At 40.7% G+C, this 1,153,433-nt stretch overlaps 7 protein-coding genes, 1 long non-coding RNA gene and 1 other non-coding gene across 29 annotated transcripts; 5 read left to right on the forward strand and 4 right to left on the reverse strand.

The window, feature by feature from the left end:
- Positions 1 to 776: 776 nt before the first annotated feature.
- On the forward strand, positions 777 to 147,393 carry DCLK2 (doublecortin like kinase 2). Of its 3 annotated transcripts, XM_073341326.1 has the most exons (17): positions 783 to 2,170; positions 20,065 to 20,399; positions 73,179 to 73,281; positions 76,273 to 76,377; positions 77,926 to 77,976; positions 81,462 to 81,556; positions 97,245 to 97,317; positions 100,276 to 100,384; positions 109,893 to 109,950; positions 119,392 to 119,511; positions 122,697 to 122,843; positions 132,491 to 132,624; positions 133,704 to 133,781; positions 136,596 to 136,692; positions 139,897 to 139,977; positions 141,545 to 141,661; positions 146,172 to 147,393. In XM_073341326.1, the coding sequence occupies exons 1-17, from the start codon at positions 1,750 to 1,752 to the stop codon at positions 146,391 to 146,393; spliced, it is 2,346 nt and encodes a 781-aa protein (XP_073197427.1). In that variant the 5' UTR covers positions 783 to 1,749; the 3' UTR covers positions 146,394 to 147,393. The 3 variants fall into 3 exon arrangements, with proteins under 3 accessions (XP_073197429.1, XP_073197427.1, XP_073197428.1); XM_073341327.1 differs by lacking the exon at positions 77,926 to 77,976 and having other exon boundaries at positions 784 to 2,170; XM_073341328.1 differs by lacking the exons at positions 97,245 to 97,317; positions 100,276 to 100,384; positions 109,893 to 109,950; ... (6 more) ...; positions 141,545 to 141,661; positions 146,172 to 147,393 and adding an exon at positions 95,040 to 95,132 and having other exon boundaries at positions 777 to 2,170.
- A 14,534-nt stretch (positions 147,394 to 161,927) lies between these two features.
- LRBA (LPS responsive beige-like anchor protein) lies at positions 161,928 to 721,182 on the reverse strand. 4 transcript variants are annotated; one of them, XM_073341330.1, is made up of 57 exons: positions 720,851 to 721,182; positions 720,049 to 720,506; positions 651,728 to 651,959; positions 651,479 to 651,579; positions 649,056 to 649,151; positions 646,073 to 646,194; positions 645,792 to 645,918; positions 643,046 to 643,165; positions 641,790 to 641,936; positions 640,008 to 640,205; positions 638,861 to 638,994; positions 635,717 to 635,825; positions 635,434 to 635,586; positions 631,805 to 631,973; positions 629,382 to 629,461; positions 627,700 to 627,762; positions 625,430 to 625,527; positions 618,418 to 618,510; positions 616,630 to 616,738; positions 615,990 to 616,071; positions 614,400 to 614,523; positions 613,899 to 614,091; positions 601,747 to 602,787; positions 600,556 to 600,731; positions 599,024 to 599,177; positions 598,452 to 598,632; positions 595,400 to 595,527; positions 593,769 to 593,876; positions 592,167 to 592,338; positions 590,940 to 591,387; positions 575,681 to 575,814; positions 565,453 to 565,531; positions 564,753 to 564,880; positions 561,812 to 561,873; positions 537,616 to 537,680; positions 520,732 to 520,840; positions 487,566 to 487,732; positions 429,687 to 429,811; positions 420,668 to 420,814; positions 417,909 to 418,045; positions 364,702 to 364,819; positions 360,709 to 360,811; positions 356,820 to 356,935; positions 354,026 to 354,138; positions 319,876 to 320,016; positions 318,512 to 318,631; positions 294,464 to 294,616; positions 239,304 to 239,471; positions 210,032 to 210,121; positions 206,507 to 206,699; positions 203,557 to 203,619; positions 200,415 to 200,570; positions 195,510 to 195,677; positions 178,714 to 178,815; positions 177,056 to 177,252; positions 169,868 to 170,019; positions 161,928 to 165,221 (listed from the first exon to the last, which is right to left on the reverse strand). In XM_073341330.1, the coding sequence occupies exons 2-57, from the start codon at positions 720,268 to 720,270 to the stop codon at positions 165,131 to 165,133; spliced, it is 8,577 nt and encodes a 2,858-aa protein (XP_073197431.1). In that variant the 5' UTR covers positions 720,271 to 720,506; positions 720,851 to 721,182; the 3' UTR covers positions 161,928 to 165,130. The 4 variants fall into 4 exon arrangements, with proteins under 4 accessions (XP_073197431.1, XP_073197432.1, XP_073197430.1 ...); XM_073341331.1 differs by having other exon boundaries at positions 206,507 to 206,684; positions 564,747 to 564,880; positions 720,851 to 721,181; XM_073341329.1 differs by having other exon boundaries at positions 564,747 to 564,880; positions 720,851 to 721,181.
- On the forward strand, positions 412,320 to 449,448 carry MAB21L2 (mab-21 like 2). 3 transcript variants are annotated; one of them, XM_073341335.1, is made up of 3 exons: positions 412,320 to 414,572; positions 434,884 to 434,975; positions 449,349 to 449,448. In XM_073341335.1, the coding sequence occupies exon 1, from the start codon at positions 413,235 to 413,237 to the stop codon at positions 414,312 to 414,314; it is 1,080 nt and encodes a 359-aa protein (XP_073197436.1). In that variant the 5' UTR covers positions 412,320 to 413,234; the 3' UTR covers positions 414,315 to 414,572; positions 434,884 to 434,975; positions 449,349 to 449,448. The 3 variants fall into 3 exon arrangements, with proteins under 3 accessions (XP_073197436.1, XP_073197437.1, XP_073197435.1); XM_073341336.1 differs by lacking the exon at positions 434,884 to 434,975; XM_073341334.1 differs by lacking the exon at positions 449,349 to 449,448 and having other exon boundaries at positions 434,884 to 438,725.
- A 9,787-nt stretch (positions 721,183 to 730,969) lies between the features above and the next one.
- Positions 730,970 to 755,385, reverse strand: LOC140910451 (uncharacterized). The gene is made up of 3 exons (XR_012158593.1): positions 755,105 to 755,385; positions 733,473 to 733,572; positions 730,970 to 731,735 (listed from the first exon to the last, which is right to left on the reverse strand). It is a non-coding gene; the product is annotated as an uncharacterized lncRNA (long non-coding RNA).
- Positions 755,117 to 761,066, forward strand: RPS3A (ribosomal protein S3A). The gene is made up of 6 exons (XM_073341337.1): positions 755,117 to 755,227; positions 756,021 to 756,124; positions 757,740 to 757,927; positions 759,142 to 759,350; positions 760,127 to 760,236; positions 760,904 to 761,066. The coding sequence occupies exons 1-6, from the start codon at positions 755,166 to 755,168 to the stop codon at positions 761,023 to 761,025; spliced, it is 795 nt and encodes a 264-aa protein (XP_073197438.1). The 5' UTR covers positions 755,117 to 755,165; the 3' UTR covers positions 761,026 to 761,066.
- LOC140911012 (small nucleolar RNA SNORD73) lies at positions 760,532 to 760,603 on the forward strand. The gene has a single exon (XR_012158806.1). It is a non-coding gene; the product is annotated as a small nucleolar RNA SNORD73 (small nucleolar RNA).
- A 9,253-nt stretch (positions 761,067 to 770,319) lies between the features above and the next one.
- Positions 770,320 to 888,933, reverse strand: SH3D19 (SH3 domain containing 19). 7 transcript variants are annotated; one of them, XM_073341343.1, is made up of 23 exons: positions 869,296 to 869,453; positions 867,448 to 867,487; positions 842,841 to 842,881; positions 832,004 to 832,044; positions 830,842 to 830,884; positions 828,166 to 828,307; positions 827,727 to 827,931; positions 826,002 to 826,997; positions 801,646 to 801,753; positions 798,197 to 798,309; positions 795,172 to 795,230; positions 792,049 to 792,313; positions 791,372 to 791,440; positions 791,073 to 791,213; positions 788,426 to 788,498; positions 787,880 to 788,010; positions 787,084 to 787,200; positions 784,284 to 784,342; positions 780,995 to 781,182; positions 780,268 to 780,320; positions 778,342 to 778,528; positions 776,766 to 776,863; positions 770,320 to 773,976 (listed from the first exon to the last, which is right to left on the reverse strand). In XM_073341343.1, exons 4-23 carry the CDS (start codon positions 832,017 to 832,019, stop codon positions 773,869 to 773,871), a joined length of 3,171 nt encoding a protein of 1,056 aa, XP_073197444.1. In that variant the 5' UTR covers positions 832,020 to 832,044; positions 842,841 to 842,881; positions 867,448 to 867,487; positions 869,296 to 869,453; the 3' UTR covers positions 770,320 to 773,868. The 7 variants fall into 7 exon arrangements, with proteins under 7 accessions (XP_073197444.1, XP_073197440.1, XP_073197439.1 ...); XM_073341339.1 differs by lacking the exons at positions 832,004 to 832,044; positions 869,296 to 869,453 and adding an exon at positions 888,393 to 888,933 and having other exon boundaries at positions 826,002 to 826,994; XM_073341338.1 differs by lacking the exons at positions 832,004 to 832,044; positions 869,296 to 869,453 and adding an exon at positions 888,393 to 888,933.
- Positions 888,934 to 942,198: 53,265 nt separating this feature from the next.
- Positions 942,199 to 1,082,861, forward strand: FHIP1A (FHF complex subunit HOOK interacting protein 1A). Of its 3 annotated transcripts, none has more exons than XM_073341346.1 (13): positions 942,199 to 942,359; positions 975,685 to 975,844; positions 1,024,721 to 1,024,954; positions 1,026,696 to 1,027,322; positions 1,037,063 to 1,037,218; positions 1,040,419 to 1,040,505; positions 1,057,680 to 1,057,847; positions 1,061,048 to 1,061,127; positions 1,062,602 to 1,062,789; positions 1,063,315 to 1,064,361; positions 1,069,248 to 1,069,426; positions 1,069,709 to 1,069,847; positions 1,074,095 to 1,082,861. In XM_073341346.1, the coding sequence occupies exons 3-13, from the start codon at positions 1,024,850 to 1,024,852 to the stop codon at positions 1,074,343 to 1,074,345; spliced, it is 3,027 nt and encodes a 1,008-aa protein (XP_073197447.1). In that variant the 5' UTR covers positions 942,199 to 942,359; positions 975,685 to 975,844; positions 1,024,721 to 1,024,849; the 3' UTR covers positions 1,074,346 to 1,082,861. The 3 variants fall into 3 exon arrangements, with proteins under 3 accessions (XP_073197447.1, XP_073197448.1, XP_073197449.1); XM_073341347.1 differs by lacking the exon at positions 1,074,095 to 1,082,861 and adding an exon at positions 1,072,501 to 1,073,167; XM_073341348.1 differs by lacking the exon at positions 1,026,696 to 1,027,322.
- Positions 1,064,495 to 1,150,693, reverse strand: GATB (glutamyl-tRNA amidotransferase subunit B). 6 transcript variants are annotated; one of them, XR_012158595.1, is made up of 15 exons: positions 1,150,500 to 1,150,693; positions 1,147,582 to 1,147,732; positions 1,111,754 to 1,111,867; positions 1,107,597 to 1,107,795; positions 1,106,415 to 1,106,537; positions 1,103,570 to 1,103,683; positions 1,102,779 to 1,102,863; positions 1,100,953 to 1,100,997; positions 1,099,149 to 1,099,338; positions 1,094,536 to 1,094,669; positions 1,093,916 to 1,093,994; positions 1,086,770 to 1,086,904; positions 1,083,883 to 1,084,305; positions 1,081,790 to 1,081,920; positions 1,069,800 to 1,069,910 (listed from the first exon to the last, which is right to left on the reverse strand). XR_012158595.1 is itself a non-coding variant. In XM_073341349.1 (13 exons), the coding sequence occupies exons 1-13, from the start codon at positions 1,150,664 to 1,150,666 to the stop codon at positions 1,084,177 to 1,084,179; spliced, it is 1,665 nt and encodes a 554-aa protein (XP_073197450.1). In that variant the 5' UTR covers positions 1,150,667 to 1,150,693; the 3' UTR covers positions 1,082,145 to 1,084,176. The 6 variants fall into 6 exon arrangements, 1 of the variants encoding a protein (XP_073197450.1); XR_012158598.1 differs by lacking the exons at positions 1,069,800 to 1,069,910; positions 1,081,790 to 1,081,920 and adding an exon at positions 1,064,495 to 1,064,512; XR_012158594.1 differs by lacking the exon at positions 1,081,790 to 1,081,920.
- Positions 1,150,694 to 1,153,433: the final 2,740 nt, after the last annotated feature.

Genomic DNA, 1,153,433 nt, shown 5'->3' on the forward strand with positions numbered 1-1,153,433 from the left:
GAAACACTGTATTTGTGCTGGAAATGGCCCATCTTGATTTTCATACACATTGTGAGGAGAGTGGTCACTTTGGATAAGCTATTACCAGCAGGAGAGTGAGTTTGTGTGTGTGGTTTTTGGAGGGGGGTGAGAAAACCTGGATTTGTGCTGGAAATGGCCCACCTTGATTATCATACACATTGTGAAGAGAGTGGTCACTTTGGATGAGCTATTACCAGCAGGAGAGTGAGTTTATGTGTGTGTGTGGGGGGGGGGGGGCGGAGGGTGAGAAAACCTGGATTTGTGCTGGAAATGGCCCACCTTGATGATCACTTTAGATAAGCTATTACCAGCAGGACAGTGGGGTGGGAGGAGGTATTGTTTCATGGTCTCTGTGTATATAATGTCTTCTGCAGTTTCCACGGTATGCATCCGATGAAGTGAGCTGTAGCTCAGGAAAGCTCATGCTCAGATGAATTGGTTAGTCTCTAAGGTGCCACAAGTACTCCTTTTCTTTTTTGCGAATACAGACTAACACGGCTCTTACTCTGAAAACTGTGAAACCTGTATAGTGTAAAGTAAAAACACACAAAAGATCAGAATTCACTGAGGTCCCTGAGGTGTTGTCCACCGCGATGAATTTGGTAGGGCCCTAGGTATAAGCTGCAGCCTAAGTGCTGCTTACAATGGGGCTGATAACAGGCAGCTCTTGCTCAAACCCAGCTGGGCTCATTAGGGCAGGAGATGGTGTCTGTCTAGGACCGGGGAGAAGCCCTCGCCTGCCTCACACGCTGCATTGCCATGAGTGCGGAGTGGCTGGGTTGCCGCCGCAGCTCGCTCCTCCTGTTGGATCCTGTGCGCCGGGCTATAGAAGTGGCCGGTATAGAAAGGCGTAGGGGGGAGGGAAGCTAGGGGGCCGGGCGTTTGCTTTTTCACAGGGTAGTTCCACTAACAGCCTTCCCCAGCTGCTGCTCCTACCCGCTGGAGCCGTGCAGGGCGGGGCCGCTGACTCGGGGGCTGATTGTTGCAGGGCTGTCCGCCCCCGGAGGAGCCTGGATTCGTGCCTCTCCTCTGCGCCTTGTGGGCGAGCGGCGAATGCGCGGTAGCCGCGCGAGGCATCCCCCTGCCTGCGGGCCGCCCATGTGATCCGAGCCCCGCGGGCTCCCGGCGCGCTGTGGCGGGCGATTGGAGCTGGGCATTCCGGATTGGGAGACGCTGGGAGCGGGCGGGAGAGACATGCCTTCCCCACCCCCACCTCCTCCGCAGAGAATGGCCTGATTGGGGACATCATGGCTAGCCGCATCCTCTTTATTGTGTGAGGCGGCGTGGCCACAGCTGGGAGGCGGCTGCCCCCGCCAGCAACTCCTCAGCCTCCCGAAGTTTGTGCCCTGTGTCCTAGCTGCTGCTGCTGCGTGTGGCCGCGAGATGCTGAGTTAGGCTTTCCTTGGGCAGCCAGCAGGGATGCGTCTGTGAGGGGGTGCATGTGTGCCGTGAGAGGGGGCAAAGATCAGCACACCGCAGGACAGTTAGTCCCCAGGGCAACGCTGGCGCTCAGGGGTGTAAATACTGAGCAGGGTCGGCGCCGCTCTCTCGCCAGATCCTTCCAGGCGGGGTGGCTCGGAGTGATGCGAAATTAGGTGTGCGCTGTATTTGCATGCCCTGAGCCCGGTTTAGCGGCAGGTTTCTGGAGACTCGGCTCCGTGGAGTCTGGGGGGAAAGCAGGGGGATTAGCTGTTGGAAGGGGCGAGGGTGCAATAAATAAAGCAATAAATGGCCAGCAACAGGAGCATTGAGCTGGAGCACTTTGAGGAGCGGGACAAAAGGCAGCAGCGCTCGGGGGCCCGCAGAGCGGGGACCGGCTCGAGTTGCAGCAGCAGCTCCGGGCCCAAGGGGAACGGGCTCATCCCAAGCCCCGCGCATAGCGCCCACTGCAGCTTCTACCGCACGCGGACGCTGCAGGCCCTCAGCTCGGAGAAGAAAGCAAAGAAAGCCCGGTTCTACCGCAATGGGGACAGGTACTTCAAGGGCTTGGTGTTTGCCATTTCCAGCGACCGCTTTCGCTCCTTCGATGCTCTCCTGATCGAACTCACCAGGTCGCTGTCGGACAATGTGAACCTGCCCCAGGGGGTCCGCATCATCTATACCATTGATGGCAGCAGGAAACTCACCAGCCTGGAGGAGCTAGTGGAAGGTAAGAGAGACACCTGCAGGAGCTGAGGAGTAAAGTCCAGGATGGCTGGCTCCTAAGAGGGGCATTGCTGAGGCTGGTATGACCTCTTACCTTGTATTCCTGTAAGGCACCTTCTCTTGTTATTCCCCCAGCATGTTGTGCCTTCCCAGTCCCACCCCATCTCCACAAGGCATTTGCATTCTCCCATTGCGTTTTCTTCTGTCTAAACCCACAAGGCACCTTAACAAGAGTAAAAAGAAAAGGAGGACTTGTGGCACCTTAGAGACTAACCAATTTATTAGAGCATAAGCTTTCGTGAGCTACAGCTCACTTCTTCAGATGCATATCGTGGAAACTGCAGCAGGCTTTATATATACACAGAGAATATGAAACAATACCTATTCCCACCCCACTGTCCTGCTGGTAATAGCTTATCTAAAGTGATTTCCAGCACAAATCCAGGTTTTCTCACCCTCCACCCCCCCCCACAAATTCACTCTCCTGCTGGTGATAGCCCATCCAAAGTGATAACTCTTTACACAATGTGCATGACAATTAAGCTGGGCTATTTCCTGCATAAATCCAGATTCTCACATCACCCCCACCCCCATACACACACAAACTCACTCTCCTGCTGGTAATAGCTCATCCAAACTGACCACTCAAGAGTAGTTACTTAGGGTTGAATTCTAACGCCATTGGCTTCAATCCAGCATTAGTCTGGATTTACACTGGTGTAACTGGGTGGAATTTGGCTCCTTTGCATCTGCAAAGGGCAGTTTAAAAAACAAAAACTAATGCATCTTCCAGGTAAGGAAGTATTAACCTTGTTTTAGAGGCACAAAGAGGACACAGGCACAGAAAAGCTGAGTGGTTTGCCCAAAACCACAGGCCTAGACAGTGGAACAGCTAGGTTTATAACTCCATTTTTTATTCCCCTACTTACACCATTCTCCTTCCTTCCTATCCCCAGTCTTTTCTCACTGGTGTTTCCCTGAGGCTTACCCAGAGGCACTCTGTGGTGGTGGTTTATTTGATCAGATGTGACTAGCTAATTGTCTGATAGTTTGTTTCAGCAGTAGGATTAGTAATAAATTTTCTGGATGTATTCCAGATATCTTTTTATTTGTTTGGGAAGGGAAATGTTTTAATTTAACTCCCATAACACTGTTATGTTAATATTGCTGTTTCACCTATAGTGATGCAGGCTTGTTCAGAACAAGAGAAAGCTCTTGCATTGTAAAATACTCTGAAAACAGTCATCCTGTAGGAGGCTTGATATTTATATTTTGGCATTTAATGGATCAAACTGGAGGCGTAAATCCCTTTTTCAGAAGTGATTTAGGGCTAAGGCCCTAATGACTTTCAGTGACACTTACGATGAGCCAAACTTTTAAAGGTGTTTTAAAGGTTGGCATCCAGTGGAATATTAAAAAAGTGCCTAATTCCCATTAAAATTTATGGGAGCTAGGAGCTGAGGCACTTTTGAAAATCTCATTGGGCAGCCATCTGCATTCTAAGTGCCTAAATACATTTTAAAAATATGGGCCATTGCTCTTATTGAAGAAGACTCCTTCTCTGATTTGTAAGGCAATGGCTCTTGCCTTAAGCAGGGATAGGAGAATCTTGTGGAGTTCTTGCAGGCCAGTCCTTGTTTTTGCAAGCCTTCTCTATAACTTAACACCCATAATCATCCTCCAATCTCCTTTTTAAACAAAAGGGACTATTCAGTTAAAAAAAATTCTACTTAAAAGGTGCCTATGCTACATATTTGGGTGTGCAATAGCCAGACTGGTACAAGTGGGTGCTCTGCATATGATACATAAATATACTGAAACTATGTTTTCATTAGTTGCGTGCTCTCTACTCATTTTTTCCATTTTTTAAAGAATTGGACTTTATTCTCCATGTAGTCTCTCTTTCATGGTCTTGTCTAAGCAGAATTTTCAGTATCATTTGAGTCACTCTTTTTCAAATGCCAGGAGCGAAATCCTGGCCCTGTTGAAATCAATGTGGCCCGAATGTCACCTCAGATGTTTAAGTCAATATGAAATTAGACAAAAGAAGTTTTCCCATCCCTAGTCTAGGTCACCTTGAAGACCATCAAAATGGGGACCTAGTAAAAGTAATCTTTTAAATAATAGTTAAATACATTTAATGCCAAAAACTTTGGGTGCTTATTAAAGTGGTTTCATGAAGGAGGTATTGCCTGTTGTAGGTGGCTTTTAGTACGGTTATTATTAAAACTGATTGATTCCTATCAGGATCATTATAAACTTTCATCCATAGTATCTTTTTTTTTTTTTTTTTTCCATGTACTGGTTAGACTCATCAGGACAAATTCTGTTTCTATACCTCTGCAGTCTTATTAACTTAAGTGGGGTTTTAAGGGTGCAAATGATGTCAGCATTTGGCTCACTGTGTCTCTCTTGTTATATGCTCATTGAGTGTGCCCGTTTGCTCTATTCATCAGATGCACAGCAACAACAATAATACCGCTATTGAAGCATCACTTTCATGGTTCTCTCGGTAGAATAAAAGGAAAAAAGATTCCCAATAATTTGCTCATTTATCCATGATCAACAGAGTTTACAGGAATATTCAAAAAGTCCTTCAGCATCATGATTGGATTAGCATATGCTCCAATTAGCATATACACCAAATTTCACCAACATTAGCTTCTGTTATAGATCTGTTTACCATGCATATAGAGGAGAGCAAACCCTGGGGCAGAAAGCATGCAGGGACAGGGAAGAGTACAAAAAATGACTCTACCATCCATAAGAGCCCATAGAAACCCTCCTTTGCGGTCAGGACTCCATCAGTTTGTGGAGAAACACTTATTCTTTACTTGCTCTTCCCTTCTGACTAAGCAGACTCGAATGGAAATCAACAGAGGACGTTGGCAGTAGGCTTGAATTGTCTCTACACCATTAGTGGAGGTGCGTATGTTGTAAATACAGTGGAAGGCTCTTGTGTATGGTGCCTGACCATCAGGTACCATACCACAGCCAGCGTAGCCACCTACCTCAGTCCTTCATGTCTCTGTTGGCAGGACAAGCTGTTTGTACTTCCTGCCCGTTACTTCAGCTGATACTTGGAACCACAAGAGTTCTGATTTGGTGGCTGCAGCAGCCACTGTATCAGGTGAGCTGAAAGAGAGCCCTCAGCCTCTGTGACCAAGCCAGTAGGTGCTGTGTTAAGCTTGTCTCAGCTCTGAGTCACTCTTTACAGCTCTTGGAAATAGACCAATCCAGTGCAGATGAGCACTTTAAGGCAAATTTGCTGTTTGTCAGTTAAATGTCTGTTTGGCATATAAGAACTGGCTGATCAAACCCTGTGTCATGATATGCTGAATCCGCTAAATTCAGACACTACATACTTTGTTATGGGTTTGGCCACATACAGTAAGAAATTCTATTGACATTTTAAAAAATATCAGTCAATCTATTGTTTTTTAATGTATATAGAGTGCTTATAACTTATCTATAGCCACAAACAAATTCAACAGCACACATCACAGCAATAAATATAACCTAACAACTGCCACTTAAAAATTTCACATCCTTCGACAAGTCTGGTTAAACATGCTTTGCATCATGTCCTGAAGGGCATGCAAACTCATGCTCTGCTGGATCAGAGATGCTGAGGACATTCCACAGAGAGTGGTCTGTCCCCAGCTCCAATATATGTAACTATCTCTGGATTGTCAATTTGACAACTCAGCTACCTGCAAAGAACGTGAAGAGAGAGGAATCTCTTAAGTTCTGCTTCTGCTTCTTGGAGTTAATGGAAGCAGGACTGTGTCCTTTTAATATATAGGACCCAAATGTGCGTGGCAAATTCATCCATAGTGTGATGAGCTGTTGGGAATAGGGAGAATAAGATTTTATTTGGGATACACCCTCTTGCTAAACCCATGTTTCTAACCTCTAGTATTTATCCTTGTTTAAGCACAGCAGGATATTGTGTGTATGTGTAAATTTCCCCCCTCCTTCTGCTGTAAATGTGATGCACGCATTTGCTATGTGTTACACCAACAAAATATTCTTGGATTGGGATAACAGGATTCCCATGTGCATTTTTATGTTTCACCTTTACATAGCCATAGTGAAGCAACCTTTTTTTTTTTTTTTTTTAAACTTTCGCTCCCTTCCCACTCCCAATGCTTAATTGGTTGAGTGCGGGACATAAGATTCGTTTACAGAAACTGAGGTATATCTGAGATGTCTAGATAAGTATCTAGTTTTTTAATTCTTGAAATTACTTTGTATTACCACTGTTGTCCAGGCACTAGGAATGGGGTGGAAACACAAGATAGTTCTTCACAATGGCAGAAACTGGTGCTCATGACTGTTTCTTTAGCATCTTCTGTTTTACTTTTTATTAGTCATGCAACCTCTCATGATCTCATACTTAGATTTTTCTGGAACTAGGAAAATATTGAGGCTCCTTGGCCTTAACCAGGAGATTATTTTGGACTTCTGGAAGAACCAGGAAAAAGTGGTCTTCATCACTGATGAAACAGGAATTCTGATGTGGCAAGTGATAGGGCATCTTTAGCGCTCTGCTCTTAGTAGTGTTTTCTTTCAACAGCTATAGTTAAACCTCTTGTGATATGTCAGCACTATTGGCAACACACTGTAAGTTGTCAAAGATGCTAGGAACATGTACGGAAGCCCTTTGGAAGGATGTAGAAAGATTCTCAGTAGGGCTGTCTTTCTGCATGGCAGGGAGCAATGTCCCAGTACATTGTTTTATCTGTCCTGAGGAGATAGCAGTTTCATGTTAAGCAGGGTGAAAAAGAAAGTGTTGGTGGGAACCAATTAGTGTGTGATCCAAGTACTTACTGCTTTTGAATATTATTACTGCAATATCAGGTTAATCCTATTAAAGTACTCAAGATTATAACTGAAGTATGCTTTTACCAAGTAGGTCAAGAATATCTTTCCTTGTGCCAGAACAACCAGATGCTAGCACCAGCTGGCAATTTGTATCTTCACTGCTTACCAAAGGCACAATTATCTTCTTGCATTGAAGCCAAAAGCCAGGGCACCTCAGAAATCATAAAGAACGTGAAGGGCAGGGATGATCTCACTGGTGGAAGGCAGGGGTTTTTTTGGTTTTGTTTGTTTTTTAAACAATGCTTCTAAAATATTTTGCATCTCTCAAATATATGTTAACTGTCTTAGAGAGATGCAGTGTTTTCAGTTTACATAGGAAATGTTAGGTTTCAGAGTGGCAGCCGTGTAAGTCTGTATTTGCAAGATCGCCTTAGTAGGAAAAAATTGTAGTTTATGGGAGTGTCTCTCAGGGTAGGTGTTTACTTCTTGTGGATAAGCCAAATGATAGAATCAGCAAGTTTGATAACCTGTGGCCTTAATCCTGCCTTTCAGAAAACTCTCATCTGTACCCCCTTACAAAATGGAAGGTGAGAGCAGGGACAAGCAGAGAAAGGAGTTGGTGACACTGAGTAAGCGTGGCATCCTAGCTTCTCAAAGGGTATGTATCTGAGGAGTTTAAGTAGCTTGAGGACAAGAGCATGATCATTGTAGGTGGTCCAAGGACCTAAGAAATCAGGAAGGAAGGAAAATGAAGTTTACCAGAGCTTTGGAAATCTCTTCTCCTTGTGGTATGAAGCACAGAAAGGATACTCTCTAATGATTCTTTAAATTGAAAGATCAGAGGGAATAGTCATCAGTAGTATCTCGCACTACGAAAGAGTCAGGCAGAAAGAGTTTGAACAGGGAACTGTCTGCATGCTTATAAGAAGTAATGGATGCTGTGAGAATGAGCTGAGGCTTATGAGACTGAAACATGAAGGGCAACCAGATGCCTGCTTTGACCTATGTGCCTCGAAGTGGCACGCTTGTAAAAAATGGGGACTGATGGTCTAGTGGCTCTTTGTCTAGGGACACTCATAACTGTGTCAGCTATTCTACTCTGTTGTGTAGTTTCTCACTGAGAAGCAGGACACTTTATCTCAGCCTCAGGATATAATAGAAGCCCATTAACCTCACAAAGGCAGACCAAGGGCCATATCTCAACCCAAGACTCTTGTTCCAAATCTACTGTTCAGAGATTGAGTAGAATACACTTGTCTCCTACACCTCTCATATTGTCATCTCCCAGGAGTGCACATAGGTTTTTTTAACCTAATGCTATCGTTAGACTGAAAATGCTGCTTATCTATAAGCTGACATCTCAGGAGTCTGTACGTTTGCAGAAAAAATAGCCTTTTGGGATGCTTTTTCATATTGTACTCTGCTCAAAGGCAGATTATTTGAAAATTTCAATAACTTTAGTTTAGCCACTTTTGTTGCCTGAACTTAGGCCTGAATCCACAAAGGGACTTGGCACTGCATTACCTAACTTCTAGGTGCTAGGAAAATCACTGAAACAACAACTGGGATTCACAAAGCTTGTGTTAGAAACCTAGACTCCCTGGCCTATACAATACGTAGAGAGAGAGAGAGGTGTTTAAGGGCTTGTCTACCCACTGGATCGGTGGGCAGTGTTCGATCCAGCGGGGTCAATTTATCACATCTGTAGACGCGATAAATCAACCGCTGAGCACTCTCCCTTCTACTCTGGTACTCCACCAGAACGAGAAGTGCAAGCAGAGTTGACGGGAGAGCGTCAGCTATTCACTTACCGCAGTGAAGACACCGCGATAAGAAGACCTAAGTACCTCGACTTCAGCTACTCTATTCATGTAGACAAAGGATTTGCACAGGGGGTCTCCAACACTGTAGAAGAGTGCTCTGACTACCGAGCTATGTAACATCCTGACTCTCCCTCAGTTTCTCCTGTTGAAGCTGTTTCACTTTGTAACAATAAAGAGTGATTGAAGTAAGGGGAGTGGGCTCTGGGTCTTGGACCGCTGAAGTGGATGCCCTGACCGCTGAAGTGGAAGCCCTAACCACTGAACTCTACAGTCTATTCACTCTCTGGCCCAATGACTTTTGAAGCTATTCCACTGTGTATAAATACTTAAATAAGAGAGATTGAGATGTTCTCCCACCAACATAGCTGCCACCGCTTGTGGGGGTTGGTTTAATTATGCCAATGGGAGAGCTCTCTCCTGTCAGCATAGAGTGGCAACGTGGGAGAATTTATGGTGGTGCAGCTGCAGCGGTACAGTTCTGCCGCTGTAAGGTCTCTAGTGTAGACATAGCCTAAATTAGGTGTCCAGGGAACTTTTTTACCCTGAAAATTTAGGCACTGAGTCAATTTAGGTGCCTGCAGGGTTAAGCGGCAGCTGAGCAGGAGTTTTGTGAATCACAGTGAAGTGTAACACTGGAACTGAAGTGATTAAATCAGAGGTTTAAACACCTAAGGCCCTTGGTGAATCTGGGCCTCCATATTCTCTCCATGTGTTGGCATTCTGAGAACTCAAGCTTTTTTGTTTTAAAAATTTAGCATGTACTTAATCCTCAGTCAGGAATGTAAACTTTATGGACTTTGAGAGAAAAAAGATTACTTATTGAGAAATGTTGTAAGCATTTGAAAATAGTGGACTGCACATACACAATGTAGCTTATCAATTTAAGTATGGGTATTCACATATTCATATCTAATTTTTTTCATATATAGACACGCATTCAAATAAACACAGATAACTTTTGTTTGTCTAATATTTGAGTAAATGGACTAGCCTTTGCTCTATATCTGGAGCAGTTCAGTCTTGAATCTCATGTGATGATTTAAAATAAGGGATATTTATAACCAAGGAAGAGAAGCATGAAAAGCTCCATTATTGCAATATTATGGTTGAAGTTTTAACGGCATTTAAAAAGGAAACTGAACTATGAGGTTCTCGAAATTATGAAAAAAGATTCTGATCTCAGTTACCTTAATGTAAATCTGGTGTAAATGAGTGTAAATCTGGTGTAAACTGAATCTGGCCCATGCATTTCTTGAATTCCCTGAACTTTGTGTGGTTAAAATTTCCATCATAACTTTATTTATTACTTGATCATTGTTGTTTTTACTGTAATTCGGGGTCAGGAAAGAGGAATGCTATTAAATATTAGTATGTGTAAAATTGGAGACAACTTATGGTGTCTAGGAGAACTAGATGGAAGCATCTTGTGATAGTGGATGCTGGTTCATACTTCGTTTCCCACTAGATTGTTATGCAGCTTCCAACATATAGGAAGTATGGCAAAGCACTTACTGTAAGCATTTTATCCTGAGGCCTCTAAGACGCTTCAACAATCCCAAGATAAACTCATTGACGCTCCAGGAAGTACAGTGAACTGCATTACGTCTATTCTGAACTGAGAGAGCTGAATGGGATCATCATATCTTGTGAATACAGAGGGTCAGATTTTGCTGTTATTACTAGAGTAAAACTTGTATTGAAGTCTGGGGGAATCTAGAACTGTAAGGCTGAACTGTAAGGTTCAGAATGGCGAGGTTTAAATGGAATATCTGTAACTCTTCCTTTGGCAACCTGTGTTTTTGATCATGAGACATCAGAACACTTTTGGCTTGCTTCTTAAATGTGTAGCCAGTTGGCTGTGATGTATAATGTTCATGCCATGAAAGGCACTGAGATATTTGGCAGCTACTTTACTCATGAACATGTATAATCATAAGTCACATACATTTTTATTTTGTGGTGCTGTTCAAGATTGTTTTTTTCTTCATTTCATGAAGTCAGAATATTTACATAGCCAGATATAAATATATTATAAAGTATTTATTAATTATAAGGATATATTTAATAAGTATATCTGCTTAAAATAAAAAAAAATAGTATATCCCAATTTTACATGAAGGCAGAAAATAGTTGGTCTCAAGAACTCTCTTGATAATCATAAGGACAGGACCCATCTCTCTCATTTTTTCTCTAATCTGTGCAGTATCAGTTTTTACAGCTGCACAGCCAAATGCCCTGAGATTTTGTAGGTTGCTCTGAAAACTGTTCCTCAAAAGTTTGAGTCTTGATCCCAAAGCCTTGGGTTAGGTTGTGACCGGTTTTTCTGTGAAGAATACAATGTTGGGAAAATTTTTAGTTTCCCAACCCAAGGGCAAACTACTTAGGAATTTGGGTTTTACAGGCAGGTAACATTTCTTCTTCATGTGTAACACTCCAAACTCTGAGGCAGAGAGTAAGAAACCAGTTAAATTATTTGTTGATTGTATAATGATCCAAAATGTCAACAGATGTTCACCAGGAGGATTTCTGCACAGAAAAGATGTCACTTCTTGATTGCTGTAAACACTATTCTAAATCTCTGTATTTTACATATGCCCCATTGATATTAGAATGCCAACTTGTGAGGCGCTTTCATACTTCTGACAAAATAGTTCTGCAGCCTGGCTGAGCTTCCTGCAGAATAGTTTGGCTGGTTACAGAAGCCAGACCGTAACCTACTTCAGTAGCGCTCATATTATTTCTGCCTAATACGCCTCTTATTGCTTAATGAAATTTCCTTTTCATCAGAGTATAGTTCACTTTTTTTATATTTGTAAACAACCATGTAATATCTACATAACCAATTTCATATTACAATCTAATATCTGGAGAGTTGATGGATTTATGCTGAATACCAATGTTGTACATCAGAGGTTCCCAGTTTTTGTTTGTTTCGCTGTGCCCCCCCTTTGGAGAGTGATGTGCCATACGCATCACATTTTTCTAAGAAAGAGTATTTCCGTGGATGCCTAGGGTCAGGGAGTCCATCCTGGCTAGGTGCCCAACTGCTCCCTGGCCTGTGAGCATCCCCTGCTTGGGACATGCTCCAGGAAGGTGGCCCCAACTGGATGCAGACATCCATGCTGTGCACCTCTCCTCATGCTCCTGTCCCTGGGATCCCCCAGAATCATTCACAGGCCACAGGTTCCTCTGGTCCTGGCGCAATCACCAGCACGCAGGCGCAAGAGCCTGTGTGGGTAGGCAGGAACTACCTCCCAAGGGGTTGCATATGTATTTGCCCCTGAAGAGTGAGTGACCTGGTATGGCATCCTTCCCCTCCACCTCTGGCACTGGGAGAGGCCACCAAGTTCCCTTGTTCCTCATCCCTTCCCCATTCCACCAGCCTGACAGCGGCAGGAGCTGGAGCAGGACACTCAGCTAGTGAGAGAAATTATGTTATCAACAATATTTTGAAGAAACAAGAAAAAATTCTTAACCAGTCTCCTGTCCCACAGCTTGAAAAGACTCCTGCTTTGTATTTTTAGCAAGGCAATTGCTATATGTATATGCCATTTGAGGTTGTTATGCATTAGCTTAAAAGTATTTCAAAATGTAGAGCAATGTAAAGTTCATGACATATTAAAGTCAACAGCATGTTTACATACTTGGAAATACAGCTACTATATGTATGTGGAATCACGCTAATCCTCTAGGGATGATACGTTTATGAGTGACTTTGAAACTTAGGGTCTGATCCAAAGGATTCCCATGATTTCTGTGGGCTTCATATCTGGCCCTTCATCTCCAGTTTAGATGATATGTATACACAGCTGAAATGGGAAAACCTTCTATAGGAAGGTTGAAAAAGCAGCTAAACTTATGTTCTATCAGGCTGGAATTGCACTTTTATGCATTTGTTACATTGTGTTGAATGATATATAGAAACTATTTCATTAATATGGGTTTAAATATAGAATGTAACCCTGGAGGGAAATATTTCTACACATCAATGTTTGTATTTAGTGGGAGCTAATCAGAGGATTTTTTGTTGTTCAGGAAATCAAAACTCTTTTGAGTTCAAATGGATTTAAAATCCGTTGGTGTAATGGTAAATATAGCAACATATCAAATTCACTGGTTTTATACATACAGAGTGATCAGTGATCACATAATGTAAAATGCTTTCAGGCAAGTCCTACTCTTTCCGCAAAAGAAAGCTACAGAGACAAAAAGGTTCTTAACACAGGAGAGTGACCTTGCTAGAATACATGGTGTTCGTAGAATGTTGCTCAAAAATTAATGCTTCCCTATCTGGATGGTAGTGTTCTTTCTTATTTTACAGATGTGGGAAATGGGTGAAGAGAACTAGAGTTTGTGCTGTCTTTTAGAAATTCCATCTGTCCTCCTGCTGAAGTGAATCCTATTTGCAGGGCAGCACTCATTGCTGGAGTGAGGGGTTGCAATTTGCACTTAAACTTCTGCTAGCACACGTAACCTGCTGGTTTGTCCAAGCAAATCAGTGGCAGATCCAAGATTATTGTTTGAGAGTTCCTGGCTCCCAGTTCCATGCATAACCCATCAGAACATGCAAAATGGTGTCTTAATGATCTTTAATTATACCAACTATCAGAACATTTAGCAAGGTCTCTGATGGTATTTAGGAACCTTGGATGAAATCCTGGCCCCATGGAAGTCAATGGAAGTTTTGTCATTGAACTCTCAATGGAGCCAAGATTTCAATCCTTGTCTCTTAAATTACTTAACCAAGCACACACTCACTCATTTATTTTAAAGAGAGAATGAGAGGGGTTTTTTCCATTTTTAAATAGTCATTTCTCTCTTCTGCTCTTATCTTTGATTTTTCCAGATGTGCAGGCATGCAAGTGTGGTAGCCCAATCTGTACCCACGTGAAGAGACGCTACCATAAATAGTATAAGAAAGCAGGCATAGAACTGAAACAATTGACAAATATCTGTAATACACTAAGGTGACCAAATAATAAGTCTGTCGTGTATCAAACTGCTTGTCAGATCAGTGTTCGTGATTGTCAAGGTTCCTTCCCCACTTTGAACTCTAGGATACAGATGTGGGGACCTGCATGAAAACCCCCTAAGCTTATTTTTACCAGCTTAGGTTAAAACTTCCCCAAGGTACAAACTATTTTACCTTTTGCCCTTGGACTTTATCACTGCCACCACCAAGCGTCAAACAGATATATAACTGGGAAAGAGCCCGCTTGGAAACGTCTTTCCCCCCAAAATCCTCCCCAAACCCTACACCCCTTTTCCTGGGGAAGGCTTGATAAAAATCCTCACCAATTTGCATAGGTGAACACAGACCCAAACCCTTGGATCTTAAGAACAATGAAAAATCAATCAGGTTCTTAAAAGAAGAATTTTAATTGAAGAAAAAAGTAAAAGAATCACCTCTGTAAAATCAGGATGGTAAGTACCTTACAGGGTAATCGGATTCAAAACATAGAGAATCCCTCTAGGCAAAACCTTAAGTTACAAAAAGACACAAAACCAGGAATATACATTCCATTCAGCACAGCTTATTTTATCACCCATTTAAACAAAACAGAATCTAACGCATATCTAACTAGATTACTTATTAAGTTCTAAGACGCCATTCCTGTTCTGTTCCTGGCAAAAAACAACACACAGACAGAGAGGGCCTTTGTTTCTTCCCCGCTCCAGCTTTGAAAGTATCTTGTCTCCTCATTGGTCATTTTGGTCAGGTGCCAGCGAGGTTATCCTAGCTTCTTAACCCTTTACAGGTGAAAGGGTTTTTTCTTCTGGCCAGGAGGGATTTTAAAGGTGTTTACCCTTCCCTTTATATTTATGATAGTGATCTATGCCAGTTTTTGCCTGTGTATGTCGGCTATTCTTTCAAATTCATGAACCTGTATGCAGCCTGTGTTTTGAAATGGAGTAGAGCTAAAATATTGAATTTCACACAATCTGAAATGGATTCTGTAACTCCTTAAAATTTTCGTTAAAAATACCTCCCTGCCCCTTTCTATCAAAGGAAGAAAATCATAACTTGACCCACCTTCTCAGAAAAAATCCTAGTAAATAGACCCCATGACTTCCCCAGATTTTCAAGAGACTTGGCCTTATTCAGACCTTGGAAAAAGGATCTGATTAAAAAAAAAATTTCATTGTTCTGGTAGATTAATATATATTTAAAATATTATAGGAGGACTCTCACTGTTGTGACGGGTATTCCATTATAAATCTGATAAACTGTGTGTCACATTAACTAGCGTATCCTGTAAATAAAATATCCTGTAATGATGAGCATCTGTAATGGCAATGTTGAGGTAGCACTGGGAAGATCTATAATGGTAAACATTCTAAGAACAGGAAGTCCCTTTCTGTTCTGTTGTCCTTTAATTACATTATAAAAACTAATACATGGATTTCAACCAGGGAACCTGTTTCTGTCCCATTTTCTTTCCTCCAGCCTCTTTAATTTAAGCCTTGGCCATCAGGCTTTTGTTTATTTTTTAGCATTGGATACATGAATGTTATTGAAAGGAAGCAAATATCACGTGAATTAGCATTTTGTAGCCAAAGGCCCTTCCTCTTTTCCTATTGGATTAACTCACATTAATATTGAAACCTCTATCTTTCTTCAAAGCATCTGTCACTCAAATTCCAAGTGATTTAGAAAATAAAAGCTTTTTGGGTGAAACTGTAATCACTAAAGTTCTATCTGCTTTTGGTACATTTGTGAAGATCTCATGGCACTACTTCTAAGAATTTTCCCTTCTTGTGGCACTGTAGTGCAAGAGTTATATAGCTGCTTGATGTACTTTACCCCAGAGGTTGCTGATTTCAATGGTTTTATGTAATATCACTTTTGGGATATTGGAAATATTAGTATTTCTGTAATGGTTACAAGATATCTACTCTGATGTTGTTCAGTTAAGGATAAGTTCCTTCATATAAAAAGTTGGTAGAAAATTAAAAAATGATAAGTGAACTGAACCCAAATGTGGCTAATAAAATATTTTCCAACTTGCGTGCCTAAAGTTAGGCACGTAAATGAATGGCAGATTATTTTTCCTTCTTCCACAGAAGGTGGATGGGAGACGGTTCACTTCTGAAAAACAAGCCACAGATTAAGTGCCTAAATATTGATTTTAAGTTACTAAAATTTGAAAATGCTGCCCCAAGTGACTTACCCAAGATCACATAGTAAAAAGTTTGCTGAACTGAGAGTAGAAAACTGGTAATTGGGATTCCTGGGTTCTGCTTTAATCATTCAAAACATTCCCTTTCATGCAAAATATTAATATTTCCTTTTGTCCCACTATACTCTGCCCCTTCCTCAGCAATTTCACAAAGAAATCTGCTCCTTTTAAAACAGCTTCAAGAAAAAAAAATTGGTCTGTAAAAAATGTAGTTCTGTAACTTAACCATGGGGGAGAGTGTTTTTTATCTGCTAACATCTGTTTTTACAGCTCATTTAGAAGTGTGTTTTCCTTTAGCTGCTTGGCATCTATAATTTTAATAAGCTTATTGGCAAGGGTTAAGATAGATCTCCCAAATCACTGGGCGTTTCTATTTGGCAATCCAATATTTAGAGACAGAGTAGCCTTATAGCACAATAGGAGTCTAGCAGAAAATAAGTATGTACCCCTGAATCTAGTAGAGTAAAGACTTAGTAGTTTCTGCAACCTTAATGTGAAAATATTGCTGGAAGAGAATGATAATTCTTAAACTAGTTCACAAATTTCTTTATGATGGGTAAAACAGTGATGTGATCTTGCCAGAAAATTGATATGACCGCTTAGTTTAAAACTCTTGTTATATCAGAGTCCAGATCTGCCCTCTGATATGCACGCTTTGTTCTCATTAAAATCAGTGGAAGCTCCATGCAGGTATTCAAATGATGAACTAATCATACAGAAAAATGAAGAGAATGGGCCAGATTCTTTCCTGCAACTAAGCTGTGCTTGTTGGACGTAGAGGCATGGGGTTTCAGGGAGCTGGTTTCAGTCCCTGATTCTTATAGACTCATAGGCTTTAAGTCCAGAAGGGACCATTGTGATCATCTAGCCTGATCTCCCGCACATATCAGGCCACAGAACCTCACTCCAATGGTAGATCTATAACCTCTGGCTGAGTTACTGAAACCTTCAAATCATAATTTAAAGACTTCAACTTACAGAGAATCCATCTTTTACTCTAATTCAAACCAGCAAGTGACCTGTGTCCCATGCTGCAGAAGAAAATGAAGAACCCCCATGGTCTCTGTCAATCTGACCTGGGGGAAAATTCCTGACCCCCCAAATATGGTGATCAGTTAGGGCCTGAGCATGTCTGCAGGACCCACCGGGCTGACAATGGGGAAAGAATTCACTGTAGTAACTCAGAGCCCTCACCATCTATGGCCACCGGAGATGTTTGCAAGATATTCTGATAATTGATGTGCATAAGCCCTAGTACCAATGGCGAGGGCCCTATCAAATTCATGGTCCATTTTGATCAATTCCATGGCCAGAGGGCTTTAAAATTGGTCAATTTCACGTGTTCAGACTTTTACATCTGAAATTTGAGTGTTGTGACTGTGGGGCTCCCTTTTCTGGCAGCGGGGACTCACAGCTAGGAGCCCCCCGGCTGGGGCACTCCCAGCAGCAGGGGAAGATTGGACCCACATCCAAAACCTCCTCTAGCTGCAGGAACCTTTGAGGCCCATCACTGGCGCTTCCTGCAGCAGGGGGATGCACTCAGATGTGGGTCTGATCTACCCCTGAGAGTGGCCATGTAGGAGAAGGACAAGTCCTGTCTCTCCCCAGCCTGGCAGGGACTTGCAGCTAGGAGTCCCCTATCTGGGGTGCTCCCCACAGCAAGGGGAAGATCAGATTTCATGGAGAAGGGCTTATTTTACAGTCTGTGACGTGTGTGTGTATGTGTGGGATATTGGGGCTCCTATGAATGATGCGACAAGGAACCAACCTCCCCTTTCTTATAGCCTACTGTAACCCTCCTAGGGGGTAGGGATGGGGAGTGGATGGTAAGGTCCCAGCAATGGGTTGACTGGAGGACCTGGATGGAAAATGAAGTGGGGGCTCGTGGAAGCCCCGGGTAGTTATTTGGATGATCATGGAGTTGCCTGCACTGTAGACTTTTATCTGCCGAGTACTCCCAGACATCTAATAATAAAGTTGTGGCCTGATTAAATCCATATCAAGAGTCTCCTATCCTTCTTTCGGTATAGACGGTTAATGGGGCTGGGTTAGATAATTATTTAATGATAATGTTGAGATTCAAGAAGTTAAAGCTTTATAACCCTTAAAGCACAAATTGTCAACATCATATATCAAAGTATACAAAGTAAATATTTTTTAAACTCTACGTTCTCAAGAAACAATTTTCCTTGACTATCTGTAAATTTTGATGATTATCAATGAAAATATTTTTTGTGTGTGTGTATAGTGAAATCCAAGCCTATGTATTAAATATCTCCAACTGATACATTTCATAGACACACTGCAGACATTGACTCTGTCTTATCCTTTTAGTATGAAATATCGTATATAACACCTTTTGGTATTAACAGAGATTTTCAAACTGTCAGCTATAAAAGGACTCTAAACTGCAATCTGCCAGTGCATAGTGTCTGATATGTTCCTGTTGACCTCAATGGGATCAATTCCCAATGACATCAATAAGCAGAACTGGGTTCCAAATTATCCAGAACAAAAATAACTAATAATGTATTTTCTTCAAATATAGCAAGTTAAATAAGCTTCCTGGGAGATTTAGATATATAGTAAACTAGAAAGGGAAAAGTCACTTCGACTAGATTAAGAAAACAAATAAATTTCATATCATAGTAACTCAAAGGCAATCTGCAGGTTTCTGCAACCTGTGAAGGAAATTTACAGTTTCTTTTGCTATTAGGGTAAACAATGCAACTTTCAGGCCAGGTCAGGGTTTTTTGTTTTTGTTTTTGTTTTGTTTTTTGAATCAAAGTTATAGAGGAGCAAAGAAGAGGGTTTTGTAATGGAAATTAGTTAACTATGGATATGCTAACACGCTTATGCAAAGTGTAACATCATGTATCTAATTTTCTTCACTTTTGAATTCTCTACATGTATCATGATTATCAGTCATCATTTATTAATAAAACTAGATTAAACATTTACAAACATTTTATTATAGGTTGCATGTTCATTCCAAATTAGAAAAAGGCCCATTGGGAGCAAATTTAAAACCTAGGTTTTAGCACAGAATATTCTGAAACCTTTTGAATAGATCTACTGAAAACTGGCTGTTCTGTATCCAGTGTTAATTTAGCATACTAATACAACCCCAGAGAATTATCATTATTCAGTCTAGAGTTCTGTTGCTGTTACTTTATAACTCCCTCCAGCAGTTTTTCCATTTCTCTGGTGTGTGAAATGATCCAACAAAATTCTGTCAACCATGTGACACTGCTTTTCTGTTAGTTTGCATAAGAGTCGTATATACAGCATATATGGGTTTTTTTCCCCCATGAATGATTAAAGATGATTGAAATTCTGGAAACTGCTGGGCTTTCTTTGCATTTATTGCCTTAAAGAGTAGGGTATACATATTTTACAGGCCATATGCTGTCAATGTTTTAACTAGAGGCTTTTATAAAATTCCCCCCTAACCACAAAGCCTAGAGTGTTTGGGCTTCAAGAGAGGGAGGAAGGACTAGATAATCTATTAATTTGTTTTCCTATTTAAATATTTAAAATGTTTCCAATAACCTGAGGTGGTAGGGAGGCAACATCACAAAGCAAGGTAACTAATATTGATGTACACTTTTTCTGCAAATTCTTAAACTTTTTCTCCTGAAAATTATCTAGTATATTACTAAAATATCAGTGTACAACTTGTCTCTGTAGGAAAGCCCAGTTCATCCTATTGGGTATATTCTACAGGGTGGGATGAGGGGAGGGTGGTGTTTTTTGTGAGCCCCACAAATGTAATATTTTGCAGAGATAATATAGAAAAGGAGCTCCGAGAGAATGAGAAACCTCTCCAACTCTCCCTTCAGTTTGGGTTAGCAGACTTTTTAACAAAAAAAAAAAAACCTCTACTCTAGCATATCACTGTGGTTTAGATTGGAGTCAATTGGACAGGTGGATTGTATTGGAAACCAAACACATAGCGCTGCTTCAGACAAGAAATTGTCAGTTTGTTCAACTATTCCATATATTCTCCAATCTGCTTAACATAAAACCCTTAATCACAATGTCTTTCTTATTTTTTTTTTCTTCAGGTGAAAGTTATGTATGCGCATCCAATGAACCATATCGCAAGGTTGATTATACCAAGAATGTCAATCCAAACTGGTCTGTGAATATTAAGGCTGGGTCTGCTCGATCCTTGACATCTCTGACATCTATGAAAAGCGAAGTAAAGGAGAGTAAAGATTTCATTAAACCCAAACTGGTGACTGTTATTCGGAGTGGAGTGAAGCCACGGAAAGCTGTGAGAATTCTGCTGAATAAAAAGACTGCTCATTCCTTTGAACAGGTTTTGACTGACATCACAGAAGCCATTAAGTTAGATTCAGGCATTGTCAAGAGACTTGTAACACTAGATGGGAAGCAGGTAAGAGAACAAACCAACTTGGATATTGAATATTGGGTACAAATTAAGCTGCCTCTACTTTTCTATTCTGTCATCATTTTCAGTTTTTCTTAACATCTAAGTTCTACCCTGCTTATGAATATTTAGTGTATTTTAACAGTCATTAATTTTTCCAAAGCCTTCCTTTATCATCCTAGAAAAGTAGGTTTGATATTTCTCAACCAGCAGATGTAATCACAATTTGAGAGGCTGGAATGGGGAAAAGTTTAAAAAAAAGTATACCCTCCCTCTCCCTTCCCAAATCCAGGTTTCCTGTCTCCAGTAGATGACTGCTTCCACCTACAGGATATTATAGTACAAATTCACTAGTTGATACCAGCGTGTGCATGTGGGAGGGGGCCCTCAGGGAAAATGAAAATATCATCTTGTAGTCTTGCTACCTCCTCCCCCTGCTTATTTATTTCACCCACCTGTTACCTCTTGTCTTTGACTTTTGCAGGGTCTTTGGGATGGACTAGTTTGTGTAGTGTCTAGCACAACAGGACTTCAATCTATTTCAGGCTGTTAGCCATTTCTATAATATAGATTATTAAAACTCCAGGGTACATTTATGACCTCAGCACATTAGGGATGGGGACATTTTGGGTGATGTTATGCTGTGGACTGAGGAGAGTCTTCAGTTCTTGGCCTTCTATGGCACTTGGGAATGCTCTGAAACAGGGCAAAACACATTTGGCTGCTGCATTGACTTTTCCTCATGGTCTTGGGAAGTGGGTATGGCCAGGCTATGATTAGAGTGGTAGTGAGGAGGAAGCAGTAAGTGTTCTCAGGCAGGGTAAGCAAACTTCTAGAAAAGCTTTCACTTCTCAGGTCTACAGCTAAGGAACAAAGCAGCAGATTAGGAGAGCTGTTACTGTTACCTCTCCATTACTGTGCAGTTTGTTTCAACTGTGGAGGAGAGTAAAGATGGCAACTGCTCTGTTAAGGAAGGGAGATTCAGAACGTTACCCCAGCACAGACTGAGAATTGCCCTACAGGACAGTAATGTACCCAGATGGCTGGGGACAGTAATATCAGTCATTTCATGCTGAAATTCTGTTTCTGTATATGCATTTCCCTTTTCAAAATGAAGCTGTGGAAGCAGATATTTCCAGCACAACCTGCTCGTAAAAGCTATCTCTTCTCCTTCCCTGTTCTCCACCCCCAATAAACATAAAGCATGGAGCTAACTAAGGTCCTTAGCTGATACAATTGAATCTGAGTAGGCTTTGCTCTATTGACAGAACTATCCTTCACAGTGCAGCGTTTGTCCATACGTACAAGTGGAAAAAACAAAACAAAGGTAACACTGAGCCCAAATGCCACTTAACCAATTCCTGACTTCTTTGCAGGTGCAGCATTAGATTGGCCCATCATGCATTTGAGGAAGAAGTGGGGGCTGGGAAGCAGTAAGTTTAGAGTAACTAGCTGTTTCCCAACAGATAATGGTTCCTTCATCTCATGCTGTAGCAGTGTTTCTGCAAGCCTCAGTTATTTCTAGTGGGGGAAATAGCCTGTTGCCTAGCTCTGCTTCCACCCGAGTCATATTCTTGGTGATTAGCTAATGTGGATGGTTGCACAGGTAACCCTACGGGGGCGCTGTCTTCATGCACACTGATTAGCAGAAAGGCTCCTTTGCTTTGGCAGGTAACTGCTCCACCCCCTTAGAGGGGGAGAGATGCTTCTGCCTTTCCTGCAGTAATGGCCTGACTCTCTCACTCATATAACTGTGTGCATACGGGTTTTTGGTTTTTTGTCTGTCCTTTGTTGGTATACATAGAAGTTGGCACCAAGGGCATTTGTATGGTTTGGCGGATGGAGAGGCGCTTTGGTTCCAATTAGCAGTTGATGGAGATTTCTGAGCCCATTTTCCCGAATGTGGTAATTACTTATTCTTCCAAATTTGCTAGGAAGGCAATTCTTTTGTGTTGATGTCATATTGCTGGCAAAACTTGAAAGGCAACTTTAAAAAAAAAAAAAAGGTATTTTGTAATTGTAAAATGCAACTGCTGTTGTGTTTTTTATCTTACTTATCTCCTATAAAATACTCTACTAACCCTTCTGGCTTCTCAAAAATTAAGAAAAGTATAAATTGTGCTCTGCTAATTTGGAATTGATATAGGATGTTTGTTTTAAGTTAAGACATACAGCTATTAGTGGCAAAATAATAGTTTTCGTCACAACGTTCCTCTTCATTTCAAAGGGAATCCTTAGTTTACTTGTTAATTTATTTAATTTTTTTATTTTCAGTTGAGAGATTTACACTCTGAGGGGGAGATGATCATTAAATTAATGATCTTTTGAATAAAACTTCCTTTTAATTTTAAGCAGTACATTGGAAACAAAAGTCTCAAAATAATTTTGTCTAATATTTTTCATCTATACATCAGACTATTATTCTTTTACTATAGCAACAACATGACTGTAGTTATGCATAGAGAGAAGCATTTCTTGAGCTTTGTATATTATGAGACAGTTGTGTATTTTAAGCCATAATTTATAACATCCAATTAAACGTTCTTCATTCCTTTAAACACCAATGACCTGTAGTTACAACAATAAGATCTGGTCTTTAGATTGTTAGATTCTGTTGAGAGTTGAACAACTAGTTCCTGTTTCCCAGATTCTGACAGGGCAACTGAGCAAGACACAAAGCTCTGGTAAAAGTACCCTGGTCTAGACTTTCTTTTCCTCTATTCTGGGGGATTTGCCGGATGTCTTCCTACAACCAGAGTGAGAGCTGTGTGTTTCCTCTTCATTCTTTGCCGGAATCCCTCATTCCTACTCTGAAGTGAGGCTAGACAGACTAAACTTTGTTTAGAAAGTTAATCCTCTGTGCCCCAAATAAAGGATGGAGTGTTTAGATCTTGTTAAAGGAGCTCAAAGTCGTTACCAGCACAGACTGGATATTGCCCTACAGGTCAGCAATGTATTCAGATGACTGGGGACAGTAACCTCATGCTGAAATTCTGTTTCCTTATATGTTCAAGAAAGCTCATTCTCTTGTCAGCTGCATGGTATAGAAATAGAAAGCACATATCGTTCACACAATGGACATAAAATATTGTTTGTCCATCCTCATCTTGACTCACCTCTCTTTCTCCTTCATACCAACTGCTTGGTGGTTTTTATTAACAGTATTATTGGGAATTTCCGTAACAATTCAACAAGACTAAAAAGTTGGGATCCTCCCCCAAAAGTACAAGATAACGAATTATACTGACTGAAAGAACATGCCTCAAACAATAGTTAATGCTTTTAGCTTACCTTTAGTCCCTGAAAACCAATGTTATCAAGGTAGCTATCTCCATGCTGCTGAGTTGAAACAAATTCTCTACACTGTTCTTTTAGAACAGCTCAACATAAGAGTCCCATAACTTTATCTGGTGTTAAGTGACCTTCGATGTATAAATAAATGTTTCTAGTGGGAGGCTTGTCTTGGAGAATTTATGAAGAAGGCCAAATGTACCTGTTAAAACTGCCTTATTGATGTGAGATTAGGCAGCATTTCTTGATGGCAGAAGAAATGAATGGGCAAGAGCAAGAGGAGTAGGATTAGCAGTACAGCTGGTATCCAAGATTTGTTCCTTCATTTCTCATCATCTGGTTTCCCCAGGGAATCTGAGAACCCCAGTATAATTCCCATCTGATTTGGGATTGATGCTTTGGCACAAAGCCTAATAAATAACCTTTCAATTTACAGAACATAGTGTAAAATAATTATTTTCTAGCTTTATTAAAATAATGGTGCTTGATGAGAGGAAAAAATGAGAATTTTATAACTTTGAGAATGTAATTTCAACAAATAACTGGTTACCTATGGGTGGGGAAGGAACTGAACCAATGATAGTGCAGGGCTGTTTCTTTAAGACTACATCAATTTTTCAGTTTAAAAATAAACATTTTTAATCATCAGTAACGCTTTACAATGAAGAAACTAGGCATAAGTTAATGTATAGTGTTGTAGTGACTCTCACCCCCTCTGTATTTTAAGCATATTTTAATTGCATCATTACATTGCTGTCAGACATCTTACTGCAGGTGTTAGAAATGACTATAATAGAGATTTGCCTCCACATTAGCTGGCATTGTAAGTACTCAAAAGCTATTGAAATTTGGAACATCCCCCATAAAAAGAGTGCTTTATCTTTCCTCTTACGTTTCAGGCTCTAAGCCAGTGGTGCCGACACTCACAGATTTATTGTGAATAGTACAATTTTGACCCCCTGCTGCAGGCGGTCTCATGAAGATGCAATTTTGGATGAACTGAGAAAGAGAGATGGAGAAACTCCCCATCACATTGCCCTGTAAGCTGGGCAAGTTTCAGTAAACTGAAGCCCAAAGACAAGTTTTAGTCCCAGCTCTTCAACTGATTGCTAAGAGTTGTGAAGGGCACAGAAATAGTGTAGTGATGATGTACCCTCATGTGGCTACTGTGGTGGGGTTAACTCTCACTCATCCATTTTGCAGATAGATGATTGCAAACTTCACTTTCATGTAAGAGGTGCTGCTGCTTGCCTGAGTGGCAAGGGAGACTCCCAGTCTGAATATGATCCAAGCAATCTCAATGCAGTTTCATCACCATGAACCTGCCACAAGGGAAGTCACACAGTCACACTTGTGGCTTCTCTGGCTGGTTGGTTGCTCCATGAGGAGACGGAGGTGTCTGCCTGAAGACAAGGCAATAGTAGATGTATGTAAAGTAGTGTGGGAGTCAGCCTGCAGAAGAAACACTGTTGGGTCAGGAGAAGAATCTTGGGAGCTGGTGATGGTCACTCTGCCTGATTGGCTCAAAGAGCAGAAAACATGGAGAGAGAGTGTTTTTCATTTAAAAAGTTAATCATTTTTGTCAGTGTTTTATTAATAAAACCTCTAAGGATAATGGGCCAAAGTTTGCCCCAAAGTTTGCTATTGAAATTGTGCTGCAGTAACTTGTGACAGTGTCTGCTATACTGCATTTTTTCTTTTTTTGTTGTTCACATTTGATAAAATAATCCATCCTTTCACAGAAACTGACCAAAGTACCACCACATATGTAGCACAGAGTTGCTATTTAAACAGTTCAGTTTGCTTGCACTTCAAACAGTGACATTTTATGGCTAATTTTTTGATGAGAGATGTTTAGTTTAGTTTTATTAATATTCCAGAGCCTATCTTAATGACAATTGCTTTAATGACAGCAATTTAAGTAGTGATTTGCAGAAATGGACTTAGTAGCTAGCATGGTAAATGAAAGGCATGCGATTATGGTCTGCCACCTGCCATTCTGAGATGAAATCACAGAGCTGAGAATCTAAACCTTGGGAATTTGTTGTGTCCCACTGACTCTGATCATTAACAGATAATTAGTCTGGTAAAAGCTTTAGAATTTATCCTGCAGCTGTCCTATATCAGATTAGGATTGGTGTCAACTGCTGACTGTCAGATTCTTAAAGGGCCATAATTAGAACCTTTCCACCAGTAGGGAAGCCTGTCCCTGATTGCGACTTGAACCTTGTGCTGTCAGCTCTTACTAGGCCTCCCTTTGAGCCATTAGCTACCTTGAACACGTATCACTTGTCCATGAAAGTTGCATTCTTTGTGGCCATTACCTCAGTCAGGACAGTAGATGAATTGGGAGCCCTAATGGTGGATCCCCCATGCACTATATCCTAGAAGGACACAGTCTCATTACAGCTACATCCCCAAGGTGGCTTCAGAGTTCTGCATATATCAACCTATGCACTTACCTGTTCTTCACCCCTTCCTTCCCAAACCGCATGAGTCAGAGAGGCGAGAAGGCTTCATCCCCTTGACGTACAACATGTTCTCACCTTCTATCTGCAAAGGACAAGATTGATCTGAAAATTTCCCAGACTTTGCCATAGCTGGACCTCAGACTCTTTCTGCTGTCTCCTCTGAGAGGATCTCAAAGTGGATCATGGGTGTATCTTACTCTATCAATTGTCTCACATTTCTCCCCAACAAGGAGCAAGTACTCACGCTACAGGAGCACAAGCGACATCGATAGCATTGCTTCAGGAAATACCTTTGCTTGACATTTCTAAGGCAGCTATGTAGACTTCCATCCATATGTTCATGAGACATTATACTCTAGGACTGGACTCCACTGCTGACACATCCTTTGGGACAGCAGTCCTTTTGTGTGGCTCTGCAAACTGCATCCTTGCACCCTCTGCCTGCTTGAGTACTGCTTATCAGTCACCCACAGTGCAATACACCTAGGGACCAACACTCGAAGAAGAGGAAGTTACTTACCCTGTAGTAAGCGGAGGCTCTTTGAGAAGTGTGGTCCCTCTCTGTATTCCGCTACCCACCCTCCTTCCCTTCTGCTTCGGACTTTGCTTGGATTCGCAGTAAAGAAGGAACTGGAGAGGCGGTCAGCCCACACTGCTCTTTATTATCTTGTTTGGAGGCACAAGGAGAGCCAGGGCACACTTAGGCAAACAGATACTGCTTTCAAAATTCTTTGATTCTGGGCACATGAAGCATATGCATATCATAGAATCATAAAATATCAGGGTTGGAAGGGACCTCAGGAGGTCATCTAGTCCAACCTCCTGCTCAAAGCAGGACCAATCCCTAATTTTTGCCCTGATCCCTAAATGGCCCCCTCACGGATTGAACTCACAACCCTGGGTATAGCAGGCCAATGCTCAAACCACTGAGCTATCCCTCCCACCACAGAGGCATTCAGATAGGGATCACACATCTCAAAAAGATCCAGTTACTACAAGGTAAATAACTTTTTCCCTCCCCATCCCCCCGCTTTCTGTCACCACTGCTACACACACAAAAGAAGTTAATGAGATATGGTGAGTGGGTGGTTGTGAGATTTTTGTTTGTGATTGGTTTTTAAGTTATAAGTGTTCAAAATTCAGTTAGGATTCCCAAAGTAACTGTAATGTAGCCTGTTGGAGTTTTACAGTATCTGTGTTTGGTAACTTTATGAATTAATATTTATAATATGAGAAGTGGGGTTGTGTTGTACCAATAAAATAAAAACCAGCAGGATCTTATTAAAGGGAAAAAGGCAAAATACCACATTTATTGTGAATACAGAAAGAATCATAGTAAGCAGTTAGTTATAGCTATAACATTCCATTCAATCTCATATTTATTCACACATTCATTCATACAAACACACACACACACACACACACACACACACACACACACACACACACACACACACACAGGTTCTGCAAGGTTGTTATCATAATTACCAGCCTTAGAGTTGCTCATGCCAAGCCACTGGCCAGGTGGCCTGGACATGAGGAGGGAGCAGGGCCTTGTCAGATGCTCATCTGATGCTCCTGGAAGTTGGTTTGCAGAATCAGACCCCAAAGTTCTCACTTTTTAGAGTCTATTTTTATAGGAATTTCTTCCTATGCCAGTCTATGGGAATTGCTTCATCATGCTGTTGCTGAATCAATCAGCAGATAGCACATTCCTGATGGCTCTAAGATGTTATCTTGTTCTTTGGTTCTCCCATTCTTGAGGCTGTTGGGTGGATTCCAGTCTGCCCTCCGGGGGGTCCTCTGGTTATTTCCACTTGACGCCTTCTTCAGCCGATGGACACTGGATTCTTAGGCTGGCACCTCCCTGATCATTCAGTTATTATCCACACCAAGCATCCATCTACATACATCCTCTATCTCTATTTTAATCACAATTGTTAATACAACAAAAGGGCGGGGAGTCTCTGGGTGCTGTTTCTGTTGTTAGAGTATTGCTTTGAGTCTCTCCCTCTTGTGAATTGCTTTGAGAACAGACTCTGTCTTAGAATGTACTAACACAATTAGCAGCTTGCAAGTTTCACACACAGAGGGAGAGAAATAGTACCAAAAACCAAGAGACCTCTTAATTAGTAATACCCTGGAATTTGAACTATGGGGAATCAAACTCATTTGTGATTTTAATACAGAACTTCTTTAATATGATCCAACAGTTGTGTAATGGTTGCTTTGGAAACCGTATCTTTGAATAGCCTGACTTTCTTGTGTGTGATCTTCTGGGAGAGGAGGGGGGAACAAATCTGCAAGATTAATTTATTTGAATTTGCAATTACTGTACTATACATTGAAAGAAACACATGTTGAGACTCGGAATCAGATGCATTGAGGTTTTTTGCATTGATGCAGTGGATTTTTTTGTTTTTTAAATCTTGAATCATCCATCAGTTTTACAATTTATAACAGAACATCAGCAGTCTACACTGGATTCTGCACAGAGGGTACAAGGTGTATAGATTATGCCAATCAGTGTGTTTTAAATTGCTAGAAAGCTTGTCACCCTGTTTTAATGCATATATAAGAGAATACATAATTTGTACAGTCAACCATTCTATTTATGTTCAATAAAAATAAGTAATGAAAATTAGTTGGAAAATGAATTTCTAACTCCTAACTATTCTTTATCTTGGTGTCTATCCAAAGCATGAGGTGGAGATTCTCCAAGGCAAAATTGAGAGTTTGGCATCAAACTCCTACTAAAGGCAATGGGAGTTCAGTGAACAACTCTTACGTGTGCCTTTGAAAATGTTCTCCTACCTTGTGCTCATAAGGAATAAGCCCAGGGCAAGTTTCTGAAGTTTGAGAATCAATTTCTGTCATATTACGTGAATTTTTTTTTAAAAGTGTCTGAAAATCTTTCTAACTGGTGTGTTTTAAAAAACAAAACAAAACAAAAATGCACCAGCTTATGATTGAGTAGCTAAAAATATTAGTCGCTGCCAGTGCTGCAACATCCATGCGGATATTTCTAGCACGCAAGCTTCAGCTGAGCTAATGTGAGTGTGTCTACCCACATGGGGAATTACATCTCCCACCTGCAATGTAGGCCTACCCACAGGCTAAAACTGGAGATAGCCAGGCAAGGAAAGGATTTTTCTTAAGGTGCCTCTTACAACTTTAAAAACACACTTGTGCAAGGAAGGAACAGATTAGAAGAACGACTCTTAGACCTACAATGACAACATAAGAATGGCCAAACTCTGTCAGACCAATGGTCTAGGTAGCCCAGTATCTTGTCTTCCAACAGTGAGTGATGCTAGATGCTTCAGAGGGAATGAACAGAACAGGGCAATTTATCAAGTGATCCATCCCTTCTCATTCAGTCAGATGTTTAGGGATACCCAGAACATGGGGTTGTGTCCCTGACCATGTTGGCTAACAGCCATTGATGGGCCTATTCTCCATGAATTTATTTAAATTTTTTTAAACCAGTTTATACTTTTGATCCTCACAGCATCCCTGACCATGAGTGACTGGTGATGAACATTGAGCCATGATGACTCCAAAATCTTTGTTCAATGGTATATTTCCTGTCTTATCTATCAACTATGAAAGGAGAAATGTTCAGAGATCTTAGGGTGCCCTTAAAATATTTTAAGGGTACTCTGTTTCTCTAAAGGGAAGAATTGGGCTTCTGAAAACTAAGAATTTAAAAAAAAAAAAATTGCGGGAGGTGACCCCAAACACCTAGTGAAGTGAAGAATCTGTTCAATGAAGAAAAGACCCAAAAGAATAGGGGAAAATACATTGGGTGCAAACTAGATTGTAAGCTTTTAGGAGCAGGGACTGCAGCTTTCAGTCTTTTTGTTCATCACTTTTTACAAGGATGCCCTGTTTCTGATTGGGACCTGTGTGTTACTACAAACAGTAAATGGGAAGAATAATCTTTTTTCCTTCTACTCACTTATTCCCCGCCTGTAAGCATCAGCGTTTATTAATCTGGTTAGATTTAACAGAAATGAGCTCTAAGCAGGGCTGTATTTTTGTCATGGTATGTTTAGGGAAAGGTCAGCATAACAATGTCAAGTCATACAAACCATGGTAAAAATTAAACATAGTTGCTATAAAATAATGGACTTACGCAGAATTTACTTGTATCCTGGAAGGTGAGGCATAGCAATTTTGTATACCTCTTACACGCTGAAACCTCCTGTTTGATTGATTTATTCTCAATGCATCCATGTTGCTCAGCTGTTGCTCTTGGTTTTATCATGTATCAGTAAAAGCGTATGATGTCAGAGCCTATTTCTGTTACTCGCAACAGCGAACAATACTTTTCAAAATACTGTGTGCTTGTGTTTGGATGTAATGTGGAATAAAATTAAACTGGGCTGTTTGTACAGTGTGTATTACACAGTATTCATAAATTAATGTGCACATACTTCAATATTTGTTTCATTGGGGTGGTTTATTATGAGAATATTGCAGTTGTGATTTTAATGTGGAAAGATTTCTTGTTTTTAAATTGTAATAGATTATGAAACTATTGTATTCCAATTAGCGCAAATACACAGAATTCCATTGTACTACATGGGAAAACTTCTTTTACGCATATTTCCCACTGGAGTCAATGAGAGTTGTACTTCTCTGCTCCAGGGCTGAATTTGGCACATCATGTTTAATGTTAGTAAAGCATGAAGTAATTGCATTTCCAGTAATTGCAAACTGTATTTTTTGATACAATGGAGACAGGAGAAGGGCAACATGAAATAGACTAAATGCACTGTCGGGATGTTTCTTTTATAGGACATCTGTTGAACAGTTTTATCCAAAGCTGAAACAGTTTCACCAAGTACAGCATACTCTACGTCACCTCCAAATATTGGGAAACAAATCTCAAAAATCACTTTTGGCAGCATGTAGATAGGGGGATTGATTTTTACAGTACAATCATCCTATCTTCCTGTGTAAGGACTGTAGGGTGGCAAATGCTACTGACAAAGGGAACAAGGGTTTTTTTTCCTTTCTACAGTGATTCTACTTGAATGTGTCTTCTGGGGGCTCTCTCCTATTTCGATTTTTCACCTAGTTGCTCTGTTATTATGATCGCCAAATAATCTCATTTTAATCACACACCATGTTTTCATAGATATTTAGGTCAGAAGGGACCATTATGATCATCTAGTCTGACCTCCAGCACAATATTTCATACCGACACTCTTATATTTCAAGTGCTAAAAATCATCCAATATTTAAAAACAGAATTGTATTGAATACTTGGTCATGCAATATGTCTATTCGTGTATGGATTACGGCAAAGACTGTGCGTGTAATCACAGGGTCTTGTTTTGCACTAATTTTTTGGGCAAAAGTGTTTTTACTGTGTTTATACCATGTTTCCAAACGCCACACAAAATGAATCTGTTTCTGTAAATCATTGGCCTCTCCCCAGGGGTTCCACAAGATTTGTAAGGTACTTAGGTGACATTTGGTGACGTTATTTGCATTCTCCATTATGCAAGTAATGGTGAGCAAAGCCCTGAATGAATTAACTTCATGTTCTACTTCCTAGTTTCTTTGGGTATGTCTACACTACGGAATAAGGTCGAATTTATAGAAGTCGGTTTTTTAGAAATCTGTTTTATATATTCGAGTGTGTGTGTCCCCACAGAAAATGCTCTCAGTGCATTAAGTGCATTAACTCGGCGGAGTGCTTCCACAGTACCGAGGCTAGAGTAGACTTCCGGAGCGTTGCACTGTGGGTAGCTATCCCACAGTTCCCGCAGTCTTCGCTGCCCATTGGAATTCTGGGTTGAGATCCCAATGCCTGATGGGGCTAAAACATTGTCACGGGTGGTTCTGGGTACATATCGTCAGGCCCCCCTTCCTTCCCTCCCTCCCTCCGTGAAAGCAAGGGCAGACAATCGTTTCATGCCTTTTTTCCTGAGTTACCTGTGCAGATGCCATACCACGGCAAGCATGGAGCCCGCTCAGGTAACCGTCACCGTATGTCTCCTGGATGCTGGCAGATGCGGTACGGCATTGCTACACAGTAGCAGCAACCCATTGCCTTGTGGCAGCAGACGGTGCAATACGACTGGTAGCCATCATCGTCGTGTCCGAGGTGCTCCTGGCCACGTCGGCTAGGAGCGTCTGGGCAGACATGGGCGCAGGGACTAAATTTGGAGTGACATGACCAGGTCATTCTCTTTAGTCCTGCAGTCAGTCCTATTGAACCGTCTTATGGTGAGCAGGCAGGCGATACGGATTGCTAGCAATCCTATTGCATCATCTTCTGCCGGGCAGGCAAGAGATGAGGATGGCTAGCAGTCGTATTGTACCATCTTCTGCCGAGCAGCCATGAGATGTGGATGGCATGCAGTCCTTCTGCACTGTCTGCTGCCAGCCAAAGATGTAAAAGATAGATGGAGTGGATCAAAACAAGAAATAGACCAGATTTGTTTTGTACTCATTTGCCTCCTCCCCCGTCTAGAGGACTCATTCCTCTAGGTCACACTGCAGTCACTCACAGAGAAGGTGCAGCGAGGTAAATCTAGCCATGTATCAGAGGCCAGACTAACCTCCTTGTTCCAATAAGAACAATAACTTAGGTGCACCATTTCTTATTGGAACCTTCCGTGAAGTCCTGCCTGAAATACTCCTTGATGTAAAGCCACCCCCTTTGTTGATTTTAGCTCCCTGAAGCCAACCCTGTAAGCCGTGTCGTCAGTCGCCCCTCCCTCTGTCAGAGCAACGGCAGACAATCGTTCCGCACCTTTTTTCTGTGCGGACGCCATACCAAGGCAAGCATGGAGACCGCTCAGCTCACTTTGGCAATTAGGAGCACATTAAACACCACGCGCATTATCCAGCAGTATATGCAGCACCAGAACCTGGCAAAGCGATACTGGGTGAGGAGGCGACGTCGGCGTGGTCACGTGAGTGATGAGTACATGGAGACAGATTTCTCTGAAAGCATGGGCCCTGCCAATGCATGCATCATGGTGCTAATGGGGCAGGTTCATGCTGTGGAACGCCGATTCTGGGCTTGGGAAACAAGCACAGACTGGTGGGACCGCATAGTGTTGCAGGTCTGGGACGATTCCCAATGGCTGCGAAACTTTCGCATGCGTAAGGGCACTTTCATGGAACTTTGTGACTTGCTTTCCCCTGCCCTGAAGCGCATGCATACCAAGATGAGAGCAGCCCTCACAGTTGAGAAGCGAGTGGCGATAGCTTGCAACGCCAGACAGCTACCGGTCAGTTGGGAATCAATTTGGAGTGGGCAAATCTACTGTTGGGGCTGCTGTGATGCAAGTAGCCCACGCAATCAAAGATCTGCTGATATCAAGGGTAGTGACCCTGGGAAATGTGCAGGTCATAGTGGATGGCTTTGCTGCAATGGGATTCCCTAACTGTGGTGGGGCCATAGACGGAACCCATATCCCTATCTTGGCACCGGAGCACCAAGCCGCCGAGTACATAAACTGCAAGGGGTACTTTTCAATAGTGCTGCAAGCTCTGGTGGATCACAAGGGACATTTCACCAACATCAACGTGGGATGGCCGGGAAAGGTACATGACGCTCGCATCTTCAGGAACTCTGGTCTGTTTCAAAAGCTGCAGGAAGGGACTTTATTCCCAGACCAGAAAATAACTGTTGGGGACGTTGAAATGCCTATATGTATCCTTGGGGACCCAGCCTACCCCTTAATGCCATGGCTCATGAAGCCGTACACAGGCAGCCTGGACAGTAGTCAGGAGCTGTTCAACTACAGGCTGAGCAAGTGCAGAATGGTGGTAGAATGTGCATTTGGACGTTTAAAAGCGCGCTGGCGCAGTTTACTGACTCTGTTAGACCTCAGCAAAACCAATATTCCCACTGTTATTACTGCTTGCTGTGTGCTCCACAATCTCTGTGAGAGTAAGGGGGAGCCGTTTATGGTGGGGTGGGAGGTTGAGGCAAATTGCCTGGCTGCTGGTTACGCGCAGCCAGACACGAGGGCGGTTAGAAGAGCACAGGAGGGCGCGGTACGCATCAGAGAAGCTTTGAAAACCAGTTTCATGACTGGCCAGGCTACGGTGTGAAAGTTCTGTTTGTTTCTCCTGGATGAAACCCCCTGCCCCTTGGTTCACTCTACTTCCCTATAAGCTAACCACCGTCCCCTCCTCCCTTCGATCACCGCTTGCAGAGGCAATAAAAGTCATTGTTGCTTCACATTCATGCATCACACAAATAGGGGGATGACTACCAAGGTAGCCCAGGAAGGGTGGTGGAGGAGGGAAGGAAAATGCCACACAGCACTTTAAAGTTTACAACTTTAAAATTTATTGAATGCCAGCCGCCTTTTTTTGGGCAATCCTCTGTGGCGGAGTGGCTGGTTGGCCGGTGGCCCCCCCCCCCCCCGCGTTCTTGGGCGTCTGGGTGTGGAGGCTATGGAACTTGGGGAGGAGGGCGGTTGGTTATACAGGGGCTGTGGTGGCAGTCTGTGCTCCAGCTGCCTTTGCTGCAGCTCAACCATACACTGGAGCAAACTGGTTTGGTCCTCCAGTAGCCTCAGCATTGAATCCTGCCTCCTCTCATCACGCTGCCACCACATTTGAGCTTCAGCCCTCTCTTCAGCCCGCCACCTCTCCTCCCGGTCATTTTATGCTTTCCTGCACCCTGACATTATTTGCCTCCACGCATTCGTCTGTGCTCTGTCAGTGTGGGAGGACAGCATGAGCTCGGAGAACATTTCATCTCGAGTGCGTTTTTTTTTCTTTCTAATCTTCACTAGTCTCTGGGAAGGAGAAGATCCTGTGATCATTGAAACACATGCAGCTGGTAGAGGAAAGAAAAGGACAGCGGTATTTAAAAAGACACATTTTATAAAACAGTGGCTACAGTCTTTCAGGGTAAACCTTGCTGTTAACATTACATACATAGCACATGTGCTTTCGTTACAAGGTCGCATTTTGCTTCCCCCCACCGTGTGGCTACCCCCTCAACCCTCCCCACTCCCCGTGGCTAACAGCGGGGAACATTTCTGTTCAGTCACAGGCAAACAGCCCAGCAGGAACGGGCTCCTCTGAGTATCCCCTGAAGAAAAGCACTCTATTTCAACCAGGTGACCATGAATTATATCTCTCTCTCTCCTAAGGATAACACAGAGAGATAAAGAATGGATGTTGTTTGAACGCCAGCAAACATACACTGCAATGCTTTGTTGTAGAATGATTCCCGAGTACGTGTTACTGGCCTGGAGTGGTAAAGTGTCCTACCATGAAGGACGCAGTAAGGCTGCCCTCCCCAGAAACCTTTTGCAAAGGCTTTGGGAGTACATCCAGGAGAGCCGCGAATGCCAGGGCAAAGTAATCCTTTCACATGCTTGCTTTTAAACTATGTATAGTATTTTAAAAGGTACATTCACCGGAGGTCTCTTCTCTGCCTGCCGGGTCCAGGAAGCAGCCTTGGGTGGGTTCAGGGGGTACTGGCTCCAGGTCCAGGGTGAGAAACAGTTCCTGGCTGTCGGGAAAACCGGTTTCTCCGCTTGCTTGCTATGAGCTATCTACAACCTCCTCATCATCTTCGTCCCCAAAACCTGCTTCCGTGTTGCCTCCATCTCCATTGAAGGAGTCAAACAACACGGCTGGGGTAGTGGTGGCTGAACCCCCTAAAATGGCATGCAGCTCATCATAGAAGCGGCACGTTTGGGGCTCTGACCCGGAGCAGCTGTTCGCCTCTCTGGTTTTCTGGTAGGCTTGCCTCAGCTCCTTAAGTTTCACGCGGCACTGCTTCGGGTCCCTGTTATGGCCTCTGTCCTTCATGCCCTGGGAGATTTTGACAAAGGTTTTGGCATTTCGAAAACTGGAACATCGTTCTGATAGCATGGATTCCTCTCCCCATACGGCAATCGGATCCCGTACCTCCCGTTCGGTCCATGCTGGAGCTCTTTTGCGATTCTGGGACTCCATCACCGTCCCCTCTGCTGATGAGCTCTGCATGGTCACCTGCAGCTTGCCACGCTGGCCAAACAGGAAATGAGATTCAAAAGTTCGTGGTTCTTTTCCTGTCTACCTGGCCAGTGCATCTGAGTTGAGAGTGCTGTCCAGAGCGGTCACAATGGAGCACTCTGAGAGAGCTCCTGGAGGCCAATACCGTCGAATTGTGTCCACAGTACCCCCAAATTCGAGCCAGCAAGACCGATTTAAGTGCTAATCCACTTGTCAGGGGTGGAGTAAGGAAATCGATTTTAAGAGCCCTTTAAGTCAAAATCCAAGGGCTTCATCGTGTGGACGGGTGCAGGTTTACATCGATTTAACGCTGCTAAATTCGACCTAAAGTCCTAGTGTAGACCAGGGCTTTGAATTCAGTGTAGTTTCCTGTGCCACTTCTAAGACCACTTCCCCCTCCAGCTCTTGACCCTTCATTAGTAAACTTTTGCAGTGTTCTGTGATGCGTAACGTGGTGCTTGGCTTCCCAATGAATCCCGCCTTTGTAATGTATTTCAGCTCTGCAAGACCCTTGGTTGGTCTTCTTGGTACAGGCACATTTGCCTTCCAAAAGACGTGATCTTCCTGTCTAGCTGAGGTTGCCAACTTTGTGGTGTTGTAGAATTTGTACAGCAGTCCCTATTACCTGAAGCAACAATTTCAGTAGCCCCAGTTTCCCTCTTTTTGATATTGTTTTTGTGATGATAAAGGACAAAAAGTGTCCTGAAAAAAGAATAATCTCATGGAAAGTTAACACCATTTTATTCATTAGCTACCAACAGTGATATTGGAAGGGAAAAATTCATGTTCTCATTCAGAAACTGTTAGTGTGTGTGCATGTGGTTGGAACTGGTATATTCATTTGGATGACTAGATGCTAGAATTGGCTGGGCACAAAATGGTGGGTGTCTTTCTCCCCCTTTCAGAACACTAGAATGGCCATACTGGTTCAGACCAATGGTCCACCTAGCCCAGGATCTTGTTTTCTGACAGTGTCCAGTGTCAGATGCCTCAGAGGGAATGAACAGAACAGGGCAACCATCAAGTGATCCATCCTCTGTCGTCCAGTCCTAGCGTCTGGTAGTCAGAGGCTTAGGGACACCCAGAGCATGGGGTTGCATCCATGACCATCTTGGCTAATAGCCATTGATAGACCTATCCTTCATGAATTTATCTAATTCTTTTTATGAACCCTATTACAGTTTTGATCTTTACAATATCCCCTGGGAACAAATTCCACAGGTTGATTGTGCATTGTGTGCCTTTTGTTTGTTTTAAACCTGCTGTCTATTAATGTCAATGGGTGACCCCTGGTTCTTGTGAAGGGGGGAATAACATTTCCTTACTCACTTTTTCCACACTTGCCATGATTTTATAGACCTCTATCATAACCCCCCTTAGTCATCTCTTTTCCACGCTGACTAGTTGCAGTCTCTTTAATCTCTCCTTATATGGAAGCTGTTCCAGACCCTAATTCATTTTGTTGCCCTTCTCTGTATCTTTTCCGTTTCTCACATATCGTTTTCAAGATGGGGTGAGCAGAACTGCATGCTGGATTCAAGGTGTGGGCGTACCATAGATTTATATAGTGTCATTAAGATATTTATTGTCTTATCCATCCCTTTCCTAATGGATCCTACTGGTCCATTAGCTTTTTTGACTGCTGCTGCACATTGAGCAGATGTTTGCAGAGAACTATACACAATGACTCCAAGATCTTTCTTGAGTGGTAGTAGCCAATTTAGACCCCATCATTTTATAAATACAGTTGGAATTATATTTTTCCAATAAGTATTAATTCACATTTATCAACATTGAATTTTATCTGCCATTTTGTTGTCTAGTAACTCAGTTTTTTGAGATCCCTTTTTAACTCTTTGCAGTCTTCTTCAGATTTAACTATCTTGAGTAATTTTGTATCATTTGCAAACTTTGCCACCTCACTGTTTATTCCTTTTTCCTTTCTTCTTTCTGTTGCAATTCATAAACAGATTTTTTTTTTTGTATGTGGTCAAGATCAAGAACAGCAACAGATCAGTTCGCAAGTTGGGGTGCCCAACTTATGGCCTGCGGGCTGTACATAGCCCACAGATCATAAGGCCTATGACCTGCTTCAACACAACATATTAATGACCGATTCATTAGCATTTTGTCATCATGTTTACATCATTTTAGTTTAGTTATGTGTTCTTTACTGTTTCTTCCTGTTGTTGTTTGTTTGTTTGTTTGTTTATAATTCTGATACATGTTTTAAGCAAAAAGAAAAGGAGTACTTGTGGCACCTTAGAGACTAACCAATTTATTTGAGCATGAGCTTTCGTGAGCTACAGCTCACTTCATCGGATGCATACCGTGATCTGCTGCAGTTTCCACGGTATGCATCCGATGAAGTGAGCTGTAGCTCACGAAAGCTCATGCTCAAATAAATTGGTTAGTCTCTAAGGTGCCACAAGTACTCCTTTTCTTTTTGCGAATACAGACTAACATGGCTGTTACTCTGAAACACATTTTAAGCAATGATTTCTTTGTTTTTAAATAGAAACAACCTACGTACAGTTTTGTCTATCTAAATACATATGACACAGAATCTGTTTGGCCCACACAAGGTTGTGCTTAGGTTTATGTGGCCTTCCTGTGTAATAAGGTTGAGCACCTGTGCAAAAATGTTTTTTTCCCATGAGCAGTGAAACCAAAATATGCTCTTCTCTTCAGCTCTGCATAACTTCCTGTTAAGGATTTGTAAAATAAAATGTGCAAACTGATACTGTATGCAGTGTAGTTGTAGCTGTGTTGGTTCTAAACAGCGTGGTTTACCTTGCATTTTGCTGTGGTGCTGAGTACCTTTCCCAGACCTGCCAACCAGCTGTGTGTGGCTTGAAAGCTTCTCTCTCTCTTCCCCCTCCCCCCAACAGAAGTTGGTCCAATAAAAGATATTACTTCATGCAAACTGATACTGGATTTTCAGGAAATCAGTGTCTTTTTGGGAAACATTTACCATAGTTGTTTTATGTGTTTCATATAAAACAATGTATACAAATCTATATTACAAGAAAGTTAAGGTTGCAAAAACTCGGAAATGCCAGGATTAAGGTTGCCCATGCAATCTTAATTTGGCCTTCTGGATTGAATAGATGCTTAGTAAGTGAGCACTATCCATCCTGTACTGAACTGAATGAGTGTGTTTTCTGCAAAAGGTAGTATGTGATTATGTAATTAAAAACTCTCATAATGCGTACACACAAGGGAGCCAACTTAAGGTTGCAACTGAGCTGAGAGAGGCTTGAGGATGTTCAGTGAAGACAGAATCTTTAGAGAGTTTGATACAACTATAGCAACTCTGCTGAGCATGTGCAAACTGTGATTTCACTCCCCTTCCCCCCCTCACTAGTTTATAACTTGGCCAGATTTGGGCAGATTTTCACAAGGATGATAAAAGGCACATCCCTGACAAGAAGGTCACCCCTCTGCCAGATTTTAAGTCTCTGCTACAAAACATGGGCACGCTGGAGCTCTTCAAATAATAGGTCTCAATTTTTTTTAACATTGGAAAACTAATGTTTTTCATTCTTGTTCTCTGAAGCTGTCATAAATATAAAGGGAAGGGTAAACCCCTTTGAAATCCCTCCTGGCCAGGGGAAAGCTCCTCTCACCTGTAAAGGGTTAAGAAGCTAAAGGTAACCTCGCTGGCACCTGGCCAAAATGACCAATGAGGAGACAAGATACTTTCAAAAGCTGGGAGGAGGGAGAGAAACAAAGGGTCTGTGTGTCTGTCTATATGCTGGTCTTTGTCGGGGATAGACCAGGAATGGAGTCTTAGAACTTTTAGTAAGTAATCTAGCTAGGTATGTGTTAGATTATGATTTCTTTAAATGGCTGAGAAAAGAATTGTGCTGAATAGAATAACTATTTCTGTCTGTGTATCTTTTTTGTAACTTAAGGTTTTGCCTAGAGGGTTTCTCTATGTTTTTGAATCTAATTACCCTGTAAGATATCTACCATCCTGATTTTACAGGGGGGATTTCTTCATTTCTATTTACTTCTATTTTTATTAAAAGTCTTCTTGTAAGAAACTGAATGCTTTTTCATTGTTCTCAGATCCAAGGGTTTGGGTCTGTGGTCACCTATGCAAATTGGTGAGGCTTTTTATCCAACATTTCCCAGGAAAGGGGAGGTGCAAGTGTTGGGAGGATTGTTCATTGTTCTTAAGATCCAAGGGTCTGGGTCTGTAGTCACCTAGGCAGATTGGTGAGGCTTTTTACCAAACCTTGTCCAGGAAGTGGGGTGCAAGGTTTTGGGAAGTATTTTGGGGGGAAAGACGCGTCCAAACAGCTCTTCCCCAGTAACCAGTATTAGTTTGGTGGTGGTAGCAGCCAGTCCAAGGACAACGGGTGGAATATTTTGTACCTTGGGGAAGTTTTGACCTAAGCTGGTAAAGATAAGCTTAGGAGGTTTTTCATGCAGGTCCCCACATCTGTACCCTAGAGTTCAGAGTGGGGGAGGAACCTTGACAGAAGCAAATGAAGTGTTTTGGCTGGAAATTAAATTAAATAAAAAAAAATCAGCTGGAGGCAAACATCCAGCATGGAAAATCTCAGACCAAACGGTTGAAGTTTGGCAAACTTATTAGAAACTGAAAATAGGATTTTGTAAAGGGAAGTGGCAGCCAACCTTAATTATAGGTGGTGCGGTCAACCCAGCCTGTGTATAGTATGTGTGTTGCTGGATAATAACTGCTTCTTTTCTTGCTCCATTCAAGATGTGTCCTAAATTCTTGCCATGTCCGTTATGTTCAGCTGTTGACCAGGCAGCATCAGTTTCTCACAGCATAAACTTTTCTTGTTTTCCTCTATAACCTAGTTTTGAAACATGCTCTTTAAAGTAAAGCACTTTCACGCCACAGGCATCACTTCGGGTTCCTGGAAGTTGTAATTAAGTGCATGACAATTCCATAGTGGGCAGACAACCATCTGCAAAGCTCTTGGGGGACACCTCACCAACCCATCCGCCAGAGGATTGTGATGGAGCTTTTAAGAGGCCTGATCCAAAGCCCATTGAAACCAATATGACTTTGGCCAGTGACCTCAGTGGAATTTGGATCAGACCCATGAAGACTCTGGGGCTATAAGGTCCCACAGAAATCACTGTTTTGTTTTGCGGGTGGGTTGCACTTCACTTAATTTAATTTCTGTGCTCAGTTAGGTTGGGAAAGGGAGGATGCACTAATAAACTTCATGAAACAATATATTAGTATAGCTTTTACTTTGACAGAAGTATTTTCACTTTTGCTTTTAAAGCAAACAGTCTGAACCTTCCAAAACTTAATGCTGGATATAAGCCAGGATTCCTGGTAAAATCTCTGACTTGGGCAAATGATTGAGAGAACTCTTTTGTGAAGAGCTGAATGACAAAATATATTGATAAGGGGACTGTGTGATGCATGCCTGAGGATAGATGCATTTGACTTGAGCGCTGTTATGGTATGCTAAAATTAGTCCGATTTGCATTTATAATGTTGATGGTTTGCTAACAGAAATTACTAACAGTCATGGATAGTTTTCCTCTTCTCCTAAAAAAAAAAAAAAAAAAAAAAAAAAAATTGAATAAAACAAGTTGGAGATCACGTAGAGAGAAGATGAAATTGTGTGATTTTTAAAAAATAAATCTATTTGATAACAGCACGGGACTCCAAAATTTGTTACACTTCTGCACCCACTGCATCTGTAAGTAGGTTAGAAATCTGGGTATATAATATACAATAATTGTTAATCTTACTCCCCTTTAACCTGACTCTTTGCTGATGCACAAGCCAAGACTTTGATTTTTCAGAAAGCAATGTGCAAAGTCAAACTCAGGGCTGCTGTATTTATTTAAATCCTGAACTTTAAGGCACACAACCAATTTAAAAAATGCACCTGGTGTTACTAGTAAATGAAATAAGATCAGGGAAAACATGAACTTTCCTTCTGTTTTCAGTGTGTTTACTTTTCTGCATTTGCCAGCATTTTGTGTGATCATTTTCACCATTTCTCTTTTAATATCAGTTGGATCTGATCCTGCAAGGAGAACCTATATAGGTCAGCCCTATTGAATTCACTGTGGCTCAGCACTGGCATAGGGATTTGCCCATGAGTGTTACTTGCAGGAGCTAGACCTTGATTTTTGTTTTGTTTGGGCCTTTCACACAGCAACAGGATTAACATAAAATTACAAACATTGCTACGTGGACTTCATGTATGTACATGAAACTCCTTTTAACTGACTTGGTATAACTCATAACCAGATTTCAAGGTGACAATGGTCCCTTTAAGTTTTATTAATAGCTCCCAGTCACCTTGAGAAAGAGATTACTACAGAACTGCTTGTTGTTATACAAATATTTGCATTTAATACATACAAACTAGCAAGAATTTTCAACACTGCTGAAAATATTTAAATAATTTTAGAACAAAAACTAATGAGCAATTTCAGATATTGCCTTTGATAAAATTAATATGGTATTCCCTACAGTTAGTGTAGAGAACATCTAGGAAATACTGAGTAAGTGCAGAAGGGAGCATGGGGACCCTAAACAGCCACACTTCACTTCTACTGTAATACCATATAGCTTACAAATATTTTTCTAATACAATACATTTTTATAAAAACATGCTAATATCATTCCCTTAGTTGGGAATAAACAGGCCATCAAATGGCAGTGCCTCTGGGGTTTTCCAGATATAACTGCATTCAGAAAGACTATTATTATTTGCTTTATAAAATGGAAATCAGTATCAATGTGGATCCATATCTTTCTGCTTTGTTGCTCATGGGATAGCCTCTTTTGGGGGTAAGGGGCCCTCAGGACTCATACAATTGTGTTCTTAACCATGTTAATACACTGCAGACAATAAGTGCAGGGTACTCCAAAAGAAGAACTAGCAGATAATTACTCTTCTGTACTCTGGATCTGGATAAGACCGAAGACTCTTGCAGTGAATCAGCTAAAAGAGTTAGGCTGGGGATTCTAAATGTGGGAAAAATAAATACTCAATCAGTGGGTCACTGATGGGGCCCCAAGGAGATCCACTTCACTCAGAGTGAAACTGTACCTAGAGCTAGTAAAAACAGCATATGTTCTCAAAAGCTGCTTAGAAAGCTTCTTTTAAGAGCTGGGGCATAAATAAAGAATAATTTTAGACTTTGAGAGTAAAAGTAAGTACAGTAGTAACCTCCTAAGGTGCCACAAGTACTTCTTTTCTTTTTTCTCCTAAGGAAGGAATGGTTGTTGGAACTACACCCTCAATTAGGGTAGCTGCCAAATGGATTCAAGTTAATACTGTATTAAACAATTACAAAACTTGCTGGAACTTAAAGAAATGGCAAGGGCTTTCTCTGTGGGAAGAATCTGAGAAAAGGGGAGAGTATAAAAAGAATCTGTAGGTATAGTTGGCACTTAGATTTTGAGACAATTTGCTGACACTTTTCCATATATACTATTTATTTTGTTACCCATCTGACCATTTTCACTGTAACATAACTTGAGCAGTATTTCTGTGTCGGTGAAGAAAACAGTAAGTTGTTCAAAGGCACTCTTTTTCTGCTACCAGAAAACACTGCATACTTGTAGTGAGGAGGATGAGGAGGACAACAGTCCTGGAATTTCTATGTCTGATCCAAAGTCCCTGCCAAATGTCATGTTTATGAATAATCAAAGTGCAAATGAATTAATTTCACCATGTACAGTATTTATTTACACTCTGTAGTGGAGGGCTAAGTGTGTGTTTGCCCAACTTTCTGCAACATCATCTAGAGTTTGGACTTAGTTGTGGAAGACTGACTCTCTGCTGCATGCATGCACGCTGTATTGAGGTACCCTTGTGGGCATGCTAGGCTAACAGTTTAGAAACTTCAAAATGTTGTCTAGCAGCCCTTTCTAGTTGAAGCAAAGTGGTATTAACAAGCTCCAAAGAACCTTATTTAGCCTTGTGCTGGAGAGGGTGTGCTGCAGCATAGTGCATGGAGAGGGGTGTAGAGCCTGATTTTAGCATCTATGGAAGTCATTAGAAAGACATCCACTGACTGCCTTGGTAATTGGATGGGGGCTTAAATATGAAGGCACTTTAAGATTCATTTGGGGAAGAAGTTATCAAATAGAATGTGTTGGTTTTGTTTTTTAACTTTATTTTGGATTCCTTATGTTATGTTTCTATAGATTTTCATTTGGGGGGTGTGTGTGTATTGGTCTAACTATACTCCCATTGTAATATCTTAAAGAAATGATAGACCATAAATATTTAGCAATAAATATTTTTATTTGTTTAAATAGCTTGCATGCTTCAAAATAGTTGGCTGGTTTATTTTTTATTTTCCCCAAAATACAAAAACCCTAGCTTACCTTTGTAGACTACATTTTTTTAAAAAGGAAAAAAACTAAAATTGACAAACTCTTAAGGGAAGCTGCCTACAATATTTTATTTCTCTAAAGCATTTGAAAACTACATCCACATATTTTTCTTTAGATTTCAGAGTAGTGTTAGTCTGTATTCGCAAAAAGAAAAGGAGTACTTGTGGCACCTTAGAGACTAACCAATTTATTTGAGCATAAGCTTTCGTGAGCTACAGCTCACTTCATCGGATGCATATTTTTTATTTGCCACTCTAATTGGAAAAAAACCCTTAAAACTCTTTTCTAAAGAGAATAAAATATTTAGGTATGCAGTTTTATCAAAATGCATCGATTTGGAACAGTCAAGCTATAAAACCTTGAAAAACTAATGTTTATTCTGGCTGCTCAGATTTAAACTACACTAGCACTATAGTTGCCCAAATCTTGGGTTTCTGAAAAAAGCAAACTTAAGCCCAGTGTTCTAAAAGGACCCAAAAACTTTCTGTGGGCATGTTGTAGTGGAAAGCAACATGTAGGGAAATGACAAAAAAATCAAGCACTTTAAAAAGCCATAGCATGGTTTTCAGATTGATATTCTAGTATGATCTCTTTTGGTTCACAAATATTATATATGAAGTCAATGTTCTGAAACTGAATTATTGGAAGTGTCCAAAATAAACCCCAAACAAAGCAAGAAAAATGACAAGTCAGTTGGCTCTCAGTTCAGAAATGTGGCTTTGATTGGTTGTCAAGGCCATTGATATATTTGGTTGGTTTGGGCCCTGAATTTGGAATAGGTTTTGGTTTTTTTTTTTTTTTAAACCTCTACAAATGTGTTCTACCATTTATACTTTGTTTTTCTTTTATCATGTCTCTCCCCTTCAGGTGGATAATGAAGATAAACTGTCCGGTTCCAGTTTTGTTGCTATTCAGTTTCCTTTTGTGCTGCTTCTTCACTAGCACAATAGCATTGTTGATTGTATTTATAATTCTACAGATGAAAGCTGACTTTAATAATAATAATAAAAAAAACAACTTTTCATTCAAATCAACAATTTGCTATTCCATTCATATTTTAATATCCAGATATAGGGCCGAACACACACTCGAGTGCTACTGTTCAGATGTGAGCAGTGACAAAAATGATGACTTTACCAGCATTTTTATGTATTCCAGTGCTATGTTCTGTTCTTTATTTTAGCCTTTGATAGCAAATGTTCATGTCTCCAATTCTTGCCAGAGATGAGAATTCTCTAATTTCTATCTGTAAGGTTTTTGCTCATTGTGTATTCATAGATTCATAGATTCATAGATATTTAGGTCAGAAGGGACCATTATGATCATCTAGTCCGACCTCCTGCACAATGCAGGCCACAGAATTTCACCCACCACTCCTAAAAAAGACCTCACACCTATATCTGTGCTATTGAAGTCCTCAAATTGTAGTTTGAAGACCTCAAGGAGCAGAGAATCCTCCAGCAAGTGACCCGTGCCCCATGCTACAGAGGAAGGCGAAAAACCTCCAGGGCCTTCCAATCTGCCCTGGAGGAAAATTCCTTCCCGACCCCAAATATGGCGATCAGCTAAACCCTGAGCATATGGGCAAGATTCATCAGCCAGATACTACAGAAAATTCTTTCCCGGGTAACTTGGATCTTACCCCATCTAAAAACCCATCACAGGCCATTGGGCCTATTTACCACGAATATTTAATTACCAAAACCATGTTATCCCATCATACCATCTCCTCCATAAACTTATCGAGTTTAATCTTAAAGCAAGATAGATCTTTTGCCCCCACTACTTCCCTCGGAAGGCTATTCCAAAACTTCACTCCTCTGATGGTTAGAAACCTTCGTCTAATTTCTAATCTAAATTTCCTAGTGGCCAGTTTATATCCATTTGTTCTTGTGTCCACATTGGTATTGAGTTTAAATAATTCCTCTCCCTCTCTGGTATTTATCCCTCTGATATATTTATAGAGAGCAATCATATCTCCCCTCAACCTTCTTTTAGTTAGGCTAAACAAGCCAAGCTCCCTGAGTCTCCTTTCATAAGACAAGTTTTCCATTCCTCGGATCATCCTAGTAGCCCTTCTCTGTACCTGTTCCAGTTTGAATTCATCCTTCTTAAACATGGGAGACCAGAACTGCACACAGTATTCCAGGTGAGGTCTCACCAGTGCCTTATATAACGGTACTAAAACCTCCTTATCCCTACTGGAAATACCTCTCCTGATGCATCCCAAGACGACATTAGCTTTTTTCACAGCCATATCACATTGGCAGCTCATAGTCAACCTATGATCAACCAATACTCCAAGGTCCTTTTCCTCCTCCGTTACTTCTAGTTGATGCGTCCCTAGCTTATAACTAAAATTCTTGTTATTAATCCCTAAATGCATGACCTTACACTTCTCACTATTAAATTTCATCCTATTCCTATTACTCCAGTTTACAAGGTCATCCAGATCCTCCTGTAGGGTATCCCTGTCCTTCTCTAAATTAGCAATACCTCCCAGCTTTGTATCATCTGCAAACTTTATTAGCACACTCCCACTTTTTGTGCCCAGGTCAGTAATAAAAAGATTAAATAAGATTGGTCCCAAAACTGATCCTTGAGGAACTCCACTGGTAACCTCCCTCCAACTTGACAGTTCACCTTTCAGTAGGACCCGTTGTAGTCTCCCCTTTAACCAATTCCCTATCCACCTTTCAATTTTCCTATTGATGCCCATCTTATCCAATTTAACTAATAATTCCCCATGTGGCACAGTATCAAACGCCTTACTAAAATCTAAGTAAATTAGATCCACTGCGTTTCCTTTATCTAAAAGATCTGTTACTCTCTCAAAGAAGGAAATCAGGTTGGTTTGGCACGATCTACCTTTTGTAAAACCATGTTGTATTTTGTCCCATTTACCATTGACTTCAATGTCCTTAACTACCTTCTCCTTCAAAATTTTTTCCAAGACCTTGCATACTACAGATGTCAAACTAACAGGCCTATAATTACTTGGATCACTTTTTTTCCCTTTCTTAAAAATAGGAACTATGTTAGCAATTCTCCAATCATATGGTACAACCCCTGAATTTACAGATTCATTAAAAATTCTTGCTAATGGGCTTGCAATTTCTTGTGCCAATTCTTTTAATATTCTTGGATGAAGATTATCTGGGCCCCCCGATTTAGCCCCATTAAGCTGTTTGAGTTTCGCTTCTACCTCAGATATGGTGATGTCTACCTCCATATCCTCATTCCCATTTATCATGCTACCATTATCCCTAAGATCCTCTTTAGTCTTATTAAAGACTGAGGCAAAGTATTTGTTTAGATATTGGGCCATGCCTAGATTATCCTTGACCTCCACTCCATCCTCAGTTTTTAGCGGTCCCACTTCTTCTTTCTTTGTTTTCTTCCTATTTATATGACTATAGAACCTTTTACTATTGGTTTTATTGAATACAGAAGGTTTTTTTTTTTTTTTTTCTTATTTCCGGATATACTGATTCTCAGTCTGTAAATGTTTTCTCAGTGCACTGAAGATGGTGTAGATGTCTGATCAGATCTGGCATATATAGTTCAGGCATGATAGAGATTAAGCATGATGAAGTGCCTGGTGAACTGGTGAATTTTAACCTAAAAATTAACTGGTGTGCAAAAAGTGGTCGTTCCCCTTTTTTTCCCCCACTCATACATTTTTTTTTGTTAAGTTTAAATTGTTTTCAGTAATATTTTGAGGCTTCTAAACAATGTTAGGTGTAGAAAAATGTGTATCTGAAACAATTGCCATTGGGTGAAAAATATGCTTAGTGAACTGTGACTTCACTGCAGCATACACACAAACTCAGGAGATTGTCAGTAACTGTTATTGCCTCAAGTAGAATTTGGGGGAAGTAGAATAAATACAATCATTGAGAAGACCGGATCAGCCAAAGAATGGCCAAATGTAGGTGTCACATTGTTCCTCATGAAATGTAAATTGTTTTAAGATTACATAGAATTTTAATGTTTTTAAGTCTGAAGGATCTTGTATGACAGGAGTAACTCTGTTTTCCATTTGCTCTTCAGTGGGTGTGTAATTTTAAAACAAACCACAATATTGCTGAATAGAAGATAGTGGAAGAAAATAAAAAACCTTACTGATATCACTATCCGAGTGTGTGCTGTTTTTGTGTGTTCAGAGTATAGAACAATAAATAAACTACTTATTTTCTAGCATTTTTTTTCACTTCAGTTCACGTAATGATGTGAAACTGAGCAAACCCAGCATGACGCATCCTGATTCACTGCCTCACAGAAACAGATCTGAAAAGAACTTTCTTTTCATATTGGGGTGGAGAGAACTTGTTTCTAAAATTGTTTCTCTTTGTATACATCAACTGTTACCTAGCTTTCTAGGTTTATTATCTTCAGATATTGATGGTTCATGAATTCTCCAGAGCAGGGATCATCATTCTTAAGTGTATGGAAAGCATCTAGTACATAGTAGGTACTAGTGCTTTAAAAAAAAACGTAATTGGAGCCTGGTACCAGATCTAAACACCTCTGAACTTCAGACCGATGTTTAGATCCAGATATTTAATGTGCTCACAGGTGCTGTATGTGGTGGATTCTTTATCCAGCTAGCTGTAAGGAGACATTGTGGCTCTATAGAGGGCTTCTTCTGCAATTGGTGGGAGAGAGGGAGGACAGAGAATTTACCTGGACAGAGCAGGAAGTAGCTGAACCAGGTGTGAGTGGGTGGAGGGGAGGGCACTGCCCTTCTAGGTGGCTGAAGATGAGGGGGGACATACTGCAGACAGTTATGAAGAAGCCCTCTCTTGCTGCAGTCGGGCGAGCAATTCCCACCTTTGGAATCAGAGTAGGGCTGGTTTTCTTCATGACGTGCTTTGGGCATTACACTAGTTGCCTTTATACTTGGGGGGTGGGAAGGAATTTTTCCCTTGGTGTCAGACTGGCTGAGGCAGGATGTGGATTTTTGCCTTTCCACAGCACATCAAGGAGCCTTGGGGGAGTCAGGGAGGTTAGGTTAAAACATTGTAACTTAATAATTTAAAAAATGGTGCAGATTTTCAGTGCAGGCACTTGTTACAGATAGGATACAGTTATCAGATATCATGGATTGGAGGGAGATTTAGAGGAAACTATCCCTGAAGGAACCTGGGGAAGGGGGGTTCTGGGCTCCTAACATCTAGTATAGCAGGAAGCCAACCCCTTTCCTTTTATAGCCCTCTTAACCCGCTAGCTGTGACCAGTTTGGGAAGGGGATGATCTGATGGCGTCCCTCCCAGATAGGTGAAAAGGATTTAGGAAAGAGTGATGACAGGTGCTGTATGATTTATTGCAGGGTATTCCCAGATGTTTTAAGTGAATAAACTTGTGGCTTAATTAAACCCCACCCATTGTCTCCTGTCTGTCTTCTGGTGTAGCCGGACAGTGACCCTTGCCCTTTAGGCTGACCAGCAGCCATGGTCCAAACAATCCTGAACTTCGGGTTGAGTGAGTTTTGCCACTGGTTCCAGACTTTGACCTTTGAGCTCATTTCTAATTCACTACGCTTTCTGTAGGTAATAAGCAGGTAATCAGTTGTGTTTTCCTACTATGTGTATATAGAAGGAGATGGCAAGCATTTGTGATGATCATATCTGAAGCTTTAAGATTGTGTTTTATTTCCACTAAGCTTTTTTTCTTCTCTATATAACATGCATTCATACATTTTTGTTAAAATACTTTTTTTTTTTTTAACCATGTATCAAGAGTGAATGTGTTGGTGTCTACTATGCTGGTTAATGAAAGCTATCTTTTTAATCTTGTTCAAAAAGACCATTTACATTTTTTGCAATAAACGGATCAGAAGAACTTTTTTTGTTACGCTGTAGTCAAGGAAGTGTGTTTTACGAGAAAAGTTATAACTCCAAGCTGCACTGAACTAATATTCTGTACAAATTAAACTGATTGCATTACAGTGCCCTGGAAACAGTAATGTTTGAACCAATACTTTATATCAGTTTATTGGAACAGTCATCTTTTTGTGCTTATCCTTGCTTCCCTCTGTGTTTTTTGTATTAACAGTTACATGGAGTAACTATTAACTCTGGGCTGTTAGCATCTAAAACTTGATGTTTTTTTCCCCCATAGTTTACTTTTTAATTTGAGAGGGCCAGAATCCCAAAGCATATTTTGCAGTATGCATTGAACAGTTTAAGAATACTTCTTTGGATTGGAAGTTAGAATTTGAGCTGCTTGCATTGTTGTCATTTCCACGCGGGGACTAAATCTGTAAGGGAAGACTCACCCACAGGAAGAGGAGGAGGAGGATCAGTTGGATGGGCCCTAAAATTGACATTTATAAATGTTATGTCATCTTTAAAATGAGTTATTTTAAAGACCATATTTGATCATCTACTCATGCCTAGCCCTCACTTTGTGAAAGACAAAAATCAGTGGATCCACATCTCTGGAAGAATTCATTACTGGGACACTAATTTCTTTGTAAGGCTATGCAGGAAAGAAAACTTTTCTATAATTGAAAATATGACTGGATATCCAGCTATGACATGGTCGTACATAACAGCATACCACATACTTGTATTAGGCATACCACAAAAACTTAGGTTATATTATTGAGTTACCTGAATCAGAAGCACAAACACTATATTTGTGTTTGAGCAAATTGAGGTGAAAGCATCATGATGAGCAAAACAAGGAAGGTGATAGAAAACACCTGCTGAATACTCTTAGATTAGCCACCCATGATTGATCAGGACATGCAGAAGAATGAAATGCATGCATGGATGGATTTTTAGAGCAGAAAGCTGCAACTTTATCATCTTTAATGAAGGGGACTAACTCTGATCCCCAAAATATCAGGTATGTACTTGGTCTGATGCTATATTATTTGGCTTCCATGCCAAATAATTAATATTCAGGGTTGGTCCCTTTCAGCCTAAGCCCTAGGATTCAACCCACATCTGAGTCCTTTTGCCCTCCTTCTGAAAGGGGAAAGGAGGATACATATGACGGGTACTTCAGTCTGCAAAGATGTAAGGTCTCCACTTTTCCCTGAGGCCTAATAGATCAACTAGCCATTTCCTTGGTTTCTTACTCTGACAGCTGGTCCCTTTGAACATCTCCCCTGCATTAGCTACAAGTTGTGACAAAATTGTATTTACATGTTTTAAAAAAAAAACAACCCTGAATATTGTTCCAGGGTGCACAGCAAGCAAATGCAAGTCCCTGACAGCGAATACCCAAACTACTATTAATATTATGGTAGGAAAAATGTAATGCACAGTGTAATTTAAAAATGACATTTGAAAAACCCAATCCAGTTCTTAAAACAGAGAGATTGTTTGAGCAATGAGGTTTATAGTGTGCTCCTTTTTCCTAACTTGGCTCTTTTTCTGTAATTTGTAATACTTTGTTCGAAAGGAGGACTAGGGTTTCTAGGCATCATGGAAGAAGTGTATTTTAAAGAGCGGCTGGTGGAAGCATAGCAAACAAGTTCCAGGCATAGATCTGACACTTTTGTTCCTGTATTGGCTTATGAAAAGATGTTACTTCTCCCCACCTCTGTAAGTACATGCTGATTCATTTGTCTGCATGTGCAATTTGAAAGATTCCTGAATCTTAAAATGATTTTATATGGGTTTTCTGCCTTCTCAGTAAAGCAGTTCAGAGAGCCCTAAGAGGCAGTAATTAGGATTGCTTATTAGTTCTGTTGCATGTCAAGGTGACTGAATGAGAAACTAATCCAAACTGAATTGCTGAAATCCTGTTATCAGGTACAATGTTTGTTTTCTGTATTCCCAATTTGTCTTTCCTGTTTTTAAAATGTGTTAATCTAATGAGCTGTCTGCAGTATCCCCATTCATTATACTATATACAAATAGTCCAGTTTCAGTTAGTTGGCTGCCATAGCACATGTGACTGGCAGACCTGTATGGGAATATGGTGCGCAAGTATACCTTGGGTATGTTAATGAGTATGGATGTTTACTCTTTGAGTAGTACAGCATTCATAATGCATGACAGTATTCCAGTGCTGATTTTCTTTTATGTTTATCACACTGCCATTAGGTAAGGTGAAGAGAGCATCCCCAGGCTCCATTTCCCTCTTTGCATTCTTTACAATTCACAATTAAGAGAGTATCTTTAAATTTTTAAGTACTTTGGAGGGGAGTGCATACCATTTAAAGGATGTTTGGTAATTTCCATTTATTTGCATTGCAAAACCTTTCAGTGAATGTTATAAAAATAGAACACCTTTGTGGGTTAAAAATGTAGCCATTGTGATGATGGCATTTAGAGACAAAATACTGATAAAAGTAAATGTTAGGATATTTCCATCAGAAAATATTAAAACACTGAGATCCATAAAGGGCCCAGTTCTGCCACACTTACTCACATAGAGTAATATTACTCCATAGATAGTTCCATTGATTATTCCACAATAAATCTCAGTGAAAAGTACTACTCCCCAGGGTTAAAGATGGCAGAATCAATTACATGTAGGGTTGCCATTTTGGTTGGACGTATTCCTGGAGGTTTCATCACATGACAGCTTTAATTAAAGATAAATCTTTAATTCCTGGAGACTTCAGGACAATCCTGGAGGGTTGGCAACTCTAAGGGACAACATGGAGGAAAAAAATACATCCTGGATCCTTTGCACACCCAGCTCTCCCAATCAAGGGGAATTTGAGGGGCAGTCTTGGGTGCACAAGGACAACAGCTGTGATGTGTCATTCCATATTTTTTATGAAAATTATGATATGAATGACAGAACTGCAATACTTTATGCAAGATGGCTAATGTGAGATATAATTGGAAAGGTTATGATTTACTGAATGTGATTATACAATGTGTATGCCTGTATAATTTCTAAAAAAAAAAAAAAAAGAGGAGTCCTTGTGGCACCTTAGAGACTAACAAATTTATTTGGGCATAAGCTTTCGTGGGCTAGAACCCACTTCATCAGATGTATGAAGTAAAAGATACAGGAGCAGGTATAAATACATGAAAGGATATGGGTTGCTTTACCAAGTATTAGGTCAGTCTAACAAGATAAATCAATTAACAGCAGGATACCAAGGGAGGAGAAATAACTTTTGAAGTGGTAAGAGAGTGGCCCATTACAGACCGTTGACAGGAAGGTGTGAATAACAGTAGGGAGAAATTAGTATTGGGGAAATTTAAGTTTAGGTTTTCTAATGACCCAACCATTCCCAGTCTTTATTCAGGCCTAATCTGATGGTATCTAGTTTGCAAATTAATTCCAGTTCTGCAGCTTCACATTGGAGTCTGTTTTTGAAGTCTTTTTTTGTTGAAGAATTGCCACTTCCAGGTTTGTTATTGAGTGACCAGAGAGATTGAAGTGTTCTCCTGCTTGTTTTTGAATGTTATGATTCCTGATGTCAGATTAGTGTCCATTTATTCTTTTGCATAGAAACTGTCCGGTTTGGCCAATGTACATGGCAGAGGGCTTTGCTGGTACATGATGCCATATATCACATTGGTAGATATGCAGGTGAATGAGCCCTGTATGGTGTGGCTGATGTGGTTAGGTCCTATGATGGAGTCCTTTGAATAGATATGTGGACAGAGTTGGCACCAGGATTTGTAGCAGGGTTTGATCCTTGGGTTGGTGTTTTTGTTGTGTGGTGTGTAGTTGCTGGTGAGTATTTGCTTCAGGTTGGGGGGCTGTCTATAAGCAAGTCCTGGCCTGTCTCACTGGTGGGAGTGAGGGGTTGTCCTTCAGGATAGGTTGTAGATCTTTGATGATGCACTGGAGAGGTTTTAGTTGGGGGCTGTAGGTGACAGCTAGTGGTGTTCTGTTACTTTCTTTGTTGGGCTTGTCTTGTAATAGGTGACTTCTCAGTACCCTTCTGGCACTGTCAATCTGTTTCTTCACTTCACCAGGTGGGTATTGCAGTTTTAAGAATGCTTGATAGAGATTCTGTAGGTGTTGGTCTCTGTCTGAGGGATCAGAGCAAATGCGGTTGTATCTTAGAGCTTGGCTGTAGACAATGGATCGTGTGCTGTGGTCTGAATGAAAGCTGGAGGCATGTAGGTAAGTATAGTGGTCAGTGGGTTTCCGGTATAGGGTGGTGTTTATGTGACCGTTGCTTATTAGCACTTATTAGCTTATTAGCACTGCCTATTAGTGTCTAGGAAGTGGACCTCTTGTGTAGACTGGTCCAGGCTGAGGTTGATGGTAGGGTGGAAATCGTTGAAATCTTGGTGGAATTCCTCAAGGGCCTCCTTCCCATGGGTCCAGATGATGAAGATGTCATCAATGTAGCGTAAGTAGAGTAGGGGCGTTAGGGATGAGAGTTGAGGAAGTATTGATCTAAGTCAGCCATAAACATGTTAGCATATTAAGGGGCCAAGCGGGTACCCATAGCAGTCCCACTGACTTGAAGGTATAAATTGTCCCCCATATGAAATAGTTGTGGGTGAGGACAAAGTTCAGCCATCAGGTTTGCCGTGATGGTATCGGGGATGCTATTCCTGATGGCGTGTAGTCCATCTTTGTGTGGAATGTTGGTGTAGAGGGCTTCTACATCCAGAGTGGCCAGGATGGTGTTTTCTGTATCTGAAGTTAGGAATGTTGGCTATGTATCTGTATTTCAACTATGCTACTTGGCCTTCCTGTGGACCCTCCATACTGCCACTGACTCATGGATGCTGTGATCTTACAGGGTCAGGTGGTCTTGTCACCTGATACTAAACACATTACTTAGGACTTCTTGTAACTTTCCACTGTAAGAGAAGGGGAGTCAAACTAGGAAACAAAGGACTCCTGCCTTATGCAACTCCTATTTAAGGGTGGGGAGTGAGGTAATCCAGGTAGTCAGTTCTCCCCTGCTACCCCACCCAAGGTGACTGCTGGCAACAACTAAGACTGAACAGGGGGAAATGACTGAACTCAGGCTGGAAGGGCATCTGGCCTGTGAAGAAGATTATTAAAACCACATTTAGGGTGAGAACTTGCATGTAACCGGTTTCTTTAGTGCATTAAGCTTAGTTTGCATGCTCTGTTTTATTTTCTTAGTAATCTGCCTTGTTCTGTCTGCTACCTTCTTAACTACTTAAAATACACCTGTTTATAGTTAATAAATGTATTTCTGGTTTACAATATAACCTAGTTTATGTGGTTTCTAACTGGAGGAGGAGGGGCAAGAAGTTGTGTACGCCCTCCTCCACATTGACGGAAGAGGTGAATTTCATAATATATCTTTGGGTCTGTACTCCGAGGGAGGTGGACATCTGACTGCTGGAGCAAGTCCCTTAAACCGAGTCTTCCCAGAGCTGATCTGCAGCTGGATTTGGCCCTGCCTGTGTATGTGTGTTAGAGGAGGTTTTAAGAGCTTGGCTCAGCAAGACAAGCTAAAGAGGGCCCATGCTGGCAGAACAGGTAGACTCAGTGGTATCTCAAAGCATCAGGTGGCTTCCCAGAGCTTTGGCACAGCAACACAGATATCTGTATTTAAAGTATTACTTAACACCACAAAATCACTTTGGCTTCTGAACCTCCTGATAGATTTTAAAAAAATTAATTATAACTTAATTTTTATTTCTTTATAGTAATCTGAATGTACATTTTCTTGTACTCATTTGAATTTAGCAGATCAAATAGAAAGCCATAAAAATTAAACTTCAAAAAACCTCCCAATTAATTGTAAAAATGTTACATTAACTACCTTTAAATGACAAAGGGTCTCCCTGGGTTTCCACCTCTTTTTTTCTTTTGTTGTTGGTCTCAGTTTATTCTTGTTTCTGTGCTGACCTGAACCAACCATTCCAAGGTTTGTATAACTGTGTGGAAGCACAGCCTTTGCCTGGAAGACCACTGTTTGTGTAATGTCTCCAGGGGGCAGTGTACATTTGCAAGCTCCAGGTACTTAGTATGGCAGAAGACTGTAGTGATGTTACATGTGCCACCTAAAGGAACTTGAAAGGAAATCAAGTCAGCCAAGTTCATGCTCACGTGCTTTCATTCTTTAGAACACGGGGTGAAAGCTTCTGGTGTTTTAAAAGTACCTTGTTCTTGCTAAAGGCAAAGGGACCATTGTATGCCTCCCCTCCCCCATCCTACTGTGTATTCTTATGTCACAATGGTGTAGTTCAAGTTTTCCTTTTAAGGGAGGGAGATCTTAAACTTATGACTCCACTGAACTGTATGATTCATCTTTCTGTATTTACACGTTTTATCTTTTAATTTTCTTTCTTAGTGTAAATAACTCTTATTTTTAGACTAGCCACTCCAGTAGTAAGATGAAATGTTGTTGTGCAAAGTCCAACAGTATTTCTTGATCTGCATTGGGCTCTGCATTTAAAGCACTTTTGGAAAGAATCTGCTATGCTGTGAATTTTTTCCCCCATGTACTGCTGTGACTAAAAGTACCTAAAGAGAAGGACAAAACACAATGTCTTGGGAACATAGTTTTCAGGGACTTTTTTTATGGCCAATGAGCATGAGCTACATTTTGTTTAATTCTCCACATTTTCTAGTCTGCACTTGTTTCTAGGTTTTGCTGTAATCGTCTGTTTCCTTTGTGTAACACAAGCTGCTGGAAAACATGGTGTTAACTTTTATTGGAGCTTTTAAAACTAATGACTAAAGAGAGGTGATTAATATTACCCACTACTCAAAAATAACATGAGTTTAATTTTTTCCAGAGTATGATGATAAATTAGAGGGTTTATCCCAGATGATCAAAACTGCTTTAAAATGTGAAAAATTTCAGTCTTTCCTTATAGAGCTCCAGTTGGTGCAATTTCTAAACAGCTGCACGTGTTAATATACAATAAGCATTGTATTGCTTGGCATATGCAGACAGATCAGGATTGCTCACAGGAGGATTGGTGGATTGACCTGTCCAGAGCTTCCTATAATGTTTGGAGAGTTTGAGAGCTAGATATGCATAGGGTCACACTTAGAAATCTGTGTATTTTATTAGGGTTTGTTTTTCTTAATGCTGCTCACAGCTATAGTGAGAAATAGTGTGTCTGGTATACATCCTCCCATTTCCACACATAAGTGTTTGTGGTCTGGAGCAAGCTCAAAGATGCTTGCAAAATATATGTATAAAATCATCTGTTTTAAATTTGAAACAAATACTACAATGTGAAATGCACTGTGTTTTGGCATGTATTCCTAATTACAGTGCATCTCTCTGAGCAATGATGACCAACCATTCTGCTCATGAAATCCTTCTGCATTGTCATAATGTGTTAGGAACTTCCTGGGCTCATTGCCAGGCTTTTCCTGATGATCAGACAGCAGGCAACAAAGATTCAGCATTTGTTTAATTTCTTACTCATTTTAGATTCCCCGCAGAATAGCAGGAGTTGTCTCCTCCCTTCCCCTGCTGTTCCTCATCATGGGTATTAATGGAAGGAGATTCATTTTCTAATGATGACTGTAATAATGTGACACAACCATTGATTAAATAGTCACTTTGGAGGCTTGCCTGGATGTATTATTCTCAATATACTCTTTGTTCCAGTATTCGTCTTTTCTTTGCTTTTTTAAATTTTTTTTACTTGAGAATGAGACAATGGGCTGAATTCATCTAGAGAAGTCAGTGATTACTGATTTACTTTTAGAACATCTATTTAAGAAATATTTTTTTTCAAAATTAAATAACTGCTGAAAATTCTATAGCAATAAGTCCATGAAAGTCCATTTTGACTATGAAAATTTACAAGACTCCTTAAGACCGTTCCCTCATTAAGTCTCACTTACCTCTGCCACGATGATTATAAGATGTAAGTCAGTTATGTATTTTGTGTGTGCACGATGTGATGAAGTGGGACTGTTCTTAATGTTTCTTCTGAATACTGTAGGAGTGCCTCAGTTTCTCCTATGCATTTCTTAAGTCTCTAGGTGGTGGGATAAGGGGGTGTAATTGTTGCAGAGCAAAGGGCCAGTGTACAGAAATGGCCAACACTCTGTCTCCTGGCAACTGATGGTCTGGGCCCTTCCTCCCTGCAAGTTATTCTCTGAATATTGTGGGGGTGCCTCAGTTTCCCCTATGCAGTTCTTAAGTATCTAGGTGGTGGAATAAGGGTGTATGATCGTTGCAGAGCCCTAGAGGGCAGGTATGTGCAGGGGTCTGGACACAGAGAATGGCCAACACCCTGTTTCCTGGCAACTGATGGCCTGGCCCTCCCCCCCCCCCTTACAAGGTGATAGCTAAAGGGTTGGAGAACAAAGGAATCAGGTGAGCTTCTGGCCTGGGAAAGGGACAAAGCCCAGAGGAGGAGGGGCTGGCGGGTGAGTCAGTTGGGGCTGGCTGGGGATGTGGAGTGAAGTGCAGACGTGGTTGTCTGGCTCACTACCCCCCAAAATGGACCCGGCTGAGGGGTCCTGTTCTCTGTACCTACAAGCTGTGTTTTAGACAGTGTTCCTGTCATCTAATAAACCTCTGTTTACTGGCTGGCTAAGAGTCACATCTGGCTGCAAAGTTGGGGTGCAGGACCCTCTGGCTTCCCCAGGACCCCGCCTGGGTGGACTCGCTGTGGGAAGCGCACGGAGGGGCAGAGGATACTGAATGCTGCAAGGTCAGACCCAGGAAGGTGGAAGCTGTGTGAGCTTTTTACCCTGAAGACAGTCTGCTCACAGAGAGGAGACTTCACCAGAGTCCTGACTGGCTTCATAGGGAGCAGTTCCAGAGCATTACCCGGGGACTCTGTGACACACGCATGCGTGTTTTCATTTAAAACACAAATTCTTGTTCTATCAAGAAGATCATGGGGTTTAACTGAGTAACTGTGGTGTTGCTGAATCTCCTGTCACTTTCCACTTCAGACCACTGGCCTGATCCGGTAGGTTGATTTTTTTTTTTTAATAGATAGAAGATTTTTGTACCATAATGTTGTCATGACCAAATTAGTTACATAGAATATAAAAATCTTCACTTCTGTGCTCCACCCTTTCCTTGCCAGTGAGACAGGAAGAGGCATGTTCGTAAAGTTAGGTTTTTTAACATAGTGTGAAATATTAAGCTAAGATGACTTATCAAAATTGCAACAGTGGTGCACATTTATCCAACATCTTCCTGAGTCAGCTCTGAGAGAAGACCATCATTTTTTAGGACAGTATCCTGATTTGATATTATGTAACTATAACAGGATGCTCCATGGAAAAGCATCCTCATGTCCACAATGTGGTAGGAGACCGCTTTAGTCTAGGCCAGGAGGTTTCTCTGCCTGTTGAGTGACTTTCTCCAAAACTTGAGAGGAGATACAAAGGAAATCTTAGATGTTAAGGGGGCAGTTAGGAATGACCTTAATGAGAACTTGGCCAGATCAGATATTTGATCATCATTAGTTTACCCCTTTAAGGGCCCACAAGAAAGAATAAACAACCTTTGCATAATAAATTAAAATTACATACATCTCTGAAGTTTTGGCATCTGTAGCTGAGTCAGAAAGGTACCCCTGAGATTATCAAAGCCTATCTCATATGGTCCTGACCGATTAAATTGTCAGAAAATATAATAATTTTTCTGGAAACATGTACAGCCACCAGTTATTGTATCCTTTTGCTCATCATCGTCATGATGTTGTTACCCATTTTTGAAGGAAGTTCTTTGTGACAGTTTCTTATTAGCAGTTTGATATTATGATTAATCTGGGCCAGTGGAGAAGGATGTTGGGGGAAGAGACTATTATTGGTTAATTTGATTTCCCCATGTTCTGAAATACCAATCTCGACAATATCCTCTCTCTCTCTGAGGTGGAAATTCTAACCTAATTGTGAGAGCTAGTCTGTTAATTTTGTTGCTTTAGAAGTATCCAGAGGAGCTGAAAGAAGCTAGCAAGTCCTTCCTATTGTCCTTGAGTGTTCTTTACTTAATGTGCATGTGTTTCTACTGACTTCACTGGAACTACTCACATACTTAAAGTTTACATGCTTAAATGCTTTGCTGGATTGGGACCATAAAACAGTGATGTTGCAAAATTTTTTTGATTGTTCCTTTCTCCTACTGCTGCTGGATGAAATAACCCCATTAATCCTAGGCTGTTATGAAGGATTTTGAAAACGAAGCAAATTGATACAATATTGCCTTTTTTTAACACTGTGTGTCCAAAAATCTAAGTGTTCGAAGAAACAGACATAAAGGACACTTGGGGTCAAATTCTTCTCTCAGGCTAGAGTAACTCCACAGATTTTAGTGGAGTTACTCTGGATTTACAATGGTGAGCACAGAATTTGGCCCCTGACCTCTATAGATCGGGCTACAGATTTTGTCCACCCCTGGAACAGAACATTGATACTTTCATGTGTTCTTCCCATTTTCTTCCTGAAAACTGATCTCGTTTCTGTGACTACAGTCTATCACCATATTATACATATATATGCAAAATTTGTAATTTGCACTCCAACATCACTGATTGAAAAGACATCGAACCTAATTTTAACATTTAAAAAAAACAACAGAAAAATGAAGTATTTTTGCTTAATAACCTTAAAAAGATAACCCTGACTGCAAGGGCAGAAAGTTCATCACTGACTTTCCCAGATAGCATGTATTATTTATTTCACCATCTACAATCAACAGGGATGGCCTTTAATGCAGGGGTGGGCAAACTAAGGCCCGGGTGTCGCATCCGGCCCTTCAGACCTTTTAATTTGGCCCTTGAGCTCCCGCTAGCGAGCAGGGTCAGGGGCTTCCCCTGCTCCTTGTGTACCATGGCTCTGCGCGGCTCCCGGAAGTGGTGGCATGACCCCCTATGGCTCCTACACGTAGGGGCAGCCAAGGGGCTCGGCATGCTGCCCCCGCTCCAAGTGCTGCCCCCACAGCTCCTATTGGCCGAGAACCACAGCCGATGGGAGCTGCAGGGGCGGCGTCTGCGGATGGGGCAGCATGCAGAGCTGCCTGGCTGCGCCTCCGCGTAGGAGCCGGAGGGGGGACATGCCGCTGCTTCTAGGAGCTTCTTGAGGTAAGCGCTGCCTGGAGCCTGCACCCATGACCCCCTCCCACGCCCCAACCCCCTGCCCCTGCCCACATCCCCCCCCAACCTACAAAGTCCTTAATCCCAGCCTGGAGCACCCTCCTGCACCTCCAACCCCTCATCCCCAGCCCCACTCCAGAGCCTGCACCCCCAGCCAGAGCCCTTACCCCCCCCCCATGCACCCAACTGCCTGCCCCAGCCTGGAGCCCCCTCCCGCACACTAAACTCCTCATTTCTGGACCCACCACAGAGCCCGCACTCCCCAGCTGGAGCCCTTGCCCCTCCTGCACCCCAATTTTGTGAGCATTCATGGCCCACCATACAATTTCCATACCCCGATGTGGCCCTAGGGCTAAAAAGTTTGCACACCCCTGCTTTAATGCCTGTGAAATACTTAGCTACAGGTTCCCCAATTTTTAGGGTGTCCCAAACTAGATGGTGGCAATTGTGGGCATTGCTGCCACCAGTGTCTTTTGGGGGGGGGGAGGCTTTTACAGGCTCCCTCCCTCCCTCCCAACCAGTCACTTGAAGCTGGTGACCAGAAAATCTCACTCTGGTTTTTGTACTGCATACATCTGTTTTGCTCACATTTCCCCAAATCCTCAGTCTGACCCTCTTTAATGTAGTGATCATGGTAGTTGAAGTTGGTTACTTTTGGGAGAGACAGAGTGTTGCAGTCCTACCCAAAAATTCTATGGCTGATTGTGTGTGTAGTCAAATGTCTGTTCTCTGTAGCATCAAGAAACTAGTTACTCAAGATGAGTTTGCAGGTAACTGCATAGATATTCCTCCTCTTTCCCTTTTTTTGCAGGCTTCCAGACTTGTCTGCCTGTTACACGCTTTCTTTTTTACCTTCTAGTAAATCTTGGTGCAGTGGTTTTATTTAAACATTATAGAACACTTTAACCCTGTATGGTCTACAGAATCTACTAAATGAATGAATTGTTAATGAAAAAGAAATGTTAGGAACTTCACAGCAGTCTTCAGATAGGGATAGGGCAAATGTTCAGCCAATTCCTGGTATACCCTGGCTATCAATTTGGCTGGTCTCTCATTACTTATTGAATCAAATTTCTGGATAATATTTATTTAGTAAAAAGAAAAGGAGTACTTGTGGCACCTTCGAGACTAACCAGTTTATTTGAGCATAAGCTTTTGTTTGCATTGCATTTCGTTTTCGGATTCATTGCATCCGATGAAGTGAGCTGTAGCTCACGAAAGCTTATGCTCAAATAAATTGGTTAGTCTCTAAGGTGCCACAAGTACTCCTTTTCTTTTTGTGAATACAAACTAACACGGCTGCTACTCTGAAACCATTTATTTAGTAATTGTAGACCCGTTGGTTGCTTTTAAGCTGATGTTGAATCTCCTTTGGTCTCAGTTTCAGCTGTTAGTCTGGTGGCTTAGTGTTTAAGAACAATAATTAAATACACAAACATCCCCTTTTCTAGGTCAGGTCGATTTATGAAAGTAGAGGCAACTGAATAAAGCTTTGAGGTGAGCGAAGCTGTTGTGTGTGAGGGAGTCCATTGCTTAGCAGGAAACGGTTGAAATGTTCTTTTCACCTCCTTTTTAATGCTAGAGGCTGCCCAGAGGAAATTTTCCTTTTTGAAGGACAGGTCTGTCCCATTGGTGGTAGTTCTGTAATAGAGAACAGGAGGCTGACCTATTTCTGTAGGAGTGCTTATCTTGCATTTTGCTTTTTGAGGCATCAGGAAAACCCTTGAACTGTAAACCTGACAGCTACAGTCATGAATTTTAATGTAACTGTCGGCATTGTGGTGGGCAGGAGATGGCAATCGATAGTTTAAATGAAGAAAAAACCCCAAAAAACTAAGGATGATGATTACAGAGATAACGTATTCAGATAAATAGACAAAATTATTGTTTCTCTCAAAAATGAAGGGCGATGTAAGGGAAAAGGTAATGAACAATGCAGTGGTGTAACTGCAATGCATCTTGTTCAGAATGGAGTGGAATTGCCCAGCAGGATTGTAGACACCCATCATATTGGTGGGAGGGGGAGGATGGTCTAAATCAACACGCTGACCCCAACAGGTTATTGACATTTCTTTGCAGCAGTGCACGGAGAACGAACACTGCTTCACTGTGAGTGTTTCTGCTTCAACTGGTTGTCATTACTAGTCAGTTTAAAAGACACACACAATTCCAGTTATTACTGGGTGTGCTGTACACCCAGGCTTCCTTTCTTTTGTCCCCTATGTCATATGCTTCCTCTTTCCAGTATTTATACCATATCCTGTTTTTTTGAAGCTGGCAGTGTTGAAACTTGTTAGTATTGTTAAAACCTGTGCAAACAGAATTTTGCTATATCCTTTCTAGCTTTGATGTTTCAATTCAATTTGCAACTGTAGTAGAGGTTTTGTTTTCTTTTCCATAGACGCTTTCTTCACAGTGAAGAGGAACTGCTATCCAGTGCTTGTCTCTAAACAGTGCAGTCCTGTTGCCCTTTATTTGAAGTGGGCCAGCCATGCTAAATTGAACCAAACTGTGTTTACAGATCTGCGAGACTGCACTTTGGAAGAAGTGTGGCTCCAGAGCTGAAACAGACATAGTTTATCCGCTGATTCCCCAGCTGCAGGATGTTTATATGGTCCTTAAAGTTGCTTTAGAATGCATTCACTGGACTAAAACAATTGATCTGGGTCAATTTTTTTTTAAGTTTGCGTCATAAATGAGATCAACTGTGGTGTCTTGTCCAAATATAACATAGATGTATTTGAAAATTGAATTCTAAATCTTTAGTGTAGTTTAAAACCACTAAATAAAACCTTTCAAGTTGTCACAATTTCCAAGATTTACTTTTGCATGCTGCACTTTAGTGTACCATACAGCCACTTCTAGGGTCAATTCACTATTCCAGTGCTTCACATGCTATTTTCTCTTGTTTGAGCTGTTTGGGAAAAAATAAATAAGACGAAGATAAAAATTACCTTGACATTTACAATGCTGTGGAGTGGGAGATAAAATAGTGTTACAGATTTAGATGTACAGATTTGCCAAAGGGAGGGGGGAGTGCTCATTTGGCTTCCCGCTTTGTTTGTTCAGTCATCACTTTCTGCCTGTGATTTTTCCTTTCTTAAATCACTGAGTGTCATATACAGAGCTACACTGGATATATAAGTATGAGTCCATTGACAGATTCTGGTAAAAACATAGGAGCAGCCATACTGGGTCAGACTAAAGGTCCATCTAGCTGAGTATCCTGTCCTCCAACAGTGGCCAACGCCAGATGCCCCGGAGGGAATGAACAGAACAGGTAATCATCAAGTGATCCATCCCCTGTCGCCCATTCCCAGCTTCTGGCAAACAGAGGCTAAGGACACTTCAGAGCATGGTTTTGCATCGCTGCCCATCCTGGTTAATAGCTATTGATGGACTTATGCTCCAGGAACTTATCTGGTTCTTTTTTGAACCCTGTTATAGTCTTCACATACAGTGTGTGTCATAAGTGGGTATAGGTGCATTCCCTAATGAAAAAAATCCTATAGAAATTTTTTGAAGCATTCTACAGAATAATAGAAAACTAAACCATGCTACAGAATTCTAATAGCACGCTTTAAAAAAATGTAGAGAGAGGTTAAATTCTTCAGAAATTTCTAAAGAGATTTCTACAAAACTTCATTACATTTCTATAGAGCCTTAATGGTCTAATTCCTATTAAATGCTATAGGATTTTCCCAGAAGAGAGAGAGAGAGAAGGACACTGAAGTAATATCCTGTGAGTAATGATGTCACTGGATGTTTCTCTGCTGCTCTAAGTTAATCACAAAGGATAGTTATTCAGCCCCTATTTTACAGACTAAACATCATTTTCTTGATCTTCTGGAAGAAAAGATAGTCTCAGGTTCAGCTCTAACACTGTGATGTAGTTACAAATTATATTTTTCCCTTCTGATGACTCTGGGGGAAGCAATGTACTTAAAGGCAGCAGGTTATATGTGCTGGCACTGTAGCTTGATGGTTGTCATACTGACTGAAGAAGCTTCCCTATGGGAGGAGCAAACTTCCCTCGTTTGAATGTAAACACTTCTCAGAAATATATTTCTTATGGTTAGATATTTAGGCAAATCCATTATGTTTGCTTTCCTTTTTAAAAGCTACACACTGCAGCATTTCAGAGTAACAGCTGTGTTAGTCTGTTATCGCAAAAAGAAAAGGAGTACTTGTGGCACCTTAGAGACTAACCAATTTATTTGAGCATGAGCTTTCGTGAGCGACAGCTCACTTCATCGGATGCATACTGTGGAAACTGCAGAAGACATTATATACACAGAGACCATGAAACAATACCTCCCCACACCCCACTCTCCTGCTGGTAATAGCTTGTCTAAAGTGATCACTCTCGGGAGTGATCACTTTAGATAAGCTATTACCAGCAGGAGAGTGGGGTGGGGGGAGGTATTTTTTCATGCTTTGTGTGTATAAAAAGATCTTCTACACTTTCCACAGTGTGCATCCGATGAGGTGAGCTGTAGCTCACGAAAGCTTATGCTCAAATAAATTGGTTAGTCTCTAAGGTGCCACAAGTACTCCTTTTCTTTTCACACTGCAGCATGTGTTATGTATATGTATTAAATGACTTGAGAGGCAGTAGGGTCAGTCTGAAAGCTGGAGCAGGCAGCGGATATGCAGGAGACCTGCATTCTTTTTCTGACTCTGCCACTGCCTAACTGATGTTTTTGGCCCAGTTCCTTGACTTTGTGCTTTTGTTTCTCCATCTCTAAAATGATTAGAAGAACTTTAGAATGGTGGATAAGTTACATAAATTATGAGAATGCAAATTATTACTACCATTAATAGTGTTTCCAATTTCTATTTATCCTGCATAGCATATATTACTGCTGCTAAAAGGGAGTTTTCTGTATAGTGTTATCTATTTCATGTCCTGAGAATTTTCAGAATTTCTAGCTCATACTGTAATTAGTTCTCTCAGGGATCTGTTCAGCAAACAGGTCAGTTTTTGGTTAGTTGGCTTTTGGAGCATCTTACAGGCTTGTTTGGTTTAGCTGTAGTTGAAGCCAGTTATATTTTAAGAAAGTTAAGTCTCTGGGTGCTGCTATTGGATCATGCTTTCCTCTAGACTGAAGATGACCATAATCATACCTTTCTTGTGGTCATCTGAAAGGTGTCCTCCACTTTGAAGTGATGAAATACTGATTTATTTTGAGCCTGCTCAGGGTAGGGATGTAAATCTTGGTTTAAAAAGTTAACCAGTTAAACAATTAAAATTATATTGCTTAACCGTTTAACCACTAACCAAGGTAGCTCCAACAGGGGTGGAAGTTGCTCCGACTGGCCGCTGGGGTCTGCTCCAGGCTGCCAGCCTGCCTGATGCGGCCGAGGTTGGGGTCCCTCCGGCCCTCACGGGGCTGCTGGGTTAATAATTAAGGTTAACCAGTTACATCCCTAGCTCAGGGACACCTGTGATAACACAAGTGAAAAGGCTCTCTGAAAGAAATGATAGTCTGCATATTTTTATTTAAAAAAAAAAAAGTGTTGACTTTTACTCTAACAGGATTTCCAGCACTGGATATTTTTGCTTCTTCACACCACCATATTGACCTATTATGAGCCACAGGCTAAAAAGTCCAGTCTATAGCACACAGCCTCTAATCCACTCTGCTTTGTGGGAATGCACATTTTGAATAGAGGCAGTACAGTAGCACAGGTCTGGTGCCATTGTCAGAGAGGCACCACTAGACAGTTGTTTCCTCCTGGCATATTCTCCTCAGGGAAGATGGCAGACATGCACGGGCAGTGTCTAGGCTAGGCAAATTGATTATATTTAAGCACGTAGACAGGGTTTTAAAATGTACTAGTTAAAATGTGACCATGACCCAACAGCTAATGTTTTAAAAGAAGTTAAATGCTGTCTAAACTAGCATTTAAAACATGTTATCTAACACATTTTAAACATTTATTTTCCTAAGCCTAAGCACGACCTGTGAGGTAGACCATCCTTGAAACCTTTAAAGTGTTTTTTTAAGTCCTTGTGGTGCACACCTCAATATTATCGGTTATGATAATTAGCTCCTGTGCAGTTTTACGCATGACCAAGAAAATACTTTATAAAAACTTGCTTCTGTAGACACAAAAAGAGAGCCATCTGCTATTGTCACAACCATGCAGCAGCTGGAGAAACTTTCTAAGATGACTTTCTACAAGGTTTTTATACAAGACTTTATATAATGGAAATGTATATTCGGAATACTCATATAGAGCCCTTGCGTGTTGAGCTAGAAAACAGCCAGCCAAGACTTTCAAAAGTGACTAGTGATTTGAAAACTCCAATTTTTGGCTGCCAATCTGAGACATCTTAAAAGGGGGCCTGATTTTCAGACAGTGTTGATTATTCTTTTAGGTGTCTCAAGTTAGGCACCCAAAATGACTAATTACTTTTGAAAGAGCTATTCCTTGGACAATATAACAGGGTTAATGAAAGAATTATTACTTAACCCATGGGAGTTTTCACAGTTTGCCAGCACATCATGCATTGCTACGAGTTGCTTATGTGCAGCTCTGTTGATGCCATCTTCATTGAATTGAATGACTGCACACTGTCTGACCTTCTGTTGTTAATAAATTTTTTTTAATTGAACACTGGTTTTCACTGACACCCAGGTTTGCATAACAGGCATTTGTTCCCACAGCCAGACTGTTATCCAAGTAACAGGTGTGCATTTAACAAATGAAATGAGCTAATCTAATCATAGTATTTTTCCAGAGCCAAAACCACTTTCACAGACCACATTTTGATGCTTAAATAATGTGAATAGCTGACATGCTTTTCATATTGGACTACCCACCAACACATTTCATTCAAAGGATTTTCTGCATAGTAAATGCATGAGTTTTACATGCTGAGGAAACTGGGGAAAGTAACTTTTAAGAAAATCTCTAGGTTGATGAATCTCTTTCAAAACTGCAAATGGTTGAGATATAATTAAAAAAATTAAACTGTATATTTGACTTTTGGACCTGGCAGCATTCAAACTAAACACAAACCATTTATTTGACTTACCTTTCCCTCAATAGCTCTTCTTAGTCAAGATCACCTACTTAAACTCCTTTGTATTAGAAAAGTCAAAAATTTCTTCTACAGGTCATGGGTTTATTTTAGTATTGTTTTTTTGGGAGCAGTTTGGATATTATGGTGACAAGGGCCATAAAAATAACTAAGTAGACAGAAAAGAAATTAACTCAACTTTCCAGGAAAACAGGATCATTCCAGAATTTTTATTTTTAAATATTTAGCCTTTAACTCACTATTTGATTGTTTGGACTGGACAAGTGATAAGACTTTCAATTCTTGCTAAATAAATAGTTGGTCTTCTCACTCTTTTTAAATTTTGTAAACAAGGTAGGGTTAGACCAGCCCCTTTGATTGGGGGTGGGGTTGAGGGGAGGAGTCATTATTCCAGATGTGTCTCAGCCATATGCTAATACAGTGGTTCTCAAACTGTGGGTTGGGACCCCCAAAGTGGGTCATGGCCCTATTTTAATGGCGTCGCCCGGGCTGGCTTAGAGTTGCAGGGGCCCGAAGACCAAGAGTTTCAACCCTGGGCAGCAGGGCTAGGTTATAGGCCCCCTGCCTGGGGCTGAAGCCCTGGATGCTGGGGCTCAGGCTTCAGTCCCTGCTTCTGGGGTCATGCAGTAATTTTTGTTGTCAGAAGTGGGTCACGGTGCAATGAAGTTTGAGAACCGCTGTGCTAATAGATAATTGAAGGTTGTTACTTTGAATCTCTCACTGTTGGATTATAATATTCACCTGTGTAGCGGAATGAATATCTACTATACTTGTGTTTATGTATCCATATTCGTAATTGTGACTTGATTGTGCACCTACCAGTGAATAAAAATAAACAGTGTACATTGAAACAAAATTGCTGTAGTGCTTCAGTCCCTTCTGTGACCTACGGTTGGAGGCACCATAGAAGAGGCAGGCATGCTGTGCCTGTGTAGGCCAGGCATCTGCTTCAGACTTTGGCTCAAGATGCATAGCTCCCTGACCAAATACACGGAGCTGAAGTCTCTCTACCTGATTCCTGCATGACCCTGCCACCAGCATGGTAGCTGATTTATGGTGCCATGCATCCTGCCACAGTTGCTGTTAATTCCTAATCCGTTCAGAGATGAGGGAATTAATACTGTTTAACCAGCATTAACCATGACAGCATTTTAATCCTTCCTTCCCAGATAAGAAAATGGATCCCCCAACCTCTGATTTGTGCACAGGAAGGATCTTTTCATGTAGATCTTCCACTGTAAACAAGGAAGGAGAGTGTCTTGTCTGTGCGGCACTAACCCCCTCCCCCCCACATTTCCCATAATCCCACAGAAGTCCATCCACAGGGTGCAGGATCCAGATTTGGGGAGTCTGGCCCCTGGGGTGGGGGCAGGAAGATATGTGGTGTTCCTCTAGCCACCAATGATAATTTTTAATGAAAAGTTAATGCAGCCTGAACTGCAATACCAGGAAGGAACTCAAAATAGGGGAGGAGGAATAGGGCCTCTGTGTGGGTGGCGTGGTATCTGTAGCAAATTCCTATAAGATGTGAGGTTTAGGGTGTAAACTTCTGTTCAGTTGTGGGGAAGGGGCAACTTTTCCCCCCAGGCCAGAACTGAAAACTCTGAAGGGTTTTCTTGCAACTGCTGTTTCACCCAGAGACCCTTCCATATTTTTCCATGGAGGAATGATTCCCCCCAATGGGAAGGATTTATGTTAAAGATGGTGGTCTCTTAAAAACTTATTTTGTATCAAAAGTCTGGGCAAAGAAGCAACTTCTACCTTTTGGCATAGGTATTTATTTAAAAAGATAAGAAAGAAGAGGAAAATCAGTACCATCTTAAAAAAACTACTTTCTGAAATTTTCAGTCATTGTGATTCCAGGTGTCATTGCCTTTTCATTTAAACTAAAAGCATCAGTATTAAGTACCGGTCAAATAGTCTCCAGTCAACGACACTAGATTAGATTGTTATCATGGTGATAAAGGAAAGATAAATAGGTTGTGTCATTTGGTGGAGGGAGTGTTGTACAACTGAGCTTTGTAATAGAATCAAACAAATGTTCTCGACAGCATGTTTTAGTGTACTGAGAATCTCTTACTGTAAGAGCAACATGCTGTTATCCCTGTTTTAGCTGCCATGACAACTGCACAGTTTGTGAATGCCTTGTTTGAATGATCTTGCAGGCAGCTGACTCATTGATATTCTGAGTGTCTTTCTACTGCAGGCACTAGAAACCCTCCCTGTACATCAGCCAATATTTACTATTATCACAGTGGCCAATATATGCAAACTTTATTGTTGGGCAGCTGGACCAGAAGGAAAAAATCCATTCCTTAGTAACGGTAGTTTTTGAGTTCTTTATTACCAGTACAAAATTATTTTGGTCTTGCTAAATGGTTACAGCTTTCCTACCTGATGCAGGGTTTGTAATGTTAAAGAGAGACTTATTCTTCAGAGCTCTTCTCACTTTTCCTTTCTGTGTTTGCAAATGAACATTGCTTGGAATTTCCCTCTGTGTTGTTTGTTTTTTAAAAGAGAGCTTGTTTTTTGTCAAGCCATCCTCTCCTGATCTTTGAATGTGTAATGAAGTCCTAATATTTTTATTCATAATACCATAGCCCTTTCCCTGCTAATAGATTGTGTTGCAATTAATGCAAGGACTTTGTCTTGACTTTGGGATCAGAGTGAAGCAAAGCTGTGAGGGGCATGGGGAGAAACTTCTTAAACAGTGTTGCTTTAATAACAGCATAAGGAATACAGAAAAATACTAGCCATGTAAACTTCATTTCGTATGAATGTTTGTTCTTAAATATGTTTCAAAGGCTTTCCTCCCTGCCTCCCCCTGTAATACTTAAGGTTGCTCAGGATAGGCCTAACTCAACTCCCATTTAAGTCAGTGATTCCATTGATTTCTGTGGGAGCAAAGACAGACCAATGCTGAACACATCTGAAAATCTCTCCCTATATTTTTACTTGGTTACTAGATCTGATTATTTACCTCTGACATTAGGATTCTGGATGTGAGTAAAAGGACAGGATTTAAAATGCACCGTAGCAACTTCTAAAGTCCCAGTGACACACATCTATATAATGATTATAAGTTTATCTAAAGAGAATACTCTCACATGGAGTTGCTCCCCACTACAGATAATAGTTTAGATCCTTCCCCCGTTGAAATCAACAGGAACTTTATTTTGATTCTGATAGAAACAGAATTAGACCTAAGGCACCTGAATCTGCAGAAGAGCCTGTTGTCCTGTACCTACTTTGTCCACATGTATTTCTTGCACTCAAAGTCCTTTTTCTTTCCCTCTGCTTCTCAGGATCTGAAAGGAGCACTGCCTCGATACATATTGCCATTTTCAATGCAATGGGCCATAGCTGAAGATTTGGCAATATTTACTTTACAGGCACATATACTATTAGTTTTTATTTGTACGCTGTACCTCTATTATTGTACTCTACCGAATGTTTTGGAATACAGTTTATTTCGTACAATACCTTCCACACACAGAACGGTTTTTGTTTTTGTATGGTATTTTTCATACTAAATTGCATTGTTTAACAAATAGCTATTTATCTGAAATCTGAGCAAGGAATAAAGTGTTTAGTATGAATACTGCTAAGAAATGTTAACTCCCTCAATATCTGTCTATAACACTTAGTTCTTCTAGTGCTTTGCATCCATAGAGATCACACTGCTGATATTTGAATTTTTTTAAAGTTTTTTTTTTTTTAGTACAAAGCATCACTCAGTCTAACTTGTATTTATGATTTGCATATTATTGTACTAGTGAATAGATTTTAGTAAAAAGGAAACAATTTTTAATTTGTTATAACTATTTGGTAAAAACATACTTTAATAATCTTTTATATTATTAAAATGCTCCTTTGAAAACAAGCAGAAATGTAGGGGTACTTTGCTTATAATGGGAGTAATATGAGTAATTTTGGAAGAAGGATTTTCCCATAAAGAATTAATTTGGAAATTTTAATATAAATGTCAACTTTGACACTTCAGTAATGTCTTAGTCATTTCTGTCAAAGCCATAAATATTTACACCCAATTATAAATGATGATATGTATGCTAGTGTCAGTGAAGACTACTTATTTAAAAATTGTGTAGTATTTTACATTTTTGACATTGAAGTTTTATGGCGTGTTTACTTTAAGGATGACTTTACAGCAGCAGTTCTCAACCTTTCCAGACTACTGAACCCCTTTCAGGAGTTGGATTTGTCTTGTGTACACCCAAATTTCAACTCACTTAAAAACTACTTGCTTACAAAATCAGACATAAAAATACAAAAGTGTCAAAGCACACTATTACTGAAAAATTGCTTACTTTCTCATTTTGTCTGTATGAAATTTTAGTTTGTACTGACTTTTTATGTAGCCTATTGTAAAACTAGGCAAATATCTGGATGAGTTGATGTACCTCCTGAAAGACCTCTGTGTACCCCCAAGGGGACACATACCCCTGGTTGAAAACCATTGCTCTACAGTACTTGAAAACTGGTAAGCGTCTGTCATTGTGAAAAAAACATATGATACCCAGTGTTGTAGGGAGTCACAGAACTGTGAAAAGAAAGCACAAATCTGTTGGGTTTCTAGCTACTGTCTAGCTATTGATTTCATCTTGGAAATATTTTGCACACATTCTTACTTATTTTGGCTTTTAGGTTACCTGCTTGCAGGACTTTTTTGAAGATGATGATGTTTTCATTGCATGCGGACCTGAGAAATATCGTTATGCTCAAGATGACTTTGTACTGGATCATAGTGGTAAGACACTAATTTAAACTATTGAAATGTTCAATTCTCCCTGAACTCCACCCTTTTTTCCCCTTCCTGATCCCCTTCCTGTGTTTTTTGGAGAAACTTATTGAAATAATTTTTCCAACCAAACATGTTTCTTTAATAAAATAATTTTCCAAACAATAGTTTAGCTCCAGTCCATTTCTCAGTGTGTTTTGTAAATCTGGTTTATTTTTCATGGGCAATGGACCTTGTACTTAAAAGAATATAGTGAACGGCAGTGAACTTTGAAAAAGGTGCTTTTAATCTGCTCCAAGGGCCTGATCACTGAAGTCAATAACAATATTTCCACTGACTTTGATGGGTTCTAACTTGGTCCCCATTATCTTGTTTTGAGTTTTTTCAAAAATCACATATGTAGCTGCTGTTTGCAGACCTACAAGAATCATCCCATTCATTCCAAACGTCTATTAAAGACATGCTGCTTAGTCAGTTTATATGAACAGAACTGATTTATTATTTTGTTGTAAAACTCATAAAGAAGAATGAGCTTGTGCACGCATGCTTTCTTTACCTCAGTAGATATTTATATCATGGCTCTGTATTAGCTGCTAAAAGTTGTTTTCCAATAAAGAGAGAAACTCTATAATGTAAATTCAAAGGGAGTTTTAGAATTTCTGTAAAGATTATTCAATTTGGAATCTCAAGTAATGTGAAATTATTTATGATGAAATTTGAGACAGATTTACAATATTTATTGCACAGTTTCTCTCACCAGCACATCTCATTATGCATCTTTAATATTAGAAATATTCCAAGGAAATGCGGTGATCAGAATCTAGGAGAGTACTGTAGCCAGATCCAGTGTTAGGTTGACAAAGTTTAGTTTCTAATTATTTATTCTCCTTATTGTGAGTGATCTGCCTCCTTGGTTCGTCCAGTGTATTGACACTGGTTCAGCTACTGAACCAAATTATCCTCCCTTGAATGAAAATACTTGTGAAGAGAGGATGCTTGGCATTGGTCTCCTTATGAAATGCCCACAGATCATTCAGGCTGTGGGGATAAGGGGGAGGAGGGAACTTTTTTCCTCTCTCTCAATTTTTTTTCTATAAACACCTGAATTATTTTTGACAAAAATGAAAATTTTATTGTTGTAAGGAAAAATTGCAACCAACTCTAGTCCTGGTGGCCTTTCCCATCAGGTCTGCTCTCAGGCCTATGTAAGACTGACAGGCCTGCACTGGTAATGCAAAAAGCCTGAATACAGTGTTGAGATCTAAAAGTGGTTTCCTCACCCCCAACTATTAGTCTTATTTTAGTTATCTCATTTTCATCGAACGCATTAATTCTATCTCTCCTTGATTTCCGTTGGTCCCTCTCCCCTGAATCCATTAGGACTTGTCTGGGCTTGGATTTGGAAAGTATTTAGCCTAGGGTAGACAAGGCAGCATGCCTTTAATGTGGATTGAACAGGTTGAGCTTGAAGCTTTAACCTCACACAGGCCTGAGAGGAGAGCTGACGTGTTAGCTAATATCTTCCAAATCATAGTCTAGACAAGGCCATAGTTTACCTTCCAGCCCCAGTCCATCAGTTCTCCTTCTTCCCAGTACCTCACACCCAGGCTATCTGGGTTGGGCTCTTCGCTTAGAAGCTGCAGTAGCTCTGGGGGTTTCAGTGGAAGAGAAGGGTAGCTCAAGGTCAGCAATAGAACTTAATTGTCTGGCTGGGTGGAGGGGCAGTCACTAATCCTATCCACCCTTGGTAGCTGGTCAAATGCTGAAGACTCAGCAGGGGAGGCAGGAGTCTGAGAATAGACCCAAAAGCTGGACGTTAGGTGGTCTGGTGTGAGAACTAAATGGCTGTGTCTCCCTCGAAGCAAGTGGTGGAAAGAGTATAGGGATCCTAGTCTAAGCCCTGCCACCCTTGCCTGGAGCATGTAAAGGGAAGCAGCTGAAGCCATGGAGAGGCCATGTGAATTAGGTGGGAGGGGACAATCTTAATTGGTTTGGAGAGAAGTAGTAATGTATCAGGGGACAGAATAGCCTGAGGATGGTAAAATGGGGGCACAGAGAAATGAAAAGAGAAGGAAGGTTTGAATTGATTTGGTAATATGGGAGGAGGGTTGTTTGGCATAAGCAGGGTTGAATTTGTTTTGTGGGGATTTGAATCATTTTGTATTTGATTTTTATAAATTGATCCAGTGGCATGTGTGAATTCATTTGTTGGTGGGTTGGATTGAATTGATGGCATTGGTGGGAAATGGGGAGGAAAACTGGTCTAATTGGGAGAGATGATGAAAGTTTAGTAATGGGTGTTAACTGCAAGAATGAAAAACTTCCCAAGATGGCAATGTGTGTGACTATTGGTTGCTTTCGTCTTTGGCTTCCCTTTTATTAATAGATGTATGTGAGGTGGGTGGGAGAAGATAACTTTATTGGCTCTGCCCTTTGATGCCCGCAGGCATTTCTCACTTCCTCTGAAAATTGGTAGGAATGGCACTGCACTTCTGGCAAAAATAACCCAACTGCCTTAGAGTTAGGCTAAAATGAAATTGGCTTGAAGAGGCAGAAGGTGCAGGTTTCCATCCAGTTAACAAGATTTCCAGTGTGTCAGCATGTGCTCCAGCATGTCTGATGCTGCATTATATATAACTGTCATTACAACTACAGAGGTTGGTGAGGCGTCAGAAGAACCCCCGTACCACTTCATCCATTTCACTGTCTCATATATGTCTAGATACAAATTTGAATTGTACTATGAATCCAACTTCAAGGCACGGAGAAGTACTGCATTCAGAATATTTCAGTATTTGGCCAGCTCAAAACAGAATTTATATAGTATGTGGGTTAAAGTTTTTTGGATTCTTCTATAAATTAGTTTTATTTAATTTGGCAGAAATGTTGGAAAATGTCAGAGTTTGTTTCCTGAGCAATAAACAGCTGCCGTAGGTGGTCTGATTTAGAATTGAATCTGTATACTTTAATATTTTCCAAACTCAATCTGTTTCCTTCCAGAATGTCGTGTTATGAAGTCATCTTATTCCCGTTCACCTGGTACACCAAGGCAATCTGGATCCAAAAGCCCAGGACCCTCACGTCGAAGCAAGTCACCTGCTTCAGGTACAATTATAAGGAAATAGCTGAATAGTCAGAGCATAATTTGTTGAATGGACTGAAAAGATTGCCATCTTTTTATGAAGTGCAAATGTCATGTATTTCATGAATTAGAACCTAAAATGCCAAGTTATGCCACACAGATTTTATATGCCAATTGATGGCATGAAATGCATTTATTCTGAACCCTGCAAAGAAAAGAGATTCTTTTTCATTACAAGCCAAAAAGGTTTGAATTTGTGAATGTTTACAGTGGTTTGTGCTAATTGTACATTTTAAGGATAAACTTCAGCATGGGGTTGGATTTGCTGAAGACTCCTGTTTACTGAAATGGGATCATCTGGTTAAATCCTCATTCATTACACTAAAAATAAACCTTTCTGTGGTTCGAATTTAGGGTTTTCCCCTTTCATATGTTGAACACTGTCAAAATATAGCAGTTTGCTTCTTTGAGCTGTTGTATATTGCCCTGTGAAATTACATAAACATGTTTTCTTCTCATACTTCCTGTCATTTTATAGTAATGTCCAAATTGTCTCTTCACCTGCTGCTAGTCTGACTGAATTGCACATTTCCAAGCATTGGGTCATTTTACTTGAAAATGAGAAAAATGGGAAAATTTTTGCTTTTGCTTTTTACCTCACAAGTTATTGTGGTTTTCCCTCACCTCCACCCCAAAATACAGCAAAACTCAAATGTTTTTTCTCTCCACTGGGGAAAAGCGACACTGACATTGAGCCATTGAATATAAAAATATATGATGCCATGTTCTGATTGTGGCTATATGTGCAGCTCCTCTATGCGTATCAAAACCAGAATATGATCATGTTTTATTATTTTCAAATCAATATTTACTGCCTTGATAGAGTGATTTTCATTGTCATTTTGTGTCTTTTGTGTCACAAGTAAAAGTAGGATATTTTTTAGTTTCAGAGAACAACTGTAATCATAAGAAAGGGCCGTACACAAAAGGCTGATTTCATAACTGATATACACATAGGTCATGTAAGCCTGTTAACTTCATTGAAATTGTATGGGGTGTAACTCTTCAATTAATTTAGTTCAAAATGTAGTGATTAGTACTAATATTTTCATTTTATGTTTTATTTATATTCTAGTAAAGCTCAGAATGTGCTAAGCAATGTCCACACACCCAAGAAGACAGGCCTTGAACCAAAGTTTTCAGTCTAAAACTTTATTCTGCTCAAACCTTTACATGAAAACAAAGGGTATACATTTCAAAAGCGCTTAAGTGATTGAGGTGCCAAATGTTTCATTTTCAAAAGTGACATAGGAGCCTCAGTCCTACTGAATGTCTTTTCATGGGACTCTGGGCTCTGAAATCATGACTGGGACTTGGGCACTTCGATCGCTTAGGTCATTTGAGGATTTTACGCCAAATTGTCTGGTATTTATGCTTATACTTATCATATTTTCCCTTTCAGTTTTTGGTGGTGATTGTTGCTTGTGCATTTACCCTTCTTCCTTTGTGTGTATGCTGAATAACTTCTCTCCTTAATGTCTTTCTCCTTTGTGTCAAATGAATGAGTGCAGTAAAGAGGGGTGGCCACTACTTCAGTGCTTTTTCTACAGCAAAATCCCCAGGTGAGCCATTATTATTATGGCTTTATCTCACCATTGTGCCTCTTACCTTTCCATTTACCCTTCTCTCCATATCCATGAATGTATTACAGTTTGCCACACACATTTTATGCTCTGGAAAACAAAAGCATGTTGGATCTATCCTACTTGTTACTGTAGGTCTTTGGGTGGGCGAGAGAGCGAGAGTGTGAGTGATGTTTGTAACTGCCAGACATCTACAGACAGTGCAGTAAAATTAGATTTATTAAGGTATAATTTAACTACATATAGAGAAGCATCTTTATAAGCTATGAATGTATATAGGCATTCTAGAGAGTGTGATAATGAGAAATTTTAACCAACACCACCAGAAAAGATTAGCTGGAGCTGAGTCACTGAGAATTACTGAAAATGTAGCTAAATTCACAATAATGTAGGACTGATTTGCTTCTAACTTACACCAGAACAAGTCAGGCCCTATATGTTTTCCAACTCTTTGTGAAGCAAATGAAATAAATGTAGTTTTTTTCTTGGATCTCTGCTATTTAAGGCTAAGTCCTAGATCTACAATCTGGCAATGTATTTATGTGGAAAAATGGGACACCATGTCCTTAAAAAAACCAGAAAAACCAACTACCTCCATTTCCCACGTAAATATATGTATTCTTAATTGGCAAGTGGCTTACAATATTGGACTACGCTGAAAATACAAATTTTAAAAATCTTTTAGTGTTGTTTAACAACCTCATATGCTAATGAATTGTGGCATTGTATATTCCATTTAAGGAACTGGGGAAAAGGAAATGTATTTATTTGTATTATAACTCTCACTCAAAATGTGCTTACTGCTCCCCCATATATATAGAAAGACACCAAACCCTTCTCCTAAAGTGCCTGCAACTGGAGAACTGATTTAGAAAGGAAAAGCTTTGTGTGTATGTGCAACAATCAGCGGCAAGTTACAAATACATCAAAGTATGACTGAGTCTTTTTATTGAGAATGTCAAAGGAAGGTTTTGCAGTTTTAACTGGCAGCTGCTTTCCTCCTTTTCCTTAAAGTCTGTCCGTGTGAGATCTCTACTTCTTGGGAGCTGAGGGGGCTCAGCCCCTCCCAGGATTGGGTCCTACGGGTCTGTCCTCACTACAGTTACAGCTATGTTCTAGCACTCATCCAGACTGGTTGCAGAAAACATGGTTGAGATCTATCCTCAGATCAGTCTCTTCTTGTGTTGTCTCCAGCACAATACCATGTAGCTACGAAACATCTCTGGGCAGCTGTCCTATACTGCCTCCGCAAGGGATTAGAGTCAGGGGAGAGCAGCATACAGAGCAACACCAGCAGCCCAGGGGGCAAGGTACTCTGGGATGTCTTTCTTCACAGATTGCTGGAAGGAAGGAAAACCAGTTGGCCAAACCATTGCACAGACCTGGTTAGGGGTCCTTTCCACACCTGAGTTTTATGAACGAGTTAGAGGGAGACAGCCATGTCCAGGCCTAGGCCTCTGACAATTATGGCCAGCTGTCACAGTGACTAACAGTGTTTACCATGTTGTGCATTTAGTGGTTTAGAGATAAATATGGTACTAACTGGTTACAAACCTATGTAAAAGTTATCACATAGGCAGGGCCTACCCAAACATACCATGGCAGGCACAAGATAGGGAGCTTCTGATGAACTATGTAAAATGAGTTTATGAATAAAAGTGACAATTTCTGCTCCTATAGCACTACTTAGTTGATTTCAGGCAGAATTCTCTAGACAACCTTCTTTTATGTTCTCAAGCTGTTTTTTTGTTTTTGTTTTTTGTTTTACCAGTAGAATTTTAAAATCAAAGTTCTTATATGGCTTTCCAGGAAGTACAATATAAAATAATAACTAACACTTAAGCCTTTTCATACAATTTACAAAGTTAACGAAGCATTATTCTCCCCATTTTACAGAAGGGATGTCTGAGACACACAGAGAGAGGAGATCTTCCAAAGAGCCTAAGGGACATTCAGTGGGACTTGTGTTCCATTTAGATGCTTTTGAAAATCTCCCTCAGAGTGACTTGTCCTTTATCATAAGGTGCTCAGTCCTGCTCTCATTAAAGCCAATTGTAAAACTTTCATTGATGTTAGCAGTGCAGGATCAACCCCTTAGTGAATCAATAGCAGAGCCAGGAATAGAACTGGGATGGTCATCAGATTCCAAGAAGACTGATTCCCTAGATAAATGGTGCTTCATTTTTAACCTAGCATCATGCACATTCAGGAGGATCATTTGTTAAGGCTGTGGAGCTGCTGTGTAATCACAGTAACCACTGAGATCACAACTATTCAAGCATTACAAAATAAAATAGAGCCTGTGTAGGAAGACTCCTCAATTCCCAGAGAAGTTCAGTATTGTATGTTGGCTGGCATTTGCACAGCAAAAAACAATGGTGGTGCTTAAAAGAGTAGTGCATAGCGAGATTAGAGAGATTCTTCACACATCTGAAAAAGTGTAGGTGGTTACTTGTGTTTCCATGGAAACAAAATGTCTTGTTGGCAGGTTTTTGCTTTTCTTAAAGGAGAAACTTCCTCCCACTGTGAAGCTTTCTTTCTTTTTTTTTTTTTTTTTTGCTGTTTAGTTCCCTGATCAGTTTTTCCTCTCCTCAGGCAAACAAGGATTGGATGCAGAAGCAATACATTGCATCATTTAATAGACTCCCTTGGTCAATCTTATGAATGACACCGATTTAGCCCTTTTTTTGGAAGAATGTAGGACCTGATCTAACTGCCCCTCAAGCCAATAGGAGTACAGTGGAGGTTTTATTAGGCCCTGAATAGTTAGAGGGGTTAAAATGGATAGATTCTTGACATCAGGGGTTGGGGGAGGGAGAATTTTTCTGTCCCCTGAGAATTTTCTAATTGATACTTATAGTAACTCCTTGAAAGTTCAAAAATGAAATGTTAACTTTTTTGAAAATATTTTTCCGACGCACAATACTCTATTATTAAGGATTCATTTGAGAACCTGTAGTCTAGTACTGTTTAGTCCCCCAAACACACACATTTTAATTTAAATGAAAACACAAATCATCAATAAAGTATTAAGTTGACTTTGTAAATGGGAAAGAGGGAAAGGGAGGTCAAATTTTGGAAACCTGAATTGTATCTCTCTAATATTTTGTTATGATATCACAATAAATTATGCAACTTAAAGATCCAATCCTGCAATCTTTGTGTACCCAAACCTCCCACTGGCAACGGGCAGACTGGCTCTCATGAAACTGGAATAGAAATGCAGTGTTTTGTATGTGCAAAGGGTGCAGCGAATTGCCAGCCAATGGGAGTTTGAGTGAGCAAAGGATACAGTACTGGACCTTATGATTCTTTCTGAGATTCTGGTGTTGGGCCTGTTTGGTCTTTATGTGAGTAAACTCAGGTAATACCTCAGAGAGGCACGTTATATTGCAACAGGCATTAGTGTTTTTATCTGTTAATAATCTTTTCTTCCTCTTGGTTGCCTTTGTTGCTCTGGACAGTCAATGGAACACCCAGCAGCCAGATATCCACTCCAAAATCTACCAAGTCCTCCAGCTCTTCACCAACCAGTCCGGGGAGCTTTCGTGGACTCAAGGTAGGTGTTGCACACCTGGATCTTTTGCAACAGAAACTGAAACTTTCATGCTTATAACCAAACCCTTATTAATTGGACAAAGTTCTAGGTGGTGCTCAAGAATAAAAATCAAAAGTATGTAGATACCCACAAGAAATCAAAAAACATTTCTAGTCCATAAGCCATTTTTGCTGGTTTAATTATTGAATTAAGTTGGGTGGGAGATTTGGGGTGAGATTCTGTGATGTCTGTTTCAGAGGTGCTGCACAGAACTCTGAGTCTATGGGAAGGGGGGCGCTGGTGGCTTTGAGCCATCTTTGTGCCTACTTGATCCCTCCCTTCCCATGCAACTTAGAAAGCCTAAAGCTACAGTAACCTCCCAGGGCTGCTCTATGGGCTGCAACACTGCATGCTGCTGCCCCACCCCTGACATGCCCCTCTCGCCCCCGGCATATTCTTCCTGCCCCTGGTATTAGGGCTTTCTCTGAGGGCAGCTGGCGGGCTTCTGCAGTGCCTGCACCAAGAGAATCATCCCCCAGTGAAACCATGGCTTTCCCTTTACCAGGGCTCTGACCCTGTTATCTTCTGTCTGGGGCTAGAATGGGTGGTGAGACTTTTTTGCTGCTGTCTTTTGTAGGAGAATTTTCTAGTGAATACATAAATTACAGCATTTCTCCAAGTTCACTAGAGGATTCACTCCCTGATCATTTCAAGTTGCAGCTCCTATTGTTGAAAATAATGGTTGTAAACAGGATGCATAATTTCATCAAAAATTGTCTCAATGTAGAGAGCATAGAAAGGACAGACCACAATTAGAGTGGTACTCAGGTTTGGGTTTTTTGACCTACTAATTATTATTGAATCTTTGTATATTTCAACTGCATATTGCACTGCTTTCTAGCAGGCTTCCCCAGTGAGCCTGCTAGAAAAGAATTTTGATTGACGTGATAAGTTCCAATATATTCTTAAACAGGGTGGATTTGATTTAAATCAAATTGATTTAAATCACTAGTCAGAAGACTCGCTTTAATCATGGTTTTCTACATAAAAGTGCATTCTTGTTGGTTGTTATAACCTTAATACATATTCTTCACAACTCAGAGATAGATGTAGGTTTCATTTCAGAAGGTACACACTAAACATTTTTAAAAGGTGATTTATTTTGAAAACTTTTCAGATGAGTTTTACAGCTATATCAGAAAATGAATGATTGTTTGGTTATTTCATTTACCAAAGGTAATAGAAGCAGATATTTATGAAGTCATTGGGAGGTGAACTATCTCCAATTCAACAGGTTAATCATTATTCTTTTTTCAAGGATTTTCTTGCCATGCTGTATTAGGCTGTGAATATCACCAGACAGACATTTAAGTTGTTTTATTTAACTAAAACAACAACCTTAAGTGTTCTGGATTTTTTTCTTCAACAGCAAGCATATAATATTTTAACAAAACAAGCATATGTCCCTCGCTTCTTACATTTATCTCCAGACTTCTTCTCCTTGTCCAGATCTATTCCGCCCCCAACAATCTTCTATTCATTGAACTTTTTGAAACTTTGCACTTTAGAGAGAGGTAAGGGATTGACTCTGTGTACACAAATTTTCAGAGGGACAATAGAGTTGAGGTCTGTTATTTCTCACCGCTATATATTATTATGTAAAAACATTTTTGCTGTTAACAAGCATGTTACCTCTGGAAACAGAAATCCACAGTTTGAGAACTGCGAAACTAAGCATCTCTGATGGTATCTTCTAGACTGAGCACCGAGTCCCATTGGGTAGATAGAAAGATTAACCTAAATAATCTATACAGAAGCCTGTGGAACCCCATAAAATTGGGTCCCTAATCCATGAACTATTGGAACTCCATTTACAAAACTTTTCTTAAACATTACATGACTATATTATCTCATACTAGAGAATTAGAATTTATAATCCCTATTCCATGAGGAGATATCTTTGAGCTGTAACGTATCTTAATTAAAACTATCTTTAGATAGGTTTTTTTTTTTTCCCCTCATAAAGCTTTTTATCCACCCTGGACTTAAACTACTTGGTTCTTGGTAGTAATTTTGATGTGCTTCTCTTGCACTGAGGCCACAGTGCTGAGCTATACTAGTTCCTCTTCACACACAGGCTTAGATTGATCTCTTGCTATGCAGTCTGTCTTGAAAAAACGGGGTGTGTGTGTGTGTGTGTGGGAGCAATAGCAGTTTTTACTTGTGAAAACATGAACTGTGTAACTTAAATCAGAATTTGGCTCAAAAAATCTCCAGTATTGTATGCCGAAGTTGCTTATGGTATAAACACCAATATTGGTGGAATTGAGGGTATCTTATTTATAAGATTTTTCGGCTCCTACATTTTAACAATTTCTTCTGCTTTATCTCATTTACCTCAACAAAATGACTAATGCAGAATTATAAATGACTATCCTGATTGCTTTTAAGAGAGACAATTTCTGATAGTAGCAAGCTATTTTTAATCAAGTGGAAAGTCCTTTCTCCCTTTCACTGTTAGTTTCACTCAAGTAGCTTCTGCAGTAATTTTCTATTTTTGACTTCAATTGATACTTGGTACTAATGGATTTTTCATGTCAAATAAGCCATGCATGCTCCATCAGAGAGTTGGAAAATGGCAAAAACAAACTAATCATCCAAAAAAGTATAAAATACCTACCAAAGTAGTAGCTACCTCTCATTTTTCCCACTGGTATGCAGCTATTCAGAAGTAGACTCCAGCTGTGTTTTGGTCACTAGAGAGATGGGTATGGTTAGCCGGTTCATCTTGAGGTCAATGCCAAAAGGAGTTAATGCATTCTGTCACAACACTTGTTTCTGTTTCTGGGATGCATTTCCAACACTTATCTATTCCTGGGAAGTACTCCAACAAGCATGCATGAGGGTCAAAGAATTGACATAAAAATCGTAAGAGGAATATTCGCAAAAAGAACAGGAGGACTTGTGGAACCTTAGAGACGAACCAATTTATTTGAGCATGAGCCTTCGTGAGCCACAGCTCACTTCACTGGACGCAGTTATACCTGTGCTTTTTAGGAAGCCGTTATATTTGTGGTGTTTGGTTTGACCTGTCCATCTATGAAAAAGAAAAAATCAATTTTATTATTTTGTAGGGCCTTTGTAGTCCTTACCTTATCCCACTGGTGATGTCCCCTTTTGCACACTGTGCTCTTACATGCACAGGCTGGCTTCCTGCACTTGTATAAAGCTGCAAGGAATTGCTGTCCAGGAAGTGACGGTAATTGCAGCTGAGAGAAAATGCAAATGTTGAAACCATGGAAGAACACTTATCACATTGAAGGCACAAGACGATATGCTGAGGGTTGGTTTGTTTGAAAAGTTAATGTTTTGGCTGCAGATTTAATTGTAGGCATGTGTATGATTATGTAGAATATTAACAGACAGAACTAAGAAGGTATTAAAAAAATTGCTGGTGGTTTTGTGTGAGTGCACGTGCAACAATTCATGCAATAGCTCTCATGAAATTCAAAGGGCAGTGTTCTCCTATTACACTTTCCTTTTTGTTTGTTTGTTTAAGGTTTTTAAAAACCAGACCCAAATGCTCATTCTAATCCACAGTTTTTTTAAAAAAAAAGAGAAGTTATGGTTACATCTGAATTCTGTACTGCTGATTGAGCTCCCCTTTTCAATGGCAATTGATATTCTGTATAGCAAATAAACTGTCATTTCTTTGATTAAAGTGGATAACAATTCTGGTAACCGTGTCTAGTGTTGCATAATTATTGGAGACAATTATGATGAGGTTGTTTTGTCTGGAAGAAGAGAACAAATCAGGGTTGATTTTCAACTTATTTAAATGATCATGCAGGAACAGCAGCTGCAAACACATTACCCTTGCAACACCAATATCTTCTCAACCTCCAGAGCAAAGTATATGGCGAATTAAGTACATGGCATATTTCAGCACAGGATTGAAGCTGGATAATAAATGCTAACGACCAGGGCAGCGCTTGAGTGATAATTCCAGACATCAGGGCAGAAAAATAGCAAATCATAGTGACTTTAGTGGCAATTTTTCTTTCTTGGTCACAGACCTTGACCCTTACATCATATTCTCTTCATGCCACTTTTCCTTCAAAGCAAAATGAAGAGTTGTTTCACTCCCCAAGGATTTCCCTCTCCTTCTCAGTGTACTGGATCCATGGAAATGGTACTCTCAGGGACAGAAAACCAATCACAGGAAACAAACTCTTGAAGGAAGAACAGCTTATCTTTTATAGAGGGGCTTTTTTCTGCCCTGATAAACTTTCATCCAGAATGTCATTGTGCTACTAATTCAGTGAGCAAACCGTCCAAATCAGGATGCTGTTGTAAGTCCCCATCCTGCAGTGTTTGTTCAGGCAAAACTTACACTGGAATCTGTGGGATGATATTGCAGTCAATAGGAATTGAACCTAAGTAAAGATTGCAGGATCGGGCCCTTTCACAAATAGGTGAATTTGTTCCTTGATTGAAGGAAGGTTACTGTGACGCGGTGGTTTTGTGAGGATGGGTTAGTGAATGGCTGGGGTACCCATGAAAACAACACATGCTATCACACACTACTGGATATTAATATGAGTTTTAACTAGGGCTGTCAAGCGATTAAAGAATAATAAATACCATTTATTTAAATATTTTTGGATGTCATTTTCCAGTATATTGGTTTCAATTACAGTAGAGTGCTCTCTTTATTTTTGATTACAAATATTTTCTGTAAAAAACAAAAAAAATAGTATTTTTCAATTTACCTCATAGAAGTACTGTAATGCAGTCTGTTTATCATGAAAGTTGAACTTACAAATGTAGAATTCTGTACAAAAAACCGCCAGCATTCAAAAACAAAACTTTAGAGCCTACATGTCCATTCAGTCCTACTTCTTGTTCAGCCAGTCACTCAGACAAGCAAGTTTGTTTACATTTTCAGGAGATAATGCTGCCAGCTTCTTGTTTACAATATCACCTGAAAGTGAGAACAGGCGTTCATGTGGCACTGTTGTAGCTGGTGTTGCAAGATATTTACGTTCCAGATGCACTAATGATTCATATGTCTCTTCATGCTTCAACCACCGTACCAGGGGACATGAGTCCACGCTGATGACAGGGTCTGTTTGATAACTATCCAAAGCTGAGCAGGCTGATGCATGTTCACTTTCATCATCCGAGTCAGATGCCAACAGGAGAAGGTTGATTTTCTTTTTTGGTGGTTTGGGTTCTGTAGTTTTCACATTGGAGTGTTGCTCTTCTAAGACTTCTGAAAGCATGCTCCACACCTCATCCCTCTCAGATTTTGGAATGCACTTCAGATTCTTAAATCTTGGGTCGAGTGCTGTAGCTATCTTTAGAAATCTCACATTGGTACCTTCTTTGCGTTTTGTCAATTAAAGTGTTCTTAAAACAAACAAACATGTGCTGGGTCATTATCTGAGACTGCTATAACATTAAATATATGGCAGAATGCGGGTAAAACAGAGCAGAAGACCTACTATTCTCCCCCAAGGAGCTCAGTCAAAATATAATTAATGCATATTTTTAACAAACGTCATCAGCATGGAAGCATGTCCTCTCAAATGGTGGCCGAAGCATGAAGGAGCATATGAATGTTTAGCATATCTGGCACATAAATTCTGGCTAGAAAAGTGCCATGTGAATGCCTCTTCTCACTTTCAGGTGACTTAAATAAGACGAGGGCAGCATTATCTCCTGTAAATGTAAACAAATTTGTTTGTCTTAGCGACTGGCTGAATAAGAAGTAGAACTGAGTGGACTTATCGGCTCTAAAGTTTTACATTGTTTTTTGTTTTTGAGTGTATTATGTAGCTATCTACATTTGTAAGTTGCACTTTCACGATAAAGAGATTGCACTACAGTATTTGTATGATGTGAATTGAAAAATATTTCTTCATATTATTTTTATTACAAATATTTGCATTGTAAAATTGATAAAAGTGAGCATTGTACACTTCGTATTCTGTGTTGTAATTTAAATCAATATATTTGAAAATGTAGAAACATCCAAAAATATTTAATAAATTTCAATTGGTATTCTGTTTATCAGTGTGATTAAAACAGCAATTAATAGTGATTAATTTTTAAAAGCATGATTACTTTTTTTGTTAGTTGTGTCAGTTAACTGTGATTAATCGACAGCCCTAGTTTTAATCAAACCTCTGAACTTTTTGCACATCACTAGAAGTTCAGTTTACCAGGGACGGGAGAGTGTTGTTGCAGGCCCTGCATTTTGAAATGAAAGGTAGTAATTGCGGGCACCAAATGGAAGATCATTGTGCATAATGTGAGAGTTGGGGAGAGGCTTACTTTATCTTTTCAGCATAGATGCTGATTTGCTGAGTCATTCAGAAATTTGACAGTCAAACAAACCATGATAGTGTCTTGGATAATGCAGGATGACTTAACAAGGAGGACAGTGTTCTTTTTTAGTCTTCTGTAAGTTGATGACTGACAGTTGAAAAGTGCAACTCTTCTCGTTGGCATCTCCAGTGACCCAGATCTATAATGCTCTTAAAATACATGTTTTCTCCTTGGCTCCAGCAGATCCACTATATCTGCTGCTACTAAAGAGCACTGCACCATTTTTTTTTTAAAAAAAAAAGCAAACTCCCAATTTGAAAGGGTTAATCAAATCTGTCAGAAACATTCGTTTAGGGAAAAAGTGGAATAAAGTACTTAACATTATGAGATTTTTAAGCTTGGTCTCAGACTTTCCAATGCTCCCTTATGTGTGTTTGTTTGGTTATTAATAGACATCAGGATTTGTGAAGTGTTTTTGAAACTCATCTCAGACTGGTTAATTCAGCTAAAATGTTTCATTTTCTGTCTGACACTTAAAACTGTTCTTACAATCCATATGGTGAAAACCATGGTAGCAAACTGGTTTAGGTGATTGGTGTGTCCAGCAGATGTTTTGTGTCTCTCTTCTGAAATTAAGGTCCGTAAAACCCAGCCTTGCTTCGTAAATTTCTGTAAATAAACAGGCTTTAACTTTGAGGGATAGTTTTGGAAACTGGATTAAGCAACTAAATAGCACTGTGCTCTAGTGTGTGTGTGTGTGTGTGTGTGTGTGTGTGTGTGTGTTTCAATGTGTTGAGACCAAATGACTACGGTCAAAGGGCATTATGGCCCTCATTCAGCAAATCACTTATGTGCATGCTTAACTCATTGACACCAGTGGGACTAGTCTCATGCTTAAAGTTAAGAATGCACTTACGTGATTTGCTGGATCAGAGCCTATATTCTTCTGGGGTTAATTTTTTTTAAATTTTCCTTTAATCATGCTAGCATGTTCAATTTTAAAAATATATACTTCCACAAAGTTTATCATTTTATCCTAGTGAAATAAAAATAATAGAGCTTGTGAGAGGAATCCTTAGACACTGCCTTCAGATATTTACATTTAGATAGAAAGATTTAGCCTGTCTGTGCTAGAAAGGGAAACATGAGCTTGATACTTAGTGTAAAGCCCATTTACAGCTATCATAGATGGGATCGGAATGCTGAACGCTCTTGCTGAAGAGATTTTTGAGCTGCATGACAGTAATGTGAGTAAAAAGAAAAAGAGTACTTGTGGCACCTTAAAGACTAACATTTATTTGAGCATAAGCTTTCGTCTGATGCATTCAGTGGAAAATACAGTGGGGAGATTTATATACACAGAGAACATGAAACAATGGGTGTTACCAATGCTTTAAATTGCCCACCTTGATTATCACTACAAAAGATCTCCCCCCGCCCCGCCCCCCCCCCCCCCCCCCGCTCTCCTGCTGGTAATAGCTCACCTTACCTGATCACTCTCGTTACAGTGTGTATGGTAACACCCATTGTTTCATGTTCTCTGTGTATATAAATCTCTCCACTGTATTTTCCACTGAATGCATCCTTTGAAGTGAGCTGTAGTTCATGAAAGCTTATGCTCAAATAAATTTGTTCGTCTCTAAGGTGCAACAAGTACTCCTTTTCTTTTGGCGGATACAGACTAACACGGCTGCTACTCTGAAACCTGAGTAATGTCAGTGTAGTTCTTCAACATTTCTAATGCAGCCCAGCCAAGTACTCGACATTACAGTAGAAAGTGAAGAACTTAATATTTAGTGCACCAGCCAAATGTGGGACTGCTGGGTCCCATTTATATCAGGCTATCTCCCACTGAGTTAATGATGAGAACCTGAAATAAGCAGAAGACCAAACAAAAATAATGGAGTCTTTCACTGTAGCATGGGCTTCTGGGACAAGAACTGCAATGAGTGAGCAAATATAAAGCAATATGTCAGTGACAGTGAGGATTTTGTCCTGGGACTGTCCTGGCTCAGAGCCTCAGGTTTTTTTTTTAGTCTTGTCCAATGAATCAAAATGGATTAGAGCTTAAGTGTGCAATAGGCTTTATTATTATTATTTTTTAAAGTGGGAAAACCTAAAATAACACTATGGTGGCTATTTCACTGCCCCTTTTTAGCACCATGCTTCCATATGCATATGTTCAGTCATGGTGGTTATCTTGTCACCTTCTGTCATGATGAAGACGTTCTTGTAATCCTCAGACACTCCCTCATAGCCTTTAACAAATGAGCCTCCTACAGTGCCATACTACATATTGTCTATTTCAATATTCTATTTCATATCTATCACACTATATATGCCAAAAGTTAAAATAGTCAAATTCAAATAGTTGGCCACCAACTAGACCATGCTTTCCACTGACTATTAGGTGGGTAGCCCTCACAGACATTAAACATCTAGTTGGAATAGATACATCTTCGCCTAAAAGCTGCTGAATTAAGGCTGACTCATCCCTGGAGGGAACAAATTCTAGAGATGAGGACTCTTCATAGAGAATGCTTTATTGAGCAACCTGTAGGTGCATTATAGCCATTTTCTAGTCACTTCATGTAGCCATGTAGGGGAATTAAATATAGGAATAATATTCCAGATCCTCAGCTGCATAGTGAAGACCTTATCACTCATTTCTGTTCAAGACAGCATCCAATTTACATGTCGTGTTCAAGTTTAAAGTAAACACCTTCGTTTCTAACACCGTAAAGAAAAGTTGATGCGTCAGTGAGACGTATATAAAATTGCAGTACTTTTCTCATAGCCTCTTTCGAGAAAATCTAAACTTGGTTTTGTTTTCTGGGTGAGGGCAAGGGGAGAGAAAAGAAGGGTTTGGGGTTTTTTTTCATCTCATCAGCAGGTATCTGCTCATCTTATCCCACATATTCTCTTGTTGGAGTGACTGACTGCATAAGAGACCTATATCCAGAATTAGATATTTACCCATAACTGGGTATGGAAAAAGTTGTGAGGGAGGGGCTATGGAAGTAGTGATAGGTAATTTCATTGCAGCTGTCTGGCCCTCTTGTAATTCTGTAAGTCTTATTTTGGGTTATCTCAATGGTACCTGGCCAGGTTTAAAACAGCTTTATGAAGTACCACTGACTTTTTTTGTCACTCCCATCGTGTTCTGTCCTTGTATTGCTGTGGTAGTCATGCAGTTGACTGTTTGAAAGAGTGTGGGGAACACTTATGTCTTTGGAAAAGCCCAGTGCTTGTCTTCACAAAGATGCTTCCTTTCCTTTATAGAAATAATATATTTAAACTCATTAAGAAGCAGATTGAAGAATATCAAGAACTGTGTAGTCTTACAGACAACCTCAAAACAATATCAGCTTATGGGAATCAGAGGGTTCCTCTTAGGTCTTTTGGAAACATTCACCATTTCACCATAATAATTTTTATGGCATGGCTGCTGCCAGGGAAGGGAAAAGGATTTCTTACAATGTAAATTAAATGTTGTTCTTTGTACAGTATTTCTTATGAAATACTGTTAGCAGATTTATGATGACATTGTAATACAAATTATAAACTGTAAAGATGCAAACCACATCCAATTCCACGTGACTCACTTGTCTCCTGGCTACTGCAAATTATTATTTTAAATTTCTAGAGCCACTTCTTATGGACTTACACAGTGGAACTATTCACTGTAATATAGTACATAGAATGTAATCAAATGATTTCACTAGCATTAATTTGCCGCAGACTATAACTGTCAGTATTATTAACTCAGCTGCAAATGTAGTCATAATGCAATTGTATAGTGTAGTGGCTTACTAAACACTTTCTGTACAAGATTTCCTTAGGGATGAACTTAGTGGTGCAGAAATAGTACTGTATGCTGTGGGTCCTATCTCTCTCTAATAAATATTTTACTGTTATAAGCTTAATTTTTCTGAGTCTTCAGTTAATTTAAAATTTCAGGTGATAAGCTACAAGATGTGACCAAAAGTGACAGGTTTTTGGGAAGCTGCTGTATTAGAAAAGAAATTAGTTCCTTTAAGTTAGTTTTAAAATGAGGTTTCCCATGCTTTGTACACAGTACTGGTTTCTTTTGGATGGAGGTCTCTCTCTTGACATTAATGAATGACTGGGAATTTGATTGATGGCGAGATAGGTTAGTCATGCCATACTCTTTAGGCTAAATTTAATGTGTTCATTGCATCTTGTCACACTGAGCAACAAAATACATGCTTTAAATTCACAGGCAGATCTGCCATGAGTGTCCTTGTTGCAAAGCCATATATCAGAATGTCACCCAACTTCTCCAGCTTTGTCAAACAGCCACTATAAAATAATTCCATATACAGAACAGCATGTTGGATGTTTGTGAAGCTGTGGAAAATTAATACTCTTCCACAGAGGTTTTGGTTTTGCACATTTCTGCCTGACGAACCTAAAATGTTAGTTGGACAGGGTTATGATTTTTAGAACAGATTTTGTGGTGTGGTTTGTTTTTTGACAGTATAAGTAATACTATATTTGACTAGTTTTGTAAATTGTGTATTTGTTGTAAAGTGTCTTCTGTGTGTCACTGAATGCTCTGTTGCTTTGGTTTAGTGTTGATTTTGCTCTGGATGTTATGTGAAAACATGAATTGAGGATGCGACTTCAGGAAGGCAGAGGTGAAGATTGCTAAACTGCACAAAAAAAGAAAAGTGCTAACTGTCACTGTGCCTCAGTGGGTCACAGCTGAGAATACCAGACTCAGGACAAACTGCTGAGAAATAGGACAGACTCACCCCTCATCTGGTGGTTATTCTAAACCTCTGTCTTACTACACTGGTTAACAGCAAGTCATAAATGCAGTCTCCTTAGGCATTCCAGCCCTTGCTTCACCACCCAGCCACTGAACTTTATGATGAGTAGTTACTGAAAACTAATTTCATCAAACAAAGGGTTCTTCTGGTCTCAAAAGATCAGCTACATACTCCCAGCACTAGGGTAGCCATGTGTCTGGTTTTTGACCAGAACACCCGGTCGAAAAGGGACCCTGGCAGCTCTGGTAAGCACTGCTGGCTGGGCCATTGACTGTCCTGTTGGTGGCATGGCGCAGCAGGGCAGGCAGGCTCCCGGGAAGCAGCCAGCATGTTCCCCCCTCCGGCTCTTATGTGTAGGGGCAGCAAGAGGGCTCCGCATGCTGCTCCCACCCCAAGCACTGTCCCCGCAGCTCCCATTGGCCAGGAGCTGCGGGGGTGGCACCTGCTGACAGGGCAGCGCACACAGCCACCTGGCCATGCCTCTGCATAGGAGCTGCAGGGGGGATATGCCGCTGCTTCCAAGAGCTGCTTGAACTAAGCGCCACTCGGAGCCTGCACTCCTGACCCCCTCCCGGGCCTCAACCCCCTGCCCCAGCCCTGAACCCCCTCCTACCTTCCAAACCCCTCAGTCCCAGCCTAGAGCACCCTCCTGCACCTCAAACCCCTCATCTCCAGCCACCCCAGAACCTGAACCTCCAGCCAGAGCCCTCACAACCCCCCGAACCCCTAGCCTGGAGCCCCCTCCTGCACTCTGAACTCCTCAGCCCGGAGCCCCCTTCTATACTCCAAATCCCTCATCCCCAGCCCCACATCAGAGCCTGCACCCCCATCTGCAGCCCTCACCTCCCCACACAACTCCTTGACCCAGCTTGGAGCCCCCTCCTCACCCTGAACCCGTTATTTCTGGCCCCACACCGGAACTCACACACCCAGCCCAGAGCCCCCTTCCATAGTCCTAACCCTCGGCTCCACCCCAAGCTGGAGCTCCTCCTGCACCCCAACCCCTTCATCCCTGGCCCTACCCCAGAGCTCGCACCCCAACCCACTGCGTCAGCCTGGAGCCCTCTCCCACACTCTGAACTCCTCATTTCTGGCCCCACCCTGGAGCCCGCACCCCTAACCAGAGGCCTCACCCCCTCCCACACCTCAGTCCCCTGAGCCAGCCTGCTGAAAATGAGCGAGTGAAGGAGGGGACAGCGAGCGACAGAGAGGGGAATGGAGTGAGCAGGGGCAGAGCCTCGGAGAAGGGGCAGGACATGGGCTGGGCCTTGGAGGAGAGGCGGGGCAGAGGGTGAGGCAAGGGTGTTCGGTTTTGTGCGAGTAGAAAGTTGGCAACCCTAGCCAGTGCATAGCCAATATTTATAACTTCAGATACAAAAATGAGCCATGCATATCAACAGGATAATTATATTTAGTATATCATAACTTTGCCATTGACACCTTACAGGATATACTTTGTACAAGATGTGTTGCAATTGTTTAAATGGCAATATTAATGGCCATATCTCAATCATACAGCATCACACTAACGTACGGTACTTTTAACTAAAAGCAGAAGTCATCATTAGATACAGGAATGGAGCCTAGAGTCTAAAGTGTTGGATGTATTCACAATTTTTAAGAGAGCCAAGATATTTCTACTCTTTTAGTTAGCAGCATAAGATTAAGCTACTGCATGGTCACCGTAGAAACTAGAGCCAAATTCTGCCTTTCAGTATGAATTCTTTGACAGGTGTTGCAGAAATTGGAGATCAGAATAGAGTCCTCTGGGCCAAATCCTTCTCCTCAGAGCATGGTCCATGTGATTGCACTGTGTAAGGGGAACAAGAAGTGGGGAGTTTGTGTGGGCTGGGAGTAGATGAGGATTTCTTCCCATTTCCAGGCTGCAAAACGATAATATATCCACTATATTAACTAATATAGTCTCAGAGTTACAGGACCCTGCAGTAGTTTCTGTGCCTGTTTTTTCCCTTATTACATAGGGAATGGCTGGTAGACTGGTGAGTCTTCTTGCAAGTCCAGTGTCCTGACTCTTCACCCATTTCACCTCCAAAATCTCCATGTGCATTGTGGTGCAGGGAGTGCTTATGGAGCTATGCCTGCCAGCTTAATTTGGGTAGCTGGCTGCTGGAATTGTCCCTAAACTCTTCACAGAATAGAAAAATAGCTTCCTAATCTGTGACAGTTTTAAAAAAAATAATCTCTTTAACAAGACTGCCCGCAGTATAGCTATTCTATCATTTTGCTGGATAAAAAGAAATTCAAGGGATATTGCAAATGCTGGTCATCCTAAAACATAAATGTAGTTGCTCTGCTTTGTAAGTATATGCACATAGACTATCTGCTTATGTCCCTTCTCTTCTTCATCAACTTAGTGTCTGGGAAGCATTGAGGAATTGTTTCCCTACCTCACCAGAACGCTGCAAGGATTATTACCCCAATTTTACTGCTGAGGAATTGAGGCACAGAGGATCTGATCCACAACACACAAACTCCCATTGATTTCAGTGGGTATTGGATTAGGTCTAAAGAAGTTATGACTTGCCCAAAGTCATGCAGTAAGTGTGGCAGAGCTGGAGCTAAAACCCTGAGTCCTAGTCTAGTGCCTTAATCACAGACACCACCATCCTTCCTCTTGCCTTTCCACTATTCTTGCCTGCATCTTTCTAGCCCAGTTCACTAGAGAGTAAGATTCTAGTACACTTCACTATCCTGCCTCTCACAAGGATGAAGCAGTCTAGAATTGTGGATTGGAGGATGTGCTATTTTCGCCTATTATCACTTATTCAATGACATCTTTGAATCATAACCAAAAGAGAGATTAGATATTTTTGCTGATGACTCACTTCGCAGTTGTACAAAGGTGGCTCAACGTTGTTATCCCCATTTTACGTTTGGAGAAGCTGTGGTTAAGTGACTGACTGAATTACGATCTTCTGTCAGTGACATAAACAGGACACCTGGATTCAGTTCCTAACTCCTTTATAGCAACTAGATAATGCTGCTTTCATTATGAATTAACTTATGCTGTTTAAAAGTTGTTATTAGGAAGTGGTAACTATCCAGTTGCTGCTGACACTGTCTGACAAGCAGCATTGTTTCTGCGGCTTCATAAAATTAAGTTGCACTGTATCTAGTTACTTTAGCTGTTTTGTACCTTTAGCACTTTAGCACTTTTTTGGCACTTTAGATGCCACTGGAAACTTGAGCACTTATTAGCATTATGTGAGACTTTAACAAAATCTTTCTGACAATAGTGTTAATGACTTAAAATATTCAGTAATGTAACAAGATAATGTTAGCTGAACTTGAAAATGCTGCACTTGCATTCCCAGGTGTTGTGCAAAGCCTTGTTTCAGCAGATACTGAGCTTCAGGCAGAGAAGCATTTTAATCCTTTGTGGTGAATGGTGAGAACTGTATTAACTCATGAAATAAGCAAGGAAAAGAGCCCCAGGGAACAGGTAGAAGTGTCTTGTAAAGAAGGAAGGAAGGTGCTTTTAAATACCTATTAATAGAGCACCATATGTTTTGAACTGAAATGGGAAGAGGTACATAGAACATTTTCACTGTTCAATTGCTTTCAGTTTATTCATTGCACAAGTCCCTGCCCCCTTTTACAATAACACTGCACTGCTTTATATATCACTGTGTGATGTGAGGAAAGAACTTTTCTTAATTAGTTGTGAAGATCCTGTTAACATATAGTACCTGTAAAAGGGAGTTACTTTGGGAAATGTCATCTTGTCTGAATTTCTCCTTAAAAATTTGTTTACTCTTTATTTTTATATATAATAGTTATTAAAATCTGCATTGTACAGCTGGGATGCAGAACAGTTATCTGACTTCAGTTTCTCTGAATTCTAAGCATTCACTTCAGTGACAGTATAAAAAAACCACCACTAAATTTAAAGCTAATTTTAGTGTTCGTAGAGGTGCCAGACTGCCAGCCCTAGATATCGAAGTTCTCCTTTTAGACATAGAAATTAGTGGTGGCAATGGAAGCCTCCATACACCACCCTCCCAGCATGCCTCAGTGCTAATCTAAAGAGACTATGCATCAGGGTGAGAGGGAAATTCTATTAATGAAACTACAAACAGTACCAGTTGTGATGGTGGATTTTAGGTTATGGCCTGAGACCACCAATTCGTTGTGTATTGGCCTCTGAACTATGTGTAGTAATGACTCTTGGCTACTACTGGTTTTGAATCTGGCTTAGATGTGAAAATTTTTGTAGTCCTTACTGGTCCCTTGGTTTGGGGGAGGATGGAATTTCCCTTCCCACACTAACTCCATAAAGCCCAAGTATCACTTCACAAAAGTAGAAAGAATGTCCCTCACAGTGATTATTCCCAGTGAAATAACTGGTGTGACTCCTCGCACAAACAGGGCCTCAGGACTGGGATCCCAGTTGTTAAGGGCAGCCCTAGTGCAAGATAACAATGTTGAATAAGTATAAAAAATTAATATATATAAAAATTAAATTGAGGGAAGATAAGACTCGTTTTCTTGTTATTCATTTTACTAACTTTAGTAACTTTCGTAACTCAGAAATAATGGACTTATGCATATTTCCATAGATTCCTCCACACTGTGGCTCTTCTTCCAATGTCAATGGTGTGCCTGAACTATTCCATTGCATAAGTCTTGAAGGTAAGCACTTAAACCGCTGTTTGTTTGCTACTAACCTTCACAAACTTTGTTCACATTTCAGTGACTTGTTAGCTCAGTGATACTAGACAACTGCTAGCACTCTGTCAGATTTTAATCTTAGATCAGGGGTGGGCAAACTTTTTGGCCTGAGGGCCACATCAGGGTGCGAAACTGTATAGAGGGCCGGGTAGGGAAGGCTGTGCCTCCCCAAACAGCCTGCCCCCTCCCACTCTTCACCCCCTTACCATGCAGCTCAGAGCAGCAGGAGGTCGCAGCCCCACTGCCCGGCCAGAGCCAGCCACACTGCCAGCGTGGCTGCAGAGGAGGGGGGACAGCAGGGGAGGGGCTGGGGGCTAGCATCCCCATCCAGGAGCTCAAGGGCCGGGCAGGATTGTCCTGCAGGCTGGATGTGGCCTGTGGGACGTAGTTTGCCCACCTCTGTCTTAAATCCTTGACATTCCTTACTTGGTACTGAATGTTGGATTCAGTACTAGGTACTGAATGTTCGTTACTGCACTTGCTATATCAAATCTGTACAGTGAGAGAGATGAATTTGATTTTCAATTTTATTGATGCTTTACCAAATGGTAGCAGACTTTTAGACCTTATAGGTCAGTTTCCCATTGGAAGACAAATCAATGTCCAGCTATTGTCACAGTGTTTATTTACAAAATGTACCTACACTCTGTTTCCTTTAACAAAATGTACGTAGGCAAATCCCTCTTTCAGAACTGTGAGCTGAAGCACCACTGTCTTCTTACAAAGAGGTAGCTGTCTTGAGCCTCTTTCTCTTCTGAGTTCCCCTGGAATCTCACTGCCCAAAACATTATTGGCTCAGCTCCCTGGAATTTAGATTAGAGGATTTGGATTAGAGGGAACCTGGGAAACCCTCTAATCCAAAGCTAGATCACAACCCCAAAGCTACGTCTTGCAATATGGCCTGGCCATTTATCCTTCTTTTATGCTGTTATGCAACCCACACACAGGAATTTCGGAAAAGGTTTCACTGTCCAGAACATGCTTTAATCCACACAGTCCCATTAACGACTGCCTGGATACAGAGAGAGTTTCATCCTGAGTTTAACCTCAACAACTCAAAACGTGCATGCCATAGCAATATCTTCATTAATACACTCCTCTTATAACTTGATTTAATATGTTACAAGTGGCAGCTCTGGTCTAAAATTTTTTTTATATATTGACTTCAGGATTGAGGCCCCCTTTACAAGAAGATTTCTTTGTTTCTAAAGATCTGACCTTCGGTATTCAACCTGCCAGCATTCAAGGTTTTTCACCCAGTCCATCTTTATAGCATTATACTAGTCCATATTTATAATCATCTCCTTGCTCCCAAGCAACATTATCCCCAGCAGCAGCTTCACCAGTCATTCTGGAGAAAGCTGTAGGGTGCAAAACAAATATAAAACCCTGCTCTTCAGTCAAATCCCAGTGGGCACTTTAGAGTGATACAGTCAGCCCATTAATGGAAATTATGAACATTGTGTCTATGGTGACCCCTCCAAAGTAAGGTGTTTGCAGTTGAACTGGAACTGTAGGTTTCCTCATGATAGCCCATTTTGCTGCAAGTGGAGCCTATCAGACCAGCCAGCCCACCTATTCTAAACTTACCTTTTTAGTTCTGTAGGAGATCATCTTATGGATAAATCTCTGTGACCATTGTGGGGACTTTATTAATCTTTTTGTTTTTTATTACAAAATAATCTGTTGAGAATAGGGAGGCTAGTAAAGCATTGATGATCTTGTTCCTACAAAAATACTTGCAAATTGATGTCTCTTTATGTGTGTGAAAGAGTGGCTGTAGCCAGGGTGGGAGAGCAAGGTAAGAAACTTAATAAAGAACAGTGTTTTAAGGCCATGATCTTGTTTGTTCATACTTTACTTGAAGTCTATTTCCAGTGTAGACAGAAGTGTTGGCTATGATCTAAAACTAGTTCTTGTCTCCCTTTAATAAAGCGATTAAGTCTTTAAAGTGGGATGACACTATTATACTGTAGAATTAACTGGTTTTAAGGAAAGATACAATGTTATTAAAAAAACCCTAACATTAGCAGTTATAAAACTTATCTGAAGTTTGGCACTATGACAAGAAATTTCGTACATAGAATTTCAGTGCCAAATTTTCTAGACGTCTGGGACCAGAGTTGCTCTTTAATGAAACAAATCAAAGACGATGAGATCCATAGGCAATATTGTCAGTAAAATGTAATGTCTCTTAAATGTTTTTGGTTTAATTGTAATACACAAGAAAAGTGTAATAGCAGTCTTCAGTATTTGGTTGGATATGTTGTTGCACCTTAGAAAAAGTCTTGCATAGGTGGTTTAGCCAAGAGACTTGTATGATAGCTGCTGTCTGTGCTAAGCAAGAAGGAGTCAAGAGTTGAGTTCAATTTTTTTATGGTATAAGAAGGGCCTCAAACAACACAAAATATGTTTCATAAGTCATCTGAAATTTTCCTCATTAGTTAAATACATAAATAGTTGTCTTTTTTCATTACCAAATTTCTACAGTTTTTCATGAATTATAATTCCGTTCCTTTTGAGCATGAAAAAAGGAAAATGCCAATGAAAGATAAGATATTTTAAAACGAAAGCCCTCTTAATAAAAAGCTAAACGTGTCAGGACATAGCTGGAGTTAAACATTTAACTAGAATTTCTGTCACCTTTGGGATTTGTCAACATAGAAATGATAATATATTAATGTTTTTCCTATATGTTAACGAGGACAAGAAGGTCACACAGCTCTGATTAAGCTTTACCAGTTCTTTTTGCTGTTTTGAAATAAAAACAAAGGGACAAACTGTAATGAACACAGTTTATTTTTACATTCCTATTTTGTATCCAGGAATATATACACTGTACTCTTGAAGTCTGTGGGGATATGCCACATTGCTGATGTCTCTCTCCACCTTACATTATTGTCCTTGCTGTTTGTGCAGGTGTGAATGGAAACAAGTGCTCAGGGTCATCCACTATTCTTGAGAAATACAGAGTGGGAAAGGTGATTGGTGATGGCAATTTTGCTGTAGTAAAGGAGTGCGTAGAACGGTAAGCAAGGAAGTTTTTTAGCTATTTTTCAGTTCTATTTCTTGTAAGCTGTTGATTTAATTAAACAAAATCCAGTGTGTACGTCTGAGACAGTGTGTGTGTATATGTAGAAAATGTACACAGGTGTACATAGTATAAATGTATGGCATAACAAAAAAAATTCACAAAAAGTCATGATAGTGCAAAAATGAGAAATAAATATGTCATCTTCTTCTTTGAGCGATTGCTCATGTCCATTCAACTTAGGTGTGTGTGCTCGCCATGTGCACTGGTGCTGGAAGTTTTTCTCTCAGCAATATCTGTAGGGGACCGGCTCTGGCACCCCCTGGAGTGGTGCGTATATGCCGCGGCATATAGGGCACTGCCGACCCCCTTCACCCTTAGTTCCCTCTTGCTGCCATTGATGGTGCATGGAACTGGTGCTGCTTCAGCTAGAGCTGTTGCTTTTCGTTCATTTGAATGCATTTGCCTCTTGCAAATATTACTGTATTTGGTTTCCCTCTAGTTTAGTTCAACCTATTTGTTAAGTTAGAGACTTAGTAGGTCCCTAAAGGGACTTCACCTCGGGATGGGGCATGCCCTGGTCCCCAGGCTTTAAATCCTGCGATTGCTGTAAAAGGCCCATGCCCATTAGCGATCCACATAATAGTTGTTTACGGTGCTTGAGCGAAGGTCACATTAGTGATAAGTGCAAAATCTTCAAGCTCGGGATGAAGAAAGAGCATGCCATTCATTTGAAGGCACTCCTGATACAGTCTGCCCTTACCCTGATGCTGGAGCAGTGCTCCGATTCGGCACTGAGCACTGTGGCCTCGGTGCGCAGTGCCCCGCTGGTATTGTCTACGAGCTGGCTCCAGTCTCGTTCCGTGGCCCCAGCCAATAAGCCCAGGAAGATGGGGCAAAGAAGGTCTCCAGCTTCCTGCGAGGGAAAGGACAAGTCTGGGGTGGACCAAGGCCCTGTCTCTGGTCCCTCTTCACCCCCTTGGGGATCCGGGCTTCAGCTCAGGTTGAGCGGTGTAGCCCAGCCCGCTCCCCGCCAGCTATCCCAGATAGCGGCAGAGGTCCTCGTTATCTCTGAGTGCCGTCCAAAGCGAAAGCCCTCAAAGCGGCACAAGACATTATGTCCCTCCCAGTGCTGCCCACTCCAGCCCCTGTGGGGTCCTGGCTCCAAGGTAAACTGGCGTTGGGACTACCACAGTCTCCACCTTTCTGGCGGCATTCCCTGTCGCAGGAGACATCCCACCAACAGTCGCCCTCTCGCAGCTGACACGCTTCTGACCATGATAGGCAGAAGCTTCATAGCTCCATCCAGTCTCCGGACCTAGGACAAAGGCAGAGAGGCTCAAGGCGTGTCTTGCTGGTAACCGGGCACGGACTCTGGAGGCATGCGCCCCCCGGTGCCTGGAATCTCCGCGGCACCAGTACTGCTCCAGGGACAGGTCGAGGGACCGATGATGCCAATCCCCCAGGGTGGTGTCACTGCATGCGGTTACATTTTCATGACGCCAAGCCCACTCTAGTTCCCAATCCTGCTCCACATCCCGGTACCATTCATTAAGCTTGAGGCATAGATCGCTGGCCCGGGGCCATCGTGGCTCCACCGAGCGCCACTGGTCACTGAGGCCCCGATTCAGACGCTTGTCAAGGTCAGCCAGATCCACCTCTGGGAGGGGCAACTGGTACCGATCGGGACAGAGTCTCCAATCAGCCCTGTCTTGGTCACAGGGAAGCGACCGCTCGGAGTCGAGCTCAGGTTCGGAGCAAGTTCCCTAGTAGCGGGGCAGACTCCGGCAATTATGGTGCAGACTACGTTGGCTGCACTGCAGCAGGGCTTGTGGCCTCAGACTCTGTGGACAGCACAGTGGTACCCATAGAACCCTTGGGGGTTCATTCAGCCCCCTCAGCCCACCTGCTTGGTATCCAGAGCTTTGGAGAGACCAGCTACCACCCCCCTCCAGCCCAAGAGGCCTCAGCTGCAGGCATCCCACAGGCACAGGAGGAAGTGGGCGAGCAAGCCACTGGGCCACCTATGGTTGCAGAGGACCCCATGGTACTGGCTTCCTCCTCCTCGTCTCCAGAGGAGGCCATGGTGGGGCTCCCTCCACCAGTGCCCCAGGATGATGCTAAGGTGCATCAGGAGCTGTTAAAGAGGATTGCTACCAACTTGGGCCTCCAGGCAGAGGAGTTAGAGGAACCGGCAGATTCCCCCTTTTAATGTTCTCTGCCCCGTGGCCCCAGCTAGGGTAGCTTTGCCCCTACATGAGGTGGTCACTAAAATTACAAATGCCCTCTGGCAAAACCCCTTCTTCTTGCCTCTGATCTCCAAGAAGGCAGAGTGCAAGTACTTTGTGCCATCTAAGGGCCCCAAGTACCTTTATACCCACCCTGCTGCCTAGTGGTAGAGGTGGTCAACCAGAGGGAGAGACTGGGTCAACCAGGGGGCCACCCCTAAGAATAAAGACTAAAGGAGACTGGACTTGTTTGGACGTAAAGTTTATTCATCCTCCAGTCTACAGTTGCAGGTGGCCAACCGTCAGGCCTTAGTAGGCCGCTATGATTTTAATATGTGGCAGGCCATGACCAAGTTCAAGAGCGCCCTTCCTGAGGCTTCTAGGAAGGTGTTCCGGGCAATCCTGGATGAGGGCTTGACTGCAGCCAGAGCAGCTCTCCAGGTGGCGTCAGATGCTGCGGACACCGCCGCCCATACCATGGCATCGGCTGTCTGATTGCACAGGGGTTCGTGTCTGCTCCTCGGAGGCTCAGCAGTCAATGCAAGATCTCCCTTTTGATTGGCACGTCCTGTTCGCAGAACAGAGGGACATTAAGCTCCATGGTCTGAAAGATTCCCGTACAACCCTAAAAACACTGGGCCTGTATGTCCTTGGACCTGCCTGCAAGCGGTTAAGCCACAGCAGCCTCAGAGCTAGGGGAACCACCCTCACCAGGAGTCTCCCCACAAAAGATCCAGGTGCTACAAGAAGCACCCTGGCGACTAACCCCTGTCTACATCCCAGGTGGGCTTGACCCACAGTAAGCAGACTGGCAAGCACCCGTTTTGAGGGTATGCCTGTGGGCGACCTACCAGACTGACCCCAGATCCTTCCTCCCCTTTGTTTGCCAACTGCCTTTCTTCCTTCCTCCCTGTGTGGGCGTCTATGACCTCAGACCGGTGGGTCCTCAATATGGTGGCACAGGGTTACAGTGTTCAGTTACTTTCTGAGTGCCATCCAAAGCGGAAGCCCTCAAAGCGACACAGATTTTGCTCCAGATGGGGTCTGTGCAAAGGCTCCCTTATGATGCCTTCCTCCTGCCACGGGCCGGAAGCCTGATGTATTTCGTGTTCCCTCCAATTCCGCGCATCAGCAAAGTCCTAGTGAAAATCAAGAGAGACAAGGCTCAGGTTCTCATGCTTGCCCCAGCATAGCCTCGCCAGCACTGGTTTGGGATGCTATCAAGCTTGTCTGCGATCCCTCTCTGGCCCCTGCCGAACCGACCAGACCTGTTGTCACGGGATCATGACCAACTCTTGCACCCCAACCTCGCCCCCATCCACCTGACAGCGTGGATGTTGTGTGGTTGAACCTGGATGAATGGGCCTATTTGGGAGTTGTGCAGAAGGTCCTCCTCGAAAGTAGAAAGCCCTCAACTAGGCAGATCTACCTGGAAAAGGTTTCAGAGTAACAGCCGTGTTAGTCTGTATTCGCAAAAAGAAAAGGAGTACTTGTGGCACCTTAGAGACTAACCAACTTATTTGAGCATAAGCTTTCGTGAGCTACAGCTCACTTCATCCGGATGCTTACTGTGGAAAGTGTAGAAGATCTTTTATACACACAAAGCATGAAAAAATACCTCCCCCCACCCCACTCTCCTGCTGGCAATAGCTTATCTAAAGTGATCACTCTCCTTATAATGTGTATGATAATCAAGTTGGGCCATTTCCAGCACAAATCCAGGTTATCATACACATTATAAGGAGAGTGATCACTTTAGATAAGCTATTGCCAGCAGGAGAGGGGGGTGGGGGGAGGTATTTTTTCATGCTTTGTGTGTATAAAAGATCTTCTACACTTTCCACAGTATGCATCCGGATGAAGTGAGCTGTAGCTCACGAAAGCTTATGCTCAAATAAATTGGTTAATCTCTAAGGTGCCACAAGTACTCCTTTTCTACCTGGAAAAGTGGACGAGGTACTTCTGCTGGGTGGAATGGGGCATCTCCCCTTCGTATTCTTTGGTGCAGTCGATCTTAGACTACCTGCTTCATTTAAGGAACCAGGGCCTAATGCACTACTCCATTTCGGCCCTTAATCCACCAATCCAGGGGCAGACAGTGTTCTCCCATGATATGACGGTCAGGTTCCTTAGAGGCTTCGAGAGGCTCTTTCCTCAAGTTGGTTCCTGGCCCCTCAGTGGGATCTCAGTTTGGTTCTGCCCAGGCTCACGGGCCCGCCCTTTGAGCCTTTGGCCTCGTGCTCCCTGTCTCACCTATCATGGAAGGTAGTTTTCCTGGTGGCAGTGACGTTCGTGAGGCGAGTCTCCAAGCTGCGAGCCCTGACCTCAGAACTGCTGTACATGGCCTTCTATAAGGACAAGGTCCAGCTCCGGCCCCACCCGGCTTTCCTTCCCAAGATTGTGTCCGCTTTCCACGTGAGCCAGGACATCTTCCTTCTGGTCTTCTGCCCTAAGCCCCATGAGACTAGTGAAGAGAGGCATCTTCACACTTTGGACGTAAGAAGGGCCCTGGCTTTCTACCTAGATTGGACAAAACCTTTCTGTAGGTTGACTCAGCTTTTCATCTCTACAGCTGGTAGGATGAAGGGCCTCCCAGTGTCCATGAAAAGGATTTCTAACTGGATCACATCTTGCATTCGGATCTGCTAGGAGTTAACGGGAGTCCCTCCGCCGCCAATCGTCAGAGCCCACTCAACTAGAGTGCAGACATCCTCAGTGGCCTTCCTGGCACAAGTTCTGATCCAGGATATCTGTAAAGCCATGATGTGGTCCTCGGTATACATGTTCATGGTTCTCTATGCCTTCACACAACAGGCCAGGGATGATGCTGTGTTTGGCAGAGCTGTATTGCAATCTACATGTCAGTGAACTCCTTACCCACCTCCAGGGGTACATCTGGGGGTCACCTAAGTTGAATTACATGAGCAATCACTTGAAGAAGAACAGGCTGTTATCTTTTTCTGTAACTGGTCTTCTTCAAGATGTGTTGCTCATGTCCATTCCACAATCCACCCTCTTTTCCTACTGTCAGAGTTTCCAGCAAGAAGGAACTGAGGGTGGAGGGGGCTGGTGGTGCTCTATATGCCGGGGCATACACGTGCCACTCCAGGGGGTGCCAGAGCTGGTCCCCTACAGATACTGTTGAGGGAAAAACTTCTGGCACCAGTGCATGTGGCAAGCACACACGCCTAAGATGAATGGACATGAGCAACAGATCTCAAAAAACACAGTTATGGAAAAAGGTAACTGTCTTTTATAATGTCTATAGCAAAGCGAGTTTGTGGAGAGAGAAAATGGAGAGTGAAAACAATTAAAAAAAAATTAACTGTTACAGTCCTGAGATTGCTAGTTATCCATATACTGTAATAGTCCATATCTACTACCCACATAGATATGTTTATGCTGTCTATAATGTATAGAAGAAAATTTTTAAGCTTTACTTTATGAATATGAGACAGCGAGAGAGGGAAAATATCATCCAAAACATTAGAAGAAATTAGGTAAGCAAGAACTATTTAGTAAGTTTGTCACATGTAAAAAGTGTGTGTATGTGTATATTTGGCCACGATTGCTAGTGGAGGGGGGACTAACTGCTAACAATATTTCTTAGAATCATCTGACATGGGCCACTGATACAATTACATGGGTTTCTTTGATTAATATTATTTTGAAGAGTCTCCAACTTTGCCCATAGCAATGTTTTCTGTTCCAACAAATGCCTGTGAGACCCTTGGGGCTCACAGAAACAATTTTCAGTGTTTAATCACTATTTGCAGGTTTCTTTTTAAGAATTCATGGGAGGCTTTATATTCAGAAGCTCCTGGAGCAAAGGAGTCTTAATTATGAAGTGAAATGTCTCTTCATAGTCTTAGCCAGCAGAAGCATCTTCAAAAACTCTCTCTTTAGCAGTTATGTCTGAGTCTGACTCATCTAAGGAAATATCAGAACATGCTGGCTACCACTGCTGAACTAGTACCTGCATTCTCCTCCTCTTGGATTCAAGTATGTTGATCTTAAAAAATGACCCATAACTCTGCTGCCACTATTACGGTTTCCCAGGAGTTTTGTTTCTTGTTGCTATATCCAGTTAATTCCTCTCCATTAACCAAACAAGTACTGGCAGCCAGTACACCAAAATCCTTAAGACCTTTTCAACCTGATCTAGCCCCCAAAATAGGCATTGACTACTTGCAAATCCTCCACACTCTTCCCAGTTAGCTTTCTCTGCTTTCCAAAAAAGCTTTTAAATGTAAATGCATTTGGAGTCTCGGGGCTTTTCTCTGCTCAAAACTTTCTCTACGAATGCAGGTTTCAGAGTAACAGCCGTGTTAGTCTGTATTCGCAAAAAGAAAAGGAGTACTTGTGGCACCTTAGAGACTAACCAATTTATTGGAGCATGAGCTTTCGTGAGCTACAGCTCACCCCTCAGGCAATGAAAATGAAACAAAAAACTGGCAGAGACTAATAACAAATGAAGCAAAAAAGCAGAGCAAAAGCACACTCTTGCCATTGTGCCTTTCTTATCTGTCACGTGATGGGGTGATTCACCTTAATGGCAATTTCATGCTTAGTTTTAATGCTTAGTATTAAGTAACTTTTTGTTGTCTTCTTTTTACTCATCAGGGAAATCTATCGTTCAAGTATCCAGGCTTATGCATTAAAGAATAAGAGTTAGAGGACTTCTGATGGAATTATTTCCTAAACCAAGCCAGATAGCTAAATTTGACCCCAGTGTGTATCGTTACTACTTTAAAGGAGCTTTTTGTCATTCATTGAAGTACATTAGGGTTTAGGCTTAATGCTATCTCTGAACATTAACATCACAATTCTTGAACACTTGAATAACAATTCTTCCAAAATCCTAGGTTTTTAATAAGCTTCACCAGCTCAATGGGGAAATCAGTGTGGTGCTGCTTAGAAAGCTTGAGGCAAATATACAATCCAAAGAACTTTTAAAATTTATAAAATGAGATAGCCAGTCTTCCATTAGATTTCCATCCAGCTCACTTGGCAGGAAACTAACCGTGAAAGACTTGGGTCATAATAACTGGACAGTGTTTTATGGTGTGAAGGCACAAAATTGCTGTACTGGATGTACCCTGAATCGGAAAGCATTTCAGTGGCTGCACATAGATTCAACAGTACTTGAAAAATGTTTTGAGATCTCAGGATAAAGATGCCTGATAATATTTTTGCAAGTTTCTAGATTTCATTTTCAGAATCACCTACATCCTGGTGAAAGTCACTTAGACTTGGGCTCCTAAGTGACTTACGTGCTTTTGAAAATGGGACATAGGCTCCTAAGCGACTTAGACACTTCGATAGTTTTACCTGAATGCTTTAGAAAGCAAGGCTCAGATAAAAGAAAGAGCCCTCTAGTTATAAAGGAAATAGTAGCTAGAAATAAACTGTAAAATAAATAAATAAATAAATAATCCCACTTTTTCTGCAGAAAACTTCATCTTCACATCTAATGATCAGAAATATTATTCAAATCATCTGCTGATCAAAAATATCCAATCTATAATACTATTGGGAAAGGAAATGCTAATTATAAACACTCCTCGGTTTGCTGTTTTCTTATTTTGTATGACATAGCACCTAGAAGCCTTAGTCATGGACCAGGACCCCACTGTACTAGGTGCTGTACAGACAAAACAAAACAGTCCTTGCCCCCCAAAGAATTTACAATCTAAGACAACAGATGGATACAGAGATGCAAGGAAACAATGAAACAGTATGGTCAGCATGATAAGCAGTGGTAGGAGTACACCAGTGGGCTAGTCATTGTCAAGGTTATTACAGGGATCATGACACAGGAGAATTTTAAGGAGGGATTTGAAGAAGGATAATGAGCTAGCTTTGTGGATGTTTACAAGGATCTACTCCCTGTTATGTGACAAGCTCTGAAAATTTTGCACATATCTTAAATGGATTTTGCAGTGTGTTTATCATCAGGCTTTTGGATAATTTACTTAATGTATCATCATACATAGATTGCAATTCTGAATTACATGCAGTGCCCATAATACAGTTTTACATGGCTCTGTATAAGAAGATAGTATTTAAATCTCAAATGCTGTTTAGATGGAATTTCTTATGTGCTACACTGAATCAGGTTGTAACTATGACAACCTAGCAGACACAGCTGTACTTTTAGAGCAGAGGTGCTCTTAATATACTGCTATGTTTAGTCGGGAATAGGTTTAATGTATGAAATTTAATTCCTTTTGTGACACATTAGTCTTTATTAGCTGTATCTGAAACAAAAAATGTTTGTTGGCTATAGTTAGCTATGAACTTAATAAAATATACCTGATATTTCTTATTGAGATACAAAAGCTTGTTACAAAGCAGAATTTGTATAGCACCCCTTACATTAGGTCTGATCTTGCCTGGGGCTTCCAGGTGCAATTGCAATACAAATAATAAATAGGAATAGGAATGGGCTTATTGCATTTCCCTTGCTATTTGTAGCATGTTAACTGAAGGTCATTCACAACAATGAACGGCAGTGTTTTCTTTATAGACACCAAACCAGCTTGTTCTTGTTGCTTTTCTCCATTTCATGTGGAGAACATGTTTAGATCTGGATGTGGGTGACCAAGTATAAAAGCTTGAGTAAGCTCCTACCTTACGGGAGGAAAAGTCCTCTCGCATATACCAGAAAATGATCATCTCAGTCACTCTAGGTTTTGCAGAACCATCCTGTAAAATTCTGTCAGATAGTTCTAAAATCCTATAGAATTTAATAGCCACTGATGTCTCTTATATAGTAATTGTTATAGAACCCTATAGTTTTCTTCCCTACTAACTTCTATGGGACTTTTTCCATAAAGGCCATCGATATTCATGGCTGCCTTCTTGCTGCTCATCCTATACATGAGCTGACAAGCAAACCTGCAGTCTGATCTGTCTTCAAAGTGTGGTTACAGGCTGCCAGTTGAACAGAGCTACATGAAGGATTTGGGGGCAAATTTTGCATATGGAATTAGAGTAATGGCAGAGTGTATATTAGGTCATATTAGAGTCACTGCCATGGTCCTAGGATTAATGCACACAATAAGCTAGGTACTGTAATGGTAGTCAGGGAAACAGCAGTCAGGACTGTTACTTGGAGAGAGGAGAAACAAAATGAAATAATTTCTGCCATCTTTCTGTCAGATGTTCCCCTGGGTGAAAAGATTATATTATGATTACATGTATTCTCACAGATAACCAGAAAATGGGCTGGAATTTCTGGCATTAATGAATGTTTCTCCAATTTTTCTTCTTAGATACACTGGAAAGGAGTTTGCACTGAAGATTATAGACAAGGCAAAGTGCTGTGGAAAGGTAGTGTACACCCATTTACATGTGAAAAGAGTAAAAATAACATTCACAGCTGCTCATTAGTCAAAGTGGTATGTGTTGGGGGGGGCGGTGTTTGGGTTTGATAGAACTGTGACTGCTTTCAGAATTATCTGTTTAGCATTAGCAGGATTATTTTCCATCCAAAATGCAAACAATAGAAGTAGTAACTGTGTTAATCTAGTAGATAATGGAACAAAAACAAAGATTGTAATTTATTCTATTGAACGAACAAAGAAAATGTGCAGTATTTCCACAATTGTTCTCCCTTCATTGGGCCAAAATGGAACAAAAAGAGAAATGTGAAAGTACAGCACAGTGACTATGACTGTAAAATCTTTGAAGGATGAAACGCGTGTGTGTGTGTGTGTGTGTGCGTGCAGCACCTAGCATAATGGGACCCAGTACTGATTATGAAGGGAATTAAAACTATAAAGGCCCCAAAGTATGTCATGACCCATATCAACATTAGTAACCATTGTAAGCAAAGTTAATATGGGATAAATTCCTGCAGTCCTTATTCAGTCAAAATACCCTGTTCTTTTTTGAGTGCTTGCTCATGTCGATTCCATTTTAGGTGTACGTGCGTCCACATGCACAGTCGTCTAAGATTTTTGCCTTTGCGGTATCTGTAGGGTTGGCTGTGGCACCCCCTTGTGCTGGTATATAGGCGCCACCGACCCTACGCCCTCTCAGTTCCTTCTCGCTGCCCGTGACGGTTGGTCGGTGTGCCTTCTCTTGCAATCGCAAGAGCGATAGTGGTTCTTCAACAGCCCGTTGTCTGTCAACTTTATATATAGTTTAGGTATTTAGTTAGCTTTTAAGTTAAGAGTTAGGTTAGTCTGGTAGTTGGAGTCCAGGCTGGGACTTCGCCACAGAGTGGGGCACGCCCCATTCTCCCAGCTTCAAACCATGCTTGTCCTACAACAGGCCGATGCCTATTAGTGACCCCCCCATGGTAGTTGTCTGAAGCGCTAAAGAACAAGCAGGTGCACTGGCACTGCAGACACTGCGTAAGGCGCCGGACCTGGTGACTGCCCCAATGCCTAAGGGTAAGCTGGTCATGGATGGCCCCATAGGGCAGTGGATCACTCTTGGTCCCCGGACTGCAGGTGTAGATCCCCATCTCTGCGGCCTAGGACCCTGGCACCACATTCCTGGTCTCCGGTCAAAAGGCCCAGGTCCCCGACACCGTGTTCTCTCACTACGAGCCGTGGGACACTGGAGTTGAGGCACTGGTGCCTGTACCACCGGTACCAGCAAGCTTCTCATCAAAGATCACCACGGTGCAAATCACCCTTGCCCAGACGGTCTTCCAGACATCCGTTCCCACTGGGGCGGGATTGCTCCCGGTCGTGGCACTGGTCTCCATTCCCCGGTTCTGCTCATTGGGCAGGCACCGATCCTCGCCTCGCTGGTCGCCAACCAGGGTGAATCGGCAGACTCATACCTCAATGGCTCCGCACTGGTCACTGGAAGGGCAGTGGTCAGACTCCGACTGGAAGTTCAGCCCCTCGCCAAGGAGGGGTGATTCGCCACTGACCCAGGAAGCTGGTGCAGCACCCATGGCAGCAGGGACAGTGGCCTGCTCAGTGGCCATACTGGAACCCATGGGGTGTGCCTGTAATGTCGGTCCCGTATTCCCACCAGTCCTCCCTGGCAGCCTTGGACAAACTGCCCCCCGGCACTGGAGTTGGAACTTGGTACTAAATCCAACACGGGGAGCAGCACATCGGACTTCAGCACCTAAGGAGCCATCCCTCCCCTGGCAGTGCACTTGTCCCTGTTGTCTCCAGACGAAGTGGTGGTGGGTCCCTCCCAAGCGGGCAGTCCCCCATCCCCAACAACTTCAAGGAGCACAGGTCCTCCTTAAGAGGGTGGCTACCAACTTGAACTTATAAATTGAAGAGGTCGCAGAGGAGTCAGACTTCTTTAACATATTCTCCTCCAACAGGGCCCGGATTGCGCTGTCTGTCCACCCAGGGGTCCTTAAGATTGCCAAATTGCTGTGGCAGACCCCCTCTTCCATTCCACCTACTTCTTAGAAGGTGGAAAATAACTATTACGTCCCTGCAAAAGGGTTCAAATACCTGAATGCACACCTTCCAGCAGTGTCACTGGTCGTGTCCGCTGTTAATGAAAGGGACAGGCAGGGCCAAGTCAGTGGCAAACTGAAAAGCAAAGATGCCTGGAGGCTGGACTTATTTGGCAGAAAGATTTATTCGATGGCAAGACTGCAATTTTGGGTATCTCACCATCAGGCCCTGTTAGGCAGGTACAATTTTATGCTGTGGGACTCCTTAACGAATTCGAGGCTCTCCTGCAGGATTGAGCCCAGGAGTTTGCTGCTTTGGTGGATGAAGGCACAGCAGTGGCAAGGGGGTCCTTCAGATGGCCTGGGACGCTACTGACTCAGCGGCCAGGGTGGTCACCTCCTCAGTAGCCAGGAGGCGCAGCTCCTGCTTGCAGTCCTCCAGGTTACCCCAGGAGATACAGGCCATTCTACAAGACCTCCCTTTTGAGGGGATGGGCCTCATCTCCGAGCTCATGGACTAGAGACTCCATGGCCTTAAAGACAGGTTTCAGAGTAGCAGCCGTGTTAGTCTGTATCCACAAAAAGAAAAGGAGAACTTGTGGCACCTTAGAGACTAACAAATTTATTTGAACATAGGCTTTTGTGAGCTACAGCTCACTTCATCGTATGCATTCAGTGGGAAATACATGGCCTTAAAGACTCCCTTGCCACCCTCTGCTACTTTGGCAACCATACTCCTCAGCAGGCCAGGAAGCTGTTACGCCCTCACTTTCAAGACCAGGTCTTGGGGGACTCCCCAGGTGGGCACCTACAGGAGAAAGGATAGAGGCAAGGGGTTTAAGTGGAGACACCCATTGTCTTCCCATTCGTCTGCTCATCCTGGGCGTTCCACATTTCGAGAGTGTGCTCAAGGGCGACACCCTAGTTGCTTCTCAGGATCCACCCTCCCACTCTTTCCTCAACCACCTCCATCCCTTCCAGTCAGTCTGGTATCAGTTGACCTCGGACCGTTTGGTTTTCAAAGTAAAATCATCATGTTACACCCTGCAGTTCATCGCCGACCCTCCCTCCCACCCCCTTCCCCTCCTCCTTCAGGTGCTCTTCTCAAGAGCAGCTAGTGGAGGAGGAGGTTCCTTGAGAAAGGGGTTCTACTCCCATTACTTCTTGATCCTGAAAGCAAAAGGGGGCCTTAGACCTATCTTGGACCTGCGTCGCCTCAACAAGTCTCTCAAAAAGTTGAAGTTTCGCATGGTCTCCCTGACCTCCATCATCCTCTCCATGGACTGGGAAGACTGGTACGCTGCCCTCGACTTGTACGTATTTCCACATTTCCATTTTCCCGGGGCACAGGCGCTTCCTGCATTTTACTCTGGGCCAGCGCCATTTCCAGTTCATGGCATTGCCATTCAGTCTCTGGTCAGCCCTGAGAGTGTTCACAAAGTGCATAGCACCAGTGGCCGCTTACCTGAGGCCCTGGGGTGTTCAAATTTACCCGTACCTCAATGACTGGCTAATAAAGGGTCAGTCCTGGAATCAGGTGCGGCAGCATCTTGATCTGGTTTGTTCCACCTGTCGCGACCCGGGGCTCTTAATAAACAAGAAAAAGTTGACCTTAAGTCAAATGTAACGCATAGAGTTTGTTGGAGCGGCCCTCTACTCCACTCAGGCCAAAGCCTTCCTCCCCGAGGCACAGTTCCAAGCCATGGCGGACCTGATCTCATGCATTCAAGCCCACCTGCTCACCACTGCTCACACGTGCCTACGATTGTTGGGCCACATGGCTGTCTGCATTTATGCGGTCTGACACGCACGGCTCAGTCTGAGGCCCCTGCTTGCGTCAGTCTACATCCCCAACAGACACAGCATGGACCGAGTTGTCAGGGTCCCAGACCATGTACTGTCATCACTCACTGGGTGGCAGAATCAAACATTGATGTTGGAGGGGGTTCCCTTTGCGGCTTCATCACCATCTGTGACCCTCATCTCGTAGCCACACATCTCCCTGGAGCCAGGGACACTTTGGCAGATCGCCTCAGCAGGGCCTTCTCGTCTCGCCACGAGTGGTCCTGCCGTCCGGAAGTGATCAGCATCATCTTCCAGAAGTGGAGCGCTCCCCAGGTGGACCTGTTCATGTCCAGGCAGAACAAGAAATGCCCCGTTTTCTGCACAATTTGGGGGATTGACAGAGGCTCCCTGTCAGATACTTTTCTACTCCCATGGTTGGGGGCTCTGTTGTACACCTTCCCCCTCAGTGTCGTTAATTCACAAGGTCCTCATGAAGATCAAGCAGGACAAGGCAAAGGTGATTCTCATAGCACTGGCCTGGCCACACCAGCCCTGGTTTGGCACGCTTCTGGACCTCTTGTTGGATGCTCCATTACAGCTGCCACTCAGGCTGGACCTGCTGTCCCAAAACCACAGCAGTCTTCTGCATCTGAACCTGGTGGCACTGCACTTGATGACTTGGCTGCTGCATAGTTAAATGCAGAGGAGCAGGAGTGCTCAGCCGGTGTCCAACTGGTCCTGTTGGGCAGCAGAAAATGGTCTACCAGAGTGACCTACCTGGCCAAATGGAAGTGGTTGGCTTGTTAGACCTCAAATAAAGGCATTTGGCCTTGCTGCAGTTAATCCTGGGCTACTTTCTGCATCTCAAGCTCCAAGACCCGCCCCTTTCATCTATCAAGGTCCACTTGGCTGCTATCTCGGCCTGCCATCTGTCGCTTGAGGGTAGGTTGGTTTTCGCCCGGGACATGACTGCCAGGTTCCTCATGGGCCCCGAGCGTGCCTACCCGCACATCAGGAGACCCGTACTTCCGTGGGACCTGAACCTTGTGCTGTCATGGCTCATGAGGCCCACTTCGAGCCTCTGGCTTCCTGTTCTCTTCTCCTCCTTTCCTGGAAGGTCATGTTCTTAGTTGCATTAACATCTGCCCACCAGATCTCTGAGATTAGGGCACTTACCTCGGAGCTGCCCTATACAGTCTTTTTTACAAAGACAAGATCCAGCTTCGGCCTCACCCAGATTTCCTGCCCAAGGTGGTCTCAGTTTCATATGGGCCAGGACATTTACTTACTTGCCTTTTTTCTAAAGCCACATAACTTGGAGGAGGAGCATAGATTGCATTCCCTAGATGTCAGGAGGGTGCTAGCTTCCTACATTGAAAGGATCAAGCCATTCCACAAGTCAACGCAATTGTTCATCGCAGTGTCTGACAGGATGAAAGATCATCCAGTGTCCACTCAAAGAATTTCTTCTTGGATTACTGCCTGCATTCGCTGCTGCTACGATTGGACACAGGTGTCCCCTCCAGCAATTGTTACCACCCACTCAACCAGGGCCCAAGCCTCTTCGGCAGCTTTCCTAGTCAAGTGCCTAACCAGGACATCTGTAGGGCGGCCACCTGGTTGTCCATCCACATGTTCACATCTCATTACTCACTTACCCAGCAGGCCTAGGACTATGCAGGCTTCGGTAGAGCCATACTGCCAGCCGCTACAGCTAGACTGTGAAATCTGAGCCCACCTCCATTGATACTGCTTGTGAATCAACTAGAATGGAATCAACATGAGCAAGCACTCGAAGAAAAAATGGTTACCTACCTTTTCATAACTGTTCTTCAAGATTTGTTGCTCATATCCATTGCATTCCCCACCCTCCTATCCCTCCGTCGGAATTGCTGGCAAGAAGGAGCTGAGAGGGCATAGGATCAGCGGCACTTGATATACCGCCATATGTGCACAGCACCCAAAGGGATGCCAGGGCCAACCCTACGGACACCACTAAGGCAAAAATCTCTGACTCTGCACGTGATTGCGCACACACATAGAATGGAATGAACATGAGCATCACATCTCGAAGAACAACAGCTACGAAGGCAGGTAACTGTTTGGGGTTTTTTTTTTCCTTTGGGGCTAAAAGACTGTTGGAGTTACCCCCCAGTGATTTGGCAAGCATGGAAGTTTTAAAATAAATAAGACATCTTACTTATATTTCCTATTTTACCTAAAACTTCTGCCTTGTCCCTTATTTTTCCCTCTTGGTTGGAGCACCCCTTCCTTGACCTGTATACAGCTGGACTTTCAAAAACAGCATTTTATTGACTAGTGACAACATCCCTATCCCTTACAAATGACATTTATTACAAAATTGTTGTTTAAGCTTTAAGTGGTGAATTTAAAAAGTTCGGAGTCAGTCAGCTGGAAAACGCATCAAACCCCTTTCCTGTCTTATTCCCACATGTCACAAGCAAATGTTACAGAATTGAGGCCAGTGTCTTTATGAGCATTGCAGGCAGAAATAGGGAGGATTCTCTTGGCTGTTTTCTCTTTCCCACTAGGGTGGGAGACTTTCCTGGGAGTTTGTACTGCTATACGGATCCTACCCAAGATCTGTTGATCTTGCCGTGTCTGGTTGTCTAGTGGGTGAAAAAGAATAGTATACAGGTGTTTCAGACTGAAGCATTATAAACACCAGCCTATTGGACTGACTGTGGGACAATTCCTAAGCAGAGAGCCTGAAAGAAACAGAATCTGGATCTACAAAAAGTTATTGGACTAAATTTTTGAAAGTATAGATAATAATTAACTATAAATAAAACATTTCTGGGGGAGCAAGGCTGGTCCAGTGGTTGGGGCACTGGCCTGGGATATGGGAGATCCAGATTCAATTCTCTGTTCTACCACAGACTTCCTGTGTGACTCTGGGCAAGTCACTTAGAAAAGTAAGAAGCAACAGATATAAAACAGTAGAAGTTCTTTTTCTAATGCAATTTAATTAACCCCTGGAACTCGCTGTTGCAATCTATCAAGTTTTGAGAAAGGTTTAGACACTTTTATCGTAACTATGTACTTGTAGATGCTATTCTTATCCACATAAAGATGTCAGCCCTTATGCTACAGGCACTGATCATCACTTGGGGTCAGGCAGGAATTTACTCAAGACATAGTATTATGGATAAATGACCAGATGCGTGATGGAAGCCACTTACCTTTCTCTGAAGGTAAGAAGTATAGGACACTCTCACAGGCAGGATCTGGGGAAGATAAAATGGTCTGGTCTGGTATGGCAGTGTTTGTGTAGGTAGCCCAGTATTTATGGGATATTGCACAAAACTCTTTTTTGATGCAACCCTGCCTGAGACTACAATATCCAGGGATATTTGAAGGGATGAGCTATAGTACAATAAAATTATAAATCGCAAATGCTGCATACCATATTACAGTGTTCTGCGAGAGATTTAGATAACATTCCTTCTGTTAGGCAGGAAGGTAGCAGCTGTAACAGTGTACATGTCAATGTGCATTACCTGCTAAATGCATTAATCCTAAACTGTCTATCAGGAACTAGGAATTTAATCTTGCCCCTACCCCATTAAATAGACACAGAATATGAGATAAGTTAGGATCTAGTAAGGAGACTTAATAATGAATGACCATGGGGAAAACAGTGCTCAAATTGCTTCTGTGAGCTGAATGTATCTGCACCCATTCCCACATGGCACAAGCCTTAAAACAACCATCTGGTCCAAATATGCACAACTTCTGCATTGAGGATGGTCACTCTTGTCCAACACAAGTTTACTGTCCAGCAATTTGTATCTTGAGTGTCCTACAAATTTTTAATTAAACTAGCTGATCTGTTCTTATTCATCAGTATACATGTTAATAGTACAATCATTTCTACATAAATAAATCCATTTAAACTTAGACTAAAATCTATTACAGCAATCTCCCTGAGGAAGAGGTTGAGGTAGTTGTGGAAACTGATATATATAAAAAGTTTAATGGAATACAGCAAGGACAAGATGATTACAAATGAATAACCATAAATAGGTCAGCATTTCACAGGACATGTATCAGGACAGTGATGCAAGAGCATTTTGTAATCTTTTATAGAAAGGTTAATTACAGTAGATTGTCACCTAAACCTGTCTAAAAAGAACAATTTAACGGCTCAGATGAGGCCAAGATAACAAAGATGGTTCTGTGCTGCAGAGATCAGAATTAAATTGTGTAATTAATTGATTATGTTAGCTATTTGCTCCTAAAGCTGAGATCTTGTTTATAGTAGGATTCCAGATTTCACTTGGTTCCTTGGCCCTGCTTTATTTAGGTTTTTTCATGAATCCCAATAACCAGCATCTTACAATGGCTCCTTTCTGTGGGTAAAGGACAACCTTTTTAAACAAAATTGGTTCGTTTGTTTTTCTTTTCTCCAGAGCAGGTTTGCTTGGAGCAGACTTAAGTTAGGTTTCAGAGTAGCAGCCGTGTTAGTCTGTATCCACAAAAAGAAAAAGAGTATTTGTGGCACCTTAGAGACTAACAAATTTATTTGAGCATAAACTTTCGTGAGCTACAGCTCACTTCGTCAGACTTAAGTTAGCTGCTGAATGACAATTGATGTTCTTGCAAATTGCGTTTCAAAGGTGCGACCCGTTTAACCAATATATGCTGCACCACTCTCGGAGATGCATGCCTTGTATGTGGGTTCTGGGAAATAGACCCATTAATTAAAATTTACGAATTACACAGCCATGTAACTGAGCTTTGACCAGAAAACAGGACATCTTTATATAGCCCTGCAGACAAATGATGAAATAGTGTGAGGTTTTCAGTCACTGTTCATGTACAGTCTTTCATAATATGTACACATCTACTTCCAGTAATTCTGCTCACAAATACATGAGGTGCTTGTTACTAGTTGGTGTTTTTAATGTGAGTAAGTTCAGACTCCCAGTGAGGTGATTTATCTCCCAAAGTACAAATAACCTCTTGTTTTACACAGAGATGATTATTAGATTTACAATGAACTGAAAGGTCCCTGTGGAATGTTTTCAGATATTTTAAAAAGGAAAAACATTCATGAATGAAAGGGAATGTATGACTTTCTTTAATCTCCAGCATGCATTTTAGTGGATGGGTGTCTTGAATTTAAAACAAAAAGGAAAAAAAACAACCCTAGAATGAACTTATTTTAAAGCCTTTGTACCTTCATAGAAGGGGGGGAGGAGCAGGAGAAGGGGATTAGATTAAAATCTAACCCTAGCACAATATCAAGTTGTTGGAGCCAAACAATTTTTGTACTTAAATGGGTAAGTTAAGTAGTTTTCAGGTTCTAAATATAAATATTAAACCAAACAAAAATAAAACCCATGAAGTTGGCAGCTATTTTGTAAGAGATAAGGTCTGGAAGGAAATACAGTGGTATTAAGTGAAGGTTCAAATGTGTCATTTCACCACAGCTCTGCAATATAAATAATATAGTGAAAAACGTGTGTGTGTGTGTGTAGATAGATAGATAGTTTTCTTGTTTATCTATCACCTGGAAGCTTTACTGGGAGTTCATTGTCATTTAAAATAAACTTTCTTTCCTCCTTTTCCTGACTAAACAGGAGCACCTGATAGAGAATGAGGTATCCATACTGCGCCAAGTGAAACACCCCAATATTATCATGCTGATCGAGGAGATGGACACTCCGACAGAACTCTATCTGGTGATGGAGTTAGTCAAGGCAAGACTCTTTCAAGGAATTTTCTTTTTCATTTTATCTACACATAATGTGGAGTCTAGGAAGATTCCAATACCACATGTCTCTCCGGAGACATAATCAGATAAGCATTTTGATGAGAACTTCCAATTAATCATGCAAATACTGTTGTTAAATTCCATTAAAATGAAAAATTGTTACCATATTTCACCTGGCATTATACTATTCACATAGCAGGGATTTAAGGTGCTTTTTGTAAGGTAAGTGCCCGGTCTAAAGGGAAATACAGATAACTTCTTGTTCCATATTTGGAACTTTTAAAATTACATTGTTATATCATCACAACATGCACAGTAAACATGTCACCAGCTTCCAACATTTTTCTCCATCAGCTTTTCTTATTTAATCATTCACATGCAGCTATGTGAATTACTCGGTTTGCAATTAATCTATATCCTGTAGACAATAGACACAATTACTAAATATGTTACACTCCTCTTCACACACACAGTCCTGTTTCTTCAGTCCAAAAGCACAAATCTCTACACTTCAGCTAGAGGAGATATCCAACTGCTGGCAGATCTACAGCTGGTGGTAGTAATGTTGCTTATCTTCTGTGGACTGAATGCTAGATGTGCTGTCACAGAGAGAAAAATCTTGTGAGCTCCACTTTGCTGGCATTGGAGAGTGATACTGCACTCTTGTCAATTACCAAGCCAAAGGCATTATGAAGCACCTCTGTAGAAACATTTTAATGCATAGCATAGACATGTTACACAAACCAGGGGTTTTTGGCATATTACTCAGGCAATTCTGCGCCACTGCGCAAGCGCAGACTTAATGTCCCTGCAGATTTTACTCTTTCCCCCACAGAAAAATTGATTCATGCTTCCCTCCCAGGTCAGGGGGCAGGAGGGAGTCTGGTTTGGCCATCAGGAGCAGCAGGGGGAGATGCAAGTCACCGCCTTGGGGTCTGGGGCTGGGCTCTCTCTGTCCCTCTCGTCGCTATCATGGTGCACCCAGAGCTGGGAGGGGCAGGGCTAGGGGAGACTGGGCAAGTGGCACCTACCCTGCGCTGGACTCCAGCTGCTAATCCCAGCTGGGCTGAGGGAATGGGACTTCCTCTGACCCTGCATAGGCCAGGGCCAGGTCAGACCCATCCCCAGGAACTTTCCTGGGCTGCTGGAAGTTCCGCCCCTACTTTCTGCCATCATTGCACTCCAGCTGTGGGGGAGGGGGTCATTGTACAGAGAGCTGCACCTCCCAATGCCCAACCACCAGGCATCTGAACTCCCCCTCACCCCCTGTACCCAGACCACCCCCTGGTGAGTCACCTGCACCTCAAATCCCCACCATGCTGAGACCCACCCACCCTGCACCAAAATAATTGAAAATGGTGTGATTTATATTGTTGTTTTGACAAAATGTGCACAATTTTGCAAGAATTTTATTTTTTGGATGCAGAACTCCCTCAGGAATAGCAAATGGCGCAGCAAAGGAGGCAGAATGACGTGCACAATTATTGTTTAAAAGGAAACACCTGAAAAATATTATATAGAAGAAAAATAGATTCCGTGTTACAATACTTAGCATATTTTCCCCATCATAAATAAGAAAATATACAAATATACTGAAACAATCCAGAAATTTCTATGTGGCATAGGTCTGATATTTCTTAGTCGTTTGTTTTGTGACAAGATAACTAATAATTTGAGTGTCTATGCCATTTGAGTTAGATTTGTAAACCCATATCAAATATGAGACTTCTCACATGTGTTTGCACACGAATGTACATTCTTATCTCCCGTACAGGAACAATAGCAAACATGCAAACTAGTCTGTATGTTAAAACAACAGCAGTATACCCAGACTTTATCAGCATATTGGATAAAAGTATAAATCAACATTTCAGATTGTATTGCTATCTACAAATTTCACTGTACTCAAGAACCTTTTCCACAACAACTGTTTGCTTGAAACCCCCTGGTTAGGGTCTGTAGCTGCTGGTTCAGTACCACTGCTTCATTTCTGGCTATCTCTAGAAACAGTTTTTATGTGGCAGATGGCTTTTTTGTTTTTAAGATGCAACTTTTCCTCTTTTTATAAGTGTTTTTTAAAAAAAAAAAAAAGGGGGGGGGGGGAAGGGATAATCTTTGCATATATATCCTGAATTGCTGCTGCTTTCACATGTGCTGCAATGCTTGGAATTCCACCTCCAGCCCAGCCAAGTCACTCCCCCACTTGTATCCAAGGTAACCATCATAGTGGCACACAACTTAAATTAACTGCGGCACGTGGAAATGCCATATAAATAAAAATATTTCTTTACTACTGTTTTTAAAAATGCTGTTACATACCCCTGAGCTATAATGGATGCTGGTAGGATATTGCACAACAGGTATGCTCAAAAAACACCAGGCAGACTCTATGCCATATATTACATGAGGCAAATATGCTGTAGAATGCAGCACTGTTGTCCTGCCTCATCCTTATTTATTTTTACTTTTCATAATGTTTGCACTAAGTATTTCTAACATGTAATTTATTATGTAATTATTATTGAGTATTTGCATTACAGCATCACCTAGAGGCTCCAGCTGCTAGGCACTGTATGAACAAATAGGTCTGTAGTACTCTGATGAGTTTATAATGTAAATAGACACAACAGTAAAAAGCAGGGAGAAAGGAAGTGGTGGTATCCTCCTCTTACTGCTGGGGAACTGAAGAGCAGAGTGGTGAAGTGACTTGCCTAACGACCCACACAAGCCTGTCGAGAATAGAACCCAGTTACCCTGAGTCCCAGTGCCTGAGCCTACAAGTTCATCCTTCCCTACCATGATAGCTGTTTCCAAGGGCTTGTCTACATGAGGAAAAAGCCTGTAATAGCTGGTGCACTTTGGAAATGTACAAAGCTAAACCATGTGAGGCCACTCTCAGTAAGTGGGTCCACACAGGGAGTTAGTGAGGAGTTGCTAGTGTGCTTTAAACTTACACCCTAGCTTACTGTTCATCAACTTCTCCATGTAGACAAGCCTCAAGTTGTGCAGCCTATCTTTCCCATATAATACATGACATAGGTTTTTGAGTATGCCTCGAGTGCAAGGATGTTGAAGTATGGCTTTCTCTGACATCTTTTCAGCAGTCTGACTAGGGTACTGACACCTGATGATTTTTCTTGTCATTGCCTTTGATGTTTTCCCTTACTTTAGGGAGGCGACCTGTTTGATGCTATCACTTCTTCAACAAAGTATACAGAGAGAGATGGTAGCGCAATGGTCTACAACCTAGCCAGTGCACTGAAATACCTCCATGGTCTCAACATTGTGCACAGAGACATTAAGCCAGAGAATCTCCTGGTATGTCACTTGTTTTATCATGCTTTCCATTGCCTCATCCCCCACCAGATGTAAATGTTCGTATGTAAATGTTAAGAATCCAAGGAGCTGAACAATCACACATAGAACATGAATTTAGAATGACTGCATGCTTAAAATAAATCTCTTTCCATTAAATATTAATAGACATAGGGACAGTGATCTGTGCTTAATGTGCACTAGACTCTAGACCCTCCTATCATTTACATTTTGATTGCTGGCTCTGACTTGGATAAGCACAAAAGAGGGTTTAAAATGTGTTAATGAATTGTTTACAATCCTAGTTTCAATTCAAAACAACGGTTTTAATTCCTTTCTGAAGATCCCAGGGTTATTTCAGGTAAAATATTTCCCCTCCCATTGCCACATCAGGTAAAGTCTTTTTGATGACTTCTCAGTATCCTAGCTATAAACTCTGAGAGTATGTTTATTTCCTCAGAAGGAACTATATTTCATTTCCATTAATTCCCATCAGGGACATAAATATCTACTACCTGGTAGCAACAAATATTGTGGATTCTGTTTTACAAACTCCAAGTGGAAATTGGCAGTGGAGTGAATGCGTTATTCTCTGCTGCTTTGTACCTTATATAGGCAGAGTATGCAAAAGGTTACTAAGTCACTGACAGCAGAGGTAGTGTTTAACAACCACATTGCACAGGTGTAAATAACTACCTACAATGCAAGGCATTGGACAACCAAGTCCAGAATCCACATCACAGGCACAGTGTCATCAGTAACTGGAAGCCTTATGTGATGGGTTATTTAAGCTCTCTTTAAAAATAAAAGGAGTACTTGTGGCACCTTAGAGACTAACCAATTTATTTGAGCATGAGCTTTCGTGAGCTACAGCTCACTTCATCGGATGCATACTGTGGAAACTGCAGAAGACATTATATATACACAGAGACCATGAAACAATACCTCCTCCCACCCCACTCTCCTGCTGGTAATAGCTTATCTAAAGTGATCATCAAGGTGGGCCATTTCCAGCACAAATCCCGGTTTTCTCACCCTCCGCCCCCCAGTGAGTTTGTGTGTGTGGGGTGGGGTATTGTTTCATGATTTCTGTGTGTATATAAAGTCTGCTGCAGTTTCCACGGTAAACATCTGATGAAGTGAGCTGTAGCTCACGAAAGCTCATGCTCAAATAAATTGGTTAGTCTCTAAGGTGCCACAAGTACTCCTTTTCTTTTAGTCTCTAAGGTGCCACAAGTACTCCTTTTCTTTTTGCGAATACAGACTAAGAGGGCTGATACTCTGAAACCTGTCATTAAGCTCTCTTTGTTTGTCAGTCCTGTTAATGGTTTAATGAGAGTGCACCACAGGGGAAGCTGATAGAAGGGATTTATGTCTCTTACTCCATCAGCGGCATTTGAACAAACACAGACAACAGGGCTGGAATTTGCAAACTCTTAAGCTATGGCTACACTACGCAGCTTTTAGTGACGTGGCTATGCTGCTACAACCCTGCCACTAAAAGCCACACATTGTAGCTGCTGTTTGTTGGCAGGAGAGAACTCTCCTGTGGACAAAAAAACTTCCACCCGCCCCACAAGCGGCCGTGGCTTTGTCAGCAGGAGAGAGCTCCTGCCAACAAAGCGCGGTTCACACTGGTGCTTTTTGTCAGTAAAACTTTTGTCGTTCAGGGGGTGTATTTTTTTTTTAACACCCCTGAATGACAAAACTTTTGCCGACAAAGTTCTGGTGTGGACAAACCCTTACTAAATTAAAGAGTCCTTTCTTACCCCAGCAGTCCCATTGACGACAGCGAGTAAGGATTTCCAGGACTGGGTCCTTCCTTTAGCAGTGAAATTTGAGGGGGGAAAAATGTATTCAGACCTTAGTTTGATACATTTTTAGTTGCAAGGTATGTGGACACTGGGTTGTTAAGCTGTGGATACAGGGATTCTAACATGGGTTTTGTATTATTATTACTACTATTATTATTGATTATTTATTTGGTACCCTTTATTTTGTGCAAGTATTGCTATTCTTCATGGATGATACTGATTTAAAATTTTATACTAAATATGTTACTTTATGTGAAGTGGCTAGAATGTTGTATAGACACTGCAATCTAAATGAATAGTGACCCTTTAACAATAGGACCTGAAAGTTTTCTGGCAGAAAAAAACACCCTTGGCAGCTATGAGGTAAGGGAGAGAAAAATAGAGACGACCATGGTCTTATCTTCAAGTGTATCTCAAAGCTTAGCCACTCTGAAGATTGCATGTTCGTGCTGAATTAATTTCAATATAGTGTGCTGGTCCAAAAGCAAACAAGAGTGTGTACAGTTTTAGTGGCAGCCCCTGGCATGCCATAGTTGATCTTGTTCATTTAAAAATAATAATGTGGTGACATCAGGATCTTGGGTGGATTGGAGTTCTGAGGCTAATCTGACATTTTAAGCCTCCATTAGTAATGGAATCAGGTATAAATAGGCACAAACACCCTTTTTGCCTAGAAAGCTTAACGAAATTACTCAACAGTTGCAAGTCTTATTCATTGTGATTGACATTGGCATGCATGTTAAAATAACATAATAGAAGGGCATGTAAATGTAAATGTGTCAATTGCTTCTTATACTATCCAGCAATTCAGTTCTTTAACCTGAGATCATCCAGATGTTTGATTTTCATTCTTTTTACCAGTCATACACTAATAAATACGAACTGTGTCGTCATTGACATGTGAAATTATATCAGGGAGCGCAAAGGTTTCCATTAGAGCTGTGAATTATAACAGGGCGATGACTAAGGCTATGTTTTAGTAAAAGTCATGGACAGGTCGTGGGCAGTAAACAAAAATTCATGGACCGTGACCTAAATTCCCTGTGAGCTGCATGGCCATGCAGCAGCCTGTTTAGCACCATGCAGACGCTCAGGAAACCAGCCCAGCCGGGACCTGCTGGGGCACACCTCCCCCAGCCCCAACTCAGCCCCAGACCTGTTGTGGCAGGGGAGGGGCAGCCTGAACGCAGCATGGAGCGGCCAGGGCAGGAGCTAATTGATCCAAATCCTCGCACCAACTTGGGCACTGTTTGGTCCATAGTCTCGCGCCTCGTGGTGGAGAGGGCTCTGGTTGGTTTAGAGCCGTGAAGGAGCACGGACTATCAAGCATTAGTGGGCGGGCTGGCCCCCCCTCCACCAGCCCGGACCTGTTGTGGCCGGGGGAGGGGAGCCTATCCTGCTGTCCCAGCCCAGAGCTGCTGTGGCAGGAAGGGACACCTCTGCCTCCCAGGTGCTGCTGTGGGGAGAGAGAGCTGGGGGGAGTCCTTTCTCCCTGCTGTAGCCCCGGGGCACCCTCCTGCACCCGAAACCCTTCATCCCCGGCCCCACCCTCCACCCCCAGCCGGAGCCCTCACCCCCTGCACCCCAGCCCTGAGCCCCTCATCCCTGAGCCCACCCCAGAGCCTGCATCCCCAGCTGGAACTCCTAACCCTCTGCTCCAGCCCTGAGCCCCTCATCCCTGGCCCCAGCCGCAGCCCTCACACCCCTGCACCAGCCCTGAGCCCCTTCCCACACTCCAAACCCCTTGGCCCCATCCCCACCACATGAATTTTGTTATGTGCACCAGTATGAAGGTGATGTGTGACACTCCAATTTTAAAATCTAGCTGTGCTCATGTCTCTTGTATTCATTTTGCTGTGGACATTCAGGTTTTACTTGCAGAAAGCAAATCTGAAGCTAACATTGAGTTGTTATAAGAGAGACGCTTACAATCACAACAAGTAACACCATGTGACTTGTGACCGATAACAATTCAGATATAGAATACTTGTAGCAAGCTGTTCACAGGCATAGAAGATGAAAAAATCACGCTAGAAATCAGTCAGTATACAATTGAGGAAATGCCAGCTGCGTGTGAACATTCCACAGGCCATAAAAAGCTGTATTTGTCATGAATTAGTCACTCTGCTCTAGTAGTTGATTGGGGTTGAGTAGATTAGCTGTGCGTCATTGTGTTTCTTGGTAGGTTGGAGTAGTTGTTCATTCCAATTTTGGTATTCCTGGTGTTTCCTTTCTAACTCCGTTGGTTTGACTCACAGACTTCAGTACAGGTAGCCTGGTGTGGTATAGTTGGAGTTAGTTGAGGACAGTCGTCTTTGTTGCTATGTACCATGGGATAGAATAACTACAGGTCACAGATTTTTAGAAGTAATCTAGAGGAGCTCCTGTTTCCCAGATTGGGAATCTGAGTTTCAGAAAGATTGTGACTTTCCACTTGATTCTAAATAGATTTAAAACAAACAAAAACCAATGTATCACCATGAGAATTTTGTTTTTCAAACTACCACTTTTGTGAGAATTCTATAACTCATGTTTCTGGGCCTTTTGCTGGCTCTGCAAAAACAATTAACTAACAAATATTACTTGTGCTGACAATCAGCAATCCAGCTGTACAAAACTGGAAAGAAGCAAAACTTCTTTGTTCGGTTCTGAACACGGGTGGGGAAAAAAACCCTCCTCCATGCTTGTTAAATTGAAAAGGACAAATTGGAAAATAAAGATTTATCTTCAAACCTATAACCAGTAATTCCAAATCATGGGTAGTGTGTGTTTTTTTTGTTTTTTTGTTTTTAGAAAAATCACTTGACAATATACTTTAAATAGGATCCTACTGATCTGCTGCTTGTAACACTTCACTGAAAATTTGAAAATAAAATGTTCTCCCCACTGAATGTCTCTCTCTATTTTGCAGAATTGTCCTCTTGCTACTTTTTTCCTTTTTTTTTTTTATTGTCACAAATTGACTTCATTTTGTTTGATTCCTTCCTGCATGCACCAGTATAACATATATCATAGGTGATGCTCGCAGGAATATGTACCAGTTAGTTGCCATTATTGGAATCCTGAGATGATTATTTAGTCAACACTAGTTTATTTAAGAAATTTAATAATCTGTAATATATGTTAGTAGGTGGAAAAATGAGTGGGTTTTAAAACACACTGACTTGGCAAATAAAAACATGTAGTTATATAAGTAAAGGTTGAGTATGGCATACTAATTTGTTTAACTTGCTCTCTTCCTCAGTTGATAGGGTTTTTTTTGTTTTGTTTTGTTTTGTTTTTTACCGTAATCTTATTCACTAGTGTAAGCAAACAGAAATGAGTAGAGTGGGCATAGTTATCACTTACAACAATGGGCCCAATTCTGGCCACTCTTGCATAGGTGTGATTTCTCTCTGAAGCTCCAACGCCGCTAACACACTCATGTAACTCTGCCCACTTGAGTTGTTCCATTGGCTTCAGTAGGACTAGCTGCAGGAGTAAAGATATGCACATATATAAGAATTTGCAAGATTGGTCAGTCCTTACTCATTTTAGTCATTATTACTGCTTACATCAGTGAAGAGAGGGAAAAATTAGGCCCAGTTTTTAGGAAAAACCAATAGACATTTTGTTAAACTACGTAAAGCAATAGTTCACCCTTTAGCTACATAAGGATGGGCAGGGATGGTGTCCCTAGCCTCCGTTTGCCAGAAGCTGGGAATGGGCAACATCATCAATCACTTGATGATTACCTGTTCTGTTCATTCCCTCTGGGGCACCTGGTATTGGCCACCATCGGAATACAGGATACTGGTAGTGTGACCAGATAGCAACTGTGAAAAAACGGGATGGGGTGGGGGGTAATAGGCGCCTATATAAGAAAAAAGTCCCCTAAAACTGGACTGTCCCTTTAAAAATGGGACATCTGGTCACCCTAGATACTGGGCTAGATGGACCTTTGGTCTGACACAGTATGGCCATTCTTATGTTCTTAACATCCTGTCATCTGTAACAATATTATTTGTGCTATACATGGCAGCACAAGTAACTAGGTAGAGACTTTTATGTCCAATCCGGATCAAGAATAGGGCTAAATTCTTTAACCTTTAGAAGATTTTCATGACTTTTGATAACTCGGGGATAAAGAAATGTGAGTTCAGCTCTTGTTGTAGGGGCCATAGAAGCTGGTAGTGTGTTTCATTAGTCCCAACTAGAGTAGCTTTTATATATACGATGAACATTAATAGTTAGAAATGCTTTATTATTGCTATAATTTTAGCCAGATTCCAAAAAGAACCCTCACAACATTATAAGGCTTATTATACATTTCAGAAATTTCTGTGTACAGAAATGATTAGAGGAACGACATGCAGGAATTTGCTCAGAGGCTGAATGTAATGAGTAAGTGAGCTGTAGCTCACGAAAGCTTATGCTCAAATAAATTGGTTAGTCTCTAAGGTGCCACAAGTTCTCCTTTTCTTTTTGCGAATACAGACTAACACGGCTGCTACTCTGAAACCTGAGTAATTTTAAACACCAATACTTCTAAATCAGATTTAAGGGCAATTTGTAAACACAATGGGCCAATCTCTGTTTCAGTTTACTCTGGTAAATTTGGTATTTACAGTAACTGAAGACTAACTCCATTTAAGTTAAAGTAGTTACTCGAGGCTTACACTGCTGTAAGTGAAAACAGAGTCTGGCACAGATTATTCTCATCTGCAAGAATAATAAAGTGTTACTGTTGTGCCTGTATATTTATTCCAGTCACTTTGAGAAGTTATTGTGTATTACTGCCTCGGTGACTTGGAAGATTTACAACAAATGTGGCAATTCCTGTTTTATAAATCAACTGTCAGCAATCCAGGGAGCAGTTCTAATAATGCTCCAGAGTGTCTGTATACAGTGTAATGTGTTAGGGGCTCCTCTTTTCAAGTAGTCTGGTAATAGGCTTTTATTGCAATTTTGAATGGTGATTTGAATGTGGTGGATTACAGGAAACAGTTGCTAAATGATGACTTTGATACTATCTTTAGGTGACCCATTGGGATTGAATGCATATTAAGCATGCAAAAATTTTGCTATATTTTTAGAACTGTCCCTGAAGCACCTAGTGCAAATGAAAACTATTGTGTGTACACATTTCCACATAACATACATTTCTTGATAATCTATCCAATAATTCCATAAACATGGAAGTTTAGACATGCATTTTGCACCTAAACTATGGATATAATGCATTGCATGCTTAAGTAGTCAGCAAAAAATACGTGGGCAAACCTGTGGACATCCTCTTTATGTCCTCCGTAGGGTCTGCATTCCTAAGTGCCACCTTTAGAAAATGCAATTAAATCGCTTGTGTAATTACCTTTGGCGTCCTTTGAGCAAGAGAGAGTGGGGAGAGTCCAGTGCACTGCTCTCTAAATCAGAGGTTCTCAAAGTGGGGGATGGGCCCCGCTGGAGGGCACAGAATGTATTCTAGCGGGGTGTGAGAAACTTTAGGGAAAAGAAACTTACTGCACACATTTTACCCACAGCAATCACACCATTTTTGTGGGTTTGGCATGGCATAAAAGCAAATTTCACAAATGTGTTACACATCTGTGAAATTTGCTGTTTATGCCATGACAAACCCATGAATAATGTGTGATATCGCCACAGAGTTTCTCAAACTAGGGGCCTGGACTTGAAAGGGGGTCAAAAGCCTGTTGGGGGATTGCGATATTGCTACCCTTCCTTTTGTGTTGCTGCTGGCAGGCAGTGCTGCCTTCAGAGCTGGGTGCCCAGCCAGCAGCCATGGCTTTCTGGCTGCCCAGCTGTGAAGGCAGAGCAGCAATACCATGCCACCCTTACTTCTGTATTGCTGTTGGTGGGAGGCTCTGTCTCCAGAGCTGGGCACCTGGGTAGCTGGGCACTGCTCTCCGCTCTGCCTTCAGAGATGGGCCAGAGAGACCAGAATTCACAGGGGAGACCATATTTCACAGTCTGATGTAATTTTTCGTGGCCACAAATTTGGTACATATAGAGTGTTCAGCTGGCACTTTGCATTTGACTCGAGATGGTGCTGTGCATTTTGACAGATTTCTGTTAAGCTTGCATAGCGTTATACAAAGTTGTTGCCATCTGTACGTTAATCCACTTGCTATGACATGGTGTGCACACTTAACTGAAGGTAGAAAGGGATCTCTGGACAGCTGTCTCAAGCATCCAACCCAGGGTGGAATTGCTGTGCTCCAAAAAACAGGCACACCCATCACGTTAGTAACAACAGTTTGAGGCAAGTTAGCAATATCTCACTTAAAATTTACAGTACTATATATTTAAATGGCTCTTTTTGAATCTGTGCATTACTGTTTTTAATGTTTAGTGAAAGTTGTATCGTGGTTTTTTTATCGGTATAGGTACTTGTGTGGTGGGGGAAGGGGATAAACTACTACAGACACAAAGAAAGGGCTGTGATCAAATAAGTTTGAGAACCACTGCTCTTAAATGGATCTGTGTTTATGGCTGTTTTTCGGGTAGGTTTCTTTTAGGGAGAGGTTCAGTACTTTGGCAAATATGTGGAGTTGTGTTGCTTGACATAGGGAATACAGACTTCTGAGAAAGATAAGCACAGAGTTTCCATATTGGATATGGACTCTTTGAAGAAAAAGTACAGTTCAAATACCTAAATTTAAATATATTATACACAGAAGGCAAACTCAGAGGCCCAATTCAGGATTGGGAGTTCCATTGTGGTAGGCACTGTACGTACACATAGTAAGAGAGAGTACTTGCTCAGAGTTTACAATCTAAAGACAACAAAGATGGCATACAAGTAAAGCGATCAGGTTGGTGATGGGTCTTGAGCGTTTGAAGGCAAGGGAGGCAGGCTTACAGGTCAGACTGGTGGGGGGAGGCTCTGTGCGTAAGTGGCAGCATGGAAGGAAGCACAGACACATTTGTGGGACAAGTGGACACTTAAAGCTGGCAGTGTTGGCTGAGTGAGGGCAGGGGCGGCTGATGTGTTGAGATACTAGATCAGTTGAGTAGCCAGGAAGGAGCAAAGATGTCAAAAGCCTTGAACGTGAAGACAAGAAGCTTGAACTTGGTGTGTTGGGGGGAGGAGGGGGCAGTGTGTGTTGGGGGGGAGGGGAGATTGATTAATGTGATCAGAACAGCAGGAAAAGATTTTAGCAGCTGCATTTTGAATGCAGTGGGTGATGTGGATGGCAGGGAGGCCACAGAGAAGATATTAGAAAGGCATTTTATAAAATGCAGAGCATAGTGGTCTAGTATTCTGAGGAAGAATTCCAGAACTCTAGTCCTGTCCATTATACTAACCATTGCTCTGGCCTTGGGCAATAAACACCTTGTAAGGGTGTTATGAAAATTTAATATTTAAACCTTAATTTAGAGTGTAATCTTCTCCAGGCAGGAACTTATCAACTACATCTGTCCTTCAGCATGAGTAATGCATCATTCTAAAGCATGCTCAGGATGGAAAGCACTATGTAAGTGAATAGTATTACTAAAAGCAATAGGAAATTGGTTCTAGATTTTTTAAGAGAAGGTGGGGACTAGATCTATCAAAAACAGAGCAAAATCTATTTTAAACATCATTTAGATTTATTTCCTTTCTCAAATTGAGTCTCATCCCATCAAAACTTTCCAAGAGAGAATTAAAGTTCCTTAAGCACAAAGATGAATCACTGGAAGTCAAAGCCTTCAAGAATCATGGAACAAAACCAATGAAGTGGATAGCTTAAGAATCTCTCTTCTCATCACATTATATCAAGTTCAGCCTTTGCTGTTTTACTCCCTCATGTACTGGAAAATAACCTTCAATCCCTGTTGTGTTTTTGCTAACCCCAGGTATGCGAGTATTCAGATGGAACAAAGTCCTTGAAGCTAGGGGACTTTGGACTGGCCACAGTGGTTGAAGGACCCTTATTTACAGTTTGTGGCACCCCTACATACGTGGCTCCAGAAATCATTGCAGAGACAGGGTGAGGATACAGCAATTTTGTCTCCTATGTTGGCCTGTGAAAGACTGTTTATTAGTGTGTGTGTGTGTGTGTGTGTGTGTGTGTGTGTGTGTGTGTGTAAGGGTCAAATTTTGACCCCTAGTAAATATTTGATTTCACTGCTCTGTGGGTATGAGTCATTTAAATAGGTCTTCAGCTGCTGGTCTGATGAGTGCAATATATCAGCCTCTTCCATATATATTTCCTCTGATACCACTCTGCAAAATATTTGTGTGCGCACATGTAACTTAGATAAGAGATGCCGCTGCAGCTAACTGCTTAATTGGGAAGGTGGCTCTGACTCTGTCACAAAGATCCTGGAAGTAAATCACAGACCTCTTGAGTGGGGAGGAGGTGATAGATGGCATGAATAATTTGGATTTTCTAATATCAGATTGTTTGATGCACTGCTGCTCTTGCATATCACAATTGTTGAAAAGTATTTTTGAGAGCTGTGAGAGACCATGATGTGAAAGGGTATTTGATCCACCTGCAGATCTAGAAAAATCAGACCAAATGTGACATGTTTTGACCTGCAATATTTTTATTCATATGTTTAAAAAGAAAAGTCCTGGTTCTTCTTCCTAGTGTTACTCATTCATACAGGAGACTCAAGACCTGGAAGCTTGCTCCCCAGTTTGGCAGTGTCTGGGAATGATGCAGAGGCAGTTTGTCCACTGTGGCAGGAGAGGGAAAGGATTTCCCCTTCCCTCCCAACAATATCCTCCTTTGATTATTATGGGCTGGTGCTGAAAAGAATCTGAATCAGACTAGAAAGCTATTGACTGTTCCATGGAGACTGGGGCATTGAGAACTAAAAACAAAGGAAAATGTGGGATCCTCAGGGCTCTCAGTACTCTGGAGGACACCAAGAAAAATATTGACTAGATGCCCCTCTTGTTATATTCCATGGTATTAATTGAAGGACAAACTCCACTCCTATGAAATGCCAATACATCTGCCTTTGGCAGACTCTCAGTATGTATTAATTTAAAAAACAGCTAACTAGAAGTGACACATTTTGGAAGCTTGCACAAGTAACACGTTCTCTTATTTTACAGATATGGCTTAAAGGTGGATATTTGGGCTGCAGGTGTGATCACATACATACTGCTTTGTGGATTCCCACCTTTTCGCAGGTGAGTTTAGTTCCAGGTCAAAGGGAAGATAGTAAAGAATTAATTACCTGAAGAATTGTTCAAATAAGGGGCGGGGGGAATCTGATTTTCTCACCCCCCCCACCCCCCCATCTAGCAATAGTTGGCTCCAGCTGTTTCCAAACTATTATTTCCCCCAAGATTTTTTCTCCTTTTCTAACTGGCTTAAGCTTCCCATAGTTTAGCTATCACCCTGCCCTTTTGATAGCTGTCATTTTTTCAATATTTTTCTGTGCACGAGAGAGAGAAGTGCAGTCCTGCCTATTTAAAAAAACAAAACCAAAAACCAGGTCCGGGTGACCAGCTGTCAGGTGTTTAGGGGGGTCTTCCTGTGAGAAGCCAGCTTTCTCGGTCCCTTTGTCCTCCAATCCCATATGCCACAGCAAGAGCTCAGTGCAGTGAGCATGTATTGTACACCCTCTAGTGTTTGCAGCTGGCAAGTTCAACTTACTGTTTTTATCTTGGAGAAATGGTCACAGGTAAGTGATTCCAGTTACAGAGTAGCAGCCGTGTTAGTGTGTATCCGTAAAAAGAAAAGGAGTACTTGTGGCACCTTAGAGACTAACAAATTTATTAGAGCATAAGCTTTCGTGAACTACAGCTCACTTCATTGGATGCCAGTCCTTGCTTACAGACAGCTCCCCAACCTGAAGCAAATACTCACCAGCAACCACACAACAAAAACACTAACCCAGTAACCTATCCTTGCAACAAAGCCCGTTGCCAACTGTGTCCACATATCTATTCAGGGGACACCATCATAGGGCCTAATCACATCAGCCACACTATCAGAGCTCGTTCACCTGCGCATCTACCAATGTGATATATGCCATTGTGCCAGCAATGCCCCTCTGCCATGTACATTGGCCAAACTGGACAGTCTCTACGTAAAAGAATAAATGGACACAAATCAGACATCAAGAATTATAACATTCAAAAACCAGTCGGAGAACACTTCAATCTCTCTGGTCACTCGATTACAGACCTAAAAGTGGCAATTCTTCAACAAAAAAACTTCAAAAACAGACTCCGAGAGACTGCTGAATTGGAATTAATTTGCAAACTGGATACAATTAACTTAGGCTTGAATAAAGAATGGGAGTGGATGTGTCATTACACAAAGTAAAACTATTTCCCCTTGTTTATTTCCCCTCCTACTGTTCTTGTAAAGTGCTGGAAATAGCCCACCTTGATTATCGCTATAAAAGGACCCCACCCCACCCCACCCTGCTCTTCTGCTGGTAATAGCTCACCTTTCTTGATCACTCTCTTGTTACAGTGTGTATGGTAACACCCATTGTTTCATGTTCTCTGTGTATATTAAATCTCCCCACTATATTTTCCACTGTATGCATCCGATGAAGTGAGCTGTAGCTCACGAAAGCTTATGCTCTAATAAATTTGTTAGTCTCTAAGGTGCCAAAAGTACTCCTTTTCTGATTCCAGTTAGCAATGTTCATTTAAATATCTTATTTCTGATACTTGAGCTCTGTAGATATCAACTGTTTTCAGTCTCATTACAAACTCAGTGCCCATCATATGACAGGTTTTGTAATCAGTGAATCAAAAATTTATGGTTACTCTGCATGTCCCGCATGTAATATCCATACTTAGATTTAATATCAAATCACTTTTCTTTTCTGAGATTGTTTGGGATGGGAGTAAAATAAAGTAACTGGAACTTTGGGAGGGAAGGAATCAGAAACCACATTTTAATCAGGAAGTATCTAATTTTTATGATCAGGTGACCAGAGTTATCCATTATGTATCGTTGCCTGTGTTTTTTCAAGGGCATGGGATACAATTACACAACAAAGGGCACATTTAGATTAGCTTTACTAAAAGTTAAAATTCGCCACTCTCTGTGGCTAAGTTGTTCCTCCCGGGTTGTTTTTAAATAATTGTGGAAAGGCAGAGAAGTTGCCATATAGTGCTACAATTTGTTTTTCAGACACAATTGACTGGCTAGCAATGTTTAGCTCACCCTTCAAAGATGTACCATATCCATTATAATTTTTCTGCCATGCTTCTGACTGCAACAATCAGGCATGAACAAATGTAAGAGAATCTGAGCAGTATTGTTAGAGATTTAAACCACTAATCAGAAGTGAGTACAATTGTAAAATTGGTCCCATATTGTTCAACAGATCTGCTCTGTGCGTATATTCTGTTTCTGCCCCCCCCCACACACACCTCTTTTTTTTTTTGGCACTATAGGAGCTATCTGTTCCTTTCACTGTTATGGATTATGCCAGTGGCACAGGTTGTTAAATTCAGCATGTGAGTGAATGTATCCCAGGTTTTCCTGATCTTCTCTGTGTACTTAAAAAAATGTCAGATTGGCTCACAGGAGAGGATCACATCACTGCTGCTAGTGTGCCCACACACATCACTTGCCTATTGTGGCTGGTCCTCTGGAGCAATGGGGATGCTCGGACAAAAGAAAAGACTAACTTGATTTACTTTTCCTCCCCAGCACCAGCAGCAGATTGTGCCTTGTCTGTTACTGCACAGATTATTGTCCTCATGTTACCAATGCAATCCCTGCTTGAATGGAAGACAGATTGAGGCCTTTCTCCTGTGTATTGTCTCCCCATCCTCACCACTACTGCCACCATAACTATGGTGTAATACTGCAAACTTACACTCCTAGAGTACAGGGTGGCAAACTGGTGGCAAAATTCTGTAATAGTTGATGTGAATTTTGCTTCTCCACCACCTCAAAAATGTAACTTTAATGCCTGTGACAAAAATTACACCTTTCTCTTGTTCTCTTCCATTGTTACTCATCCACAGCGAGAACAATCTTCAGGAAGATCTCTTTGATCAGATCCTCATTGGAAAGCTAGAGTTTCCCTCTCCGTACTGGGATAACATCACTGACTCAGCTAAGGTACTGAAATAAGTTAGGAGCCCAGGGCTTCAAGATGTGAAATTGTTTGACAAGCCAGTGGGAGTATTGTGCCCTCCTGACTCCACAGAATCTATGCTATCGTACTATTGCTGACTATATTCCAAACCATAATACTCTTCAGAGCATGGCAGTGATGAAAATGCAGGTCTCACAACCCTACTTTCATGTTATTTTCTGGGTGAATGATTATAACAGAATGTTGATTACATGCAGTGAGCATTGCATGTAGATTGGCTTATTTAATGATGACTGTTATACTAGGTTCAGTGCTTCAGCTGCATTGTAAGTAAGTATCTCTCTCTCCAAATTTTCCCCCTCATCACCCTTTTGAGAGAGGGTGCCTTGCTACGTGGACTGGACACTGTTCATTTCACCTGTTCCTGTTTCACCTTTGGACTAGAGGCATTAAGCTGGCTAGAGCTCATTCAGGTGCAAATAGCTGATTTGCCAGTTAAGTAAAAAAGTATTAGTAAGATACCACTTCCTTTTGATTTCATAGATTCAATTATTTAAAGGCAATGTTTGAAATTCTAACCCTAACTCCTACAGAGGCCCAACTGCTATAGTTAGGGCTCTACCAAATTCATGGTCATGAGATTTTAAAAATCATAAATTTCATTATTTCAGCTATTTAAATCTAAAATGTCACAGTGTTGTAATTGTAGGGGTCCTGACCCAAAAAGGAGTTATGGGGGGGTCGCCAGGTTATTGTAGGGGGGGTTGCGGTACTGCTACCCTTGCCTTCTGCACAGCTGCTGCTGCTGCCTTCAGAGCTGGGCAGCTGGGGAGTGAGCCTCTGAAGGCAGAGCTGGTGCCTGCAGAAGTAAGGATGGCATGGTATTGCCAGCCTTACTTCTGCGCTGCTGCTGGTGAGGTGCTTCCTTCAGAGCTGGGCATCTGGCCACCAGCCACCACTCTCTGGCTGCCCAGCTCTGAAGGCAGTGCAGAAGTAAGGGTGGCAAAACAGTGACTCCCCTAAAATAACCTTCTGACCCTCCTGCAACTCCCTTTTGGGTCAGGACCCCCAATTTGAGAACTGCTGGTCTGCCCCATGAAATCTGTATAGCATAGGGTAAAAACACACAAAAGACCAGATTTCATGGTCCATGATGCATTTGTTATTCGTGGCCATGAATTTGGTAGCGCCCTAGCTATAGTAGTGTGCCCGAGAGTGATATGTGAATGATTGTTCACAGGATTCATTCCAGAGTCCAGGGGCAGGTAGGTGCATTGTAGATGAAAATCACAGTTATCGAAGAAAGAAATCGGCTCCAGTTCTCTCAATCTCCTAATGGCCCTTTGCTAGAGTGGCATTGGTAGTAGCCTCATAAAAGACCACAGTCCCAATTCTTCCTTAAGGTAAACTTGTCTTGCACTGCTCTGAGAGCCAAAGCAACCCTAAAGCCAGCAAGTCTAGTTCCAGCCTAGGAGCACATTCACACAGCTTACAGTTTTCATAGCAGTGCCTTCCCCTTTTCTGGATGTTAGTATAGAAGTGTGGCCAGGGGTTCCCAGTTTTCAGCTACGAAAATGGTTCCTTCCTCAGGTCAATTGGCAATTTGCATAAAAGAGAGCAGCTTTCAGATCAGCACCAAGCAGCCTTAGAGGTGGCCCTCCTGCTCCAAACTTGCACTGAGTACAGTTTGACTAGCATGAAGCATCTAACCCCCTATCCCTCATATTCTTGCTGGGTAATTTGCTGAGAGAGTCATTTTCCAGAACTGGAGGATGAACAAAAGCCTCCTAATTGCACATGTATTGTTTCTCCAGAGAAGTTGCTGTCTACTAGAATAAGTTTCATTGGCATGTTCTTCATTCAGACATAAAGCAAGAGACATCCCTGAGGCTACAGAAACTTTCCCCCCAAAAAATGGGGCAGTTGGGTTTTAATTATGGGAATTATTTGACATTAATTAGTTTCTTCATGAGTGTTGTTTTGTGTCTGGAACCTGCATCTACACCAGCCAGTTGCAAAGGAGGAACTTGAATTAATAAATTCAATAAAAGTTTGAGATGAAAAGTTACACCTAGTGTTCATAACTTCACTGGCTGCCTTTTGTGTGACTAACCTCTTAAGATTTACTATGGCTACAGACCCACTTGTGATAGTACTAAACAGAAGTGTCATAGAAATATGCAGTGAACCTAAGGTCATCTATTGTATAGCCTCTGAACATTTGAAAGGCCTCGATTCAACAAAGCAGTTAAGCATATACTTACAGTTAAATGTATGGTGAAATCCCAGTGACTTCCATGAAACCTCAGTAAGCACATCAGCCATCTAGACAATGCCCCCAGACAGAGCTAGGCCAGGAAAAAAGGGGATTCCCCTTTCATGGCAGGAGTGGGAGGGACGGAGGGATCTGTAGAAGATTGGTCAGCTGGCTAAAGACCCCTTTGTGCTTCTGGAGCAACACAAAGTAGCCATACCAAGGCGCATAATCTAGCCATAGTATAGATGATTAAAACAAACTAACACTGGGTGCTGTCAGTCATTCCTTTTGAATAGAATTCTTAAGTGCTCTGTGCTGATGGGTAGCTTTAATTTTCTAGCTATAACGGAATGATATCATCATAAATTTTTACAGATAGTTCTAGTGATAGCACTTAACATAAAAAAGTATCTCTATGGATTAGTTTACTCTATACAGTTAAAACATCCCTGCTAGTAATAGCTTTAAAATTTCAGGCTCATAAATGCCCTTGGCTTTTGGTACAAGCTGGTGCTCTTGGCAGGTCCCTTCTGCTCTGCTATCGTCCTCATCCCCACTGAGTCCCTTCAGCAGCTTTATCCTCTGTAAATTACTCAAACACTATGTGCCCTGTCACTTGATGGTTATAAAACATTATGGGACTTTATTTTTGCATGAGAGTATCTGCACGTGTGCTGTACTCAGAGGGTTTAGCAAGGATGCAATTCCATTCTGACTGTTCTGTCCATGCTGCCTGCACGTCTGTACAGAAGAATAAACATTTTATATTACAGCTGCAATTTAGAGTGTGCAGGTGAAATCCTGTCCCTGTGGGAGTCAAAAAGGAGTTTTGCCATTGACTTCAACAGGGCCAGAATTTCACCCAGGTTGTGGAGAAACACCACTTTGAATGCTGGGAAGAATTCAATGCAAAAGCTGCTTCACATTTTAATATTAATGTTCCCTCTCTTCTCACTCTTTTATTTTTTAGGAGTTAATTAGTCTGATGCTACAGGTAAACGTAGAAGCTCGATATACAGCAGCACAGATCCTAGGCCATCCCTGGGTGTCCGTGAGTAAACTCTTGATTGTACTTGTCGCTAATTAGATATTTAATATTAAGATCTAACTGTAATAGTGCTGTCAGAAGTAGTGACAGAACTCCGCTTGCCCAGTTCTGTTTATCAGGCAACTTCCGTGTCTCCTCATCAACATAGAATGAATTGCCTATAAATGACACAGCAGAGGGCAGTTATACTCTGAAGTCTACCTTTCTGCTGCACAGAGGTTATTGTGGGCTGTCTTTGAAGCAAATGAAACTGTATTTCCAAAAAAGCTCACAAGAATAAGGGATGGAGAGGATTCAACTGGGCAAGTTCTTTTGCTAACATGATTTTGCAGTGAACATGAGGATGCTTTAGAGACACAGCTAATGTAGGTAGCCAATATGTTGGCTGTTGACTCATAGCATAGGATTTTATCATTCTGTACCGCTACACAAGGAGATGGGCCGCAACTTTATATTCCAGTCGAGCAGGGTGAAGGGTTTTTTTTTTTTCCCCCTAACAGAAAATAGGTTGGAAGGCATTGATTGGGTAGCTGCTCTGACCCCCTCTGTAGCACCAAAAAGGCCCTCCATCCCAGACAGGCTTGCTTATGGCAGAGGGGCCTTATGGATAACTCAAGTGCCTGTTTTTGAAATTTGGCCCATAACCTGGTGCTCACAAAATACGTACATGGCAGCACCAGCACCTGCTTTGGTGTATATGTAGTCAGTGACATACTTTACATGCACAGTTAACCTGTGTGTAAAATGGAGAGGCACAATGTAGGGTCCCATTTTCAAAAATGTAACTTAACACGGCTTTTGTGTCTATAGGGAGAGACTCCCCTGAGGTCCATCTTTTGTGATACTAAACTGATCTCACCTACCAACAGTAATAATCAAACATTTATTTTCAAATTAATTTCACAGTGTGTCATTCTGTGAACTTTCAAGCTGGAGCACTAAGCAAAATTAGTGCAATTTGCCTTGAAAGAGAAGAACTCAAATTAAAAATCCTGGTTTTCTGAGGATATAAAAGAAGTGTGTTGCTGGTGAATAACTATCCCCATTTGTTTAGCCACTTGACTATTTATGTCCATACAATATTCGTTAATGATATGATGCACAATGAATGGAAATAAAGATCATCATTAGGCGTTATGTAAATACTCTTAGGTCATCATTTTAATGGCTATTACTTTTCCTTTGCAATGTTGCTGTTTGTGTAAAATCATACATGTTACATTTAATGCCAGTTGTTGTTAGCAGGTGTCTTGTCATGGCACACTCCTAATATAGTGTCCTCCCTTAACCTGAAAAACAAAATGCCACATTTTAAGCCAAAGTTTCTCCTTCCATATGCAGCTCACTTGTTCCTCAGCAGCAGAGGACTTTAAAAAGAAAAAACAAGGTTGACTCTCTCTCTATGCAGCCCAACAGTTAAATTTTCTATATCCTCCTTAGCATGAGCAGGGATCCCAGGATGAGGGAAAATCCCTTCTGTTGATTTATTTGTAATTTTTCCATTTCCAAACACTTTTTTTTTTTTAACCCCAAACCTGAGGAGTAGCAGGTGTGTGTCTTGTTTACACAGGATGATGCCTCGCAGGAGACTAATATGCAAGTTGAAGTAACAGGTAAACTGAAGCAGCACTTTAACAACATGCTATCCAAGCAGAACAGTACGACTGCTGGGGTCTCTGTCATCATGGTAAGCAGATGTAGCACTTTTATATGTCGATATGACTTTGTGTCTATTTGTCTAACATGTTTTAACCCAGGAGTGATTATGTAAAGAACAGAGTGGTACAAATGCATTAGCAAAAACAAACATGCTATTGTGTGTGTGTGTGTGTGTGTGTAATTCTAGTCTATACATTATGTACTATGTCCCCCAGGTCAATCTGAGTTGGTCACTGCTCAGGAGCAGCCAGATCTGTATTGAGGTGCATTAACTGAGCTGTAGATATTTCTTTTAAACACACACACACTCTCAATGCAAAAATAATTCATAAAGCTCACCTGCTAGTTTGAAAATCACTGAAATCCTTTCCATTATCATTTTAATGGTGGTTTTCTTGTAGCACCTTTTGTCCCCAAGACTAAATTTGCTGGAGCAAATAGTCTATCTAAAACCCACTTCCTCCTCATAAACTGGGTTAACTCTGGGAAACATCCAAAAAAATTAATGATTGGCCCCATCTAATCTCTGCTAATGAACGTGATCAGAAGCCAGACTTGATGGGAAACATGGGTGCATTAAGATTCTTCTATATAAAATTCATCTAAGTTGAATTTACAAAAGTTGTGCAAAAAAATACTATACAACAACAGTGAGCTGTGTTGGTGGGCTCAGCCCAGCTCCATTTCCTAGCAAATACAAGCACACACCACAATTCACCAGTAAACTTGTTACTGACTAGTCATCACTGCAGTGCTCCACCAGCTATGCAGACTGTTCTCACTCCTGCAAGTGGTTTGTCTTTTTTCCATCCCAGGGATGTGTCTTCAGATACCCTAAAGAAGTTATATTGTACAGCTATATATTTGCTGTACTGAATATACCACTCTGGCAACTTAAAGTTGACACAGTTAGTAGCCAGAGGTTTTTCCCCCACTGTATCAATTATATACGATGGCCTAGTAAATGTAGTGTCACTGTCCCACTTTTAAATAAATTTTCCACATGTAGACAACTACAAATATTTATTAATCTGCCCACTTACATTGTTCATGTACATATATATGAATTGAACAGGTGACAAGTTCAAAAGTAGGGATTGTAGTAACATCAGAATACTCACAAGAGTGAAGACCATATTGATTTCAGGTTGATGCTGTTATCTACATTTCATTTGACAGTTTGACTGGACAGTTTGAGAGGGACTTCAGAGCTTCATTTTTATAGAGTTGAGACCGGATAAGCCTGAAGCTGAAAGCTGGTACAAAATTTAATAAGAGCAATTTTAATTCTAACTCTCAGCCCCTCTCCAATTTGCATGCCACTTAAGCTTGTCTCAGATCTCTGAAACAGTACAGCATCTGGCTGCTTCTTGGTGTGGGTTTTTTCTGTTACCTATGTAGCCAGTGAAAACTTATTTTTGTTTATCTCCCTTTAACAAGTAGTAAGGAAAACTCATATCTGCCTAGTTCTGTAACTGAATATGCAGAGAAGACTAGGGATAATGTCTGAGTCTTCGATTAAGATACTTAGTGGAAAAAGGAACCTTATAAGAATTTAGTCCCAAACCTTTTTTCTTCCTCATCTTTGTGCTGGTTTATCCACAGTTCAGAGTTTGTTTTTTCAAGTCCCTTAAATGAAATGTAGCATCACAAAGCCACATCACTTTCTCTTTCACATGTGAGGAAACTGTTCAGTAAAAACCGTCTCTAGCATGCTGTAGCCCATGGGTTGGCAACCTGCGGCACGTGAGCCGATTTTTACTGGCACGCTGCTGCTGGCCTGGGTGAACGGACTGAGTGGGGCCAGCGGCTGGGACCCCGGCTGGCAGGAGCAGGCGGATGGAACCCCAGACTGGCAGTGGGCTGAGTCACTCAGCCCACCGCTGGTCTGGGGTTCTGTCCTCCAGTGTGGTGTATTAAATTTCTCCCTGTAGGAATGTGCTACTTGCGGAGCACTAGGACTGGCAGCAGTAAGTAGTACTTTCCTCCAGGGAGAAGTTTAATACGCTACACTGGCGTAGGGAAGGTTGTGCCTCCCCAAACAGCTGGCCCACTTCCCACCCCCTGACCGCCCTGCTCAGAACCCTCCACCCATCCAACCCCCCCCTGCTCCTTGTCTCCTGCCTGCCCCCTTTTGGGACCCCCCAACCCCCTGGACCCCACCCCACCACCCCTGTTCCCTGTCCCTTTACCATGCTGCTCAGAGCATCAGGACTGGCAGCCCTAAGTAGCACACCGTAAGTAGCACGTTCCTATGGGGAGCAATTTAATACACTACACCTGTCCCTGCTCAGCCTGCTGCTGGTCTTGAGTTCTCAAAATATGTTCTCTCACCCCTTATCAAAAATTACACTACAATTAGCTTAAAAACGTTATTTGTATATTACAGTAATCATTACAAAAATGTTAATAAATACATCGGTTTGATGAAACAAAGTAGTTGTACTTATGTGCCTGTGCTTAATTTGTTTTTTCCATGATTTACCTTCTAAAAAAAATCTCGCCCCCCAGGTTAAGAACTACTGCACTAAGCTGATAAGATCTGCATTTTAATTTAATTTTAAATGAAGCTTCTTAAACATTTTAAAAACCTTGTTTACTTTACATATGACAATAGTTTAGTCAGAGAGAGACCATCTAAAAATGTTAAAATGCATTACTGGCACGCGAAACCTTACATTAGAGTGAATAAATGAAGACTCGGCACACCGCTTCTGAAAGGTTGCTGACCCCTGATGTAGCCACTTAGTTCTAATACAGGTTCTTTGAAAACCTTAGAGAAGAATTTCAGCCACAGTTAATGCAAATGACACCATCATGTGGTAGATAAGTGGAACTGCACAAGAAATCTGGTTCCTGCTGCCTTCTACAGGGCGAGCACGACTTCTGCTGCTAAGAATGTCTTGCTGTACAATCCTTTTATTTATAGACTTTTTTTTAAGAATTTCAGTATGATTTTTAAATCTAAATTTGCTTCAATGATGATAGTTCTGCTTAAAAGTAAGTGTAGTTTCTATCCCTTGCTTCCTTCCTTTCCCCATGCCTGCATTGCTTTCCTCTGAGTAGGTCCAAGGAAATGGTATGTACTAACTGCAATGTTTCGTTCTGCTGCACAAAATACATGTTCTGAGTTTGACAAAAAGAGAAAAGGAGAAATAACAGCTATCCTGAAATAGGCAGAATTTTAGAACTGCATAAAAGTGAAAGAACATCTTTCAGTGATGTTCCAGATAAACATTTATATCATTTTACTTAGTGACTTTTGTATCTCTGAAAATTTTCTGCAAATCTAGGCAGAGTGGTTATTTTTCACCTTACAAAACATCAGATTTTGTGAAAGGGAAGGTTGGAGGCAAGATGGCCCATACTGTTTCCAAGTAAATGGCTATCTTTGTGCCTTCGAGCTTGTCTACACATTAAAGCTAGTCCAGAGTGACTGACTATTCCTGATTTATTCTGGACTAACTTTCACATGTTCACAAGAGGGCTTGTGAAATGAGCAGTGTTACCCAAACAACTCCCCAAGCCACCCAATTATAGCTTTGGGACTATATAGCAGAATGTAGGGGAGGAAAGAAAAAGATCAGCAGCACTGAAGTGGGCAAGCCATCTCATGAGAGTCAGCACCCAGTAAGCTGGATCCTGTCATGCACCATTGATGCTTATGGCCTCTATGCTGCTCAGAACCAGTCACTGGAGTGATCAGCAGTATAGAATGATCTCCCTCAGGAAAAACAGCATTAAACCTCCTGAGCTGGGCCCCAGCCAGTTGCAAATAGGTAACCGAATACTAAGTCAGCCCTGTTCACACAGTATTGAAGCCTAACTGAAGATGTTCCCTTCTCTAAGGACCTGCTTAGGGACAGGTACTTCTGTAAATTAAACATTTCGTTACAGTTTGATTTATCTTGCAGAGGCTTTTAGCAGAAGCATCAGGTACTTTAAAAAAAAAAAATTTCAGGGCGGATACTTCACAATTCCCCTAGTACATCTTAATCCCCCATGCTTCTGCTGCTACATTGTTAATTATCCCACAACTATTTCCAGTAAAATGCAGCTTCATGCAAATTTAACACCCATAACAAAGTATGAGAGGAAAAGTGTTCTAGTTTAAATGAGGAAACAGATTCCCGAGACCTCAATTGCAGCTACCTGGGATTTGTCACAGGCTAGAAATGGTTGTATTCCTTGTTAAAATATTGGTAGCACAGCCACACAAGGAATTTTGGTGAAAATGAATCCTTAGAAATTCTTCCCCAGATGGTGGTGTAACACAAAGTTTTAACCTTTTTTTTTTTAAAAGTACTTCATCAAACTTGGTTCTATTAATGACCTGCTGGATGCCGTGGCATGCATAGGAGCTAAGCTATCCCTCTGATCACCAAAACCCCCTACAATTCATTAAGATTTCTGATGTTATTTCTCCTTTTTCTGAGTCTAATGCATGCCCCAAAGGTGTGTGTTGTGCAATGGTTTAAGGGGGCAGGTAATGTGTGTCATTTGATGTAACGGTTTTTGTCTTTTACCTTCCTTTTTAGAACACAGCTCTAGATAAGGAAATTCAGATTTTCTGCAACAAGCGCTCTCAGGACTCTAGTAGAGCTGGTATGCAGAAAACTTCTGTGATTATTGCTGCAGCTGAAGAGCCTCATGTGGCTGGGTCCAAGAACCTCTCCCCTGCTTCTTCTGAGCCAATCAAATCCCCCACACAGCCTGTCTCGGCATGTCATGACAATGCTGGGGAACAGCTCGCTCTATAGAAGTGATTTAAACCAAAGCCCACTTCTAGGCCAGTAGACCCCTTCAACTTAAGGAACATCCATCACAGCTGTGGTTTTTCAGTTTGCTTCCACTCTCTTGTGGCAAGCCCCAGGCAGACTGTCAATAGGTGGATGGGTGAAGTGTGTGCTGTAGCTTTGAGTGCTCTTCCAGCCTTTGCCTTCTGAATCTTTAGATTTGTTTTTATCATTGGAGTTGGTTTAATGAAATGCATTTCTCACACCCTAGGAATCTGAATAGCTTAAACTAACACACAGATGAACAGTTATGAGGCCTCACTTGTGCACAAACAGACTCTCTAAGTCAACAGAACTTGTTCGCAGAAAAGGGGTATGCCCCCACAAAAAGCTGTATTTGTCTCCTGTCCCAGTGAGTTGAGTTTAGCTGAGCTGAAGAGGCAAGTTTCCATGAAAAACTGCAATGGATTAACTGTACAATATTGAAAGACAAGCTTCTCAAAGGAAAAGGACCCCTTCTCTAATACCAGACTTCAAGATAGTGTTTAGATAATATGAACTTCAAGTGACTTTGGATGTAATAACAGGAACTCTGGGCATTTATTGGGCCGAAGACTGCAGTCAAGGAAGCCTTTTCATTCTAGCTATTGTGTATCCTCCCCCCACCACTACAGTATGTATTAGAAACAATAAAACTTCTTTGAATGGAAAGCTTGCTGCATGTTACATAAGCTAGGATGGAGCAGTTCTAGGGCAAGCTGACTAATAGAAGAACTACCACTAGCTACCATAAATAGCTGCCAATATTTTATTACCATCCCCCTCTTCATCTAGTGTAGGAACTGAAAACCATAATGGGGGAGGCACGGATCTGTAATCAAGGATGGAAGGTGTTTTATCTTTATCATACTGCTGCATTCAATAGTGTATTTCCTCTGCTTTGTCCTAGTTCATTTTCTTTGTTAGCTTTTACTTTCTACTAGAATTGTAACAGACCTGCAATAATAAACTTTCTTTATGAAAAGACTATTGAGTCATTTATTCCTGTGAGAACTCAATTTCCGGACAAGGCTGAGCGGATCAGTAAGGAACAACTGTCCCTCTTGAGACACTTATTCTGAGCTAACGAGAGAACAACTCAAACCATTCATAAAAGAACAATTGACTCAAGATGTGCTGGTTTCTTTTGGAGCCCATCACCTATCCAGTCCTCCGTTTTCAAAGATAACTTGAGTTTAGGACACAGCCTATTGCTGGAAAGGACTGGTGTAATTTGGTCTCAGAAAAAGTGTTGGCTGGTTAAGATGTAGAGCAAACGCTAAGACCGTGTCTATAGTTCATTAAAACGTAGTTCTGTTAAACTTGGTTTTGGAGTCAGTTTTGTTACTGGGATAAGTTGGCTTCGCCTGGACTCTGTGTTATACCCTCATTTTAAAAAAAGACCTAGATTAAAGTACTGCTACGAACACAGTTTGACCCCATCCACACCATTGTATTACACAAAAAGTATACTAAGATAACATCTCAGCCTCAGAAACTAGTCAAACACCATGAAGACAGTGATGTTTAGTATACATCTTGTAAATTTTACATTTAACATGTCTTAGGTAAGGCCTAGAGGAAGAAGTGTGATTTTTAGATGAGCTGGCTATAATGCAATGTAGGGTGTCTCTAGCATAGGGGGCAGTATGCTGAAAGTGACAGATGAGTAGGACAAAGTGAATGAATTGGGTGATTGTGCAGAGTGAAGGAGGGAAAGAGGAAGAACCAATAAAGGGCTAGACAGTTGGAGTAGCAATCAAGGAGTGCAGGGAGACCCAAAGAAGTTGAAAAGTGGTAAGGACCTAGCTGATTATTTTAGGTCACAGGTGGGTTCTGAAGGTAGCAACAGTATTGAAGTAGCAGAAGTTGTCTTCATAAAAAATGACATTATGGTTTTTACCCCTTATCAGCAATAGTGATGGTTGAGCTTGAGTGGTTAGTGAAACATCCAGAAACCAATGTCAGGGAGGCATATGGAAAGGTAAATTGGTCTGTCATCATTGTAGTGGCAGCCATGCAACTAAATGGTATTGCCAAGGACAGAGTCCTGAGAGAGACTGATGGAAAGAGGAAGCATGAAAGTAGTTGGAAAGAGAGACAACGACAAGAGAAGAAAATAATCTGTTTTGAAGATGGTGGTTGTAGTGAGGATTGAGACTAACAGCTGGTGCCAGGTTAAAACTGGTAGCTTTTGAAGTGTTGGCAAGGGCAATAAAGAGATGATGTTCCTAAAGGATGCAAATGGAAACACCAAAAATCAGAAGGGAATGAGGAAAATTGAAAGACAAACATACCATGAGAAAGCATAGCTCTGAGGCAAACTCTCCCCCTAAACACTTATTTCTACAATGAAATCATAGAGGAAAACAATATCAGTGGCAGGAAAAAGTATAAAATTTCATAGAACAAACGTGCATGCTGTATTGGTCGCAGGATATGAGAGAGACAAGGTGGCTGAGGTAATATCTTTTTTGGACCAGCTGCTGTTGGTGAGAGAGAGAAGTTTTCAAGCTTACACAGAACTATTCTTCAGGCCTGTACCATCTCTCTCCTATAGAACAAACCTGGCCTACATACTGATTTGTCCTCTAAAAAAGGTATTGCATTTATCAGCAGATGCCTGTTGATAAATTAGGAATTACATTTCCTAATTTATCAACTGTGGGTGGTTGTTAGAACGGATAGTTATTTGCCTGCTTTTAAATGGTACTTGAATAGGAATGCTAATTCTTCTGTAGCCTGATCTATAGATTAGAGTACTTAAGAATTCCCAGTTGTCACTCAGGTGTAACAGGTTCTTGTCCCAAGATCAGGCCCAATATTTTAAAATTATTGTGGAGTTGGGAACCCTGATGTGCATAGTTGCAACGCTCACACTACGGGAACTATATTTACAATAGTTTATCTTACTGGGCTAGAGTGTTTGTGACTGATAGACAGAAATAATACAAAATGTACATTTGAAAATCAATATACTCATCACTTGCGGAACAACCTGAAATATTAGCTATTATCTTCCTCATCACTAGTGACCAGCATTCTGGCACCGCCCAAGGGCTACCTCCCTCTCTCCTCCTTCACACAGGCTGGGATACAACTTTTATATTTTGCTTATATATATATATATGCCTAGTGCATATTCAGTAGGGGTTTCTTATTTGAATTTCCTCCTCCTACTAAGATGGGGGTGTCCTCCTTCTATAGGTTAATATATTAATGATTTCAACCTATTATCATATAGGTCAATTAGTTGCCATGGTACTCTTGTGCTTAGACATCTGAGAGTGTTCTAACCAAAAGCTGGTGTTAGCTCGTGTTCCTGCAGTTGGCTGGTGTCATTATGCACAGAAATCTCCCTTATACACACTATTTTCAGTTCTCCAAAACTTAGGGCTGACGGTTGGCCATTTATCTGTGCCAAAGTCGATAAGCCTCAAGCCTTATGCTAACTGCTGAAATGAATACCTCACAGGATACAGGTCTGTAGGTTCCTTACATTATTGCTGAATAAAATAAATGCTAAAACTAGCTAGCTCTATGGACTACAATGCTTCATCCTTCGAACTTGAACAGGTGCATATATATCCTATAAGTACCTATCTGGGGACAAAAGCACTCATTTCTAGATGTAATATCTCTCCCCCTCCAAAGCTAAACAGTCATAGCCAAATTCTCAGCTCTTGTAAGTCATTATTACTCTACCTCCAGTTGAAACCACAATGATTTACACTTGCTGAGGATCTGGCTCCCATTCTTTAATATGAATTAAATTAGTTACTGTTAATATAGCATTAAGATACAAGATGATTTATCTACCAGTCACCATTGACTCATGCCTATCAGTATCTAGTAAGTATTTCAATAGCCTAGTAAAAACACTTTGACTATCTTAAATGTAGATATACACTTTTCCATTTCACTGAACTACTGATGAACAGAAAATGGGAAAGACCAATTGCTGAAGTTAGGTATTCAAAATTAACAGATGTTTAGAACAGCTTATCCCTTTGCACCTTCCCTAGTGTTATAAATTATGCATTAGAAAATTAACTTACCAATTTTTTTATTCCTGTTCCTCATTTAGATTCAGATGATACAAGGCAGCGACTGCTGTCAGCCCCTGTTGGTTTCATGCTATTCACTGGATGTACACTTGAGATTGGAGGAAACTCAGCAGCTAGCATGATTATGCTGTTTCTAGAGATAAAAGCCAAGCTGACATATTTGCAGAACATTCTACAGCAAGTGTTCTACATTGTTTGGTGACTAAAGTGTATCCTCATGGTGAGGCCATTGTGAAGCTCCCAGACATTTCTGAATTAATTATAAAATAATACATTCATTAAAATCATTAGAGAGGTAGCACTGGGGGAAACTTCTTCTCTGTACTAAGTTGCTATCAAAGACTAATTGTGATTTTACTGTGGTGCTTTGGAGAATAAACTGAGCTTACATATAGCCTTGGAATTTACTTCTCTTGACCTCTGGGAACTCAAAACAGTTGCAGAGTTCTGAAGTTAATACAAACTCATTGTAGAAGAAGTGAGATGAGCAAATTGCATCAGACATTTTTTTCTACTTGTGCTCCTTTCAATGTGAATACAGGTCATGTTTGGGGCCTGACTGAGTGCTGTCCACAGTGCAAATACTTAAAGGGGGGAGAAAAAAAACTGTCTCAGAATTTAGACAAACCAACCACTTGTTTATATCAGAGTGAGAAAACTCTGTTCCCTTCTGTTAATCAGCAGACATTAGCTACTCCTATGCGCTGACATAAAACAAATAGGAAAGCCAATAGAACAAGAGCCTTGCTGGCTTGTGTTACATAAGAATGATGGGGGAAGTCATTGTTTGTGACATGGAGAAGCTGAAAGAGGAAGACCTCTCTCCAAAGGTCCCAGCTGCACAGGGTCTGTGCTCTTGACTATAAGATGGGGGGAGGAGGGGTTCTGCCTGCCTAACTCTAAAGGAGTTTGGAGTATTAAGGGCAGCAGTAGGCCCCCTGCTTTGTGGTCACATGCTGCACCAGAACTTAATCACCACCCTTGAAACCTTCCCATCAGGTCCTTCTTGGCTATTGTGAGTGAAAACCTTCTCTACAGAATCTGTGCTCTATCATCTGGTTCCACTTTGCATCTTTTTTGCTGGCCCCTGCCTGTTAGAGCCAGTCTTTTATTATTTTGGTAACCATGTGGCTCTTTGGCACATGACTGCTGAGGAGCACCAAAGGGGCAGCACTGTCCAGGCTTTGGTTACCTTGGACTCTGCGCCCCAGACCTTCTGTTTAGCACCTCTTGGTGCTTTGGTGCCCTGAGCGCTTCATAAGATGCATGTCTCAGGGATGCTTCCATTATAGACCTAAGGAAGGCAGCCACACAGTTCTTGCTCCATGCATTTACAAAGCACTGTGGCTTTGATTTTGCCTCTAGAAAGGAATCTTACTTCCAGTTCTGCAGAAGTGGTTTTCAACAGGGATGCACAAGCTTCTTCAACCACCTGGCAATTTTTTTTTATATGTCCAGAAATGTGGAAATTTTAGGTGCTACTCACCTGTTCAGACCTGGGAGGTTTTACCACACACTTATATTCAAATAAAACCACACAAAAAACATTTTTGTTGGCTTTGCTCTGAGGCAGTTATGGTTTCAGTTAGTTGCTCATTTTATTTTGCAACATCCTTCAAGCAGGGTACTCTTCAGAAGTAAAATTCCTGCACAGATTGTACCTTCAGAGAAGAGGATTTGCTTTCCTGAAATTCTCTATCTCTGAGCTCTTCTAGGATTCTCACTCATTCACACACACACCCTCCTTCTTTCAGAGTTCAGAAAAAACCTCTTGTGATTGTGGTTATATTTACATGTTCATTGCTCTACCTATTGAGGTACTAATGAGAGGTGACTTGCCAGTAACTGTTGGGTAGTCACAATTGTGGAATATGGCGCCCTGGCATCAAGCTGTGGATCTGCCTTGAAAAGTTGTGTCCGAGGGAAAGAGCAGGAGCAGTCCATCTCTGCAGCCGCAGAGCTTGATATATGGAAGAGGGAAAGGTGGGCAGCAGTGTAAATGCATAGAGGCAACTCTCAAAGAACAACGGTTGCTAGTAAGTAACCTCTCTTCTTCGAGGACCTCTGTGCATCATACTTGTGGGAGATTAGCAAGCAGTGCCCCACTAGGAGGATGGTGGATGAGGAGTTCTTAGCCAAATATGAATAGCAGCACCACTCTCCCAAACTAGGCTAAATGGAGCACAATAATAAATTCAATGAGTAATGTTTGGTGAAAGCATGCACCAAACTTCAAGATGCTACTTTCATATCTCCACCAGGGGAACCTGCCTTATGGTATGTCTACACTACGGAATTAGGTCAAATTTATAGAAGTCGTTTTTTTAGAAATCGGTTTTATATATTCAAGTGTGTGTGTCCCCACAGAAAATGCTCTTAAGTGCATTAAGTGCATTAACTCGGTGGAGTGCTTCCACAGTACCGAGGCTAGAGTAGACTTCCAGAGCGTTGCACTCCCTCCCTCCCTCCCTCCGTGAAAGCAAGGGCAGACAATCATTTTGCGCCTTTTTTGCTGAGTTACCTGTGCAGATGCCATACCACGGCAAGCATGGAGCCCTCTCAGGTAACCATCACCCTATGTCTCCAGGGTGCTGGCAGATGCGGTACTGCATTGCTACACAGTAGCAGGAACCCATTGCCTTGTGGCAGCAGATGGTGCAATACGACTGGTAGCCGTCATCGTCATGTCCGAGGTGCTCCTGGCCACGTCGGCCAGGAGCGCCTGGGCAGACATGGGCACAGGGACTAAATTTGGAGTGACTTGACCAGGTCATTCTCTTCAGTCCTGCAGTCAGTCCTATTGAACTGTCTTATGGTGAGCAGGCAGGCGATACGGATTGCTAGCAGTCCTATTGCATCATCTTCTGCCGGGCAGCCATGTGATGTGGATGGCATGCAGTCCTGCACTGTCTGCTGCCAGCCAAAGATGTAAAAGATAGATGGAGTGGATCAAAACAAGAAATAGACCAGATTTGTTTTGTACTCATTTGCTTCCCCCCCCCCACATCTGGGGGACTCATTCCTCTAGGTCACACTGCAGTCACTCACAGAGAAGGTGCAGCGAGATAAATCTAGCCACGTATCAATCAGAGGCCAGACTAACCTCCTTGTTCCAATAAGAACAATAACTTAGGTGCACCATTTCTTATTGGAACCCTCCGTGAAGTCCTACCTGAAATACTCCTTGATGTAAAGCCACCCCCTTTGTTGATTTTAGCTCCCTGAAGCCAACCCTGTAAGCCGTGTCGTCAGTCGCCCCTCCCTCCGTCAGAGCAACGGCAAACAATCGTTCCGCGCCTTTTTTCTGTGCGGACGCCACACCAAGGCAAGCATGGAGGCCGCTCAGCTCACTTTGGCAATTAGGAGCACATTAAACACCACACGCATTATCCAGCAGTATATGCAGCACCAGAACATGGCAAAGCGATACCGGGCGAGGAGGCAACATCAGCACGGTCACGTGAGTGATCAGGACATGGACACAGATTTCTCTGAAAGCATGGGCCCTGCCAATGCATGCATCATGATGCTAATGGGGCAGGTTCATGCTGTGGAATGCCGATTCTGGGCTCGGGAAACAAGCACAGACTGGTGGGACCGCATAGTGTTGCAGCTCTGGGACGATTCCCAGTGGCTGCGAAACTTTCGCATGCGTAAGGGCACTTTCATGGAACTTTGTGACTTGCTTTCCCCTGCCCTGAAGCGCATGAATACCAAGATGAGAGCAGCCCTCACAGTTGAGAAGCGAGTGGTGATAGCCCTGTGGAAGCTTGCAACACCAGACAGCTACCGGTCAGTTGGGAATCAATTTGGAGTGGGCAAATCTACTGTTGGGACTGCTGTGATGCAAGTAGCCCACGCAATCAAAGATCTGCTGATATCAAGGGTAGTGACCCTGGGAAATGTGCAGGTCATAGTGGATGGCTTTGCTGCAATGGGATTCCCTAACTGTGGTGGGGCCATAGACGGAACCCATATCCCTATCTTGGCACCGGAGCACCAAGCCGCCGAGTACATAAACCGCAAGGGGTACTTTTCAATAGTGCTGCAAGCTCTGGTGGATCACAAGGGACATTTCATCAACATCAACGTGGGATGGCCGGGAAAGGTACATGACGCTTGCATCTTCAGGAACTCTGGTCTGTTTCAAAAGCTGCAGGAAGGGACTTTATTCCCAGACCAGAAAATTGAAATGCCTATAGTTATCCTTGGGGACCCAGCCTACCCCTTAATGCCATGGCTCATGAAGCCTGGCAGCCTGGACAGTAGTCAGGAGCTGTTCAACTACAGGCTGAGCAAGTGCAGAATGGTGGTAGAATGTGCATTTGGATGTTTAAAGGCGCGCTGGCGCAGTTTACTGTCTCGCTTAGACCTCAGCGAAACCAATATTCCCACTGTTGTTACTGCTTGCTGTGTGCTCCACAATATCTGTGAGAGTAAGGGGGAGACGTTTATGGTGGGGTGGGAGGTTGAGGCAAATCGCCTGGCTGCTGGTTACGCGCAGCCAGACACCAGGGCGGTTAGAAGAGCACAGGGGGGCGCGGTACTCATCAGAAAAACTTTGAAAACCAGTTTCATGACTGGGCAGGCTATGGTGTGAAAGTTCTCTTTGTTTCTCCTTGATGAAACCCCCCGCCCCTTGGTTCACTCTACTTCTCTGTAAGCTAACCACCCTCCTCTCCTCCCTTCGATCACCGCTTGCAGAGGCAATAAAGTCATTGTTGCTTCACATTCATGCATTCTTTATTCATTCATCACACAAATAGGGGGATGACTACCAAGGTAGCCCAGGAGGGGTGGTGGAGGAAGGAAGGAAAATGCCACACAGCACTTTAAAAGTTTACAACTTTAAAATTTATTCAATGTCAGCCACCTTTTTTTTGGGCAATCCTCTGTGGCGGAGTGGCTGGTTGGCCGGTGGGCCCCCCCCCCACCGCGTTCTTGGGCGTCTGGGTGTGGAGGCTATGGAACTTGGGGAGGAGGGCGGTTGGTTACACAGGGGCTGTAGTGGCAGTCTGTGCTCCAGCTGCCTTTGCTGCAGCTCAACCATACACTGGAGCATACTGGTTTGGTCCTCCAGCAGCCTCAGCATTGAATCCTGCCTCCTGTCATCACGCTGCCGCCACGTTTGAGCTTCAGCCCTCTCTTCAGCCCGCCACCTCTCCTCCCGGTCATTTTATGCTTTCCTGCACCCTGACATTATTTGCCTCCACGCATTCGTCTGTGCTCTGTCAGTGTGGGAGGACAGCATGAGCTTGGAGAACATTTCATCTCGAGTGCGTTTTTTTTTCTTTCTAATCTTCACTAGTCTCTGGGAAGGAGAAGATCCTGTGATCATTGAAACACATGCAGCTGGTGGAGAAAAAAAAAGGGACAGTGGTATTTAAAAAGACACATTTTATAAAACAGTGGCTACAGTCTTTCAGGGTAAACCTTGCTGTTAACATTACATACATAGCACATGTGCTTTCGTTACAAGGTCGCATTTTGCCTCCCCCCACCGTGTGACTAACCTCTCAACCCTCCCCACTCCCCGTGGCTAACAGCGGGGAACATTTCTGTTCAGCCACAGGCAAACAGCCCAGCAGGAATGGGCTCCTCTGAGTGTCCCCTGAAGAAAAGCACCCTATTTCAACCAGGTGACCATGAATGATACCTCACTCTCCTGAGGATAACACACAGAGATAAAGAACGGATGTTGTTTGAACGCCAGCAAACATACACTGCACTGCTTTGTTGTACAATGATTCCCAAGTACGTGTTACTGGCCTGGAGTGGTAAAGTGTCCTACCATGAAGGATGCAATAAGGCTGCCCTCCCCAGAAACCTTTTGCAAAGGCTTTGGGAGTACATCCAGGAGAGCCGCGAATGCCAGGGCAAAGTAATCCTTTCACATGCTTGCTTTTAAACCATGTATAGTATTTTAAAAGGTACACTCATCAGAGGTTCCTTCTCCGCCTGCCAGGTCCAGGAGGCAGCTTTGGGTAGGTTCGGGGGGTACTGGCTCCAGGTCCAGGGTGAGAAACAGTTCCTGGCTGTCGGGAAAAGCGGTTTCTCCGCTTGCTTGCTGTGAGCTATCTACAACTTCATCATAATCATCATCTTCTTCATCCCCAAAACCTGCTTCCATGTTGCCTCCATCTCCATTGAAGGAGTCAAACAACACGGCTGGGGTAGTGGTGGCTGAACCTCCTAAAATGGCATGCAGCTCATCATAGAAGCAGCATGTTTGGGGCTCTGACCCGGAGCGGCCATTTGCCTCTCTGGTTTTCTGGTAGGCTCATTAAGTTTCATGCGGCACTGCTTCAGGTCCCTGTTATGGCCTCTGTCCTTCATGCCCTGGGAGATTTTCACAAAGGTTTTGGCATTTCGAAAACTGGAACAGAGTTCTGATGGCACGGATTCCTCTCCCCATACAGCGATCAGATCCCGTACCTCCCGTTCAGTCCATGCTGGAGCTCTTTTGCGATTCTGGGACTCCATCACGGTCACCTCTGCTGATGAGCTCTGCATGGTCACCTGCAGATTGCCAGGCTGGCCAAACAGGAAATGAGATTCAAAAGTTTGCGGTTCTTTTCCTGTCTACCTGGCCAGTGCATCTGAGTTGAGAGTGCTGTCCAGAGCGGTCACAATGGAGCACACTTGGATAGCTCCCGGAGGCCAATACTGTCGAATTGTGTCCACAGTACCCCAAATTTGAGCCGGCAAGGCCGATTTAAGCGCTAATCCACTTGTCGGGGTGGAGTAAGGAAATCGATTTTAAGAGCCCTTTAAGTCGAAATAAAGGGCTTCATTGTGTGGACGGGTGCAGGTTTACATCGATTTAACGCTGCTAAATTCGACCTAAAGTCCTAGGGTAGACCAGGGCTTAGGCATACTGCTGAAACTTCAGAGGTTCTCATAGGATGAGTCTTTAAACCAGGAGGTAGTGATTTCCTAGCTAAAATGTAACATTGTTCTACGCATTTCCTAATCCTGTAAGAGAGTTTGCTTTGTAGTAGGTTCTTCCTGGCATATCTCCCCATGTGCTACAAACAACATACTGGATTTTCTAAAGGGCTTGTTTTCATGCAGGTAAAAAACAGAGCACCTTCTTTACCTCTAAGGTACAGAGATGAGTTTCCCTGGGCATGAATGCAGTTAAGGGAAGGTTAGAGAGGGAAATACAGATGGGTCCTAGTGCCAGTCGTGCTCCCCTTCTGTGTGCTGGGAGCCGTCCTGTTTTCTGTGCCACAGTGAGTGCCACCAGTGGGACTGGGTAAGGGGGGGGAATGAGGGAAGGGGAGTGAGGGAAGAGGCAGTGGGGAAGGAAGGGGGTGGAATGCGGGAGTGAGGGGAGAGGGATGGAAAAGAAAAGGGGATAGGGGAATTGCAGGTGGAAGGAGGGAGAGCGGGAGCCCAGCATGTGGCATCACCTTGGCAGCAGCTGGGGCTCCCACATTAAGCAGGCCCATCAAACCTCCACACCCAGAGCCCACTTATCCCCAAGCAGCTGCACCCAGACCCCCCCACCAAGCCCCATCTCCCCAAACCCAACCCCCCCAACCACCTTCACCTGGATCCCCTGCAAAGTCTCATTGCCCCTGCACCGGGAACCTCCCAACAAGTCCCTGTGCATCCAGATCTTCCCACAGAGCCACCCGCACCCAGATTGCCCCACACAGAAACCTCTGGATCCCCCCACTCTAAACCCCTCTACACTTGGATCCTGCTGGGCTGAGCCTGCCCACCCACCCCTGGTGCACCTGGCACAGAGGAGCAGGGCCCCGAGGTATTTCTGGGGCAGGCCTGGCCCAGCCCTTGCACTGTGTCAGGGTCAGGTGCAGCCTCACTGCGAACATCCTGTACTGGGGGAGGTGGGTGCTTCAGGGTGATCTTCCACCTCATTGCAGCCAGTGGCCTGTGCTCCCCACTGCCATGCTGGAGCCACATTTATTTATTGACAGATACAATTTGCACAATTTTAAAATAGCGTGCACATAATTTCAAAATTTTTGGTGTGGAATTCCCTCAGGAGTAACACAGGCTCACAGCATGGGTCTTGCCCAGAAACAGAAGGCTTTGACAGGGGCATCTATCTTTGATATGATTGACAGGCAGGAGGTGCATCTCTTGAAACCCTTACAAGGTTTGGGCCCTAATATGATCCAAGTGAGGGTTCAAAGGCCTTTGGGACACAGCCAGGTTATGTATGCTAAGATCTCTTCTAACTCTCTACACTATTTACAAGAAAATAATAAGCTAAACTATGGAAGGTGTAGCCTGAAGACATGAAAGTGAGTTCCATTTGTTCTTTGTGGTGGTACAGAAGGAATGGAAGCAATTGTGGGGATGCAGTCCTTTATACAGAGTAGGGTGATAATGTCACTCTCATTCACCCCCAAAAGATATAGCTTTTAAAGACATTTACGCAGCCCAATGCCAAGGGGGCTTTAAGAACCAAGGTGGCATGCAATGACCAGTGCGGTAGGGTGGTGCTTCTACCCACAATTGTTTCTATTCTTAATTAAAAAATCTGTTGGAACATGGGGAGTTTTACTTGAGACAAAGGAGTGAGAATCCTGTAAGATATTATCTTCAGAAAAAGCAGACCAATGCAAATAATTCCCCCTTTCTTTTCAAGAGTTTTAGTTGGTATTATGAACGAGAAAAGAGTAAGCACACTGGTTTACACACCATTTAGAAAGGTCACAGACTGTTTTTCACATAGCCCTATCCCTTTAGCAATCAGAACTACTACTTCGCCTTCAGACTTCTGCTCTCATAGGCTGCATGTGATCTGCAGGATGTGATCAGAACTTTGCTGAATAAAGCCTTAATTTTCTTCCTCTCGCACCTTTTGCATAACAAATGGTCTCTGTGTATATAATGTCTTCTGCAGTTTCCACAGTATGCATCCGATGAAGTGAGCTGTAGCTCACGAAAGCTTATGCTCAAATAAATTGGTTAGTCTCTAAGGTGCCACAAGTACTCCTTTTCTTTTTGCGAATACAGACTAACACGGCTGTTACTCTGAAACCCCAGAAGGTATGTTTCACAATAGGTGGGGTGTGCAAGTCTAATTCAACTTGGAAAAGTTGGTCTTGAAGTGAACTATGCCCTCACGGCACTCAACCCTGCAAGGCACTGAGCCTACTGCCCTGACCTAGCCAAGCACTTAAGCACATGCTCAACTTTAAACACTTGAGTAGTCTGTTAACTGTTTTGCTGGATGAGACCAGAAAGCTCAGCACCTTGCAGAACTGTGCCCAGGATAAACAGCACACACATTCCTAATGGGGAGAAGAGGGAAAACAGAAAATCCAGAAGAAAATGGTAAATAACCTAACCTAAAACTTGTTCCCTTAGGCAGACAGAAAATAACAGAAAACAACCAGATCCCAAAAGCATCTGTTCTTTTTATATTCCTGTGCAATGCTGTATTACTGCCAGAGAAAACCATGTTGGAAAGTTTTTAATCTGCTGTGCTACCTGGAATGCTATCATCAATTAAACCTGTATTTTCATATGCTGCACATTTTATAAGATGTAAAAACTTCTTTGTAGTCCATGGGCATCAATTCTTGTGGAGAACGCTAAGTACATGCTGGTATCTGGATAAACTCCTTTTACAAAAAAAATTTATTACTAAATTTCCCCCATAAATGTATATTTATTATAAGGCTTATTAGTGTCATTAAAATCTCTCTCTAAAATTTACACACATTTATACTAATAAGTCTCATCTAAAAATAAACTGCTTACAAGAGAGCATTTGTTCTTTTTGGACCAGCTTTTCAATTTCGTATATTCTACCCCTTGCTTTTCCCACAGGAGTAGCTGTACTTCTTAAATTACAGAGCCTTAGGCCACGTGCAGTTAAATTTCAATCAACATAAACAAAAATCAAGAACAATCTCCTATAGTTTTTGATCCAGGGCTTTTACAGATCAGTCGTAGATTTTGACATATAAACAAACAATGATTTGGACCTTCAACTATATCAGTTTCCCAAGTACATACTAAATTAGGTCCACCCAAAAATAAACTATTTGGCATTCCATACTAACACCATTACTACACAGGAATTGATGAGGGTATTCAGTTCAGGACTTACAAGATTTCCAACATGCCAAACCTGTGGAAAAAAAACACAGAAATTGGGCTTGTTTTTTGGCTTACTTGGCTTGTGAGTTGCTTGTTTGCTCCATCTGGATATTCACCATTTCTATCTCATTCTAAAACAATATGTCTAAATACAGAAATTGATAGGAGGTATGTCCCAGCCAAAATCACAATGAACTATGTTCCTTTCTGTACACCTGGTTTTGGAATAACTCAATTTACTTTTTCTGCTAAAAGAAAGAAAAATTGATTACCAGTCTGCTGACACGAGCTGGTGCTTGGAAAAATAGCCCGCTTTGTGCACGGATGTAGAAGAAATGGAGCAGCCTCTCTTTGTTTGTTTGCTGGAAACCCTCAGCTTGAGCTGCGCTGAGAACACTACACCCCACAGCAGGAAGGAATCTCCAGAATGTTTCCAAATAAAATACCAACCTGAACACTTTTAGAATTAGAATGTGGAACTCAACAATCATACCAATTTCCTATTGAGAAGAGCTCTAAGGATTTCCATGCTACTAAGACAACTTCAAGTTCCCTTTTCAAAGTAAGCCATAGCTGCTTTTAGTGGAACATAAAAATCACTGGTTCTTAACATTTTTATTTATTTATTACAATAGCACTGATGGGCCCCAAGCAGGTTAGGGATCTATTGTGCTGGGTGCTATGCAGATTTAATAAAAGTCCCTTCCCCAAAGAGACTGCAATCTTAGGTTAAGACAGAGCACTACGGGTCGGTGAGGCAGACAAACTGGAGGAATGCCAGGGATGCGGGACAGGATAACTGTAATACAAACATATTTTCCATAGACTAGCTGAATGCACAATTTGTAGACAGAGGGGTTCTTTTAATTATATAATGTAATAGTTGCTGACTGCTCAGGAAAGGCTCTCAGATTGACATTACGTTCATTTACCTTTGAATAGAGTACACTGCTGCAGTTCTCAGATTTCAGCATTCCTTATAAAAACATAATGGCTACTCACATACTGTAACATTCAGGCCATGGGCTTATAAGAAACATAACTGATATGAAGCCGCTGAAGATGAGTAATCTACAATAAACTGAAATCTCTAACTTATTTCTAATCATTCTCAGTGTTACTGGCCTTACTTTCATCAAAAGTTCATATAAGACATTGATTGGGGTAAGTCAGAGATCACATCCATTTCTATGAGAAAATATGTTAATATGAAATTACCAGAGTTTGAGAGAGTCTGTGAACCATGCTTGACCTTTCTGAATTTAAAAGTTGACCTCTTGGCAAAAATGGAAACTCACTTTCCACCTTGTAGCAGCTCCCTTCTCCCTCAGCAGCGTTCTGGAAAAAAAAATAATACAGCTCAAAATTGTTTAATTGTAATTTAATCTCTGGCACCAGTTTACTAAATTGTGTCTAATCAAGAGGGCTAGCACAGACTTTGCATTGGTTACACTAATGGATAAATAGTATTTGGGAATTTAACTCTCTGTTTGCACACAATATCATACTGGAGGTTAAAGAAGTGTGTGTTAACAACAACCTGTGTTAAGCAGGATTAATTCAACCAAGCATAAAACTTTCTCCCCTAGCCCCCACCCCCAAGTGAAAGCATTTGATTTGGCCACACAATACAGTGCCTGAGAATTAAATATGTAGTCTGGTACCCCCACAACTTTGACACAGCCTCCTCTGCCAGCTGGCAGAAAGGATGTTCAAGCCCACCAGAGGCAACAGGGAAGGTGTCTAGAACTGATGTAACACAGCTACAACACTGCAGATCTAGAATTAAAGTGTGTCTGTGGAAGCAGTTAGGAGAACAGTGGGTGGAGATTTCTTCTTACATAGGTGGGGTGTGACAAACCTCAAAGCTTGTGCTCAAAGCAGGGCTGTAATAAAGGGAGACATCCTGATTCCCCAGGAGGCTCCATGTTACCACCACAGACCACCCAGTGTACATGCAGCAGCTTGGACTCCACCCCAAAGAGCACTGGAACATGAGCAATAAATATCATATGAATGTTCCAGTTGGGGAAGGACTCTCCTGACCAACAAGGCCCTAGCAGCTACAGGTCTGACAGTGTTGTCTGAGATAGCTTAGGTGTTGGGACAGAATCCCAGCATGGTATCCCAATGTAAGGGCTCCTACTGCACCAATGCCTATTGCCTATGCTGAAACCCACCAACCATTTTAAAATAAAGGCTGAAATCTCTACCATTTCAAGTGCCCATGAAATAGTTTAAGAGCCATACCTTCTTGTCAACTGTTGGTAATGGGCCATCCTGATCATCACTACAAAAGGTTTTTTTCTCCTGCTGATAATAGCTCACCTTAATTGATCACTCTCGTTAGAGTATGTATGGCAACACCCATTTTTTCATGTTCTCTGTGTATATCTATATCTTCCTACTGTATTTTCCACTGTATGCATCCGATGAAGTGGGTTTTTGCCCATGAAAGCTTATGCTCAAATAAATTTGTTAGTCTCTAAGGTGCCACAAGTACTCCTTGTTCTTTTTATTATTTCAGTGAGTAATTTTTAGTGTTACTGAATTCAGTTCTAAATTAACTAAGAAAACTAAAGTAGAAAGTTTTAAATTCTGTATTTTGCACCTGGATAATATGATAGATGATGGAGATTCATCAGACCCTCACTGCAGACATTAGTAACCAACTTATTACACAGCACTTATATATTCATTACGAACATATACAGAGAATATTCCTCCTTAGAAAAACTTCAAGTTCATATCTATGTCTGCTTAAAATCTATTTATAAAGAGATATGAATTTTGCAAATAGCAAAAGTTTGTAAAGTACATTATTTTTATACAACCTCATTCTCAATTCAAGGCATTTTATTAGTGGGTGACTGTTCCGCACTTCATCAGGTGGAGATAATGACTACCACATTTCATTAACCAGATTTTCCATTCTGTTACACCTTAGTGTGTAACTCCACTGACATCAATATAGATATACTGTACCAGCATAAAAATGGTATAACACAATGGAAAATCAGGCCATTATTGTCTCAAAACCCTGTGTTTGCTTTGTATTTGCAAATGCATTGGGTGATGGTGGCTGTTTTCTCTTTTGTATGTACATATGGAAAACACAGCAGCCCAATGCACTGCATTGAAGGTCTCAATTACAAATGCCATTTTATTTAATTTCTTCACTCAAACTGAGTTTTCTCATTCAAATCTTTGCTTAAAGAGAAAAATGGGAACTGCTCCAGTAGGCAGCTAGATAAATTGATACAGATATGGAATGTAAGTTTTAACTCATGTAGATCACAACATACAAACAATTATTTATGCAATACAGACTTACAAAACAATACAGTTCTTTTCACAAATATTTTCACAGAATTCTGCACAGCAATTTTGTAGAAAAGTAGAATTATGCAACACCAAAATAACTTATTGTTCCTTAGTATAAATTATTTTTCATTTCCTAAGGGAGGAGATAATTTATTAACATGATTGGACAAGATTGGATTGGATTTGGTGATAGCAGAAACTGAACAGTTTTGTTGCCATACACAGCACAAGATATGGTATCTGCTATATAACTATGGTGGTTAGTCCTCTGAAGAAAAAAACTAAAAAATGGGAAAGAAGTTTGCAAGTCTAGAGCTTCTGCAAAGATGTAGAGGCTGTGAACATTTGAATGCCTGCCTCTTAGTGCTTTCATAATCAAGCAGCAGAAGTGTGCTTCGGTTAAAAATTAAAAAGAAATATTGTGTAGGTTGCTAGTTTGAGGACGTGTCCAAACTCCCCAAGTTGAAGTTTTGATTTTGAGGAACAATGCACATTTTGGTGTGCTCTGAAGAAGATATCAGGTAAAAACTAGTAGGATTCACATTTGATGTAACACAGACTCTGTTGATGATTTCTCCCTCTTAACTGCACAACAAAAACATATAACTAAAAAAAGAATTAATTGTCTAGGTCTAGAAACATGCTTGAATAGTAATATTGATGGAAACAATTCCTTGTCATGTTTAAAATTACATTTATCATAATTTAAATATCATTATTGATTCCCAGAAACTTCAGTGCTGAAGAAGTACAATCATTTGGAAAAGTACATCAAGACAAAGTGTAGCACAAATTAAAATCCCCAGTATTATAACCCACTTTCAATTTGTTAAAATCATATATTCCTCAAGGTTATAGATAAAGCTTTAGATGGGAAATGTATTTCTTCATAATATAGCTAGAATAAGAGATTTAACCATCTTTATCTTAAGTTTCTTTCCATACATGAATCAAAATAGACTTCTCAAAATGACTAAAAATATAGATTTTTAACTACAGAACGCAGCAGCCATTTTTCTGCTTCTTTGCCCTTTGCCCCCAAAAAATCATGCAAGGTCTACAAAAATAGCAATTAAGTTTAAAAAATAGTTTGCTTCTTCGAGCAAATTTAAGTTACATTCAGATGTAATACAGCTATTTATACAGAACAATGCTGCGGCATGATACTGAATAGAGGCTTCCTATGTTCAGTTTCATTCTGACAGCAGCTGCCCATGTCAGTGCTAGTTCTCGTCTGCTGCAACATCAGTATCTGGTTTGATATTCATGATGCCATCGGTTGAAATCATTGTAGAAAAGCACTATGCTCCCAGAAGCCATGCCAGTCATTATACACCTATGAAAAGCACAAAATTCAGTTAAAAGGTTAGCCACTTTACATTCAAACACAGCTGACTTACCTTTCTTGGACAGACTTCTTCCACCAGATCTAGCACCACCTCTGTAAATCAAATGTCTAAGGATACGTCTACATTTGTGCTTCCCAGCTCATGTAGACATACTCGCACTAGCTCTCATCAAACGAGCATGTGACGTAGCTGTGCTAGCATGGGCAGCAGAGAACAGTGACATGGGTTAGCTGCCCTGAGCATCAATCCATGGGTTTGCACTTGGGCTGGCTAGCCCCTGCCACCAGTGGCTGATTAATGATTCTGCCGCCCCTAGGCCCTGAAATAATTGCCGCCCCCATATGAACTTGTTTTTAGTTATTTTATAAATTCGTGCCGTCATTGGTGGTTTCAATACACGCTATGATTGGTAGAATCGCGGCATCCATAGATGCTGACTCTGTGGGTGCTCTGGGGCTGGAGCACCCATGGAGAAAAATTGGTGGGTACAGAGCACCCACTGGCAGCTCCCTGCCCCGCCCCAGCTCACCTCCGCTCTGACTCCGCCTCCTCCCCTGAGCGTGCCGCTGGGTCCTGCTTTTCCCCGCTCCCTGCCAGCGCTTGTGTGCAAAACAGCTTCGCACGGCTGGGAGGGAGGAGGGAATGCCACATGCTCAGGGGAGGAGGCAGGGATTTGGGGAAGGGGACCAACAGGGGCAGGGAGGGGGTGAGTTGGGGCGGGGACTTTAGGGAAGGGGTGGGAATGGGGGCGGGAAAGGGGTGGAGTTGGGGTCGGGCTGGGGGCCCACAAGCACTCCCCAGCGCTAAGGGAAGTTGGCGCCTCTGGCTGCTCTTATAAATTTGCTGCCCCTGCAAATTTGTCGCCCTAGGTGATAATACACCGCTGACTGCCACCACTCCCCACTGCCTGTGCTACTTCTGCTACGCTACTGTTTTTAGTGCAGTAGCTCCATGAGAGTTAGCATACGTCTGCACGAGCTAGAGCTCATATCCCTAGCTCGTAGCATAGATATTGCCAAAGAATGCCACCCACTCAAACATTAAGAACCTGATGCGATTCCTATTGAAGTTAATGGAAAGACTCCCATTGACTTCAACGGGCTTTGGATTAGGTCTTAAAATTTCCACAGCAATCATGCAGTGTATTTAAAGCATTTTATTTCCTATATGATTTTACTCTACTGTATCTGATCTGAACTGAATCAGACTTCAGGGAAAGAGTGACTAATACCATTTTGAAGAATGTATTACTTACCTTCCTTTCCAGATTGAAGTAATATGGGGGAAAAGAATAATTAAGGTCTAAATTTTTAATGTAGGGGTGTACAATTCTAACACTTATGGTCTCATTTCCAAAGGTGCTTAACACTCAACTCCAGCAGGAGACAACTGGAGCTGCAGGTGCTTAGCACCAGTGAAAATCAAGTCCCATAGGCTCTAATTTTGGGACCCTAATAACTGAGGGACTCAGATTAGTGGGCACATTTGAAATTGTAGGGCAAGTTGTTTTGCTACTGGTCTAACACATAGAATTATGGATCAGAGGGGGATCAAGCTCAAAGAAATTGTCCTGGCACATCTGGGCACCAAAAGGGGCTCAAGACTTAGATAACAAGAACAATTAACCTTGTATAAAACCAGGGTCACCACACACAGACCACTTCTGATTTTGTTTTCATAATGGCTTTAACTCTGCTGGTGAGAGTGCTAATGAAATAGCAAAATGGAGGGGATCCCGGATGTGCAGATTTCAATTCTTCCTTCCCGAGTTCAAGAGGGATTTAGCACAGGATCTTCATCAAAGAACCAGATGTGCATACAGAATTGCAACATCTCTATTGTTTATACATATGTGCAGCTTCATTTCATGGGCATGTAAACAACCAGAGTGCTGGTATTTGGTATTTAGCACTAAGTAGGAGTATTATTCATGCCATCCACCACAGAGATATTCTGTATTTCCACATCTTTACTGTGAGGGAGCTGACTGTTGGAGACATTTTAGCTCTATTTGAACAGCTATGATCCCACTTGAGATTTGAGAGCAATCATGGCTGCTGAAGTGACATCTTGGCTTGTAATGTATCAGGAGTTGTTATGACAGTCATGTTTATTGTCTCATTTTGTGACATTACTCTTAGAGCTGGTTGGAAACCAGACTCTCTGTTCAATGAGAAATTCTTGCATTTTGTAGGAAAAAAATTGTTCTGATTTGTTATGAAAAGCCAAAATTTCTAATTTGAGACAGTCAAAACATTTTGTCTGTGTCAAAACATTTTGATAGTGGTGTTTCAATTAATTTCATTTAGATGTTTACATTATATTAAATATACTATAAATGTATACATAATATTAAATCAAATATATAATACTAAAACTAAATTTGATTATAATATAAAAGTCAAAACAAAATGAATCACAATGACACTAAAGAAATGAGATATTTCAACCTTTTCCTGTTTAAAATCTTCATCAAAATCAACACGTCCATCCTACGTTTCAATTGTGATTAAACTGCATTTTTGATGAAAGACTGTTGTTAAAAATTGTGATCAGCTCTAATTATAGTTATTAACACACTATTTCATCATATACCGAAGTGATCCAACAGGTACATCAGAAAGCCATGCGAGTAGGGCCTCAAAGGTAGAATTTGGCTCCAGCGAAAAATGACGGTACCAGTCATTTTAATATCTAGAAAGCTGTCATTTTCCAGAGTGATTGCTTATGAGAAAATGTACAAGGATGAAGAGGACATGATTCAAGGAGACTGAAGGTTTGCAGAAGTTGAGATGGGCAGGGTTTCAAATTGGTAAGAAGTAGTGGGTTAAAATCTTGATTAAAATCCATAGTCGTCACTGTTTTTGTTTTAAAGAGTATTCGATGTAACATTTTGAAATGTGGATTGTGTTAAGATCGACATAATGAACATATGACAGGAATCTATCTATCTATCTAAAAACACAAAGAGGATGCCTAAATTTTCGCTCTTGCATCCATATTTAGGCAATTCTATAAGCTGTCTGATTCTTAAAGGCATTGAAGGATTTCATATTTCATTTTTAATGATTACCATTACTATAAAAGACTCTACTTCCTGTTTAATCAAGATTTAAAATTGAGCTTTACCTTTGGTTTGTGAGGTTCCTAGTGAATGGTTGACTAGCTACAGGATATGGCCGGCCTCTGCCTGTCTTTGGCACGCTTGAGATTTCAGTCCAATTTTGTGTAACAGCTAAAAACACTTAGTCTAATTTCTTTATTCCCCACTTGGATGCTCATTTGTTTAGAAAAATTTTGTTTGTCCCAGTGGGAGACTAAGAGGACCTGCCTCATTTCATGAACGCTCAGTTTAACAGTCGTCTCTTTCTTTAATCTCCAACATCCCAGACAAGCCGAAGATATTTTGCCCTAATTTGGCTGAGTGTTGGATGAGCACAAATTTTCTAATTCTCTGCTGGTGAAAATGTGTAAAACTCTATTGACAATAATGGAGTAGAGGCATTTACATCAGCAGAGAATTTGGCCCCTTATTGTTAATAATTTATTTATTATTATTATTAGGGTAGCACCTAGAGGGCTGAGCCAGGATCTGGCCCTACTGTGTTAGGCACATAGTAGGAGAGAGTTCCTGCTCCAAAGATTATTAATGACAAATACAATTATATATAGGAGTCAAAATAGTCAAAGGTGACCAAGTGACTTAGGGCCTGAGGGTATGTCTACACTACACGTGTTATAGCTACACTGCTGTACTATTGACACAGAGACAGAAGGGGTTTTTCCTGTTACTGTAGTAAATCCAGCCCCTTGAGAAATGGTAGCTAGATCAATGAAAGAATGCTTCCATCAACCTACCTTCATCTACAGTGGAGGCTGGGTCAACCTAACTATGTTACACAGGGTGTGAAATTTTTCATAGCCTGTTGCAATGTACCTAGGTCAACCTGTGTTTTAGGTGTAGTCAGGGCAGAGTCCCATTTTAAAAGTGCCTAGGATCCGAAATGACTTTTGATAAGATTTAGTGACTTAGATGCTTTTGTAATGTTATCAGGGATAAACAAAAGTCTAGGTAGTAGTCTGTGAGCTAAAGACAAGCTGGATACAACTATAAACACCCAAGTTATAAACCGGAGAGAGCTATGTGCCAAAAATGAATAAAGACCTTTAACCATAGTGGAGTTGGTAGGTGTAATATAGGCAGTAGTAAATATGTTTACTGTTTTATCCTTTGTAAGAGAAAACAAAATGTAAAAGATTGATGGGAATCTGAGTGAGTGTCTACTTTCTTTTTGTTAATGGCTTTGAAGACCTATAGTTAGGAATATTTTTTTCCTCTGAGGAAAGAAAAAACAGTACATATTAAAAGTTCGTCAGAGTCAGATTTCCCGGAATGAGTGTTAATTTACCCACCAAGAGCTGCAACTCTGAAAAAGATTATCAGACCTAAACCATAACCTTTCAATACTAAAACAGTGCACAGAATTCTCCATATTATCACTGGCACCTGTGATCAAAGTAAATACAATATTGAAAGGAAAACAAATGGTTTTCCCATAATGACGTTCCTTTTGTAGTTTCTTTATAATAGTACATTCTATGAAATACTTCTGACCTCCAACTGTAATCTCACCTTTGGTCATATGACAGGGCCATGGAACGGATTCCAGCGTCACAGCCGGGGTAAGCAAAAAGTTGCTTGAGGTCACACACTTGCCATACTATGATGACCCCATTGTCTCCGCCCGTAAGGAGATACTGTCCATCACGGCTCAGCTGGATTGCCTAAAGGGATATTACATTAATATTTCTGTTAAAACAACTTGCATTGCTTTTATTCCCCCTCTCACCTCCAGAACACCCCATCTGCACCATCGCAGCTTTATCTCTGAAGACACTTCGTATCAGTAGATATAGCTTTTGAGAAGCAAAGAAGTCAATTACAACTTAAATGTAGGGTAAACATTGAAATCTACAGAATATACCAGTTTCTTTACAAGAATTACAATAGAAATGATGGTCAAGTGGCCTAAGTTTATTTCATCTATCAACTATTCCACACACCAAAAATCAAGTATGAGGGCAACTCAGGAGATTTGATTTTCTAATCAAACACAGGAGGCTGCAGTACTTGCACCTCATATTCACCCAAACAGCTTTAACCTCAGATAGTTGCCCTCATTTTTTTTATATAGGCCATATTTGGAGGTCTGTTTATCGGCTTTTGTTTTTCTTTCCCCCTGAGCCCTGCACTGTTGGACACATAGAACTAAGTTGCCTGGCCTTATAGGTGGAGTGATACAAAAAACAGTATGAATGAAAAGAAAATTTTTAATACTCTTTTAATACTTCTAAAAAGGTATGTTTAGCTAATGTGTCAGACACAGAATAAATGATAGTGTGCTCTAAAGGTTGACCCCCATTTGGGATGAACTGGGGAATTTACTCATACTTTCACTACTTGTGAGAAATAGGCCATCCCAAACTCATATTTACATAACAGAGTATTGATATTACATATAAAAACTACATTAAAAGAACATTTAAGTTGCAAAATGAAGCATTTAAACACTAGGAATTTACAGAATGAAGGCTGTTTGTGCACGGGCAACTTTAATTGTGGCATTTCCTAAACTTGAGTGTTGACTTGGCAGCCTTAATGTTCTTTAATATGGGGGAAAGATGGGTTATTATAATTTCCTACCTTTTTTAAGAAGCAAAATGAAAAAAACAGTGATTGTATCACGTGGCTCCATAGTGACCCCCACACTGGTAGACCATCAGCAAGTTTGGGACCTTTGGACCTAAAGCACAGATCTTTACCACTAACTGCTGCACCTTCCCCTCTGCTTTCCCCCTCCCTGCTCTCACCCCTCTGCATTCTAGTTAAGCTGCTGCTTCTCCTCCTCCTCCAATAGCAGGCTGTTATCTTCTATTGGGCCCAGCCAGAAGGATATGAGAAACACTTTTCTAATGAGTTCCACAGTTATTTTCCTCACAGCTTCCTGGCTGAAACCCTGGCTTCTATTCCAGTTTCTGAAAGGTAGTATATTCCAGTACTTATAAACCCTTCTGTCCAATTCTCCATTGGGGCTCCCATCCCCCTCTGCTCCTATTCACTCCTCCCCATCACTCTGACTCATGCCTCAACCTTCACCCCCATCTACTATCCATCCCCCCCACCCTGGCTCCTACTTCCCTCCCTTCATCCCCACACCTCCTGGCTTCTTCCCCTCTTCCTCTCTGTTTCCTGGCTCCTACTGTTCTCCAACAAGCTCCTGCAAAATTGAGCTGCCAAGCTCTGACAAGCCTAAGAAGTCTCCATCATACATGTATGACCTGAGATTTTTCAGAGTCTTCCAAAATTCACCAAATTTGGGGAGATTTTCACAAAGACAACAAAAAGCACATCCCTGATACTAGAATGACATCTTTGCCAAATTTAGAGTTTCTGATCCAAAGCATAGAGATACTAAAGTTTTTCAACAAAACAGCTGTAAGAATTTAACGTGGTCAAAACAATACATTTCCCCCAAAACCTGTTTTTTCAGACAGCTGAATCATTTTAAATGCAACTTTAAAAAAAAAAAAATCAGCCTGAAGCTGACACCCAGCATTGGAAATGCCAGCCAAAGGGTTAAAGTGAGGCAAAAGTTATAAGTAAATGAAAACACAGTCTTATAATGAAAAATATTAGGCAACCTTTCTTACAGGGAAGCTTTGCTTATAATAATGAAGTCCTAACTATTTTAAAATGTGTATGCATAATATTAGAAACTCAAGGTGGGTGAGGCAATATCTTTTATTTGAAAAACTTCTGTTGGTGAACGAGACAAGCTTTCCAGTTTACACAGAGCTCTCCTTCAAGTCTGTGTAATCTCGAGAGCTTATCTCTTTCACCAACAGAAGTTGGTCCAATAAAAGATATTACCTCACCCATCTTGTGTCTCTAATATCCTGGGACCAAAAAGCTACAGCAACCATCCATAATACAACTTTATTGTTTAGTTCTACAATCCCATCACAATATCTTAGAACATTTTCTTCATAAACAGTTTTGAAAACCAAAATAGTTTCTTTTGCACTTAAAGATTTCATCCACAGTTTTCAACACAGAAAACTATGGGTGAGGTCTTCACACACATGGAAGTTTTCAAAAACTATTACACAGAAAGCTTTATGCTATGGTCCCTTTAAGATCTTGTGGCAATCACAAGTATTGTACACTATAATCTATGTTTCTGCGGTGCTCATAATTTGCAGAATTTTTAACATATGCAGCACCTGCTCACAAAAACAGGAGGAATTAAAATTAAAATACTAAATACACCATTAATGCAATATTAAAGTAGTTATGTTGAACACTGACAGTGTAGGAACTAAAATATTATGGTCTTCATAGTAATAATTAGTTAACCGTATATTTTCCATTTTTGTGCCTTATTACTGTTATGATGATGCTAAAAATACTCTACAAATTACAGGAAGTGCAGCAGCACTGAGTTAGGGTTCTTATCAAATAACTAACTTTTCATAACCTTAGTTTTGAGTGTTTATTATGATGACATCTTGTTATTATGGGACAAACCCTTTTGTTTAACATTTTATTTAACAAAATAGTTTCAGGACTAATGCTTTTTTTTTTTAAATTAAAGATAATCAATAACATTTTGTATTTACAAGCTATGAAGGAAATGGTGATCAACCCATTCCAGGCAACTGTATTTTGAACTAGGATTGTGACAAATGTACCCAATGCTTAAAAAAGGTAGTGGGCACGGTAAATCATTTCCAAGCCATATATAAATATGGCATAATTAAATGCTCAAACATTCTGAATTGAAACTTGTTCTGAATGGTATAAATGTTCCAACCATCAATTATTATTTTTGTCATTTCTTATTTCCCTCTGAACACAAAGATGTGTGACGCACCTCCCAAACCAGGAAGAAGGCATGTTTGCTGCCCCAAGGAGCTTAGAATCTAAATTACACACAATATAACCAGGGTGCAACAAGGCAATAAGCTAGGGACAGAGAGAAGAATGAGGTAAGATAATAAAATCTGTAGAAGAGAAAATTGCATATACCAAGATAGCTCATCATGAGCTCTAGCAAACCAAATAAAATTATTAAAAAGATTATTCATTAGAAGTAAAATCAATATCAATTTTTTTCATTCCACAAATGGCAATCTCCTGAGGGTATTCTGAAATTGCAATGAAGGCATGACAAATAATTATTTGTTACACTTATAAAATTCAGCTGATGAAAATCCATTAACCTTATGGTCATGGTTCACTTGTGTTTTATACTTGAGGCTTTTTACTGGAGAAATGCTATATTACAAGGCAAATTAAAGCCATTAATCTTTAACTCTTCCACTACCTGCAAATTTCAATGATTTCTGTGATCTCTTGATTAAATAAAGAACAGTCTTTGAGGTTTTGCCAATATCTATGCCATTTTCCTAAGTCACCTGCTTTTCAAGAAGACAAATAGTTGATATATATATATGACAAAGGTCACCCTGTCAAAATTTCAGTTTAATGACATGGCCCATAGGAGTTAACAAACTAAAGGATGCATTTACTCTCAAGTACTCCAACTATTATGGGGAAGGCATGAATCAATTTTACTGTTCAGTTTTTCTCCCAGTGAAAGTTATCCAGGATTCTAATAAGTATAAGCTCAAACAGTTCTGTCATCTAATCTTTCCCACAACATAAGATTCAGACATGCAAACGAAGCCCCATAGCACTCAATTCAAGCAATGTTCTAAAAGCTTCATTTCTGACTTGTATTTCCTTGAAAAGTCTCAGAAGTTTGTCCAAACCCTTTAACCTCTCAGATTCTTGAAAGGCAGTGCTTCTTAAAAAGTAGAGCTGTCACCATGACAGCACTGGCTTACGGCAGCAAGAGGCTGTTGGGCACTTCCCCATCTCAGGACTCAGGAAAGGAAAATAAATTGGTTCCTTTGGGTGAATTAGTGCACTGTCTTTGTTTAGGATAAAATAACTTTACTTCTCTGAACCGGCTGCCCACTTAGATTTAAATTATTCATTAAGACAACTAAACATTACATGGTAGATGTGCTGGGATATGCTGTTAGCCTAAGCTGCATGAAGCAGTATTTAAAACAAACACAGGTGGAAAGTGTTGATTATACCCTGAGTTTCCCCTGACAGTCAAATTTTTCTGGTAGTTGTAGAACGTTGTTCGGAATGTAACTGTAAACTGTTATTTTCATCAACTATATCTTGCAGTCTAAGCCCAAAATGACATGTGAAAACACATCAGAATTTTACTTTACATAAGCAACTGCATTTCTGAGCCACTATTCCTCCATCTTCTCTTGGCAAGAAATAGTGATATCGTCAGTCTGCACAGCCTGTAGGCAGGTCCTACTCATTTTAAATGCCCCTACTTTAATCACACAGTTGCCACTTGCCTTCTAGTATGATAAAGTGCAGAAGCCCTGGGAAGAAGGTTGTGGATTATTTAAACCTAAAATCCTCGTGGGACTGCTGAGGGAAAAACAACAGTGTGTACTACTGGCCTACAGAGAGCGGAACATTCGCTGCCTCAAGCAATATTCTCCAAGCCGTGGGTACTGACTGAACCACCACAGAAATTGTTTTACCCAGCAAGGGATTTCTAGATATTTTACAGATTTACTATCATAGCTGACAATATAATCACAACCTGAAAGTGACATATTATCAACTTTATTATTGTAAAAAGAAAAGCAAAAGAAAACACTCTGATGTGTACTTGCTTTAAATGAAGTATTGGGGCAGAGGCTAGGGTGGGAAACTCACGAGCACGCATGCAAGGATAGCAAAAGGTGAAACTTGAGCTAAGAGAAGAAAGACTAAAAATGAAGCAAGAATCTATATCAATTTGGAAAAAAGGCCTGGGACAGGGCCATGCAAATTCTCATGACATATCTCCGACCTCAAACAAATCTGCATTTACAGTGTATTAAGTAATAAATGTGTGTAATTCAGCATTTTGTGACTACTAATCCACTGCAGAACTGGCTATGGAAAACACACCAAATAATACAGCTATTTTAAATTGCATACTCAACAACCTATATATCCAAAATTTCAAGAAAATTAGGATAGTGGATTAACAGAATTTAATTTACACAAGAGTTTGATGTCAACTTCTAAAAGAAGGAGAAAGGCATAACTGAAGCTCCAGTGTTAACATTAAAACATTTTGTCCCAGCTGCATATGAAATCATAAAATGCTAGTTCCTGTCATGGAAAGAGTTAAGGCTAGTAACATTCTTTTATAATATATTTCAATATTTTCTACCTGTTTGGAAGCTAGTTTCCTTCATTTTGCTCTCTTTTGCAACACAAGTTTTAACAAAATTATGTATCTGTGGGAGCCAGGTGAGGACAAAGGATGCAAATTTAACACTGCTCACAGTTGGATGAAAAACACAGGTAAAGAATTCTTGAAAGACTGAAGGACAGGTGTGTGAGGGTAAGAACAACTCAGGAAGGATATCTTAAATATTGCACAAGGAGGAAAAGAGACAGTGCCAAAATATCCTTGCCTGCATTAACAACACTTCAGAATTGTTATTATTTTATTATGTACAGATTGTGGTAATCAACTCTTCACCATTTAGGTTGTTACTTTTTTCCATTGCATTCAGTTTGGAAAATGAAACTACAATGGTCAGTTATATTGTGGTCAATTTCATTTCTTATAGTGCTGCCAACTGCTCTACAAACAAGAAAGAAGACAGGGCTCTTCCTTCTTTAACGAGTTTGTAATCTAATTAGACAACAGAGTAGGATGGGTTGCGTGACTGAGCAGTGCAAATTAACACCTGTATTGTTAGCTCTTCAAGTTTTGTTTAGTGGTGGGGTTATCTTTAATTTTTATTTTATTTCAGCTCTTTTGTTTACAGTTCTTCAGTGGCTGTTGCAAGGTTTTAGGCTTTTTGGAAGAAGAGTATTTTAGGGAGGGAGATGAGAACCACTTTCTGGTTCTCATGTATTAGCATAATGCTGTTGTGTTGGGATTTTAGAATGGCAGGAGAATATTTATATTGACATTAAAATAAGTCCATACAGTTATTTTATTAAGCATTTCCTCCACTCCCATTTTTCTTTTAAATACAAAAAACCTACTCTATTTTGGATTTAACTAAAGCAGCAGTGTTCTTCTGCTTCATCTTTTAAATTTCTACTTAATTTTTTCTCTCTTTTTAAGTAGTTAAATTAAAAATATTCTTCCCTTTTCTTGTTTCGGCTTAGTTCTACCACAGCTGCCAAGTTTTGTTCTGTTCCATATCACATTTTATGAAAATTTTTGAATGTGTGATTTTGCATATTAGCAAAAAGTCTTCCTGAAACTCAGCCTTTGCATAATATCTCAAATGAGATGCAGGAATATGGACAGTGCTAATGACACACCGTAGTCCTCCCACTGCTGGAGTGACTGGTCATCTTGACTCTTTAGAGGCTGACAAAAATGTAACATCCTGAATTCTCCTGTGCGTGCACACCAGGTATTATTTGTATGTCCTTTTATTCCGAGGGGAAAAAACCCACAATATATTGCTGGCTACCTAAGCAGCGCCACTGTTAAACATGATTCCATGAGCAATATCTGATCCCTCAACTACATATTTCTTGGAGCTCTTCTAAATGTAGCAGTCATTAGTGAAATTGCACAGGTTTCATTCACCGTTTGCATGGAAAGAAACCCTGAGCAATTCCAAAATCTCAGAATTCTCCTAAGTTTATTTTAAATACTGACATACACAACCTTAGAATATATTTCTGCACACTCACCCTTATTTTGTCATCTGTTTCCATAGTGGCTTGAAGTTTCCCATTCACACTGAATACACAGAAAAGGCCATTTTCATAGTATATGATACAGTGGCCCTCTCTTGAAGCCTGGATAAGTTTTGGTCTCAAGCAGTTTTCAGGACCTTCTAATGTCCTCAATAGGTCTCCATTCATAGAATGTATGAGACATGGTCCTTCTGATGAAACAGAATTAAAAGCACTTGTTATTTTCATATCAAATCCATCCAAAGACATTAAAGAACAATGAGTAATGGCTTTTATTGAATTAACTCAAAATGTGTTATAAATGGAAAATTTAAGGTACATTCTTGTAATACTAAAGTTCTTCACATTGGTAGTCTCATCTCCTAAAAGTCTAGAGTTGCACTAGGGTAACTAAAGCAATCACCTACTTTAAGGCAACGTCCACACTACCACTTATGTCATTATAACCTAAGCGCTGGACAGTGTTATGTAGGTTGGAGAGCTTCTCCCACTAACATTGGGGGTGGATTAATTAAGTAGATGGGAGAGCTCTCCCCTGTCATCTTAGAGCAGCTCCACTAGAGAGTTTACAGGGGCGCGGCTGCACCAATGCAGCCGCGCCCCTGTAAGCTCTCTAGTGTAGCCATAACCTTAGTCTCTTTAGGAGCTTCCCTGAAAGCTTGATAGTTACCAAATTTTTCTGCTGAATGCAACAAAATAAGTCTGTACTGAATCTGAAGGCTAGATTTTCACGGTAAGATGCACTTATTTGCATCCTCACAATTGCAGCACCTAACTTAGGTGTGCAAATTCCTGATATGCATTCACAAATCAGATGTGTACCCATATATGACTAGCTACATTCTTCATTGGTAATGAACATGGACAAAAACTTAATTAGTATGCAGGTATACATCAGGTATTCCCTTATGTAAGTTACGAGCATACAAAGCGTGTGCAGTTTTGAGTGCCAAACTTGGAAAATGCAGCCTATGATAGCAACTTTTGAAACACTGAAGAAGGAAGGTCTCTGTTCCAAGGAGGACAGATCAATAGACAAAGGTAGGGAAGGGGGACAACTACAGGCAATTTATGTACAAGTGAACACAATTCATTGTAAGCAACCCAGCAGAAACGGGTCTTTAAGAAAGATTTAAAGTAGGGACCTTATAGATGAGCTCAGAGAAGCTGAACCTAACCACTGCAAATTTTAGTTGGGAATGCAAATATATCTTTAAATAACTACAACACAAATCGCTGCTTTTCCCCCTGAGGAGTTATCCATAACAAAAACAAAGCACATAATTACATTACATTCTTGATAGTCTCAGCAAAGAGCCAGGAACACATAAAGGATAGTTTGCTCTGTATTGTCTAATAACTTCTGAATAAACAAAAACAAGGTAACTGGAAGACCCGCATGGGGAAGATGTCTGTGCTGTACTTCTATAGATACACGTGAATCGGCTTCAATTTTAATGTGTTATGGTCAAAAGATGTTTTTAAAATTGACTTAAAAGGAAAACCTGTGCCAATTAAAACAAGGGTTTTTTTATATGAATCATACATAATTAATATGATCTCCATCATCGTAGACTGTATTCACCTTTAAACTAGGAGAATAACTTTATGACCAAAATACAGTTTTAAAAAGATAACAGAAAACCTTCTACCTTTAGCACCACTTATTACCAGACCAAGTTCAGCACAAACTGTAGCACAAACGATCTCATAGTCATGTCCTGTCAAGATGGCTCGGGGAGTGGCAAAATCACCTTCAAGGAAACAAGAAAAAAGGAATCTTCAGTTACAATTCATCTCTAAAAGCAGTGTTTACAGTAATTCACATATTTATTTTCTTTGCCATTGGAGTTTACACTTTCGAAAACAGATACTCATGATATGGACTATACTTTTTATGTTACACTTGAGATTGACTTCTTCCATACTGCTGAGCAACAGTACACTAGTAGCACTGCCTTTCAGAAATTCAGCCTGGCCATTTACTAATGAAGAGACACATAACTCAACTGTATATAGACAAGAGCTAGTTTGAACATAAAGGATTCTACTCCCTCTCAGTGGACAAAGTTCATGTCAATAAATATTCTGTAAATAAGTGTAGATGTCACTACGATAAGTAACAAGGGAAAACATTTATAATGTCCAAGTTGAAGGAAGGAGTCCACCTACTGATTTCACTGTAACCTGTTTCCAGTATTGAAACCACAACTATGAGGCTTAACTGAGTTCCTCATAGCCAGTTGGTGCTTTGTCCAAAGCAATTATTTTTTCCAGAATCTGTCTTTAGAGACCAAATCAAACACTTAGGAATGTTGTCAATAGAGGAAAATTGTAAGCAGACATATTGTTATGAACTGTTGAACTGGTCAGACTTAAACCTTTTGTCACGACAAATATGGGTAATTAACTTTATTCTCAAAGATCAGACACAGAAAGTGTATGCATGTGTTATCATAAACTTCTTTAAAAATACTTCAGACCTCATCTCATGGATTTTCACTAGCTCACTTTCCCAGAATGCTAGTAGTCCATGGAAAGCACAATGTTATTTTTGCAATTACTGTCTAATTATTTCAGTTGGAAGCCTTTTATGAAGAGTTAAAATCATTAAAGTTTTAAGTAATATGTTTTTGATGAGGTTATCACACTTAGCTTAATAAAAGAGAACTACAAATAAGCTTTTTGTAGCAGGAAATATTTTTAATTTAAATTAAATGATGACTTTTTTTTCTCCTGTGGAATGCCAGGGCTATAGAGAAAGATGGTGGTGAAAATCAAATGTTATTTTAATTTTAAAAAATAGTACATGGATTTGCAAAGACACAGTAAGAAGTAATAGTGTCAAGTGATTCCAGCAAGGATAAAGCAGCACGTTTAGATAGCATGATTCAAAAAGTTTTGAAGTCGAAATTTTTAAAAAACCAAATATTAATAAGCACAATCTAATTAATGTGTCTATTCATTTATACTGCACTCTCCAAAGTAGTGTCTGCATAATTTCTAATAAAACACTCAGATTGTTAGAACAGACCCTGCAAACAGAGAATGTTTTCACAGGCACAATGAGTTTTCTCTATGCAGGACTGGACATGTGAAAGTAAAGTTAAAAAGACTTTTCTTACTCTTACCAGTGTGCGCTTTAACTCTGATCATTTGCAACAATTCTGAGAATGTCCACATAGCTGTCATGTTCAAATGGTCTTTTTAAAAAGGTCATAATCTATGATCCCGTATCAAACCAGGGATTATGACCTTTCAAAATACGATTTATTCTGCAATTACTGCTACAATACATAATTTATATTATTGTAACATACAAATGTTGCGAAGTAAACAGTATTTTTTCTTAATAAATCAGGAAAATATCATTCATATATATAAATACTTTGGAGCAGCTCAGTAAGTGATCCCTAATCCCCAAATATATAACCACGAAATGCTACAGCTTTTGTTTCATATGGAGTTTGGCAAAACACACTCAAAATCAGGAAGCATGGCAGACAGTTCAGAAAAAAAATTAAAAGCATAAGGAATAGACTTATGATCAGTAGGTACTTCTCAGCTGACTGATTTTACAGAAATATGGCTATATTGAACTTTCCTCACCTAAACACGGAACAAGCACTTTTAAAAGTGAATGAAACAATGAAGACAATCCATGACTTTGCACAAATGGATAGAAAAAAGTTCTATAAACTTTAATGGTAACACTGGAATCTACTTTAACAGCCTCATTACCCAGTATCAAATTCTATTTTGTAGACCCATACTCTGTCCTATTGTCCCCAAATGAAATGTAAGGCAGTTTTGCAGTTTCTGGTTTGGAGTATTTTTTAATTGAGATGCACACATTAGCAACATTAAATAGTCAGTAATAGTTATTATTTAACACTGTCTTTGGAACTTGCATTTAACACAAAACTCCACAGATCATCAAAAAATTAAACGAATTAATATATGAAATATTTTCATAAAACAATAGTTTTAAAATTGAAATCATGAGAGTTTGAAATGAGCAGCACCGATTCGGGGTTAATGGGATTATGTTGTTTGAGTTTAAAAGGACATTTAAGGAACTGTTTTAAATGCAGTTATTAGAGGATAGAAGCAAAAACCCAAGTGGCACAAGATGTTTACTTTAAATGCTTGTGGTAGTAGTGTTATTGTTGTCTCTGTGGATTAAATGTTATGCATTTCCACAATACCTACCCCAATAGTATCTAGGAGTTAGGCTTCTCCTACAACACAACATGGACTGATGATACAGGTTTATCATAATACATAGTAAAAATTCTATCTATCTATAATACTTATGTTGTTTTTCATTTAGTAATATTATATTCATATATTATATAAATTAGAATATAAACCTGTGTTACTTAGCTTATAAGCAGTGTCTCACAAATCCATTCATCCAACTGTTTACCAAATAGCTTTAGCATTAAATAATTTCGCATCAATAAAAAAAAGAGAACAACAATCAGAAAAGTAAATTTACAAAGAAACCTCCAGTTAGGCTATTTCTCTCACTATTGAAAAACAAGAATCTTGTGAAAAGTCAGGCTGGCTCTTTTGATAAAAATGTTAAATATTTAGAGGTTTTTAAGACACTGATTTACCAAATAATGGGGTCACTTAAAAGCTGATTGTAGAGCAGAACAGATTTCTTTAAAAGCTTTTAAACTGTTACTGCTTCAGAAGATTATCATGGTTTTCAATAATGCAGAGAAAATTTTATTTTGTCACTGGTTTAAGGGGCACCTCTTCAAACTTTTCTAAATTGTTTTAGGGGAACCAGCTTCTAGACCCCTTTGAAAAGCTGTGGAAATGACTTCAAAGGAAAAAAGAGTCTTTGTCCTTTAAGCAGGTTTACGACCACTGAGGCAAACCCTAACTAACGGGTGAAAAGAATACTCAGGCATCTTTATGGAGATCCTTAAGGAAGATGAACAAGTCAAATGAGATTAAAGATAGCCCAAATCCTGGCACTAATAACCAAGACACAGCAGTCTTACAGATGTGCTTTTCTCAGCACAGTATATAATAATAATCTTAACCAATACCACTGTTGGAGTACTACTTAAATTTGAATGGTGTAGAAATATTAGTGGCACATTCACATTGTAATAAATGTAGCCACAACTTATTAAAATCATAATATATATAAAACTCTTTTTCCAGAAATAGGTAGGATATTTTACCTTTACAGTAACTATTCAAATGATGTCAGAGAACTCTCTTGCGTTACAATAAATAATTGCTGCAAAGTTGTTTTCCCATAGAAAATATCACTCTTGCTTAAGTGACCAAAGTACACTTTAAATCATAAAACTCAAACTTCAGAAGATAAAATAACACCACATGATATCACATGTGCAATATTTTACTGAAAAAGTGCTGGATGCTTGGAAACTACATTTTAAAAGGAATAGTGGAATTATAACAAAGTCAAAACTTTCTTCCAGTTTTACAACATCCAGAAGAAGTCACTCCTTACAGCTAAAGAATAACTGTTTAGTGTTTCTGGGATTTCCTCCTCCTAGTTTTCCAGCCTTGGTGGTGTTAAACAAAACAGAATCATGACATCTTAAATCCAGAAGCGAATTCCTTGTTTAATTGCTTGCTATGTTACAACGACTGACTGAAAGAACTGACAAATACAGCAAACTCTGAACATTTCCATCTAACCTGTACTCAACCTAGAAACAAAAACATATCCCACATTAAAATGTGACATGCCCTTTCCTAAAACTAGCACTTGATGAGATAACATTATGCAACATATTAAAATGTAAATATTTTGACTATGGCTCCTTTCATACTCTATGCTGAGAAGGCAGTTAATTATGATAAGTCACTGATATATGAACAGTAATTCTCAAGTTATGATTCCATGATTGTAAAGGCTGTAGGACACCTTTTTAAGTGCAAATTAATTATGTAATTTTATGTCTTAATATAAAATTCTAATTAAATAAAACATCAATTAACTGAACTATCTTTTTACTTACTGCTTGCTAAAATAACTGAGTGCTTTCCCACAAGGATAGCCAAAACTAAACACTTTCCACAAATTTCACAATTTTTAAAATTACTGTTTCTAATAAAAACTGACAAAAATAATAAAATCTTTAAAATAAGGTTACATAACTGTAAAACCCTAATTATGAAATCTGGGAACTATGAGCACAAGCCATATTCCATCCGAACGTAAATATGCAAAACAACAAAACAATCTCAAGGGCTCCGCTATGCCATTAGACTTCCACGTTAGTTTTACAACGCATTTCAGAGTTTATTTGCCTCAAACTGATTCCTGTTAAATATCTCTATAAATACTACATTTATGGAATTCTGCAGAGTGGCTGCCAATAACAAAATTTCGCTGCTACACAAATGAGACTAGCTCTTTCACGTACAACAAATCTTACTGAATGATGAGATATACATATGTTATGAAAGTATCACTGCAATTTTAGTCTGAAAGCTGATTTCTTTTTAAACACACAATTTTTATACTATATTTTAGTTACAAGGTACATAAGAACTCTGCCTTTATGTTATTCTCCACTTTAGAGAGACAGGAGTTTTTCCTCCCAACTCCAATCTTTTTTCCTTCTACTGTTGCATGTCATCTGTTCAAACTTTTTATAATCTCACAAAATGCACAACCTTAAATCTGGAAGCTAGTTTTGTCTTTGCACATGTTACTTAAAGACTATAGTTTGCCCAAAGGAAAGAATTTATTTGAGTAAACTCACATTTGAAACCTGAAACAAAATCCAGAAATTGAAATGCAACTGATGCGAGTAACATTTCCAACCCTGACTAGTAAAGTGCTAAACGTATATTTACTTTATCATGTGGCTCAAGATTACTAATAAGCTTATTACCGCTGAGGAGACCAAGAGAGCTTATTTCAATCCATCCCTTAGTTACCCCGTGCAAACATTTGACTGACACGGAGTACTGAGTAAGCAGATGCTATTAGAATGTAACATTTTTTTGTTCATCTCCCTTCAGAGTAGTTAATTAGAAACATGAATTTGAATGCTTTTCTTGTGTTTATAGACACACTCTCGCTTCAGGATATGGTTTCTTGTATCTCTAAAATGGGACAATATAAAGAGCAAAACAAATATTACAACCTGTATTAATGGAATATTACAATTCAGACTTTACATGCACAAAGTCTGGACTCCCATGCCTCACAATTCCCATCCTATGTGCAATGTGAACTCTTCTGGAACCTCTTCCCCCTCATTCATAGTTTGTCAGTTGAAAGTCCTGGGAAGTCTCTTACTCCTCCCACTGAATATGAACTCCTCTCAAGTCCCTTGCAGACATCAGTGGTATGACTATCCAGTGTCTCCACTGTACATAACATTTTAACATATGCTCTGTACCCAGTTAATTAAAGTATCCATCCAAAAAGGAAAATTATTAAGATTATAAAGCAACTATTTCAATAAAAATTATAGCAATTGTAAGACAAGGTGCTAACATATGTCTATTTTTAGCAGTATTCTTTGTGTTATATCTAAAGATCAACTCCATCACAAAACAAATATGTTTGAGTTTCTCTCTTAATCAAAAAAAAAAATCTCAGATGAACGATTTCATACCATGGTTTAGCTCACTTTAAATCTATCAGTTTCTGCTGTTTTTACTATTTTCTGCTTATTAGAATATATTCTACAAAAAAATCTTGTAAAATTTTGTTCCAATTAAGAAAACTTCTTAATCATTTAAAACCTTTTAAAATATACAGCCCAACAACAGTATTAAATAATTAGAGCATATACTGTAGCAATATGATCTTATTTTTAAATAGGTAATTAATTTTAAAACAACTTGTTTTAAATATAGTATTAGATACACGTTTTGAGACCTTTCATATTGCAATGACTTGGAACGTTGTAGCATTTTAAAAAAAAACAACCAGCCAATGAATGATCAGCCTTAAAAAGAAAGAGTTTTGTTTCTTCTTTTAAAAAGCAAACAGTATTTTTCAACAAATTTAGTCTTCCAGCTAAGTGGGGCTCTTAATATATATAATTCCGACTATATAAAGTGTTCTAGTGTGTACCATAGTGAATTTACATCCTGCAATTCCTATGTTACGGAAATTAATTCCAGAAACTCTTTGAAATGTTTCCTAGCTGAGCCTAAAGTATGGTACTTACCAAACATTTTTTTTACAGCAGTAAAGTCTGGTTTTGAAGATACTCAAAGTATCAATTCTAGACCATAAATCATTACTTCTTCTGTTTTACTCTACTCTATCTGTGTGGTACAGTCTTAGAATTGAATAGTATAGTCATTTTACTCAGTAATCAAACAATTTAAATAAATGTGATATATTAATACATCATCCCAACACCATGCATATGGTGCACATTAAGGTTAAATTCATTTACCATATGAATACAATTCCTTTTACCACCATCTATTATTAGTTACAAGTTGTAAATATAGCATTGTTTTGCCTGGAACCTGAAGGCCTGCATTACATCATGGAGCACTAAACATCCTGATCCTTCTGGAGAATTTCATGTATATAGTTTATTGATGCCTGAAGCTGGATGCTGCCAACATAGCATCCAGCTTAGCCAATTTTCTCTAAATTTTTCCATTCAAGAAAAAGATAATGCCTTTGTTTGTGTTTGTATAGTGTCTAGAACATTGTAGGTACCAAAATATACCACCACCAATTTGATTCAAGAAGAAAACATGAAATTCCTTCTCTACTAGCCAGTTGGAAATAATTACATTACAAATGCAGTACTTAATATTGGAGAACATATTTTTAGTTTAAACTAAAATATTTTTAGTCTGCACAATTAAAATGAACCTGCTGCATTTGAGAATGATTTCTGAAGCAGCTACTATTAGGATTGCAAGTTCTGTAGAGACGCTGTAGAGACACTAATGCTTTATTGGCATTATATAAATACAAAATTATAATATTTATTATTTATACAATATTATAGGTTTGAATGGAGTTACTAGACATACAACATCGCAAGGTTCATCCATCTATTATGTCTTGTTTTTATGACTTAAAGTTATTTGGGGCAGAGGCTGTCATTTACTGTGTGTTTACATAGTGCCTAGAACAACAGGGCCCCAACGGAAGTAAGGCCTCCATGCACGACATTTTAAAACTACCACCAATACCCCTGTGCCCTTACAGCAGTATAATCTAGGGTCTCATTCTGGAGGTCAGATACATGCAGGCTGTGCCTCTGCAAAACCCCACTGACTTCAATGGTGTTTTGGAGACGTCTGTGTGTGTTGGGGTGTATACCCCTGCATCTCCAATAGGCCTATGATCAAAGTCTATGTTTCTTAAACTTCCATGGGAGTTTGGGGTGACCTAGGAATGCAGGAACAGACTCTAAATGCCAGATAGAAATTTAAGTGGTTACTGTAGCTTAAATATATTATTTTGTAGTTACTTTTATGTACCTGTTGCTCTTTCTTTTCTGAGAAACATACATTCCTGAGCTTAAATTCCAAGTACAGAACATTTTATTATTGAACTTGCTAACATTCTAGTAAAAAAGAAGAAAATATTCCATTTTTCTTACCATTACACTTAAAACACTACTGACATACTCCAGTTTCAGGTTGCACAACAACATTACATTCAGTTTGTGCCTTCTTATTAGAAGGAGACAAATTATAGTACAAATAAAATCCACATGAGTTTCACACCAAATCTGCCAAAGAGTGTGTGTGTATATTTAATATTTTAAGCAGTAGTATTTTATGGAGGATCAGTCCCCACATCATTTTCACATCATTGCCAGCAGATGGCAGTGTAGAATGCTTGGTTATATACAGTAAAACGCTACTCTGCCCAGCCATTTTCGAGAAACAAAGAGTATTTATTAATGGCTGCAGTGAAACAGTACTCAAATAAAACCGGGTGGTTTTTTTTTTTAAGAAATAATACATATCATTCAGTGTGTGTGTGTCAAAGTAAATTTATGTATAATATACAGGGGATTGCATATAACAAATATATAAAGGTACTCAGACACAGTCACTGCTTTTAATTCTCAACATGATACTCTACCTACCTCACAGCAGCACTAGGTTTTCTTAACAGAAGGAATACAGCATAAGTCCTCCTCGGAGAGATCAACTACAATCATTCTAAACTCATTTCAAATATTTGGAGATATTATAATTTTCTACATGGGTACATATTAATAAAATCAATAGCAGGTTTTGCATTACTGACATGATTGATGATTTATGAGTGGCCTAGATACCATGGTGACTAACACTATACAAAAATCATAGTACACAATGACGTTTTTAGTAAAGAAAAACAATGTAGCTACGTTATATACTACTTTTTAAAAAGCCCTGTTCTTACAATTATAGCTACAATTCCTAAATAAATATTTATGTTACAAACAGTTTTTAAAAATCTGAAATAGTTTTTATAATGGCCATAGTTCTCAAAACTGCAGAGACTTACGTGCATGCTTAATTTTATACACAATGAGCAGTCCCACTGACTTCAAATTATAGAAATATGATTTGCCTTAAAGCAAGAAGACTGCTCACAGGGTATAAAATTATGCATGAGTGTAAGCTTTTGCAGGATTTTTGCAGGATTGGGGCCTAGGAGATTAGGGTGTCTGACTGCAAAGAAATGATCTACAATGCTATATTTTAATCAGTCAAAAGCAGGGTATTAATGTGGTGATATTTCTGGATTTTAATCATCAACAAAAACAGCAATACCTAAATTTTTTAAAATATTTGAATGAAACATTTACAAAATTTTAATTTTCACACTGAGGAGTATTTATAATAGTAGTGGCAGAAAAAATTTGTATCTTGCTAAACACAGTAATTAATATAATAAAAAGTACATAGCAAGATACAAAACTCTAGACATGATGGCTTTTGTGAGTTTAAAATAATATAAAAATGCAAATCTGAATAGACTATATGATGCTTGTGCATGTTAACTACAGTTGTACTGTTCCCATAAACTCTTGGTTAAATCCATTTGTCTGGTTTAAATATTAAACATCCAATGTTATATGCTGCAATATAGCTACAACAACCAGTCACAATAAAAAGAGCTGGAGTTTGTTTCTCTAATATGCCTCAGAAAACTATAGTTTTAGAAGGGCACTACATTACGATACAACACTATTCACTGAATGCACTGCTGTGTATTGATGATCTTCACAACATATTTGTGATACATACAGAGTAACCTTTTCAAACTTTAGGTTATAACATTAAAAGAGGTAACATAATTTGCTTTATCCACATACGTGTAGACGACTGATGCAATAATTCATAGGATACAAAATGTTAGTTTAGTGGCAGCAATATAACTACCAACTTTATATATTTCATTACTATTGGATGTTCCTGTGAGTTAACCTTTAATTTTATTAAAGCAAATCATATTTCCAAAGTAGACATGCTTTCTTGTCTTTTACAATAAGAAAGTGTCAACATAATTGTAAATATATCCACAGGAAATTTAAAAGCAACAGTAGAAGGTTCTCTCCATCTACTAGAGCACTGCACTGGATGACAGAAAAGCCCTCTGTTGAGAGCTCAACAATACAAACATTATTTTTTTAGAAGTATGTTAAATACATAAGGCAATAAAATTCACACTCTATACCTAACTGAAACATATGGAACCTCAGACAGAATAATTATAATGCAGAAATTACAACTGTTCAAGGCACAGAGCATACAATTCAATTCACTAACTTAACTGGCCTCTGCATGAGTAAAGAATGTGGGGTAGGGTGGCTGGAAGAATTGTAAAGGTAATCCCCCCATCAAAGAATTGGTGTGGACTGTAACCAACCTCTCCCAACTCCATGGCTGCCACTCCAGTTTACAAATTGGACCAGAATTTGGTGTAACCTTTGCACATCATTTGTACCTGAATCCTGCCATCCCTTCTTTTCTGCGGAAAAGGACCTAGGGGTGACAGTGGACGAGAAGCTGGATATGAGTCAGCAGTGTGCCCTTGTTGCCAAGAAGGCCAATGGCATTTTGGGATGTATAAGTAGGGGCATAGTGAGCAGATCGAGGGACGTGATCGTCCCCCTCTATTCGACATTGGTGAGGCCTCATCTGGAGTACTGTGTCCAGTTTTGGGCCCCACACTACAAGAAGGATATGGATAAATTGGAAAGAGTCCAGCGAAGGGCAACAAAAATGATTAAGGGTCTGGAACACATGACTTATGAGGAGAGGCTGAGGGAACTGGGATTGTTTAGTCTGCAGAAGAGAAGAATGAGGGGGGATTTGATAGCTGCTTTCAACTACCTGAGAGGTAGTTCCAGAGAGGATGGTTCTACACTATTCTCAGTGGTGGAAGAGGACAGGACAAGGAGTAATGGTCTCAAGTTGCAGTGGGGGAGGTTTAGGTTGGATATTAGGAAAAACTTTTTCACTAGGAGGGTGGTGAAACACTGGAATGCGTTGCCTAGGGAGGTGGTGGAATCTCCTTCCTTAGAGGTTTTTAAGGTCAGGCTTGACAAAGCCTTGGCTGGGATGATTTAATTGGGGATGGATCCTGCTTTTGAGCAGGGGGTTAGACTAGATGACCTCCTGAGGTCCCTTCCAACCCTGATATTCTATGATTCTATGATGCACCTCAGCTGTCACCCACTGCACTAACTAACAGGCACAGAAAGCCCACTCCCATCTTCCCCCTTCTGCAGGACACAGTGAGTTCACTGGCATCTTTGCAACATCACTACATCCAGTGCCCTCCACACAGCCCCAAGACTAGGCGTAAGTGGTGTAGAAGGCCTTAGGCTGGCCCTGTATGTCAGAGTGAATTTCACCCATATGAGGTGTAATTTTCAAAAACACCTGCATGGCTATCTACTATTAGCAGCTTGTGTACAAAATAAATAAATAAAATGGGAGCCCTGACTGCAATGGCTATATGGTATCAACATCGTCCAGGACATTTTTCAAAAAGCTTTAAACGACGTTCACAAATATTTTCTTGTTTTTAGATAAACATCTCTAAATACATTGAAAGCTAACCTCACATAAGTAAATAACTTGTCTTTTCCTCCCCTTAACTTTGCCGTAAGTGGCGGTTGTTTCTGTCACACATCTACTAGTTACTCAAGAGACTGTGATAAGTCTCAGGACTTTCCTAAAAGATGCAACAGTTACTTCAGATCTGTTGTTCCACTCTTAGTCATTTTTAAAGCTGGCTGGAAATTTTTCCATTAGAAGATGCCAATTCATCAAAAGCAAGACAGCTAGCAGAAACATGTCAATCTTGACAAAATTTCATTTAAAAAATAGCCTGACACAAAGCACTTGTACAGGTGACTTAATTTTCAAATGTCTTTTATTTTAGATTATAAAAATATTTCTATTTAAAAAATGTCAAAATCAGAATGAAACATTTTTTATTTTATTGTAATGTTCTGATTGACTTGGAAATTTTTAAATTTCTTTAAATTTGCCAGACTAGCCAGAAATATTTTTAAAATGTTTTCATTCCATTTAGTGCAGAGAAAAAAAGTGAACTTGCAGAATTTCCCACGAAACAGAAAATTCGGTTCCCATCCAGATCATTTTTATTTTTTTCTTGCTGTTTATTAACTAGTCAGCAAGAGAGGCTAATTTATTAAATTGTATTGATCTATCTAAAAACAAAGAGCCTGAATGAACTGCAGGGCTCTGTATATTGTTACTTGTAGTGTTTTCCTAACTACTTAAGTTGTTGACAATTGTCTATGCTCTTTTCCTATATTACTGCATTCATAATGTAGGAGTATAATACACTTCATCAGTGATTAGTTCAAGTTAAGTTTTAAAAAGTTACCTTTTTCAGCACTAACGTAGGGAATATGACAGCTAGGCAGCATTTTGTATTAAAAAAGCAAAGTAAATACAGTTTCAGACTAACATCCATCCATCTTCACCTATGTGTTTCAAATTGCTGAATATCCCCACATATAACAACTTTAGTACATGTCCATGATAGACAGACAGATAGAAAGACCTGTTGTTGATGATTCAGCCAAAATAAGCAGTCACATCCCCCAGGAAGAGGACTTAACATAAAATTTAAAAAAAGAAAATATATAAATGTAAGTTTAAATAATATTTATTTTGCTAACACATTTCTTCTGTAAAACAAAAAGATGAAGAATTTTCCCATACAGTAGATTTATGGCAGAGCAGTTACTGATGGAAAATTATTCTTTATAAATATTTTGATATAAATAATCAAATGGAACATTTATTTATTAACTATGCCACAACCATAATTGCTTGTCAGCTTGGGTTAAGTACTATTTTAAAACATTTATAAAGGCAGCCGAGCTCAATGCTTCCTGAAGTAATGAAACAAAAAAAAAAGCAACTTAGGTGAAATGTAGTTGCTATCTGGTGGGAATATGTGAAGGGGGAGTTAAGTCATATTGGTCCACTGAGAGGCGGATAGAGGAGGAGTAGCGTAGTGGGGAGGAAGGGAAGCAGTGCTGCTGTTTTAGATGATTGCTGTTGCAACTCTTAATACTATGGTGTATAAAGGGGGCCCCTTGAGTGCCCTTTGGCGTATAGCTGTTATTAAGATTGAATTCACAATAAACAAACCTATTTACATTTTAAAAACTAGAAAAATGCCAACTATAAAAAATGTAAAATTAAATGATGGACATAATGTCAAAATCATACATCAATTTATATTATTAAAAACTACTTCGTGGCAACAGATCAGAAGCTTAAATACAAAAGACCAAGGAATAACGGATGAAACGATTAAATATCTATAGAGCCAATCCTGCATGTGGTTATGTGGGTGGAACCCACCAACTTCAGTGGTGTGCCACACCCATGCTGGCGTTTGTCTGTGCGGAGTCACTTACAGGATCAGTGTCTATAAATCTCTAACACAAAAAAAATAGACAATCATACACTTGTTGCTCTTTTCTTTCAGTGGCCGGGCTGGAATTCTCACATTTCTGACAGAATCAGAACTGGGCAGAAACATGTCTTTTGGGTTTCCCTTATTGACTGTTTTGACTAAACACAGAAGTCAATAAAGTTACACCTACAATTAATTTAGACCACTATATTGTAAGCTTGTTGGGGCACAAACTGTCTTTTCATTGTATACGTGTATAGGCCTAGCAACAAGGGTCACAATTGCTGATAGGGTTTCCAGGCACAACTACAAAATAAATATTAAAAAATAACAATTAACAAGTCTAAACAGAAATTGTTGTTGTTGTTGCAAACCACCACTTGGCTAACCTCCAAAGAGATGGGACGATTTTATCGTGAAAAGACATGGCTGCACATGGAAAAGGAAGGCCAGGATACGAGAAGAACGGAAGACGTGTTGTGATTAGTGCAATCTATACGAGGGCTGAAGGACCAATCGATCGAGGTGTCAAATAGAAATATCTAGCAGTTATGATGCCCACCCATCAGGTGGAGCTTTGACAGGATTGGCAGGGGCAGAAAGAGACACCATCAGGTGGTCCTTGACAAAGTTCATAGCAATGTGGGGGGAACCCTCCTCTTCCTTATGCAGCTGGTTGGGAGAGGTGAAATTGAGGAAACCTTCCCCACCACCAGAATTAACTCATGCTGATCCTCTGACTTTCCAGTTGGTCCACACTCATTTGGTTGCAAAAGGGTGATTTTTAGATATGCACTAGGGCCGAGTGCTCTGGTCACCCACCGAATGGGCATGTGAGCCACAAGGTCCTGTAAAGAACGAAGCACCTTTCATCTATATCCATCTCACTGGAAGCAAGGATGGATTGGAATTTCTGATAATTGCTTCCTTTTTTGCCTTCAAGCAATTAAAATTTGAAATGGATACACTTTTTGTTGTTTTCATGTCTCAGTATACGTCCGTAATTACATCTTTAAGAGATATTTAGTCTTAATTCTGTCTTAACAGATGTGGAGGGTGTTGTTTCAGCTGCACAAATCTTTTTTCCTGGAATTTGATTTAGGTTTTTTTATTTTTAAGAGGCCACATGAAAGTTTAAATCAATTCTGGCTATGTCAATGGAAGAGATACCACAGTGATGAGCACAGTATAAATGCCTATATACACAGCTTTTAACTTCACTCTTTGCAACATTTGATAGCACTATAGTTAATATATATTTCAAATGTTACATGCATAGGATCAAATTCTGCTATCAGTTACATCCAAGTAACCCCTATTGAATAAAACAGGTGAGTCTCAGGTGTAACACTGGGTAGAACCGTAGCAAGTTATAGATGAGTTTTATTCCATACCTATCTGCCATGTAGTACATTTTATATTTAATTTGATCTAGAGGGGGGTGCCAAGTGTCTCCCTATTCCCTCACTCATCTGGCTCTTTTGGACACAGCTGGGATGGAGGAGAGACCAGCACTAATCTCACAGAGCAATCTGGGAGTGTCCCAGAATTTTGGGGAACAGTGGAGTCCTGCTCAGAGAATCATTTTTATCCCCTTACTGGAAATCGGCTCTGAGAATTGATTTGTGACTAAGGTCAATGGTGAGCAGAGGCCTATGCCCTAAATAGGAGTTGGATCCTCAGGAGCTTATTGTAATTTACAAGAAATACCTCAGGTGAGTAAAAACGCTTCCAGTTTACCTGCAGACTTTGTAAATGCTCAGTCCTAAAATGATCTATTTTCAGAGATTATGAGGTTTGTGAACACTAAAAAGAATAGCTCATGAAGGTTGCCATCTACATCAGCTTCCCTTCTGAGTTTCTAAATGCTGAGCCTTTAAATGTATGTAGTCTATCAGTTTATTGGAGTAGCATGTAAACTTTATAAATCCTGGAATAAGGAACTCTAAGAAGGTACTTTACATTAAAAGAGTTATCTAATGGGTTTACAAAATCCATGGACATAACTGGTTGTTAGAGGTGCTAAATCCCACTGTAGTAACTGGTTTGTAATTATCTGAATGGAGCCTACAGCCTGAAGGTCTTGAAAACACTGTACACAAGATCTGCATGCATGGAAGCAGAGTAATTAGCATACAGTTCATACATTCCACAGGATGGGGTTGCAGATCAGTAAAAAATGGGCTTCACTTGTGGACCCTGTAAATATAGTAGGCAACACCCACAAATCTCGAATGCCTCATAGCAGTAAACTACTAAAGTATTTTCTGAAGAGGACTGTTTTGCTTCCTAGAATGTAAAGCTCTACCTGATGGGCCTGTCAAACTTTTAAGTTCCTTGAACAAGACTACTTGGGGCTTCCTACATTTATAAGCGCTTCAAGAATAGTGCAGTGTTTGCCATTTTCCTGACCATCAGATTGCAACCTATGCATATTGTGCCCACAAAGATTTTTTTCTCCTTCAACCAAAGCTATTTATTTTAAGGAGCTTATAAAACTATGCTGGGTGCATCCATGAAGCTCTTCCGTTCCTTGAATCGACTATTTAAAATACCTTGGTAACCTATTCATGCTATGCCTGAAGATTTTGTAATCTACTTGGGCCACAACCTAAGCAGTTTGTGGACTTCATGAATTTATTTCACAAACATTCAGATATAGCATTGAGCTCCCGAAGTCAAATACTTAAAGTAATTCCAAAACCAGCCAGTCTTTTTTTTTTCCCCTGAGAGTTATAGATTTGTTAGATGAACCACAAATCTTCCAAATAACCGAAAAAAGACATGTGATTCTTATTTAATTATACTTTAGACTGATGGTTTAGAATCAATTCCGTATTGTTTCTATGTGAACAAGTATAAATTATACTAGATAGAAAGAAGTCTTTTTTTGGCGCTTAATACTTTAAAAAAACAAAACAAAACCAAACCACCTGCGTGTCTTATGCCTATTATCTTTTGAGGACGCCAAGTAATTATCATTATTATTATTATTTCGCCCAAGTCATTGTGTGTCAGATTCTGACACCCTTACTCCCACTGAGTAGTTGCTAACTCCATGAGTATTTTGACTGGGTGGTAAGATACTACTCAATGGGAGTAAGGGTGTCTGAATGCATGAATGCATATTTTTAAATATATTATACAAGAACTTATAAAAAACAATCTTCACTGAATGGGTAATGTTAAAGTGTTTATTTAAGAAAACCGACACCTTCCAAAACTGCATGTCCAGTTGATCTGTTTAAAAAAAAAAAATTTCTCCATAGACCTAACAGTAAAGCCAACAAAATATCAAGTCAAAAGGGTGAGAGGCAAAATTGTACTTGCAATGTTAAGCATCTCACAAGCTTATTGTAAGGAGTCAGTACTGTGGCTCTATAATATATTTATGTGGTCAAAGCAAGCACTGTTTAAACTTCATCATAAATACTAAAAACCTTATACTTTGATTTTAGTTTTACGTAAAAGCACTGAGTACTTCTGTAATGACTTATCTCATGTCACATGCAGTTTACTCATAATATAGGTTTTACTTACCACTTGAGTTATCACCAATGCTATTGGTTTTGCCATTCCAGTACCAGAGCAGCAGTGTTGCATCACGTGATCCTGAGAGAATGTAACAATTTCCTCCAATGTAGGATTCGGAGCGGGCAAGACAGGTGACAACATCCCAGTGCCCAAACACTACTTGTATTAGTTTACCTGAAACATATAAAATCTAAGTTTAAAACATACTGTTAATGATTTTTTTGTAGACTTTACTAAACACATTACAAAACGTTTTAGTTGTACTTTCACAAGCAATGTTTATAAAAGAAAGTCTAGATAAAACCTTCAGTTGCTGCTGGTTGTGAAAGACAAATTCAGTGTCGATTTTTTATATCCTGATGGGATGAAACCTATTTAAGAACACAGCAGTCTGTATAGGGGCATAGAGTGAATAAGAATCGATTACAGAATTGTATCTTATACTGGCTTGGCAGGATTTAGTGTGTTTCATTATTCTATATATTTAAACTCATGTTGCAATCATGAGTTTAAATATATAGAATAAAGAAACAATGACACAAATTCGCAACGACAGAATTTATTTTAATGCAGTTTACTGGTGAAAGTAGCAGGAAAAATGTAAATCTGATGACAGTGCATAGAGGCTCCTGAACAGTTAGGACATAGGGAATTGTGAGTGTGACATGGAAAATGAAACAACCAGCTCTTTGAGCATTTATTTAATTACAAAAAATGCATACAATTCAGAAAGTCTGTATAAAATTAACTTCCCCTTTAGTTCCTCCATCACATTTAGTATAATAGCCAACCATTTCTACCAGCTTTCTTCCCGTTGAGAACACTTGCAATGCCCATAAAAGCTCAAAATACACAGCTGACAAGCAAAGTTTCTGTTTGTTGTATAAGTATTCAAGCCATCAATAGATACATAAAAACGAATTTGAAAGGAAAACCTAGCTAAACTCAGCTTTACTCAGACAGTGAAAAATGTGCAATTCATGGATCTTTAAAAATATGAATATGTTTATAACTTTTTAACCTTAACTCAACAGGGTCACATTTTCACAAGTGTGTGTATGTGTATGTTCATGTGGATTGGGTTTGCATGTGTGAGCAAACACATATAAGGCCAACTACAACTGCCCTCTGAAGACCCCCACACAGAGGGAGGGACATTGGGTGAGAGAAAAAGCTCCTTAAAGTGAGGGCATAAGCACCAGCATTCATCTTGCTGGGGCTATTGGAACCTGTTAATAGCAGACCATATAGAGATGGGATATATTTAACAACCTCATCAATGATAAAGTAGAAAGATTAATGATCAAGCAGAAACTGGATATTAATGAAACTTACAAATGATGATAAATTGGGAGGAGATAAAAAACAAAATGATCTTGAAACATATTATATCAATATAAGGAGAAATGTGGGAAGCTGTAACACTGAATTGACCTAGGGATGACAGTGGGGGGAGACGTGACTTTGTACTATGATGAAGTGTGGGGGGAGAGGGAGAGGAGAAGAAAGAGAGAGACAGTACAGGTTTGGGCTGCATAAATAAAAGATTAAGTCATGCAGCTGAAAGATAACAGTTCATAGTTCTTACCTATACTGTTTCTGCTGTGACTGCCCCTGGATTATTGCATTCAGTTTTGCACAAAAAAATTAAAACAAAAATAATGACACACTAGAGAGAGAGTTTAGATAAAGGGCTGGAAGGACAGATTTATAATAAAAGATTAAAGGTATTAAGCAATAACTACGGTGGAGAAAACCTAACAAAAAAACCAGAAGGGTGCAAACACCTGGGAGAGAGGGATATATATAAACACCTGGGGATATATATAGTGTGGTATATAGGGGTGGGGGTGGGGTAATGGGATGAAATTAAGAAAAGGAAAATGTAATCTATCAAAAAATTGCCAGCAATATGCATTTGGCTGGAAAATCCTCCCATGGACTGTGGTGGGAGGAAGCCCTGTCAAGTTGAGACTTTTAAAACTACTGTAGAATGGACAAAGCACTAGAAAGTGTACTTACTATAGGAAACAATCTTGTTTTAAGAGGGAAAATCTCTGTGATCTAGTAAATCTTTCTATCTCTAACCTGTATGATTCCATCAAGGAGGAAATGTTATACAATGGATACATGAATGGGGAATTGATGTTTATAATGAAAAATTATTTCTTCATGAGGTTGAAAAGTGACTGAACGTGATAATGGGACATAATACTGTTGGAGGCTCACTCACAGGAGGTTATACTTTTTAACCCAGGAGCAAAAATTTTCCTATAACTTGGTGACTCCAGTCCATATTATGTTTTATTATGCCATTTAAAACTGTCTTTTGGCTCAAAATGTGCTGCAACATCATAAGTTACCCTGTGCTGAGGGTTCTTCACTTAGGTTCCCAGGTCATGTAACTGTCTCAGCCAAATTGCTGGATGGTCATCCATTTTAGTCAGCAAAAGCTATTGATCTGCAGAGTTTGGAAGGCAGCAGTGAAAAACTTTCAGCACATATAACTTTATCTCAGGCAATATATTTAACCTCATAGAATAGACAGCTTTTCCTGAAACTTCTGTTGATTTCTCAATTATTTGTTTTAAATTTTGTTGTGATTAAATTATACCATCTATTTTTCAGTTGTATCCCCTTAGTTATTCAACTACTTGGGGTGATTTATATTTTTCAAATAGTAAGTTTATTCTTAAAGAGCTCTGAGTTTAAGAGATTTTTCCCCCCCAGATATTCTCTGTTTTTAGTTTCTGTTCTAGAAAACAAACATTCTTCAAGACTTATTTGTTTGACAGCTGCTCATACGTTTGTGCTGCCCTGCTAGTTTTACTTTGTTATTGTCACGGGGTTAAGCTTCACTCAATACAACCCAACCATCAAAACAGAAATTCGCTGCTTCTCTTTATCTTTGTTAAATTACTTACTGAATCTCATAAGAGTTTTTCAACTTTTTTTTTATTTCCTTTAATACCAATCCTCCTCTCCACACAGCAATATCAAATATTACCATATGCACTAGGATATCCCTTTTTTGACAGCACAAATTTTCTAGTTAATGTTTTATTTGACAGCTGTGCTACAAATAAAGAAAATTCAGACTCAAGCCTCTGCACTACTGCATCTAAAAGGCTGTCTGAAAATAATTCCCACCACTAGAGGAAGGTTTTATTGTGCCTCTGCTGTACTAGCTGTAACCAGAAAGCATGATTTACGTTAAAAGTATTTCCTGTTACAAAACCCCCCTGAAATCTAATAAGAAAAAGATTCTTTTTTTGTTTAAGTGCTAAAATATAATTGAATTCAACACTTGTGATAGCTTGCCATTATACATTACTGATCACATCTTTTTCCCTTGCTGCTCCGCCAAGCTCAGAAAAGGTATTTGACTGCTATACTTTTGTTTTAATATTAAAAAAAACTTTGAACTGAATTTATTTAAATGAAACTACAACCAGATTTTGTGTGTGTGCTGGATATTAACAAATTGAAGAAATTTAGATAAAACTTTCTGGTAATTTGCTTTTAATCATATCAGAATCAGTTATGTCAGAAATAAGTTAACTAGTAATCTCTGATTATGATTTAAATACAGTTGCAATGACTTAATTAACAAGCCATTTGCAGATGAGTTACCAAAATATTATTAGTTTCTCATCATGACACTGAAGTCAGTTAGCCTTAAAAATAAACACGTGCTCACTTTTCAACAATGAAAAAATTAAGAACACATTAGTCAATATATTTTTAATGTAAGGCAAGAAATTGTGTGGAATATTTACCATACCTGGTTATTTTCTCGAAAGATCTCTTTAAAACCATATTTCTGACTTTCACTAAAGAGAAGGTTAACAAAGTAGGACTGAACTGTTAAACTGAAGGTTCTGTGTAAAGGACTGCAGTCAGCCAACATACAGTAAACTTCTCATTTACAGTAGTGTATTAAATAGCACAAATGACAAATGCCCCACCTCCAAAGTATGTCGGGGGTCCAGTCCAACTGTTCTGTTGTTTTATAAAATATTTTGGTTTGGTAAGTGTGAAACACATTATTAACAAATCCATTTAAGTAATGATGAAGAACATATAGGATAATAACCCTGCTGGAAGGGTTGATGTCCCAGACATATTAACCCCAACTGGTCATTAATCCAAAGGAAGTACCCTTCAATGAGATTGCTATTCCTATTATAAGGCAATGAATGGGAAGAAAAACATACATATTCCTTCTGTACCGCCATGATTCTTACCCTCCATGATTGTCTTCAGCATAACATGATATGGATGTAACTCTGTCTGTCTGCAGGGATCACACATTTAGACAGAACTAAGGTCCTGCATATTGGCCAATTTACACTGTGTGAGAGGATTCATTCTTTTTAATGGCTCCATTGCTATCCTTGGGACCTTTTGGGACCCTCAGAATTTCAGAGGTTTTCTTTTCTCAAACACCTTCATTATGTTACTGGACTTATACACTTTGGTATTATTTCAGATGGGCTATGCTGTGTTTCTTAAAATATTTTTCTCAATTATATATAAAGCAGAACAGAATTTAATTCAGGTAAGCACTCAAGAAACAATTAATTCCCCAAGTATGCAAAGCTTTAAACAAACTCAGTAGATTGGTTTTCTTGTGAACCTGAAGAATTAAGCTCAGTGTGTCCCTTAAGTTTCAGAGACAAATGAATATGCACAAAACAATAGTCAGTGACTTCCGCTCCTGATAGCATTCTATGCAGAGTGGAGTGGGAAGAATTTAAAAATAATTCCTGCCATTCTTTGAAGAAGAAATATATTCTCATCCGCTCAAAAATGTTTCAGGGTAGTAGTGAATAGAAAACAGTACCATGCTCCCCACCTCAAACACATGCGTACTTTCCACGTTTTTCTATTGGTTAATATTCCACAAACCTGTATCAGTAGAATAGACCCGGAAACTCTTGTCCCAAAAGCCACATACCAGGATATAACGATTGTCAGAGGTGATGACAAAACACTGGGAGTGGACCTGAATGCTCTGGTCTAACAGGTCAGTGATTTGTCTCCTGTGCATACTTGTATTGCTGGCTAAAGAGAAGAATGTGAAAGAAGAAACATGGAGCATCAAAGTTAGCATCTATGTTCATTGAATTCTAACACCTTTGCAAATTGATATGCATGTAACTAAGCTAATTTTATTGCTGCCCCTCCCTGTCCTCACTCCACACTCTTTGCATCTTGTTTGATATCTAATTGTACAAGGTCAGAAGGCACCAAGGTAATCATCTAGTCCAACCTCCTGTATAACACTGGCCACAGAACTGCCCCCAAAATAATTCCTAGAGCACCTCTTTAGAAAAACCACCCAATCTTGATTTAAAAATTGTCAGTGTTGGAGAATCCACCATGACCTCTGACAAATTGTTCCAATGGTTAATTATTCTCACTATTACAAATGCATGCCTTATTTCCATTCTGCATTTGTTTAGCTTCAGCTTACAGACATTGGATCAAACTTTTCTTTGCTAGACTGACAAGCCCATTATAAAATATTTGTTGCCTATGTAGATACTTATAGACTGTAATTAAGTCACCCCATAACATTCTCCTTGTTAGGCTAAACAGACTGAGCTCTAGACTATCACAACAAGGCAGGTTTTCTAATTCTTTAATTACTCTTGTAGCTCTTCTCTGAACCCTCTCCAATTTATCAACATCCTTCTTGAATTCTACTCCCTCTCCTGCTCCCGCCTGCAAGTCTGACTCTTGCTCCCTCTGCATTTGAATTGGCAGCTTCCTCTTCCATGTTGACTGGACCCAGCAAGCTACTGAAAGCACAGGAAAAACAGGCTCCCTGCTCTCAGTTCAGGTGCCTGGACCTAGCTTCGACTTGGCCTGCAGCAGCCCTAAACTGTGAATGCAGGGAAAATCCTGTGTACTATGTCTAGGGCTGGATCATGCTCACTGCAGACAGATTTTGAGGCAGGGGGATTTAGCTCCTAAAATCTAAGAAGTCTCTACTGAGCATGTACAATCTGTGATTTTTTCAAAGGCTTATAACTTGGCCAAATTTGGGCAGATATTCATGTGGATAGCGAACAGCACATTGATGGCAAAAAGGCCACACCCCTGCCAAATTTCAAGCTCCTGCTCCAAAACATTGGGGTAATAGAGCTTTTCAAAGAACAGGTCATCAGAATTTTTTAATGTGGGCAAAACAACGTATTTTTCACTAGCCTCCTCATTGGAAACTGCTGAACTGTTTTGGCTGAAGTCATCTAAAATAATTCAACCTTAGACAGACACCTGGGATGGAAAATTTCAGCCCAAGTGATTAAAGTTATAAATTATAAGCCACTACTGCAAAACCTTCCAAAGTGAGATACAAGAGATTATACATTTGAGTATAGGACACTGCGGGTATTATAAATTCAGACATCTGAGGAGTTGTAGAAGATCCGTTTGAGAAGAGATAAAGCATGGTCTTGTAGTTTAGGCACTAAACAGACTTCTTTCGCAGACTAAAGCAAGTCATTTAAAGGCTCCCATTGCCTTTACAAGGATTTGGATCAGGCCTTTAATCTGTTTGTGCCTTGGCTCCCCATCTGTAAAATAATGATAACACTTCCTACCCTTTGAGGGCTTGTATGCTCTTATTGTTAAGCAATTCAGAGCAGGGACTGTTGCTTATTGTTTGTTTGTACAGTACCTAACACAATGGGGCCTTGATCTCCTCTGGGTTCACTGAGTAACAACAACAAACCTCTAGAAATGCTCTATGGAGAGCACTATGTTACTTCGATAAACAATGGCACAAATAAATAAATAAATAAATAAGAAAAAACTTATACATTTATAAATAAAAACTAGGGAATGGTCAACGTGCACCTCCTGTGAACCATTTACTGTGCATATTAATTTTTAAAAGTAGTTAACAACTATTTGATAGACAAATCCTATCACTCCACCATGCACATGATAGTGGAGAGTCAGGCAAAAAATTAATTTAAAAATAAGTAAACAGACTTGGTTTTTAAATGCAATTATAATTGGTCAGTTCATGTTTTCATTCAATAAACTATCAGCCTGAAATTGTCAGTTTAAAAAAAACAGAGAAATTATAAGGCTTAAAAATAATAATAATATTTATTTATTGGCCTCTCAAATTAAAAATGAGGGAATATTTCTTTTCAAATTTGTTTTGTTTTTAAGGAGCCTTCAAGGCAGAATCATGTGCCAAGTTACAAACCGTGCTGAATTAGAGCCAAATTGCAATCCCCCCACCCAAAAATAAGGGTTTATACTATAAACGACTGAACCAACTATGCTAATATGAAAAGCACCACTATAATAAACCACGCATTTATTATAAAGATTCATTTAAATGAAAGTGAGACTCTTTTCTCCCCCCTTAACAACACAGACACACACACTTAACCACTGATGGTGATCCAAAAGACTGCAGTGCCCTAGAAAGATGAATACTAATATCTTAACACTAGAATTGCCCGGGCAATAGATTTCAACTTTGGAACTGCTTTGCAATTACGCATTAATCCCCTCAGCGTGAGCAGCAGGTCTAAGAAGAAAGGATTGATCTCCTTTAATGATGAAACCCTGGTGCCACAGTTTTATTTTTCACAACACAGTGCTGCTGTTAAGAACCCCACTGGTATTATGAAAATTTCCTCGGCAAAGGAGCTCCATCACATTACCAGTGCACCAATTCATCATAACATGCCTCGCTCCTGCTCATCAACAAGTCTGAGTGATGAAAAGATCCAATATTATCCTGACAGTACTTCATGCACATTCTCAATCACACATTATTACAGCATCCATATTAATTTTCACTGACGCGCGTCCTAGGCCTGTTCAAATTAGGCAAACCAACGAGGGGGAGTTGATGAAATACCAGCATAGCCACAGCTCATTGCATTCCAATTTGCATGCAAATGGTTTATCAGGAAAATTCCATTCCCAGCAACCAGCAAGTGAAAAACAACCGTAATCTACACTTCAGGGCCACCATACAGAGCTTAATGAATCGCAAAGAGAGAGGAAAGTGACAGACCTATGAGAGGATCGATTTCCACTGGCAGCTGGTATGGCTGGTCCTGTACAGCACCTTGATGAGCTGAAATTCAGGAAAGAAGATTTTAAAAGTCAGCATTATTTTCATATGTTGGGCCACATAAAAATGATAAATCAAACCCTATATGCAACTGTTTAACCATTCAAGTTTCTTTCTTGATTAAATAAAAAAATTTCCAGGCGCTTTCACGGGCTGCTTATTAAACATTTATTTTAGATGAGTGCTATTCTGAATGTGCACCCTCATCAACGTCTCAGGTCCTGAGCCATAAGCGATAGCAGATGCTTTACTGGCAACCTCTCATGTCGCAACAAAACAAAATTAAATGGTAAAGAGCACTGAAAACAAAATGTGACAACCATCTGCTGACTGTAGCAAATACTATTTTCCTCCCTTTTCAAAGGGCTGCTTTGAACAGCAAAGCACAACGGACCTTTCAAAAAATTTCAGTTTGTGATGGAGACAGAATCTGCAAGTGACATAATATTTAATGTTTCATCTATCATTGAAAAATACTTATTTGCAAGTTTTAATAAAACTAAATAAATAATTCTGCAGGCCAACATTTTGAATAAATGTCCAAGCACCTGGCATGTCTCTGGAACATTTACCTACTGGATTTTACTTCAACATTAGTTTTCCACAGTTTCAGTCAAAAGCCCCCAAACCCTCTTGGAATTGGAAGCTACTATAATAGATAAATCATAGGTGTAACATCTCTCATTTCTCCGATTACCTCATAAAGAATAAGCTTTATAAAACTTAATAACATCAGATTGATTTCATAGTTCAAATGCAACTCAACAGCAGTGCTGCAATGAAACATTAATATTTTATGAAACAGTACCAGTTCTAGCCCTGTATAGATGTGCTTTGTTGGACACTGATGTCATAAACTGGTTGATAAAGCCACCAGATTAGTTGAGTGAGGCAGGTGTGGGATTTTAAATAGTAGTCAGTGACAAGCGATTACTTGTCAACTAAACATGCTTTGTCATGATGACTCATAGTGCAAGTATTCCCTGTGGATGGTGCTATGATCACAGTAGGAGATATGGAATAGCTATAGTACTGGCCTCCTACACCTACGCAAAGCACAATTTTACTACTAGATCTAAGGCTAACTTCAGGTCCTTCCCATTCCAGGAAGCCATATCCAGCTCCCTCAAAAGTGGCACTCCACAATAGACCACAATAGTAGTGGTCAGTGTACTATCTTTCACAGGATTTTTTGAAGTGTAGATTTTTCTCCGGCTCCCTACACAGAAAGAACACTTCTGAAGTGCCTCACGGTGTATACAATGACAGTGGCTCAGAAACCTGTCCTACTGTGCTGCCGTTTCTGGAGAACAGAATATGGAGGTAGCTGTCTGCAGGCATTTGTTGCTGGCAAATAGATCACCAACTAGCACACGTATGGAGAAGCCAAAGCAACTCCTATAATTTTAGAACATCCACCAGATATTTTTTCCTGAATATTACTGTTGAATTTTATGCATTCTTGTAGAGATTTTTAATCCATTGACTATTGAAAGTATGTTTAAGGTCATATAGTAGCATGGGAGGCTGTTGTCATATTCTTTCCATCCAAATGCGGAGAGTATTATCCACAGTTTTTAGTTATGTCTTTATCAGCTATTTAGACAACATATTTTGTTTTTGGTTTCTTTAGAGCTTTTTAGGTGGGTGAAATGGTGCTGGAATAAAGCCAAGAGTTTTCCAGTTGGACATTGTTGATCAGTGATTTACAACAGCTGGAAAAGAGCATTGGGGTCATCTGGCTTTTTTCAAAATGTAATCAGAGGGATGTGGGTCCAAATTTCTTTACAGGAAACCAGTGATGTAGACATTAGCCTGGTCCAAACATTAAAAGATTGTCCTCTATTTAAACTATTTGGGAAGAAGCTATATTTTTCTTCATAGAAATCCTCTGACCAGCTAACAGTTTACTGCAGTGCCATCAGAAATGAATTGCCTTTTGTGGGTCTGGCTTGAGGCTGCTGTAATTATGGAATGAGGATGAGTCCCCTCAAGGATTAGAAAATACAGGAATTCAAAACAGAACTGTCTATATGTTAATGTCCAACAAACTACAAAAAGGATCATTAAGATGAGTGATCTTGTTTACGGATATGTTGTTTCTTTTTTATATTGGCAAAGACTTTCAAGTGTCTAGTGTTTTGGATTTTTTGGGTGTCCATGTTACAGGGGATGTGGGCATTCTAAATATTTTCAGTTTTGATTTCTGGTTGTGGTTTTCATAACCAACAAGTAGGAGCTAGCAGAGACCAACTCAGGAAAGTTGTGAATTCTTCTGTGGCAGCAGTACCTCCCAGACATTAGAGAGGTTCCCTCTTCCATAATCCGGGCACAGGGCTGAAAAGGAGGTCCAAGATGGACAAAAATTTCATCAGGAACAATTGAGGGCTGGCCCAGAGCCATGTTCCTCAGGTACTGGACAGCACTGCCTTGTGCTTTACAAGTTCTTTGTGCTGAGTAACTGTTGGAAATATATTTAGCCTATTGGATGCTTGCAAATATTTATGATGATAATAAAGTGGTGACCTGTTGCTTATATTTTCTTGGATATTGCCTGTTAGCTTTGGTAAATAATTCTTTCTCCTGAATAACTTGTGGCTTAGCAGAACTTGAATTGAGCTGTAGCTCACGAAAGCTTATGTTCAAATAAATTGGTTAGTCTCTAAGGTGCCACAAGTACTCCTTTTCCTTTTTTGAATTGTAGTGTTCAGTTGCACTTTAGAAAGGTCATCTTTGTCTAACTGCAATGAATACAATGTACCAATGAACTGGATTAGCATTTGCAAACAGAAATTTACAATATTTCTACTGCCAATTTTGAAACAAAGCCAACTGAAAAATACCACTTGGTGGTGGTGGCAGTTTCTAATGCTAAAATTTCTTTACTTACCAGGAAGGTTATGCCACTTGTTCACAGCAAATAGCCTGTTGGCAGTGACTGTGATCACAGCAGGAGTTGCCAGACCAGACTGGGTGTTGGCTGCTACATGAGTGACAGGGGAGTTGGATGGGAACTTTAGAACCATGATAACATCCTGTTGAGCTTGGTCTGTGAACATCAATGGACTCTGCAGGAGGAGATACTGTTGAGTGGGCAATCAAGAACCCAAACACATGGGAAAAGAAAAGATAGGGAGGGGGAAAGAAAGACAGGACAGAACAAGAGAAGTAAGACTGAATTAAAATAAGCAAGAACCAATAGCAGCTGCAAGTAAATGAAGTAGCAGTAAACAGGCTAGTGTAAACAACTATTTTGCGTGGACATCCTTCATGTATGCCATTAAGGTAGCAGCACTGCAGAAAAGGAAATGATCTAAAGTCAATGTTTGCTGCAGGTTCCATTAAAAAGTTTCCAATTGCCAGTCTCTGGCAAATGCATTATCTTCCATATCTACAGAGGTAGCACATCAAGGAAAGTAATTTCAGAGAAGGCCGTAACCAAGAAAGTGAGAAATTCCTGCTCCCAGAGACCATCCCAGGCTCCATTTAGTTGGCAGACTAAGATTTTGACAAGCCAAATGAAAAAAAAAAGCAAATAAATAAAACATATGTGCATACAGTAAATGCACGCACTGTGTGTATTTATGTTGTATAGAAATAAGATTTAAGCAATACACAGACAATTATAACTCTGTTTTAAGCCAAACATAATTAAATGTAATTATAAAGGAAACATTTATAAAGTGGACAGAATCACGCAGACATCACCCTATTATGTTGCAAATACCTTTGCTTCCTACAAAAGCCAGAGAGAGGAAATAAATCTAGATTCTCCCTAGTCCAATCAATATAATAGTTTTGTTTTCAATTTAATTAATTAGAAAGTTTATAACTAAGACCCCCAAGATCACTGCGAATGTTAAAATCAAATATTGATTTTCACAGATTTGGTAAATCCATGTAATTTGAATGTTAAACAGTTACAGATCTGAGAAAGTAACTGAACTTAACAAGTTTGTTTTCATTAATACATGGTGCACCAAAAAAAAGTAAAAGCTATGATGACAGAGTTATTACTGTACTGTCCACTGTCATCCATATTCCTTTAGTATTTCTTCTTCCCAATAACTAAATTAATATCTTTATAAAAATATACTGATCAGTACACTTGGCTGTTTTCTACCTGCAATGTTCCAGTACATATATGCATATATATATGTGTATGTAAGTGCATACATTTAATATATATTTATACAGAACTAATAAAAGAAATTAAATACATTTGCATTTTTATTATCACGCCTTTTAAAAAAGTTATTAAGAGTACTTAGAAAAACATATTGCACTCTGAATTCCTATTTAGTCTTTGCATAAAGGTGTAAATAAAAGCAACTAATAAGCTACCCAGACACGCTTCTGAACAAGTGGCTAAAAGCCAATCAATATTATGAGTTAATCCTCCCTGGATGCTCATTCAATTAAAGGTGTCAGTAATGCCTCATCTGATGTGGCCTCAATTAAATCCAGCTATCTGATGGTGTGAAAACACAGGGGGATACAGCAACAGCAGCAAAACCAGACATATAGGCAGCCTTCGTGTGACTGCTAATTACTACACCTGGTGTATATTATGGCTTGTGCACTTAACTGCACATGGTGGCTTTAATTTCTGCTGTATTCACAGACAGAGAAAAAAACCATTGAAACTTCAGTGAATAGTACAATGATTACGATGATAAAGCATTTTTATGTGTCATGGAAAAAAGGCCCTCCTCCCTATATACTACACTATAATCCCAATTTTTCCCCTCATGGAAGCCTTACACTATTTTTTTAATTATTAGAATAACAGTTTGTAAAATTATATGTTAATGACCAAAGGAGATGGTAAAGTAAGAATGTGAACCACAACTTAGTGTCTGTATGTACAGCTAGAGAAGTTAGATATAATTAACTTCATGAAATGTAACTCCTTTCATTAGTTGCCCAATATTTACTAGGGTCATCATCATGTACTATACTCTGATGAAACTGTACAGTCCTTATTACACAAACTGCCTGGTACCGCACCAAATTTATTCAGCTAAACCTGTGATCAGTGACAAGGAAGTCAATAGACACAGGCTGGTAGTTCATGGATAAGAAGTTTTAGGTCTATTAGGCTCCTATTGTACATAGTGTAAGTCATGATATATAAATTTTATGGTTTTGTGTGTATTTTATCTAAAGGCTCTTCCCGTTCAGGGACTTTTTTAACCCTAACAACATAAGTTTCACAGACCCTAAAAGATGGAATTCCCTTGTTTATACTTATTTTTAAAAACCACAGACCATCTTTGACCATTAAGGGAATGTAACATATAGAAACTCATGAGTTAATAGAATGTTTGGTCCATTCTGTCACAATATAATTTAACACACTTAGGTTCTGAGTTCTATGATGACACATATGAAGTTATTTTAGACCCTGAGGCTGCATATGGCATAAAATTTAATTGTGTTAATAAAATTATATTTACAAACAAGTAGAGGTAAAATAGAAAGCATGTTAATACTCAGTGCCTGGATGTTATCATCCTAGTGTTATTGCAAAACACATTAAAACAAATTCTTCACTATGCAAGTTTCAGCTCAAGAATTCCTAGTTTTTAGGGGAAAGGTTATGGCTGGGAGAAAAGAGTAGAGGCTCCACCTCCTAAATCCAGAGCTCTTGGGGGATCTTCCAAAGGCTGGGATAGTCCCTTGTTTCCAGCTTAGCTGGCTCTCACCAGCACAAATACGCATGGAGATGTATATTTTCAGGTACTCCCTTCCCCAGGTACCAGCTCCTGGCATCCACCTCAGGAGCTGGTTTACATGACAGAGCATAGTGGCTCCCAGTCCTTCCCGCTCCCCACCCATAAATCTTCTACACAGGGTTCAGCTTCTGGGGGCTCTTGTCTTCCCCATAACATTTAGCCTGACTCCACTAGTTCAAGCTCCCTTCCATTCAGAGAAAACAAGAGAAGCATATGGGCCATAGATACTAAAACCCAGATCCTATAAGGTGCTGAATGCAATCTGAGAGGTTCTGAGATCCGTCATCTCCATTAATATTCAAAGTGAATTGTGGATGCTTGCACCTCAATATAGTCTCACAGGATTGGGCTTGAAATGCTGAAACATTTGGATCCACCAGTTCTAACACATTAGCAAATTACACTGACGAAGTGTTTTTAGGTAACACTGATAAGTTTCTGTACTGTGAATTGGCACAACCTTTTTAGCAGTCAGTGAATTAATAATATTCAAGCATTGCATACACTAGCAATGACTGATAACTCAGAAAGTTGTGTTTATAATTCAATGCACAGAATCTTAAATCCCCCCCCACCGCCCACACACCCCCCAAAAAGAAAAAAATCTGAACATTTAAAGCAACAGTGCAGAAATAAACAAAAGTGAATGGGTCACAAAGAGTTAATATGATACATACCACCTGCATGGCAGAACTTCTTGGAGGATGTGGCTCTATGAGTAGTTGGGTAGGGGTCTGTCCAAAACTTCGTATTTGAGCTTCAACAGCCTGGAAAAGGCACAGGCAGGTTTGCATGTTAAGAGGTGCTAATTACAGGCAATAGAACCATAACTGTCACCTGAAAATGTCATTCCACACTTCTGGCTTGTTTCATGTTGAAAATCAACCCCGTGTGTTCACTGTGGGGCTAAGTGCTTGGCACTGGTACTGAGAATGAGGTAATCATTTTAGAACTGTGGATGCTATTTCCATGAGAAACTCTGCAAAACCTCATCCTGCTCAGTGATATTAAACAGAAACTGGCTATTATAATCAGTAACCCTCCTTATTGGCTCCATTTCTCCTTTCTAACACTGGCTTATCCTTCTTACGTCATACTTCAGGAACAAAAGCTAATCTTTTACAGGTACTAAGAAAGCCTCCAACTTTTTGTTTAACTTCAAGCGTCCAGTTTCATGTCAATAATTAAGACAACAAAAAAGGGTAACAGCACGTATTTTTTCAATATATTTTCATAAAAAAGGAAGACAAATTAATTGCAGGGTGCATTATACTACTAACAACCAATAAGAATGTAGAGGAGATAGAACTGGAAGACAAAAAACAGCACAAACTTTAAATAAGTTCTACCATATATATTCATCAAGAAATATTTTATTTAAATTGCCAGAATCTTTCTCTCTAGACACCTAATCACTTTAAACAATCAAAGGAAATGCAACCTCATACTTTGCTATTCTTTTAAGTAAACATTTTGAGATGTAAGAACCCTGCCTGCCTACGTTGTTGATCTAGATTTTCTGTGTTTACACTATTGGTCTAAAAGAAACTATGGATTTTGAAAACCTTAAAGCCTGATTTTCAGAAGCACCTATTCTCTGAAACACCAGGCCCCTTAAAGTGATCCAAACAGAGTGCCCAAAAATCAAGCACCCAAAAAAAGTAGTCACCTTTGAATGTTTAGGCCGTTATGTTTATCCTCTTCAAGGCCTCTATTTTCTAGTTGCTTCACACAAAGACACCCCCCCCCCCCGACTTCCACAGAAAAGGCTCTTAATGCTTCTACTGCTTACCTGGCACTTTGTACTTTTTAACCACTGGTTAATATTTCTGTGATGGCTGAATAACACCTAGTGAATTTTCTCTAGTTCATTCATTTCAGATAAGGATAAATTACTACTCCGAGAGATGACATAGCTCAATGTAGAAGCAAAAAAAGCAAAAAAATAAACGCTACCTGAAGCTCTTTCTGAAGATTTGAGGTTTAATTAGATAGACAGCCTTATAGAACAGAAATGTGCCATTCCAAAAGTATTTGACCTTACTGCTAAGGTAATTTTTTATATATATTTGAATAAGCTAAAACAAATGTTGCAAATATTCTGGGGACAGATTCTGATACCCTTACTCATTGAACGCTCCCAGTGCAATGATTTCATTGGGATTGCCCAAGGAGTAAGTGTCTCAGAATCTGATCCTAACCATATTAAAGCTCAATATCTTAAAAACCTGACTTTTAAAAATACACACACACACTTGTGCTGAGAACCAATGGGCACTTTCAAGCCACAACACAATCACAGTCCAAAGCCAAATTGACATATCTGCCAACTGGTGACCAAACACTGCAACATGCTAAGCCAGTTAGAGTCCCTACTCTCTAGTGGTTGACATGCTACGTTTGAATGTACTCACAACTGAAATGAAAAGTTGGACCTTTATGGATAGCAGCTCTCTTAGGTGAACCCGAAGGGAAGTGGTAGGAGCAGTGCTAAGCAATCCTTGGCTGCAGCTTATTATTTGCATATGAAACTATTTAGGACAAAGCTGTAGATCCTATATGAATAATGAACTCCTTATAAAAGATAAGGGTCTCAGATATAATGCAAAACAAGTAATTTGTTCTTCAACCAAAACAGTGTACTCTGACTTTTAGCCGGAAGCAAGCACTAGCTACAGTACAAGCCCACAAAAATGGGCTTCAAAATGGATAAAATGATAGAAAAATGCTTCTGGCCTGTCATTTTCCTGTTACATTGTTCCACAACAGACCTACACAAGTTCCACCCTTTCCCACATCACAATCCTCATGCAATGCCCAGAGGAAGGATGAAAGAGTTTTGTCACGCCCAACATTCTTGGTGCATCCTTTAACGGCTATCCCCATAATAGGATGGCGCCACTACATACCACCCTCCCTGTACAGCATCAGGACTCACAACCCCCTCTCCCCTCACAAAGTACTGGAAACAGAAACCAAGAAAGAAAGAAAAGAAAATATCTACTGCTAATGCAGCACACTGCACCTACAGCCACCACACTGAACAAAACTGCACTAATTCACACCTTTAAAATATGTTGATCAATGAAAGATCAGTGGTCAAGAGCTATTCTCCAGTCAAGACCTCATAGCAGTTAAGACTCCCACCTTCACTCAGCAACACAGAAATTCTGTTCGACAACACTATACATCTACTGTTGACCCACACAATCCTCTCAGGATACTTAAGATATCACACTCCCATAATACAGGCAGGGCAGCTGTCCTCTTCCCATCCAGCCTTAAAATGCAGAAAAGGATCTTCAGGGGTTGCAAACATTATTTGAATATATCCACTTAACCTGCATGTCAACAAAAAAAAGTCAGACTTACATCCCTCTAATCTACAGAGCTCCAAACAAAAGGTCTCCTGTTGGAATGGACAGAGATGCTGATCATTATGATGGGGACTTTGCCAAGGATCATTGCCCTGGAAGACCTCAAACTGCATGCGACCACACACACACACTTCCCTGAGGCTATGGCCCAAAATCTTCTATCAAACTCCAGGCAATATCTGGACCGTGCATATAACCTGGCACACACTAGACTTGATCTATGGATTACGAGCTCACAAAGAGATAGCCCCCCTATCCTGAACCAGGCACATTTCCTCCTCCAACCAGAGACAAAATTCCAAATACCCAAAAAGTGCAACATCCCTGGGCCTATGTCTGTTAGATTATGGAGTCACTTAAATTAATATTAAAGTCATGCCCTACCAAATAGCCAAGGAGAAAAAGATCTGTTGAAACCCTATAACCATACGCATAGTACAACCGCCATAGACACACTGACACCACAAATATCCTCTTTTCTCCAATTTCTATGTTTTCTGAAGATCTGTGACAAGTGAAAAAGTAGGAAAGAAAATTTGGGTACTGATGTGTAAATTGAAGACAGTAGCAGACAGATTTCAGCACAAGAAATGCTTGCACACCTTCTCCACAACTGTGAGGGAAGGCAAAGAATTTTTTTCTTTTCAAACAACTGCAGCCTTTTAACTACAACTAGGAGAGTTCTTCAGCACAGTGAGCCACTTAGTAATCCCTGTTTGCCTCCAAAAATCATTCCAGAAGCCAGCATCACATGGTCTGAAGAACTGCAAGCTATTGCATAGCATAGATCAACTGAACCCAGGATGACCTCCCCAAACAACAGAAAGTGTATGATGTCAGGACTGGAATCAGTCTTTACTTTTCCCATTCACATACCAAAAGAGACACTTGAAGTAGGACAGGGCATTTTAGCCATTAGTTGGAAGTCAGACTTCTGCTCCTCTTGGTAAGGGAAGATCAGCTAGAATCACATGTAGCCTCTACTGAGAGATAATTAATGCCTCTGTTGAAATGGAAAACTTACTACTCATCTTAGAGCATGCAACAGTTTGATCAGTAGTCAAGAAATCATCACCTGACCTTCTGGATCTAGCAAATTACAGCTCAGCATCTAACCTCACTTTCCCCGGCAATTTTGATAATGACTTTAGTCATGCTGATCGATGACTTCCTCTTCTCAGTTAACAGCAGGAGGATATGTGTTCTTGCTAAATCTCTCCATAGCATACAGTAATGTGGATAATTATGGATATTAACTATTGTAAATAGAATTTAAGGAAATGATGATAGATAATTTAAAATATCTTCACAGTTATAATTTTAGGATGCTTTAAGGTGTTATTAAGTGATAAAGCTTTCGTTGTGAGATATTAGTATCAAGCTCCCATCATTTATTCATTAAGTAAGATGAAATTTGTGTAGCTAGCATGGTGAAACTTTCTCCAAGGCGTCATGTAACTGGAAAGAAACAATCTTTGTTTGAAAAATTCTGTTAGTACCACATATTTTTATCTCTGAAGACATGTTGCATACAACAAAGTAAAAGATTGCATTGTCCAATATTCTGTTCCACTGCTTCTCAAATATCTTAGCAAAATAGCCTTCTTCCTGTTAATCTTCTATAACAAATAACTTAGGTATGGTCATAATTGTTCCAGATGCTGTAACGTGTAGTAATAAAGTGAAACAAGTGATACAAATCCTTTACAACAATTCACATGATACGTCTCTCAGCCCACTTTGACTTTATATCACAAAGGATTTTTCACATTAATTAGAAAACCTATAAATTAATTTATAAACACAAGTATTATGAGCACAATTTCATCAGTCAGCGGATTCCATTTGTTTATAATGGTAACCATTTGCTATATATTCACAATCTTTTCTTTTCTCCCGCACCTTTCTTTGGCAAAATTAAGAGAGAGGAAGAGAGAAGAGAAAAACAAATGATGACTTAGCTTGGTTAAAATGTAGTTTTTGGCTACTGTTTAACACTGACATTTCCAGTCTTTGGACACATTTCCTGATCTAACTGGGAAAAAAGTTAATTTAATAGTATGCAATACCAACCAAGCAGGGCTGTAAATTATTTTGGGAAGTGGGTGGGGGTTGAACACATGGATATAGTTAAGGTAAAAACAGATGTTTGTTACTTTTCTTTGCAGAAACACTCAGAAACTAAGTCAAAATTGCTTTTTTCATGTTTATGTCTGAAAACTATAAAACCAAATATGAGAGAAGGAGGGTGGAGGGGGAAATGGAGGGATACAGAGAAAGAGAGAGGAAGAATGCAAGCAGCTCTGAAGTTTTAAACTCAAATCATGAAAATGATGAAGGCCCTTCAAATGAAAAGGCAAGTTATAACATTAGATTATCTTCAAATTTAAAGTCCCTTACGGAATCAAGTTAAGAGTTGGGTTTTATCAGTCATACAGTGCACACTCAGACACATAGCAACAAATTGTCTATGAGTCCAACAGCACAGCATGTCCATGTGAAAATGTGCACCGAATTTTGCATGCACAATTACAATAGTTATACTCCTATTAGTCTTATTATATGATAATGCACTGACAGGCAGAATTGGAGACCACTTTCTGAAAGTGTGCTTTTATATATCTAACTGCAAGCACTTTCAGTTACTTCTATGCCAGTAGGATTTAAATGCCGAACATTTGAAAAACTAGGTGAAATAACATCAAGCATGTGTTAAGTCCAGAAAAGGCTTTGGGTTCATCCTTCCTCTTTCCACCCAGCATTTATGCCCAGGATATAATGGTGCTTGCAAAAGTAATTACTTTGGCTTTTTGCCTCCCTTACCTCGTCATTGAATATTCAAAAAGGTTTATGTGCATATTCCTCAGTGATTTCTATTGGCTTGTGCAATATGCAACTATGATTGCTTGCTTTTCCTTTCCTTCCACCCAGATATTGCTTAACAGTACTAGAGAACACTGAATATTGGAGAGGTTTCCATTCAGACAGTGAAACTATGTGGCCTAATGGCTGGCTGACTAGCTTTGCTCCCCTTTGGGACCATGATTAAAATCAAGCTTTGATAATAGTGATTGAAAAACCATTCTGATCAGATAGTTACTTAAAGGTTCTAAGTTAAGGGTCTTAGTTAAATTCCTCATGAACTACAATCTAGATAACATTAACCATGGAGAACAAGCATGGTTCACAACAATTTGATAAAAGTGCTGGAAACAGGCTGAAGATTAAAGAAGAGAATGTCCTCTCCCTTATTAGATCTCAAATCTACCAGATCACAATTGTCAATAATTGGCAGAAATAAGCCATATATTTGCTGTGTACTGGCCCTGGTGATACACTATACTTGGTCTTTAGTAACTTTAGTAGCTCAGTCCTTTTATTTTAATAATCACAATTCCTTTACCTGGAACAGCTTAACTATTCATCTAATTTTGCTGTTTTAAAAAGAATGCAGAATTTACATATTTTGGCGTAGAACTCTAACAAGCAGAAAAAAAGGAAGGGGTGGGGAAGGAAATGATGACAGATCAAGAGTTACACTGTATTCTCCATAGCTTTGTGACATTCTTATAAAGCATGTGTTATGTCCTCCCTCCAGTACCTAGTCAACATAGAAGATAACAGCTTGCTACTGATGCCAGGTAACCAAGTTACCATTTTAGTTCAAATAATAGAGGTCTGTACTTGGATGTGGAAACCATGTTCAAACCCTCCTGATAACCTCTAAGAGTTCATTGGTAACAACACTCTCATAAAACAACTATACATTTATTTAAAATATTACAAATGCCCCAAGTCTATGGCTAAAATTCTGCATTGGGGATAAAATGCTTTTAAAAAACTGTGCAAGCCACATTACATATGAAACCACTGTCAAAAGGCAGAAATGAGAACTAACTAATGTCAAATGGACCACAATGATTATAGCATAAATTCCTTACATTCTAAAAACAAAAACTAAACTAAACTAAACCCCAACCAAATCACACCACATACTTGGTGTTGCCTTAGATAAAGCTTTTATAGAAACTCCAATTATTTCTCTTAGCTCAGAAAAGTTTCTATACTTGCCTCTTGGGAAACTACTAACTTTACTGGTTGTGTATTATTTTTCAACCCTTAAATATTAAGGCCTAATTTTTTTTCAAAACAGTTTTGCATTGTTAGGTGCTTTTTCTTATACCTGGTATTGTTAGTATCAAAGAGCTGTACATAAGCATATATGTTGTAACTGAAGGGGAAAGAAAAGTATTATGATGTACTCAGCAGTTTGTAAAAAACACTCTAAGCATACTTTAAAATACTTTAAAAAGTCTGCTGTGACAAAGCAACCATATATGAGAAAGTTATATATTTTTAGCTAGACAAATTATTAGTAGACTATCTAATTACATGGCAGTCATTGAGGTAAAACAGGAAATAATCACAGTTTGTGAAAATATGAATAGATTTCCCCATCAGGGTCACGTAAATTGCTCCAAGCTGAGCTTATACATTCCAGGCATATTAAACTGAGGCCTAGCACAGCCTCACTGCAATCTCCAGTTCATGCAGCTGTCCATCTACTACAGTGTAATCCCAGCTGCCAATCTGAAAGAAACCAGTTAGTCAGAGCAGACACAACCAAGAGAAACAAATGTCACTCAATAATGTTCAGAGGCACTGGGTTCATGGATAATTTCAAACAGTATCTCTGTCTGGAACACTGATGTGCTCATTCAAAACACCTAAATCTCTGGCTACTGGAAATAAGCAGATAAAAAAGTAGAACTAGAAAAATGAGTCTGGTAGTACTTCAAAGAGACTGACAAAAAATGGCACAAGAAACCAAAAGAAATTAAGTAAAAAACCAATAGCTGGGCAAAAGTGACTAGATTTAGTGCACACAAAAACGTAAATATTTGTGGGAGTGGGGCAGACTACATCAGGAGATTAGTGATCACCATATCTCTCTATATAAAACAGTCACACCTTTTGCTCTTCTTAAAAAATGGACACCACCATCTATAACATAGTTGGTGCAGGTAAGAAACCCCAAGACCGTACTAATTTCTAGTATTAATCACTCAGTTTAACGAAAACCACTCTTTTAAATGGTTCAATAAAATAAAATAAAAAATGCTTCTTAAATACGATACATCTATGTGACCCTAAGAATCCCACAATGCCAACGGGCAAGGGGATCACAAGAATATCCTCATAAGTAAGTTCTGGGTCACAAAAGAATATTATGTGAGGTCTTAAATAAAAGCCAGGATCTCACTGGTTCAATAATATTGTCGTGAAATGCATGTACAAACACTATATAAGGAGTTATGTATGTATACTAAAAATATGTTCCTAAAGCTCATATCATTGCAGCGTTGACCAACAGGTTTCTGCCATACAAAAGATGTTTATCATCTGTCTCCATTGGTCCACATGTAAATTAAGCTTTGTAAATTAACGCAAAGGGGAATCATTTACATACAAAATCAGTGGGGGGATGTGAAGTCACTAGGAAGGCAGCACAACAGAGAATAATCTGAGAGAGGGGTTAGGGGGGTAGGGGGAGCATGCCATCCTGACACTCAGGAACAATGAACTTTGGAGAACATAAGGTGAAGGCAAAGAAGACACCCTTTTATCCTACACCTAAGTAGTAAATGGACAGCACATTTCCATTCATGAAAACAGAATCTCAACAAGGCTTGTTTGAAATACTGCAAAGGATATTTGGGTTGTGATAAAGTTCTTCAGACAGGTTAGCCTCTCTGTTTAGTCTCTAGTTTTCTTATCATGATTTTGTTTTATAGGTAACCCTGTTGTTCCTTTATCTTTTTTCACTATTTCTTGAATCTTGAACCTTTGACAATAAACTTATTGTTGTTTCCACTCTAAATATATCTCAGTCCTGTGGTATTGTACACGGAGATGATCCTGAGTTGAATCATTAAAGCTGGTATATGCACTGTTCCCTTGAAGCCAGCAAACCTAGTATTACTGTGAGTGTTCAGTGGATAAAGGCCTGGATGCTACAGCGGAATGTTTCAAAGGGGTTTAGGAACTCCATTACACCTAATGTTAACTTGCAATGGCAATATAAGGGCTGGCATAGCCCAGAGAAGGTTATTTGGGTGGCTAACAGGCTGGTGGTATCAGGGAGCTGACACCCACTTAAGCACCAGCAAGTCTCCCTATGGCTGTGGGGGGGGGGGGGGTGGAGGGAGAGAGTGATGGGGCCAGTGGGTGACTCTCAGTCCCGGGTATCCCAAGAACTGTCAGAGTCTAGTTACAACTAGAGTTGTCTGAAACTTTTCCAAGAGAAAATGTTTTCATCAGAAGATGCTGATTTGTTAAAATTTAAACATTCTGTTTTTCTTTCAAAAAAACTGAAATGAAGTATTTCAATAAGGTCAAAACAGAAGGTCAAAAACATTTGACCTTATCAGAATGGAACATTTTGATTTTTTGTTTTGAAATGACTTTGTTCTGAAATTTTATTTTATAAAGTATAAAATAAAAAGTCAAAATGCGATCATTAATCTCACAATATAGTTTGCACTATTCCCACAAATATTTACATATTCTGTGCACTAAATCTCGTTGCCATTGCCCCATCTATGGATTATTTTACTTTATTTTTGAGCTTCTTTTGGTTTCTTGTTCCATTTTTTATTCTGATTTGGACAAAAAAAATGTTGCAATAGCAGAATTTTCTACAAACTGGAAATTCCACTTCCTACACAGCTGTAGGTACAAATACTAGCCATTAGCTTGCAGTTTCAGAATTTTCAGAATCTGTGAAAGCTAAAGACAACAAACTATGAAAAGTCAAACATTTTGGTAAACAGAGAAATACAGTTATTTAATCTCACATCTACATTACTTGATAGTTTAACATCTTGATTGCAAACATTTGGATAGCTGTCATTTTTTTTTTTTATAATGTTGGACAGAGTTTTCCACTGCCCTGAATTAACTGTTTTTATCATCTGATAAAATACATCTAAACTGTAATTCCACCCAGTATGATTTCCAGTATGGAAACTGCATGGGGATAAACATCTTCAGTGTGAGTGACCTCCTCACTCAAGAAATAGGTTCTTCCCTGATGCACTAAAACAGGGGTCGGCAACCTTTCAGAAGTGGTGTGCCAAGTCTTCATTTATTCACTTTAATCTAACGTTTCGCATACCAGTAATACATTTTAACGTTTTTTAGAAGGTCTCTCTCTATAAGTCTATATATTATATAACTAAACTATTGTTGTATGTAAAGTAAACAAGGTTTTCAAAATGTTTAAGAAGCTTCATTTAAAATTAAATTAAAATGCTGATCTTATGCCACCGGCCCGCTCAGCCCGCTGCCAGCCTGGGGTTCCATTCACCTAGGCTAGCAGCAGGCTGAGTGGGGCCTGCGGCCGGGACCCCGGCTGGCAAGGGGCTGGCAGCCAGAACCCCAGACCGGCAGCGGGCTGAGTGGGGCCGGCGGCCAGGTCCCCAGATCGGCACTGGGCTGAGCAGCTCAGACCGCTGCCAGTCCGGGGTTCCGTCCACTGGCTCCTGCCAGCCAGGGTCCCGGCTGCCGGCCCCATTCAGCCCACTGCAGGTCTGGGATCCCAGCCCTGCCCACACAGAGTGGGTACCTACCTTCTCCCTGGTTCTAACACATTCTCTTCCTCTCTCTCTGCACTGAGCTGAGGGTGGGAGTGCACTGAGCACAGGGCTGGGGGTGAAGGAGCAGGCTGGAGGTTGGGGTGTAGGGTCTGGCCAGGAGCTAGAATGAGGGAAGGGGATCAGGGTTGGGGCAGGAGGTTTGGGTGTGGAGTGCTTACCAGGGCAGCTCCTATTTGGTGTGAGTGGTGCAGGTGGGAATGTGTGTGGAGGGATGTGCAAGCGTTCCTGTTTGCTGCTCAGAGTGGGGATGGGAATGTGGGGGATGCAAGAGTCAGGACATGGGGTATGGGGGGCTGGGTATGTGTGGGGGATGCAGGAGTCAGGGCAGGGGGCTGCGGGTGTGTGAGGAGGGTGCAGGAATCAAGGCAGAGGGCTGGGGGCATGTGAAGGGGGTGCAGGAGTCAGGGCATGGGGTGTGGGGGTGCTGGAGTCAGGGGGGTGCAGGGGTCAGGGCAGGAGGCTGGGGTGTGTGAGGGGGGTGCAGGAGTCAGGGCATGGGGGGACTGGGTATGTGTGGGGGGTACTGGAGTCCGGGCTGGGGTCATGGCGGGGTGCAGGGGTCAGGGCAGGAGGTTGGAGCATGTGGGAGGTGAGGGGTCAGGCCAGAGCGGCTCATGGCAGGGGGCTGGAGGGGATATGCCCTGATTCCACCCCCCTTCCCCAAGGCCCCGTCCCCACCTCTTCTCCGTCTCCTCCCAGGAGCAGAGAGCACACTGCGGCTCTACTTCTCCCCCTCCCTCGCAAGGGCCATCAGCTGATCGGTGGCAGAGAGGGAGAGGAGGAGGGGCAGGAATGCAGCATGCTTGGGGAAGAAGCTGGGGAGGGGAAAGCTTGCCCGCCCTGCAGCAGCAGCCGGCAGGACCAAGCTTCTTCACCCTGGCCCCGTGGGGGAGGGGGGGCAGAAGAGAAGAGCTGGCTAGGACGGGCAGGATTTTGAATGTCACGCTGCTGCCTGCCGGGGTCCGAGCCTGGGTTCAGCAGTGGGCTGAGTGGGGCCAGCGGCTGGGACCCGGCAGGCAGCAGCATGCCATTAAAAATCGGCTTGCGTGCCATAGGTTGCCGCACTAAAATATTATTGCTTTTGTAAACAAAATAATGAATACTGGGTATGCACATACAACCAGAGTCTTCATAAGTTAGGTTTTTTCATTCATAATGAACAATTAAAAAGGAAAATATACAAAACAAAGGTAATGTAATGTCATGACTATTTCTTAAAGTTTTATTATTTGTATTATTTTAATATTATTTTATTTTTTATATTATTTATTATTTTTTAAAGTTTACACTAATTTTGATTAGGTCACATTTTAAACTAAATGAAAATAACCCCAGAATGCTGACATAACAAGAAGTCAGTCTAATATTACATAGAACTCTCCCAGAGTGTTTGATTTTAGGGATAGAGGCAGTATGTGGCTAAGATATCCCATATTCATCACTCCTGCCAGTTGAAAAAATTGGGGGAAATTAGAATATATTCATAGTTTTTGGACAGGTGGGCAACATTCTGGGTTATTGCCTTATTTAAAACTGGCAAAAAGTATATTGTGAATATCTAAAACTCACCAGCCAGACAGGAATGAAAATATGAAGAGCCTATGGGATCTGAAGCCCTCTCCTGTACTGACAGTTCCACAAAACAGATCAAACAGGAAAAGGTGAGAGAATTGGTTGGGCTGAAGATTTCTACCCCCATTGAATTTTACACAGGGCTGAGAAAATAAGCACTCAGAGCTGAAGAGCTAATTTACATGAGCTCCATACTTTCCAAAAACTGTGCTAATCCCAAGTGTAGAGCAGTAGGGTTGGGATATTATTTTAAATCCTTGTACACCAGACCTCCTAGGCTGGCTCTACAAGGACACCATTCTTTTCTGCTGGATGGTGACAATAATAGAAAAATAGAACCAAGGTAAATGCACTACAGAACGAAGTACAAAGCAAATACTCAGAGTCCAAAGGGTTGTTTTTATTACTGATGTTAAGTCAAAGGCAACTACAACTCATTCTTTATGATATAACAATGTTGCTTGCAGAAAGCAAGTCAATGTTAAGTACCAATGTTGGTACAAGAAAAAAATGGATATAAACTGCCCATCAACAAGTTTAGGCTTGAAATTAGATGGCGGTTCTAACCATCGGAGGAATGAAGTTCTGGAACAGGCTTCCAAGGGGAGCAGTGGGGGCAAAAAACCTAACTGGCTTCAAGACTGAGCTTGATAAGTTTATGGAGGGCGTGGTATGATGATGTTGCTTCCAGTGGTGTACGGCCCATCTGCAACTACTGTTAGCAAACATCTCCAATGGCCAGAGATGAGACACTAGATGGGGAAGGCTCTGGGTTACTACAGGGAATTCTTTCCCAGGTGTCTGGCTGGCAGGTCTTGCCGATATGTTCAGGGCCAGAAAGGAATTTTCCCCCAGGTCAGATGGCAGAGACCCTGGAAGTTTTTCGCTTTCTTCTGCAGCATGGGGTACAAGCCACTTGCTGGTTTGAATTACAGTAAATAGCGAATTCTCTGTAACTTGAAATTTTTAAATCAACATTTGTGGACTTCAGTAACTCAGCCAGAGGTTATGGGCCTACTGCAGGATTGAGTGTGTGAGGTTCTGTGGCCTGTGACGTGCAGGAGGTCAGACGATGATCATGATGGTCCCTGCTGGCCTTAAAGTCTATGAGTCACAACTCCCAGGCACAAGTATACACTCTTGCCTAAGTTCACTAGGTCTGTTTACTCAGAAGCACCACATATTGGCCACAGACTGAGCCAGGATATTAGAGTTGATGGAAAAGTGTCCAAATCATGGGGCATATCTTATGTTCTTACATAAGTAATGCTCCCATTACCAGAGTAAAAATGTTTATCTTTCAATTAAATATAAGAGTTTTACATTTAAAACTAAATTTCACAAGCTCTAAAGAAAATGTTTTTCAATTGCCACAACTGAAAGTTGACCTGGAAGATTCCCCACCCCTAGTACTTCTCAGTCCTGACTTGATATCACAATAGCATTTACCCACCAACCATGACTAATAATCTTTTCCTTTGTGGCCTGGCCAGCAAGAGGGACTTGTACAGCAAATCATTCATCTCCCTCCTACCCATGAAATCATTATTTCTGCAACAGGACTGCTCTCCACAAGGCTTCAGAAGAAGAGATCAGAGTCCGGCACACAGCACTGTTGACAAGTCAGTCTCTGGCTGGTCATGAAAACAATGTGTTTGGTTTTGATTATATTCTTTTTAAATCTGGCACCATTTTATGGAATTTTTTTAATGCTGGTTTTCAATTAAAACTAGACTAATCCTTAACATTTATTTGGCTTTTCACACACAGTTCCTGTGCTGCACTATGTCAAATATACCATCTGTGCAGCACACTTCTGGCCAGTGATGCTTCAAAGATTGTTTCTATAATACTTTGAACTGTGTCTGCATGAATTCTTCACTTACTGTATTCACCACTTCTAAATTTACTATTCCATGACAATGTTGTGTAATGACTTTATTCCATTTTTTAAAACCCACTGCAGCCACAACAAAGATTGTGCCCCACCTGCTGAAAAGAGACATGCAGATCATTTTCCCAACTATTTAGCTAACATTAACTATGCTATAAATACAAATTTTGTTTATACTTTGTGAAAGATTCACTGCTGTGTTCTCCAGCTGAGTTAGAGCTGAAATATGCTATTAACTCCCACCATGAATGTAACCGAAAGGGAGGCCAAAAATGCTTTTCCTGGGATAAGATATCAAGATCTGCTACTGCTGTCATGAAACTGGGGTCATGTAAACTAAACACTGCTGCTGCTCCTTTTGGAAAGCACAGAAGGCTCTCAAACTGTAAATATTTAAAAATAAAAATTACACTTATAAGGGGAAGATCTAAGATGCATAAAATTTACCCACAGAGGATACTGAACCCTAAGCTAGGACTAAATTTCAATGCCACCACTCATCATGGATGCGGCACAAGTTTCTTCCTTTTTAAGATGTAAAAAACCCAGAATTATTTTCTCTATATGTACAATTACAATAGGCACATTCAAAAAACATGTCAAATACTCTGTGCACATTGATTCCCTCTGATGATTATAATTCATGATTTTTGAAACTTCTGAGTCTGTAAGAAAATCAATACCAATAGTCAATGGAATGTAGAAAGTTGGACCTCTTATTATTATCCAGATTACCTTTCATGTATAAAATATTGTTGTCTCATTCAAGGGAGGAAATACAATCAATAGAACCATCTTAGTCTAAAGAGGAAAACTTTTTTTACTGAAAAGAATTTGAGTTATTGATTTTATATTTTTACTCACTTAGATTCAGTTTTTCAGTCCACTTTGCTTGTGTTTACTATGATTTATGTGACATTTTGATAAGTATAAAGATTTATATAGTCTTAGGATATGTCTACACTATGAAATTAGGTCGATATTATAGAAGTAAATTTTTAGAAATCAATTTTATCCCGTCGATTGCGTATGTCCACCCTAAGCGCATTAAGTCGGCGGAGTGCGTCATCACTACCTTGGCTAGCACTGACTTACGGAGCGGTGCACTGCGGGTATCTATCCCACAGTTCCCGCAGTCTCCACCGCCCATTGGAATTCTGGGTTAAGCTCCCAATCCCTGATGGGGCAAAAACATTGTTGTGGGTGGTTTTGGGTACATGTCGTCAGTCGCCCCTCCCTCTGTGAAAGCAACAGCAGACAATCATTTCGCGTCTTTTTTCCGTGCAGACGCCATACCACGGCAAGCGTGCAGCCCGCTCAGCTCAGCGACACCGCCGCTGTTGTGTCCTGGGTGCTTCTGGCAGCAGACGGTGCAGTAGGACTGCTAACTGTCATCAGACACCGATTCCACTGCAACTCTGCTCTGATGCTATTGTCTCAATAGTGAATTTCTCCATGTTGTCTGTCATGGGCTCCCAGGTATGTGTGCTCTTCCTCGGGAAATTCTCGCGGTGCTAACTGTCGTCCTCCACCGCTTCCGCTGCAACTCTGCTCTCCTGAATCCACCTCGCAGGTCCTCTCGTCGTTCTCTATAAATATGTAGTCTCGTGGCATCAGTCTTTAGCCACCGCTTCCGCTGCAACTCTGCTCTCCTGATCTTCTGCAGATGCCGCACCACAGCAAGCATGGAGCCCGCTCAGATCACCGCAGCAGTTATGAGCATTGTAAACATCTCGCGCGTTATCCTGCAGTATGTGCAGAACCTGCAAAAGCAGGCGAGGAGGCGACGGCAGCGCGGTGACGAGAGTGATGAGGACATGGACACAGACTTCGCTCAAAGCACGGGCCCTGGCAATTTGGACATCCTGGTGGCAATGGGGCATGCTCATGCCATGGAACGCCACTTCTGGGCCCGGGAAACAAGCACAGACTGGTGGGACCGCATAGTGTTGCTAGTCTGGGATGATTCCCAGTGGCTGCTAAACTTTCGCCTGCGTAAGGGCACTTTCATAGAAGTTTGTGACTTGTTTCCCTTGCCCTGAAGAGCAAGAATACCAAGATGAGAGCAGCCCCCACAGTTCAGAAGCGAGTGGCGATAGCCCTCTGGAAGCTTGCAATGCCAGACAGCTACTGGTCAGTTGGGAATCAATTTGGAGTGGACAGATCTACTGTGGGGGCTGCTGTGATCCAAGTAGCCAATGCGATCACTGAGCTGCTACTATCAAGGGTAGTAACTCCGGGAAATGTGCAGGTTATAGTGGATGGCTTTGCTGCAATGAGATTCCCTAACTGTGGTGGGGCGACAGGTATATGCGTTCCTCTATCTTGGGACTGGAGCACCAACGCAGCCGGTACATAAACCAAAAGGGGTACTTTTCAATAGTGCTGCAAGCACTGGTGGATCACAAGGGATGTTTCACCAACATCAATGTGGGATGGCTGGGAAAGGTACACGACATTCGCATCTTCAGGAACTCTGGTCTGTCTGAATGGCTGCAGCAAGAGGTTTACTTTCCAGACCAGAAAATAACTGTTGAGGATGTTGAAATGCCTATAGTTATCCTTGGGGACCCAGACTACCCCTTAATGCCATGGCTCATGAAGCCACACACAGGCACCCTGGACAGTAGTAAGGAACAGTTCAACTGTAGGCCAAGCAAGTGCAGAATGGTGGTAGAATCTGCCTTTGGACATTTAAAAGTGCGCTGGTGCAGTTTACTGACTCATTTAGACCTCAGCGAAACCAATATTCCCATTGTTATTGCTGCTTGCTGTGTGCTCCACAATATCTGTGAGAATAAGGGGGAGATGTTTATGGTGGGGTGGGAGGTTGACACAAATCTCCTGGCCACTGATTACATGCAGTCAGACACCAGGACAATTAGAAGAGCACAGCAGGGTGCGCTGCACATCAGAGAAGTTTTGAAAACCAGTTTCATGACTAGCCAGGCTATGATGTGACAGTTCTGTTTGTTTCTCCTTGATGAAAACCTGCCCCCTTGGTTGATTCTACTTCCCGGTAAGCCAACCACCCTCCCGCCTTTGATCACTGCTTGCAGAGGCAATAAAGTCATTGTTGTTTCAAAATCATGCATTCTTTATTAATTCAAACACACAAATAGGGGGATAACTGCCAAGGTAGCCTGGGAGCGGGAGGAGGGAAGCATGGGGTGGGATGGTGAATGAGGGGAGGAGGGAAGGACAAGGCCACACTGCACTTCAAAACGTACTGAATACCAGCCTTCTGTTGCTTGGGTAGTCCTCTGGGGTGAAATGGTTGGGTGCCCAGAGCCCCCACCCCCATGTTCTTGGGCATCTGGGTGAAGAGGCTATGGAACTTGGGGAGGAGGGCAGGTGGTTACACAGGAGCTGCAGTGGCAGTCTGCTCCTGCTGCCTTTCCTGCACCTCAACCATACGCCAGAGCATATCAGTTTGATCCCCCAGTAGCCTCAGCATTGCATCCTGCCTCCTCTCATCACGCTGCCGTCACCTCTCCTCTTGTTCATCCCTCCTGTCCTCGCGCTCATTTTCTGCTTTCCTGGATTCTGACATTATTTGCCTCCACGCATTCTGCTGAGCTCTTTCAGTGTGGGAGGACTGCATGAACTCAGAGAACATTTAATAGCGAGTGAATTTTTTTTGCCTTATCATCTGCGCTAGCCTCTCGGACAGAGATGATAGGGGGAGTGTTGAAACATTTACAGCTGCAGGAGGGAAAAAAGGGAGAGTAGTATTTAAAAAGAGACATTTTAGAGAACAATGGGTAGACTCTTTCACGGTGAACCAAGTTGTTATTACATTGCACATGTGCTTTCGGTACAAGGTCGCATTTTGCCTGTTATATTGAGGGCCTGCCGGTTCGGTGTGCGAGATCACACATGCAGGGCCGAGCAACAGAATTTGGCTTGCAGGCAGCCATGGTAAGCCACAGTCTTTCGGCTTCTTTAACCTTCATAACATGTGGGAATGGTTTCAAACAGCAGTGCCCTCCTTTCCCATACCACGCACCCGTTGGGTTGGCCATTTAAAAGGAGGGGTTGTTCTGGCTGCGAATGCATCCCAAGTCTTCAGGGCAAATTAATCATTAAACAAGATTGCTTTTAAAGCATGTATTATATTTACAAAGGTACACTCACCAGAGGTGCCTTCTCCGGCTTCATGGTCCGGGAGCCTGCCTTGGGAGGGTTGGGTGGGTATTGGCTCCAGGATGATAAACAGTTCCTCGCTGTCGGGGAGAATGGTTTCTCTGCTTGCCTGCTGTGCGCTATTCTCCTCCTCCTCATCTTCCTTGTCCCCAAAATTCTCATGCCTATTGCATGAGACTCCCCCCTTGCATGTGTCCATGGACGGGGTGGGGGAGTAGGAGGAACCCCCACTAGAATTGCATTCAGCTCATCATAGAAGCGGCATGTCTGGGGCTCTGACCCAGAGTGGCCATTTGCCTCCTTAGTTTTTTGGTAGGCTTGCCTGAGCTCCTTAACTTTCACACAGCACTGCTGCGGGTCCCTGTTGTAGCCTCTATCCATCATGCCCTTGGAGATTTTTGCAAATATTTTGGCATTTCGTCTTTTGGAATGGAGTTCTGATAGCATGGCTTCATCTCCCGATACAGCTATCAGATCCAATACCTCCCATTCGGTCCATGCTGGAGCTCTTTTGCGATTCTGGGACTGCATGGTCACCTGTGCTGATGAGCTCGCCACGTTGGCCAAACAGGAAATGAAATTCAAAAGTTCTTGGGGCTTTTCCTGTGTACCTGGCTAGTGCATCTGAGTTGAAAGTGCTGCCCAGACTGGTCACAATGGAGCACTCTGGGATAGCTCCCGGAGGCTCCCGGAGGCCATCGAATTGCGTCCACACTACCCCAAATTCGACCCAGCTATGTCTATTTCAGAGTTAATCCCCTGGTCAGGGAGGTGCATAGAAATCGATTTTATTAGCCCTTTATGTCGACAAAAATGGCTTTGTCATGTGGATGGGCACAGGATTAAATCAATCTAACACTGCTAATTTCAACCTAAACTTGTAGTGTAGACCAGGGCTTAGTTATGCATAGAATAGGACTTTTAACCAAAAACCCTGAGTGTGGCTTATATGTAGATTCACCCTCTGTTAGATCTCCTCAGAGATGAAGGATAATTTTACTTCTCTCCCTGGGATGAACTGTAGTGGAATATCCCTGATACAGTCTAAGATCCAAAATAGCTTAAATAAAACAATGTGTATTCAAAAACCAAGAGGAGATTAAATTAAATCAAAAAGAAACAATACCAATACACGAGAACTAAAACTCCCTAGCCCGTATGTGCAGGAACTAGGGGTGCAAGAGTGTTGCAGCACCACCTGTCTCCCAGCTGCTGGCCCTGCACCCGGGACTTTGCTCCTGACCTCAGCTCAGGAGGGGGCGGAGTGGATAGGGGTAAGGAGGCTGGCTTTTAGCACCCCCACTATTAAAAATGTTCCAACTCTGCTGCCTAGCCTTGTCCAAATGGGCCCAAACCCCTGAAGCTTCAGAAGATGCATCAAAAACAATTATGCCCATATTTCTCTAGTTCAGTGTCTGCAAGCTGCTAGCTCTCTCATCCTTCTCTCCATAATACACTATCACATCATTATCCCTTCTTGTTAAGCCCTTGGGGGTTTTGAAGTAAAAGTGTGACCTAGCATTATCATATTAGTCAGAGTCCTACATTGTATTTGTACAGTTATTATTAATGTTTATATTAGTGCTCTAACTTGGGAAGGGAAAGGAAGCAATCTTTGTTATTTCCCCTCTCTAATAACTGCTGTATCATATTTAATAAAAGCCCCTTTGATCTTGCATCATTCTCCAATAATATATTACCTATGTTGGATAGATGGGGTTTGTTTGAATGTTAATAGTCCAACTCCACAACTTTTGGGGTGTTTTTAGCTGATTTCCCACCCCCAGAAATATCAGATGTAATAACACTATTTCAGCCACACTCTTAAAGGTGACTTAGAGTATGTCGACACTGCAATTAGATACCTGTGACTAGCCCATGCCACCTATCCTGGGGTTGGGGGAAGGGACTGTTTAACTGCCATGTAGACATTTGGACTCAGGCCACAGCCTCAGCTCTGGAACCATTCCATCTTGCAGGGTCCTAGAGCCCAAGTCTGAATGTCTACACTGCAATTAAACAGATTCTTAGCTTGGGTCAGCTGGCACGGGCCAACCGCAGGTTTTTAAGTACAGTGTAAACATACCCTCTGAGGTAATATTTCATGATCATCTCATACTCCTTGGTACAAATCAGCAAATATCGAAACTCCACTGATCAGTTGCCTGCTTGCAAGGACTCAATCACTTATAATTTTTCATTCTTGTACAAACATTATAGGCACAGAATAGCACTTGTGATAGGAAGCAAGGAAACAGTGCAGAAAACTCACCAAATCGGTGGAAGGAGCCTAGCTGCACCACTGCAGCAAACTGCTTCTTGCATCCAGTGACTAAGGAAGCCCTTTCTCAACAGATATATGGATCTGGGGCTCCACAGATCTATACGAGGTTCTCAAGACAGGGCCAACAACTGGCACTAAATGCAACATACCCCCACTAGCAGATTATAGATTTCCCAGTGCAGATCTATCTGCTAGTTGGTGGTTACTGCTAGTTGACTCAGCAGTAATTTCCCTGTGCACTTGTGTCCTCTCTGAGAGAGATGTGCAAACACAAGGATTAGTCCATGGCACTGTTGGTACAAAGAGTTAGGTGAGTGGAGCATTGTCCCTTAGAAGGACAGGGTAAGGTGTGCAATGATATGCCAGTAGATTCATTTGGTTTTCCTGGCTGTGGCCCCTTTTCCCCCTGCACTGGCTCAAATTCTCCCTTTTCCAACCCCAACCAGAGATTTGCCTTGAAATTATGCATGTTTTTCATTCCCTTGGATTTATCTGCCAGAAGGTAACATGTGGCCCATGGTTTGCATTTTAGTTTAAAAAATTTCTTTTACAGCAGTCAGAGCCTTTCAAAATACTTCACTTCCCTTATTCCCATAGGAAGAAAGAATGGCAGGAAAAATTGTTCACAGCAGTATGAAGAGATGTAAAGTTCTACATTTTTAATTGTAAACAAGAATGTTAAAATATGGTTTTAATCAGGTAGGTTTTCCTCCTAGACCAATGCTTCGTTCTCGTAATATATGTAACCTGACTGGCTGTAAAAATAATGGTGTCAGTTGGAGCAGCTTAGGAGTTCTAAGGAAATTTTGTATTAACCTAAACTCCTCTCCTCCTCAGTTCCTCCCACTATTATTGTGTGTGTGGCCTCCTGATGAGCCAGGTCACCAATACACAGACTGCATAGAAGTGAGGATACACCATAAGGCTTACATTTTAGTTACTGATGAGGCATAGATGTTGGTATGTATATTCTGACACAATATATCTAGAGATATTTCCATGGTTTAAATAAACATCTACTATTTCCATGAGATCATTAACTCTTAGTAAGTTGTACGTTTCTGAGTACGCATAAGCTTCTAGTTCTTTTAAGTCTGTAACCTAAAATACCTTTCCTACCTACATTTGTCATGATTTAAAGTTCAATATCTTGAACCCCTTCAAAACTACAAGGGAGTACTATGCCCACCAGGAAGCTGGGAATCTCCCTGCTGTAACGGTTTCAAACTCTTGATTCTAGATCTGTAATGAAAAATTGGATTACATTTATGGCATTTTTTATATTTACAAAATCCACTAATGGTCCAGATTGGATGTCTGTCCATCTTGGTCATCTGGCTGTGGCAACTTTGGGGAAAAAAGTTTCTTAGGCAAGATGATTAAAGGGAAAAAAACCAACAGCTGACTGAAGAAGCTCAGAGGTTGGGCATGTTATGTAAGTGCTCGGGGAGATATATTACTTGGCAGGCAGAAGGTGTGGTTGTCAAAGATACATGATAAATTCATTTAACACATGATATAGAATGATTATGCACATAGATACACACACTATCTGATTTCTCATTACTTTAATATTCATTCATGAGTAGACAGAATAACTTACCATCAGCAATGACACTAGACTTCACTTTGCACGTCTACTGATAACACATACCACAAACAATCAACCTTGACCTATTTTTTATTATAAAATACACACCTATATATAATATAGTGTAATACAGAGATTATATATTACACTAAATAAATATATATCAGAAGGAATATCTTGTCCTCAGCTGAAAAATATGAAAGGAAAATGCTGCAGTGGAGGAAACCTCAAATAGCAATGAAGCTTGGAACAAATGCTGCTAGATAATACTTGCTTTGCACTGTCCCCTAGATAAAAAGTCTCAGAAGTCTCTTCATCAATGTGGTTCTGATCAAATTTTCCTCTTTTCCTCCCTTTTGTTTTTTTACCACTCAGTTCTATATTGCAGACAGTATGGAGTAACTCAAAAACAAGAGGAGTGGGCTCAGGAAAATGAGAACAGATAAGAATAGTACAAATTCAACAGAGTTAATCAAAGAGCAAAATCTTTAGAAAGGTATTAAGTAAAGTGGATGTCACTGTTTAAACTCAGATACGGCCACATTTTTCACTTCTTTACTCCTAAATGATTTTTCCAGGCCACAACGTAAGTGAACATAGATCACAGTTATATTGATAATGCAGCTGTTCTTGAAAAATTAAAAACTCCATAAAAGTTTAATGTGCTGTAGGCTCTTATGCGGATTACTCCTACTTTGGTTATTATTTCCATAATTTAATGTCCTTTTACAGAGAGATTATTTTTATGCTTTCTCTGCCACATGTATTAACCATTCAGGATGTTAGCTTTGTGGGGGGGAAATATCTTGGTAGACAAAAAAACATGGTAAAAAGTTAGATTTATAGCATGTTACATGTACCAAAAATACAAAAACTTACCACAATCTGTATTTTCTTTTTTAATTAAAAAAAAATCCAAAGACCCATTTATATTGAAAGCTATATTGCACAGATTCAGTATAACACAAAACTAGCCACAATAAACACTCAGTAAAAATTCAATACAAATAGTTCCAAGCATTTGTGGTTGTTTTCCACCTCACATTTTAATCTTTCTAGTACTTCAGGTATGATAAACGGTCTTCCGAGGGGGTGTTTCCTAGATAATGTACAGTGAAGATAATACTGTCCATTACCTCACCTAAAAAAATGGTTACTTACCTGAAACTGTTGTTCTTTGAGATGTGATGCAGACATATATTCCATATAGGTGGAAGGTGGGTGCATGCTCAGCTCACCAGAGTCAGAGAATTTTGTTTAGCAGTACCCATAGGTGTGGCACTCATGCCCTGGAGCCACAGCTCCTCCCCTGGCCATATAAATTCAGCACTGCCCTGACCTCCTCAGTTCCTTCACGCAGAACGTCACAAGTACAGACTCTGATGCAGATGAGATGGAGGGAGGATCGTGGAATACACGTCTGCATGCCATCTGGAAGAACAAATTCCTTACCAGAGTTTGCATCTGAACTGGACACAGCCGTAATGGCATGGTGGTTTGTAAAAGTATGCACAGAACAAGTGGCATCACTGCAAATGTCCAATACAGGCATATAACTTAAAAATGCCATTGATGTGGCATAAGCTCTTGTGGAATGAGCTCATACCCATTGTGGAGGCATAGCCCGGACCACTTTGTATGCTGTCATGATACAGGAAGTTGCTCACCTGGAGACTGTCTGTGAAGAGACTGCTTGACCCTTCATTCGGTTTTCATATGAAAGAAACAGACAAGGTGAGGAACGGAAAAGTTTACTTCTATCCAGACAAAAAGCCAATCATTGCCTGACATTAAATGTGTGAAGATGCTGCTTCTCTGGGGTTGAATGCAGCTTAGGGAAGAACACTGGTAGACCTATAACTGTGAAATCACTTCAGACAAGCAGTTAGGGTGTGGCTGCAGGGTTACGTAGTCTTTGGAAAATTGTGCATAAGGAGGCTCTACCTTCCAAGTCTGTGACTCACACATTCTCCTCACAGACATGATCGCCACAACGAAGGCAGTTTTCTAACACAGAAGGGAGAAAGAAGAAGTTGCCAGAGGCTTGAATGGAGGTCCCATAATAGTGGCTAATACACTATTAAAGCCCCTTAAAGGAAACAACTCTTTTACAGGTGGGTGCAGATGAGTGACTCCTTTCAAGAAACTCACTGCCATGGAGTTTGAAAACACTGATTTCCTTTGAATGGGTCAATGAAATGCCAAAATCACCAGCAGGTGGACTCTTACTGAACTAAGTGCAAGATCAGCAGACTGAAGGTGTAACACGTACTCCAAGATGTCCTGGATACAAGCCAGACTCAGTTGAACTCATCATGCTAATAACCATACCAAGAACCGCTTTCATTTGGGTGAACAGACTGCCCTGGTGGAGAAAAAGCATACAGGAATGCCAACTCCCACCTCAGGTGGAAAGCATCGGTCAAGGAATGTGCACACTCCAAAATCAGGATCTGATCAGGCTCTGGCAGTTTTGCATCAGGGAAAACATTACCCCTGTGGCTGGTTCCTTACTTGGGATCCAGAATCACCTGGCAGATCACCTCAGCAGAAATTTCTCTGTGAATCATGAGTGGTCTCTGAAGTGCAGAGTCTTGTGGTCCATTTTTAGAGTTTGGGCCATTCCAACAATCAACCTGTCCGCCGTGAGAGGGAACAAGAAATGGTGGTTGTTTTGCTCCCAGTGGGGTCTCAGTCCAGACTCAAAGGCGCAGCCTGGCATTTTGGAATACCTGTGTCCATGCAGCCATATGGCCTAGCAACCTCAGTCATACTTGGGCTGTGGCTGAGGGTTCAGACTGTCGCTCCAGACATAAGTGATTAATCACCTGGAATCGCTTGGTCAACAGAAACACTCTCAAACTCACAGAATCTATCGAGGTCCCAATTAACTTGCTTCTTTGAGTTGGAACCAATGTTAATTTTGTGCTATTTTTGATGAGACCTAGATGATCAAGTATGCATAGTGTGAAGTGAACATGACGTAGGATTCAGAGTAACAGCCGTGTTAGTCTGTATTCGCAAAAAGAAAAGGAGGACTTGTGGCACCTTAGAGACTAACCAATTTATTAGAGCATAAGCTTTCGTGAGCTACAGCTCACTTCCTCAGATGCATATCGTGGAAACTGCAGCAGGCTTTATATATACACAGAGAATATGAAACAATACCTATTCCCACCCCACTGTCCTGCTGGTAATAGCTTATCACTAATAGCTTATAAGCTATTACCAGCAGGACAGTGGGGTGGGAATAGGTATTGTTTCATATTCTCTGTGTATATATAAAGCCTGCTGCAGTTTCCACGATATGCATCTGAGGAAGTGAGCTGTAGCTCACGAAAGCTTATGCTCTAATAAATTGGTTAGTCTCTAAGGTGCCACAAGTCCTCCTTTTCTCATGACGTAGGACTTTCCCTCTGGACTTGCCCCTCAGTAACCCAGAGTCCAGATATAGAACGATGTGAATTCCCTTCTTTCTGAGGTACGCTGTTACTGAAGAGCAGAAGCTGAGAAGGAGAAGACATGCTGAAAGGCAGTACAACATACTGGTAGTGCTGGCCAGCTATGACAAATGTGAGGAACCTCCTGTGGCTTGGGAGGATTGCTATATGGAAATAAGCATCCTGCAGGTCCAGGGCAGTAAACCAGTCATTGTGATTCAAGGTAGGGAGTTGGCAGGGTAACCTTATGGAATTTCACATAACAGATGTATTTGTTGAAATTGCAGAAGTGGAGGACAGGTCATATAACTCGGGTTTGGGGACCAGGAAATACTGATGCTGCAGAGGAACCTCCTCTTTGGCCTCCAAGCCAGTAGAGACTGAACCTGCTCAAGGAGCAGTGTCTTCTGAGAGAAGTCCCTGAAAAGGGATGTGTTGGGGGGTGGGGTGGGTTTGGGAGGGGAAATGCAGAGGAACTGTATGGCAAGACCTGACCATCAAACAGTAAGTCCTCGGTGATCTGCTGCACATGGGACACAATGCCTGAGTCCTGAAGCCGTAAGGCCTTTCTCATGGTCACAGCCTATGCCATAAATCTGGCTGAGGCATCCACCTCATCCAGAGCTGCCTGCAAGGAAGTCTTGGCCATCACACAGACTTCCCCAATGAATGCCATAAACTCTTAACGCGAGGGTTTTGGCAACTTCTCTGTGAACTTAGACAAGACTGTCCAATTGACAAAGTCATACTTATAGAGCAACACCTGCTGGTTCATGATGTGAATTTGCAGGGAAGAGGAGGTATAAATCTTTCTCCACACCAAGTCCATCCTCTTGGACTCTCTGTTCTTGGGTGTGAATTTACACCTACCCTGCCCAGCCCTGTCATTTGCTGCAGTTACCACCAGCAAGTTGGGGGCCAGGTAGGAGCTGAAACCCTCATACCCTTGCATGGGAATGAAGTACCATTTCTCTGAACACTTCACCATAGGGTACAATGAAGCTGAGGTGTTCCAGATGGCCTTTGCAGGCTCCAACAGAGCTTCATTTATCGGCAGGGCTATTCTTCCTAGAGTTGATGATTGGAGAATATCCAGCAGCTATGTGTATTTTCCTGCAGGAGTTATGCCTGCATACCTAAGGAAGCAGCCATATGCCTCAGAAGGTCCTAATATGCCTTAAAAAGGGGAAAAAAGGATTCCCACATGGTAGAGTTGTCTGAAGAGTATGAGGAGATGGTTTGCTGTGCTAATGATTGGTCCTGGTCTTGCATCACAGGATCCAGTTGGAATAACCCTCAAGGTCCAGAGGGAATGAACTCAGTGGTTGCATGCGGCAAAGATGGTTTGCGAATGGGAGTCACCACCAGGACTGGTGATCTCGTTCTAGAACAGGTCGAGAAGCATCCCAAGGAGGCCACTGGGCATACAGATAAGGCTTTGGTGGCCAAAAGGTACTAGGCCCAGATCCCTTATCCTGACCACAGGACAGATGCCATTCTCGGTACTGATGGTGATCCGAGGGCACTCTCTAGTGTCTAACAAGAAGGGAAAGGACAATCCTGACATGGATCTTGAGAAGTCCAGGAGGTCCTTTTGTGACAATGGGGGAACCAGTCCCGATGAGGCAAACAACTTGGGGCCTCGATGCTGAAGAGAAATGGGAATCAGCACAAGTGGTACCAAATGAGACCTACTTCCACCTGGCACCAGAAGAGGCATTGGCTTGGAGACCGTCAATGCCAGTGCCAACGTCATTAGTACCAGACTCAACACATGCATTGTGGTCGGAATCAGAATTGATGGTACGAGCTGTCACTGTATTTGGTGTGGTACAGGGAGCAGGTGGACAGACATGCTCCATTGTGGGTGCTGCAGGGAGTACTATGCCGGTCAACACTCCTCTTAAAAGATGAGGAAGAGTTTCTCCAAGCCCTGGAATGGTCCCAACTCGTTTTATGGGTCCTTTTCCTCACTGCACCAGAAGATGATGAATAACCAGTCTTCCTCTTAGGGGAAACACCAGAATGCAAGCATAAAACAGCATCACTTGCTGGATCTGTAGGCGACCACCAATCAGACAAGGGCCTCAATGCCGAAGCAGGCCTCACAGCCTGCTCCAGAAGGTGCTGCTTCAACCACAAGTTTCTTGCCATCTGAGTCCTCTTTGTGGATGACTTGTAGATGGAGTACCACTCTTTAAGGTGTCCCTCGCTGAGGCACAACAAGAACCTTTATATGGTGGTCACTGTGGAGAATGTCCCTCCACAACATACAGTGCTTGAACCCAGGTGAGGGCACCACACAGGGCAGCCAACTACTCTAACACTAAAACTAAACCTAAAGTACTACTACTACCATATACAGGATAAGTTCTCAGAAAACTGAGACTGAAAGTGTGAGGTGAAGGCACCACACAGAGCTCCGACTCTAGCCGCCGGCAATGAGAAGAAACTGAGGGGGTCAGGGAGACAATGCTCTTATATGGCTCGGGGAGGGGGACTAAGGCCACAGGGCACGAGTGCCACCCCTATAGGTACTAGGGAAAGTTCCCTGGCTCTGGTGCGCTGGATGCACACACATCTACATGAAATATATGGCTGTATCTACTCAGAGAATAGCTGTTTCAAATGCAGGTGCTAATAAATTTTTTCCACAGGCCAAATGCTCCAGTCTCTACTTTACTAGACCCTAATTTTATACTATATCTTTCCCTAAGATGTCTGGATTTTAGCTCAAAGACACAGCACAGAAAAATCTTTTTATGTTTCCATCAGCTTTCAGACCCATATAAGTCAGCTTCATGATCATCTTAGACAAATTCATGCTGGAGCTCAGACTGTCTGTATGTGCAGCTTGAGGGGCAACAGGGCTACATGGAAGAATATTTACTGATTGAAATGACTACCAGTCTCCACCCTAGTATCTTTTTCAATAAATAGAAAGCAACAAAATAAGTCTACAATTATACAATGAACATCAAACCTCACATTTGTGAAGTGAAAATTTCATAGTTTAAATGTTTCTTCATTTGCTTCTTTATGGCATATATTGAGCCATGCTTTTAAATAAAACTATGTTAACTGAATATTGGTAATAATCTGTTCTCAGTGATAAATATTTTATTTTAAAACATATGATAAACGGTCACATTTATTCTATAATTACAATAATTATAACTATATTTGGTTCTAGTTTACAGCTCTGAATAGAGAAAGCAAAACCTATCATGAACCACTTTATACTTTTTAACAAAAGCCATACTCTTTGTTTCCTGAGAGCCCACAAAGTAATATATGGCAGGAGTTCTAAGGAATATTTTAGAAAATAGCTTTTTCCTAATGGAGCTGTTGTCCCTGGATACAAGACTTCTACTACACTGATATATGTTAGTATCACCAAAGATTTTAAGGATTTAGTATTTTGTCTTTTTCTATCAACAAATTCACTACACTTTAATTTTAATTTGACATCCTGGCAAGGCCAAATACAAATAATGGTGAATATAACTGTACAGTATTCTGTATATATGCAATAGTACATTAAAATATGATAAAAGAAAGTTTTTAAAGTTGCAAAGTTGAACACTCAAAAATTAGGAACAGACAGAATTAAGATTATTCATATTACTTTTTTTTTACGAGTCTCTTGCCTCATTCAGTACCCAGCCAATGAATGGACAGTAGGATGGACAGTACCTGGCAAATTAAACAGTTGTTCAACATTTATTTTTACCTCATCATTCAATGTGTGTGAAACTTAGACAGAGAGAGATTAAGGCCAACATTTGCAGAAATGTCCACTAATTTTGTATGCCTCAGTGACAGAGTCATCAGACTGGGTTCCCCACTGGCCTGTGCCAACCAAAGTCACAAAGCTAGAGCGATGAAGATTTATTGCTGCACTTAGGCAGAACAGAATCCATTACATTCTGAGTATGACAGTGTTTAACAAAGGTTTTCCCTTTCCATATTTGAAAGCAAGCTTACCTCTCTCAATACAGGATCAGTTATTGAACTCAGATTGACTGCTCCTTCATAGGTTAAGTAGTAGAATACATTCAGGGATCGGACAGCCTCTGGCCCTTGCTGTTTGTAGCCAAAAATTAGATCGATCCATTGATGAAGCTGGCATGAAACAAACTCACTCTCCAAGGCCTGCAACAAAATGCAAAATATGTTATCCTGACTTCTGCTATTATTCTTTCTTAAGAAACTTGAATATTCATAAATAGGACATGAAATTATCTTTAGTAGTTCCCCTGCACCAATGCTACTAATATTTTAGAAAGCTGTACAAAAATTTCTAACACTTACAAAAGCATACTAAGGTGGAAAGGACCAGCCATGTAGACCACCTGCCCCACCCCTCAAAGTCCAGATGGGAGAATTGCTCCTCATCCTGTCAATGAAGAGGGCAGGGATAAGACAAACAGTCAGAATGCTCCTGCCCCTCTTTCTGTGGGATGGGGAGGGTGAAAGGATGGTATCTTAGACCAGTTATGACATGTGGACAGAGGGCTGAAAGATTTGGGGAAATTAAAGTAACTGGGGGTGATCAGGTGAAATGCAACTAAGAAGTTCTGTATACCATACATGTTGCATATATGTTAGTTTGCTATTACTTTTGTCTATATATTTATGCTTGTCCAATTTCTGATTGTAATTTTAGGGTATGTTTATGCTGCAATAAAACCTGTGGTTGGCTTGTGTCAGCTGGCTTGGGCTGGGAGGCTATAAAATTGCACTGTAGACATTTGGGATTGGGTTGGAGCTCAAGCTCTGAGAACATCACATCTTGCAGGGTTGCAGAGCCTGGAGCTTCAGCCCAAGCCCAAACGTCTCCACCACAGTTTTACAGCCCTGTAGCCAGAGCCCTGTGAGCTCAAGTCAGCTGGCACAAGCCAGCAACAGGTGTTTAACTGCAGTGTAGCAATACCCTTACTGAAACAGGGGCTGTCTTTTACTATGTGTTTGTATGGTACCAGGTACAACCGGTACCAAATTTTGACTGAGGCCTCCAGGAGCTATAGTAAGACAAATAATAAACAAATTAATAACAACATATTCTTCCATATAACCCAGTTCATATTTAACATACTACTCTAGAACCATATGTTCCCTAAGGCATCAGTTATCAAGTTAAGTTAGAAAACCAAGGACAGCAATTCAGATAACTCTACAAACTAGAAATTTAAAAAAATGTTCAAATGAATTTCCTCTTCTCAAGTTGTTACATGCAGAAGATACTTTGCCAAAATAGTAAGAAAAATGTTAAAAGATTAAGAAAAAATGCATATTACCTATTACATACACAAATGAAATAAACATATCTGATTAAAACACAGCTTAAAGAAACCTGCCATTGGGACAGCATCGAGACACTTGATTGCCTGTGATTGTTCAGATACGCAGGTAACTGCATGTGATTGGCTTGCAGGTCCCAGTTTTGAAGTAAGGGGAGGTAAATCTGCTGGTGATTTCACCTCAGGACATGTGCCAAGAGATTTTCCCATGAGTGCATGGAGAGTAGGTAAGCAGCAACTTCTAAGAAGCTAAGGAAGGTCCATTCACATAGTGGTACTAGCAGAATATCATCAGACTTCTTTGTTTACTGAATGGATTTTGGGACCATTTCACAATTTCTTATGCTGATCAGAAGATTTATTTGTAACAGACTTAACCAGTGTGTTGCATATTTATGGCTGGGAACCTGTACTCCATGGTCTCCATGCCTCAAGTTTATCACAAAAAGCTCCAACAGAAGTGCAAGACTGGTCATATTAGCATCTCCCTCCCATTTCTGCCTCTGGGTAATCTCCACCTGTTCTCCCTTAGTCTCATACCCAATAAATTCCCTGGTGAATATATAATTATTCACCCCACGACTAGCATTTCTCAGTTAGAATTCAATTAATTTGTAAGATTTCTTCATGCACTACTCATCTTTCAAACACACAGGCAAGCCAGATCTCCTTAACATGGAGGCAGGACAAAAGCTGAAAAACCTACTGCAGTTGCTGCCAGTGAACCAACATGCCTTCAAGATATTTGGCTTCTCATTCAAAGGCCAATATTACTCAAAGTAATATCAAAATATTACTTTTTGTCATGTGGAATTTTTGGAGCATTCAGTTTTTTCCTCAAATGGGCAAAGGGCTCACAACAATTCTCTCTCTGTTTCAGATGGAGTGGTTTCAGAAGCTAGCCAGTGGCTGAGAGAGAGAGCCAATCTGATGCCAGAATATTCCCATGGCAATTTGGCAAGAAAGATTTGGTGACTAAGCTGGTTTGTTGCGCCAAGTATTCTGCATAGTTATAGGGAAAGTTTCAATACATTTCTGCATTTCACCTAGACAGAGAGAGAGTTTATCCATTGCCTGTCCCATACCACTGGTATACATTGAGCTGTTCATTTTGGTCTCTAGGTCAGTGCTATTCAAAGTGGTGGTCCGCGGACTGGTGCCGGTCTGTGCGCACACTGGAAAAAAAAACTTGCCAGTCCCCCACATCAGACAGCTTGAGAAGCACTGCTCTAGGTGACAAAATTTGTTCACGCCATCACTGACTTTCACTTGGTGGACACATAATTCTGTGCCCAAAGGACTCCACCATCCAAACCATCTGATGGTTACCTGGTGCAGGCCACACAAAGGCCCTAAATATGTTCAAAAGAGCAAGCTGCTTAATTATCACTGTAGCATCATGTGGATACAAAGGGATATGTAGCAGCTCTCAACTCGCAGCAAGTGGGATGTAGGCAGATAGGTCTGTGTCTCCTGCAGAGAGAAACTTTCTCTTGAGGGATGGAGGCTAGCCTATAAGGGTTGGGTGCAGGCATTTCTCTAAGGGAGATCAAATATGGTACCAATAGCAAGCACCAGCTAGATGGCTGCTGTTTCTGCTCTAGGACTATATAAGATCATAAACTGGGTGGGTGGGTCTCCCTGGAAGGTTTAGCAGATTTGGGTATAAGAAAACTATGAACCCCACCTTCCACCCTCTCTTCACAGCTACCAGGACTTCCAGCTTCTAATCCAGTTAAGTTTAGTAGTAGTACAGTTCAATACTTAAAAATAATGATTTTTTTTTGGTTTCTATAAAAAGACAGTGTGCCATTAAAATGTGGACCTTTACTGCTCCTAGTAGTTAAGTTTATCATCATATTCCCTATTCTAAATTTAGGGAATACTGAAATATCATGATACAGTAAAACATTGCAGTGCAGCAAACACCAAGATTTTATCATTGCCCACTGAACACATTCACTTTGGATATACACATACAGAACCATTTTCTGCAGTATGCTGGAAGATTAAAACACTGTTCTGAAAATACGTGGCTAATTCACAAGCCAATATACAGAAAATACACAATTAAATTAACAAAAATGAATCCCTGACCAAGCGAATTAGGTTCAATACATATTCAAAGGTATTACCTAGCATGAATCTACTGTATTTCTAAATATTTAATACAACTACTTTAAATTACTGGCAGGATTTGCTTTATCAATCTCGTGTAGAATTCAATTCAGTTTTATTTTTAATAAGTACAGATAAAACAATACAGAGAAGTACAATATTATTCTATGTGACCTACAGAAACTAAGAGCATTTTTCTTTTAAAGGAAATTCCTAATTTTGAACAGCAGAAGTTAAAATTAATCTGAAAACCTACGAAACTGCTCTGGCTTTTGTACACAAAATGATGGGTTTGTTTCATTAACCGATGTCTGAAAACAACATTTAAATTGACACATAAAAACAGCCATTGTCTTAATTTGTGTGTTGTACTCCACACAAAAGCCCTAAATATGTTCAAATTAGAGCAAGCTGCTTGATTGTCACTGCAGTCTCATGTCACATTAATGCATGACAAACATTAAACCATACACTTAAATGGCAATTTATATCATTTAAATGTTTACTGCCAGACCAGCTCATCACTCATTTAAATGCGACTTTCTGGCAGCTAATTTCAGTTAATTTTCCTCGATTCACTTAATTAGAACTTTCAATCAAGAAAAGACTGTACATATCTTCCAGTTCTCTTTTTTCTAATTTGAATTCTCAGCTATTGATGTGCTGAAAATACCCTCTAAAATGGATAATCAGATAGTATGTCATGTCCTACCCCCCTCGCCCCCCAAAATGACCACATGGAAAAAACCTTACAATATATATGCTTTGACAAAAGTTATTTATGTAAAAGTAGTTTTAGTTCTCACACACACTCTCCACAATTAAAACTATAAAAAACAGCAACCAAGCAAATTAAAAATTAATGACTTCAAAATTGTTTAATAAGATAAAAATAGTCAGGAGTCTCATGAGTGACCATAGAGCAACAACATGAGGCTATAAAATTCTACAAGGCTCAGCAAATGACAATGATGTGAATTAATTTTCTTGTTATCTTGCCAAAACCTTTTAACATTAGAACATATTTAGTTTCTCTTTTTATCTATTTCATCTTACATAATTTTTGTTTTAAGGGCAAATGATTTTATATGTTCACTATGAAAACTGTGTTTCACTATTTCTGATGAGCAAAAATTCCTAACAGGAATGCAAAGTGAAACATACTATAATGGCCATATTACACCCATAAAACACATGGACATGGATAACTACTGTAATATTGTTCTGCAATCTCTTCAAGTAACCAAACATATAAATCTAAAAAGAAAAGGAGTACTTGTGGCACCTTAGAGACTAACCAATTTATTTGAGCATAAGCTTTTGTGAGCTACAGCTCACTTCACTTCATAGCTCACAAAAGCTTATGCTCAAATGAAGTGAGCTGTAGCTCACGAAAGCTTATGCTCAAATAAATTGGTTAGTCTCTAAGGTGCCACAAGTACTCCTTTTCTTTTTGCGAATACAGACTAACACGGCTGTTATTCTGAAACCTGTCATATAAATCTAACAATCTCTTAAAAATTACAGTCTCACCACTTATTCATGGAACTGCTGGTGGACATCCTGAATTTGCTTCCCTTTGCAATGTTAAGATAAAAATGTTCTTTTAAGTTACATAGGTTTAGAATGGTAAGAACAGGAAATTAACAATGGAAAGACGATGGAGATTATTTCTTGTATCATTTACACTACTTTAGGGCATTTTTAGCATCTTTGTCCACTTGTCAGGACACAAATATGAGGGCTAAAAGAAAAGAAAGTAAGATGAACGTCAGTACTCAGGACACTGCAGGAAAGGCCAAATGTAACATACAATTTCAAAAAGATAAATAAGGTTTTCTGTCATTCTAGGTTAACAGTTATGGTCTTTGGGTGGTTATGAATTAAATTTAGACGAGTAGGATATGATTGAGTTTCAAAATGATTAAAAAAAAATAAATTTTCAAGGAAGACAGCACAGTATAATACTAAAAATCCAATTTGACTACAACTAAAATTGAAACCACTTAAAAAAATTGAAAAATGTAAAGTACAAAATTCATAATGCTAAAATAAATCTACTATATTCATAACAAATTCTCTCCTTTTAAAAGGTGTGGGTGTGTGTTTATTAAATTATTCTCTCAATATTTACCCATTCAAAAAATAAAATTGAGGCCATGGAATGCTAAACATTTAGGATTATTCAGACCACTAGGACAGACAGTCCTCATTAAGGCCAGAGTTAAATACGGTATGCCGCTATGGGATACTAACATTCTTCCCATGCTGCTCTTAAAACTAGCCAATCAATTGTTAGTACTCCCATAGCAGTATGGATACATCATTTACACCCAATGCATGCTCTGAGTAAAATTTGTACAAAAGAAAAGAAAAGAAAAGAAAAGAAAAGAAAAGAAAAGAAAAGAAAAGAAAAGAAAAGAAAAGAAAAGAAAAGCCGCTACAATGTCCAACACAATACAGTAATGTTCAACAGTACTGAGTTATTATAAAATAAATCAGTGATTAATGTCTAATTGTTAAGGATCAAATAAGACCATGAAAAGACTGTCATGTGAGACTACACACAAATTGTCAGTTCAGTCCAGTGGGACTCATATTAGCTTTGACAAACTGTCTTGGGGCTGATAGCTGTTTTTTTAATGAGATCTATTAGGCAGAGACTAAAACACTTGAGATATGCTAAAAAGTACAGTATACAGATGTCAAACACAAACACCTATTAGAAAAGGAGGACTTGTGGCACCTTAGAGATTAGTCTCTAAGGTGCCACAAGTCCTCCTTTTCTTTTTGCGAATACAGACTAACACGGCTGTTACTCTGAAACACCTATTAGTAACTTTCATTCCCAAGGCAGAAATGCATCAGAAACATAAACCAAGTGACGCTTTGATATTACAAGGCAAATTTCAAATTCAAAAATATATTTCAAATGCAAAATGCAATGTTATTAAATAAAATGCAATTTAACCTCTCTCTTCAAATATAATTCTGAAATTTGTGATTTACTATGTGGCTTTTTATTGCCTATTTAATAAAAGGAATTAACAGAAAAAAGTATTGAGGACTGTATTTTATATATATTAAAGGTGCTATATAAAAAGCATAAGGCAAAATGTGGTCAAAACACAACAAAAATGCTAAATTAACGTGGTTAGAAACAATTTTCTTTATATAGTTAAGTTACTCACTATACCACATTTACTAAATACCATTATATTTTAAGACTCTGGCGTACTTTTGAAGTAACTGCTCAAGGGTTTTTCCCCTATAAAATATATTTTTTTCTATTTTAGACTAGGTAACAGTGTGAAATAGTATATGTTTTAAAAACAAATATTGGCGATTAGGATTATTCTGATTTTTCATTTAGACAAATACATTAAGTACACGTCATTTCACCAGTATATGCACTGTTTAGACAAACTTATTTACAGAGAAACTATTCAGAAATATAAGGCCACATTCCTGCTCACCTTACTCTCCCAATGAGTATTAAATAGCTTTTAATATAATCAAAATAAAAGATGACATCTGATGGACAGTAAAACTATTTTTTGAACATGCACTTGAACTTGGGTGTATATGTTTTAGTTCTGTACATTTTTCTAGGAATACATTAATTTGGCATGTAAAAAAATTAAATCATTTCAAACTTCTTAGAACATTGGTGTTTGCCAGATGTACAAAAGCAAATAAATCTCCATAGTCTCCAAAGGGTTAATGCATTTTGCTACCACTTTGAAACAAGGGATGCCATTACAATGAGTCAAAATAAAACTGAGTCATTATGAAATTCAGTATCAATCTCCAACTCCCAATCAAAGAAAAAGTCTACACATGAATAGGAAAGCTCTAATTAGGTGTTCTAGAGACTGGAAACACAAATAAGAAGAAGTTTGATTTATAATTTATAAAAATGTACCCATACAGAGTATTGCAAAGGTAACAGCCACACTACTCAAGTGCCAGACAACTAATTTAAATACGTTAAGCATATTTTAGATTACACACACACACACACACACAAATAAAAAACCAACTGGTTTATTATGTTTGTATTTGCTGGATTTCAAACACTAGTGGTAATGTTTCCTTAACATTGATATATGACCTTTGTAATTTACAACGAAGAAGGCTGGTTTTTTCAGCCTAATTAGAACTGTTTCAAATTTTCCTGCTAAATATATGATAGAAAATCCTTTCAACTTTTTCTTTTTATTATTCTAGAATTTCTTTCCATGTCAACTTTGTTCCAATCAAAATATGCTTTGAATTAAGTGATTTTGATTGAATATGTGGATCACATTTCACTTCTAAGATTTAAAGTCCAAAAAGGAAAAGTTTAGCCTGGTCAAACAAAGTGAGAGCAGCCACTTTGCGGAAAGCTACTCACATTTACGAAGACTGACAAATTGTTTGTGTGCACCATTAGGTCTAGTTTTTGCAATAGTTGCCAGATTTCCTGTCCTCCTAATAAGATATTAACTCTTTAAATGCTGACCTATAAGTAAGCAACTGTATTTCAATTTTAAATGCAACTTTTCCCACATATACTCTTCTGAGCACAAGAGAAAATAGAAATCTAAAAAAATCTAATCTGTTATTAGGCATGTATCAAACTAAAGCTTGCCCTGCAGGTAGGAAGAAGACAGCAGACCTGCTATTAATGACAAAACTCCACATTCTGTAAGGAGTGATACAAATTTCACAAATATGAAACTGACATTAAAATTTTGCATACAATCGGTGGTCTCTAACTTGCTCTTAAGTAATTTAATTTCCATACCAGTAAATTCTTGGACTTTTATTAATTTATTGTACTTTGTAATTTACTATAGACATGAAACACTGCAGGAACGATGAGTGATTATTGTACTTTTCAGACTACACAGATTAGATCACTTAGTTTTCATTCTCATTTTTTATAATCATGTTTAGAAATGCATTGACAATTTATTCATATTTCTGTCTATCTAGCTAAAGTTTGTATTTTACTTCACATCTCTAAACACTACCAATTTGCCTCTCTCTGTCTCAATTTCCCCCTGTGCAAAAAAGAGATACAGATACAAACCTCTTTTGTAAAGCACTTGGAAATCTGTTGATGAAAAGCACTGTAAAAGAGGTAGTTATTACCAAAAGACAAGGAAACAAGACAAAGAACTATATAAGAAATGGGCAGCTGAGGGAATACATACATGGGTATGTATGGCTTTCTAAAAAAATGCAAGTCTTAACTCAGGAGATTAAGAGAAAGGTAGCTTTTCTAGAAAGAATAATATAATGCTGTGGACTGTGGAACATAATCACACTAAAAGATCTTTATAACAGATTTTTTTTTTAATCACCCATAAAGCATTAAGCTAGGTTCACAGAGTTCTTTGGAATAGCATAACGTAATAAAATGTGATTTCACGGCAAAGAGAATTTGGTGCAAACAACATTGCAATTGAGAAGACACTTTGGAATTTAGTACCTCAAAGATCCTTTCTAAATTTATATAATCTATTACCCAAATGTTAATTCGTACCACGTTTTGATAAAATTCTCAAGCACTTGTGCATTTTTTGGCAAGGCAAGCACTCTCTCTGCAATTGTTATTTTATAGTTTTAGATGGACTAGTCAACCAGCTGTCACATATTTTGTACGTTTAAGGCTGCATTTCCTTTGAAATTCATAGTTTTAATATTAACTGAAGCTTGTATCGTTACATGCCAAGATCAAAAGAATTAAGCAAACTTGCAAAACTGTCTTCAATCTGTATTCATAGTGACTGCACTACTAAGTACAGTGGTCACCTTCAAAAATTTGCCAATTGCCTTATTTAATTATTTCCTACTACACTAGCTTCTATTTTGGCAGCACACTAAGTAATATAGGGAGGAGTAGGTAATCCTGAAAATATTGAAGTAATTTTCTAAGGCACAAGTAGCATGTTTTTAAGCATCAGCACTGTACACAATCATATATGCACCCATATGTTACTATTTTACACTTTTTAACATGGAAAATGATCAAACTTACACACTGATCCTGCAAACATTTACACATATACTTAACTTTACTCATGTGGACAGTTTCATTGGCTTCAATGGGACTTCTCACATGAGTGAAGTAAAACATCTGTATGTTTCCAGGATCCAGGCCATACACTTAAGATAGCTGCTGTAAGAAAACATACAGACAAGGATATTCAATTTCTTTTTGGTTTAGTTGGAGACAGGTAGTTGGACTCATAGGGTATGTCTACACTGCAATAAAAGACCTGCAGCACCAAGTCCCTATTCTAAAGGAAGTGAAATAACTGGGATGTTTCTTACTAACTATTTCTATGTCTTTGTAGTTATTTCCTTCAGTGACCAGGGAAGAGGTTCAGCACTGCCCCGAGCCCCGTCTTCAGCTGAGGACAGTTGAGAGAAACTGAGGGGGTGCGGGACGTGCGCACTCAGGCAGATGCTAACGAGGCCGCGAGACAGCAGATGAGCGCATGCATCCCAACCAGGCACTGCTACAGAAGTTCTCCGATCAACAGCACCAGGACACACCGTCACCTGGATTGGAGCGCCCACAGAGACAGCACTTGAAGAAGAATCTGAACTTGACTGCCCCTAGAAACTGCGAACGTAGCTGTGGAAGCTGACGCTGGAAGAGTTATGACAGTAATGAATTCCTCACTGGAACAGAATAATGGGGTGACCAGGTGTCTGTTTTTCAACCGGATCGCCTGGTCAAAAAGGGACTCTGCCGTTAAAAGTCTGGCCGGCAGTGCTGCGATGCTAAGGCAGACTAGTCCCTACCTGTCCTGGCTCCGCACTGTGCCCTGGAAGCGGCCACTATGTCCTGCAGGCAGCCGGGGGGGTGGGGGGGGAGGAAGGGCCACACACAGGGCTCCGTGCGATGCCCCCACCCTGAGCACCGGCTCTGCACTCCCATTGGCCGGTTCCTGGCCAATGGAAGGTGTGGGGGGGAGGCGATGCCTGTGGGCAAGAGCAGCATGGGGAGCCTCCTGGCCCCCACACCTAGGACCCGGACCTGCTGGCTGTTTCCAGGGCACACACAGCATGGTGCCAGGACAGGCAGGCAGCCTGCCTTAGGTGGGCTTGTACTCAGGCTGCCATCTAATGCCGCCATCTGTGCTGTCACGTCCATGCTGCTATTTTTTGTACATTAGCTCGAGCAGTGCTAGTAGACGTCTGGCTAGCTGGGTTAGGAGGCACGTTGCCAGCTGCAGCATAGACATACCCACAAAGAAATGTCATTGAGCACAGGACCTTGCTTGGCTTGACTAAAACTAAAACTGGTTTAAAATATGGAACAAAAAATTGAAGGGTTTCTGTGCAACACTTAGATATCTCTAATTTAAAACAGTTTCCATTTTGTTGTCAGAGGACTTCTGTTCTGACCTCAAGAGGAGGTGACTACATGCCATCCCTGGCCAACGAAGGCTGGATGGAAATCCCTTTAAGCATATCATTTGCTATTTCTATTTCTGATGCACGAAGTATTGGAGAGCGGCAAGGAGCTCCCTCCCCTCTGAGATTCAGCAGACTGTTTTCTCAGTGCACTTGGTACAGGCTTGCTTGAAGAGCGCCAGAATTAGAGCATGTCTACACTTAACCACGGCTGTATTGCTTCAGTGTAGACCTACCTACGCTGATGGGAGTGGCTCTCCTCTTAGATCTGGTCTACACTGGGGGAGGGACGGAAAATCAATCTAAGTTACTCAACTTTGGCTACGTCAACGTACTTAGAGCTACTTACCGTGGTGTCTTCATTGTGATAGGTCGACTGCTGACACTCCCCCGTTGACTCCGCCTGTGCCTCTCGCTCCGGTGGAGTTCTGGAGTCAACGGAAGAGTGCTCGGTGGTCGATTTATTGCGTCTTCACGAGACACGATAAATTGACCCCCGCTGGATCAATCACTCCAGAGGTAAGTGTAGACATGCCCTCAGTGTAGGTAACCCACCTCCCTGAGAGACAGTAGCTAACATCGGGGCTGGAGCACCCAGGGTGAAAAATTGGTGGGTGCTCTGCACCCACCGGCAGCTCCCCTCCCTGCTCACCTCTGCTTCCACCTCCTTGCTCCTGCTTCTCCCACTGGCTGGCTCCCAGCACAGCTATTTCGCGGTGGCAAGTGCTGGAGGGAGGGGGAGCAGGGGGAACGCTGCATGCTCAGGGGAGGAGGCACGGCTGGGGCGGAGATTTGGGGAGGGATCCAATAGGAGCATGGAGGGAGCAGAGTTGGGGGAAGGGGTTGGAATGGGAGCAGGGCAGAGGTGGAGTCGGGGGGGGGGCGCGAGTTCAAATGTAATTATTTAACTAGAATCCTCAAATGAGTAGGGAAATTAAGACAATTTTTTTTTCAAAATGAAAAACTATTTATTCTAACCTGATATAAATTGATACATTAGTATGGTTAGCCACCCTTCATCTTGGAGCAGCACTACATTGTTAAACCAGGTTTAAAAGCTGAATTAAATCTTTTTGCATATTTGAGTAAAAGAGCCTCTTCAAATATGGAAAGTGAACGACTGTGTGGGTGTATACAAATATTATATTGACCTTTAGATTCAAAATTTAAGCTATACAGGTTTAAGTAAGGGCAGGACCTGCCAGCCCCAGGAGACTAAATCACAACTCCCCTGTCATGTTTTGGAGGAACAGTCTGACTTGGTACTGAGGCCTAGCCATGTATGCTTCTCAGTAGCTTAGCTAAACAAGGAAACTGTTACACTACCCACAACAGGCTGATGTTATGAAGAAGACTGCAGAAAATTTCTGCTCTAGTCACTGACTCTCTCCTGTACAGACTATAACATTAACTTTTCACATGTAGGAACCAGTTTGTAAAACATAAAAACAACAATGTAGATAACTGGCACAAAAATACAAGGTTACCATTTCTTTGTAATTAAAAGTAGACTCCTAAAGGCATATCTTCATGCCTTTTTTCCTATGTGGCAAGCGGGGCAGCAAGACAAGAGTTAATTAAAACTAAAGTGTGTGTTGGGGGAGGAGGGAGAACTCAGAGTTAATCAGGGACCATATCCAGAGCCAGGCATGGATAGGCCTCACTAATGAGCCTCAAGTACCCTGCAGTGGCTTTCAAACCTAACTGGCTTCAAACGATGCCACCCCATGACAGAATGCGGCTAGCCATAAGAGGAAGGTGATTAGAATAAATGACTAGAGTAATTAACTCTGATTTGAAACCACCTGACTGGAAAGAGACGCTAGGAGCTGTTTAGCTGATGGTCTTCTGGTTAAAAAAGGAAGCTTTCCTTTGCTCTTGCATTTGTGTGTGTTAGAAGAGCTCTTCCTTTCAAATAGGTATTTGGTGGCACTAATGAAAAGCAGCTTTCATTCAAGGGCCTCCCCATTCATTTAGAAAGGAGAAGAAAATAAAAGCTTCAAAGTAGAACTAATTTACTTCACCCTAAATCCCCTTTGGTGAGTTTGCAGTTTGTATTATCAACCAGAAAAATACAATATTATTCTCTTTTAAGAAAACAGCAATTTAAAATTATTTAATTAAAGTATCTATCATTCTCTTTACATAAAAATATTAAGGCTTTAAAGAAATTCAGCCCTCTTGTTTTCTTGGACTATTTTCAGGGCAGTCCTGCCAATATTTCTCCCCTGTTTCCCCCCACCCCAGCATGTGAATAAGGTTTATTCACTCTAGTGGTAGAAACTTTTTTTTTTTGGCACGGTGGAAAAAAAAAGCAAAAATTCTACATATTTCTGAAATGGGATAAGCAATCTTCAACAGCTCTTAGGCAGCATACACAGTTACTTAATCTACTACAGCATCTTGCCACTTTATTTTACAAAGAAGAATTACAAAGAGTGGGGGCATTACTACCTGCTGTTTTACAAGCAATCAGCAATTCATTGTACCAGTGTTGTCCTGTACCTGCTGAGTAAATGCTTTAAAAAAAAAAGTTTCACTAACTGCCCAGTAACAACTACAGTATGGTAGCAAAAGCAATTCACCAAATGTTTATGCTGAGATTCTGATTTATTTGACAGCTTTAAGCCTTCAAGCCATGATATAATTAAATGTTTTGACAACTAAACAAAAACTGTATAAATTTGAAAGCTGTTAAAAAAGCTACAGTATCAAATATGAAAATGCAATATAATGTCTACACCACTTTTTTAAAATGCCCCTATAAAAATCGATAAAAATTTGATGCAATTTTTACATCTCAAATATTTTTCCTCTCACCTTTTCTAGTACAGTATTTAAAATAGTCCATATAAATAATTGTCTTTTAATCATGGTATAAACCTTCAAAGATCATTTTAGATAAGATGTTAAAACAAAAGTAATCTGAACACTCCTATTACTTAAATAGAAATGAAACATAAAATAGTAATAGAACATTTTCAAAGTAAAACCCAAACAGTTCTAAGCAATATTTTATTAGTTAATTTTTGATACTTTAGTTGTTTAAAAATACAGATCTACAGCTATCAGGACTGCTTAGCGGACCAATAATGCACTATGATATTAATCCTGTTTCTCCAAAGGATCCTAGTTCAAGACTCAGACAACCCTTTGTGCTGATGTGGACCAGAGAGATTCAAACTGGCATTTCTTATGGATGAGAAGGGGAGCACACAATGCACAAAGAATGTTGAAGACTGAGTTTGGAATCAGAAAAACTTGAAGTTGATCATTTATATCCTCACAGATCATCTAAGTGGGATTCACCACACATAATTAAAATTAAAATGAGAATAGTTCATAAAAAGAAAAACAAAACAAAAGGTCCTTAAACTATGATTTTTCACTGTGAGGTCAGTTTACGTCTTCAAAATGCAGTTTCGTTATCATTTTTGGTAGTATGTGTATAACATGTGGGCTTATTTCTGAACTGAAAAGCTAATTGTTTAAACAATGTATAATTATATAACCATTATTTAAACATTAAAGCCTTTAAGCAAATATGTTAAAACATTTAGAATCAACTTTGTAAAGCAGCTGAAGAGCACTGTTACTCTGAAGGAAACTGTAATCCAGCTAAAGGTAACAATGACCAGTTGTTTATAAAACTACTGAAATGTTTGGGAACCAGTTCACATTCTCATGCTATGTTTATGTTTCCATTTATCATCCTTCTCCTTGAGAAGATAGCTCAAAAGAAAGAAAGACTAGAGAACAAAATCTTGTTTAAATTACACATGGAGACATCAGGTAATTTAACAAATTGAGACAAAAACGGGATGCCTGTATACATCTAAAAACATTATTGCATTAAATCATTCCCCCCAACACACACACTGTCTCTGAGGAACTCATACTTGCAGTGTAGTTTATATTTATTTTGTATATTTGTCCTTGCCAAGGACTTCTAGCTTATAAGATAGAGAGGAGGACCCAAAAACCAAATCAAAATGCTAAAATATACAGTAAGTGCAATTTTGATGCAATTGTTATTAATCAAAGATCAGAACTGACCTGCGCTTATAACAGGCTGTTAATTAAATGCATTTCTTAAGTACGACATATGGAGAGCTTTTTCAGTGTACTGATTTCTGTTAGAAATGTATGAGTGTATGGGACAAATTCAGGCTGGGTACAGGCAGGCAGAACTCCACTGAAGTAAATGGAAAAACAGCTACACATTGAATTGCAGATGTCATCCTGATTTCCGTGATGATACATGTGATCACGGATTTCAGTGGAATAGCTTTTGCTTGTACCCAGGCTGAATATGGTTCTATAAATTAACGCTTTGTTTAATCAAAGGATTTGGTTGTACATTCTGGATACAGTTAGGTACCTCTTTTCCACCCTTTGCCCCCGGTGTTTTAAGAAGGAAATGAATAGGGAAGCTTTAAAGATCAAAGTTAAAGGAGCACTTACAATTCAGAAGTCATTCTTGTTTGAATTTTTTTTAAACTTAATTTTTGTTACAATTTAAGATTATTAGAACAGAGACTGGATAAAAAAATTATATTTTTTCAAAAAGAAAAGGAGTACTTGTGGCACCTTAGAGACTAACCAATTTATTTTAGCATAAGCTTTCGTGAGCTACAGCTCACTTCATCGGATGGTTAGTCTCTAAGGTGCCACAAGTACTCCTTTTCTTTTTGCAAATACAGACTAACACGGCTGTTACTCTGAAACCTATATTTTTTCAGTATGTTCACTATACGTGGGCACAACATCATTCTGCATATAGTCAGTTTCTTTTTCTGTTTGTGTAGATCTCACACAGACAATGGGTAGAGTAAATAGTTTCAAAAATTAGGAGAATTGTAAAACTACAGATTTTTCCAGGAGGCATGACGCAGTTTTAAGTACCTAAAGCAACTTTCAGCGCATTTGCTGAAACTGACTAGATTTTAAGTTGACAGTTTCCCTTTAATATTGTGATAAACTGACAGGAGAACCCTCATCAGGCAAATATGGGATATGGGTGTTTGTGAATTAGAAAATGATGTAGTAAAAAATCAATTACGTTATTTATTTTGACCTAAAGGAAACCAAAGTTGATGTTAAGACTATACTTCACTCATGAGGTTGTGAAAAAAAAATGGTGTTAGTATGTCAACCTTAATTTTGAATACCCTTACTTGTTACTTTATGTCACAACCTTTCAATACTAAAGATTTCTTTTTTTACCTACTCAGTTATAAAAGATGTATTTTCATTAGGGTTTTCTCTAGTAAGAATATTAAGTCCATGTAGATACATAGAAACTTGTAATTTTTTAAAATTAATCAACAGACAACAGATTAAAGGAAACATGTATTTAGCCACTTTTGTACAAGTGGATTTTTGATAAAATAGACTAATTGATCCTTGAGAAGCGGTACGATCTATTATGTTAATTCTCATAGCATGCAAATCTACAAGATAAAGATTCTTTTAATATTTGGCACGGAGATTAAGTAAAATCATTCTGGAATTTTGCCTCTAGAATCTATCAAGGTTCTGTAAATCACACTTAGGAGTTACGATTTGCAGATTTTTAGCTAAAAGAAAATTTATCTGTGGTCTAAAAGAAGAAGAAAAAAGTGTCTAAATCACTTTTTTTTTTTACACTCCCTACCTAAGCATTAACCCAGCAAATTTTAATCAAAGTAAAAGGAGAAAAAAAAAGATTTACAAGTCAATTGCTTACAGACAGCCCCCCAACCTGAAGCAAATACTCACCAGCAACCACACAACAAAACCACTAACCCAGGAACCTATCCTTGCAACAAAGCCCATTGCCAACTGTGTCCACATATCTATTCGGTGGACACCACCATAGGGCCTAATCACATCAGCCACACTATCAGAGGTTCGTTCACCTGCACATCTACCAATGTGATATATGCCATCATGTGCCAGCAATGCCCCCCTGCCATGTACATTGGCCAAACTGGACAGTCTCTACGTAAAAGAATAAATGGACACAAATCAGACGTCAAGAATTATAACATTCAAAAAACAGTTGGAGAACACTTCAATCTCTTTGGTCACTCGATTACAGACCTAAAAGTGGCAATTCTTCAACAATAAAACCTTCAAAAACAGACTCCAGCGAGAGACTGCTGAATTGGAATTAATTTGAAAACTGGACACAATTAACTTAGGCTTGAATAAAGACTGGGAGTGGATGTGTCATTACACAAAGTAAAACTATTTCCCCATGTTTATCTTCCCCCCTCCCCCGCTGTTCCTCAGACATTCTTACTGCTGGAAATGGCCCATCTTGATTATCACTACAAAAGGTACCCCTCCCCCCGCTCTCCTGCTGGTAATAGCTGACCTTACCTGATCACTCTCTGTAAGAGTACACCTGATACACACTGTAAGGTAACACCCACTGTTTCAAGTTCTCTGTGTATATAAATCTCCCCACTGTATTTGTCACTGAATGTATCCGATGAAGTGAGCTGTAGCTCACAAAAGCTTATGCTCAAATAAATTTGTTAGTCTCTAAAGTGCCTCAAGTCCTCCTTTTCTTTTTGCGGATACAGACTAACACGGCTGCTACTCTGAAAGCTAGATTACTGTTTAGCTGTTAGGAACCATTTAAGAACATTGAAGCTTGCTAGAGAAATCTTGTCACCTTATGAGATACAAGTAGCATCTTACAATGAAATCATTGAATATTTACAAATATTGTAGCATCTCCAATTATCCTATAGACACAGAGAGAATCTCAGTGGGATAAGATACTTGGTAGAACCATTTTCAATTTCAGTGAATGACATTTAAAATTTACCACTATCTGTCCCAATACACACAGCCTAAGTATTCTAGGATCACCAAGAGACTATCTGGAAAATATGCTGGATTCCCAGATCCATCTGTACATGCAACTACTGTGTGTATATATATATATATATATATATATATATATATATATATATATATATACATATATATATATATATATATATATATATACACACACACAAATATATACCGGTTTTAAATTCTATTATGGACTGGTCCAAACAAAACACACACACAGTTAATTTCTATTACAACAGTACTCAGAGGTCCTATTCAGGACAGGGACCCCAATCTCCTAAGCCATAAACAGACATACATAGAGAAATTACAGCACATTCAGCTATTTCCTAGACAAAAGCAGAGTGCTCTGCATGACTTAATATGTGCACTCAGTGAGAAAGGAACCCATAATTCATTCCATATACAGTCTTCTTTAAATATATAAATGGAAGGAGACAAGACCAGATTCACAGACTATTTTCCAGAATCGCTTTCCTAACATACAAAACCTGAAAATCTGCTCTATTTTGTTATGCATATCCCATGAAGTCTTGAAACATTGTATAGTCAATGGAAGCTTCCACCGAGTACTTGTGATGCCATTGAGATACTGGAAGTTTGCTAGTCCTATTATGAAACATAGGCCAGTGCATATACTTAAAGTACATTTTTTATATCCTAGTCACTTCGTCAAATCAAACTTGATTTCCATTGGACCAACAAAAGGCACATCTGCAAGATAGGCCAATTTTCAAGTTTCCATTGCCTTTCCATAAGGTGCAAGCATTGTTCACAAAAGAGGTTGAAAAATGTTTTTCCTTTTGTAGAGGAAGTTTTCTCTGTTACTCCTTCCATGGTTGAAAATGGCTTAACTATTTTTGATTAAATGTTCAGAAAATAATTGTTCCCTTACTGAGAGCAGGCATACCACATTTCAGCCAAACAGAGAACCTGAGAAACAACTATGGAAATGAAAACAGTGTTGTAATACAAGAACTAGGTATCCTTAAATAAGATTGTTATAGGTGACACATGTAGTGATTCCTCTACAGATCCACTATTCTTGAATATGAATAATAGGAAAAATGCACTTTTTCCTTATTTAAAAAAGGGGGGGCAGGGAGAATACAGAATTAGCACTAAAATGACAGAGTCCACAATGTTTAAATTTGGCAAGGAAACAGTCCTCATTGCAGAGGACTTGAGTGCTCTGATGAAAACTGGTGTAAATTTGACCAGTTATAATGGTTTAAAATAGGCACATTTTATATACACAGTACTTTGTCCATAAGTTTTTAGCACTTTTAACAAAAAACTTTTAACTCTAAAGTCGTATGAAATAACCTTAACTCTGCCCTTTGTGTGGATAAGCATTACACAACAGTCCTTAATTACATCATCAAAAATATTTCTTTTAAAAAATGTAATTCAATATCACACAATGTTTTTTATACTTTTGGATACATGCGTGGCCTCTGTGCTATTCTCTACTTGCTACACAGAGTCAATTTCATATTCAACTACACAAAGAACAATTCTTGCACAACATAATAAAGATAACTACACAGAAAATTCGGAAAGTTTGCTTGCATTAATTAGCTTCAAATTTATTTGGCCAATTGACTTATCTCTCAAATTGTACATAAGGAAGTTGTGTTGGTGGTTGAAATAGTATTTTTTTTTTGGTAGTACATGGTTGCTGGTTAAGTTAAAATACATATCTTAGAGAGATGATGACTTATCAAAATAAAATGTCCAAGACACTGCAGATACACTGGCAGACAATGAAAATGGTGTAAGTATACAAGAATAAAAGTAAATTACAAGATGCTACAAACTGCAGCTAAGGTTATGAAAACGTGTATTTTTGGAGACATGATAGTAACTCCATATTTAAAACTGCACATTGTCATGTTTTCTACACCCCTCTAAAGTCTGCTTTTTGCCAGAAAATTGGTGTCATTAAAGTAGGTTAGTAAAATAATTTTCCTGATAATTTGGTAACCAAAAAATACAAAAATCAAATAGTTCTTAGTCACAACTTAGTTATGTCTTAAATTTTACAAGTGTCATGATTGTCTGGCCACCTTTTCCTCAGAGCAGAGGAAATATTTAACCACGACAAATTTCACATTGTATAGATCTCTATGCAGAGAAGCATAGAGTAATTTTGTGCAAAAAGGCCAATGTAAAAAAGTTTTTAACGAAGCTTAGTTATGAACTGGGGCTTCACCAGGTTCTTAGTGTATCAGTGTTTAATTTATAAAGATTCAATTTTTAAATTACTAACCAGTCAGCATTTAACAATTTTACTCCTAAGCACTTAACCCTGTTCCACAATGGAGCTGATCATGAATAAGCACAGAGGAGGGTATGGTGGGATCTGGAGAGGGACTTGGAGTGGGTAGGCTCTGAATTCTGATAGGCAGAAATCAGCGGCAGCTAGTAGACATGCTAGGGTCCAAAAGAACAGGGTATCAGATTCCAGATATAGGCAAAGAAGGAAAGAGGACTGTGCTCCCATACTGCCAACCCCAACAGTAAAAAAAAAAAAAAAATCATGAGTCAGGTCCAAAAATATTAGATAGCTTTAAAAGCATCATATTTTTAAAAGCACATTGGGTTTTTTTTTATTGGACTTTTGAATTTTGAGCCTCTAGGGGAGGATTAACATTGTCATGCTTTTATCTGCAATCATGAGGATTATTAACTATTTTTTGTAAAAGGAGTCTCTTCCAGAATCACATGACTTCAGAAGCTGGGGCTTTAAGAAAAACAGTAAAATACTGCAAGAGAGCAGTAAAATGGCAAGGTAGGCAACACTGATTTTAGAATGTGGAAAAAGCCAATGAGAGAGTCTGTTGGAAGCTGGAATCACAAAGCAGCTGTGGACTCAAACTTTCACTAACCAACATGAAGAGCTTTTCACAGAAAGCTGCAGGAGTTTGGCATCACATTAAATCAGAGATTTACTAAAAACAAAAGAAATTTACAATTGTTACATGCTATATAAGGGAAGATGAGTCATTAAGCACCTCTATTAATAGTATGGAAACAGTCTGCTTAGGTTACATAAACAAGTCTAAAAGCCATTTTAGCATCCATTTCACACACAGAGACATTAAATAACATTCTTAATCATCGGCTTCAGAGTAGCAGCCGTGTTAGTCTGTATCCGCAAAAAGAAAAGGAGTACTTGTGGCACCTCAGAGACCAACAAATTTATTTGAGCATACGCTTTCATGAGCTACAGCTCACTTCATCGGCACTGAAACAACCTTAACTCTGCCTAGGTGGCAAAAGCGCTAACCACAAAACATAAATTAATCATATCCATTTGTTATATAGGATAGCTTCCTGTCAGTGCTGTACCTAAATCTTCAATATCTTCCTCTTAGTCAAACATAGCTTGTAACATTTTGTAAAATTTAATAAAACCAATAAAAAAATTTCAGACAGCAGTTTATTCCAACTGAGCAAAATAATCCCATGTACCCCTAATTAAATGAGTAATAGTGGCACAGCTATTATAAGAATATGGGCTAAGTATAATGTATGCCAGATCATAAAAATACATATATTGGATGAAACTAGGAGCTAATCACGTTGTAACAAATCTCAAACTTGAAATTACACAGAAAATGAAATAAACACATACTCAAACATCCAAATGTATAATAATAAGAAAACATGTGAGTTGAAGGTCTACCTCCTATTAAGTAAAAAAAAAAATAAAAAAGACTGCCACTGACAACAATGGAAGTTTGGATCAAGCTTTAAATAATAACATAAACCCAAGGTTAAAGTTAAAGATGATTGTTGTGTTAGTAATCTAGAATAATTTTGTTTCATGGTCTGTGAGAGAGATTTACTAGTTTAAACGTTAATACTACAGGCCTATCAATTTAGGCAGGGATTACCACGGTTTTAAATAAATGTCCACATTTGTTTGATTTTTTTTCCAGACTTGTTTGAAGATATACCTTCTATATATGGAGTAACACACAGAATTTCTTAAGTTACAGTTAAGACAAGAAGGTTTTATTTAATTATAGTTTTTGAGAAACCATATGAGAAAAAAATTATTGCATCATAATGCATACAAAAAAGGGGCAGAGTTAAGGTTGCATGTGAAACCTTAACTTTATTATTTCCTTACTTTTGAGTGCTTAATCTTGTAAAAACAATGTCTTCATTGTCATTTTTGATCCAACATATACACAGGCTCATTATATTTATTATATATGGAAAACAATATAAATGTAGCTCAACACCAGGTATATGTAAATAGCAGTACTAGAGTTAATAAAAATATACTGATATTCTATGCTATTTACCATTTATCGTATTTTAAGTGCTTGTTAAAATGAGTGAACTCTAAGTTACAGAAAAAACTGCAAATAGAAATCAGTGAATAAATAGAGATACAATGCTTTGAGTGCTTTTGCTCAGCAGTAACTAGACTGTGAGGGAAAAAAATTACAAGGTTGTTTTAAATATGCAGAAAAAATAACCAAAATGCTTTAGCTGCCCCTTCTCCCCAAACCCCCATGTGTCACTTCAAATTCTAAATTCAGTTTTTGTATAAAACATGAATGAGAGGCAGCTACAGTATGCTATGCTTGCTACTGTTCAGACATACTTAATATGAGCCATTCCATGAAACACTAACTTAACATAAATTAGCACTTTTGTCATGATTTTTATATCATTCTTGAACCACCACTATTGAGAACACTGGTGGTGCAAAGTAAAAATTTACTATCTTTTCTGTAACGTTTTATATTAATTTATGAAATTTGGTGTTTAGTGTCATATAAAACACTTTAAAAGCAGCATTTCCAATTTTAGTACAAATATTTAAAACAGTTCAGCATAAAGTTTATGTCCAAATACAATCTACTAACATCCAGCAAGCAGTGGTGCAGCTGCATTAGCTCATGTAATGTTTCACACATGGAAAACAAGATGCAAGATTACCTCATTTATGGTAACACTCATAAACTACACAATACACAGTAAACATGTCTACCCAGCAAATTAAAATATCACTGCACTATGGAGCAGCTGAAACTATCCAGAACCTATTTATAATCCAATAGAAACAGAGATTTGTCTTCAGTTCTAGAAGGGGAAAAACAAAAAATTAAATTCCTCAAGTAAAATAAACTGTGCTGCAAGTGTCACTTGCCCCAAGACTTCCTGCTTCCCACAAAAGACATGCAACCCATTCTGGAGATCAAAGGTCATAGCTTTACAATAGAATACGTTGTAACTAGCTTTAAAATAATGGAATACAACTGCAAACCGAATGACCCGTTTATATTGGCTAGAAAAAAGTTGTAACTGTTTTAAGTCATTCCACTATTCCAATTTAAACCTGCATTATAAAACTTTATCTGCCCCAAAACAACCAGATTCCCACACGTGGATTTGTTTGTACCAGGTGGATTTGTTTACTACCCAGCCATCTAAGTAACGAAATACCTCCAAATAAATTACATACCCTCCACAAGGTCGCCACTGTTTTGACTATCTTCCTCATCCCCTCCATAAAGGGGAAAGGAGTTGTTCCAGAAGCATTAAAAATGGCAGTACTTTTCACTATCAGACTGATCAACAGTTTGCTGACTCTCAGAAACTAATTCCTGGGTCACCAATAAACATTCCAATCCTCCTATACCAACAAACATTGACATGATCACTGTGTATAATCAGCCATGTGGCAGATTCCCTTTCTTTTGCCATATCATGCAAGATCTATTGACGGTATACCCAAATGCTTAGTGTGTCAGTGCCTTTTAGGTTGACAATCTGACTGTGCATGAAGATACGATACTATAAGGTTTCTTTCAGCTCAAGTACTCTTTCCATTCCATAATTCTGTAATATATCCATCTAAATGTCTGTCTTTGTTTTTGAGCTTGCCATAATATATCCACTTAATTGATATCCACTCAATTTTTTTGCCCCCAATGTGATCAAAGAAACAGTTGCTCTAAACATTTGTCTTGTCAGGAGCTGTGCAAATGTGCCACAAGCCCAACAGGAGATTCCATAATAAGGATGTAGTTATTAATTTACATGAATCTGCTCTTCTGCTTCCTTTCCTTGTTCCCCCTCTTTTTTATGGCAACCTGACAACTTGGTAAAGAAGGAAAAGGACAGCAAAACAGATTCCAGTCATATATTGCACAAACTTTTCTCGGTTTGATTAATGATAAACTAATTTATTTAGTCCTAAAGAACAGAAAAACCTATCTACACACACAAAACTCTTGCAATTGTCTGCAAGATGCATATTTTTGTAATATTTTCACACACAGTATATTCTTACTGTCCTGTGGTCAACAGATTTATCCATAGTTTACACCTTGCAGTACTCTGCAATGAAATGGGAGTAGGTATGTAATCCAAGTCTAATTTCAGCGTCAACAAGTAAATCCTATAGAATTACTATGGCAAATACTTAGTGCTTTACATGTTCCAAACACTGTACGAACTTTAATGTCATAATCTTCTGACAAATTCTCACCCACAAGATAGGGTTCATTTTACCTGGGGAATATCTGGCATGGAATTGGTCCCATATTAATTAACAAAGCTCAAATATCTTCCTTAAGGACATCATTGATTTTGAGCTTTGTTGGGTTTTCTTAATATATCAATTCTGTCATCAGGATAAAAAAATTAACTGACTCTAAAGTAATGGCAACACAGTGAAGATTGAAAATAATTCCAGAAAATTTACTTATATTGTTAACCTCAGTAAACCTCCACTAGCCTGGCAATTAATGCCCTAATCCAGATCCCGAAAAAAAACACATCACCAGGCCCATCAGAAAACAGTTATTCTAAGGACTGAAGTGATACTGATTTTTACAATGACACGTATCCATTCAATGAACAACTCATGTGCCATTTCCCTAGATAATTTTTGTCTTCTCCCAACAAAACTTGGTAAAGAAGGAAAAGGACAGCAAAACAGATTCCAGTCATATATTGCACAAACTTTTCTCGGTTTGATTAATGATAAACTAATTTATTTAGTCCTAAAGAACAGAAAAACCTATCTACACACACAAAACTCTTGCAATTGTCTGCAAGATGCATATTTTTGTAATATTTTCACACACAGTATATTCTTACTGTCCTGTGGTCAACAGATTTATCCATAGTTTACACCTTGCAGTACTCTGCAATGAAATGGGAGTAGGTATGTAATCCAAGTCTAATTTCAGCGTCAACAAGTAAATCCTATAGAATTTACTATGGCAAATACTTAGTGCTTTACATGTTCCAAACACTGTACGAACTTTAATGTCATAATCTTCTGACAAATTCTCACCCACAAGATAGGGTTCATTTTACCTGGGGAATATCTGGCATGGAATTGGTCCCATATTAATTAACAAAGCTCAAATATCTTCCTTAAGGACATCATTGATTTTGAGCTTTGTTGGGTTTTCTTAATATATCAATTCTGTCATCAGGATAAAAAAATTAACTGACTCTAAAGTAATGGCAACACAGTGAAGATTGAAAATAATTCCAGAAAATTTACTTATATTGTTAACCTCAGTAAACCTCCACTAGCCTGGCAATTAATGCCCTAATCCAGATCCCGAAAAAAAACACATCACCAGGCCCATCAGAAAACAGTTATTCTAAGGACTGAAGTGATACTGATTTTTACAATGACACGTATCCATTCAATGAACAACTCATGTGCCATTTCCCTAGATAATTTTTGTCTTCTCCCAACAAAACCATAGCTCAGAATTCTACATAATTTTTCAACTCACAGCTGCTCAAACTCTTGGTGATATACAATTCCCCCAATTCAGCTAAATACAAGTTTGAAAACTTCATGCAACCATATACTGAAGATATTTCAATACAGGTTGCTTTCTGATGGAACCCTCTGTAGAGAAGGTCTGACATACTCATTATCTTCTTTTAATTCATTTGTTCTGACAAGTGTTTGTGGCTGCTAAAACGGGTCTATATAATTATCATCTAGTAAGACAGATAAGTTGACAGCATAAGCCTCAGAGTAACCTCCATAGCACACTTCCTACTCTGGCTGACAGATTTTCCAGTTTTTTGTTGCACTGACAAAATTCCTTCACACAAAGAATTTAGAGATGTAGGAAGATATGCTAAAAGATATGCTGCCATTCTCAGCTGAAAGGAATCCTTGCTCCCTGTTCAACCTTCTGAAAATGTACAACTTCCTCCCCAAAACTCTTCAACCAAGACATACAAAGAAGAATTCATCTAAATAATAAGTCTATAAACGTTTTACAACTGGTACTACCTATTGTAGAAAAATCCTATGGTATAAACTGTATGTAAGTTCTATACAAGGCAAAACCTGATGTTCACATTTAAACCTTCCCCCCACCAAAAAAAAAAAAAAAAAGAATAGGTTATGAATAGCTCACAGGATGCTAAATAGTAATAGCAAGCAAAGGGTATATATATTTACATACCATCTACATTAGCAATAAAGTAGTTGTTTTACAGTGTGTAACCCACTTACAATATGGCAAGATTATTCAAAATGCTGTAGTGAAAACTCATTTGTCACAATTTTCAAAAATGTCTAGTGATTTTAGGTGCTGGGTTGCAGGGCTAACAATAGCAGTGTAGACGTTTGGACCCGGGCTGGCACCAGGTTCTGAGACCCATGTTTCAGAACCCGGGCTCCAGCCTCAGCCTGAACATCGACACTGTTATTTTTAGCCCTGGAGCCTGAGTCCCACAAGTCCAAGTCAACTGACCTGGGCACTGAGACTCTGCACCAGGGGTCTTTCTTTGCAGTATATACATAGCCTCAATCTCTGGGTGCCCATCTTGAAGAACCCTAGTTTTGGAAGCATCCAAATCACAAGCCACTTTTGAAAATCTTAGTCGCTGTATCAGGACATCATCTAGTTTACTGTGAATGTGAATAGAGTCCAAATTATTCTTCCCGGGACACACGTGATGGTCCTCACCAATGTTCAAGGGCCTCCTGAACTTGTCCAGTTAAGTACAGCAACATATTTCTTTTTGGAAGCATTCACAGAAAATGCTTGCATAAATGGAAATTGCAAGCATCCAGTTAGTTATCTTTACTCAAACCATACTTCTGTTTTTTTCTTCATATTCTCTTTTTTGATTCTCCTGTGTTATAAAGCAAATAGATGACTTAATTACTCTTACACACACGCTACAGTGAAATAACATTATTATGGTTGCAAATTAAAGCACTCTAGAGTTAAGAAATGCCAGAATTAAGGACGCCTGTGCAACCATCATTTGGTCCCTTTGTGCTTATTCACTCGGATACAGTTTTCGATGATCACATACTAATTTTTTCCACAGGGCCCTACCTCTAGCAGTGGTACTCACTTAATGAGCAGCTATTCAGTATTTTTTCTCCCTATTGGTCAATGTGTGGCTTACACCATATTTATTGCACATTATTCAAACCCAGCTCAGAAGACAGAATTAATAGTTTTCTCATGTCTTTTTCTGTGAATGACTATTAATTGCCCCTGTGAATGGAAATGAAAAGCCAGTGAGTGAGAATGACTCTACTGCCTGGTAGGTCCTGCTCCAATGGCTATTTATTTATAGTGGTTTAGTCCTGTTGGTCCTAGGATATTAGAGAGACAAAGTGGGTGAGGCAGTATCTTTTACAAGACCAACTTCTGTTGGTGAAAGAGACAAGCTTTTGATTTTACACTGAGCTGTTCTTCAGGTCTGGGAAAGATACTCAGTGTCACAGCTAAATACAAGGTGGAACAGATTACTGGTCAAATAAAAGATATTACCTCACTCACCTTGTCTCTCTATTTAATTATACACAGTGGAACAGTTTCAACACGAGAGATCATCCCATAGCCCAGTGACTAGAACACTCTCCTACAAAGTGGGAGGTTGAAGTTCAAATTCCTTCTCCACATCAGGCAGAGGGGAATTGAACAGAGGTCTCCCACATCCTGAGTGAGTGTTCTAATGACTGGGCTAAAGGCTATATGGGAGTTGGCTGCCTCCTCAATATTTTGTTTTGGATGAAACAATTTCACAAATTTGTAAATAGTTTTGGAGTGACTGAAACTCCATTTTTCAATGAATGAACAGTTTGACAAAAATATTTTACCCAGTTGTAGCCACCACACACCTTCCAACTTCTGCAACAAATGAAGCAAGGGTTCTAAAGACAACTATGTTCTTCACTACACAACCCTGGTTCATCCTCTGCACTCAATGAGAAAAACTTGTATGTGATCATGTAATTAAAGATTGTCATAATGAATACACACAAGGGGCCGAATTAAGGTTGCACGTACAATCTTAAGTCTTGCATTTCCTAACTTCTGAATGCTTCACTTTGCAACCTTAATCATGCTCTTCTAATGTTATTTTTGTACGTAATTTCCTAGGTTTTTCAAAAAGCACACTGAAAAAACAAATTCCATCATGTGGCATCATATTGACATGCCTGGGCCATCAGCAACTGTCCACCACACAGACCTCTGACTCTTGAGTAACTGATAGCATATGTGCACCAGTTTTGGAGAGGGAGGAGACACCCACATTGCCACTGTTTTTTGCCAGATATTTGCTGACAGCAGGGGAATGGAGAGACTCAAGTATCTTGGGTTCCATTCCAGGCTCTTGAGGGGAGTGGTGCATGCACAGTCCAGTCACATGTCAGAACTGTGAGAGGCTGGTGCACAAAGAGTCTGGTCAGAACTAACCTGCGAGAGGTTCGATCATGCTCTAGTGGGCACAGACTCTTCTGTCCATTCCCCCCCAAGCTTGATCCCCTTTTATCCCATCTTCCTTAACCTGTCTCTGTCCCACCCTGTCTCCTACCCACTCCTTGCTCCTTATTTTACAAAGTTTGGGGATGTATTTTTCTTTTTTAATTAGACTGTGGATAGACCAACTGTCCGCTCTTTGGCAATACTGTGTATGTTATTGACATGACTTTTAAATTATTTATTTAATTTTAAAACTTTTAAAACAATCCAGTGCTTTGGAAAATCATTGTGACATGTTACCTTGCAACCTTACCACTTATTGAGTGAGGCTACAGTACACAAATACATTCATACACAGGTATACATGCATATGTATTTTATGGACACATACTCTACAACAGAGACTGCAGGAGAGTCAGCAGTTCAGGAAGCAATAGTTTTTGTTCTTTAGTGAATTTCAAATATTCAGATTTCTATTATGTATGCATCTTTCTCATTACCTTCTAAACAAAATGTTGAAGAAATGAGGCCAGTTTTCCCAAATCAATGAATTGTTTTAAAGGTTTTTTTTTTTAAATTAAATGAATAATTTAAAAGTCACATAATTAAAATACACAGTATTGCCAAAGAGCAGAACAATTGGTCTATCCATAGTCTAATTAAAAAAAGATAAATACATCCCAAAACTTTATAATATAAGGAGCAAAAAAAAAAGACTACAAGCACAGCACACCAACAAAGTTGGGTGTGTCCCTACTCAGTCCATAACCAGAAGAGTAAATAGGAAACGTAACTGATTTCTAAACTCAATCAAGAAGAATATAAAGCAGAAAATGAACTATAATTATGGTTTTAAAATGACTTATAGCTACTACAACCAGGACTCCTCCTCCTCAGAACAGTATTCCATGTTAGAGAAGTGTTTCATGTTTTTCTATTGCAGACTTTTAAAACGGTCTTTCAAGACACCAAGGCAAGCAACTGAATGTCATGAATTAGAGATTTAATGACTGTAAGGTCAGTACATGACTGTTAAGCATTCATGACCCCAAATTAAGAGGTATTACCCTTTATCTACTAATCCTTGGGTCACAAATGTGCAGCCCACTCCAAAAACATTCAGAATTCCTGAAATTTGTTTACACATCACTGCTTCAAAAATAGAAAGCTAACATGCATGAAATGATCAGATAAGTGAAAAAGCAGTTATCAGTTCTCAAACTGCTTATTGAAAATGTCTCCTCTTTCAGAACACCTTTTCATTTAATAACATTTCATTTTATAAACAGTTGAATGTAATTTTTTTTTACATCTCAGAGCAAATATTAAAGGTAATCTAAAATCACTTATAACTCTAAATACACATTTGCATATCAAAGATCCTAACATTTCAAATCTGAAACAGAATTCTGAAGGACAGTGAAATTAAAGGTTTACACACAATCCTCTTGCTAATAAATGTGACATGATTGCATTATTAGTACAAACTACTCAAGAACTACCCGTACTAACTTACAACATTTTTTGGCAGTCGCTCTAGCTTTTAGCCACATAATAATATTTTTTAAAACTACTTTTAATACCTATTTGTCATATTAAGTAGCTGCTCACAGTAACTCCATTGTGAAGACTACACTTAGAGTAGTAAAATCTCTTTATATTACACTTTAATGACTAGATTCAGTTAACAAATATAATAAAATAATTCTTCAAAGGACAAATACATTTTCCATAATATTTGTTTGTTACAATATTTACTCTTTTAAAAAGGAAACTTCTAAAAATTAGCCCTTTTTGAAAAGTTTTCTAGGGTGTGTGCATGCAGGGGTTGGGATGGGGGGAGGCTTGTCCTCCGGCAATTAAGAACAACTGTCACCACAAACTCCCACTTATCACATATATACAGATCCTCAAAAAAATTCAGATACAGGCCACTTCTCAATTTTTGCACTTAAATATAAAAATAAATTATTTTCCTTATTTACTGTATTTAGTGACACAAAAAGCATCAATAGAACTGCCCAGACCCTGCAGCTATTTATATTCTTCTGTGTGCTTCTCTGCCTTATTAGCCACTATCTCCCTCTTTTGATCATGCCTGCAATTTATACCAGTCCTTTATCCTACCTACCACTATATCTTCCACCACCAGCATTCATGTACCACCCTCCCTAAGCTCCCCTCAACAAAATGGTCTTTGACAGTAGGAGTCCCAGTATGAAAGACCTGCAAAGCTTCAGTAGAGCACTGTGCTCTGCCTAACTGGCTTTAGAAGCTAGTTTTATAGCACAGCTGTAAGCTCAGTTTTTCAGTTTGTCTGCAGTTCTCCCCCTCACTCTGTCTCCCCATGCCCCCTCACATCACCATGTCCGAGACATACACTATTGGGGCAGGAGAATGAGGGGACTTTCGGCCAAAATTGCCTAAGGGGCAAAGTTGTTCTCTGGCAAACCCTTCTTGTTCACCTGAGGGAATCTTAACCAGACAGTCTCTATGCAAAAGAATTAATGGACACAAATCTGACATGAGGAATCATAACATTCAAAAACTGGTAGGAGAACACTTCAACCTCTCTGGCCACTCAGCAAAAGACTTAAGGATGGCAATTTTGCAACAGAAAAGCTTCAAAAACTGCTGAGCTTGAATTAATATGCAAACTAGATACCATTAACTTGGGTTTGAATAGAGAATGGAAGTGGCTTGATCATTACACATATTGAATCTATTTCCTTAAGTTAAGTATCCTCACACCTTCTTGTCAACTGTCTAAATGGGCCATCTTGATTATCACTACAAAAGTTTTTTTTCTCCTGCTGATAATAGCTCATCTTAATTAACTAGCCTCTTACTCCACTTTTTCATGTTCTCTGTATATAAATATCTTCTTACTATATGTTCCATTCTGTGCATCCGATGAAGTGGGCTGTAACTCATGAAAGCTTATGCTCATATAAATTTGTTAGTCTCTAAGGTGCCACAAGTACTCCTGTTCTTTTTGAGGATACAGACTAACATGGCTGCTACTCTGAAATCTGTTTAGAAGGACTCTAGCAGGTATGTTGTACTGGGACTACTGCTGTTAAAGAAAATGGAGGGCATAGATGGGAAGAAACAGAGGTTGCTCTTTGGACTGATGACCGTGGCAGGTCAGCGGAACTCCCTACTGAACCACTTGCCTTCTCTGCATATTTGTCTTCAGCCCTCCTACCTAGACCAAATCTTGTCACAAGGCCAGCCAGCTACCTAGCTTCATATCCCTAACCCGTTCTTCCTCTTTCCAATCCTCTCCAATTCCCCTAGCCACATTCTAGCAAAAATAAATTAACATTTTACAATTTTTCTTGTTTATATTAACAGAGAAGTTTACAAGATGAAAGTATCTCTGAAAAAGTAAGCAAAACATTTGGTGTAGAATAAGGTGACAGACCTGGTGAGTCTCCTCTTCTGGCCATGAGACTCTTGGTTTTAGCTACTTTCAGCAACAATCTTCTGATTGGAGGAGATGAGGAAACATTTAGGCCACCTCTTTATGGTGTGGCCACTCTATATGGGATTTCTATTGTCCCACAGACACAGAATAGAGCATAGTCCCCATACTCATGTATGATCATAGACTCAGAGGTATGAGGCACCAGGGAGTGCTGTACCCATCTCTCCTGGACATGGGAGAGCAATATTCAGGGAGTAATAGAGAGAGAGAGAGAGAGAGAGAGAGAGAGAGAGAGAGAGAAACAAGGAGGAGCCAGAGCCAGTAGCACAACCACAACAGCGTACCCCAGCCAATCTCCTTCAAACTTGTTTCATTCACAAAGAGAGATGCTGAATGCAAGTTAAGTTGAATAAATAGAACTTTATTAAACCCTGTGCACTGCTGTGTCCATGTGGCTGAATTTTTTCCAGCCCAACTCTCCATGTTCCCTGGTGTCACATCCATAAAAGTCTCTCCAAGGAACATGAACCCTCTGACTCCAGTTCCACCGATCATGATACAAGTTCTGTATTTTACAAATATTGGAAAACAAACATTAAAAACAAATAATTGACACCCAATCCCCCACTCCTTAGCCTGTCAGTCAGAGGTTGTTAGCGCAAAGCCAAGCTGCAATCTTATCCTTACAACAGACTCAGCAAGCTACATAGTTCTTGAGATAGTTTGTTCTCCTCAACAGATGAGCACACCAGAAAAGATCTCTGTCTTCAAAATGAGTCACCAAACACGTCTTACAGAATATTTTTCCATAGAGAATGACATGGAAGGTATCTACAGAAAGCTCACAACTTGTCAAGTTTCATAATCATTATGTACAGATAATATTTAAGGAACAACGTATTTATATTAAAGTATGCTTTATGGACCTGGAGTAGAAAATAGTCACCAGGGAATAAAGTGTCTTGGTGATGGCTCATTTTGGCAGGGAGGCGGGGAGTTGCCATACCAACATTTTCAATCGGTGATGCAATGCAAGGCTCAATTGTTTAGCTTTGTACAATACTAAGACTTTCAACTGCAAATAACTGAAACCACTTGAATGTAAAAAAGGAATTTTACAACAAGACAGACATTCACCCTATTTGCGAATAGAGACAAATGGCTGTTTTCAGTATAACAGAGGGTGGAGAAGCACTTTTTAACCATTGACCAAGGAAAACCCTTGTGGAATGGTGGCATTTTCAAGAATGTTTGCATCCTGGTTCTGGAGAAACCAGCCAGCTCTGCAACAGACCATACTTTGGGGGGAAAACCTACTTTATTAGATCAGAAAGGTAACTATTGATAAGTTTAGACCCAAGTTTGTGTTTTGTGATTTTGTTTTGTATTGTAACCATTTATTTCCATCACTTTCTCTCATTTTATATCATTACCTTTTTAAAATAAACCTCCGTTTGTTTTATTGTAAGTGCTCACAAGTGCTGTGTGATTTACAGGAGTGGTGGTTTAAGGTAAAACTGGTAAACTGGAGTACACAGCAGTTTTGGGGGCAGAGGATCTGGGATTTCTGTGAATAGCCAGTGTCAGGGGCTGGATATCACAGGGGAACAATTCAAAGAGACTGGGGCATGTCTACTGCTAACCTGCAAGGTGAAGACAGGGTGGGCATACCCACAGGAGAGTGCTTGAGTAGCTGAAAGACTGGTGGTGTTAGGGAGCTGACACCCTGCTACCGTAAGAAAGACTGCCTCTCACTGGGGGGTAACAAGGTGACTCTCAGTCCTGGATGCCCTGAGAACCATCACAGTAGATCCTTGGCTGGTCTGTCAGACTCTAGTGCCTGCTTTCTCTGCTTCTTGGACATCTCCTCTTGATAGTGTACCCATCCTTCTGGCTGCAACAGGTTTCCCCTAATTGTTAGTGGTGTTTTGGTCCTTGGTCCCATCAGTGCCTACGCTGGACTATTTTGGCGCCCCTGTGATGGGGTATTCCTGTGTGCAAGAAATGCTAACAAGGTCCCTGAACAAAAGAAACAGCCTTGTGTAACAGTCTCTCAGCTACTTTCACAGCTGATTCCACTTCCCCATTACTCTGTGGGTATGCTGATGCAGAAGTGTTGTGGTCAAACACCAATTTGTGTGCAAATTTCTTGAATTCTTTCTAGACAAACTGTGGTCCATTGTCAGTGAATACAAAGTCCAGAATGCCATATCTCACAAAGTGGGCCTTCTGTTTGCTAGTCACTGATTTGCTTCTTCTATCAGGCAAGGTATCAACCTCCCGTAAATTTGAATAATAGTCCACTGTAATCAAGCACTGCTTGTTCCTTAAGGCAAATAAGTCCACTCCCACCTTTTCCCAGGGTTGGGTGAGCAGCTCATGTGGTAACAGTCTCTTTCTTCTGATGGTTATCACATGACCAGCAGGCATCACACACTTCTACTAAGGAATGCCCAGGTGCAAGGCATGTATTTTTTGAATGATATTCTTACATAATGAGATGGTGACAACAGCTCTCTATCCTTGAAATATTATTCCATTGTGGACACGCAGCTAAGTTTTGCTCCTAGCAGTATTTGTTTTTTGTCTTCTGGCCATCCTGCTAATATCGTTCTCTTGACTGCCTGTAGTTGGATGTCCTTTACCATAGCCTCTGATTTCCATTAGCTTTGCAGTTGAAACTGGGAGACCACATAGCATGTTTATGTCCTGATCCCCTTCCTCCAACTAGCTGATTCTGGGTATATATATCCTGCTCAGGGTGCCAGTTAATACAGGTAATTGTCCTGGACAACCTCTGGTAGTATGCAGGCGTATCAATGTGCACTGCAATCTCCTTGAAGCACTAGGAAGGAGCTTTTCCATGACTGTCTCTCAACCTTTCCAGACTACTGTACCACTTTCAGGAGTCTGATTTGTCTTTCGTACCCCCAAGTTTCACTTCACTTAAAAACTACTTGCTTACAAAATCAGACCTAAAAATACAGAAGTGTCACAGCACACTATTACTGAAAAATTGTTTACTTTCTCATTTTTACCATATAATTATAAAATAAATCAATTGGGATATAAATATTGTACTTAAATTTTGGTGTATAATATATAGAGCAGTATAAACCAGTCATTGTCTGTATGAAAGTTTAATTTGTACTGACTTTATTAGGGTTTTTTATGTAGCCTGTTGTAAAATGAGGCAAATATCTAGATGAGTTGATGTATCCCCTGGAAGACCTCTGCCTAGCCCCAGGGGTACACATCTCCCTGGTTGAGAAACACTGCTCTATGGGTTTGTGGTCTCATTGCACTATTACTGAGTGGCAACCACTACATTCCAAATACCACCGTCAGAAGCACTTGATCTGTCTGGGCATACCCCTGTTCGGTCTCTGACATTGTGTGGAATAAGCAGCCAACTGTCCTCCAGAAGACCTATATCCAGTCCTTTCTCCCAAGGCTTCTGCTGCACACCCCATGTCTAAGTTGCTGTCTAATGTGAGCTTGCCTTCCCAGATCAGCCTCTCCCGCAAGTGGTGATCCCAAGCGCCACACTATCCTGTCCCAAATTAGGGAGTCTGTCAAGTTCCCAGAATTGCATACAGAAGCCAGTATGTAAGATAGCAACACAGAGGTCTATGATCTCCAGTGACAAACCTATGTTGCTCCAATTTCATTCTGCTTTGGGGAGCAAAAGGTCACTAAGACTACTGTGATGCAGGTCTCTCTGGCTTGTTCCCCAATAATGTAAAACAGTTTTATTTTCCTGCTGTTGTCATCCTCCTGCATGGCCAGGTCTGTGTAGAGCTAGAACCTCCACTGGTTCCATCACTGGGCTAGGTTGGTGCCTGCAAAATCCAGCACTCCCAGGAGACCAACTGCCATGGCTCACATTGACAGCTGCTGCACTTCAAAGAACTCACAGCTGAGATGCTGCCACCATGTTTCATTCACAAAGACTGAAGCTGAATACAGGTTAAGCTGGACAAGTGGTACATTACTAAACCCTGTGGGAACTGAGTTATTCCCAGTCTAACTCCCCATGTATCCTGTTCCCTGGGTGTCCTCTAGAGAACATGGTCCCCCTGACTCCAGTTCCACTGATCATGATACAAACCCCAGGGCAAATAACAGTCAGCAAACATTTTATTGGCTAAACTATGTAGTTCCCATGATGCCAAGTCCCATGCTAGCAACCTGAGTTCAAAAATAAACTACAGACTACTGGTCCTGAAGGATTTCTGTCTGTAGAGCTGGGCTCCATAAGAACTAGAAGCAGAAAGAAGAATCTCACCTTTCTTTTTTAAAAAAAGTTTCTAAATCTTTTCCTTGTGAAGATTGTCTTGGAAACATAAACCTTTCACTCGGGCTGAAAGAATAAAGCAGCTGGGAGAAAAAAACTAAAAATGTTCCCTACCCCCACACTACACCAGACACACTTGTTGGATAAAATGAGTCAGTGAGATGTATTCCGTGATCCTGGTAGACAGGAATTGGTTATATTTTGGTGGCAAAAATTTTGTTTTGTAGGCCTGTCCAAAAAACTGATGTCTCAACTGTATGTGGATTTCTAATGTGCCCAACACCATAGTGCTTAGGCACAAATGGGGGCCAGAGACCTATCTACACTTGTCAGAGATTAATTTTAAAACAATTTTTAACAAATAAATTCAAACCCAACTCTCCTCTAAGATGACTCCATGTATAGTTTAGCTGCCAGTCTACACAGGCCAAACTCTACTCAGAAAAGATTTTAGAAAACATGGTCAAAGCCAGGTCTGAACACAATTTGTGCTAAGGCTTGAGCCTGGCCACACTAGCAGCCAAAGCATGCTGAAAAATATTTAAATAGGAGGTCTGTTTTAACATGGTTTTGGAATGGATTTTAAACACAGTTCTCTCCTTTCTTGTATAGACAGGGCCTCAGGATGTTCCTCAAGTGATGTGATTGGCATCTGTCTGGAAAGAGGACTTAGAGAGTGCAGACATCAGGTCCATTGTTGTATGATTAATCCAAGCAACCAAGTACTTTTAAAAGTCATTAAAACATGGGTTAATAAAACAACTCTAATTATTTTCCATATCAGCGTATCAGAGAGTTAATCAACTCCTAGTCTTTTTATTTTAACACTTTCAGTACCATATATCTACATCCTATTATTTTAAAGTTTTGCTTGTTCCTACAAAGTATAATGAAAACAGAACACTCCAGGAACTCTTGGAGCATCATTATACTCCATCTTCCATTCCCAATCCTCATTACAAAATGTTTAGCCTCCTCAGAAAGCAGATGGTAAGAGATAATGTCAGTTGTGATTAGAAGGATGTACTGCCTGCTGCCTTAAGGACTCTTCTAATTTATACCTCAAATATTTTCTATGAAGAATTAGAAGCAGAATGGTTTGCCCAGTTTTGTAAGATATATAGATACACACTTACAATATATATTATTGCACATAACATATTGAACATTTTAAAATGTGTTCTAAAAATATCTATTAAAATAAGAATGTTGTTTAATTGCACAGAACATTGTTTCTAAAATCACACAGAAAAATACTAAAAGCATAAATTTCAACATTGAAAATAACGTACAATTTGGGAAGCCAAAAAATTTGTCATTATCTTTAAGTTGGGACTGCCTAATATTTTAAATGACTTACTTCCTCTTAAATTACCTTCATATACAATGACTTGCAAGCTACCGAACCCTTTAAGTTTTTATCAGCCTAATCAAATTCCTATCAAAGACAATAGCAGTTGGATTGCACTACATATTCTTCTGAAACACTGGTTCAGACAAACAGAACACATCATATCCATGGGACCTGAAGAATCTCACAAGTATACATTTTATGTCTGCTTATCTACAGAACACAAATTCTGCTCAGCCTGTTATCTGTTAATGACCAATTTAGATACGGGTTACACTGCCTCCATTGTTCATATCTCTAGCCATGCCTTAAATTTTTTTTTAAAGCAACAAGAGTACTCCAGCCAAGAAAGACCCAAATGTGGGACCAAGATTTGAAGACAAGAAAAATGCAGTAGGATTAACATATTTAATATAATTAATATTAATGCAGCCCCAATTTCAAGAGTCAGTATATCTGAAGTAAACAGTTTCCCAAAAAACAAAATGAACAAAAACAAAAAAAAACCCTCCTCTAACTTCTCCCTTCTAGATGGGAGAAAGGAAAATTTGAGTCCAAAATAAAATAAGGAACTGTTCTGTGAATACACCTGGGAGTTGACCTTGACACTAAATTTCTTAGATTTGGTCTTTTATAAGAACACAATAATAATTGTTGCACTGGATTAGACCCATGGTCTGTCTAGTTAAGAATCCTGCCTCTCACAAGGGTGAGCACAATATATTTCAGTGGAAGGTGCAAGAAACCTTGCACTAAGGAAATGTGAAATAGTCTGTCATTTATAAAAGTCTCACCATAGTCAATAATAGTTAGAACTTGTCTTAAATCCGGAACATGAAAGTTTTATATCCCTGCTAAAACTTTTGTTAGCATTCGCTATAACAACCCTGGATAGTCTTGAAATTCATATAAACGTCCAATCTGTTTTTGAATGACATTCTGTGGCAATGTGTTCTAATTACACATTGTGTGAAACTTTTTTTTTTTAATCCATTCCCTTGTTCTTATGAGAAAAGGAGAACAGAAGTTCCTGATCTACCTTTTCTACCATTCATTACTGTACATGCTTTTATTACATCCCCTCTTCTTCTTTCTAGAATAAACAATCCAAATCTCTCTTCAGATGAGAGTTATCCCAAGCCCTTAGTCATTCTCATCATTCTTCTCTGAACCTCAAATGGTTTTAGCAACACTGCTGTTCTTCATCTTGGATTTTCACAAAGCAGAAAGTTGCTAGGGAAAAGCACTCAAAAGCAAAGTCTCAGCTGACTTTTTTTTCTGTCTTTCCATATAGGGCACCGATGGCCATGTTTTTGCTTTCCCTCCCCTAGTTCAGTTAAAGGCCATAAATTCTCAGTTTATTTCTCCATAGCTCCATATATATAAACCCTACAAAAGGGTTTCATTTTCTTAACCCATAGTTAGGATACAGATTTATTTATGCAATTATTAGATTATGAACATAACACCTCTTAAATACAAAATTGGCAGAGTACTTTCCCATGTGACCAATAAATAACTTCAGATGACCTTGCAAGAAATACAACAGTAAACTTACCTAATTAAGTCTTTCTCACTGATATATTTCTACTACTTGGAAGTGCTTCCCCATCACTTCATACTATGGGATAAACCAAGTTTCAGTATTCTTTCTGCAAAGCAACTTTTTCTTCACTGTCCTCACCTTTCACTACATTAAGTAAGAAGCTGCGACAGCATTTTCAAATGGTCTCCTCCATCACCTGAACCCAGTTCTTACTGCAATTTTTCATATATTTTCAATCTCACTCAACACAGTTTAACAGGAAGTGTCCAGTCACAGACATTAGGGGATCAGGCAAATGTGAGACAGGCAGATTTAGTGAACACCTATTCAATGTGGCAATAGCTCAAATAACATTGTTTCCCATTTCATTTCACACAGCAATATTTTTTGTCCTCCCTGTTTTTGCTCTCAGACACCAATTTTAAAACATCTAATAACATAATAGCTGAAACCAAATTTAGTTGTCTAGATTGGTCCTAATCAACCATGTGGATTAAAGGACATTTATCTGCCTTTTATTTTCCTTTCAACATTCATCCTTTAAAAAAAATTAATATGCTCACACTTTGTTGTCATTCAGCTTTTTACATTCTTTCCCAACTGCATATCATCATTCTCCGTGTTCTAATATTCTTCTCAGCTGCATTAAATAATCACCCTTCATTTCAGAATCTGGCTCTCTCCCTCATCCCTTTGAACCACTAGCAGATTTTCTTCTCTTTTTTCAAAACTCCTCCATTCGCAACCTGGTTCTTTTCACCATTTAACCAGACTCTGGCCTTTTTTTTTTTTTTTTTTTTTTGTTGTTGTTTCATCTTCCCCACACTTCCACATCTGGTGTTCTACTCTTTCCTTTTTCCTCCAGTTCACCTTGTTTTGTATTAGCTAAAGGCAGGCTAATTTTATAACACTGACCTTCTATCTTCTATTTTAACTGTGTATTTTGATTGTAAAATACATGTATTTTTCAATAATGTTGCTTATCCGCAAGCTTACCAGGCATTTTCCAAACCAGGGGCCAGATTCATCATCATTCTGCAACCTCCTTACAGGAGTTAGGCTGATGCAAAAGGGCCACAGTGGAAAATACCTTGCACATAACTTCTATGCCCTGGTGCAGAGACAATTCCAATAGCTTCCTGCTGCCTTCGTGGCAGCCCCAGGTGCAGGGGATGTTCTGGGGAGAAGCAGAAGAAGTAGGCCAAGCTTTCTTACCTCCCAGTAGTTCTGTGTCCCCACAAAGCTCCACAGTAGCCAGCGCAACAGTGGCACTACTTTAGCAGGGCTGCCCCGGTCTATGTTGCAGGCACAATGACTAAAGAGGGCACATATTGCCTACCCTCTGTACTTGGGCTGGCGCACGTGCCAGGATGAATCAGCCTCCAGTTAATCATAACGTATGTGAGTAGTCAACTGACATCAATAGGACTTTCATGAGTACAGGATCAAGACCTAGGCTTGAGTGTTTTTAAGTTTTCCAATAAAAAATATTAAATAAGTTAAAATACTTCAGATCAAACTTAATCAATTCAGCGTGGCACATACTATTTTGGGCAAGAACATAAGCAATTTTACACAATGTAATTTTTAATTTGTACTTGCTTTTACTCCTACATTTTAAAATGCATTCTAAACTATTGCTACCAGGTTTTATACTTACAGGTAAAGTGATTTTAATTTCAAAACACCAATTAATCCTCACAACACCCTTTTGGGTAAGTATTTTCTTTTTACAGGAGGAAACTGAAGCAGAGGGGTTAAACGATTTACCCATGCTCACAAAGGTATCTGTTTCAGAAGTGTCATAGTTAGAATTCTGTAGACTCACGGTCCTGGGATCACGCCAATAGACTATGCTTTCCGCAAGTGAAAGTTACACAACATTCTATATTCTTGAAACCTTTTCTAATATTTTATGGTTAAAAGAAAAAGTATAATTCTATAATATATGGTTAAGGATCATAGCACTGATGCACTAGATTTGGGGAGGGAGGCACTAATGAAACAGAAGGTGTAAGAAACAATGCAACACAGGGGAAAAAATTCTCCATTTCTCCTTCTCATCTAATGGATCTTAAATAAGTGGGAACAAACAAAATGAAGTATTAGAGTATTTCCTGGAGACGCTGTCCTCCAGGAAATTAAGCTCCTGCAGCATCCCCTCGCTTGAGTAGAAAGGTGTAAGAAAATGAAAAGAACAACTGCAAGTAAACTTAAGAACAACAAGTATATTGAATGAAAGGTTTTGTTTAAAAGGAAAGAAAAGCACAAATATTTTATATAGAAAATAGTCCTGGACTAAGGGAAATGCATTAGAATACTCTCATGGAAAATGCTACTAAACTTGGAACAAAATAAGCCAATCACAGAGATACATTTGATGAGTTCATAAAAGACAAAAAATTGACTGATCCAGCAGAAACAGCAGCCTTCACAGTGACTATTGATCGATACAGTAAATCACTAGGCAGCACTGGTTTATTTAATTTACATTAGCATTATTTTTACTGAAGGCATTACTGGTTTGTTTTTAAAAATTTACTGAGACTTACTTAATTTTGTTGTATCTTGTTCATAGTATTTTGTTTTTGAGAATGATTATTACGATTTCACATTTTGAGGCAAACTACTTTTGACTTTAACTTCTTCTACCAAGAGAAGAAAGACAGAGACACTTCCCAGGAAATCACTTTCCAAAATTGCATTAATCTTACATAGCACAGGCAGTTTTGTGACTTAGCATAGCTTCATAACCGTATTAATCTAAACTCATTCATATTTTTTGTTGTATTTTGCTTAAAACACTTACATTCCTAGTTTTGCTGAACACTTTTCAGAGGGTAATCCTTTTACTTGAGTTTAAGAAGAAGGTAATATTTGGGAGTAAGATATAATAGAGAGATATCAAGAGAGTACCTTTAAAAATCCCTTAAAAAACTCTTATTGCTTTTACACTTAGAATTTCAATAAAAAGATTGAGAGCACTATCATCCTCCCTAGTTAATGATCTAACCTGTACAGTGACCCCTTAACTCATCATGCTCTTTAAAAGGGAAAAAAGATTCAGAGAAATTTACTTACCTTATATAGTAACCAGAGTTCTTTGACATGTGTGGTCCCTACCTATATTCCACTGTGGATGTACATGTATGCCATGCATATGAAACTAGAAGATTTTTGGTAGCAGTGTCCATTGATCCACATCTTTCTCCTCCTCATGCTCAGAGCTGAATGTATAAGAGGTGGCACAGACCAATCAGTTCTTTTGATGGATATGTCTACACTGCAATTAAACACTCATGTCTGGCCCATGTCAGCTGACTCGGGCTCATGGAGCTTGGGCTGTGGGGCTACAAAAACTGCAGTGTAGACATCTGGGGTTAGGCTTAAATAAAACCCTTTCTCCCCACCCAATCTTGAGGGAGTACCAGCTCTATGACTCCTGTTAATGGAGGGAGTTTACCTCTTGAATGAGTATCGTCTCATGAAAGCAGTCCCTGAAGAGGGAAAGGAAAGAGGTTTTGGAGGGGTAGGGGAGAGGAATTCTATTACAAAACCAGAATTAATGATGTCGAGAACCCATTTGTCTGCTGTCATCTGAAAAGTATTGGGGAAACAGGTTAGGTGTCCACCAATTTTTTTTTTTAATCAATTTTTTTCTTGGTTGAAGGACATTGCATCTGGGATGATTTACAGTTCTCAGAGTTCATACTGGGAGGCTGTGGTTGGAAGGAGAGCATTATATTTGCCCTGCTGCATCATTTGTTTTTGTGGTGGTTAATATTCCCTCTGATGGTAAACAGGTTGTGGTGCTGGTCTGGGTTTGTAGTCTATCCCCAGGGACCAGAGAGTTTTCCTTGAGTCTTTCAAAGAGTGTAATGACTCATCCATTTTTTCACTAAATAGGTTGTTCCTGTCAAAGGGCAAATTGTCTACTGCAGACTGCACTTCCCTAGGCAATCTGGAAGAATGAGGCCAAGACTCTGAACACATAACAGCCATCACCATAAACTGCGAGGCCGTCAGCTGCATCCACTGCAACTTAGAAGGAGGATATGACAACCACCTACACTGCTTAATAAGAGCTTGAAACTGTGCTCTATTATCCTGTGGGGGACTGTCTGTAAATTCAGCAAATTTTGAGTAACTGACAAAATTACCACCTGGTAATCAGCTGCCTGGAATTGCAGGCTGGTTGAGGTAAAGAATGGTCTTCTACATGTCAGGCCAGTTTATACACCACTATGGCTACATCGTAGCCACATAAATATGCTGCTACTCATGCTGAAGTAAAGGCCTTCCTCCTGAGGATGTTCAAATCTTTAGTCTCTTTACTGGAGGGCCCATGACTGATGTTGCCTTATCCTTTCAATGGCAACTTGTAAAACTAAACAGTTTGGGGCAGGATGTGAAAACAAAATTTCTTCTTCCTTAGCTGGTATGAAGTATTTGTTTTCTGTCCTCTTAGGAATGGGGACACGTGTTGCTGGCATGTGCCAGATGGTTTTTGGGGTTCCAAAATAGCTTCATTAATAGGAAGTGCTACCTTATTAGGCCCAGTGCTCCGTAAAGTGTCAAGGAGCTTGTGACGTGTCTCTTGGACTTCCTCCAGGGGGATCTGGAGTATCCTGTAGTTGTCAAGCAGAAAAAGTGACATCAGACCACTGCCTCATCAGGATATGAAAATATTTCTATTGGGACTGCTGGTTCTGGTTCTTCCTCCTCCTCTTCCATGGTCTCCTGAGGAGTTCAGTTTCCTCTCTGGGAGGGGAGGGCTGTTGTGACTTTTGATGGGAATGTATGGATTTAATGTAGCATCTGTATGGATCTCACTGCCCACAATAAAACCTGTGAGAGGTCTCAAACATTGTTTGAGGCAGTTACCATGGCATAGGGTACTATTGATCCTGAGGGTACCCTGCCTGGTAAGGTCACCAGGGGGCCCAGGAGATTCTGGAATCTCAGTCTGGACTAACGTCCTGTCTCTGTGATGAGGTTCCTCACCAAAGTCCGACTCCCCTCAGGAGTAAAACATAGGCTCTAATTCTTCAGGGAGTCCCACTGGTATTGTGGATGTTGATGTATCACAGATGGTGGTAGGGATAGAAGAATGGCTTCTTCTGCTGTACCAACCCTGTACGGATGGTGTTGGGTCTCCTAGTAAGGCCAGGGTCCTATAAAATGAGGCACTCTGGATCCAGAGGGATGATAAGGTCCTCTGGAGTCATATATCTATCTCCACTCATGCAGAGAAGAAGAGAGATACATGGTTAGGATGGGGGAAGCCCAAATTGTAAATAACTAACGAGATACTGAAACTTTAAGAACTAACACTATAAAAGCTATCTAATAATAACTATATTTACAGAAAACACTGAAGAGCAACTCCGTGGACCTGAGAGGTTCCATTTCAGAGTCTGCAGCAGTAGAAAGGAACTAGAGAAGCTGTCTGTCCACACCACCCCTTATACCCTGAGTTTGGAGCACAAGGAGAAAGGCTCATGTGCAGACAAACAGACATTGCTAGTAAAAATCTTCCGGTCTTTGGCACATGGAGCACATGCATATCCACAGCAAAATACACAAAGAAACCAGCACTCAAAGAAGAATAACTTTTTCCTTTTATGTTGTGATTAATTTTGCCCCATTAAAAGAATATCTGCAGTGTTTTTCATTTTAAAATTTCATTTTAAAATACCAAAAGAACACTGCTTCTTGCTGTGTTTGCAAATGAAAACCAAAGGGGAGTGGGGGGGTTTGAACACACTATTTTTTTTAAAAGTTATATTCTTATGGGACTTTGATGGGTTAAAACAGTAAAATGAAACAGTAAATTTTATCCAGATTTCTGACTGGAATCAACACAGTATTACTATCTTCATTAATCTGATGGGAGAGGAGAGAAACAATTAAATTTAGTCAATAATAATAATATTAAAAAATAATAATTTCATCTGAAAATTTAAAAAGGAATATTTAACTGGATGAGATCTGAACAGAGGTAAACTTCTGGCCTGATATCTTAGCTATGATGCAAAGAGAAAAATCAGAAAAATAAAAGTAAGCAATTCATATGCACACAGAATATAGTATAAAAATACAAACATTAAATAGACAGAGAAATTAAACTACTTTTATTTATTCCAATACTTCCAAAAGATCTTCTCACTAATGGGTTGCATATCAAATTACTCAGGGAAACATTTCTACTCTGCTTTTCTTTTGCGTATGTTGATGCACTGTCCTACCTCAATGCCTAATACATTAAAAATAAATTTTAAAAATAAATAAATAATAAATTTAAAATACATACAAACTATACAGCAGGATTCTACTCTCACTTGCAAAAGTTTCACACAAGTGTAATTCTACTGCTTCAATAACATTACTCTACATTTATATCCGATATGAAACACGTGCTCAAGGTATTTAAATGAGGCTACATTTTCCTTCCTTTTTTCAGGCTAATGGCCAAATCTGTTATTTCATACTAACTTCTCCATGAATTCCTTGTATAGACAAGCCTATTGGCGAAGATTTAAGGATGGGACTGGTCTATACTGAAAACACAAACCAGCATGAAAAATCCACACCCCTGAGAGATGTAGCTCTGCTGACCTCGCTGGGTGTAGACAGCGCTAGGTCAATGGAAGAATTCTTCTGTCCCCTTCTTGGGGAGGTGGATTAACTACAGCAACAGGAGAACCCTTCCGAGACGGGGTCTACACTGAAGTGCTATAATGAGGTAGCTGCAGCGGTGCCACTGTATCATTTTAAGTGTAGACATAGCCTCAGGGTTTCCTGTAATTGGTCATCAGACTTGGACTAAAGAGCAGTTTAAAGCTTTAACTGCTGGGAAGGAGAAAGAAAACACAGTTCTGTGAAGTTTAAAATGTTTTATACATTCTCTAAATCTCCCTTTCAGAATGTACAATCTCTTCACAATACTGCCAAGATTTCCCAGGTGTACACAATATTGTATGAGGAAGATTATGAAATGTACTCAAAATTTGAATGTGACCTTTTTATTGATACATTTAAAAACATGCAAAAACACAAGATTCATGGAGATTAGGGGCTCAATACTGAAAGATGCGCAGACCTTCTATTCCTATTGATTTCCATACAGCACAAGATGCTCAGCATCTTGCATGTTTGGGCTGTACAACTTTCCTTCAGCTGTAATGAGCACAGAAGACCTTTTTCGCCTTGGATTAATGAACATAGCTCTTGTATAACTTATTTTTGTTAAAATTACAGCCTCACTGCAAAGTCAAATAAATGTAGTTTACTATTTTAAGATACCTCATCAGTGTGCTAAAACTTTAAAAACGTGTTTTGTGACAGTGTACACTATATATGTAAACAGACTCTTTTGTTTACAGACTCTCTATATGTTGTCTAGAAACACAAAGTGATTTTTGATACCATTAAAACACTTACAGAGTTTACAGATATTGTCCCCCCTCAGCCCTCATGTTGCATGTAGATGACAGCTTCAAAACAAAAAAGCCATATGAAATCACCTATCTGCAGAAATACAAACAGACATAACACCTAAACAATGCATCCCTACTTTCCATTTCATCAAATTTAAGAACTGGTAATGAAACTCCTCCCCATTTTCACCATGGTCTGTCTTGAATTGGCTTTTGCTATGTCCCTCAGTAATCTGTACTCCAAGGAATCACTATGTCCCCCTTTGTTGTGTTTCCTCCTGCGGGCTGCAAAGACTGGAAAATCTTGCATCCTGTATTTGCAGCCTTCATGTGTCTAGTGCAGAGCTCTGCAGGCTCCATGCTTCTGTCCGAGATGGAGGACAGCAAAAAGTGCTGCGTGGGTTTGTTGTTTTGTTTTTTTTTAAAAAAGGCTTGAAAATAGTGGGATAGTGATGCCATTAAAAGTGATGGAGAAAGTTGCATGCTGGGAACTTGACATCTAGCTCCAGGAGATCACTGAGAAACTCATTTCTACCCCATAACTCATTGCGAACATTTCCCAAAAGGCACTGCACTGGACAGCGGTGCAGAGTACACTGGGATACCTACCTGTGGATGCACTGCACTTTGCATTGACGTAACCACTCCAGGGAATATGTTCAGCACTGACGCAAGTAGCTGAGCAATATACTAACTTCGGCGGATGTGCAGCGATGTAATTTGTATCAACCAAAGTTGTAGTGTAGTCCTGGTCTAAGTCAGGAATAGAATACAGCGATTGAGTCAGTTACAGAACCCAGACCTCCAGAGTTCCAGTCTAGTGCCTTAACCTTAAGATTATTCTGTATCTCTGTTCTCTAACTCAACAAGTACCAAGAATTTTTATAGGCTGCAAGTAGCATAATGGCCTCGAAAATGTCTGTCAGTTCTCTAACAAATTGACTGCCTGTGGATAGGGAGAGTGAAGACACAAAAAACCAAACAGGTTTTGTGGTTGGCAGCACTGAGTATTGTTGCCATGGCAGTTGGCAAGGACTGTTGGCTGTTTAATGTTTTCTGGAATGAAGCACAGTAACCTGCACTGAGGAACAATGCACCACATTGACCAATAATTATTCTCTAATTTTTGTTGTGGACTTCTTTTTACTAAACAGTGCTTTATAATACCAATTCCCCCCCCCCCCCCCACTAGGATGTGTGTTTGGGCAAGTCAAAGCTCTATTTTGTTCTTCTCACCAGCTTTCTAACTCAAAATGATTGTAGAACTGCACCAGCATTTTTATAATTTGCTTGACATTTTAACAAAATTGAACAAGATGGTTAAACTACTAATTTACAAAAGGAATAATTCTGTAATAAACTAAAAATACTTAAATTGAGACATATTATGGAAAGCTGTCAATTGATTCTGACAATACTTTTATTTCTAAAATATTCTAATCATCAAGAAGCTGAGGGTGCTATAGAAATTTTTGGATTTATGGATATTACCAGTTGATCAACAGTTTTATTTATCAGCAAGATCTAAAATTCAGCTAACGCACAAAGGTATACAAGTCAAACCTGGACTTATCAGGGCCAGTCAGTTTAAAAAAAACCAAACTCCTCAGAAGTTATAAAATACACCAAAATTAAATCTTGCCTTTTTGGACATCAGTTCCTAGTTGAAAGATTATATACATCCTCTCCATTTTGGAGCAAGGTGATCTACCTTTATAATAATGGTAGGTATAACTGCTCCCAAAGTACCACTGGGAAGTACGTTATTTTAATGAAGAAGGCATTTGCAAAGCATTACTCTTAATGTACAATAATAATAAAATCACTGATTCCCTGCTACTGTGGTTTCTGGTTTCCTTATGAAAATCATGACCAATCAAGTATGGTTTCAGAGTAGCAGCCGTGTTAGTCTGTATTCGCAAAAAGAAAAGGAGTACTTGTGGCACCTTAGAAACTAACAAATTTATTTGAGCATAAGCTTTCGTGAGCTACAGCTCAAGTATGGTATCTGATCAGTAGGCAGGGCCTTGAAAATTTCTACCAAAGTTAACATTAGTAGGGTAGTGTAATCAGTTATTTTAACAAGAGAAAAACTGTGAATTTAAAGGAAAAATAACAATTGTAAAACAATTATAACACATGACTGTTTACATATTTATAAGACATTCAAACAAACAAACAACAGGAAATCGGTAGTTAAAAGGATACCTTCAATTTAAATATCTCAGTTTTGTCTGAGAATATTTACACACTATTATTACTAAGAGATTACTATAACTGAAAGATATTAAAAGATTTGTCTCTTTTTTCCTGATTATTTTGTACTTCCCTTGTTTGCAAAAGTCTTTCACTCAACAAACCGAGTAGGAAAAATAGAAGACCTAAAAAAAAACCGTAGGGGGATTCAGGAGTATGTTTAATACATGAAAATACCCTTAAATTATTTTTTGACATTCATTAGATTTTAAATTGATGCCTATTTAAAGGCAACATTCTTTCCTTTCCTTGCATGGTTGTGCCCACATAGTTCAATGTTGTGAAGGAGTTAAGTTAGTGATGAAATGACAGCCTTCATTTTGTATTTCTTGGTTTTCGTTGATTTGAATGATAACCCTGAGTATTGTTTAAAAATCTGTTGGTATTTTTATTACTGATGCACTGTTTGCAGCTGGCAATTACATGTGTGTATCTTGAAGAAATTAATTATCTTCCATTGTTGTTTGGAGTGTTGTTGTAACTTTGTTAGTCCCAGGATATGAGAAAGACACGGGTGGGTGAAGTAATATCTTTTATTGGACCAACTTCTGTTGTTGAATGAGACAAGCTTTTAAACCTCACAGGGCTCTTCTTCAGGCCTAAAAGAGGTAACCAGAATATCAGCTAAATACAAGGTGAGACAGATTGTTAAGCATAAGGGTTTAACACATGTTGCAAGGAACCAATTAAAATGAAGTGGGCAATACACAGCTCTGCAGTCATAGGACAAAGGAGGGTTATAAATGGTTATAATGAGCTATAAAACCAGTGTCTCTGTTGAGATCATGATTTTTAGGACAGCTCTACAATAAAAGTTAGGTCGACCCAGCTACGCTGCTCAGGGAAGAGGAAAAAAAACATACCCTTGAGTGGCATAGTTAAGCTGACCTAACCTCCAGCATAGACAGTGTTCGGTCAACAGAAAAATTCTTCCATCAACCTAGCTACTTTCTCTTGAGGACATGGAATACCTATGCTGACGAGAGAATCCCTCTTTGCCACAAGTGACAGGGTATTTTTGTCTTTTATCATTCTTCTGTGTGAGTTCATTCTAGAGCATAGTGATTATCTGGTTTCACTCGCATAGTTGTTCTTGGGACATTAATGCACTGGCTGATTTACACCACGTATTGTGATAGGAATGTGTAGAACCCATAGATTTTGAAAGTGTGTTGTGGGGAGTGTTGATCATTGTAGCAGTAAAAATATGTCTGCAGGTTTTTCCAGGACAACAAATGCAAAACCTGTGGTACGACATGTGTTAACCCCTTATGCTTAATAATCTGTCCCATCTTGTATTTTGCTGTGACACTGGTTACCTTTGTCAGATCTGAAGAAGAGCTGTGTGAAGCTCGAACGCTTCTCTCTCTCTCACCAACAGAAGTCGCTTTAATAAAAGATATTACCTCACTCACTTTGAAGAAAACATTTTCAAATATTTTAGGCGCTAATATATGGCTTTAAGTACTGCTAAAGTTTGATGAACTATAAGTATTTTATTCCTAAGGATATGCAACAAGCTTTAAATCAGTTCGAATATTTAAATAATATTTTGCACAGTACACATTAGGTTCATAACTTTACTAATGATTACTCTTTCAGCTTTACAGAGAGACTTAAATACTGGGGACAACTTTGAATGATATCTGATTAAAACTGAAGTCCATTTAACTTTCAGATGTGTCTCCTAATTTTTTTGGTCCTGATCCTTCACAGGTCATCTATCACATCTATGGTGCATCAGTGAAGTCATAATTCTGAATTTCTGATGTGATATAATATTACAATAGCAGTCCACTGTTAGACACAAAATTGTGACTACTCCACAGGATCAAGGAAAACTAGACCACATTTTAAACACTGTTAAATTAAATAAATGATCTAAAACTCCAGAAAAATACTAGTCAAGTACATTTGTATTCCCTCTATGGGGGGAGAAGACTGAACAAAAACAATTTATTTTTCAGCTTGATGAAAGACTATTACACTTTGATCAAATAAAGTCTTCTTTACCAAAAAATTGTGATTCATGCTTTCTGTTGTCAAACTATACAAGATATGAAGAGGAAATAAACTTACAAGTAAAAACTGTATTTTACAATTCTAAAATGTAGTTTATACTACATTATTAGACTCATTTAGCTGACTGCATGACACTGCATCAATCAAAATGTAGTATTATCCATCCACCATACTCCTCTTTCTCCCAATATCACACAGAAAAAACAGCCACATATGCAATCTATTCTATTTAAAATACATCCTATATACAGTTTTAAAAGAGGTTGGGAATCAGTTTTAAATAAGTTTGTCAGTCAATTAATGTTCTGAACCCATGCTATTGACCCAGTAGTGTACAATCTGTTATTATGCACTGACCTACATATCATCTGTTCCTCGTACTGGTCTGTTCCAGGAAGACAGACAGCTGCAACACTATATCCCTGTTCAACCTGAGGACCATCTGACTTTAATTGTAGCACACAGCTTGATGTGGGTCTGCTTATGAGAAGCCAAAGTATCACACTGTAATAATCTGGAAAAGCAGAAACCTGCCAACACAGGGCTGAAAACAGGGGCCTGGGCTGTCTGGCTGGCTGACGGGCTGCAGGAAATATGATTAATGAGCAAGGTATAATGATATCAGAAACCTGATTAGCACCACAAAAAGGTCACAGATCAAAGCAGTATGCATTTCATGAGCTCCAATCATTGCATAAAATCTGTGGTCTTGAAAAGGTAAACTGAAATGCAAGAGGAAAAAATCTGTGTGTGATAGCTTACAAAAAAGAGCACTTACAATACTATAATCATAATTTAGTCTGATACAGGAAGTTGTAAGGAATAGTAAATGAATCAGTGCTGTATTGTAACAACCATTTTTAATAATATTTCTGAGGCACTGAGTTTCAGGTGACTGCTAGTAAATATACTTATTCTAATTAAAAATAGCCATTTTGTTCATCATGCTAAACCCACAAATATTAAAAAGAAAATTAATCTTAGTATTTTCGCATACAAATTGATGGTTTTTATTCAACTGTAAAACAGAAGATCACTAATGGCACTGCCCATAAAAATATTCACGACGGAACCAAGCCTTACAGGCAGACTAAATTTACTTGTTGTACACATCCAGCTTAAACTAGTTCGTTGACTAGTTAGTAAAGGGCTTTAATTTAACACTGAAGGGCTGTTCAAAACTTTCTTTGTTTATGAATTACACTAATATTAGCAGGGATTTGTGGTGTGGCCAGAAGGGCTATTATCAGAAGCAAAGCTCTGAACAAAGAAATTTTATATGGTGCTGCTTTTCAAGTCCCTATTTTCTCCCTCCCCAAAATGAGATTATGCCACCAAAAATACTCTACTGCATCAAATTATAAAATACTTTCAAAATTATATCTTCAGGTAAAAAAAGTTTTATTGAGCAAAACATTCTTATTTTTAATAATTACTTTGCATTTTCTCTCTTAATGAAAGAACTAGTTTAGGACAAAAACGTGGAATGAAAATCTTCATTATTAATAAATGCATTACTAATACTGCAACTTTTACCTACGTGCCAGATATTAAGATGGACAGCATAATAACTAACATAAAACCTTTCTAAACTGAATAACTTTAATAAGTCACTTTCATTAATGAACATTTACTTGAAAACTAAACCAAGTGAAAAACAAAAATTAGATATTTACATCTGAACAATAATCTAGAGTTGTAAGAACATAGTTAAGTAATTTTTAAGATCTGAAAAATATTTAAACTATGAGTTAAAGTAATTTAAAATTTGAAAGTGCAAATGATTCAAGGTTAGGAAAGTGCTGCCCCTTTCAAACCTGAAATAATGTTACTGCTTAGTAGACAGTTCGTTATATAATAAGAAACATGGTTTTCACTCTAGTTCTTTTTTTCTGAAATGATCTTTCAAGGAGTACCAAAATAAAGCAACACTTACTATGTAGATCCTAAGTAGATAAAGAAAAATACTACTACTTAGAATACAGACTGAGTGTATTACTATATAAGATATAGCTCTAAGGGGATACTACTTTAGTGTCCAAGAGTTTAACACAAATAATTAAAAAGCATCTTCTTCCTACTGATCAGGCACTTCCTCTGAGAATATAGCACAAGTGAGAGATATCAAGTAGAACTGCAAAGAGGCAGAGGTTATTAGCAACAGCCTTGGGAAATGAAAGAGCGGGGGAAAGGGCAGTCCTGAAGGCAGAGAGAAAAAATGGATGCTGGGGTCAGAAAGGAAGAGAAAAAAGAAAGAGTGGGTATGGGAATATTGGAAAAGAGAAAGGAGTTGGGGAGTACTGTTTATGTCCCCAGCAGGAAAATTAGGATTTATAATGATCCCTGGTGCAACCCTATTAGCAGTGGACAAGGCAGAATTGTTGCCACAAGTGGAGCTAGAGTGTTGGATTGTGGTTCTTAATTTTGCCATTGGAGAGACAGCTTCCATTGTGCAAGATTAGATTACGGGGTGGTAAAAACGCCTGTCTGTACTACAGCCTCCACTGATGGTCTTAACTTTCTTAGTGTGGACAATGACAGAAAGATGGACATAGTATATGTAAGGATTAAAAATACTGCTGTGAGCAGATCAAGATGCTAAATTACATTGAACAAGTCTGCAGTGGTGTTTTCTGTTCTTAGAAGGGTGTTGAATCATCAACACATGCTGAACTCAAAGAGTCTGAATATCATATTCATAATTCACCAAAAACTTCATCAAGCTCTGTAATACCCAAAGTTGCACTTGAACCTGCATTGTTTAAGAGGTAGTAGCCTTACTATCTGAAGTCTGTGCATGTTTTAATCTTAATTTGGATCAATTTCACATGTACTTTCCCTTAAAAGAATACACCTGAATTGTTCTAGAATACTTTAAAATTCAAAAATCTTTATAACTTGTCCTATAAATATTGCAAGCATTAATATTCTTGATTTCCATTATCCCAACCATACACAGAGCCAAGCCTACACCCAATAGTATTTCCAAAGGCGATGATAGCATTACCTCACAAATAAAATGACAGTTAATGACCAATTGCTAAAGAGAGGAACCTCTGTTGAATAAATTCTTTTGCAACAGAGTAAAAAGCTTTAAGACAACCTGTAAAAAAGGTTTTTAATTATGTATGCCTTTTTAGCTTCGTCATGAAGAAAAGGTTTTAAGTTTATCCTTCAACAACAGAATAAATGTATTCTTTCTGGTTTGTTTGTTTGTTTTTTAAACCTAAGAAATATTAGGAAGGTCAAGTCTGGTGTTTCCTGATCTTCTTCGAAGACATTTTAGCGTCTCTGAAGTGTACAGTAGGATTTCATATCTTAATTAAATATTTTCTATGAGGGTTGCAAAGGAATAGCTGAGTGGGCCATGGACAGACTGTCAGTTGTTACCTCAATGCTCAGCTTTATTTATTTTTTAAAAGTTTCTATATGTTATGGTTGGCAAAAAAAAGTATGTCGCTGTTGGAGAGACCTTTGAGTCTGCAGAGAGCCTGAAACAATAGCTCTGAGGTGTGAACTGCCCCGTTCATTTCAGTGGGTGCTAAACTCAGAAAACAATGATATTACTTTCAAAATAGCTCTGTTCAATTATTTCACTGTTCCAAGCATATAAGAAAGAGAGGAAATACTATTTTATGAAGACCAACACACCAGGGCTTCCCAACATTTAGGAGGGAAGGACTCCCTGGGAGGGATTAGGGGGAAGAGGTGGGACATAGACAATGTATAAATTAAGATGTGTAGGCCTTTAAAACCACATGTCACAATTACAAGAGGGTGAGGGGGGTGATTGGTGTTATTTTCCTGAAGGGCAGCTCAGCTTTCAAATGTCTGAAAAACACTCCCTTAATGGAAGGGGTGGGGGCACTGACTCTTTAAGAAAGGCACCACTTCTCCCAAAGGTTCATTAGACACTAGAGTTAAATAAGTGTTAAAAAAAATCCAATAAAAATATACATTTTAAACAGCCTCCTTGAATGAAAATCAATCAATTTTCAGTCTCTTGTGATAGGACAATTTCATTAGTCCTTCAATCATCGAGTCTTTTGAAGGTATACAAGACTTGAATGTAAAAAAGAATTATGTAGCCACCCCCTACTCTACTTTTTCTTTACAATATCCCCCCCCACACGCAAATATTTATCTTCACAGTGTACAAAAAGTTTAAAGTGAAGAGTGAGAGGACAAGTCTTCCCCCTCACCCCTTTGTAAGAAACCATTACTCCCTTATATTGCATCAGATTATCATTTTCAATAATAGTTTAATGCAAATTCTATCTATGCACAGAGGACAAGGACAAATGGTCATAAGGTATTTTAGTAGAGAAGTTGCGAGACCTGGTCCTCAACTGACAACAGATGATAGCCATCTTACCAGCCTGTTTATGCGAACAAATTCTTCTGGGGTTTTGGCCCATGGTGGAAGTTCAACATCAGATACCACCGTTCCGTCATCCATCACACCTAGATTGTAATTGTTGAGGTTGACAAACATCTCTGGGAGATAATAAAACTCAGGAATCAGCTCCTGTATACAAAGGAAAAACAATATCATGATGTAAAGTCTAACATACAACACAGTTACATAAAGAATTAATGATGGGGGGCAGAGTGCAATACGGAGAACATTAAAAACTCACAGGTAGAAATCCTCTCTCATTACTTTCCAAATCTGAAGAGGCTTTAAATGTTTGTGAAGCCCTGATCATGCTCTTAACACAATGGAAGGGAGCATTTTTCAAGAAATATTTCACAATATATTTTGTTGACTAAAAAACACATGTAAAATGTTTTTGGTTACAGGTTTATCTGAGAAATATTCATAGACAATCTTTTAAAACCATTTAGGTGAGGAATAAATTAAGACCTCATGGTGCAAACAAATTTTGGCTGAAACCTGAGACAAAATAGCTTCTTTCAAGTTGCATATTAATCCCCATGTTTAAAAGAATAACTACTAAGTGTACAAAGGGTAATCATAACACTGCAGGCAAGCAGTGCCTGTTATAATTGTTATAATGTTGCAAAACAGTAATAATTAAGGCTACGATTCTGTCATGGATATTTTTTAGTAAAAGTCACGACAGATTGTGGGCAAAAAACAAAAATTAATGGAAGCCTGAGACCTGTACCTGATTTTTACTAAAAAATTCCCTGGAGAGGAGGCAGCCGGGGGACAAAGAGTACTGCTGGGGCTTGCAGCTGCTCCAGCCCCACCAGCTGCTCCTGCAACAGGGGCCGACTACTACTACTACAGCCCCAGAGGGGCTGAACCAACCCTGGCTGCTGCTCCGGTGGCAGCCCCGGGGCTGGCCGCTGGCCAGTTGTTCTGGCAGCCGCTGCTCCGAGGATGACAGCTGCTCCAGCCCTGCCCCAGAAGAAGTCCCAGAAAGTCATGGAATCTGTGACCTCTGTGACAGAATCATAGCCTTGGTAATAATCCCATTCACTCACACATACTGTCTGAAGCATTCACCATTTGGGCTGAAATTATCCATGTTTGGTCCCTGCTCAAAAGTAAATTTTCTGTAAAGTTTGAAATCTATGGAGTTATACCAGATTAAAACTAGAGTAATGCAGTAGTGGATCAGGCCCTCTATTTCTTTTTCCATTTCAAAATCCTGCTAACTCCAACCAAACAAAGGTGACAAGTCAAAAAGTCTGTTGTTGTTGTTGTTAAGTATTCGACACTCCAGTACAACTCAACTGGTGGTGGCAACATCTGGAACATTCAAGACAGATTCTGCAATGAACTCCATGCAGGCAGACCACTACACCCAGGGGGAGCACCTCTGAAGTCAAAGGTGCTCCCGTGGGAGTGAAGGGGTCTACCTGCATGGAGCTTGTTACAAGATTGAACCTAGAAGTTTTATCATTGTGTACATCTGCTCTGAGTGAGATTAGGACACAGTGATTAACACAGCAGTGGCCTGCCTACACTACTGCTCTCACTAGCAGAGCTGCAACAGTGAGGAATTTTTTACAACAGCAGGAATTTTTCAGAAAAACAATCATGCACACACAGCTAATGAAGTTTGAATTTCTAAGCTTAATTGGAACAATTTTAGTATTAAGAGGCACTTTTTTTAAAAAAAGGAAATTTAAAGCAGACAATAGAACATTAAGGGCCCAGTTAAACACATAATGTCAGGAAAAGTTAAATTTCAATAGTACGGTTACCTTATTGCAAATTTTAGGTTTCAAAGTAACAGCCGTGTTAGTCTGTATTCGCAAAAAGAAAAGGAGTACTTTTGGCACCTTAGAGACTAACCAATTTATTTGAGCATGAGCTTTCGTGAGCTACAGCTCACTTCATCGGATGCAAATTATTATTATTATTATTATTATTATTATTGCAAATGTTAGAGTTTACTCCAGTAAAAAATATTACCTCACCCACTTTGTCTCTCCAATATCCTGGGAGTAACATGACTACAACAACACTGCAAACCTACTGCATATATGTAATATATATTTTTCCTTTTTAATTAAATGTGTAACTTAATATATTGCGGTCTATTCTATAATATAAATTTACCGCATAATATGTAGGATGTATACAATGTGGTCTAGTTAATGTTGCTATTAGAACCATAACTAATTTTTTTATTTCCAGATTTTTGTAATTTGAACTGGGTGATGCAAACATTACATTTATTTAGACAATGCCTATGTAGAAATTATGGGGTTTTTTGCCTTTGATGTATTTTTTAATAGGGGACATTAACATTCAGTCTTAGGAAACACAGCAAGTAAAGATGATAATTGGATAGATTTAGAAAAAATTATGCTGCTAAATTGGAGAATTCCCTCCTCTGAATGGAACAGATCAATATTAGTAATTGCTTCAGGAAATTAATTTCACAGCAAGTGACTAGTGTAAAACTGGTATTCCGTGTAACAAGTGGAAACTGCATGCCACTTAACCAGCAGAAAAATACAGGCTGTTTTGTTGGCTTTTATGCGCAGTGGACCCCTGTGTGTAGCTATGTCAGAGGCCCAAGTAGATCAGATTTGAAATCCAGTCTTGACATGGGTCAATGGATCAGTGGTCTCCCAGATACCCCCTCAGGGCTAGCTATGGCAGAGCAGCTTTCCAAACAGCTGAGTGCAATAGGGAGGTCATCAGATTGTGGACAAGGTCAGTCTGAAGTAGCAGAGCAAAGACAGGAAAGATCTAGCAGGAATTGAGCTATTATCACCTCCATCCTTGTGTGAAACACTGCATGACTTTGAATTGTACATATTTTTGTTTACAGTCACCTTAATTAACTAAGCAGGGTAAAAATGAGCTTGTATACCAAATGCCTCACAAGTACCTGATAAGAAGAAGTTTGAAACCAGTTAATTGGACAAATAAGGAAGGGAGTTGTAGCAAAGTTAAATGAAAGAGGTCTAATACCAAAGTTTCATCAATTTCATCATTTTACATCTCACATAAAGAAAGAAAGGCTACTATTAATTCAATAGCAGAGAAATACATCAACTTACTCCGCAAATATTAGCACATAGTATGATGCTAAATATTTTAAACATAAGCTCATCACATATGTGACTGATGACTTTTTAAATATATAAAAACACAACTACTCATTTGGTTCTGCAAGATCAGAAAACATTTGGCTTTGTAGAATACACATGGCTTTCATTAAATTATGCAGAAATATGCTATGCTGAAAGGTAGCAACTTAAAAACAATCAGTTACTTCTGTTAATTTCCCCCAATTAAAAAACCTTTTATATAAATGATTTCATAACTTCAATTACTAGTTTTCAGGAAGATCTCTACAGTACCAAAGTAAAGCTGTTTTTCTTTATAACAAGCAAAGGCCTCTCTTAAATATCAGGGGCCTGATTTTGTTGCCCTAACCAACTGGTGTCATTTACACAGAGGCAAAGTGAGTGCAAAGTAGCTGTAAATTACCATTCAGATTTGGTAGTACTTTATACCCACTTTACTGTCACTTTGCACTGGTGTAAAGGAGTACACACAATGCAGGGCAACAGAGAATCTGGCATCTTTGCACCTAAAAATAATTTCAACTGAGGCATGTTAAAGGACAATACTTACATCCTTATCACGCTTACAAATTTTTACACTTCTGATGATGGCCTCCTTAGCAAGGTCAGTACTTTAAAATAGGTTTCAGAGTAGCAGCCCTGTTAGTCTGTATTCACAAAAAGAAAAGGAGTACTTGTGGCACCTTAGAGACTAACCAATTTATTTGAGCATAAGCTTTTGTGAGCTACAGCTCACTTCATCGGATGCATTCAGTGGAAAATACAGTGAGGAGATTTATATACACATAGAACATGAAAAAATGGGTGTTTATCATGTACACTGTAAGGAGAGTGATCACTTAAGATGAGCTATTACCTGAAGGACGACCCATTGCTCTCACAAATCTTGGGAGACAGGCCAGTCCTTGCCCACAGACAGCCCCCCAACCTGAAGCAAATACTCACCAGCAACCACACACCACACAACAGAACCACTAACCCAGGAACCTATCCTTGCAACAAAGCCCATTGCCAACTGTGTCCACATATCTATTCAGGGGACACCATCATAGGGCCTAATCACATCAGCCACACTATCAGAGGCTCGTTCACCTGCACATCCACCAAGGTGATATATGCCATCATGTGCCAGCAATGCCCCTCTGCCATGTACATTGGACAGTCTCTACGTAAAAGAATAAATGGACACAAATCAGATGTCAAGAATTATAACATTCAGAAACCAGTCGGAGAACACTTCAATCTCTTTGGTCACTCGATTTCTGACCTAAAAGTGGCAATTCTTCAACAAAAAGACTTCAAAACCAGACTCCAATGAGAGCCTGCTGAATTGGAATTAATTTGCAAATTGGATACAATTAACTTAGGCTTGAATAGAGACTGGGAGTGGTTGAGTCATTACACAAAGTAAAACTATTTCCCCTTGTTTATTCTCTCCCTCCCCCCCCCCCCCCCACTGCTCCTCAGACATTCTTGTTAACTGCTGGAAATGGCCCACCTTGATTATCACTACAAAGGGTTTTCTCCCCGCCCCCCACTCTCCTGCTGGTAATAGCTCATCTTAAGTGATCACTCTCCTTACAGTGTGCATGATAAACACCCATTTTTTCATGTTCTGTGTGTATATAAATCTCCTCACTGTATTTTCCACTGAATGTATCCGACGAAGTGAGCTGTAGCCCATGAAAGCTTATGCTCAAATAAATTGGTTAGTCTCTAAGGTGCCACAAGTACTCCTTTTCTTTTTACTTTTTAATGGCATTGTTTGTGCTGCTACTAGAAGCCTATTCTGGAGCACTTCTTACTTGGCCATAAATATTTACTTCTGACTGAAAGTAAGTTCAAAAACATTGTTTATGCTACATTTATTTTTTCTTAAAAGGATCATAGCATGTGCACAGTATTGCCCTGATCCTGCAATCACTTACTCATGTGAGTAGTTCTACTGACAACAGTGGGACTACTCATGGGATCGAAGTTAGCATACACCTACATGTGACAGGGACCTAAATTTGGTTCACCTTCCCCCCCACCCCCAGAGTTTCACACCAAATGGGCAACTTCCACACTAAACTGTAACAGCATTTTATTTATCTATTGAATGAAAATTACTATAGAGTTGTTTGATGCTTTTTTTGTTTGTAAGATTTCACAGGGGACTGCAAAATTGTCTGATTATTTTCATGTGGTAGTCCTAAATATTCATCTTGAAAATCACTTCAAGCATTTTCTTTATTAAAATACTTTCAGGGATTAGAAACAGGAATAAAACAGTGAAATCATTTTTAATGAAAATCAATTCTACAGGGTAAATTTTGCCATTCTTACATTCAGTCTCTACGTAAAAGAATAAATGGACACAAATCAGATGTCAAGAATTATAACATTCAAAAACCAGTTGGAGAACACTTCAATCTCTTTGGTCACTCGATTACAGACCTAAAAGTTGCATTTCTTCAACAAAAAAACTTCAAAAACAGACTCCAAGGAGAGACTGCTGAATTGAAATTAATTTGCAAACTGGATACAATGTCAGTAGTGTCTCATTCCTTTTTTAGTGCTTTTGACATCAATGAACTACTGAGAGAGTCAGGTGTTACTCAATATGAGTAAAGTGATAGAATCTAGCACATAGTATTTAAATAGGCCTTTCCACGATAGACTTCAGATGTTAGAGCTTACTGTGTCAGGAATTTTCATTTCAATGATTTCCTAATTCCATATATGTTGGAATGCAACCTATTTTAACAACTGTCTTTTCCCAAATGGACAACACTGATTTCTAAGGAAACTTGCTTTTTTAATTTTGTTATTATGAAGCAGCATCGATGAGGATTATCAGCTGAGCACTGAGAATTGTTTTTTAACATATGCTACAGAGCACAGAAAGACACACAGAATGCAATCTGTTACATCTTATAGAAGCACTGTTTTATTTTGTCCTTGATTTCTAGATGATAAGAGTAGTGTATTTTGAAAGAGAAACAGATGAACTGTAGAGGTATTTAGAATCAGTGAGTCAAATCCCCAGCTAAAAAACATTTTAGAAGAGACCAAATTTGGGACCTAAACTATTTCACAGTTCCTTTAAGCAATATTAAAGGTCTTACTATCGCCAGCCAAAAATGCACTAATAAAAGCTACAAAATGCACACTATAAGTCCAGCCCAGCACTCTCATTGCCATGATTTGTTTCCTTTGCTAAAGGACCTAAATGGTGCAGTTGGTACAATTGGTTAAAATACCACTTTAGAAGCTTTACATATAATGTCTGTTTCTTCCATATCAATTGGCCATATCAATTAGTCTCTAAGTACCCACAGTATCATATCTTTTCTGTTACATATCTACAGAAATGTAGAGCTGGAAGGGATCTCAAGAGGTCATCTAGTCCATCCCTTCACACAGAAGCAGGAACAAGTAGGCCTAAACGAATGGTTCTCAGCCTTTCCAGGCTGAATTGTCTGATTTCTCAGGCTGATTTGTTCCCAAGTTTCACCTCACTTAAAAACTACTTGCTTACAAAATCAGACCCAAAAATACAAAAGTGTCCCAGCACACTATTACTGAAAATTGCTTACTTTCTCATTTTTACCATATAATTGCCAAATAAATCAATTGGAATAGAAATATTGTTACTTACATTTCAGTGTGATACTTGAGCCTATTTTTCACTTGTGAGCTTTGTCTGAAGCCTGAGCCCCAAGTGGCAGGATTGAAGCATGTAGCGTAGCTTTGGGGGGCCCCCTCTGGCATGGGGCCCCAGGCAATTGCCTTGCTTGCCACCCCTTAATGCCAGCCTGCACTTGTGATCCTCCTAAACCCATCCCGTGACCCCCATAGGGGCTGCAACCCCCGGTTGAGAAACACTGATCTAGATAAGTTGAGTACTCCCTGGAGACCTCTGCGTACCCCCAGGAGTACGTGTACCCATGGCTGAGAACCACTGACCTAGATCATCCCTGACAGGTGTTTGTCTAACCTGTTCTTAAAATCCTCAGTGATGGGGACTCCACAGCCTCCATTGGAAGTCTATTCCAGAGCTTAACAACCCTTATAGTTAGAAAGTTTTTTGTAGTATCTAACCTGCAGATTAAGGCCATTACTTTTTGTCCTATCTTCAATGGACATGGAGAACAATTATTGATCACTGTTTTCTTTACAGCAGCTCTTAAAATACTTGAACACTGTTATCAGGTCACCCCTTAGTCTTCTTTTCTCAGGACTTACCAGGTTTTTTTAAACCTTTTCTTCATAGCTCAGGTGTTCTAAACTTTTTTCATTATTGTGACTCTCCTCTATACTCTCTCCAATTTCTTAATGTGTGGCACACAGAGCTGGACACAGCACTCCAGGAGAGGCCTCACCAGTGCTGAGTGCAGAGGAACAATTACCTCCTGTTTTTTACATATGACACTTCAGTTAATATACCCCAGAATGATATAAGCCTTTTTCATAACTGCGTCACGCTGCTGACTCATATTCAGTTTGTGATCCAGTATAACCCCCAGATCCTTTTCAGCAGTACTACTGCCTAGCCAGTGATTCCCCATTTTATGTTTTTCTTCCAAAGCGTAATACTTTGCACTTGTCTTTATTGAATTTCATTTTGTTGATTTCAGACAATTCTCTCCAAGTTGCAAAGTTGTTTTGAATTCTAATCCTTTCCTTCAAAATGTTTGGGACTCCTCCCAAGTTTGGTATCATTTTCAAATTTTATAAAGATATTCTCCAGTCCATTATCCAAGTCATTAATGAAAATATTGATTAGTATAAGACCCAGAACAGACCCCCGCAGAATCCAACTAGGTATGTACTCCCAGTTTGACAGAAAACCATTAACTACTACTTTTTGAATATGGATTTCCAACCAGTTGTGCTTCGAAGTTATGGTAATTTAATCTAAACCATATTTCCCTAGTTTGCTTATAAGAATATCATGTTTTACTGTGTCAAAAGTTTTACTAAAATCAAGATATATTGTATCTTGCCCCATCTCCAAGGCAGTAAACCAGTCCATAAAGGAAATTAGGTTGGTCTGGCATCATTTGTTCTTGTCAAATCCATGTTGGCTGTTACTTATTATCCTATTTTCTCTTAGGTGCTTATAAACTTATTGAATAATTTGTTCCTGTACCTTTCCAGGTATCAAAGTTAGGCTGATTGTTCTATAATTCTCCTTGTTTCCCTTTTTAAAAACAAGTATTATGTTTTCCCTTCTTCAATACTCTGGAACCTTACCCATCCTCCATGATTTCTCAAAGATAATCACTAATGGTTTTGAGATTGCTTCAGCTAGTTCCTTAAGCATCCTATTGTGCATTTTATCAGTTCCTGCTGACCTGAATATATCTAACTTACCTAAATATTATTTAACCTCTTCTTTCCCTTTTCTGGCTTGTGTTCCTTCCCCTTTTTCATTAATATTGTGTTAAATATCTGGTCATAATTTATCTTTTTAGAGAAGACTGGAGCAAAACAGGCATAAAATAACTCAGCCTTCTTGATGCTATCTGTTATTAATTCTCCTTCCCTGCTAAGTAGTGGACCACACTTTCATTCATCTTTCTCTTGCTCCTAATATATTTATAGAACCTCTTTGTATTGCCTTTTATTTCCCTTGCTAGGTGTAACTCATTTTGTGTCTTAGCCTTTTTCGTTTTGTACACATATGCTTGTGCTAGTCTTTTGTCTTCAGCTATTTGCCCATGTTTCCACTTTCTATAGGATTCTTTTTTGATTTTCAGACTATTAAAGAGCTCCTGAAGGAGCCATATTGGCCTCTCATTATTCTTCCTATATTTCCTTTGCATTGGGATAGTTTGCTGTTGTGCTCTTAACATATGTTATTTCTCTCAACAAATTGCACTAAATTCTCTCCTTCCCCCCTCCCCCCCCCAAATTCTCATCAGGTTTCCATTCAAGGTCTTAATTTAATTAACAAAGTAATTAACTTTATCACTGGATTGTCATCCTGTTGAAATTCTCTTTTATGTAATGGGATTCTTTTTCTGGATATTTGTTAGTTTAAACAAATTATATATTAACATATTAATTATGTTAATGAAAATTATACAAAACCAAAATGTATACAAAGGTACTATATGTATTTTGATAAATGGTTTGTTATGCTTTTAATAAGAACTGGATGAAAATTTCCATTCAACACTGATGTACTTAAGAGGTGATTACTTAGCAGTTAAACACTGCTAGCCAACACCAGTTATATGAGTATGCAAATATTTTACTCTATTCTGTAGGATTTACTGAGGATGCATGAGAAAATTATGCAGTGCTAATCACTTACTAGGCAAAAATACAAAAACAGGTTGAATATATAATTTCAGCCCTTTTCCCCATGTCATTTTAAAAGTGGACTAAATTAGATTTTGAAAATAATTAGTGATGAGAAAATAAATTTGGTAGTCTTGTCACTTCTAGACTACGAAGCTTCTTATTCACAGAGAGTCCAAAGAATACCAGAAGGGCAATTTACATGAACATGAAAATTTTAGGGATTAAAATCCATGGACAAACTGCAGATAAAATGATTAAACTACAAGTGAAATCAGATTTTTATGTGCTTAACAGGGGAGAAGGAAGATTAAATGGTGAATCTTGCTAAAGGAGTTGCCTCTCCCAGTGGCTTGAAGTGCGGCCTACATCACAGATGAATGTATAACTAGCAGTCAGTTGTACCCTAATAGCTTTATCTGACCCAAATAAAAAAATGAAAGAACTGTTACAAATAATATGTGAGTAACAAGATCTCTTTTGGAAAGTATCATTTAGCAACAAATATTCATATAGAAGTGACTTAAAAGCAACATTTCCTGGTACTCCCATCTCCTCATACATCCTCTAAGATCTCAGCAACCATCTGAGGTCTCAGCAATCAGACCATCCTTGGAACAGTTGAAAGGACTTGGAACGGGCATGAGGAAATCCAGATGAACATAGGCTATCATATCCAGAAATCTAGGATAAGGGCAATGAGGCATTATAAGGATGTCTTAAGTTCTGAATAGCCTAATTTTTCATGCATATATGGGATCAAGCAAAAGGAGGCAGCAGGTCTCGGAGCACCATCCAGTCCCAACACAACACATTAATGTAGAAATCAAAGGCCAAAATGCAAAACCAAGGACACTTCACTGATAGTGTCTGTGTGCATTCAGTACAAACTAATTAATTTACTGTTCATGTCTAACACCTCCTGACTGAAATTCCAGAAAATGCTAATTTTTAGGGAGTGACTGAGACTGTAGGTTGTTTTTACCTCTTAGGCCTATCACCAACGGCACTACCAAGACTTTGGCAGAGCTTCTTGGGGCTGAGCAAAAGCTAAGATGAAACAATGGAAGAACTTAAAGAACTTAACTTTTGACCCAGACAAAAGTTGCTACCTCAGTATGCTACCTCAGTACTGTTAATACAGTGGGCTAGACAGGTTTCTTCAAGTTTTCAAAGCAAGTGATCTCCTTCCAAGCTACAAAATGAACTCCAAGATTAACCTTAACCATGAATGAGAAAAAATTTGTAATCATAACAGAATAGCATCTAATTATGAAGTTTTGAAAAGTAAATTTTGATGAGAAAGGAAGCCCCAAATCATTAAAATACAAAAAATTCATTGTAATGGATAAGATTGTTTTGCTACTGGAAGATGTTCCCCATGATTCTGAAAGCAAAAAATAACCTACAATAATTTTTAAATCAGCAGCAGGTTGTGATACAAAGATATGATGACAAAAGTAGAATAAGAACTTTAAAGACTTCTGCAACTAAAGATGAGTGGCACTCCTTTAGAGACAGAAACTAAGCGGACATTGGCTATCTAGAGAAATTAAGTTGCAGGATCTTGTTCCAGGACAGGTTTGTCTTGCAGTAGCCCAGTCAGTGTTGCCAAGTGAACAGCATGTTGGATGAAGGGGTTATTAATCCATCTCTTTCCCCTTTGTGGATTATCTAAAGATCATCCCACACCAGATAAATTCTAATGGTTCCCAAATGGTTCTTCAGCTCCCTCATAGCACAAAACAAGAACAAAAAAAGCCGAGTTTCCTTCCTGCACGTGGAAAGACCAACTTCTACATTTTCTTATAGATGTGCCTCCCTGTTGTGCATAAACAGAATATATTTTATTCTGCCTCTAGAGAAGAGTTCAGCTCATTTAGGTGCCCAAGGATGTCAGTAAATTAGATTAAGCCTGCCACCGAAGATGAATTATTAAAGGTCTCAGCAAGTAGATATTGGATTGTGATGTGGAAGGCTTCATATCTTCAGCAGAGAGCATTTCAGACACTCTAGATAATATGGTTTTGAACCTGTGTAAAACCATTTTGTATTTTTTTTTCTGAGCCATCACTGGAGCAATGTTCCATTGTCCTTTTCATGAAAAAAAAATAATACAGTCATTTTATATAGAACTTTTCACCCCTAGATCGCTAAGCACTCTAAAGGAAGTATCACTATCCTCTTTGTACAATTGGGGAAACTGAGGCACTGTGCGGTTAAAAGCAGTTTGCTCAATGCTAACACAGATGTCAATAGTAATAGCAGAGCTGTGAATAATAAACCCTGGTCTTCTGGCTTCCGGTATAGTGCCCAGCAGAACCGAGCATAACGGCTATTATCTTGGTCATTATCAGGGAATGAACTCATTACCTCCAAAGCTAAGCCATGAGCCTCTATAGCTTAAGACAAAGGGTTATGCCCCCTAGTTGGCAGCTGTAACGAACTGAGGGTTTGTCTACACTTACAGTGCTGCAGCGGCCCAGCTGCACGGCTGTAGCACTTAGTGAAGACGCTAACTACACCGACGGGAGAGCTTCTCCCATTGACATAGTGATGTCTACACTGGGGGTTAGGTGGATATAACTATTGTCACTCAGGATTTTCTAAGCCCTGAGCGACATAGTTATACTGGCATAAATTGGTACTGTAAACCAAGCCTTATTCTCTGCAGAACAAGCACAGAGAAAGAGAGAGACATAACACACACTGAACATAGGGTTATATAAATTCTAGCAATTACTGACTACCATCATGGAAGTCTCGGTAGTGTCCATGGAGCTTTGTTATTATAACCAACACATCCAGTGTTTTAGTTTGGTGACATATTTTCTATGTGTTTGGCTACTTGCACTTTGTCTACCACAATGATGATTTTTGACCTATACTGTTTTGCATACATGTAGGCACATATACAGCTGCCAATTTCATACTATTATTTGCAGAGGCTCTAGCAGCTTGCAGAGCATGCACACATCTTCTACCAGCTGTGGCCCTCAAGTTACAGCAACATGGTTGTCTTAAATGGATGTGCCATTACAGGACTCCTGTACAGACTTTTTTTTTCAAAATGTACTTTTTTCACAGTCTCCAAAGACCTACAGCTTGAGAAACCCTACCCCGGAGGTCTTTAATTGAAGGATCCTTGAAAGTTCTCACTCCATTATTTCAAGTATGACTATAATTATAAAACTTCAGCTGCTCATGGTCAGAGTTAGAAGTTTTGAGAGAAAGAGTCACAACGTATTTTTTTGGTCTGGACAGGGGTCCCTAACTTTGAAAATTTGACAAACTCTGCCATAAGGTACCACAACAGACTCAGTGTGACAATGAACTGCAGATTTGCTGATGTCATTTGAACAGACATGACACTTTCACTTGCGGAGAGGCTGATGAATTGGAGGTCAGAAGCAAAAAGATGTCTTTGCAAACTAGGCACTTTTTCTATTTAGCTAACAAAACTTGCAGGATCTTAGGATTCTTCAGCAACTTAGCTTGTTTCTTTACTATTCTGAAAACTCACATCAAAGTTGGGGATTCAAGTATGCACTCTTTCTCACCCTCCCTCCCCAAATCTTGTATTAGAAAGAAATTTTAACAGATAAAAACTAAGTGGAGGGCTAAGGCCTGGGGCCATACTGTAAATTTCCAATGGTTATACATTAAATAAATTTATTTTTAACTCCAAAATCTTATTTATAGTAAAATCATATTAATTTTCAGCCTCCTCCTATGCTTCCTGACCTATTGAAATAGTCTGTTGCCCACCAGGGACACTTCTGACTGACTGAAAAATCGTAAGTTTTAAATGTCAGTTAGGCCTTGTGCCCCCTCCAAAAGTGTATCCATTTTCCAGTAGCAATTTATCTTGTGCAGCTCATCCTTAAGAGCCTGAGGCAGTCCACACCAGTTACAGCAGACAATGAGTAGTATTTTGCTAAAGCACAGAGGCACTTTACCCATGAAATCCGGGTTCAGAGTAACACTGACTCAAACTATGCAATGCTCATGAGTTTAGCCTTGCAGCTAACTCACCAAGAAAACATTTCCGTGCATGAGCATTAAGCTACTAAAAGTTTGCTGCCACCAGCCTGATTCAGGATAATGATGAAGGATGAGTGAATCTCCTTCATATGATTCACAAAATACTCCAACACCAGTTATGAATTCAGACACCCATTGCCAGCATAATCTTGCTTTCCCTTACAATGCTAATATGATAGAACACAAAAGATACAAGACTGGCTTCCACTTCAAACAACACCCCCCTACCAGGGGCATTGGAGTAGGAGAGGCAGTTCAATCTGCCCACAAAGACGTTGGATTTCCCAAATTTTATACATGAATATAAAATACATGGTGTTTTTATATATTTTCCCCGTAGTACTCCACAACATGCATGCCGGTCACCAAAGCTTAGGGGTCAGCTAACAGAATGTCTCATAACTCCATGATTCCATGCAATAAATCAAATGCTCATCCAGAAAACCAATTTAAAGAAAGTGCATTTGGGGATGTAGCTGTTAGAGCTATATATTTTTAAATACATTTCTTCTGATTTATCAGGGAGGTAGGGGGAGAGAGGTATAAAGGGAAAAAAGATGGAAGCTCCCTGATACTAGCTATTTCCAAGTGACACTGGAGTTGGATTATCTTATTCCAGCTTGCTCACTTGTGTGTTCTCTCTCTCTCACTCACTCACACTCACTCACACACACACACACACACACACACACACAGTCTTAAAATTCAGGAGAAATACTATTTTTAAAATATCAGGAAAATCAAAGGAGAATGTATCTTTCAAAATACCACAAAGCACTATGCAGTATTTATGGTGCATAATAATTAATGACGATTATTATTTGTATTGTGGTGGCTCTAGGAGCCCCAGTCATGGATCAGGATTCCATTTTGCCAGGTGCTGTACAAAAACAGAACAAAAAGACTGCCCCTGCTTCAAAGAGCTTGCAGTCTAATCACTGTTGTGGAGTACCAGTAAAACCAAATTCGTGAGTGTTTTATAAACACGTATAAAGCAATGTGGTTTAAAAAGTAATTAATAAAGATTCATATTATCTTTCAGTCTTCAACTATTAGAATTCAGTGTTGTACAATGTATAAAACTGACGATGATTGGTCAGTCTAATTATCCCTTTCACTCTTCAGAGGTAACTGCAGACCAACCACTGATTATCAAACAGACTGAAGTCATGATATATAATGAATTTTCAAGATATATCGATTTATAGCTATAGTGTAGTTACAGAAACAAAAGATGACAAATCTTTTCATACACATAGGTGTGTATTCATTCATTTGTAGAAAAAACATAGTTACAGGCATGCCTCAGAAAAGGTAACCTGAACATTCACAAACCTACTGTATTTGACATTGCATTGTGCAACTTAATGCAATCCCAGATCAAGAACATTTTCCATCCTAAAGATTGCAGAACTCTCCTCATTTGCTATTTTATACAGCAGCTCAAAATTATCTGCACTGATAGTCTAAGTGTAGTTAACAGAGTCAAAGTTCATGTCTGTCCAATACTTTAAATGTAGTTTTACAAAATTAAGTATGCTTTTTATTCATCAGAACAGAATACTAGGCTCTGGATAAAAAACATACGTTTCTCATTTTTAAAAGCATCAGTGCTGAACTGATAAGTAAATAACGACAGAGCAGCTTGGCATTTGCAATTTGCACTTTCTTCCAATTTACCAACTAAGTATGAATTTGCATTGCTTAAAGATATAGGTAGGAAAGAGCTAGGTAACAAGGTTTAATGCAATGCATCACCTCTTGAAATCAAAATTTGAAAGGTTCAGCCAAAGGTTATACTGCAATTCATGATTAGTCTGATGCTTTGATCACAAATCCCAAGGCTTTCATGGCACAATGACAAGGATTGGTTGTGACCACACATATGCTTTAGCTTTCTTTATTGAAGTGTGATACCAACTGACACAAATTACACCAAAGCTAGCCCATATGATTCTTTTGGGTAACTTCCAATGCCTCCAAACAAGATACTATGCCTACCAAATTACATAAGGGCGACAGAAAAAAATAGTTCATTGCCAATTAATTATTTGTATTTATTTTCATAAGGAAGCCAACATAATTCCCTCTTTCAACTTTCTATTCAATGGCTCTAAATGTTCAGTAACTTCTCAACCAGGAAGAAGAGTAAACTCCTTTTACTTTTTTGTTCTCTGTCTCAATATCTCCTGTTGAAGCTGTTCCACTTTGTATAAATGCTCACATATTCAATGGAACAAGGTCTTGCAGTTGGGGGGTCTCACATCCCAGGTGAGAGTCCCAACCAGAGAGCTATAGAATCAGTCAGTCACTCACTCACTCTTTCTCAATGAGTGATTATTCATTCAAAGTGGAACAGCTTCAACACCAAAGATGGAGACACTCTACCTTCCTGCCTGATAATTCCTCATAGCCCAATGGTTAAGGCACTGTCCTGGAAGGCAGAAGAACTGTGTTTGAGTCCATGCTCTATATCAGGCAGAGTGGGGACTTGAACCTGTCTCCCCCACATCCTGGGTGAGTGCTCGAACCACTGGGCTATTGTGTAAAAGACCTCCTCCTCTTCCACAGTTTTTTGTGAGAAATGATTGACCTGGTTTAGATACCTATCTTCAGGAGAGGAGTCCCCAGGGCAGAGAAGTGCCTCTGCAACTAACTTCCTCCCATTAGGCCCCACCCCTACCTATTAGCTGGGTTAGGTGGCAGGTTCCTTCCCCACTCTGAACTCTAGGATACAGATGTGGGAACCTGCATGAAAGACCCCCTAAACTTATTCTTACCAGCTTAGGTTAAAAACTTCCTCAAGGTACAAATTTTGCCTTGTCCTTCAACCGTATGCTGCCACCACCAAGCATTTTAAACAAAGAACAGGGAAAGAGCCCATTTGGAGAAGTCTTCCCCCAAAATATCCCCCCCAAGCCCTACACGCCCTTTCCGGGGGAAGGCCTGATAAGAATCCTCACCAATTTGTACAGGTGAACACAGATCCAAACCCTTGGATCTTAAGAACAATGAAAAAAGCAATCAGGCTCTTAAATGAAGAATTTTAATTAAAGAAAAGGTAAAAGAATCACCTCTGTAAAATCAGGATGATAAATACCTTACAGGGTAATCAGATTCAAAACATAGAGAATCCCTCTAGGCAAAATCTTAAGTTACAAAAAGACACAAAAACAGGAATATACATTCCATCCAGCACCGCTTATTTTACCAGCCATTAAACAACAGGAAATCTAACGCATTTCTAACTAGATTACTTACTAATTTATCATGTTGGCTTTTGTGAATCCCATTCTTGAGCACCTAACTATTCCCATGCATTGTATAAGGAGCTTGGGTGCCTACCTCCAGATTGTGGATTCCACTAGGCAGCAGGTCACCTAAAAGTTTAGCATTGCAATGCTGATTCTAGGTCTCTTTTATGGATCCAGTCTTTAGCAGCTGTTCCCACACCAGGGCCTACTACCGAGACTACCGCTTTTCTGAAATTCACCTGTTCAAATGAGCTCTAGCTGGTCTTTAGAAGGACTTTTCAGGTTACCACCTGACTCTTGCCCCACAGCCTCAGAAGAAAGGCAATTTACCCATCACAGGTGGGGCTGTGCCCATCTCACAATAAAGGGGCCAGATACCCTCTGACAAGTGCACAAGAAACTTTTAAATCTAAAGGGGAAATATGATGAATATTCCAGATGAAGTCTGGGCTTAGTCTTTGACTTTGGTTAGAATCTCACACACAAAGTAGTGAAAGTAATGACTGTCTGAAAAAAAAGTTATATATTTTTAATAATGAAGTGATATAAGATATTCCCCTTAATTGCAGAGATTTTTTGCTCCACCCCAATTCTATACCTTTTTCTGTGATCACAGTCACAATAATAATATTTAATACACATATACAAATATTTCCATTTCAATGTGTTTCAGATAATTTAATCAGCCTTGTGAAAGAGATATTCCCATTTTATATATGTAGAAGCTGAGGCAGAAAGAGTGAAGAATTTGTCTGTTAGACTGAATACAGTAAAAAACAAGCTTCACAAAACAATCTTACCCACAGTGAAACGTAGCCTACATAAAAGACGAGCACTTAAATTACTGTAATATATTTAAATGTGCACAAGCCAGTCATATTAAGTGCCCTGGGGCATCATTTATAATTTGGGAAAAAGTTTTTTGTATGCGCTCTTCAGAAAGCATACAGCACACTGGAGAAATAAACATTTTGGAGCTATTCAGAAGTTTATTAAACATTGCAAAACATTTTCCAGAGGAACTGAGGCTAGAACACAATGTAGGCTGTTATATGAAGAAATATGGGGAAATTCTGCAAGGGCAATAACACCATTTACTTTGTTGCTCTCGGTTTAAATTATTTAAATTTAAATTATTCATCACTTCAGTTTTGTATAATTTGCACACACAGGTATAATAATGGAAATAGTTCCTAAGAGAATATGGCATTTTCAATATGCCATTTGCACTCTGATACGATGTTACCATGGGATTGTTATAAGAACACAGATGTAAAATTAGTTGGAGCCTACATTATAGCACATGACAATGTCTCCTTACTAAGAACACTTTAGTTTTAGATTCTTTTCAAAAATACTGAAAAAGGGTGGAACCGCTCCTTCAAGTAAATTGTTTTGTTAACCATACCAGCTTAAGAAAAAAAAAATCTCAACACTTCCAGCAGCTAAGCATGTCACAGGGGGTTCAGAGAACAATAACTAATCAGACTCACTTACGAGGAAAAATTAAGAAAGCTAAAAATGCATAGCTTGGCTAAAAGACAACAAAGGAGGAACCTGATCACCTATAAACATATGAAGATTATTATTATTTTAATTATATTAGCACCACGGGCCCCAACCACAATTAGATCCCTACTGTGCTGGGCACTGTAGTCTGTAAGTATACAGAGTTGCTTCCTTCAAGTATAAAGATAAGCTATAGGTAGAAGGCAGTAATGCAAGGGACCTACAGGCATTTAGCATAAGAATATGAGGCCTATAAGCCTTAGCATAAGTTAGTTAACCAGAAGCTGCCAACCCTCCAGGATTTGCCTTGAGTCTCCCAGAATCAGCATTCATCTCCTGGTGACTACTGAAAGCAATCCAGGAGATTTTAATGGGATATTTTAAGAAAATGACATTACATCATGTTGGAGGAAAAAAATCTCCTGGAATAGCTTCAGTCAGAGTTAGAAACCTTAACTAGAAGTGAGATTAGGTCAAAAGCTATAAAATGGAATGTGTGATAAACAAGTATGCTTAAAATGTTGACAGATAGCTGCAAGAAATTAGTTGGATTACATTTTGTGTATTTTACAGTAGGAACATCAGCAGACGTTCAACCGCAGGATTGCTAAAGTAACCAACTGACTTATATACTAATAAATCTGAGGTCTTTAATATACTAACCTATAGGATAACGATGCCCCAACATTATCAAAGTGACAAAGTTTAGATATGGACAGATGAGGCCAGACATCTTTAAGAATATTTGTGGTGGCCAGCAAACCGTAGAACAGGATTAAGCACGGCCTAGACTGTAGAGATCTTTTGGAATGCCAGAGATAGGACAGAATCTTCATGGACCACCACTTGTCTCACCATCTCTGGCTCTCCACAAGGATGGTGTGCATATACTCTTGTTATGACGCTGAATGTTAAAACTGTATTATATTATTGCTGCCAACTTGTTTGAGTTGGAGTGTTTGGGTGTTTAATAATTGCGTTAACAGAACTATTGCAAAGTCAGAAGCTTTTTCCTAAGTGTGAGCGTTGCCACTGTGCACACTGGGGTTCCCAACTTAATAGTAATTCTACTAACACTGGGGCTGATTTTAGGACTAGACCCTACCAAATCTTAGAGTGTTAATTGGGAATTTTTAAGTAATCAAGTTAACTAAAACATAATCAATAGAGAAGGCTACAAGAGACAGTCCTTGCCTCAAAGAGTTTACAATCCGAACAGATAAGACAAAGAGTAGATGGGGAAGCAGAGAAGCCAAGTGACTTCTCAAGGTCATGCAGTAGGTCAGTGACAGAGCATGGGGAGAGAACTCAGGTTTTCTGCATTCCACTTCAGTGCTCTGTCCACTGGACAACACTGCCTCAAATATAAATAAGATATATTTGCTGTGGTACAAAGAGATATAAATAGGTAATATTAAAAATGGAACATGCAGCCTAGAAGAAAAAGCTTCCAGACTGAGCTACAGAAGACATGAAATAGTGTCCCATAGAATGTGGTGAAAGACCACCACTTGAGATATTTGAAATTAAACTGGACACTATACCACAACATGTACTTCAGGAAATTTGCCTGCATTGGTAACCAAATTGCCTGGATAAAGATGAATATATCTTGAGCACCATCACACTGAATGCTGAATACAGGATTTAAGAGACTCAGAGAGGCAGTCACAGTATGGAACATCTTCACTGTTCCTCCTTGGATGGAACGGTCATGTTTTTAAGGGTCATTCTAGATGTGTTTATGTGTTGGGGAAGTCTAGGGAGAGATTAAGGAAGAAACAGACACACTTTACATTCTTCCCTATTAAGAATACATCTCTTTGTAAAGGATTTCCATCGCTGGAACTTAAATCCTCATCTTCAGCTGAGAAAATGTCCTGTCCTGACAAATGAAAGCTTATCCCTGGGCTCTGTCGGATAGAATGTCCGCAAATGACTTAAGCATTCTCAGTGGATTGCGAAAGGAAAGATAGTGTTTAATGGGAGGAAGTCAGAGGTTACTGAAAGCAAGGCCCAGGACCCTGATATGCATTTGATGTTGGTTACCAATAAACAGTTATTGAGTAACCAATATTATAGTTATTGAGTACAGTGTACCAATGTGACGAGCTCTTCTTGACTTGTCCAACTCAGGAAGGAGCTACAGCAAGCTGGACTAGTCTGAGCTTTTGTGTGGCCTCTTCATTCAGCATCATGAACAAAGAATTGAAGTAGTCCAGTACACAGATGACAAAGACTAGGAAAACTGACCATGTCTACATCCAAGAGGAAGAACAGCAGTCTCCTAGCTAATGAACGATGTAAAAAAAGCATTTCTCATCACTGGTATGGGCACACTAGTGAGTTTAGCAGAATTCAGACTGCACAAAGATCTTGAAAATGAGAAGCCAGATACCCTTGCTAGAGAAGCCATCATTGTTTCTGCCACTTCTTCAAAGTACTTCCCTCTTGCTATCAGCATAATCTCTGCCTTTCTTGGATAAAAGATTGGGTCAGCTACTTTTCATACACAGATTCATTGAGTGTTGTGGTGAAAGTGTTATCTGCTTCAGAGAATAAAATAAGAACTGGGTCTCATGACATATGGATGGTATTTAAATTCATGATTTTCCCAAGAGGTCTAATACAGATACTAAAAACTAGAGGAATAAGTTCTGCTCTCATGGGACTGCAAGTGTGAACATTTCTGTGGAAGAACAGATGCCATCACAACTCTATGGAAATCTAGCCAAAATCGAAACAGAGCAAGCTCAATCCCACACACCAATGGGCCAGTAGTATACTGTGACGTAGATCTAAGGCTTTTTATAGATTTAACAGTATTAGAATGGATATTTGTCCATTGTCTGGATGAGACAGTTTACTTTAATGAGCAGCATGATTTCCACATCATATGAAGTCTGATTTGGGTAGGCCAAGAATACTGGTGGTGTTCAGCTGCTAAAACTGGCTTGCCACGACTTTCTCAAAAACTGGACCTGGGACAGATTGTGTAGGAGTCTTTTTCTTTTCTAACTTCTGCATTTCTATGAACTGTAAAGCCAAGGACTGAATATACACCTTTAGGTACTTTATCCTTTGATGCTGTAAGGGCTGATCCCTCCAAAAGAAGGTGGGGATGGAACTTGATTGGACAATGTGAGGAAATCCCTACCGTTTCTGGGGAGAGATGACTTCAGTTCCCTTTGTTCTTAAATCAGATACCTCTCAACCTTTTTTCTACACAAAGTTAATGATAATAAACACATTTTCAGAGATAGTCAAAGCTGATGAATAGGGCCCTACCAAATTCATGGCCACGAAAAACACCTCATGGACTATGAAACCTGGTCTCTCACTGTGAAAACTGGTCTTTTCTGTGCTTTTACCCTAAAACTATACAGATTTCAATGGGGGAGACCAGCGTTTCTCAAATTGGGGGTTCTGACCCAAAAGGAGTTGCAGGGGGGTTGCAAGGTTATTTTAGGGGGATCACAGTATTGCCACCCTTACTTCTGCACTACATTCAAGCTGGGTGGCCAGAGAGTGGAGACTGTTGGCCAAGCGCACAGCTCTGAAGTCAGTGCCCTGCCAGAAGTAGTGCAGAAGTAAGAGTGGCAATACCATACAATGCCATCCTTACTTCTGCACTGCTGCTTTCAGAACTGGCGACTGAAGAGTGGCGGTTGCTGACGGAGGACCCAGCTCTGCAGGCAGCAGCACAGAAGTAAGGGTGACAATACCATACCATGCCATCCTTACTTCTGTGCTGCTGCTGGTGGCAGTTCTGCCTTCAGAGCTGGGGTCCTGGCCAACAGCTGCTGCTCTCCAGTTGACCAGCTCTGGAGGCAGTGCCGCCAGTGTCAGGAGCAGCACATAAGTAACCGTAGCAGTACCGCAAACCCCCTACAATAACCTTGCGACCCCTCCCTCCCCCACATACACACACACACAACTCCTTTTGGGTCAAGATGCCTACAATTACAACACATTGAAATTTCAGATTTAAATAGCTGAGATCATGAAATTTATTATTTTTAAAATCCTGTGACCGTGAAATTGACCAAAATGGGCCATGAATTTGGTACGGCCCCACTGATGAGGTATATCAAATTCAAAATATCCTACTTCTCATTAGTTGGACACCCTCCTCTCAGAAAACTTTGAGAATTATGGAAGTGCCTGGGAACAACTTAATAGTAAGAACTGTATTCTAAACTCAGCTTAAAACTGGGCATGAATTCCTGCTTTTCTCTAAAAGCAGATGGGCAATTGATGTGAAATTTCACATGTGATAGTTTTATGCCCTTTGAATTTTCTGTGTAGTTTTTGTTTGCTTTCTCTTCATACATTTTTAATAGGAAGTCTTTGAATTTGGGATCTGGCTGAAATATTTCCAGGTCGGTCCTACTTTTCAATGCTGAAAGATTTATTTTAAAAACATTATCTACACAAAAATTAGTAGAGGTGTGAATCAGTAGTAGTACTGGTGTAGCGGGTAGTTTAAAAAATTGGATGTGGGATCAGTTCTAACTGTTATTCATATTATTATTGAAAACATATGGATTGTGCACCTAAACCTGAATGACTGGGCAAAAAAACTTTTCCACAACACGAAGTGTCAGGAGCTACACTTTTCTGACAGATTTGTATCTTACAATGGCAACGGATTCATACACAGCAGCTCACACAAAATCTCCAACTGGTTGCATTTCTAATCCCACACAGATCCATGCTCAGTCACCCTGCCCCATCTCCACTTAACCATTTAGTAAAACAAACCAAGAAATTAATACATAAAAAGAGTTTCACCGTGAATCAGTTAGGTTTGTTACATATATAAACATATCTCGCACAAAGTTACCTATGCAAGAAAGTGAACAGTGAAACCACCTAACAGTACACTCTACTCCTCCACCCAGAAAGTAGAGACTTCACTATTACTACAACTAATACCACCAAGCACCGTGTCCCAATCTGTGCCCCCATCCCACCTCACCCCTGCCCTTCCCCTCCCCTCCCCAGGTCCAGATCTTGTATCCTCTGCATTTGAATCAGGCAGCACTCTCCTCCTTGTTGTCCGGTCCGAGGGAGGGTGGAAAGTGTGTCACTGACTGCAAAAGGGAGAGTCATTCTACTCTCAGTTCAGGCATCTGGACCTAGCTGAGCCCACAGAAGCCCAGAGTTGCAGTTACAGGGAATGTGGTTCTGAGCCCCAGGCTGGAGCATGCTCAGTGCAGACACAATCTTTGGGGAATTTAAATGATAAAATCTAAGATGTGAAAGGTGATTTTTCAGAGGCTTATAATTAGGCCAAATTTGGTGGATTTTCCTGGGGATGGCAAAAGGTCCCTGACAAAGTCCCTGTTCCAAAGGAAAGGGGCATTAAAACATTTCAAAGAAAAGGTCACCAAATTTTTTTTAACATGGGCAAAACAACATTTTTGTCCTTGCCCTGTTCTTTGAAATGGCTCAATTATTTTGACCGCAATTTTTCAAAAAAATTCAACCAGAGGGAGACACCCAGCATGGAAAATTTCAGCCCAAAGGATAAAAGTTTGGCAAAGTTATAAGGAACAGAAAACAAAGACTAATAATGGGAAGCGTCAGGCAACTTTAGTAAGCGGTACTACCAGCCTTGCCTACAAAAAAAAAAAAAAAAGTTTGCAGGGTTGTAGCTGTGGTGGTACTAGGAGATCAGAAAGACAAGGTGGGTGAGGTAATTTAGGCTAAACAGAGCTCTTCATCAAGTCAGCACTTATATAATACGGTGCAATATGTGTTAACAGCTTTCACAAAAGCCAAAAACAGTATTTTACCTTGATATCAGAAGTGTCACGCTGGCTGTTGCGCCATGCTCTTGAAATTGATGAAAAAGTTCTATCTGCATGGTCAAACTTCCCGCCTTGTACATGTAGGAAAAATGTTGTAAAGGGCTCCTATGAAAGAAAAAAAAATGAAGTGATACTTTTTGAAAGAAATGTGATAAAAATGGCAATTGCAATGTCTGAAGTTTAGGGTTACTCTTACTTCATTTCCTGGTGCATAAGGTTAATTGGGACAGGTTATTTCTGCTACCCACCTGATGAATAATTCAGCCATGGCTGTTTGTGTGTGTGAGTAACCCTTATTTCTACTCTGCTGTGCTCAATGTAAATTAAGACAAATAAAAGCTTGTAAAAAATGGAAGGGAAATATTTATAGATCAGTCGTGACATGAATTGCTTTTAAACACATTAAGAAGAAAAAGCTGAATATTTTTATTATCCAAGGGTTTGTGTGGGTTGGTTTGTTTATTTTTAAATAAAGTGTTTCCAAAAATAATTGCATGGCTTAATCAGCTAAGATTTTTTTCTTTTGTTTGTTCAAGTTTATCTATTAATGCAATCAAATATTTAATACTTAATGTAACTTTACCATTGTTATGGCTAAATCTGTAATTTATGATTTAGAAAAGAAAAATGTTTGAAAGATTTAAAAGCCTCCTCTTAGTTAAAGAACACTTAAGCACATATTAGTGGGTAATTGCTTGAAATTAGCTAAGCACTATAAATTACTTCAAGGATTTATGTATGCTTGTACCATTCTAACAAGCTTTAATTAATGATGTGCTGCTAATGCTTTCCCAAAGAAATTACTTTCTAGAAGATAAATCACCTTTCAATTTTACAGAAACATGCACTGTTTAAACAATATATTGTCAATACGTTGCATCCACAATGTTACCTGCATATATACTGCAGCATCATTTAAAACAAATATGACAATGTAAAATCTTATGAGCATCTTAAGATATCTGATTTTAACTTTTAGGGATGAAAATTAAATATGTTCGTAAGAATTTTAAATTTTTCAGAGTACGCCCCAATGAAAAAAATCATGTGAGGAAGAGAAGTTCACCCTATTTAATGTAATACAATGAGGTCTACTTGAAAAGCATATTTTAAAGGGAAAAGAGCTTTTATACTGATTTGAGAAGGCTACCCTATAAAAATTAAAACATGATGTTCAGAGTTTGCAACAGATTTTATCCTTGGAAATTGAAACAAGTTGCTGACAATCAATTACTTCAAAATCTTAATTGCCTTATATTCTGTTGGGTTTTAATTTACTCATGGTTTCTGATTATTTGTCGCTTTCATTATTATTTAAAAGAAAATATATTTTTAAGGACTGTACTTACAATTCTCAACAACCAAGTGAGCGCAAAACTTGCAGTTGAGTAATGAGTGCCATAGTGAAACTTTGGAACCTGATCATCTTCCCATGATTCATATCGCTCTGCGAAGAATGCTGCTCTCTTTGGATTTAGAGCACCAATTGGCTAAAACAAAGGAGACAATCACCACATCATAATCATAACCAGTTTTCAGTGTCTTTCCAAACAGAATTATTAGCATGCATGTAAATATGTTGTCTAGGATTTTTTTTTCTTTTTTGTTTTTTGCAAAAGCAGACAGAGTTGATATGTGAGTGAAGAGAAATGTGGATCTCAAACTTGGATAACATACACACAGGTGATGGAAGAAGCTGTTACGTTCCATCAGTATAGTCTAATTTCGGTTGAACACTGATCATCACTATCAAGCATTTCACAGCAGACAGTATTACACAAAGTGGATCCTAGGTGTGTGATGTTTTGTAGACTATTGAATGAGTTGTGAGCAACAGTTAGAAACATGGCTTTGGACCTTGATGTTTTAGGAAAGGTGTCAGGCTGACCAAGAGTGAGAGGGAATGTCAAATGTAGGTGGAATGTTGATATTAGAACTAGTGTTTGATTTTTTGTTTGTTTTCTTGTTGTTGGTGCTGTTTGTTTTGTTTTTTTAAATGGTAACTCATCCCACAAGAAATTATACCTAAAGAATAAGATTTGTCTGCACATAATGCAGGAAAATGAGAAAGACAAATTATATCAGAAAGTATTGATATCAAAAATCAAACTAAGTTAATTAAATATGCAAAATTACCAAAAAGACTTACCACATTTTTATAAACATTGCTAAAATGGGATTTAATTAATGCAAAATACAAAGTTTTGGTATACATGCCATGTGTTTCTTCAATGGGATTATTCCTATATCAGGATTCGGTGGTCTTTTAATTGTTTTATATGTATAATACTTTAAGAGGTCTGAAATATTTTGGTACATATGGGCAATATTTGATACATTTCTACTATATGTACAGAGACTGATATAGAATACTGTTTTCTTATACCATTAAATTAAATGATGCACATGTAAACAGATTATGGAAGTGCCTGGTTATAACTGAAGAATACCCTTGCAGAAAAGATATTTTCACATTTATCATCTTACTAAAATAAAATTAACAGATATAGTTAACAATACATACAAGATGAGACAAACATTCAAGGTAAAGCTTCTAAGCAAAAGTAAGAAACAATAATACAGCACTGAGTCAGTGAAAACAGAGGTTTCCTTTGGTTAGATGTAAAAAATAATTTAAAATCTAAGTAAAAAAATGATCTCCATTGCCGTATTTATAATTTTGGAAATATTTGGATTATCTGATTACTACTATAAAAGTATATTTTTACTTGCAGATGGCATCTGATGTACTATATCAACTGCAAGTAGTTTTTCTTCTAGATAACAGATCAAACAAGGATTTAAGATCTAATCTTACTTAAAGCAGTTTTCACTTTGCAATTGGATAAAGAAAACATCTTAGGTTGATTACTATTTTTGCAGTTCACTAATTTGAAATGTAACCCTTTTAAAGGAGTGATTGCTTGCAGAAAAGGATGTTATCTGATTTAGCAAACATATTCCAGGGAAGAATGCAACTGACTCCAAGAACTATCTTTTTTGTTACAGAACCATTTTGGAATCTCCATCTGCACAGATTTTCCCTAAAGACTCAGCTATGCTGGAGGGGAAAAAAAGAGAAATAAGATCATTCGTAAAAAAACTGTATGAATGAAAAATAGAATCAGTGCTGTATCTATATAGTACTGTAGCATTTTAAGTATTCACTTAATTTGCTCCTATTTTTATTACCCTGCAAATGAGCATGCCCCAAATCAATAGTTATAGAATTACATTCCTTGAATATAAAGCTAAAACCAATTAGGATTGATTTCATTCTCTTTTGAAAAAATGGTATCATGCAGAGATCCATACAGCTAAAATCCACGGTATTGATTCTCACTATTATTGTTACAGTTGGTTTCTTAAGCCTGCAACAGGACAACCATCAAGACATGCCACATTTATTTTCAAGCAAATAAAAAAAAAAAGTCCCCAAATGACAGAAAGCTTAGGGAGGGGGAAAAAAAACAAAAACAACGAACCACAGAGCTGTGCACTGACAATGATACACTATCAGCTTACTCAGAGAAGTTACAGTGGGAATACACACATTGAATTATACATTACACGAATGCACTGATTTATTGTGGTAATAACATCCACCTCATTAAAAGATTCTGCTTTGCTGCAGTCGGAGAGCTACATATTGTTTACTGCTATAAATTAATGGCAGTGCACAAAACACTGTGGAACCCCTCTAACAATAGATCTGTAATGACAGTGCTGTATATCACAGCTTCCTCAGCAGCTTCATAATAAAATGGAGACAATGTATTGGTCTAATACATTCTACCATGCTGGCCCATATTTTTCTGACAACTGCTTTAGCAGACAAGGTGATTCAACAATGCTATAAAGTGCTGTAAACCGTTAACTAAGCTTGAGCCATAGAGGAAATCATTGTATAGTGGCTGTTCAAAAATCCTCCCAAGGCTGAACTTAATTAAAAATGTTAATCCAAATTTCTCAGTAACGCATATATTTGGAAACAAATAGGTAACCGTTGTTAACTACTGAGGTTGGGGATGATGGCTGATTCTTCTTCCTATGGCAAAAAGAGGAAATTCACACGAAGCTATGTAAATGTACTTATAGAAATGATGGGAGCAGAGTTGCTCTCTAGCCAACATGGTTTCCCTCCAGCTACAAATCAGAGAAAAATGACAAACTGAAAGCTATAGCCTTCATCCTCAGTAATTCCATTCTTTGTTGCTGCAATGGATGGAATGGAAGAAGTAGATCTTAGTCTGTAGATTAAATGACCAGATACTCCTAGTAGTGTATGAGGAGATGCAAAAATATGGTAAGTAAGTTTTTGTTTTGCTTATTTTAAAAGAGTTAATGATCTTGTGCTCAACCAGAGGTACATACAAAAGCTATATATGATGGGAACATGGAGACTCCAATCTTCCCAGGAATATTAAACTTTTAAAGTGTTCTTGGTGTAGCAGTATTTTTTAAACATAATTTTTGGTCTAGAATTGAATATAGCAAATCCCAGTCTTCGGATCACTTTAAATTTCCTTCCTTTAAAATAGACTAAAGCAGATTTGGACTGTTGAAAAACAATCAATTACAATGTGCTGATATTTGGTGGTTTTGCTAATTTAAAATATGCCTTGGCACTATGGTGTGTTGCTGTATTCATTAGTTATGAATCTTCTGTTGATTTTACTGGTTTACATGCTGTACTTATTAGAGCAGTTACACATCTTGCCGCATTTTCAGGTACAGAAGCCTTGTCTCAGAGTCAAAGACCATTATCAGAATGCTATTTGTACACTTCTCTCATCTAGACAAATATAAGACTTTTCACGGTTTCTATCACATAAGCACACATTCTAGAGTACAACAAAGAAAAATAATGGAAGACATTCACTTTGGAGAATGAACTGTTGAAGTCCTATTTAAACAGATTTAAGGTTTACAAGGTAGTATGCCTAGTTAAGGTATGTAGTGGCTTTCTTCCCTATATACTTTGTTTTGATTTTAGCTAGCCTTATTTTAAGGATGTCATCTTTTGATGTCATCTGTGTCATCTTTACATTACTTTTATAACTGGATTCCTTTTCATACTGAAATGTAAGCTTTTTCCTTATTAAAGAAATTACACACTTTTTGTTTCACTAACTGTACACCTTTTACAGAGGCAAAATTTGGAGGATTTGTGATCATGAAATCTGGTCATTTGTCTTGGTTACCTAAAATCCACAAAGGATTTGAAAGGACAATGAGATGACATTTAGAGGCCAGAGTATTAATTGTTGTAGACAATAGGTGATTATAGTGTTTTAACAGTCTCTTCGCCTCTCTGTTTCTTGGAGAAATATTCCCAGAAACTGATTTTTGGAAACCAATGGGGTCCATGAATTCCCAGGAAGAGAGGGGACAACAGTAATTAGCTAACTGAAGATTTTTGGCCAGCAATAACATTAATTGAAGATTTTTGGCCAGCAATTCAATGGTCCGTAATGTAGTACAGGATTTTTAGACCAGTGAAAAGGTGTTCTTATTCATAGGACTACATATTTCTGCTTTCCTTCATCATGAACAAGAATCATATTAGGTGGACCCGCCCTACGGGCCATCTGAACTGGAGCTTTTTTCTGATCTATTCCATTAATAGTTTCTCTAGCTCTTCTTTCAGAGTGGTAGCCGTGTTAGTCTGTATTAGAAAAAAAAAAGAGGAGTACTTGTGGCACCTTAGAGACTAACAAATTTATCTGTAATGTTAATCAGGATGGCCCATTTCAAGCAGTTGACAAGAAGGTGTGAGTAACAGTAGGGGAAAAATTTGCATGGGGAAATAGTTTTTACTTTGTGTAATGACCCATCCACTCCAGGTCTTTATTCAAGCCTAATTTAATGGTGTCCAGTTTGCAAGTGGTGTTTAATGGTGTCAACTGTTTGAAATGGGCCATCCTGATTATCACTACAAAAGTTTTTTTTCCTCCTGCTAATAATAGCCCACCTTAATTGATTAGTCTTGTTACAGTTGGTATGGCAACACCCATTTTTTCATGGTGTGTGTGTGTGTGTGTGTGTGTGTGTGTGTGTGTGTCTTCCTACTGTATTTTCCACTGCATGCATCCGATTAAGTGGGTTTTAGCCCACTTAAGTTTTTGCCCAAATAAAATTTGTTAGTCTCTAAGGTGTCACAAGTACTCCTCGGGGTTTTTTTTTTCCCTAGTTCTTCTGTTATTCGGTTGACTACCTGTTATTCATGTTGAAACTATCTTTTTCACTTATTTCTACTCTGGATGACTCCATCTGTTATGTCAGAATCCTCTAACAAGAACTGTCTCCCTCATTTTATATATTTTGGATGGTTGTGAAGATTTTATTTCTTGTAATATATTTCTGTAGTACCAGATGGAAAACTCTTTGGTCTCCTCATAATGCTTTCTCTGTTTGTAAGTACTATCACTGTCCTTGAAGCAAAACATTTGTCACCCCATTATAATTGTGTCCTCTGAGTCTTGGAACTCCTATTTTCCTTAAGAGTATTCTGAAGTATGCTGACATTATCTGATTTCTTCCAGGTATTTTTTCCAAGGTCTTTTATTGTATTCACAACATTTTCTTGTCTTCCTGTTTTTCTTAATCTCAGTTTCTGATTTTCATTAATAATTTTCAGTCACTGCTTACTTGTTTGTTACTTCCTAGATTGGTTCCATGGGCGTATTTGATGTCACAACCTATTAGGTTTTCCTTTTCTCTATTGAAGATTTTAGAATCACTCCTATAGATTAGACAACTTCTAATCAATAGGCTTTTTCTAAGAATATTTGGGCTATATTCTTACTGGTTAGTTTGAGTCTCTCCCATTTCACACTTATTCTGAGTTTGCAAAATGGCATGAGACATCATGAATGGCAGGGGGGCAAGGACAACGGAGACAGAAAGGGCCAGAACTTTATCAACATACTCAAAAATGTAACTGAAAGGATAACTCTTGAAAGGAAAAGATTCATTTCTGCTTTGCAGACCTCTTTGGCCCCAGGAGACCCGCCACAGAACCTGTCATAGGTGATGGGCATTAAATAATGATGGTCCTCCCTTATGGGGGCATCACACGCTACTAAAGGATCATTGTCTCCACCCATTCAAACCCTTGACCCACAATGTGCTCCAGCTATAATGGCTAGGATGTTTTAGTCTCTAAGTGTAGTGATTCTCAGGATATAAACTGCCAAAGTTGCATCTGAATTGAAATGGCAGGAAAAAATATATGAAGACAATAAGCACAACAACATACACTTCTTTTCAAGATCTGATATCTTATTGCATACTTAGGCTAGAAATACTTTAGCAGACTAGAAAGCCACTAAGCACTGGTCCAATGACCAGTGATCATAAATTTAAAAAAATAAAATCTGATCCTGAACTTGCTTCTCCTCTTGATTTTTTCATCTATTTCTGCCTGATCTTACCCACTATCTGAAGTTTTGTAAATCTACTTCTTTGCACTGTTGAGTTATGCTTCTCAGCATATTTGCCAAGTATGATCTTTGTTCTTCCTAGGATTTATTTTCAAGACCACTTATCTGGTTTTCATTATTGAGAATTTTCAATAACTTATGTTTGGTCAAACACATCTTCAGAAAAAGTATACAGTCTTGATTTGAAGACAACATAGAATCATAGAAGATTAGGGTTGGAAGAGACCTCAGGAGGTCATCTAGTCCAACCCCCTGCTTAAAGCAGGAACAATCCTCAACTAAATCATCCCAGCCAGGGCTTTGCCAAGCCGGGCCTCAAAAACCTCTAAGGATGGAGATTCCACCACCTCCCTAGGTAACCTATTCCAGTGTTTTACCACCCTCCTAGAAAAATATTGTTTCCTAATATCCAACCTAGACCTCCCCCACTGTAACTTGAGACCATTGCTTCTTGTTCAGTCATTTGCCACCACTGAGAACTGCCGAGCTCCATCCTCTTTGGAACCCCCCTTCAGGTAGTTGAAGGCTGCTATCAAATCTCCCCTCGCTCTTCTCTTCTGCAGACTAAATAACCCCAGTTCCCTCAGCCTTTCCTCGTAAGTCTGTCATCTGCCACCACTGAGAACAGCCGAGCTCCATCCTCTTTGGAACCCCCCTTCAAGTAGTTGAAGGCTACTATCAAATCCCCCCTCACTCTTCTCTTCTGCAGACTAAACAAGACCAGTTCTCTCGCCTCTCCTCATACGTCATGTGCCCCAGCATCCTGATCATTTTTGTTGCCCTCCGCTGGACCATCTCGACAATTTGTCCACATCCTTTCTGTAGTGGGGGGGCCCAAAACTGGATGCAATATTGCAGATGTGGCCTCACCAGTGCCAAATAGAGGAGAACAATCACTTCCCTTGATCTGCATCAAGAGATGGAGAATTCACACTTCCCTTGGTAGTTTGTTCCGGTGGTTAATCATTCTCTCTGTTAAAAACGTGTGCCTCATTTCCCATTTGAACTTGAGAGGCTTCAGCTTCCAGCCATTGATTCTTGTTATGCCTTTCTCTGTTAAATTAAAGAGCCCTTTAGTATCCAGTATTTTCTCCAATTACAGTATTTATTCACTGTAATCAAGTCACCTCTCAATCTTCTTTTTCATAAACTAAACAGATTGAGCTCTCTAAGTCTCTCACTATAAGGCACTAGGCCTTGAGTCACTTTTGTGGCTCTTTTCTGCATCCATCCTAATTTTTCAATATCTTTTTTAAAATGTAGATGCCAGAACTGTGCACAGTATTCTAGTATCTGCCTCAACAATGTGGTATACACCTCTATTCCTATTCACTACTCCCCTATTTACACACTGAAGGATTGCATTAGCCCTTTTTGGTCACAGCATCACACTGGAAGCTCATCTTGAGATTCTTGTACCCTATAACTCCTAAATCCTTTTCAGAGTCACTGCATTCCAAGACACATTCCCCCACATTCTGTAGGATGGCCTACATTCCTTACCCCTGCTTGTAAAAATTTGTGTTTTAATACAGCCAAATGCATTTTGCTTTAATGGGCCCAGCTTACCAGTCATACCAGACTACTCTCTGACTGCCCTGTTTTCATCCCTATTCACCATTCCGCCAATCTTTGTCATCCACAAATTTTATCAGCAGTGATTTCATATTTAGTTCTTGTTGTTATTCTATACTGTCTGATTCACAGTGGCTGTGAATACTCCTAATTTACATTAAACTCTGGAGCAGGCTGGCAGTGCTTAATCGCAGTGTCTTCTAATGCACTGACTTTATTTTGGGTGCATTGAAATGTCCGGCATAAGTACAGAGCAAATCCTTAAAATATAATAACTCCGCAGTTAAAACACAGTCTATACTAAGATCCTGTATAGACATTCAGGGTTTTATTTGTTAAGTCACCTTTGGATCAGGTGCAAAAACCTAACATTTAGTTCCCAGATATTAAGTGTTCAAGTCATGCTGATAAGGCAAACAGAGAGGGAACATTTCTTGGGATCAAAGGAAATTAGGGAGCTATTACACAGGAGCTCATACCTTTGGAACATTCAAGCTCAGGGGAAGCTTTGGCTGAGGTTTATGTTGCAGTATCGGAGGACACTTTGGGTTTTTTTTCCTGTTACTAATATAAGCTAAGCACCAAAAAAGGGTTTGGACATTTAAAATGTTGTCAATAGGACTATAATTGGAATGAAAAACTCATTGTCCTGGACCTGCAGGAAGAAAGACAAGATGAGTGTGGTTTCATTAGGCCACAACATTATGAATGTCCAATTCCTGTTTGCCAGGGAACTGCCCCCCCCGCCCCGCCCCAGTACCTGCCCTGGACATCAGCAACTTACTATATTGTGACAACTTGAACCTTACCTGATGACCTACCTCACTGGGTAGGTCAAAAACTAATCAAAAACTTGATTAGCACAATGCCCACAGCAAAATAAAAAAACCCAGTCCAGTGTAATCCTAGGGATGGCAGCTCTAATCCAGGCATGAGAGCGGGTTCAGGCCAGAGGGATATAGTATATACACCTTCCCTAGAATGTTCAGAAGCCAATGGCACACCTGAGTCTCACCAGCTCGCCCATCAGTTCAGTAATGTTTCTCCCTTCCCTGACCACTTCTTCCCCCAAACCCAAGGGTGGAGGGACCCTTAAAGGAGCCATAACCCCTTTTTCCTGTCAGTCCAGACAAAGACTCCATGTCCTGAGGCAGCGGGAGGTGGGTGGGACAATTTGCATTTCAAAGTAACAGCAAGTTTGCTACAGACAACTGCACGTGGTTGGCTTTTGTGTCTGGGTGTACCCACATTTGCTTACACAGAAAGAAGGCAGGTTATTTCAGTGACCATGTATGTGACATAGTACCTTTTCTTCCCCTCACCTCTTTACCTGAATAGCATTATTATGGAGTGTTTTGTTAAAGGTCATACTCAGATAATAATTTAGTTACATAGTACTACTGTCAGTTTAGAGGACTCCAATCTTAGGCCATTAGTTCCATCATCTGTTAGAGAGCTAGTAGGGTTGTTGGGTTTGAATAACTCTAGGATTCTCTGTTGGAATTGTCCCATGATTAGCATAACAAGTGAGTGTACTCAAATTATTTTACCTCAGAGTATGGCTCTTTTGCAATTGTGCTGCCTCCTTTGCCAATCACTAGAGATATGTACCTTTAACATCTGACACCAATCAAGTGAGTATCCATTTGTTCACATTCCACCTACTTAAACTTCTTCCCTTGTGACACAGGCATATCATTATGCACACGATTACGGGTATAACATATGGTTTTGAATAAAGGTATCTCAAAGAATTATTTGGTATCTAGCATTGTAGTCCAACAAACAGGGTGTGAGAGTGTGTGTGTGAGAGACAAACAGACAATAGTGAAAGTAATTCTTGAAGGGAACAGTTAAACATTAAGTACAGCTGATATTACAATCACTTCCAAAATATAAACAGGTTTCACATGCAAATGAGAATAATTAAGTATCATCTACAAAATATATATACCAAAGCTCACCACACTAAAACAATTCACAAAGAGAATGGAGAAAAAAAATACCATATTACATAAATGGTCACTGAAACCACACAGGATCTTCCTGTGTATGCAAGTATGTGTGTATGCCCAGACATAAAAGCCAGTCAAGGGTATTCCTCTACATCAAACTTGCTGTTACTTTGAGATGCAAATGAATTTTTCACTCAGACATTTATTTTATTTTATCCTGGTAAAGAGAGACACAGATAAATGGCCTCCAGTGGGCTCATTTAAGACTCATATGCACTGTTTAGGGTGCAGACAACTATTTCTCATCAGCTCCTTTATCTAACTGACAAGAATAACCAACAGACCGTGATCAGCATTTTTACAAATCTAGGCTCTTTGGATATTTTTTCATGTACTGCATATGGATAAAATGGCATAGCACTATCTCAACGTACTCTAAAATTAAATGTAATATAATCTAAACAGTACCAAAGCCACTGAGTTTTAGATCTATCAATATGATTTTTTCAGTGAGCTTTGTATCTCTCACAGATACATGTTTGAAGTGACACTAAATCAGGAGTGGGCAAACTTTGTGGCCCTAGGGCCACATCGGGTACAGAAATTGTATGGAGGACTGGGTAGGGAAGGCTGGGCGAGGCTATGCCTGGCCCCCACCCCCATTCCAGTCCCCTGGAACTCCCACCCCCATCCAACACCCCTACTCCCCACCCCTGACTGCCCCCTAGGACTCCTGCATCCCTATCCAAAACACCCCTGGCTCTCCGCCCCCGACCATCCCCCCGGGATACCCATCCCCTATCCAATCCCCCCTGCTCCCCATCCCCTGACTGCCCCCTTGGAGCCCTCCCGCCCCCTATCCAACCCTCCCTGCTCTCCCTGCCCCACATTACCCGTGGGATGGGGGAAAGGGGGGCTCAGTCCTTTCCCTGTGCGTTTCCCCTGCTCATTTGGCTGCTCTCCCTGGCAGTTGGGCAGGGCTCGCTCCCTGTCTGGGCTTGGCTGCTGGGTACAGGGGCCAAGCATGCTGGAGGTGGAGGGGGGCCCTGGGGTGCTCTGCCCCTGTCCCCGGCAGCAGGGCCCAGGCCCCTTGACCACCTCCCTGCATCCCGCTCCGGAACTTCCCCAGACTGTGCCGCCCTGGAGCACCAGGTCTGGCCGTGCTATAGCCGTGCCGCCGCCCAGCTGAAGCTGCAGCCACACTGTCCAGGTGCTGGGGTGAACTGTGACTGCGAGGGAGGCAGGGAGAGGAGCAGAAGAGGGGGGACCAGGGGCTAGTCTCCGCCCCGCTCACCACGCTGTGGGGGGTTGGGCTGGCTCCTCTGCAAGCCTGTCCGGACCCTGCTCCCTGACAGGAGCTCGGGGGCCAGAGGGAAAGGTCCTGCGAAGGAGATGTGGCCCACAGGCCGTAGTTTGCCCCCCTCTGCACTAGATAGTCCTGAAAATACGTTGGACCTAATTATGCCATCAATATTTAAGCAAAACTTGCTTTTCAAATCAACGGGAAATTTTGTTTCACCTATTATGGCACAATGTGACCCACTGACAGGGTGACCAAATGTCCCAATTTTATAGAGACAGTCCCAATTTTTGGGTCTTTTTCTTATGTAGGCTCCCTTGCTAGCTGCAACTAGAATCCCTTGCTAGCTGCAACTCCCTTGCTAGCTGCAAATCCAATTGTGCTTTGGCCTTCCTGATTACACCCCTGCATGCTCTAGCAATATCTTTATACTCCTCCCTAGTCATCTGTCATTACCCCCCACCCCGTCCTGATTTTTCACATTTGCTCTCTGGTCACCCTACCCACTGAGAACATAAAAAGCAACTCAAATGGCAAAGGCAAAATAAGTAAATTATCTTGGAACTAACTGAATAAAAAGGTAACTTTAACTGTTTACATATCAGTGATGTTACTATCATTCACCCACATTGTGTATGTAAACTAATATTAATTGAGATTTTTTACTTAAAAGCTAACATATGTTGTTTTGCCATGTAAAACTATCCACTAATAAAAATGCTCTAAGGGTTGTCCCAAGGTTAAAAAGCTTGAATGTGTCCAAATAAAAAAGTGTTTTTAATTATGCAAAAAATACAGAAGCTTACTAAGTCTGAAGTTGATAACTGATCAATAACCTTGAGCTCAAAACAGCAAGATAACCTTACATTTAGTGATAGCTAAATTTGCAGTGGGACATCCCTCATCAACCCAGAATATTAAAAGAATGGAAAGAAGAAATCAAGGGGAAAGACTTGTACATTTCTTTCCCCCTTCATATTGCCTACAACACTATCGATAATGCACTCCAACATTCTTTAAGGCTTTCATTTCCATCTCCAACAGATACCCAAACGTAATGCATAACCCAGCTTCAAACTTAGACTTTAAATAAAACGTTAGCAGTGATCTTGTATGCTTTTATGTAACTTATATCAACCAATCAGCATGCATTATCAGCACTGACTATCACATATGGCATGCATTTGGGAAGTCACTCAGTCTTAATACTGCAGAAGTCACTGCTAAGGTTTGGTTTACCTCAGTGGATCTCTCTCAGAGTAAAGGGAGCTTCATGTGCCTGGGAATCAGAGGGAGAAATGGTGCTGTTGAAGCCGATCCTGCCTATGTCAAGTGCTGGAAAAGTGTGTAGAGGCTGTGCTGTCCCTCAATAAATTATCTGATTACATTTTTTCCCTATTTAAAAGTTACTGAAAGTAAATACACCAAGAGTAATCCTCCATGATTAGCAATGACAACATAACCTGACAGCCAGAAGGAACCTCCCTGAAACAACCTTTGTTACCATTCACTTTCCAAAACAGTCCATAGGTCCTCATGGCCTTCCAGAAATTGGATAAAGCCAGGAGCAGTGGCAGGGAATGTGTACTTTCATTATACCAGCAGATCTGCTTATTGCTCTCCCCCTTTCTTGCCAGGATGAAGCCTTCAAACATGTCAAGGCCATAAAAATGTGATGGCCACCATCTTGGCCCACTCGAGGAATTGAACCAATGACCTCCAGAGCTCCAAGCATGAGTTTTTACAGCTTGTGCTAAAAAAGCCCATTTTCTCAAGCTGAGAGCTGTAACAGACTTACATCCTCTATGCATGATTAGGCATAGAGTGGGGCACAAAGCACACACTGACCAGTGGGTTACACAAGCAAATTGTGTGACAATTGACTGAAATGTGAAACGTATTTTGGTTATTCATACCATAATTTAGATCATCACAGCTTTTCAGTACAAAACCTATTTTAAAGTGATGTTCTCACTGTGCAAATCATATCCAAAGCTACCATCTCTTCACATTGTTCAGCAGCAGCGTTTGAACCCCTTAACCTTCACATCCCTAGCTTAAACAATTACTACTTGAGCTACAAGAGTAACTGGTAGTAATTGACTAGCTAGGATGACTTGATACACACTTTCTCAGAGCATTACACAACTATTTACTCACTAGTCAGCAGTAAAATATTGTCAGCCAAGAATCCTGGATTCTATCCCTAGCTCTGGGAGAGGAGTGTGGTTTAGAGTGGTTAGAGATTGGATTATCCTAACTGGTTTAGTCATTCCAAAAGACAGTGCGGTACACTGGCTAAGAATGGCATCTATTGTATTAGAGACCTGGATTCTGTACCTACAGAGGGTGCAATGAGCACTCTCCATTATTTTTTCTTAGTGGGATGTGGAGTGTTCAGCAGGTCTGTTCTTAACTATTTTCTAAGTTGGTGTTCCTGGCCACAGTTAAAAATAAATAAAGTGAATTGCATGGGAATTAAAACAGCACTTTGAAGATATGAGATTTGAAACCCTGATTCATTATTCTCCATTATGGCTAAAAAGCTATAAAATATTCCATAGACAAACACTACTAATGTATAATTGATATTCTAGCCATCAGCACGAGGAGCAACAGTATGGCCAGAGCACAGGTGTTTTAGATTTAACAGAATATCAGGGTTGGAAGAGACCTCAGAAGATCATCTAGTCCAACCCCCTGCTCAAAGCAGGACCAATCCCCAACTAAATCATCCCAGCCAGGGCTTTGTCAAGCCAGGCCTTAAAAACCTCTAAGGATGGAGATTCCACCACCTCCCTAGGTAACCTATTCCAGTGCTTCACCACTCTCCTAGTGAAATAGTGTTTCCTAATATCCAACCTAGACCTACCCCACTGCAACTTGAGACAATTGCTTCTTGTTCAGTCATTTGCCACCACTGAGAACAGCCGAGCTCCATCCTCTTTGGAACCCCCCTTCAGGTAGTTGAAGGCTGCTATCAAATCTCCCCTCGCTCTTCTCTTCTGCAGACTAAATAACCCCAGTTCCCTCAGCCTTTCCTCTTAAGTCATGTACCCCAGCTCCCTAATAATTTTCGTTGCCCTCCGCTGCACTCCCTCCAATTTGTCCGCATCCCTTCTGCAGTGGGGGGATCAAAACTGGACACAATACTCCAGGTGTGGCCTCACCAGTGCCGAATAGAGGGGAATAATCACGTCCCTCGATCTGCTGGCAATGTTCCTACTAATACAGACCAATATGCCATTGGCCTTCTTGGCAACAAGGGCACACTGCTGACTCATATCCAGCTTCTCATCCACTGTAATCCCCAGGTACTTTTCTGCAGAACTGCTGCTTAGCCAGTCGATCCCCAGCCTGTAGCGGTGCATGGGATTCTTCCTTCCTAAGTGCAGGACTCTGCACTTGTCCTTGTTGAACCTCATCAGATTTCTTTTGGCCCAATCCTCCAATTTGTCTAGGTCACTCTGGACCCTATCCCTACCCTCCAGCATATCTGCCTCTCTGCCCAGCTTAGTGTCATCTGCAAACTTGCTGACGGGGCAATTCATCATCCAGATCATTAATAAAGGTGTTGAACAAAACCAGCCCCACAACCAACCCCTGGGGCACTCCGCTTGATACTGGCTGCCAACTAGACATCGAGCCGTTGATCACTACCTATTGAGCCTGACAATCTAGCCAGCTTTGTATCCACCTTATAGTCCATTCATGCAATCCATACTACTTTAACTTGCTGGCAAGAATACTGTGGGAGACCATGCCAAAAGCTTTGCTAAAGTCAAGATATATCACATCCACCGCTTTCCCCATATCCATAGAACCAGTTATCTCATCATAGAAGGCAATCAGGTTGGTCAGGCATAACTTGCCCTTGGTGAATCCATGTTGACTGTTCCTGATCACCTTCCTCTCCTCCAAGTGCTTCAAAATGGATTCCTTGAGGACCTGCTCCATGATTTTGCCGGGAACTGAGGTGAGGATGACCCGTAGTTCCCCGGGTTCTCTTTCTTCCCTTTTTAAAATATGGGCACTATATTAGTCTTTTTCCAATCATCCAGGACCTCCCCCAATCGCCACAAATTTTCAAAGATAATGGCCAATGGCTCTGCAATCACATCAGCCAACTCCCTCAGCACCCTGGGATGCATTAGATCTGGACCCATGGACTTGTGCATGTCCAGCTTTTCTAAATAGTCCTTAACCTGTTCTTTCACCACTGAGGGCTGCTCACCTTCTCCCCATATTGTGTTGTCCAGTGCAGCAGTCTAGGAGCTGACCTTGTCTGTGAAGACCGAGGCAAAAAAAGCATTGAGTACTTCAGCTTTTTCCACATCATCTGTCACTATGTTGCCTCCTCCATTCAGTCAGGGTCCCACACTTTCCCTGACCACCTTCTTGTTACCCTAACATACCTGTAGAAACCCTTCTTGTTACCCTTCTCATCCCTTGCTAGCTGCAACTCCAGTTGTGCCTTGGCCTTCCTGATTACACCCCTGCATGCTCTAGCAATATTTTTATACTCCTCCCTAGTCATCTGTCATTTCTTGCAAAAGGAGTACCAAAAAAGAAACAATCCAGTGAAAATTTGACGCACTGGATGATTTTTAAACTCTTATTCTTCCCTCTGTATCAATTCATTTTTTTAATCAAACCATCATGAAAAATTCAAGCTGTACTCAAAGTTTATATTTTGTGTTACGGTTTTGCCATTTTAATGATATTTTTCCAAAATAAAGGTTTAAAGCTCCTGTTAAAACTGAACTCATACACAGACCTAACTATAGTACAGCAACCATTGCACTACAACATAGAAAAGCAGAGGTTTAAATAGAGTATAAATTAATGTGAAGAAAAAAAGGACTAACAAACTAATGAAGATCTTTATTTCTAGAGTAATTCATTGAATATGGAAACAAAATTATTGAAAGTAAGACCCTGGCTACCCTGTATAGACAAAGTTCATAAGTGACCTGATAATATTTTAAAAATCCACACTCGCACAGCATAGTGTGAGAGGGCTTGCCTCGAAATCACCATACCTCATCAAAAACTGACCAGACTAGCTTTAGTTTCTCAAAGGCCTCTCTAGATTGGTCTTGGGAGGTGCAAGAGAAGGCAAACAATTCTGACTGGTGACTTTATATCCTTCCAGTCCTTTGAATGACCACCAGCTCTCCTTCCTGGTGGATATGTGTCACTAATGGCACTGGGAAAGGGTTGTGTCACCGGAAGGGGAGTGGGGTGCTTTCTATAACAGCTTCATGCTATCCAAGATACATAAGAAAGAGGCCAGGTCAAAGGTTGGGTATGAGCCACCATGGCCTCTGGGGCTCCTGTTCAGAGCAGGAAACAAATCATCTTATTCTGCCTCCTGAGCCCCGAAAGCCACAATATGCAATATGATTCTTATAGGTGAAATCAAATTTTTTTTAGCGCCTCAGGGTAACTTTGTGAGATGTATGTACTCAGACAACCACCTGAGGGCAGGTCATGGCCTTGTACATGCCATCCTACATGCTTCCCCCACTTTGGTGCTTGACACAAAGGCAGAGCCTCACCACAAGTGGATTTGACACCATAATTTGGAATTAAGTTCCATAAAGCAGTTACCTTAATTGCCCTTTTCTAGAAAGGAGAATGTGATCCTAATATAGTGTGCCCTAGATCTCTGCTCAACAGTATAGCACTGTCATATCCAATCTCTGCCACTGCATCAGTGACCCACTCAATGCCCTGTACTGTGCCTGGGTTTGTAGTAAAATAAGAGGCTAACCAACACATCAAATTGCAAAGATTGCAATGGAATATAAGCAATTAGCATGAACGTACCCCTCACCCTTCTGAGTAATACTGTACTGCTCTATCAAAGACAAACTGACAAGAATGTCAGTACCAGAGTCATACACATATGAAATCCATTGTCCCTAAAGAATCTTGGGTGATCCTTTCATAACTGTTCACAAATACTGTGATCTCAAACCTATGTTTGGATACCTACTGATTGACAACTTTTCTTGCATTTATCTACTTGTGCTGGCTTAATGGCAGCACACCAAGCCTTCCTTGGAAGCACCTCAGACCAAACCATGGGGTCAGAAAACTGCTGATTAATGAGACTGAAATCCTCTCTGACCTAAGATTACAAAGTCTACCCTCATCCCTGTTGCTTTTACTTGAGAACAATGAGAATCTGCAGCAGATCTAGAGGTTCTTCCCTTGGAACAGACAGATGCAAGCAGCTGATCCCAAAACTTTCTGCAAAGGCGATGGCAATGATGAAGTACAGTCTGAACCACAATGCCTAAATGCAATATGATTCTTATATGTGAAATCAAAGGGAATCATGGATTTTTAGTGCCTCTTAAAATCAGGCCACTTTTTAAGGTGCCTAAATATGGAGTGAAGTTCTTTAAAAGGAGGTTGAGGCTAAACTATTATTCCTGCCTGGAATCTATTCCTAATTACTTGGTGCCAGCAGCAATGTAGTCTTCCACTCAGCGAATAGCATGATTTGATTTGGAATTTGAAATATTGATTTTAGTTATTCTAATGGCAGATAATCTGGTGGAGCCCAACTGTACATCATGTGGTAAATAAGCAAAGCAAAAGATTTACATACGCTTCACGCTAAGTAGTTTAGGAAACACAAAAAAGAATATTCTACCCCAATCACCTTACATGATAATGGAATTATTATCTTAACAGCAAAGCATGTGACCAGTTCACCAGAGATGTGCTATCTACAAAATTAAATGATTTGCACAAACCAGTCCATACCCCAAGTATAAATTATCTATTTACATGTTCATCTTTAAAAGCAGCAACATCCACGAACAAGAGCAAAAACAATTTTGCAGTAATAACTCTAGTAACTGTGTTTCTTTGAGATGATGGTGTCAGAGAACTCTATTGTCCATGATGGGAAAAGGAATGATTTTTTTGTAGTTCACTAAAACACCCAGCTGAGAGAACAGGAAGAGAACACAGCTGTCAGGGATGGTCTAGATAACACTTAGTCCTGCCATGAGCCTCTCAAAGTCCCTTCCAATCCTATGATTCTTGCCACTGTCTCCTGTTCGGGTCTGCCCTAAATCAGCCAGTCATCAAGATAAGGGTAGACAGGAATGCCCTTCCTTCTGAGGATGCCAGTACTATTTCCAGGCACTTTGTGAAGTCTCTCAATGCTGTGCAGAGTCTGAATGACAGTACTTTGTATGGGTACTGATTAGATGCTGTGAATCTTAGATACTTCCTGTGGGCCAGATGGATGGCTAAGTGGATGTATGCATCCTGCAAGTCAAGGGACACGAACCAGTCTTGAGCCTGAAGAGATGGGATGACTGAGGTAACCATTAGCAGCCTGAATATGAGGCAGCATATATATTTTTCAGCCTCCTCAGGTCTAGGATAGGACAAACATCCCCTTTCTTATTTGGGATGGTAAGTATCAGAAATAGAAGCCTCTTCCCCAAGACTCCTGTGGAACCTCTTCTACAGCCCCTAGATGAAGCAATCAGGCCACTTCTGTTTATAATAGTGAGTCCCTGAAGAGAACAGGGAAGGACAGAGGGTGGAGATAATATTTGGAAATGGATAGGGTAGTTGTAGTTGATTATATCTATCGCTCATTTGTCATCTGTAAAGGCCACCCATGCCTGATGGAAAAGGACAGGGTAATTCTCAAAGTTGGACACTGGCTCCAAATTGATGGGAGCATTGAGTCAAACTGGAGTCAAATCTGCTGCTTCTTAGAGGGAACCAGGTTAGCTGAGGCAGTGGAAGACAGGCACCCTTTGAATACCTGGGTTTCTTTCTTTGTGGGCATTCTGATTGTTAATCCCAGGAGCAGGATGTTGTCTCTGCTCTACTGGAGGTGATACTTGTCAGGTTTCCTATAAGGGGACAGAGTGTAAATCTCTAAGGACTTCAGCACTTCCCTTGAGTCCTGAGGAAATAGAGTGCTTTCATTTTTTTTCTGGAGGGAGAGCTTCATTCCCTCTAAGGGCAGGTCCTATATGGTGTTATGTACCTTGTGTGGTATGCCAGATGCCTGGAACCACAAGGCCTGTCTTGGTGACTGCTACATCTATAAATTGAGGAAATAGTATTTGGGAACCAGGACCTGGGAGTTCGCCCCCTGGATAGAGTGAAGTTGATAAATATGCTTTGTGCCCAAAGAGTCCAAATTTATTTTTATTTTTGTCTTTACATGCATCTTTCACAAACTTCAATTTTTCATGTACTACCAAAACAACCAGAGATCCTGAGTCTGGATGGGCATAAGAGTGTTCAAGGCCCTTTGGGGCACCTGATATCTCTTCTCCACTCTTTTCACAGTGGGAGGAAGAGTGGCCAGTGTTTGCCACAATCCTTTGGCCAGTTCCAGGATCCCCTCTTTAATAGGGAAGTCAATATTAGCCAGCATTGTGGTGCTCAAGATAACAAAGAGTTGATGGAACTTCTCTTTCCGATGTCTCCACAATGTGTGACGGGAAATCCTGAAATGCTTTAAAGCTATTTATCACCAGTGCTGGGACTGGTGTCATTGTGTCATCCGGCAATGAGGACAATTTTTTGAGTGAAGACAGACAGATCTCTCTTGCTCCTGGAGGGTCTCTTTGGTTCAACTGTGGGTGGTTTGGTTAACGATGCCACTGTGGAATCGGATCGCCTCCTCTTTACAGAAGTGTGGGAGGGGGATCTGCTCCTGGATGTGCCTGATGATGGTCCCCAGTAAGGCCCTTATGTCCAAGGTGGCATGATGTATGGGGGTTGGCCTGTTTGAGACTAGTGGCACTCATGCCCCATCTGGGACAGGGTTCTGAATGACAGCTACCTGGTGCCCTCTGTGGTGTAACTGTCTGAAGGGATCGCTACTCAATGCTGGCAACTAAGCCTACTTTTCCTCTTTGAATGGTGGTGCTGTCAGATGGTATGACACTGGGGCCGGTTCCAGTGCTGGCCATCTCTTCAGCACAGGAAACAACTCTGGAGGTCCCTGGTAACTTTTCTTCTAGATTCCTCTAGCATGTATCTTGGGACCTTGGTAGGGTCCATCATGGTCAGCACCAGGTCAGCACCAAGTCTTTCATTCACTGTGCCATTCCCAGGCTGGGCGAGGACTCAGATGATCTGTCCTTTGAGGAGTGATGTTGTGTCTCCTCCTTCTGGGATTCCCTTCACATCTGAGCAGTATTTGGGCTCCATCTGTCTCCATGAGTGAGCATCACTTTTATTTATAGGGATAGGTATTGATTTTACTGTCTGGGGTGCTAGCACAACAGCAGTCAGTGCAGGTTCCAGTGTCAATACTAAGGTTTCTGATGCTGCAGATTTTGCAGATGTTGAAGTGGTCAGTGTTGAAGTCTCTGGCTCTGAGGGTGAGCTCTCCATATTCTTTTCACTGCCCAATCCCGGGGTGTGATGTATGTGCAAAGGAGCACTGGCTGAAGTTGGTTTATTAGGCTTGCCTGAATAGCAACAGTCACCTCTGGGTCTGAAATGACCTGTATGGAATGTTCTGGCAAATGTTGCTTGAGCCAAGCATCCCTGAATTTGCAGAACCTGACAGAGAAGGACTTGCACACTGAGCACCTTCTGGGATATAGCTCTCCCCTAGGCAGAAGAGAACTTTAAGGGTTTGGCATTTGCCATTAGATGTGGCAGTTGTCACGAGCCCCTTGCTCTACTGTACACAGAAGTGTTCAGTGGAGTAGGAGTCTCTGGTAACTTTTCTTCCCTTTTTCGGGAATGGGGGTGAGGAGATGGGAATTGTCCAAATAAATGGAGTGTGAAGATGAAGATTTCTTCACAAGTCTCCAAGAGAAGAAGTGGGTTAGGCATTTGCTAGATGTCATATTTCACAGCCACGAGTGGTAAGAGGGAATGAAGGGAGGGTCACAGCTGCTCCAACCTTTATGCCCTCACACAGGAACATGAGGAAGCACAGGGCACATGTGCAGCTCTGACTGATACTGGTGTTCAGAAGAATTCGACCTCATGCACATGAGACACACTACACCTATAGTGGGATTGACACTGACATAGCATCGAAGAGAAATGTCCATTATTGAAGTTTATGCTAGGACAATGGGACAGGTACAACTTGTCACCAAAAAATCTATTACTTCTCGTCCAAGTATACTTTTCTATCCGCGGCTCCCACATACCAATTAAACACCTCAGTTCACTGAATGTGAAAGCTATTTGTTGCTTTTGTACACTTGGATGGAACAGAAGTTATTGCACCCACTATAAAATACAAAAATTGCAGATATCTAAATAAGATGATTTATCCCATACTGCATGAAAATGATTAAAAAAAGAGTAAAACATTATGATGTACACATGCACCTGAAGTGAAGACATATGGGGATTTAAGAAAGCTTTAATAATCCTCCTCTAATGAGGTAAATTTATAGTCTTACAAAAGTAGTGTGTACTACATAAAGAAGTTATCAACAGCACAGCTTACTTGTGCATTAAGGATCTTAAAAACACTTAGGGTGGATTTTCATCCATAAAGAGTTCTCCTTTGGTATCTCAGAATTTTCCAAGTAGCAGTTATTTCTATATTCTCTCTCTATCCCAAGCCCATGGGCACATCACAATTTATTGCCTGAATTGAAGGAGGAAAAGGAAAAAATGTACTTTGGGATGATGGAAGTAATATAGAAGATGGGAATCATTCTGCTGTAAAACACTATATGCTACATAAATAAAATATGTACTGCTTATAAGTAAAATATGTAATGTCCATTCCTAACCATAATCGCCTCTTAAGAAATAAACACTCAAGTTGGAGCGGAATAACTGAAGGGTGGTATGTTGCTGGTATTTGTCAGGAGTATTCGCAACACTGACAGTAATATTAACCACAATCCATTTCAGTTGCTTTGGTTTATCATTGTGTGACTGATGTTCGAAACAATGTCATCAGAAGCTGCTTATATAAAGTGTGGGTTTAACCTATACATTGCAGTTATTTAAATCTGTACTAACTGTGCAGAACTAGTTAATATATAAACAAGGCCATCACCTAGGTTTGTCAATCAAAGTGACAAACATTTTAGTTATAATATTTAGGCATGGATACAATAGGTAATAAATATAAACAGTGTACTATACATACTTTAGTGCCAAAAAATAGAAGTGTTTTGAACATAAATCCACTGACTGATATATTATTTCGTATTTTAAACTACAATTATTTCAGTGCATTACTCAAACTAACACTATAAATTCAATAGTGTAGATGTACAAAACAAAACAAAAAAGGTAACTAATAACTTCTTATGGACCAATAAATTTTTTACAATATAGAAGAGGTCAAAAATATCTCTTCTTCAGGTAATCTTTGCCCAAAGCTTGCATTTTTATTTGTTCTGCTGTTTTAACAAAAATTTACCTTGTTTATTCTTTTATTTTTTGGTATCAAAATACAACTTCAGAATGTTTGTAGTTATTTGTTAAAACCATGTGAATGTTAAATGAAAAGTGTTACTAGAACCCCATAACTTGAAATATTTTCAAAAGTCTTTAACAGTTTAAAAGTTCATAGTAGTAAAAAATAATTTATGCTTTGATTTTTAATCTTCCTTCCCAAAATTGAAAGAATGACATGTTGTGTAAGATCCATAATGTACTGTCTTCCCACATTATCTTCCATTAAAATAGCGGTTATTAACAATATGCTGCTGGTTAATGTTGTTTGATCAATTACTGTGAACCTACCACCAGAGAGAAAGAAAACATTCAAAATATAACCTATATGTGGGCCATAAAGCTAGAAACATCTATACAGCAACCAAAATCTGAATTACTGCATCTGTGACATATAGATGGCATATTCATTCTTGCTGTATCTGTTGCAGAGCACACCAAAAGCACTGGCATTCATCAGAAACAGCACTTAAAATTTAACAGATAAAGAAGTGTTGTCTGATCAACAGCAGTTAAGGTAAAGGAAGATGCATGTTAGGTATATACATACACACACTATCCAAATCGTGAATGGGAGACAATGGCAATAAATCACCACTCAAGGGTAAAATGTTACTAAGAATTTAATATGTTGCCTGAAAGTGGGCTTACAACATGAACAAGACTACTTTTACTTTTTCTGTTTTAATTAACACATTACTATCTTCCTAGATAGCATGTCTATCTGTTTTATTATCCTTTGGGATTATTTCTTATAATATTCTCAAATGCTTATGCCCAGGACAGTTAAGAGGTATGCCTAGTACTCAAGGCATCCATTCCCTTTGGACTTGTATCATTTGGCCATCCAACCAGGAAGAGAAAATGGCTAAAAAAATATTTAACAATCTTCATCATCACTTTCACCAAAAGTAAACAGACCATACCATCACTCAATGCATAATCAAGAGTGATCCCTAAGAGCAGTGTTTCCCAAACTTGGGACGCCGCTTGCGCAGGGAAAGTCCCTGGCGGGCCGGGACAGTTTGTTTACCTGACGTGTCCGCAGGTTCAGCCGATCGCGGATCCCACTGGCCGCGGTTCACCACTCCAGGCCAATGGGGGCTGCGGGAAGCGGTGGCCGGTACGTCCCTCGGCCTGCACCGCATCCCACAGCCCCCATTGGCTGGGCATAGTGAACCGTGGCCAGTGAGAGCCGCGATCAGCCGAACCTGCGGACGCGGCAGGTAAACAAACTGGCTTGGCCCGCCAGGGGCTTTCCCTGAACAAGCGGAGTCCCAAGTTTGGGAAACACTGCCTAAGAGTGATGGGGGCTAGTACAGTGCCCAGCATAAGTTAGAGTAGCTTTAGGGTTGCTTTAAGCTGCAATGGCAGGTAATAGCCTCCAAAGGGACGCTAGCTGCCTATTCTCAGAATACGCTTCCTTCGGATACAACCCCTCTATACTGGAGGAATAGTGACTGACTGTGCTGACTTTATGCTCCTTAGGGATTTTTCCATACTTGAGAAGTCCTCAGCTACCCAGTTTGGGGAGTTTTACAATACTTTTATGCTGGAAAAGTAAAAAAAAGACCCTCAGGAGGCACAACCTTACTCATTAGGTCAATGCTGAAATGGAAAACAAGTAAGCATGATGGACACATGACAATAAAATGAGATCTTTCAGTTCTCTGACCACGGTTATAGAAGCACTGGCCATGATGCCATTGTTAAGGATATGTTCCATTTTGCACTTAAATGCAGGGATTCAACTTATATTTTATTAAGAAAAATACACTCTATCCTTCCCAAACTTACAGTACTTTAAGTACAAAATGAATTTTCTGAGAATGTACAAGTAAATCTGTCAGTTTATGAATTAAAGACTAATTAAAAACCAGGCCCTTTAAAAAATTTAGTATTTTTGCCAGTTTTTTCTTTGTGCCAAATTATCTTAATGGAAAAACAGACATTTTCCATATAGTTAAAATTAATAGAAATATTGAGCATATGGTATAGTTGAAGAAATTAGGTTATAATTAAGAAGTTAATAATGACTGATATCAATTTCTATGATTATATAGGCTACAGAGAAGTTCATGTAATTCTTGCATTTGCCTTTCTAGCATCAGAGGTAACTCAACCAATCACCACCTTTTCCTCTGTAATTAATTTGCATGAGAATAATCTATTGGTTGTAACAACTCAGTGGTATGAGAGAGACTGATCATGTGCTCTGATGAAGTGAGCTGTAGCTCACGAAAGCTTATGCTCAAATCAATTGGTTAGTCTCTAAGGTGCCACAAGTACTCCTTTTCTTTTTGCAGATACAGACTAACACAGCTGCTACTCTGAAACCAGAGTTCTGAGTGACAGAGTAGTGTCCAGCTGTCACTTCTCAGCGCTTGAAAAGTTTCTCATGGCACTTCTACCTTGGCTTCACCGCAGACTGAGGTGACACTTGTAACACTTGCCACAGGGAACCCAGAACAATAAGCCACTGTGTCACTGCTCCACCTTAGCAAGAGAAGGCATTGCTGGAGCTTAAACTATATGACAGCTCCTTACTATACTCTGTCAACCTTACCATCAAACTCCCCAAGACTCTGCCTATCTAAACTTTACCTTGTACGTAACAGTCAGTGAACTCTAGTTCTCAAGTTCCCCTAGACATCATTCTGTAATATCCAGTCCCTCCCACTGAACACTCATGGAAATTAAGTCCATTGCATCCAAAAATACAGTATATACAGACACACACACAGGCCTGTTAGCCCAGCTAAGGACATGCACTTTGCCTTAATACACAGTACTGAGATGCTTTATAGTAAAACTAAGAATAAGTATATTAATAAAGAACATAGATTTAAGTGATCCTAAGCAAGAGAAAAATAGAGACAGGTATAGTTAACAAAAAAACAACAACAACAAAAAACCCCACACTTTCTCGTGTCTAACTTTAGCAAGTTACAATCTTTCCCTAAGCATCTTTCTCACTTACATCAAGCTACAAGCATGTCCAGCCCTTCAGGCAGTAGGATCCACCATTCACAGAATCAGTAGGTGCTGATTTCTTTGTCCTTTGTGATGGATAATAGGAGAGTCCCTTTTCTTCAAAGTCCAGAAACCCTTTGAAATGTATTCTTTGAAAAGTAACTCTAGAAAAAAATCCACTCCCCTGCTGCTTGTTCAGGCACCAAGTCCCTTCCTCATCCTCAGGTAGTCTGGTTTTGCAATTGGCTTAACCACTTTGTTTACTCTAGATATAAATGTTTTTTCATTGTCCTTCACTTGTAATCAAGCCAGGCAGACAGAAATCTACATTCCTTTGTCAAGGGCAGGTTTGTTTATCAACTGCTTCCAAAACAGATCTCCAGAAAATATACGTAACTTTATTCACAACATGTACATACATCACACAACAGGGTGACCAGATGTAAGGGACAAAATATTGGGACACATGAGTGAAGCAAAAAAAAAAAAAGCAGCCAGAGTTACCGAAGCAAATAAACCCAAACAAACAAAACACCGTCGGAGCGGACAAAGCCGCAATATCAGGACAAATGGCATCCCGACTGTGCATCGGTCAGGACGCGGGACAAAGAACTAAAAATTGGGACAGTCCCGATTTTATCGGGACATCTGGTCACCCTATTACACAATGATATTTCTTTCAGAGTAGCAGCTGTGCTAGTCTGTATTCGCAAAAAGAAAAGGAGGACTTGTGGCACCTTAGGGACTAACAAATTTATTTGAGCATAAGCTTTCGTGAGCTATACTCACTTCATCGGATACATTCAGTGGAAAATACAGTGGGGAGATTTATATACATAGAGAACATGAAACAATGGGTGTTACCATACACGCTGTAACCAGAGTGATCACTTAAGGTGAGCTATTACCAGCAGGAGAATGGGGGGGAGGGGAAGAGAACCTTTTGTAGCGATAATCAAAGTGGGACATTTCCAGCAGTTGACGAGAATGTCTGAGAAACAGTGGGGGCTGGAGGGGAGAAATAAACATGGGGAAATAGTTTACTTTGTGTAATGACACATTCACTCCCAATCTCTATTCAAGCCTAAATTAACTGTATCCCGTTTGCAAATTAATTCCAATTCAGCAGTCTCTTGTTGGAGTCTGTTTTTGAAGCTTTTTGTTGAAGAATTGCAACTTTTAGGTCTGTAATCGAGTGACCAAAGAGACTGAAGTGTTCTCCAACTGGTTTTTGAATGTTATAATTCTTGATATTTCTGATGCCACCAGTTTTTACATGACATCTTACAAGTCACTGTTTGGCTGAATATTTTGACAACAGTGTGTGGAGTATGCCCTTTGCCAGTTGACATAAGTGGCTCTTAGGTTCACAACACTGGCAGGGAAAACTGGGACAGGAGCACTACAGTGATATAATTAAGGGAAAATATGATAAAAATCAAATGCATCTTTAAAAGTCAATTCAATTTAATCAGGAATCTAAAATATTTAAAATGGCTTAATCATAATCACATGATTATTGCATGGCATCACTACAGTGCAGAATTAAGCTTGTTTCAGTGCTTTAACTATACGTTTCTTACCTCAGTATGTTTGGATTTCTTTTAACTATACCCTTAAATCTCAATTTTTGGGGTTTATGCAGGTTGGTTTTGAAATAATCATAGAATCATAGAATATCAGGGTTGGAAGGGACCCCAGAAGGTCATCTAGTCCAACCCCCTGCTCAAAGCAGGACCAATTCCCAGTTAAATCATCCCAGCCAGGGCTTTGTCAAGCCTGACCTTAAAAAGCTCTAAGGAAGGAGATTCTACCACCTCCCTAGGTAACGCATTCCAGTGTTTCACCACCCTCTTAGTGAAAAAGTTTTTCCTAATATCCAATCTAAACCTCCCCCACTGCAACTTGAGACCATTACTCCTTGTCCTGTCCTCTTCTACCACTGAGAATAGTCTAGAACCATCCTCTCTGGAACCACCTCTCAGGTAGTTGAAAGCAGCTATCAAATCCCCCCTCATTCTTCTGTTCTGCAGGCTAAACAATCCCAGCTCCCTCAGCCTCTCCTCATAAGTCATGTATTCTAGACCCCTAATCATTTTTGTTGCCCTTCGCTGGACTCTCTCCAATTTATCCACATCCTTCTTGTAGTGTGGGGCCCAAAACTGGACACAGTACTCCAGATGAGGCCTCACCAATGTTGAATAGAGGGGAACGATCACGTCCCTCGATCTGCTCGCTATGCCCCTACTTATACATCCCAAAATGCCATTGGCCTTCTTGGCAACAAGGGCACACTGCTGACCCATATCCAGCTTCTCGTCCACTGTCACCCCTAGGTCCTTTTCCGCAGAACTGCTGCCTAGCCATTCGGTCCCTAGTCTGTAGCGGTGCATTGGATTCTTCCATCCTAAGTGCAGGACCCTGCACTTATCCTTATTGAACCTCATCAGATTTCTTTTGGCCCAATCCTCCAATTTGTCTAGGTCCTTCTGTATCCTATCCCTCCCCTCCAGCGTATCTACCACTCCTCCCAGTTTAGTATCATCCGCAAATTTGCTGAGAGTGCAATCCACACCATCCTCCAGATCATTTATGAAGATATTGAACAAAACCGGCCCCAGGACCGACCCTTGGGGCACTCCACTTGATACCGGCTGCCAACTAGACATGGAGCCATTGATCACTACCCGTTGAACCCGACAATCTAGCCAGTTTTCTACCCACCTTATAGTGCATTCATCCAGCCCATACTTCCTTAACTTGCTGACAAGAATACTGTGGGAGACCGTGTCAAAAGCTTTGCTAAAGTCAAGAAACAATACATCCACTGCTTTCCCTTCATCCACAGAACCAGTAATCTCATCATAAAAGGTGATTAGATTAGTCAGGCATGACCTTCCCTTGGTGAATCCATGCTGGCTGTTCCTGATCACTTTCCTCTCATGCAAGTGCATCAGGATTGATTCTTTGAGGACCTGCTCCATGATTTTTCCAGGGACTGAGGTGAGGTAATTTCAACATCCCTGTAATATTTTTTAGCCTTCAATTAATATGTACTCATAATCAATTCCATTTTAAGGTAGTTTTTCATCTAGAAAGCATCAATAAAGCGCTTATTACACAACTAAAATTCCTTCAAAATTACTGATTCTTTAACTTCAAAAGAGTTGTCAAAATATAAAAATCTATGTAAGATTATGTGTCAATCAAACATTTCAAGAAAGAATACAGTTAGCCAAATTAAGTTAGCTAATTAGTCAAATTTATCAATTCCATTGATTAATATTATAACAGCACAATATTGCCTCTACATTGAGAATGGTTTAGTTTTGCACTTGAAAGATTCCTCCCTATTTGTTTTGTACAAAGAACAGAGTGCATCTTCCCTAAATTTACAGCACATAATCTGTAGTCAAAGACTGACTTTTCTTGAGATTTTCAAGCAGATCGGTACTCAGTTAATTAATTAAACAACTTAAAACAGGACAACATAGGATAAAAGGAAAAATAAGATGTTTAAAAATATTTTCTCCTGTGCCTCTCACCTTTTTTAGATTCTTTTTGCTATAAACTGTCTGGTTCCTTTTCCTGTACACTTGCCATATAATTAAAACTCATCATAATGAATATACATTTGAAGAAATCAGGTTTCAATTAACTCTCATTTTTTCCTCCAACTTCCCCACTAAGTTAACCAGTTTCCACTACCCAAAATGGCTGCCTTTTACTCCATATCACCAGTTTTGGGTACCAGGAAGCAATTTTTCCCTCCGAAAAGGTTGGCAAGATGTCTGGTGGGTTACTTTCCCTTCATTGCAGTTCCCTGATGGCCCAGTTTTAGAGTAATAAGGAATAAAAAAGATAACAATTTTAAAGTACTAAGTTCAATAAATTGAGTTCATAAGAGGAAGTTACTCACCTTGTGCAGTAATGATGGTTCTTCGAGATGTGTGTCCCTATGGATGCTCCACTGTAGGCGTCTGTGTGCCCCTGTGCCTCTAATCGGAGATTTTTGGTAGCAGTGTCCCATTGAGCCCGCGCATGTGCCCTCCCTCCCTCGTGATCTGCCTCGAGGCTATTTAGCACGAACCCCACTCAGTTCTTTCTCTACCACAGAGCCCTGTAGAGCAGTGGTTCTCAAAGCTGGTCCGCCGCTTGCTCAGGGAAAGTCCCTGATGGGCCGGACCAGTTTGTTTACCTGCCACATTCGCAGGTTCGACCGATTGCGGCTCCCACTGGCCACGGTTTGCCACTCCAGGCCAATGGGGGCTGTGAGAAGGGGAGCTTGAAATGTAGGTTCAGGGCTAGAAATCAATCTCCTTGCTTTAGAGGTGGTCCTAATTTCTGTGAAGTAGGGCAAGGTGACTTCTGAGAGGCGTGACAGGTGTATAGATGGCAGCTGATGCTGTAAGGTATCATTATTCAGGCCCTCAACCAGCTCATTCAAGTGCTTATAAGAGGCAGTTTGAGATGTCACAGACTGGAGTGCAGACTGTTCCTATTTTTGAGCCCTGGTCCTCTTACACTGTGGCTCATAACAGCACTGAGATGGTGCGTATTGAGAAGATTGTGACCTGTGGTGCAGTTGAGAGGTATATCTTCTCTTCTGTCCCACCATGTAGATTCCTAAGGAGTGTAACGTGGTCTGAGAATCCTTCAGGATGTGGAAAGAAAATCTGTCTTCTCTGCAGAGAGTTTGGCCCTTCAAACTGGAATTCTGTAGCTCTTTGGGCGATATAGAGAGGAGTAGCCAACACACAAAAAAAAACACCACAACCCGCCTCAGTACCACTGGCATGGAGACTGGGTGGGCAGCTGTAACAGCTACATCCAGTGCTGTCTCTAAGACCAGTCTGACTACTAACTGACCATCTCTAAGAATAGCCTGAATCTGTTCTTTTTTTGTTTCCAGTAATGTTCTGGAAACACACTAGGTTTCCCATAATTAATAAAATTTCATTTGGCCATGTCAGTTTGGTAATTTATGACTCTAAACTGTAATCTTGTTGACGAATATGCCATCTTGCCAAGCCTGATCGTATGGAGTTGGCTTGGCATTATGTTGCTTGCTTCATGCATTAACCACATCCACTATGATGGAGTTGGGTTGCAGATGTTGAAAACAAAGTCTGCCTCTTTGGGTAGAGATGTAGGGTTTTTGTTGTTGGGTTTTTTGTTGTTGTTGTTGTTGTTTTTGTTTTGTTTGGTTGGTTTTTTTACACTCTGTTGCTGCTTGGTGCGATGGAGGCTGGTGTCTGCCAGATGAGTTTGGTAGGATCTAGAATCACTTCATTAATTGAGAGGACAATTCTACATGAGAAAGTGCTGTGAAGAATTTCCACCAACTTGTGATGTGTATCTGCCACCTTCTGTAGGGGAATCTGCAGCTCGTCTGCCACCCTCTTGGTAAGATCCAGAAAGTTCTTAAAATCTTCACCTAGTGATGAGGGGTGGGCAGCACAGCCTCATCTGGGAGAGATGAGGAGAAGTGTGCTGAAGGGGAAGCGTCCTCTTCGGGTTCTTTTTTCCTGTTCCGAAAAAGCTCTCTCCTGCACTGACTGAGGTACTCTGGACAGCCAGGCTGTAGCAAACCATCTGGTGGATTCTCCCCGAGAGATACTGTGGATGATTGTGACATGTGTGTATGTCGCCCAAGAATTACAATATGGTCTTGGGGGGGAGAGGGAGGGAGGAAGGCAGGCATGGGCGGTGGCCTTACCTCAGGGGGTCCGTAGCATGACTGTAGGTTTGTTGATGGAATTGGGAGGACCCTTGTAGTGGACCATGATGAGCGGCCAGAGAAATGATTTCCTCCTGGCCGGTGTCAGATTCGTCAGGGTAAAGGTGGCGCTGACTGGGGTATTGGAAGCATACAGCCCGGTGTCAAGAGCGATTCTGGGTGCTGGGATGCGCTCGATATCAGGGTTCTGGGGGATTGTGGTTCTTCCCTAATCGTCAGGTCTCCAGGGTACCAGAGCTCACGCAGTACCATGGGTTCATTTGGTACCACAGAGTGTCCGTGTTATGTTATCAGTACCGATAGTCGGGCAAAGCACTCCCTAAATGAGAGTTTTGCTGTGCCCAGTACAGAAAGTTTGTTGGTGCCACTGTTTTAGAGATGGTACGGTAATTGTCCCTCCCTGGGTCCTGAGGCCACAGGTCTCCAGAGATCCAGAGCATGTGTGTTACCATGGGCTCATGTGGTACCACAGAGGAGTGTGTGTAGCATGTTGTCAGTATCAATGGTTGGGATGGTGCAGAACACTTCCTAGATGGGAGTTCTGTTGCACCTGGTACCAAAGGGTTTCTCTGTGTCACTCTTTTAGAGATGGTATGGTAATTGTCCCGTCTCCTTAAGGGGCAGTAGGGTTTCCAGCCTCAGAGCATGACTGCAGAAGCCCTCTCCAGGGACCAGAACGGTGCCACAGAGCAGAGCTCACCGCAAGAGGTCCATTTTCAGGTGCCTGCTTCAGAGCTGCTGGTATCTACCAAGGTAGCCGCTTTTACTCGGAACCATGTGTTTGGATCGGTGCCAAGATGGCCACACTGGCAAACGCCTCTGGCTGGCCAGTTGCTCAGAGGAGCTCTTTTTACAAGCCCTTCCAGGGGGAGTCTGCTGGTGGCTTCTTTTTTTTTTTTTTTTTTAATTATAATATCCCCAAGGAATAAAATAAAATAATCACTAGCCTAACTACTTTTAAGGAGAACAAAGGTAAAAAAACAAACACTACTTATGCTAATAACACAGATAAGGAAGGGAGGACTTCTCATTCTGTCTGAGGCCAAAAGCGTAGAGAAGGAAGTGAGTTGGGTTCCCCCATGCAGTACTAAGAGGCAGACCAGAGGGAGGGAGGGCACATGTGCGGGCTCAATGGGACACTGTTACCAAAAATCTCTGATTACAGGCGCAGGGGCACACAGACATCTACAGTGGAGCACCCATAGGGATAATACTCAAAGAAGAAGAATAACTTCTGACTACTATCCAGTACAGGTCAGAGGCTCAAAGGCACCAGATCCTAGGGTAAACATGAGTAAGAACCTATGTAGTAACTCCTGGACCCTATTAGCTTCCAGGAACAAAAAGGAGACCTTAATTCGTAGCAGTACACCTCTTATGTGTACTGTCATTCCTTGTACAAAGGACAGAGGGTTAAGAGGTAGTCAAATCCTAGCAGTTAGAGGCCTACTCTGAATGTTGCTAATATGGCATTGTTATTATTTATAATAATTTGTATTACATAAGGGCTTTTAATAGCACACTGAACCCAAGTAAATATCTGAAATTTAGGATCATGAGAAGGTGGGGAAGGAGCTGGCTTAAAGTTAAAATGTTAATAAAGTTGTGGAATGCCATTTTAAATCCATCCCTGAGTTTGCATTTCATTCTCCTGAGTGTCATAACTGAACATCATTTTTTCCCGCTAGTATTTTTCCAAATTGGCAGTAGTGTATAATTTTGGCATTGTAGGTAGGAGTAATATAAGAAATATTTCCCAAGAAGTTTTACTGAAAAATATCTATAAACTTTGACATTTAGAAAAATCTTATGGAATATAAACATCAGCAAGCTAAAATTAGAATTTAAACACACACACACCTCACCAGCTGAAACTCCAGCAATGCTCATATGTGCACACGAAATCACAAGGTAAGACCTCACAGAATCCCTCAATACTTACTTCTTAGTGTAAATTTCTAAATATAATAATGGGAGCAAACCATACTAACTGTTCTACAAGTAAATTAAGTGATATCCAGCAGTGGCTATGATCAGAATCATCTGACAGAATTCTTTTGAAGACATGACAAAACTTTGTTGAATGAAGGGCAGTGGATAATGGAATGGTTTTTACCTAGCTCTCACCAAGACATTCAATAAACTAATGCACTAGCAATTTAAATAAAATTAGAATGTTTTGAGTCAGTCCTATGAAACCAAGACACACAGAAAACCAGCTTAGGATACTATACTACCATATGGAAGTTATGGTCTAGTGTATGGAAGTTGCAAATAAATCATATCGTCCATGAGGCTGAAATAAATGGAGAGAGCAAGTATAAAACAAGAGAGATAATGACTCCACTGAATAAAGCTTAATGAGACCACTTTTGCAAAATGCAATATTGTACCCACATCGTTCACTTAAGAAAGAATACCTTAACAGTTTCAATCAAGTACAAAAAAAGCAGCAAGACTAATTTATGGGTATGGAGGAAGAGTTGTATGAAGAAAGGCATATCGAATTGACAAAGTTGTCTCTGGAGAGAAAAAAAGTTAGCTTCATTACAGTAGGTACTTATGGTACTTAAAGGGGACACCTAAAGGGACAGAGAAAATAGTTTATTTACACACTGGGAATAAGGATGTGACCGAGGAAATACTTAAGGCATAACACCATCACAGGATCTACCAACTAAGAAGAAGGGATTTTCATCAAAAACACAATGAATGGACTTGGCTGATCTTTAGTCCTTACCATCCATGCTTTTCTCTGTTTGTGTTTCTAACTTAAAAAAAATGTTCAAACTAATTGCATGTATGTTCAATAACTGAAGGCATCTTCTATTGAAAATAGTCTTAAAATGGTATCAGTGGAAACTATGCATACCAATAACTCATTTTCCCATAAAACACAGTTGGTCCTCTACCTATTAGCGGTACCTGTGTGTAAATATGATATTCTGCTAATGGTTGTGCATTTAACAGTATTAATATATCTCACAAACATGGAAAAAGATATGTACAAAAAATGTAAGCTACTGTGACAGTTACTGAAAACTTATCATCTCTGATGACAAATACCTTTGACAAATCCCTGAAGTTGCTAGGAAGCGTAAGATCCAACTCTTCTGATTCATAGTTAGTGATAACCCAGGGGAATACGGGATACTGATTTAAGTCATTGTAAGTACGTCCTGGTGAAAACAGAAACACCACTTTATTTAAAGGCAATAGAGTTAAACAAAATACTGACCCTGGAGATATGATTTATTATATAATTTGATAACCACCACAAGAAATGCTTTTTTATTATAAATCTTTTACAATTGCAATGTCTGAATTTTCTTTGTTGAAAAGGATATGAAAAAGTTTTATTGGATTGCCAGTATTCCATTTTAAATATTGCAGTTCATTCAATTTTAATTGTCAACTCTCTTGCACGCTATAAAAAGTGACAGTTAAATGCATTCGGTTTTATATGTATCTTTTTATTTTTTGGTTTTTGTACAGATCTATAATCTAATCTCCTAGGCTACTCTAAACTGAACTGACTATAGGAATAGAAAAGGCCAATGACCTTTGTGCATAGAAATAAAGTGGCAGATTCTCCATTCCAGTTGTGCCACACTTGGGTGCACTGGAGAAGGAAGAGGTGCAGATCTTAGATTTTGAGCTGCATGACACTGGCACAAGATAAAGTCACATCCACCAACTTTCCATCATCAGAAAGTTCACATGAATAAAGGGAATTCTCCACTGACCATATGAACACTTAAAAACAGACTGGAAAATGTGGCCTGAAGTATTTAAGTTTCATTTCTATATTTGTGCTTAATTTAGTCCATCAGTTGAACTAAACTGGTGAAAACAAAATGTGCTACCAAAATTATTTCTAGTTCTTTTTTTGATGGATACATTGCAAAGTTTTAGATATGATATTATGTTTATATATCATGAAAGTATAGTCTTTGCTTTTCATTGAATCATAAAAGTTAGATAATTCAAACCATCTTCCTGCCAATGTAAGATTCCTTCCAACAATACATTTTTTAGTATTTTGTCCAGTCTTCTTTCAAAAGTCTCAAGTGACACGTTTCTACCACTTTCCCAGGGTGAGTATTTCACAGCCTAATCTATCTCATTGTCAGGAAATGGTTCCTAATACTCAGTCTAAATTTTCTTTTCTTGGTTTTATCCCACTACCCCAACAATAACACAAATACACCACATTACATATTCTTCCCAACGATATTTACACATTTAAATATGTATATAGCTCTTACTATTTCCTTATTAATCATTCCCTTCAAAGTCCCTAGAAAATTATTTTTGTTCTTCTATGAACTCTCTCAACTTCATTAATCTCTTTCTTGCAGAATGGGATGCTTCACACAATACCACCTCCAGGTTGCCTCGGGAAGGAGTAGGTGTACATTGGTCAGGATATTGGAGCTTCCAGAGCCCATTCTTATAGACAGGCACAGCCCGGTCCATAGCCAAGCTCCAGATTCAGGCCTTTTGAAATGCCACCTTGCCTGATGGGTGTAGGTGTGTGTTTAATAAACGTAAAGAGAGCCTTGCTACCCCAAACATGAATAGTTTAGCCTTCCCTTTGTTCATTATCTTTTTTACTCCTTCTAGGTTAAACAACAGGTATCACTACCTCACTTTGCTCTCTCGATATTTCATTACAACCCCTCTCCTCAGCAGTAAGGATTCTGGTGCATGGAATCATTCACTGGATGCGAAAAATTTGTGTCATGGATCCCAAGCTAGTTTGCCTTAGGAAAGGGTTCAACTCATCTCATTTGGATGGGAAGCTTGCAATGAAATCAACTCAATCCTCTTATTTATAAAAGCTGCCAGCATCTTGGCATCTGTGAGGCAACGATTAATTAAGGACAGACTGATTTATGAAATGTGCTTTGTAGGAGTTGAGGTGTTTATTCCTAGCCATTATTTCCATACTATCTAGGTCTGGGGCTATGCTAGCAGGTTTTTCAGTGTAGTCTAAGCCACAAATAATGGCGATTGAGAATTGAGCGGTTTCATAATACTTTGAGAGCAAGATATTTGGGAAAATAATATTCCACATAGTTGTCCCAGCCTGTGTTCTTCTAATGATGTACTGTTCTTTTATCCCTGACAACTTACTTCAGCATAGTGTCTTGCATTAAGTCCTGGCTGGAATCTACTGGAATGAGATATACTAAATGAAGCATATACTAAGCGTAGGTAAGCAGTATTTCAGACACTAGAGCAGGGGTTAGATCAGCTCCCTGATTGAGGAATAAATCAACTGTGGGAGGAGATGATTGGCCTCCCAGGACTGCAGTGGTTGTGAACTTGGCAAACCCTTTCCAAATAACAATGACATTTATTGCCCATGGGAGCATTCAGTCTCTCCAACTGAGTGTTCATGATTCATCAACAAACAGGAGATTGCAGTCATGTTTAGACATTGGGATTAGGTGAGCCTGTTTTGTCATAGGTAGAGCTAGATAGTTTTGAGAGTATTGAAAAAAGAATGGTAATAGTAAAGAGGCCACTATCTCCTCCCTGCCTTTCCACTGCTGCCAGGACCTTCTGCACTTTCGGCTACCCTGTTCAAGTTGAGTTCAATGTAAACTTTTCTACCTCTGATTATAAAGAAAATGCATTTTAGGGGTACTTGGATCATCACTGAAATATTTTAATCTGAAAAAAAAATATGATCTATAAGCTGCATGGGAAAAGGTCTATTTTTAGAAAGTTTACACATAGGAGTGAATCTAACAGTGAGTCATTATCCTCATGTCCTGAAGAGACTGTGCTACCAGTAACTGATCCACTAATATTTTCCTTTCTGAAGTAGAAAATTGAAGGAGTACATTACCAGCTATGGTGTTTAGAAACATCAGATATTCAAAGTTTGAAATTTCTCTGTGCTGCCACCGCTGGGTCATATTGGAAGCTTTGAAAATCTGGCGTGGACTAGCCAAAGAGATGCGTCTGGAAAACAAAATCTTTACAGTGAGAAAATAATATGAAACCTTTTAAGAAGGCTGGAATCCTCTCTTTTGTACCTATCTACTTTTATTGCAAAACAGAGGAACACTCTTTTTACTTCTGGATTTCATAGCTGTGAAACTTTGGAGAGGGATCATATAGAAATATGAATATTTGAGTGCCTAAATTCTTCTTATGGGAAGAATAAGTACACCTAAATTGTTATATCATATATAGCATATAGACTATTGTTCATATTTTAGTTTATGATTACTAGATGAGAACAGGCTTGGGGCTTGTCTACACGGCATGTTAAAGAGCGCCAGAAGAGTATGATTTGTAAAGCCTTCTGATGTTAACATGAACTAGTTACCTTTTAGAGTACACCAGGAGGTTCTACACTGGGCAATTATAGCACAACACGTTAGAGAGCTTTACAAATCAGACCCCTCTAATACACTTTGTGTAAGGGGACTGTTGTCCCCTTATTAACATTAGTGGGGATGTTTTGGTTGGCTAGCTCCCAGTACTAAAAGGGGAAGGGTCGATGGGAAATCAGGACCCTGAGACTGACAGTCCCCAGGTACAATGGGGAGAGGCCAAAGCTCCAGGTCAGCCTGAATGATAGGCCGGACAGGCTAATCAGGGAGTCAGGAGGCCGGGGAGGGGGAGGGGGTCCTGTCTTCCATTTAAGCTGAAATTGCTTGGGTCAGACAGAGTGGGGCCAAGCTAAGGAGAAAGCAGGGGCCCAAGCTGAACTGGGGAGCAGAGCTGTGCCAGATTCAGAGGGATCAGAAAAGCAGCCCAGAGAGAGTAGACTTGCCCTGGGAGGAGAGCTGAAGCAACCAGAGCCAGAGGGGCCAGAAAAGCAGCCCACGAAGCAGGTCAGTGCTGGGAGCAGAGTCACAGAAGCAGCCTGCAGAGCAGACTTGTCCTGAGAGGAGAGCTGTGGCAACCAGAGCCAACGAAGCAGCACAGGGAGCTGGACGCAGAGCAGCAGCAATGCTGAGACAGAGTAGTGGAGCTGGGGCTGGAGCAGTCCGGAGCCGGGTGCGGTGAGCAGCTGGAAAGAGTGAGGGGGGACCCTGGGCAGTGGGCCCAGCACAGGGAGACGCCTCAGCCAAGAGGCTCTGGAGGCCAGGCTTGGAGGGGGATCATAACCCCAACAGGGTGGGGGTGACATTGGGAAGAAGGGTCCTGCCACTTAGAAACTGAGAGCATGTGGCCACCACTGGAGCAAGTGTCCAACCCGCAGCACCCCTGCAGCACAGCCAGGGCCTGAGGAGGAGGCCTGGGACCTACAAGGAACAGACTGTGAACTGCCCTGACATTTCAGAGACACTGTTTGTAATGTTCCCTGCCACAGAGCGGGGTGATGTGTTTTCCTTTAACCTTTCACATTTTTCCTTATTCCTTTTTAAACTAATTGTTGATTAAATAAAATTGTATTTGATTTAAATCATATGTAATGATCAGTGGGTCAGGGAAGTGTCCAGTGCAGAGAGAGTATCCTGGAGTGGGGACACCCTAGCCCCATCTTAGGTGACCACAGCAAGGTTGGGGGTCAAGCCCCCCCAGGAATCTTGGGCCCAGCCTTGTTGGGTTACAAGGACTCTGCCAGACAGGAGAGTGGAAGGGGAGTCCTCGAGGGCAGGGAAGGCTCTTGGTAAAGGAAGTGGGAGCGAGGACTCAGATCCTTTCGCTAGCACACCTCCCTGGGGTAGTGCAGAAGCCAGGAAAGTTCCCCACAATAGTGAGACCATTCCCCCGCTTACATTTGCAAGGCAATTCTCTCTATAATGAAAACAGACCTTAAATCAGATGTAATTTACATTGAAAAATGCAACAACATGTAACTGTAGGCATGTTTTATCTTAATGGTTAAAGTGCTATGTTAGATTTGTCTGGTGAAGGTCCAGTTGCTATTTTGGAGATTTCTGAAGTTTATTTTCATGGTTTTATAACCTAAAGAGAACAAAGGACTAAAAATCATTTGACAGCTGGATATTTTCATGTGCCATGATCTGAATTCTTGTGAATGTTAAACACAAACCTCTATAGTTGTGCAAGCTCAACCAATCCAAGAGGTTGAAATGTGTTACATCTACATGATTTATAGAGGTGGTAGATTATTAAATAAGAAAATTATTATATGGCATTTTAAAAATTCACCTTAGAATAAAGCCATCTTTTGGTGTCTGTTTCTAAGTGCCTTGAGAACAAAAGACAACAATCAGATGAAGAAAGGACTTTTATTATAAAATCCACTCTCTTGAGATTTAAATGCTGAGCAACTTTGGGGATTTAGCCATAAATAACTCAAGCAATTAAACTATTGGAGTTTGATGCCAGATTTCTTGAAGTTTGAGAAAGAATAGAAAACTATTCCCTGGAAATTATAAATCAAGCAGAGAAGGGTTGATCCCGAAATTCCATAAGATTATTCTATTCATAATAAAAACATCTGCGAACTCCAGCAGTACATTATTTAAGAAGTATCTAGAATTAGCCTTTTCCAGTACCCGTTAAACAGAATAACTGTGGCTCACGTATTTATTTGTGCTACTGATAAACTATTAACAATTTATATTTTATCAATATTGTTATAGTAAAAGTATTACATTAAATTACAACTGCATATGCACTAATTGTACCTTTAAAGTGGACACATTACATTCAATTTTTCAAGCAGTAAAAACCAAATTCTTAATGAAATATCATAATTTAATTCCTAATTTTCCTTAAAGCATGACTGTATAACAGTTGTTACTGTTACAGATCAGATTTAAGAGACTGGAGGACCTTTTCTTATCACTGTGAAAACCATGTCCAAAATATTTATCACCACTTCATTTCGTCCCATTCATACATGAAACAAAACAAAACTACAGCATTCCTAACTTTGAAGAAAGAACAGTGATACAATTAATTCAATATTGCCATTTCTTAAGAAAATTCTTAGAAAGACTTTTTTTTTTTCTAAAGTTTACTCATTGAAAGTGATGGAGTAAAATAACTGATTATGACTAAATACACCTGTAAGCAGATGATGGAACCACTTACTTGGGACCTAATCCAATTCCCATTTAATTGAATGGACAAGGGATCGTGCCCCTTCGTTTCATTCAGAACATTCTTGATAACCCAGGCCTAGCCCCTTCTAAAAGGTCAATTGGGCAGATTCTGGAGCAGTTTTAGGATGCAGACAAATAGCCTGAAATCACCAAATTCACTTCACCTGTAATCTAAGGTAAAGTTGGAACTTTGGCCTCCAGAGTTGCACCAAATGCAAGTGCACCAAATGACTACCTCAGTCTTTCTTCAACTCATCCACTTCTATACAGTTGCATAGTTTCCTACTGATGAGAAACTGCCATTTTCAGCTAGGCTGAGGTGTCGTGGAGAGTTGAAGGATGTCTCAGTCAACCTAACATAATTGAAAACTGCCACAAAAGCTAATCAATCCTCCAAGCAGATTCCTACATTTCACAGAGCTGACAAGCATAAAGGGAAAGTGACTGTGTCTTAGCCAGTGAGAGGGCAACTTTCTCCATAATGTGACAGAAATCCAAAGCCCTCAAAACTCATTCTCTCTGGTCATATGATTATATAATAAAGATGAGCTCCGCTCTGCCTTTGAAATTCTCCAGTACAACTAAACTGAAAAAACTGTGTACAGCAGGTGGGTTGTTTTGTGTTTTTAAACCATTTAGTTAAAAAAAGGAAGATAATTAAGAAAAATCATACTGTAGCTTATATCTTTCATAGTAAAATACCTGGTCTGTGGTAGCCCAAAGCTAGTGCCAATGCCAACACGTGGTAGACAATTAACCACCTTTTTTACTGTTGCTGCGTCTGGGAAGTTGAACATAACAGCAACTGTGAACAAACAGAACAGTTAGAACATGACATTGTTTTCTGTCATTTACAGTAGGCTTCCTGGCCCAATAAAACAATGTTGAATTCATGAGTATAAGATACAGCATTAAATATCTTTTCCCATAATATACTGTAAGTCAAATTTTTTTATACATCATGAGTTATTTCTTTTTAACTTTTAAAACTGCATTTTTAGAGCTACTTCTAGTTGTAAACACTAGCAGAAGTTTCAGCACATGCTGTCTTATTAGCATTAACATGCTAATAAGAACATACATTACCTATAGCAATTTTTTATTTGAATATAATTGAAGTGATATTTATTCATCTCTATTTCCAGATTCAGCTTGGAAAAAGAAAAAGCATACACAGTTTGTATAGTAAGTGCATCATACACAACTGTGACTTTTGCTGGGAATTTTTATTTTTTTAAGCTAATTTTCCACTTAAGTGGAATTACCAAAGAAATATTTAAAGATTTTCAACAGACATTCATTCTTTTTTTTTTTTAAACCTCCTCAGGAAAACCTTCATCAGGAAATTGAATTCTTCTTTTCTGAGATATCACATGGAAATAAAAATTAAAAACTATGTGATCCTGTAATGAGATCATCAGAGGTGGACATTTATGCCCACATGGAGTCCCATTTATAGCCCCAATCCAGCAAAGCATTTTGCATATGCTCAATTTAGATCCAAAAAGGACTTGGAGGAAAAAAGCAGCTCTGGCCCAAACCAACTACATGAACAAGGCAGCAATCCATACTAATGTATTATTATATCTTAAGGTAGCACCAAGAGGCCAACCGAAAGCAGGTTCCATTGTGCCAGGCACCTTTTACACACTGAATCAGACAGAGTCCCTGTTTCAAAGAACTTAATCAAATCTTAATCTAAATTAAAAAAAAATCAGATAGAGGGTAGGGGGAAATGATATAGCATCATATAACATCATGTGAGTGCCACAAATATTTTTTGTTATTTAAATAATTTAGGTGGGTTTCTGTTAGAATGGGACTAGCCAAACAGAAAGACAAAAGAAGGGAGAGAGGACATGAGGAGTAAGTGGATGAGAGGAGTTGGAGTAAACAGCCAAACAGCAGAGGGGAGAGAATGTCGAGAGTGAAACCTACAGAATGCCATCTGTTGACATCATCAGTGTCCCATGGTCTTTACTTAAAATGTTTCTGTAGTTGTTCTATCAGTTTCAGTCTCTGGCTGACGACTCCCTGCAGTTTCCTTCTAAGGCCACACAGCTAGGGGATAGGAAGATGCCTCATAGGTCCTAGATCCTCATTATCTGACCTTAAGGAACTACACCTCTAGGTGTCAGACAGTATAGATCAGTCTCCAAAATTTATTTCTTTACCTGTCTGCTTAGAATACCAAAAATGTTTCCACCTGTGTGATGGTAATTTTTGTGAGGTGAATGCAAGGTTGCCAGGAATTGGACAGACCAACTTATTTCACATAGATCAAATCGCCATCATATGGTATGGCACGGCACATGGATAGATTCATACTGCTGACTTTGAGATGTAAAGCTCCATATTCTAGTACTAAATCCTTGAACTATGCAGGACCCACAAAGTGTTAAGATTTCTGAAAGTCAGCTGCACAATTTATAGCTGATACTACAGATACTGTAAAATGATTGTGAAACAGCTTTAAGTATGGGATTCTCAGCCTGGAGGTTGTGACTCCTCATTAGGTGTTGGGGTGGTGACTGATTACCTACCTTACTCTTCCCATATTGCTAAACAGGATCAGGATCATGGCTGTGTGAATAATCAAATTTTTGGTTTGGTGGCCAAAATAAACAAACAAAAGTTTGCTTTGGGTTGACCCAAAATGGGAAAAAAAAAATCCCTTTTTCCAGAAAAATGTCAAAGCTAAAAATAATTTTGCTTTGGGATAAACAAAACCTTTAGTCTGACTAAATGTTTTCTTTTGTTTTTGAGGGTTTCTAAACTTTTTTTTTATGTTTATGAAAAATACAGAATCAATCACAAACAAAAATAGGGCTTTCAGATAAAACAATGAAATTCTAAAACAGAAAGGTCAAACCATTTTCATGTCAGAAAGACAAAATGAACCATTCTGACATTTCCAATTTCTTTTTTTAATTCAACCTAAACAACTCATTGAAATACATCAAGATTAGCAAATTGTTTTGGTTGAACTGCATCTGCATTTTTTGGCCAAAAAAATAGATTTGCACAAAAAATTTCACTCAACTCTAGTAATGGCTAGATTGGTGGAGAGGAGCACAGAGAAATAAGGGAGAATGGAAAGGTGGAGTATTTCGTTTGGAAAAAGTTGAGTACTTCTGGTACAAGGCATCAGAAATGGTAGTATAATTGGCAGAAGTCTTGAGGAAATCTTACTTGTCTACTAAACTACTGTTTCAATGCACTTTGCACAGGTAGGTATGACTGTCCCTTTATAAGAGCAAAACCAGATTTGAAATCAGCATTCAAATGCAGCATATGAAAACCAAATGTGTCACCCACGTGACTAGGTTTGGTCACACACTAAGAGATGATTTTTCTTTGGTTGAATATTGCTGGATTCAAAATTACTCAGGATAAAAATCAGGATATCACTGTGGACAATTCAGTCAAACCCTGTGCTCAATGCATAGTGACAGTTTCAATAGAAAAAAATGTTAAGACATGAAGAATCAGTTACACCGGACCCTCACTAGAACACATGTCTATATAGCACAAATTTGCACATAACACGGTCGCACCCATGGATCCCAAATTTAATTACTTTAATTGCGATTCATTTTAACACAGTCCCTGCTATAACACAGTCCCCGCGTTAACGCAGTACCGCGCCTGGATCCCAAATCCCGTGTTCTAGAGAGGGTCCGGTGTATATATTTCATCTGTATTCAGTTCTAGTCACCCCATCTCAAAAAAGGGAGCTGAAAATGAGGAGAGGGTGTCAGAGACTGGTGATGAAAATGATTAGAGGAATCAAGAGTTCTCTTTATGAAAAGAGGCTGAAAAGCTGGAACTATTGACTTCACAGAGGGGATGAATTAAACGGACATAAAAGAGGCATACAAAATAATGACTAGCTTAGAAAAATTCAATCACGTACTACTGTTTACCCTCCCTCATAACAGAAGGATAAGGAGACACGCAAAAAACAAATTTAAAACTGATAAAAGGATTTGGGTTTTTACACAATGAATAATTAACCTGTGAATCGGATTGCCACAACTGTCATTGAGGCCATGAGCTTGGTAGGATTTAGCAAAGGATTAGATATTTTTGTATACATGAGAAGAATATCCAGAGTTTCACTGAACATATTATTTGTTTTTATTTAAGACATTTAAATCTGGCAGATTATTCCATAATTGTCTATTCTGGGATTTCTTTGAAAACACCTGGAATTGACCACTGACAAAGACAGGATGTCAGACAATATTGGCCACTGGTCTCATTTAGTACTGCAGTTCTTATATTCCCTTGTCCTTAATACTGCATAACCAGCAACTGTTTTCCTACCACAGGAAAATAATAGTCTGTTTTAGTACAACAGATGAGAACACAGACATGCTTTAAGCAAAGTAAGTGTACAGAAAGTGCCAACTCAGCATTTGGACTGTAAATAGAAGCAAAAAACTTAATTGAAAAAAAAGTGAGTTATGATGTTTTACCCACAAGACTTCTCTCTGGAAAACTTTATACAGGAAAAAGTTATCCTTGAAATCTGAAGCATTTTTGTACATATAATTTCATTTTTTTAAATCAAAGACACAGCCTATATCCATTAAACAAAAACAGCAGCAAATTCTAGGCAACAAAAAGTGAAATAGAAACACATATTGTCAAACCAAAATTCTTCATCCCTCCATTCCAATCCCTTGCTACCTCTGTTTGCCATGAAGATCTCCAATGCTGTATTTTGCAGGAGATAGCGTCGGGAAAAAATTGACCGAATCTCTGTGAACAGCCATTTTCCATGGAGTCCCTCTGTATAAGCCAGAATCTAATAAAATAAAAAGGGCCAATAAGTATTCAGAAGCAGACAGGACATTACATTATAAACAAACTATCAATGTAGACACCATCACATTTTTTCCAAAAGTACATTTGATCCAGGAAATGTGGAGATTCTAAAAATAGTTAAATCTGCAACTCCAGTAATATTTAAGAGTAAACTAAAACAAAACCTTAATTCAATCACTACATCAATAATGCACTTTCAAATTTGTAAAATATGAGAACTATATTTATGCAACTGATTTAAAAGATGATTTATGCAACGATCAGACTTTTTGTAATTAGTATGTTAGAGGCCAGCCTTTCCAAAGTGCTCAGTAACCAACAGCTCCCAATGAAAAACTGGCCACTTCATTTAGGTGCCTAAATGGGAGCCACGCTCTTTGAAATGTCTGGCATCAATAGTGGGTGCCGAGCACTTCTGAAAATCTGCCCTTATTGTTTTTCAAGATCAAATTTTTGATGTGTTTTTTCCTAGCCAAGCAATTGTTAGAAATTGTATGAAATATGTTACATTTCAGGATTAAATGACAAAAATAGTAATTTTTATGGAGGGCATTCACTTTTGACATTGGATTGAACTACATTTTATTTTAGTGTTGTAACATATAAACAAGAAAAAATACCTTTTTTTTAAAAAATGACCTTAAAAATTGTTCCTTATGTTTATCGTTAAGGTAATATTCATTCATTCTGGAAGTATAAAGGTTCACTGTATAAGAGGTTAAGTATCATTTTGTCAGCTAAGGTTAAACACAAACCTGCAAATGAACTCGGCATAATCTCTCTATGGAGTAAGCGGTTGTCAAAGTAACTTGTTACAATTCCTGTCATCCCAGCTGACAGACACAGATGCTTAGTCAGCCTTCACAATTCAAACTAATCCTATCTTTAGTCCTCAACCACTTTGTTTCTTTGCTGCACCAGTTTTGCCTTTTCATTTCAAAGCTTAATTATGAAGGTGTTAAGGGACAACAAGACTGGCACTTCTCTGACCCAGTTTAACAAAGCATAAGCAACAAGAAAAACTGAATTTAGATTTGTCAGAATAATTTCAATTAACACAATTATGTCGGACTTAAATGCACTAAAGCAAGGAAGGTAAATTTAAGGCTGGTAGTTGGTGCCACCACAACTCTGCTTACGCAATATATTATGTTAAAATCACTTTTTAAGACCCTCTGCAAATATTTAAAAGTGTTAAGCCAAATTCAATGCAAAAATATGAGCAAAATGTCTAATGAAATTAGCGGTCTTCGGTGAGCACGTAAGGACAGAATTTGGCCACCTACCTGGATACATATGTATGTGTGCAAGTATTATTATTATTATTTATATTCCAGCAGTGTCTAGAGACCCCAACCATTGTATACAAACATAGCACATAACACAGTATCTGCCCTGAAGAGTTTACAACCTAACAAAATACAAGACAGGCACACAAAAACAAACAAACTAATAAGCAACAGCTCAGAAGCACAGAACTTGCAAGGTACAATGTCTCCTGATGTTTCCTCTTCAACCAGCCTCCCCTCAGCTCACAATGAAAAAATCCCCCAAAATTGTTATTTTTAAATCAAATTCTTGAGAGGCACATGAAAGGTAACGGTGATCGGTAATGGTTCCAAACCATTTCTGAAATTGGAGATATAGCAGACTTGGGACCATGTTAACCCTTTTCTTCACCTCTCCCAGCTAACTGACAATGCTGTGTTCCCAGGGAACACCATGTAAGGCTTTGTTCCATTACATGTATAACAAGTACCAATGAGAAAGTATGACAAAAAAGTAGCATTGGTTGAGGAGGCAAAGCAGTCAATCCTGAAAACCTTGCGAAGGCAAAGATCTCTTTTACTTTACTCAGATGAAACTTCCAATAATATTTTCAAATCGAGACCTATGTCTTCAGAGATCATATTTAGGAGGGGCCAACAGAGGTAGCAATTCACAAAATTGCTTAAGCAAGAAAAGTAAAAATAATTATGACAAGCAGCATTGCTGTATGCACACATATTTTAGAGTCAAACATCAATTACTCAGATACTATGAGTTAAAACAGAAATCTAAACAATTCAATCACATTAAAAGGCTAAATACTCTTTTTTCCCCCAACTGGAGTCACTTATGACAACATGTGTACAATTAAACCATCAAATGGGAAAGTTTCCAATACACCTAACGATGAAAAAAAATGGATTTAAAAAGCTAACTTACAAGCGTCAGAGATACTTTATATTAATGTCTTTTCACAGTCATGACAAAGCTATTGAATCCTATGCCAGAAAGTTTATAATAAAAACTCAGATTCAACTACAGATACATTACGAGGCACCTCTGTAACAATTCTTTATTCATTACAAATAGTTATCAGGAGCGAGAAGCAGCTGAGGCCTAGCTGAGCAAGACCTTCATTTCTTGTTGGAATACTATCTGCCTGGTCTGTAGCTTCACTTCAAAGTCTCTGGAGTTCAATTAAAACTGGATTAGGTGGAAGCAGACCTTCTTTGGGACTTTCTGTTCTCTGAAACTCCACACATACTGGCAGCACCCTAGACAAAGGTCTAGCCCTCCAATGAACCAGTTGCTATGGAAACTGCATCATTACCATTGCTCTGCAGTCATCACACCAACTCTAGTAGTTTGAAAGATACAGAGAACACACTCTTCTTCAATGTTTGTTACTACATATGTCTTATGAAAACCAGGACCCTTCCTTGGTTCAATCATTTCCAGCCTCAGAACATTTGATTTTACCAATAACTCACATTTCAGAAATATGAAGTATTTACAGAAATCAGTAAAGCAAATATAAAAAAATAAAAAGTCAGAATTTGTAGTCTATTAAAAAGGGAGCAAAAATGTTTCATCTGTCTTACTTTCTTTGAAATTTTTAATTTTATAATTATAACTTTTGAAAATTAAAGACAGTTTCCCTTAAAAAAACAACATATCTCTTTCACTCATATGCCAGATAATATAGCATTTTGTTAATGTAAAGAAAGTTTCTTTAATGTTGCACAATAACCTAAGTTTAAAAGACGACTATTACTGGTTCTAAGGTTTTTCATTCATTGCCAATAATTTTGGAGTAACTACTTCTAAAACAAAGAGAGGCTAATGTGACTGTGTATTCTAATTTAATCTCACAAATGATATAATCTCCCACCTCAAGAAAAGAAATGGAGAACTATTTCTAGGATTTTACCCTTTAATGTCTTTAACGCATTAGAGTTTCAAAACAGACTGAATAGGCAATAAATATATTTTTATCAGACATTAAAGGAAGAGTACACAACTTAAATGACAAGTTAAAAACGCTTATGCTAAATGATGGATTACTCTAAAATTCCATGGTTACAAAAACATCCTGTGCAAGCTGATCCATATATAGGCTTTAGGGATACAATGTAAACAAACAGCATGACTATGATAAACACCACCAGTTTATGTTCACCCCAGTACAATACCCTCTAGTCATGTCAAACAATATAGACTGAGGCCCTGATCCTGAAATCATATCAATTTGGGTGCACCTTTGCACAGCCCTACTGAAGTCAATGATATTCTGCATGGGTGCAGGACACTACCAGAGAAACCAAAGACAGAAGAATAACGGGCAATTAGCCCCTGACTTGAATTTACATTTTAGGCTCTGATTTTGTAATTACAATTGAATCTATATGTGCAAGTTTCACAGCAGTAAAGTGGCTGCCCCTACATTGTTCTGTCATCTTGCAACGTGAACACAAAAAGCCGTAAAACTAGCTTCCACCCCTCCCTGCCCCCAATAACTGCTTAAAAGATTAAGAACATAAGAATGGCCATACTAGGTCAGACCATCTAGCCCAATATCCTATCTTCCAACAGTGGCCAATGCCAGGTGCCTCAGAGGGAATGAACAGAATAGGTAATCATCAAGTGATCCACTCCCTGTCGCCCATTTCCACTTCTGGCAAACAGAGGCTAGGGACACCATCCCTGCCCATCCTGGCTAATAGCCATTGATGGACCTATCCTCCATGAATTTATCTATTTCTTTTTTTGAACCCTGTTATAATCTTGGCCTTCACAATATCCTCTGGCAAGGACTTCCACAGGCTGACTGTGCATTGTGTGAAGAAATACTTCCTTTTGTTTGTTTTAAACCTGCTGCCTATTAATTTCATTTGGTGACCCCTAGTTCTTAAGTTATGAGAAGGAGTAAATAACACTTCCTTATTTACTTTCTCCATACCAGTCATTATAGTATAGATGATGATCATCATAGCAGTCCAACAACAGTATCTCTCCATGTTATATTAAAACATGGGGTCATATTAAATGGTTACAATTTTAAAGATTACTATTATACTCCATAATAAAAAAATCTTTTATTAAAGGCTAGAAGAACAACATTTTATTTTAAATTTTAAGCAAATCAATCGACTATTGTATACTCAGTTTTAGAATAAAGTATTATTGATCTTGAAAATGTGAATACTCTAGAGGTAATTAAGTCTGCAAATGGGTTATAGAACTGAAACAGTAATTGAATAATTACATCATTTTTATGTGCAAGGCAGCTTAAGTACCACAAGTAAAATAAAAACCAAATAACTGATTTCAACAGCTGCCTCATATTTTTATATTTTGTACTCCAAAATGAAATGTCTATTTGAAACCCATTCCTAAAATAGCCATATATTGTGTGCATTCAGAATAAAGACGTATGTTTGCATTTCTGTTTATTCGTTTTCAATCAAAAGACAACCTATAGTAAATTATTGCTCTGACAAACCAAAGTATGATGGTTATAGTAACCTTAATCTTTTTATGTCAAGTTTGTATAGAAAGTCATGAGCTTACAAGCAGCTAGATTTTTACAAAAACTGATGTATGATTTTCTGTGTAACTGGCTCTCGATCACAGTATTTAAGCTGTGTTAACAATATTAAATTCTGCATTTTCACATATGCTCTATTTACACTACTTGTACACCAGTAAGCCATATAATTGTAGCTTATCGTTATATAGGATTTGTTACTAAAACAAAGTCTTACTGTGCTTCTTGCTTAATAAAGTCCAAATACAGCTGACCTAATACCAAAAAAAAAAATGTTAATGATAATTTAAGAATGCATAACTGTTATTAAACATCACAGGGCTTATTGGCATCATTTTAGATGTTTCATTCAACACACTGCCAGAACAAAACAGAAAACAAATCATATGGGGGGTAAGTAGTAAGAAAATGGTTGATTTTAATCAATTGTTAAATATTTACTCAAGCAGTTGCTGAATTCTTCATTCTAGCAGTCTCCCCTCTACCCCCACTACAGTCTGAAATACCATTCTATTCCAAATTTTCATGGGTGACAAATTCAATTAAACATATTCATTACTTTAATGTTCCACTTGGCAGTTTTAGCCAGCATAAAGAATTAAAAATAAATAAATAAATGCTCTGTGACCTTTGTATCGATCAGACTAAAATGGTTTAAGCCTGGCTGTGGGTGGTGGAGGGTTTGGGGAAAAAAACCTCTCATGTTTTCTCTTCCAATTACTGGAGGAGATGATAAAACCACAGCAAATGATGTATCAGCTCATTTTATCTTATCGCTTTGGGGCTAGGTGACAATGAAGTTCATATTTCACTGGTTCCCATTGAAGATTGTGAAAATTACTTGCCCTTATGACCTGAAATTTTACTAGAAGACAGAAATTTCTCTTCTGCAAAGTAATGCAATTTTTCAGATGTCAACCTTTAGCCGAGCTTTAAAAATTAATTTCATTTATATTAACCAATGATATTGATATTTTCACAGAACACTCTTTGATACATGAAGTATGGATCGGCAAATAGATGTTGTTTTAGATGTGTAAAACTATTTGATTTTAAGCTGCTAGTACAGATTTACAGCAAACTGAAATTCCTATATAATAAATAATATTTGTTCTGGCCTGATGCACCTCAAAGCCCCTGGCCTGTAACTAATTCAGAGTGCTTAGTTAGGATTTTATTCCTAATCCTGCTCATATTTAGAAGAATTTGCATAGTAAAGGATATACAAATAAAAACCCTTTCTTTAAAAATAAATAAGTCATATGCTGCCAGAGGCTGACGTGTGCTTGATGTGGTGGAAAACACCTTTAAGCCTTCAAAAATGGTAGCGAAATACTCAGCTGAATTTACTGAGATTGAATCCCTCTCAAAAAGAAAAATTAATGCAGGTCCGAGTGTCTAAAGAGGTTCCTTCATTAAGAGCAGAAAGGAACCCAATGAACAGGACCTACCCATAGGTTTGATTGTTTGTGTTTAAAATTAGAACAGGAAAATTTTATTCATAACCTTTTCTTAAGGTCAGTGGGGTGCTCCTGGCCTGAAGCACCTCACAATGGCTCCTCAGTTGGCCTCAAATTTAGTACAGATGTCAGCACCCAATATCCTATCTCCTCCTCTGCACCCAGTAGCTGGTGTAAAGAATTATTCCTTTAGGCTATAAGTGACCCATACCCTAGCTGGTCTGTAGTGAGCAGGACCAGTGGGTAAAACTCCTTGCCATTGGCAGAAGAGGTTGATATGAAAAAACAAAACAGGGATTGGCTGCTTCATGTGACTGTTAATGGGACACAGAGCCTTCAGTTCAAACTTTTCTCAGCAGAGCAGTGGCGGTTACTAAGACAACGGATACAGACTGGTACATGAAGACTTTACTTTTCAGCTGGGGCAAGAGAATGAAGAACCAGGTAATTATCTATGAGTGCCATGGTCTCTTCATCTTAATCGAGATGGTGTACACCTTTTGGATATGGGGAGACAAAATGCTCAACATATATATCTTAATATAGGATGAGGTCTGGATGCTAGCAGGGTATAACAGTTAAGACAATTTGTCCTAGGAAAAAGATGTTTGATTTCTCTCAGCAACAAGAGAATTAATCAAAGTTTTAGTTGGTTCTCCCATCCGTGCCGGGTCAGGACTTGGAGTAACAACTCTTTGTTGCAGATTAGACATCCGGCTCCTTCAAGAAGAAAGGGAGTTGGATTTTCAGGGAGCCCTAAATTCTTATAAGACCAGCGTGAGGCCTTGGTTTAGAAAGCCCCAGTGAATGTGCCAGAGTGCCACTTGAGCATTAGTAGGGTTTGCACATCGAAGGGTAGAGAAGGTCAATAACTACTTGGCATGGCTACAGCCTTCCACCTTTTACTACTGCCAGACCAAGTTGCCTTTAGGAATTAACAGTACCAAATTTTAAATAAAAGGCTTAATACAGTTACAGCCACTTAGCCAAAAGATACTAATTTCTGTCTCCATTTTCACTGGCTCCCTGTCACTCAGTTTCTACATCACCAATTTAAAGACAGCCCAAGATTGGTAGTGACCAAACTTGCTGCTGTCCAACAGCTGTTCGGTGGCATATGTGAAACAAATCTGTGGTCTCAATCTGCTTCCGGTGAACATGTGTGAAAGTTACAACCACCACTTGGCTCAGACTCAGATGTCAAAAACTTTGAAGCTGCAAAGTACTAATTAACAATTTACTACTACTGAGACAACTAAGTGCAACCCTTAAAAGGTGGTCTCTCTTCAACATTAGCAGGAGGTGTGGAAAAATAGGTGCTGCTTCTACCCCCATGGATAGAAGGCTTCAGTCTCTAGAGCTGTCAATGCAGCACTTACCACAAGCACTAAATTAATTTTTTATTAAAAAAAAATCAGAAATTCTTGCCTGCTCTCTAGGATGTTATGTTGGACAAATAGTTCTCTAGGCAATCTCCGTCTTTGCCTCAGACACAATGATATTTGTCTTATCTACAACACATTTCTGTACGTCACCAGCAAAAAAATTGCAGCAATGCTTTCGGGTCATCAGGAAAAAAAAAACACACTACACCAACTATGATATTCCCAACCGGACCTTCTGTCTGTCCACTCAGACTATATCTCTAGCCGACATACACAGGGAAGAAGAATGGTGACTATATGTAGCTTTAACAAAGTTTCCCTTCAGTTCTTGTCACGGCTTTCACAATATTAGTTACACCACCTTCACATATGCAATAAACTAAAAGGACTGCAAAAAGACTAACTAAAACACATCTCTTAATACACAATCAATAGTTAATGGGAATAAACTGTATTTAAATGAATGTATTGGGTGATCTCAGTTGATACTGCCACATTAAAATAGGAACCATTGTTTCTTTAGGGGAAAAAACATGTTTAAAACCAAAGCTGAACAAATGTATGATCATGTATGGATTCAGATACACAGAAAAACGTTTGTTTATAGATCTACATACACATGAGGTGGAGGCCTACGCTGTCGTACCGGTGTAATTCGTAAAATATAAAAAAGTCGAAAATGGCTGAGAACTTAAAAATCTGCCAGTAACAGACTAAATCCCAGTGATGACTGAACCTGGTGATATGCTGAAACAAGAGCTCTCAACCCTGCCTGTAGCTGTCTCCATGCTTCACGCTGACTCAACTAATATTCTAGGCTTCCAAGTGAGGCACAGAGAGTTACAATCCTGTAATCTTATTGTATAGACATAAGAGAGGGGAAAGGGAGGAGAGAGAGAGCGTGCTCATGCACATGAACAAACAAGATTATATTAATGTAGGAGGAACATAGGAATTCCCTTACTGGCCCAGATCCAAGATACATCCAGTCCAGTATCCTTCTCTCCAACAGTGGCTAGTACCAGTTGCTTCAGAGGAAGGTGTAAGATCCCTGTAGTAGCAAATGTGGGATAATCTGCCCCTCACATTAAATCTCAACTTGGTCTCTCTAATAGTAACAGTTAGAGACTCGCTTAAGCTCTGAAGTATTATAGCACTTCCAAAATCATTACATTTAATTATAACAACTCTGGATATTCTTGCAATACATATAAATGCCCAATTCTTTTTTGAACCTTACTAAGTTCTTGGCCTCAGTGATTTCACAGGATAATTAGTTCCAGGCTAAATACACTTTGTGTGGGAAAAGTATTTCCTTTTATCAGTTCTGAAAGCGCCAAATTTCATTTCCACCAAATGTCCCCTCTTTCTTGGGTTATGAGACAGGATGCATCTGTTAAGGCTCTTCAGGTACACTTTATCCCTAGGTAGTAGTAATTCCTTAAGTTCTTTGCATCAAATGCTTGAAGCAGAGAAGTTAGACAATGCAGGTGGTACAGGTGATGTCTCACCATATATGATTCATCACTCATCATGTGGATGGGGTTGGTGGGGCGGGGTGGGCAGGAGAAAAAGAATCCTTATGCCATGATTACTGTGCTTGGATTCTGTGTCTTATCTTGTCTGGGTTGGCTGTGAGCTGCTCTGTAGCCCAGAATCTCTGTAACATCAAGAACTACAACTAATTCCACACCTCCTAACTCTTTTCCTGTCCCCAGGGCTTGTAGAGAGTGGGAGAAAACACAGTGCTATCTATGTTGCCTTACATTGCTCAGGCATTTGAAGTTCTCCTCCCCAAACCCTGGTGGCTCATTTACAGCTCCACCAAAGCAGCATATAGAGACCAGACCAGGGGCCAGATACAGTGCCTACGGTCACTAAAGAAACACAGATACCAAATATACATGAACTGAGTAAGAATCACACGTCCTGCAAGAGTAGATATATTTCTGGAGCAAGAGAACTGACCACATCTATCAACCTTAAGGTTTTTCACTATGGCCCATCATTATAGGAGCTCAGCAGCTTTCCTTTTAGGATCATTCACTTAAATAATTTGATATATTAAAAATAAACATCTCACAGAATCATAGAGAATTAAGGGCAATATGGAGCAGTGGGTTAATATAACAGCTGCTGGCTTTCACCTTTGTAGGATGTAAAATAAATGTAATAGGCCTTGATTCTTCAACCAGATGTCCTAATGCAGACCCTTGCTCCCCGGGCTGTTTAATGCCCAGACACTATAGGCTTGTGCCTAGAGCTTCTGGAGTTACATGATGAGGGGATAATCACATCTTTCAGTCTTCCAAGCGATTGGAAAAAAAGAGAGTCTGAAAATGTGACTCAAGCGTAACAATGTCTACCTTGGACTGCTGACAGCCTTAAAAAACAATTCTGAAGTTATGAACTGCCCTATGAATTTCAATGGGAGGTTAAGTCAGAGACTGACTGCTTGAAATCAGGGGGAGGGCAATAGAAGCCACCTACATGGCCCCAACAAAGGATTCTGTATACACAAAGAGAGTGGGTAGAGGGATCAGCCCACCAACCCAAGAAGATACAGCCTGCCTGCCAGAGAAAGTACTGAGGTGCCTCCTTATTACCACTCCTGTCTCTTGGAGGGTAAGAAGGGTCTGCTACCACTGGAAGCCCAAAAACAAAGGGGGGCCAGTTGCAACTCTTGAGAGAGACAAGGAGACCTCATGTTGCCCCTGCACCTCTGAGAAAGGAGAAACCTTTCCGTCACTGCCATTCTAGGTAAGGGACAGGGCATCAGGATTGGGGCTATCAGCTATAGACAATCTCATGGTGTATCAAAGGGCTCAGATTGCTTTAATTTGGCTTTGCCTGCAACAACACAGAATACCATGCAAGTCATTTCAATTCTGCACAAGGAGTACTTTTGCATCTACCAGTACGGCAGAATTGGGATCTTGGTTTCTTGTGTATATTTCTCCACATCACAAAACTGCTGTACAATTTTGCACAATTGGCACTGGGGTCCAGTGGCAGACTGGGAAGATATAGGGTGTACATGAGAGAGTGAATCTGGAGACCCAAATATGCAGGGGTAGGCTGGGACTGAAGTATGGGTGAAGTTCCACAAGGCGCCTAAGTACCTGTGATCTCTTGTCATTTCAAATAATAAGGATATTTCCTTCCATGACAAGTTGACTGGGCAACAAAATGTCAGATGAAATTCAGAGTTGATGAATGCAAAGTAATGCACACTGGAAAACATAATCCCAACTATATATACAAAATGATGGGGTCTAAATCAGATGTTACTGCTCAAAAGAGAGATCTTGGAGCCATCATGGAGACTTCTCTGAACAGATCTGTACACTAAGTGTCAGGAACCATTAGGAAAGTGATAGATAATAAGACAAAAAATATCATAATGCCACTTGCTAAATCCATAACTTGAATCCTGAGTGCAATTCTGGTCACCCTATCTCAAAAACTATATATTAGAATTGGAAAATGCACAGAGAAGGGTAACAAAAATGATTAGGTGTACCGGAAAACTTTCATATAAGGAGAGATTAAAAAGACCGGGACTGTTCAGCTAAGGAAAACAGACAACTAAGGGGAGATATGATAGAGGTCTATAAAATTGTGACCGGTGTGGAAGAAGTGAATAGGGAAGTGTTTCACATAATATAAGAACCAAGGGTCACCCAATGAAATTAATAGGCAGCAGATTTTAAAACAAACAAGGAAGTATATCTTCACACAACACACAGTCAACCTGTGGAACTTGTTGCCAGGGGGTGTAATGAAGGCCAAAAGTATAACTGGGATCAAAAAAGAATAAGAGAAGTTCATAAAGGATAGCCAACATGGTCAGGGATGCAACCCCATGCTCTGGGTATCCCTAAGCCTCTAACTGCCAGAAGCTGGGACTGGAGGGCAGGGGATGGATCATTTGATAATTGCTCTATTCTGTTCATTCCCTCTGAAGCATCTGGTACCAGCAACTGCAGAAGACAGGATACTGGGCTAGATGATCTGTCCCAGAATGGGAGTACTTGTGGCACTTAGAAACTAACAAATTTTTTAGAGCATAAGTTTTCGTGGGCTACAGCCCACTTCATTGGATGCATAGAATGGAACATATAGTAAGAAGATATATATATACGTACAGGGAAAGTAGAAGTTGTAAGAGGCTAATTAAGATGAGCTATTATCAGCAGGAGAAAAAAACTTTTGTAGTGATAATCAAGATGGCCCTTTTAGACAGTTGACAAGAGAAGGTGTGAGGATACTTAAGGAAATAGATTCAATATGTGTAATGACCCAGCCACTCCCAGTCTCTATTCAAACCCAAGTTAATGGTATCTAGTTTGCATATTAATTCAAGCTCAGCAGTTTCCCCTTGGAGTCTGTTCTTGAAGCTTTTCTGTTGCAAAATTGCCACCCTTAAGTCTTTTATGAAGTGGCCAGACAGACTGAAGTGTTCTCCTACCGGTTTTTGAATGTTATGACTCCTGATATCAGATTTGTGTCCATTTATTCTTTTGCGTAGAGACTGTCCGGTTTGGCCAATGTACATGGCAGTCGGGCACTGCTGGTACATGACGGCATATATTACATTGGTAGATGTGCAGGTGAACGAGCCCCTGATGGCCCGGCTAATGTGATTAGGTCCTATGATGGTGTCACTTGAATAAATATGTGGACAAAGTTGGCATTGGGCTTTATTGCAAGGATAGGTTCCTGGGTTAGTGTTTTTGTTGTGTGGTGTGTGGTTGCTAGAGAGTATTTGCTTCAGGTTGGGAGGCTGTCTGTAAGTGAGGACTGGTCTGTCTCTCAAGATCTGTGAGAGTGAGGGATCATTTTTCAAGATAGGTTGTAGATGTTTGATGATGCGCTGGAGAGGTTTTAGTTGGGGGCTGAAGGTGACAGCTAGTGGCATTCTGTTATTTTTTTTGTTGAGCCTGTCCTGTAGTAGGTGACTTCTGGATACTCTTCTGACTCGGTCAAGCTGTTTTTTCACTTCAGCAGGTGGGTAGTGTAGTTTTAAGAATGCTTGAAAGAGATCTTGTAGATGTTAGTCTCTGTCTGAGGGACTGAAGCAAAGGTGGTTGTATCTTAGAGCTTGGCTGTAGACAATGGATCGTGTGGTGTGTCCTGGATGGAAGCTGAAGGCATGTGGGTTAGTATAGCAGTCAGTAGGAAATGGACCACTTGTGTGGATTGGTCTAGGGTGAGGTTGATGGTGGGATGGAAATTGTTGAAATCACGGTGGAATTCCTCAAGGGCTTAAGGTGCCACAAGTACTCCTGTTCTTTTTGTGGATACAGACTAACACGGCTGCTACTCGGAAACCTGTCCCAGAATGACAGGTTTCAGAGTAGCAGCTGTGTTAGTCTGTATCCGCAAAAAGAAAAGGAGTACTTGTGGCACCTTAGAGACTACCAAATTTATTTGAGCATAAGCTTTCGTGAGCTACAGCTCACTTCATCGGAGGCATTCAGTCCCAGAATGGCCATTCTTCTGTTCTTAAGTTTGAAGTACAGGATATACAGGTAGTTTATGTATTTATGGCACCTGGAAGAGGAGTGAAACACTACCTCATTTCTGGGAGAGGAGCATATCATTCCCTGCACGGGTTAGGAACAAGTTCACAACTATAAACTTTTCAGACTTTACCTATGAAGATATCAGTATCTCTGGCACAAGATGTTGTGCAGTGGAAATGAGGCTGCAGGGGATAGTGAGGGCAGTCAGTTTGGTGGCTGTCACAGAAGCCCTCATTGTTGACGACTCGATGAAGATTAAGGGACAAAGAGATTAGTCCCTTCTTCCAGCAGTATTCAAGGACTACCTGTTTTGATTGGTTGGGATTTTTCAGTGTGGTAAAGTAATACAACTTCAGTATCTAGTACAAATAGTATCATTAACATGTGTTCAGACACTCCTTTCTAAGTTCTTCAGCCACTGATTGACTGATTGATATAACATTATCTCTGGCTGGCAAATTTTGCATTTCTGATTGATTTAATGATATTTATGGATTTTAAAATACAATATAATTAAATGGTGAAAAAGCAATTAATTTCAGCAAGTATGAATGTTAGCTTTTAGAACTCTCAAACACTGACGTAGACTGTTGTAGCTAAGGAACCCACTGACAGCAGTAAAACATCTAAAGATGGCAACTATCTGCTTTTCAGTGTTAAACCCAAACAGAATGCCCATGTTGATAGAGTCCACTTTGTTTTAAACATGTGTTTGCAAGTCTTAAGTACTGTCATCTCATCTCCCTGTTGGAGTTTGATTGATTACTCCTTTTCCTTATGTTCATTAATCTCATCACCTTATCTTTTATACCACTTCATTTTAGCAGAAAGGCAATAATAAAACCCTCATCCATTATCCTTTTACTCATCTAGTCATGCAGAAATGGTTAATAACATTCTACAAATTGAACTTCAATCACCTCATTTTCTCCTTTGTCGAATGCACATTAAAGTATATTCCAAAAGTGCAATTTGTTTTACCACGGAATTTGTGTTATATTGCTACAGACAACTAAAATTAAGTGTTTCTCAGTTTGGTTATTAAACATATCCAACTGTCCTTTTATCTCTGATACTAAAACATTAACTCATTTTATTAGGGCATAATAATACTAGAGCCTTATCTCCCAGAACACGGAGACATCTAGTCTGCCTAATAGTAAGTGTTATACAATGGGTCATTATCTTATTTTTTTTTTAAATTATGCTTGTGGTAATTTATGAATTGGTACATTATTGCAGATGAAATTGCTCTCCATTTAAGAAAAGTTAATTTGTTTACATGCAGGCTTATCTTCAAATGCAAGCCCCATTAGAGAAGCGGTCCATAACTGTCACACCAACTGAAAAGGGGGAATAGGTGGATATTGGAAAATTCAGCAGCACAATATATTAATACTTCAGTCACTAATTTGTAGTTTGAAGTAATTAACAGTGCGCTAATTCCACTTTGCAAAAAAACTGTGATCCTAAAAAGGGTCTGGCAATTATGTAATTTCCAGCAACAGTCTGGAAACTTTCTTCATAAACTTTTTTCTCATCTTTATGAACAATGATTCATCTTTATCCAACTAAACTGGACTATGGATCCTCAAAAATAACCACATTCTAAGGATGCATGCTGGAAAGACATTGTTAATTACTGATTGTTTCTTACAGTAAAAAAATGAGTGCAATCCCGGCACTATTTAAGTCAGTGGCAAAACTCCGATGGACTTCGGTGGGGCAGGATTTCACCCTGTGTTTACTCATGCTTTGGCCATTAACTCAATGAACTGTGAAAAGCATAGGACTTCAGGTAAAACTTGTGTACTTTTAAACAAATATAGCCACAATCATTTAAGAAGGCTATTACTGCTACTGTTCTATAAAGATATGTTCCCCAGTATTATTTTCCTTTCTCAATAATCTTAAGGGTTCTAACTACACATCTTCTGTGTGGCTTCGGGTGATCAAATTCTGACCATAATTCTCCCTTCAATGAAGGAGGGAGTTAGGTATAGTTTACTACCATAATAAATGCTTGTAATACTGATGATTATTATAGATTTTATACATGGACATAGAATACTACCTACTTTTCATGTTGAACACAGGTATGTATGCAATTTAAGTAAATCTTCCTTATAAAAATGTACCTGCCCCATAAATGTTGTGTTTCTTAGAATATCGAGCATCTTGACACTTCTCTGTATGTACCACGCAACCACATTCAGCCCTGGCATAAGCAAGTGCTACTCCCTTTGAAGTCAATAATTCTGCCACTCAAGAGTTATGGGACATCATCTTGATGAACATACCTGAAAGTGTCAACAGCTACATTTTCACTTTCTTGGTTCGCCCTGTGTAATATGGGATCCTGATTTAAAAACAAACCAACCTGCTCCAAACCCAGTACATGCAATTGCCATATACTCATTGCAAAGCTACTGAATTTAACAGAACATTAATAGCTATCAAAGCCAAAAATTTTCAGATATAGGTGCTTAAGGTTAAAATTTAGATTTCTAAATCCATATTAAGGCACCTAAGTGAAAGTTGCCCAATTATCACAAGATGTAATCTGAGGATTATGGTAACTAAAACAGATCCTAAACATCACCTGAAATGATGTAATTTTTTCAGTCTGCTCACTTTCTAGAATGGTACAAGTAAAGTCGCTCCGTTTAGGCATCTTCTGTTTTGAAAGGTTTCACACCTATTTTTAAATGAGTCTCATAACTGAGAGATCTTCAAGATGCTTTCTATTTCTTGAACATCTGCCTTAATAAGATGTAAATAAAAGAGCCATTTACATACCTCATGACAGAGTCTAGTTTTGTGAAAATTGTACAAATCTGATATAAATTGGGAATAAGAGAAAGCAGGATAAAATCCTAAAAATCCTTTAAACTGCTGGCTAAAGTTTCCTAAACTTTAAAAAAAAATTAAAAAATTTAAGTTTATACTGTACAAATTTAACTCATTTGGCTCATTTTATGCTTTTTTGAAGTAAACTAGTGATGCTACAGAACTCTGATGTGACAATATATTGCAGGAATATATGAACAAGAGAATAGTAAGCACTTAAGTCTTGATTCTAATCTCTAACCACATCCCTGTATAATATAACATGTCATCACCCATAAGTAAATGAGTTCATCAATTTAATGAGGGTTCAGACAAATCGGCTGCCTAATGAGCACTCAAACTGATGTGGCAAGGGTTCTGCTCCAGTGCTGACAAAATCACTTTGATGAAACTGACAAAAGCACCAAAGCACTGTTCCTTCTGCACATTTACCGGCAACTAGTCAACATGAAATGATAATCAGTATTTGCAAACTATGTAGTGAAACCCTTTTTGTGTCAGCCATTTTTGGCATTTCGGTGCTTCTGCTCGCAGCAATCACTGCTTTATTCCCCTCCCTTCAGGAAACTCTGTGTATATTACTGGAATTCATTTTGTTAGAACTTTAAACAATTTTCTTCGATTCTTTTAGAAGACTGTATTTTGGGGGTGGAGGGGAGAGTGGGGAATGGTTTTAAACTCATTTACTTTGAGTATGTGAAGAGAATTTCCAAAAGCAGATAGCCACGCTTCCCAATTTTACAAACATGCCATGTTTTAATGTAAATACAAAGTAAATTAAAATATTTTCCAGCCTTGGGAGTGAGTCAGGAAAGTAACACTGGTCTCTTGTTAAAAACAAATAGTAAAGATTTAACTTTAATTTTCAAATGAACAGTAATGGCCCCACACTTGTTTCCCAACTCTGTGTTCCAAAGCAGCAAAACCACAGGGGGCAGGAAAGGGGAAATGGACCTAACAAGAATGTTACCAATCATTGCTCTATGCATAAATCCTTAAATCTTTGCCCATGACCACTCAGAGGAATTTCTGATGGCCAAGACTAGCCAACTATTGTGCAGTCTAGTTTCAAAGGGCAGGGGCCATGATTGGCTAGACAAGTGTAGTGAAGGGTTAAAAAAACTGGTGGGTTAAAAATGCTAAATCATACGAGTTAAAAAATGCTAATCAGCTTGCCATTATTTATTTTTTAAAATAGGGCTAAAACATAGCCTGTCTCCAAGACTCCCAGTGTGGTTTGTGTCAGACTTAGATCATCTGTTTAGACTAAATTCCATAGGGTGACAAGACCATCTTGTACAGTGCTAAGCACAGAGGTGTTATTTAAATAATAAGTGACACAGAGGTAGCACATTCTTGATAACCCAGGCCTGGCCCCTTCTAAAAGGTCAATTGGGCAGATTCTGGAGCAGTTTTAGGATGCAGACAAATAGCCTGAAATCACCAAATTCACTTCACCTGTAACCTAAGGTAAAGTTTGAACTTTGGCCTCCAGAGTTGCACCAAATGCAAGTGCACCAAATGACTACCTCAGTCTTTCTTCAACTCATCCACTTCTATACAGTTGCATAGTTTCCTACTGATGAGAAACTGCCATTTAGACTAAATTCCATAGGGTGACAAGACCATCTTGTACAGTGCTAAGCACAGAGGTGTTATTTAAATAATAAGTGACACAGAGGTAGCACAGCAATGTCTTTTACCTGCCAGACCCCTAATTACACAATTACCCCAAAATGGCATTGACAGAGTCATGATCATATACATCATACAGCCAAGCACTAACTCATTTACCAGAATGCATATTTGAATCTTCTTTTCTTGTATTCTACAGGGGTTTTGTGCTTTAAAGGATAATGATATTTCTTTTTCATATAAAAAAGTTCTATCTTTTAATAGCTGGTTGCTACTGTACACGTACTACTGCACAGATGGCTAGGAAATTTATCAGCAGTGTCCATCTGGATACTTGGGAAGAAGCAGTTCTTAGGTCTTCAAGGTCTAGACACAGACTTAGGAAGCAGTAGAAAATACGGACTTCTGCTGAAGGGCAGACAACACTGAGAGCTCATCCTAGTTCTTGTGCAGGGGATTAATGGAACTGCTGGGCACAGGGTGTGAATCAAAGCACGGGAACTTGAGGCTTGGGTCCTTAAAATGGTAATCCTAAAAAAACATCCAGAGACCATGTAAAGGGATCATTCTAGGGTAAGACTAGAGAGCATTCAGAAGGCAAATAACTCACTACATGTTTAGTTATAATGGACAATATTTTCCAAGTTACAAAGAAGAATTAAGTGCCCAGCTCACACTGAAACTGAATGGAAGCTGGGTACCTAACTCATATGTCCCCAGTTGTGATTCTTAATAAAGTTGTGGCATGCTTGCCTTCATCTTAAAACCGTATCTTATTATTCAAAGGGAGACTGCAAGTTAAAGTTAGAAGTATTTTAATACTTCGGCTACTTTTTTTCATATATAAAGTTAACACATTCAGGGTTCTTTCTGCCAAACATTTTATATACCATCACAGCCAAATTGTAATGGTGGAATATAAGTGCTATTTTACGTATATTTTTTCAATACAGAACCCAAAATAGCATAATTTCAATGTCCCTTGCTGAACCATAGTATCATATAGCCGCAGTACATAGTGTTTTTGATAATGCAGTGACTCAAGCCTGAAAGAGCAAAACTTATACTTCTTTTCATTCACGTGATTCTTATTCATTTCAATACACTGCACATATTTTGAGGACTGATTTAAAGATTTATATTAACAACCATATTTCACAGACCTGTACATACTTCAAAACACTATGATTGTTTATACAGGTGTACAGTAGATCTATGTGCTGCAGTGATTTTGAACATGTTCCTTCATAATTAGGTACCAATGTGTTCTGTACGTGTTTTTATTGATTACGTAAAAGTTAATCTATCTGTAATGAATAACATATACAAACACTGATCACTCTGCAGAAAATTTAAAAAAGGTACCCGTAGAGAACCAAAAAAGAAAAGTGGTGTGTCTGTGTGCACTGCAGACTGAAGAAAAGTATGATTAGCTTTAAAGTGGAATGCTCTCGTTAAGGAAAACTAACATACAATTTAATCTTAAATCCATTTACACATTTCCCCTAACATGATTTCCCAGTTTAGAGGATATCAAATATATGTGTTATACAGCTCTTTGTAATGGGGATATTCAAGTCCAAAACACTGCAGGAGTCCCCACTGTCTAGCTGAAATTGCACTGGGTGTTTCCCTATTAACACTGCTGCATTCATGGAGTTTAATATTGTCCCTTGTTGCTTTCCTGTTCCAACAGCCTGAACCTGATACATTCTGGGACTCAAGAAGACAGTCATGATATCATCATGGCTGTCTGATGTGTCCTCCCACTCTTGTACAATGCTGACTGAATCTTTCTGGGACCTTTCCCATCTCTTTCACACCCTGCTAAAATGGTTCAACTTGCCACATTTTTTGCAATGCTGTCCTAGTGCAGGCCACTTCTCCTTTACCCACTCATATTGTCTCCCATATTAAATGTGTTTGTCTCAGAGTCTGGAACCCTGGCTACTGCTCTCCTGTGTTATTGTCTTACTGCATGTAGTTCTGGGAGCTAGGGTCCCTTCTGCATCCTAGGGCTTTCATCATTTCTCTTGAGCCTTTTACTGCACACCGCATATCTACGCATCTGTCTAATGAGAGATTGCCTTCCTGGGGTAGCCGTTCCCACAGGTGGTGATCTCAAGTCCCACAGACTATCCTGTCCTGAATCAGGGAGTCTGCAAAGTCCTCAAAATGCCTTATACATACCAGCATGTAGCAGCCAGTATGTATAAGGCGGTAACACAGAGGTCTATTCCCTCCCCTTCAGAATGGTCTCTAGTAAAAAACCTGTGTCATGCCACAATTTTGTTCTGCTTTGGGGTGTAATACATCTCCAGATCTAGGGCTTGAGGCACTGGTGAGCTTCAGAGTGCTACAGATCTTTCTGCCATGCTCTCCAATAAGGTAAAATACTAGTTACACTTTCTGGCTATTGTCATGCCCCTATACAATCAGGTCCGTGTACACTTGAACTCCTCCCTAGGTCAATCACTGGGCTAGGTTTGTATCTTCAAAATCCAGGGTTCCGAGGGGCTTCAGACTGAGTTCCATGGCTCACACAGCCAGTTTCTGCACTGCAGAAAGCTTACAGATCAGATGCTGCCACCAAGTTTCATCAGTAAAGAGTGAAGCTGAATGCAAATGAAATTGAACTAGTGTAATTTTGTCCACTGTCCACTGCTCTGTCCATGTGCCTGAGTTGCTTCCAGCCATTTCCTGTTCACCCTGGTGTCTAGTTCATAACAGCTCATCCAAGGGAAATGGGCTCTCAGACTCCAGTTCCATTGATCGTGATACAGCTACTAATATCCCACACTATAGTTACAGACTTGGTAACGAAAGCTAAATTTAATTACAGTTTATCTGAAATAATATAAGATTATGTATAAACTAGATGATATTACAGATTTTTTTATGTCCGATCTTGGGGAGGGGGGAATTATTTTATTACTAAACAAATGAGACTACTTGCATTCTCAGCTCAGATAAAAGTGTTACCCCATCCCCTAGCAGAATGCGTTCTTAATGACATGCATTCACTCCTTTTCCCAATTAACTACTCTCAGCCAAAGATTTGTAAAGGCTGAAGCTTTATGTACAATTAACAGTCAAACTGTAACAACACAAATTACATGTCATCCTTATCACAGTTTACACATTGAACTCCTGTATCTTGTTGCCAGCAGACAGCCCTTTCTATCAGGGGAATATTGTCATGAATTTGTTCAGTGTCTGAGTACAACATCTCATACCACAAGAGGGTTTACTACACACTCCATGCCATGTGTGCTGAGAGCCCTATCACCCCATTTTTTCATTCTGTTAATAAGTAGGTTGTATGCCTATTGCACAGCACATGTGTGCTGAGAGCCCTATCACCCCATTTTTTCATTCTGTTAATAAGTAGGTTGTATGCCTATTGCACAGCACAGGCCAGTTCAGTATTTCTACAGGCCTATCTTAATACAGATTTCCATATAGTACACAAAATGGGATAATATCACAAGCATAAATACTCCTAATCAGTTAAGAAAGATCTCCTTCTCTTGTCTGAACATACTTCCAAGGAGTCTAAGGATACCAATATGCTATTCCTGGCAAAATTATCCAACTCTAATTGAAGTCCAATGATCTGCATTCCATATTCAAGCATATATTTACGTTTAAGTATATTTGGCTTTTTGCTTGCACTACTATCCCAAACATTTCCTTTCCTATCTGTGACTGAGCAGTAATCATTAAAAAAAGCCAAACAAACACCTAGCTGCTATTTAGGTACAAATAACCACACTCAAGAGAAATACTTCAATGTTATAATAACTGAAGCACATTAAAAAGTTAATTGAAATGTTTTTCCTAAAAAAAATGGAAAAATGTTTTTCTTAAAAAAATGTATTCTCTTACTAGCATTAAAAGAATGCATGGCTATAATTAAAATAACTAAGTACATCTTGAAGAAAAGTAGCTGAAAAAAACATTCCTTTTCTTTTTACCTGCCATAAGTAGAGGTCAGGATTCTGTATTTTACCTGCTATAGTTGAAGACTTCAACACCTAAAGCAGTGTCAAGAACGTAGCTCTCTATTATTCTTTAGGTGTTTGGGATGTCATCCACTTTGTATGGGAACTCTAGTTTTGGCAGTTAAAATCCTTTCAGTTTATCTTTGCATTTAAATATGTATTTATCATTTTTATTGATATAATTATGGAACTGAAATCTCAGTTAGTGTTGAGGCTTTTAAAATTTTATTTTCTTTGTACAAACATATTTTACAATTTGCCATAACCTAATGTATGCTTTACAAAGTTTTAAAAATATTATTTGAGGTTTGTAACCCATTCCAGTATTTTATATTTGGATATTAAATAATATATTCCATAAATATCCCTTTCCTGAGTAAGATTTCTGCAACAGAGATTGCCTGTTGTTGTTCATTTTTCTTAGGTAAGAAGCAGCTAAATGTAATCCCTTAGCATTTCATTATGTTTTTTCTAAATTCCTCTCTACAAGCTATTCTCTCGAATATATAAATATCTGTCTAGGTTTATCTGTGTAGAGACAAGCACTAATGAACTAACACTAATGTTATACATCATTTTTTCTTCTGAATTATTTACCAATTGGCAAATATTTCAGATTTAAATTCTGGTACTCATCTGACCGATTTCCATGAATATTCAAGCCAATCCAAGCTTCTGTGTTGCTTTTAGCTTCTTTATGTACAACAAACAGTATTCAATTCGTGAACAATTACAATGTTTAGTATCATATTTAAAACTACCATTCAAACCTTTTCTTAATGCTATTATCAGTTTTTCTTCTGAAACAATTTTGTGTATAAATATAAAAGCACTGGATTTTTATTGATGCTGCCCTCTTTGTTTTCTCCCACTCTGCAAAGCCCTTTTGGGACACTAAGCCTGCATTAACCATAATACGGATTAAACTCTTTGTCCTATTGCACAGAGTTTGTTAGCAGGTTAGTCTTTTTACATTCTTCACAGCCTGCCTGCAGCTTACCCTTTAGGCCTCACAAAATACTTCTGTGGATTTACAAAAATGCCAGAGTGGTCTCAGGGTTAATTGGAAGAAAAGTGAAGCCTTTAACGCATTGACTCATTAAACATTTAGCCCACTACAATCCACTATCCTAGGCAAAGAAAAAGGCTCTGTAGAGACCTTGGCAATAATAAGGTAGCAAAGTAGCTGAAAATAATGACTACTGGTTGTTCTACAAAATGGAGAAGGCTTAATTTATCTGGAAAAAAAAAAAAAAAAAGGTTTGATGGCACACAAAGAAACATTCCCTGTTCAACTACCTAGCTCAGTACACTGAAAAAGGAGGATAGCTTTAACACTTTGTTAACCGGAGTCACTGATCAAAATGGCCAAAGGGTCCTCCTAAAGTCAGTAAAAAGACAGACTTCAAGTTTAATTCTGAGGTATTCGCATCTTTTGAGTTACACCATACTACTGTTGCTCTACAGTCAACCTGTAGAGGAAGGTGAGAGATGAAGTGTGGTAATGAGGCAAACAAAACAAAAGGTATGCGAATACTGTTTTGATTTTAGCCAAGTTAATTCATTTATTACCCAGCAAACTACTTTTTATGGGTTTTCTATTCAGTAATCTCTGTAGAAGAAACATTCTAATTCTTGTTTTCAAAGTCTGTTCACTTCATTCATACCTATGATTGCAAAGTCATGCTTATTATTGGCTACGCTCAGAGTTTTAAATGACATTTCTTTTCTGACAAAAAAGAGAAATGAAATATATTTAGCAAACTTTTATATTTATCTGCTTTTATAACATAGTATGATTGTTTATTGTTCTCCAGATTAACTTTTCCACCACCTCACCCCTTTTCCTCATTCCCCTCTTCAGAAAAAGAAAATGTCACAAAAATCAAACCAGCCTGGGACTTGAAGTAAAGGATTAGGTGGCATTTGTGCAAAATGCAGATAACAAAAGCAAGAGTGAAGAAAATTGAAGAGACAGCCGAACTCCAGCAACAAAATGGTTAAAGAATCTGAATCATTGTTCTCCTTATTCTGAGTTTGCTATATTGTGAACAGCGCAAACATCAGACAAGTTAAGATTACTGACTATTATCTCTTTAATTTTCTCCGCTTTCCCTCACATTCCCTCTTGCTATCAACACACTATTTTTCCAAAGCTTCTCTTCTGCTAAGTAGTAAACTTTCCCTAATCCATCTATTATTGAACCTTTAATTGGATTGGGAGCAGGGTGGTATATAAAATAGCCCCTATTCAGTCAGAAAGACTGTAGTTTTAGAGACTTAAAGGAGAAAGGTATTGTGAAAGAAAATCCACAGGGAATCAAGGATTAAGAGGTGGCTCTACTGAACTCATCAGCTCCACAACACATAATGAATTGTTTCCTTAAACAGGTAGCTTTCTAAATAAATAGACTGACTTGCAGTGTAACTAGTCTTTCAAAATACAAGGTAAATTGAAAATAAAAATGGTCTTAGCAGAGAATAAAGAAGCACATGATGTTGCTGCTTCTATTTAGCACCTTTACATTAATAACCATTTACATTCTCTCACCTTCAGGTAAATAGCTGCAAAACAATTACAAGAACATGGAAACATAATGCAAAGTGATAAAATACACATTATGCTCAACTAAGACACTAAATTTATACACCTACATTTCTTTGGAGTAAGTTATAATTTATATTATATTTATAAGTTATATTTATTTATAATCAAATCCAGTGGAACCTTCATCTAAAACCCTTCGCTCTCCCCACCTTCCAAAAAGTAACAAAGTACTTCAAAGTGAAGTTTCGCTATGCAGTAGGACTGCCATTGAAGTTAGCATTACCTGACAGTTGCAACTCACTTACATCTGAAATTATCATTTCCCCCTATATTTAGAACAGAAAATGTCTGTGTTCCTTTTGTGACAATGGTTGGCAAATGCTGACTTTTAAATGCATTCTGCCATAAGAGAAGATGACATAGCTGGCCAAAAAGATCTCCCTTTACTTTAGAGAGTGGTGACAGGGCCTTGTTACCTCCTACAGTTGCTGTGGACACACAAAACATATATTCATTCCCAACAGGGAATAACTGTAGCAAACACATCCTACTCCACCTTACTCCATGCTGGAAACAACTATGAAAAGTTCAGAAGCCAAGTATTTCTCCTTATCATTCCCCGCAAGGGTAGTGACAACTTCTTCTTTGTTCCTCTTTCACTGGGCATTTAGAGCAGAGGAGGAGGAGGAACAGGTGATAATCCTTTTCAGAACAGAGCAATTAATATCTTGATGAAACCGCCATGAAGCAAAACCATGGTGGTTTCACCAAGGGTGTGCATGGGTGCACACAGAGTGTGTGTGGAGAAGGGTGCCAAAGAGAGGCCATGCAAACAGACTCCACACACCCCGGTATACCATTTTGCAATGCCTCATCATAGCTCATGCAATGTGCATGGGGATTTGTGAAGATGACAAGTGTGGTTTAGGAAAGTGCAGAGGGCTCTTGATTATGTGAATATACCAGCCAACACCTCCCAGGAATGGCAAAGTACAGAGCAGGAGTCAATATTAAATATTACAGCCTATAGGTTTAAGTAGGTATGGGACAGCTGCACTACTGCTCTGTGGCCTAGCAAGGAGATGGAGAATATCCTTGACTCTGAAATGAGAGTGACTCCTATACCCAACCAGTTTACTCAGGCATTGTCCAAACAGAACACAAAATTATATTAGTGATCAGGCAATAATATATTAACCTCTTATCTGATACAAACAAGATTATTACACAGTAAGACAACTTTGCTTTCAACATGTATATTCATACACTTGATTCCCAAGAATATTAGCACACGAATTATGTTAGTAGATCACATTATCATTCTTTAACATAACGTTTGTCAGAGATTTCGATATACAGGAAATGTGAGCTCTAACTGATGTTATACTAACACATATTGTATTAGAGCTCCAAATGGACAGAAATACCACAGGTGCCTATAGAAACCAGGCCAACTAGTTCACAAAATAATTAATTGATGTTTGATACCCGAACTTTGCTATCTGTAAAAATATCTAAAAACAGTGGCCTGATTTTTCAGAAATGCTGAGCACCTACACCTCCCTTTTCAGCCAAGGGGAGTTGAGAGTCATCAGCACTTCTGAAAACCAGGTTGTTTAAGGCACCGAAGTTTAAAAATGCTTGTCTATGTACATACAGCACTTCACAACCAAAACAGAACCTCTTTCAAGGTGCTGGGTAGACACTAGTGCACTGGGAAAGGGGAAATGTTATCTAAGGGCTCCAGGGAAAACCATTACTTTTATGAAAGGTGCTACAGGATCTCTACTAAATATACAGGGAAGATAGGATCCCTGTTTAAAATTTCTCTTTTGGAAGACACTCATAGTAAAACGCATGGAATTCAAGTTATGTACCATAGAAAAACAAAGGACTGTGTTAATACTACCAAGATTCAACTCTGTGTTTCTCGGGAGTCTAGGTATTAATAATCTGATGTTAAGTTACCTTCTGGCTTACTTCCCTCTCTAGCTTGCTAATATAAAGTGATACTTCTCCTATAACAGGTGTCTGAGGGTGAACAGAAGGGAAGAAGGAACATGCTACAGCTCACCTGCCCAAAAAAAAAGAAAAAAAAAATCTTATTCTACTGCAAAGGTCACTTATCTATTTTAGATAAACACAAGGCATGGCACAGGACAAAAATCTCTCAGACTACAGATTAAGAAAGCACTAACTATGTAAAAGTGCATCTAATGATGGATATTTTATGTATGTAGATCTTTCACATCTTTCACAATTACATCTTTAATTGCTTTCATCATGTGCTTCTGAAGTTAATGCTTTTGTTTCTACAGATGGAACATAATGTTGCCTGGTAAAATGGACACGGACTCTCTTTAACATGGGATTATATAAACACAAATTAACAACTAGATGATGAAGCACAAACAGTGTATGGAAAACTGTCAGTAGGTCTTGAATCATCCACAATTCCTCTATGTTTTATATTGATGCCTAATATTTTGAACATAGAGTGGAAGAGCAAGTTTGAGGGTCACTAAATACTGTCTAAGAGTGGTACATTAACTATGTATTTTTCCCTGAGGTGCCTACAATGCTCCTGTAAAGAGGGACTATATAAATAAAAAAAAATTATATTTTTTCAAAGAAACACCTGCCACCTTAACAACATTATACGGAATGGGCAGGTGTTTAAATTTAAATGGGCAGCCCCACTACTGAAGTGAACCACATAAATGCAATACTGTCCAAGCATTCTGTAGGAACACTGTAAAGCCTTTTCCTAGGAAGTATAAAAAGGGAAAATATGAGAGGTTTTCCCAGTGAAGGGGAAAACCATCCCTGTAAGCAGGTGATGACTTGTAAGCAAGAACTGGCCAGGTTCAGGGGTGCTGGAACAATGTTTACAGTGAGGGTGCTGAAAGCCATTGAATCAAACTGTAAACCCGGTATGTAAAGGAAATCACTTCAAGCCAGGGGATGCTGCTACACCCCCATCATCCTTAGTTCCAACACCTATGCACGGAGTTGGAGAAGGCCAGAGTCTTCAATGAAGCTCTGACCCTACACTGGGGAAGGCACCATTTTAAAATGGGTGTAAAAACCCATCTCAGAGATGTATATGTATTATATATAAGCGCAAGCACAATACTATAACATTCATGGTAATAAAAACAGTTATTTTATATACATATAAATAAAAGTGAAAGAAAATTGTTGGAAACGGTCTGAGAACACATCTCATTTAGTCTCAACAGCAATTTACACTTTGAGCTTGTTTTTTTTTTTAAACAAACAATTGTCAGATTAGAATAAATGTTCAAGATCCACCCTTGTATTTTTTACTCAGCCTACTTCCTTCAGCATTGGGGTGTAAATTTTCTTTTAAATATACTGCCCTGTAGTAAACACTGCTTGTGAATATAAGATTTACAGCGCATTAATAAAACCATATAGGCATACTGGCCTTACAAATATGAGGCACAGTTTAAAGTTTTCATGCCTATCTAGAAAAAGATCTACAAATAGCAATGTTTCAAGTTTAAATCTATAGAATGTTTATCCTCACACATCAATTCACCCCTCATCAACCTTTAATTATTTATTTTCATGAATGTAGCATAAAATCCTGAAAAGGTGAAAATTATTTACTGGGAAATCTAGTTGTTATATTCTTCCTCTTCTCATCCAAAAACAATTCATTACAGTAATATTTATTTGCAAGTAATAAAGAACTGTCAGTAACCTGTTCTTTGAGATGTGTTGCTCATGTTCTCTCCATACTAGGTGTGTGCGCTCCACGTGTGCACAGTTGTTGGAGATTTTTCTGTCAGTGATATCCGTAGGATTGGCTCTAGCAGCCCCGGGAGCCATGCGCCATATGTGCTGGTATAAGGGGCACACCACCGGCTCTGCACCCTCTCAGTTCCTTCTTGCCGGTAACTCCGACAGAGGGGTAAGGAGGGTGGGTCATGGAATGGACATGAGCAACACATCTCGAAGAACAACAGTTATGAAAGGTTAGTAATTGTTTTTTCTTCTTCAAGTGCTTGCTCATATCCATTCCAGGGTAGGTGACTCATAAGTAGTACCGTCAGAGGTGGGCTCAGAGTTTATGGACATGCTGACTGCAACTCCACGCTTCTTAAACTGCCATCGTCACAGGCCTGCTGGGTGATGGCACAGTAGAATGCGAAGGTATGAACCGACAACCATGTTGTGGCCCTGAAGAGGTCCTGGCTTGGTACTCGTGCGAGAAACGCTGATGATGAGGCTCTCGTGGAATGAGCAGTCACGATGGCTGCAGGCGGAACATTCATCTGTTCGTAGCAAGCATGGATACAGGCGGTTATCCAGGAGGAGATTCTTTGGGATGACACCGGCAGCCCTCTCATCCTTTCCACTACTGCTACAAAGAGTTACGTAGATTTGCGGAAGGGCTTAGTCCTCTCAATATAGAAAGCAAGGGCCCACCTAACATCTAATGTACGGAGCCAGTGCTCCTCAGCAGTCTGGTGAGGTTTCCGAAAGAAAACTGGAGGGTGTAACCAACTGTTATAGTGCTGAGCACTGACGTGTCCAATGTTATATATGACCATGCTCGTCTGAAGGGCGACGGCAGTCCAAAAACAAAAGGGGGGATGGATCCAGAGTCGAGACTGGTATGCCATCCTCAGGCGTACCTTAGAAAGTCCTGCCTGGCCCCACCGGGGTATCTATATGAGCCCACGGAGTGAAGTGTGGCCTTGAATCTCTGAGGCTGTGAAGCCTGGAGTCTGTCTGTTCAGAGAACAGGTAGGTACTCTTGAAGGGGAGGTCCTGGGTGGACTGCTGCACTTCGTGAGAGAGGCCCAATGACTGGAGCCACGAACAGCACCTCATGGTGACCGCTGACACCATGGTACTGGCTGCTGAGTCCACCACATCCAGACCTAGCCACCCTCTTGCCCTCCTCCAGGACAGTGAGAACTCCTGCCTTGACTCCTGTGGCAGGGAATCCTTCAATTTGGCCATTGAGTCCCACAGGTTAAAACTGTACCTCCCCCCAGCAGAGCCTGCTGGTTAGAAATATGTAACTGGAGACTGCCTGTCAAATAAACCTTGCATCCGAATAGATCCAATCTCTTAGCCTCTCCATTTTTGGAGGTAGCACTTGAGTGCCCCGTCTGTCCTGCTCGTTTGCAACAGACACTACCAGGGACCCAGGAGGAAAGAGAGGGAGAGAAATGTGAGTACTGGTACTCGAACCACCAAAGCTCTGCAAAGGGATGTTTACATGCCCTACCTGGGCAACTGAGGACTCCTTGTGCATGGGGAAATCCTCAGCTAACATAAAGCTACTGTGACCACTTCTAGCCAACCCATCTTGCCTACCCATAGCAAAGGTGATCATAAGGGGGCATACTGGGGCAGGGGGGACAGGGACAGAACACACGGTACTGATAATAGTTGCTGGTGTAATGCCAGAGCAGGTTAGAGCAGTCCTGAAGCTTCCACAGATTGTGCAGGAAACTAACTTAGCCCCCCAGGCACCTTTCTAACTCACCCCTCAGCTATATGGAGAAGGAGCCTTTAAAAAAGCACTCCTCGCCTAATGAAGGGAAGAAGATAGAACCATTCATCATTGTACAAACACTGGTGCTCTTTACTGACTTCAGTTCCTTAGTTCATATGAAAATATGGGCAAAATCTGCAATTTAACACACAGGACAAAGTTTAAAAAATTCTACTGTACCCCTAATATGCAGAAGGCAAAAAAACTAAGTTATCTGATATTGTAAACTGGGAGCAATCCTAACCAAAGGCTGACATACTTTCTTTAGCCCACAAGTGACAGAGAGAGAGCAGCTCAAAGAGAAATCATGATTCAAGGTTGAGTCCCAATGAGGGAACACCAAATCAGACTAAAACAGAACAAAGACCAATCCTAGCACAGGATGGGGAAGCCAAGAAATTCCATATTACTTACTTTATAATAAATCTCAGTGAAAGAGGCCTCCAGTCAGATAACTAATCTTTTGTCATGAATGAGCTAGATAAGAGAAAGGAAATTGTCACTGAGAAAGCAGTACTCTGATCAATGAGAAAACTCTTAAGCTGATGCACTGCTAGAAAGTGGAGGCCTGGCAACTGGGTTCATCTTTAGAAAAGTGCTCCTTTAAACCAGTTCCCAAGGCAGTATCTCCTCTCAGTTCTGGGATTATTATACATTTGGATAAAAAAAAAAAGTCTAGGAATTTGTCTTTCATTAGGAGAGAAGCAAACAAGTAGCAAAGGAACAGCAAACAGTGAAATATATTCAACTCAGTTTAAAATTTCGTAACAGCACAGTTGCCCACTATATCAAAGGCCACACTGGGGATGTAATCCAAAGTAACTGAACAGACCCCAGTAAGCCTGTCAGTCAGCAAATGGTCTATTTATGTAAAGAAGTAGAGCACCAGGCCAATCTCTGGGGTTTGCTGCCCCCTGATATTATTTTTCCTCATTTCCAAATTCCACAAATTAAAAGTCAACTGACAATCCTCTGGTACTAAGTACTGAATATATTGTTTGGCCCACTCTAAGAACTTCCTGCTATTTCAAAGAACTGTATAGTTGTAAACATGCATAAAGGAGGTGTAAGCCGCCTTCACATAGAGAAAGGTAAATAGAAGTCTCCCACTCAGAAGTGCAAAAAGTTTATATATATAACAATATGTACAAATTGCTTAATTTTCAACATTATGACATAAAAAGTTAAACTCCTGTTCTTTGGCACTACCTGCTTTTGTTTTATTTATTAAATAAAATGTACACACCTACTGAATAGCTGTTAGTCCCTGTGGTATTTTACTTTTTATGTACCAACACAGGGTTCGGGTCGGTACAAGGAATAAAATGAAGACAATCTGGGTCCCTATGAATTTACAATCTAAAAGTCAAAAAAAAAAGATGAGGAGACACTCACACTAGGACAACCAGAGAAAGGGTTATTACAGAAAATCCAGCTCCACTCTGAAAAGTGACTATAAAATGTAAAAAGTTATTTCTTCCTGGGTGTATTCAGTGTCTGATCTGCTCACCATAGTAACAGGAGTAAGAATTTGCTACTTTTTACTACTGCGAAGACAATACAGATAAAAGATATACATCCTTGTGAATCAACAGGTAAGGAGCGCCTTCAGCTGTCCTTCTCCCCCATCCATTTGTTAAACTTTTTAACACCTTGTTTTTTATTTGTAGCCCATTTTATGGCTTGGATGTATGGTTTGCATGCATGATTTATCCCTGTGATTTAAATTTGCATGCTAGGATCTGTAAATCTTCAAGCCTAGCACCCCCCCAAGCCCAGCACCACAGGCAGTCGCCTGCCCCTAAATCCAGCCTTGTGTACTAACCACTAAAGGGATAAGGGTATTACAGGTGTAATTGATGGCATAATCTGAAGACAATGTGACTGTCCAGGTTTAACCTAGGGCACAATTGGGCCTGCAAAGTCTTTGTTAGTAGTGTTGAGATGTAAGGGGAAAAAAAAACAGATTGACTTCCAGATACCAAGTGGAACTTCCAGGTCAGGCAATTCGGGGAAAAAAATGTTTGCCTTACAAAACTGAACATATTTGATCTGGAAGAAATGAAAGCTCAACATGGAACTCCACAATGACATTTTTACAAAATCACCTTAGAGAGTAGAACTGTACTTTAAGGGGAGGGATTTTAAAAAAGTGATCTATACTGGCCTGGAATTAATGGGAGTTACACTACTGACTTCACTAGGAACAGAATTAGGCCAATGCTGAGTGCTTTAAAAAACAACCTAAAAGTTATCATTTTTATCTTGATGTACATAATAAGCACAGAATCAGGCAGATGCAAAATTCTTAAAAATATTTGCCAAATACAATACTTTTAGATGATAAACTCTCTGGAGGAAGGACTCATTTTCTGTATATTTATATAGCACCTATCATAAATGGGGCCCTGTCCTAGTTGACCACTAGAGACTACCCAAATAAAAAGCTAAAATAATTTTATTACTACTATTAATACAGCCTCCTATGTTGGTAGAGTAATATAATATACATAACACATTCCAGTCTATTAATTCTTAATTGAGTGCTATTGAAATAATTCATTATGGGTGAAATCATAGAATCATAGGACTGGAAGGGACCTTGAGAGGTCATCTAGTCCAGTCCCCTGCACTCATGGCAAGACTAGGTATTATTTAGATCATCCCTAACAGGTGTTGGTCTAAGCTGCCCTTAAAAATCTCCAATGATGGCGATTCCACAACCTCCCTAGGCAATTTATTCCAGTGCATAACCACCCTGACAGTTAGGTGGTTTTTCCTAATCTCCAACCTAAACCTCCCTTGTTGCAATTTAAGCCCACTGCTTTTTGTCCTATCCTCAGAGGTTAAGAACAATATTTTTTCTCCCTCTGCCTTGTAACAACCTTTTATGTACTTGAAAACTTATGTTCTCTCTCAGTCTTCTCTTTTCCAGACTAAACAAACCCAATTTTTTTCAATCTTCCTTAACAGGTCATGTTTTCTAGACCTTTAATCAGTTTTGTTGCTCTTCTCTCGACTTTCTCCAATTTGTCCACATCTTTCCTGAAATGTGGAGCCCAGAATGGATAAAGTACTCCAGTTGAGCCTAATCAGCGAGGAGTAGAGAGGAAGAATACTTTTTGTGTCTTGCTTACAACTCTCCTGCTAATACATCCCAGAATGATGTGTGCTTTTTTGGTAACAGTGTTACACTGTTGACTCATATTTAGCTTGTGGTCCACTATGACCCCCAGATCCCTTTCCGCAGTACTCCTTCCTAGGCAGTCATTTCCGATTTTGTATGTGTGCAGCTGATATTTCCTTCCTTAGTGGAGTACTATGCATTTGTCCTTATTGAATTTCATCCTAACTCCTATACAAACATGGTCTTATTGAAGTCAATGGCAAAAGTCCCATTGATTTCAAGGGGCCAAGATTTCACCCTATGTTAGTGTAAGACAGGAAGGAAAAGGAAAAAGAAAAGAAACAGACTGAAGCCATAATCTCTAATAGGTCTGAAACACTGACTATGAAATTATTAAAATAAATTACTGTTCATCTTATTCTTTCTAGAGGATATCATTAAATGGTTATTTATGTATCTGGAGTCAAGGTACTGCAGTCTATCCAGGGAAGCAATCTACAATGAATTTTAACAGTGAAGTCTCTCAGACTAAAGTCTCATATTCCAATCCGCAAACCAAAAATGGAATATTTTAAGATCTTAGACAGAAATCACGTCTTATATGTTTGCAGAGGAGCCTTAATCCTGAATGGGACTTCTGTATACAAACAATAGAAATAATTTAAACTAATAATTGTGCAGTTTTGAGGATTTCTACACTAAGCTTTCCAAAATGACAGTTTATTGATGAATCAAGATGTCCTAAAGAGGTTGGATTAACTAAAGAGAAATTCCTGATGTAAGAGCTATTTGACACCAATCTTGTATCCAACAGCACTTGAAGGCCTGTTTAGAACCAATGTGATGTGCAAAAAATGGAGGAGTTAGTCTGTGATTTGCTCACTTTCATAAAAAAAACTTAAATACACAGGAAAAAAGGGGGTAGCTTTTACATTCTTACTATGGAACATTACTCAAAATAGCATTGCTTTTGAAAAAGTGTATGTAATATTAATTTTGGGAAAGGCACAGGTTGACACATCAAAGGCAGTACACAACTGTCAATTAGGTATATAATCGAAGAAAAACAAATATGTAGTAAGTTCAGTTTTGAAGCCTATCCACTTGGCTTCTTCTAGAGCACTGTAATGATTTCAGCTTTGTTTGAAAGATCACAATATGCTAAGGAGCCACAACATTTCCTCAATACAAAAAATGCTTGCTCTAAATTTAAACAGCATTTCAGTCCAAAAACTCTATCAAATTGTTACATTTAACTTTGTTCAATTTCTAGCAAATACTTTTGTTTTAATTTTAATGCACTAAGATTCAAAAAGTTTCTTGGTTTTTTAAAAATAACTTTTACTCATTCAATTATTTAAGGGTGCATAAGAGATATTAAATTAGTGTAGCTAACTTATTGCAAACTTTGGTCCCAATCCTGCAAACATTTGCACACGTAACTTCATTTACATGAGCAAAGTTACAAATGCACAAGAGTTTATACCATCTGGGCCTAAATGACTTATTACAAGCTTATTTTTAGGATGGCATTTCTTGTACTGTTTCATTTCTCCATAACCGATTCAAGGAAGTTTCAACACAATCTGTATTTCATCTTCAGTTTTTAATATTTACCAACAGAATGAATCTCCGTGTCTAGATATTGATTTCTCAGAAAGGTAAAAACTATGCAGGTTCTCTCTTTTATAAAAATGTGCAGATTTTAAATATATTAAGTTTAAATATTGCTATGCTAAGCCTATCAATTATCAAATACCTTTTCATTCCCACTTTACTCAGCACCACACTCAGACATCTAAATTATCTAACAATCCTTCTGCTGTAAGAAATTGTTCTTCGTGTGCTAATGCTATAAAGTACCTGTCTTCTTACATGTGCAAAATGTCAGGTTGTTTCAAAATGCAGCCAAGAGGTGGCATAAGTACCAAGTTTCATGGAAATGTGTTAAAATATAAATTGTTGCAGCGTGTTTAACTGGATATTTGATATGATTGATAAGGTTTATTTATTTATTTATATGTTTGGTTTTGGCTTTCACTATATTAAAATTTTATAAGACAATGTGTATTTTTATCACAGATGAGTGAGCTTATGTGATAGACCCCTAGAAGCATTTGCCAATAATACATTTTACACAGATTGCATATACTTGAATAAGAAATGCAACTCCATATGTACATTTTTAAAAATCCTAATTCTCTACATTATTATTTACTAACACTGGTTATTCCTGACGGGTTATTGCATGAAAATAACCTGACAAATCTGATGTTACAAACAAAGAGTACACTTCCTGTTATAATATTCAATCTGGAACACCATCAATGTTTTGTTCAGCTTGCATAAGTCACAACTGATTGGACACAGTCCCTGTGGGCATGCCATTTCATCCAGACTGGACGGTTCATTAGTCATAATTACTATAACTGTACAGCGGAGACTGCAGTTTTATCTCATCATACATCTTTGATAAAGCTGCTTCTATTTCTGCTTCATCAGCATGTGAAGTTACATTAACAGAGCTTTTATTTTCCAATCTGTGATTAACATAGATTGTGTTTCTTACAAAATGTATACATAAACTCACACAAACTAAGGCCCTGGTGTAATCAACATTTGAACTTTGTGTTAGAATCATGCACCATTAATTGTAACTGAACAAGAAGTTTTGAAAAGATTGCATTGCTAAGGAAAATTTAACAAAGTATTAACAGTAAGTTTCATAAAGCGATCGTAAGATTATTGTTTTTTAATCTGAACTGTGACACTAGTTCACAAAAATCTATCAGTTCCATTTGAAGTTTAGACATAAGTAATTTTTCAAGGTAACTAGGGCAATTAGTGATCCTAAGAGTTTCAAATTTCAAACGAAAGACTACTACAAAATGTAAAGTGTACTATATAAAAGAACCTTGTGAAAAGTGGAAGCCTAAGTGCTACAAGAAGGTTGAAAACATATACCAATAGATTTTATCAAACAAAAGAGCAGAATGTAATGAAATACAAAGGGTATTTTGCCAAATCATACATTAAATGTGTAACGCTGAAGGGAAAATGACACACCCAGGAATTTTTTGTTGCTGTTTTTCATAGCCTATTGTGTGACAATAGGAAACAAAAAGGCCAGTGGCACCATTTGAGTGTGCAATGTGTACCTATGATAGACCACATAAACAATCATAATCAACGGTTGCATGCAGGCACTGAGGCTGCAAAAATCCCAGAGTAATTAGTGTTGTCTGAATGCAATGACATCTGTGTTCTCATGGTCCTCTAGATGTGTCAGGCCAATAAGATGTATATGAAAAAATATGACAAGCATTGCAAATGCCCTTCTGAAAGGTCTCACTCTGGGAAAAGCTTTAAAAAAATGACATATGCCACCTCTTTTTTGCCAATATATTTAACAGCCAAAGCCTCAAAATTTGCAAAGGTCTTTTCAGACATTCTGCATTTGATTACAAAGGATTTATTCAGAATATAGCATGATGATTTGAAAAGAAAATTGCTGCAGGTTTACCGCATTTTTATATTTATATTTAGTTTATTAACATGAGAATAAAACATGACTTTTTACTGCATTTTACTTCTGATTAGTGTACTTATGTATCAGCATTATCCGTATATATTTTAATTAAAGCAGTTGACTAGAGAGCACTTATGTAAACATACAGTTTTTATTTTTCTTTTCCTAGATCACCTTTTTTCAACAGTGGACAGTTTTAAAAACTGTGGTTATGTGGCATTAGGAAAGCTCTTTCTCTTTTCTACTAGAAGACTTGGGTAATTCAGTTTGACAGCCTTTGTTTTAGGATGCACAACCTTTTTACTTACTAGTACCTATCCCTCAGATCCTTCTCTGGACTGTAGCAGTATGCTTGAGCGTGCGTTTGCTCCAAGAAAGACATTAGTCATCATTAACAGGAGCACTGACACCAAATCTAAGTGTCTCTACACAATGACCAAATGGCAATCATCTTTCTCTTACACTGTCACTGCTGATTAGAGTTTTCTTTCATGAAAATTTAATTTGTTGCCTTTCTGCAGCTCTTTTTTACATTTCTGCAATTACATAGCATGCCAGCAAGAAGCTGCAAATGCAGCAAAAGATGCTGTACCTGTTCATAACAAAAGATAAAAAGATTAATATTATTCAGCTGCACTTTTCACCTAGTTTAACAGAAGAAAACTACAAAGATATAGTGAATGAGTAGTTGCTGACAAAAGGAAAATTACATATGGAATACCTGAATCAGGCCTCAAACAACAAATGTATCTTCTCATTGAGTAATTCCAACCAACTGAAGAAATTTTCCCCCTTGAAGATGGTGAACATTCTGCATCTTCAAAAGCTTTGTTAAGCAACACTATTAGTCACAAATATGTGTTTACAAAGATTTGCAGCGTCTACTCTTAAAAAAATAATTTCATAACTCTGAAAATTTCTACCTTCATTTCTTCAATCTATGTCAATATTGCTTTTTGTAGTTAAAAGCCAAAGAAAATAATTTTAGCAACTGCACACAAATGAAAAAGTTTCATATTTGATACTCAGCAGCTATGCAATATACAGAGTCTTAGACTTCTGCTTTGTGTAACATTACAAACATTGTTGAATAAGACACCACAGCAATGAGTTATTTTAAGTAAGATTTTCAAAACATTTACTCTTCTGTTTTATTTCAGTTTGTTTAAAGATTTTTTTAATTATAAGCATATGCTATTTCGTTAACATCTGTGCACAGCATACAACCTGACTGAATTCCAACTTCTGAAAGCAAGCAGGATAATTTACATCCCTCAAGTAAAGCAACAATATTAGAGAATTACATACTATTAAATTAAGATGTTCAATTTCATCAAAGGGTTATCTGATTTTCTTCTACAAACATTAAAAAAATAAACCTTTTATTACAAGTACACAGTTATCCAAATGTCTTTCAGAATATATTTACTCTATCTTAATTAAGTGTAAACCTAAAATACACTTCCATTTTTAGTAAACTCAGAAACTATAACCATCAAAATTCAAACAGTAAAGCTTCCCTCCACTTGCTTGTGTAGTATACAATAATGAACCAGAACAGCAATGCTGCTCAGAACAGAAAGTGCTGTTACTGCTAGCAGTTCAGATTTACAAGCAAGTTTAAATCTCTTTAAATAGTCTCCACATATGAAATGTAAGAAAAGGAAAATAGGAATTAAAAGTGGATTATGAATTGCAATCTATGATTGCTGTATTGCTATGGCAGTATACCTTGATTAAATGCAGAGCAAAAACAAAACCATACCATGGTAACCTAACCGTCTTTGCAGACTGTGTTTATCTAGGCGCTGACCCTTTTAAGCTATTCTCCTTGATTTAAAGAAACACACTGAAATTTTCTAAAACATAAAATAATGCTATATTTGATTCCCCCCCCACACACGTCTATAAATTTGCCACCAGTTTCGTCCTGCGTGTTCTCCACAGAGCTTAGCTTAACAAGCCATAGGTGCAAATGTTGAGATCTTTTCCCAGCATCCATATCAAGTTCAAATACAGAAGTTTAGCTCTTTGACTCCCACCTCCAAGTCACTTGTCAGTAAAAGGTTGGGCGATTTATTGACCACCTCTGGATGCATACTGTCAGTGCTGAAGGAAATATGAGGGAGGGTTGTCGCTACTGTTCTGGAGCTCATTGATAATGACATACCTGCCTCGGTCACCCATTACCCATACTACAAACTACTTAGACCTAACTGAAAAATCAATAGCCTACTTGCACTGGTTCCTGTGGCTGCCTCCTTTGATTGTCAGCTCCTGTCTAGGGTCAGCACTTACATGAAAGGGGCTGTGACTGCCTGATGCTTTCAGGACAACCTAACGATATGAAACTAGCCAACAGAACAGTAAATTCTGTCTCCCTGCCCTCCTCATCAATTAGGCTTTGACTAGGCTTGCCTGTAGAAACCTGACCTTTTAAGTTTAGGTGAATATGGACTAGCTGAACACACCACTGCCCTCAGCACTGATCCAGGAAATCCACTGACAGGTTAAACAAAACAGAAGGTTGTAACTGTCATAATTTGCATTACACTTTCACGCCAACAAGGGTGTTATCAGTAGGGGCAAGCCCTGGAACACACAACTCAAGCACCCCTAAGTCACCCTCCTCATAAATTTTCAAGTGAAGTGAGATAAAACATAAATTCACAAATGACCATGCAGTTCAAGTCCCACTTTCTTTCAAGTTAGCACTTCGGAAATCCACAAAGTGCATTTAAACAATTCCTTGGATAGTCACATTGATACTCAAACGCCACTAATGATGATCTTCCACATAAATGACATATGAGTAAATTATCCAACCACAACAGTGAAAAATTCTAGGTTTTTGTTTTTCTTAATTATATATGTATATGCACCTATACATTTTACTTACACATGAGTGTATATGCATATATAATTTTAAAATCCCCAATGAGCTCTTTTACTGTCATGGTTGAGTAATTTTTACTCATACCAATGTGACTATAACACAGGATAGAGGTTACATTTCAATACATTTTCTTTTCCTTCAAAGAATATTAAATATGAAGCAGAGAAATAAAAATTATGTAATCTTAGATCTGAAATGAAGATCTGAACTATTTCCTGTAAAGTTACATTAAGTGCCTTTAATAATTGCTTGTATGTAAATTAGAAAAATGTTAATACCCGAATGCCTGCTAAAACAATTGATTAAAAGCAAATGAGAATATTTGTAAACATTTTCTCTTAGGTATTCCCTGATTACTATCAGTTTTCATGTGGTGGCCATGGTGTGTTCATTCTCAATTATTCCTTCCACTGATACTACCCATCTTTATATAAACACCAATAGGCCACAGAAAGGCCATATATGTATGTTAGGGTCCATTTATGGAAGTAGAACACTGGAACGTCTTCATACAACAAAAGGATGAGTCAGTTCTGCAAGCTGCTTTTATTTTAACTCCTGTGAATTCTAAAACTTACAGATGCACTCTGCTGAATAGCTATGACTAACACCTTATAGTGTAAAAATGAAACTGAAAATCTCCAAGATCTACACTAAGATTGCAAGAAATAACGTACTTGCTGCTTCTAAGCCCTGTAATTTCTGCATCCCCCTTTTTCTCCCCCAATAAAATATTCAACACCACAAGTTGAAACGATTCCTTATTTAAATAAATGTTACTAATCCTGCTGACTGTTTGGCTTTCCAAAGTTAAGATCTAGCTGGTAACAGTCAAATACTTTTGTAAATTTTCTTCGGATCTTAATACAGGTCAGTCACTGGATGTAGGTTAGAGCATATAAGCTTTATTCAGGTTAATTTATAATAAAAAGGAAAGCAGCTGAAGTCCATAACCTCCAAACTACTACATAATTTTAATGCATGAATATTTTAAAGCTTAATATCTCTCAATGGTTCTAATACATAACAAAGCAAAGAAAAGCACTGCTCTTTGCAACTATGTACACAGTTCTGTTAAATACAGTTAAATAAGCAGTTACAATTAATACTGCATTCCAAACGAACTACAGAGCAAACACTAGTTAAAAATGGTCGACCTAATTGTGTCTGGATGGATCCCTTTAGAGACTTAATGTGATGATTAACTATGCATCTGGTAGCATGTCAAGTCCTTTTTGTGTGCCTATCTGATAGTGAAGTGAAAGGGCATGGACAGTGTCCAGTCCCAGCAAGCAAATCATTTGAAAGCAGTCATAGCCATAGATCAAAGATTTTTCACTCTATCCAGAGCCGATTTAAACCCACCAACCCAGCCCTTTGCTGCAGACAAAACCAGTTAGAAAATAAGAAAGGCTCCTTAGGATCCAAAGATAATAAAGGAAGATAGAAGGGAAAAATGCAGAAAAGAAACAGACGGGCAGAACCTTGATATCAATAGGCCAAGACAGCTGTTTTACATCCTAGTTTTACTTCAGATGGTTAAATAAAAGGAAAAGTTTTCATCCTTTAGATCACAAAATATTATTTCAATTAGGCTATGCAGATGGCTTTTATACATTATTTGAGCCAATATAGTTTCCCTTTCCCCCGCTATAAGAAATGACACATAACACTGCATATCAATTTTATATCATTCATAAAGTTAAAAAGAGAGCAATCTCTGTATTATCACACTCCAGTTATTTTGAAACAAAATATGTATCTCAGCAGGAAGTGCTACAATTTAATGCTCTCATTAGAAGTAGCATGAAACAAAAACAATTTGATGATTTTATAAATAGCAATATTTTATATGAAAATAATTCTTTGGGAGGGCAGGGAAGTCAATATTTTGAGGTCAAATAAGCAAAAACTAAAGTAACTTTTCACTTTCTAATATTTAAACTATGTAATATCTTAATAGGATTGTTTTGTTTTGCTTTTGTAGTATTTTAGTTGTTAGACTGCTCAAGCCAGAAGCTTATAAAGAAATAGAATTTTTAGTCAAAGTTGTATATTTTCTATATTGTATGCTGATTTACGACATCATAAAAAATAGCTTGTTGAATAGTGAAAAACAGTACATTTTAAGCACACAACACAAATGGGCAATGGTATTACAGGGAAGAATTGGGCCCCCTAAATCTGTCTCATATAAACTACATTATGGAAAATTATTTCATTATTTTAATCACAAGAATAGCTTTAGTCTATGTAGTAGTTTGGGAGGAAAGTACTTCATGCTATCTGTATTAATTGACCCAATATTTTCAAAATGTTCAACATATGTACATAAATTAGAAGCTTTTACTTTAAAAGGATCTGGAAATTGAAGCTGACAAATAGTTAAAGCTTTAGATTCAGAATTCTAAGTTGATTCAGAAGTAAAGAATGCTGCATCTCAGCCAGCTACATGAAGGTTCTGATCTTAGAAATAAATCAATGTCCAACCATAAACCAAGCTGGGCTACTGTCTGTGGGTGTGAGCATCTGCACATACATATGTACATTTCTGTATGCATCGAAGATAATGGATGCAATCACCATCGTACACAAATTTATAATGAGGAAAGCCAAGCCAAAATACACTCTAGTTGAAACAACATTCTGCTTCTGCCATCCCCATTTTACTCAGAAAACCCGTAAGTTACTTCCATATTGAATTATTTTAAAGGATTCGTTTTCATTTAATGGCATTTTAAGAACCGTGACCTAGAATATTTCTATACACCATTTACTTCAGTAATCTTTTTACAACTAATTTTAATTACATACAATTCTAGTTCAAGTTGACAAAATCTTGGCATTATCCATGCTCTCATACTTCTATACATAAATGGACATTATGATTAATCAGTTATTTTAAGAAAAAACAGCCAAAACTCTAAATATGGTTAATCCAATCAGATACGTGTGCATACACACCCACACATCCAAAAAAAATAAGGCCCACAGGATGTTCTAACAAGAATAAAATGTTATCAAAGTATTAGAAATGTTATTCTATAGTATATTTGTTTGACTTCTGGCAACCAAACTTTTGATTTTACCTGATTGGTTTAAACTTTAGGTGGCTAAGAAGAACTTAGTAGCTAAAACAATCTTTTAAAGCTAAAAAAAAAATCACTACTACTACTCATCAGAAGTAATAATCTACATTTAACAATAGGTTTAGACATTTAAAGTAGGCAGAAGTTATTGGGAACTATTAGAGGTATAACTCAAAGTATGATTATTTGATGAACACCAGATTATGTAAAGCATCCTGCTTATATTTTAAGATTTGACAGGTAAGAACATATACTCAAAATTTACTTTAAAAATATTTGGGAGCCACATCATCCACAAGTGTAACCTAATTAAGGTTTTATAGCCATTTATACATTATTTAACTAGCATATCATCCAATCTGTTTACAAAACAAGATTTATATATGTTCGTTAAAGGTTGATGAGATACATACATGATATCTGCAGTAAACAAACATATTTTGTTCTTCCACATAAAGAGTGCATTATAGTTAACTTAGTAAACACATCCTTACAAAAGATCAGCAGATAATGAAATCAATCCACAATTTTAAAGGGGAGATGCACACTGTATTCTCTAGAATGTAAACAGGATTATAACTGTCAGACCCACAGAAGTATTTACTATAACCATTAGCTTGGTTTTGCTGTTGAGAAACACAATATGCACTACTGAATCATTTCTTTTTAAATCCATACATTCCCTGCAGCAGTTCAAGCTCCATCAGCAGTGCAGGAATGTATGAAAATGACAGGCAAAGGGCATTAGTTCTTTTCCCATACTGTTCTTCTATAAATGGAAGCACAGAGTTCTTCTGCGAAGCACTTTAAGCAGAGAATGTTTGGAGCCAGATCTTCAGCAAAATATAAAATGATCAGAAAATTAAATTCTGTGAACAAGTCAATTACTGTATTTTTCCCAGAACTAGTTTCTTTAAACCAAAGGATGGACAGGAAATCCAAAGCCATTACTTATTAAAGAACTGGAATATATTCACAAAGCATCATCTAGTGAAATACCAGTTAGTCTAGAATGAGACTTACGTGTGTGTGTGTGTGTATATATATGTTCACACTCCACACACAAAACACATACTTTTGATCCCTCTTGTGAGCACCTGTTTCTGACTCTTTTTGTTTTTTACGTCAGAAACAGTTTCATAGTCCCATGTCAATGTATTCACTTAAAATTAAATACTCCATTAGTTTTAACTTAATACATTAGTTTGTATTAAGTAAACTTTTAAATAAATTGTTTAGGAATAGAAAGCCTTTTGAAATATGTAAGCTATGCTATTTTAATAAGTTGACTAGTCAAACAAAAACAAGCACATTAAATCATAATCTAATATAAAGTTGGACAGGTTAACAATTTTGCAATCTAGTTATTTTTCTCTACCGTAAGAATGATTTTCCCCTCATTTTCTTCTGCTCTATAAAAAATAATTTCACATTTGTAAATCATACATATCCTCCCACACAATACTTTTTGACAAATATATTTAAATACACAAAGGTTTTGTTTGTTTTTAAATTTAAGCACATTGTAACATTGTCATGGTTATTAAAGATGTTAAAACTGTATATACCATTTACATGTTTACGGGGAGGGAGAGCAAAGAAAAGAGCATGTGTTCCCCAACCAAAGTCCCCTTTCCAATATCCTTCACAGAAGCTCCTGCTAGCCAAACACTATTGCTCCAGGCAGCAGCATGCTGATGTTGGCACTGCCTAAACCAAACAAACACGATGTTTAACAATCAAATAAAATGTCCCGCAGCCTCCCTAATGAATTTGTCAAGGACCATCAGATCACCCTCCTCCCCTGCCTCATTAACTCAAGTATGATGAGACGGATTATAAGGAGAGAATACAGATCAATCCGTCTGAAGACTTCAAGTGGCTTTTAGCCTTGAGAGTTTCTCTCTCAGGCACATACTGTATTCTATTAAAAGGACCGAGTGTATCTCCTGCTCTTCAAGGGGCTGCCACTTCGTTTTATACATCATCAAGGAGCTGCTGATGGACTTCTATACTAACATACATAAAAGCAGAGGTGACAAGGGCTCTTCAATTACAGCCTCCTCGAATACTGTTTCCCCCTTCAATTATTCATTCCCGGGAAGAGCAAATTCCGCCACAGATAAAAGAAAAGGAGTACTTGTGGCACCTTAAAACTAACAAATAAATGCTCAAATAAATTTGTTAGTCTCTAAGGTGCCACAAGTCCTCCTTTTCTTTTTGCGGATACAGACTAACAGCGCTGCTGCTCTGAAACCTGCCACAGATAAAGCTGCTCTTAATGCAATGGGCCGCAAACGCAAAGACACAGGAGAAAGGGATTTCACATGCATTATTTGCTGGAAGTGTTTAAGTTTATTGCTCAAATGATGTTTCTAATTAGTGCTAGAGCAATAAATTAAAGTCGGCTTTTGTTTAACTGATTTATTATTTACTAGAGCTTCGACCCCAGACAGGGAAATTGGTAATGAATTGTTTTTAAATCAAAACACGAGTAACCTTTTATCATCAGTCACCTTAAAAAGTAAGTGCGGGGAGGGAGGGAATCGCTGGCTTCTTTTAACCTTAACATCTAGGAGTGCTTTTCCCTCCCCCAACCCCGGGGCGCTCTGATCGCATGGTCGCTTCTCCCGCACACTCGACACATGAAACATTAATTTCTGGGCTACACAGTCCCCGCACGAGGTCAGGGCTGGAATTCTGAGGCGCCTACCCAAGCAGCCAAAGCGTATGGAATCGGGGTGCAAAACTATGCGACGGAGTGGGGCGGAAAAGTGACAGGGGAACCGGCTACTGGAAAACCCGCTGTGATAACTGAGAAATCGACAGACTGCTCAGGAAAGACATTTGTTTGTTAAATGGATTTCTTAACACTCCTTTCATTTATTAGGAATAGGAGCAGAAGCCCACAGGGGTGCGGCCGAACTGTGTATAGGGTCTTCTAAAATTCACCCCACTACTAAAAAAAAGCTACAGGGTAAACTGAGAAACAAAGCAACGTGCTCTTCCCTCTCACCACCCCACTCTCCGCCCCTGCCCAACAATTACTCACTGCTAGGTAATTAACACGATATGCCTTACGTCAGGATGAGGTAAAGAGAAAATGTATTGGTTTGTAAAGTCCTTTATTATTTTTATTAATAAACTACATTTTCCATCAGGACTACGGACTCCAGATCGTGGATTTGGTTCTTTGGTGTCAAATACCCAAGCTTCAGAGTGGAGAATTACTTTCTTATATGTACAACTACTACCGGGAGTCGTTGAAAACGCCAAAGAAATGTCTTCATCCGAGTTCTATGACTTGTTTTCTATAACCCGCCCAACTCTTCTTTCCCCCCTGCAAGTTACACTGCTAGACGCCTTTATTGGGTTTGTTTCAGCTCCAAAAAAATCTTTAATCCGTGCAAGTGCGAGGAGGATCGGGTGGAGGGGGGGGGGAGTGCACATGATTGAAGCACCTGGTAAACTCCCCCGTAGCCAAAAGCATCTCCGTGCCTGAATCTCGTTTATCCAGTCGCCATCATGGAAGAACAGAGATTCCGCACCCAAAAACTTCCTGAAATACGTGGAATTGGTGATGATGGAGAAGGTGCCTACAACTACCACGAGCAGCGTGATCCTGCTGCTTTCGGGCAATAAAAAGAAGATGATTTATCCCGGGAGAAGAGGTTGCAACCAGTACCAGAGCAGGGCACATTTTACATATTTTATACAACAGGTTTGTTACCGCTCACAGCCATGTTCTTAATTTAAATACCCACGAAAAACAGACGGGTGATATTTTATTTTATTAAATCTCAGTCTCTGTATTCTAACAAAGAAACAGATAAACCAAAAGAACCAAAGAACGACAACATTCCACTTTTAAGAAATTTTAAATTGAGAATCCTAAGTGACCAGGTTCAATATATATAATCTATCTAGGCTTCTAGAAATATAGCAAGAATAAGACAACGAATTTTGACGTAACCTTTACAATATTTGAGAAACGGCTCGAGATAAACAGAATCTACTCTTCTCACATAACAAACGTTCAAGTTCAAGGCAAAGACTCGATTTGCGTGCTGATTATTTATAGGTTCAATGTAAAGTGTTGCCTGCTAAAAATATTATAAGCAGCTCAGTAGTGTAAGAGAACTTGACTTGTACAGTACTAAGTAGGGTGTAGGAGTTCGTTAAGAAACATACCTAAATATCACCCAAACAACACACAATATTAAACAGAATTATTGTACTTCAAAAATAAGATTAAAGTAATAGAAATATTTTATTTTAGCTACTTCTCCATTGATTAATATTGATATTAGTTGGCGTTGTTTCTGTACTCTAATATACAATAAACTGCATATACATAACTGCGTAACTATAATTTTATGCATATTTGACTTGGACAAAATACAAACTTTCGCAAAAATATAGTTAGCTTCAATTTCAGATAGTTCAATGCTGCTATTTAGAAAGGGGACAGAGCTTTACTGCACAAGATTTATCTAAATTAATCTGACGAAGAGTAGTAAAACAAGGTGTACTATTCTGTTCCAATGACAGTCTCACTTTCACTGCTGCAGACCAGCGTTAGTGGAAGAAGATTTATGTTTGCAGCAAAGTACCACAAGTAGCCCTCGCCCCTTCCACTAGCATTACTGCTACTTCTCCTTACAACAACCGGGTGGAAAAAGCATAGTTAATTTTCCCCCATCAGGCTTCCAAGTAAAAGTGATTCAGCTCATAGGCAGTTCGTTGCGTCTTTTTCTTGCACGACGGTAGGATGCATACACAGACTGCACACCTTTCTGATTCAATGCCACTCTCCCCCCAGTATTTAATTCCCGCCAACTCCAACACCGAGTAATTCTCATAGACCATACTCTTTTTCCTCTATCCTTCTATTGATGGGGAGGCGGCTGTGAGTGTTTGTTTGTGCGCGCCTCTCTCTGCATGTTCCTTAATATCTCTTCTGCCCTCCCACATCCCCATATGCAGTAGCAGCGGCTGCCCGGCATCCAACATGCACATAGCCTGCCTCGGTGATTGGCTGCCCCTCTGACAGCTCAGAAGGCGATTGTAGGATCTGGAACTCCACCCCTTCGGCAGGGCCCTGGGACCATTCATAAACTAAACAACACTCCTGCAAAGCCAGACACACACGCACACACACACATCCCGAGAAGGAGAGGCGCAGAAAGTGAGGGTCTCTGAGTGCAATTTCAAGGGTTGGGGGCTGGGGGAGGAGAAGTAGTCCTGGGCACCCCTCCCTGCTCAGACAGTCTATGCAAAGAAATATATATATATATATATATATAAACTAAAGAACAGGAATGAATGATCACAGACCAAAGGCAGCAGTCTACGCCTGAAGACAGAGAAAGCCAGAACGGGGTTCAGTCAACGCCTCCAGCAGGAAGAAGGAAATCAACAACATCCCTTGACAGTCGGCGAGAGAAGCAGCCAAACTCATGCACATCTCTGGTGGTGCCATGGTCTGAGAGAGTTTTCCCTCTTCCGCTCTTGGCATTTCTCGCATTCTTCTTTTATTGCGTGCGGTTTTCAACTTCGCCACTGCTCGGCTGTGCTGTGGAGACCCGCTGCGAGTCCCGGAGAGAAGTTTTTAAATGAACTGTTGAACCATTTGCGTGTGGGAGGGTGGGTGGCTGCGCGCAGAGGCTGCAAACAACCTACCGCACCCCCCCCCCCCCCGCACACCGAAAAGGCGGCACATCAAACTTTGCACTTCAGAGGTTTTCCCTCCGTCACCTGTATCGCCCCATTCCCATCGGCTGACAGTTGCATGGTTCTTGTTTTTTAAAAATCACCATCATCCGCTATTTTCTTTCCTTGTGTTTGGGGCGGAGGGGCGGAGTGCGTGCGTGTGGCGGCGGGCTGCAACTTGGCGGGTGCCCTGTGCAAAGCTGCAGTCACCGCTAAAGCATTGGATCCCTCAACGTACTGCGAGAGCCCGGTCTATAGCCCGGACCTGTGCCCCAACATGATCGCCGCCCAGGCCAAGCTGGTGTACCAGCTCAACAAATACTACACGGAGCGCTGCCAGGCCCGCAAGGCGGCCATCGCCAAGACCATCCGGGAGGTATGCAAGGTGGTGTCGGACGTGCTGAAGGAGGTGGAAGTGCAGGAGCCCCGCTTCATCAGCTCGCTGAGCGAGATCGATGCCCGCTACGAGGGGCTGGAGGTGATCTCGCCCACCGAGTTCGAGGTGGTGCTCTACCTCAACCAGATGGGCGTCTTCAACTTCGTGGACGATGGCTCGCTGCCCGGCTGCGCGGTGCTCAAGCTGAGCGACGGCCGCAAGCGCAGCATGTCGCTCTGGGTGGAGTTCATCACCGCCTCGGGCTACCTGTCGGCCCGCAAGATCCGCTCCCGCTTCCAGACCCTGGTGGCCCAAGCCGTGGACAAGTGCAGCTACCGGGACGTGGTGAAGATGATCGCGGACACCAGCGAGGTGAAGCTCCGCATCCGGGAGCGCTACGTGGTGCAAATCACGCCCGCCTTCAAGTGCACTGGGATCTGGCCACGCAGCGCTGCGCAGTGGCCCATGCCCCACATCCCCTGGCCGGGCCCCAACAGGGTGGCCGAGGTGAAGGCGGAAGGCTTCAACCTGCTCTCCAAGGAGTGCTACTCGCTGACCGGCAAGCAGAGCTCCGCCGAGAGCGACGCCTGGGTGCTGCAGTTCGGCGAGGCCGAGAACCGGTTGCTGATGGGCGGCTGCAGAAACAAGTGCCTCTCGGTGCTGAAGACCCTCCGGGACCGGCACCTGGAGCTGCCCGGCCAGCCGCTTAACAACTACCACATGAAGACGCTGCTGCTGTACGAGTGCGAGAAACACCCCCGGGAGACCGACTGGGACGAGGCGTGCCTGGGGGACCGGCTGAATGGGATCCTGCTGCAGCTCATCTCTTGCCTGCAGTGTCGGCGCTGCCCCCACTACTTCCTGCCCAACCTAGACCTCTTTCAGGGCAAACCGCACTCAGCCCTGGAAAGCGCTGCCAAACAGACCTGGAGGCTAGCCAGGGAGATTCTCACTAATCCTAAAAGCCTGGACAAACTATAGGGTTAACAACACAGTGATAAACCCATTTAAAAACTTTTATTTAAACAAAGCAGCTACAGCAAAAGAGGCGGCGACACAAACACCCAAAACCCCACCTGCAGTTAAGCATTTAAAAACTCTCAGACATTTACAAAACCAAAACGATCACCTCGTTGCACGAGAAGAGACTCCCCTTCCCCTTTTTATCTTCCAATGTGAATTTTTAAAAAGTCACACAACGAAGCGATCGGACTTTCCATCATCCAAACGAAACGCAAGGTACATTTTCAAATAAATGTATAGTAATTCTTTTCTTATTCTTTTTGTTTGCCTGAATGTTGTCACCAAGTGAAAAAAATTATTTAACTATATGTAAAAAATTCTCTTTAAAAAAAGTTTTACTGATGTTAAATGTATTTCAGTGCCAAGGTCAGACTGTGCCCCAAACTTAATTGTTGAAAACAGTAATAAAAATATTACTTTAACTTTACATTGACTTTTTTTGTGAATTGTTCTTAAATTCAGGCAAGTAGAGAGATTTTTCTTGGCTTTCAGAGAAGAAAGGATTAAAACAAAAATAAAAGGCAGATTAATCACAATATTGAACTGGTGCTTTATCTATAAATTCATCAGCATTTTCTAAAGTTTATTCCAATTATTTTCAATTAAAATAGAAATAGACTGTACTTAATGAAAAAATAATTCCCATTCATTCTTTGGTTGCTTTTCTTTCTGTCACTTGAATCTTACTCTCCAAAGTTTTAGGAATACATGCACCATCACATAGCATTTCAGCACAATTTTGACAGAACTAGGGCAGAGTGTTTCTATAATATAATCCTTAAAATATCTTTATTGTTTTTAATTCAGTTGTTGAACTATCACAATTCGTTCCTATTTTGTCCTTTTAAAATAAATAGATATTTGCTTTATTACACGAGGGTTACTCAACTATCAGTTTTACTTTGAAATGAAAAAAGTATAACACTTCTCTGAATAATACACAAGCTTAAATGCAACAATTTTTTTCTAACAAATATTTGTTTTCTCTGGGTTTTAAGTATAGCATAGAACTGCAACACAGCAGCACTGCACACAGGGGCATACACAGGAAAGGGGGAAATATGCTGTATTAAAAGAAACCAACCAATTTTATGTTCAAACATCTCAACCCTTTATCGGTCGTGGTTTTTTGTTTGTTATTTCCCCCCCTCAAATGAATGCTAGCTGATTTGCCCCTAATTTTCGGCTATAGTGTTTTGCTCCAAGTTTTCTAAGGAAGGTTTACATTTCTTAAACCTTACTGTGAGATTTTTTTTATTAATTTTTATTATTTGCTTTAACGTCCGGAAATATTCTGAAACTGGTTTGGAGCATTTCAAATTCCTTTTCATGCCCTTTCAGGCCAATGCAAAACCTTGTTTCAAAGAACTACTTCCGCTTCTCTGTGGACAATCCAGAAAGAAATAGCCTTTAAAGTTTGGGTTGGTTTTGTGTTTACATAAGAATTTTAAAACAACTTAAAAAGATAACTATAAAGTAAAACTGAAACCACTTCAAAAACAATTCCATCTAGTTTACCTTGTGATCACAAAGATACACAAAGTGACCCTATAAAATACTTATGTAAAATCATCTTTAATTTCTACCTGCAAATATACACATGCATACTCTCACCACCTCAAAATTATGGAAAAGCAAAATTTCTGGGATTGTAAAGTCTTAAAATGTTGCCTTGGGTTTTGTTTGTTTGTTTTTTTAACCAACAGAGGCAGACAGCTTTTCTGAACCTGGCTCACCTGACAAAATGGGTTTAACTCAGTGCTTGTAGGACTACTGTGTCCTTGTACAAACAATCCTGGAGTAAGAATATAAACTCTGATCTTATCACTACTGATATTATCTCCACTGCAGGTTTTGCTTCAAAAAACTTGTCACAATGTTTTCTTTCCCAGTAGTTCAGACAAATATACAGGGAAGTTGAATTTATCAAACAGATGAAGACTCATTAATTAAACAGGCATTCTGAGAAAACGCAGAATTTGGATTTTCAAGGGCATATTCTACAAAACTCTGGCTACAGATATCAACCTATGGTAATATGGGGTGGAGGCAGGGAAAGTGTCAATGATTAATGGAAAGTTAAATTGTATCTGTGTTTGTCTTTAAAACAAAAGCAATATAGGATTAGTCTTTGACCACTATACAATGGGAAATCAAGGAGTGTCTTTAAAACACAAAACTGAATTCCACCCCCACTCCCCCATTTCCCCCAAACCAGGCTAACTCAAAACACTAACAGACTGACTGCCTTTCTTATAGGAATCCAAGAACAATCTCCCTGCTACAGATTTAGAAGTACAGTTGGTCTAGAATGCCCATTTACACTTTGTGAGAACCACCACACATGCAGAGAGAAAGCAGATTAAACTAAGGATAGTCCCTGTAAATGAAACAGGGTGCAGTGGTGAATGTTCCAAACTGTACTAAATGATCCTACATGCTAAACATGGAACAATGAAACATGCAAAACAGTGGAGACACATCATTTTCCTTTTTCACATACAAAAACCGAATCAGTACATTTTCTGAGCTAAGACTCTGAAGATGTTAGATTGACATTGGAAGTACACTAACACATTAATGCTAAACATGTGGTTTTTCATTTTTTATATATATATAGCCAAACAAAAGAGTGTGTTTTAAAAGAAAATTATTCACAAAATTGGCAAAGATTTCGAAGGTTTACAAATCTCTTCCTAATATTATAAACTGTTTCAAAGATATTTTGGCACAACCAAAGGTCTGAAAAATTAATTTACTGTACCCAAATAAATTAATAGTTCCAGTTTATCTGCACCCCACCCCACATAAATGTTTTAATACATAGATATGGTAAAATCCATGGACTCTTTCCATGTTTATAATACAATAAGAGCATGTGTGTAGTAAGAAGGCCACACATCTGTTACTATTTTTTAACATTATGGGGATCATTCAAGTGCAATCTTTATAGTGCTAATTTCGCACTGCATGAGAAATTTAAGCCCTCAAACTGAATTTTACTGCAAAGTGAATCTAATTTTAAACAAAAAATTGCTAATCAGGTAATTAACTCAGGTTACTCAAGTTTACTTATATTAACAAGGCTATTCATAAATACATTTTAAAGGGGAAATAACATTTTCTGCTTGATTATGATAAATACAATGCTCTGTAAAATCTGCTATATAATAACGGGAAATAGAAGCACTGCAAAATAATGAGTGCAGCGAGCAGAGTATTATGTTATATTGGCATTACATTAAAAACAACAGGAAAGTAAAACAAAGGATTCAGCTAGCAGTTTTGTTGAACTTTCTAGTGTTCACAAAGGCCTTGTGGTCCAAGGTGTCTTTATTTAGGATGCCTCCCTGGAGCTTTATTTCAACAAGCTAATTAACATCTGAGCTGGATTTTTCCCCCTCCACTTAAATGAACTTTGCTAATGCACATAGTCAGTCACAAACTTAGAAAAACACGAACACTTGTGACCTATAGAGGTAATGGAGGTTGGATGGAGAATTAATGGTCATGTAATTTGTCACCAGCGGGTGAAGGTCAACAATCTCTTACCTTGGGGTCGATTTTCTTAAAACTGGGATCTTCTTCATCTACCTCAAAGCAGAGTTCAGAAGAGGTGATGGAAAGAGTGCCCTTCACTACTATAGAGGGAGCCACAAGCTGTGCTGGTGTACACAGGCTAACTGGACCTGCCAAAGGAGCAAAACAGCAATAATCAAAACATCCAAACAGATTACACAACCTTGCACAGAAACAAGCATAGGTTATTTGTTTTCTAACCTCAAAAAACAAGGTAAAAAGTACCAGAGATCTTAGTTTAAAAAAGCAAACTGTTGTTACTCCAATAAGTACATGTCACAGACTTGCAACCTCTCTGCATTACCAAACACCAAAGCAGCTACAGCTGCAACTGATGCATAAGCCAGATAGGTGGTTTTATTGTTAGATCATCTAGTTTTATTCTGACACATTTTCAGTTTTGAAACACTTATATAGCCATATATCTGCTGTTATAAATAATACAGTAAGTGAAGACTTGAAATCTTAATTTCAAATGTGTGCATTAAGAACTTAACGGGTTTCAATAAAATTCTAAAAAGATGAACACAGCAGTCTGGGTTCAAAATTGTCTTAACCTTCTAAATGTGTTCCCTCCCATGAATGCTGGAAATCTATTGTTAAAATTAAACAGTCAATACTAGGGATTGTAAAGTACAATGTTTTTAACATGCTTTCAATTCCATTGTTAAATACTGTTCAAGGATTCCAGATAGTGTTAGTGTAGCTTGGGGACTGTGGGAGTAAACAGCTGGAGGGTTGGTTTCCAACTGAATGAATTTTTACTGGAATAATCACATCTCCACAGGGCTTATCACAGAGACAAATCAGACTACTAGTAAAACAATAGGCTCAGCACAGATCTGACAACACACAACCTATTATGTAAGAGAACACATACAAGGGGAAAACAGGTTAGATTTGTTATCCAATTGATTAAAATTAAGTTACTTTGTGGCAGCTTTGCCATAAATCTTTGTAAAAAAAACTGAAAATATGAGAAAGTGACATGTACAATTTTGAATTAATAAAGTGTCTATAAATGAGGTACACACGTCCAGGTAATCAATGGGTGAATAACTGCCAAAAAACTCAGATGAATTGTTATTTCCATCGATTGTTAGGAGGATGATGGTCTTTAATCTCACATCAATCTTAATGTGTGCCAGTAGGACAATAGCAGAGATGCTCTGCTGAGATCAGTGCAGCTTTGCCCTCTATTCCCAATGTACAAATACATTGTGTTTGCAGATGGGCATCAGATAGTTGCAGAACTGCCATGATTTCCCAAAGCTCATCCCCACAAATGGTTGAAATAAGCAGCTATGTGTTCTTTTGCTGTCTCCCTTTGCCCTCTGTACATTAGCATGTAATCCAGAGGAGAAATAACATTTTTTCAATCACTCTCAGACATTCAATTACAGGGTGAGCAGACAGCTGCAGAAGCTGGGGCAACCCAGGTCCCGTAGAAGACCCCTGACAATTTCCACTTCATTTCTAACCCACACCACTTTATTAGTGAGGATTACTTCTTAATCCTATTGCCATTGTCAAGATTAAATAATTAAACTCCCCTTTCACCTCTATTACAGTATGAATGTATTCCTAGAAGCAAGCAATGCATAATAAAAGAGAAGGAAATGGGTGGAAGGCTGTTGAGGAGGAGACCAGCAATAGACAGGAACAGATTCCATTAAAAAAACTGCATTATGCTCCAATTACTTCTATTTTATTTCACTGATTAGTATATGACCTTAACATTAGGCTATATTTTCAATGGTCTAAAAAAGAAAAGTGGCATGTAGTTCAGACAATGGGTAAATGAATTGCCCTGAAATACGATTTCCAATTACTTCACATCTTCCATTTTGATAACTTATTTGCTTCCTAGTAAGTCAGAATTTAACTGGGCAACATTCTTCTGTAAATTTAATGGATGTGGATTATGAGCACACATAGAAATCCACATGTAAAGTGGAATGGTGCAAAGGAGTTCAAGTTTTCATATAAGCCTGTGTTACTCTTTTAAAAATGGAGCTAAATTGGAAGTTGTAGTCCCTGAATTTGGAGCTATTGTTTAGCATTTAAACATTATAGGTAAAAGAAGCAGGTTTAAGCCATTTTGATTGCAAACTCTAACAAAGAGGCATGCATCCAACACAGTAAAAGTAATCAAGTTAATGGAACTGACCATTTTCAGGGTGAAAAAAAAACATCAGCTATGAGGATACTTTTGGGGGAAAGGGACTGAGAAGGGTTAGAAGAGTTGAACTCTTAATGCAGTAAACAGACCCTTCAACAAAAGAGAAGTGACTGATGTATTTTTATGACTCAAAAATAGAGCTCTCTAAAGCCTCCAATTATAAATAACAAAACTGCCCACTAGCCCCAGGGTTTTGAGCACTTAGACTAGTCAAAAGTAGAAAAAGGGAGCTCTTGTTAATGAAAAAGGCTACTTTTCTACACATGCTTTCTTAGGAAAATGCAAAAAAAAAAATTATTATTTTTTTAAATCTCCCCGGGTGAAAACAATAGGGTTATAAAAGCCGCAGAAGGAAAATTCACTAGTGTGCTAAAGCTGAGTCTCAAACCCTGAGGTGCACAGAAAATTATCTTTCATTAACTCAATTATGGGAAAGAACAATCTATCACTGTCTATCCCAAAACAATACTCACTGCAAAAAAGTATGAAAATAGAGCTAAATGGGTAAGGAAACTGAGGAGCTAGGGAGCAAATAGACAGCTGAAGTTACCAATTAAGTTCTCCAAATCTTTCTCCTCAATGGATGACAAGGTATCATCGTCGCCTTCCAAGAGAATCTCACTCTCCGAGTTCTGATTTCCTAAAACCTGACTCTTGATGGACTGCTTTCCTTTAAGAAGCACGTCTTCGTCTGGAGCTGAAATGAAAGAGAGAAACATTGCTGTCTATCAGCTCTCAGAGGCAACGGTGATTGGAAAATAGCCTTTTGCAATGAAGATCAGAGAGGAGAAAACTCTGGCTGAGAGTAAGTATGCCCGGGAAGCTCTCGTTAAACCTCTAACATTAGGGGGACAAGTGGCTAGTTGAGCTAGTTTTAATCCTATTAAACCTGCCTTGAAATACACTGGGCGATCTCTGCAGTATTTAGCGCTATTTCAGTCCTCCCAAAATTTGGGATGAGAAAACCACCAGACATTTCTCCAGAAGTTAAGAGGCTCTATCTGCTGGAGATGGTTCTAGACTCTGCAGAGTAACTTGTCTTTAAATGCTACGTTTTAAGCGTCGATTCAGGAAAGGCAAACAGGAAAGGGACACAATTCCTTTGCCAATCACAGGGCCACGTCTAGCCATCAGGTTTTAGAAAAATTCACCATTGGAACCAATGGAGAGTCCCCATTAAAAGCTCAGGGGCTCGATTTGACCCAGAGAGCCGCGGCGACAACAGCAGCTCTTCGTCCGGCTGCTTCGCGAGCCGTGATCCAGCCTTCTGCGCCCTGCGCGGCTCGGGCAGCTTCTTTAGAATTTACCCAGGCCCCCAGCGCTGCAGGCTGGAAGCGAGAGCAGCAGCAGCTGCAGCCGCCGCCCGACAACTTCTCCGGCCAGTGAACTAGAGCTTTGGATAAACGCAACAGGGAAACTGCTGCGAGCCGACCAGGGTTGGCCTTGCTGTCTCCACGCTGCAAAAAGCAGCAAGTGGAGAAACGAAGCAGAGAGGAGAGGAGAGGCAGCAGGAGACCTGGAGACAGGCCGGCAGGGGGAAGCTGAAATAGGGACTGGCTTCTATAGGCTCTCAAAGGGTGCGCGCGTGTCTGCTCTCACTACACAACAGCAAATCTTTTGTAGACAGTGACAACAGCAATACACGATTTCATTTTACAGATACAAACTTGCTCAAGACAAAAGCCAATGCACAGTTTACATCGTAGGTTCGCCCTATCTTCCTGTTCAACGTAACCCGATTCAGCGCCTCTTTGATCTTTTATTCTTTACATAGGGGTTATTTATTTATTTGCATTTCTTTACATCTCTCCTTTTCTCTTCCCCCCAAACCAACACACACACACACACACACTTGCTAGCGCGCCATGCATCTGATCTTCGCGTGTGCACAATGCTAGGGCAGCAAGTCAATAAACTTTAGAAAACTGTCGGTGTTGCCAGAGGCTTTCAATACCCAGTTACATTTGATGGCGTCCCAAGAAAGAATTAATGGAAATAATTTCTCTACACTAGGTATTAGCTTCCAAAACAGCTGCGACTTACTAACGTTTAAAATATTCATATCTAACCAGTAACAGCAAGAGACACACAGCTATTCCAGAGATTCACTTAGAAGAGGTCACTGAGGTGGGGAGTTTATTTTAGATCTTCTTGCAAACTAATCCTTGTGAATAGTATTCTTATAATTTCATATTTTATTGTGACTAAACTCGAACTTAACATACTACATTTCAAACCGTTTGCCAATTCACTGCAGAACTAGACGCCAGATTCCTATATTTTCCATTAGTAATAGGAGGAGTGGAAATAAGGAGTTGGAAAAGTAAGTTATATGCAAATTTTACTAACTAGATACACACATCCAGCCATACAGACATGGAGATGAGTGAGACGTTAAAAAAAAAATCACTTTTAGCATTCTACTGAAGTGTGCACCCACCTGCTTTCAAAAGGGGCTATAAAAATGAGACAAGCAAACTCTGAAAGTCTACAGGATGTTAATAGGTTCGTGCCTGGATTACTAAATATGCTGAATAAAAAACAAAAATGAAAAATCATCCTAATCTTTAACATCAGCAACAGAAAGCATATTTCATGCTATACCTTCTAATTAAATATTTTATGGTATAGTTAAGCAAACATTACATTAATGTGACAATACATGTAATTGTAACCTGCCTTAAACAGTTTTCTTCCCTCTCTCTATTTAGAATACACACAAAGGAAATGCCAATTTTATGGGGAAAATATTTGCCCTATTTTTATCTCTACACTCCCATGATTAAATCTATTTATTTACATTTCAAGCTCTCAGCAACAGATAGGAGGCAGTGGTTCATTATACATCAAAGGTATTCTGTGCTGTGGACACAGAGATACTATGCCAGGAAATAGTAGTGCAATCATACAATTGTTTTTGACTATCAAAATTCACATAATTGTATATAATCTTAAAAATAAATGATTAAATGAGAGAATACCTGGCCACACTTCTTTTAAGAAACATATGTCTAACATCATGATCAACTAACTTCAGCACATTGCTCATTGCGTTCTCTGATTACTGCCAGAGAGGATTTGAGGGTCCACTGGCTTATTTTAAAAAAACTTTAATCTGCAAACATTTACAGAAGAACGCAATCCCTAGTGGCAATATACCATGGCTTAAAGTGTTTAAGTAAATATATACACGTACATTGCAAAAAATAAACTATCCAATTAAGTGAAAAGTAAAAACCCCTACTTTATGTTTAGGCCTTCAGTTTAAAAAAATGGAAGTTTAATTTATAAATTAGTTCTCTTTTGCATGACAATTTCTTCCAGACCAAATTGCTTTGCCACATTATGCATAGGATTTCGTTGACTTGGAAAACAGAGTTCACTGCACCCCATGAAACAACATTTTGTATTAAGATATATCAGTTCATATAACTAAAGAAAACTCAGACTCTGGAATTGTTCAACCTGAGTTGAAAACAGTCCTGTCACAGAAAATATGCAGCTGATATTTAGAAAGGTTTTCCTGTAATTAACTCCCCCTGGAGGATTTTAAGTTAGCAGCAGTAAAATTACCAACAGTATTCTAATGCACACCACATGCACTTGCGTTCAATTCTCAATGGCGTAATAGTACTCTGTTGACGATTTTATTTTTTAATTAGAAAAAAATGATCTCAAGTACAAAATAAAAGATAAACATTTTTTAAATGCAGCTAAATTTTATCTGTTATTTTATAAACCATGCCTGGATTGTACTTTTTAAATCGCCATTCACAAGTAAATGTCAGATATTTTCACTCTCTTTGGCACATTCTGCCTTAATTACACTGAAGGTCTCATTTCAAACTAAAACTGTACCTGTTGTCCCTTTAAGAGCTAATCTGAAATTCAAGATCTGTACGTACAACTTTTAGACACAACTCAGGTAATTTCTGGCCAAAAGTTTACTAAAACTTAAAACTTACTAAAGTTTTCTTCAGTTTTTTTCTCACTATCATTAGGAAAATGAAAGTAAACAAGGGGCTTTCGATAGCAAGGTGACTGGGGAATTATAAATGTAGATTGGATAAATAGAAATTAACTCTTCCTTTCATCATCTCTTTTCCAATCATTGGATTTCATTTTTCCACCTATGCGAATTGTGTTATAATTATTTAAAATATATCACTATGGATATTCCAAAAGAAAACTATTGAAGCAAATTGCATTAATTGAAGATTTGAGGCTATTGGTTGTTTTATTCCTTGTGGGCATTTTAACTTCTATCACCTCTCCTTACCACTCTCTCATATATATATCTCCACATGTATATACTTATATATACGTGAATATATTATATATAAGTTATACATGTGGATCTATACAACTTTTATACATGTATATACATGAATCTATATATATATATACAGATCCACGTATATACATATGAATATAAAAAAAATGCTTGTTGATGGAAGGCAGAAAATCAGAATATAATAAAGCATCATCTGTTAGCACCCTGCTAACCTGAATACAGGAATATATACACACACACACATACATTCAATGTACACATACGTGTGTGTATTTACATAATTGTGCACAGACAAGATATATTGCACAGATACAATCTATACACACAGCATTCTAGTTCTCTCTCTACAGGTATAAATCTGAGACTTGTGTGTGCAAGACAGAGCCTAGTACATATATATCTTGTCTATGCATACATGCGCGCATACACACACATGTCCACATACATATATGTGTGTACATGCACATTTGTGTATTCAGTTTAGTCAAATGCTAACAAATGACACTTAAAAGTATTATCAAAAAGAAAAGGAGTACTTGTGGCACCTTAGAGACTAACCAATTTATTTGAGCATAAGCTTTCGTGAGCTACAGCTCACTTCATCCAGCTCACGAAAGCTTATGCTCAAATAAATTGGTTAGTCTCTAAATACTCCTTTTCTTCTTTCTGCCACAAGTACTCCTTTTCTTTTTGCGAATACAGACTAACACGGCTGTTACTCTGAAACCTGTCATTAAAAGTATTATGATGTTCTACCTTCAGCAGCTAACATTCTCAACTATGCAAAAAAAAGTGTATGGGGAGGAAGTGATCTCTTAACAGTAAATCTTTTTAGAAGTATGAATAAAAAGCATTCCCCAAAGTAAACATTTAATAATTTCCTATTTAGGTCCCAAATCCTGCTTTGGTGTCTGCTAATGCAAATCCCTGTAACCCTCTTGCAGTTCTCTGGCAGAATTTGAGCCTTAGGCCTCAGTCCTGCAGATCTAAATGCATGCTTACATCTTTTCAGAATGAGGCCACCCCTGCAAGGTAGGTGGGTCACAGAGGTTGGGCTGCAGCCTGAGCCTGAAAGTCTACACTGCAATGAAACAGCCCTGCGACCCAAGTAAGCAGGCATGGGCCAGCCACAGCTTTTTCTTTGCAGAGTAGACATACCCCAAGAGGCATAGTCTCTATGTCTTATACAGGAAACAAGAGACCACTGGCATCATACTTATATGGCACAGTAATTATTCCATTATTTCAAATCCATATTCTTTCCTTCTCCCTCTCCATATTACAGCCCTGATCCTGCAAGGAGCTCTATGGAAGCAGATTTCTGAAGCAAATAGGGAGCCTTATTGACTTTAATGAAGCAGAGCTACTTGGAGGATAGGGGTCTAAAATCTTGATTTATCTTGTGTTGCTGGCCAAATTTCAAGGTTTCATAAAACTAGGCTTGGTTTTTTTGGAGGTTGGTGCAACTATTTGTTTATCACTCATTTATATTGATGGTTTAAGTTTAGCAGCTACTTAATTTAAAAATCAGTTTGATAAATCATCAGAAAGCATTATACACCAGATAACTTGATGTCAAGTTGTTGATTTCTGACAAATTGAAAAAAATAAAGAATTTTTAAAAGTTTAGGCAGGTAGTGTCCATTTAAAATAATTTAATTTTTAAAAATAATTTAAAAATGTCACCCTCTTTCACTACCATCACCACTTAGTTAAAGGGAAATATTGAAAATATAATGCTCTTTTGCACCATTTTATTTTTGTGTGTTTGATTCTTTTTCACTTGAGCTTAGACAATTAAAATTGATTAGTCAGCTTTGTTTTTGTTCATGGTCAATTTCTAGTCAATTTCACAATTATGGTGGGATACACTGGCACAATCTGCAATGTTTAAGTTGACAGTACTACAACAGTCTATTTTACTGCAAACAGAAAGTTGGTTTTTTTTAAACTGACACACATGAACACATTTCATAAAAGTATTTTCCATCAATTAGATTTTGTCAGACTTCTTTAACAGACGATTTTTGGCTTAAATTAATTTATTTTAAAGTGTTCATCTTTGCCTGATGCTGCCAATTTCCATAAAGAAAGTTCAGTTTCTATGCCGGTTATTTTATTTTAAAACTTAGGGTTCAATTTCTAGAGAAAGAAAAAATTACATCCCCTTCCGTTCCCCATGTGCGGACACACAGTGCCAGACTGACTTTTATAAATAACCATTTTGGAGGTTCTTCCCCCCCTCCTCCTTTGAAAAATTACCTGAAGCCCTTTTTCCCAAGCAAGTTAATGTGAACTTGGGAAGGGCAATTAAATTGTCAGAATTAAAAATTTGTTTTTAACTAGAAGGTAGCCAGAAGTATAGTCATGGGGCTGCTATTGATTGCCTGAACAGAGAACATTAGTCTTCAGGTATTTACTCTGCCACCTCTACACCAGAGGCTCTCCTTCAAATCAAATCAATCCATGGAAAAGATGGGGTCTTGCTACGAAAACATAACTAGGCTGCAACAGGGCTGATTTTTGTTGCTGTTGTTTTTTGTATGTTTACTGTATTATGTCTGATTGCTTTAGGATCTTTTTTTGCTATTTCACAGTGTGAGCTTTCTTTGACTGTGAGCTCTCTGGGGCAGGGACTACACCTAGAACTACTGTAATGCAAACAACAGTAGATACAGCCTATCTTAAGAGTGATAAATTAGCTGAAAATTAAAATGCTTTTAAAAATACGTTCCACTCAACATTTTCTTTTTTCATTATTTATACTTAAACATTTATCTTAACTTTCCTATTCTTTGGCAAAATCCATATATCTGATTTCAGAGTAGGGTCATGCTGTTAAAAAAAAAAAAAAAAAAAAAAGGCTAAGGGGGGAGGGTGGGGGTGCATTCATTATGCCAAAAGTTTATTTGCTTTAGAGAAGTGCATATTTAATTGATATAGAATGATTCATGATACATTATTAATGAGAAACTATAGAACATAAGGACAATTCCACTGAGAATTCTGGCATCATCCTAACTCATGAGAGCATAGCCTGAAAGTCTCATCACCAGAATCTCCAAGGGATGGAATTTTCTGCTTTGATATTGTTTATTAATTATTGTTGTTATAATAATGAAAAGGTTTTGATGTCCATATTTATAATGCTGTTTTCTTTCATTACTTTAGAAGTCTGTATTAATACTGATAGATGACTGGTTAGCCTCTTTCTAGCTAAATTATTACTAAGTTGACCCACCTATCTGGCATTTGTGTTTATGTTTAACTATGCAATGAATATTTTAACTTAAGAAACTGAAAAATTAATGTAATAATGAAAACGGCAATTAGTAATTATGGCATTAAATTAAAACTTCACAATTAAAACACCATCAAAAATTAAACAAAACAGAAGTTTGTCAAAGATTTTAAAAAATGTTGAACAGAAGGAATAGCTGATGGGAAATTTAATCAACTTTATTTTCATTAGCTAGCAATAATATATTATCAAAAAGGGCTACTTGGATTTAGTTTACTTTTGTTTGGAAAAGAGTCTCTCTCCTATGTGAATCAGCTAGTAGAAACAGACAGTAAAAATTGGAGTTTGGTTATTGATAAATGTTACCCATCTCTCCAGTTGGTGGAATTGTATTAATCTGTGTTTAATTACATAGGAAAAACTGTTTGTCTAAATAAAGATATGCTCTAAAGGATTAGCAATTAAAATATAGATGTGTATGTATATGTACTTTTATATATCTGATAAACAGAATATAAAGATTGGAGAAAGAGATATTCATATTAAACCACAACAATGTAAATATGAACTCAAAACATGTGAGAAAAATCTATTTTATTGACGCTAAACATGGTTTTAAAGGAGGCAGTTCTTTCTAATGTAAGGATCATTAGCTAAAAGGCACCTTATGCCCTTGAAACTCATAGTGTAGAAAAAACCCACAAAATTAAAAACTAGCCTCAAAGCAGAAGTGGCCTAATTAAATCTACATCTCATTTCTCCTTCTCCTATAGTCAAAGATGTAGGGGTCTGGGACCATTATTGCTTTTAGATCACTTTATTGACTATTTTCTGTATAGTCATTTATTTTAAAGGACTGATGTCACATTTGGCATTATATCTGCTGACATATTGTAGGCATTTTCCTCCAGAAATGGCTCTTAAAGGCTGAGTGCAAGAGGTTAAGATGCTAGGCCAAGGCCAACCTTTAAGATGATGATGCTCTTCTGAAGCCATACAATAGTCTTAATGATTTAAAATTTATATTAATTGAGAGAGAGAGAGAAACAACATATTCATACATTGGAAAACAAAAAGAACACGGCTGCTAAATATTTTTAAAAAATAATTCTGGTTCATGAAAACATATGCTTTTGTGGTTTAGAGTATTCCGCTTTAATCAGAACCAATTAATTTTAAATGTGGGGAATGTATTTTTTTCTACTTAATGTATCTTAATTAGCTCTCAAAGTCATAAAATAATAAATTTAAGTACATCATCAAACTAAATACATTTTTAAACCCAAAGGAACAATCAGTGGCTCTGCTTATTTATTCCCTTTAGTTTATCAGGGCTTTCAAAACAGTTACTAAATTAAAATTTTAGAGATACACACTATAATGGAAATGGAAACATATGTAGAGCTTTCTCCAATAAAAAGATGCAAATATGAACATATGAAAACATTAAAATCCTATCTCCTCTTTCACTCACCAGGTACCTATGTTACCCTCTAGCAATCACTTCTTGGACCCTACCTTGCACTCTGGTATTTGTTAGCATCTCTCTCTGGCTGGATTCTCATGCTAAAATGTAGGAGATAGAAATACACAAGCATCTCTGGAAATCCATATTGCTTTATAACTGCTTTCATTTTTACATTACAGCTAACTGAAACAATTGGTTGGGATTTTTCATAGGGAAATATTTACTATTTATTAAAATTGTTAAAATATAAATTGGTAATTTATCACAAATAATATATCCAGGGATTAGTGGAAAAATTGTATTCATATTTGCTTCAAAGTAATGAGAACTGTGTGTACAAACACTGTGTGTAAAACATTTGCACATGCAGGTTCTCTTAGGATATACTTAAGAGGTATTAACATTGTTTATGATGAATAGTGGTCAATTTATCTTTTTGTTAAACGTTTGAAATTAAGTGACAAGCCTTCGGAATGTGGAACAATGTCTTGTCGGAATGAAGGTCTAGTCTTCATTGCCATGAACTGTACCTGCTACTACTGGCAAGAAGCAGTTTTTACACTGACCATGTTCTACAGCTGCTTTTAGTGTCGCTTCAGGATGTGTCGATCCAAGGGGGTTACGCACAAATCGTCGCCGGCGCCGCAAGTCATCTTCCCAGTAGTCAAGGCGCCAGAACTCACGAGGACGACTACAATGAAACAGAGGAGTCACATATGTTAGCAATTATCAAACAGCATGGTAGTGCTGAATTTCTGCATAAAGCTCTCCTTGTTTGCTCTGCCCTTTTTTTTTCTTTTTTTTTTTACCTCCCCCCTTTGTGCAATCTTTTACTTAGGTATGTCCTTGAAAATAACAATATCACCTTCCAGTCTAAGGAACTCCTTTCCCTTTTTTCTTGGAAGGTGAAATGAGCACTAAATACATCATTTTGAAATGAATTGCTGACAGTGTGATCAGTTTCCCCACACTCTAGTGGCATGTGCTCCGATTTCAGCCTCATTTCAGCCTCAGCAGGGCACCTTTCTCAGTGACTGCATTTATAAACCAGAATAGGGAAAAGGCTATTATAAATATGGTATAGCATTACCTATATTAATCAAAGTCTGTCCCCCTTCATTTTTCTTCCTAATTTGTGCCTTTTCACACAAGGTCAGTAAATCATACCATGAATTCTTGGTCCAGAAAGTGTTAACTTTAATGAATACCTCAGTTACATGGTTATGTATGTGATAATAAAATATTACTCTGTTTAGATGTGCAGGAATTTAATTAAAATAATCTCTTAAAATATTCATTACATTTAGCCCCTGAGGCTTAGAACAACACAAGAAAATGCATTTCTTTTCCATTTACTGTTTTTAAATAAACCATTCCAGGAGAGTGAAATAGCAATCTATTTTCAAGCAAATCAGATTGGATTTCTGCTTTATGTAGTTGTATTTTTACATTTAATTAAAAACTACATGTTATGATGTGAAATAATTGCTATATTGAAGGCATACTTTTAAAAATTTCCATCTAGAAGAGGTTATATCAAATTCATTATTTTCCATTGTACACTTCAAATATACATAGATCTTTTTAATATGGTCATATATAAATGCCAGTTACTATCTTGTTAGATGAATGAGAACCATTGTAAAAATATTTTAACCACGAGAATGGGCAAAAGCACCTATTTCAGGTACAGACAAAAATAAATAAATAAAAAAAGGCTACTGCACAGCACAATCATTAAAGGTCTTCAGTTAGAAATCCTGTATGCTTCAATTACAGAACACTAATTTTATTTATTAACATAACTTCTGATGGAATGATAAATAGAAAAATACAGAGTAAAGTCCTACTTCTGTTTCATAAGCTAATAAAAAACTGTACCTGTCAAGGTGACAAATGGATAGCCTTGACTAATTTACAGATCAAAATGTTAAAAATACAAGACATCTATATGTCCTTAGTTTTGTAAATTAAATCTGAACAAAGACAAGATTAATACCTAAAGGTAAATCCAGCTTTCCAACAAAAATAATCAGTGCCACAATCCATTGTACAATGATACACTTGTACTTAATTTTTAAAACTCTAGATTTTGATGATCAGCTACTAAAGTACATGAAAATGAAGTATATCCCATATCTAATTGCATGGAATTATTATACCTAATTCTATTATTTAAAAAAATAACATTGGTATCTTAGATCTTGCCACTTCTTGAAAAACATACTAATATCTTAGCATTTCTTTTTATTGAAAGTCTTATTTTTGCTATCTATAGCTACATCATAGTACATTTCAATCATGTCAAAACTTGAACTATTTGATTATAAAATCCAATGAGTTTAGAGAAATGAAACAAGAGCCCAAAATTGTTAAAAACATGGGAACCGCTACATTTACTCAAAGCTCGATTAATAACTTAAAATTCTCCATTAGTGATTATAAAAAAAGGCAGAACACAGCTGGCTAGTGCATGCCTTTGATAGTCGTAGAGCATGGATAGGCACTTCATCATTCTGCCTACATTTATCTGTTAAAATTATTATCAAATATCAGCCAGGATGCAGTCGTGAATCACAGACTGCTCCTCGTCTTCAGGGGAATGATACAATGAGGGTCTATTCATCAGTATGGCAATCGGCACAAGTAATTAGTTCCCTAGACTGAGATCTCCTACAAAGCTTATTTCAGTCAGCACCACAAACATACGACAATGAAAAGCTAATGGAAGCTGCTAAAATTTGTTAACCTCTTCTGCCATCAATCCTTCTGATGCTCTGTGCCACCGTATTATGCAAATATGGTAAATTATTAATTTGTCATCCATCTATCTTTCTGTACTTTTGGTGGAATTAAGTGATTCTGTTCTTATTGATAACAATTAAAATATGACATGTTAAGCAACTATACTAAAATTATTAGAAAAATTAGATATAACAGGCTCAGGCACAACAGATCATTCTGTAACATAATTCAATATATCTTCAGCATCTAATCTTATTTTTGATTAAGTGTAAGAAATTTGTAAAGGATATCATGCCCCTTACGCATCTATCAATTATTCACAAACAACAGCAAGTAAACTATTAGGTTTGTTTATTTTGGGACTAATCCTCAAGGCAAGCAAATGGAAAACTTATACCCTTTCACACAGAAACTAACCTACTGAGCAGTTGCATAGCAATAGACCTTCAGGCTCACAATTAAATATTACCTGTTCTAAAAGAGTAGATCCCCTGGTCATTAATACACACTGATATCAATTTAAGCCACATTTAATAGTGTAACAGTTATGGAATTAATCAAGTAATTATTGAAATTTATTAAAAATCCAAACCAAAGCAATAATACATCACCTAGCCTTCATACCCTTGTGTTAAGTTGAGACTGTAGGCAGGAGGAGACAGACAAGAATATCACTTTGCCAGAATCTGAGTGATAGAATTAGACTGCTAAAGGAGTGTAGCTTTATAGAAGTAAACTGCTAACATTTTGGATTGCTAGAGAATTGATGACCTGTATAATTGGATGTCTGACTGGAAAACTTTCTGGCCGTGCTGTAGAGGTTGCTACATGGACTGAAGGTGCTGTATGGACTGGAGTAGTCAATTAGCAAAAATACATGTGCATATGCATGACTGTCTACTTCTCACATATCTGAAAGCTTATGAATTGCCAGTTACATGATTTGCATAGGTTGGCTAAGGACCCTACTAACATGGTCCAGAGTAATTAGCAGTTCCTCAGTAACATTATTGAATGAGCATAGAAAACTACTTCAAATTAAACATTTCCTTCAAAAAATATTTCATTAATTTTTTTTCAAGAATTACTAAGATTCAAGATGACTACCTGTCTTCCTCTTCCTTAAGATGTCCTCCCTATTCCTGTGCAACTACTGCTGAATAGAAAATTACCATTATTCCTGGATTACATGAAATGTACAACAACTGACAAAAAATACAGCACAAGATCATGAACATACTATTACTAGAAAAATTAAAAAGGAGCATTCACTTCACTGTGGTCCACAGGAAATGTTCTTCAAGCTTAGTACACCATAGATGGTCATCTCAAGAATATCAAAAAACCTATTTGCTCTCACTAGTTACAAGAAATAACTACAAATAAAACAAGGTATACTAACTAGGCGAACGGTTTTGTTTCAGTGCTGCAAAACTGGAGTCCTAGGTCTGGGAGTTACCTTGAAACTTTCACACCTGAAGTAATTAAACATAATGTAAGCGACACAACTGGATAATGCTATGAATGTGTAATGCTATTGCAGAAAAAACACTTCTTGCTTCATTATCCCTGGTATAGTTGAAGCTATTCTTGCACCATTACAAACATAGGGAGGGGTTGGTGACTACAGCTATGGAGATAGAAAAGGGATTCACGGAAGGGGGAGGGGGGAAATGTAATTCCCCAAATGAAAGGGTAGAAGAGTCTTAGGACCAAATCTAGGCCAGCATTTATTTCAAGCCAGACGTAGCACAGAAGAGGGGAAGGTTACTCACATTGCAGTAACTGAGGTTCTTTGAGATATGTCCCCTTATGCGTGCTCCACTGTAGGGGCGATAGCGCCCCCTACGCCTGGGATCAGAGAATTTTGGTAGCAGTGCCTGTTTCCAGTCTCGTGCCATGAGTAGCATCTATATAGTGCTGTGTGGTCCAAATGGTCTCAGTTTCTTCTCTACCACAGTGTCCACTTTTGAATTCCACAGCAGAGGGAAGGAGGGCAGGTAGCGGAGCACCGATAGGGACACACATCTCAAAGAACCTCAGTTACTGCACAGGTGAGTAACCTTCTCTTCTTCTTTGAGTAGCATCCCTATTGGTGCTCCACTGTAGGTGACTGTAGAGCAGTGCCCCCAGATGGAAGGCTGGGACTTCAAGTGACATCTACCAAGGATGATAGGACAGTGATTCCTAGTAGGGAATCTTATGCGCATTGGTAATGGCATAGCATTGGCTAAAAGTGTCTATGGATGCCCTATTGGCCACTTTGCAAAGGTCAGTAATCAGCATGCTGTTTAGAAAGGCAATCGAGGTGGACAGTGAGCGAATGGAATTTGAGTTTGAGTTCGAGTTCCAGGTGGGGGTTGCAATTTGTATCATTGGTAGTAAAGGAGGGTACATGCCAAGATCTATTTGGAAAGACGTTGTTTGGATACAGCTGATCTCTTTGGTCTTTCAGCAATAGAGAGGAATAAGCATGATGAGTGCCTGAAAGATTTAGTTCCGTCAAGATAAAAGGCTAATGTTTGTCTGACATCCAAGGTGTGTAGCGTGGTTTCATGTTGGTTGCCATGTGGCTTCGGGAAGCAGGAAGGAAGGTAGATACGGTTATTTAGATGGAAAGAGGATAGCTGGGCTCAAATCAGGAGCCAGTCAGAAAGCATAAAACTAGGCTGGTATCCCAAGATGGGGTAGAGTTTCATACCTGAGGGTACAGGTTTTGAAGACCCTGAAGGAATCTTTTTGTTAGCGTGTAGGTAAATATGGAATGACCTTCTATCTTGGGGTGGAATGCATGGGGCAGCCAGCGATGGCAGCCAGGGTTACGCAAATGGAGCTCATGGACAGTCCTGATTTTTAAATTCTAGAATGCAGTCTAGAATGAATGGCAAAAGAGCATTCATTGCGGGGATATGTTTGGTGTCACACCAAGTCCGGAATCTTTTTTATTTATAGACATAAATATGGTGAGTTCTATCACATCTGTGATTTAAAAGAATCTCTTTTACCTCTTCTGAACAGGTCATCTCCAAATCCCAGAACCATGAAGGAGCCTTCAGATGGAGGAGTTCTAGACTGGGATGGAGGACTTGGCCTGCATCCTGCGAGAGAAGGTGTGGAGTCAACTGTAGGGTGATTGATGGACAAGCTGTCATACGCATGAGATAAAGATACCAAATCTGTCATGGTCATGTTGGGGCTATGAGAATGACTGTGGCTTATTCCACCTGTATCTTGTGGAGCACTCTGAACAATAGGGGAAAAGGTGGAAAGGCGTAGAGTAGAGGTGCATCCTATGTAACGAGGAAGGCGTCCCCCAGAGACTGGCGACCCAGACCCACTCTTGAGCAGAATTGTGGACATTTGGCATTTTTGGCAAAGAGATATATGCTCAGGAATCCCCAGTGGTTGAATATGTGCTGCTGGACTTGTGTCTAACTCTCACTTGTGACCTTCTGAGGATGTCCTGCTCAGTGAGTCTGTGATGGTGTTCTGGCATCCAGATAGGTATGAGGCAGAGATATTAACGTCATGGTGGATCCACCGGTTCCACAATTTTAGCACTTCTGAGCACAGACATTGTGACTTCGCTCTCTCTTATCTGTTGATGTAGAAAATGCAGGTGATGTTGTCTGTCATTACTGTTATGGTCCTTTGTCTCATCAATGGCAGAAAGTGTTGGCATGTATTGCGGACTGCACATAGTTCTAGGAGGTTGATGTGCAATGTGGATTCCAAAGGGAACCACCTGCACTGCACAGTATGGGTCTGTATATGTGCTCCCCAACTGATTAAGGAGGCTTAGTTGTCAGTATCAAGGGTGGTGGGAAAGGGAACACCCACACAGACATTTTGAGGTTGTTGCCATCAGTCTAATGAGTCCTTGATCTTGAGTGATATCGATAAGAGTTTGTTTAGGCTATGTCTGTGGGATATGTGCACTATCCGTAGCCATGACTGGAGACAGCGCATGTGTAATCAGGCATGTTTTACCACAAACATGGCTGCTGCTAAATGACCAAGTAGCTGTGAGCATGTCCTGGCAGAGATCCGTGGGTTGGTTCTCATGGTGGAGATGAGACTGACTACTGCCAAAAATCTGTGACTTGTGAGGAAGCCTCTGGCTTGTACAGGACACAGATGGGCCCCCAAAAATTCCAGATGCTGTACCAACTTTTGTATGTTTATATGGAGGTCAAAGCTCAAGAAAAGGTCCATCATTTTACTTATGGCTTCGACAGCATCAACTCTGGATGGCATGTTGAGGAGGCAGTCGTCTAGGAATGGAAATATTACAATCCCTTGCTTGCATAGGTGTGCCACCACCACTGCGAGGACTTTGAAAAATACCCTTGGAGCTGCAGAAAGGCCAAAGGGTGATACCCTGCACTAGTAATTGTTGGAACCCAGAACGAATCTGAGGAATTGCCTACAGGAAGAATATATGGTGATATGGAAGTATGCATCTTGGAAGTCAAGGGCAAAGAACCAGTCCCCCTGTTCCTGTGCTGGGATAATTATTGATAGTTAGACCATCTTGAAATGTTGTAGTTTTACAAACTTGTTCAGGTTCCTCAAGTCTTGGATAGGTCTCCACCCACTGGATTTCTTTTGGACCGAAAAACAAAATAAATAAATAATAAATACAGGAATAAAAATCTTTTATTCTGTGTTGGAATGGGAGCAGTTCTATGGCCCCCAGTTGCAGAAGGTGGTTTATTTCTTTTTGTAGAAGGTGTTCATGAAAAGGGTCCCTGAAGAGGGCTGGGAGAGGGAATGAAATGGAGAACCCTTTGTTGATTATTTCCAAGACCCATTTGTCCAAGGTGATTTGTCACCATGCTGGGTAGAAGAGAACCAAGCGGTCACCAAACTGAAGGGGAAGTAAAGATGGTTCCAGCAACTGGATCAGAGGGAGGCATCTCAGGGCCTCAACCAAAGCTTCAAAATTGCTGTTTCGAGGTGGAAGTGTGAGGTGGAGCCCCTTGTGCTGGTGTCTGCCTGAGCTTTGGAGGAGGTCTCTGTCATCTGGAGGGTGAAATGTGGTGGTCAACGCTTTGGGGCAGGCTGGTATCTATCGTGTCTTCTCTTCAGCACTCGTGTATAAATGCCAAGTGACTGGAGTGTTGTTCTAGAGTTCTTTAAAAGTATGTGAGGACTCATCCACATAGTCTGCAAAGGATTTAGAACCTTCAACAGGGATATCTTCAACAGTGCTCTGCACCAGAAGATACCCTTCAAACTCTCAATGTTGTTACGTAACGTAAAAGGTGCTGAAGCTGAGACCTTTGATGTAGCCATCCAACAACACAGATTTTGGAAAGGATTGATTTGTAATTCTATACTGTTCAATTCCTCAGGATCAGAAGAATTTACAAAAACAGTAGTAGACCCTCAAGAGGTGGACTGTTGTTTTGTGGAACATCATCCACAAGTTGATTTGAAGATCCCATCTTCTCAAAGTTCACCTTCTCAAGTTTCAAGCGATCAATAGGAATTTAACTGGGTCTTAGCATTTCATTGGACCCTCAATCAGAAGATCTTCCATGAGGTTTAATTTGCAAGGTGGGCTTATAGGCATTTCCCGTAGATGAGAAAGCCGAACCTGCAAAGAATTATCAGAATTTCCCTGGCTCTGTCTCACCAGAGCTTCCTTTCCACTCTGGCAAAGCAAGGAAAGCTTAAATCCTGCAGACTAATTTCTATCAGTGCCTGGAGCAGAAGAGGTTCTTTTTTTGGCTGGAGACATAAATTGATCTTTGGGGTGGTGCCTCACCAGACGAACACCAGGTGAAGAGAAGGAAAGCTGATAGGGGTTTGAATATGCTCCCTAAAGCTTCTTCATCTCTAACAATGCATGGGGCAAGAAGGTTCTGGAGATTGTCCTCACCTCCCAGGAATGAAAATCACATACAATGCCTCGCTATAGTCATGCAAAGGAAGGAAGGTAGAAAACAGCTATGTTAAATAATGAACAGCATTGTACACAGAAGGTAACAACTCAGTGAGGGATAGGCTACCTCAGAGCAGGTAACACCACAAAACTACAGGATTAGTTCAGGGACTTAATCTAAGACAGAAAAGCCTGAGGGATGTGACATAAAAATGGCTATTTGATGAGCAGCAGTGTCTTTTGTATGATGCACTCTATATGATTTTATGAAAAATGCTAATGAGTGCGAATATAATGTAACTGGAATAAGGTTACAAAAGGTCTCTTTGTAAGGTATCATTACAAAGCTTATAATCTACTGAGTGTGGTCATCCTATTTGTATAAATGTATCACTCTTGTATCTGCAACTAGAAATATAATTGAGGTCCTATTGTAGTTATGCAAAGTGTGGGCCATTAATGGTGGTTTGGAATCTTGATGGCTCCCATCAACCAGGACAATTGACTGTGGATGGCTCTGTTTGCTTGCAGGCCTTCCTGTGAATCAGGCTGGGAGGAATGAGGGCTTGAAGTCTTACAGTGACATGTGATCATGTCACCTGAACTGGAATCCATCTTTAACCTGATGCTTTTCCATTTAGAAGGAGGAGTGGGAACCCAGAGAGGGACAAAGGATTCCTGCCTTGTGCAAAAGATATATAAGGGGGTGGAACAGAACAAAGGGGGTGGCAGTCATAAGAAATCTCCTAGCTACCGTCTGAGCCAGAACAAGGGCTGTACCAGGGGAAAGAATTGTGCCCAGACTAGGAAGGCATCCCTTCTGTGATAGAAGCTTATTGAAACCTCTCTGAGGGTGAGATTTTGTCTGTATTCAGTTTTCTTACTGTATTAGGTTTAGACTTGCATGTTTTATTTTATTTTGCTTGGCAATTCACTTTGTTCTGTCTGTTATTACTTGGAACCACTTAAATCCTACTTTTTGTATTTAATAAAATCACTTTTTACTTATTAACCCAGAGTATGTATTAATACTGGGGTGGGGGGGGAAGGAGGGAGAAACAGCTGTGCATATCTCTCTATCAGTGTTATAGAGGGTGAACAATTTCTGAGTTTATCCTGTATAAACTTTATATGGGGTAAAATGGATTTATTTGGGGTTTGGACCCCATTGGGAGCTGGGCATCTGAATGTTAGAGACAGGAACACTTCTTAAGCTGTTTTCAGTTAAGCCTGTTGTTTTGGGGAACATTATTCAGACCTGGGCCTGGGTTTGCAGCAGGCTAGCGTGTCTGGCTCAAACCAGGCAAGGCATTGGAGTCCCAAGCTGGCAAGAAAGCAGGGACAGAAATAGTCTCAACACATCAGTTGGCAGTTGCCAAGGGGTTTTCTGTGATCCAACCCGTCACATCTTTTTCATAGTTCCCATTAAGGTAGGGCTCTAGCAAGAGACAAACTTGTAACAAATAGTGGAACTGAACAAAGTGGAAACATTGATTGGTCATGTGTTAAGGGTAGAATACTTTGTTCAAGTGCTGGCATTGAAACTTATACATTAAATCTAACCTTACAGGATAGGATCAGGAAGAAAAGCCATAACAGGGAAGCATAAATGCAGAACAACAAGAAAGGTTGCCTACTTATATTTAGTGACTTTATTTAGCACAAGCTCCAGAATTCTCCAAAGAGTTCAGGAGTGAAAAGGCAGTATATTTTTGCTTTGATCCCTAAGGCAAACCTTACCAATGGAATCAAGTAGATGAGCTTTCCTTTCTTGGATGGCCAGCATCTTATTTAATAGAAAGGATATATTTATCAATAACACCATTCAAAAGTTCTGGGTTTTGAGCCTGACTCTCCAAGAGAGAAGTTAGAGAAGGAAAATAATTCACTCTCCACAGAGGCAATAGAGACCTCTTGGGACGCTCTCTTAGAAGCTTTCATAGAGAATTTTTGAACAATTATGGAAGCCTTCTTCCCAACAAGGACAGGGAAGAATTGATGGGATCATTCATATCCGTGCTTGGAGGCTTATCTCCAGAAACCACCAATGTGGCTGGAGAAAGAGGCTGTTGGGTTGGCAGAACCATGGATGTGGGCTCCCTCCAAGCATAATCCCCATAACACTGGTAAGGCATTTTCAGTGGATTGTAATGTGACCCCATAAGGTGCATGTCCTTATGGTGTAGGAGCATCTTCAGGCATCTTGAATCCACCCTGTGGGCAGAGGGGTTACCCTGCACTGAGTATGGTGTTGCCAGATTCAGGGAGCCAGAGCGGAGGGTAGGGGCAGCGCAAATCACAGGTGCAGAATGGATTCCCTTCAGAGGCTGGCCATAATCCCTACAAATCCTACTTCTGTCTGTGTCTGCACTAGACATCACTTCTTTCTCTGAAGGTATCCTGTCATTCATCTCTGACAATAAGAGCCACATACAATGAGGAGCAAACTTCAGCCAGTCCACTCAGCACCCCTGACAGACTCTCCCTGGTGAGCAGTGATATCTGAGAGAGAAAGTGAAGAATGGGGGCAGCAATGACCATTTCTGGGTAGCGTACAATGCCTGCACACAGGGTGCAAGGTTGCGGCAGCACCGCTAAGCCCCGTAGGCCATAGTCCCAGTACAGATCATCAGGAAGAGTGGAAAGAACAGAGAAGTGAAGATGTTTGACAAAACCCAAAAATCAGTGGCCTAAATCCTCAACTTCAGAGCAGAGCTGCTGAGAAGAGCTGTTTACTGTGGCCAGAAGTAGCAGGCTTAGGTTATGTCTACACTACAGACCTTACAGCAGCACAGCTGTAGTGTAGCCGCTCTTTGCCAGCAGGAGAGAGCTCTCCAGCCAGCATAATTAAACCACCCCCAATGAGCAGTGCTAGCTATGTCGGCAGGAGAGCCTCTCCTACAGACATAGTGCTGTCCACACCTGCACTTTTGTCAATGTAACTTACGTTGGTCAGGGGGGTGGTGTTGTTTTTTTAATACCCCTGACTGACAAAAGTTTTACTGACAAAAGCGGTAATGTAAACAAAGCCTTAGATTGTGATGCAATTCCAGTGTTTATAGGAGAGTAGCATTTTAAGGGCCAAAATAAAAAGTTTCAGCAATTTGTTTAGCCTTAGTTTGATCTCCAGAATGGAGGATTCCTTCTATGTGCTCGAGAATCAGATATATGCATATTTATTATGTAGCAGTTAACCATCACAAAACAAAATGATAGGGATACAGAAAAGGAGAAAGGGGAGATATCTTTAGGGACTCACCTAGGAAATGCCTCATATGCATGAGTTATCCACTTAACTCCATAAGCATGAATGGGAGAACAAAACATTCTCTCTGTAACAACTATACCATCCCTTGTATTTCCCCGTATGCAATATTAGTTCTTTCTGTATGTAATTTCTTGATGCTGTCACTTGTTGAAGACACTGTCACTTGTAATTTATTGGGCTCATCTTTATGTAGTAATTTAGGTATATTACATCACACCCTATACTGTCATACCCCCAAATGGGTCATTATGGTGACCTGAATATTCGTAAGTTTTTGTTGTTCGGTCATAACATTAAGTACCTGTTTGCAGATTACCACATTCAAATTGAAAAACAGATGAGATTTTAAAATGTGTATTTTCCAATGTAAATGAACAAAATTCCTGTCTTTTGAGACAAACTCAACACTAGTTAATAAGGTACATAAAATGACTTCAAAGCTCTATTAGAACACACTTTATCAGGCTATTATGTCCTCCTATGCTGAATTAACTAATATTTACCTTAATTATAGCAGGAAATCAGTTTTAATAATCCAAGTTATTTTATCACAAACATTATTGTGTTTGATATCTATACACATTCACACCTATGAGCAAATGCACAGTATAGGGAGAAAACCTTCAACACTGTACATATACACAATACAGTGTTATAGCTAATACAAAATTGAACAGACCAGCATAAGTGCAGTCTCTAAGTAAGGGAAAAAAATCTCTCAAGCTGAAATTTAAAACACTTAGTATGTAAGGAAAATAGCTATATTTTTAAATGAATGGAATCTTGCCTTCCATAGATTTGGTCAGGAAGTTTTTTGTTCCCATGAAAATTTTTCATGAAAATGAGAACTTTTTTCATTTTTTGTCAACATTTTTCTTCAAAAGTTAATGAGTTTGCAACACAAAACGAATTTTTTGTGGGAATGGCATTTCAACAATGGACAATTTTGAGCTCTCTTTTTTTTGTGAAAAACCTGATAAATTTGGTGAAAATTGGCTATTTCTCATTCTTTAATCAAAAACACATTTAAAATATAAAACCAGCTCTAGTTTGTGTGTGTATAATTATCTATATCTTATGATTATATATAAGGCCCCATATCTTCCGTAACTACTCAGCTGAAGAAATAACCATGAATGTTCTCCCCTGCCCAAGATACTGGAGGCCCTATGGAACACTTTTTCCTGCTCAGCACCTGAAACATGGGGGATAAAAGAAACTAGATGGAGCCACACAGCAGGGTTGGCACAAGTGTAAGCAAACGGCATGTCAGTAACCCTCCTTCCACTGGAAGAAATAAAAGGTCTAGGAACACTTTTGCAGAAGAACTGAAGTTAATTTTACCATAAAATACTAGTTCTCTATTTAGGCTAGAAATTCAGGACTGTCCAATACTATACAAAAATTACAAACAATATTTTTTCTCATTTCTAAGTTAGTTGCTGAAGCTTTATTAATGCTCCTAACGCTGCTATAAGATCAGACATATTTCATCCTCAATTTAGTTCTTTAAATATAGGAAATATTTTTTCCATGGACACATCTGAAAGTAAGGTAATTCTAGTCAAGCATAAACAAATATCTTGCATATATGACAGACTTAGAAATAAATCTTAGTTTAGGTGAAGAGAAGACTGAAGTAGAATATGAAAAGAATGGTGCTTCTGGGGTTTATGGCTAGATAAATAGCCATATAAACAGCCAGTTGGTAATCAAAGTGAGAACCTACAAGAGAGGACTGTTAGATAGCATTACTGGAGGAGATACCCCAGAAGAAACTGATTTTTTTTTTAAACTAATGAATAATTTTGATTCCCCATCATGTCAAGTAAGGGAGGGCAATTCATCATCTTCAGACTGAATTAACTCCTAGCAAGCATCTATGTTTATGCAACAAAAGGAGAGACCTACTAAACCATTGGAAAACTGATCAAGACTTGCACAGGCATTATCTTCTTATTCTTGTTTGTGTACATAATGTAGACCTTGTGTCCCTTTGAAAATGAACATATATACAAAGACTACTTCTGATGGCTATGTTTAACTTGTCAACTTCCACCCATCAGCAGACTTGAGCCACAAAAATAATTGAAGAAATATTGCTCTGCTATTTTAAGAAAATTCAAGTTTCAGTTTGTATTTCATATGTTTGTTCAATACAGCATGACTCCAAAATCCCAGAGATGGAGGATGCTGGAAGCCTTTAGAAAGACTGGGTTCAGTAAGACAGAGGAGTCGCCTATGCATTTTGAAAAGACTACACTGAGGATTTCCCCAAACCTAGGTAACAGTGAAGAGATAATGATTGGTTGGCTGTAGAATAGCCTGTTCTCCAATCAGCATTGATCTTTTAAAGCTAGCTAATCTACAAAGCTGGCCAACATCATCTTCAATATGCAAGGGTGGAAGCACAGACTTTTTGAATACAACTCCTGAGAATTTTGATTAACCAGAGTTTGGTAAATCAGAATTTTAGAGTATATTCTTTTTAAGGTAAATGTTTATATTAAGGGAAAGGAATGATACATGACTTTTAATTCAGTAGTTTATTTTCATGAATTATTTTATTCTTAATCTTTAGTTAAAATATGAACGGCTAGTGGCTGCATATATGTACTATGCCAACTCAACCCCCAATCAGAATTCAGAAGTCACTTTAAACACCAATGACAAAATTACTAGTATGATATCAGATCTTCTGTTATAACTTCTTAAGATCATCAGTATTCATTTTCATTTGCACCATTAAGATTTATTCTTTGTTGTACTAGTCACTAAAAGGGATAAGAGACTATGGTTTTCACAAGGAGGATGTCTTTCATCTAAATTGGCACCCAATTTATAGGGAATCATGTTGCTGGACTTTGGAAATGAAATACATGTGTGAATCTGTAAGAGTAAGCAACAAATCACAGCAACAAATACCTAAGGATAACTTACCAAAACATTTGGTATTGCCCAACAATTTTTGTAAATTATTTTTGAGCAAAAAGGACTGATCAACATATGTATTTGATGTAATATAATTTGACTTGGTGCTGCAGGATATCTTGATTAAAAACTGGAAGGATATAAAATTAACATGGCACACAATAACTGGATTAAAAGCTAGCTAAATGACAGCTCTCAAAATGTAATTGTAAATGGGGAATATTCATCGAGTGGGTGTGTTTCTAGTGGGGTCCCACAGGGATTGGTTCTTGAACCTACACTAACATTTTTTGTCAATGACTTGGAAGAAAACAAAATCATCACTGACTGGAGGACACAAAAATGGGGGAATGGTAAATAATGAGGACAGATCATGATACAGAGCAATATGGATTGCTTGATAAGCAGCAGGCAAGCAAACATGCTTTTTAATATGGCTAAATGTAAACTTATACATCTCGGAACAAAGAACGTAGGCCATACTTAAAGGATGGAGGACTCTGTCCTGGGAAGCAGTGACTGGAAAAAAAACTGGGCTTGTGGTGGATAATCAGTTGAACGTGAGCCTTCCCAGTGTCACACTGTGGCCAAAAGCTGGCTAATGTAATGCTGGAATGCATAAGCAGAGGAATCTCAAGGAGGAGTAGAGAGGTTACTTTACCTCCGTATGTGGCACTTACGTGACTGCTGCTGGAATACTGTGTCCCATTCTGGCATCCACAAATAAAGAAGGATGTCGATAAATTGGAGAGGGTTCAGAGAAGAGTCACAAGAATGATTAAAGGATTAGAAAATATGCCTCATAGTGAGAGACTCAAGGAGCTCAATATATTTAGCTTAAAGAAAAGGTTAAGTGGTGACTTGATTACAGTCTACAAATACCTACATGAGAAACAAATATTTGATAATGGAAACTTCAATCTAGCAGCGAAAGGTATAACTCAATCCAATGGCTGAAAGTTGAAGCTAGACAATTTCAGACTGGAAATAAGGTGTACATTTTTAACAGTGCATGTAATTAACCACTGAAACAATTGACTGAAGGTTGTGGTGGATTCTCCATCGCTGGCCATTTTAAAATCAAGATTGAATGTTCTTCTAAAAGATATGCTTGGGAATTATTTTGGGAAATTTCTATGGCCTGTATTATGTAGAAGGTCAGACTAGATTATCACAATGGTGGTTCCTTGTGGCCCTGGAATGAACGAATCTATGAAACACAGTGTTTTATAGTACACACTCCTGCTAGGGAAATATTTATCTCCCCAGTATGCATCATACATGGAGTGACTACAACATGTACCAGCTATTACAATTAATTCCTAAAGAAGCATCTAAAGTGCTGTGTGGCATACACTGATAGAGAACCTTATAGTGTATGAGTTCGAATGCTTGAGACCTTAAGCAGTAGGATTAAAATCTATGTGAAAATCTTAACCCAAAATGTCCTTGTTTCTAGGTTTGTGTATCACAGTGGTATCTGGCATTTTTATATTCTGTTCACTTTTTTGGGCTTCATCTGCAGTAGATATTGCAATAATCATTTTGCAGTTATTATGTTGTGGCAACATTAGCCTGGAGGAATGAATCAATAACTGGGAATCAGGGAGTTCTGGATTCTAATGCCAGCTCAGTCAGTGACTCATTGCATGTCCTTGGGAAAGTCACTTCACCTCTCTACCTCATTTTCCCCTCTGCAGAACAGGGATAACATTTTCTACCCCAAAGAAGTGCTTTGAGAATTTGTTATGTTTGTACAGCACTTTCAATATGTAAAGAACATTAGAGTGTTAAGCAGAATTATGAGAGCTCAGAAACTGCAGTGAAAGGTGCTGTAGAAATGCATACAGAATCAAAATCTATCCATAAACTTCCCTCAATCATCAGAAACCATTTACACAAACCCTTAATAAACTGGAAGACACATTCTCATTGTGTAGACAACTGATACTATGTACAAAGTTATGTTCTATGGGGCATGGACTCTTCCTCTACTTATTTTGCAAGTTGCTTAGTGTATTTTGGGGCACTTGACAAGTAGCCGATATTAGTATACAGCACTTACATTTTCCAAGAACTTCCCAAACATGAACTGATCTTGCAGTCAGGTAGAGAGGCAGGTATCTCTAATTTTACAGATGGGATACTGCGGATTAGAGGCCTTGTCTACACTAGCATTTACTATTAAATAAAAAAAAACAACAACCCAGAACTGTACCATCATCTGTGCAGGAGCAGCAACAGTCTGAGTAACCACCAGAAGTTACTGGCATTTTAACAGCCATGTCGCCAAGAGTTTTTCCTGAGCAGGAACAGGCAACATGGTGTTAAAACACTGATAAGTGGCATACCCTGGCAACCTCAATTACACCACAGGAGGAGCTGCACTGTTGAAAGCACAAAGCCAGGACGTTTTTTTTTTTTTTTTTACAAAGATGTTTGTGTAGAAAGACTTACACTAAAGTCCTCTGTGCCCTTGAGCAAGAACTAGTATTAGAACTCTCTAGTTACAGATTCCCAATTTCGTTCTGAAACCACTAGACCTTGCCGCTCTTTCAGCTGTCTTTTACAATAAAATCTCTCAGCCATTTAAATGTTTATCAATGGAATAGTAAACACTAATGAATAAACATTTATTTTTCAACTATATGCCTTAAGAATTTAGAAACAACCTGGCGGTAATGTTACTAGACTGAAGTAGCGGTATTTATTGAGCCAAGTGGGCTATGTTAATAATTTTGGAACTTTAGTATTTTAGTAATTAGACCTCTACTCTAATATTTACTTTAAAAGAGCTAGAACTGATAACAACTGTATAATAAAATTCCACAGAACATATGTGATATGGCAAACCAAGTAATTACTGGAAGTCTTTCCTTCCTTTATATGTAGGAAAAATATTCTACTGCTCCCAGCACTGTTTTGTCATATATCACACTTTATTTAAAAAAAAACAAAGAACACACAACTACCCACAACCACATGCTTTTTATTTCTAGAAGTTTAAGCTTAATTAATGAGGAAGTTGACTTAAAGTCCCTTTAAAGTAGTAGGTCAGTATTCTTAGGTTTGACATAAAAAAGGATTTCCATGACTAAGTTTTCCAATTTTTGTTTATTTTATATCTTTTTCTTTGGTTCTTGTTCAGCCTTCTTTGAAGTTAGTCTTCAAAGCTCCAATATCAAATGGAATGCAGCATTAAGGATTTTACGACACTATGCTACTTAAACTTTTATTGTTTTGTGGAGAAATCAAAATCAGAAGGATTAAGCTATCCTATTAGGCTTTTTATTTCTCTTTTCTATTTTTTCTAATTTATGTTTTGTTTTGTTTTTACTTCTAATTCCAGCATGTTATAAATCTGAAGTATGCCACTTTTAGTCTTACCACGTAGACAAAATAATGCATTTTACACTTAAACATGCTCCAGAAAAAAAATTAACATTCTTTATCATTTCCCAACAGAGACAGTTAATACTCTGAGGCCACATTAATAGAATCTTTCTGCCATTGTAGAAAGTTTGATAGCACTCTTATTTCAATGTCTGAATTTTTCTCCTTTTTTTGACAAAGACAAATGATTGCCATCAATCAAGATCCAATCGGGTATACAGAGAGTCAGGCAAATGCATCACTCTTTACTGGTTTTCCTGCTATTTGTGCAGGCTTTGCTCCATATTATTTTATAGAATGATCAAAAAAGCAGCCATAAGATAGATCATTCACACCCACTGTAAAATTAACTTTCATGAATAATGAGAGTTTTAAACCTCAGATAATGTATATGTTATACAGAAGATATTGCTGGAGTTCATTTCTGGCTGGAGATTATGTAAATGATACTATATGACCTTTATCATTACAAACAGGACATGCAAAACACACATTATTTCATACATCATTCTAAAGCAAGTCAGTTCCTAAAGGAGAAAGAGTCATTTATAATGTTCATGGTGAAGTGTTAAGGTTGAAAGAAAATGATATGAAGTACTTGTTATATTTTTGACTTCTCCTCCCCCTTAACCTGTTACTTATGCCCTCTAAACATACTAATAGTAACAAATATGATTTTATAAGCTTTCATTTCACCACAAAATAGAATGTTACTGATAGCAACATTTTCTGTCCCTAGATTTCAGGTTATGCTAACCCTAACCATTTAAAATTGACGGTGATCACAGTATTTTTTTATAAAAATTCATATTAATACATTGAACAGTATTAACCACACAAGCATTGTAGTTCCTTAAGCTTTTTGTTTTAGCTATTAAGTCTAACCTTAAAAAGTTTACCTTCCTTTATTTATTCCTTATTATTGAACAAAAGCTATTCTAAGCAAATTTTAAAAACCGCAAAAAAGATAAAATCTATCAGCAAGTCATTAACTCACTTTTATAGAAAGTAGGTTTATATGGAATTAATGACAAACTGTAGCAAAGACCTCCCCACCCAAGTTCAACTCAACAGCATTGTTGAAGTCTTGTCTGTCTTACACCAACAAGGAAACAAAACCATATTAAAGAATCTGATTTAAATCAATGTTGAGAACTACTCAACACTTAAGGATGCAAGGACCCTCATTTAAATGTTTAAAAATAAGATCTTCATACAAACACTATCCTGTTCCAAAACTGCAAGACTTTATACAAAGTCATGAAAGTGAGAAATCAAATTAAGACTGATTGTACTTTTCTCTAGTACATGACAAAACCAACACTGGTTGAAAACAACCAGTCCACAATCAACTTACCTTTTCTGAGCAACATACTGGAAAAGTAAATTGCTATCAAAACACCTCACTGAATCCTTTATCCATCCCAGCTGCCATACCATCCAGACCTCCCCACTCATGGTGTCTCAATAACTTCTGCTATTCAACTGGCCATGGCTTCTCCAAACTACTAATCTTACTTGACCTTGCTGCAACATTTGACACTGACCACGCAATCCTCCGAACACTACCCCCTCTTTAGCCGCGCTCTGTCTGGTGGTCCAACTGCACTTCAAATACTACATCAGGTTGTAGAGGTTTGTTTTACTTTATTGCCTCTTATCCTATTTACACCTTCCTGCCTCCCACAGTTCACAATCACACAACCTCTTTGTGCAACAATAGCAACTGCTTATGTAGTAAATTAGGAAATTATGTTATGTTTAATTGTTCTTCTACTGGCAGCTCTTATTTCTTCTCATGTAGCAACAGTTCTATCAAATCTCTTAAATACTGCATAATTGTGCGTGCGTGCGTGCGCACACACACCCCCCCGCCTGAAGTATATCAATAGCTGGGTATATTTTAATAGTCTTTAATTGATAAAGAAATATTACTTATTTTGATAGTGAAGTACTCTTTTGTTGTATCTCTAGTTCATCCATTTCTCTTCTGCTTTTCAGATCCAGAATCTTGGACTCTGACTTCTGAACTTTCCTTTTCTCCATGCATTGCTGCAACCTGAAGATCTGCCTACTGACACCTCACTCTGAAAAATCATGTCTGTGCTTATTAACTTGTAATTTATTAAATGAGTTCAATACAAAGGTTTTGGGGGGCACTTATATGATTTAAAACACTGCAGAAATCATTGACAAGTGTCAGAGACCACAATGGAAATCTGAACAAAACATCCCTGCCCACTTGATAAAACACTGAAACGCTCACTGAATAGTCGGCGTCTCAAAATTGTTCTTATTCATACAAAGAACTAGCAAAGTTTTGTTGCACAATATATATTTTAAAAGGTTAGTTATATGCACTATATTATAGGTAGGGTTGGTACACTTTATATTTTTAAGGTTGCCATGACACTTCCCGTTTATAAAACCTGTTTTCAATTGCTAATAACTCTCCCTACTTTAACCGTTTGGGCTGAAATTTCCATGCAGGGTGTCTGCCTCAGGCTGAATTTTCCGGGCTATTTCTGAGAAAAAGGCTAGGTAGGGAAAAAGACATTTATGCCCACGTTAAAAAATTCTGGAGACCTTTTATTTGAAAAATTCTAGTGCTTTTATGGACTTGAACTTTGGCAAGCAGTGGCCCTTGTCAGGGATGTGCCTTTTACCGTCCCTGTGAAAATCTGCCCCAATATGGCCAAATCATAAGCCTTTGAAAAATCTCAGTCCGCACAAACTCAGTAGGGACTTCTTATATTTTTAGAGCTGAATTCCTGGAATATTCCATCTTGCTAAGCATGCTCCAACTCAGGACTGAGCAGGACTTTCAGTGCAATTATAACTCTGAGCTGCTCATGGCTGTGCCAGATCTGGACACCTCAACTGAACATAGGGAGCTCATCTCTCCTCTACTTTCCGCTGGGCCCAGTCAACAGGGGGCCAGAAGCTGCCCAATTCAAATGAAGAAGGAACAGGAGTCAGACCTGTAGGGTGAATGGGGGGGTAGTAGACTGGAACAAGGAACCTTGTGGGAGGGGAAGAAGCAATTAACACTGGAGATGTTAGAGATTGGGGCTGGGAGGGCAAGGAGACTTGAACTGGGAGCCAGAAGGAAAAGTCATACCTCATGGGCTGAGAAACATTGCTCTAGAGGGACTATCTTACAATATCATCAATACAAGTACATAATCATGAAGTACTTAGTCAACACTTAAACAACAATTTGCCAAATACTTTAACATAATTAAACAATACTGTGGTCTTCTCTCACTATAGTTAATATTGCTTTTAGGGCTGTTCAACACAGAGAATTTGTACTGGTATAACTATTTTAGTTAGGAGGTAATTTTCTATCAAATAGCATCAACTAGTTGGTTCTTTAATCTACAAACAATTACAGAAGGAGTTAAACATGTGTGGGACTTTATATGTCCCCCCATTTCCCTCCTTCCGATTTTCCAGTTTTCACCAAAATCAACAGGATTCTGCTCACTGATGTCTACAACGTTCTGTGAAATTTTGGAATCGATCAGATACAACACTCAAAAGTTAGTGTTACAGACAAACAGAGAAATGCCATAAAGTTGAACATAAAGCCTTGCTTTGCTCAGCCAATGAAACAAATGGCCCACTTCATAATCTCCTCCAGCAATTTCACATATGCTGAAACAAAGGTGGATAGTTCAGGCACTGTGGGACACCATAAACAAGATCCCTCATAGCAAGAGCAATTGCCCAACACAAACTTCTGGAATTGCTCCATGAGAAAACAGAAAAGCTACCATAAAGCAACTCTGGCCCCTCCTGCCACATCCACAGTTAAATCAGCAAGTTGTTTCCAACAGTATCAAAGATCCCAAAAGAGGAAGAGCTTTTATCAGTTATGTAAAACAAAAATCTCTGAGTACTGGAAGACTGCATTATAATCTAGTTACCAGTGTTGAACAAGCAGATCAGAGTATTGAGACTTATAAAATAAGTCACAGATAAGCATTCGATATAACGTAGTACAGTATACTTCACAGCTTGTGTAGGCCAAATTTATTGCACACACCAGGGCTCCATTTCCCCCACCATCCCACACAAGCTCCCTGCCACTCTCCCATCCTCCTCTATTTCAGGGACTCTATAGCTTCTAATTCCTCCCAATCTGCCCCCTACCAGGGGCTCTGTTTGCCCTCTTCTCTCCCCATGGCAGGGGCTCTGTGTGCACCCCTATTTCCCCCAAGCACCTTTTTCTTTTACTGGCTCTCAGAATCTCCCTCCACCAGGGATTCTGTGTTCCCTCCATTCCCCACTTCCTCCATTCTCATCCCTGTGTGAACACTCATTATTCCTTTCTCCCCATGCTAGGTGCTCTGTCTCCTCTCCATACTCCCATTTTCACTGCCCTCCTATGATAGGGGCTATGTGCCTCCTCTTTTCCCCCATACCACAGTCCCCCACTCTTCTCCTCCCCAACTAGCAGTTCTGTGTGCCCCATTTCCCCCATGCCAGGGTCTCTGTGCATGCCTTCATTTCCATCTCCCAGCACCCAATGCCCTCTTCCCTGCAACACCATTATTCTTCTTTCCTTCTGGGTGAGAAGTCATTCAGGGTGTCAACATATTAAACTATTGGAAGGCTGAGCAGAAGTCAGTGGGATATTTTTATGCTCAGAGGCATTAATGGGTGCCATCAACCAGTGGTTTCACAATTGCAGGGGATGCTTGAAGCAGTGGCTAGAATCCTTTTCATGGTTCTAAGGAAAAGGAGGAGTGAAAGCTGCAGAATAAGGACAATGGACTTAAACACAGACTGTAACAAACTTAGGGCTTGTACACACACCACTTAAATCAGTATATCTTATGTCGCTCAGGGGGTGAATAAGCCATCCCCCAAGCGACGTAAGTTACACTGACCTAAGCACCAGTATGGACAGCACTATGTTTGCAGGAGAGTTTCTTCCCCCAACATAGCTACTGCCGCTTGCGGAAGTGGTTTTATTATGCCAATGGGAGAGCTCTCTCCTGTTGGCCTAGAGTGTCTTCACCAGATGCGCTGCAGTGGTACAGCTGCATCAGTACAGCTGTGCTGCTGTAGCACTTCTAGTGTAGACTAGCCCTTAGAGAACTAGCAGGTAAGGTCCCATGGGAAGAAAACCTAAAGGGATAAAAGGAGTACAGGACAGCTGGCAACTTCTCAAAGAGACAATATTAAATGCACAACTGCCAACTGATGCAAAGAAAAGATAGGAAGACTAGTAAGAGGCCAAAATGGCTCCATCAGGAGCTCTTTAATTATCTGATTATCAAAAAAGAATCCTATAAAAAATGGGAACACTGATGAATTGCTAAGGAGGAGTACAACAGAGCAGCAGAACCACAGAGACAAAATCAGAAAGGCTAAGGCACAAAATGAGTTACACCTAGCAAGGGACAGAAAAGGCAGTAAGAAGAGATTCTTTAAATCTATTAGGACCAAGAGAAAGATGATGGAAAGCATAGGTACCCTACTTCATGGGAAGGAGAGCTAATAAGAGGAGACATAAAGAAAGCAGAAGTGTTTAATGCCTATTTTGCTTCAGTTTTCACTAAAAGGACTGGTGACCAGATACACAACACAATTAATATTAACGAGGATATCCACGAGGAGATCATGGATATCCACGAGGAGATCATGGATATCCACGAGGAGATCATGGATATCATGGAGGATAGGTGAGGTCCCACAGGACAGGAAAAGGGCAAACAATACCTATTTTTAAAAAGGGGAACAAAGAGGACCCAGGAATTATAGACCAGTCAGTGTAACTTCAACAGCAGGCAAGATACAACAAAATTTTTAAACAATCATTTTGTAAGCACCTAGAGGATAACAGGGTTATAAGCAATGGCCTGCATGGATTTGTCCAGAACAAATCATGCCAAACAAACCTAATTTCCTTCTTTGACAGGGCTACTGGTCTAGTTGATGCAGGGAAGCAGTAGCTGTGATATATCTTGATCTGCGTAAGGCTTTTGACACAGTCCCACATGACATTCTCCTAAACAAACAAAGTGGTCTAGCTGAAATTACTATAAGGTGGGTGCATAACTGATTGAAAGATGGTACTCAGACAGCAGTTATCAATGGGTCATTGTCAAACAGAGGATGTATATAGTGGGTCCCACAGGAGTCAGTCCTGCGACCAGCTCTAGTCAATTAATTACTTGGGAAATGGAGCAGATAGCATGCTTATAAAATTTGCAGTTAACATCAAGTTGATAGGAACTGTAAGCACTTTGGAGGCCAGGCTTAAAATTCAGAATGACTACGACAAATTGGAAAATTGGTCTGAAATCAACAACATGAAATTCAAGCACAAGTGCAAAGTATTTAATTTAGAAAGGAAAAATCAAATCCACAGCCACAAAATGGGAAATAACTGGCTAGGTGGTAGGCCTGCTGAAAAGGATCTGGGGGATTTATCATCATCTTCATCATGTTCCCATTATGCCTCTGACATTTAGGGCAGCGACGAAGCTCCTTCAGTCATGTCTGTTTCTGGCAAGTCTTTCAATGTTTCCCCAGCTGTGCCCCAGATTTTTCAGCTCAGCTTCCACAGCTCTTCACTATGTTGTTTTCGGGTGGCCTTGTTTCGCTTGCCTTCCAGTGTCCATCTTCTTGCATTCTGATGATGGAATCAGTTTCCATCCAAAGCACATGGCCATTTATACATGGGGGATTTATAGTGGATTACAAATTGAATACGTCTCAACCGTGAGATGCAATTGCAAAAAAGACTAGTGTCATTCTGGACTGTATTAACAGCAGTGTCCTATATAAGACATGGGAAGTAATTGTTCCTCTTTACTCAGCACTGGTAAGGCCTCAGCTTGAGTACTCTGTCCAATTCTGGGCACCACACTTTAGAAAAGATGCGGGCAAACTGGAAAGAGTACAGAGTAGAGCAGGGGTGGTCAAACTATGGCCCGCAGAACAGATCCGGCCCTTCAGGGCTTTGGATCCGGCCCGCAGCATTGCCCCCCATGGTGCTGCAGGCCTCGTGCCACTCTCAGAAGCAGCCTGCACCCCTATGCACCCCAATTCCCTGCCCTGAGCCCCCGTCGCACCCTGCACCCCTCCTGCACCCCAACCCCCTTTCCTGAGCTCCCTCAGACACCTCACACCCCTCCTCTGCCCCAATCCCTTGCCCTGAGCCCATTCCTGCACCCCGCACCACCTCCTGCACCCTGCACTCCCTCCCACACCCCAACCCCGTGCCCTGGCCCTGCATACAATTTCCCCACCCAGATGTGGCCTCGGCCCAAAAAGTTTGCCGACCCCTGGAGTAGAGTAACAAAAATGACAAATGGTTTAGAAAACCAGTCATATCAGGAAAGGTTAAAAACTGGGCACATTTAGTCTCGAAAAAAGATGATCGAGTGGAGATCTGATAATAACCTTCAAATATGTTAATGGTTGTTATAAAGAGGACTATGATCAATTGTTCTCCATGTCCACTGAAGGTAGGACAAGAAGTAATCGTCTTATTTCTGTAGCAAGGGAGATTTAGGTTAGATATTACAAAAAGCCTTGTAACTATAAGGGTAGTTAAATTCTGAAACAGGCTTCCAAGGGAGGCAGTGGAAACCCCTGAAGTTTTTAAGAATAGGTTGGACTAACACCTATCACGGACAGTCTAGGTTTACTTGGTCCTGCCTCAGTAGAGGCACCTGGACTTGATGACCTCTCAAGGTCCCTTCAAGCCCTACATTTCTATGATTCTACAAATTCAAAGGCACTAATGACAGCAGATGTCATTTTGACCACTAGCTTACATCACCCCACCCCACAAATTTAGTTTACAGTTCTATTTCTCTTGACTGTGCACCTGAATACCCACATCCCTTCAAATAGAGACTCTGGAATAGCCCTTCAGACATTCTCATACAACAGCAGTTTTTTTACATTAAAAAAAAGTATCTGAGTTAAAATTGACCAAGTGGCATGAACTGATTAAAAATAAATCACTGATATAATCTAATAAGGGTATTTGCATATACTGCAACCAGTAATTTATAGTGGCTCAGTTCTGCTCCATTCCCTTTCCTGGTACTCTCCCTTTTACTGTTTATGTAATAAAGCAACTTGTACTATCATCAGTTCTGTTCATCTTTAACAAAAAGTTAGTAATAAACTAAGTCTGGACACTCTTCGATGCACTCTCACAATACAAAAATTATTTTCTTCATAAGTCATAATGTACTTTCAAGATTGCCTTTTAGGGTATAAGTTACCTTGGTCTGGGCTCTAGGTACAATTGCTGAGCTTTAATGTGTGGGTTTGTTTTTTTTTTTTTTTACTGAAACAACCCCCTGGCTAATACTTGATGGTATATTTTAGCATACAATAAAAAGAGGGATTTTTATTTGCCAGTACTTACTTGCTCCCTTGTTTATAGATTTTACATTTTTTCCTTTTTTTGATCAACAAAATAGGAGTAACAACCTAATCCCTAAAACACTTTTCAAATGGCACTGTCTTCACATCTCATAATTAAATCAATAAATTTTCACATCCCAGTGTTTACTTTCCCTGTGGAAAGAATTATAGCACAAGAACTGGTTACAGTCATTATACTCCTAATGTGGCAAATACTATGGAGTCAGTTAGAGTAAACTCTACAGGGTTACAAGGTCAAAATGAAAGACTGCATAATTTATCAGATCAGGCAAATCATTTTGAAAGTACAGAGTTAAGTGCGGCATTAGCCTGAGATTACTGCCTTTCATGAATAAAGGTTAATATCAGTGTTTATTCAGTTATACAGTACATGGCATGTACTATATAAACTTCATTCGTTTAAAGAAATCCCTCCTGACGCTGTCACAGTTAAAATACTGGAACTAAGCTAATGCACAATGTTGTCTTAGGATAATATCTTAAAGCAATCTAGTATTGTTATTCTAAAATATCAAGTCCTACATTGCCAAAATTGCATCAGATGACACCATCTCAGTCAGTCAAGAGAAAAAAAAAATAGTTACTAACCTTTTGTAACTGTTGTTCTTTGAGCTGCGTTCCTCATGTCCAGTCCATGCTAGGTGTGTGCACGCTGCGTGCACTGTTGCGCAAGATTTTTCCCTTAGTGGTATCCATAGGGCTGGCTCTAGCACCCTCTGGAGTCACACACTTATGCACCAGTATAAGGGGCGGCACCAAACCCACATCCTCTCAGTTCCTTCTTGCTGGTAACTCCAACATAGAGGTAGGAGGGCTGGTCATGGAATGGACATGAGCAACAAATCTCAAAGAACAACAGCTATGAAAGGTTGGTAACCATTTTTTCTTCTTCAAGTGCTTGCTCATGTCCATTCCATGCTACGTGACCCACAAGCAGTACCCTCAAAGGAGGTGAGACAGGGTGTTGGGCAAAGAACGACTGACTCAGCCCTCTGTCACGCCAGCCCCTATTATGGGAAGCAAATTAGAACTGGATAGAAAATCCTGCACCTAATTGTTGAATGGGAGACACCTACCTGCCCAATTAGCCTGGGCTATCTAAAGGCTGCAGGGAAGGAAACCGGGGGGAGAAGAGTGGAGGGGAGAGGAAGAAGAGTGATAGCCCTTCCTTCTGTGGAGCAGACACAAGAAAACAAGCAGTGTATGGTGAAAAGGTGGTGGGAGCACAACCTGTAAAGAAAAAGCACCAGTGGTTACTGAACCCCAGAGTCCTCAAGTGACTTTATCAGCACAGCAGGGGCAGGAGCCAAGAGGGCCCTGCTGTGAACTGCGACAGGTGGGCTTGGAGTTCATGGATGTGCTACTGCAACACTACTCTTCCAAAACTGGCGTCATCACAGGTCTGTTGGGTGATGGCGTAGTGGGACATAAAGGCATGCACAGATGGCCAGGTTGCAGGCCTGCAGATGTCCCGGATAAGTACCAGTGCAAGGAATGCTGCTGACGAAGCTTGGGCTCTTGCGGAGTGAGCGGTCGCGATGGCTGGAAGCAGAAAATTTGTCTGCTCGTAGCAAGCTCGGATATAGACAATTATCCAGGACAAGATTCTTTGTGATGACACAGGTAGCCCTTTCATCCTTTCCACTACTGCTACAAAGAGTTGCATGGACTTGCAGAAGGGCTTAGGTCTTTCAATATAAAAGACAAGGGCCCACCTAACATCCAACATATGAAGCTGATGTTCCTCAGAGGTCTTTGGGGGTTTTGGGAAGAAGACAGGTAGAAAAATGACCTGGTTGTTGTGAAATTGCAACACTACCTTTTGGCACAGAATTTTCAATTTTTTGGTGCTGAATGCCCAATTTCTCATTCAAACCCATCCTTCACAGTGGGATGTAGCTAGCAAGTAATCATCATGCATCTCTGAATATTCTTCCTGGAATTATCATGCATCTCTGCATATTCTTCCTAGACACATTCAATTCTATATCATGATTGACAGTCCACTTGTAAGGATTTCTAGTAAGCTTCTTGCAATTACATTTGAAGTGATAAACCTCGAACAAGCATTGTGGCTGTGCCATTTAGTGCTTTCAATATACTTAATCAAGGCTCCAAGTACATCCAGTATATACCATGTTATCTCCTTTGAATAGACAGGTCTGGCGTCTGGGGCCAAAACACAGCAATGCTATGCATTGCGACCAGGGGAAGGTGGAATGTTGAGTATCATTTTGTCCATGTGGAAAATATGTATTGCTCTTTGATGAGCAGAGCTCAGAGTTTGGACATTCTTCCTGTGGAAATTATGGCAATTAAAAAAAAATCAAAGTAACTTTAAATAAGAGAAAATACAACGAAACTGAATTCATTGATTTGAAAGGCCAACCTGTTAGTGCCTTGAGGATGAGATTCTGGGTCCAAGTAGGGTATCTGTGAACTTGAGGAGACTTAGCCTGGGGCTGCCATGAAGAACATAGTATGTCCAACATCATACTGTGTAGGTCACAGTCAGGGCTTACTGCTATGACATGTACTCTCAGCTAGAAGAGGTGTACACACCAGTTTCTAAATTATTCTGCAGAGACTAGAGCAACTGGTGAATTCAATTTCTAGTGGTTAGTCCCTCTATACTTACAGCAATTACTCTGGATCCATATCTAGCTATTAACTCATCTTTGATTTCTTCCTCAAAGTCGTAAGATCATCATCCTCTCAGGGCATCTTTAGACTGTAGTACTGACCTTCCAGCTGTGGTAACAGAATAGAAGGAAGCACATACAGGAGCAAACAGGGCCATTGCTGTGTCTGGGTATCTGTGTCCAGGGTATCTGATGTGTAGGTTCCTAGAGTAAAATCTCTTTTTGATGCATGTTGCTGAGGTGAACATGTCCAGTAATCAAATGAGCATACTGTCCTGTCACATACCTCCTTGTTAAATCTCCACTCATTTTAGTCCATTCCTTTTCTGTTGAGTTAGTACACATTAGTTATTAGAATCCTAGTTACGTGTAATGCAGTCGCTGAGTTTAGATTTTATTCTGCCTAGTCAAAGGAGAGTTTAGCCTCCCTTAGTTTCCTGCTCTTGTTTTTCCCTTAGTTGTTGATGTGTGCTACTGAGGTGACTTTAGCCAACTGTATCAGCACAAAGCCCCTGCTCAGCACAGGCAACATTTCCAAAGTATTATTGTCCGGGGCTTAAGACAGCTGTGACTGTTCCTAGACATCACTTGTGATCAGAGAACTTGGCAGGAGTTGTCCAGCTGTGCACCCTACCCAGTCAGGCTATCCTCTGTAGCAACTGCTGTCCACTGTGGGGCTCGTACTAGTTTCCTTGTCAAGTGTTCTTTGGATTTTCACCAATCCAGGTCACTCCATTTTCAAAGGAGTGATAATCTCTTGAATGTTAAAGGTCCCAATGAGCAACTCTCTCTGCAAATGCCTACTTAAAATCCGAGAAGATGAGAATCCTTGATTGTTCTCCTAGAGGGATCACAAACCATTCCAGTATCTTCTGGAAGACTATGTGGAGACTACCTCAGGAGGACTCAGGGTTGCTTTGACTTCTCTCCTCTCTTCTCCCCCGACCCCCAAGATGGAAGTGAATTCTTGTTTCTCTTATTCTTCTTGGTCAATTCGTTGGCTCTTGTCTTTGCCTGATATAGGGAGAGGAGACAATATCCCAGGATGTCTGCCAGAGCTCTGAGAATTGGAGTGGAAGGAACTGGCCCACAATGAGCCTTTCCATTCACCTGATCCTGCCTGTCCTTGACTGAGTAGCAGATGTGAGTTAGATCTGCTTTTTACTCCTCCACATCCTAACTTCCTATACTGCCCGGCTGAAGGGTAAGTGGGGGAAGAGGTGGAGTATCTCCATATAGCTGAGGCACGCATGGCCTTGTTTAGTTTGCTGGTTGGCAGGGGAGGAAGAGGACATGCTAGGGAAAGGAAGAAACAAGAACAGGAAAGAGAAGAAGAATACACTAAGTCCCAGAAGTCTTTTGAGGAAACTCTGAGGAAGAGCTTAGCATTGCTTCCAAAAGGTTGGTGCCTACAAACTGAACCAGAACTTCTCCTAGATTCAGTTCAGAACTGCCTTTGAAGACTGTAGTGGGTAAGATCCACCCACCAAATGATAAAGTTGGACATGCTCTCACATCAGAAGGATACTGTAATTCCACCTAATGATGAACATACCAATATTTTTCAAAGTTCACCTATTCCATTTGTTTGTTCTAATTATAGCTGCACATTTCTTTTGAACACATTACTTTGTAAGTGAAAGTAAGAACTACTGTCAATGAAAAAATCATTATTTACACATGACAGTTTTACAAGCTGTGATAAGCAACAGTCACTATTAATAGACTTTCTGACAAAGGAAGAAAAAAATGTTGTGTATGTTACAGATGTGTGGAAATCTAATGTTTTAAACAAGTATACTTTTCAAACTTATTATATGAGCCCACATTGGCTACATTAACACAGATAATCCTATTTTAGTTTTGTTCTTATTGATAGTAATAGTGAATTGGCTTAATACAGAAAAAGATTTGAATATATAAAAAGGAAAAAAATACTCAAAATGAAAACAGGTAGAAACAAATTTAAAAAGGAATGAAGTAAGGGATATAACCAAATATTATAAAGTTGTCCCCAGCTGTTTTTCTGTGCAAATGCAAAAGGCTGGGGAAGACAGGGCACTAGAAACAGCATATCACTTCCCCTCACCATTTTATTCTTATTTCACTCCTCATTTAAGCGATTAATTTCTATGCAATTAATGCCACAGAAGGAAAGAATGACTGCAAAGAGGAGCAGTAGAAATAGTATTTGGGGTGAACATGGTGGTACCACAGCAAAAACAAAAGTGAACTATGACAATGATTTAGACATTGAAAAAAGTGTCAAAAAGAAAAGAGAGCGGCCTGGAGAGAATGGTCAGTCCCAAAAAGCTTTCTTATGCCCTTCAAAGCTAATGAAGGAAGGAAGGGGTGAAAAGGGAATATAATAAAAAAGCAGCATTGACAAAAGTTTCAGAGTTGGAGCAGACAGATGTACCAAAGACTCAGAAATAACCAAAGTTCAAAAGAAACCCAATGGGATTAAGGATCCAGGTCAAAAAGGGAAGAAGGGATTAAAGAAGAAACATGCCAGAAAGAAGGCATTTGCAAGGAGCAGCAACAGAATCAAGGAAAGAAATACATGCCCCTGAGCATCATTTCTTAGCTGCCTGAAAAGAAAACCAGCCTCATTCATGTGGGATTTCCTCTCATCAGATAAAAGTGACAGTAGCAGCGCAATCTGATTTTTGTATATAAAGGCACTCTATGATAACTATGCAAAAGAGAAACATCTGCTCAGCATGCAGCAGACCACCACTACTGTAGCAGGGAAAAGGCACAGTAAATGGAGAGAGGACACAAGTGTCGGTAACAGCCATTGCCACTGAGTGGATAGTCTGAATTTTCCCTTTCCTAATCACTACACCTCACCGGATGCAAGAGGCCTGATCTGAAAAGCAAGAGGCCTGTAAGTAAAATGCACATCAAAACTTTTGCAGATATTATTTAATAGGACATCAAACTACAGTAGTAGTAATCCTACAGTCTACATGCTAAATGTAACAGAGATCTTAATATTTGCTCTGGAACATATGCAATGCACAGCTTCAAAGAAGAGGAAATAATTGAAGATCCTGCTTTACTAGCAAAGAGGTCCTGGGCAGTGTATAAACAATGCCGGTGTTTGAGTTTCTCAGAGATGAAAGGTTCAAGCTGAAAATCATATTTTTAATAAAATTCTTCACAACACTTACAACATGTACCTTAGCGTATTACTGCAAACCTTAACACATTTGGGAAAGATAATTTATTTTTCATTATTTACACTGTTTATTATCTACATTTCTCTCCACTCTAACAACTGGCACTTTTGTAGCTGGTGTTCCAAGGTATTTACGTTCCAGATATGCCAAACATTCGTATGCCACTTCATGCTTTGGCCACCATTCCAGAGGACATGCTTCCATACTGATGATGCTCGTTAAAAAAATAATGCATTGATTAAATTTGTGACTGAACTCCTTGCGGGAGAATTGTATGTCTCCTGTTCTGTTTTACCTGCATTCTGCCATATATTTCATGTCACAGCAGTCTAGGATGATGATCCAGCACATGTTCGTTTTAAGAACACTGTCACTGCAGATTTGACAAAATGCAAAGAAGGTACTAATGTGAGATTTCTAAAACTAGCTACAGCACTCAAACCAAGGTTTAAGAATCTGAAGTGCTGTCCAAAATCTGAGAGGGATGAGGTGTGGAGCATGCTTTCAGACGTCTGAAAAGAACAACACTCAGATGAGGAAACTACAGAACTCGAAACACCAAAAAAGAAAAATCAACCTTCTGATGGTGACATCTGACTCATGATGATGAAAGTGAACATGAGTCAGTCCGCTCTACTTTGGATCTTTATTGAACAGAATTGGTCATCAGCATGGACGCATGTCCTCTGGAATGGTTTTGAAGCATGAAGGGACATATGACTCTTTAGTGCATCTGGCATGTAAATATCTTGCAACGCTGGCTACAACACTGCCATGTGAACACCTGTTCTCACTTTCTGGTGACATTGTAAACAAGAAGTGGGCAGCATTATCTCCTGCAAATGTAATCAAACTTGTTTGTCTGAGTGATTGGCTGAAGTAGGACTGTGTCGACTTGTAGGCTCTAAAGTTTTACATTGCTTTATTTTTGAAAGCAGTTATTTTTTGTACATAATTCAAATTTGTAAATTCAACTTTCATGATAAAGAGATTGCACGACAGTACTTGTAACGGGGGAATTGAAAAATACTATTTCTTTTGTTTTTTTACAGTATAATAAAAATAAATATAAAGTGAGCACTGTACACTTTGCATTGTGTTGTAATTGAAATCAATATATTTGAAAATGTAGAAAACATCCAAAAATATTTAAATAAGGGGTATTCTATTATTGTTTAATTGTGTAATTAATCGCGATTAATCTTTTTAATTGTGCAACTAATCACAATTAATTTTTTTAATCGCTTGACAGTCCTAATTTATTTATATCCATTTATTGACTACATCTGGGCAGGGGAACTGGATTTTTCCATTTCTTGGGAAATTCCATTGTTCAAAAAAATTTCCATTCCAGAATGCAACAAACCCAAAATTTCCAACAAAACAAAATTCTTAAAGTTTCTTTCAGGTTAATCAAAATATTTGGCTCTGATATTTTGATTTTTTATATAACATGAAATACATTTTGAAACAAAAAGTTTTGAAATCATCTTCTTCTTTGTATGGCTGATGTAAATGTAGAGCAACAACTATAATTTTACGTTCAGATGGCTAAGCCAGATAATTGCGTCTGGAATAGCACAGTGTATCGCTGTGATGCCTCTGTTGTATTTTTGAATCGGGCATTGAGTTGTTTTATGTTCTATAGTCTGTTCTGGATGACCAGAGTCACACAATGGAGAGTCTTTAATTTTCCATTTGTGCAGCAACTATCTGCATCTGCCATAGTTTGTGCGGATGCGGTTTAGGGTTGCCCAGGAGCTTTGTGGAAGATTGAAGCCAGGGATCTTCTATGTCAGGTCTTTTATGGGCTGTTTATTTGTAAGTTCTTGTAAACTCCATTCGGCTTTCCAAGCTTCATCACGGTTGAAGTTGCATTGTTGAAGATTAAATGTATGGATCCAAAAGGGCTTATGCAACTTCAAGCCATGGTGAGGGACCTTGTTAAGGTCCTAGTGAATGGGAAGATGTTCATTTTCCACAATCCTCTGATAGTCACAAATAATTGCATCCTTATGGCAAATGGATGGGGGAACGATGTGCAACAGCACTGGCGGCCAAGGTGTTGGGGTTGACTTGAGGCGTCCAATGATGCACCACATTGCAGTGTTCAGTTAGACATTAACAAGTTAAGTATGGCTACTTCTGGTTCATGCCGGTGCACAGTATTCGGCTATGAAATACGTTTGAAAATGTAATGAAATGAAAAACAAAACATTACGTTCCAAAAATGTCACACCAAGATGGTTCATTATTATTGACACATTTTGTGTCTTTTTCAAAATGAAAATTTGTCAAAATCACTATGCTTCCACACAACAATTAGCTTTCAACAAATTCAGTTTCCAATGGAAAAATGTTCCATCAGAAAATGCCTGACCAGTTCGGTTATCTAGTGCCATGTTCCTTACAATCCGCATTAACTAAACAGAGGAGGCTAGATTTGCCACCTATGGAACCATGTCCTTTCAGAATATTATGAATGTGAAAAGCTGTATGACAAAATCATTGCTCAATGAATGGCTTAATCCTTATCTTTCTCCTCCCCACATTTCCCAGTTTGTCACCCTCAATGCTGAGACAAATGCCATTCCTCGTTTTTACCCATATGCCACGTTTTGCAATGATCTCCATTTCAAAAGTCAATGGTTACCAATAGATATATTCTATGCATAGAGGAATCCCTGGATACCACTCTGTGGTTACTTCTTTTTAGATTTCTTAAAACATGAATTTCAGTTCAATTCAATAACACTTTATTGCCATACCACGATATAAGAGTGATGCCAAATTGTAAAAAGAAGCAAAACATCTCAGGTATATATGTAATTATATTGCCCCAGAAGAGGCATCACACTTTGGGGGTTTAATCCCCATGTCCAGTGATTCTTTCCAAATCACCATACTTTGCAAAAGCTGCAGATGAAAAATATTCTGAGATTGCAGCCTCTCAAGTAGAGCATAATTGCATGCTCTATATGCTCAACTGACTATGAAATAGAAAGCTATTAATGACTTCCAAGACAAGATGGATGACATATATCTTTCCTTGGACTAACTTCTATTGGTGAAAAAGACAAGCTTTCGAGCTAGACAGAGCTCTTCTTCTGGTTGGGAAAGGTACTTAGAGTGTCACACCTAAATACAAGGTGCAATGGATTGTTAAAGAAGCTTGGCAATGTGGGGCGGGGAGTGGGTCACTGGGCAGAGAAGACACATGGGGCGGTCAGGTGTCCTCCCTTTTAGATCGTTCCCTTCCAGTATGGGGAGGCACAAGTCATCTATGTCTGAACCAGACTAGTTAAATTTTGATATTTTAAAAAGCCTTTGCTTCATCCTGAACCCTTTAAACTATCTATTCAAAAGTATAATGATGCTGATCTCCATCAGATAATAATTCTTCTTTTCCTTTTGTAGTAAATTCTGTTGCTAGCAGAGCACTTTGAAGCAAGTTTTAACATTGTTGCAGTACATTTAAGGATCCTTGTGCAACATATTAAGTAACCAGATTAGAGCAATCACCATATATTTTAATTATGAAATCCATTGCTATCCTCTCACAGGGTGAGGACAACATAGACTTCTGCAGACAGATTCTCACAAATAAAATGAACTTAGTGATTACTGAAAAGGAAAAGACCCTCCTCCACTGACATTAAGTGACAGATGAAGAACAACATAAGAAAACCTGAAAATGTCTTAATCCAGTCAGGACTAAACTGTTCTCAACACAATTTTTACAAAATTTCCCCACGTGGCACATTCTTCTTTACCTTCTGTAGAGTTCCTTGAGACTCCCTCTGAATTAGTTTTTATAAATATGAAAAACATGGCATACATATACCAGTTCAAAATAGAATTGTCCTAAGAGCAGGTGTGATATCATCTCATGAAAAAATAACATGGACTTTTGTTTTCACTGGCAGATAGAGAATGTAGGAAACACTTACCAGATTTGTTGTGTGGGTGCAAAGAGGGCGTGTTACATGTCTGACCCACTTGTTTACTCATTGTTTTTAGTGCTGCTGAAGCTACTGTAACTGTAGAACTTGTCTATATACCACCACCAACACAAAGTGGTAGATACATTTATGAAAAAGTTACTCAAATTATTTTTCTCAAAGAGATCAAGAGCCATAACAGACTAGTGAGAAAGAGATGGAAATCAAATTTGCTTTTTGTAGAAGCCCAAATCTAGCATTTCAGTATATCTAGTGCCATCAGCCATTTATTTTTTTTCCACTTCACTTATGTTACACTTAGAAGGATATGGCCTATTGCCAGGGTGGCCAACCTGTGGGCTCTGGAGCCACATGCGGCTCTTCAGAAGTTAATATGCAGCTCCTTGTAGAGGCACCAACTCCAGGGTTGGAGCAACAGATGCCAACTTATCCAGTGTGCCAGGGGGTGCTCACTGCTCAACCCTTAGCTCTGCCACAGGCCCTTCCCACCCCCTCCTCTGAACCTGCAGTGCCCTTGCTCCTCCCTCCTTCCCTCCAGAGTCTCCTGCATGACACGAAACAGCTGACTGGGAAGTGTGGGGAGGGAGGGGGAGGCACTGATCGGTAGGGCTGCTGGTGGGTGGGAGGCGCTGGGAAGAGTGGGGCGCTGTTGGGGGGCTGCTGATGTATTACTGTGGCTCTTTGGCAATGTACATTGGTAAATTCTGGCTTCATCTCAGGCTCAGGTTGGCCACCCCTGGCCTATTGCATTAATTACCATTATATTTAATTACTTTGTTCTTGGTTTCAAGAGCTCTCGGCATCGAGCATCAAGAAGGTTATGAGTTTATGAGTTTTTTAAAATTTTGCTTTCACTATAACAGCTATATTTCTATCAGTTGACCCTTTTATATTGTTTACAGTTCTATTTGTAGGTGTACTGTCTGCTAAAGAGAACAAAATCAAAAGAGTAGCTACCCACAGTTTGATCTCCCTCTGCCATTGGACTCACCCTACTGCATTTTTACTGCTTTGAATGCAGCGATTTTCGGAACTAATCAAGCTTCACTTATTCTGTCTGTAAGATCACTTTTCCATAATTTCTTTATACATGTTTAATAAAATAAACAAACACCATGAGGTGGTTTCTGAACTACACAGTGTTATATAGCTTAAGTGCTACCATGGTTGCTACTAGCCTTTACCCTGTTCCATTACATTTCTTTACCCTACTGAAGTACACAGTAAACTATTACACATACATTCATTTGCATTAACTGTGCCAACTTTGTGTTCTACAATGAATGTAATTTTACAGCTTCGCCTAGCTCCATGAATTTGGACAGATTTTATTAATATGATTTTTACGAGGACCATTTTCATACTGACACCATTAGTGAATCCCTCTGCAATTTAAAATATTTTCAACAATTCTTTATTTCAATCATGCAGAACCAGAGAAGGATTTCCTATGTCTATTTACCACAAACATGACAATGGATGAGGTAGCCTGGTTTACTGGGAATTCATAGGAAAGTATACACTGCACTCAGCTTCATGAATATGTTGAAAATAGAATCTTGCTAAATACATTACTAATTGTTACAGTTTTGTCCAAACTCAGACCAAGACCCAACTGAGATAAAAGCAAACCTTCATTACCCCCACAACAATGAAGATTTACACTCAATGCTACTATTGTTGCTTCTAAGGCAGTTTTTTTCAGTTTATTGGAAGCCAAAAGGAAAATACATCTAACACTAATACAGCTAACTAATCAATGCTATAATCCTTCCAAAAAATCATTAGGACTGAAGGAAAAGCTAAAGGAAAAAATGACATGTCTGTTATTACTGTGACTAAATAGGATTATCCAATCCTCATGAGAAAAAGTTATTAATTAAATGAGGGTCTGAATACTAAGAAAATTCGTGGGAAGAGAAATGCAAATGGCTTCCTAATTATCTACAGCCTATTAACATGCAATTCTGATTACTAGCAATTAAAATCCCCTTAAATTTTATGACAAAAGTTCAGTGCAATGTTGAAAATTATATGCTAATTATTGCACTGTAATGCACATGCTTAGTGTGTATTCTGACTACAAACTCAGTAAATAACCAAGTATTACACACACACTAACTTGAAATCCAACTTAAAATGCAACATGCTGATTTCATATTGCAAGACTTCTTATAATGTTCATTACATACTAAATATTTCTATAAGAGGTAGGGGCTGTTAATGTTTGCCTAATACAAGGTTATCAGCACATATTAAAAACAGGCAAAGCAAAGCCTAAATAGTACTAAATGCATCAGTATTTAAATTGTACATGTTTTAAAATATTTACTGAACAGCTGAAAACTGTATTTTAAAAGAAACACCTACAAGCTTATAAATGTCCACTCTTGGACAAAATAACCTCTTCTTCTCAAGTAAATATATTTTTGTTTGTCTAAGGGAATCCAAGATGCTTGGAATTTGTGAACCCTTATTTTAAATGAGACAGTATTAATTTGATCTCTGCCTACATTTTGAGCCAGTCACATAGAAGGAACATGAGCAGTGGTTTGAGCATAGGATTAGGAATCAGGATTCTATTCTCATCTGTCACTGAATATTGCGAACTTGGACAAGACATTTAAGCATGTTGCCTCGTTTCTCATCTGTAAAACAGGGTTAATGTTTACGTCATGGGGTATTACCAGGATTAAATAATGTTTGGAAAACATTTGTGATCCTCAAGATGAAATATACTAAGTACAAAGTTTCATTATTGTTTCAAATCAATAGTCCATCTATTCACAGGCAGACTACCCTCAACAAAGGCTGGCTAGTTAACTGAAGAGGAAGTGCCAATATGGATCACAAGGGGGATAGCTGCGCTGTTTGTTGTCATATCCTTCCTCCACCTGGAGTGCCACACCTGAGCACATTGGGGGGGGGGGGGAGGAAGCATCAGGTAGTCACTGCTGACCACTAGCTCCCTCTAATATTGATGTTTTTGTTTTCTTAGTAATGTGATGGCGGCTCTTGAGGGAGCTGCACTCAGCAGCATAGAAGACAGAGAAATCTATGGGTAGAGCAGCGGCTTAATACTTTACAAGGCTGAACCTTTAGGGGAAGAGGCAGGTGCACATACAGAAGATGGGGCATGAGACCATGGGAAAGAAAAGTACAGAAAGAGTGGGAGAAGGTGTGGAAGGAGAGAAAAATGGGGAAGAACAATGAAGTGAAAAACTGAAAAGTCAAGTAAAGAGTATATTTTGAAATAGGGAGAAAAGAAATAGAGGAGGTACACTCAGGACCAGGGAGGGCATATCTGCATGCATTAGGAAACAGAAATGCTTGAGATTTCCATTTTGGCTATTAGTGCCATCCCCTACCTGCTTTGTGGCTCTCTTCCATTTGAAAGAAATGGCACCAAATAAATGCTTTTACAAATAAGGAAGATAATATATGCCTTACTTTAGATTAGTTAGGATAACATGAGGTCCAAAAATTGTGTTTTGAAGTTTTCATGGATAGGACTCATCTCTCCATTTCTCCTGCCCTCAGTCTACTATTAGTTTTCATGTTTGCCAGCCGTAACTGGCCAGCCTTTGTTGGGGGCAATCTGCATGTGAATTGATGGACCGCGTTTGCAGTATCACCACCAAAATTACTGAGATATTGGATGCAGTACTGTGGGCCTAAAAACTCAGCTTGTGTCTCAGACCAAAATTCTGAAACAGATATGGGGGCAGCTAGCTAGGTTGAGAACAGGGGAGAAGAGGACTGAGAATAGAAGAAGAGAGGGAATATGTAATAGGACATCACTTGACTAGCAAACCTGGGTTCTTTTATGAAGACCTTGTTTGTTTGTTTTTTAATTGAAACGCATGATATTTATGTGCTCTATTGGAGATGCCTTGGGCAGAGGAAGCAGTGGGAAGGAAACAAAGAAACAACTCTTGAGGTTATTAAGTTACACAAACATTTTAAGATTGAAGTGACCCCTGTAACAACTATACTATACAGAGCTGTATCAAGTAACCTAATATTTGGGATTTAATATATGTAGCTCTCTCTCAGAATATAGCCTGCAAAATCTTTTCTCCAATTGCATTCTTCTGTGATTAATCAAAAGTGATCCTAAACTAGATCCCAATCTCAGATGCATGGCATGAATTATCATGTACCTTAAAAAATACCAAATATGTTTGATTTTGAGATGTGAGTCATGCATCTGAAATTAGAATCAGGATGTAGGTCACAAAGCTGTCTCAGCCCAAGGATTCAAATATAAACATACATAAACTGACTTATGTGTCAGAGTGAGAAAGATTTAGGACCTTGACACACTGCCACATTCTTAAAAATATGTAGGGATACTGTAAAGTAATAAATATAAACCAAAAAGTAGCAATAATTTAATATTAAAAAGAAATTCAACTCTGTAAATATGTTTGTTGTTCAATACAAAATCTAGATTCCAGTATGTTGAAATACAAGAAGTTTTATAAAAATGAATATACAAAAACAATTTTTTTTTCCTGGCTAGTGGCAATGATTTTTGGTTACATAGTGAAATGTGGTGCTCAAGAAACTGACATTAATTGCACTGGGAAGAGCTGTGCACAGGTATGTTTGAGACTGAAAATGAATAAATGCAGCTCCTTAATCCTGACCAGCAACTTTCCTGCTGTTCTGAACCTAGGCCTCCAAGCAGAAAACTTCCAAACGATATGATACCTTTCGATATGACTAAAGTCAGAGGTCCTTTATTTGGGACCTAATCTTAATAGGAATCCATGTCTCAACTATGAGATGACATGAAAAAGTGGTAGTACACTTATCTATTGAGCTTCAGTCTTATTTAACAATATGCATTGGAAATCATGTTAAAAAAGACTTTTTACACAATCAGGAAGATAAACTTACGATTTTAAATAAATTGAAATTATACACTTTTTCCTTTTAAACTCTGAATATTTTCAAGAAGAGATACATTTAAATTGTCAATATTGTGCCTTCAAAGAAAAGTAGCAGACCTTCTATAGCATTTGCTCTTAAAATATCACAAATGACCAATTTTAGATGCCATTCTTTTAACTATAAACACTGCTAAACATAACCAATGCCATGGAAGAGAAATTAAGTAAGACAGGGAACTGAAGGGAGAAAAAAAGACATTGTGTAAATGAAAGCACCTGCTGTTAACAGACAAAATACAAAACAAAAACATCCAGAAATAAAAATTAGTGTTTATTAGGCACATGAAAAACAGTGGACTGTGTGTATGTGTTTTGTTCTCTAGGACACGGGAAAAATAGATTTAAAACTATATTAGGTGTTCCTAAAAGGTAAAACAGTTTTTTAAAGTTATTCTTTTAGTGATTTTTCAAACCCTTAGTTCTAGACTCTAATGTTTTATGTGCCTTATTTTGCTTTTACTGCAAAAGGAAGAGCTGGCTTCCAAAGATAAAGGAGATTTTTGGTAAATGGTGAAGGTACAGAAATAAATGACCCACTTGGCTAGTGCGTAATTACACTGGCTGAGATTGTAACAATCTATCACATGAAGGAGGATGACACCACGCTAAGGGGTTAGTCAAAGGAGATAGCCTTTGACTAACTACTGGACACAGACGATCGATACTCCACAGATATTGTTCTCTCAAAAGACAATTGAGTTCTAAAAAAGTTTGAAAATAGATTCCCCCACTCCTTCCCAGATACCGATCAGAGACTCATCTTGACCTTATTCTGGAAAAGCAATACTTTCTTTAAAAGGTATATGGAACACATAAATCCTTTGGCATCCTGGAAAGCTCTTTCATACAGTGGAGGAGGAGGAGAGTTCATGCTCGGGATTTGTTTTGAGGTTTTTGGTTTCATTTGTATTTTCTATGCTATTTCAATCTAGGAAAAACAGTTACTGAAATGTTCACTAAAAATTATCTCCATTTCACCTGGCCATTTCATCTCATTAACAGTGACGTAGAAAGTCTATAAAAATATGTTTTTGGGGGACAGAGCCTGAATGTGAGTCAAAAGAGGTAAACTATTTGATCATTTATTGTGCTAAATGTATTGTTTCATGGTAGGTTTATGCAGAACACATTTTGCAGCTTTAGTTGTGCATTATTCTGAAATGTCCGTAACTCTGAACAAAATGTTATGGTTGTTCTTTCAAAAGTTTACAACTGAACATTGTCTTAATACAGCTTTAAAACTTTGCTGTGCAGAAGAAAAATGCTGCTTTTAACTGATCTTAATTTAAAGGAAACAAGCACAGAAACAGTTTCCTTGCCTTGTCAAAAAAAAAATTAAACTTTCCCCTTTTTTTTTTAGTAGTTTATGTTCAACACAGTACTGTATTTTCTTTTTTTCTGTCTTTTGTCTCTGCTGCTGCCTGATTGCATAGCGATTTCAAATGAGGTTGTGGTTGACCAGTCAGTTCATAACACTGATGTTCTACTGTATGGTAAATTATCAGAATACTAAGAAACACTATGAAGCATTCATACATCTAAACAGTACTTAGGATTTCAGAATCTGTGTGCACAGGTGAAGTGTCAGTCAGACACAGTATTTTGTATTATGTCACTATATTATTACTGACTTAAATCATATTGCATATAGGTAAACTCAGAGCAATCATGCACCCAAAAAAATCAATAGGAGCTTTGGCACTGACTTTCATAGAACACAGACCTCTCATACAATAATGGAATTGTAAGTGTAGTGGCCTTACCAAGGGTAACGAAAAAATGAAAGAAGCAGACTTTGGAGTGATTTGATAGCGTTTACCTCATTCCCCCGCCCCCTTTAACAATACCTCCAGAGGCAAAGAATACACAGAACAGGGGAAACAGCCCCAGCGTAGTTACAGCTATTCAAATTTCACATGATCCTAAAATGCAGAATAGGAAAGAAAGAATATTAAATTTGCTGGATATTCCATCTACAAATCCCCTTTCTCTGATGGATGACATGATTATTCTTGACAACATCCAGAACCATCATTAAATTTTTTACACATTTTACTGCTTTCCAGATAAGAATGTATATCCTTAATCTAAAAAAGCAGAGTGGACTAGAGAAAAAATAGCATTCCCTTTGTCTGTTTGTAAGAAACCCTTTAAAGAACTTGGTCTCCATAATACCCCAAAGATGACTTGCCTTATTGGAGGTCACAAAATGAATGACCCATTGCTTAACATGTATATTTATATTATTCCATTTCCAGCAATACTAGACTGTAAAATAAGGCATCTTAATGTCACATCACAACTGGATAGAGTTTATATAACAGAGTTTAACTACATACACTCCCTATTTTTAGGTGCCTGTAACTAGGCATACAAAGGAAAAGCACAGGGACTCAACCTGTGGGGAAGCAACATTAGTATCCATCCATCCACACTGAAAGGAGACAAACAAGGGGCGGGGGGAGCAGAAGGGAAGAGAGGACTCAGGAGAGAAGAACTAGTGGACTACATAATTGCAGTCTGCTGGAAGGGGCACACTGCAGGAAGGAGAGAGATACTGTATCACTGGCACGTAAAAGCAACTGCTGCTGGGGAAAAGCCATTTGCAGGGTTGGAGGCAATGTCTGTTCACCAGCACCTCCCTTTTCTTGGTGTTGGTGGCTGCCCTCAGATCAGACACCGCTTCTACCCCTTGCAGCTGCAGCAGCTGCTAGAAAGTAGCTAGGGAAACCGTATGGCACTGTACTTGCTGAGAGTGGAACGAACAAACACAGTAGAGACAAGGCACTAGTTTTACCATGAGGCAAACTAGATGAGGTCAACCACAAGTGTTGGGTATAGTGTTGACATCACCTAGAAACCTTGTGGTAAAAGCTACTGCTTTGTCTTCATTTACAGTAAAAAAAACAAAATAAAAAACCATTATCTTTATGTGCAGCGAAGACTTGGCCTGAGACACCCCACACCAGACAGGCACTTCCCCCAGCTCAGCTTTTTACTAGCAACTGTTTGTCAGCAGCCAAGGTCCCCTCTCCATGATTCTGCCAAAAGCTACACCTCCTTTCACTTCACACAATGGGATTATGAACTCCAGAATTCTAGTGCCTCCTTTCACTACAGCTCTGTATCTCTGTCCCACCTTCCCAAAATGACTTCTGAAGATAAGAGTGGTGATATTACTTATGCATAAGCAGATGGAACTCTGCCTTGACTGATTGGTACTTCCAAGGACTTCTGCATGTGATGCCAAAGCAGCCCATTCAGTACCACAGTCCAACCAGCAGTCTGAGGAGGAGTGGAATACAATCTTTACTTTAGCTGGCACTAAAATGTGTGTGTATTTTTAAACTGGTGTTTACTACAGATACATTTAAAATGTAAAGTGTGTATTGAAAAGCGAGAATCATACTTTAAGATAAGATTGACTTAGCAAACACAAGAGATGAGAGGCAGCATGAAGTTAATGTATACTAGCATAAATATCATTCACACCTGTATACTACAGTGAATAAACTGGCAGAAAACAACAGACATGCTGTGTAAAGAGACTCAGTCAGTGTACTACCCAGTCACTGAAAAGCATATATTGAATGTTCCCCATCAGGCATCTTTAATTAACTGGGTAGGTATGTGATTTATCAGAGTGTGGATTAAAGAGAATGTTACTGTATGTTACCTCTGCATACCCAGTTAACAGAGACACTGTTGTATATTTAATGACATTAAAAGTAACTGAATTACACAGATCAAGTGGTCCTCTATTCTTCTTATGCTGCCTCTACACTCTATTTGGAAGATGTCAGCTAAATTTAATCTAAAGCCATACACAAAGCAAAATGAGTATAGGACTTGTGTGGTCATATTGAAAATCATAGATTTATCAACTGCTCTTTGCAATTTGTACTAGCTGTAAAATTTTAGGTTAGGCAAAGTAGTAAACATGTAGCAGCTCTGGTACAGTATGAAATATAGGGGGCCTGGTTCTTCACCGCTTTGCACTCTGCGTAGTTATTTACGCCTGCACAAGGTGAATGTAAAATGCTACCCAATCAGAATTCTCCACTTACACACATCAGTGTTTTGCACTTAGGTCTGGTCTACAGTACAGACTTACATCAGTATAACCACATCACTCAGGGGTGTGAAAAATCCACATCCCTGAGCAACCAACCTAACACCTGGTGTAGACAGCGCTATGTCAGCAGGAGAGCTTCTCCCATCGATATAGCTACCGCCTCTTTGGCGGGGGAGCGGGGGAGGTGGATTAACTACACCAACAAGAGAGCTCTCTCCCGTCAGCGTAAGAGTGTCTTCATTAAAGTGTTACCGTGGCACAGCTGCATCAGTGCAGCTGCACTGACACAACATTTTAAGCACAGACCTGCCCTTACTTTGCATCAGTGCAAGATGCAAAGCAGTGGAGCATTAGGCTCATGCACTATAAAAGTGGTCTATTTCTTTGTTTTCAAACTGATGCACTGATCAAGACACACGACACTCTATAATCTAAATAGAATTCTGTGCATTCTTTAATACAAGTATGAGATGGCAAAAGCAAAGCTTGCCTTACCACTCATACGTAGCATATTATTTTCACATCCCCAGCAATAGCTCTGAATTCAAGTTCTTCAGATAGAGTTCGTCTGCTTTTTCAACTGCTGTGTGACTTCATGTAATTTACCACACCTACAAGCTATTTATTCTTTTGTGCTATCTCTGGGCTGAGGGTTTCCGGCACATAAACCTGGTCATACTATAAATGTGTCAATCAAAATCAAAAACCTCAAAACCCGCTGCTAATCCAACTGGTGTCTTACAGCTATCAGGACCTATTTACAGTTCAAAATAAGAGATTCCATTTTAACTCATAACATGTCAAAAGCCCCCCTCCCCTTTTGAGTAAATAGGGGCAGGTTAACACCTTGTTAGGAAGTAATGATTGTCTAGATTCAGCATGTATATTAATTAATTTTGAGTGCCCAAAGGTATGCTAAATGTTTCACAAATAAGGAATACTCGTTCCCTGCCATGAAGAGTTTGCATTCCAGTCATAAAGTTTACAAAGACAAGATGAGACACTACAAGTGAAAGAAATATGAGGGGATGGAGGAATTAGAGAGGACAAAGTTATAACAAGGTCAGCTAGTTAATCAGTTTAGTTCTATGCACCTCTTGGCAGAGTAACAGTATATCCATGTGGATTTTTTTCTCTTCCTTTAAAGATATTTTCCTTTCCTATGAGCATTTTTTAAATGTGTATATTATACCAGCTAGAGTTTTTGTCAAGGTGCAGCTTCATTCGTAGGAATAATTAACTGCAACCATCAAGCCTAGATGTCACAGATGTGTGGATCATCATGGCTAGGTCTGACCTGGAATCTTTTGGCCAGCTGCTGATGGATGTGGGAATTTTTTGCTATTTTATCGATTTAGGCATTAATTATTAGAAGCTACTTTATGAAAAATCATGGGTTTTTTGGTGTGTTTTTTTTTAAAGTAGCCTCACATTTTTCCCCCCTCTGGAGGCCTGTTTTTCCCCTGAGCGCTCTCTCACACCCTCCCAAAAAGTTTGATTTAAAAAAATGCAGCTTTCTCAGGCAAATTAGTTCTTAGTATAGTCTGATACCTTTTGATATCTTTAGCAGTATTTTTATGACTGCATAATGCATAAAAGTAGGTAATGTGTATTTCCTTGCTTAAGCCAAAGAAACTGAACAGATTTTTTCGAGTTCCATAAGAAAATTTTCTGGCTTACGTCCTTTGTATCAAGTTTCAGCCACAAGGGTTTTTCAGTTAGTTATGAAATATCTGAAAATAGGGGTTCTTGCAAAACACTGACAACTTCAACATTAGCAATACTATGAGGGTTTATAGCAAAATAGTAACACACCAGATGGAAAACTTTACAAACTCTGTAGTACATTCAGCTATTCATATGCTTGTCATATTATTATTATTCTTGGTAATCTCAGCCACAATGTTTATACTTTGAAAGGTAAATGTTATCATAAAATGATTTTCTAACAATTCCTCCCACTCCTGTTTTGTACAACATGTCCATTTTCTTTAGATTCATCAACTCTCAGTTTCTCTGCAGTGTTAATCTTAACCTTTCTACAGCAAGTGATACGCCTGTATGGATACCTCTTTTCAGTCAAAGAACAATTTAGCAATTTTACAGCTTTAAAATGTTGAAAGAGAAAAACCTCTGATATAATCTATCATTTTTCTCAAGGACTAAATATATTTTAAATTAAACAAATAACTGTCTATAAAATTAAGAAAAACGTGCCAAAAATCCAAGTAAATCACAGAACACCATTTTCTCTATGTTATTCTGGATCATAAAGTAATGCAAAATGAATAAAAAAAAAAGTTAAGTATCTATCCACTCCGTCGTCCTCCTCTTCTGCTGCTTTTGACCTTATTCATTACTTTCTCCTTGACATCTTATCCTCATTGAGCTTTCAATAGTCCTTCCCTGGTTCTCTCTCCTGCATCTGACCGCTCTTTCAAGTCTGGTCTACACTTGAAACTCACACCAGTATAGCTATATCAGTTATAGGTATGATTATGATTATTATTATTATTATTGATATAGCTATACCAGTATACATCTTAATATGGATGCAGTTATACTGGTGTAACCATCCATATATCACTATACCTTATGCCAGTTTCAGGTCTACATTGGAAACTTTTGCCAGAGCAATAATGCCAATTAGAGATGTGATTTATTTTATTTTATTTATTTATTTATTTATTAAACAGCAGCTCTATACTGGCAAAAGCCCTAGTGTAGATGTAGTTATACTAGCAAAAAAGTGCATTTGCCAATACATCTTATTTCATTTGCAGAACCAGTATAGCTAGCGAAGCAAACCTTTTCAAGGCTTCAGTATCTCTTTTGGTGGGTATTCTTCTTCCACTCTCACATTCTTTGTGGTGGCCTCAGACCTCTGTCATTGGTTCTTTGCTCCTCTCATTTCACACTTTGTGTCTGGCAGATCTCACTTGCTCACACAGCTTTAGCTATTGTCTCTATGCTGATGGCTTTCTGATCTCTCCCCCTCTTTCCATTCAATCCCACATCTCGGCCTCCCTCTCTCTCAGATAACTCTTGGAGGTCTTATTAAACTGAACATGGCCAAAACCAAAGTACATATCTTTCATTCCAAGCATTAGGATTCAATATCTATCACCGGCTATACCAGCATCCTCCCTAACACTCAGGGTTGCAACTTTGGGCTTAATTTTGATTTCTCTCACATACACCGTTCAGGCAGTATCTAAATCTGGCTCTCAATATCTCCAGGATCCATCCTCTTCCTTCCATTCCAACAGACAAATTTTTCATTCAGGCCTTTGCTTAACCTATCTTAGGGTATGTCTACACTGCAATTAGATACCTTTGGCAGGCCTGTGCCAGCTGACTCGGGCTTGCAGGCTGGAATCCGGGCTCCAGGACCCTGCAAGGTGGGATGGTCCCAGAGCTTGGGCTGCAGCCTGAGCCTGAAGGTCTACATCACAATTAAACAGCCCATGAGCCTAGCAGGGACCAGCTGCAGGTTTTTAATTGCTCTGTAGACATACCCTGAGCATATAACAACTTACTCTCTGGCCTCCCAAAAACACATTGACCCTCTTTAATGGCTACATTTTGTTTAAATTGAAGTAATCTTTCTTCCCCTGACATTTTGTTATTTAATCCATGTCACTCTCCTCTCCAATGGTCTCTAGTCTCTGTCTGCTAACAAATAAACTTTACATTTCTTACCACCACCTTCAAAGATCTATATTAACTCTGCTCCTCCTGATTTAGAATCACAGAATTACAGAAATGTAGGCCCACAAGAGATGCCTAGAGATCATCTAATCCAACCCCCTGCACTGTGGCAGGACCAAGTATACCAAGACCATCCACAACAGATGGACAGGTGTTTGTCTAACCTGTTCTTAAAAACCACCAATGACAGAGTTCTACAACCTCTCTTGCAAGCCTATTCTAGTATTTAACTATCCTTATAGTTAGCAAGTTTTTCCTAATATCTAACTTAAATCTCCCTTGCTGAAGATTACTTCTTGCCCTACCTTAGGAGGACATGGAGAATAATTGCCATCTTCTTTAAAACAATCCTTACATATTTGAAGACTATTAGGCTATACCGAAAGAAGGACAAGAGACATGTGACATGGGTTTAAAACAGGCTGCAACTTTATTATTATATGTCTGGGACTACTCAGCAGATAAAAGTCTACAGTGCAGGTAACCCCATGTTTATTCTGTAATTACCCAGGAGGCTTTTACCAGCTCCCCCTCTTTTCCCATCCAGGTCCCTCCAGCAAATCCATCTCCAGGATCTTACCATCCACCCCACCCTGTAAGAGCGTTAAGGTGGGCTACAAGAATACGCACGTTGGCTCCAGCATTCCCTCTAATTTTTTATGTCCATGTGAGGAATGAATTTTGTTATGTGCACCAATAACAAAATTAATGTGGTGGGGGTGGGGCCGAGGGGTTCGGAGTGTGGGAGGGCGCTAACAACTGGGGCAGAGGGGAGTGAGGGCTCTGGCTGGGGGTGCAGGCTCTGGGGTGGGGCCGGAGATGAGGGGTTTGGGGTATAGGCTGCCTAGGGGCTGCGGTGGGGAGAGAGGACTCCCCCAAGTCCTCTCTCACTGCAGCATCTTGGGGCTGGTGGAGAGGTGACTGCGGCAGCTCCGGTGGGGCTGGGCTGGGCCAAGGGAAGGGCTCCTCTCCCCCGCCATGGCAAGTGCAGGGCAGGTCCACTCTCAGGCCAGCAGGGAGGGGCGCCTCTCCCCCAGCCATGGCAGGTCCACGCTGGGGCCAGTGGGGAGGGGCACCTCTCCCTTGGCCGCGGCAAGTTCCCCTGCCCCAGCCATAAAGCACTGTTTCCCTTCATTCAGCCAGCCAGCCGAATACCTGCCGGCTTAAAGATGCAGGGCGTTCACTATCAGTCATCTTTTCTCAAGACTAAACATAGACAGATCTTTTTAACTTTTCCTCACAGGTCCAGTTTTCTAAATCTTTTGTCATTTGTGGTTGCTTTCCTCTGAACTCTTTCCAGTTTGTTCACATTTTTTCTAAAGTGTGGAACCCAGAATTGGACAGAATACTCCAGCTGAGGCCTCCCCAGTGCTCAGTAGATATGGACAATTAACTCCCATGTCTTATATATACGACATTCCTGTTAATACACTCCAGAATGGTATTAGCCTTTTACACAAGTGCATCTCATTGTTGGCTCATATTCAATTTGTGATCCACTATAAACCCGAGATCATTTTCTGCAGTACTACTGTCTAGCCAGTTATTCCACATTTTGTAGTTGTTCATTTGATTTCTTTTTCTTCTTAAGTGTACTACTTTGCATTTGTCTTTATTTGATTCAGGGGTGGGCAAACTTTTTGACCCGAGGGCCACATCTGGGTATGGAAATTGTATGGTGGGCCATGAATGCTCACGAAATTGGGGGTTGGGCTGGGGATGAGGGGTTGGGGGTGCAGGGTGCTCCAGGCTGGTAACAAGAGGTTTGGAGGGTGGGAGAGGGATCAGGCCCTCATGTTTGGAGGGTGGGAGGGGATCAGGTTTGGAGGGTGGGGCAGAGGGCTGGGGCATGGGAGGGGGTCAGGGGTACAGGCTCTTGGTGGCGCTTAACTCAAGCAGCTCCCAGTAGCAGCGACAGCTTGTCCCACCCATGGCTCCTACATGAAGGCATGGCCAGGCAGCTCTGCATGCTGCCCCATCCGCAGGCACCGCCCCTGCAGCTCCCATTGGCCACGGTTCCCGGCCAATGGGAGCTGCGAGGGAGGCGCTTGGGGTAGAGGCAGCATGCGGAGCCCCCTGGCTGCCCCTATGCATAGGAGCCGGAGGAGAGGCATGCCGCTGCTTCCAGGAGCCATGGTGGAGTGAGGCAAGCCCCCGACTCCACTCCCCAGCAGAAGCTCGAGGGCTGGATTAAAATGTCTGGGGGGGCCGGATGCAGCCTCTGAGCCATAGTTTGCCCACCCCGATTTAATTCCATCTTGTTGATTTCAGACCAATTCTCCAATTTGTCAAAGTTACTTTGCATTTTAACCTTGCCTTCCAAACCGCTCCACTCCCCCCAGCTTGGTATCATCCACAAATATTTATAAGCATACTCTCCACTCTATTATCTAAGTCATTACATTATAAACTCTCAGAGTTTTTCATCCCAGATCATTAAATCAGATAGGCAGACACTTGAAGATCCTAGACCAGTGCCCTAAAAAACATGTTAAGAGTGTGAGTCTCTCTTTCTTTCTCTCCTACTTCCCCACTCCCCCAAACCTTTTAAGCAAAGTCTTTGTCAAAACCAAATTGTCTCCACAAAATGTTTTGACTTCAATGCAACAGTATATTTCAATAACCTCTCTTTTAGTCCAAAGTGTTCTAACCAGCTCCAGTTTAAACCCCAAACCTGCAGTACAGACTTCTTCTACCACTTGAGCTACAAGAACTAATTACATTTGCTGGGAGCAGGAAACAGTTGTTATCCTATACAAACTGGCTATCCGAGAAGGATACAATAATACAGAGTGCATGTACCTCATGCACAGCTGACTCACAACTTAGTCTGAGGTCAGACCTCAGCTTCTGTCAGTGCTATGGACCTGTTCAGATTGTCTGCACTCTTGGAAATCAGTGGACTCTCAATGGGTCCTAAATGCAACTGAAAAATAATGCTGTCCACCATTAGGCCATTGAACTGATGGCCTAGCTGGATGTCTTGTGACCACATTCATCAATCCATCCGTCCCAGGCACCTCTGTTTAATTGGCTTTGCAAGTCACTACAGTGCACAGTGAATCTGCAACAGATGGAGTAACAGGGAATGACAAACAGTGACAAAAAATAGTCTGAAACCAATCACAGATATATAGGGCAGGAAGAGACCTCAAGATATCATCTAGTCAATCCACTTCCACTGAGGCAGGATTACGTACACCTAGACCATTCCTGACAGGTGGTTGTTTTACCGGTTTTTAAAAGCTCCAGTAATGGGGATTCCACAACCTCTGTAGGTAATTTGTTCCAGTGCTTAACTATTCTTATAGTTAGAAAATTTTCCTAATATATAACCTAAATCTCCCTTGCTGCAAACTAAGCTGATTATTTCAACTGATCACTGTCCTTGTTATAATAGCCTTTTACATGTTTTATGTCCCACCCCATCATCCTTTTCTTCTCTGCACTAAACATGCCCAGTTGTTTCAGACTTACCTGATAGATTTTAAAACCATGACCTCTTATATTTTTGTCACTTTCCTTTGGGCTGTCTCTGATTTGTCCACATCTTTCTTAAAGTGTGGTGCCCAAAACTGGACACAAGCACTCCAACTGAGAGCTCATGAGTGCTGAGTGGAATGATTACCTCCCATCATGTCTTGTGTACGATACCGCTGTTAATACTTCCGAGAAAAATATCTGCCTTTTTTGTAACAGCATCATTCTATTAACTCATATTCAATTGGTGATCCACTGTAATCCCCAGATTCTTTTCAGCAGTACCACTGCCTAGCCAGTTATCCTCCATTCTGTATTTGTGAATTGCAACTGATTTTTTTTTTAACAATATTTTATCCTGAGGTGGAAACTTAGAAGCTAAGAGATTATTCCTTTTCCTCTACTATGAGATTTAGACAAGTAACACTGTTCTGAGTAATGGAATAAAAAAACTCTTATAGTGACTATTCTCTTCCCTGTCTCACCCACATCTACTTTTCAGATAAGATGAATTGGTTCACTGACAGTTTAACTCACTATAGCCAGTTTCAGAGCAGGAAGGGAAAAGAACTCCCCCTCTTCTCCGGTGGTATTTCATTCAGTTTCACCTTTGGTGGCTCTGGATCTGCTAGGTAAGCTATATTCAGCCTCTCAACTACCACTAAGATGACCTCTTCTCAGATGACTAGTGAAAGCTAAGGCAGTGGGACTGGGTCTGTTTTTTATAGAAACAGTCAAAGTCTCCCTTTGTGAAAGCAAATTGCACATAGCCCTAAAGCAAGTTATAATTAGGTCCCTGTTCAAGAAAACTTTTCCTGCACTAAAAAACTCTTGAGATGGGGCTGAAGTTGAATTGTTCCCTTTTTGGGAAAAGTTATTGAGAAGGTGATGATGAAAACTCCAAACCTGAATCCCTTCACAGTCTCAGTAGATCTCAGCATGACATGGAGATTTTACTTATTTCTATGGTTTACACTCTCCTTATGGTGAAAGACAGAGATCAGGTGTCCATTAGATCTTTCAGCAGCCTCTTACACATTTAGTTTATTTATCAAAAAGGTATTGTGTAAGAAGAAATCTGACTGTCTGATTAAAAATTTCCATTTTCTTGGTATCCATTGTAACCCAAACATTGTTTGGGACTAATTATTATAAAATTATACAAAAATATTTTATAAAGGCATTTTAACATGATAGAATGTGATTGTACAGGAACTTTCACTTATAATGGCTGAAGGTACTTGGCCTCAGGCCTCTATACACATATAGAACATTGTACCCACAACTCACTGGGAGTTACTGCATATGTATTGACGTACACATACTAAAATACAAAATTTAAACACTAACTTCTATACACCTACTTATTTCATGAAAGTACTTCAAAAAACCTTATTTCTTTAACTGACATTTACATTGTTCCCTCCCACCTGCTTCATTTGCTAATGATTTACATTTTTTGGAGGGGGACACAGAGCGGGAGACAAATAGGAAAAATGTTAGGTTTATTAAGCCATTTCACTATGTTATTGTCATTGTAGGCTATAAAGAATTTCCTAGCATCATCAAAGCTCCAGAGAGAGCAATGAATGTTGCTTTACACTGATGTCAAGTGCAAGATCCTCAGGGTCGGGTAGGAGTCAGAATGAAAAGCATGTGAGCCAGTAAGAAAGGGGGAAAATTATACCTCTTCATCACGACGTGTTTTATGGGGACGCTTTTAAAATTCTGTGCATTGATGCCTATTTAGGAAGTGTAAATCTGTATAAATCTATGATGAACATCTGGAAATTTTGAAATTTTATTAATAAACTCAGCCATACAATATATTACAGATGGGGGAAAAGGCGCATCATATTTTCAATTTTTAGACTAATAAAACTACATTTGCCCTAATAGGCAGAGCTCTTGGCGCTGTTTTCTTTGAAGTTTTTTCTTGTTCTTTTTTTATTTAAAAAACAAATATTTTGAAATGCATTTTATTGCAAATGCCAAAGGGAACAGGTTAAAAAATAATCATTGCTCTTTAAAGTAATACTGTGTTTTAAAACAGAACACATACGTATCTCACTTATCTACAAACAACTATACAGAGAAAGAATGTGGTTACTTCTCACAAGTAACATTAAAAATTCAGTTCGACCCTTCTCTTTCCTTGGACTCTGGATTCTAAAATGACATACTACAAGATAAAATAGTAATGCTAATATTGATAGTTTATCCATTACAGGTCAGCTAACTGTCCACTGGAACAGTTACAAAGCTGTTAGTTTCGATTTCACAAGGCCAATCAATACAGAGGCATACTGTTTCAATTTTGCCTGCATTGATTTTTTTTTTATAACACCCCAACCTTACAGCATTCATCTTTTTGAAAGAAGGAAGATTTGATTTACTGAAGAAAAATTGGAGAGAGCATCACAAAGATTTTTACCAGCAAGCCTGTGACACAGAAAAAAGATGAATGTCTCTAAGGCAGAGACGCCTCTTGCTTGAGGGCATCCATTAGAACACATTCAACCAATCTGAAACAGAGTTTCTTAAGCAACCGAAACCTGAGCCTAAACTCAGTCTCCTAAACTAATCAAAAGCATTCAGAGATCTTGATATACAGAGGTTCTCTTAAAAATTCCTAAACCTTATTGCTTCTAAAATAATTTATGTCTGCAGTTCTACCTTTGCATTTTTCTGAGAAGAGTACCACCCTTTTCCCCTCTAATACCAAGAATGAATTTCCATGGTACATTAGTCAGCCTATTAGAATGCAATGAAGGACGATATGAGAAAAGGGTAGTATGTCCTCTGAGACTTTCATCCAGTGTTCTCCATCATCTCTCCTCATCCTTCTTATATTCAGCCACTTTACCAGGTGTCATCTACATGAAAGATGATTTGTCTCCTGACCCAAATAAACACAATGCCTGCTCTATGCACCAGAAAAAAATTACTTCTGCCACTCTGTTCATTTGTGTCCTCTTTCCTGCTTATTCCACCATTCTTATCAGGCTTTCTCAGTTTTCACCTGAGCCTCACTCCAGGTGACAGTAATGTATGGATGAACAGGTACTTGTCTGTCCCATTATTTCCTGAAATCTCTAAGCATTTGAAAAAATGCAATGACAGTAAAGGGCACAAAGATATCAGAGCTCTGTGAAAGGAATGCTTTCTTTGCATGCCACAGCAATAGCCAGGACTTCAAATCCAGTGAAGGAAAAAGAGCTTGCTTACTCTCTCTCATGTGGCAAAAGCTGGTACAATCTGGATATTAAGACACAAATTGCATTCAGGCAGGTCACTATGTGTCAAAAGATATTAGATGCCTGCTGTGAGGAAACAACAATTCACATCTGCTTCTGAGAAAATAATATTTTCATTTTCAGTTTTTATTGAATGGAAACTTTAGGGAATATGTCTGTATAAAGGGTATTAAGTCTAGCAAGTATAACATGTTCAAAATGGCTATAATCATCATTGTGTTATCCATAAAGCAGCAGATTTCATTTGGTCTCTTTAGATGGGATAAATTGGATTCTTTTTTCCCCGGCTTGCAGTTTTGTTGCAGTACCAGATGTTTCTCAAATGCCACATGCTGGGGCTCCTATACCGAATGTAGCACCTGACCTTCTCTATAATTGACTAAAAATATTGATGTAATGGCATGAGTCTGATTGTGATTTATTAAAACCACTGCCGATCCCAGGCCAGCTGCCAGCACTGCAGCCCACTGATCGTAGGGCATTAGAAAAGCCATCAATATTGAAACAAAATAAATGACATTAATGGGAAAGTATTAGGCCTTCAGAGCCATGGCTACAAGCAATTATATGGATTCCAAAGGAGGATGAAAAACAAAATACCACAAACCAAATATTAAAAAGTACTACTAAGATTGAATTTACATGACAAAAATGTAGTACAATTCTTTAAGGGAAAGTAAAATATTAATGTAACCCCTTTAATACAGCTTTTGCTTAGGATGACAATCGTGTGCCCTTTTTTTTTTTTTTTTTTTTTTTTTTAAAAACAGGTTTATGGTGAGTAAATGCATTCTGGCTTCCCGATAAAGATTTTTTTTCCTCTCTAATGCCATTTAAGTTTCCTAGAATTATGTTAAGTGTACTGCAAAGTGCATTATGTGATATTTCCATTTCACTGTAGATCATTATTTATTATAAAATAGAAATAATCATGTCCATATTTTCTACACTACATAATTTACAAGCTGATTAACCAAACCTTGTATGAAGAAAATCAGAGAATAGTTAACTCACTTTCTGTGTGCACTACATTTTATCAATTACAGCTCAACCTATCTCGCTATACCAGTACTATCATGATAAGCAAAACACATCTAAATGGCAAAGAGTTCTTCATACTCCTTATTTAAAAGCCATTAAGGACAGAAACTGTTTTAAGCTAAGGAACACAAACAACTGAACAAAACACTAATGGCGCACACTCTGAAAATTGAAGAGCCACTGATGTATGAAGTGCTAGACAAAGTTGTTTGAAGAGACACTGTTACAATCTTAAAATACTATGTTCATAGAAAGCGATTAACTAACCAACCGTTGTCGGAAATGTTTAAGTGTGTAATTATTTTGTATTTTCTTGCAGAGTATTTTCATAAAGGCTTTCCATATTTAACACAGTTTGAGCACCACATTTTGGGTTTGTGGCTCAACTGTAATTCTAATATGCTATAATAAAAACCTCAATATTAATAGTACTTAATAGCTAATATCCATCAAAACTTATTATGAAATGAGAAATTGTTGAACATGATAAAATTGTTTTTAATACAAAAGAGCTAATTGAGATTATTGGCAAAAACAATATATTAAATTTTTCACTCACATTTCCTACCTCCACCTTTCATTGCATACAAATGACAGCATTTCAAGAAGCAAATGGACTCAGCATCGTATGTTCTAGCCAAGACACATTCAGTTTATTTTTTAAGTCCTAATCAGATATGCAGTTCTAGGATTTGAACTTTCATTTTAAATATTCAGCTGAAACTATCAGCTTGACTTGAGCAGAAACAATTAAACAAGTGTCAATGTAATTACTATTCCATATTCCGTAGAATTTCCCAAATGAAAGCAATGTAATTTTCATTTGGTTGTGTTTTGCTCTAATGTATGAATAGACAATGCAACATAATAAAAAAACATTTTCCTCTTTCCTGGAGACAAGGGGGTGCAATGTTACCTCTCTTCATAAATTTCCATTGGTCAGGTGTTAAATATTCCATTCCACGCTTCAGTAACAGAAAATATTTTAGGGAATATTTATTCATGTATTTCCTGTTTTTTTAAAATAAATGATGCAGTTATACTGGAATTTGAAAAAAATTTGGAGCTCTGCATAGTGATGAGGTTTAAATCCAACTGGGGAAGAATTTTTTTCTATATTGTTGTTGCTTTCGCATATATGTTGCACTGATTCTCTACATTCAGGAAAGCAAAATGTATTTTTACCATTTCAGATATGCCTCAGTAATGGTATTTAGAACAGTCACTAAACTACAAATATTGCTTTGTGAGTAAACAAGACTGTTGAAAAAAGAAAAATGGATTAAGCCCCAATTGTAGATAACATATTGCTGAAGTAAAGTTCTCTGTGTCTTCCAAAATTTTTCTTTAAATATATATTGTTTTACAATAAACAAAATTGTAATATGACAGTTTTCCATTACGTTTGACCTCATCTGAAGACATAATCCAAATCATCCCATCATATCTGAACAAAAGCCAAATCTTAAAGATCTATCTTTACCTTGATGCAGAATTTCCCCAGGCTCCATGCTTGTCTGTCAGAATGTTGATAATTTTCTGTATGAGTTGGGATGCAGTCACATGATCTCGGAACTTGGCTGCTCTTATCAAATGATCACACATCTTTTCATCCTCTCGTTTATCTGCAGAATACTGGGCACACAGCGACTAAGAAAAATAAATAAATACTTTAATACTTTGCACTTCAAAACCTTCCAACCAAGACTCTTGAAGTACTTTACAAACAACTAATCAGTTTTACTAAGCCTTCAGAAATAAGAATTATCCCCATTTTACAGATGTGCAAACTTGAGGGACACAGTAGTTATCTATGGTTACAGTACATCTATAGCAGAGCTAAATACAGAACTCAGATTAGTTATGTATTTTAGCCACTACACCATGTTCCCTCAAGATTTTTTTAAAACATTACTAACCTGACAAGACAGTAGAACATGTCAGAATAACCGATTCTATCACACTGCAAGAGTATAGATTTTATAGTTCCAGTCTCAAAGGGGAGATCTTCAAAGACACAGATTGCAGTTAGACATGCAACTTGCATTAAAAGTGAATGGGGGTTGGGCACCTAACGGCTATATGTATCTTTGAAGATCCTTCCCCTAAATAAAATCAAAACCTTATATATGCTATTTGGATAGTACATTACATATAGTTTTCTTGCTGGAAGTTTCAAAGAGGAAAAACACTGAATGGATATGAAGACTGAAGTAGCTTTTCACTAGCCAGAAGGCTGTGATACATTAGCAGGCCAGTGTGGAAAAACGAACACTTTAACTTTACATACAACAACTGTTGGTAAAAATATTTCATTTTTCAAGGCTGTCAAAACGTAACACCATTAACAAAGACTAATTACATAAAAACAAAATGGTGAAAAACTAAAAACATAAAAACTAAAAACTCTGCTTTCCTGGGTGGTTATTTTCTTTATTTTCCTGTTAATGTGGTGTCATGAAAGTCCCCCACCCCCAACTTTAAGACTTCCTGTTCCTCAGATTTCAATCTGGCAGTTCTACACATTGCATATGCTAGGTAGACAAAGCACTTCAGCCTCTGTAAATGATTGGATTATTCTATGATCTAGTTAGTAGAAAGAACAAATGTTTATCCAAACAAACAAGAAAAATATCCTTTTTTTTTTCAGGGGGAGAGCAACCAGTGCAGACTTTAGAACAATTCTTCCAAGCATAGGTATCAAGATATTAAAAACAAACAAAACCTATACAAGTAAAACATTAAGTAGTTATGCCTTATGACACATATGAAGTAAAGTACTTTTTAATCAGTCACTCTCTTTAATTGCAGCAATTATGCAGAAAATGACTAAAATACATCCAATATGGATTTTCATAGACACTTACATTATATAAACCAGTGGTTAACAAGCATTTAATTTTACAGACACCCTTAAATGGTAAAAAAGTAAGAATAGGCTGATTACAAATTCATTTGTAAATTCTCCATCTAGATTTTGCCTTTCACCTGTTCCCCAACTCTCCTATGACTGTTACAATGCTCACCTGATGAACAGAAATCCAGAAAGTGTGAACCGTAAGCAGTAGAATTTCAGTTCAATTAAACATCAGGAATAGTCTTTTGTACGCCTAAACCCAGCATCCCGCCATCGCCTCCCCACCAAAAAAAATAAGTTGGCTAAGTTATGACCGCCTCTAAACAAGATTTTTATAGCTCCTTTTAAACACTGCTGTCTTTTCCAGTATATTAACCTATCCTGCACCCATGACAATTTTGAATTCTCTTCACCAGCACTTAGTAAATGTTTGATAAGCTGTTATATATAAGTTGCTTGAAAGGGCAGAATTCTAAGAACAAGTGTCCAAGGTAAGCTAAGTAGTAAAGTGTTTTAAAGTGCTCTTTAATGGATCCTCCTTTACAATTTGAACAGCAACTTTTCATATCTGACATAAAATCCATATATATAAATCACATTAGAGGGTTACTCTTTCCAGATTATCAATCTCTGTCTCTTTATGGAACATTAAAGTCACATTTGACCTTAAAAACATGATAAAATGGAAATCAAACTAGAACGTTTTGTAAAAGATATAATGAACTTGTACCTCTAAAAAAAAAATCTCTTTCTGATGCAATTTTGAACACATTCTTTATTAAATACCAATAATGAATTTCAGTGTGTGGACATGACATTCAAAAGAAGGGTGAGACCAGTGGCATTTCCTCCAACTACAACTTCAATGTACATAGGACAAAATAGCATTAGTTTGTCACTAGTTTAAAACGAATAAGATCTCTCTTTCAGCAAACCAACATGATGACTCTTTTAAAATTAATTATTAAAAGTTTACTATTTCCCCCATAACCTGTTTGAAAATTGACAGGCTTTAAAATGCAGAAATATCATAATTACAACATCACACCATGCAGGAATCTTAATTGCAACAAGCTCATTAACATATTACGTTATTACAATAAGACGCAGAAGCTGTTGCAGCTCTCTCAGATGTTTGGCACCTGCTCATGCATAGTTGTTAACATCTGAAAAGTTTTGTCAGGGAAAATTCTCCAAATAAACCGAAGATTAGTGGGGCTGTCAGGTCCTTAGCTGCCAGATTTGGGTGCACATTCTAGTGTTTGTTCGGTAATTTTAGTTTTAGAAATGTCATGGAGAGGAGTGGGAGGAGAGGGAGAACAAAGAAAAACAAAATGTCATCAGAATATACATTAATTCTCCATTGGCCTCTGAAATCTTACATGAAAAATTATCCTTGGGAAAAGCATTGATCCTTCCTACCATAGTTCCTCCTTCTCCTCATGGCTTTCCACACCCCTATTTCCCCAAACTTTCATAGCTACCTTCATCTCCCACAATGGCTTCTCCCTCACTACCTACCACCCTGTAACTGATTTCTCTCTTTGCTCATGTGCAGGTTTACTCTCTCAGCTGTTCAGTGGCCACAGTCCCTCAGTGCCTGCCAAATGCCTCTATCCCTTATTAATCTAAGCAAAGTTCTACAGAAGCAGCTTTAAGACAGTAGAGCAGAGAGCTGACTCCATGCATGAAACACAGGCAGACAGCAGGGTGGGAGCTGGGAGAGATGCTTAGTTTTTAGAAAAAGCCTTTCCACTACCATGCAGCCCAGGGACAGCAGCCAGGACTACAGTTACAGATATATTTTCAAAACCTGGTAGTATCCTGGCTAAAATGACTATTGGCAAGTATCTACACTCAATGTCAGGGTCTGAGTTTGGAGCAGCCTGATGTGTTGCACAGTCTGGTAAAAACAGCTCAACACTTCAAATCTCAGTCTTGATTTAGGCCACATCCCAATTCTAAGTATCTTTCTCCTGATAGTTATGTGGTATGCCAATTCCTTCCCCCCCCCCCCCACAGCTCTTAGTGGCCCCAACAGTGCTACAAGATTATAAAATCCCCTAAAAGTAATAAGTCTCACATCCCAATCTTGGCTAGAAGGGGAAAAGAGAAGATGTCAGGGAGGGTAAAATACACATCAAGTATTACTTATCCAATCTTCTCTATGTTCATTTTGATGTTAGCCCTGGTCTTGTATTATTCCTGGATGCTTTCTTCTTTACACTCAATTCTTAGATGACTTGCAGGAAACCGGTGAAATAAAAATATCTAATCCTGAATCTGTTCCTTATTGAATAAATGCATTTAAAAGATAGAAGATTAATCTCAATACAGTACTAAAACTATGGGGTTTTTCCCCCTAGTTTGGTACTAATTTATATCTTTATTTACTCTCCATTCTTCACTTACAAAGTAACTGCAGAAGTGGCAGTAGCTTTCTTTTTGTTCTAGAGACGAGTTTCTGTTACAGGCCAATTACAATTATCCCCCATAATTAGGCTTCTGACTAGAGTTCTCTCCACCACTATGCAGCCCAAATCGGAGCAAAACTTCCCAACAATTCCACCAGAAGCAGTTTGTCCCACCAAAGTAGGACAAGTAAATCAGTAAAGTACAAGTAAATCAGTTTTAAGTTTTGCTTCTAACCAATTTTCACTGAGGTAGATGCTACATAATTTCTACTGCTATTTAGAGAGTTTAAGAATAGGAAGAAGTAGCAAAGAGTATATGACTGACATTTTATGAGGCCAATCTGTGAAGTGTAACAGTTGTGTCATCTGCAATGGTTTAAGACTTAGGAATTGGCTAAGGAAATGATTCACTTGGTGCTGTTTCAAAGTTTGGGTTAGTTTTGAATTTTGAATGAAAGACTGTGCATCTGGAAAATACATTGAAACTGGCAGATGTCAATCTTCAGATTAAATTTCATATTATCCTGCACATTGTACCACAGAAAAAAATCTGAACAAGAATCTACATGGCCTATAAGTAAATGACCGTATTTTCATGTGGAACATTAGGATTGGAACTTCACTGGAATCATTTGGATCATGGAGGGTGCATTTTCTAAGGTCTAGATGTCAGCATCCAAAGATGAGGGAAACTGATGCTATAGTGAAAAGGGTGGAGAGGTCTGACCAAGCCACTTATTGAGACTGTAAATGCAGCAAACAAACTCCTCAATGCAGGCTTGCACCATCAGTTTAACTCAAGTGAGTTTTATTTTTCCAATACAAATTTCTTTACTTTCATAAAAGGACAAGGAGTCTGGGAGTCAGCTACCAGATTATTAGTGTACACAATAAAATTGAAGGGTTGCAATGCCTGTTAGAAGGAAGACAGTATTAACCTAATTATCTAAAGGACACATGCTCAAGTATGTCATGCCTTCTGAGACCCAATGGAATTGCCATTGTGGTGGTAGAGGAATAGTACTAAGTACCTCTCCTCTTATTCCCATTCATTTTGCAACTGGGATATGGAGAATTGATCTATCAGGGATAGGAGTGGTTTAGAAGAACTGCCAGGTTACAACATGAACCATGTGTAGATCACATGCCAATATCAATATTTGACAAATTATTTTATGTACATATACCAATACAGTTAAAATTCAATTACCTGAACCCCTCCTAACCAAAACTATAGGTTGCCTGAAGATCAGCTACATCAAAGATTTGAAATCAGAGGTTTATGAACAATGCATATTTTGTTTTTATATTAACCAGCATATTTTGCAAATGTTCATCTTGAGTAAGCTGGTTAAAGATTTTGTTTGCATGTAACCTTTTCTACGGTTCTACAAATTATTACACATTTACTTCCTCTGCTTTCATGATGGATAGCCATCATGGCTGCAAACTATACTATCAACACATGCCCTGCAGACTTCTACGTGGTTGTATGTAATTAGACCGTTACATACCTATGAGTAAATTAAACCAAGATTTCCACTTCCGTGAGCACTTTGGTGCTTGAAACCTGTTTTAAATGGTGTTTTGGAAGCAGGTCCAATGTAAAAACACAACAGCAATGGTTAGAGATATTAGGGGAGGATTTCACAGCCATTGGTCCCAGCCATTTTGGAGCAGGAAATATGAAAGGCGAAAACCACCCTGTGTACCTAGATGTGGAAAGGTAGCATGGAGAGAGGAGCAAACAGTATATTCTGTCATCAGGATGATTCCAGATATGCTGTTAAAAACAAATGGTATGGTGAATTAGTAGATAATCCCCCTAGACTGAACTAGAGACAGGGAGGATCTGGTATTTTAAAGATAATTTTGTTTTTGGTTTATAGAAAAACATATCAAATAAAGCTGACAGTTAAAGATTTCCAATGCACGGTAACATTTGCATATGTATCACTACAATTCCTAAAATTACCATGTTATGTTTCACAAAAGCTATATCTAACTAACAGCATTTGATAGCAGCAAAGATTTTTAAAAAGACTACATTATCTTACAGTCCATTTTCTGTACTTCAACTTGCCACAAAGCTCTCACTAACCATTTTGAAGTATGCCAATTCCTTTGCCTAACTTGGCTCAAAATTACTAGCATCATGTCCTAGAAAACATCATTTAAGAGAAAAAAATACTCCAGAAGACAAGGGATAGTCCTCCTGCCAATGCAAATTCCCTTTAAATAAGGACATTGTAGTAAATGAAGGCACTCTTCAATCTTCCACTTTCAAAGATCTTTGCACTTGATCCCTGACCTCAGGCTTCAAGTCTGGACTAAAAAAAATGCTACCCAGGGAAATCTTACAAAGACTCCTGAATAAGACTTAGAAAAATGAAAGCTTAAAAACTCAATAGTGAACAAAAGTCAACCAATGACAATGTCTGACAGCCACCTTCAATTCTGAAGTGATGCCTCTGTCATCCAGCAACTCAAAGTATTGATTTCTCTCAGCATGAAAAAAAGCCTAAGCCAATGAAATAGATATAGCATCATCCCCCCGATAATAGCCATCAAGGTTAACACAGGCAGAACACTTATCTGTGTCTGTTCTATTTCTTCTTGTTTTAATCGACTGGGTACAATGTGATGGCTTCTCATCTCTGCAACCTACAATTTCCAAACCTCATTTATCAAACCTTTTAATTGATTTGGAGATTAAGAAAAAAATCTGCATCTAACTTAATTATCTATGTCACACAATTTATTACAAAATACATGTTCATATCCAGGCATTTCTAGAAGAAAATATGCCCAATCTGCTCTGAAAATGACAAATGAATTTTAAGAAGGAAAGATCTGAAGAGGAGCTCCGTGTTGCTTGAAAGCTTGTCTCTTTCATCAACAGAAGTTGGTCCAATAAAAAAAATATTACTTCACCCACCTTCTCTCTCTAAGAAGGAAAATAAAACAAACAAACAGTCTATTCATGACAAAATTCTAAGAGTCAGAAATACCAAGCCAGATGCATGTTAGTAAAATTACGGACAAGACTAAAAAGACACTACCAGAAGTAGTTTATTTGGGTTAGTGGTTAGACTGAATAGTTGTGATCAAGAGATTTCTGATTTAAATCTGGGCTGAGACAATTTCTCTGTGATCTTGGGTACATCAGCCAATATTCTGCTTTAGTAAACGCAACCAAAATCTGGGCAAAGAGTAAACCCAACCAAAAATTAATGGCTGCAAATGAACAGAATGTTCTAGAATTAATAAATCAGAGTTAAACCAGATACTAAAATATGGCAGCCCAACATTGAGTAGGCAAGTAGTGGTGCCCGGGGAAGCTGTGGGGATTCTCTAACTGTCTGGGAGGTGTGGGGTGAGAACAGCCACCAGCCCTATGCCCAGGGCAGATGGAGAGTCTGTGGCTCCCCACAGATGCCCAGGTGGCTCTTACTATGGCCTGGCTGCAGCTCCGAGACCCCGCCCCCCTGCCAGAGCTGGTCAGGGTAAGAGCTGCACAGGCAGCTGTGCGGAGTTGCAGACCCTCCACTTGCCCTGGGGGGGGGGGGCCTGGACACAGGCCAGGGGTTACTCTCAGGCTCATGGTATGATCATGCTCAGCCTCACTTCAAGTCCCTTCACTAGCTCCCCGAACACAATTCAATTCCTTGTTCTCACCTTCAAGGTCCTTTACAAGTTAACTCCTATTTACCAGGCCTTTTGTTCCCAGCCCCCAAACCACCTTCCCTCAGCCCAAGTTGTTCCTCTGACTATTCCCTCTGTGTAGTCCCCATCCATGCCCACTTCTGCACTTTCTCTCATGTTGGCCTTTACACATAGAATTTTTAATGAATCTGTAAACTCAGGGGTTGTACCGTATGATTGGAGAATTGCTAACATAGTTCCTATTTTTAAGAAAGGGAAAAAAAGGTGATCTGGGTAATTACAGGCCTGTTAGTTTGACATCTGTAGTATGCAAGGTCTTGGAAAAAATTTTGAAGGAGAAGGTAGTTAAGGACATTGAAGTCAATGGTAAATGGGATAAAATACAACATGGTTTTACAAAAGGTAGATCGTGCCAAACCAACCTGATCTCCTTCTTTGAGAAAGTAACAGATTTTTTAGACAAAGGAAACGCAGTGGATCTAATTTACCTAGATTTCAGTAAGGCATTTGATACCGTGCCACATGGGGAATTATTAGTTAAATTGGATAAGATGGGGATCAATAGGAAAATTGAAAGGTGGATAAGGAATTGGTTAAAGGGGAGACTACAACGGGTCCTACTAAAAGGTGAACTGTCAGGCTGGAGGGAGGTTACCAGTGGAGTTCCTCAAGGATCAGTTTTGGGACCAATCTTATTTAATCTTTTTATTACTGACCTCGGCACAAAAAGTGTGAGTGTTCTAATAAAGTTTGCAGATGATACAAAGCTGGAAGGTATTGCCAATTTGGAGAAGGACAGGGATATCCTACAGGAGGATCTGGATGACCTTGTAAACTGGAGTAATAGTAATAGGATGAAATTTAATAGTAAGAAGTGTAAGGTCATGCATTTAGGGATTAATAACAAGAATTTTAGTTACAAGCTAGGGACGCATCAATTAGAAGTAACGGAGGAGGAAAAGGACCTTGAAGTATTGGTTGATCATAGGATGACTATGAGCCGCCAATGTGATATGGCCGTGAAAAAAGCTAATGTGGTCTTGGGATGCATCAGGAGAGGTATTTCCAGTAGGGATAAGGAAGTTTTAGTACTGTTATACAAGGCACTGGTGAGACCTCACCTGGAATACTGTGTGCAGTTCTGGTCTCCCATGTTTAAGAAGGATGAATTCAAACTGGAACAGGTACAGAGAAGGGCTACTAGATGATCCGAGGAATGGAAAACTTGTCTTATGAAAGGAGACTCAAGGAGCTTGGCTTGTTTAGCCTAACTAAAAGAAGGTTGAGGGGAGATATGATTGCTCTCTATAAATATATCAGAGGGATCAGTACCAGAGAGGGAGAGAAATTATTTAAACTCAGTACCAATGTGGACACAAGAACAAATGGATATAAACTGGCCACCAGGAAATTTAGACTAGAAATTAGACGAAGGTTTCTAACCATCAGAGGAGTGAAGTTTTGGAATAGCCTTCCAAGGGAAGCAGTGGGGGCAAAAGATCTATCTGGCTTTAAGATTAAACTCGATAAGTTTATGGAGGAGATGGTATGATGGGATAACATGGTTTTGGTAATTAAATATTCATGATAAATAGGCCCAACGGCCTGTGATGGGATATCAGATGGGGTGGGATATGAGTTACCCAGGAAAGAATTTTCTGTAGTATCTGGCTGATGAATCTTGCCCATATGCTCAGGGTTTAGCTGATCGCCATATTTGGGGTTGGGAAGGAATTTTCCTCCAGGGCAGATTGGAAGAGGCCCTGGAGGTTTCTCGCCTTCCTCTGTAGCATGGGGCACGGGTCACTTGCTGGAGGATTCTCTGCTCCTTGAAGTCTTTAAACTACGATTTGAGGACTTCAATAGCACAGATATAGGTGTGAGATTTTTTGCAGGAGTGGTGGGTGAAATTCTGTGGCCTGCATTGTGCAGGTCAGACTAGATGATCATAATGGTCCCTTCTGACCTAAATATCTATGAAATCTATGAATCTCTCTCCTGCACCACGCACCATGCCTACACACTGAATCCATTCTCAAAACACTCGCAGGTGGATCATCCTCAATACTTCTCTTTTACAAGACCATGTCTCTTCATATTGTTCTTGCCATAAAATAGGCCACTATCCTGACAACTCAATGGGACTATGGATGCACTCCAGAATACGTTATGGCAGGATCAGGATTATCCCCAGTAATCGTCTAATTTGAGACACTTTGCATCTGAATTTGCAGAGTACTTAGCATTTTTCTAGCATTTTATATATTGAAAGCACAGCACCGATAGATTTTAATTTCAGTTGTGAGTACGCAGCACTTTTATAAATCTCGTGTTGTAGCTTAGGTACTCAGAAAATAAGGAACACACAATTCGTGACCACTAGTCAAAAGTTTGGTTTAAGAGGCTGTGTCAATATCACACAATAACTTTATGATAGAGGCAGGGGTAGAATTCACCATGGTGGCATTCAACTACCACAATCACTTTCTCTTCCTTCACTTTCCTGACTCATTCACTAAATCCCGCCAAACTTCTGCAACAAACAAAGCAGGGGTCATAAAGACAACAGTCTCATTCAATACAGAAACATGATTCATTCTCTGAATACTATCCATCCTGTGCACCAAATGAGGGAGAGGCCTGTGGAAAAAAACGCATGTGATTGTCACAGGTGTGGCCACCCTTTGGTGCCCCTCTGCTCACATGGCTCAGCCTCTGGCTGGGTACCACAGAGTTCAATCCCCTTCTGTGGTAACTAATGTCGAGACAAATACAAGTTCTTCTGTTCCACTTTGTTTCCTCTTCAGCTTGCTCTGTGGGCTCAGGTCCCAACCCCTTCTGGACTATCTTTAAGCCTCTCCACGTTGGGACAGAGCATTGTCTCCCAGCTACTTCCCTCCGCTTTTTCCAGACCTACTTCAGCACCTTTCTGTCCAGTTGCTCTCTGTGGTTCTCCTCTAATCCCCATTCCTATTCAGGAATACTGGCCCCAGAGCCACCTCCCTGGAGCCTGGCCTTTTTTCCAAGGCTCACCTATGGGAGATGGGACCACTATAGGAGTTAGCTCCACTCCTGTAGCTCTCTTTTCCTCTCCTGGGCTTCCTCCCTTTTGAACTCCTACTCCCAAGATAGGTGAGGCAGGGGATGGCTAACTTATAGGACTGACTAGCCCCAGGCCTCCTGGCACTTATGGTTGTCTATACAGCCTGCAGCAGTGAGCCTCCGATCCCAGGTCAACAGATTCAGGTTCACGGGGCTCATGCTACCTCACAAAAAATAGCTGTGTAGATACTGCAGCTCAGACTGGAGCTCAGGGTCTGAAGCCTAGAGAATGGGGGTGGGCTTCAGAGCCCGAGCTCCAGCACAAGCTGCAATGTCTACACATCAATTTTTACCATAGTAGCATGAGCCCTGAGCGCCCAAATCTGTCAACCCAGACTCAGAGCCTCACTGACACTGGCTGTGTAGTTGTACAACCCTAATGGCCAGGCCACTCTGTTACAGTGATCATGTAATTAAAGACTATATCGTAATGCACAAGGGTTGCACAGGTAATCTTGCTTCTTATATATCCTAAATTTTGAGTGTTTGACTTTGCAACCATAATGATTTTCTTTCAATATAGCCTTTTGTACATTTCTTCATGAGTTTAGAAATCACAAGTTAAAAAGACCTTCCATTATGTGAAGTCATATTGATCCCATATTAGTACAGACCTCTATCACATAAGTAGCTACTAGAAAATAACAGACTACTATTGCTATAAGAAAAGGAGTACTTGTGGCATCTTAGAGACTAACAAATTTATTTGAGCATAAGCTTTTGTGAGCTACAGCTCACTTCATTGGATGCTGTAGCTCACGAAAGCTTATGCTCAAATAAATTTGTTAGTCTCTAATGTGCCACAAGTACTTATTTTCTTTTTGCGGATACAGACTAACACAGCTGCTACTCTGAAACCTACTATTGCTATGTGAACAATGGTGTATGAGACATGCACTTTGCCAGTGGATTTCACTGTTATTTACTGACAGAACAGGAATTTTGTGACTCAGGAATCCTATGTTCAATTCCAGGCTCTGGAGGCAGGGGGGAGAGTGTTCTCCAGTGGTTAGAGACCCTTCTGCTCCTACCTCCCACTATTCTCCAGCCCCTGTCCCTCTCCACTCCATCTATGCCCATCCTCCCACCCACCAGTTCCTTCTTCTGTCCCCTAATCACTCCTGCCCCCTCTGTTCCTGCCTCTATCCTTGCTCCTCAGCATTTGAGTCAGGATGCTTTCTGTTTCTCTTCCATGTTGCCTGGGCACAAGCAGAAGGATCATTATAGGAGGGGCAGTTACCCTGCTCTCAGTACCAATGTCTGGTGTCACTGTGGCCCCAGCAGCCATGAGGAACCATTACACGGAAAGTCTTCCTCTGCCCCTGTGGAGCTGTGGAATGGAACATGCTCACTCTATGGGGATGATGCATGTACAGTCTGGTCAGTATACAGAAGCTCCGTGGGGAGGGATCATGCTCAGTGTAGCCAGAATCTTTGGAGAATTCAGCTGTAAATTCTAACAAGCCTTACATGAGCATGCACAGACTACGGTTTTTCCAATGTTCATATTGCTGCCAAATTTTGGGTGGGTTTTTACAGATGGCAGAAACCACAACCCTTGTACCAGGACAACACCCCTACTGCAAAGCATGGAAGACCTAGTGCTTCTCAAGTAAATAGTTGTTAGGTTTTTTCCCCTTTAAACGTGGACCAAATTTTCCCCAATCTTGTTCTAGGAAATAGCTGGAGAGTTTTTGCTGAAACTTTCCAAAAAAATATTTAGACTGAGGCAGACATTTGACATGGAAAGACAAGAGTCTTATAATGGAAAAAGTGTTAGGCAACCTTAACCATAAGTCTCATTACCAGTTCTCCCTATAATTAATTGAAAGGTATTTGCAGGAGAAGTATTTATTTAGCTTCTGTACACATCATAAATATATAGCCACAAATGTACACATCAAATATACAGCCACAAATACTTCACACTCTGCAATAAAATGAAATTATATGAATAATTCAAGTTTTATATTAACCACAGTAAAATGGAAGAAACCAAATATAATATAGCTCTTGTTAACAGTCATCTACATATATGCAGAAATCTGCCTTATTTTATCATATCTATGGAACAATGAAAAAAACAGTGAATATATTTTAATTACATACCATTTGCTACTGTAGCTGTATCATGCTTGTTCAGTAAACATTTACTTAGAAATCTTCAAAACACAGAATTATAGAAATGTAGGGTTGCAAGGGATCTCAAGAAGTCATCTAATGCTTAGGCAGGAACAAGTAAACCTAGACCATCCCCGATGGCTGTTTCTCTAATCTGTTCTTAAAAAGCACCAGTGACAGGGATTCCACAACCTCTCTTGGAAGCCCATTCCAGCGCCTATCATTATAATGAGAAAGCTTTTCCTAAAATCTAACCTAAATATCCCTTGCTGCAGATTTTGCATATTATTTCTTGTCCTACCTTCAGTGGATATGGAGAACAATTGTTCACAGACCTCTTTATAACAGCCCTTAATTCATTTGAATACTTATCAGGTCTTATCAGTCTTCTTTTCTCAATACTAAAAATGCCCGGCTTTTTCAACCTTTCCTAAGTCATGTTTTCTAAACCTTTTATCATTTTTGCTGCTCTCCTCTGCACTCTTTCCAATTTGCCCACTTCTTTCTTAAAGCATTGTACCCCAAAGTGGACATAATACTCTAGCTGAGGCTCACTGAGTAGAGTGGAACAATTACTTCACGTCTTACATACGCCAGGATCACAGAAGCATAGAACCATAGGGTTAGAAGGGTCTGCAGGGTCATCTAGTGTAACCCCCTGCCAAGATGCAGGATTTCTTGTATCTAAGAGAGATGGCTATCCAGCCTCTTTTCGAATGATATTTGCCTATTTTGTAACTCCATGATATTGTTAGTTCATATTCAATTTGTGATCCACTATAACCCTCAAATCCTTTTCTGTAGTATTACTGCCCAGCCAGTTATTTCCCACATGTGAAAAAGAAATTCACATGTTGCTAAGAGATCTATGCAAATAGTTTCCAAAGGGTAATTTGAAAAATTATTTTCAAAGGTTCTCTAATGCAGCTAACTGTGAATAAAAAACAAGTCAAACATAATACTTACTAACCATTTATCTAATTAAACCATCCCACACAAAAAAACAAAAAAGACATTGCTTTGCAGTTTGTTCTGTGAAACTTAGCCTAGCCAACTGCTAGCATATGTTGGGTGGGATCCTGGAGCTTGCATATCCATCCATTTTAGATAGGTACAGCAACATCTGCTACCTTAATTGTTCTACTGGAGCAAGAGGTTCTGGCCTTGAGCGCCTGGTGTTCCATTTTGCTTTCAGGATTACAGTAAATTCAAAGGAATCTTTCTACCCTTTCCCTCCTCACAGATGGGCAGGTTAGCCCTTTCTTCCCTTTTCTGTAACCCATCCTGGTTTTTTTTTCCTTCCCAATATAAGCTAAATGCAAGTCATAAAATGCAAGTATTTACTTCTACCTCTGTTTTCTACACAGTTCCACTCAGAAACCCTAAAGAACCTTCAGGTCTCTCTACACATGGTCTTAATTTTGGACCACAGCGTCACTCACCAGGTGAACAAATGAGACTCTGGAAGTCTAATTTCCAATAATACTAGCCTGCTCACTCACTTGCTTTTGAAACTGGAGCATAATGGGATGAAATTTATGCTTGTTATTTATCTCCAACACAGTACCCTCATTTACCTTAGTTGATAAGACCTGATTACTGACAGCCGCACTGATACAACCCTCCTGGTAAAAACACAGTTGAGACATATATACCCAACTGTCAAGTTAATGTGGTCCAACCATTTAGCACAAAGGATTTGGAGGTGAACTAATGTAGTGAACAGATAACCAAGAATGGAGAAGTCACATGTTAATTCAGAGGCAAGACACCATATGCACAAGGATTTCCTATTATGACCTCTTTTGACCTGAGCAGCCAATCAAAACTCCAGGGTCCAGCAGGCTGTTCCAGTTAAGAGGAGAAATTGGAGTCTGGTACGTTTGATGAAATCTTATTTACAAGGAATGTACAAAGTCGTGCTTCTCTGAATGCAGAAGGGACCAACAACAAAAGGAACAGTTTTTTCGCTTATAGGCCGAAGCTTTGTTCAGCCAGCATCCTGACCCTGATGTCTCTCCAGGCTTCTCCACAGTCACATTATGCTTACAGGCCACTGCTTGGCTTTCTTGTTCTGGCCCCGAGTCTCTCTCACTCTGTGTGTTCTGCCTTCCCCTCTCTTACCCAACTAACACACAAAGTCCAAAACTCCAAGGCAGGTTCACCATGCCTTTTGTCTTGGATGGGGATTTGTGATTAACTTATGCTGACAGTTATGTTAACTGAAGGGTGTGTCCACACACCCAATCTCAAAGAGGTTTGTGATCAGTGTAGTCACCAGTACCTCTCAGCATAATATGTTATTCTGGCCTGTTTTATGCCAATGACAGGTACAGCTACAAAACAAGCTTCAGTACACCTTTGATACTGACTTGGCTTGAGGCTTGACTGGGTTGTACCGGAAATGGATCACCTCAGCTAAAATCAAAGTCGATGGTATGTGACAGGGTCAGGCCAGATGGCTACAGGAGAGTAATAGAAGGCAGATATATTAGCCCTAGGTAAAGTAGGTCCCTTTTCCCTGGGTAAAGTAACAGGGAAGGTTCCAGAACAATCAGGAACCTTCTGGAGACAATTAAGATAGACAGGCTGATTGGAACACCTGCAGCCAATCAAGAAGCTGCTAGAATCAATTAAGGCAGGCTAATCAGGAGCTCACTTCAGTTTGTGGTGCACATGTGAGGAGCTGGGAGCAAGAGGCGCGAGGAGCTGAGAGTGAGAATGAGAATGGATACTGTTGGAGGACTTAGGAGTACAAGCATTATGAGACACCAGGAGGAAGGTCCTATGGTGAGGATAAAGAAGGTGTTGGGAGGAGGTCATGGGGAAGTAGCCCAGGGAGTTGTAGCTGTCACACAACTGTTCCAGGAGGAGCTCTAGACATTCCACAGGGCCCTGGGCTGGAACCCCAAGTAGAGGGCAGGCCTGGGTTCCCCTCAAACCTCCCAACTCCTGGTCAGACACAGGAGAAGTTGACCTGGACTGTGGGTTCACGGAAACAGCCAAACTGAGGGCTGTCGTGAATCTCCAAGGTGAGCAAATCTGCCACTAAGCGCAAGACCCACTAACGTAGAGGAGGAACTTTGTCACAAGTATTTGTGGAGGTAATCTTTCCATAAATGTCCTTGGTGCTTTGATGGTATAATCAAAGGTAAGTCAGGCCTTTTGTAAGCACTCCTGTTCTGAACAGCCCATTAGACTGTGGGATAAATGAGGAAAGTGGTAAAGCTTTTAAAACACAATGAAGTTTGTGTATACCCAGCAATCAACCCACTATCCTGTACCAATGGAAGATGGAGCCATATCAGTATTCTATTTCTGTGGGATACTTGATAATATCCCTGCATAGTACTTTGCATGGGACTACAATTCTATTTAGGATTGGACACACATTAATAATGGGGTAATCCAGGAAACTGAATGCTATGAATATCAGAACAGTTATAGATGTTACAAGGAATAACTGTCCTCTGCTCTTCACCAGCTGGTTACAGTCAGTAATGTTATATTAAGGGTTTCATTTAGTTGGTTTTACCTTAATTAGTTTGTGGCCTTTTAAGCCCTCTCTAACTTGAAGCTCTGGCTGGCCTCAGTGGTACTTGCCCTCCACAACATTAGTAACTTTGAATTGCTAACAGGACAAACATTGTATTTGCTGTCATCACTCCATTTAGAAACATTGCTTCACAGTTTCCATTATGATGAGACTGTGTGTCTAGCAGCATCTGGGCAAAGGTTTCAATTAGTTACAACACTTTTATATTTGAAATAGTATTAGGGGCTTTGATTTTCTGTCAGAGGGACTTTCACATGACTGTCAGGAACCTCTGAGGGGAAAGAAGATAAAGGATTATATAGGATTTTATTCAAAGGTCCATCTAAAATTTAAGATTCTTAGCTGTGTTGATTTGTAATTATCTGACTCTCAGTCCTTGCTTGCTTTGAGTCTTACGATAAACAGAAGTACTGGGATATTTAGTCTTTGTATTAACAGAGTATTAACAAAAAAATGGTTTTGATTTAAGAGGAGATAGAAGAAAACATGGCTGAAAGGGGGAAAAACACAAGAAGCAAATGGGGAGGAAGGTGCAGAAGGCCAGAACTTTTAGTTTTCATTAAGAGTTTTCAATGACGTTCCCCGCCATGTATTTTAAAACTTAAACTTCACAATCAAGACAACCTATAACTTAAAAGCCTTCCAGCTAAAGATGCTATCACTTCAAATTGTTAAAAGTTAAATGCTTGAACATTCTAATTGTCTACCTTTTACATTTCATTCTAGCTAGAGAGTGAATCTTAACTATTCAGTTTCCCTTCTGTTTCTGGTTAATTTTGTTTATGGGTCTCATATACTTGCACAATACTATTTTTGGTTTTTCAGACTGCAGAGAAATAGTTAAGCAATTTTAAAAAAATTAATACATTTTCATTCATATTAGGTCTTCTAAAATCCTTTAAAAACCTAAGTCTTGACCTAAAGCTTGTTGACAGTTTCTTTTTAATTTAAAATACCAATGTAATAAATATTGCCAATACACACCTTAACACACACATTGTGTGAAACACTTTCATTACTCTAACGGCCAAAAAGGAACAGGCTCTGTACATGAAGTGAGAATGGTTCAGATTTAAAATACTATTTCAAACCACCATAAATGGATCCTTTATCTGGGAGTGTGGGGAAAAGGGGTCAAACGCTGATGGAATGTGAATGGTCCAAAAGTTTAAGCTTTAAACCATCTGGTTTAGACAATATAACTATGTTATTGTAATAGTCTCCTACATCAAACTATTTAACTGCCTTAAACATTTTATTCAGACATAGGTAGCATGATATGTAGCCATAACTATAGCAACCAGAATTGCTTTACAAACCCTATATTCAAAATCTGTAAACACTTTTGAAGTGTAGTTATTTGCATGAGGATGGGAACAGCCACTTATTAAATATATATTAAATCCACTTCATGGGCTCTTTAAAATGGGAAGTTGCTAATACTGAGTATCAGAACTACTGATAATTGCATTAAAATTAAAGCTCAGATTCTTGTCAGTAGAATGTATTTTGTTTTTGGTGGAAATGTTATTTCACACTTCCACTGGCTAGGATCTTCATTGTGAGCAGGTGTTCAGCTGTACTTATGAATTTCTGCACAAAGGTACAGGAAGAAGAATTACCTACATAAAACTGTACAATTCTGTACAATTAGATTTCAGTAATTGTCCCTAAATTTAAAAGAAATGAATTTAAAAGATCACTAAGATCCAGTTTTCAAGTGTTAGAATCAACAGCCAAGCAGGATGGGAACTCTCTGTATATCTCACAAAGAAGCTGAGATTTAATGTGGGCAGATCATGGGCTAAGGTTATTGTTACTAGAAAGTACCATCAGCAGCCTTGATTACCATCTTCTGGCATGCATGTGGGAAATGGATGTAAACTACTTTGTTTAGAATATGAATACACACACACATGATACATCTGTGGTCTACCACAGTGCTTTACTATAAATGCAATTTATCATGGTACTTTTAACAGTTACATCTACACGCTGCCCAATAAGCAGCCTCTGGCTACTTCTAGTCTTCCAAACCTTGAGTTGCTCCAAACAGCTATGATTTAAAAACAATCTGCCTGAGAAATGTTCCTCCCTCCATGTCATAAATATAAAGGGAAGGGTAAACTCCTTTAAATTCCTCCTGGCCAGAGGAAAAACCCTTTCAACTGTAAAGGGTTAAGAAGCTAAGATAACCTGGCTGGCACCTGACTAAAATGACCAATGAGGAGACAAGATACTTTCAAAGCTGGGAAAGGGAGGGGGGGCGGGGGGGGAGGAGAGAAATAAAGGTTCTCTCTGTCTGTGTGATGCTTTTGCCGGGACCAAAGCAGGAATGCAGGTCAGAACTCCTGTAAAGAGTTAGTAAGCAATCTAGTTAGATTCTGTTTTGTTTAAATGGCTGATAAAATAAGTTGTGCTGAATAGAATGTATATTCCTGTTTTTGTGTCTTTTTGTAACTTAAGGTTTTGCCTAGAGGGATTCTCTATGTTTTGAATCTGATTACCCTGTAAGGTATTTACCGTCCTGATTTTACAGAGGTGATGCTTTTACTTTTTCTTTAATTAAAATTCTTCTTTTAAGAACCTGATTGTTTTTAAGATCCAAGGCTTTGGGTCTGTGTTCACTTTATCAAGCCTTCCCCAGGAAAGGGGGTGTAGTGCTTGGGGGGATATTTTGTGGGGGAGACGTTTCCAAGTGGGCACTTCCCTGTTCTGTGTGTAACACTTTGGTGGTGGCAGCATTTAACCTAAGCTGGTAAGAATAAGCTTAGGGGGTCTTTCATGCCATCTCACTGAAAATACGGAATTTCTCTGAAAAATTAGTTTGGACCAATGCCCAGTAATGTTCAGCCCTGCAACTGGTTTAACTCCTGTATCCTGTAACTAAAAGAAAGCCAGGATCTCACTCCCCCTCCTCACCTCCACCCCACACACAAAGGTTTATTGCTAGCCTGACAAATCACAAGATATTGGACTACAGAAGGTATGTAAATGCTATTTTTAGAGGTTTATAAAGTGAATTAAGTTTCCATTTTTCTCTCTTGAATGCCTCTGCAGTTGGACTCAAGTTACTAGGAAACCTGACATCACAGGTATAAAGATATGACAAACGACGACATTTTAGAAACAGTAATTTTGGAAAATTTCTGTAAAGTATGTACCAGGGATAATGGTATGGTATGAATATTTTAGTGGCACTTATCTGGGATGATTGAGTAACTCTCCAATAGCTTGTCATGCATGATTAATGTGGCCAGCCTAAATTTATGACAATAAAATCTTTATAGCACATTGTCATATATAATCTCTGTTATGTTATATTATAATTATATTATATAACCTCTACAATCTAGCATATTGTTTTTTGTATTATTTTAATTGGTCTCCCTAAAGAAGAGACTCTTAATACTCAATGTCGGAGACAGAATATCTGACCAGACGGTCCCTTGGACTGTGGTAGCCAATTTCTATATGGAGTCCACTGACTTTTAGAGTGACAGAGACCATCTTCTGCACTACATTTTTTCACCACCTTGAAAAAATTATTAACAACTCTACTGGAGCCTTTACTGACCCCTGATCACACCCAGTACCACTGCTTGGCCCTCTGAAAGTGTTCATTGTGGCACCCCTATTAATTCCACTCAGGAAATATCCAGTATCATTAGGGTGAAACAGGATCCTCTCGTATATCTGTTTACCTCTACCCCAATACATTAATTCAGATTAAAAGCTTTATTTTCTGGTAGCGATAAGAGGTTTTCACCACTTGACTCTGTCTCTGCATATGTTTGTCTTCCATGAAACAGCCACTGATTGTGCTGGGGATCAAAGAGAAAGAATCTTGGGACAACCTGTCCAAAACAAGGGACAAACAGACCTCTCCTGGATAAAAAGAGCAGCTCTGAACACCTGACCCTGCACAACCAATCTAGGGCTATTAAAACAATCCCCTTGAAATCCCCAATCACTCTTGATGATCTCTTCACTTGCTTTGTATTTTTGGAGGAGTAGTTATAGACTTTTAAGAGAAGTCCCTAAAACTCTCTTCTGTGCTTTTTCTCATGTCATAATCTCTGTGCATGAGCCAAAGAACACAGAAGCTGCCGATAAACAGACGACATTCTGGTTCTGAAACACCTTGGAAATTAATGCTTGGTCTCACTGCGTCTGTTCTGCATTGTCTGGATGCTGGCTTTGTGCCCATCTTGAATCTTAAGAGAATATCCCTGTGAGAGAAGATTAGGGAACTTTCTTTAGGTATGCCTGAATCATGGAGAGTATGATAAATTAAAAATAGGCATAGAGTTCCTAGACTACTCAGCCTGACTGCCATTGCTTATAGCATTATGAACACACTGGGGAGAAAGGATGGACAACAAGAAGATGGAAGAGAGAACATTTTGTACTGGCACAGGCAATTACCAGGTCCACCAGTCTTAAGTCTTCAAGAGAGGTTGAAGCAATAGTGGAAGCTTGAATCTTCATCCTGAATTTCAGTTTGTACCTGTTCAGCCTCATGAGGCCTAAGACCCTCCACAACCCATTATACATATTTCTGATAAGCAAATGAAATAGAGCCCTGAGCAATTTTAGCTTTCAGGGACAGGCTCGATTGCCCCATCCTTTGCAGATGAAGTTCTGTGATCCTTAATTTTGTATTCATTGCCCAGGTACTGTGTTAAGAGGTTCTAAGATACAGTGTCTTAACATGAACTATGCTTTTCTTACTCTAATTTTTATTTCTGAGTTCTCCCTGCTATGCCGCCATGTAAATTAATTTGATTTTCAAAAACAGCCTCCATAAGCATTGGTAATAGCCTGGATGAATCAAACTTCATTATGCTTAAGTAACGTAACATCTGGAAGGAGACTGCATTTAGTTGTAAGATCAGACTATCTATGCTCATGATAATTTGATTACAATGAAGTTGATAAAAAAAATGTATCTGTTCCTTCACACAGCCAAGTCTTGGTAGAACAAGATAAGATTTCTAAGTGAATAACAGCTTTTTCATACCATATTCCATGTTTTCAATGCAGTCTTGAACAGATCAGGCACTTTAGGGCTACAGGAGCCACATTAGTATAGTTTTAGGGTGGAGTTCAATCTCTAATTCTGAGGGAGTTAACTCCCTCTTCCATCCAGTGAGTCACAGAGAGGGCATGGAATATAAGTGCACAAGTGCGTGTAATGAGGCTGCCAAATAAAGGGTGAACTTTAGAGAGGAAAGTTGGCAAGGTTGAAAGTTTTAAAAATAATATGCACACATATATTGCTTATGTATTTATTTTACATAGTATTTTGTTAGGAGATGGAAAGTATTCAAACAAGATAATCTACTTCATGTGACCAACTGTTAAAACACACACACTGATGTTTATTTAGCAGCGATTTGTACCTCAGAAAGCAGAAGAGCTGAAAAACCCTTAAACTGAATTAAGGAGTTTAAGGATTCTAAAATTCCAGCTAGCAAGTAGCTTAACATTTGGGAGAATGTTCGTATACACCACAGAGCTGCTGAGTGTTATAGGAAATCTAACTACAGCTGAACAGGGTACCCAGGCCCCAGTAGCATTAAGTCAGCTGACCACACGGTCATAAGCAGCATTTGCAGTTGAAGAGTGTTAATTAGCTAGGAAAATTCAAACAAGATTAAATGCACAGAAGGAAGCAAATAGGAAAAGATACAACTACTGGTAGAAAAAATACTTTACAGTTTTGTGACAACTTTCTTTAATAAGCCTTTCATATAAAAATAACACTTTCAAAAAAAGAAAATTGTATTGCAGTAAATAGATAAAGCTCCTCAATGGTTGCCAAATGCATCTGGACCAGAAGTGACAATATGCTGGATCAAAACCTCTCAATCTAACACCACATTTAACAAACAGCTGCATATTTCATCCCTAATGAAGCCCTGGAAAGGAGAGTTCACTTTATTCTGGATGCAGGTATCATAGCAGATCTCACAAAGCAACAGAGGTGCATCATCTAAGGATCTTTTTCACATTAAGAATCCTATTAGAAGGAAAACACTAAAAGGTAATTGAATTTCCCTCAGTTATCTTCATCTCTGTCAGCTCCTGCTACAATAACTTACTCTCAAGAGCAGAGATAACTCAATTCTGTCCAGCAAGCATATGTTATGAATCTCCAAAGCAAACTTGTCTAAATCATTCTGGTCTTCTATCAAGGTTGGCTGTGGATATGAACTCTGACAGAAAGCAAACAAATTTATTTTTATCTTTTCAATAATTCACTTCCTCATGCTTTGATGGAAGAATCTAAAGACATATATATTTCCACTAATTCTGGAATTATAAAGACCAGTTGAAAATGTTGCATCTGCAAACTATGCTATTAAAAATTGCTTAATTAACCATATTATTTTTAACAAAATTGATGGCAAAGTCTTGCCATAGCACTGTTTAACGTTTCTACAGATTTGCATGAACTAAACTGTCCTTTCATGTTTTATTTCCAAAGTTTGTTTCAAAATGGTTTTGATGTTTACACTTTCACATTCAAAGAAAGTAAATCTTATTTATACAGATTAATGTCAACAGAAAAAAATCCTATTCTTGTTTAGCTTTATTCCTTGTTTCAGTTCTTTTTTTATGTCTCAAAGTGATTTTTAAGAGTACAAAATATATTGATCAAGTAAAACAGCAAATGACGTTTATAAAAATATACTTAATCACTTTGGATAGGGATGTCTGCTTTGTATATTTTTTAAAATTACACATCTGTATTACAAAACTCTACTCTAACATCAAAGATGGTAAGAAGAAAAGCATTCCCAAAAATGTAATGAGAATACAATTGAAAAAAAAATGAAATCCTTTAGATCTGATTATTATTTACTGTTAAAATTTAAATGTATTAACAGCAGTTACTGTTAAGACTTTAGTGGATAATAATAGACATCATATTCTTGGGACCTTAAATTCCTATTATAAACAATCAGTGAAGTAAGGGTTATAAACACCTCAGAACTTCTTCAATGCGACAAACAATACCCTCTGCATTTAAAAAAGCCTTGTTCTTAAGATATATGCATTTGCCTTCTCAATCATACTACTGTCATGCTCGCCTTTCCCTTCTCCTGCCCCACTCAGTTTTAATCTCCTCCTGCTCGTCTCACCTTAATTGTAAGCCTCTTTGGGGCAGGGAATCCATCTTTATCTGCATTATGAAGCACTATGCATGTCTGTGGCCCTATGTATGTACTCATCCCAAGAAGTTCTAATATAAGTTGACACTTTTTTTCTTATTTTAAATTGTCATATCCTGTGTCACCCTTGCGGCCTCACGTTGAGAATTCAACATTCCAACAGTGGAAGGGATGAGGTCCCCCCTGGAGCTCATCAATGAACACTCCTTAATTGATCTCAGAAGTTTGTTGAGAGGCTCTATGGCAATTACCTTCCCCATGTTCTGAGACCAAATACACTTCACTCTAGCAAGACTCTGCACGTAAAGACCTGTTTATCTAACCTAAATCATTACAATGGCCCAGGGGAGCATTATAAGCTACCAAGAATATAGCATAAAGGAGTCATAGCAGGGGTTAGGACATCTCCCCAGGTCCATATCCCCACTGCACAATGAAGTGTATGATCACTAGCTCTGCGAACTAGCCAGTTTAAGAGAGGCCATGTTAGCTGGCAGTCCTGCAGGTATGTGTTATCTGTACACAGTTGATATATACACTTTGGTTAGCCAGGAGTTTCAGTTAACTGGTGTTAGGCAAACAAGGGATGTACTGTTGATTAGATTGAACTGTATCCCCCCATTTCTTTTCTTTGTTATCCTTCCACATAATACCATCCCACAAAATGATCCAGTTCTAGCTTATATAGAGCTATCCTTATAAGAGCCTGGGCGTGGCTCCCACCACAAATGGGCAACAATGATCACTACCTTAATAGAGAGTTGCTTAAAGAAGATATTAAAACACTTCTTTCCTAGACAAGTGGGACCCAGGGATTCAAATTCAGATCTCTTCTGTTGTCATTAAACTGCCTGGCCAGTACCAGTCATGTTTTTTTATTTATCATTCAAGTAATTTAATGTACCTGCCTTGTTCAGGTCAAAGCAATCTATGCTTAAACTATTTAGCTATCCATGAAGGCTTTCTGCTTTTTACAGTGACTTGTCTTCATGGCTCATGTACCAAAAAAGCCTCATTAAAGAGGGAAATAAGTACTGCCTACAACTGTCCAAATGTTTTTTTTAGATTGAAAACACCAAATCAGGTACAGTAAGATATTAAATACAATAACACTATAAATACGCAATATATGTATTAAAGCCAGTTATTTTAGTCAGAACATATGATCCTAAATGACCCTTTCCTGTACAAATTACCACAAACACTCATACACACATTATAAACAAGGTAAATGTTAATTATTTGTTTTGCATAAACAGGTAAGATTACCAAGATTTCTGCTGGGAACATCTATTTTTTAAGCAAGCATTCTTTCGGGGCAACTGACAGTTTTCATATTATGAGGTCACTAAATATTTTGGGAAGCTAACAGCAGCCTGTTTCATTGTGAGACAGGGGAAAATAATTAATCAACTGAAAAATTAAGAGGCTCTATCATTCCTCTGAGTGGATTTTGTTATCAGTACCGAGAGAGTTTCTGTTGCCCTAGGCAAAATGAAGATATACACACCATTGACAGTTCAGTCAAACTTTTCCTATCACCAGCAACCAGACTCTGTCTCAGATACCTCAAGCTAAATGATACACATTTTGGCTATACGATGGTCTACCTTAGCCCCATCACAAAAGTCAGAGTTCATGAAATAAACTACCCTTGACTTTAGCAAGACCATAATCCTCCACACATTAATGTAGGAGTAAACTTTCAATTCTTAGATCCTTATACTAGTTATACTCCTAATATTTTCACTCACAAAGATAACTCACATTAACACACGGAAGACGTTGTTCCAAATAAAAGGACGCTGAAAATTGATAGTTTGCCAACACAACCAATACTTATACCAATGGCAAGAGAACTTCAGGATACTCTAAAGGGATGTTAAATAAAATAAATCATCCTCGTGCTGCGGTCTCTTAGCCAGGTTCTGCACATACTGCAGTATAATGCGCAAGATGTTTACATTGCTCACAACAGCAGCGGTGAGGTGAGCAGGCTCCATGCATGCCATATTATGGCGTCTGCATGGGTAACCCAGAAAAAAAGGCGCCAAATGATTGTCTGCAGTTGCTTTCACAGAGGGAGGGGCGACTGACGACAGGTACCCAAAACCACCCGTGACAATGTTTTTGCCCCATCAGGCATTGGGAGCTTAAGCCAGAATTCCAATGGACAGCAGAGATTGCAGGAACTGTGGGATAGCTTCCTACAGTGCACCGCTCCGAGAGTCGATGCTAGCCACAGTAGTGAGGACGCATTCCACCAACTTAATGCGCTTAGTGGGGACATACACAATCGACTGTATAAAATCGATTTCTAAAAATCAACTTCTATAAAATCGACCTAATTTCGTAGTGTAGACATACCCTTAGAGTAAGCCTCTGTCACCTTGAGAAAACAATAAACCCAAATCTTCAATTTGGGGGTCTCCAACATACTGAAGCAGCACAATACTTAGCATGTTGAGTCCCCAGAAGAAAATGCTCCCAAGCTGTGAATGTCACCAGAATGGTTTCTAATTTATTTTAATGTAACATCAAAAGTAAAACATTAAGAATAGGGTCAAAATACTTTTTTTGTCCTTCTTCTGACAGATGGAGCTATAATGCTTAAACTACCCAATGCAAAACATAGCATTTATTTATTTATTTATTTATTTATTTATTTAAAGCTGTACATTTGAGATGGAATTAAGTTGATTCACAGTGAAAGGTGTGATGTCATACTTTTGGGTGTGATAACATGTCCTATTCCCAGGAAACTACATTTGCAATAACACAATGTGGCAACATAAAGGAGTATGACAGTTGGGTGTCAAGTACTACATAGTCTTTATTCAAACTGGACCTGCAAATAGATAAGACCCCACATTACTGTTCAGAATATCTAGTTAGTTAAAAGTATTTCTAAATACTTTATTTCTACAAATCTGGTCACTGTCATTTAGTGCACTGAAGACCTTTGCATGCCAGGATGCTGCAAAGAAATGCAATCCTTCACTTCAAAGTGTCAGCTTGATATAAAAATTCTATAATAAAGCAGCTTTAATTTTAAAAATTAACCTTGGAAATTATATAGAGAGTATAGCTATATAATTAGGATAAACTCCCCTTCTCCCAACCCAAAAAAGGTGCATGTTGTGTATGTAGATTACCAGTTACCATAAATACCTGCCAGATGTACCAAGACACAAAAAAATGAAATTTGAAACAAGTGAAGAAGATTCACAAATATCTTTCTTGGGCTCCTTGACGCTCACTGAATTAAGGCTATTCTGCTTGGCTTCCAATTCCTTTCGTTATTTCCCTTGTTACAAAAGAACATCCTTTATTACATTTCATGCTTAGCTACATGAATAGAGCAAAGGGTGGTGAATACTTATGATTGTGAATCATCAGAACTACCAAATTTAGCTTTCTGCCAAAAGAAAAACAAAATATCAAAATTACCAGAAGAAAGCCAAACAGGCAAGCTTTGCATATTACTTTAGCCAAGATACTGTTCTTATTAACATTAAGGTTGGTATTTCAGCATGACCCATAAAGTAAAACAGTCACAGTTTATTACAGCTAAACTATGTTCTATAAATTGGTACTGAAGAAGAATTCAAACTGTGAGGAAGTCTACGTTTTACGCATGAGAAAACATAACTGAACAGAAAAGGGCAACAAATTTTACAGCAGCTAGAAATACTAGATTTAATTACTGAAGGGAAATCATGCAGAGAAGTTAGCTGCCTAACATGATTTATAAGAAATGCAAAATTTGAATGTGAAATTCTCAGTTAATCAACAGAAACCCAGTAATAATCAGACCGCTAGTTTTTGCAGTTCCATCTATGATGCAGACTACCATCAAGTTCATGAGAGCAAAAAATAGAAAAAAGTTACAATGGCACTCAACATTTTTAAAGGACTAAAACCAGTAAAAGCACGGGGCTGGGGGGAGAAGGCTTGGCAGGGGGTGGGGAGAGGTGCAGTATTTTAAAGGGCAGCAGTTTGCATCCCTGATACAATGATTGGCCAGTCAAAGATTGTCACTGTATTGCTCAGACTGACTGAATGAAAAACACCAGAGATTAGTGTTTTAGATATCTGAGGGTTGTATTACACTACTACTCAGACCATGCACACCCTCACAATCTGCAATATTTTGACAAAAATATTATGAATGGTTTTATAAAGTGCCCCGTTCTGATCCCATGGTTCCCCACATAGATATCTTCTAGCCATGAAAGATCTGTTGTTGGAGGAATGATGAACTAAGATATTGTATGCTGACCATTTGAGTGGAAATGTGGTGGCATGGAATTTTGTCAAATGTGGTAGTGTCACACAACTGACCTAAATGAATGCTAAAAACAGAAACCTGTACACCGCTAGGGTTTAATACTGCCTCCCTGCTTACAGCCCTTGGGTACATAGTTATTTAGATTTATAGAAAAATAAAAAGGGTCCAGTAGCTGTGGCAATAAGTTATAAAACAAAGCAAAATTAGACAGTGGAACACAAAACTTGCCCAATACCAAATCTGATTACCCTCCAAAGCCCAACCCTGCAACAGCCTGCACAAATAAATGTTCTGAGACAGAACACAAATCACCAGATTTTCAAGGTTACTTACACAAGGAGGACTGGATGGAAGCATGTAACTAACAGTTAAAGCGCAGGAGTGAGAAACAGGAAACCTGGGCAATATTCCCAGCTCTGACAATTACTCAGCGTGAAATTTTCAAAAAATGCCTACATGACCTTTGAGCACAGCGCGCATTGCCATTCAGTGCCACTTGTGGTCCTAAGCCACACATGTGATTATAATATTTCTACTATCACTGTATAAACTGGGCAATCACACCCTCTGTGCTTCAGTTTCCCTATCTGCCATGGGCACTGGAACAATTTTTATAGCAGGGTTGCTGATGATGGAAATCATGTGTTTTATTACTACTTCAAGCCCGAGCACCGGCACCACTTCCATCTGTAAAATGAGGATAATGATAATGATAATATCACCTCACTGTTCATGTCTGAGGCTTAATTAAACTGTAAGATGTGTGTATGTTCCACTCCCTCTGTGCACCCCTATGCAGATCTACATAGCCATAGATATATCTTCTCAGAGCACAAAGGAATATTGTTGGTGAAGGAGGAGGACCAGAAAGAGCACAGGAAAATGGGCTGGTCTCTGTTGACTTTTTACAGCCAAAGAAAGCCTTATCCCACACACCCATCTCTATTGTCTTCCTTTTCCTTATGTCTCCTTCACAACTCCCATTTGCCTAGGAGCAGACCCAGACGAGGCCAAAGCATCCCTTTATATGGCCAAGAGGAAATGATCCCAGTCACCAAAGAGAGGAATGACTCCTGGATTCTTTAGCTTCTCCTGATCCTGAGGGCAAAATTGTTCACATGCCTCATTCTATAACCTCTGTCACTACTCCTTTCTGCAGCATTCACTTGCTGCTTCGTCGGCAAAGAAATTCTTTCTGTATTTGTAATGGAGAAAGGATCACATACTAGGATCCCAATCCCTCTAAACATCTGGAACTTGACATCTACAGAGATGATACATGCTCCATTACACTCCACCTCTGAATAATAGAATGGTAGGACTGGAAGGGACCTTCAGAGGTCATCCAGTCCAGGCCCTTATCAGGACTAAGTATTATCTAGACCATCCCTGACAGGTGTTTGTCTAACCTGCTCTTAAAAATCTCCAATGATGGAGATTTCAAAACCTCCCTAGGCAATTTATTCCAGGGCTTCACCACCCTGACAGTTAGAGAAAACTTCCTAAGGTCCAACCTAGACCACCCTTGCTGCAATTTAAGCCTATTGCTTCTTGTCGTATCCTCAGAAGCTTAGGAGAAAAAAAATTTCTCCCTCCTCCTTGTAATAACCTTTTATGGACTGGAAAACTTATCACGTCCCATCTCAGACTTCTCTTCTCCAACTAAACAACCCCAGTGTTTTCAATCTTCCCTCATAGGTCATGTTTTCTAGATCTTTAATCATTTTTGTTGCTCTTCTCTGGACTTTCTCCAGTTTGTCCACATCTTTCCTGAAATATGGTGCCCAGAATTGGACATAATACTCTAGCTGAGGCCTAATCAGCATGGAGTAGAGCGGAAGAATGACTTCTGATGTCTAGCTTACAACACTCCTGTTAATACATCCCAGAATGATGTTTGCTTTTTTTGCAACAGTGTTACACATTGACTCATATTTACCTTGTGATCCACTATGACCCCAGATCTCTTTCTGCAATACTCCTTCCTAGGCAGTCATTTCCCATTTTGTATGTGTGCAGCTGATTGTTCCTTTCTACTTGGAATTTTGCATTTTTCCTTGTTGAATTTCATTCTGTTTACTTCAGACCATTTCTCCAGTTTGTCCAGATCATCTTGAATTTTAATCCTACCCTCCAAAGTACTTGCAACCCCTCCCAGATTGGTATCACCTGCAAACTTTATAAGTGTACTCTCTATGCTATTATCTACATCATTGATGAAGACATTGAACAAAACCGGACCCAGAACTGATCCCTACGGGATCCCACTTGATATGCCCTTGCAGCTTGACTGTGAACTACTGATCACTACTCTCTGGGAACAGTTTTCCAACCAGTTGTGCACCCACCTTAAAGGAGCTCCATTTAGGTTGTATTTCCCTAGTTTGTTTATGAGAAGATCATGCAAGACAGTATCAAAAGCCTTATTAAAGTCAAAATACACCACATCTATCGCTTCCCCACATCCACAAGGTTTGTTACCCTGTCATATAAAGCTATTATGTTGGTTTGACACAGTTTGTTCTTGACAAATCCATGCTGTTACTTATCAACTTATTATCTTCTATGTGTTTTCAAATTGATTGTTTAATTATTTCCGACATTATTGGACTCATGCAGCAGAACAATATCTCCTCTCTTACCCTGGTGTCTGTGCTTTCCCCTCTGCTTCTGCTCCTTGCCTGGCCTCTTCTCGCGGTTGCCTCCAGTGACTATCTAATACTATATACTTTATTTAATTATCAATCTCCTCTCACAATCCTTCTCTTTCCTTCCTCAAGACACCAAACCCTCCAGGAATCAGACCACAAAGTTTTAAATGGTGGGAGTGAAATTTTGGCTTCTACTGAAATTGGAAGCCTTCATTTTTTAAAATGAAACCTTCTATTTCTGAAAATAATTCCACAGAAAATTCTGTCTTGGTTCCAGGATAGAGAAATCTGATGACCTTCAGAGCACATTGCAATGCCCATCTCTTTTTCCTGGCTTTGGGAAGGTAAAGATTTACGAGTGAGGAGTGGTAGGAACATAGCAGAAAGCCTTAAAAGCTGTTTTTGTGGTGGCCTATTGATGACTAAAGGTTATTGTAAGTTGTTTCAGAAGCACTAAGAATAAAAGTAGGAATGTTCCTTCTATTGTTTATCCATCTAAATAAATAAAAAAATGACAGCAAATCCTTTCAAAGTTGTCAACATTTTGTGAATTGCTCTCCCTCATTATGATACACTGGACATTCTTCCCCATTTAGGTTTGCCGCTATCTCTCAGTCCTGACCAGAAACAGTTGCCCTATTCCAGTGCTAAACATTTTCTGAACAGACTGCCATTCACACCAAATTCTGTGGCAGTTTTGTGATAAGTGACTACAGTGGAATCTTGCCAAACAATTTCACTTGTGATTAAAACCAGGCTTGAGTCTATCTTTCTTCAAGGGAAATACTGTTGGACTAACCTACTTTGCCACAACATTCCTTAGTCTTTCCATTTCTTGGAGTTTTTATTATACACATCTGCTCATTTTCCTGGTCTGTTAAAGCAATAGCACAGTGCACTACACACACAAAAAGTCTGAAGATCAATCCATGACACAAACGTGACAAGCCATTCTGGGATTTCTGAACTTTGATGGATGTTCTAAGAGGAGTGCATTTGTGTGTGGCTAGTTATTTCTCCTCCACAGAAAGCTTACAAAGCTGATTGAAGTGTGCCACATAATTCATTTACGTTTGATGTTAAATCTGGCATTTAAGTGTTACGGAATTCCAAAAGTTCTAATAGCTGTATTATTTTTATGCATATACAGAAATGATCCTATAAAGTTAGATTTTTCTAACACATCTTTCAGCAGCAGATGCACTGAAACAAAATTAACCCTGATAAACAAAACAAGACAGCTTTAATGTAATTCCTGGTTAAGTTCAAGATGATATGAGTTAAACCCCTCGAGCCATCATACTGAGATAGCACAGATTCAAAGCAACATCAACTAAGTGTCAGCCAACTGCTGTCCTAGAGAGATCAGGCATAAGCTATACTAAAAATAAAGTTCTTGCTCAGCATACGTTCCTGACAGACACCATAAAAAAGGTGTTTTGTGACAGAAATAATGTTAATGGTGATGTTGCCATTGAATCAGTGTATTCATTCATATCCCATATTTGCATGACAAGGCCCAATGCTTTTCACATAGCTTTCCCCACACCCTCACTCTTTTCTTACAGTATGCAGCTGGAGAAAAAAGGGAGCTGTTCTTCTAATCAATGACACCATGTCATGCATGGAGCTTCTGCATAAATCCAGATCATAAAATGTCAAGCATGTCCCACTCCAATGATTATCAGGCACTGAACTAAAAAGATGCAGTTTTCATCTCCACAGGACTGTCGCCAAACCCTGGATTGCCTTGATGTAATAAATGAAACATGCCTACTATTTCACCACCACAGAATGGTCCTATAGATATCTTACATCATCTTTGTTTGCAGGAGGAGGTATCTAGGCCTAGATGAAGTGCAGATATGTTACTAAACAACGCACAGCTTGAATCTTGGGTCCAACACAGATGACCTTCAGACATAAGCACGGTCTAAAATAAATATGCTTTCATCTTTGGGAGTATTTTATTTAAATAAAGATTTAAGAGACAAACAGCTTAGAAATACATTAAACACAAGCATGCCTTCATACACTTAATGTTTCACTTTAACAACAAAACCACAAGCAATATGGTATTCCAGAAAAAAGACTAAGTTCCCTTTAAGCAGAACTGAAACTATATATGAGATATCACAAGTTTTGGGTTTGGTTTTTTTTTGTTTGTTTGTTTTTTTAAACAATGGCATAATTAACAGAGTTCTTTCGTATGTGGTTTTTTTAAGCAGTGCAGCTCCAAAACTGCAGATTTGGTTAAATAGGAGTTACAAATAAGATTTGCATTTTTTGTTATAGTTCTATGAATATATATGTTTATATTTTATTTTAAAATTCTCCTGGAGTGACAAAAATAGCAATGCAACAAAACTGTATTGAGCCACATGAAAAAGTGAAATTGTTTAAAAATGATCCCAGATGAGTTAAATAAGCAAACCATATAATTTGCTGATGTAAGTTAACACTGGTAAGGAATTTTTTAACTGTGAATTTTATCTTGATTTATGACCTTTTATTAAAATAGTTTTGATGCTACAAAGCTTCATCAACACAAAACACTACACTATTATTTACTTGATGTAAGTGACTAAAGTATTGGTATGCTAGAGACTCCCTTTTTGCCCACCTTCCTCCTCCCAAAAAACAATATTATTTGTAGATTCTGCAAGATGCTGAGCACTCCTGCAGGTTTCTGAGCATTCTGTACTTCCACTGAAGTCAGTGGGACTTGAGGTCACGTAATACCTCCCAAACATCTTGCAGGATTGAACTGCCTTAGCATTTGCTGGCACACAAGGTTTTTTACTTCTTACCTCAAATTCAGCATGTCTGTGAATATCCTCTGCTCTCTGTCTACTTAGGATAAATTCTGCTTCATTTGCCACTCTTACTAAATGATCCTTCATTGTTTGGCTCAGCAATCTGTTGACATAAAATATTTAAAGATTAACCAGTGCTTATGAATTCCAAAAACTAGTATCTGAAGAGGCTATTTATATACAAAATGTTTGAGCTTTGTTCCAAAATACCAACCTTATTTTAACAAAAAAATTGAACAAAATTATTTTGTAAACAACTGATCTGCAGTTTTCTGGCAGCCTACTGAAAACGTGTTTCAAAAAGTTATCAACATGAGGTACTGGAAAACACTCCAATCACAATACAAAGTGCAAGTTTGTTTGGCTTCAAATATACATATGTACAATGTAAGAAAACATCCCCGTATGCATATGCACATACTAAATGACACGGCAAATATTAAGAATGGTAATCAACACCTGACACAAACATTGTCGTAGGATCACACTGGTCCATAAATAAAGAGTAGGATAGTGCACCTGTGACTCACCAGCTGACCCCAACTGGGCTTAAGAGAGGGCATCTGCAACATATAAATGGCAGAGCCTGACAACAAACAAAGTCAGAAAAAGAGCTGGTGAGACCTCTCTACATGAGAGATCAGTAGCTCAGAACTGCTGGAGAGCAGGAGATTGTAGCTGGTCCATAAAGGAAGCTATAGGTGGTTGCAGGTACACGTGCTGCTCTGCTACCCTCAGCCTGACCCAAGCCAGAGGAATGAGGGCCAGAAGGCAGCAGAGATAGTTACCTGCTGACTTCTAATCCAAAGGGCTGAAGGCAAGGGAGCAGCAAAGGGTTTACCTGATGACACCTCCATGCTGGAGTAAGAAGGCCAGAGAGGGCTGAGGGACAACTGAAAGAGGGATGCTCTCCTGCTTAGAATGAAGTCCCAGCAGAAAGGCTGTGGTTGTTCCTGCTGAAAAGAGTAAGGCTGCACTCCACCTAGAAGGGCTGGGGTAGCTGCCCTTGCAGAAGGACAGGAAAGGACCGGTAAAGAGCCCAGATGTGACAGAAAACACCAGAGTGTGATATGCAATTTGCCAATGAAGTAGAGATCATGGGATTTTAAGAACTACATGTAATGAAGTATGACAAATGGACAGTATTTTTGGGACTCTTGTTACAGACTATTTGCCCTATGTTTTTTGTAACAACCAGCCCCAACAAGAGTTATTATTCAGGCAAGAAATTGTGTGTGGAGTTACTGGGCACTATGAAGGAGAGAAACTGAGGCAGGCAAGCCCATTGCAGCCTGCTGCTTCAGGGGGCTGTAACGACAAACATCCAAATACGTCCGTTTACCTATACACACCCAACGTAATTAATACATGAAAAATAAAGTAATTATAAAATGCACTGTTCTTCCCTCATCTATAAATAGGACCCTACCAAATACACAGCCATGAAAAACGCATTATAGAGACATTGAAGGTTATTTGGGGTGGGGGTGGGGGTCATGGTATTACCACCCTTACTTCCGCATTGCCTTCAGAGTTGGGCGGCTGGAGAGCAGCAGCTGTTGACCAGGCACCCAGCTCTGAAGGCAGCACCCCATCAGCGGCAGAGCAGAAGTAAGGGTGGCGATATCATACCACAGCACCCTTACTTCTGCACTGCTGCCTTGAGAGCTGGGTGACCAGAGAGTGGTGGCTGCTGACCAAGGGTCCAGCTCTGCAGGCAGCAAAGCTGAAGTAAAGGTGGCAATACCATACCACGCCATCCTTACTTCTGCACTGCTGCTGGCAGCAGCTCTGCCTTCAGAGCTGGGATCCAGCCAGCAGCCCCCACACTCTGGCCTCCCAGCTCTGAAGATAGCACCGCCACCACCAGCAGCACAGAAGTAAGGGTAGCAGTACAGAAACCCCCCTACAGTAACCTTGCAAACCCCCCCCCACTCACACACCCCTCCTTTTTGGGGTACGACCCATACAATTACAAAACCATGAAAATTCAGATTTAAATAACTGAAATCATAAAATTTATGATTTTAAAAATCCTATGACCGTGAACTTGACCAAAATGGACTGTGACTTTGGTAGTGCTCTATCTATAAAGAATGTCTATAAAATGGAAGCTTTACATTAAATTATAAGTAACATTTTAAGGATTACAAAACATCCTCAGACTCATGAACTAAACGCTAAGACATATAGCTGTTCTAGTTTACACAGCAAATAAAGCTGTAATTCAATCTAGCATTTCTGAGGCCTTCATAAACTTTAAGAGCACAGCTTCAGAGCAGTTTATGAATGGTAGCAAAGCTCATGGTTGAATTACAGCCCAATTACGCAGTGAGTTCATATATTGTTACTAAAAACATTCATACAGATTCTGTTTTTAAATTAGTTAAGAGGAATTTATCAAGTTAAAATTAGCTATACAATGATGTACAATGGGGCAGGAGATATAAATTCTTTCAAGCATGCACCATACGAACCAGCAGAGAATATAGGTGAATTGTGTCAAAAATACAGTACACTATGATAAATGTATTTTGTGACATTTTGTGTTTACAATATAGAAAACATCAATGCAATATCACACATGTAAGACAAAAGGTGCCTTTGTGAGAGATAAAATAACTTATTCAAGTTCACATTCTATCTAAACTCTAACTCACTATCCCCTTCTGAATATACAAAACTTGCATACGTATTTCTAGGCATTTGGCTTGCTCACATTCTGTGAGCAAAGCAATGGTCTCAGAAGTGTTCCTCATACTCATCAATACATATAAGGCTATAGGGGTGGGGCACTGATCAAACAGACTGGAGCAACTAAAGTTACTTTCCCTAGCCTTAATGCCATCAGAATGAATAGGAGAAGAAAGAAGGAGAAACATCTTGGTCTTTCAACAGCCAAGAAAGAGAAGCTGATATATTCTTAAAAAAAAAACAAAAAACAAGTTGATGTATCCATGCTTATTTGGCACTGGCTGCCTCTTCTGTCTCCTTCTAATTGTTCTCCTGTTGTTGAGGATCTCTCTCTGCAACTCCAGAAACTGGGACAGCCTTTCCTCATATCTCTGCTTCTGCCTCATCAAATCTGTATGCTCAGCTAAAAAAAAATCTTCTTTGCCTATTTTGGTTAATGCCCTTGGGCCAGGGGAGAAGATGAAAGAAACTTGGAGCAGGCAAAGACCTGGGAAGGGGTTCTCTGCACCCATCATGTGAATGATCTGAGAGAAAGACACCAGGATCCCACTGGGGCAAACTCTCAGATGAAGAGGGCTGAGAAGCCCTGGAAGAAGAGCTCTAAAGATGGTGAAGTCCCGGAGACAAGACCATAAGGAGCAATGAGCCTGTCTGGGTTGCTTTGAATTGTTCAAAATCACTGTTGCCATGTTAAATAAAAAAAAACCCGAGGGAAAAAAAATTGAAAATGTGAAGCTGTTTGGAGCATGGTTTCACCTTCCCAGATGGGGTATAGTGAGGATTCCTTACATATATATCCCAGCTGGGAAGGCGAGACCTATATTTCAATTTCTCTTACCTTCTCTTGTTTTTTAATATCAATTTTACTCCAATAAGTGACTGTAAAAAGAGCTTTTTATACAACCGATCTGCCACTGTGTGAATTCTTCTGCTTATATTAATGACAAAAATTAAGTTTTCACCACTTTTTAATCCCAATAACATTGCAGAGCCAATACACCCATAGCTATGTAATGCACATTTTATCCCTTTTAATGCTTCAAAAGAATTAACAAAATTCCAATTCCAAGGCAATGAGGTTACAGAGGTGTAAAAGTGAGCACATAATTTTGCCCTGCTATTGAAAATGCATAAACAGTTCTGTTCATGCTTTAGAAGGAATAAACATACACCCTATTTTGACAATGGTGCTACAAAAGTATAACAACTAACTGGTGACAGAATTTGAGCCCTCTTCCTCCGAATCTTTATTATTCATTATGCAATAGCCAGAAGTAATTCATCTGGACTTTTAGATCAAAGGTGGAAGTCTGTAGGATTTGCTGTTGGAAAGATATGATCAAGCTGCTGGTCACAGTGGTATCTTTGCAAGTTTGCTCCAGAGGTCACTGCAGCACAAACAGAACACTATGATGCAATTTTTAATTATTTTTCAGAGTAAACTCACACTTTATTTTCAAACAAGAACATTACATTCTGAAGTTATTTGGTATATTGGATTAAGCTGTATAAAGCACAAAAACATTTTCATTGTATATATATTTTTATAATATCCAAAAACAGCTTCAGGTTCTAGTGTTTGTCATATCCAAATCTCCCCATTCCAAGTCAAATAACCTTTGTTACTGTACTGAAGAACACTGGAGAGTTAAAACTGGAATCTCAGGAAAATATGCTGCTTGATCTTAAGAAGTCTGATTATACTGAAATGTTCTGGGCAGGTGAAGCCTAGTTCTTCTGGTGAGAAATGGGGTTGGTAGTAATCTAGAACTACATGGCACTCAAAGCAAAAGGCAACATTATTATAGATTTTCTCAGCCGTTGTATGCTCAACAATATTTTGAGGCTTTTTTGCATTACTCAAAAACTTGAGTTGCCCTCTCCTTCCTCCTTTACATGCATGTCTTCCCCTCCCCCCTCACCCCACACACATACAGTTCTTGAGCTTCTACAGGCTCTATTCCACAGGGCAAGAAAGTGAGAGGTGTCTGCACTGGTATGGGTGAGAGGAAATGAGTGAATGGTTGTATGCAGTAAAGGATGAGGGCAAGAAGGAGAAAAGGAGGGAGAAAAACAATGAGGTAAAAAACAAAAAAAGTGAGTGAAAGGAAAGCGATAACTGAAATGGGGAGAGATGGGAAAAGAAGTAGAGAAAAAAATGAAGAAAATAGAGGCTAAGAGATGAAAAATAATTAAAACAGTAGAAAGAGAAAGAAGAACTGGAAATAAAGGAAGGACTTGAAGAAAAGGTTAAATTAAAAACAGGGCAGAAAAAAAAAGAAGTAAAGGAGCTGGGGTGGGAAGAAAACAGCAGAGGGGACATTGATAAGCAAGTATAGTTTTCTACCACTCTTCTGTATAATGTGTCCTGATTTCCACAGTAGGAGAATGGCAGGAAGGAGGTGGCGAGGAGAAAGAACAAGCTTTTCTCCTCTTTCCAGTACCCTTCTTTCTACAATCATCCTCCCAACCTTGCCTGGGCACACGCCCATGTTTTTCATTACAGAATCTGGTCATCCAGTTTTCATTAACAGCATGTCAGTGTTTGTCAGACTTAAAGTCTTAACATTAATGGCTTTAAAGCAGTTTCTTATAATAGTGGCTGAAAAGAAGTATTACCAGGCCTCAGGACTGATACACATTTATTTTCTTCACTAACACCTTTTTGGCCTGCATGAGTGGAATATCATTTTCTGAAATCTATTCTCAGCTGGTAGTTCATCCATCTTTTCTCCTTTGCTTCTTCACTTCTCACTAAGTACATTCTTTTCTTTGCTTTGTTAGCAGCTGGTCTTAAGGAATCTCAAGATTGTATAGTGATTTGTGGTTTGGATCTCTCTCTAGTATTACATGCTGAACTAACTGAGGTCAAGCCAGTCTCCACTCTGATGGATGAAGCTGGATGAGAATTACCTCTCCAGTATGCTAGCACTTCTAACAGAAGATTTCTAACAATTGACTTTAAATGTTATTTTTATATTGGCCTTTAAAAAAGACAATTTTAGACTCAAAGCAGTCTTACAATTTGGACTGAGACCATAATGGAAACATTTCAACTTAAGTTTTTACTTTTACACAAAAGTAAAAAAACAACAGAAAATAATTGTTTAGAATAAGTGCTTATCAACATGAACTTTAAGCATATTAAATATTGTCCTAGGGATATGGAAGCAAAGATTTTATAGAATTTTTGTGAGGTGAGAGAAGGGTTAAACACATCGCTAATGTTTTTCAAATATCCATTTTGTGAACTTGAAAATATTTCCTTTGAACAATTCTTCAGTCAGGGAACTAGCCTTATAGGTTTTTAAAACTGACAGCATTGGCATACATGGGACAAATACTTTGCCCTTTCTCATTTCAATAAGTATTGATACTGGTCATGAGTATCACACGGAGATGGAAGTTAAAAATATTTGTTTGAAGGAACATTTTTAGACTGCCAGATTCGCAGTTGTACCTACTACACCTAAACTATTATCTCCCACCAATACCATGTTCAAAAATATTGCCTCTGCCTATTCCCATTTGCATCTGTCCCACAAGCCTCGAGAATCTTCTGGTATGCAGCGTCCATTGGAGCCTTTCCCTCCCCACTCACAGAGTATTTCCAGAGAATATAAAAGAAAGTGCCCCTCAATTCCTTCTCTATTTCAGGAATTCTTGACCTAAGACTGAATAAATGAAGAAAGTACGTAGGGAATGTGAATATGCAGAGGCAACGCTCTCTAATAACAAGAGTTATTGGTATGCAACTTCTCATATGTGACAGGTTTCAGAGTAACAGCCGTGTTAGTCTGTATTCGCAAAAAGAAAAGGAGTACTTGTGGCACCTTAGAGACTAACCAATTTATTTGAGCATGAGCTTTCGTGAGCTACAGCTCACTTCATCGGATGTGAGTTATCTCTGTATGTTCCCACTACCAGGAGTTCATACAAGCCATACAACTCCAGAAAGTAGTCTAAGAAGTTCTAGGTGAACACTTAAATGACCAAGTATGTGATTCTGTACTAGAAAGCACTGACCACATTTACAGAGTCAATGGACTTGATCTAAAGAAATGTCAGCCATATACTTTTATACAGAAATGACATCCTCAAACAGACGAGAACAAGAAACTACATGTTAAAACAATAAACACAATTTTATAGGTAACATAATATTACATTTGTTACGAAATGATATATTATTAACTAAAAATGTCTAAAGGTAACTTAGGAACAGTCTCAGTTTATCATGACAGTCACCATTGCCATTTTCAGTCTGTTTTAAACTGAGTTTGTCAAGTTAGCCTGATAGAAAGTTTATAAATAATCTATTCAATCCAATTTCTTAAATTTTTGGTTTTCCTAAATCCAGAGTCTAAAACATGCCCTCAGGAAACTGACTACACAACCGCTCTGTACTTCAGTGAATTGTTTTCCAGTGGGCTGAAAGAACATAGTGGGATGCACCACAATTGCACTTTTTATTTTCTCCAGAGAAAGGAATCTAGGCATCAAGTGTTAAAGTTTTGTTTTAGTTTCAAATAGCCTTTTTTTGGCACTGCATATGCAAAGATTTTTTTTTAAACTCAAAGCAATGTTCATATTGTTTCTAAAACAAGCACAGAAATATCATGACCTAGTCTTTTCTGTGGTTATTCTCTGACAGGAAGATATTCCCAAGCAGCTGTTTGAGTCTTTAAATGGCTAGGCTAAACTTTTAGAAAGTAAGTGTCTCAGCTAGACACCTAAATTGATATTTGTTCATGGAAATAAAAGTAGCATTATTTTCCATAGGTGCTGAAGAGCTACAGCTATCATTAATGTCAAAGGTAGCTGCAAGTCCTTCTGCAAAGAAAGTCATTTCTGCAATTCAAGGAACTTATTTAGGTGCCTAAAATAAGATTTAAGTGTCTGCTTTTCAGTACTTAATGTTGAAAATTTTGGCTTTAATTTTTAGTTTCCATTTGATGTAACGGTATTAACATTACTGGAATGCAACATTTAGCTCCAAGAATAGCCTACCACTTTCCAAAAGAAACATCACTGCTTTACCTGTGTCAGCTACATAGACCATTATTAAAGCACCAACTCTCATTCTTTTAACATTAGTTTAACCCCAAGTAGAATATTTTTCATCTCAGAGTGTGAAAATTTACAAACTAAACCAAGAAACCACACAGCAGAGAGATCGTTCAAGTATTTGCATGAGAGCAAAGGTTTTCTGCTAAGCTAAGTCAACAGTAAATTTATCAATAGGAAAACAGATTTTCTTACTAGACACAGCAAGTATATTTAACAGATTTTAAGACCAGAAGGGACCATTGTGATCATCTAGTCTGACCTTCTGCGTAACACAGGCCAAAGAACCTCAACCAGTAATTTCTGCATCAAGCCCATAACTTCTGTTTGAGCTATAGCATATCATTTAGAAGGATATCTAATCAAGTTGAAAGACTTCAACTGCATCCAGGGGCGTGCACAATGGGGGGAAAGCAGTGGTGGACACAGAATAATCAGTGGGGGACACAGAACTCCTCCTGCTCTGCAGCAGGGAGAGCGAGAACGCTCCTCTCCCCTGGAGCTGCAGCAGGGAGAGTGGAATTCCTTCAGCCCAGGGACTGCGGCGGGGAAAGCACTCTCCCTCCTACAGCCCTGGAGCAGGAGGAGTTCTGCAGAGGAGTTTGCTTCTCCTTCCCTCCTGCCAGAGGAGTTCTGCGTTCCGCACTGGTGCCCCCCCCCCCAGCAGTAAAATTTAAATTCCTGTGTGTGCCCCGACTGTGCCTCTGTAGCACTTTAGTGAAGACGCTACCATGCCAATGGGCGAGCTTTTCTCTCATCAGCGTAGTTAATCCACCTCCCAAGAGGTGGCAGCTATGTCAATGAGAGAAGCTTTCCCATCGACATAGTGCTGTCTATATGGGAGTTAGGTCAGTATAACTAAGTCACTATGGGGTGTTGATTATTCACACCTCTGAGCAACGTAGTTATACTAATAGAGGTCTATAGTATAAAACTGGCCTTCAGGTGATTCAGAATGCACCACGCCTCTAGGTTACTTCTTCCAATAGTAATTTACACTCAGTTTTTAAAAACTCCGCTCTATTTCTAGTCTGGATTTGTCTAGCTTCAGCATCCACCATTGGATCTCAATGTGCCTTTTTCTCCTAGATTAAGGAGTCATCTACTATCAGATCAATTAATCTCTTGGAGTAACTAACCAGATTGACTCACCAGAAGGCAAGCTTTCTAAACCTCAAACCACTCTTATAGGGTTTTTTTTCGTTTTGTTTTGTTTTTTAAATATTTACAATTTGTCAACATCTTTTTTGAAGTGTGGACACCAGAACTGGACATAGTTTTCCAGGAATGGTCTCACCAATGCCATCCACAGTAGTAATACAACCACCATGTTCCTACTTGATATTCCCTGCATATACACCTACAAATCTTGTTTTCTCTCTTAGCTACAGTATTGCACTGGTAGCTCATGTCCAACTGGTTGTCTACAGTGACCTGTAAATCCTTTTCAGTGTTACTGCATTCCAGAATACAGTCACTCATCCTATACGTGTGACCTACAATCTTTGTTTCTTGAAGTATGATCTTGTATTTGGCTGTATTAAGAAGGCATGTTAAATGAGTTCATCTTGCCATTGGAAACAGTTGACACTCTGTAACTGTTATTTACCACTTCACCAAAATGTCCACCATCTGTAAATTTTACCAGTAATAATTTTATGTTTTCTTCCAGATCATTGATAAAGATATTGAATTGTATTGGGCTGAGAGTAGATCCTTTTGGAAACCTACTAGAAACACTGCCACTGGATGATGTTTCCCCACTTACAATTACTTTTTTGCAATATCTGTTAACTAGTTTTTAATTCATTTACTATGAGCTACATTCATTTTACAGAGCTTTTTTTTAAAAAAAAATCAGAATGTAAAGAGGGACTAAGTCAAATGCCTTACAAAAGTCTATTATATGAATAAAACTTGTAACCTCACCAAAAAAGAGAGTTTGACTAGACCTATTTCCCATACAATCTTTTGTGCCTCTCATACTTAAAGTATTCTCAGCTTTTCTTGTCCAAGGAAGTCAGGCCCACTGCTCCTTAGGTTATGGGTCAGGTCCCTTCCTTACAATCGTCATAGGCAGCTACAGCTGTCAGCCAGGAGGCAAGCAGAGTCATAGGACTCTCCCCCTCCAATTCCTGGTCAGAAATAGATCTGTCATAATTACAAAAAATGTGTGTGTAGAACAGTCAACTCACCAGCCAGCATGCCCCTCAGAGCATCTAGCCAACAGCCATTCCAGCTGTAGTGAGCTGCTATTTCTCGTGACCCTCCGGCCATGTCACATTTTAATACCACCCCTTCCTCCTCCTTCGCATCATCTTTGCTTGCATCAAGAGCAAAGTGAACTACTTAAAAATGCCAAAGGTATTCTCTGTCAGCTCTCCCATTTTTATTTTTCATGTCACTGAGTGTTCTTGATTCCATATAATATACAAAAATAGCATCGCTCATGAAAAGCTTACATAATCTAAGAAGGAGATTTTCAAAAGCAACTAGGGAATTTAGGGACACATGTTCCATTGATTTTTCTGTGTAATATATGCCCAAGAGGTTTAGGAGCATTTCCAAAAGCCTCCCTTTAAGAGACTAATGCCCTGGGAAATATAGATGGAGGTGGTGTAGAGGATCTTTTTCACTACCATAGTTCTAACAAAGGTTTTCAGTATGTACACTGCAGGAGTGGATTTCGAGGAATGATATGCAACAAGAGGCGGTTCCCTTAGTAAACAGATTTTGAGAGATCATTCTAAGCATAAGAAGTAGCATGAAAAAAATGCATTAAGAGAGGCATAGTAAAAGCATGGGCAGTTTTTTCCCAGCTGTCACAAACATCCCTCCACCTACCCCAAAACCCAAAAGATTAAAAAAAAGTCTAATGATTTTTAAGCCAAACAACACATTTGAGGTTTTTATTTGCCTTACAGTATTGACCTTCTTTGTAAAGCCCTTTGAGATCTAAAGATGAAAACCACTATATGAGAAATAGGCATTGTTATTTAGGGTTTATATTCTCAAGTTTTTCTCTGAAACAATAAGGTTTAGACTTTTTTTTTTTAAATGAAAACAGATTCTCAGGTAACATATTGATTCCAATAGTTGAGGCTAAAAAAAACAATGCAAAAATTGGTAAACAAAATCATGAGAGTTGGTAACACTATTCGTTCAATTACTTCCCTTTCCTGAGGGATTTTTCTTTTTAAGTTTGCTTACCTCCATAGCTGCCACTGTGCTTCTTTTTCTTGGTTCCAAGTTTACTGCTAAATTTATTTCAGTGACAGATATTGCACTGACAACCACTGCATGAGATGCTCCTCCAATATGGGAAGTGGAGGGGGACTGAGGCATTATGGACTTCCTACTTTTCTACCATCAGCTGTGCCAAATTCAAGGTCCCAGACAGCCACTTTTCCCTGAAAGGTGCTGGCCACACTATTCAGCAAAGCACTTGAGCCTATGCTTAACTTTGAGCAAATGAGAAGTCCCATTCAAGTCAATAGGACTACTCAGGAAGTCAAAATTAAGCACATGCATAAGAGCTCTTCTGGATCAAGGTCAGACTGTTCAGCACAGGATCAAGCTACAGGTGAGGAGATCAAGCCACAAGTGAGCAGGTTAGGCACTTAGATTCTTCTGTGGTCAGGGTGAAAGGTGCCCAGCCATCTGGAGCAGAGCTAGGAATTTCCTTGCTCTGCACATTGCTGCTGACTGCACAGATAATCAGGTACAAGTTCAGGCACTTTCCAAGGTGGGAAAAGCAAAAAATAAAAACAGCAGAACAACAGAGAGTTAGGCACAAATAGAAAAGCTAGAGATGGAAAGATTTTAGAAGAATATTGCCAACTTCAGATCAACAAATTATTAACTTTAGTCCAAATTCAATGTAAGATCTAACGATGTGATATGCACAGCAACTGTGTGGACAGGCATTTCTGATGAGGTATTAGAGGGAGAGGTTTATGAATACTCCAGACTATGCCATAGCAGAGAAAGGACCCTATCCCATGAGAGAGGCTCAACAAACATGAGGGATCTGAGGCTAATGCAAATATTCCTATAATTATATATATACACACATACACACATACACACACACACACATCAAGGAGATTCTCTTGTCTTTGAGTAGAGGCATAAGTTGTACACTCAGAAGTATTATTTATGCCTTTAATGAGGTCTGTTTGTATACTGTGATACAAGTTTTAATTACTGCTACAAAAAAGTCTTTAGAACCATTCCAATGGAATAAAGACTTTAAGACACACTGTTCACTCAACAGTAAAAGAGCTACAAGTTCCTAAATTCCTAAAGGCAGTAGCTTGAACACAATAGAACCTCATTTTTCTCCATTTAACTAAAAGGAAAACAGCTAAAAAATAGGTGACTTTCAAATCAAATCTTGTTGTCTGATATATATATATATATATATATTAGCTATTATTTAAACTAAATTAAAGCGTAGTTTGTGAAAGCCAAGCTAAGACTTTGCGCAATAGAGAGAAGATGGGAAATCCACATTCCAGTAAGGAAGACCTGATTGTCAGAAGATTTTTAAAAAATGTAAGAACATAAGACATGAGTAGAAGCCTTTACATGTTTATTGTCTGATGTAAATAGCTTCATGTTGTTCTCATTTATTTTTAAAAAGCAGCTATTACTAGAACGATCTTACATAAAAACAATTAAGAATACTCAACTGACATTCAAAAAAGTGTTTTATGACATCACTTTGATGAGGCCAATGAATGAAAAGCATGTCCCTTCCATCGAAGTTCACGCCTCTGACCAATGCACATTTTTTTAAAAGGCTACTGGCATCCCCAAGCCCACTATCAAGAAGGACGAGTTTTAAAAAGGGTTATGAAAGCTTCAAACTTTTTGAAATACATATATTCCATCATGAGCAAAAAGCTTCGGTCTCTTCATTTAGGTGCAGCATACCTCATATGTTTTCAATTTACATAAAGATGATGAAACTTAACTCCATACAGAGACAAACAAAATACAATGAACTCAAAGCCACAGTTCGTAAAATGCTCACTTGCGTTGCACATGATTTTTTGCGAGTGTTAAAATATTCACTATTTGGTCTCCAGAGCGCCAAACAAATTCTCTTCTATCCCTCCCTCCAACACACCGTCAAGTTATAATTTTTAAATTTCAACACCTCTCCAGTACTGTTTGGTGTCTATGCCTTGATGATTTATTGTGGTTCTAACTCACACTTAACAAAGCAGCCACTACTATGAAAATCTAACTTGTTGACTGTAAAGAAAAAAAATTGCATATTACAAACCTATGATTTAAAATGGAAAGATCTAGTAAGCAGAGACATGTTAACATGGTAGTCTTGATTTTAAAAGAGAAAGACTGGGATGAATCAGATGCAGGTCCCATATTATCAGAATTCCCACAGTTTGGGGTTGGAGGCTGAGATAAAATTGCAGACTGGATAAACTGTTCTAGTCTGGACTTAGTTCTACTATATGATGAATGCGTAATTTCTTCTTCCTAAGCCTTTTCTGGTAAAACTAGCATCAGTGTGGCTGTTATTCTCCATTTCTTCATGAACTATCAATATTAACTATATTTTGCTATCTTTTTTCCACCACACCATTTGCATCTATAGCAACAAATTCTCTAATGCCCTTTTTTCCCTTTTGAGCCAACAGACCATTGCAAGTGAAAAGCAATTAAGGAGTTGGACAGTCTACAGCTATACTCTGTTTTCCAATTGATCAGTGTCACAGTAGCTGACTAACCAGTTTCAGGCCCAAGTATTTTAATTTTCACATTAACAAACATGTCTATGAATAGTCCGGGTGTGTGTACATATATCCTTTAGAATAAGATACAGAGTGTTATACGTTGACAATCTGTAAGTACAATGCATCTTGTTGATCTAAGTTAAGATTGTTATGTTAACACATAGGAATAAATACCTTAACAATGTTTGTAAGTTAATGTATGGACTGAAAGAGTAAAGCAATTTACCTCAACTAGTTATTTTTATAATTTTTAATACATAGTATTTTTTAAAAGGGTTTGATTAATGTAGTTTTAGGTAGACAAACTTTTTTTTTTTTTTTTTTTTTCCCAAATTGAAGTTAAACTGTTTCAGGTCAAACAAAGTGTTTCATTTGAGGAGTTTTATTTAATCTGTTAATTTTTTTAAATAAAATTGAAGTGAATTTTAAATTGAAAATAAAAACATTTCATTTAGTAAACACTGAAGCACAATATTAGAATTTAAAATTTTCTTTTTTCCTTGACAAACAGAGCAAATTTGCCACAAATCACAAAATGCTTCTATCAACCTGAATCTGCATATTTTTTGCAAAAAAAAATAATTTATTTGAAATACTTTGTGCAGCTCTAGTGGTCGGCTGATCTTTATTGGGGGTGGGGGAGGAGGATCGTCCTTACACATTATTTGAGTGATTAACCTTTTTTGTCTAAGATGCACAGCAAATATCTAGTCTAAAATACTATTTGAAATTAGAGAAAGATCAATAAAATCCCTACTGAGAAGGATCCCTGGGCTCTTTTACAATATAGCCATTAATACTAATTTAAACATTGGAAAAGCTGGTAACTAAAAGCTCCCATTCAGTAACAAAGTTATCACCCTAGATAGATGGAAACAAGATGTGGAATCCTCTCAAATGTAGTGAGCTCTTTCTTGTGCTAATTTTCAGAAAACAAATGTGTGACATAATGACCATGTAAAGCCATATTGTACCTTTTACAACATTTAACAAAGAAACTGCTAAATCTCTCTTTTTTATAAACTAAGGATTGTGTGGAGGGTTCCATGGTTGTGTGTCAATTTCCAGATCAAATTTTCTTAATTTACAAGATAAGTTTTTCCTAACTAACCTCCAACCTTTAGAACTCAACCAGGAATCTAAAAATCAAGCTAGGTTCTTTTCCTCAAACACACCCCATCACCAGTAATAAAGGTCTTTTGGCCAAATTCTGTCCTTAGCTATATCTCTGAGACCACAAGGTACTCAAATTATGCTACACCAGTACAGCTGCACAGGTAACTGTCTTCTGTGGAGTTAGGCAGCCCCATAATTGGTCCCATAATTTCTCTATTAAGCTTAACAACCGTGGTCCAGAATCAAAACCTTTATTTATTAAGGTAAAGCTGTTAGGGTTGCTAAAAATAAGGTTGTTGGAAAAATACATACTCTACTTAGAGATGGGAGATTTAGTCTGTAAATGGTAGTGGGAGGAAAGAGGAGTTATAGAATGCAATCATATGTTCTATAATAGTATCATTTTAATGATCATTTTAAAGCCACAAAGAATTAACAAGGCCAATTCAGCAATAACTTTAAAAGATTCTCTGAGTAGGAATTGAGGGAAGACCCACTTAGAGGAGAATACAGGGGACATTTTTAGGAATTTCTTTCCCTCTCCCATGAAAGTTGCATTTCCAGTTTATAAAACAGCTCAGTCATTTGAATCAGCCACAGAACAAAGTGACAATGAGACATTTTCTGCTAAACAAAAACACACTTACTGGTCTTCAAAGAATCATTTGTCTCTGAATTGGACATGACTGTTTTGCTAAATCTAAGCCATAAATTATTAACAGAATGTATTTGGGAGGGTCCATCTGTTTACAAGATTTTATAGTTTTTAAAAAGAAAATGGTTGAATTAACACCTTTATAGCAAGAATAGCTTCTGAAAACCTGATTTAAATGAGGTGAGTATCTACTAGGTAAATGCTACTTAGAGCACAGCCTTAGAAATTGATTTGTTAATGACACCCATCCTGCCCAGATGAACCTTACATTGTTGCTTACAGGCGTGAAGGATCTAGATGTTATCTATACTAATAAAACATTAATCAAGGGCCATATTTATAGTAGGCACTCTATAAATCAGGTCAAGGCAGGTCAGAGCTGCATAATAAGAAACAACTACAGGCTAGATCTTAGTACTGTAACTGAACACCCTTGTTACTTTTCTTTGGCCCTTGGGATCAAAACTAGTAGAGTGTTCCTATCCACCTCCGAATGGTGTTTCTCTTGACATAAACCCAAGTAAACTCATTCATCACGACAGTCATTACTTTTGCACATCTTGAGAATCTCCATAAATTTTAAAAGAAAAGTCTTAAATAGCCATTTCCCCCACTCCTAAGAAATTGAAGGATTACTTTCTATTGTACTAGGTTTGACACATCTGATAAATTTCACATGACATACTAAAAGAAAATTTTTTCAGCTGCTTTTCATTCAGTTTGTTTCATCACATCTCAGTATCTGCCCTGCTACTGCAAAGTTCATTTTCTAGTGTGATTGATTCTCATGCTCTTTAGTTACCAAGTAACAGGAATCTTTTTTATTTAAATAAAAAATTGCCTTTGTCACATTGTTCTACAGTTAACTAACTATAAAGCTTTTTAGCGAAAAGTAAATATTGCTCTTGGTCTGCTTTAACAATCAATTCCTAATGAAGGAAATATTGATAATTCTGATGAGTGCCACTGCAAGTCAAAGATCATGCCCCTGTCAACTGCTGTCATTTTCCATAAATCTCAGCAATATTATATAGATATTGATTGAGCATTAAACCTCATTGGTAATATTAAAAGGGGTTTTTTACATATATTTAAAGAAATACATTATATTATGCACTTCTGTCCTACTGTATAATGTACTTGGATTATAAAAGGACTAAGCCCTAAATAAATTAAACAAAAGTTAGTGTTACAATTCTTAGTTAGAACTCGCTCCCCATACACAAAAGAGTAGCTAATAAAAATTATAGCATCAGTGATATGAGCCCACAGAGAGAAGAAGAAAGAAAATCCGTAAGACACTGATGAGATAGAATGCTTATTAAAAAATTACAGGAAGAAACTTAAGATTCTGTAAGTTGCCATATTTTAATATTACAACTATCAAGAGTATTAAGGAATGCACAATCATGTTTGTAAAACTCAAAATGATTGATTGAGAGGAGAACTGAACTACTGATTTGCATCATAAACCAGGGAAAAATACTAGTATTTGCAGATCAAAAGTCTCAAACCTCACAATGTGCTGAAAGCTACGATCAGGGAGCCATCAAATACTCTGACATAAAACACAAAAGTTACCTTCCTTCGTTGACAAGTTCAATAAATGCTAGGCCTGCATTCTTCTGTATTGAGTTCTGCCACTCCTGTAAAGTAAAAGAAAGAAGCGGAAGCACTTAGTTTTATAAAAATAGGTGAAAAAACAACATACATAATCTTAGCAGAATTATCAGACTATAATTATTTGAGGAGAAAGCCATGGCATCAAGTCAAAGTAAGCTAAGAGATCCCTGAAAAAAACATGGACTATTACATATTTCTTTTGACTCCAGTTTATCTGCCTATTAACATCATGTGATGTCACAATCTAATTTCGAACGGGTCTCCTAATTTCTCTAGTTCACTGATGCACTAGTCTCTGCTTCAACGAATTTTGGTAATGTAGCGTATGTGTTAGTCACACTTCTTTCAGTTTCATTTTTAAGCCCTATCATTTCAAATACACTATGATTTTCCTTATTGTCCAAAGGATTACTTTACCTACATATTGGTTATATACTGGCAACACTGATGCCATCTTCTCGCAAAGATATAACACCACTCCCGCTCTTCTAAAATCAGTCCTATATTTTCATGTTATCAAGTATTAGATCATGGAGACCTGTTATCCTTCCAGATTTCTGTACATATTAACATTTTTCTAGGGGCACGGCTAAACCAGAGAATTTGTAGTGGCCCTGTAAACCATCTAATGTAGCCACTTTAAGCTGATTGGAGAGAGCTCTCCCATTGGCTTAGCTACTCCAGCCCCCACAATTGGCAGAAGCTATGTTGGCGGGAGAAGCTCTCCCACCAACATAGCGCAGCGCACATCAGTGCTTATGTCAGCATAACTTATGTCACTCAGGGGAGTGATTTATTGTCTCTCTCTCACACACGCACACACAGTGACATAAATTATGCCAACATAAGCTGTTGTGTAGACATAGCCTAAGTATGCAGCAGTGGCAGGAATGTTATATACTATATATTCACATTATGTTTAATGGGGCCCTAATGTGTAATAGCACACCTCCCAATATGCATTGTTTTCCCATGAAAGCGCCACACAGCCCAGTAACTCATTTGCTAATTCATGCTCCTATTCATGGAACTCATAAGAGTTCATCTCCCCTGCAATAACTTAAGCCCCTTTCTTGACAATGCCCTATAAAGGAACCATTCTTCAATGGCAGAGGGATGGCCGGATCTCGTGTGTCTTTTCCATATCTAACTTCCATGCGTTTTTGCAGTTTGGTCTGGTTAGAATTTTATGTCCACAATGTTCTTAAAAATCACACTCATCACTCACTTCAGCACTGTCATCATTGTCCTTTTAATCTCATCAGCACACACATGACAGACAGAAAATGTAAAAATGAAAAGGTTTCTTGAAAGCAATGGCATATTTCAAAGCACAGGACTTTTTTTCTGATCTCGAGACAGCAGGTGAAAAAGTCACATTCCTTCTCAGTTTCATTTATTAAAACAGCATGTATAATTTTAAATTCTCTCTCACAATCATTGTCACAAAGATTAGATCACACAACAAAATCAATAGCACAGTATTGTCTCTTTGTGCCTCCAATCCCAAGCAAGATAAAATTCAAGATTTTTTAAAATTCAAGCCATCAAAGAAAGGGAAGACATGGGAAATCTGAACTCTCATAGTTCTGATTCCTCAAGGTCTTAGGTGCTTTTACATATTGTATTAACATACTATAGTTTTGAAGAGCTCAGGGATAAAGCTATCTTTAGTGAAATGAGTGAGATTAGCATATATTATTTCTCATGAGATGCAATGAATTTTTACGACCATAGCTCAGTACCTTACATCCATTATCAAGCAATTTTAATTATAATCTTACCAATTAAGCCTCTACTTACTCACTGTATTTGAATTTTTTTTTTGCTCTACCTTGCTATGCACTAGCTTTCATTGTTATCACGTAAATCCTGCTGATGTTGCTCCTGGCCTACTTCCCCTAGCCCTCCCTACTATCTTATTACCCTCACCACATTGTTTTAAAATACTTTGTAAGCATCTTGAGATAAGCATCACTCCTCTTTATTAGGAAACACCTAGCACACTTTTGGGTGCTGTTAATATTATCAGCAAAAATCCCACAATAATGAATAAATACACAAAAGCTTTTTTCATCTTAAATCAAGCTGTAAATATTTAACATTGTATAACAAAGATAATGTAGTATATAGGGTTCTCCACAAACTTTACAGAAGCTCAGGAAAAGTAAATTAAAGAATTATTTTTCTGTTTATGACATTGTCCATCTGTTTCTTCACGCTAACAATGGCTTTCTTCTTGAACAGCACTGCAATGCTTTAAAACTTAATTGGTGAAGATGGAAGTTGCCAAAAGTGAAGAGAAAGTGCATTTATCATGATATCTTTCAGCATTTTTCTCCACATCAGAAACAATTATCAAAGGAGGCGTTAGTCTAAACAATTTCATAAACCACAGCTGAACACGCCCTAAAGCGAGCTTTAATAGTTGAAAGAGACGCTTAATGGTCATCGTCTTTCATGATCAATTCAATATTTCACCACAGCATATACACCCTCTACAACAATTATATTCACTATGCATCCTGCATTGTTATCGCAAGATCTTAGTTATTCATCTCCCAAAGGTACTGATGAAAAACATGTTAAAAGGCTCAAACTCAACCACTAATGCAACTAAATAACTACACAACACATTCAAGCACTTTGAAAAGGAAGGACTATAAGAACAGATCAACAAAGTCAATAATTTCATACTTGTTCTAAGCTCTACTTAATTGACTGTCATTTCCTGTGGCTATAAATGTTTACCCTCTAGCAGACATAAGCTACTTCTAATGCTCTTGGTCAGTGTACAATGTACAGTGAAGCAAAAAAGAACAGAAGCATTAAACACCATCATAAGCTCCAATGAAAATATTAATAAGCATTTGCAAGAGCCCTTGGGTCTGAAATTATATTTTATTCAAATGCTCTAATGAGGGAATTTCTGACCTTATAATTAATATTTCACCAGCCTTTTAAATGGGAGATGTAAGCACTTTGAAAAGTATACTAAAAGTGATCTAAATACACTGTGGTTTTTTTTAAATACTATCGCTTTTCTTGAAATGCTGTTTTATGACTTCTTTGAACAATATCAGTTTCATTAACAATATAGATTCTGGTACACCTCCCGCAGCAACATTACAGAAGGGGAACTATTTCTCTCACAATGTGAACAACATCATCAGCTGTTAGATAAAGCAGCAAGTTGTATTTACACTAAAAATGTTTTAAAATATATACCTAAAATTAATTCAAAACTAGCAGTGCAGAGTCAAGCAAGCTTGACAGCACAGCAGAAGCATATAAAGGCGTACTGCTCTTTGAATTATTTTGTTCTCACTAAAATACTGTTTAAGGGTCAAGACTGAGTTTATTCTCAACACTTTCTTCTTAGCATTAGTCTTCAAAACGAAGAACAAAGGTATAGGGTGAAATCCTGGCCCTATTTCATCCATAGTGTTTGGGAGGAAACAATGCACAAATTGATGAAAAAGTTCTTGTAACAACTTGATTAAAATAACCCTGGAAAGTGGGGGAGAGGGGGGGCACGGGGGAGAGAATCTTAGAAGCAGAAACAAAGAAAAAAAGAGGAAGAAAGTAGAAAACAGTATTTCAGTAACTTTAAAAATAACATTACTACAAGACACTTACACAATTGGAATTTAATTTAATGTCTATGACATTATAAAACCTCCCATTTTAATAAAAAAGGCGAATTCATAAATCAAAATTCAGAGTATTTAATAGCAAGACATACATAAATGAGTAACTCATGCAATATAACAAAAGGGGCTTGCAAATTTAAGAGTACCACTCTATACCTCTCAGTTGACATAAATGAACTTGCTAAATAAGTTCTCATACAGAACTAAATGGAGTAATGAATTTATAATTTCTTTGCCAATTTACTATTAGTCTCAAATTAAATATACTGCACTAACTAAAAGGTGGCTAACTTCATATTTTCATCTCATGATTTAATCAGGTACTTAGAATATGACCAATCTAATAATAAACACATATTGATAGTATCATACACTACACGCAGAAGCAGATTTATTGAAGCCACAAACATGTAACTAAGAATAAGTGACCCAATGACAATCAAAATTTTATATATATCACTGCAATTTTTGGTTCAGCTAGTGGGAAGGGCTCCAAAACACTTTCTTTCACACCCTCTTTTCTGGATCTGATTCTAGCCAACATATCATGCTCATGAATCCTATCCAGAGAAGAGCATAAGAAAGAAAATGTTTTGGTGCCCTTCCCACTAGTCATACCAAAAATTGCAGTGATGTTTACGTCAGAAGGCATGCTTGTCCTGAACACTATCATATAACACAAGAAGCACATATGGGTGGAGCCTAGTGTTAGCCTTGACCAAGTAACCTGTTAAAATACAAGTTGTCCTGCCAACACAAGGGTTTTTAAATGTGTTTGCTCATGCTTTCAAAAATTATCCTATTTAGATAAGGCCTATCCTAGCTTCTCTTCCAACCTCACCAATTCAAGTTACTGGTGGAAGTAATTGCCAGAATCCCCCTGTGTCACCATTTCTTTGTTCAAGAGTCCAGTGCTTCAAATAAAGGACCTCAGTTTGTGTAAGACATTGAAATTAACAACTTCACCCTGCATAGTACATCAGCTCCTGGCCAAAAACTTCCTGACCCTGTGGGTACCATATGCTGGCCTCTAGTCTATGGGTATGTGTACACTGCAATTAGCCACACCTGGCCTGTTCCAGCTGACTCAGGCTTGGGCTACAGGGCTGTCTAACTGAGATGTAAACATTCAACCTTGGGAGCCTGAGCTCTGAGACCCTCCCCCATCATGGGGTCCATTCCCTTTGCCAATCCCACCAAAGCGCCCATCTGGTGAACAAGAGAGGCCTTTAAACATCTGTACAAACCTTTTCTTTCAAAGGTACACCAGTAGCCATTTGATAGCATCAATACCATTGTAAAGGAAATGAATACTCTTTAACACTTAAATTTCCGTACTTTCAGTAAGCACAATAAAAGGATGTCTAGGAAAAAGGAGAATTCAGAAAAATGTTTCAGACTAGCAGTATCCAACGTTTTTGGCCTGATGGCTGAAATATTTTTTTAAATGGTCAATACTCAAAAGCAGATTCTCTGCTCCCCTTTGCCACTCAGGCAGTAAAACAATTAGAAGCCACCCATAAGCCCGTGGCATGGGGATATGTGTGGCATGGGGTGCCGTGTAGCAGACAGAGTTGGCACTGCTATGTCCTACACTGCCTTCTCTGCAGCTCATGATGTAGCGTGCATGCCAAGGGTGAGGTGGAAGTAGCTGCACTGTGGTGCCCTGAGGTTATCCCCAGCTGTTGTGTGGTCCCTAGAGAACCTTTGCTAGCCCTTAGGCTGCTGAAATCTAAACTAGGACTGAGGCAGAGAATCAGGGAAATACAACTAGTTGCTGGTTCTCAACTTCTCTTCTTTCACCTTTCTGAGGCTCCCAAGCAGTTGTGTAGAGAGGGGAGCCATTCTTTGCAAAGTGCTCCCCTAGGCTCAGATACAGCCAGCCACGCTCCATTCTGCTTTCCTTGGGGCTTCAGCAGACTGGCTACAACTACTCTCCTGCTCCCTCTTCCAAGTGTATTCTTGATATTGACTGAAAAGCGAGGCATGGCAGCAGTTCATCTGTGTAAATTTTCCCATATATAAGTGTGAAATTGAACCAAAACTTCATTCACTATACTGGAGAGTCAATAAGAAGTGTGATCATATATTTGTGTGTGTGTGTGTGTGTTTATACACACACACATATACATACATATATATATATATATACACACACACATATTTATATAAAATATACATATGTATGTATATGTGTGTGTGTATACACATATACACACACACACACACACACACACACACTTTTTTTTACTAGACATCTCTCTTTAATCTGGTAACTTCATCACTGATGAAGTCCAAGGAATCTCCTTTATGATAGTGATGAAACAGTTTAAAAATATTAAATATTACTTGAAACAGGGACAAAGAACATGTGTACGTAGCCAAAATTAAAATTAATGCCAAAATTTTTATCTTCACACTTTCAGGAAGCAGTTATTCCAAGTACATTTCAAATAAGAAGCCCAACATATAACAAGCTATAACACATACTATTAATTGTATCAAAATTCTGTATATCTAATTAAACAATATAATTACTAAGCAAACGTGTATATCTTCAGCCAGACATCCATAGATCGGTAGGTAGGTAGATATAGATAGATACTGATTTATTTTAAATTTGCAGAATGCTTTACCAATAGCTTGTGGATAATTCCTCCCCTCCCCCATCAGCTTTAAGTTATATGAATATCTCCACTGCTCCACATTCGTATTTTTAAAGCATTTTCCAGTGTGTTTGAAATTTAAATCCAGAAGTGAGAAAAAAAGGTGGCAAATCAGTAGATACTTCATCCTTTGCTGTATAGCTTATGGGAAGTTTTAAATCATTTATTTCAATAACGAAAAAAGTGAGAAGGATGACTTCAACCCTGACAAATGTGAATGAAGCACCAAGGAACAGGGTGAGAAAATGTGTTAACATATGGCTAAGATACATGTTATACACTAGACTAAAGGTCAGATCTGCACAAACAGCGTGCCCGTGGAGGGATACAGTAATCTTTAAGTGCCTGAAGTAAACTATCAAGAACTTTTCAACAGTGTTTGCACTTGGTGTCAGCACTCTCTCAGCACTACATCCTCTACAAGCTTTGGTAAACTTGGCAACAAAGAGCGTAGAGTGAAAAGGAGCTGACTATCTTAGCTGATTCTTCATAGCGTGTAAGGGAAACTATATAGTAAACTGAACAATTGTCAACCGACACAAACCTATGTACAGTCCAAGTACAGCAAACTGTTTTGACACGTGTAGCTGCAACTCCACCAAGGGTGAAATCCTGGCCTCAATGAAGTCATTGGGATTTGAGACCAGGATTTCATCCTGATTTAAGCCAAATAAAGCTGAAGAGGGAAACCCTATTTAGACTTTCCGCACTAAAAGTAAACGTATGTACTGGTGTAAGTAGATGTTAAGCACTATAAAAGAACTGCAAAGCTACAAAAGTATGTGATGTCTTTCAAAACAAAAGTACTGAAGAAATAAATCTTCAAATTCACTGACTTTGTGTAGATCATGCATAGATATATGATAGATATAGATAGATCATAGATATATGATAAGAAAAATGTCTAGTATTGACAAACTATCAAAAAAGGAATTTGACAGCATAGAACTAGATCTGAATTTTGACAATTACACAATACAAAGTACCTTGCAAGAAATATTTACTGCTGTTCCAAGCATGTAGAAAGTTGATGAATTGTTAAAAGAAATTTGGCCAAAAAATTTCAATAGTTTTTTTTAATTTAAAGATTTACTCATTATGATATTATTCCATACTAAACAATGGCCCCTTTATGTCAGCCTTAACTTCGCGTCAATCTAGCCGAGTCAAGTTCTCTCACTAATCAGTAAAGAGGATTTGATTTCAACAAGGGTGATAAAAGTTGCTCTAACCCTACCCAGCTACAAGCTCTCAACAGATGATCATCATTAAGCCTCTATCAAGGGTCCACGTAATGAAGCTCTACAAATGTGTCCTATTAGTACATAGTCCGTCTGTTTGGCAACTCCAGTCTTCAAGAGAAATGGCAGCTGTTGCCCTCCAAGGTCTGAAGTCAAGTCTTTAGGGAATCTGAAAGCCCAACTGGAAAAAGCAAGGCCTGTTCATTAGAGACTGCTCCAGGGGAAACTTGCAGGGCTGCCATTAGAACTATATAAAAGAGCTAATTATTTTTATAAAAGACTTTAAAACTATCAAATGCACTCAGATACAATAAAAAGTATTTATTGCTTGCATTCCATTAAAAATACCTTTTTTTTTTTTTAACAAAAAGCAAAGCAGCTAGTGACAGTGTACAACTAAAGCTTTTGTATTAAGCAATATTAATAAGGTGGCAGAAAAGGGAATATGTCACTGGGTACAAAATTATGTAAAACATATAGATGAAATCAGAATTTTTAAAATATTTGGATTTGGTATGAAATTCACTTGATTCCATTAAGTACATTTGAAATAATAACATCCAAAGACGTACGTACGTACGTACGTGTGTGTGTGTGTTTGCGTGCGTGTGCGCATACTTCCCTGAAAAATGCAAGAACTGGAAAAAAAATTAAGGTACTGAGAACTGACTTGACTAACATTCTTCTCAATTCTGCTGATTTTTTAAACCAATAGCAATATGAGTAGTTGGAAATGTCAAGGATGTGTCCAAAAATATATCAACACATCAGTTTTAAAAACTGTATTTGGCCCAATGAGTATCACATTAACACTGAGCAAAGGACACAGAAAAGAGGAGGAAAAAAAATGTTAAAACTATAATGAAACACTTGTGGAAGAGTTGGAACACAGTTTATCTTAAGAAAGCAGCTATCCTTGTCCCATCTCATTTTCTGTGCATTTTTGACAAGTAGATATATTTTATTTACATTAGAAAGTTATTTTTTAACATTTTAAATCATGCTATGGAATCAATGTTTCGTGTACTGAAATATTTTGCCAGCTGTATACCCTGATAACACTGTATGTATTGAATTCTAAAAAGGTAAAAACAGATCACTACTACAGAATATTTATTACATAGTAACAAATCTTTTAAAAGTGTTATATGAAATTCATTAGTGTTCCTTAATCAATTCCTGGATCAACATGCACATTAGCTTCTGACAGCCTAATTCAAAAAAGCAATTACAACCCCAGTCCTTATGTAAAAAGACGACAGAAAGCAACTATGTTAAACCAGTTAAAGAGAATGAAAATGTAAAGAAAACAGATTAAGAATGATTTATATCAATGCCTAGTGCTGAAGTTAATTACAACTAACCCAATAAAATAGTGCCTTTATTATTGTACAGCAAGTAATAGCCTTAGACACAGAAAACAGAACTCTTTCTGCTGACTTTTGCATGCTCAATTCCACAGCACACTACATTAAGAATTAAACAAGTAGTAAATAAGCCATACAGAAACAGCAGTTTTTAACTAAAAGCAGAAGACTCCCCTGCTGTTTAACCATTTGGGGTATTCCATTGTGAACAGTGCTTCCTACAAACTGGCATTATGTTATGTGGTAAATGCCTAAGATTACCTTATAATGAGAATTTAATTTCAATACCTAAAATTAGAGTTCAACTCATAAGCTTTTATAGATTCTGAAAACAAACTTCATGCATTTAAAAGTGTGTTAACCTGCTTACTGAAGTACTAGATTATTCAGTGAAATACTAAGTACAATTTCATCCTGCAAAACAATACACATCAGTTATACTATAAGAATTTTAAAGAGTAACAGGTAATTGACTTTTTCCTTGCTCTGCACAAATTTGACCTGACAGACACTTACTACGTTAAATATTTACACACACACACAGTGGTGACATTAATTTCATACCTCCATAAGATCTTACAATAGGTTGAGCCAGTGTAATCTGTGGTGGTGCACAATATTTCTAAGAAGAGATCGTGGAATAGGAAATGAATTAACTTTTACCACCAGAATGTTCGTATAAAATTACCAAAAAAGGCAACCATGTAATACAAGGCTACTGCTCATTCAGCAGGGTCTGGTGACAATCACTATAGCTCCAGGTCTGTGTCACCAGAACTCTGATAAAATCCTCTATATTACAGCAATTTTAAAATCTGATTTTAAAAGTTGAAATATTTATACAAAAGGCGTTTGTAGTTTAACTTATATACATTACTCTAAATCATTACTTGAGAAGTGTCATTACATCCATAAAAATAAGACCACATTGAGAAGTGACAGACTAGTATTTAGCACAGAACAATCCCTCTGCTGTCCAGAGCCAGCAACAGACTATAGATTTGAATAAAACTGAATCCATGGATCACTGGTTTTAGATCCATTGCCTGTGAGGGAAGAGGCAGTGAGCAAGCTACCTGGTCTTTCTCTCTAGTTAGCTGTTGCCATGACTCCTCAGGCAATGTCATCAGGGGGTCAGGATTGAGTTCAACTAGCAGCAAAGCTTCCCTACTGCAGAGTTTCCTCCCCAGGTTCTTTCTTCACTGGCTATTGTTAATGCTGAGAGAGGAGGCAGGAGCATGAGAAGAAGAATAGCTAGGATATTAACTAAACCTTGTTGTAATCCTCAATATCAGTGCAGGACTCCAGGTGTCAAACAGTTCTACGCTAGATAAAGGTGCAACGTAATTAAAGGAAAAAATTAGGGCAGGAAAAGTAGTTAGGAAAACCAATGAGGAAAAAGGACAGATTGAGTGAACATCCCAGGAAAGAAAAAAGAAAAGGTTCTATAGAAAGAAGTTGTGGGTGAAACATAGTAAATGTACAATTTTTAATTTTTTAGAAATGGAAGCAAATCCAGGGCTGGCTAAATTATGTTAAAACAATTTCTGCTTGTTGATCTCAGTGTTCATTTGCTGGGCAGCCAATTTTAATTTTTGAGATTTTGTAACATTAGTCCAGTCTTCCTTGCAAATGGCAGATTATTAATTACAAGGCTTGGAAAACCATAACACACTTATAGCTGTACAGTTGCATTGGTGGTGACAGACTGATATCACCCAGAACAACTTCCAGAGACAACAGAGCAGCAGCAATTGTCCTGCCCAATGTTAAATAAGGTTTAACTAAGTAAGGCAGAATTCAAGACAGTAACTGGTGAATAGCTTAAAAATCATAAAAGTTCTTCCTTATTACCCCTTCCCTACCCCTCAAATTTTTGTCTTGATATAAATCCTTATCAACAAATTCATAAAAAAAACATGCACAAGACTCGCTGGAACACATTCATATCTGTCACCAGGTATCAGTACTACCCATACATTTGAATGAATAGCTCTTTAGGACTTACCGGTATGCAACCCTTCCCTGGATCACTACCCTCACTGTCTCCAGCCCTCCCTCTTTCTTTTGTCTTTCAATCTACAGAACTGCAATAAAGGAATTTAAACAACACAACCAAACAAGAAAAAGTTGTACAATTAACATGAGATTTGCCACCATCACACTGTGGATTCTGCCTGTGTGTTCTATTCCTTTCCCCTATCCTTTGTCTGTCTTATCTATTTATACTAAGCTCTTCCATGCAACAACTGTCTCTTATTCCATGTTTGTATGTTTCCTAGCACAACAGAGCCCCATTCTCGGTTAGCTTCTACACACTGCCACAGTAAACATGATAAATAATCATGCTGGGCTGCACTAGCAAGCAAGTCTCTCCTAGACTTATCTGGTACAGAGTTTAAGAAAACAAACATGTCCCTTACATACGAGGAGAAAAATATAAGCAATTCCCTACATAAAAACAAAGGGCCCTGGAGGAAGTAAAACTGATTTCCCCCTCCCTAATTTTGTATCATTTTTATGAACAGTGGGGATCCAATATGTGACACAGATGCACCCCAGTTTCCTACTTGTGGCAGCACCATTTGTGAAATATAAGATTATACTGCTTTCTTGAAGGATCTCAAAGCATTTTATGAAGATTAATTAACCTCACACACATTCCTTGGGTGGGTTAGATGGTATCCCGATTTCACAGATATGAAAACTGAGGTACAGAGGGTTTGAGTGGCATGACCAAGAGTTAAACAGCAAGTCTGGTTTAACCACTAGACCAGTGCTTTTTCTAGCATAACATTCAGGTTGGAGACCATTTTCCATCCAATCTTGAATTTTTTTTTTAACAACTGTATTGAAAACATCAAGAATTAATGTGGTCAGATAACATGCAAGAAAAATTGCTCTTTTAATCAGTGTAAAACCAGAGACAAGTGTTTCCATACTCTGGACTTTTCATAATCTTGGATTTGTCCCTTCACTACCCTCTCTCTTTCTCCATAGTCTCAAATTTAACAGACTAGCTGTAAAACAGCAGGGTGTCAAATTAAAGCACACTTTATTTTCAGAGGTCTCCACACTTATAGGCTGACTTCCTCTCAGGAAGAGTTCCATTTCACTGCATAGCCCAATCAGCAGGGAGCTCACAGAATTAAGTGCCAGTTGATATTACTTTGTTTTACATTTACCACCCATGAGAATATTGTTCAAAGTTCTAGTTAGAAAGCCAGCATGATATCATCCTTCTGACTAGACTGCCAAGCCACAGGGTGTGCTCTCACTGCACAAAATTCACCTTAAATGGTGGTGTTTTTTTAAGTCCTAGTGTGCTGGTGAAGCAACGGGATGCCTTTTACTTCAGAGAAGTCTTGCTTCTATAGCTAAATTATGATCCCCTAGTTCTGAACATCTGCAGCAATGTACTTTCATTTCAAATTAAGCTGTTTTTCCCCAAGCTTCTCATTTATATAAGAGTCTACTTTCCTCCTTAAACATATAAAAATATATTGATTCATGAATCATATGTACAGAGCAGCACAATTTTACATTTTATGGGCTATAATTTCAAGTTGAATAGACATTTTAAGGTAAGTCAAAACCTAAACAAGCTTTTGGATTTCTGACTCTATTCATGTGATTTTCAATTAATAATACTTTTCTTCTCTCTTAAATGAACCTACCATACCTAGAAAGCCTAAAACTGAAATAAGTAAACTGTATTTAATAAGGATCATAACTAAATAAAAACTCAAATCATACTCACTATGTTCACTCAAAAATGTACTGTAGGGAACAAGTGTGCTTTGGTAAGGTGACCTCATAAAAGTCTCATCCATCTCTAATTTGTATGACAAATTATTTCAAGCAGGGGATATTTTTTTTGGTACTGTATTTGAGACATTCTAGATATATAATCCATATTTCAAAAGCACTATTCAATCCTTAAAGCATACAGTCTCTTTTGCAGAAACAAAGCTTCAAATATAAAAACTCATTCCAAAACAAAAGTGGAGCACTGGCATTACTGTGCATGCTGGTTAAAATTGCATTTGCCACAGCTACATGTGTATCTCCATTTTATCCATTTTTGATACAGTTTAACTACATAATCATGTATGACCTGAAAAATAAAATACAATTATATCTAAAAATGTATCTCCTTGTAATATGGTTGGTTTTTTTTTTAATAAAACTGTGCCGTTAATTACTTTTCAGCCAGCAGCAGTTTTCCTAATGTACAATTCATGTAAGCAGACCACAAAATTAACTAAGGTGACCTGTGTGCGCCAGCAAGTTTTCCTCATTACCATCACAGTTATTCTGTCCCACGCTGCAAAGAATGGTTTAGTAAATACATTTCATATATACAACACTAATAGATATGTCAAATACATATATATGGCTACAGTTGGAGAAATATGTATGCTAGTATATTGCATTAAAGACTGAATGCTTATATGTAATTTATGGTAGATTTTTCAGGTATTCTTATTGAATTTTTAAAAGTAGTTTCGTAAGTTACTGAATGATGAAAAAATTCCATTGTGGAATGATTTGCTTAAAATCTGAAATGCCCTATCCCACTATTCACCTTATCAGAACATCATGACTGAGCCCCCTCTCCTGCACATTTTAGGAAGCCCACATGAGAGAGGCTCTTTACTGTTAACATTTGAAGCTGTATGGCTTTTACCTTAAAAAAAGATAGATAGCAAATAAAGCACGGAACTCTGCCTCTTCCACTGCACACCTGCTCTATTTTTTCAGTTTATAACTGTACCCAGAGTGGCCTTCCTTAGCTGAGCACAATCACCCGCCACCACCTCAATGCAAAATGCACAGTGTGATTTTTGGTACATCATGACTAGGTCAAATTTCAACGAGTTTTCATTAGTAAGCCAGTTCTCTCCTCACTGAGGACTATTTCCTTGTCAAATTTAAACTTTTTACCCCAAAGTCATTTAAGCAACAAAAAGTATGAAAAATATTACAAATATTTTTCCTTCATTTTCATATTCTAACACAGTTTTTGTTCATCTTAAAACTTTAATTCGTATACATTCCCCATTTGGGGAGAGAGTAAGCCTGGAAAATTTCACCCCACAGATAATAGTTATGGAAAGATATAATCAACAACAAACAGAATGGTAGAATAACAACATTCATTCAACTTTCACTGCAGCGGTCACTACCAGGCATAATGTTACTGCCACATAGTCAATGCATCACTAAGTCAAGAACTAGGCAATTACCATTCATGAAGTATTGGCAGATCAACCTCAGCACATTTTAACCTATTTCCACAGCTTGTGTAATAGCAAGGGTTAAACTATACGCCTTCATTGATTTCTGACCAAAATGCCACGGGCTCTACATAGAAAGTCAAAACTGTGTTTTCTAAACTTCTACTGAAAAGGTGACTGCACATCCAGTGCATGAGCTACAAGTTATGTCCATCCATATTAGGTGCCTATATACCTTTATACACTAAATAGAGTTGAATATAAGGGAGCTAAAATGTTGAAAAACTATAATGTTTTAAGTGCATTGTTTGATGGCCACACTGATAGTAAACTCCTCCATATTTTCCTCAAACCACCCACTCCGCAAGCTCCTGAAAAAAGAGAATGACTAGAAAGTGAACAGATCCTGGCTCTGGTCAGACCAAAGTGAGAGAGAGCCTAACTGTTCTACAGCTGAGGGCCCTCCATGGAAAATGCCCTGACAGAAACCCCTTCATTTAAACTGGGAAGGGCAACTCTATTTCAAGCATCTCCACTGAGCCCAACTGCAGAAGTATATCACCATGAGAAAGGTGGTTTTTCAGGTAACTGGGCCAAAAACCTTGAGAGAACCAGAACGAAACCAATTCAGAAGTGAAACTCCATCCAAAAAGCAGGCAAAACACATTTTACACTAGCGTTGGTTTCCAAGTGGTCTTAGAATGCATTACAGTAATGTAGTTTTGAGGTGACAGAAATGGGTGAAATTTTTCAAATAGTTTATTCACTGAAAAAATGCAATTTTGTTTGACTTGAATTTGTTAGTGAATTTGACAAGAATTTGACAAATAATTTCAGCCCCCATAAAATTTTTGGCCTACATTCACAAGCAGATGCTTCACCGAATGGCTGGTGCTGGTAGCATCTTGTTCCCTTTATATTCCTTAGCTCAGTGGTTTGGGTATTCAACTGGGATGTGAGAAACCCAGATTAGACTTCCCCACTGTGGAACAGGAGGATTTGAAGCTAGGTCCCTGGCCAGGTGCTCTAAAGGTTGGGGTGGGGCTGATCAACAATCAACTTTTCTCTACTTTTTTGATTCAACATTTCCAAAAAAGTTTGGATTCAGTCTGATCCAAACCAATTTTCTTTTCTTTTTTCACATTTTAAAGCCGTCAGCAAACAAACCAAAACCTGCAGTAATTCTCCCTGCTCTAGTGACAGATGAATGACTTGCTGTAGCAAGGTCTACATCTCTTCTTAGTCACAGACAAGAAAATAAACTCAGGCCTGGTTTACACTTAAAAGTTATATCAACTTAGCAACATCAGTTAGAGGTGTGGAAAAAAACACATCATAGACAGATAGCCATGCCGATAAAATTCGGAGTATAGATACAGTATGTCATTCGGGTAGATGCTTTTCCTATACGAACAGAAAATCTCCTTTTGTCAGTGTAGGCTGTGTCTACACTAGGGGGCTATGCAGGCACAGTTATGCCAACACAAAGTCCATAGTGAAGACATAGCCTTAGCCATGGCTAAGGCTAACAGAGCATCTGGTAGAAGACATTACAAATGGAAGCCACAATCCAAGACTGAGGTATGGGAAACAACTCAGAGAGATTCTATTGGTTTTCAAAGAACAGAGCTTCAGACAGCTAACTATTAACCAAGCTCTACTCTCAGACAGACACTGGGTAACTGACATAGTTGAATCAAGTGAGACAGAGAACAGTGTATTGTCAGCGTCCTACAGACTCCACACTCCATGTGTAACTGCCAGCTGCTAAACATATTTGTTGAGTAAGATGGGTGACAATGAAAGAGCCCACAGGATGGAAGAGCAATTGTCCAGAATTATCCCCTAAAACCTCTCTCTCAAAAAAAGAAGTTGCTCAAGGGTGACTCCTTCCCCTTCTGCTAGAGAATGCAGATGTATTCAAAACACCCTGTCATCCCCGGTACTGACAGCCAGTTGCGACCTGACGTGGTAGTCACCGATGAGGCCCAGAAAAAGATCATCCTCGTCGACGTCACGGTCTCCTTTGAGGACAGGACCCCAGCCTTCCGCAAAGCCCAAGCTCGTAAACTGGAAAAATACGCCCCCCTGGCTGACACCCTGAGAGCGAAGGGCTATGGGATGCAGATGGATGCCCTGATTGTCAGAGCCCTGGGTGCTTGGGACCCCTGCAACGAACGTGTGCTGCGGACCTGTGGGATTGGTCGATGCTAAGCACGGTTCATGCGGCGCCTCATGGTCTCACCACCATCCGATGGTCCAGGGACATCTACATCAAACACATCACTGGCCACTGACAGTACCAGGAGCCGGAACGACATTGTGCATCAACTATGAGAAAGGGACCGAGAGACTTTTTTCCATTGGACCATATGAACTGGAACCATAAACTCACTGAACATTAAATCTCATCAAATGAGGGTAAATCTATCCTCATCATCGTATCCACTCATTATACTCTACACCTGAACATAGCCATTATATGAACAACATACCCCCATATCTCAATGTCTGTACTTTGACCCGTTAAGCTTTTACCCCCAATCGGGGATATTGCAGATTATGTATTCCTTATGCCACCTGATCCTAAACCAAACTTCGCACCCCTTGATAATCTGTACCTTATTCCCTGATAACCAGAAACTTCTACGCTTAAACTCTGTACCATTTTTTTTATTTTATCATCGTCTTAATAAAATTATTAAATCAAAGTGATCTAAAGAATTAGCATGGACACTTGAGCCTCTTCCTTAGCTAGGAGGAGATATCAATCAGGACAGTTTCTAACCCACATACAGTCCTAGCTTCTCAATGACTGGGTTTAAGTGCAATTCATTCATGTCACTGCATTTGCAACTCAAAACAGCTTAACCTCTTCAAAACTGCAGGAGATTTTAAAACTTTCTTTGAAAAAGAATCAGTTTTGATCTTCAACCTCAATGTTAATTTCTCCAAACCAGCTGCCTCCCAGGTCTCAGGCAACAGCAGACCCTACACGGAAAACTCACCATGAAGAACAAATACCACAGCATGATCTTCCAGTGCTGAGCAGAGAAAGAGTACAAGGGAACAAAACTTTTTTCTACTACCAGATAACCATATAATAGTTCCCCTGGCAGAGGGAGCCCCGGTAAAGTTGCCTGCAGTGGCTGGCACCCACCCTGGAGTGACTTATCAGAATTCCATCTTATTGCTGTGACTATGGTGTGTTCTACACTAAGCAATTTCCCAAAATATAGTAAGATTCTGTCCATGCCATGAAGAGCTCAGAATTTAAGAAAATGGGGAGCATCATATAGATCAGAAAGCAGCATCACAGAAGCCTTCATTTCAAATAATATTAGTCAGATGTGCATTAATCTCCTGATTGCATTTCCAGTTGAATTATTTTCTAGCATCTAATGGAACACATATTCTACCCTGCATTTCAAACACTATGATTTACATTGGCTTTAGTTAATTCTTTACTAATACCACTTCTGTGACTAGATGCATAGCACTCAGTAATAGTGTCCCCATCCACTGTTTTAAAAAAGCATACATAATACCTCTAACATGCCCATCCTTAGTTGGTATAAATGAGGCCTGAGGTGACTTAAGCATCTGGGTATCTTGAACAGCAGCAGAATAGGTTGCCTTCTTCCCTCAGCTATACAAACAGCTAACTCAAATTATTTTTAAAATAAACTCTACAAGAGTACAAAACTATATACAGATATAGAACTCTGGGAAATTTGTAAATCATAAAGTGCTTTTTTATCTCAATATAATCTCGTGGTATGACACAAAATCTTGAAGCCTCAATATGTATAATCTAAAAAGAAAGTGAACAGTGTAGGAAACATCTGTAAGCATGAGTTCTCCAACACTACTTCTGATAAAATTCAGATCCAGACTTAAGGATACACTTGTCTGTTGATTTGTCCCTTAAACTCTCAAACTTTCCTCCTTTTGTCCAATAAAGCTGTGTTTGTCTTCTGTCCATTTGATTAACAAAGCAATTTATTAGAGAAGTTTTCCTTTTTCTGCTACAAAACAGCTATCTCTGATGAAAGCAAAGATTCTGTTGGCAGATGATCACCACAATTTAAATGGTAAAACCTCTAATTACTCGATTTTTTAGATATATAAGGAGCTTGGAAATTTGAAATGTTAATGTAGCCAAGATTACACTTTTCGGACTGCAAGCTTTAACAAAAATAAGCTACTAACACAGTTTCAAAGGTAATTGTTTTAAAGGATAATTAGGATATGCATTGAAATAACTTTCTACGTCTTTCACAGCAAATATCCTACAAAATCTGTCCTCAGCCACAAGACTTGTGCACTGTGATTCTCATTTTCAAACTCATTTTGAACTTTTTGAATATTCAGACACAAAGGAATTACACGGAAAATATCTTGATTAAAATATGCCCATCTAACATCAATTTAAAAAAAAAAATTGGAGCAACATCCAAAACCACCCCCAAGACATACACGGACGTTGCTCTGCATCTAATCCTTTCATATCTAATCCAGAGAGCTGCTAGCTTGGGCGCTTCTGGTGATCTCAGCTGCTAAGGGAACACAAACAAGTGGCTTTTGAGATAACCTAGACCCAATTCAACTAAAACTTTATAGTTATCATTATAGTTAGTCATCACATTACATTTCACTTGACAGTAAATTAGAAACAGTGCAGATCACAGAGCATATGTGTTGTCTGCAAGAAACACCATTCAACCAACCAGCAAGAAGCCACATTCTGCACCAGCTGACGTTTCCAAGTAATTTGAGGATTTAGTCTAATGTAAAGGACACTGTAGAAATCAAAGTGGATCACTGTTGCAAAATTTGCCTCTGAAAGAAAAAGCCTGAGACACAGGATATCCAGAAGAAGCTGAAAATGCAACAAGACTTTAGTATCAGGTAATTTCCAGTGTGTGTGGGGAAGGGGTGTATGTCAAATTATAATACAAAACTAACTCTAATCACATACCTCCACATGGGAAAACACCATGTCAGACTGCTCACTAATGCATAATTAGAGATATTAAGGAATATTGGGATTATAGATATTAAGAAATAGTGTGTTATTATTGTGTTACTGTACATGTTGGAGCTATGCAGGATTTATTTATAAGGCATTGGAGTCGGTCAGTGAAAAGTGGTGATTAAATGATGTATGGGTTAAGTTAAAGAAAGACATTCCCTTGCTTTTGAAGGTTTCCCCCTTAAGTAACCTTAAATGATTATGGGAATTTAATTATATGGTAAGATAACACGATCATGGAACTAGATAGACACCTGGATTCTAACCTCCACAGATGGTAAGCTTCACCTTTTGAATATAAGTATTTGCTGCTTTAGATGCTTCTAAGGTTTCTATTTTATTTTTGGTTTGCTCCATGCACAATGCACATTAACATATGTGCTCTGAGCTCACTCACTACCACCAAATTAAAAATGTATCATAAGTCAAAAGTGTGTGACATTTAGTGCATTTTCCTTCTCAGCTATAGCCCCATTCTGAAATCTGGTCCATAAGACAACTTGAAGGAACATGGGATATGTTAATTTCCCTCCCACACCTACCATATGAAACATGCATTTTATCCATGTTTTACTAAAAATCTAATGGATACAGTATGTGATTATATTGAGGCAAAGGAAAACTATGTTAATTTTTTGAAAAAGAAAATACCAAGATAGAGTTAATGTTTTAAAATATTGGTCTTATTTTAAAAATACCTCAGAATGTGTCTTTTACTCTTAGAGTTACAAGAGGGAAGAGGAACAAGTAAGCACCTAGAGAATTTAATCATTAACAATGAACCATACTATAACTTTTTTTGTCTTCTTCCTAAATGGGAGTTGCAGTCATTTGAAGGGGCTTTGTGTAGTTTTCGTGGCCAGTTCTGGTAAGTGATGCAATATCCGCATTTGAGTCTGTCAGAATAGACTAATTCTATAGTTAAATCAAGGGAAATTAGATCCACTACAACAAAGCTTCTAAGACAATGATGAACCTGTCAGACAGAGGCTAATTACTTTTCTTGTGTATATCCTGTGACAATTTGGCTGATTTGCTGCAAAAAGAATACTTTTAGATTTTTTAAATATTGCAGAGAGTAACAACCTACCATTTTAGAAGCATCAGAAAATTAATAGAACATATTCTATCTAATTCTCTGCTTTACCCCAGATTACTGTATACTTCTCACCTGACTGCCACAGTAGCTAAGGAGAAAGCTTATAAACATATAGAGACAAAAGGAGAAATATTTTAGACAGCTTTATTAAAGACTGGAGTTTTTCCGGATCAATATAATATTTCAAGGAAACAACTCCATTACTGGATCTGACAGAAGAGTTGTGGCACACATATTTACTTGTGTATATATACACACACACATTCATGTGGACCCCTTCAAGGGTTTAGTGATACATCCAGAGCAATTTTAGGGGAAAATGTTTATTCAATGATGATTATGTCAGACCTTTAACATGAAGGAACTTTGTCCCAAAATAGCATACACAGGCTCCTAATACATTCTGATATCATCCATTTAAAAGGAATATCAGACTATCTTAGGACTTCACTCTTTTTGCTGGTTTAATTACTCAGACAGGATGGCGGGCTAGACTACATGGTGCTTGTAGTTTCAGCGTTCTCTATGCATTTCTGATAAATGGGAAAAGAATAGATGACCTGGCAGAAGGCTCAGACAATAACATGTGATTTACAGGACATGAATGCAGCTACTATAAGATTTATCTGACAGCCCTCTCCGATAGTGGACTGTTGAGTATCCGATGGAATGATTTCTAGTCTGGAAAGTCTACTACTGAGTAGCCATACACATTATTTATTTATTAGATGTTTTGGGTTGAAACCATTTTTAAATGATGCACTTCACAATGCTCAGCCATAAATTTAGCTTTAAACCCTAGAAGGGAGGTAGTGTTATTGGAATGTATGTCAGACTGAATTAGGATGAGCAACACAACGCTTTTATAAAGTGGCCTTGAATGCAACGTCGATTCTTTCAAAAATGATATTAATGTCAAATAAGCAGAAACACTTTGCAGTAATAGTAAATGAAGGATTCCTTTTTGTTTTGATAGATTTATATAAATGTAAGTACACACACACAAAGTCTCAAATTTAGCGTGTCAGTCAAAAAACTACTTTTTGATAATTGTATGGAGAATAATCCTTACTCTGGTACATCAATCTGGGTTTAAAATAAGAAGTTTGGGTACTGTACAACATTCAATTATTTAATATTTTCATAAACCAGGGGAGATGAGTAAATTTAAATAAGGAGCACAACAACAAAATTTTTACACGTAAATGCAAGGGGGATGTCTAAATAGCGGACTTGAAAAACTTGAACTACGTAGAAAGATTTCTTTTCAACAGATGTTGTAGTTACTCTTTAAAAATTACTTTACCTAGGAAATGGTTGATTTTCTCCATTTTCCTGGATAAACAATAATAAAATCTCAAACCTTTTTTGCTGCAACAACGTATGATTTTATTACTGTATTGTGTGCTTCTTGGAAAAGAAGAAATGTCCCAGTCTTATACATTGAATTTTTGTTTTTGTTTAAGGTATCGGTATGTAATTGCTATTGGCGTAATACTTTAATAGGGCAAGTACTGAGAAAGAGATTAGGTACAAAACACTGAAGACATCAATCAGAACAGCCCTCCACTTTCATAAAATGTCTGACAAATTTTTGAAGTTTTAAATCAAAATTGTACATGCTTAATTTGTAACTATTGCATTATTTATGTGATTAAAAACTAGTTTTTGACCTGATCTTTCGATCTTTGGCACTCCATCCTCTCCATCTCCTCTTAAAAATTAATTATAATTTTAGCAAGAGGATACCACTTCACTTCCCACCCTATCTTGGGCCAAAATATATATAAATATATATCAATCAAACTCAACCCCATCTCCTCCCGGTATCTGTAAAACGTCTAGTTGAAATTCAATTTCATATCTCTCATGCAGCAAAAGACAGTTCACTTTTTAACAAAATAAATCACTTTTGTGATTGCCATGCTGACCTCTTTGAATTAGGAAAATTCAAAGTGAAAAATGTAATTATCACCCCCAGAACTATCTGTACACATCTGGAGCTAATTTTGGCTTCATTTCTCGCATCATTTTTCATATTCTGCCAAATATTACAACTGCTATGTAACTTTTAAGAGTCAGGTGTGACTTTATTGGTTTATTTCAACTCTTACTCAAAACACGCTCATCCTTCGCTACTAATGCTACTAAGCAATCACCATATCCTCCATTTGATTAGATTAGCATTAAATAGCACTGTGACATGTATGACAAATAGGTGCATTAGAGTGGGTCATTTATTCCTTATACTTTCAACTTCCAACAACCAAGTATGAGACATACTGTACAGAGGACAGTACTGTCCTCTGCAATTTTCAATGTGTTTTTTAAAAAGAAAGAGATTACCTTACAAAAAAAAATAAATGGCAATTACAATGTAACAGGCTAACCAGACCATCTTAAAAAGAAATGTTTTTAGAATCTCAAATCACTAGTTTTTAAAAGAAAAATAGAAGAGTATAACAAGTTTTATATAGGTTTCCAAGTAACATCTATTTATTTTTTTAAATAATCAACAGTAAATTTGTATTCTAAGACTGTAGAGTGGCTAGGTACACTTTCAGAAAATAATAGCAATATTTATGATGAGCAATTATTTCCAAGTTCCCAAAGTTCCATGAAAGATATTAAGTAAAACTTCCAAAAAACAAATATACACCCTTGATATTTTCTGCAGAAGATCGGGAAATTATGTAAAAAAAATTCTGATTACATCCGTGAATAATAAGCCCACTAGAAACATAACTACTCTTCACTAGTTCATTGTAAAATCCATTAGGTGTAATCTCCAGAAGTAATTGTTCTTATTGCACTTTATTGACAATGGAGACTATTGATTTTTCACACCTTACTATGATTCTTTCATTTGTATTCATGAAATGTCCATCAGCACAGTCTAAATAAATTTGGCAATATAGGCACTAAAACGAATAAATCGATGTGAAGAAACATTAATTTTGCATTATCCTTATTCATCAGGCAAGTAAACCATAAGGGTTATAAATGAAGGTCAAAGGTTTTTAAATGGGTCAGAACCCTTGACCTCCAGACCAATACCCTTCCCATTAAAAAAGGCTATTTTAAAGTTTTAAGTAGGGGAATTTACTACCAGGTATCATTTTTAAAGCACCCAAAAGAAAAGTTCAATAAAAACATTCTTCTATTTAATTACAACAGAGAAAGCAAGAGGACACCAAAAGTACATCCATTTGATGAAGTGCATATCATTCTTTAACTACAACTGTAAGAAGGTTATCCAGGTTCTTATCAAGACTACCCAAAGAGATTTTTAGAGCATCTAAGGTGATTTTGTCTTCAGGAATGTAGAAAATCTCAAAGTGTTGACCATCACAGCCACTTTCATATATTTTCTTTCCTCAGATTCAAAAGTACTTGCCAAAAACAATTAACAACAAGGATTTCAAAATTATTTATCACTCATTTTATAACCTCTACACAAAAGAAAAAAAGCTCACTTATCCCAGAGGATTTCAAGTGCCACTATACAAGGTGCAGAAATCAATCTGTTTCCCTAATCTTAATACTTTATTTTCTCTTATGAAAAGAGCAGCAAGGAATTAGACTTCAAGACTGAGGTTATGTAAACGCTCGACATTTTTAATGTGACACAAAAACCTCAGTGTCTTCACTCACCTGAAATGTCATAATTAGTATAATGTCATAATCCATTGGCAATCAAAGTGTCCAGAATGTAGCCATTCTGGACTACAGTTAAAAATATATTCTAATTGTAAGCATGTTTACCGTAACTTCAGCTATTTATCAAAGGCAGCAATTTCAGCCACACAACTTTTCTACAGTATTACTACTACTACTATCAATTAAAACTCACCTGAGAGCAAAGTAACATGACCAACTCCACCACTGAACTACTAGATTTCATGCAGACCAGACCTACAAAAAGAAAAAGGGATTTAATTATACTTAGGTTTGTATTTATGTGGTATTGGGTATTAAACTTATTAAACATCTAGTACATTTGTTTTAATATATAAAAGTAACTATGTCTTAAACAGCATCTTTGCAATCAATTAAAACTGAATTTTTACACTTACATTTAAATGTATATTAGCTCCAAACTATATTAGCTTATAATTCATATGCTTAAATTGGAGATCATAATTCAATTACTGTTTTGAAAAATTAACTTATGCCATAAAATGCTACCTCAGATTTATTTAACTGCAATTGCATATATATTTGTGTTTCAAAATACTAGCATAAGCGTGAATAGCACATGGTATATTGATCCATAGTATCTACGCTTTACTATTTTGGGGAGGATTGGTCATTATCTATGCAGAGAAAGGAAATGGCTCTATGACCTTTGCTTTCTCCATTGCACTTTCTCCCTTCAACCCCCTAGCTATCAATCAAGTTTCCATTTTGTTTCATGGCAGCAGACATCCCAAACACTCTTATTAGTACTTTGACCCATGACCCCACACTAAACCTTAGCAGAAGTGCAAACAGTTACCTATTATATATATATCTTGTTTATAAACTAATTTGATTATTATTATTATTTACAATTCACATTTCATTTTGGCTTGTCTACGGAACATCAAAGTTGCTTTTCAACTTTTGCTTTCATCTATTATAGAAAATGTTCTCTTTTATTATGCTTTTGGGTATTATGGAGGCATTGGTTGCAACCCCATAGTTAAGGGTACGTTCTGAACTGGGCTTAAAATGGGGCATATATTTCTCCACTTGTAGATGTTTTTTCAGTATGAAATTTCAGTGTTAGAAAACGTGAAGGACAAATGCTATTTAGTACAGGTTGAACCTCTCTAGTCCGACACCCTCGGGACCTGACCAGTGCCGAACCAGAAAATTTGCCAAACCATGGGAGGTCAATATGTAGTGAGTGGGTCTCTGTTTATTTTTATCTCGCTGACACGAGTGAATTTCAATAAATTGAACAACGCTTGCAACACCGCCTAGCCAAAGCTTACCGGCTCTCTTCATAATAAACTGTTAGTGTTGTTACACAATTTTATTGTATTGGCACAAGGAAATAAGTAGATAAAGCATAAAAAACATAAAATAAAATCATGCTGGACCACGGATGTTGCCGGACCAGAGAGTGCTGGACTAGAGAGGTTCAACCTGTAGCTCTGTTTTGTGTAATAAGGCTCAATAGGAAATGTTTGAAATTAATTTGTGGTAGCCATATCTGTCTGTCTATATCTATATACAAACACAACAAAAACTGGTAGGGGGTAAATTATCTAGATCTGGTACAATAGGTAGTTCTTAAGAAGATATTTGAGATTAAGGATCATTTTTTTGCTGTTATACTTCAGAACTGAAAGTTTATCATCAGAATCAGGCACAAAATCTTCGAAGAAGCTCAAGAAGTGCCCTTTTTCAAAGTGACGACAGGGATCTAATGTTCCCAATACAACTGAGGCCTTAGGCTGCTCTAAATCAATGTGGCTGCTATTTTCCTATAAATCTAGGCAGCCCTTAGTAAAGATGGTGTAATCTTTGCCCCATTATGGTGTCCCTGAAGCACTGTGGGTACCAACTCTTCCCTGAAACAATCCTTAATAGCATGTTCTGTGTACCTCTATTCAGACAAGCACTGAAGGCACTTGACCCAGTGGGTACGAAAGCACGGTCTGCTACCACCATGTTTCTGCCAGAGACCCCAGACACCCTGCCTCTGTGACCCATTCCTTCTTATCTAAATTCCAACAGCCATAGACCCTCTGTCTCCAGGAAGAAGAGAGCCACAGCTAATTCACTTCCAGCAGATTCATCAAAATTGCTACCCCTTCCATTATTCCTAACAGTTGTGAAGTCAAGATAACCCTGAAGACAGCAAACCCTATCTTGTCAGGAGGCAGAGAGAGGGGCACTGTGAAAAGCAGGTGAGCATGCAGTGCAGGAGAACATGGTGGGCTGGAGGGGGAAAGCTTTTTGGGATTTCCAGGGCAATATGGAGGGCAGGAAGGGTAAGTGGGAGTAAGAGAGCACCTCTGCAGAGCGGGTAAAGCAAGGCTTCCCTCTCACCGAACCAACTCGGGGACGAGCTGGAAGAAGGGGACCAGCATAAATGCTACATCACCCCACACAGCAGGATAGACAATAGAAGGAGAAGCCTGTCAAACCTGAGGAGGAGAAGCCTGAGGACTAAGTGGGGCCAACAGTGCAAGAAGCTTGCTAAGGCCCTACAGTGGGCTGAGTTGCAACCCAGCTCCAGTAGAAGAGCTGGCTCCTGCCCAAAGGAGAAGACACACATTCAGAGATAACCCTGGGGGGAATGGGAATAGAGTTCAAAGAATATACTTCAGGGGAACCCTGAAAGCAGGAGATAACTTGTGAGTATTTGGGACTTTTTTGTTATGGCCCCTTTTGTATGGGGTTTTATAATAAACCAGCTTCAAAGAGGGTATTATTTAGTCAAGCAATCTCAAGAGTGCCTAAAGTGGAGATACTGGCTTCCTGAGAAGGAAAACTGGGGCAGAGAGTACATGCGCCACCACACTAACTCAGCAGGGGGAGCATTTCAGAGCAGGCACGCCCTATAGCAGTCTGAATATTGCTTAAATATTTCCACCTAGCTGAAATACAAATAAAATAAGACCTATATATAAATAGGCAAGAATTGCATGTAGCTACAGTTTCCAATTAAGTTTTGAATTGTAAAGAGTTTTAGTTTGTAAAATTAGGTTATTTTAACAGTTTAAAATTAGTTTATGTAGAGTTTTCTTTAGAGCCTTCACGTTCGGCGAAAAAAATTAAAAATGGAAACTTACTTGTACCTTCTATCAGCAGCTCCTGCCCATGGCTACCCAAAAGAGTGCGAGAAAGGAAGGGAGCAAAATCCACAAAAATCTCTCTCAGAAGAGGGGCAGCCTTTTCCAAAGCATGTTCAAGCCTCTCTGTAATACTAATTAGAAGATATGTAAGATTAATGAGAGAACAAGAAGTCAAATTTTCATAGGAAGAATTATTTTTGACATTATCATCAAATTTGACACGATACAAAATTTATTAACAGGAATCAGCTCCCAACCAATGCCCTTTCACAAAATTACTTTGTAATATATTCAGTTTAAGGACATGATCCAGCACCCATTGAAATCAGTGGAAAGATTCCCAAGTTCAACAGTTCCCAAGTTCACTGAACCAGGCCTTAAATTATTAACCATGTCTTAATAAATAGTTTATAGGAACATGCCAATAAATTACATCATCAAAAAACGAGTGGTCTCCAAACTTTTTGGCTCGCGCATCCCCAGGGTGACCTGCCACAGGGGCACCGCCAACGGAAGAAGACCAGAAGACCTGCCGAAGGCACACCGCCAATGGAAGCAGTTCCGCCGGACGGGAATACCAGCCGTGGACGTGCAGAGCTGCCGCCGAAAAAAAAAAACGGCGGAGTGCCATCCGGCGGCACTACTGCTGCCGCGCACCCCAGTTTGGAGACCACTGATCTAAACATGCAATTAAAGTAGTTACCTCATATTTGAAGCAGAATCCTCTGGAACAGAAGAAACCGTAGGCACAGGTGGCAATTTTGAATTAGATGATCCACTGCCTACGAAAGAAAGAGAGAACTCATCAGATGGGAAGCCTGGGCAAGAAGGATAGACCACAGGAAAAGAAGTCAAACACTCAAGTTTGAACCCTAGCATACTAATTACTTGCAAACATGCGTGACCTTGGGGCCAAGGTGGGCGAGGCTTTTTATGGAGGCGGCGGCAGGGGCTGTGGGGAGGAATGACACAGCAATGTGGGCACAAACACCCCTGAAGTTGACACCCATGACAACTGCCCTGCTCACCTTCCCCTAAAACTGGCCCTCTTTGGGCAAATCCCTTCACCTCTTTGTTTTTTTGGTCTGTAAAAAAGGAATACCACCAACATACATTCCTACTTCATAGGTGTGTTTCAACAATCATTTTTTAATAATTCTATAGTTCAAACATGAATTAATTTAGGGGATTCTTATGGCCAGGTTACACAGGAGATAAAACTAGATGACCATTTCTCTTATAATCTATGAATGCTTGTGAAAGTTTGAAAAAAGTAAAATTGTAAGTATTATTGAGAGTGCAGGCTTCATTAAGTCCTGGTATCTTACCTAATTTTCATACATACATAAATCTACATGTGAAGTTAAATAGGAGTGTTTTAAGTATATCATATACTTTTTCTTTTTTATTGCTAAAGAGCTCTCCCATACTCTCTGAGCACCTTGAACAGAGAATCCCACTAATTTTTTCCCGTTAAAAGTTCTCTGTCAGCTCAATGTATAATACTAAAACCACCTTCCTTACAGTTAAGGAACATAGGAGATAGAACAACAGATCTAATTCACCATATTTAGTCTAGCATCCTTCTTTTGGTAGCGTCTCAAAAATTTTTCCTGATGAACATGCCAAGCATGGAAAATTTTGAGCCGAAATTTGACAATTGCAGCTGAAAATGGGTCTTATAACAGGAAGCATCAAGCAACCTTAATAATAGACAAGGCTACCAGCCCTACCTATACTCAAAAACATAGAACACCACCCTCTTAAAATACAAAACACAAAAAGTAAGTAATAGGTCCAGTTCAGTAAAGGGAAGATAATCAGAGGGCCAACGCTGAAAAAAACCGTAAGGGACAAAATTAGCCCTGGTCTACACTGGGGTGGGGGGGTGGGAATCAACCTAAGTTACGCAACTTCAGCTACTTGAATAACATAGCTGAAGTCTACGTACTTAGATCAACTTACCGTGGTGTCTTCACCGCGGTGAGTTGACTGCTGCCGCTCCGCCGTTGACTCCGCCTGCGCCTCTTGCAACGGTGGAGTATAGCAGTCAATGGGAGAGCACTTGTGGGTCAATTTATCACTGCTAGACTAGACGCGATAAATCAATCCCTGCTGGATCAATCGCTGCCCAGCGGGTAGTGGAGACATAGCCTTTGTGCTGAAATCTGAGGGTATGTCTACACTGCAATTAAACACCTGTTGCTGGCCCGTGTCAGCTGACTCAGGCTCATGGGGCTGTTTAACTGTGGTGTAAGCCCTCGGAGGGCCCCAGAATCCAGGCTCCAGCGCAGGCCTGTTCTTCTACACTGCAATTAAACAGTCCTTTAGCCCAATCTCCATGAGCCCAAGTCAGCTGACATGGGCCAGCCACAGGTGTTTAACTGCAGTGCAGACATACCCAACAGTTCAATATCAGGCTCAACATAGCAAAGCTGATGCTGCCTTCAGATGCAAAATGGAAATCCTAACCAGCAGGCTCTGTGAGCACAGATACTGACAGTACAAGTCTGAAGGAATTGTTTTTAAATGTGGCCAGGACCAACACCAGTATGTAAGTTTTTTTGGATTTGTTTTTTTTTGTTTTTTTTTTTAAAAAGCTTCCAATTTAGGGCCTAATTTTCAAATGTGGACTTCTATTTTTTTGTGAGCAAAATTTTATGGCTGAGATTCATTTAAGCTTTAACTGTAATTCATGGTATAATTTGTTATTTGCACATTTGGAGATAATTTTGGAAATTATTCAGGACAGAATTAAAGTTGGGTGGGCAGCATAAATTGGGTAATGTGGAAGTGAGTGACGAAGGTTTATATGACTGCAAGAAAATGCTGGATCCCTTAACTGCTCATTTCCAGCCATTATAAGCTTGGGAGAAGGGCGGGGGAGGGGTTAAGAATAGTTTTTTAAAGTATCATGTTTTTGGATGTTAGCTGGATTTTACTGAAACATGTTTTCAACATAAACACTTCTTAAATTATTTTGAGAATAAGTAGTAGTTCATAACCGTATAATTGTTTTTTTTTTAATACAGTTTCTTTGAACACTATTTCTTTTACATATTCAAAAAAAATTAAAAGAGACATTAAGTACAAAAAAATCAGTCAGATGATGTGGTAAGAATTAAGAGACTAGACTGTTAGATACAACCTTCTGTATAGAGAAGCAACATACAGACAGTGATGAACTTCTTGTGACACTGAATTTCACAGATTGACTCAAATGCTCTGTAAAGGACTATATATTTACTGGTTTTTCTTTCATTGAATGACCCCTGTTCTTGGAATATGTGGCAGGATTAAAAAAGACTATCTAATCAGTTTTCATTATATCCTTTATAATAAAATACCTCTTAACTTTTTGCCTTTCCAGTAAAAGCAGTCTGTCTTTGCATTTTCCCCTTGGAGCCCAGCAATAGCCAACCAAGTACTTATGCAGCAAGCCCTCAACCAGTTTGTAAATGCTCCCTTCCTACTCACACCTCCAAGATTGAATACACCTTCTCTATAGCATGCCCAGATCTTGCCACTCCATGATGCTAGGCTGAACAAAAGAACTCAAAATGTAAGATTCCCAGAAAATATTCTCAACATACAAAATGCATTTTGTATTAGTATTTCCTTCAGACATGTCCACCAGAATATATTTAAAATCTAGGATAAAGAGGTTGTTGTTAGAAGATTGCCACAAATACAAGGAGCTATTATGACCTAGTGAGGTTTTAATGTTACCATCTATCAAAGATGTGATGGTATCAAGTATCACAGCAGCACCCAGTTAAGGGCTTATATAATCTAATACTAAGGTGGGATGTTCTTTAAACATCAGAGAGATGGGAGACATTCTAATATTTTTAGCCAAAATGAAAAATCTCTCAAGAAAACATGGAAGAACCCAAAGAATCATCTTTCAGGTTAGTGAAACGGTGTAATAAAATACCACGAGGCTACCCTTGGTTCTGGTTAACTTTCACTATTTTATACTGCCATGCACTGGCATTAGTATAAATGTTGATGGATGCAGAAAGGCCATTACTCATGACACAACTGCTGTTTTTCCTTGTAGTAACTAAAACTAATTGTGCACTATAGAGACAGACTAAATGGAATAGCAAAACCTGTACAATATACTGCATACATGCTTAAATTATTAAAATCAGTACTGAAGTTAAAATGCAGGCCTAAAATGGGGAAACAGCACTAAGCAATTTATGTGTGAGAAATCGCATAGGGCAAGTCATTGTATAAAATGAAAATCATTTTTAACAATGTAATGGTATGTATGGCCTAAGCTTCTCCATCCTTAAGAGATCACACTCCAAATTCAGACATGTTTCATAATAAGAAATGGCTTAGATTTGTCAGAGCAGAGATTTCCATTGAGATGTAAATGAATGTGCACAGTGGTTTTTCCACCAAATAAGTGTGTCATGTAAGTTTTTTGGATACATTTATTAATTTTATAAGCAAATTGGGCTTTCAGTTTTTTTAAAATGGCTTTTTGTGCAGTTAGCCAAAAATGAAGCATTTCAGAAGTATGATTTCATCTACTGCACACATGTGGGTAAGTGTAGTAGCTACTTCAAACATGTGGAACCAAACTACCTTATCTCTTCCTTATCCTTTCACTGATAAACTGGCTCCTTCAAACTGACAGTTTTACAGACATTTGCAAGAACATAAAAGAAAATGCAAATAGATCATCTGTCTAACACCCTTCTAGTGAAAGCTTATTGTTTATTCAGGGTCCCCAAGGGTCTAAACAAATAATGTCTCTAGCAATAGCGTTATTCAAAACTCCTTATATCCTTGTGTGTCTCTATAACACAAAAAGCAACACATAGACACTGCATGCTGTACAGTATTTAGTGAGATATCGGACAGGGATAGAAATAGGAAGAGGCCAATTAAATGAAAAGATCTGCTTAATTTTGCCCAACAGACAAAACATTTTAAATGACTATCTAGTAAACTAATGAGCCAGTTCAAAAAATAAACTTCCTATGAATACAAAGAAACTATCATGAAAGGGTTTACAAGCTAGAAGGATCTGTTACATAAACATATCTTCTGTATACTAAGCCAAAACAAATTTCATTAAATTGGTGCACTCTGATATGAGCTGCTTTTAAGAATGGTTTTTGACCCAATTAATATGTTTAAACACTTTCTATTGGGGATGTTTCTATGAAAATATCTGTCAGCGACAGATGAAGTAAAACAAACTGACAATATTAAGTCTGTTATTAATCTTCAGCCACTGTTGCAATTAGGTCTCCTCAACTTAGCTGCCACACTTCAAGTAGCTCCTTGAGTGACTTTTACACTGATGTCAATGTGAAGTGAGCAAAACAGTTTCTGGTTCTATTTGTTTCCAATACTTAGCCCTAGTCTACACTACAAACTTACGGCAGTGTAACTATGTCGCTCAGGAGTGTGGAAAATCCCTAAGCAACGTAGACCTAACCCCCAACATAGACAGCGTTATGTTGGCTTCTCCCGACAACATAGCTTCCACTTCTCAGGGAGGTGGAGTACCTACTCTGATGGGAAAAGCTCTCCTGTTGGCATAGGTAGCCTCTTCACAAAGCACTGCAGCTGCACCATTGCAGTACCGTAAATGTAGACAAGCCCTTAGTCAATACTTTCATCTTAAGACCTTAAGGTGCTTTCACTTACAAGTGAAGTAGGTCAGCATTATTCCCATTTTAGAGCTAGGTAAACCGAGGCACAAAGTGATTATTTTCTCATAGCTGAGAATGGAAACCTGAAGCCCAGACTCCCAGTTTGTGCATTAGCCACAAGACCATCCCATTTATTGCTGCAACCTTTCCTCCCTTTCCCTCTTTCCAACCTAGTCTCTCCACCAGTCTCCACACCTCAGTCCCTTTTCTGATCCTATCCCCTTCACACTGTGGTTGCTTCCTGGGGTGGAAGATGCTACTACTCAGGGTTGGAAGTATCTATTCTTCCACACTGTTTCTACACTGTGAGGCAAGGTATGGTGAGAATGCAGTTGAGAGGACAAGACCCAAAGGAAGCCTCTGGCAGGGCTGTGGGTGGAGAATTTTGAGGGGAATTGTATGCATGAGTGAATGATAGCAGGGGCAAATGTGTGACTGTCACTTCAGATAAATAACATTTGCCAATGTAGTCAGTTCCTTTACAGCATCCTCACTTTCTAAAAATAATGCTTGAAAAAAGAATATGGAAATGGATAGCACTAAAAAGAAGCTAAAAGTCTCAACATTGAATTCCCTACAGTGAAAAATTGGTAACAAGTACTGTGGGTGCAGTACCACAAAGACAGGAGCAACCACAGAAAACAGGGCAGGAAATGCAAGGGGTTTTTTTGTTTTTGTTTTTTTGCACTAAAAGTCTGTGAAATTTACATCAACACATAATAATTTTAAAACATTGACAAGGAAGACTAAGTGCCCCCAAACAGAACACACAAATATCCCATCAGAATGCACAAAAATAGCTTCGCTACCTTTGACTAGTCTCACCTCCCATGACAAAATGGCTAGCTGTACCAACTAATGACTAGCTTCCTAGATCATATTCTTCAACTCCACCTAGATCAATTATCTTATAATTTGTTACCACTTCCCCATCCAAGGACTCTCCAGATCTGCTCCAGGTATTTCCTCCTTCCAGGAGTGTTTTCAGTCTGTCCTTCTGGTTTCTTACCATATTACTTTATTACAGGGGCGGGCAAACTATGGCCCGCAGGCCGCATCTTGCCTGCCAGCCATTTAATCCAGCCCTCGAGCTCCTGCTGGGGAGTGGGGTCTGAGGCTTGCCCTGCTCTGGCACTCCAGCCAGGGAGCAGGGTCGGGGACTAGTTCTCGTGGCTCCCGGAAGCAGCAACATGTCCCCACTCCGTCTCCTATACATAGGGGCAGCCAGGGGGCTCTGCTCCGCACACTGCCCTGCCCCAAGCACCGCTCCCACCACTCCCATTGGCCAGGAACCACAGCCAATGGGAGCTGCAGGGGTGGCGCCTGCAGACAGGGCAGCACGCAGCAGAGCCGCCTGGATGCCCCTATGCATAGGGGCCGGAGGAGGGACATCCCACTGCTTCCAGGAGCTGCTTGAGGCAAGCGCTGCCCAGAGCCCGCACCCCTGAGCAAGTCTTGTGTGTCCCAGCCCTGATCCCCCTCCCACCCTCTGAACCTCTTGGTCCCAGCCTAGAGCACCCTCCTGCACCCCAGACCTCTCATTCCCAGCCCATCACAGAGCCTGTACCCCACAGCCAGAACCCTTACCCCACCCTCAGTGCCCCAAGCCCCTGCCCCAGCCCTGATCCCCCTCCTGCCCTTCGAACCCCTCAGTCCCAGCCCGGAGCACCCTCCTACACTCCAAACCCACATCCCCAGCCCCACCCCAGAGCCTGCACCCCTAGCTGGAGCCCTCACACACCCCACCCCCACTGACCCAGCCCAGAGCCCCCTCCCGCACCATGAACTCCTCATTTCTGGCCCCACCCTGGAGCCCACACCCCCGGCCCAGACCTCACCCCCTCCTATATGCCAACCCCAATTTCATGAGCGTTCATGGTCCGCCATACAATTTCTATACCCAGATGTGACCCTCGGGCCAAAAAGTTTGCCCACCCCTGCTATATAAGGAAGGAGTGCCAGACTCAAATCCCTTGTAGCAGTCATGAGTTCAAAATTACTTCACATGATTTTAAACTGTACAGCAGGGCCTAGTCCAGCACAGGTGTAAGGACCTGATGAATTTTACATGCTAGTGGTGGTCCCTCTGAAGTCAAAAGGAATTCCTCATAGTGTGCAGTTACATACATCTTTTTCAGGATCATGTCCTTGGTCTCTATATCTCAGAAGAATTTCTGAGCCTTTTCCAGCAGCCAAACCACATCTGTTGACAGCCTCAGGTGTGTGCACCAGCACCAATACACTGAGACTAAGAGTCCTGAGGAACAGTGATTAATGATCACTATGCAACAAAGTGACTAAACCCAAGACATTAAGATTGTGACTATCCTAGGTGGAATGTGTCTGTTGCTCAGCCTGTTTTATTAGAAAAGCCGAGTTAATCAGGTAAGAGCAGCTATTTGTTAAAATGATATGAAGAAATTAAAATACTATATATAGCCTTCATGTAAAACATTGTAACACTCCAATTTATATTCACTAACTAGACATCTAGTCTGAAAGTTTGTTGTTGTTGTTTTTTAATAGATTGAATGTGCTTTTTTCTTAATAGCCAGGTAAACAGTCTGAAATTAATATAAGGCCAAACCTTTTTCTCAGCTACTTTCTTGTACGCTAAATGGGGCCTAAAAAATTATGTGGAGATAAAAAAAATTGTGATATGACCTCAGAAGAAAAACATCAATTTTCTTATTTCAGTCCTTTTTAAAAAAAAAAAATAGATATTACTATTACTCATTTTTGCCCACTTTTTTTCTCGCATACCACAAGGTTAAAACCCTCATACAAGAGTATTTAAAATTGAAGTGTAGACAATTTACATAATCAACACAAACACAAATTACTTATACTTTTAATATTTTATATCAGTGGGAACTAGTGTTTCCATTTAATCTTTATTTTTATTAAAAATAATTTCCAATCAATAGTCATGTTTTAATCAGTTTTAGGCATGATTTCATGTATCCCCTAAATTTTTCTTTTTAATGAATTAGATTGCCAGTCCAAACAAGTCTGGTATTTTTAATCCTACTTTGTTTCTTTTTATGCATATCGATTTAGATTAGAAGTCTCAGTTTTTGCCAACCCTTCCAGACATTCTGGAGGTTATACTGGTACAAGTTACATCATTATTGTTCATTGTCTGGATTTCTTATACATTTTACAGTACAGCAGCATTCAACATATTCCAAAATCATTTCTACAAAAAAAAGTATATCCCATTTAGAGAGCCTGCAAGTTAAATTCCATTGATGTGCTTCTAGTCAAAGTGATTTAAATCATTACAGCAGTTTCTCAATAATCTAGGCCCTATCTGACTGAGGAAAATAGGGCATGATTTACCATGTTGGCTAACAGATTTTAACTAATGTGCTTTTATCATATACAGAGTGTAAAGCCTTCAAAAACATGCTACTTGCTCCTGGTCAACCCTAGGCTCCCTCTTCAACTGTGGCATGTTTTTAAAACACAACCTATTTCCCTAGTCTAGATCTGCCTCCTAGACTAATAGACGACTACCTCCTGGAAATTTGAGTGATGAACTCAATTTTCCTTTTTGTATCAGGCAGTAAGAAAGTATTGGATCACAAAAGCTTTTCCTTTCATGTAGCATGGTTGCAATTAAATCTGAACGACCCCCACAAGTACTTTTGCAGAGAGCTGGAGAGAACAAAGATAAAAATAAATGTGCCCACAAGGGCACTTGAGAAGGGGACTGTACTTGGTCTTCTTGTTTCTGATACATCATTGGCAACAACTAGCTCCTGCAGTATAAAGAAATGCCCAGTTAACAGGCACGGAGGGATGCTTCCTTGACATAGAGCTTCAATTCAATTCAAAACTTTAGCATGCAATTTGGTGGTTTTGGTGGGCACAGATACTTGGGAGAACACACACAGCCTTGAGACTACAAAATGGCTGACCAAAAAGAGCAGGCCTTCCGCATTATATCAGAGCGTTAGACATGTTGTACAGAAAGAAAGGAGAGCCTCAGGACTCAAAATACCACATGACTGTGTGTTTATGAACAACTTATACTAAGTCTGTCCTCAGTGAAGAGTACCACAGCAATTACTCAGATTTCATGATGGCAAATTTGTCAGGATAAAACTTTCTTGCCTTTATAGGGAATATATTCAGACTTATTTTCTGTTAGCATAAATATTCTGTATTGCAATATACAAGTTTCATGATCATACTTAACTTGAGAAAGGCTTTTAAAAATAAAAGTACCTCACGAAAAAATATTACCTATTAGAAGAAGTGCAACATATCCCTATGCTAATTACAATTGCTTCCTACTGTATGACTTCTGCTTATTAATAATATTCTCATCTTTTTTGGAATTATGGGAAGTATTGTTAAAAGCAATCAGATTCTTATATTTGCTCTCCCCTATAATGAGACAAAAAAGAACAAAATGAAATTAACGGCAGGAAACTTAGAACAAAAGTAAGCTTATTCAAATCAACAACATCACTGGTAGTCAGTAAAAATACTTTAGCAGGATTCTTTTGTTTAAAAGGAGGTTAGCTTTATAAGCATTTCCAGCTACTGCATGCAAGCTAAGAATCATACGAGTAGTCAAACCTTGTGCTTTAAGGTGTAAGCTGATCACTGGTGATGGTCAGAAAGGAATGCTCATGGTCACAAACCCAAGTAACACCACTGTATGATTGGCCAGATTTAACATACAGGTATTTTACCTTTTTCTGAAGTATCTGGTACTGGCCATAGTTAGAGATAGGATATCAAGCACATGCTCCCAACCCTGCAAGCTGTCACATGTGTGCATCAGCAGACATATGCAGAACAGCTTGCAGGATCCAGGGCCTCAGAGTTTCCTCTGTCTGATCCGGTATAAAAAGTTCTATATTACCTAATACATACAGTTAGGGGAAAAAAGCAACTACAAAAAAAGCACCTTTCTAATATAGATTCAGATAAGTTTTCCAACAGAAAATAAAAATCAATAATTGTTAATATTCTAAGCATAGCGAGATTTTTAAAAAATAATTCTTTGCTGTCCTACTCTAGGTAGGAATTAAAACATAAGGCCACCAACACAAAATCTTTAGTTACATAATTAGCAAATGACGCACAAATAAATGTGTTTATCTGCAATGTTTCGGAGGTTAAAACTTTGGAAGTGTCTCCCCTTCACAGGGAATCTCATTACAGATGATTCCACTTCTATTACATTTTTCTGTTTCTTTTCTATTAAGCTGTCTTCCGTTTACCCTTACTCACCAGGATATTCTCCTGTCAGGTCTGGGGCCTGCGCTGAATCTAATGAAGAAACCACGCTGACAGCATTTGTGGGTACACTCATGGTAGCTGTAGAAGGGGAAATTGTTGATTTCTTTGGAGCTACAACAACACTCCTACATGGAGAAATATATAAAGTTAGTAAATAGTCTTTTTTTTTTTTTTTTTTTTTTTTACATACAGTGGCCCTTTTTTCAAAGGAAAGAAACACAATACATACAGAATTCTGTTTTCCGCAAACCATGTTAGCTAGCAAGTTCAACACTTCTTTCCACATTCTTTTTTGCCAGCCTATCTAAAGATATGCACTGACACTTTATCCATGTTCTCCCTCTCCTCCTTCCAATTGTTTATAGCAAGGCTTTAACATTCATTTCAATCCCCCAGAAACATGGTCAGCTAAAATACCATGGATATACAACTACTAGGGTGGGTTACTTTGGGATCTATCACAGTTCCAGTAAAAACACCTTTTGCCTTTGGTATTACTCATATTGAGTACCGCTTTAAGAGCAACACCATGCTTTAATGATCTAATATAGCTGAAAACAGAAAGGTAGAAAGGGGCTGCAATGTCAATATAGTCAAAATAAAAGATACTGAGATCTGACAATATCCACCTTGAAAACTGTCTAGATGTGATAGGCTCCTTTAATTCTGTTTTACAATACTGGAAGGCTTCTCAGTGGAGAAATCTACAGTATAAAAATAACTAAAACCATCCTGAAATGCTAATGTATAGTACATATGTTAATGTCTTTTCATTACATTTCAAATGCATCTTATATGGAAATAAATCTATGGATATATCTGAACTTAAAGAAATACTTATTAAAACAAATCAGAAGATTCTTAGAGCTGAAGACAGTGTCACCAGTCTTTACATAAGCTAACTTTCAAGCATTACATTCAACAATAAATATGAAAGAAGATAATGACGACATGTAAAATGTCAAATTAGGCATGGAGATTTATCTTGTCCGCTACCAAGAATCATAGACTATCAGGTTTGGAAGGGACCTCAGGAGGTCATCTAGTCCAACCCCCTGCTCAAATTAGGACCAATCCCCAATTTTTGCCCCAGATCTCTAAATGGCCCCCTCAAGGATTGAACTCATAACCCTGGGTTTAGCAGGCCAATGCTCAAACCACTGAGCTATCCCTCCCCCCTTAAAGAAATCTATTTATGATACACCAATTTCAATTAAATTGTAGTACTTTATTCCAAATACCTAAAAGACCTTGTTAAGCATACTTCTAAGGCATTTTTAATTGCAAGTTAGCTCCATAGACATGCAAAAACCCAACTAATGAGGTAAAGAGTGCAGCCGATATATAATGCACTCCCACAGCAGCGCTTACTTTTAATTACCTGGTGTTAACTGTAAGTTGAAAATCTTCAACATTCAATTTATTTAATCACATCTTCTGTTGACAACACTATAACTACACACTGAAATTATTCCCTTAATAACTTTAAAGAATTCAGTTTCTAAATAAAGTTACTTAGAAACTTGAACCAAACTCAGGCGTGGAAAGAAGGTTTTTGTTAAATACTTTAAAAATAATTTTAATTAGAAGGGGAAAATGGATCACAGTTGTCTTTCTCCTTCACTCCAATGGATGTCACATAAGCTAGGCTGTGTTACTGATTAAATCAACCTTCCAATTGCTAGGAGTAGGGCAGCCACCGTACTTGGGGGTAGTGTGTGTCACATCATTATAAGGGTGACTGCTAATGTTAACTATACACTAAAAAACAGACGTAACAACCACCTGAGCCCCAAGCCAAGTCATTGTGCTTGAGCCATGAATTTCTCTCATATGTACATGTCGGTTTCCACCAAACACGTACAGTGTATTAGAAAACTAGTTTATAAAAATATATACAGAGTCTGCTAAATTATACATACATTGCCATTAATGTACAATGGGGCCTTGCATTTCCTCATGCCTTACATTACAGAGCATAAAACAGACAATATCCCTCTAGACATGCAATACTAAGACACTATTATTGCTCTTCTTTAGGACAAGTTCAAAAACCAGGAAGGAGATAGGAGAGCAATATATATTTACTGGGTTTTAGTAACATGGGTATACTATTAATATTAGGATGTGCCCCCAGCATCTGACTCACACTAGTAAATTTCATGTGCATTTCCTTGCTGGATTTAAATTGTTTTATTGTCAAAATACTCAATACAAATATTTAACTAGGATCCAGAGATCTATATTTCATGAATGCAGATGTGTTCACATAGTCTGTATCAGACCTTAATGTAAAACATGGAGACATTTGTTTCCTTACCTGCAAAAGAGTTACAGTAGCATTTTCTCAAGTTCCTACCAACAAACACAAAGTGCATTACAAGAAAACTGGAATGGATCCTAATATAAAAGCAGGGAAATAGTTTGGTGATAAAATTCTGGAGCCACTAAAACTTTTGACAAGGTAGTTATTGTGTAGGCATAATAGCTTGTTGTTGAATAGCTCTCTCTCCTACATCAATGCAATTATTTTAATACTGGAAGGTACCAAAATTAACTTAAGAACAAAACATGTGTTACATTTTCTTTTTTCATTTATAGTGTCATATGTTTTCAGGATTTTTCTAAACCAGTCAGTTCTCAGGAATCATCAAAACAAGAGGCCTTCCACGTTTCACTCCTGGGGGAATTCTGTGCAAAAAAATAAAAAATTCTATGCACAATATTTCAAAATTTTGCAAAATTCTACACATTTTATTTGTCAAAAATAACACTATATTATGACAGCAGTTTCAGTGACTTTGGTAATTTATTTCAAAATACCTGTCAGCAGGTATATCTGTAATAATACAGACACACAAAAATTCCCCCAGGAGAAGAGTTAAAGAAACCCCTACGACAACCCAGTTCCTGTTTCTCTGCCCCCTTTCCCCCTCCCGAGCCCAGCCAGGGGGCCAGATACCCACACACACACACCCCCCAGAGACCAGCCATGCCCCCCCAGCCCAGACACTCACACCTGCTACCCTTCAGAGCAGGCTCCCCCTCCCCCCGACCCAAATATTCACACACTCTACACCCCAGAGCCCAGACGCATCCCCCACAACCCAGACACTCACATCCCCTAAGACCAGGGATCCAGAGTGAGAAACAGCCTGATACTGGGTCCCGGGTTTCCACGGAGTTTCCAGTGTGCCACCACCTTCTTCCTTCAGGGTGTGTGGAGAACTGTAGTTGCCAGGAGTCCTCTAAGCTCCCTCCCCCTCCTCCTGGCCTTGTCTTCTATTTGCAAGCTGGACTCTGCTAGGTCCAGCAGCCCCTAGTGACGGCCAACATTTCTGCAGCCCTTTTCTGTGGGGAAAAAAGGAAATTCTGTGTGCACAACATTAATTTCTGCACAATTCTGCATTGCACAGTGGCACAGAATTCCCCCAGGAGTAACCTTTAAGATGGCTATGAAAACTACACTGATAGGCCCCTAGCAATTATGAAGCCACTGTGGCTTCCAAATCTGTAGAGTAGGGAAAGCCCTGGATTCTCTGAAAGTATCACACATAAATGGCTGATCAGATTCTGTTAATTTTAGATTTTAGGATTTCCTTCTCTAGCTTAAGAGCATATGTACTAAGTTTTGAGATCGAAGGAATTTTGGAAGACTTCATAAACCTTCTGTAATAATTGTCTATAAGAAATGTGCTCATTAGAGTTGCCAGGTGCCCAGTCTTCAACCATAAGGTCCAGTCGAAAAAGGAACCTGACAGTGTTGGGTCAGATGTACTGACCAGACATCAAAAGTCCAGTTACTGCGGGCAGCAAGGGAAAGGCTGCCTCCTACCTGCATCTCTTTGGCAGGAAGGCAGGCTCCATGTCAGGCTACAGCTCCAAAGCAGAGGGAGACCAGTGGTGGGGCAGGGAGGTGGAGAAGATCCAGCTACGAGGATGAGGGCGGGCAGTGAGCAGTATGGGGAGGGTGGAAGAGAAGCGAATGGGGGGCAGAGCTTCAGGGGAAGAAGCGGGGTAGGGACAGGGCAGAGGGGGTCCAGTTGTCAACAATTAGAAAGTTGGCAACCCTAGGGCTGATATATGAGTCACAGTACCAGAACTGGACACTATTCACTGCACAAAACTATGATCATGCCAAGTTAAGGTTGACCAAAAGTGATAAATACCCTTCCATCAAATGCACCTATACTTAATCCTCTGAAAACCAAGGAGGGAAACTTAAAGATTTCTCCAAAACCACATCCCACAACCTCAATTCTCCCAACCTAGAACTGGCAATAAACGCTGAAACAAAACCAGGCATGGCCAATCATAAATACGAGCTGTCATTTTCTGTGTTGTGTCCAACACAATGCTACACCATAGTTCTTCTTCATACACCGATACAAACACTACTACTACTGTGCTAAGTGTAGCTGAACTTATCAATGGTTTAGTTACACCAAGTTTCCAGAGATTGCACTGCCATTTAAGGAGAGGTGCACCTACAGCTAAAGCAATCAGGGATCCCTTTTTTTTCCTGCGTTGTCATGTGCAGCAGTTCAAAGCAGATGATCAAAATGTGCCCTCTTGCCTCTAAAATCATCTGTAGAGAGAACTATAACAGTTGTTATTCACATTCACTAGGTATATGAAGATAGTGGGATATACACACACCACCCATAATATTCTCTAACACATTCTCAGAGCTCAGCAGACAGCAAAGGAAACAATGAGTAACTGCTTCACAAATCTGACACTATAACACACGCACACAAACAATTATCATTAGGGAACTTCACAGGCTTTTTTTAATTACAATCATTATTCCTTATCAGAATGGAAACTTGCAACTGAAAACAGAAAAGAAAATTAAGCTTTAACTAACCATGAGATAATGGCTCAGCACCGTAAGTGATCTACTTGAATTCAAGTGGTAAGAAGTAGAGTCATTAAACATCCCAAAGTTGAGTGTACAGAAGAGCATATGTTGCAGTTCAGTAAAAAGATTTATATATATCCACCCTGGAGGACGTTAGAAAAACTGCCTCTCAGTTAGGGCTGGTCAAAAACATTCCATAAAAGTTATTTCAATAAATTGTTTTTTCACAAGAACTATCTGCTTTCCATAGAAATTTTTGAATTTTTGTCAAAATAAACCCCTAATATCTGAAACAGGAAAATTTTTGGTACAGCAAAACAATTCAATGTATAAACATGTTGGTGTCTCATGGAAGTTGCATTTTGAGTGTCCCCATTCTCCTCTATAAATCCGGTTCTCCAGCAAGATTGTATCTACCACGATGCACCTCAATCAGGGACTTCCACAGTGGCTCAGCAAGAGGGAATACTGTAGTGCATCATGAGAGATGGAATCTAAGCGGAAAATATTTTCCCTGCCCCGCTGTACTTTCAGTGTAAACCGTACCCAACACATAAAGGAGCGAGTAGATTTCACAATGCTAAACTGGCACCCAGAGAAAATATCAGCCAGACGTTACCCTCTGAGATGAGCTGGGATGGGCCCAAAAGTTTTACGTAGTAAATCTTTGAACTTGCTCTCTTCTCTGTTACCTGCAATTGCCAAGGTCTCCTGAGTCAAGAGTTTAGCTGAGAACTCAAAAAGAATTAACTGTAATCTTTGAGTGCCTTAACATATTCCTTTTGCAACTAAACTCTGTCATATTACCCATTTATTTTAATCTGGTATTTAATGTATTTTTTATGTAATCCATCTATACTCTGCATCTTTCCTTTATTTTTTATACACAGTTTAAAGAGAGTTTATCAAACAAGATTATAGCCACAGGATTTATTTTTTAGAGGTTCAACTCAAGGGCCTCTTGAAGGCATGTTACCAAGGCATGCTCATTATAAGTAGATTTGTTTGCTTTCTATTATCTGGGATGCACAAGAGTACATTTGAATCATAGATCCAGTACTTAAGGGTCCTCTGTTTAAACTTTATGATCCTGTGAGAAATTCTTATACAGTTCCTTAGAAAGTGATATTGATATATTCTCATTCTCCATAGCTAAGTAGAAATATAACAACTTTCAAATAAAGAAATATATGTTACTTGTTTAACTGCTCCATAACTAGTGCAAATGGTTCTGGTGTTGGTCACAAAAAAACAGTTATTTCAGTGCTAAGATACTTGGAGTTAAAGAAGTGCCAACTGACAGACAATTCATGAGGCACTAGAAAACCCATTATTTTAAGATAAATGTCTATATAAAATATAAATTATGTAGAAACTATGGAATATGCATCATATTAATCTAATGTTAAACAAAATAATCTTAAGAAATATCCAAGTATTCAAAAATACCTTCTAGTCCACTAAAATTGAGGAGCACCTGCTTTGTCTTTAAGTAGGTTACCACACAAACAAGATGTTTTCCTTTCATTTAGTAAATTAATTGATTGGTGAATTATGTTTTTAAAAGTGGGAAACTCTTGGATCTACAGAAATAATCTATTTACAAGCCTCCATAGTTCCTATTTTACATTTTACCATGTTTATAGGGAATGTTGGGTTATTTTCACACACCAAATTCATGTCCTAGGTTCAAAGATGACCATCATCTTGAGTACCTTGATCGCATGCAAGATTACCCATCAATTAATTTTATTTCTTTAATAAAATGGAACCACCTCATTTAATTCTATATTCCTTCATCACCTAACATTTGTAAATTATAATACTAATCGCTTCAGATATGGGAAAGTTAATATAAATTAGAAAAATACCATAAACAAAATAGTCTTACACATTTTCTGAGCAAAGCTCTGCCTCAACACATCTATAAACATTAAAAGGGCTTCTGTAGATTGTCTCATTAACTCAACTACTTCAGGTGTTTTTCTTCTTTAATTTAAAACCAAATCTTTAATGTTTAAAGCAAGAATTTATAGCACAAAAACTGATAAACGTAGGTCAGATACAGTGTAGGCCAGCCACCATAAATACATCTTAGCCAGAAGGTCAGTGTGTTATTAGTCCCAATTATGCTGAAGTGTAGGAAGGCTTTGTGTTGCAGACAATTATTCACTGCTGAATGAGCACAGATCACCAAACTGAGCAGTGGCTTCCATCAGAGACAAAAGGCTTACAGACTAAGAATCCATTCATCCAAATTCTTTAAACAGTCATCTATTCCTCAATTTTTAGAATGCTTATTTTTATTTGTTTTGATAAGATGCAAAATACCTCTAAATATAAAAAAAAATTCCAAGTACCTTTTCCCCTGCTTATTTATTAGTAAAGTGATAAGCTTACACTTAATTTGAAAAATGTAATGTAAATTGCACAGGTTGCTTGAGCTTGACTCAAAGTAAAAAATGTGAATCAAGCCTACCTGATGGCTTCTTAATAATTTAGAAATCAATATATTAATTTTAATTCCCACTGGCATGTGGAAATTTACTAGGATTTGATTTCTAGTGTCTCACTTTTCACGTTGGATAGGAATACCAGTGAAGCAGCTTGTTTGTTCTCCTACAGAAACAGAAGATCCCGAGGTCCCAGACTCCAGGCTCCAGCCCGAGCACAAATGTCTACACTGCAATTTTGGAGCCCCACAGCCTGAGCCTCACAAGCCTAAGTCAGCTGACATGGGCAGGTGTTTTATTGCAGTGTAGACATACCCACATTGTCACCTTACTGGCTCTGTTATAAGTTGTGGATAGTCTCCTTTCCCTCTCTCTCTCTACACACTCTGGGAGAAAGGTAAAAAATGAGTGTGCCACACAGCCCCATCAGGGATCAGATGGGCAAAACACTACAGTCTACAGTTTGGAGGAAAGGGGGAGGGAAAGAGTATGGGCTCTATCCCATCATTTTATGGGGGGCTTTAAAAATCCACTTGCGAGGTGTCAGAGAGAACCTGCCATCAATTTTTTTCTACAACAAAATTTAAGTTTTCAGTTTGTAAATAATTACATCGCCAGCTCTAAATGGAATCCTGTAAGTTGCAGTAAAACACCAAAACCATGTCAATTTCATGCCGCTACTCAGGAAAGCTATGATCAGAGGCAAGCACTGGAGATATTCTCAAGAAAAGATTATCCTAAATATTGGAGGCTGAAGGAGAGAAACAGTGCAATCCCATCCTCCAGGCAGCCTGCATTCATCACCATAGATCTGAGCATTTTCACAGCAGCCAAAAGACTCTGGAGGAGGGTGAAAAGACAAAAGTCTCCTTCACATGGACAGATGCTAAATGGAGTGGAGTTTCACATACGTTTGACAGAGCTAGCTCGGGGATGATACAAACGATGGAGCCCCCATATAGGGGCCACTGCCAGCACACTGGTAGAAAACCTACCCACTCTCTTAGCCCAGGAGTTGGGTGGCAAGAGAGATGAGCTCCTCACTAGGGAACTACTCCTAGCCTTTGTTAGTAGAGCTCTCCCATGATCACCTTTTGTCCCTATTTCCAGTACTTCTAGTAGATTTAGTCTTCCAGCTAAACCTTTTCCAACCTTTTCAAACCTTGCCAAGAGATATTTGTGTGTGTTTATTCTGTACATAAATTATGTAAAATCCATATAACTCATTATCTAAAATACAACCACTGAAAAAGGTCTCACATGACAGTGGGAAATGCACAGATTGACCCAAACTAAGCAGCTTACACATGTGACATTCCAAGCAGTAAGCAAGCTTATAAAAATATCTGTTTTGCAAGTTAAAGCTTAGCCTCAGATTTAAGCACCACACTGAAGAGCCATGATTTAAGCATCTGTTTCTCTTATAACCTCAATGTCTGCTTCCCCAAACTCCATGATCACTGAATTTGTCCACAAAGAGTAGCAGAAGTCAGGAGAGAGTCACATGATAAACAAGGCAAGTAATAGGTTAATAGGTTGTTAGACTAACCAAGAGAGAAAAACCTCATCAGGTTTTTGTTTTGTTTTGTTTTGAAACTCTGAAAACAAGTGTTGCTTTTAGTTTTCCATCAGTCCTCTTTTCTTGAGACACTAGTAACATTTTCTTGTCTACAAAAAACAGTCTCAGGACATACTGCAATTGGACTGTGTTAATTAACTGTCTTTGTGGATCTACTGAAAAAGCCAGCCCAGGCCTTGAACTTTATCAGGATAAACCCCTGGCACCCACTAATCACCATATTGGATCTTCACATAAGATAAGAGGAAGATTTTTGGCATGGGAATGAACACACACACCTTGTTGTTTGCAAAAGCCTGCAACCTGGCAGCCTTTCAGCAAGATTTCACTCACATAGCTGTTACTGTATACTCTCCAGCTATGGCTGGGAAGTTGATAATCCTTAAGATATGAGGAGAGTTTTGATTTCTGACACAGCATTCCTGAGATAAATGCAGGATCAGAGAGATGCTTTGAAATTCCCAGAGATACTCCACTGGTAAACTGCTACATGGGAACAACTTTTAACAAGGTGTCTCAAAAAAAAAAAAAGTAGTTAACTTACCAAGCTTTGTGTTTGCCACCAGACAATACATTAAATGCAAACCAGACTCAGTAAGTTGCATAGAGCATCCTGAAATCTGCCCTTCCAAAGTTTCTCACTGTACTGTTAGTATTTTGGTGATCCCTCAGAACTAAAAGCTATTCCTTCTAACTCTGCTGCAGCTTCCTGTAAAAAGGTCATAACCTATTCCACCCACCCCAACCAGAAAAGCCCAGTAGATGTGGATATCATTTCAGAGCCAAAACTTACTTTTTAAAATAGTTTTGCATTAAATACAGTTATCCTCAAGTGTTCGTGAAACTGCTGATTTTCTCCTTTCTACATTTTTAATGTAGAAATTACATACCCAGCTACTTTATCAAGTATTATTTACTATGTTAAAAATTGATTTTAAAACTCTTGATTTATGAGCTAGTTATCTTTGTGTCACATTACAAATAAACAGATTTACTCTAGATGTGAGATTGTGCATGTCACTACTAGATTGACATGGGTAAAGCTTTCACTTATACATTATGCACTTTTGTCTACCTGACACCATGAAAGTAAGGAAATGAAAAGTTACACAACCTAGCAGTGCACTGATGCTGACCCAAGGGCTTATGTGTTGCTGCTGATGGATAAAATATGTATATCGGCGGCTACATTTCAACCCTCCACTGGCTCCTGACCTCTTCCTCACACCAGCACCCCCCTCAATTAAGCATAAAAAAAGCATAGGAAACCAATACCCCAGAAACGTCATTGTGAAGCAGTCAGCGTCACTACGCACACGACACATCTGACACAAATCTACAAAAGCAAGGAAAGAAAAAGTTTTGGCACCTAATTGTACACACCTTCTGCTCCTCCATTCAACAGCACACAACTTGCCGCCATCACAACCTTGACTCAGCCACCTTTTCTTTCTTCTGCACACACCCTATTACTGGAATATTCCCTCTCTCTCACTCCACCAACACTAACACTTGTAGGTTTTAGTGCAGTAGTCAGTTGTGTGTGGTCAAAGTCATTTGATGAGGGGGTCTACGAAAACAACAGTTAAAGAAAGCTCATCTCCTTGAGGAGAGAGTGACAGTTAAGGTTACAGAGTGTGGTAGTTGTGGAAATGTAAAGGTGTGTGCTTGTGAGTGGAGGGGTAGAGAGTATTTCTTGTTAGGTAGCTTCTCTCTCCATTGTCTTGCTTTTTTGGGTTTGTCTCCAATATGTATCCATGTAGCAACCCTAACTACTTCACAGAAAAGTTTGTGTATTGATTTTCTTTTTTTTAAATACTTGATTGGATGTCAGACTTGTACAAGATAGAGGGCACAGACCTACAGGGGATAGAAGTACAGCGGCTGATGTAAAATATTTTATTTATCAGCAGCTGTGCACATACCCTTCTCTATTGGATAAAATCTAACAAGAACATAGCTCCTAACTGAGAAAATTGTGCGTGTCTGGTCCATCCCCAATATATCAGTCAATCAAGCTTGCATGTGGCCCAGCACCTTTCCAGATAATCAATCAGGTTTGTGAGCACAGTACAAATATTCAGTTACAATGTTGGCAACAGTTAAAAATGACCGTAAATCCATCACTCACACACACCGTGGCACCAGCCCGCTACCAATTTTTGTGCCAACGGACCATTTTTTTCAAGAGATATCAGTCAACAATGAAAAATAAGACTACCCAGTAAAAAAATTCAGCTAGAGCCCAAGTTTAAACAACTCCTGTTAAAATTCAGACAGAAAAAAAAATCCAGATAATTCAAGGGCATAAAGACTAATACTGTGTGAAATTTCACATGAGTTGGCCACTTGCTTTTAAAAAAAACAGAAACATATCCCCTATTTTTAGAGCATCTTAAAGTGCAATTATGAGTGTTGAGCAGCTATCATTTTCATTAAAAATACTCTCTAGCTGTTATGGTTGTGAGTAAAACCTTCAAAATATGAACAATGTACCTACTTCAGAGACATCTGCTAAGTTTACACAGAGCCTCAAACAATAGGTGCTAATTCAAATGACAATGATTATTTGTATGTCTGCTTTATCATCTGTTTCACTGCCCAAAGCATGTCGGAAAGAAGAGGAAATATATAACAAAGACCTACAGCAAATGTTTTCCAAAGTAGATGTGAAGAGCCACAGAAGATGTAAATTGAGGTAGACCTTTAATACCACATGGCAGGGCAAAACTGGTTTTGTTTTCCTGAAGAGAAGTTTGAGAAACAATGTTTTAATTGGTTATTCCCTTGCTTTTATCAGTTTGTGTGAGTTTTTAACCAAGGTATTTTGGTTTGGTTCTGTTTTGTTTTTGTGGAAATAAATAACTCGTTCGGTCTGCTCACTGAGCTGTATGTTAATGTATTGGCATATAAGCAATTTGACATTAACTGAACTTACTGTCAAACAGATTTTTTTGTTTAGTTTTATTTCTTAGAGCTAATTATTAAATATTCAGATTACAGTATCATCCAAGAGCTCCAGTTATGATCAGGTGCTCATTCTGCTAGGCAACATACAAAAATAAGGCCCAGGCTTTGAAAAGCTTTCAAATTAAGGAAGAGACAGATTAAATTGTTATCACTTTCTTCCAGTCATGAAACTAGTGGGCAGAACTACCTCACCCTGAGCACGACTCCAGTGACCCAGAAATTGCACTTATTTGTTCATTAACTGCTAGGAGGAGTTCCAAGCGGCAATTTTTACCCTTAACGGATCTGGGTTATCCCTATCTAAGACACTATTTCTCTCCTATGCTGTACTGCCACAACTGAGATAAGTAGAGGTAGGCAGCCCCTGGAAACCAACAGAGCTTATTCCTCATTCCCTTACATGTAATTCACTCTCCCTTCCCTGATCTAAAATAGCGCAAACCAATTTTCCTTCTGGGCATATTGTAAAACCCATTTGCTAGAGTAGAAAAAATGAATGTAGTCATGGCAAGATAATTTCCTTTGAGCTTTGTTTCAGTTAAATGTGAAAAACTTGGGCTAAAACTGTCATCAAAGAAAACCCTCTCTCCTTAACACACTCTTATCCTATATTAGATATCTCCACTTTCTTGATGCAGGGTATGTTCAACTGATTTGTCCAACTTATAATTTGGATAAGTAGACCAGAATCTGCAAGAACGGTCATGTGCAGGGAAAAAGCCAAAGTTAAAGAAAGAATGGTTCAGCATAACCATAAGGAATTTAGCAGAAGAAATTTTCCATCCAGACAACATAACAGAAAAATTTAATGAAAACAAAAGGGTGAAGCATTAGAGTTTTACAATGTATCACAGGATAACTATTAATTTGGTACTGCTTTCAGAGAAGGAAAGACTTCATCAAGACCCAGCAGATGTATTACTGGAACAGAACAGCACTTCAACTAGTGCAGCATGATGATCCTGGAGACCATGAGGGGGGTTGCCTGGCAACTGCTGAGGGGAAAAAGGGAGCAAAATCCTGGACACATTAAGACTCACTGGAAACTAGGGCAGAAAAAGGAACAACTTGCTCCCCTCCTCCTGTTCTTATGTTGCTCTTACTAACACCTTCACCCAAATCTCAGCAATTCTTTGGCCCTCCTGTCGTCTTGCTACTAAAATCCACAGCTTCCAGAGGCTGCTAAGTCAGGTCTATAGCCTTTTGAAACAGCACTGCACTAAGTTAATTGGCACATCTGAGATCCAGCACCAATCAGTCCTCCATTTCACACCAGCACTTCTCACTCTCCATTATAACCACAGCTCCTGATGCCAAGCCAAGAATCACCATCCCTAATACCATCTATTTCTCCAATAACAGCCCCTCTGGCAACCAAATACCATGCAGGATTCTTGCTGTGACCTAAATGCCCTAATTCTTTGCAGCCATAGAGGACTGGTGTCTCACAGGATTTCTGTTTTTTTAAGCCATTTTACGAGTCACCAACCAAACAAGGCTGAACAGTAAGGTATGGAGAACAATAATCTTGAAGAGAAAAGCAAGGGACTGCTGTACTTTCACTTCAAGTGAGCGAAAGTGTGAATGAAGGGTAAGGGTGTTACTCTGAGAGTGGGATTTGCTCCACAGAATAAAGGACAGGCAGGCCAGCAATCATTAGGTGAGTAAGCATTGTATTCCCATCATTAATGAACACATTTTCTTTTAGTACAGAGCAGAGTTTCTCAACTTTGATACCAGGGACCGGCTTGCTGTCTTCCTAAACTGTGTCAGAGATATCAGTTACCAGTGCTGGTCCATGGACCGGTCATTGAGAAACACTGGTATAGAGTATAGACAGAACTTTCCAGCGTTGTTCTGTTGGTGGTCCATGCCCTTTCTGCAGACTCTGCAAGATGTTACATCAGTAACAGCAACAGCAGGGTTGAAACTGCAAGTGGGCAGGCAGCAATCAGGCGAGAGTAAAAAGAGAAAGGGGAGAAGGAATAGGCCTAAACCAATTTTTTGGCAACACTTTAACCCTTTCCAATAGGGGAGTGAAAACCCCCTTTAAAAATACTCAATTTAAAATAACCTATCAGGACATTCTATTTAAAGTGTGAAAATTATATCTGAAAAGTTTTCAAAAATTTGACTTGACAGCATCTATAATGAAAATATCAAATTTATCATCCTTGCTGGTTTATACAAATCAGCACTTCTTAAATTATTGCAGGGATACCCCACTCAGAGAATTTATTATTGCTATGTCAGTGAAGAACATGCACGAGAGGCTTCCAATGTTTTGGAGTGTTTTAGGAATTCTATAATCTGACAAACGTAAAATAAATTAAGCAGCCCCAGTTTTCACTAATAGCTGATTCTTTCAAGTTCAGATGATTCAATATTTAATTTTAATTCCAAGTGATATTTGTTTTATACCTTTAGCCAACAAATCTAGCAAGTATTCCATCTTATTTTCATTTTTAATATCTACCAACACAATTTATATTCATACGGCCTAACTGTATCTGGTTTTACAATGGAGAATCCAAACAATCTCAGCCAGTGCTATTAGTGAAAAACACTAAATCCTTGTTAATAGCAGTTGTAACTCATGGGCCTGAAGACAACTTTCACGTGTCTGACACTTTTTGAAGTAATTTAATATGCTGTCAGTTATATTGTTCAACTTCCTTCACTCTGTGTTTGCACAGAGTTTCCAAAGACGAGAACTACACCAACAATTTGTAGATCACACTCCAACAGCTTCATGCTGAATACCTCATTTTGCTGCAGTTTTAACACATGTCTCAGGTGATGGCAATATCACAGCCAGTGTCACACAAATAAAATAATAAGATATTTATCAGTTAATTAGGCCCAGATTTTTACAAAGTATTTAGGCTCACTTTTGAAAATGAGACTTAGGCTATGTCCACACTTAAAATGCTACAATGACTGTAACACTTCAGCTTAGATACTCACTACAGTGATGGGAGGGGTTCTCCCATCGCTGTAATTAATCCACCTCCTCAAGGGGCAGTAGGTAGGTCAGTGGAAGAATTTTGCCATTGACCAAGCCCTGTCTACACCAGGGGGCAGGACAGCCTAGCTATGTGGCTCAGGCTGTGGATTTTTCACACCCCTGAGAGATGCAGCTATGCCGATATAGGTTTTCAGTGTAGACCAGCTCTTAGACTACTTAGACATTCCAATGCTGAGTGGAGCACCTAAACACCTTTAAAAATCTGGGCCCTCATTATATTACTACAAAGTGAGATTATGCAGGTTGTTCACCAGATACATAACCAGGAAAGTGTCAAACTGTTATGCAGCAAAATTTTTCTGTACCTTACATTATAATTTAAGCAAAGAATACAAAATATAAAGAAAATACATTACCTGTCAAAGGAACGGAATTGCACATGCTGCTCAGGAGCAGTATCACCAAGAGTTCCAAGGAAGGTTGGCGGCAGAAGGGTAGGATCCACTGTGGCACCATCTGCTGGGGTGCTAACCAAGCTTCTGAGGATGTCCTTTACGTTGACATTTTTTGAAGATGGTACAGAAAATGCAGTCTTCTCAGTCAACTCATTTCCTGCCTCACTCCTGTTTTCCTGAGATTTATTGACTTCTAAAGAAAGTGTGCATAATACTTCACTGATAGCGTCTGGACCTGAACTGGCACTCTGTGGTCCTGCTTCAGCAACAGCATCTGAATTGTTTGCTTGACCTGAAGTTGATTCCTCTCCAATGCCCGAGTCTCTTCTTCGTACAGGTGCTGAACTTTCAGAATCTTCTGTTGATACTGGAGTTGAAGCACCAGTAGTAGCAGATGGGTTTTCTACATCTTGTTACCCCCAAATAAAGAAGGGGAAATTATTTCAAGTTCATTGTTAACAGAACAACATCATACATATTACTTCTAAGATCTATCAATAGGTGATAAAGACATTGCTAAAATATTTTATATATACTTAAAGAATGTTGTATTTATCTTCAGGTTTGTTTCTAGTTTGTTCATAGGATTATACTGAAAATTCATTTCACAGGGAAAAAATCACTTTTACAAGTCTCTGACAAGTCCTCAAAAACTGTCTACGAGAATAAAATTTAAGACAATGAAAAGAAGTTGGAGTCAGACTCAACAGTAAAAGGTGAAAAAAAAAAAAAACTAATTGCTTTTTTGGAAGAAAAGAAAGAAAGAACGCACTACTACAATTTAAACAAAGTAAATGCAGCCTTGACTCTGTAAACACTTATACACGTGATTAACTTAAAGTCCTATTAAAGTTAATGATCACTATTACTTATGTGCTTCAATGAGACTAATCATGCACTAAACAGGACCTCACACAATGGGTCCTGGTTCTTGACTATGGCTCCTAGGCCCTACAGAGGTAACAACGACAACAAATAGACAACATCAGCAATTTGCAAGCTAGGTTTTTCTCAGTGCTGTCTGATAAAACAAATTAAATGGCACTTTCAAAAGTTTGTAGATTCAAAGTGTTTATAATACATATATTTATGTACATCCTTAAGTAGAATTCTATGAAGTCCTATGAGGCACTGTAAGTCATAATAAGTGACATGTGATGTGTAACCAAACCCACTTGTGTCACTAACCTGTAGATATTGCCTCACTACTTCCATTCTCTGTTCCCTTGAATGACTGGCTACGATGAGGTTGCCTCCATTCATTCTGGGGTTCCAGTATGTCTCTGTATTTTGACACCATAAGGACCGAGATAAAATATACTACAGCCAAGGCCAAGAACTGAGCTTGTTTACTATCCTCCTGTGAAGAACAACATTTATTTTTCCATTACAATTTAAACAGTGGGATATTCTCTTCATATGGTAGCCCAGAAATAGAAATGAGTAAACAAATGTTATACTGAAACATCATGGGCAAAATTGACTTACAAGAATTTATACCTACAAACCACTGTTGCAGAATCAATCCATTAATACAATCATGCTTATATTGAGGATATAAACCATCTCAAAGAATCTATTGCTCTAGTTTAGGTTTCCTAAATTTTGACAAAGTTGCATCTTACTTGATATTTTATTATTTAAACTTATGTGTAGCACTGGACGAACAATGTCACTATTCACCCAGTCTATAAAATTGGGGGAAATACAATTGTGACCAAATTCCTTTTTATTTTTCCTACGAATGTTTAAGCCTCAGCTTCACTAGACTTAATGTTGCATAAATGATCAAGATGATCAGACCAAATTACTATACCAAATATATATTATACACGCACACACAGCACTTTTTCACATACTTACAAACCTATTAATATTTGCTATGTTGTAGCCATGTTGATCCCAGGATATGAGACATACAAGGTGAGTGAGGTAATCTTTTACTGGACCGACTTGCTGGTGGAAGAGACAAGCTTTCGAGCAACACAGAGCTCTTCTGCAGTTCCAGATGTTCCACCAACAGAAGTTGGTCCAGGAAAAGATACTACCTTACCCTCCTTGTCTCAAAGATATTAATACCACTTACTGTAAAGTGAAGCCAAGTGTCTATTTAGTAAAGGAGGAAAATATTTATGAATTATTTTCAAGTTTTGAAAAGTAATACAGTAGGCCAAATATCCCAGATTAATTCCACAACTGGAGCTGCAGCAGAAGTGAATATGGCTTTCTAATTTAAAGCTCTATTACCATAACAGAAATACAAATTCTATTGTGCCCAATTTTAAAAAGAAACGAGACTGGGGTTTTTTTAGTTTCAGTAATACTTTACAAGAAATGCATGTGTGTTAACGTATTTGCCTGTATTTGTGTACAACGTGCACAAACGCTCCCTTCTGAGTGCATATTTGTAGAAATTATTAAATACAGGCGTGTGTGTGTGTATTATATATATATATATGCACTCACACCTACACACTAATGAAAATGAACGCAACATTTATGAGGAAAGCAGAATTCCAGAGATTCAGGCTCCTAAAGATTTTAACAAGTTCATGCCCCACAGGGGCAGAGATTGTACCGCACATACATGTGAACATGCCCCTTCATCTGACCTCAAACCCTTGTTCTGTAACTCTCCCAGACAGGCCACAGAGTTTCATGAGTCATTTATGAACCCATTAGATAACAGAATATGTAGCAGCAGCCTAGCACGTAGCTGCAGCGCAGTATTCAGAAAAATACAAAGAAAGACTTAGCAACAAAACAACTATTAGGTTTTTCATAACTCACTATATCTCTGAACACTACTGCTCGAAGCCGGTTAATATCCATATCCTGCAGAAGTCTGTCAAGGTCTCGTATTGGAGAAATTCCACCAGTCACAATGTCAACTGGACTCTATTCAAGAGAAACCAATTCTGTAACTTGTTTATAAAAGTACCACCCCCGGAAACACTAACCGTAGGATATGTAGTGCTACAATACCAGTTTCATAGTTTTTATTTTAAAGAAACAAAATAAATGTAATAACAACATACAACTAAGGAAATGTAACCTAGATGGAGCTCCTATAAGATGGATGAAAACTGGTTGGAAAACCATTCCCAGAGAGTAGTTATCAGTGGTTCACAGTCACACTTCAAGGGCATAACAAGTAGGGCTCTGCAGGGATCAGTTCTGGGTCTGTTCAATATCTTCATCAATGATTTAGGTAATGGTGTAGACAGTATACTTATAAAGTTTGTGGACAATACCAAGCTGGGAGGGGTTGCAAGTGCTTTGGAGGATACGATTAAAATTCAAAATGATCTGGACAAACTGGAGAAATGGTCTGAAGTAAACAGGATGAAATTCAATAAGAACAAATGCAAAGTACTCCTTTTAGGAAGGAACAATCAGTTGTACACATACAAAATGGGAAATGACTGCCTAGGAAGGAGTACTGCGGAAAGGAATCTGGGGATCATAGTGGACCACAAGCTAAATATGAGTCAACAGTATAACACTGTTGCAAAAAAAGAGAACATCATTCTGGGATATATAAGCAGGAGTGTTGTAAGCAAGACACAAGAAGTAATTCTTCTGCTCTACTCTGAGCTGATTAGGCCTCAACTCGAGTATTGTGTCCAGTTTTGGGCACCACATTTAGGAAAGATGTGGACAAATTGGAGAAAGTCCAGAGAAGAGCAACCAAAATGATTAAAGATCTAGAAAATATGACCTATGAGGGAAGATTGAAAAAACTGGGTTTGTTTAGTCTGGAAAAGAGAAGACAGAGTGGACATGATAACAGTTTTTAAATACATAGAAGGTTGTTACAAGGAGGAGAGAGAAGAATTGTTCTTATTAACCTCTGAGGATAGGACAAGAAGCAGTGGGCTTAAATTGCAGCAAGGGAGATTTAGGTTGAACATTAGGAAAAATTTCCTAACAGTCCGGATGGTTAAGCACTGGAATAAATACCTAGGGAGGTTGTGGAATCTCCATCATTGGAGATTTTTAAGAGCAGGTTAGAAAAACACCTCTCAGGAATGGCCTAGATAATACTTAGTCCTTCCATGAATGCAGGGGTCTGGACTAGATGACCTCTTGAGGTCCCTTCCAGTCCTATAAACATGACTCTCCTGGAGACTATTCATCAACACACTTCAAACTGATGGTACATAGGGCACAGTGACCAATATAGATTTCATATTAAAAGAAATATGGATAGGGGAACCTGGGAAAGTAAGACAGATTCAGACTTTTTTCAACATTGGAAGATTCCAATGTTTACATATTTAAACAATTACTTTAAGATTTAATATTCACATTTATTTTCTGCTGCATGTTAATGGAACAAAAAACATAGGAACTTAGCCATTGGTACACATTAATTGCAGTATTAATGTTTGCCTTACTTAATGGTGTCATATACTTGCCTTTGCTGCAGACTTCCCTGTTCCTATAAGGCTCTGCATTGTTTTCTGACTCCTTACAGTTTCTCCAATAGGTTTCATTTGTGCATGCTGCTGGCACTCCAAACAATTTCTTACTGCCACTGCACACACTTAAAGGAAAGGATATGTTATGTGTTATAATGGGAAGTAATTTTTTCTCATTGGTGCATCACTGCAAGGAATACAACATGCTTGCGTTTATATTAAAAATTAAAAGATTAAATAAACAAATAAGAGAAAAAGATTTACTTTTTAAGTTGCCCAAAAACAATGCTCAAGAGATACTTAAATCAGAGTAATAATCAGAGTAATTAAATAGTTATTAGAATTCATATTTCACATATAAATACTTATACATCCAAAAGGATTTGTTAGCATTGCTGAGTCCTCACATTCTGATTTTCTCTTTGAAACATTTTCATTTGTACAACTGGATACACAAATGAGCTAAATTTTTTTTGTATACTGACACTGAAGAAAAATAAAAATGATACATTAGTGTGACATACAAAAAGGACATATACTAATATTTACTACTTTGTTGCTCAATTGCTCTCAGACTAAGCCTATTCCTCCTCTAGTTTTTTTTAAAACTCATTTTTTTGTTTTATCTTCTCACTATTTTCAAATAAGGAAGTACACAGATCTAATAATTTACTTTTCTGTTTGCCCTGTTGCACTTGTCCCATGATTTAATTGTTTGGAAAAGGAGAAGCTGACGGTCATGAACCACAGCATGGACACTCAGGCCTAGTAGTCAGAGAAGTGGCCGTCATCATGCTTAGCAGTTGGAGCAGGGCAGGAGTCAGGAACCAGGAACCTGCAGTAAAGCCAAGGGTCACAGCCGGAGTCAGGAAAAGGAGGAAGGCTGGAGCAGGACAGGAACAAGGCAGGCAAGAAGGCAGGCACAGGAGTGATCGTTGCTGAGGGCATGAACCTTGAGCAGCCACTGACCCAGTACTGCTGCTGGGCTTAAGATCAGGTCTGGTGATGCCTCTCAGACAATCAGGGCACTTGGCTGATCAGGATATTCAGTTGTAGGCAGTGGTGAGCTGGAGCCGGTTCGCACCGGTTCACTAGAACCGGTTGTTAAATTTAGAAGCCCTTTCAGAACCGGTTGTTCCGCGAGGGACACGGCAGCTCCCCACCCCACCCCCAACTCACCTCCGCTCCACCTCCGTCTCCTCCCCTGAACGCGCCGCACCTCCCCGCTCTGCTTCTCCGCCCCCCCAAGGCTTCCCGCAAATCAGCTGTTCGCGCGGGAAGCCGGGATGGGCTGAGAAGCAAGCGGCAGCTTCCTGCTCAGGCCCAGGGAGGCGGAGGTGAGCTGCGGGGGGGAGGAGGGCCGCCCGCTGCGCAGCAGGTAACCGGGGGCGGGGGGGGGGGGGGGGAAGAGGGGAACCACTCCCTGCCCCAGCCCACCTCCGCCATCCTCGGCCTGAGCTGGAAGCCGCGGCCTGCTTCTCAGCCCTCCTCGGCTTCCCGCCGAACAGCTGATTCGCAGGAAGCTGGTGCGGGGACGCGGAGAAGCAGAGCGGGGCGGTGCATTCAGGGGAGGAGGCGGAGACAGAGCAGAGGTGAGCTGGGGCCAGGTGCGGGCGGGGAGCTGCTGGTCGGTGCTCTGCACCCACCAATTTCCCCCAATTTTTGCCCTAAGGCGCCACTTTTGATGTGATCAGTGGGGGGAGCAGCCGCTCGCCCTGCTCCCTGCTAGCTATGCTCCCCCACCCCTAGGAGCCAGAGAGACCTGCCAGATGCTTCCTGGGAGCTGCCCCAGGAAAGCACCACCGGGACTCCCCACCTCGCCCCTCGCCTCTGGCTCTTAGGGGTGGGGTGGCCACCCACTACGGTGGCCCACGAGACCCTCCTGCCCGGTTCCGGGGCCAGACAGGGGAGGGGGATGGATGGGGCAGGAGTCCCGGGGCAGCGGGGGTGGGCAACCACCCCTTTGTGGGGTGAGGAGGGAACCCGTTGTTAAGATTTTGGCAGCTCATCACTGGCTGTAGGTCATCTAGCTGGTCCCAGGCTCAGTGGCAGGCCCTGATTCCTGACACTCTGACTTTAGATTTAGAGCTACATTTCAGTCATACAAAGGATACCTTATAATTCCAGAAACCCCTTCTAATATACAATTGGCATTGATGTATTTTTTTCTGAAGCAATTTTGTCAACTGGACCCAGATATTCCTTGTTTGCTGCCATTTCTAGACCATTTGCCCCTTTCCCGGATATCTTCTGAGTGATTCCACCACAGACTCTTTCTGCTCAATTCAACTCTATACAAATACTGTATAATTTGAGCCCTGAATATCTGTGGATATTCGCTTTATATCCAGGGACCATGATTGTGGATCACAGAACGGATGCAGATGCAAATTTCGTATCTGCACAGGGCTCTATGTATAATACTGGATGCACTGGGGCTAGTATGCAATGATGCATTTGAATTACACTCATTTTAAATTTGCATTTCTAGTTGTTATCTCCGTCTACACCATCTCCCGAATTATTTTTACAAAAATTTAAACCCTCCTTAAAGCTTCCTTCCCCTCAGACACTTATCTAAAGATGAATTTTCATCATATATGCTAAAGATGACATTTTCCTGAAACCTGGTATTTTTAAACCCAATTATTTGGGATGTATTTTCAACCCACAGACGTCTTTATAGACAAAATGAAAATATGCACCGAATATGGATTTCAGCTCACTGTGCCTACCAATACTTAACCACATTCATAGCCATTTTAATACTTAAATACAGAATAAAAAAGGCTTGTATGTATTATTTGAGTAGGAAAGAGAAGTCTATTATGGGGCAAACTGCAAGTAAATAAACACAACATATGAAAAAAGTCACTGAAAGGTTAGACAACTTCAGATTTAGTAGCCAAAAAGTCAGACACTTGGTTAAGTGAAGTATGATAAACATCTAAAACTATTCTCCTTAAATATACAAAAACAAAGTTAAATGGTAGTTAACATTATTTTGAAGAAATCCATTTTCCTTCATTAAGCACTTTTAATTGCTTACCCAGTCGAAGGCATTGTCTCAGAATTCCTCCAGATGACATATTTTTCTCAGACTCAATTTCAGTGAAGCCAAGAGAGCTTGCAAAAATTAACACATCCACAAGGCTGATTAATCTCTGAAGAAATGTTACCGAAGCTTCTATTGAAAGTCCTTGAGTTGGCTCTATATTCTCTAATTCATGCTATGGGAGGGAAAAGTTGAAAACATGTATTCCTATAGAAAAGATCATTCTTATAACTAAAAATTCCATGAAGAAAACAGGTCTGTAAAAAGTCCATTATTGCTCATTGGCAAAATAATTAGTCATACTTCAAGCTGAAGAATTTAACTGGAAGAATGCAGACAGAATAACCACATCATATTCCAGGCTGCACTGGGGCCCCAAGCCCTCTAGATGGCTCTTCCCCCTCTTCAGGCAATGACAGCAGGAGCCTAAATTCCTTCTAAGGGAACAGCCCATATAAATCCATGCACTCCCAGGAGGACAGATATTCCTATTAATGTACTATATGAAGAAAGGCCCACCCACTCCCACAAGTAATCACTTTTGCAATAAAAAATGAATTTCTTACTGTAGCAGATGTAGCAGCAGAAAGCAATGGCAATATACCACCACAAGCCATGATCATGTTGTCCATAACTTGAGAGATGAGGTGAATTGTGTTGTGTACAAAGATGACATTGTCACTGCTGTTCACAAAGTCCATCACAGTCTTTGTAGAATGGCTGCCCCAAAAAATAAGATGCCGAGAGGGTGGGGGTAAAGCATCCAGAATAGAAGTCTATTTTATTGTGTTTTTACCAAGTTTATTAAGTTCCTTCAAATGCAAATAAACTGACATCAACCAGAGAGAGCTGTGATGCAGCCAAAAACATCATGTAAGCATCCTCACAAGGCTCAATCAACAGTACTTAAATCTTGACCTCAAACTACCCTTCCTTTACACTCCTAATCCTCTTCACAGCATACCCTAGTAACTGGGTCCAAGTGTGTTGTGAATAGTCCTATGGATAATTATTCATTATAGACTAGTCTGTGATCATCTGGTACAGCAAAAAGCACTGTATAAATCAATAAAATAAAGTTTCTCTGGGGATATTAACTAGATTTGAACTCAAGACTTTGGAACAACAGAGTTAATATTAACCAAGTCCTCCACATTACAATTTTAAAGCAAAGAAATTAATACAATACCACAAAAACCTAATTACGGTTAAAACACAGAAAACAGATTTTCAACGCAATCCTAAATTATCCACAGTATCTTGAGTAAACCTGGTGCTGTACTAAATACATACTTTAGTCATGTCTTAAAACTTCAGTTCTAAAGGCAAACAAAAGTTTCATCTCCATCTCAAGATAAATTTTATGCACCTGTAAATTGTTGTGTTTTTTTTTAAATAGTTCATCTGTATCTTCTTATCGGGCTAGCATAGCTACGTGGTAGTCAGAATCAAATTTTACCCTCACTATCTCACACTGATAAAAAATAGCACTATAAACACACCAAAATACCAGTGGCACTACTAGCCCCAATTTTTCCTTCATTGCTACAACTGGTTGATATTTTGCAGATTTTGGTTACAATATTTTTTTTTAAATACATGTAGAACAACATAATTTCTTCAGCTCCATAGAAACATATTGAAGTACAGAGCAGCACCTGTTTGCTTATGTCAAAGCACTGACATTTAATTTTAGGGGAAGTTTCTTTAAAGAAATGATATATTCCTGGCCTACACATTGTGAATGCTCTTTAGAAGATGCACATTGTGAGATGCCTATTCAGAGAGTGGGACCATGGTTCCATTGAAGTCAATAGCAAAATCCCCATTGACTTGAACAGGGCCAACATTTAATCCAAAATGTATATGTAACCCTTCAACCAATACACACATCTTCAAACATTCCTGAAGACTGGTAATCAATAATTCTGAGAAGACCCTGATATAGACCCCCAAATAACTAATTCATACTTTAATAATAGGTTTGAAAATCCAAATATAAACAATTTAACCAGTGATATTAGATTTCAGTAACACCTTAGATTTCTGTTACAGTGCAATGCTAGCAAATATGATTTCCTACAAAGCACAGATTTACCTTCTCCACATCTGTATATCCGTTTCTATTGAAAAAAGTAAATCTGTGAGCAAACGTTGATGCATCTGGGACCACTTAAATTCAGGAATACGAAACATAGTTGATCTGGAATCTCTTCTCTGCCCATCAGATGCAGTAGCCAAGTCCTGTCCTGATGAATCTTCCTGCCTTGATATCTGTTTGCATAAAATATAGGCAGGTTCCAAAATAACAAAAATTCAATTTCATCAGTGTTTACTGAAAAAAGTTTCACTTTGGATTTAGTAAGTCAGTAAGCTTAGACATTATATAAACTCACAAATGCACATAAATTTAAAAATTAAACTAATACAATTGCAGGGCCACTACTGATGGATTATACCAAAGCTACAAACTACAATACAACTGCACCACCATCTCTGCCAGTCTAGACAAAAATAAGCAGCAACTAGACCTTACCACATGGGGAGCACATGTTGCTGCTGACAGTGATCTCCCTCCTTTGAGGAAGAATGTTGTAGGATGAAGGGCATCGACTGGCAGGTGTCTCTGCAGGAGGGAAGTACTCAGCTACATCAATGTTTAACCATGATCTGTATCACTGAACTGGAAGCAGAAGTCTGAAGGAGCATTGCAGTAAGGGCAAAAACATAAGCCCAATTCGGAGTTAAAATTTACTAAACACTTCCTTATGTTGATACTTTTAGTGATAATGAATGAGTTCTCAACTGATGTCCATTAGTAGCAGTTAGCTAAAAAAATGGCTTCTACAACTTTCATTAGAGTCTGAAAAGAATTCACACAAGCTCTTTTCTGACTGATGGATTGTAACTACAAGAGACCTCTGAGGATTAAGAGAGATAGAAGGGCTTAAGGAGATGGAGGAAATAAGAGGGAAGTTCAGTGAAAAAATAGAGGGAATTCAAGGTGAAAGCTCAGAATCCACAATGCTACTTTTTATTCTTCGATTTAGAGACTACACATGACACAAATTGGTTAAAGTTTTAGCTATTTGACTCCTGGGGGTCAGCAAAGTGCTTCTTCAGGAGCCTACAAAAATCCTATGAACTGTACAAAATTTCACTAATTTCTCAAACTGTATTGTTGGAAAAGAGTTATGTTTTTCTTATAAATATCAAACTAATCAGTCTGACACTTTTTTTTTTTTAGGTACAATTTTAATTTGGCATAAGGAAGGTATATAAAAGTTACCTCAGGTAGGGGTCTAAGAGGCTGAGTTGCTTCCAGGCTTGTGCTGGGTTTTAGTTCCAGTCTCTGGGTGTCTGATGCAACACTGGAAACATCAAGCTTGGCAATTTTTTTCTCTGAGGTCACAGAAGCTTCTGAAGTATGTGTGTTTGCATCTCCTCCAATTGCTTTGGTTTCACTGCCATCAGGTTTTAATTCCTCTAACTTCTCATTCACTTCTGAATTTAGTTGACTTGTCTCCTCTTGGACTTCAGAGGTCACTGTTTCTGACAAGGAAGCCAATTCTTCTCTTGTCTTGTTCAAGATTTCAGCACTTTTGGATTCTAAAGGTATTGTCTCAGGTTCCTTCTCAACAGTTTCTTCGTTCATTGCTGCTGTTATTTGGCTTTCATTTTCAGGTGAGCTATTCTCTTCACTGGGTTTTAGTACCAACTCTTCTGAAGGTAAAGGCAGATTGCTTTCCTCTTTTAAATCAACAAAGTCATCATCTTCCACCTCTGGTGTAAATTCCTCCAGAATTTCTGGGCTTTCAGGTGTCTCCCCTTCTAAAACAGTTTGTACAGTTAGAGAAGCCCCATCAGTAGCTGCTGTTTCTTCCACAAGTTCTTTAGCTTTACTCAGAGAATCTGCAGTTGCTTCAGCAATTCCAGAAGTGATTTCTGAATCCCCCGGTTTTACTGCTTCTGTCTGTGGAGGAAATTCTAAGCAAGGTGCTCTCTTTAAGTCAGGTGATCTCTGACCATTTTCTCCCTCAGATTTCTTCCCTTCATTAGATGGTGAATGACTTTGTAGCTCACATTCAGATGAGGCTTTTATCTCATTTTTTTGAGCACTGTGCTCCACGGTATCAGCCCCAACATATGCAGAAACAGCAGCTTCTTTCACCTCCACATGCTGTTGCCTCCTTGCGATTTCAGCTTCTCTGCTAACTCCTGAGATAGTTCTAACAGGGGTGGAAGGAACTGTTCCACTTCCTTCACCTCCTTTCCTTTGGTAATCGCGGTACATTTGGGAAAGGCTCTCTTTATGCATTTCAAACGTTACCTAAAAAACAAAGGATTATCAAGAACATTAGAACTCAAAATTAGAAGACTGATTCTTCTACAAAGTAGATTCAGAGTCAACTGAACAATAGTAAAACAATAGTAGTATCCAAACTGCAAAGCTGAAATTCAACCTTAATTGTGGTACCACTACCACTCCACCATAATGTACAAGTTAAAAAAGAAGCTCTTGAAGGACTCTTGAATAATTATTTAAAAATTTTGATTTCTAGTACATGTTGTTTAACATCCTCCTTAGTTACTAATGGACTAGAAAACGTACTTCATCGTCCTTATAGGATACGATTACATCATCTTACTTCTTTGCAAATACAGACCAGAAATATTTACTGAACACTTTTTTTTTCTCCAGCATTAACAATTTTACAATCTCCATCTAGTAATGGACCTATACCGTTGTTCGAATTTCTTTTGTTCCTAATATACTTAAACTCTTTCTTATTGTCTCTCTCTTATGGATTTTTTACCTCATGTCTTTAGCCTCCCCATCAATTTTCAACACATTAATATCAAATTTCCATTACCAATTCCTATTTTAAGAGTTTAATTCTGCTGTAAAACTTCATTTCAGATTAAAACTTGTATGCAGTGCCCCCCCCAGGAAAAATCCACAACTTTTAAAAAAATAAAGAAAATAATCCTAAAATGAAAGAACATCTAAAAAATTCATGACAGTAATTTAAGATGTTCTTTCATACCTCAGACTCCAAAATGGTACACAGATATTGTGGGAGGTTGTGTCTTGAGTAAATAATTTGTAATACAAAATCTGCTCCTTAAGTTTAAAGAAAGACTTTTTAGACGAAAGTGAGTGAGGGTGGGGGACAGTGAGCGACGGAGGGAGGGGGACTGAAGTAAGTGGAGGGGTGGGGCCTTCAAAGGGGGCAGGGCAGGGCCTTGTGGAAGGGGGCAGAGCAAGAGTGTTTGGATTTGTGCGATTAGACAGTTGGCAACCCTATTAATTCATGTGTTCTGTATTGAAGTCAAGTGTTAACTTGTATGTGTTTGATGCACATCAGTTACAAAATGAGTAAGAATAAGCTTAAATACATTTCTTCACCTATCTAAGATTGTTGAGAAATAGGGACAATACAAACTGAGCTGTTTGACTTACAGAAGCACTGCACAGCAGCTGCAGGTTATTCGTTACCTCATTAAGGGTATTTTAAATATATGCTCTATAGTAAAAACAATGCAGTACAGTTTTGCAGTTGTGGTTTTCTTATCCAAAACTGCAAAGAAATGATGGTTTTGGAAGCCAATATAAAGTGATTTGCTAAAGTATTTTGGAAATTAAACTAATGAAATTTCTTTCCAGATTTCTATTGTGTGCTGCAAAAAGTGGGGGAAGAAAGGTCAATACAGACAATTCCCATCTTTAAATGCTGGCCATGTAATCCTATGGGAAAATAAATCCAGACATAATATGGTGACATACACAGACCCAAGACACAGAAAAATGCAAGGCGAGTGATACTGTTAAAGCAAGCTAGAAAGCATACACATACAGTAACAGGGAGGGTAAAGGAGGCTTTTTAAAAATAAATGGATACAATTTAAGCAGCCTTGTTTCTATCACAAAAATCTCAAATCAAGATTACATTTTTAAAATACATTTGCAAATTAAAGTAGGAAAACCACAAATTTAAGCAAGCTCACTACAATGTTGGACTTTACAAAGCAGCATTTCTAATTAAGGGTTTTCTTTGTATATAAAAAAATATAAAATGCTGCTTTGCAAAGACCAACATTGCAGCAAGCCTACCTAAATTTGTGTTTTTGCTCATTTAATTTGCAAATTAGCTTAATTAACATGGACTCTACATTTGAACAATCCTGTTAAATGTGGAAGGCAAGAACAACTTTTTTCTAAACAAATATTCCAGGACACTGAATTTATGAAACGCTTCTCACAAAGCAGATTGTGAGTGTTGTAAAACATAACATTTAAAAGCTAGGGTTAGCATTAATGAAGGCAACAATTAACAAAATGTACACTCAAATAGAAGCCACCAGATTATTTTTTAAATATGAATAGCACAGAGCTAACAACTTTAAGATATAAATACTAGCTCATGTAAACTTGTAACAATATGAAAGCTAAATGCCAGCTGAAAAACTTAAATTCACCTATCTTCAGTCATTTTTTTATTTTCCTTAAAGCATCTGCACTGTAAAGCTGATCATTCACAATTAATTATCAGAAATTGTTCTAAATTAGCGAGCTAAAAGGCCAGTCATTAATCTTCACAATCATTTGATGGTTAATCCATAGTCATTTGGAAAGCACATCTACACACTACTAGTTAAGACACTTGTGAGCTAATAACTACAACATTCTCCTCTGCCATTAATTTTAACTTAATTTGACATTCAACATTTACTAATTGCCAGACAAGAAGAGTAGCATGCAGCATACAAAAAGGTTAAGAAGACTAACATTTGTATTAAAACTAACATGTAAACGAGGCACTTTAGGTGTGTGTTAAGATTTAGTCTAGGTTCCCCGCCCCCACACACACAATATATACATTTTTGTGGAGTGGAGGGAGGTGGCATGGGTAACTGCTTGACCGGTCAACCAGCCAGTAACAGTACTGTTGTCTGTAGCAAGGCTTATTGTAAACTAGCTCCTATGCTGCTAACCCCATCAACGAACTGTTCATAATTCCAATATATGTTACTATTTTTACTCTGAAAGCTTTATTGACCCGTTTTTCCTCCCTCCTAGGAGCAATGTTAACAGCTGAGGCCTGGAAACTCTCCACTCCATGCAAGGAACAACTTTGACTGGAGGCACCAATACATGCCAATACCAATCTCACTTCATGAATCAGTCAGAGAAAAGGGACAGAGGTATTATATACATTAATACCTCCACACAATCTTCCTCAAAAGAACACATTTTGCCATATCCCCAGCAAGCTTCTCACAGAGGGGAAAAAACTATATTCTAAACTAATTTTCTCTTATGTTTACAATCAAAATGCAAATGAATTATAGGACAAAGTTATTCTGAATGGCAAATATCAGTCACAATTGACTAATAGAAGTCTTCATTTAAATGGAAGTTAAATTTGTATGTTGGCTATTCTCGTGATTTGGGGAATGTATCTACGTACAACTTACAAATTCTGTTTTGGATTTGGAACTCTATGTTTAAACCCTTATGATGATCTTCACTGTTCTTTTGTCTCATACTGCTTGTGCTACGCAGATGGAGTGGTGCCTGAGAGCCTGTCTCTGAACAGGATGGTCATTAAAAATTATCACCACGAGAACACATCTTGCCAAAACAGAACAAAATGTCTACATCCTTGGTGAAACCAGTTTCTCCTCCAGCTTTTCTCCAGCTTTTCTCCAAACAGCTAGGTTTTAAATGAGTGTAAAGGAGGAAACAAACAGAAGTGACAAAGCAGGGTTTTAAAAACAAAGAGGAAGAGGCTTGGTCTACACTGAGAAATTACATTGGCATTATGATGTTGGTCAGGGGTACAAAAAACACCTCACATACCTAACCAACATATAGACAAGGCTGACAAAACTCCAAGTGAAGACACAGCTATGTCAATGTAGCTAATGTCATTTGGGGAGGTGGTGAAAAACTGCTCTCAGTTATAGGCTGCATCTACAGTGGAGGCCTTTACCAACATAGCTATATCAGTATAGTCTCCAAAGAGAAGCTTCCTGAGAAGCTGAAGGGAAATAGAGGGCCTTAAAAGGGTCAGTTTTCCAGAGTGAGTAGAAACCTTTCTGACTGCTGGACCAGCCAGAGCAGAAAGGCACTGACTGCCTGGGCAGAGAGAGAGATGCTATGATTCTGGAGTATCAGACGGGTAGCCGTGTTAGTCTGTATCCACAAAAACAACGAGGAGTCCGGTGGCACCTTAAAGACTAACAGATTTATTTGGGCATAAGCTTTCATCGGTAAAAACCCCCACTTCTTCAGATGCATGGAGTGAAAATTACAGATGCAGGCATAAATATACTGACACATGAAGAGACTGGAGTTACCTTACAAGTGGAGAACCAATCCTGACAGGAGAAAAAGCCCTGAGCTGGAGAAATACAGGTCAGCAGAGGGGCCCTCCCTGCCCTTTTCAGTCTAACTTTCTACATCCAAAAATCTTTTCCTGCGACTTTGACCATGACATCCCTTTTCCCCAAATGCAGTGGTCAGAGTATATCCAATAAGGCACAGAGTTCCCCACCCACCATGGATGCTACTTGTCAAAGGGCTCTCCCGAGTGGTTTGTACTCCTGCTTCCCACTCCCTCCTGCTGAGGTTAGAGCTCCCATCACACTTAGAAGTCGGTAGTAAGCAGGCCCCTCTATCCACACCCAGGAATAGCAGGGGACTCACCTGGGAAAGAGGGGGAAGGCGCCAGAAGCCATACTTTTTGAACATACATTACTTTCAGGGAGGCCCCATATTTTAATCCCAATGTAATTTGTATTCCACACAAATCTGGCAACCCCTTAATTTTTTTGGTTGAAAATTATTTACATCAGAAGAATCATGAAACTGAAGTTTTAAAAAGAGATTTAAACTCAATTAATTAATCCCACATTTTAAGTTTAATGCATGAATAATTAGTCTTCCCTCCTCATGTTTGGCCTTTGTCACACATTGTGGCCCATTTGTGGGCCCTGGCAGATTGAGAGGTATGCCAGGGGGGCTGGGTAGATAGCAGCGGTTCTCGCTCATGAAGCAGTCTGCAGAATTGAAGAGCTGAAGAACCATTTATCTAACAGATATTAATAGTATGAAAATATCAGATAATTCTTATACACCTTTCTAAGGAAAGTTGAAGTATCTTACGTTTATGGAATCTTTACAGACTCATTCCCCTACTCCAATATTCAGCCTAAACATTCTGCTTTTTAATTTCATACCATTTTTCCTACTTAGCCTCACATCACTTAGCCTTAGCATTACCCTAAAAAAATCCTCATCCTCCATTTTACACAATTCCAATGTTTGTAAACAGCTATCATGAATCACTGAGTCCTTGCTGAGGAGTTAAGCAGCATTTTACATCAAGATATTGTACAAGCTAACTATTCCTCAGCACGTCTCTGTCAGGTAGCTAAATATTATTCTCATTTTAGAGATGGGAAAACATTAAGCAACTCGTATTTTAAGCAATTAGCCAAAGACCTCAGAGTAACTCGGGGGAATACTGGAATTCGAATTTAGGAGATCCTGACATCCAGCCCCCTGCTCATTCCACTAGACGATGCTTCCTCCCTTACATATTAAGCTTTTTTAATCTTCCTATATAAATCTATTACTCCAATGACCTAATCATTTTTTCTGATCTGTCTCTCCAGTTTTTCTATACCTGCCATGCCAGCTACATAATTCAGCTTAATTCTAGGCACATCGAATTCACTATGTGGTACAATCAGTTTTTTCTCTTCTTGAAGGGGATTATCCCTTTTTTAGGGCACAAAAAGAGGAAATATAAAAATGATGTATTCAGCATCTTATCTATTCCCATTAAAATATCAGTTTATTATTTGAGTAGAGAATAATCACTTAGAAATTAAAAAAAAACAAAACAGTATTTTAAAACTCATGTTTATTTTTATTAGGATTATCAAATCCCCTTTTATTCAGATTAGTAAACAATATTCTGAAACATTTCCACATACAGATTAAAACTGATACAACTTCAGTCTGCAAATGGAAGTATTTTTGAACACTTATTGATTCATAACATTAATGCAAAATTCATTAATTTTATTAAAATATTCCAAGATGTTTCCTTATCCAAATGATTTTACCTTTAATTTGGTTACTTAGTAACATGACAACTTTTTTTAATTAAAAGATATTTCAAAGGACCTGAAATATTTAAATGTTCACACTTTTCAATGTTTTAAAACATTCAAGTAGATGGTGAATTATATTGTATAAACCATTATTTTCTTTAAATCTTGGGGAAATTGAAAGGTCAAGAAGGCAACTTGTCCACCATTCTTTACTTGTTTCCTATTATTAACCATGAAGCCATTGGTCCTTTTTGCAAAGTAACAGATCTAGACAGATTTAAGTTTAGGATATAGTTAACATATCTATTATTCTAGAAAAAATACTTTAACAAAATTGGGTTTTGATCTAAATTTTTCCTGAATATTTTCATTAAACTGTAAGACTCAGTTTAAACCATAATTTTTGGTAAATCATGTTCAGCTTTGAAGAAATAGCACAAAGATATAATATGAAAATCAAGGCAGTGCATGAGCAAGACATAGAAATTCAGCTTTAAAAAGGTTACCCACACCTTTTAAATTCTGGAAGCAAAGAAACCAATGTAGTGCAATTATGCTAGAAAAACCATTGCTGCTTATAAAGCATAGTGCAGCTGTTGGAAGAGAGGTTTACAGTGACAAACAGCTTCCCTGCTACAAAGGTGGCAGGAAATCTATCAAACTGGACAATAAAATTGCAATTGAGTTTCTTTGGCTTTTTATAGCAGCTGCATGTATCTTGATGTGTAGCTCTGCAAAACCTATCCAATTCTGCAACACTAGTCCGTTATACACTAGTTCTTTATCAAAGAATGGTGTTATAATTTGGGGCGGGGGGGGTGCAAAGAGCTGTAAAAGGGAAAAATAAGCATTCCCTACAGTTAGAGATTAAATGAAAACAACTGGTTATTTCCTCAACAATATTAAGAAAAAAATATTTCGGTCTCTATGATTGCTGGTTCCATAGTACTTTGAAAGCATGCTAGAAATCAAACAACTCAGTGATGCACTTAGCATCTAGCAATATACCAACTGAATTATTTCTACACAGTATTATAAAGTCATACAATGTAAAGAGTCTTGGTAATTTACGACTTTTTAAAATCAGTATATACTAGAGTATTCAAAATGTAAGTTAATTAGGAAAAAAACAATTGTAAGAATTCATAACCAATTGAATATTAATATCAATACTTAAGGCACACACCCCATACACACACATCATCATCTCTATCCTTATATCACTAGTTGCTGTGTAAAATGTAACCATTACCTTTACCAAAAATTAATTTAATCTGAAAATACACCGAATAAGGTTTTAACAGTCCTATTTATTTTAAAAAAATCTTAATTCTTTCAGCATGAGACTATGAAGACAACTTTTTAGGCCCAGTATTCAACAGACTGAACTATTCCAGATCTTGTTTAACTACTTCAAACCCAGAACACATTCTGCAACCCACCCCACTTATTCACCTGCTCATCTCTCTTCTCCCCCACCACTGACCTCCCCTGCAATGCAAAAACAAAACCCCGGGGGAACAGATGTTGGGCTTTGGAAAAGTGAAGCTAGAAATCTATTCCACAGCTGAGGACCCCTCAATAGGAATTTTCTGGCTGCAAGCCTGCTTCATGTTGGAACCTGGGCAACAGGAGGGTAGGATGGAGGCTCAAGCACCTCAGATCCCATTTGGTATGGTATCCCACGGGACCAGTCCTAGTCAACATATTCATAAATGATCTGGAAAAAGGGGTAAACAGGAAGGTTTCAAAATTTGCAGATGATACAAAACTACTCAAGATAGTTAAGTCCCAAGCAGACTGGAAAGACTACAAAAGGATCTCACAAAACTGGGTGACTGGACAACAAAATGGTACATGAAATTCAATGTTGATATATGCAAAGTAACGCACATTGGAAAAGATAATCCCAACTACACCTCTACCCCGATACAACGCAGTCCTTGGGAGCCAAAAAATCTTACCGCGTTATATGTGAAACAGCGTTATACCGAACTTGCTATGGAGGGCTGGGTAGGGAAGGCTGTGCCTCCCAAAACAGCCTGGCCCTGCCCCCTATCTGACCCCCGATCCACCCAACTCCCCCTACTCCCTGTCCCCTGACTGCCCCCCGAGACCCTCTGACATTTATCCAACCCCTGGCCCCGGCCTGGTCCCCTTAACATGCCGCTCAGAGCGGCATGTTGCTGCCGCCATAGGCGCCAACTCCATGGGTGCTCTGGGGCTGTAGAACCCATGGAAAAAAATTGGTGGGTGCAGAGCACAAACTGGCAGCTGCCCATCCCACTGCCCCAGCTCACCTCTGCTCCGCCTCTTGCCCCGAGTGTGCTGCCGCTCCGCTTCTCCCCCCTCCCTCCAAGGCTTGCCGCGAATCAGCTGTTTGGCACAGCAATCCTGGGAGGGAGGGAGAAGCAGAACAGCAGCATGCTCGGGGGAGGAGGCGGAGCAGAAGTGAGCTGGGGCGGGAGCGGTTCCTCTGCGTCTCCGTCCCCCCCGGTTACTTGGTGTGGCTCTCCCCATGCCCCCCCTCTTCCAGCAGCTCACCTCTGCTCTGCCTCCTCCCCTGAGCATGCCACTGTTCCGCTTCTCCTCCCTCCCTCCCAAGCCTGGGAGGGACGGGGGAGGAGGGGAAATGCTTTACTGCATTATATCAGGGTGGAGGTATATACATATAAAATTATGGGGTCTGAATTAGCTGTTACCACTCAAGAAAGAGATCTTGGAGTCATTGTGGATAGTGCTCTGAAGACATCCACTCATTGTGCAGCGACAGTCAAAAAAGTGAACAGAATGTTGGGAATCATTAAGAAAGGGATAGATAATAAAACAGAAAATATCATATTGCCTCTGTATAAATCCATGGTACATTCACATCTTGAATACTGCCTGCAGATGTGGTCGCCCCATCTCTAAAAAGATATATTGGAATTGGAAAAGGTTCAGAAAAAGGCGACAAACATGATTAGGGGTAGGGAATGGCTGCCATAAGAGGAGAGATTAATAAAACTGGGACTTTTCAGCTTGGAAAAGAGACTACTAAGGCAGATATAAGAGAGGTCTATAAAATCATGATTGTTGTGTAGAAAGTAAATAAGGAAGTGTTAATTACTCCTTCTCATAACACAAGAACTAGGGGTCACCAAATGAAATTAATAGGCAGCAGGTTTAAAACAAACAAAAGGAAGTATTTTTTCACACAAGGCACAGTCAACCTATGGACTCCTTGCCAGAGGATGTTGTGAAGGCCAAGATTATAACAGGGTTCAAAAAAGAACTAGATAAGTTCATGGAGGATAGGTCCATCAATGGCTATTAGACAGGATGGACAGGGATGGTGTCCCTATCCTCTGTTTGCCAGAAATTGGGAATGGGCAACAGGGGAGGGATTACCTGTTCTGTTCATTCTCGCAGGGGCACTGGCATTGGCCATTGTCAGAAGACAGGATACTGGACTAGATGAACCTTTGGTCTGACGCAGTAGGACCATTCTTATGTTCTTAAAAAAGCCCTTTCAGATAATTAGAACCAAATCCATTTTAAGAATTTGCATCATCAAGATCTTGTTTTCAGAGATTGTATAACTTATCCAGAATTTGTTTTTAAATATTTAGCCCCTACCAGGTCTCCTACAAACATTTGTGTTTTCTTTACATATTCTGGAATAGCTGGGTTAGCCATTTTAAGTTAGATACGAAATAATATATAATTAGTGACCACAAATCCATTTCAGTGTTTGAATTTTAACACTGTATTTTATGTTTAACTTTACCAACCATTAGTTCTCATTGCAGACTGCTGCCTTCTTTCTCCACGCACATCTCACAAACAAAAACTTCAAAACAACCGTAAGTTAATAAATTAATTTTTACAGGTATTGTTTAGAAACCAGGGGCATACTCCTCTAGTGTGCCGAAGCTGCATGGGCAAACTTCAGGCAAAGGGGTGGCTTTATGCCACATTTCTGCTTACCCCAATCCTGAGAGCAGCCAATGGCTGGTTCAATTCCCAGAAATTTAAAACAGCCTCAGAGCTGCTTAAAAGTATGCTAACTTTTAACAAAACTTCAGTGGCCTTTACACTGGTCACAGTTTGTAGCCCACTCCACCTAAACACTGCTATACTGATGGGAACGCTTCAGGTTTGATATAGAGCTGGCATAGCAAAGGATTAATGCACCACTATGTCACTGGAGCCACATTTTGGCATGGATTAAGATCTGGCCCCAGATCCTTTGCACCTATAATGTCATGAAATGCTCACTGACTAAACATTTGCAAGCATTTTTAGTATATGGACTTTTATTCTTCTCCCTCACACATAACCACCACACAATAGATTATTGAGCTGTTTATTGGATCAAAAATCAGTGATATACAAGATAAACCAGTAGTGCTGTTGTGGTCTAAATAGATTGACAATATCTGGGAGGAAGTTAACCCATGTAAGGACAGTAATGTGGGATTAAGACGCGCAGTTTTGTATGCACTCTATAAGTGGGTAAGAGACACACTTTTAAAAGTATGTAATTTACAATTTACCTGTCTGAAAACCCAGAACACAAATTCCACAGATTTTTATGTTAGACTTTTTTCTTTTCTTGGTGCAGGGACAGAGAAATGAAGTGGCTGCTTCTTCTAGTTCTGTATCTCAATTTGAAAAAAAAAGTTACTAATAAAATGTGTTTTACAGTGTTGTTCAGGTTGTAACAAGCCAACAAAAGCCATGAAAGAAGGAAGGCTGGCACCTGTATTCGTTCAGTGGGATTCTCCTTCAGCCTCCTTACCTTCCTGTCTCCCTTCATGGCTTAACAGATGGAACGTCAGCCTCTACTCTGATTTCCTTAATTTTGTGGGTTTGTTTCACTGCCTTTTGATGTTACTAAAAGGTATTTTTAGTCTATGCATAGATAAGGTGCGCCACCTTGTGTTTTAAAAACTTCATGCTGTTATTAATGCACAGAAATCCAGCACTAAAACACCACTGAAACTCTGATTAACCTGCCCTAGGAAATGTTTAAATGCCACTTTTACTACAAGTGAACACCATTCATGCCATGAGCAATAGAAAGAATTTTGTGATTAAAGTATTCTGACAACGAAAAGTCATTCAGTTTTCAAATGTGACAAGCCATACACTGAACTTGAAGTATATGCTATTATAGACCATTCAAGCTACTGAATTTCTACTTATTCAAATGGCTTATTTCTACTAGAAGACTTTTTATTTGACCCAGTACTTAAAGGCTCCAAATTTCATTAGAGGGGAAAAAAAAGTTATTGCAATTTCCAGAATATTTTTCCGGGAAACACTCACCTTTGAATGTGTGATTGACAGTGTATCCACCCAAACTCGCCAGCCACCCCACTCATATTTCACTGCATGATAAAGCAAGATTCTAAAAATGGCATACACCATTTCAGTTATCTTCTGCTCTTCAGAGTTCTTGGGGTTGAAATAGCAAAGAGAAAGCATCCACTCCTGCCACACTGAGCACTGCAACAAGCTCCTGCAAAACACATACTCCTGCTGCTAAATCATATCTCAAAATGCACAAGCATATTAAAACATACAAAGATCATTAACTTTGAGACCACACATAGCAGGTGATGAATTTAGCATATGTAAAAACACTACTGCATGCAACTTCTCTAGCATTACATGTATAAGCCTAATAGAATACAGCATTTGTTAAATAACGTGGCCTAGACATGGTTGCCTAATGAGACTATTTTAGTTTAGTCCTAAGAGAGAACAGATTTGTAAGACATTGTTATTTACATATGGTCTTTGTATGCACACAATGAGCCCTCTTACCTCCTATTTTCTCTGCTGTTATTAAACAGTTTAATCATGTCTGAGAGAAAAGCTCGACGAACCTCCAGAGTTTCTGAGCACTGGGGAGAGTTACGTAGTAGAGTCGCGATTACTTTCAATACCTCTGCAAAACAGTTCACAAGTAAATTTTAAAAACTAGAAATAAAGCACATCAAATATTGGAGCTTATTAGACTACATTCACTAACAGGAAACATTTTGGTAAGATAGTCACTTTATGAAAAACTAACTTGTAAAAATATATTTGTTTACACAAAGAAAGAAAAGCATCTCCAGCAGTGTCAAAGATGCATCTGAGTAAAGAAGAATTATATTGCTTGTTTCTTCCAAAGACTTCCATGACTATTCCCCTTCAGTGGGATTTTCAAACAGGGACACACCCAGAAATTTTTCACATGGTACACACAGCTTTATTTTAGCCACTCACATTTGGCCCAGCTGTCCCTCCATCATAATTGCAGGGGTGGACAGGCCAAATTTCAGTGAGTAGCATTGCAACCCAACATATGGGGTTGTGTGCCACTCAGTTTGGGGGCCCTCTCAAACAAACAGGGCCCTGGAGCAAACTGCCCCTTTGCCCCTGCCAATGATATGCACCGGGCATACGGTTGCCTGCGCCACTGATTACAAGTGCATTCAGTGTTGGCCTAGTTCACTGTGGGAGTGGAGTTAGGCCACTATGTAAAATGTTGGAATTAATGATGATCAGGGTTTAATAATCTAATGCCTACTATGTCACAAATGACTGGTTTAAAAGGAAATATCGGTATTTACTGACCATCTTTAAGAAATATGTTCTCTGGGAGACTAGGAACTAGGGTGACCAGATAGCAAATATGAAAAATCAGGACAGGAGTTGGGGGATAATAGGAGCCAATATAAAAAAAAAGCCCCAAATATCGGGACATCTGGTCACCCTACTAGGAACATACCAGCTGATGAATCATGTTATGAACAAACATGAAAGCCAGGTGTCCTCTAAGTTTCTCTCTTTGAATATCAATTATACTGAATCTATAGAATCTTAAGGGTTTTGAACAGAAATTTGTCCTGAAATCTAAAGTCTCAAATCAGGATTTTTTCTCTATAAAGAAAGTTACCCTAAACAATATAGTAAGCAGATACATTTCTTCCACTCCAAATCTGGAGTTTCTGCATTGACCGTAATTTAAGATGAATGTTACTTCCATATTTCATGTAATTTAGTCTGACATCACTAAATAATGCAATCAGAATTGCACTGAAACCTGAAAATGTATTAAATCAAAATACTCTGTGCATAACAGTCTTGAAAAAACATCTCATACTATCACCACCACATAACAAAAAGGGTCAGTACTAAATTACGTATACATTTAGACACACAAAAGGTCTTTCAAAAAGCTGGAGACAGGCATGTTTCCCAATTAACTCCAACTAAACATGCATTATCTCCTCTCTTGCATGAATGACTCTGTAAAACTAACAGACCACAATTCAGACTGCTGGACATAATTAATAAGCTGTTTTCTTAAATGACAAACATTTTTTGTTTAACAGTGATATAATTTAAAAGATATGTAATGCTTACGAGGATTTTGTATCTTCACTGTTGAATCTGGATCAGGATGCTGTTTATGTATTACTAGAGTGCAAATTTGTTCAATAAGAATCTGGGGGAAGGAGGAAGAAACACAGTGTAAAAACAGCTATTCAATGTTCACTAAAAAAGCTTGCCAGAGAATGGCTAATCCCCTTGTTTATCATAAGGTTTTCTACAGTGCTCATCATCATATCATCTTCGTGCTAAAATTGTACAGAAGTTTCCTTGTCATACGTTTTAGTAATTGAATCAATCTTATTTTTAACACCATTTTTTGCATTTTCTGAGACACACATTTGGTATTTTAATTATAGTGGAAGAGTTCCCCTAAATTTAATCCAAGTTACAACAACCTTAAGCCATGATCTCAAGTGGAATGAAGCTCTCGGTATAAAAGTATCTACTTCAATCATTTAATTCAACAGTTATTTTAAAATGATTCACAATGAGCTACTTCTATATCTAAATTAAGCAGAACTTCCAAAGCAGTAAGCTTCAGAAAACTTTACTGCATCCCTAGCTACATTTCTAGCGTCATCTGGAAAATATCAGCACAAACATGCAAGCAATTTTATAACATCTTCTAAGTAATTAGGAGGATTGGATTCTAACTACAGTCTATTACTACCTCGAACAGGACATTGTACGTGGTCATGGTGATTAAGCCTGTATGAAGCATCAGCCTTTCAGCCAGCAAAGAGAATAATCCATGTCCAAGCATGACTTCAGCTTTTCTCCTACAATAACACAGGAAGGCAGATAAAGTAAATTAGGGCATCTCTAACTAGTTAGGTATGTGTACACCAGAGCAGTGCTAAATTGGTGAAAGTGTTTCAGCATTTTAGTTTGTAGCCTCTCGGTTCTGGGGAAGTTGGGACACAGGAACCCTTATCTGCCAAAGGTAACAAGCAAGCCACCCACTGGGATCTGCTGAAAGTGTGACTACTGGATGGTTCACTCTCTGAGCCTCTGGGTATGTCTACACTGCAATCAGAGCTGTGGCTGCAGCACATGTAGACCTATCCAAGCTAGCTAGCTTGAACAACTATCGCACGGAAACCACAGCAGCACACGGCAGCCACTCAAATACATGCCCATAGTCCTGGGTATCCAGCCTGTGCTGTCGTGCTCTCACTATTACTGGTATTTAAACTAGCTAGACCAAAGCTAGTGCAGGTACGTCTACACATGCTGCAGTCACACCTCTGACTGCAATGTTGACATAGCCTGTGACAGGGGCCACTCACATATTGTGTGCCAACATCCTACCACCAGCCACCCAAAAAGCTGGACCCAGACCTTGAGGGACCCTTGATAATGATATAGGGAAGACCACAACCATCCCCATTCAGCTCACAAAGGTTACTTGATCATGAGCATTAGCTGGCAATCTGTTAACTACAGTTGCAGCAAATTCCACTGTTTAAATAAATTGGTGGAAACTAGTGTTGTACTTTCTGCTGCAATTGGACAACTATATAACTTCCAAGATCAACAATAAATGCTAAGGGCCAGTATTTCAAGACAAAAATTGAAAGACCTATGTAAAGTTCATTCTCCTTGCCACTTTTTATGGTGGAAGTCCTAATTACAGACATTACAGACAGATGTCTGTAAGTTAACAGAGACCAGGTGGCTATGTATTTGTGTTCTGGGTGGCTGGGGCATAAGAAAAGGGGAGCAGCAAAAATAAGTTTTGATGGATTAATTTTAAAGATAAACTAGAGTTACCAACCCCAGACTCAGTTTAGGTGGCTTAAGAAGCCCTTACTTTATTCATCTTCACTATAAAATTGGCAAGAACAAAGTGAATATTTACAGAAATGTTTCTGCTGTATGCCCAACAACAGATCCTGAATACCTATGTGTTTTGGATCTGAGCTCTGGCAACATCAACTCATTAAGGAAGTATTTTACCATGGTTAAGTTTCAAATCACATAACTGGTCAGAGGTACTTTGTTAGGCATGTAGCAAAAGTGCTGGATTGCAAATACTCACCTTAATGTTTTTGCCAATTTTAAAATAACGATAAAATAAGACACTTTTAAGATACCTTAAATTGAGTCCAGAGTTGGTAATATTTGTTGCTAATCTCACTATTCTAATTATTAGTATATATTTAGTTGGAACTATGCAAGCAGGTTGTGCTAAAAACATAAACCTATAAACGGACATGTCACAAATCACTAGGTAAGCTTGATGGGAGAGCCTGTTATGATGCTATGACACAACTGTGACTAATTCCACTAGATAGGAAATGGATTACGAAAAAACAAACTGAATGACACTGAAGAAAACAGTAGTTACTATGGGCTGAAGCGTGTATTCTGGTTGCATGCCAACAGAACACTTTAAATATGTATAACAACATATACAGAAACAGTATCTTTTCTTCAGATTTAAACCAGTACTTACTTAGGTGCTAGATGTTTTAAGAAGTAGCCCATCACTTTTAGAGCTTGTACCCTGATCCCTTCACTTTTTGATGCTAGAAGTTTGTAGACAACCCTAAATGAAAACAAACAGAACACCAAGATTGTCTGAAATAGCAACTAAGAGAGAGTTTCCACACTCAAAAATTAACTGCAGCAGACAAGTTTGTACCTTGGTTCAAATTAAAGTGACAGATATTGATAAGCTTTCCAAATATGGTGACATTTTCCTAAATTATATAGTACTTTGTACTAAAATTTTTAAGTTATATTTGGGAATTTTGAAATCCAAATTCTGTTAGAGTCCCTAAAAGTATCAATTGATATGAAAACAGTATCTCTGAAAAGGTCATTGTAATTTCAGTACTCAAATCTGTCTTTAGCTGATATCTCACTCAGGTTACAGTACAGAAAAGCAAACAAATTATGTTTGTTGTACTGTCAAGACAGATGGCTAGAGACTAGCTGCAAAAAGCTTAAGTTTCATATATGGGTGGACATTTGCTAACAGCATTAGTATTTGACATTTGTATCCCTTGCTAGTCCTTTATGGCAGCTTTCAGAAGGATGGCAAAAAACAATGTCAGCTGGCATTCTTTTCATTACACTTACACCAGTTTCTGCACCTCAGATTTTTTGATAAAAAACAAAGTTAATGAAAGAACACATTAGAATCTTAGCAAAGCTGTCTTACATACAAAATTGCATATCCACGTATATTCCCCCTTCTTTCTGGAAGACAGAAGGTATTATTCCTCTGTCATTGATCTTTCTTCAGATCACACTGGAATTTACCATAAAGAAATTCCTATTAGCTCTGGAACATGCATTGTACCTTAGATAGGGTGACAATATTTCCCTATGTTGAATACAGGACACCTGGTAAAATTACTCATATCCAAGCGAGTTCAACAGCAATCAATCAGAACCTATGCAGTACGTACATTCAAATAACATCAAGTTGACAAGTTGACCAATCTTTAAAAAAGGGAAGGAGCAGGATCCTGGGAACTACAGGCCAGTCAGCCTCACCTCAGTCCCTGGAAAAATCATGGAGCAGGTCCTCAAAGAATCAATCCTGAAGCACTTACATGAGACGAAAGTGATCAGGAACAGTCAGCATGGATTCACCAAGGGAAGGTCATGCCTGACTAATCTAATCGCCTTCTATGATGAGATTACTGGTTTTGTGGATGAAGGGAAAGCAGTGGATGTATTGTTTCTTGACTTTAGCAGAGCTTTTGACACGGTCTCCCACAGTATTCTTGTCAGCAAGTTAAAGAAGTATGGGCTGGATGAATGCACTATAAGGTGGGTAGAAAGTTGGCTAGATTGTCGGGCTCAACGGGCAGTGATCAGTGGCTCCATGTCTAGTTGGCAGCTGGTGTCAAGTGGAGTGCCCCAGGGGTCGGTCCTGGGGCCGGTTTTGTTCAATATCTTCATAAATGATCTGGAGGATGGTGTGGATTGCACTCTCAGCAAATTTGCGGATGATACTAAACTAGGAGGAGTGGTAGATACGCTGGAGGGGAGGGATAGGATACAGAGGGACCTAGACAAATTGGAGGATTGGGCCAAAAGAAATCTGATGAGGTTCAATAAGGATAAGTGCAGTGTCCTGCACTTAGGACGGAAGAACCCAATGCACCGCTACAGACTAGGGACCGAATGGCTAGGCAGCAGTTCTGCGGAAAAGGACCTAGGGGTGACAGTGAACGAGAAGCTGAATATGAAGCAGTGTGCCCTTGTTGCCAAGAAGGCCAATGGCATTTTGGGATGTATAAGTAGGGGCATAGCGAGCAGATCGAGGGACGTGATCGTTCCCCTCTATTCGACATTGGTGAGGCCTCATCTGGAGTACTGTGTCTAGTTTTGGGCCCCACACTACAAGAAAGATGTGGATAAATTGGAGAGAGTCCAGCGAAGGGCAACAAAAATTATTAGGAGTCTGGAACACATGACTTATGAGGAGAGGCTGAGGGAACTGGGATTGTTTAGTCTGCAGAAGAGAAGAATGAGGGGGGATTTGATAGCTGCTTTCAACTACCTGAGAGGTGGTTCCAGAGAGGATGGTTCTAGACTATTCTCAGTGGTAGAAGAGGACAGGACAAGGAGTAATGGTCTCAAGTTGCAGTGGGGGAGGTTTAGGTTGGATATTAGGAAAAACTTTTTCACTAGGAGGGTGGTGAAACACTGGAATGTGTTACCTAGAGAGGTGGTGGAATCTCCTTCCTTAGAAGTCTTTAAGCTCAGGCTTGACAAAGCCCTGGCTGGGATGATTTAATTGGGGATTGGTCCTGCTTTGAGCAGGGAGTTGGACTAGATGACCTCCTGAGGTCCCTTCCAACCCTGATATTCTATGATTCTATGACTGAGCTCCTGTTAAAAAGAAATACTGTGTAGCTGGATTCTTTTTATTTACCTTCTTATCTTTAAGACTTTAGGATTCACACAGGAAGAGAAGACACACACCCCTACCCCCCCTCCACCCACCACACACAGGAAGAGGGGACACACATGCCTAGCCCCCCCCCACACACACACACACAGGGAGAGGTGACACACATACACTCCCATACACCTCTCTCACACAGTGGGGTGACCAACTGACCCAACCCTTCCCTACCCGGTGCTCTCCACCCTCCATGCCTGGCTGGGCACCTGGGATGGACCACCTCTCCTGGTACCTGGTGCCGTAACTTCCCATGGCAACACATGGGGGGCACACAGGGTCACATGCCCCCCCTCCCCAGATTTCTGCCAGGGTTCACACCAGAATGTGGCCAGCAGCAGCCTTTCGGCACTATGTAGGAGGGAAGGGTTAGAAGCTGCTTCCAGACAGGGGGGGAGAAAGAGGAGGATGACTTGGCCCATGTCTTTGCAGAATTCATCCCCCACCTCTTCCCCCCTTTCCCCGCCCCACTAGAAGCATCTTGTCCCTTCCTGCCCGCACAACGTTGAAAGGCAGCTAACACCTCCAGGCTGCTGCTGGCCACCGACATAACCCAGCTGCCTCCTGTGTCCCAGCTACAGCATGGGCAGGAAGGGGTTAAGCCCTAAGGATAATTGTGCGCCGGGGCCTAGGCAACCTGACTGCAGGGCCTTCAGTAAACCTGGCCAGCAGGGGAAGGTGTCTAGGGGATGGAGCAGCCCTGCGCTCCCTGGGGGCAGGACCCAAGGTCAGGGAGGAGGTAAGAGGGTGCTAAGCCCCTGCCCCAGGAGCTGCTATGGAGCCTGCAGGTTTGGGGCATGAACAGGCTAGAAATTGCTTTCCCTCTCGCACCCCGACATTCCGGAGCTTAGCTGAGGGGCAGAGAGGCTTCCCCATGCCAGCACTGTGCAGGGCTTTGGCACACGCAGAGCTTAGCTCCTCCTGGCCAGTGCACCGGGCCAAAGGGTCTTGGGCTTTCCCAGGACACCGACCCAGCCAGAGGCAGTGCGGGGAAGGAAGGAGCCTGCCAACCAGGCTGTTGGTGAGCTGATTCTCTGAACAGTGCTGGGAGTGGGATGCGCCCTGCCAGGGGGCATATAAAAACCCAGCAGGACTGCAGCAGCGAAGGGGCAAAGTAGGGAGAGGACAGCGAGAGGGGGAGCACGTAAAGGGCCAATGGGCAGCAGAGGCGACACATAGCCGGCCGCTGCCTGGCGCCTGCCACCAGCTACCACAGCTCACAGCACCAGCCACAAATGGAATGGGGGCTGCGCTGACGGACCAGCAGGGGGAGCAGCCAGTCCCACATACTGCATCTTCACCCCGCCACGAGCCTTGCACATCCACCCCCATTGTTGGCCACTGGAATCTGCCCCTCACCGCTGGTGGGCAGGTGGCTGGCAAGCAGGGATCCAGCCAGACGAGCAGGGTTCACACCAGAATGTGGCCAGCAGCAGCCAGTCTTGGTGTGGGGGAAGAGGGGGGGGGGAGATGACAGAAAATATGGATAATTTGTCCATTTTTTAGAAAAAGTCGGGACACCACCTGCAGGAGGACTAAAATACGGGATTGTCCCTTTAAAAACGGGACGTCTGGTCACCATAACCTCACAATACCTGCTCAAGGAGGAAAAAGGCTGGTTAGCACTGAACAATCCGTTGTTGTTCGAATGTCACATAATTAAAAGTGACAACATGCAAATATACTGATGAGAAATCTATGTGCAGAGTTTCCAAGTATTACTCCAGAGCATATATCTATATTTGAACTTCTCACTCAAAAGTTTAACTGGAAAACAAGCAACACTCATGCTTCCATCTCAGCTAGCACTCAATCAATGCCCCAGTATGTTGCTAAAGGGCAATATGCTGCATCCTTCATATGAGATACAAATGGACACTGAGCACTTTGCTTATTCCTTTCTTAATTATTAAAAACATGTATAATTTTTAGGTCACACTGAGAAAGTAATATACCAAAAAAACCTATATGAAAATATATACCAAAGAAACAAATGCCAGAATTAGGAAATGCCAGAATTAAGGTTGCCCATGCAACCATGATCTTTAGATGGTCATTTACTATTTTTCCCTGCAGGACCTATACCTCACTCACTGCACAATAAGGATGGGGGCTCAGGAGACAGGTATACATTAATTATTTCTTTTTATCCTCATCATTAGGCATGCAGTTCCTGCCGCCTTCTCAGAAATGGCTGAAGAGATTTTTTTCCTAAATTTTTCCAAATAAAACAATTCAGCCTGAGGCAGACACCTGACATAAAAAAATGTAGCCCATATAATTAAAATTTAGCAATGTTATAAGCAACTGAAAGCAGTCTCATAGCAGAAAGTGCTGAGTATAGGCACTCTGCCAGCTGATAATGATTGGTCTGGTGGCCATGCCCTCTGGACACTACTATAGTACAATTAATAAATTAAATCTGTGTCCTGAGAGGATAAATTCGGTCCTCGATTGTACACTTAATATTTTACGATTGCTCCAATGTCATCATCACCATTGGGACGTACCTGCAACCCATTTGATTTTAGTTTGGTTGTCTATGGTATTCACTAGATCTCCTGAATTTGCATCAACCACACTTGGCTTCTGTCCAGATGAGATAAGCTCTTAAATTGTTTTTATGGATTATTTAATTCCTTAATGTTCTATGAAATTATATTCATTACGAGAATGCAGATGACAAAGTCCCACACAGTCCGTACAGTGAACTTTTTGGGCTGTTTGCCTCTTTTTATGAAAGTACATTTTTAGAACTTTAAGGAAAATTTCAAAAGATTCAAAAGCATTTCTACTAGTCTCAAAACAAATGAAAAGGACAATATTACTTAACATAATACCTGGCTGTGGATACTTTTAAGAACGGAACAAAGTAGACTGCCTTGTTTACACACCCCAACCCTCCCAATAAATTTATTCCATAACTTCAGCTGCCCCCAACACACCCAAACAAAAGAAAAAAGTCTCCCCTTCTCTTCAGTACCAGAATCAGCAGCAATTCAAATCCAAGCAACCTGGGTGAAGCAGCTGTGGAATGTAACCAGCTAGGCAGGTGGAATAGCAGCAGCAGAGAACAAAAGGTGGAAGAAGATAACACAGCCCAATTTTCTCTGTCCTTACAAGATGGCAGCTTACAAGATACCATCAGGGCTATCCAGTATAATGGAAAACATTAAACTTCCATATAAGTTATTTCTGAACTAATATATATGTTATTTTTGAATTTTAAGAAAAAGCACTCAAATCTATACAGCCTATGTGAGGGGAAAAAAATTATTTTAAACATGGAGAGAAAGTATCATTTAACTCATCTTTTTAAATTTTCTGATCAATTGCACTAGACATATAATCGGCCAGTTAAATGGCTGGAGACAGTACAGGAGCAAGGAATATAACAAATGAGACAGAAAAACAAAGATTTCTCACAGACGACTCACTATTCATACAGAGCTGCCCTATGCTACTTAATAAAAAGAAAATAGTTTATTGCCAGTTGTTAAGTAAAAACAAATACAATACGTGAGAGACCTGACATGGCATTCAAATACTTTATTATTTAGAGGTTTTATTAGTTTCCCAGAACATAACATTACCATACAAATGAAGTCTAAGCTGAACAAAACCGATAAAATAACTAGCACGGAGAAGAGGGTGGAAACAATTATGAACATGACTGCATGATTCTTGACATAGGGGAACTGGGAGAAAAAAGTAAAACCCAGGATTAATCAGTAGTTGCAACAAAATGTATGAATTGAGAATACACCTTTATATAACAAGTGGATTACTGCTGCAAGTACCCTCCTCGAAACAGTTCTTATATTTGGTTGTATGCTCACACTTTCCCCCGATATCCACACAGGATTCATTTTAAATTAGAAAAGTTCAGTTATCAGGCCTCCCAGTGAGAGCAACAAAATAAAATCAAAACTGTAATTTAATGCCATTTTCCTAACAACAATTCTTCTACTGGGCTTTACTAGAAATAGCTACTTTCCTCAACTACTACTATCCACTCACAATAGCATGAAACAGCATTTCTCAACATATTGAGCATGGCCTCTACAGGTAAACAGAAGTTGCCAACAATAGGTTACACACCATAGGGTGGGGGGGGGGGGGAAGGAGGGAAAATAAACAACTTTTCAGTGGTGAAAAAGCTAACAAGGATCAGAAGAAATCTGTCAGCTAGTTTAGCTGGAACTGGCCCATTACTAAATTCTCAGTGAATTGACGTAGAAAGGGAGGTTTCAGGCTAGATGTTAATGGATGATGATTAACATACAAGTATAGACTAACACAATAAACTGACTACTACTTGTCTGAGCACGACTGACAGCTTGGAGGCATTAACAATTCATCAGTAATAAAACCAGTGTCAACTCTGGCTAAGAGAACACCTGGACACAAAAATCACCCAAAAGAAGGCGTTTACAGCTGCAGTACCTGGACTGAAATGACTCAAGGTTGCGTGGGAAATCTAGTGAATAGCAATGCCATCAAAATATCCTTCTCTTTTGCCTACACATGAATTTTAACTTACCGTAATCCATTCCTCTGATCAAAAGCAGGAATCATAGAACTGGGATGCTCTGACATCAGAGCAACAAGCAACTGCAAGACATCCATTAGATTGTCATCCTGTTAAAAAATAAATCACAGAATTTGAATTTAAAAATTAAGTAGCTAAATTGCTAGATTAGAACATTACTCTAAATTTTAAAAGTCATTGCAAATAATTCAGTATGATCCAGGCCTTGTTTTTGGGCCAAGGAAGTTCTCTAGATAGCAGCTGTAAACTGTAGAGCAGGGTCAGGGAGTCAAATCAGAATCCACATAACTAGGGCCAGGCTCAAAGGAGCCAGGAGAGAGTACTAAGGAACAGGAAGGGTACAGGGAAATTAAAGGATCAAGAAAATTGAGAATGGATTAGGTAATAGAATTAGTTGATTTGTGCGTAGTGGTGGTAAAGTTGCATCATTTTGTATGTAGTGGGAAGTTTGTGCATATGTGACAGGGAATGGACTATGCAGCAATTCCTCCCATGCACATTTATGTACGTACACACACACACACACACTTCGCCCATTCAGTGAATTAAAACAGAACAAAACAAAGAAACAAAGCAAATTTTCCAAGGGGTGGAGGTTCATGAGATTTTTTTTTATTATTATTATTAAAGAAGTGGCCTACACTATGAAAAACTTTGAGAACTCATAGGCAATACTAAGAGTGGATAATTTAGGCTTATCACCTGTCTAGCAAAGTTTTTTTTAGCAGTTTGTCTGAGGCACATATATTTAACCACAGCTTATGAATTTGTTCTGAGTAAATTGCTTTTATTTAAAGGTGACCTACAAAGAAATAAAATGCAACTTTTGTGCCCATTTCTTATTCTTCATGATGTATAAAAAGCTACCTTCACACCTTTTTCAACAAAAATGTCCTGCTCATTTTATACATTAGACACTCGGGTCTTGTATATCCTAGAAGACTATGCCCTTCTAAGGTATAGCAACATTATGACCTCACAGATGTCATGGCTGATTAGCCTGATGAAGAGGGTAGGGCTATTTTCCCATGGCATGGTTAGAATATTTTGTTTTCTTTGTTTTGATTAACACCTATGTACCTAAACCACTTAAGAGACAAGATTGCTTCATTAAGCATTCAACAACCCTGGCTCTCAATTTACACCACACTGGCTCATCTGGTTAAAAAAAGAGGAAGAGTGGAAGGCTAACTTCTCCTTTCTATTTATAAAATTTGAATGAAGGCTCCGTGATTTGTTTCATTCTCAGGGTTTGTCTACATGGAGACTTCATGCATAGCAAGCCAGGACAGCAGACTAACTTGCCATGCAGTAATTGGCCATGTGGACTCTACCACCATGCACAGAAGTTCCATAACATGCTTTGACTACAGAACTTTTAGTGATTGGTAGTAGAGTCCACACGGTCAGCTACTGCATAGCAAACTAGCACGGTGTAGATTCACGTCCCGGCTTGCCATACATTAAATCTCCAGGTAGATAAATCCTTAGCTGCTACCTAGATTGTCATTTCTGCATAAAGGGAAAGGATTGGATTGCTTATTTCATGCTGCAGCCAAGCACACTCAGTCCAGTACCAGAGTAGAGACTAGAGGATAAATATAGGTGTAAACACAAAAGAAAAATAAATCTGTACTGCTTGAAGAGAAATTCAATTAATTCCTTATTTTACCCATTTCAAGCACCCTTAAAGAGATTAGTTCAGTTAGATTTATGGTCCCATTTTCCTTGTCTTTGATGTTACATCTGGCATAAAGTGCCTTTTCCTGGTGCTAAAATATGAAGATGCAGATATATCAATGGTAACCAACATTTTTTCCCAATTAAGTTTACAAGCTTCTCTTAGACTTCATTAACATTCTTATTTTTAATTTAGATTTTAAATGTATTGTTTTATTTAAGAAGCAGAATAAAAGCAGTGAAAAATAAAACCAAAAATACTTTGTATGTAGCATAAAATAAGGATTATTTTAAATCACTCTTGCCATCTGTTTTTCTGATTGATAGATCAGTTTGTTGAACAGCATAGGAAACTACTTTGACTTACTACCTTAATGAACTTCAATCTACTATTAAACATAGTGTTTAAATCACTACAGGATATTGGTAATTCAACACACTGCACTCTAGGTTTGGACTATATTTGTTATTTCTTACTGCAGAGCCACCTTGTGGCAAGAGAGGATATTTTTATTAGAAAGAATTGTGAAGAAATTTTGCTTGACTTACCAGGAATAGCAAAAAACAATACAAAAAGTTACCTCATGAATTGTGAGCAGATAATTGAGGATAGCCTGCAGTTCATCTTCTTTCACTCCATAATCCTCAAAAAATAAAATATAAGTTGTATCTAGCATCTTTCTTTCACGGTATAACAAAATCATTATTAAAGAGCTCTATACAAGAAAGTATCATATAAAGCAGAACAGCTACATCTTTATCTAAGGTGCCATGACAGCTTCTAAGGTAACAGGTTCTCTAGCCTAAAGGATTCACAACTGAAGGATCTAAGCTACAAAAGTTGCCACCAAAAGTGGAAAGTAACATACAAAAATAGGGTAAGAGGCGACAATAGATGTATATGAAACAATAAGTGATACAGAGAAGGAGAACAGAGTTTCTTATTATTCTCCCTCATAATAGGAGAGCAAACGGACATCAAATTTAAAGTAGTAAATACTTCTTTGTACAATGCAAAATTAACCTGCAGAACTCACTTCCACAAGATATTGAGGCAAAGAGCTTAGTAAGATCCAAAAACAATATTAGACATTTATTATAGGCATCTCTACTAGATCTGCCTGAGGCCTCATTTGTTTGTTCTTGTTTTTTAAGTTTCAGCAAAAATTGTTCACTTGTTTCCAGGAAAAATAAGTTGTTTTGACCATGCTAAAACAGAAGTCTTACAACCATTTAATTTTGACACACTTGTACCTTAATGTTTTGGACCAGAGTCTAGACATTTGGCAGGGGGTTACCCTGGCATCAGTACTTTTTTTTTTGACCATGCAAAAATCCACCCAAATTTGGCCTACTTATAAACTACTGGCGGAAAAAAAGCAGTTTTCAAATGCTCAGTAAACGCTCTTTAGAATTTGGTGGCTGAACCACCCAGAGGTTTCATCTGCTACTAGCATGCTCCAGCCAAGGGGCTGAGCAGGACTTTCGCTGCAGTTGGTCCTCCCCACTCCAAAGGACCAGAATTGAGAGCAGGGAGTCTGTCTCCTTGGCTCTCAGTACTTCTCCTCTGGTACCTAAGGAGCATGGAGGAGAAAGAAGAAGTATGATTAAAATGTAGAGAGGTGACCAGCATGGTGGAAAGAAAAGAGAAACAAACAGAGAACCTCTGGCTCGGGGAGAACATAGCACAGGAACACAAGCAGAAGGATTTATAACCACTAGAGAATGTACCCCTCCAGAACTTAGAACTGAATCTCAACAGCCCTCTATTATCTGGCAAATAGTTGAGAAGCCGACAGACAAACTGTGTTTGTTATCCTCTAGTGGCTTGTCTGCATAAAGGATAACAACCTACTACAGCTAGTTATTCTGTCCACGCTAATGCTTCTTCTGAAACATCTGGTTCTGTCACTATTAGATTTAGGAGATTGAATCTCATCAAATAGAGAGTTCTTATGTTTCCCTTGGTGGAAGGCACTTCATAAATTAACTGCGTACCAAACAGCTCTACTTTTGACAAGAAACAGTTTAAACAAACATTTATCAATTCATGCTACTTACATTAGCAGGCCAAATGGGAGGATCATTCTCAGTGTTGTTTCAAGTACCTTATTTGCTTACAAAAATCACCAAAATTCCAACATACTTTAAAGACTGCTCAAGTGATATACTGCATTAGCACACACCAGAGATGGAGTCAATGTTACACATTTCATGGGAAAGGAAGTACGGACAATAAAATCTCCATTTATAGTTGCCTTACCTTCATCACTAGCTGTTTAATGAACATCAGTAAGAATGCTCGCAGAGATAAAATCTCCTTCTGATTAGGGCGTGGTCCATCTTTAAAAACATACAAAAAGATGGATATATTATACTATCTACTGAATGTGAAATACTGATGGTTATCTTGTTACTAAAGCATAAAAGTTTTGAAAAAATGTCAGACATTTGATATTTTTATATACCAGAGCACGATTTCAGATGCATTGATTTTCTTTGCTTCTCACAGGAAACATATTACTACATGTTGTTTTAACATTTAATAGTGTAGTGAACTGACCACTAATTAAGGCTACAAGATAAGGCTATGTCAAAGTTTTATAAAACCTTATATTAAAAATTCTTTTAATGATTTTTCATTTAAATTAAAACTTTTGCAGTGTCTAAATCAAGCACTGAAATATCATGGATGGGGCCAAAAGAATGAGTTTAAGTTGATACGATAACTTTAAATTAGTATTTCCCGACTTTGATATTCAGTATTTTTGTGTATGTTTGTTTTTTAAATAAAATTTCTACTTCAGCTCTTAAATATTTTCAGGGGATGATTACACTATAGTTTTAATCAATATAAAATGGCTTCTTCTGCTTGGGCCGCTACTAGCATATTATAGATAAATACACGATGTTGTGAGGTATCCCTACACCTCTTGTATACAAACATCATCTTGCAAGTTAGAGAAACCCAATTTAGAGATCAAAGACTCTCAGAGAAGACTCTCTCCTTTCCCTCCCCAAATAATCTGTCGCTGAAATATTTTAAAAATCCAAATATCATAGCTCTTTTGCTCCTCCCCAGGATATTCATTGTATTAGCTATGACCAGGGAGGGGTAAATACAACCCCAATTTTAACAAAAGAATATACAAATTCAAACAGCTCTATGAGGCCTTGTGTTGCACCAGTTTAACTACAGATGTGGTTTTAAACCAGTTTAGTTAAACTGGTGCAAGTTTGCATAGATGCACTTTGGTTGGGTTTAAGAGTGCTTTGTTTCAGTTTAGCCCAAATCAAAAATAAGCCATTCAACTGAAATAAGAGTATTCCACACAAACTTGCACCAGTTTCACTAAATCGGTAAAGAAACATACCTTTAGGTAAACCAGTTCAATTTTATGGGTAGACAAGTTCTTACTAACAAAAAATCTTCATTCCTTCCAGGGTTCAACACACTACAAAGCAAATGTAATTTCCCTTTCACAAAGTTTGTTAGTGAATTTCCCTTGTTTGAGAAGGTGGTGGTGGTGGTAGTGAGAGGAACAGAATTAAGCAGCCCCTGAAGGAGGACTGGCATGAGAGAACTTCCTGGGTATACCTACATGGCCTTCAGCAACCAGATCTCTCCGATCCTCATTCCCACCGTAGGCTGATAACAAGGTAGCCAAGAAACTATGAGGAGCACAACTACCAGCTGGAGGCAACATCATAGGGAGTACAGTACAACCCTTACTCCAAGAAAGGGTGATAGGAACTCCCAGAGCCCCTTCTTCCAGTTGGGAACAAAAGGCTGGAGAAAAGTGTGGGGCTCCCCTTGCCCATCAGGAGTTGAAAGGGGAGCTCTAGAAATCCTTCCTCCTTTCTCAAAAGCTTCAGGATGGCTTGCAAAGGCAGGAGTTGCCACATTAATCTGCATGTGGTGGTCTCAACTCAATGGGTTGGACTCCATGGAGATTAATACAGCCCAAAACACCTCTGAGAGGAGTTAATTTCATAATTCATCTCAATGGGAAGTTCTCTTCCCTCTCCCAATCTCAGTGATGCGTTTTCATTCTGCCAGCCCCACTTTTCAGTAGTGGGTGCCAGTATTAAGCATCAAGTCTCTATGTTCTGAGCTCCTTTGGTCTTAGTGTTGCGTGTCAGTGGCATGCACTGAATGCCTATTTTCAGCACCTCATCCTATCTCAGCACTGTGCATCTGTAGCATGCTCATTCTCATTTCCCATCAATCACTGAGATCTATGTCTATCACATGGGCTCATCATGCCTGTTCTCAGCTCCCCCATTCTCATCACTGTGTCTTATTAGGTTCTTGAAGCTTCAAGAGACCCAATACCTGAATGAGCTCTATAAATAGGTTATGTCTTTGAGTATGTGAAATGCTGATAAGAAGCCTAGCTCTGCACTTTTAACATCGTCCCCAGTATGATATATTTTAATAATGTACATAGATCCTGGGGGCTGGGGGAACATATTTATTCTCTTCAGGGTCTGGGGTGGTGGGGTCAAAAAAGACAGCACCCTATGGACAAAGCTGCTTGTTAGAACTGGTGTGCTGAATCCTTCCACCAAATGAAACACTGCCTGGGATCCCATCCATTCTACACACCACACAAAACAGTGCACTTCAAGTGAAGAGGTTCAGAATACTCATGTGTTGATGAAGGGTGAAGAATGTATACATACCTACACCTTTTGGAGTAATACCACTGCGATCTTGAGGGTTCACGGCCCAGTAGTAATATTTTAAGGAATGCATTACCAGAAGAACTGTCCCAACTCGCCGAACTGCATTGTATATGTTAACAGTGCCAATGAACTCAGTAGACAGGTAAGTGTACAGAATCAACTGAACCTACAACATCCAGTTAAGAACAAATTGAAAATGTCAGCTACGATTTCACACACACAACAGGGAGGTAAGTCAAAATGGTAGTAAATTAGGCAATTCCATTCTTAATTTTATCCAATTTTTAAAAATTCTAATGTAAAAAAGAGCAGAGTAAATGAAGATAATCACTAGGGTAGCCTCGCCAAATAGTTACTAAACTTTTTTGATTTTACCACAAGCCTCATGATATTTGGTAAAAAGAAAAGGAGTACTTGTGGCACCTTAGAAACTAACAAATTTATTTGAGCATAAGCTTTCGTGAGCTACAGCTCACTTCATCAGACGCATTCAATGTCAAATGTTACAAGATACACATAAATGTTATTTTTTAGGTATATGGGGACATGGTAGTTTAGGGGCTTGGGAACCATGTTTGGAGATGGGATATGTGAGTGGGGAGCATAGGATAGGGATCTAGCATTCATGTGCATGGGGCTACAGATTAATCCTAGGGGAAGTGCGATGAAGTGAGCTGTAGCTCACGAAAGCTTATGCTCAAATAAATTTGTTAGTCTCTAAGGCGCCACAAGTACTCCTTTTCTTTTTGCGAATACAGACTAACACGGCTGCTACTCTGAAACATGATATTTGGTATAATTCTAAATGTCCAAGCTTCTGGAGTCATGTGAATATGAGAGAATCTCATTTTAAAACACCACATTTTGGCCTTTGCTTGTGAAAATTAGTCTGAATGTGTGAATCCCCCATTTTTTTTTTCCATCTCATCATTTCTGGGGGGCTTTTTTTTTAAAAAATGCTTGGGAGTGGCTATATTGATAGCTACATCTAACTGCCAGAATAAAAATTCTATGTCACTGTCCTTCTCTGGAGCACAAGGAAAGGGCAATAAAAAAGATTCCTGGTGCTACTGTTCCCTAAGGGAAAAGTTCCTTTTTTGTGAAGTATCTATGTAAAATAGTGCTATAGACATTAGTGCATGTCTAAATCATACAAGGGACAATGACATTTTTAATGTTTTATTGCAGTGACATTTTAACAATTCCCGTTTCAGATAGAGCACCCAAAACATAACATGGTCTAATTTTTTGATTTTTAGAAGAGTCTTTAAAAATGGGTAAGGGTCCAAGCAGCTCACTTTCCAAAACACAGCCTCTGACACATTGTACAGAGTCAAAACTCACCCCCTTAGTGAAGTTTATCTCTATTTACAAAAAAACAGTAACAAATTCCAGCCCAAGATTTTTTCTATAGTTTCCTATAGTAGCTGTTCCTCTATTTTCTTCGTAAGGGAAGATCAGTCCACACCAATCTCGGACACTGTTACTGTGCACTAAAAATGCCTGTATCTGCTTTAGCTTGATAGCTTAGTACGCTTTAAAGTGTACTAAGCTAAGGTGCTCAAGTGCACTTGCAGTGTGCAGTAAGTGTCCACACAGGGAGTTAGTCCATGTGCTGTAAACTCACACCCTATCTTGTATTAACTTCCTTGTAGACAAGCCCTTACTCTGTCTATATGGCCACTCCGACTCCCTTATATCCAGGATAGGGTTAATGAACACCATGTGTTCCAACAGAAGTTATCAGGAATCAATCAGCAGCTCTGCAAGTTCCAACATGATCAAAACAAGGTGAAGCAACAGCAGAAACCTGTCACCCTCTTGGAAAGTGTTTACTTGTTCTCCTGTTTATGTTTGGCTAGAAAAAACTCACATACAGGGTGAACACTGAAAATGACAATACACAAAGAGCTGTCAAATGCATAAATCAAACTAAACAGGAAGAAAAACATTCTCTCTACTAGCTTTTCAGTTATAGTTATCTTAAGTGTTATTAGAGTTCCTAGAAGTGGGATTTTCAAGTGGAAAGTATGCCCTTAATATGAAACAGTTTGTAAAGTTCATATAAACAGTTCATTATAAAGTTACGATCTTATAGATTTGTATTGCTTATTTCCCCTTCTGCAAACATAAAAGATGCTGCCAATGCTTTTATAAAGGCTTAATTTAACTGTACCCATATAACATCATTCATTTATGATGTTTCAAAACTTATTTGTATCTAATTTTGGCTCAGCTTATGGAATTCACCACAGAATGTCAACGTTTATAGCCTTCTGATGATGGAGCTTTTAAGTGAATTTCATGCTCTTGAAATAAGTCAGTTTAAAAGCCATGAAAAAAAAATTTCCCTATGTAGCTACAAAACAGGTAGGGCACTGCCTGCAGCATCTTTAAACAACCCTATATTTCCATACTTCTCCTTGAGTGCTAAATTACTTGTCTTTTGTTCTATTGAGAGTTAAAAATAATCTTTGCCAGTGTTCTGGCTTCAATTCTGGCGCACTGTTATACCTGTATGGATTGGAAATTAGTATAGGACCACAGGCAAATATTTTTATGCCTTAATATACTTTATGTACATAGTAATTCTATAGTATCACTGAGATGATATATGTTTGGTTTACAGTATACTTAAATCTGGAATCATTTGGCACCGATCCACTAAACTCCGTATTCACACCGTAGCAGAAGTGTAAGTGGAACTGAAGTTGGACTATACTATTTTAAAGGGCTGCTTTGTCGATAGAATGCAAATAGTCTCATGCTACTGATCCAGATCTTCAATTAGAACATTAACTATTCAGGCAGGGACTGTGTCAGCCTATGTACATACAGCATTTAGAACAATGGGATCCTGATTGAAACCTTTCTCTTCAGGGTGTCTGGGCTTATTCTCTAAGGGCAGGTCTTCACTACCCGCCAGATCAGCAGGTAGTGATTGATCTATCGGGGATCGATTTATCAAATCTCCTCTAAACGCGATCAATTGATTCCTGAACGCGCTCCCCGTCGACTCCAGCTCACGAGAGGCGGAAGGGGAGTCAACGGGGGAGCGGCAGCAATCAACTCGCTGCCATCCTCACAGCCAAGTAACTCAACCTAAGATATGCTGACTTCAGCTACGCTATTCATGTAGCTGAAGTTGTGAAAATTAGGTCAACCCCACCCCCCCAAGATAGAGAGACAAGCTTGGCTATTCAGGAGGGCCTTGGATCGAGAGAAGGCAGTTGGGGTGGTTCAGGCACCTCATAAGGATGACCCCAGGACACTTCCGTTAGAACTTTACCAGGCACATCCCACTGGGCAGAGGGCCCAAGGCTGACCCAGGATACACTGGAGGAATTACAGCTTTGGGCTGGCCTGGGAATGCTGAGGAATCCCACAGGAGGTGCTGGAACCTGTAGCAGAGGAAAAGGAAGTCTGGTCCTCCCTACTTTCCATGTTGCCACCTCAATGCTCACCAGGAAAAGAAGCATAAAAGAAAAAGAAGGAGGGATCCTGACTGGGCCTTTGGATGCCACTTCATTAAGAACAAACAGTATCATCATCATCATCATCACCACCACCACCTAGTGTTTTCTAACCTGAACTGATATGTGATTAACAAAACCAAAATATTTTACCTTCGCTGGTGTATGAATCCATATTGCAGGGTTAAGGAGAATGTGATCACACAGCTGTTTAAGCAACGGAATCCCATTGTGCAAATTACTCAGATATTTAGCAAAGGCAAGACATAGTTCTAGCACAACTCTGGTAACATGAACTTTGGAAGACTGTTTAAAAAAAAAAAAGGTTTCTTCAGACTCGTTTACAGAACTGTTTTTAAACTTTGACAATACAGAAAAATATTAGCAAAAAAAATTCTGATAAGCTAACCATAGATCAGTAGTGATTTTGTTTTACCTTTTCAAGAGTATGTCCCATCACAAGGAAGCCCTTACAGGAAAGCATCTGCTCTTGCATAGCAATGGAGTTCTTCAGCAACTCCATGATGAAAGCCAGCAAAGTAGAACTGAAAAATACAGTGTATTGAAATCATTCAGTTTCTTAAAGAAATATCAGCTGTTTCAGAGAGTCATAGAAATGAGGTATTCAGTTCCCTCACAGGAATATGTTCCCAGCTAAGCTCTTTCATCTTCCAGTATATAAGTACATTTAACACAACACTTAAATGGCTAAATTAAGATTAAGATTAGAATTTGAAAACATTTAAGACTGCAAAGTTACAAAAAGAACAGAAGTCCTTGTGGCACCTTAGAGACTAACAAACTTATTTGAGCATAAGCTTTCATGGGCTACAGCCCACTTCATCAGGTGCACAGAATGGAACCGATGAAGTGGGCTGTAGCCCACGAAAGCTGATGCTGAAGTAAACTTGTTAGTATCTAAGCTGCTACAACTACTCCTGTTCTTTTTACGGATACAGACTAACATGGCTGCTTTTCCAAAGTGATCAGTCTCCTAGTTGCTACTGGATTTTCTCTACCTCAAAACTTTGAACTTTGTGATACTTTTCCAATGGCAAAACATTCCTGAAACCACTTATCACCAATTACTTCCAATTTTGAACCAGTTCTACCATACAATAGACCTATGTTCCATTTCAACTGCCATTCTGTTGCTTTCAGCCAGGCTAAATGATGTTGGCAGCACTTCCATTTAAAGCAGGACTAACTGCTTTGAACAATCCCACTTTAGTCAGTGCCACTCCTTAACTGCTATGAAGTCTCATCAATTTCTGTGGCTGGAAGATCAGAGGTTGCAAAACAGAGCTGAAGCAAAGAAAAACTCGAATATACGCAAGTTCTTTGTAGGTTTGAAGGTAACAGAGGGGTGGAGGAAGAAATAGACTAGAAGATTTTAGAACAGCAAAAGTTTCTGCATTAAATGCAGAAATATTAATGCAAGATTAAGATTGTCCAGTTAAGGACTCAAAAGTCATGAACTGAGAAGCAAACATATTTGTCTTTTCTTTTTACTGTTCCACTGTGAAGATGAGCTCCCCCCACATCCACCAAAAAAAGGGTTTTTTGGTTTGTTTTTTCCCCACCCCATCACAGAGATGCTCATTTCTCTTGTAAGACCATGATAAAAAACATTATGATGTTAGGTTGCAAACTGATATGCATTCTCCCCTTTTCACTGCTCCCACTAACTCACAACCTAGGAATCAGCACATGCATTTAAGGAGGTGAAAAAATTACACTTCATTTATCATTAATTAGTATATGAGCACATAATTAAAAATGATCCTAAGGTCTAAATGCAAGAAGGTCATATATTCAAACTTAGCTTTTGTATTTCCTGATTTTAGAGAACTTAACTGTGTACCCTTAATATTCCATTAAAAGGTTTTTGTACATAATTTTAGCATTATTCTTCTGCCTCTTTAAAAGAAAAAAATTCCATAGTTCTTTAACAAAATGCACATAAAGGTCAATTAGTGCTTTGGTGTCAGTAAAATACACACAGTTAGACTTAAGCCCCTAGCTGGCTCAGGACTGGCTATTGCCTGTTAATACTGTGGCTTACATATGTATTTTTGTACATGAACATTAATTGGTATAAACCTTTATCATTGTACACTACACTGGTAATGGAGTACTATAAATTGCACGTTTATAAGTGTATAACTTATTTCTACTGAATTTCTTTTAGACATGATTTTATAGGTCTTAACACAAGAGCCAAGCAGGAGAAAAAAAAATCAGTTTAGCAGTTGTGAAGTTACTAAGTTTTGAAGTTGATAAAAGAGTTATTAGTTCATATTTAAAGTAGGAATTCAGGAGATTTTTAAAAATGCCTAAAGGATTTAGGAGCAGAAATCAATGGGATTAAATCCCACCCCAAATATGGATTTTTCTTCAAATACATGTCTATACCTTCATCAGTTTTCTAATGCTCATGCCCCAGAATATAATTTACAAATAGTAATAACTTTACTAAATGAAAAGCATTTTAATCGAAGCAAAGGTACTAGCCCTCAGTAAAGGCTACGTGTATGCCTACTGCTAAGGAAGGCTATTGCTTCAGTTTCTCCTACACTCACACCATAAAAATAAAGTAGCCAAAAAGGTAAAATGTGTTTTGGAATGTTTTGAGTTTGTAAAACAAGTGGTTCTAAAGGAAACTTCTTTGCAACCTTAACTACAGAGTCCCTTACCATTTTTACATTCAGCCCTTGCTCTTGACAACTCATACCAACCTTGAGTTAGCCTGGACACATAACACATCTTTCACTCATCATGCACTACAGCTCAGGATCATCAACTTATCATAGAATCATAGAATATCAGGGTTGGAAGGGACCTCAGGAGGTCATCTAGTCCAACCCCCTGCTTAAAGCAGGACCAATCCCCAATTTTTGCCCCAGATCCCTAAATGGCCCCCTCAAGGATTGAACTCACAACCCTGGGTTTAGCAGGCCAATGCTCAAACCACTGAGCTATCCTCCATGGAGATTCAAGAAGCTCGCCCCGCCCCTTTGACAGGAGAGAGCTCGTGTAGATTTTTCATACTTCTAATGCCCCATAAATGCATTATATAACTATAACATGATGTGCATATTTGTTTTCATTTGTGCAAGTTTGCATAGAAAACATGGTGCCAATAATCTTGACCTCAACTCACAGTCCTGTTCACATGAGGCATAACAACTTCTGGCCTTGAGAACAGAAATAAAGCATCCAAATAATAGTGCTGCAATTCCATTAGTTGGAGTTAATTCTTTGCCTAATAGCTAAACACAGACAGACACGGTTTCCAGTTTAACCTTCAGTTATTTTATTAACTATTTACTAGAAGCTGTGCATTTCTATCACTTAAGGCAGATGTAATCTTCAATGTATTGTGCTTATGTAGAGAAGCCTTACATAAGAAGTCTTCCCTTTACTGCTGCTCTATCTTACTGGGGGGAAAAAAGAACCGTAAACCACGAGAATTCTTTACAACATAAGGTACCTAGCTCTGCGGCCATTTAAATTAAGCAAAAACCCATTTCACTTAAATTAAAATGGAAGATGAAATGAGGTAGCCATACGTACTTACCAAACAGTTGTGTCAACTTCGTCCAATGAATATTGCCTATGGTCTAACTGTGCAAACAGAGGGAAAAGTACCTGCACTCCTCCAATTGAATGCATAGCACTTTGGATAGAATGTGTTAGGACTGCTTTCACATCCTGCCAAAGAAGAATTAAAAGATTAAAACCTTTTCTAAAACCACTTTAAAACAGTTATCATTTGACTTAAATACTTAAGAGTATCTTTAATATAAAATCAGACTGCTACCACACAAAGAAACTATTACAAGTAATGGCTGCTACTGTTGAGGAGACAACCACTAAAAAGATGTCCCAGTCCCAGCCTGACCCAAAGCCTGAGATTCCGGTCTACTGTGCTGGTCCTCAAAGATGACTTTAGATGGGCACATAGGTTGTGGCCAGCATCTAAAGCAAAACATGGTCTCTGATAACAAAGCAGCTCCATAGCTTGCTGGCCCTTCCTGGAGTGCCCCTGTGTTCTCCTGAAGTGGAGGAGAGCAAGGTGTTAGAGGCCCTGAGATGGAAGAAGCAAGAGTTACAATAGAATGTCCTCAAGAAAAAACACTGGGGGGCTGTGGAATTTTTTTTGGGGGGGTGGGGGAGGAGAAAGGAAGAAGGCTGTTTTTAAAGTTATTTTCTAAACTTCTGCTGTGTTTCTTTAAAAAATTCTGATGTAACCTTCCTGAAGAAGAATTTAATTGGGACTCTAAGAATGGAAAAGTGAGCAAATTCACTTAGGAAAGCGAAGGATGACATGCTTATACACTGATGAGAGGTACAATGCACAGGTGTGATGTGGAAAAGGGTTGCTCTATGCAATGAGAAGAAGCAAAATTGGTTAGGAGAAGTTGGAAATCCCTCCCTCTTGGGACCAGAAGTGATAAGAAAGGGGAGCCTGATGTAAGGCAGTAGTAGTGGGGAGAAGTCAGGAGGCTTGATGACAAAGGGAGGAGAGTTACTTTAAAGAGCTGAGAACAATTCTCCACACCTCCAACTAAAAGGTTGAAGAAGGAGAGGAGTGCAGTTCTCCTAGCTTCTATTGATTAGTCTATTATCTGGGGCCCTCTCACCTGGCACTAAATTCTGATTACAGACTTCACAAGTACAAGCCATTTTTCTCCTCAGAAAGTCTACTAAAAGTGCCAAAGTACCTGAAGCATGAGAGCATGTGGTGAATGAACAAAGATAGAAGGGTTATCCTTGGGGGATGATTCTAGACAAAGCTGTGCATCAGTAGCCCTTGGATTGTATGTGAAAGCAATAGCACTGGACAATTTGCCGTCATACAGTAACAGTTTGTGATGCTCAGCAAGGAAGAGATCACTTTCTGTCTTGAATTTAAACGTTCCCTAGAATGATGGAAGAAAGAAAAAAATTAAGGTGACTAACACAGAAAATACAACAGGAAACAAAACAATTACAACAGCATTACTCCTCTATTCCAGCAATGCATCAGAACAGCCCCACTACAACACCAGGACAGGACAATTTTTTTAGAGTTAGTATTATATAGCATTGTTGTGCCCTAAAGCAGGGACATTGTGGAAGCAAAGAAAAACATAATAAAATATAGTGTCTGTTACTCAGTGTTCACTTAGAAGCTCTTTGGGTAGAGGTAAGGACAAAAAAATGTTGCATTTCTACAGCATGTAGGGGCCACAGTCCCCAACTTAGGCCCATCAGGGTTACCACAATACAAACAGCAAGTAAGTAAATAGCATAACAGAATTAAACCTCAGTGCTCTTCACTTTTAATATGTTAAATTAGGTATCAAGATACTTCTCTGATATGGAGAAAGTAAATTTGGTCGCAAGCCTCAATGAAGAAAATGATCTAGCCGCAGTTAGGTTTCAGAGTAGCAGCCGTGTTAGTCTGTATTCGCAAAAAGAAAAGGAGTACTAGTGGCACCTTAGAGACCAACCAATTTATCTGAGCATAAGCTTTAGCTCACGAAAGCTTATGCTCAAATAAATTGGTTAGTCTCTAAGGTGCCACTAGTACTCCTTTTCTTTTAGTTAATAGCTAGTGCTTTATCCACTTAGACAGCAGGTCCCTCCCCATCACCCAAAAATCCAAAGCAAGACTCCTGAGAAGTCAACGAGAGAGTAAAGACAGCAAACAGAGTTTATTATTTGCATGAGCCTTGTTTTAATACCAAATTAAATGTGCGCCAAGTCGAGAAGGGGAGAGGGGTTGTGTTTTGTTTAATACATGTACAATCTATTTCATGTCATGGAGTGGGACTGGAGTTTTATAGAACAGAAGAGATGGAAAACAAAACACCAGCAAACAATTCTCCTGCTGTGCTGCAACTCCCACTCTGACAGTGAATTTATATAAAGAATGGTTTTTAATTACATTATCAAATGCTCTCTTCTCAGGCAGATGGGCTTGTAGCATTGTTATAAATCAGTTACGCAAGGCAGATTATGCATCATGGCAAAAATAGAAAACATTAAAAAAATAGAAAAATGGAAAAAGTCACAGGGTCACATTACTGAGCAAAATATTTTTTGTAATAAAATTATGAAAAGCTGTTTAAAATCATTTAGAAACCCAAGTGACTATAGAAAGTTATATTTATAAAAGTTCATGCTCAGTAGCAGCTGGATGGGGTTATAAAGGCCACCCCCAAAAAACCTCAACTGTCATACTTTTCTCAAGCAAATCATGTTCATGACAAACATATAGCATTATCTATATGTTCACTTCTTTCCTCATTACACTTCTTTCCTCATTACACTTTTATAAAATTGAATAGATTAATTTAAATTTTGTGATATTAGATAGTTTATTTCTATAAGCCTATGTAAATAAAAAATAGGCTGGTAAGAACATTGTATACATCATCGTCATTGACATCCTAAAATACTATAGAAATTGACTTATTAGAATTAATCTTTTGGGTACTATTCACTCAACTCCAAAATACCTTGTATCCCAGGCCAAGCTGATAAATGGCAAAAATCTGAGCAGCATTGAGAGCGTCACTGAAAAGGTAAACAGCTGTCATCTGCCCACAAAACACTCGATTAGCATCTGCTGTTTCTGAAGAACCCAGGAAACATTTATCAAACGTCTGAAAAGGACAACACAGGATATAGTTGTACACAATAAAAGACAAGAAAGGATTCAATGTGAAGCACACAAGTATTAATCATGTGGACTATGTATTTGTTATTCTTAAGAAAAGCAATAATTTATTTTACACCCAAAGTAGCCTTTCAATATTATAACTGATCAAGGTGAAAAAAATATTTTTGGACAGGCAAAAAGCAAAATCTCCCTCTCCCAACTCAAATCAATCTTCATAGTCAAGGCAAGTAAATTGGGTGTCCACACTGGTAAAACTTTCATGCTAATTTTGAAAGATTGCATTAATAAATAAAATGAATGTTTTCAAAACCTGCAGTTTAAAAAAAAGGGTGGGGGTTTAAGCAAAATAACAATTATTTTTCATTTTATTTAGCTGTCAGCAATGTCTAAAATTTGTAAAATACATAATATACAATATTAATTAAAAATAAACTAAATGTTCTCTGCAATTTTTACTCTACTCAAATACTAATAGGACATATCTGCAAATATATACAGGGCGAGAGAGTTAAGAAGCTACGTTCTAGAACTGTCAAACATACATCATCAGAAAATCAGATCTTTCTGGAGTATAAGGGTAACATTAATTGTATTGATATCTCAATACCATGTTGGAGATCAGTATTATTCGACTCTCTTCCACACATTAGGAGAGTAGAAAGTGAAACTGCAGCAGAGTAAAATAAGTTTTTAAAGAGAGATGATAGTGTTCACCTATAGGGCCCAATCCTGCACACAGTTAAGCATACACATAACTTTACTCCAGAGACTAGTCAATGGACTGTTCATTTAAGTAATATAATGAATGTGCTTAGGTGTTTGCAGAACTGGGTCCATAACTTTTACTGGCCATCTAACACACTGACTACATTTGCATTCTCTTAGTTGATCTATTGGTAAAATGCCATGTAGGCCACCAGGTACAGAAGTTTACTGGGTTTTTTAATTATTTATTCAAAGTTCTATTGGAAAACCTACTTTTTCCCTCTCAAGCCAGGTTATCAAAACCTAAAAATATAATCAAGTGCAAAAAACAATTTCAGCCATTCCAAGTATGAAATTAAGTAACAAAATTAAATAAAAGCTACTTACATCACTGGTATTGACAAACCACGTTATCTCTCCATATGATGCTAATTCCCCATTCACATAGCACCGAAGTTCACTGTTCTTCCAGCGGTTATAGATATGCACTATAGTAACCATATACCACTGAATAAGAAGAGAATAATTATTGATACTTTAAGCCTGTGTAAGTATGTTTTAAAAGTTACTCAAAGTAGCTGTATCCCAGAAGATCAAAACTATTGATATGAGTTACGAAAAGGCAGAAAACTTTTTGTAGATGATTTAGGGATTTTTTTAAATTAATGTGGAAGAAATGCAAAGTTCACTGCTGGCCTAGCCTAATTCACTGTACCCAAAGAGTGTGCCCAGTCACCCTGTGTACTGACAAATAGGTGTATAATCTTAAAAGAGATATACGGTCACAGTACACAACTTTTCCCTGACAATACGAAGGGCACTATTTATGCCAAAATAACTGACAAAAGAAATACTGTATCTTCCTTTGTTAATGTATTTACATTTTCTTGGGCTTAGGGCAATGAATTTCTTGCAATCATTCCGAAAGAGCAGCAAGGATGACACCAAAGCTTAATGATTCTCCGAGGACTGTGTCAAATGGTAAACCAGAATCCATGTACAGCAAGGGATTACTGATAAGAATTACCAAAATGTGTTTGGAGACCTGCTTTCCTGGAGATGTTTACATTTTTTTCCCCTTCAGAAACACCAGACAAATGCTCCATTTGAGAAAGCAAACATATTTTCAAGTCTACTAAATATGCAAGGAAGCCTTGAACAATGCCATTTAAATCAAGTCATGCCATGTTGCTAAATATGATTATTCAGTAATGTGGAATAACTCATCTTAGTTGAGAACACCACACTTTCTGGTTACACTGGATAATTACAAAGTATGATTCATTTAGTGTATTCTCTTACACATGAGTTTGTGTTCTTGAAACTGCTTGAGAAAAATGTTAAGCCTCTGACTAGATCAGGACAACAAGGTGTGTGTTTCATAACCATGTTAGCCAACACACGTTAATACATATATTTTTAAACAAACAACACTATCTGTCTATAGCCAGTGCTAAGTGGTGTTTAAAAACATACTAGTTGGTTGTGATCACACTAGGTAGAATAGTTATAAACAGCAAAGAGTCCTGTGGCACCTTATAGACTAACAGATGTATTGGAGCATAAGCTTTCATGGGTGAATACCCACTTCATCAGATGCATCTGACAAAGTGGGTATTCACCCCCACTAAAGCTTATGCTCCAATACAACTGTTAGTCTATAAGGTGCCACAGGACTCTTTGCCGCTTTTACAGATCCAGACTAACTAGGCTACCCCTCTGATACTAGTTATAAACAATTATTCTTGGGGTCATCCCAGGTAATGAGTGAGGAAGAATAACCTGTGCTTTTTGTCAAAGTTGGTGTACTGACTGCTTTGAGTCCTGTCTGTCCTCATCTACACACTCTTCCCTCCTGGGAAGTCTCCAGTAGATTCTTCAACACTCCATCAGCCCAGGAATTATCAGGGAAGAGGTAACATGTATAATAATAATTATACCTAGCTATACCTAGCTCTAATATAGCACTTCTTCTGTCAATAGCTTTCAAAGCACTTTACAAAAGAGGTAAGCATCATCATCTCCATTTCACAGATGAAGAAACTGAGACAGAGGGGAAGTGACTTGCCCAAGATCACCCAGCCAGCAAATGGCATAGTCAAAAACAGAACCCAGGTCTCCTATGCCCCAGTTCCCTGCTCTATCCACTAGTCCACACCCAAACTGAGAATTGAGAGAAACTTTGGCTCATAGCACAGGACAGTGAGAGTAAATCACTCACTTAGGATAAAGACTTTACACAGAATTTATCAGGGAAAAGGAAACAGGAAAATTGTAAGTGGGAGAAAGCTGGAATAGAAGCAAAAAGAGAGAATATAGACAAGAATAGATCTTAGAACTTTCAGGTTGTCTATATGTGCTGAGAGTTCTTAGGGATAGGTCATACAGAAACATAAATTTCCCATAATAAATACATTTTAGTACACCTATAAGTTATTATTTTGCTAATTTTTAAAGGGTTAAAAACAGTAACATTGTGGTGTATATTACTTAGTTTAATCATATCAGGAGCCAGCCCTAAGAAATTTGAAGTCTTCTATTTATTCACAAACCAGGATGTGAATTCCATAAGAGGAACAGTGAAAGTTCTCCTACACTTTTCAAGCAATTTCCCAGATCCTGATATCTATTCAATCTTTACCATTTCTGCTGCACAAATACCAACTGACGTGGACACTTGTCCAGCAAGAAACAAAGACCATCAACTCATTTCACATAATTAAACCAACAGTCAGTAGATCTAACTTTCAGTCCACTATTCACCTAGGTCACATGTGTGACTTACTCTTTATTAAATTGTATTTTTTTCTTTTACACTTGGGAATGTATTAAATCACAATCTTAAAAAATGGCAGGTTACTATGTACATTTGTTTAAGTTTTACTTATGAAAATAAAAGTTGGTATTATTTACTTCTCTAAATAATGCCAACTGATACTATTGGTAATATTTTTGCAGACAATATTTTTCTGGGTCACTATGAAGTTAGTGATTAGCAAACAAAACAGAACGCTCCCCTGAGCTTACTAGGACACTGATCTAAATAAAAAATTAGTACAACTAATGGCTAATTACACACATGTACTGTGGTAATTTAAGGCACTTATTTGAATTATTTACTTGCTTAACCCACCTTCTGTGGCTTGAAATCAAATTTCACACAGTGCTGGAATCCTTTTCCTTTTGACTTTATTGATGTCACAATCAAACAGCCTCCAACAAAGTGAGCAGAATAACCAAGTCCTTTGTTTGTTCGAAAACTATAAAAAAGTTTTTTTAAAGAAATGAAACTAAATTTGCATGTAAACAAAAAAGTTATTAGGTTATTGTTTTTTTCAGTGTAAGCAGAGACCATTGAAAAATGAATATAAATGGGAAAAAAACATTAGAAATGTAGGTTTTCGTTATACATACCAATATAAGTAAGGCTTATCCTTATCCACATTGATATTATTTACAGGATCCATTCTTAACCAAGTGTGAAAAGTAAATCCATTCTGGTAGGGCCACTTGGCTATAGGAGGTAAGGCAATAGCCTAAAGGAAGTAACATAGATATTTAATACAGAAAGATTTAACAAAATAATTTATGAATTAAGACAGGACATGGTGCAAGTTACAGACTTCTTATGTCTTACTGCAATAATAAAATGGTCCAAGGTTTGTTTGTTTTTTGTTTTGTTTTGTTTTTTAAAGAATCTTTAGATTATAAAGATTTCATGACAAAAATATTTATATCTCAATAAAAATAACTCATAATGAAACGAAACTTTTTTGGAGAAATATTTGGTCCAAAATTGCCTTAAGCTCATCTTGTTCTGTTTTGAACTAACAGCAAAGTGAAATTTACAGATTAGTGATCTCTACAATGCTGGCACACCAGACTGCATCCCAAAGAGGAGGAAAGTAACTGATTGTGGAAAGAAGTTAGGCATAAAAATGGAAGTCTCTAGATTTTGCCTGAAACAGTCTTATCTGCAGAAAATTCATGCCTAACTTGGCCCTCCAGAAAAATATAGACATGAGAATGTGAGACTTATAACCCTGCTTTCAAAAGACGACATTATGCAATCCTTCCAGACAAAATTTTCAAATAAAAACACAGTACCTACATTAACTAGAAAGTCTGTAAGTTGCTAACTATATGCGCAACAATTTTTATAGTATTTGCTTCTTTGTTTTGAACAGTTTTTGACCATTACCATTCACCTTTCACCATTTTGTTTCACAGGCTTGCAATGTAAATTTTAACTCAGATTTCCATAACCCTCTGATCAAAGATGCTGTCCAGATGATCAATACCGATGAACAAAAACATCAAAGAACATAAATGTTGCCAGACTCCTCATTATGCTCCCCAACTCTGTGTAACTATCCCGGCCCAAACACAATGCTATCAACCCTTCTGTAAAGCTGTAATTCACTAATAAGTCTATATGTCTGAGACTGACAACTTTTTTGGGCTGATATCATTACAATTGGTTTAATCACAGAGCTTTTTAGGATAGCTTGGGCTAATTATCTAAAATATTAAGATTCCTAAAATAAGTTTCTCATTGTCTCGAGGCACTTAGATACGATATACAGTATAAGAATTTAATAAAACAATGTACAGGTAGCCAAAATAATGTTAATACTCCCATTATAGTTATCATATGGTGAAGGTTTCAGAAATATTTCTATTTTTATCTTTATTTTTCAGTTCCTTAAATTTTCGTTTACATTAATTTATTTTGGGCTTAAGTATGTTATGTTTAATTTCAAGAAAGAAGGTGGTTAGTGTGTGATCTTGAGTGGGGAGAATATATATGGAAAGAGAGTGTAAGATGATCCAATAACTATCTGTTGAGTTATGTGTGAGGTTGTGAAAAAATATGTGTTACTCTTTTAACAACTAAAAGATTTGTTTTTTGATTAATTTGATCCTTAGTGAGGACAACTGCATGACATTTTTGGTTTAAAAATAAAAAATGTTTCAAGTGTACAAATTCTTTACCATCAATGAATGCCGCAGAATTTATACTGAATTCAAGTATTTACTGTGCCATAGTTAGGACCCTACCAAATTCACAGTCCATTTTGGTCAATTTCACAGTCAGAGGATTTTAAAAATCGTAAATTTCATGATTTCAGCGATTTAAATCTGAAATTTCACAGTGTTATAATTGTAGGGACCTGACCAAAAAGGAGTTGGGGGGGGGGGGTTGCAGTACTGCTATGCTTACTTATGCGCTGCTGCTGGCAGCGGCGCTGCCTCCAGAGCTGGGCAGCGGGAGAGCGGCAGCTGCTGGCCAGATCCCAGCTCTGAAGGCAGAGCTGCCACCAGCAGCAGCTCAGAAGTAAGGATGGCATGGTATGGTATTGTCACCCTTACTTCTGTGCTGCTGCCTGCAGAGCTGGGCCCTCAGTCAGCAGCCACCACTCTCTGGCCACCCACCTCTGAAGGCAGCGCAGCGGTAAGGGTGGCAATACTGCAACCCTCCTAAGATAACCTTGCGGCCCCCCTGCAACTCCCTTTTGGGTCAGAACCCCCAATTTGAGACACTCTGGTCTCCCCCACAAGAAATCTGAATAGTATAGGGTAAAAACACCAGATTTCAAAAGACCAGATTTCATGGTCCATGATGCATTTTTCACAGCCATGAATTTGGTAGGGCCCTAGCCATAGTGTTAGCTTTATCCTGGTGTTTCTTATATTTTCCTTGCAGCAATATTTTGGTAGTATTTCTTATGTGTAATAGAAATTGCAATAAAACAGTGCAGTGAATGCTGATTTTTTTCCATATGGCCAGCATATAAATGAGTCAGCTCATAAAGATAGCATGTGCTGTTATATTCACATGTATGATGTCTGATCATTTGAAGGGGGGGAAGTCTCTGGGGAGGTTCTGTGTCTCCTGCCATAAAAATGAACAGACAACAGAATTGAGCCAACTTTCAATTTGGTGCATTCTGAGGCTCTCTCAGGAGTGCCTCCCAAACATGTATAATATTTGGGGATTCACTTGTGTGTTGCACACTAGGACAGACATCACTGCTAAGGAATATTGAGAGAAGAAATAAAGATTCTGCTTGCAACAAATAAGAGTGAGTTAATTGAACCAATCTCACAAAATGGGCTATGGGCTATTAAGATATCGGCTATTACTTGTATCCAATCTTTCTTTAGCTTAGATCGTTTGTCCTTCCATAAATGTAGTGCATATTTAATAGTAACATATTTCAGTTAATCTTAATGTAGTTACCACCCTGGAAAAATAGTTCTCTCTAGGAACAATGTCAGACTGGTGAATATCACTGTATACATGGAACAAAACAGCCAAATGAGAATAGACGACAAAAAAGAGCCAGTAGTAAGAGTAGGATAACAAAGGTATAGAAAACATATAACTACTTACTGCAGCACTTTTTCCTGGAAAGTTGAAGAAGGCATCAGGACCATATTTATGAGGCATGTGTTTTAATACAGACAATAATTTTCCAGCATGTGGTGGCTATTAAAAGAAATTATCACAAATATCAAACATTTGTATATTATTCTGATACATATTATAAAAAAGGACGCATTTTGACACATTTCTCATCTTTCCACAGACAAACACTAGGCTACCACATTACTCAGGAGAGTAATAGTCAAGGAACAGTATCAACTCAAAATTCATCTTAGATACCAACAGCCTAGTTCTAACTTTTCCTTTTCCAGCTAACTTTTCCTATTGAATTCAAGTGGCAATAATCTCCAAATAAAACCTGAGAGTTTACATCAATTTAATATATCAAGTGTTATAGTTATGGTTGCAGGCCAACAGTTGTAAGACTGTTTTTTCACTTGCCTATAACTTTCCAGAGGCCTGAAACTTTTAATGATTGGTCTTTCCCTGAGGTGGGAAGTAAAGAAATTCCTTTAAACTCCCTCAGAGTTATAGAGGAGGGGGCGGGGGGAGAAAAAATCATGTTTTTCTTGCTTTCAGAAGAAACTTCAAACTGTTTGAGCCTAGGAAACAAAAAATAATAAACTTCAAACTTCATATGAAACCACTCACTGAAAACTAATCACTGTGCCATCTTAAAAAGGTATTTCAAAAATAAAAGCTCAAAGCAAATCAAAATGGTTCACACATGTTAACAGAAAATAATGGGGGGGGAGTACAGATCACAGTTTAAATTGACTGTCTGCAGCACTGTGGAACTGCACAAAAAGTTGGATAACTAGTGCTGCAGATAGTTGAGTTTAAGATTTAGAGAGCTGTGCAATTTCCTAGCAATGCAACTATGTTTTTCTCCTCCTTCTCGCCTCTGTATTTGTTCTTTAAGAAGAAAATTAAATGCAAACAAGAGAGTCAGAAAATAAAAACATTAACATTACAAAGAGTACCTTAACTCACCCACACTGAACATATGCAATATTTTTAACTACATTAGCCTTAAATTTATACCTTGATACACAGTATTTTCTATGTGATCAATTTGCAGTTTTGTTTAAAAATTGAAATTTTAACTGAATATTAGCATAGGTTTTTATATTTAATAGGCATTTGTTTTTAATCAGTAAGAAACCAGATCTGTGAAGCCTTTTCTCTACATTGAGCAGGTTATGTTAGGGGCCACCAAAGCAGGATTACAAATATGTTTTCAATGTGCTTAGAACAATTCTTAAAGCAATTGCTTCTGCTGTCAAAGTAGCAGTTCTGATGTTTAGATTCCACCTGGAGGAGGAAGTATATCTGGTAGCATCAGTATCATATGAGGAGAAAAAAAGCTAACTTTCAGGAGGGAGGTTGTCAGGGGTGTTCTGTTCTCCTATTCCACTCCAGGTGGAAACAGTAAAAAATTTATGCTAGGACTTTTCACTTGGATTTCACTTTGAAATCAAGCAGCAAGTGGTATTACAAGACTGCCTTAAATTCAGATCTTTCTACAAATTCCTACTTCGCTAACCAAATCAGTTTCTGCAATATTTACCCAAAGGAAAAAACAAAGTGAGAAAAGACACTCTTTGGGTTGTGTATGTGGGAGGTAGTTTTTAATTTACCTTTTTTAAATGTCTACATTTTTTTTTTAAATCCTCTGCTTTTTTTTCCCCCCCTTGGTTTCATAGAATCATAGAATATCAGGGTTGGAAGGGACCTCAGGACATCATCTAGTCCAACCTCCTGCTCAAAAGCAGGACCAATCCCCAATTAAATCATTCCAGCCAGGGCTTTGTCAAGCCTGACCTTAAAAACTTCTAAGGAAGGAGATTCTACCGCCTCCCTAGGTAATGCATTCCAGTGTTTCACCACCCTCCTAGTGAAAAAGTTTTTCCTAATATCCAACCTAAACCTCCCCCACTGCAACTTGAGACCATTACTCCTTGTCCTGTCCTCTTCTACCACTGAGAATAGTCTAGAACCATCCTCTCTGGAACCACCTCTCAGGTAGTTGAAAGCAGCTATCAAATCCCCCCTCATTCTTCTCTTCTGCAGACTAAATGTAACTGGAGTTATAAAAAGAAAAACAGGTACCTACTATCATCAAATTATTTCCGGGTATATAAAGAAGACAAGTGCAACCTGTTTGTCAGGGGGAAACCGGAGGCACTAAGTATCAGTATTTCTAGAGCGACCAAACGTAAATCTAATAGGTAACTTACTCACACTTCTACACCATCTATTTTATTACTAATATGCAAGAAGACATCTATTGATAATACTACTGCGGAGATCCCTACATCTTTGATAGCTTTCACATATGGTTATTAAAAATGTTTCTAAAATAGCCCTTTTTGTTTGGAAAGATTAGGAGACAGTATAACCAACATTAAGACAACAAAGTTGTTTACCCATTTTCCTTTTTCTCCTTGGAGTTTGCTGAAGAACAATTTTAGCTCCCGGACCGTCAAATTATAGCTAGCCAGCACTCCCAACATATCAACTAAGAGATCTGAAGGAAAAAATATTAAAATGATATACATGCAGCTCTGTACATAATGCTTATTCTTTTATTTTGTCAATAAAAGTGCTGTGTTAAGGTTTTATATAAAGACAGTCATATTTAGCTCAAATAAATGTATTGCCATCTAAAGTCATACCTGCAATCATATTGTCAGTTTTATCAATTCTCTGTAGCACTTGTTCAACAAGCCCTACTTCTGTGCAGACTTGTAGATTCCGTATACTCTTCTTCAGGATTGCTGTAAACATGCTCCACACCTCAGCCTGGCAAGTGATGTCACATTTATCCAACAAGTCTACCATGCAGATAATACTCTCTCCTTCTTGGATAATAAAGTTCATTTCCAGATCAAAATGGCCCCCTACAAGCTTTAAGGAAAAAAAGGCAAAGCATTAGTAACAATCATTTCCAAATATCATTCTACATTTAGGTCTTGCTGTGCACGTTCCCAAGGATGTGTGCTGAAACAATTACAGAGGTTGTGGGGCTGGATTTAGATTAGATTAGGGAAGAGGAATTAGATGGTGGCAAACCGTGAATCCAATTGCTACTTCTGTTATGGATTCACTGTGTAACTTTGATGAAGACACTTGACATTTCTGTGTTTCAGTTTGCCCATCTGTAAAAGCACTTCCCAAATAGATAAGAGAACAGCTGCTGTGAAGAGCTGACCTACCTCACCGAAGTGTTCCTCTTTACAAACGTTTAGCTGCACTTCGGGTATATTAGATGAAAAGTGGATTGAAGCATCAACTGCAATTTTACTTCGTAAGTAAAGGTATGAGGTTGGGGAGGTTATTTGTTCAAATTATAGCACAAAACAGTTGTATCTGAGTGAATGTTAATGATCATTTAAAAAGTGAAGGAACAGTAGCACTGGTTGGAGCCCAACATTAACGATTATGTCTCCTCCTACAGATCTGCTAATGCACTTAAATCCAGAAAAGCAACACTTCAGAACTTTCTGTCATGGACTTTGCTTGAACAGAAACTGGTGAGTATACCACATTAGGTGGTTTCTGATGTGCACAAGGCAACAGCTACAAAGAAATCAAACCTCATCTTCACTTGTGACCTGAACTAGAACTTAATTCTCTTGAGATTAACATACTAACCTACCAGTCTCACCAGGCCCTCATATTTCAAGACTTTTCTGCAAGTTAGATGAATATGAATACAGTACTGTGACATCTTAGATGTAAATTCAAGTTTGTGTTACATTTCCTTCCATTTACAGAAAGATTTTCTAAAAACGAAAAAAAAAATTTTTGGTGAATTCTGTTTCTTTAGATCTTTCAGGTATTTAGGTGGATGTCACAAGGCACTTTTCCCCTTCCTTCCTCCTCCCCTCATCTACCTTCCTAAGAAAATAATGTCTCGATTTCAATTTGGGTCACATATGAGAAAGTCAAATATCTTGATATGTTTGGGGAAGGGGAGTGAGTAAATCTGAAGAGTTACATGTGGATATTTTCAAAACTAACTAAACAAGTGAATTATATTATTTGGACAGGTTTGATCAGTCACTTAGAATGACAGCTTAACAGTATCCAATTAGAAATTCAGTTGATTTCCTTCCTAAAGTTATACTGTGACAGAAGTCACCCCCTAAAATACTTATTCTCTCTTGCCATCCCATAAGCCCCTACAGCTCCATTCACTAGATCAAGTATGTCCAACAGAACAGAATTGTTGCCCTTAAATATTGTAAGTCAAACACTCAAATCACTGTAGAATATCCAAAAGGTCCTAAATTTTGTTTCCAGGTTGGAAGCTGCACCTTTCAACATTCTGAACATAAAGCAGTGATGTCAAATACCATAAGAAATTGAGAAAGTTAGCAGAGGTGATTGAGGTTGTACTAAGAAATGGAGAGTTTCTGAATGACCATTTAAAAAAATGTATATTTCCCTTCCATTTTCACTTTTTCTGAATTGCAATAATTTAAGTAATTAAAGGAACATCGAAGAGTATTATCTAGTAAAGTCACAGGATTGGGAGTCAAGAGATATGAATTCTATTCCCAGCTTTGCCACCAACTTTCTCTCATCTTTATCAAGTAACTCAGTTTCTATCCCTCAGTTTCCCCCTTCTGCAAAATGAGGTTCATGTCTATCTTAATCCATTAGTGGTTGCCAAGTGCTTTGAGATCCTTGGGTGGAATGGGCTAAAGTAGTAACATCACAAAATGCATTTTTAAAAAAACTCAGAGAAAAAAAAGCCTGAAGACAACTGGATCAAAAACAAGAAAGCAACTCTCAAATTACTATTTATTTTACATTGAATGCAAGCATATCACCCACCCTAATAGACTGATTGAGGCCTTCCTCAAAAGGACAGTCTTGCAAATGAAACTTGACTAAGAAAGTAAAAGTAATTCGTGGTGCAAATACAATGGCTATACGTTTGCTGTCAGCTAAGAGTCACACCATACTTTTTAATTTAATTAGGTATATAGTTTAACTAACCAATCAAGAGCTATCACATCAGAACTGTACAGGTCAACATTTAGTTGTAAATAAGATGACCCCACCTTCACCCTATCATTTTTACCATCAACCCTTCATTTCTGGCTACACACATCATTAACAGTAATCACCCATCCAGGAAGCTATCAAATTAATTTTCCAATCTAACCAGCGAAAACAAATATTTCAGCAGGTGTTACATTAAAAGTATATATCTAGTGCAGTCACTATGTTTTAAACATTTCTGTTTTAAGTAATACCTTTTGACAAAAAAATTGACAGAAAAAGCAGTATACACAAAGTGGACTATATTTGATGTACTCTATGCATGCATACTCATTAGATACACATAAGCACACACACTCTACAGTATGTCATATTAACCCTTTCTAATAGTGATTTGGAACTGATCAACCTTCAAAACACAAATTTGTTTCCGACGACAGGGATCATAATCCAGGCCCATGTACTGGCTAGTTATTATCTGAGCTGCAGTAATGGCTGTGCACAGCAAAATGTAATCTTCCCAAATGTCACAGTAAGTTATGAATATCTGAGCAGCTTAATGCACCTTACTAGCCATGAAGTGTGAGAATGTAATCTTATTACTTTTTTATGGTTGTATTTTTTTGAATAATGTAGCCTTTGAACTGATGTATAGTCTTTCCCTGCACTTTAGCATGATTTGGTCTCCTGTGTCATACAGTACATTTTTCAAAACTCTCCAATTCAACGTATTTTAAGTCTTAGGCTGAACTTCATAAACATTCTTTATAGCAACCCACAGGGTGGCATAACATTTTCTTTCTATAGGGTGTAGTATAATGTATAAGCATACAGCAATGATTTTAAAGCATAGTGTTCTAAGTATTCTAATACATCTTCACAAATTTTACATTATGTCTTTAACATCTGCCAGTTATATTTACTTTCAGAAAAAAAGTCATAACATCAATAGCTGGAGCTCTTCAGTAAGCACACGGAATTTCTGCATTTGGTACTCTGAGACTAGGTAGAACGTATACACTCTTCAATTCCAAGCCAACACAAACAGTCAAGCCCTAAGTATGTTTCTCTCTTTCCTAACCTTTCTAGAACTCAGCAGATTAGGAGTGAACTGTGCATATTAAGGTTTCCCTGCATTAGCAAAGCCTAGAAATGCAGAGACAATAAAACAAATTTAAAGATGGGAATGAAATGACTGCTAGGAATTTTCCATCTGACTTAAGATGGAAGGAGGATTCACAAGATATAGGAAGAGCTGCTGGGGCTTGTTTATTTGGTGCAGCTACTGCCCTTAGATATAGTCATTTTCAGACTTAACACATTCAGAGCTACCTCCTAATTATATACAGTAGCTACCAAACTCTGCCCTACTAGAAGATCAAGATTTAAGGACCTGGAATCATAATTACAGGGCAGCTGTATATGCCACTAATGAAAACATTTAAGAAACTTCAGGTAAATGGGGAGCTACTTTCCATGCACGGTGTAGCAAAAGTAACTAAATTAAGTCTGAGACCATGTCAGGGTTCCCTCCCCACTCTGAACTCTAGGGTACAGATGTGAGGACCCACATGAAAGACCCGCCCCCAGCTTGTTTCTACCATCTTAGGTTAAAAACTTCCCCAAGGCACAAATCCTTCCTTGTCCTTGGATGGGTACTGCTGCCACCACCAAGTGAGTTAGACAAAGATTCGGGAAAGGGACCACTTGGGACCACTGGACCGCACAAGCAGCCAAAGAAAAAGCTGCTAGGGATGCAGAAGAGGCTGCCCACAAGAGAGCCGTGGAGGCAAAAACACCCAGAGAAGAGGCTGCCCATGAGAGAGCTATGGAGGCCCAGCAGCATGCTCAGGAGGAGAAGGAAAGAGAGAGGAAGCATGTCCGTCCTGGCTGTTATGGAGTTGAAGAGACAAAACCCTTCAGCTGCTGACTCCATTTCCCCAAAAATCCACAAATGGGAGCAACTTTGTCCACAGTATGATGAATCCAGTGATATTGCTGAATATTTTCTCACCTTTGAGAGACTGTGCACCCTTCATGCAATTCCTGATGATGACATGACGACCACATTGGTAGCAAAATTGACTGGAAGAGCTCTGGACATATTCAACAAGATGCCTATTGAGGATGCTTCTAACTATGGTAAATTTAAGGATTTGGTTTTGAAACAATTTCAAATTACACCTGAAACTTACATAGTAAAATTTAGAGCCCTTAAGAGAGGGGCTGGACTAAGTAATGTGGCTTATGTAAACCAGTTATGTAAACTTATGTTAGATAAATGGGTCAAAGGCAGGGATGTAACTAGCTTTAAAGGAATGTGTGATTTGGTTTTCCAGGAGCAGTTCCTGACTATGACCAATGATGATGTAAAACATTGTTTATGGGATAAGAAAATGGACTCAGCAGAAAGTCTTGCTTCTTATGCTGATCAATATGACCAGGCGGAGCAAATCAGAACAAAACGGGCGGAGGTAGCAGAGAGGAACAACCCTGGTCGCAGTTGGAGAGGATACCAGAAGGGACACCCCGAGACCACACCCTATCACCGGAGGCAGCCCAAGGCCTCAGCTACACCCCAAGGAAAACCCAAGACACCTTATCGCCCCACCACACCATTCTCCAGCAAACCACCCCACCCCAGTGACCAGTCAGCTGGGGCATGTAAAGGCCAACTGCCCCCAAAAACCCAATAGATTACAGTTCATTGCACCAGGGTCACACCAAAGGACCTCATGCCCAGATGCCTCCCAAATACCCTCAGAGCGAAGGGAAACTGTGAATGTGGGTGGGAAAAAGGTTATCGCATGGAGGGACACTAGAGCACAAAAGTGTCAGCTATCCACCAATCCTTAGTGGACCCCAACTTAATCAACCCGGACGTTCAAGTGACAATTCAACCCTTCAAGTCAAACTCTTTTGACTTGCCTACAGCCAAGTTGCCTGTCCAGTACCAGGGCTGGTCAGGAATGTGGACTTTTGCAGTCTATGATGATTATCCCATTCCCATGCTGCTGCGGGAAGACATAGCCAACCATGTGAAGCTAGCCAACAGGGTGGGAATGGTCACCCGCAGCCAGGCTAAGCAAGCTTTCATACCTATCCCTGTTCCTGAGCCTTCTACCAGGGCCCCGTCTGTGTTACCAGAGACCCAGACTGAGGTGGTGAACAGCAGTAGTGGATCCAGTTGCAGAGACCAAGCCAGAGCCAGGCCCAGAACTGGAACTGGCAGAGCAACCAACACCAGAGCCATTGCCAGCACTGAATCCAGCACTTGCAACCCCATCTACATCTCCGATACAAGAGGGCACCACCGAGCCTGCACTGGCAGCAGCAGATGACCCTACACAAGAGGCTCAGCCAGAGCCTGAAATACTCCATAGTGCACCAGCGGAGAGCGGTTCACAGTCAATGGAAACAGCCCCATCCCCTACATCGCTTCCAGAGGGACCAAGCCCAAGTCCACAATCCAATGGGGAACTGATGTCTCCAGCATCAACAGAACAGTTCCAGACCGAACAGGAAGCAGATGAAAGCCTCCAAAGAGCTTGGACAGTGGCATGGAGCAACCCACTGCCTCTCCGCTCTTCTAATCGATCCCGGTTTGTTGTATAAAAGTCCTCTTTCTACAAGGAAACTCTTTCTGGTGGGCACCAGGAAAACTGGCATCCTCAGAGACGGTTGGTAGTTCCAACTAAGTACTGGGTCAAGCTCTTGAATTTAGCCCACGATCATCCTAGTGGCTATGCTGGAGTGAACAGGATCAAAGACTGTTTGGGGAAGTCCTTCCACTGGAAGGGAATGGGCAAGGACATTTCTATCTATGTCTGGTCCTGTGAGGTGTGCCGAAGAGTGGGAAAACTCTAAGACCAGGTCAAAGACTCTCTACAGCCACTCCCCATCATTGAGGTTCCATTTCGGTGAGTAGCTGTGGATATTCTGGATCCTTTTCCAAAAAATACATCCTGCCTTTCATGGATTTTGCCACCCGATGGCCGAAGCAGTAGCTCTAAGCAACACCAGAGCTAAAAGTGTGTGCCAGGCCTTAACAGACATTTTTGCCAGGGTAGGTTGGCCCTCTGACATCCTTACGGATTCGGGAATTAATTTCCTGGTAGGAACCATGAAAAGCCTTTGGGAAGCTCATGGGGTGAACCACTTGGTTGCCACCCCTTACCACCACCAAACAAATGGCCTGGTGGAGAAGTTTAATGGAACTTTGGGGGCCATGATACATAAATTCATAAATGAGCACCCCAGTGATTGGGACCTAGTGTGGCAGCAGTTGCTCTTTTCCTACAGAGCTGTACCACAGCCCAGTTTAGGGTTTTCACCATTTGAACTTGTGTATGGCCGCGACGTTAAGGGACCATTATAGTTGTTGAAACAACAGTGGGAGGGTTTTACACCTTCTCCGGTAATTAACATTCTGGACTTTGTAAACAACAAAATACCCTCCGAACCTCTTTAGCTCTTCCTAGAGAAAACCTAAAAGATGCTCAGGAAGAGCAAAAAGCCTGGTGTGATAAACATGCCAGAGAGCATTCCTTCAAATTAGGGAACCAGGTCATGGTCTTGAAGGCGCTCCAGGCCCATAAGATGGAAACATCATGGGAAGGGCCATTCACAGTCCAAGAGTGCCTGGGAGCTGTTAACTGTCTCATAGCACCCCCCATCTCAAACCTAAAGCCTAAGGTGTACCATGTTAATTCTCTAAAGCCCTTTTATTCCAGAGAATTAAAGGTTTGTCAGTTTCAGTCCAGGGAGGAGATGACGCTGAGTGGACTGAAGGTCTCTACTCAGAAGGAAAAAGTGACTGGCGTGGAAGAGGTGAACCTCCCAATGACCCTCGGACGTATGCAGCGACAGCAGATCAAAGAGCGTGCACTAGCTTCACACCGATGTTCTCAGCCACCCCAGGATGGACCGAACGGGCATACCACTCCATTGACACAGGTAATGCTCACCCAATTAGAGCCCAACCTTACCGGGTGTCTCCTCAAGCCAAAACTGCTATAGAACGGGAGATCCAGGACATGCTACAGATGGGTGTAATCCGCCCCTCTAACAGTGCATGGGCATCTCCAATGGTTCTAATTCCCAAACCAGATGGGGAGATACGCTTTTGCGTGGACTACCGTAAGCTAAATGCTGTAACTCACCCAGACAACTATCCAATGCCACACACAGATGGAGCTATTGGAGAAACTGGGACATGCCCAGTTCATCTCTACCTTAGACTTAACCAAGGGGTACTGGCAAGTACCACTGGATGAATCCGCCAAGGAAAGGTATGGACTGTATGAATTCAATGTGCTCCCTTTCGGGCTGTGAAATGCACCCGTCACTTTCCAAAAACTTGTAGATCGTCTCCTAGTGGGATTGGGAGAATCTGCAGTCGACTACCTTGACGATTTGGCCCTCTTTTTGGATTCATGGGCAGAACACCTGGAGCATCTGCAAAAAGTCTTCGAGCGCCTAAGGGAGGTTAAGCCTAAGGGAGGTTAACTGTTAAGGCTAAAAGTGTCAAATAGGCCTAAACAGAGTGACTTACCTTGAACACCAGGTGGGTCAAAGATCAACCAACCCCCTACATGCCAAAGTGAATGCTATCCAAAACTGGCCTGTCCCAAAGTCAAAGAAACAGGTCCAATCCTTAGGCTTGGCCAGATATTACAGACGATTTGTACTGCACTACAGCCAAACCGCCGCCACACTGACAGACCTAACCAAAAATAAACAGCCAAATGCAGTTCAGTAGACTGAAGAATATCAGAATGCCTTTAACCAGCTTAAAGCAACGCTCATGTCTGACCCTGTGCTAAGAGCCCCAGACTTTGACAAACCTTTCCTAGTAACCACAGATGCGTCCGAGCGTGGTGTGGGAGCAGTTTTAATGCAGGAAGGACCAGATCAAGAATTCCATGCTGTCATGTTTCTCAGCAAAAAACTATCTGAGAGGGAAAGCCACCGGTCAATCAGTGAAAAGGAATGTTATGACATTGTGTACACTCTGGAAAAGCTACGCCCATACATTTTGGGACAGAGTTTCCACCTGCAAACCGACCATGCTGCTCTGAAGTGGCTTCATACTGTTAAGGACAATAACAAAAAACTACCTTGGTGGAGTTTAGCTCTCCAAGATTTTGATTTTGAAATACAACACATTTCAGGAGCTTCTAATAAGGTGGCTGATGCACTCTCCCATGCAAGTTTCCCAGAATCAACTGGTTAAAATCGTCCTTGAAATGTGGAAATTGTTAGATTTTATATAATCAGTAGTATATCTAGAGGTGTATGTGTCTTATTAACTCTGTTTTCTCCTATCGCTCCAGGAAGAAATCACAGCCAGTGTGGTACAGGCTGTCCAGCACAATCTGTGATTTGGGGGGGGCGTGTCATAACCATACAGCTAAGGGTAGCCTAGAATTCCTCCTTACCTGTAAGGGGTTAAGAAGCTCAAATAACCTGGTTGGTACCTGACCAAAAGGACCATTGGGGAAAGAAGATACTTTCAAATCTGCGGGGGAGACTTTGTTTGTGCTCTTTGTTTTGTGTGTTCTCTGGAGAAGCAAAGAAGCATCAGGTCAGAAAACTCCTTCTCCTAAAATCATCCTAAAATGAGTCTCAATATTGCAAAAAGAGTAAGTAAATAAGGCAAGGCGCGTTAGGTTATCTTTTGTTTTTAGCTTGTGAATTTTCCCTGTGCTAAGAGAGAGGTTTATCCCTGTTTTTTTGTAACTTTAAAGTTTTTGTAACTTTGAAGTTTGATGGAGCTGGTGTGTTAAAAATACAGTGTATACTCCCGAGGGCATTCTGTGGCAAAAATTAAAAATTCTGTGCAAAAAAAATTCTGTGCACAATATTTTAAGATTCTACAAAATTCTACAAACTGTATTTGTCAAATAAATGTGGAGGCTCAAGCATGGCATTGGGGAGCACAGGCCACTGACTGCACAGAGGTGGGAGATCACTGTGCAGCTTCCCCCTGGGACACAGACTCAGCGGTGAGGCTACACCCAATCCTGACACAGTGCAAGGACCGGGCCTGCCACAGAAATACCCCAGAGCCCTGCCCCTCTGTGCCAGGTGTGGGCAGGCAGGCTCAGGAAGGCAAGATTCAAGTGTGGAGGGGCTTAATGTGAAGGGATCCAGGTGTGGGTTGAAAGGGTTCTGTGTGGGCCAATCTGGGTGCAAACAGCTCAGTGGGGGATCTGGATGCAAGGAGAGGGGGAATCTGGATGCACAGGGACTTGTTGGGGGGGTTCTGGATGCGTCAATGGGACTCTGCCGGGGGATCCAGGTGAAAGTAGTTGGGGCTCAGCAGGAGGAAAGTCTGGGTGTGGGGGGGGGGGAGATAGAGCTTGGCAGGGGGGTTCAGTGGTGGGGTCTAGATGCTGAGGGAGTGGGGCTCAGTGTGATGGGGATCCAGGTGCATCTGGTTGGGGCTTGGTATGGTGGGGATCCAGGTGGCTCAGCGGGGTGGTGCAGGGGGAGTGGGGCTCATTGGAGGGGTTTCTGAGTGCAGGGGGATGAGGCTTGGCAGGAGAGTCTGGATGCATGGGGGTTGGGCAAATGGGGGAGAAGCTCCCTGTACAGTGATCCCTCCCATGGCAGCTGAGGAGCGACAGGTGCAGGAAGCACAGGGGTGGGGGGTGAGGTGGAGCGTTTGCAGAGCTTCCCATAGCCAGAAGAGAAATCTGGGGGTGGGTCTGACACAGCTCTGGATGCCCTGCAGGGGAAGAGGAAGTCCCGTCCTCCCCTGCCCAGTCAGGACTAGCAGCTGAGCCTGGCGCAGGTAGGAGCCACCAGCCGGGTCTTCCCAAGTCCTGCCTCCTGTCCCACAGTGATTTACCTCTCTACTGGCTGCGCTGGGTACCCAAAACATACGGGGGGGGGTCACATGACCGTTCTTGAGGCTTCCTTTGGCTTCCCCATCAGAAAGTTATTTTTCTGCGGAGAAGCAAAGAAATCTGAGGGGAACATAAATTCTGTGCATGCACAGTGACGCCGAATTCCCCCCAGGAGTAAGTGTAGCAACACACATCCTGCGTACTGCCTGTCCAGGATGCCAGGTATGTACTCAGCAGCTAGCCAGTGCCACAACTTGCACCTTTACAGCTACACTAGCTTTAGTGCACTAGCTAGCTAACAGAACTAACTAGCTGGATCAGTATGACTTCTCATTCTGGGAATTACACCCCAGCTCAAGTATAGACATACCCCAAGGCTACTTCTACACTGGAACCAGGGGAATAATTGGCAGCTCATATAGAAAAGCTTTTGTCTAGCTAGCTCACTAAAACAGCAGTGAAGATGCAGCAACATGGCTGTACAAGCCCACCTAACCCCCCCAACCCAGGTATGTACTTGCATTGTTAGCTTGTGTCAACGCCTGCACCGCTGCATCCTCACTTCTATATTCAGCAATTAGTTAAAATAAGAATAGTGCGGGTAGGTCTGCACAAACTGCAAATTACTCCAAATTGCAGAGTAGATGTATCCTTAAATAAGCACTTTCTAGACCATTTATGGCTTTGGCTTTATAGGTGAAGACCAACCCTTAACTTTATCCAAACAGTAACTGGCAGCCAGTGCACCTCCTGGATTACCAGCGTCAAGTGCTCCCTCTCAATAAGCAGTCTGATGCATTTATGACAATTTCAGTCTCTGAATGGTTTTAAGGCACATCCCAATGTAGAGCAACAGTATCAACTTGAAGTGGTGAAGGCATGGATAACTGTGGCAAGGCCCACATCCAAAAGAAAAGGCTGCAACTCTCTGTCCAGGCACACCTGGTAAGATGCAGGTACTGTTTTAATATGATCTAACCACAGCTGGAGGCCTAAAGGCCCCCCAAGTTGAAAATTCTGGTGACCAATGAGGGATGCAATCAGGGGGCTGATAATACCTTTGCCAACTCCTCCAACTGCTTCCTCCTTGACCTACCATCATCTCAGGCTTGCGCACACTCATCCATGTCCTCAAGTAATTATCAGTTTATCCAAACAGCATCAGAAGAGATGTTGGTTTTACACTAATAGTGGACTTTATATTACCTCCCATCGTGCTGCTTTTGTTCTTATCCGTACATTTCACAGTTTTTAAATCCAAAAACCCTTCTGCAAGAAATCAAGGGTGATAAAGTTTTATGACCTAGCCTGTAGTAATCATCATAGCAAACAGGTACTTTCAGAGCACTATACCCACTGATCCTTCCTGACAGCATCTCCTCCAACAAGAGCAGCAAGTTTTAGTTTCAGACTCTGATGCAAGCAACAGAGCTGATACTCCCTGTCAAGCTCTACACTACTGTAACCCTCTTCAGTATTCAGTGAGCAGAATGTAATGAAGTATACTAATTTAACTATTTTTTTCCATCTTCTCTTCTGAAAGTTTAAAATGAGAGAGAAAGACATGAAAACTGAAAGAGGAAAGTAACTTTTTCTCTCTCTTATTCTGTTGCTTTCCTTCACCCTGTTAAGCTCCTGTCATTTACCTAACAAATAACATAGGGTTGTGAGCTTACGGCAGGTTGTAGCAAGAGCGGCATCTCCCACTCATTTCACACCTACATTTACCTACCTACTTTTGTATTGTCCATTCAATTTTACTATTATTGACAGTGTGATCAGAAGTGCTGAATCAGAAAAATAATGTAGAAACCTTTACAGAGGTTATGAAAAGTGAATCCCACATTTAAATTTCCTCTGCTGCTACATAGGGATCTCTCTCACATTGGAGTCTTGGTAAAATAAAGGTTTGGGGACATGCATTGACAGGGGGAGGGGGTTTGAGTCTCCTACTGACAGTCACCATTGGACCTGTGATGGCCAATATGGCACTACATTTAATTTTTGAACATAGTATGGATCTCTGCACAGGTAGTTTTATATTCTGAATTCAAAGCCATGATTTCCCTCACTGGGAGAGCCTTAAGCATATGCCTACACCACAATTTAAGGTGTAATTGAAGTGCAGGTATACCCACCTACCCATCTACTTTAATCTAGCCTGCATAGGTAACAGCAGCTGTCCAGATGCAGCAGCATAAGCTTCAGCATTGGCCAGCCACCTAAGTATCTGCCTACCAAAGATCCGGGCTATATATTTGAGTCATTAGACCCTTTTGGGGGGGTCCGTCCCACCATCTTCACTGCTATTATCCACACGAGCTAGACTAATGTAACACAGGTATGCTTACTGCACCACGATTATACCTTACATTGCAATGTAGGTGTACTGTCAGTGACAATATATCATCTCCTCCAACTCATCAAAAGGAAGAAGAAAATTGTGCTTCTAAGAAACAAGATTCTTTAGGATTTCAGATCAATAAGAATGTTTAAGTGTATAAGCCAATACTCATATTTGTGGTTTTACGACCAGTTTTTCCTCAACTTACATGCCAAGACTTGAGTTTGTGGTGTTAGGTTTCCACTACAGAAGCTGAAAGCATACATCTGTGTCCCGTCTAGATGGGCAAAAAAGATGATTCTTTCCTGTCTTGTTAGTCTGTTGTACAACACAGCAACAAAATTGCTAACTTAGACTGCACTCAGAAACTGTGACCCATGAATAGACATGCTATCCTAGTTTTAAAAAGTTGGATAAAATTTTGTTACAAGTCTAAATCTAGATAAAATTTATGCCCTTGTTCCCCAAAAACCTTTTCCAATTTCTTCAATAATAGCCTTAAATATGGCTTTTATTTTAAAAAAAAATCTATTTCAGCAAATTTTAATCAGAGACACCTTTTAAATATATACAAGTAAGATATGACTCCAGGATATGGTCTAATAATATGCAAATTTGTACCTCCATACAGGAGATGAAATTTCGTAAATCCATTACATCAGATTCATATATGTGCATTGAAAGCCACTAAATCATTTAAACCATGATACAGAGAACCTTTTTAAATTTGCATTTATCTACAGTAAATACTGCCATGTTCTTTAATAGCTTGCTAGTGCAATCTTGGCAAACTAGTGATTTACAGTTGTGACATATTTTAAAAATCAGAAATCTGTCATTGTATGACAGCCAGTAGAAAGTCAGTTCAAGTTACATTACTCTGAATTTAAACTCACTAGGAAAAGCACTATGCCATGTTACTATTTTAGTTACCCCACTATTTACCTCCCTACTTTACAGAATTGTATTATCTGTAATATCTCTAAATTTTACACATTTTCATTTCAATTTTGAATATTTTTATAAATAGATTATTTCAGGGTCTAGGCACGCTGATGTTTTATTAAGACCACTTAATCCCACAAAGACAAATCCAGAAACAAACTCACCAGCTAACAAAAATAAACAGCCATATCCTTAGAACAGAAGATTGAGGTGTGGTTTACCCTTAAAAGTTAGGTCGACATAGCTGTGTTGGTCAGGAGTCTGAAAAATCCACACCCCTGTCCAACACAGCTATGTCGACCGAAGAATGCTTCCATCTACATAGCTACCATCATTTGACAACGTGGTTATCCTACACCAATAGAAAAACCCCTTCTGTTAGCGTAGGCTGCATCTGTACTATGAAGAGGTTATGCCAGCATAGTTACGGAAATATCGCTATAATGGTACAGTCTCTGTAGCGCAGATATTCCTCCAATGCCAGGTTCCGGCCATGGGTGGTTGGTGTGCCCTGGTCAGCTGCTAAGTTACGATTGGGAAATGAGTAGCGGGGTCATGAGCAAGCCAGGTCAAAATGCTGGGAAGTCAGGGTCAGGCACTAAGTTGTAGGCAGCAGGCAATAGTACCATTGGAGACAAGCCAGATCAGGATACCAGGAAGTCAAGGTTTGGTGCCAGGTTACAGACAGCAATTGAATAGTGAAGTCAAGAACAAACCAGGGTCAGAAGCCAAAGTCTATGGTCCATCACAAACAGGGTCTGGAGCAGAAGCCAGCAGGCAGTCTGTGTTGTTGCTCAGTCGGCTTCTCATGATGGCTTCCTTGTTGAAGTATTAGTACTGGCCGATCAGTGGGCTATAAGAGTCCGACACCCAAGCCCTACTGGGCACTACCTCCTGCTGAGCTTAGCCTCATAGGACTCTCCTGTGAGAGCCAAACCTAAGCCTCCAGTGGCGATGCAGAGGTGTCAGCAGCTCAGAACCCCCATAATCCCAGGTTCTAGCTTTGCAAGTTCTTAAACTCGGTGCCCCATATACCAATCCTCAGAAGACTGTCTCTCCCTCCCCCTGGGTTTTTCACCCCACAGAACTACTAAAAGGATGGGGTTTGCAACACATTACAAAAATAAGTTGACAATCTGCAGTTTCTTTAGTTTCCCCAAACAAAGAGTAGCCCCACCCTGGCATGCATTGCACTAACCCAGGGGTTGGCAACCAGTGGCTCCAGAGCCCCATGCGGCTCTTTGGCTGCCCCCTTGCGGTCAGTCTTTTTTTGAGGGGGGTGTGAGTTGGAGGCTCTGGCCAGGAGGCGCTTACCACAGGTGACTCCCGGAAAGCAGCACAGCAGGGCTCAGCAGGTCGCCTGCCTGCCCTGGCTCCACGCCGCTCCCGGAAGCGGCTGGCTGCTGGCACGTCTCTGCGCACCCATAGGAGGGAGGAGAGCAGTGAGTCTCCGTGCATTGCCCGCGCCCGCAAGCACCTCCCCCTCAGCAGGGGCGCACAGAGACGTGCCAGCAGCCAGCCGCTTCCAGGAACGGCATGGAGCCAGGGCAGGCAGGCAGGCAGCCTGCTGAACCCTGCTGCACTGCTGGTCAGAAGCCACCTGTGATAAGCACCTCCTAGCCAGAGCCTGCACCCCACACCCCTTCCAACACCCCAACCCCCTGCCCCAGGTCAGAACCCCCTCCTGCACCCAAACTCCCTCCCAGACCCCACGCCCTATCCTGCACCCCAATCCCCTGCTTTGTAATCAAGGAAGACTGGCACCCAGCAGAAAAGGTGGGAGGTTTTCATCCAGGGGATTCAGAGTCTGATACAAAGGCAGGGTGAGGCTCTCATAAACACATAATCCACCACAGCACGGGTGTAGTTATTGTGTCCTCTCAGGTACGCAGTGCTCCTGGCACCCTGTGATTCAGAAGGGCAGAGACCATTCAGCCCCCAATACACAATATGCACACATATTGTACAGTGACATCGCATTACTGTGACCCCTTGGCCTTATTCAGAGCCTTACTTGAGGGACTGTCACGTCACTGCAGGCCCTGTAGCAAATGCATTTTAACCAACCCAAATCGGAATGCAAGTATTTGCAGGACAGATGGTCCAAACTTATCTGTAACATCAGTAGGCCCCAACTGAGATCAGGTCCCTGTTGTGCTAAGTACTGTACAAACGCAGGGGGTGTGCCTACATTGCTATCAGAAGCATGATTGCAGCTCTGTTAGCTTTAATCTAGCTACTCTGGTTAACGATATCAGTGAAGATGCAGCTTCATGGACCCAGCATGATTTAACACCATGGCTACATACCCAGGCTGTGGGCAGTCTAGTACAGTCCTTGCTGAAGCACCTACATTCTAGTCGTATTAAAAGGATTGGTGAGCAGTAATAATTGAACATATTAAAGTTACTATTAGTTGATAAATTCTAACTCTACAAGTAGCTTTGCGTGTGATGCAGCTCTTGAAATATATTGGTCAAAGACAAAAACGAAAAATGGCTCTTCTTTGAAAGGTTGCCGACCGCTGCACTAACCTAATATTCAGGTGACTAAATCCCTCTAGGGAGCACAGATAAGATCTTTAAACATGTGCTATCTGATTCTAACCCTAGCTATAGTAGGTGCCAGCACATTTTTAAATATCACTTAAGTAATATATGTTAGCTAATTTTAAAATTGAAAAACACACCTTTTTTCTAGTCAACCCTACCAGTTCTGCTGAACAATAAGCAGCGATAAGTTAACAATAAGGTGAGTTAACACCAACTTTTCCATGTTTGTTTTTTTTAAAATGGCCCATCTTTATTCTATCAAAATGTGTGCATACAAACATGAACAAAATGAATTTTTTTAAAGGACACATTTACATTTAAAAAAAAAATTTTTTAAGTCTTTCCTCTGCAAAACTTAGTAAATATTTTTCTAAGAATTGTCTTATGAAGATGTACACTTAGAACTAAAATTCTTCTAACTATGGAGTAGCTATAGATGATTCCATAATTTTTATACATACAAACACTGACAACATTGTAACTAATATTGAATTATATGTATGCAAACTTCTGTCCATATGGATAGATGTACTTATACGTAACATATTAATATGTTACATTTGGCTGTGAATTCCAATTTTAGGCTAAGACAACTCGTAAAATATTATTTAAGGTAAATATATTCCTCCAAGTCTCTCGGTGTATCTTGCCTCTTGTCGGTCTTCTAGATTGTAAACTCTTTGGGACGTAGTATTATGGATTTCTGTGTACTGTACAGCACCAATTATATTATCCACACTTAAAAAGTAAGTAAGTAAAAAATTTTCTAATACATTGTTAGTGAGAATTTCAGTAATCCATTTCTCCACTGTGACTCCCTGTCCCCCATTTTCATCCCATCAAAACAGTTAAATCTTAATTTCACTTAAGCTTAAAAAGTTATATCTTGAAATAAGATGTTGCCACTGGTTTCTTCTGATGAGTTGCCAGATGTTTTTAGCGCTCTTCTTCATGATCCTACACCCTTCTCTATAAAGACAAAACAGCACTGACTATAGACTAGTTCAGGAAGATGGAACTTAGATTTTCCCAGCTCTACCAATCCAGTTGTAATTCCAGTACTGAGTCTCACTATGAGGGAGGGACATTTCTCAGTTGTGCCACATTGTGTGGTAGTTACACAATGTGTAATATGCACTGATGGGGATTAAACGGAAACCAAACTCATTTTCACTTATAAACTGATCAGGATATAAAACCAGGTCTCAGAATACAAAAATCCCTGAATCACATAATGTACATTATGAAAAAGTTTTATAACTTTTACTCTCTTCTTATGCCACCAACAGACAAGAGAGAGATTCTTCAGTCTGCCCCCTTATGTCCAACTAAAATCTTTCTATCAGATTCTAAAATCAGGAAATCAACAACTGTTAGATAAGAGGAGTTTGAAATAAAAACCTGACATAAGCAAACAATTAGCTAGCAAAATGTTCATTTTCTGTATCCATAACTGCCACTAAAATAGACTTCTAACAGAAGTACTATAAAGAACAAGACAGCAGAGATTAGGTTAATTAACTGATCTGAACAGACTGCAGATCTCCACAGCCAAAAGCAGCATCTGCTGAGGCTTGACCGTTTTTTGAAGCTTTATGCAACTTAATCAGCGGGTTTAATTCCAAAACTCAGACACAAACCCAGATAATCCTGGAAATAATGTGGTTCCCAATATTGCAAGTTATTTTATTTTTTTTATTTATATTTGCAAAGAAAAAGCTTCTTCTGGAGTGGCAACCAGCACTAGAATTTAGAAGAACGTTTTAACATTACTCACTTGCTCTCTCACTCGAATCAAAATGAAACGTAATCCCCTGGATGAAGTTACAACAGATATCCCAAAGAAGGCGGTAGCCAAACATAAAATGGTAATATGCAAGGTGGTGTTTCTTAGAATATTCTTTTCTTCTGAAAAGTGAGATTAACAGACGACAATCAATCTTTTTCCTCATCCACCCTTTCACTGAAATATCTGTCCCTAAAAAAAACTGCTAGGATGGAACACTAAGAAAGTATCATCTTAAAAGGGAAAGCCTAATGCCACCAAAACAAAACGAAGAAAGGACAATCTCCTTAGCAATAAATGTAGACTCTGATATCATTCTTTGCTTTAGATTTAATTTTTTTTTAAATTTTGTCCATGAAGTTGCATGCCTACAAAATGTCTTTCATTTCTCTGGTTATTCAGGCAACTTACATTTAATCCATCCTGGTGAAATTCTACATTTTTACTTACTGATAGCACAAGGAATGTCAATTTCAAAGAAAAAAAATCACTCCATCTTATAATATCTAATATAAGCAAGACATCAGGACTCAGAGTAGTTGCATTGTGAAAAATAACTAAAAATGGCAGCAGGTTTTGATATTTATCATATCAATGTATCAACTCACAGCAAATATGCTTAGTTTACAAGTAAAGCAATGTTTTATTCAACTGCCCATCCCAAAAACTGAACCTGGAATCTAACAGTCAAGCTAGGTTCTTTCCTTCTGGGATATCACCACCAGCAATACAATTTTCCAAGCCAAAATTCAGAACTGAGTGCATTATCATCTTTGCAAATCCCTAGTGCTTTTAAATTAGGGTCTTGGCAATGTCATTATCTTCAACTGGTTTCCACGTGTGTAACTGCTTGCTTACAAGGTGCCACTGATGCTAGCCTCAGCAGAACAACACTTTAAGGGAAGAGTTGGAGAAAATTCTGGAATTACCAACACTAAAACAAGGTATGACAAGTGGTCTAATGCTGAGAATGACACAAATAGTGTCATTATTAGATCATTGCATATATTGGAGTATTTTGAGCTTCATAAATATTAGTTTCGAAAGAGAAACAGTATGAAAAACATTTTCTATTTTAGACCTGGTCTACTCGTATCGCTGTTTTGGTTAGATGTGCGATTTATTTTTACTGAAATAATTATATTGGTACAATTAATGTAGTTATACGAGTATAGCTCATTACCATTCCCATAAAGAAAGAAGCCGTACCAATATCAACACCGTTATACTAATATATTTACATCCACACTAGGGTGATTAAAGCGGTACAACTTGTGCGTGTAGACAAGGCCTTACTTTATTTTTATTTTACCAATTAAAATCCAAAAATCTAGGTGCATTATATTTTGCAAATTTCTGTAAAAGGCACGTACAAAAAGAATGAATGACTGATTTTTCAGTTCATTGGCAGCATAAAAAAAATTTGTTTGGGTTGAACAATCCAAAGTTTGAGAAAAATTTTAGCAAATTAAAAAAATCTGTTTGAGGTATTTTTAAAGAGCTAGCTTCATAGAACAGGAAGAGGGATGGTGGTGGCGGCTGCACCACTTCCCTTATAGCCGTTAGCCCAGTGCTTAGGGCATACACCTGGGACATAAGAGACCCAGCTTCCATTTCCCCCGCTACCTGATGTAGACACAGGATTTGAACTTGGGTCTCCCTCATTGCAGGAAAGCATCTTAATTCACTGGACTATGGGATAGTCTGGTGTGGGTCTCAATCTCTGTTGAAGCTATTGCATTGTGTATAAATATTTTAATAGTCATTGTCCCAGATTGAAGTGTCATTTGAGGTGGTTTTGGAATTAATGGATAAACTTAACAGTAACAAGTCACCTGGACCAGATGGCATTCACCCAAGAGTTCTGAAAGAACTCAAATGTGAAATTGCAGAACTATTAACTATGGTTTGTAACCTGTCCTTTAAATCAGCTTCTGTATCCAATCATTGGAAGATAGCTCATGTAACGCCTATATTTAAGAAGAGCTCTAGAGGTGATCCCAGCAATTACAGAAAGGTAAGTCAAACATCAGTATTGGGTAAATTAGTTGAAACAATAGTAAAGAATAAAATTGTCAGACACATAGAAGAACAAATTGCTGTGCAAAAAAGTCAACATGGTTTCTGTAAAGGAAAATCATGTTTTACTAATCTATTAGAGTTCTTTGAAGGGGTCAACAAACATGTGGAGAAGGGGGATCCAGTGGACATAGTGTACTTAGATTTCCAGAAAGCCTTTGCAAGGTCCCTCACCAAAGGCTCTTACATAAATTAAGTTGTCATGGTATAAGAGGGAAGATCCTTTCATGGATTGAGAACTGGTTAAAACACAGGGAACAAAGGGTAGGAATAAATGGTAAATTTTCAGAATGTAGAGGGGTAACTTCCGCAAGAGTCAGTCCTAGGACCAATCCTATTCAACTTATTCATAAATGATCTGGAGAAAGGGGTAAACAGTGAGGTGGCAAAGTTTGCAGACGATACTAAATTGCTCAAGATAGTTAAGACCAAAGCAGACTGTGAAGAACTTCAAAAAGATCTCACAAAACTAAGTGATTGGGCAACAAAATGGTAAATGAAATTTAATGTGGATAAATGCAAAGTAATGCACATTGGAAAAAATAACCCCAACTATACATACAATATGATGGGGGCTAATTTAGCTACAACTATTTAAGAAAGAGATCTTGGAGTCATCGTGGATAGTCCTTTGAAGATGTACACGCAGTGTGCAGCGGCAGTCAAAAAACAAACGCGGAGTTAGGAATCATTAAAAAAGGGATCGAGAATAAGACTGAGAATATTTTATTGCCCTTATATAATTCCATAGTACGCCCACATAGAATCACAGAATCATAGAATATCAGGGTTGGAAGGGACCTCAGGAGGTCATCTAGTCCAGCCCCCTGCTCAAAGCAGCACCAATCCCCAATTAAATCATCCCAGCCAGGGCTTTGTCAAGCCTGACCTTAAAAATATCTAAGGAAGGAGATTCCACCACCTCCCTAGGTAATGCATTCCAGTGTTTCACCACCCTCCTAGTGAAAAAGGATTTTCCTAATATCCAACCTAAACCTCCCCCACTGCAACTTCAGACCATTATTCCTTGTTCTGTCATCAGCTACCACTGAGAACAGTCTATATCCATCCTCTTTGGAACCCCCTTTCAGGCAGTTGAAAGCAGCTATCAAATCCCCCCTCATTCTTCTCTTCCGCAGACTAAACAATCCCAGTTCCCTCAGCCTCTCCTCATAAGTCATGTGTTCCAGTCCCCCAATCATTTTTGTTGCCCTCCGCTGGACTCTCTCCAATTTTTCCACATCCTTCTTGTAGTGTGGGGCCCAAAACTGGACACAGTATTCCAGATGAGGCCTCACCAATGACGAATAGAGGGGAACGATCACGTCCCTCGATCTGCTGGCAATGCCCCTACTTACACATCCCAAAATGCCATTGGCCTTCTTGGCAACAAGGGCACACTGTTGACGCATATCCAGCTTCTCATCCCCTGTAACCCCTAGGTCCTTTTCTGCAGAACTGCTGCCTAGCCATTCGGTCCCTAGTCTGTAGCGGTGCATGGGATTCTTCAGTCCTAAGTGCAGGACTCTGCACTTGTCCTTGTTGAACCTCATCAGATTTCGTTTGGCCCAATCCTCTAATTTGTCTAGGGCCCTCTGTATCCTATCCCTACCCTCCAGCATATCTACCTCTCCTCCCAGTTTAGTGTCATCTGCAAACTTGCTGAGGGTGCAATCCACACCATCCTCCAGATCATTTATATTGAACAAAACCAGCCCGAGGACCGACCCTTGGGGCACTCCAGTTGATACCGGCTGCCACATCTTGAATACTGCATATAGATGTGGTCTCCTATCTCAAAAAAGATATACTGGCATTAGAAAAGGTTCAGAAAAGGGCAACTAAAATGATTAGGGGTTTGGAACGGGTCTCATATGAGGAGAAATTAAAGAGAGTAGGACTTTTCATCTTGGAAAAGAGGAGACTAAGGGGGGGATCTGATAGAGGTATATAAAATCATGAGTGGTGTGGAGAAAGTGAATAAGGAAATGTTATTTACTTGTTCCCATAATACAAAAAGTAGGGCCCACCAAATGAAATTAATGGGCAGCAGGTTTAAAACAAATAAGAGGAAGTTCTTCTCCACACAGCACACAGTCAACCTGTGGAACTCCTTGCCTGAGAAGGTTATGAAGGCTAGGACTACCACAGGGTTTAAAAGAGAACTGGATAAATTCATGGAGGTTAAGTCCATTAATGGCTATTAGCCCGGATGGGTAAGGAATAGTGTCCCTAGCCTCTGTTTGTCAGAGGGTGGAGATGGATGGCAGGAGAGAGATCACTAGATCATTACCTGTTAGGTTCACTCCCTCTGGGGCACCTGGCATTGGCCACTGTCAGTAGACAGGATACTGGGCTGGATGGACCTATGTTCTTAACTGGAATTTGTATGAACCACATCTCACTCTCTGAGGCTCAATGATTATTCATTATCATTCATACTCCGATTCCAAGGTCAGAAGGGACCATTGTGCTCATCTTGTCTGACCAATGCAACACAGGCAGTAGAACTTCCCCAAAATAATTCCTAGAGTAGATTTTTTTTTAAAAAAAAAATCATCAACTTAAACAGGAGAGACTGATACCCACAGCAGAATATTCCATAGTCTAGTGAATAGGGTACTCTCCTTCAACACAGGAGACTCAAGTTCAGATCCCATCTCCAGATGGCAGAGGGGGAATTGAACCAGGTCTCCCACATCCTAGTGCTCCAACCACTGGGCTAAAGATTACAAGAAGGGTGGCAACGGCACCACCTCTTCCTCCCTCCATTTTGTGAGTGGTGCCTAAATTGCAGAAAAACATTTTGGTTGAAACTATTTGGTGAATTTGCATCAAATTTGCAATTAGTTTTGGGTCAACCAAAGCTGCATTTATGGCAAATAAACTATTAATCAGAAAAATGTCATCCTGCTCTTTGGACAAATCCTGTAGCTTATTCACATTCTTTCACATTGCAAAATAACCCAACTTTAAAAATAGCACCCTGCCCTCCCCAAGCAGAGAGTCATTTTTCCAGTCCCCCAAATCTTGGGGAAAAACAGATGAGCCTTATCGTGCATTTCTTTACTTCTGAATACAAGAGACATTTAAAAAAAAAAAGATTGACTACACAGAGTAAGCAGAGAAACTGGACTATGCACAAGTGCTCTCAAATGCAGAAAATAAACTGAAAATATTGATTTTTTTCTCTCTCTAATACATTATCTTAGGTGTTACTTTCAGTAACAGTAAACAAAACTATTTCAGACCAAAGTGTTGACTGTCCATTTAACATTAACTTTTTAAAATAATTAACTTTCAGGATGTATTTTACCTTCCTAAATTATGAATTTTAAGATTATTTATCAAGTTTGTTCCTGCATCTCACTATCCTGTTCATGTAGTTTAAAAAGCCTGCCATTTCTACAAGATGATAGTTAGTTCGTTCCACAGTTTTGGGGAGGGTGTTACTTTGGTGGGATAAGCTACATGGAAAGAAAAGGGACAGAAAGTGGGCTAAAGGGGTAAGGGCAGGGGAGGGAAGAATAAGGGCAGGTGTGGAGTAAAGGTTAGGTGACAAGACTAAGGGAGGGGAAGGAGGAGGTTGGCACAAAATAGCCAATCAGCAAAGGGCAGAGAAAGTCCAGTCAAAACTGTAGAAAGTTCACTGAATAATTGTCATGGAAACAATTTCAGACCGTCCCATAAAAAAAACACTTAGATATTGCTCCCACTTAGCATATATCAAGTTGCACCTATATAGCCTCTCATGCCTACCAACAGTGTGTACTTCAAACAGTCAGAAAATATTCCCATCCAGACTTCAGGTTTTAAACAGATGCAAAAGTCTTGTTAAGCTTGTAGTGATAGAACTTTACTCACTGATTCTACCATCTGGTCAAGTTGATGCCACCAGAAATTGCACAGGCTTAAATGTAAGACAGCAGAAGCATATAGGTCAGATGCAGTTCCTATTTCTCCCAAAGGTAAAGAAGCTATTAACACTGATTGACAGCCATTGACATAATGGTTTGAATCAAGCATTAACAGCAATTAATTAAAAATAATAAGTTTCAGCATGCAGTCTTCACAGGCTGGCTACATTTTTGTAAGACAACAGTAATTCATTACAAAAGTTAACAGCTTTGAAACTAATAGTTGAGTTTTACCTAGAATATTAATTTGCTGTTTCTAGGAAGGAGAAAAAAACCTGCTTCATAAGGGAATGTTTTCTTCAAAAACCCAGTTTAATCTTACTGTTCATCTTATTTTATTAGTTTTAAGTGGTTACAGTAGAACCTCAGAATTACGAACACCAGAGTTACGAACTGACCAGTCAACCACACACCACATTTGGAACCAGAAATAGTATTCTGGCTAGTCAAAAAACACTGGACATTAAACATGAGCACTTCTTTAGTTAATAAACATTTATTGTTTCTTCCACTAACCCTTCTGTATTGCTCGTTACATTTGTTCACAGAGAACAACTATCAGGCTGAGCCCACAGAAAGACATTTGTGAGCACCACACCAATATGATCAGTACCAGAACGATTTTCTAAGGAGGAAAAATTTGATTATGAAGTAGGCACAACAGAGGAGCTGCTTGAGGCAAATAGCAATAAAGGAAAAGAAAACAGCAAAAGGCAAAGATCAGACAAAATAAAATAACTCATCTTACACCTAATATGGAATATTTATTTTTCATTTTAAAACAGAAAGATTATATGGCGATTTACCGCCTCTGTCAATCAGCATCAGGTAAATTGAATGCCACACATCAAACTTTCCTAAAAGTACCAAAGGTAGCATGTGATTGGAGCCTGTCCTAAAAGCACACTCCAAAATAGCATATTAAATTTATATATTCTGTATCAGCACACAATACTATGAGTATATATCATTTTAAATAATCCAAAACAAAACACCTGCGCTCTCAATAAAAATAGGATTGTACACATCTTTAGATGCTTACAACAGGTCTACCAGTATACAAAAACACAACTGATGAGCACCATCTTATGGGCATTTGAGGTAACAGATTCTGAAGGCTAAGAGACTATTACTGTAAATCTCTAATATTTAGATGTGTGAAAGAGAACCACACAATGTTTTCTCCTCCTTTCCCCAAACACATCCAAATGAAGTAATACATGAACTATTGTAAGACAAATGTAGTTTAAATGTTTAAAGATACTTATATTTGATTTGCACAACTTTAATATTGCACAACTTCAATACAGATTTATCTGAAACTGAATCTTAAATTGCTCTTATTGCTAATCTGTGAATACAGTTGATATGCTTATTACTTTGGCATCCAGGTTAAGAAACATTGTCCTAGTCAGTGAAGCCAGATTTTTAAAAGTATTCAGGCACCTAAAGATTAAGAGAGTTGCTTAATCAGTATTCACAAGTGCCTAGGCACTTATCTGCATCTTCAGGCACATAAATATCTTTAAAAAGCTGGCCCTACGTGAATTAGAATTTTATTTCATAAGAATGAAGGACAAAAATTAATGTGTTGAAGAACATCGTGAGGACAGCAACACTGATGATTACATTTTAGCATCCATTTAAGGAGGTTTTCAATTAAGTTGAACAAGGCACATATGGGGAAAAGTCATTCTGAAACTAGTTTATTTCCCCAATACTAATTTCTCCCTACTGTTACTCACACCTTCTTGTCAACTGTCTCTAATGGGCCATTCTCTTACCACTTCAAAAGTTATTTTTCCTCCTTTGGTATCCTGCTGTTAATTGGTTTATGTTTTTAGACTGACCTCATACTTGGTAAAGCAACCCCCATCCTTTCATGTATTTATACCTGCTCCTGTATTTTCACTCAATGCATCTGATGAAGTGGGTTCTAACCCACAAAAGCTTATGCCCAAATAAATTTATTAGTCTCTAAGGTGCCACAAGGACTCCTCGTTAGTTTTTAAATGTTATTGTTTATTTTCCTTTACGATTCAGCGAAGGAAAGTCAACCATCATTTGTTTCTATACTGAATGAAACCGTAATGACTACTCTTTTAGATCAGCTCCCTTAAGTGCTGGTTACAAATGTTACTTTCCTTAAGGCAATAGTATGGGCTATACTAGTTTGAGTACTTGATACCCGACAATACAATTATTCTGTCACCTGAAATTTTACCCAGTAAAAGCAATATCTCAGAGACAACCTCTGTGTCAGCTTCTCCAACAGTTCAGGTTACAAAGACCCATGTGCTGAAGTTCACAGTATTTTAATCAAATGTCTTTTTTTAATGAAGAGGAAGACAAATTCAGTAATCATAAAAAGGAGTAAATGTAGGCTAAGTAAAACAAAACACACCATGCAGATGGAATAAGGGAAGTCAACTAACATGCTATGTCATCATAGTTTGTAATACTTATTATAACACAGAAGAGCCCCCCAAAAAGGGGTGTTAATCTCTGTTTTGGTGGGATGGCATTGAGAACTGAGTGGAGAGTTAGGGCAAAGCAAGTCTTGTAAACCTTTACGTTCTCAAAGTACAAAGAGGAGATTTTAAATTGCAAAAGTATTTAAAAAGCAATAATTCTTAAAGAAACAAGGTTTTGCAATTCCCTTAGTCATTTAAAAAAGGAACCATGTTTACATACTTTACAAAGTTAATCCATAAATCTACTGACAAGGATAATAGTAATGCCATTTATCTCTCAGTGTCCGTGGAAAGAAAGATGATCTGTTCGTGAGCATGTGGACCACACACCTGTGTCTCAGTTTCATCTTGCAAGTCTGAAGAGAGGTTTGATAAAATGATATGACCTGGCAGATTAAGGAAAGCATTCATTTACTATTAGAGCATTTTCCTCACTTACGCAGCTAGGTTTCCACCCTTAGGAGGAACACTAGGTCAAACACTGAGTATAAAAGGGACAAGTGGTAAAGTCACTAACTTTCACTTATGTTAAGAGCAAAGAGTGGAAAAGCACAGAAGCAGGTAAAGAACATGCATTTAGTGAAGATGAGTAACTACCCTGGAATATACATATGTAGCTGTGGATTCAGTTTAGAAAGAGCAGGTTGCCCTGGTTAGAAAACCTAAGAATGAGAAAGCCAGTTAAGACCCCTTCCATTTTAGACAGCAGCATCTCATCTCAGTGAAGTGACTCCAGAAGATTTGGATTTGTGAATAATTAAATTGGTTCTTAATACCTACAACTTTGTTCATTATAGTTTACTATACAACTTTTTGACAAAGTGTCTTGTTCTAGTCAAACTGTAAATAGATAACATGGAAGGTGCTTTAAAGTAATTAAGCTAGAGCCGCTGTGAAACTGATCATTGAGAGCTGATGTTAATGATACAATACAGCAGTCATATCCACTTTAATAGGACTTTGTGCACTCTGTTAAAAAATGAACAACAGGGAAATATTATTAAACACTTAAAACACATTTGAATTTAAAAGTAAAAGCATTCTCATGTAGGACACCTTGTTACAGGAAGTAGAATTATGAGTTAGTGCATTCAGAACTACTTTCAATTCTTACCTCTGATCACTGAGCATTTTAATTTTAAAAGAGTTAAAAACTATTAATACTGAATAGTAGAATTCATTGTGTATTAAATAAAAAGTGATGAAAATTACTGCCATAGCCAAATGTTACAGCAACCATTAAATGCAACCACATCCAATAGTGTAAGTGTTAAGTCTTACCACAGCCATCTCTTTCCCCAACCCTGCTCATCTAATTAGCACTCTGCTTACTGCTTATTGTTATTAGTGCTATCCAATAAAGCTAAAAGGCTCATTCGGGGCTTTATAGGCCAGTGGAACCCTGCCCTTCTGTTCAGGGCTTGTTCCAAACAGCCTGTGTTTCTACCACCCTGCCAAAATTTGGCCTGCCGTTTGAATTCCATGTGAACTCACAACTTCTCTTCCATTATAGAAAAGGAGTACTTGTGGCACCTTAGAGACTAACAAATCTATCTGAGCATAAGCTTTCGTGAGCTCAAATAAATTTGTTAGTCTCTAAGGTGCCACAAGTACTCCTTTTCTTCTTGCAGATACAGACTAACACGGCTGCTACTCTGAAATCTTCCATTATAGGACACTTCATTTTTTAATGCAAAAAGAAGACATGAATCTCACAGATGTATGGTCTCAGCACAACCACAACAGTATTTTAAAATATTAAATTGCTGTATAAAAATCTATAGGCATTTTCTCAATCAAGCAATGGCAGCAAGCATTATGGACTAGAGCCCAGCATAGCCTCACTCTTGAATATCCTGGCTCGTACATACCAAATCAAGAGCAAGTATTGCAAACAGCAAAGGATTGCTACCCCTTCATAGAATTAAAATCTTTCACTACAGGGGTTGTGATCTGTTGAACAACATTATCCTGTTTATATATGTGTATTGTCATTGTATATGAAGTTATGAATCTTTGCTATATGCTTGTCACACACACAAGACACATTTACATCAAGACCTGCCAGCCATGGTTGATGGGCCATTAAAAGAATTAACTCTTCCAAAGGGCCCCTCCTAAAGACAGCATGTAGACCGGGGTGGGCAAACTTTTTGGGCCGAGGGCCACATCTGGGTGGGGAAATTGTATGCAGGGTTGGGGCAGGGGATTGGGGTGCGGGAGGGGTTGCGGTATGCAGGAATGGGCTCAGGGCAAGGGATTGGAGCAGAGGAGGGGTGCAGACTGTGGGAGGGAGCTCAGAGCAGGGGGTTGGGTGCAGGAGGGGTGCGAGGTACAGGCAGGGGGCTTAAGGAGTTGGGGGGCAGGGTGCAGGAGGAGTTCAGGGTGCAGGCTCTGGCCCAGCGCCGCTTACCGAAAGTGACTCCAGGATGGCAGCAGCGCAAACCGCGGCCAGGGTAGGCTCCCTGCACGCCTGTCCTAGCCCCACGCCGTGCCACTCCGGGAAGCAGCCGGCACCACATCCTTGCATGGCCCTGGGGGGGGCATAGGGCTCCGCGTGCTGCCCTTGCCATGCCTCCAGGTACCTCCCCGAAGCTCCCATTGGCCGCGGTTCCCCCTTCCCAGCTCATAGGAGCTGTGGGGAGCAGTGCCTGGAGGCAAGGGCAATGCACAGAGCCCTCTGCCCTTCTCCCCGCCCCCAGGGACATGGTGCTGGCCACTTCTGAGAGTGGTGCGGGGCCTGCGGCACCACAGGGGGCAATCCCGCAGGCCGGATCCAAAGCCCTAAGGGGCAAGATCTGGCCCACAGGCCGTAGTTTGCCCACCCCTGATGTAGACAATGGATGCCTCATCACTCAGCAATAGCACGAAGAACATGTGATCCCTGACTACATGTTTGAGGCAGTAACTGTCCATGCACATAGGCTGAGGATATAAATGGTGACTTTCCTGCTCCACATCTCTAGACTATGATTTCGAACAAAGGGAAGCTTTGAACAATGGACTGAGGACCCAATATTTGGGATGAACCAAAGAGACTGATTACAAACTGGTAGATTTAACATCACTATTATCCTGATCTACAAACTTTGCAATCAACTGTAATGTATATGATCTATTTTAATCATTTAATAACTCTTCCTTTTTATTAATAAATCTTTAGTTAGTTAACTAAAGATTGACTGCAGCGTGATATTTGGTAAGATCCTGAAGTGTATATATTTACCTGCAGTGAGTGTCTGGTTCTTTGGAACTGGCAGAACCTAATATATGTGACTTTTGGTTTTAATAATCATTTATCACAGAAGTTTGATCTGTCTGGGTGATGCATGAAGGGCTAAAGGGCCTGAAGAAGACTGTCTGTGGCTCCACAGTAACTAATACATTATTCTGGAAGCATACTGAAAGCATACTGTTACTGGACTGGTGAAGTCTTATGACAGAATACACCACTAGTCTGCGGTGTATGACCTGTATTCTGGGAGTCTGACCTGAGATTGGCGGTCTTAGCTGTGTCCCATACCGGGCAGCGTGACAGTTACAAGCAGGGACTTTTTTCCTCCAACCAGAGGATTACCATTTGCAATGCTGAAACACCAATAGTGATCCTGGGGGGCCCAGCCTACCCCTTGCTCATGAAGTCATACACTGGCCATCCTGACAGCAGCAAGGGACGATTCAGTTACCAGTTCAGCAAGTGCAGAATGACAGTTGAATGTGCTTTTGGTAGACTGAAGGGAACACTGGTGTTTACTCACAAGATTGGATCTCCGTGAGAAAAATATCCTAATGGTTATAGCTGCCTGGTGTGTCCTGCATAATATCTGTGAAGCAAAGAGGTAAAAAGTTGCCACAAGGATGGAGGTAGAGCGTCTGTCTGCTGAGTTTGAACAGCCAGACGCAAGAGCTAGTTGAAGAGCTCAACATGGAACTATATGGCTCAGGGAGGCCTTGAAGGAGTACTTGAACAGTGAGCTACAGTGATGTGGTGCAGTGTACTATGCTCTATCTGGCCCTGCTATCTTGGGGCCTGTTAGAAATCATGTGGTGCTTGGTGCACATCTATGAATAGAACGCTAACAATGCACCGATTAATTTTGCAAGGCTCACACTTTTATGATTATTGCAGTGTATGTGTTTGTCACTGATCCTGGATTGTGTCAAACTGTACAGTAACAAATAAGTGGGTGCTTTCAGAACTGCTAGGCACTCTGCAGCATATGTTGTGAACTAATAAAGATGAGTTGTGTTCCAAAATTATAGAATTTTATTCAGTACTAAAATTAGTGAAAACAAGAGGGGGCAATTTAAAAGCAAATTCATTAAAAAACTTAATATATTAACAGAACAGAACTTATCAAGGGGAAAGAACATTCATGTCCATTTTAGCAACACAGAGCTACCATGGCTTTCACAGGTCAGGTATGTGAAGCTGTGGTTCTCCTTTATGTCCCCCTGTATAGAGTAGGAGGAATAGAAGGTAAGAATGTGGCCTCTGATCCCATGTGGAATATTGGGGGTGCGGAAGGTGCTGTAATGGAGTTCTCCATGAACTGCAAAGGGAGATGAGCCTTACAATCTGACCCAGCACTAGCTTGCAGGATGTCATGTAACAAGTCATCCCAAGCTCTCTTCTTTCTCCTCCTTATCTAGCTCAGGCATTCTGCAGGTGTGGAGGGGGAACCCCTCAAGGCCACAATGGCAACAGCTGCAAACAACACACAGAAAGGTATTGTCGTCAGTATAGTCACAACGGAAACCAGCACTTAAGATTCTGAACTCCTTTCTCTTGCACTCCCGTAAAGTTTCCAACAGGACATGCTTACTGACACTTGTGTTTCAGAGTTTTTGCCACTCTCAGCACCAGCCATGGTGAGTATGGCCAGCCACGAGTGAGGGAAATGCGGAGGGAATTGCTTTGTTGCATGACACTGATTATAGGGCAATGATACTGAACACTAGCACCATTTTCCACATGGTGGTGATTTTAGCAGCTAATTCACTCCGGAGGGTAAAAAAAAAAAAAAAAAAAATAGGGAAAAGCCCAGCTGCTGTTGACATTCAGAAGCCGCCCAGGCCCATATGCAGCTACCCTGTGTCCTGCAACAGTACCTGCAAAGTTATCACTGACTGGTGTGAGAAACTGTCCTATGAGAGGAAGAAATAAGGCAGCCCTCCCTAAAAACCTCTATGAGAAGACTGCAGAATATCTCCATGAAAGTTCCATTGAAAAGTTACAGGCGGATTCAAGGGACATCCCTGTTTACATAAACGGGTCTGCATGTCCCTTGCCTAACTCTACTGGGAAATGGAAAGCAGATAATGCTCTTTGTTGTACCACTACCTCTACTAGTATGAGTAAGTTAACGAAAAGTCAATAGCTGTATCCTGTTAAGTTACGGGCATCTAACTTACACACATCTGAAGAAAAGGAGTACTTGTGGAAGTTTAGAGACTAACAAATTTATTTGAGCTGTAGCTCACGAAAGCTTATGCTCCAATAAATCTGTCAGTCTCCAAGGTGCCACAAGTACTCCTTTTCTTTTTGCGAATACAGACTAACACAGCTGCTACTCTGAAACCTGCACATATCTGAGAATCCTTCCCCAGCATCAGACTTGCCTGGGCTGGACGGCTGGGACTGACTAAACTGCAGTGGAGTCTCAAACAGGTCCTGGCTCATGTTCTAACCAGATCCTCCAGTCACATGTTCCCCCATCCTCCACCCCTTTCTTCTCATTCTCACTGTTCAGGCCAGGAGCCTATGGCTTGGGCTCCTCAGAAGCATCCACAATAGTAAGCATGATGGTGGTGAGGTTTCTGCCAAGTACAGCATGCACCTGTTTGTAAGAGCAGTATATCTGTGGCTTGGCACCAGATCTATCACTGGCTTCCCTGTTATGCCTGCCTCAGCTCCCTCACTTTTACACAGCACTGCTTGATTGCTGGTCCCCTGCAGGATTTCTGGTCCCTGTCATACACCTTCTCCAGCATCCTCCCTGCAATCTGCTTGTAGATGTCAAGATTTCTAGAGCTGGTCCATAGCTGTGCTTGCATTACTTTTTCTACCCATAGACACAGGAGATCCACTTTTGTCCCATCTACTCCAAACCGGAGCATATCCGGATGACTGGAAAAAGGCTAATGTAGTGCCAATCTTTAAAAAAGGGAAGAAGGAAGATCCTGGGAACTACAGGCCAGTCAGCCTCACCTCAGTCCCTGGAAAAATCATGGAGCAGGTCCTCAAAGAATCAATCCTGAAGCATTTGCATGAGAGGAAAGTGATCAGGAACAGCCAGCATGGATTCATCAAGGGAAGGTCATGCCTGACTAATCTAATCGCCTTTTATGATGAGATTACTGGTTCTGTGGATGAAGGGAAAGCAGTGGATGTATTGTTTCTTGACTTTAGCAAAGCTTTTGACACGGTCTCCCACAGTATTCTTGTCAGCAAGTTAAGGAAGTATGGGCTGGATGAATGCACTATAAGGTGGGTAGAAAGCTGGCTAGATTGTCGGGCTCAACGGGTAGTGATCAATGGCTCCATGTCTAGTTGGCAGTCGGTATCAAGTGGAGTGCCCCAAGGGTCGGTCCTGGGGCCGGTTTTGTTCAATATCTTCATAAATGATCTGGAGGATGGTGTGGATTGCACTCTCAGCAAATTTGCGGATGATACTAAACTGGGAGGAGTGGTAAATATGCTGGAGGGGAGGGATAGGATACAGAAGGACCTAGACAAATTGGAGGATTGGGCCAAAAGAAATCTGATGAGGTTCAATAAGGATAAGTGCAGGGTCCTGCACTTAGGATGGAAGAATCCAATGCACCGCTACAGACTAGGGACCGAATGGCTAGGCAGCAGTTCTGCGGAAAAGGACCTAGGGGTGACAGTGGACGAGAAGCTGGATATGAGTCAGCAGTGTGCCCTTGTTGCCAAGAAGGCCAATGGCATTTTGGGATGTATAAGTAGGGGCATAGCGAGCAGATCGAGGGACGTGATCGTTCCCCTCTATTCGACATTGGTGAGGCCTCATCTGGAGTACTGTGTCCAGTTTGGGGCCCCACACTTCAAGAAGGATGTGGATAAATTGGAGAGAGTCCAGCGAAGGGCAACAAAAATAATTAGGGGTCTAGAACACATGACTTATGAGGAGAGGCTGAGGGAGCTGGGATTGTTTAGCCTGCAGAAGAGAAGAATGAGGGGGGATTTGATAGCTGCTTTCAACTACCTGAAAGGGGGTTCCAAAGAGGATGGCTCTAGACTGTTCTCAATGGTAGCAGATGACAGAACGAGGAGTAATGGTCTCAAGTTGCAGTGGGGGAGGTTTAGATTGGATATTAGGAAAAACTTTTTCACTAAGAGGGTGGTGAAACACTGGAATGAGTTACCTAGGGAGGTGGTAGAATCTCCTTCCTTAGAGGTTTTTAAGGTCAGGCTTGACAAAGCCCTGGCTGGGATGATTTAACTGGGAATTGGTCCTGCTTCGAGCAGGGGGTTGGACTAGATGACCTTCAGGGGTCCCTTCCAACCCTGATATTCTATGATTCTATATGTGGGCATGTAGCTAGCATGGTCAGCTGCAAAGTGTACTCAGCAAGATGGACAATCAGGAAAAGGCGTTTCAAACATTTTGGGGCCTTTGGGGCATGGGTGTTTCCGGTCTACCTGATCCTTGGGCAGTGGAGTTCACAACTGAGACCAGAGCAGTCAGTGTCGGGCATTGTGGCACAGCTGCTGGAGGTCTGTTAGGGTTGACATAAGTAACACAGTATCTATACATGCGCTGTATCAACCTCAGTACATCGACCATGGCTCAACGCCACTTGGGGAGGTGGTGTTACTATGTTGGCATAATGGGTGTTTACATCAGTGGGAAACAAATTTAAGTGTCAACACATGCAGCTTATATTGACCTAACTTTGTAGCATATAACAGGCCTTAAGACAATCACATGGCAACCTCATAGAATCCCATTAAAGTCAATGGGGCTCTGCTCAGATGAAAGGGTGAGCCTATGTAGGTAAAACTTCACGATCACAGTCTGATTTTGTACATTATGTCAGCAGAGCAGCAGGGAACATAAGCCTACAAATGTGAAAATGTATTTTAATCTTGGGACTGCAAGACTACTTGTTTATATCAGTGGCATAAAGCTATTACCTTGAAGACTGTCCACACCAATATTTATGAGCTGAAAATACATAAAAGAAAATCCATTAACAAGTTATGCTTAATTAAATTGTCAAAGAGGCTGAAGACAGGGAACTGAGAAATTGTTGCTTGTTCCTGAACTATTATTCTACTTCAAATTTACTGTTTTAGGGGTCAAGATTTTTTTAAATTAAAGATTTTTCAAACTAAATTTCTAATTGAAAGTTTTGTTCGAGTTTCTCCACTTTTCAGCAAAACAATCTAAACAAAAATAAAAAGTTGTTTGTTTTCACTTTTTGGGTTGTTAGACTCTCAACCCTTAGAAGCTGCACTGCTTCTTGAGGAGTTTCAGAGTGTGTTCAGGTTTGAAGGTGAATTTAGAACTTTTGCTTTGAACCCTGATTTTATCCAATGTATAACAGTGTGTTTGGCAGTCTTTTTATCCCACATTGTTTGATGGGTGATACACGTGGACCTTTTATAGGTTCCTTTGAGGTAAATCATGAATCCATTCTCAACATGTAATGATACCTTTTTCTACCTCCCAAGGAAGGTTTGGGACACAAAGGCAGAAAAGAATCTCCTGGGATTTATGGAATATTGTAAGAGGTCAGTGGCTGTCTTCAGTATCACCTAGTCCTCGTGAAAAATGCAACACTGTTGAAAAGGTAAAATGTAAAGAAAAATGAAAGAATTGACTGACTGTTACAATTAAAAAGGAGTACTAGTGGCACCTTAGAGACTAACAAATTTATTTAAGCATAAGCTTTCGTGAGCTACAGTACTTCTTTTCTTTTTGCGAATACAGACTAACACGGCTGCTACTCTGAAACCTGTTACAATTAAAAACATTACTTGATTAACAATACACAACTACATTATTCCTTCAAAATGCAGGGAATACAGTGGCATAGGTATTTTCCATTCTGGGGAATTAGTGTCATGTAAGTTTTTCAAATGCTTTTGTGACATTGCACTGCATATGATTTTATAAAAATATGCTAATGAAAATAATGTAACTGGAATATGCTTCATGCAAAAGGTCTCTTGTAAGGTATCATTACAAAGCTTATAATCTACTAAGTGTGGTCATCCAATTGGTATAAATGTATCATTCCTGTATTTGAAACTAGAAATATGAAATATAACTCTGAGGTCCTTTTGTAATTATGCTAATTGTGGGCCATTAAGGGTGGTTTGGCATCTTGATGGCTCCCATCAACTAGGACAATTGGTTGTAAATAGCTGTTTACTTTCAAGCCTTCCTGTAAGTCAGGCCAGGAAGAATGAAAGCTTGGGGTCTCCCAAGACATGTGACCATGTCTCCTGTTACTGGATTCCATCTTAAACCTGGTGCTTTTTCATTTAGAAGGAGGGGTGGGGACCCAGAGAGACAAAAGATACCCACCTTGTGCCAAAGCTATATAAGGGGGTGGAACAGAACAAAGGGGCTGCGGTCATGAGAAATTCCCTAGCTACTACCTGAGCTGGAACAAGGGGAAAAGATTGGGCCCAGACTAGGAGTCTAGTCTATGAAAGAAGCTTTTTGGAACATCTCTGAGGGTGAGATTTATCTATAATCAGTTTCTTAATGTATTAGGCTTAGACTTGCATGTTTTTGTTTTATTTTGATTGGTAATTTACTTTGTTCTGTCTGTTATTACTTGGAACCACTTAAATCATACTTGTTACACTTACTAAAATCACTTTTGTTTATTAATTAACCCAGAGTAAGTAATTAATACCTTACTCTTGGGGGAGCAAACAGCTGTACATACCTCTCTATCAGTGTTCTAGAGGGTGGACCATTTATGAGTTTACCCTGTATGAGCTTGATACAGAGTAAAAGGGATATATTGTGGGTTTGGACCCCATTGGGAACTGGGTATCTGGGTGCTGGAGAAAGGAGCACTTCTTAAGCTGTTTTCAGTTAAGTCTGCAGCTTTGGGGCACATTATTCAGACCCTGGGTCTGTGTTGGAGCAGACTGGTGTGTCTGGCTCAACAAAGGCAGGGTTCTGGAGGCCCAAGCTGGCAGAGAAACAGGTTCAGAGGTAGTCTCAGCACATCAGGTGACAGTCCCAAGGGGTCTCTGTGATCCAACCCATCACAGTTATATAAAAAAGTAAGTAATAGATACAATTCAGAGCAGGACATACAGCTTTCAGCTCCAAGAATAGTGACAGCCGGTTTTAATGGAAGTGGTAGCAAGGTTCCTTTAACATAGGGAGGAGGAAATGCTGTAATGTTACTGTTCACTTGTGCACAATTAGTTTGTTAAATACTTGAAAAATAAGATGAACCCATCAAAAATTAAGTCACTTCAAGCTGAATTACCAACTACCTATTCAGTGACTGGCATCTGGCATCAAAAGTTTTCCTCCTTTAAGTTAAAACAAGATTTCTTTAACTTTGTCATGAAGATGGACACCTAGAGAGCTAACTCCCATATATAGGGTATGACTAGATTGCTTTTAAAAAGGTGTTTTCTTAATTCATGTTATTAGCTACCTCAGGTTAAAATAGAAGACAAAAGGGAAAGTAAGCGCCAGTAACAACATCCTCTGAAAGTTGGTCACTCCAAAGTGTGGAGGCAATCCAGTTACTTTGCAAACCACCGCTATCACCTGTGTTACTCCATGGCAGAATATGCATGTCCAGTAGGAACAATCCATCCATGGTAAGAAATTCGACCCGGTTCTACACAACAGTTGTCATGGTATAATAGGACGTCTGAAGCCAACACCAATAGATAGCTCGTATTTACTGGCTGGCATTACACCCACTTGATATGAGGAGGAAGGTAGCAAGCCAAAGGGAAAGATCCCGGCAGATGGAAGATCCAAGGCATCTACTATTTGGTCACACAGGAGTAATCAAACACCTTAAATCGCAAAAGGCACGAGGTTATGGAATGAAAGACTAGGTACAGTAGAATGCACTGAAATAGATCTGGAACCCCAGGGGGACCTTCCCAGATGGACCGATACAGACTGGTCAACATGGCGATGCCTGAACCGCCTGCGCACAGCAACTGGCAGATCAAAGATGAATATGATCAAATGGGGCTATTCTGACACAAATATATGCGAGTGTGGTGATGTGCAGACCATGGAGCACCTGCTCATTTGCTGACTCTGTGGGGATACCTGTACGAAGGAGGATCTTGCTGCAGCAATGGAAAGAGCCATTGCTTGTACATGGTTCTGGAAAAACATCTAGTTTGTGACAAGGACAAGAGAAGAAAAATGACAAAGACAGACAAAGAAAAAGGAGAAGGTTAAAATAGAAGTGAAGACACGGCAACTCAGCTGTTAATTTGGGTTAGCAGCTAAAGTTCAAGGTTATAAGATTGAATTGCTGAGTCATCATTGCTATTTTAGTTAATCTGAGTTAAGAACACACCCTTTTTTTGTAGTGAGCATTCACCTTTGTTGCTCAAATAAGCATACTGTCTTCGCAGTATGGCTGCTGACATTCTGAATGCTAGGACAAGTTTTGGACTCATATAGCTGTTTTACTCTAGACAGAGTGGTATAACTTTTGGGGCCACTAGAGTAAAGGATAATTCTTTCTTTCAGGATCTGAGAACACTAGATAAGAGGAAGGGACTGCTACAAAAGACAATAAAAGAAACAGCATAACTCTCTGCTTAGCACAAGCTGTGGAATGAAGCGACTAGTAACAAGTTTGTCATAGGGTGATTAATAGTAAAGATCCCATCAGGATCACCCTACACTGGGGGGAGGGAGGGGAGAAAAAGAGGGCTATAAAAAACAAAACAAAACCAGAAGCATATCTTTATATTATAGACAGACATACTTCTATATAAATTTCAGTCCTGTTTCCTCTAATGTTTATGAAAAACAGAGTGGAAAAAAATCACTGGTTCTTGTTTTTGTTTTTTTAAATAAAAAAATCAAAATGTTTTGATAAAATGCTTTTTGAGGAAAAAAGCAATCTAAATATAGTTTTAATTAAGATACATTATAGCTCAAAGATATCTCATTATGGAATAGGGATTGTAAATTCTATAGTACGAGACAGTATATTCATGTAATGTTTACGAAAAGTTTTGTAAATGAATTCCAATAGTTCATAGATTAGGGAACCAATCTTATGGGTTTCCAGGGACTTCTGCATAGATTATTTAGATTAATCTTTCTATCTACCCAATGGGACTCAGTGCTCAGTCTAGAAGATACCATCAGAGATGCTTAGTTTTGCAGTTCTCAAACTGTGGATTTGTGTCTCCAGAGATAACATGCTTGTTAACAGCAAATATGTTTTTAAATAAACAAATAAATAATATATAGAGGTGAGAAATAACAGACCTCAACCCTATTGTCCCTCTGCAAATTTGTGTACACAGTGTCAATCCCTTACCTCCCTCTAAAAGTGCAAAATTTCAAAAAGTTCAATGAATAGAAGATTGTTGGGGGTGGAATAGATCTGGACAAGGAGAAGAAGTCTGGAGATAAAAGTGAGAAGGGAGGGACAGGCAGTAGAAACAAAAGTGAAACTGATTGAGCAGCATATTCCAGAAGTCTTGAGGTCTTTCTGAGTGTAGCCTTCATTGATTTGAGATCTACCATACCATTCTCTCACTAAAAGGGAAAACCTGTCAGCAGCAGGCCATAAAAGAGACCCAGTTTGGGAGTATTTTAATGAAGTTCCTCTACCTGTGGGTAAGACAGACATGCGTGAAAAATGAAAACAGTGCAACAAAGAAATGTAAGGCCTGGTTGCCCACATGAAACAACATCATGAGAAGTGTTCCTTCTCAGGAGGAAGCTGTGTTGAAGATGAAAGGAACATGTCTGAACATACAGGATCTTCAGGTTGGTAACAACCAACAAGAATGCACTTTTATGTAGAAATCCATGGTTAAATCGAGTCTTCCTAACTAGTGATTTAAATCATGATTTAAATCCATTTGATATAAAACAAATCCACCCTGATGAGAAATCTTGGGACTTCTACAACAGTAACATTTCAGGAATCCAAGAACATGTGAAAACTCAGTGCCATACCAGACAGCAGTGCTTAAAAAGGTTTTCATTAATATGTTTAGAGATGCTTAAGTTTAAAAGAGAATTTTAAACACAACCATTTCTGAAGGGAAAAAAATAGGTAGATTTCTCCACTCATGCCTTCTACTACTACAAACACAGGACAAGTTTGTTTCAAATAATATCAATTTTATATGTTATATACACACCCCTCAGATGCAGGGTGGCAAAATACTTGTTTAAATGTAATCAAATGGCTTCACCATTTATAGAAATCTTTTATCACTTCACATGCCCCCTGCCCACGAACTGTCTCCCCAGCACTACCATTCTAAACCCTTCAGTAGCTTCTCACAGACTTAAGAGCAGATGTACCAGAAGACTGTCTGGCATCCACTACAGTGTGTTTTTTTTTTAAATCAAGTATGCGTTACATATTTACGCCATTAGTATCAGTTGCATTATAATGCAAGCATCAGGCTTTAGTTTAGAGTAAGCCCCAAACTGTAATCAATCTACTCTGGTGTCTTCTGCTGGTGGAGCCTAGCAGCCAGGTTATGAGTCAGAACATAAAGCCCAGAAGGGGCCATCATACCATCTAGTCCAGCTTCCTGTGCATCACTGACCACCAGCACCTCCACGTTAAACCCAACGACTGCAATTAGACCAAAGCACCACAGCCCACAACAGACTAGACTACTTTGCGCTGGCTGCATTTCCTCCCCGAGCCAGTTAACTTTTTGCAAAACGGAGTAAATCAATTCTAGTGACAAAGCTCAGCAGCTCAACACTGTGAGCTATCTGCTGTGCAAAAGACTCACTGATTTGCATGTTTCTGCGGTGCAGAGTACTGTTATGAGACAGGCCATGAAGCTTTCCTCAAGTAAGCATGGAAACTATGACAAGAGTTAAAACCAACAGCCTCATACTCTATTGAAAAAAGTCTTAATCTATATATCTCTTAAGAATCTGTATTCCCCTAGGTCATGTTTTAATTTCTGAAACCTAATTGCAGCTTTTAGGTCACTGCATGTTCAGTTGTCTGTTTCAAAAACTGATTACTTTTCTATGATAAATCAAGACCTCAGGCATAATTTGAATTATTTATATAGAGTAGCTTAAAATGTCCCTGTATGAGTTAGGTCACACCACAAGTGACTGACTTGGCATACACAAACCTAGCTACATGCTGTTCCCTCTGCATGATCTAGTTAGATCTGCTTTTCAGGCCTAGTGTTCCATATTATCATCGCTCACTGAGCTGTGGAATACAGTATTATTAGAGGAAGTGTCTTGAAAAACGAACTTTAGACCATTTGGACTGTTGTCCATTCTCTCGTTCACACAGTTTTTATTAGTCTTGATATGCTCCACTTAACACAGGACCAGTTTCGTTATATGCAACTAGATCTTAGTAACTTTCAACTGAAAGTTTTAATAAAATATTTTAAAAAATATTCAAAACTATTTACATTTGTTTGTAAAGTTATACACATGTAGTTCAATGTGGAATCGTATTTATTAAAAGTTGTTGGTCATAAGAAAAAGAGCAAGGAGCAATAGACTTTGGAGTCTTGTACTAGTAGTAGGTCCCCGGTAGGAGTACTCAGTGAAAGTATCACAACTTCACTCTTCTGAGACACAGATGAGCAGTTTACCAGGAGCATAAAGGCCACACATGTTTGACACAAGGGAATATAGCAGAGCAGTCCTGATCTCTTAGTGGGATGTGTAGATTGAGGGAGACTACTTATGTCAACATGCAAGACTTCTATCTTCATATGTGCAGCAGGCCATTCTGCTGAAGTAAAAATGGAAAACTAGCATGTGGGAGGACTCAGTCTCCTTGAAGGTCACCTAAGGGTTGCCACAGGCTGTTTTACACAATTCTACTCTTAATCCATCCTTAATGCGAAAGATAATATGCTGTGTTCATTTTAATTTGACATGGCTTAGTTAAAAAAAAAAACAAACTTCCACTCAACTTTGAGGCGGTGACAGAAATTTGCAAGCCTCAAAAATACAAGGCAGGCTGATCATCTCCATCCAGGACCGATGGAGATTAGTCTCCAGCCCTCATCCACCAAAACTTGGAAACTTCCCCCAAGTGTATGAGGTAGTGATAATGGGCAGGCACTGCTATTTCAGCACCCTTTGGGCCTTTGCTTAGCTGTTTCTCCTTGGACATTTTGGTTCGGAAAAGACTTAGCCACATCCTTACAGAGAAATAAGTTACATAGGCTCATATACCATACATATCACCCCAGGTTCTTTATGAGAAAGCTTAAAAATAGCAAAGGGGAAAAACAAAAAGGAAATGTGAGTTGTCACAGAAGCCCTGGGGTAAGAAGTTCAATGGGAGCTCTGGAGCCCTACTGCTACTGGAGAAAGTAGAAAGTTCTGCCATTTTCAGCCAGTAGGTTTCAGCCCACCAGCCATCTTACTCCATCCACAAAGCTTGTGGTAGTAAAAGTCATCATACTTGTGGAACAGAGAGACAGACAGACAAAAAGAAAGAAGGAGGTTGCAATTTAAGTACTTTTTATTTTGGGGGGGGTCGGGGAGGGGAGGGAAAGGAGACAGTTGTTTGTGTAGTCTTTTTGTTAAAATCATTTTTAAAGAAAAAATTTATTAAGTAAAAATACATCTCTGACTTAACATTAACAACTACATAAAACCAGGTATTAACACAGTAACTAGTTAACATTTATAATTACGCCCCATTCAGTTGTTAAGTTAAAGTAAAAAGAGTTATCAATGACAATATTCAGCAATATCCACCTCCATTGTTCAAGTATTTACTGAAGATAATTTTGAATGTGAATAGTCTTTAGTTGCAAAGATGGAACACTAAGCAAGACTGAATTGCCAGGAGTAGCATGGCATAGTAAGACGACATAATTTATTTTTCTAGGACCCACATCAAAAAGTCTTTGTATGCTAGACACAAATATGAATCCCAATCCACAATGTGTGTTTAGTCATTTCCCTTACCGTTAGGTTTAGAAGCTTAGAGTAGCTAACCAGTTCTTTTATCCCAGGTTTCTGAGGGATGTGAAATTGAAATCCAGAGGGCAATCATCTTTTTAGCTATTAGGAAAAAGCTGTTGAATATTCCCAAAGTCATCGGGAATTCCAAGTAAATTGCTGCTGACGTCTTATCTATTTGCACAACAGACTCTCTCAATTTGGAAATAATCATTAATTAGGGAGTCCCACATGCATTATCTGGACAGTGCTGACACACTTATGTCCAGATGGTTAGTTATAGTAGGGAAGATGATGAAAATACAGCGTGGGATTTTCACATACTTTACTCCTGGGGGAATTCTGCACCACTGCACATGAGCAGCAATGCATCCCCCGCATCCCTCCCCCACAGATTCACTTTGCTTCCTGCAGAAAAATGGTTTCTGTGGGGAAGCAAAGAGAAGCTGCATCAGTGCTCACTCACCCCGCCTCAGCAGTATGGGTGCATCTGTTCTGACAGCTGGGGAAGAGGTAAGTCACCACGGTGGGGAAGGGGGAAATAGTGTCTGGGGATGCCCCAGGGACGTTAGTGAGCGGAAGGGGGGAAAAAGAGAAGGAGTTCCTCCTCCCCTGCATGCAGCACCTGGGGCTGGGCCAGATCAACCCCCAGAAACTTCCCCGGGCCGCAGTAAGCTCTGCACCATGGTGGGAGCTTGACAGAGGGATCTGGGTGCAGGAGGTGAGGCTTGGTGGGGGTGTGGGTTCCGGGTGCACGGGGATGAGGCTCGCGGGGGGGGGGACGGGGACTCCACCTACAGTGACCCCTTCCCCCACTTCCTGGCCACCTCGCTCCTCAGTCATGGGGGGAGCTGCTCTCCATCTGTCCACGCTCTGTACAGCCAGACCCCCAAAAAACCCCACACCCAGAACTGCCCCACCAAGTCTCCCCTGCATCAGAAGCCCCCCACACCCCCCTGCACCCCAACCCCCACCCCATCAGGAACTCCCACCCCACTGAGCCCCAACCAGCTGTGCCCTGACCACCCCATCCCACCACACCCCACTTCCCCAGCACCCAGACACACGCCCAGAGCCCCACAAACCCAGACCCCCTCCACGCTGAGCTACCTTCACCTGGACTTCCCTGCAGAGTCCCATTCCCCCTGCACCTGTCTGTTTTTGAAGTTTTTTTGTTGAAGTATTGCCACTTTTAGGTCTGTAATCGACACAGAACAACTAACCCAGCAACCTATCCTTGCAACAAAGCCCATTGCCAACTGTGTCCACGTATCTATTCAGGGGACAGCATCATAGGGCCTAATCACATCAGCCATAATATCAGAGGTTCGTTCACCTGCACATCTACCAATGTCATATATGCCATCATGTGCCAGCAATGCCCCTCTGCCATGTACATTGGTCAAACTGGACAGTCTCTATGTAAAAGAATAAATGGACACAAATCAGACGTCAAGAATTATAACATTCAAAAACCAGTCGGAGAACACTTCAATCTCTCTGGTCACTCGATTACAGACCTAAAAGTGGCAATACTTCAACAAAAAAACTTCAAAAACAGACTCCAACAAGAGATTGCTGAATTGGAATTAATTTGCAAACTGGATACAATTAACTTGGGCTTAAATAGAGACTGGGAGTGGATGGGTCATTACAAAAAGTAAAACTATTTCCCCACGTTTATTCCCTCACTCCTCCTCCTCCCCCTCCCCCGACTCCTCAGACATTCTTGTCAACTGCTAGAAATGGCCCACCTTGATTATCACTACAAAAGGTTCCCCCCCTCCACCCCCACTCTCCTGATGGTAATAGCTGATCTTACCTGATCACTCTCCTTACAGTGTGTATGTTAACACCCATTGTTTCATGTTCTCTATGTATATAAATCTCCCCACTGTATTTTCCACTGAATGCATCCGATGAAGTGAGCTGTAGCTCATGAAAGCTTATGCTCAAATAAATCTGTTAGTCTCTAAGGTGCCACAAGTACTCCTTTTCTTTTCACTGATACTTAGAAGACAATGCTTGTGTCCATTGCCTTGAAGTTTTGCCTCTAACCATGCGGAATTCAACAGTCTTGCTTGTAACCACAGGGTGGGGAAAATCCAATGGAAAGTGGAACAAGGAACTGGGGTGGGTGAAAACCCAGCTTCTGAAGACCAGGAAAGAGTGAGGCAGAACCTGTTGGGGTGCTGACAGAAACTCAACTCCCAAAGGTTGGGATGTCTGAAATAAGCTAAGTCTACAGGTAAGAGATATATGGGTAGATCATTTATTTTGTTTAAAACCCCGTCTCATGCTTTGTACCTACCATTGTGACAAAACAATTTTTTTTTAAAGGCTATTTCAGATCATTGTATTCACTACTGGTCACACCACATGAAGAGAAGACTTGCAGGTAGCTGAACCAAGTTGCCCGGCTAAGTAATTATGAGTGGTACACAGGGTACTATAGCCCTGAGCCTGGTACAAGAGTGGGAAAAATCACAGGATTCCACTCTAAGGGAGGCCAAGATGCAGGGTCCATCACTTGTGAGGGTGCACTTGGAGAGACCACAGAAGGGTTAAAGAGTGCAGCTAGCCCTGAATCATGACAGAAAAAACTAAAGCAAAGATTTCAGCTTAAACAATATTAAATATTAAACGTAATATGATGTTTAAAATAAAAATTAGGACAAAAAACTACAGAACTCAACCAGTAGGATTGAGGACTCCTGGAAACAGGAATAAAGGATACATACTCCCTTCCTAATATGCCTAGAAAACTGGAGTCCCTCAAGGCCAGTCCCAAACCCACTTGCCATGCAGGACAAAACAACATGTTACTGAGTACCTTGGTGACACATTAGCAAGTGTTTTACAAAACTATGGGAGCTACTGCACAAAGAAAAGTCTTGTGTTTGCCAGAAAGAGGTCATTAAGCTTATGTCTTATCAGTGCTTCTGTACTGAACTGCCAGCTAAGCCATGACAATGTCACAAAAGTTGAGATGTGTCAAAGCGTTCTGTCCAAGATTATTCTGACCTCAAATAAGGGAGCAGTAACTCACATGGAAATGAAAATCAAGGAGGTCCTATTTAAATCTAAAGAGCATACCACAGAATGAGGATAATAAGTCTTGTATGTGTGGTTATGCAGTCAATGCGATGGGCAGGTGAGGGAATAAGAAAACTTAAAAGGTAATGGGAAAACTGCACAATGTAAGACAGCCAGAGGTGGTCAAAAATGAAGTGTGTTTTTTTTTTTTTAAACTACAAATAAATGAACAAAAACATCACAAACGAACTCATTCAAGCAAAAAATAAATAAAAACTAGTGATTGCTTCAACAATATGGTTTAAACTTCTGCAGCCTCAGAGAGTAACTACTCCATCTTCAAAAAGTGCTTAGGAGTTTACAAACTGTTGTCATTTTTCAAATTTTCAGACAAGAACTTCATTAAGGTGGAGCTGTAAATGCACAGAAGTTACTTGGAGGAAAAAGTTAGAAAAACAAGCCAAGCCCCTCAATGTTCTCCAAAGCCATTAATAGACGTCTTATTTTAGGTAAAACTTTTTGGCACCAGTTAACTTTACCTCCATTCTCCAATACACAGCATTTAAGACTCAAATATTTATGTTTTAAAGGGTTAAATACGGATGTTATTCTTTTCTACTTGGTTACCACTTAAAACTTCCAATACCCTCCACCATACTGGGGATATCACCTTCATGTTTTCAGATAGTTAACTCCTACAGGGGCATGCTACTTAAACACATATACTCAGACATTTTCAATTAGGGCTTCACATTAATAGACAAATTAACAGGAATTTTTACCAAGCTAGTTTTGAGAATGCAATCCATGATGGACATTTCCAATTTAAATGGACAATGGACAAAATGGTGGTAAGGGTGACAGAGTTAAGTTAAAGATACCTGGATGTCTGTGTTTCTACATTTGATTAATTTTTTCCATAACTGAATATCCAAGCTCCCTTCCCCGTTTTTTTATTTTACCTCATTAAGTAGAATATAAAGACAAAACACTCTTAGCTACTTGAATAAGGTTGTCTGACAAATTCATTAATAAGTAGGGCCCTACCAAATTCAGTGTCCATTGTGGTCAATTTCACAGCCATAGGATTTGAAAACTGGTAAATTTCACATTTTCAGATGTTTAAATCTGAAATTTTATGAGTGTTGTAACTGTGGGGGTCCCGACCCAAAAGGGGATTGTTGTGGGGGGGGAAGGTCGCAAACCTGTTGTAGGGGGGCCATGGGATTGCCACTCTCACTTCTCTGCTGCCTTCAGAGCTAAACAGAGCGGGGAGGAAGGGGTGCAGATCTATCTGCAGCCCGGAGAGATACCCAAAAGCAGCCCTGCAGGGAAAAAGCAAGTCCTCCTGCCCCAGCCCAGCAGCTAGGACCCTACTTTACTGGGGCACTCCTAGCAGCACAGGGAAGATTGGATCCAACTCCACAAGCCTCCTCCAGCTACAGGAACCTCTGGGGCTGCTGCACCATTCCAGAGTGTCCTACTGCAAGGGGAGGCACCCAGAGGTGGGTCCAGTCTCCCCCTTCCCAGAGCAGCTGTGCAGGGGATGGACAAGTCTTATACCTCCCCAACCCAGCCAGAGCTAGGAGCCCCATTTGCAAGGGTGCTCCTAGGAACAAGGGAAGATCGGACCCCCGTGCACAAGCCTCCTCAAGCTGCAGGAACCTCTGGGGTTGCTGCACAGTCCCAGAGTGTCCTGCTTCAGGGGGAGGCACCCGGAGGTGAGTCCAGTCCCTCCCCAACCAGCAGCTGTGCAGGGGGATGGTCAAGTCCTGTCCCTCCCCAGCCCAGCTGGAGCTAGAGCCCCCTTTGCTGGAGTGCTCCTAGGAACCAGGGGACATCGGATTTCACGGGGAAGGGCTTATTTCACAGTCCATGTAGTGTTTTTCATGGCCGTGAAATTGGTAGGCCCTACTAATAAGTATCATTGGAGAAAGATGGGAGTAGGTGTAGATTTTATCTCCTGCTTATTATACCTGCATTAATATTTCTTTTAACATCCACCCATTGACATCTTGGGCAACAGCTGGATTAAAGGATGCTAACAGCTCTGAAAGCATCCTCCAAGTGGGGTTTAGGAACTCTACTTCAGTGAGAGCTCAATACTTCTGAAAGTCAAGCAACTTATTTAGATGTCTAAGACTTAGATCTCTAACTTTAAGCTCCTATTTTGTTTTCTGCTGAGTCCACCTACTAATGTAAGGCATTAAGTTACAGACTACCCAGTAAACAACCTTTAAGAAGTATTAGGGATGATGCAATAAAACATGCCTGCAATGAAATACTGCAGAACACATTGCAAGGAATTAGCTCTTTTCTACCAGTGTACAAAACAGCACCTATATTAGCTAAGAATTTATACCAGACTCTCAGTGTTATCTAAGCGAGTTAGTGGTACATGGCAGTTAAACATTTATCTTCCAAATAAATTTCCAATCATGTGACTGATGTCGTCAGCTGAATCATTGGCAAGAATGTGAAAAAGATGACATTGTTAGACTTCTCCATTTATCCAATACTGATCCAAGAATGGGCCTCCTAGTGGCTAGATCGTTTTCTTGAGAATGCTCTTTAAGAATTGTATCAGCAGCCATTGTAACCCTGCCCCATTGTTAAAAAGGGCCCATATTTGGAACAAGGGACTTATTTCTTTAAGCCTACTGTCATGCAGTTGACATTTTCTATTTAATCATCAATTAAAGGCCATTTTCAGCATTATTTGCTTACAGGTTCCTACTGAACCAATTAACATTCCTGCTGAAAACAGCAAGCACTATATTTAACTGTAGAGTTTTATACCTACAAATGCTACTGTAGTCTTTTAATGGGTCTTCTTGTATGCTTTTGTCCAATAATGGATTATGGAAAAATCTGGAAATAAGGCATAAAGAGGAAAATACACATAATAAGAAGGTCCACCCAAGTATTCAATGATTCTGCAACCACAGACTTAACCTCTTGTCCCAGAATTGTGCTACCATCTCTCACGGTTGTGGTCACAACCTAAAAAACATGGAACAGTTTCCTGAGCAGCTGCAGATAGCCTGAAACGATAGCTCTTGCTGGTGAGGGGTTCCCCATTCATGTCAATCAGGGTCCCAGGAATTCTGCAGCAGCAGAATCTCTACTTCTACAGCACCCCAAGATCAAAGGTTCAAGGTAACTGCACCTGTATGCAGGCTCTGGGGTGGGGCCAGAAATGAGGAGTTCAGCATGTGAGAGGGGGCTCTGGGTGACATAGTAGGTTGGGATGCGGGGCGGGGGTGAGGCCTCCAGGCCGGGGCTGGAGCTGAGGGGTTTGGAGTATGGAAGGGGGCTCCAGGCTGGGGGTTTAGGTTCTGGGGTGGGGTGGGGCCAGAAATGAGGGGTTCAAGGTGCAGGCGGGGGCTTCGGGCTGGGGCAGGGGGGATAAGGAATCCGGCTGTGGGAGTGGGCTCTGGTGTGCGGACAAGGATGAGGGCTCTGGCTGGGGGTGTCGGCTCTGGGGTAGGACCAGGGATGAAGGGTTTGGGGTGCAGGAGGGGGCTGTTAGGAGGGGTTCAGAGGACAGGAGGGGGATCAGAGCTGGGGCAGGGGCGCCTGGGGGGGGCGATGAGGGCTCCAGTTGGGGGTTTGAGCTCTGAGGTAGGGATGGGGATGAGGGGTTTGGGGTGCAGGAGGGTGCTCCAGGCTGGGATCGAGGGGTTCAGAGAGCAGGAGGGGGAATCAGGGCTGGGGAAAGGGATTGGGGCATTTGGGGGGGAGGGATCAGGAATGCAAGCTCTGGATGGCACTTACCTCAAGCAGCTCCTGGAAGCAGTGGCTTTTCCCTCCTCCAGCTCCTACACAGAGCTGCGTCCAGGCGGCTCTGCGTTCTGCCCTGTCCATAGGCACCACCCCCGCAGCTCCCTTGGGCCATGATTCCCAGACAATGGGAGCTACAGAGCTGGTGCTTGGGGCAGGGGCAGCGTGTGGAGCCCCCTGGCTGCCCCTATGGATAGGAGCTGGAGTGGGGACATTCCGCTGGTTCCGGGAGCCACGCGGAGCCACAGCAGGCAGGGAACCTGCATTAGCCCCACTGCACTGCTGATCGGACTTTTAACGGCCCAGTCAGCAGTGCTGACCAAAGCCACCAGGGTCCCTTTTCGACCAGGCGTTCCGGTCAAAAACTAGATGACTGGCAACCCTAGGTACTGCCTGCAGTAATAAGTTACCACACAGTTCCTTCTAAGCAAGCACATTTATTCTAAAGGTAAAACCATTACACAGTAAACATATTAAAGAATAAAGAACTCACATGCATGCTAGAAAGTAGAAGTCACCCACAACTCCAGCCTAGGACTCTGGTGGGTTTTAGTCCCTTTTTTCCAGATTTTCTATTTATTGCAAGTGGGTCACTTTTTAAAAAGATGCATGCATTAAATTCAATGCATGCAAGACTGAGTTTGCCAAAATATAATTCTAAATCATTTCATATACAGAAAACTGAAGACTGGCAAGTACCTATTTCACATCTAACAACAAAACTGTAGAGCTTGATTAATGCAACAATATAATGCAGCCGTCCCACTAAATGATCAAGAATGTTCAGACTACATAAAAAACAAAAAACAAAAACTAGAAATGCCATTTCCAAATTATATTTCTTATCTGGTTAGAATACCATGTTAAATGAGATTTATTTAGGAAGGAATTACTGCATTTACCTTTAATATGGAAAAATTGAGTATATGTGGGGACAGCACAGGATACACTATGGACATTTTGGTTTCATTATCTGAAATATGACTTCAAATCAAGACACTAAAACATATTTGGTAGTCCTCAAAAACCGGCAGCTTTGACAGTCCATATAAGACAGCTTCCAAAAATCTCATTACCTATCAATCTGATCTGACCTAACAGGTTTTAAACCTGCCTACTTCCACTTTACCGCATGCAGACTTTCTGGTCCTCTCCTTCAAACACCCTGCATAATTCTGCCCTTTCCTAATAATCTAATCTTTAGCTCTTTCCATGTCTCCCCATATTTCCCAGCCTTGATGCCAATCTTGACACTGTTCACCCATTTCAACAATTATCACTGTGCCTTCTTCCATTCCTCCCCCTTAGGTATGGAATACCCTTCCTGGTCCACAAAACCACTACTTTCTTCACATTCAAGTCCCCAACTGACATGCTCTTAAAATATTTCTTTGTACTATGCAGTGAGAAAGGTGTCTAATAATAAACTTGCTACTTTACCCAGAAGTAAGAAATCAGTATATAAAATTCAAAACTCCTAAAGTGAAGGCCCACTCCTATCAAAACCTGCAAGAATCTAGCTGACTGATAGTGGCTGACTAAGGGCTTGTCTGCACTGGCACTTTACAGCGCTGCAGCTTTCTCCCTCAGGGGTGTGAAACCACCACCCCCTTCTCCCCCCCGCCCCCCAAGTGCAGCAAGTTTCAGCGCTGTAAAGCACCAGCGTAGACAGTGCACTAGCGCTGGTACGCCCCTCGTGGAGGTGGTTTTTTTAGAGCACTAGGAGAGCTCTCCCAGCGCTGTGCCGCAACTACACAAGCCAGGTTAAAGTAGTGTCGCAGCAGCGCTTTAGTGTTGCCAGTGTAGACTAGCCCTAACAACTGGGTAAGTCACAATTTTAGTTTATTAGGTCACATTATTGTTTTATTGTGTACAATCTTCACCTCACACACATGATGTATCCTTTTCCTCTGTTCTCTGTCTTTTTTTATACTCCAAGTCCATACTGGCACTGAATGTGCCTTATTTTAGGTTTGTACAACCGACTGTGGATGCTACCAGAAAAAGCTACATGAATAATACAGTGCAGACAAAGTCCACAGGCTATGCATACAGACACTGGAAGCTTTGGATCAGTTATAAGAAGGTAAAAGTACAAGAAAAATTTGGTCCAGCAGATTGAAGAGGAGGGCAGAGCACCAGAAACTCCCAAAATCTGTTTCCAGTATGTTGGTTTAACATTTTGCTTTCTACAGTATTGTAGGCTACTGGCCTGTCTCCCCAGCTCAGGAACAAATTGGCACCACACCCCAGCCCTTTGCCTCAGGGCTTCTGATTTCTTTCTTTCAAACACCATAAATTCAGCACTTCAATTGTCCCTTCCCCGGTAACCTGAGGTCTTTTGCAGTTGCACCCATTCCATACATGACAGGTTTCAAAGTAGCAGCCCTGTTAGTCTGTATTCGCAAAAAGAAAAGGAGTACTTGTGGCACCTTAGAGACTAAAATTTTTTTGAACATAAGCTTTCGTGAGCTGTACCTCACGAAAACTTATGCTCAAATAAATTTGTTAGTCTCTAAGGTGCCACAAGTACTCCTTTTATTCCGTACAGGTTCCCTTCTCTGTTGCCTGCCACAGGATTCAACCTGCTTCCTGTAGCTTTCCTCCCTCAACTAAGACCTTTCAGCCTTTATTAGGAACCAAGTGCTTGTGAGGCAAACTACAAGGCCCCAACTTGTTCTTAACAGGGCTCTGCCTCAGAACAGGGTTGACTGGCCCCAGGTCCCATGGCGTAAAAAGGGGCAGACTACCCTGTTTTGCTCTTTTACTCAAGGATCTCAGAATGCCTTAACTATGCCTTACAGGTCATCTGTCTGGTAGAAAAGCATTATCCACATTTTAAAGATGGAAAAACTAAGAATCAGAGAGGTTAAGTGACCTTCTCAAAGCCTCAGAAGTCTGGTCACAAACAGAATTAGCAGCCAGCTCTACTTTCTCCTTGTTCGGTACCTACTCTGCTGGATTGCATTGCCTCACATGCAAGGAAAAACCTTTCAATGCCCAAATTCCTATCTGCAAAACGAGGAAGCTTACCTACCTCATTAGAAGAGTTGAAAAGCAAGTGTTAAGAACTTTGATAAGAGCATTATGTGAGTGCTTAGTGTTACTATTTTTGAAAAAAATCCAGAGAAACAGGGAGTTCAACATTCATATAATAATTTTTTTTAAAAAACAGAAAAATACTGGAAAGTAATACCCCCCAAGAACCTTACCTCTGTTCTTGCATACTGGTGTACCCCTCCTTGTAAATTAGATATCTATCAAGTATCTCAGTTGTCTTAGATGTTAAAAACCTCTAGACACTTTGGTGTTAAGAAAGTGTTAAAGACCTCTATGTTATGGCAATTCACTAGTTGAGTCTTCAACCCATCCCACTACTTTACACAGGTGATAAATACAGGGTTTAGGGCAGGGGTGGGCAAACTTTTTGGCCCGAGGGAAACTGTATGGAGAACCAGGTAGGGAATGCTGTGCCCCCCAAACAGCCTGGCCCCCACCCCCATCTGACCTCTCCCACTTCCTGCCACCTGACTGCCCCCCTCAGAATCCCTCACCCATCCAATCCCCCCTGCTCCTTGTCCTCTGACCGCCCCCTCAACTGCCCCCTGGGGCCCCACCCCCTATCCAACCCCCTCTGCTCCCTATCCACACCCCCGCTCCCTGACAGGCCCCCCGGGACCCAACCCCCTATCCAATCCTCCCTGTTCCCCATGACCTGCCCCCCCCCCGAACCTCTGCCCTAGCCAACCGCCTCCTGCTCCCTGTCCCCTGATTGCCCCCCGGGACTCCCTGCCCCATATCCAACCCCCCAGCCCCGGCACCATGCCACTCAGAGCAGCATATCTGGAGCCGTGCCACCCAGCCGGAGCCAGACGCACTGACCTGCATGAGCACGCAGCCCCACCACCCAGAGCGCTGACCGTGCGGTGGCATAGCTGCACAGGAGGGGAAACAGCGGGGAAGGGGCCGAAGGCTAGTCTCCCCAGCTAGGAGCTCAGGGGCCAGGCAGGATGGTCCCGTGGGCCATAGTTTGCCCACCTCTGGTTTAGGGTGTCAACAGCTTCAAAGGACTGACCACTGAAGACAGTGAAGAGTTAAAGCGGTAAAATTTACAATGAATGCCTGCCATGAGAAAATCATATCAGGAAGGTAAACCTGGAGCTAAATACGACTGTGATGTATCTGAAGGAGAAGAAAAGAGAAATTGATTTTGCTGCTTGGTCAATAGAAGTTAACCTGGGGAAGTCTCTGGTTAAATAGGTGAGATTTACATGGGTGATTGTGACACATCAGCCATAATGGTCATGTATGGAAACAGCACCCCTGGAAGTTCCATTACACTTGCCAATATGTTTTGTAGTTTTGTAGAAATTAAAAAAAAAAAAAAATCTTCCCACAGAGCTTTAAACCATGTGTTCAAAAGGCTTCCAACAAACCCATTTCTAAATTAACTTAAAAGGGATGGCTTTTTAGAAGCCAAAGTTTCAGTTGGTCAAGAAGTTTTCTTCAACTGTATGTCCTCTGTCCCACAAGGTGAGGCTAGTTCCATAAGCCAGATAGCTAAAGATTATATGTACATCCCTTTTAATGTGTGCTGGGGTATTAACCACAGCCAGGCCCAGCCCTTTTCTTCACAGACAAGTTCTCTGAATTCCTGCATATGTAACATGTAGCTGTGATATTTCCTTTAAAAGGAAAGAGGTGTAACACTCTCTCCCAACACCTAGACAAGCTATATACACCATCATAATTGTGCATGCATTTGTAGTCAAGTAAGGTCCATTTCAATAGGGTAGCATATGTGACTCAATGTCAGTTCTGAAAATCAATTATGCAAATGTGTATGAATGATTTTGACCAAGCCTGTGCCATGTTAGGTCTCATTTAAACTAAAGGTTTCAGAGTAACAGCCGTGTTAGTCTGTATTCACAAAAAGAAAAGGAACACTTGTGGCACCTTAGAGACTAACCAATTTATTTGAACATAAGCTTTCGTGAACTACAGCTCACTTCATCGGATGCGTTTTCATGGTTTGTGTGTATAAAAATATCTTCTGTACTTTCCACAGTATGCATCCGATGAAGTGAGCTGTAGCTCACGAAAGCTTATGCTCAAATAAATTGGTTAGTCTCTAAGGTGCCACAAGTGCTCCTTTTCTTTTTATTTAAGCTAAAGTTATATCTTGTAGTGTAATAGTGTCTGAGATAATCATGTTCTGTTACTGGATTCACATCATCACAGGATTTGGAGTGTAAACAGGCTGTTCCAGTACCAGGGAAACAGAACTAAGGAGTGAAAAGGAGAAGTACAGTACTTCACAAGCATGCTCAAATTCATTTTCGGCATGACTGAGGACGGAGAGGTGAACGAAAGAGAAGAATCGTCCTTGGCACAAATACTCCCACCATAATTAAGAGTTAGTGGATTCATATTATGCTAAATTCAACAGAAAGAACATTGAGGGAAATATTTTGAAAGTACTGAATTGAGTTTTAGCTCCATGCCTCACATTGACTGGTGGGAAATCAAGGAAAGTCATACAGCTGAAATTATGCATAACCATATAAATGCAATGAGTTGACTAGTTTACTGAGATTTTTAGACTGCAAACCTAACTTGGCTAAAACCTGTTACCTTATCATGCATACTGTAGGTAGGCTGAAGTGACAGAACAGGGGTAACTATAGCTAGAGGGGAAATCATCAGTGACCTAGAGAAGATTATGCTTTAGTTACAACACACACTTTCGTTTAATCTGAAATGCTGCTTTTGAAACTGGATTAGCACAGTAAAACATTAACAAGCTATAAAAATTCATATCAAGCTAGGCCAAACAATGCACAGCTACTGAGGAACTAGTGGTCTACTTTGACCGCTCATTTTATTTTAATCTGCTCCAGCTTTTCCTTTTTCAAAATTGGGTACAAATTAAAAAAAAGTTTCTATAAGGGAAAACCCTGCTTTTTGCTTCATAAAACTATTATGCTTGTGTCCCAGTGGAGTAAAAATCTGACAAGAAAAAGAAGCCCCAGAATTAATTTCAGAAGGAGATGGTCTGACAACTGTTGTGGGGGTTTGTTTGTTTTAATTAAGTTATGGAAAGTAACTCTAGCCTTCTTCCTCAATACAAACCCAATAAATTACATCACATTCTTGAGATACTGACATTTCCCTCCCAAAAAAAAAAAAAAAAAAAAAAAGCAATCTTTTTCTGTCATCACATTTGCCCATTGGCTTGCCTTCATAGGCTTGCTCTTAATTGCAGTAGAAACTATGGCCAAGATCCTGCAATCTCTTGGGGCAGACCTTTAAATGTATGAAAGAATTAGGACCAATAGCATATCTGCCTCTCAGAAAACAGAACAGGCCTTTAAAAGAAAACCCACAAGAGATCACAACTTTTTGCATACAGACTTGGAAAAGGAGAGGGATGCAAGGTTTCCCGCCCCTCCCCCCGCTCTCCTGCTTGTAATAGCTCTTCTTAAGTGATCACTCTCGTTACAGTGTGTATGGTAACACCCATTGTTTCATGTTCTTTATGTATATAAATCTCCCCACTGTATTTTCCACCGAATGCATCCGATGAAGTGAGCTGTAGCTCACGAAAGCTTATGCTCAAATAAATTTGTTAGTCTAAAGGTGCCACAAGTACTCCTTTTCTTTTTGCGAATACAGACTAACACAGCTGCTACTCTGAAACAAGCCAAATAACTGTCAGTCTATCAGCTTTGACAGTGTTATATTTAACAAGTGATTAAGAAATGCCAAAAAGTGGTCCTCTTCCTTTACACATGGGCAAACCAGCTCGTCCTCTTCCTTTTTATAACTTACATATGGTAAGGTGACGCATCACATCACAGCAACAAAGAAAGACCAGAGTGTTTGACCTGCCTGCGTTTGCTGGAGAAATGCTTAGTCAACTTAAACTCGTGAGCAAAACCCTGGCACGAATTTCCAGTCCCTGATTACACACACCACCACATTCATCCCATCAAAAGGGATGAACACAAGTGTGCTATGCCAGTTGCTTAAGACAGTCAGGGATCTTGCCATATAGATGTCTATTTCTCAACACAAGTTAATGCAGCATAGCTTTGTAACATGCTTTGAGAGCTACTGAAGAAAAGTGATATCATAATTAGGGACTAACAACAAATACTGGCCAGTGAATAAAATTTCTGACAGTCTGTTACTGAAGTTGCAGAAAGATACCCAAGATAGCAGTTATATATAATACTGCCTCATGATAGGAAGGAGGCATCATACAGAGGACTGTGACTGATATTGCAAGATGCACATCTATATAGCAAAAGGTGAAGCAAGGGCAAGCTTCTGACTAAGCACGTCTATTAGTTTCATATCCGGTATCATTTTAATCTCAAAAGTTAATACTGCAAAATGTTATGCAACTTGGGGACACTAGGTAGAAAAGTAGTGTGTCTGAATTTGGAAACTTCATAGTCTTCCAGGTCCTAAAAATCTCTGCCTCCATTGAGCACAAAAATTGTAAATTCACATTCTGGCCAGTCTTACATTTTGTATGCTGCCAAGTGCAGAATAATTTCTGCTACTCTTTCGAGAGTTTCTTGACTAGTAGGTAGTCAAACTGTGCTTCACATGAAGCTGTTTTCTTGCCAGAAAACCTGTATGTGACTGTGTGATATATGGTAAGAAGATAAACTGTCTTTTATAAAATGTCCACTTTTCTTTTTGACTGCAAGAGTATCAATGGAAATTAGCTCTCTCGTGTTCTACATGCTATTCTCTCCCACTCTACTCTTCCCCCCTCCTATTTGTACAGCATGTACAGGTGGTTTTGGTTTTTTGTGTTTTGTTTTCTAAGTCTGCTTCAAGGGGGCCTACACCCTCTCAATATTGGGGTGTTAAACGTCTTGCGTTAGCCCTATTTTGTCCAACCTTATTTTAAAAGAATAAAGACCCTTATCACATTATGTAAGCAATACAAACTCAGTTCAGCCTATTGTATTTCAAAGATTTCCATGATTTCAAAGACTAATATTTGAACTGGAATGACATTTCCAAGGATTGTCATAATTCACAATAAAGTTTTCGTTACACTGGGATAATCAGCATTTTCTTCACTGAACTATTTGCAGTTAAGGCATGCTGAAACAGGTAATACCATATGCAATATGGGCTGAACTGTTGGGCTCTCAGAAAACACTGTCTGAAACTGAACAGATCTGTTTCAAAGTTTCTAAGAGTGTAGTCATGCCTCAATGGTGGTAAAGGGATGAAAAACTCCTTTGACAACCATGCTGGAAGTATAACTCAGTAGATATTGGACTCTTCCAATACATTAATGTGCAAAGATTAAACATTTTTGTTCTCAGCACACTTGCAGTTCCTGCATAACTAGACTGAACTATTGTTACTTATGCCAGCAATATCACTTGACAGGATTTCTATTTTATTTATAAGTGACCTTCAAAGGATATTTAAAAATTGGACTTGTGAATTTTTTATACTTCTTTATAATGTATACTGAAAGCCTCAAAAGTGGTATTTAAAACCATGATTATTCTTTCTTTTTTTAAAAAAAAAAATCTTGCTTATCAGGAATGTATAGTCTCTCTTATTTTTGCTAGGACAGATGAACCTCATAGGGTTCTCCCTTAACCAGCTAGCACATGGTAAAATACAAATTGCCCAGCCTACACAAAAGTCTGAGAACATGTTTAAAAACCCACATTTCATCCTAGTTTAGACATTTCTTTAGAGTTTAGTTCTGCTATGAACAGTGACTACGTAATGACATTTCTATTCGGCTTTGCTCCCTGTGCGTGTTCAAAGTCTGCTTGCTTTGGTAACAGAAATATGGTTCCCCTTGGTTTTTTATTCCTATCATTGCTGCTGAACTAATATAGCTAGAAGTTAGTGAAATGAATGAAGCCCAGTTCAGGGGGGAAATATTTGTCCTCATTTACTTATGTCCAACCCCCTACTGAGGGCTAAAATTTAACCTGAAGAATCTATTACTAGTTATGGAACACAGTAGGACTTTCAGATCCCAAGCTGAATTTGCAGGACTGACAGAGGGCAGACATCTTGTACCTTGTAAAAGGAGAAAATTTGCTCTGGAAGTAATTGAGACACATAGCACATCACAACAACATTCTTAAAAGTCACTTTTCAAATTCAATCAGCACAAGAGAGTAAGTGTAAGAACATAAGAATGGCCACACTGGGTCAGACCAAAGGTCCATCTAGCCCAATACCCTCTCTTCCAAAAGTGGCCAATGCCAGGTGCCCCAGAGGGAATGAACAGAACAGGTAATCATCAAGTGATCCATCCCGTAGCCTATTCCCAGCTTCTGGCAAACAGAGGCTAGGGACACCATCCCTGCCCATCCTGGCTAATAGCCATTGATGGACCTATCCTTCATGAACTAATCTAGTTCTTTTTTGAACCCTGTTATAATCTTGGCCTTCACAACATCCTCTGGCAAGGATTTCCACAGGTTGACTGTGCGTTGTATTAAGAAATACTTCTTTTTGTTTTAAATCTGCTGCCTATTAATTGCATTTGGTGACTGCTAGTTTTTGTGTTATGAGAAGGAATAAATAACCCTTCCTTATTTACTTTCTCCACACCAGTTAGGACTTTATAGACCTCTATCATATCTCCCCTTGTCATCTCTCTTTTCCAAGCTGAAAAGTCCCAGTCTTATTAATCTCTCCTCATATGGCAACTATTCCATACCCCTAATCATTTTTGTTGCCTTTTTCTGAACATTTTCCAACTCCAATACATCTTTGTTGAGATGGGGCGACCACATCTGCACACAATATTCAAGATGCGGAAATACCATGGATTTATATACAGGCAATATGATATTTTCTGTCTTATTATCTATCCCTTTCTTAATGATTCTCAACATTCTGTTCACTTTTTTGATTGCCGCTGCACACTGAGTGACTGTTTTCAGAGCACTATCCACAATGACTCCAATACCTCTTTGAGTGGTAACAGCTAATTTAGACCCCCTTCATTTTATATGTATAGTTGGGATTATGTTTTCCAGTGTGCATTACTTTGCATTTATCAACATTGAATTTCATCTGCCATTTTGTTACCCAGTCACCCAGTTTTGCGAGATCCTTTTGTAACTCTTCGCAGTCTGCCTGGGACTTAACTATCTTGAGTAGTTTTGTATCATCTGCAAATTTTGCTACCTCATTGTTTACCACTTTTCCAGATCATTTATGAATATGTTGAATAGCACTGGGCCCAGTACACACTCCTGGGGGACATCACTATTTACCTCTTTCTCTTCTGAAAACTGACCATTTATTCCTATCCTTTGTTTCCTATTTTTTAAGTTACCAATCCATAAAAGGACCTTCCCTCTTATCCCACGACAGCTTACTTTGCTTAAGAGCCTTTGGTGAGGGACCTTGTCAAAGGCTTTCTGAAAATCTAAGTACACTATATCCATTGGATTCCCCTTGTCCATGTGCTTGTTGACCCCCTCAAAGAAATCTAGTAGATTGGGGAGGCATGATTTCCCTTTACAAAAACTATGTTGACTCTCCCCCAACAAATTATGTTCATCTATGCGTCTGACAATTCTGTTCTTTACTATCGTTTCAACCAGTTTGCCTGGTACTGACTTCAGGCTTACTGACCTGTAATTGCCAGTATCAACTCTGGAGCCCTTTTTAAAAATTGACATCACATTAGCTATCCTCCAGTCAGAAGCTGATTTTAATGATAGGTTACAGAATACAGTTAGCAGTTCTGCAATTTCACATTGGAGTTCCTTCCGAACTCTTGGGTGAATGCCATCTGGTCCTGGTGACTTATTACTGTTTAGTTTATCAATTTGTTCCAAAACCTCCTCTAATGACACCTCAGTCTGGGACAGTTCCTCAGATTTGTCACCTAAAAAAAAATGGCTCAGGTTTGGTGATCTCCCTCACATTCTCAGCCATAAAGACCGATGCAAAGAATTCATTTAGTTTCTCCACAATGGCCTTAACATCTTTGAATGCTCCTTTAGCATCTCTATCGTCCAGTGGCCTCACTGTTTGTTTAGCAGGCTTCCTGCTTCTGAGCTACTTAAAAAAAAAATGTTGCTATTACTTTTTGAATCTTTGGCTAGCTGTTGTTCAAATTCTTTTTTGGCCTTCCTAATTATATTATTTACACTTCATTTGCCAGAGTTTATGCTCCTTTCTATTTTGCTCACTAGGATTTAACTTCTACTTTTTAAAGGATACCTTTTTGCCTCTCACTGCTTCTTTTACTTTGTTGTTTAGCAACAGTGGCACTTTTTTGGTTCTCTTGCTATGTTTTTTAATTTGGAGTATACATTTAAGTTGAGCCTCTATTGCGGTGTCATTAAAGTTTCCATGCAGCTTGCAGGGATTTCACTTTTTGCACTGTACCTTTTAATTTCTGTTTAACTAAGCATCCTCATTTTTGTGTAGTCCCCCCTTTCTGAAATTAAATGCTACACTGTTGGGCTGCTATGGTGTTTTCCCCACCACAGGGATGTTAAATTTAATTATATTATGATCACTATTACCAAGCAGTCCAGCTATATTCACTGCTTGGACCTGATCCTGTGCTCCACTTACGACTAAATCAAGATTTGCCTCTTCTCTTGTGGGTTCCAGGACTAGTTGCTCCAAGAAGCAGCCATTTAAGGTGTCTAGAAACTTTATCTCTACATACCATTCATATGTACCCAGTCAATCTGGGGATAGTTGAAAACCACCGTTATTACTGAATTTTTTATTATAATAGCCTCTCTAATCTCCCTGAGGATTTCACAGACACTATCACCATCCTGGTCAGGTGGTCAGTAATATATCCCTATTGCTATATTCTTATTATTCAAGTAATTATGGAATTACTATCCCTAGAGATTATATGGTACAGTTAGGTTCATTTAAGATTTTTACTTCACTTGATTCTACGCTTCCTTTCACATATAGTGCCACTCCCCCACCAGCACAACCTGTTCTGTCCTTCCAATATATTTTGTACCCACTGATTATCCTCATTCCACCAAGTTTCTATGGTGCCTATTATATCAATATCCTCATTTAATACGAGGCACTCTAGTTCACCCATCTTATTATTTAGACTTCTAGCATTTGTCTATAAACACTTTAAAAACCTGTCATTTTTTTAGTGACACGTAGGTCACTGTTAGCCACCATTTCACATACACCAAGTATTAAACAATGTCTTTTTAGAGATACTATTCTACTAGAACAGGAGTTATCAAAAAAAGGTCTACTTGGCTGGGCCTAGACCAGCTACAACATCCTCTCCTGACCATTCATTCACTCTTTTATGGCCTTAAGGCAATCCCTTGGGACAACAAGAATTTTGGGATTCAATTATAGCAAGAACTGAAGAGAAACAGTCAAACAAACAAACGAGTCCAATTCAGTTATATCACATGAAGACAGATACTAAATACTGACAAATTTCAAGTGCTTTCATACAATTGCAAGAAGTCTAACTGCTAAGATGGGTGTATTTGAATGCCGGGTATTAAATGAGGATATCGATATGATAGGCATCACAGGAATTTGGTGGAACACAGTAAATCCCAAAATATATAGGAATGACAGACGGTCATGCTGATGGGCACGTGGCACTATATGTGAAAGAAAGAATAGAGCCAAATGTAGTAAAAATCTGAAATGAATCAAACAGTACCATAAACTCTCTATAGATAGAAATTCCATGCCTGAATAATAATAGTATACCAAGAAGAATAAACTACCAACCGCCTGACCAGGATGGTGACAGTGACATGCCTGGGAAATTAGAGAGGCTACAGAAACAGAAAACCCAGTAACAATGGCGGATTTAAACTATACCCACCTCAGGATGGGGTGCAGAGATAAAATTTCTTAGCACCATTAATGACTGCTTCTTGGAGCAGCTAATCCCGAAACTCAGAAAGGAGAGGCAATTCTTGATTTAGTCCTAAGTGGTGAACAGGATCTGGTCCAAGAGGTAAATATAGATTAATCGCTCAGTAACAGTGACCATAAAACAATTAAAATTTAACATCTTTGTGAGGAGGGACAACAAAGAAACCCACCACAATAGCATTTAACTTCAAAAAGGTGAACGACACAAAAATGAGGAAGCTAGTTAAATAAAAATTAAAAGGAACAGTCACAAGAGTGAAATGCCTGCAAGATGCATGGAAACTTTTTAAAAACACCATAATGGAGGCTCAAATTAAATGTATACGCAAAACAAAACAAAAAAAAAAAAACAGTAAGAGGACCAAAAAACACTTTCAGGGCTAAACAGAATAAAAGAGGTGGTTAGGGGAAAAGGGCATCATTTTAAAATGGACGTCCATTCCTGCTGAGGAAAATAGAATGGAACAAACCCTGGCAAGTTAAGTATAATATGGCAGGCCAAAACAAGAACTTGAAGAGCGACTAGCAAAAGACACAAAAACTAACAGCAAAAAAATTTTAAGTACATCTATGCAGGAAGTCTGCCAAACAATTAGTGGGGCCAGTGGACAATTGAGATACTAAAGGAGCACTCAGGGAAGACAAGGCCATTAAGAAGCAGCTAAATGAATTCTTTGCATCAGTCTACACTACAGAGGATGTGAGGGAGATTCCCACAGCCATTCTTTTCAGGCAACAAATCTGAGGAACTGTCCCAGTTTGAGTAATCAATGGAGGTGGTTTTGGAACAAAGTGATAAATTAAACAGTAATAAGTCATCAGAACCGGAGAGTGTTCAACCAAGAGTTCTGAAGGACTTCAAATACGAAATTGCTGAACTGCTATCTGTGGTATGTAACCTAACACTTAAATCAGCCTCTGTACCAGATGACTGGAAGATAGCTAATGTGACATTGACATTTTAAAAAATCTTTAGAGGTGATCCTGGCAATTACAGGCCAGTAAATCTAACTTCGCTACCAGGCAAATAGGTTGAAACTACAGTAAAGAATAGAATCATCATACACACAGATGAACACGATATGTTGGGGGAACAATCCACATGGCTTTTGTAAAGGGAAATCATGCCTCACCAATCTATTAGAATTCTTTAAGGGGGGTCAACAAACATGTGGACAAGAGGGATCCAGTGGATATAGTGTATTTGGACATTCAGAAAGCCTTTGACATGGTTCCTCGCCCAAGGCTCTTAAGCAAAGTAGGCAGTCATAGATCAGTAACTGGTTACAAGACAGGAGACAAACGGTAGGAATAGCTCAGCGGTTTGAGCATTGGCCTGCTGAACCCAGGGTTGTGAGTTCAATCCTTGAGGGGGGCCATTTAGGGATCTGGGGCAAAAACTGGGGATTAGTCCTGCTTTGAGCAGGGGGTTGGATTCGATGACCTCAGGGGGTTGGACTAGATGACCTCCTGAGGTCCCTTCCAACCCTGACAGTATGATAGACAGTCCATTTTTACAGTGGACAGTGGTAAACAGCACAGTCCCCCAAGGATTTGTAGTGGTACCAATGCTGTTCAACATATTCATAAATGATCTGGAAAAAAGGGTAAACAGTGAGATAGCAGAGTTTGCAGAGGGTACAAAATTACTCAAGATTGCAGTCTGCTTTTGATGTAACTAAGAGTTACAAAGGGGTCTCTCAAAACTGGTGACTGGGCAACAAAATGGCAGATGACATTCAATGCTGATAAATGCAAAATAATGCACGTTGAAAAACATAATCCCAACTATACATATGAAATGATGCAGTCTAAATTAGTGGTTACCACTCAAGAGAGATCTTTGAGTCATTGTGGATAGGTCTCTGAAAACATCCACGCAACGTGCCGCAGCAGTCAGAAAAAGCTAACAGAATGTTAGGAACCATTAGGAAAGGGATAAGACGGAAAATATCAATGCCACTATATAAATCCATGGTATGTCCATACCTTGAATATTTCATACAGTTCTGGTTGCCCTGTCTCAAGAAAGATATTAGAATTGGAAAAAACACAGAAGGGCAATGAAAATTATTAGGGGTATGGAACAACTTCAATATCAGGAGAGATTAAAAAACCAGGACCGCTTGGCTGGAAGAGAGATGATAGAGAAGGATGTGATAAAGATCTATAAAATCATGAATGGTGTAGAGAAAGCAAATAGGGAAGTGTTATTTACCTCTTCATATAACACAAGAACCAGGGGTCACCCAATGAAATTAATAGGCAGCAGGTTTAAAACAGACATAAAGGAAGTACTACTTCACAAAATGCACCTACAAGATCTCTGTCAAGCTTTCTTACAACTACAATACCCACCTGCAGAAGTAAAGAAACAGATTGATAGAGCCAGAAGAGTTCCCAGAAGTTACCTACTACAGGACAGGCCTAACGAAGAAAATAACAGAACGCCACTAGCCGTCACCTTCAGCCCCCAACTAAAACCCCTCCAACGCATTATTAAGGATCTACAACCTATCCTAAAGGATGACCCAACACTCTCACAAGTCTTGGGAGACAGGCCAGTCCTTGCCTACAGACAGCCCCGCAACCTGAAGCAAATACTCACCAACAACCACATACCACACAACAGAACCACTAACCCAGGAACTTATCCTTGCAACAAAGCCCGTTGCCAACTGTGCCCACATATCTATTCAGGGGACACCATCACAGGGCCTAATAACATCAGCCACACTATCAGAGGCTCGTTCACCTGCACATCCACCAATGTGATATATGCCATCATGTGCCAGCAATGCCCCTCTGCCATGTACATTGGTCAAACTGGACAGTCTCTACGTAAAAGAATAAATGGACACAAATCAGATGTCAAGAATTATAACATTCATAAACCAGTCGGAGAACACTTCAATCTCTCTGGTCACGCAATCACAGACATGAAGGTCGCTATCTTAAAACAAAAAAACTTCAAATCCAGACTCCAGCGAGAAACTGCTGAATTGGAATTCATTTGCAAATTGGATACTATTAATTTAGGCTTAAATAGAGACTGGGAGTGGCTAAGTCATTATGCAAGGTAGCCTGTTTCCTCTTGTTTTTTCCTACCCCCGCCCCCCCCAGATGTTCTGGTTTAACTTGAAGAGTGGTCAGTTTGGATGAGCTATTACCAGCAGGAGAGTGAGTTTGTGTGTGTATGGGGGTGGGGGGGATGTGAGAAAACCTGGATTTGTGTAGGAAATAGCCCAACTTGATTGTCATGCACATTGTGTAAAGAGTTGTCACTTTGGATGGGCTATCACCAGCAGGAGAGTGAATTTGTGTGGGGGGGTGGAGGGTGAGAAAACCTGGATTTGTGCTGGAAATGGCCACCTGATGATCACTTTAGATAAGCTATTACCAGCAGGACAGTGGGGTGGGAGGAGGTATTGTTTCATATTCTCTGTGTATATATAAAGTCTGCTGCAGTTTCCACGATATGCATCTGATGAAGTGAGCTGTAGCTCACGAAAGCTTATGCTCTAATAAATTGGTTAGTCTCTAAGGTGCCACAAGTACTCCTTTTCTTTTTGCGAATACAGACTAACACGGCTGTTACTCTGAAACCAGTCATCCTGTGGAACTCATGCTGTGAAGGCCAAAAGTAGAACCGGGTTCAAAAAAGAACGAGATAAATTCATGGATAACAGGTGCAGCAACAGCTATTAGCCAAGATGGTCAGGGATACAACCCCATACTCTGGGTGTCCCTAAACCTCTGATCACTAGAAGCTGGGACTCGATGATAGGGGATGGATCACTTGATAAATGGGCCTGTTCATTCCCTCTGAAGCACCTGGCACCAGCCACTGTCAGAAGACTGGGCTAGCTGGAGCATTGGTCTGACCCAATATGGCCATTCTTAAGAAATTGTGGCTTTGGGCAAGTGAAGCTGTTAAAGGGAAGAGGGTGTAGTGCTTGGGTGCAGCTTCTCAGTGGGGATTAACAGTGGTTTAGCTCCTCAGCTTCCCTGAACTGCACTCTGATCCAGGGAAGCCACATGAAAGAGTGTCAGAAGCCATCTAAGCTCTGTGAGCAGTACGGACCACGAGTTCAAGGGCACTGGCTCTCCACTACCTTTAAATGATGCTTCCTTGTAACAGAGTGGGCAGGGGAGGATTGAGGAACTCAAATGGAGCTAAATAGCAATAGGAGGGAATAGCAACTTCTACATTCCTGCAATTTTGCTCAAACTCTCCCAGCCACTCCCTGACAACTCACCTCTGGCTAAGGATCCTCAAAGTATGAAAAGCAATGTGCCTGAATATGGTGGAACTTCAGATTTGGACAGTAAGATTTGCCCTTTAGAGCCATAAATAAAGAAGATTCCACTAGCCATTCCCTGTGAACCTTCCCCTCCATGCACTTTAAAGCTGAGTTTACTTTAGAATAAGCATTTGCAAAGTATACTTTTAAGAACTGAATTCAGCTTCTCCTGGCTGAGGCATTTATGGAAATTTACTGATTATGGCCTGCCACTACTCCTCTCTGAAGTTTAGGAGGTGTACATTAATCACACAAATATTCTGATGCTCATTTGTTCTCTCTCCTTGATCCTGTAACTTTTTAATACTAAAATAGCAAGTCAATAGGAAATATTTTATTAATCTTAAAACTCAGACACAAATTATTGAAAACTATACATTAAAGAATGACTAATCAAATTAAGATACTGTCAAAAGCCATTAAACAGACCTAACAAATGTAGATGTTAGGATTATTAGCTCTGAAGAACAGGCAAATGCATATTGCTAATAAAATAACTGAAATACAGATAGTAATTAACACCTAACATACTTTCTGCAGTAACAGTGACCTTTTCTTGCTACAAGTTTTACACTTGTTGCATGTGCTCCCACTTTCTGGTTTGTCAGAACAGAAGCCTCATTCAGTCTCAGACATCTATCTAAAGCAAGCACCAAAAACTAAGACTACCACCAATATGTTCATTATCCATATTCTAGCACTTCCTAGAGGCCACAAGCAAAAGTAGGGCTCCATTGTAAAAACGTAATAAGAAAAACAAACAGTTACACGCACACCCAACACTTGGGCACCCTATATAGTACGAGTTAAACATTTGGGCAAAACTGGTCCAACTGTTTGCGTAACATAGTATTGAGAGTTCATTACAATATTATGCCGTTGATTACTCAGAACAAGAAATACATTCAGTTTTCAGTATTGCTTGTTATGAACTATTAAAAACGTCTATGCTAAAACCACATCATGGAAGTGTAAAGATGCTCACTCTAAGATGGTAACACCCTGTAACAGAGAGATCTGGTGATTAATATTACTGTTTTACTATATTGGTTTGCTAAACAAAAACTCAATGTTTTCCTAATTGTTTTCTCTCTAATGTTTGCATGGCAAGAATTTGTAAACTTGTTTAAAAAAAAGGTTTAAAAAAATTTATTTAGGAAGTTTTATTTATTCAAGCTACTACTATTTTGAGCTGCAGATTCAATATGGCATACATCTGGTTACTTTGTTAATTAAAAGGCCACTTGAACAACAACTTTTGCTAATAATCAAAGTAAATGTGACTGACACCTATATTTAAATGAAATAACTTCCCCACCACCTTAGAATATGAAAATTTCATACATAAATGGAAAGAAAAAGGATTATCCAGAAACAGCCTTTAGAGGCAAGCCCATAAACATTACACCTTCATGGAAAAGTTTTTTAAAAGACTTAACACGGTTTGCCATATTGTCTTTTTCAATTAAAAACAAACATGTTGAACAACAATGTATACTACATTACACTTTAATGTGTTTCTCTATTACTACTGGGAAAAGCTACAGCTTCCCTCAAGGAAAATGAGTTGACACCTGTGTAGAATTTTTTAAAAGCATAATTTATAATGCATAGACATGTTCCCTTTAACATCTGCAAAAGCTGAAAACAGCAAAAAGAGAATCTAGACAGAATCTGTTAGTAAGTATTTCATAAGAATGTAAATAAGTGAAAAGAAGAGAGTCAGAAAAAGAAATAATGCAAGTGTGCCCAGAGTTTTTACTTGCTTCTCCTGCCTGGGTATTTTGTTACTTTCCCTTCCACCTCCAGAAAGAGCGTTAGAAAGATGATCTGCTTACCAAGTTAAATACAGTTTCTACAATGTCCCTGTTGGATACTTCGCCAACTTCAACCAGTCCCGTCAGCACTGCAAATTTCATCCTGATGCCTCGGATAGGGACTCCTGGGTTCAAGGGCTGCAGCGTACTCCCCACTTCAGCAGAACCTCCTCCTTTCCCTCCTCCTCCTCCTCCTCCTCCATCACCTGTTGGCTGAAGAACCTGTTTGTCTTCACTAGCCATAGCTAGCTAAGTTCAAGTTACCACTAGCTGAGATGCCAGAGGCACAGCCGCCACAGCCAATGAGGAGTGATTTCAGTGGCAGGGAAAAAGGTCTCTTGCTCACTCTCTCTTCAGGTCCAACTTGCGAAAAACCCTAAATACAGCGGGTGTGGAGAGCCCTCGCCCAATCTTCGCTTTTTCCTCAACAGCAGGGTTGGGTCAGCTGCCTCACTGCCCCGAGGCAGGTACGTAAAGCCCTGAAAGGCAACACGTCCAGTCGTTTGAAAGCCCCTGCCAGGCAGACGACCCTCCAAGTTACCAGTGGCCCACCTCCTCCCCGCCCCCACAAAACAGGGACGGTAGCAGCCGGGGAGCAAATTGCCTCTCTCCCGCCCCGTGGAATCTGCCCCACAGACAGCGCTGGGTTTCTAAAGGGGAGTCAAGGGGGCGCGCCCCGTGCTCGGCTCTATTCCCGCCGTGCCCCCCGCTCCCGGGCTCGGACCTCCGCCGCCGCTGAGCGTGCAGAGCCCGCTGCCCCTTCGCCCGCCCGTGCACGCACAGGTGCCGCGACAAACCGCTCAGGAAGGAAGTTCAGGCTCACCTAATTCTCCTCCTCCTCGCGTCTCGTGCGCCGCCGGGGGGGGTGGCGGCGGCGGGGGGGGGAGCAGAGGCTCGCTTTAATGCCCGGCTGAGGGGCGGGGAGAGCGGGCTGCTCTGGTACCCCCCACTCGCGCGAGCCCTTGGGCCGCTAGCCCCCCTGGCGCAGAAGCACCCGCCGCTCCTGGAGCGGGAAGGAGCCGAAAGTTTCAGCCGCCGCTGCCTCACCCCGCGGTCTCCCTCAGCCCCATCTCTTCCTGCCTCGGCTGCAAACGCGGCCGCTCTCTGCCGCCATGACAGCGCTGAGTCCCGGGAGAGGAGCCGTGCGCCTGCGCGGCTAGGAACTGGCAGGCGGGCGGGGCGCAGAGCGGGGCACGGGGGCCGGGGGCCGCGCACGCCCAGGTGAGCCCAGGTGTGCGCAGGTGAGCGGCGCGCGCAGCGGCCCGCCGCCCGGCCAGGAGCTCTGGCTGCAGGGGGAGGCGGTCGCTGGGCCGCGAAGCTGCTGCGCAGCAGCCACCTAACCCGGCTCCCCGCCCCGGCCCGGGATTAGCGGCCGGGGAAGCTCCCTCCTGGGGGACTCATTGTCAGTGTTAGTTTATTGGTCACCCAGCGCCCAGACGCGTGTGAGGCTCCCACGGCCCCCGCAGTGGTGATTGACCTGATTTCCAGAGGTGAAGCTGCACTGCTCCCACGGGACCGGAAGGTGCCCGCACCTGTGGAAAGCAGGCCGCTGCAGTGTCCCGATGAGCAGAGGGAAGGGGTGCAGTGTGCAAATGCAGTGTGAGTCAGGAGAGGTGTGAAACCTGGCTCGCGAGTGCTGCTCATTTCCCCCTCCTCTCAGCTGTTTTTCTTTCAGATCCTCATCCACAGCTCCCTTCTCTCTCTTCCTTTTCCCCAGCCTGGACTGAGGCTGCAATCCTGAAAAGAATCACCTAGCTTCAATAGGGTTATTCATATGTTGAGCGTGTGGGAAATCTTTAGAGACTGTGGGCCTACCCATGGGTCAGGTTACTTGTGGTCCAAGTGTATGTCAGATACACAAACTTTTGCAAAACCTTAGCCCTGCCACAGGGATGTTTCCGTGATTGCTTTAATTCTAATGGAAACACTTTTGAAGAAGTAAAAAACTAAATAATTTGCCTGCCCTGTGCACAGTGTGAAACTGATTAGAAAGAAAAATGAAATCAACTGGTCTGTATTCTCTGGCCAATCTGAGAGAAATGCTACTAGTGAGCAGCATAGTAAATGTAGATTGTCTTTAATTATTTCAGCTCTCAATCATGTAATTTAGTAGCATATATCATTTAGAAATATGTATATGGCTTAGTTCAACTCTGGATTATACTGACCTCTAATGTTTTAAAAATCAGCCTGAAGGGCAGTGACACAAAACATCTGAAACCACTGTTCCAGCAGGAGGGCCACAGCAAGTCAGTGCAACCCCAAATGTAGTAGAGTGACAGGGGAGAGGATATGGTGAAGGCAACCAGGGGATACACAGGTTGAACACATGCCCCAAAAAGGCTGTCTACAGCACCTGGATGGGAGTTCACCTGGGAATCCAAAATACTAGCCTGGCCTGGAACTGTTTAGTTTTTGACATCAGACAAGATTGAGTGCAATCAGTGTAGTGAACACATGCCTGAGCCTCTGATGGTGGCTGCAGTTTAAATCTGCCCTCCAAAAGGAGACCTTTAAGGGGCACAGGGTTCACAGAGCAACCTCACACTTCAGGAGCAGCTCCTGCAGCTTCTGTTCCATGGAACTAGACCCAGCTCCAGGTATTGTGACCTTGCCCATGGAGTCACAGTGGTGTTCAGGTTTGGCCCAGGCTCCTTTCCTTCACCAGGAATGAGGGGCAGCTGGGCCAAATTTGAGTGAACGGCACCGCAGCCCCATATGCCAGGTTGCAGCACTCAAATTTGGCCTGGCTACCCCATCTACTTCAGTGGGAACAGACCCAACCTTAGGAGCATGGTCACCCTGTGTACGAGATTACAATGCCCAGAGAGAGAGAGAGTCAGTCCTAGCCCCACAGGATAGAAGCTATCACTGTGAGGTGAATTTTTCATTTTATGTCTTTTTTATTTAATGTTCTTTTTCATTCTCTGTTGTCTTACATTTGTGAAAAACACAGGGCTCTACCAATAGCAGTGCTTCCATCATATATGGGGCAGGAAAGAGACTGAAGTCCAGATCCTCAAAAGTATTTATGCTCCTAACTTCCACTGAAATTAATGGAAGTTAGGAGCCTACATATCTTTGAGGATCTGGGCCTGAGCTGCTTATCCCATCCCAACCATTAGTTTGGTCACGTGTGAAATGAAAGACAGCATGTCTCCTGTAGCAGCACTTCCTCAGGTAATCTGAATACAAATATAGATTGTATGATTTGTAGATTGTATGATTTATCAGGTGTATTTATTAAATTCAGGTAAAAAATGAGATGAAATAATGTAATAGTCATTTGTTTTTGTTTTTTCCTTCAGGGGTTATTTTTATAAAATAGTTTTGGGATGTGTCAGGTAAAATCTGATAATTTGACATAGAGGTTGAAAAGCCACATTTCAAATGCCTTCAAGTTGAGGTTGCATAATCATTTGAATGTTCCACCATGTTGCTTTGTTCAGGTTATAGATTACAGTGATTTTTAATCAATATTATTTATATGCAACATGTAAGAAGGAGAGCTGCTCAGTCCCTCTGTTCTACTCCCATTGAAGTCAGTGGCAAAACAAGAACTAGGACTGAACCCTAGCAGTTGGGGCAGGAACAAAGCAACTCCTTTTGGTGTGTAATTTGTCTGACAGCTAGCATTAAAAATGTGAACCCCGGTCCTTCTGACTGGCCTGAGATGCAATGGCACCAACACACAGCCAATTTTTAAGAATCCCTTTTTCAGTGTAATCCCACAGTTGTCGTATGGATTTTGGAGTTTGAAATAAGGGGAAGGGATTTAACCTGAAAAACAGAGAACCTAGTGCTCTTCAATCTATTTACACAGATGGTGGTGAGCAAAGCTCAGTGGAAACCTGTCTGTGAAGCAGAAATAGTGGAGCAGTAGCTCCTACATGCCTCTTTTCTCTCTTTGGGAGCCCATAGAATTTCCCTTTCTTTCCAGGGGCATTCTATGGGGTTGTGACTCTGTGGGTTGCAAAGAGCAAGACAGGAATGGGGCAGAACAGGAGAACAGCCGGTGAATTTCTGCTGCAAAAATTAATGCTGGTGTAAGTTTTACAGCTTCTATTCCCCCTGGGAGATGAGGGTAGTACAGCTACAGATGGGAGTCGGATTCAGCCAATAACAGCATGGTTTCTAAGGTGTAAAGACATCACTCACTACTTAAAGGCAGCCATAGGGGTGGGACATAACTATTATAATAGCAGCATTGTACAACAGTCTAGAACACCAAATGAAGAAAACCTTATAAAGTTGGTGTGACAGAGGAATTTATTCTGCAAAATCCTATTATCCAAGGTGGAATTTGATCAGTCTTACCACTGGAAAAAAGCAACATACGATCTTTAATAAATGTGATTAGTCAGGAGGACCTCAGTTTCAGCCTTCTGAAAGTTAGTCTTGTATCTTTTCTTCATATGATTCTTTTATTTTTGAGGCAATGAGTGGAGAAGATTTGCTCCTCCTTTATGATTGTGCTAAATAATAAACTGTCAATAGAAATGCTAAGTAATTGCACCTGTGTTAGGGTTTTAACATTGCCCATTACCATAGTATCTGAGCACGTTTCATGTAAAATTCATAGCAGGAGTAAAGGCCCTAGTGGATTTAAAGTAGTATATCTCCTTTTTAGGGCTAAAAACTCTGCTTCAAGTAGGGATTTTGTTTTTGAATCTGTTTTGTTTTGTTTGTTGTTTTTTGTTTTGTTTTGTTTTTTGGTTGATTAGTTTCAGAGTTTTGTTTTTGTTTTGCCTGGTTGTGGTTTATTTGGTAGGAAGAGGTGTCAATGTCTCATTCTTATAGTGAAAAGAAGAGGAAGGTTTTAAAATTTTAAATGCTGTCAGATTCTGGATTTGCTTAATCTCCTCTGAATATATAATTGTCAGTGTAGATGTTGAAGCAAAACAAAAACAATCCAAGGCCTTCTCTTCATGGAGCAGCAACGTGCACTACAGTGGTGTGATTTCTGAAGCACACTAATGAGTTGCGCATTAGTTGGTTTGTGTAGACTCTGCTGATATGCCCTAAAGGTTCCTTAGTGTATTACATTAACCTGCCCTAGGGACCTTTAGTGTACACCAGCAGAGACTATACGGACCAATTAATGCACAATACATCAGAGCACTTCAGAAATCACACCTCTGTAGTACACATTGCTGCTCCGTGTACACAAGCCCCAGTGAGTAAAGACAATCCATGTGTATTTATTATTTACTCATAACAATAGTTATAATCAGATAAGTTTATTTTATATTGCACAGTCACAATATCTTTTTTCCTCTCTTCTGCGTCAGAGTTCAATTCTGGCTACCTGCTGGGAGGAGGGAAGTTCATTACATTTTGGAAGCATTTTTATATTATTTTTATTTGTTATTATATGCATAAATATGTACCCAACTTTAATATAAATGAAAATGGCAAACAAAATTAGCTATGTTGGCTGGAGTAAGGACTTCTACATGTTCTATAATATTCAGAAAAACATGTATTAGGAGTAACTTTCTTTAAGATATTAGTATGTATATAGTAGTATGATGTTGGCTTTATCCAACAGTTGTCCCCACCTAAGAGTGGGTAAGTACGAGAGCTCTGAGCTATTTCTGAAATAATCTTGGGAGGAGTTATTTCTAATTTTGTTCTTACTAGCAAGCAGCATGGAGATAGATGTATCCTTTGGACTAATAATAACCTCTTAGTAAGTGTTATGTCTGACTACTTATTAATACTTGTGATCTCATTTGGAATAATACTAGAGAAATAATATTTTCTTTGCTTAGTTCTTTAAGGTGATCTCCATATATAGCTGTTTGGAAGCAGTTTCTGCTTTAGTTACCTAACCTACATTGTGCTTAAGTTTCTTTCCATAATCTTAATATGCTTTTTCTTTCAAATTTTCCTTATATATGTCATTTTTATTGTTTTTTCATAGTGCATAAAGTGTATATCTGCATTCATCAGAATTACAATCAAACGTCTTTAAGAGTGTTGCAGTTTGTGGAGGTCTTCATTAGACTTACTAATGCTGCCTTTCCAGTAATCAAATACCTACAAGAAAGCATGTAACGTAGCATCTATATGTTTTAACATTAAGTATGTGAGGTGGCCATTCCTGCTCATTAGCACTGAGGCTGATTAAGCTAATGTAGCTAAAGAATTGCTTAGTAAAAAGTGCAGAGTGCAGACAGGAGCAAAAATAGGGTGAGGAGGGAACAAAACTGGGACTGAAAAAAGAGAAAGTTGTGTCCCTGGACTTATGTATGAAATTTAGGAACTCCTTCTCTCCCCCCTCTTCCCCATCTTCTTTAGTGATTTTAGGGCTCAGCCTGCTCTGGTTGATGACAGTCGCAGAACTCCAGCGGGCTCCGGTGGGAGCAGGATAAACCCTTAATCATAATGAAACTGTTACATTCACAGTCACACAATATTCTCTTATCATGAGACAGTTGTTTATGACGCTCATCTTGTTCTTGCTCTTGTTCATCCCTGTTCAGCTGGGACCACAGGTTCTCTTGACAAAGCCCTGGCTGGGATGATTTAATTGGGGATTGGTCCTGCTTTGAGCAGGGGGTTGGACTAGATGACCTCCTGAGGTCCCTTCCAACCCTGATATTCTATGATTCTATGATTCTTTTGGATGTATGTTTTTAATAATGGAGAAAACATACTGCACAGAGTATGCAAAAGTTGTTTTACTTTTACTTTTTATAAGCCTTTTCAGAGATTATATTTGAGAAATCTGGTGGTGCTGCAGTGAATGGAGCTAGGAAGTAGTACGTACAGATTTGTCATTTGCAAAGGAAGTTCTCATAAAGCTGAGGGAAAAGCAAATTGTGGTTCTCAAACTCTGTCTGGAAATATATGTTCAGTCTGAGCCATAGGGGTAACATGCCAGGAGTAGTTTGACAAGTGATCATGTTATTTTTTTATTATTATTTTTATAAAAGTTGCCTATTTGGATTTGCCATGCAGTTTCCCATAAAGTATGGTGAGGAGAGTCCTAATAAGCAGGCATGAGTTAAGTGTATTCGTAATGTTTCCTCTTTACACTCCTCTCTGCTGTGATGCATACAAAAAACATGACTGTGATTAGGCAGCTGATGTGCTGTGACCACGCTTATACAGTTCAGAATCATCTCATTGTTACCATGTGCATTCCATCTGCTTTTTGTATCAACCTGTTGTCTGTCATCTTATACTTAAATTGAAGGTTCTTCAGAGGAAGGACTGGCTATGTGTTTGTAATGTCTAGCACAAGGGGAACCCTGATTGAGGACCCCAGACACTACCACAATACAAATAATAATAATTCTTTTTTGTCAGAAGAGCAGCTGTGTGCAGATTGATGATGTTTGTTCTTTCCACAGGTTTGTTTTTTCTTACTGTTAGCTGCCAGTAAAATCATCATAGATTAAACTGATACACTTGTATTTTGCGGGGGAGGTAAAGCTTTAAGCTCTGATCCCATGATGAGCACCCTCACTTATTAGGATGTGTATGTATATATGTATATTTATATAAATAAAAATTGTACTCACAGTTTAAGTGTTATTGGAAACTTCAACGGATGGCCAGTCTGGTCAGGCAAGAAGCAGCGTGCAATTGGTCTGGTTACTAATACAGATAAAATGAAGTCCCTTACCATCACCATCAAGCAGCCTCCAGGCTCCAGATTACAATTGTTCAGTGTTAACCTGTCCAGATGGGATATGAAGCAGGTGGCAACTGTCAAACACTTTGGAAGCTCGATAGACCGTGTTGGTGGAGGAAGTTTTTTTGAAAGATGTGGATGCTCATATACAAGCAGCCACTGCCATGGTCCAAGCCCTTCAACAGCCTCTGAGAAGATGTCTGGACATCAAGTTTACTTCAGAGCTTGTGGCCCTGATAGGTTGCTCTAGAAATTCTGTAGAAAGGTTCTAATTCTCTATTGAATTCTTGAAGACTTTTCTGTGAGAGACCTCTTGTATCACTACTGAGGCCTATCTCACAAATTACCCCAATTTTTGTCTGTAACATTGACCATATTGCAACCCATCATTCCTCTTATTGAACAGAAAAGGAACTGCAAATGAAATATACAAATAAAAAAGCAGTGTGGTAAATGATGTAAATACATGTGTGTTTTGGTTCATGAGGCGCTCATCAACCACTCCCTAAAGTGATTTTGGCTGCCACTTGCAGCTGTGTTAGTCTCTGAGATTCTTAAAATTGCACCAAGACAAAATTCAACCCCTTGTATGTGAGCATTGGAAGTTCCCATTAAAATCAATGAGCAAACAGTCATCCTTTCTGTGGCTACTTCTGGGAACAGGAAACCACACAAGTCCTCACTGATCTCTGACTATCCAGTGTGCAATATTCCATTTTAACTCAGTCTGCAAGATGAGCTAGAGAAAACTGAATGCAGTGCACATACAATAATGCTGTTCTGCAAACAGAGTTGAGAAAACAAATATTCATAATCCTCCACAGATCATATGCTCTTTCCATGGGCAAAGCCTAAGTAAATGGGTGTGAGTGGTTGTGACGCTTCTCAAGGCACACAGGGCTGTGAGTCACTTTGTTGCTTCCTGTTTACAGCATGATTCTTGACTGTGCGAGCTAACTTGTGTCAGCTCCCGAACATAACCACCCTATCAGCACTCAAGCACTCTCCTCTCAGTTATGCCAGCCTTACCTTTGCCCCTGCAGGTTGATATAATCGAGTCCTCGGAGGGCCAGGTGGCCTAGTGGGTAGCACACCCAGTTTCCTGCCTTGCCTCCCAGCAGGAAGGCTTTTCAGTCCAGTTCCTAACCCTTGTGTATGGGGCTTAGCTTCACACCTCAGGGTTTTCAATGTCCTTGCCCTCTCCTTACTATCAGGAAAGTGGAATGGAAATGAGGCTTATGCCTCTCCAGTTGACAATAGATGTATCCCAACCCTTGGGTCCCTTGAAAGTGTCCCTGGATGGTGTCCAGCCCTGATCACAGATATCCCAGATCCTCCATTTTCAAAGGAACTGTGTACGCCAATTTATTAGATTTTACTTTACACATCACTACACTAGAGTTCAATTATAGTAAAATAAATACATAAATAAATACAACCACACATTGATGATTCCTCATTTACAGTTACATTTTGAGTCTTATCAGTTCTCCAGTTTTTAATCCCTTTAATGTGTGACATGTTAATTTTATATCATTCTAATTTTTTAATCAAAATGCCATGCACTACCAAGTAAAACACCTTACACAAGTGTAAGTATATTATATCAGCACTATTACCTTTGTCAACCAAACTCGTAATCTCATCAAAAGTAGATATCAAGTTAGTTTGACAAGATCTATTTTCCATAAACCCAGGCTGATTTGCATTAATTATATTACCCTCCTTTAATTCTTTATTAATCAAGTCCCTTATCAACCTCTCCATTATCATGCCTGGGACTGATATCAGGCTGACAGGCCTATAATTACCCAAGTCATTCTGTTTACTCATTTTAAAAACTGAACAACTTAATTTTGAAATAGAGATTTATCTTTGTCAGAAGGAGACTCTTAATTTGGTGAGGAGATTTCTGCAGCATGTGTTAAATAGTAATCACTTGATTTTGGTTCATATTTTATAATGCTATCTCATTTAAACGAGCATTTTGATCAACTTAAAGCATTTTATTTACTTTTGTTTTTAACTGAAATCTGAGTATTTTTCTTTCATGTTCCCGCATCGCATATTTGGTGTTCATGATTACTGGCTTACAGATATATTTTTAAACATCTGTGAATTAATAAATGAATTTACAGTGAGAGCCTGTCATTGGTGATACTAGAATTTGAATCTTCAGTCTGTCAAGAAATTATGTTGATATTGAACAAAACAAGCCGATTTAGCTCAACTTTTCTTTAGCTTAAGCTTTAGATGTCACCCATAATTGCTTGCAAACTCCAAGGCATGTCAGGAGATACCTCGTCTGCATCAGAAAGAAAGGAAATTTCAGCTGCATTTTACCAAAATATATTCTAAGTAAAGATACTGCATAACCAATTTTGTCTTAATCAGTATTATCAATGATCCCTTCTTATTTTCCCTTCATTTGAGTCATTCACCAGTGTCTCATTAACCCATACCCATCCCCTTACTTGTACTGACATATTCATTGGTTCTTCCAGCAATTTTCATAAGAATCTGCTTTCCTATAGTGCACAACCTGTAGACAGCATGTGGCCTCTCAAACTGTTTTTTCTAGCATGCTGGTGGCCCCTCAATGTGATTGATTTGGACAAAATGGTGGCATAAAACATCGGAGTACAGAAGACAAGACAGATCATATCCCCTCACTAAGGCCCCGATTAAGCAGTTCATCCCTATTCAGCAACACAATTAATTAAGCATATGCATAATGCTGAATAAGTATATTCAGCAAAACACTTAAGTACATGCTTAATTAATTGTGTTGCTGAATAGGGATGGTTTTAAGCATGAGCTAAAATGCTTTGCTAAATTGGTGAAACACTCTTATTAACTTCAATGAGCTTTAACATATACATATTGTTAATCTGGTTTATATTGCAGCTGAAAAGTATTTTGAAATACTTGTCAAAAGCTCCAGTAGAAACTTCTCTTGCTGAACAAGCAGCAAGTATTAAACATGCATCCTGGAGTCCATTCTGAATACGAGAATTAGAAATGACACTAGCTCCTACGTTTTTAGGGGATTTTGTGAGGAACTATGGAAGTTTAACTTCAGGCTCTTCTACTACAGGTCACAGAAAGCCTTTTGAAATCTCCTCCAAGTTGCTGTTTCAGGGAGGTGTGCTGGGGTCTGTGGGATAGGTGTCTAAAGGGCAGTGGAACTATAATAGTGTGGTGCATCCAAAAATGGATGTGGGATAAAACTGCAATGGAAACAGCATGGCTAGTGTGGAAACACTGCACTAATTAGCTCTTATTGTGGTGCTCCTACATCAATTCACTTACCAGTGGTTCAATTCGCTAGTGTAGATACAGCTGGAGACTATTGGTACCTCTGAAAAGCATACATAGCCCATTTGTTTTCCCCTTAACCTTCCTTTGACTGAGTAGCAGCAGCTGAATAACTTCAAGCAAATCCCTACCCAGACAAGACACACAAGCGACTAAGAAGATATAAGAAAAAGGTAAGGTTTGGAGATTGTTGTTGTTGGGATAAAGTATTTTTATTTCTTTTATTTCCTACTCTGCAACCTGGCTCCTTCTCAGTGCAGCTACCAGTAGAGAGAAGCTTGGGTAGAATTCAGATGGGAGCGATTAGGATTGAAGGAGACCAGACTTCAGTGGGGAGGAAAATAGTACTGTGGGGGAGGAGATCAGGGGGCTCCAGAAAGGAGGAGACTGCATCTCTGGGGTGAGGTGAAGGCAGATAGGTCTCTTTCTTTCCCTAAGTGGTGAGGACCAAGGGGAATACAGATTAATGGAGGTAGAAAGAGACAAGGACCAGTGGACAGGAGAAAGAAGGAAACATAAGGGGTGGGGAGGGGGAGAGAGAGAGAAGACCTGGAGGAAATGAGAAAGGATCAAGTGGAAATGAGAACTAAGGATGCAGAAGGCAAGAGAAGAGCAGGTGTTGCTTGGCTCTGCCTAGATTATAGTGTCTCTTGTTTGAGTTCTATAATCATCACATGTATTTCCTCCTCTGCCTCTGATTACATCTGCTGAGGAACCTTCTTTTTCCACACTTCCATGATTATACCTGGGGGGGGAAAAACCATAGTCAAACTAAAGTGACTAAGGATCAACTGAATGGAGCAGGTTCGGTGTTTTGTTTTGAGCATTTACTCAAGCCATTAATAAATAGATAGGAAAATTACAATTGGCCACTTTGCAAGGCAGCCAGGATTCTGAAGATGGTTGCTTGTTTAAAACATCAGATATCATGCAATTCACTCTTTCGTGAAGATGCAACTCATTTGCATAATTATTTACATACTGGTCCCACCTACCTCCACCCCTGTTGTGAAATCATAAATCCACTGGTGATCTGGTAAACTGCATTGGGATTAACTGAAAAAAAGAAAACTGCATGGTCTGGGAGCCTAGCCAGCTATGGAGGAGGTGTGAGATTTAGGGAGCCCATGGGAAACAAAAAATAAGAGGTCTCTGGAGAGATGTTAGAACAGAGCCAGGAGCAGGTCAAGGCTGAGCCTAATGTCATGAGGTGAGGGAGTGTCAAATTCTGTTGTGCCATTGCCTTTGTACTCCTTGTTGGTACTGCCAAGCAATCTCAATAATTACCAAAGTTAATATTGTATGTACCATTTTTTGTGTCATACATATGAGAGTAGAGAGATGTTCCATTCTCCCATTTCTCTGGGGTAATTTGACTGAATGCCATACGATGACTCAAATGCCATGTTGGCATATTGTCACCCAAAGCAATTAATTGTAATGCTATTACCAGAAATTAGAACAACAATACATAACTGTGACATTTGTAAGGCTGCCATGCACCAACCTACAGACTTATGGGCTCAGCTGAACCCGTTCCATTTGCGAATAGCAGCAAGAGCTATAGACCAAAATCTTTGGAAAATGTAGTTGGAAGGAAAATTAGACTTCTGAGAGCCTAGGCCAGTTTACACTAGAGAATTCTGGTGTTTACAGTACTATGTGAACACCTGGAAGGCTTGCAAAACACATTGGACCAGACTCTTCAATCTACTATGGTCACTTTGCCCTGTCTCAGAATGGCCCTATTCTAGCCAGGGCTGGCCAGTGGAGAGGGCACCTTCTGCAGGGGGACTCTCTGCTAGCATAGAGGTGGCAAAGCTGCCTCCTGCCCCAGACAACCCTTCACTCTGATGTACAGGTAAGGAGCTGGTGGGGGCGTGGCAGATCAGAGCTCTTTTATGCTTGATCATCCATTGGTGTAAGGTCACAGGGTGGCTATATGCTGACGGTGTATGTCAGAAATGCTCCTCAGGCAGCTCTAACTGGTGGCTAGTTACATAGAATCAGGAAACTGCAGCAGACTCCCTGATGACCTCCAGCACCCAAGCTCAGGAGTGCTGGAACAATTTTTATAAGTGGGGGTGCTGAGAGCCAAACTGTAAACCCTGTATATAACGGAATCCACTTCAAGCCAGGGTTTGTAGAAGCACGCCTAGTTCCAGCACCCAGGTTCAAGCTCTTCTTGTGCATAGTTCAGAATCCAACCTGCTGTGTCTATGTATGAAAGTGCTCTAAACATTTCGCAAGCATTACAAGAACTGTTACAATTGCATAAATGCCAGGCCTCAACTCTTTCACTGCTAATGTAAACAAAAAGTACAGGCAATGGACATGGACCTGCACCTGCTAATTTGATCCTCCCAGAACAGTCCCACAATGCTCTTCTATGCCCCTCAGCAACTACTTGGACAAAAATGTAAGCTGTGCTCAGGGCAACTCTCCATAACATCCCATACCATGCAGAATGCCCTGCACTCACCTTCGGCCACAGTAGCTTGTCATCAGAATCACTTTTATGAGACTGCTGTGTTTTGGGGCATGTTACTTGCCAGTATTGAATCCAAAGTTCTCTTGGGGACCTGGAACAATTAAGAGATCCAGAATTAACTGAACTCCACCAACCAGGATGGCATGGTATATAGCAAAGAATCCCAGTAGTGGGCTGAACTCTGTATTAATCACAGCCCCTAATCAAACAGGGAGAAGATCAAGAGTCTGAAAATGAGATTTATTAACTCTTAGCACAATAAGTAGAGTTCTTGGTCAGTAAGGCATTCCTACAGCTTCTTTAATGAGCTAGAACATATTCTCAGCCTCAGAACATTGATTTTGGACAGCAAAAATGCCCCCAAATAGCATAGGCATAGTTTGACTTCTTTATTTCGGATGGCAGCTCCAATCAGGCCAATGCGTAGGGGGGCAAATTCTGTGCCTGCCTGAGGCTTTCAGTTTGTGGGGGAAATGCCCCCTCCCCACCCCCTCCATCCCACCCCCCAAAAAAAGACTTCCATGCCTAATAGCATGCCTGTGAGGGAGCAAAAGGGTAAGTCTCTGCCATTTTCTATATTTTTGGGAAGATAGATTATTCACCTGATATTCCAAATATCCTCCTGCTCCCACAGAATCTTGCACATTCTTTCACAAACCCCAGGATCTCTGTCAGGTACTGTAGGTTAGGTAGGTCTGGATACTTTCAGTTTATTGGTACTTCAACACTGGTAATTACAAGAAGACCTTGCAGGGTTTCTCCAGGCCTGTCAATCTAGTAGCCTTCATAAATGCTACATTCCTACAAAAGATTTTGAGAAAAAATGTTTCTTCTGGACTCTGGTCCTAACTTGTATTTTCAGGGGTTCCCAGCTCTCTGATGGGCCCAGGGCTGGCTCCAGGCACGAGCGAAGGAAGCAGGTGCCTGGGGCAGCCAAGAGAAAGAGACGGCACTTTGTCCATGATTGGGGCAGCACATCTGCGTCTTCAGCAGCAATTCGGCGACAGGTCCTGCTTCTTCTTTTTCTCTTTGCCGCTTGGGGCGGAAAAAAGCTGGAGCCAGCCCTGGATGGGCCAGTGAGGTATTCTGTGATTTCCTTTTAGCCAGTGGTCTGTATCAGATAGAGATGTACTGCACTTCAGAGGATTGGATAGACAGATGACAAGGGAAACCACAATAAGAAATCAGGGCACTCCAAAAGAACAAGATAAATCAGGGATTAGTACAGCACAAATTGTTTTCTTTAAATCTAATCCTATAAGGTATCCTGGAGTAGCAGTTTTTCATAAGGGGGAGGAGAGTGAGTGCAACTATTGTACAGTTTTGGTTATCTAAAGGTCCCGGTGGGCACTGGAAATCTTTATATAATAAAGGGGTTCAGATAGCTGGGGTGCTGGTCTGGCTCAAAAGGACACAGCATGATTTCAGCTACAGCTTCACTTTCTTGTGTCTTCTGGGCCAGATAGCCTTAAGGTCACTAGCTAGTGGTCCTTGCTCATCAAATCCTCATTTACCTTAATCCCCATTCGAGTACATGATTCCATCTGGATAACAAGATTTCATGTAAGTGAGATACAGATAAATGATATTGATACCAAATTTTACACTTCTGTAAATCCGGGGGAGGGGAGAAGTATCACCAAGGAGGTTATTTTTCCAAACACCGCTACCATTGTAATATAAAAATAGATTTTGTTAGTGATAATTAAAACTCTTGCCTTTCTTGACTTTTAAATTCTTTCAGATTTTCTGGACAATTACTCTGTCAAATTTAAACAGTAAAGAGCTCTCTAAATCATAAAACAAAGCTTGCTGCCTTCTGTATATTTCAATTTCTTTGTTTTTATGAGCTTGCAAATCAGTAAGCACTTTGTGCTGTTTGCAACCCAAAATGAGCAGGTCAGGATGTTTACAAGGGAGCCCCAGTTCTAAAAATTTCAGTTTGTATTTTAATTATTATTATTTCCACTTCATCATAATGTAAAAATCCAGCCAATTAAAACTTCCGTTTCAGTGGATATTGCTTCTATGTTTTAATAAAATACTGCTAATCAAATTACTATGAGCAATGCGTCTATAAATAAAACCTTAAAAAATGAGGTGAGCAACTTTCTGTTCTAACATGGCCATCTGTCATATGTAAAGACATCACCCCATTAACCTGCCTACTCAACTCCATTCTCCTTTCAAAGTTGGTTAGGCAAGTTTATGGGGAGGCCTAGATGTTCTTTTGTTTAAATCTGTTGTAAAACCTCCTTCCTTGTGTTCTGCTTTCTGTGCATTTACACGTGTAAAGGTGAAGTGATTATAAACAGACGTCACTACTGTAAACTCCATGCCTCTGTTATATTACCATATGTGACATTTTCATTTCCTCCTGGCAAAAATGAAATCTGATATTTTCTTTTCAAGGAATCATGACTAATATAGATTGTTATATTGATGGCTGTCTTAAAAATACTCCAATTCCTGTTTTAGTTGGTTTGTTGTTTTTTCATTTTGTTCCAAGAATGTAGAATTTTTTTCCAGTGTGACAGAAGTGGTTCTACATGTTATAACACCATCTTGCGGCATGCTACCTCAGACCTGGCTATTGCTGGGGGATGTCCAAAGAGAACCCAAGGGGCTGCAAGAACTGATGTTGACAGGAACATAGCTGAGTTTAAATTTTGAAGTGAAGTGTTGAACTCATTATCATCTCCCCTGACAACCCCCAGCAAACCCCCAGCAGATACCTGCCTCTGATCTTTCCACTGTTCCCTCCTTACAATCTAGTTTTTACCAAAGACAATATGGTCAAAAATTAGCCCTGATGTAGGTGAATATAATTCCACTGAAGTTGCATCAATTTACAGTGGTCTGATGCCTTCAACCAGGAATCTGCTATTGTAGTAGTAGGATTTATTGTTTGTATTTTGTATAATTTAAAATAAAGAATAATAAAATGTAGCATGGTGTCAGAAGTGTGCTTCTTATAACCATAACACTATGTGTGTTCCACCAATAACAGAAGACCTGGAGTTTAGCATAGTCCAAAGGGTAAAATGAAGGCAATTTCTAGCTTATTGAATTGTGTTATTAGCAAAAGAGATTTACATACAATTGCTATTATAAGATGTAAATTCATTACCAAATCAAGGAAAAGCCTAAGAATCATGGCATACCAGAAAGAAAAGGAGTACTTGTGGCACCTTAGAGACTAACCAATTTTATTTGAGCATAAGCTTTCGTGAGCTACAACTCACTTCATCGGATCCGATGAAGTGAGCTGTAGCTCACGAAAGCTTATGCTCAAATAAATTGGTTAGTCTCTAAGGTGCCACAAGTACTCCTTTTCTTTTTGCGAATACAGACTAACACGCTGTTACTCTGAAACCTGTCATTATGCACGGCATACTAGAAGAATCATGATATAAGAATATTAGTATGATATGGCAGTACTGTACTTTGGCACAACATTTATAGTACTTTGTTACATTATTATGCACAGGAATCTTGCAATTCCAATGGTCCCATTTAGATAAAAAAGATGCACTAATGAAGGGCTAGATCCTGAAAATGCTTTGACTCGGTGGGTGCGCACCTGTTCAAATCATTTAATAGAACCTACATGAAAATGTCAGAAGCATTTTGTTCAGATTACATTTTCAGCATGGTGGAAACTGTCTTTATCCTTTTAACAAAAGATGTAGTCAAACAGATACAAAATTGTAACAGATTTTATAATTTAGCTGCACCTACACTTGCTGATCAATTTTTAAATACTGAGGATGGAACTCTTGCCGAAGGCCTGGTCTACACGACGGGGTTAGGTCAAATTTAGCCGCGTTAGGTCAATTTTAAAATGAATGCGTCCACATAACCAACCCCGTTCCGTCGACTTAAAAGGCTATTAAAATCAACTTCTCTACTCCTCTCCGGCAAGGGGAGTAGAGCTAAAATCGACCTTGCTGGGTCGAATTTGGGGTAGTGCGGATGCAAATCAATGGTATTGGCCTCTGGGAGCTATCCCAGAGTGCTCCATTGTGACCGCTCTGGACAGCACTTTGAACTCCGATGCACTAGCCAGGTACACAGGAAAAGCCCTGGGAACTTTTGAATTTCATTTCCTGTTTGGTCAGCGTGGTGAACTCAGCAGCACAGGTGACCATGCAGTCCCCCCAGAATCGCAAATGAGCTCCAGCATGGACCGAAAGGGAGGCACTGGATCTGATTGCTGTATGGGGAGAAGCATCTGTGCAGACAGAACTCCAATCAAAAAGAAGAAATGCAAATATATTTGCCAAAATCTCACAGGGCATGTTGGAGAGAGGCTACAACAGAGACACACAGCAGTGCTGTGTGAAAGTTAAGGAGCTGAGGCAAGTCTACCAAAAGACAAAGGAGGCAAACGGTCGCTCCGGGTCAGAGCCCCATAAATGCCGCTTCTATAATCAGCTACATACCATTATAGGAGGGGACCCTATCGCTAGTCCACCACTGTTCATGGACACCTGCAAGGGAGGAGTCTCACGCAACATGGAGGAGGATTTTGTGGATGAGGAAGAGGAGGTGGACAAGGAGGAGGAGAATGTGCAGCAGGCAAGGGGTGAATCTGTTCTCCGCCACAGCCAGAACCTTTTCATCACCCTGGAGCCAATACCCACCCAAGGTGGGATCCCCGACCCTGAAGCTGGAGAAGGCACCTCTGGTGAGCGCACATTTGTAACTACAGTACAGGGTTTGAAAGCAATAGTGTTTAAAGTTTGATTTGCCCTGAAGAATTGGGGTGCATTCGCGGCCAGTACAGCTACTGGAAAAGTCTGTTCACGTGTCTGGAGATGGAGCGGGAATCCTCCAGGGACATCTCCATGAAGCTCTCCTGGAGGTACTCTGAAAGTATTTTGGAATCATTGCAGCACAAAGCATGGTAGCGAATGGTCCTGGGTTTGGGTCACATTCAAGCAACATTCGGTCTATATCTTTCTGTGTTAGCCTCAGGAGAGTGATCATTCATGGTCACCTGGTTGAAATAGGGGAATTTTTGTAAGGGAACAGTAAAAGGACCCCATTCATGCTGGGCTGTTTGCGCTTGGCTAAAAGGGATTATCCCAGAGAATAGCCATGCAGTGGGGTGAGGGGAGGTGTGTGCTGCACATCCACCCGAAAACCACAGTCCCTCCTTTTAAATGTGAAACCCAACCCATTGCTTGCTATGGGAAAGGATGGCGCTGCAGTTTGAAACCATTCCCACATGTTATGTGTAGAAGCCAACCCCGCACACCCTTTGCCTTACCATGGCTGCATTGAAACCGAATTCTGTTGCCCAGCCGTGTGTGATGTGTCACCATACCGGCAGGTGCTCAATATCAAAGGCAAAATGCGACCTTGTACCTAAAACAAAAACATATGCTGTCTGCTGTGAATTGCTTGATTCACTGTGAAAGAGTCTCCCTTTTGCTCTCAGAAATGTATCATCTTAAATTTTACTCTTCCTTTTTATCTCCGCCCAGGTGCAAATGTTTGTAGGCTCCCCCTATCATCTCTGTCCCTGAGTTTATCGCAGATTAGAGGGCAAAAAAAACGCACTCACGATGACATGTTTTCCGAGCTCATGCAGTCCTCCAGCACTGATAGGGCACAGCTGAATGCATGGAGGCATTCAGCGTTACAGGCTAGGAAAGCATTAAGTGAGCACAAAGAGCAGAGGCAGGAGAGCGAAGGGTGGAGGCAGGAGGCAATGCTAAGGCTAATGGGGGAGCAAACAGACATGATGAAGTGAATGGTGCAGCTCCAGGATAGCCAACAACAGCACAGACCCCTGCTGCATCCATTGTACAACCGCCTGACCTCCTCCCCAAGTTCCATATCCTCCTCACCCAAATGCCGAAGAACGCAGTGGGGGGGGAGGCTCCGGGCACCCAGACACTCCACTCCACTCCAGAGGATGGCCCAAGCAACAGAAGGCTGTCATTCAAACAGTTTTGATTTGTAGTGTGGCTACAATAAGCAATTGGGCCTTGTCCTTCCCTCCTCCCCCACCCGGGCTACATTGTCAGTTATCTCCCTTTATTTTTTAATTAATAAAGAAAGAATGCATGGTTTCAAAACAATAGTTACTTTATTTCAAAGGGGGGATGGTGGTTGGCTTACAGGGAATTAAAATCAACAAAGGGGGAGGGTTTGCATCAAGGAGAAATATACACAACTGTCACACCGAAGCCTGGCCAGTCATAAAACTGGTTTTCAAAGCCTCTCTGAGGCGCAGCGCACCTTGCTGTGCTCTTCTAATCACCCTGGTGTCTGGCTGCTCAAAATCGGACGCCAAACGATTTGCCTCAACCTCACACCCCGCCATAAACATCTCCCCCTTACTCTCTCAGATATTATGGAGCACACAGCAAGCAGCAATAACAATGGGAATGTTGATTGTGCTGAGGTCTGACCTAGTCAGCAAACAGTGCCAGCGAGCTTTTAAACATCCAAAGGCACATTCTACCATTCGGCACTTGCTCAGCCTATAGTTGAACTGCTCCTTACTACTGTCCAGGCTGCCTGTGTACGGCTTCATGAGCCATGGGAGCAAGGGGTAAGCTGGGTCCCCAAGGATAACTATTGGCATTTCAACATCCCCAACAGTAATTTTATGGTCTGGGAAGTAAGTCCCTTCTTGCAGCTGCTCGAACAGCCCGGAGTTCCTAAAGATGCGAGCATTATGCACCTTTCCCGGCCATCCCATGTTGATGTCGGTGAAACGTCCCTTGTGATCCACCAGTGCTTGCAGCACCATTGAGAAGTACCCCTTGCGGTTTACGTACTGGTTGGCAAGGTGGTCAGGTGCCAAGATAGGGATATGTGTTCCGTCTGTCACCCCACGACAATTAGGGAACCCCATTGCAGCAAAGCGATTCACTATGACCTGCACATTTCTCAGAGTCACTACCTTTGATAACAGAAGGTCAGTGATTGCATTGGCTACTTGGATCACAGCAGTCCCCACAGTAAATTTCCCCACTACAAATTGATTCTCGACTGACTGGTAGCAGTCAGGCGGAGCAAGCTTCCACAGGGCTATTGCCACTCACTTCTCAACTGTCAGGGCAGCTCTCATCTTGGTATTCCTGTGCTTCACGGCGGGGGAAAGTAACTCACAGAGTTCCAGAAAAGTGGTCTTATGCATGCAAAAGTTTCACAGCCACTGTGAATCATCCCATACTCGCAACACTATGTGGTCCCACCAGTCTGTGCTTGTTTGCCGGGCCTAGAATTGGCATTCCACTGTATAAACCAGCCCCACTGCCATCATGATGTCCCAATTGCCACAGCCCATACTTTCAGGAACATCTGTATCCATGTCCTCATCAAAATCGTCCTTGTGCTGGCATCTCTTAGCTCGGTTCTGCATATACGCCAGGATAATGCACGAGATGTTTACAATGCTCACAACAGCAGCGGTGAGCTGAGCGGGCACCATGCTTGCCGTGGTATGGCGTCTCCAGGAAAGCCGGAGAGCAGTGTTGCAGCAGAAGCGGTGGATGACAACGGATGCCACGAGAATAGATATTTATACAGAACGACGAGAGGACCTGTGAGGTGGATTCATGGCACCAGGAGAGCAGAGTTGCAGCGGAAGCGGTGGATGATGACGGTTAGCAGTTGTACTGCACCGTCTGCTGACAGCAGCACCCAGGACACAACGGCAGAGGTGACAGTAAGCTGAGCTGAGCGGACTCCATGCATGCTGTGGTATGGCATCTGCATGGAAAAAAGGTGCGAAACGATTGTCTGCCGTTGCTTTCACGGAGGGAGGGAGGGGTGACTGCCGACATGTACCCAAAACCACCCGTGACAATGTTTTTGCCCCATCAGGCATTGGGAGCTTAACCCAGAATTCCAATGGTGGAGGCTGCGGGAACTGTGGGATAGCTACCCACAGTGCACCACTCTGTAAGTCGATGCTAGCCAAGGTAGTGAGGATGCATTCTGCCAACTTAATGAGCTTAGTGTGGACATATGCAATCGACTGTATAAAATCGATTTCTAAAAATCGACTTAGATAAAATCGACCTAATTTCGTAGTGTAGACATACCCTAAGTAAGGAATGAGTAAAAACAGAGTAAGGACTTTGGGATTTGGCCCTTAGAAAATAACTGTACGTTCCATTGCTCCATATATATACCTGTGCTATTAGAGGCCTAAAACCCAAAGTTGTTAATGATTCCAGGAGTGGATACAATGTGCAATGTCATACCCCTCATTCTGCTATTGGACAATGAACTCTCATTGAGGAAATAACTCTTTATGTCTTCACTTAGCAAATCCATTTAACTAGTTCGATTGGCAAGAGATATTGTGTGCCATTAGTGACCACTGAGAAAAAATATATTATCCTTTATTTTGAAATATTTATTCCTAAATGAAAAAAGCAATTACTGGAATTGAAATGTGTTGATGTTAATTGTGATGACTAATCTATTCTTTTCCAGTGTTTACATTATAGCAGAACAGCACAATCTGCAATTAGGCAAATTGGTATCAGCTATACGTGTCTCTTTAAAAACGAAAAGGGGGGGGCAGGCCACATTTCCTCCTCTCAGTTTGAAGGGGGTGAAGGAGGATACGTATGAAAAGTGTCAGATTTTTTCTGTGCCAAACGCTGTATGTTGGAAACCATTCCCATACAGTGATGGAGTAAATAATCAATGCTATTGCAGAACTATTTAAAATGTGATTCTATTGTCAAAAGTGATAGTAAAAGTAGCTTGGGGGGGGGGGGGTCGGCTCGGCTCCATATCCTGGTGGCTGAGTGATTTCCATATCAAATTTGCTGAGTTTGTAGTAAAAAGATGTTTTTACTAATTGCTAACCCCACAAGTTCACCCTGGGCTCAGACAGTCAAGATGGGGTTCTTTTTATCTTGTGCATCTTTACCAGTAATAAAGCATCATGAGGCAAAATTGTACCATTAGCTCCACCTGGGCATTAGGAAAAACAAACTAACACCCCCCTCCCCAGTTCTTAGCTTGTAAAGTCAGCAAATATGATATGAAATCAGCGAGAAATAATAAACGGATGCACCACAGTACCGTTTTCATAGTCATCCTTTGGAGCAGTATGAGGCTTTAAGGAAAATGTAGAACATAACTTTCACAGAAGTAATAGAGCTCTCTTAAAGAGGTATGTGATCAGCAAAACCTGTTCTGGTCAGCACAACTGTAGTCTTACAGAGGAAAATCAAACACTGTATTTCCTTCAGTAAAAGCACTAGATAAAATACATAAATGTTAATTATTTGGTCAAAACAAAAGCAAAATCCTGCAAGCATTTTTTTAAACTGCGGGTTGGAGGTAAAATTTCTAGTGGAAAATACAGTACATAAAAAACAAAACAAAACAAAAATACCTCTAGGAACAAAAAAAAAGAGAAATCTGCATATTAGCAGGTACTGAAGTAGAATTTATAATTGGTACAAGATTCTCCACCACTGGAACCAATCATGCCCACCCCCCGTTTAATTTGCATATCAATGAACAAGTTGAAAGTAACAATTAAGAGACACCATGTACCCATTCCCTGTGGAGTGCTATTTAAAGCACACTTTTCTTCCAAGTACAATTAAAAATCAGAGTAAGAACATGCAAGGAGACAATGCATTGCAATTAAAGCGATAAACACTGTGCCAGCTCATACCAAAACACTTCTACTCCAGCAACAAAGCAGAAAAGGAATGACTGTATTTAGGACAATGCCAGAACATTGTGTGGAGTTCCAAATTCATAATGCGTAGCTCAACTTTATTTTAGAATTGATTATAAACAAAAAGTTTTTTCCAGCATAATTGGGAATACTGTTTTCTTTAACAAAGTTGACATAAATCCATCTGTCTTAGCCCCTATTATCAGAATGCCTGAGCACCTCACAATCTTTAACGTATTTATCCTCATCTCATCCCTGTGAGGTAGGGGAGATGCTATGGGGACTGAAGCACAGAGAGGTTAACTGGCTTGCCTGTGGTCACACAGGAAGTTGGGAGCAAAGTAGTGACTTGGACTCATAGACTCATAGATATTAAGGTCAGAAGGGACCATTATGATCATCTAGTCTGACCTCCTGCACAATGCAGGCCACAGAAGCTCACCCCCCGACTCCTGCAATAAACGTCTCACCTATGTCTGAGCTATTGAAGTCCTCAAATCATGGTTTAAAGACTTCAAGGTGCAGAGAAGGTGAACTGAGGTCTTTAAAGTCCTAAACTACTGCTCTAACCACCTAGGAATCCTTCCTCTCAGTCTATCAAAAATATGTATATGTATGTATGTGGTGTGACTATTTCATACAAATAAGATACAGAGAAGTTGTTGATCCTACGACTGCTTCTGTTAGGTGGATACCTATAGGCGCCAACTCCATGGGTGCTCCGGGGCTGGAGCACCCACAGGAAAAATTAGCCTCCTTCTCCCCCCGCCCAGTGCACCGCGTCCCTACTACTCCCCCTCCCTCCCAGTGCTTCCCGCTGCCTAACAGCTGTTTGGTGGTGCTTAGAACTTCCCTAGAGGGAGGGGGAGGAGTGGGGACGCAACATGCTCAGGGGAGGAGGCGGAGAAGGGGCGGGGACTTGGGGGAAGGGGTGGAATGGGGGTGGGCCGGGGGGGGGGGGTGGCGGGTCCAACACCCACCGGGCCGAGGGGAAGTCAGTGCCTCTACTGTAGGGTGACCAGGTGTCCAGTTTTTTATCAGAACACCCAGTCAAAAAGGTACCCTAGTGGCTCCAGTCAGCACCACCGACCAGACCGTTAAAAGTCCAGTTGGCAGTGCTGCAGAGCCAAGGCAGGCTAATCCCTATTTGTTGTGGGGCACCGCACTGCGCCCCGGAAGCAGCCACCATGTCCGGCTCCTCGGTGTGGTGATGGGGGCGCCACACTGCTCCACCGGCTCTGCACTCCTGTTGGCCAGTTCCCAGCCAATGGGAGCTGTGGGGGGGCTGTGCCTGTGTGAGAGAGCGGCGCGCACTGCCAAGCCTCCTTCCATGACTCCCCCTCCCCCGCCTAGGAGTTGGACCTGCTGGCCACTTCTGGGGTGAAGCGCAGTGCCCCAGGACAAGCAGGCAGCCTGCCTTAGCCCTGCTGCACTGCTGACCGGGAGCCACCTGACGTAAGCCCATGCCCCAATCCCTTGTCCCAGCCCTGAACCCCCCAAAATGCGGAGCCCCCCAAAATGCAGAGCTCCCTCCTGCACCCCAAACCCCTCATCCCCAGCCCCAGTCCAGAGCCTGTACCCCCTCCTGCACCCCAGAGCCTGCACCCCCCACCCAGAGCCCTCACCCCCCTGCACCTCAACCCCCTGCCTTAACCCTCAGGCTCACCCCCCCACCCCTGGAGCCCCCTCCTGTACCCCAACCCCCTGCCTCAACCTGCAGCCCCCTCCCACACTCCAAATCCCTCAGCCCCAGCCTGGAGCCCCCTCCTGTACCTCAAACGTCTTATTCCCAGCCCCACCCCAGAGCCAGCACCCCCAGCTCAGAGCCCTCATCCCTCCCACACTCAAACTCCCTGCCCCAGCCTGGTGCCCCCTCCAACACCCCGAATCCCTCATTTCTGGCCCCACCCCAGAGCCTGCACCCCAATTTAGAGCCTTCACTCTCTCCTGCACCCCAACCTCTTGCCCCAGCCCAGTGAAAGTGAGTGAGGGTGGGGGAGAGCAAGCCACTGAGGGAAGGGGAATGTAGTGAGCAGGGGGTTGGGCCTCAGGGAAGGGGTGGGGCTAGGTGTTCAGTTTTGTGCCAATAGAAAGTTGGCAACCCTACCCTACTGTTGTAAGTGGGACTCCAACTGGATGTAGAGAGTATACTCATTTAAAGGCAGTTGCAAGATCAATGTCTCACATCTGACTCTCAATAAAGTTGTGGAGTTTAAGGCCAGAAGGGACCGTTATATCATCTAGTCTGACCTCCAGTATATCACAGGCTACGAACATCACCCACATGCTAAACCCAACAAGCGAAATTAAACCAAAGTATTTAAACCACAGGAGACTAGACTATTCTGTGCCGTAGACAAAGAGTAGAAGGGACCGAGGTGCACTAGTGCCTGAAGCCCCTGCAATAGCAGGGAAATGACTGAATGAGATATACACTGATATTCCTGGCAAGTGACCTGCAACTGAATGCTGCAGACTCATGCCAAAGTATCTTTGGAAACTCTGTATAAAAAAGGACATGTGAAAATGTGTTCTGTATCACAAACACATTTGCTCCATTGGAAAATTCCTGTTTAAGTAGTTGAATCATATAAGCAAAATACTTAAAATGAAATCACATGGAACACTTATACAGCTCTCGGGATGTGAAATTGTACATATTCACATAGGTTAGCACAGTAGAGAGAATGTGTTTCATTGATGGGATTTAGGAGTCATGTTTATTAGTATTGTCCATCCCTACTCCTGATGGATTAAAACTCCTCACATATGACTAGTTTAGAAACACTGCATTTGGAATCAGTATGAACAGTACGGGTAATGTTGGATAAGAGGAGTCCTGATATAGCAGTGGACTTGAACCAATACTTGGTGTTTACATTCTCTTAGTATTCTATCACTGCAGAATTCAAAGACATTTTTTTTTAGTGGTGACTCATGCAGGAAGAAATAAACTATACCCCCAAACAAGGAGATGTGAAGATTCTGATGTACTTGAGAGAGATTCCCAGAGCAGCCAAGGAGGTAAGAGAAAATTTCACCAGAGGAAAGATAAAAAGGTTTTCTATATCAAAATTCAGACTACAGTAAATTCTCAGAGTCAACTAAATAAATCAGGGTTTGGAATGAAGACGATGATGACAGAACCTTAAATAGTCTATGACAGTGACAGAAGGATCCCTTATAATGATCTCAAAATACTTGTGGGGCTTTCCTGAACATTTATTTTTTGATGGTTGTAGTCATCTCTGAGATGTTGCTATCCATCTAGATCAGTGTTTCTCAATGACTGGTCCGTGAACCAGCACCAGTCCCTGAGATATCCCTAGCCCAGTTTAGGAAGGCAGCAAGCTGGTCTCTGGTTTCAAAAAGGTTGAGAAATACTGATCTAGATTACAGATGCACAATACCAATATATCTGACTCCTAAATCCCATCAATATTAATACCTGCCACATATAATACTAACAGAAGTGAATGTGCCCAGTACCCATTCTTTAAAGTACACAGAATGTCGAGTTCTGGCACCCTGTACAGAGGTCTTCTGCGCCTGGACTAGTTATTTCTGTTGACTTGCCCTGGCAGTCGGTCAGACCAGGTGAGTCTCATTCACAGGATTTTTATGCTTTTTGTCTGAGGTACTGGGACTGAATTATCAGACAGGAGGCTTTAGAAACAACCAGATGAGATTTATATTGAACTGCTCTTAAGATCAGAACAAAGGGAAACCAGAGGAAGTTGTATGTGCTTGTGCATAAATACATGTGCTGTTTTGAGAGAGGGGTAGGGACCCTGACCTGTTCACATTAGAAGATATATCTTACTATTTTTCAGTGAATAAGCAAGATACAAACAGGTAAAAAGGAAGGCCCATCATTGCAGTTAGGTTTGCATCCGGGGGCTGAAAAATATATGTTAAACAAACCAGGATTTCTACTGGTTAGTGTGCTGACCGTAGAAAAGGTTCTTGTATATTTATACACCGCTCCCACCACTGTAGCTCAGATTCTGCTAGCACTTCTGTCATAAATATAAGGGAAGGGTAACCACCTTTCTGTATACAGTGCTATAAAATCCCTCCTGGCCAGAGGCAACATCCTGTTACCTGTAAAGAGTTAAGAAGCTCAGCTAACCTGGCTGGCACTTGACCCAAAGGACCAATAAGGGGACAAGATACTTTCAAATCTTGGGGGAAGGAAGGCTTTTGTTTTGTGCTCTTTGTTTACGTGGTTGTTCTCTCTTGGGACTGAGAGAGGCCAGACAGAAATCCATCTTCTCCAACCCATCCTAATCCAAGTCTCCAATATTGCAACCAGTATAGGTAAGCCAGGCAAGGCGGATTAGTTTATCTTTTGTTTTATGTGAATTTCCCCTGTGTTAAAAGGGAGGTTTATTCCTGTTTTCTGTAACTTTAAGGTTTTGCCCAGAGAGGGATCCTCTGTGTTTTGAATCTGAATACCCTGTAAAGTATTTTCCATCCTGATTTTACAGAGATGATTTTTACCTTTCTTTTTTTTAAATAAAATCCTTTTAAGAATCTGACTGATTTTTCCATTGTTCCAAGATCCAGGGGTTTGGGTCTTTGATGATTTTGTAACCAATTGGTTAGGATACTATTCTCAAGCATTCCCCAGAAAAGGGGGTGTGTAGGGCTTGGGGGGATATTTTGGGGGAATACGTCTCCAAGTGGTGTCTTTCCCTTTTCTTTGTTTAAAACGCTTGGTGGTGGCAGCATACGGCTCAAGGACAAGGCAAAGTTTGTACCTTGGGGAAGTTTTTAACCTAAGCTGGTAAGAATAAGCTTAGGGGGTCTTTCATGCGGGTCCCCACATCTGTACCCTAGAGTTCAGAGTGGGGAAGGAACCCTGACAACTTCCATTAAGAACCTTATTTTCACACATTCATATATTGTCTATAATTAAAAATTCACCATGGACTGAAACTTATTAGACAAGGTTTCTGAACTATGTTACTTTATTTAAAAAAAAACAACATTTAACTGCTGTAGCAGGAATGAACTTCAATGGTTAGGGAGTCAACACAAACTACGGGAGAGGAGGATTTCTATGCAAGAATGAGATTCTGAGAATGAATAATACTGGGGCCCAAGAAGAGATCAGGTTATGGAGAAAAGGACTCAGAGATATTGTACTGTAGAGAGATGTTGGCAAATTAGCAGGGGAGGATGGTTAAATTTGAAAGAAGTATGTTTAAAAAAGAATTCCAACCATTTTATTCAGGCTGGAAGTCCAAAAGGATAAGCATGACCAACAGTGGAAGTGTATTTGAAAAGAAAATACCTGCTGATTAAATGCTGTACACAAGGGCAAGATTGTATACTTGAGAGCTGTGTGTGGAAAGGGCCTTCCCTATGCTTATCCATCTGTGCTGGGATGGGATGGGCCACCTTCGTGTTAACCTACAGAAGGTTCTCTGGTCAAGGACTGAGTGACTCTGGGTTGGGAGTAGGTAAGCCTGGGGTATGTGTGTGAATGCTCTCACCTGCCCCAGGAAAATTACTAGAAACAGTTAGCATAGAATTCCAAGGATCCCAACTATCATGGTCAAAGTGCCTGGGGAAGATCTGTAGAGCAATTTCACTAGAAGAGTAGTGCCAGAAACCTGGAGCGGGAGATGCCCCAGAACCAGTGTGGAGGCAGAGAGCATACTTCCTGCAGATCTCCAAAGGCCTGCACAGACCTTAGTGGAATGTTTTTCTGGAGGAGACACCTGAAATCCTTCCACAGTGGGGATGGCAAACTTCACCATCATGGAGGGCAACTCATTAAGAGTGTCCCCCAGAATCCCTCCTTTTCCTTAGGGGAGGAGATGCTCTGGACCTGTGTGGTTACCATAGGTTACCATGTGGTTACTTTTTTCCACCCAGCCAGCTGATTGCAGCTAGTTTCCTAATGAAATTGATTTTATTTATAACACTTGCAATAGAGCACCCTATAGACAGAGATCATAAACCTTACTTTAATTCTGGTTTACAATAAGTAGTAATGCTTAGAGGAGTCTCTGATTGTTCAATTTGCAACTTAGGGCATGTCTACACTACAGCCGTAAGTTGACCTATGTTAGGTTGACTTACAGCCACTGCAGCTGCTTCCACTGACAGAAGAGGGGCATCGTGGAGGGCAGAGAGCCAGGACTCTCTGCTCAGAGCAATTCCTGCCGGGAGCCCAGCTGTTCCCCGGGCCTCAGCTCCCAGCTGGGATTGGCGGTGCAGCCTCCCAGGCTTCTTAGCTCCCAAAGGGGATTCTGCGGGCCGCAGCCTGTCTGGGAGTGGGGAGCTGGGGACAGCTGGGTTCCACCTGCCAAGCTGTCTTAATCAATTTCATGGCTCCAGCTTGGGTGATGTTAAGTAATGCAGTGCCTAAACAGATGCTACACCAACATAAGCCCAACGCCTCTTGTGGAGGTGGAATTATGATGTTGGTGTGGTAGGGCAGTTACATTGGCGGGAGCTGAGTGTGTACATTGACATAATTAGGTTGACATAAACTGCCTTACATCAACCCAACTGTGTAATGTAGATCAGGCCTTAGTCATGGTGAGAAGTGCTTTTTACTGTTTTGAAATACCAAATTATCTGGGTGAGCAAAGAGCATGCAGTTTTCTTCAGCTTATTCTTACCCCTTACCCTCCTCCACACATTTGTCATGTCTGTGGAATGCAGAATCAGCTCAGGAAACTGAACAAGGACCCATGGGCAGCACATATAAGAGGCCAGGGGAGGGTAAACCTCCCAAAAAAAGCTGGCCATGCGGGGGGAAATGTCATGGATGTGGCGCAGGTCACCTGTCCAGAGGTGCGCTGACCTGCCACTGCTTTTGTAGTGCTGGAAGCCAAGCTCCATAGAAGTTGGGGGGGGCAGGACAACAGCACCTGGACCGTGGCCTGCCTGCGCCCTGCCCTACCTCGCCTCTTTTCCCAAGGGCTCCCCCTGCCACTCACTCCTCTGTGCCCCCTTCCCCAAGTCTCTTCCCCCGCACCCGCTGCTTGCTTTTCTCCCTGGCCCCCAATCGCTAGCCTAAGACAGAAATAAGTGATGAAGCCATGCCTCCTCTCCCCACCCCCAGAGGAGCGAGCAGCAGGTGTGGGGGGCTTTGGGAGGGGGCAGGAAGAGGCGGAGCAGGGGTAGGGCCTTGAAGGCAGGGCCATGGCTCTGATGCTGGAGGCCCCCCAGCATACTCCTAGGTTGCTTCCAGCACTCACGGATGAGTCTCCCCAAACGGAGGACACCTGCACGTGCCACCTATGCAGTGAGAACTGTGTGATGCCCTAAAGCGGACAGTAATACAGCTGATATCAGATATTTCCTAGAAATGGACAATTATTTTTGGGGTAGGGGGATACTAACAAAAAACTTCTGCAACAACCAAACGAGACTCTGTGAGCTCTGCTTACCAATAAGAACTCTTCGGGTCTGATGCTGTGCTGCTTGCATCTTGTGCAGCTATATACACTTGTGCAAAGTGGGAATAAAAAGCTAACCAAGTGGAAAGAAGTAGAGAATCAGGCCCTTTAATTTAGAAAGATCCTCCCTAGGCTTCGACTGGGGAGAAACAAAGAGTCAGAGTTTACCTGGAGTACTTTTATAGTACCATTTTGCTTGAAAGACTAATATAGTAGCTCATGGGCTAGGTGCATTGTCACCTACTAACTCAATTACAATTAAAAGTAATAGAATCACTTTAAAGTAACTCCTGCTAACTGTTTAAATACATTTTGTCTGGCCAATGCAGGCAAAGTAAAACTGTTTTAAAATAATTGTATTAAAACCTGCCAACCTGTGGCCCCAAGAAGCCATTCCAGAATCAGGGCATTGCTAGGATATAGGACTATCCTGGTCACATTCTCTTTCCCAAGGAATTTTCCCTGCACTGATGCTGAGAGGGGAGTGTCACTGAGCTGCTTTGCTGGATCTGTCACTTGAGGACACTCATTACACAAGGATAATCTTCTTAGGGCCTGATTCTCTGGCTTTACAGGTGCTTTGTACCCTGGAGCCATTAGCAACATAGCCATAGCAGAGCCAAGAATCAGGACCTATGTGTTAGGAAGTTGGCTTGAGGGGAGTGAAAGGGCTCACTAGAAGATCTTGGAAGAGGAAAGGCAGTATGGCAATATGTAAACAGTCCAATAAAAATGGTCCTGGATTCATTATGGGCTCTGCCAACTTGTTGTTAATTTCAGTGGCTCTGCTGGTGCATGGGTCCCTCAGGCAGAGTCTGGAGGTGGTTTAGCAAAACCTGGGAACAAAGTTAGTTTTATCCCCACAAAAAGACACCAGGATGTGTGTTCAAAACCAGGACCTGCCTAAACATTCAATACACAAAAAGAAAAGGAGTACTTGTGGCACCTTAGAAACTAACAAATTTATTTGAGCATAAGCTTTCGTGAGCTACAGCTCACTTCATCGGATGCATGCAGTGAAAAAATACACAGACGCTCTAGATCTCTAGTATTGGGGGGAGGAACAGCAGGGCAGATGAAATTCTAACAAATCACCAATTGCATATATGGACTCTTTAATATTAAAGTTATATATGGCTGACCTTGCTTACTCTTCCCTGTGGTGTTATGTAGACTGCATAAGTTAAAGCAGAACACAGGACTTACTGCAACTGGATACCTAACATCTGCTGGCATGAATTTTCATGGATCAGATGAAAGTATAATAAAGAAAAGAAGAGAGTTTTGAATTATAGAAGCCCCATCAATAATAGATTTCCTATGAGTTGACTACTGAAATACTGGTAAGGAGGCAATGTATTCAGTCCTGGATAGGAACATTGAGAATAGTGATAAGAGGTAAACTTCTTGTACATAGTGGCTATTATTAAATATCATTTAATTCTGTACTCGTTGGTTTCTATTAATAGTTGAGAACTTAGAGTTTAAAGAAATTTATTAATTAGTGGCAGATAAGTATTTATTTCTGCTCCAAGAAAATCCCACTTATCTATCTGCCTGCAGTTTCTGGTTGATACCTGCAAATGGGATATGTTTCATCTAGGTTCCCATAAAGCTCCCTTTGATGAGCTACTTGCCAATATTAAAGTAATAAAATAAAATGGACTTTCCCCAAAAAAGTTGGGGGACAGGGGGCGGGTAGCAGGCTCTTAGCTGTCAAAGACTGGGTATACATTGTAGTTGTCCATCCAATTCTTCCTTCCTGCCTCAGGGTTCAACGAGTACTCCGTTGAAATTCTGACTCCTGTTGTGGTCTATACTACAGACTTATGTTGGTATCTGCATCACTTTGGGGTGTGGAAAATCCACACTCCTGAGCGGCGTATTTATACCCCTGGTGTAGATCATCCTGTCGATGGGAGGGCTTCTCCCATCAACATAGCATCTGTCTCTTAGGGAGGTAGAGGACCTACACCAACGGGAGAAGCTCTCCTGTTGGCGTAGGTAACGTCTTCGCTAAGTACTATTGTGACTCAGCTGAACCGGAGCCTCTATTAACGATAATGTGAGGCTGACAGCATCAGGCCAACTGGGATTTCCTTTTCCAGATGGCCTGCTCAGGGCTCCCACTGCCTCTTCACTCCTATGAGTCACTTGTTTCTCTGCAGAGCCCCCTTCTTTAAAAATTGATTCCAATCCCATTTGGGGAAGGGGTTGCAAGGCAGACAGACTTAAGTTATATGGAGAAGTCTTGCCAAGACTTGGATGCTGGCTTCTTGCAGATACTGGGCAGGCAAGAGAGAGCAGGAAGTTTTTGATAGGTGAATATAATCTTTGGAACTTGATGCAGAAAGCTGCCGACAGTCCCAGGATGGAGGCCAAGACTGAAATTTATTTTGGCTAGTTGTGCATTGTTCTTTATTTGTGTGAGTGGGAGTTTAAAGTTACCTCAGGCTGCACTAGGGAAGCATCAATCAGTAACACATGGGCAGAAAAGAACCACTGAGTTGGAGATCTAGCTAGCTTTTCTGCTGGGAACAAGAAAAAAGATACCTGCTGTATGGCTTCCCAGCTACCTTCCTCTTCCCCCACCTCAAGGAAAAGCACAGATTCCCTTGTTGGACACTGGTGCCCCGTCTTTCAGGGAGAAGAATGAAGATTTCCCTAATTTTAGACTGATCCCTGAGGGAAATGAAGATGAGAGCCCCCTGCATCTCTTTCTTGTCTGACTATATTCTCTGGCCTTCCGGGTGGGGTGGTGGTGAAATCCAGTGATTTTTTTTTTTTTTTTTTAGGTGTGTGTGTGTGTGATTCCTGGTGGGGGTGGAAATAATGGTGAAGCAATAAAAACATGCTGTTGTCCTAATACAGTTTGTAAATGAGAAAGTAAATTACTGAGAAACACAGCTTGAACATATTGCTCATGGCAGTTCAAACTCTACTTGCTTGCAACAACTGTATTTAACAAGGCTTTCTGTGTCTGTGGACTGGAATAGTGGGTGCTCATATCTGGGGGCTTGATTTGGGTCCCACTAGGCTAGCATAGATGGAGATTATCTTTTCTGAAACAATCCTATATACTACATACCATGACAACTGGCGATTTAAAAGTCTGGCCTTTATTTGGTGACCAAAGATCAGTATCAAGCCAATATTGGGTTTTCTTTGTCCTGCATTACAGCAACAACTGTGCGCAAGAACTTACCTAGTAATAAAAATGTATAATTTTTATACTATGAAAAGAAATATGTTGAAGTGTTGCCCAAGTCAGGCTAAGGCATAGATATGTGCACCAAAGCTTCTGGGGCCATGTGATCTTTCATTTAAAATGTTTCTAGCTGTCACGGTTGTGAAGACAAGCTTGGAAGTATGAACTGAGTGTATTATATACAGCAATTGTAGAAAGCCTGATAAAATAGCTTTAAGAGGTGTGAACTGCCCTTTGCATCTCCATGGGTTCTTAACTCTGAAACCTGATGTGCAAGGAGGCCACCACTGCTCCCACCCCAACAATCTAAACAAAGGATTTGGGGGCCAGGTGATTCTTTTCATCTGCCACCTCAGAGGAATGGCAGCAGTGGGGAGCCCCACTGCTGCCATTCCTCTGACCCCCAAATCCTTTACTTAAATTGGTGGCATCTCTGTCCACCTTTCTGGGGCAGAAACCAGCTGCATGAAAGATGGAAGAGGTCTGTGGAAGGGGGAAGCCCCCTGCCAGGAATGGCTGTTGTGTGGGTGGTCCCTGCCCTGGGGGAAAGGGTCCAATATGGGGATGTGCCTAGGGACCCAGGCAGTCTTAATCTGGCCAGGCCATGTGTTAAACATGAATGTCTTGTCCTATACAGTCAGTACAGATTCACCAGTAGCTGGTGTCCAACCTCCCTCCCTCCCACCTCGGCCAGTCATAGATACCTTGTGTACGTCTGTCCCTTCCCTTTCCCGCCCCATCGCCATCCCCACCCCCTCCTATGATTTTTGTGACCTTTGTTGTTTTAACAGGGCCGGGGAGGGGAGGGGAGACAAAGAACTGAGCGGGAGGCAGCTGTGGACTCAGAACTGCTGGAGGATTGGGCGGGGATCCGAATTCATTCCTGGGCAGGGGGCCAGGCCAGCGTGGGGCTGAGCGCTTCAGCAGCGGGGACAATCACCCGAACCCTTAGCAGCGCTTGCAGCGCCCACGGCGGCGGGTGGGGCAGCCGCAGCGCAAAAATCAAGGCACCCCCCCCCCCGCTCTCTAGAGCTGTATTTTACATCGCCGGGGGGACGTGCACCGGCGGGGCTGCAGCCCGCGGTAGCCACGACGCCAGGGCCCATGGGAGCTGGCTCAGGAGGATGGCCCCAGCGCCCAGTCGTAAGGAATCACTAGGGTGAGCCCATTCTGTCCTTCACGTTGGCCTCCCCCGCCACCGCGCCATTTGGTTCACCCCAGGCCCTTGAGGAAGCTGATCTCTCCCGCGTTGCCCCTGCCCCTTCCGCTCTAGTTTCTCGCGAGAGGTCGGTAGGCGGAGTTCTCGCGTGAGACTCACCTCTCTCGTATAATCTCGCGTTGCTGGGGGGCTTCGGCCTCTTTGGCTCCAGGGCGGCACCATGGCGGTCGGCAAGAACAAGCGCCTCACCAAGGGCGGCAAGAAAGGCGCTAAGAAGAAAGTGTAAGCGAGGCCGGTCAGGGGCGAGGGGTGCCGGGGGCCCCGCCGCGGGGGCTGCTGGGCGGCGGCTCGGCAGGATGCGCCGGATGCCGGGCGGATTGAGGCGGCCGGCGCAAGGCGCGGCGGTGGCGGTGTTGACATGGCGGCGGCCAAACCTGGGATTGGGGCGAGGGTTGTAGAGCGCGCGCGCGGCCCCCGCTGCACGGGACGGGGGCGCTGCGGCAGGGGCGGGGCCTGCTCCGCCGTGAATCCCCCTGCCCGAGGTGGGGGGCCGGGGCCTGGCCGCACGGAGCCCCCCACCCCAGCACCAGGCTGTGACTCTTGGGGGAAGATAGGAGTTAGGGAGCCGGGCTGCCTCTGCCCCACGTGCTGTGCGGAGCCGTCTCTGGCTGCCCCTGCAGCTCGGCTGCTGATTTGTCCCCAGCTCCGGCGCCATCCCAGTGCAGGTGGGACAGAGCCTAACTGCTAGATATTGTGGGCTGGGTCCTTGTCTCTGACTGTCCCTGAAAGTGCAGGGCCTAGAGGGCTAACACTGAGCAGCACGTTGGGATGGATCAGTTTACTTATTTGTTGGTCCAGTGCTTGTATCACTTATTGGTGTTTGCAAGCTTATGCTGATAATAAGAAAACAAGTTTGCACTAATTTGGGAATGCGTAAATTGCAGTCGCCTATGGTATTTGAAGTATTTGGTAACTGTACAACAGTGTACATGATAAATATGGAGGAAGGAGACCAGATTTTAGGCCAGATTTAATCTAAAAAATGAGTGGAAATATTTTTTTTTGGTAAATTAAGGGTCGATCCCTTCTCAAAGAAGGATTGGTACGATGTCAAGGCACCTGCAATGTTTAATATCCGAAACATTGGGAAGACACTCGTCACCAGGACCCAAGGAACCAGTGAGTATCTAATGTGTTGCGGTAACGCTTCATATCTGTTAATTTGTTCTGTTTTTTAAGACCGTGCAATGCAGTATAAGTTCTAAGCAGTTCCTGCTTAAACTAATGTGATTTGCAATATTATAGGATAGATAGACAGACATAAAAAAACGTGTTTTGACCTCACTGTTTGTTGGGTAGTACTAAGGCTTTTGTTTCCAGTAGACAGAATCGGGTTACACATACAGAATATGGTTTGGTTCTTGCCCATGCAAGATGAATTAACTGATCTCTATTGGAAGCTATTGGATAATCTGTGGAACTGAAATGCAAAGGAAGACCCAATAAAGATTAGAATTCTGGGGTGGAAATTACTTAAAGTTATTTAAAGCATATGGGGAAAATGACAAAAAATTATTAATATCTTTTATAGGAGAGGAAGATCTGGAAAGCAGTGATGCAGAAAGATCTTGGGAAGGACATAGTGGGCAGATCTCTATATGTGGGGTTTCATTGTATAGGGTAGTGAAAACCACTAATTTTTTGGGCGGTGTATGTGCAGAGGCACCCCTAAGTAGAGGGAGGTGGTTATCTTTCACATGATCAGGTGACACCAAACTTGGAATACTATATTCAGGTAAGGGAACCTTAGTCTCTACTATTCAGAGATGAACAATGGGATCTGGATAAGCGCAACAGAATTATGTAAATGTAGGTGTGCAGCATGGCCAGCTTTACATGTGTTACGGGGTTTAAATATCAAAGGAGGACATGAATTATTTAGCATGGGTATAATTAGGAGCAATGGAATGAAATTAAGGAAAGGAAAACTTTGGTCGTCATATGATTCATAAAAGTGAAATCTAGCAGATCATGGAATAATGTCCCCTGGTAACTGGACATAGAGAAGCTACTGCAAGGTCAGTCATGCATTGGCAGAGGTATAGCTGTTAAGAGATGTAATGAGACTTGTAATTTGCTCTGCTCCCTAATTTCATTTCTTAATCATTTATGTCTTTAGCTCTTATTTTGCATGTGCGTATGTTTTTTTAATATACGTTAAAAAAGTAACCTAGTTCTTACATTTTTATATGTATACTTTTATCAAGACACTTTGACTCCAGTTTCTAAAGGTATTGCAGCACTGAGCGCACCAACACCTAAATGCCTTTTTTAAATGTTGGCTGAATCTAGATTGAATCTTCAGGCCTGACCATAGAATTTATTTTTTGAATTTTAAATATGGGGCACAGCATGGTGTCTTTCACTGCTGTGTATTGATGCTTTACTAGTTCATTGACTAACTTTATTACAAAAAAAAGTCTCTGCAACTGTTGAAGTTAAAGTAAATTTTTGTAGATCTAAACTTACATGAATTTGTGTTCAAGTCTAATGTGGTCTCCTCACTAGAACGTGGGGTTTGGGATCCATGCTTGGTACCGTGTTATTGCGGGGGCCATATTACCATAGATCCCAATTTAAATATTTAACTTTGGGATCCATCGCTGCAACCACGCTATATGTGAAGCTGCACTATAGCAATGCGTGCTCTAGCGAAGGTCCGCTATATTATAAATTCATATCAGCTAGTCCTTCTTTTAATTTTTAATAAAAATATTATTTCATACACTTATAGAAATTGCCTCTGATGGACTTAAGGGCCGTGTGTTTGAAGTGAGTCTTGCTGATCTGCAGAATGATGAAGTTGCCTTCCGTAAATTCAAGCTGATTACAGAGGATGTTCAGGGCAAAAACTGTCTGACCAACTTCCATGGAATGGACCTCACCCGTGACAAGATGTGTTCCATGGTCAAAAAATGGCAGGTAAGTGGTAATGATATGTATCTGTGAAGCTGCAAAAATACTACCTTGACAGTAAACTGCCTCTAAAAATTGAGATGAAATAACTTGATCTTTGATACTGTTTGCAGGCTCATCTTTGACTTGATCAGACCAGCCAGTAATGTATTTGATTATTGATTGGTATTTGCTTATTTTTTCTTTTTGAAAACCAATAAGATAAAGCTTAAGGGTCACATTTTTAAAGACCAGCATCTGCAGCAATTTCTGTTGCCTGCAGAGGCACACAGTTGCAGAAATTGTACACAATACTTCGAGCACATGGACTTCAAGCCTAGTTTTTTTTGTTTTGTTTTTGTTTTTTTTAAAAGGCAAAATGTATTTCTGAGGCCTTATTTACATTTGTTGTAGTTAGTTTGTCATTGGCTCCACTGGGGCAGCTACACTATGAAGCAAATCCCTGAGACCTCTGTCATTAGTGAGAACGGCAGGGTTTGGGAAGGCACCTTAAGGAAACAGAACACCTTGTTGCACGTATCATAGTTACTAGGCTGTCAGATTACACTTAAATACAAACTTTCAATATACAGGATGTAGACATCATCCTCATCCCAAATTTAAGAAGCCACAGAAAATGTCTTTATTCTAATTGGTGGATGTTACTGTGCTTGTAAAACTAAATAATGGATGTTGACTAAAAGCAAGGTAGGATTTTACTGGCTCCAAGTTGCCCCTGCTTATGAGGCAGAGAGTTGGGGTGTTCAGTAGAAGTCCCAATACAAAAAGAGAGGGGCTGGAAGGGAAAGTTGGTATTGGCAACTTGGAAACCACTTGGCAAGGAGAGACTTCCCACTAATAGCAAGGGTGGTGTATAAAATCCCAACCTGGGATGGAGGAGGTGCATTATAAGAATCAACACCTTTGTGCTCACTGCTATTATTAGTGTAACTGAATTATCTCTCCTTTACTCAGTCTGCTCATTATTAAGGTGCCAGATGTAAGAAGTGCTGCTGGTGTCATCAGTTAGTGTCCTCCCAAACCGTGTTTAGGAATTGGAAGTGTCAATAGCAGTTTAATATTAGGTAGAATTTATAATTTAGGGGCTAACTATTGGCACCTTAATGTTGGGGTCAAGTGACAGCAACACTAGAGTATTTTAAGGAAGGTCTGACACTTTCACTGTGGTGTCTTTCTGTGATGTTAGAAGGGACAAATGTATTCTGTAACTTCTTTTCTAGACAATGATTGAAGCCCATGTTGATGTCAAAACTACCGATGGCTATCTACTGCGCCTCTTTTGCGTAGGTTTTACCAAGAAGCGCAATAACCAGATTCGCAAGACCTCATATGCCCAGCACCAGCAGGTCCGCCAAATTCGCAAGAAGATGATGGAAATCATGACACGGGAGGTGCAGACTAATGACCTGAAAGAAGTTGTTAATAAGCTGTACGTCTTGATTGTTATTAATCAAGTTTTATCTTGGGAATCAGTTGCCATTCTATTCTGGTTTAATTGAGTTTAAGTGTTGGTTTACAGAGTCACAAAGAGGGTTTAATAGCAATTCATGTATTAACTTAGTTTAAATTTCTGTGAGGACAGTACTATCATTGTTAGCTTTTTTTTTTTAAGCACGTCTGTGGGCAGTAGTAGGGGAAGAATCTGATTGCTAGAGTATCTGGATGTACTAATTAATATTTGCTAATTTAATAACTTACTATCTTATAAAACAATTTAACAGGAGCCTCAGTCATTTTCATTCCTGGTTGAGGGCTCAACAACTACTTTTGTTGGGGAACCAAATATTTAACAAAATTATGGGAAGCGCAACATACTGTTCCCCCTACACATACTCTTACCACCTGCACCACATATGACCTCCACCAAACTGTTTGATTATGTAAATGTAAAAACAGAATTTGTGAAAAGACTGCATGACACATAGATCTTTCTGCAGACTTCAGCAATGTCTAGTTTTATAAAGACTCCAGTTCTTAACTCACTCATAGTAGTGGGTGGGTGAGATTCTGTGGCCTGCGTTGTGTAGGAGGTCAGACTAGAGGATCATAATGGTCTCTTCTGACCTTAAAGTCTATGAGGGAAGGTAGGATAGACTACTGTTGAGAATATTAAATACTGAATAATTTGAACTTTATATATTATATTGATCAGGAAGTTGATTATCACTTGAAAATCTAATACTGAAAACCTTTGATTATTTTCAGGATCCCAGACAGCATTGGCAAAGACATAGAAAAAGCTTGTCAATCCATCTACCCTCTTCATGATGTGTATGTCCGCAAAGTGAAGATGCTTAAGAAGCCCAAGTTTGAATGTAAGTTCATTTCTGCTTAAATGTGGAGTTTAACTAAGTGGTAGGCGAAGTTAAAGCAATATTTTCAAAGCATGTGTTTGGTGATTTTGGAACTGAGGGAGCCTTCTGAAGGCAGCATTGTATGTTGGAATGCTTAAAACTGATAAATGGCTTATCCTAACAGTCTGAGACTTCAGTAACAAATCTGAATTCCTGTAAATGATATTTCATTTTGGAATATTTTTGTTCTTGCTTTAAGAACCCAAATATAAATGCCGAAAAGAAGCAACTAAATGTTGGATGGTTTTGGTTTGGGAATGAATGATGACAACATGTTTCGGTCCCATATGACACTGAATGATTATACTCTTTCCCACTTTCTGACATTCCCATGTAATGCAGGACTGAGTTATTAATGGCATCTTTGAAAGACTTTAATTAAACAAAACTCTTTTTGCTTTCATGTCTTTGTCTAAATACAAAAGTTAAGTAACTCAGTGCAACCTCCTTGTATGGGCACTCTTAAATGGGCAAGTCTTATTGATTTAGCCGTGGTACAATTTTGATACATAGAAATGGCCTATTTAAATGATTTGATCATTTAACTTGTCTCGCAGTGTGGAGATGACGGGGAATTTAATACAAAAAATACTCAATTCTTAACAATTGCAATATTGTGCTTTTTTAGTGGGCAAGCTGATGGAACTGCACGGTGAAGGTGGTGGCACTGGAAAACCTTCTGGGGATGAGACAGGCGCTAAAGTAGAGCGAGCCGACGGATATGAGCCCCCTGTGCAAGAGTCTGTCTAGAATCAAAAATGGATGCAAAAAATAAAAAATTTTAATATACAGCAGTAGTAGTATTTGGTTTCATGCAGTGATACTAGACACTTACACCATATGTGGTATAAGATACTGGACACTTATAGCTATTACCCTTAATAAGTATGCCACTTACTGCTGTTGCTTCATGTGCTAAAGATGTGAGCTAGTATGGACTCTGACTCTTAATTTATCTCAGTTAGGAGAGAGCAGGTTGGTTGTCCTTTTTAGAAATTGGTGTTTAAAAGTACTAGGTTGAATTTCAAAGAGTTGAGCATCTAAAACCCAAACCTCTTCTAATGAGTTCCTGAACTAAAAGAGGCTTATTTTGTGTCTACATACAGAATACATAGCATTGATCACATGCACTAACTTACACTTAATAGTACCTTTCTTCTCAAAGCAGTCTGAAATAGCACCCAGCCACCTGGTGCACAGTGGGGTGGCTGGGGGAGGAAGGAGGAAATGTTGTTGTCCAAGGACTTGAATTTCCATGGAGTCTTTAAAGGTTTACACAGAGTAGATGGCACTCTTGTTTAAGGTCTTATTTAGATTCTAAAATTTATACTTTTGGTGATATTTTACTTTATGGTAACTTTTTCCAATAGGCAGTTTTGCTGTCTGATGCCCAAAATGCGTGTTAACACAACTATTTTATTGTGGAAACATACTCTTAATCAAAATTTAACCTGTTTTCAAAGGAATAGTGTACAAAGAAGATTTCTCACTTTCTCATTACAAGAAACAGTACAAGTTGCAATGTAAGTTCACAAATACAGTACCATACAATATAGTTCCCATTATGTGAAATAAATTTGAAGCAGAAATACTTTAATAAGACGCAAATAAACTTCCAAACTCCAGAAATCAACCTTAAACCTATATTCATTCCACTCTTTTTTTTTGTTTTGTTTTTTTGTTCTTTAGGATGATTTAGTGATACTATTTTAGCTTTTTCTAGCAGTAGGTATATGTAAAGGCTCTGAAATGATTTCTTAAGAGCTCTTCCAAATCCTTCAGTCTTATACTATTATCTGGACAATGTGCTCTGAATTCCAGTACTTTGTTTTAAACAGTATAATTGACTGATAGCAGCAGCACGCCAAAAATAACTCCTTCAATGAGGCTGGGTTTTTCCCTAGTGAAATGAGTCTACAAGTTATGTAATTAATATAACTATAAGCAGCTTTGACTGAAAGTTGGGAGGGGGACAGGCTTGTTAGGTTTGATTTACCAATCCTGTGTTCCAGTTTTTTTTTTTTTTTAAATTTGAAGATCATGTAGTTGTGTTTGGAAGACTAGACTACCAATTTCTTAATATGCAAGATGCTAGACTTGAACTATTGTCCTTCAATGTGACCATATAAATATCCACATATTAGCTAAAAAAAAATGTTGTATCTCTTCTGTTTACAATAGTCTTAATGTTAATCTGGTTTAATCTTTAGCTCTATTTATAAAACATTTTAAATTAAAATCAAACCCATATATGTTTACCACCAACTTGATACTGCAAAATTACATTAAGAACCAAGTGGAATTGACACAACCGCCCACTATCTGGCTCAGTGGTGAGGCATGTGCTTCTGGTTTTTGTTCCTAGCTGCTTATGATCCTGTTGGGAAAACTAATGCAAGTGACTTGTTGGCAGAGGGACATGCTGTGTTTTCAAAGGGGAAGGAAAGTGGCTCAAAAGACCCTGTAAGAAAGTTCAAGAATAACCACTTGTGATAGCCTGATAATTATGTAAATAATTCTGAGGCAAATATGTCCAAGAGGAAGAGGTGGAACTCTTTCTTGGGAACTCAACACCTGCATAGAGGGTGTTAGATACCTTCGCCATTGGGATAATGGTAAGTCTAAATCTCATATCCTAGTTGACTGTACCAACTGTCTCTAGGAGGCAGTGTGGTTTAGTGGACAGAAAAATAGATTGGGACTTGGGACAGCTGGGTTCTATTCTTAGTTCAGCTCTGGGCTGCTAGGTGACCTCAGATAGGTCACTTCACCTCTGTGCTTCCATTTTCCCATCTGTAAAATGGGGATAATGATGCTTAACTCCTTTAAAGTGCTGTGTGGAAAAGTGTTAAATAAGAGCTGGGTGGTATTCTGCATTAAGGTATAAAAAATGAGTTGCATTAATTGGGGTAAGTCACTATCCCCTCCTTATTACCCCACAGTTGTCTATTCTGATAATTCACATCTAATTCTGATGTTCTGTACAATACCTTTCTAATGACCAGATTTTATACTGTTCTCATATACAATGATTGAGTGTTCCTGACTTTGATATACACTTAAACTTACACCAGAAATAATCAAACGTGTTCTAATTCTCCCCTGTTTTGGCTCAAGAGTGAGTGGATACTTACTGTGAAGTGCCCTATTTTGATTATGCTTGAGTTGATAAAATAATCACTTGTTGGCACGTTATAGGAGTTAAGAGTGAGGTGTGGTTTTTTCCCAGTTAATCATAATACTCCCATTTTGTCAATTGACCTATTTGCTATGTGGGTATAGTTAAACAATTATGAAAGTGGCTCAAAGTAGGGTTTGTCTTTTTTACAATAAGACTTGTTACTGATTCATAACACATTCTGTACATTTGAGTTTAACTGACCTCCAGGAATTCCAAAATACTTGAGTACATGAACATTGTTGAATTTATGCTGCTTACTTTGGCTTTTCTGCTGATGGGTCCAAGATCAGTTTGTCCTAAAGTAAGCATTGTAGGTGCTATTGCATTTAGAGAAAGCCCAATACTGGATTTGGCAGACACTAAACAAATGCAGATTTTGGGTGAAAAGTAGATTTTCCTCATAGACATAGTGTGCTATGGAGGCCATGCTACACAGGTGTTAACATCCAGTTATGGAAACCAATAAAGTAACATAAGCAGAGAATCTAAGGCCAGGTCTACATTATAAATTTATATTAATATAGCTAGTCAGACCTGCATGAGGATTTTGCACAACCTAAATACAGTCATTGATAAATTAGCACTCTTACATCTCTAAAATCTGTACAAACATTAGACCAAACTTAATTCCTGCTGTAATTCTAAAGAAGTGACTGGAGGATTGACACAAGAATTAGTTTGGTCCATTATTTGTTAACACCGCTATGTGGTAGAAAGTAAACCTCTTCTGTTTGCTGGGATCTTGTGTAGGGACAAGAAAAGCAAACAAAGGAAGTCTTCCATGTTATGTAAATAGCAGCAAAGTATGAACACTCATATTGCTATGCTCCTCACAGGTTTCCACTTGCTCTGTTGCTCTTCTATCCAACAGATATGGACTTCTCTACATTCTAACTCCATGGGCAGTTTACTGCTTTCTCTATAATTCTGTAAGGCACAGTCATTCATAATTCTGATTTTAAGATACTGTTTGCAATGCCCTTTCATTGATTTCAAGGTCCCAAGTGACCTCTGTGATCATCTAGTCTGATCACCGGTGTAACAAAGGCCATAGAACTTCCCCAAAATAATTCCTGTTTGTCTAGAGCTTAGCTTTCAGAAAATCATCCAGTTTGATTGAAAAACTTGCCAGTGATGGAGAATTTATCAAAATTATTGGTTAACTGCCCTCACTGTTTAAAAATAATTGTCTTATTTCCAGTCTGAATTTGTTGAGCTTCAATTTCCAGCCAGTGTATCTTGTTACCTTTCTCTGCTAAATTGGAAGAGCCTATAATCGTATTTATTTCCCACGTAGGTACTTACAGGCTGTGATCAGATCACTGTTCAAGCTGCTCTTCGATAAACTCAAGATCGTGAGACACAAGGAACTCAGTCTCAGGCATGTTTTCTTATCCTTTAATCACTCTGGTGGCCCTTCTCTGAACCCTCTCCAATTTATCAACATCCTTCTTAAGTTGCGAACACAGGCACTGGACATAGGATTCCAACAGTGGTAATAACAGTGCCAGTACAGTGGTAAAATAACCTTTACCATTTACTTCTACTATTCTCCTGTTTGTGCATCTAAGGATCACATTGACCCTTTTGGCCACAGTGTTGTGCTGGGAGCTCATTTTCAGCTAACTATCCAGCATGACCCCAAAGTCTTTTTCAGATTCACTGCTTCCCAGGAGAGTCCCCCATTTTGTAAGTATGGCCTACATTCTTTGTTCCTAGATGTTACATTTGGCTGCATTAAAAAGTCATTATAAAATGACTCAGGTCAAGGTATCATTATTATCTTCATTATTTACCACTTTCACAAGTTTTGTGTAATCTGCAAGCTTTATTAATTTTGTTCCAGGTGATAGATAAAAATTTTAAATAGTGGAGGGCAAAGAACAGATCCTTGCAGGACACCACTAGAAACACATCTGCTCCTCAGAGGATCTCCTTGTCAGTTTTGTCCTTTTGCATTCAGAAAACTCTTCTACAGTGGAGTTGAAAATTAACAAGTGGCCTATAGTAAATTTTCAAGTAAGTTTCCAATTATTATATTCCTTTTAATACCCACTTCCAATATAAATCTTTCAGACTTTGGCACCAGGACTCATACTTCATTTGAAATCCTTGGCAGTGTTGTACTAGTACTTTATTACCATGCTTTGAGGGCTTTCAGTAGATCTGAATAGGAATGGATTTCTCAATAGGAATGGAGGAAAGGAAGCATGGAAAGAAATAACTAGCGACTGCTCACTAGACCCACTCTGCTGTCTTCCATGTACTAGGTGCAGAAAGCCTACACCGTGAACATCAGAGTAAATGGGGTAGGATCTGAGACTAAAATAAGGAAAGAACAAGTTAAGAATTACTGAGACTGGTTAGTTGTCTTCAAGGTGGCAGGGCCTGATTGAATACATCCTAGAATATTTAAGGAACTGACTGAAGAGGTTGCTGAGCCATTAGCAATTATCTTTGAGAACTCATGGATGATGGGAAAGATGCCAGAAGACTAGAAAAGGGCAAACACCTTTCTGTCTATAAAAAGGGGAATAAAGACAAAATTATAGACCAGTTAGCTTAACTTTGGTAACCAGAAAGATAATGGAGCAAATACGTAAACAATCAATTTGTAAGCACCTAGAAGATAAGTAACAGTCAACATGGATGTGTCAAGAACAAATCATGTCAAACCAACCTAATATCCTTCTTTGACAGGTAACCAGCCGTGTGGATGGGGGCAAGCAGTAGATGCCATATATCTCAATTTTAGTAAGGTTTTTGATACTGTCTCACAAGATCTTCTCATAACCAAACTAGGGGAAAAAAAGCCTTGACAAACATACTATAAGGTGGGTGCGCAACTGTTTGGAAAACCATAATCAGAGAATAGTTATCAATGGTTCACAGTCAAGCTGGCAGGTGATATTGAGTGGGGTCCTGTCAGGCTCTGTCCTGCATCTGGTTCTGTTCAATATCTCCATAAATGATTTGGATAATGTTGAGGGCTTGTCTTCACTGAAAATGCCGCAGTGGTGCAGCGACACCATTAGTGTTTCAGTGAAGAAACTACCTATGCCAACAGAGGGCTTCTTCCATCAGTGTAGGTAATCCACCTCCCAGAGTCATGGTTGCTAGGTTGATAGGTGCAGTCTACTCTGGGGGTTAGATCGGTTTAACTGCATTGTTAAGTGGTATGGATTTTTTTACACCCCCGGAGTGACACAATAATATTGACCTAATTTCCTAGTGTCGACCAGGTCACAGAGTACGCTTTAAGTTTGCGGACAAGAGCAAGATGGGAGGGGTTGCAAACCCTTTGGAGACTGGAATTAGAATTCATAATAAGCTTGACAAACTGGAGAAATGGTCTGAAATAAATAGGATGAAATTCATAAGGACAAATGCAAAGTTCCTTCCTAAAGTGTAGTATAATTAACTGCCCAAATACAAAATGGGAAAAACTGCCTAGGAAGGAGTATTGCAGAAAAGGATCTGGGGATTATAGTGGATCACAAACTAAATATGAGTCAACAATGTAATACTGTTACAAAGAAAGTGAACATCATTCTGGGATGTATTAGCAGGAGTGGTAAGATAAACACGAGAATTAATTCTTCCACTCTACTGAGCACTGATAAGGCCTCAACTAGAATACTGTGTCCAGTTCTGGGCATCAGACTTCAGAAGAGATGTGGACAAATTGGAGAAAGTCCAGAGAAGAGCAACAAAAAATTATTAAAGGTCTAGAAAACAAGACCTATGAGGGAAGATTGAAAAAAATTGGGTTTGTTTAGTGTGAAGATAAGACTAAGGGGGGGACATAAGTCTTCAAATACATGAAAGATTGTTATGAATAGGGAGGGTGATAGTGTTCTTAACACTCAGGACAGGACAAGAAGTAATGGACTTAAATTGCAGCAAGGGAGACTTAGGTTAGACATTAGGAAAAACTTCCTAACATAAGGGTAGGGTAGTTGAGCACCGAAAAAACTACCTAAGGAAATTGTGGGATCTCCATCACCAAAGATTTTTTAGAACAGGTTAGACAAACCAGGGATGATCTAGATAATACTTAGTCCTGCCTTAGTACAGGGGACTGGACTAGATGACCTATCAAGGTTCCTTCCAGTCCAACATTTCTATGATTTTTGTGACTGAGAAAACAAAGCTTACGAAGTGGCATAATTGAGTTGAGGGAGCTCTGCAGGTTGATTTGCAATCCTTGGTAGAAACATTCTTACTAAATACTTTAAAAGGGCAACAATTATATTTAAGCCAGGGAAACCAGATTGCCATTTAGCAGAAAGAGACATCCAACTGTATTGTTTAATTATGATAGTAGCAATGTTAAAATAAACTTCTTATTTCCTTGTGTGGCACAAAGCAGGGCCAGCCAAAATTTTTTGAGTAAGTGGGTAACTTTACAGATACCAGAACTGATAGACTTCAGACCTGTCTGTCTGAAACAGGATTAAATTGAGTTGAAACTGCAAGAGTTCAGGGTACTTGGCTATTTGACAGTGGCAAGGGTGTTTGCCAAATTAGATCTTAAGAGTTGTTCTCAATTCTTAACAACTGCATGGTGGAAGTTCAGAGAATTCTGAGGGTACAGTTATAAAATTTCTGCAGGCTTTATCCAGGATGTAGTTGCTGGAATATCAAAATATTCTGCGTGCTGGCTGGTCTCTTCAAAGTAAATCTGAAGTGTGCCAAAAGTCGGGCTATTCTGGTAAAATGTCTAGAAGATACCACTACAAAGAAGTGACTGCAAGGTAATCTAATAAGAGCCATGAACCTGATGTTCTTTGTCAATTATGTGGAATAGAAATGATTACCTTTCTTTCCAAAATAAAAATATTAACATGAATTTAGTGTTCACAGGGTGCTGGATTGATAGTCCCAGGGATCAAAGTTGTCTAAACAGAACCAAAAGTGGTAGTTCAAGTTTAGTTCAATTGCCCTGACCCTTCCATCCTTGCTATGTGTGCTACTAACAAGGGTGCTAATTGTAATGGCTTTAGCGATGCCTGTTTACTGGGAACTAGAGTGAAACTTCTCCCTCCATTCCATATAGGCCACTCAGGTGATAGTAATCTCCAGTTGTTACTAGTGAAAGACACGCTGTATCCTGTTACGCATCTCCTGGACCATCTAGTTCTCCTACTATTAGCCTTTTTACCTGTTGTATTCAAACACCTAAGAGTGATCACACTTTGTATTTTTACCTATTTACAACAATCCAACTTCAACTGAGATTGCTTTTGGGGCTTGCCTACACACTCAAGTTATACTGTTTTAATTATTCAAGTACAGCTAATGTTGTACAACCCCAATAGTATAGATTCAGTTAAACCACTATAAGAGTGCTTTATTCCTGTATGGGAAGGGAGATAAGCCATCCAGGTGTGACAGATGCTATAGACACATGCAATATCTTTGAGAGTATTGTTTCAACTTTATAAAAGTTACCTGTAGCTCTGAGCCAGGGATTGTATGCTAGCTCCATGGGTTGCTAACTCCCTCCAGGAACTAAAACCAGTGTGTGTTGGAGTAATTACTGCAGACCCTGGGACAGGTAAGCAACTCTAGAGAACTACTGAATGCTTGGTGAACTGCATATAGCAGTTCTGGCTGAGATCCAGAAGATACAGAGAAGCTTTTGATATAAAGGCTCAGCTGAAATTGACTGAGAAGTTCTTGATCTAAAAACTGGCACAAACTGTTAACCAAGAGGGCAAACTCAGCTGAAAAGTTTGAAGGACTTTGGAACATATCAGCGTTCCCCTGTGGAAGTTGGGTGACATTTGGTTAGCTTAGCATTCATTTAGACAATTTATTATTTTGTTTTTAGGACTAAGGCATTAGAGAATTCATAAATGTACTTGGCTTTGTAAAGGCTGGCAGGCCCTTGAACCGCAGCTTAAATCCCTGGGATGGATGGAGAGTGTCATGCATAAGGTTAAGATTTTGTCATGGATATTTTTAGTAAAAGTCATGGGCAATAAAGAAAAAAGAAAAGGAGGACTTGTGGCACCTTAGAGACTAACCAATTTATTTGAGCATGAGCTTTCGTGAGCTACAGCTCACTTCATCGGATCCGATGAAGAGAGCTGTAGCTCACGAAAGCTTATGCTCAAATAAATTGGTTAGTCTCTAAGGTGCCACAAGTCCTCTTTTCTTTTTGCAAATACAGACTAACACGGTTGTTACTCTGAAACTGGGCAATAAAGAAAAATTCATGGAATTGTGACCTGTCCCTGACTTTTACTAAAAAATCTGTGATAAAATGGGAACGGATGGGGTGGCTCAGAGCTCCAGGGTCCCCCTGCCCCCTCCCTGACAGCGGAAGTGGCAGGGGGGAAGGGTCCTCCTGCCCTGCCACGGTGGGGATACATCACAGCTCCCTTTGCTGCGGGTGATGGTGGGACCCTGTAGCTCCCACCTGCCGGGGCTGAAGTCACGGAGAGAGGTCTTTGGAAGTAACAAATTCCATGACTTCTGTGACAAAATGGTAGCTTTAGTCATGTGACACTTCCAATAGAGAGATGATTGCTAGAGGCATGGTTTATTGAACAGACCATGGAGGGACAAAGCTGCAGTTAATTCCAAAATGGTGACTACTGATGTATGGCACATTTATACCAGTATACTATTTTGATTTTTTTGGGGGGGGTAAATCCCTAATGGAAATACTTATACTGGTGTAAGATCTGTGTAGACCAGACAAAACAATTATTGCATTATAGACCATGTTAACTGAACATGACCTCATGTATTTAAAGATATCAATCCTTTCATTAAATCAGAATTAGTGAGAGTTAAAGGTAAATACAGCATCAAATGTGACTCAGACATACATATAAAAGTTTATTGGTTAAATACAAATTTAATTTATACTGGTACCGTATTGCTGGAGACAAATTTGGACTTGCAGAATATAAGTTTTTATTTTGTACTATATTCACTATATATAAAAATCATGGAAAAATGTGTTCTGATACAAAGATGCTATTTTCACTGTGGATGATTTCACAAAACACTAACAGCCTGGAGTTTAGGAAGACCACTCTATATCATATTAATGAATCCTAGTCCCTAGTTGAGTTTCAAGATAAAATAAATCTTTCATATTAACTGCAAATGTAATTTAGGACTTTCACTGGAACTTTCCCTTTTCATTTCCCCTTTCTGCTGAATTACATCCTTGTAAACAACAGGGATTTTAGATTATTTTCTGTGTAAACCTTTGTGGTCACAGATATTGTCTAACAGTAAAGCAGATATTTTTTGCGAAACAGATCAGTTAATTTAATTTTATCAAGGGACTGAAATTTAAAACGATGACTTTGAGCTGGCAAAGCTACAATAATGTAAAAAGCCTGTAGATGGCACTATTGTTCTGAATTTGCAGCTTCCAGCAATGTTATCCTTTTATGACTTAAACATTAAGTATAATACATAAGTGGTATTATGTTTGCTATATTTCCTGATGTAGTATTTGGAGTTACAAAATAAAATACAAGGATTATTCAATTAAACAGATGTTTATTTAAAAAGTATGAAATTAATGATGTCACTCATTTAATTAAAGTAGTAAAAATTAATAGGCCAATATAGCTAAATCTTCACACACCCTTTTTCTTTTGGAAAAATCTATGAATTCAGCACTATTGGTTAAAAAATATTTGTATCAAAGCTTTAGAGAACTGACATAATTAAAGGGTTGTTTACACAGCAAGGTAATGTGAGCTATGGGGGTGTGTGATATTTCTAAAGCACATTAACATGGGCATATTAATGTCTCCATGTATATCCTGCTGGTGCATGCTAAAGGTTCACTAATGTCTACACACACCAATTAACGTACAGCACATTAGCCATGTGATTTCTGAAGTGCACTATAGCGCTCATTACCCCTCATGTAGACCAGCCCTAAGTCAATAGTAAGTAAATACTGCACACTAATACCTTATCTGCCTCCTCAATGATTTAGGTCTCTCTTTTGGAGGAAGTAAGTTGAGTAAGTCTTTATTAAAAAAAAAAAAAGTTCTTAAATTTGTCCTAGTTTGTTGTTCAAAATATTTATAGGTGGTTTACCAATCGCATTGGCACATAGCCATGGTGAAAGGAGTCCATTTTGCTTAAACCTTTGACATGATACCCATACTATAAAGCAACACTTGTTTTTTTCTTCAAGTGAAAGGGGACAAGACATTTCCCAGACAGAGTACATGCAGGTTTATCATTCTTAAGTGGAATTAGAATTTACTTTTTGGGCACACAAAATAAAACAACATCCTTTTTGTCCATGAACGAAAAATTAAAAAGGTGAGTTTGAGTGCTAATGTCTATTGTATTTTATTAGGGTTTTTATATTAGTCCCTTGCTATAGTATCTGAGCATCCCTTCTATAAGCCCAGGGAAAGCAGCATCATAAGATAAGAGATAGAAGTAGAGAGGCCTGTGTTAGACTTCAAAATTAAATCAAGATATCAAAGATAGACCTTGCTAAAAAGATCTCCGTAGTCTCCAAACTTTAAATGATCAATGCTGAATCAACACCTTGCTGCTCTGACTTTTACACTATGCTGTGCTTTTCTAATGGAAAGAGATTCTGAAAAGCCTGGCTTTTTTTTATTTGCCACCTGCATATATTAGTCCTCTGATATAATATACACACAGTTTGCTCAGTTGCCTTGTTCTTTAGAGAATACAAAAGAGGCCAGTTGCTCATGTGGAAATAGGATGCCACTGAACATGTATAGAACAAACTGTAGCATAATAAAGATTACATTTTTTTGTTTTTTTTTTTTACAGTACACATCGGCCCAGAATGGGAGGTGGGTTAACAATTAACTTGTTTAATATGGAGCTATTGTCAAACATTCTGGAAGTGTTGGTTTCCAGAATGCACTGTTCTTATCTGGAAATATGTCTAATATGAGACTTATTTAGTCTATGTAATTTAACTTGTATAATTTTGCATTGTTTTTGCTTTAAAAAAAAATCTGTGTGCCTGTTAGGTTAATTTCTCTTGGTGTCTGCTGCTTTCTGCCTTGACAGATCACTTATAATGCTACATCTTCTATGTAATTTATATAAAATAACTTTTAGTGGATACCTCAATTAGCTATCCTCACTCATAGACATAAGACTGGGTAATATTCCTATTAAAATGAATATTTAACTGAGAAAAACAAAACGAGAATGGCAGCTGGGGGGAAGGGTGCTGTGGGTTTATAGAATGGATTGGTAAATTTATTTTGCTAATTTGAAACACTGTCAGGTTTGAAAGTTAAACTGAAATGGGAATGGAATTGGGTTTGTTTTATGTAGGAGAAACGAAAACTGACAAGGAAAAAAAATCTTTTTTTTAAAAAAAGAGCAACGAGCAAGTAGACAAACCTAGAGACAGGATCAGGGAGGGAAAGAGAGGAAGTTTCTAATGGGAAAACACTCTCCATGGGGCACTAGCTTGAGCCAATCCCAGGGTGAGGGTTTTTGTTTTGTTTTGTTTTTAAATGTTGATTTCTAATCTATTCCTTAACACGCACAACAGGTTTCCCTTTAACTAGACAACTGTGTTGGGGGGCGGATGGGAGCAATCACTCTTCATTCAGTAAAAAGACTGATGAATGTGCTCTATTTTTATGAACTCTACAAGTACAAAAACCTTGAACTTCAAGTTTACTCAGCCCTATATTCAAAGATTGAGAAACTCTTGAGTGAAGTTTTCTTATTCTTTTGATCCTCCTTCTTGTTAGACTTTGGTATCCCATATATAAAATGACAAACTCTACAAAGTGTAGATCATACATTAGGGCTTGACATTTTTCTGCAAGATAATAAACGGTACCTTTATCCTTTCAGTCCTAAAATAACTGTTTTATACTGCTAATGAGGATATTAACTCAAGCAGTAGTGAAATCTGAAAATAAAAAATGTAGGTATACATATTTAACATGTAATACTTAAATCTGAAAAATAAATGCATTTCTAAAAAGCTTATTAAACAATCTTAATTTATGCAAATTGTATGCAAGATAAATGAAATATCAGATCAGGTCAACTACTAGAATGCAGTTCACTTAACTTGTAAGAAGATATTGTACCACATTGAATTTCCCTAGCTGGAAGCTATTAAAAAATCCTGTGTAAATTCTGTTTGCTAGCTCACGTGGAACCTTTACAAAGTTTTTTTGTCATGGCAAATGTTGATGTTTCAGGAAATTAATATAATTATATATGATGTGGTTCTCTTTCTAGAGAAAATAGTGCAAATCATATTTGATAGTCAAAGTATTAACTCAAGTGACAACAAAGATGGTAGTTCTTTGTTTGCTGAAGTATATAATGTGCCTTTGTGCTAGATAAGCATTTGCTTCCATATGCCTAGTGAGCAGAACTGGACTCCATCCTTATGATGCCTATAGAACTCGAACAAAGTTCTTGGGAAATATTCCAGATTTGCCTTGTACTTCTCCACTCATCCAGTCTTCGTCTACAGGTTCCAATTCTGTTATCATATCACCTGCCTGTAAGAAAATGAGCAATGATTAATCTTTTCTGTTCAAATACAGCTTGATATGTGAAGTTGATATGGGATTAGAGGGAGAAGAAGTAACAACAATTCACCTTCAAAAGACTTTCATTGTTTTATTTTTCTCTGTATAAATCAAAGGATTGTCTTCTTTTACTAACTTTACATTTATATGAAGTAAAACATCTTCACACACTTGGGAGACACCTATCTCAGAATATCCCATATTTAGGGGTCTGTTCTGAGAAATGGGACATGCAGGTTCAAACTCATGCTCCAAATCAGGCAGGCCTTTGAGCAAGTCTACCACATTGGGCCCCTTAGGCAAGATAAGTGGGGCAATACCTAATTGGAGGATCCCACCAGGGTTTAGGCTTGAGCGAGGTGCCTGGACTGAAGCAGCTGTGTACCTGACTAGCAGTGGATTTTTAGGCATCTAATGAACTTTATCACTGGAAGCTTAGGTGCCAGGAAACAAGGTTATAGCAGCTGAGCAGGGATTTTGAAAATCTAAATTTTTTTGACTGAGGTGCCTAAAGTTACAGTTACTTAAGAGTATATGCTGATGAGCTACTTAAACTGTTTTTTTCTCTAGTAAGCACAATTCTTTTTCAGTGCTTTGCTACAAGCTAAGTGTCTTACCCCCATTGTTCTTGTTATCCATCCCTGACACTTACTCCTTGAAGTTTTCCTCATATTATGGTTACCAGAAGTGGGGCACAATGGTCTGAGTAGTTTAACAGGTTGTCTGAAGTGGACTAGAATTAGTACTACCTGTCTGATCTACTATTCCTTGTTCCTATTTTCATCATGTTGTGCCCCATACTTAATCTAAAATATTCTCCCATAGCCTTGCCTTTTCTTCCAGTGCAGTGCTTTTAATATAGAATACTCTACTCCTATAGTCTCACAAGAACATAAAACCCAAGTGCTCACATAGGATCTGCTTTAGGCACAGTAGTAAAAGGTAGTATTTTTGAGATTACTCTTAATCTGATCTTGCTTTGAATGTCGATGCAGTGCTTGCCAATTTAAGTTTCAAGTTCCCTCAGTATCTGGTTCATTGGTTCTGATATACTATAGACCCACCACTTCTTGCTAACATCCTTTACCTCTTTAAATAGTGACAGGTTTCAGAGTAGCAGCCGTGTTAGTCTGTATTCGCAAAAAGAAAAGGAGGACTTGTGGCGTTTGTTAGTCTCTAAGGGGCCACAAGTCCTCCTTTTCTTTTCTTTTTTAAATAGTCTGTCTGAATACCCAGCAAGCAGTATGTCACTTGATTTTCTATGTCACAACTGCATGGTGTGCTGTGCAAACTTCTCAGGAAACCCAAAACACACGCTGTACTTAATGTATTTTAAAAGCCCACCATCGTAGGGTGTCGGTGCTGCTGCTACTACGGCTCCGTTCCAATATTTCATCCTGTCTTCTGCTTCCTAGGCACAGTGGGATAAATTGTCTGGTGCCCTATTTGATCAGATCTCTAATTTTTGATACAACTGAAAATGAATGCATCTGGTCAGAAAACTTAATTTTACCTTTTTTTTTTTTTTTTTTTTTTTTCGGAAGAAGCGTGACAAGGTAACAGGATCTATTTGTCAAAGTAAAACTATGATCTGACTTTATTCAAGATATTTTGTTTGTTTCAGAACAGCTGTACCCTGACTAAAGTCACAGTAAGAAAAGACAAAAGCATCCACATAAAAAGAGGTACAGACAAACATCTGGGACTTCTGATAGTTGCTACTATTTATATTTACCATACTCATCAAAAAGTTAACTTTATGGAAAGATCCCCAGTAAACAGACAAAGATCCAGGAGCAAATCCTAGTTTGACTAAGTGATGCACCCTCATGATGTCAGGTATGCTGCTGGAACGTACTGTAAAATAGCCCTTCCAAAAAACTGATGAGCTCTTAATACTTATTTTGTAGCATGCGGATTTTCAACTTTTCCCTTTGGACACGTTGTGGTCAGTCCATGTATTGCAAGTGTCCTGAAACAACTGATTCATTTTCAGCAAATAACCACTTGGCTGCTGAGTCTCAGGTTCATCTAATATTCCAGTGATCTTACTGGAATGTTGATGAAGAGCGGGAAGAGTACCTGGATGTTGGCTTTCCTAATACTAGTTCTACAAATATATCTGCACTGTTAGCAGAGGTGGAAATGCTAGCTCTAAGCACTACAGAGGCTGAGAGGATGTTTGATATGAGGCTATTATGAACTGCTACTTTATTTACCTTGTAACTTTCAAATCTGAATGTGGTAACTCTTGCCCTGCAGCCTGGGGTGCAGCACGCTGACATTCTGGCCCAAAAATCAACATAAGCAGCCAAAGGAGGATCAGCTCACTGCAAAGGGAATCTTCCTGTGGTATAGATTTATTGTAACCACTCCTATGCCAACCACCCTACTGCTACCATTGCTGGCATGGATGGGGCTTCCCTATCCTTCATGGATTCATAGAGCTGTTGTTTCAACCCCTTCGGGCTGGTTGATAACCTGCTCTAATTTATGCCATGGAACTGGACTGACACCGGGCAGCAGATCTCAAAGGTGGGTGTTATGCCATCTTTGTGCCCCTTTCACTCCCCCACTCTGTTCCAGGATTTGGCCTTATTTCCAGGGTAGTAAAAGTTTTTTTACCTTTTCTAGCTGTGTGTTCTAATGTAGATGAGGTCCAGCTCAATTGGTCTGCTCCATACAATCTGTTTTCTCAATATTGTGCTGCCCTAACTCTTTAGAGGTTTGTGAGCTAAAGCAATGACTAAGATATTTACCTTGAAGGACAGCTCATCCTCATTCTCTCCCTGGAAGTCATACAAAGCCTTGGCTTTTCCTTTCCTCCATCCTGGAGACTGTGCTGTCTTTACCCCAGCTGTAGAACATTGACAACACACAAGTTGATTACAAAATATTTGTTTACAAAATTTTTTATTTTAAAGAGAATTCCACAAGAAGAAGAAACTTTTCAGTGCTTGGATTCTCTCTCCCTACATTCACAAATAATGCATTATTAGTACATAGTGTGGAACACAACTGCAATAAATCCTCCATTTTGGGTTAACTAAATGGGTCACAATAATATAATAAAGTAATCATAATGAGAAATGAACTTCTACCACTATAGAAACTAAACGTCTTTCACTTGAAATCTGCTGTTGATATTCATTCAGGCAGATTGTTCCCTCTGCACTAGAAATGAGTTCATTTCATAGGAAGGGGATTTCAGAGATTGAGTCAAGAGCTTGTCCCACTGCTTACCTACCCAACCCTTCTCATTAACTGGAGTGTTACAGGGAGGAGTTGGACTTTCCTCTTCCTAACTGGAACCTCAGTTGGTTTAAAATGTAATGCAGGGATATTTAATAGGTGGACTGCAGGCCAAATCTGGACTTCCAGATGCTTTTGAATGGACCCTGAAAACTTTTTATTATGATAATTGTTGTTTTTTTATTTTTTCTGGAGCCTGGACCTTGACAAAAAATAATTGACTACCCTGATGTAATGTATATAATAATGGAGTAGTAGGTAACAGTATGAAACTCTGAAACTGACTACGTAAAGCCACCTTACTTTCTGTATATTCTGAGTCATAGGTATTTGAGTGACAAAAAACTAAAATTTTACTGCTTTTGGCTACTGTTAGCCATAGAGAACTAACTCCATTCTTAGAGAGTGAACTAGACTGGTTTCTTGCTCATGTTTCTTCAATTAAACAGAATAGAGTAAGTTAGTTTTTTGGACAGGGCCATCAATGCAACCCTACTGTCCACAAATTATGGGCCAAATCTTCAGTGGAGTTACACTGATTCACACCAGCTGCCAACCTGGCCCACTGCCTTCAGTTACACCTGTGAAACCCCACTGAAGGCTACAACATTGGACAGCTGTAACTCTAGATTTAATTTGAAGACAATGGTTTTACTGTAGTGATAAAGCCCAGGCCAGAACTAACCTGGCTTTCCTCTCAGATGTTAGTATTACTTTAGAGTACAGGGAACGTTAAACATTCCAAGCACTAATTAAACCTGGACATTGTTTACTGATATGAAGATCAGCTTCAAATGCAAACTAAATTAGAACAAAGTTTTCATCTCTAATGGTATCTCTTCAGCTGTAGTGACTGGCTCTGAGCCGTTATTTGGAAAATTTTGGTTCAAGGTCTAGTTTGATTTCTAGGCAATGGCACGTCACTGTAGTATTGCTTAGTGTTACAGATATTATACCTAGCTAATTACATCACCCTAGGAACCAGAACACCAGTCGTCATTATGAGCACTTCAGATAAGTGTGTTTGTTACCAGGGATGTGGGTTAAGAAATGAGAATTTGTCTTCCACTAGAAATACTGTACCAGAGCATGTCTGAACAAACACTGCTGGGAAAATGCCTTCGCTATCATTCAGTCTCCCTCTGCACCACTCTGAGTCCACATGCTCCAATATCTGGATGCTGTCTCCCTTTTTAAAGGATAAGTCTTCATTCGTTTCTGCTGTAAAATCATGAAGAGCTTCACACCACTCTCCAGAACGTCTATCAGTCTGTCAAAGTAAACGAACACAAGACCTGTTTGCAGGAAATGTCAAGTTTATTTTAAAACAGAGACTTGGATGGAGCCAGAGATTTAGACAGGGAGGGTAACCTGCATGAATACTATCCGTTTTTTTTTCCATAATGTTATATTTGCTTAATTGGTTTAACACAGATTAGAGTATTGAGGGGGGCGGGGAGTTTTATAACAATCCTGACTTGCAAAGTGTACAGAGGAGATCGTGAATCCACAGGTTTGGTTTACGGTGCTTGTAGAGGTGCACAATCCTTTTCTTGGCCCCATGCTTTGAAAGGACGAGAGTCAAGCAAATTTTAAATATGATCTTTTGTGTGTGCATGTTTTGCTTCTGTAATTTCTCCCTGTTAGATATCTCTTAGAGGCCTGACAAGGAGATTTTGAAAATACTGTTGTTTTGTTCCCCAGGTCACTTCTTATTAACTCAGGAAAGTGCCACAGAAGCTCGTTTTCAAGGAGGCTCTGCTGAATGAACAGGAACCGAGGAAAGTGAAGGGGTGATTTGTATCAAAGTCACACAACCACTGGTTCAACTGAATTTAAACCTCATGATCTCCCTAACCCCTACTCTTTTATTTTAACCCAGGGTTGTGAAATGTATGGCTTGTATAATGTATTGATAGGACCTGCCTGGCATATTCAGATTGTCCGTAATCTAAGTTTTCATAAATTAAATAAATTCTCTCAGCAGCTATGAGGGCTAAAACTTTCCAAATGGGAACAGTATGTAATTGATTCAGCGCAGACTGCTCTATCCCATATTAATCTGATTGAAGTGTCATCTTCAAAGCCCAATGATGAAACTTTCCTCCCACCATTAGCTATGTAATCACTAATAATTTTTTTTCATCTAGGGGATAAATGGAAGTAGAGTCCACTGGGTTGGGAACTGGGAGTTGCTATAGGGAAGGAAATGTGGAAGAAAGAACAGAGAAGACTCACAAAGGCAGGGAAAGAAGATAAACAAAGGGAAGGAATAGCAGCCGACTTTCTTACTGAGTGATGAATGTTACAGGAAGGCACTGAACCAGTAAGAGATAACTTTAGATATTACATACAGCCCATATGCTCCCCCTATTGCTGTCCAAACCACTGCTGAAAGCTGTAGGTATTCCACAGTGCATTGTGGGGCACAGAGTCCTGAATTTATAACCAAGCCAACAGACCTTAAATAAGCAAGGAATTAATCCCTTCCCACAAATGAATCTGACACCCCTGTGTTAACCATTATACTCTAAACAGTTGTAGATTAGAACAACATTTCAATGATCATCCAATCTGAGAAACTTTCACGTGCGTTACTCCTGTCTCATACTGTCTGCCTCCCCTTTTAACATATTTAATGGCGGGATAACAAAAACAAAAGACACTATCTAATGCCCATTACAAATTAAAAGCAGACTAAACTAAACTACAGTAGCTCAACAAATCACAATAGACTGAACAATAGAAATTACCTAAACAAAGGAAATAAGAGTAGGAACGATGTCTGATGACTTCCTACTACCAATTACTTCATCAATTGAGATAAATTGTAATTTAGGTTTCTGTGAGTAATTTATACAAAGCACTGAGAATAAAATGCTTAATAATGCCTACTAATTTCGATAAAAGTTGTGCAACTGATCTCCCTGTGCATCACTATGAAAATTTACCTTATGCAATTTACCTCATGTTAATTTGGCTTCAGTCTATTGAATTCCAATAACCTACCTGAGAAAGACAAGCAGAACTCTCCCTCTTGTTCGTCAGTGGTGCTCCTACACCTACATAATAAAGTATAAACAGTTCAAATATTTGCTCTTGCTCTTCGTAATTTCACTGGTGATGTGAGTTCAACATGTTGGAGAGGAAGTGAAAAATCAAGAACAGCATTTTGCGATACCAAATTACACTCAAAGCTTTTTTACCCAGCATGCTGGAGGTATTGGGGGTGCCAGTTAGTGAAAAATTCCGGTTAACTAAGATGGAGGAGCCCCACAAAACCCAACCTCGCACCCCCTCCCGCACTCCAAACTCCTCTGACCAAATTCCTCTGCCTAGGAGCGGCAGGGACATGTTGCTGCTTCCGTGGAGCCACGCAGAGCCAGGTAGGGAGCCTACCAGACCCATGCCAACCAGACTGCTGACGAAGATAAAAAATGCTGGTTCATAGAGCTTCCCAGCTGGTAAAGTGACAGATAACACAGCTTTTACTGTATTCAAGATCTGGCTTCTCTTCAAAAGGCTAATTTTCCTTTTAATTTTCACTTGTTTGTCCTCTTTCATTTTTGTCTCTTCTTCACTAATCCCTTTCCTCATTTTTTCTAGTCCTTATAAATAAAGTGCATTTTTCTTTCCAACTCATACATTATGTCATACTGCCTACATGCAATACTAATCGTTATACACTGTGGCTCTATTCCAGGTTACATACTTAGAGAGTGCTGATATATTGTACCTAATCCAGGCAGATCTTCAATAATTTCCACAAAGTTCAAGGGGAAAATTCCAGATGTGCCTTTCAGCTCTCCACTGGCCCATTCTTCATTTATATATTCCTTAAGAAGAATAATTTCACCTTCTGAAAAACTTAGCTCATCTTTCTGGTCTCCAATATATTCAAACCGAGCTATGCATCTCGGGCCCCTGCACAAACACAAAAGAATGAGTTGGCTTCACATATTCATTTTAATATGTTTGTCATTGCATTTCTTGTCTTGGGCACTACATAGCCAGAACAAATGGCATAGGATATCCACAATAGTTAGCATGAAGCAAAAACCACCATATTTATATCTTTCTGGCCAAAATGGATAAAAATGGGGGCCTAAAGGTTGTACTTAGCACAAAGCAGGCAGAAAGCTGCCTTAAAGGGGTACAAACTAGCCTCAGGCCTAGCTCTCTAATATCCAGTCCCCGCCTCTCAGTAGGGTGTATGTCAGGGATGGTGAGTAGCAGGCTGTAGGACACTAGGAATGGGAGGGAGTGAGGCAGCGTGTGCAGTGCTGTGGCTGATCCCTAGCTGGCACCGTGGTCTTGGAGAGCTACTTTAAAATTGCATCAGGTCTATTTTCCTGGCTGGCCTGCCCAGGATCAGGGGTTTGGAAAGGTGACTTGAAGCCACCCTGCCCCTGTGAACTCATGTTTTGCACGGTTAAGAAGCTGGCCCATTGAATATTTCCAAGTTAAGAAATACACAAAGAAGGAAAAGTAATGCTGTCTTATTCAGCTGAAGCCACATTAAAAAACAAAAAACTGAGCAACATAGGCTTTTAAAATATTTTTTTCTAGCTGGACAGCCTGTAGTCCATCTTCGGTGGGGGAGAGGGGGGAGGAAGAGACACACATCAGCAATAGCTGCAATCACATTTTTATTTAGTCTGTTTGATAGATAAGCCACCGTGAAATGCTAGCTTCACATACCCCTGCCCCCCAAAACCTTGAAAATGCAGCATGATGCTTTGTATCAGAGAAAACAATTTTCCTCTATTGGGACAAGCTTTATTTTTCCATGGTGGATTTCAGAAAATATAAACTCTTAATCTAGGGGAAAAAAATCAACGCCTCTGACAGCTTCACAATTTACAGCAGGATACTACACAGCTGAATTCAATTTTTTTCATTTAACTGGAACATAAAGTTGCTGTGTAGCAATATTTAAATCACTGAATGCACCAATTATTTATCATTTAGTACCACCCCAAAAATACAGGGTGAAGGAGGCTGTGATCCTAAGAGCCCCGCCAATGCCAGATGGCACTCTGTTGTCATGCTATTTTCCCAAAAGGTGGCATGTAATATATCACTGGAAAACTAATAACTCACTGATCATTAATATTCTTGCTCAATGAACGTATGGTTAACCCACAAAGAACTGTATAGATGTGCTGGAAATATGTGACTAAAATGTGTTTAAACCAGGGATGTCAGAGAGTTTTCAAAAACAGGTTTTCTACCGACAAAAGGAAAGAGGCCAGCATCTCAGATCAGGTGTGGCCAAATTCAATGGGCTAGTCACTTATATCAGAGGTTGCAGGATGGGATAATTTACGTTGTAAAAATCACCAGCAAGGGAGGAACCAGCGCAGAATCTACACCAAATAGCATGGTGTCCACACCCAGAAGGGGAAAGGAACTTTATCTGAGGATACATTTCAAAAGAATACATTTCAAAGGTTTACTGGACTATAAAGAGGAGGGAAGTGAACACCTGAGTTATCCTTTACCATAGGAATCAAAGAAACCAAGCGCTTTCAGCTCCATGTGTTGGGTCCTAGCTAAAGGTCTAGCCAGCCATGCAGGAAGAAAGACTATGGTGAGAAAAACCGCTTTGAAGAAAAAAGACACTAGTATGTTAAGTTGTTTTAGGCTTAGAAGCATATTTTTACTTTGTTTGTTTGTAACCATTTCTACCCTGATTCCTTATACTTGGTATCACTTAAACCTGTGTCCTTTTGTTAACAAACCTGTTTTACTTATACCATAAACCAACTCAACACTTTGATTGAAACAGACTGTTGGTTAACCCCAGTGAAGGTAATAAGCCTTGTGTACTGTCTTGTTAAAGGACCAGTTAACTTGTTTTTGTGAGTGTTGCGGAAAGACGTCTCTGAGGAACTTGGGAATGGGGTTCACTGATTGTTACCGTCGAGACAGGGTTTGGACTGGCAGAGTCCTAAAAAGTTCGCTGGCAAGGCAGACAAGCCAGTGTGTCAGAGAGCTGACACATAGCAAGTGGGAACTTTGCTGCTGCTATGCTGAGGCTGAGAGGGGTAACACAGAAACTCACAGTTCACAGGTGTTAAGAGGAATTCCCACCCACTCCCCACCTCTTTCTGTGATACCATTTGAACTCTGATCACATATTGGTCACCCTTCTTTACAATTCTAAATTTTCCAGTTTATTTCACTAAAATTTACCTTTTTTTTTTTTTTTAAGAGGGTGATACAGAGGGGCTTTTAAAATCAGACTGCTACTGTTGATCTTTTATAGTGGCTGTCATAGCTACCAGAAAAGTTTGAATAGTTCTACTATTAATTTGAAAATAAAACATTATTTTTAACTTTACCTTTAAGGGAAAGGCTCAGACTGTTTTGTGTAACCCACCTCTGCTTCATTTTGCTTTTCACTTTGCAAGTGAACAATCATGTAAGTCAACAAACTAGCACTGTCCAAAAATGACACTATGGAATGCAACTGAAATCAAGTTGTATCCATTTGAACCAGGAAAGATACTGCCTCTCGTAGTCTTTCCGTATTAAAATAAGTCTATAATAATTTTCATGCCTGGTCATGTGAGGTGCTGAGCATGTACAATTAATGGGAATGGTAGGTGCACAGACCTTCTCAGCATCAAGCCCTACAAGTAGCTATTCTCAGTATCTCAAAAAAGCAGATTTCAAAAAAGATTTATTTCAAAGTCAATGTCATCTGCCATTTCTTAAATCCATGAAGTTCAGTGTTATTTATATTCCTGCCAAAAATAAAACTGCATTGTTTTGAGTCTTTTACAGTAATTAGAGCTTAATTTCATATGAATGAGACAAAAAATGGAAAGATTCTTATTCAAATATTCCTAGTTTGCAAAAATTAAACAGCATAAACTAAAATATTGGTGCATCAGAGTTAGACTAAATTAACGCTAATGCCTCTGTAAATCTGAAGTAAACATAATCCTTCCGCTTATTTGTTTTTCATATATGTCAAGATGAACAAGAGAGCATTTCATAATGTGTATGAAACTCACTTAATACATGTTGATGAAAACAATACTTTTTTCTTGTTCTCTTCCTCTGGAACATCAATCTAATAATGAGAAGACCACAAAACAAAACAAAATAAAAAACAATACACACTCAATCTTAAAATTACAGTGGCATAAATTGAGCATATTTAATGTCAAAATTAGAATCGTCTCCATTCAAATTAGTGAATTACATTGCAGTTTCAGCTGCAGATGCCACACATAGGGTGACCAGATGTCCTGATTTTATAGATACAGTCCCGATATTTGGGGACTTGTCCAATATAGGTGCCTTTGTCTTATACAGGCATGTATTACCCCTCACCCCCTGTCCCGATTTTTCACACTTGCTATCTGGTCACCCTATTTACATGGCACTACATAATCACTGGAATGGTCCGATCATTGGCTACATGGGGGAAGGGGGCTGTTTTGATATAATCACTAACTCTTTGATGCCAATGACCCATCATCATTGCTATTCAACATTATGGAAACAAACAACAACTTTTCATAATTTACATTAATAACTGTGTTTTAATAGCAACAGTCCTCTTTGTTGTCTGCCTCTTTGTTCACTGGCAGAAAATGGAATTGGATACTACTACACACAGTTGCTTTTGGCTCCAGGCTCATAATTGATATTGTAATCTATTATCTGCTAGAGCAATTCAAAATTATCAAGATTACTGTTTAGAAATATCCATTCCCGGCTTTGATAGTCCAGATTTTACTATCTGTACCCCAAACAAACACGTCTCAAATTGTACTTTGGTCTGCATTGAAAGACGGAATGTATAAAGAGGTTAAGTGTCACCAAAAGCCCTCTTCCTTATCACATTTGGAGCTGTAGGCTGTGCACTAACCAAGGGACCCTGGATATATATGGTTTTAAGTTTTTATTTAAAAATATTATCACAGTCATCATCTGATCTCTTATCACACAAGAGTGCTGCAAAATATGCACCACAGCTTAGTGGATTAAACATAAGAGTGGGAGTCTAAAGACCTTGTTTGTAGTCCTGGCTCTCTCACTACTCACTGAGGGCCTGACCCAACTCCCTCACTAATCAATGGGAGTCTTTTCATTGAACATCTGTGGGTGCTGGATTGGGCCATGCTTTACCTTGGGATAATGGCTACCTGACTAGGGCATCATGGGGACTAATTAGTTAATGTTTGAAGTGTACCATAGATGCTAAGTATTATTATTTGATGCCTAGACCTCATGCTGATATCCAGCTTAACATTATCAGACAGAGAGAGAATTGGCCCTTGTATCAATACTGAATGCACCAATTATGTATCATTTAGTACCACCCCAAAAATACAGGGTGAAGGAGGCTGTGACCCTAAGAGCCCTGCCAATGCCTACATCCCCAATGAGCTGATTATCTGTTAACTGCTTTTTTAATAAAGTGTTCTCTCTTCCCAATAGATATTTTTTAAAATTTCCAAACTGCAAAGAAAATATTTTTAGCACTAAGAGTTTAATTCACTTTTAAAAATAAAATAAAATTTCAAAATTAAATATTAGTAAGCAAGAATCATTCCTGAGTACACAGAAAAATTTAAAATGGGAGCAGCTCAGGAACATGTACCTAGGTTCATTTCCCCTTATTTATTAGTTACTGGATCCCACAGTGTGATGTCTAACACTTCCAGTATTCTCTGACAGAGTGAGCCAAATGCAGGCCTGGCGCAGTTCCACTGACTTTGGGCTTGTCTATATGGGTCCCAGTGCAAATTAGAGGATCATGAGTACTCTCTACCTGTTCCAAGTAGAACCCACTGATGCAAATTAAAAGCTACCTAATTCATGTTAACATAATCTTGTTTCAAACAGGATTGTGCATGTTTACACCAGTGCTGAATTTGGCCCATGATGGTCACTCAAAGTTTTATTCTGTTTTAAAACAGTGGTTTTAAAAGTTAGCCATCAATAGAAATCAAATTGTGAATTACATAATGTTTGTTTGGAAACATGAAGAAGGTGAAGGGTGCAGTCTGTTTACCTAACAAATCTCCGTATTAGTCCTGTGTTGGAGTAACACTCCCCACCTCCCCCCAGTCCCACTATTCCCAACTATGACAATATTTTTCATTCAGTAATGGTAGTCAGCATATTAAAATTCACGAACCTAAACGGTTAAAAACCAGAATCAGAGCCTCTTATGTATGACTGCGTCACATTAATATTGAAAATTATTCATGTAGCAGGCAGCAATTCCAAAAGTAAGTTGTGCATGTGTAACTTAAGATGTGATTTTAACCCAATTTAGTTAAACCAGTGTAAACAACTGTATAAACATGGTTATTTTGGACTAGCTAAAGTTGATTCCTAATGGACTTGAGCGAAACCAAAATCACCACGTCCACAAAGCTTTTGGCACCATTTTAACTAAACTGGAATCACACCTTAATATCCACATAAACAAGCCCACAGAAATGTGACATTGCTTGCCCTAGGTCACATATTGAGACAATGGCAGGGCTGGGAATGGAATCCAGATCTCTTGACTTCCTTGATCAGTGCACTATCCCCCAAGATGACTGAAAAGATACGTAAAAGAAGTGGAAGTTTCTATACCACTATCAATAGGCCCTGGTCTACACTACAAATTTATGTCAGTATAACTACATCTCTGAGGAATGTAATTATACCCCCTAACTCCCAGTGTACAGAGTGCTATGTTGACGGAAGGGCTTCTCCCATCAACATAGCTGCCACCTCTCAGGGTGGGGGAGTACCTACGCTGGTGGGAGAAGCTCTATCATTGGCATAGGTAGGATCTTCACTTACTGCTTCAGCGACCCAGCTGCTTCTGCGCTGTAAGTGTAGACAAGTCCTTAGAAAAACGGTGTCTGTTATGTCCTGTCTCTCAGATTCCCTTATCCAGGTCTCTTTGCATTGATCAGGCTATCCAGTAAAAATTAACAGCCATGGTGTTATCGCCTCAATACTTCCTCACCACTGGTTTGATTACACTTATTGTACATAGTGACCCTTCCTTTTAGAGGTTCCAATTTGTTTTCTTTTTGGGAACTTTTTTACTGGTGATGTGTGTCATTCAAGAGGTTTTGTTTTTGTTTTTCCAAAATAAACTTGTCTGCTGCAATTTTAAAAACATACTTCAATAACAACATACCATGTCAGGGTGCACATCTTGGGAGGGTTGAAGGCATCCCAACACTCTCAATCCATTTAATGCAAATCCTTGATGGGACTTCTTACTTAAGTGTAGTTATTTAAAATAATCTGCTCTGTAACACCAGGGAAACGCCCATGGGAATTTGCCCAGATGAAACAGAACAGAATCTGGTCAGGGGTGATTTATGAGCATTTCTTAAGTAACAGCTACGATTCTCTTACCTGACTTTAAATTAACATGAGAATCATACCTATAATGGCTGGGCAGAGTTGCAAGATTAAGTAGATTTCTAATATCACACAAACAAACTGATCTCTCTTCTGTGCACTGATGCAAAATTTACCTAGATAACAAGTGGAATAAAATGCACAGGAGAGAAGGTAAATTAGGCCTGGAGCATGAACCTGAGTGGAATACACTATATTTCAATGGAAATGGGCTACATACAATCACTTTAACAAAGTTGGTAGGAAATATCCCTGTGCGATTCTCAAGTTTTCCTCTGTACCACTCGTTATCTATTTTCTCCAGAAGATAAACAGTCTCTCCAGAATGGAGGTCCAAATCATCAGCATGCTCTGTAAGACAGTATCATTTCAGTTACAGTCAGTGTCAAATGAAGTGAATTTCTCTAAGTAAAAGCTTATTAAATATACACCATACCCAAAAGTTGAATCAGTTTTTAAAAATCTTTATTAACACGGGCATACGGTTTGATATGTAAGCTTTAACTCAAAATTGGTCTCAGCTAAAACCATGGATCAGAACATCCACACATTCAGGGTAAGTTTGGATCCAAACTTAGCAACCTGGGCTCTGCAATTGCATCACATTTCAAGTTCCTGTGAAAAATCAAAATGCTACATGCCTTTTAAACCTCAGTGTTCCAAAGAGCAGAAGAAAAGTTTTGACTATTTTCTTCTCTGCTTTGGTAGCACATTTTACACGATTAGTCAAACTATCCACTTATTGGTATTATTTATGTGCACTCACCTGCTGGAAAGTCATGCAGCACTACAGCATGAGGAGCACTTTTGTCAGAAACCCTCTCAATATTGTTTGAATCCTTACAAAAAACATAAGCAATTTAGAAATCATGAAAGATATTAACATGAACATTCCATTCTTGATTCTGAAAGATTTTTGGCTGTGTACACAATTCCATCATGCATGTATGATTCCAAACGGTCACCTTTAAAGAAAGGAATTATTATTACACATACATTAATGGGCCTGATTCTTCTCTCACTTATACTTGTTTAAATCAAAAGTAATTCCACTGAATGCAGTCACCCAGGTGTAGAACCAATTTAAATGAGAAGAAAATTGACGCAGTGTATTCATATCCAGTACGTCTTATCCGACTGTATTACAACAATTTTGAGTTTCGCAGCACACTCTATCTGGAGACTTTTGCCATGTTATTCTAATGGTACCTCCTTTATACCCCTTAAAATCTCTATAGCCCTTTTCTGTCATAGTAAGGACTCTCACAGTAACTCTTCCTTCTTCCAGGAGCGCCAGACTTTGCTGCTTGATGGCAGTTATATCTTCCCCCCCTTTTTGGTTTTTGGCCATCAGCTATGTCATCTCCATAACACGTGTCGCACATGAAGTGTTAATCTAGAGGGTTTTTTACGTTGCAGTGCAAATAAAGACACTCTACTGAGAAATGATTTGGTTGCGGCGGCACATGACATTCAATGTAAAACTAAACAGATATTAAATTTCAACATCGGCAGGTCTTTGAGTTTGCAGATTCCATGAACATGTGATGTTTCACATGAACATTTATTATATCCATGAAATTTTGGTTAAGTTGGGGATGCATTTTTACATTGACTAGTTCCTTTTCTACACCAGGAAAAAAGTTTCTAAAAAATTTCTCATTGTTTCTAACATCAAGTTCGGCTGAACAAAGGTTAGCAACATTGTGAGCCCTAGTACAGATGGGATATCAGCTGTCCCCACATTAAACATCACATCAATTATGCTCAGAGCAGTTGTGTGGAATATGAAAAGGAGTACTTGTGGCACCTTAGAGACTAACCAATTTATTTGAGCATAAGCTTCCATGAGCTACAGCTCACTTCATCGGATGTAGCTCACGAAAGCTTATGCTCAAATAAATTGGTTAGTCTCTAAGGTGCCACAAGTACTCCTTTTCTTTTTGCGAATACAGACTAACACGGCTGTTACTCTGAAACCTGTGTGGAATATATATATTATATATACACACACACACATAAATGAAGTTTCCCTAGGGAAGACAAAATGTTTTCATGCATTTTGAAACTCTGGTGAATTTTGAGCTGGGATTGGCTGCATGGTTAAAGTCAAGTAGCTATAGTCATAGGATATTCCTGCTGGTTTCCTGATTGGCTAAACACTCCTCGGTGCGTGAATCCGGGTCAGCAGAAGTCATTTTGACTTATTTTCTCAGGGCTTGTCTACAGTACAGCATTCAGCTAGTTGCACTTCAGTTGCTTGTATTGCACTAACTTGAAGCACCAGTGATTGAGTGTCTCACTCTCAACCATTTTAAGGTTTGCCCTCAAGTCCACACTAAATCAGCCCTAAACAGATTAGAGTGGGCGATCATAAATTCATTCATAAACCTTAGTTGACCAGCTGAGAGCCCTCACTCTGCCCTTTCTGCAATGCGCCCCAGGTTAGCCCTGCCTACTCAGAAATATCCTCCCAGTCATACCTCCACCCCTGCAGTGCAGGTCCTCACACAGTGATCTTGCCGTGGATTGCAAACTGAGACTACCTCAGCCCACCTGTGATTCGTCAGAGTAAGATCATCAGCTAGTAGCCCATCAGTGGTTCACTAGTTAAGGAGCAGCATATTGCTGGAGGGATGGGTCTATATAGGAGTTGGGGGGACCATGGCTGAGTTATGGGGGAGATTCCATAGTAGGGGGTATTGCAACAGAGAGAGAGAGAGAGCACAGCCTCATCAGATCATCCAAAAAGGTTGGCAGACTGACTTTTCTGAGTGTATTGGGGTAAGTTTATAGGGGAAATACTGAGGGCTGATGAATAATTGCTTTATTTGAATATAATTCAATGCAATACAAAGAGTACATAACATGAACACAGTGCAAAAACTGAGCAATGTGAATTACAATGTACTGGAAATAAATGTATTCTTAATATGTATTAAATAAAAATTGCACACGTTTGATAAAATCATAGAATATCAGGGTTGGTAGGGACCTCAGGAGGTCATCTAGTCCAACCCCCTGCTCAAAGCATGACCAATCCCCAACTAAATCATCCCAGCCAGGGCTTTATCAAGCCTGACCTTAAAAAGCTCTAAGGAAGGAGATTCCAACAGCTCCCTAGGTAACCCATTCCATTCCTCCTAGTGAAAAGGTTTTTTGTAATATCCAACCTAAACTTCCCCCACTGCAACTTGAGACCATTACTCCTTGTTCTGTCATCTGCTACCACTGAGAACGGTCTAGACCCAACCAATGTGTTGCTGAGAGCTTGGAGTTGCTATTCCTATTATTAATCATTTTACCGTTGTGCCTGAAACGTGCTAAGCACTGTACAAAATGCATAGCAAGGCACAATCCCTGCACAGATGAGTTTACCATCTAAAAAGATTTAATTAATTCTTAATGTTTACCTTTTGCTTGCTTTTCAGATGCTCATCTCGGCGGGTGATTATCTTCATATGAGACAAGTGCACTTTGCCCGTTTCCCCTCCCTTTTGACACTTGAAGTAATTGCCGTCGATCTGCTCCAGCAGCACAAGAACATCCCCACGCTTTAAGGTACAGCAACATTTTTTGAAACCAAGAGATTTAATAAACCAGTATTACATTTTTCAGAGTGTCACCTTTAAAGCTTAAAGGAGTTGATGCTTTAACATAATAAAAGACTAATGATTTAGCATTAGGGAGAGAGAGAGAGAATTTCTTTTACCTTGCAGCTGAGTTCTCCAGGGTTTCTAGGAGAGAAATCATCCTTGGCAATTCCATGAGGCACAGGCAGCTTAAACAAAAATCCAGACAAATTATTCACAAATCAAATGAGCTCTCACACTACTAAACACCTGAAATTCATGCTGCATGAGCACAAGAGCCTATACAGTGATGCAATGTAATATAGATACACCCACCTTTCCCTCCTATGCATTTTGGCCACTGGACAAACAATTTAGAGAGAGATTTTCAAAGGTGTTTTTTTTTTGTTTGGTTTTTTTTTTTTAAGGAAAATGGGTATTTAGCACTTAAGTGCCATTTGTGCCTTTGAAAAATACCACCTATACAATACAAGTCAGAGTTTAAAACCAGCTAAGGGTGCATGATCAGAGGGGACAAGAGGCCTTTCCCGTATCTCAGTCCTTGCTCACCCCACAGTGTAGCTCCCATTTCCTCCTAGAACCCCTGGTTCGTTCACAAGACACCCAAAGGCTGTGGAGAAGGTAAAGAAGGAAGCAGATATATATAGATATATATATATATAAACACCACCACTACGAAAATATGCTGAAGGTGAGGAGCAGCAGACTCCTCCCTCACAATAAAGCACCTTATACTCTGTACTGGAAACAGCTCTATCCTATATGCAAAAGCCAGGCACAATATCTCCACTCTCACCATGTATTTATTGTAGAGACTATGTCCTGGTTTAGGTCGAGGCGGTAATGCTGGGTCTTGATTTTTTAAAACTTGACTCTTTGCTCTCTTGACTCCAATTCCAAAGATGTCATGTCTTTTATGGAGTGTCAGGTCAGATGAGGATCGACAAAAAGGGTCCTTTTGGGAAGAGGTTTTGGTTCCAGAGTGTTTTGGTGGAGGTGGCCTTCCAGGAATGCCTTTAAGTGGAGGCAGTCGAGCTGGTACAAGTTTTCCATCCACAGGCCTAGAGATTGGTTGAATGATCAAGAGAAGTGTGCATTTTAAACGAGCATATAAACCCCTCTAATCTCTGAGACAGCCACACAGCATTCAATAGGGAAATATAATTAATTGAAACATGAAGAACAATACAGTAGAATCTGGATTATTTGAAGCTCTCTGGAAACACCTGAAACCTCTGGATAATTGGGGGAATTGAATAATCTCAGAAACCGTCTCAGTAGGGTTCCTTGACTGCAGATTTCATATCCTGCTGGCCAGTTCCAATTACAGGGAGCTGGCTGGTTGGCTGGCTTCCCCAGGGCCCTCTAACTAGGTAAGACTTCAGCCAGGCCACCTACCATTAAAGAGCTTTGTCTGAAGCCACCCAGAGCTGAAATGCTTTGAATGAGGTGCTTTAGCTGAAGACCTGATGAGCATTTCTGGTTCACCTGGACTTAGGGAATCAGTCTGGCTCATTTCTTGGCATCTCACTTATCTGAAACATCCTGTCATGTGAACCAAGTCATGCCCCCAGCTAAACTGATGGGACAAGAACCTACTTTGGATAACAGACTTCATCAACCATTTGCCACATGAGATTATTCTGTACAGAAAGCTACATTCAGAATGTCCAGGCTTCCTGGTTAAGTTCTAAGTATAAATTTTCAAAAGTGCCCAAGTGATTTAGGAGCCTAAGTCCCATTGAATGTCTATAGGACTCAGACTCCTAAGTAACTTGTACACTTGAAAATGTAAAAGAGCTAAAAAAATGGTGCTGTCTATACTGTGTATTCAGGGAGTATGATTTTCAAAGGCTAAGAATGTGGCTAAATCAATAACTTGTGTACTCAAAAGGTACCTCTCTTCTAAATAAGGACTGCTTTCCTGTCAAATTTCAGCTTTGTATCCCTAACTGGATAGGCACTAATGCTGTTCAAAAACAGGATGCGTTTTGGGGTTTTTTTAAATAACGGAGAAATCTTTATGCAACCTTGAATATAGTGACACTGATATTATAAACACCACAATATTACATGTTTCCTCTACAATTTTCTCTGGCATTTTTTTTAAAGAGGTTCATTAGTTCAACACAAACAAGTATTCACTAGCATGAATTCTCAAAAGGTCTGTAATAACAATAAGCCACAACAAGGTGTGTATTAATAGGCTTTTAGCCTGTGCTTCTGGTATTTTCATCAAGTGCCTTCAACCACTCGAGAAGAGTATTAATAAGCTTGTTAATGCACCCTCCACATGTTCTTTATTGCTATTACAAGATGGGCTCTAATCAATACACAGTTTTGTGAGGATTTATGCCAGATATCGTTCCATTATGAAAAAAGCCTTCTAAAAGAGTAAGTGAATATAGTAGAAAAATGGTTATATACTTTTCTCAAATATTTTGAAAATATTTATTTTAACCCTTTCTCTCTTTTTTCAGAATTTCCTGGACCTTCACCTCCCTATTCCCGTCCCTAAGAAACCCAGCTGTCATTTCAGCACCAGTTAATGGCCTTACGTCCCCCTTCCTTCAACTCACTTTTGTTTAAAAAAAAAATAATAATGTGAACGAGAGAAATCTTTCCATCTATGTTCAGTTTCTTCCCCCACCCCACCCCATCCCTAACCTCCCTCCAAATAAGCATTTTAATCTAAAACGACAAACATACAATTAGGACTGTTCCAAATCTGAACCACAAAAATAACCAGATTTTCAGCCCACTTTTTGTGAGGCAATATTATCAAATATCCAGCCTAAGAGATCTCATGACTGGAAAAATCACAGGGTTGTTATTAATCAGAGGTCTTTTGTGAACTTGAGCGGAAAGGGAGGGGACAGAATTTCTATCTACTGGGTACACAAAGAACATGAGGGAGAGGTCAAGCATGATCTAAAACTAAATAAAGGCAAAAAGTGATCACATATAAAGAGAAACAATGAGTCATCTCATTTGCGCTCAAGGAAACTCTTCTGATAAGCACTCTAACATTAGGAGATGCACTTAAACTTTCATAACAGAAATAGAGCTTTATTATCATGATACCCTAAGCAGAGTAAATTCAGTTCCAGGATCAGCTCAAGCCTCCTGATATAGGAAGGGGGAGAGGGTGATATAGTAAAACTCTGTGCTTTGGTACACTACCAACTATAAAACCCATACATAGATATCCGTGCCTAAGTGGCATGAGCTTAGCAGCAGATTTTCTACCACCCACCAACCTGTCCCTGGCAGTCAGTGGAGCCCTGGCCCAGGGCTGGCCTGCTTCCTTTTGCCTGTGGGTGCTACTCCTCTTCCTGTTGCTGAAGGGGTTAGGGAGGCTGTCATTCCTCCCACAGTTCCACTAGGGTTTCGGGACTGAAGAGTAAGCAAACAGTGGAGGTACTATACATAATGCATCTAGAGCTTCAGAAAGGCAGCTGACCTGGCTCCTTCCTCTTCAGCAACAATTCTTAGAAGGGCAACGGGTCCCTCTTTGCTCCCACAGCCCAAGCCCAGCCACAAGAGCAAGTGAAGATAGCTGTTGATAATCTTTTCTGTGGAGGAGAGGATGGTCTCCAGCTCTATCTGCTTTTAATTATGGACGAAGGGGCTAAAGCTGAGAGAACAGAGTGGCAGTCAAACAATAAGAGGAGAGCTAAGTTGCAATCTTTCTAAAGGCCTCCCTTCACCACCATACCAATTAGCCACAATATGGTGTGCATTAGTTGGCTATTGGTGCATGCCTAATTTATTAGTGATTATATCAAAAGCACAACTTACACAAGCCTACTGTCTTAATAATATACAATTGATAAGTATGCATACTAGACCGACTAAGCAAACCAACCCAGTAGCTAATCTCAGAGCCCTGAAATTGTTACTTAGAAATTCTACTCACCTGGGGGGCAGCACAGGCTCTGTCCAAGTAGTACCTGTTGGATCTGAATGTTCAGATTCCTACAAGAACACAAAAATGCAATTTCAGTTTATTTAAGAGACATTAACAGGTTACTGTTTAAAAAGATGCCTTTCTTATTTAAATTGTACTAAACAGAGAAGAACTTCAAATCAGAGGCCAAAAGAAGTCTACCAACGGGAACTTTTTAGGGCAATGCTGTACAAGGAGATATTAATAGGAGCCCTGGGATGAATTTAAGAAGGGGAAAATTTAGGCTGAATATCAGGAAAATTGTAAATATAATAATAACTCTTAGCTTGAGGGATAATATTTCTCTCTCAAAAAATGTGGTGGGAGCACCATCACTGCGGACATATAAAAAATAGACTGAACGATGCACTAGAAAAAATATTGTATGGAAGAAACCTGCACTGGCAGGGGATGGACTAGATCAGAATTGTGTTGTCTCGAAGTTACTTGACTCTTCTACATTCTCTTTCAGACAATAGCTCTCTTTGCCATGCAGCTAATAGGGCGATCATGTCATCCCTGGTGGTGAGGATTTCTTCTTATTAATAATAATTATTGGTATTACCATAGTGTGTAGGAGCCCTAGTCATGGACCAGGACCCCATTGTGCTAGGTGTTGTACAAATAAATAATAAAGATAAAGTCTCTGCCCCAAAGAGCTTACAATCTAAGTATAAGACAACAGACAAGAGAGTGATACAGACAGATGGGGGAATATAAGGAAACAATGAGTCTATTAATATTGGTCAGCATGATGGTCAGCCTAACTGTTGTCAAGTTTTTTGTAGACATCATGGCAAATTAGAGTTTTAAAGAGGGATTTGAAGAAGGATAATGAGTTAGTTTTGCAGGTGTTTATGGGGAGCTACTGCAAAGTATGTGGGGTAGTATGGGAGAAAGCACAAATGTGCTTGTTTGAAAATCTATCAAATGGGCGATGGAGGCTAGCATCATGGCCTAATCAAAGGCAGGAGTCGACTTCTCAATACTGAATGAGAGAAAATAGGTAGGGTGGGAATAGGTGGTGAAGGGCCTTGAAAGTGAAGACAAGTAGCTTAGATTTGATATGATAGAGAAGGGGGTGCCTGGGGAGGAATGCAAAGAGAGGGATGACATGGTCAGAGTGATGGGCTAGGAAAGTGATTTTGCAGCAGCATTCTGAATGGATATGAGCAGTGCAAGACTGTATTTGTCAAGGCCAGAAAGAAGGATGTTGTAGCAATTGAGCTGGTGAGAGCCTGACAAGGGTTTTAGCTGTGTGGGTGAATATGAAAGGCCAGACGTTATGCAGAAAGAATCTGCAAGACTTAGACATAGCCTGGATGTGAGCACCTCAAGAGAGATCTGAGTTGAAGATGACAACCCAAGTTATGGGCCTGAGTGACAGGTGGGACAGTGGTATTATCCACAGCGATCAAGAAAGGGGGCTTGGGTGGGGGAGATTAAAAGCTCTGTTTTAGCCATATTGAGCTTGGCAGCATGACATCCATGAAGAGATGTCAGAGAGATAGGCCAAGATTTTAGTTTGGACAGAAGGAGACAGATCTGGAGTAGAGAGGTAGCTCTGTGAGTTGTCAGCATAGAAATGGTAGTTGCATTTGTGTTGGTGGATGCGATTACACAGAGATAAGGTATAAAGGGAGAAGGAAACCAAGAACAGAGCCCTGTGGAGCCCTCCTGGAAAGCCAGAGGGGGGTTGAGGAGGATCCACTGAGGGAGCAATTAAGAGAAGACCAAGTCACAGGAGCCAATTGAGAACAAATTTTCAAAAGAACTTGGTGCACTGTGTTGAAGGTGGCTGGCAGGTCAAGACGGATGAGGATGGAGTACTGGTTTTGAGCCTTGGCTAGGAAGAAATGTTTAGAAACTTTGTTGAGAGCAGTTTCAGTGGAGTGCAAGGTGCAGAAGCTGGATTGGAGAGGGTCTAGGCAGGAACTCGGGGAGAGGAGCTCCAGACTATGATGGTAAGTATGTATTCAATAATCTTAGAGATGAAAGGGAGAAGGGGGGCAGTAATTGGAGAGGCAAGTGGGATCAAGGGTGCGTTTTTTTTTTTTTTTAAAGAGAGGAGAGACTAAACCATGCTTGTATTGTGAAGAGAAGCATTCAGAAGAGATTGAGAGGTTAAAGAGAAGAGTAAGGGAGGGAATGAGAGTAGGCACGAAGGAGATCAGGAGATGGGATGGGGTCACTCAGGCAAGTTAGAGGCGTTAGAGGAGGAGAGTAGATAAGAAACTTCTGAATCTATGACCATGGAGAAGAGAATCAAAGCAAGGGGAAAAGAAGGCAAGACATTGGTTTTTGTTTTGCCTTTGTAGGCCGCATCCTTTTACAGATTATTCCGTGATACAGATTATTATTATTATTACAGTGATAATACAGATTATTCCGTACTAGTATCTTCTCCTACTAGCACATCACTGATCATGAGTGAAAAGTAGAAGAGATGCATTTGAGAATAAATTATTGTTCTCAGGCTCTGGATAAACTAGTGGAAAATGTCTATATAATGCAGCCAGAGGTGAGAAAAGGTTGCTGTCAAGTTCCCCTTTATCATCTGAAGCAATTTTTTCCCTCTCAGACTGGCATACAGACAGAGAGGTGCCTCCTTTTCTGAAGACGGAGGATGCATTTTCAAAGGGGTGTGTGGGAATTTGGCCATGTTAATCCTATCAGTTTAATGCCCTCTGCAAGGCTTTGAAAGTTTACCCCAGGGAGCATGACTACAACTGCTAAAGTACAGAAAACAGAAGATAAACATGATCAAAGCATAACAAAGTGTAAATCTAAATCAACCAAGTGTTTTCCAGCACTGACAACAACCTAAATGATGTAGCTTAATTAAAAAATAAAATATGGAAGAAAAACATATGAAATGCCTTTTAATTGAGAGTAACATCCCCACCCCGAAACTACTTATTTCACTTATTGAGCAATTTGTTACAAGAGACTGTTTGCTTTGCTAACCAAAGGATGTAATACGGGTACAACTTACCCCTTTTCTTGTTTGTTTGGCATTACTAGGCTTTCCAGCAACAATCCCAGAGGTGCTCCCAATTGGTTTTTCAGCAGGAAGGGGTGGAGGGATATGTGGAACTTCATTTAAGGCTGGAAAAGTGTTAAATTGTAAATCTAATAAGTTCTTTGTAGGGACCAAACGGGAGTATAAAAAGATAGATATTAATGATCAAAATGGATTCCCCAACACTTCTTTGTGATCACAACTCCCTTAGCCTGTACAGGTAGGATATAAGCAGGAACACTGGAAAATACTAAGGAGGTGCATAGGAAATGTCCCCATTTTGAGAAACATTGTAGGACTTTCCTTATTGTGTAACCAATCTGCCTTTAAATCCAAGGACACTGGCTTTTTCCTCAAGTACGGTGAGGTTAGGGCAGTCTGGAGAGAGTTTAGTGTGGTAGAGGTGAGAGAACAGAAGTGAAGAGAGACAGGTATGGTTCCTGCTATTACAAGATGGAGGGGTTCATCTCTAGTCCATCAATAAAAGCTACTAAAAAGAATTTAATGATTCCACACCATTGGCTTTAAATGCACTCTCTGATTGAAATCTGTAAAATGTTTGCACAAGTTCTGCCAATATACTTATCCATAATGCGTCCGTACAGACTGGGACATTTTTCAACCTATTTTACAAGGTATTTGTGTATTCAAATAATGCACCTAACAAAGTCTGAGGCAGTTCTTTAAACCCGCTGGGCTTCTACCCATGCTCAGAACCATGTAAAAAACGCTTAATGTTAGCCTAGACAGTCTAAACATTTAAAATCTTTTAAAGTTATTTTTAAAAAGACCAAGTGAGAAGTTACCATCCAAATGAAGGCCTAGAGTCTTATCTTACGAATCAGCTGATCACTGCATGAAGGAAGCTCTCAGGAGAGAATGTGGGGTTATTCTATTTAGCATAGAACATTTAACTGTATCTCAGTGACCTGAAAGTCTGGATTGGAATTTTAAAAAACCAAACAAAAAACTCCAAAGGCGAATCCATCCCTTAGACACTGAGTAGTAGGAGACTAAGCAAAGAAGAGCTAAGTTAGATAAGCAAGAAAGCTTTATTAAGCCAGTGTGATGGGGACTAAAAGAAGGCTTAACTGCAAGAGAGAAATCTCTTCTTAACATACTGATTTTAAAAGAGCATTAGAGAGTTATTTTTACACACCTCTTTCAAATCCTGATACAGATGGCTTAATTTTCCACTCACATCCCTTTCACAAACAATATTGCCAACCCTAAGAGTTCAAAAATCAGAAGACAGGTGATGTTTTCACCTCTGTTCCTTCTCAGGTTTTACACTTGGGCGGTGGGAGGGGGAGCAGCTTTAACTCCCAGTTGGACCTCCACAGATGCCCAGTGACTGGGAGTTGCTGAAGGGAGGTGTTGAATCAGTAAGTTCCTAAGAACCTGGCCCTTTCCTTTTTTTGACAGTGCTATTCATTTGTTCTGCTGTGTTGGCTCCGTACAGGAGCCATCTCCCTCCATAGCAAGTGGGGCTGAAGTCACCTTGAACCACTGCTGCCTGATCTTTTCTGGGGGCAGGGCCCTCCAACAAGGTTTAGTCCAGCCCAATCCCCCCATGATGACAAGGCCTTTGTGCAGCTACAACTGAGTCAGACTGAAACCCATGACAGCCTCGGTTGCTGGCTTGGCATAGGGGTGACTGAGTGGCATCGGTGGCCTGATCAGAATGGATGATCTGGTGGTCCCTTTTGGCCTTAAGCTCTATGACACTAAGGCTACATCTACACTATGAGATAGGGGTGTGCTTCCCAGCTCACATATACATACTATACTCATCACGTACAAAGAGCAGTATAGTCACGGTAGCATGGGTAGCGGCAGCGAAGGGACGGCTTAGCCATGCTGAGTACATACTCACCGGCTTCAGGCAGGTTTGTACTCGGCATGGCTAAGCCGTGCCTGCGCTACGGCGACCTGTGCTACAGCTACACTACAATGAGAGCTGGCACGAGCATGCGTATATGAGCAGGGGAACCACACTCCTAGCTCGTAGTGTGGACGTAGCCTTAGTTTTTGCAACAGCTCGCATTTGACAATAGGGATAGTTGGCTCCACTCTGGGATCTGAAGAGCTTCACAGGCCACTCTGCTTACTGCCCACTTTCCCCCTTTACCTCCATTTCTTTCCCAGTTGCATTCTCTTGCTGAGTGGATCTTCACACCCCTCTACCAACTGAGAGAGCATGACTGAAGCCCTTGGGGGGCAGTTCAGTTGCCACTAGAGAGCAGCAAGAGACCGTATTATTTGTCTTGCAGCTAAAGAAAAAAAAAAATCTGTCTGGACATGCATATTAACAATCGAAACCTGAGAATTACACTGGGAAGGTGGAACACACCTATCTACCGTCATTAGGCTCTTACAGCCGAGGGTACATATGATTGTGCAAACCAAAAAGGTTATTACAAATTTTGAAATAGATTTTTTTTACAGCTTTTCTCTGTATTTTTCTAACTATTTCCACTGAATTTCTTACCAAAAAAAAAAAACACACACCACACTAGAGTTTCAGTGGAAAACTAAACACTCTTTTGGAAGTAGTGATGTAAACGTAAGGAGAGGCTAAAACACCACCACTGGGGTACCATGCTACTACAAATCTGACACAGTGTAGAGGTATGTGGGTTTTGAGTTGATTTTAATAATCTCCTCTTGCGTAATTTCTCTCTTTTGCTTGTACTTTTGGGCCCATCTATGAGGGATGTGATGATTCCTCTGTTTTGGGAATCAACCCCAGGGTGAAAATTTTTAGTTTACGAAATCTGAATCTTGGCAACATGCAATAAAGCACTCAACAGATTGAAGATTTCAGCACTAAGACATCTAATGCTTCTCCTCTGCAACTTGCCTGCTTTGTGAGGGCTAATCAGTTCCAGCTCTTGGTGGCATGGATTGGGAGATGGAAGACATTGTGGTTAATGGTCAAGATGGGACCAAAATGCCACTTTTGGTATCCAAGGTTTGTGGTGCTATTTTTTTTTTAATTATTTCTAAAAACCACCAGCCAAATGCCAGTACTTGAACAGCTGTGGATTTTAGAGCCAAAATAATTTAATCCCTGTCAATATTAAGCAATGAAGTCATGTTTACATCTTCCTAGAAAACTAACGAAGAGTTTAATACAAAAGGCGTGAGCTTCCATAGGAGTGTCTACATTTGCTAGAGAAACAAAGTTAGCATCTTTATATTAAACTATTCTTTAATTACCATTTTCTAGAAAGATGTAAACATGACTTCACTGTTTAGTATTGACAGGGATGAAATTATTTTGGCTAAGATTTTTCTAGCAGTTAATGAAACTAGCTTTAGGTAATTCAGTATTTCAATAGTGATTTCTGATCAAATGATTTATTTATTGAAGTCTCTCTGAAAACTTCAGATAAGAAATAAAAGTGTGAAGGACTTACATTTCCCTGGTTTAGATGGGATTCTGATCACCGTAGGCTTTCGTGCTATAGCTGGTTGAACTGTCTGTTCCTTTGCAGGCTCATTTTTGAAGGGGAATTGAAAGGGATCTAATGAAAAAACACAACTTATTTAGCATGTCTTTGTTAAACACACACCTTGACAGACACTTCATTCATTATTCAACCACTTGTATACTTCACGACTAAGGGAAAAATCACCATCTCAGTATCGAGAGACAATAAATATAAAGCTAATGAAAGCAGATTACTTTGCCCTTAGTAAATAATGTACTTTTTTCTAAAAGTGCACTGAGAAGAGATTCAAAGATGAGTTAACTTAAACCACGTTCCAAATGCTTTTCAGGACTATTAAAATCATAGTCCAACAGCAAATGCTCCTCTGGATAACAATGATTTAGGAAGTCAGTACAGCTTTAGGGAAACATGTTCCAAAGCAGTTGCTCTAATATGGGTGTGAATGTATCTGTAAAAGAGCTACGTCATCACACAGAAGATAAAAGATCTACCAAAAGCAAACAACATATTCCATTGCAAATATTAGGCTCTGGTTACAAAGTCCTTTTCGTGCCCCCTCCATCTCTTAATAAATGGCTAAGTCAGGTTTTCCTTGAAATTTGTGTTGCTTTTTTACAGATCATAATCCTGAAGTAATGCGGAAGGCTTGTCTTGTGGTTAAAATATAAGATTAGAGTCAAAGCTGGGTTCTGTTCCTGGCTATGTGACAGACATTCCTTGGTGACCCTGGGCAAGTCACTCAACCTTTCTGGGCCACTGTTTCTCTATCTGTAAAATGGGATTACTTCCCATGCTTAACAGGAAGTTAACACTTAGTTGATTATGGTTTATGAATTGTTCTGATACCATGCAGAACACGGTCATAGAAATGTATTGGGATAAACAGATAACTCCTTATTCTGGCAGGACTCCTATTGTCTCCATGCCAAGGAACATGTATCTATTTTATATCCACTCCATATTATCAAGTACTATTTCTTCCATCCCCATACACTAAGATGCCAACAATTACTGCACTATAATTGCATCAGATGGAAATGGGAAATGTATTCTGACCAACAAATTCACCATGACTCCCATCCACCATTCACACAGAAGCCCCTGCAAATAAGCACTGATCTCATGTGGCAGCCGTTTCAGATGTGTGCTAGCTAGACAAGATGTTATTAAGTGTCAGAGGCACTTAAATAAGGAAGCACAGTGGGTGTTCCTTTAAATTCTCCAGTTTCTTCTTTTCATTGAAGGCAGAAAAGGGCAAAGTAGAATTAAAGGAAATGCACTCACCAGAAAATGACAGCCTCCCTGGGGTAAAATATAAAATCACTTCTTTAAGTTAACTTTTCAAAATTTACATTAATAAAAGACTGTGGGAGGACAGCATTTCTTCTAAAAAATTGTAAGTAACGGAATCTGATGCAGTTTACCAAGAAAATGAAATATTTGCTACCTAAAGATTTAAATTAGAGTTTTTAAACATTAAAAAAAAATAGTGTTTACCTCTGAATGGTCTTGTTAAAAATCACATTTTCATTTAAATGCTTTCAAATTTGGATTACGGATGGGGGGGGGGGAGAGGAGGTATATTCTAACTACATCATTCCATTAAAAATAGGCCCAATGAAGATAATTTCACTTAGAGAATATTCCCTATGGTAGCCAGTTTCTATATTAGAGCTGAACAGGTCACTCAAACACCCCCTCAATATATACTGTTTTGTACTGTGGATCTCATACAAATATCTACATCCACACATTGAGCTGTCTTTGTAAATGGGCATTTTGTTGAGGTCACTAAGAAGGATTTTTCAAAAGCTGTATATTGATACCCCAATCTTGCAAAGATATATGCAGAGTTAAGTCAAATGGGATTACTCATCTGCTTAAAGTGAAGCCCATGCCTGTATTTTTATAGGATGGGGACATAGGTTGCAACAAGCCCCTAGTTGTCAATAGTTTCCATTTTTCTCTCTCCACCCCTTTTACCAATATTTAGTGCTGTTCTAGAGAGACTGCTCTACACAGGTAACCCTGAAGAAAAAGTCACCATTAAATCTTCATCTATGTGGTATTTGTCACAAGGCTAAGAAAAGCATTTTTTGGAACATGAATTTTCCACTCATTATCTTATGTTCAATAATACTATTGTCACCTCATAATTAGTTTAAACCTCATTAACTTGTTTGTGTCATTCCTTTCCCCAGAGTTGTGTTAGTGAAAATTGTCTGGTACACTACTATGCTGCTTTGTGTAATGGGACTGACAGCATATGGATTTTTTTAAAGGTATTTAACAACAATTGGGCATGGTTTGAGCATGATTCAAAAAAGTGTGAAAATACGCTCACAACTTGAGTAAATTAATCTTCTAGTGCATTCTTCAGATAACACCAATATCAGTAGACTACTATCATTTTTGTTTAATAATCCTTTTATATGCTTTTCACAGCCTGTATTTTCCAGAGTCTGACTTTTCTGTCACTGCAAATAAAAGAGTTTATTTTATAACCTCCCTTTGATAACATATTCCCCTACATATGTGCTTAAATTGGGGGAAAATGCAGTGTACATCTGACTACCATATATATTTTCTCTTGGTTCTACTGGCTTAGAAGAGACAGATATATTTCACCAAGCCATATTTTACCATCCTTGTTCCACACCAAAAAATAAAGGGATGATGTAGCAGATATTTGCCTTTATTTCAAGGAAGATGGTGGCTATCTTTCTGAAGCTGTTATTGTTAGTCCATAGCTAGGAGACAGTAAGATGAGCTATCTGTTTTATGTTCCTTTCGTCTCAGAAAAGTAAAAGATGTGACAGATACCTCAACAAAAATGGGGGGAACCTCCAAACAGGCAGGTCGAGGAAAGTGGGAAATCTAATATTTATTATGTATTTTTGAAAAAGCCACCTGGTTTTGACTAAGTCCTGGAAATAGTGCTCTCAATACATCCAAGAATGACATAATAGCCCTGGGAATGCTGATCTGTTGGCATCATAACATTACTATTTGTGACAAAGCTCTGTCCTTGCCTCCGTGAGTCCCACGTTTCCTGGTGGATTTTGCTAGCCTCAGAGACTCACTGTGACCCTGCAAGTAACCCTTCTCTCTCTAGAGACAAGGGTCACAGTCTACTGAGCCATTTTCATCATAAGCCAGCGAGGGAGGTGATGAGAAGCTATCCTTCCTTGCACAGTCTCTGTTGTCTCCCAGTCTCAGTGATTAATCAGGGGGCAAAGGTGGGGGGGGGGCCCGGGCCCACCCTCTACTCCGGGCTCCAGCCCAGGGACCCTAATAATATCAGCTATGGTAGCTGACCTCTTAGAAACATGACATGTACAATTCCCTGGGCTACTTCCCCCACAGCAGCCCTCACTTCCTCAAGCTCCACTTCACCCTTACCTCAGGGCCTCCTTCCTTGTGCCTGATATGGTGTGTACTACTCAGCCTCTCCAACAGCACAACTTCCTTCCACAGCTCCTGACATGCACACCCACCTGACTGACTGGGAGGCTTTTAACTAGTTTCAGCCAGCCCCTGATTGGCTTCAGGTGTCCCAATCAACCTAGCCTTCTCCCTGCCTTCTGGAAAGTTCATAAAAGTGGCCTCAGGTATCTTAATTGACCTGGAGTAGCTACAGTTTCACTTATCCTGGTACCAGGGATTTGTTTAGCCTGGAGCTAATATATCTATCTCCCACTACTTTTCTATAGCCATCTGGCCTTGCCTCGTCACATATTACAGAAGTATGCACTGCGTCTACTTGAAATGTTTAATTATATATTAAATAAGCTACTGGACTGAGACACACACAAACTCAAGATGGCTATCTGGGTCTTCTAGAATTAGACCACCCTCTTTAAAAACCACAGAGAGATTTATTAAAATCTCATCTCGATGAAACCACTTCACAGCCTGAGTAGAATCATGCCTATCCACACTTAAGGGGAGACTTTCAAGGATAAACCTAGGTGCTGCCGGAAATATGGTTGGAGATTCAATAGACAGAATTCCAAACCAAAATGGAACCAATACTGAACCAATGCTAGTATGGTGATAGGTGGTACAGTGCTAATGGAAGTACTGCCTGGTGGATATGTTAAAAAAAAAAAAAAGGGCCTGACTGCTCAGACATTACAAATTGCCCCTATTTGCAAGATTTGAGGTATTAACATAGGTGTCCTGCCTAAATTCCTCCCAAAATTTCCCCTGTATTTTGATTTGGAGAAGTTATTGTTTTTGTTTTTAAAAACCATTCCTGTCATCTTTCGGCTGCATAGTCCACACTAGCCTTTCACTGGTGGGTGAGTGACCCCTAATATACACCATTCTCCAGCAGGATAGGTGCTATGGGCAAGTTCTGCCCACACCTGGTTGCAGGTAAAATCCACAGTGAAATCCAGTGCAGTTCAGCTGCGCAGGAGGCAGTATTTCAGGAGCTTGCACAGGGGTGTGTAACATATGCATGCTCTGGAGCCCAGCTGTAAGAAAATTTCCTGTGGTGCTCTTCATTTTGTGGCTTTTGGGATTAGTTAGGAGAGGAAGTCAGCTGACCCATCCCTGTGCAGATCTGGGGAGGAGGGACAATAGGGCTGCAGAGACCACTCCAGATCAAACACTGGAGTGGCAGCCATAAAGTTGATCTGCTGTCACTGTGGGGTATGTCTAAACAAAGAAAAACCTGTGGCTGGCCCATGCCAGCTGGCTCGGGCTGTGGGGCTGTTTCATTGCTGTGTAGACTTCTGGTCTCAGGCTGGAGCCCAGGCTCTAGGACCCTAAGGGATGGGAGAGTCCCAGTGCTTGGACTCCAGCCTGAGCCCAGAAGTCTACCCAGCCCCACAACCCAAGCCCCACGAGCCCAAGTTGGCTGGCACGGCCTAGCTGCTGGTTTCTAGTTGCTGTGTAGACATCGGGCCAGAGTCCTGGAAAGGAGGATTTCGTCTTTCCCTGCCCACATAGAGACTTCCAGCAGCCAGCCCAGTTATTCAGGAAAGCATACAGGGAACACACCCTATGGCTCCTGTTCAGTAAAGCACTGAAGACTTAAAAACATGCTTCAGATCCAAGATCACCTCCTCTTATAAACTGCAGGATGAAATGGACAAGAACTCTCACTTCCACACTCACTAAGAGAAGCTACATTCTTCTAAGGCTAGGTCTGGCCCAAACTAGGCTAGAAGCATGTATAGAAGTGCCAGATCTCCTATTACAAGGAAACAATTAAAAAGAAGAAGCCAGGCAATGTCCCATAGCAGACAGGTCCCAGACTGTATATTTTTAAGTAACTCAGGGAATATTCAAATGTAATTGTTAATAGATCTTCTTAATTATCTTTTGCTCTAATGACCATATCCAAGCCACAGGTCACATCTAGTTACCACGCTTCCCCAAAAATACAGAAGGGTCCATACTTGACTGACTGACAGAAGATGGTGGCTCTTTGTTTTCCCTGCAGACAAAATTGAACATTCCTACTATAATTATGAGAGAAATAGACATAATATGAAATGCAACAATAGCCATGCTTGTACAATGGAAATACACTAATGCGATGGAGCTCATGAAGGAAACCTCTCAGCTCCAGATGTACGATATGCTATTTCTGTCTACAAATCAAGTCAGTTCCTCATAAAGTGCATGGGCCAAATATAGCTCTGGTGTATCAGGAACATCTCAATTAGTGAATGGGAAGACATTTTTTGAAAAAGATCTGAATCTAACCATCCTATCAGGAAGGCAAAAAATAAAATAATTAGCAACTCCATTCCATATAAAACTCCCTGTAGCATAAAGGATTTCTATGTAAAATCATTTGAAGGTCTCTAATTTAAATACATGTTTTAATAACTCAACTGCATTATTTCCCCATCTTAAACAAACTTGCATTAGACTTTATTTGGTCATTTGTAAGCCCTTCAAGACAAGGGGCATGTCTCCTTGCCTGTCTGTTCAGTGTCAATGCTGATGCTGTAACACAGCAGTTCTCAAACTGTGGGTTGCGACCCTGTTTTAATGGGGTCGCCACGGATGGCATTATATTTGCTGGGGCCCAGGGCCGAAGCCGAAACTTCATCTCCACCACCCAGGACCGAAGCCCAAGCCCAAGCCCCACCACTAGGGGCCGAAGCTGAAGCCTGAGCACACCGACTGAGGGCTTCAACCTTGGGTGGTGGGGCTCAGGTTACAAGCCCTTGGGCTTCGGTTTTGGCCCCCCTACTAGGGGTGGTAGGGCTCAGGCTACAGCGTTGTCCCCGAACCAGGACAGCGGGCTTGGGTAGGCTCAGATCTCAGTCCCTCCTCCCGGGGCCGTGTAGTAGTTTTTTTTGTTGGAAGGCGGTCATGGTGCAATGAAGTCTGAGAACCTCTGCTAAACATATTATAACAGCAACACATACACATACCAAAGTGTGCAGTAAGAGATGGTGACAACATCAACCAATGGTTTGCAGTGACAATTGGAGTAAGGCAAAGGTGCATTATGTCCCCACTATTGTTCGCACTGGTCATTGACTATGTCATGAAGAAGGCAACTAATTAATTTTATGGATAAATGATTAAGCACTATTGGATGACCTCGTTTTTGCTGATGACATTGTTCTATTTAGTTCAGCGCATCCTGTAATTGAAGAAAAGTCCCAGCTTTCGGCAGACACAGCAAATGAGCTGATTTGTTTATCAACAAGGGGAAGACAAAATATACTGCTATCAATGTCCCAAAAGCATCCATCAGAGTAGATGGAGATGCTAGAAGAAGTAAATCATTTTACCTGACTAGGGAGTGAGGTGTACAGTAATGACAAGCAATGAATATCAAAAGCAGCATTTTTCAAAAGCTTGAAAAGATTTGGAAAAGTAGCATGATTGACACTGATACCAAAATACAAATTTTTAATATCAGCATTGTGTGTCTCTTCCTTTATGAAGCAGAAGCATGGAAATCCACGACTGAAATTGATAAGAAGATTAACTTGTTCCAAAGTAAATGCCTAGGGAAAAGCTTCAGAATACAATGGAAAAAGAGTTTCTTGCAACATCAAATATTCTAACTAAAGCAAAAGAAACTAAATAATTTAAAATGGTAAGACAACGATGATGGACATACTTAGGACATGCTTTAAGGATGCCACCAACACTACTTCCACCTGGGAAGAATAAAAGAGAGCGATCTAGGGAAACATTATGCACAACAATGGAGAAAAAGCGAAATCCACCAACATGACACTCAAAAGTCTGAACAGACCAGCACAAGACCAAAGTACACTGCAGAAAGTTTTGGACACCCTATGCATCTGAGGGTACAGGAGGATGAACACCATATACATGCTATGGGTGAAATGGGGCTAGGATTTCCATCCTAAGTCTTTGTAAAAATGGATTTGTCAGATGCAGAATCCAACTGGTTGATTACTGAAACCTCTGACTATATGAGGTCACAAATGCACAGATCATAACTTGGAAAAACAAAAAATCCCGAACACCACAAACCTTTATTAAAGCACTAACACTTTAAGAACTACACTCAAAATAGATGCTCGTACATTTTGAGTGGTTGACTTTTGGCCTCTCTCTCTTCCTGAACCTTGAGTCATTTCATTATGATATAAACCCAGGCCTTGTCAAGGAAGGTTTAGGCTGGATTGGGACTCAGGAGATCTCGGTTGGAATTAAGGCTCTACCTCCTATATAGCCTTTGGAAAGTTGCTTGGGGTTTGTTTTTCATAAGTGCTTAACACCCAATGCCTCCAACTGAAGTTGTAGGTGCTGAGCACTCTTAAAAGTCAGGGCTTTAAGCTTCCTGTACCTCAATTCCCCACTTGCAAAATGGGGATGGAACACCTCTCTACCTCACAGGGGTGCTAAAAGGATACATTCATTAATGTTTATATTAGTTTTTAGCAAGCTAGTTGAATTGCTGTGATGCCACAGAATCTGTTTCATCATGTGTGCTTACATTTGTGTTTGACTCACTCTTTCTGTAGAACAGTTTGCTGTGTTATATTTGTGGCAGGTTCTAACTAAATCAGCGATGTATCTGTACAGTGTTAATTCATAGGTCTAAGCACCAGACAAGCATATTTTAGCTGGTTTCAGAGTAACAGCCGTGTTAGTCTGTATTCGCAAAAAGAAAAGGAGTACTTGTGGCACCTTAGAGACTAACCAATTTATTTGAGCATGAGCTTTCGTGAGCTACAGCTCACTTCATCGGATGCATACCGTGGAAACTGCAGCAGACTTTATATACACACAGAGAATATGAAACAATACCTCCTCCCACCCCACTGTCCTGCTGGTAATAGCTTATCTAAAGTGATCATCAAGTTGGGCCATTTCCATCATCTAAAGTGATCATCAAATTTGTGCTCGAAATGGCCCAACTTGATGATCACTTTAGATAAGCTATTACCAGCAGGACAGTGGGGTGGGAGGAGGTATTGTTTCATATTCTCTGTGTGTATATAAAGTCTGCTGCAGTTTCCACGGTATGCATCCGATGAAGTGAGCTGTAGCTCACGAAAGCTCATGCTCAAATAAATTGGTTAGTCTCTAAGGTGCCACAAGTACTCCTTTTCTTTTTGCATATTTTAGCTGCATTTCAGAAATATTAAGTTTCTGTACATTATAATTTGTGATGTAAAACTGTTCTTTTACAAACAAGTCGTAAGTGCTGTATCCCAAGCACCACCTACAAAAGCCCTTTCTTCTGTTCTAGGGTTGCCATAGCAACAAGTGTGGAGCCCTGGCATTTTGCTATGTCATTATTCATTACAAATGCAAAGGTCTGGAAAATTGGGAGCAGATTATAGCTGTTCTTCATGTCTTTACAAAGCATTTTACTGTGGATTCATCTGGCTAAAGCTGTTCCTATGTGAACATGGAAAGCACCTAATGTTAGTGCAATATGTCACCATATTTTTACTGCGCAAATGCTTTTCTTGTGGATCCTTTGTTAAGTCATAGTGCTGCCAATAGTAACAAGAGATGGGGGCACGATTCTGAACTCACCAACAGCTAGGCAACTTTACTGATTTCATTGGTGTTAATCCTGATTTACACTGGTGTTGAGTGAGACCACAGGCAAATCCTTTTGTCTTCTGCAGATAGGAGGTAGGGTAAGCAAACAAGCCTACTTCCTAAATTAACAAAATCATTACCATCTGACTACGGGAGAAGTCAGACAACTAAAGTCTAGTTTTTCTATACTGAATTTTTGAGTTTGTAATTAAAATGTCCACCTTGAAAAATTGAACCCAGTATTCTTTTCATATGTGTCCATAGGATAACTGTAAGCTATCAGAAAGGTGAACAGAATGGTAATCTTCTTTTCTGGTGGAGTGCTGATTTTTCTGGCAATTTTCTGTGTTAGCACAGGATTTCTGGTTCAATATTTATTTAATTTCTCTTGGATTGGTGGGGCAATCTGTAGCATATGTAGCTATGATTCTTCTTCAAGTGATTGTTCACGTCGATTCCAATCAGGTGGGCGCGCGCACTGCGTGCACAGTTCTCGGAAACTTTTCCCCTCAGCAGCTCCTGTCAGGTCGGCCAGGGAGCCCCCTGGATTGGTGCCCTCATGGCGCTCAATATAGGACCCTGCTGACCTGACCCCCCCCTTCTGTTCCTTCTTGTGTGGCGGAATTCGAACTACGTTTTGCTTGCTTGCGAGTGTTCCCTTAGCCATTACGTAGTTCCACGATATGCATCCGATGAAGTGAGCTGTAGCTCACGAAAGCTCATGCTCAAATAAATGGGTTAGTCTCTAAGGTGCCACAAGTACTCCTTTTCTTTTTGTAGTTCTACAGTTTTTCTTTTGTATTGTAGTTAATTGTGTAGTAGTTAGGATAGTCTTGGTGAGTGGGTTGTTCTCCCCTCACCCTGCCTTGGGCTCCAGGGCATGCCTCAAGCCCAAGGATTTAAATCTTGCGGTGTATGCAGGAAACCTATGCCAAACAGCGACCCTCACGACTCGTGCTTGAGGTGTCCAGGGGAGGCACACCAGTCCGAACGCTGTAAGATCTGCAAGGCTTTCAAGCCGAGGACTAGGAAAGAATGCGACTTCTTTCTGAGGCAACTATTAATGGAAGCCGAACTCCGTCCAGCAGCACCCGACCGCCAACTCCCAGGCCCCAGCTCAGTGTGGAGTGCCCCGATGTCAGTCCACAAACTGGTACCAAGGAAGGACTCTGGTGCTAGAGACCCTCGGTACCGAAGATCCCAGCACCACAGCACAGTGCGGCGCCCCAGCACTGGTCAACACCCCCAGTGCCCCGTAAGTGCCATAAGGAGGTGGACAGAGGGCGTTCTCCTCAGAGAGCGAGGCCATCCAGGGAGACTTTGCTGCTTCAGAGGAAGGACTTAACTTCCAAACAGCAAAATCCTGTGCCGTCTACTCCGGTGACCAGTTGGCACTGTTGAGTCCGGCACACAGCGACTCTCCGGCGGGGCACCGCTTGGTGGAGGATTTGGAACCCTCCTCCATCCCAAATACTTTCGAGGCTGTAAGGGAGCTGATAGAAAGTACTTTGCCTCAGCCCCTTGCTGTTAGAGACAAGCCTCTGGCACTGCCTAGATGGGTGCCATCTAGAGGCAAACTTGCAATGATGAGGCCCTCTTCCTCACCAGACCGGCACTTTCTTCCGGTAGCTAGCGGAAGCTACTAGATCGCACGCCCTGGTTCTCATGGGTGACTTTAATTTTCCTGATATCTGCTGGGAGAGCAATACAGCGGTGCATAGACAATCCAGGAAGTTTTTGGAAAGCGTAGGGGACAATTTCCTGGTGCAAGTGCTAGAGGAGCCAACTAGGGGGGGGAGCTTTTCTTGACCTGCTGCTCACAAACCGGGAAGAATTAGTAGGGGAAGCAAAAGTGGATGGGAATCTGGGAGGCAGTGACCATGAGTTGGTTGAGTTCAGGATCCTGACACAGGGAAGAAAGGTAAGCAGCAGGATATGGACCCTGGACTTCAGGAAAGCAGACTTCGACTCTCTCAGGGAACGGATGGGTAGGATCCCCTGGGGGATTAACATGAAGGGGAAAGGAGTCCAGGAGAGCTGGCTGTATTTCAAGGAATCCCTGTTGAGGTTACAGGGACAAACCATCCCGATGTGTCGAAAGAATAGTAAGTATGGCAGGTGACCAGCTTGGCTTAACGGTGAAATCCTAACGGATCTTAAACATAAAGAATCTTACAAGAAGTGGAAGGTTGGACATATGACCAGGGAAGAGTATAAAAATATTGCTCGGGCATATAGGAATGAAATCAGGAGGGCCAAATCGCACCTGGAGCTGCAGCTAGCGAGAGATGTTAAGAGTAACATGAAGGGTTTCTTCAGGTATGTTGGCAACAAGAAGAAAGCCAAGGAAAGTGTGGGCCCCTTAATGAATGAGGGAGGCAACCTAGTGACAGAGGATGTGGAAAAAGCTAATGTACTCAATGCTTTTTTTGCCTCTGTCTTCACTAACAAGGTCAGCTCCCAGACTACTGCACTGGGCATCACAGCATGGGGAATAGATGGCCAGCCCTCTGTGGAGAAAGAGGTGGTTAGGGACTATTTAGAAAAGCTGGACGTGCACAAGTCCATGGGGCTGGACAAGTTGCATCCGAGAGTGCTAAAGGAACTGGTGGCTGTGACTGCAGAGTCATTGGCCATTATCTTTGAAAACTCGTGGCGAACGGGGGAAGTCCCAGATGACTGGAAAAAGGCTAATATAGTGCCAATCTTTAAAAAAGGGAAGAAGGAGGATCCTGGGAACTACAAGCCAGTCAGCCTCACTTTAGTCCCCGGAAAAATCATGGAGCAGGTCCTCAAAGAATCAATCCTGAAGCACTTACATGAGAGGAAAGTGATCAGGAACAGTCAGCATGGATTCACCAAGAGAAGGTCATGCCTGACTAATCTAATCGCCTTCTATGATGAGATTACTGGTTCTGTGGATGAAGGGAAAGCAGTGGATGTATTGTTTCTTGACTTTAGCAAAGCTTTTGACACGGTCTCCCACAGTATTCTTGTCAGCAAGTTAAAGAAGTACGGGCTGGATGAATGCACTATAAGGTGGGTAGAAAGTTGGCTAGATTGTCGGGCTCAACGGGTAGTGATCAATGGCTCCATGTCTAGTTGGCAGCCAGTGTCAAGTGGAGTGCCCCAGGGGTCGGTCCTGGGGCCGGTTTTGTTCAATATCTTCATAAATGATCTGGAGGATGGTGTGGATTGCACTCTCAGCAAATTTGCGGATGATACTAAACTAGGAGGAGTGGTAGATACGCTGGAGGGCAGGGATAGGATACAGAGGGACCTAGACAAATTGGAGGATTGGGCCAAAAGAAATCTGATGAGGTTCAATAAGGATAAGTGCAGGGTCCTGCACTTAGGACGGAAGAACCCAATGCACAGCTACAGACTAGGGACCAAATGGCTAGGCAGCAGTTCTGCGGAAAAGGACCTAGGGGTGACAGTGGACGAGAAGCTGGATATGAGTCAGCAGTGTGCCCTTGTTGCCAAGAATGCCAATGGCATTTTGGGATGTATAAGTAGGGGCATAGCGAGCAGATCGAGGGACGTGATCGTCCCCCTCTATTCGACATTGGTGAGGCCTCATCTGGAGTACTGTGTCCAGTTTTGGGCCCCACACTACAAGAAGGATGTGGATAAATTGGAAAGAGTCCAGCGAAGGGCAACAAAAATGATTAGGGGTCTGGAACACATGACTTATGAGGAGAGGCTGAGGGAACTGGGATTGTTTAGTCTGCAGAAGAGAAGAATGAGGGGGGATTTGATAGCTGCTTTCAACTACCTGAGAGGTGGTTCCAGAGAGGATGGTTCTAGACTATTCTCAGTGGTGGAAGAGGACAGGACAAGGAGTAATGGTCTCAAGTTGCAGTGGGGGAGGTTTAGGTTGGATATTAGGAAAAACTTTTTCATTAGGAGGGTGGTGAAACACTGGAATGCGTTGCCTAGGGAGGTGGTGGAATCTCCTTCCTTAGAAGTTTTTAAGGTCAGGCTTGACAAAGCTCTGGCTGGGATGATTTAATTGGGGATTGGTCCTGCTTTCGAGCAGGGGGTTGGACTAGATGACCTCCTGAGGCCCCCTCGAACCCTGATATTCTATGATTCTATGTTCACGGCACCGTTCCCAATCTACATCGCCGCAACACCCCCCGGCACCAGTACAAGATCGCACGGCGCAGGGAATGCGACGTTCTGTGTCTCCGGCACCGAGGAGTTGGCACTGATTGCAGTTGCCCTCTATCGTCTGGTGCCGAGATTCAGCACCAGAACACAGGAGCCATTCCCCAGCACTGGACTCGTGGCACCAGTCTAAGTAATGGGAAAGCCGGCACCGATCATCTACACAATCGTCACGGCTCTGATGCCTGACTTCCTCTTCTTGGCACTGACTGCTGGCGCAGGGCTCGTCGGCACTGCCATGGTCGTTGCCCTCGGGATCCTCGGACTCTGAGGTCGACTCCTACTGTTCACAGCACAGTAGACACAGATTGGACAAGTGCCGGAGGCACACTCAGTCTACCTTGCAAACACAGTGAACACCCGCTGCACAATGGCCCTTCTGGACTCACCATCAGGCCCAGGGTACCTCTTCCAGGGTTTCTAGGTCCATTACATCGGGGCATCATCCGGCGGCACAGTCAAGGCGGACAGAACCACCCCTCATACTACAGAGGTGACACTAGCCAGACCATCCCCTCATACTACAGAGGTCAGAATGGAACTGGCTCCAGACCCACCCATATCTGACCAGGCTGAACCACTTGACACCAATGCTACCCAGGACCAACCAGAGCACATGGTGGGCCACAACGACCCTGTTCCTCCACTGGCCTCTTCGTCATCTTTGCCTGATCTGGCAGTGGCAGGAGCACCAGCTTCAGGTCCTCCGCCCATTGACTACAGGGCCCACCAGGACCTACTCCGCTGCGTTGCCCGTAATATCGGCCTACAAGTGGAGGAAGTCATTGGGTCAGAGGACCCGGTGGTGGACATTCTTGCTCCAGAGGGTCCTTTCAGAGTGGCGTTGCTGGTTATTAAAACTATTTGCAACAATTATAATACTCTATGGCAGACTCCAGCCTCCATTCCGCCCACCACCAGGAGTATGGAAAGGAAATATTTTGTTTCCTCCAAGGGTTATGAATTCTTGTTCTCCCACCCACACCCTTGCTCCCTGGTGGTCTGAGTGGTGAATGAGAAGGAGCGCCAGGGGCAACAGGCACCTGCTCCCAAAGGCAAAGAGGCCAACGGATGGACCTTTTTGGCAGAAAAATTTATGCCACAGAAGGGTCTACAGCTGAGGATAGCTAACCAGCAAGCTATCCTCTGCAGGTATAATTTTAATTCGTGGAACTCCATGTCTAAATATAAGGAGTTACTCTCCACTGAGTCAAAGGCGGAGTTCTCGGCTCTGGTCGAGGAGGGGAAGGCAGTTGCCAGGACATCCCTGCAGGCCTCACTTGACTTGGCCAACTCTATGGCACGTGCCATCGCCTCGGGGGGGGGGGGTGTCATGAGGAGAATAGCGTGGCTCCAAGCTTCCGGGCTTCCACCGGAAGTTCAGCAGACCCTGCAGGACCTTCCCCTCAAAGGCTGTTTTTGGACCAGACAGACTCGAGGCTTCACAGCCTCAAAGACTCGAGGGAAACAATGAAATCTCTGGGGATGCACACACCTGCTACCCAGAAAAAGCCCTTCAAGCCTCAGCCCCTACAGCAGCAGTGGCAATACCACCCCCACCCGAGGCAGGATACATACCACTGTAGGGGCAGGAATTCCAGGCATAGACCCTCCAACCCTCCCTCAGGCCAAGGGCAGGGACTGACCAAGCCATCGTCAGGATCCAAGTAAGGGTTTTGAAGGGACGCCCGAAGATAGCATAGCAGCCACCACTTAGGATCCTTCCCCCCGTTTTTTGAACCATCTATCCCACTTCTATCGTGCATGGTCCCATATAACATTGGTCCACTGGGTTCTTCGTACGGTAGAAGTGGGATATTCTCTCCAATTCTGCTCTTCCCCTCCCTTCTACCCCCCTTCCCTGTCCCTCTTCAGGGACCCCTCTCATGAGCAACTCCTTATTCAGGAGGTGCAGGTGCTCCTCATCATAGGGCAGTGGAGGAGGTTCCTCAGGAGCTATGGGGAAAGGAATTCTATTCCCATTATTTCCTAATCCCCAAGACAAAGGGGTGCCTCAGACCCATCTTAGATCTGTGAGGACTCAACCAATTCTTGGTAAAGCTGAAGTTCCGCATGGTCTCCATAAGCACAATTATCCCTTCCCTGGATCCAGGGGACTGGTACGCTGCCCTCAACATGAAAGACACATACTTTCATATAGCTATCTGGCCGCCCCACAGACATTTCCTGAGGTTTGTTGTCGACTTCATACATTATCAGTTCACAGTGCTCCCATTTGGGTTATCAACAGCCCCTCAAGTGCACACCAAATGTATGTCCGTGGTCGTGGCTTTTCTCCGAAAGAGGCAGGTCCAGGTGTATCCCTACCTCAATGACTGGCTGCTGTGGGGGCATTCCAGGAAGCAGGTGGAGTCCCAGGTCCAGTTAGTCAGAGACACCTTCCAGAGACCAGGTCTCCTCCTCAATGTGGACAAATCAATGTTGTCACCCACCCAACGAATAGAATTCATTGGGGTGGTACTGGACTCAGTTCAGGTAAGAACAATACTACCAGAGTCCAGAAAACATTGTCATACGTCATTCAGACTCTCAGACAATAACCCTCCCTACTGCAAGGACATGCCTCAGCCTCCTGGGGCACATGGCGGCATGCACCTATGTGGTCAGGCATGCCAGGCTGAGGTTCAGGCCATTCCAGGCATGGCTCACCTCAGCTTATCACCTGGGTCAAGACAGTTTAGACTTGGTAGTAACAGTACCATCACGAGTCTTAGATACCATAGGCTGGTGGTCAGACTCTTGCATGGTCTTCAAAGGAGTCCCTTTCACCACCCCTCAACTGTCCGTGACCTTAGTAATGGACGCGAAAGACCTGGGTTGGGGGGCACACCTAGGAGACCTACAGACTCAGGGCAGGTGGTTGCAGTCTGAGATCTTGCTCCACATCAATATAAAGGAACTCAGAGCGGTGAGACTAGCCTGCCAGACCATACTGCAAGGTCAGTGTGTGGCAGTGATGACTGACACCCCCCCCCCCATGTTTTACATAAACAAGTAGGGCGGAGCCCACTCCTCCCCTCTCTGTCAGGAGGCTCTCCACCTGTGGGAGTTTTATGTAGCCCACTCCATTCACCTGGAGGCATACTAACTCCCTGGAGTACAGAATGAGCTTATGGACCCCCTCAGCAGGTCATTCCGCAACCACAAGTGGTCCACCCGTCCTGACGTCATACATTCCATCTTCCAAAGGTGGGGATTTCCCCGGGTAGACCTATTCGCCACCAGGAGCAACAGGAAGTGTCCAACATTTTGCTCCTTCCAAACACATAGTCTGGGCTCTATCTCAGACACGTTCATGATGCACTGGGAAACTGTCTACTGTATGCCTTCCCACCGATACCACTCATCCACAAGGTTCTCCTCAAGATCCGCAGGGACAAAGCGGAGGTAATTCTGCTCGCTCCAGCATGGCCACGCCAACATTGGTACACTATGCTTCTGGAGCTGTCAGTGGGCACCCCCATCACACTGCAGCTCCTTCCCGATCTGACTACACAGGACCATGGTTGCCTCCTTCACTCGGACTTCCAGTCCCTCCATCTCATGGCTTGGAAGCTTCATGGTTAAATGCAAGGGAGCTCCAGTGCACAGAATCGGTGAGGGAGGTGCTGCTTGGTAGCAGGAAACCTTCCACCAGGGCCACCTACCTGGCCAAATGGAAACAGTTCTCATGCTGGTGCAATTGCAGTCGCATATCCCCACTTCAGGTATCTAGTCCAGGATGAAAGGTATATCTACTGCACCTAATTCGGCAAGGCCTGGCCGGATCATCCATCAGGGTGCACCTCACAGCCATCTCAGCATTTCACCCGGGAGAGTTGGGGTGTTCAGTCTTCGCCAACCCTATGGTGGGCCGTTTCTTTAAGGGCATGGAACGGCTATACCCTCAGTCTCGCCCACTGGTACGACTTGGGATGTCAACCTGGTCCTAGCTAGACTAATGGGAGCCCCATTCAAGTCGCTGGCTACATGTTCCCTTCTGTATCTCTCATGGAAGGTTGCCTTTCTGGTTGCCATCACATCGGTCAGGAGGGTGTCAGAGTTAAAAGCACTAACTTCCGACCCCCACTCCATAGTCTTCCACAAGGATAAGGTACAGCTCAGATGGCACCCAGCTTTCCTACCCAAGGTGATATCCCAATTTCACCTCAGCCAGGACATTTTTCTACCAGTTTTCTATCCCAAGCCACATGCTAATGCACAGGAGCAGAGGTTCTACTCATTAGATGTGCAGAGCGCGATAGTGTTCTATATTGAGAGCACAAAGCCTTTCAGGAAGTCAAACCAGCTGTTTGTAGTGGTGGCAGACCAAATGAAAGGTCTTCTGGTCTCCTCACAACGCATCTCTCCCTGGATTACGGACTACATCAGGACATGTTATGACCTCGCTAAGGTCCCAGCCCTGGCTATAATGACCCACTTGACAAGAGCGCAATCCTCATCCACCACTTTCCTGGCCCAGGTACCCATCCAAGAGATCTAAAGAGCAGCGACCTGGTCCTCAGTGCACATGTTTGCCACCCACTATGCCATCACCCAGCATGCTAGAGACAATGCAGCTCTTGGCAGTGCAGCGCTCCAGTCAGTGATTACTTAACTCCAACCCCTCCCCTGTGGGAGAGTTTGGAAGTCACCTGATTGGAATCGTGAACAAGCACTCGAAGAAGAAAAGACAGTTACTCGCCTTTTTGTAACTGTTGTTCTTCGCGATGTGTTGTTCACATCCATTCCCACCCTCCTTCCCCTCTGTCGGAGTAGCCAGCAAGAAGGAACCGAAGGGAAGTCGGGTCGGCAGGTCATATATTGAGGGTGCCATTCCAGGGGGCTTCCTGGCCGACTTGACAGGAGTTGTTAAGGGAAAAAGTTTCTGATGACTGTGCACGCAGCATGCCACACCTGATTGGAATGGACGTGAACAACACATCTCAAAGAACAACAGTTACAAGAAGGTGAGAAACTGTCTTTTCTGTTTTCTTTGTACTGGACCTTTAAATGTAAGAATTCTGCCTCACTGCTTGCCAGCTGGACTCCAGACTATTTATGTTTGTTTGTTTCCTTTAACCTCTGAAGTACAAATTTTACTTTAAGACTTTTTTCCAAACACTCATGCTCTGCTCTGCACTGCAGCAACACCCCTCTAGACAAAAAGAGCTAAAAATAACTCTATTCAGAGCCAGTCATTTCCAGTCCCATTACATTTCCTGGAGTGGACTAGGAAGTAATTCTCAAGTCATTCAAAAGTTCTCTCTTCCCCCCAGGGAATGATACTGCTTCCGCAGTGTTCCAGATCCCAGCAGTCCACGAAAAGGGCTCATCCTACATTGCAGCACATTTCATTGCCAACAGAATGCTGGGTCAGCCTTATTTCACTTCTTTTAAAATCTGTCTGTTAGCAAATGATTCAAAGCAGTTCTGAAAATACATGTATTGCTATCAGTAGTACTGAACTTAATATACCAAGCGCTTCTACAGTTTCCTTCCTAAATCCACCCTGGAGTTATTACGTCAAAACAGAAAGGAAGGAGGTAGTAAATCAAAATTCCATCCAATTATGCAAAGCACAACTTATAATGGGAACACATTACCATTAATAAATATAAACTTACTGTGACAGCTATGCACTATTTATGTATCAGTTTAAAAATAGCTGAACGTTTTTAATGCTAAGTGAAGCAAACACCTAAAAAAGTGCTAGACCCTTCTCTCTCTCTCTCTCACACACTCCAACCCCCCACTCCCAAATTCACATTTTCAAAAATATATTTCATTCACCCTGGGCTTTATTGTATCATCTGCTTTTAAGAGGCACTCCTTATGGATTGCAGTTGGGAATTCTGCTTAAAAACTGATGGTATTGTAATGATAGCTGGAACTCTGGAGTAGGAACCAAAGTTACCCTTAGTGTTGTATGTAATGAGCCTTAACAGCAGAAGGACATGGCTTGCACTTGGAGCTAGGCAGGCAAGCTAGCAACAGCTATCTGTACAGGTCTCAAAAATAAGTTAAGTAAATGGTTTACCATTTTTAAAAGTCTCCAGTATGTTATTTTATGTTAGCAACAGCTATTACAGTACTATGTGACCCATGAACAGGCTTAAATCAGCACATGCTTGAATTCTTATCAAGAAAAACCTGTTATTGTAAGGTTATCAAAGTTCAAGAAAGAAAAATTTAGCAAATAAAAGCTATGTGATATTAATTAGTGTGTGTAAACATAACTGAAATAATATATATACACACACACTATGTTTTTGTATAGTTCCTAGCACAATGGACCCTCCAATCCTGTGCAAGGAACTATACAAAAACATAGAAAGACAGTCACTGCACCTCATGGAATTTATAATCTAAATTCCCAATTCTGTGAGGAGCTCTGTGTGGGCATCAGGGTCCATTCATTGCAGGAATAGGGCCTATGATCTAAATTCTGAGGGCCATATTTTCAAAGATATTTAGATATCTAAAGATGCAGATAGGGGCCGAATGGGATTTTCAAAAGGGCCTCAAATTTTTCTGACAAATAGATTATTTGCTATAATATGCAGTTTCAGGTCAACCAACACTATTTGCAGATTTTGTCAAGTTTGCCAAACAGTTTTGACTAAACCGAAAAAGTCAAAACCTTTTGTGGTGGCTGCTGATAGTGGCACCACCTCCCTTACAAACTTTAATCCAGTGGTTAGAGCACTCACCTGGGATGTGGGAGACCCCCGTGCAATTCTTCCCTCTGCCTGATGAAGAGAAGGAATTTGACCTTGGGTCTCCTGCATTGCAGGTGAGTGCCCTAGCCAAAAGACTACAGAATATTCTGCCATGGGGCTTTCTCAATCTCGCCCCTTGAAGCTGTCAAATAAACAGTCATCAGAATAGGGATTTGACCTCATGTCTCCCACATACCAGGTGAGTTCCCTAATTACCAGGCACTATCTCCGGCCAAATGACTATCCATTGTCATCATGAATGACTACAAATAGGCTTGGATTAGATTTTTATTGGTAAATGTCTACTTCGCTATACACAATCAAAAAATGACAAAACAATTCCATCAATAATAATCAAAATTTACAGATAAGCAAAGTTAGAAAAATTCTGCTTGCGAACTTATTGGAGTTTGAATTAAGGATATTTACACTGAATATTTTGACATGATGTTGAAAATTTGCATTTGAACAGTCAGAACTTTATAACAGTTTTAACTTTTTCTATCTCAGTGTCTACCATCCTTAAATAATTGTTGGTTTCAGAGTAGCAGCCGTGTTAGTCTGTATTCAAAAAAGAAAAGGAGTACTTGTGGCACCTTAGAGACTAACAAATTTATTTGAGCATAAGCTTTCGTGAGCTACAGCTCACTTTCCGATGAAGTGAGCTGTAGCTCACGAAAGCTTATGCTCAAATAAATTTGTTAGTCTCTAAGGTGCCACAAGTACTCATTAAATAATTGTCTGACCCCACCCACTGCTGGACCCACAATTATGAAAATTTAAACAAACATTTTTAAGATGCTTAAACCCCACAATATGGCACACCTGTGAAAATTTAAATTGATAAAAATCAGGGAAAAAATGCTTAGAAATAAATATTGATATTATCTGTCAAAATTATAACAGAATCCCCGCCGCCCAAAATTCTGCCAAGCCTAACTATGAGTTGCCACTATAAATGACAATGTATAGCCACGCATCCCAGATAAGTGCTTACCCACTGGGTTTAAAGCTTATAAGGGAGGCAGCACCACCACCACACCTTCTTTTCCCCCATCTACTTTTCCTTCCTTTTCTCAAAACGTCTGAAAGTGGAAACAAAATTTGTCAGGTTGAAATGTAACATTTTAACATTAGTGTCATAAATACAAAGGGAAGGGTAACAACCTTTATGTATGCAGTAACACCAAATCCCTCCTGGCCAGAGGTACAGAATCACTTACATGTAAGGGGTTAATCAGTTCAATTAATCTAGTTGGCACCTGACCAGAAGGACCAATGGGGAAAGAAGATACTTTCAAATCTGGGAGGGGGAAAGGTTTTGTTTGTGCTCTTTGTTTTGTTCCCTCTTGGGACAAAGAGAGAGACCAAGCAGGTAAACCAGCTCCTAAAAAGATCCTGAAATGATGCATCTAAAATTACAGAAATTGTAAGTAATAGCAAGGAAATGCATTAGATTATCTTTTGTTTTAGCTTGTGAATTTTCCCTATGCTAAGAGGTAATTTTATTACTGTTTTGTAACTGGGAAGCAGAGTCAGAGTGAAATCCTCTGTGTTTTAAATCTTTTTATTTACCTTGTAAAGTTACCTTCCATCCTGATTTCGCAGGTGAGATTCTTTTTCTTTTCTTTTTTTTTTAAATAAAATTCTTTTTTTAAGAATCTGATTGATTTTCAGTGTCCTAAAAAGCAGAGATTTGGTCTGTGCTTACTTTGTTAACCTATTGGTTGGTATATTATTCTCAAGCCTCCCCAGGAAAGGAGGTGAAAGGGCTTGGGGGAGATATTTGGGGGAGGAGGAGGGATAGGGCTCCAAGTGGCCACTCCCTGAATGTTTGTTTAAATCACTTGGTGGTGGCAGCAATACCATCCAAGGACAAGAAAAGGAATTTGTGCCTTGGGGAAGTTTTTAACCTAAGCTGGTGGAATATAAGCTTAGGTGGCCTTTCATGCGGGTCCCCACATCTGTATCCCAGAGTTCAGAGTGGAGAGGGAACCCTGACAATTAGCAAAACATTTTGTTTTTACTTGAAATTTTTTTGACATTTTGAGTTGCTGAAAAAACTAAATAAAAGTTTTTAATTTGATCCAAAACAAAAAACTTTTCTGATTTTTTAAAAATTGTTAGTGAACGAAAAAAAATCCATTATTCACCCAGCTCTAGCCCTAAGACCTTAGCTGAATCAACCAAATTTTCCAAAATTCACAGAGTAGCTTTTAAGTGAAAAATTATTTCACGTGGATGTACTAACTGACAAATTTACAGTTATATGAGCAAACACGCAGTCCACATAACAAAGTAATATGTGCACTGGAAACACAAACTGTGAAAGTCACCAGGGCCTGATGAAACACATCCTAGAATACTCAAGGAGCTGACTCAGGAGGTATCTGAGTCATGGAAGGTATCAGGAGATCTTTGACTCAGGAGGTATCTTTGAAAAGTCATGGAAGACGGGAGAGATTCCAGAGGACTGGAAAAGGGCAAATATAGTACCAATTTATAAAAAGGGAAATAATGACAACCCCCAGGGTTTTATAGATGAGTCATCTTAACTTCAGTACCCGGAAAGATGATGGAGAAAATAGTTAAGCAATCAATTTGCAAACATCCAGAAGATAATAAGGTGATAAGAAACAGTCAGCATGGATTTGTCAAGAACAGATTGGGTCAAACCAACCTAACAGCTTTCTTTGAAAGGGTAACAAGCCTTGTGGATAGCGGGGAAGTGGTACATCTTGCATATCTTGACTTTCCTAAGGCTTTTCATACTGTCTCACATGACCTTCTCCTAAACAAACTAGGGAAATATAACCTAGATGGAGCTACTATAAGGTGGGTGCATAATCGATTGGAAAACTGTTCCCAGAGAGTAGTTATCAGTGACTCACAGTCAAGCTGGAAGGCAATATCAAGTGGGGTCCTGCAGGGATCAGTTCTGGGTCTTGTTCTGTTCAATATCTTCATCAGTGATTTAGATAATGGCACAGAGAATACACTTATAAAGTTTGCAGATGATACCAACCTGGGAGGGGTTGCAAGTGTTTTGGAGGTAGGATTAAAATTCAAAATGATCTGAAATGATGAAATTCGATAAGGACAAATACAAAGTATTCCACTTAAGAAGGAACAATTAATTACATATGTACAAAATGGGAAATGACTGCCTAGAAAGGAGTACTGCGGAAAGGGATCTGGAGTCACAGTGGATCACAAGTTAAATATGAGTCAACAGTGTAATGCTGTTGCAAAAAAAGCAAACATCATTCTGGGATGTATGAGCAGGAGTGTTGTAAGCAAGAACCAAGAAGTAATTCTTCTGCTCTACTCCACGCTGATTAGGCCTCCAGGCTGATTAGGCCTCAACTCGAGTATTGTGTCCAGTTCTGGGAGACACATTTCAGGAAAGATATAGACAAACTGGAGAAAGTCCAGAAAAGAGCAACAAAATTAAAGGTCCAGAAAACATGACCTGTGAGAGTAGATTAAAAAAAATTGGGTTTGTTTAGTCTGAGAAGAGAAGACTGAGAGGGAACCTGGTAACAGTTTTCAAGTGCATAAAAGGTTGTTACATGGAGGAGGAAGAAAAATTGTTCTTGTTAACCTCTGAGGATAGGATAAGAAGCAATGGGCTAAACTTGCAGAAAGGGTGGTTTAGGTTGGACATTAGGAAAAACTTCCTAACTGTCAGGGTGGTTAAACATTGGAATAGATTGCCTAGGGAGGTTGTGGAATCTCCATCATTGGAGATTTTTAAGAGCAGGTTAGACAAACACCAGTCAGGGATGGTCTAGATAATACTTATTCCTGCCATGAGTGCAGGGGCCTGGACTAGATGACTTCTCACGGTCCCTTCCAGTCTTACAATTCTATTATTCTATGATAATGGCACTCATTTCCTCCATTCATGGTGCATGGTGTTTTAGTATGCTGGGTCATGATTTCCCAAAACACAATGGACACTGCTGCTTCTCTCACTGACATAATGGGGAATAAATATCTATACATATACTACTGCACTACCCAGGAGCTAGATGCTATGAACCACAGGTGCTCAGATACTAGTACTAGATAGATTAGATAGCATAAGGCAAGATGTCACCAGCGCCTGAGAAGGGATCATGATGCATTCTGGAGGTGGCATCTGGAGTATAGTTTTGAGCTTATTGTGTACTATTTTAGCTATTAAGTTATAAATCCAGCTGGCATGTTCTCAGAATTACACAGCCTGGGAACCTTATTGGTCAATCATATTGCTCTCTGAGTCCATGTAATTTCACATGAAGCTTAATACAATGACAAGCATACAATTTTACATACACATATACCAATACCACTGTAGATATACACAATATCATGTGCATGCAAATTTCTAACCATGTTTGCAATTTATCTCCTTACACTTGTTCTTACCTGCTTCAGAACTGGTACATTCTTGAACTGCACTAACTGAACTAGGGGGCAAAACGTCATCATCAAAACTGATGAGATCTCCTTCCCCAACTGGTTGACTTTGCAAAGTACATGTTGAGAGATTCGTTGGAGCTGATGACTCTCTCAGGGACTTGAAAGCTGGTGCTTGGGCAGCTACCGAGAAACTGGGAGCAGCGAGTACTGGTTTTAGTAAGGTTGAATGTGGGGCAGGACTTTCTACAGAAAGAGACTTTTTGGGAACGAGTGGCCTTGGAGCAGGAATTGGAAATTTCTTGTGTTTATCATTGTTCTCTGAAGCTGACCCATTCCTTGCATCAAGCAAATTATTACTAGTACTTTTTACAAGGCCAGGTTTTGGTTTCTTTGGCAATTCAGGTTTGGTTATGACATTGCTCCCGGCTTCTTGAGGTTGAGGATGCCATTTCCTGGATGCAGCTTTTTGTGTGTCTTCTGTCCATGAACCCGACTCTCCCGAAGCTCTCCTGGCTCCTAGCTCTGGTTTTGGAGCTACTATTGGCTTCTTTGCAGAAACAGTTGGTCTTGGGACAAACGACCGTGGAGCAATTTCTGGTTTCTTTGATAATCCTGAGATATCAGAATTTGCTTGGGATTCAAAAGCTTTGATCCTTGAACCAATGCTATTTTGGCTTTTTTCTGTATTCATACTGTTCATCACCATGTGATTGTCCAATAAGCTATTATCGAAGAGGGACACTGGCGGACTTGGAGATGGCTCCCTTTCAGCTCGAGGCTGTCTCACTTCTTCCTGATTGTCTTGTGATTTGATTTGACTATCTCTGACCACAGGTCTGAGATTGCCTTTTGATCTTGGTTTTGGCAGTGGACCCGTCACATTACTGGGATTTTCTTGGCACTTCCATTCTTCAGACGCTTCAGAGACAACTAAGGGAGCCTCATTTTCTGGAGGGTTGCTATTTAAGAGAGGCCTGGGAGGTCTGAGAGGACTTTGCACTGCTGACAGAAAAGAGAAGCTTTCAAATTGTATTCTGACACATTTTAAACACAAATTTACTTTGTCATTTGGTCTCTCTAACCATTCTGACTGAATATCCACCAACTATTTCCACTTAGAACTCACGGTTTCTTGCGTTACATTTGTCATTCTCCCTTTTTCAAGGGGGCAAAAATACATTACACTCCAGAAAGGAATTGATCTTTGCACAAATGCATAGAATTTACAAGTAATAGGTCCAAAATTACTTTGCTGGCTTGCAGCACTTTCATTTTAACATACTCAAAGATCCATCAAATAAAGAAAAAAAATATTTTTTAAATGTTTCATGACATTGAGGGTTTCCCAGCACTGTCTAGAACAAGGAATAGTACAGCAGCTTCTCCAACCAGCTTTGCGGACATCTCAGTCCTGACCTACAACCTCCCTGCTTTTCCATTCATTTTTTTCAGATTCTCTGGCCCAAAAGGATTGCCAGTGGAGCTAGAATGGAAAAATACATTATAGCCTAGGGTGATATTAAAGAACAATACATCTTTACTTTTGACCCAGACCAGAATGGAATATCAGGTCATCAGAGGTAAGAAGCAAATGCAGTAATTCACAGCAGCACCTAGTACATAAATGAAATACTTTTATTGGATGTAGACAGGATTAAATTGATTTTTAAAAGCATACCCAGAACACAATCTGTAAAATCTTTGATAATATGAAGTCCATAGATCATTTACCTGGAACAATTTCAGATTCACAGAGAGTAGGTAGGTTGTTTTTTACATTACTTCTTGGCAAATGGCTGATTATTTCCTCTGGAAAGTCAGTCTGTGTTGCAGACGTAGCAGTGCATCTAGAAGCAGCAGCAGCATTATTATTATTTGTTGTATTGACTTGCACTTGGTTAATTTCTTTTATCACCTGCTCATAAGATGGTGGAAGCTACAAAATAAAAAAGGTAAAAATTTTAATGTCTCCATATGTGAAAATTAAAAAAAAAAAACCCTACATGAATTCAGAAATGCTACACTGACATGTACAACAAAAATACAAAAAAACCCAGAGTAGTTCTCTTTTAAGAGGACAATGAGTTCTGGTGCTGTTATTGTTCCTCTTTGCACTTTAAAATTAACATGAATTACACATGTAAGGTAAATATGTCCATTATCTACTCACCTCAGCTGGAACAAGCTCATTTGTCCTCCAGTTAGCCTGGGAAGGAGAAGGGAATCCTAATCCCTGTGGAGTGACATTTCCACCTGGAAACCAGGAGGATGGTCTGAGAGGCTCAGCAGCAACTATTGTAATCTCAGGACGTCTGCAAAGAAACATAAAAACGGTGATGTGCAGGAGAGGGAAAGAATGACTGACTAGAAAGTTTTACAATAATGATTTAAATAAACACTAAAATAATATGCTTTTCTAGTAGTTCCAGTTCTATTCCTGACTTTGCAAAGATGCCTTGTATGATTTCATAGAGTCACTTAACCTTTCTGGCCCCAGTCAAGCAAGCACTCAGGGTCCCCATTCAGCAGAGCACTTAAGTACATGCCTACCTCTAAGCAAAAGAGAAACTCTATTGACTACAGCAGGACTATTCATGTACTTCAAGTTAGGCATGTGCTCAGGGCCGGCTTTACCATTTTTGCTGCCCCGAAGCAAGACGTCTGAAGACAGAAGCTGCCGCCAAATTGCCGCCACGGTAGCCTGCAGACTAAAGCTGCCGCCGAATTTCCGCTGCAGCAGCCTGAGGAAAGAGGCTGCCGCCAAATTGCCGCTGCCGCGGAAAGACGAGACACCACCCTGACGGCACATGGACTGCCGCCCCATCCACAGTGCTGCCCGAAGCACCTGCTTGGAATGTTGGTGCCTGGAGCCGGCCCTGCATGTGCTTAAGTACTTCACTAGAAGGGGTCTTTGTGTTTCAATTTTCCCATAAGTAAAATGCTATAAAGTGGTTTGGGAATCTTCTGATGAAAGGCACTAATCAATGCAAAGGATTATTATTAACTACTGTTTAGAAATAATGCAAGGCAACAAAACAAATTTAAGATTTTTTTTTAAAATTACAATGTCTTAGCCCAGATAGTGCAAGGATTGGGCTAAATGTGTACTTTTTCACCTGTTCAGCCCAGCGAGAAAACAAATCGCAACATTCATGTCACGATTTTTTAATTCATATTTATTGATTTTTTTATTTTATTTTGTGGCACATTACATGTTGAACTGCATGAACATGCTGAAACTGCAACAAACTTTTTGTGAATATTTAGGCTAATTTTTTTAATGAATTTACTTCAGCCGTGCTATTTGTATTCATTTCCTATGATTATTTACAAGACTGAGTTTTAACTAACATGAATACTCACAGAAAGCCAATTGAAAGCTACACAAGTGAGTTTTCATGCTGGGAGTTTTTGTGTACTAATCTAATCAGAGAACAAAAACACCACTATGTGATATATCTGACCAATTACAACTATACTTAGTTTGAATACAGAATATTGAATATTCATGGAGAATTGTTCATATTGAATCCCACAGTTTTAAAATTCACAAAGATTACGAGTAATTTGGAGTGAAGACCAAATCTGAGGAAATCATGAGGAAAAGAGGTTAAAGTTTCCAACCAATTAATTTGTTCAAATTTATGGACATGGATCAAATTACTGCCGTTTTCTCTATTTTTGTGTATGCCGTTGTTCACATGTGATTCTAGGATCACTTATGCTGCCCCTCCTAAATACATTTAATAAACAGTTTATTCACTTTTCAGAATATCTGGTTGGCAGTGGACAGTTCTCAACATCATTAATAATGATACTAAATGTTACCACACTGCGCTGGCTACCTACTAACAAGTGGGAGAAGGTGGGGGGAATTTAATGTGCTGATTTAGAAAGCCTTACCTGGTTTGGTTCTTTGATACCTAAAGGATTGTCTACATGGAGAATTTTAGGAAAATCTCCCACCAGTGTTAAAGCAAGGGTAATCAAACCTCAAACTCTGTGGGGCAGAGACTGTCCTTTTGTTATATTTGTGAACAATGCTTAGCACAATGGGGCCCCAATCCCTGATTCCAAACTCTAAATGCTACCATAGCATAAATAATGATAATGCTTCCGAGTATAAATCAATTGCCTACAAGAGTAAAGTATGTATTCCGTATCCCCCAATATTCAGTATTGCACAGCTGTGCTCTGTTGAACCTTTCAAGATATTCTGCATAATAAAATATTTTGAGACCCAAACAGTGTTGGGAGGGGGCAGGATCCAGAACATCTCTATTGTGAAGCTGTTCATAGAATGAAAAGCTTGGTGAACGTTTTGCTGTATTAATGAGTTGTATGTCTTTCTTGGCCATTGCAGAATGCTGGGTATCTGGCTACATGGACCATTTGCTATGGTAGCTTCTTCTGTCAGTTTGCCATCAGAAAATGCACAATTATATGTTTAAAGGATACTTTTAAAAAAAGGATAGGAAGGCATAGAATATCAGCACCCAGAGGTTATGACAGGTTAATTGGGACTCCCTTTCTGAGAAGCTGTAGGGGTGTGTGTGTGTATTTAAGTTTGTATTTTCAACCTGAAACGATCACCTAGAAATGGAGGCCATAAGTTTTTATTAACATTTCAGACCAAAAAAATTCATCTTCTTCAAATCTCATTATTTTTAAAATGTATTTAATTTATTTGGTTCCAGTCATTACTGTTTTCACACAGAAAAATCAGAAAGGAAAAAAAAAACCAGAAGAAAAGGACAAAAGTAGGATCCTGACACGATCAGATAAAATGAACGCTAAAGCCAACTATTAGGATGACGTGGTTGAAATATAAAAGACCATGTTATACCTTCTCTCTCTCTGCTGTTCGGTATGAGAAGAAGCCCGAGAAGCTATTAAAGTAAAAGAAAGAAAAACAAAGTTAATCTGGACTTGTACAGCAACAAAATAAAGATAATAATACTAAAATTCTCAGCAAGCTATCATAAATGTAACTGACTGTACATAGCATTTGATTATAAACTACAGATTTCTAAGAATGGCCATATCTAAATAAAAATTATTCATATTTAACACAAGAGAAAAATTTTAAAAGCTATTCTTTAGCAATACTTTGAGATTGACACAGAATATACATATTTACATATACACAGGAGCTCAAGAACCCCCGAAGGCAAGTTGTGTGGTTCAGACAACTTGCAGAGAAAAGAAGGAAAAATCCAAAACTGTTACCAGAATATTAAATACATATCATTATGCTTAAAATCACATGAAAGCTGTGAAAGAACAAAAGCAAGAAAATTAATCAAAGCAAGACCACCACATCCTAACACATACTTTTGTGCCTTTTTGTTTTTCACCACTCCATGAATGAAGAACAGAGTAATAAACCTTAACCTCATCTTTTGAGGATTTGTTTCCTAGACATTGTGTAAAAAACTTACATGTTTTTTAGTTCAAACTTTTGGTTTTGGTTTAATAATTTTTTTTTAAATCTAATCCAGTACAAAAGATATTTACCTGAAAAACTATTTCAATCTATTGGGTACATATTTAATAGAATTGTGTGCAGGAGAAATTTACTTAGCATCGCTTATTAAAAAATTAATCCAATGTCCATTTATCAGAGTTTAAATACTCAGGCATTTAATTCACACAAATAATGAGACCATTTCTGGGCTAATAGTTATCAACATTTATTTTTTATATCCACTACATTTTCGATTTTAACAAGCTCATTAAATCCTCAACTCTCTAATCCTGTATTTGTCATATTTACATTCAATTTTTTTTTAAAGGCCACACTAACTTTTTAAAATGTGGTTAAACAACAACAACAAAAAAATTAACTCTTAGCTGAATCTTTGCATAGCAAATGTGATTTGGGGAGAAGTAAAGTTTATTGTGAAAAAAGCTGACAATTGCACCATTATTATGCCATCATAGATTGATAGCTGAAATCAGCAAAGCACCGCTTGAAAAAGAACAGCATAGTATTTTCACAGACATACCTCTTCCACGGGGCATTTTTGATGTGCACTATTCATGAGTACTAGAGGAAAAAAAGAAGGGGTTAAAGTAGAAAAAGAGGGTGTGAGGAAGAAAAAGAACAATCCAAGGTACCTATATGACAATAGACAAGATTAATTGGATTTGTGTTGTTAGTCATACAAGAATAGTGCAGATTTCAGGGTTTTTTTTAAAAAAAACCTCATAGTTCAAAATAAAATTTATTTTAAAAAATCAAAAGCAATTTAATTGACTTTTTAATTTCTATTCTCGCAGTGAATTTAATAGGAGTTTACTTATTGCCTGGCAATGTCATCTTAATTGTGAACAGGAAAACTGAGAAAGAAAGGACCTCTGTACTGTTGATTTCAAATGGGAAAAGTGACAGTTTGAATGCTCTTTTTAGGTATATATTAATTGGTGTCCGTTTTGATATAAACTCTTGTTTTATTTACTTTATAAACAGATGGGATATAAGGTTTGTACACTGATGGTTTGACCCAACTCCTAAGTTCTCCATACAGGAGGTCTTTTGCAATGTGTCTATCATCCATCCAATATAGAATACCAAACCAACAAAAATGTCTTTATTTAAGAATAGTGAATAAATATTAGACTTGGCAATTTTGCTTTCTCAAATACTTTGGTATCAGGGACTTGTATTTGAAATCAAACTAGACAGCAGGTGTGGAAAGTGTTAAGCCTTCTTTCGTGCCTTCTATAGATGGTCCAGGTCACTATACAGCAGCATGCTCAGGATTGTGCCATAATCAATGTCTTCTTTAGACTAATGGTTAGACCAAATTTATCACAAGGTAACACAAAACTATTGCAAAGTTTCTGGAGTGAAACAAGCCCTGAGCTATTGGCAAAAAGAAGTTCTAATTTTGCTTTTAAACAAGCAATGTCAAAGAGTTTTCCATCTGATCTTGCATGGAGATGTCTACCCTCGGTGCTAGATGAGAAATTTTGATGAATCAGCAGAGCAAAAAATATACCAAAGATTGTTGGTGCCAAAACACATCCTTGTTTGACACTGCTGCAGATTACAATGCTGTTGGGCTGATCGACACGGTATGGGACTGTAGCCTTCATGAAACTATCAAATAAAACTAAGGAGGAGCAGTTATCTCAAGCAACTGAAAAGGACTCTTTCTGCTGAGCAGGTTGAAAGCCATAGTAAAATCTAAGGTCATGTAGAAAGATTTTCCTTATTTTTAATGCTTCTCTTGCAGTTGCCTTAGTACAAAGATCATGTCAATAGTTGCTATCTTGCATGGAAGCCACACTGACTCTCTGGATATATATGTTCAACAAGAACTTGCAGTCTGTTGAGAATGACCCATGCAAATGTCTTGCCAGCAATGCAAAGGAGAGTGATTCCTCTGTAGTGGTTACAAACCTTCAGGTCTCCTTTATTTTTATACAATGTTATGATGTTGGCATCCTTCATGTCTTGCAGTACACCTCCTTCCTTCCCTCCCTCTCGCCTTAAGGAAGCAAGACATTGTGCAGATATTTAAGCACATCCTGTCCTCTTTGTGTCAGTACTTCAGCTGGTATTGCATCTTTTCCTGTGGCCTTTCCTGATACTAGAGGGGTTATTGCCCTTTTAAGCTCATTTATAGATAGTTCTATATCAGAGATGGCCAAACTGCAGCTCATGAGCCACAAGTGTGGCTTGTGGAGCCCCACCTCATCTCCCATTCTCCACCTAATAGACTTGGTGGGGGGAAGAGCTGGGGGTTTCTGCCCTGTGGCGGGGTGGTGGGGCTAGAGGCTTCTGCCCTGTGGGGAGGGGGATCTCCAGACCTTAGCCCTGCGCCCCAGCAGGCACTGCCCCACGGGGCAGGTTGTGCGTGTCTTGCAGCTCAAACTTCTGAAGATTATTGTACGCGGCTCAGAGGTTCAGTAAGTTTGGCCACCGCTGTTCTGTATCAAGCTCTTCAATAATCAGAAGCCTGGGGAACAAATTTAGCACTGCTTTTGAAACAGTAGTTTCACGAGAATAAAGTTTGTGATCCCATTTTCTACCTAGCATTTAATCTAATTGCTTCTGTCAGTTACGGTATCTCTATTAAGAGATTTGAAAGGAGAAGTCTTCTATACAACCAAAAGATAAAGGACCTATTGCTTTCTTGATTCCATCATACATACCTTGTACAAACATCCTTTGAGAATGGTGATCTATCTTCTCACACAAATCGAGCCAGTATGGCAGAATACATTGCCTTGCTTTTCATTGCAATGCACTCTTGGCCACTCTGACGTTAAAGAGGAGGAATTCATGTTGTGGGAAAGGTATGCTGTGCATTTTATTTCAGTGACTAGGAGCATTTCTTCAAATTATGCTGCAAACCAGTCCTTATTTTGTGCTGTCTTTTTACCAAAAGCTACGATATTCATCCAGAATGCGCTCAATACTCCATCAGCATTCAGGGAGGGACAATCAAAGACAGTTTCTCTGAGATTCATAGTGAATTGGAGACACCTTCCTTGGTCTCTGATGTTAATTTTGTGCAATGGCTTTGTTTAGTAAGATGGAATTTCTCTAGTGAAAGCCCGACTTTGCAGCATACGTGTGCATGGTCTGCGTCACAGTCTGCACTATGAAAACTGCTGTTATACCAATAAAATAAAAACCAGCAGGATCTTATTAAAGAGGAAAAGGCAAAATACCACATTTATTGTGAATACAGAAAGAATCATAGTAAGCAGTTAGTTATAGCTATAACATTCCATTCAATCTCATATTTATTCATACATTCATTCATACAAACACACACACACAGGTTCTGCAAGGTTGTTATCATAGTTACCAGCCTTAGAGTTGGTCATGTCAAGCCACTGGCCAGGTGACCTGGACATGAGGAGGGAGCAGGGCCTTGTCAGATGCTCATCTGATGCTCCTGGAAGTTGGTTTGCAGAATCAGACCCCCAAAGTTCTCACTTTCTAGAGTCCATTTTTATAGGAGTTTCTTCTTATGCCAGTCTATGGGAATTGCTTCATCATGCTGTTGCTGAATCAATCAGCAGATAGCACATTCCTGACGGCTCCGTGCTGCTAGATGTTATCTTGTTCTTTGGTTCTCCCATTCTTGAGGCTGTTGGGTGGATTCCAGTCTGCCCTCCGGGGATCCTCTGGTTATTTCCACTTGATGCCTTCTTCAGCCGATGGACACTGGATTCTTAGGCTGGCACCTCCCTGATCATTCAGTTATTATCCACACCAAGCATCCATCCACATACATCCTCTATCTCTATTTTAATCACAATTGTTAATACAACAAAAGGGCGGGGAGTCTCTGGGTGCTGTTTCTGTTGTTACAGAGTATTGCTTTGAGTCTCTCTCTGTGTGAGTAGTTGTTATTACAAAGAATTGCTTTGAGAACAGACTGTCTTAGAATGTACTAACGCAATTAGCAGCTTGCAAGTTTCACACAGAGGGAGAGAAACAGTACCAAAAACCAAGAGACCTCTTAATTAGTAATACCCTGGAATTTAAAGTATGGGGAATCAAACTCATTTGTGATTTTAATACAGAACTTCTTTAATATGATCCAACACTGCGAGTATGGAGAACATCCTGCAAGTGTTTTCTATAACGAACCATTAAATCCAGTTTGTGTTAGTGTCCAGATCTGGAGTGTCTCAACAAGACCTTTCGATGATGACTGCATTGAAAGTAAGTGTTGGTAATGCATGCTCCTCAGTCGGTACAGAACTACACCATTTGTAATTAATTTTTTCCACTCCATGGTGGCAAGAACCTAGCAGCCACATCTCATGATTTGAGCCAACTCTAAGATTGAAGTATCCCAACAGATAGTCCCTTGCCTGATGGTAGCTTACTGATGATGCTATCAAGGTACTTACAGAACAAATCCTTCTCTTTAGAAATGGAGGAAAGTGTTGGGGCAAATACATTGATGATATTGGCAAAAAACACCTGTCACAGATAATCTTAGTGATATCATTCATTCTGATGTTGCAATGGGACATTTGACATGGATGCTAATGAGTTTTTGACTCCAAATACCACCCCATGACCAGAGCACTCTGCTTTGCTTTTTCTATGCCAGACGAGCGTGTAATGCATCTTGCATAGAGAACTTGTGTCAGCTAGTCTAGTTTCAGAGAGAGAGTGTCAACCTTCTCCAGCTCTTTATCGATGATAGCAGACCTTCTTGGATCACTGACCTCCTCCAGGTCATTTAACATACCAGGGCACATTGTCCTCACATTCCAACAAGCAAGTTTGAAGAGTATGATCATTGTACCTGGAACATTGGCACATATGCCTATGCAGCGAAAATAAAGAAGCAGATACTCGCCCTAGGACAAAAAGTCCCCCTCTTGGTGGTACCGACTGGACACAAAGGCTTGGTGATCAACATATCTGGAAGCAAGCACAGCTGCAGGAGCTACATGAAGAAGCTGAGTTGCAATGCCAATCACCAGATATTTTCTCTACAGTGGACTGGGTGTAGGGTTTCCTCTCCTAGCCTTCATAAAACCAAAAGCTAGCTGCAAGGTGGTAGCACCAGATGGTGTTATTCTTGTGGATATTGTTTTTCATTCCAACAAAGATCTGGCATTACTCCCACCAATCAGTGAAAAGTGGGATTCCCGGTTTAGTCACTTGACCTGCAGAAGGTTGTACTGGGTTACGTGGAACCAGTAGCAGGCCATACATGCCTGGCCTGACCGTATCCCTATGAGATACAAAGTCTTATTCAAACACCACTGTAATATAAATATCACAATCATATTTTTCAATTCCCAGGAAATTGCAGTTTTGGCCATTTTTTTTTATTTCATTAAAAAAACCAATATGAAACACTGATTTGTTTTTTATAGTGGCAGATTCCACTATTTTTATAATTTCTAATTTCTAATTTTAATGATAATTTATAATTATAATTGTAACTAATTTCATTTTTAATTAGAGAAGCCAAAACCTCAGACATGAACATCCCCAAACTTTGGGGGAAGTCCAGGTCTAAACTGTGCAGCTCAGACTCTTTTTAGTCAATTTTAGTCCTAGCAATTATAGCTTCAGAAAATGAGTTCTGTCTATTAAATCTTTCAATAACCTTAGCCAATGTGAGTATGATGAATTTTAAAATAATGCTAATTGTTTTAAACAGCAAGGATATGTACTAATCATTCTAACTGCAGATTCTCATAGTGCTTTCACACCACGAGTCAGACATTCTTGTTCTCAGCCCAGTATAAAATGCAATCCATTGGCATTTCTAAGAAATTATTCTTGTCACTGTATATCTGTCTAGGTACTTATATGGCCCCCATCACTGTAGAGAGAGAGAGTGAGAGTGTGTGTGTGTGTGAGTGAGAGAGAGAAGGTTGTGTGTCCATAAGAAGTGCTTATTATGGGAAAGCTAAGTTGAAAAGCAAATTAAAAAACAGACAGAGAAACTGATTTCACAAAGGTCTTACTGGATAATTTTCATAAAACAAGAGATTCAGATAACTGGGAGCTTTGTTGTTATGAAGCTCTTTAAAACCAGAGTGCTGAAGCTAGCACCTCAATAAACTCCTAAACTTCACTCATGCAGAGTTTAGGAGCCTCTGTCATGTGGAATATAGCTGCTCTGCAGGACTGAAACTCCAAGTGGGAGGCATTCTTCAGTCAGACAGTTAATACAGCCCCAGGGAGCATAACCAACTTTTGGTCAAACCTAGTGTTTCAGTTAATTGCGGTTGGAATGTAATAGTGCATCTGTGAAAGAAAGACAGTGAAATCTTAGGCACTTCTAGCTACCAGCTAGTCAGATTAATGCAGAAGTATAGACGGTAAACCTTGAAGCGTACCAGGAATGCTAAAAGGAATACAATCAGAAAGTACTGCTTGCAGATAATCAGCGTGAAGAAATTTTCATGGCAGACATTACTCCAGGAGATAAACTAAGTTGCCAAAGCTTAAAACACAAACTGTACATCTGCTGTCACAAAGAAAAGGGCAACTGTCAGCTTCTGGCTCATTTAGCTACAGCCCTACTATTGTGGGAGGGCCTGTCCAGACAGGGACATTCCACCAGCAGCTGCTGCCAATCACTCAGCTTCCTCACCCCACCCACGAAAGGATATTAATAAAGATGAGCTATAAAACCTGCTGTCCACAATACAAGTTACAACTGCTTCTCTTACCTCTAGCCACATTCTTGCCTAGAGGATGACATCAGTGGTATGAGCCATAAAACATCTTCCAGCGCCAGCCGCTGCTATACCTGTACACTTTCCCATCCTTGCCCAAGGCCTGAACCCCACTCTCCTCCATCTCATTATTACAAACTTTCACCAGTCTGTCTGGGTTTTTCCTTGTCTGACATAAGTCTTATTTTCAGACAGCTGTTTTGTTTAAACTGGAGGACATATTGGGCTGGCTGTTCATTAGCCTATGTTGCTTTACAGTTCAGGTAATCACACGTTTATTTTTAATTTCTCTGAATAGTCCATGTCCTCTATTATTATTTTTGTTTGTATTATAATAGCGTCTGGAGGCCTCAACCATAATAAGGGCCCCATTGTGCTGAGCATATGTCATAAATATAAAGGGAAGGGTAAACCCCTTTGAAATCCCTCCTGGCCAGGGGAAAGCTCCTCTCACCTGTAAAGGGTTAAGAAGCTAAAGGTAACCTCGCTGGCACCTGACCAAAATGACCAATGAGGAGACAAGATACTTTCAAAAGCTGGGAGGAGGGAGAGAAACAAAGGGTCTGTGTCTGTCTGTAGTCGTTTTGGCCGGGGACAGACCAGGAATGGAGTCTTAGAACTTTTAGTAAGTAATCTAGCTAGGTATGTGTTAGATTATGATTTCTTTAAATGGCTGAGAAAAGAATTGTGCTGAATAGAATAACTATTTCTGTCTGTGTATCTTTTTTGTAACTTAAGGTTTTGCCTAGAGGGGTTCTCTATGTTTTTGAATCTAATTACCCTGTAAGATATCTACCATCCTGATTTTACAGGGGGGATTTCTTTATTTCTATTTACTTCTATTTTTTATTAAAAGTCTTCTTGTAAAACACTGAATACTTTTTCATTGTTCTCAGATCCAAGGGTTTGGGTCTGTGGTCACCTATGCAAATTGGTGAGGCTTTTTATCCAACATTTCCCAGGAAAGGGGGGGTGCAAGTGTTGGGAGGATTGTTCATTGTTCTTAAGATCCAAGGGTCTGGGTCTGTAGTCACCTAGGCAAATTGGTGAGGCTTTTTACCAAACCTTGTCCAGGAAGTGGGGTGCAAGGTTTTGGGAAGTATTTTGGGGGGAAGGACGCGTCCAAACAGCTCTTCCCCAGTAACCAGTATTAGTTTGGTGGTGGTAGCGGCCAGTCCAAGGATAATGGATGTAATATTTTGTACCTTGGGGAAGTTTTGACCTAAGCTGGTAAAGATAAGCTTAGGAGGTTTTTTCATGCAGGTCCCCACATCTGTACCCTAGAGTTCAGAGTGGGGGAGGAACCGTGACAGCATACAATACATAGAGCCATGGCTGGTAGAACAATTATTAAGGCTAGGAAAAGTAGTAATGGAGAGGAAGGAATTGTGGGTTGTACCCCTTACTACTATTTCTCTCTGTCCTCTAATTCATGACATCCTAACTTTACTAAGGAAATCAATCTCAGGAAGAAGGGATTCTGCTGAGCTACCTAGCCATTTGAAATTATATGTTTTTATCTCCCCAGCTAGGGCTACAGTCAGGGATAGCAGGAGAGAAATAGGACTCCCCCACTCCTCTGCTAAAAGCAGAGAGAGAAGGAGAGAGATAAATCCCTCTTTCAATCCATTTCAATCACTGTCCTAAGATTGTAAACTTTGCTGACACCTGTCATGAGGCCTTGCAAATGGAAGCGAATGAGACCACAGATGCTGAGATTCAGAAAAAGAAAGAGGTCTCTAAGGTGCCACAAGTACTCCTTTTCTTTTTAAAGAAATATTGTTACAGTAGATACTGTACATTCTTGAAATTAATGTTAAGAGTGAATTGGGGAGCAGTCAGAGCTAGAGTTTTCATTCAGGCCTATCGATAACTACGATTGTTGACATCCAGGTGACTATGTTTTTATATATTCTGTCTACATAAATATATAATGGCTGTTTCACCCTTTTTAATCATGGGATAGGTCTCTCTGAATATTTTAACACACCTGATCATATACTAGTACTATATTATCATTACTTATTATTCGTATTGTATTTGCTTGATTTCTCATGGAGAGAAATTATACATGTAATTGCCATAGGTGGCACATTTGGTGTGGCTATGGTGTGCCAGAAGCTCCCTAGAAGTGTGGGGGGGGCATACCAGCACCTGGATTGTGACCCCCTCCCCCATTAAGCCCCACCCCTTCTTGGCCTCTTTACCCTGAGCCTCCCCCCCAGCCCCACCCTCGCTCCGCTGCCTGGCCCCAGGCCTTATGCTCTGCTGCAGGGCTCCTCACTGCCCCCCACCCTTGCTCCTTATTGCTCTCCCTGGGTTCCTCACTGCCCCCTCTTACCCCCCTCCTGACTGCCCCCCACACTCCCTGCATTCCTTACTGCCCCAAACCTCCCTCCCCCTCCAACTCCACCCAGGCTCCTTACTGCCCCCTTCCCAGGGCTCATTGCTGCCCCACCATGCCCCCCAGGGCTCAGTCCTGTCCTTTCCTCCCACTCACACCTTGTGAGGCCCTGGTAGAGGCCCGTGCTGCAGCCAGGGGGGCAGGGCGGCTCAGGGGTATGGTTGCCTAGGGAGCTTGGGGGAGGCAGAAGGTCCACGACCACCACCACTTCCCCTTGTAGCGGGGAGGGCAGCGCAGCTCATTCAGTTCCCCACCACCGAGGGGCACAGGGAAGTGAAAGCAGCTGCACTGACACCACCCTACTGGCATTCTGCTCTGGGATCCCTGCCTGGCAGAGCGCAACGCTGTCGACAGCCTGGAGACATGCCTGTGTGTGAGCAGAGCCAGAGCACCACGCCAGAGGCAGGTGGGAGGAAGAGGCAGAGTGGGGACGGGGCCTCAGGGCAGAGTGGGCAGAGCTCAGGAGAGGAACGTAGGAGGTGACCCACGCTGCATCCGGCATTTGCCCCCCTGCATGGCCAGCCTTTTTTATTTTGAGGCTTAGCCTCCCCAAGCCCTTTATACATGCTACCCGTGGATAACTGTCTTAATACGTCTAGGATTTGTGAAACTCCATAATTGTGTAATGCTTTTGTGGATGGTTTTGTAACTAAAACAAAGGACTGAGGCTTGGACAATCTGGATTCAGTTCCTGGCTCCCGTAGACTTCCTGTGTGACCTTAAATGAGCCACAGTCTCTCAGTTCCTCAATTTCCCTTTTGTAAAATGGGAATAAGGATGATAGCACCAGCGTATAAAAGGTGCTGCATTTTAAGCACCATGAAGACTTGTTCTGAGCAGTTAGCAACACAAGCTTACAATACTGCCGAGCACCTCATGCCCTGTCTACACTAGAGATCCCTAGCATTGGGGGGGAGATGGATCAGTGATAGCGACAGTGGAGAAGTTTAGTAGGAAAAAAATACACTAGTGTACATGTAGCTGAAGAGAAGATAGCTTTCTGAAATGCCAGCTATGGTAGGCAAAAGACAAACATGAAACTTGGGGATGAAAACATTATTTTGAATGATTCCAACTGAAGTGAATATCTGAGAATTTCATGGGTGGGGTAAGAGGACAGAAAGAGAAGATAAAGAGACAAGTTAGGAGAGGCATAGACTAGACTTTCAAACAAAGCTTAAAAACAAAATCTCTACCCCAAAACGAAACTACATTCAAGGGTCCAAACCTAGCTCCCACTAAAGTCAATGTAGTTTTGCCATTGACTTCAATGAAAGCAAGAAGATGCTCAAACCAACCAACCAAGTTAAAGTAGGCAACTAACACCCAGATTCTTCAGAATCATACACAGTTTACAGCACAAATGCACAGACAAGAGAAATGCTAGTGTTCTGTAAGAAGAAATAACTCAGCAGCAACTGGGAGACATGGTCTAAAACAGGGGTGGGCAAACATGGCCCACAGGCCAGTTCTGGCCTGCTAGTCATTTTAAACCGGCCCACAAGCCACACCACGCAGCTCAGCCTCGCTCCGGCACTCCAGCCAAGGCGCTGGGTCAGGGGCTGCACCACATGGCTTGGCCCCGCTCCGGCCGGGGCGCAGGGTTGGGGGCCCAGCACTCCAGCCACGGAGCAGGGTCGGGAGCTGCACCATGCAGCTGCCGGAAGCCGCAGCACAGCCTCACTCCAGCTCCTGTGCACGCCAATCGGAGCTGCAGGGGTGGTGCCTGCGAATGGGGCAGTGTGCAGAGCTGCCTGGCTGTGCCTCCGCATAGGAGCCAGAGAAGGGACATGCCGTTGCCTCCGCAAAGGAGCCACTTGAGGTAAGCACTGCTCAGAGCCTGCACCCCCAAGCCTCTCCCCAGCCCCAACCCCCTGCCGCAGCCCTGATCCCCCTCCTGCTCTCCAGACCCCTCAGTCATAGCCCAGAGCACCCTCCTACACCCCAAATGCCTCATCTTCAGCCCCACCCCAGAGCCCGCATCCCCTCCTGCACTCCAACCCCAATTTTGTGAGCATTCATGGCCCGCCATACAATTTCTATTCCCCAACATGGCTCTCAGGCCAAAAAGTTTGCCCACCCCTGGTTTAAAATGAAGCAAAGCCAAAACTGTTACAGTCTGTCAGATGATTAATGATTCTATAAACTTACCTTTGTTTAGTCATTTAATCTTCTCATAAAAAGTAACCACTTGCTGGAAATGAAGATGCAGGAATTTGAAATTAAGATACCCAAGAGTAGAAGAAAAATAGACTTACTTCTCTTGATTGCTGCTCTAATCGATGACAGGGGTCCTTGCCTTAAGAAAAGAAAGAAAATTAAGTACATCACTAGTCCACAGGGAAAAAGACAAGTAGCTCACATTATGCAGAGCTTCTGTACCAGGTGGAAAGTACATTGTCACACACAAACTCACAGCACAGTGTCTGGTTGTCTTTTACAAAAATAAAAAGGGCTTTTCTATTTTATACAAGGTTCATGTTTGTCCGCATCTGTTAGGCTACAGAAACCGCACGGTTTGTTTCACAGTAAATGTGCCACTGCTGAGGACTGGTAATACGGTCCTGCCACTTACTGGAGCAGAAGCATAGTCTACACCAAGATTCTAGATCCCGTGAAATTTTACAGTAGAAATTCAGGTAGGCAATAGAAGAAAGTTACTCAATGGTTGCTTTAAGCCACCTTTGCACCAACCTATTCCTGGGTTATTCCAGGTCCTGGAGAAGGTCCATGCATAACTTAGGCTCCCAGGGCTGTATAAGTCATGGCAGCCTCCTGGGCTTACCTGTGAGCTGCAGCACTGCCTGGAAACTCTGCATCACTGCACACTGCAGCCCTGCTTAGACATAGCATCTCCCATCACAAGCCCCTTCCTAGCACACCACCTATGCTGGGCTTGCATGGATGTCCTCAGAGTCCGATTGGAACTGAGCTTTTTATCTCTCCTCAGTACACAGGACTGAAGTGGGAATGAAGATCTCAACCCAGATCTACAGTGACACGTCAAATAACATTCCATATACAAAACCAATTAAATTGTCCTTTTAATACACCACTCTGGACATGCCAAAAAGTGAGAAAACATATCATGAAGGATATACTGATATCAATGTCATTAACTCTCATGATTTTATCATTATATTTACATTATCTGGTGTTTTTCTTAAAGCCCCATCTCTTGCAGTCATGTCATTATGTCAAAATCCCAGCTTTCACTATAAAAAATTATATATAGCTGTAATGGTTGCTTAAAAAAAAAAAAAACCAAAGAAAATCAAGAGTATTAAATGTTTACTATTTTTAAAATCTCATGATTTTGGGGGGGCCTCAGACACTATTTTTAATGCTTGGGATTGACAATACTGTGAAGATACAATATATTCTTACTGTACAAGGGATATATTAGGTCTTTTATATACTTTAGGAGCCACACCACCTTTAAAACAAATTTTGCATTGCAGGATGATAATTTTTTTACTTATAACACTTCAAAAATATTTGGAGGACTTCAACCCACCTTTACATGTTTCAAATACTTTCAAAGTGACATCATTACATACTGAGTTGTAGAAAAAGGTAGAAATTGTTAGCAGAAAATCTGAAATAAACGTATTTTTAAATTAATTAAATGGTGGTCAAAGATATCACATTTGTGGCCCTCGAGACCAAGAGGTCAAACCTGGATCTATTGGAAGTCTTCAACGCTATGGACAGCAAGAGTCAGCCATCTTATCTGTGTGATGTGGCAGGGGTAGACAGAATCACATTAACCTAGATCTACTAGTCTCTGAGAATGTGGTCATGGGCAACTGTTCATCCTTCTCAAACACCCTAACCAGCAGAGTCCTGCTAATCTCAATCCCGCCAGTGCTCTTTTCAACATGTATGTGAGGCTGAGTATAAGAAATGTCAGTTCAGATTCTCCCTCACACTACAACTTATTTGAGTGGATCTGACAGTGCAAATGGGGTAGTAAATCTACCTAGCAATTCTCATCAAAGGCAGCGACTGTGATTTCCTATTGTCTGGACAAAGCAGTGATCTGGATGAAAAGCAGCTGAATCCAGCCACTCAGTCTACGCAAAACAGAGCTCAAGTTGGTCAGCAGAGGCAAACACTTTGCGGAATGAGCTCTCTCTAACTAGTTCTCCAACTGAGGGCATTTGTTCACTATTTATCTTAGTACTCCTTGTGTGCCTAGCTTTAGGTTATTTCAGAACCATACTTTGGTCACAGATTCTTAGATTTTAAGGTCAGAAGGGACCATTAGGATGATCTAGTCTCCTGCATAACGCAGGCCACAGAATCTAATACAGCAATTCCTACATCCAGCCCATTAAAGTCATCAGATGGTAACAACTTTCACTCACAACTGACCTGGACTGATTCTGAACCCAAAACTTAAAGGCTCCAGATCCTGTTACCAATCCACTGTCAGGACACATAAGGACTGAACCACTCAGACTATTCTCTGGTCCTGCCTAAAAAATGTGACTCAGTGGCCAAGAATATATTTTTCACCATTTTATATCAGATAAGAAGGTAGCCATGGTGATCCATGCCTTTGTCATCTCCAGGATAAACACTATAATATGCTATACTTAGGGCTGACCATGCCACCACCCAGTAAGCAAGACAGATCCATGGAGTATTCATAGGCGTAGCCTGACTTCTATATTGGCGGGGGGGGGGGGGGGGGAATTCCCTGCATGCCCACAGGAGCGCCATTTCAGATTTTTCGAGAGGGTGGGGTACTTTAATCATGATGTCGGGGCTACTTAGGCAACTGAAAACTCTTGGGTTGTTTTTTTTTTTTTGCAGATAATAACTTAGATATTATCTGACATGAATACTGTATCTGATTCCAATATCAAGAAAGAAAATTAAATATTAGATCCCCTCAGCTCTAATACTAACATATCTGACATCTTGTGGTAAGTCACTTAAAGGACACTGGTTAGGTTTAAAATTGCAATGTATATTCTTACTCAGATACACTTACAGAAGTCAGAGAGGACCATTGTGATCGTCTAGTCTGACCTGTACCTTGCAGGCCACAGAACCTCACCCACTCACTCCTGCAATAGACCCCTAACCTCTTGCCGAGTTACTGAAGTCCTCAAATCATGCTTTAAAGACTTCAAGTTACAGAAAATTCACCATTTACACTAGTTTAAAATTGCAAGTGACCCATTCTCCATTCTGCAGAGGAAGGCGAAAACCCTCAGGGGCTCTACCAATCTGACCCAGGGAAAATTCCTTTCCAGCCCCAAATATGGCAATCAGTTAGACTCTGAGCATGTGGGCAAGACCCACCAGGCAGATACCTGGGAAAAAATTCTCTGTAGTAGCTCAGAGCCCTCTCCATCTATTGTTCCATCTCCAGCCGTCGGGGATCTTTCCTACAGACAGTCATCGATGGACCACACGCCATTGTAGGCAGTCCAGTCATACCATCCCCTCTATAAACTTATCAAGCTTAGTCTTGAAGCCAATTAGCCCCCCCCCCCCGCTCTCCTCTGGAGGCTGCTCCAGAACTTCACTCCTCTGATGGTTAGAAATCTTTGCCAAATTTCAAGCCTAAACTTGTTGATGGCCAGTTTACATCCATTTGTTGTGGGGTCCACATTGGTGCTTAATTTAAATAATTCCTCTCCCCTCCTGCTATTTATCCCTCTGATATATTTATAGAGACCAATCATATCTCCCCTCAGCCTTCTTTTGGTTAGGCTAAACAAACCAAGTCTCCTCTCACAAAGTAGGTTTTCCATTCCTCAGATCATCCTAGTAGTCTTTCTCTGCACCTGTTCCAGTTTGAAGTCATCTTTCTTAAACATGGGAGACCAGAACTGCATGCAGTATTGCAGATGAGGTCTCACCAGTGCCTTGCATAATGGTACTAACACTTCCCTGTCTCTACTGGAAATACCTCGCCTGATGCACTCCAGGACAACATTACCCTTTTTCATTGCCGCATGATAGTCATCCTGTGATCAACCAATCGGCCCCAGTCTTTCTTCTCCTCTGTCACTTCCAAGTGATAAGTCTCCAGCTTATAGCAAAAATTCTTATTATTAGTCCCAAAATGCATGACTTTGCACTATTAAATTTCATCCCATTTCTATTACTCCAGTTTACAAGGTCATCCAGATCTTCTTGTATGTTATTCTGGTCCTCCTCCATATTGGCAATGCTTCCCAACTTTGCTAATAAAATTTGCAGATAACACATACTCCTACTTTTTGTGCCAAAGTCAGTAATAAAAATGTTAAATAAGATTGGTCCCAAGACTGATCCCTGAGGAACTCCACTAGCAACCTCCCTCCAGCCTGACAGTTCATCTTTCAGTATGACCTGTTGCAGTCTCCCCTTTAATCAGTTCCTTATCCACCTTTTAGTTCTCTCATTAATCCCCATCTTCTCCAAATTAACTAAAAATTTCTCGTGTGGAACTGTATCAAATGCCTTGCTGACATCCAGGTAGATTAGAGCTACTGAATTTCTTTTGTCTAAAAAAATCAGTTATCTTCTCTAAGAAAGCTATTAGTAACTTTATTATTACCTCTTAAATACAATAATTGAAACAACTGTAGAAAAATCTACAATTACTTTTTATCATTTAGGCTACTTACCTTTTCCAATTCACCAAGCTTGGAACAGATCATTTATAGGAAACACCCTAACAGCCCTTTCTTATCTTAATCACCTGTTAATCACTCTGCTTATAAACAAAATTCTGACCCCCTTCCTCAGGGGTGCAAGTTGGGAGCTGCACTCTCTGATCTCCTCTGTAGAACTCATTACATTGCACACGCAGGCTGCCTGCCTGAGGCTTGCAGTTGGGGGTGGGGGTCAATGCCCCCATGTGCCCCCCCAAAAAAAATCTGCCTATGGGAGTATTATACCAGTACTACTCACTTTGCATTGGACACCTATCTAGTTTAAAAGTCCAGATCAGGGAATGAGCCTTCCAATATAGCAATCATTTTCCTACTGGATAAGCAGGGCTCTCAGTTATTCCTGGAGTTTGGCCCTTCTAATAGCAGGCTAAGAAGGAGGAGTGGATGCACAGTTATACTATTGATCAAAGTATTTGCACTGCACTCATCACTGTGATATTCCAGAGGGCATTCCTTGTGAAGGAATAATCTGAGATCACATCAAGATGCTTTAGAAACTGGTGTAAAATTACTGTTCCGAATAACCCTAATACACATCTACTATTTTAAATATTAATTCATGGTGACAACGATAGCGTAAAAATATTAGGTCAAGTTAATTACAACAGTGCAAATGTGTACATGTAAATACAAACCACATTAACTTCATTGAGTTCTACAGGTGATACTGACAGGAAAATTTGGCCCATGCAAGATGCTAAGATGACAAGAAATAAAAGGTTAAAAAAAATCCTAAGGGAAGAGCCAACATTTTTGAGATAGAAAAACAGATGGGAAATATTTACCATTTAATACTATTCACAGGTTCTTGGGGGGAGGGGGTTGGTTTGTTTGTTTTGTGGGGTTTTTTTTCATAATACATAAAAAAACCTTTATTTGATTGTTACAGAACAAAAATGTTTACACAATGTTTTTACATAGAGTGACTTCTGCAAAGTAGGGTTTATCCCTGTTAAGCTTAGATTGCAATTTTAACCAAAACCACTAAGGAAAAAGAACCATCCTTATGAGTTTTACAAGCTAGTTGTCTAAGTCTTCCTTCTTTCATGCTAGACTGATTTTAGAGGCTTTTGTTTACAGGCAGGGCAACATGACTGTGCAAGATCTACTGATGTAGCTAAAAGATATGGAATGACGTTTATATCTGACAGCATGGTACGTTACTCCAATTGCTTGTAGTACTGTTTTCATAAATATTTTAGTGGATAAACTAAAACACCTTGAAGCCACTACACGATACTTTCATCTTGACATATATTTCCTTGCGCATTCAGATGAGACTGTGGATTTGTCTATACTTACAGCGCTGTAGCACTTAGTGAAGACTTTACCTATGCTGATGGGAGAACTCCCATTAGCACAGACACTCCTCCCTCCCAAACGGTGGTGGCTATGTTGACAGGAGAAGCCCTCCCATCAACATAGCACCACCAGGAGTTAAATCGGTATAATAGTGTTGCTCGGAGGTGGGGGGTGGATTTTCCACCGCCTGAGCGATGTGGTTATACCATCATAAGTTTGTGGTGCAGACCAGGGACAAGTAGCTGAATGGATTTTGCTTTGAATCATTATGATTAGATATAAACAACGAGACCCACACAGGAAAGTCAATAGGTCTGGATCTACAAGTGTTACCTAGCAGCTCTGTGTTCTTGGGGAACCAGGGCACAGTACTCAGCCTGTCTGACTCACTAAAGACCTCTCCCTACCTCACCCCCAGCCTCTGCTTGAACCAAATCTGCATAAGAAGAAAAATTTACAAAAAGCAATGAAAAGGCAGTGGGAGACACACCTAAATCCTGGGATAAGGATGACCGGATTAAGGAAAAAGAAAAGGAGTACTAGTGGCACCTTAGAGACTAACCAATGCGTCCGATGAAGTGAGCTGTAGCTCACGAAAGCTCATGCTCAAATAAATTGGTTAGTCTCTAAGGTGCCACTAGTACTCCTTTTCTTTTTGCGAATACAGACTAACACGGCTGCTACTCTGAAACAGGATTAAGGAAACACCCCTAGCCTCATTTGCATCGAAGATGGGACAAGGAGGATTCTCCATTAGCATACAGAATGGAGAACAGAGATTCCAAGGCAAGAACCGCATGGAACTCTGGGACCAGAAAAGCAGGGAAGCATGGTCCAGATGTTAACGAACCCATGCTTGCCACCCAGTTCAGTAGTCATCAGACCAATTCTAGTAATAAATCTTTCATTGGTATCCAAAATACTGAAGCTCCCTAACTCCATTGTGAGCTCCCCGCAAGGAACACCACCCAAAGCCAGGAATGATCAGCTCCCATGTCTAGCCTGAACAAAACAACTTTGGTATTCTCCCTTGTTTTCACAAACAAATCTGGTGTTCTCCCTTGAACCACTGTTGTTTCTCTACAAAAATTTGCACCTATGCTCAAGTAAGTGTTCTGATGCCTGGATTCAAAATCTGTATCAGTTCCACTGTGACTTCATCTTCTCCTGACTGATCATGCTGAGGGCTCTGCCTGTCTCCAGCACTCCAGACCCTCAGCTACCACCTCCACCTAGGACCCCCAATCAATTCAAGCATCACGGAGTGGTGAGAACCCAGCTCTCTCGCTCTCTCTAGGTATAGCCTTCTGACCTTGGCTTGTGTGATCATAGTTTTGTAAACCTGACTTTTATAATCAAATTTAGGTTAGATTTAATATTATAACTGTTTTGTTTGGCTCCCCTATGGTTATTACCTGGCAATAAATAACTTTCATGATTTAGCTGGTTGCTTCTCTCTGTCTCTCTCTCCCCACCATGGGTGGGTTTTTTTTTTTGGTTTCCTCATTCGCTCTGCAGCAATGCTTCTCGTACCTAAGCTAAAAGATCCCTGCAGCGCCCAAAAATCCTGTGGGGTTTGCTCATCAAGTGGATTACTACCAGAATAATTGTAACGTGAAAGTGGGGATAGAGATGTGCTGAACCAGAAACATATGAGGGTGGCAGCTCAGAAGTGCTGCTCAACCCAGCCTGCTCAGGCATGCTTGGATCTGGTGCGGTACCGATGGCATATGAGGGTAACAGCTTGGAGGTGCTGTTCGACCCAGCCTGCTGAGTCCAGGGACATATAAGGGGTCAGCTTGGGAGTGCTGATTAACCCAGTCCTCTCAGACGCATTCTGTTAATATATGTGTGTGTCTCAGATGCACTCTGTTAATATATATGTGTGTGAGTGTGAATGAGTGTGAGAGAGAGAGTCTGATTCTAGGGCTGGAAGAACCCAGCCTTGGGGAACCTAGGTCCTGCAGGATGGCTCCATTGGGAGGGAACTTGCAGCAGGGAGAAGTAGAGCTCCGTATGAGAACACAAGTGATACAAGCAGTACATTGATAGAAGTACAGACACCCCCTCCCCCAGAAGTGTAACTCTAATAAATGAGCATACCCCAAAGTAATGGGCAAAGCTGGTAACACAAGAGGCCACGTCTATACTAGGTGTACTTTACTGGTATGGGAAATTGTATACTACAGTAGTAAAGCACTCTTGCTGTGGATGCAGCTTACACCAATAAAACTGTGCTTTTACTCATATCTGCATCTACACCAGGAGCTTCCGCCAACATGGCTATGACTGTCAGGGATCATGCCTCTTCACAGCCCCCACTGACAGCTGTGCTTTCAGAAGTCTGTAGTGTAGTCTTTGCTTAATGGCTTATCTTCACTGCAATGTTAGCTCAAGTTATGTACACTTGAGTTAGCTCCTCTCAAGTTAACCTAGTTCAAACAAGATTGGTCACACTATAAAACACAAACTGCACAGAGTCTCTGAGTCCACACTGCATTATTAGCTCCAGGATCAGCAGCAATCAGATTCAACCCATAACGTGTGACGGGACAGCTAGCTCAAGTTTGAAGCACCAGTTAACTCAAGCTAGAGATTTTTGTCTATGCCTAGGAGTCAGGTTAAGGACAACACTCAAGTTATACCTTGAGCCAACACTGCAGTGAAGACAAGCCCTAAAGGAGTCTTAACTATCATTTAATTGATGTTAAGGTTGGGATTTTCTGAACTCTGCTCCCAATAAAATCAATTTACTTCAAGGGCAGCAGAGTTAGGTCAATGCGGAGTGTTTTAGAAAATCTCACCTCCAGTGATTCTCTGTCTTCCTACACCTACTTAATCTATATTCAGAACGTGTCACTCAAAATATCAATGTGAAAAAGCTGGAACGTCTAACTTTAGGTTAAAGAGTAGTATTTCTAAAGGGAAATGAGCCTTTAGAAGACAAACTTTGGTTTCCTCATTTTTTTAATTCTCGATTTACTCTCTTTCAGCTCACTCACATTAATATATCCACTGGGACTGTCTGTAAAATAGCAGATTTATTAGACCATATGTACCTTTAACTCTAATATGATGAAGCCTATTATCTAATCATTCCCCTCATCCCAAAATCTTATCACATAGTAAATGTAAACCAACAAGCAAAAAAGGTGTGTGATAATATAAATACACACACACACACGTCTCTCAAATTAGTTACTTATATGCTTTAAAAACCAGTTCCCAGGTAGTAGAAATACTAATTTTTAAGTATTTCTCAACATGTTAAAGTCTTACAAAAACAAAACTATCTTCATATACGATCACAGCTTGTTCCAAGTAACTGCTGACTCATTCAGTTACGCCCTACAGTACATTAGAAACACAAACTTTTAACAGTGGCTTCTAAAGAATGTGCACTGCACAGAAATTCTAAGTTTCCCCCATCCTGCACCAAACCTGTCTTCCCAGATATGACAACACTGTAAGCAGAGCTTTGCCAAAGAAATGCCAGAGTTGCCTGCAATAATTCCCCCAAACCACTGCCATTTCTCTCACAGTATGTTGGACACTGACACTTTACTATAAGAGATGCACCAAATGATGATCGGAGATGATCTCCATTGTGGAGAAAAACGAACGACTGTAGTCGCAAAACTTTTAGAGCCACGTTGAAATGCATTCCTGAAAACTGTTTATATTCACGGCTCGCTACTCATACATGAAAATTCGGCTGTTTGGAGAATGAGGTCAGCCAGAAAAAAATCTAAAACTCAGAACTTAAAGAGAGAGAGGACATTTAAGAATATTAATGGCTTTTTAATAGATATTTTCTTCGTGATTTTAATTTAGTACTCTCCAGGATTATTATTTCTTTTACAGTAGTTTCCAAAAGTCCCGGTCAGGATCAGAGTCCATATTATTCTGAACACTAGACACCCATATTAAAAGACAAGTCCCAGCACTGAAGGGCAGATGCATTTTAAACAAACATCACAAAAAGTAGATAAGGAAAGTCTACAGATCTGGGTAACCAATTCAAATCTGTTCCAGGTAGTAATAACTAAACCCCTCTATTTACTGAAAGGTGTTGGACAGCCATCTAGAAAGTAGTTGATGGTTTCACTCCAGTTCACTGGTGACAGGTGTCCACCCAACAGAACTCGTACCCTTGTTACCAATTTTACCAGAGAGAAGAGGGATTGATCATGTATGAAGACTGAATTTCTCTGTTCCCCAAAGCGGTAGGGGTGTGATGGGAAAGCTTGTACTGCTGCTGACTGTTCTATGGACTTTAAAGCATTTATGAGCAGCCCTAAAATAAAGCAATAAACTTATGGAAAAAAGCAGTAAAAATAGATTCCACATGCAAGTTTCCCAGGAACAGTTTTTAAAGTGTAGAAATAGTATTTTTAGAAATCAAAAATAGCTGAGTGTTTAAAAACATGTTGCTCAGAGCTTCAGTCTTCTGCACAGTGAGCAGTATGCACAGACACAAAGCAACAAGTCGTCCAAGCCCCCTTCAGCTACATAAACAAGGGAAACACTGCAGAATATACAGTTGATTCTTACTCTCTGTTTACAGCTAAAAATACATCCTTAAACCAGTGCTTCTCTGTCAACTGCAACATAATAGCTACCATTTCATTTTTGCAATTACTGCACCATACTTCTTATGCAAAACTTTAGCAATTCAAACAGAATTAAATGGCTAGATGAAGGGGAAACAGCATTTTTTGCATTACAATTTATTTTTCTTTTGTTCCTAACAATGAAAAACATCCACTAAAAAGTACACGCATTAAAAACATCATTATTCCCTTAGAATGGATTCTGTGCATTATTGAACATTAGCAGTCAATATCTGTGACAACTGTGTCCTTTCATCTTTTTGTGCCAAATTGATAATGATTGGCAAAATAGGAAATGATGTGTCCAGTGAAGCTTTATTTATTAAAGTGATCAAAAAAATTTTATTTAACAAAAAAAAATCCATAAAAATAACTTGCAGAGTTTACCATTTAAAAGAAAAGTAGAATCATAACATGTTCAAATCACAAACATACAGAAAAAACTAGCAGAAGTCTAAATAAATATTTATTCCTTATGATCTTAACCCTTCCCAGCACTCAGTGAAGTTTCTTTTGGGTGTACTCTCAGCCACTACATTTCTGTTGACATATTGATGCACCTTCATAGTGTGAAACAAAAGTGAAATTTGAGATTATCTGCTTTAAATGGATAGGCTTGAGGGATGCAGGCTAGATCTGTGAAAATGAGGAATGTCCTGCATATTTCAGTTTGTTTGTAGTGTTGTTGTAGCTGTTTTGGTCCCAGGATATTCCCAGGGAAAGCAGTGGATGTATTGTTTCTTGACTTTAGCAAAGCTTTTGACACGGTCTCCCACAGTATTCTTGTCAGCAAGTTAAAGAAGTACGGGCTGGATGAATGCACTATAAGGTGGGTAGAAAGTTGGCTAGATTGTCGGGCTCAACGGGTAGTGATCAATGGCTCCATGTCTAGTTGGCAGCCAGTGTCAAGTGGAGTGCCCCAGGGGTCGGTCCTGGGGCCGGTTTTGTTCAATATCTTCATAAATGATCTGGAGGATGGTGTGGATTGCACTCTCAGCAAATTTGCGGATGATACTAAACTAGGAGGAGTGGTAGATACGCTGGAGGGCAGGGATAGGATACAGAGGGACCTAGACAAATTGGAGGATTGGGCCAAAAGAAATCTGATGAGGTTCAATAAGGATAAGTGCAGGGTCCTGCACTTAGGACGGAAGAACCCAATGCACAGCTACAGACTAGGGACCGAATGGCTAGGCAGCAGTTCTGCGGAAAAGGACCTAGGGGTGACAGTGGACGAGAAGCTGGATATGAGTCAGCAGTGTGCCCTTGTTGCCAAGAATGCCAATGGCATTTTGGGATGTATAAGTAGGGGCTTAGCGAGCAGATTGAGGGATGTGATCGTTCCCCTCTATTTGACATTGGTGAGGCCTCATCTGGAGTACTGTGTCCAGTTTTGGGCCCCACACTACAAGAAGGATGTGGATAAATTGGAAAGAGTCCAGCGAAGGGCAACAAAAATGATTAGGGGTCTGGAACACATGACTTATGAGGAGAGGCTGAGGGAACTGGGATTGTTTAGTCTGCAGAAGAGAAGAATGAGGGGGGATTTGATAGCTGCTTTCAACTACCCGAGAGGTGGTTCCAGAGAGGATGGTTCTAGACTGTTCTCAGTGGTAGAAGAGGACAGGACAAGGAGTAATGGTCTCAAGTTGCAGTGGGGGAGGTTTAGGTTGGATATTAGGAAAAACTTTTTCACTAGGAGGGTGGTGAAACACTGGAATGCGTTACCTAGGGAGGTGGTAGAATCTCCTTCCTTAGAAGTTTTTAAGGTCAGGCTTGACAACGCCCTGGCTGGGATGATTTAATTGGGGATTGGTCTTGCTTTGAGCAGGGGGTTGGACTAGATGACCTCCTGAGGTCCCTTCCAACCCTGATATTCTATGATATTAGCGAGACAAGATGGGTGAGGTAATATCTTTTACTGGACCAACTTCTGCAGGTGAAAGACAAGCTTTTGAGCTACTCAAGAGATCTTCTTCGGGTCTGAGACAGGTGTATTCAGGTCTGTATTTCAGAACAGATGGCAGCCTCTTTTAGCAATGGGAATTTTTGAGTAGCCTAACATCACCACTGCATCTAAACAGAGTCAAATCCTATATTTCCTGCAAAGACTTGTCTGTGCTGAGGATTCGCCTTAACTTCCGCTATTTGCCCCAATTTCAGCCATCTGGTATCCTCCTTTGGTATCCTGCTTGCAATTGAATCATCTCATTAGACTGACCTCACACTTGGTAAGGGAAATCACAACTTTTCAGGTATTTATACTTGCTCCTGTATTTTCCACTCCATGCATCTGATGAAGTGGGTTCTAGCCCACAAAAGCTTATGCCCAAATACATGTTAGTCTCTAAGGTGCCACAAGGAATCCTCATTGTTTTTAGGGTATGCAGTGAACACAAGAAAGGACAACACATGGTGATAGAACAGCACGCTGAATAAGCATTTTACTGAAGGGGAGACAACAGATAAAAGTAAAAATCTCTCCTCCACCTGTTGAAAACAAAACCAGAGGCAATGGAAACCAATGTAATATGCTAACAGCAAGAGCAAATCTAACCCTTTAATTGAGATTCCAAACAAGAAGCATCAATACAAAGACTAACCTTAGCCTAAGTGAAAGAGAACAGAAGTCTCCAAACCATAAAAATCTTTAAAAAATAAAGCAAATGCCTGCTCAAGCATGGAGTTTGATATTGTCCATAATGTTGGTAGCAGTGTCTTTCAAACAAAGAATCGCCTGAGTATCCTCCTTTATTATGGCAATTTAGAAATAGCTAGACCTGCCAGTTCAGTTCTAAAATCATCATTAGGCCTTTAGGCTTCCTTGCTTGGCTGGCGACAGTGGCCTCCTGCTCTTTCTGGAGGTATTTATTGTTTTCTTAAGAACACTAAAAATAAAATCTTTAGAAACAATGCTCCTCTATCCCTCCTCCCCATCTGTTGGATGATTTTCACTTTCTCTCCATTGCCAAAATGTTTTCATAAAACAAAGAGATAAAAAGAGACAGCTGGAAGTTACACCCAGGCATGATTAATTTGGCCCATTATTATACACAATTTATAATCAGATCATTCCATTTCTTGACATCAGCTTCCATCAGCCTCAGAGTTGCTTGTTGTGGGGACTATAAATCCTTCCAGTTGTTTTTAAAAGTGACTGTTGTTTTCCAGAAGAAAAATGAAAAGCCTTCAAATCTCAATTGAAAGGGGGAAGGGTGTTGTCATTAGTAGACTGAAAATGTCACTGTGTCTTCCAGGAAACAGCCCTGCCTAGAACTACAGCTGCCATCATGAACATTTTTGCCAGACAATTCTCCTAATAAACAGGGACCAGAGGGCTGCCAGGCCCCTGTTGCTGGACAGTTCTGCGCACATTCTACTAGATTTGATTTGATTTTCCTTTCAGAAAGGTGATGGGGGACAGAAGACAGAAAATTTACTCCAGTGTATGTAAATCCCTTCAGTAACATCCTGGCTTATTTCAAAAGTTATCCACTGGGGGAAAAAAAAAAAGGTTATCCCCTTTTCCCTGTTCCCCCAATGGTTCCCTCACAACTCTCCCTCTTCTCCATCATGATTTCTCATTTCCCCCTTCTAGCTCCATGGCACTCCTTTTCCATCCCCATGAGTTTTACTGTGTCTCATCCTCTGTCTGACACCCCTGCCAAACATCTAGCCCCACTGTTACCTCGGGGGAAAATTGGGGCTTTTGATGTTCCTCCTGTGCTTGGGGCTGGGCTGCATGCTCCCAGGTAATCTCATTGCCTGGCTGTTCTCTGCTCCTGGTGATGCCTGCAGGTGCAGGCAGGGACCAGAGAGCAGCCCCATCAGTAAAAGTGGCTGTGTAGAGTATTGAGGAAGCCAGCCCAGCAGACAAAAGAGATCTTCCCTCCCCTTGCCAATGGCAGGGGGTGAGGGCTCCGGGCTCTGCGGTGGAGCCAGGGGTGAGGGATTTGGGGTGCAGGCTGCCCTGGGGCTATGGTGGGGAGAGAGGACTCCCCCCTGCTCTCTCCCCCTGCAGCAGCAGCACCCGTGCTGGGCGGGAGAGGCACCTTTCCCCACCACAGCAGCTCCAGAGCTGGGCTAGGTTGGGGCTGAGGGCTGGGAGCCTCTCTTCCCAGCCACAGCAGGTCCAGGGCTAGGTTGGGGCCAGGGAAGGGTGCCTCTCCCCCAGCCGCGGCAGGTCCAGGTCGGGCTGGGCTGGGTTGGGGCGCCTCTTCCCCGTCTGCAGCATGGATGGGCCAAGCTGAGCTGGGGCTGGTGTGCCTCTTCCCTGTCCACGGCAGGTCCAGGGCTTTGGAAGAGGTCTCTCGCCCCGCCGCAGCCTTGAGCACCTGCACAGCCCTTAATAGGCTGCCTCATGGCTGCACAGTTCAGAGGAAACATAGCTCATGAACCATGTTGCCATTAGCTTCTTCACTAAGGGCTTGTCTTCATTCCAAAGCTAAATTGGTGCTGGTGCAATCGATGCAGCAGCATCAATATAGTGGGTCTAGTGAGGACAAAATCATGATGGGAGCGTGCTCTCCCATCGATTTTTGTACTCCACCTCAATGAAAGGTTGAAGCAATGCTGGCAGGAGAGCCTCTCCCATCAACATTGCATAGTGTGGACCCCACAGTAAGTAGATCCAAGCTATGGCAACTTGAGTTACGCTACTAATGTAAGTCAAATTGCGTAGCTTAGATCGACCCACAGCAGTAGTGTAGATCTGCTCAAGGTGTGTGAGCTACTTCCCCTTCTGAGATGGATAAGAACTGTTGAAGGAAAACTAATATTGCTGTGTTAAATGAGGCATACTGTCAATGGAGCACATTGCATCAAACAGCTCCACCCTACTCTTCCACCTAAGCAGACCTCTGAGGTTAACATGGGACCTAAGTTTATAGATGTATGACATGCAGCCCTTCCATAACAATATAGTGATAGACCCCATTTTCTAGGATTAGTGAATGTTTGCTCCCTATACAGAGGAGAGGGGCTCTATGTGTTAATTACCATAAATAGAAAGGTAAACTTATGGGAAAAAAAGATGTTTGACTAGATTCTGGTCTCACACTGGGTTAAATCAGACATGCCAAACCTGCAAAAATAACGGCAGAAATGGGGCTTGTTTTTGGCTTAATTGGCTTGTGAGTTGCTTGTTAACTAGTTTTTGGCTTGTATCTTGGTGCTTGTTTAGCTTGTAGCTTGTTGTACCCTGTTGCTGCTTCTTTTTGATCGGCTCCCAGCAAGCAGGAACAAGGGGGTGGGGGAGGACAGAGTCAGGGTGCACAGCAGGCCCACCACAGTCCCAGACTGCACACCGTGGGGATCTAGTCACAGAGTGCTGGGATTCTTAGGGGTTGGATTGTTTTGAAATGTGATTAGCTTGATTTTTGGCTTATTGTGAAAGTTGGGGTGCTTATTTACCATGTGAAAGGTGGCAACTGTGGTTTAATTCCATATTAAGTTACTCTGTGTTCACAAGCATGACTGAGACCAGACTTCAAAGCATATAATTTAAATGGATTTATCTTTAGTTATTGCAGTCCAGTTGATTAGGCACTGGAATAGGAGTCAGGAGACCTGGATTCTATTCTCAGCTCTGCTGCTGACCAGTTGTGCAACCCTGAACAAGTCACTTCCCCTCTGCTGCAGTTTCTTCATTTGTAAAATGGGGACAACAATATTTACCTCCTTTGTAAAGTACTTGAGGATCTACTGAGTAAAAGGCTAAGTATTATTATTCACACTGCAGAAGTCTCTATGGAGAGTTTCTTGGTCTTGTAGCTATCATAGTCTTGAGAACTTCAGAATCACAATTGTATTTGTTCATTCTACACATAATTATAAAAATTGCATTAAATTTACCATAATAATTGAGCAGTCATTGGAAACTACCTTTGATCTCTCACTTCTCTTTGAATGGGGTCAGGGGTGTACACTGAATCCAACATTCACCTCCAAGAGCTATTACCATTATTAGAATAATTATAGTTATAAACCCCATTGTGCTAGGCACTGTATACACAAGATTTATCTCACCAATTTCTGTATATTGTTAGAAGTCTATTTATGGACTTCAATTATATTAAAATAATGGTTGGATTTGAAACCCAGTGTATTATGGGAAAATGAACAAGTCTGAGAAGACATAATTACCTTGACAATTTTTTCAAATTTATCCAAGCTCTGAATAATTTCTTGATATAAAGTATTTTCTAAATATATTTTAGTGCTTTTCACAGATATTCAGTGTGAATTCCCTTCCCCTCATCCTACCATAAATACTATTTTGCTCCAATTTTTAAAAAGCATGTTATTTTAGTGATTCCGTATTACCAACCCAAAAAGTTCAAAAAACATGAGTCAATCCACCCAAAATTATGAGATTTTTTTTTTAAAATCACATTATTTTGGAGACAAAGATTAAACCAAGATCATTTCAATGGAGTGGAAAGTCATCACAAGATAATGATTTCCTGTAGCAATTGGCAAACTGCTCATTATGTGGATTCAGAAAAATCAATACTAGCATCTTTGAGGATACTAATATTTAGGAAATAAATCAGAAAACTGAATTAGTAAAACCACAGGCCCTCAGATACCCCATCTCATCCTAGCCTGGCCATCTTTAGTGGGTGAGGTCAGCTTTCTCCTCCTGCTCCTCCAATTCCTCTTATAGGTCTGTGAGGGCCAGCTAGTTGACCACTTCCTGGGTTCTTTGGAGGGCCATCAACTAGTCTATTTCCTGCCCTTCTTGAATTCTTAAGGTGCCGGTCCACTCTTCACAAATCCAAGAGATAGTCCTATGCCTTCTACCTCTATTCAAGAGCCCTCTAAAGGTCTCTAGTACTGCAGCAGCTGTAACTGATGGAGTCTTGAGGGTACATCTGCTGCAGAAAGTGAAACAGGCAAATGATCTGCTTCCCCATAAGATAGCTCCTCATTTTTGGGATGAGCAGACCTACCTTGCTAGTCCCTCCCACATGCAAGATTGGGGAGCTGACCAAATGAACGCACCCGAAATGACCAAGGGATCAGCCATAGGCCCTCCAGCTGGGCATCCTCCAAAGATAGAGATAGGGAGTAAGGAAGAGGCCATTTTCTGGCCAAATATGTCTAATATTTACAGTAATTCAGGCAAAATGTAATTTACTATTTGATTTGCTCATCCTTAATTTCTTGCAACTACATCCATTTTAAGGCAAAGTGCATTTGGTTATTTTCAAAGCAGGAGACACTGACTTATAACAGTGTTCCAGTACCGTGGCTTTCTGTTATAAGAAATGGAGGATATGCTATAGATTTAACTATTTTATCTGATGCATATTAATGCAGAGTAGAATGATAATGTGCTATTATCTAACTGCTACAGTCTGAGAGACTTAGAGAAGAGACTTGATATTTCGGAACAATCGTATCCAGAATTAAAGATATGTGAGAAAGACTCTCCTTAAAAATTAAGAGAAAAATATTGAGGTTAGGGAAGAACAGAAGCCCTCTTTTTCTAATAGCATTGTAGATTTTTCTAAACTGCTTCATCTGAAAGATGACTCACAAGAGATTGGGCTTTTTTTTAAGCTCTTCCTTTTAAAAAAATTCTTTATGATGAATAAAGAAGGCATGAAAGGTTTTTGTCAAAAAAGGGGGGAGTTCCCCCCCTTTTTTTTTTAAACCTTAGGACTAGCAAGAATGTCAATTCATAATTTCCTGTTCTCCTGAGTATCTCAGTGATGTATGTGAGCTCCCAGACCCTAATTGAGGAGATTAGGATGGAATGGTGGGGAGAAGTAATAACTAACAAAAAAATCCATTCTCCCAAGCGTTTATTAGGGATTGGAATTAAATGTGTTTAAAAAGTTTTTTAAAACAGTCTGACAAAAAAGCCCCTACACTCTCAAGTATCCTCCTTCAAATTTCCTTTCATGTCACCATTTCTCTCATGTTCCAGCTGCAGTACTGTCTTCCAGGACAGATAAGATCTTGAGATCTAGTGTACCAGTTTTCAAGCTCAAAAAGCTAGATATGGAATCACAAAAATGACTGCCACAAACATGGTCCTTTTGTGTATACTCAGCACTAACTCCTGCTATCCATCTTCATCCTTGAAAAGTCTTGTCCATATTCTTGCCACAATTTCACTGTGTTCCTGCAGTCTCCCAGATTCCAATATCATTTCCTCCAATCACTGCTTCCGCCAGCACCTCCCCCATATCCAAGATCTGATTCTGCTCCTATCCATACCAAATCACAGCTAGTTCTGGGTGATTCCAACAAAATCAAGAACCATCCCTGGATAATCTATGGCTTTATCATATACGTTTAGGTAATGGTGTTAAAATGCAAGTTTAAACAGTTCCATCTAAACCAGTTTCTTACACACCAGGCACTGGGAATGCAGTCAAGCTGTGTTAGAAGGTCTATTCTAGGTTTAGCTGGAACTGTGTTTGGGCACTGTTCCTTTACTCGGTTGCTGGTCCACTGTGCATGGGCCCGTAAACCCTGATCCTGCAAATACTTAGGCACAAGCTTACCTAGAAGTACATGAGTAGTCCCATCAATGTGCTTAAAACCAAGAACGTGTGTGTTTGCATTTCAGCAGTTATCTTACTGTTCTCCTTAAAAGCTGTATCCAAGAGGCCCTAGGGTGTTCACTGATGACCAGGTAAATGTATCTAAGAACTTATATAAATAGCTAACATACTCACTATTAAATCTAAACTTAGTTTCACTCTTCAGTGCTTTTTCTAAACAATAGTTGTTCCTGAAAAATCATGTTAAAAACTGAAAATTAACAGAAAAAGCAAGTTTTCCAAGGACACAAAATTAATAACTGAATCTAATCCAGGGAAAATTGAGATCAGGCTTTTAACTAATATGCTTAAGATGTGTGTGTTAGGCTGGGTCTTTTTCCAAGTGCCTAATTTTTACCCACAGTTGTTTTTTTGTTTTTTTTTAAACCAGAACAACATACTCCATTCATTTTGGACAATCTACACGAGCCCTGAGCAATTCCACTGCGTTATGTGTTTGCTTCTAAAGTGGTCCTCACTCCTGACACACTAAAGTAAATCTGAATAGGTTACATATGATCCTGGTTGGAGACAGGACATAGAATCATAGAATATCAGGATTGGAAGGGACCTCAGGAGGTCATCTAGTCCAACCCCCTGCTCAAAGCAGGACCAATCCCCAATTTATGCCACAAATCCCTAAATGGCCCCCTCAAGGATTGAACTCACAACCCTGGGTTTAGCAGGCCAATGCTCAAACCACTGAGCTATCCCTCCCCCCCAAAAAATCCCCAAAAATCCCTCCCCCCCCCACCCTCCTCGCTCATCTTGATGCGTTCTCCAAGATTCACGTTAGAGGCCTTATTTCTGCTGCAGAAAATAATTACATGTGAACCTTTTAAGGGCTTGAAGAGGTATTAAAATCAGAGTTTTAAAAGTAGCATATTTATTATCTAGCACAGGTAGCATCTTTTGAAGTTTATCGATAGCAATTAAAATTTCAGCAAGTCATCAGCCAAGGTATTTATAAAAACAACCAGGTTTAGAGATTCGGGGATTCTACTAGACTCTGGTTTGACCAGCTATTGTCAAACATTTTGTTCTGGGGAACTAATACGCAACCCTTTGTGGGCCACCTCCCCTCCCAATATCTGCTTCTTTTCCAACTATTTAATTCTCAGTCCACCAGCAAAGACTCTCTGGGTGAGAGTTTGTGTTGCACTCCTAAGAGACGCAGCACAGAACTTGCAGCCCAGGGGAAGGGGAAAAAACAAGCGATTAAGAAGCCACCTTTATGTCCTCCCAAAGGGCTCTGGGGACCACAAAACTCAGACAGCCCCAAAGAGATGTCCATATTATAGCAGCACGGCTGCCCAGAGTCACCACAATACCATGTGCTGTGGCTCTGCCCATCCCTTGCTTCATCCCTTATACCAGGGTCTGTGAGGGTGGTGCTTAGAAGACAGCCTATGGCTGCCTTCCTCAGTTCGTATGTCAGGGAAATTCTCCCCAGCCCTTTACACTAACTGGTACAGCACGCCAGCTGGACTAGTGGGACTAACACAGGCACTAAGGAAGGGGCAGAATAGACAGGCTAAAAAGAACTGTCCTTTCAAAAACGTCCCTCTCTTTTTCCGTAGGCCACATCTGGAAAGGAAGAGTAGGAGGAAAGTGGCATGGTAACTAATGAAGCGGAGAGGGAGTCGGAGGGTATGTGGAGATCGTTGGGAATCAGACTGTCTGGAATGACAGGAATAGAAGGTTAGCAGGAGTTTCCCAGCCAGCTCGTACAGGGGCAGTTTTTCTTACAATATTAGCAACTTGCCCTAAAACTGAGATGTAGTTTATAAGACAGCTTAAGCCACAGTGCACTCAAGGTCTTATATTGTTCTGGGGGGAAAACAGCAAATTTTATGGAAAGTCTCTAATTCTATCAGTGTTTATGTGATCATTGTGAAAAATGGCTGCTGTTCACCGGATCTGAATTAAAATGCAAACAAAAGAAAACACATAACCACACATTGAATGGGAGAAGAATTTAAACCTGAAAGATGGAGATGGGTGGGCAATTAAAACAGTTAATTTATCTGTGTTATGCAGGTGAAATTTCTGAAAGTGTTACTCATCGAAATGAGGGCAGCTTTAAACAACATTGTATCATGGATGGATATCATGGGGATGGATCACTTGATGACTACCTGTTCTACTCATTCCCCCTGAAGCACCTGGCATTGGCCACTGTCAGAAGACAGGATATGAGCTAGATGGACCATTGGATTGACAGCATGGCCATTCTTATGTTCTCATTAGGGCCAGGGCAGGCACTAGGATTTTTACCACCCCAAGCAAAAAAAAATTTTGGCCGCCCCCACTTTTTTTTTGTGCCCCCCCCTCCAACTCCGCCCCTTCCCAACCCCTTCCCCAGATCCCCAGCCCCGCCTCCTCCCTCAGGCGTGCTGCGTTCCCCCCCATTGCTTCCTGAGGCTCCCCCCCGGCAACTCCCTGACCCAGCTCACCTCCGCTCCACCTTCTCCCCTGAACACGCTGCCGCTCCACTTCTCCCCCTTGCTTCTCAGGCGAGGGAGAGGCAGCACGTTCAGGAGAGCAGGCAGAGCGGAGGTGAGCGAGGGTGGTGGGGAAGCGCAGGAAGTAACGGGGGGAGTGGGGGTAGAGGAACCGCTCCCTGCCCCAGCTCGCCTCCGCTCCACCACCGCCGCCTCCCCCGAGCACGCCGCCGCTCAGCTTCTCCTCCCTCCCTCCCAGGCTTGCAGCACAAAACAGCTATTTGGCATGTGGCAAGCCTGGGAGGGAGGGGAGAGAAGCAGAGTGGCAGCGGTGCACTCAGGGAAGCAGCTGGAGGCGAGCTGGGGTGGGGGTGGGGCACATTTCTAGGGGAGGCATGGCCAGCACTGAATGCCGCTCCTGGAAACGTGCCGCGCCAAGCACCCATTTCTTTTGCTGGTGCCTGGAGCCAGCCCTGCTTAGGGCCAGTCATTAGGAATTTCCATTCAGTTCAAAATTCAAACATTTCAAATTTTTCTTCATTCCAAATTGGAACAACGAAAACTTCAAAACATCTTCAGAACTGGAATTCCAAAATTTCATTTGAGAAAAAAAATGAAACATTGATTTTTAACATGAACATGAAATAATTTCATTTCAATATAACTGATATGATTTTTAATATAAATTATAATATAGATAATGACAACAGAATACAAAAATCAAATGTTTCAATTTATATACCAGACTATGTCATTGTCATAATCTAGTCAAAATATTTCAGCTTTTATATTACAAAATATAATATTGTATTTATATTATTTTTATATTAGGGTTTAAGAATTATTTTTAAATTATAAAATAAATAAAAAATTATGATTGGTAATCGGAAAGTTCCTGCTGTAATTGGAATAATATATAAAGGACATGATATGTCATGTCAGTGAGCTGGGCAGTCAGTAAGCCACCCATACAGTTGTGGAGTCCTGCCTGTCTGCTGGGAGAAGGAAAGCTTTCTAGCATGCCCGGCTTAATGCCCACAGCAATCTGGAAACCCGGCCCTCTTGCCAACCAGGCATCCAGCCAGGAAGCAGGCAGAACAGCCAGTATGTCTGATTTCCTGCCAGCCTACTTGGCTGGCAGGTGGGCTAGCAGGAAATCAGCAAAGCAGGCAGGCAAGTTTATCCTGCCAGTCTGCCTGCCAGCAAAACACTTCGATTCCATCAAACCAGCATTTTCTGATGGAAAACTGTTCCGTCAGAAAATTTTCAACAAGCTCTATTTATCATGTTTGAAAATAGCTGTCAAGTGACTTTGGTGACACGGTGCTGTCTAAAACTTCACAGTCAACGCAGTCTGGGACAAACTGTTCTGTGTCATGTCCGTGCATTAGGAGTAAGTCCTGGCCTCAGCAACCAATTGGTGAAGGAGGATGAGAATGGACAACTTGCCCAAAATTTAACAAAGAAGAGGTCATTAGAGACTTAGGGGAAAGAACTGTATTCTTGGAGTATGGGGGAGAAAAAACAAATTGGACAGGGTCTAGAATAGAATTGAAGGAAAGGAACATGAGACAGCAGTTGTAGCTGACAGGCTCAAAAGAGTTTAGCTTTGTTTCAAATGGCATTATCCTCCACTGCTCCATTTACTCTCTGGTAGCAAGAGGGAGTTCAGGAGTGGGAGTTGGAGATAAGGTGATAGGCAGAAATTAAAAAAAAAATAGAGCTGAGGAAAAGATAGCAATGGAAAATGGATGAGGGGAAAAAGAGGAAAATGGTGACCAGACAAGATTCAGATAAACTTTAGGGGCATCAGACTTTTCAGGATTTTAATCAGAATCTAATGGTTTGAAAGTTTATGGCCTATCACTAAGACTGCAATTTGGGCACAGAACTTTTTAATAAATTTCACAGCAGAGATGTGGGTAAAAAAAAAAAAAAAAAGATGGAAAGACAGATCCTGGAATGGGAGGTGCGGAAAGGTGAGGCCTGGGTGGTGGAGTTGGAGAGCAAGCCAGCCCTGCATTCACTCCACAGCAACAGCTCCAGTCTCACAGGGCTGGGCCTAGCTTCCTACTCTGGGCATTGTAGTCTAGGGCACAAGGTTGCAGCACAGCTCAAGTTTGGCCTGTCCAACCCTTCACAGATGGAAGCAAAGGGTCAGACAGGCCAAATTTGATTGGCATTGTGATCTAGTGCACAGGGTCATAATGCCACTCCAGTTTGGCCCATCTGCCCCTGCACAGATGGACCTAATTCAAAATCATGATTTCTGTGACCATCATGATCTCCATGACAAAATCATAGCTCTGCCTATCATTAATGGGAATTCTGAATCAATGAGAGTTCTTTTGTATAAGAAGGATGTTGATAAATTGTAGATGGTTCAGAAAAGAGCCATGAGAATGATTAAAGGATTAGAAAACATGCCTTATAGTGATGGACATAAGGCGCACAATCAAACAAATGAAACAAAGACAAGGTTATAGGGTGACTTGATAACAGTCTGTTGTACCTACATGGGGAGCAAATATTCAATAATGGGTTGTTCAATCTGGCAGAGAAAGATATAATATGATCCAGTGGCTAGAATTTGAAGTTAGATACAAAATTACACCTCCTTTTCGGTCTGAATTTAACAGTTAGGGTAATTAACCACTGGAACAATTGACCAAGGGTTGTATTCTCCATGAAGATTAGATGTTTATTTTGGGAAAGTTCTATAGCCAGTGTTATACAGGGGGTCAGACTAGATTATCACAATGGTCCCTTCTGGCCTTGGAATCTATGAATCTGTAATATCCATAATCCTTTTCCAGCTCACAAACTTTTAGGTGTGCTCACATCTAAGCTCTGGTAATATTTGGATGCTCATGTGTATGAACTGAGAGTTCTTATTCCTGTCACAGAAGCAAACACTCAGAAATTTAGGGAAGCTGAAGTCACTGTCTCAGCATTTAACAATTTATTGCTGGGGCCTTTTGTTTTTTAAGTCATAGTTTTATCAAACAACCCAGTATGTATTTCATAAACAAGCCCTTTGCAATTTTGTGTTTGAAGTAAAAAAGACAATAGGGAAAACCTGTTAAATCTATTAAGATTTTAGACCATTAGAAAAATAAAATAGCTAATTTTAATCCAAAGTGAATTTTAATGCTTTCTTACTATTACTGAAGGAGAGTGAATTGGCTAAACTCCCTAACCCACACCATCAAAGAGGTGGGGGGAAGGGGAGGGAGTTGAGAAATAAATACAGGAATAGAGTTCTTACCCTGAGGAACGGTAGTCTGGTTTATTTCTTTCAGAGCGATCTGAGAAGAGAGGAAACATTATCAGCACAAAAATGTTAATGTTCTTTAGCAACACTTGTACAAAAATCTGAAACAACTTTCACACCATACTATTAAATATTATAAAGGGACTATTCAAAAATAGAATGAAAATAGAAATTCTTTTATGGGACGGTTTGTCTGCATTTAATTGGTTTGCCAGAGACAAGATAAAATAACTAGAAATGTTTACGTTTGTTAAATTCCCCTTCTCAAAACACAACCTTTTGCATGCTTATTCTTTTATCTGTTTATTAAGCTCCTCGCTAAAATGAAAAGGACTTTAGTTTAAAGAAGAAAAGCGGGGGGGAGGGAAACCACAGATTACTCAGCGCAAAAAAATCATTCCATGATTCATAGCTGGCAGAGTTCCCTGACAGGATGGAGGGGAAAAAAATCAGCAGTCAGTTGTTGCAACATCTGCAAATACACTGAATTCAGTACTGCTCTAACATTAACTCTTGCTTTCCTTGCAGTTTTAGGTGTGGAGTTCTTTTATGCTCTCCATCAGGGCTTTGATTATTTAGAGTAGTATTAGAAGAGGGAGTTTACTGGTGTCTAATGAAATTGAGCAGCAAATTTAAATGAAGTCTATTAGGTGCAGTCAAGGACTTAGCTAAATTGTACTGAAAAGTGCATATATTTGTTTCTTATATAGACCCACAAGCATTTTTAAAATATGAATTTTCATTTGACTTTTCAAATATTCTTATATGCAAAACAATGAATATATTACATTAAAAACAAGTAGAGCTATCCTGTCTAAAGTAAAAAGAGTTAAAATTATCATTCAAGCATGGCAAATATTTTATCTAATATACTTGAATATACTAAAGATACTTGAACTCTTTGAAAGAAAAGTAAATGAGATTCATACACTATTGACAGGTTACAGAGTAGCAGCCACGTTAGTCTGGATCTGCAAAAAGAAAAGGAGTACTTGTGGCACCTTAGAGACTAACCAATTTATTTGAGCATAAGCTTTCATGAGCTACAGCTCACTTCATCGGATGAAGTGAGCTGTAGCTCATGAAAGCTTATGCTCAAATAAATTGGTTAGTCTCTAAGATGCCACAAGTACTCCTTTTCTATATACTATTGAGATATACATTTTCCAAAGATAGAGCTTTCTTGATTTATTTATAATAAGGGATCCAATTTATAATTAGAAGCATGTTCTTACTGATTATATCCCCACTGATCAGTTATTTTGCCTCTTACATTCTGTGTGCGCCCTTTAGGATTAAAGCTTCTTTATTTGTATTAGTAAACTATTGGTTTACTAAAAAGCCTGTCTAACCCTAAGAAATATAGATATCCATGAAGATCCTCCTGTCCATTTGACATGTATTTTGAGATTTAAAATCTTGTATTTGAGCAACAATTTGTTCTCTAGTAGAACAAAGACAAACAGAACATATTTGTGTCAATTGTTCTGTGTAACAAATGCACAGTGGGAAAGTGTTTCCCTCTCCCATTTCTGCATGGGTTTGCATTTGATTCTATCTTGCTGCAGTTTGTCAGTAAAACTGATTACTTGACACTTATTTCCACATCCAACTCATGTTCAGTTTACAGGTGCTCAGCTCCGATTCTCACAGCCCTGCAGCACATCATCTGTTAAATTTCTGCTATACTTTGATCTCCATTTCATCACACCCCACCGTGCTCAGTTTGCTAGCTAGAATCAAATGTAATGTCTCAAACCAGAGCCACAAAAGCAGTGGCTCAAACACACAAAGAAAGCCTTGCTCATTCCATCCTTAAAATTTCCCAGGTAACCGCCTTACCTGTGGCTATTCAGGGACAGGCAGAGGTTCCCACTTAGTCTACTTGCCATCTGTTGCTGGGATCCCAGTTTCCCTGCCATTTTTGCAGCCATTTAACAGCAATATACTGACAGGACATTCCAAGTTGGTACAACATGAATGTGAATGTGCCAGCAACAGCGGAGAAAAGGAGTCAAAGAACATGTAAACAACAGCACCAGAGCTTTCCTCCAGAGCCCACTTCTGATTGGCAGATTTTCCATGGCCAGGCCCCACAACTGGAATGCTGTCATGCAGGAAGTTAATGCAAATCCCTTCTCCCTTTAATTCTTTGTTGAAACAGGAAATGGTACAGCTGTTTTAAAACATATTTTATTTACTGCTTAAAATAGAGAAAGAACATCATCGACCATACTTCTCGACTGAGCTTTATTTAAAAAAAAAAAATCAAGGGAATGTACTACTTCTAAGTAGCATAAAAATAATAAAACACTGGTCTTCTTGAGGTTATAGGCTCATTAAGAAGTAAATAAGCTCTGTTTAACATGATTTGCGGCACGAGACTCGGTCACAAAGGGTTTAATTTCAAAAGTGGCTTTACCCTAGCTTCCAATTTTGTTTCTATAATTTTGCAATTCTGGGCAGAATTTTACTGTTACAAATAACCGCAGGCCCAGCTGATGGCATTTAGATCTCTAGCTATCTGATTTGTGAGCACAGAATAGAAGGCTGATTCTAAAAATTTCTGAACAAAATGAAGTCCCAATGTTTGTGCTGTTCCCTGCAAGTGAATCCCTGGCTCACAAAAGGCAGCATACAGGACTGAGGCCCTCAAAATAGGATATATTTTATAGAAAACATGCCATGTAAAATAACATACGAGAAGTCATGATTTGCTGAAACCCATTGTTCTGTCCAAATATGTATATTAGTTAGTGTGTATGAAGTTATGAGATTTTGCTGTATGGTTGTTACTGAAATATGTTGTAAGTTTCAGAGACTCTACTGCTAGTTCCCCCATGACAACAAGGGTGGTGATGCACCCCAAGAGGGTGTTAAGCAACTATTAATCAACAGGGGAGTTGTAAACAAGGGATTTACAATGCTGTTAGAGGGCTACGCAAGCATAACACAATAGGGGATTGCTCTACTCCGAGTCAGCAAAGCCCCCCAGGACATATATGGGCTAGTGTTTTTCAGGCTTATGGACTGAGGACATAAAATAGGGGGCAGTAGCATCATACCTTTGCTTTTCTTCTCTCCCACCTGTTCTGTAAGCTACAAGAATGCTGGGAAGACAAAAGATTTGAACTGAGGAGACTGATCCCAGGCTTAAAGGGGAAGCCTGTGTATTAAGCAGGGTGGATAAAAATCAAATTTAAAAAAAAAAGTTTTATTTAAAATCAGATTTTTTCAATAAAATGCTTTTTGAGGAAAAAAACCTAATCTAAAGATAGTTTTAATTCAGATACATTACAGCTCAAAGATATCTCATAATGGAATAGAGATTATAAATTCTAAAGTATGAGAATATATTCATGACATGCTTAAGAAAAGTTTTGTAAATAAGTTCCAATAGTTCACAGATTAGGGACCCACTCTTATGGGGTTCCAGGAGCTTCCGTATTATTTAGGTTAATCTTTCTATCTGTCCAATGGGACTCAGTACTCAGCCTAGAAGATACCATCAGAGATGCTTAGTTTTGCAGTTCTCAAATTGAGAATTTGTGTCTCCAGAGATAACATGCTTGTTAACAGCAAATATGTTTTAAAATGAATGAATGAATGAAATAAATAATGTAGAGAGGTGAGAAATTGCAGAGGGACAATCGGGTTGTGGCCGGTTAATTTGTGTACCCAGAGTCAATCCCTCACCTCTCTCTAAAAGTGCAAAGTTTCAAAAAGTTCAGTGAATAGAAGATTGTTGGGGAGCGGAATAGATCTGGACAAGTAGAAGAAATCTGGAGATAAATGTGAGAAGGGAGGGACAGGCAGGAGAAACAAAGTGAAACTGTTTGAGCAGCATATTCCAGAAGTCTTGAGGTCTTTCTGAGTGTAGCCTTCATTGATTTGAGATCTACCATACCATTCTCTCACTAGAAGGGAAAACCTATCATGGCAGCAGGCTGTAAGAGAGACCCAGTTTGGGAATATTTTAAGACAGGCATGCATGCAAAATGCAAACAGTGCCACAAAGAAATGCAAGGCTTGGTTGCCCACATGAAACAACATCATGAGAAGTGTTCCTTCTCAAGAGGAAGCTGCGTTGAAGATGATGAAAGGAACATGTCTGAACATGCACGATCTTCAGGTTGGTAAACTTTTTTTATTTCATATTTCTTTCTTAAGGACTGCCTGTCTTCCTTCTGGACTATTCTTGAATTCTAATGTTTGAGCCAAAAATATAGTTGTTACTCTATGGTACTATCATTTTAGATGCAGTTGTGATAAATATAAATAGCTGAAATATGCAGATCTTCCTTTTACAATTTCACCTTTAAAGTAGTACTGTCTGTGAATGAGCAAAATGGTAATAATAATTAAATAACTGCATTGACTTATTTTGTTTAGGAGAATCCATCCTCAACATACAGGATTCTGAAGACTATCCACCTTCAAGATCACCATCATTTTCTATAGTTTCAGAGTTATGTGCCAATGATAGTGTTTCAGTCACATTATGTATGTCACATAGCCACATTATATCACCTGCAGCAAAAAGGGGAAAAAAATCTCCAGCATCCAGAAACAACCATAGGTAAGTTTGTGAGAACAACCAGCAGATTACAAAAAGAGGTAATTGATGAAAAAATTGCCCGGTTTGTTTAGGCAACAAACTCTCCCTTCTGTATGATTGAACCATGTTAATGAAGTGTGGGTTCTCAGTCATTAAGACCAGGATACAGTCCACCCAACAGAGCAGATGTCACAGAGAAATTGCTGGATAAAGTGTATGAAAGAGAAATTGAGCAGTGCGCAAAAGGTCAAGAGGGTGAAATTGTTAACCTGAGTCTTGACGGGTGGAGCAATGTTCACAATGATTCTATTGTATGTGCTTGTGTGACAACTGAAGAAGGGAATGTCTTCCTTACAGAAACAATTGATACATCAGGAAATGCGTACAATAGAATAGTTACAAGAAGGAGCAGTAAAAGCTATAACAAACTGTGAAGAAAAAAATCAAATATCTAGTACACAGCTTGGTCACAGACAACGCTGCAAATGTATCCAAGATGAGAAGAAATTATTTAGGAGAGTGTGAAGAGCGTCCTAAGCTAATAACATACGGTTGCAGTGCTCATTTGATGCACCTCCCAGCCAAAGACTTCAAAGAAATAAAGACTAATGTTGTTGAAATTGCAAAATACTTCTGGAACAACCACTTTGCAGCAGCTGCTCTGAAAAAGTGGGAGGAACCAAGCTAACTCTCCCACAAGACGTGCGGTGGAACTCAGCAGTGGACTGTTTTGAGCACTATATCAAGAACTGGCCTAATCCGTTGACAGTTTGTGAACAAAATTGTAAAAAAATCGATGGCACTGTCACAGCCAAAATTCTCAACATTGTGCTTAACAGAAATGGCGAACACATGCTGAGTACCCTGAAGCCTATTTCTGTAGCCTGGAACAAAATGCAGGGAAATAGCTGTTTTACTGCTGACGCTGTTGAAATTTGAAAGGAACTGAGATCTTAAAAAGAGAAATATGCAATGACAGTTAAATTACAAGCATTAAAAAAAACGAACGGGACAAGCACTATCTCCAGCTCATTTTCTTGCAAATATTCTCAATGCTCGGTACCAGGGTCAAACCTTAACTGCTGAAGAAGAGGAGTTGGATATGACAGGGACATCCAGCAATCTTCCTTCTGTAATGCCAGCTATAATAAACTTCAGAGCTAAGGATGAACCATTCAAGAAATGTTTGCTGATGATGTTTTAAAGAAAAAGTCACACCAGTAAACTGTTGTAAGTCACTTAAGCACTTCAATTCAGAGACTGTTGAAGTGACCATCTCACTTTTAACAGCAGTAGCTTCTTCTGCCAGTGTAGAAAGAATATTTTCTTCCTTTGGACTAATTTATTCCAAATTGAGAAAACATTTGGGACCTGAAAAAGCAGGAAATCTTGTTTTTCTTTTCCAGATTATGAATAAATGGGAAAATGAAGGAGAAGACAACTAAGTTAGCTGCAGAAGTCAATATTTCAAGTTTCTCATGTTGACCAAAAGAGTTTCTATAGCTTTTGTATTAGTGAAACTTTTGTTGTGGTGTGATTTTATTGTTTTCTGTTTTTGTTTTACTAAGAGTTACATCAGTACAAAGACTATAGAATCATAGAAATGTAGGGCTGGAAGAAACCACAAGAAGACACCAAGTCCAGCCCCCCGTTGTAAAGCGGGACCACGTAAACTTAGACCATACCTGACACATGTTCGTCCACTCTGTTTTTAAAAATCTTCAGTCATGGCGATTTCAAAACCTCCCTCGGAAGTCGGTCGCGTAGCTAGGGGGGGAGCGGGGCAGCGGCCGCTCCCCCGCCAAGCAGAAGTGACGCCTTTTTAATTACTTGGCACCTTTAAAATTTTTACTCACCCGGCGGAGCTCCGGGTCTTCGGCGGCAGGTCAGGGGAAGTGGAGATTAAAAAAAAGGCGCCACCCCCTGGTACTTCAGCAGCACTTCGGTGTCGGGTCCTTCACTCGCTCCGGTCGCTGGCGGCATTGTGGTGGCGGGGGGGGAGGGGTGTCCTTCAGTACCAAAGACCGGAGTGAGTGAAGGACCCAACGCCGAAGGGCTGCTGAAGACCCGGAGGGCCGCCAGATGAGTAGCAGGGGGGGCGCTTTTTTTTTTTTTTTTATCTCCGCTCCCCCTGTTTTGCCCCCCTGGCTACGCCACTGTTGGAAGCCTATTCCAAAGCTTAATTACCCTGATAAAAACCTCAGTCTCCCTCGCTGCAGATTAATCCCATTACTTCTTGTTTTATCTTCAGTGGACATGGAGACAATTGATCCCTGTCCTTCTTCTAACAACCCCTCACAAATTTGAAGACTGTTACCAGGTCCCCCCTCAGTCTTCTTTTCTCAAGACGAGACATGCCCAGTTTTTTAAAACTTTCCTCATAAGTCAAGTTTTCTAAATCTTTTATCATTTTTGTTGTTCTCCGGACTCCCTCCATATCTTTTCTAAAGTGTAGTGACTCGAACTGAACACCATACTCCAGCTGAGGCCTTCATCCATGTGGAGTACAGGGAGACAACTACCTCTAGGGCCTTATATACAACTCTCCTGTTAATATACCCCAGGACGTTATTTTTTGCAACTGCCTCACATTGACTCATATTCAATTTGTGACCCACTAGAATCCCGCAGATTCTTTTCAATAGTACCACCACCTAACCAGTTATTCACCAGTTTGCAGTTGTGCATTTGATTTTCCTTCTTTAGATGTAGTACTTAGAATTTATCTTTATAGAATTTCATCTTGTTGCATTCTGACCAATTCTCCACTTTGTCAAGGTCATTTTGAATGCTAATCTTGGGCTCCAGAGTGCTAGCTATCCTTCCCAGCTTGTTGTCATCTGCAAATTTTATAAGCACATTCTCCAGTCCAAGTCATTAATGAAAATACTTAATAGTACTGACCCTGGACTAATCCCAATGGGACTTCAGTAGAATCACCTTCTCAGTTTAAGAAGTGAAGCACTAATAATTATTATTTGAGAAGGGTTTTTCAACCAGTTGTACACCCATCTTGTAGCAGTGGTTTTCAAACTTTTTCTCTGGCAACCCAGTTGAAGAAAATTGTTGATGCCTGCAACTCAACAGAGCTGGGGATGAGGGGTTTAGGGTGTGGGAGGGGCTCAGGGCTGGGGCACAGGAGTGAGGGCTGTGAGTGGGACCAGGGATGAGGGGGCAGGGGGGTTGGGGTGTGGGAGGGGGTCAGGGCTCTGAGCTGGGGGTTCAGGCTCTGGGCTGGGGCCGGGGATGAGGAGCTTGGGGTGCAGGAGGGGGCTCCAGGTTTGGGGGGGGCGCTCAGGGCTGGGGCAGCCCCATGGCCCCCTGCATAGTGGCCAGACCTGCTGCTGGTTGCTTCCGGGGCGCAGAGCAGTGTCAGAAGAGGTAGGGACTAGCCTGCCTTAGCCGGGCAGCACCAATGATAGGACTTTTGGTGGCCCGGTCAGCGGTGCTGACCAGAGCCACCACGACCCAGTGCCTTACATTCTGCAACCCAGTACTGAGTCACGACCTGCAGTTTGAAAACCACTGCCTTATAGTAGTTTAAATCTAAACCACATTTTCCTAATTGCTTATGAGAATGTCATGTGGGACTGTGTCAAAAACTTTACTAAAATCAAGATGTATCATGTCTATTGCTTCACCTCTCTCCACTAGACCAGTAATCCTGTCAAAGGAGGAAATTATGTTGGTATGTGCAGACGAAGCCTTGAAGGGGCACTACCAATCAATTGTGATCTCAGTAGTGACCCCACTTTTACACTAGTATAAATGAGTGCAGAAACTGGCCCTACCTCTTTTTAACAAATAAAATCTAATATATGATTCATGAGTAAAGCGTTTGATAAATTTTTTGTCTTCAGAGTTTACTGGCTGACCTCATGAAGGCCTTACAGTCAACTTGATGACACTTTGTTGTTTGTCTGTCTGTAACATGCTAACATTGAATGCCACATCCAATCCAATCAATTCCAAAATTTCAGGGAACGTTTTAGGCATCTAGGGCCAGAATCCTTTTGATTTGGGGGAGGGGGGAATCAGAAAATTAAAATAGGCAAAATGGGGCACACATGAAGCCCATGCCAGCTTTTTAGCACAGCCACAGCTTCAAGCACCTCTGCAATTGTCTATAAATCAAAGAACTGGTTGATGAAATCCATTAACACCTTCCAACATAACTATACCCCTGCTCATCTCTGCTAGTCCTCCTAATAGTTTACATATTCACATGCTGAATGATTTGTTTCCCAGACAGAAAGATGAATAAAAATTGGTGGGGAGGAAAACTGGGGCCAATAGGGGTATGCACACAACCCCTGGCAAGCAACTGGGGGGAAATGAGTTGCAGTGATCAGAGGGCTTTTGTGTACCTCCAGTGGGGGATGGGAGCCTGAGGGGGCACCGAGGGATGCAAGGAATCCCTGGCATGTGCAGTAAACTCATTATCCCTCTCTGTATTTCTTCTCGTGTTTTACAGAGAGATGTTACAACCTGACCTTTAGAGATTACTTACTAAATTTTGCTGACTTTTGTCTCCTGTCCTCCCTCCACCTCTCCACCCTTCAAATTTCTCACAAAATATGGGCCTGGGCACTTCTTTTGTCATATATATGTCAAGGGGGGAGGGAATAATTTTTTGGAGAAATAGTTTCTGACATGGGTTTAAAAATGGAGGTGGGGAAACTTACGTTTTTAATTCTCTTAATATTACTTTGACACACATCACTAAAAAGGTTTGGCCTAGAAACTTCTAATTTGCTTCCTTTCAATAAGATCTAGGGATCTTCAGATGTTCCTAAAGAGATTTTCAGGAGTTCCTAGTCCCATTTTCAAAAATGGGACAGCCACTTAAATCCCATTGACTTTCAATGAGATTTAGGCTACTAAATCACTTAGGAGCTTTTGAAATTTTTCACCCCTGTGTAGTAGAATTATGTTTTGAAGTATCTATTGTTGGAGTTACCCATCTCAGAAATAGAAAATGTATCATATTATATGAAAACTTCATCAGGCTTCTGAAAACTTTGTAAAAGCTTTTTAAAGATCAGATCAATTTTTTGTAAAGTTGCTTTGAAGTTTCTACACCTTGAATAGATTCCTACAGTGCTTTATAAGCTACTCCTGAGGAGGACTAAAGTGATTTACACTGTTTTGATACCTCATAAAAGCAGAGATTTCATCCTTAAAATACAATAATTTGTATCAAAGTTAGGGTGACATTTCAAGAAAATAAAAGATTACCCTATGAAATGTATGTAACAAAGCTTGTTTTTAAGTAACACCACCACCCAATGTTTTATTCAGAGTACAAAATCATACATTTGTAAAAACGTGTGATTCTTTGCATGGGTATTACCTGAAAGCACATTTTTAATCTGATCAGATGCTTCTTGGTAGCATATCACCAGGTATGGGCAACCTTAATTCTGGGATTTCTAACTTTCAAGTGCTTGACTTTGCAACTTAGTCACATTCTTTTAAAATTGTGTGTGTGTGTAAAATGTAATTCCTTAGGGTTTTAAAAAAGGAAAAAACAGTAAAAACAAATTTGACTGTAGCAACCTCCCCATCATGCATCACCACTAGGATTTGAGTTCTGAACCTCAGCTCAGGATACAGGGCTTACTAAGTAAGTTTGCTGGTAGCAGGAAAAGGGAGAAAGAGGCTGCTGGAGCCATATGCTGGGTCTAGGGTGTGGTCAGGGGAGCCTGGGCTGTTTCTCTCCCTCTTTTTCCCCTTCAGGAGATAGACAGAGCTCCTTCCCCATGTGGTGCCCCTAGAGAATAGGGTAGGGGCCAGTGGGCTCATGTGTGGAGTCTAAAGGGGTTGTTTGTGTGGAGCCTGGCCTGGCTCTCTCTCTCCTCTTCCTAGAAAGGCTTCCTGGTCCCCGGAGTTTGCAGCATTGCTCCACTGGTCATAGTGTTGGCCCACCCTTATATTAGAATGTTCAATTAGCTGACAAGACGAGGTACAGAAAGGAAATAGTGATTTTCAAAAGTTTAAGCCAAACCTGAGCAGAATTTCATAGGCACTTCTCTTGCCACAGTGTTTTCTAACTCTCAAATTCCAAAATCCGGTGGCAAACACTGACATGTAATATATCTTTTCTGGTGCAAAGTGTTAGGCAACCTAACTATAGAGGATTTTGGTACCAACTCCTGCTATAATATACATAATATGTTGCCAGGTATGTGCCTTTGCCTATGCTGTGCACCTGCTGCAAGAACTGTGCTGGGAATTACACAATAGATGCCCCCTCCACATAGGTACAGAATAAGTGCTGTGTGTGCATGCATTTTATTAGTTTACTCTGGCAAACTTATTTGTGTGGACAATAATAAAGCTTTAGGAACAAAATGGTACTAGAAAGACTAAGCTGCAATGTTTAACCTTGAAATGGTGCAATATTGTAGTGTACACAGAACTGATCTGCAGCTCTGTCATTTTTGGGGTACAGACGGAGCGCTAAACCAGAACAAGGTGCTGGGCATGAGACAGGCTCAAACTTTCATTGTTTCCTCTTTCTGTTTACACCATATGTAGAAGAACAACGAGGAGTCCGGTGGCACCTTAAAGACTAACAGATTTATTTGGAAAAAGAAAAGGAGGACTTGTGGCACCTTAGAGACTAACCAATTTATTTGAGCATAAGCTTTCGTGAGCTGTAGCTTATGCTCAAATAAATTGGTTAGTCTCTAAGGTACCACAAGTTCTCCTTTTCTTTTTGCGGATACAGACTAACACGGCTGCTTCTCTGAAACCTGTCAGATTTATTTGGGCGTAAGCTTTTGTGGGTAAAAAACCCACTTCTTCAGATGCATGGAGTGCAAATTACAGATACAGGCATAAACATACTGACATAAAGGCATAGATACAGAAATTTATCCACGAAAGCTTATGCCTAGATAAATCTGTCAGTCTTTAAGGTGCCACCGGACTCCTCATTGTTTTTGTGGATACAGACTAACAAGGCTACCCCTCTGATACTTGGCATAAGTAGGTTTCAGAGTAGCACTCTCTAAGGTACCACAAGTACTCCTTTTCTTTTGGCATAAGTAGAAGCTTATCTACATTTTTTTTTAAAAAAAGGTGGTTGTAGTTCATTGTTTCCCTCTTTGACAAGCTATAGAATATGCACTTCTCATGATAACTGGAAGATCTCTAGTGATCAGCAATCACTTGGAACTGCCTCAAGAATAAATATTCACCCAAAGAGCTTAATGCATTACTGGGCAGATGCATTCTTTTCATCTTTTCACAGCACTATATCTCCTGCCAAAGAGGAGGAAATGTGTTACTTCCAAGTTACGAAGTTTAAAGACTGCTTTGTGCTTAGGAGCTTCCAATACTGCTTAGTGACTGTTAAAATTGACAGACTGGTGTCATTTTATGCTTTTGTCAATTTACGCTTGGAATTTTACAATCACTTACAGAGTTTGAATAGGCAAAATGATTGCCTGTTTTGTAATTGTTTACTCACTTTGGGAGCATTCCTTTTTTCAACAGGGTTAGAATAGCCAGTGATATTATTGTGGTGGGCCACAAATACATCTGCTCTCACAAAGTGCTGGTCAACAGCAACTGAGCCAATTAGTTGCCCCAGAGCACACCTGACTATCAGCCTCCCAGCTGATAGACAGGAATGGGTGGGCGGGAATTAAAAGCCACTCATTAATTGGTCAAACTGGACAGTCTCTACGTAAAAGAATAAACGGACACAAATCAGATGTCAAGAATTATAACATTCAAAAACCAGTTGGAGAACACTTCAATCTCTCTGGTCACTTGATTACAGACCTAAAAGTGGCAATACTTCAACAAAAAAAAACTTCAAAAACAGACTCCAGTGAGAGACTGCTGAATTAGAATTAACTTGCAAACTGGATACAATTAACTTAGGCTTGAATAGAGACTGGGAGTGGATGGGTCATTACACAAAGTAAAACTATTTCCCCATGTTTCACACACACACACACACACACACCCCCTGTTCCTCAGACGTTCTTGTCAACTACTGGAAATGGCCTACCTTGATTATCACTACAAAAGGGTCCCCCCCCGCTCGTAATAGCTCAGCTTACCTGATCACTCTCATTACAGTGTGTATGGTAACACCCATTGTTTCATGTTCTCTAGCTATATAAATCTCCTCACTGTGTTTTCCACTGAATGCATCTGATGAAGTAAGCTGTAGCTCATGAAAGCTTATGCTCAAATAAATTTGTTAGTCTCTAAGGTGCCACAAGTACTCCTTTTCTTTTTGCAAATACAGACTAACACGAATGCTACTCTGAAACCTGTCATTAATTCATTAGCTCAGCTGGTACAAGAGGCACTGGAAGGAAGTATGAGAGAGAGGAAGAGAGTGAAGTATACTTGTAGCGCCAGAGCCATAAGAAGCCTCGTGTCAGGTGTTGAAGGCTCCATGTTACTGCTGGGATGAGGATGCATAGTCTGTGAAAGTGGTGGCAAAGAACACTAAAATAAACTGCATGAGGTGTTTTACCAGAAGGTGGTCTCCAATTGTGGGCTAGAAAGTAGGTAGGGGTGAGTCCACCCTGCTACAGCATCCAAATAAAATACTTCTCTCCCTCAAGATATCACAGAAGTACATAGTAGGTAGCTATTTGAATAGCCTTTGGTCTCTTCAGTGTTTGTGAAGCAGAGTCTCAAATCACCCAGCCAGTCCAAATAAACATACCTTAACAAGGGAAGGTGTTTATATTTAAAGGATTTTCTAACAAGTATTGATTGTGTGTGAAGTTAGTCCATTAAAGTTTTCTAAGGTGAAATGGAACTGTATTTTTCCCAACAGCCAAATGAGAACAAAAGACGCTGAGCCTTTAGGTAACAGAATGGGTTGTCATTCGTATTGTATTTTTCCTTAAGCACTCAGGATCCAAGATGCCCTGTGACCCCCCTGCCTTCCCACAACTCTTAGCAGCAGCAGAAGAAATGCTCTGTGGGATAGCTGCCCAGAGTGCTCCACTCCGAATACCGCTGCAAGGGTGAACATGCTATTGTGCAGGCAGCTGACAGTGTAAACACACAACAGTGGTTTCCCTTCAGTGCTCTCTGAGCAGCACCGTACCCGCTGGTGCTGTAACTCTGCCGGTGTAAACATACTCATAGACTTGGTTATCCTGAAAACCGTTAAGGCCTCTCACACCTTATTTTAAGCCTTACTCTAAATTAGCAAAGCTTATAGGATCTAAGGATACTCTGAAAGGGATCTGGCTAGAGAGGCAGAAAAGTGAATTGTTAAATTATATTGGTCTACCCAAAAATTGCTGAGATATGAGCCAGCTGAGCTCCATCCAAAATATTAAGTTCTGTGGCCACAAACTAATATTTCAAAATAAGAAGAAACTAAAAGTGCTCCCATTTCAATATAGGGACATAGATAGCACATGATAAATTTTGAGTTTGCCTTCTTAAAACAACTAAAACCACTTTAATATTAGCACAAAAGGGCCTCCTAAAATTCAAAACAAATGTTGTACTCTTAGCAACAAAACTAATTAAGTGGCTTTTTTTTTTTGCATGTTTCTCTATGTAAAAGGGAAAGAATGGATTACTTAGATTATGTGAGCATATATTTATACGTATCACCATGTAAATATATTTTTGTTTTGTTTTTAAAAAGCATACAAATTGAAAATTTACTCAATGTTAATCTATACAAATTAATGTACGCCCCAAACTCAGTTAATAGGACACAGAGTAGAGATAGGTAAAACATTAATAACATATGCTAATAAAATTATTTGGGTTTACTTTAACCCAAAACAGAACTGCAAAAGCACACAAATTGGAAAAGACTGAACAGTTGACAGGAACCTGTGAAACCACCAATTTTCACAAAGGCAATAGTTGTGAGTGGAGCTGGTAGAAAAATCTGAAAACTTTTTTCGGTCAGAAACACGGTTTTCTTTAAATTGAACTGTTTCATGGAAATATATCTATGTCAACAAGATGGAATTGAGAGAGAGACCCTCAAAATAGCCAACAGCTTAGTGATTAGGGATCTGATTCAGACAGGGCAGGGACTTGAACCCGAGTCTTCCATACTCCAGCTGAGTGTCCTAACCAGGCTATTCTGAGGTGGTTCTCTCTCCGATGTGGAATTAAAACAAATTTTGAAATGTTTAAATTTTTCGCAAATCAGAATTCTTTTCCAGTCAACCCTTGCTGAGAGTTCTTGTGGTCATTAAAGATCCTATAATAGGAGCATTAATCCCAATATGCAGGCCAAATTCCAAGTCAGCTAACAGTACTGTATACAAGCTGGATGAATAGCATGGAATGTGCCAAATCACCTGATAATCATGTTTAAAAGACACATTCTAGCCAAAGTAAGAACCTAGGGTAGAACATGGTTTTTAAACAGGTTAAAACCAACTCTAAACAAGAGTACATATCACAAGCCTTGCCTATATACACATAAATTACAAAGGCTTAAACTAAAATAGATTAATCAAACAGGCACAAACCCCTCACGTAGGCACTCTTAAATTGTTTTACATCTGGTTTATATCAATTTTGCTTACATTGTAAAGGCAGGTGTAAGCCAGTATAAGAGCATTCAACATTCAGGTTTTGCACCCGGTTTATCCATACTGATTTAAAAAAAAAAAAACTGGTGCAACTTTAGGCCTTAGTTCTCAATGCTGTATAGACAATCACCCTACTGTCTTATCTAAAAGTGCCAGTGCTTCCTTTGACTAGACACCCACATACAAACCTACAGCAGTTTAAGTGTTTTAGTTACATCAATATAAGTTTGTATGCAGACAAGGTCACTTGTGAAAATCATCATTTATCAGCCCTGCAAGATGGGAATAGAACCCTCTCTGGGCTGCCGGTCTTCTACCAGGACCTCCTCCGAACCTGGAAACTGTTTTCAACGGAGCTGTGAGCACGGGCGTGTTCTTGGCACGGTTCACCTCTATCCCAGACACCAGCCCCTTCTGCGGTGTGAGGGAAACCCTGGCACACACACATCTGGAGTGTGCCAGGCTGCAGCCCCTATTCCGGCTCCTCACAAATATTTTATTACATTTTTGGTTGCACTTTTCCCCTCACCTTCTTATTTATGAACTCCCTATCCGTGGCCCCACAAAGTCATGGGATCTCCTGGTCAACCTCCTCCTGGCCCTAGCTAAAATGGCCATCTATAAAACCAGGTGGGAGTGAAGTGAGAAAACTCCCTTGAAGGGAGAAGCACTGGAGTAGTCCTGTCCATTTCCGGAGCTGCTCTATCACCCCGCCCTCTAAATTGTGCCAGTTCTCCGGCAGAGAGGGATGTATGGCAGAAAGGTAAATGCCGAGATAGAGCAGCGGACCTGCGCTTCACCAGATGGCCTGAAGGGCGGGTGGGAGGGAGCTCGCCTGCCAGCCGTCACCGACCACCAGGCCAGAACTCGTGACCTGGGTGGAGGAGGCTGCCGAACAGATGGCCTGGCAAGCCTCCACCTGTGCCAAGTCACCCGGGTCCTGGACCACGAGGAGCATGCCATCAGCGTACACCGACAGGACCAGCCGCAGCTCCAGCTCCCACAGCACCAACCCTGTCAACCTCCTTCGGAGGAGACAGAGGAAGGGCTCGATCACCAGAGTGTACAGTTGGCCCGAGATGGGGCACCCCTGCCGTACTCCTCGCCTGAAGCGGACCGGTTCGGTCAGGGTCCAGTTGAGCCTGACCAGACACTCTGTGGAGGCGTACAGCGCCCAGAGAAAACCCACAAACTGGGGTCCGAAACCAAAAGCTTGCAGAGTGCTCAGGAGATATCCGTGATCCACCTTCACTTATCCTGGTACCAGGGATCTGTTTAGCCTGGAGCTAATATATCTGTCTCCCACTACTTTTCTATACCCATCTGGCCTTGCCCTGTCACACTGTACATTGACTAGTGAGATGGTATGCTTCTGATGCAATCTTGATTTATTCTATTGGACCCAGCTTATTGGTCTAAGCTTCCAAAGCAAGTTAGCACAGGTTTGGTGTAGGAGTGTAAAGGAAATAGGGTTGTTCTGAACTGGGTCTAGACATAAGTAGAAAGCTATGAATTTTTTCAGTAGCCTAAAATTGACCAGCTGAACTGAAGAAATTCCACTAAACTGAGTCTGAAACACTTGAAAAAAAAATCATAAAAAGAAACAGAGTAAAAAAAAAAAAGTATAGAAAGGCTATTGATCCATGTAGCAAAAAACTTATTTACCACATTTACTGTCAGCCACCCTGTGGGAATAAAATCATTTCCAGGAGTCCTATGACAATCTTATAAACATCAAAAGCAACTTCAATAGGACCTCTCTAATCCACACTGAAGATGACACAATGCATTGCAAATTACAGACATTTGTGGTTAAGCAAGTGGGCAAACAAAGGGCAAAGCGACCACTCTCCCTACTTTGGATAAGCTAATATCAGCAGGAGAGTGAGTTTGTGTGTGTGGTTTTTGGAGGGGGGGTGAGGGAGTGAGAGAACCTGGATTTGTGCAGGAAATGGCCCACTTGATTATCATACACATTGTGAAGAGAGTTGTCACTTTGGATGGGCTATTACCAGCAGGAGAGTGAGTTTGTGTGGGGGAGGGGGGGGAGGGCGGAGGGTGAGAAAACCTGGATTTGTGCTGGAAATGGCCCAACTTGATGATCACTTTAGATAAGCTATTACCAGCAGGACAGTGGGGTGGGAGGAGGTATTGTTTCATGGTCTCGGTGTGTATATAATGTCTTCTGCAGCTTCCACGGTGTGCATCCGATGAAGTGAGCTGTAGCTCACGAAAGCTCATGCTCAAATAAATTGGTTAGTCTCTAAGGTGCCACAAGTACTCCTTTTCTTTTTGCGAATACAGACTAACACGGCTGTTACTCTGAACACTAAATGTAGTTTGAAGTATGAGATTTTGAACACATTAAATTATAGAGGCTGTCTCATGATCCTCATTCTCTATTATTGGCCAAATGGAGCTCATTGCAGGACTAGATTCTTTTCCCCTCATAGAATATTCATTTTTAGAGCTAGCCAGGAAACAGACTTTCAGGCCTGCAAAAAACTTCAAGTCTTGGGAAAAAAAATTTGTCCAGAATCAGGATGAACCTCCAAAAACTTTCACAGACCTGGAAGTTTGCAATACTTCATTTTAGAATCACCATTCTAGAATCTGTCAGAAACCTGCCTGGCTTCTGCTGAATATTCATCAAAATCAACACGTTTCAATGGAACGTGTTGATTTGACAAACCAGCATTTTCCAAAATTTCCAACTGTTCACTATCTTTTCCTGCCCTCTCAACAGTATACTTATTATAAGGCTTGCTTGGTATTTCCAAGAAGAGATTGTCCCTTTTCTCCATAACATATAATGTGGGTAATGCAGCGTAAGAAGTATAGTTTGTTGCTTCATTACTCTTTTAAGGCCCCATCCTGCAAACACAATGGGGAAACTCATGGAAGTACATGTCCTCACAGATCAAGTGTTTACTGGGTCAGACCCTTAGGAAGCATACCTGTGCTTTTACCTTTCATACCAGTTCTTTATTTCCATGCACATACCCCTCCCTTTCTCTTCCATTTTTATGTATTTAACTTCTTAAAATCCACACGTCTCTAGGTTCTCAACACTACTTATAAGTGAACCACACCTTATACATCTGGGACTGAGGTAGTGCTCATTCCCACATCTGTATTTCCATGTATGAACTGAACTTTTATTTTATAACTGTGGCCTATGTGTATCCATCACATTTAATATTGCAGACCACATGTTGCCTGTATTGCTTTCAACAAAATGTAAAGTTTTAAATTGGTAGATACAGCATAACTCACTACCCTATTTCTCAATTTAAATAGTCCCATTGTTTGTTTCACCCTTACTTACATGATCATTTCCATCATTAGACCTTTTGCCTGTAAGTTGCAGTTATTTTTTTAATCCAAAAAAAAAAATATATATATATATATATATATATATATTGGGAGGTGCGAGGAGAAGAAAACTTGGTATATACAGCTCAAGTGATTTTCTCAAACACGTCTTTAAAAATACTGGGCCTCAGGATATGTCTAGACTTCTCCCAGCATAACTATGTCCCTGACCAACACAGCTGTACCAGCAGAATTCTGTAGTGTAAACACAGCTATATTGGCAAAGCTTCAGAGTAACAGCCGTGTTAGTTTGTATTCACAAAAAGAAAAGGAGTACTTGTGGCACCTTAGAGACTAACCAATTTATTTGAGCATAAGCTTTCGTGAGCGACAGCTCACTTCACTGGCAAAGATGCGCTTTTATTGGTATAGCTTATTTCATTTGTAGGCAGTGGTTTTACTATGCTGGCATTTTTCTTACTTTGCCTACACTGTCTTATCAATGGAAATATATTTTGTTGGTTTGTAAGTGTACAAACTGCAGCTTTGCCAGGATAGCTGCGCCCACACTAGGAATACTTTACTGGCATAGTATAAGGCAGTGATACTCAGACCTCTGGTTCAGGAGCCAAATTAGCGATCAGCATTACCCAAAAGAGCCACAGTAGTGTGAATGACAGGGAAAATATTTAGTTTTTATAGATTATTCTCACAGCTAGTAAATTAATAACTTAGTGCAAGCTGATAACTTAACTGGTTGATAACATAGTAAAAGCATCCTGATTGGTTAATAACTTAGATTTATTAATTAAAATCACACAGTGTTTCAATATCATGTGCTGCAAAGAGACACAGGAGACACATTTGAGAGCCACAGTCTGAGTATCACTGATACAAGGTATTTCTATAGCGGTAAAGTGCTCCTAGTGTAGACTTGGCCTGAATCTTCATTCACTGCAATGCATATAGTCATTTACACTAGTGCAAAGTAGGTGCAGAACACCACTAAAACACATAGTAGCAATTTACACTCCCTTTGCACTAGTATAAGCAACTATACAAAGTACAGGGCAACAGAGAATCCAGCCCTCTATTTTTTGTATAATCATTTTATACCTTAAAGTGAACTCTGAGATCAAATTTAGCTCCAGAATGAGAACACACACACAATTTTACAAAATCTAAGATTAACATAAATATTTTCTACTAGTTTAAAAAAAAATCCAATGGAAAGAGTTTTAAAATGTACATAATTATTCCTTCTACACAAAGAATGACTTGCTGGAGCAAGTCCTTAAAACTGACATATATAGCTAGTTTTGTCAAGTGAAAATGACTAGACAGTTTCCATTGTCTACACTGAGAGAAATGCAGAAAGTAAACAAACATAATAAAAATGTGATTTGCAAACTGGATACAATTAATTTAGGCTTGAATAAAGACTGGGAGTGAATGTGTCAAATTACACAAAGTAAAACTATTTCCCCATGTTTATTTCTCCCCCTACTGTTCCTCACACATTCTTGTCAACTGCTGGAAATGGCCCACCTTGATTATCACTACAAAAGGTTCCCCCCTGCTGGTAATAGCTCACCTTACCTGATCACTCTCGTTACAGTGTGTATGGTAACACCCATTGTTTCATGTTCTCTGTGTATATAAAATCTCCCCACTGTATTTTCCACGGCATGCATCTGATGAAGTGAGCTGTAGCTCACGAAAGCTTATGCTCAAATAAATTTGTTAGTCTCTAAGGTGCCACAAGTCCTCCTTTTTTGATAAAAAAGTTATTCCCTCACATGGGTCTCCCAGTGCACCCCATCTTCTCTGGGACCGTAAGCTCTTCAGGGCAGGGGCTGTTTGTAATGTTGTGTCTGGTACAGCATTAAGCACATTGTTGACACTTAGGCCTACATCCCCAGGCTGACAGACCCCTGTGCCCCTGAGGAGTTCCATTGCACAACAGAATCCATTGCACATGCAGAATCTAGGGCTTCCCACTGGCACCTCGCAATGTGGGGTTTGCCTGTTGGGGTGGCGATCCTTAGGGCATTTTAAGTATTAATCAATACAATTTATATTTAACCATCCAATTTAGGCAAACAGCACTCTGAGAGTTAAACTGTTGGAAGCTGGACCCTGCACCTTTCCTTTGAATATTAATGACTATCCTTTGATTCATCAAGGAGATAAGCATTCAGTTGAGCCTATTAAGCGAACAACACAGTTAAGTGACTGTACCTTGCCCTGACCCCCCTTCCTGCTCTCCTCCCACCCTTTAAAAAAACCATTTCCAGGTAGGATTTTAAACAAAAATGTAAGGAAAAATCCCATTTGTTAAGTAACGGTCAATCACAGATTAACACATTTCTACTTAATCTGAAGCCCCGCTTGTTATTAGCGAACACAGCCCCACCCGTGGGCACCCGCCCGTGAGACTGGTAGGTGGACTGAACGGAACTCCGGGGCTTAATGGCTTTGTCCCCGCATTCAGCTGAAAGCCTCCTGCTTACCTGCCGCCGAGGTCAGGTTACCCCTTCTGCGCCTTCTGCCGAGCTCCCTCAGCTCCCCTTCTTCGTCTTCCAGCCTCCAGGCTTCAGCCATCAGCGAGGAGGGGGCATTCAGAAAGCAGGCCCCCCCCTGCCCAAGCGCAGAGAGCGCGCGACCGGGGGTTCTTTGTCTCGCTCAGTGAGGGAGCAGCGAACGCCCCACCGCTGGGGGGGCTGCGCTGCCGGCCCCGGGGCAGAGCAGCCCTTCCGAGCCGCCCCACTCTGCACCTGCGCCTCTCCTCCGCCCCGGCAGCTTCCTGCAAATCTCTCTCCGCCGCCCTCTTCTCTGAAGTTTAAGCCCAGGCGTGGAGGATCCCCTTTGGGCCTTTTCCTCTCCTCCCTTCCCCAGCAAGGCTCAGCCAGACGCAGGTTGGGAGGAGAGAGAGAGAGGCGCACCCACACCACACCACCAGGTTGGGGAGGGAAGGGAAAGCCAAGGGAAAATGAAAGAAGGTGGCGTTTGCTTTTCCTGCCCATTCACAATATTCCGGTGTCAACAGGAAACTCCGCTGCTGCCTGACACTAAAACAAAAGGAGGAGGGGGAGGTACCTGGAGCAGAAAGCAGCAATCAGGGCTGCCGCTGCAAGGGAGGGGGCGAGCTTCAGCTGGGGAAGAAGATGAACTTGCACTTACAAGGCTAAAGTAGCTGAAAACTTTTATTTAGGGAAAGGGACGTGATTTTTTTTTTCTCTTGTGGATCCACGTATCTCCAGGGCTGTCACAAGCTGGTAGCATTTTGAAGGAGGGAGAGTTCTAAACAGTGCAGCATTGAGTGGGATTTTAAAGGTCCCTTCAAGAATGCAGCACATTCTTCCTCACCCAGCAGGAAAGGCCTTTAAAAACTGCTTTAAATAATCCAAAACAAGAGCCTCTGTTCAAATGAGGCTTGGCTGATTTATGACTCCAGTCCCATTGTTGAAGCATTGTTGAAATTGCGAGCTGAGTTATACCCAGTACAATCCCACTGAGCAGTATGTGGCAACCAGGGGTGTAAATCAGGGCAGAAAAGAAGAGACTGGTGCCTGGATATAGAGCAGCCCACCTGTTTTAAAGGGTTAACTGCCTTTATACTTTTATTTGCTATGACGAGCACCACAGCTCCAAAAAGCACTTGCACTTTCTGGTTAAGGTGAATTAAGTAGTAAAGGTTCTCACTGTGAGAAGTTAAAACCTACTCTTCTTATTAGCACATGCGCAATATGCCTCAAGTGGCACATGACCAGGATTCATCTCTGAATTTCGTCTGCTGGCTGCAAAAAAGGGTGGTGGTGCTTAGGTACCAATATGAAAGGCACCTTAGAAATATCCAAGTTATAGAGTCTTTGGTTTCACATTGTTATTATAGGCAGAACAAGTAGTGCTGCCTATAATTAAGGTTGCCTGACACAGGATGGATGGTGCTCTGGGGATAAACCAGGGTTACGTAGTGAAGGAGTCTAGATCAGGGGTAGGCAACCTATGGCATGCGTGCCAAAGGCGGCACATGAGCTGATTTTCAGTGGCACTCACACTGCCCGGGTTCTGGCCACCGGTCCGGGGGGCTCTGCATTTTAATTTAATTTTAAATGAAGCTTCTTAAACATTTTTAAAACCTTATTTACGTACAACAATAGTTTAGTTATATATTATAGACTTATCGAAAGAAACCTTCGAAAAACGTTAAAATGTATTACTGGCACATGAAACCTTAAATTAGAGTGAATAAATGAAGACTCAGCACACCACTTCTGACAGGTTTCAGAGTAACAGCCATGTTAGTCTGTATTCACAAAAAGAAAAGGAGTACTTGTGGCACCTTAGAGACTAACCAATTTATTTGAGCATGAGCTTTCGTGAGCATCCGATGAAGTGAGCTGTAGCTCACGAAAGCTCATGCTCAAATAAATTGGTTAGTCTCTAAGGTGCCACAAGTACTCCTTTTCTTTTCACTTCTGACAGGTTGCTGGCCCTGGTCTAGATCTATAGGATCCCTGCCTCCTTCGTTGCAGACATTGGTAGGTGTGTAGTGAATAAGGCAAGGAGCTGCAGAGAAAGAAAGGATGGTCTTGTGGTTTAGGCAGTTTAATGCCCCTCAAATAACTAGACTCTCTCCCAGCCTTTTCCATAGAGTTCCTGTATGATGCTTGGGAATTAATTAAAATCAAACTTTTCATATTTTGTAAAGGGACCACTCAGTGCACAAGATGCACACTACTTTCAGTAGTGCAAGCTGAGAAGAACATGCTGCTTTATTCAACTATGTAACAAAGTGGTGGTGGGTGAAACGCCCACTAACTAAACAGGAAGTATGAAAATGGTGGAGTCTGACTCCAACCTATAGTTCTCTGAGTAATTCAGTTAACCCCTTGATGATCACTTTATTACTTCACAGGTGGTCTCTAATTGTGCACTCATTTTCTGGGTGGCTCACATGAAACCCTGGCATTCGAGTTGCAGAAGCGCTGAGCACTCTCAGCTGTAAATGAAGTCACTGGGAGTTGTGCTTGAGCATATGACATGTTATAAAACACTATGTTCTCTGAAAAAATCAGAGATTATTGTGTGTGATTATTTGGGGCTCTATGTACAATTTATACTCGTTGTATTGATGTTGTAGAGTGTTGGTCCACAATATTAGAGACAAAGCAGCTGAGGTATTATTTTTTATTAGGCCACTTTCTGTTGATGAAACAGACAAGCTTTCAAGCTATACAGAGCTAAAGGAGAGCTCTGTGAAGCTTGAAAGCTTCTCTCTTTCACAAACAGAAGTTGGTCCTGTGACATTACCCCGCATATTCCTTATGGAAATATGCTTATGATATGGATATGGCATAACTGAGGTATATTTTATACAAGGTGGGTCTCGTAAGTATCATTGGAAAGGTTATTTACTGAATGTGATTATCCAATTTGTATGCATGTATCATTTCTGTATCTGAAGTTAGGAATGTTGACTATGTAAAATTACAACTGTGATAAATGAAGGGAGAGGGGGTAGCTCCCTTTTGTGGATGCTCAGCCAGCCAGTAGCTATAAAATCCCTCTTAGTAGCTGTTCTCTAATTGCTCTACCTGTAAAGGGTTAAAAAGTCTCACTGCTATGCATAGGTAAAAGGAAGTGAGTGGGCACCTGGTCAAAAGAGCCAATGGGAAGGCTCGAACTTTTAAAAAATGAAACAAGATTCCCCTTTTGTCTGTCTGTTCTCGGGGAAAGGCAGATAGGGAGCAGTTATGAGAAGCCTGGGCCAGATATGATAAAACATTAGTATCATACTTAGAAACTACTCATCTAAAACCCCAGCTATGTAAGTAGATCAGGAAATGTCTAGGAAGACGCAATTAGGTTTATCCCTTTTATTTCGTTATAGCTTGTGGACTCCTCTGTGCTAACCCCAAGTGCTTTTGTTTTGCTTGTAACCTTTAAGCTGGACCTCAAGAGAGCTATTCTTGATGCTTAATCCTTGTAGTGCTTTTTTTAAAATCTAGCAAAAGCCTAAATTACCATATGTATTTTCTTCTTTTTTTTAATAATAAAATTTACCTTTTTAAAGAACAGAATTGGATTTTTGTGTCTTAAGAGGTTTGTGCACGTTGTTTAATTAGCTGGTGGCAACAGCTAATTTCCTTTTTTTTTTCTTCTTCTTCTTCTTTCTCAGTTCTTCCCCGGATGGGGGTGAAAGGGCTTGAGGGTACCCCACAGGAAGGAATTCCCAAGTGTGCTTTCCTGGGCTCTCAAAGGGGTTTTGCACTTGAGTGGTGGCAACATCTACCAATCCAAGGTCAAAAAAAAGCTGTAACCTTGGGAGTTTAATACAAGCCTGGAGTGGCAAGTATTAATTTTTAGAGTCCTTGTGGACCCACACCTTCTGTACTCGAAGTGCCAGAGTGGTGAATCAGCCTTCACAACAACTGTGTACATACCTGGAGATGCACACCAGACAATAAGCAACCAGCCTTAATGGGCCATTGCCTTTTTCCTAATGAGTCTTCAAAGATGTGGATTCCCCCATCTTCCAGTTCCTTCCTTCCTGTGGACATTGCAAATAAATCTGGTTTCATGGTTGCTTTAACACTGCAAGGTCAGGTGATAATGTCACTTGGTAAAAAGTGCCATCTTAGACACTGCTGGTACATTTCCATTGAAAACCAAGGCTTCCCACCTTATGCACATTCTATTTAAGGCTAGGGAGTAAGGAAAACAGGACTCCTCTCCACTGCCTTCCTGCCCAAGAAGAAAGACTACTGAAAGTACCTGAGGAGACAAAGGAACTGAGCTGTGGGAAAGGCAAGGGCTGAGTCCAGAGTGAGACAGATTTTAGTCTAGTCTATAAAGAGAAACACCTGGGACTCTAAGCTACAGAAACTCTGTAACTTGCCTAAAACAACATTTAGGGTGAGAAATTACTTCTTGAAACCAGTCTCTTTAAGATCTTAAGCTTAGTATGAGTGTTTTGTTTTATTTGCTTAGTAATCTGCCTTTGCTATCACTTAAAATCTGCCTTAACTTGTTTTTGTTTAGTATTAAACCCAGTTTGTGCAATTTCTAACTGAGGGGCAGGCAAGAAGTTGTGTATATCTTCCTCCACACTGAGGGAGGGGGCAAATTTACAAGCGTACGTTGCATAGGTTTCTCTACAGCACAAGACAATAATATTTTGGGTGTACTTTCCAGAGGGGAGCTGCACTTGAATACTGGGCGATTTCCTAGCTGAGTCTTCTCATCGAGCGCTGTTTGCAGACTCTGTGATTCTACAGCTGGTGCATTCCTACCTGTGTGTGTCTGCTGCCAGAGGCTGGAGAGCCTAATTCAGAAAAACATGGAGAGGGAGCCAAGGCTAGTGGCGCAGGCAGGCTCAGTGAAATCCAAGTACTTCAGGTGGGATCCCGGAAGGGGGGATCCAACCTGTCACAGGTCCAATAAAAAAATATTACTTCACCCATCTTGTCTCTCTATCCACAACTTATGTATTCTGGTTTATTTTATGAAATTTCTGTATCATTTGTGTCATTCAATAGATGTGGAATCCACCGTCTGCTGTCAGGATATCATCAGATCAGGGATACGGGAGGGTCACCCATTCAAATGGGAGCACCTTAGGGCAATGGGTTGGCTGAAGCTGGGAGAACCAGTTTTCTCCAACTTCTCTGCAAGGGACTGAGGTTTGAAGAGTGGAATTGCCCCAGAAGCAGAATAAAGAAATCACATGAGGAACAAAGGCACAGCAGAATAAAGGATTCACATGAGGAACAAAGGCACAGGCTTTTGGAGGGAGAGGGGATGTTTTGATGGCAGTGCCAGTCAAGGTAAAAGAATGCTCACTGGACTCCAGGGTGGGAAGAGAGAGCACGAATGAGCACATGAAGACTGACTGAGTCACATGGAAGAGAAGCCTGACCTGGAGGAGTGGAGTCCCAAAGAGGGGACCTGGAGCCTTACTGCTGCTATCTAAAGTAAAGAGTGTTTGGTTTTGGAATGTTTTGCATAGCCTGTGCCTGTTTGCTTCCACTATCATGTATTCCTGAAGAAATGATTTGTAAGCCAGCCTGCACATATAGTGGACGTCTGGGAAAGAGTGGGGAGGCCAGGGGAGCTGGCCCTAGTCACAGGGCCTAGGCAATTGCACTGTGGGGTCTCAGCTGGCAGAAAGGGTGTGATACAGGATGTGAACCTTGAGAGTATGCGTAGAGAGCGAAAACCAGAAAAAATGTGTGGATGCTGCTTAGTTTGGGAAGTTTAAAAAGAACACAGGTGCAGCACTGATACTCAAACACAGAAGCCTGGTATCTGTCCAGCAGGGGAAATTTTAAAGCAGGGTTGTGACACTAGGTGTCTCAAATTGAGCATCCAAAATTCGTGGTCTTTTTAAGTTAATCTCTCACTTCTCTAGCTGTAACAAGGGGATATCACCCTCTCACCTCACAGAGGGCTGGGAAAATAAGTGCATTAGTATTTTTGAAGCCCTCAGATGCTATAGTGATGAGTGCCAGAGACAAGTCCATGAAGAAATTAATAATTCTGTTTTCAGAGCAGTGTTTGAATAATTTGCAGTAAATATGTCCTAGGATGCCTATTGAACAATGAAGCAAAAACAAAATATTGAACATTGCTCATTAACTGAGCAGTTTATCCTGTGCACTGAATGAAGTAGGGGTCCTGTTGAAAAAATAGTATATGATCATATAATTGGTTAGTCTTTAAGGTGCCACAAGTACTCCTTTTCTTTTTGCGAATACAGACTAACACGGCTGTTACTCTGAAACCTGTCATATAATTAAAGACTATCATAATGCATACAAACAGGAGGTAAATTAATGTTGCACAGGCAGCCTTAATTGTGGTATTTTCTAACTTTTCAGTGCTTGTCTTTTCAACCTTAATAATGTTCTTTTAATGTAATTGTTTGTGTGTAATTTGCTACTCAGTTAGTATCATAGTTATGCATAAAGGACAGACACTCTGCTTTAACGGCTTGCACTCTTAAAGGCTCCAAATCTTCATTGAGGTCTGCATGGGTGGACTTCAATTAGGTCTTCATGTGGGTGCACTGTTCTCCCCCCAACACAGATGTAGGATCATGGTTCTATGTTATATCTAAACTGGCAAAGTGGGACCCATAATTCCCCACCAGTGCAGTTCTGTGCAGAATACTATGTGGGGCTTCACCACTGGAGAGTTACAAGTTTGAATGTTTTCATCACCAACAAGGCCATAAAGTTGGACTGAAGACATAAAATAATTACAGAAAAGAAGAGTGTGAGGACAACAACAGTCAACAAGAGAAGAGAGCAACCATCTCTGGGTGCTGAAGAGGAGAACAAAGAGAGAGAGTCAAGTATAGAGCCAGAATTGAAAGCTGTTTGCATTCCAGACAGATTTCTTAGCAGCTATATGATTAGAGTCCAGGCAGGGGAGTTTGTTAACCACACCTTTCCTGAGCTTTCAGGACTTACCTGGATTCTCTCCAGATCCCTTCAATAACCATGAGTGACCAGGACACTCAACCCTCCACAGGGCTTTCCTCTTATGATTTCCTCATTTCTTTTTATATATATATATATATATATATATATATATATATATCCTCCCTATTTACTGCAGAAGGAGAGGAGTCACAGCCTTGTGAAGGGACTTTGATGTCACTTGAAGCAGGGGACCCAGACGGGAACATCAGCATGAAAATTCAGAAAAGGTGCAGGAAGCACAGCTAAACAAACACTCTATCACTGCTAACCACAAAAGGGAACACTGAGGCTGCCAAATCCCTAGATTAGGGAAACAGATTTGAAAACAAATAAGAGGCCCTATCTGCATACTTAAGATAAAACTGCTAGAGCATTCTGTTTCAACAGACATTCAAAAGAAGCAATAAAATCAGAAACAATGGGCAGCCGGGGGGAATCACTTATTGTATTGTTAACCATCACCAACAACATGCTTGTTACTGTACAAAACAGAATAAGTTATGGTTCCTGCCCCCATAAGCATACAATCATAGCACCCATCTTGCAAGCTGCACCATACACAGCTGGGACAGACGGGAGTTCCAGGTGTGGTATGGAAAAAGGCATGAAGATAAGTGGGAGATAAACAAAGAGGGAGTGGTGAAGCAGACAGTGAATAACTTGAGAAACAGTGTTCCCTACCACTCCTGAAGCAAAAAATTAAGGTATAAACATAGCAATTTATACAACTGAAAGCACAAGGGCTAATCAGACACACATCCTCCTCTGCTGAACCAAGAGCTCCAAACCAGCATCCTCAGATCAACCAGAAGAAAAAGTGCAGTTAGGCTTGGATTGGGCTACAGAGAAATTTCTCTAGAACCCCCAGGAAAAAACAGTTACCTTTTTCATAACTGGTGTTCTTCGAGATTTGTTGCTCATGTCTATTCCACAATAGGTGTGCATGCTCGCCAAGTGCACCGGTGCTGGAAGTTTTTCCCCTAGCAGTACCCGTAGGGGAGTGCCCTTAGCAACCCCTGGAGTGGTGCCTCCATGGCGCGGTATAAGGAGTGCTGCGCGCTCCCCCCACCCTCAGTTCCTGCTTGCAGACAACCCCGACAGAGGGGAAGGAGGGTGGGACATGGAATAGACACGTCAAATCCTGAGCCAACTACAGACCTTGGGTCTGAATGCTCCCCACAGGGGCCCCACATCCCAGGTCCGATGCGTCAGACACCAGTTCCAGCGACGGGACCCCTTGGAGCATATTTCCCAGGGAGGAGCACCACCTCAGGGAGGCGATCACTGGCTCGGGCACCGTGAGGACTTTCTCCATCCTGTCCCCAGCCTGGGAAAACTCCAAGGCCAACCAGAGCAGAAGGGTCCTCATCTAGAGTCTGGCGTAGCAGACCACATACATGCACGCCGACATGTGACCCAGGAGCTGGAGGCACGCTCTGGCTGTTGTCACCAGAAATCTCATGACCGTGTCGATGAGCCCCTTCAGGGTCTCAAACCTGTCCAGTAGGAGGGATGCTCTGGCCGACAAGGCATCCAGGACCACCCCGATAAACTCTATGCATTGTACCGGGACTAATGTGGACTTGGTGTTGTTTACCAACAGGCCCAAAGTGGTGCACGGGGACAGAAGGGGCACCACATGTTCCCACACCTGCAACCGGGAGTTGCCCTTGACCAACCAGTCATCCAGATAGGGGAAGATCTGGACCCCCCCAGCATCTGAGGTAGGCCGCCACCACTGACATACATTTCATGAATTCCTGGAGGCAGTGGACAGGCCAAATGGGAGGACCATAAATTAGTAGTGTTCCTGTCCCACCGTGAAACGGAGGAAGCGTCTGTGCCCCTCAAATACATGAATGTGGAAGTACGCGTCCTGCAGATTGGGGGTGGCGTACCAGTCCCCAGGATCCAGGGAGGGGATGATGGAGGCCAGGGAACCTGTGTGGAACTTGAGCTTCACCATGTACTGGTTCAGGCCTTGCAGGTCCAAGATGGGCCTGAGCCCGCTTTGGCCTTCAGGATAAGGAAATAGCAGGAGTAGTACCCCTTGCCTTTGAACTCCCCTGGTACCACTTCCACCACTCCTAGGTCCAGGAGTCGCCCACCTCCTGCTCGAGCAGAGCCTCGTGCGAGGGCTCCCCCAGGAAGGATGGGGGCAGAGGGTGGTTGGGCGGGGTGGAGGTAAACTGGAGGGTGTAGCCCCAGGATATGGACCCTTGGTCCAAGGTCATCTGCGACCAATCCAGGAGGAAAGCACACAACCAATTGGAGAAGGGAAGCTTTATTGAGGGTGGAGCCCTGATGAGAACTGGCAGGGCACCCCCGGGCGTCCTGTCAAAACCGCCTTTTCCCCGCCTGCTTGCCCTTGGAGGACCCAGGCTTGGCGGAAGGCTGAGATTGCCTCTGTGGGCACCTCTTATAGTCCCGTGACTTCTTATAAGCAGTATCATACTTTGAATGGGTGGCCTGAGTAGGAGTCCGCTGCGTCTTGAACTTAGTTTTAGCCGGAGCCGGAACATAGAGACCCAGAGTCTGGAGAGTCATGTGAGAGTCTTTCAGGCCATGCAGCTTTATATCAGTTTGTTCCACAAACAGAGCTTTGCCATCAAACGGGAGGTCCTGCAGGGAGGTCTGCGCCTCGCTGGACAGCCCAGAGAGCAGGAGCCACAAAGCCCGTCTCATGGACACCGCGGAGGCCATGGACCACGTGGCCATGTCTGCTGCATCCGCAGCTGCCTGCAGAGTTGCCCTGGCAGCCGCTGAGCCCTCTTCCACCAGCGCTTTGAACTCCTTCCTGTTGTACTCCTGGAGGGAGTCCTCGAACTTGGGCAAGGAGCCCCACAGATTGAACTCATACCGGCCCAGGAGGGCCTGGTGGTTCGCCAACCATAACTGGAAGCTAGAGGACAAATAAATTTTTCTTCCATATGAGTCCAGCCTCCTTGAATCTTTATTTTTCGAGGTAGGGTCTGGTTGACCCTGCCATTCCCTGTGGTTGACCAACTTGACCACCAGGGAGTTGGGAGCAGGGTGGGTGTATAAGTATTCATGCCTCATGGCGGGCACAAAATACTTGCGTTCCGCTCTCTTAGAGATGGGGACCAATGAGGCCAGGGTTCGCCACAGGGCATTTGAAATTTTTGCCACCCCTTTGTGGCCTGGTGCCAAGGAGGACAGCACATTAAACAGGGAGTCCGAGGGCTCCTCCATCTCCTCTGCTTGGAGGTGGAGGCTTGATGCCACCCTTTTTAAGAGTTCTTGGTGGGCCCTAAAATCCTCCTGCAGGACAGACGGAGGAGGGGCCGTAATTGCCTCATCCGGGGAGGGTGAGGAGGCCAGTGCGGTGCTTTGCATGTCTACTGGCACCGGAGGGTCCACCACCTGGTCGGTCTCCAGGCACAGTGCCGAGAATGTATGTCCCACCGACTCCTTCCTCGGGGGTCTGGAGAGGGAGACCGACTGTCCTTCTGAGGCTCTGGCCACCGAGTGAGCACCCACCGGGGGCTGCTTCGAGGGCCATGGTGCTCACTGGTACCCTTGGGCTGGCCACGGGGCCTGGTGTCACTGCACCTGCTGTGGCACCGGCGAAGCCGTTTGTTCAGCGTGGCTGGCCTGGCCCATTGATGGACGACTACAAAGGGAGGCCAGGCTGACATACGACCTGCTGCTCTCCCTAGACTGGGAGGAGCGGTGACGCCGGGAGCAGTGCCGACCACAGGACCGCAAACCCGACATGGAGGACCAGTACCATCGGTAACAGCTGCTCCATGATCTGCTCCGGCGGGCAGACCTGCGACGGCGAGATGCTGGCGATCGACACCCAGGGCTGTGGAACAGTGCCTAGGAGGGGTCCTGGAGTGCGACGACGAACGGGAATAATGTCGACGTTTGTGCCGCGACCAGCTGCGATAGCCCCTCCTGGGCGAGGACCTTTGGTGTCGTCTGCCTCGGTCCTGCCGGTGTTCACTCCTCAAGGTGGAGCAGTGCCGAGAGTCCTGATCGGATGGAATCCAACCAGACAGCCTGGTGGGCATCGAGGGCGATCCACGTGGACTTTGCCCTGAACGGTCACTGAGCGGCAAATGGCATCGGGAACATTCCCTCGACCAAGACTGGTACCGAGCCGGGGGTGACTGCGGAGATCCCAGCGGCAGCTTGCCTCTGGAGCGCGGGGCTGACATCGGTGGTGCTCCTGGTACCGGCATGGACATAACATCCTGGGCCGCTTGCAGGGCCTCCGGCATGGAGGGCATCTGGACATCTGGGAAGGCCTGCTCCGAATGAGCTGGGCTACTCTGCTCAACTTGAGTCAGAGGCCTAGAGGCTGGTGGGGATCGAGGACTGCCCAACATGGGTCTAGCCTCTGTCCCAGGTTTACTCTGGTGCCGTGGCGAAGAAGGCCTCTTCCTAGCCTTCTTGGCGCGTCCCGTGGACAAGGAGCAGTGCCAACTAGTCAATGGCGCCCAAGGGTCGCCATGCACCGACACCATGGTGCCTGGTGCTGACTCAGAGCGGTACCCAGAGCCTATATAAGAGAAAGCCCCAAATATTGGGACTGTCCCTATAAAATCGGGACATTTGGTCACCCTAGTCTTGAGGGACCCCGGCTGGGACAAGTCCTGGCCTGGCTGATCACGCCACTTCCGAGGGGCTGGAGCGATTCCCAGCCCTGGGACCAGCCCTGGCTGCACTGCCGGCTCATAGTCGCCTCCCAGCAGGGCCTGTGAGTGCGGCCAGGAGGCAGGGCTTGGGGGAGGAGGTCTGTGGCGAGTCTGGGGGGTGCTGGGCTGTGAGGGGGCGGGGAAGATCTGTGTGTGTTGGGGCACAAGGGAGTGCGGGTTCTGTCGGGGGTGCTGGGCAGTTGTGGTGGGGCTGTGGGCAGGGTGCACTGGGCAAGGGTGGTGCTGTGCAGGGCACTGTGCATTTGTGGGTGGTCCTGGGGGGGCGCTGGGCATAGTGGGTCCAGGGGGGCTCTGGCCATAGGTAGTCGGGGGGGTTGGGGGGGGCTGTGTGGTGTGACATGGGCCTGCCCCCCGAGGGGAAGGGGCATTCTGGCAGCACAGGACCGGCGGGCCACTGTGCATCTGGCAACTGCCGGTTTGTAAATAGTGCCCTCGCACTGGGCTGGGCGGAGCAGGGCTGCCCCTGCCATGCCATGCCCCATTGCCCCTGGCCTGCCCCTCGCTCTGGGGACTGACTTCCCCATGCCATGCTCCACTGCCCCCATGGGGGCCCACAAATATGTTTGGCGCCGGGCCCACAAAAGGTTAATTCGGCCCGGGCTCAGCGCTAACTCCATCAGAATAGCCCAGAGCCTAATGTCCCTTTCTCTCTTGCAGCAATCGCTGAGATGGGTTTCCCCCAAACAGCGTAAACAGTCTGTGTGTGGATCACACTGGCAGAGATCACCTACAAGTGTTGCATGACTTAAAACCCGGGGCACGGGGCATGCCCTGGCCCAGGCGCTCCAGCTAAACTAAACTAACTAAACAACTAACTAACTACAGGTACCAACACTGAACGAACAAGCAGTTCTGGGGACAAGCTACAGCAAGCTGCAGCAGAGCACTTTGACGCACCTTCACTGGCGACAAGAAGGAATTGAGGGGAGGGGCACACAGCGCCCCTTATACTGCACCATGGAGGCACCACTCCAGGGGTCGCTAGAGGTGCTCTCCTACGCGTACTGCTAAGGGAAAAACTTCCGGCACTGGTGCATGTGGCGAGCACACACACCGATTGTGGAATACACATGAGCAATCACTCGAAGAAGAACTGGAAGATACCCTGCCGCCAACTTCTCCAAGAAGTAGCAGAATAAGCATAGTTCTCATTGATCTGTGGATCTGAAGTCCGGGCTGGCAGGGGGCCCAGCCTCCAGCACAGATTAAATTCTGTTACCTTGAAGTAGAATGAGGCCAGGAGATGAGAGACTAAAGTAAGGGTGCGGCTGGCTCTGGTTGCTCCCTGTCACTTCTTATTTGAATGTAATGAATCTCAGTCTCATGCCTTATGAGTAATGATCTGAGACACCCCACAAATGTGAAGCACAGTAGCTTGCTAAATTCAAACACAAGGGGTAGCGAATGAAAAGGGGGCAGAACATCTGGCCAACCAAACACTAGTTTTCCAGGGACTGAAGCATCATTTCCAGTTCCCTTAGCTAAAGAGAGAGAAGATTGAAAGAGACATAAAGAAGCCTTAAAGCTAAATACACAAAATGGAAATTCAGTGACTACAGGTTTCATAACACTAGAGATAAGAAGTCAAAATGTCTAAATCTGTCAATATAGAGGAGTAGAGGTCCCTTGCCTGATCATCCTACCCCACAGTTCTCTGAGGGCTTGTCTTCACATACAGTGCTACAGCAGCACAGCTGTACTGCACTTTAGTGAAGACGCTCCTATGCCAAGGGGGGAGAAGGTCTCCCATTGGCGTAGTTAATCCACCTCCACAAGAGGTGTTAGCTATGTCAACAGGAGACGCTTTCCCGTTGACACAGCGCTGTCTATGCAGAGGTTAGGTTGGTATAACTACATCACTCAGGGGGTGTAAATTTTCACACCCCTGAGCAATGTAGTTACAGGTCTATAGTGTCTAGATATAGGTATCTATGTCGATCTGGCCTGACTGTAGAGGCTCTGGTAAGCCTTCTTCAGGGAAGCAAGACTGTGGGGAAAAAGTCTCTAAATCGGATTCATCATAACTTTGAAGCCTCAAATATTCTTACATATTTCCTTTTAGATACCAGGAGCACACATTTACCTTTACAATCTAACAAATCTTGCACAAATGTGGGTGTGCAGGAAAAAAAGTGTACCACACTTCAAAACTGTATTATTCACCACAACTTAAATACTTTAGATTTTGTCTTCCACAATGTTAGGTGAAGAGAAGCATGTAAGGGCAGGCAACTAGGTAAACATGTCTTGGTACTCTCTGCAGAACAACTATAATTTGTTACCTTTCCAACTGTAGGCTCCACTGAGATCTTTTATTCTGATACCCCTCTCTGGAGTTGGTACTTTAAATGGCCATATAGAAATAAGCTGTTCTTCCACCAAAATATTTTTGCTAAAGAATTGCTCATAAGGTCAAATATCAATTCAGGTTTTGACTTTAAAGCAGCTGAAGCCTGAAATTAGTGCATCGATATTTGGATGGGATCCAAGGGTCCCTGACAAAAGAACAACATTAAGTGATTTTGTAAAAAGTGTAAGGAATGAAGTAGAGTTTCCAACAGGGGAAACATAGCTCCTGGATACTACAACACTATTTCTGTTCTGATCAAAGATAACAAGAATGTTCTCAATAGACTGAAGCAGGAAATACAAATAGATAATAGCCTTAGGGCTTGTCTACACTGGCAAGTTTTGTTGCCAAAAACTGCCTTTTGGAGACAAAACAGCGATAGCATACACACTGCAATGGGACTTTTGTCGAAAAAAATGCCCAGTTTTGGCGACAACAAACTTCCACTCCTGCAAGAGACTTTTGTTTTTTCCCCTCCCTTTATTGTCAACAAACAGGCAGTGTACACACCATGCCATTTTTTTTTACAATTTTATTGGCCGCCAGAAAGTGTCCCACAATTCCCAAGCTGCCGCTCTGGTCAGCGGTTTGAACTCTGCTGCCCTGCAGCCAACCCACCCCTCCCCCTTGCAAGCCCCAGGAATTTTAAATCTCATTTCCTGCTTGCTGGCTTCCCATGTGAGCTTCCCAGGTGGCTTCCCAGGTAAGCATGGCTGGCTATTGCACCAAATGCACTCCCACTTGGATCACCGCTGAGCTGTTATATCTGATCAGTATATGGGGAGAGGAGTCCGTTCCGTCACAGCTGTGATTGACCTGTAGGAATCGGAACACATATGGGCAAATTTCTCAAGGCTTGTGCGAAAAGGGCTATGATCGGGACACGCAGCAGTGCACAGCGAAGATAAAGGAGCTGAGGCTGGCGTACCATAAGGTGCAGGAGGCAAAACATCGCTCTGGTGGTGCAGCTAAGACCTGCCACTTCTATAAGGAGCTGAATGCTATCCTTGGTGGTGACCCCACCTCCATCACCGATAGCCTGTGGATACTTCAGAGCAGCAAAAAAAGGGGGAAACCCGGAGACTGAAATTGTGGATGAAGAAGTGGAGCTGGAAGAGGATGTGGAGCTCTCAACGGGGTCGCTCGGTGGGGCAGGCAGCCAGGAACTTTTCTCCACTCCAGAAGTGGTCTACGGGGAGCAGGAAGCAGATGAGACACTGGGTAAATTGCTGTGGCTTGTGTAGGGAATCGAAAAGTGAGAGGCAGGTAGTGTTTTATGAGAGCTGGACATTGCCCTGTACTAATCTGCATGGCCAAGCAGAGTGTGGATGGACATAGAGACCTGCAGGGAATCCTCCAGAGAGAGGCTCTGGAAAGTTTCCAAGAGGTACTTGTTAATCCTCTGCTGCAGATCCCAAGGTACTGCAGCCTTGTTAGTTCCCCCATTATAGGAAACTCTACCATGCCATTTAGCAATCACTGGAGCTGGGACCAAAGCAGCACATAGCTGAGCTGCATATAGACTGGGATGAAAGCCACAAGCGTGCAGTAGTTGTGTCCTGGTTTCCTTGCTCACCCGCAGCAGTGAGATGTCAGCAAGCAGGTTGGCCACCTGTGAAAAAGCGTGTGATAAATTTAGAATGAGTTCCCTGCAAAGCTGCCCTGCACGCCGCGACCATTTTGTCTGTACGCACAACCACCTTCCCCCAACTCCTGACACTCACCGTGATTGGGGTGTTCACGGAGCTGTGTGCCTGCCTGGAGTCAGTGAGAAACTGATTGCTACTAGTTGCAAAAGGCCCTTGTTACTCAAACGTTTCAACCATTTGCTGGAATATAACAATCCCTCTTCTGTGCATTGTCCACAGCAGCCAAGACCTTGAGGAACACACCAGGCACCCCTGCCAACCGGCTTCAGCAGATAAGGCAGAAGCAGAGATGCAGCAAAGAAGACATGTTCAGGAGGTGCTGCAGCGTGATGAGAGACAGACCAGGGAACACAAAGAGTACTGGGAAGCCAATGCAGCATTTGCTAGGCAAGCAAGAGAGAGGATGATAAAAGTTATGGAGGATCAGACAGAAATGCTCAAGTCTTTGATACAGCTGCAGACTGAGCAGTTCCGTGGTCGACCTCCATGGCAGCACATGCATATGTACAATTCCTTGCCAATCCCACCCCTCTCTATGCCCACACATCCCTTTTCACTTCACAGCACTCCTGAGTTTCCCCATCACTCCACCCCCTCTCACAGCTTGAACAATGATAGCTGGAGCTACACACAGTTGTGAGGTTTTACCCTTTTTAACAATAAATAAAGGCTAAGGTATTTAATGGTACAGTGTTTTTATTCTGTGTTCTACAAAAAGCGTATAGCAATCAATTCACTCGCGGGAACAGGCTTCTAAAGCATTTTGTTGCATGGATCTTGGGCCCCAAAATTGTACATGGATGCACCAGGGAAGCAACTCCAAAGCAGATGCGTTAGTGCCCCTCATTGTCAAAGTGGTTCCTCAAAGCCTCTCTGATCTTAATAGCAGCCCTCTGGGCTCTTCTGACAGCCCTAGCATCTGACTGTTCAAACTGTGCAGCCAAGTGCTCTGCCTCAGTGCTCCACACCTGAGCAAACATTTCACCCTTAGATTCACACAGATTATGCGAAGTGCAGCACGCGGCTATGACCACGGGAATACTATCCTTGGTAAGGTCTAGCCTGCCAATGAAACACCTCCAGCAAGCTTTCAAACAGCCAAAGGCACATTCAACTACCATGCGGCACCTGCTCAGCCTGTTGTTAAAACTCTCCTTGCTGATGTCCAGGTGCCCTGTGTAAGGTTTCATGAGCCAGGGGTGTAAGGGGTAAGCCGGGTCTCCCAGGATTACTATGGGCATTTCCAATCCCCCACTGTGATCTTCTGGTCTGGAAAGAAAGTCCCCACCTGCAGCTTTCTGTACAGACCACTGTTCCTGAAGATGCGTGCATCATGCATCTTTCCAGACCAGCCTGCATTGATGTCTGTGAAACAGACCCCGGTGATCCACAAGCGCCTGCAACACCATGGAAAAGTATCCCTTTCTATTGATGTATTCTGAGGCAAGGTGATCTGGTGCTAAAATTGGAATGTGTGTGCCATCAATCACCCTGCCATGGTTAGGGGAAACTCATCTCTGCAAAGCCATCCACTATTTCATGCACATTTCCCAGAGTCACAGTCCTCTGCAGCAGGATGCGATTTATTGCCCTGCACACTTGGAGTAATACAGCCCTAACAGTGGACTTCCCCACTCCAATTGATTTGCAACTGACCGGTAGCAGCCTGGATTCGCCAGCTTCCACACAGCAATTGCAAAACAATTCTCTATCAAAAGGGCAGCTCTCATTCTGGTGTCCTTGTGCTGCAGGTCGGCGGCCAGCTCAGCACATAGCTCCATGAAGGTTGCTTTACCCATCCTAAAGTTCCGTACCCACTGATCGTCATCCCACACCTGCATGACAATGCGATCCCGCCAATCAGTGTTTGTTTCCCTAGCCCAAAAGTGACGGTCTACTGCATGCAGCTGCTCTGTGAATGCACAAAGTACTGATATGTTGCTGCTGTCTATATCACACTCGGGTGCCTGCGATTCATCCTCTGTCAGTAACTTTGCGAGTAACTCTGCTGCCATGTGCAATGTCCTCACGACAGTCAACAGCACATAGAAGAGAAGTGTGGGATCCATCCTCTCTCACTGCATATGCTGGTGCGCACTACAAACACTGACAGTTGGACAGTTTTTAAAACGTCACAGAAGGAAAGCCAGAATAGCACGAAAGGAAGCCAGAAACCATTGGAGGGCTGGGACACAAAGCGGTGCATGACGGGACATTTTGCATGTCCCATGATGCGCTGCACTCCATTTCCGCCTTCCCACAACACCTAGTGACAGATGGTGTCGCCAGGCACCGTGGGATACATACCCACAGTGCATTACTCACGCTGTCAACAATGGTGCCCCAAATGTGGACACCATCTGTTGACAGAGGGAGCAAATGTAGACTTGCTTTGGTGACTTTGCTTTTGTCTATTTTTTTGTGTCAACATTAGTTTCATCAGCAAAACTTACCAGTGTAGACAAGCCCTTCGATTGCTGAGAGCCAGGAGCTGAGGACTTAACCTCCATTTGTGTTCAGTGGATAGCTGGTCCACTGGAATTTGATGTAGCTGGAAAATGACATACCACTAGCCTGCAGGCCCTCTGAAATGTCTCCAGTTAAGCCTGGGTTCCTTTGCTTCTTTTAAATTGTTTGTGGCTCCTTCCATCATCATGACAAGGTTCTAAAAGTAGATGGTTTTATGATGCATGATGTTGATAACGTTTAGAAAATTAATTTTCTGAAATGGAAGAAAACTATCTATACTGTGAAGGAGTTGTGAGAAAGTGGCCTCAAGCCATAACCATATACCCTGTCCCCAGGGTTCTGCAAATGGGGAGACACATCCAATATGTTAAAGAAGCCAGAGTGTGTAATGCAATCTACCCAAAGTCCAACAGTCAAGCTAGCAGTGGATGTCAACTTGGGAAGTTCTTCAGGAATCTCACCCCTTCTTGTCAACTGCTGGGAATGGGCCACATCCACTTTGATTGAATTGGCCTCGTTAGCACTGACCCCCCACTTGGTAAGGCAACTTCCATCTTTTCATGTGCTGTATATTTATACCTGATTACTGTATTTTCCACTCCATGCATCTGATGAAGTGAGTTATATTGACCAGCAGCTCCTTTATCTCCATCCGAGAGGTCTTCCACGAGATATCTCCAGGCTGCTGGTCTTCTACCAGGATCTTCTCTGGTCCTGGAAACCGGTCTCGGTGACCAGGTCCGCGGCAGCCACCCAGGGGGCGGATTTCCTTTCGGAGCCTCTGCTACACAACCCCCAACTCTGTGTGCAGGTGGCAGAGACCCGCTCAGTGCGACAGAGGCTGGTCCTGGCAGAAGTCACCAGAGTCGGAGACCTCCTGGACTACGACTGAGGAGACTGGCTGGATCCCCTGACGCTCGCTCAGTGCATGGGGTTCTCCAGCCCCCGTATTCCCCGATGCGTACTTCAGGAGGTGAGGGCCGCTTTACCGCCCGCTGCTCAGGCCTATCTTGACCGAGTCCTGCGAGAGGGCTCCCCCCACCCACCCTGCACCTCGGGCCCTCCGGACCTTTTCATAGGGCCCCCCTGCCCCGGGGACCCACAGTGGTTCACAGATCTTGGGAGACAGGCCAGTCCTTGCTTACAGACAGCCCCCCAACCTGAAGCAAATACTCACCAGCAACCACACACCACACAACAAAAACACTAACCCAGGAACCTATCCTTGCAACAAAACCCGTTGCCAACTGTGTCCACATATCTATTCAGAGGACACCATTATAGGGCCTAATCACATCAGCCACACTATCAGAGGCTCGTTCGCCTGCGCATCTACCAATGTGATATATGCCATCATGTGCCAGCAATGCCCCTCTGCCATGTACATTGGCCAAACTGGACAGTCTCTACGTAAAAGAATAAATGGACACAAATCTGACATCAGGAATTCAAAAACCAGTCAGAGAACACTTCAATCTCTTTGGTCACTCGATTACAGACCTAAAAGTGGCAATTCCTCAACAAAAAAGCTTCAAAAACAGACTCCAACGAGAGACTGCTGAATTGGAATTAATTTGCAAACTGGATACAATTAACTTAGACTTGAATAAAGCCTGGGAGTGGATGTGTCATTACACAAAGTAAAACTATTTCCCCTTGTTTATTTCCCCTCCTACTGTTCTTGTAAAGTGCTGGAAATGGCCCACCTTGATTATCGCTACAAAAGGCTCCCCCCCCCCCCCGCTGGTAATAGCTCACCTTTACTGATCACTCTTGTTACAGTCTGTATGGTAACACCCATTGTTTCATGTTCTCTGTGTATATAAAATCTCCCCACTATATTTTCCACTGTATGCATCTGATGAAGTGAGCTGTAGCTCACGAAAGCTTATGCTCTAATAAATTTGTTAGTCTCTAAGGTGCCACAAGTACTCCGTTTCTTTTTACGGATACAGACTAACTCGGCTGCTACTCTGAAATGGACAAAACGGTAGCCTGCAGCATTGCAGAAATTCCAACCAGTGTTGCAGGCCATAGGGTAACCTGCTGTAACTTATATAGGTCCTTGGGGCTGTCTGAGTTGCTCTTGGGGCCCCTTCAGCCCCCAGAGCAAACCAGAATTGGAAGGACACAACTGGTACTTAAAGCCACCTTATTTTCCCCCTTTCTCCAAGCTGCAAGTTTGGTACTGTGATTTGTACAGGTGCTCCACAGAAACCCACCCCTAGCCTTTCAGCTGCTGCATCCCTAAAGTTTTCCAAGCTCTCTCTTAGATTGGGATAGGATTGCACCATTTCAACAAACATTAAGGGCATCCCTACATTGCAGTAATTAACTTTATTTTAATCCACTATCCCTGGACAAGAACATGCTTCTTAAGTCATTACAGTCAACAGAGGACCTTTCTCTGACTTCACTGGGCTTTGGGTCAGGCCTGAACGTCTCAGTTTATCCACAGAACACATTTAGTGTGAGCAGCATCAGGGGAAGTTCTTACAGGCTCCCTGACAACGTGCTTCTTTGCTGACCTAATGGGATCATATCCAGGGGTGAAATGGCCTAATGCCATTCCAATTCAATCCTAGGCCTCTCTACTGAAAATGATAACAAAACTGCCAATTACTGCCAACTATGGCAATATTTTTGAGATGTAAACACTTATCCATTAATTAAGAGGACAGAGATGATTAAATCTATTCTGGAGTGAAAATTCCAAGAGTTGACACTCTAAAATTCACTTGAAATTTTTAAAAAGAAAAAACATGAAACAAAAATTATGGCAGCTACAAGGTCAAAGGGAAATCCAGCTAGCTGGTAAAGCGAAAATGACTAGCTTTTTTAACGATAAGATTTAATATACTGTTCACAGAAATCCACATTCAATTATTTTATGACAGACAGTATAACTTCATGTTTGTGTGATAGAGAAATATACCATTCTGAATTCCCAGAATATTGCATTGTTAAAATATTCCTTGAACAACTCTTTTCTTTACCCTTCAATAAATGACTACTACTGTGAACATAAAATAGCATCCACAAAATATATAAAATATGATATAAATACTATTTTAGATCCATTGCAGCCTGAAGTGCTTAACCGGACTCCATGAATATTCAAGAATAAGACATGCATTAAGGCTAAAAAGAAGGAGAAATGGTAGGCTGGCAAGTGATTACATATAGATACCCAGCTTGGAACACAGAAAAATCAAATACACCATTAAAACAGAGACTATTTTGCTGTAAAATATGCTGTGAGGAAGGCCAGGGCAGACGATGAGTGGTAGCTAATGAGGATGTCACAGTAGGGATCCAAGCATCTGGCTGGCTAACCTGTGAGGAGCGCTTTAAACTAGGTTCACCGGGGGAAGGAGACCAAAGCCCTGTGGAAAGTAGGGAAGTGGGATACCGGAAGGGAGCATGAGAAAGCAGGACGATCAGCAAGTTATCTTAAGCGCCTATACACAAATTCAACAAGCCTGGGAAACAAGCAGGGAGAACTGGAAATCCTGGCACAGTCAAGGAATTATGATGTGATTGGAATAACAGAGACTTGGTGGGATAACTCACAAGACTGGAGTACTGTCATGGATGGATATAAACTGTTCAGGAAGAACAGGCAGGGCAGGGGGAGTTGCATTATATGTAAGAGAGCAGTCTGACTGCTCAGAGCTTCAGTATGAAACTGCAGAAAATCCTGAGAGTCTCTGGATTAAGTTTAGAAGAGTGAGCAACAACGGTGATGTCGTGGTGGGAGTCTGCTATAGACCACCAGACCAGGGGGATGAGGTAGACTAGGCTTCCTTCAGGCAACTAACAGCAGTTACTAGATCACAGGCCCTGGTTCTCATGGGGGACTTCTGTCACCCCGATATCTGCTGGGAGAGCAATACAGCAGTGCACAGACAATCCAGGAAGTTTTTGGAAAGTGTAGGGGACAATTTCCTGGTGCAAGTGCTGGAGGAACAAACTAGGGGAAGAGCTCTTCTTGACTTGCTGCTCACAAACAAGGAAGAATTAGGTTTCAGAGTAACAGCCGTGTTAGTCTGTATTTGTAAAAAGAAAAGGAGTACTTGTGGCACCTTAGAGACTAACCAATTTATCTGAGCATAAGCTTTCGTGAGCTACAGCTCACTTCATCAGATGCATACTGTGGAAAATACAGAAGACGTTTTTATACACACAAACCATGAAAAAATGGGTGATTATCAGTACAAAAGTTTTTCTCTCCCCCCACCCCACTCTCCTGCTGGTAATAGCTTATGTAAAGTGATCACTCTCCTTACAATGTGTATGATAATCAAGGTGGGCCATTTCCAGCACAAATCCAGGTTTTCTCCCCCCCCACCCCACCCCCCAAAAAAACAAAACCCACACAAAAAAGAAGCTTACAAGAAGTGGTTGCTTGGACAAATGACCGGGGAGGAGTATAAAAATATTGCTCACGCATGCAGGAGTGAAATCAGGAAGGCCAAATTACAATTGGAGTTGCAGCTAGCTCGGGATGTTACGAGTAACAAGAAGGGTTTCTACAGGTATGTTAGCAACAAGAAGAAGCTCAGGGGAAGTGTGGGCCCCTTACTGAATGGGGGAGGTAACCTAGTGACAGAGGATGTGGAAAAAGCTAATGTACTCAATGCTTTTTTTTGCCTCTGTCTTCACGAACAAGGTCAGCTCCCAGACTACTGCATTGGGTAGCACAGTACGGGGAGGAGGTGACCAGCCCTCTGTGGAAAAAGAAGTGGTTTAGGACTATTTAGAAAAGCTGGATGAGCACAAGTCCATGGGGTGCTAAAGGAGTTGGCTGATGTGATGGCAGAGCCATTGGCCATTATCTTTGAAATCTCATGGCGATCGGGGGAGGTCCCGGATGACTGGAAAAAGGCTAATGTAGTGCCCATCTTTAAAAAAGGGAAGGAGGAGGATCCGGGGAACTACAGGCCAGTCAGTCTCACCTCAGTCCCTGGAAAAATCATGGAACAGGTCCTCAAGGAATCAATTTGAAGCACTTAGAGGAGAGGAAAGTGATCAGGAACAGTCAGCATGGATTCACAAAGGGCAAGTCATGCCTGACTAACCTAATTGCCTTCTATGACAAGATAACTGGCTCTGTGGATGAGGGGAAAGCAGTGGACGTGTTATTCCTTGACTTCACCAAAGCTTTTGATACAGTCTCCCACAGTATTCTTGAGAGCAAGTTAAAGAAGTACGGGCTGGATGAATGGAGCAGCTGCCCCACTCCTGGATTAAAAGCAGCCAAGCTAGGTGGTTGGGGAAGCAGCCACAGCTGTGGCCAGCTCAATTAGGGCCCAGCTGGCCCTGATAAGAGGGCTGTGGGCCAGAAGCTGGAGGAGTCTCACTCTATCCCTGGAATGGGAAGGGCTAGCTGTCTAGGAGTAAGGTATCTGAGCTGGAGCAGTGCTGGGGAACAGGGCAAGAGAGCTGGGGAGCTCCAGCCTGGTAAACCCTCAAGGCTGTAGGCCTTGATGGAGGCCTATGAAAAGGTTCTGGGGCTGTAGAGGGGCAGCCTGAGGATAGGAAAAGGCAGCAGGTCCTAACCCCTTGCCAATGATGAGTGGCCATTACAGACTGCAGTCTGCCCCAGTGAGTGGGGGCTAGATGATGACTGGCAGTAGCCACTGAGGCAAGGTGGGTTTAGAGGGTTGGGAGTTCCCCTGGGAGGGGAGACCCAGAGTGTGGAGACTGCTGGAGCAGAACTCTGAGGTAAAGGACACTGGGGTCTGGGAGGAACACTGGGCCAGCAGCAGGCAAGACACTGCCCTGCAGAGGGTGCTCCATATGCTGGAAAAGAGCTAATTCCTAGACAACCAGTAGGAGGTGCCATACCAGTGAGCTGTTGCATCACTACAGGTGGATAGAAAGCTGGCTAGATCATTGGGCTCAACAGGTAGCGATCAATGGTTCCATGTCTAGTTGGCAGCTGGTATCAAGCGGAGTGCCTGAAGGGTCGGTCCTGGGGCTGTTTTTGTTCAGTATCTTCATTAATGATCTGGAGGATGGCGTGGATTGCACCCTCTGCAAGTTTGCAGCTGACACTAAACTGGGAGGAGGGGTAGATACGCTGGAGGGTAGGGATAGGATACAGAGGGCCCTAGACAAATTAGAGGATTGGGCCAAAAGAAATCTGATGTTCAACAAGGACAAGTGCAGAGTCCAGCACTTAGGACAGAAGAATCCCATGCACTGCTACAGACTAGGGACCAAATGGCTAGGCAGCAGTCCTGCAGAAAAGGACCTAGGGGTTACAGTGGATGAGAAGCTGGATATGAGTCAATAGTGTGCTCTTCTTGCCAAGAAGGCTAACAGCATTTTGGGCTATACAAGTAGAAGCACTGCCAGCCGATCGAGGGACGTGATCATTCCCCCTCTATTCGTCATTGGTGAGGCCTCATCTGGAGTACTGTGTCCAGTTTTGGGCCTCACACTACAAGAAGGATGTGGAAAAATTGGAAAGAGTCCAGTGGAGGGCAACAAAAATGATTAGGGGGTTGGAGTACATGATTTATGAGGAGAGGCTGAGGGAACTTGGATTATTTAGTCTGCAGAAAAGAAGAATAATGAGAGGGGATTTGATAGCTGCTTTCAACTACCTGAAAGGGGGTTCTAAAGAGGATGGCTCTAGACTGTTCTCAGTGGTAGCAGATGACAGAACAAGGAGTAATGGTCTCAAGTTGCAGTGGCAGAGGTTTAGGTTGGATATTAGGAAAAACTTTTTCACTAGGAGGGTGGTGAAGCACTGGAATGGGTTACCTGGGGAGGTGGTGGAATCTCCATCCTTAGAGGTTTTTAAGGCCTGGCTTGACCAAGCCCTGGCTGGGATGATCTAGTTGGGGATTGGTCCTGCTTTGAGCAGGGGATTGGACTAGATGACCTCCTGAGGTCCCTTCCACCCCTGACATTCTAAGACTTCTGGTTCTAACCTGTGAAAGTAATGTCCCTCTTCCTTGCCCCCACTCAGGCAGAAATACTTCCTGTCACTGTGCCTGAAGCAAGGAACTACATTTATGGGATCCAGAGGGAGACCAGTCCCACCACCTGGGCTGAAGGGATAGCCACAGCAATTATTAATTCTATTAAGTTGTCACCCAAAGATTTCACTAAGCTTCACATTTTTCTAGGTGCTGTAGAGACACATGGTAATAGACAATCCCTGCTCTGAATAATTTACACTCTAAAGAGACCCAAGAGACAAGGTGTGAGACAGGACATGACATAGCAGCATTGCCTCTATTTTACAGATAGGAACTAAGACACAGTGAAGTGACTTGTCCAAGGTCAACAGGAGGTCTGTGGCAGAGCCAGAAACTGAACCCAGACCTACTGATTTCCCAGTCTGGTTCCTTGACTACAAGACTGAGGCCTTTAGTGGCCAGGGAGAAATAAAAGGGAAATACATAAGGGATTCTCCAGGCCCTGAGGTACTACAATGATGGGTACAAGTAATACACTAATTAGCCATCTAAATACACTCTGAAGACCTCACTATAAGGCTGTAATGTAAAAGCAGTTATTTAAGTTTCCAGGACCTGAAGAAGATTTGCCTTTCTAGGCCTTTTCTCCAAGATAGTAGTAGATCTAACAATTGGTATGTACAGCACTTTAGACACAAGAAAAGATTACACTCACTCAAATTGCAGTGAGACATACAGTTTTAAATTCCTAAGACAATATCTTTTCCCCCAGACACATGAACACATATTACTGTCTTTTAAACAAGCAGTGCAAATTGGAATACAGTTGTCTGGAAAGTAGAGAAATAAAAGGACCCATCAGTGATAAACTAAATATGTTTCTGTAATGTAATGCCATTTTAAAAACAAAGAAACAATTATGGCTTTGGCTAGCTAGAACCCACTGGACCTCAGGGGGCAGCCTTAGTGCAACCACAACTGAAATATTGTGTGGAGCTCTTTCCAGCCATTTAGGAAGAATACAGGAAAAAACAGAGCACATGGCAACAAAAATGATACAAAGGTTGGAAGATAACACATAAGAAAAGACTGAAGGAACTAGATGTATAATCTAGAACACAAGAGGGGGCTGGAGATGGGAAAACAAAATAAATACTTTTAAAGTTAACAATATAAAGAAATTAAGGGAATTATTCAGTCTTACAAGACAGCAGAACAAGAACTAATGGCCTGAAGGTTTGTCACAGGGTATGGCTCCTCTCCTGTCATCTTCTTGTAGAAAGTATACAGTTTCTAATGGTTGTACCTTCACCATACCCTTTGTATTTTAAATTCCCTCCAACATTTTCACAACAATCCCTGTACAACAGTGTATTTACAGCACCAATAAAAACCACTTTTTGGCACTCTCCCCAAAACCTGAAGGGAAGAAACATCTGTCTCTCTCCCTCCCATAAGGCCTCCATGTAACTAGGCTCAACTAGCTCTAATCCCCTTTCTCCCTCCCATTGGTGCTTCTTTCTTGCCTCTTTACTGATCTTGAGGTGATGGGGTCCTCAGACCAGCTTGATTGTCTAATTATCTGAATCAGGTTTCTCAAGGAAAACTAATTTACGTCTGAGTGGTCAGAGGCAAGCTCACCTGTTCACACCCTACACTCTATCATCACAAGGTTACACAACCTAATTTGGTTTTCAAGTTGTTTCATCAGTTTGTCTAGCAGCAAGTTACCTTTAATCAACACATTATTAAAGATAACCAATTCTTGCAAAATGGTAGCAGACTTAGGCCTATGCTACCTATGTATGCATATGTGTCCATGAGCCTCTTGTATGTGTATCTGACACACTGCCACTAATCACATAACTTGATGGAATGCCTCTCTCTCTAATGTCCCAGCTCTCTCTTTAACATCCATGGTATTACTTCAGAGATAGTGTAGCAGGGTGGTCACCCGCTCCAGCCCTGACAGGATTAAAGCCAGCCCTGGGAGAGGGCTAGGGGCTGGGAGAAAAGCCCAGGCTGATTAAGGGAACAGCCACAGCGGTGGCCAGCTCAATCAGGGCCCTTATAAGAGGGCAGTGGGCCAGAGAGGTAGTCTCTCTCTGACTGTAGAGAGGGAAGGACCTGGCTTCCTGGGAGCTAAAAAGGAACCTGAGGTGAAGTAGTGCTGGTGAGCTCCTGCCTGAAACCCCTGGCTGCAGGGCCAAAACAGGTTCTGGGGCTGCAAAGGGGCAGTAGGTCCTACTCCCCCTTGCCTATGATGACTGGCTTATACATACTGCAGTTGGCCCCAGTGAAAGGGGGCTAGATGGTGACTGGCAGTAGCCCATAGGCTGAGGCAAGGTGGGATTAGAGGGTTGGGGGGGTTCCATGAGGAGGGGAGACCCAGAGACTGGGGAGGATACTTCTGGGGCAGAACTCCCAGATAAAGGGGCACTGGGGTCTGGGAGGGACATGGAGGGCAAGTGACAGGCAAGATACTGGCCAGCAGGGGGTGCTCTGGAGGCTGGTGAGCTAATTCCCAGGAAAACCAGCAGGAGGTGCCATAGGTGTGAGTCTTGCAAGGCTACAGGTAGCATTCCTAACTGACCTCTCTGCCTAGCAGATTGCTTTCCATACCTGTCAGCTACCTGGTTTGCAACCCCAGCTGTCTTTGTGCCAGGTGTGAAAGACCAGAGACTTCTGCATTGTACAAGCAAATATCTGGCACACTGGGCTAGGGGTATCAGTGAGTCAGTAGCAACAAACTGGACTAGATCTGTGCTCAAAGAGCTTGGACCATCTGTATTAGGACTTGTCTATGCTGCGAAGTTGTCAACAAAACTTTTGTCTTTCGCAGGTACTTAAAGTCCCCCTGAGAAAGACAAAAGTCTTGGTCTTGTGAAGCAAGTGGCAGTGTGAACACGGCTTTGTTGGCGGGAGCGCTCTCCTGCCAACAAAGCTAAGGGCTAGAAGTATCTTGTCGGCAAAAGTGCCAAAAAAGTGTTTACACATGCTGACTTTTAGCGACAAGGCTGTGTTGACACAAAAGCTGTGTCGCTAAAAGCTGTGTGGTGTAGACAAGCTCATAGAGTTCAGACAGTCTTGTTTACTTTTGTCCCTGCAGTCTTGAGAAATTTGCCCTACATATTTCCTCCTTTAAAACATTTTTTACTTCAGCATGTGGGTTTTAATATCCTCCTTCCACCACCAATTCCATCTGAATTGACTACCACAGATATAGTTGAGAAAATGAGTTTATTTTTGCTCTCTTGTCCTGATTTAGTTCTCGTATCCAGGTTGTCACATCCACTTTTCCTCTCAAATCCTAGTTCATGTTGTTTAATTTATCTCTCACAGCCCATCACCTTCTTTCTCAATCACCTGCGAGCATACACACCGACTCTCCGCCAGTAATTGCTAATGGTTCAGATATCTCCTTGGTCAGCTCCCTGAGTATTCTAGGATGTATTTTATCAGACCCTGGTGACTTGAAAACATCTAACTTGTCTAAGTAATTTTTAACTTGTTCTTTCCCTATTTTGGCCTCAGATCCTACCTCATTTTCACTGGCCTTCACTGTATTAGATGTCCAATTGCTACTAATCTTTTTGTTGAAAATATCCATAAGTTTGGAGTACTAGTGGGTGTTTGAGCCTCACAATTTGGTATGTTTGGACATATTGCACAATCCATTTGTATACAAAATGTGGGAAGTGGTGCTTAAAAATCAAAGGTGCAATATGGCCTATTGTACCCGCTCGGTATTAAACTCTAAGCAGTTTTGCTCCTAGTTTTGTAAGTTTATCTGAGTCCTAATTAACAAGAAATAGTAAAATGCTGGAAAGACTTCCAAGAATAGTTTGTTTATTTTAATAAAAAGGGCCAAGGATCTAATCAAGCACCCACTGACATTAGTGGGAATTCTGCCATTGACTTCAATAAGAACAAGATTGTTATCCTGATTCACAGCCAAAAACTGTGTACAGAGAAACATTCGAAAGAAAGATGCATTAAAATTATTTAACTTGTTTACAAGACCATCATGAATCATTTTCTTTAAATTTGGCTTGCTGTAGTGTAAATGGGGCCCAGAAAGCTTTCTGTAGCATAGGGAATGATATTTGGATTATTGCTGCAGAATGAGGTGTTTTCCTCCATCTGCACCAAGTATAATTCCTTTGCTTCGGAAGATGTTACTCTTTAGATCAAATTCACACATTGTTTTCAACCCTGCAAGCATTTTTTGTATTGACAGTGTTTTCTTGATATTGAAGAACTACATTTTAGCCTTACACTTCTTGATATGATAGCAAATTGTTCAGCCAGAGGAGGCAGGGTCTGCAACCTTCTGGTCTGTGGGAAAGGGTCTGTCCATCCCATCCTGGGACTTTCCTTTTGCTCTGGTCTCCCTGAGAAGGGCAGCTCTGGGGAGGACTAAGTGCGAATAAGTGCTGTTTCAAGCTTACTCCTTTTCTGATTTCTGAATGGAAATGTGCAGACTTGGTTAACAGGGAGAGATGATATCGGTCATAGAAGTCCCCACCTCCACCCCTTTCCACCCAAGTCTGTGCGGCATTGACTCTGTGGCACTCCAGAAGAAGAAACTCTATGGGTTCTCAAGGATGGCCAAAACTACAGATCCCTGTCCCTCTACCCTACAGGAGAGACTTATTAGATTTTGGTCCTCTCCATTTGCAGAAGCAGAGATGATGATATGGGCCTAAATTCCAACCCCTTTAAGCACATTACTTAAAGCTTACAAGAGTAAAAGTTCAGGTAGAAGCCCTATGTCAAATTCATGCTTTGTGAAAGTATTGACCAAGCATGTATTTGATGCACCCCTGGCCCCATATTTAAAATACACCTTATTGTATAACTAGTAAAGTTATTTCAGGGGTCTAAAAACACTGAACCAGATCCTGTAATACCCAAAAGGTTCCAACTTTAACATCTAATGCATTGTCTCACCTGCGTATGTTTAAATCATATATTCAGCATGCATTTGCTTACTGGCTTAATGGGGCAATAGGTAGACTAATTATTCCCTTCTTTCCCTCAAAGCTTGTTTGCAGTGTCAATTCAAAATTCTGGAGTTCTGCTCCTAAGGATCCATATATGGAATTGCATCACAGCATTAGACACTGATTACACTTTGATAATACAAAGTACATACTCTATCAAGAAGGTGGCTCCCAGGGTTTGACATCTACTTATGGGGTGCGCCCAGGTAGAAAAATAAATCAAGTAGACCCCATCCTATTCTCCTCTAAGTTAATAATGATTTTTTGCTACAAGCTATACAGAAGGCATGATATATCCTTCCGATGAGCTATTTCTATCACATAGTCAGTTTGCAAGCAGTTAATATCAATGGAGTTTGTTTCAGTCAAGTTGCAGTTCAACATATGGCCATTGAGGGGCAGGGTAATAACAAAAAAGAATTACTCTTGAAAGTTCTAAGTATAATAGGTATAGTGTGGTATTATAACTTTGCAACAGAATTTTTAAGCCCCAGAGTTGAAAATAACTGAGGCACAAATATTCCCTTGAGGAAAAATTGTATTCTGTTCTTGATGAAAGTGGGGGTGGAAGGAGTCTGATGTATGAAAATTAATGAGAATTAGATGACAGGGGGTCAGATTATATGCAGTCATGAGCAAAAGTGATCAAAGGATGAGAAACAAGAATTTAAATTAAGTCTTGAAAGTCAGATGCTGGATCAAACCCTTTTCTCTCCTTTGATTCAGCTAGTCAGTACTTCCCATCATCTACAAAAGCTAGTGGACAGGATTATGTTAATACAAGTTAATTTCCAGCTAAGTGGTTTCACAGACTTCTTCATTGGTAAAAATAAAGCTCAAGAAATCTGTGAATGTCTTGAGCAGTACTGCAACACAGAAACATTAAAGCACAGGAAATAGTTGGCTGCCCAATTATGTGCCTTAGAGATTTGTGTAGAAAAATTAAAACAATTAGATTTCCACAAATGGTATCCTTGGTGTGTTTTTTTTTTCTTTTTTTTTTTTTTTTATGTGCAGTTAAGTGGATTTAGCAAACTTGAAAAAGTATGATTTTAGCTAAACATTATTTAGGCCTGATTCTCCTCTCACTTATGCCAGGATTAATTCCATTTAGTTACACCAGCATAAATGAGCATAAGAGAAGAATCAGTCTCAGCAACTTTATAACAACTCTGGCCTCAATGTATTGAATTATGACTGTGTGTGATTAAAAAAAAAATGTGATTTACACTTAGATGTGAATTATATACAGTTCTAGTTCAACTAACTATAGTTATTTGCCCTCATTAATAGAATAAATTTCTGCTTGTTGCAATTCTGTATAAATATGTACTATCCTAAGTGCTGGAACTAGGGGTGCTCCCGCACCCCCTGGCTTACAGTGGTTTCCATTATATACAGGGCTTACAGTTTGGTTCAATGGCTCTCACCACCCTCACTATAAAAATTGTTCCAGCACTCCTGTATGCTATCATACTGCCCAAAAACTTTTGTGGTTCTGTTGATTTTTGGAGCCATGATTGTGTAACCCCTTGGGCTTTAGAGAGCATGGCCCCTTTAAATCTTTTTCCTATTGCGGAGGGGGAGCAGTGAAAGAAAGGAGGGAAACGTGGGGGTGTGGCTCTGGAGCCTGGGGAGAGAAGGGCTGCAGCTGGGAGGCCCTGGACAAAGTGAAGGAGAGAGAACCTGCCTGAAGCCTGGGAAGGACGGGGTGGCTGATCAGGGACACTCCAGGACAGGAGCCAGGAGGAGCACTGCCAGGGAGGAATTGCCTTAGAAGGACAGGCCAGAGCTGGGCCCAGTATCACTGCTGCCCAGAGCTGCATGGGGCTGTGAGTACTAGGGCTTGTGATGCTATATTGGGAATAAGGAGGGAGGCTGCTAGTTAGTTAAGTGGGGAGTTTGTCGCTCTGTGTGGCTTTGCAGAGAGTGCAGAAGAGGGCACTGGAGGGGTTTGTTGGGGAAAGTTCACTGGTGCCAAAGATGACTAGGAGCACCCAAGACTCGCCATTGAACTGGAACTCTGCTCAGGACTCCTGAACTCTGTGTGCAGACACATTCCTCACTAGTCTGCTCTTTCAGACTGTGCTAACGCTGGGCCTGTGGGGCCTTGGTTTGGATGCAACCCTGTTCTACTGCTCCTCCTACATTTCCCCTTCTTGTTTTTTCTCCTCTCCTCACTCTGTAAATAAATATCTCCCTTAGTTATATCCATTGTATTTTCCTGTGGGTGTATGTGTGTTCACTCTGGGGGGTTTGGAACAGGTGCCCCTGGGGTGGAAGGAATTTTTCCTGCTACATTCCTGCGTGCTGTCTCTTGGCCAGAGCTGCCTGCAGAGCAGACTCCATCTTGGCCACGAGGGTGCTAAAGTTACAACTGAAAAGAAATTAGGAAACTAAAAAAGACTAACTTCAATCCATTCAATAAAAGTTGCAGCTATCATCAGGCTAGTAGCTTTTATTGCAGTAAGCATGGAACTGCTCTGTCAACATCAGGACTGTTAGAATTGTCGGCACTTCACTGTATCCCTCCCTTTCTGTACATGCACCTTGCAGCACCCTAGTATCCTCCAGGGATGAAGGGAGAAATGGGAACTTTGACCATCCTCAGCTCTCTCTATGCTACCAACACAACTCTTCTGACCACTTTGTTTCCTGCAGCTTCTTGGAGGGGAGTATCCCACTTGCACCCAGCCCTCTGCCCTTTTGGCTCCTTAACCCACCCCACATTAGGGGGCACACACTCAAACCCCCAGAAGAGGGATACACCACTGACTAAAAATTAAAGAAATAAGTGTAATCTTCCTCTCCTGCAAAGCACAGAGCAGCCCCACAGCTCCCGGAGCCATGCCACACCAATGAATTTGCATGGCATGGTATGGAGATGTCCTCAGGGTTGCACAAGAGCTGTGGTAGAGGGACCACTGGCCAGTTCTGCTATCAGAAATCCTGCTTCTGTCAGAAGAAGCTCTCTGTACACTGGAGGTTCAGGTTCAGAGTAGTGAGAACAGCTTGTACAAACCAACTGTCTACTCTACATAGTTATTTTCTTAAATAAATACGCCTTGATTCTGATCTCAAGGTAGAAGCAATTCCTCTGAAGTCAACAGATTTACACCAGCATAAATGAGAGGAGAATCTGACCTTTAGTGCTGGTGAGGAAATTTATTACCAGAAGTGATCTACAATCTCCTCAAAAAAAGATTTATTTACACTGGTTTTAGACAAGTGCAAAGACACGGATTTCAATTGAGTTAGCTCTCAGCTAGAGTGGCATTAGTGACAACAGGCTTACTAAATTCAGGATGGATTCAAGAGAACAACTTGGAAGGGAGAGGAGAAGCAGGACTTCATTTTCTTAGGTCAAGTTGAAGAGTCATAGATGTAGGTCACCATGCTTGTAATTTTCTCAGCATCTCATCAGTTACTTAATACTCAACATGTTTATCTGATCCCCAGAGTGCTACTAGACAAAAAGACAGCTGTTTGAGAAATTGGAAGGTATCAGTATTGGGGTTGATGTGCATTGTTAATGTGAAGGCTTGATTGGCTGAGTCCACATGACCATGAAGGTGATGGTGGCAGGAAATGTCCAATGACAAGTATATTAACTAACAGTTATCCAGGTGCAATTCTGGTTAGAAGCAAAACGGGTTGACCCAAGGCCCTGATCCTCCAATCAGATTTGCATGTGCAAATCCTTGTACCTGTGCAGAACTCTACTGAATTCAGAGGGTCTCCAGATATGTGTAATGGTCTGCCTATGACTGCAGCCCTGGTGAGTAACCCGCACTGGGTACCTAAAGATTTCTACAGACACATCAAAATTTCCATTTACGAGGCTAAACTTTGCCAACAGTTATCTCCATACATCCCCCACTGAAATCAGTGGGGTTGTTCTGGTGGAACTCAGGGCAAAATTTGGCTGATTAGGGAACCAATTTTGCACTTTTTATTCCAGCAGAACTCTTAGGTTAGGGTATGTCTTCTTTGCAGCTAGGAGTGTGCCTCCCAACCCAGGTATACAGACTCATGCAGCTCTGCTCGAGCTAGCATGCTAAAAATAGCAGTGTGACTGTTGTAGCCAAAGCACCGGCACAGGCTAGACACCCCATTCCAAGCCTGCCCGACTAAGTCTGAGCTCAGATGTCCAGCCCAAGCCACCACCATGCCACAGAATGGTCCATAGTTAACATGCGTCTGTCTATTCGGGCTGGGAGGCTTGGTCCTAGCTGCAGCACAGACATACTCTTATTGACATCAAAGGGAGTTTCGCCAGATTGAAGTGGGCATGGGCAGGAGGCTCTTAAGACTGCCCTCTTGAAGTTTGTTATATGTAAATTCATAGATTCACAGAGTTTAACCCCAAAAGGGACCATTATATCACAGGTCCTTAAATTTCATTCAGTTACCCCTGCACAAAAATTTGTGTTTGACTGAAGCATAACTTGAGTTGTTTGGCTAACGTGTATTTTCCAGAAACACATCCAGTCTTGATTTGAAGACATCAGGAGATGAAGAATTTACCACTTGCCCTGGTAGTGTGTTCCAATGGTAAATCCCCCTAACTGTTACAAATTTGTGCCTAATTCCTAACTTTAATTTGTCTGGCTTTAACTTCCAGATATTGGTTCTTGTTATGCTTTTCTCTGTTAAATTAGAGAGTCCTTCAGTATCTAGTATTTTCTCCCGTGAAGGTACTTATGCACTGTAATCAAGTCACCTCTTAGTTTACTTTTTCAAAACAGATTGAGCTCTTTAAGTCTGTCGAGCCCTTGAATGGTTCTTCTCTGCACCCTTTCCAGTTTTTCAATATCCTTTTTAAAATGCATACACCAGAACTGTAAGCAGTATTCCAGTATCTGCCCCATAGATGCCATAAACATTGGTACAGTCACCTCTCTTACTCACTACTCCCATTTATACGTCCAAGGATCACATTACCCTTTTGGCCATGCCATCACACTGGAAGCTCATCTTGAATTGCTTGTCCACTATGACCCCTAAATCCTTCTGAGTCACTGCTTTCCAAGATACAGTCCCCCATTCTGTCATAGGCGCCGAATTCCCCTCTGCCCGGCGGGTGCTCGACCCCACCCCTGCGCCACCCTCACCTGCACCACCCTCACCTGCCCCCATTCAACCCCCTTCCCCCAAGTCCCCATCCTGCCCCACCTCTTCTCCACCTCCTCCTACGAGTGCACTGCGTCCCCGCTCCTCCCTCTGCCTCCCGAAAAATCCTAAGTGCTGCCAAACAGCTGTTAGGCGGTGGGGGGGCAGGAAGTGCTGGGATGGGGGGTGGGAGCAGGGATGCGATGTGCTCGGTGGGAGGGGAGAAGGAAGGGGGAGGGAGCTCGGCTGCTAGTGGGTGCAGAGCACCTGCTAATTTTTCCCTGTGGGTGCTCCACCCTGGCACCTATGCATTCTGTAGGAATGTCCTGCATGCCTTGCCCCTCAATGTATAACTTTGAATTTGGCTTTAGTTGAACATTCTGTCTGAATAAATCCAGGTTTCCAAGCAATATGTGTGGCACTGAATATAATAAAGGATGCTGGGCCCAAATAAATGGTATTGGGAGTTCTGTCTGAGTAAGGACTATAAACAAAGACAGAAATCTGTAGGACTGGGCCCTCAAACACACTGCAAACTCAGACTTTTTTTTTTTTTTTTTTAAAAGATGCCGGCTTACATCATTTTACCTGTCCTTACATATAAAGGGATTTCTACTCGTATGGATAACATAAAATAGATGCTAAAGCACTATTGGAAAGTTTGACAATATTTCTAATCATTTGCATATTTTAACATTTAAATTCATTCTTCAAAAACATATAATCTTTCAGAACAGCTGGAATGCTATGGTGTAACAAAACACACATTTGTAGGGGTTTAAAAAAGATTTATGTTGGTACTGGGAACAAATACTGGTTATCATAATCTGGCAGTTGAGATAATTTCCCACAGGTCCCCAAACGCCCCATATTAATTTCTAGTGAATACAATCATCTCTTCTAAGGAAAGCAGAACTGATCAGCGGAAGGTTCCCATCCCATCAAACGCTGATGAACTCCAGCAATAAACCTCGGGTGACTGCAGCAGATGTTGCTGTTATTTGTTTTATTTATTTTACTAATGCACAGCTGCCAGGGCTGACAAATGAAAGACACTGAGTTCCATCAGGATTATGATCTCCAATTATTACACTTTAAGGGATGGAGTCTCTTAAAAAATCATGGATTTAAAAAAACACAGAGGTGTTTAATATAAGACTTTAAAAAACAACTGGCCTGTTGTAGAGATTCTCAAGACCATAGCATCTGACAACATACATTGATAATATATTGTTCTAGATAATGGTTAAATAAATCTGATTTTAATTTGTACAAGACAGTTTTGTACAGTTCATGCTGTAAAGATAGGCCATATTTCTTGAATAGTAAGAGACTGGATTATAAAATGAAATTTTGTAAATGCTGAATGCAAACTGTTTAGGGCACTAATTAGATATTCTATTCTTTTGCTAGAGATGGGTAGATTGAAATCATAAATAAGTAAATTTCCCTTCTATCAAATAATATACTATAGTAATTCATTTGGGGGATGAGATACACACAGCGGATAGAAGAGGGAAAGCAAATCAAAACAACTAGCAGATTGATCTGAAAGGCAGAACATTCTGAGCTTCAATACTGACTCCACTACGGATTTTCTGTTTTGCCTTTCACAGGTCAGTAAGGGCTAGATATTCAAAGGTATTTAGGTACCTAATGATGCAGATAGGCACCTAGTGAGATTTACAAAAGCAACTAAACAGAGTAAGCACCTAACTCTCATTGATTTCATACTTTACTTCAGTGGGAGTTAGGTGCCTAACTTGCTAGGCACCTAGTACTATTTTCTAAAGCTGCTAATTAGGTCCCAAACCTGTAATAAGCTTTGCATGGACAAATCCCATTATAGTGTATTGAAAACTGTACTAAAGATGTAAGCTACCACTTTAAATATCACTGGGTTTTCCTGGCACTGTTTGCAGGCTAAGAGGCTCTGTAGGGAAATGTGTTTGGAGTCTAGACTAGAGCATGGTGACTGCCATAGAGAGCAGCCTGCTTTGTCTCTCTCTGTTTTTGGTTCTTGTGTGGTCTTGTGTGTTACAGTTCTGGATTTTAGTGTTACTTTTCAGCCTTCCTGAAAGAAAATGTTATGTTTTTATTTAACTTCTCTGTTGGTATGCCATGAACATGAAACCCATACGTCTGTTTGGAAGGGAAGACGTTGGCTTTTTTATCACATAAAAAAGACAATGTGAAAGTTGTCTTCCATTTTGTTTTTTCTTTAGAAAAATCAAAAATGTCAAGTCTAGAGTACATTGGTTTAGCTGGAAGACATGTTGGAGGTATTGTAGTGGGTATTGTAGTTGTAAGAATGCTTGATAGAGATCTTGTAGGTGTTTGTCTCTGTCTGAGGGGTTGGAGCAAATGTGGTTGTATCTTAGAGCTTGGCTATAGATTGTGTGGTGTGGTCTGGATGAAAGCTGGAGGCATGTTGGACTACAATACAACTACAATACCCACCTGCGGAAGTGAAGAAACAGATTGATAGAGCCAGAAGAGTTTCCAGAAGTCACCTACTACAGGACAGGCCTAACAAAGAAAATAACAGAACGCCACTAGCGGTCACCTTCAGCCCCCAACTAAAACCCCTCCAACGCATTATTAAGGATCTACAACCTATCCTGAAAGATGACCCAACGCTCTCACAAATCTTGGGAGACAGGCCAGTCCTTGCCTACAGACAGCCCCCCAACCTGAAGCAAATACTCACCAGGAACCACTAACCCAGGAACCTATCCTTGCAACAAAGCCCGTTGCCAACTGTGCCCACATATCTATTCAGGGGACACCATCACAGGGCCTAATAACATCAGCCACACTATCAGAGGCTCGTTCACCTGCACATCCACCAACGTGATATATGCCATCATGTGCCAGCAATGCCCCTCTGCCATGTACATTGGTCAAACTGGACAGTCTCTACGTAAAAGAATAAATGGACACAAATCAGATGTCAAGAATTATAACATTCAGAAACCAGTCGGAGAACACTTCAATCTCTCTGGTCACGTGATTACAGACATGAAAGTTGCGATATTACAACAAAAAAACTTCAAATCCAGACTCCAGCGAGAAACTGTTAAATTGGAATTCATTTGCAAATTGGATACAATTAACTTAGGCTTGAATAGAGACTGGGAGTGGCTATGCAAGGTAACCTATTTCCCCTTGTTTTTTCCTACCCCCCCAGACGTTCTTGTTAAACCCTGGATTTGTGCTGGAGGTGGCTCACCTTGATTATCGTACACATTGTAAGGAGAGTGATCACTTTAGATAAGCTATTACCAGCAGGAGAGTGGGGTGGAGGGAGGTATTTTTTCATGCTTTGTGTGTATAAAAAGATCTTCCACACTTTCCACAGTATGCATCCGATGAAGTGAGCTACAGCTCACTTCAAGCTTATGCTCAAATAAACTGGTTAGTCTCTAAGGTGCCACAAGTACTCCTTTTCTTTTTTCTTCTAGTACTAAACAAGTAACATTATTAGAATAAAGAAAACACTATTAGCCCAAAAGCTACTGTCTCTCTCTGATTCACTGTAGAGCTTCTGCCTAGAACTACCCCAGTCCCCTCGTTCCCACATCCTTTAAAGAAACTATTAATACACTAACAGAGAGGTGTTTTGAGGATTGATTAATAATTTTTTACTGTGCTTTTAGAGTGCTATAATAGTGGCATTTATTCTTAATAAGCACCATCTTTGTTGTCAGTTGACCCCCTTTTGTCTATTCCACTTTTCAGATATACCGCCAGACAGTAGCTCTCATAGGTGTTTGACAGTCCTGGCAAGAATTCTGTTTGCTCCTCAGGTACAACATCTGGGTGTTTTTCTTCAGCAATAATCCCATGCGGGCACAAAATTGCTTTAGTTCAGCAAAATTCCAGAATATCTTAACCCTGGTCTACACTTAAAATAGTTGAAATCAAACCCTTAACCAACATAGCTATGATGGCAAAAGTCCTAGTGTAGGTATACTTATACCAGCAAAAAACACTTACTTTGTTCAGGGAACTCGTGCATGCTATACTCTTGCTGGAATAAGCTGTGTCTCCACTAGGAGGATTTGCCTATATAGCTGGCAAACCCTTTCCAGTGTATACAAGGCCTTAGTGACTCTAATTTCAAGTCCTGTCATAGATGGGCTCAGATCACCCCTCTATTACTACCTTCTTTGTATACCTGGTGGGCTTGCTACTAGGCAGCTTGTATGTCTCATTCATTTTTGTGACACACCGGTCAGTTACATTAAACAAGGTCCCCCTTCTCATTGTCAGTGCTTGGGAAGCTGGTCCATTAAGAGCATAAAGAGGGAGTTCTTCTGAAGCCAGGCAAAAATGCAAGAGCTCAGTTGGAGCATCAGATTATTGCTGAAGTAGATGGATGTTATCAGAGCAGGGAGCATGCTGTACAACTATCAGTGAGAAACTCCCCCCAGACAAACTGGAGTAGTGTCTCATTGTAACCAGCCTGGAGTAAACTTTTGTCTTTTCTGTGGAGGCATGTATTATAGTTGGCATTTAACACAAACACGTTTTGGTTTTCTCATGGTTTCCATACTGACAGACTTGCCAATATTTTGTTTTTGAAATCAGAGACAATTCCGCGATAAATCTTGTTTGTCAAAGAGGATTTCATAGAGGGCTGGGGATAAGGGACTTGGACATGTATTCGGTGCAAACCCAATGTATCACATGTGCGTGCTGGAGGGCATGGAGTAGGGGCTCAGGCATGTATCCATTTAAATAAAATGCCAACCATAACCAAGAATGAAAAGTGACACTGCCAATCAAACTTACATTAAAAACTGTATTCTGTAGTTCTTAGACAAAACTCCCACTGGCCGTTAGAGCAATTTGTAATTTGAAGAGAAGGACTGAGCCCTTAAAGAGAGTTTTTTTGATATTTTCTCCATAGGAAAAGTATTTAAAAGCATCCCTTTAGTGTATTTTTAAGGCAAACAACTTACTATTAAGCATCTATATAGGCCAGAGAAAAATCTTTCCTGGCAGGAATGGTTTAGAAGTACCCAAAGAGGGGACAAAAATCCACCAGAGGCATGAGAATCTCCTACCCTCAAAGTGAAACTGAACACTGATATATAAGCCCATAGAGGGATTTTGTTTTTAAGGCAAAGAACGATCATGTGTCTACTTCTCTCACACACAATTTGAAGGATTTAAAGCACAAAGCTGGGCCTCAATTATGTGTCTATTCAAAACATGCAGAGGAAAGGAAAAGATAAAGTATCTGTAGAGGAGAAAGGGAAGCCTCCTACACCATGCAAAAGTTATACAGTATGTGCTCTAGAAACATGCCCTACTGTGAAAACAATGAAAGTCCTTGTGGCACTTTAGAGACTAACAAATTTATTTGGGCATAAGCTTTTGTGGTGGCTGACGTCCACACTGCCTTCCTTCTGTCGATGGTGTGCGTCCTCACCAGGAGCACTTCACCGACTGAAGAGGGGCAGTGTGGGCTGAAAGTCAGGGCTTTCAGCTCTATGCAGCTCCCCACCAGGAGCCCAGCTGCCCCTGGAGACTTCTCGGGTCCCTGAGCAGAGAGCCGGGGTCAGCTGAGTTCTAGCTGCCCGGCTTTCTTGTCAATTTCACAGCTCCAGCAGGGAGCCCTCAAATTGACAAGATAGCCCACAGCCAATATAAGTAACTCAGTGTCTGCCCAGACACCAACATAAGCCCTACACCTCTCAGGGAGATGGAGTTATTAGGACAGTGTAAAAGGGCACTTTCACCAGCGGGACAAGGTTGTAGTGTGTCTACTGACATAATTAGGTTGATGTAAGCTGCCGTACATGGACCTAACTGTGTAGCGTAGACCAGGCCTGAGTTTGAACTCCCAACCAATTGGGGGTTTTTGGCCTGTTTTGTTAACAGTCTGCCCTGAGGTTGGTACTCTCACTTTCGCACCATTGTTGAGAGTATCATCACAATTATCATGAACTGTTGTGTAAATGACAGTGAGTTCAGCTAGGAAGTCTAAGACCTCCAAATGGATAAAAGTCCATCAATATACATAAAGTCTTTTCCAAAATAGAATTTGTACTCACATATTACCACTCTTTTGAAAATTGCTAAAGGTAGAAATTCCACTGAAGGAAAACCTTACTCATAAATGAACGGGAAAAAAACCCTTAAACATGCATTTATGAATTACTAAACCACAGGCATGCATACATTATATATTTCAAGAACTATGATTTGGGTTTTTTTTAGAGGGTATATTGAACCCATCGGCTCTAGAATAATAAAATCAAAACACTACTATGTTATATGATGGTATATGCTTGAATAGAAAGATATAAGCATAACAGTGAATTGTGAATCCAAATTCAAAATACTGAGAACTGTAACACTAGAGAAAGAACATGTAACTTGCTAATGGGCCATTAAAATGTTAGCTGTCTGTTACTATTCATGACCATGTCAGTAAGTTTATATTCTGCGCTAAATTCAAGTAAGGAGAAAACTACATCAAGTTGCAGAGCTACTGAAACTCTATATTTACAAATTAAACTAACCTGTGAGATAACTGTTCAACATACTAATGAACAGCTCTCACACCTGAGCCACAGCTGGTAGGTTCTTGAGTTACAGGAGGGAGAGGACCATAGGAAGACATCCAGCTGAGCTAGGTCACTGTTCAGGAGAATACCAGCTGGAGTGTTTGGCAGCCTTAGTGTTTGGAGAGAGGAAAGCAAGCTCTCTAAAATGTAAGATTTCAAATTTTGCTAAATCATTGGTTCATAACTAAAAGGTCTGGCCTAGTTAACTATACTTTGGCACAATATTTAGTCTAGCTGTTACTGAATTTTTATTCTGTTTACCTTTATTATGATGATTCTCCCACTGCTTTTCTCTAATAAATCTGATTCTAATTGTCTGAGACAACCTAATTTTGAAATTGGTGATAGTTAAGTTGGATGACACCAGGGGTGAAAGTAAGGCGGTACGGGCCAGTACAGTATACCAGTAAAAGGTAGCTGCCCGTATCGGCTTTTACTGCTGACAAAGTGCTGGCGCGGCAGCGCTTTAACGTCGCTGCCCCTTTTGCGCCCCCCATCGGCGGCCCTGCCAGGTCCCTACCAGCAGGGCCGCCAATGTGGGGGTCCAAAAGGGGCAGCGATGACCCAGCAGGGCTGCCGATGGGGGGTGGGGGGGGGCGCAAAAGGGGCAGCGACGCAGCAGCGCTTTAATGTCACTGTCCCTTTTGCCCCCCCGGCCACTGACAGGGGAGTGGGGCGGGACGGGGAAAAAAAGTCGCTGCCCCAGGGCCGCGATTTAAAAGGGCATGGAGCAGTCTGCCCTCCAGGAAATTGCTGCTGTTGGCAGTATGCCACCTCTGCAGCCCCCTGGAGTCAGAGACTAGTTGGGAACGTATCTAGTGTAACACAGAACAGCCCTTAGACTGCTCTAATTTACACTTAACTGCCCACAACTCCAAAGGGTCATTCAGGAAGCCAAGAATATCTGGAGTGAAGGGGAATTCTGCCACACCCCTTATGCTGGGGATCACACGCTATTTACCCTACAAACTTTTGCCTATGCAAGTTACGTTGGCATAAAGCCACTGCGGTTAGTATATTGCTTGTGCACATGCATACGTGGCTCCTTGCATCAGCACTGCACATACTCACCAGAACCATTTGTTCTGATGCACAGTGTGGTAGGAATCACAGTGTACAACTTACCACCATCGAGGATGCTCTCTTTTGGGAAGTTTTGGCAATGCTTTGTCACACAGAGGTGACTGGAACTGCAGGGTTAAGTTTCCATCACACAACTTTCTCCACCCTATAATGCCATCTCTAGCCCATAATTTTCATGCCTATTTTGAAAATCCCACAAACCAACATCGGACTTGTTGCTGTCCACCATCTCTAACAGAAGCATGGAGCCAGCACAGCTCTGCACTACTGTCATGAGTTTTGCAAGCACAGGACGCCCAATCCTTTGGTATTTGCAGAGCTGCAAGTAGAGCCACCGGGAACAGGGCAATTTCCTGGAGGGCAGACTGCTGTTAGACATAGAGAGAACCAATTCAAGATTGTTGGTGTTCACAGCTGTGAACAGTGCAGCGCAACTTCTTGACCCAAGAAACAAGAACTGACTGGTGTCACATCATACTGCAGGGCTGGGATGATGAGCAATAGCTGCAAAACTTTCAGATGCACAAGGCCACATTCCTGGATCTGTCACACTCACCCCAGCCCTCCAGCCCAGGAACACCAGAATGAGACCTGCACTGACAATGGCAAAGAGAATGGCAATCACATTGTGGACGCTTGCAACACCAGATTGCTACCAGTTGGTTGGAAATCGTTTTGGAGTTGGAAAATCCACCATAGAGGCCATTGTCATGGAATTGTGCAGGGCCATTAATAGCCTCCTGCTACGCAGGCCTGTGACACTCAGCAATGCGCAGGGTATAATAGATGGATTTCCAGCAACATGGTTCTCAAACTGCAGTGGAGAGATAGCTGGCATACATATTCCTATTTTGGCACCACACTACCTTGCCACAGAGTACATCCACAGAAAGTGCTGGTTTTCTAGTTATTCAAGCACTGTTGGATCACTGGGGATGTTTCACCTATATCACTGTTAGCTGGTCAGAGAAGGTACATCACACTCCTACCTTTAAGAACAAAGGACTGTTTAGAAAGCTACAAGCAAAGAATTTCTTTTCCAACTAGCAGATTACCATTAGCAATGTTGAAATGCCAGTAGTGATCCTGGGGGACTCAGACTATCCCTTACTCATGAAGCCATATATGAGCCACCGTCACAGCACCAAAGAAAGATTCAGCTACTGGCTCAGTAGCTGCAGAATGACAGTTGAATGTGCCAGTGGTAGACTGAATGGGTGCTGGTGTACCTTACTCACAAGATTGGATCTCAGTGAGAAAAATATCCCAATGGTTAGAGGTGCCTTTTGTGTCCTGCATAATAGCTGAGAAGCAAAAGTAGGAAAGTTGCTACTGGGGTGGAGGTGGAGCAGCAATCTGCTATCAGAAGAGCTCGAAGCAGAACTTTAGGGTTCAGGGCAGCTTTGAAAAAGCACTTGAACAGTGATCCACAGAAATGCATCATGGTGTACTGTTCTCTACCTGGCCCTGAAGCTTGGGGGTCTGTTAGGAAGTGTGTGGTGCTTGGTGCACATTTATGGATATAATACGCTCACTGCTCCTATTATTTTTGTGGGGCTCCCTGTACATTTATAATTATTACACTGTGTTTGTCACTGATCCTATGAGCTGTGTCATATCGTACAATAACAAGTGGATGCTTTCACTTCCACCACACATTCTGCAGCATATGTTTGGGACTAATAAAGATGAATTATTTTCCAAAAAATACTGTTTTGTTGGGTAATGAAAACACTTCAAAAAATGTTGTGCAGCTTAAAAAAGAAAACATGTTAAAACCTTAATAAATATATGGAACAGAGCTTGAAGAATGAAATCATGTCCAATTTAGCAACACATACAGCTACCATGGCTCTCATAGGTGAAGCTGTAGTTGTCCTTAATATCTCCCAGTGTGGACTGGTAGGGGTAGGGACATGATCCCTGATACTCTGTGGAATGTTGAGTAGCATTTATGGGGAGTGGAGTGTGCTATACTAGAATTCTCCATGTACTGGAGTTCACCAAAGGTAGGTGAGTCCAGGATTATTGACCCTGTAGGTCCACAGGAGTCTGCAGCATCTGTGTTTGCTGCCGGAGAAACCCTATTATATCCTGGTGCATCTCGCTCTCTGACATCTGGGCCTTTCTCCAGGCTCTCTGTTCAGGGTCTGATACAGCACTGGCTTGCAGGATCTTGCTGTACATGTCATCCTAAATATCTTATTTCTCTTCTTTATCTGGCTCAGGCATCCATGGGTGTGGAGGGGGAACCCCTCATGGCCTGAATGGCAGCAGCTACAGATAAAACACACAGAGTTACCATTGTCAGTATAGTCACAACAAAAAAGTCAAGATTTACAGCTCCCTTCCCTTGCTCCCCTAAAGTTTTAAACAGGACATTGACACTTGTGCTTCTGAGTGCCACTCACAGCACCAGCCATAGCGAGTATGGCTTGCCGGGGCAAGAGAAATGAGGAGAGAAATGCTCAGTTGCATGAAACCATGAGTATAAGGCAATGAAACTGAATATTGGCACCATTTTCAACAGATGGTGGTGATTTTAGTGGATATCTCACTTCTGAGGATAACAAAGGCACACAGGACACAGCTGTTGCTGGCGTCCTAAAGTTGCCCATGCCCATATGCCACTAGCTTGTTTACTGCAATGGTACCTGCCAAAGTTATTGCTTACTGGAGTTGGAAAGTGTCCTACCATAAAGGAAGAAATAAGTCTGCCATCCCTATAAACCTTTGGGAAAGGATTGCAGAATACTTCCATGAAAGTTTCATTGAGATCATAGAATCATAGAACTGGAAGGGACCTCGAGAGGTCATCTAGTCCAGTCCCATGCTCTCAAGGCAGGACTAAGTATTATCTAGACCATCCCTGACAGGTGTTTGTCCAACCTACTCTTAAAAATCTCCAATGATGGAGATTCCACAACCTCCCTAAGCAATTTATTCCAGTGCTTAACCATCCTGACAGTTAGGAAGTTTTTCCTAATGTCCAACCTAAACCACCCTTGCTGTAATTTAAACCCATTGCTTCTTGTCCTATCCTCAGAGGTTAAGAAGAACAATTCTTCTCCCTACTCCTTGTAACAACCTTTTATGTACTTGAAAACTTATGTCTCCTCTCAGTCTTCTCTCCAGACTCAACAAACCCAATTTTTTTCAATCTTCCCTCATAGGTCATGTTTTCTAGACCTTTAATCATTTTTGTTGTTCTTCTCTGGACTTTCTCCAATTTGTCCACATCTTTCCTAAAATGTGGTGCCCAGAACTGGACACAATACTCCAGCTGAGGCCTAATCAGCACAGAGTAGAGCGGAAGAATTACTTCTCATGTCTTGCTTACAATACTCCTGCTACTACATCCAAGAATGATGTTTGCTTTTTTTTGCAATAGCGTTACACTGTTGACTCATATTTAGCTTGCGATCCACTATGACACCCAGATCCCTTTCCGCAGTACTCCTTCCTAGGTATTTCCCATTTTGTTTGTGTGCAACTGATTGTTCCTTCGTAAGTGGAGTACTTTGCATTTGTCCTTATTGAATTTCATCTTATTTACTTCAGACCATTTCTCCAGTTTGTCCAGATCATTTTGAATTTTAATCAAATCCTTCAAAGCACTTGCAACCCCTCCCAGCGTGGTATCATCTGCAAACTTTATAAGTGTACTCTTTATGCCATTATCTAAATCATTGATGAAGATATTGAACAGAACCAGAGCCAGAACCGATCACTGTGGGACCCCACTTGTTATGCCCTTCCAGCATGACTGTGAACCACTGATAACTACTCTCTGGGAATGATTTTCCAACCAGTTATGCACCCACCTTGTAGTAGCTCCATCTAGATTGGATCTCCCAAGTTTACAAGAAGGTCATGTGAGACAGTATCAAAAGCCTTACTAAAGTCAAGATATACCACATCTACCACTTCCCCCCCATCCACAAGGTTTGTTACCCTGTCAAAGAAAGCTATCAGGTTGGTTTGACATTATTTGTTCCTGACAAATCCATGCTGATTGTAATTTATCACCTTTTTATCTTCTAGGTGTCTGCAAATTGCTTGCTTAATTATTTGCTCCATTATCTTTCCAGGAACAGAAGTTAAGCTGACTAGTCTGTAATTCCCCGGGTTGTCTTTATTTCCCTTTTTATAGATGGGCACTATATTTTCCCTTTTCCAGTCTTCTGGAATGTCTCCCATCTTCCATGACTTTTTAAAGATAATTGCTAACGGCTCAGATATCTCCTCAGTTAGCTCTTTGAGTATACTAGGATGCATTTCATCAGGCCCTGGTGAGTTGAAGACAATCTAACTTGTCTAAGTAATTTTTGACTTGTTCTTTCCCTATTTTAGACTCTGATCCTACCTCATTTTCACTGGCATTCACTATGTTAGACGTCCAATCACCACCAACCTTCTTGGTAAAACTGAAACAAAGTAGTCATTAAGCACCTCTGCCATTTCCACATTTTCTGTTGTCTTTCCCCCCTCTTGAGTAAAGGACCTACTCTGTCCTTGGTCTTCCTCTTGCTTCTAATGTATTTGTAGAATGTTTTCTTGTTTCCTTTTATGTCCCTAGCTAGTTTGATTTCGTTTTGTGCCTTGGCTTTTCTAATTTTTTCCCTACATACTTTTGTTATTTGTTTATATTCATCCTTTGTAATTTGATAGAGTTTCCACTTTTTGTAGGACTGTTTTTTGAGTTTTAGATCACTGAAGATCTCCTGGTTAAGCCAGGGTGGTCTCTTGCCATACTTCCTATCTTTCCTACACAGTGGGATAGTTTGCTCTTGAGCCCTGTGTACATAAACATCCCTGTGTACATAAACAAACTAGTCTATATTCCCTTCCCACCTAACCCCCCCCCCCCAAACTCTACAGGGGAATGAAAAGCAGATGATTCTACCTTTCTTTCTTGTATCTCTTGTAGTATGAGTAAATTAATGAAAAGTCAATAGCTGTGTCCTGCTAAGTTGGGGACACCATCACTTTAATCGGGAATAAACTTACATACATACCCAAGATTCCTTCCCCTGCATCAGGTTTGCCCGTGCTTGACTAACTGGACGATGGTGGAGTCTCAAACAGCTCAGGGCATAGTTGGACCCCAGCTCACATCCCCCATCCTTCTCCTCCTCGCTGTTCATGCCAGGAGTCTGTAACTAGGGCTCATTGGAGGTGCCCACAGCGGTATGTGAGGTGGTGGTCAGGTCTCCGCCAAGTACGGCATGCATCTTTTTGTGAAAGTGCCAGGTCTGTGGCTTGGCACTGGATCAACTGTTGGCTTCCCTGGCCTTCTGATATGCCTGCTGCTGTTCCTTCACTTTCATGCGGCACTGCTGCTGATCCCCGATTCCTTCTCCTGCATCCACCATTCAATTTAACTGTAGATGTCCATGTTTCTGTGTGTGATCCGAGGTTGTGCCTGCACAGCCTCTTCTCTCCACAGGCCCAAGCATGTAGCTGGCATGGTCAGCTGGGAAGTTGCATGCAACAATGGAGAGCTGCTAGGTGTTCTCACCAAAATGGACAATCACTAAAAGGCATTTCAAAACCGTGCAGGGCTTAAAGGGGGGTAGGGGGAACTTCCAGTCTCCATGACCCTTGGGCAGTGGAGTTCACAACTGTGACCAAAGTGTTGGGTATTGTGGGACAGCTGCTGGAGGACTATTAGGGTTGACATCGGTGTGTCTATGTTCATGCTGTGTCAATCTCGATACATCAACCATGGCTCAGTGGTCCTTGGGGAAGTGGTATTGGTATGTTGGCGTAATGGGGAGCTCACATCGGTGGAAGACAAGTTTCACTGTAGACACGTGCACAACTAGGTTGACGCAAGGCAGCTTATGTAGGCCTACCTTTGTATTGTAGACCAGGCCTAAGTCACCCAGGGATTCCCTCTACTGTGTAGGAATGATAGGAAAAATGCTTATAGGGATGGGAGAAGCAAATGGAAGAACTGGGATATCAGCATCCTTGGTTGAGAGGATATGCCCACTGTTTCAAAGGTTCGACAGCCTGGGGGTTTTGTTGGATCCCAGGCTGCTCCTGATTACGCAGATGGCAGCTGTTCCTAAGAGCACATTTTATCATTTGCACTTAGGAGGAGGTTGTGTCTTTTTCAGATATGGCTCTTATTGTAATAATTTTCCTTGGATTATTGTAATGGGGCTATACCTTAAAACATCTGGAAATAGCAGCTAGTACAGAAATCACAGGCCTGTTTATGAAGTGATGTTTCATACAAAATATTACACCTGTGCATTGTGACATGCCCTGGCTGACAGTTCATTACGGGGTGTAGTTGAAGTTACTGGTTCTATCGTGTGATGATCTGAATCACAGAATATCAGGGTTGGAAGGGACCTCAGGAGGTCATCTAGTCCAACCCCCTGCTCAAAGCAGGACCAATCCCCAACTAAATCATCCCAGCCAGGGCTTTATCAAGCCTGACCTTAAAAACTTCTAAAGAAGGAGATTCCACCACCTCCCTAGGTAATGCATTCCAGTGTTTCACCACCCTCCTAGTGAAAAAGTTTTTCCTAATATCCAACCTAAACCTCCCGCACTGCAACTTGAGACCATTACTCTTTGTTCTGTCATCTGCTACCACTGAGAACAGTCTAGATCCATCCTCTTTGGAACCCCTTTCAGGCAGTTGAAAGCAGCTATCAAATCCCCCCTCTTTCTTCTCTTCCGCAGACTAAACAATCCCAGTTCCCTCAGCCTCTCCTCATAAGTCATGTGTTCCAGTCCCCTAATCATTTTTGTTGTCCTCCGCTGGACGTTTTCCAATTTTTCCACATCTTTCTTGTAGTGTGGGGCCCAAAATTGGACACAGTACTCCAGATGAGGCCTCACCAATGTCGAATAGAGAGGAACGATCATGTCCCTTAATCTGCTGGAAATGCCCCTACTTATACATCCCAAAATGCCATTGGCCTTCTTGGCAACAAGGGCACACTGTTGACTCATATCCAGCTTCTCGTCCACTGTAACCCCTAGGTCCTTTTCTGCAGAACTGCTGCCTAGCCATTTGGTCCCTACTCTGTAGCGGTGCATGGGATTCTTCTGTCCTAAGTGCAGGACTCTGCACTTGTCCTTGTTGAACCTCATCAGATTTCTTTTGTCCCAATCCTCTAATTTGTCTAGGGCCCTCTGTATCCTATCCCTACCCTCCAGCGTATCTACCTCTTCTCCCAGTTTAGTGTCATCTGCAAACTTGCTGAGGGTGCAATCCACACCATCCTCCAGATCATTTATGAAGATATTGAACAAAACCGGCCCCAGGACCGACCCTTGGGGCACTCCACTTGATACCGGCTGCCAACTAGACATGGAGCCATTGATCACTACCCATTGAGCCCAACAATCTAGCCAACTTTCTATCCACCTTATAGTCCATTCATCCAGCCCATACTTCTTTAACTTGCTGACAAGAATACTGTGGGAGACCGTGTCAAAAGCTTTGCTAAAGTCAAGGAACAACACGTCCACTGCTTTCCCCTCATCCAGAGCCAGTTATCTCGTCATAGAAGGCAATTAGATTAGTCAGGCATGACTTGCCCTTGGTGAATCCATGCTGACTGTTCCTGATCACTTTCTTCTCCTCTAAATGCTTCAGAATTGATTCCTTGAGGACCTGCTCCATGATTTTTCCAGTGACTGAGGTGAGGCCGATTGGTCTGTAGTTCCCAGGATCCTCCTTCTTCCCTTTTTTAAAAATGGGCACTACATTAGCCTTTTTCCAGCCATCCGGGACCTCCCCTGATTGCCATGAGTTTTCAAAGATAATGGCCAATGGCTCTGCAATCACATCCGCCAACTCCTTTTGCACTCTTGGATGCAGCGCATCATCCAGTTTTTCTAAATAGTCCCGAACCACTTCTTTCTCCACAGAGGGCTGGTCACCTCCTCCCCATGCTGTGCTGCCCAGTGCAGTAGTCTGGGAGCTGACCTTGTTCGTGAAGACAGAGGCAAAAAAAGCATTGAGTACCTTAGCTTTTCCCACATCCTCTGTCACTAGGTTGCCTCCCTCATTCAGTAAGGGGCCCACACTTTCCTTGATTTTCTTTTTGTTGCTAACATACCTGAAGAAACCCTTCTTGTTACTCTTAACATCTCTTGCTAGCTGTAACTCCAGGTGTGATTTGGCCTTCCTGATTTCACTCCTGCATCCCCGAGCAATATTTTTATACTCTTCCCTGGTCATTTGTCCAGTCTTCCACTTCTTGTATGCTTCTTTTTTGTGTTTAAGATCAGCAAGGATTTCACTGTTAAGCCAAGCTGGTCACCTGCCATATTTACTATTCTTTCTGCACATCGGAATGGTTTGTCCCTGTAACCTCAATAAGGATTCTTTAAAATAAAGCCAGCTCTCCTGGACTCCTTTCCCCCTCATGTTATTCTCCCAGGGGATCCTGCCCATCAGTTCCCTAAGGGAGTCAAAGTCTGCATTTCGGAAGTCCACGGTCCGTATTCTGCTGCTCTCCTTTCTTTCGTCAGGATCCTGAACTCTACCATCTCATGGTCTCTGCCTCCCAGGTTCCCATCCACTTTTGCTTCCACTACCTCTGGTCTGGCCTATTTGAGGGTCTCTTTCTGGATGATAGCAGGACATTTGCAATTATTTAATGTGCTTGAACTAATACCCAGTCCAAGTGTAAAAAGGAGACAGGAGCAGGATATTCTTAGTGAGGAGTTCTGGTCTCTGGAATTTGCTTCCTTGTTTCATTTGAGCCTATACTTGGTGAACCTTCAAGACATGCTCCCCATCTTTTTCAGGTCAGGCGGTCTGACTGGGGTAGATAAGGCAGTGGCAGAGAAAATTTGCTTGAAGGAAATTTTTTATACATTGCAGGTGAATATGTTCTGTAGAGGTCTGGAATTTTGGAGCAATTGTTTTATTTATGGCTGGAGAAGGCTTTTGGAGAGATCCTTTTAACTAGCTTTTTGACATACTGATTTAGTGTATGTGGTTTTAAAATACCTTGTAAGGATCTAGAAGTTACTGATAGGTGCAATAAATCTAAATGAATAAATTAATCTTTCATTGTATAGATCTTTTAGGAAGGACTCTTCCCATATACATGGAATTTACTGAATTTATTATTTGTATTTAATTATATAGCACTTTTATTTGAATGAGCTTTTACCTTAATCTTCTCTTCCTATTTTGATCTATGGTAAAGCCATATTCACAGGTTTGGGATCACTATCCTGATGTTCCAATTCATACAGCCTTATTTTTTTTAAAGAAAATATGAAGTATGTGTAATAAATATGGCATCTACTCATGGAGGTAGTCTATCATTGTTATACTAAGGTATTTGGAGTGGAATTCTCTCTCACTGAGACATAAGTACCTTAGACTAATGTCTCTTTCAGATTTATAATGGTCATTAATATTGTCACCCATCTGCTGAGTGTTAGCACTTGTCCTAGGCCTGCCACATTAGTTGCCTCTTGGAAGAGAACTCAGTGACATGGAGTCTGGGTATTTTCTTAGTGCTACTTTTTATCTTATATACAGACTAGTCTTTAGAGATCTTGTCAAATATTACATAGGCTCCCTCTTTCAGGAATTTCGGTCAAAACACCAGTGTCTGGTTTCCAGTGAACTCTGCACCGAGAACTGAATCTAGTTAGAGATATTAAGGTAGAGAGCAAACACCATTGATTGCTACTTGCCACAGCTCTCCACAGACAAACAGCATCACACAACTAACAGTACAAACATTCGAAGATTGAACGGCTTCCTCCGGCTAAGAAAAAAGCATTCGTAGCACTGTGTGTAACAACGTCATCTAGTGACTCCCACCATAACGGTATCAGTACAAATAATTACCTGTTTCCCACATCTTATCAAATGTAGATATTATTTATAATATACATACCTATTTATTATGCCTTAGTTTCCCTCCTCCCAAAAAATATGTTCTTTCCTACAATTACAGTGAAACCTCATTACCCTGTTAATCAGCAGGTCTTATCCTGAAGCCCTTACTGTCAGAGGCCACCACAAGACTACTCCCATGAATAAGACTACTCCTGGGAATTCTGGCTGCAGGACGAGATCTCCTGTGTTCCGTTATTGACAAATATTGTGGATTGTTGCATCATTTTAAGTGGGGTATGATGATTATGGGTTCATCTGTAATGTACTGTTTGTTTCCACTCTTGTATAAAGCATGTACTTTCAGTTACACTCCTGGAATATTTGAGACAATGGGTTGAGCTGCAGACAATAATACAATAAATATTTCTGTATCTATGAAGCCACAGTTGTCAGCAAAATTAATGCAACATCGAGGTCAATATTTGGTTTTCATTTACTCAGACGAATCAAAGAGAAAGATAGGCTCTGACATGCAATTAAAAAAAACCCCAAGGTATGGAAAACAGAAGTAGAGTAGGATGGATATACGCTGAAATATGACCGAAAGTACAAGAATTCCCCCGGGGTCACACTTGAAATTTGAAGCATCATCCTTCTAGCTCCTCAAACTTTCAGTGGCAACTTCCCCTGTGCGTTTCAATGATCCCGTGCAATTAGTAAACACCTGGAGCAGGCACGGCAGCCGCCCAGTTCCTTTAGGGCGGGGTGGCTCGCTTGCACGAGGGCAGCCTGAAGGGGGCGCAGCAGCAGCAGCAGGGGACGCTGAGGTAGGACAGCTTCCACCTCAGCCCCGGCTCCTCCTCCCGCTGTTGGGAGTCTGGGGCTCGAGGTGAGTCACACAATCGGCCCGGGCTTCCTAGTTACACAAACTTTATTGTTGTTCCCAAGTTGCTGTGGGGGCTATTGAAAGGCTCTGAGCGCCCCCCCCCCCGAGTTGGAGGTGCCGGTGTAACCGCCCAGGGGTAACAAAACACAGCCCCGGGGGCTGCAGAGGACGGCGCCCTGTCCCCCGCTCCGGCTCCTCCCCAGCGCCGGAGGATTATTGCTTAACAACCAGGAGGGATTTACCTGCTGCTCGTGGGAGCTGCCTCCTCCTGCCCCTCCCGCGGCGCCAGCTGAGCCAGAGGCGGCCGCCTGCATCTCCCCTTCTTCCCGCGGCTGCCGAGCCGCTCCCGGGATTCCTCCGGCCCGGGTCACAGCGGAGAGGGGGGCCCCAGCCAGGTAGGCGCTTTACTCGCTCGTTTGGCGAGCGGCGCCCACGTGTGTGTGTGTGTGTATCGGGGGGTGGGTGAGGGCTGTTCTCCGGGGCTCCCCTGGCCTGGGGCGGCTCCCCGCGCCCGATACGGGCCCGGGCACGGGGCGGCGGGGCGGGCCAGGTGCTGAGAGGGGGGACGCGCGGGGACGGAGTTGCCCCGAGGCGTGTGGTGGGGGGGGGGTCTGCAGGGGATGGGCCCGGGGCAGGGCGCTGGCCGAGATCCCCCGCCGCCCGCGAGCTGGGCAGGGAGGCGGCGCTGCGCACGAGTCCGCGCGCGCGGAAATGGCATGCGCAACTCCGGAGCCAAAGCGCGGGCCCGCGCTGCCCTTGGGCTCGGGAGCTCGTCACCTGCGCCCGTGGCTGCTGGGCGGCGTACGGGACGCGCCGCCGCTGGCAGCACGGAGGGAGGCCAGGCTCGGCGCCGCCGCTTTGACCTTGCGTGTGGCAACAGGAGCGATGCCTCAGCCCAGCCCCTGAACAAAACTGGCCTCCTTCAGTCCGCCCCCGCTTGGGTGCATGGTGCCGGTGGCAGGGACAGGGCCGAGGCTGGTGAAACTCGAGGGCGCTTTTCTACCGCCTTTTGTTTGTTCGAGCTCGGTGCTAATCATTGTCCCATTTCCCAATGGATTGGACCGGCTCTCTAGCTTCCCCCAGGAAGGGCTGTGCTGTTGACTCTATCTCATTAGGAAGTTAGATCTCCTCTACGAATAGCAGCCGGAGGACTGATGAAATTATATAGGTCATTGGAAATAATTCCCTCTTAAGCGCCTTTATCTTCTTGCTTGAAGGGAAGAAAGGTTTCCCTCTTTTAATGCAAACCGCCTGCTTTAGCAATGTAACTTGCACAGGCTTAGCCACAAACTTCTCTGATAGCAGAGACACTGAGTACTGACTATTCCTCTGCAAAACACCTAGTACTGGATAAAAGAAAATACTAATTTATTTCAAAGATTACTTTCACAGTATAAATGTAATTCATACATCTGGAGCATTTATACCACTATTTGTTATATTACACAAGAGATGATTGCGTGGGTTAATCAGTTTTCTCCCTTTGGGAGCTGTTTTCTGTTTGTTGTTTATGTTGTAATACAGTTTTTTTGTTTTGTTTTGTTTTTTGCTAAGGAAGTTCACATCCCATAGCAGGCTGTTTCCACATTTCTTTTTGTGGCTTACAATCCCCACCTCTTTCCAGACTGAACCATAGAGTACAACAATTTATAGAGCTAAAATGCCTGAGAATGTGGACCAGTTGATTGGTCTGTCCTGATAAGGTATTTCCTGTGTTGCCCTATTATTAAAGGAACACTGCCAAAAATGTTTGACAGTATGTTAAAAATCATACTAATGTGTGACATTTCTTCTGTCAATCGTTGTTGCAGGTGACACCTAAGGTCCTGGCCCTGCAACATGCTCCACAGATATACATTGTTGTGCCCATGTGGAGGCCCACTATCTTTAATGGGGCTCTGCATTGGCACAAAGATCTGCCAGCATGGAAGAGCTTCCAGGATCAATGGCTATGATTTCTATAACTTTGTGCATTTGGCAGCATTATAGTCTTTTTCATGTTTTCCCTTTATGATTGGTTGGTTTCCCTTATTTGCATGGATTTCTCACCCAGCAACAAAGAGCAGGAAAACACTTAAAAATAAGTAAGCGTGACCGTAAAATCCCCAAAACAAGTAGGTAGGGCCCTACCAAATTCACGATCCATTTTGGTCAATTTCACAGTCATAGGATTTTTAAAAGTGTAAATTTCATGATTTCAGCTACTTAAATCGGAAAATTTCAGGGTGTTGTAACTGTAGGGGTCCTAACCCAAAAAGGAGTTCTGGGGGGAGGGGTCACAAGGTTATTGTGTGTGGGGTTTCGGTACTGCTACCTTGACTTCTACGCAGCTGCTGGTGGTGGCTCTGCCTTCAGAACTGGGCAGCTGGAGAGCAGCAGCTGCTGGTTGGGAGCCCAGCTCTGAAGGCGGCAGAGCCACTGCTCGCAGCAGCACAGAAGTAAGGATGGAATGGTCTGGTATTGCCACCCTTACTTCTGCACTGCTGCCTGCAGAGCTGGGCCTTCAATTAGCAGCCGCCATCCTCTGGCTGCCCAGCTCTGAAGGCAGCAGTGCAGAAGTAAGGGTGGCATGGTATTGTATTGCCACCCTTACTTTTGCGCTGCTGCTGGCAGGGGGCTGCCTTCAGAACTGGGTGCCCAGCCAACAGCCGCCGCTGTCCAGCCACCCAGCTCTGAAGACAGTGCAGAACTAAGGATGGCAATACTACAACCCCTCTAAAATAACCCGGTGACGCCCCTGCAATGCCCTTTTGAGTCAGGACCCCCAGTTTGAGAAACACTGGTCTCCCCTGTGAAATCTGTATAGTACAGGGTACAAGCACACAAAAGACCAGATTTCATGGTTTTTCATGGCCAAGAATTTGGTAGGGCCCTACAGATTCGGGAATTTGGGAGCAGATGTTTGTACCTGAAACTACTTTGAACAATTACAAAAGACTAGATTTCTAATTTATTGTGCCTCTTTACGTTTCCAAATCGTAGCCATCTTCCTCCCAGCTGAGCCAGAATGGACTTCTTCAGTAGCTGGCAGTGCTGCTTTTTACCTAGTTGGTTGCTGTTGAACAGTGCAAGACCCCGATCCTGCACAGTGCTCCATTCCTCTGTGTCCACACAGTGTCCACTTAACTTCAGTGATTCATGCACCCACATGGAGTTGTTTGCAGGATTGGAGCCTCACTTGCTGAGGACTTAAGGATGATGCCTCTAGAGTATTTCCAGCTTTTGGAGAGAGGGGGGAGATAAGAGAGACAGAATCAAAATTAGGTCTCTTACCTACTAGTGATATACAAGGTTGGGCATTTGACCGGTCCATAAATAATTGGTGAGATGACCAGACAAATATTGATTAAAATATTGTCAAATGTCAAAAATGGTCCATATATCTTAAAGAACTGATTTATTGGTACAGTAACAAAAAAGAATAAGACTTTATGGTTTCCAATAGGCTTAGCCTTATTTATACCAACTTACAAAAAACAAGTTTCTTAATTTACATATTTTAATTCTGAAAGTGCAAAACACAGTGAAATTAAGTTCTGAAAAATGGAAATATACATGATACAATCAAGACATTATGTACATCAGGAGATTCCTGCTGAGATGTTTGATGAGATTTGACTGTGGTCAAATAATAGTTGATCAGTTGACAGGTTTGCCAAGTCAAAGCAATAGAACAATATTGTTAGATCATCAGTTCAGTATTTCTGCGAATTTTGATAGAGTTCTGTGCTCATTTTGGATTATAATCTTGTGATGTTAATGTACTTTCTACAATAAAACTTGTAAAAACAAGTGAGGACGAAATTATGGATTGGAAGGTGAAAAAATTTCTGATTTAGGCTCTGATCCTGCAGTTGGATTTGTGCAGATTATTCCATTTGTCTACACAGTGTCCCATAAACTTCAGAAGGGCTGTTGTGCACAGGTGCAGGGGTCTGCTGCTTGGAACTGATTTCTGGGACTAATTCCGTAATGTACTGTGTTTTTTGTCCATTGCTAGTAGGGCTTCATGTATGTAGAGGTTAGAGAGAGGCTGGAGGAGAAGAAAGTGAAAGAGCCTGAAGTCTGGAAGTCTGTCTCTCAAAGTACAAGAGGTTGCAAAGGGAAACTATCCCTTTGATACATTGCTGTGGTGGAGAACATGGTTGCAGTGCAGAGTTGCCAGAACCCTAGGATGCCTTTCTCTGTTGTTTTTCTCTAGATAGATTTGCTCAACCATTTTCTACTACTGACATTTTTTTTATCTATTTATTGAACAAAAAAGATTGATGAGATGTGTATGGAAAAAAGAAGGGAGTTTATAATTTGTTTTGACTTTGGAAACTGATTATAGCTTTTCCTTTATGAGTTTGCTATTTTCATTCTGAATTTTCTGCTTTGGATTTCACTGCATCTGTATCTTGGTCCTGGCTAAATTACAAATTATTAAAAATAAAACTGTGGGTTGTATTTGTTTTCTTTTTTTTAAAATGGCATCAAGCCTTTCTATAGGCTTCCAGTCTAATAACTGAGAACTGAGAAACTGGGAAGACAGCTTCTGACATTGATTTGTTGGAGTCTGTCACACCAAATTTGAATTTTAAAATTCTGTATCTGCTTTTTCGTTTCAAAGGAAAGGCTAATTATGCCTCTGAGTGCATATTTGTAACTGTTCAGGTTTACTGACTTCTTGTTCCCTTGGAAGCTAAACTTTTGAAGCTATTCTCTTAAGAAGTATTGAGGTCTTTTCAATATATAACACAGCTCTTAAAATGTTTGATTTATGTATACAAATATTGCTGCTCTTACCTTTGAATATCTTGTACTATTACACTGCAAACACCACCTCAGCCACTCTCACAGAAAGTCTTATAGCACAATCTTTTTTCAGCTCTTGGTAGTGGTGTGGAATATAGGCTACCCCTTATTTGAGTTGCATACTCCGATATTTAACGTGATATTTAACTCTAATAATTTGGCTTGGTGTTCATCCTGGGATAACCTTATTATGGCTCTTGCATTCTCTCTCAAACATAACTCATCCCTGTGCTAAGTGAGCATTGGCATACCGTTCCCACATTTAGAGCAAAGATAGTGCCCCTAGTATAGTTGGTACACGCTCGTTTTTCATTACCCTTTTCTCAGGACACTGTCCTCATAACCTTTGTCTCAGGGGTTGACTCTGCTGTGGTAGGGGTGTGAACTGCAGAGTAAACCAAAATGTTGCGCTCTAACTTCTCTGTGTGACACTGTTGGTGTGAACTAAAAGTTACCTAGTTCATGTTCAAACCCAGTGTAAACGTAGTTCTGTTTGAAGAGGACTATGTTAATGTGACCTAAGTACTTTTTTAGTTTGCACCAGCAGCATCCATGCAGGGCAGAGTGCAAGCTTAGAAATCAAATCAGCACAATGTCCCGGGATGGCGGGACTGAGGCAGGCTCAGGATTTGGTCCCCCCTTCTGGGGTCATGAAGTAATTTTTGTTTTCAGAAGGGGGTCGCGTTGCAGTGAAGTTTGAGAACCACTGGTCTAGAGTGGACACTCCTCAAACATTTGTTCCAGGACACACAGGATACATGCATGTCTAGGTAAAAATTCTAGTACAGATATAACCAAGAGGTGGTATATGTTTTTAATCATGTTAACTTAATTAGATTAATGCGATTGAAAAGCCCCAATAAGATGCAGGCTTCTATCTTGGGCTACAACATAGCCAGCTTCAAATTCAAGCCATGGTGGGAGTGGTAGAATTAGGCTGACTGCTGATGTTTTAACTGCTATGTGCTCTGGACCTGCTTTGATTCTCTGATAAGTTTCAGTGACTGCATATAAAATTTCATGTTTTGAATGAATTCAGAGCAAACTTGCATGTTTTTAGCTGTACTTTTGAAGGGCTGTAGTGAGAGATGGGTCAGGATCTGAAATTTAAAGTGAAATGTCGCATTTCAGTGTTCTAGAACTAGTGTACGTACCCTAAAGTAACATCGGAAACTAATAAAATAACTAAACTTTTTGGTTAGTTTTAAGTTTTATATTAGGATGCAACAACTTAAGTATTAAAAATGAATAACTGTTGTAAATGGAGCTATATTTCTGGACCTATCTCCAGTGTGTACATTTCGTTTGGTTTCACATATTGTAGTTATTAGTTCTAGGTTTCATTGTGAGCATATAAAACTTGCTCAGTTTATGAGGCTATGTCTACACTACAAAATTCAGTCGATGCAAATTAAATCACCGTACAGCCGCTGAAGTTTGTATATTGTTTGGGCATGTGCAGACTTGGCTGCTTGTTTTGGCACTATGCATGCATCAGCGTGACATTGATGGAAAGTGTGGTACACCCTGCAGAGGTATCCTACTATGCCCCTCACCGCAGTATGGCGCCATGCCTTTTGGGACACTTGCAATGCTTTGTGGGATAGTAGTGAGTCACCAAGAGACTTCTGAAAGGTAGGGGTTAAGTTCCCAACAGGCTACTTTCCACATCCCATTATAATCTCCAAATCTCATAAATTTGATGCCATTTTTTAAAACCCCCACTGTCCCATGAGGCTCATTTCGATGTCTGCCGTCTTTGTGACAGAAGTATGGAGATTGCAGAGCCTAAGCACAATTCTCTTGTGCATTGCTAATACAAGGATGCACTATTCTCCATTATTTGCACATCCTGAGGGTGTACTGCTACAATTCGGATTGTGATGCAGAGATGGGTGATGCTGATGGTCATAGTGAAAAACAATGCCAGGTTGCTCCTGGCATTCATGGAGCAGCTCCTCACAGTGGAGCACCAATTTTGGGCCTGAGAAATTAGCGCTGATTGGTCGTGGAATCACATCGTAATGCAGGTTTGGGATGACTAGCAGTGGCTGCAGAACTTTTGGATGCAAAAGGCCACATTCCTGGATTTGTGTGTCAAGTGTGCTCCAGTCCTCCAGAGCAGAAACACCAAAATGAGTGGAAAAGCATTCCATTGACAGTGGAAAAGCAAGTTGGGATCACGCTCTGGAAACTTGCAACACCAAATTCCTATTGGTCAGTAGGCAATCATTTTGGAGTTGGAAAATCCACACTGGGAGCCATTGTCATCTTCTGGTACACAGGAATGTGACTTTTGGTTATATGCAGGATATAGTGGATTGATTTGTAGCAGTGGGTTTCCTAAACTGCAGTCGGGCGACAGACAGCACGCATATCCCTATTTTGGCACTGGCCCACCTTGCCACAGAGTACATCAACAGAAAGGGCTACTTTGCTATGGTTATGCAAATGCTAGTGGATCACCAGGGATGTTTCACTGATGTTAATATGGGCTGGGAAGGTACATGATGACTGCATCTTTAAAAACACAGGACTTTTAAAAAAGGCTGCAAACAGGGACACTCTTCTCCGTCTTGTGCATTGACATTGGAGATGTTGAGATGCCCCGAGATATTCTGTGGGACTCAGCCTACCCTTTACTCCTCTGGCTCACAAAGTCATATGCTCGCCGGAAAGATTCAACTAATGGCTCAGCAGGTACAGAATAACTGTTGTATGTGCTTTTGGTAGATTGAGGGGTTACTAGTTGTGTTAACTGACTAGATTGGATCTCATCAAGGAAAAACATCCCAGTGATTATAGCTGCTGGTTGTGTCCTGCATAGTATCTGTGAAGTGAATGGGGAAACGCTGCTGCCAGAGTGGAGGGGAGAGGTTGACTGGCTCTTGTCTATTGAATCTGAACAGCCAGGGACAAGGGCTATTAGAAGAGGCAACCATGGAGCTATGTGACTGAGGGCGACTTTAAAGGAGCATTTTAACAGCAACAATAGCGTTCTCTGTTGATTTTCATGAAACAGAGTTTGTCTTGTGTATTCTATAATATTCTGTATGTTTCTATGAATTTTCTAATGCTTGGTGTACATTTACAAATGTGGTTGATTCTTTGCCTCCTGCTGCTGTTTGTTCTACAATGCTTGGTGTGAACTAATAGAGATAATTTGACTTTACAAATATAGAGCTTCATTGTGTGCACATCAGCAGTTAACAAAATTAGGGTGCAAACAAACACACAAACTGAGCGTGAACCACAGTTTACAATCCCAAATTGAAATGGAAGTAAACAATAAACATTTTTGTCCATGTTTGTAAACAGTAGCTCTGTGCAATCCATTGTGGCTACATACATACACACCAATCTGTGGTTTTACAGGTTAGTATATGTCACTTTTTGTGTCTCAGCATGGAGTACTAGGGGTAAGAATGTATATTGCGGTGCCACATGTAATGTGTGTGTGTGTGGGGTGGAAGCAGGTGTAGAAGGCAGCAAACATGGAGTTCTCCTACGACTGCAAAGGTTGCTGAGTCTAGGTTCTTTGGACTTGTAGGTCAATCATGGTCTGAAACACTTGGGTTTGCTGCTTGAGCAAACCCATTATGCCCTGGAGCATTTCCCACTGCACCTCCCAGTCCCTCAGCCTGTTCTCCAGCAACAGACCTCACTATTCTCTGTCTTTCTCCGTAGTCTCATTATGAAGGGCCCTCCAAGCCCTTTTATCACAGTCTGAGGTAGCTGTAACTTGGAGGACCTCTGGTACATATCCTCCCTAAACTTCTCTTGATTAGGGTCAGACATTAAGATGGTGTGGAGGTGGGATGACAGATTCCCCCTAAAAGTGGGGGGGGGCCACAAGGCCCTGCCCCATCTGTGGCCCTGCTCCTGCTGCGGTAAGTGCTGCCGGGGCCCTGCACCCTGAACCCCCTCCCGCACCCCAATCCCCTTCCCAGCCCGGAGTTCCCTTCTGCACCCAAACTCCCTCCCGGAGCCTGCACCCCCTCCCACACTCCACCCCCTTCCCCAGTCCTGAGCCCTCTCCTACACCCCAAACCCCTTACCCCCGGTCCCACCCTAGAGCTCACACCCCAGCCGGAGCCTGAACCCCACTACCGCACTCTGAATCACCTGGCCCCAGCCCAGAGTTCCCTCCTGCATCCCACCCTCATCCCTGGCCCCACCCCAGAGCCGCACCCCCAGCTGGAGTCCTCACCCCGCACCCTAGGCCGGAGCCATCTCCTGCACATTGAACCCCTCATTTCTGGGCCACCCCAGAGCCTGCACCCCCAGCTGGAGCCCTCACCCCCCCCTGCATCCCAACCCCCTGCTCCAGCCCGGTGAAAGTGAGTGAGTGAGTGAGGGTGGCGGGAGACCGAGCGACGGAAGGAGTGGGGATGGAGCGAGCAGGGACAGGGCCTCAAAGAAGGGGTGAGGAAGGAGCGGGGAAGGGGTGTTCGGTTTTGTGTGATTAGAAAGTTGGCAAACCTAGGTAGAAGGTCCATGGCTCCCCACAATTGCCTGGGATTCCTGGGTTGCTCTTATCTGGGCCAGGTTCCAGTTTCCGACCTGACAGTGGGGGTGGGCAGGCAGAAGAGGAGGGGCCAAGGGCCGGGCCTGTGGTGAAAAATGGACAAGCCAAGCTCATCCACTTTCAAAAAGTGGGAGGGCCTTGGGGGGGGGGGGTCCCTGTTCCAGTGCCCCAGGTGGGACACCCCAATGCGTCCACACCAGAAGTTGCTGATTTAAAAAAAAAATAAAAAATACACCATTAGATTTTACAATCACAATGGAAAGGGAAAGCTAAGTCTCAAACTCCCTTATATATATATAAAGTCTTGTGTGTATATAAAGTCTGCTGCAGTTTCCACGGTATGCATCCGATGAAGTGAGCTGTAGCTCATGAAAGCTCATGCTCAAATAAATTGGTTAGTCTCTAAGGTGCCACAAGTACTACTTTTCTTTTTGTGAATACAGACTAACACGGCTGTTACTCTGAAACTGCCTTGTATTATTCCTAAAAATATCCTTAATAAGAAATGCTTTTTGACATTTTAACTTTGGAGCCCCTAGCTTCAGCTCAAACCATGGCGAGTATGACCTGGCTGGGAGGAAGGGAGGTGCTCTGATGCAGGTAGCTGCCATGCCTCCTGGCTTGAAGAAGTAATAACAAACACCAAAAACTTGGTTTCCATCATCAACACCCCCACTATAAATATTGTTCCAGCACCCCTGTAATTAGCTATACAGTTTGGCCTCTCTCCCTGGGTACAGGTATTGTGAAGTGGCAATGAATATATTTGCACTATTTTAACAGGCAGTGATTTGGGGAATGCGGGGAGGGCTGCTGTCTCGCTCCTTTTCTAGCAACATACCAGTAAAGGAATGAAAAGTCAATACCTGTCTTAACTTGCAAAAGCGCCAAGTGCCATTTTTAAACGGGGAACAAAAGCAGAGGAAAGGGGGAGTAGAGATGAGGTCTGAAGGAAAGGAAAAACAAAATCCACATTTTAAGATTAATGCATGTACGCGCTTACCCACGCTTCCTTCCCCTTCATCACCAGGCTCACCTACACTTGTCAGCCAGGACTGACTCCCAGGGAGTTTCAAACAGTTCCTGGCTTGCAGCATGGTTGGAGTCCCCCGCTGTGTCTTCCTCCTCACAGGGTTCTCTATCGTGGGCTCCTCCAAGATAGCCACACTTGTATGTGGGGCAGTGATGGAGTCATCACCAAGTATGGCATGCAGTTTGTTGTAAAAGCAACACGGCTCCAGGGCAGGATAAGATCTCTTATTGTTTTCCCTTGCTTTCTGGTCTGCCTGGCATAGTTCCTTTGTTTTCATGCAGCATTGCTGCTGATCCCTGTCATGCCCCTTTGCCAGCATCCCCAGGGCAATCTTCTCATAGATGTCAATATTTCTGTGGCTTGTCCATAGCTGTGCCTGCACAGCTTCTGCTCCCCACAATCTGAGTCAATCCAATGCTACTTTCCTATTCCAGGCAGCTCTGTGTGTGTGTGGAGCTGGCATTGTTTGTTGGTTAGGCAGGGCACGCAACAAAGGTAAGCTGCTCGGTGTGTTGACCAAGGTGGGCAATCAGGAAAAGGCATTTTAAAAAAAACACATAGGGGTTTTAGAAGATGGGGCAGGCTTCCAGTCTCTGCGATCAGGGCAGTGGAGTTCAAAACTTTGAACTGAGTGTTCACTATTGCAGGGATAGAGGCATTGTGAGACAGGTGCTGGAGGATGGTTAGAGTTTCCCAAGTAATGCAGTGTCTATGCTGAAACTGTGTCAACCTTAGTAGGGAGAGGTGGTTCTACTACATCGCCATACCAGGCCACTTACACTGATGGGAAACCAATGTTAGTGTAGACACGTGCATAACTAGGTCAACGCAAATGGACCTACATCAACTTTACTTTGTAACGTAGATCAGGCCTAATTAAAAAATGTCTTTCTAACTACTAGGTATGTGTACTCAACCTGGGAACTGAAAGTCAAGTTGTGTTCTTTTTGCTTCTTATTACCAGTAGGAAAGATTTTGCCATTAGAATGCGGTTGATGATTTTGGTTTGTGATCCGGAAGGCAGAAGAAAATTCAGCTTGGTTCTTCACTGCTGTACTGGCATTACAGCATTAACTGCAGTAGAAATGTTTGAGAAAGTAAGCAGGTAGCTTGAATATGCACAGAAAGCAGTTATGTTGAACAGGAAGGTTTATTTTTATAATTATACTTCAAAGCTGAAATGCCTTGTTACATTGGGACAACTTATTGTGCTACACATGGTGATGTTCTTCTTTAAGCATGTGTGTAAATCAAATAAATTATGCTTGCACATCAGAATATAGCCTATGGTGCATAATATCATAAGGCCAAATCATACCCTCTAAGAAAAATCCAAGGAGGACCAAACTAAGCCCTGTAAAGCTCATCTCTTTGAGCTTCTGACAATTATCCTTCTTAGAACTGGTCTGTGCATGAGGTGTGGGTATGGATTCCAAATCCCACATGGATCTATCGAGGAAAGGAAATTGCACTGCCATAGTGGTGCCTTGCCTCTCCTCCTCCGCCTGCCAACATGGCTCCTTTTAGAAGATATGCCAATTATTTTCTCCTCTACTTGTGCAATACCCTTCTCTTCTCGGAGAGAGGTGCAGCTGGGGAATAAAAGTTAATGGCTCCCGGAGTGACATTCACAGGCCTGCTGATAGCAATTCCAGGCCCCAGGACAGAACAGTCAGTGGGCCTCCAGCTCGTGCGGGCGCAGTCCGCCTGACATTTGCATGGTGCTGTGCCTGCGCTAACTGGTGCCCGGCAAGATGCTGCTGGCTGCGCTGATGATGCTTGGCAAGATGCCAGCTGCGCCGCTGGGCGTACTCTTCTGGCACGGCCTGGGCTTCACTGACGCCGGTACCACCCTGCGCACACCTAGGAGCCCTGCTAGAGGTGACTAGTGGGAAGGACACAAAGAGAGGCACCAGCTAAGGGGGAGACACGTGACCCCCCGTGGCGTAACCCTCCCCATGTGACTCCTCCCAGCCTGGGCGCCCGCGCTCTACCCCATCCCACGTTACCTGGGCAGGGTGCTCTGTCCTCCTGTTGCGCCGGCCCGGCTCCCCCTGTCTGTTTGGCTGCTCTTCTGGCAGCCAGGCTCTGGAGCCACTCCCAGATGCTGCCTGGTTCAGCACAGCAGCTGTCTGGGAACGCACCTGGCTGTGACAGCAGCAGGCCACCCCCACCAAGGCTCAGTTTCTGGGCAGGGAGAGGGCTGCTGCTGTCACCACACCATGCCTTGCCCAAGCTCAGATTCCCAGGAAGGAGCCGACTCTGAGCATGCCGGGGAGGGCTCTGGCTTGCTCGGCCACTGTCCCTAGAGAAGTTGAGCCCCAGAGCAGCCGCTGTGCTGGACAGCGTGTCTGGAAGAGGAGAGGCTCTGGCCCCGCCTCTTCCCTTCTGGCTATGGTCCCGCCCCTTCCTCTCCCAAGCTGGGGCTGGCTGCTAGGATGAGTGCCCCGAGCAGGTGTCTGGGGAGGGCAGGTGGCTGACCCTTCCTGTCCCCCTCCCCCCACGGCGTTGCCTCTGAGCCCTGCAGCCCACCTGGGTGATTTAAAAGCAGCAGTGGCCGGGAGCCCCTGGGCTGTTTTAAATTGACTGGGCCCCATTTCTTTGCCTCCCCTTCTTCCCCCTCAGTCGGTGGGCCTGGACATTCAGCTGTGTGTATGACCACCTTTTCAGAAAGGTGGATGGTGTACACAGTAGTTGTTCCCAGCTTTGCTGCTACTCACCCAAGTACCCTTGGAACACCTATGGCATAGATTTGGTGCAAGAGGATTTCACATGCTTGGAGGTTGGGGTCAAGAGGAATGGTGGGTTCCACTTTTCTGTGGCTTTTGGGACTCTTCCCATATTACCTTTCTTTGTTCCCCTTTGTACCACTCGCCGCAGAGACGCATAAGACAGTGGCTCTCAACCTTTCCAGACCACTGTACCTTTCAGGAGTCTGATTTGTCTTGTATAACCCCAACTTTTACCTCCCTTAAAAACTACTTGCTTACAAAATCAGACCTAAAAATACAAAATGGTCACAGCACACTATTACTGAAAAATTGCTTACTTTCTCATTTTTACCATATAATTATAAAATAAATTGATTGGACTATAAATATTGTACTTACATTTCAGTGTATAGTATATAGAGCAGTATAAACAAGTCGTATGAAATTTTAGTTTGTATTGATTTCGCTAGTGTTTTTTATGTAGCCTATTGTAAAACTAGCAAATATCTAGATGAGTTGATGTACCTCCTGGAAGACCTCTGCGTACCCCTGGTTGAGAACCACTGGTGTAAGACATAGCTTTGTGCTTAGCTCTAAGTATAGCTCTGATGCTTGCAATTTCTAACCGCAACAAGTTTTGTTCAGAGTAGCATATTTTTCCTTTGATGCAAATTCCTAACTTTTGTTAGTATTCATTTATGTGTGTGTGTGCACTTAGGGGAGAATACCTTGTGGTTTCAAATAAATTATTAGAAACTTCATTAGTTTCTTAAATGTTTTTGAATGGTGAGGAACTAGAATGATTTCATAGTCATAATATTCAAAATTGAGAGAGTACTGCTTGGACATTTCCTACTGTTGCTGACACCCTCAGCCCTACCAATGCTGGCAACATTGCCGATAATAATTGCAGACATGTTAAACATGATGGTGATTAGATCTGCTCTGAGAAGGGTTAGATGGCACAATTTTTAAAACACTGCGGTCACTCTCTGCTAGTTTCCCAACTTGGTAACGCTGTTTGCTGTTAGCTGTGGTGAGATGTGCTTTTGCAAAATTTCTCTAAGTGGATGAGGCCTGAGGTTGCCTATGCACATGAAAGCAGACGAAGCCTTTGGGGCCTGGAAAATTGCTAACTTGGCCTTCCATTGAACAAAGTTTAGATGCTCCTGGTTTAAATGAATAGCCCTTGATAGTTTAGAGGGTAAGTGTGTGTTTGATCAATTGTGTACAGTTTAAATGTCCTTTATCTTTTTCTTCTTAGAACCCCTATAATCACCCCTTTGAAAAAAGCAAAGCTTTTTTGGAATGGTGTATTTACTATGATACAAACAAAAATAATTAAGACAGTTTAACAAAATGCATTTGTGATGTATTGCATTTGTCACCTAATGATAAACTGTTCTTTAAAAATGAGAATTTCATAGATCTATCTATGATTATTAATCTAGCAGTTTTATAAGTGTATTTGGAAGGATTTCCATACGGGTGCCATATCTGTGCTACAATGTTGCAGCTGTGCTGCTGTAGCACTGTAGTGTAGATTTTTCCTACAGCAAGTGAAGAGTTTCTTCATTTGTGCTAGGTAATCCACCTCCCTTAGCATTCTTCCATTGACCTATTTGCATCCACACTGGAGCTTAGATCAGCAAAGCTATGGCACTTGAGGGAGCAACGTAGCTAAGTCAATCAAAATGTTAAGGCCTAAATGACTTCTGTTGCAATTCAAGTCATCTTGGTAAAATGAGTTGTGAACAAAATTGTTTCACTGCTAGTGTACAATGAACAGGGTGGATTGATTTAAATCACCAATTTTAATCATGACTGAAACCAGCAAGCAGGAAACCTTGATTTAAATAATCAATTTTAATTTTGTTTTGCATTTTTACTTCTTAGTTAGTTTCCTAAAGAGAGATGATTCTCATTGGTTGTAACCACTAAAACTCGTTGATTGGCAACTAAATATAGCCTTTACACTGAATCTGGTGCTTTGCTATTTCTGTACGCACTGATTTAAGCAATTATATAGCTTAATTTACATTTATTTAGATTCATAATAAAAAAGGTAAAAATTAAGTTTAGAAAATGGTGAATGTTGCATTTCTTAGTTACTAAATGATTGTTTTATTTAAATTTATTTATGTCAAGATTTATTCATACAGAAACTCAAAATCAATTAAAAATGCACAAAAACAGCAGTAGTGTTTAGTAAATAAAGCTATTTTAAATGTGCTAGATAAACTTTATTTTCTTATGTATCAAAACATGTTTTGCATTTAAAACTAAGTTATTAGACAAAGTAGTGAGTGAACTGAACTGATTCGTTTCTGGTCACCATCAGTGTTCCCTTTAATTTTTTATGTCAGTGTGCGGAATGAATTTTGTTATGTGCACCAATATGGAGGTGATGTGTGACACATCAGCTTCATATTGGTGCACATAACAAAATTCATATGGTGGGGGTGGGGCTGAGGGGTTTGGAGTGTGGGAGGGGGCTCAGGGCTGGGCAGAGAGTTGGGGTGCAGGGGGATGAGGGCTCTCACTGGGCGTGAAAGCTCTGGGGTGGGGCCAGGGATGAGGGGTTCGGGGTCCATGAGGGGGTTCAGGTCTGGGGCAGAGATGCGGGGGTGGGAGGGGGTGCAGGCTCTGGGGTAGGGCCAAGGATGAGGGGTTTGGGGTGCAGACTGTGGGGAGAGAGAGGACTCCCCCCAGCTCTCTGTCCCTGCAGCAGATATGGGCCGGGGCTGAGCGCCTCTCCGCGGCTGCGACAGCTCTGGCCAGACTGGGCCAGGAGCGGGGCTCCTCTCCCTGGTAGCTCCATGCTGACTGGCAGGGAGGGGTGCCTCTTCCGGCCTCAGCCCCTGCACGGGGCTTAATAGGCAGCTGCACGGTCGTGCAGCTTTTTGGAAACTTAGGTCACCATATCCTTCAAGATTTTTAGAAAGAGTAGATCTCATCCTCTCATGCTTAGTTTTGATTAATAGACTGGAAGAGGAAAAAACAGGAAAGTTTGTTTTCAACTCCTAATGAGATTCTTAACTTTGAATGAACTAGTCATTGAACTGAACTAACTGAATAAACTGAAATGAAGAAGATATCTCTCTGTACTTGCAGATTAGGCTACTGCTGTCAGAAGCTGGTTTAGCAGTTCAACAGACTGTTTCCAGGTGCTTAGACAAACCACTGGAAGTCACTAGCTTTCTTTAGTAGCAAACATGTACTGTTTAATACTATTTTTTGTAAATAATTTTAAATGATTTTAATAGATCATAATAAGTTTAGGCCTTAAGTTGTTATAACTTCAAATTTAATTATAAATTTATTTTTTTTAAAAACTGTTTTTTTAAAATTTATACCTGATTTAAATTAAAAAACAGTTTTATTTTGTTCCTCATAGATTTGTATCCACCCTGACAATCAGGTAGCCTGTATTCTGTACTAGTTGGTATAAACTACAATGTAATATGTTGGCTAAAAGGAAGAATTCCTAGCAGAATCAGTGGCATATATTTTTGCATGAATGCTTCCCTCTAACCCTCAGTAAAATTCAGCAGCATGTGGCTTGAGTTACTTTATTTATGGATGAGTTGTTTGTTTTTTAAGTTGCATGAATTAAAGATATAGAAAACATGATCTGATTCCTTCTGATACCAACTTAAAATGTAAAAGAGATAATGCTTCATATTTCAGTGTTATCGTAGGAGGTTTTAAGCTTTCAATCACTTATATACAATACTCACCGCTGGTCTCAGCATTACCTTAACACAGGGGCAGACAAACTTTTTGGCCTGAGAGCTGCATCAGGTTTCGGAAATTATATGGAGGGTTGGTTAGGGGAGGCTGTGCCACCCCAAACAGCCAGGCGTGGCCCAGCCCCCATCCCTATCCCCCCTCCGCTTCTCGCCCCCTGACGCCCCCCCTCATCCCCCCGGGACTCCTGCCCCATCCAACCCCCTCTGTTCCTTGTCGGCCCTCCTGGGACCCCTGCCCCATTCTTCCCCACACCGCTCACTGTCCCCTGACTGCCCCCCGCCGCCACTTCCAACCCCCGCCTCCTTCCTGACTGCCCTCCCAGGACCCCTGCCCCCATTCAACACCCCCTGTTCCCTGCCCTTTGACCGTCCCAACCCCTATCCTCACCCCTGACCACCACCCCAAACTCCATTTATCCAGTCACTGTATACCTTTCCTATGGAGTACCTGCACTGGACATCCATCACAAGGAGGTGCCAGCAATTAGCTTGGCTGCCTCCGCACCAAACCATCCCCTATTCCCTATTCAACCTCCCCTGCCCCCTCACCACCAGCCACGCCACCACGCAGCACAGAGCACCGGGTCAGGCCGGGCTCTGCAGCTGTGCTGCCCCAGGAGCTTGCTGCCTGGCCGCCCAGAGCGTTGCACCAGCGGCGCAGTGAGCTGAGGCTGTGGGGGTGGGAACAGTAAGGGAGTGGCCGGGAGCTCAGGGGCCGGGCAGGAGGGTCCCACGGGCTGGATGTGGCCCACCTCTGCCTTAACATCTGCCTGTGTAGTACATCAACTAGTAGAAAGTCAATGTTCTTTGTGAAGTAATGGCAGCTGGAGACAACATTATGTTGTAATGGCACCAAGGCAGACTGGATCACATGGCTTTAGGTCACATGGGCTGCTGTTGAGCTGTGGATAATTGCAGTAATGCTGTGAGGTCATGGAATGTTGAGGTTGAATTAATACCTTTTAAACCTAATCCTTTGCTATTTTTAATGATTACAAGAAGTGGTATTTGTCCAGAATTTTTGGCAGAGTATGTTTAAATATTCAGAGATAACATGAATTTTACATGTTGGTTAAAAACAGGAACGTTTGGGATTTGTGGAATAAGAGACTTGAAAAAGCTACCAGACATCTACTAGCAGGAGGAATAAACTAACTCTCCAGAGGTAGCTATGACAGTCGAACAGCCCCACCAGCAAGGTCTAAAGGGAACACACAGGTGAGAATCCCTCATCCCACTAGCTGGGGTCCCAGAGTGCGGCAGAGGTGGTTCACCTGTTATCCCTGGATCTAGCTTGGAGACTCCATCTTTGTGTCACAGTATATCTAGCAGATGCATGATACATTTGGAGTTTCATAATCTTTCTCTAGTTGCTGGATATGGTAAATAACTTTTTGTCTCTAGCTGCTGTGAGGAAAGGACATGAAAGAGGCCTCTTTTATACTAACCTTCTAGTTCTTCTCCCCACCTGCAAATTTGATTTTTCCAATAGCATCATGAAATTGTGGTAGCAAACATCTTGACAATTTCACTTTTTACCACAGGGTTCTGAATAACAGAGTAAAATAGTAGGGTCTTATTTTCAGTTTGTTGTTACTCAGCAAAGCTATGAGCAACAGCAAAGTGCTACAGACTCAGGAAATCCACACTGCATCAGTTAATCTTTGAAATTTGAAGTGAATAGATATATTTACATTCCATCTAAAAACTTATATTTTTTCAGGCTCTCATGTGCTGGGGAAAGCGTCTCACTGGTAGCTTGGCAGAGTGGACTTTTAAAGCTGTGTGTGAGAGAAGGAGGTAAATACTTTGTCTCATTTTTGTGACTATCAAGTTTAGCAGTAAGAAGAAAAGGAGTACTTGTGGCACCTTAGAGACTAACAAATTTATTTGAGCATAAGCTTTCATGAGCTACAGCTCACTTCATCGGATGCATGCAGTGGAAAATACAGTAGGGAGATTTTATATACACAGAGAACATGAAACAATGGGTGTTACCATATACACTGAAAGAGAGTGATCAGGTAAGGTGAGCTATTGCCAGCAGGAGAGAAAAAAAACCTTTTGTAGTGATAATCAAGGTGGGCCATTTCCAGAGTTGACAAGAATGTGTAAGGAACAGTAGGGGGGAAAAATAAACATGGGCAAATAGTTGCTCGTGGGTCGCATAACTAGTTTAGCAGTGAAGCTGTAGCTTTAAAACTGTTTGCAAGTAGAGATAAAATATACAGGACTGTAAAAGATTCTACACTTTAAACAATGTATGTACTTAACTATTATTGAAAATCAGGTTCATTGTGGTGGGATTTTCCCATGGGTGGGTGTGTTTGTTTTTTTAATAGTTAATTATTGTGCTATATCCCATATATAAAATTAAGTGGAATATGTGCAAAAAAATTGATCTATTTTACTATTCATGTTTCAAGGTCCACCTGTGGTTCTTTTGTTTACCATGTTTCAGGTTATAATGTGTATTTTGGTATTTTTGTGGTGGCCGTGTGTGTGTGTGTGTGTGTGTGTATTTCTACCCAGACAGATGTCAATATTTTCTTCCAAGGACAGGACGTTGCTTGGTTCAGCGTATATTACTGTTCATCTTTCCTAGCGCTAGCTTGGATGGTGTATGTTATAGAAAAGGGACACTGGGTACTGTTGAATCTCTAAGGCAAGCTTTCATTTTGAGTGTAATTCAGTATTCTCTTATGGTGATACTGTGGGCTCAGAGTTTATTGTGGAAAAGGGAACAGGTTATTGCTTTTTTCACAGAAATGCTACTACTCCTTGGTCCCTCTCCCTTTTCCCCACCACCATCCCCCAAATCCTTGTTGTTATAGTTATTCTATTATTATTAGAATTATTATTTATTATTATTATTTTATTATATTAAAGTTGTTATAGTTTCCTATGTCTTTCATATTAAAGGAAGAAAGTGAACGAGGAAAAGGTTTTGACTTTGACTAACCTTATAGAGTTTTATCTGTCTTATATTTGTCTACTCTACGTGACAAGTCTGATCGGCATTGAAAATCTGACCTCTCCCACCCTCCGCCCCCAGTCGCAGTTCAGCACCTAGTATTTCAGAATACTGGTTGAATCCAATGTCTTACAAATATAAAAAAAGTAGACATTACTGTGATTAACACATTTCAGTATATTAAACCATGGGTGAATTCCTGGCCTCAGTTAAGTCAATGTCAAAATTCCATTGATTTTGTGAAATGCGGCTTTCACTCTATAACTTTTTATAACTAATGTAGTTTTTCCAGTTTCCAGTATTTCTATGAATTCTTATTTTACTCTTTTTTATTTTTTCTGCTAAGGGTGTCATTCAGTGCTACAGTTTAGAAAATGTGGATGTATTCTTCTCAATGAATGTGGGGTGTTTTCATTTTGTTTTTTTAAGGTACCTGCAATTTGGCGCACTCCAAAAACAAAATATTTTCTCTTAAAAGTATATTAGATGAGCAAAGTCCATCCTTGGTAGGGATGATTTATCAGTGTGTAAAGAGGAGAGAAGCCAAAGTATCCAATGGTAGCCAGAGGCACGGAAATATTTTTCCACCCCACTAGTGCTTAAAATTTTTTTTATGAGATGAATGAGAAATGGTAAAAGTACACACTGGCAATATTGCCTGATAAGGATTCAGGTTTCTGGAGCCTGGAATAGCAAGATGAGTGCCTGAGAAGTGTTTACTTAGTACCACTTCAAAAAGCACAATTATATCTTCTATATGACAGATAATTTTATTAGTAAAAGTTTGCTAATGATTTTATGCAGCTATCAATATTGGAATCTCTTTAAGTCAATCAAATTCTTCTTTGAATGTCTAGGAGGCATGATATGTGTAGGTATACAGTAACTCCTTGCTTAATGTTTAGTTATGTTCCTGAAAAATGTGACTTTAAGCGAAACGATGTTAAGCGAATCCAATTTCCCCATAAGAATTAATGTAAATAGGTGAGGATTAGGTTCCAGGGAAATTTTTTTCACCAGACAAAAGACATTATATATATATGTGGGTATGTATATTTTATTTTTATATATATACACGCACACACACACAGTATAAGTTTTAAACAAACAATTTAATACTGGTACACAGCGATGATGATTGTGAAGCTTGGTTGAGGTGGTGAAGTTAGAGGGTGGGATATTTCCTGGGGAATACCTTACTACTAAATGATGAACTAGTAATTGGCTGAGCTCTCAACTCTACAAGGCAGCATGAATAGAGGGAGGGGAGACAGAGACACACACCCTGTGTGTGAGAGAGAGATGCGCATTGCTCCTTTAAGTACACTGACCGCACTCTTACATACACTGCCTTTTTAAGTTAATCAGCAAGCTGAGACAGCAGCTGCTGCCAGGAAGCTCCCTCCATCCTGAGCCCTGTCATGTGTTCCCCCCTGCTCTAAGGAAGATGGGGTAAGCAGGGTGCAGGAGCAGGGAGGAGGGGGATTAGCCTCCCTCTCCCTTCCCCCCCACCCACACAGCAAGCAGGAGGCTCGGGGAGCAGCTCCAAGGCAGAGGGCAGGAGCAGCACTTGGCAATGGGGGAGGGACAGCTGAACCACTGGCAATTGATAGCCTGCTTGGCAGCTGCTGCACAGGAAACTTAAGGGAACAGGGAGCTGATGGGGGGGCTACCTGGTTCCAAACCCCCACCAGCTAGCTGCAACAGGCTGCTCTTCCTGCAAGCAGTGGACAAAGCAGGCGGCTGTCAAAGACGTTAGAAGAGAGCATTGTACAACTTTAAATGAGCATGTTCCCTAATTGGTCAGCAACGTAACAACAAAACAACGTTAACCGGGATGACTTTAAGTGAGGAGTTACTGTACCTGAGCTAGCTCACCAGTGTAGAGGCAACTGCATGTGAAGTGACATAGGCTGGCTACCCGAGAACAATCCTATCTGGGACTGTAGGTAAGTACTTGGGTGACTAGCCTTGTTACTGCAACTATACCATTACTTTTAGCAAGCTAGCTCTATCAAAACTAGCTTGGTTTTGCCTACTTGTGCTGTCCTGATCGTAGTGTAGACAGATCCAAATTCTTCAGATTTTTGTTTTACCAATAAACTAAATTCAGGAACTTCTAAATTCCACAGCATTGAATATCATTTGGGTGCCATCATGATCCAAAGTGTGATTTGTAAATTGGTGGAAAACATAGTGAATCTCCAGAAACTAAAAAAATGCTGTTTGGTTGATTAACTTTGAAAGGAACTGTACAGTTTTTAGTTTTTATCCATTCAGGAATAATTTCTGTCCTCCTTAGTCAGTATCTAAGGCAGGGGTGGGCAAACTATGGCCCGCAGGCCATTTTAAGCTGGCCCTCGAGCTCCCTCTGGAGAGTGGGATCTGGCGCTTGCCCCGCTCCGGCGCTCCAGACAGGGTGCTGGGTTGGAGGGCCGCACCACGTGGCTCCCGGAAGCTGCATCATGGCCACCCTCCAGCTCCTATGCACTCCAATGGCCCTGCTCCAATGGACCCCTCCAGCATTCCAATGGGAGCTGCAAAGGCAGTGCCTGCGTACGGGGCAGGATGCAGAGCTGCGGGGCCGTGCCTCTGCGTAGGAGCCGGAGAAGGGACATGCTGCTAGTTCCAGGAGCTGCTTGAGGTAAGCACCCCTGAGCCCCAATCCCTAATCCACCTCCTGCCCTCCGAACTCCTTGGTCCCAGCCCAGAGCACTCTCCTGCACCCCAAACCCCTCATCCTCATCCCCGCCCCAGAGCCCGCACCCCCAGCTGGAGCCCCAACCACCTCCTGCACCCTAATCTCCTGCTCCAGCCCTGATCCCACTCCTGCCCTCTGAACCCCTTGGTCCCAGCCCAGAGCATCCTCCTACAACCCAAACTCCTCATCCCCACCCCAGAACCCGCACCCCCCAGCCGGAGCCCTCCCTCTTCCCCGCCGCCCCTGCAGTCCACTCCCCCACCCCAGCCTGGAGCCCTATCCTGCACCCTGAACTCCTCATTTCTGGCCCCACCCTGGAGCCGGCACCCCCAGCTAGAGCCCTCACCCTCTCCCACACCTCAACCCCAATTTTTTGAGCATTCATGGCCCTCCATACAATTTCTATACCCAGATGTGGCCCTCAGGCCAAGAAGTTTGCCCACCCCTAACCTAGGGCCTATTATATTGCGGTTCTTTGTACAGATAATAATGATTAAAAGATATGCAAATCAGTCAGTGGTGGATTACCATATGGGCCAATGGGGCCCATGCCCAGGGGCCCCGGCCAATTTGGGGGCCCTGCAGGAGGGGCCGGAACTGTAGCTGCGCCCTCTACTCCACCTCCCTCCCCTCCCCACTCCTCCTCTTCCCCTTGAGGCCCCGCCTCCAGCCCAGCCAGAAGCCTGTAGTGTGTGAGGTGTGAGCAATATTCCCCATGTCCCCAGGCAGAGCTGGCTGAGCGCTGCTTGCCCAAGCCTCCCACCCTGTGCCGGACCAAGGCCCCCCCTCCCACTGCGGCACTGGAGCGAGGCGCTTCTCACCCCCTCACCCCCCCGCTTGGCACGGAGCTCACCCAAGCCCCTCTCTCTTTCTTTCCTCCTCCCTTCCCTGGTGTGGAGCTGATCTGACCACCTTTCCCCCCTGCCCTCTCCTCCTCTCTCCAGCATGGAGCTGCTCTGAGCCCCTTTCCCCCTCCCCGGCGCTGTGTTGAATGGGTGTGAGCCCCTCACCTGAGCCCCTCTCCCCCTGCGCATAGCTGGCCCTCTCCCCTCCCCCGCACAGGGCTGGCTCAAGCCCCACTGCTCACCCTCTGCCACCCAGCTCCTTTTTTGGAAAAACTGGGCATTTTTCCCATTTGCTCTTGCCAGCTAGTGATCCGTTGGCAAGAGCAAATGGGACAAATGCCCATTTTTTTGCCAAAAAAGTCAGGACGTCTGGGGTTGAAATGGGACATATGGTCACCCTAGCCCTTTTTTCAGTCACATCCCACCCCTCACCCAGTCTGCAACCCCCCGGCCTCTCCCCCCACCCCCACGGGAGTCAGGCCAGGAGTGGGGCCAGAGCCCACAGACAGGGGCTGTGAGTGGGGATGCAGCTGGGAGCAGAGCCAGAGCTGGGGCTGGGGGCAGGACTATGGTGGGGTCAGAGCAGAGCAGGAGGTAGGGCTGAGCTCCTACGGGCATGGTCCACAGTTTGGGGACCACTGCCTTAGGCTGTGGTAAGAGCTGCCCGGGGAGCTTGGGCAGCTGTGGGGAGCCCCAGACCATGAACCTGCCTTGGGCAGGGGGCTGAGGTTCCTGAGAGCAGCCCCCAGCCTTTGTCCCTGCCCCCCAGGGCAGATGGAGAGTCCAGGGCTCTCCACAGTGGCCCAGGCTCCATGGGCAGCTCTGCTTTTTCCATGGCCTGACTTCTGGCCAAGTCAGGGGCGGAGTCTTGGTGGATGGGGAGGAGCAGGGGGTGGGGCCCCACGGTGGGGATGTGCAGGCCCCAAATGTTTTGTTCCCAGGGCCCCAATATATCTTAATCCACCTCTGAAATCAGTATATCTACAAATACAGTGAGACTACGGAGACGGTGCCTAAGGACAGGGGCAGTGCACAGAGGCCCCTGGCTGCATGCCTCTGTCATGTGACATGTCGCCACTTCCAGGAGCTGCCCAAGGTAAGTGCCACCCAGAGCCTGCACACCTCACTCCCTTCCGCACCCCAACCCCCTGCCCCAGCCCTGGGCTCTCTCCCTCACCTAAACTCCCTCCTGGAGCCTGCATCCCACACCCTTAACCCCTCATTTTGGCCCCATCCCAGAGCCAGCACCTCCAGATGGAGCCCTCAACCGCTGCTTGCACCCTAATCCCGAGCCCCACCCCAGAGCCCCATCCTGCACTCCAAACCCCTCATCCCAAGCCCCACCCCAGAGCCTACACCACCAGCCAGAGCCCTCACCCCCTCCCGCACTCCAACCCTCTGCCCCAGCCTGGTCAAAGTAAACTAGTGAGCGAGAGCGAGCAATGGAGGGAGGGGGGATGGAGCAGGGCGGGACCTCAGCTGTGGCAAGGGTGTTCAGTTTTCTGCAATCAGGAAGTTGGCAACCCTATCCCTTCTTCCCATCTGTCTTTGCACACTTCTGCCGGCCCTGCTCATTCTTCCATCTCAGCTCTGGTGCTGCTACTAAAACACTGGAGCAGCAAAACACTAAAACTGTCACTATTCAAAGGGCTATCAAATGCCCACAATAAAAGACTTGGTTTATGCTTAGTTTCTCTAATTGCTCAGTTGTAGTTCTCCTGAGGGGCGGGTGTTACCTGTAACACCAGTTACAACTTCCCCTCCCCCATATGTTTGTCTCACATCCTGGTAAGACTGGTCATAAAACAAGATTGTAAACTTCACTGCAGCACTTAAGAAAATAGGCCCTGAACTCTAACTGGGGCCTCTACATGCTATTATAATACAAAGGTTACTTTGTTTACAAGCAAATGAAGTCCTCAACACGATCACTTACAAAAGTCCAATTTGGTATTTTCTTTTGACCCATTTGCAAATTGTTTATCACTGGGCAACTGACCAAAAGGGGGTAGTGGGGAAGGAACAAGACAAAGCACTCAGCCATACAAAACCAAAGAATATGGCACAGAAGGAAATGCAGAAGCCAGAAAGCAAACCCCTTCACCAACCAAAGAATTAAATTTCCAGCATTATTTTTGTTTGTTTGTTATGGGGGGGGTGTTTGTTTGTGTTTGTTTGTTTTTTGTGGGGAGGAAAACAGGCTGGAAGCCCACATACATGGGTCCCAAGTGTCTGGAGTTAAGTCGGCCAAAAACAGATGAGCCTTTTAGCATATTTTTAAGAACAACCAACAGTAGAGTCCAGCAGACCTCCAAAACTAGAAGCTGGTACAAGGGACTGAAATTACATTGTAGAGAAAAACCCCACTAGGAGATGAGCTACACCATCTCATGCCGTCTTTTCTATTAACAGTGTGCTTGACACGGTGTACAACAAAATATGTAAAAGCCAGGTGCCTTGCAAAAATCTTTGTTTCTGCATCAACATAATTATTGATTGGACCCAAGTTTCACTATCTCAAATTGGGGGTCCTGACCCAAAAAGGAGTTGTGGGGGGGGGGTCATAGTAATGCCACCCTTACATCTGTGCTGCTGTCAGAGCTGGGTGGCCGGAGTCCTATTGGCTGAGTCACCAGAGCTGCCAGCATCCCTTTTTGACCAGGCATTTTGGTTGAAAACTGGACGCCTAGCAACCCTAAGAAGGGATGGAGCTCCTGAGAATGTTTCTTGGTACTCTTGAGCTTGTGTGAAAGAGCATCAGTTGGAGGCAGGAAAAAAACCTTAATTGTTTTTAAGAATTTTTAAAGGAGTTTAAAAAACCCAATGAGGACATACTTTTTAAAGGGTACTCAATCAGAAAAGTTAACTTTTTGAAATTATCTGGGTTGATGCTGTCCCTTTAAGTTGGTAGTTTTCCCTCCATGCTATGTGTGGGTTTTGGGAAGTGGGAGTTCTCTGACAGAGACTGTATTGAAGGGGTCCAGAAGAGGACTGTAGGACAGAGAACCAGCTGATGGCTCTGGACTTGCTATGAATCTTGATGGAATCAGCTAGTTTTGAGGTCCAAACCTTTTCTGGAAGGCAGAAGTGATGTGACAGGATGGGGAACCTTGTGACATTTTCTGTCCCCTATTTGGGTAACTTCTACATAAAGGGCAATTGGCACAAAGATGTGAAACCGCGCCCTTTTTTTTTTAAAGCTACGGTATATCTTTTTAAAAAAACCTTTCTGAAACAGAATAATAATTTTAATACATTGCGTCTAATGGATACAAATTAACAGGTTCCTTATTTTAATTTATTTTGGTCTTCTAGGGCAGTGGCTCTCAACCTTTCCAGACCATTGTACCCCTTTCAGGAGTCTGATTTGTCTTGTGTATCACCAAGTTTCACCTCATTTAAAAATTCTTGCTTACAAAATTAGACATAAAAATACAAAAGTGTCCGAACACACTATTACTGAAAAATTGCTTACTTTCTCATTTTTACCATATAATTATAAAATAAATTGTGGCCCCCAGGTTGAGAAACACTGATATACTATATAAAGCAGCATAAACAAGTCATTGTCTGTATGAAACTTTAGTTTATACTGACTTTGCTAGTGCTTTTCTTGTAGCCTCTTATAAAACTAGGCAAATATCTGGATGAGTTGACATACCCCAGGAAGACCTTTGCATACCCCTGGTTGAGAACCACTGCTGTAGGATATCCAGGGGTTGAAGAAAGAGACAAGTCTTCTCTTTCTCCACTCTTGTAAACTTTGTGAACTATCTTTTAAATTGTTTGTACTGCTAATGCAAGTAAATGGCAGCTGATGATAGAAGAGTTTGGATAATTGTGTGTTATCTTCATAATCCATCTCTGCTGAGAAACAGTTCAGCTGATAGAGGAAAACTAGAGCCTCAGTAAATTCTGGGAAATCTTTTCCTTACTACATGAACAGAAAAAAGTGGAATTTGGTGCTTGATACTCTGTTGTAGGGCTGTAAAATACAAACTCTGCTGTATAAGGGTAAAATGTGCCAAATGAACATGAGTCCATTCCCCAAACAGCTTACAGTCTCAAGGAATGAGAGGATAAAGATTATAATGACCCTAAACAGAGCAGGGTGTGGTCTTCAGATCTTGAATGCTTCCTGGAATAGGTGGCACCATTTTGAGAGAGGGTGTTGGACATAAATTGCAAGGTTGCCATAAGGATAAGAGGAGACATGAAAGAAGTTGGAGGTGGGCAAAAGAGTCTGGGGGAAGGGGATTTTGGCTCGTTTCCAAAGTGTGGGAATGGGAAGTAAGAGGAGAGACCTGTATAACAAACCAAGTTTTAAATTGCCAGTAGCATTTATATAGTTTCCAAACTTGTGTTAGGCACTTAGATAGATTATGCAGATAGAGGAGTGAGGGAAAGGAAGTGATACTTTTAACAATGTCATTAGTTCCTATTATATTTCCAGTTTGAATTTGAAACTGATTTACATTATTTCTCTAGCTTTACAATTAAACCTGTTTTTCCCAACTGTTGTCCCCTCACTCATTATTTTTAGGGCCCTACCAAATTCACAGTCCATTTTGGTCAATTTCATGGACATATTAGTTTAAAAATCATAAATTTCATGATTTCAGCTATTTAAATCTGAAATTTCACGGTGTTGTAATTGTAGGGGTCGTGACCCAAAAAGGAGTTGTGGGGAGGTCACAAGGTTATTGTATGGGGGGTTGTGGTACTGCTGCCCTTGCCTTCTGCGCAGCTGCCGCCAGCGGTGGCTGGAGGGTGGTGGCTGCTTGGCAGGAGCCCAGCTCTGAAGGCAGAGCCACCACCAGCGGCAGCACAGAAGTAAGGATGGCATGGTTTGGTATTGCCACTCTTACTTCTGCGCTGCTGCCTGCAGAGCTGGGCCCTTAGTTAGTAGCCACCACCCTCCAGCCACCCAGCTCTGAAGGCAGCAGTGCAGAAGTAAAGGTGGTATGCTATGGTATTGCCACCCTTACTTCTGCACTGCTGCTCGCGGAGCACTGCCTTCAGAGCTGAGCCCCTGACCAACAGCTGCCATTCTCCGGCCACCCAGCTCTGACAGCAGCACAGATGTAAGGGTGGCATTACTATGACCCCCCCCCCCCACAACTCCTTTTTGGGTCAGGACCCCCAATTTGAGAAATGGTGGTCTCCCCCATGAAATCTGTATAGTATAGGGTAAAAGCATACAAAAGACCAGATTTTCACCGTCCATGATGCCTTTTTCATAGCCGTGAATTTGGTAGGGTCCTAATTATTTTATACCACTAAATATCCTGCTTAACCAAATTGCCCTTTGTTACCTCTGTTCCCCTAAAAACCAACCCAGGGTCACACTTGTATTAGTTTTATTTTGATGCCGCTGTTGAGTTAGACAGAAAAGGGATGGAGCTTATTCATACACACACACATTCACAGCATTCATACCCTCCTGCACCCACACACTTACACAGGTGGAGAGTTACCGGAGACAGCATGGGAAGCCGAGAAGCAGAAGCATGGTAGATCTGGTTTGTCCGCCTGCGGTCATGGATCCGGGCCGGTGAGCAGGTCAAGAAGAAGCAGGGGGCTTGTGTGCATGCCTATCGCCATGCTGGAACTGAGTGGCTCCTGTCACGTACACTGAGTTTTCCTTCTGTGTCCGTCACCGAGAAGCATTCCCAGACCAGTTCCTTTCATGCATCTTCTTTTCTTTACAGCACCCCATGATTGCCTTCTTAGGGCAGACTACATCAGACACACTTGTCTCCTGTCTCCAGGCTCTTTTCTCTTTGCAGTTTCTCTCTGCCCAGTCCCACATTTACTCCCTTGTTCACACTCCCTTATCTCCCACACACACTCCCTTGTTCACACTCTCTCTCTGAATATTGCAAAGCTTGGAGGTTCATACAAGTGTTAACTGAAAAAGTTACAAAGCTTGCAAAGGTTACAAAACTTAAAATGCTATGCTAACAATAACTGAAGTTACAAAGTCTGCAAAAAGGTTTTAGAACTTGATACAAGTTACAGATCTTACAATTGCATTTGAGCGGAGGCTTTACATAACACCCTCAACCCACAGTCTTCTCTCCTCCTTTCACAACTCAACATCCTCCTGTTTCCATCCCTCTCCACACAACAACACCTAGTCATTCTCCATCATCCCTCTTCAGTAAATGACCAGGCTGAAATGAGTAGTTTACCAAGTATAGCATCCGGTGATGTCATGGGGTGGAAAGAACCTCTGGATCTAAAGGCAGGCTATGCTCGTATTACTGCTGCAATTCCTCCTCCTGTGTTTGGGGTATGCTGGCCTAGCCTGATCATGAAGGGGGCTCGAGGGTGGCTGGGGCGCTTCTATCTCACAAGGACAAAAGGGGGCACCTAGCTTCCTGGATTGGCTTGGGCTGCTGTCTAATGGGCAGGGAGGGGCCTGGTCTTGTCCACTCTGTGAGTGGCTTAAACTATCCAAACTACTGTACCTAGCAAACACTTTAAAGTAGGTATAGACATAGTGATGCTTGATGGGTTGAGCACTTTTTCAGTGTGATGTGTGTGAATATAACTGGATGTCAGTCCTCATTTGAAAGAGCCACTGGTGTGGCATTTAGCCAAGCAGAAGTCTGTGTTTCCAGGACAGATGACTCTGCAGCCAAGAGCGAATGAGTACATGCTTAACCTCTGACATGGACTGAGCTGCAAGTAACTACATGGTGTTCCCCTGTCTTTGTTCCGTGGCGGTTGTGATTGCCCAAACTGACCTTTTTCCCTTTCTTAATCAGATGTTTTAAATCAAATATAGTTGGACATCAAAGGATCATAGCGTTAGAATTTGGTCCTTTTAACTGGTTAATTTGCCTTACAAGCAGTGGTGTAAGCTCTTCAGGGGTGCACATTTGAAAGCAACAAAATAAAATGATTGTTATTTTGGTATGAAACTCTTTGTTTGTGGATGTAATGATCTTGTGATATATATTTTAAAGTAGGATTTGGCTAATCCCAACCTTATGGATATGTACCAACATTATTTCAAACAAAGGTCTTAGCTGCTTTTTTAAATAATCAATGATAACTAGGTTAGAGAGGAGATTATTGTCCTCCAGGAAATAGAACAGAAAAATCAGTTATGAGTGAGATTAATATTTGAGACTACAACCTTGTTTACACTGCTCTGTGGACTGTTGTGCATTTCCCCCCACCCCAAATGTCATTTTGATTATCTCTGCACTGCGTGCTGTGCCGCTGTAAGGTATGCAGTGTAGCCACGCTTTGTTGGCAAAAAATAAAACCACCACCAACTCTGACAAAGGGCTGTCAACACTGGCGCTTTCTGTCGGTAAAACTTTTGTTGGTCATGGGGGTGTGTGTGTGGTTTTTTGTTTTTGTTTTTTTCTCACACTCCTCACCGATAAAAGTTTTACTGATGAAAGTGCAGTGTAGACATAGCCTTAATTTATGTGAAATACATATCGTACGGAGGGAGGATCCCACTCCACTAAAATAAATAAAGTACATTTAGTTTGGTGTTTTACAGAATAGAGAAGTGGGGGGCTGCGGGGATCAAAGGATATAAGAGGTAAGCCAAGCAATATGTTAGGAGTTCTTTATCATCCTGTACCTTTGTCTCCTGAGCCTTCTAAAATAGGAGTTTTAGAATTTGCCAAGTTTGATATCTTGCTGTCTTCGGTTTATGCTGGCAGGAAGCTTTGTTACAAAGCCTTCTGGTATAGATTGCAGTAATAATGCGGAGGAGTACTTGTGGCACCTTAGTAATAATGCGGTAATTCATTTTTGCTTTGTTTCCTCTAAGGTACTGTAAATAGTGTGAATGAGTGCTGCATCTCTAATCCTCTTTACTATGACATAGTTTAAATGAGTTCATTCTTGATGCGCTAACATGTCTATTAGGGACAAATTTGTTTGATCCTGATAGCTAGGACAAACATGTAAGTATTTTAATTGTAGTACGTCGACATTACGGTCCCTTTTGAGAACAGGACCCCGGCCTTCCGAGAAGCTCGAGCTCGGAAACTGGAAAAATACGCCCCTCTGGCCGACACCCTGAGAGCGAAGGGCTACGAGGTGCAGCTGGACGCCCTGATTGTCGGAGCCCTGGGCGCTTGGGACCCCTGCAACGAGCGTGTGCTGCGGACCTGCGGGATCGGTAGACGCTACGCACGACTCATGCGGCGCCTCATGGTCTCGGACACCATCCGATGGTCCAGGGACATCTATATCGAGCACATCACCGGCCACCGACAGTACCAGGAGGAGTGAGCCGGTACGACACTGTGCACACACTGTGGGAAAGAGACTGAGAGGCCTTCCCCATCGGACCGTATGAACTGGAACCGTAAACCCGCTGAACATTAAACCCCACCAAATGAGGGTAGACCCACCCCCACCCCCATATTCACTCACTATACCCAGCATACCGAAAGTAGCTGTTGTGTGGATAACTTACCCCATATCTCGATGTCTGTACTCTGATCGGTTAAACTTTTCCCCCAGTCGGGGAATTTGCAGATTATTATGTGATCCTTGCTCCACCAGCTCCTAAATCGCATTTTGCACCCCTTGATAATCTGTACCTTATCCCCTGACGACCAGAAACTCCTATGCTTGAACTCTGTACCGTTCCTTATTTCAACGTTACCTCAAATAAAATTATTAGAACCTAAGGAATACCATTGTTTTCAGTTCAAGAGAAGTTAGGAAGTTTGTATTCCTCCTATGTAACCTTGGTTGTCCATTTAAAATTTTCCTCCCAATCCTCTTGACTCCCTTTTGTTTGTCATTTATTGTGACTTGTCTCCTAATTAGACCACATAATATCTTCCCAGAAGATCTTACAAATTACCTTGATGGAGTACCTAGCACACGGGATTCTGATCTGTGTAGAAGCTGTAAGCACCAGTGTAATATAATGGATGTGAAGTTGAGGTTGTGGAAGTGAACTCTAATGCTCACATAGACCAACTTCAGTATTGCCAGCCCCCAGCATTCAAAAAGCATGAGTCAGACTCAAAACAACAGAGATTTAAAACAAAACAAAACATGCTTTTTAATCTGCCTACTGACACTCCCCACCACCACACACACTTTTAGGGAGAAGCGTGTGTGTGTGTGTGTGTGTGAGAGAGAGAGAGAAAGAGCGAGAGTGCTCATTGTCATATCAGGTTGAAAATACAACCTTTACTCCTGGGGGCATTCTGCGCCAAAAAATTAAAAAGTCTGCAAAATACATTTTGTCAAAATTACACTACATAATCACACCGGTTTCAGTTATTTTGGTAACTTATTTCAGAATACCAACCACACACACACACTCTCTCTCTCTCTCTCTCACCCACTCCTCCAGGAGTAGAGAGTTTAAAGAAACCCCTACGATAATCCAGTTCATGTTTCTCTGCCCCCTTTCCTCCTCCCAAAGCCCAGCCGAGGGGGCCAGACACCCACATCCCCTCCCCTTCAGAGCCCAGCCATGACCCCCCCCCCCCCGGCTCAGATACCTGCACACCCTTCCCTCCCCCCAGAGCCCAACTGTTTATCTGAAAGTAGAACTGGATTGGGGAAAAAAAGTTTAAAAATTGACTGTTCTCCCCCACTACCACCTGTGTGGGGTGTGGTGGTGGTGGTGGTGGTTTTGTTTGTTTTGTGTGTGTTTCGAAAATTGAGAAGTTTTGCTCAGCATTTCCTGAGGGTAGTTTGGTTTCAAATCATGGGTAAGTTGAACATTGATAACTTAAAGTCCATACATTTCAAAATGACAAGTTTTAAAAGTACAGGTGAAACATGCCAAAACAAGAGGACATAGGACTGTTTACTATGTAAGCCTAGAATAATTGGGTTAAAATTAAGCTATTTCATATTTTCTTCTTTTTTTGGCCATATGAGGATCTGATTGTTTGATTGAAATGACAGGAAGATAATGTGCTCCCATTGTCACACCCAGACCCCTGGTTAATTATATAAACAACCTGTCCCTTAGAGTAGACAACATGATGATACTGTACTAAAGAAAATTATGCCATTGTTTATTGGCTCTACAGATGACATTGGTTGTGATGAGTGAAGGCTTTTAAGCAAACAGCCCCTGGCTTGAAAGGAGGCTGAAGGAAAGATTCCATCTTAATGATTCTTTGACTCTGGAACTTTGTTCTTTCTTCCCCTTGGTCTATTTTGGGCCCTGATCCTGCAAGCTGTTCTGCATAAACAGACACCCATTGATTTCAGTCGAGTTTTGCAAAGGTTCTGAGGTCCAGCTACACAGAATAGCTTGCAGGATAAAGGCCACAGACATTTAATTCTTGTATCATTTTATACTCTTCTGAATTATTTTTCTGTATGAATGTTTTACACATGTATGTATGTATGTATGTTTATAGGATTTTGAATGTACTGAACCCCATCCTTTCCCTGGAATTGTGCTCCATTGAGAAGAGTCCCACTGAATCCTTACTGCTAACAAATCTGCTGTTCAACTGAGTGGATTTCAAGAGCTGCAAAACTGCCAGAGCTACAATCTTGCAGAAGATCTTACTGCATGTGAGTGACTACTTCTTTTAACATCATTTCCTTGGTATTTTAAAAATACTCCAATTTAACTAGCCCAGATTTAAGAACTAAGGTTCCTAGAAATTTGTAAGATTTTAAAAAAGGTAACATATTTCTGTTTCCTAAAAGTGAAGAGAATATTGGCTTAATAACAGAGCCTATATTTAAAAAAAACCCTGAATGTGTTCTTTATTAAATAAATTTTTTATTGTATGTTTAATTCCCTACCATGCAAGGTATTCTAAAATTCAAACCAAGAGTTAATTTTGTTGCAAAGTTAGAAACCTTTGAAAATAAAAGTTGGAATATTTTTTTAATGTAAATTTTAAATAAAGTGTTGTGAATGCAATTTAGGAGAAGCTCCTTACTGCCCAGTGTGGATTAACATTTACTAATGATGTTGAACCTCAAACACTGTTGTTCAAAGCGAAGGAGTAAGATGAGTAGGGAACCTAAATTATGATCCCAGTGCCATATGCCCATTACTAGTTAAACAAGATCTAAGCTTGTAAAATGCAAGCTTAGCAGAATGCTTATATGCTCTGTGGTTTTTATTAATAAGCTAATTAATGTGTACAGGTGTTTTGTCAAACCAAGGTGTAAACAGAAACTGATTAGACTAATATTAGATATATTCCTGAAGGACGCTAGATGCTGGAAACGGCAGAAATTCACTGTAGCGTTATCCCTTTTTCTCTGCTCTCTGAATCCCAAATTCCTAACCTCTATAGTACCAGAACATGAGTTCTTTCATTGGGTCTTCACTTCCTTTCTTTGGATCACAACAGGTGGGCTCTGCATGTGAGGCTGTTTCTGAGGCCATTGGGAAGGTGGCAGATGGCCATTTTGGACACCAGTGCTAATCCCTTTAAACCAGCGCACATGGGAGATGTTTGTAAAGCATATGGTCATTGTTGCTCTTCTTCCAAGAGCACCACCTCAAAGGGGCTGCACTGTATTTTAGATTGGGGAATGGTAATCTTTCTGCAGAAAATAAATCTTCTTATCTGTCTAAATCACTATACTGTCTGAATGCCTGTGGTATATTGGGATTTACTACTAGGGACTTGTTGTGTTGACTGAGAAATGACTTCAAATTGGACCAATTTTAAGACTTTGAGCCTAATTGTGCTTTCAACTGGTAGAAAACTAGTGTAACTCCTTGTGGTATTACTCTTGTATACAAGAAATTAGAATTGGGGCCAAGACTTTAAAGCAATACTTATTTACAATGCTTGTGTGGATTTTGGCAATAGCTGCACTACTAGAAATTAACTTCCTGCTATTAGAGGTGTTTTGGGATGCTTTAAATAAGACGTATAGAAAATCAAATGCTATTGAAGGAAAAAATCTTGGTGAAGTGATCTTTTTTGCATTTCCTTGCTATTACTATGTGAGATACTTCTTGGTAGGTTTGGCTACATATTAAGAGTAAAGAGCAAGTATAATGCAATATTACAGACTAATATTAAAGGTATTTTTATCACAAAATATCAAGACTTACAATCACTTTCTTTGTCCTGTTTGTTTTTAAAGCAGTGAGAGTTTTGCTGAAGTAAGGAGTCCAGAACTCATTCCTGTATATGTAGAAATCACATTACGTACCAGTAAAATGCAGTGACTTCTCAGGTGAAACCAGAGTTGCTATTCTGCACCAACAATAGTACACTACATTTTTTGTTCTAATTTTAGGCCAGGAATTAGCTGTGTGGGTAGATTCCAGAGGCCACCGCTGCAGCTAAAGAAATTATTCAATTGGCGAGAAGGTACTGAAGCTTTACTTTACTATGTATACAGTAGCTTCTAAAAGAACAGCAACATAACTATCAATACAGCAGACTCCAAGATCTAAATACCTATATAGGCAGTTAAATACAACTTGTAAAACTGTCTGTAATAGTGTGATGTAATAATTCCATGGTTAATATTACAGGTGGCATAAATAGAATAAACAGAATAAATAGATAAATAGAATAAACAGACTGACCCTTGGGGAACTAGTTACCCCTCTCCATTCTGAAAATTTACCATTTATTCCTACCCATTGTTCCCTGTCTTTTAACCAGTTCTCAATCCATGAAATGATCTTACCTCTTATCCCATGACAACTTAATTTATGTAAGAGCTTTTGGTGAGGGACCTTGTCAAAGGCTTTCTGGAAATCTACGTACACTATGTCCACTGGATCCCCCTTGTCCACATGTTTTTTTGACCCCCTCAAAGAACTCTGATAGATTAGTAAGACATGATCTCCCTTTACAGAAACCATGTTGACTTTTGTGCAACAATTTATGTTGTTGTACGTGTCTGAAAATTTTATTCTTTACTATTGTTTCAACTAATTTGCCCAGTACTGATGTTAGACTTACCGGTCTGTAATTGCCAGGATCACCTCTAGAGCCCTTCTTAAATATTGGCGTTACGTATTGGGTCCGTGCCCCCAAAGCTGCAAACTTAATTGAAAATAGCTCAGCAGGTTACCTGTCTCCAGCACCCAGACACCCAGTTTCCAATGAGATCCAAAGCTCAAATAAATCCATTTTACTCTTTATAAAGCTTAGACAGGGTAAATTCATAAATTTTCTGTCCTCTATAACACTGATAGAGAGATATGCACAGCTGTTTGCTCCCCCAGGTATCAATCACTTACTCTGGGTTTATTAATAAACAAAAGTGATTTTATTAAGTATAAAAAGCAGGATTTAAGTGGTTTCAAGTAATAACAGACAGAACAAAGTAAGTCACCAAGCAAAATAAAGCAAAAAACACAAGTCTAAGCCTAATACATTAAGAAACTTCTTACAGGTAATATCTCACCCTCAGAGATGTTCCAATAAGCTTCTTTCACAGACTAGACTCCTTCCTAGTCTGGGCCCAATCCTTTCCCCTGGTACCATCCTTGTTAGTTCCAGCAGACATTTGAGTTTGTAAGCAGGAGTTCTCTCATGACTGGCTGCCGCCTTTGTCCTGCTCCACCTCCTTCTATAGCTTTGGCAGAAGGCGGGAATCTTTTGTCTGTGCTTGTCCCTACCCCTGCCTCATCAATGGAAAAGTACAAGGATTGAGATGCATTCCAGTATCATGTGACATGGTCACATATCACTGTAAGACCCCTAGATCTCCATTCTTCCTGAGTTGGCCCACACCTCGCCACCTCTACTCCAGGGCTCCGGGGGCTATTTAAAGGACCAGGGCGGTAGAAGCAGGGGAGCCACAGGCCCTTTAAATAGCCCCCAGAGCCCTGGGGTAACAGGGGCTCCAAGGGCTATTTAAAGGGCTGGGGCTCCAGCTGCCTCTGCTGCCCCAGTCCTTTAAATAGCCGCTGTAGCCCCGCCACTTCCCCAGGGCTCCGGCAGCTAATTAAAGGACCGGGGCAGTAGAAGCAGGGGAGCCCTGGGCCCTTTAAATAGCCCCCAGAGCCCTGGGCTGCTGTTGCTACCCCGGGGAGGAGGAGGAGAAGGAGGGGAGGGCACTTTCTTTACAGGGTGGGTTGGGGCTGGCTCTGACCCCCTCAGCACCGCCCCTTTCGCCCTAGGCCCCGCCCCTTCCAGGGGCCAGAGCTGGCCCCAGCGTACCGGTAAGTCACTCAACTTACTTTCACCCCTGTTTATAACCCTATTATTCTCAAGGTCAGTGATTTTCAAACTTTTTTTCTGGGCACCCAGTTGAAGAAAATTGATGCCAGCGATGCAATGGAGCTGGGGATGGGGGGTTTGGAGGGTGGGAGAGGCTGAGGGCTGGGGCAGAGGGTTGGGGTGTGGGCGTGAGGGCTGCAGGGTGGGGGTGGAAATGAGGGGTTCAGGGTGTGGGAGGGGGCTCTGGGCTGGGGCAAGGGGTTGGGGTGCGGGAAGGGAGCAGGGTTCTGGGGTGGGGGTGTGGGCTCTGGGATGGGGCCAGTGATGGGTTTTGAGTGCAGGAAGGGGTTCCAGGTTTGGGGGGCTCAGGGCTGGGGCAGGGGGTTGGGGTGCAGAAGGGCTCAGGGCTCTGGGCTTGGGATGAGGGGCTTGGGGTGCAGGAGGGGCTCTGGGTTTGTGGGGGGCTCAGGGCTGGGGCAGGGGGTTGGGGTATGGGAGGGGATCCAGTTCCCATTGGCTGGTTGCCAGCCAATGGGAGTGTGGAGCCGGTGCTCGGGGAGGGGCAATGTGCGGAGGGCCCCCCTGTCTGGAAGCCAGACCCGCTACTGGCCACTTCCAGGGCACAGCATCGTGTCCGAAAAGGTAGGCACTAGCCTGCCTTAGTTGGGCAGCACCGCCTTTAACATCCTGGTCAGCGGTGCTGACAAGAGCAAGCCGACCCAGCGTCTTACATGCCGCAACCCAGTAGTGGGTCACGACCCACAGTTTGAAAAACACTGCTATAGGTGCTTACAAACTGATTATTTAATAATTGGTTATAGTATCTTTCCAGGTATTGAAGATAGGCTTACTGGTCTATAATTCCCCGAGTCGTCTTTGTTCCCCTTTTCAGAGATGATGCCTTCTGTCTTAAGGAGAATGCTTTGCATATTCAATGAAAGCAAGAGGTCAGAGCCAAAAGGTAAAATTTTCAAAAGCATTCAAGTGACTTTAAATCCCTTTTCAAAAGTGACTTAGCCACTTGAGTCACTTAAATGCTTTTGAAAGTTTTACCCTCTGGCTCTGGCCTCTTTGAATTCATTGAAGAGAAACTCCCTTAAACTGTCTCCTTTCGTTCAGGTTAAATGTAAGAAACCATAGTGATCCCCAAGACAAAGGCACACCCAATCCCACTCAGGGATTCAAATGACTTGGTGAGAGTGGGTTTTCAAGGGGCATTGTTTGGGTAAGGGTTTGTGCACAGGAGAGAGACAGAAAAAGCAGAAAAGGAGACACGTATTGAACAAGGAGGTGGTAGCACAACCCTGAGAAAAGCCTAACGAGGAGGTTATGGGGGATGCTGCGTAAAGAGGTTTGGAGCTGTGAGTAAGCAAGCTGTCTGCTGCTGTTCTGGTTCCCCCTGTGCTCAGGTAAACAGGACTTTGCACATACACTTTGTAAATGAACAAAATTGCATCAAAGGTGACAGACTCCATCATCAGTTTCTGCTTCCAGTTGGACCAGTCCACAAGATTAGCCCTCGTGCCCTGTCTAAAATCATATTTTGGCCAAAGTCCATTTTCAAAAGTGACGTAGGTTCTTAAGTCATTCTGGGTGCTCTTGAAAATGTTACCCATAGCCTATGTTCAGATTTCATTTGAAATATGATATAGGAGCACATGTTGAACGCTGCCTCATTACTGACTCAGAGAAGAGTGCAGCCTTTAATGAATCACCAGCCTGTTCTTCCTGAATTTGCTTTGATGATCTCCCATCCAATTACTAACCATGTCCAACCCTGCTTAATTTAGATCATGTCCCATAACATAATACCGTACGTGACATTCTACTGCTCATAATCATAACAAGGTAGAAAAATCACTTTAATTAATGAATTCAGGGCTTAAACCTTGGGCTGTGTTGAGCACCTGCAGCTCCCAGTGAAATCGATGAGGTGAGAGGTGCACAGAACTTCAGTGTGGCTCTAGTTAAGTACTGGGATGTCTCAGTAAAATAAACTAACTATTTACATTTCTTAGGCTTTGTCTACACTTGCATTTCATTAGCAAAACTTTTCTCGTTCGGGATGTTAAAAAAACACACATCCCCGACCGACAAAAGTTTTACTGACGAAAAGCCCCAGTGTGAACAGTGCTTTGTTGGCAGGAGCACTCTCCAGCCAACAAAGCCGCTGCCGCTCGTGGGGGGTGGAAGTTTTTCGTGGGCAGGAGAATTCTCTCCTGCCAACAAACAGCCGCTACATTGTGCATCTTTTAGCACTGGTGACCCCTTTCACATAGCAAGCCTCTGAGTGCAACCCCCCCTTATAAATTAAAAGCACTTTTTAAAATATTTAACACCATTATAAATGCTGGAGGCAAAGCGGGGTTTAGTGTGGGGCTGACAGCTCGCAACCCCCCCATGTAATAACCTTGCGACCCCCTGAGGGGTCCCGACTCTCAGTTTGAGAACCCCTGTTTTAGTGGTAGGGCTGTAGCGGCACAGCTGTATCTCTAAAAGTTGCGCATTGTAGCCATAGGCTAAGTCTCTAGGGAGAGGTTAAAGGTGAAAAACAGGTTTTCTGTCAGACAATAAATGTTTAGGTATCTGTCTGTTTACATGTAAATTAAGTATTGTGTTCACAATGGGCCCTCTCTCACCAGTCTGTACAGAATGTTAAGGAAGGATTGTGAAAATTTCAAAGAGAGAAAAGTGACAGGTGGAAATAAGCAGCTGGCAGCGGAGGGGCGGGTGACCCTATCTTGAGGTACACATCAAAACCACATTGTTTTTTAAATCTAACTTCACAGGGACTGATTCTGCTCTTGCTTTCACTGGTGGAAATCTAGAGTAACTGCTGAAAACAATGATCTTAAACCAAAATTTGTTTGCCTAACATTATTTACTTCAGTACAGTAAACAAAATTGAGATTCTATTGTACTGGCAAAAATAGTATTTGGAACTTTTGGAAAAGGTAAATAATATATAGTGCAGCAATAAAGAATTAGGCCTGGGGAAGTCTAAAGCAATGGAATAGGGTGGCCAAAAATAGTACATTGGAGAGGTGAAACCCTTATATTCCATTGTTTACTTGGGCTCAGTTTTTGCTTGTTTAGAAGGGACAAGAAAAACTGGTCTTGTGCTTTGAAAGACCAGGTATATACAGTATGTTGGTTTCAAAGAATGCGTTGGCTAGCATGTCTGTAAACTCCAGCATAGACAAGGCAAGCTGTACTTTAATATGTGCTAGCTGACAGGTATACAACTTTATATTATTTGGTTTTATACAGTTGAGAGAAAAAGGGCTTGTTGATGACACACTTAAAAGGGAGGTCTGTACTTTCCTTAATCTCTGTGCTACGATATAATTTTTTAACAGTGAAACATCTGTTGTTGTTTCAGAGTAAACAGATATGCTTCTCTTTTAAAAATCCAGTACAGGGGAATTTGGGGAAATCAAAAACCTTCATTGATTTCTTGAGTATGTGTTACAGGTTCACCTCTGTGCCAATTCACAGAGAATGAGAGTTGTAAAATCCAGTATTTATGTAACAGTTTTTTAACTTACACATTTACTTGTCAGACTCTCGTGTACATTGAAAATGGGTTTCATTCTTTTCACATTCTATTTAGATCTAGAGATATAGAATGATCCAGACAAAAATAAAAATAAATGTTCTGAGGAAGGTCTAGCTAGGGCTTCTGACCCAATATGCAAGTCCAAATCCAGTTCTCATTTCTCATGTGACCTTGGCATGAAGCCACCATGTACTTGTTGCTTTATCTCATTAGACTTCAGTTAGCTCTGTCTTGGGCTGGTATGCCAGAATTTCCTTTTTCTATTGCCCTGTTCTAAATCCACTTTTTAAAAAAAGTAGCCCAAAAGAGTTTGAGTGTAGGTGAGCAGGGAGGCATATGAAGATACTATGAGAATTCCAAGCATGAGGAGCTCTTCAAAACTCTGATTAATCTCCCTCTGTGAATATTGCATGTTTTTGGACGCGAAGAAGGTCTGAATGGGAAACAAAAGATGAAAGATTCCAGTCAAATGTATGCAACCTGCACAAGTCCTACAAAAATAGAAGCCAAATTGCTTTAAAAGTTATTTGCAATTACTCTTCCCATGCATATGGCTAGTGGCTGGGTTTTCCTCTTATATAGTATACAGGTTGTATAGTTTTTCTTTTGAAACTTCTATATTGTACCCTGCTGTAGGAGCCAGAGAGTGGAGTGCTCTGTCTGCCTAGGGAAAATGCTGTGTCTTGTGATGCAACATCACTGTTTTGATGACTGGGGAGTCCCTTGTGCAGCTGGCAAAGTGGTATTCCATACCTGCCAACCACTGCCAAAAAATATAATGGATGCCTGTTTTCGTATCTGCCATGGCAAACACTGGCCCAAATTATATAAGTCAGATTAATGTATGTATTTGCCTTCTTAAGGGCTATACTTTTTAACTTTCTTTACAGTTTTTCTTCATTTAAAAGAATGTTGATTATAGGCCTTTGTATTAAAAGTCTTTGACTTGATGCATAGATTGTGTGTGAGGCTCATAAAGGGAAAGATGAACGTGATATGTGTGCACACCTGCCCGTATGCAGGCCTTTGACTTGCAGCAAATCTTAGCACACATTCTTGGATTCTGATTATCACAGCATTGCAGGCAGTAGGACACCTGCTGAAAGGAATCAGACTCCTGAAGAGCCAAGAGGCTGCCTACCGTGTACGTCTGGTGTACAGATAATTATCACCTGCGTCGTCTGAGGGCTTGTCTACATTTACAGCGCTGCAGCAGCATACCTGCGCTGCTGCAAGCGGCACCACTGTAGCACTTAGTGAAGACACTACCTGTGCTGGTGGGCTACCTATGCTGTCAATGTAACGCTGTGTACACTGGGAGTTAAGTCAGTGTAACTACATTGCTCAGGGGTGTGGATTTTCCCCAACCAATATAAATTAGTGTGGGCCAAGTCTGAGTTACAAACTCTAGGTTCTCCTGGAAGTCTTTCTCATGTTCTTGACTTCATCATCATTACACCTTATACATCACTAGGCACAGAGTGTCTTCTGTGACTCTGTAAGCATGATTATGTTAAAAATATCTTCTGACATATAGAACTGTTAGTCTAGTAGTTGAGTATATGTTTTGTATATGTGGAGAGGTGAATACTCTGTGTTAAAATGCGGGGTTATGATAGATTAAGTCATTGACAGTGCTTACCCTTTCACCCATTCAAGGTCTGGGCTTCATGCACTAGTGCCCTTATTTACATTAAACTGCATATGAAAGTTTGATATGTGGGTGAGTAGAAAATGAAACACAAATTGAGAGGGTTAAAGATAATCTGTTCTATTTCTAATTTGTTTAGCAGAAGTGTGGCAATTTCTTCAAGTGAAAAATTAACAAGTGCCTGTGCTTTGCATTTTAATAATGCCAAAGGTGGGGATGAGAATTTTTTTCAGTGTATGTGTGCTGGTTTTAGATATTTTGGCTTTTAAAAAAGAAAATGTGTATAGAAATGGAAGGGGGTTTGTATGTTTTATTACACTTTGCACATACACTATCATTGTTTAATTATTGTAGTGAGATGATTGTCTCTGGCAAATGAGCATTTCTCTCTACCAAGTAGAGTTGGAGAGAGCTCCAGGAATAAAAACTTAGAGCATTTAGATACTCGTATGGTTTTAAAATCTGAATTAAAAAAACAAACAAACTGCCCAATAAATCCAGGTCCATGCTGAGCAATGAGCAACAACTTGGCTCTTGACCCATCAACATGCAGCATTTACCCCTAATTAATGTATCTGTATCTATGCCACTGTGGCTCAACTGCATAAAAGAGGCTGTTGGAGACCAAAAAGACATCCATTTAAAAACTGGAAGTCTCATCCTACTGAGGAAAATAGAAAGGAGCATACATTCTGGAAAGTGAAGTTTAAAAATATAATTAGGCAAGCCAAAAAAGAATTGGAAGAGCAAAATAGGAAAAGACACAAAAGACAAAAACTACCAGCAAATTTCTTTAAAGTACTTCAGAAGCAGGAAGCCTGCCAAACAGTAATGAGGCCAGTGGACATCGAGGTGCTGAAGGAGCTCTCAAGGAAGACACGGCTGTTGTGAAGAATTTAATGAATTCTTTCTATCAGTCATCGCTGCAGAGGATGTAAGGGAGATTCCCACACCTGAGCCATCCTTTTTAGGTGACAAATCTGAGGAACTGTCCCAGATTGAAAAGTCAGTAGAAGAGGTTTTGAAACAGATAGATTAAAATATATAGTAGTAAGTCACCCTGACCAGATGGTATTCACCCAAGAGTTCTGAAGAAACTCAAATGTGAAATTGCAGATCTACTAACCATGGTATGTAACCTAATGCTTAAATCAGCCTCTGTACCAGATGATTGGAGGATAGCTAATGTGACACCAGTTTTTAAAAAGGCTCCAAAGGTGATCCTGGCAATTGCTGGTGAGCCTAACTTCAGTACCAGGCAAAGTGGTTGAAAGTGTAATAAAGAACAGAATTATCAGACACCTAGATAAACATGATATCTTGGGGAAGCGTCAACACAGCTTTTGTAAAGCGAAATCATCAATCTCAACTGATGCCTCATCAATCTGTTAGAATTCTTTGTGGGGGTCAACAAACATGTGGACAAGGGTAATCCAGTGAATATATGACAGGTTTCGGAGTAGCAGCCGTGTTAGTCTGTATCCGCAAAAAGAAAAGGAGTACTTGTGGCACCTTGGAGACTAACAAATTTATTTGAGCATAAGCTTTCGTGAGCTACAGCTCACTTCATCCGATAACAAATAAATTTGTTAGTCTCTAAGGTGCCCCAAGTACTCCTTTTCTTTTTCCAGTGAATATAGTGTACTTGGACTTTCAGAAGACCTTTGACATGGTCCTTCACCAAAAGCTCTTAAGCAAAGTAAGTAGACACAGGATAAAAGGGAATCATAGATCAGTAACTGGTTAAAAGATAGGAAACAAAGGGTAGAAATAAATGGTCAGTTTTCATAGTAGAGAAAGAGAAATAGCAGGATCCCAAGGATCTGAACGGGGGCTAGTGCTGCTCAAAGTAGTCATAAATGATCTGGAAAAGGGGATAAACAGTGAGGTGGCAAAGCTTGCAGAGCATCCCAAATTATGCAAAGTAGTTAACTCCAAAGCAGACTTCAAAGAGCTACAAAGGGATCTCACAAAATTGGGTGACTGAGTGACAAAATGGCAGATGAAATTTAGTGTTAACTGCAAAGTAGTGCACATTGGAAAACATAATCCCAAGTGTGAACACACAGTGGCATTTAAATTAGTCGTTACCACTCAAGAAAGAGATTTTGGAGTCATTAGGCTAGTTCTCTGAAAACATCTGCTCACTGTGCAGCTTCGGTCAAATAAGCTAACACAATGCGAGGGCTTGTCTACACTACCATGCGGGGTCGATCTAAGGTACACAACTTCAGCTACGTGAATAGCTTCACTGCGGTAAGTCGACAGCTGATGCTCTCCCGTCAACTCCGCTTGCGCTCCTCGTTCTGGTGGCGTACCGGAGTCAACGGGAGAGCGCTCACCCATCGATTTTATGCGTCTATACTAGATGTGGTAAATCGACCCCCGCTGGATCGATTGCTGCCCGCCGATCGGGCGGATAGTGTAGACAAGCCCTTAGGAACCATTAGGAAAGGAATAGAAAATAAGACAGAAAAATGTCAATACCAGTTTGTAAATCCATGGTATGTCCACATCTTGAATACTGCATGCAGCTCTGGTTGTCCCATCTCAAAAAAAGATATATTAGAATTGTAAAACTTATAGAGAAGGACAACAAAAATGACTAAGGGTATGGAATGGTTTCCATAAGAGGAGAAACTAAAAAGACTGGAACTATTCAACTTAAAAAAGAGAGAACTCAGGGTATGTCTACACTACGGAATAAGGTCGAATTTATAGAAGTCGGTTTTTTAGAAATCGGTTTTATATATTCGAGTGTGTGTGTCCCCACAGAAAATGCTCTAAGTGCATTAAGTGCATTAACTCGGCGGAGCGCTTCCACAGTACCGAGGCTAGAGTCGACTTCCAGAGCGTTGCACTGTGGGTAGCTATCCCACAGTTCCCGCAGTCTCCGCTGCCCATTGGAATTCTGGGTTGGGATCCCAATGCCTGATGGGGCTAAAACATTGTCGCGGGTGGTTCTGGGTACATATCGTCAGGCCCCCGTTCCCTCCCTCCCTCCGTGAAAGCAAGGGCAGACAATCGTTTTGCACCTTTTTTCCTGAGTTACCTGTGCAGACGCCATACCACGGCAAGCATGGAGCCCTCTCAGGTAACCGTCACCCTATGACTCCTGGGTGCTGGCAGACGCGGTACGGCATTGCTACACTGTAGCAGCAACCCCTTGCCTTCTGGCAGCAGACGGTGCAGTACGACTGGTAGCCGTCATCGTCATGTCCGAGGTGCTCCTGGCCACGTCTGCTGGGAGCGCCTGGACAGACATGGGCGCAGGGACTAAATTTGGAGTGACTTGACCAGGTCATTCTCTTTAGTCCTGCAGTCAGTCCTATTGAACCGTCTTATGGTGAGCGGGCAGGCGATACGGACTGCTAGCAGTCGTACTGTACCATCTTCTGCCAGGCAAGCAGGAGATGAGGATTGCTAGCAGTCGTATTGTACCATCTTCTGCCAGGCAGGCAAGAGATGAGGATGGCTAGCAGTCGTACTGTACCATCTTCTGCCGAGCAGCCATGAGATGTGGATGGCATGCAGTCCTTCTGCACCGTCTGCTGCCAGCCAAAGATGTAAAAGATAGATGGAGTGGATCAAAACAAGAAATAGACCAGATTTGTTCTGTATTCATTTGCTTCCCTCCCTCCCCCGTCTAGGGGACTCATTCTTCTAGGTCACACTGCAGTCACTCACAGAGAAGGTGCAGCGAGATAAATCTAGCCATGTATCAATCAGAGGCCAGGCTAACCTTCCTGTTCCAATAAGAACGATAACTTAGGTGCACCATTTCCTATTGGAACCCTCCGTGAAGTCCTGCCTGAAATACTCCTTGATGTAAAGACACCCCCTTTGTTTGCCGTTGCTCTGATGCAGGGAGGGGCGACTGAGGACACGGCTTACAGGGTTGGCTTCAGGGAGCTAAAATCAACAATCGGCATCTGAGAGTGCTCTCCAGAGCAGTCATAATAAACATTGTCGCGGGTGGTTCTGGGTACGTATCGTCAGGCCCCCGTTCCCTCCCTCCCTCCGTGAAAGCAAGGGCAGACAATCGTTTTGCGCCTTTTTTCCTGAGTTACCTGTGCAGACGCCATACCACGGCAAGCATGGAGCCCGCTCAGGTAACCGTCACCCTATGTCTCCTGGGTGCTGGCAGATGCGGTATGGCTTTGCTACACAGTAGCAGCAACCCATTGCCTTCTGGCAGCAGACGGTGCAATACGACTGGTAGTCGTCCTCGTCGTGTCCGAGGTGCTCCTGGCCACGTCGGCTGGGAGCGCCTGGGCAGACATGGGCGCAGGGACTAAATTTGGAGTGACTTGACCAGGTCATTCTCTTTAGTCCTGCAGTCAGTCCTATTGAACCGTCTTATGGTGAGCGGGCAGGCGATACGGACTGCTAGCAGTCGTACTGTACCATCTTCTGCCAGGCAGGCAGGCAGATGAGGATTGCTAGCAGTTGTATTGTACCATCTTCTGCCAGGCAGGCAAGAGATGAGGATAGCTAGCAGTCGTACTGTACCATCTTCTGCCGAGCAGCCATGAGATGTGGATGGCATGCAGTCCTTCTGCGCTGTCTGCTGCCAGCCAAAGATGTAAAAGATAGATGGAGTGGGTCAAAACAAGAAATAGACCAGATTTGTTCTGTACTCATTTGCCTCCTCCCCTGTCTAGGGGACTCATTCCTCTAGGTCACACTGCAGTCACTCACAGAGAAGGTGCAGCGAGGTAAATCTAGCCATGTATCAATCAGAGGCCAGGCTAACCTCCTTGTTCCAATAAGAACGATAACTTAGGTGCACCATTTCTTATTGGAACCCTCCGTGAAGTCCTGCCTGAAATACTCCTTGATGTAAAGACACCCCCTTTGTTGATTTTAGCTCCCTGAAGCCAACCCTGTAAGCCGTGTCGTCAGTCGCCCCTCCCTCCGTCAGAGCAATGGCAGACAATCATTCCGCGCCTTTTTTCTGTGCGGACGCCATACCAAGGCAAGCATGGAGGCCGCTCAGCTCACTTTGGCAATTAGGAGCACATTAAACACCACACGCATTATCCAGCAGTATATGCAGCACCGGAACCTGGCAAAGCGATACCGGGCGAGGAGGCGACGTCAGCGCGGTCACGTGAGTGATCAGGACATGGACACAGATTTCTCTGAAAGCATGGGCCCTGCCAATGCATGCATCATGGTGCTAATGGGGCAGGTTCATGCTGTGGAACGCCGATTCTGGGCTCGGGAAACAAGCACAGACTGGTGGGACCGCATAGTGTTGCAGGTCTGGGACGATTCCCAGTGGCTGCGAAACTTTCGCATGCGTAAGGGCACTTTCATGGAACTTTGTGACTTGCTTTCCCCTGCCCTGAGGCGCATGAATACCAAGATGAGAGCAGCCCTCACAGTTGAGAAGCGAGTGGCGATAGCCCTGTGGAAGCTTGCAATGCCAGACAGCTACCGGTCAGTTGGGAATCAATTTGGAGTGGGCAAATCTACTGTGGGGGCTGCTGTGATGCAAGTAGCCCACGCAATCAAAGATCTGCTGATATCAAGGGTAGTGACCCTGGGAAATGTGCAGGTCATAGTGGATGGCTTTGCTGCAATGGGATTCCCTAATTGTGGTGGGGCCATAGACGGAACCCATATCCCTATCTTGGCACCGGAGCACCAAGCCGCCGAGTACATAAACCGCAAGAGGTACTTTTCGATAGTGCTGCAAGCTCTCGTGGATCACAAGGGACGTTTCACCAACATCAACGTGGGATGGCCGGGAAAGGTGCATGATGCTCGCATCTTCAGGAACTCTGGTCTGTTTCAAAAGCTGCAGGAAGGGACTTTATTCCCAGACCAGAAAATTGAAATGCCTATATGTATCCTTGGGGACCCAGCCTACCCCTTAATGCCATGGCTCATGAAGCCGTACACAGGCAGCCTGGCCAGTAGTAGTCAGGAGCTGTTCAACTACAGGCTGAGCAAGTGCAGAATGGTGGTAGAATGTGCATTTGGATGTTTAAAGGCGCGCTGGCGCAGTTTACTGACTCGCTTAGACCTCAGCGAAACCAATATTCCCACTGTTTGCTGTGTGCTCCACAATATCTGTGAGAGTAAGGGGGAGACGTTTATGGCGGGGTGGGAGGTTAAGGCAAATCGCCTGGCTGCTGGTTACGCGCAGCCAGACACCAGGGCGGTTAGAAGAGCACAGGAGGGCGCGGTACGCATCAGAGAAGCTTTGAAAACCAGTTTCATGACTGGCCAGGCTACGGTGTGAAAGTTCTGTTTGTTTCTCCTTGATGAAACCCCCCGCCCCTTGGTTCACTCTACTTCCCTGTAAGCTAACCACCCGCCCCTTCTCCCTTCAATCACCGCTTGCAGAGGCAATAAAGTCATTGTTGCTTCACATTCATGCATTCTTTATTCATTCATCACACAAATAGGGGGATGACTACCAAGGTAGCCCAGGAGGGGTGGTGGAGGAGGGAAGGAAAATGCCACACAGCACTTTAAAAGTTTACAACTTTAAAATTTATTGAATGACAGCCTTCTTTTTTTTGGGCAATCCTCTGTGGTGGAGTGGCTGGTTGGCCGGAGGCCCCCCCACCGCGTTTTTGGGCATCTGGGTGTGGAGGCTATGGAACTTGGGGAGGAGGGCGGTTGGTTACAGAGGGGCTGCAGTGGCAGTCTGTGCTCCAGCTGCCTTTGCTGCAGCTCAACCATACACTGGAGCATACTGGTTTGGTCCTGCAGCAGCCTCAGCATTGAATCCTGCCTCCTCTCATCACGCTGCCGCCACATTTGAGCTTCAGCCCTCTCTTCAGCCCGCCACTTACTCTTTTCAGCCCGCCACCTCTCCTCCCAGTCATTTTGTGCTTTCCTGCACTCTGACATTATTTGCCTCCACGCATTCGTCTGTGCTCTGTCAGTGTGGGAGGACAGCATGAGCTCGGAGAACATTTCATCGCGAGTGCGTTTTTTTTTCTTTCTAAGCTTCACTAGCCTCTGGGAAGGAGAAGATCCTGTGATCATTGAAACACATGCAGCTGGTGGAGAAAAAAAAGGGACAGCGGTATTTAAAAAGACACATTTTATAAAACAGTGGCTACACTCTTTCAGGGTAAATCTTGCTGTTAACATTACATACATAGCACATGTGCTTTCGTTACAAGGTCACATTTTGCCTCCCCCCACCGCGTGACTACCCTCTCAACCTTCCCCCCTCCCTGTGGCTAACAGTGGGGAACATTTCTGTTTAGCCACAGGCAAACAGCCCAGCAGGAATGGGCTCCTCTGAGTGTCCCCTGAAGAAAAGCACTCTATTTCAACCAGGTGACCATGAATTATATCTCACTCTCCTGAGGATAACACAGAGAGATAAAGAATGGATGTTGTTTGAATGCCAGCAAACATACACTGCAATGCTTTGTTCTACAATGATTCCCGAGTACGTGTTACTGGCCTGGAGTGGTAAAGTGTCCTACCATGAAGGACGCAATAAGGCTGCCCTCCCCAGAAACCTTTTGCAAAGGCTTTAGGACTACATATAGGAGAACCGCGAATGCCAGGGCAAAGTAATCCTTTCACATGCTTGCTTTTAAACCATGTATAGTATTTTAAAAGGTACACTCACCAGAGGTCCCTTCTCCGCCTGCTGGGTCCAGGAGGCAGCCTTGGGTGGGTTTGGGGGGTACTGGCTCCAGGTCCAGGGTGAGAAACAGTTCCTGGCTGTCGGGAAAACCGGTTTCTCCGCTTGCTTGCTGTGAGCTATCTACAACCTCGTCATCATCATCATCTTCGTCCCCAAAACCTGCTTCCGTATTGCCTCCATCTCCATTGAAGGAGTCAAACAACATGGCTGGGGTAGTGGTGGCTGAACCCCCTAAAATGGCATGCAGCTCATCATAGAAGCGGCATGTTTGGGGCTCTGACCCGGAGCGGCCGTTCGCCTCTCTGGTTTTCTGGTAGGCTTGCCTCAGCTCCTTCAGTTTCACGCGGCACTGCTTCGGGTCCCTGTTATGGCCTCTGTCCTTCATGCCCTGGGAGATTTTCACAAAGGTTTTGGCATTTCGAAAACTGGAACGGAGTTCTGATAGCACGGATTCCTCTCCCCAAACAGCGATCAGATCCCCTACCTCCCGTTCGGTCCATGCTGGAGCTCTTTTGCGATTCTGGGACTCCATCATGGTCACCTGTGCAGATGAGCTCTGCATGGTCACCTGCAGCTTGCCACGCTGGCCAAACAGGAAATGAGATTCAAAAGTTCGCGGTTCTTTTCCTGTCTACCTGGCCAGTGCATCTGAGTTGAGAGTGCTGTCCAGAGCGGTCACAATGGAGCACTCTGGGATAGCTCCCGGAGGCCAATACCATCGAATTGTGTCCACAGTACCCCAAATTCGAGCCGGCAACGTCGATTTAAGCACTAATCCACTTGTCAGGGGTGGAGTAAGGAAATCGATTTTAAGAGCCCTTTAAGTCGAAATAAAGGGCTTCATTGTGTGGACGGGTGCAGGTTTACATCGATTTAACACTGCTAAATTCGACCTAAAGTCCTAGTGTAGACCAGGGCTAAGGGAGGATATGATAGAGGTCTATAAAATCATAAATGGTGTGGAAAAAGTGAATAGGGCAGTGTTATTTAACTCTTCACATAACACCAGATCCAGGAGTCACCCAACAAAATTAATAGGCAGTAGGCTTAAAACAAAGGAAGTACTTCTTCACACAATGCACAGTCAACCTGTTCAACTTGTTGCCAGAGGAGGTTGTGACTGCCAAAAGTATAAGTGGGCTCAAAAAAGAATTAGATAATTTCATGGAGGATAGGTTTATCAATGGCTATTAGCCAAGATGGTCAGGCACACAAACCCGTGCTCTGGGTGTCCCTAAACTGCCAGAACTGCCAGAAGCTGGCACTAGATGACAAGAGATGTATCACTTGATAACTTCCCTGTTCTGTTCATTCCTTCTGAAGCATCTGTTACCTGCAACTGTCGGAAGAAAGGATACTGGGTTAGATGGACCATTAGTCTGATCCATACTGAATGTAAGTCCTCAGGATATTTGGATCTACTGTTCTTGCATTATATTAGCTGGGGTGTGCTCTTTTTTGCCATTCTTTTTTGTAAGTTAACAGTAGGGAAGTTGGAGAGAAACAGAATGATCACAACCCAGATGTAGAGTGGTAAAAAGGCTTACCTAGTAAGACATGCTGCTGTATTATTTTGTGAAATTCTTGCATGTTTTTCTCATAGACTGTAACAGGAACACGAAGTGACTGTATAATGATTTTACTGAGACTGAAATGGTATAATTCAACCCACTCTTGTTGCAGTGTCAGGACAGTACTCTGAGTTGTCAGAGCATGCTGTAGTTGAAACAAAATTGATTGTGGTACAAGGCCATTAAAGAATGTTCTCGCTGGTTAAATCTGTACATATATTAGATCAATGGCATAGAACAGTTTTGGCTTTCCAAAAATATAAAGCAGTTAGACTGCTGAACTTTAAGCCATCTGCAGACCATCTTAATTTGGCCAGGGATGTGGATGATGGGAATATTTGCAGTCTTGTTGTCAGAGGTTGTAAAGTAGGACAGATTTTGCTGTATAGAGTGAACAGAAAACCTGCCATCTCCAGTCATCTCTTATTTTATAAAAGTATTGCAGTAAAGTCATCTTATTTCTTTACACATCTCCATTTGCAACCTAAGCCAGTACTATGCTTATATGTTTAATTTTTGGTCACCAAACAAAATTACAAGAAATGTTGCTACTGGTACTGTAAATGTTCCAAATCACTATATAGGATTCTCTAACCTTGACTACACAAGGCCATAAATTATACCACACAAAATTCTTGTATCCCTTAATATGTCTGAGTATTAATTTGCCCAAAGAAAAACAAACAGGTGTTCTGACCTCTTGCAAAGTATTTGTCTTCACAGAAGAGTGACTGTATCTCTGCTGAGAACAGAAATACTTTTTTTTTTTTTTACCGTGTCCATGTAAGCAGACAAAATTTTCTGTTGGTAAAACTAAACACATGACAGATGTGATCTCTCCATATCTCTGCAAATTATAAATCTGATAAAATATTCAGTCCTCAGTCAATGTGAGGCTTATGTAGTGTTCTTTGCATGGAAATCTTTGTCTTGTTATAGATTTAGCTTGCCTACTTTCCCATTTGGAATTCTGTCTCATGTTTTTGATCCAACATTACATCTCTCTACTGTTGCTTGGGAGGAGTAGGGAGATAATAGAGGTAATCAGATGATATACATTTGTTCATATAATTGAGTACTACCAATTGTGATTTTTAATTTCTCATGTGCATTATTTTCCTCCCCACACTTTGTACTTTTAAATATTGGCATGTTTGAGGAGGTGTGGCTGGTCAGAGTGGTACTGCTTGCAATTCCAGAATAGTTGGGAATTTCTGCTAAAATGGTCAGTAGTAAAATAGCTAACGATGATTATTAAAAATCATCATTAGCTATCAAAGTTAATATCTGGATGGCATAAACAAAGGCAGTTCATTCCTCTCACAGCTACTATTTCAGGTTTCCTGACTGGCCTCATTAGTCATGAAATCACATTTGGAGGATTTTTTTTCATGACCGTAAGTTAGGATGGATTTTGGAATAGGTGAGGGGGGGATCTTCTAAAAACTCCCTCCTAACTGCGGACTGCTAAAATTACAAGTGGCTGAGAGTGTGCTGCTTGAAAAGGTACAAAGCATGTTCTACTGAATAGCTCACTCCTGGTAGTTCTAATAATCTTGTTTCTGTAGTGAGAGAGACTGTGGATAAAGTTAATTTGGGGGTGCAAATTGCATGTCAAACAAGTTTGGCTGTCCCAGAACTGTTTGTCAGGAACACTTAAAATAGTCTTACTTGGTTCTGACCATAATAGTGCTATTCTTTCAGCTGATGTCAGCCTTACATCCTAACTATCAAGTTTCTAACTGCCAGAGGAATGAGGTTCTGGAACAGCCACCCAATACAAATTGTAGGAGCAAACAACTTACCAGTAATTAGTTTTAAAAGAGTTCTGGACAAATTTATAAATGGGGTTCATGTCGGGGTTCTTGTGGTGGTGGTGGTGATCAGGCTTAGCAATCCCAGGGCTCTCTTCTGGTTTAATTCCTATTTTCCTAAAATTTCATACCTCAGGGCTTCAGCCATCATCTGCAAAAGTCAGGAATGGATTTTGTTCTCCAGTGTTTTTATTTTCTCCTTCCTCTGAAGCACCAGAGATGGCTCCAGCTGGAGATGGGACAGTGAACAGGGTGGAACGATGCTTGGAAGTGGCACAGAGAATTCTTTTCCTTTCCGGTTCTTGCTCACATGTTCAGGGTTTAACTGATTGCTGTATGCGGGGTTGGGAAGAATTTCCCCCCCGGGTCAAATTGGCAGTGGCCTATGGCACACAACAGCTTAGTTTCCTCAGAGCTGATATATTCTGGTCTAATTTTGGTTATTGGGTTTAGTATATGGGTGCTGGATGGTTTTGGAAATACAGAAGGTAGATGATCTGGGGGTCTTTTCTGGCCTTAAACTCTGAGTCTGCGTGAGGTGTGGGTTTTTTTGGACTCCATTTTCAAGGTGGGAAGGGATGGTCCTGTGTTCTTTAGAAGTGGTTCAAGATACATGGCTCTTGCTGCAAGTTTCTTGCCTTTCCCTTTCTCCTCTCTGCATCTTTCCCTTCAGCAGCATCAGAGCTGTTGCTTTTTCATTGTAATCAATTTAGCTGTCTAATGTTTTTTGTTTTTCAGAGCACACTCTGCTGTTAATGAATGTGATCATTTACATAGTGTCACTGTAGTATTGGCATGCTAAATAATTTAGTGGGCTGTGGCAGGTAGATAGCTCTGAAGTGTCTGTGTTACTATGGTAATACATTTGCTTAAAGCAAATATTAGTCATTTTGACCATATGCATCTCTGGGCTTGTGATTATTTATTGGCATTAATTTTGGGGAGGAAGAAGGGGGGAATCTGCTTCGTAACGATTTATCTTCAAAGCTAGTAGCCTTGTCCAGTTGGGTTAAATTTACTTACTGTCCATAGGACAAACAGTCAACCTGCACTTAAAGAGCGATTTTTCTCATTTTCCTCCTCACTCACAACCTCGCTGGCTACCACGTACACTAATCATTCTTTTCACACACCAGTCTGTGTTGACGAGAGAGGAGTCGTTTTGGAAATAATTATAGTTTAAACCATATCTTTTTTTTCTTGCCTTCACTGACTTCCACTTCCTGGCTGAGATGATTTCTCTACTGATGTAATGAATAGAACAGAACACTTTAAAAAAATAAAAATGTAATCTAGCACAGTCATGATCAGGGCCAGATTAAGGTTATGAGGGACCTAAGGCTAATGGGAGGGAAGGGCCTAAGTATGAATTACATATTGCAAAAAAAATGATGAAAGTAATCAAACATTTATCTACATACATATTTACATATTTATTTATTTATGTAAAATTAACAAGTTTATTCTACTCTCACTACACTCAATTCTTCAAACAGATATTTTTGAGTAAGAGGTAGCACGAGGGATGCTACGCTGTCCTTCTCTTAGGGCTCCTTTCTCCTACGTACTGGAGTGCTCATCTGCATGAGAATGAACATTGCAGCATTCCCCATCCTGCTCACCTCTTCCAACCTTGTGCTTCTACCCTCAGCTCTCCACATGGCACAGTGCAAAGCCAAGCCCTGCAGGTGTTTCCCCCAAGCTATGGAATCTACACCACATATCCTATCTCACTCTGACTGCAATCTGGGAGGCAGCCAGCTTTTATTATGTAAAAGAAAACCACTCTCAGGTATAAAATCCACTGAAGTAGAGGAAGTAATAGTGGGAAAATTACATTGGGTGGCATTGTATTTTAGGCTATCTCGCTCTGAATGCTGCCTCCCAGTGTTGCACTGGCTGAAGACAATGAATTACTATTTTCACATTGAACCCAAATATTATTTGTGGGATGATACCCAGTTTGTGTACTTAAATCTCCAGTGATTCACCACATTAGGCCATTCTGTCACCAAGCTCTTCCACAATTAGAATAATAGAATAGAATCATAGGACTGGAAGGGATCTCGAGAGGTCATTTAGTCTGTTCCCCTGCACTCATGGCAGGACTAAGTATTAACTGTTCTAGAATGTGTGATCAGCAGCTCTGATATGAGGTTTTTTAAAGCAGGATTTCTGTGTGCACCAGCCCCCTACGGTTTGCATTTGTTTATTTTAAGCTTTCTGTAAGAAAAAGGTAACCGCTAGATGTGACACAGATCTTTAGATGGTTGCCCAGTCATATTTAGCACTTCTGTACTATGTTAGCTCTTCAAAATCACTGTACAAACATTAAACAAATTTAAACTGAAGACTTTCAGCTTTTGAATGACTAGAAGTTGACAAAATGGACCTATTTGCTGTTGTGTTCTCTGCCCCCCCCCGCCTCCCCTCTCCCCCCCCCGCCAACAAAAATACTTAATTGAAAATCAGCATCTTTAAAGAACCATTAAGGATCTTTCAAAAGAACAGTCCAACCAAGGCTGCTGTAGTAACAGTCTTGTTAGATCAGGTCTGGTGTTTGTTTAAGGCTGGTGTAGAATGAAGGGAGAGCTTCCTATTTCGTTTGCATGTGTAAATCAAGCAGACCTTGCTTTTTTTTCCCCTTAAGTACTCAGAGTTTAGGAGAGGAAAGTGAATGAGATTCTGCTTATACCAGGTGTGAAAAAGCAGAAGGGATCAAAATCTATTCTTGTGCAAAAATCTGTTCTCCCTGAAGTCAATAAGGCTACACTGGTGTAACTGTCAGCAGGAATTGACCTGTGTTCTCATTCCCTTCTTGAATCACATTCCATGCTTACCCAACATTTTCCACTTGTTTGAAGTTAGTTTGAGTTGGGGCAGAAAAATGAGGACTAACTTTAGGTTTATTTAGCTTTGTTTTCAGAATGAAACTCAAAAGAAATCAAATGGATACCTTTATGATGGATTGAACTGTTAGAGAACCAGCAAATGGACAGAAACTGCCTTTAGCCTATTCAGCCAGTCTTTCTATCATAGCCTGCTATGAAGTGGATTTAAAATCCTTGAAGGAGAGGGGAGGGGGAACCTACAACATTGTGTGTTGAACTTCCTCCAGTGCTTTTGTAACCCCTTAAAAGTACAAAGATGCGTTGGCCTGTGGAGCGAGGCTAGGCATAAGGAAAGAACTTGGTTGCCTGTGCATCCTAGTACAGAAAAATACATAAAAAAAAAATTGAATTTATTTATTTTTAGTACAGTTCAATACAGTATTGAACACAGTGCATCATAAATCTGAAGCCCCTCGATGGAAGGTACTGTAAAAGTTAAAGTACTGGTATCCAGAATGGGATGTTTTGTTTTTCCTACAAATGTGTGGGAAATCGTTCCTTATACATGGGAAGGGCAATAGTTCTGGCTGAAGCTGGATAGAGAGTGTGCAGGTTCTGTGCAAGCTTCCCACCCTACTGCAATGATGGGAGAATGGGGGTGTAGTGGGGTTGGGACGGGGAGGGATGCAATGACGGGGGGGATGAGGGTGCAGGGGGGTTGGGACGGGGAGGGATGTGATGACTGGGGGATGGGGGTGAGTGGTGGTTGCGACAGGGAGGGATGCGATGATGGGGGGATGGCGGGCAGGGAGAGGGGTTGGGACGGGGAGGGATGCAATGATGGGGATGGGGTGCAGCCCCACTTCCAGCACTCGGAGATGGGGATACACATACCTCGAACTCCTGGATGCCGGCAATGGGGGTGACAGACAGACTGTGGTTCGCTGCAGGGCACGCGCCGCAGCTCGAGCCCAGCCATACAAGGAGTGTGAGGAGAAGAGGGCTGGGCAGCAGCGGGAGAAGCGCGCGCCACCCGACCCCTCAGCAGCCGCCTGCTGAGCGCTTGCGAGTTCCTCTCTTGCCTTGACCCAGCCAATGGGAGCTGCGCCTGTGGGCGGGGGGGTAGGCAGCATGCAGACCCCGCCCGCTGGCAGCCCCTAAGTCTAGGAGTCGGACATAGTCCTGCTTCTGGACCTGGGAGCCGCGCAGGGAGCTTGCCAGCAAATTGAACATTCAAGGGCCCGGTCAGCAGTGCTGACCGGAGCCATCAGGGTTCCTTTTCGACCAGTCGTTCTGGTCCAAAACTGGACACCTGGTCACCCTAAGGAGTGCTCCTGCAGGATTGCATGAGCAAGCTCACTCCCGCCATCACCTGTCCCCAGCCGCGCTCCCTGCCTGACCCGTAGGGCCTAAAAATAGGAGGGCCTAAGGCTATAGCCTTATTAGCCTAATGGTTAATCCGGCCCTTATCACGATAATGAAATGTATGATTTGATTCCTTACCCCACCAACTCAAGCTGTTTTTTCAATGGAGGTGCCTAAGGCAATCAAGTTCTTGAGGCCCTTGAAGCTTGTCTTTGGTCAGGGACTGATGGCAGGTCTGAAAAAAAAAAAATGTGATCTTAAATCAGACTGTTATTAAAAACTAAACACTTAGAAGGATTCTCTGCATAGGGGTGTTACAGAAATGAAGTGTGTCTGGACACACTTGTCCACACACATCTTAAAGTTCCTGGGTGCTCTGACTGGTTGACTTCAAAGGTTGATCATGAAAGTGGCCTCCAGCTCCTTTGCAAATGTCAGCAAATATGGAAAATTCCTTTAGCAGATGAGATAGAAAATATTATTTTAATTACTGGCATAGGTAATATTGATAGCTGGCAATTACCATATTTTTAAAATGTTCATGTAAAAGCACCTCATAAACCTTAGTTCAATGCTGTATTTATAACAGAGGTTCAGACATTTTACATAGGGAGGACAAACTTTTAACAGAGAGAGACGGTCTTGGACACAATCTTCCCTCCCATTCCTAATCATATGGAATAACCACATTCTTTCCTGCTGCTGATCAAATAACTACATCAGTGGTAACATGGGAAAAGTAACACCCCAGCCCCCTGAATGTGATATAACAGCTGAAAATCAGTAGTCAGCACAATGTGACAGCCGAAAGAAGTCTGCAAATCATTAGTTACTGCTCCTCAGACTACAATGCTATAATAACAGTAAACCTTCAAAAAGGAGTACTTGTGGCACCTTAGAGACTAACCAATTTATTTGAGCATAAGCTTTCGTGAGCTACAGCTCACTTCATCACAGTATGCATCCGATGAAGTGAGCTGTAGCTCACGAAAGCTTATGCTCATATAAATTGGTTAGTCTCTAAGGTTCCACAAGTACTCCTTTTCTTTTTGCGAATACAGACTAACACGGCTGTTACTCTGAAACCAATAAACCTTCAGTTTCCATCATGTTTTTTGCAACACTTGCAAACCTTTATTTGTTAATCAATTTAGCAGTTTATCATTTTTTGCATGAAATAGTTTGTTGCACTATTTGTTTCTTTGAGCTGTCACTGATACTTGCCAAGGAAGCAATAAAACGTTCAATAAAAGAGAGAGAATAACTGGGCCAAATCCTGAAGGAGTTCAGCTGTAACTCTCACAGATGCAAGGCTTAGCAGGGATGTGAGGTGCAGTAAACTAAGTTCATGGAATTTGAGTGCTCAGCAACTACTAGGGTTTGGCCCATTAATTATCAGAAAAGAAATAATAAAAGCATTAATAGAGAAACATAGACATGGAGGGTTTTTTTGGATTGCGTAGTAGCATCCACAATCAATGGTTAGAGTGTCTGATTTTTTTTCTCTCCTGTCTGTACAATGATGGAACATACTGTTCGTATCTGGATGTAAGGTAAATGCTGTTACTGGATAGGAATACAAAATAAGAATCTTCAGCAGCAGTGCTGTGGAACTGAAGCTCACAAATACCAATCTGGAATTAAAGTAAACCTGGGGAAATGAATAATTTACCAGTTAAGTCGAAACTCTCCCTGACTCAGAGGCATGTGGGAATTCTTTGCTGTTTATATTTTTTTATACAGTACTTACTTTGAATTTATAGATATGGGGAAGCAGGGAAGAATTTGGATGCTGAATGTACCTTGAATCGTAGAATAATTTATAGAATAATTGCAGCCTTTTCCCATGATTCTTTTTAGTAAACAAAATGTTATTTATAAAATGGTTACTACAGAGCTGCATCCGCTCCTGTTCAATTTATTGAAAGAAAAAGACATTAAGACTCTATTTTCTCCAGTGTGGGAACCACCCGTGTGGAAGAGTGGAAACGTGGGTTGTGTCCTTTTGAATTTGTGCCCTGAGGGGATACGGCAGGTAGAATATGCTCCCTGAGGAAGAGGTCACGGGTTCTGTACTCCCAAAACTCATGTATATTTCTAAGTTTACATGACTTCAAGGGATCAATTGGTGGTGAGAGACTTTTGCAAAAGAAAATCTCTTTGCCTTTGCACTGCTATCTGTTTTATTCCCACACCCTACAAGACTGGTTTTGGCGCCACGGGGGCTCACAAGAAAACTGCTAGGGGCTTCACTGACTGCAAACTTCCACTCTCCTTTCAGTATAGTGTAGGGCGCTTGCAGTAATTTACACTGCCGTGCCCTGGTTGAGAAAATCTGGTGGAGGTTGGCTGGTTCTCCTGCCTCATGGAGCCTGTACCACATACAGCTCCTGTGGGTCAGGAGGAAGCGGGGGCTGTCACAAAGGCGGCACTCACACCCAACTTTACTGGAGATCTGCAAGTGCAGGCTTGCCTCTGCTTATGGGACTGCAGAAGTATGTGGTGGCTTTAAATTATACATACTTTTCTGATATCCCTGAATTCTTTTGCTGGGACTGTTGACATTTTTTAAACTTGGTCTGAAGGAAATAGAATGGATTGTATTACAAGTGGAATGTTAAAACAGGTGATAAATTGAAAAAGAAGAAAAGTGCATTTCAAAAAGCAGCTCCATTTAATGCTTTACATATAACTTGCTCAGTTAGTTATTTTTATTGTAATTTTCTAAATGCTTTTTTTCTCCTTTTTGCACAATAGAAAATTATTTTTGATCTGCTTTCTTTTTTCCATGCCTCTAATGGACATTTGATTTATAGTGGTATATTACAAATAAAAAATTGTGTGTGTGTGTGTTACTTTTGAAAGGTAAATGGTGGCTGCTATGTAATACTTGCCTGGTACTTAATCAGGTGATTCAGGACTGGACTATGTCTGGCTGCTGTGCAGGTGAGCAGAAAGGAGGAGCACATAGACTGCCATCTTTTGCTCTTGTCCATAATCAGAGTTCCTTCACTCCCTGAATGCATGGATTATGGTGCGTCCTCCTGTCCTCCCAGGATATGGATACACTGCAATTAAAAAACCACGGGTGGCCTGTGCCAGCTGACTCAGGCGTGCAGGGCTCAGGCTAAGGGGCTGTTTAATTGGGTGTAGACTTTCAGGCTTGGGCTGCAGTCCAAGCTCTGAGATCCTCCCACCTTGCAGGGTCCTAGAGCCTGGACTCCCGCCTGAGTCCAAATGTCTGTTCTGCAATCAAACAGCCCCTTAGCCCGAGCTCCGTGAGCCTGAGTCAGCTGGCACAGGCCAGCCATGGGTTTTTCATTTTAATGTACACATACCCACAGTATCCCAAAGAGGACAGGGAGGAGGTGAGGTCATGGTCTTACATTCTTTTAGCCCTGGCCCATAGATCTTCATGTGCATGCTGTACCTTCATAAGGAATGTGGCAGTGCTCATGCTCTTCTATTGGGGCTGGGGTGTTCCAGGAGGGATTGTGCCTCTTAGATGCAATCTCTCCAGGAGTTCCTCTTGGACTGGTGCAGCTCCCAGTGCTCACTGTGGCTTAAAGCTATAATTGATCCTTTAGTATTTAGAACTTAATTATGGTCTCTCTTGCCTTTCTTCCATCACTGCCTCAATACAGATATACTGTACAAATCAAAATTAGGCCATGAGTTTTTGTCCCATTGTTGTTGTGTTTACATGGACACTTTCAACCTATTCAAGTGCTCGGATACCATGGTGATGGATGTGGTATAAGAAACTGCATAGAATAATGTAGACTCTAAAATATACTTTCAGTATCCCTGGAAGATATTTTACTTAAAGATTTAAAATGTATTTGTGTGTGTTTTTTTTAAAATAAACATGAAGTCCAAGTTTGTTGTCCTGTTTGCCAAATACCCGAATACTTGCTTTTAAAGACATTAAAATCTATACTAAATATATAAATATAATGTGGACCCAAACATGTTTTCTGTATCTTTTTTTAACTAACACACTTCTAAATTTAATCCGTATTATCACTGTAATAAAATGTGCAAACACAGTCTCAGGAAGAGCATGGCCACAGATCAAATCATGGTAACAAAGCAGTGCTAACTGCCTTAGTTTCAAATTTGTGCTTATCTGTTTAAAGTGATTCAATAGGCTACATATTAGTTGTAATTTTTCTGAAGTTTTGTTAACACATGAATTTTGTGCTTTTGAGAAGGACAGGGAAAAAGACTTCATGCTGTTTTTTTTTTCCCCTTCACTGCCTTTTTCTCCTTCCAGTAAGATTATACTGTTTATCCCCAAATGGGGAGCACTTAACTTCAAAGTAACAATAATGATAATGGACGTGACTCTACTATACCATTCCCTTGTTATAGTTTAATGCCATTCTTGAGAACTAAGCTTTTCAAGTGTTAATAAATGGCATTTATTGTAAAGTTAATTGGGTTTAATATTCAAACCAAGGTGAACCTTGGTTTACCAGTGAACTTTACCAATGCTGTAAAGTGTCAATTTTAATTTATTTATCTCATTAGTCTTTAAAGGGACTATGCTTTGCAAATAGTAGACTGATTATATCCTCTGATGTACTAAGCAGAATAGCACAGTAATAGTAGTCATGTTTTATAAAAGCTTCCCTCTGATCTTCCAAAGAATTCAGTGCCTATTTTTGTTTCTGCATTTGCCTGAAAGTCCGACATGTCCTTGTTTTTAATGTCTATATTAAAATGTTTGAAAATAGGGAAGATGTATGATAATCAGTGTAACTGGAGTCAGAGGACAGATGTTCCCTGGAGAGGCTATTATGGATGGGATAGCAGGGGAACAGGGAATATGTGCATTTAAGCTGGAAGCAACTCAGCAGTGCACAGGGTTTAATAAAATCCCACTTGTGTAACTTAACCTGCATTCGGTTTCACTCTTTTTGCTGATGTAACACTCCCAGGCCCCTTAGAGCATCTGTATGCAACATATATTGATATACAGCTCCCAGCTTCTACTTGGCACAATAACTTTAGACCTAGAGATCCTGAAAACAATGAGTTCTAGTCTCCCTGCAAATTTTGTTTTCTGTGACACTGCCAAACACACATGCTTTAAAAATTTGTCTCCATTGTCCATGGAACTCCCCCTTTTGCTGCTTATCCTGCAGCTACAAAATTCTGACGCTGCACCCTGATCCAGTCCATGGCTTGTACAGCTGTATTCACCAAGAAGGGTCTGTGGTGCTTGCCATCCATCACTACAAAATTTCAGTTGGTACCATATGTTACTTTTTGGGTTAGTTACTATGAAGTCACATTTTTGTACAGGCTGTGTTATGCTCTCACTGTACATTATCAGAGTGTGCCTGCTTTTTATAATGGGTGGGTTCAAATCCACTTGAATCACACTGCAGGAGGCCCTCCTACCCAGCTGAAATTGCACAGGGCGTTTCCCTGTTAATGTTAATGCATCCCCCTCTTGTACAGGTGTGATTGAATCTTTTTGGGATCTTCCCCTGCTCTTTCACACACTGCTAAAATGTTTCAACTTGCCACATTTCTGGCAATACTGTCCTAGTGCAGGGCACTTCTTCTTTGCCCGCTCATGCTGTCTCCCACAGTAAATGCATCTCACTATGGATGTGGAACCATGGCCACCTACTCTTCTTTGCTGTTGTTACCATACCACTTCTGGAGGAGTTGTGCTGCCTTGGGCTTTCATCTTTTCTGTTGAGGCTTCTGCTGCAAGCCCCATGTCTAAGCGTCCGCAGTATTTTCCCCAGGAATTGAAATTAGGGACTGTGTTCACATTTACAGGAGAGTGAGGGCTGTGAGGGTGAAGGTGGGCAGTATGACACCACAGTAAAAACTGAAAAATGTTTCACAACAATTTTATTAGATTTAAGTCGTGTTTTAAAATCCTCACACAAATTAAAGTTGGCTATTCAAGCCTTGTATGAGGCACTACATCTACATACTTCTTGATTTTTGTTGCAATTTTGCACAACTCCATCAATGAACTTCTTGAATGCAGTGCATTCATCTTTGGTGGCTTTTCGTGTGTCTGGTACTTCCAGTCCTTCAACTGATATGCTCATTAGTTCATTCACACATGATCAGGCAGAAGTCAACTTCTTTCAGAACACAAAATTCTACTCATTGATGAAAAAGAACACTCACCTGTAGCTGTTGTAACTGGGAGCAGTAAGAGATGAATTCCTACTTCTTTCATCCCAGGAGACGTAGTGCAAAGATCGGGGTCGAGCCACTAGTCCTGATTAAAAAAAGAAGTTGAAGTCAAATCTTCATTCATTGTATGACATTCCACTCTGTGTTCAAATTCTCTATTTTGTCCTGATCACATGGCAGCCACATTTCTAGAAGTGCCTCACTCTACTCAACTATCAGTGTTTTATAAGACTGGCATCTGTAAAAGCTACATGAGATTGAGTAGAATCTGGAAGTTGCTGTTGTAGATTTGTAAACTTAAATCTGTACTTTCAGATGGCTTAACAAACACTTTTTGTCCTCTTTATTTAAAGATTCAATATAACTTTTGTACTGAAGTCTTTGCTTCTTCCAGTACGTTTTCAATGGATATTTCTGTGACTGATCCAAGTGTAGCTTCTATTTCTGGACAAAGATCTACTACTGTTTTAGCAGATGCCTGGATGGCATTGTTTAATGACCCAGGTGGTTTCAAAAGTAGACTTACAAGAGAGAGAGTTGTGATTGTCTTTTCTGAATGTAGTAGCAAAAGTAATCCACCAGCCTCATTACTTAGATCCATCCCATCTTGGTGGAGCAAAGCCAGTAATAACCATTGCAGTAATTTTAAGACAAAAGCCAAACATTGCTCATGAGAAAGCCAGTGAATCTTCCCAGGTTAGACTAATTTGATCTTTAATCCTAGAGCATCTTCTATTTTTTCCAAGATGTTCAGTCATTTTGAACTCTCGTTAAAAAAAGTATAATGAAGACATTAAATTTTTGGCTTTTAAAATGTCTTTTGAAGATTCTGTAGCTTGTACTAGTGCTAGTTGAGTAGATCATAGAATCATAGGACTGAAAGAGACCTTGAGAGGTCTTCTAATCCAATCCCCTGTACTCCAGGCAGGACTAAGTATTAGCTAGACCATCCCTGACAAGTGTTGTCTAACTTGTTCTTAAAAAAACTCCAATGATGAAGATTCCACAACCTCCCTGGGCAATTTATTCCAATGCTTAACCACCTTGACAATTAAGAAGCTTTTCCTAATGTCCAACCTTAACCTCTCTTACTGCAATTTAAGCCCATTGCTGCTTGTCCTATCCTCAGAGGTTAAGGAGAACAATTTTTCTCCCTTTTCCTTGTAACAACCTTTTTAGGTATTTGAAAACTGATTTAATGCTTGACACCTATTTTTATCGGTATTTTCATCAGCCATGTATGCACATCTTTCGAATATGGTGAGAAAGTTCTTCACTTTTTCAACTGATGAATCTTTCGGTGTTGCACCACTTGCTTCTAACCAGTCGAGTTTCTTGCAGAAAGTTAGTGAGCATTCGCTCGTCTTGTTAACTCTGAAGTTTCAAGTAACAATGCACTTAACATTGGCCTCCAGTCTATAGTGTGTGGTATCTTTTGCTTAAATAGAAAGTATGATGTGGCAACCAAGTTTGTTCGCATAAACTATGGTGTGTCTCCAGCATTCTTAACAGCCTCATTAAGTACTTCTAAAATTGGCTTTGACAGTGACTGGCTTGTAAGACTTGCTGTCAGTCGATGCAGTCCAGAGACTTGGTGTTTTGAAGCCTTTTCATGTAATTAGCTGCTGATCAGTCTGACAAACCAAACACCTTAGTTTTACCAGTGGGATCTTTCCTTCTTCGTAAGTTGTGGGTTTTGTTTTTTTGTTTTTGTTTTTTTTGCAAGAGGTGCACCAGTAGCCATTTTTGTAACTTCAGTAAATGGGAAAAGTCCGACCAACAAACATTGGGAACTGCCTTTAGGTTGTGGAGACACTGTTTCTTCAGTAGATATCTGTATTTGTATGCTTCAGGCTGTTTGGATGTAGATATACCACTTGAACCTGCAAATGACATGTTGGTATGTTCTTGGGTCTTGGTTGGTATATTCTTGAAAAAAGAAAAGGAGTACTTGTGGCACCTTAGAGACTAACCAATTTAGGTTAGTAACAGCTGTTACTCTGAAACCTGGTATATTCTTGGTTCTTCATCTTGGTTGGTTTGACTACTTGGGAGGTGATGGGGGAATTTGGGGGGGAAATCCCTGAGCATCTGTCTAATGTGAGATCACCTTCCTGGAGCAGCTGCTCCTACAGCTATTGATCCCAAGGGCCACAGACTGTCCTATCCTGAAACAGGGAATTCGTGACATCCCCAAAATTGCATGTAGCAGTCAGACTGTGTAAGGCAGTAACATAGGGGTCTATCTCCTCCCCTATGGATTGGTCTCTAGTGGAAAACCTGTGTTGTTCTACAGTTTGGTTCTGCTTTGGGGAGCAGTCGTTTCCTAGGGCTCCTAGGATTGCTGTGAGGCTTGAGGCAATGGTGCGCTTGAGAGTGCTGCAGAGCTCTCTGCCCTGTTCCCCAGTGTTGGGTCCATGGGTCTCAAACCCCATGTCCACAGGGCTCTTAGGAGCCAGTAAGTTCTGACCTGCCACCCAGTGACCTGCTAACAGTTGCCAGAACTAAAAGCTGAACGCTGCCAAAGGACTCCAGTGCCGGGATCAGATTGGCAGCACTCTGGGGATCCTGACTGGTTCCCTTTTTGTATTTAAAGTGAGCATAGGAACAGGAAGTTGCCCGTGCAACTGGGTTTCCCTTGCTTAGAACTGCTTCCCCTGCAATACCTGCTCTTACTGCTTGACTGTGATGTCCTGCTTCCTGACTCCTGCTTTGCCTTCTGGCCTGTCTCAAACTCCGACCTCCTAGTAACTAACCTGGCCTGATTCCTGATGCCTGCTCTGATCACTATGTCAGACCACCTATGTCCTGGTCGTGACACCCAGTAAAGTAAAATAATAGTTTTATTTTCCTGCTGTTGTCATCCTCCTGCGTGGCCAGGTCCGTGTACTGCTCAAATTCCTCCTTCCATTGTGTCCGTCACTGGGCTATGTTTGTGCCTGCAAAATCCAAGGCTCCAGGAGGCTTCAAACCAAATTCCTTGGCTCATGTTTCCAGCTGCTGCATTGCAGAAAACTCACAGATCTGATGCTGACATTGTGTTTCATTAGCAAGAGTGGAACTAAATCCACGTTAAGTTGAACAAGTGTAACTTTTATTAAACCCTGTGGACTGCTCTCTCCATGTAGCAGAGTAGCTTCCAGCTTAACTACACCCATTCCCTGTTCCCCTAGTGTCCTGTCGATAAAAGCCTCTCTAGGGAAACATGGGTCCTCTGACTCTGTTTCACTGATCATGATACAGGGAGCATGCATAGTGCAATTAAAACATTCAGAATACTGAGGAGCAAATAACTTCTGTATCTTAAGAGGGCTTTTTCTGTGATATATTAATTCATCACCAATTCATCAGTTTTAGTACAGATTTAGTAATAACTGCATTTATTTTTCATTAGTTTTCAAAGACAGAACACTTGGTATTATGTGAACTTTTCCAGAAGGAAAATGAACTGCCTTCTCAGCCATTCAGTGATTATCCGGTGCTGTGAGAGTAACCAGGAGTTAATCTTCTTAACAAAATAAGTATGTTTGAGAAGACTGGGTAATCCTAGGTGCTGGTGTTATTTATTTAGAAACACTTTTACATTGATGATCAGTTTAATATGACAATGAATTGTGATAAAAGTATTATTTTGTGTATGGAAGGCAGGGTGGAGTAGAAAAAGTATGACAGAGGAAGAGAGGCATATAAAAATGGATAATAGAAAGATTGTACTATTAGCATTAATAGTGGGGTAGTTGGAAAACTTGTTCAGTAGTTTACTATATGGTATATTGTGTTCCATTACTCATCTGTCAAAATATAAAAGTTGATTGACATTTTGCCATTCATTGACAATTGATACTTCTGTAGTTTCCATGTCTTCATAATTTCCTGGCCATTTTTTTCTTTTGAAAGAGAATAGGACAGAATTCTTACAATCTGTGGGTATAATTCTGGATAATTATCTGATGATTCTGTTTGCAGTCCTGGACTACCACTAATTTCAGTCCTTGTGGAAACCGTTGACACTGCGTATTTGTTCAACTCATCATTTCAATACTCAGCTGTTAAACTTGTATAGCAAGACAATAAATGTGTTATATCATTCCAGATTTTCCACCAATTTACAAAGAAATCCTGAAGGAGAATTGCCAGACTTAAATAAAAATAGTGTTCGATTTCAGGAAAAAAAAGAGAATCTTACAATTGCTTATTTTTAAAAGTGTATCGCTTTATTGTGGCTTTTATGCCACAGCCTGAGGGGGAAAGACTAGCAGAGCTAAAACAACGAGGAGTCCTTGTGGCACCTTAGAGACTAACACATTTATTTGGGCATAAGCTTTCGTGGGCTGTAACCCACTTCATCAGATGCATGGAATGAAAAATACAGTAAGCAGGTATAAATGTACAGCACATTTATGCTTTGGACTTGTTTTTCAAGGTTTTTTTGTTGAAGAATGGCCACTTTTAAGTCTGTTGTTGAATGTCCAGGGAGATTGAAGTGGTCTCCTACTGGTCTTTGAATGTTACAATTCTTGATGTCTGATTTGTGTCCATTTATTCTTTTGCATGGAGACTGTCCGGTTTGGCCAATGTACATGGCAGAGGGGCATTGCTGGCACATGATGGCATATATCACACTGGTAGATGTGCAGGTGAACGAGTCCCTGATGGTGTGGCTGATGTGGTTAGGTCCTATGATGGTGTCTCTTGAATAGATATGTGGACAGAGCTGGCAACGGGGTTTGTTGCAGGAATTGGTTCCTGGGTTAGTGTTTCTGGTGTGTGGTTGCTTCAGGTTGGGGGGCTGTTTCCCAAGGTCTGTGAGAGTGAGGGATCGTCCTTCAGGATAGGTTGTAGATCCTTGATGTTGCGCTGGAGAGGTTTTAATTGGGGGCTGTAGGTGATGGCTGGTGGTGTTCTGTTACTTTCTTTGTTGGGCCTGTCCTGTAGTAGGTGACTTCTGGCTCGGTCAATCTGTTTCCTCACTTCCCCAGGTGAGCATTGTAGTTTTAAGAATGCTTGATAGAGATCCTGTAGGTGTTTGCCTCTGTCTGAGGGATTGGAGCAAATATGGTTGTATCTTAGGGCTTGGCTGTAGACAATGGATCGTGTGATGGAGTCAGGATGAAAGCTGGAGGCATGTAGGTAAGTATAGGGGTCAGTAGCTTTCCGGTATAGGGTGGTGTTTATGTGACCATTGTTTATTTGCACTGTAGTGTCCAGGAAGTGGATCTCTTGTGTGGACTCCTCTAGGGTGTGGGAGTTGCTGTTCTATCCTTTTCTCTAACTAGACAGGAAAAGCAGCTGTTCCACTCGCATTCTCTCTCTCAGCTTCAAAGGAAAGATTACGATCAAATAATAAATTTGATGCAATAAACCAGACAGTGGTTACCCTGAAAAACTTTATTAGCTTTCTAAACAAATTTATAAAGAAAAATGCCTTCTGAAAAGAGGTGAACAAAATCCCAGACTTGTTAGTCATTGTTACAGTAATAGATGCATCCGATGAAGTGAGCTGTAGCTCACGAAAGCTTATGCTCAAATAAATTGGTTAGTCTCTAAGGTACCACTAGTACTCCGTTTCTTTTTGCAAATATAGACTAACACGGCTGCTACTCCGAAACCTAATAGATTCATGGTTTTTCTTTTTCACCCCTCATTCAGAAGACAAGTATTGTAAAGAAAGCATCCATTTGTGTTGGTGCAACATTTTTACTGTTCCCTAATTTGATTATCTGGCTCTTCCCTTTCGCCCCGGTTACACAGTTGGCAATGTGTGTGATGGAGGTGCTCTGGCTCCCAGCCAAAGGGATTAATATTGCTTTTCTCAGACTGTATTCATGTGCCTTGTTCTCAAGGCAAAGATAGTCACAAGACCAGAAGATGGCATGACATTAATCAATTTCTAGGATACTGACTAACAAGATTGAGAAATGTACAAACATAACCTGTTCTCGTAACCATCTTAATAGTGCAGTCTTGCATTACAAGATCAGAGATGGAGAATTCATTTGTGCTCACAAGCATGAACAGCTCCACACTATTCTCGCATGACAAAGTATTTGCACTCTTGGGAAGGTTGGTGCAGTTTAGAAAAATAATGTATTTTCTATGAAGGGTGTAAAATGCACTAAAATTAAGTGGAACCAGATTTTGTAATGTAATCTCTTTTGTTTTTCTGCACTGAGCTTTATAAAAATATTAGATATTTCAAAGGTAAAAACACTTGCTGGCTGCCAGTAAAGTAAATTGGAATTGTAAGGCAACACTTTTTCCCTTTAGATGGACGCTGTCCTTCCTAACAGGTATTATTTAGCTGTCCTCGCTACATAAAATGATTGGTTAAGTGATCTGCCTACGATGGCAATATTGGGGATAAAAATACATTTTTAAATTGGACAAACATTAGAAAAATGCACAATGTGGTCACACAATAACAATCTGTGTTCCTCAACTTTAATTGCATATGATTTTCCTGTCTTTTTATCATATCTTTGAAGAGACATGTACTTGTATTTCACAGAAATTGCCTTGAAGAACCCCTGGCCCCCCTTTCACACTCCCATATCCTAAAGAAAAAACTGCACTTTGGCTTTGTCTATTGATAATGAGTCTGCATTATGTAAGTGTATTTGTGTTCAACAGTGAACTTTTTTGACTTTGTGTGCTGTTTATACTAGTTTATATAAAAAATAAATAAAAATCAAAATGCACCAAAGACCAATCCAATAGATTTTTACCGCAACTGATCTGTACAGTATTCCTTTTTAAAAACAGGGTATCATCTTGGAGGTCTCAGGGAGTTAATTTCAATTAGAGAATGAGTCTCTTAATAATAAAATGCACCTAGATGGTTAACAGATCTCGCAAGAGAAGGGCAGACTTTCAAAAGTAGAAAATGGTTGCTAGGCATCTTTCTGCCATGTGTGCCTTTGAAAATCTCCCCCTGAACCTCTGAAAATATTTGACCCTTTTTATCTTTGAATCTATGTTGTCTATAGTATTTAGTAGTTTGTTTATAAGTTGTACTGTCTCTTGGAATATATTTGCATTCTTGGGTAGGTCAGTGCAGTTTAGAAAAATAGCATATCTTCTAACAAGTACGTGGTAATATACCTGCCTTCCAACTTCTAGAGCGGGTATCCTACGAACTGTATCACTGACTACACGACCCTACCTGATTCATTCCCTAAATCCTGTGCATGTAATGAGGCAGTGGTCCTGTGGGGAAAAGTCTTGAATTATGTGATCATATGCTATACCATAATGCGTATGCACAAGGGGGCTAAATTAAAGTTGCACTGGCTAGCTTTATATTCTGGCATTTCCAAACATTTAAGTGCTCGACTTTGCAACATAAATAAAATAAAAGGTTCTGGAATTAAAATTTTTTTGGGGAAAAAAAAGGTTTTAAGTAATTTTATTGTATGTAGGCACCTTTTTGGAAAGGTTTTCTAGCTGAGAATTCAAGGCAAAGAGACCATTCATTAAATTCATTTCCTTTCATATCCTTTAGGATATAAGATATAATAGTCTTGAATTGTTGGGATAAATATGTTGGGATGATTATAGAAGTTTATCTCCCTAGAAGAAATAACTTTCAGTAGCTGCAGAATGAAAAGAGGTAAATGACAGTAGATTTTCACATGGATTTAAACCATCTAGTCAATAACTATAATCCATTTTTTGTAAACCGATTGACAAACGTGCAGGGATTTCCTTAGCTAAGCTATAATTACTTTAAAGAAAAACACCCTATACATTTCCTGTAAAGTATGTAACATATTGCTAAAGCACAATAGTTAAATTCCCTTTTTGTAGAAACTTGGTAAGCCAAATGAGCTGCTGAGGGGAAAAATGAATTTGCTTTTGTAAATTTATATCAAATTTAGGATAGTCAAAAGAGAAGCTTTGCTTGATATAATGCTTATTATCGCAATTGGGCTTGAGAGGTCAACTTTTATTATTTTAATTTTAAGCCTGTTTGAAGATTTTGCTCTTACAGCATATTTAGTCTTGCGGCGAGATCTACAATACAGACCTATATCAGTTGAGCCCTGCATGGAATCAAATTATATCCTCGAATAGGAATCTGTCTCTGCAGCGGCGAAAGGAGCAGAACGTGCGGCTGCCGCTCCCAGCAGCCAGTGCCCCATGCCGGCAGCTCCTCCGGCACAGCTGTACCGCCCCCAGCCCCACCCACTGGGACAGGCACCAGGCTCACCGGCAGCTGTCTCTGGTTGCCCTCTCGTTTCCAAGCAGCACACATGCCCCCAGACAGGAGATGCAGACAGCTGCGTGGAAGAGACAGGGGCAGAGCTACGGGCGGTACAGCTGCCCCGGAGGAGCAGCGGCCCCACGTTATGCTCCTTTTGCTCCTGCGGTTCTGCGTATACCGATTTATATCCACGGATATCCGCATCCGTGGATATAAATTTGTATCCACACGGAGTTCTATATATCAGTATAACTACGACACTCAGGGGTATAAAAATCTACCCTGTGAGTGATGCAGTTCTACTGACCTATTCTCAGGCGTAGACAGCTCTGTGTTGACAGGAGACCTCCCATTGACATAGCTACTGCCTCTCAGGGAGGTGGATTGACTACCTCTCTCCCAATGGCGTAGTAGCTGTAGCACTGTACATGAAGACAAGCCCTGAGTGTTAATCTGGTAGAAGGCAGTTAAAATAGTAGGTAACTTGAACTTGATAAATCTTTTTGACCTTATGGCTGCAGCATTTTTCCACTCCCTCATGCTCATTTTAGCATTGAGCATAGGGCTGGGTGGGTGTATGTGTGTGCGCGTCAGTGGGGATCATATGTAAAAGGTAAAGTTCTTCTGCAAGTATAAGCGTGAGAGCAGGCATTGTGTTTTTAATACAGTAGCTGAAGTACAAGGGTCATTTTAAAAATGTGGCATATAACTTTAATGTGTTATACAGAGGCATAGATTAAGTACGTGTATAACTAGTTGCAAGTTTGGGACCCAAAAATGCACGTTGGTAATTTTTTTTAATGTACTTTTGTTGTGGATTAAGACTGACCGTGCAAAAATCTCTGTAGACTGCCATAAAAATGTATTGTGGATCTTATTATGCTTCCAATCAGCTCTAGTGATTTTTATTTTTGGTCTGGCTTTGAGGATTGTCCATTCTTCCATTATTGTTCTGGATGCAAGTATATTGAATAACTGCTTAATGTTGTTTCTAGTAATGTCCATAGACATTAGAGACTAGAAACTGTTACTCAATTCGTCTTTCTGTTGTCCTGAAGAGTTTGTAAATGTACCAAGCATAGAAGCTTCCACTGCTTCCCATGGGAGATTATTCCACAGGTTCATCATATATTTCCATGTCAGGAAGGTTTTCCTACTATACAGCCTAAATATTCCTTTTAATTTCATCATTCTGGTTATATATCCCCTCTTACTATTCTAAATAACTGCAGTGGAGTTTTCCTCTTCAGTCTCATGACTTAAATGGATTTGTGCCTGCTGACATCACTGGTGAATTTTGCCCCAAGTGTGTAAGACTTATCTCATACAGGTGTCAGAATTATTGTAGAAAGTAACATCAATTTTCTAAGGCCGTGTTTCTCAAACTGTTTATCATTCAGCCCACGATGTGCTACGTGGGCCGCAGGTCCACCACAGTCCCCCCACAGTCCCCTATGCCTAGAGCCCCTGCCCAGAGCAGGGCCAGGAGCTGAGCCATGGGCGACAGACCCCCGCGTCAGACTGGGCAGCTGAACCCTGGATGCTGCCCGGCGGGGCCGTGTGGCCAGACTGTGGGACCCCCGCTGGGAGGGGCCGGAGAGCTGGAGCCCGGGATGCTGTTGTACGCGGCCAGGCAGCAGCTGGAGATCGACCCCGAGACTCCTCCACCTGGGGCTGGACAGCCAGACCCTGGGACCCAGCAACCGGACCTGACCCCAGGAGCAGAGCCCCACCTAAAACCTGGGGATGCTGCAGAACCCCAGCAAAGCTCTAGTTCCCAGCACCCCACCACCACTGCCCAGAGCGCCTCCCCCCAAAAAACCTATCCACAGACCCACTCTCCCGCACCCTATGGCACTCACCAACCTCCTGCTGGCAGGAGCGCTCATAGAATATCAGGGTTGGAAGGGACCTCAGGAGATCATCTAGTCCAACCCCCTGCTCAAAGCAGGACCAATCACCAATTTTTGCACCAGATCCCTAAATGGCCTGTTCAAGGATTGAACTCACAACCCTGGGTTTAGCAGGCCAATGCTCAAACCACTGAGCTATCCCTCCCCGCCACAAGCTATCCCTCCCCCCCATGCAAGATGCTGTCTCCCCCTCAGCTACTCTCGCCCCCTACCTGACCAGTATGGCAAATTTTGAATTTTTTTTAACACACAGCTGGGCCGCAGGTTGAGAACTGCTGTTCTAAGGATATAAGTCAGAGGTGAGCAATGCCCGCGGGACCCTCCTGCCCAGCCCCCTGAGCTCCTGGCCCGGGAAGCTAGCCCCCGGCCCTTCCCCCACTGTTCTCCCTCCCGCGCAACCTCAGCTCACTGTGCCGTCAGCGCAATGCTCTGGGCGGCAGGGCTGGCAAGCTCCTGGGGCAGTGCAGCTGCACAGCCGCGGCCTGAGCCGGTGCTCTGTGCTGCACGGGGCGTGGCTGGCTCCAGCTGGGCAGCGCAACTGTAGTGCCGCCAGCCACCAGTGCTCCAGGCAGTGCGGTAAGTGGGGGGTTGGATAGAGGGCAGGGCAGTTCGGGTGGGGGTTGGTCAGGGGATGGGGGTGTGGATAGGGGTCAGCGGGGAACAGGGAGGGGTTGAATGGGGACAGGAGTCCCAGGGGGGCAGTCAGGTAGGAAGGGGGGTGGGGGGCAGTCGGGGCAGGGGTGGTCGGATGGGGCAGTCAGGAGTCAGAGGAGGGGTTGGATGGGGCGGCGGGGGGGCAGTTGGGTGGGGGTTCCGGGGTGATCAGGAGACAAGGAACAGCGGGGGGTGGATGGGGCAGGGGTCCCGGGGGGGACATCAGGGGGTGAGAATCGGGGGCCGAGCCACACCTGGCTGTTTGGGAGGCACAGCCTCCCCTAACTGGCCCTCCATACAATTTTCGAAACCCGATGCAGCCCTCAGGCCAAAAGGTTTGCCCACCCCTGGTTTAAGTGGATCATTTTGACGTCTTTCTCTTCTACCACCAGAGCCCAGTATGTTAAGCAGTTTCTGTTTAATATCTGGTGGTCGTTGTTCTATTTCCCTCCATTTTTTAATGAGCATGTTCTGTTTTGTTTTTCCTTTATACTATATTAATACCTAGATTCTTTTCTTTGTAAAGGAATCACAAGGTAGCTTGTCATGCAGTTACTTGTTTTATCCCCCTAGGGGTTGCTCTTTCTCTATAATATCTCAGTATCTTCAGTATGATATTTTAATCTGGAGTGTGTTTGCATGTAATGAATGTTTTGCTGATACAACTCAACAGAAGAAAGTTCTCTTTTGTCTCAAACTTATTAATGTTGTTCATCTTGCTGACTGTGTTCTTGTCAGAACATTCTATAGTGATTTTGGGACTGAATCAGCATAGTTATGGTTTGTAACTGAATAAAAAGAAATCAGACCTAGCTAGATTATTTTATTAAGCTTACAGTTCAGACTGAATCTTTATAAACTAACTTTAAAAAAAATCCTACCCCCCCCTTCCCAGTGTAGTTTAAAGTTCTAACATTCCTATTCTTGTTGTATTTATTATCAGCTTTTCACTGAAAGGAAACTTAAATTATGTTCTGGCTGAGTGTTACTGCTAGGTTGGTGCAGAATAAACAGATACAAATCTTGGGTTTTAAGGGCTGTGGTTGCAACTTTATTCATAAATTTGATTAAACTCAGTCTGTGATCTGAACTATTAACTGCTACCAAGTTGACACAGTCATTGTGGTCTTCCTGTAATAGGCCCAACTGGCACTAGGAGCTGAAGTACCATAAAAAAATAAGTTTCCACCCCCTATACTTGTGAAAAGAATAAGGGTATGCTGATAGCAGTGTATTGTGCAATAATGCTGTCCCTTTCATCAGTGGTAACCGCAGTCTGAATTTAGCTCACCTGTTCCTTTCTGAGCTCAAGTGTGTGACACAGGGATAAGACATGGCTGTTTATACCTCCAGGGACTCTGCCACAGGAACACCAGGGAATTCATGCTAGTTGGCTATCAAAGAACTCTCCTATTCACAAAAGAATGTGAGCTGTAAACAAGTGGGACCTTGTGGCCCATCAGGTGAACACCTCCATGGCTAAGGAGCTCAAGGTCTCTGTAAACTATTCAGCTTTTGCTTAATCACTACTCTAGTTTTTTTAACCCTTATACTGCAATGGTCCACCTTTGCTAGTAGCGGTATACCTTCCTAAACCCACTGCAGTACAGTTATGGACAAGACATGCAGGGCAGCTGAACAGTTCTGCCGAATCAGCAAAAATTCTTCCTTATTCTGTCCCTTAGGCTTTGTCTATGCTATGCAGCTTTTAGCTTTTATTTACATACAGAGTCAACCAGAAAGGAGCACACAGGAAAAAATAAGCCATGGGGGTTAGCCTGGTCGTGTGCTAAGACAATAAACTTTGGGAGCATATGTTGGAGATGAAGAAGACACCCCTTTATCCTGCACTTAGGAAGTAAACTGACAGCACATTTACATTCATGAAAACGGGATCCCAATCAGCCTTGCAAAAGGCTTTGAATGAGATAAGACTGCCTTAGTCAGGAAGTTAGCCTGTTACGTTTAGTCTCTAACAGTCATGTTATGATTTTGTTTCATATGTAACCCTTCTGTCTTGATTATCCTTACTCACGCTCTCTTAAATCTTGATCATTGATAATAAATTTGATTGTTTTCACTATAATTGTATCTCAGTGCTGTGATATTATAAAAGGAGTAGATCTTGAGCTAAATCAAACAAGCTGGTGTGTGCACTGTCCCTTTGGGGATAGTAAACCTTGTATTTCTGAGTGTTCAGTGGATAAGGGGCTACAGGGGAACTCTTCAAAGGCTCTCGAGTAGTGGGGTGCACCTGTTGTTTACCTGCAAGGCAAAATGAGGACTGGCACAGCCCATTGGAGATTGTTTGGATGACTAACACACTGGTGGTGTCAAGGAGCTGGTACCCAGACAAGCGCTGGAGGCAGGTGCAGTAACCAGATGACTCACAATCCTGGGCACTCTGAGAACCACCACATTCCACAATTTAACTTTACACTGGGAAACTGGGGTATTTCCCTTGTGTAGACAAGTTCTCAATGGACTTTGTTCAGGAATTGGGGAAAGAAATGCTCCCCACCAACGTGGGGGCTTGATGCACTGTGGCTGCACAGATACTGTCCTTTTGCCACAGGCCAGGGGCTGTAGTTGCAGCTAGGATCCATTTGTGTTCTTTCTACTGGATGGCTAGGCATATGGATTCAGTTACCTGAGAAAAAAATGTATTACCCATACTAGAGCAGCAGCCAGCAAAAGTTCATCTATACAGCTAGTAAGTCATTAGCATAGTCAGGACTCAGGGTTTTCAAGACAGGGTGATTATAAACACCTGACCCCTGCCTGCACCACTACTATTGGTAGTAATAATGCAGCTGTAGAGTTGTTGTGGGGGAAAATATACACAAACTTTCCTAGTGAAGGCAAAACTGTAATGGCAGATCCAGTGGCCATTCTCGCAATATGTTGCCCCATTCTGCATTATCTTAGGGAGGGAAAAGTCGTGAACAAGAACTTCATAGCAAATAGATTCTTTGGAGTCCCTCTTTCTGGTTTCTGAATGGAACTGGTGAATTTCTCTTTCGGTCTTTCCATGCCTGCTGAGAATCCTAGCATTTGGGCAACCCTGTGAGAGCCTCTAATGACCAAGTCATCAATAGAAAGCCTTCCTTTTATCAAAAAGTGTTATTAGATATGTGGACAGCCTCAAGAGAGGGACAGAAAAATTATTTGATGTCTCGTTGAAAGCAATAATACTTCCCAGCAATGACAAGTATTGCAGATTTACTCAGTCCAAGTGCCCTCTGAAGATGGATGGGAAATCCCATTAGATCTGCTACATGTCAGTTTCTTTGTTTTATTCTGCGGCTCTGCACTGATGTATGATAATAGCTGTCTGCATAAAGGTGTGCATTTATTATAACCTGTAAAGTACAGACAAAATGGGATAAGTGATATACCAAGGGAATGAGCTGTGTTTATTTTATGTTTTTTTATAAGCAAACACTCAGGATGTTAGAATTTCGTGGGTAAATTGGGAGCTGCCAATGCTGCCTCTCTGATTAATGTTACTGAAAGATTTTTTTCCAGTAAAGCTGCAAAAGGCAAATATTAGTATAGTTGTACACTGCAATATGTTACACACTTATTTGGTACATGTAATATTAAAAAGCTTTTTAAATGAAACCTTTTAAACAGAAATACTTAGTACTATTGTTTCCCCGATGTCAAGCTTTAGGGTGGTAACTATTACATATACAAATAGCTTTTTTGGAGAAAGCCTCCATTACCTTAGTTTCTAAGTGCCTCACAATCTTAAATGTAGTTATCCTCCCAGTACTCCATTTATATAGGGAAGTATCCCATTTTGGTTTTGTAATTGTATTGTGGGGATAGTGATGTTAAGGTATCTAGATCTTTGGATAGGCATCTTTTTATTTTAAATATAAATAAAAATGAAAATTAAATTTCACAGATGGGGAACTGAGGTATAGAAAGACTTGCCCAAGTGACTTGGCCAAGATCACACAGCAAGTCTGTGGCAGGAAAGGCAATCAACCCAGGTCTCCAAGTCGAAGGCTGTCACCCTCGTCACTGGATCACCCATACTCCCCTTCAACTTCTGTGTATAAATATACATCTTAAGACATGATTTTTCCTTTGTTTTATTTTAATGTTTTTCATACTTCAGGTTATAAGATACTTTCCCCCCACTCCCCAGTTGCTTATAACATTGCCAAACTTAAACTATTTGGGATGGAATTTTACATGCTGGATGTCTGCCTCAGGCTGGCCTTTTTAAAAAAAAAAAAAAAAAAAAAGTTGCATCCAGAATGATTCAGCTGTTTCTGAGAATGAGGTAAGGGAAAAATATTGTTTTGCCATGTTTAAAAAAAAGTTCTTACAACCATTTGGTTGAGAAGCTCTAGTGATTCCTTGCTTTGAAGCAAGGATTTAAAATTTGCAGGAGGCAATCTCTCTGTCCGCGATGTGCCTTCAGGGCTGGCTCCAGGCACCAGTGTTCCAAGCAGATGCTTGGGGCAACAGTTAAAAAGGGGAGGCAGTTCCTCCGGCCATGGCAGCAATTCGGCAGTATCTTCTCTGTTCTGCCCGCGGCGGCGGCAATTCGGCAGCAGCTTCTCCCCCTTGCTGGCCGCAGCAGCAATGTTTTTCATTGCTTGGGTCGGCAAAAACTGTAGAGCCGGCCCTGTGTGCCTTTCACTGTTTCTGTGAAAATTTGCCCAAATGTGGCCAAGTTATAAACCTTTGAAAAAAATCTCAGTTCAGAAGTGCACAGTAGAGATTTGTTAGATCTTCACCGCTGAACTGTGAAGATTCTCCAGTCTTCACCACTTCTGGTATGAATGGACTGTGCAAGCTCCATCACCAGAACAACTGGGCATGTTCTAGCCCAGGGCTACAGGGCCTCTGCAGGGCTTGTCCTGCAATTGCAGCTCCTGGTTGCTGCAGGCTGGGATGGAACCTGCACTGTGAGAAGGGAGACTCTCTCTCTCTCTCTCTCTCCTGTGCTTTCCTTGACACCCAGGCAACATTGGAAGAGGAAGGTGCCTGACTTAAAAGCAAAGTTGACAATAGCTAGCATGGCAGGCAGGAGACCGGGGGAAGGACTTGGACGGTGTATGTAAGAGAATGGGACTGGAATGAGGAGACAGGAGTGGGACAGGCTGGAGATGGCAGGGCAGAAGGGACTTAGGACTAAGACAATTGAATGCTGTCCTAGAGAAAAAAGAAAAGGAGTACTTGTGGCACCTTAGAGACTAACCAATTTATTTGAGCATGAGCTTTCGTGAGCTACAGCATAGATCTATGCAGGAAATAGCCCGACTTGATTATGTAAAGAGTTGTCACTTTGGATGGGCTAGCACCAGCAGGAGAGTGAATTTGTGTGGGGGGGTGGAGGGTGAGAAAACCTGGATTTGTGCTGGAAATGGCCCACCTGTTGATCACTTTAGATAAGCTATTACCAGCAGGACAGTGGGGTGGGAGGAGGTATTGTTTCATGATTTCTGTGTGTATATAAAGTCTGCTGCAGTTTCCACAGTAAACATCTGATGAAGTGAGCTGTAGCTCACGAAAGCTCATGCTCAAATAAATTGGTTAGTCTCTAAGGTGCCACAAGTACTCCTTTTCTTTTTGCGAATACAGACTAACACGGCTGTTCCTCTGAAACCTGTCCTAGAGAACTGGCTTCTGTCCCTTTTTCTGCCACAGAGTTCCTGTGAGATTTAAAGTCATTTAAACCAGATTTTTCCAGCTGGTGACTAATTTATGTGCTCTTCATTTTTTGGGTGTCTGATTTGATACACTGGAATCTGATCTGCAGAAGTGATGAACACTAACTGGTGCAACTGAAGAACAAGGGAGCTGTGCTTGAACATACAGAGTGTTCTAAATGCTAAGTACTCAAAACAACCCGCATCTGGTCCTAGGCATCTCAAATTAAGTGCCCACGATTAGTGGCCTTAATATTTCTGTGCCTCAGCTGCCCATCTGTAAACTGCCTCTCACCAGGTTATCATGAAAATAAATTTGTTTGTGAAGCATGATATTCTAGAGGTGAGTCCATGAGGAAATGAATATTCTCTCTTCAATGCAGGGTTTGAATAGTATGCAGTAAATAAGGTATAGGGTCACACTTTGAACAATAAGGATATAACAAAATGTTCAATAGCTGTTCATTATGTGAGCACCGACCATCCTGTGCACTAAATGAGGCAGGCGCTCTGCAGAAAAAATATTATGTGATCATGTAATGAAAGACTGTACCATAATGCATAGGCACAAGAAGGCTGGAATTAAAGTTGCACAGGCTTACCTTCATTCTTGCATTTCCCAACTTGAGTGCTTGACTTTGCAACTTTCAAGATTTTTTAGCAGTATTTTTGTGTGTAATTTCCTAGGTTGTAAACTTTGTAAACTCCTGGAATTTTGTACTTACAATTGAGAGAGAAACTTTGTTATATGGCAGGTCTCAGATCACAAATTCTGCTTCCACTACAGAGTTCCATGAATGTAGGTAGAGCACAATAAGGGAGACGTCTACCATGGAGAGGAGAATTTTGATCTTACAAGAAATATACTAAAGAATACCTAATGTATTGTTAAAGGCCTCTGGATTATGCAACAATTGTATTCTTTAAAACCAAAAGAGATTCAGCCAAGACAACAGTCTTACAATGTGGTTTTATTAAGACAAGAGAATTTCCTGTTTTTATTTATTTTTGTATATATTATATAGTGTGTGTGTGTTCTACCTGTATTCATGAAAATCTACAGGGACAGTAGAATTTGATTCAATATCTGCCTCATAGTTGACAGAGAAGTGTTATCATAAGTTTACAAAGCTCTAGGATGTCTAGAGTTGGAACAGGGATTGAAGAGAAAAATAATGTTTCAGACAGAACATCTCTATAAATAATCATGTTTAACTCCATATTCTCTGTTCTGACCTACTGTTCACAATATAATCTCACCTGTATGCATTTGTTCTCTGTTCCTACCTTCTTACAGGGATTTTCAGTTGTTATACAGGAGAGAGTTAAATTAAATGTCCAGATTTTTTTTGTGTGAAATTGAAAGCCCAGCTGGTTTGCCTGTTCTCCCCCACCCCCAAGAAAAAAATAGATGCAGAGGGGAAATGTGGAATTATGTGGTTGTCCAAGACCTTGGTGCTTGGGGGAACAGTATGTTCTCATAAGCCTCTCATAAATATCTGGGAGATGTCTGTCTTTCTGTTTCATTTTGACTCTACCCTGAAGGTGTATCACTGCTTTGATTCTGTGATATACAAGTAGTAAATAATGCATGAAAAGAAAAATCCAGTGTTTGGTCTCTATCTTATTCTCAAAGTCCTCTGAACTAATATGATACTTTAATTAATGTGACTTTGGATAACATAAGTTCTTTTCTTCTCTTCTATACTTTTATGTTCCATGTTTATGGTGTGTTTAACATTGTATCAATTAATCCTGTTATTTGTATGCAGTGTTCTACAGAGCTTTCTAAATGTACACCATTTACCTTTATTAATCAAAAAGGTCAAGTGTTTGAAAGAATGATTGTTTGTAAGGAAAAGATTATCTTAAAAAGCCCCAGAAATAACCTATAGCTTGTTTAGATGTATAGCTTGCAGAATGTCGTTAGTTACTAAGCAATACTGTACAGAGAGGAGGATGTCAGAAAGCATGTGCACACACTCACACAAAAAGTAAATGTTCATGTATACCAGATTCGAATACCCTTATTCATGTTGAATATATCACCTTACTCCACACACAATTTCACTGACTTCAACAGGGCTATTTGAGGAGTAAGGTACTACTCATTGTGACTAAAGGTATGGGAATCTAGCCTGAAGCAATTTGCTTACAAAGCATTCCACTCAGATCGAAGTCTCAAGGAAATGTATGTCAGTGTTTAACTAAGTCCTGCTTTGTCCTGCAATACAATCTGATGTGTTTTGTCATTTTTACAGATTTCTGTGAGCTGCAGAGTCAATAAAGAAATGTCCATCCTACAGTGATGCTTGCACCTCATTGACTTGACTACAGAGTTTTCAACAGAAATTGAATATGGCCTAGTAGGATTGACCTTTGGAGAATTTATGATGTCCTCCGGTATTAGTAGAAGCAAGAACCGGCAGGCTGTGAACCTGCAGGGAGTTGACCCAGAAACATGCATGATAGTGTTTAAAACGCACTGGGGACAGGTAATATAATTCAGTAATACTTGATAGTTTTATTGATTTGAAGTAGGTTGTGTTCATAGGAATCCACTCAAAGCAAAGACTGGTATGGTAACATTGCACTTTCCAGAAACAAGCCTGTATTTCACAGAGTTTATTGGCTAACATTAAAACATGTTTAATAATATTATAACTCAATTTTTGAACTACAGTAGAACCTTGCTAATCCACACTGAGATAGACCTCAAATTTGCAGCAAAGAGAGAGATAATGTTGCCTAATGATCTGGTACTGGAATTGAGAGACCTAGATTCTGTTTCCAGCTCTCCCAATGACTCACTGGGGTATTACGCAGGTCACTTATCTTCTCTGTGCCATTGTTTCCCTATCTGTGTAATGGGGGGAATAATGCTTAATCACCTTTTGTGCAATGTGCTTTTAGATCTAAGGGTGAAAAGCTCTTCTGGTATTAATAATTGACTACAGATTTTCAGGTTGCATGGTGTAATTTACATATTACTGGCTTCTTCTCCTGCCAGGTGCTTTTTCAAAAAGCTGTTGTTTGTATTGTGCTGAAAAGGAAGGTGACCTAGGGTCTTTATTGTTCCTGAAACTCTGTTGTAGGGTTTGAAGAGCCACCTGGTGGCTGATCTTGTGATGACCACTAAAGCCCAGATCCTCAAAGTTATTTAGGCACCTAACTCTCATTGAAACCAATAGAGGCTTGAAATCAATGGGAGTCAAGTTCCTTTGAGGACCTTAGTGCCACTGAGATGTTAAGCTACCATCATTTTAGGAGAGCTGTCACTAACCTGTGTTGCTGTCATATGGACTGATGTGTTGCAGGAGAATCTGTAGTGATCAGCAAATTTCTGATGCCTGAGAACAATGGACCATTAGTGAGGATCTGCACTGGCATCCTGTAGTGAGGAAACTCTAATTTAAACATCTTGTAGTATTCAGCCTAGTCAAGGGAGCAAACTGAGGTGGCCTCTGCTCTGTTCTGTGTGGGAGAACAGCTCACCTCAGCTCTGCTGTCTCCCCTTGAGGAGGGAGAGAAGGCAGAAAGGGCAAGGAAGTGGTATTGTGATTTAGCCTAAAGAGCAGGGTGGAGCAGTTGCATTTATTACTTGTTCCCAATGTTGGGCTGATTACTGCAAGAGTGTGCAGGAAGCAGTTGTCTCTCTGTTCTCACTTAGCACCTTGTGTGATCATATCTTATCTGAGCACCTTCTACCACTGGAAAATAGAATGCTCAAGGCCTTGCAGAGTCTGACCATTAAATTAATAAGGGTGGTATTTTCACCCATTCCTAATTACCTTACTACATCCAAATTTTAACAAATCCTGCATACCTTACTGAGGGCAATATTTTGATAACCTTTGCTCACACTGAATAGTACCTTGCATAGGCCCATTGACTTCAGGCTTCTGTTGCACAGAGTTTGTCTGACACTGAAAGAAACTTGCCTAAGACAATAGTATATCTCCGATTTGAAGTACAGTAGAACCTATCTAATCCACACTTTAATAAATCCCAAATTTGCAGCAATGGGGCTACTTGTGCAGTAAGGGACTGGTCAGTGTGAGTAAAGATGTCGCAGTTTAGTCCAGAATGTGTGACAAGTGTGAAGTTTTAAAGATTGATTTTTCAGCGTGCAAAAAGTTTGAAGCATGAAAAGTAAAAGACGTGATCTCTTTTTATTCAACTATATATTTTTAAACATGTACACTGGGATGATAAATGTGCATTTGGTTTGTTTAGGTTGTAAAAATCCTAGAGAAGCATGACCCTTTGAAAAATACTCAGGCGAAATATGGGGCAATTCCACCAGATGAGGCCAGCACTGTGCAGAATTATGTGGAGCATATGCTTTTCTTATTAATTGAGGAGCAAGCAAAAGATGCTGCAATGGGGCCTATCCTTGAGTTTGTAGTCACAGAGAACATAATGGAAAAACTCTTCCTTTGGAGCTTGAGGCGGGAGTTCAACGATGAGACAAAAATTGAGCAGCTGAAGATATATGAGATGCTGGTTACTCAGTCCCATCAGCCTGTGCTGCACCACAAGCCCATCTTGAAGCCTTTGATGATGTTGCTGAGCTCTTGCTCAGGAACAGCCACACCAGCTGTGGAGTTGGAGCTGGTCATCCTGCTGAACCAACTCTGCTCTATCCTAGCCAAAGATCCTTCCATTCTGGAACTGTTTTTCCACACCAGCGAGGACCAAGGAGCTGCCAACTTTCTCATTTTTTCCCTTTTGATTCCCTTCATCCATCGGGAAGGAACAATAGGTCAGCAGGCTCGTGATGCTCTGCTCTTCATAATGTCCCTGTCAGCTGAGAACAACGTTGTTGCAAATCACATAGTAGAAAACACCTACTTTTGTCCTGTAAGTTGTTGGGTTTTGGGGTGTTTTTTTTTTTTTTACCATAAATTTACTTTCTCTCTGTAACTTTTCACTTTTTTGCTTTTTTCTTCCACTATCCTTTTTAGGAAAGATGAATTCATTTTACTTATTCCATAATTCTAAACTATAAGGCTGGAAACCATCCTAGTCCTGTAGAAATTACAGATGCTATAGGGATGGGCGAGGAGAGAGGGGTTGGCTGGCAAGGGAAACAGTTTTCACCATTAACCACCATCTTGTTGAACAGAGGCTTCCTTTATCAAATTTGGCAGTAGGGGGCCCTGTTCTGAGACTTTTAAACCAGTATTTATGTTCAGCTTTAGAACTTGTTAGAAATCTAACTTTACAATTTAAACAATAATAAACCTATTACTTTAAAGAGACAACCAATCAACCCTCCCGCAGCAGAATAGCTGTTTGCTAAGCAAATGTTAAACAAGGGTGCAAAGATGGATTTTTCTTGTTTCACTGCTTCTTTGCTTGCCTCCAAGTAAAATAAGAAATTGGGGCCTGAGATGAAATTATAGGTGCTACATATGGTATTTGGGAAAGAGGGCCAAAACAGAGCTATATAGACTACCTGAAAAAAATCACCTTTTTCTGGTTTGGTATTTAATTCTTATTTACATACTATGTGGCTTGTGTTTTAGTCTGGTAATAAAAGACGAGGCACATTTTAAATGGGAAAAGAAAATCTTGTCTAGTTAGCATAGAACTGGGATTTAGCAATATTTGTTCTGGCTTTGTCAGTCACCTCTGCCACAGGCTTGCTATGTGACCTTGGGCAAGTTAACATTTTTGTCTCAGATCCCCTATGTACAATATGTCAATATAATGGTATCTGGAGTATTGAGGCTTATTTTATACATTTACAAAGCACTTGTTGATTCTTGAATGTCTATACATATAAAATGATGGAGTCTGAATTAGCTGTTACCACTCAAGAAAGAGACCTTGGATTCACTGTGGATAGTTCTCTGAAAACATCCACTCAATGCGCAGAGGCAATCAAAAAAGTGAACAGAATGTTGGGCACCATTAAGAAAGGGATAGATAATAAGACAGAAAATGTCATATTGCCTCTATATACTTCCATGGTACGCCCACATCTTGAATACTGTGTGCACATGTGGTCGCCCCTCCTCAAAAAAGGGATTGGAATTAGAAAAGGTTCAGAAAAGGGCAACAAAAATGAATATGGAATGGCTGCCATATGAGGAGAGATTAATAAGACTGGGACTATTCAGCTTGGAAAAGAAATGACTAAGGGGGGGATATGATAGATGTCTGCTAAATCAAGATTGGTGTGGAGAAAGTAAATAAGGAAGTGTTATATACTCCCTCTCATAACACAAGAACTAGGGGTCACCAAATGAAATTAATAGGCAGCAGGTTTAAAACAAACAAAAGGAAGTATTTCTTCACATAATGCACAGTTAATCTGTGGAACTCTTTGCCAGAGGATGTTGTGAAGGCCAAGACTATAGCAGGGTTCAAAAAAGAACTAGCTAAATTCATGGAGGATAGGTCCATGAATGGCTATTAGCCAGGATGGGCAGGGATGGTGTCCCTAGCCTCTATTTGCCAGAAAATGGGAATGGGCAACTTGATGATTACCTATTCTGTTCATTCCCTCTGGGGCATTTGGCATTGGCCACTGTCGAAAGACTGGATACAGAGTTAGATGGACCTTTGGTCTGACCCAGTATGGCCTTTCTTATGTGTATAGAAGTCCAAAGTATTTTTATTCAGGATATTTTTCACTGATTACTGCTTTGCCCAGCTCCGAATCAGAGAACGGTCTGCACAACCAGAGATTATGGCCATCAGTCAGAAGCTATAAATGCAGATTTTGATTAAAAATATTGTGTCAATAACTATTTAAATTATAAATATCTTTCTCCATGTGATTTCTCCCTCCCCCCATTAATTGCTAATAAATCCTGCACTGTGGCAGCTTTCCCTACCCCCCATGGAGACAACCCTCCACAGAGCATCGGAAGGGTATGTGGGTAGGAGATTGTGTCTAGGACTCAAGTTGTCTATCACTTTCACTGCTGACCCAGTGCATGCTTGCTGGCAACATCACACATGTAAACTGCTCCAGTTCAGAGAAGCAGTAAACGGTCCATGGCAGGGCATAGTAATTGCTTGGCCTGAGCACTCCTACAGTGAAAGAGATGTCTCCTGTGCCAGACATGCAAGAGGCAATGCATTGACATCACACTCACACCTTCCCCATGTGCCAGCTGCCTCAGGCAAAGGCAGGCATTGGGACTGTTGATAAAAACAAAAATGACCACAAAACCTCCTTCTCTTCCTACATGAATATTCCCACATTTAGACGCAAATCCTGAATACAGAAGCTAGCCTGAATAGACAGGTTGGGACAAGGACAAGATGTCTTCCTCCCCAGCCAATGTCAGAGTTGCTCACTGGAGGCTAGTTCTTCCTAATGGCCCTTTTTTGATCAACCTTTCAACTCCATCCTGCAACCTCCTTGGTGAGGTAGTGTGAAGCAGGGCTCAGACCAAGCCTGAATTTGGTAGCAGCCTAAAAAACAGGTTTCTGTCTAACTTTTGATGATTCACTTTTACAATTCTGAACACCATACCCATACATGGCAAATAATGAAGCAGTCTCTTGCACCGAGAGGCTCTGTTTGACCTAATTTAAATAGATACTACTAAAGAATACATGAGCTTGGTTTTTCAATTGTCCTTCAGATAAATACCATTATTGAATCTACGCAATAACTTCCATAATTACATTTGCCAATTAATTTTTAAAAAAAAGTCTTTAGTATAAAAAGATAAAAGCCAACTATCTTAACCTACGAACAGCGGGGAACTGTGATTGACAAAAAGCTTTCTTAATTAAAATGATTGTCAGAGTGTGTTAGAATCAGATTTTCTGAACAGTAATGAGACTAGTCCAACTCTGTAATAAATTCTAATGCAATCTTACGGTTTATGCTTCTTGTTTCCCCTGGCAAGAATTTGCCTGCCAGTACTAAGTCTTTTTTTATGTTGATCTTAACAGAATCCAGGGCCAAATTTTGCTCTGGAACAACTCTATAGGCATGAGTGGTGTCACTCTAGATCAGAGGTCCCCAAACCATGGGGCATGCCCCCCCTAGAGGGCTGTGGAGGAATGTTTGGGAGGGTACATCCGGGCCCTCTCTGCTCCAGTCCTGCCCCCAGCCATGTCCCCATCCCCAGCCTTGGCACAGCTCCGTTCCCAGTCCCACCCTCAGCCTCGGCTGTAGGCCGTGGCTCCATTCCCGGGCCGGGATCAAGGTCGGGGGAGAGACTGTGAGAAGAGCAGCACCTAACTGCAGGCCTGACCAAAGCCCCAGTTTATGGAGAGGGGTGGACAAGGGTAAGGGAGTTGCGACCCTCAAACATTTGCGGACCGCTGCTCTAGATTCTGAGATCAAACTTGGCCCCAGTTCCCTTCTGCTTGGGTACATACAATAGAAAGCTTAAAAGACTTCCTTCCTGCTATTTCCTAAGAGAAGTGACACAAGCTACTTTGATTTACTCCACTTAAAACTAGACTGGACAAAGTGTTCAAGCTTAGATTATAGGGTAGAGGGATGGATTGCATGAGCCATGGCATGGTCTACTCTTCTGAGCATAGGACTAGGAGACAAGCTCCTGAGCTTCATTCCCAGCTCTTATATAGACTTCCTCTATATCTTCAGATGAATAATTTGATTTATTTGCCTCAGTTTCCTTCTCTGTGAGTTGAACTTACCACCTACTTCCCGAGATGTAGTGAGAATTAACGTTTCTAGAGGGTTTTCTGTTGTAAAAGTTCACAAATACTGAATATTTGCTAGTAGTTACAAATACTTCCATTATGTATTGGCTCTGAGAGTGCCCACAGTTTGTGGGAGGCCCACTGTGAACACACAAGATATATAGACTATCACCAAATAACTCACAACCTTGTCATAATCAATCATTGTCTTATGGGCATGACAGAAGATGTGAGTCATCAGAGGGGATTGATGTATAGAGAGTGGCCTTGAGGACCACCTCATAAGGGCATTACAGCCATAGTTAACAGCATGGAAGAAACCCTGGATATGCTTGTTGGAGAAACAGACAGATAGTGTGTTGGCACTGGTGCAGCATTGTTGGAGTGAAGGGAAAGGGGAGATGTAGAAAGAGACAAAGGAAGTCTTTCCTATCTCTGTTTTTCTATGATCTTAGCATTTATGGTTCTGTCTCTACTGGTTAAAAACAGAAAAAAAAATACAAAAATCCATGAAATAACCCCCCAAAAGTACCTTATTTTATGTGCCCAGTTACAGAAATTAAGAAGTTCTTGCTTTTAATATTTGACATTTATCACTTTATTTTTTTCTGAATTACTTAGTGCCAAGTTTGTACATATAGCTATTAATTCCTAGCAATAGCTATGTTTAGACCTTAGCCACATGGTAAAAATCCTCAAACTGTTTTGGCTAAATAAACTGCAGAAACTGCTTCCAACATAGATTCTGCTTTTGAGAACCTTATTTAAGTAATTCCATGATGAGTTGTTTGTGAACCAAGTAAAAATGTTGTATTGCATAACAACAACTTTTTTAAACATTGTTTTTTCACAGCTTCCTGAATTCTATCTTGCCTGATAGAGTGAAAAGTATGTAAGGAATAACCTTCTCTAAGGTGTGGGGTGGTTGTGAGTTTATCACTCCTTTTTTGCGTGTAGTGAGGCATGAAGTTGAAAGTCAGTTTCATCTAGTTCCAGGAAGTGAATTTGTCTCTTAATAAGAAAAGGAGTACTTGTGGCACCTTAGAGACTAACCAATTTATTTGAGCATAAGCTTTCATGAGCTACAGCTCACTTCATCGGATGCATACTGTGGAAACTGCAGAAGACATTATATACACAGAGACCATGAAACAATACCTCCTCCCACCCCACTCTCCTGCTGGTAATAGCTTATCTAAAGTGACCACTCTCCTTCCAATGTGTATGATAATCAAGTTGGGCCATTTCCAGCACAAATCCAGGTTTTCTCACCCTCCGCCCCCCCCCCCCCCCAAACTCACTCTCCTGCTGGTAATAGCCCATCCAAAGGTTTCAGAGTAACAGCCGTGTTAGTCTGTATTCGCAAAAAGAAAAGGAGTACTTGTGGCACCTTAGAGACTAACCAATTTATTAGAGCATAAGCTTTCGTGAGCTACAGCTCACTTCATCAGATGCATATCGTGGAAACTGCAGCAGACTTTATATATACACAGAGAATATGAACCATCCAAAGTGACCACTCTCTTTACAATGTGTACAATGTGTCACACAGGAGAGTGAGTTTGTGTGTGGGGGGGCAGAGGGTGAGAAAACCTGGATTTGTGCTGGAAATGGCCCAACTTGATTATCATACACATTGGAAGGAGAGTGATCACTTTAGATAAGCTATTACCAGCAGGAGAGTGGGGTGGGAGGAGGTATTGTTTCATGGTCTCTGTGTATATAATGTCTTCTGCAGTTTCCACAGTATGCATCCGATGAAGTGAGCTGTAGCTCACGAAAGCTTATGCTCAAATAAATTGGTTAGTCTCTAAGGTGCCACAAGTACTCCTTTTCTTTTTGCGAATACAGAGTAACACGGCTGTTACTCTGAAACTTGTCTCTTAATGAGAACTGTGGGTAGTACTCAGCACCTCAGAACCAGGCCACTTATATTTAGGGGCCTAAATATGGATTTATGAATACAATGGATGGATGGTTGAATAAATGGCAGATCTAAAACCAAATTCCTGTTGACTAATCCAGTGCAATGCACAAGTAATGCAAAGCATCTAATGAAGATACTTGTTCTTGCCCAGAGTTGTCTGTAATTCTGATATGTGAATGTAAGGCATTTGTCCTATGCAGAAGTAATTTTACAGGCCAGTTAATTCCTTTCTAATCTGCCCCATCCCCTGCCTTCCTTCACTTCCCTCTCTCTGCTGGAAAAAACAAAACAAAAAACTACCTCTCTGTTAGGGGGCTTATACCTTCACCCACTTACTTCCCTGGTCCTTCTCGCATGAACAGGGAGCAACAATACCCGAAGTCCAAAGGTGCAAACTATTCGATGTTTATTGGGGTGAACTTCCAGCAAGCATGATTCCAGTTTCCTTCCTTAGTGTCCCCCTTCCCAGCTCTGACACCACAGAGCCTTACACCTGTGTCCCTGTTCCCATTCCTGCCCTTAGCCAAACATGATTCCTATTTCCTTACCCCCATTCCCTGTTCCCATTTCCCCCTTTAACAAAACATGATTCCAATTCCCCCACCCCCATTCCCTGTTCCCATTTCCCCTTTTAGCAAAACATGATTCCAATTTCCTTACCCCCATTCCCTGTTCCCATTCCCCCACACACACCCACTTCCTGATTGACTGCAGACTATATAGTAAAACTTGAGTTCTGCTTATACCTTAACCAATCATTTTCCTGAAATTTAACGAACCAATCCTAACATATTGTAACATGATTATATAACCAATTATATTCCACCACCTTAATTAGTTTACACCCAGCAAAGTTAATTATACAGCAGACAGAAACAATCACAGAACCAGACAGAGATTATACAGACAAACAATAGCAAAGTGGGAACTATAATGACAAAACAATACAGAAGTGAGGATTTCACATCCCAGCTATTGATAAGTGAGTTCTTGCCAGACAGGATGCTATCAAACTAAGTTTCCTTTTACATTTTCTAGGCACTTCCTTTTCTCTGGAGGCGATAGGCACTATCAGGACAGGATTGTATTCCTAACAGCCCAATAGCACCTTCTTTCAATGTGACTAATTTGGAATGTGAGGATGTGACTGGTTGCTTCCGTTTATGGCTGCCTCTCTTGCTTAGCCAAAGGCCTTAGCATAAGAACAGGGCCTCAGACTGTCACAGTAAGAGAAGGCCCTTACACCGGCAGACAGTGATTTTGATTCTTTCTTTTATATCTCTATAACTAGCCAAGTGATAAGAATACACCTAAATTCTTAGAATACAGGCTTTTACAGACAGGCCTGAATATCTATATCCTAACACTCTCCCAAAATTCTTCTTAGAAATAACAATATATTTTCCCCAAAACTATATTATGGTATGAACAATGCAATGTCGTCTTCTCATTTTCTTATCCAGAATCTGAACCTGTGATCACTTAATATACATCTACACAGTTTTTGTTTGTTTTTGTTTTTTTAAAGGGGTGGGAGAGGCAGTGAGTTTCAGAGCCCAGATCAGTTGACTTGGGCTCATGCTACAGGGCTAAAAATAGCAGTGTAGATGTTCAGAGTTTGACTGGAGCCTAGGCCCTGAGACCCAGCAATGAGGGAAAGTCCCAGAGCCCGGGCTTCATCCTGAACGGGAAAGCCTGTACTGATATTTTTAGCCCTGTAGCATGAGCCTGAGTCAGTTGACCTAGGCTCTGAGACTTGCTGCCGCAGGAGTTTTTTTGTTTGTTTTTGTTGTGTAGATGTGCCCTTAGTGTCAAAGGCTAAATAGATACAATTTTGTGTCTTCCTGAGTGCATAGTATTGAAGCCTTGTTCAGTGACCTTCTGGAGGAGAGGCAGAAAATAAACACCTAAAACTAACCCTGTCCTTTAGAAGGCTGCTGAGTCTCACTTGCCACAAGGGCTTCACAGAGGTTTTTCAGGTGCCCGAGGTAATATGTGAAAATGAGCCCCTCCCACCCCGCCCCCATACCCCTCCAAAATAGTTACCGTGTTTGAAAGAGTTTAAGATGAAAGAGTTTAAGAAGAGCTGAGAGGTCTTGGGAGTTAGAGGGAACCCTGACCTGTTGAGTCATTGCTTTCCCTGTGGTGATAGGGGGGCTCTGCCCTGTGTGTGCCTGGCAGGGGGTGTTCCCACTTTCACATTTCTCTGTCTTCTGGCCCCGCTACCAGCAGGAGTGGCATTCCTGAACCTGCTTCTACCTCAAGGCTCTCGGCCTGGTGGATTCTCTTGGGCCTGGTGCAACATTTCCAGTGGTAGCAGTGGTGGGATCTGAGGCAGGCAATTTGCTCACTGAACTGTCAGTGGCAGGTAGACTATCAATTGCCTCTACTTAAACTAGTTCACAATGCCACTTGATCATGTTTGGCCACTCTGTCATTTTGGGGGCTCTGTCAAATGGGGGCTCTGGTCAAGCTGTCCCTTTTAGGCCCCCCCACCCCCTTTTAACTTGTTTTTAAGTCATCCTGGTACTGAAGTATGTGATCATAAAAATAACTTGAGCTGTTGCTATAACTACTCGTACTCCAGCTTCTTAGTCTACATCCTGACATAAAACAAAAGAAACAGTGCAGCTCAGCAAATCTAAGCATTACTTTTTCCACAGTATTTTTATATCTGGCTTAATTATGCCAGTCTACAGAAATCTGTCTTCAAAGTTAGGTGGTTTAGGAATGGAGAGCATTCAGGGATACTACCTTTGCCCTTTAGGGTGAGCTACCAGTTGTAATAGATTTAATTAATGCATCCTCAGGACTGAAATCCCCATAAAATTAACTTTTGGGTCTCTGTTCTCTATTGTCACAAGCATTCATTTTGTAATAGATAAACCACTTGCTTTGGAGCAGGGCTCTCACCCTCTCACATTATAGGGGTCAAGTGGGTGTTTGTGGAGAGTAGGGATATTCTTGCCAAGAATCTGCTGCATGAAAGCTGAAAAGATCCCCTTGGGCTTTGGTCCTAATTACCACATTAAAGTGAGGCTCATTTTAAAAAGTAGCACAGAAACTGTACAAAATCATGAGAAAGAAGGAAAGATGGAGCTGTGGACAAGATAATGGCTGAGAACACTGTGGTTTGGTAACTTCTTATAAAATCTGTGACTTGAAACTGCTCATGACTTTAAGAAAATACAGTAACACTTTAACAGGTTTGTAATGGTGTATTTTATATTTATGGTCAAAAAACTACAGTGTTATACTTTACATATAGAAGATGCTGTGCAAGTATCTTTACTCATTAACATTAGCAACAATGCCCCTAATTTCTCCAAAGAGTCTTTTCCCCTCCTCCACTTCTCCCCAGTGGTAAACAGAACCTATAACTATTAGGAGTGACCATTTTCCTTACTATATCTGGCACCATGAGTTCCAAAGCCTAAGAACAAAAGGCGCCAGATGTGTGATGCCTGAATGAAGTCGTGTTTGTTGCAGATGGGATGATCCTACTTCCTATGATTCATAATGGAACTGCTCTGTATAGTCACCTATAACCATAAAATGATAGCCCTCAATGATTCCCTCGATATTCATAGTTATGGAGTTCTGAAGACAGTGACTGGTGTTTTTCTGATGTTTCACCAGATGGTAGAGAACATTTAGAGACTGGTACTAGACTGGAGAAAGGTGAAAGCAGGAAGGAACAGATGTAAAATGATCTTCTGAACATAAAGAAAACAGTGGTGGTTTTCCAATTAAAACAGATTACAATCATTAGGCAGCCTTTGTCTTGGGCAGTTTTTCCTAAGTGGCAGCTTTTAAAAGGAGAGGAATTTCAGCTGAAATGAATTTTAAAAACTGATGATTTTCTGTAGCATCACTTAAACGTTCATTTCCCCCCCTTTTCTGTCATCCCCCTAAGTGTTACTGAAACTAGTAAGAAGAATGTTTTAATGTTATGTTGGAACATTGTTTAAGTCCATGAACTGAACAGTTGGGTAAAGGGCTGTTTTTTCTTCATTATTTCTGAATACAGGTACTAGCAACAGGACTGAGTGGCCTCTATTCATCTTTGCCTACAAAGCTGGAAGAAAATGGAGAATGGCACTGTCTGCTGAAAGATGACTGGCTTCTGTCCCCAGCTCTTGTTCAGTTCATGAATTCCCTAGAGTTTTGCAATGCAGTAATACAGGTACTGGATCTGACTCAGATTTTTTTCTTTATAGCATCAGTTAAACTATATTGTCAAAGCCTTTTACAGGATGTGTTTATTTGGTGGACAGTAGTGTATAGAACTAATTTTTATTTAGTTTAGTGTAACATCATTGTTTAAATGAATGAATGAAAGATCTGCTCTAGGAGTTATTTTGGGGAAGTCCTGTGGCCTGTGTTATAAAGGAGGTCAGACTAGATGATCACAACGGTTCTTTCTGGCCTTGGAATATATGTATGAAAAAAGTGTTCAAAGCTGTTACTGTTCAGTATGGTTACAAAGATTAATCTACACAGGTAGCTTTCAAGTAGCAAATGTTTCTAATTAATAAAATGTAAATATGCAGGTTTTGGGGAGTTGTTACATTGAGTAATTGGGAGACTTGTCTTAGTTCTCTTCCTAAAGATTGTTGATTGCATTTTAAATACCCACATTGATATTAAAAGAAATCAAATGTCTTTATTTGAGGAAAAAGGTAATTTTATCTATTTGAGTAGAGAAGAATATCCCATCTTTACATCTAGGTTCTCATAAAAGTCTACAAACAAAAACACTTATTTTCCCTAATCATGTGTACTATATAAAGAATATTGTTACCTTAGTTGAATTTAGCAAGAGTTACGCATCATCTTATCAACACAAATTAAATTCCCTTCAAAATTGGTCTGTTTAGAACACACCCTCTGTTCTTGATTTCTCGATTAGATTTTTTCCTCTTGATTCCTGGTTATTTTTCATCTCCAGTCTAAAGACAAAAATCAGGTTTTATATATTTTTCTAGGCTACAGTTTTTCTATAGCCAGTGTTTTATGAGAAGACAATATAAATTTTGCTGCATCTGTGGATTTGTTTTCTGTATAAGGAAGCGTGCTCAATAACATTAGTGAAGTTGTCATATTTTACTGTGAATTAAAAAGTAATTTCTATAAAGGTTTGTATGCAAAATTTAGTGAAGCAACTGACTATACTTGTATAACACAGATGAAGCTTTATTTATCATTTTTTAAAAAAAACTTACATGTCATAAATAGAATTAATAGTTGTTTTTACCCTCAAAGCTGCAATATAATCAGCCTTCTAATGCGTACGTGTTGAAATGTGAAATGGTGGCCATACTCATTTCTAAGTCTACCATGTTCCAAGAGAGGTTACAATCTTAGCCAGTGACGTTTGATACTACATTTTTTCATTAGAGTGAAGGCTGTTAAGGATAGTAAAGAAAATGTGAAATTATTTTAAATCAGTGTAAAAATAAATCCAAACAATCAGATATTTTAAAACATATTTCTGTAAAGGGGCGGGGGGACAGACATTGAATGAATTCTATTTTTTATGTAGTGCTAGATTGTAATTTTACAATCTACACTCGATATGAGGCAGAGCATAGCTGGACCACCACAGGAGCACACCAGAGAACTAATTGTGACTAAGGGTATGTCTGCACTGCATTTTAAAACCTGTGGCAGCAAGTCGCAGAGCTTGGGTCTACAGGCTCTCATGCTACAGTGCTAAAAATAGCCATGTAGCTCGAGCGCTGAAGCCCATGTCCTAGGTTTCATAGTCCAAGCTCCAGCCTGAACCTGAAGATCTAAACAACTGTTTTTAGTGCCTTAGCGTGAGCCTAAGTCTGTAGACGCAGGTGCTTGACTCTCTGCTATGGGTTTTAAAACACAGTGTAGACATACCCTCAGCCACAGATTCACCTTGGTCATGCTGGTGAGGGGAATATATAGCTGCTTTTCATGAAGTGGTTTATTCTGTCCTGGGACAGCTACTCGTACCAGTGAATAAACAGGGAGGGTGGAGCCAGGACTCCAGCCCCTCTCTGACTTCCTCCCTCTCTCTCTCCCCACCCACTGGGTTGAAGAGGGGAGTATTATTGGGGTAGTATCCCCTGTTCTCCCCTCCACAGCTGGAGTCACAAATCTGAGGAGGGCTGAGCAGAGGCATAAGAGGACCGTATTCTTGGACAAGGGCTGGGACATTCTGAGGAGTGGGTGGGTGTGTGTGACATATTATGCATATACATGCGTAGTGTAATTAAAAAATTTAAAAAAAATACTTGGTTTCTAATACACTTCTGTGCTCCTATAATACCAAATTTATTTTTAGAAAGTATTAGTTCATAATATTACGTAACTGTTTTGCTCTTTTGAAAACAAAAGATTAACTCCACATTGTAAAAATAAGCAATGGTTTGTCATGTTTTACTACACGATTTTTATTACAAATGACAAGTAACTTATCTTTTTTAAGTGCTTAACCAGTCTATTGAGTGAGTAACGCACTTTCAAAAGGGAAAAAAGGTTGCATGTTTGGCCAGCGGAATGAGAATGCTCCCAATATCTCATGTACTCTTGAAATATATTAAAACCTACCACTCTGCTTTTTTATGGTAGTATTACAAGTTAATATTGGTATGTCCACCTTAGTAACCCTGTCAGGGCTGGTAGGGCTAAAATTAGACCTGCCAGTTCTATTTTGGTTCATGGGCATGCATATCACACTGTCCGTTCATTCATCCTTGTCAGCAGGCAGGGAGATTGAAATATATGGGAAAAGCCCTGTCTCTGTGTTTGGCTATATCATTCTTGTTGTTCCTTAACTTTGTGTATTTAATCGCAGAGGGGAAACCTTTTAATACCCAAAACAAAAACTGTTCAAAAGAACAAAATCAAGGTATCTTGTTGAAATGGGCAGAGGGTTTTGACAGTGATTAAAGATATTCTTTTAGAGTAACAGCCGTGTTAGTCTGTATTCGCAAAAAGAAAAGGAGTACTTGTGGCACCTTAGAGACTAACCAATTTATTAGAGCATAAGCTTTCGTGAGCTACAGCTCACTTTATCAGATGCATATCGTGGAAACTGCAGCAGACTTTATATATACAGAGAGAATATGAACCAGTGGGGTGGGAGGAGGTATTGGTTCATATTCTCTCTGTATATATAAAGTCTGCTGCAGTTTCCACGATATGCATTTGATAAAGTGAGCTGTAGCTCACGAAAGCTTATGCTCTAATAAATTGGTTAGTCTCTAAGGTGCCACAAGTACTCCTTTTCTTTTAAAGATATTCTGTGTTTTATCTTATTTTAAGAATCTTTGCAGAGAACTATTGTTTTAAGAACAAATATGATGGTTCAGAGATGCAGTTTATCATGACACGAGATTTCTTTTTTAGGTGGCACATCCCTTGATTCGTAACCAGCTTGTGAACTACATTTACAATGGGTTTTTGGTGCCAGTAATGGCTCCTGCACTCCATAAGGTCAGTGACTTGTGTGTGCATACACTTTGCTTTATAGCAGACAAAGGCAACATTAATAATCAATGGGATACTATTCGGTGGTGATGAAATTCCACATAATCTAATTGCATGTGTTTAGGCCAACTTTGCCCCCTCCCCTTTCCATACTCTCCATTTACCTTTTATGGCATTTGATCGTTAACCAGGATGGAGGCATCTCTCTGTGATGGCAGAAGATCTTCATTCAGTAGAGGAGTATGTACTGGTTTAATCTGTTATAGACGTGACTGTAGCACATCAATTTGAGGTCGGCATCCTCCACCTATCTGGGAAATAAGCCCCAAGTCGGCTGCCAGCCCAGGCCTTGCACGTGATTATGAAGTAGGCTGGTTTTGTGATGCTGTGTCAATGCAAGAACGAACAAGTTTGAAATGTAAAAACTAAGTCTTGTTTGTTTGACGTGACTTTTAATGTTAAATCCATATTAATCCTATTTGTACCAGCATGTTGGTGATGTTAATGGTAGGGGGCCTGCTCCCACTGCTTGAGGAAACGATGGTAGGAAGACAGTGACTTTTTTCAGCAATAAAAAACTATTACATATGGAGATGCACAAAATTTGGCAGCTATGACTCTGTTAAGAAATTTACGCATCATGGTGGTTCAGCTGAAGTGTCATTAGCCTTACTGCTGTACTATCTGTCTACTTCTTGCTCTTCAGCCTAGTGCTGCTCTTAGTTAAAGAGCTGTAGCGGGAGCTTCTAACCTGTTTCCAACTTTCTAAAGCAAGGTTTATGTTACATATTGCCATACAGCTTCTGTAGCAGTGCTGAGTACTGTACCCATGTTTGGAGATGAAATGGTAGTTCTCCTTCAAGTGCTGGTCCCTATGAGTATTGCACTGTGGGTACACATGTGCTTCATGTGCCTGAGACTAAATAATGCTTGTTATTAGCTACTTCTGGGGGAATTGTGTGCCAAAAAATTAAAAATTCCACGCACAATATTTTAAAATTCTGAAAAATTCTGCATATTTTATTTGTCAAAATACTACCATAGAATCACACCAGTTTCAATTATTTTTGGTCATTTATTTCAAAATACTGTCAGCAAGTATGTCTGTAACAATACAGATGACAAAAAGATTCAGAAAATATTTTTTGACAAAATAGATTCCTTACCAAGCATATTAATACAGAACTCTGAGTAATAATTCATTTAAACTACAATACAGAACCATATTTCCCACACACCCCAGAAGCAGTGCAAAGACTGGGGGGAGTCAGGGGTAATGGAGGAGCTGAGGGAGAGGGAAATAATTGCTGGGAAGGACCCTGGGTGTGAACCTGAAGAGTTGTTAGATATGGGTGGGAAAAGTATGGAACAGGGTTTTTTTGGGGGGCGGGGAGGGACTATTAGCAAGCTTCCCCCATGTAGACTTTGGCTGACCTCTAACCTCTCCCATTCAGTCAGGCACGTGTCCCTCCATCCCCCACTCAGACACCCACTCCCCCCAACCCATGTGGCCCTGCACCTCCCTCCCCCTTACGGTCCTGTGCCTCCGCTCCCATTCAGCCCCTACCCCAGTCTGTCCTCCCCCACTAGCCCTTATGAGCCCCTGTCTGACATCTCAGCACCCCATGCTGTCTGTCTCCCATTAGCCTGTCTCCTGACCTGGCCCACTGCGAAGACAGCAGGCTTTTTCTCTTTCCTTGCTGGCTGGCAGTGGCTGCTGTGTTCTATTGCCACAGAGCCCTCTGGTGGGCAAAATGTGGAACTGCAGCAACTTTTCAGCAGAAGTTTTTTCTCTGCGCAAAAAAATTAAAAATATGCTTGGCTCATTAATTATGGACGCAGTGGTGCAGAATTCCCCAGGAGTATATTAGCATCCATTTGTCCACTCCTGCGCTGTTCCTATCCTCATGCTCTGAACCAAAGTTATAAAGAGCAGTGTGGACCACCCATTTCTCCTGTTCCTACTTACCGTTGCATGGTCTGAGGTGGAACATTCCAGTTTCCTCTAAGTTCTTCCTTCCACTTGATCTGTAAATAATGTATATCAAGTTATTAGACTGTTCTTGTTTTAATTAGTATAGACACTTAAGTTTGGGAAGTTGTTTTTCCCTTTCCTCCCCATCTCCCTTTCTGGTGCAAAGCTCAGACTATGCCCAGGACTCTGGACTTCAAAAACTCTCTATCCTGCTTCGAGCCTTCCTGGTCAGCGATGACTATTAGAGGTGCCTATACTGCCTTGGAGAATCTCACATCTCTGCCAAGCCTAGTATCTGCTGCTCCTTCCCCAGCCGAACCTGCCAAGCATGGGAGGTTAGATTGCAGTAACTTCTTATGGAGTGTTCAGTGAGGCCTCAGTCTGACCCACCCTGGGCAAATTCCCTGGTATATCATGTGTTAAGACAGAGGGGTAGAGCTAAGGACTTCTCTATTCAGATGAAGCACTATCTAGAGAGAGTATCCCCCCAAGTCCTCCTCTAAGAGGAAGACTTTTCCTCGACACCCTCTAAACCATGAGTCTTTGTGCCATAGGGTCCAGAGGTTCAGAATCCCTGAAGACCCACAGCACTGAGTCTCACGCTCTGAGGGCTAAGTGTGCTGCAGCTTCAGCTCTGGCACTGTCTGTTTCCCCTTCGTAGTTAGTACTGTGCAAGGAGAAACACTGCAACTCCCTACCTGGACAACCATCCGTACTAGCAAAGAAGCACAGGGAGTCATATGCACCAACAGTACTGATATGCTCACATAGGGAAACTCTCACTAGCAAGGGACTCCCTATTAGGGTTGCCAATTTTGGTTGGACGTATTCTTGGAGATTTCATCACATGACATAATCTTTAATTAAAGATTAATTTTTAATTTCTGGACACTCCAGGACAATCCTAGAAGGTTGGCAACCCTACTCCCTATGCCAGCTCCGTTGGTTTTGGGAGATGGGACCTTTCATTTCCTGACTGGAGAGAGGTATACGACCACTGAGGATATCACTATCCTCACGGATCTGCACTCTCCCATCCTTTCAGACCTAGTCCTTTTTAGGGAGATTCTGAGACCATCAGGGCAGGAATACTATGAAGAGCGGGGCTGTTCTCTAGTACCATCCACCAGTAGGGGAGCTATAACATCTACAGAACAGATGACACTGCTTTTAGAATTGGACCCAATGTTGTTCTCGTCGGGAGGGTCTGACATTGAGGAGGGACCATCATTGCCTCCATCGAGTGAGGTTAATCTGGATGCAAGATCCAGAATCTCCTGGGCTCTTCCACAAGACATACCTCTCTCAGGACTACTGGTACTCCATGCCTTGGGGACCATCTCAGTCTATGATGGATCTGTCTCACTAGCCATATTGGGGGCCGTCGTACCTGTACATGCATTACCCAGAATCAATACGGTTCCATCAAGGATGCCATCATCCTGCTCCTCCAAGAGACCAGCTTGAGTTCCTCTTGGAGCCCATGGAAGAGGAGGAAGAAGAGCCAGATCCAGCAGTAGGGTGGTACCCCTGGTTAACAAAGCTATCCTAGAGCCAGCTAAGGTGTTGTGGCAAATCCAGCGATAAGCACACCTATTCCTACTCCTAAAAGGACAGAGAAGAGGTATTTTGTCCCAACCAAGGAGAAAAGTTTTTATGTTCACTCAGCCTGCCCCAAACTCCTTGGTAGTTTGAGCCACCATGGAAAGAAATAGACAGCAGCAAAGGAAATCTGCCCCTTCAAAAAAGAATGAGACCTACCCACTTTGCCAGGTTTCAGACCTCTGGCTCCAGCCCAAGTGGGAGTATCTACACTCCTATTTTAGTTCCACAGTATGAACCTGAGTCAATTGACCCAGGCTCTGAGACTCGCTGCCATTGGTGTTTTTTTGTTTTGTTTTTGCAGTGTAGACATGCCCTAAGTGTGCTTGATCTCCTCTTCCCCACCCCTCCCCCCTCCCTCGAGATCAAACACTTCTCTAAGTCATTCTTATAATCTTGTTTCTAAGTTTAGTTAAGTTTCCAACGTTAAAGAGTTCTTAAAAGAAGTGCTTTCTGTAGAGCAGTATCTTATGGTCCTCCACATTGCCTCAAAACTAAGTCTGTTCCCTGCACGTACAACTGTGATATTAAACACAAACTCTGCTGGACAGATGCATGCTGAAACAGGAAGCCAAACAGTCTGCTCAGCTGGTACAACTCCTTTTCTATTTGTAGGGGGTTGCCATTGAAGAGTTTTGTGTTCATTTCTCCATCTGAGGATGGTGAAGGAAACCCTTTCCCTCCCCCCTCATAGAAAAGGTAGAGATCGCAAAAGCAGCTTTAACTCTCTCGCACTGCATTACTGTATTGGATGTCTCGCTTTCTATATGGCAGCCCAGAGTTGATGGTGTCTCTATAGGGAGTTAACCGCATGCTGCCAGATTTACACTATATCTACACTGTCCCACAGTTCGAATTACAGGGGTATAAATACAGTGCTCACCAAAGTGCTGTGCTGTTAATCCCCCATGTGGATGCTGTGAGGGCAAACTAAAAGGTTCCTAATTGGCATTGATGTAGTCCTATTAATATGAACCTTTTAGTTTGTGCCCAGAGTGTCCACATGGAGGAGTTACAGCGCAGCACTTTGTATGCACTGTTGTTCACACCCCCGTAGTCTGGGGCAGTGTAGACAAGCCCTGAATACTTCATCTCTGAGCAACTATGGAAAGCATTGTATCAAGATTGGGACAACAGAAGCTCAAAAATCTTGTCAGAAATAATTTATGTTCTCTGGATGAAAGTTTAAACTTTTTTACGTTCCATATCAACAGCTCCAAAGAAACTACACAAGAGCAGGAAAGTATTCTAATAGTGGTTATAGTAGAGAATTCTTATAGTAGAGAATTCTATGGGAAATTTCATTTATTGAGCAAAGCATACAATTCTGGCTTCTTACAAAAAGGTGAAAATGGTTTCCATTTTTGCTAGTGAAGTCTTATAGATTTTTCTTGTAAAATGTAGTGATTTGGGTAAATTGTTTCTTTTTTGGTCAATTACAGCAAAATACTATAAATTAGAATACATTTACAAAAGTTTGACTAAACTGGACAATATTTCAATCTACAGATTGGGCAGTTCTGAAGAATTTCTGTTTTGCAGTGAAAATATGCAAGACTCAAAACCAAGGATTCTCCCAAAATCCAGCTACCAAACACACAACGTTTAATTGATATTCAATTGTTATAAAAATTGGAATCTGAATGGGAAAAAAAAATCTGCTTGTGTGCAACAAATGAAACCTTCTACCAGATTAAATCAAAATTACGGATTTACTGGTCAACCAGTGGAACCAGAAGTCCTCAATCTGGCAGCAGTGCAGGCCAGAAAAAAAAGCGGGGGGGGGGGGGGGAGCAAACACTGTACTGCCTTGGGGCTAAAGCCCAGAGGCTTAGGGCTTCAGACACTGGAAGGGGTGGCGGGGAGGAGGAGGGAGGCTTGGGTCTGCAGCTGCAAGGTGGGGGGTAGAGTCAGGGCTCCGGGCTTCTTACCCTTGGGAGCACTGGGGCTCAGGGCTTTAGATGGGGTGGGAGGGAGCACTGGGGAGCATGGCTTCAGCCCACAGCTCCGCTGACAGTTTCCATGGGTGTGTGTGTGGGGGGGCAGTCACAGGCACTGGCTTCCTCCTTGCTTCAGGGGTGCTCAGTGCCCATTCTGGCCCAGGCTTCCCCCCCACTCCACATCTTCACCTAAGCCCTTACCCCCATCCCCACTCCTCCCCCTGCCCCCTCTGGTGCCTCCTGCACACCATGGAACAGCTGATCGCAGTGGGCAGTAGGTGCTGGGAGGGAGGGGGAGCAGTTGATCGGCAGGGCCACTGGCGGGCAGGAGGTGCTGTGGGGGAGGGGATAGCTGACTGCCAGTGGGTGCTAAGCCCTAATTTTTTTCTGTGGGTACTCCAGCCCTGGAGTTCCCATGGAGTCAGTGCCTGTGGTGCCAGGGCTCAGGGCTTCAGCTCCGCGGCTCTATTCCTGCCTTCAGCCCTATGGGGGCGCTGGGTCTTGGGGCATTAGCTACAAGGGGAGCAGCAGTTTCAGCCCCGCACTCCCCCCGTAGCTAAAGCCCCAAGGCCCCCCCACTGCAGCAGGGAGTGGAGGTGCAGAAGCCAGGAGCGGAGCCTTGGAGCTGAAGTTCCGGCCCCAGCGCTCTCCCCTAGGTCTAAAGCGCTGAGCCCCGGTGCTCCTATAGGGCAGAAGCCCTGAGGGCATCCCCCCCACTCTCCCACCCCATGTCTGCAGCCCCAATCCCCCATGGGGCTGAGCTCCATAACCTCTTTTTCAGAGTTACAGGCAATCTCCATTCCCAAGGTGTCCGTAACTCTGAGGTTCTACTGTATTGGAAGAGGAGAAAAAGATTCTAATTGGGTTATCCAGTCACTAAGAGCCAAATTCTTTTTACAGTTACTCTTTTGTCAATCCAGAATAATTTTATGGATGTCTTGGGAGCTGTTCTGGGTTTACACATTTTAACTGAGGGCAGAATTTAGCCCTGAGATTAGTCTAATCTGGCCCTGGCTATGAAGTACTTGAGATTAGTTGGGCATTAGTATTTAAAAAGCTAAAAACTGTTAATATCTGTCATTAAACCAGTTAACGAGACATTGGGCTGGCTATCACCATGTAAATGTTACTTAAGGAAATCAGATCTCCACATCAGTGAAACCGTTGCTAACATTTCCTTTTTGTGGGATCTGTCAGTGGTACTTAAGACTTTTATGAACCTTTTCTTATTCACCTTTGAAGTCAATTGAATTCACGTTTCTTTTGAAAACAGAAGTCAATTTGGCTGTTAGGAGAGTATCAAGCTCCAAGCCTTAGTCATTAATGAACCTTCTTCAGATTCAGCAAGTCCATTGTTCTTCCAATAACATATCTTTGCTGGCTACCAAAACTTCTTTTCAATTTTCATGTTCAAAATTAACAACTTAATGCACTATTCTGCCAAAACATATTTAATGGAGGACAGACTGCACCGTTTAGTGGATCTGAAGAAAGGCTCAGGTGCATCTGAGATAAACCACCTAGAACAGGGGTCTCAAACACGTGGTCCGCAGGCTACATGCGGCCCGCGGGGCTATTTCCTGCAGCCCACCAGCTCCCCGTGGTCCCCCGCCCCCCGCGTTTACCTAGAGCGGCTCCATCCAGCGTGCACTGGAGGCAGGGCAGGCTTCCTGCCTGCCTGCCCTGCCCCCGTGCCACTCTGGGAAGTGGCCGGGACCTGCGGGATGGAGGGGACAGGGATCTGTGTTGCCCTGGCGGCTCCTCCAGGTACCTCCCCCAAAGCTCCCATTGGCCGTGGTTCCCGTTCCCGGCCAATGGGAGCTGTGGGGGGTGGTGCCTGGAGGCGCAGCCAGGGCAACACACAGACCCCTGTGCCTCCCCTCCCCCAGGTTCCGGCTGCTTCCCAGAGCAGCGCGGGGACATGGCAGGCAGGGAGCCTGCCCTGCCCCCAGTGTGCGCCGGGCCGGAGCCTGCCCCCTGAACCCCTCCTGCATCCCAACCCCCCTGCCCTGAGCCCCCTGCCGCACCCCAAACCCCTCCTGGGAATGAGGGTCGGGAAGGGGTGGGAAGAGGCAGGGGCCTCATGGAAGGGGTGGAGTGGGGGTGGGGGCCGGGGCAGAGGTGGGCGGGGTGCCAGTGATGCGGCCCTCGGGCCAATGTACTAATCCTCATGTGGCCCTTGTGGTCATTTGAGTTTGAGACCCCTGCCCTAGAAGGTAACGAGCAAATGCAGTTACATCTGAGGTCTTCATAAAACCCAGAAAAACTCCATAATAGGTTACTATTTTAAACCCTTGCTTCTGGGACAGACACCTCCTGGCTGAGTAGATAAGGAAGATTTTTCACTGTGCTGGAACAACTCCTTCATATATAGAAACCATTTCTAATTGCCACCCAAGAACTTAGTGCTGAGTTGATGATGTTTTTTCAAGTTATCTCACTCATACACCTGGAGACTTGTTTTTTAATAAAGAAAGGGCAAAATGAGAGAAACTCCTGAGCCAAATCCTTCCTTAAATCAGAACATAGATTCTGCTTCCATTATACACAGTGCTGTGGGCTTCCTAATTTCTAAAGTAATTTGGAACTTAAATAATAGAAAAATACCTGCACATTCACAGCCATGCACATAGAGGAACAGTTCCTGTTCTCAAGACAGATGCTTAAACTTTCTCTTATATTTTCAGCATTTTTTAACAGATACAACCTGGGTGAGAGACTAGACTTTAACTTGGTCAGAGCAAAAAGTCTCTTTCTCCTAAAATCAGAATTTTGGAGTTCAACTTTCATATGAAGGCCTATCTGCCTCATAATGCTGTTACGTTTTGACAACATGTCACTTATAGCTTGAAAGAGTGCAATTCTAAAAAGAAGCCTAATTTTTGGTGTTCTGTGTCAGTATCCTGACATGTAAGAAATAAACACACTTTTTTTCTAGGTTACTGAACTTATAGGATGATGATACAATTAACAGTAGGTACTATATGTCTCAATATTGTATTAATGCTGTAAATTCATTAGATGCGTCTTGCCACATTTTCAAAACTAACATTTGATAGAGAGTATCAGAGGGGTAGCCGTGTTAGTCTGGATCTGTGAAAGCGGCAAAGAGTCCTGTGGCACCTTATAGACTAACAGATGTATTGGAGCATAAGCTTTTGTGGGTGAATACCCACTTCTTCAGATTTGAGAGAGAGTTCACCAAAAATAAGATCTGTTGAGCCAAAACCTGCAAAATTCCAGTTAAGCAAATGGGACAGATTATGTTATCAGTTAACCAGTGTAAATCCAGAGTAACTCCAGTGAAGCCTATGGAGCAGTGGTCACCAACTGGTAACTCACGATCGACTGGTCAATTCTGGAGCCTCTGCCAGTCGATTGCCATCTCTGGCCACTAAAAGTCTGGCAGTGCAGCGGGACTAAGGCAGGCTCACTGCCTGCCCTGGCCCCACGCTGCTCCTGGAAGCGGCTGGCATGTCTCTGCAGCCTCTGTTGCTGCTGCCCCTGCCCCTTCAGCACCATCTCTGCAGAACCCATTGGCCGGGAACTTCCTAGTGGCTCTGACTAGCTCTGGTGGCAGGAGCTGTGGTGGTTCACAGCTCTGGCTCCCAATACAGCCGTTCTGGCTTTGGTGGAAGCAGTGGTGATGGCTCTAGTTGCAGCAGCACTGAGGGGCATGAGCCAGAGCGAGCAGATGGCACAACCTGGAGCTGGGCAAGGGGGACACAGAGTGGGAGAAGAAGTGAGAGTTTATTTGAATATGGGACATGTGACTGCATGTAGGGGCCCACAATAAAACCCTGCACCAACCCCCATCATTTTGTTCTTCTGCTACTGGCAGATGGGAGAAGGAGATGGGGGCAGGATGGCCCAGACTAGGTGGGGCCCGGTTAGCATTTGCCGTCCTTTCTAGTTGTTAAATCTGCCCCTGCAATGGATCTCACCTTGATGCACTGTATGGTAAACCAGCTATTCAAGTACAGGACTTCTCCAAGCAGATAATCAATTTACTGTGGTAATTATTTAAGATTAAGATTTACTCTGGGTTACACAAGAGACAAACTGGGGGATGATCATTTGTTAACGCCACTATATGGACAGGGGACTATTCATTACAGCATATATATGCATTAAGTACTGTATATCTTTGTGACTATCCAAAAATAATTTTCTACTTTAATTGGGAGTGATGTCATCCTTCTCCTTACTGAAAACCGTTTGCACAAGGAAGGATGATATTGCTTTATTCTCTGGAAAAGGCGATCACTGGCCTTTCATTTGGATCATTTGGCACTATGCCAAATGCTGCACATCTAATCTGTCCATTCTGTGGTATGTATAAAATATCTTTCACTTTGGTATCTAACTGGCACATGGATAGTTGCTTGGTAGGAGGCGCTATGAGCTCCTTCGAGGAGCAAAATGTGAAGCAGGGGCTGAATCATGATAGCCATATTCTTATGAAAGGGGGGAAAGCTGTAAATTAGCAATAATATTGTAAGGAGGCAGCAATAAAGAATCAGTGCACTTGGTTTTACACAATGAGAATAATATATTAAACTGACACTCACAATGACAATTATTTGACTCCTCACTATGTCAGAAGCATAGTAACTTGTGAAACCTGCATCATTTACATAGTTGCCACTCCATCATCTAATCCATCATCACAGAAGATATTTACTAAAAATGATGCCGTAATTAGAGAAGAGCACTAGATTTCAGGGGTGGCTTTCTCATGGTTTCTCTATTTTGAATAATCTGTAAGCAAACTTGTGTCTCTCTAAGACTGTGAAGACTTGGTCAGTCTATCCTGTAGCAGAAAATACTTTCAAAAAAAGATTTGTACCAGCCATTTTCTTTATGAAAAAATGTGGGGTTCTTTTAACTATTGAATAAAAATAACCTCGGATGGAAACAAATGTGGATGGTAACACAAATTGTAGGCTGATCAGTAGATGAATGACATGAAAGTAGATTTTTTCCAGCTTTTTTTCTTTTAAATACTAGAATTCTACAGTAGGATTTGAAAAGACCACTTGTCTCATCCAGTCTTGACTGTTTTGAATAGGAAGGTTGAAATGTAGAGGATGCTGTGAATGGTTTTGGGAAGGTTGGTTTGTTGTTTTTGTTTTGGTAATTGTTTAATTGTAATATTGGAAAACTCATTTATTAACATTACCTATTCAACCTAACTTCCCTTGTAAAGGACTTTTTTACAAGGGGATGTGTGGGGGAGGAAACTCATATTCACTTGCTTTGACCAACTCCCTTCCTTGTGATATTTCTGATGCTTAGAAATTTAGGGATATCTGAAGAGAAGGGAGTTTTCAAAGCTCAAGAAAGATGACAGTTGAAGGCATGGAGAAAGTTTCAGGCGATCCTCTTTGTTTTTTCAAACTTGTTCATGTAAAGCCAAATCCGGAGCGTCTTAATGAGGTCCCACTCTGAGAAACTCCTATTGACATCAGTGTCTACAATGAAACAAGGTCTCAGATTTGGCCTTGGTGAATAGCAGTGACATGGGCAATAAACACTTGCATTCTTTGGGAACCAGGGATGTATCTTTGATGCTAGGACTGTTTTAGGAGCAGGTTAGACAAACACCGGTAAGGGATGGTCTAGATAAATGTTTTCCAAACTTGAGACGCCGCTTGTTCAGGGAAAGCCCATGGCGGGCCGGGCCGGTTTGTTTATCTGCCGCATCCAGAGGTTCGGCCAATCACGGCTCCCACTGGCCGCGGTTCACCGCTGCAGGCCAATGGGGGCTGCAGGAAGCAGCAGCTGGTACATCCCTTGGCCCGTGCCATTTCCCGCGGCCCCCATTGGCCTGCAGCAGCGAACCACAGCCAGTGGGAGCCGCGATCGGCCGAACCTGCGGACATGGCAGGTAAACAAACTGGCCCGGCCCGCCAGGGGCTTTACCTGAACAAGCGGTGTCCCAAGTTTGGGAAACACTGGTCTAGATAATACTAGATAAGTGCAGCCATGTGTACAAGGGACTGGACCAGATGATCTCTCAAGGTCCCTTCCAGTCCTATGATTCTATGATATATTATCTGTATGCTGTAAAGAAATTGATATGAATGTCTTCTAGAGAATCAAACTCGATATATTGCACTTAACTCAGGACACAGTCTCCAATCTGTTCAAAAGTGAGAGAGGCAAATTGAAGAAGAGAATAAAGAAAACAGCACTATAGTTAAAATATAGTGTTTTGGGGCCTTCAAGCACTTCCAGTGCTCCCACTGACTCCAACTAGCTTCCTCACAGTGCCAGTGAGGGAAGATTTTGTGACTTTTCCACCTTTTACCGGATAATCTGTAAGACCAGAAGTTCTTTCATTTTTCTCTGGGGTAATGGGTAGGAGTTTTCCTTGCTAAAAGTCTCTAAAGCCAAAACTGGAGGGAGGCGGTTAAATAAAAGTAAAAATTGTTTGGCATAAAGCAGAACTTAAGAGAGGAATCACAAAATGTATGACAAGTGTGAATGAATACATCCATTTAGCTATTGTGGAGGCATTGCTGGGTGAGCCCAAAACTTCAGTTATGAAATTTCTCCCTCATCTGTAGTCTACTCTCTATGAGTTTGTGTAAACTTTCACTGCAAGACAGTGTTCTCTCTTCTTAATATACTCCTTTCCCTTTCAGTCTGGAAATGCAGATACTTCGTTATGTAGGGGGGCCCATTGTCTTGGTGTCCGTGTGGAATAGAACAGTGTGTTTCTCCAATCAGGATTCATCTTTGTTGTAGCGTAAATGATTTTGTTCTTATTTTGTTAGATTTTTTTTCTTGTACTCTTGGTGTTTACCTGAATACTAATTTGCATTTAATAAAAAGGATTTACACACTTCCCAAAATCCCTCTCCCAAAGACATTTAATCCTATTAGGATCCAGAAAGTGGACGTGCTTCTTCCTGCCCACTGCTAAAGGACCCTTCCTCCCCCCCCCAGCCTGAGGGGAGGATCCACAGGACCTGGAAGCCAAGTGATTTCGGGGGACAACTAATGAAATAACAGGGACAGAAGTGCGCTCAAAGGGTCAAACGAAGGACACATTCCTCACAGGTGTTTGTCTAACCTGCTTCTAAAACAGTCCTAGCATTAAAGGCATTTAATTGAAGGCAAGGGAACCAGCCGGTAGTCTGCAGAAAATTTAATTAATTTCCTTGTTTTTGATATGTCTTAAGAAAAACTGCTTCAGGATCAGCCATGCAAATGAACTGAGTCCCAGTTTCCAGGCTAACTGTCCTATACAGGGCTGGTTCTAGGTTTTCTGCCCCCCAAGCGAAAAAAAAAAGAGTGGCCAGAAGAACGCTGCCCCTGGAATTGTGCCACCCCAAGCACGTGCTTGCTTTGCTGGTGCCTAGAGCGGTTCTGGTCCTATAACATAAATAGAATACAATATTTCATTTCCCAAGGTTTTCAGAGAAAGTAATTCATATAGGACAGAGACACCAACTGTCACAAATAGCATGAAAGAAAACAAAAGCAAAAAAATGTGAGATGAAGAGGAGATACACAGAGTACTGATAAACTAGTTTGAAAAATCCAGTTGCCACCTTAATGGCTCCTTTTCCCAAGCCATTGGCGGTAGAACCCATGGCATGTAGTTGAGTAATTTTTTAGCATCTTTTGCTTTTGCTAGGTGGTGGGCTGGGCTCCCTCAGGCAAGTTTATATAATACATATTATAGATATCATTACACACACAAATTATGTTAAAAGAACCCTCTTAAGGTTGCAAACCTGAGCCATCTTTTGTACGTGACAAATCTGAGGAATTGGCACAGATTGAAGTGTCACTAGAGGAGGTTTTGGAATTAATTGAGAAACTTAATGGTAACAAGTCACCAGGACCAGATGGCATTCACCCAAGACTTCTGAAAGAACTCAAACGTGAAATTGTGGAACTATTAACTATGGTTTGTAACCTGTCCTTTAAATCAGCTACTGTTCCCAATGACTGGAAGATAGCTAATGTAAAGCCAATATATGAGAAGGGCTCTAGAGGTGATCCTGGCAATTACAGACCGGTAAGTCTAACGTCAGTACTGGGCAAATTAGCTGAAACAATAGTAAAGAATAAAATTGTCAGACACAGAAGAACATAAATTGTTGTGCAAAAGTCAACATGGTTTCTGTAAAGGGAGATCATGTCTTAGTAATCTGTTGGAGTTCTTTGAAGGGATCAACAAACATGGACAAGGGGGATCCCAGTGGACATAGTGTATTTAGATTTCCAGAAAGCCTTTGACAAGGTCCCTCACCAAAGGCTCTTACATAAATTGTCATGGGGTAAGAGGGAAGAGCCTTTCATGGACTGAGAACTGGTTAAAAGACAGGGAATAAAGGGTAAGAATAAATGGTAAATTTTCAGAACAGAGAGGGACACCTAGTGGTGTTCCCCAAGGGTCAGTCCTAGGACCAATCCTATTCAACTTATTCATAAATGATCTGGAGAAAGGGGTAAACAGTGCGGTGGCAAAGTTTGCAGACGATATTAAACTGCTCAAGGTAGTTAAGACCAAAGCAGACTGAAGAACTTCAAAAAGATCTCACAAAACTAAGTGATTGGGCATCAAAATGGCAAATGAAATTTAACGTGGATAAATGTAAAGTAATGCACATTGGAAAAAATAACCCCGACTATACATACAATATGATGGGGAATAATTTAGCTACAACTAATCAGGAGAAAGATCTTGGAGTCATTGTGGATAGTTCTTTGAGGAAGTCCACGCAGTGTGCAGCGGCAGTCAAAAAAGCAATCAGGATGTTAGGAATCATTAAAAAAGGGATAGAGAATAAGATGGAGAATATCTTATTGCCCTTATAGAAATCCATGGTACGCCCACATCTTGAATGCTGTGTCCAGATGTGGTCCCCTCATCTCAAAAAAGATATACTGGCATTAGAAAAGGTTCAGAAAAGGGCAACTAAAATCATTAGGGGTTTGGAACGGGTCCCATATGAGGAGAGATTAAAGAGGCTAGGACTTCTCAGCTTAGAAAAGAGGAGACTAAGGGGGGATATGATAGAGGTATATAAAATCATGAGTGGTGTGGAGAAAGTGAATAAAGAAAAGTTATTTACTGGTTCCCATAATAAAAGAACTAGGGGCCACCAAATGAAATGAATGGGTAGCAGGTTTAAAACAAATAAAGGAAGTTCTTCTTCACTCAGCGCACAGTCAACCTGTGGAACTCCTTGCCTGAGGAGGTTGTGAAGGCTAAGACTATAACCCACCATTCTCTTTGTGTGTCCTTAAAGAGACTTGGTGGATGGGGGGTGGACAGACAGGAACAGACAGAAGCTACTGAAGAAAATGTCATCATGATGGCTGCTACCCCACCATCTCCTGATACCCCAGACCCCAACCAGTTCTCAAATTTGTCCTAATTATAAGAAATGTCCTGAGCACACTAGGCCAGGGAGAACATTGCCACCTCCACCAGACTAAATGCCAGTCACCACCTGGGATGAAACGAGATCAGACTTTAACAGCAGCAACTCAACTAACTACTCTTTTTTCCCAAAAGGACAGTTATTAGCATCTTTATTACCATCTAAGGGACTGTCAAACAAAGCTCTCTCCAGCTAAAGGGAAAGGGAACAAATGATGTTGTTAAAAGTGAAAGTCTCACTTAATACTGTATATTTCAGATGCTTTAACTGTTTTTCCTTGTCTTCTGTATCTTCAGTAAAATGTTAAAAGGATTGTTAATGGTGCATTTGCCATGGTACTGTACAGGCTACTGAACCCCGAATCTTATTTAACACTCTTTGATATTGGACAGTGACTGGGTTATGTTAACAAGTTTGGCCCATATATTCCATCAGTACTGTAATCAAAGACTGTGTCATAATGCATAAGCAGAAGGGGGCTGAATTAAGGCTGCCGAGGCAATCTTAATTTTGGCATTTACTAACTATTGAGTGCTTGACTTCCCAATCTTAATAATCTTCTAACTTGTGTGTGTGTGTAATGCATAAACTGTACTGCTAGCACCTAAGTTAGAGTGTAGGATTCTTGGTGCATGAGCTATGTCTTCATCTCTGCTTCATCATTGCTGAGCATACTTTCCTAGTTCATAAATAATACATTCAACTAATGTGTAGCTGGTTTTACTGAGTCTGCAGAGCCAGTGAGAATGGGATGCAGAGTATAGGCTGTGGCCATGAATTTCCTCTTTTGTGTCCTATATTCTCTTCCTTTTTTATTATGTTTGAGATTGAGGTTTGTTTCAGGCTAAGTTTATGGTAACAGACCAAGAAGATGAACTCCTGATTTTTTTTTTTCTTGGTGAAGGATTATGACCAGCTTGCATTAGTACAGTATCTTTTTTTTCCTAATGAAAAAGGGAGTTAGTAGTCAAAACTACCTGAACTATTAACATCAGGCAGAGAGGCAGTGTGTAAATAACAGGATAAAGCTTCAAAAAGAGAGTGAATGACCACCTCCAAATTTAGAGGTACTTGGAGTCTTCCACATTTCTACACAGTTCACAAGACTACGCAATATTCCTATGTTCTGTCACTAGTGGAAACAAGATTGTTTCCTAAGGTGATCCTAAAAATGTGTTAAAAGGAATCTGCAACGTGACATTCCTGTGTACATAGCTAACAAGCAGCATAATGGAACTGGGATTTTAATATTTACAGCATGTTACGCAAATGCTGCCCTTCTGAGTACTTTCTAAATCCTCTTAGCTTTTAAGTGACAGCTTTGATTCTTTTTTAATAAAATCTGTCTTTTCATGCATCCAGTTAAGAGTGGTAAATAAAAGATGTTTAATGCCCCTTTTCTTATAGACAGATTCCTATATGTAAGGATTTATCTATGTACACGTAAGCTTATTAGGCTCATATGTAGCTATTTTTAAAAAGCTGACTTTGCAGCATCAGTGCATGATGCAGAGGCAGCCTTTGGAATGCTTTGTGCCTTGCCAGCACATATTGTCAATAGATAAGCTTAAAAAAATCCTGCGTTAGCAAAGTAACATGCAATATAAATTTTGATGTATGAATACCAAATACTTGGGCCTGAAATCTGGTAGGAAACTTTGTGCATCAATCTACGTGTGTGTGTGTGTGTGTGTGTGTATTTGGAGTAGGGGGTTAAAGTGCTGTTGGAAAATAAGAAGTGGAAAGGTAAAGAAGAAATACAACTTGGTGGAGGGATTTTTTCTTTTAAAAAGACCCCTATATCCTGTTTTGTTGGTTCATTCATTGTTTGCTCTTTACTATTGTTCCTTTTTAGGGGTGAGGCATATGCTGGTATTCAATATATGCATCTGAATACCAAATAAATGGCTTTACCATTTCCTGAATGCAAATCTGAACAGTGGCAGGAGAATGGAGCCAGCCCAGTGGTAGAGGAATGGTGATGAGGGTCTCAAGTTATTTGTGAACCAGTGTTGTATTTCAGCAGATAGAGGGGGGTGGTACTTTTTTTAACTAATCAAATCATTGAAATAAGAACAAAAATATTTGATTTTTGAATAAGTCAGAGGCTTTCTATTCCACATACTTAAAAGCAAAATGCACAAAATGTGCTTATTATAGTGTATCATGTGTACAGTGTTACTGCAGAAGGCACACATAATGTAAGCACAGTGGTGGTGTTTGTAGGATGTACACTTACCATATATTTGCTTGTAGGTGACTGTGGAGGAGGTAATGACTACAACTGCATACCTGGATCTCTTTTTGCGCAGTGTTTCAGAGCCAGCTCTACTCCAGATTTTCTTGCGTTTCATCCTGCTGCACCAGCATGAGAACGTGCACATCCTAGATACGCTCACGAGCCGAATCAACACTCCATTTCAGGTAAGGCAAGCAGGAGGGGAGCATGTGTGCTTTTGATGAATTTGGGTTAAGAGATTTAGTGGGAGCTTCATCATATCTGTATTTGCTATGGCTCTGTTTAACCTTTAACTGCGAATTTCCTTTCGTACCTGACTCTGTGATCTAAACATAATGTTGTTTTGCTGTAATTGTTGTCACTTAGCCACCACAGTGATGAGCAGTTTGGGAGTGTGTGAGATAGCTGTAGAGTGGTTGAAGGAGAGACTGTGGGGCTTCTAGGAGCCTAACTTCTGCCACAAAATAGAAAGTAAGTTTGGAGTAATCTACCTGCCTCTAGTGGAGTTATTCCCACTCTAGATACTGCTAAATTATTTCTGCCATAGATAACTCATCCCTGAGATTTATACAAATATTCAAGAAGAACAATTTTGGTGGCCTTATGAAATAGCTCAGAATGCACCAAGTAACAGGCATTTTCAAATAAGTTTCACAGAAGAAACTACCCAGCCCCAAAACCATGAGATCATTATAACCACCCCGCTTCCAAATTACCTCAGTTGAGCACTGTCAGTATGCCCAGTTTGTTCTTCAGGAACCAAGTATAAACCTTTCCAGCATGTTTGTTTACCAGTTATGTGGCCTGCTTCTTTGTTTATAAGAGCAATTTTGTTCATTTGTTTTGTTTGGCTGTGTATTTAAATAATCAGATTTCCCTCTTCTCTGCAGCATAGGCACCTTTAGTACACCGGGTTTATCACAGGCTAAGGCTACAATTTTGCAGACAGCCCCTTGTTAAAATATTCACAGCATATCACTGTAGGTAGCTCGTTGATGAATATACTGTAAAGCAGTGCTTCTCAAGCTATCTGATGTGGGGGACCGGCAATTTTTTTTTCCAATGTGCGCGCAGACCGGTAGCCGATGGCTCACACCACCACTTTGAGTAGCACTGCTGTAGAGTAACGTGTGGTATAAGTTCAGGTAAAGCCAGAGAATTAGTATGTGCATTACATTTGTGTAGTAGGGACAGCACCTTGGACTAGAAGTGTATTTAGGAATGGGAGTGCATGCATCTATGGATATATGTTGCTGTTATTGCATTTCAGAGATGGATTAACTCTGAAAACTCATAAACAGCTTTTGTAGACAAAAAAATGCAGATGTTGTCTGGCTAATCATAATTACTGTTCCACAGGCAAAGGAAATGGGTATTGTAAAGAATTCTCCAGCCCTGAGCAACTCCTGAGCCCTTGGCCAGAATGGTTCTGTGATACTCAATGAGTTTTCTCCAGTATAGCTTGGCCAAGTACAAACGCTAGAATTGCAGCTTTTTGTGGGCTTCCATAGAACAAAAGCTGCACACATTATTATTGCTGAAAAGACTTCTTAATAATTGACGGGATTAAATTTACAACTCTTTTGGCCACCTATCCATACATATAAAAACCGTCCTCTGTTTCCTGCTAGTACATTTTACATACTTGTTTTCCTTTAATGAAATACAAATAGACTGTCTCTGCTTATTCAAATGCATGTTACTTTCTCATTTTTCTTTACAACTCTATTAGGAATGCAAGAGATGGTTCTCTATAAATAACACAGTATTTAGTGTAAATAATGTGTCTTCAATAACATTTAAGGAAGTCATTTTGATTTTCTTTAGCAATCATTATTTTGAACCCTTAAACCACTTAGAACAACTCTCCACAAATCACAATAAGGAAACAAGGAGAGCTCCTCACCAATCTCTTCCCTTTATATCCAAAACACCCCAACTCTCTCCCTAACTACCGATCCCTCTCTCTACCTTTGCAAAGACTTGACTTCCTCCTAAGGCTCCTGCAATTGTCCTTCAACCTACCCACCTCTGGGAAGAATCCCACTTTCCTGTCATCTCCTCATCTATTTTCTCACCGCCGCCTTCTCCAACTCCCTACACAGTCACAAGGTTGTGGCTGACTAGTCTCTTCCTGTTGGCTTCCAATATTACTGATAGTACCTAACCTACCTTATACTTGTACCTATCTTTTATTGGACCGACTTCTGTTGGTGAAAGAGAGAAGCTTTTGAGCTACACAGAGCTCTTCTTCAGGTACAGGTGGCATTTAAATGGGTCATGTGATAAGGGTTTCCAGCAGGAGTCTGTTAATTGCTCTGAGCAAGAGTCAGGTACTGTCCTCTTTCCTTGGACTAATGTTCTTTTACCTGCCCAACTTAAGGACTCCTCTGTAGTTCTTCACCAAGACAGTGAACGTTTTTAGAAGGGTTAAAGCACATATGTGTAATTTAATGCCAGCGAAGGTAATTTTGAAATTCAAGTTCCCAATCTCCCTTCAGTCTAGTGTAAACTAAAATAGGTACTGCAACATCATAAATAACTTTCACCCTGCCCAGCAACCTCAACACTTTTGTCCTGGATAAATAAACAATTAGCCTCTCCTATACATATAGGGTCAGTCATTCATTACCAGGAAACATGCTGCTTTCACAAAAGAGGTTTCTCTCAGGGTATGTCTACACTAGAGCTGGAGACATACCGTGCTAGTTGTGATTGAGGCAGGGTACTAAAACTGGAAGTGTACCTGCGCTGGTGCAAGTGGTGGGCCAGGCTAGCCACCGCAAGTACATAGCATTTTGGATAGGATTGTACTTGAGGCAGCTAGTCCTCATTTTTATTTTTAGCACACCAGCTTTCAGAGCTAGTGCACGTATGTCTACTTGAGCTGGAATTTACACCTTCCAGCTCTAGTGTAGACATATCCTTAGTTTGTGAGATAACTGAACTCTTTCCAGCAAAGGCCTTCAGCTGGTCAAACTACGTGTGTCAGAGGTAAAAGCTATGCTTTATCCATTGAGTTGGCCAGAGTCCCTTTATTGCTGAAACCAAATTAAACTGAATTGTCTAAATTAGCAAAATTCCTTTGAAAGGTGTGCTATTTCTCACTTTTCAGTTCTTGCAAACTTTTCTCCTTCAGCTTCTTAAAAAGCAAATTTCTGATTTGTGTGCATTTTATAAAAATATATTTTGGTGTATGTATAACTTCAGGCATCTAATAAAATCCTACCGGGTGCTGACAGAATGAAATAACCATACTTTCAGTCTCTGATAAAGCACTAAATTCAGACTGTGCTTTCTATAATGCAGAATTAAATTTACCTCATGGAAGGGAGGAAAGTTACAATTGCCAGATCAAAAACTGACTGTGTATATCATTTTCCAGCTCTGTGTGGTATCTTTGGCATTGTTCAGAACACTCATCGGCTTACACTGTGAAGATGTGATGTTACAGCTAGTTTTAAGGTAAAAACTAATTCTAATTTTCCAGTAAGAAGTCTCTGGATGTACAGCTAGAGCTCTTAAAAGGAACAAGCAAACAAATATAGGGATAAAACATATATGTTCCTGACACAAATATACCAAACCAAGAGAGGCACAGTTTATATATCCTATCATACCCAGGCACAATGGGAGACACTGGTTTTCACATATTCTTTTGTTGTAATTTATTTGTAGAAAAGTGGGGGAACAGAATCCACGGATTATTTACCACCTCCAAATGTTCCCTGGTTCTAAATTTATAATATTTTTTCTCTTCTGAACATTTTCTCTCATGAATTATAATCTGCTAAATACACTATGAAGCAGGGCTATATTTACTTTTCTGTAGCTTTCAAACCTTTTTACTCCCCCTTGCCCAGGAATTTCTCAGATAAATTCCTGACCTGTTGTACCCCGGGGTAGAAGGACATGCTGCTTTAATTGTGCAATGTCCCCTCAGTTTACATTTTTTTTAAATTTTTCTAGCTGCTTTTCTTTATTCTTTTTATGTTGTTATTTTAACAAGTGTGGTTGGCATGTCTGTTAGAATTAGATTAGATTGGATCAAATCAGGTCACTGGTAATTAATCTCAGATGTATTAACAGTGACCTAATCAGATCATTAACTCCATTGGAAATCTAGGGGTATTAGCTATCTCTCCGTGTCTCTTTCCCCTCCCTCCAATACAACTTACACTGGGATCCCATCCAGTCCCTGCTGGTGTATGTGGGTACATAAGTAGGGACTGAACCAGATCCTTATATAACTTTGTGGGGAACTCAGATTTGGTACGATTCCTCCACTGACTTTTAACAGAGGTGAGTGCTACATTTATTTTTGTATTGTGTTATTTATTTGGGGAATCGCTTGTTATTAAACACTGATTTACTTTAAATGATAAAACACCAATCTAGTTAACCCCTAAATCACTCTAAGAAACAGAATGCAAGTATGTGCTATGTCTGCTCCTCGTCCTTCCATAATCCCTCCTGTGCCCAAGAGCTTTATATGTTGATTCTTCCCAACAAAATGACCCAGCTGGACTTCTTTGTTGCTAGTCCCTTCCCTGACATGCACTGCCTCAATTTGCATTTATGTGCTGGCTCTTTCTGTGGACTGGGATCTCCAACCCTTCCTCCCTAACTCATCCTGAATAGATCCAGACAAACTGGCGCCCTCTGGCATATGCCCCTCCCTGCCCACATTTAGGACAATGCTCTGACACAACCCTGGTCTAGTGGTTTCCTGTAACTATGCCCACAGGCATTTCCTCCCAGGAGTGACTGTCCTTCCCTTCCTCCTCTACGCTGGAGCCCAGTGTAACTCATCAGACTCTAGACCTACCTCAGAAAGCTGTTTTTAGGGAGATGAGAGGAGAATTTTCCACATAGCTACTCTCCTTGAAATACACAGAATGTTGTTGTGGGCATGTAATGATTGGCTTTGTTGTTTCAGATATCTGATCCCATGTAATCACATGATGTTGAGTCAAAGATGGGCTGTGAGAGAAAGAGACTGTTATTCAGTATCTGCTGCTAAACTGCTTGCTTTGACCCCAGTCTGCTGCTCTACTGGGATTACACTGACTGTTGAAAACCAATCAAAAGATTACATCCTATGGACAAAGGCCACACCCAATGCAGGTAAACATTGGGCGTGCACTGTGCTGTGGAGGGTTTGGTTTGGAATATCCTCAGCCTAGGGTGGGAAAGTGAACATAATTAATATAAAAAAAGTGTATTTACTATTAAGATTTCACAAACAATATATAATTATTCTGGATTGGAGAGGGCTGGCATTTAATTACTCCCACATGGCAGCTCTATCAAATCTGTATTGTAAAGAATATCCACGTTGGATGTACATTCACAAAAACATGTGTGAAGATGTGGCTACATCTTATGCTACTTGAGGGGCAGTGTGGTCTGATGGATTGGGCTCCAGGCCGGTCTCTCAGAATTCCTGAATTCTAATGCTAACTCCGGATTAGACACAGTCATGAGCAGCCATGAGCAAATCTCTTAACCTCTGTGCCTTGGTTACCCATCCCCTTTGGGTGCTTGAGGCAAAAGTATCTTCCTGCCCTTCTTAGCAGCTGCCTTGCATTATTGTAGGGAGTTCAGCTGGATATTTTTTATCATATTATGAATACTCTTGTTTTATCTCAGGTTCTTCCGTAGGCTATTGCAAATCTATGTGCATTGTGAAATATGGAAGAGCTGTGGACATCAGTTACCTGCAGTACCTGTGGGAAGCTGAAGCCATCATTCTCCACTGCATGAAAGACTGCCGAGTTTGGTCTGCCCCGTATGATGGGGAAGACCCTGACCCAGACACCTTTATCCAAACGCTGGCAGAGGAGAATAGTAAAAGTGTGGAGCACCCTATGTTCCGACTCCAGCAGCAAACTTCCAGTAACTGCAGTTCTTCTCAAATTACTCCATTGGGAGAGAAGATGCAGTTGGAGCTGGAATGGGATGACAGCTACGACACAGGGATTTCTCCTGGGTCTGATGTGAGCTCACCCCAGCCTTTTGATGATCTAGGGACTGTAGAGAGACAACTGCCTGCAGAGCCACCGAAGCACATTCAAGAGATGAAGAAGAATGCAATCATGCTTGTCAGAGGGTCTTACATAGAAGAATCAGATTTTCAGGATGATGTCATGGTTTACAGGTTATGTGCCCAAAAGGATACTCAGGATGATGACAATTCCAAGGAGGAAACTTTAAGTACAGCAACTGAATCTCAAAACACAATTCAAAGCCAGCCCATTAAGAGGTCTTTGAAAAACTCACATCCAGACACAGACTTAAAGGAACACAATAGGAAAAATTCAGGTTTGCTTCAGGATGTAACAAAGGAACAAATAAACCAAACAGCTGTTGAAACAGACCGACAACCAGACTTAGAGCTGAAACTCTCTCCTCCAGAAGCAGATCAAAACTCAAATGTGAGGCTGCTGAGCCCAGATAGTGAGGAATTTATTGCACAATATGACAAAATTATTGAAGAACTGGATTCTAATACAACAGGCTTGTTAGAGGAGCAGAAATTGTTGACACCTGATCCTGTATCTCCAGTGGAAGAGGAGGAGGACTTTGAAAATTTTTCAGTGGACACTCCTTCTACAGAAAGTATACTGTCTCCATTTGGGCCAAAGGAGGATACGTTTTCCAACCATCCTGCAAGGAGCCAGAATGCTGCATTTACAGGTGGAATTTCCTCATTAATTAATTTCTTTTTGATGTTCTTTTACCATGTTTGTTACGGTTTATCAGAGCCAACCAAGAACAGGATCCCATTGTAACCGGCAGTGTACGAATATCGAATAAGAGACAGTCCATTAACTGAGGAGCTGACAATCTAAATCAGTAAGAAAGGAAAAGGGTTGGAACATGCACAAGCAGACGAATAATATGATGGCAGTGAACATCAGGGTTAGGTCCATGGGATTTCTGGTTTGTTTAAAAAACCCTTTTAGTGGGGGGGGTCATGGTAGAAGGAGAAAGGAAAGGAAAGGGCATTCGTGGCCATGAGAGAGATGGCAGGAGAGGCTGGAACAACAGTCAATCAGCAGAGAAGAGAGTTGTTAACCAATATGAAGGTCAGAGGGGTAACATGAATAACAGTAACCTAATATGGCATTGTTAAATTTAATGTTATTCACTGTGATACAATATAACTATGCCATGAAAGTGTGTGGTGCTGTTCTTGGGCTGAAGTTTTTGACCTTCATATTTGTTTAGTTTATGTTTATAAAATTTTAGAACAAGACCAGCACCAAACAACTGTCCTAACCACATCATTCCAGGGAACAATCCTGCCATTGTGAGTGGTTGGACTATCTGACCTAATAGAATGAGTGCACTTAAAATGTCCCATTTCTGCAACTGCTTTGCTGCCTATACAGCAGCATGTGCAACATAACAGAAAAAAAAGCTTATGCTCAAATAAATTGGTTAGTCTCTAAGGTGCCACAAGTACTCCTTTTCTTATAACAGAAAAGTGATAGGCTGCTCTGCCACCTTTTGCTGCTATTTTGCTTTTGTGCACCAGGTGGCAGCGCTGTTGCCATTTCTGCATGCACCTCTCTGCAAGCAGGTCTAGGCAACTTGCTTTTCAAATGTCAATGGCACCCTCACTCTTGTGTTTTTCTCTTGTGCCAGGTATCCAGTGAAATTTGGCCACAGAATTATATCTAAATCATTGGGAGGACACAATGTATTCAGGCGTGCTTACCCACAGCAAAGCCTGTAAGGGCTGACTCTAAATAACTCGGGATACATTAATCTTTTCAAAAAGAACAGGAATACTTGTGGCACCTTAGAGACTAACCAATTTATTTGAGCATAAGCTTTCGTGAGCTTCATCAGATGCATGTAGCTCACGAAAGCTTATGCTCAAATAAATTGGTTGGTCTCTAAGGTGCCACAAGTACTCCTTTTCTTTTTGCGAATACAGACTAACATGGCTGCTACTCTGAAACCTGTCATTAATCTTTTAGTCATTGAAATGCAGCCTTTGAAGTGTGGCCAGCAGGCCTGGTGTTCAGTCTTTAAGTATTTGAGGAAGACAACTTGGTTTTCAAGTGCATTTGCCACTATTGCTGTGATGAGTTCTCTGTACCAGGCACTCAGAAGCTCCCCTCATGTCCCTAGGTCACATCTGGCTCTGTCAGTCTCCTGTCATTCCCTGTCAAACATAGTTCAGATACTTTGGTCACATCCCTTTTTGTCTGTGTCAAGTCCTCTTCTTCCCTTTCAGTTCCTTTCAAACAAAGCTTTGCTACTATCCCTCCCAAGCCGTGTTTCTCTCTCTTTGTCTCTTCACTCTATTTCAAATGGTCTTTTAACTGGTGCCGAGTGGGGAAGACACTGGCAAAGTTGACTTTGCAATGGGGGTTACACTATCACTCATACAAATGACATTTCAGCCATCTCTCTGTTACTGTACAGAAATAGTATTTTGCATATAATTTGGATCCAGTATTACATTATGTGTTGGTCTAGGGCTCTTATTTGACTGTATCAACTTAGTGTTATGGGGCGCTATTACAGGAAGGAGCTTTGTTCTACAGAATCAAATGTCAAAACCAAGTTTCCCACCACCAGTACATCCCACCAGTGTGTAGACATGCTGCTCCGCTACATGACTTGTACCTAAAGAAAGACGCTGTCATATGGATGTGGCACTGATGCTGGACTCTTGGTTTAGAAAATGGTGGCTGTTCCTTTATTATTTATTTGCAGTATAAGATCGTTAAACATAAACCTCCCTCCCTCCATGCCACCCAAACAAGGAAACTTCAAGAATAGAAATATGTGGCAAATAAACTTTTATTATGGGTAAGTCCCCCATATCTCCAGGCACATGCATTAGACCCGTGTAAAATTTTTTAAAAATGTTCTAATTAGTTTGTGTTTTTCCTTTTGAAGCTTATAAACACCTGCGGAGCCGCTCGGATTGTTGCTCTAGTAAGGTTCTGGAGGACCTTTTATTTTTCCCGATTTGTTCATATGACAGAGACCTTCTGTGTATTCTGGTCAAGTCTCATGAGGTGGTTTTCAGTTGTTGCTGTAAGTGCCTGGCTTCAGCCTTCGCTGCTCAGATCCCAAGGCTGACTTGGAATCGTTAGCCTCGATACACCTTCTCTTGGAACCTCTTGTACAGCTGCCTTCATTGCACGGGGGGTGGGGCAAGGGGGAGTGGAGTGTCGTGTCCCAGCAGGTTTCAGAGTAGCAGCCGTGTTAGTCTGTATTCGCAAAAAGAACAGGAGTACTTGTGGCACCTTAGAGACTAACAAATTTATTTGAGCATAAGCTTTCGTGAGAATGCCGCCATGAATGTGAGAGAAGGAAGGGGCAGGATGATCAGATAATGCAGGCAGTGCGGGATGAGGGCTTTTTATGTATCCCAGGCAGGCAGTGTTGGGTGAAGGCTCTTTATGTATCTCAGCAAAATATTGTAAGACACTTCCATTGGTGGTATTGCAAATGTAGATAGGATCCAAATTAGTCACTGGTGTTTTAACCAGCGGTGAAGTGGCTCAACCTTCTCGCTTGTCCTTGGGCTGCATACAAGTACATTGGCCTTTTGCTGAGGTGGGAATCTACCCCACCCCCTCACTGGCTTGCCACATACTAACTGTCCATGTGGACCCTGCTGACATGCATTAACAATTCATTAGTGTACTCTGATCTACCCTGCTTTGAAATTAGATAGATTCACACCCCAGCTTGCTACAAACCAAAATCTCATATTGACATTTCAGCTCAGATCTCACTGTCCTCAAATCCTTATGTCATAGTCCTCCCGGGCTTTGTAGCAGCACCCTAGGGAGTCCAATCTTTTTCTAGTTCGCAGAGAACTGGAGAAGGGAAGCACATCCAGGATGTGGGGTTTCCCCCAGCAGTCTCATCTCAGTCTTCACAGAATTTGTGGTGTAGCTCCTAGGGCAGTTTCCTGCCATTTTGCTGCTGACACAGAATAGTCCTTGGCCTCTCGGGAAGCCACCTCCTTCTGCCAGGGCTGCAACTTCTTATTGCGACTGTTACTGGTCCACCAGTTGGCCAGAGCTGGGGAGGTGGCTACTCTGTCCCTTAACCCTGTGTTTTAACCACTATGTTATGTGAATTAGAGTTGGGTGACATAGTAGTTAAAAGCAATACACCCCTGGACCCATGTCTACACTAGTACTTTCACTTGTGCTCTCCTCAGTGGGGCTGTACCAATATCAGTAGTGAGATGTGTTTTAGAAGAGAGCTAGTGTAGACCCAGCCATACTGTGCATCCATGGTAGCAGTAGTTCTAAAACAGAGTGGTCTTTGATTCTCAGCCGTGTCCTATGCCTGATGGGTGGAGCTGCAAAGGAGTTATTTGTGGTTTGGTTCCTTGATTGCTGGGCTGCCCAGGGATTCCTTTTGGCCTCCAGCATAGTTTAGAACAGCCCTACACCGTTGTTGTAAACTGCACCCTGTTATCCAGGACATTGAAGGGGTTGGCTTGCCAGCAGGAGCTTGCTGGAGTGCAGTTACCTCAGTTACGTTCTTTCCCCCAGGTATACCTCCTATGGCATGGGTCACAGGAGGTAGTATAGAAGTTGGCTATGCTTTGTGCAACCGAGGGATTCCCTCATGTCAAGGATCCCCATGTGGAGAGAGTTTGCTGGCTTTCTGGTATTCTCACACTGTGGGAGTTGTGCAGAGGAACCAGAGTTGGATCAGGGCTGAACCTTATACTTAAGTAACTTTTATAGACTGTTTCCTGTTGGTCTTTTTACTGTCTCTAGCTACATACCTGCTTTGTCATTTAGCAGTATGTACTAATCCATATTCATTTGCTTAACTCATGTTCATATTGGCAGTCTTTGCCAGGCTTACGATGAAGGATATGTACGTTCATTGTAAATAGTTCTGTATTTTAGTGGCTATACTGTAAAAAGTGTACACAAACCAACACTATTATTTAGAAGTGACATTAATCTGATAAAGCCTACATCTACCAATAGCCTATATTTATGGCTTCCGCACTTTGTGTGAATTTTTGCAGTGCAGAAAATGTTTGTGTTGTGATACAAATTAGTCCAGGGTTGGGTTTTTTTAGGTTTTGAAGCAGCATTTTTATAGTCCCACTAAAATACCACTATGTATTATGATAATGTGAAAACCCTACCCATAATTTACCCTGTCCAGTCCTTCTGTAGAATTAAGCTAGAACGGTAATAAGAAGCGTGACCCTGCTTCATCTGAAATCTTTGGAAGCACTCCAAGTAACTTCAGTGGGAGTAGATCCATAGAACATAACATGCTGGATTAAATCTTTATTGGCACATGTGAGGTAGAATAATTATGCATGCTTAATATACTTTGAATGTCAACTGATTGGCTAACCAGTCAGAGTGTCCCTGCTCATGGTAGGGTTAACAAGAGATTAAATATATTCAAAGCTGCATCTTCTGTCTGTTCAGACCTGGCTTTTTTCCTGTTGGCTTTTAATTGGCATGTGGGAAGTCTGATTTAGTCAGATATGGAGATTTAAATTCCTTTTCAAATGCTTATTCCCCTGATTTTAAGATTTTTTTCCCCCATTTTTCTTGTAGGGCCATTTATCAGCGTAGTGCTGTCAAAACTGGAGAATATGTTGGAGAATTCCTTGCATGTTAACTTGCTGCTCATTGGGATTATTACTCAACTGGCCAGTTACCCGCAACCTCTTCTTCGTTCCTTTCTGCTCAATACCAACATTGTATTGCAGCCTAGTGTACGGTCATTATATCAGGTACTTCATCAATGCTTCATTTCATGCTCAATGCAAATTTTGCCAGTAATTCTAGTGCCTTGTTTACCTGTTTTTCAGTTTGTTGCTGTGTATTTGCTTTCCCCTACCTGTTTGAGGACCTCTCTGTTCAGTTTGATGTTTTAACTGTGCCAATGCAAGGAGCTGGAAATTAACTACCCAACTGGCATTGTTAACAGTCTCTAATTTGGAAAGAGTGAGACTGAGGTTTCAGGCCACAATTTCAAGGATAGTATTAAAAATTTACCATTCTTATTTTGGCAGGTGCTGGCATCTGTGAAAAATAAAATTGAGCAGTTTGCATCCATCCAAAAAGATTTTCCAGGTCTTCTTATACAGGCCCAGCAGTACTTGCTTTTCCGAGCGGACATGTCTGATGTGGCTCCAGAGTTACTGACCAAAGGTAAATATCAACCACTTTCACAGAGGTGTATGATCTAAAACACTGACTTGCTTGTTGTCTGCCCTGTTTCCCACAGAAAGATAAAAACAGCAAGAGGGCATTGTGCATATCACCAGCCAAATGTATTTCTGTATCTGTGTAACTTTAAAGGGACAATCCTAAATTTTTAGGCCACAATATGTAGATGCATCTTGAAATTATCTCCCATCTGGAAATTCTTAGTGTGTTTTATTTTAGCACATGAAAACTTATTTCTGAAGAGTAACAGAATAAGGTGTTGGCATGACTTGCTGTCAGACTGGCCGAGTACATGGTTTATGGGGAGGGGTTGCATGTGTGCGCGACCTCATTTTATTTTACTCTCATTCTAAGCAATGCATCAGCTCTTTTTTGATAATTCTTGGAGAGAACAGTTTCAGAAATAAATTCATTGTGGAATTCTAGTAGATAAAACCTTATAGGCTGGACTAGAATATCTTTAAGGGAGATAAATATGAGCCGGAAATTTTTGATTATGCCCTTTTCAATGGAAAGAAGCAAGTTAAAAATAAAATGCAGTACTAGGAGGGGCACATCAAAGGTGGTAGTGAGTTGGTGCCACCTCAGGGCACAGCACTCCCACTCCAGCTGACTTTTCTAGCATCTGCTGCTTTTCGGGTATGCTGTGTGCTACACCTATTTTCAATGGGCTGTCAACCATTAATGTTTTGTACAGTAAGTCAGATAATAAATTTAAAATGTAGAATCCTCTTTTCTAAATGATAAAATTCCTCCAGCAGCTGATGGGGTTAGGACCTCACAGTGTAGTCTGAGTTCAGAATTTCAGATGCCAGGTTTTAGAATTGCTGCTGAGTAGTCAGCACTGGGCTCCAAGCTTCCATTAAAACTTGACTTTCACATATGATGGGAATGCATAGGATCTGCTGAGAATAGTAACCATAGTGATAGCATGGCACTAGTTAGCAACAGAACAGGGTTCAAGAGATTCTATTTATTGAATCATTATCATCAATCATTTGGAATGAGTATCCCACTTGTTCCTACATCAGATTTTTTGTTTGGCTTTTCATTGATGTGTGGGAAGCAAGGGAGACTTTTAAAAAATGTTTGTTTAATTGTTTTTTTCTGAGGGACTTAATAATTTTCTTCAATTCTAATCAGCATGGTGTCAGCTTCTAACATTCACAGTATGCATACTCTGCAAAATCATAGCCTTTCTCAGGCGGCTACTTGAAGCATTGGTCTGTGGAAGGTGCATGCTGTAAGTGAGATGTTTATCACAGAGACCAGTAGGGTTTAGAAGTCAGGTTCCAAGAACAGTAGATGAGAGAGCCTTACAATTAGGGTGCACTGTAGCTGGCATGTGGGATGCAAGATTAGAAGCCAATATTTAATGGCTTTTTTTTTAAAAGGTACTTGTCAATAAGATCTTTGTATAATACATTCCTAACATAACTTCATTCATCTTATAAGTGTTATGCTTCAAAGCTCTCTGTTGTAGCTATTCAAACCCAGTGAAACTGCTTCATAAAACAGTCTCTGATTTTGGCATTTATTTATATTTTCCTGTTTTACATTAGCATATTTGTGGGCTTCAACGTTTGCCGAGTCCCTTCATTGTGGTCATTATTCAGGAACCTGAAGCAGAGGCTGCTCGGTCATTTGCCTGTAACATTTTCTCCTGCCCTGTGGCAGCCCCTGTAAAGAACGAGCCTCTTGACTAATGCTTAGAGACTAAATAAATATCTGGATAACTGCAGTTTTGGCTCTTAGCCAACCTAGCAATGCCAGCAATCAAACAGTAATTCTTGGGGCAAGTTGCCTCCCAAGTACATCAACATACCACATCATTATATTGATTAAGAAATGTAAGGTTGAAACTGTTACAGTATTGGCAAATAAAATATGGTTGGACTTTACGAGATTATTTCAGGAAGCTAAAATGAAAATCCAGTATTCTGGAACGAAACTTTCTCCTAGATTCCCTTTTCAAGTTGAAACGTGAAAGTGATGTATAACTGCAAGCACAACAATCTTTCCTGATTCTTCCTACATTATTGAATATAGTTGACTTCCTACAGGATTTAAAATTGAAAAACAGAAACTGATCCCATCGGTGAAAACTAATTCAAAACATAGGTGTTCAAGAGAGGGGATATACTTGGATTGCAATAATGCTGTAAGAGTTCTAGGAATGATGGAAAACTTACATCTCTGCTTATACTGAAATAGTATATGGTGAAGGGAAAAGTCTATTTGATTTGAGATTGCATATGTAGAGGCATCAGGTTATAAACCAGGTAAGTGACACACATGCTCTACCTGTGTCCCTGGTAAAAACACATCTGGAATATTAGACCTTTTCAATCTCTGTGCTGTAAGATTCTATATTGTGTACAGTTCTGTGCACCTGAATTCCAGAAAAATGGAAATTGAGAGCATTGAAATATTTTGCAGGAATGGGTATATTTGGATGAAATTATTCAATAGGAAAAAAATCAAAATGTTTAGGCTTTTTACTTTTAATTATATGTAAGTATTAAATATATTTAATATGCATATAAAAATAGTTCATGTTTTAATATAATATAAAAGTCAAACTAAAACATTTTGATGGCTATTGAGATGACCTCTCTGAATTTCTATTTTGCAGGCAATCTCAAAATGCTTGTTTTTTGTTCCACTTCATAACTCCCTCCCCCTCAAAAAATGTTGGAGTTTCCTATAGAACAGAACTTCTGGTTCCCGACCAGCCCTAGTTGGGAGAAAACCAGAGAACAACACAAGTGACTAAAGTGACACAAGTGACTAAAGAGTCTGGAGCGTGAGAGTTATGATTAACTAGATCTAAAAAAAGTATAGCTTTACCAAATTATTGCTAAGGGATGAAAACTTTATCCAAGTATCGGAAGGATGCACTAATGTCCATAAACTGAGGAAGGGGAAACAAGGATGGAGAAATATAGAACATAGGAACTGCCGTGCATCAGACTAGTGGTCCATCTAATCCCATATCCTGTCTCTAACACTAGTTGGCTGGCACCAAATCCTTCAGAGGAAGGTGCAAATAACCCAATAGTGGAAAATTATAGAATAACCTGCTCATACTTTAAGGGAAATTTCCTCCTAACCATATCAGTTAGTGGTTAGTTTATGCCCTGAAGCATGTAGGTTTAATCCTTACATTTTTTTTTTTTTAAATGCAGTCTCATATAACAGTGGGCATTCTTAGTGGTCACGTAAATGACTAATTACATTTTGAATCCTGTTAAACTCTTAACCTCAGTAACATTTTGTGGCATGAATTCCACAGGCTAATTATTTATGGTGTAAAAAATAAAGTACTTTTTACACGTTTTGAGTTTGTGGCCTTTCAGTTTCATTGAATGTCACTTAATTAAAATGTGGTTCCAACTGGGGCTGAAATTAAAGTGCTGCTGCCTTTTTAGTTTACTACATTTAAAAATTTTGCGTTACTTACTTTGAATAAGAGACTACTCTTGGTCCCAATCCTGGGATGAGCTCTGTGAGGGCAGACCATATAGGTGTCTGGAGAATGTGTGGTGTTCTCATTTATTTTTAAAAATTATTTCCTGCCTGTTCACAGGAAGATGGTAACCTCCAAGGGGAAAGCTCCGAGAGGGACAGCGGTAGAAAAAACTGAAACTTCATATAGTATTTCTTAAATAATGTGTTTGAGCTTTGAAGAGTTGTCATGAAAATTTACCTGCCCAGGCCCGTAACTCCACTTACCTGCCTTTCCAGGGTGGTGATGGGGAAAAATATATTTTGTCTATCCAAAACATACATAAATACTAATGCCAGGTAAGCAGGAGAGTAGACTAGTGCAAGGCTGTATTATTTTAAATTATACTTTGGGAAATTTTTTTCCACGCATAAAATGCAAATAACTGTGATTTCCCTTTTTAAGGGTACCTTCATATATGTTCCTTTCCATTACTCTGCCTTCACTTCCATGTTGTTTCTTCCCACTGGCAGCTCTCAGCTACCAGATTGCTAAGGGAAAAAAGGGAGCACATGGGGAGTGCGGGTGGGGAATAACCCCACATGCCTATCTGAGCCTTGATCATTCTTTTTTGGGAGGAAGAGAATAGAATTTGGGCCACACAGTGTGTAAAAACATTGCATTTGATACCAATCATAGAGTGAATACATCCTCGAGCATGCAGTTTAAATTAGGTTTGCTTACTGGTCAAAACTGATTCTTTTTTTCTTCCTGGCTTTAGAGAACATCCAGCACAACAGCAGCACAGGGAAAGGAAGAAATCTTTCTGAAGCTTCCCAAACCCTGCTCCAGCCTTTCTTGGGACACAGAGCAAAGAGAGTAACGGCTCTTCCTGGTATTCCCTTGCCTGTGAGGAATAGCGTGCTGGCAGCTGCCCTTTTCCCAGAGTTTCTGAAGGAGCTAGCAGCTCTTGCACAGGAACATTCCATCCTGGGTTACAAAATACTGGGTGATGTTGAGGATTATTATTAGTGTTATTTTTACAGATTTTTTTTTTCTAATAGAATTAGCAGATTTTTAAATGCAAAGCTGCTTACAAAAGAAAGTTCTACTTTGATACTTCCTGATAATACTTGATCTGGGAAAAAATCTCATTCCATGGTACCTTTATATTGGGCCTTATGACTTCCAACTGTGCAACATACTCATATGATATATTTCTGAGGGGTTCTGTCATTTCGAATATGTACCCCTCTTCCCTTGTGCATATACACAACTTCCTTTACCCCACTGCTCCTGTTTTCAATTCTGGCCGAGAAAATTGGGTTGCCTAGTGGGAGAAATACCTGATATGTAAATATATATGAAAACTGCACAAAATTGGTCAAATAAGCCTTCTGTGTTAAGGACCAAGATTTTTAGGGGGTTGATTGCTTTATTTTTAAAAGGGGAGTCTACAGTGCCACCTCTGAAATCCCCTTTACCAATGGCTGAGGTTGTGAATCCAAGTGTTCTCATGTGTTATAAATGCATGACTAGCTGAAAGCAGGTGCTGTACCCAACACATACCATATTGCCTTATGTTGCATACAAATCTGCAGCTATCAGCTGTTGGTCTTTTGAAGTCAAATGAAATGTGTAAGTGGATGCAGAGTGCAGACTGCTTGGAATTTTCCTTGCAGTTTCTCAGCATTCTTTGATAAATATTATATTGCTATCTAAAATCTCAAGCAAGCCTTATTTAGTAAAATTTGCACAAAGTACAAAGTGTTTCTATGCAAGCTCTAAAAAATTTGTGTTCTTCTATTGATAAGCTGAAGAAAAGTATTCAGTATCTTTCAGTAGTGTTAAAAGGGCAACTCTGATCTATTTTTGTTAAGTACTGCTTTTTATGAAAAAGGACAGCTTGCCTCTGAAAAGGTGTTCTTAATTTTTTTTTAAAGGTCATTTTGAACACTGGTTATTTATTTTTTAAGTTATGCGCTAGCTTTTCCTAATATTGCACTTTTGGGGTAATGGGGAGGGAGGAGGAATGTTCAATAGTTGGAGAGGAAAAAGTAACAGGGATAATTGAAAACGGTTGCTAGTGATTAACAGCTTAAGAAAATTCTCTTCTGTGAGTAATGAGGTTCATTAGAAGAACCCAAACATGATGAATTGGTGCATCACTGCAGCATTTAGTCTTACTCTTAGTGGCATAATTGTGCTTCCAGTGCTATACATGAATGGGAGACTCAGTTCATGAAAGCCTTAATACTTCCCCTTTCTACTACGAGGAAACTAAAACAATCCCAAAGCACTGGAAACCGGAGGTAAGAATGATATTAAAGCAGTTTTTGTTATGCTGCTGGTTGTAATTCCCCAATACTGAAAAGCCCCATTTTATAACTTCCCCAATTTCAAGCATATTATCTTCACTTAAGGAATGTAAATGAAAAGCCTCTAAGGAGAAAGATCAGGTTAAATTTTGTAAAGTACCTAAGTGACTTAGGAACTGAAGTCCCATTAACTTTCAATGGTCCTTGGTCACATGGGGGGTATGGCTACACAGTAGTTAAACACCTGCAGCTGGGCTGGGCTCATGGGGCTTGGGCTGCACGCTTATAAAGTTGCTGTGTAGAGGTTTGGGCTTCAGCTCTGAGACCATGGTGGGGGGTGGCGCTGGGAGGGTCACAGAGTCCATGCTCCACTCTGAGAACCTGAATGTCCATACAACAATTTTTAGCCCCACGAGCCTCTGTCAGCTGGCCCAGGCCAGCCACCATCTTTTATTCCAGTGTAGAGATACCCATAAGTGCTTGGAAAAGTGCACCCATCATCCATAGCAGGGAGAGGTATAGTAGTGCCTGACTGCATTAAGTCCTGTCTGTAGGAGACACTAAAAGTCCTAAAGTGGATCTGCACAGATTGCCACATGCAAATACTTCCCTAGACCTGCCATCACTCGTCTGTCTAGGTATTTGTAATGTACTCAATTCTGTGGTGTCTGAACACCAGCTTCCCTCCCTCTCAGCCCTGGCTGCTGCCTCTCAACCCTTTGTGCTTAGGCCCGTGCATCCCTCCAGGTCACTTTCTTCTCTGTTGCTCCTGTTCCGTGCAACTCTTTGCCTGTCAGATGCAATTCCACCAAATCACACTCTAGCCTCCTTGCTGCTGCTCCGCTCACCCCCCATTCAATTGCCTTTTGTTTAACTCATTTAATTTAGGAAGGGGAGAATTCTTCTACTGATTCCAGTGCTGCTGGAGCCAGGGCCAACCACCAGCCTCAGGCCCCTTTCCTTCTCCTAGCAGCTGGTAGGTTCTTCACTCACACCCCTCACCTTAGAACTGTGGTTCATGCCTGTTCTCTTATAAATTAGCTGTGAGGGGAAGAGAGAGATCACTTACTGCAGTGCTCCAGCCTAATCTGGGCTGGGTCAGTGGCTGCTGAATGCTGTAAACACTGATCTAATCTATTCCCATGTCATCAAAGCATAGCCACTACCTTCTAGCAAGAAGCTGATGTGAGTGCTTTAAAATGGACTAAATACATGTAATAATAAAATAAGCAAACTTCAATGAGTCATAACCAAGTGGGGATTTACTCCCAAAAAACTATCCACATTTTTAAAAACTGTTAATGGGGTGAATTTGTTTGTTAATTCTCCCTTTCCTTTTAGTTAAAATCAGACCATTAACTCTTTTTTGTGAACTGTTTAGGAGTGGTTTCATTTTAAATGGTCTTTTTTGTTTTTAAATGTGCTTATTCATTACAATAGTCTGTTCTGAAGACATAAAGGTAGATGGAGACCTTAAAACGTGGACTCTGCAAACTAGATCTGTAAGTTTTGGGGTTTGGACCCAGTAAACTGTAATGGTTCCGGAGGAGTTACTCCAGCCTACCAAATTAGTGAGCTTTAAAAACCCTACAGCGGGCAGAGGAATTCTTACTGACAAGTCATTACACTGTATGTGCATAAGGTATGCTTTAAACAAAGGAAAACCATCTGTCATCTATCTAAAAGGAGAGACCATATTGTGGACTTGTAAATTGGCAAGTGATTTGTCAATTTTTGATATATTTGCTATTTCCTTTGTATAAGTCTGGTCGGTTTATACTCAAACTCTAAACTGTCCAAATAAAGATTCAATATACATTATATGACTTCCGGTCTGAGATATCATAGGCAGGGTTTCAGCGAGGACTGAATTACAGAACCATAACCTCCAGCATCCTGTGAAAAAACAAACTATGATGTTGATTATTCCTGCCTTCAATGTGCAGAGCAAACTACATGTAATTGAGCATGAAAACAGTTGTTTCATTATTAGAGCCTCAAATTAATAATCCTTTCTTGTGGAAGTCCTTGATCTGAAGGCTGTTTAATATGCTGCTGCTTTCAAATTGGAAAGATCTGGAACAAAAATCAAGACCTGATTCTGATCTGTTACACTGGTGGAGATGAGGAAAATCAGACCCAAAGAAGGTTGTTCTTTCTTATTAAAAAGGTTGCCCTTCTTTTAGTACACTCAGATACATTCCTTCAAAGTATCTGCTGTTCACAAATTGCTTTTAGCATTTAATACTTCATCGGGGTTTGTCACATCCTGTGGTGAAAGCAGAATGCATTCACTTACTGTAGTTATGCCTGTTTGGTAAATACTGTCTAGTTGGATAATCTTTTTGTGTTAATGACAGACAGGTACGATTGATCCATTTAACAAAACTGGTTTTTGTTTTTAAAACTTGGTAGGTAATAACACACTTACACCTAGATTTCACTAGTTCCAATCTGAGCAATAGCAGCTAAAAGATTTGACAGCTCCTTGGTGCATGAGCCATGAGAGAGCTTTCTGTCCACTCCCTATGGACACAACTGGCATGTTCAGCACAGAACGAGGGTTTAAGTTCAAGCTGCCCTTCTACCACTAGAGGTAGGTCTTCCAGTACAAGGCAAGCTAGCATGCCTCTGGATAAACAGAGGACTTCATTCTCCAGTGTTGTCAATTCAGCACCTTTCACAAGCATTTAAAAAAAAAAATCTCTAGGATGGGAGAGGAAAAAAAAAGCAGTCTTATTTGGTGCAATTAAATGATGTCACGCCTTTTACTGTATTACTTTGAATGGTAGCCAGAGCTACAAAGTCATTACTGCTTACTGTGCAAATCTTCTTTTATACATTGATTATAACATAGTTCCTCTTTGAGGAAGCTTGATTTAATAAGCAATTTACTGTGCTGTACTGACAGAAATTGCTGTGTCATACCTACAGTTTTTATGAAGGCTGCTAGGCTTACATTTGTAACATTTAGAGTGCAGCTGCAATTGCAAGTAATGTAGTACTTTTTTACCCATGCTAGTTCTGGCACAATTCAGTGCTGTCCCTATCTAAATTTGATTTAGGTAATTACAAGATGTCCTTGGTTGCACCTTTTGGGCTTTAGCAATAGAAAATGACAATTACCAAAAACCACAGGCTGGCAGTGTGTTACTCACTTCAGTGTGAAATACAGACAGAACTGAAACTCTTGTTTGTCACAAGCAGAAAAAAGTGGCCCTGTGTCAAGGACCACTATTGAAAAAATATCATAGAAGGGAGGGTGAAAATTACCCCGTGTTAATGTGTTTTTGGATTTGTTTGCATAAGTAGGTATTCAAGTAATCCGAGATAGGTGCCACCATAAAACTCTAAGATTGCTGTGGTGCATATTTAATTTATAATTTCATTAGCTACAAAAGATCAGATTAATAACTTTCTTTGAGGGAGGTCCTGCTTTTCCAAATGTGATCTAGCGTAAATATTTTTTGTTTTGTTGTATACTGGTTGAAGACACTTATTTATGAACAGGAATATTACTGGGTCAAGTACATATGCACTTTGAGTTTTTGATCCTCTGGCCTGTAAGGGCTGCTGGGAAGTCATTACTGCTTACTGAGCAAACCTTTTTATTCATTGATTATAACAATTTGTGTGGCAGCTGGATTAAGGCCAAAAACCCTTTATGGAACTTTTGTGCAAAGGCTGCGTTTCTGAACAAAATAATTTTTCTTTGTCAAAGTTAAAGTGCCCGGGTATAATTATATACCTGCAAACTTGTGTTTTGGATATATTAGCTTCAAGAAAGCATTTGATATCACTAATATTTTATTGCAGTTTGCTTAAAAATAACCAAGTGTATCTAGGCCAAAAAAACAAAAGTAGCTGGGTTAAACCTAGGTCTAATCAAACTTTGTCTAAATGCTACCCTGTCAGCTTGGCTAGCACCCACACAGGATGCCATCTCCTCTCTAATGGAAAGATGTGGCCTTTAGAGTCTACAAGTCTCAGCATTCAGTGCTCCAGCTTGAGCCAAGAGGCCATGTCGCTGCTGGATACGACTCTGTTAACAGTGAGAGTGACATTCAGTTTACTAACTCTAGCAATATTTAGTTTTCCTTAAAGCTCCAGCTCAGAGTATTGTGATTAAATTAAAGCAAAGATTCTCACATCGAAGTTTCTAGCCCTCAAATTTAGAGAAGCTTGAACCTTTAGCCCTCCTGTCAACTTTGGTGGCAGAATTTTAGCAAAGTCCTGCTGGGAGCTTGCACCAGCATATTGCTCATTCAAACTTGTTTTTCTTTTCTTTAATATTGCATGCCCCACCTTCCACAAACCTCCCAGAATCAGGCTACTGTCTGCAAGGACCATGATTTGCACCCACAATTTATGGGGATAGAGAGCTGCCTTTAAAAAAACCCAAAATCTGTGGGACACTCGTGCCTGCATTCTGGCCCTGTTCTGCCTGGCTTGTGCTACTCAGGTTTCAAAAAGCAGGTAGGAAAAAAAAATCAGCGTTGCTGTTCAGCTGGGAATCCCTAGCAGGTATAGGGCCACTCTTTGCTTCCTAACCACTTCCCCTGCCCCAGGACATCAACAAGAGAAGAGGGGAAGGCTGCTTCAGTAATTCTTAGATACCAGACTAGCCCCTTCCAAGTACAGCCAACCAGATCAATGCTATATTTGAAAAAATAAATTGGGACCTCCTTGCTGCTGTAACTTGGTTTTCTCTCACCCTTAGATGAAGCAGAATGTTATCAACTTCCTGTCTGAATCATATGAAAATAGCAGTGCAAGGGAGATACAGAGAAGGGCAAAAGTTTTGATGTGCTCCTCTGTCTCAGGCTCCTTTCTTGAGCACCCTGAGATTATAGCTTTAAACAAAAAATGAAGTAGGATACTCGTTCAAGAGTGAGAAGCCACTTTACACATACAGCAAACACCCAAGGCCATAAATCTATGAGAGGCTGCTGCTGCAGTTAGTGACTGTGAAAGTCTGCATATTACAAAGGGCTGCTCAGCACAGAAATAAAAACATTACACTAGAATGATATCACAGCAACTACTTAATGTAATTTGAACCCTTTCCCAGGACATTAACAGTCACAAGTAGAATGCCTAAACTGTAATGAAAGTATCCACCATATACCTCTATAGCACGGATCAAATTAAACTCTGCTGTGAAACTTTGCACCCAGGGCTGATAGCTAAAGGTTGTCTTTCCTCATTACTCCACACTGCCAGAAAAAATATTTTGTCAGTTTCTCCCTCCAACTCCCAAATGCAGGATAACTGCTGCTACACATATATAATCAATGCCCCCTGCCAAAAGCTTTTACACTCTATCTGGTAAGCACCCACATGTTTAACTACCTCTGTCCATTTGGATGAGATTGTAATGACTGTGTATGGTGTCAACTTTTATACATTGGCAAAATTTCTCTCTATAAGCTGAAGGGCCAAAGGAAATTCTCTCACACAGGTTGGGTATTAAATTAATACTGAAGATCTGAATGAAACTATATGTAACTCACCCTGCCTAACAGCTGGAGCACATAGGGCATCTAAGCAGCACCTCGGTGAGGGCTGCAGTAGCAAACTGACACCTGAGTGAAGGGCAGAACTTGAGCCTTAATTCTAGGAAGCCCTAGCTTTTGTCCTTTGTTCAAGCCTTGTGACAGCCTCCCTCTACACCAAGCTTTTCGACATCGATCACTCAGTTTCTGCACCATCTCACCCCGCAACACCCATCTTGTGTTTCGTATTTGTCCGATAGTCGATTAACTCCTTCAGGCTGGATCCTTAAGTCTTAAAATGTTCTGTAAAGTGCTGTGCACACATATGATGCTATACAAGTCAGTCTTACTAAGTGGTATGTGGCAGAGTTGTCATTCTCTGTAGGGAACAAACTTTGAGAGTTTAGACTTTGCCCTGAGCTTTTTGGTGGGGAGCAGGAGAATCATTCTGGCCGTGTTTAACTGGATGTTTTATGTTCTGCTCAGAGGGACACAAAGGCTGGAGTATAGTTAGGATAACATGTTTGAAGCCATGATAGCCAGCCGTGTCAGAGCTTAAGCTGCCCTCCATCCTGGCTAACACTGCTTTAGATAGGATAGCCAGCACCTTAATGAGCATGCAAAGGACTTCATACACATTAAGATCTGATTCAAAAAGCTTACCCTTTTTGATTGTCCGTCAAGAAACATCCTTAATAGTTTTTGTTCCTATGCAAAATGTTGGTTTAAAAATTCAGCAAGTGATGAGTCCATAACATGGTTGAAGATTTTTAACCTGTTTCCTTTGTCTTTTTCTAATACAAGGGAAGAGTTTGTTATAATTATCCACTTCTAGTTTCCTTGTTCTCCATTGTATGTGTGGCAGGCAGCGTTGAAAGTAGGTTGAGATTTATAGTAATTGCTATTTTAAACGTAAAGATCTAATGCTGTATATTCATAGAACGTGTCCATGAATTATTACAGGCTATTTTCTACCCTATTACTAAATTGCCTAGAACAAAATGGCTTAGAAAACAGATAACCATTAAAGATATTTACCAACAGTAGTCATGCTATGGTATCTAAGATCCTTCTATTTTAAGTATAAGTTACTACACTCTCTCAGGGAAGGGGGTAAGTGTAACACACATCCCACTCCAAAGCTGCCCAACAAAAAGCATTAATAATACAAGAGGACAAAACCTTCTGGAAAAGGTTGGGTTTGTTTGTTTGTTGGAAAGGTAAAGAATAGGCTTAAAACACATGGACCAATAAAATTCAAACTTTATGCAGATGCTCCGTCCATAATTCAGTCTTGTGCCTTTTGTTTCCTCCCACAATGGCAGGAGTTAAGGACAGAGCATTAATCTAATGAATTCAAAGTTCAGTGTATATTGTGGTTTGTGTCATAACCATTTATTATCTGAATAGGTTTTGTAAAATTGGTTTAAACTTCGCACTCTGAACAAAATCGTCGTGGAACAAAACAGGTGCCAGTAAATAAAAGATAAAATGGTGCTTTTGCTCAGATGTGACAAAATGATAGTAAAGCCTTTGTTTGAATGTCAGTTTAAATGCACAATTTTTTAAAAGGTCAAGGTCTCTGTCATTGCAAAATTCAGAGTAAATCTTATCCTTTTCAGACAAAACAAGGCAACCTAACGTTAATGCTTTTTGTCAGCTGCACAACCTTTTAACTAACTTATTTTTATGTGAACAATGGGCACACATTTTATTCAATAAATATATTTGAAAACCCCTGCATTTTGCCTCTTTTCTGCTTAAACTGTGAGCTTGTTTGTTCAGATGTTTCCCTGTCAAGAAAGAGAGTAGCACTGCTAATCAAAGAATGAAGTACCAGTGAGGAGGGCTGAACTAGCAATTCCATAACTTGAAGAGGATGGCTAGATTCCACAAAAGAGGCCTGGGCTACATCCTCTCTGAATTAAGGCCAGATTTGTAAAAGTGTGTAGGAGCCCAAATTTCATTTTCAAAAAGGATTTAGGCATCTGAGTCAAAATCCCACTAACAGTCAACGGGATTTAGGCTACTAAGTGCCTAAATCAGTTAGGCATTGCAAAGCTGAGCATGGCAGCATGTAAATAGCTTTAAAAACCTGGGCCTAAGAGCTTAGTATGGTCTGTGCATGCATTCCAATGGCAAAACATTTTACCCTTCAGAAGTATCTTTGAGCTTGAGGATAATTGTGGTTTTTAGAAGGGATCAAAAGAGGCTTATGAACTCCAGCAACCACAGTTCATAGCCCGATCAAGTATTTATTATAGATGTAAGATTATAGATGTGCATATAGCACAGGCTCTTGAAGTAGCAGGATTTTTCCATAATGCACAGGACTGCCTGAGCTTCAGCTGCCTTAGTTGGCTTTTAGGGGCCTGTTTAGCCACTGGGGTTGGGTGGGGTGGGGTGGGGTGGGGGGTAGGATTGGGTTTAGGATCGATCATCCCCTGAAGGAAGGAAAGGCAGCTGGGCAGTCTCTTCTCCTTTCCCTCCCTCTGGCAGAGGCAAGGGAGGAGTGACAGCACTGAGGAACTGCTTCCCCCTCCTGACAGGTGGCGGGAGTGGCCGAGCTGCCACTGAGTGTTTGGCAGAGCGAGTAGGTGGCGTGACCTATGCACATCATTACATTTCACACTCTAAGATGCGTGACTTTCTATTCCTTCAGAAAAGCATTGCTACCTGGCAATATTTAATCACAACATACATCTGATGCCAGTTCTAGAGTATTCAGCCAAACAGTAACGTAGTGAATCACTTACCTTTCTCATGTGTGCAAAACCAGCTCCAGGAAAAGTGACCAGCTCTCAATACTAATGTCTGCTATTCTTTTGCACAGAATGCCTTTTCTTTTGTCCTGACAGAGGGTGAAGCATTCAAGAAAGATTGTATAACAAGAAACTACCTGAATAACCACCAAAAGGGAATAACAATTCTGTTCCATGCTAACACTACACAGTATCTTTTTCTAGCTCAGGCTGGAAATGAACTGTACAGAGTCCAGGGAATTGTCCAGTCATTCCCTCTGTAGGGACCTGTGCAAGTTGCTCTGAAAGTTACTGTGACAGCCTCTTCTCTAATATTTGTTTCACCAGCACAGGGTCTGCTCGTCCTCTTGTTGTTCTTTGAACCAGTCCAATCAGTTTATTCAGAACTTTTCGGTTTCCCTTCTTTATCTCCATAACCTTGAAAATAAGAGTACAAAAGTATTTATCATGAATAAGGGAAGACGTTCTGTTTTCCCTCTAAACAGATGCACATTTTCTAACCTTAGCACCAGCTTAATGTAGGCTTTAAAGTAAGTTTTTGGCCTCGATTCTGCAAAGGCTGGGTGTGGCTGGAGCCCCACTGGATGAGCACATGCCACTGCAGAATCAGCGCCTTAGTCCTAATAGAATTACTGGTTTCATGATAATTTTTTGTCCCAAGACATCCCGTGCAGTGCTGTCTGAAAGCGTGAAAGTAAGACTTACCTATTTTACTTTTCCTAATGGGGTGACATGCAAAAAGTAAGATAGCAACTAATAAACAGATTTTAAAATGTTCAATTTCAACTGATTAGTAATAAATTTACTAGAGTTCAGAATTATTCTAAAATTCTACTATGACAGTGTCCTTTTAAAGTGGAGACACTTCTATTTCATTAACCCTGACCTGGCATTTTTCACAAGAGCAGAAACTTTAGAATTAACCCTTTAAAAACTTTTATATCAGATATAATAACCTGGAGGAGTCTCTTGCAACAAAGCATTAAATGTTTTTTAACTACGTGTACTCATCATAAAAATACTACCAGTGAGACAGACAGATTCTATTTTTAGACCCATTGACTGACCCCAAAATGCCTGCACTTTGGCCTGCACAATTACTGTGCACTGGCCACTTGCATGGCCAGTCAGGTAGCCATTGACCCATTTGTGCATGCAAATACCCAAGTTGAAAAGAGAAAAGTTTAAGCTGGAAATGATGGCTAAAAAACCCTAACGGTTTAACAAGGGAAGTATGAAATTCACCATCACCTTGTCTTAAATCAAAATAGGAGGTCTTCCTAAAAGATACGTTCTAGTTCAACCATGAGTTATTGAGCTCTACCATGTTTACTTATGTAGCACGGAAAAATAATTATCTGCATTGTGGGAAGTATTGGGTGAAATTCTATAGCCTAAACTATGCATGTTGTCAAACTAGATAGCAGTCCCCACTGGCCTTAAACTTTACTAATACATGAACTACCAGCTGCACCAATTGCATGCACAATTGCAAATACATCCACCTGAACTTTAGCCCATCTTAAATCTTGTCTATAATGTCCCAGCATAGATAGGGCACATTGCAAGCAGATAAAGGTAGCAATTACTTAAATTGCTCAGTATTTGAGTGTTAGTTTCCCTTTTTAAAAAATAAACTACTATTAAAAAGCAAGGCATTTTCTCTTGCAATAGCCCAACTGCCTGTTCTGTAAGATAAGATCTCATGGTAATTTAAAGCAGAGACCTACAAGCTTTAAAAGCTTCTTTACTAAAAGGATCACCTGAAAGCAGCTGGAAAATAAGGCTGCTTTATCACAGCTGGCTTTGCTAAAACACTGGAAGCTGAGGGAGGAATTAAATTCGTACAAAATCATTTTTATTATTGAAACAGGAATCTGGTTATGGACCCTCAGCTTTTGTGCTGTTGAACAGTTCTAGCTCTCTGCTCTTGTGATTCAGTACTAGTATGAAAATACAGAAGCACTTTTATCAGCCACTGCAAATGAGTCAATATAAGGGAGGTCATGCAGATCTACTGCAAGTTCATTTTCTTTATCGAAAGCTGTTAGTGTCCCCCAGTGAGACTTTGGCGTGGGTGGTATTGTTCTCAAAAGATGTTAGCTTTTTTTTCCAACTGCAAATGTAGCTAGACAATGTTTATACTTAAAATAAGCCATTCATTCCTGCTTTTACATTTTGCACTCACGAGAATACAAAAGCACCTTTTTTATAAAGCTAATGTTGGACGTGGTCAAGGTTACCCTTCCATTTTGCCCCCCTTTCATAAATTACAAGTTTACTTTTTCTAACTGAAAATCTCTAGAATCTTGAAATGCAATACACACTGTGTGTTAGTGTAAGGTTGCTCACGAGGGTTAGCCAGTCAGTATACATTCCTTGGGAGAAGAGACATGGTCTTTGCAAAGAGACCCAATAAACGCCAACTTTTTGGCTTACCAACATTGATGCTATCTCCTTTGAAGCTAATATTATTCATATAGAATAAATAATGACTTCTTGATAGATACCCTGAGTTTTCACACTGTTATATTAATTTCATCTCTTTGACCTTAGATATCTCCTAAGATGACAAGAAAAAAAATCAGGGAATTATACTGATCAAAACTGCCAGGCCAGGGTAACAAAAGTGCTCTCTGCACACATTCAGTTGAAAGGGATAGGACTTTTTTTGTGCTAGTTTTCTTGCACTATCACGTTTATGCATAGTCAGAATGACTTGGCTTCTTGGACAAGCCAGACTAATAAATCCTTCATTTCTCTTTGAAGATGTACAAACAAATGCAGAGCCAGAGAAAAGATGGCAATTTAAACCCGTTAGCATCACAGACCACCACCATGTCCAAGCCTCTGTAATCAGTTCCCACCCAGTTCGAATCACCTCTTCCTGATGTCCTTCCATCACTGCCTGACAGATCTGTTCAAACTCTTGCTGATCCTGGATTAGTTCAAGTTTCTTTTCTTTAACAATCTGAAGAGGGGTCTTCCCCTCCCCCTTCCACAATTCCTCAAACACCTGCAGCATCAAAAAAGGTAGAGGAGGGGAGTCAGTGTCTGTTGCATACACACTTCCCACTCCAGTAATGTATGAGTGAATTTAGCAGGAAAAAAGCAAAGGATTAACATTTATGTGATAGACAAACTTTCCCAGGCAGCTCTGTGGACACATCTCAATCTTCACTTGCTAGTGCCCACCCCAAGAGCACCAGGATGAGATCAAGCAACTCCGTTTAATTTATGATCTGAACACAGTTTAAAGTCAAATGCAATAATCCAGAGCATCACCACATCCCCTCCCTTTATTCTGAAGCACAATATGCATGTCACATAGCTTTGCAACAGTGATGCTCTTTGTGCCCCTACTGTAGGATTGCCATACAAGAAGATGGTGCAATAATCCCTTGTTGTTCATACAAGTGTTGCTAAAAGAAATTACAACATGCATGGTCAGCAGAGAATGCCACCTCAGAGAATTGACAATTAGACAACTATTGTGCCTATTCAGATTCCAGGTAACTCATTTCATTTACAGACCATGATCACCACAGGAGGGAGTGAGTGAGGATGCTTAATAGAAAATAGAAAATGAATATTGCAAATCAGAATCCATGTGGCAGCCCCATCCCATCCATATCTCACCTCCAGGAATAGCTGGGTGAACCTAAGCTTCTGCAATAATTACTAGCTCATGTGAATGTGTTTCCCTACTTTGTACCAGGGCTATCACCATGGAATAAACTTGCAGAAGAGAGCATTTATAAAAAAGCAATTTCCTTGGGCAGTCATTTTCTGTTCTTATTTCAGTGATGGGGGATGTGAGAGAGAAAGCCCTTATTAAAACAGCTGCTTCTGCTTGCTCCTGCCCTGAAGACATAATTGTATGTTCGGGCCATCCCGGTGTGCCAGGATGGAAATGAATTCCAAGTCAAAAATGCAGCACTATAAATTTGCTGCGGGATCAAGAGGAGGCTGGGGCGAGGAGCCCTAATTTAAAGCCATTTTCAATAATGAGCAGTGCAGCAAGGTGGTTTATGAAAAACAAAATAAATAGAATGACATTTTAATCCTCTCATTGATTTTTCTCCAATATGAAAGCCATTCAGCATGAAATGATGTGACAGTTGTGGCAGGTACTTTAAGAACCCTGCATTGATGCTACATACTCCAAGCCAGGTGCGACTCAAATTTGCCTCCGATGCCCCAACCCCTCCTTCTCCCCCCAATAGAATTGTATTGTTTTTGTTTTGCCACAGGCCTGGAGAGAACAACAGCAAAGTTGTCCTGTGAAGCCACACTGCAGGTCTTGTGCTTTCCTTGTGAAAGGGAGAAGAGCAGAAAAGACAGATCAAATGATTAAAATTACGGATATCCAATCAGAGTTACAACCACCATAAGTGTTAAATCTGTAAAACACAGTTTAATCTGTTCCTATCTAAAACTCAAGATGCCTCTCCTTCCAGTTCATTCCCTAGCACCGCTACAGAGTCACCTGGAATATACTAGGAAAAAAATTCAGCTGACCCATGGCCAGACACTGGGCTTGTCCACTTCACCAACTATTCTGAGAGCTCACTTAAGGGACACCCACAGTTGCTTCCTCCCCACTATCAGCAGGTGCTCAGTCTTCCCCAAGGGAGCAGATGGGAAGCTTTCTGGAAGGTAATTCTCCCTGAGCTCCCCTGAGGCATTGTGACTCCATGTCACACCTCATGGAAGTGCAACTTGCAATTTGCACAAGCTAGCTCAGAGAAAAACTCCCCAGAGATCTTGCTCAAAATAGAAACTAACCAGTGAAGAACCCACATCTTTCTAAGAAAAGGGCAGAAACTGATTTTAGGTTTAGCATGTACCATACCTGCAATTCTTAAACCGTGGTCCTTTCTCAGGGAAGGAGGAGGGCACTGAAGCAATACACACAATACAAACACACACACACACACAAAACTACTAACAAAACCCTCTACTCCAAGCAGAATTACCAAGAAAAGCCTGTTGAGTGGTCTACCTTAGGTCAGGGCTAGGGAAGTTTGAGAATCAGGGAGTAATAACTGGTTCCCCTGACAGCCATCTCATCTCCTATGTTAAGCATATCTTGGCGCAGAGAGATTTTGCCCATTATGCACAATCTTAGGGGGACCAGGGAGAGACTGGATTTACTCTTGTAAATATACACAGCAAACTATGTCGGTTTGGGTTTTGTAGCTTTAAAAAGTATCCTATTGCTTGAGTACAATATTGGCTCCCTCTATGGAGTACGTGAACACAAATCCTCCTTGGGCTATTTCTGAAAGTCAAGGAGGGAGAAGCTAATTATATTGGTTAGTCCATTATAAGGGGAACCTTGGTGTAATATATTATAGTAGTATTCAGAGGTTAAACAGAAAGCATTTTATTCATGAAGGCATAATCAAAACACTTCAATGCAGAAGTGCAGTTCTACTCCATTTACTTTTTCTTGGGCTCTTGTAGTCTTTTCTCGGCCAGACAGAATCAGTTGCAAGGGTTTAAGAGCCCCTTCCCCCTCATCCACCCGAATCTACATTGTTATAAACATACACAGCTGAGAGACCAATACTATTCAAACATGGTTTCCTATTAGATTGATATTAGAGTTTATAGAAAAAGCTAGACAAATTTGACAGGCCAAAACTCTGGCCTCATCCCACTACATTTTTTTCTTTTTCTACATGTTGTTCTAGCCTAGATAAGAGTCTAGTCTAAAAACAGTGTAAAATCATTTTAATTCATCCACACTCACTGGTCAAACCAGGCTATAAACTGGCTGAAAAAGAACAAGACTTAATGATAAAGTCTCCAATGCCAAAATGCAATTCTCAGTCTTACCTTCGTTCCTGAAATCCCAATAGTGGCAACTATAGACTCTAGCCGAGGTTTGGTTCAGACTATTGCCAGATCCTGCCAGCTCTAGCTACATATGCCTAGTACCAAACCATCGGTCAGAATGATTTAGTAACAGCTTGCACGTCTTGCATCCACACAAGTGTCATTCTAAGCATTTTAGAACTGTTGACTGTGCAAGCTGGTTGTGACACCTAGGAAAAGGTTTTCAGTTGAAATAAGTCTGCAACCGCTTGTTCCATGTATGGGTACAAATGCTGCAGCTTCACCATTCTGGTCCATTCCTCCTCCCAAAATGCAATGTCTTTGCGTTTGCAAATTATCCAAAAGCCTATGCTACTAACAAGTGCTGCGCCCTTTGGATCAGGTGCTCCAGATTCCCCAGGCTGCGCTGGTACAACCATGACTGCAAAAGGGTCCTGTTCAACTTAGGTTCATACACTGTGCTTACCTCCCTGGTATCTGCTGTATGTAGAAGTGCCAAATGGTTCGGTCACAAAGTATTGTTGTGCAGATAAGCTAAACCATTGTGCAATCAATTTCGTACAATCCATGTGCCTGCAATGGTAGCCCTGATTAGCGTACATACTATTTTTGAAGATCAGTTTGGTTTGTGTGCTATAATTACATAACACAGCACTGTACAGCAGTGTCTCTTCTTTGATATGCGAGTTCTATTGCCTTGTACAACAGAGAATGAGCACAGACCTTTTAAAAATTTAAACTGTTGGCACTTCCTGCAGTACAAGCATATGCATATGCCTGACTATTTGCTCATCCCATCAAACCCTTCCATCTTTTCTTGTTGGATCTGTCTTCACTACTGCAGTTAATTCCTCCCACCCACCTCAAATGCTGCAGAGTGTGAGTGTGTGAGAGAGAGAGAGATCCAATATCTCTGCCTACTGCAGAAAACTGTTATAAACATTTGTTATTCTTCTGACATCTAGGCAACCAAAATACTTTTCTAAATGTGGCAAGGTTTGATAGCATCACTCAGTGACTGGCAAACAGTACAGTTATTACTCTGGGTCCGAATTCAGATCATAGAGCACAATGCATACAAGGAGCTAGTAATTAAGCAGGAGATGCAATCTCTCTGAAATTCCTCATTTTATAACCTGTCAAAACTGCCTTTGTATAAATAAATTAAAATGCAAAAAGCTTCATTAAAACAACGTTAACTTTCTGACTTAAACACCACAACAAGGAAACAACTACAAATAAACTCTGAAGGTCCTATTCAAAGTTTCAGGCACCAGGCTGATGGGTGCTCTCAAAAACCACGTACACAGAATTTTTGTATACCCACATGCACTAAGTATTCTCAGTGTTTTCTGCCTATTACAAGCTTTTATTATTTTAAGACCATTTCCAGCTACCATGAGCAACCACAATTTTGACTGGCTTAATTATGAACTGAGACGTCTCAGCTCCACCAAAAACGAGGCCAGTTTAATTTAACTTTAAGCACCCAGACTTAGAACGCTTGTCCTCTTTATAACAATTTTTTGATGCAAAGACAAACATGCAGAAGTGAATACACATTAATTTCATTCCAAATCTGTAGCTACAGTGAAACAATAGGTGGAAGGAATATGCAAACACCTGCCCTTGTTGATCTGAGAACATTAACCCTGGAACCTCATTATGTGAGTTAAGTGTCTTAATTTCACTGTTGACTATTTTAGAATAAAAAACATTAGCTAGTGTATTTATCCAGTGGCGTTTGTTTAATATTCTACAGATATAAACTTGCAAGGTTTAAAGAGACAAATAGTTATTATATTATCATAGGACCTACAACGTGATAGGTGCTCTGCATTCAAACAAAAGTCACAGTGCCCCACACAGTTTTACTGTTTATTTTTTAAAGTATGATCAAATATATTGTGACAGGGTCAGGCCAGATGGCTACAGGAGAGTAATAGAAGGCAGATATATTAGCCCCAGGTTAAGTAGGTCCCTTTTCCCTGGGTAAGGTAACAGGGAAGGTACCAGAACAATCAGGAACTTTCTGGAAACAATTAAGGCAGACAGGCTGATTAGAACACCTGCAACCAATCAAGAAGCTGCAGAATCCATTAAGACAGGCAGGCTAATCAGGGCACTTGGGTTTAAAAAGGAGCTCACTTCAGTTTGTGGCGTGCGTGCGAGGAGCTGGGAGCAAGATGCTGAAAGTGAGAAGGCATACTACTGGAAGACTGAGAAGTACAAGCATTACCAGAGGAGGAAGGTCCTGTGGTGAGAATAAAGAAGGTGTTGGGAGGAGGCCATGGGGAAGTAGCCCAGGGAGTTGTAGCTGTCGCACAGCTGTTACAGGAGCCACTGTAGACAGCTGCAATGCACAGGGCCCTGGGCTGGAACCCGGAGTAGAGGGTGGGCCCGGGTTCCCCCCATTCCCCCAACTCCCTACTTGATACCGGAGGAGTTGACTTGGACTGTGGGTTCCACCAGAGGGGAAGGTCTCTGGCCTATTCCCCGATCTACTAGGTGGATCAGCAGAGACTGAGGGAATTGTTCTTCTTTCTTTTCCCCATGCTGGCCAGTGATGAAGCTAACTAAATGAATGGCAGATTTGAGCCACGGAAGTGGCCAAACTGAGGGCTGCCGTGAACCTCTGAGGTGAGCAAATCCGCCAATAAGCACAGGACCCACCAAGGCAGAGGAGGAACTTTATCACAATATATATACAGATATATTTTTTCTTCACTACAGGATTTCACTGGAGTTGAAAGAAAATTTACAGGAAATTACATTGAAAACCTCAAATGAAGATCTTGAAGGGGAATGAAAGATCTTAATTTTTTTTAACAAACATAAAATGGTGAAAAAATAAATTTTATAAAATGATTCAAAAATGTACTCAACATGTTAGAATTTTGGAGTGTATGTCTAAAATAATATCCAGTAGCTTTTCCAGAAAGATCAGAAGAAGCCGAGGCAATTTTTTTTGCAGATTTCCAGTAACCTCACAAAAATGCTCACTGTTGTCAAATGTGACACAAACACCTTCCTCTGCTCTGCCAAGAGTGTCAGCATTCAGTAGCCATTTGTTAAATTTTTCAAATAGGCACCTTAATCCTTTCTCCCACACTTCTGAATATGCATGAGAAAGACTTGCTGTAAACAACTGCAGAGTCACTTCACTAGTGTCCTAAAATCCCTCCTTTCACCTCACTTCCCCCATGAAACCTAAAAAAGACCTGATAATGGTTAGGCAGCTGGGTGTGCTGTGACCACTGCCTACCATTCTAAGTGGCATTGTCACATTGTTACCTTGTGCTCCCCATGTTTTTTGTCTTGTACTTAAGTTGTAAGCATCTTGGGGCCAGGACTGTCTCTTTGTTATATGTTTGCTCGGTGCCTAGCACAGTGGGCTCACATCCATGATTGGCATCCAGAGGCACTACCTCAATACAAATTAATTATTAGGATTATTTATAATAGTGGTCATTAACATATTCCCTGATGTCAAATGGATTGTTAGCACAGTTTCTTAGATCCCATCTTCATTTTGGGAGATTGGCCTAAATAAGCCAGTATTTGAAAAAAAAAGAGGGGGGAAATAGTTGGCTCTATCTTGAATGCCTAGCTAAGATGCAGCAAAGAGTGTCATTGGCTTATCAAAAGGGCAAGTCATCCTCCTTCAGTCTCACGAGGCACTTGACACAAATTTATCTTTATCAATAAACCCAGCTGTGTTTTGCCCTTTGCCATTCAGTGGGATGTGTGACTTCTTATAGCTGCAGCTCCTATTCAAATTATTAAGAACTATGAAGCAGCAAGTTCCCCGAGCATCACCACAAGAGACTGGACCACGCCACTAAAACATGGATGTCAATTCTAACCTTCCCAAAGCGCAGCAGTGTTCAGAATTTGGGATTTGATTATAGGGATTACTGGTCAGTGGCGTCAAATCCAAATTTCCCAAAATTCAGGCATGTTTGGCTTTGTTAGGGATTTGTTTCAGGCCTCACTCTACTATTTAACCCTGAATTTTATATACATCCCACCTCCAGTAGAAGTTTGACATATTTCATGCTTTAAATATAAAATGAATATACTGACACCATGGAAGTCATATGGATTCCAGATGGAGATTTACTAGGAAAATGAAGTTAGTAGTGGCAGTTTCAAAGGCACAGTAGGTCCAAAACAAACTCACTTGTTTGGCTGCTGAAGAAGAAATTGCGCCTCTCTCTAGAAGGTTTAGAAGGTCAGCCAGGAGGAGAGAACTGACTGGACTAAATTAAAAAAAATTAAGGTGGGGTGAGAGTTCTCAAAAAACCCAAACAAAAAAACCACCACACACAGCGTAATCTTTACATCTCTACATGGTGCCTGGTCATTTGTATAAGTGACATACAGTCATTTAAACAAAGATTAAATGTTATTACTGAAAGCAAACTAGTTACCTTGTCTCCTAGTGGTACACTATGTCAATACAATTTTAAAAATGTAATTGTATTTTTGGTCAGCTGAGTAGGTTTAGCCATTTTAATAAGATAACAATGGAAACCCATGGATTACAAGCAGTAGCGATTAAAAGATTTCCCGTCTCTGGAGGGTATGGAATAGACTTGGTTCACCAAGAACCATACAGGCCTAGGCTTCCAAAAGAAGTGGTGGCTATTGGGAACTCTGTTGTCCACCCACCATGGAGTTACATTGCACTAAACTAGGATACAGTGCTGGTGTTAGAGGATACTATTCACAATTGTTTGTCTGGCCATGGGAAAACGGATGTTTCTGTTTGATCAACTCAATATAATCAGAAAGCTTCACCTTTCTTTGACTGTAAGGTTGTGTTGTTTTAAATAACAAAGCATATCATTTAGAATCCAGCCAATCACTTTCTTTGGATTCATCTGGGTCTGTCTCACTACATTTTGAAAGAATTCCATTAATCCGTCTTCATTCTGTTAAGAAAAAGAATTAAATGGGTCAATGACAGAAAGGTACAAAAAATAATATTTTAGGTACATCACATATGTGTAGGGTGACCAGATGTCCCGATTTTATAGGGACAGTCCCCATTTTTGGGTCTTTTTCTTATATAGGCTCCTATTACTCCTCACCCTCTGTCCCGATTTTTCACACTTGCTGTCTGGTCACCCTACATATGTGTATTCAGAGAGTCCTGGTCCTCTCTCATTCCCAGATAAACCTGATCTGTGCACTCATTGCAAGATCTTGGCAACCTCTAGTAACTCCAGTAAGGCAATAGTGTAATCTACACTAGGAGATGCTCTATGAAAAGAATACATAAGTATAGCTGTCAGCCCATCTGCCAGGTTGATAAGATTGTATATTTAATGTAGTTTCTATCTTTCATTAATCCTTCCCTGAAATTAGTGTACAGGGAGAAGCTGCTTCACCCAAGGCAGGTGTTGAGAGTTCTCTTGTTCCGTTCTAGTCTTCCTATCCTCTCATGAAATGAGCTGTCAAAGAACATGCTATGTTTACCAAGGAATGGTTTTCTGAAGCCACCTAGAAATATTTAATGCTCCAACTTGCAGACACATTTCAGATTGCTGGAATAAGATGGACTTGTTTCTATCCTTGGGTGATTTGGATGGGTCAGACCAGAAGAAGCAGAATTTTTATTGTTCTAGTTTTTTCAAGTCAACTCTGATGAAGGCCCTCAGTGTTGGAAATTTATTGCATTGGGGGACACAGATTCAATTTTAAAGTGTACAAGAAATCTGAGATTGTTTTTAGTAAACGAGATACGGCAGGATCTGATGGATGCTGTGATGTTTGTCACTTGGAGAATGATCGCTCAGTAACTGTAGTGCGTAACTCAAAAGACCTCCAAAAGACTGTGGATATTGTGGGCATTCTTACTTATCAAGGGAAGAACCCAAATTCAGTTGTGCTACTGGACTTTGTATACAAGTTAAAAGTAAAATTATTAATTTAATTGATCCCTTACTAAATACTGTAATTTTTCTAATTGCCCTCAGGACTCATTATTCCAAATACAGGCGTAGAATATTAAGTCTTAAAATGACAAGATTACTAAACAGACAATATTACCTTGGAAGTTCAGTCAGGAAAGAGTGAGTAGGTATTAATGCCCCTTCTTAGCAAATACTGTGGGCCTTTACAACCACATTTTTAACATGGGTGGAGCAGGTATGCCCAAAAAATGCTCATACAGGATACATTCAACCAAATTGCCGGACCCACACTTACTAGATATTCAAATGGAAATGCACATATTTGCAACCACTCCGTTGTGCTTTTTTTTTTGAAAATCTGCCTAGTATCGTCTTTACCAGTACCAGTCTATGATGAGTGAAACAAAGCGTGTGCTTTATTAAAATAAAACTTGAACCAAATTGAATCAGTGTGACATGAATGGAATATTTTCCTTATTGTTCCTGCAATTTGTTATATGATAGAAAATACTTGATCAGCCTTTGATTTCCAACCATCCTTACTACCCTACTGTTGGAAGTTAGTTTGGACCAGTTGTGCATTCTGATCAACTTTCCTCGAGCCAAATTCACTAACATGGAATACCAAAATCATCCTGTGACTCTATTAGGAATATTTATCTGAGAAGATGTTTGTCAGCCTATGGAACATCTCAGGCAGGCAGTTTTGCTATTGAGCTCTTATACACTGGATACCGACACTGAGAACAATTTTCTCCAAAATCCTAGCTCTCATCCCTCGCTATTCAATATAAGACAGTTAGTTTTCACCACAACTTCCAGTTTTCTTAACTGCATTTAGTAAGTACTTCTGCATTTCTATCAGCTTAAAAAGATTAGCATATATTGAGATAAAAATTCCCAGATACAAGAGAAGATTAAACACATTTTTAACGTTACTGTAGCATATACAACGAATATAAAATGCTGCATAAGTATCAGGCTAAAAAACAAGGTGTAATTCAAATAATGGAGAATACTGGCAGAGAAGGTATCCGTAACAAACATTTACACTTTAAAGCAAATATCTCCTTACTGCCAGTTACTGGATAACATATCAAAGGATATTTTGGATCTTTACCTACCTCATAGAAGCCGTTTAACTGGTCATATACTGACAGCAGTACTCAGCACTTACTTAACACACCCGTATTTTAGAATGATAGGGTACTTTAGACATGTCAGTAACCTATATTAGAGTGTGCATAGATACTAGAGGGAGCTGGTAGAGGAAGAGAATGAATGATCATATAGGTCTTTTCCGTCTATAACTTCTATACCTCAGTGACTCTGACCTCTGGATGTCAATATGCTTTTTTTATTATTTTATGGCAGCACATTAACTCCAAAGTCTCACGTCAATAAATAAGCAAAACAAACAAAACCCAAACAAACAAAAACCCACCAGGAAGAAAGCCAAAATGTTAACCACCACCCGTGGCCAAAGCCTCAGCAGGTGCAATTAATTCCAGGTGCAATATTTGCAGGCCTATTGGTTTGGAGAGATTGAACTTGCATGCACAAGTTGAGTAACTGAACACTTAGCTGCTCAGATGGCATGACCAACTGCCTACATGCATGTGTAAATGTGGGATTCTGTCTGCGTAAAATGTGCTCCTACAAATACTCCCAGTTAATTATTGCAATTATAAAAATCTGCTGAAAATTTGGCAATACATGTTTAAGAAACCACAGAAATAAGGAGATTCAAAGTGAAGGATGTCCTTCCATTTCAGTTCATCCTGTTGTACTTAGGTCCTGCAGGAGCTACAATCTTCCACACTGGAGCACACACAAGTAGTTACTGCAATACCTTCATACAATGGTGAGCTAAGAAATTAATGTTCATTTTGAAGTCTGACATTTTAACAGAATTTTTGTGCATAATGTTCACACTAACAAGTTGGGGTAGAGTACAGATTCTGCATTTTGAAGGCATCCCTCTACCACTGCCATTTATTTAATGAACACTCTTGGGTACTGTAACTTGAAAGACTGTTTCTTAGATTTGTGCATCTGGCCTTATCAGCCATCTACGGTAGTTCTGAGTTAGGCTTAAAACAGCAATGGAAACATAATTTTCAGGTGAATTAAGGTTAACTATTCACCCAGTGAGTCAAATAAGTGAATTTGTACAGAGAATAAACATGCTGCCATCCTAATCTACACTAAAAGGAGAAAGACCCAGAATGCAGACGAGACCTCCCCGCCCTTCATTTATTGAAGAAAATCTACTTTCAATTCATCTGTATTTGTACATCTTTCTCACAAGTAGCAATCCAAAATCTTCTTCAGAATTAAGTTATAAAGAACAAATTGCAAAAGGAGAGAAATTAAGAGGCAAAAGGAAGGAAAAATATGTTTTCAAGTGAGATCTGCAAAGTGAAGGAGAGTTGACAAAGAGCTAGCAGTTACATATGGCTGGAGCTGCAGAGGAGAAGACTCTTGCATCATCACTGATGAGACTATGTAATAGAAAAGAGGAGAAAGGATTAGCTAAAAAAGGATTACTGAGGTGAAATGGAGGAGGGTCCATTTACTGCCTTCGATCAAAGCATATTTGTTTTCATAAATGAGAATTTTTCCTGAGGTGAAGTTACTTATACATGTGTGGAGAGAAACACTGGCTGCAAAGCACTTTAACATCATTAATCAACATCTCTCAACTGCTACCTTCACAGCCACAGGACTTCTACATGACTTATGACTGAGGAAAACTTGTGACTCACTAGTAAGATGCAACATCAGTAAGGCAAGAACCTTCCTAGTCACTTTCTTCTCAAGAGATTTCTGTAAAATTTGATTTAAATACTGACACACAAAGTCATCACTGCTGGATCAATTCAAAAAGGATTGAAAGAGCACAAGGATGCTGTAATTTGTTTTCAAGAGACTGGATGGTCTTTAGATGGCTTCCAGAGGTTTCCAGATTTTAAACACAACCCCCTCACCTCCTTATCAACTGCATTTTTGGGGCAAAGTTTTCACCATGTTCGGTATTGTACATTTTTTACAAAAACAATGGTCATTTATTATTTTGTTAAGCATGGACAATGCACTTGGCCCTGTTCCAGACACAAAGACAAAACAATACCTGCTGTGAAGATCATGCACTTATGGACAAGACTTAGTTTGTCAGCAAAAAGTTGTACACTTGCAGCATTGTTTATGAGTCCACTTTGAGAGAGATGAGATCATCATTCACTAGCAATTTGTTAGCTCCCTATTTGCTCAGGAATCACTTCTCATAGAAACAAACTGCACATGTTATTTCTGAGCCTGGTTGAAGGATTTGGCACGGAGGTACAATTTAAGAGAGCTGTTAGACACATTTCCAAATTTAAAAATCCATGGCAGCTGACAGCTGGTTAATATGACATTTTACAGTGCGTTTTCTCTAAACACTGAAACGTTGAAGTTTCTTGGTTTATTTTAGCACTCGATCAATAGACCTACCAATAAGGTGAAACTATGTTCAGGCAGAATCCCATACTGTTCAACAAGCTTCACTCTCTTCACACTGGGGAGATCAGGAAGCCTCTCCCGAATCCAATCAATATTCACCACTTGCTGATGGTTCATATTAGCAGGCAACGATTTACTATCGTACAGAATCAATGGAGGGAGGTTTGGCTCTGGCATGAACCTGGGGAGAATGAAGAGAGACGAATTTGGGGTTATTTTTTAGTCAAGACAATCCTTAGCATCTCAACAACAGGCTGTAAAATTTGTGCGCAAAATTTAATGTTCCTCTGGAAATGATATTACTGGATTTAACTGACCAAGATACTGAAACTTCACAGCTCAGTATATTACTGTCAAATAGGGAAAAAAATCAGTCCACAGCCACTATTTTCACTCTGATTATCGGTCACTGTTTGCCAAACAAACAACCAGCAATAGAAAAAGGGTAATTTAAAAAATTTGACACCCAAAATATTACGTGTCGATGCAGTCCATTGCTCTTGTTGGTGTGCATGAATTGTGATTCTGACCAGCAAAGCAGTATGGGTTGGACAGGAGAGAAGCATATTGACAGCCAGCTGCCAGGAGTTCTCTGTGCAGGTTGCAACCTCTCTCATATTAACCTGAGGAGTGCTGATAAAACCACATGCTGTGTTAAAAGCAAAATTACCATGCTCAGCAGGATGTCATAGTAAATAAAACTGAGTGACAACATCAAAGAACAAAGGATCTCAAAGCCATCAGAATTCAAGCCATCAGAATAGCACTGAGAGTCAAACAGCAACTTTATACTGACATGAACAAATGATGGACTGATAAATCTCAAAACATAAAAAAAATTGCTTTCACCTTTGAGACACACCCTTTGAGCCTATTGAACTTAAAAAGAAATCATGTTTAATGTGTTGGATTTCGATTCGGTGTTTAGTGCACACAAATAAGTTCACAAAATACACAAACAATGAAATTTAAAACTTGATATAAGTTTTGTCCGTCTTTAGCTGAAATAGCTTGGACTCTCTTCCTACCCACATTTGCCTGAATATTTTCTTATAGTTGTTATACATATTAGCCATGTTAAATAAGGATCTGGCCTGACACTAACATATTAGAGAATTAATTCATGAAACAGACTTTTTTTTTTTTAAGCTAACACCCGTGCACTCAGAAACAAAGGCTAACCAGGCTATTGTATTAGCCCCCAGCTGCCCAAGCACACTAGCTGCCAAAAACTGAAAATCCATTCTGTCCAAATAATACTTACTGCTGTATTTCCACAAATGCTCATCTGTAAACTTGTAAATATAGGGCGGAATTTTTAAAAGTGCTCTGCCTTGGTCTAATTCTGCTCTCTCACTGAAGTCAATAGCAACACATCCATTGCCTTTCATGGGAGAAGAGATAAGCCATCATGCTATATGAGACCCCATAATCTGAACATTTGTAATTTTCCTCAGTAAATGCTTAAAAAGAAGAAGTGACTTCACTGAGCTCAAAACATGCCTAAAACTACACCAAATGGTTATTATGCCACTACACAATCACCCTGTAACATATAAACTGAGCCCACCAACAATCCAACTCAAATATGTAGTAACATCCCCAATGATTTCAGCAGGGATAGATAGGATGGAGCCCAAAATCTGAATTGCTGTGAAAAGGACCTGATTTTGAGAGGAATCCAGTGTCCTCGACTCTCACTGAAGTCAACGGAGGTTGAGGGCATTCAAGAGGTGAACTAGGCTTTTAGTTCTTGAATAAAAGTTAACTTTAGAAATAAAATGATCGTCATTACCGGTAATCCTGTTTTCCTTCTTTATCTCTCATTGGTATCGTACACCTAAAATAAGACAACATGGGTAAAATATTAAATATAATGGGTCTTACTCTTTCTCCAGTCATACTGGTACCTCTGCATAACTAGTTTTGTGGCAAATAACTTCACACCATGGAGCTCAAGAAAGCTTCATTAAGCCTGTTCAAGGCAAATGTGTGTCTCAGTATGCAGTCCAATTCTACCCCCTACACAACCCAATGTAGAGTTTATCATTTTCTCCCAATATTACAAATATTTAACTTTAGTGCTACATGGCAAAGAAACAAAACCACATGTTAAGGCTAATTCCCCACTCTGGCACTTTGAGTGCAGAAGGTGGAGGCCCGCAAGGATTCTAAAAATTAATACTTGCCACTCCAGGCTTGTATTAAACACCCAAGGTTAGAGCTTTTTTCTGACCTTGGATTGGTAGATGCTGCCACCACCCAAGTGCAGAACCCCTTTGAGAGCCCAGGAAGGCACACTTGAGAATTCCTTCCTGTGGGGTACCCTCAAGCCCTTTCACGCCCCCCTCCAGGGAAGAGCTAAGAAATAAAAAAAAAGGAAATCAGCTGTTGCCACCAGCTAATTAAACAACGTGCACAAACCTGTTAAGACACAAAAATCCAATTCCGTTCTGTAAAAAAGTAAATTTTATTAATAAAAAAAGAAAAACTACATCTGGAAACTCAGGGTATTGCTAGATTTTAAAAGAGCAACTACAAGGATTAAGCACCAAGAATAGCTTTCTTGAGGTCCAGCTTAAAGGTTATAAGCAAAACAAAAGCACCTGGGGTTAGCACAGAGGAATCCACAGCCATTACGAAATAAAAGGAATAAACCTAATCTTCTCTTCCTAGACATTTCCTGATCTACTTACATGTCTTCGGTTTTAAATTAGTCGTTCCTAGGTAGGATATTGATGATTTTTCATACCTGGCCCAAGCATCTTACAGCATGGCTGCTGCCCTGTTCGCCTCTCCCCGGGAGAACAGCAAAAGACAGACAAAAGAGGAGTCTTTTTTCAATTTTAAAAAGATTGAGCCTTCCCATTGGCTCTTTTGGACAGCTGCCCACTCACTTCCTTTTACCTATGCATAGCAGTGAGACTTTTTAACCCTTTACAGGTAGAGGAATTAAAGAACAGCTACTAAGAGGGATTTTATAGCTGCTGGCTGGCCGGCTGGGTGTCCATAAAAGGGAGTTACCCCCACCCCCTTCATTTATCACACCACAAAAAGGGGAGAGTAAAGAAAATACATCAGGTGGTCCTGATGCTATAGCACCAGAAACATATAGGGCCCAATCTTACAGCCTTTCACAGGCTAAAGTCCCACTACACTCTAGTGGAAGTTTTGTCTGGCTTAAAATAAGTTTACCTGGATCCTGCAATTGTTAAATAATTTCAATAGCTTGCAAGAGAGCAGTACATGGGGAAGAGATGGAATGGTCTAGTGTATAGGATATGGGCCCGGCAGTCAGGGTTCTATTCCCAGCTCTGCCACTGAACTGTTGTGTGACTTCACTGTTCTGTACCTGTTCCCCCTCCCACGCTTAACCTGTCTTGTCTATTTAAATTGAAAGCTTTTCAAAGAAGGGACTGTGCCTAGCACAACGGGCATCAGTTGAGGTCTTTAGGCATTATTGTAATACAATTAATGCCTGTGATGGGACCACACTCCTGAATGGTAATTCAAACAAACAGAAATGGAGAGAGGACATTTTAACACCAGTGACCATCTCACTAGGAAGCATTAGAACTCCAAAGATGCTATTTCAAATACCTCTCTAAAATATTAACTCACCCAAGTTTGTAATCAAAGGCTCTGGTTTCATTCATAACGGTTTGTCCATTTTCAAGTTCCTTGATTTGCCTCTGGATTTCATAGTCTGACAAAAAAAATTTCAGCTGAGTTACACTGCACCCACTGCATTTTTATACCGCCCATTACTGCATGTTTCACTGCCAGGCAGTAAATGGAAAGATTATTTGAACCTTACTGAAACCAAAAGCAATCTATTAGGGATGCAATTACTGGCAAAACTGACCTCTCTCTGGCACTCTTGTGTACACATTTGGTTCCTGCGGGAGGGAGGGCTCGGGGGTTGGTCCCCCCCACATACACACACCACAGCCAGTTCCAGACACTCCAGACTTCAGCTAAACTGTACAGCCAAAGCAGTTTTCCCATCATCACATCAGGGGTTGAGTGGAAGCTCTCCATCCAATCTCCCTGCATTTTTTCTTGGGAGATCTGTTGTTTCTCCTTTCCTGCCCATACCCATACCGCAGCTGCAAGCCCTTTGCGCGTCACACACACCAGACACCGTGCCCTGGGAAAGCAATCAACTTCATCTGAGGACACAGAGCTGCTGTATTGCTAACATCTATCAAAGCAGAACATGCTAAATACTGAATCATTCACTTTACTCTCCTTGAAGACAGAGGGTCACTTCACAATAAAACTGCCAGCCAATGTGGCTGACATACCTACGGTATCCTGTACTGAAACCTATTACATTTTGTGATACTTGGTTCTGTCACCTAGATGAAAAGTATCTACTGTAGTTCAATAAAGGAGCAAATAACACTTACCTATTGCTCTTGCCAGGAATCGTGCACTATTGATATTCTTCACTTCGGTCCTTACTCCGTAAGCTTCTCCGGGGTGATGAACAGATACATTGGCATCCACTCTCAGTTGACCCTCTGTAAAAGGAAACATCATCAGAGTAGATGACCTTGGCATATGTTAATAAGCAGCATGTTATGTACAGGATGTTTATACTGTAAAAGATCTGAGGTCAGGAAGAGATCAGCTGCCTTATAACAGCTTCCTATTTATGGTTCTATTTTAAATCTCCATCTTCAATCACTGAATTTTCTGAGAATACTACCTTTTGGAATGGAATGACATGATTCTTCTCAAAGACACCTGTACAGTGCAAGTGCATGGGCTTAAAACCATACTCCTTAAAAACATAGTCCTTAAAACCATACTCTAGGAGAGAGGTTATGTCCTGTAAAGGGAGGACAGAACTAAGGTAAATCAACTAAAAGACCAGCAATTAACAACAACAACAAAAAACAAAAACAAAAAGGCAGGCTGCAAGATTCCAGTTTTTATTTTTCTGCCCTGACAAAAGTGTGTGAAAACACCCCCTGAAATGACTACTTGATGGCTGTATGCTGCTCTACCATGGAGCACAAGACTTTAGCAGTCATGCTGGGTAGATTTATTGAAGCATCCTTGGGAATTTAAAGCTGAAGGGCAAAATGTCAGAAACTTGTTTTTTTCCTCCCTCAACCAACTGTAATCTTCTTCTTCAACACATGAGATTCTGAATCCTTCCTTACTGACAAAAACATAACATATACAGGCAAACAGAAAGTTACACAGAGGGCAAACGTGCACTAAGGCAAGGGGTGGACTAGAATTCCCAGGAGAGCCTGTCTGACAATCTCACTGGTAATTCTGTTTTACCAGATTCCTCCAAAACATCCATCTATGCAGAGAATTTGTTGAGATAGTCAAATTAGGCATAAAGAAAAGAAAAACATAGGCATACATCTCTCACATGATAAGCCCATATCACTCTTGCTATATCAGAGGAAACCCATTCTCTACTCTTCCTCCTTATCTGAACTTAAAATTAATACGCTGTAAAATGAAGCAAATATTTGATATTTATACAACAGCACTAGTGAAGACAATGTAAATAGCCCAGCATTAAATCTGTAGAGAGGTGTAAAAGTCTTAGAGCCCATTCAGGATAGCCGATGCAAATTTGCAAAAGTGGACCTTGCCCATTCTGTAAAAGCTGAATGGATGTCATCTTGTAAATCTTCTCTGTATTGATGGAGACTCCTTGAGAAGGCAAATGAAGAAGAGAGGTACAGAAGGGACCCCAATATTCATTTTAAAGGAGACTTTTCATTAGGGGTGAGGAGAAGAGAACACTTGTAACAAAAGAAATATATGTCAATAGTATTCTTCTGTCTTCACTTTGCTGCTATCAAAGATCTGGGTTTGACTCTCTCACTGTTGTTAGTCAGAAGAGAATGGGATTAACCAGGCATAAGTGAAAAGAGAATTGGGGCCTGTTTATTTTAAAAAAGGCTGTCTCCCTCACAGCCCAGCTTCATCTCCTATTTGATCATCTTGCAGTAAAGTCATGCTTTCAAGCAGTTTGTTGCAAAGCGATGAATGATGAATTCAGCATGTGTCTTCCCAGCACTTGCAAGTAGAAGGAAGATAAAATGTGAGGGAGCAAACCCTCACCTAAACACAAACAACACTAGTAAGAGAAAAGCATAGTAAAAAATACATCACTAAGCACACCTGAATAAAACGATTTTGTTTAAAATCTAATAATATTGGGGAAAAAATATTGCCAGCATGGCAGGTCTTTCTTTAAAGAATACGTGGGATACGTTGGTGTGACGCCAATGGAAGTCTCAGGGCCAAATTCAGCAATGAAAGATGATAGTAAGTTACTGTATATCATAAAGTCTGTATAAGTAGCAGAGTAACGTGCTGATTTGGCATTCAGAAGGTATGCAAAATGAGTGACCTCCACCGAATGCCCGAGTCTCCTCTAACACTGGTGTAAATCCACTGGAGTTACAATAGTGTAAAACTAGTGTAAGTGAAGACAATCAGCTTGTGAGGCAGTGGAAGTGGAAGTTGCCTCAGAAAAAGCAGCTAGCAGGAGGGTACAAGATAAAGGTTCTGTTTATTACAGTAGTGCCCAGAAGCCTAAGTAAGGATCAATGTCCCCCTGCATAAATACATATGAAGATACCTGCCCCAAAGAGCTTAATATCTAAGAACTACTAATTACCCATTATTTTAAATTAAACCTGAACCATTCCCCAACATTCCCAGAGTCACAATCCACTTTGGGCTGAGCAGGCACAACTCTGACTGAACTCACTGGGAGTTGCACTTGCTTACCTCAGGGGCTGAAGGTGATGTTAAATCACTGGTTCACTGCTGAACATCTGTTTTATGATCATTTTACACCCAAAATTTAACTTACACAATCAGCTGTGTCGGGAGCCTTCACTCTCAACTACTAATCACTGTTACAATGTTTCCCATCCACAGTTAAGTACATGCAAGATGAGCAGAGAAAGACAATACGTGAAAAATAACAAGAACACTGCGCTACTTCTTCCTGCCCTGGTCTATCATGTAAAATTGATGTATGAGGCAGTATAAAAATCCAAGTGCTGCAGAGGAAGCTGGGCCCATAAAGATACTTGAAGCATAGCTGACCTTATACAGACACTGAAAATTTTAAAAGGAAGCAGCATTAAGAAAATGCTAAATGTTAGGCAACAACAGAGCAAAATAACCAGAAGCTGTGAAACTACCCCTGCAAATGCAGAGAATTACAACTAACTGGAGGGAACATTGCCCTGCCCCCACCTTTACCTGCCATGATTGCCTGGCTGCTCCCAAGCGTTTGAAGAATAAGCTGAAGCTCTCTGACTGCTGCGGCTGCCTCTTCCCCAGAGCTCATATCAGGCTCCATGACAACCTCCATGAGGCCAACACCTACCAGAGAGAGAGAAACAAGATTTCCAGCAGTAGCTTTTGATCTTGACATATTAAAGTGCAATAAGCTAAACACATGAAAGCACTTGGGTTTGTTTGAGAAAACTGGGAAATCATGTTTTATTTAATAACTGTACAAATGGGGATATTTTTTGTTTTATTTCTAAGATTTAACTTAAAGGCATTTCCACACACTCCCCTCTTTGATGACATAGGGAACAGATGGAAAAAATATTTCCCTTTCTTCTGAGAGAGTTCCTAAGAACAGGCCACCTGATTTCCCAATTTCATTTTCTCATTACATTCAGGTAAATTAATGCAATCACAGTTTTCTTACAGCTTCCTAGAGTAAAGGTATTAGTCAACATTTGCAAGTGTGGGGCCTAAAGTTAGGCATCTAAAGCCATAGTTAGGCACATAGCTAAATGTTTCGATTTTCAGCAGTGATGAATACCTGCAGCCCTCAACTTCACTGGCAGCTGTGGATGCTCACCATCTGTGAAAGTCAGGCCAGGTATTTAGGCACCTAACTACGCATTTAGGTACATGGATTTGTTGGTTTGATTTATACAATAGATATTTTAGAGCTTTATGGAGAAAGTGATCGTTTTTATAAAAGCTAAAAATTAAAAGCCATTTCTGACTCAAGCACTGGCCTCCCACTCTGCCGTCTGTGCATGTTCTGCCACGTTGCTTCATTCAGAGTCTTCACTCTCTTTTTAAACAACACTTACAGCTGCAGGAGCATAAGTGGCTTCTCTGTCCCAGTGAATACCCCCTTGATATGTTAAAGGTCTTATTTGGAAGTTGGCTGGCAGACAGGTTTGAGAAACTGAGCCACTAGCCTTCTGACTGGCCAGTGCCACTATGTTATCAGCAAACAGGCCAGAAAAGATGAACATTAGCCAGATATGGAATTTTTTTTTACATTTAAGTCAAATTTTAAAATATTTATTGAAAGCAACAAACCAGATTCCACCCCCCATCCCCCAATTAGTTTTAAATATTCAGTCCATACATAGAAAGACTGCGGGGGATAAGAAAGTGATCCAAGCCTACCAGCCCTGTTCAAGTCAATGAGAGTCTGGCTCCTTGTGTCATCATGAAGACTCTTTCCGCTGTCTTGTTCCAGCTGGATCTGCTTGATCCTCACAGTCCTGGTTACCATCTGGTTCTTTTTTCCCCCTACACAGAGGCTGTATGAAAGACTCCCATTCACAGCAACGGGAAGTCTCTGCTGAGTGATTTGATAGCCAGCCTGCATACAGAATCAGGTCTGTGTTCAGAATTGTCGTTTTACATGAACAATAATTTTAATTCTTGTCCCAAGGTAGACTGGCCCCACTTGGGCCCAGCCCTTTCAGCCAGGCCCCTTGTCCCCACATGCCAGCCCCCACCCACCCCCCAATAGCTGGGACTGTCACTCCTACTCTGGCCAGAGCTCTATTGCTGTTGGTGAAAAATCAGAAAAACTAGAAAAGCCTGATTTCCACTAAAATTGCCATTTGGTCACTCAGGATACAGGGAGGAGGCAATGACCCCTCACACAGAGGCCTGTGACAAGGGAACAGTCAGTCTAGACACAGGGGTGAGGTCTAGCCAGGGCCCCCCTCATCCCTGTCCCTCGCTCTGGCTGGGCCCCTTGCTCTCCTGCACTGGTCAGAACCCTACTGATTTTGGTGAAAATCGAAAAACTGCAGAAGCCTAGTTTTAGTGGAAAATCAGCCTTCTCTGATTTTCACCAAAATCAACAGTGTTTGGACCTGACTAGCAGGGGAGAGGGGCCCAGCTGGAGAGGAGGGGAAAGGGCCAAGCTGGGTGTACAACTTGGCCTACATAAGCAGTGAAGTGTGCAACCTTCTAGTTGTAAATACGCTTGGTAGTATAGTATTAGAGTTTTAATCAATAAACATCAATTTCACTGTATGCACACGAACTGAGAAAAAAATATTTCTACCAACGATAGTCAACATTTCAGATAGGCAAAGAAAGAAAAATGCTGCTGGAGAACTTATTGGAGTTTGATTTCAGGATATTTACTTTGTATATTTTGACATGTGATGTTGTCAATTTGTATTTTTAACAGCTATAAAGCTTTAGCTTTTTGAATCTCAACGTCTAGTCATTAAATATCTATTCTCTGATACCCCCATAATTTCATGCAGCCATGAAAATGTAAACCGATAAAAACAAAACAAATGCTGAAAAATAAACATTGATATTATCCATCAAAACTATAAAAAAAATTGAATTCTGCCAAACCTAGTTTTAAGCACTATAATAAAAACGAGACAATTGACTCCATTCTATAGGCTCAATATAATCTATGCATATAGCTTTTCCTGCCTCCCCCAGCTTCTCATTAAGTGATTTTTTTTTTAAAGCCTCAAATGGCATGGGACAATAAACAACAAGAATCCCATTTCCCATCCGAAGCCCCATTTTCAGGAATAACAATAATCCCATTGTCAAACGACCCTAAGAGCAGGATTTATTTTATCTATTCCATTCAGCTCATTAGCTTAAACTCTGTATCTTATTATAGGGCTCCTGAGAAGACTGCCTTTTATGAAATGCAGGCTGGGCATTTTACAGTCAGTGCTCAACACTATAGACGCCAGCTGCTAGAAGATCCTGAATTCTGTGTGTTTAAAGCTAATAGAATGTGTCAGGTATCTTCTTGACCCAAATTTCCCTGCTTATTTAACTAGAAGATGCTGTACTATAAGCCATTAGGTAGTGGCAGAACACAGTGCCTATGTACTACACATGCTACCTGAAGATACATCTTCCCATTGCTCTATCTTTCAAAACAGATGGACTAATTTTTACTCTGCTTCATTCTTTTCTGTTAGTTTTTTATTGGTGGAGTGATCACCACCAGGAAAGTCTGAACATTCTTTAATGTAGGAGCAGAACCACCTACAATCTAAAGGTGATTGGCAATTGAGTTTGTGATTTCTTTTTTCTTCTCTTCGTGATGCATAAAGCCAGTTTGAAAAGCTGGGCTTGGCTTCTTTTGTTTCTACTTTTTTCTCCTGCTTGTTTAGAATTTCAGCTCTTGTGAATGTACTGTTTTTATCAGGAAGATTTATCAATGATGACTGCAGAACTAGTAGTGTACTGACAACCAAAGTAACTATCTATCTAGGTATTTATACATCCTCCATCCCTACAGCATGCAATGCCCAGATCCACACAGGTACGTAGGTGCTTAAGTCCCAGTTTTAGGCTCCATTGCAATCCACAAAACTCTTGTTCCACTGCTGCCTAACCCTCTAGATGCCTAAATTCACTTGGTACCTAAGTTCTTAGGGTAAAGTTACCTAGACACCTATGTTGCTGCCTCAGGGTATGCACAATGCTGCCTCCCTCTTAGGCATCTAGATGCTTATCTCCTGCCCAGTCCCAGAGCTATCCATGAACCCAGGGAAGACAGATGTTTGCCTGCCTACTTTGCCTGGAGGGCCCAATATGGGAGGTGTGCTCAGTGGCTGCCTACCAGATGAGGTCCCATTCAAAATCAAGCACCAACAGCACCCACCTTACAACTTTTAGCTCAACCATTAGAGCACTCATCTGGGATGTGGGAAACCCAGGTTCAATTCCCCCGTCTGCCTGAGGGAGAAGAAAGGATTTGAACAGGGATCTCCTACCTCTCAAGAGAGTGCTCTAACCTCTGAGATATGGGATATTCTGGGAGGCTCCCTCAACCTCTCCTGTTGCAGCTGTTTCATTATGTATAAATAATTAAATAGTAATTGAAGCAGGGGAACTGGACCATAGGTCTCCCTCCTCCCACATGGGTGCCCTAATCACCAGGCTACAGAGTCAGTCTCACTGTTGCTCAGTATCTGGTCCAGAGACTCTTTAAGCATCACAACACATAAGTTACTTTGTGGATCTGGGCTCAAGTACTTCACAAATATTAATGACTTTATCCTCAGAACACCCCTGCAAGAAAGGTAGGGAAGCATTATGCCCATTTCATAGATGGGGAACTGAGGCACAGAGATAACAACTTGCCCAAGGACAAACAGGACATTTCTAGCAGAGATGGAAATTGAACCCAGATCTCCTGAATCCCAGCTACGCATTAACCATAATATCATCTTTCTTCCAAGGACATCAAATGAGGGGGGAAATGGAATTTTATTTAAAAATTCTGTGTTTTATGTTTTTAAAAAATCTCAAATGCCTGAAAAAAACAGTTGGGAGAAAAAAATCTTTAATTAAAATTTCAACACCTCTACACATTGATCTATGGCCTGAAGAACACTCCCTCCCTAATTCTCTGGACCTCCAAGGACACCTCCAAGAAAAACTGGGAAAATAAGATTTGCTATTCCTGATTTTTCTTGGGTAACACACAAGCAGGACAAAGCATTCAAGTCTTCTTAATTCAAAAAAGCAAAGTGAACCAAATCCATTATTTTTCCCTTTACAGGCCACTTTTATGTTCAACAACATCCAGAACAAATATATGGAGGGAACGGCCATCTTTAAAGTTAGAACTGTGACTTTGTTAAAACAAAAATAAGGTCCTTGAGCTCTGCTGTACGTTGTCAAAAAGGTAAAACCAGACTCTCAACTAATTTCCATATTATTACTTCACTTTGTCAAGTGCAAACTCACTTCCAAAGACAGTTTATTCCAAATATGAAAGCAATCTACAGTATCCAAAACTATTACTGCACGTGGCAAAGGCACATTTATTAAGTTAATTCAAGATCCTGGCAAAGATTAGAAGGTTTGAAAAGCAAATGTGATATTTATAGGTCCTTAAATTTAATAGCAAAAACAAAAAACAAAGAAGAGATGCTATGATGTTTATATTATTGTAATGTGTGTTTGCTACACATTCATTTTAAAAGAAGGGCTATTATCAGACTGGTTTGCTTTTACCCTAACAGACAATTAGTGCTCATACTAGGAATGGAGAAAGTACAGGCCCAGCAGCTCCATCTCCCAATTCAATTACATAAAACCACTGGAATCGTGAGGCTAAGCAAGGAGTCAGCAATCAGGGCAATCATATTCAATCAGTGAACACCAGGGTATAGCTATCTATTCATCGGGCTTGACGCAGCATCCTGTTAGCTTGGGCAGAACACTGATTGAAAACATAAAAAGCATCTCTTTGCTACCCCCAGCCCTACTCCAGACTCATCCTTTTCTATAGCTATAGTAGAACCAACTTCATAATGCATACTTACAGGCAGATCTGCATAGAAATAGTGTTTTCTGTCAAACAAAGACTTCTTGTTTATCCTGCAGTTCAGTGCGAGGCCTGTCATCACCGCTGCTTCTACACATCTCCTGTTGAGAGCCTAAAGAAACATGACACACAATTTCACTCAGATATGCACTATATAACAAATGCTTCTCCCACATGCTGCCTTATACAGAGCGTATATTCAATTTTGCTTGCCTTCAGTAGGCATTATCTCTGTTTTCTTGCGTGGGTAGCTCATATTCATCATCAGTCTGGCAGCAGCTATAAATCAGCAAAGTTTTATATGGACAATAAAACCATCCAGTTGTTTTCGTTGTATGCTGCATGAGAAGCCACACAGTGTTTTGGATTGCTACTTTTGCAGACATAACCAGTACTCTTGACACCCCCAAACCTTCACAGGGTATGTCTACACAGCAAAGAAAAAACCCGCAGCTGACCTGTGCTGGCTGACTTGGGCTCATGAGGCTCAGGCTGTTTCACTTCTGTGTAGACTTCCGGGCTCAAGCTGGAGCCTGGACTCTAGGCCCTGCAGGGTAGGAGGGTCATAAGAACAGCCATACTGGGTCAGACCAAAGGTCCATCTAGTCCAGTATCCTGTCTTCCAACAGTGGCTAATGCCAGGTGTCCCAGAGGGAACGAACAGGTAACCATCAAGTGATCCATCCACTGTCACTCATTCCCAGCTTCTGGCAAACAGAGGCTAAGGGCATCATCCCTGCCATCCTGGCTAACAGCCACTGATGGACCTGTGCTCCATGAATTTATCTAGTTCTTTTTTGAACCCTGTTATAGTCTTGGCCTTCACAATATCCTCTGGCAAAGAGTTCCACAGGTTGACTGTGTGTGGTATGAAGAAATAATTCCTTTTGTTTTAAACCTGCTGCCTATTAATTTAATTTGGTGGCCCCTAGTTCTTGTGTTATGAGAAAGTGTAAATAACACTTCCTTATTTACTTTCTCCACACCAATCATGATTTTATAGACCTCTATCATATCCCCTTAGTCATCTCTCTTTTCCAAGATGAAAAGTCCCAGTCTGATTAATCTGTCTTCATATGGCAGCCATTCCATACCCCTAATAATTTTTGTTGGCCTTTTCTGAACCTTTTCCAATTCCAATATTTATTTATTTATTGTATATAAGTATTGATTGATTGATTGAGATGGGATGACCACATCAGCACACAGTATTCAAGATGTGGGCATACCATGGATTTATATAGAGGCAATATGATTTTTTCTGTCTTATTATCTATCCTTTTCTTAATGATTCCCAATATTCTGTTCGCTTTTTTGACTGCTGCTGCACATTGAGTGGATGTTTTCAGAGAACTATCCACAATGATGCCAAGATCTCTTTCTTGAGTGGTAACAGCTAATTTAGACTCCATCATTTTATATGTATAGTTGGGATTATGTTTTCCAATGTGCATTACTTTGCATTTATCAACATTGAATTTCACCTGCCATTTTGTTGCCCAGTCACCCAGTTTTGAGAAATCCTTTTGTAGCTCTTTGCAGTCTGCCTGGGACTTAGCTATCATGAGTAGTTTTTTATCATCTGCAAATTTTGCCACCTCCCTGTTTACCCCTTTTTTCGAGATCATTTATGAATATGTTGAAAAGGACTGGTCCCATACAGACCCCTGGGGGACACCACTATTTACCTCTCTCCATTCTGAAAGCTGACCATTTATTCCTACCCTTTGTCTCCTATTTTTTAACCAGTTTACAATCCATGAAAGGACCACAAAAACAACGAGGAGCCCGGTGGCACCTTAAAGACTAACAGATTTATTTGGATTTCCGCTTTTATGGGTAAAAAAACCCACTTCTTCAGATGCATGGAGTGAAAATTACAGATACTGGCATAAATATATCCTGGCACATGAAGAGAAGGCCAGTTCAGTCAGGGTGGATGTGATGATGATGATGATAATTGATAAGGAGGGGTCAATACCAAGAGAGGGAAAATTGCTTATGTAGTGAGACAGCCACTCCCAGTCCCTATTCAAGGCCAAATTGATGGTGTTAAGTTTGCAAATGAATTGTAGCTCTGCAGTTTCTCTTTGAAGTCTGTTTTTGAAGTTTTTTGTTAAAGAATGGCTACTTTTAAATCTGTTATTGAGTGTCCAGGGAGGTTGAAGTGTTCTCCTACTGGCTTCTGTATGTTACCATTTCTGAGGTCTGATTTGTGTCTATTTATCCTTGTACATAGAGACTGTCCAGTTTGGCCAATGTACATGGCAGAGGGGCATTGCTGGCACAGATCACATTAAGAAAAGGAGTACTTGTGGCCCTTAGAGACTAACCAATTTATTTGAGCGTGAGCTTTCGTGAGCTACAGCTCACTTCATCGGATGCCGATGAAGTGAGCTGTAGCTCACGAAAGCTCACGCTCAAATAAATTGGTTAGTCTCTAAGGTGCCACAAGTACTCCTTTCTTTTTGCGAATACAGACTAACACAGCTGTTACTCTGAAATATATCACATTAGTAGATGTACAGGTGAATAAGCCCCTGTTGGTGTGGCTGGGTCCTATTACGTTGTCACTAAAGTAGATATGGGGACAGAGAAGGCAACAGAGTTTGTTACAGGGATTGGTTCCTGAGTTAATGTTTCTGTGGTGTGGTGTGTAGTTGCTGGTGAGTATTTATTTCAGGTTGGGGGGCTGTCTGTAAGCGAGGATTGGCCTGCCTCCCAAGGCCTGTGAGAGTGGGGGATAGTTTTCCAGGATAGGTTGTAGATAGTTGAAGATGCGTTGGAGAGGTTTTAGCTGGGGGCCGTACATGATGGCCAGTGGTGTTCTGTTATTTTCCTTGTTGGGTAGGTGACTTCCAGGTACCCGTCTTGCTCTGTCAATCTGTTTCCTCACTTCCCCAGGTAGGTGTTGTAGTTTTAAGAATGCTTGATAGAGATCTTGTAGGTGTTTGTCTGTCTGAGGGATTAGAGCAAATGTGGTAGTATCTTAGAGCTTGGCTGTAGACAATGGATCGTATGATGTGTCCTGGATGGAAGCTGGAGGCATGTAGGTAAGTATAGCAGTCAGTAGGTTTCCGGTATAGGGTGGTGTTTATGAGACCATCACTTATTAGCACTGTAATATCCAGAAAGTGGATCTCTTGTGTGGACTGGTGTAGTAGTAGGATTTTATGTTTGTATTTTATATAATTTAGAATGAAGGATAAAGAATAATAATGTAGCATGTATTAAATGTATTGGTGTATGATTTGATCATATCCTGCCAGCCACCCTTTTTGAATGGCCTAATGGGACATTGGTAGAGATACATCAGCCAGAATCTGTTTCTGGACTGATCTCAAGGCAGTAACACACCTTTGAGGGTCACCAATTTGTTGTAGGTTTAGCATTTTAAAATAAGTAAAAGAATGCCATGATTGTTTTCTTTTGCATTGCAATTTGATGTTCCTGTTCAAAATGTTGTGTACATTAATTCTGTTGTGTGTGTGAATGAGGAATATGTGTTAAGAGAGAAGTGTGAAGTCCATCGCTGAACCAGATGTTCTAGGGAGGAACCGGAGACAGATGCAAGTGCGCCAGGAGGCTGCAACATGTCCCTATTGAAATCTCAGAGGAGGGCAGATAGATGACTCTAAAGATGAGACAGGCACCTATCACGGGGACAAGACAGCAGTGATCAAAACCAGCATGGGATAATGCCCTGAGGAACTTGATGAAAGAACAAGGATGAGAAGGACAATTTAAGAAAACAAGCACTTGTCAAACAACAATTGATTACAGCATGACGGTGCAAAACTCATTGGCTCCAATGAAGGAAAATCACTATATAAACAGGGTGCTTTGCCATGAAACTTTGGGTTTGTCCTGCCAAGGCTTCCCCAAAGCATCGTGTTGTGACCGACAGAACCCAGCTTTTCCCTACCCATGATCAACCTAGCTGGCCACTAGATTGATCTGGACTCTGGACTGGTAACTATAACATTGACTGGCAGGACAGTGTGTGTGTGGTGTGACTGAAAATGCATATGCTAATTGTTGTATCTTCAATAAACGTGGCATATTGCCGTTTCCCCTGAAAAAGATCCCATGTGCTTCTTATAAGCATAACACTGGTCCAGGCTGAGGTTCATGGTGAAGTGGAAATTATTTAAATTCAGGTGGAATTCTTCAAGGGCCTCCTTTCCATTGGTCCACATGATGATGTTATCAATATAGCGTAACTAGAGGAGGGGAACTAGGGGACAAGAGCTGAGAAGCATTGTTCTAAGTCAGCCATGAAAATGTTGGCATCCTGTGGGGCCATGTGGGTACCCATAGCAGTGCCACTGACTTGAAGGTATAAGTTGTACCCAAATCTGAAATGGTTGTGGGTGAGGACAAAGTCACAAAGCTCAGCCACAAGGTGTGCTGTGGCCTCATCAGGGATACTGTTCCTGACAGCTTGTAGTCCATCCTCATGTGGAATATCTGTGTAAAGAGCTTCTGCATCCATGGTGGCCAGGATGGTGTTTTCAGGAAGATCACCAATGCATTGTAGTTTCCTCAGGAAGTCAGTGGTGTCTCAAAGATATCTGGGAGTGCTGGTAGCGTAGGGTCTGAGGAGAGGTCCTCAAGGAATCAATTCTGAAGCACTTAGAGGAGAGGAAAGTGATCAGGAACAGTCAGCATGGATTCACCAAGGGCAAGTCACACCTGACTAATCGAATTGCCTTCTATGACGAGATAACTGGCTCTGTGGATGAGGGGAAAGCGGTGGATGTTTTGTTCCTTGACTTTAGCAAAACTTTTGACATGGTCTCCCACAGTATTCTTGCCAGTAAGTTAAAGAAGTATGGGCTGGATGAATGGACTATAAGGTAGATAGAAAGTTGGCTAGATTGTCGAGCTCAACGGGTAGTGATCAATGGCTCCATGTCTAGTTGGCAGCCGGTATCAAGCGGAGTGCCCCAAGGGTCGGTCCTCGGGCCGGTTTTGTTCAATATCTTCATTAATGATCTGGAGGATGGTGTGGATTGCACCCTCAACAAGTTTGCAGATGACACTAAACTGGGAGGAGAGGTAGATACGCTGTAGGGTAGGGATAGGATACAGAGGACCCTAAACAAATTAGAGGATTGGGACAAAAGAAATCTGATGAGGTTCAATAAGGACAAGTGCAGAGTCCTGCACTTAGGACGGAAGAATCCCATGCACCGCTACAGACTAGGGACCGAATGGCTTGGCAGCAGTTCTGCAGAAAAGGACCTAGGGGTTACAGTGGACGAGAAGCTGGATATGAGTCAACAGTGTGCCTTTGTTGCCAAGAAGGCCAATGGCATTTTGGGATGTACACGTAGGGGCTTGCTAGCAGATCGAGGGACGTGATCGTTCCCCTCTATTCGACATTGGTGAGGCCTCATCTGGAGTACTGTGTCCAATTTTGGGCCCCACACTACAAGAAGGATGTGGAAAAATTGGAAAATGTCCAGCGGAGGGCAACAAAAATGATTAGGGGACTGGAACACATGACTTATGAGGAGAGGCTGAGGGAGCTGGGATTGTTTAGCCTGCAGAAGAGAAGAATGAGGGGGGATTTGATAGCTGCTTTCAACTACCTGAAAGGGGGTTCCAAAGAGGATGGATCTAGACTGTTCGCAGTGGTAGCAGATGACAGAACAAAGAGTAATGGTCTCGAGTTGCAGTGCGGGAGGTTTAGGTTGGATATCAGGAAAAACTTTCACTAGGAGGGTGGTGAAACACTGGAATGCGTTACCTAGGGAGGTGGTGGAATCTCCTTCCTTAGATGTTTTTAAGGTCAGGCTTGACAAAGCCCTGGCGGGGATGATTTAGTTGGGGATTGGTCCTGCTTTGAGTAGTGGGGTGGACTAGATGACCTCCTGAGGTTCCTTCCAACTCTGATATTCTATGATTCTATGAGAGAGTCCAAATAGCCAGATAATGCTGCTTCAAGAGTGCCAATGCCTGAGATGATGGGGCATCCAGGATTTCCAGGTTTATGAATATTGGGTAGCAGATAGAATACCCCTGGTTGGGGCTCTAGGGGTGTATCTGTGTAGGTTTGTTCCCGTGCTGCAGCAGGGAGTTTCTTGAGCAGATAGTTAGTTTCTTTTGGTACTCCTCAGTGGGATCAGGGGATAGTGGCCTGTAGAATGTGGTGTTGGAGACTTGCCTGGCAGCTTGCTGTTCATAATCCAACCTGTTCATGACGACTGCAGCACCTCCTTTGTCAGCCCCTATAATTATAATGTCAGAGTTGTCTCTGAGTCTGTGGATGGCGTTGCATTCTGTACAGCTGAGGTTATGGGGCAAGTGATGCTGTTTGTTCACAATTTCACCCTGTGCACATCTGCGGAAACACTATGTAGAAGTCCAGTCTGTCATTTCGACTGTCAGGAAGAGTCCACGCAGAATTCTTCTTCTTGTAGTGTTGGTAAGAGGGTTCATGCAGGTCAGTGCTCTGTTCAGTGGTGTGTTGAAAATATTCCTTGAGTTGGAGACGGGAAAGTAGGCTTCCAGATCACCACAGAACGGTATCATGTGTGTGGGGGTGGTGGGACAGAAAGAGTCTCCTAGATAGGATAGACTCTTCTGCCGGGCTAACTGTGTGGTTGAATAGATTAACAATATTGTTAGGTGAGTTAAGGGTACCACTGTTGTAGCCCCTTGTGGCATGTAGGAGTTTAGATAGAGGACCTTTCCTCTTATTCCATGACAGCTTACTTTGCTTAAGAGCCTTCGGTGAGGGACCATGTCAAAGGCTTTCTGAAAATCTAAGTACACTATATCCACTGGGATCCCCCCTGTCCACATGCTTGTTGACCCCCTCAAAGAATTCTAGCAGATTGATGAGGCATGATTTCCCTTTACAAAAACCATGTTGACTCTTCCCCCAACAAATTATGTTAATCTATGTGTCTCACAATTTTGTTCTTTACTATAGTTTCAACCAGTTTTCCTAGTTCTGATGTCAGGCTTTCCAGCCTGTAATTGCCGGGATCACCTGTGGAGCCTTTTTTAAAAATTGGCGTCACATTAGCTATCATCCAGTCATTTGGTATGTAAGCTGATTGAAATGATAGGTTACAAACTAATTAGTAGTTCTGCAATTTCACATTTGAGTTCCTTCAGAACTCAGAAGTCCAGCCCGAGCCTGGAAGTCTACACAGCAATGAAACAGCCCCACAGCCTGAGCCCCAAGAGCCCGGGTCAGCCATGGTTTGGTTTGTTTTTGCTGTGTAGACATACCCAAAGAGTTAGAGGCAAATCAGAGCAACTGATGACAGAGGTATTTGCCAATAGATTTTTGATATCTCATACTGAGTACAATACAGGGGATCTGAGTCAGAGACCAGGGTCCTGTTTCAGCCAAGCACTTAAAAATATGCTTAATCCCACTGACTTCAATAGGATTTATGAGCGGATTTAAATGGTTTGCTGAATAGGAATGAATTTACTCATATGTATAGATGCCTTGCTGATGCAAGATCAGGGTGTAGTCAATTGATTACAACCCTACTGTTTATTAGATAGATATTAGCATACAACAGAAGGTGGGGTGGAATGGGGAATACACAGATGTCTGCACATGTGGATATTCAGAAACCATTTTTAGACATTTCTTTCAGAGTTTCCTCCATGCAGACCTCAATCCTAAGAGATGCTGAATGACATCAACTCCCAACAAAGATCAGACGTAAGTGAAATCAGACATCAGTGAATTAGGGCTTCTTTCTCTCCCACTGGAAGCAGTCTATTTATTATTGCAGCATTCTACCTTCCAGCAGCTTCAGAATAGAACAGAGAAAATTGTTTGGTGAAGGCAGTTTTAAGTGTGTTAAATTGTGTATCCTGGACTTTTTCTTTGGAGTATATTCTGTGGTATCAGAAGGACAGGCTATAGATAACTGACTTTTTGGTGCGGTTTACTGGATCTGTGAAGGCAGGTGTGGTGATACGTGCGTTTCTTGTATAAAGTTATCTGTACGGTTCCGTTGTTGAAGCTGATTCGTGGTGTCCAGGAAGTTGATGCTCATGCTGGAGTGTTTTAGGCACAGTTTGATGGATGGATGCAGTGGTGGTTGTTGAAGTTGGGGTGGAAATCTATGAGGGAGTTTAGGTCATCTGTCCAGAGGATGAAAATATCATCAACGTATCTCAGGTATATCGTTTCTATGAAAAGAACAAGAGTACTTGTGGCACCTTAGAGATTAACAAATTTATTAGAGCATAAGCTTTCGTGGGCTACACGGCTGTTACTCTGAAACCTGTCATTGTTCCCATGGTGCATTTGTTCAGAAATTCCTCCTCCAGGTGGCCCATGAAAAGTTTGGCATATTGGGGAGCCATCCTATTCCCATGGTTTGGGACAAAGTGCATGTTGAATGTAAAATTGTTATGGGTGAGGATGAAATGGATGAGTTTGGTGATGTGTTTGGAGTGGATATCTGAGGGTTGTCCATTATCTTGTAGGTATATGAGGCAGGCAGTGATGCTGTCATTGAGAGGGATTTTGGTGTTAATAGGGAGGTGACACCCATGATGGCAAAGATAGTGTTCTGAGGGAGGTTGTTAATGTTGTGAAGTTTCTGGAGCAAATCAGTTGTGTCCTGGAGGAAGCTGGCCATTTTTGTGGTGAGTGGTTTGAGGATGGTTTCTGAGTCCTGATATTCCTTCAGTAAAAGTGCCAAGGCCAGATATGATAGGTCTGCTTGGGTTCCCTTGTTTATACATCTTGGGAATCTTGTGGAAGATCCCTGGGATAGGTTCATGGGAGATGAGGTTATAGAATTTCTCTTGTTGTTGTTTGGGGAAGGATCTGATATCCTTAAATCCTGGTGCATTATGGTGCGGGGTCTTCTTTGAGTTCTCTGTAATAAATGCTGTCAGAAAGTTGTCAATTGTCCTTATTGACATAGTCATCACAGTTGAGAATTATGATGGCACCCCCTTTGTCCACTGGTTTAATCACTATCTGGTGGTTGGATTTCATGGATTGTATAGCTGTTCTCTCAGCGGTGGAGAGATTCTGGTGTGTGTGATGTTTATTCAAGATTTCACAGTCAATATTTTTCCTGAAGCCATCAATGTAATGATCAAGAGTGTGGGTTCATCCACTGTGGGGTGTCCAGTCAGATCATTCTTTTTTCTGATGCCTGTCAGTGGGGACGTGGTAGTTGTGGGTGATGTCATCATTGCTGTGAAAGAATTCTTGAGGTGGAGTTGGCAAAAGAATTCTTCTAGTTCTCGACATGTTAGTATGGTATCAGGTTCAGAGGTGGGGCTGAAGTTCAGTCCCTTGGAGAGTAGAGAGAATTCAGCTCTGGTAAGGGGCACTCTTGATAAACTGATGATGTCATGGTTTTGTGTAGTATCCATGTGGTGGGTTCTGGTGCCCTGGCTTATCCTGGAGGTGAAGTTCTGTGGTTTGTGGAGTTGTTGTAGTCTGTTATACTTTTGTTTTTGTACTGGATGACTGTCATCAGGGGTTTTGTTAGTTTGTTTGCCTGCCTGTTTTAATAGTTGTTTTGGGTTTCTTGTATGATATCCAGGTACTTGATGGGGACCACATCCAGAAATAAATCTTTCCCCAAACCCCTCTTCTGGCCTTCAAACAACTCCCTACCCTCATCAACAGCAAGCTCCCCACAGACCAGAACACGCCAACTTGAAGCGGCACCGGAGCCTGACAGAACAACAGCTCCAAAACCCGCAGACGTATCTCCACTGCTGTAATGATCAATACTCCCCCCCTCCAACACATTTTTCAAGATCCATGGGTCCTACACATGCTTATCACATGGGTCTACACATACTTATCACAAATGTGGGTGTACCTCATCCAGTGCACTAAATGTCCCAGACAATCACTATGATCTTGAATGAATCACACAGAAAAATGATAAGACAAAAACACCACATAACCAGTGGGCAAATGCTTTTTCACAAAGTCTGACCTCTCAGTCCTCATCCTCAAAAGAAACTTGCAGAAGACTATCAAAAGACAAGCCTGAAGGTTAAATGCATGTCTTTTCTAGACAGTAAAAATCACGGTCCTAATAAAGACACTGGATTTATGGCTTATTATAACAACCCGTAACCCACTAACCCGCCTTCCCCACATACACACACCCCACTCCCCTTTTGTCCTATAACTGCCAGGGTGTTAACAGGACCACTTTACCTTCCATGGCCCCTTAGAATGTGCGTTAACTACTTATGCTAAACCTTGTGTTTAGCTCTGACATTCTGAGTACCTTTCCCAGACCGGAAGAAGAGATCTGTGTAGCTCAAAAGTTTGTCTCTTTCACCAACAGAAGTTGGTCCAATAACGATATTACCTCCCCCACCTTCTCTCTCTCAAGTTGTTTTAAGATAAAGTTCTATTTTTTAAAATTTGGTCAGGTTAATTTAATAATTGATTTAACTAACTCAAATCAACCAATCTTAATATAATTTTGAAGTGCTTACATTTTCAGTGCTTTCAAATAAGTACAGTATTGTCTCCATCCTACTCTGCATCATGAAGCTGTCAAGATGGCAACTTCTAGTAGGATTGTTAAAGAGACAGTGTCAAGATAAAATAATTTAAGTACACCTCTACCCCGATATAATGTGGTCCTCGGGAGCCAAAAAAATCTTACCGCATTATAGGTGAAACCATGTTATATCGAACTTGCTTTGGCCTCAAGCATTTCTGTTATTAATAGTCACTTCCAGCCCCGACTGACCCCTCAGAACCCCAATCCATCCAACCCCCCCCGCTCCTTGTCCCCTGACTACCCCCTCCAGAGACCCCCCCCATGCCTAATCACCCCCAGGACCCCACCCCCTACCCAACCTCCCTGCTTCCTGTCCCCTGACTGCCCCAACCCCTATCCACACCCCCACCCCCTGACAGGCCCCCCCTGGGACTCCCACACCCTATCCAATGCCCCCGTTCCCCGTCCCGACCGCCCCGCCCCCAGAACCTCTGAACCATCCAACCCCCCCCCGCTCCCTGTCCGCCCCCCTCCCCGCCCCCCGAGACCCTCTGCCCCGTATCCAATCCCTCGGCCCCAGCCCGGCACCCTTAACACGCCGCTCAGAGCAGCATGTCGGAGTCAGACATGCTGACACGCCGATCCACCGGAGCGTGCAGCCCCGCCGATCCGCTGGAGCGCGCAGCCCCGCCCCCCCAGAGCACTGCTTTGCCACATTATATCCAAATTTGCGTTATATCGGGGTGGAGGTGTACTGAAATTCCCTTACCTATGTTACAGATACCATCACAGGTGATAAAAATGGAGACATCTTTACAAGTAATACTTATTTTTTGCTATTTATGTAATCATTTGCTTTTTGTATTTACCAGCTTGAACCATGAACACAGATTAACCAGTTTTCCTTTTATTCCAATAGTCAATTTCTTGCCAATTTCATTTTAAGGTTATTACACATTGCATAATGATACAATCTCTATATGGCAAACACAGAAAGTTAGTTTTAAAAATGTGTTGCCAATTGAATTCACATTTAAATTTCAGGAAAAACATTTTTATTGGTTTTAGGTCTTGCAAAAGATTATTTTTATGAAGCCTAAACTTCAGGTCAAATTTGACCTAACAGTGTCCCTCAAATTATTATTTTCATTGTGTATCAGACACTTAAAAAAAAGTAAAATCACACTGTGATGCTGTATGGAATATGTGAGACACTTAATGATATTATTGATACCAATATTATAAAACTGCAATGAATCTTACCAGATATGCAATGTAAGGTATCCATGAAAATGTTTTGATTTGCCAAGTATGATAATCTTGTTTACATGTTTGTATCATCTTTGTATAGTGAATTATAAATGTTTGATATATCTGTATTTCAAACTTGTACTGTGTTTCTGGGTGACATCCCAAGACAAAAGGGCACCAGCACTATCTAGCTTGCTTGATGGCCTATCAAAGGCAATCAGCTATACAATGAACCCATGGAATGAAGCCAGGGGCTACACCTCAGTCAGCCAGACGTGTAGGCACATCCCTATGGACAGGGGACTCCAGGTTTTTCCAGGCCCATGTGCTTGGAGAAAGGATGTACAAGCCACACGGCAAAGGCTATAAAAGGCAGCTGAGTCATCTCCATTTGGTCTTCAATCCTGCTTCTCACCTCTGGAGCAACTTTTCTACAAACTAAAGCTCTGAACAAAGGACTGAATGACCTATCCAAGCTTTGGATGTGTTCCAGAGGAACTCTCAAGCCAACAGACTCTAAGAACCTGATGTATGGATTTTAAATCTTTGTATGCATCTGATTGCTTTACCATTTAACAAATTTCTTCTTGTTCTTTTCTTTTATAAAACCTTTAGTTTTAGATATTAAAGGATTGGCTGGCAGAGTAGTAGTTTGGGTAAGATCCAAAGTAAAATTGACCTGGCAATGTGGCATGCCCTTTGAGGATCAGAAGAACATTTTGTATCGTAAGCAGTTTTAAAATAACTTCCCACCTTAGTGGACCTATGTGCTAATTAGGAACCGGAGAACTGGAATGCAATAAAGGAAGCTGTATGATTTCTTTTTTCAGCTTCTTGATAACCAATATGTGGGATCAGGAGCACAGTTCATGACTAGTTGGTGAATCTAACTTCAGTGTGAACCACCAGTTTTGGGAGAATCTGCTGTCCTTTTGCAGCCTGCCCTGACCCTGGCATTTTCAGTAAGGACTACCCTAGGCATCCCGGGTCACACACACAACATTTAAATTGGACATAGTAGTTATCACTACACTGGACTTTTACTAATAGAACAAAATAAACTTCCTCTTTCCCTCCCCCCCAAAAAGAAACCTCACAGATTTGTTTTTGGATTGCCTGTTAGCAATTGAGAAATCAAAGCTCTACTACAATGGGATAAAACTCCTTAATATAACTAAAAGAATAAAAAAAATTTTTTTCCCCAAAAGAAGAAAAGTAATTACATGTTTATGGCACTTAACCAGAGTACTATTACATCCTTATTGCAACTACATGCTTCTGGCTTGGATACATTGTCTGCTGAGTCTTATTTTAGTTATTAAAGTTTTTTGGGGAAAAAAAGGAAATAAAGCACAGTGTTAATGGGATTAGAATAATTTCTAATTTGAATGTTGACCAGCAGCAAAATGGACTCAATCCCTCTGGAACATACTGGCTAATGTTCAAGTACTCATTTGTTTTAATATGATAATTATAGTTTCTTACACAACAAAAGTTCCTACTTTTAGCAATTAAAATTTTATGTTCTAGACAATGGACAACATTTATTACTTACCAGAAAGTGTGTATTTTATCACAATTTTAGTCTGACTACTAAATCTAAAATACAAAACCCATGAAATTTCAAATTCCGCAGGCAACTTTCCCTCCTTCCCTCCATGGCCTGTGGCTTTATCTCCTCATTGCGTGATCCTGTTAGATCCCACAAGCTAAGCCGGGCTGTATAGGTCAATAGTTGAATAGGAGACTTCCAAAAAATGCTCAAGTGCTGCACAAAGTGGGGTTGGTGACTTAAGGTGGCACTCTACCCTCTGAATAAATACTGAATGGGGGCCCAGAATTATGCTTCCAGGGCTGTTCTTTTTTGGAATGAGCTGTAAAACCAAAGTCACAGCTACTTGTAGCCATTACGAATCCAATGACGCTCTTTACACGTGCACCACTGTGCGCTAACCCAAGTGTCCGGACTATATTTTTACTCATGTAACAACCAACTTTCACTACCCACCTAATTTTAAGCAAAATACAGCATTCTTCACTTCCTAACAATTGGATAATGCTGGTGTGCTTATTTCATTGGCAAGTGAAGTGATCTTACGTACGTATTAGCTATCTCAAAAGGGTGATGAGGCTTAATTACTCACTTTTCTTCTGCCTGGGCTGCAATTTTATCACCTAAGTTTTGCACCTGGGTAACTCAGATGGTTAGGAAAACTACTATGTCTCCTTAGAATAGGCACAGCTTTTAGAACAATGTATAATGATAAACATCAATTTTGCATGTGAAAGCTTCCCTTGCTAATGACCTAGATTAAATTCCCAGCTTATTTATGTACTATGATGTTATTAACTTGACAGCTTTGACTAGCACTGAGGATTTAAATTATTGGCTTGAACTGACAAGCTGCCAGTCTGAAATGCTTGCATAGTGCTGGTTTTGAGACAAAGATATGGAACTTCTGGAATAGGTCTGGACAAAACCCAGCATCTACAAAGAATTCTAAACATGTCCATCCTCCTAACATCTGTCATGGATATTTATTTCCAGGGAATTCCTAGAAAGTTATCTCGTAAAGGAAATGTAAATTGTTTGTATTGGAAAACCATGAAAGGATTCAATGATGGCATCAATATCATCCTCCCTCCATCTCTCCCAGCTACATTATCTTGCTAGCAGTACCATAGTAACTGAGAGCCAACGAAATAAAAGAATAACCTTGAGAAGCTCTATTTGTATAGAAAGTAGTATACTCTGTTCACTCTACTCCTTCCACTGTTGGAGAAGATGTAAAGATTCTTTGCATGACCTTATCTTTAGGGGCAAGATCAGTTTAGACAGAACCTCGCTTTTACGTCTATCTGAGATAGCACCTTCGACAGCATGAACATCTACTAGCTCCAGTGCTGGCAATCTAATCACTATTTAACTTACTTTTCCCTCTCTTTTTAAGACTCAACGACGTTTATCGATGGACTGACTAAAATTAGTTTGCTTTTAGCTAAAAACCTAAATTTCCATATTCAATAATCAATCACTTTTGTACAGAAAGAAAGCAGGTATTCTCCACAGATTGCTAAAGAATATAAAATAAATGTGAATGACAAAGGTGTGACCCACCTACTCCTTTCCCTGGAGAAAGCATCTGCTTGCTTTCCCTACAATCCTTTTGTCAACACATTTTAATTCATTAATTATTTGTATTATAATAGCATGTAGGAGCCCCAAGTCATAAAACAGGGCCCACTGCATTAGGTGCTGTACAAATATAGAACAAGGAGATGGTTTCCGCCCTAAAGATCTTACAATCTTTTGCTTCTAGGCCATAGATCCTCTCACATTTTCATATGGTACACCACATCTTAATAGAGTGTCTCTCAGGAAACCTTCTCTGCCATTTATGATCCTGCAGACCACCTCCCTCCCATTCAAAAACACACCAACAATCCCATAGCAACCACACAGGATGTATTTAGTTTATTTTTAGCTTCTTTAAATGCAACTTAGCAGCTGGAAACAAAGAGGACACAGTACAACATGACCGCCCATTCACCTCTCTGAAGACCACTAAGTACTCCATGAACTACAGCTTAAGAACCTCTATCCCACAATAGCTAGATTAGCAGTTCTCAACTCACAGCTGCATGCAACCCAGTTAGCACACAGCTGCAACCCAGCTGTGTGCTAAAGGCTGCTGGGCTACCTGGCTGCCCAGCATGGCATTGGGAGCCCGGGGGCTACTGGCTGGGGCTGTCAGCCAGGTCCAGGGTCATGGCTGCCGCATGTGGAGTCAGTAGGGGTGGGAGTGCTGTGGTTCTCAACCTGCGGCCCAGGTAATACGTAATAAATAAGTTGAGAACCACTGAGCTAGACATATATTCTCAATTTAAGGATATTTTATGTCACTCTGGTTTCTATTTGCTTCCACTAATGCATTCAGTCCTACCATTAGTGCTGTGTTGAAAGTACTAACTTGCTCTGATATATGCTTCTTTGAAGTGCATTAATAATTTAAATTTTAAAATTATTACTCTCAAATCTATTTCGTTTTAATGTAATTGTGAATATTAGCGCTGCAATTGCAGACAAATGTTTACACAGAGACCTCTTCCTTTGTGTCTTCCCACCATCTAGAAGGCAATAACTATTTTGTATTTATAATTGTTTAGAATGTGTTATATGAGAGATGATGGGCTAAGCAGAACACCAAAGTCAACAGACTAATTCCTATTGACTTCAGTGGGAGCAGGATCAGACTGTCAGTATAGAGACACAAGCAATCATTCCAGAAGAGGACCCAAACCTGCAGTTCATTGGGTCTGCGCAGATTTCACCATTGTGGTCTCTTACCAGAAGGAAACTTTTAAAGGACAATTTTAGGCTAATCAAACATTCAGAGAGATAGAATTTTGGAACATGAGATTTCCTCCTCTTTTTGCAATATCCAACAGTCTAGAAACTTCAGATTTATTATATTCAATGATTTTGAACAAGATCTATGGCACTGGATAAACCTGCATGCACAACTTTGGAATTTTGAACCACTGAATACTGTTAGGTCCCACTGTATGCTTTGCACTTTGCCAAAGACTGCTTCTAGTAGAGTTAAGAACTTCACTGGAGCACCGTTACTCTAGCAAAGTTAGACAAAAGTCCAATCACTCAGATTCAAAGAATCTATAAACTCTGCTGGCACAACCTGAGGAATCCATAAGATCCATGAGCCAAATCCCTCAGGTTCATGTAGGCTACGCTCTGCTGACACAGCCGTTTGAGACTATAAATTCCAGTCTGATTCAAGGCTGTTATAAATTCCAACCAGTACAGTAACAGGCTTGAATAACAGTTTCATTGTAAAAAAGGAATCATCATCGAGCAGATGTGTTTCTTGCGGGATCCCGAAGGGATCAGTCCTTGGCCCTACACTATTTAACACTTTTAATCAGTGACAGAAAAACAGAAGAAAAACAAAATCATCACTGATAAGTTTGCAGATGAGATAAAAAATGAGGAAGTGGTAAATAATGAAGAGGACAGGTCACTGATACAGAGCAGTCTGGATCATTTGGTAAGTAAGGCACAACCAAACAACATACATTTTAATCCAGCTAAATGTAAATATATACATGTGGGAACAAAGAATGTAGGCCATACCTACAGGACAGGGACTATCCTGGGAAGAAGTGACTTTGAAAAAATGTTGGGGTCATGGTGGACAATTAGCTGAACATGAGCTCCCAGTGTGATGCTGTGACCAAAAGGGCTAACGTAATCCTGGGATATATAAACAGGGAAATCTCTCAGTAGGAATAGAGAGGATATTTTATCTCTGTATTTGGCACTGGTGCAACTGCTGCAGGAATGCTGTGTCCAGTTCTGAATTAATGAACTCTGTGACATTCTTTATTAAAAGATAAACTATAAAATTTGTTTTTTGGAACTTTAGAACAAAGGCTGCAACAACAAAAGCCAGACAGGTAATGAAAGAAATGGACAAATATAACCCCCAAATCCTTGGAATAAGGGAATGTCGATAGCCAGGAGCTGAGTTGAGAAAAGGCGATTAAAAAAATCAAAACAAAATCATAATACATTCAGGGAAGCAATATAGTTACCACATAGCAAAACAGAAAAATCTCTTACAAATTGGCAGCCAATTAACAGCTTCCAGTTAAACATGAAAATTACAAATATATGTTACATATCAACAGACAACTACCATGACAAGATCTAACAGCAATTCTACAATTGTCTACGAGCTCTGACTGACAATATTGCCAAGCATGACATCTGCTTAGTAATGCCAAGGTTGGAGATGACAACAACAGAGTGGAGAAAGCAATGGGGCAAGTGTGACCTGGGGCCCTAGAATGACAACGGTGTCAGATTGGTAGAACTGTGGCAGGTACCAGGGTTCAACTGATGAAACACTAGTCACGCACATAGATATCCATACAGTAACTTGGACAGAATCCCCAGGAACCAATGTGACCATCTATTTGCTGGAACGAATTTTAGATCAACTCTCCAGGATGGGAGCTGCATCAGAAATGATCACAGGTTGCGTGTCACAAGACTGAACATTATAACAAAAACAGAACAAGCATAGAGAAAAATGACAGCTAAAGTCTAACAGACAAGACATTACAGCAGCAATTTTGAATGGAACTGAAAAACCCATTTCAGATGTTATAAGCCTTAAAACCATCACAAGAAATCAACTGACATGTCATGGTTCTTCCTGCCAGATGGTATAATAGATGACGCAATGCCTGCAGTTTATTTCCAGACAAGCAAACCTAAAGTCTGGATATGTGAGGATACATGGAACTGTGTGCAAGAAAGGAAACAAGCCAAAGCAAAACATCAATCCCCAAAAACACCTTCAGAAAAAGCAGCTGCCAAAAACAAAGAATAAAGCAGGAAAGAGCAACATGGAGGAAATACGTGAATAAAGACGCTGAAGCAGTTGCTGAAGGAGGCACTAGTAAAACATCACGTTTAAAAAGAATCAACAAGATTCTGACTGGCAAGTTTACACCAACCGGAGAGCCCGTTAAGGTTGAACAAAGAGCTTAACAACAGAAAAAGAACATAGAGCCATTGGCAGAGCACTCTGAAGAGGTGATAAACAGGCCAACACCACAAGGAATTATTGATATTGACAAAGAAATCAAACACCCAGAACTAGACTTTGTAACATTTCAGATCACAAACAAGGAGAAAAAAATACAATTAAAAAGTTAAAACCTGGGAAAGCTGGCAGATGTAGACCAAGTCACCAGGGAAATGTTCAAAGCTTGTAATGATGAGACTATCAATAAAATTACTGAATATTTCAAAACAGTACATGACTAGGAAAAGTTTCCAGAAGAATAGAAAATAATGGCAGTATAGTCAAAATACCAAAGAAAGGTGATCTAAGCAACTGCAGTAACTGACAAGACGTTACACTCCTTGCAGTGATAGGCAAAGTTTTCCACAGTACCATCTTAAGCAGAATAAAATAGCAGATAAGGCAAAGCTAAAGGAGTATCAGGCTGAATTTTGACCTGGAAGATCATGTGTCAACCAGATTTTCACTCTATGAATAATCACTGGAGACAGCAGTGAATGGCAAAAGCCCGCATCACAAGAGATTCTAAGAAAGCATTTGACAGCCTCCATCACAATTCACTCTGGAACATCTTGAAGTGTTATGATATGCCAACAAAAATGATTAACATCTTCAAGGCCTTATATCAGAGTGTAGTATGTACAATTAAAGTAAATGCAAACTTGAGAGAATGGTTTAATAGCTAGTGGTGCCAAAGATGAGTTCTCTCACCTTTGCTGCTTGGCATTACCATTGAAAAAGCGTAGACGGATACAACACAGGCATTGCGTGGCTCAACAGTAGTACACGAGAAGATCTAATTTTTGGTGTCGTCATAGCTCTTCTAAATCCAGGGCCGGCCCACAACATTTTGGCACCTGAGGCAGGGAGCAAAATGACGCCCCCATGCCTCCTCGCTTGGGCCAAAACTTTGAAAGGTCTCCATTCTGCCTTCTTCCTGTTCTACTCCTCTCATGGTACTGCTCTGCTACCTACCCCAATAAAGCAGAACTAACAACTTAAAATGCCTTGTTCAAAAAATTTAAGTAACACTTAATTTTCAAATGCCTGAACAGCAAATGTAACTTTTCTTGTCTGCATAGTAAACACTGGCATTTTTATCTGTTTGAATAATCAAAGTGGTGCTTTCCGCGCCTTGAAGATTTCAACTGCTTCCTTAAGGTCCACAGTCTGGGCCAGCTCTTGCTCTATTGAGATGGTTGCAAGGCCGACCAGCCTCTCCTGTGTCATTCTGGAGCGTAGATGTGTTTTTATAAACTTCAGCTTGGAGAAGCTGCGTTCTCCACTGGCAACTGTTACAGGAAGTGTTAGAAGTATGCGCAGAGCAACAAAAGCATTTGGAAAGAGGGTGGTCATCTTATTTGTGCACATATATTCCAGAACAGCCTTTGGAGTTGATCCTGCTGAAATATATCTTGAAAGGGCTTTCAGTTCATCACCTAAATCACTCACATCAATATTGCACGTCATCATGTGTCAACACTGTCTCTAGTGCCCTGCATTGCTGGTGTAGGTCTTCTTCAGGTATAGTGAGGAGTTTTGGAATATCATACGACATCCCAAATATACTGCTGTGTTCCTTGAGCTGCATGAAAAGTTCTTCAACTGACTGTACTGGACAATCTAGCACAGGGGCAGGCAAACTTTTTGGACTGAGGGCCGCATCGGGTTTCTGAAATTGTATGGCGGGCCGGTTAGGGGAGGCTTCACCTCCCCAAACAGCCAGGCATGACCCGGCACCCACCCCCTATCTGACCCCCCCTGCTTCTCGCCCCCTGATGGCACCCCCCGGGACTCCTGCCCCATCCAACCCACCCCTTTCCCTGATTCCCCTCCCCCCCCCGGACCCCTGCCCCATGCACCTCCCCTGCTCTTGGTCCCCTGACTCCCCGCCCCTAACTGCCCCCCGCCGCCCCATCCAACCCCCACCTCTCCTTCCTGACTGTCCCTCCGGGACCCCTACCTCATCCAACCACCCCTTCTCCCTGTCTGCCCTCCACCGCCCCATCCAACCCCCCCTCCTTCCTGACTGCCCCCCCCCAGGACCCTTGCCCCATCCAATCATCCCTTCTCCCTGTCCCCTGACCGCCCCCGGAACCCCTGCCCCTGACTGCCTCCCACCGCCCCATCCAACCCCTCCTCTCCTTCCTAACTGCCCCCCCCGGAACCCCTTCCCCCATTCAACTCCCTGTTCCCTGCCCTCTAACCGCCCCACCCCGACCCCTATCCACACCACTGACCCCTGACTATCCCCTGAACTCCCCTGCCCTCTATCCAACCCCCCTGCTCCCTGCCCCCTTACCGCGCTGCCTGGAGCACCGGTGGCTGGCAGCACTGCTGCACCAGGACAGGCAGCTGCACCACGCAGCACAGAGCACCGGGTCAGGCTGGCAGCGCAGCGGGGTAAGGCTGCGGGGAAGGGGGAACAGCGGGGGAGTGGCCGGGGGCGAGCCTCCCGGGCCAGGAGCTCAGGGGCCAGGCAGGACGGTCCCACGGGCTGGATGTGGCCCGTGGACCGTAGTTTGCCCACCTCTGATCGAGCACCTGGTTAAAAAATTCGACTTTGAATTGTTGTTTGGGGTCTCTTATGGGATTATCCTGTGCCTCGTAATCAATAGGTCGTCTTCTTTGGTGACTCTTGTATTCTTGAATGGGTGGGAAAGCTTTGGTGTGAAGTTCCTCTGCCAACTTCTGTGCACTCTTCATAACATTTTGAAATCCCTCATCTGACTGTAAGACTGTAGGTATGACTTTGCTTTCTCTGGTTGTTCCATTGCTCCAGATATATCAAGGTCAACACCTTGGAGTCTCTTGCTTACAACATTTATTTCAAACAGTATGTCATGCCACAACACTAAGCCACACAGAAATTTGAAGTTATGTATGTTTCTGGTGATTCCATTTCCCTCTGCCACTGTTCTCCCACAAAGAGTTCCTGTCATAACATTATCCTCTATAATGGCACCTATGGCATCATCTAACTTCCCAATTTGGTGTCTGATAGGCTTTATCGCCTCCACTCAACTTTCCCATCGTGTGGCACTCAGTGGTTTCAGCGTCAGAAAGGATGTTCCCAGATGTTGCTTCAAAATTTGCCATCGATGAGTTGATGCAGAGAAAAATACATAGATGCTTTGAATTACATTAAAAAATTCAGCAGCCTCACTAGAAGCTGAGGCTTTACCACTGACCACCAAGTTCAATGAATGAGAACTGCATGGGACAAAAAAAGCTCGAGGGTTTAACTCTCGGATCTGTGTCTGCACTCCTCTGTTCTTTCCTCTCACATTGGCACCATTATCGTAGCCCTGACCTCTCATGTCAGCTATCACAATTCCTGTATCTTCCAGCTTTTTAAGAAGCACATTTGTCATACCAGCTCCTGTAGTATCATCAATATCAATAAATTCTAGAAAATGCTCTCTGACAGTCACCACTGCAGGGACATTTTCACTAGGTTCTGTTGTTGTTTAAAAACGCACCATTAAAGTCATTTGTTCCACATGGCTGATGTCAGGTATGCAGTCCAGAATAACAGAATAATATCTTGCTGACTTCAGATCTGTCACAATCTTCTGTTTGACTTTTGTTGCCAGTAACTGTATGATTTGATTTTGAATTGTTTTTCCAAGGTAGTGGTGTATGTACATTTCTTGGGTGGTGACTCTTCTGAGCTGCTCCTGGAGTACAGCATCAAACTCAGCCATCAGCTCCACAATTTTAAGAAAGTTTCCATTGTTTGGCACATACAGCTGATCTGAAGTGCCACGCAGTGCTGGGTTTTGGGTAGCAAGCATTCTCACAATGGCAATGAGCCTTTTCAGAACATTTTGCCAGTAAAGAGAGACTGATGTAATCTTCTCTTGATGCTGATCATCTATGGTGGCCTTTAACCTTAGTCTCATCTCAAGCTCTTTCCACCTATGGAATGCTCTCTGGTGATTTGCTGCCTTCTCATGGCATGCCAAATTTCTAGCCAGATTTTTCCAGTCCTTTGTTCCTGTAGAACCCAATGTGGCTAGAAGATTAGACTGGAAGAGTTTGCAACAAAAACAGTATGCAGCATTCTGGGTTTTTATATACCAGTACATAAGCCATGGCCTCTCCACTTTGTCACCATTGGGGATTTCACGCCAGTAATGTGTTGGATGGAAACTTCTGTTTTCATTATCTTTGGGGAACATGAAGTTTTTCACTTGCTGTGGCCCATGCAGTACAAGGAAGTCCCTCAGGCTACTGCTCAAGTGGGTCCACAGTCCTGGATCATCTAGACCAGGGGTGGCCAACCTGAGAAGAAGCCAGAATTTACCAATGTACATTGCCAAAGAGCCACAGTAATACATCAGTAGCCCCCCATCAGTTCCCTCCCCCCGCTCCCAGCGCCTCCCACCCATCGGCAGCCCCTCTGATCAGCGCCTCCCCATCCCTTCTCACACTTCCTGATCAGCTGTTTTGTGGCATGTAGGAGGCTCGGGGCGGGGGGGGGGAAGGAGCGAGGGCATGGCAGGCTCAGGGGCGGGAAGGGGGTGGGGGTGGGGGCAGGGCCTGTGGTAAAGCCAGGGGTTGAGCAGTGAGCATCCCCTGACCCACTGGAAAGTTGGAGCCTTTAGCTCCAGCCCCAAAGTCGGTGCTTATACAAGGAGTTGCATATTAACTTCTGAAGAGCCGCATGTGGCTCCGGAGCCACAGGTTGGCCACCCCTGATCTAGACTTAAGGAAGTAAACTCAGCAGCACCACCACACTCTTCTCTGATCTTCTCTTTTCTTCAGGAATCTGCATGGTTACACCCATATGAGATGGAGATATGGATGCTGCAGTAGCTGCCAGGTCACCTGCACTCTGACTAACTGGAAGATCAGGCATCTCCTCACCACTCACATCTACACTGGGGCCGGAAGGCTCACCGTGAACATTTGTGTCTATGTATCTCAGGAGAGCTCCTTCCTACTTAGATAGAAAAGCTTCCTTTGCTTTCTTTCTTCTTCTGAATGCTGCCCCAGAGGGGCGTTTTCTTCTTTCACTCATGACTGCTGTTCTGTGCCAGCTATAGTAGCTCTCAACACCCAACTGAAGGGGACAAATAAGCAGGCTGGTAGCAGGGCCTGAGTGAGGGAAGATATCAGTGTCTTAAGGGCCTAACTGGCTCCTACTACTTCAGCTGACTGCCTGTTCTCCTCAAGTGGGTTCAGGGAAGCAGCAGGAAACAGGAAGCTCCCTCAGAAGCTGGTGTTAATCAGTCCAGGCTCTGGGGGTGCTAGAGAGGTACATAAGAGGCTCCTCCTCTTCTCCCTGCAGCTCCTGCTGCTTTCTGTTATTCCCTCTCACCTTTTCTCCTGCCTACTTGTTACATCTCATGTCCTCCTTCCTCCAGCAGAGCACTCCACCATCTCTGTGCATTTAGAGCAGAGAGAGTACATATGCACTAGCAGCAGACACAATTTTCTACACTCTGGATCCTAGTGGCCCCCCCTCCCACAGGCTGGCACCTGAGGCAGCTGCCTCAGTTCACATCATGGTAAGGCCAGCCTTGTCTAAGTCACAGCTCAAGCTAAATGCAAGCAGAGATCAAAAGACTGTCTCAAGAAAGATGGGGTTAATAATCAATTATGAAAACACAAATATAATGAGAACCTCAGACACGTCCAACTCAAGCATTACATTAGAAGACCAAAAATTACAACAGGTGAGTCAATTCACATATATTTGCAGTAACATGCAAGCCAATGAAGATTTCAAGAAGGAAATAATGTCATGAATTGGCAAGGTGGCAGCTGCATTCATCACCTTAAACAAGATTCACCAGTGGCAGCTTAAACAAAAAATCTGCAACTTAAGGACCAAACTATGAATCTTTAATGCCAAATGTTATTTCTACCTTAAATATGGATGTGAAAGCTGGAAAATCCACAAAAGGTACAGACAGATGTCTAAATGCCTGTGAATGCAAATGCCTCAGGAAAATACTAGGTATTAAATGGAAAAAATTTAAAACAAGTGCCTGAGATTTATCAGAGTCCAACAACTTCTTTACCTCTGAAGTTATCCAGAAAAAAATGATGGAAATATCTGGGACATGTAATATGGATGAAGCCAGAGCCTCTGCCATAACAAAAATGCCATTGGGAAGCTGGAGAAACATGTAAAAGAGGCTGACCAAAAAATCCCTCCATTGAACAGTACTTACAGAAGGAAAACTTATACCATCTAACAACACAGAGAACATGCAAAGAGCAGCACAAGACAGACAGGGATGGCAGAGACATGTTCATGTCCTAAGTGACATCCGAAGGCATGGGAAGGATGCAGATTCAGACAAATCTGAGACATCCGGGGTGAGATTTTCAGAAGTGCTCAGCAGTGACGTAACTCTGTTCCCACTGAAAACAGGAATTTATGTTGACTTCAGTGGGAGCAGAGGTAGGCCATCACTGAGTGCTTTTGAAAATCCTCTCTTTATAAATACCTGAATTCTTTATCATTTTAAAAACCATATAAATAATACAAAAATACAGTTCATATTGTAGATACATTGAAAATACATTAGGAGGTTTTAGTTATTTTAAAATGGTTGATAGTCTAGAAACAAATAGCAATGGAAGCTCATGTTCAATTTGTGTTCATTTCACTCTTGTGACTATTTAAATCCTGAATTATATCTCAGTGTTTTTGTCTGTTAAGGAGAAGAATAATGACTTCACTGTGCAGATAGACTGATGAGACTAAGAGAAGGATAGAGCAACTTCCTATGATTAACAACAAAAATTGGGTAAATGCAGACGTTTTAAATGTGTAGAAGCACCTGTAATGGAAAAGTGCATAGTTGCTTTTAGTTGGAAATTGTTGTCTGGAAACCTCAGCCATTGTGGGGAAAAGTGGTTATAGCTTTTAAACACCAGACATACCATTTTATTTCTAAGACTAACGCTATCATTTATTCAGGCACTTCTCAAGTAATCCTGAGATGAGTTTTCATTCCCTTTCTATAGACCTGTTTTCAGCTCCCATGAAATAAAGACTTCCAACTTCAATGGTAGGTTAATCAGGCCTTAAATTAGGTCACCTTCATAGCTCATAAACAGAGTTTTAGAACAAGCTATGGTATATGTGACATGTCATGTGCCAACAAGCTCTGTTATGGCAGGGTTCTTTAGTGGCTGCTGTTTATGCCCCCAACTCCCACTTTGTACTCAGTCCTCTAAAGACAACAGGGCACAATTCATGCTGAAAACAATTATGAGCCAAATCAGCTGTGAGGAAGAATTTAATCAGAAAAATGTGAATGATATTTTGGAATAATTTAAGAACATCAACTAGATGTCCTAAGAGCCACAATCTAGGAAGAAGACTGTGCTGGTTAAAATCAGTTACCATCACCTGGTTTAGAGGGTAAGTGAAAGCAGTTGTAAACAAAAAATGTTATATATATGGAAGAAAGGGAAGTTGATACTAATGACTACAAATCAGAAGTTAGGAATTGTAGACAATTGATAATGGAAGCCAAAAGGACACAAGGAAAAATCTATGGCCACTAGAGTTAAAGACAATAAGGAGTTTTAAAATACATTAGGAACCAAAAGAATCTTGACAATTGTATTGGCCCATACTAAATGGAAATGGTAGAATTATCAGTACTAAAGAAAAGGTAGAGGTATTCAATAAATATTTCTGCACTGTATTTGGGTGAAAAACAGGTAATATAGTCTCATCATATGGTGATAACACTCTTTCCATTCTACTAGTATCTTTGAAGGATGTTGAACAGAAGCTACTAGGGTCAGACAGTTTTAAATCAGCAGGTTGAGATAACTTGCATCCAAGAGTTTTCAAAGAGCTGGCTGAGGAAATTGCTGGACCATCAACATTGATTTTCAATAAGTCTTGGAGCACTGGGGAAATTCCAGAAAACTGAAAAGAAGCTAATATGCCATTTTAAAAAATTGGTAAATGGGATGACCCGGGTAATTGTAGGCCTGTCATCCTGACATCAATCCCAGGCAAGATAATGGAGCGGCTGATTCAGGATTCAATTAATAGAAAACTAAAGGAGGGAAATGTAATGAATGCAAATCAACATGGGTTTATGGAAAATTGATCCTGTCAAGCTAACTTGATAACTTTTTTGATGAAATTATAAGTTGATATAGGTAATAAAATTGATGTAATCAACAAACTTCTGCAAGGTGTTTGAGTTGGTACCACACAATATTTTGATTACTAAACTACAGTGATACAAAATTAACATGGCACACATTACATGCATTAAAAACTTGCTATCTGACATCTTAAAATGAAGCTAGACACATTCAGACTGGAAATAAGGTGTAATTTTTAACGGTGAGAGTAATTAATCACTGGAAAAATGTAACAAGGGTCATGGTGGATTCCTTATCACTGATAATTTTTAAATGAAGATTGGATGTTTTTCTAGAAGATATGCTCTAGGAATTATTTGGGGGACTCCTAAGGTCTGTGTTGCACAGGGGGTTAGACAAGATGATCATAATGGTCCCTTCCGGTCATAGAATCTACAAACCTGAGACCCCACACCTGGCAGCTGTAGGATCTTCAGGGGAGAGGAGAGGAAGGTCACTAACACTAAGACAATGCTTAGGGTAGAGTTTATTTTATCCAAAGAAAACTAAAACTCATGCAGCTTTAAGGCAGATGTTCCTGAGTTTGCTGCACTTTTAATGGGACATAAAATATGGTGAAAAAGTTATGCTTTTGTGCCTTATAAAGCTTTTAGTGTCCCTATGTAATTCTGTGAGAAAGCACAACCCTAAAAGGATTTGGATACAACTGTGGAGAACGGTATATGTTCTTGGAAAAGTTTCATCATTGATGAGGGGCTCCATTACCTCTAACAGTTCTAGGGTAAGTGAACAAATTTGTATAGTAGCACTGAGAAAGGGGATATGTGGAAACAGTACAGATGTGATCCACCACTGCTACAGGAAGAGCTCTTTGGGAAGAATAAGGTGGAAGAAGAGAGAAACAAGCTGTTAAACAAAAAAAAAGGGAACAGGCGGAGCGATTATCTGCTTTTTATCCATCTCACTTCAAAAACCTATCCATTTCCAACCTTGGCTACACCTGAGCTGCTGTTCATGCCCATAGCTATTTCTCAGAGGCATCATCATGAGCAGCAGCACAGTGAAATGGACATGACCCTCACTTGCAGAGTACTAGAGGCAGGAGAATCAATTGCACTCTCCTGTAGCTGTAGTATAGGGTAAAAGATACTTAGGACAGGGCAGGAAAGAAGAGACAGACTTCTCCCCCTCCTCCTACATAACATACTCAGCAGCGGCAGATCACATCTGTATTCCACCAGTAATCCAGGAATGTAGGACAATCATGTCAGTTATCTCTAGAGCTGCTTCTTCTAGGGCCAAGAGTGAAGCATTATGGGAGAACAGTAATACAGACATGATCCTTGCTGTAATTGTCTCTCAATCTCACAGTAAATGTAAATTCCTGTGACATTGATAACTGTGACTAGAGCCCTGCACATCCACAGGTATCCGCTTTATATCCTTGGACCATTTTTGCGGATAGCATCGTGGATGCGGATACAATTTTTGTATCTGCCCAGAGCTCTGACATTAAGAGCCGAGCAGCAGCTGTGAGGAACCGCAGTGCAGACCCTCTACCTGTCCTGGGCAGGGGGCCGGAACATGGGCTGGGAGATGTTTGGGCCTCCCACCCAGGGCACGTGGAGGGTACGCCGCGGCTCCCCACAGCTGCCTGCACAACTCTTACCATGGCTGGGCTGCAGCTCTGAGCCGCCCCCGCCTGAGCTGGGTCGGGGAGAGCCATGCTGGCAACAGTGGGGAGTCTGGGTCCCTCCATTTGCCCTAGGGAGCGGGGACACTGTGCGGGGGCGGCTCAGACTCCCTGCCTAGGGCAGGTGGAGGGACCCAGACTTCCCACAGCTGCCCACCTGGCTCTCACCGTGGCTGGTCTGCAGCTCTGAGCCGCCCCCTCCCCCCACCGGAGCACCACACTGGCAGCTGTGGGGAGCCTGGTTCCCTCCACCTGCCCTGGTCAGGGGCCTGAGCAGGCCCCAGCCTGTGTCCCTGCCCCCCAGACCCCACACCTGGGGCGGGTGGAGAGATCCAGGCTCCCCACAGCTGCCAGCACGGCCCTCCCCAACCCGGCTCCAGCCGGTGGCGGATATGCTCATAGCCTCAGCCTGGCCCCCGCACCTGCCTGGAGGCTGAGAGCAGGTCTCCACATATTACCAATACATATTCTAAAATACCCTGCTTAAATAAATAAGTCTACATTTTTACTGCTAAAGCAAATATCAGCCTTGGCTAATGCAGCAAGTGCTACAGAAAAACAAAGCTGATACTAAAGAAAGGATTCCATATCACATTCTTACATACAAATATAAAAAGTTTTTAATATTCACTTTCAACTCTGCTCTCTCCATATTAGGAATGAGATTTTTTTTTCCTTGTACAGATAAAAGCAGTTGATGGAGATGAACAAGTGCAGGTTCACTAATTTTTAATTAGCCTATCAGGCTGCCTACTAATCAGGTGCAGTTATCTTCTCTGCAGAAGCCTGCATGTGCTGGAGCCCATGATTTTCCACCAGGGATCAATCATGAAGGCAACAGCCATTCCCCCTATAAAGCACAGAAATCAATTCAAAAACAATAGAAAGAAAGTAAAGAAATACATAAAAAGGGAAACACTATCAGCTTTCATGTTTACCCTGCTCAAATTTTTACTCTTTCCTGGGCAAACTTCCAATTTGATTAAAGATACGATTTAAGTACGATTTCCCCACATCATTAACAAAATGTTAACTAGATGGGCCAAAATAAACATCTTGAACTCAAACCCCACTTCAAGTTTCAGTGCATGGGGAGGTGTTCAGATCTGAATCTGCCATTCTGGTTTTGGTTGTAGGCTGAATCTAAAACTGGAAGGGATTTATTTTGCAATACAGGTGCAGCCAAAATCTCCTCAGAAAAGCCACTCTCATACAATGTCCTCCCAAGATAGCACCAATCTCTGGAGAACAGCTCATTTTATAAGATTTTCACCATCTCTAGAACAGCTCAAGATTTCTGTGCCATCAGATCTGAAACTTAGCCCTGATTTGGCACTGACCTTGGAACATAGTCTAAACTCTACTAGGATCTACCAGAACACCGTTTCTTCAGCCATCCAATACTTTCACAAACTGACTTGTCACCGTGCAGTTCTCTTCCCAAGCCCCACAAGTTTCTCTCCAAACAGCTTGGATTCCCTCAAGATCCCAAACATATTTCTCTAGATTTATTCTCAATTTCAGAATCCTACCTCAAGCTATTTTACAGTGGAAGAAATAAAAGCTTCAAATACCACAGTAAAAAACAGAAGGTTGCAATAGGAATTCAGGGTTTACTTCCAATGAATACATTTGGGGAGGCACTTTTACTTTAAATACTTTGACACCACTGTCATTGCTTTATAAAGAGCATACTTCTTATATGATACAACAATAACCTTGTTCAGTGGTTACTTTCTCTGCACACCAAGTTTGTATATATAGTCAATAATATTCTACATTTATATAGTACCTGGCACCAGAAAGGATCCTAGGGAGCTTTACAGTGAACAAGTATTTTGTAGCACCATCATGGCCACCTCAAAAGACAACCATATTAAAGGAGTAAAAACGTGACTTTAGAGGATAAACTAAAAATGATTGGGGGATGGGGGGAGGGCAGCAGAATAAGTGAAGTGGAGAGGAAGCTGTTTAACCTGAACACCAGCCTCCTGAAGGGTCTGCTGACCAATGAAGAGCCCTATGTTACCAGCGTGATGGGTTCGGTCACAGAGACCCCCTTGGGACTGTAACCTGATGTGCTGAATTTGCCTCTGAGCCAGTTTTTCCTGCCATCTTGGGACTCCAGAACCCTGCCTTGTTGAACCAGACACACTAGCCGGCTGCAAACACAGACCCGGGTCTGGTCCATGCCCCCAAAACTGTAGACTTTAACCAAAAACTGCTCAGCAGGTCACCTATCTCCAGTACCCAGACACCCAGTTCCCAATGGGATCCAAACCCCAAATAAATCTGTTCTACTCTGTATAAAGCTTATACAGGGTAAACTCATAAATTGTCTGCCCTCTATCACACTGATAGAGAGATATGCACAGCTGTTTGCTCCCCCCAGGTATTAATCATTTACTCTGGGTTAATTAATAAACAAATGTTATTCTAGTAAGTATAAAAAGTAGAATTTAAGCAATAACAGACAAAAAGTAAATTACCAAGCAAAATAAAACAATGCAAGCAAGTCTAAGCTTAATACATTAAGAAACTGAGTACAAGTAAATCTCACCCTCAGATGTTCCAATAAGCTTCTTTCACTAACTAGACTCCTTCCTAGTCTGGGCCTAATCCTTTCCTTTTCCCTGGTACAGACCTTGTTAGTTCCAGAAGACATCTTAGGTGAAAAGCAGGGGATTCCACATGACTGGGACCCCTTTGTTCTGTTCCACCCCCTTTTATAACTTTGGCACAAGGCGGGAATCCTTTGTCTCTCTCTGGGTTCCCACCCCTCCTTCCTTCCTCCTTCCCTGGAAAAGCACCAAGTTTAAGATGGATTCCAGTATCATGTGTCATGGTCACATGTTCTGTGAGACCTCTAGCCTCCATTCTTCCAAGCCTGGCCAGCACGTACCCAGGGCATGTATCCGGGAAGTTTTGCAAGTAAACAGAGCCATTCACAACCAATTGTCCTAGTTAATGGGAGCCATCAAGATTCCAGGCCACCATTAATGGCCCACACTTTGCATAATTACAATAGGACTTCAGAGTAATACTTCATTTTTCTAGTTTTAGATACAAGAATGATACATACATACAAATAGAATGAACACACTCAGTAGAACATAAGCTTTGTAATGATACCTTACAAAAGACTTTTGCATAAAGCATATTCCGGTTACATCATATTCACACTTATAAACCTGTTTTTACAAAGCATATGGAATGCAATGTCACAACCACCACATTACCCCTACTATGAATGACAGGTTTCAGAGTAACAGCCGTGTTAGTCTGTATTCGCAAAAAGAAAAGGAGTACTTGTGGCACCTTAGAGACTAACCAATTTATTTGAGCATGAGCTTTCGTGAGCTACAGCTCACTTCATCGGATGCATGCCGTGGAAACTGCAGCAGACTTTATATATACACAGAGAATATGAAAAAATACCTCCTCCCACCCCACTGTCCAGCTGGTAATAGCTTATCTAAAGTGATCATCAGATATCCCTCAACCCACCTAGCAATATTGTTAACCTATCCAACTATACTCTCAGCCCAGCAGAAGCAGCTGGTCTATCTCGGGGCCTTTCCTTCTGCCCCTCCACCCCCACAAACATGATACAGTTCTGTGGTGCCCTAGAATCCTATTTTCGACGTCTCCGACTCAAGGAATATTTCCAAAATACCTCTGAACAACATACTAATCCACAGAGACCTCCCTACCAACACTACAGAAAGAGGGATTCTAGGTGGACTCCTCCTGAAGGTCGAAACAGCAGACTGGACTTCTACATAGAGTGCTTCCGCCGACGTGCACGGGCTGAAATTGTGGAAAAGCAGCATCACTTGCCCCATAACCTCAGCCGTGCAGAACACAATGCCATCCACAGCCTCAGAAACAACTCTGACATCATAATCAAAAAGGCTGACAAAGGAGGTGCTGTTGTCATCATGAATAGGTCGGAATATGAACAAGAGGCTGCTCGGCAGCTCTCCAACACGAGTTTCTACAAGCCATTACCCTCTGATCCCACTGAGAGTTACCAAAAGCAACTACAGCATTTGCTCAAGAAACTTCCTGAAAAAGCACAAGATCAAATCCGCACAGACACACCCCTGGAACCCCGACCTGGGATATTCTATCTACTACCCAAGATCCATAAACCTGGAAATCCTGGGCGCCCCATCATCTCAGGCATTGGCACCCTGACAGCAGGATTGTCTGGCTATGTAGACTCCCTCCTCAGGCCCTACGCTACCAGCACTCCCAGCTACCTTCGAGACACCACGGACTTCCTAAGGAAACTTCAATCCATCGGTGATCTTCCTGATAACACCATCCTGGCCACTATGGATGTAGAAGCCCTCTACACCAACATTCCACACAAAGATGGACTACAAGCCGTCAGGAACACTATCCCCGATAATGTCACGGCTAACCTGGTGGCTGAACTTTGTGACTTTGTCCTTACCCATAACTATTTCACATTTGGGGACAATGTATACCTTCAGATTAGCGGCACTGATATGGGTACCCGCATGGCCCCACAGTATGCCAACATTTTTATGGCTGATTTAGAACAACGCTTCCTCAGCTCTCGTCCCCTAAAGCCCCTACTCTACTTGCGCTATATTGATGACATCTTCATCATCTGGACCCATGGAAAAGAAGCCCTTGAGGAATTCCACCATGATTTCAACAATTTCCATCCCACCACCAACCTCAGTCTGGTCCAGTCCACACAAGAGATCCACTTCCTGGACACTACAGTGCTAATAAACAATGGTCACATAAACACCACCCTATACCGGAAACCTACTGACCGCTATTCCTACCTGCATGCCTCCAGCTTTCACCCTGACCACACCACACGATCCATCGTCTACAGCCAAGCTCTGCGATACAACCGCATTTGCTCCAACCCCTCAGACAGAGACAAACACCTACAAGATCTCTGTCAAGCTTTCTTACAACTACAATACCCACCTGCAGAAGTAAAGAAACAGATTGATAGAGCCAGAAGAGTTCCCAGAAGTTACCTACTACAGGACAGGCCTAACAAAGAAAATAACAGAACGCCACTAGCTGTCACCTTCAGCCCCCAACTAAAACCCCTCCAACGCATTATTAAGGATCTACAACCTATCCTAAAGGATGACCCAACACTCTCACAAATCTTGGGAGACAGGCCAGTCCTTGCCTACAGACAGCCTCGCAACCTGAAGCAAATACTCACCAACAACCACATACCACACAACAGAACCACTAACCCAGGAACTTATCCTTGCAACAAAGCCCGTTGCCAATTGTGCCCACATATCTATTCAGGGGACACCATCACAGGGCCTAATAACATCAGCCACACTATCAGAGGCTCATATACCTGCACATCCACCAATGTGATATATGCCATCATGTGCCAGCAATGCCCCTCTGCCATGTACATTGGTCAAACTGGACAGTCTCTACGTAAAAGAATAAATGGACACAAATCAGATGTCCAGAATTATAACATTCATAAACCAGTCGGAGAACACTTCAATCTCTCTGGTAACGCAATCACAGACATGAAGGTCGCTATCTTAAAACAAAAAAACTTCAAATCCAGACTCCAGCGAGAAACTGCTGAATTGGAATTCATTTGCAAATTGGATACTATTAATTTAGGCTTAAATAGAGACTGGGAGTGGCTAAGTCATTATGCAAGGTAGCCTATTTCCTCTTGTTTTTTCCTACCCCCCCCCCCCCCAGATGTTCTGGTTTAATTTGGATTTAAACTTGGAGAGTGGTCAGTTTGGATGAGCTATTACCAGCAGGAGAGTGAGTTTGTGTGTGTGGTTTTTGGGAGGGGGGTGAGAGAACCTGGATTTGTGCAGGAAATAGCCCAACTTTATTATCATGCACATTGTGTAAAGAGTTGTCACTTTGGATGGGCTATCACCAGCAGGAGAGTGAATTTGTGTGGGGGGGTGGAGGGTGAGAAAACCTGGATTTGTGCTGGAAATGGCCCACCTGATGATCACTTTAGATAAGCTATTACCAGCTGGACAGTGGGGTGGGAGGAGGTATTTTTTCATATTCTCTGTGTATATATAAAGTCTGCTGCAGTTTCCACGGCATGCATCCGATGAAGTGAGCTGTAGCTCACGAAAGCTCATGCTCAAATAAATTGGTTAGTCTCTAAAGTGCCACAAGTACTCCTTTTCTTTTTCCTAAGCCTTAAGAATTCATTCATAGTAGGAAGAAGAAAAGGAGTACTTGTGGCACCTTAGAGACTAACCAATTTATTTGAGCATGAGCTTTCGTGAGCTACAGCTCACTTCATCGGATGCATACCGTGGAAACTTTTCTGCAGTTTCCACGGTATGCATCCGATGAAGTGAGCTATAGCTCACGAAAGCTCATGCTCAAATAAATTGGTTAGTCTCTAAGGTGCCACAAGTACTCCTTTTCTTTTTGCGAAGACAGACTAACACGGCTGTTACTCTGAAACCTGTCATTAAGGCTTAGGGTTACCTCCCTCATCCCTCTTTTACCAGTCTCTGAAGTCTCATGCTTATCTTTAGTGTATTACAAATAAAATAAACAAACAGTAAGTATGGTTCACACTTTCCCATACCAGATCAGTTTTGCTTAGAAGACCACATAACTCTATACTGAGACATTCCAAATAGGTAACGGCAGCTACATGAACACACATTTGGCAAAGTAATGTCAAATGGCCAACTAGAAATCCAAGATGCTCATCACTCATAGGTAAGGATAAGATTTTGTCACAAAGGTCCCAGAAGTCATAGATTCCATAACTTTCAGAGACTCCTAAAACATTTCCACTTAGCCCTGTGCTACTGCGACTGGTGGGGGGCCCAGGAGCCTTGAGCTGCCACGAGCAGTGAGTGTGGGATTCCCACCCCTAACAGCAGGTCTCAGTCTCTCATCCCCCACCGCGGGGCTCAGGCTTCAGTCATCCCCAGGTCAGGCCCCACGCAATTATTCTTAGTACTTTTATTTCTTCAAGTCTTTTAAAAGCATTTTAGCGTCTGTAAAGTTTTGCTTATTACCCACGACTGGTGACTTTTACTAAAAATAACCGTGACAAAAATCTTAACCTTACTCATAGGATTTTAGGTCTTCTCACATTTAATGAGCTTCCAGTGCTTCATACTAACCAAATATAGAAAATTAACTAAAGTAACATCACCATGCAAATACACCGACGCTGACTGCAAAAAGAAGTTGCCATTAATTCATTCTCTGCAAGAGATATTCCTGAGTTAATTCCCTAGCAGGAGTTGTCAGATATTTATGGTGATCAAGTTTAGGGGTTCTCAAACAAGGGGTCACGAGGTCATTACATGGGGTGGTCGCGAGCTGTCAACCTCCACCCCAAATCCTGCTTGTCTCCAGCATTTATAATGGTGTTAAATATATTTCAAAGTGTGTTTAATTTATTGGGGGGGGGTCACACTCAGAGGCTTGCGACGTGACAGGGGTCACCAGTAAAAAAGTTTGAGACCCACAGAGTTACAGAGTAAGTACACAGAAAGAAAATAATGAACCAAAGTTTTAGAAAACAAAGAACAGTGCTAGAAACAAAGACGGTTACGAAGAACAAAAGACAAGAATTGTGCTTCAAAGTATCTGCTCAATAAAAAATGTAAAGATTCTCTTATGAGACAAATTAAGATGAAATGTAACTTACTGGTAAAGTTCCTGGTAGAGAAGCATCAAAGAAAGATACCAAAGAATTAGGTGGTGCTGCAAACTGGACTTGGGAGCCAGAGAAAAGCTTTGAGTTGGAACTGATCTGTGCATGAATTTCCAGACCTACCACTGCTACCCATGGAGCAACACTGAAAGAGAGGGGAAAAGTAAATATGATTAGTATACACTCTATTAAACCTCCGTAAGCTTCTAAACACTACAAGACCGAAAAACCCTTGCAATACCATGTGGTAGCACTGTGCTGCTGATCCATAATAAATATAGAAGGGAAATATGAGGCAAACTTTTTCATTATATACAGGTAGAGGATGGTAAGTAGGAACAATTATATAAGTAAGAAAAAAATAAAGGCCTAATCCTGTGAAATCTTACTCATATGAGTAGCATCAATCAGGCAAACCAACATGAGCAACAGCTTGCTTGATCAACCCCCAATTTTGTACCCAACCCAATTATAAATATCAATTGCATTTCATGTACTTTGATAAGTCTCCAACAAACAGGTGGCATATCAATTATGTATACATTGTCAGCTAGTCACTTGCAAGTTGGAAAAGGTTTGTACTGCATTAGCATAAACATTTGTAGTCTGATAATAAAGAAATTATAATTTTCACTGTAGAGCAACTGCTCTCTGAACGTACTCCACAAGAATGAGCGTCTACATATCATCTGAAAAGTAATTGCAATTCTCACATCCATAACTTTTATATAGGCAAGAGATGGGGGTCAGCCTTCACAGTGTGAACTGCTTGACAGTTTCTGTAAGTAATTATCTGGCCCTGTACAAATGAAGTGACACAAATATCATATTTCACTGGTGAAGTCAGGTTTGTATGACAAGATACTAGAGCAATATTAAATAACTAGATATAGTCGATAAGTGGGCTATGGAAAAACATCAAACAAATACATCAAATGCAGCATTTCTTTCAAAAGTGAACACAATAAGCTTGAGCTGTCAAGACTTGAGTTCAGGGTTCTGTCTCTCTCCTTCAACTACTGACTACATCACTACCAAAAACTGAGTAATGGGATGGAAATACTGTCACTTAGGATTAACTTTCAGGAATTTAAACAAAGTATTTTTAAACAAATAGTTTTTCTCCGTGTGTTGATTGAGATTACAAAATCATATTTGTAAAAACAAGGCTCATTAGCTATATTTCAGAAAGCAGTTAGAATTAACATCTAAGGCCCAAAACCAAAAACTCTTACACCTGCTTAACTTTACTACCTTGAGAAATCCCATTGATTTCAGTGAAACCAGTGGGAATGAAATTAACAAGACAACTCATGATAGTAAAGTTAAGCACATGAGTAAGAGTTTGCAAGATTGGGGTACCTAACTTTGCTTTCATTATTTATGCTGTTTTCTTTCTGCATTTATCTCAACAAGGAATCATATTGGACTGGCTTGGGGTGGCTTGGCAGGCAGTTACTTGTTTATGGTGGCTACAGTATTATGATCTAGAAGCTCAGGTTTCATTAAAAAAAAAAATTTAGTGTCTAGCTATGATGTTTGAAACCAAAGATATTTGCCTGAATCTGCAGAAGACCTGAAACAATACCTCTGATGAATGTGGAGAGCTTGCACTCATGTGAACAGAATCCTAATTTTGAATCAATGATGTCAATTTTAATATCAACATTAAACTACTTCATTGCTGATCAAAGTACACACAAAAGTAGAGGTGTGATGAAATTACAAGTACCTGCACAATCTACTGTGAGTGGCATCTCTTTTCTGTGTTGTGAATAGGTGGAAATTTAGACTACCTCACTTACCACCTCCCATTTTGACCTCTGATCTCAGTTCAGACTCTGAAAAACAACTGTTCTGTTTAATTTGCATTTATAGTCTGTTTCTAGTCAATTTCACATACTATACTGCAATGTTTTGTTTGCAAACACTGCAGAAGAATGATTGCTTAAAATGATTTTCACAAGGATTTTCAAGTATTTCATGGGAATATTTCCATGACTCGAGTTTGGAAAAAGCTTATTTTTACCTAAATTTTTGGCATAATTTGACCTGAAAATATCCCCTAAAAAATCTCCCTTCTAACATAGGTTTTTATTTTTCCCAGAAGCTTTCTGCATGAAGGCCCTGAACCTGCATTCAGATGCACAAAGTCAGAGCCTTGATTTCCACTCAGGTGCAAAGGTGCACCTTTGATTTCCACTCAGGTGCAATCTGAACATCAGATTGTATCAGAACTGCACCTTCCCTGAACAGGAAGCCCATACAATTCTGTACATTGCTTTATCTGTATTAGGTTCATCTAAGAAGCCAATCACTATAGCATGCAACTGCACCTGATGCCTGTGTTAAATAATGTTTAAATTATCAACTAGTGCAGGAAAAGCACAAACCCGAATTCAAATCCTGGCAGGTAGCGAGCTTCCAAAATCTCCTTTGATTCTGAAAGTTCTTAAAAACCAGTTATTTTAGCAACAGGAATATGATGCTCTAGTGTCTGATCTACTGGAACTGGTGGGAAATTGGGGAAAGGGAGGGGGTAACTTGGGTGGTAAGGTCATGAAATAGGAGGGGAAGGGGTACATAACTTGAGAGCTGATATTTGGAGTAGGTGAGGAATATTAATGGAGATGTGAAACAGTGGGGGGAATCCAAATAAGGGCATGACATTGGGGAGCATAGCAGGGGGCGGGGAAACTGGGGCAGAAGTTTCATGGGGGGAGAGATGGGTAGAGTGAAGGGTTGGGATATGGGGGGGGAGGGTGCGCGCGCGCGCGCGCAGGGACGCTGACTCCAAAAACAGGACAGCAATATCCCGCAGGAGGAGCGACCGGGGTGCGCATGGACCGGACCGAAACCTATCAGCCTTGTAGCCGCGTATTCCGCCCTACCCCCGGTAACCTGGACTTTACCCGCGCTCTCCCGCAGGACTATTCCCCGCTCTCCGGCCGGAAGCGATAGACCCTGGAGCCTGCGCCCTTCTCCAGGTCTGTCCGTTGTGCAGGACGGGGACATCCCCGGTCCTGCAGCGCTGAGCTAGAAGCGAGCCCCAGCAGCGCCGCAGTATGGAGGCCGCCATCTTGCGCTGGGCAGGTGATGCATCAGCTGACCTAGCCGTGGCTGCGGCGCCTCCTGGGAAATGTAGTCTCTCGGGGAGAGATTGCGGGGCGAAAAGGGGTAGGAAAACTACAACTCCCGCCAGGCCAGGCGAAACAAACAGTTCCCCTTCCCGCCCCGCCCCTCTGCCCTGGAGTCCCGCGGGGAGGATCAAGGGAGTTGGTCGCTTCCAGAGATGGAGGCCCTCCAGTATGTGCTGTGTTGGGATTGCAGGGGCGAAGCCCAGGGCTGTGTCTGTGCTGAAGGAGGAGCCTCACAGGATACACAGGCAGACGCCGCCCCGCTCCCTGAACTGAGATTTGGATCCAGAGCCCCACAGCTCAGGCTCCAGGGATTTGGGATCTACCTGTACAGATATGAGGCCAGTCCAGCTCCAGCTCCCCGCAGGGTTTCATCCAGATACCTGGCCCATCTCTCGTTAACCTTTTGCAAATGTGTGGACTCCACTTTGAAAAGATTGTGCATCATAAATTCTCCTCATCTCTCTCTCTCCCTCTGGCCTTCTATCTCTGGGGGCAGAGATAACTCAGTGGTTTGAGCATTGGCCTGCTAAACCCAGGGCTGTGAGTTCAATCCTTGAGATGGCCTTTAGGGATCTGGGGCAAAAACTGGGAATTGGTCCTGCAGGGGGTTGGACTAGATGACCTCCTGAGGTCCCTTCCAGCCCTGATATTCTGTGATTCTCTGGATCAACTGCAAATGGGCCTTCTCCCACTCTCTGTCCAATCACAACCGCTTTGGATTGTTATCATCTCCGGCCAAGGGTCTGGCTAACAGAAATTGTGTTTTATAATCAAAGGCCTCCTGGCCCATAAGATTACCAGTTAACCCCTTGCAAAGGACAGTTTCACACGGTGCCAAAAGACATTAGTGCTTTGTATCAAAACATCTTGCTGTAACAAGCCTTGATACTTGATTCTTCAGTGCTTGCAGTATGCAGGCTCATCCTATTAAAATAACAGCAATCCTGGAGATCCTAGAACAGAAGGTAATCCCAATACCTTGATTTTATTGATAGTTATGAATTTATTTTAATTTAAATTGCTTAAGTACTGATAATGCAAGCTGCTCTGTTTGGCTAACCCCTGGCTCCATACACGCAAAGACAGAGTAACTTGCGCATGGGCCAGTCTTTGGGGAAGTCCCATCATCTCTCTGTGGCCCTCCCACCCTGTGTCCATCTTGTTTGTTTAATAATAAACTCTTTGGGACAGAGACTGTTTTACTACGTGTAAACTAGCGCAATAGGGCATGATCAGGGTAGGGCCTCGAGGGCTCTTGTAATACAAATAAATAATAACAATAATCATCCATTGTCACATATTTATGCAAACATCACAGTTGCTAGTTATACAGCTACAGGGCATGGAGAATAGAATTAACAACTCTGTTCTAGATCACAGGCCTGTGGAGCTTAAATGAGAATAGTCATTAGCTGTTGTTTATATCATCTTTTGTAGGCCAACTGCTAGGAAAACATAATCAGTGACAAACATTTGAACAGATCTGATCTCATCCAGTAGAGGACAGTGGTGCACATAGACACCAGCTAGTATTTTGCAACCCTTATGCCTCACATCTTGCCAAACCTCAAAATGTAGAATGCAAGGAAGTTGTGGCTGCCAAAAGCTCAGAAAACTGTGGAGGACAAATTATTTAGAAAAGATAGCATGTTCTATTATTTTGGTTCCATAGTTCTGTTTTTTATATATATAAATAATTAAAAAGTGAGTTAGTGAGGTGAGAAGGATATTAATTAATTTTAAGAGAGAGCTGAACAAATTTATGAGTGCCGTTGTATGACAGGGTTGGTTGTGATGGTGAGGGGCAGGGCTCAACAGGCTTACTTCGAGTTTATGCCTTACGTTCCTAAAGCAGATGCTTCAGGGTTTCAGCTGGCCACTTGAAGGGTCAGGAAGGGATTTTCCTCCCCACATCAATGCATTCTGGGAGTTGGTTTTTTTTTTTTTTTTTTAAATTTTCTTCCTCTGAAACATCAAGGATGGCCACAGGGGGAGAAGGAAACTTGGGCAGGGTGGGCCAGGGCTCTGAGGTGTTCCGGGCATTCTCTCCCTCAAGAGCTTGTCTAACTGATTGCTATAAGTGGGATCAGGAAAGAATTTCCCCCAGGTCAGATTGACAGGGACCTTAGGGGTTTTTTGCTTTTCTCTGTAGTATGGGTAGAGGTCACTTGCCAGGATTATCTGGGTATCTCTCAGTTAATCATTTCCCTGCCACTGTGGGGGCCTGGGCACTCTAGCACCTGATTCACTGCCTGTGATGCATAACAGGCTAGTCCCCTGAGGGTTGTAATACTCTGGACTCATTTCATTTGGGTTTAGTGTGTTGGTACTGCATAGTGTGGGTGGCCTGTGATGTGCAGGAAGTCAGATTAGATGATTCCTTCTGGCCTTAAATTGTGTGACTCTATGTTCCTTATAAAAAGTACCATTTGAGAGGTATGCTTAGTAGGTATTTATTTCTATTTATTTGTACAATCCAGAACTTTGGGAGTGCTGGTTTCTGGGATTATCCCCTCAAAAGCTGATGAGTGGAAAATAATGAGTCAAAATAAAAAAATCCTTGTAGCAAAGATGTACTGGACCCAGCAGCTCAGTGTCACTTTTGGGAGAAAGAAGATCCATGTTGCCTCTGCATCATCCCCTGCAGTAGTGCCCTGGGATGTTCAGAGCTCCTAACTTGAATTGCAGATCAGTGCTGTTTAATCA

This window comes from Lepidochelys kempii, chromosome 4 (assembly GCF_965140265.1).
Source record: "Lepidochelys kempii isolate rLepKem1 chromosome 4, rLepKem1.hap2, whole genome shotgun sequence".
NCBI classification, from domain to species: Eukaryota; Metazoa; Chordata; order Testudines; family Cheloniidae; genus Lepidochelys; species Lepidochelys kempii.

Excerpts from the sequence above, each read along its gene's own strand:
- DCLK2 (XM_073341326.1), top strand. The coding sequence starts at position 1,750 with ATGGCCAGCAACAGGAGCATTGAGCTGGAGCACTTTGAGGAGCGGGAC. Across the intron at positions 97,318-100,275 it reads CCATTGCATAAGTCTTGAAG|GTGTGAATGGAAACAAGTGC; the intron begins GTAAGCACTTAA and ends CTGTTTGTGCAG. Across the intron at positions 136,693-139,896 it reads ACATCACTGACTCAGCTAAG|GAGTTAATTAGTCTGATGCT; the intron begins GTACTGAAATAA and ends TTTATTTTTTAG.
- MAB21L2 (XM_073341335.1), top strand. The coding sequence starts at position 413,235 with ATGATCGCCGCCCAGGCCAAGCTGGTGTACCAGCTCAACAAATACTAC.
- LRBA (XM_073341329.1), bottom strand. The coding sequence starts at position 720,270 with ATGGCTAGTGAAGACAAACAGGTTCTTCAGCCAACAGGTGATGGAGGA. Across the intron at positions 564,881-565,452 it reads GATTCTGCTTCAAATATGAG|TATTACAGAGAGGCTTGAAC; the intron begins GTAACTACTTTA and ends TCTTCTAATTAG. Across the intron at positions 200,571-203,556 it reads GGAAATCGATCCTCTCATAG|CCAGCAATACAAGTATGCAC; the intron begins GTCTGTCACTTT and ends TCTTCTCTTTAG.
- RPS3A (XM_073341337.1), top strand. The coding sequence starts at position 755,166 with ATGGCGGTCGGCAAGAACAAGCGCCTCACCAAGGGCGGCAAGAAAGGC. Across the intron at positions 755,228-756,020 it reads AAAGGCGCTAAGAAGAAAGT|GGTCGATCCCTTCTCAAAGA; the intron begins GTAAGCGAGGCC and ends TGGTAAATTAAG. Across the intron at positions 760,237-760,903 it reads TAAGAAGCCCAAGTTTGAAT|TGGGCAAGCTGATGGAACTG; the intron begins GTAAGTTCATTT and ends GTGCTTTTTTAG.
- SH3D19 (XM_073341338.1), bottom strand. The coding sequence starts at position 888,483 with ATGGCTGAAGCCTGGAGGCTGGAAGACGAAGAAGGGGAGCTGAGGGAG. Across the intron at positions 801,754-826,001 it reads ATGTACCAGTTCTGAAGCAG|ATCCCTTTCAATTCCCCTTC; the intron begins GTAAGAACAAGT and ends TTTTTTCATTAG. Across the intron at positions 791,214-791,371 it reads CTGGAGAACTCAGCTGCAAG|CGTGGGGATGTTCTTGTGCT; the intron begins GTAAAAGAAATT and ends TGTACCTTAAAG.
- FHIP1A (XM_073341346.1), top strand. The coding sequence starts at position 1,024,850 with ATGATGTCCTCCGGTATTAGTAGAAGCAAGAACCGGCAGGCTGTGAAC. Across the intron at positions 1,062,790-1,063,314 it reads AAAGGCCACACCCAATGCAG|GTTCTTCCGTAGGCTATTGC; the intron begins GTAAACATTGGG and ends GTTTTATCTCAG. Across the intron at positions 1,069,427-1,069,708 it reads GTGTACGGTCATTATATCAG|GTGCTGGCATCTGTGAAAAA; the intron begins GTACTTCATCAA and ends TTATTTTGGCAG.
- GATB (XM_073341349.1), bottom strand. The coding sequence starts at position 1,150,666 with ATGGCGGCCTCCATACTGCGGCGCTGCTGGGGCTCGCTTCTAGCTCAG. Across the intron at positions 1,147,733-1,150,499 it reads AGTCCTGCGGGAGAGCGCGG|TGTTGCTCCATGGGTAGCAG; the intron begins GTAAAGTCCAGG and ends CCTCTCTTTCAG. Across the intron at positions 1,107,796-1,111,753 it reads ATTTCTATGCAGATCTGCCT|GCTGGCTATCAAATCACTCA; the intron begins GTAAGTATGCAT and ends TTCTGTATGCAG.